We start from the raw sequence: 936,812 nt of genomic DNA, 5'->3' as shown, positions 1-936,812 counted from the left end.
CTTTTGCGTGCGCCAGGCTGCCCTTAGATCATGGATGGACTTTATACGTCGGATGAACTTTATCTTCGCTCGGCACGCCAACGAATCGCATGAAGTCAACCCAACTCCACGTCGGATTCCGATTACCTTACGGACAACATCACAAGCACATAACAATAAATATGAGCCGGCGCAGGAGTAGGTGGCAAGAAATTGATCTAAAACTTATCGATACGTTTTAACAAACAACAAAATTGCTGGCGCTCGGCAAGGTATTTCTGACTTCTTTTTCATGGCATCTGTTCAATTGTAGCATACGAGAGGCTCCAGCCACGTGCGCTCCTAACTGCGGTGCCGAGCAAAAGGTGAGGGCGCTGTGACTCTAGCTACGTGCCGCCTTCGGCGTTTCAAAGCGCTAGAGCACCCATGACACGTCGCTTGAACGCATGTCTTTGTTTCGAAAGTCGGAACAAACGAGGAGCAGCGGAAAGCTACTATTTTGGACGTCATCCGGACAGAGCGCATTGTTTCTGTCTCTCCGGCCGTTCACTCGAGGCGGAGCTTCCGCACCAACGTCCGCGCACACAAAGAGTACCACGTCGTAATGATTGCGGCCGCCATCATCCAGAGCGTTTGCCGCATTTCCATATTAGACGAAAACCCGGGCTGTGCCACATAGTTTAGCATTCTGTCTTAAATATAACTGTACAAAATATCAGAGAAAAACGTGTTCCAGATACAGACACAAGATGCGGACTCATTATTTGTGTCCGCTTTCTTATCTGACATACTTCGATACATTGCTCCAAATTTCATTTCAGCTATATGTCGAGGATGCTGAAAATTACTATTGCCATTGGCTTGTAAACTTATCGAGTGCCGATTGTCGCACAACGTTGTTTTCGGATTTACTGGCAAAGCCGAAAGTAACAAGCACTTATTTAAGGAAAAAAAGGATTTTTTTATGACTTATGCAAAGTACTGTCATTTTGTTCTTTTAAGATTCATGTCATACCAAGCGGTGCTCTTCTTATTTGAGAATTTGCAAAAACAAAATCAAAAAACACACTGGCGCTCTCCAAACCACGAATTGATTCATGGTGTGAACGTTGAGAAAAGTTTAGGAATCAACATCTTGATTTATTTTTGTCTACTGTGCAATGAGCGGCTCCATTCCTCACTGCAGTGACTCCAGGGCGAAACGCACCAATGAGGCTATATGCTCAAATGGATGACCCGTCTTCTCCGAAGGAACTGACACCGCCATGAGATCATAAGGGAAGTTCCAATTGCCTGTGCATGCTAAGGCATGCGTAAACGAAAGTAGACATCTGATAAAGTAAACAAACCCGTGCATTTCTATTAACGTTCAGCTTAGAGAACTCCGGGCAGTGTCGGATCCAAAAATGCCCCCCCCCCCCTTCTCCTGTAGCTACACTCCTTCCATCCATCTACGTCTGACTTCTACACGTTACCGAAAAAAAGTAACCAATGACAATTGCAATTACTTTATACAAAACTGTAATTTATTATGGCGAACAATTACTGCTCCACGAAATTAATTGAGCAACTACTAAAATGTAATCGAGTGCACTCACATTACTTTATTCCCTACCTTTATTACCATTGCACAAAGTAGTAAATAGAACGAGCTGACCTAGCTCTTTCAGTGCATTCTCTGCAACACGTCGTTTATCTTCACTAACAATTGCTGGCCACCTTCCTTCGTGTTCATGCTAAGACACCAGCATCAACATGAAAAACTCGCTCGATGTGCGCGCAGGCGGGAAGGGCAGTGTTGTGAGGCACGAATACGGTGCAGACAAGAGTGTGGTTACTAACTGGCGCGATGCTCGCGTCTGGGTCATTTATTATGCACAGCGCTGCATCGCTGCTGGGGCACTAAGGCGCGCGCAGAAGGCACTCCCGGAAGGGCCTATGAAAAGCTTGAAGAATCGCCTCAAATATCACCTCATGAAGAACACTGAGGCGATATTGATACTTGATATTTGAGGCTCTGGAAATGGTTGGTCTCGGTGGTCGACTCTATCCTTGGACATGCAGTTATTTACATATGCGGTGTCTGTTTGTGAATACCGAAGATGGCCCAACTTCTCCACACTACACACACGGTGGAGTTCCGCAGGGAGGTGGGGGGGGGGGGGGGGTGTTGAGCCCTACACTCTTCAACTTTGTACACATTGGTCTTGTAGAATGCCTACCAAATACGGTGAAGTTGTCAATCTATGCCGACGGTGTGACGCGTCCTCAAGTGCGTGCAAGGCTCCAAAAATGTGCGACGTTGATAACGACATACCTTAGCGACCAAGGAAAATGTGGATTAGTCGCGTTTAGCCGGAAACCAATGACTTCCTACGCCATATCCATTGATGGACAGAATACCTTTTATGTCGAGACGCACAGGTCTTTATGGGTAATCATCAACCGTGACCGGTGCCGGAGCCCTCATGTGGCCTGACAGCCATCTATCATCTTTTCAAGTTTCTTGAAGGAAAAACCTGGGGTACTTCAGTACACGTGATGATGCAACTGTACCATACGCTGTTTCTCGGTTATCTGAGGTACAGTTTCGCAGGGCTAACCAACACCCGCAGAAGTAACATCCGTACACCCGAAAGTGCTCAAGCCTTGGCGCTTAGGGTCTGCCTAGGTCTGCCACGATGTACATCAACATCAGAAACCATTGCTATTGCGCATGACTACCCAGCCAATATTCACATTGTTATGGAAGCGCTCAAAGCACAGGTCAGACATCTTGTTCGCGCCCTTTTTCACTATCTCGCTTCACTACCAGAAGACCAACCACGCACATCTTTTTGTCAGATGACACTGCCTTATCCTGTATGCCTTCCATCAGATTGCACAGCTGCAGCGAGAGTTCGGTGCTTGTTTGAGCCACATGTTTGACTGACAGTACCATGTATCCGAACGAAGGCACATCTCTCATCACCAGCTCTCAAGCAACTTTCGCTACTCTTGCTGCATAAAAAATACAACGATCATGTCCATCTGTGCACTGATGGTTCAACCACCGCCGATGGTTCTGTAGCATCAGTGATTGTTCCTGCGAAAGTCACCACTTTGAAGTTCAAGATATCAAACCAGGCGACATCGACAGCCGTGAAGCTTACTGTTCTTTGGAGTGCACTTCGCATAATTCGAGAGGAACCACCTCAAAAATGGAATGTCTTCAATGACTCCAAAGCAGCTCTACATTGTTTGCTTTCTGTCTTACGCCGTGGACCCTACGGACAACTAGTTCTAGAAACCCGAGAGCTCCTTCACCGCCACGTCGAGCAAGAACACAACGTGATATCTCAGTGGCTCCCTAGCCACTGTGGCATAATGGGCAACGACCATACTGATGAAGCTGTTCGACCTGCTCATGAAGACGGCTTGCAGGAATCAATCCCGCTGTTAAGAACAGATGCAGCAGTGAAACTTACAATCGTTGTAGAACACACCTAGTTTCCAGCGCACCCGTCTTCATCGACTAGACCCCTATCTTCAACTTCGTCCTCCACTTGAACTATCCCGACCCGAGACAACGGTTCTTTACCGACTGTGGCTTGGTGTCGCTTTCACAAAATCATTTGCTTTCCGCATCAGTAGGGAAGATAGTGCTGCGTATGAACACTGCAGCAACGAACAAACTATCGAACAGGTTGTTTGCCATTGTCCCGATACAGCGCACACAAGCAGTTACTCGCGACAGCGCTGGCGCGTCTTGACGACCGGCCGCTTTCGGAGCAGACAGTCCTGGAAGGCCGTACTATACAATCGTCACAACGCAAGACAGACAAGGCACTCTCGAAAATTCGAGTTGTCTGTTAGAGAGAATCAAGTTCTCACGGACGTTCCCAACTTCCTCTATTTATTTTTCTTGCCTTCGCTTTTTCTCTGCTACTCTTTCCTTCTTTCATTTCCCCCTTAACCTTTCCCCAGTGCAGGGTAGCTAACAAGAATCTTCTCCAGTTAACCTCTCTGCCTTTCCCACCCCCATTATCTCTCTCTCTTAAAGAATCGTCCATATGGGATTTCCTGGCATCAACGCCCAAAGCGGCCATAGCTATCGAGCCATAGCAGCGCCGGTTCAATCGTCGACCAACATCTGGTGCAGCGTTGAGGTGAGGAAACAAACATTGTGCGCCATGACTGGCCTGTCCGAACGTGCGCATCCACGAGGCTGCTGTGTGACATGACCGCGGCCGTTCTATCGTAGTTCAAGTGTTCAAAGCTGCGTCACCTGTTGCAGCTTGTCTCATCAATAAAGTAACCGGTTACATATAATTGGTTGCTCAAAAAAGTTATTGAATTACAGCTGGCGTTACCGATCAAAAAAAGTAATCGATCACTTGAAAAACTACCATAAAATGTGATTTATTGCAAGTAATTAGTTTAGAACTTGTTGCTGGGCGAGTTGGTGCATGGCTATGTTTTAGGGAGAGTTGCGCCTATGAAAGAACGAACACAGGAGAAAACGAGGTAGACGAAAAGAGCGCAAACTATCAACTGGGTTTATTTGTGTCGAATCTGTATATATTGGCAGTGTTCACATGTGACAAAAAAAGGAAGGGGTAATGAGGAGGAAAGGGCAAATCAGTAATTATAGAAACTAAATTACCGTAATTAATCGGTGATTAATTTGATAATTAATAAGTGATTAATTGTATATTATTAATTGTGCACAAGTCTGCTCTACGATGACGATTATTCAAGCAGAATGCGGACAAAACACACTGCATCACTGTTTGCGATTTCTGCATGAGATAGTCCGCGAAGAAATTGGGCATGTACTACAAGTTTCCGGGTATACATCTCTGAAGGTAGTGTTTTGAGTTCAACCTTGGGTTCACCCAAAGTCCTTTAATACTTTTAAAGCATTAAATGATTCTGGTTTAAACCTCCTGGGTTAAGGACAGGTATTCTTGCCTTTATCCAGTGAATATTTCATTTCATTTCATTTTATTTCCTTAAAGGTCCCGTAGTAGGGGTATTACATAAGGGGTGGGGATACAACGTCTACAAACAAGTGTTGTAAGGCATTCAATTCTGTAAATAAAAAGTTGTTACATCTTGAACAAATTGTGAAGAGCAGGTGACGGCAGCGACTCGATGAGAAAGGGCATTCCAGTCTTAAGCAACAAAGCCTGCATATACATTTGAATCGACCTTCACTTTGAATTGACAGTTTTTTCTTTCTTTCAGGTAAACATATCTTCCCACGATCTTTTTACCCGTTCAGAAGGGGCCGCGTAAGCCTGTTTTATATATATGCAATAATTTTGCTGCGCCTTTGCCACTCAGTTGCATAAGGTTCATTATTTAATACTAACATTTCTTCTGACAGTTAGCCACGACTTGGAATCTTGCGTTTTAGAAATTCTGGGGTTCCAACTATATAAGTCTGATATGTTATATTCTGTTTGGTTACGAACAATAAACTGGTCTGTTATGTTGCCGTCATTATACCTTGTTATAAAAGGCGTGGGAAACCGCGCAAAGAACGAGGGACTATAGAAGGACACGGTGCAGCGCCTCGAGTAGCGTTTTTCTTGTCTCTCTTCACGTTTCTTGAGCTGTTTCCCCACGCTTTATAATATGAACCAACTAACCTGACGTTGCACCCTTTTGTAGTTGCGTTATCTCGTAGAGTCTGAAAAAGCGCAGGATATGCCCTTTAATGACTCACATAACATAGAATTGGTATGTTAATTAGTAGATACAGTATCTGTCTCATATTTACCATCGCGAACGTCCAGAGGCTGCCAATCAACTGAGCTCTCTGTTCTCGAAGAGGGTGAATTAAGCTACACGCATAGAAGGGAACGAACGCTGTTACATGATGACATAACAGCGCCAAAGACACTTCGGTAACTCAACTTGTAACTAACTAAGCTTATGCTCTGATATCATATCTATAATGAAGCCCATGAATTTTATACTGTACTATATTTTCCTATTTTTATGTATATTGAATTTCCTCCTCGGTCGTCTCAGGTTGTTAATCCGAAGTGTTGCACAAGAAACAAGAGTGTCACTCGATGCTCGTGCCACTAAAAGAAATTAGTCGACCATCTCTAGCAATGACGCTGATACTACGCTTGACATAGCCGCTTTCGTCAGGGCTTTCAAGAGTCTGCCTAGCACTCGTGTACAAGGCAAAATACGACTTTGCAGTCACACCGAACGTTACGGCCTGCACCAGTAGGGGAGCCACTTAAATCTATACCTAGCGATGGATTTCAGAATCGCGGACGTGAAAAGGCGTGCGGTTGCTTTCCAGCCTGTGCACCGCGCAAGGACGGCAGGTGTACGGGACTGCGATTTTTCGTTCGCCCGCTTGAATGAAAATTATTCCTATGGGGTGTGGGGTTCTCACCATGCTCTTGGTACAAAGGAACGACAACACAGTAGTGCAAACAATCACAAGGGCATTTATTGCACCTTTCATAGACTAATGCCTGCTAGCCGAGTTGCTATCCACAAAACATGCCGATGGGCGCGCGACAAATCGCGGAAGTCCGACTCACCACGACCGGATAACGAGCGAATATGTTCGCCCCATGCTGGATCCCAACGCCTGGTCGTTCGCGCGTACTGTCACGCGAACGGTGGCGCGTTCGAACGATCGTGTTCGTCGATTCCGGGGTAGGCCTCGCGAGACGGTCTCGCAGAAGCATGGATGACGCACGCGCAGAACGTCCACGCCGCTTGCCGATCCCGAGCAAAAGAGGAAGAGCCTTTTCCTTTTTGCGCCCAAGTAATCCCGCCCTTAGGTGCCGTTAGCAGAGCATGCACTCGTAAAGCCCCTCAATTTTCCAAAAGTAGCGCCATTCGATCTTTCAGCCACCCAGCTCACCCCGGCGTTTCCTCCTTCTCGCCTCCTCCGCTCCCCCATTGGCCAATCTGTGTGACGTGTAAGCAGGCGCCGATCTTCTGTATATTTTTTTCTTTGCAGCGCGGAAGCAGGCGCCGCGCTTTTGAATATTTTTTTTTCTTTCCAGCGCGCTCCGACCGCCATTGTTGGCCCTGCGCGGCGAAAGTACGCACAGACGGCGCATGCGCCCTGCCCAAGCGGATTAGTCGCGAAACGTTTTGGAAGGGACGCGCGCGCGGCCGCGCGGCCAGATATCGGGGGAAAGTACCCCGGAAAAAAATAAAGCGCTTGGACGCGCGCTGTTGCAAACGCTCGTGCCATGTACCTCGTTGAAACTCTACTGGTAGCTCGACGTCGGTGCGGTGCCGAAAACGTGCGTAAGACTGCAACTCCACTTTGAAAGAGAAAAGGGCCAGGGCTTGGTCAGGACTGCACCGTGAACCACGTAGTTGCCGCCTTGCATTGACGGCTGTCAAATTTATCGATAAACCCCTGCGTTACACTTCGGCGACACTTCAGACAACACGTTGCTGACGCAGTCTTCTTGCAGCGTCGGCCCACTGTTGCTGGTGGTGGCAGAGCGTGCCTGAGTTCATGTACTCTTTTAAGGAGTGGTAACACTGGGTCGATACGAGACCAACAAGATGCTGACGCCAACGATTGGCCGACTATTCAGCACTGTGTCACTGAGACCATTTGATCGTAATAGGCCGACAACGACGCAGCCGACGGGTGCGAGTTGTCATATAGCGCGACGGGCTTTCGTGTCGACGGCACCGACAAAATCAGCGTGCCGACTGTGATAGTTTGGTCGAACCCTACGTGATCAGCCGTAGAACCGACAACGCGATAGCTGAAGCTCATTCACTTGTTAATAAAAATTCGCGCTCGAAATGCGTCGACATGCCTTTGAAGTTGAAATGCACGAGCTCTCTAGTCCTCTCAAGCCATGCACGTGAAGTTTGAGTCAATGTTGATCCTGTTTAGCGAAGTTTGGGTTAGGCCTGACCCCGTCGAGTTCGTGCACCCGCTACCGATGGAGCTCGACTGAAAAAATAAGCACTCAGGATGAAGGAAAGCTCTTATAGTTAGGTTGTGGCCCTATAGCGATTTGATAACTACTCTTCACTTCGCACGGCACGTACACATAAGCGGCAAGCGGCGACACAGCGCTGTGCCAACATCTTGTACTTTGGTCGCCGTTCCCGAACGCTTCCGTTCGCATTCCCGTAGATGGTGGGTCTGTGTGTGTTGTTATGCTGACATTTATTAATCCCAAAGAAGCACTGTTTACTTCTCCGTGAAACAGGAAAGAAGAGACAGTGCACTTGGTACAGCAGCATAAACTCGCTCAGTTGCCAAAGGTGTCAGCGATGGCATCCGCGTTTTCGCGAGAGAACTACACGGCCTATAAGTGGGGACATATGCCGAGCACAGTTGTCTCTATAATAATAATTTATAGCACGCGCAAACTGTAAGTATGATGAAGTTAAACAAAAGCAAAAATCAGTTGTAACAGCCCGTAATATATATGGATTACAGCTGCAGTTGTTTAAGGGACTCGGCCGCTCATACTGACTCATCTGTATGTTTTGCTACGTTTTGAGATTATTTCACATCAGCGATGCGCCGTTTCTACAATAACCGTAGCTAACAGCGATCTGAGGCTGTAGAGGTAAACAAATGCACCGCTTTGGATAATCCCACATGGAAGGCTGCCCTCGAAGGCTTCTTGAATATGCGAGATGTTTAATGAATGTTTAAAAGGAATACAAAAAGCGATGTGCAATCGCAGACATCATGTGACAACGAACTCAAGGCAGCCGCGTCGGCAGACGGAACTCAGCGTGCCTTTATCGGCCGCGCTGTTACCACAACAGCGCACTCGGGCCTGTTCACCCACTATACTCGATGGGTGAACGACATGCTGCCCCGGAGAAACCACTAATAATTAATCGCGATCCACGAAACGCACAACCGACGCACACTCAACATGGGCGCAGGTACACAAATCAACCGGCGAAATTTCTGACACCCTTCCAAAACGTTTCCAGCGGTGTGCGTCAGAGGGCAGTACAGGAACAAGAAAGAAGCGGATTGTGATGCCGTGCTGCTGCGCCTTCGGTTTCCGCAAACGACATTGCGACGGCAAAAGGTTTTTTTCTTTTCCATCCGGCGAGCGCAACGCACAAAGTAGAAAATTGTGGATACGTAGGATCGGGCGGGCTGTCTTCAAGGAAGTGGCAAAAAACGCACGGCTTTGTGAAGTAAGTGCCACGGTTCCTCACAACCTCTTCTTTTGAGCCTAGTTCACCCCTGCTGCTTCGAAAAAGTGTATGTGTTCATGCTGTGCGTGGTTTTTTGCGCGTTTAAGTTGACTTTTTTTCGAATGTGCTCTCTTTGTTTCATGTAGTTTCGTCTTGCGGCATAAGTGCACGCATCTGCTGCGAGCCTATGACATAAAAGCGACTTTATTCAGGCTATGTTTTGAGCTCCACCAGAAATTGGCACATTCTCGACGCTTTTGCAAAGCTGACTATGACTTACGGATGCAGTCGTTTAGCTTCGAATGTACGCCGCATGTATCGATTTGGTTTGTGGTGACTGATGTCTTTAACGTCCCGAAGCGATTAAAGCTATGAGGGAGGTTGTAGTGGATGGCTCCGGATAACTTTATTTAGGTCGCATGGAGGTGTTTAACGCGCACTTTGATCATAGTTGTACGTGGGCCGTTAAATTCCCCTTGGGCGTTTCGTAAATGTCGCGCGGGCGCGGTAGCGCTGCGTCAGTAGTTGGCGCCTCGCCGTGATTGTATTTCTTTAATAGATGTTATTTACTAGTTGTAACAACGTGGCATTATTTCGTATTATTGACGGCTCCTCCAGGGCACCAAAGCTAGAACCAGGGCTGAATTGGGCTCGCCGAGGCCTGTGCGTACCAGGGGGGTATACGGACAACCAATTTTGTATGCGAACACCCCCTGCGCCGCCTGCTTTATTGTAATGTCACGTGCTCTCCAGAGGCCTCTGTTAGCCGTTACATGTGCCCTCCTGGAGCAGTACTTGTAAAAAAAAAAATACAATCTATCGTCGCGATTACCAAAGCACCCCGCAACGATAAAAGCGCCCCGCGAGTGCTGGAACATACTGCACCCGTGCGAGGAGAATTACGGAACAACAACGAGAAATACGCGTATCTCCACGGACCCCTTGCATTTCGCCTCTATCCCGGCTGCCGCCGGACACGTTCTCGATATTGGAGGCATGATCAGCGGCTACTTGCACGTTTTGTGCGCAGGATTATAATGGCCGAGAAAGGCCGCAAAGGACCGCAGGCCCGCTGATAAGGATTAACATTTTTACTGCTTAACGTTAACATTTTTATGCGTACAATTAAGTAAATGGGTATCGCATGCGTCATATGCACTGTATGTGAACCTACGAAACCACGTACACCATACTTTCACGCTGTGAAAACCGGAAACTCTGGTAATTAGGTGCGTGTTTGAGCACACCGCGTGCATGCGCCGTGTTTGAGCAACACGAACTCTCAACGAGCGCGTCTTTTACGCCTTAAATAATGGTCCTTTTCTCTATTTTTTCCGCAATTCCAACACAACATTCTTAAGGCCAGTTACCGACTGACGAAGCAAGTTCTCGCTTGAAAGAAGTGCTCCGCTGGGCTCCAACGAACTTTTCCGCGGATTTCCTCCGGTAGCGTTTTAGCCGTCGTCTGCTACGGCAGGGCCAGTACGGGCGGCGCCACCGTCGAGGACGCGCCGAGCAGAGGAGGAGGGAAGTGGTTGGCGCTACTTTTGGAGACTGAGGGGTTTTAAACACTCGCGCCATCTCTCGTACTACCCTGCAAACGTACCGACCACCGCAGTAAAGCCACGCGGCGAAGCCGGATTACTGGAGACGGGAGCTATGCGAGAAAACAACATATCAGGGAACGCGTGAGAGTCGCGCATCCCCACAGGCGGCAGGGTCCACAGAGGAAACCAACTCTATGAAAGGGGACAGGTTTCCGAAGCGACTGCAATTCGAGATGGTCCAGTCTGCATATGCACGAACGCTGCTTTCCCCAGACAGGCGGGACAGTGCCCGACTATCAGTGCAATCCGTCGCTCCATATATATTGCAGTTGCCTAGCGCTGACTTGCTCGCATTATTTAGTTACCCTAATGAGCTTCCTATATACCCGGGCGCCCAATCTACATACCCGAAATAGAGATATCAGCCGTGCATTTGTTTCAACATAGAGTGCGCGCAATTGCAAACTCGGCAGAAAAGCAGCAGTTTTCAAGCAGTTCCTAACGTAAGCGTGCTAGTTTTTACGAAGGTAGGTAGTCCAATGGTGCGCATACTATAACAATACAGTTCATATACCATGAATTTCGCTGCTCGTTATGGCCTTGAACGATGATGTACGCCCCGCAGTTATCACCTGTATGGGATACTCGGCGTGGCGGACAAGAAAAGAAGATTGGCAAATGAAGCGAATTGTTACAAATAGAACTACATACTTAAGAAAGGCGTGAGCAAGCACTCAATGTAATATTTCCGCCCACGGTTTAAGAGAAAACGCAGTAAGATGTTATACGCCCAGCTGTACGCACGCTTCTCTCCTTGCAAATACCCTGTATATATATGCTGAACGACGCGCGGCATCACCCGCGTTAGTCACAACCTTATATTTGATCGCGAGAGTTATTTCCTGTTGTAAATATCCGGCCTCGACTCGCCGCAGTGGCTATGTAGTTGCGCTGTTGAGCATGAGCTCGCGGCATGATCACGGCCGCATTCCGATGGGGGCTGTAAGGATTGGGGTCGGGCATGAAATAGATGGTAGCTGGTCTATGCCGTCGTCCAACTCATCCACGCTGAGGACGTTGTTGAAGGGAAGGACTTGTTCTCATCGAGAACGAGGAATATGGGATTTATTTACAGTATCTACATGAATGGTGGAGAACGTTACAGTTCATCAGTCTAGCATGACTAAAAGGGAATGCACCCTCAGCAGCCGCGCAACAGCTGCTTACAAACACTCTGTCCTCCCTAGATCCCTAGATGAGGGAAAACGGCCGTTCAACCTTCGACCAATCTGAGCGTCCAAAGCCATCGTAGCCGACCCGCCGTTGAGGGGGAGGGTTTACACACTCACTCCCGCACAGGTTTCACTGAACACACCGAGGTGAGAGGGTTCTCGCAGACACAGGTCTTGACCCGAGCAGGCGCCTCTTTGATCCCGGAGCTGACCCAGCAGACAGTGGCCGCCGCGTCATTCCATTGAATGACCATTTCTGGTGCCCGTGAGAGCGCACCGCAAAACATCTTCCAGGAGTTCCAACGCTCCAAACAAACCGAGACGGCCACGGCGAACCCACTAACAATACTTGGTCCGCCGACCGCGTCTAGACGTAGTGGCGCCGATGGGCTGTTGTCGTGGCGCATTGTCGTCCATACAAAGCGAGTCGCCGCAGCAGACATACCGGCGCCGATGAGCTGTTGACGCGGCACATTGTCGTCGTTACAAATCGAATCGCCGCAGCGGGCTGTGAGAGTTCGGAGGTCGCTTCTCCTTTAGATCGCCACCCCCGCAGCTGCGGCGGGCTGGGAGAAATTTGTAGGTTGGTACCTCCGCAGGCCGATCGTAACAGGGCTGGACACAAGAAATTAATCTGGAGTCTCACGCAGCTGCATACCGAGACGGCAAGGCTTTTGCGGTTTTCGTCGTTGACACGCTGGGCAAAGTCATCAACTGTGCTTCCGTCCGGACGACGAACCCAGAGGTGGCCTAGCAAGTGGCCATTGCACTCACCATGCAAGACGGTCGAAGAGAAAGGATGTATAGCGATTCCAAAGTGGCCGTCAGTGCATTCCAGAAAGGCCGGGTAGCCCGGCAGGCAATTCAAATTCTGAAAGGCACCAAACACGGCAACACCTCCATACACTCGATCCTTTGGTTCCCTGCACACGTCGGGGCGACTGAGAGGGTTCCTCTGAACCTCAACGAGTCTGCCCACGAGGCTGCGCGTGGCTTTACCGACCGCGCTGCCCTCGGATCGGGCGACTCTCTCCCCGGATACAGAGACGCTCCTCTCACGCACATGAAATCACTAAATTCTTTTACTTAGAGAGAAGGGTTTTCCCCCCGCCTCACTCCAAGCTAAGCAGGCCGCAGGCGGTCACACTAAGACTTCTGCAAACGAACTCCTACCCAAAACCGGCGTCCCTTAATAGCATATATCCCGAGATTTATCCGAATTGTTCTTGCGTGGCCTGTGGTGAGGTAGCTACGTTGCCTCATATGCTCTGGGAGTGCGGGTCGCTGGGCCCGAAGTTCACCAAGGAAGAGTGGGACGCGCTCCTGCGAAGTCCCGTCTTTGAGGACCAAATCCTGGCCGTCCAGCGCGCCCGCGCGATCGGGCCGGCAGACTATATTTGTCAGTCCCGTCGTGGGATTAGCCGGATGCGCGTTTTATCGCGCTTTGCTGGACCAAATAAAAGTTTATTCACTCACTCACTCACTCACTCACTCACTCACTCACTCACTCACTCACTCACTCACTCACTCACTCACTCACTCACTCACTCACTCACTCACTCACAGCGTGCCTCATAATCGGATTATGCTTTTCACACGTAAAGCTCCTGAACTTAATTTATTTAAATTAAAAAACCCCCTCGGATGCATGTACGTATAACAGGACGCAGTTTTCATTTTCGCCTTCAGTCCTTTCTAGGTACCGAGATATGAAGTTATTAAGGACCGGGGGGGGGGGGGGCGTGAATTGTGCGACCGTCTTTGAATGTTGTAGCGCGTAGCATCGCGTTGCTGTGCGAATTTTTCTCGGTTTTATTTTTTTCGTGTTCCTCCTTTTATTCCCTTTACCCCTTTTCCCAGCACAGCGTAGCCACCCGATACTTACACTGCCTAACCTCCCTATCTTTCCTCCCCTTTTGTCTCTCTCTCTCTCTCAACAACAGCCGCCACTTCTTTTATGCAGAAACATAAGTGTTAGCTAAATATTATGAGTGATTTCGTGCACGAAGTAGCATCATGATATCAAGCCCTATCAGTTGATGAATCTTGCAACAGTGGCTGCGGGAATTGATACTTTATGATTGTCCAGTTGAATCCTGTACACTAATGAAACAAGCAACGTCCAACTGTGTGTGTATATATATATATATATATATATATATATATATATATATATATATATATATATATATATATATATATATATATATATATATATATATACACACACAGTTGGACGTTGCTCGGGCCCCTCGGTTAACCCCCTTTCTTCTCGTTCATTACATAACGAGGGTCTCGAATCCGGCAACATTGATGCCTTCAGGTAGCATATGTGGGTTTATTGACCAGTTGTCTTCACCCTAAAAGATCACGTTCTCGTGACGCCTGCGGCAAAAAAGACGTTCCACGTCCGCCGCCAAGGTCTGTGAGTGGTGGCGCTGGCTAACACTCCCAGGGTTCTACGAGAACACATAAACACCCAAGAAACTGGATGGGAAAACGACGCCGCGGTAGCTCAATTGGTAGAGCATCGCACGCGAAATGCGAAGGCTGTGGGTTCGGTTCCCACCTGCGGCAAGTTGTTTTTTCATCCACTTTAATTTCCATTACTTTATCGTTTCTTTATTTCATTTAATAAGCACAAGTAATTTCCCCTATGTTGTCCTTGGTGTCAGTGTTTATTGGCTTCTTATGATATGACTATATATATATATATATATATATATATATATATATATATATATATATATACACACACGAGAAGGCAACACGAAGCATCGACATTGACTGCGACAGGCACGGGCTTACCCGAAAGTCTGAACCGGGTAAAGCAAATCTTTTTTTTCTTTTTTAATTCGGGCTGGGTACAGGCCCGTTCACTGACGGGCCTCAGTCGAGAGCTTCGAGCACTCGCGGGCGTTCTACATAAATTCAATGCCTTCTGCGCAAAGATAAAGTGACAAGTTTGAAAATATGGCTCTTAATTGTCTTAGCAAACAAAAGTAAAACAACCGTTGATGTTTTCATTCTGTTCTGTTTCTACAAAAACCAGCTTTCTTCCCTCGGAAGTAGAAAAAATTGTACTAATCCGGTTCTTGATACGATTTGACTGTTACCGTCTTTGTGATTGCTCCATGTTACCGATTTCTATATGATTATTTTATAGCGATTGCGCTATTTTACCATTTCTGATTCTGTACACCACATTGAAGATTGTTTAAAGGTCACTACAGTACATATCGATGGCTTACACCCAGTGGCGTAGCTAGGTCGTCTGACACCCGGGGCCCTTAACTCACCTGTCACCTCCCCCCCCCCCCCTTGGTTGTAGTCGAGGAAGGCGGGGATATCGACAATTTTCGGGTGTCTTCAGACGTATATGACACCCCTCCTTCCCCCTACTGGCCCCGTGCACCTGGGGCCCACGGCCCCCCGGCACCCCCCCCCCCCCCCCCGTTGCTACGCCACTGCTTACACCTGAACCGCGTTCGCAATGTTCTTCGGGAACCAGGGTCGGCGTGCCAGCTCATTCCCAACTTACGCGCGTGCGTGATATTAAGGAAATTTGCTTCTTTCAATCTCAAATGATAATGGGGAATATTTTGTGAGCTCTGACAGCCTGGTCGCGTTGTCATAACTTGGACATAGTGTATATTGACTTTTTGATTATTTTCGTGCCCTAGTTCGAATATGCGCATTTGAAATTTCAGCTGATCTTGCTTGCTGTACCCCTACTATAATATTTAAGCTTTTACTGATTGGTAATGAGGTGGGTTTTTGGGATCAGTAAAAGCTTAAATATTATCGGGGGCTTTCGGCACAGTGACCAAGCAAGTGCCACAAGATAACACGGTAAGCTGGGCACGAGTCGTTTCTCCTACTGCTCCTATAACAGAAAATCCCGAATATCGGAAGATCGTTAACGAGAACAAGCTCCTCCGCGAGAGCTTGGCAGAAATTAAGCGAGAGTTGGCCTCCCTCAAAGCTAGTCGCTGTACCGAAACGAACAAATCAACACATACTAAAGCAGCAGGCATGCCTCTCGAGGTTATAACGACGCCGAATTCTGTGGAGGTTACACTCCAACAAGTTGTGCATCAATTACAAACTATGCAAAATTTTCAGCAGCAGATGTACGCAGAATTTCAAAGCCTAAAAACTTACGTCGATGAATCTGTGGCCAGTGCAAAGAGCGCGGCTCGTAAGCGAGCCAGCATTAGCCCCAGCGCTCAATCTAACCGCCGTCCGCGACCCATATCGACCTCGGACAGCGAAAGCACTATTCATGGCGAGTAGAACGCGAGTACATCACGAATATCTCGAAATTTGGCAATGGAACTGCCGCACCTTCCACAAACGGGCGGCAGCTCTACAACAATACATTAACACGGTGCCAGTCAAACCTGATGTTTGCAAGAGATCGGTAACAAGCCGGTCAGATTGACTGGCTACTACACGATAACCCACCCAGACTACCCTAATGTCGCGACGATGGTGCTCAAGGACATCATCATCATCATCAGCCTGGTTACGCCCACTGCAGGGCAAAGGCCTCTCCCATACTTCTCCAACAACCCCGGTCATGTACTAATTGTGGCCATGCCGTCCCTGCAAACTTCTTAATCTCATCCGCCCACCTAACTTTCTGCCGCCCCCTGCTACGCTTCCCTTCCCTTGGAATCCAGTCCGTAACCCTTAATGACCATCGGTTATCCTCTCTCCTCATTACATGTCCTGCCCATGCCCATTTCTTTTTCTTGATTTCAACCAAGATGTCATTAACTCGCGTTTGTTCCCTCACCCAATCTGCTCTTTTCTTATCCCTTAACGTTACACCTATCATTCTTCTTTCCATAGCTCGTTGCGTCGTCCTCGATTTGAGTAGAACCCTTTTCGTAAGCCGCCAGGTTTCTGCCCCATAGGTGAGTACTGGTAAGACACAGCTATTATATACTTTTCTCTTGAGGGATAATGGCAACCTGCTGTTCATGATCTGAGAATGCCTGCCAAACGCACCCCAGCCCATTCTTATTCTTCTGATTATTTCCGTCTCATGATCCGGATGCGCCGTCACTACCTGCCCTAAGTAGATGTATTCCCTTACGACTTCCAGTGCCTCGCTGCCTATTGTAAATTGCTGCTCTCTTCCGAGAATGTTAAACATTACTTTAGTTTTCTGCAGATTAATTTTTAGACCCACTCTTCTGCTTTGCCTCTCCAGGTCAGTGAGCATGCATTGCAATTGGTCCCCTGAGTTACTAAGCAAGGCAATATCATCAGCGAATCGCAAGTTACTAAGGTATTCTCCATCAACTTTTATCCCCAATTCTTCCCAATCCAGGTCTCTGAATACCTCCCGTAAACACGCTGTGAATAGCATTGGAGAGATCGTATCTCCCTGTCTGACGCCTTTCTTTATTGGGATTTTGTTGCTTTCTTTATGGAGGACTACGGTGGCTGTGGAGCCGCTATAGATATCTTTCAGTATTTTTACATACGGCTCGTCTACATCCTGATTCCGTAATGCCTCCATGACTGCTGAAGTTTCGACAGAATCAAACGCTTTCTCGTAATCAATGAAAGCTATATATAAGGGTTGGTTATATTCCGCACATTTCTCTATCACCTGATTGATAGTGTGAATATGATCTATTGTTGAGTAGCCTTTACGGAATCCTGCCTGGTCCTTTGCTTGACAGAAGTCTAAGGTGGTCCTGATTCTATTTGCGATTACCTTAGTGAATAGTTTGTAGGCAACGGACAGTAAGCTGATCGGTCTATAATTTTTCAAGTCTTTGGCGTCCCCTTTCTTATGGATTAGGATTATGTTAGCGTTCTTCCAAGATTCTGGTACGCTCGAGGTCATGAGGCATTGCGTATACAGGGTGGCCAGTTTCTCTAGAACAATCTGCCCACCATCCTTCAACAAATCTGCTGTTACCTGATCCTCCCCAGCTGCCTTCCCCCTTTGCATATCTCCCAAGGCTTTCTTTACTTCTTCCGGCGTTACCTTTGGGATTTGGAATTCCTCTAGTCTACTTTCTCTTCCATTATCGTCGTGGGTGCCACTGGTACTGTATAAATCTCTATAGAACTCCTCAGCCACTTGAACTATCTCATCCATATTAGTTATGATATTGCCGGCTTTGTCTCTTAACGCATGCATCTGATTCTTGCCAATTCCTAGTTTCTTCTTCACTGTTTTTAGGCTTCCTCCGTTCCTGAGAGCATGTTCAATTCTATCCATATTATACTTCCTGATGTCAGCTGTCTTACGCTTGTTGATTAACTTCGAAAGTTCTGCCAGTTCTATTCTAGCTGTAGGGTTAGAGGCTTTAGGACATAGCAATCAGTATAGATTATCTGGCGACTAGCAGCATCAACCATCAAATTGTAACAATACTACCGCAGAAGCGTAGCAAGGCAAAAACAATAATCACGAACGTGTATAGCCCCCCTAAAGAAAGGAGGGCCGATTTCGAGGCCATCATTCGGTACGTCATGTGTCACTCCGGCACCCAGGATAGACTACTGCTTCTTGGGGACTTCAATGCTCCTTACACCAGCTGGGGTTACCGAACAGACACCCCCAAAGGCCGAGAGCTCGATCGAGCGACCGAAGCATATGATCTCCAACTCATAATTCTCCCTCAAAACCCGACAAGATTAGGTAACAGCGTCAGTGCAGACACCTTTCCAGATCTCATATTCGCAAATAATGTCAACGAGGTATTCTGGACCAATCTAGGAGAGAATCTAGGCAGTGACCATTTCATTATCAGTGTGTCGGTAGGCTCCCCCAAAATTCGGCGACCCTGTGGCCAGGTGGTAATCACGAACTGGGTAAATTATCGCAAAATCCCCATGCCGGAGATATCACCTGAGAACGCTGAAGAGTGGGCAAAACACATACGAGACGCTCATAAAGCAACATCTAAGCGGCTAGCGCTCACAGCGGAAACGCCGGTAGTTGACAACCATCTGCTACATATGTGGGAAGCCAGAAGGGGGCTAACTAAACGATGGAAAAAACAGCAACTTAATCGCAAACTGCGCCACAGAATTGCTGAAATATCAGAGCGGGCAAACGCTTACGCACAGCAGTTAGAGACAGCGAGTTGGGCGAGCTTTTGCGACTCACTTCGTGAAACGTTACACACCTCCAAGACATGGGCGATACTTCGCAGCATAATGGAACCAGGAAAAACAAAAACGGCCAATAACCGCACTCTTCAAAAACTTGCCGGAGAATTTTCAGGAACAGATCAGGCCCTCCTCACTAAGCTTAAAGAGAAGTACGTAGGAGCAGTAATCACTCCCCCATGCACCTTGCCATACCAAGGGCAAGAAAACGCGGTGCTAGACGCTCCGATAACTAAGGCAGAACTCTTCGCAGCAGCGCAAGCTGCGAAGAGAAATACTGCTCCAGGACCAGATCAGCTCACAAATGCTATGATCCGGAACCTGAGCGACGAGCACCTAGAACAGCTTACCCGGTATTTTAATGAACAGATATGGGAGAGGGGCGTAGTTCCACAACAGTGGAAGGAGGCCAAAATCGTGCTTATTCCGAAAGCAGGAAAACCTCATGATCTACAAAATCTCAGGCCGATATCACTAACCTCCTGTCTTGGCAAATTATTTGAGAAGGTGATCCACACACGTCTCACGTCTTACATTGAAGACCGCAACCTATTTCCCACTAACATATTCGGCTTTCGCCAACATCTGTCGACACAAGATGTTTTCCTGCTACTTCGCGAAGACGTTCTATGCAACACCACGGTTGGTGTGGAACATCTCGTCCTGGCTCTTGATTTAAAAAGCGCATTTGACACTATTTCACATGAACTTATCTTATCTGAGCTAAGTGACATCGGTTGTGGACAAAAAATCTATGATTACGCCCGCTCTTTCCTGACCTCTCGCATCGCGACAATAGGCATTGGCACTACGCGCTCAGACCCTTTTCCCATGCCGAATAGAGGTACACCGCAAGGGGCGATACTCTCCCCCCTTCTTTTCAATATCGGTATGAGACGCTTAGCCAAAACACTCGACGTCATACCTGGGCTAGGGTACGCAATATATGCAGACGATATAACCCTATGGGCAACCAGCGGCTCGTTAGGACAAAAAGAAGAAATCCTGCAAGAAGCAGCGACCGTTGTTGAAACCTTCGCTCGCAGCAGTGGAATGAACTGCGCTCCCGATAAATCAGAATTTATCAGGATACGAGGGCGAGGCCGTCAAACTCACGAGCCGGTGAACCTCTTTCTAGGAGACAGCCAGATAAAGGAAGTCCAGAAAATGCGAGTCCTCGGACTGTGGCCGCAAAGCAACAAACGAGTAGACCACACCATTAAAACCCTTAGGACTACGGTGAAACAGATCTCTCGTATGATCCGTAGAGTAACTTATCACCGAAAAGGTTTCAAGGAAACAGAGACGATCCGGCTCGTTCACGCTTTTGTGCTAAGTCGTCTCACATATAGCCTCCCTTTCCGGGACCCCACGAAAACAGAACTAAAGGCCCTAGATGCGTTGATTAGAACGTCGTACAAAGCGGCTCTCGGCCTACCACAGGGAACCTCTACTGAACGCCTGCTGGCCCTCGGGATTCACAATAACTACGAGGAGCTACGGGCAGCGACGCTCATATCTCAACGGGAGCGGCTTAGCTTAACCACCTCTGGCAGAAAATTACTTTGCCGCGTGGGTTACCCTACTCATCCACAGTATGCGGGAGAAGAACTCGAATCTCTGACCAGAGTCCTTCGTGAAAGGATCATAGTAGCCCCAATCCCTAAGAACATGAGTCCAAAATACCACCAGGGACGTAGAAATGCTCGAGCTCGAAAGTTAATGCAGCAATTCGATGGAAACCCGGATACAGTCTACACAGATGTCGCTCGATGTGGTGCTTACAAATACGCCCTCGCAGTGGTAGGAGCGGCCGCAAATCAAGGGCTTGTGACTTGTGCCACGGCTAGAGTTGCATCTGCGAATACCGCAGAAGCTTCAGCCATCGCGCTAGCTATTAAAACTAAGGACGCTCTGGGACAATCGTCGATAACTCTTACAGATTCCCAAGTCGCATGTAGACTATTCCTCACCGGCAGGCTACCACACAGCACCACTCACCTATTAGGATCCAACCAAACGCAGAAACACATGATCATCTGGTGCCCGGGTCACGCAGGACTCGAGGGCAATGAGAGAGCGGACGGCGCAGCTCGTGCTTTTGTCAACCGAGCGGCCGACCACTCTGACGAAAACCCCTTTTTACCACGAGACATCCTTGAGCACCAGCGGCGCGAGCGAAGAAAGTACAGTCCACCACACCCTGACCTATCCAGGCAGGACTCTTATGACTGGCGCCGAATACAGACGCACACATTTCCAAACCTTTATTTGAAAAATGCCATTCACCCAACGCTGTACAGCGCTCGCTGTCCTTGGTGCGGAGGCCGGCCAACTCTCGCCCACATTACGTGGGACTGCCAGAACAGGCCACCCAAAATTAATACACCAAAAATAGCTGGCAAACTTACCGGATGGGAGCAGTGGGAGACTTGGCTCGCCAGCGAGGATCGGGAGATGCAACTAGCGCTTCTCGACCAAGCACGGCGGACCGCTCAAGCCAGTGGAGCCCTGGACTAGGGGCTCCACCCACTCGCTTTCTGCATTTTTTTTTCTTTTAAATAAACGTTTTGATATATATAAGCTTTTACTTTCCGCAGGAACACCTTATGTATCAAAAGCCGTTTAACAGACATTACAAACTAACCCTGGCAGTGTAACTCCCAGGTTTAGTTCTAGTAGTAAAACATAAATAAATACCCAAGAAAGTAGATGGCCGGGGAAACGGTGCCGCGGTAGCTCAATTGGCAGAGCATCGCACACGTAATGCGAAGACGTGGGATCGTTCCCCACCTGCGGCAAGTTGGTTTTCATCCACTCTCATTTCAATGAATTTATCATTTGTTAATTCAATTATTAAGTACAAGTAATTTCCCCTATGTTGCCGTGGGTGTCATTATTTGTGGGCTTGCTATGATATATATATATATATATATATATATATATATATATATATATATATATATATATATATATATATATATATATATATATATATATATATATATATATATATGTTGTACTGTAAAATAAGGAGCAGTGGGGCTGTGGCCGTTGGCTGTGACAGACGACGACGACGAAATAGAGGAACCTTGTTTCGGTGCTCGATCGGCTGTACTACCTCTCGCTGCTCTATCGTTTAGTCGCGAACGCTTACTGCTCAAAGAGCTTCGCGACATTTGGTGGAAGGTGCTGGACCTTTTGCAAACCTGGAACTATGAAGCCGGACGATCCCTGTCACATCTCCCATGCCTTAGGAGACTAGTCCTACCGAGCCACTCATGGCACCGCCTCCGGTCGTCTGTCCTGGTGCGCCACGCCAACGGGATCCTCCCACATTCAATGGCACTGACGATCATCACGTAGAGGACTGGCTGTCATCGTACAACCGAGTGAGTGCTGTAGTGGTTGGAGTACGGGACTTCGGGATGAAAACCCACAAACTTGGGAGGGATTTATTCTTCATTATGTACAGGGACGAGAGCGTCATGTACCAGACGTACAGTCATTACGGGCCGGCAGCAACTCGGACGCTGCGGCCCGCGGCAAGAAGTTCGAGAGAGGTGAATCAGGGAATCAGGGACTGTCCCAGAATCCTCAGGTCTCTCTGGAAGGCTTCTTATAAGCCCTTCGAGCACTGCAAGTCACGTCATGTTTGACCAATGGGAGAGTCCACTCCGATGACGCCACTTGCAGCCAATGGTAGGCGCCCGTGTCGCGTGGCACACCTGTCGGGGCTCTCTGCAGTCTTGCCACGCAGACTGGCAATCCACTTGTAGGCTGGAGAAGGAGCGGGGGGGGCGCTCGTGCACCTGCTTCATTGTCGGATGCCCACCTGCTAATCCCGGCGGCGCAGGAACTTGTTGGCACGTAAACTTGTTGCCTCGGCCGCTTCTCTGGAATGCGCTTTCCGGCTTCTGCATTCCTCAATTAGCTGTGCTGCAATCCGACGTGGTCTGGGGAACTCGAAGTAGCCTCAGGAACCAGCTCCATATCTAACAGCTCGTCCTCGCCCCGGTTGTTCTGAATGGCCGGTGAACTCAATTCGCTGGCCAGGAGGAACGCTGAAAGAAGCTGCAGGGTACTGGGGTCGAGCCTCGTTTGACGAACTTCGGGATCCTAGGCCCTGGAGAACAAACGTCAAACAAACAAAACAGCACAGCGCTGCACCACGCGTAAGCGCAGGCTCTTCACCCCTGACTCGCCAGACTATTACTGAGTCAAAATCAACCCTGATCTTTTAGTTCCCCAATTTTGACAACAGTTCCAACCACCCTTCCAAACAGCTATCCATTTCTCCTCGATTGCCGACAAGACCAGAGTACTATTGTTGTTGCAAAACAAAAGGGTCGTCGACGATGCAAACAACAAATGAAAACAGCCGAACATAACATAAGTGGCCTAACTACACGAACAGCATGTTTCCAATTTATCGCAGTGGCGTACTTATCGCACGTAATGGTGCCACTGAACAATCTGGTCAACCTCACAAGTACGTAATCACAAGCGCACTAGCCTTGTGGTCACTAAACAGAACGCGTACTTGCGTTGTAGGCAAACTCTTCATTACGCTTACTCACGTTTCTTCCTTTAGTCCATCTAGGACACGTGACATAAACGAACAATTAAACTTGCGGGACTTACACACTCCGCAGAACCCTTAAAATAATGCGTCTTTTAATAACTCGTTCCACGCGTACTTATAAGAGAAGTCAGAATACACGGCTGCCCTCACACACACACTAGCAACCCCGTCATAAAGTCTGCTTCCTTCCGTCCACACAGGACACGCGCTAATGGAACTAAGAACGCTTCTCCGTGCAAATCATGCACTCACTCAAATCTACGCGCTTAACCTTACAAAATTCAAAACTTAAAAAGGAAGAAGGTTAAATAACACACGCGCTTTACCATAGGCCTCTGAACGATAACCTTGACCCTCAGGTTACTCACACACAAAAATAAGCCTATCTACTTATTAATGAGCATCTCGCGAGACTACATGTTTACTTAAAACACACCTTTCAAATCTCGAGCTTCTCGAACGAAAACATAAACAAAGCTCAAACTTTACACATTGAAAGAAATCCCAGTCTCAATTCGCGAAAACTTTCCGATGCTCAAAAATAAAACACAAAACAACACGTTTTCCTACTACGGAAGCTCTCTTGGCCTCTCATTCCAAACGCTTACGTCTGACTCATACTTTGAGTCGTACCCGGGGAGGCCGCAGTTTCAAAGCTACTCTGGCTACGGAGGAACAACAAAAGGGCTGATTCACTATCAGCTCCCCCAAGACGTTACGGTCTCCTGCCGATTTGCGTCCCCGCGCCCCGCTTTCAATACGAACTCGATTGACCGCGTCGCTACTCCCCACCTGGTCTCGTCCTGCCACCTCGCGTTTCTTCGAACTGCACGCTGAGCTATGAAAAGAACTACGGAACGACGAGGAGCTTAGCTGCCTCGTGCCCTTTGTCCGCGTCCGTACAGAACATTCTTCGCGGTCCCCCTTTGACCGGTGGCTCGAACGTTTTCGATGCGTCAACATCGTCCGAGACGACCGCATCTTTTTCCTCGCGCCCTGCCCTTTTGGGTTTCTCGCCATTTTTGGCGGCGCTACATTATTTACCGACTTTCGGTCTTTACCGCGCTTCTTTTTACGGCGCTTTCTCTTTGCACTCGTTTTCATGTCGCCTCGTGCCTCGTGCTGGCCGGTACACATTTCGTCGGCCCGGATCGGCCTCTTACCCGCACAGTCTGAGTGATTTACATTTAAATCGACCCTCTCTCTGCCTCGACTGGCGGACAGCTCAACCGACTCTGGCACAATGCAGCAGGCTTTACTCGAGTAAGACAACTCGCACTCTTGCGAACTGCCCTCTACTACATTGCCCAGCGCACGCTGTGAATCGGCACACAGCCCGTCGGTATCGATCGCTGTCTCACGCGCACAGTCCGAATGATTAACAACTGAACCATCGCTATCTAGGCCATCTAGACTGGCGGAGAGCCGCACCGATCCCTGAACAATGCAGTTGTGCTCTCGTGAGCTACGGAGCTCGCCACCCCGAGAACTATTCTCAACTGCATCGTCCAGCTCGCACTTCACTTCTGCACGCACCTCTGGCCTGACATGGGTGCTCGCTTCTGTCGCGTCAACAGTACCCCTTTCTTCGCTAGCAACCTCGCTAACATTACCAGCGACGCACACGCTCGGTAACTGTGCCAATTTGTTCGCAGCTGGCCTAGCTGTCTCTACAGTCATCTGTTGGCACAGCACCTCGTCGCTCTCACTCTGGCCTTTAACGGCCTCTATTGCCACTAAGGCATCGTTAGCAGCTAGCCTTTTTCCTTCACTTATTAATCGGCAGCCAATCTCACAGGCACTACTCTTCTCGTCGGCTTCTGGCGAAAATCCGCTCGATGCTTCCTCATTCTTTCGCTCTGTACTACTTACAGAATTCTCAGACAGCCGTTGTCTTTGTGCCAATAACTGATCACAATACTGTATCTCTTTGATCAGTGCTGCCTTCTCTCTCTCAAACTTTTCCTCTCGCTCAAGCTTACGTTCCTTCTCACGTTCGTGACGCTGACACCTAAGAGCAAGTTCTTGAAGCTCCTGCTTCCGTTCATTCTCGCGTTCTTCACGCTGACGCTCACTCCTAAGTTCACGGCGCTCTCGCAAACGTACACGACGCACACGCTCCTGTGGCTCCTGTATCAGCTCCCAAGCAAGCTCAATGCTTTTGTCATCATTGCCACTATCTTCAATCGCCTTTATGATAGCTGGCGTTTCCATCCGTTCGTCCGCCTCAACTCCCAAATCGTCGCACACCAACAACAAGTCTAACCTCGTCAACCTTCTAAGATCCATGGCAGCTGCCCCGACAGGTGGTTAAAACTGTTTTCCTTAATTAATTTGTGCAAACACACAATGCAACAAACTCCCGATTCCCAGAACTATCAAAATTGAACACACAACCTTTGAGTCTGGCGAATCATAAGGAAAAAAACCACGCGCTCACTTACGGTTGCAGCACCCTGCCATCCGGTTCGTTCGTCCGCTGTTGCCGGTTCCTTCCGGACTCCCTGGGTCGAAGGCTCGCTCCTTCTTCGATACTCCCAGTCTCTTCGGACCTCTTTCGACGAAGGCTCTCTCTTCTTCGCTCTTCCCGGTTCTTTACGATCTCTCTCGACGAAGGTTGATTCGTAGCGCTGCCACCAGCTGAAGCGTTCGGAGGCGATCCTACCGCTGCCAACCAGATGTAGTGGTTGGAGTACGGGACTTCGGGATGAAAACCCACAAACTTGGGAGGGATTTATTCTTCATTATGTACAGGGACGAGAGCGTCATGTACCAGACGTACAGTCATTACGGGCCGGCAGCAACTCGGACGCTGCGGCCCGCGGCAAGAAGTTCGAGAGAGGTGAATCAGGGAATCAGGGACTGTCCCAGAATCCTCAGGTCTCTCTGGAAGGCTTCTTATAAGCCCTTCGAGCACTGCAAGTCACGTCATGTTTGACCAATGGGAGAGTCCACTCCGATGACGCCACTTGCAGCCAATGGTAGGCGCCCGTGTCGCGTGGCACACCTGTCGGGGCTCTCTGCAGTCTTGCCACGCAGACTGGCAATCCACTTGTAGGCTGGAGAAGGAGCGGGGGGGGGGCGCTCGTGCACCTGCTTCATTGTCGGATGCCCACCTGCTAATCCCGGCGGCGCAGGAACTTGTTGGCACGTAAACTTGTTGCCTCGGCCGCTTCTCTGGAATGCGCTTTCCGGCTTCTGCATTCCTCAATTAGCTGTGCTGCAATCCGACGTGGTCTGGGGAACTCGAAGTAGCCTCAGGAACCAGCTCCATATCTAACAGTGCCCACAACAAATGGACTAAAGCTGACAAGCTTGCTTACGTACCATTCTACCTTCCCGGGTTCGCCCATCTTTGGTTCCATGAGGCTGACTTTTCCACCTGGACAGCATTCTGAACGACACTTCAAGAAGTATTCGGTCGCCCTGCTGTGCGCAGACTTCGAACTGAACAACAGCTTTGCTGTCGTGCCCAACAAAAGGGCGAAACCATACCAGCTACATTGAAGATGTAGTTGACATTTGCCGGCGTATCAACCCAGATATGACCGAATATGACAAGGCCAAGAACACCTTCAAAGGCATAGAAGATGACGCTTTCCAAATGCTCTTGGAAAAGAATCCTCAGAAGTTCAACGACCTCATAACACTTTGCCAGAGCTATGAGTAGCTACGCAAACAACGGCTTTCTACGTGCCGAGCTCTCGCTCCGGACGTCGTGCTTTCAGCTCTGAGTGATGGTGTCAGTGCTACTCCTTGCAGTTCAGCAATCTTCGACCAAATCAAGCAATTTGTACGAGAAGAAGTGGCACGCCAACTCTATCTTCTACCAGTCAGTCCAGCCTCAGAGTCGCCCTTGTCTCCCGATCTCCGTCAGGTGATATAAGAACAAGTCGCTAAGGCAGTACCACTTGCTCATCAACCGCCTCCTACGCCTGTTCCACTTACATGCGCTGCCGTTGTCGCGAATCCAAGGCTTCCATCTGCAGCTATTCAATCCAGACTGAACAGCGCCTTTCCTTTACCTCCGCAAGCTGCTGCAACATATGCGCCTACAAGCAGCTACTGGCCGCCACAGCAGCCCGTGCGCCCACTTCGCCAATATTTCCATCAGTCTCCGCCCGCTGTTCTCAATCTATGGCGCACCCATGACAACCGGCCTATCTGCCATTCGTGCGGCCTACCTGGGCATGTAGCACGGCTTTGCCGCCGGCGCGGATGGTATCCTTCGGATACTCTGAGGGCACAAAGCAACGGTTTCGACTCTCCGCCCCGTTCCGCTACTGCCGCTCAGCCCTTCGAAGCCCCGCCTCCTGCTTCCTGAACCTTCAATACCCGTCGGTCTCCGTCTCCCCGTCGGCGTTCTCTGTCGCCGCTTATACGTCGCCCTGAAGCTATCCGAGAGGAAAACTAAGGACCGCAGTTCCGGAGACAAGAACTGCGATGTCAATGAACTCCTCAAGACCTAATTTATTTTCTGGGAACGTCCTTGAAGTTTATGCAGAAGACATTGCCGTTCATGCGCTTGTAGACACGGAAGCAGCAATATCAGTGATTTCGGACCAGCTTCGTCTTAACTTTAGAAAAGTCGCGACGCCATATTCCGCCATTTCATTACGTACAGCAAGTGCTGCGCCTATTGAACCCTTAGGGAAGTGTACCATGCGTGTTGTTATAAGCGGCACTTTATATACCATGTTGAGTTCGTTGTTCTGCCTCGCTGATCCTATGCCATGATTTTAGGATGGGACTTTCTGTCCTCTCATCATGCCGTTATAGATTGTGCCCCTGCTGAACTCGCGCTGTCGCCATTCGGCAACAACGTTTTTGAAGATACTGATGACGCTTCCGTTCGTGTGTTCGTCACCACCGACACCGAGATTCCTCCATACTCTGCCGCACTTGTACCCGTTTCCTGCGTTGGGTTTTCTGACTCCACACTTCTTTTCACGCCGTCTGAGCTTGTTGCTCGCAGTCATGCCTTCTTGCTTCCTTTTGCCCTTCTTGCCATTCAACAAGGTTCCAGCACGTTTTAAGCGTCGAACCCTGCCCTGCTAGCTTGCTCCACGATGAGTGTCTTGGTTATGCTGACGAAATCTAACCAAGCTTCCTTTACGATGTGCCTGACGACCCGACTTCTCCTCCGATTGACGCTCTGGCCCTTCAAGTTTCTCCTCCCACGCCGCCGTGTGATCCAACATTTTCCCGGTGTATTTCTCCCAACCTCACTCCAGGTCAGCACGCCCAGATCGTCGATCTCCTTGACCGCTTTCGCACGTCATTCGACCTACAACAATCTCGCTTAGGCCGTACTTCCGCTGTTGTCCATCACATAGACATAAGCAACCATGCGCTTGTACGCCACAGGCCGTATCGTGTATCCGCCACGGAGCGTAGCGTCATCGCTGAGCAAGTTGGAGACGTGCTCCAACGCGGCGTCATACAACCTTCGCACAGTCCCTGGGCTTCTCCTGTAGTGCTGCTCAAAAAGAAAGATGGCACAATTCGCTTTTGCGTGGACTACTGGCGGCTAAATAAGGTCACCCGCAAGGACGTTTATCCGCTACACCGTATTGACGACGCGCTAGAGTGCCTCCAAGGCGTCGAATTCTTGTCATCTTTAGACTTACGATCCGGGTACTGCCAAGTGCCAGTGGCTGAGTCAGACCATCCAAAAACGGCCTTCATCGCACCTGACCGTTTATTTGAATTCACCGTGATGCCATTTGGCCTGTGTAACGCGCCTGCCACATTTGAAAGAATGGACAACAACTTGCGCGGCCTCGAATGGCAGCCATATTGCAAAAATCAGCGTCTTCCAGTGCCTTCCAGTGTGAAACCAGCGCGTTTTTGGCACTGGATTACACGGTACGCTGGCGCTCGCTGGGACTCACTGACACCAGTGAGAACGCTGGATAAGAGCTGGATCACACTAGAAGAGACGCTGGTTCCACTGCCATGACGCTGGGGCGCACTGGTTTGTGCTGTACAGGCGCTGGTTCTCGCTGCAGTTCGCTGGTTCGCACTGGAAACTGCGCTGGTTTTGTTTGTGCCGCACTGGTACCAGTACGCAACGACGAGTGCTGCTGAATATTAAATGCTTTATACAATTTCATCGCTTGATACTATAGTTTCTTATCCTAAATAACGCTATATCTTCGAGTCATAAAACTCCATTTCGTGTCGCAGCTTGGAATAAAGGTGCGTGAGCTGCCCTGTTTATTCATGCACATTTGACGCCGAAGATCACTTTCATTTTTTGCATTTTCCCTTTTGACTGGGCGGATAGCTAAATTCTTGAACGAAACCACGCAAACGCAGAGGACGCCGCGCTTTTCAGTAGTTCGCACGTAACATATGACTGGGAGTTGTCGCCGTTGCCGCAGTGTTGCGGAGTGGACATGAAATACAGAAGTCGTTCAGACGCGCTCGAACGGACCCAGAGTTCGAACCTACCGCTGACTAATATTATCGCACCGATAACAAAGCTGAGGTGATTCGTGCGCTTCCACTTTCCTGATTGTACTAAAAAAAAGTTCTGAGTCTCAAATACACACATTTAGCCTTCGCCAGCTACCCGCGCCGAGATCATTCCTCACCGAAGCTTAAGCCTAGCGTATCCGCCGAGTCCGTCTGCACGCTATATCGGCGCGTCTAGGCACAGGAATCAAGAAGTCTAACAAGGATAAATCACTCTTTATTTCAGCTTTCGCATCGGTGTTCTTTAATAAACTATTTTTTCATGTCTACAGTGCCAGCACAAGAAGCGATGAGCGCTAGAGCTCTTTTTGGCACCAATAGCCAGCGCCTCCCAGTATACACCGCGCCTACCCAGCGCCCCAGCATCCAGCGCGCGGCACTGGGCCCATAATCCAGCGCACTGGGTACTGGGTACTGGGTTTTGCAATAGGGAAATATGCCTGTGTTATCTGGACGACATCGTTATCTTTTCACCGGATGTTCCTTCCCACTTACTTCGACTTGAACGCGTCCTCAAGTGCATCGCCGATGCTGGCCTCCAGCTTAACTTGAAGAAGCGTCGCTTCGCTGCTCGGCAGCTGGTCATCCTCGGCCATGTCGTATCGAAAGAAGGTGTACTCCCTGATCCGGTGAAACTACAAGCAGTTGCCTAGTTTCCGCGACCACCGACCTTGGAAGAACTGCGCAGCTTCATTGGGTTAGCGTCATACTTCCGCCGTTTCATCCGCAATTTTGCCACCACAATAGCACCTTTAACGCAGCTTCTTCGTGGTGGCCACAACCTTTCGATCACCGAATTGCGATGCCGCATTCACGCAGCTGCGTCGTCTCTTGACGTCGCCACCAATCCTGTGCCATTTCAACCCAAGTGCTCCAAATGAAATACACACGGATGACAGTGGCGTTGGCCTTAGAGCCGTTCTCGTTCAGACAAAGACTAGCTTCGATGAGTACGTCGTCGCCTTCGCCAGTCGTACACTCACTAAACCTGAATCGAACTATTCTGTAACAGAAACAAAATGCATGGCTATAATTTGGGCCATAACCAAATTCCTATATATATATAGTGAGAGTGAGAGAGAGAGAGTTCAGCGTTTAAGCCGTGGCACGGGCTATTAAACATGCAATTTTCGTAAGTGTGCCCAATTGTCTCTTCAACTACCTATGCCCCAGACCTACAGAACTTTTCCTTTAATTATATACAGGGTGTCCCAGCTAACTTGGACCGAGATTTTGAAAAAACCTGTGTTCTTCAGAACAGAAATCGCGTGGGTGTTGTCAGCGCTTATCTAAACTTACAGTACCATTATTTTGCTCGTCCTTTTTTGAGTAATTAGAGGAGATAAATTCATTAACTTCTTAAATATAGCTTGATACGTTCAGGCGTCAATAGGAAACTAGTGGAACTCCACAAATATTGCCCAACCCAGGCACTTCCAATGAGATAGACTTAGCGTGGCCGTTTTCATTCGGGAAAAACGAAAGCTCGCGGAGTTTAAAAAATACCACATGACAGCGCGCTCTGTGCACCCGAGTGCGCCACGATTACACATTCTCAACCGTGCTTCGTAAAAAACATTGCTCGCTTCACGTCTTTCGTGCTGCCCACGACAAAGCTTCGCGTTGTGCTTGCTTCCGAGATAAACGCCAGTGGGTTCAGGCGGCAGTTGAAATACAGCGCGGCTCCCGTTTCGGCAGCGATAATTGCACTCTCATGCTAGCAGAATGCATGCGGAGGAAAAATGACAAGCTCATGAGTTCGAATTTGGGAGCAAGACCCCAACAAGCAAACACGCATTATAACAAGCTTGATAACGTCGTGTGAATTACGCTGGTTGTCACAAAAGGAAGAATTGTAAACTGACACGGAAGGTTGCTTTTTAGCTTCCTGCCTATTCCTTGTCGGCAGAGAATTTGTAATTTCATATTACTTACATGCCTTTTCCACGTCGTACAAAAGTTTCACACAGATGGCTCTTTTCATGGATAACGGTTGTAGAGATTTATTCGCTGTGATGTCTGTCTAAAGAATGAGTTCAAACAAGTCGCCCTCTGTCATAATGCAGTATTAGCACCTTTTCAGCACGTCCGATGTAGCTTTTTTGATGACGCAAGACGCTACCTTGCTGCTGGCCTCGGTAATCTCTGCCTTTAGCTCTTCTGGTGTAGTTATAGGTTTGCGGTACACTCGGTCTTTCACACGCCCCACAAGAAGAAGTTAATAGGTGTAAAGTTCGGTGACCTTGCAGGCCATGCCACTGGTCCATGCTGCCTAACCCACTGGCGTTTGAAGGCTTCGTCAAGCCAGGCTCGGGCAAGGCTGCTGCTGTGAGCTGGTGCACCGTCGTGTTGATACCAAGTTCGCTTTAAAAACGCAAGACGAAGATCACAGCGAAAATCTTCGGCTGGGCCTTCCAAGATGTCGTTCACGTACCGCTTGGCAGTGAGCATGTGGTCAAAACTTATGGGGCCAATTATTCTTCCGTCAAAGATACCGCACCATACACCGAACGACCATTGGTACTGGTGTCTGGTCTGCGCCACCCAATGCGGGTTCGTATCGCTCCAGTAATGCGCATTATGGATGCTGGCTTGAGAATTTCTGGAGAAGGTTGCCTCATCTGTCCAGAGCACTTTGTCAACAAAATCCGGTATTTCGTCACTGTTCACAAGGATCCAATTTGAAAAACCAAGTCGCTATTGAAAGTCTCTTTCTTGCAGCTTTTGATGCAGTTGGAGGTGATACGGATGCATTTCAGCTTTCCTAAGGACTCTTGACACTGAAGATTTTAAAATGCCGACCTCACCACTCACATCACGCACGCTGGAATGAGGGTTTGCAATCATGAAAGCCAAAATGTCTCCTTCAACCTCTTCACTGATGGTCCCCATTCTGTGCCGCGTCTTCTTGAAACTGCCTGTTTCTTTCTGCGTCAAGTAACTCCTCATAATTGTGTTCGTGCTAGGTCTTTTTTAAGGTATATTTTCAACGTTTCAAGTTATATTTAAAAGGTAATTAATTTATCTCGGCTAATTACTCAAAGAAAGACAAGCAAAAAATGGTACTGTAAGTTAGGTAAACGCAAACAACATCCACACGATTTCAGTTCTGAAGAACCCATAGGCTTTTTTTCAATATCTTGGTCCAAGTTAGCTGGGACGCTATGTATGTATGTATGTATGTATGTATGTATGTATGTATGTATGTATGTATGTATGTATGTATGTATGTATGTATGTATGTATGTATGTATGTATGTATGTATGTATGTATGTATGTATGTATGTATGTATGTATGTAATGTAATGTACTGGAGAAGAACGAGCAGTAGGCACTGCTTCTTTTTTTTTCTCTATATGTAACTTGGGTTTTGTGTCTATTTTTATTTTGCCACTGTACTAGTTTGATGTTCCGTAATTTTTAACGTGCGTGTATGCCTGTGTGTATATCTGCGCTGTTCCGCTGCCTGTCGGGCGCTGCCACTCAAGCCCAATGAGGCTTTGCAATGAGGCACAAGATTGAGACACCATCGCCGGCTGCACCCTCGCACGCTTTCCCTCTCACATACAGCATGCAACGCGCGGCGACGATGTTATCACCCTTAGGGCCAAACATGGGGCCAAACAATGAAATCTTTCTTACCTCAGTAAGGAAGCCTTCATTGCGATGAGGTCACCTAATGTCACTCTGTAAGCTTCCTTACTGAGGGGCCCTCAGCGGTTTCCTTGGTGCTTCCTCAGCGTAACTCCGAAGCTATCTTCATGCGTCCTTACGCCGCTTCACCTCACTTCTTAGCCACGTGACGTTTCCTTGGGCATGCGCGCTGTCGGCCGCCTGCGGAGAAGCGCGAGCATGCTACCAAGAGCCAAGCATGTTCGTTTCAGCCACACGTTCGGCATGAGTGGCGTTCCTAGGCGTTGCACGACGCCAGCGTGCCAGCGTTGCTGGAGCACATAAAGTTTAGCGGTATAATGTGGTACTCTTTTACGTTTAGTAAACAAAACTAGAGGAAAGCGTGCACGCGTCTTTATATTAGCATTTCAATTTAAAAATTATGCGACCATACACCACCTTTTTATTAAATAATGGTCTGCGCGTAAAGCTTTTAAGAGATTCTCTCGAACACAGGCATGCGACAACCGTTCCTTACGTGAGGACGGGTGAAGGGAGCTTTCAGGGGACGCTTGCGTCCTCTATCGGTCCTTCGTTATAAGGAGGCCTCACATAAGGTTAGGAAGCGGTCGAAGGAAAGGAACGTTTCATTGTTTGAGCCTAACACTTTATACCGAACATCACCGCGACGGCGACGCCCACATTGATGGCGACGGCAGAAATGCGCCTGGAGTGTCCATATAATTGGTATCGCATTAAAAGGTGTTGAATAGAACGAAATAGATTGCTCCATTATACCGCACCTTTCATAAACGACTATTGTACATATATGCTTCTGTTTCAGTTAGACGAGCTTTCTTGGGTTACCCTAAAGTTAAAGTGAAGTGTTACTGCATTTAGAAGGTAAGAAAATGCATTCAATACCGTTAAAATCGTTTCGGGCTTAATTCACTCATATACACCTCTCTGGCATAAATTTTACTACGGCGATACTTCTTTCAACATTTAACATAAAACCGAGGTTGTAACAGCGGCGATACTACTCGTAACTGCACTGTCGCGTCTCCGACAAGTACAACGCTAGCATGCGTGCTGAACCATAGCGACTCGCGAATCTCAGCTGGTTGTGACGTCAGCTTGCAGTGCATTCATTAGGGCAGTATGAATATTTCTCGTATGGCGAAATATCGATAGCAATCAGAAGGACCGCGACCCGCAACGGGAGGCCACTGCAAGCAACCTTGATAACTCCCCGCGTTCATTTCCGTCGGCTGCGCCTCGTCAAACACGGCGTGATTGTGTGAAACGATTAGGTCCGCAATAATTAAGGGAAATATACCGGGAGTGATTAAGATCGTTAATCTTGCAACTGTAGGGGCACGTTCGTCGTTCGGTTACCTCCCGTGTGTTCATGGGAAAGCGATTTCCATTCAGCAAAATACGGTGCCCTCGATGAATGATTGTGTTGAATGCGCCAGCAATTTCAATTCGATTTCAAAACAGCTCTAATCGGGTCCTATTCATCTACTGTCTAGCAGCCACGGAAGGAACCATTGTTACGAAGTGTCGTAGTCAGCTGGCGCCCTATTTTCTTTTTCGTTTTATTCTTTTCACTATAATAACGCTCAAGGTGTCGGCCTTCGCAGCTTATCTGACTAAAACGGCAGCTCTGCAGCGAAGCGTTTCCACGCATGGATGGAACGTGGAGGTTGCAACACCGCGGCACGCTTCTTACGGCATTTCGTCATTATCGTCAAGTGGCGAGAGTACGCATGGTTTCCGTTGTCGGCGACCGCATGACACCGTGCAGCCCTGGTATCCGCGCGGCAATTACTTGCGATTCTTGAAACGGTATGCGAAGCTTCCCAGAACGCCCACACCAGTATGAAAAAAATGAAGGGAAGGGGTAAGGGTCACAAGCGCTATTGTAGCGGTTACTCCCCTCGTCCTTGAACTGCCTGGCCCCAGTGTCTGCAATGGCAGTCATCTCGAACTTTACAGGAGGGTAGGAAGAGAGAGAAGCATCTTGAAAATGAGTTGTGGTTGAAATTTAAATGTAGAAAATATTAACGAAAAGGTAAATGAAAATGGACGAAAAGATAACTTGCCTCCGGTGGGAGCCTGACCTTATACAGGTAGGGTTGTTCGTTTTCGGGTTTTATTTTTTTTTATCGGGGGGGGGGGAGTAAAAATCGCGCGCTATTTTCAAACTGATAATCGGAGATAAATCGGTGGGTTTTCTTTTTGTGTGTGTGTGTGTGTGAAAACATTCCGAAATACGGGTTTTTTCGGGTTAAATCTACAGATGTACTAAGTAATACACTGTTTATTTTATCAGAAAGTATCATGGGCTCCTTAACTCGAACGCGTTAAAATAAGGGGAGGGGGGATCGGGATTTTCTAGCAAATACTTTCCGAAATATGGCATTTGTTTGGAAATTAATCAGTAATGATGACAATAGAGGGCATTGATATTTTCTAAGAAATGAAACATTTTATTCACGAAAAGCTGCTCATCGATTTTTTACACACCCTTGTTTACATACATTATCATCTGCATGCGCAACATATCGGCTTCCATTCGAGACCTGCCCGGTTGTTGAACGTATCTCAGCTGGGAGAAAGTTCTCTCGACATCACAACTTCCATCAGCTAGGCACAACAATGTCAGTGCATCATTTCCCAGCCTGGGGTAGCGAGCGGTAGATCAATGAGCTCGACAGCTGTGTTTGTGGGGCTTGCTTCCAGCAAGTACTGGTTGAACTCGTCGTGAAGTGAATCTACATCGTCGGTTACGAGCATGAACAGAGGTCGGCAGTCATCAAATGACTGCCCCAACAGACGCTTCTGAAATGTATCCAGGACGGCTCCCAACTTCCACAAAGTTAGCTGGTTGTGGGTTTGTCTGAGACGTTCCGTTCAACAGTGCAGTGCCACTTTGTGGCGAGTTTCGTGCAGAACGCTTCACAACATGTTTTTACTAATGTGGTGCTGCTCTTGGGTAACATAGACAGAACAGCTTTGGCCTGATCGCTTTTACCGATCATCGTTGAAAGCTCGCCGACAGTCTGCTGCAGCTTGACGTTTACCAGGTGATCAAAGCTGGGCATCAGAAGCTTACCGCTCTCAAGCGTTTTCCGGGCGTCTAAACGGGGGCCGAGTGTGTCTCTCATCAGGATTGCCTTTGCATAAACATTTTTTTTTTCAGAAAGTATCACTCGAATAGCTTCCGCTCTGCTGCTATCATGCGAGCTTTCAGCAAGTTTCGTTAACGAGCTCCACATTTCTATGACAACTACAAGCGCTTTGTAGAAGCTTTGCCATTTGTTTGGGACAACAGAAGGAGGCTTCTTAACATCAGATCCCAAGAGGCCATTAGAAGCACAAATTTCGGTGTACTTTGGTAGAGCTTGTTAGCGTGCTTAAATAACGCTCCAAACTTGATCACTACGGACCGAACTGTTAACATGCAGTTAAAGAAATGGCATGGTCAACACTCACATGAATCAGGTGTGCTAAATCTTTCACATGCAAGATTTGGATTCTTTCAGCTTGACAGATTTCTCGTGCCATCTTTCGCATGTACTCCGCTGAGTCTGTGGATACGGCCACAACGTCTTTCCACGTCTTGCCTACAGTCAGGAGAGCCTTGCTGACTACGCTGGCCACCGTGTAGCTGTTAGAAGCATTTACACTGTCCACGTCAACCAAAACAAACGGCTTCTTCACGGTTTTTTGGCTATAGTAGCACAGGAGAGTGTAGATGGTAGGCACTCCAGTGATGTCAGGGGATTCCTCGACGATGACACTCACTTTCACATCTCGTATATCAGCGCGGATTTTCACCATGTCCTTATCAAAAGCTTCTTTCAGGTATTTCAGCCGAAGTCTTTGTCCTGTTGGCATAGTCTTCGCGTCCTTGCAGTATTTGCGTACAAAGTCCCCCACAGGTCTGTCCGCCTGGTGCATCCTGATCTCACTGTACACTGTATATGGCACGAACGAAATCATAGATTACGCCGTCCGTTTCAGTTTCTTTCGCACGTTGTCTAGAGGACATATCAAAGAGCGTCTGCTGAAATGTTCCCGCCTTTTCAGCTTCCTGGGTCGACATCTTGAACTTCTTATGACGAGAGAACGCTAGATTCTCGCGAATTCGGTCGTAGGGCTTCTTCGCTGGATCGGTGACCATCTCGATGTTGCAATATTTGCACACTAACGCGCGGCTGCCTTCACTGTCTTTCGTTGCGATCTGGAGATCTTCATGCTCTTTACACCAGTCATACAGTGTCTATCGTTTTCTTCCCATCTCCATGCTGAATGTTTACCGTGTCGCGTACTGGAGCCTTATGTTCGTGACGGTGGCTTTGCGCTCACCAGTCACCCCTAGTAATGGGAAGTGACGATGGCTATCATGCGTCTCATTGGTTAGAGCATGAAGAAAGGAAACTGAGGAGATGCCCTACCCCATCCGCGCGCTAGGAGAAAAGTGTGGAGGAAATGACGTAGTAGCTTCTCCTTTTTTGCTTTTTTTTTAATTTCTTTGCTGTAGTGGCCACGCCATTCGGGCCTTAATGGCGCCTTTGTTGTGGTTTTGTGCGTTCACACATGTTTCTCCGTAGGTTTCGTACCATGGCAAAGGCGCCGTGCTGGCAGGTTTGCGTTGGTCTCCGTGTTTCGTTGCGCTGTCTTATCTGTGGCCCTATAACGTAAAACTATTCGAATATGTTTTTATTCCAATCTCCTGACGTCAAATGTTCGTAACCGCCGACGAAAGTATCGGGCGGTCAACCGCAGGGTCGTCTCAATAGACCAATCAAACGCTGTCCTCGATCATAGGAGGTCACTTTTGTTTACTTGAAAAACGAATAACATTGCCTACGCTGAGCGTCTTGTCTTATCTAATTGGCTCACAAGAGGCGAGGAGCAATCTCAAAGGGAGAGGGATTCGATGGGGCCGAGCCACTGCACTGAAAATCGATAACCAGATGAAGAGGGTGGTGCTGGCGTCTGCGATTGGTGCGCTTGCCCTTACATAGCTTGCGGTGGCTCGTCGACAATCGCGGCGGCATGCAACGGAAGCTTAAGATAACGCTAAAACGGATTCTCAGCAAAGAAGAGTCGGCAGGACGAGGTCGTAAACGTGCCGAAAGTGCTCGAAAACCTTACAGGGCCACGCAGAAAGTATTATTGTACGCAAGTAAACCCATTCTCTCCGGCAGGTGCGAGTAGCCAGTGCCTGAGCGATTGGCGGCAGCCATCTTTTATTCCTTTGGAAACGGGGCAGCCTGCGGCTATTCAGAAGAAAACTCAATTTTGTTCTGCATATTAATGCATCCTTAACGCGTACACGTCACTTTGACCCGGTGAGTTTTTGCGCTTTTATGACGTCGCGGGACAGGCAGGTGAAGTTGGTGAAGCCCGAAAATTGTGGACCAATAGCCGAGGGCTAATGGCGAAAAGACGTCGAATCAGAAATAAATATTTTTCTTTTGTTCGGTCAAAGCATGCATAATCAGTGTGTACACGTCATATCAGATGCGGAGCTATCGCGGTTGTCGTGACGTCGTGTGACAGACAGGTGAAGTGGGGGTGGTCCAAAAAAGTTTTTGGCCAGTCGCGGAGGGCTCATTGCAGAATTGGAATAGAAAAGTTTGGAATAGTTTTACGTTATAGCGCCCCTGGTTTCTTGGGCTCTCGGCGTATTTTTGCGTTCCTTCTGCACTTCAACTTGGCGCACTGCGCTATTGGACTGCGGCAAGGTGATGAATTTTGTTTGACAGTCTGCGCTGCATGTCAAGCAATTTAGGCTTACTGCACGGCACCAGGCGTTGTTAGCACTTATCGAAAAGCAGCTCGGCCGTTGTGACGCAGTTAGTTTCGCGCGTACTGAACCTCACAGGGACAAGTTCGTGACGCTTTCTCTGACTCCCAACATTATTGTAATTATTTCGTTACTTTTTGGGATACTTCCAGTGGCGTAGCAACAGGCGGGGCCGGGTGACCGGGGGCCCCGGGTTCAAGGGGCCAGTGAGGGGGGGGGGGGTCATATACGTCTGAAGACACTCCTCTTTCCGCCGGCTTGTCTGGGCGCAAATGGCAAAGAATGCTCCGGTATCCAGTAGCCCGAGCTCATGTACCTGATGCGTTGCGCCGCAGGATTGTCAGTTGCAGCTCTATCAACACCCCACGAAATAATTGCACGAATGTGCGGGCTAAAAAATTTGCTTTGCAAAATGGTCGCTGAACTACTCGCCTTAGCGGAACGTTTCATGTGGGGTGCGCTCGTGCCGTGCGTCCATGTTGGGAGCAGGCGTCGCTAAACATACAGTCAGGCGTTATAAGGCGATGAGGCTCTTGGGTCCCTCTTCCGTTCCGAACGCGTAGCGAAGACGAACAAAGACAGCAGCGAGAGGGCGTTCAACGAGCGCACCCGGCGCTCGCGTTTACAGCGAAGCGTTCGTTGAGAGCGACGTTGCATAATTGCGGCTGTGAAAAGTCGCGAATGGGATTCACTGGATCGTCTTCAGACTCGGTGCCTGGAGTTCCTGGAATTTATCGCCAAATGGAACTTCTTACTTACTTACTGTTATCTTCCGCTTGTTCCTCACGATCTGCGTGTCAGATGCATCATGCGAAAGGAACTTTTCCAAGTTAAAGCTGATCAAGACGTCTCTGCGCTCCACCATGAGTGATGAAATGCTGTCAAACTTGGCGATACTGACCATAGAAAAAGAACGCGTAAAAAATATATAATCTTTACTACTGTAATGAGTTTGCAGAAGCGAAGTGTCGGAAAAAGAACTTCTGAAGGAAATGTGTCCTTATACAGGTCATTACTTTAGTGCAAAAGGCTCGATGTCCCAACATGGTTTGTGCATCGGCAGTATGTATACAAAGTTCTCTTTATAAATTTTGAATCGTTGTATTCGTTCTTTATCAGTTTCGCGGTGTTCAATAAAATATATTTCTCCTAGTCCTAGCTAACCGTTTCTTTATCATTTTGTTGTTGTGTGACGTCATGTCACAAGTACAGTGTCTGTGTCAGCTGCACGGAATTTTATATATAAAGAAAAGATTATATTTGGAATAATATTTCCCGATATTCTATGACGTTATGTGTCTTTGTGATTACTAGGAACTCGGTAGCGTGAAAAATATGACAGGTATAAGTTATAACCATATCCTGAATAATCCTTTAATTAGTACTTATAGAGGAAGCACTTCAATTCGAGAATCGAGGACTCAAAGTCATATTATTAACTCAAGAAAAGCTCCTTAAACAAAATCGTTTTGGGTGCTACAGCCTACAGTACTTTGGCACTGCGGGCGGCGCCCAGTATGGCAGCAACGACAGAAATATTAAATAGTGGATTAGTGACGTTGATCCCTCAATCACCTCCATTGCGAGTGCAGACCAACATTAGTGCAAGCTTTCGCTGGCACGGGCTTCATCACCGCCTTTTTTTTTTTTATGGTGACGCCAAGAATCGACGCGAAGCGTGCTCTATTCTGTTCCCAATCTTGTGGTGGTACCGCAGCTCGGATAATCACGTTTGTCCGTATAGCAGCAAATAAAAACAAGGCTTTATTGATCAGAACGAAGAGAACTCGCAATTGTCATAGCGTTGGCGCCCGCGCCGCAGGGAGGCAGGTGGCATTTTCTAATAGGATGGGGAGATCAGCGTCACTGACACACAATTTAATTTTCGTTTTCGTTCAGGGCTGCCCACAGCCAAAATACTGCTCGCCATATTACCTAAGACGACTTTTGTGAAGTTGTTGTAGGGCAAGATATGAATCTCGGGCTTCAATTTTGCAAACGCAATGTTGCCGCTAAAATTGGTAATTAAAACTTTATAAAGATATTTTTTGTTACCTGTGACGTGAGCCATATTTTCCACGTTGCCGCATTTGTATTGGCTGCCAAGCCTTACAGTCTGACAGAAGATGTGCACATGCGCTTATCACAAGTTATCAGTGCAACACCCTATTTGGCGCACAAAAAACAGCGTGTATACCTGCTGCATTCGCGATCTCTAGGAAAGAAAGCGAAGGAGAGGGGGACCCGGGGGACGTGTGCGGTATCCAAGGTAGCTGTAGTGGTGCTGAAACCCGGAAATTGTCGACATCCTCACCTTCCTCGACTACACCGGGGGGGGGGGGGGGGGGGGACAGAAGACCTATGGGCCCTGGGCGCAAGACCACCTAGCTACGCCACTGGATACTTCTGAGGCACGCTCGCCGCGCCTGGCGTCGTGACGCAGTTAGCGAAAAGTAACTCGGCCGTGGTGATAAAGTTAGTTTGGCAAACACTGAATCTTAGTGGGACAAGTTTGTGACACATTTCATGGTCCCGCAACATATTTCTTTCAGTACTCACGCTTGTCGAAAATGGGACGAGCGATATTGCCAAGAGTGATAACAAAGGAGTGTATTGCTTGCGCTGGCAGCTCAAGCAAAAGATAACGCCGAGGAGCTCAAATACCAGAAATTCAAAAAATGCTGTCTTTTGAACGACTGAAAAGTCTTTGCACCTACACGCATTTGTCTTGATTGCGAGTAGGAGGCATTTTGGAAGTATCTAGCATGTTCTGGCTGGAAGTGTGTATTGTGGCTACCTCTGTGTACGTAGCGCAGCGCTGGGTAGTATCGAAGATACATATTGTTACGCATGAAGAAAACGAAGACCAGTGAACGTGCTGGCGGTCCCGAGTGGAGGAAGGAAGAAGAGGACGACGCTCAGTTGAAAAACCAGCTGACCGAGGCGACTTGAGAGAAAGGTTGAGCAACTCCTCCAAATCATCGTCCTCGGTTGGCTTGGGCTTTGGCTTGGCTGCTGCAATTATGGCTACTTGCAAAGAGTTCTTCAAGGACTCCCCGACATCTGGCATTGTCTTGGTCTGTCGCTTTCCAGTCCGAAGGAATGCCTCGTACTTTTCTTTGCAGGCAGCTGCCTCATCTTTGAACTCCTGTATAACGCTGGCCGGGAAAATGTCTTCTGGTAGGCCAAGCCGCTCGTGCAGTGGAATTGTTTGCAGCGCCTCAACGATTGTGTCGCAGTCGATGGAGAGAAACTCGCTGAGCTCAGCTGGTTCGTCTTGCCAGTCCTGTTGCTCCTTGAAGCGAAAGTGTGCGCTCGCTCCAGCTGATGCGCTCAGCAAGAGGTCAAAGTCCTCGCCGCGCTTCCTGTTGTACTCGGTTTCGACTTCGACGGGCTCGTCGTATCGACTCCAATTGCTGGTGAGTCCCCGTTTCCTAAACTGGGGGTCGCACGTGGGTTCTATCGGTGTAGGAGCCGTAGTCGCTACGGATGAGCTTTTGCTCTCCGTTGGGTTGGACGGAACATCTCCACCGGATTTAGGTTCCGTTTACTTTAAGTCGCGAAGGTGAGCGCAAGAGCGGTCAGCTGGTTTTTCAACTGAGCGTCGTCCTCTTCTTCCTTCCTCCACTCGGGACCGCCAGCACGTTCACTGGTCTTCGTTTTCTTCATGCGTAACAATATATTTTATCTGTATCATGATACGTCTGGCAAGACGTGTAGCGGTATTTGTATTTCCGAGACATGAAAGAATGCATCATCTATCTTAAGATACAGGTCATGTTATCGGAACATCACCGTGCAAAACTATATATATATATATATATATATATATATATATATATATATATATATATATATATATATATATATATATATATATATATATATATATATATATATATATATATATATATATATAAACATTGCTTGAACTCCCCAAGCTGCCACTGCTGCCACACCGCCACTTGTTTAAAGCTAAAGGCAGCAGCATTCTTTTAACTTTCCCCAGAGCCCTGCAGCTTATCCTGCGACGCTTTCTGCCACTACAATAGGTCTGAAACGTACGTTTTTGGGCTGCACAAGTTGTCTCGTAGAAGAAAAATAGTAAAGGTATTGCACGTTAATAATAATAATAATAATAATAATAATAATAATAATAATAATAATAATAATAATAATAATAATAATAGTTAAGAACTTTCCAAGCAAACTTTTTTGTGCATACGCGTTTTCTGCTATATTATACAGATCTATAATAGGAATTAAATTTGCGAATGTATTGGAGTATCGTATCGGATACAATAATTGCAGTTGCATCTTGTATTTGTATCTCAAATACTTGCTGCCCGAGTATCTTCTATCGTATCATGATACAATTGCAAAGTATCTTTGCCCACCTCTGACGTATAGCGTAGTATCGCGTCGGCTGATGTCAAGTTGTTTTGGAAACGCGCAGTCACCCGTGTATTTGTGCTCTTATAGCGCAGGAAGTAATGCTCAGGAATGTTGGAATGCTTGCAAATCAGAGGTTTTCTTCATATTTTATGGTATTGTTTGGGATGAGTGGGGTATTTTCTACGCTGTGTATGTAAAAGCGAATTGCTAGTGTTTGTAATGCTGCCCATTCACCACTTTCGCACGTTTTGCCTCTACATGCAGTATTCCTATGAGGTCTAAATACCAAAAGGACACGTGCTTGTAAATTACTTTTTTTTACAGCTGATACCATCCGGTGGAGCTTCGTACGGGAAATACAGCTGCTCACTTCGTGCCACAACGTAGGATGAATGTTTAAATTATGGGGTTTTACGTGCCAAAACCACTTTCTGATTTGAGGCACGCCGTAGTGGAGGACTCCGGATATTTAGACCACCTGGGGTTCTTTAACGGGCACCTAAATCTGACTAAGACCTGTCTAACTTCGGGTGAGGAAGAGGATAGGCCCTTCTGCTAAGCCGATAGTGAGATGTTATCTCGTGAAAAGTAAGGAGCCGATCGTTCTGCTGGATTTCATCCTGTCCCCATAAGGCCTCCATGCCGCCGCGGCGCGTTAGATCTCGCGCACGGTCATGGGCAAGCTCGTTGAGGTTAAATATGTTCTGATGAACGTCCGCACCCATATGGGCGGGAAACCAAGAGATGAAGTGAGTTCCAGGGTTTGTTCTCTTTTCCAGAATGGAGGCAGCCTCTTGGGCTAGGTTACCCGCAGCGGCGTAGCTAGGGCGTCTGGCATCCGGGGCCCATAGGTCTTCTGTCACCCCCCCCCCCCCCTTGATGTAGTCGAGGAAGGCGAAGATATCGACAATTTCCGGGTTTCAGAACCAGTACAGCCGCCTTGGATACGGCGCACGTTCCCCGGGTCCCCCTCTCCTTCGCTTTCTTTCCGAGAGATCACGAATGCAGCAGATATACACGCTATTTTTTCTGCAGCAAATAACACAGGGTGCTGCACTGATAACGTGTGATAAGCCGATGTGCACATCTTGGGTCAGACTGTAAGGCTTGGCAGCCAATACAAATGCGGCATCGTGGAAAACATGACTCACGTCACAAGTAACAAAAATATATTTATAATAAAGTTTTAATTACCAATTTTAGCGGCAATATTGCATTTGCAAAACTGAAGCCCGACATTCATATTGACACGTGTACTTATCGCGCAACCACGTTTCGCCGCTTGACAACTGTAATCGCAGAGCGAGGGACGCGCCTGCATGTATCCGACGTTTCTGGAAAGTTATCGACGCTTCTATCCGCGTATCTGTTGTCGCCGAACCTTGTGTTATCAGATTTCATCGCGTGACACGAATGGTGTAGAACTTTGTGGAAGACACGCGGGTCCCATCAGTTAATCTGGAACATTCGACGACTGATCTATAAAAGCCGACGCGCTTGACCCGCTGATCAGATTTTCGACGATCGCCGAGCGTGTTCGCCGCTTTCGTTGTGCTATAAGTGTAGCCTGTTTTGTGGGCACAGGTTCGCCCAATAAAAGCTAGTTTTGTATTCCACCGTACTGCTTCTTTCGTCACCGTCACTACCACGTGACATCTGGTGGAGGTGCTTGTGCGTTCATGTACCGAACGCCCCCGCAAAGCCGCGATCCAAGCCCAAAGCCCGAGGACAAAACTAACATCGCCGAAGACCAGCGTGCTAGCCGCAGACTGCAAGGACTGCCCCCAGAGCACGGACTTCTGAGTCGACAAAGAAGATCGTGGTCAAAACAACCCCAATGGCTGCCCCAGCGTCCCCCGTTATCCTACAACAACCTCGGGACCCACCGACCTTCCATGGAGCAGCGACTGAAGACCCAGAATCCTGGTTGGAGACCTACGAACGAATCGCGACTTTTAACAACTGGGACTCCGACGACAAGCTGCGGCATGTATACTTTGCCTTAGAAGATGCCGCCAGAACGTGGTTTGAGAACCGGGAGTCGACCTTGACGACATGGGACCTCTTCCGTACCGGCTTCCTGCGCACCTTTACGAGCGTCGTGCGCAAGGAAAGGGCCGAAGCCATGCTGGACGCCCGAGTGCAGCTACCTAACGAGAACGTCGCCATCTTCACGGAAGAAATGAAACGTCTGTTCCGCCATGCCGACCCGGATATGCCTGAGGAGAAGAAAGTCCGCCTTCTCATGCGTGGTGTGAAGGAAGAACTTTTCGGCGCAATGATACGAAGCCCACCGAAGACCGTAGAAGAGTTCCTTCGCGAGGCCACCAGCATCGAGAAGACACTCGAAATGCGGAACCGGCAATTCAACCGCCGTACAAGCTCTACCCACTACGCCGGAGTTCAGTCACTCGCCGACGACGACCTACGCGAGACTATCCGAGCTGTCGTGCGGGAGGAGCTACAAAAGCTGTTCCCATCATCACAGCCTCAAGTGGCTTCGACTGCCGACGCCGTGCGTGAGGAGCTCCAACAACAACTTGGAGTAGCCCCTGAATCGCCGCAGCGTGAGCCGCAAGCGATGACCTACGCCACCGTCGCACGCCGTCAAGGACCCCCTCCGCGACCGCGCCAGGGCCCTGTCACGCCACAGTTTCGTCGTCCGCCAGCACGACCACCCGTCGCCCAGCGCACCTACGCGAGGAAGACGGACATCTGGCGTGCTCCTGACCACCGCCCGCTCTGCTACCACTGCGGAGAAGCGGGTCACGTCTACCGACGATGTCCGTACAGGGAGATGGGACTGCGAGGTTTTGCCGTCAACGCGCCGCGTCCACAGCTTGGCGAGCGCCCACGTGACATCGCCGATTACCTCGCCGCTACTCAGTGGAGCCCTCGACGGCCGTCCCGTTCGCCATCACCAGGCCGCTACCTGTCGCCGCAGCGCCGACCATACACTGGCCCAGCCCGGGGCCGGTCAGCGAGCCCATACCCGGAAAACTAAAAGCAGCAACCGATGGAGGTGCGGTTGCTGTTCGTCGAACTGACCAAGATCCTCCGCCGCCGACGAAGACGACGAAGAAACCATCTCGACGACCTAATGACGACACGCCGCCGTCCCGACGAAGTCTGGAAGCCAAAACTACACCGACGAAAGACGACTTGACGACGCGACGTTCCAACTTCATTTCAACACGACGCAGCCGTGATCCAACGCCAAGACCTAACTGCAATGCCAGACAAAGAACAACCGACCTCGACGTGCTTCTCGACGGCTACAAAGTCACTGCCTTAGTCGACACAGGGGCCGATTACTCCGTAATGAGTGGACACATCGCCGCCCAGTTGAAGAAAGTGAAGACCGCATGGGAAGGCCCTCAGATTCGCACCGCTGGAGGACACCTCATCACGCCGACTGGGATCTGCACGGCAAGAATAACCATTCATGACCGGACTTACCCTGCCACCTTCGTTATCCTCCAACAGTGTTCACGAGACGTCATTCTCGGTATGGACTTCCTGGACCAACACGGCGCAATCATCAACCTCAAGTCGAAGTCAGTAACGCTGTCGGAAGATAAAGCAATGCCGCCGGAGAGCCCTCGTAGTCACCACGCCTTGAGTGTGCTTGAAGATCAAGTGAGCATCCCGCCTCGCTGCAGCATTGTTATTTCGGTCAGCACCGAAACACCCGCTGACGTAGAAGGCGTCATCGAAGGCGACCAACGTCTACTGCTAGACCGTGAAATTTGCGTCGCAAGAGGGATCGCTCGACTGCATGGAGGGAAAACTGAAGTGTTGCTGACAAACTTCAGCCAGGAGTTCAAGCACATCAACAAGGGCACGACGATCGCGTACATCGAGGAAATTCTGGAAACAAGTAATGCGTTTGTCCCATCGGATTCCGCCGCATCTACCCCGACGACCATGGTTCCCGAACCAGACTACGACATTAATCCAAATCTCCCTATGATTAAGCAACAGCAGCTGAGAAGTCTGCTCCGACGATACAAAGGCTGCTTTTCGACGTCATCGAGGATTCGACAAACACCAGTCGCCAAGCATCGCATAATCACCGAGGAATGCGCTCGACCACTCCGTCAGAGCCCTTACCGAGTTTCGGCGCGAGAACGTGAAGCTATAAGAGAACAAGTCGACGAAATGCTGCGCGACGACATCATCCAGCCATCGCAAAGCCCGTGGGCATCCCCTGTTGTTCTGGTAAAGAAAAAGGACGGAACCCTACGTTTCTGCGTCGATTATCGGCGTCTGAACAAGATCACGAAGAAGGACGTATACCCCCTCCCACGGATAGACGACGCATTGGATCGGCTCTGCAACGCTAAATACTTCTCGTCCATGGATCTCAAGTCTGGCTATTGGCAAATAGAAGTCGACGAAAGAGATCGCGAAAAGACCGCCTTCATCACACCAGACGGCCTCTACGAGTTCAAGGTTATGCCATTCGGACTGTGCTCGGCGCCTGCAACGTTCCAGCGCGTGATGGACACGGTTTTAGCAGGATTGAAGTGGCAGACCTGTCTCGTATACTTGGATGACGTCGTCGTCTTCGCCGAAAATTTCGACGTTCACCTTAGGCGGCTGGCAACAGTACTAGAGGCCATCAGGACATCAGGACTTACTCTGAAGCCGGAAAAGTGCCGCTTCGCTTACGAGGAGCTTCTATTTTTAGGCCACGTCATCAGCAAATCTGGAGTCCGCCCCGACCCGCAGAAGACAGCTGCCATAGCAAAGTTCCCACAGCCCATCGACAAGAAGGCAGTGCGTAGATTTCTTGGCATGTGCGCCTACTACAGGCGATTTTTCAAGAACTTTTCACGCATCGCTGAGCCGCTGACGCAGCTAACTAAATGTGACGTCGAGTTCAAGTGGGAAACGCCGCAGGCCGAGGCATTTCAAGAACTCAAACGACGCATGCAGTCGCCGCCCGTACTTGCGCACTTCGACGAGAACGCCGATACCGAAATCCACACTGACGCCAGTAGCCTAGGCCTCGGCGCCGTCCTGGTCCAGAGAAAAGATGGACATGAACACGTGATAGCTTACGCTAGCCGGTCGTTGTCAAAAGCGGAAGGCAATTATTCTACAACCGAAAAGGAATGCCTCGCCATCGTTTGGGCTACAGCGAAATTTCGCCCTTACCTATATGGCAGGCCATTCAAAGTCGTCAGCGACCATCACGCCTTGTGCTGGCTAGCGAATTTAAAGGATCCCTCAGGACGGCTGGCACGGTGGAGCCTCAGACTACAAGAATACGACATCACTGTAACATACAAGTCCGGACGAAAACACTCAGACGCCGATTGCCTATCACGCGCCCCCATTGACCCGCCGCCGCAAGATGACGAAGATGACGACGCCTTCCTTGGTATAATAAGCGCGGAAGACTTCGCCGAACAACAACGAGCGGACCCGGAACTTAAAGGCCTCGTCGATTATTTCGAAGGGCACACCGACGTTGTCCCCAGGGCATTTAAGCGCGGATTATCTTCCTTCACGCTTCAAGACAGTCTACTCGTGAAGAACTTCTCACCAGTCCGCGCCAATTACCTTCTTGTTGTCCCGTCAGGACTTCGTCCAGAAGTATTGCACGCCCTACATGACGATCCGACCGCTGGACACCTCGGTTTTTCCCGGACACTATCGAGGATTCAAGAAAAGTATTATTGGCCGCGCCTGACCGCCGACGTCGCCCGTTATGTCAGAACATGCCGAGACTGTCAGCGACGCAAGACACCGCCGACAAGGCCAGCCGGATTACTACAGCCAATCGAGCCTCCTTGCCGACCATTCCAGCAGATCGGGATGGACTTGCTGGGACCCTTTCCGACGTCAACAACCGGAAATAAGTGGATCGTCGTGGCGACAGACTACCTCACCCGCTTCGCTGAAACTAAAGCACTGCCGAAAGGTAGCGCAGCCGAAGTGGCGAAATTCTTTGTCGAAAACATCCTGCTTCGACATGGCGCCCCAGAAGTCCTCATCACCGACAGAGGAACGGCCTTTACAGCGGAGCTTACCCAAGCCATTCTGAAATACAGTCATACAAGGCACAGGAGGACCACGGCCTACCACCCGCAGACGAATGGCCTTACGGAGCGGCTGAATAAGACCCTCGCCGACATGCTAGCGATGTACGTCGACGTCGAACACAAGACCTGGGATGCCGTCCTGCCGTATACTGTTACGAACTTGTACCGCTGCACCACGATTACGGCTTTGTGGTCCCGTAGCGCTCGTCACCCGTTTCGTGACAGAGCGTTGGTAGCGATGACTCCGAGCCTGGCGTCGATGAGAATAACAAAAGGGACTTTATACATTATATACAGGTTATCATACAGGACATGAACGGGTCGGCACTGGGGCCGAGTGCTCACAACAAACGCGACTGTTCTCGCACGACGACGTCCGGCGAAAACGCGTTACACATCTCACCCCAGTCGGGACGACACTCTCTCCCGGTGGGGTCGGCAGATCCTGTTTCTCAGGCAGCGCGGTGCTGCTTTTATAATCCCCGAGCACCATTGTCACTGAAACGGCCCAATACAAAGTCAGCACACGACGGTCGTCCGAGGGGTCCAACCAGCGACCGCGCTGGCCACCCGGTTCAAAGTTCGCGCGCGCGGTGACCTTCAGGCAAGGGAGGTGCGGCGCCGGGCCGTCGGGCACACGCGGACACGTCAAAACACGCTGCTCCGCCGAGGCTTCTCCCGCACGAAGGCGCAGCATCTTGACTTGTGAAGGGAGAATTATGGCGCTCGCAGGATAGATTCCGCATCTTGCAGATTCGGAATCCGGGCTTGTGGTAGTGGCACAACAGCATCCCCGCCCTCAGATAAGGCGCCGGGAAGACGAGCTGCCTCCACGTGGCTCGGATGCCAGGCGCGCACGTTCGTCAGGCTCGTCCAAGTTCACGTCCAGTGTCGGGACGCCAGGTAACATCACGTGCCCAGGTCCGACTCGCCAGGACAGGAGCTCTGCTCACCACGTCGTCGCCAAGGCACCTTGACCAGCTCCGCTCGGGTCGTTCCTAAGACCTTGCTTCTCGCCACTGGTCCCGCTTGGTCGTTCTGCAGCTTGCAAAACCGACCGGCAAAAGGCAACACCCAACACGAACAAGTGCCCTCTGTCTCCCGTCAAACACCAGACAAGGCCATAATTCAAATCAACCTAACTAAATTGTTTTCCCCTTTTTTCTCCCGCTGCAACAAGAGGCAGGTGTACGATCTAGCACACAAGGCTCAAACAATCAGTTTTCAAATCATCAACACAACAAAATAGAAACAATTAATAATCAGCAATAATAATGACAAATAGAATGGTCCCCTTGAAATCGCTTTGGACCGAAAACATACTTCTGAGGAAGCAAATGAGGTCATTCATTTTTCCCGGCGATATTTTCGCGGAATCTGAAGCTGCTTATATTTGCGACCCTGCTTATCCGTGTAGCGGCGGTACAATAAGCCAGGTTCCTTGCCAAATGAAACCCCCTTTTTTTCCACTCCCCGTTTGACGCTCTTCCTCAGATCGGCTAATGAACAATCTTCCTGTTGCTCGCGAATCAGACTTTTTCTTTCAACTGCAGCCTGCTCCTGCCGGCTGGCGGAAACCGGAGCGAGTGCGGAGCCCGCGTCGCCTAATTGCGGCGTCGAGTCTATATCGCGGCTAGCACTGCACGCGTCACTCCCACTCACTTCCAGGACCCGCTCGTCTAGGCCAGCCTCCGAGCTCTGCCTCTCCCGTGACTGCTCGCCACTCAAGTTACCGTGATCGGTCCGTGTGCCGCACCGCCTTTCGCTTCCCGACGCTAAGTCAAGTTCCCTCGACAGCGGGCGCGCTTTGGATCGCGTGGGGGCCATGTACGCCACGTCGGCAAAGAATGATTTGCCCTGATCCCTCAGCAGCTGCTCCGAGCTATTTGAGAAAAGGTAGGAAAATTGCTCCGGGAGGGCGGCTGACACAGCGGCTTCGGTGTTAAGTTTCCCAAATTCTCCTTCAATGCTAACCGTTGCGATCGGTAAACAGACACTCTCCTTCTCGGCCACTTGCCGTATCCTAACGCACTCTCCCGTAAAATCACTCGAGGAGACGAAAGACGGGTGAACAACGTCCATAGTTGCTGCAGAGTCCCGCAGTGCTCGGCACTTCTTGCCGTTTACCTTAATTTCCTGCACATAGGGCTCCAATAGACGTATGTTCTTGTGAGTTTCCCGTATCGTTGCAAAAGCAATTCTCTCTGGGCAGCTTGCAGCGATGTGCCCTTGCTTTTTGCAATTGTAGCAGGTTAACGGTCTCCGTTTTTCAAAAGAACGCGTCATTTCGTTTCGCTGTTTCGGACCATCGTCATCATTCTGAGATGCATTCTGTCCATCCCTTACAGTTTCTTTGGGAAGGGACTCGTCGTCCTGAAACTCGCGACGCGTGATTTCCTTCCGTTCGTCGGGCTTCCCGTAAAACACATCTCTTCTATCTGCTTTTTCTACACGCACTGCCTTGCTGTGCAAGCTGCGGCGGGTGTAATACTCTTCCGCTAACTCTGCTGCCTTGTTTAGCTTAACCTCCTTTAGCCTATCTTGCAGCCAGAGCCGGACATCCTCATCAATGCAACGGTAGAACTGCTCCAACGCGATGCATTCGACAATTTTGTCGCGGTCGTCGTAAACCTCTTCGCCCTTCAGCCATTCCACCAGGTCGGCTTTTAGACGAAACGCGAAGTCAACATTCGACTCCTTACCCTTTTTTGCATACCGGAACCTCTGCCGGAAAGCTTCGGGCGACAATTTGTACTTCCGCAGTAGCGCTTCCTTCACATCACTGTAGCTCTCAAACGCCTCTTTCGATAAGCAAGTTATTACGTCTGATGCCTCCCCAGGAAGCAACGCTAACAGATTCTGTGCCCAAAGGGATCGCTCAATGCTATTCCGTTCACACACGTGCTCAAATTTCACGAGGTATTTGGCCATATCCTCTCCGACGACAAAGGGTGGAAGTTGATCGCGTATTCTTGGAACATTAGAAGTGAGACTAGGCGCCGGCGAGTTATTTCGGATCTCCAACTCTTTCATTTTAAGCTCGTGCTCACGTCGCTGCCTCTCTCTCCTTTCCTCCTTTTCCTCCTCGCGAAGTTCCTTTTCCTCCTCGCGACGTTGCTGTTCTCTCCTTTCCTCCTTTTCCTCCTCGCGACGTTGCTTTTCCTCCTCGCGACGTTGCTGTTCTCTCCTTTCCTCCTTTTCCTCCTCGCGACGTTGCTGTTCTCTCCTTTCCTGCTCGCAACGTTCCTTCTCCTCCCTTTCCCGACGTTCATTGATACCCGCCAAGGCCTCAGCGGCTTCCTCAGCCGTTACGTCCCCAGTCCTCATGACCTCAAGGATCGCATTCTTTCTTTTGGTTGAGCCCAACTCAATGCCCAACTCCTCACAAATTTCGAGAAGTTCCTTCACCTTGTACTTCTCCATCGTTCACACTGTCCTCCTGCTGTTTACCCTTTTTGAATATACCTGCCGTACGCTACTATAACACTACTAGTAAGACATATGCAAGTATTTCACACACTGCCCTGTTTACCCTCTCAGCATCCCCTGGTTTTCAAAACACTCTTACTAGGCTTGAAACACACAAGGTTAAACACAATGCAACACCAAGTCAATCCCTGAGCTACTATAACCTGTGTCAGAGAAAGTCTGGTGTTTGAGGTAAACTTCAGGCACTCACCGCGCCGAGGTAGCTGATGCCGGTCAATCCCGTAGCTGCCATCCAGTGTTACGAACTTGTACCGCTGCACCACGATTACGGCTTTGTGGTCCCGTAGCGCTCGTCACCCGTTTCGTGACAGAGCGTTGGTAGCGATGACTCCGAGCCTGGCGTCGATGAGAATAACAAAAGGGACTTTATACATTATATACAGGTTATCATACAGGACATGAACGGGTCGGCACTGGGGCCGAGTGCTCACAACAAACGCGACTGTTCTCGCACGACGACGTCCGGCGAAAACGCGTTACACATCTCACCCCAGTCGGGACGACACTCTCTCCCGGTGGGGTCGGCAGATCCTGTTTCTCAGGCAGCGCGGTGCTGCTTTTATAATCCCCGAGCACCATTGTCACTGAAACGGCCCAATACAAAGTCAGCACACGACGGTCGTCCGAGGGGTCCAACCAGCGACCGCGCTGGCCACCCGGTTCAAAGTTCGCGCGCGCGGTGACCTTCAGGCAAGGGAGGTGCGGCGCCGGGCCGTCGGGCACACGCGGACACGTCAAAACACGCTGCTCCGCCGAGGCTTCTCCCGCACGAAGGCGCAGCATCTTGACTTGTGAAGGGAGAATTATGGCGCTCGCAGGATAGATTCCGCATCTTGCAGATTCGGAATCCGGGCTTGTGGTAGTGGCACAACAATACGTAACATTCGCTTACAACACGGCGGTGCAAGAAACAACACAGATCACGCCGTTTAAGCTGGTTTACGGCAGGAACCCGACGACGACGCTCGACGCCATGCTGCCCCACATCACTGTTGACGTCGCTAGCTATCTCCAGCGCGCCGAAGAAGCCCGACAGCTCGCCCGCCTACGGATCAAGACCCAGCAGCGTACCGACAGCCGACACTACAACCTCCGAAGACGCTTCGTCGAGTACCAGCCCGGCGACCGTGTTTGGGTATGGACCCCGATACGCCGGCGAGGACTCAGTGAAAAGCTGCTGCGACGCTATTTCGGACCCTACAAGGTCATCCGACGTATTGGCGCACTAGACTATGAGGTCGTGCCAGACGGCATTTCGCACTCACAGCGGCGCCGCGCACGATCTGAAGTGGTCCACGTGGTGCGCCTTAAACCATTTTACGGACGCTGATGAACTTCCTTAGTTTGTTGTTTTCTTTGCTACGAGTGCTTTTCTTTGTTACTTTCGTTTGTTTGCAGCATCGGGTCGATGCTTTTTAAGAGGGGGGTAATGACACGTGTACTTATCGCGCAACCACGTTTCGCCGCTTGACAACTGTAATCGCAGAGCGAGGGACGCGCCTGCATGTATCCGACGTTTCTGGAAAGTTATCGACGCTTCTATCCGCGTATCTGTTGTCGCCGAACCTTGTGTTATCAGATTTCATCGCGTGACACGAATGGTGTAGAACTTTGTGGAAGACACGCGGGTCCCATCAGTTAATCTGGAACATTCGACGACTGATCTATAAAAGCCGACGCGCTTGACCCGCTGATCAGATTTTCGACGATCGCCGAGCGTGTTCGCCGCTTTCGTTGTGCTATAAGTGTAGCCTGTTTTGTGGGCACAGGTTCGCCCAATAAAAGCTAGTTTTGTATTCCACCGTACTGCTTCTTTCGTCACCGTCACTACCACGTGACAATATCTTGCCCAACAACAACTTCACAAAAATCTTCGTAGGTACTATGGCACGCAGTATTTCGTCTGTGGGCAGCGCTGAACGAAAACGAAAATTAAATTGTTTGTCAGTGACGCTGGTCTCCCCACCCTATTAGAAAACGCTACCTGCTTCCCCGCTGCGCGGGCGCCAATGCTATGACAATTACGAGTTCTCTTCATTCTTATCAATAAAGCCTTGTTTTCATTTTCTGCCATACGGACAAACGTGATTATCCGAGCTGCGGTACCACAGCAAGATTGGGAACAGAATAGAGCATGCGTTGCGTCGATTCTTGGCGTCACCATAAAGAAAAGAAAGAAAAGGGCGCGATGGAGCCCGTGCCAGCGAAAGCTTGCACTAATTTTGGTCTGCACTCGCAATGGAGAGGATTATGTTATCAACGTCACTGGTCCACTATTTCAGATTTATTTCGCTGCTGCTATATACTGGGCGCCGCCCGCAGTGCCAAAGTACTGTAGGTTGTAGCACCGAAAATGATTTTGTTTAAGACGTTTTTGTTGAGTTAACAATATGACTTTGAGTCCTTAATTCTCGAATTGAAGTGCTTCCTCTATAAGTACTAATTACGGGATTATTAAGGATATGGTTATTACTTATCTGCCATATTTTTCGCGCTACCGAGTTCCTAGTAATCAGAAAAAGACATAACTTCATAGAATCTCGATCGGGAAATATCCTTACAAAATTCACCTTTTTTTTTTATAAAACTCTGTGCAGCTGATACAGACACTGTACTTGTGACATGAAGTCACACAACAACAGTTTTCTGAAACTTTCGTCGGTAAGAAGAAAAGCGTGAAACATAACGGCAGGTTTCGCAGCGGCTTCTCGGAGCGAGCGGGAGAGGGGAAGTAAAAGCGAGCAGGACATCGCGCCGGGCCCGCGACTACAGCCTGTCGAGTCATACGCCTCCGAACTCTTTGGCCGAACCGAGTCTGAAGGCGATCCAGAGAATCCCATTCGCGTCTTTTGACGGCCCCACTTAGGCAACGTCGCTCTCAACGAACGCTTCGCCGTAAACGCGAGCGCCGGGCGCGCTGTTTGAACGCCCTCTTGCTGCTGTCTTTGTTCGTCTTCGCTGCGCGTTAAGAACGGAAGAGGGATCCAAGAGCCCCGACGCCTTACAACGCCTCACTGTATGTTTCGCGACTCCTAGCTGCTCCCAGCATGAACGCACAGCATGAACGCACAGCACGAGCGCACCCCACATGAAACGTTCCGCTAAGGCGAATAGTTTAGCGACCATTTCGCGAATTAAATTTGTTAGCCCGCACATTCGTGCAATTATTTCGTGGGGTGTTGATAGAGCTTAAGCCGACAATTCTGCGGCGCAACGCATTGGGTGCATGAGCTCGGGCTACTGGATACCGGAACATTCTTAGCAATTTGCGCCCAGTCAAGCCGGCGGAAAGAGGGGTGTCTTCAGGCGTATATGACACCCCCCCCCCCCCCCTAGCCCCTTGCACCCGGGGCCCACGGCCCCCCGGCCCCCCCTGTTGCTACGCCACCGGTTACCCGATTCGAAAGCTTTGATGGCCGCTCGTGAGTCGGTGAAAACGTTGGTGCGCGAGGGGTCGGTCATGGCCAGGGCTATGGCGACCTGTTCCGCGACTCCACTCGAAGCAAACCTAACCGAGGCCGAGGAGCGTAATTCCCCTTTGCCGTCAATGATTGCCAACGCGAACGTGCTAGAGTTGCCGTGCTCGGGCTTTTCGCCTCCCTACATTGTATTGCGGGTGCATATTCCGAGGGAATGGGCTGACCTCAATGGTTGCCCGTGCCTCTCTGGATAAGGTGATTTTCCGTTCATTGAGTATTCTTGGAGCCATGCAGGCCTCGTCTAGGATGCGTCTCCCTGCCCTGGTTGACGAGAGCCTGACTACCTGAGCGGTGACCTGCGCTTCGATCACTTCATCAATATCGTTGTCCATACCGAGTTTGCTTAACCTGTCCGAGCAAGTGGTTACTGGTAACCCCAGTATCTTTTTGATGCTCTTGCGCATGAGAATGTTAAGCTTATTCTTTTCGGTTTTGGTCCAGTTAAGGGCCGAGGCTACATAATTGATGTGGCTCATTAGGAAAGCGTGATGGATCCTGAGGAGGTTGTCTTCACCTAGTCCCTTCTTTCGTCCGGATACTCTAGCAACTAGTCTCAGCATGCTCTCGGTTTTCGCCGTGATGCGCGTGAGCGTTTTGGCATTACATCCACGCGCGTCAATCAGTAATCCTAGGATTCGGATAGATTCGACTTGACGAATGGGCTGCCCGTTTCTTGCAAATAGGGATATAGGAAGTTGGTTTAGGGGGGTGAGCCCCCTAACACCTTGCCTGACCGGCCTGTAAAGTAACAATTCAGATTTGTTCGGGGATAGTTGGAGGCCTGTGTCTTCCAGGTAGGACTCCGTTGCGTCTAGGGCTGATTGTAGCGAGTGCTCTACCTCTGCGAGTGATCCTCCGGGGCACCAAATCGTGATATCGTCTGCGTATAACGAGTGGCTTATATTGGGAAGGGATCTGAGCCTTTCCGACAAGCCCTTCATGACTATGTTGAACAGTAAGGGGGAGATTACTGCTCCTTGGGGAGTGCCTCTGGCCCCTAGTGCGAACTCAACTGACTTGAGTTGTGCAATCCTGATGGTGGCTGTTCTGTTCATGAGGAATGATCTAACAAAAGCCTGTAACCTTGCTCCCAGACCTGGGCTGGCCGTGGCCTGCAGGACAAATCGATGAGATACAGTGTCAAAGGCCTTGGTCAGGTCAAGGGCTAAGATGCCCCTAACATCCCTAGTGCTGTTATCGAAAATGTGCTTCTTAAGGAGTAGCATTACATCCTGTGTGGAAAGGCCGGGCCTGAAGCCGACCATGTTGTTAGGGAACAGTTCGTTGCGTTCTATGTAATCCGATATCCTGTGCAGGATCGCATGCTCCGATACCTTGCCTACGCAAGAGGTTAGCGATATCGGCCTTAGGTTGTCAGGGTTTAGGGGCTTACCCGGTTTCGGGATAAGCACAACCGAGGCCGCTTTCCACTCGTCCGGGACGCACCCGTTCTCCCAAGTTTTGTTGACCTCTTTCGTTAGCAGCTCAATTGATCTATCATCCAGGTTCCTTATAGCAGTCTGAGATGCCGTCCGGACCTGAGGCCGACCTGCTATTTAAGTTGTGAAGTACTGCTCTGATTTCGGACTCCGTGAAGGGGCCATCGAGCTCCTTTACCGTGTCACATTCGATGTTGGGATATTCCTCTGAGTGTGCTGCGCCTAGCGGGAGATATCTATTGGCTACCTCGTCTAAGAGCGTTTGTTCGGTTCCTCCTTCTTCTTTGTGCTTGTGAATGAGGCGGCACAATGTCTGTCTTTGATTGCTTTGGTTTGCGTGTCATCTAGCATGTGTTTGAGGAGATTCCATTTTCCGCCTGTGCGAAAGCGCCCATCGACTGCTGAACAGATTTGATCCCATTGTAGCCTAGCTAATTCGGTGCAGTACTGTTCAATCTCCCTGTTAAGTGCGGCAACCCTCTTTCGCAACCTCCGGTTAAGCCTTTGTGTTTTCCATCGCCTCAAAATAGAGGCTTTATAGCTTCCAAGAGATGTGCGAGGTGCGGGTCCATCCTGGAAACCTCGAGCTCGGTTTGAATAGTTTTTGTAGCCTTTTCAACATCTGCTCTGAGTGTCTCGACGAGTTTGCTGAAGCTGGCGTATTCGCCAGTGTCATCCTTTCTGAGCTTACGGAAAGCATCCCAGTCCGTCACTTTAAGTTCCCTGGCCTGGGGGGCTCTGACCTGAAGGGTAATACTATATGATGAAGTGATCGCTGCCCAGGTTTTCTTGCTTGTTATCCCATGTTGTTTGCTCTACATTTCTGATAAGGGCAAGATCGGGGGTTGTGTCTCTAGCTACCAACGTGCTCAGTCTCGTGGGGAAACGGCGATCGGTGATGACTGTTAGCGTTAGGTCATCGACGGCCCGCGCGCTAGATTCGTGCCCTTAGCTGTCTGCCTGATGTACCCCCATGCGTTGTGTGGGGCGTTGAAGTATCTCGCGATTACTAACGGTGACTCTCTAGCGAGCGAAGCCGCCTTCATAAACAGGGAGTGGAAAGACTGTCTCTGATCGTATGGTGGGATGTAAACATTGAGGATGCATGAACACGCCTTGTTTAAGCCAGCTGTCGGGGATAACCTCAACCAGAAGCGCCTCCATTTTGCCGCGACCTGGCTGAATGTCATGTTTAACGTATGCGAGCTTTTTGCTCACTAGCGTAGCTACACCTCTCTTGGACTCCCCCCTTGCCGCCACCGATTTGTAGCCTGCGAGGGTGGGTGTAACACACAGTGTCTCCTGTAGCAAAATTATTTGCGGCCTTTTGGCCTCAGCTGTATTGTAGTGCTACAACATCGAACGAACGCACCAAAAGCTCGGAACGAACATTTTAACAGAGCGAAATAAACATGTCCTCATTTCACAAGGCGTCTACTTTCTGAAATTGCGCGTTGCACAGATTACAGATTCGATGGAGGCTTGTAAAGATCGCTCGCGATCATATTTATTTTACTAAATAAAAGAAACGATTCCTCACACAGCCAGCGCACGATTGAGCAGCAGCAGCAAAAACAAATAAATGCCCCACCAATCAGCGCAGTCGGCGTACACGTAGCAGCTAGCGTTCAAAACGCGCGAGCCCAAAACCGAAATCGGAAGTGTGGTGCGTTTTAATTCCAGCCGCTTGATGCGCTACAGTCTGTTCGGCCGTGGGCTAAGGGAGTGTCCGCTTTTACGGTCAGTGGCATAGATAAAGAATCGGCTTGTCAGTGGTGGTGCTTTTTTCGATGGAGTAACCGGCAAGCTGGTCATTGTGTTGTGCTATGGAATTTGCCATGTGTCCATGTTATATGAATTTTTAGTCATTATAAAATACAGTATTCAACAGGCATCAGGCTAGAAAGCGACGAACATGGTCAGCGTATTCCAAAGAGTAGGGTTACTTTATAGATAATTGAAATAACCGCGTTGTTAAATTAGTTATCGCTAGGAGTACACCTGCTTGAATTCTACACTGTCATACCCCAGTCATGGGAGTCTTGCGCTGGAGTTTGAGGTATAGTAGCGGCGCCTGGTGGCGGCGCGGGAAACGACATCTGGGTCGTACCAGCTTGGGTCGTATTGAACCCAGGCTATGGCGAATCACGTTTCTAGGTCGAGTTTTGCGCCGATTCGCACTTTTTTCTGCCCTGTTGCGAGTGAGAAAAGGCCCCTCACTTCTCACAGACCACGCTGCGAGCTCGCCGAAGCCTCTAGTTTAACTAAAACGGACTCTCCGTGTGCCCTGGGACGTAATGCCAGGAGCAGAAGGAATCGGTGACGCCGATCCGGAGAGACCTAGCCGAGCCTCGAAAAGGTGTCACCGTCATTACTTCTCCGTCATGGGCTGCCATGAACAAGAAGCCTGAATCCCAACATAAGATTCTACCGTTTTCCTTCAAGGCCTCACGAAGTGGAGCGTCGGGAACGCTGCATAGCTGCAGTTCTTCGCGCTGAGTAAGCGAAACTTCGCGCCATGCTGACTGCTTCGCCTGTCTTGAAGCTTGCTTGATTATCTGCGCTCTAAAGTTCAGTGTTTCGCACCTTCAGTCCCGACGGCAGACCGACATAGCAGCATGCATGGCTGGTAATTCACGATTCGAGACCCGGCCACAGCGACAATTAACAATTCGACCGATGCGAAGTGGTGAAGTGACCAGGTGTGTGCAAATCAGCACAAATGGTCGGGCTCATTCGATGACAATTCACTACTCCACTACGAGCAGCACAGGTTAAGAGAGTTAAATGCGCTCATCCTTCATCTCAAGCTAACACGTTGAGGCAGCGCAGCAAGGCAGTACCGATTGCAGCACATCGATGTTCGAGCGCTGTCATTAAAAACCTATATCAAGCGAGCAGCGTACGAGCTCGCGCTGCAGCGCGATTCGCACGTACGTGCGAGCTCACATGCGTTGCATCAGTTATTACCAGTTACTAAAGGGACAGATGGCCGCTACTACAGCGCAGGCATAACTACTTGTTTAGCGGCATGCAGTCAACAAAGATTACAGGAGGCCCGCTGTTTCGCAGCATGTCGAAAGACCGCTGCCGTCGCGGCGCGTACGATCGTGCGCTCGAGCAGTTCGTACATCGCGGCGCGTACCGTCGTGTGCTCGAGCAGTTCCGTACACATTATGCCTGCTTATCGCTGCTGTGAATTCATTTATAGCAAGCGTTTCCTTGCGTTTGTGTGCCTGAATCTAGCAGCTAGCGTGCAAACCTTACCTGAAGTTCCACTTCGTACGCTACTCGCTTCACTTGCGATTGACACGGTGCTAAAACTTCGCCGCCTAATTCTTGAACGGCGTACACGTATTCGGCACTGCATAATTTCTTGCCTTTACGCAGCGTACCACCCCTGAAAAAAATCTTCGGCGCCTGATATTCGCTGCAGGCCGTGAAACAACACAACCGAAAGTGGCGGGTCCATATTGTAAACGTGCTTTCCGAAGCAGACGAACGAGCTTGGTACGACCCATTTTAGCACAGAGGGCGCTTTTTAGCACCTTTTTCGCAGCGCCCCCTGGGCAATGCAAGAGCCCCATAGGGGCACTTTCGATAGCGATCGGACTTGATCGCTATCGAAAGTGCCCCGTATAAGAGGCTAATAAAAACGTCTCGACAAAAAACTTATGCCGGCAGACTGCCGATGGGTGCGTCGTGTCACACGCGTGATCCACAGTGGAATGTGCTTCATCCTTTGTCTTCCTAGTGAAAACTGGCGCTTTTGTTTTTCAGATGTTTCAGCGCCTTTGGGGCAAGCAAAGCACGGCAGCCACGATGTCGGCCGCATCAAGTTTCATCGAGCAAACGTTGGAAAATAGTCCCGTTGTCATATTCTCGAAGAGTTATTGTCCATTTTGCAGAAAAGCAAAGCAAGTAAGTTAATTATTTCGTTCACAAGTGTCTCCTTTTTGAAGGCGAATAATATATGTTCCAATGAAACCCTTTAGTTGCTTGTTAAGGTACACTCACACTAGGCCGACCCGACACCGATTTCGGTCTGCCGACTGTCGGCGACAGCGTTGTTTCCTTCGTGTCGGCGCCTCTGTCACACTGTACCCACGCCGGCAATCTGCTGATGGTCGGCGGAGAGCTCGGCGTCGGTACAGTGTGACAGGCGCCGACACGAAGGTAAAAAATGCTGTCTCCAACAGTCGGCAGACAGAAATCGGTGTTGGGTCGGCCTATTGTGAGTGAGCCTTTAGAGTAACAGTTGAGTGTGTAAAGCTGGCAGCACCCTAACTGTTCTACGGTTTTCTTCTCTTGAGGAAGTTGGGCGTATACATGAAGTACGAAAGAGAACTTGTGACAATAACCCACGTTCGTGCTCAATCTTTGACCCTAAAGTTGGAACTACAACCAAGGTCATGACCATGATTTCTCTGTGCTAGGGTTGTTGCACATCGGAGCACAAATATTACTGCTGCATACAATTTCAATACAGACAAAACTAGCAACGATAATAGGTGCTTGTTTTTTAGTTATTACGCACCTGCAAGTATGCTGATGAGGTCATATAATATTGCACTTGGCAAAGTTGCATGAGGATCAAACCAGCTTACTGTACTTCACTGTTTATTCACTGGCACTCCCCACTGCCGTTCACCCATACACATTTCTTCCACGTTTCACTCATGACATTTAATTCATTTTCTTCACCCGATGTGGTGGTTTAGGGCTGTGATGGAGTTAATGCAAGGTCATAGGTTCCCAATCCTCAGCCGAGGCAGCCACATTCTGATAATGGCAGAATGCAAAAACATTTCTGTACTTTGTGTAGCTTTGGGCACACATTAGAGAACCTTAGGTAGCAAAAATTAATTCAGAGCCTTCCACTTTTATGTCTCGCACAACTCATGAAGTCTCTCTTGATTTGTTATCCTGTACTGCCCAGGACTATCCAAGCTAGCATTCTGTCCTGTGTGATTCTTGCTGTCATCAGATGCGTTTTTCATGCTAGTTGATGATGTCTCAAGCCTGTAAATAAACACCAACTAGCCCAACTGACCTTTTTTAATTTTCTAAGATGCTTCTCTATATTCAGGTTGCCAAACAGCTGTGTCAAGTAGTCCAAGGTCAGCTTCACCATATTTATTTTGCATCAACACTCGGGCTGAGGACTCCCCACCCTGCTCTGGCTTTTTCAATGAACAGAAAGCATACAACAGAGTACTGCACACTTACAGCCATCCTAATGAGAACTCTAGCTGTCATGTTTAGGTTTTTTCCTCACCATCTTTCCATTCGTGATTGACTGCATGCTTCATTTTCTTTTTTTATAACTGTGTTGTGTATGAGGTTTGAACCTTCATTCTTGTTTACCTAAGGCAGTGTTGACCTGGCTCATTAACCTGATGGACAGAGCCCAGACAAAAAGATGCTGCAGTCAATAGAAATGGTTTGCCGTTTTACAATGTACAGTAAGTTTACTTTACCCAAGCAAGCATGATTTGCACTGGGGCATGTCCACTCATTGTGGCAATTGTATTTGTTGAAATAGAGTCGCTAGCTTTATGAAGCTGGAGCAGTCTGAGTGAGTAGATGACAAGGGTGAGCCACCATTTTGATAACAATACCACAAGACTCTGGAATCACTTAGAGCATCTTAATCACATGGCATGATTTGTTTTCTGGTATCAAATCTGCTTTTCAGCTGTCCCAAGACTATACGAAACCAGTAAATAGGAAGATATCAATAGATACAGCGTTGTTTTGGGTTACTCCCCATGAATTGGTCATTTTCTTGATTTTGCCTGTGTTATAGATACACTGTGTTCATGGTGTTTGGTGAGAGTGTAGCAACTTATGTAATGTACCGATAGCTGGTGGATTTCCTGTCACAAGCAACTGCACTATGTCATCATTGGTGGCAGCACTGTGCCATTAGGAGCCATATGAGCATTATTGTTTTGGTTATATTGACAGTTAGTTCCAGGTTTAGAGATTTACATTCAGATACAAAACAGGTTTTATGTTCAGAGTAACTGCTATTTAGCAGTTTGTTCTCATGGACAAGCGCGGTTTTGTTAGCTGCCTTCAGCCAGCTCTTGCATTAACTTTCACAGTGCAACCCGGAACTTCTTAACAATGAGACTTGAATGAAAATTTGGGATGTAGCTGTAGAATCGCATTGCTCTGTCATGAACAACAAGAAGGGAAACCGAGGGGCCCAGTTTTTAGCCAGGGCTACTGCACCATGGCACTGGCTGACCTTTACCGGGTTAGATCTTGTACACATACATAAATACCCAAGAGTGTGGATGAGGCAACAGCTGCTGCCGTAGCTTAATTAATAATGCAACACACACATAATGCGGAGGTTATGGCTTCAGCTCCCACTTGGCGGCACATCATTTTTTCGTCCACTTTCATTTCTCTTTAGCTTATTATTTCTACACTTCAAGTAAAAACTACAAATAACTTCTCCTGTGCTTTCCTTGGCTTCATAATTATAGTTGTGATTGCTGTACCATGTCAGCTGTAGGTGCACAGGTTTATGACAGGCCTGTCCATGTGTATTCATGTCCACTTTTGTCATCATTAAAAATCCTTGGAAGTTTGCAATAATTTGAAGGGCCCCTAAACCACACTGAGCTAAAAAAAAATTTTATATTGTGGCAGCTGTGTACCAGTCCACAATGGACATACAGCTGCAACATTTTTTTTTAATTGATGTCCTAACAGCGAAGTAACAGTTGTTTAATGAGTGACTGTGCGGCCACTGTGGTTTCTTACTCGGCTTTGCTTCCCTCCCCACGGGTACCCACTTGTCCTTACTGCATACTCTCAGCAACTCTGTGCAGTGAGGGAAAGGTACGGGTTGCTTCAGCTAAGCAGCATAGAGTTGGTATACAAGCATAATATAGAACCAGAAGGGCTCCTCCATTATCCACCTACGCACAGTGCCAACTGAATAGAATAATAGAAGGAAGAGTGGTGTGCAATGGGTGAGCTCCCCTCCCTTGTCTTAACACACAGTCAGCTCGTCGTGTTGGCACTCTCGTCTCCCATTGATTAACCATTTGACAGCTTTAACACTGGTGATGCCATGCACACGACCCTGCTGGCATCATGATATGTGAAGAAGGGACAGGAAAAACACAAAGCACAGGATTGTTTTTTTACTTTGTGGCTTCCCTGCGGTGTGCAGCATGTGGAAAGTGTTCGCCACAGCATTCTGTACAGGGTACACGTGTTTATTTGAAGTGTGTTTTAATATCTCAGAGATGTTTTAGGGGCCCTTCACATATAGTCAAAATTGCATGCTACCAACCACACACTGCTTACCATGCAGTGCACATTGTGAGCACTACCGCCCATGTTCTATGTAGTGCTCTACTTTGTATGTTGCTCCTAATTATGTATGTGCCATGTCCCACTTATTACAGGTATTTGATGAACTACATGTATCTTACGTTGCTGTCGAGCTTGACGGTAGGGCAGATGCCAGTGAGATTCAGAATGTTTTGCGACAAATGACTGGCGCCAGCACGGTAAGATAGTATTGTATTGCTCAACATTGATGAAACTTACATAGCCATATGTGTTTTAGGTCCCAAGGGTGTTCGTGAAGAAGCAATGCCTGGGTGGTTGTAGTGACTTGGAAGAAATGTATGGGAAGAACCAGTTGCAAACTCTACTCCGGTCAAATGGATTACTGTAGTGATATGGAAATTGAGGATAACAGTATTTGGATGTTTTTTCTGCTCAATATTTAAACAGCTCTGTGATAAAAATATTGAATAAAGCTGACATCAATATGGCAGTATGTAGATTTTATTTCACATTAAAATTACAGTTGTTTATTTCAAACGGTACTACCAATCCTAATTGGGATTATTGTAGGAAGGGCACATGCATAACAAACATTTTACAAAAGATATGAGTCAGCATAGAAAGAATAAATTGTATACAATATTATTTAGGCTTAATCTGAAGCAGAGAGGATATGGTAAGGACATGGTTAATAATGTACAAAATTGTAATGCAGGACATATGTTAATGCAAGAGTACACATGACAAAACAAGGTTACTGGTCATCTCTGGGAGTTATGAAATGGTTTTCAAAGAGCAATAGAAATTTTAATTGCTACCAGTTATACATGTGGGCAAGCTGTTTCATTCATTGCCTGCGGAAAGAATGAGTGCTTTATACAGTCACTGTTAAGATCGTATTCCTGTCAAGTATGGCGAGGTTTGGTATATGATCAGGTGTTGTTTCTGCTTAGATATATGCATATCTAGAAGTGTCAGTGTTAAGCTATTTAGGAAGAGTATGCCTTCCAAGTCTCCTGTATTAGCCATGGTGAGAAAAATATCTTCTGGAAATCAGACCTGTGCAGGAAGGCCACCATTGACCTGGCTATATCTAATAGCAGCCTAGTCAATGTAGCTGTACTGAATTGACAGCGTTATCATGGAGTCGCAATATGATTATTGTGCTACTATTTCAGCCGCACAATGAACATTTTCAGTACATCAGGCAGCCATCACAAGTCAGTCAGTTGCAGCCCCTGCCAAGTGCAGTGCTGTCAATAGTTGGCTGAACACGTGATCTGAAATATTCGGCACTGCCCTGACGAACACAGAGAATGTGCCTAATACCACATTCCTCCATGGGGTCCCTCAGTAAAGAGCTGTGCTGGCATCAAGACACCCTAGTGGGGCTCGGTGCTTTCTGTGCTAGCGCGCTGGTGCATTGAATCTGACAACAGCACAGTTTCACGATCATCATCCTTTCTTCCCTGCTACAGTATTAATGACACTAGTAGTTATTTATCGTTATTATATTGTGATGTGAAACTCTTGCTGGAATGGTGATGGGATGTGATCTTTCACAAGGCGGGTAGTAATGTGTTTTACTAGTAATTTGCATGGACTACATGTTAGTGAAATTGGGTGAAAGTTGGAGACATCAGCTTCATCGACCAATTTTTAGTTTGGGATTACCTTTGCCATCTTCCACTCACTGGGAGGTGAACATGTTAGTGATTTGTTGTTTACGAGTAAATATTTGGCTATCCATCCAGCATATTGATTTAGGAATTTGTACTGTATGTTGTCAGGGCTAGGTTCTTTTTGCAATTTAATTTTCATGACAGATCAAAGATTCCAACCTGGTCTGTAAAGAGAGTGGCCAAATACATGGCCCAAGAACTTCAGAACTGCACTGACAATCACAGAGGCCATGCCTACCATATTTCTCCATGGGCTTTGACATGCTGTGTAACTTTCCCGTAATTTGTGAAAATTGACTGAAGGTAAATATTCAGTAAATTGGCACTATCTCTGCTTTTATTCAGGAAATATTGTACTGTCCTAGCTTTTAGGACAGGAAAACCTCTGGAGTGCATCTCTAAAAAAAAGTTCGGTAGAGAACAGGAAATATTTTTGAATTCATACAAATGATAGCTAGGGTAAGATTCAGGCTAGCTTAAGGATTCGGTTTCTATTTTGGAGATCTTTTATTTTTTAATCCATGGGTTCGTTCTTGCTTTTTGTTCGTTTCGTTTGGTATGTAAGTACTAGTTAACAATGCAAAAGGAAATAATGCCATCTTTAAATTTCTGCCACAACAATTCAATTTCTGCATTAGCATTACTAGCAAGCTGCTGAATTTAACTAAATTCATGTGACAGGTCATTGCATCTATTATTGTCATCAGCATTCCTAAGATCAATAAATGTATCTAATATGAAAGGTATTATAGATTCAAAGACCGAAACAAAACACAATCCTATTGTGTTTTCATCAGTTTCAGTTTTGATATTGGTTATGTGTTGCACCTTTATTGGCCATCATCTGTTGCACCTTGCGGCATCAACCAAATGTATATAATCACTATCTTGTTTTAATTAAATTGTTCTTCTCCCTGCTCTCCGACTGCATCTACTTGCCTCCCCACAGGTTGTATCGGTGACACCACAGCTGTCATGTGGTCTGACATACCATTGAATGATTAAACATCTCTATATGAAAGACAATGATTGCTTAAAAACGTCAAGTATGTTAAGGGATGTGTGCTGAAACTGAAAAGGCATGATTACAAGTGCAGTACGACTGGGCAGGGCAGTCATGACAAAGAAAATGACATGCACACAGTGGTACATCTAACTACAGAATTTTTATTTTGCACATACAAAATATATGTACATATCAGAAAAACAGAAACAAAAACAAGAATATCAACATACAGAGGTACACATTAAACAACAGTGCACATATCCATGGCATAATCAAAACATGCAATTCAAGAAGCTATACTGATAATTCAAGGCAAGTGTATATGCATACATATGCATAATGAAGAAAGTATAAAGGGAGAAGAAGCATTATCTGGTGCTACTTGTAAAGGATGCTCCATGAACAAACAAACGTTTCATAGTTCACTGCTATATACCGGGTGCACGAGGTATTTAAGAACACTGTTCCTTACCGCCATAGACAGCAGCAGGCTCATTGGGTCTGTTTGATTCGCCTGTACCACTGTGAACCAGTTCACGGCAGTTCACAAGAGGTTCAGAAATTATGTTGCTCAATTCTTGAGGCGCAGGCCTAGCGAGACACTCAAAATGGATGCAAAGGTGCAGACATGATGCAGGCGTTAAGTTATGTCAGACTAGTGTGCAAGTTTGAGAGATTTTGAACTGCAGGATGATTGGCTTCTGGAGCATAAATAGACACCACACTTGCTTAGATGCATCAGACATGCGTAAGCAGGGTTTTAATGGTGCTCGCGCCCATGTGCTGCATCATCTGCAGCGCCTCTGCTTCGCACCTGTTTGCCTGCACCAAGTCGGCACCGACAGTGGAGTGGGTGCTGCAAAATTGTGAACCAGCCCTGCACCTTTCCTGCACCTTTTGAAACAAACGTCGTAGTTCAGCGGGCACCATTGCTGTACCACTGAAACAAATGGCAAGGTGCAGCACCTTGTGAACTGATTCAGGTGGTGCAGGCAAATCAAATGTACCACATATCTATCTAGGCATGCAGCTTCTTGTTCGTTGACCCCAATCATTCATACTGCGCAGTTTGTTCAAAGAAAAGCGTACAGGTTGACACAGGAAATGAAATGCCATGCAGTCCTCGTCACCCCGGCCACACATCACAGCGACTTGAAAATTGCCACCTTTCTGAACGTAGCGAAGTCTTTCGTTTACAAGGTGGGGACAGAACTGTTGTATTCTGGCAGCGATGGCATCTGTGGCGAAAAGGAAAAAGCACACTCAGCGGCCAGAGGTCGTCAGAACCCCTGATTTTCTCCGGTGGCTGCAAGTCATGAGCAACGACCCAGGGAGGTCAATGCGGACAAAGGAACTCCAAGTCACAGAGTCGACTGTCAGGCTCGCTGTGCACGAGGACTTGAGGTACCATTCCTATGTGATGAGGAGGGGGCAATTCATGTCCGATAAAAATCAGGAGAATTGTCTGCTCGGTCCAAGCGCTTGCTAAGCAAGCTGAAGAGACCTGAGGAGCCTGGAATTGTGTGTGTGTTTTTTTTTTTTTTTCAGGTGAAAAGAACTTTGACCAAAACCAAAAAGTTAACCGCTGTTACAACAGGTGACTTTGTGCAAGCGCTGATGAGGTGCCTACAGTGATGCACACAAAATTTTCATCGTCTGTGATGGTGTTAGCCATCGTCGGCAATGAGGGTGACATCATGCCACCATACTTCTTTTGCAGAAGGACTCCACGTTAGTGCTGCTGTGTACGTGGAAATATTTGCCACCATTGTAAAGCCCTGGTAGAGACTGTTATGAAAGGAAGACCTTATATTTTTCAGCAAGGTTCAGCTCCCGCCCACACTGCCTGCGTCACCCAGGAGTCACTGGCTGACAACTTCTATGACCCAACTTGTGGTCTCCTAGTTCTCCAGATTTAAATCCGCTCGACTACTATGTTTGGGGCGTCGTTGGGAGAGAGAGAAGAGAGAAGTCAACAAACAGCCACATAATACAAAAGACTCACTGAAGGCCGCCATTGCTGACTAAACGGCCAACACCTCTACGGACCTGATACGTGCATGCAGCCATTTATGAAGCTCAGTTGAATCGGTTATTGTTGCGGATGGTGGATTCATTGAATAATTGTGGAAATAAATCGTAAGAGAAGTATTTCCCAAAGTTTAGTGAAAATATGTCTATTTTTGCTGGAAATATTGTCTGCCTGATGCCAACATTTTGCTCTCAAATACCTCACGCTCCCGGTGTGTGTGCCTGTGCATGTGGTTTCACGTTATCGTGAAGTCAAAAATGAGGATGGGTACCAAGTGTCGGCACATCATGACACTACAAATAAATAGTATCCCTCACTCCTTGTAAGAACATTCAAACCAGAGTGCTTTTTTGTTGATAATGATTTACACTCTTCAACAAATGTAAATCCTTTGGAGTGTATAGTTGCCACACGACAATAATTGTCATCTATCTTGCTTTTGTTTCCTTTCTTGAAAACACTGCGCTTGCTACTTTCCTATCGAGAATGCTGATAACGCGCATGCCATTGGTGACTTGGAAGTACCGGGCTTACAGCATTAAAGAAGGGAAATGTGGACAAGACAGATAACGATTGTTGTTTGGCAAGATATGACACAAAGGGTATAATTTTGTGTAAGAGTGTAGAGTAACAATAAAAACCTAAAAAAAAGTTTTTTGTGCAGTGCCTAATTGTAAGGACAAGATAATACTGCAAACGGTGTTTCAGTGCAAGTTTTTATGTTGTCTCCTGAACTATGTGTTAGGTATGAAATGCTTATTGCTGCATAATCAGCTAGAAGAATCTTACTTAAGGAGGCTTTGTTTATAGCTTTAGTTTTTAATTACATGCATATGCACATATACTGGGTGTTTCAACGAAGCTTAATTGTTCAAAGCAGTGCAGTAGAAGTTATCTTTTTAGACCTATGTGGCCTAAAGTGGAAATTTTGGGATAATCATTTGACTAATTCCTCAGCTAAATCTTGAGTTGCAGTTGAAAATTTAAAGCCAGTCGGTGCACAAGCAAAGTCTACTTGGCAGGTATCTTGAAAAAGGTGCCAGTTTAAAGATATCGGCATATTTGCAGTTCAATGCATTACCATTCATCTGACAAGTTTTCCCAGAAAGAGTTCTTCACATATGGGGCAAAACTATGTGGAATATTAATGTATCTTGTTTCCCATTTTTCTGCTAGATGTTTCAGAAGTGGGCCCTATGGAAATATTGTGGTGTGATTTGTGGGCACACCTTTTTCATCTATGGATGCCTAGCTGTTATGAGGCCTCAACACTCGAAGAAGAGGTATGCACCAACATGAGGCCAACCTGCCATGGTTGCTCAGTGGCTGTGGTGTTGGGCTGCTGAGCACAAGGTTGTGGGACCGAATCCCGGCCATAGCGGCCGGATTTTGATGGGGGTGAAATGCGAAAACACCCATGTGCTTAGATTTAGGTGCACGGTAAAGAACCCCAGGTGGTCAAAATTTCCGGAGTCCTCCACTACGGTGTGCCTCATAATCAGAAAGTGGTTTTAGCACGTAAAACCCCACAATTTAAATTAATTTAACATGAGGCCATCCCCACCCATCGAGTTATGTGGCCAAAAATGCCCTCTTGAGCAGGTTCTCAGCCACAGTATTTTAATAGAAACCCCGTTGAGTTATAGAAAAAATACACGAAAACAAGGGTGCAGGGCACCATTCACAAGTGCCTGGTACCAGACTGAGGTGTCCCTTCAATCACGGCCATAACCAAGACCTAAGGCCTGGTTACGGCCTTAACTCTTTCGTTACTGAGCTTATAGAAATTTATCGACTTATTGACAGTTTTTCTACGTGTTAAACATTTCCATTGGAATTCTACTAGAAGCATCATTGTACTATCTAAAATTGCAACTGAACTTATACTATTTGTCAGATTTGACACTTTTTGGCAGATTGCAGTCTGAAAAAATAAAACTTCGACTGGAGGTATCGTTGAAACTATCCTACAATGCTCCTAGCTCTTCGATAAAAAGACACAAAATTTGCCCTTTGGTTGAAGTGGCTACATAATTTTTTAATGACAGGAGCAGTGAAGACTGAAGCTTCTCTTGGGTTGTCAATTTTTTTTATTCTGACATATAGACTGTTTTAACTATGTCTTAAACAATGGTAGAGCTCATAGGTCCATGTTATTAAAGTGAAGCTTTCTTTGCCTCTTCTTTCAACTTTCCCACTGCTGTTGCTTCTGTGGCTGCTGCTGTCTGGCACACAGCATCGGGTGATGGTTCAGAATGTGTGTACATGACAGGAGCGAGTCGGAGAGGAAAGGCAATGTGAGAAACTCGTTTGGACCCTACCGTGTCGAATGTGCATAATACCCTCTGGAGCTCCCTGGGCGTCGCTACATTAGCCTCTTGACAGCTGTAATTATCAGTGACCCCCCTCAAAAGCATTGCAGAGACTGCAACGCTTTCCCTTCTACTAACGTGCGAGTCCAAAGGGGACGTAGATACAGCTGTAGAAGGAGGAGTAGAGGCAGTTCCCATACAAGGGGAAGAGGGGGAGGGAAGGCAAGGAAACCCTACTACCATACAAAAGCAGTTGCGAGGAAACTGGATAAGCTTAAGTTCAAGGTAGGGCACAGTACGTTCCTGCTCTTTCTGAAAAATAAACACCATGCAAATATCTAAAGCGGACTAATTACGTAGGGCATGCAGAAGCAGAGCCGCATTAGTTAAAGCACACCACAGGGTCCAGGAGACACTATGGAAGCGGTCAACTGTCAAATCAACACTGCTGTGCCCCCTGTGGTAGCTTTGCAGCTATGGCATTGCTAGAGGTTGCGGATTGGGCCCCGACCCCGGCAGCCGCATTTTGACGGGAGCAAAATAGAAAATGCATGTGCACTTCGATTTTGGGACACATTAAAGAACATAACTGCGTCAAAATAATCCGGAGTCCGCTACTACTGTGTGCCTCATAATCCGATTGTGGTTTTGGCACGTACAGCCCTATAATCAAATTCAAGTTTAATACTCCTGCCATGATATGATGTGCCATGTGAGGTAATGACAATGCTCAACCCCCTCGGAGGTTATGAAATGTGCACAACAATGCCTCAGGTGAACACCTCTCCCTGTGTGTTCTGTGTACTATGCAGACAAAATGCAGTGGTGCACGCAAGGTAATGTTTAACATCAACTCACAACTCTCGTGTTAGGCTAAACATTGAAGAAATTAAGCTTTTGCCATTAACATCACAGCTAATTATTGTCATTCAAAGCAACCAGCAGAGAAAGCTTCGCTTACATCGATTCGCACAGTGCGTGGGATCTGCATATTTTATTTAAATTGTATTCCACTAATATCAAATGCAACATTATTTTCCCCACCGTAGGTTGCTTTTATCATCAGCGTTTTGACAGCATATGTACAGTGCTCACGGAATGAAATAGGACACGGAGCATTTAGTAGAACCCATTTAGTAGTGCAAAGTACGCGAGAGCACCATGTCATGTCGCTAGGAACTTGGTCACCAAACGTGACGAGGACTCCGATGTAAGCGTACGCGGCAAAATTACGTCGATGTGACACGAACTACAGCCGGTTGAAACGAAAGTATGCGCATTACTTAGCCCTAAATTGACGCGTTTCATTCCGTGAGCACTGTACAAATTATCATACACAATCCTTCCCATCATGCAGAATTTTCACTCGCACAAGAGTACACAGTTGATTTCAGAATAACCCTTTACCGAAGCTTGGCTAGCTATCTAATCTGTTCCATTTTGAACACCACTTGTGCAAATGCCTTCATTTATTAATGTAGAATATTGTGCAAAACTCCACATTACTGTACTTAACTGTATAGAAACTGAACAAATCACACAGAAGCTCCAGTGCCAGTTGAATGTGTACCAGACCAGCTTGCTTACACTGAAAAGCTAATTGAATGCCATAATCAAGTATGAGAAGGCTTCTGCATGTTCCCCGACTTGACAACCATTTCTTTGTGAGCCTAAAGAATGCAGCAAAAGACAAACCAGGTGCCTGCTGTAATGATTAAAAAATGCTCCCTGTACAATAAGAACTTAACCCTTCTTCAAATTTGCAAAGCTACTGCTTTCCCGCATAGCATGGACATACTATGGCTAGTATTTGACCAAAAAATTTTCATAATTTTATTTTGCATGATCTGACTTACAATAGTTGGGAACTAGGAGCCAAGTGCATATTTTGTTTATTTCAGATTTTTTGCACTCTCAATACTTGTACTAAAAATAGCAAATCATTACTTGTTGCTTTCATTCGTGTTCCTTTGGGTTCCTTGAGCGCCTTGTCTGTCATCCTCACTTCATCCCATCCAAGCGCTGTTTGTTCCCATCCTAATGATGTACCAACCAGCCCAGATCAACACACTGCTTCTTTGAAGTTTTACATGAGAACTCCCAAAAGTTGTCTGAGCAATTATTACTACTATACATCCATTCAAAACACCAGTGATCAGTCTATAAATTTATGTACTGCAGTATATGTTGCAACTACTAAGGCTTGAAATAAAATGTTAAAATAAAAATACCAAAAATCACATTTCCAGCGGTAACAAAAGAGTTTAAGGATCCCTAAACCACTCCAAGCTCAAAAAATTTTTACATAACGGCACCTGTGTATTAGTCTACAATGAACATACAACTGCAAAAACTTTTCTGAGATGCCTTAATAGTAAATTACAGGTGTTTGATGAACGAGTACGCAGCCACCGCTGCTTCCCGCTCGCCTTCGCTACTCTCCCAACTAGTGCTCTCTCCTCACCACATACTCTCGCCGACTCCATGCAGTGCAGAGAAAGCTATGGGTCACATCAACACACCAGAAGTAAGGCTTCTCGATTGTCTGCCCCTAATCGCTTTTCACACGACACTGACTGAATGGAAGCTTCATAAAAGGTTCACTGACACACAATGAGTGATCCCTCTTTATTCTCGGAACATGCAACCAGTTCTCATCATGTTGCCCCTATTGTCCCTCATCAACTGACCGAGTGGCAGCTTTTACCCTGGTGACACGATGTGCAGCACCCTGGTGGCATCACAACGTGCGAAGAAGGGACAAGAAAAGCCTGGAGTCGAGCATGAAAGTGTTTTTTTCTTTTAATTTGTGGCTTCCCCGAGGACCATAGCGCTGCCATATTCGCAATAAATCATCATCACATTATACTGCATGTGATGTGCATGTTTATTTAAAATATGTAAAAAATTATTTGAGTAGGTTTAGGGACCCTTTAATTTTTTTTTAGGGGGGGGTCGGCACTGTAGCACTACCCCTGCTGCTACTGCGCACCCTTATTTACAAATAGTCGCTTATCTTGACACAGAGTCCTTTGAAGTAAACTTCCCCTTTTTTTTTTGTTGCACTGATGGACACTGTATAGGGAGTTGCACCACTGACCCATGGTACACTATAGTTTCCCTTGAATGTTTCCTCTGAGTGATGCAGCAAAGGTGATGATGCTGCTTATTAAACGGGCACCTCACCAGGTTTTGGCATTTTAAACAGACAAGAGCAGTGTGTATATCATGTGATGACGATCATGCTTGCAAAGTATGACGATGCTGTCCACTATGGAAATGGCTGAAAACACAAACAAAAGTAGGGTGTGCAAATAGTGATTTTTGAGACCAAATCGAATATGAGTCAAGTGGTGTCAGAATCGAATATCAAATAGTGTTCGAATAGTTTTCAAATAATGAACAGCCGTTATCACAATTAACATAAAACAATGTTCACATTTTAAACATTCTTGCTGTAGAATGCCCCCTCCTCCTGGGCAATTAAAACTGACAAACCACTGAAAAAAATTGTACTTCCAGCTAGTGCAAAAAAAAAAAAAAGGAGGGGGAGTGACTTATATTGCAAGAGGACAGTTAAACAGCAATGCCAACAAAGATGTGACCAAATCAAGACAAAGCAGCACCTAGTCTCGAATCTGGGTTCGCCATATTGTATGTTGTAACATTCTTGTACATACGTAATCAATGTTAATATATTGCACCTCTTTCCTTCCATGCTTGCAAATGCGATGCTATATTCTATTTAAAAGGCATGGCACATGTGTGTTACAAAACGCATTAAAGTGGAGCTGGGACATGGGACATGTGGAGGCAAAATCTTCAAGACTGTTTCACTAAGCCGGATGGTTGTCAACATTCTGTGAAGAAAGTAATTGCCACTCGGGCACAGACATCTGTAGGGCCCTATATAGGATATATCCAGATGTCTTGACCATTAGCTGCAAGGTCGATGACACGATGGCAGAATCAGACAAGGCCACTCACATGCTAAGAATTGCTGATTGTACTTTTAATTTGCTCATATTTAAAAATGGTGTTGCAGACAGCAACGTTATTGTGGAGTGCCAATGATTTAAGAAAATGAAGTCACTGGATTTCAAAAAATGTTCTTCTGGCTGCCCAATGCTGCAACTACTTCGTCTTGTGGGAACCTCCCGCTGCCTCACCAACCATCTGCAACAGAAGATATTGTGCGCATTGTCCAATGGGAGACGACTGAAGTGGCTTCCCCTTATGCATCTCATTGCCACAACTGTGAAGAATCCCGACCAACCATTTTGCTTGCTTGGAGTATGGAAATACTGGTATCAAGCCTGTCTCTATGCTTGGTCATTAAGACGGTGGCCCTATATTTTTGTAGTCGTTCATGATTATTTTACTTATTGCTGATATCGCGACCTGGTCGAGTGGCGCACACAGGTTAACAGGCTGATCCGCTTCAACTACAGAGGAAATGGCCATGCTTCCCACCATTGCCACAACCAAATGTATTTGTCAACCCACCCTCTCTTCAATACAAACTGCAAAGGTTAGAGACTTCCACTAGTTTGGTACAGCCCTCAGCTGCGTAACCCTCATGCTATCTTGTCTGCCTGGAGTACAAGCACTCACCATCGCCACGGGTTCATCACTTGCACTCACCATTGTTTTGTTGGTCCCTCTTGCCCAATTCCTCCTAACAAATCTCCATGGAAAACTAAAGGATGCAGTGCCCAGACGTGCTTCTGTATTGCCTGCCCAACCACAAAAATCCTCTCCTGGCTGTGCCCAGAACACTAAACCTTTTGAATTTTTAGGTAAATGGTATGACTGTATTCGTGCTAATTGCCATTGGTGTGCATATATCAGTAATAAGTGCCCACCTGCGTCGTGTCCACAAAGTACTCGGGCCTGATACTTCACTTGTATGAGTCGCCAACAAAAGTACATGTCCCATCATTGGAATGTGTATTGTGCACGTGAACATCACTGGACACTATATACAGCTCTGTTCGGCATCCTCCATCAGTGCCCTTGTCCATGATGTTCCGACATTCCATTCGGCAATGATTGACTGTGCCACCAGTTTCCTTCAATTGGAAATTAATTTTATCTCCAGTGCCACCACCAGATGAGCTTGTTAAGCCGAAATCCTCAACATATGACATTCTGTTGTACGTTCCCCAGTACCTGATAGTGACTACGGGTCATCACCTACGGTACATGTAGTCCTGATGTGCAACATCGCTCTTCCTCACGCAGTTCTGACAGTTGCTGACAACTGCGCTTGTTTCTCTCTTCTGAACTTCAGAGCCACGCCACAAGACTTGCCTCAAGGCATCATACTGGCAAGTGTGTGTGCCTTAGAAGTACACACTAGATTCGCTATGGATTCAGATACCCTTTGCTGCTTGCTTGCGACAAATAGCATCATCCCAAGCCTGTCAAAAACTTCTACGAGATGATAGCAGCTGACCTTCCACTTTCTCACTTTCACCAAGCCATTAGGAATGCCGTTCAATGGTTCTTGATGTGTACCGAAGGGCTGCCCTTCAGCTGAATGCCACCAAGTGCAAGTTTGGCCGCTGCAAAATTTCCTTGGCCACCTTGTTGATGCTGCAGGTATCAGACCCAACACTGACGAAGCGTGGGCTGCTGTGAATTTCGATAAATCCTCGATGTTTGCAGTGTCATTGGCCTCAGCTCATATTTTTGCCAGTTTACCCTTACCGACCTTTTTAAGAAGGAAATGCCTTTTTTCTAGGTTTCACCGCAAACTTCAGCTTTCACCAAGCTGGTCACCCTGCTTATGTCCCCACTCAGTCTGGCTCATTTTGATTACTCTTCCCCAACAGAGGTCTGTACCAACACCAACAGCCATAGCATAGGTGCTGTTCTGGCTTACCATCAGCAGAGACAAAACTGCATGATAGCGTGCACCAGCCATCTTTATCATTCTGAGTGGAACTACTCTATTATGGAGAACGAGTGTTTTGCTCTTGTTTGGGCTGTCACAATATTTCGACCCTACGTCTGCTGCCAACAGTTCCAAGCTGTCACTGATCACCATGCATTATGGCGACTTTCATTTCTGAAATACCTCATAAGTAGCCTTGAACGCTGGGCTTTGAGACTTCAGTACTCTCCCATTTTGTCATTACAAGTCTGCTCGCTTACATCAGGATGTGGAGTGTTAATCTTGTCATCCTGTGGATCCATCTTATTGATTCCAGCGACACTGCAGCCTGTATTGTGCACATTTCGCATCTAAGTTGCATTGGAAATAGGACTTAGACCACCTGATTATCTGGCCGAGTTTTTCACCTCATGATGCCGCCCTTCACATGCTTTTACTCCAGGTTGGCATTCTGGACTGCCGCAGTGTGTTCCCTGACAGCTCTAAGCTTCTCCTTGCGATTCCGGAACACCTGTGGCCAACTGCCATTGCCCAACTTCATAACATACCAACGGCGGGCTACCTCAGTGTTTATTGTACATACGACCACGCACATGCCACCTCTACTAGCCCAGCATGTACCAGTTTGTGCACCAGTGCATCGCTTCATATGAGCTTTGTCAATACTGGAAGAAGTCCTCTCTTCTCCTTCGTGGTCCCTTCCAACCTTTTGACATCCCATACGCGCCCTTCTTTCGTGTCGTTGTTGGCTTATTTGACCTGTTCCCCATGTCTCACTCCAAAAGTGGGTCGCTGTTGCCACAGATTCTGGCACAGGCTATGCAATAATGTGCACCCTCCTGACCAGCTGTGCTACTGATGTTGCAGACTTTTTGTTTCAAGACATCATCCTTTATCACAGCGCTCCTAAACAACTCTTTGTGGACAAGGGATCGCAGTTTCTCTCTAAAGCAATTGCCGACATTGATCACTGGCCTGATTCAGCATTTAGGATGAGAAATGTTTCACTACCAAACCTGTGGTTCGAAGTCTCTCTGCCACGACTTCATATTTTCTGCAAAGCAGAAAAGTGGTTGTCCTTGTGGCAGCAGTCCACCTCTGACATGACCGGTGCTGTGGACTGGCTATAGGTGGCAACACATTTCTAGAAGAGTATAAGAAAGCTTCCAGAAAGATAGCCAAGGCATTTATTTAAAAATTGTGTACTAGAAAATGTCTTACTTTCCACTGTGTTTTGAAACATTTGCAGCTGGCAGTATTAGCTAGACATATACTGGAATGCTGTAAGATGTAGGTGGAAATGGTAGCATAGGTGACATCTTGAGATGCTAGTGCGTTCAATGTATCTGCAGGCTTTGGTTCAACACCAAAGCATCCAGAAAACTTATTGAAATGTGTGGCTATGTTCTATTTGACTTATGTGCTGGCACAAACAATACACAGTGGCATAATCGTTGCAAAGTTGTTAATGGCTGTCTATTTTTTCAATGAATGGAATTGTGCAACAGAATAATGTTTCTTGCACATTATGGTTAAACTCAATATCACAAGATGTCACCACTAGTGATGCTGTTTGCACTGGTATCTTTCAGTATTTCTGTTACAGCTGCACATTTACATCTATGCTATAATAACCACTACTTCATTCTTCACTTCCTCAAGCCATAGTCACATTAGTATGTGACTGTAACTGCAGACTGATATCATTTATAATAATCGCTGGTTATAATAATTATAATGACGGTAGTTGTCTGCTCCATTGTATTTTTGAGGTATGTAAAATGGCCATGATGTAAAGATATGTGGCAATGATCAGACACCGTTCTTATGAGTAGACTGCACTACATGTCTATGTGACCCGCTATGGTGGCTTAGTGGCTATGGTGTTGCGCTGCTAAGCACAAGGTCGTAAGTTCAATTCCTGGCTGCAGTGGCCGCATTTCGATTGGGGTAAAATGCAAGAACACTCATGTACTGTGCATTGGGTGACCGTTAAAGAACCCCAGATGGTCAAAAATAAGCCGGAGTCCCCCACTACGGCATCCCTCGTGATCATATTGTGATTTTAGCACGTAAAACCCAAGAATTTAATTAAAATGTGTATATAAATGTGTGAACCCATTTGCTTAATGCTTTAGAAGCAAAGGTGTATGTGACAAAACCGTGTTAATTGTGTTGTTGAACTTTCACTATAATGAAGAAACAGCAAAATTTTTGAAGCTGACATAGCAAACTGGGCATGTTGAGCTCCTCAGATGAACATGACGTCCTCACTTGAGCAAAAATGCACTGTCCATGTCAAAAGCTTACAAGCCAGTCTCACATAAACACATGCACCTGCTGTTGGGCCATCCTTTGAAGTCTTGGGGTGTGAGAACTGTTCTTGATTACTATAGCTTCTGCGTGTGTGTCACCAGTGCTGCAAAAGGTTAATTACACAGTTTGGTGACGGAGACTAAAACACGCTCCAAGCTGCCGCTAGCCTTCATAACAAAGTATTCCAATGTTGTCCCAAGCACAAACAATATTCTGCATAAATACTATTCAATATTATCAAGCAACGAACACCTTATAAAAGCGTTCCTGTAGATGCGAAGTGTCACCTATCACCGCAGTAGAAACCTCAAAGATATGTTTGTGCATGCAAAAGTAAGCCTGCAGTGTACTGTCAACATAACAGCCTGTTTTCGTCCCAGGTGTAAGATCTGCAAGTGATTGTGACCACGAAATTAAATCGTTTTACTGCGCACTAGTTATAATGTCATTTATCAGCTGGAATGTTCGTTCTGCCACTATCGGCAAAACAGAACAGCCTAATAAGAATTTTAGATTAAACGGACATGATATGGACATAGCCAAAAAACTTTGAAAGTAGCTGCACAGCTTTTAAACTGCCATGTCACAATTTGACGAACTTAAACTTTAATTCTACATTTACGCTTTTCTTTGCCCAGAGACATAAAATATAGAGAATCATTTCTCATCCACAAAATCAATACGTTCAAACCAACAAGCACACATGTTTCGAAAGGGAGCTCTTGAAGCCATCTATTACACCAATGGCACGAATATAACCAGCAGCCGTTAGTTTTTTTAAGGCCTTGCACCTGGTTAGACCAGAGCTGATGTCCCAATTTATTACATCATTATATTAACTTTTTTCCCACAAGCCATGCTTTACTAACTAACCCCTTCAGTGCATGTTCTACTTATTTTACTAAATGTAGCCTTATTTTGATTCTTTTTTTGTATGGCTTATTTTCAAACTTCACTCCTTCGAAAACCCTTCTAAAGCTTTTTCAATCAATTTTCTTCATGTTTTAAGCATGAAAACTTCATTTTACCTCTCCGCTATGCAACATATATGTACTTCATTGCCACGAACGGTACAGTTTGAAACAAGAAAAAAAAAGCAATTTATTTTACCGTGTTTCAAAATCTACTATTCTGCGAAGCGAAGTTCTTCACTGGAAAAAAAGTTTTTTTTTGTGTATTCCAGCACTTCTATGGCTAGGTCAGAGTTGAGCAGCAGCATTATTTTGCACGCACAGCTCACGTGCGAGCTGTCAATGCCAGACACCATCGTTGAAACCTGCTGCCAGTAAATAGGTGTCTCGGTACTCGTACTGTGACCGGAGATGTGTGCAAATTAATAAACACATGCTATGCCCCGAATAGTGGCACGTTTTTCCAGCTTGGTATGCTTCATTGCTAATGTGTTGCGGCGAAGCTAACATTTAAGGGAAATACTGCGAAGTGAATCATTGGCGTGTATCGGAGTTTTTTTTTTTTCCTGCTTTTTGTTTATTTCGACCCGCCGGATAATTCAAACAGTTTCCTCGGTCCCGTCAGGTTTGAGTTGACTGAAGTCGACCGTGGAAGAAAGCCAAAGTTTATGTGCCGAGTTCGTCCAAATCGCCTTGAAAATGGGATATTATTGCTGTTGACGAGCTGAGGTCATCCAAAACACTTACAGGGTTAACTTTATTGCTTTGTTATTTATTTAATATGTGGTCAATCTTGCTTCTCCATCCCTCAGCTTTTGACAAGATGTGTATTCATACTTTACTCCCAACTGTACACATCTTGATTCCACTCAGTTTTACTCTACCCATTTCCTTTGTTAACGTGCCTGAATAGCATCTTATTTACTGTATTGTGGGAAGACTGGACCTGCCACATTCTTGGTGCCTGCTTGCTCATGTAGATAGGATCTCATTTTTGTCACCCTTACAATGCTCTTCTACACCTAAACACTTCCCCCTTCCTTTCCATGGCTACACCACTGTCATGAATGTATGTTGATGCATACGGCTTTGATGTCCTCACTGCAAAATAAATAATTAAATGGCTGCATCACATTTTTTTCCTATATCTAGCGAGGTCATGCAGTTGCTTGTCCTTTGGTCATTATTAGTATCCTCGCTTTTCTCATATCTTTTTTTCAATGGCAAATAAACTGTTCTCAAACACATTTCCTTGGCAGTCATCTCTTGTTCCTCTGATATGCACTGCACATTTCACAAGCAGTAGCAACTCCTCTGGATACAAACTGGTAATGTGCTGGCCTTGGTATTAAAAGGTCAGAGTTTTGACGTCCGGCCCGACCAGTACAGCAGAAATTTACTGCCTTGACATTGCTGGCTTATTATATACTGGTGACAAGCACTGATGAAGCTTTACTAAGTAGGCAAGACAGGTTAGACTGTAAAAGCACAGCTATGTAGTATTTGGTTTCATGCTTAATCCAGATAGTTCCAATGAGTCATCCATAATGTGTAGCTAAGGAACAAAAGTGTTGACACCAATGTCTGAATTACTTGATAGATGCTTAATGCCTCAACAGTGTAGGCAATGTTTTCATGCAATAGCCTGCATCCAACTCATTCATAATTTAAGAGGGAGCTTGCATGGGGGCTCTTATCCACGTACATGAGAAAGGAGAATGTTTTTCATGATAACCACTGTACCAAATTTGATAAGCTGTATTTAAAAGACTAAGTTTAAATCTATTGGCAGTTGGTAGCAAAATTTTGCCTTTAAGTCATAATTTTTTTAATAAAAATTGATGAAAATAGCAAATATTCAGAAAACGAAACTATCGATCAAGTCTAGAACTCTAAATCAGCAATGAAAAACAATATCACAATTGTGCAAATTGCAACTAATAGTACATCTAAAGCAGACAATGGATCTCACATACACCACTAATATGCGAGTAGGACTTTTTGCAAAGCCCTTGAAAATAATCTAACGAATTCACATAAGATATATAATTTCTAGGGTCCTACATGCCAAAACCACCATCTGATTACGAGGCACGCTGTAGTGGGGGGGGACTCCAGAATCATTTTGACCATCTGGGGTTCTTTAACATGCACCTAATGCATGGGACATGGACATTTTTGCATTTCACTACCATCGAATTGCAGTCGCTGCGACCGGGATTTGATCCCGTGACCTCGTGCTTAGCAGTGCAAGGCCAAAGCCACTAAGCAACCACGACGGGTGAATTCATGTAAGGTATAAATTGATCTATCAAATTTGTCTGCTTTGGCTGTTCTAACAGATTTAGTTTACAGAACTGTAGCTCTGCACGAAGAACAGATATCTCGATATATCTGTTCTTCGTGCAGAGCTACAAATTTGTAAACTTCTTGCTTCTAATTTGTGCAAACTTACCGATTTTTGATAATTCCACTTAAACATTTCAGGCCCTATATAAAAATTAAGCTTCCAGCAGTCACTAGAATTTAACTCTGTCAAATAAACAAATTTCATTAAAACCGACCCAGTAGTTATCTCAGAAAAGTGTTTCTGCATTTTTCATGTATGGCAGTATCGGATTTAGGCCCGAGCTAAAGTTTCCTCTTAAGTTGTTCACTGAAAGTCAGCAAAAATTAATGCAAAACTTGCACACATTAGTATCAAGAATGCAAGGACAGTTAACTGCAGCACATTGACCATACAAAACTGTATAGCATACATAGCCAAGAGCGCGAAATCCATGCTTGCCCCTTAAAGATTGTATACCGACATAGCACACATGTATTGTAATAAGGCACAGCATCTAGTTTAGTGATAACAACAAAATTCCCACCCCACGCCTATACCTGACAATCTGCATCGTGTCTGCTGTTTTTGGGATGGGGTGCCTGGGATGATCTCAATGTTTGGAGCTAACATCCTGGTACTCTGCTTAAGAAGAGGTGGGGTGGGGAGCACCCAGCAAGCCAGGTGTCACAGTCACCTTTCTATGTCCAGTAGCGAAAATACCACTCGTCATTTCGGAATGATCCAGGCAATTTTAGAGACCATGAAGCCTACATACGTGACTTTAAATAGGCACACAATTGCCGACAAGATCAAGCCTATACAGAAAGGGTTCAGCCAATAATGCATTCTATATGGACCAGCATTCTTCCTCCTTAATGTGCAGACCATGTCATTGTCCAGTCAAAGAGTTTACAAAGAAAACCACATGCAGTAAATGACCCGTGAATTATGCAATGATGACGTCAAGGGTTTTGGCAAGGTCCAGCACTTGCCAACAAGCCGACATATTGGTCTTCCACAATACTGGTCCTATTGAACCGACACATTTACAAGACAAGGGACAACATGGCCACAATTAGTACATGACCGGGGTTGTTGGAGATGTATGGGAGAGGCCTTTGCCCTGCAGTGGGCGTAACCAGGCTGATGATGATGATTTACAAGACTACTTGGCCAATTGGACCCATACACCTGTAGGGTCAATATACCTCTTGTTGCCAATCATCGAATAAGCTATTGTATTTTTATTGGAAATATCTTCTAGGGCATAGTTGTGGGGCAACACACCTGCTCAATACATCTATGGATTTCCTATGGATTTCTATGGATTTTTCCTAGGGTAAACGATTAATTTGTAAAAAGAAAACGTGCATGCACACCAAAGCTGTTCTGCATGCATAGATGAGACCGAGTGGCCCCAAATCGCGGTAGCAGATTGGGCCGTGTGCTGACAGTTCCTTATTGCCATATTCCTTGCATTTGTGCTCACTGTCTCATGCAGCAAACTCCTGTTGGCTTTTCTGCAAACCTCAGTCATCTGGTGGTTGAGGTTGCATATTAAAACACAAAACTGGAATGGTGGTATAGATGTCTTTATTGAAATATTGGTCTCATGAAGCCAGACAAAGCAACCTTGCATTATATTTGGAACACGAAGTTCCAAATATAATGCAGGATATGCTTTCTCAAAGTGGTGGTTACACACGTACACACTAGCACACACAATCTCTGCATCATACATATGTGCACATCTTATAGCCCAAAATGTCGAAAATGAGAAGTTGAAGTCGTTTGCTGCAAAATCCTGTACCTTAATGGGGTGGTATTCTCGGGCGATCACATTTGGCGATACTTTCATTCTCGCGAGACTCGGCCCATGAGAGCCAACAAACTACTTTATCGCATTTGCTTGACCCTTGTGCGCATGCATCTAGTGCTGATTCTCGCCAAAGTGATTGTCCGAGAATATGTCCTTTGTTCACCTGCTGGCTTGAAGGCTGTCCTTTAATTCGAAATGCACAGAAGATTCACACTGGTGACACAAATTTATCATGATTAACTATATTTCTGCCTTGACTTATTGTAACAAGCTTATTTTTTGGATTACACAAGTTATGGCTGCAAATATTTTCAGCCTTTGTCAGATATGTGTGATTGAGATGGTAACATTCATTTTCCCAGCTCCTCTATTACACAACACATGCAGAAATATGCAGGAGCTTATCGCCTTGCCCCATAACGTTTAGACATTTAGACAGCTATAAAACCACACAAACTGTTTTAATTTGTTAACAGCAGTTGAAGAATGCATAGAAAAATGGATAGCAAGGTATTACAGAACTAAGCTTATTTGGAACGCTGGGTTATGGGTAACGGCACCCAACTAAGCAAATGAAGTAATGGACTGCAGCTTTTACACTATAAAATGTGTGCCTAGTACACTACTGCACAACTCAAAATTAGCGAGGGCCAAAACCAACTACCCTGGGGCCATACTTTAGTGAGAAATGTTCCATGTTTTGCATGCGGAAAGGCAGTCTATGTTTGGTGTCATCGCTATTGTTGCTGTTCTTGGCACATCTTGCAATGTCATATCGATCACTGAAAACAGAAAAGAGCTCTTGTTTAGGGACATCAAATAGAATATCTGCTCACAGACGTAGATGTTTTGAAGTGAGAGGTCAGTCTCAAGGCCTTCCTCTTCCTGCAAAATAGAATGAAAGGCTGCTTTATGTACATGCCTTTTAGCTCTAGTAAACATTGCAGGTTAATGTGCTCTAGGTTTACTGTGGAGTCAAGTTTTCCGAAATCGCAGAGGAAGGGTCAAGAAACAGATGGTCACTCTGTTTCTCATCTTAGAAGGACATCACTGCAAAAATGTACTGGGCATGTTCTGAAAAAAGACAAGCTGCTGCACTTTGTTCACATGCATGAAGATATATCTTCAAATTGAAAAACATTATTTGATGCCAGAAATTAGTGGAAAAAAGCACCGCTCCCATAGTTTTCCAGTATAGTATGGACAAAAAAATGTTGGGGGTTTCACCGTTAGAATGGGTGAGAAATGGCTATGTCTGCATTTGAATACCAATATTGCAAGCTAACATCTTATAATCATTAAAAGCTTGTTATGATGTGTTGATGGAGAATAGCATGTTACTTGAACTGTGGCCTACTACAAAGCCTCGACTGGCACAGTTTCCAGCAATATTATTAGATCCAAACAACCTTGATTGAAGCTTAATCCTGATGCACTGCCATGTGAGCAACTATTTGTGAAAGTTGAAAAGTAAGGCAAACACACGAAGTAAAAGCATTGGTTCACAGGCACTACTGTATGTAGCAACTCAATCGAAATATACTACAAAAGAGTGTGTTCTATTCAGCTATGGATGCTGCGCCAATAATGCAAATCTTGGCACTGGTAGCTTGAAGACTACCTTATCTGTTCTAAAAGGAAGATCATACAGTCACATACTGTATCTCTCTCTCTCTCTTTTTTTTTTTCACTAATGTTTCATAGTGTGTGCCATGTTTGACAGCAAAATTGTTCTTTATCTCGTCATACAGTCATGCGCTGGCTGAAGCACCAGTACATCACAGAAGTCTAAAGTCAAGCCGCAGGTTGCAAAAACTGTGCATGTGGCTCGCAGGCCATATGTTCTGCACCTCTGGCCTGCTGTGCACTTTGAAAGCAGCACTCCCTATCTGCACTCCACCAACACTTTAGCACGACTGCTAAAGAAACAGCAAGTAGAAGAAAAAAAACTTTATTGAAAAGATTGAGAAAAAAATTTAAAAATAGTACTCATGAAAGTATGGCCGACGCTTGTGCTATGTGCACTTCAAGTTAACTGCCACCAATACTGGAAATAAAGCTACCATGTTCCAGAAGCCACTGAGATTATATTGTTGCCTGCTAAGAAATGGTAAACTTAACACAATCTTCTGTACTATAGCGACAACAATATCACTAATAGTGCATCTTGAAAAATATTTTGTATACTTATGAAAAGTATTACCAAAGTATTACCAAGTACTTACCAAAGCCCTGTGCAGTCTTTCCTGGCACCCCCTAAATGAGAAAAATGAATTCTCCAGGTGCCTATATTTTTTGGAATATGCAAGGAAATACAATCACTTAGCATGCACAATTACAAGTCGGAGAAGGGCTCCTGAGAGTTTTTTTTATCTTTGCTGGATGCTTTTACCTTGTGAACCTGCTTTTGTGAATTTGTTTACATATGTTCTATGTGGTACAGTGAGAAACAAGCAATCAAATACAACATAAATATCTGCAACACCGTTGTGATGTCTCATTTTTCTTGTTGTGTCCATTACTGTCTACATCTTTTGTAGCAGAAGGAAGGAAGGAAAACTTTATTTGGTCCTGCAAGTAGTGATAATTAACCGCTAAGCGGGCCGCTCCCACGTCGGGACCGGAAGGCCAAGCCTCACGGCCACGTCGTGAGCCTGCTGGACAGCCCAGAATTGCTCATACAGGTCTGGGCTGCGAATTGCAGCCCCCCACCTGGACGCATCCTTGATCGCCAAGTCTTCAATTCTTTCGCAAGACCAGAGCATGTGTTCAAGCGTGGCTAAAGCACCACAATTTTGGCAATAAGGCTCTGTATGCGTCTCCAGATAAAACATGTTCAGTCTCCGTGGGCAAGGATAAGTACCAGTCTGTAGTAAGCGTAATGTAAGTGCCTGAGCCCTGTTTGGTTTAGGATGCGGCAAACTGTAAACCCTGCGATTAAAAAGGTAATACTTCGTGATTTCATTGTATGTGGAACGGGAGTCTCTTTTCTCGGGGAGTACCGCCATGCCATTGCGCGAGGCAGAGCGGAGGGTAAGATCTCGCGCTGCCTCATGAGCGGACTCATTGAGATTCGGAGGGGCTCCCTCGATCATACCAAGGTGAGCAGGGAACCAACATAAGTAGTGTTGAGAGATCTCACATGTCTGCATAATTTTAAAAGCAACCTTAGCCACCGAGCCCTTCTCAAAGGCCCTAACGGCTGACTTTGAATCGCTACATACAAAAGGCCTGCGCCTCTCAACCAGGGCGAGCGCAATAGCCACTTGCTCCGCGACCTCTAGCCTATCAGTCCGAACGGTAGCAGTGTTAACGACACTGCCCTCATTGTCCACAACAACTATGGTAAACACCTTCCTCTCCTCGTTAAAAGAAGCATCGACGAAGCCAACCTTCTGATTCTCATCATGAATGAGTCTCAGCAAGCAAGCTCCCCTCGCCTTTCTTCTCCCAACATTTCGCTCCGGATGCATGTTCCTGGGAACAGGCTTGACGTGGTACCAATTACGGACCTTCAAGGGAATACCGACATGAAGCTATGAAATCTTCTCCTGAGGAACACCTAACTCTCTCAGAATCTGCTGACCTGTACTAGTCGTAGAGAGGTGCACCATCTGCGCCCTCTCCTGAGCCTCAGCTATCTCATCCAAGGTATTGTGAATTCCCAGCTGAAGAAGTCGGTCGGTGCTGGTGCACATCGGCACTCCTAACACTTTCTTCGTGATCTTCCTAATCTGCGTATCAAGCTTCTCCTTCTCCAATGGTTTCCACTTGTGCATGGCCGCCACATAAGTAAAGTGACACAATACAAATGTGTGCATAAGTCTAATCAGACTATCCTCCTTGAACCCCGTCTGCCTGTTGGCCACCCTCTTCTCTAGGCATACCGCATTTTCTGTCTTGGCAATGATCTTCTGGATCGTCAGCGTGTTGGCGCCGTTCGACTCAATCATCATCCCCAAAACCCTGATCTTATCAACCCTAGGTATGAGATCGCCATTTCTTGTACGAAGCTGGTCCACGGGGATCCATCCCCTTGGCTTGGGTCCCCTTCTAGTGGGACTGTACAGCAACAGCTCCGACTTGGAGGGGGAGCACCTTAACCCCGTCGGGTCCAAATAATTTTCAATTACATCTACTGCCTCCTGCAGAACACTTTCGATATAGCACTCACTGCCACCGGGACACCATATGGTCCCGGTGGTAGTGAGGGCTACCATTCTTTTTTGTCACAGTTGGAAAGAAGAGTAGGACATGTTGCACTGTGTATGAAGGATTTCATCTCATTATTTGACTTCCCATTGTTGAATTCTGTTCCGGCTTTTTTTGGGAAGAGCAGTAGTGCATTTTATTGGAAGACGTGCATTGGAGCCTGAATGCACTGTAATGTCATATTAGTCTAGAAGAACAATAATGCAGTTAAACATTATTTAAGAATATCATTATGATTTCACTTGTCATTGACAGCAATGTCTTGATGCCACATTAGTTAACATATTAAAGGGACACTAAAGGCAAATACTAAGTCGACGTGGACTGTTTAAATACCATTCCAGAAACATCAAAATGCTTGTTTGGTGCCAAGAAGAGACTTCGTTTACGAGAAAATTGTATCTGAAGGGTCTGAACACCTTTTTCGAAATTCAAATCTCCCCCCACCCAACCGGGGGAGTGGTGACATTGCATATGCCATTATCGCTCTTCGCTGCCGTCGGTGAGTAAAACGGCACCCGACAGACGGCGGCACCGAGCCAAGACAGAGTGGTGGATTTGCCGCCGCAGCTGCTTTTTCGTCAAGTGGCGTAGACCGTTTGGGCATCCCGCATGCCCATCACATGCAAGTTGAATTCTCTGCTACTTGCAGTTTGCGCGAGTTACGCGAGCCAGCAAAACCAGCGCAGCACTACGCAATCAGGAAAGTACTGAAACCCGAAAGCGTCGACGGCGCAGAGTCGAGTGAAAACGAAACCTTTCGACCGCCCGCGTCGTCGTCAACGGTAACTTCAATGAGTTCTTTTTTCTGAGCATGAAGTGGAACTGGGCAAGTAGCATTTTATGTCATCTTGTAATACAATACGAGGACGTTTTTTGCACCGAGTAGTTGAGTACTAGTAACAGAATTTAACTGAGCAGTGCTTTCATTATCGGGCAAGTGCTTGAATGTCCTGGGGGAGTCTCTGATCATGTCCTGCATTTACCTCGATTTCTCGATTAAAGCTCTGTTTGCTATAATATTGCTATGGAACAGTATTTGTGACGACAAAGAGACGAGCAGGGTGAAGATGACAACGATTGGAGGCTAGCACGGGCTGTTGCCTCTTGGTCTTGGCCAAGTGCGGCGTATTGCCTTGTAAATGTACTTGTATATAGCTTTTCGTCGGCGTCTTCCTACGTAACATATGTGGTGGAGGTGGACGTTCCCTGCACCTCGTCACGGAGCTTCGCAGTGGACGGTACGTCGATCCTTCCTTCATGGCTCCTGGCACCTCTTTGTCGACGCTAATACTGTTCCGTAGCAATATTAACGCCTTAAAGATTCTCGAACACTAATCTATCACTTTAGCTTGACATTGTATTACCCTTTAGTGTCCCTTTAACAACCCAAATAATCACAGGTATCTACTGGACCGCCAGGGTGTGTCTGCTTCGGATATTCTAAATATCCGCACAATATTCCTGCATCTGTGCTAGATGTCTAAGATGCTTCTAATAGAAGTACAAATATAAGGTAAAGTCTTGCGTGTCCATCAAATGTTCAAATTTGATATTTGGTTCATGGAAAAAGAAGAAGCAACCATGCTTTTCATATACTTTGAATCTATACTCTACAAAACGAATTTCTTGCAATTTCCAACGACGTGAAGTCAAGCCAGAATAACATTACAAATCTATCCCAATGAGATCTCTCTTCTTTATTTTTGTCAGTGGGCCAAGCAGTGCTTTGCTTGCATTACCAACAGAATAAGCAGCTTGTAAGTAGTGGATGATGAGAAACAATCAAGTGACAAGACGGCAGCGCTAAAAAGAAAGACGCAGATGGAGACAGGACGACAAAGACAAGCGCTGAACTTCCAACAACATGATTGTGAATGGTTAACGAAAATATATGTTCTGTCCGAGCCAGGGGTTATCATCTGCGAATGCGTAAATATGCCAGCTCTTTATCTGCAAGGGTGATGAAGGCCATGCTGACACATCCCTCCCCAAGTCTGGTAATCCGTTCAGATTCTGCCATTTCCCGTGTAAGACGCGTTTTACTCCTCTTGATAACTGAAGTGTTTTCAAGGTTGGGTGAACAATCCTTTCAAGTCAGACAATGACTTGCCATCAAACCTTCAAAATATTTTCCTTTTTGCGCATGTTTACGCATGTGCAGATGATAACCCTTGGCTCCGACAGCCAATATTTTCATGAACCATACTCAATCATGTTGTCGGAAGTTCAGCGCTCATCCTTGTCGTCGTGTCTCCGTCTGTGTCTTTCTTTTTAGTGCTGCTACCTTTTCAAATATGTACCAACACGCCTGATTCACCACATTAATCAAGTGAAAGGATTGGGTTTGGTTGGGCTGGTTGGTACATGGCTTATTCTGAAGAAACAGTGCAAAGGTGGATCACAGAGGGTAAGATGCCAAGACAACGAAGTTCTGAACTAACAGCTACTGCTTTATTGTTTCTTTACTGCTTCTTTAAAAAGTGAAGCACAACTGCAATGAGAAAGAAATTACTATCAAACACATGCTTAGAAACATTATCATGGTGAAAGATACTGTACAAATATTGCACATTCATAAAGTGTCACAATCTACAGAAGGTAGTTGTGAAAGCGGGAGTGCAACATGTTTTCAGTGTACAAACCAACTAGGAGCTCTTTGCACAAAAGTAAACATTAAAATGCAAAGGAATCTGAAATGTGAAAAAAAAAATCACGCCAATAAATACATTGAATGCAAGAGTGTGGTAGCGTATGAAGTCCCATCATCATGCAGCTAATGCTATATAGGAGAGATGGGTAGATGTATTAATGAGCACCTGCGCGAGCCTGCGTACTCGCTTAACATCAAGCATGGAAGCCATTAGCAGGTCATGGCAGAGATTGTGGCTCCTTACCAGACTTTAAACTATGTATCGTAAGAAGGCACGAAGGGGAAAAGTTTTTGGGAAGCGTATAGTATGATCTTGCAAAAAGGGGACAAATGTGTAAAGGTGCCACCACTAAGCTTCCATGAGAAACAGCTTGTATATCTTTCACCATGATAATGTTGCTAGGCATGTGTTTGATGGAGCATTATGGTCATTTTTTCTTGAGCACGCGGTAGACGTCGAATAACAAGAGCAAACAAGCAATAAAGCAATGGTTGTTAGTTCAGTGCTTCATTGTGTCTGCTTCTTGTTCTCTGTGTCTCATTTTTGCACTGTTTCTTTGGAACATGTGATAGGCATCATTATACTATACCAGCCATAAATTCAGTCAAATGCATGCAATATTCTAAGCTTTACTTTGCTGACATTTATATGCCAGCAAAACTAGGGCTTCGCATTTGTGTTGGTGTTTGCCAGTTTATATAAAAAAAAGCTCAGCAGAACCAACCTTGGGTTGATGTCTTTGTAAGCAATAGCCAGAGCATTACGACAAGTCACACGCTGCAGATTTTAGTGACAAACGCATCCCTCAGCCACCATGGTGGGCCTTGAAATCACAAGATACGACATGCTTGGCCTTGTGGAAAACGTGCCACATAGCCCCAGTACGATGAAAGACACGCAGTGAATTTTGGCGATGAATGCATCCTGTAACTTTTCTGTTGATACGCCAGGCGGCTAATGTGGCGACCAAAAAGTGTCTCAAAGCGCTGGCTTGCACAAGAGAAATTTTTAAAAATGTTTTATTCTGCCTTTTTAGGCATGCGTCCATAGCCTAATGGTTACACCATAGGGGCTTGTGTACTGGGAAACTGGGTTCGAAACCCACCATTAGTGTGCACGTGTGTGTGCGTCATCTAGTTTCAATCTTGTCTGTTCAGGCACATACACAGTAACACAAGTTGTCTACTACACCACAGAAAGCTACCGCCACAAAGAATGCATATACTGAATGTGACTCAACAGTCCGAGTCCACATATCTTTCAATTTATAACTTATCTTAATTTTGCTTCATGCTTCATGTACTTCAGCTTCATGCAAATACATGTGGTGCTCACTCAAATGGATGGAAAAACACATGTAAAATATGTGTTGAGCATGCATTGAAGTGAGGTACTGATCATGATGTACCTATAATTTCGTATTTATTGTTTCATCTTGCAAGGACAGAATTTTTAATGTTACACATTGCATTTGCACAAATGCCTTAACATCTATTAATAAATGTAGTCGTCGTCGTCCACCCCCCCGCCCCCCCCTTGTTGAAGGTGCATCAGAAATTTTACGTGGGTGTCCATAAGTAGATATTCCGTGAATATATACTTCTAACAAGAATTTCCGATTTCGGTTGCTTTTTTTTCAGATATTTGCGGTTGCTTCGGAAGGGCCAAGAAAAGAAAAAAGAATAAGTGCTTACATAACAGCAAAGTGCCAAAAACATTAAAGGTTTTTGTGGATGGTTCTTCTAAACAATTAATGCAACCAACATATGCACTAAGCGAAATACTTCTAACCACGATGGAAAAACAGTTCTGCTGAAATTCGAAAGGTGGAGGAACGGATTCTTTTTTCTGTGCAACCACTTGGTTTCCTTTAGAACCACTTCACCTCGCAGGTACTATGCTAACTTATATAAATATATATATAAATATATATATATATATATATATATATATATATATATATATATATATATATATGATAAATGCAAGATAAATGATATATATGATATATGATATATGATAGATATATGATAGATATATGATAGCAAGATAAATGATACACACATTTTAACATTCAACGAGTTCACTGGGAGATCTTTGCCCACGTATGCACTCCATGGAGGACTCCGTCACTAGCGTCACCGAAATAATAATACGTACGCAAAGCTTAAGTCAAATAATGTAGCACCTTAATTCTAGCAACCCGTGAAAACGACAAACTGTAAACCTTACTGAAAGCAAAGAGATTTACGAGCCAAGGGTGTACTGCGTACGTGCGTCACCCTCTTTGGTGAGCGTTCGTCATAATATTAATTAGCAGATACACGCACTTCGTCACTTAAAGAGTATCATTAAAAAATCAAAGCGCGTGATGCACATTACAGCAGATTTCATTATCATCTATACATTTCAGCACGCCAGTTTACAGGGAAGCACGCCGGTTTGGACCCCAGCCCAACGCATTAACTGAGGCGCTGATGCAATTTACGATCATTCACAGTTAAGTTAATCTCCACTTTCGTCATCTAGCACCAAACTGAACTTTTAATTACTAATGCACGCATCAAGGTTCTGACTGGTGTTGTGTAAGTCGCGGGCCGCTTTTTTCTTCGTGACGATAGATTGGATTTTTTAAAAGCACTGTTCCAGGAGGGCATATGTAACCGACAAACGGAGGCCTCAGGAGAGCACCTGATAAAGCAGGCGGCGCAGGATCTCATAATGCAAAATAATGACACGTTGTTACAATCAGTGAAAAACACGATTGAATAAATATAATTACGTCCAGCCGCCAACTTGTGACACTAAGTTCAGCACTACCGCGCCTCGCGACTTCTGCAACACCAGCAGAACTTTGCCATTCGCACAACGGCACAACGACATGACCTCACAGACTCACTGCGCAAGTAAAAATCGTGTTCTTCCATGGCAAAGCGAAAGCGGTTACTCTTTAAGTATGGCCAAACGAGGCGCAGGTCAAACAACACGCACACATACACACATACAAACAAACAAACAAAAACTGCAGACATGCTGGCAGACGACGCTGCTGGCTATTTGCAAACCTGGATCGGCTATGATTCATTCTAAGAACGCTTCGCTGGTCTAAATGTGGTCTAAACGGAGGCCGGTCTAAACCACGTCTAAACACTCGAAATAACATCAATGTGCTGTTACAACACGATTGAAGTTCTTGCATAATATCTTACTAGCATAAAGTATTGTTATTGCATAACCTTAAAAATAATAAAGAACTTACGTACACGCAAAAAGGTATTAGTTTCGGTTTTTGGTTCGCGCTTACCTTACGAGAACATTCCCATACCTTCTTTTATTTTACCTTCTTCCTTCTTCTTATATGAAACATTCCCGTTCCTGTTCTGTAGCAGTGTGCTTAGGCTTGTTAGTGCAAACACTGTTGCAAACAAAATTATGAACCCAGTCATAACATGAACAAACATGGGAACAAAATCCCTTTTCACACTTTAAATTTGTCAAAACCATGACGCTAGCAGTTCGCAGTGTCGTCACAATGCTACTGTACTGCAAGATTGCTCTGATGGGCATATATTTTTCTTTTATTGCTCTCCAAACACCACATGAACTTTTAAAATTTTTTTCAGCGGGCTTTAAAAAACCAAAACAGCGTGACACAATACGTGTCACCACACCCCTCGCCTTTCTAGTGTTTTCTAGTGTAATCAGGAATGCGAAAGCTAAAAAGCTACGTGTCGTTTGTTGGTAGTACCACGTGCCACCAATCTGACCAATCATGAAGCTCAGTTTGTTCCTATCTGACCAATGCGGTGCCGCCACGACGAGAAGCCGCCTCTTATACCATGCCTTCCATACGACTGGTGTCTGTCAGTTACTCGGCGTGAATCCAGTTGTTCGTAAGCGGTTGTAGAGTCGTACCGGCCGTCTGAGCGTTCTGTTGTCAGTGCTCGTCTGGAGTTTCCAGAGCGAATTGTACGTATTAGTGCTTCTACATACGAATGTGCATTTTACTAGTGTAGATACTGAACACGTAATATTGTATCGTTGAGCTCAGTGCTATCCCAGCAGATCGTAAGGTGCGTCGTGCCCCGGTGCCAGACTGCCGAGAATATATCGCTTATTCGCAGTCTACACTGTGATCTTGTCTGTGTATATTCTGTAAATACTGTAATTATTGACTTCGCTTGTACTCGCGCCGCTACTGGCGGTATCAGTTTCAAGTGCACGTCTTGTGCTGACGTGGACTTGAATCTGAAAGCCATTATTCGGTTACTTTCCCGCACCTTGTGTATATGTACTGCTTATGCGCAATCGGGGTACTCTGCTCATCACTCATACTCTTTACAAAGATGCTGAATTTATAATATGGGTAGTCTGACTTAACGATATTGCCGGCTTCGGTGCAAGTGTGACTGGTATTACTGTTTTCGCAAGCATGTGGGACGTGATTCGGCTTTTCCATTGCTACGCAGCACATTTACGCAATTGCACTGAAAATCTGCATTTAGTCACTTTATTTTGCCGCAAAGTTGTAACTCGACGTATGCACTAGTCCGGGGTGCCTGACCGTTAGTGACCTTGTACACGTGAAGCCGGTTTGGTAGCACCAGGTTGTAATTGCTTCTCTTGCCACTTGCAGGTGCCTACAAGATGCAGAAAGTTTCATTATGCCTCACGGCAGCGCTCTTGATCGCTGCCGTTGCCTCTGCTAAGAAAGACAGTGACGCTTCGAAAGACAAAGAAAACGTCGGCACTGTCATTGGCATTGATCTGGGAACAACATATTCATGGTAAGCGTTCTAGGCCACGTTTAACATACATGTCCCAGTGATACCTTCCGCATCCCGCTTTAGTGTTATGTTGGAACTCCTATGTGAGGTCCTTTAGTTTGCGTACTAAATTTTATAAATATTTTTCTTGCAGTGTTGGTGTCTTCAAGAATGGGCGAGTGGAAATTATTGCTAATGATCAGGGAAACCGTATTACGCCCTCGTATGTTGCTTTCACTGCTGAAGGGGAACGTTTGATTGGTGATGCAGCAAAGAATCAGTTGACAAGCAATCCTGAGAACACCGTTTTCGATGCTAAGCGTCTTATTGGTCGTGACTGGACTGACCCCTCTGTCCAGCATGATGTCAAGTACTTCCCATTTGCTGTGAAAGAAAAGAATGGCAAACCTCACATTGTGGTTAGTATTTCCTTCTTTCATCTGCATGAGCCTTTGGATCAGATTTGAGGCCTTGGTCCTAGTCCAGGGTTTAAAAATTTGGCCGTGCACAATTTTGAATCGTGTCATTTTCAAATGCACTGCAATTGCATTAATTTTTGCTCTCCCTGAAATACTATTTTTCAGGTTAAGACCTCGGGCAAAGATGAGAAAATTTTTGCCCCGGAGGAGATATCTGCCATGGTTTTGTCAAAAATGAAGGAAACTGCTGAGGCTTACCTTGGCAAGAAAGTAACCCATGCAGTTGTGACTGTGCCAGCCTACTTCAACGATGCCCAACGCCAGGCAACCAAGGATGCCGGAACCATCGCAGGACTCAATGTGATGAGGATCATCAATGAACCCACTGCTGCTGCTATTGCATATGGTCTTGACAAGAAGGAGGGCGAGAAGAATATCTTGGTCTTTGACTTGGGTGGTGGAACCTTTGATGTCTCTCTCCTGACCATTGACAACGGTGTCTTCGAAGTTGTGTCTACCAATGGCGACACTCACCTTGGTTAGTATTGGCTATTATGTGAATCGTAGTACTCGGCTTCATTACTAGTTAGTGTTCCAGTAAGGTGGCATGCAGGGCCAAAACTTGACGGTAGATAGTGCAGATTGCAATAAACGACAATAATGAATAACGACTGCAGATGATTAGATACTGTAATGACATTGGGAAATCTGCTGCACTGGCTTGGCTATTGCATCTGAGCATGAGGTCACGGTTTTGATTATTGGCCACATTTTTTATGGGGGGGGGGGGGCTCTAGTGTGCTTAAACTGAACGTACATTAAATCCACAACCCTCCACTATGCCGTCTTTCATAGCCCCAGTATTGCTCTGGTCATTAAACCCAATCAGTTAATCTGTTCGGCTATGAAAATTCCAGCTATATGCATGTTTCACTTTCTAAGTAGGGTTATTCAGCTATATCGGCCATGTGGTATTGCACAAAATGCATTCCAGAGTTAGTGGCTTGCAATGAGTACTCGTTTGAAAGTTGCACTTTGTTTACATTAACATTTCTTCATTTGTATTTGCAGGTGGAGAAGACTTTGACCAGCGTGTAATGGAGCATTTTATAAAGCTGTACAAGAAGAAAACTGGCAAGGACGTGCGCAAGGACAATCGTGCTGTGCAGAAGCTTCGGCGGGAGGTTGAAAAGGCAAAGCGTACGCTGTCGACTGCTCATCAGGCTCGGATTGAAATAGAGTCCTTCTTTGATGGAGAAGACTTCAGTGAGACTCTCACACGTGCTAAGTTTGAAGAGTTGAATATGGACCTCTTCCGTTCCACCATGAAACCAGTCCAGAAGGTACTTGAGGATGGTGACTTGAAGAAAAGCGACGTTGACGAAATTGTGCTGGTTGGTGGCTCTACCAGGATCCCTAAGGTGCAGCAGCTGGTCAAGGAGTTCTTTAATGGCAAGGAACCGACCCGAGGCATTAATCCAGATGAAGCTGTGGCCTATGGTGCTGCTGTCCAGGCTGGTGTCCTTGGAGGAGAGGAAGACACTGGTGATCTTGTACTTCTTGATGTTAACCCATTGACCCTTGGCATTGAGACAGTTGGTGGTGTTATGACGAAACTGATCCCTCGTAACACAGTCATTCCCACTAAGAAGTCCCAGATCTTCTCCACGGCATCTGATGATCAATCGACGGTGACCATTCAAGTGTACGAAGGAGAGCGACCCATGACCAAGGATAATCACCAGCTGGGCAGGTTTGACCTGACTGGAATTCCTCCAGCACCACGTGGTGTGCCGCAGATTGAAGTCACCTTTGAGATTGATGTCAATGGTATCCTGAAAGTCAGTGCTGAAGACAAGGGCACTGGCAACAAGCAGAAGATAGTCATCAGCAATGACCAGAACAGGCTTACTCCTGAGGACATTGAAAGGATGGTCAAGGATGCAGAGAAGTTTGCTGATGAAGACAAGAAAGTCAAAGAGAAAGTGGAGGCCCGCAATGAACTGGAGTCCTATGCCTATTCACTCAAAAACCAGGTGGAAGACAAGGAGAAGCTTGGTGCCAAGTTGGATACCAAGGAGAAAACGACGATCAAGGAGGCTGTGGATGAGGCTATCAAGTATTTGGAACAGAATCCTGATGCTGATGCTGAACAGCTCAAGGCACAAAAGAAGTCTCTCGAAGAAATTGTTCAACCCATTGTGGCCAAACTGTACTCTGGTGGCACTCCCCCACCAACGGACAAGGATGACTCTACAAAGGATGAACTGTAGAAAAGACTAGGACTTCCAGAGGGTGGATGGCAACTTGTGACTCATAATTCATCTGTTTACGATCACAAGCTTCATCATTTTGCCAGCACTGTCTAGTTCCACCTATCCTTTGGCTAGTTATGTGTTCTCTTGGACTTGTTTGCCATCCTCATTCTGTGTACAAACTCAACTTGTAACTTAAGTTATGTTTGAAGGGTTTTTTTTACATGGGGTGTCAAATAAATACTTGTACATAACTTACGTTCCACTTTGGAAAAGTGCTGCACTAATTTGGTATATATGCTTGCAGTGTTTTGGAGTATTGTAGCCAGGAAAGTCTTCATGCATCAAGTAATGAGTGCACTCGTGTTGTCCGTGGAGTGTGTGTCGCCATTCTAACTTTTTAAGAAATAGTCAGTGCTTCAGTGGTCCAAAATAACTTGCAACCAAACAAGTGCACAATAGTGGTGCCTAAAGTACGGAGGACAGCTTCAGGTGCATCTACAGGAGTGCAATGGCGATAGTACCATGCTGCCAAGCTTGAGGTCGCGGGTGCAATCTCTGCTGTGGTGGCAACATTTAGGCAAGGGTGAAATGTAAAAGCACTCGTGCCTAAATTTAATCTGGAGTCCCCCACCATGATGTGCCTCCTTATCAGATTGAGTAAAACACAGTTTATAAATATTTTAGCTTCAAATACACTAAGATTACGCAGTTCTGGGCTGGAGACTCCTGTATGTCCAGAACTGATGTGTGTAGTTGCCTCAAAGTAGAGATTAAACCTAAGTGGGAAAACTCTGTCCATGCTACAAGTGCAGCTTTCTGGCATTAACCTGGACCACCCATAGCATTCATTTATCTTGAGCCCAATGTAGGACCCATTAAGGAGATATTGCACTTTGCTGTTTCACCATGGCAAGGGCACTGCTAATGTTCAGCTGTCATGGGAATGACAGTTTGTACAGCACTAGCCAGCAAATTCAATGATCAAAGTGCATGGCGGCCGGCAGTTAATGCACTACTGGAAAGCCCTAGGTAATTGCTCGGCTCAGAATGCATCAGCTGGGTACCAGCTGATTAAGCGCCATCAGCCACACACTGAGTATCGCGTTTAAATTGCTGAGCTCTGTTCATGGATTTGCCTTCGTACTTGTGGCTTTGTTCGCTTTATCTCTTATCAGCCTGTCAAGGCCATCCTTTCTTTTCCAAACTCTGAAGGCAAAAATATTTGCCCACATGCATAATCGCAGTGAATGGTAGTGCTTGTAATGCAACATTTTATTGAAAATTATTGGTTCACAAAGTCGCAATACCATCTGAAGCCAGGAAGACGAAGTTTAGGCTAATCCATGTGCTAACCATCATTCCTATGCCGGCCCAAGAGCTGTGCCTGCAACATCCATTGACGCTAGCACCACTGTTCCTTTTAGTGAAAGTAAGGAGAGGAGGGGAAAGGTCAACCAGACGAACATTCGGTTTGCTACCCTACACTGGGGGTAAGGGAAAGGGGAATAGAAAGAGGTAGAGAGCGAGCACCAAGTGCATGTGAGATGATGCACAGTGACACTATAAACAATCTAAAACTGGCGCACTTCAACTACCGTACTAGTGCATGAATCTGTATGCCAGTAATGGATGTGGCCACGGTTCAACTGGACTCCGAGAATGGTCTCGAGTCCAGTCTGTTTAAAGTTGTCCAAAGAGAGGCGTTGTACGTCATAGCGAGGACAGATACAAAATAGGTGCTCTATGGTTTCCTCGCACCTATAGGAGTCTCATTAATGAACTCCCAGCCACAAGCGTCACAGCAAGGTTGTTTTGCCGCAGGAATGACTCGGTGGTAGCTGTAGCAAGGGGTGCAGCTTATGCAGTTGGCAAGGCACTCGCACTTCAGAAAGCTTGTGACTTTTTGCATGCAAGCAGACGAAGTTCCCTGGAACTCTACCACACTACTTGCATGCAAAAAGATGACACTTGTCAGTTATGAAGGGTGGGACAAGATATTGTAGTTGTATACTAGTTGGTCTCAAAATGCCAGACTTGGTCTTATTGTCATGATGCAGAACATAATTTGCCAACATTGTGAAGCAATATATAGTTAGATATGGTGACACTGCTCACAAAAAGGTGTGCTCATGCATTTCTTTTGGTTGCATTTGCGTGGCAGCTGCAGCGATTACAGGAACAGAGCGAGCCAGTCTGTCATGATGCAGCCACCCCTGGGTACTGAAACTGGTGTGTAGAGACAAGCATCAGTGTAATTTATTTGGACCATTCTGATGCAAGGCAGATTTTTTTTAATGGTTTAGAGGGCTTGGTCCTTTGTTTAACGTAAACAAATGACGAATGTCATGTCCGAACTCCTTTTAATATGGTGGTGCCAGCGTGAACATTGTTAGAACTGGGCACTGTGGATTATTTGGGACTTGTTTCTTCCACCTATTTCCACGTTTAGAAGCTCTTGCAGCCTTCCCTTACTTTTTATTGCTTGCTCCTGCTATGCACAAAGCTGTCTGTGTGGAACAATGCCCCGCATGCTCAGCCCATTATCACAAAGCTTTGAAATATGTCTGTTGCTTCACCCAGCCTTGGACACCATAGTATTGTCATTGAGGTATTGTCCACCACCAGATGGCGCCACTTGTTTTTGCTGGAAGCATTTATTAGCTGTGACATTTAAAGTAATTTGGGAAGTAGCCATCACGTTTATTGCTGCATATAAACTGGCACAGAAAGTGGTGTCGCCTTCAGGAAATTGAAGATCAGCAAGTCGGATATTTATGACAGCATTGTCAAACTACTGTGTAGGCTTATTTACAAAGTTCAAAAATGCTGGCAAGACCTCTTTAAGAAATGGCCTCACACATGACGTGTATCTTAAAAGCTGGGCTAGCTGGTTTTCGTTTAGCATGGCAGACGGTGCAGACGATGGGATGAGAAACATGAACAGGATAGGTTCACTATCAATTGCCATACAGTATGTTTCAGACACGGGTGTTAAACTTGTAAATGCTAAAGCACAACGCTAAGCGAGTTGCTCAACTAACTGACAAAGGAAAATGCAATGAAGACATAATGAAGAGATAAAGCTCACACTTGGCTGTGTTTTCCTTTGCTGGCTTGCCAAACATCTTAGCATCGTGCTTTTGTGCCTGCAAGCTCGTTATCTGTCTAATACACATAGAGATTTTTTTTCAAAATGAGTCAAATTCACTTAAACAATTTGAGAAAAGCACCAAAGTTTGTTATCAGACCGAAATACAACACTATCCAAGCAATTATATGATATGTTTTAATGTCAGCTAGGGCAGCTTCACAGCAACAAGTTATGAAAAAGTATGCAGCACATTTGACCAATATTATAAAGAAAAGCTGGGATTTGACTCTTTTCAATTTGAAACACTCAATTTGATGCTGTTTTATCACAAAAACATTGTTGAGAACTACTTCCAAGAATGGTCCAATGTTATTTCAGTGGAAAAGCCATTAGAACATTCGCAATTAGAGGCACTGCTATGCTTCATGAACACTGGGGATAATACTTAGAGAGATCAAATTCATCTGCTTGAAAGCATATGGAGCCTCCTTTGTGATCTCTCACAGGATGTGTTTCTTGAGCAGCATTGAAGGCTGTGAGCAAATAAGGAATACAATTTGCAATGAGATTGCCATGTTGACTGGATCACACTGTCTGGAAAGTGCTAGCCTAGTGGGCGAGTGGATTTGGCTCATTTTGATCCATGCACCAGCAGGATCCGACTTGTTATTGATCCAAAATATGATCCTCGCACATAGTTTGCTTGCCTAATTTGACCCATGCCTGGTTTTTCTTGTCATTACAGCTGTCTCACATAGGTTCGGTTTGTGAATCTGGCTTATTTAGCGAAAAAAGAAAAACAAAAACTTGTGTACTGTACAACTCCAAGTAAAAGTTAGTTGATAGTCGACACATTTGGCCTGTTTGTATCATCTGCACTAAATTTGCCATGTTGAACAAGTATGTGAAAGATGCATTTATATTAGAAAACTGCAGAGAGGGACACAGCATCATGAAGCAGCTCTTAATGAAGTTTTGTTTGACTGTAAAGACTCCCCCTCAACTCTTGAATATAACATGGTGGTGGCAAGGGAGCATCCAGCTCAGTCCCTGGCTATGGTGCTGGGTCTGATTGGCAGGATTTTTTTTTTTTTAATGGGGAGGATTTCCCACAAGGCAGCAAAAAGAATAAAAGAAAGTTAAATAATAGCTTCCAACTCTGCATCGTGCAAGAACTGCAGCAGTGTCTTTGCAAACTTGTCCATAACTCAATGGTCATAGTATTCAGGTAGGTCTGGCTTCAGTCCTGCCTCTCCTAAATTCTTAAGTCGGATTGCCTGCATTCCAGGGCACATCCAGAGCAGCTATTGAGCATCTGACATTGTCACAAGAGCTGAGCACTTGGGGCATGTTCCTTGGTCGTCTTTTGCCAATTCCCAAGCACAGGTGGATATATCCACAGTGGACTTTCTCTTCTTCTCTTAATCTTTCCCTCCCCTCTACCCCAGTGTAGGGTAGCCAACAGGGCCCAGTCCTGGTTAACCTCCCTACCTTTCATTTATAATTTTCTCGCTCTTCCCAAGCACAGGTGTGTAAGGGCCACTCCAGGCTGAAGCCTTTGATATGCATAATGTGCGCTATGCTCAAGTAAAGTGTGGGTTTGGGCTAGTTGACAACTATGATAACAAACTAACAGCGTGAGCAAAAGACGGTACAGAAAACAGCTCGATCTTGCCACATTTTGTGTCCTAGTCTTTTGCTCATTTTGTTAATTTGTTACCATGAGCTGCATCAATATGCTTGCCGTGCACTACTACAGGGTGAGGCAGTCTGACTTCTTCAGAAACAGGGAAGGGAGGGTGGGATATGGAAATAGATAGAATGTTGGGGAAGTCCTCCGTGACATTTTCAAGAAGTATGAAATACATTAGGTAACTGCTGTGCCTCTGGCATGCTATGCATGCTAGTTTGCTCTGTCTGCTCTCAGGTTAGTTTCGCTAGGCATCGTATAGTGAAAGTGTCTGAGCAGAATTAATTTGCTTATTACGTACCTTCAATACCTAAAGGTGTTGCAGAACAGAGTTTTGACAAAAGATCAAAAGTACATAGTTACATGATGAAGTAGTTACAGCATACAAAAGTCATCGATGGCAGGTTTAAATGCAGAAATATTAATGGCTTTGGCGATGGAGATGGGCAGGTAGTTCTAATTGGTTGCTGTCTTCTGGATGAACAAGCAAACAAGTTAGTTTAGTTTTACAAAAAGGAACACCTACTTTCTTGCTGTGGTCTGTATGTCACGAAACATATGTTGGCTCACTTAGTAGTTCATGTCTCAGTCCTGCATTACAAAATATTTTATGAAATAATAATAAATGGGAGCTTTTCTTGCACAACAAGAGGTTAGGAAGGTGTAAGGATGCTTTCATAGGTGACACACTTGCAAGATAAGAATAATTGCATAAAATAAAGCATGCACTATGGTTCTGCACAGATTCAATTAGATTAATAAGATACTTGTGACTTGAATCCCACACCACACATGCATATTCCAACTTAGAGCGTACAAGTGTTTTATAGTGTTAGCTTTTAGCTTTAGTGATGATGGTGCTCTTGAAAAGTTGCGACATAAGTAACTGATCATTCTATTAGCGTTATTGACTACATAATTATTGTGAGTTGGCCAAGAAAGATTAGCGGTTACATGTACTTCTAGATATTTATATGAAGTTACTCCATCTATCACAGAACCACCAATGTCATAAAGAGGAGGGTTAGGAAATTCTTTGCAAGATATTCTCATTGATTTACATTTTTTAGGATTGAGACACACTTGCCAGACATTGCACCAGTTAGTAATCATGTGAAGGTGAGATTGAAGTACGGAAGTATCTGAGCCAGAAGTAATCACACGGTAAATTACACAGTCATTGACATATAACCTAATAGATGACTGAACAACATTATAATGCAAGTCATTCATATAAACTTAAAAGAGAAGAGGCCGAAGAACGGACCTCTGTGGAATACCAGATTGATTAATGCCATGTTCCCACTGAGCGGGTTTGGGGTGGAGATTGGATGAGCAGCCTTTTGGTTTTAGGTTTCTTTGAGCTATCTGCAACAGCTTTCTATGTTTGGCTCTGACCTTTCAGGACAGACTTTATGACTTAATAGGGTCACTCAGTGGTAAATGATGCAAGCTGAGGCACCTTCTTTTGTTGTGCTTTATTGCCAATGATTCACTTCAGGATAAGCTAAGTGCACTATTTATACATTAATCTAAAGTGTTGTGCGAGTATGAACGGGAAGTGCATTTTGCACAAAACATTGTAACACCTCCTAAATATCCATGCCTATTGGTATGATGTCAGTGTTGCATGTGTGTAGGCAAATGGCATCAGTAATAGTCTACCTGCATTTGTTGGGGGATAGCACTTTGTGGTTGTAGTTTTGTCAGGTGCCAGCAGGCCCAGAACTGCACCATACAGCTTGGAGAAGGAAGCCTTCTTAAACATACACATAGTCACTTATGGCATAGAAGCAAACAGTGAGCGTACATATTTAAATACCTTTTATTTATTACACTTCACTTTAGGCTTAATACAATATTTTGTGGGTGTAGGTTGTCTGATTTATTGTCTAAGGTCTGTCATAATGGTCTCTTTTAAGGTGCGAGTGGTATCAGCGTAGTAGAAATCACAGTTGATTATGGCTAGGTGACTAGAATGGGCTTGTTTGCCTTGTTGAATGTTGATGTTCATATTCTTACTAAATGGCAGTTTCCTGATGATGGGAATGTAGTCACATGGTAGTCATGTGGTGTGCCTGTGGTAGCACCGATTGGGAGCCTGGCATACGCTGAACCCAGACTTTGCAAGGTAGCTTGACCCAAGGTAGATGTTAGTCAACAATGTTGAGTTTTCTAGTAAAACACGTTGTTGGGCTAGTTGGCGCATTGCATTAAGAAAAACCAGCAAAACAAAAAGATGCACACAGGAAACATACAAGACAGCCCCTTTCCTGTCCTCTTGTATGTTTCCTGTCTGTCTCTTTCTTTTTGCCTGGTTTTTCTTAAATGTTTAGTTTCTTTGTGGGCACTAATCTTTTCCCCTGTATTACAGTATATTGTTAGCTGTAACTGCATGTCATTACTGGCATCTTCGGACCATGGCTTAAAACTTATTCTGTGCTTTGCTGAGACAAATGTGAACGTATACATTCATCATGGTTTTACAGCATCCCAATTATACAAAAAGGGACACAAAGGTACACAGCATGCGTTTGTATTTATTTTTGTCTGCTGTTGGCGCCTTTCGAATGTCCTAAAACTATAAAAACCCATTCAGATCGAGCTGCTTATGCATACATGATTATAAAGTTTTCAGTTAGTGGATACTTTCAGAATGCTGCACATCAAACATTAACTACTTCACCAAAGTAATGTATCTTACTGTTGCTTTGTTAGTGTCCCTCCTAGAGTTCTTCTTTTTGGTCGATGTGCATTTTTCAGGGCACCATACATGGTCTTGCCAGGCTCTAAGGCAGTGTTTTGCTGCAGTATGAGTAAGACCACATTTTTACTTGACAAGCTCATGCTCTTGTAGCTAGGTAGCATGCACTTTATAGCTTTGCCATCAGTCATCCATAATGCAGCTTGTTTATCACTAGCTGTGCTGTGTACGTATTCATTTTGGTTCACCCACTGTCACTCTAAATGCAGTAGAACCTCGCTGATACGTTCCCGTCGCGTATGCTTTCCCGGCGCCAACGTTCGCAATCAAGAACACAAAAAATGACCCAAAAGAGTTACGCTAATTTATAATCCAGTTCATACATATGTTCCCAGAAAACTCGATTTTTCGGCACCAACATTCAGTACGTCGTCAAACTGCGATCGTATGATACATTTTCTGGCTGCTAGATCCCATGTAAACAAGAAAAGGCGTCAGGCTCACGCAGTCGAGAACGGTATATAGCTGCCCGTCTCATATGTGAAAACCACGGCGCGCAATTTCTTATTCTGGTACCAGCAAATCATTGCCCGGGTCGTCGCAAGCCGCATTCATAGCTATCGCCGCCAACCCTATTGCGATAACCATCTTCACTTATCTGTTTTACAGCGCGTGGTGCGTGCCATTGATAGCGCGCTGCACACCTTTAGTAGGCGATAATCCGAACACACCGCCGTTCCCTGCTGCAGGCGGCACAATGTGGGCATCATCTTTCCCTTCAGCGGCATTCAGCGTCGACCACAAGCTGGATTTCGTTTCGGTTTTCCATCGCCCTCTTAAAACACCACGCAACAAGAAAACAACAAAACGCGTCTCAGGCCGCCGGAGTAACACCAGCTCGACGTGCTTCGGCGTCTCGTGCCGGGCACAACGATCCGCGCGACGCTTCGCGTTACGTAGATATCAAGAATAGATGAGCCTGTCAATTTTTTTTATTATTCGGATCGAGCGTTGTCCCGGTTAATATGTTTTTCCTCGTGTTTTTCCCCCCAAACCGCAGTGGCAAATGCCCACCAAGGAGAACATGTCTATGTGTAGTAATTATCGAATTGCCATGTCCAAGTCTTCTTTGCAATCCATATCCTTGTGTTTAAGTTGCTCGTGTGCTGCCAAACTATTAAATTACTCACACTGGCGTCGGAGTATGGAGAAGTTTGTTCATGTCTGTGGAGAGATAAAATCGGCCTTCTGCAGTGCATCTTCTTGGCTGTCGTGTGCACCTTGCTCTTTGCACTCTTTGGGGAATGACAATTAAGGAGCTTGCTTGGAGGTACTAGAATAAAGCTATGTAAAATAGAATAAAGCCAAATTACTACATCAGGGTGTCTACAAAGATAACATTTTCAAATTCCCTTAGTTTTTCAGGTTTTCCCTGAGCGACAAAGAACTTTATTTTATGTCAAGACAGGCTGACACCACGTCGCTCGATGCTGTCACGCTCAAGTAAGCATTTAAAAAGAATTAAAAAAACAACTTAATCCAGTTTGAATAGTAAGTTGTAGTGTTTATTTTATTCAATATAGAAAACTGAAGGGAGGGGATAGTAAAATGCATAGCAACTAAAATATCTTCGAACAAGAAAAATGATAAAGCCCATTGTAAATCGAGTCGAACATTTTCAAATACGAATAAAAAGAGGCGCATGCATACAGCAGCAAATATTTTCGAAAGAGAGCTATTTCTATAAAGTGATAGCAAGATCATTAGTATTAGGCCCGAACTTTATCATAAGTGAGATTTTCTCAGCAGCTGGAAAGTCAACCTCAACTGTCCTCACATACTCTCAGCTTACGCACAATGCATCCGTTTTGTGCTTCACTGCTTTCAAGTTTATTTTGGTTTGTATGAGGGTCACCTGCATCTTTGCGTCAGCAAACACTGCTTTTTGAGCTCAAGCTCCTTCTAAGAAGAGGCGGCACAGTTCCTTCCCCGATCATTCCTTAATGTGATGGCCATTTCTGATCTTGTCCTCGTTCCGCCGCGCGTTCGCTCCACGGACCATTTGAAGCATCCTCTTGGTCAGTTGTACAGTCAACGTCCGATTTTTTGGCCTCCCTAGGGGCGACGAAAATGTCCGAAAAATCAATTCGGGCAGTCCGAAAAATGAACGCGTCTTTTACTGCCCTTAAAGGCTCAAATTGTCACAGGCACATAAGAAAAAGCTCTGAAGGCCTGCCAGTACGCTTTCTAGGCATATCGATGCTCGTACTGTGAAAGGAGACGGCACATGCACGCGTCTATAATTATGTAATACTGTGTCCCGTGACCATTGCCCCTTCCCACGCTTGTTAAAGGGACCCTGAAACGCTTTTGATGATTTTCTACAAGCGTACTGAGTCATTAGAGTTGGTCCTTCTGATCATTAATTGACACATCTAAGTGCCCCGCGTAAAGCGTGTAATTTATTATAACGTTTTAAAAATGCACATCGCTGCCGATCGCAGCACACTGCTCGGCGGAATTTTAAGCCACCCCTACCCATATGACCGAAATCACCCATACGACGTCAGTGGGGCGAGCTATCGGATTAGCTGACAAGGGCGCGTGATCGAGAATTTTTCCAACTTTATGGTAAACAAATGATCTTCGTAATAATTGGAGTATTAGTTAACTTGTTTTTATGAAAAGAAAGTAACATAAAGAGAATGCACAATAATTTTTCAGTACACTTAAGCGCTTCCGGCACACAGCAAGTGTCGTCTGCTTGTGTTACAACGTACTCCATTTTGACGAGAGCTCTGCGGTCAGGGTCGGTCTCAGTCTTTTCGCGAGCACTATGATTCGACTTTGTTGCCTTGTGGACTGCAAGCGCAGCGACTGGCAATATGTCAAGCTCCGACATCGTGTCCCTCTGCAAGGCAGCTTACGAGCGAACTGGCTGCTGCGCATCGGACTGCTGCTATCCGATCGGCGCCAGGATTTGCGCGTTTGTGGCCGTCACTTTACACCGGAAGATTACTAACGCAATAGCGTTTCGCGAGTCCGGTATTAGGGCAAACGCAAGCGCAAAGGGGACAGGGCCTGGCCGCTTAACTGTGCCGTAACGGGATGAGCCATGAGATGAGCAGAAGGGCACATGTGAATGGTCAGCATGGTGCAGCCACCTGGTGGCACAAAGCTCAACCATACACAGTAGCAGCAATGAATGTATCCTTCTTTGCTGCTGGTGTGTATTTTTCGCAGGAGTGTAATCATGAACACGTTTTTATAAATGTTTAAAATGTTTTACACTTGGTTAGAGCAATATTAGCGCTTTGTTTGGCTGGTTAAGCGCTGCACCAACAAGTGTATGGACCGTGCAGACCGATCAGGCCGCTCACGTACGCCTACGCTAACGTTCCTTCATCAGCTTGAGTTTATGCCTCCAGTCATTTGCCTAAATGACCGGGTGCAGGGGCCAGTGAGGGGGGGGTGTCATATACGTCTGAAGACACCCCTCTTTCCGCCGGCTACACCCGGGGGGGGGGGGGGGGGGGGCAGAATACCTATGGGCCCCGGGTGCCAGACAACCTAGCTACTCCACTGACCAGCTTGCCTGTGGTTACCGGAATACAAAATACGTTCGGCGCTACGACAGAATGCTCGCAACGCACGCTGCTTCGATAGCTCTCGCTTGGGGTCGACGGCCAAGCGGCTAGAGGAGAGGTCTCGTGCGGGCGCGGGCGGGCTCCAAAACAACCGGAAGTGGACGATGTGACGTCGCATCGTGACGCTGAACCAGTGAAGGCGGAGCTTAGCCCCGCTCGCTCGGCGAACGAGTTGAGGAGGAAAAGCATGGCTAGGGAGGAGGGTAACTTCTAATCGCTTGTACCTCCATTAATACGTAACGCTTCACTTAAATTGTGGTGCGAATGTTCTACTTAAGCTGTACCCTACGCGTCTACAAAATTTGTCCGAACCGTTTCAGGGGCCCTTTAAGCTTCACAGCAATACTTCACGTGCGCTTCACCGCGTAGCATTCCTGTGCTGAGGCGAAGCTGCCATTCGGAAACCGGCATTATGCAACGCGCCATGCTTTTTAAGCTTCGAAGTCAATCGTGGGGATTACAGGCGGAGTAGGTGCCATTACTGACAGCGGCGAATTATTTCAACGAAAAACACGGCTCCGAACGGCAATAACCTTAACAGCGAACGCCGAAGCCGCTAAGCCTCGCGTTGCCGCGGTGGTGGCTACCGCTGCCAGAGGATCTACGTGCAAGAGCGCTGTTTGAGGCGGTAAGATAATCAAAACGGCGGCGTTAGCTTTGATTACTGTCATTTCGGACCGGCGGTCGCGGAAAAAAGTAAGGAAAATCGGACACAGAAGCGTTCTAGCGTCTGAATTAAATTGCAGACGTTCTTATGCATTGACTCTATGGGGCACGTGGTGGTGCCGCGAAGCCGTCCCCATTACCGGACATTTCCCCAAAATTGGGCGTCCGCAAAAGCGGTCGTTAACTGTACACTGGCAACTCCTCCAGCCAACGACACAGCGTCAAAGACAATCCGTTACGATTCATCTCCTTTACTCGAGCCAGCAGTAGAGAGACTTTCGTTCCCTTTCAATAAAATGACAGCTAATTTTCCGATTGAAGCACAAATTACCCGAGTTTTCCCCGAGTTTTTCCAGACAATTCAATATCCCTGAGAATTCCCGGTTTTCCTGGTTGGTAGACACCCTGTACATAAGCAACTGTCACTACCATGTCAATGGGAACAAATGTGCTGTATGTGTTTAATTATAAGAAGCACCAGTACTCAGCTTTCCATTTTGGTATTTAATTAGCTAGTAATCAACCACAAAGTTGCTTTGCAAGGCAGAAACTTTTGAACATATAAGCAGGTAAGTAATTTTTCTGCGTACCACACTTGTATAGGTTACAACACATCCTAAAAACAGCAGAAGTGGTACACTAGGCCACTGAACTGGTTAGCCCAACAGCAGCTGAAGAAAGCTCCTCTGCTGTGAATACTACCGTGGTTTCAGCAGGGTCAAGTGGGTGCATTATTTGCACTACAGCTATGCCGATCATTGAAAAATGTCTTCAGACATTATTTTATATGACATTTGGGAGAACCGCCTCCAGTGTGTATCCAAACTATTGGAAGGTGAACATTTGATACCATAATGAAGTACATACAGTTGCACAAATTTCACAGGTGCTTTGAACCGTGACAGGAATAGGAAACTAACACCTATAAGTAAAGGGGAGGTTTATTCAAGCTTTGCATGAAACGAATGATTACATATTGTACAGATATGTTGCTGGAAGCAACAATTTGATAGGCACCTAAAGGGCTTTCATCTGTGTCCCATAATAAGTTCTCTGTATAATATAAAAACAAAGCCCAAGCTGTGCTCCTGCAATTCTGAGCCATCCAAAATTTTCACTTGTATTTAGTACAGCACAACTTCGGCACTAAATATTGTACAGTGCACTGTAATAGCATATCTTTTTGTGATGACTATATATTGAAACACCATGACAGCACATCCTGTAGGTATAATTAATAAGTTCTACACATTAATACCTAACATCCAAAATAACCAAACGAAGAAGCCCAAGATGCTTGACCACATTCCCTTGACATTGGTCAAAGCCTTGGCAAGGTCTGGGTCTGCATTCATGAAGTCCACAACGATGCTTCGCTTGAGGTCTTCATGCCAATATTTCGCCTTTCCATCTTCTAACTGTACAAGGCACACTTGCATAATCTGCATGAAAATGTGACACCATCCGAATTGCAACAGTGACCAGACATTTGCCCCGTGAGAGAAAACTGTTCAGCAAACTATGGACTGAATTTAATGGAAATTTAAGTAGTTGAGCACACACATAAACAGGTGTACATAGTATAAAACTTGTGAATTGCTCCAAACACAGACCCACAAGCAAAATAGTCATGACTCACTTCTTTCTGCCAATAACACAATTATCGGGGACATTTACCACGCTCTGTCATATTTCAGGCCATCAGCAAATATGATAAACGGGGACGTGCCAGCAAAGCACGGCTGTTAAAATTATGTTGGTAACAGAAAACTATTTTTGAAAGAAGCTCAAAATGGGAACAAGCTTGATTAGATGCAGCAGATAATCCAATAAAGTAATAAAATGAATAAATTTATAGATATCGGGTAGATATGACTAAGACAAGACCGAGGGTAATCAAAAGCACTGGTAAAAGCCTTTGTCTTGCTGTGGAACTTGAGAAGAATGATTCAGCAAGCTTTGTAGCTGGATGGATGTGTGTTGTTTAGTGGCGCAAGGGCCAGGTGTGGCCAAAGAGCGCCATGACTGATAATGATGTGTTAAGCGCTGATTGGTGAGTTACGATGATGAGGTGTAACATGGCTGTAAAGTGGCCTAAAATTAGTCGCTATTGTAGAAGCATAAAACGATATATAGGTATAAAATTATGACAGTGATACGTGGAGTGGTCTCTGGGTATAGGACGAGTGACAAGTGATAATGGGGCTAAAATGCATGAATATGGAAATAGCACATATGCCTCCTTAAAGCCTTTGAGCCCAAAGGCTGGGAGGCAGATGCTTTCTTTCAATGCAGCTACCGCAGCAGAAACCTCTGTTAAGAGGCTGTGCTACGGATTTCCTGGGGCTATAGTATGAAAGCTATGTACAGCTTTTAAAAATTGAAACAGTGATTGATGTTTAAAGAGAGGTTCCATACCTATAATCATTTGGGGATGAAGTGGAATTTGTTGCCGGTGAGGTAATGGAAAATGCTTTTTCCTATTTGCATCTAATTCTCTGCATTGCATCAGGATGTGAAGCACGGTAAGTGGCTCACTACACTTATCACACATGGGTGGATCACCACCTGACAAGAGGTATGCATGTGTACTGTATGTGTGTCCTATTTTAAGTCTGCAAAGTATTACTTCCGTGTGGCGGTTCTTTGATACCGGCGGCCAGTTGCCAAGATATGGCTTGATAACATGCAGTTTATTTTCTGTCTCTTTATCCCATAACCGCTGCCAGAAAGCCCTAAGCGTTTTCCTTATGGAGGGCTTAAGGTCCATTACAGGGACAGTCGTGGAAATGTCTGCAGCGTTCGCGTGCACGGATGTGGCTAGCTGGTCAGCCAACACGTTTCCTTCAATCTCGCGGTGCCCCGGCACCCAGCATACTACGATATGCTGCCTGGACGCATAGGCGGTGCATAATGCTGAATAGAGAGATACAATTATAGGATTTTGATATTTCTTCACAGTTTTCAATGCGTTTACGACGCTCAAAGAGTCTGTGTATATAACTGCCTTTGGGATATTCAATTCTTTAATGTGTTTAACGGCAGCCAATATGGCGTAGGCCTCTGCTGTAAAGATACTTGTGCTCGTGTGCAGAACACCGGTATCCGAAAAGGATGGACCGACTGCTGCGTAAGATACGCCAGAATTACACTTTGATGCGTCTGTAAAGAATTCAGGACATGAGTATTTGTGTTGTAATTCCAGGAAGTACATTCGTATATGCGCGAGAGGAGCGCGTTTTGTAACAGTTATGAAGGATATATCACACTCTATTGGTTGCCACTGCCACGGTGGGGGCCGTATAGCAGGGGACATAAGATGGTATTCAAGCAGGGGAAAACTTGTTTCTTCAGCTATGTCTCTGACACGCAGTGAGAAAGGCTTTGCCACTGTTGGCCGGTTGCGAAAAAGTTGACAATTGGACAAATCGTTTATAGTGTAATACGCGGGGTGCTGACTGTTTCCGTTTACTCTAAGAAAATACATGAAAGACGAGTATGTTCTCTGCAGTTGAAGTGACCATTCATCCGATTCAACGTACAGACTTTCCACTGGGCTTGTTCTAAAGGCACCTGTGGACAGGCGAATTCCTAAGTGGTGGACAGGGTCTAGCATCTTTAGAGCAGTTGGAGTAGCCAACTGGTAGACTATGGCTCCATAGTCTAGTCGTGTGCGTATGAGGCTTTTATACAAATTCATGAGACATTTTCTATCACTGCCCCAGGTTGTGCGTGAGAGCACCTTTAAGATATTCATTGTTTTCATACATTTGATTTTAAGATACTTTATGTGCGGTACAAAGGTTAATTTCGCGTCTAAAATTATGCCTAAAAATTTATGTTCCTTGTTTACAGGCAGACGCTCACCATGCAAAGAATTTCAGGATCAGCGTGCAGGCCTCTTTTTCTCGAGAAAACGACACATGTGCTTTTTTGTGGGTTCAGACTGAACCCGTTCTCGTCAGCCCATTTAGAGACCTTGTTAAGGCCAAGCTGGACCTGTCGCTTACAGATTGCAAGAGAACTTGATTGGAATCCTATCTGCACATCGTCAACATATGTTGAATAGAAGATGTTACGTGGTATGTGTAGACGAAGAGAATTAATTTTTACTATAAAGAGCGTGCAGCTGAGCACACCGCCCTGCGGCACTCCTGTTTCCTGTATAAATTTCCCTGACAAGACATTGCCCACTCGAACACGGAATGTGCGATTAGACAGATAGCTTTCAATAACACTAAACATATTGCCATGTATACCTAACTGTGAGAGGTCTCTCAATATCCCAAACCGCCACGCAGTATCATAAGCTTTCTCCATATCTAAGAATACTGATAAAAAAAACTGCTTATGAACAAAAGCTTCACGAATACGTGCCTCGATACGTATGAGATGGTCACTGGTGGATCGACCCTCGCGAAACCCGCACTGGTAATGGTCGAGGAATTTATTTGATTCGAGGATATGTAGTAGGCGACAGTTAATCATTTTTTCGAATACTTTGCAGAGGCAACTTGTTAGCGCTATAGGTCGGTAACTTGATACAGAGGAAGGATCCTTCCCATGTTTCAGAATTGGAACTACAATAGCCTCCTTCCAAACGGAGGGGATCTCGCCGGAAGACCATATAACGCTGTATAGGTAGAGGAGGGTTTTCTGTGTTTCGGGTGGTAGTTGTTTTAACATCTCATATATTACGTGGTCTGAACCTGGGGCGGATGTATTACAACAGTTTAGTGCTGCCTGCAGTTCTACTATACAGAATGGATCGTTGTACGCCGCACTTTTAGCAGACTTTCTTTCTAATTTTTGCTGTTCTATTTGTGTTTTGTACGTTAGGAAGGTTTCGGAGTAGTGTGAAGAGCTCAATATGTATTCAAAATGTGCACCGAGAGAGTTGGCTTGGTCTTCAAGGCTTTCTCTGTGGCTATTTACTAGAGGTAAGGAATACGTTTGCTGCCCATTAACTTTCTTCACTTTATTCCAGACTTTTCTCTCATCTGTATACGAGTTGATGCTTGATATAAACTTTGCCCAGCTCTCTCGTCTTGCTTACCGGCGCGTTCTCCTTGCCTGGGATTTGACATGCTTAAAGTTTTCCAAGTTTTCTGCTGTTGGCGAATCGCGAAGCAGCGCCCACGCTTTGTTCTGCTTCCTCCGTGCTTGCCTACATGCATCATTCCACCAGGGAACACGCCGCTTGGAACCCATGCCGCTCACTTGAGTAATACATTTACAGGCGGCATCCAGTATAAAAGCTGTGAAATATGCAACAGCATCATATATAGTTATACCAGACATCTCAGTCCAAGTCATGTGTGTAAGAGATCTGTACCGTTCCCAATCGGCTGTGTCAATCTTCCACCGAGGGACCTGCGGGGGAAGTTGATCTTGTTTCGGCGTAGTTAGGATTATAGGGAAGTGGTCACTTCCATATGGGTTGTTAAGCACATTCCATTTAAAATATGGTAAAAGCGTGGGCGATAAAATGCTAAGATCTATGGCAGAGTATGACTTGTTGGCTAGGTTAAAATATGTGGGCTCCTTCGTGTTCAAGAGAAATGTTCCGGAGGAAAAAAGCACCTGTTCGATGACGCGACCTCGCGCATCACAGCGCGAATTGCCCCACAAACTACTGTGTGCATTAAAATCACCGAGAATCATATAGGGCTCTGGGAGCTCATCTATTAATGATTCTAAGTCGCGCCTGTGAAGCTGATAATGTGGTGGTATGTACAAAGAGCAGATAGTAATGAGTTTATTTAAAAGTACGGCTCGAACTGCCACGGCCTCAAGGGCCGTTTGGAGCCTCAAATGCTGACACGCTACACTTCTATCAGCAATGATAGCTACACCGCCAGATGATGCGACAGCATCCTCGCGGTCTTTCCGGAAAGTCATGTATTGTCGGAGGAAGTTAGTGTGTTTGGAAGTTAGGTGGGTTTCTAGCACACACAGCACTTTAGGTTTAAACTTACAGAGAATTTCTTGGATGTCTTGTAGGTTTCTTAATAATCCTCTGATATTCCATTGTATGATGTCATCCATGTTGAAAAAAAAGTACTGTGTGTCTCAAGAGAGAGGAGAATGACATTACTTTACAGGGCCTTTGTTAGGCCCTGTAATTGGTGTTTTGTCCTTTTTGGAGTGGTCAAGAGAACCTCGCCGCTCCTTCGGTGCTACTTGCGCCGTTTGGCTTGGACTGGTGTCCATAGCCTCTTGTGAGGCACGGGACACCCGCTCCAGAGAGCGATGTGTGCGTCGCGTAGACTTCGTCTCAAGCGACGGAGTCTTCGTCCCCACGGGGCCGGAGGTCGACAGGACCCCTGTGGCCTCTGCGGTGCCCTGGCTGCTGCCGAAGCTTGAAGAGGCCACTGGTGTGGACACTTTGAGAGATGGCAGGGCAGCGTTAGCTGCTCCCACCGTAGGGGCGGGTGGTGTTAGCCTCGGCACGCTAGGCGTGGTCCGGGCTGCCGCTAGAGGCCGTTGTGGTGCCGCCCCCCGTTGCACCACTTCAGCGAAAGATGTTTTCAGGGAAAATAACCCAGAGACCCTTTGTCTTGCTTCACGGAATGTTATGTTCTCCTTATATTTTATTGTAATTATTTCTTTTTCTTTCTTCCAGGCTGGACAAGCTCTGGAGTACGTAGGGTGACTGCCGTCGCAGTTCGCACAATGTACCTCATTATTGCAGTCGTCAGCAGAGTGACCGGTTGCGCCGCACTTTGCGCACATAAGCTGTCCTCGGCAGCTCTGGGATGCGTGACCAAATCTCTGACATTTGAAGCAACGTCGTGGGTTAGGAATGTAGGGTCGAACATGTAGTTTTACATAGCCAGTTTCAAGAGTCTCGGGTAGAGTAGTTGAGCTGAAAGTGAGTATTAAATGCTTTGTAGGGTTTTCATTGTCATTCCGTCTGATTTTGATGCGCTGCACATGAATTACGTCTTGGTCCTTCCATCCATCTAGGAGTTCTTCTTCATTCAGTGTCATTAGGTCTTCATCTGAAACTACGCCTTTGACTGTGTTCATAGTTTGATGCGCGCTGACAAAAACAGGGATGTTGCCAAAGGCTACGAGGTGTGCAAGTCTGTTGTGTTGTTCCTTGTCCTTTAGTTCGAGGAGCAAATCCCCACTTGCCATCTTTGTTACTTTGTAACCAGCTCCAATGGTCTCTTTTAGGCACTTGGCGACAAGAAATGGTGAGATTACTCTAGCTTTAGTAGATAACTGTTCACAGTGAAGTACGTGGAATTTTGGGAAAGTTTCTTTGTTTTGGGGAATGAATAGCGAGGTTGCGTCGGTGCGTACCCTTTTCGAGGCACGATCGGGTGAAAACGGGTTCGAGGATCCCATGGGAAAAAGTAAGTTGTTCGGCAACGGCGTCTGCCATCCACCACGGAGCCCAACAAGGGAACGTGGCAGAACATGTAAACAAGTCTGCACAGCGCCAGCAGTATGCCGTTACTATAACCCAATATGGTATACCCAAGGTAGCACAGCCACACCAGGTTGACCCTTGCCGCCAGGAAAAGTCGAAGTGAATGGAAAAGATGAGAAGACAGGAAAGATCAAAAGGGAAGAGAAAGACGAAGATGAGGGTAGAGAGAGACAGGAAAAGGCGACTGCTGGTTTCCTCCAGGTGGGTCAGTCTGGAGGTGCCGTCTATGTGAAGCCGAGGCCAAAGAGGTGTGTTGCCTCCGCCGGGGCGCCTTAAAGGTCCAAACGCCCAGCATCGGCTCAACCCCCAGGATCCCCTTTTCCTCAGACACGGCTAAGCCACGCACGGCTACACGCGGGAGGGTCCAACCCTCGTGTGCTCGGGTCCGTGGTGTCGCAACACACCAAACGCCTGCTGACGCAGACGCCCCTGCGGGGAAGCTTTGTAGCTGCAGTGGCTAATGAGCACAATCAAATTAATGCAAAGTCTTGGTCACTGCACGTTCTAGGCAAATCCACTAAAATTAAATGCTGAGGTTTTACGTTGCTGAAACTACAATTTGATTATGAGTCACGATGTAATGGGGGTGCTCCAGATTAATTTTGACCAACTGGGGTTCTTTATCATGTACCCAATGCACGGTATGTGTTTTTTCATTCTGCTTTCATCAGAATGCTACCACCGTGGTCAGGATTAAACCCATTATCTTGAGCTCAGCAGCGTAACGTAATAACGAATGGGCTACCACGGCAGGTTGTGTACCCTGATGTGCACCATTTTCACAGTTAAGAGAAAGCTTTAGCTCGGGTGCTCCTATCTAAATACATGTAAAAGGAGAATTCGTTTTTCTCAGCAACCACTGCACCGAATATGACGTGGTTTGTTGCATTTAAAAGAAAAACTTAAAATCTAGTGACTGTTGGTTTCGAATTTTTGAGTTAGGTCGTAAATTTTTTATTAAAGATTGGCCAAAATCGCAAATGTTCAAAAAACAAAACTATCAAGTTTACAACTCTAACTCAACAACAAAAAATGATAATACAATTCTGTGAATTGCATCGAATAGCACATCTAAAGCGGACAAAATTGATATGTTATATATGAATATAAAAAACTTTAGTAATATGAAAATACAGCTTTTGCAAAACCCTTGTAACCAACGTAACAAATTCACGTAAGATTTAAAATGACATATCAAATCTGTCCGCTTTGAATGATCTAATGGATGCCATTTACACAACCGCGACATCTGTTCTTGATGCTAAGCTATGAATTTGTAAACTTCGTGCTTTTATTTTTTTCAAGCGGTCGAATATTTGAAAATCTTAACAAAATTCAAGCCCTAAATCGAAATTCCACTTCCAACAGTCAGAATTTAACTTTCTCCCTCAAATGCAACAAATTTCATTAAGATCGGTCCAAAGGTTATCTCAGAAAAACGCTTTTGCATTTTACGTGTATTTGAATAGGCTGCGTCGGAGTTGGGCCCGAGCTAAAGCTTCCTCTTAACAGGTGTGTGGAACATGCCACACTGGCAGAGGCTTACCAGGTATGGTAAGTATGACGAATAATAAATTATAATTAAACTACAAAAAGAAGTGAGGAAATTACTAGTAATAATCAGCCTGTTTGCTCAAGAACATTAGTTTTTGGGACTTCAGTCCACGCTCGAAGAAAGTGAAGGAAAAAGCAGTGCTACAGGACAAAATGACGCAAGAAAAGGAGCACACAGACAACACAACACAGTGCCTGTGAACACAACAGACACGAGTAGTGTCTGAGTGCTCCTTTTCACGTATCATGCCTTCTTGTGGTGCTGATTTTTACTGTAATCGTAAACCAAATAGTCCACTAGTCAATCCTTGCCAAGGATGTGCAGTCCAGCAGAAAACAAGCATAATTAAAACTGGAAGTGACCAATTGCACTGTCCGTGCAACCTTTGGACTGCCCAAAAAAATTAAAAATTAAATTTTGGGGTTTTACGTGCTAAAACCACTTTCTGATTATGAGGCACGGCATAGTGGAGGACTCCGGAAGTTTTGACCACCCGGGGTTCTTTAACGTGCACCTAAATCTAAGTACACGGCTGTTTTCGCATTTCGCCCCCACCAAAATGTGGCCGCCGTGGCCTGGACTGCCCATAGAGTGACACTAATTACGCAAGCTTTATGAGTTACCACAAATTGCAGCAACTGCATTTTATTTTTCACCTACTATACATATATATACAGTGCTCAGTGGTTCAGATTGCATGGTGGTTGGCATGCTGGGTGATCAGATCGTTGGGGGGTTAAATGCAGTCACAATGGGTCAAAAAGGCTCTTGCTTTTATTGTATACCATTATGCAACAGCTTGGTGTCCTCAGCGCCCACCGGTGGTGTAAAAGGTGCCAGCAGCCCTGTGCTTTTGCAATGTTTGCATTGGTGAGCACTGCATATACTATCACAAAAAGTAAACACCAGCTATCCATTGCTGGCAACTGACTGGCCTTTGCTTTTTGCAATAAGATGTACAGGTAGCTGTGCTGCTTCCATCACCTACTCAGATTTAGGTGCAGATTAAAGAACTCCAGCCAGTCAAGGTTAATCCAGGGTGCCCCTCTACGGCATGCCTCATAACCAGATTGTGATTTTAGCACGTAATGCCCCAGAATTCAATTTAGTTCTCTTATGCAGCTGTTTGTACTCATAGCCAACACTGCCCACATGGGAATGATAGTTACCACAGGGTAAGTTGATGGCAAACCAGGTCTGCAGAATCATGCAATGGTGGAGAAGGTTCATGAAAGGTAAAATTATCATCCACCTGACTGCAGCATGAAGCTACAAAGGAAACCCATATGGCTTTCTCACAAGGCAAGCTTCATATTTGAAAAAATTATCCTGGTCCAGGGATTGAACCCGGGACCAACGGCTTTTCGGGGTGGCTGCTCTACCATCTGAGCCAACTAGGAGGCCAGCAGCCGATGCAGCAGCTCACAGGGCAATGCTAGGGTCCTTTAGTACCTTTCTTCAGGTCACTAAACTTCTGCATAGTGCTAGAGGAGCATTTCATATAGCACCTAGTAGACATGCTGCAGTGCTAGTGCAGATAGAAAGGCAGTGAAGTAGGCATTGGACGGATGCCATAGGGATTCTGTGTGTATGCAAACTACAGCGCAAGGGCAGACTGCCATTAGCGATGTGTGAACATTGTCTGTGCAACAAGCAATTTACCGCTCTGTTTGTGTACAACTCTTCCTGTGTGGTGACGGTGATGCTTCAAGGTAATGACAATGCCTAGTGTTGTACGTTATAAGGGCAACATGGCAATGTATAATTGTTTGTTTCCCCACTGATGTGGACCTACGAGAAAAGTGGAAGTGAGCCATTAAGCGGTGAGAGACTTTCGGCAAAACATGTTTGCATGTGTGAAGAATTCTTTATGCCACAGACGTTTTTTTGTGTAGATGCATGCACAGTGAATGGAAATGTGTCTCTGCTACGTGAATGGCCTAAGCTCAAAGTAGTTGTCATTATGAAGACTTCTGAAGGCCTGCCGGCTTACTTCCCTAAGCTGAAACAGCAGTCTTGTCCAGTGATATAGCATTGTCCACTGACATGACGGCTGTTTGTAGTTACCGCCTAATAAGTGCTTTATAATGGCAATTCAAAACAAGAGCAAAGTTCACAGGAAGATGGAGGCTTGAAGTGAGTAAAAGTGATACAACAAAGACTGTTGCTTTAAGCCAAAGTTTTGACAAGGGGACTTGTCTTCATCAGCAGTCGCTACCCTGAAGAAGACAAGTAACATCATCAAAAGGTTGGCTTCGGCAACACTCCTTAATCTAGCACTCTTTATAACGACAACCATTCTTCCTTCCTGTTATGCAAACATACTGTTATGAACCTGATTGCGTAGCTAGTACAAATTGGGGCCCATATTCACAAGAAAGTTCCTATGCTAAAATTGCAAGTGCAGAAGGCAGCCAATCACTATGCCAGATATATTAGCAAAGGAGGCTGGCCAATGCATTTCCGAGTGAAAAGCTTTGTGAATTTGGCTTCGGAATCCCTACTGTGACAGCCGTCAGCTATATCTGGCTTACTTCTATAAAATTCTTCGTGTGCTGTGTTGGCTCAGTGCCTACACTATTTTGCTGCTGAGCACAAGTGGAGTATACTAGAAATATTGGGAAAGTGGTCAAAGTAGCGGCCTACATGAGAGGTGTTTGTGGTGAGCAGCTGCAGCATGACGGTTTGGCACAGCAACGCTGTGCCAAACCAATGGGCTGCCTGACTCTGGTAGCATACGAGAAGCAGTGAGTCTGCTACATGCTATAATTTTTCGCTTTCACGTGATACACAAGCCACTTCGCAGCTTTTTTCCCTTTTGATGTTGTGTCACGACATTTTAATCACACTATTTTACACATTGTGTTAGTGCTAGCGCAGCAAGATAGTGCAAGGACCAGGTCCCAAAGGGCAGCATGCATGAACTTACCCACGCGTTCTTAGAGTACAGGTGCCATATGTATGAGTGCACCATATGGCAAAGTGTGCAAAAAGTCACACATAGAAGGCGAGACCAAGAATAAAATTATTCCCTTCAGTCACGAATTATGTTTGACTGCTGATAAATGAGTAAAATTTACATAATTTTATGCCAAGGTGCTGGAGGCTCCATAGAAAGCAAGTCAAGGTGGGATGAGAGTGATTGTGCATTTTATAGAGAGCTACCATAATTACATGGTAATTATATATTCCTTTATTGTAGAGTCAGTAATGCTACATCTCTTCATTAAAAATGTTGAATCACCCGCTCGAATTACACGCACAGGTTAATTATTTGGCAGAAGCATTGCAATAAGGGAAAAACATCTTTCAAAATTACTACCGAAACGTCCCACTTCAGATGTCCCATCAAAAACGGTAGTGCCTTCACCAAAGCAGTCGTCTAAAGTGATAAATTTCTCTCAGAAGTGAAGTGGGTGTACATTAGGAAAGCAGAATGTTCAATTTACTCAATGCTTAATGTTCGTCGTCTATTCCTTGCAACCGCAGCACAGTAATGGCAAAAATAAGTCGCATCCACAAACGTGTACGCCGTGACTGAAGGGGTTATTCATAATCTTTTGCTTTCAATAACTAAATAATTATGTGCAGAGATAGCTCAGCAAGATATTAAACTAATAGTCTTTTGGGCACTGTCATTAGTGGTTTGCTGTTACATGCTGCAGTCAGGGGTGACCACGCCTCTGTGAACTGTTTTATTTTAGAGCACAACTCTCAGGTAACCATTCCTGCAGCGAGCATCGGCACTGTCCCTTACCGAGCGAACGAACACAACGAAGCATGAAAGCCAATGCGGAGTGCAGCGGCAGATAAAAGATGGCAATAGCAAAGAGGGCGCAAGGGGGAAGGCGGAGGAGGAGGGTATTGTGAAAGCGCGAGAAGAAAAGCGTAGTGCATTGCAGGATGGACTTTGCGGCGACAATGGATACAAGATGGCACCAGAGTAGCGTGTATTGTCTGTATGAAAACAAAGAGCTGCATGAGCGGAGGTCTAGCTGCAGCAGCTGCTGTGAATGGCGCCCACGCGTCACCCATGTGCAGCCTCTTGCAATCTCCCGATTAGCGAGACAATCGTGCCACAAATTGCTCCGTTTACAACGTGCTGCATGAGACAGACTGTCCGCACCAGCCAATATATCGCAAAAGGAAAACGCGTATAAACCTGCGCTCAAGTTTCGCATTAGGGAGTATCACAATCATCAAATTTTTTGGCTCCGTTTCGATTTACTAACAAAAGATTAACTATGCAGTAACATGACAAGCACTTTAAGAAGTGGCATGCACATAGAAACATCAAGCCGCTAGGCAATACATGTTTTCTTTTTTTCGTTTATATGAAATAGTTGTTATTGGATTGCAGCAAGGCAGCATTCACTGAAATGCGGAGCATGATTTTATTCGAAGACAATTTAGCTCAGCTAGTAGCTTATGACAGAGGCAGCACCTAACCTGCACAACTAGATTTATTAGCTAAACTCCCCCTCTCCCCATTGTGCCATAATTACCTTCAGCTGACTTTTCATCAATGAGAGCGCGCAGCAGTGAGCTTCGCCGTGCCCAGCTCGGATGTTGTGCAGAAAGGAAGCAACATATAAGGCACGAAACTTTATTGCCGCCCCCTTCCGTACCTTGAAGCATAGTAACTCCAGAGCCAGCAATAGAAACAAGATTCATTAGAGACATCCAAATCAAATGAAAGTAATTAGATATAGAAATGTATGTGACAGCATATGTATAGTATAGCAGCACTAAGTGTCCAGCACTTTTTGCTAAATTTATTAGACAGATGCATTCTATCATAATAAATCATCAAAACAGCAAATGACATACATTAGGGAAATTGACTCTACTATGGCATTTTAAATTTTGAGCATGTCAGGAAATTGTCGAAGCCCAGCATGTAAATAATAAACATGTTGTACTTTCTTAATTGTAGGTTGCATTTTCCCCCTAAAAAATTTTGTCAGTGCATCTTGTAAAACGGTGACTTATTATGCATAAATCCGTGCAAGCTGGAATGACCAATATGAGTTTTTTTCTACGAGTACGAGAAACAGTGCATGGCAACATCCTGAGGGCACGCCGTATAGGCAGCACAGTGGAAGCCAAGTTGTTCTTGATTGGGTGCCTCTGTGATTGGAGGTCACATGTACTAGTTCACTGTTTTGTTTAGTTCATAGTTTAGTTTTTCTTAAAGACAAAGTTGAACCCACAGAAATGATGCAATGATAAGAAAGGGATGCCTCATTTTTTTATTGTACATTGTGTAATCAGAGATATACCCATTATAAAAAGCACTACTTGCTTATAATCACCATCAGTATTTCGCGCGAGAAGTCACAGGGCTTATGGTCGACATTTCACTTTAGTATGCATGCCTTCATATTCAGGCAGGCATGTCCCGATTGTTTGCATGTTCATCCGGAGCATGCAAACACTGCAGAGGCAATGCCAGCAACGTGTCTACGTTTCATAAAAGTTATTCAGAGTCTGACGACGGTGACCCAGTCATGCTGCCAGCTAAAATGGCTGAACTTTTTGACTGCGTTGGAGAACAAGGCCTTTGATGGCTCTGAGTGAAGTGCAATAAATGTTAGTTTTGTGCATGTAAATGTTCCAGTGAATGTTTGCCTCCCTCTCCAGCAATTTCGAGTCTTGCGAATATACAGAAGAATTATGATTACATGTCCCAGAGTCAGGTGTGGCCATTCACGAAGTGGCTTCATTCTTTTTTAATTAAAAGCTGAAGTACACCAAAATATCAAGTGCACGGCACCCCTTCACCACAAAGACTAACATATAACATGAGGTGTTAAATTCTACAACAATATCTGAATTTCATGAGCAATAGCTCATACTGAGACATTTCACTGTTTCATGGCACTTAGTCTTTGTGCCATTGTTCTCTATAAAAAAGTGCAAACAAGTGATCATGTATAAGATTACCATTTCAGCAGCAAGTAACTGGGAGTGAATGGAGCACACAGACATATAGCTTCCCGCTTCTTATTAGCACAATCATGCCTATAGTGCTCATGATAAATATTCGGAGTGCCAAAGCAGCTTGTTAACATAATTTACAAATCTTGAATAAACCTGAATAGATGGCCTAGCAGGAACAGCAAGCCGCCCCTTTGTTCTGTGCAGCTGCGTGTAATTAGCTACCTCTGACGTTTGGATGTTCTTAATAAAAGGTTGTGGCACTATAGTTGCCTTCGAAATAAAGTTTCTTGCCATGCAGTCAAAAATACTACAAATACTGGCTACAATTTAACAATTATATGAAACTAACAATTAATAGAATTCTAACATTCCTATACCCTTCTTCTGCATATCTGTAGAAAAGAAATACCAAACTATATGGTTGATACCTGCAGGGTCATTTGAACCCCTAAAGTTGGCGCCCTTGTCAGTTACCATATTTACTCGAATTTAACGCACACTTTTTTCCGATAAAATGGGTCCAAAAATTGCGTACGCGTTAGAACCGAGTACGACCATAAACCTGCGTTATCATATCACCATCAGCATTTCAATATGGCCGCCTTGTACATGCTTCGAGCCTAGCTACCATAGTTTCCTCTATGGTGCTGTAATAGTACACCATCTGTTTTCCCGTTTTCTGCATTTGCTCTATTAGCATGGAAGTGCTGACTGCGAAGACATGCGATGCCGCAATTAAAACCTCTATAGTGCTGCAGTAGTAAACCATCTGTCTGTAAACAGAAATCGGACCGCTCCACGGGCGTTCGGAGTTCCTGAAACTTATGTCCGGGACTGGTGCAAACAGGAGAGGCGTTCTACTCCGGTAACTGCTGCGTACGGCCTGGCCACGTGGACGCTATCTTGAAAGCAATCTGTGATGGAGACAGTCTACGCATCTAGGCGCACCGTGATGTGTTCTCGTCGCTCAGTTCGCGTTGAAGTGAGAGGCCGCACAAAGGTCAATTTGCTGGCTCCTGCTACCAGACTTCCTCACTCCAGCGTTTTGATAAAGAGTTTCCGCGGTCATTGAATGAGATGTGTTCATGCTTGCTTGTGCCCGCGTGACGCCATGCTTGTTAATTTAGTTAGTTTGCCAATGTTTAGAAGTTTATACAACCAATAAAAATACTATCCTTACTTTTCATATAGCTTTCTGCTAATTTGCTATTGCAATCAATGCTTCACCTTTCGTGCGAAACTGTGACTTTTTCTATTTCTCGCAACGGCAAACGGGTGCGCGTTACAATCGCAGGTGCATCAGAATCGAGTAAATATGGTAAGTAGTATGTAATAAAATAAGAATATTTAGACAACGCAATAAAAGCGCAGTTTTCAAGAAGGTCGACGTAAATGCAAATCAATGCCTCATTACGCATCACGCTGCCCCGTCTGCCCAAAATAAATTACCAGCAAATCTATTTATCTTCTACTAAACCTCAAATATCCGCAAGTCCACTGTAAATATTTTAATGTAGTTATGCAAAAAAAGAAAAGACATGAAAGACGTGGGAGCCATCGAAGGTGGAGTTTAGAAAAAAAAAACATGAAAGAATTAGAAGAGATGCAGGGCACAGCGTCATCAGGAGCACGTCAGAATACATATGCTCTCTACATTGTTCTGACTGTCCGCTTTGTCCTACTATTTTCTGTGCTACAGTACGTCATTGTCTTTCTTGAGCATGCCATACCTAACCACTTTAGAGCATACTGCGCTTGTACAGTCCTTTATGCAAAAACAGTGACTTCAACAGCTGCCTATGTGCCGAACATAGCAGTGGTAAGCCTGCAAGTGCAGAGGTAAATGTAAATATGGAGCAAGTAGGACAAAACCCAAATGCTTGCTTTGCCTTGTGCAACAAGTCGCTGCATATTAGTATAATTTTGCGGTGACGTATACCTAAACAGAGTGTGCGTTACCCAGCATATAGCAGACACCCGGCGCTTCTCAAGCTGAGATGCCCACGAGTTTAGCACACAGGCACCACTGGTGGCTGCTCACTGCAAGAGGCTCACGTTGGTACAGGTATCGGTGTGCTACTTTGGCCACTCTCCAAGTATTCTAGGACACTCTAGCACAGCGTTCTGGTCGCAGGCTCTGAAGCCCTTCACTATGGCAGTCTCTGATAGCTTTATTTTGGTATGTTAAAAAACGCAGTCCGTGGATAGCATACGCTGCTGTGAACATCTCAGCCAAATTTTGCAGTTGTGTGCAGTGCATGGAGCTCGCAAGCGGAGCGCGAGCTTGCCTTTTTCTCGAACGAGTCGCTTTTCAACAGAAGTCTGCCCCTCACTCTTTGTGGACGCTTTACCTCGTAATATAGCAGATTCCCATGCATGGCTGCCATTGGCCAATAGCTGACATTAATGAAGGGTGTTTGGATTAGTGCGCTTCTTCCTACTGTTACTGTGTACATTTATAGATGCAGATTAATAAACAGACTGAAGTAGGCGTAACTCTACTTTTGAATTTTGTTAATAATTACGTACTTCAGGAAGAAGCTGACTATTGTCTGCTCATGCTCGGCCGCGGCTGCCCGCGTTGGAATTAAACTTTGGCCACCCTGCTTATAGGTGTCATAGCCGTGGGGTCTCGCTAATTTCAGCTAGTTTTGAACATTTAACTAGCCTCAAACCACACGAAACTTGAGGTCAGACCACACGCACATTTGCCAGCTCGCGCTCAATTATGACCGCTCCTGGTTAGACATCTTGGGAGACTTCGCTTCGTAATGAGCTATTTATTATGCTTTAACATGCGCAAGTTGGATGTGGCTACTATTCCTCGATTAAGCTGGTGCAGGACAAAGCTGGTCTGCACCACGTAGCATGGCCAGACTGGAGCATATGAGCACGAGCATGCACTCAAGCCCTGTCGTGCACTAAACAAGCACTGTGCATATGCAGTACAGTTGCATGTAGCTGCGGTCTTCTACGTAGTGTATATACCTTGGCCACTGTGGGGTGCCACGACGAGTCCATTGGTAGAACACACTGCACTGGGGAAAACCGCATTTGGCTATGTTTGGCACGTAGTAGGTGCCAAAATTGGAAGTAGTGGCATCTACGTGAACATCCAAAATCAAATTTTAACTGCGCGTCACAGTGACGTGCCGTAGGTGGAGCGTTGTAAGCACACCCCGCTTCAGCGTAGCCTTTACAGTGCAAGGCACTGAAGAAGGAACCGGAGCACAGTGAACAGGATCATACTTGACTTTTGATTGCCAATAACTCGGCTTCTTTTGAAAGCATCGAAGTATTTTTTGCGGCAAAGTATTTCTGGTATAGTCTATTTTAACTTCAAATGCATTTCTCGATCTAAAAAAAGAAAGTGGTTCAGGGCCCCTTTGAACACTACCAATGAATTGATCCCAGAGCGGTGCTGCGGCCTTTCTGATAGGCTCAAAACACTGCCATTACGAAATTTGACGATCTGGCAGAATTTGGCAATGTACAGAATACCACACCAAGATAGAATGCGTGGCACTATGAGAGAATTGCTATCATCCATAGACACCGACGCTTCAGGTGCTGAGTCACGTGAAATCTTGCGAAAGTGATTGTATCGCCGACAGGAAGTGACCGAGAATATGGCCTCTGGGTACAGTGAACTAGGATATATGGGCAGTGCATCGACTGATGTGTACTGCATTTTATTAAACGAAGTGGTGCTCACAGAGGTGGCGTTGTCATCACTCACAATTGAATGTGTCTAGCAAACCATATTTCACCACATGACGTGCTTAACCTAGATGCACCTTAAATAGCCAGTGACTGCAAGTACGTCTTTTTTACATGGCCGTTATCGCTAGGATCGGCTATGTGTCACCAAGCGGCTGATTTAGGTGACAATGGCAGCGTGGCAGTTTGCCAGTCATGTCAGACAGTGTGCTTGACACAGTGCCAGGAGGATGCTTTCGCCCATCGATACCAACTAGTCCAGTTTCTAGTCATGCGAAATGTTGCGAAAAACGATTTTATCTCTGAAAATAAATGACCAAGAATATCATCCTTGCTGGGTGGCTTGAAATGCTGACACATGGCATCACACTTGCACTTCTCTCACATAGATGCAACCCTAGATTTTTTTTCATTATTGTGTATTTTTATAACCAATATCAGATATAATGAAGTAATTTTAGTGGCAGTTGCAACTTTGTTATAACAAAGTTTGACTGTAGTTGGCTTTCCCCTCTCTGGAAAGTCAATGATGCACTATGATAATCAGGCAGTTAGGTGGAAAGGCATGGCGAACAGCTATGGTGCGATAGGGTTGATAAAAAATTTCTGGGAAAGCACTGCAATTTTGGCGACCCAGTTATATCACATAATCTGATGCCAACATAAGCACGATCTTAAGCAACTACACAGTAAGCATAAAATGCAGGCAAGCATAAATGTGTAAATGTGAATTCTTGCCAAAGTGGCAGCCTATGTTACTGTCACTGCTACTCAATGAATTGGCCTATGAAATGAATCTCATGCAAAATTTTGTAAATATTCCTGAAAGCAGTTAACTTTCGAGCATTTATAAATGCTATACAGTCACCATTACGTGCTGCCATTCCGTGCCTCCATTCTTCCCTGTCCTCGAATTAGGAATTCTCAATGTGGCTCAGCTTCGCTGTCTTCCAAGGTGCAGGCGCAGTAGCGGCTCTGAGTTACCACGAATTACCTTGTCTAGACTTGCTGTTGTATGTTTAGTATGCAAACAATGTGAAAAAAAAAAATGTGTGAGGCACTTTTGCTGGACAAAGATTCACATGAGTACATATGGCCCTCGCCAATCGAGTGTGGCCAACCCCCTTCTACTAATGTTGGTGATTCTGGTGGCACCTTCTGTCCCCATATGAAACTTCAGGGGAAGTTTTCTAACCAGAAGGAAAGTGTTGAAAGGCTCTGGCACTGCATAAGGACAGTGAAAGAAATTAAAAATGGGCGCACATGTGTTAATTCATTCTTTCAGCATAGACAATTTATTTTTTCAGATTGCAGTATATGCCATACTGTCTTAGCATGGCTACGTTGAACTGCTACGTACACTCAATAAAGGCAACAGGCTTGCATCTTTTGCATCCTGCTCTTATGTTCTCAAAAATTGCTTGGCTTATCAACATTTCACGAGCAAGATGACAGAGCATGGCAAACCTTCGGTTTCATACAATGGATGCTTTAAATGAGAGAGAGAGAGAGAGAGAGAAGACAGTTTTTACAGTTGCATCCAGTGATGACATTAGTTTGCACCGCTTTCTGAGAGATAAATGTGCATAAAACAGAATGCACTTATTTGCATATGACTGCTGCTAGAAATATGCTGGGTCACATTTGCACCACACATAATTGAAATTTTATGCAACTAATTTGGCTATCTATGTTACATGTGGTGAAAGTGCACAGGAAAGCTATTGTGTTTCCTTTGTAAGGAAATGTAAAGAAGCAATGAATTATTTATTAGGCACCAAGCTTATCATGTGATCCCCTCTCAATCACCCCCCCCCCCCTCCTCTACCTTTTTTATGTAGGGGCTGCTGTTCTTCCATGATTTCCCTTGCATTTAATGGGCTCGATATAAGGGTATGTTAAACTGAACATCAACACATAAAAATAAAAATTCCCACATATTTAATAGCGCCTACACAGGCAAGTTACACTGCCCCTTGCTTGATAAAAGTGGACCATGAAATTCCTTGGTTCTCTCTACTCCAGTGTATTCACAACTGTAAAGAATGACAGAAGCAGAGAGAGAGAGAGAGGGAGAGAGAAAGAGAGAGGTACAGGCAAAATTAAAATAAGGGGCTTACATAAGAGCGAAGACCAAACTCTGTTCTGTAGTTGTGTGCAGACAGAAGAACGATTTGGCGGGCTTTACTCAGTGGCCCATCAACAACCTGAGCAAATGCTTTTACATTCTCCTTTTGCCGCTCATTTGATTTCTTGGTCAACTGCAGCTGCAAGGAATAACAATACTATAAATGTTTTGAGCACAACACGATAGCAAGACAAGTGCAATTAGAATATAATTTTATTATATCTATGCTGTATGTTTCTTACATTTTCTGGAACAGGGGGCCCCCCAGAAATGCATACAAATGTTTAGGGCCAAAAAAGTCCTTTTCCAAACTTCCAAATATACAATGAAGGCAGAGACACTTAAATCTAAAAGTACACTATGTTGGGCAAGTTGGTCATGTCCAATAGCAGCCATGTATGCGAATCTGCTATATTACGAAATAAAGCATCCAGAAAAGAGTGAGGAGCAGACTTCTGTTGAAAAGAGTGCGTTTGAGAGAAACGTGACTTTGCTCCCCATTTGCAAGATCCACACGCCACACCCAACTGCAAAATTTGGCTGACACGTTCACAGCAGCATATGCTATCTGTGGAGTGTGTGTTTTTACCAAGCCCGAGCAGTAGTACAGGGCCCCTTTAATTAGTCCATGCAGCTGGGTCTTTATATTGTGGAGCTGCAGCTGAGCAACATGGCCTGGCATTATGTGTAGCGTAGGAACTCACAGTAACAAACTTGGGGGGTCTTTCCTGGCATTTCTTATTTCATGTAGACAATGGCGCACAAATGTTTTGGAGCGTTGTAACAACACGCATAAAGGTTTGCAAAGTAAAGTTTTATTTTTCTTTTTGTAAATTACACACCACGGGGACAGCACATGTGTTGAATGATTACAGTGTCGCTCTTTGGTGTCACATTTTATCTATGAAGTGCACAAAATTGCCACATCGAAACGATACCATCGGTGCCACTCAACAAGCGGCACAGGCATATAGGGCCCTTTTAAAAGCAAAACATGATGCATAAGAAAAAATAATTCGAAATTAATTTTAATTCAATGAAAGTGAAAATTTCATCTCAATATATTAAAAGACTGTGCTTTAAAAATGCACTCTCTTACGTAGGCAGACTTTATTTTTAATATATTTAAAATGTGGGCAAAAAGGCCAATTTGGGTCATTTTAGAGATATCTTATAAAAACTTTTGCTAGCTATTCCTGGTAGTCTTGAGTCCAAATACTTGACTAAAATATTTTGGCATGCAACAACCACAAAATACAAAAATGATCCCAAGGTTGAAAAAGTTGCATTTGTATCATGTTTTCAGCTCTCAGTTCTGCATTGAGGTGGTCCATTTATAACATGAAAGGTTGAGTGCTTCACAGTAGGACACCTAACAATTTGTTACAGTAAGCTTAATTGGAGTAATTTTTGTTTTAGGCAAGAAAATAATCTTTAAAGTGTGGTCCCTACTTCATACGACGCCATTGACCAAAGGTGCATCTTCACTACAACAGACGGCACGGGTGTACTGTGCTGTACTAACCACATTTCACTCGGGAGGTCATTGCAGAAGTGCTTGAGATGCCATGCGAAAATAGCAAAATAGTTTTGGGAGCAAAAAATTATCAAGACAGGAGAGGCCATTGTCATTATGAATTTTGTAGAAAATTAACACTTCAATGTTCAGGATGCCCCCCACTTTTTAATTGGATGAATGAACAAGCCACTCTCCATGAAATAGTTGTCTACTTCAATTCGGATAAAGGCAGTGCTTTTGTCCAGTAAATTGTCTGTCATCATTACAGACTGCGCAGAACACATAATAGAATCTGTGTCAGCGTTCCAAGATGAATTTATTAAGATTTTCAAAAAAGGAGTTTCGTGGAATTTGAAAACGACACTAACTTTCGATAAAGTTTTGTACCAATACAAAAAATTACAAGAAATTTTTAAATCTCTGCTATCGTGAACATGAATAGCATCTTTGCGGACTAGAACTTCTCACCATTTTGCATGTTAAAAGCGTTTGCAATGACGTTGGCGGCACTGTCAAGCTTCTAGTGACTGGATGAAGTCTTCAAAGGCCTTACAGAGACTACATCATGACCCCCTACCAGATCTTCAAATGGGTGAAAGAAATGACAGACTTGTGGATACTGAAAAACACTGTAGAAAAAAAAATATCAAACTATTGCCACGGTTTCAAAGAGCTGTATCAGTCATTGGTACATGACTGCACCACCACTTTTATCCATCGTCACTATCTGTGATCTGTGCAGCGCTGACTTCCTATCTATTGACACAGGAGTTGGAAGTGGCTAAATAAACGGTGCCACAGCAGACTCAAGCACTTCTGCAATGCCCTCCTGAGAAACACGTGATCAGTGCATAAGGCATCACCCAACCATTCTTCCCCATATTGCAGTGAAGATGCTCTGCTGATCAGCAGTGGTGTCTGAAGTAGGGACCTAACTTCTTTTTTCTCACCTAAAACAAAAATTACTCTGGTTAAACTTTTGAAAACAAATTGTTAGGTGCCCTTCTACAAAACACGCAACCTTTCACATCTTTAAGTGGACTATTTCAATGCAGAATTTCCAACTAAAACGTAACACAAATGCAATTTTTGTAACTTTGATGTCATTTCTTTTTCATATTCTGTGGTTGTTGCATGGCAAAATATTTTAGCCTACTATTTGGACACACGACTGCCAGGAATATTTAACAAAACAACTACAGATAAATTTAAAGCTTATAAAGTGTCTAAAAAATGCCCCACATTGGCGTTTTCACACAGTATATTACTGTATTAAATATAACGCAAAGGCTACAAAAGGAGAGTGCATAGTAAAGCACAATGTTTCTACATTAGTGAGACAAAATTTTTGCTTTTGCTGAATAAATTTTTAAAATAATTTTTTATTGTGCATCCCGTTTTGATCTGAATTAAGGGTAGAATTTAAATGGTGCTCAGGCATACAAAAACTTTTTTTTTTCACACAATATTTTGCGAATGCATATTTTTAGACCCAATAAATGTGCACAATTTAAAAAGAAAGAAATCTGACAGGGTCAAGTTTTCGACTGGTGCGTCTGGCGTGGAATGACCTCTGAGCAAAAGTTAGCAAACACAAGCAGAGACCACCTCTTTTCTAGCAAATAGGAAAAGAGAGGCTGTTAAGGTGTCCCACCCATGCTCTCGCCACTCCTTTGTTGCTTTCCGGCACATTTACCAGAGGCAAAACTTGAAGGGTTACCATAAGTGCATGCGATCGGCACTGCCCTAGCTGAGTGGGAACAGTTGAGGAGGAATGGGGAAGGTAACATTGCACTCTTTATACATCTATTATTATTATGGTTTCTTTTCAAAATTTTTTATATTCATTGAAAGACATTGCACTCACCCCAGTATCTTCTCAATTTTCGAAAGAAACATGTTGCAGGGCCCCTTAATATTTGCCTTTAATGCTCAAAGAGAGAGAGAGAGAGTATATATATCAGGTGCACAGTAACTTTCAATATCTTACCATGAGCTTCTTGGAGAACTGTGAATAGTGAGGTGAAGTACGAAAATCTTCCAAAGCCACTGAAAACTGTGATTCTGTGTTTGACTTTTCTCGCGTCAGGCTAGGTGCAAAAGAAAAAAGCATACTTAATAATGCAGACATTTATATTGTCCACAAAGATGCTTCCACATCCACACCACTACTAAAAACAAGTTGCTGAGTTGATAACATCGACCTCACTGCTAGCAGAGGACTTAGCCACTTTAGCATAGCAGTTTGCCACCACCTTATGAATCCCACAATTAGCCCTTGGTCTTCAGTATAGAGTGCCTTGCAGACTACTTGACCAAGGCAATGGTCAGGCCTGCTGCACAGCAGAGTGTACCAAGAATATCTGTTTCCAGACAGACTGTCATTGGACACCAAGCAGCATTCACCACTACAGTTCTATTGAGCGACACTAGTTAAACTGTGATCTTTGAGGAACTATCAGGCATCAGAGAGCGGTTGAGGCACTTTCAGTATTAAGTAATGCTCATGTCTTCTACTACAAGGGCTTTTCTAATAAGAGAAAGTACAGTAGGATGTTTAATCAATTATGGCATTGCAGGGAACATGGTGGATTCTCTGAGTAACGGTAATTGTAACAAAGTTTAACAGGGAATATTCATTCAGACAGGTACGGGTCTATGCTCACAGCAACGAAGAGGTAGAAAAGTGTAACGAAGAGTGTCAAAACTCACTATACCATTGCCATTTGTGTGCTGTTTTGCTTTTTGCCCAAAACCGCTTTCCATAAATTATTACTCTTATCCTGTTATCCCTCAGAGCAAGATGCACTTGCTGTATATGAAATTTCATGAATTTTGTTGCCAATTCTACAGTGAGAGAGGTGAATTTGATCAGATCGTATGATCAATGTAAATAGCATTATGCAATCTTGAATCTATGCAAGCACCAGCAATTGCTCAGGAATATATAGCAACAATTATAAATAGCAGATGGACTTGGCCCGTGAGTTCAGATTTCATGATTGTGCTCGTCACTGTTGTTGTCATATTAGCGTTACTTTTTTTTGTGGGCACAACAGCTCTCCCAATAAAGAGTTAAGATGCTTTGTTCCCTCTTTCCAGTTCTCTGTCTACTTCTTCACTGCAACTACACCATGGCATTATAGCAATGAATGACTTCAATGCAAAAGTCAGGAGAGGACAGGTAGGTGAGCACACACATATTTTTTTGTTCAAGTGGCATGCGGTTGCCCTTCTTGTTCAAGAAGGTAGACAAGATATGTACTCATAAATAATGAAAGAAATATTTTCATAGATGGTGCCCTGTCCCCAGGTGCTGCAAGTGTAACCTGCCTACCATAAAATCCCAAGAGAAGGCCCACCACTGAAAGATAACCCATACCTGACTAAGCTCCCAGCTCAAAGAAACGAAAAGTTACCCACCTCAAAGTTACCCACCACACAAAAAGTTAGCCCACCTCTTATTTCCTCTTGACTTTTAGGTGGGATTTTACGGATTTTAGGTATCAGGATTTTACGGTACATATATTGGCTTAGGAGAATAAAAATGGATTATTTAATCATGAACAGCGGCTTATTCCATATTCTTGAGAAAAAAGTATATAATCACTATATTCTGGCACTTCTCACCTATGGGGCTGAACTTCAGAGGCTTAACAAAGAAGCTTGAAACAAAGTTGGGGACGACACAATAAGCAGTGGAAACAAAATGATAGGCAAGAACATTGAATGATAGGAAGACAATAGTGCAGATTAGGGATGAGATGTCAGTAGATGATATTGTTAACAGAGTGTCGTAAAGAAATTTCTTTGGTTTCAGTTGGTGTTTAGCTCTGAAAAGCAAATGTAATGATTCATTTGAGCCATAGTGGAAAGCTCCGAATTTTGATCATCTCGGATTCTCGAATACATGTGCACGCAAAGCACAGTCATGGGTATTTTTATATTCTGCCCCCATTGATTATGGCTGCTGTGGCTGGACATCAAACCCACTGCCTTACGCTCAGCAGCAGAACATCATAGCCATTGAGCCACTGTGGCAGGTCTAAACTGTTTTTTCTAAACCCCCCCCAAAAAATACACAGCGCCTTTCAGCTGAGGTATCTCAAAATGCCTAAAAATAGACCAGGTGAGACATTTCAGTGATTCATTTGTACTCAGTATGCCAAAGTACGTCAGTGAGTGGCAACTTCCTTGGCGTGCTTCAAGCATCAGCAACTACCAGAAAGTCTTATTTTGCTTCCTTGCCTTCTGTTCCTATGTGACACTGAACACCAATGCATTGCTTGATCAGCGTGCCTCTTTTTGTAGTATAAGAAATTGTTTACGGGGTGCTGATGTGTTTCATGGCAAAGTCAACAAACAAGTGCTAGAAAAAGCGAGCCTATTCCCGTGTTGGTGCTTGTTTACAATACAACACTGAGAAGAACAAATACTGGTCTCAACTGGTCTCAACTATTCTGAATCAATGGTTGAACTTATTTGGAATGGTTCTTCCAAAATGTTCCAGTTTGGGTTCGGTTTCAAGTTGACAAGAAAGATAACAGTTCAGACGTAGGTTTAGCTTAGATTTTGTGTTAGCAGATAAAGAATAGCAAATACATCGTCTACTGCTGATGTGCTGGGTTTTGGTTTCATGAGCAAAATGGGGCACAACTCTTTATGCCAGTGTGCCTTAATAAGACTTATTTATTTGTTTTAAAAGCCAATTTACTATGAGCTTACCAAATTTCAAACATGCAGCTTGCCAAACATCCAAGTCACACTGACAGACTAACACTGGAAATTGTAATGTTACTTAGCATAAATGATCCAGCAGGAGTTTTTTTTTCTGCCCCTGACGTGAATCTTTGGCCAGCAAAACTATCAATGTGTCTTGAATTACCTATTATTAATAATTAGAGACAGCAGCCGTTGAAACATCTAGTACATATACCTATGCCTTCTACAATATGGACAACATATATACCATGCGACTTTCTTACTGGAAACAGACTTATTAAAAATCTCCTATGCCAGATAGCGCAATTCTGTCACTTCAGCTGAATCACTTGAAGAGGCAGACATTACTTGCACTAAAAATTGCACTGTGATAGCTATTTAGCAAAACACTAATTACTCTAATAATTCATTCTAAGGCAGAACTGCATAATTGAAGTCAAGCAGTAATGAAGTCATATTTATTTATTATATATCCCATTCAGCACTAGTTTCGAGAAATATATTTTCAAACTATGTTGCAAAATGCATTGATGTTTTCCACTAAATGCTTATAAGCACCGTGGAGAAATAAAGTGCAGTTATACCTGAGGTCAAGCTCAGAAGTGTTCATGGGTAATGGCATATGGTCAGGTCCAGTTTTTTGTTCAAATTGACTAAGCAATGTCTCGACCTGAAAGGGTTAATTATTGAGCGATTTAAAAGCAGTCATAGTTCTGTCTATATATACACATATTCAGAAACTCAACATCTTAGGATCAACAATGAGTTAGTCAAACTAACTTACAGTTTTAGCCATGTGCTTCTGCACAAGAAGATCATTTTCATTTTTGATCTGCTCAATGAACTCAGAGAGGGCCATCTATTAAAAAGTAAATAACATAGATGAGTACCAGTATAGCAAAATGTGTAAACATATCACAGACAAGGATAACATAATTCTTTTCATCTGATTATATTTTATAATCATTCACTGCTCTGGGCCAGCTGATTCTGTTGAAATGCAGGTTAGCACAGCTTGTGCCAATGACAAAGCACGGAAACGAAACCGGGACCGAATCATTACATTATACCAATCACACTTTGCCAAACAACAACAACAACAACAACAACAACAACAACAACAACAACAACAACAACAACAACAACAACAACATAATAATAATAATAATAATAATAATAATAATAATAATAATAATAATAATAATAATAATAATAAATGAAGCTGAAGCACAGTATGACTGCAGAGCAGACATTACAACTTCTATGCCCCTGTTCAGCAGACATTGGAAATGCAATTGTTCGGGTTGAACCCTCAGTTACAAAGTCATTGTGTCTTTGCAGTTTTGCAATAGTATTCGAGTATTTTCCCCGAAAATACCCTTGCAGTTATCACTAAAAATGTCCCCAATGTTTTACAATCTTTGAATGCTTCCACTTAACATATCACCGACTGCTTTACCACAACAGCTAATAGATAGCAGAGAAATTTTCCTTTCTGATACTTTGACAGAAGTTCAAGAAAACTACTGAAAAGTAAGTTTTCACCAATATGTGTGCAACTGTGTACATACTACTCAGCATAGGAGGGGATAGGGGCTAGAAAGGCAGTGCAAGAAACAAAAAAGAAAATTGAAGTATTTCGATAGGAGAGACTAACATTAGGTATCCAATGTTGTAAAGATAAGAAGTTCAAAGCCTGATGCTGCCCAGAAAGTGAAGGCATGGCATCTATAGACTTTCAGCACTAGTGGTGCCAGAGAAATTCAGTCCGTTTTACTCCTGCAAGGAGCTATTTCAGCTCTATAAGCTGGGCATACCAATAAAATATGCTTTATTGTTTATACTGAGCCACCATTTTTACAATAGAGGCTGGTGGTTTGTCTGAAGTGGAATGGATAGTTGTTGGCATATGTGGTGTCTAGATAAAGTCAATGGTATAGGACTTACAACTGACAAGACATTTCGTTAAACATGGAAGCTTTTATATTATGGCGAGGCCAACTAAATTCAGGAAAAGTGGCGATGAAGTAGTTGAGTCTATAAGCGATTCCTGCCTGCATGAACATCAGTTTTCACAACTAATATATCCCTTTTCATAATACTTAAGCAGATCTAAGCTAACACTTGGTAGGCCCATATGAAGAACAGAATAAGCTGCTAGTAACAGCGCAAAATGTAGACAAGGGACGAGACAAGAAGACACCACAAGCGCTGACTTTCAACTTGTGGTGTCTTCTTGTCTCGTCCCTTGTCTGCATTTTGCGCTGTTACTAGCAGGATGGAAAACCAACAAGCCCAATCTGCTATTCTAGAGAATAAGCTGAGAGCTTACCCAAAGCCCACAAGAATTTTTAAATGCAATCTTGAGCAGATTCTGGAGTCCACACAAAAGCCTTCAAGAGACAGTCTACTATTTTTCAAACACCTCCTAGTTCATAGAATAATACTACTTGTAGCTTACCATTTGAAGTGTCTAAACATGCAGTGGCTATTTTGAAAAACATGTGCAAATTTTAAAACAATTATTCTATCTGTGTAGTCTGTTCTTAACCCTTTGAGGGTCACCATCGTACATGTATGGTGGCGGAACCAGATCCCAAGTAGTTCCGGCCATGCATATACAGTGGTAACCAAACATTCGGGAAAAAAACACCTTTTCAGAGTGGAGCACTGCCTAGCATCGCTCTGAAGGTTTTGCAACCTCCCATGAGTTACAACATCCCACTTTTTCTTTTGAGGCCCTTTCAGAGCCAAATGAAAAATATAATTCCTTGTTTATAGAATAGAAGCATGCTCGTTTCTGTCAATGTGACATGCGATCTTCTCATTCCCACCACAATCTTAGAACAAGTTCTAAGTGGTAGACAGTCACATTAAAAAGGCGTTCCACCAACTGACGTGGCACTCACACGCCTTAGGACTTTACGATACGCTCTGCAAGGCTTTCTCCCAGTATCTACACAAGGTCTCCTTGGTTCGTGCAAAGTTCCACCTTAATGCACCTAGTCTATCTGTGGTTATTACTGATAATTGCCTGCACACGTGAGATGTGGCAGAGGTGTAAGACCAAGGACGTGAATGAGTGCTGATGAGCTCTGAACAGTTTGCACTATCACATGCAGATGTCACGAGATGTCGCAGACCTAGAGACAAGTAGGGCAATGTGCAGATGAGTTTTTCACAGCTGACACTGCCAGATTTTTCTATAATTCTCGCAGTGACAATCCCTGGGAGCAACTTCAGCTGAATGTAACAGAGGAGCCAGTGATGTTGGCTAGGTGGTGGAAGTGCTTAACAAGATGGTCGTTATGGGTGCTGTTCATACTACATATACCTCCTGGAGCTGCCTTCCAGTCTATCACGAAACGTCCACACAGATTCTGAAGAACATAGAACTACTAAACAAGCCACTAATTACATATGACTTATTGTTTTGCAATTATCAACACAAACAAATGCTTCAAGTTTGGGACATAAACGTGAAAAACCAAGTTACACGTCATCCAGAGTTAGACCACATCCCAGAAGGATATCAGTGTTGCATCAACATTTATGAGCACTCTTTTTTTACCAAGACAGTACATGAATGGAATAGATTACACAAAGAAATTGCAACAGCAATGCCATCTGCCTTTGAAAGTACATAACAGTCGAAACCCGCGATCACGAAATCCCGCAACAATGAAATTCTCGCGGCAACAAAATATTTTCGTATTCCCGGCGAATGCCCATAGGATTCAATGCATTTCGTACCTCTCGGCAATGAAATGTTGCTGTACTAGAATCCTGCATAAACGAAATTTACCGGAACGTAACCCCGCATATTACCTACTCGCGTAGAACTAGCAGGCTCCAAAATGTGCTAAAATGCGATTTTTTTGCACTAAAATTATGTAAAATGCCAAACATTACACTTGTGTAGGTGCCATCATTTTTGTTTACAAAAACAACCAAGCGTTCCGTGCGCTGGAAACAAGTCATGGCCGCCATCTTGTTTGTTGATCACTCATTTGAAGTGGCCCGCATGTTGCTACCGACATGTGACGATGGTTTTTGCCCACTTACTAGGCACGATGGTAGATCGTTGTTCGAAACGTGCGTTCAGTCAGCATTCCCCGTGGCTGACGAATCTGCGCGGCCTAGGCCAATCGCATGAGGCGAAACTGAACGCAAATTGAACGTGCGTTTCAAACAACGATTGTGGCAGTGCACTGCATAAAGTGCGCCTCAGCGAGAAAAATGCAGAAAAAACAAGGAAATCCACGTTCCACCAACATATAATTGTTTTTGGCGCTTGAGATGACGGTCGCAGCATGGAGTGCCATGAAATGGGCCATGATTGAGCGATTGTCTGGGAATACGCACCCCTTGCTTCAAGAAAGCTGGCCCTGGTGGCACCCGACAGGCATAGCGTGCGTATTTGGCGCCGGATGTATATTTCCGTGAAGGGGCCATAACCTCAATTGTTTGTCTTCGGGTACATGAGATACGATCACTTTTGCGCTCAGCACTGGATGTGTTGGTGCCTGTGTGCAACAGTGTGCACTAGAGAAATGCTGCTGCATGCGCTGCTGCTCTGCATTCGGCGTCAAGCTCCACAAAATCTTGCAAGAGTACGAGCAGTAAAACAGCGCTAAACAACAGGACGAGGAGAGGGACACAGACAACTTTGCCCCTCTCCTTGTCCTGTTGTTTAGCGCTGTTTTACTGCTCGTAATCCTGAACCAACCAGCCCAAATGTGTTCTCTTTTGCAAAAGTAATCTTATCTCCTAAAGCAACTGACCGAGAATACTGCTCCATGACAGTACTGCCACTGCTCCTTGATGCATGCGGCGCACTTTGTACTGTCGGCAATGCGGTTCTATATGCTCGAGCAAAGCTTGCCAAAGTGGGTTAACAGAATTTTGACAATGGAGTTTTGTTCTGCGATGCATTACCTATCTGTGCCATCTCTTTTCGCAACAACAAAATTCTTGGGAAAGCAAATTTTTTTCGCATTCCCCGCCGATTTTGTCATTGCGATGTTCAACTGTATCGCAATTTCTGTTAAACTGTAAGCGCTGTGTGTTTTGCTTATTACAAGTATATGAGTTACGTTAATTTTAAAGGGAGAAGTTGAAGTTGAATTTATTTTCATCAGTAGTACAAACAGTTATTTGGTTATTAACACTTAACAGTTCGTTATTAATTAATGTTACTGCAAACAGCAGTTATGAGCTAGGAAATGGGCTAATTCTGTTTGCACATCACATTTCGGTTCGTGCATTGCACAAGGCAACTAAAAAAAAAAAGGATATCTGAGCAGAGATACCTGGAATTGGACAAACGATCTTGCCCTTTCAAGCCGAGTGTTCCAACTACTGCACCATGGCCGCTTTGCAGAAGCAAAAAAAATTACTTGTGTTAGGTATTGACAAATGCCAACTATGTTCTGCTGAGCTTTATCTTGTCCACCATACAATAACACTGAGTCGCAGTACTCACAACATTGTCACATGTGCACTAGGATAGAGTGAGCCGGAAGGTTTTCAAGTGGTGCAACTGTGCCTCTCTACCTAACAGGTATTATGTTGCCAGTGGTGGTGGTGGTACAGTTGGTAAATTTTGAAGATGCACCACATTGATGTGCATGATCACCACTCCAACCATGCACCATGCTACAGAGAGCGGCCGGTGCAGTGGAGCAGTGTAGCAGCAAGGCCCTCTCACCATCATGCTTTGTATCAAGTCCACGTGCGATAAGATCTTATCATGCCCTGGGCGCCATATGCTGTGTTTGAGAAAAAACGTGCGAGGGTGAGCTGAGAAAGATGGTAGCTTAATGCACACTGTTTTCCCACACGAGCAAGGGGAGAGTGGGGGGGGGGGGGGGGGTGCCCAGCTGTGGCTGCGTATGTTGCCTCGCAGGAATTGGGTCAACGGAACAATGATGGAAGTAAAATTTCTAAGAATATGCTGAAAGTATGAGCAGAGTCCGACGAAGCTTCAATGTTCGTTCAGGGTTGCAGGCTTCGGGAAATTGGCGACAGCGTGAAGTTTTGAAGCGTCGGGTAAAATTCTCTCTTTGGACACCACGTGTCCGAGCATCGGTAGTCGCTTGGCGACTTTCTCATAGCGAGTTGGAGGCCTGCATTAGTTAACCCTTTGGGGGTCGATTTTTTTCGCCATATACGATCGCTCAGGGTCGATTTTTTTTATTGCAGATTCCAATTCTTCTTAGGGACTTATTTCGAAAAAAAATTTGCCGTACTTTTTTTAGGGTGACCATAAAGTAGGGAAAAATATTTTGCGTTGGTATATACAGTAAAAGCTCGTTAATTCGAACCGCAAGGGGAAGCTGCTTCAGTTCGAATGAACGAAAGTTCGAACTAACGAAAGTGAAGGAGAGCAACAGTACACTGCGATTTGGAAGCTGTAGGGCATGTCAGAAATTTGGCGTGTCAGAAAGTGATGGCGTGTGCCACGGGCACACGCCATCTTCAAGTCGAAGCTCTGGGTCCGACTGTGCCACACCACCGATGTCCACCAAAACGAACGTTAGCCGAGGTTTAACACCATCACAATGAATCGCGGCGGCCGATACCTCCTAAGCTGAAAACAGAGGTGCACAACCGATGAATACTGCCGAGACAAAGACCCTGAACATGTGAAGGTGGCGAAGGCCCCGAATCGTTGGTTCTTGATTGCAAGCGCAGCTGCGACGTACTTGGTTCACTGTGTTTTGGTGCTTGCCGTGCCATCTCCGCACAACATTAGCAGCTGTACAAGATTTGCAAAGCCTCCGAGATTCGCAACGGGCAAGAAGTCTCGGAGGTTACGTAGAACGGAGAGGTGGCAGCCGCCGCTGCCTTCTGGCTGACCCCGCGTCGGTTATATTTTTTTTCCGATTTTGCCTTCTCTTGCCGTTCTCTCCATTTCGGAGGCAATACAGCCTTGTGTGTAGGCAGTAGGCGCGTTTCTCTGGCCGTGCGCCAGGCGAGCGTAGTTCGAATTATCTGTGAGGGAACCTTCTCGCGTTCGAATTAACGGACTTTTTAATACATAGACTTCTATGGAGCTTGGCCGGACCAAATCGTACAGTTCGAATTATCCATAAATTCGAATTATTGAAGTTCGAATTAACGAGCTTTCACTGTATGCACTCTTCATTTATGAATAACAACAATAAAAAAAGAAAATAAACTTATAACAATTAAAAATTTGATGCATTGTTATACACATAGTTAAAGGCTTCGAAAATGCGCACACGAGGATATTTTGCAACTCTTACCTGTTCCTGCTCTTAGACTAATATTTACGTCCATTACGTAATCGAACTGCGTAGGTGCGCGCACTAAAAAAAAACTGTGTGGTTGTGTGCCCCTCAAAAAAGCATAACATGTGACAAACTTTTGCTAATCTTCATCTTATCGCCAACCAGAGGCAAATAATTTTCGCGAGTGTCAAAAAAAGAAAAAGAGGAAAAAGAAAAAGCAAGCAAGCAACGGAAACGCATGCACAGCAGCATCCTTCCTATGCGCACCCTTATGAGCACTAAATGAGCTAGAAACAAGCGGTCGCCCTTTGAGCGATTAGTAACGAGATAGCCAGCAGTTTTGCGAGCGCAAGAAGCCGAAACCACCCGCGGAACAAAACCTGAACCACCGCCCGCCTGCGCGCGCGCCAATGCGCGAGCAGTAGTATATAGACGCGCGGTAGCAAAAGCTCTAAAACAAACCATGCAACGAAAACCGAGAGAGGGAGGCACGCGAAAAACATTCCCTGCATTCCCACATAGTGGCAGCACACGATAGAAAAGAAAAAGTTAGGATATTGGCGCACTTTTTAAACATACAGACGGTGCCGTAAATATACGGCATCGACCATTTTTGGACTTGTTCGCTGTGCCGTATATTTACGTCACTGACCCTCAAAGGGTTAAAGGGGCACTAAAGGCAAATACTAAGTCGACGTGGACTGTTTAAATACTGGTCCTGAAACCTCGCAATGCTTATTTCGTGCCAAGAAAAGGCGTAGTTTACGTGAAAATTGTATCTAAAGGGTTCAAATACCTTTTTCGAAATTCAAATCCCCTGCCACTCAACCGGGGAGTGCTGACGTTGCAGACACCATTACTGCCCTTTGCTGCTGTTAGTGAGTAAAACGGCGCCCAACAGACGGTGGCACTGAGCCAAGACAGAGCGGCGGATTTGCCACCGCAGCTGCTTATTGGTCAAGTGGCACAGACCGTTTGGGCATCCCGCGACATCACATGCAAGTTGAATTCTCTGCTACTTGCAGTTTGTGCAAGTTTCGCAAGCCAGCAAAACCAGCACAGCACTATACGATCAGGAAAGTACTGAAATGCGAAAGTGTGGGCGACGCAGAGTCGAGTGAAAACGAAACTTTTCAACCGCCAGCGTCGTTGTCAATGGTAATTTCAATGAGTTTTTTCTGAGCATGAAATGGAACTGGACAAGTAGCATTTTATGTCATCTTGTAATACAATACGAGGATCTTTTTTGCAACGAGTAGTTAAGTACTAGTGACAGAATTTAACTGGGGAGTGCTTTCATCATCGAGCAACTGCTTGAATGTCTTGGGGGTGTCTCTGATCATGTCCTGCATTTACCTCAATTTCTCGATTATTAAGTCTCTGTTCACGATTATATTGATGCCTTAGAGATTCTCGAGCAGTAATCCATCACTTTAGCTTGAATTAGTATTTTCCTTTAGTGTACCTTTGAGCACTGCAAGATCTGCTCGAGATGGCACAGATGAGAGGTGAAGTCAGGAGAAAAGACAACTATGTCATAAAGGCAACATAAGCACGTCTTCCATTTTAGACCACAGAGGAGATTGTCCATCATTCGTTCAAAAGTAGCAGGGACATTGCAAAGCCCAAATGGCATAACATGAAATTCATACAGGCCGTCTGGTGTAACAAAAGCTGTTTTGAGGGAATCAGCTGGAGCCATGGGTACGTGCCAGTAGCCGAGATGCAAGTCCAGTGAGGAAAAGTACTCCGTGCCTTGCAACAAATTGAGACCATCGTCGATGCACGGCAAAGGATACATGCCTCTACGCATTATCTTATTAAGACAGCGGTAGTCCACACAAAACCAGACGGGTCTATCTTTTTTCTTTACAAGGACTACAGGGGGTGCTCAGAAACTGTAAGAAGGTTGAACAACTTTGTGGTGAAGCATATCACTGACTTGGTCTTCAATAACACGGCACTCTATCATTGATACATGGTAAGGTTGCTGGCACAGTGGCAAAGCGCGGATGCCTGTATCGATCTCGTGATACACCGTTGATGTGCCACCCAAAGTTGCTTGTGACAATCGAATGTGGAGCAGTACTTGCGAAGCAGTTTGAGGGGCTGGTAACACTGTGTGGGGTGCAGGAAGGCATCCATAAAGCTGTTGAAGATGTCCAGTGTAGACAGGGAGCAAGTAGGGCAACAAGCCAATGAGCTGATCTCGGATCAGGTGCAATCAATAGGTGTGTCAGAAATCTGCACTTGCTTTTGTGGGAGTTTCAGGTTCATAACCGCAGTGTGCACTGCAGCCTGCTGCTGCACAAACACCACTGGCAATAATTTAGCGTGCAGGAAACCAATGAGCGACTCCGTCAGGGTCAGTGTCAAAGACGGGCCATTGTCAATCTCATCGTCACTGTCGCGGCTATCATCGCTTCTGTTGCACAATGCTGCTGTATGTCGTGACAAAGATCGCTCCGTCGAATATCTCTTCGCAGAACAAGGCAGCATGACCTGCATTCAAAAACTCCTTCATCGAAGCACCACCTGTTTCATCATCAGTAGTGACGTGCTCCCAGAGCTTGGTAATGTCAGTGGCTTCCACCGTGTTGGTTTCACTATATTGAGGGTTTCGCCCTCTGGCATACAAAGCCGCCTTTTTCATTGATCGGCATGGCCCCTGGTTGCAGCCAACATGATTGCGGCACTCCTGCATGGGCTCATACTTCTTTGAGTCTTGCAAAATTTGCAGTTTTGTCTCAAGCAACACAGCTTTGTGCTTTGTCAGCACCATCTTTTTAACCGCACCAGCACCAACCGATTCGTTTTTTGCTCTTTTTCCCTTTCTCTCTTCATGCGTGGAGCATAGTTCCACAGCATAATGGAGCACGATTGTGGGCAAAGTGGAGCTTACAGACGCGAAGCGGCTGGCGCCAACTGTGGCATGTTGTGCCAACTCGCGATGCTCTCCGTAACTTTCCCAATTGACACGTGGGCGGGACTCTCAGCATCGTTTGTTTAAGGTGAACTTAGCAACGCAAATGTCACAATTATTGCGCATGAAAAACACTGTCCAGAAGGCAAAATTTTGATTGTAATATCCAATATGCAGTGAATAAAATATCATTACCTATGCTTTTATTCTCATAGCCCTAAGTGCAAAAGTTGATACTCTTAAGGGAGACACTGCATCAACGAATTTTCTTTTTATTTAAGTAGATTTTGATGCAACTTGCATAGTTGATGTATTTCCATGTGCTAATTTAAGATGTACATTCAGTTTTCTTGCACAGTAAATATCTTTCTATAAATTAAAAAAATTAACCTACATTGAAGTGGTATTTACTAAACTATATATGGTGTAATATACGTAGAACCTCATTCATACATTTTGGAAAAAGCAGCAAGAAAAAATGCCCTAACTGGGAAAATGAAAATTTGACAGACTCAACTATTGTTGACATCAACGTAGTGTGAAGCATCGCACAGATTGTTGTGGCATGAGACGCCAACGCGCGCATGGAGCTGGTGTTGTTCCGGTGTCCCAAGATGCGTTTTATTGTTTTCATATTGCGTAGTATTTTAACAGGGCGATGGGAAACCGAACCGAAATTGAGCTGGTGGGCGACGCCAGATGCTGCCAAAGCGAAACGTGATGCTCACATCACGCCATGCCTGCAGCAGGGAACGGCGGCATGTTTGTATTATGACCTACTAAAAGCATGCAGTACGCTACCAATGGCACCACGCACTGTAAAACAGATAGGTGAAGAAGCTTATCGCAATAAGTTAGGCGGCGATAGCTGTGAATGCGGCATGCGATGACCTGGGCGGAGATTTGCTGTTACCACAGTAAGAAAATGCGCGTGTCGTTGTTTTCACGCGAGACGGGCAGCTATATACCATTCTCGATTGCGCGCACCTTGCGTCTTTTCTTATTCACATGGGATCTAGTGGCCGGAAAACGTATATGATCAAAGCTAACAGCAGGGAACCTGTTAACAGGTTATCACCTGTTGAAAGCGTGCGCTACGCTTCCGACAGTACCACGCGCTATGAAATAGATAGGCGAAGATGCTTATCGCAGCAGGATTGGTGGTGATAGCTGTGAATGCCACATGCGACGACATCGGAGAATATTTGCTGGTACTGAAATGAGAAACTGAGTGCGTGCCGGCGTTTTCACATGAGATGGGCGGGTGAGTATTGCGGTCAAGCTGCCGCGGCGGTGGTGGGTAGCTATACACTGGGCCGCGATCTATTACATGTTCGAAAAGCCGTCGTTCGGTTTCACCTCAGGGCTTGATCGCACGTGCCTAGCACATTTTCTTGTTTACATGGGATCTAGTGGCCGTAAAGGGTATCATACGATCGCAGTTTGGCAACATACTGAACATTGGTGCCAAAAAATTGTGTTTTTCGGGAACTTGTGAACCGGTAAAAAATGAGTTACTCAATTAGGCCATTTTTTTTGTTCTCGATTGCGAATGTTGGTGCTGGGAAAACGTGAATAACAGGAATCAACGAGGTTCTACTGTATATCAAGATATAAAAATTATCTTGAGTAACCGGAGTATGCAGTGGTACAAGAATGAATTCTTTTCACTGATTTGAACCAAAGTTACAGCATGTCAAACTGTTTAAAGTATGGACCCATACTAACATCTAGGACAAATTATCTTTTTTTAATATTTCTGTCATAATATTTGCCTATATTATATGCCCACAACAATATCCATTTTTCTACCTTTCTGACAAACAAATAATTATTGTGATAGGATCAGTAAAAGAAAGACATCATCACTCCAAAACAGTGACACCGACAAAAATGCTGTCTTGAGAAAACGAGGAAAAACATTACACAATCTGTTTATGATGATTACAGCAGGGGCTAAATCAGTCATTGATGATACAGGGATCCAATCAAGCAAGAATAAATGCTCTACACCAATATGGAGCAATGGGATGCATAAAGATATTTGGGCCATTTTTCAGCTCCAAAGAGCAGGGTCTTCCCTTAAGTCGACTCATCGTTATAACCAAAAAATTGTTATATCTGGTATCGTTATAAGTGGACTGCACTGTAGTGCAAGTACAACCATTCTACCTACAAATTGGCAAGTGGCGATAATGGGCAGAAGGATTGGTGGTGAGTCGAGAAGTCAGATGTGATTCAGGAGGCAATGAGAAGAGCTGAACTGGAGAGACGTAGGACAGTTCAGGTTGGCCAGCTTGGAGAAGCCATAAGTGATGTAAACAGAACCGTGCCACATGACCAGGGAGGCCACAATAGAAGCATATTTGGCAATTGTCAGGCATTCGCCATGATCCAGTGTCAGCTGGTAACCTCGTGACCAACGCGGGAGGTAGCAGACATGATGGTACAGCGGGCAGTGGTGGCAACAACATCAGCGGCAGAATCCATGCTACAACTTTGGTTATGTGATAGGTGCAGGCACCGGCAGCGGAGCACGGGGGGAAGGAGTTGCTTCAGAATCTTGCTCGTGTATCATCTGTCACAGGTTTGGAGTCAAAGAAGTCATAGAGCTTGGAATGGCAGTGAGTAGAGACAGCTGCTGAGTGACTTCAGCACGAATGAACTCTTTGATCTCGCAGACCGGAAGGCCGTGGTCAGGAACTGCGGTTAACTCTTTCGTTACCCCACCTACTCAAATCGATCACCGGTGAATGATGCTTTAGATCGCCAATAACGACTTATTGGAGCCATTTCTTATCCATATAAGGCCATCCAGTAGTTAGTACAGGCACTGCACTTTAAAAATCAGTTTAAATTTTTGCACTCCAGCGATGTCGTGATTTTTGACGGACCTTTTGGCGAACTAATGTGCTTATGTTGTAGCGAGAAGAGGTGTGGCTGTCACCTTCTGCCGCACTAGCATCAAAATTTTGTAATCAAATGACTCCCAGCATGTCACAAATCAAATTATATTGCTGGCATTGCTGTCCAACAGTGCTTAGCAGTGATAATTAACTGAAAATTATGCCACCTGTTCACTAGTGAGCTTTGGTTTGGAGTCTGAGTCCTCTTATTGCACTAAAGTGTATTTCTGAAGGTCCGTTGCATGTCCAACATGCGGACCCGGCTTTTGCAACCAGTTTCCAAGAGTTTTGGTAACACTTTTCTCGTAAAATCCCGGCAAGGGGCGCTGCCGATGTCACTGGCGCAGTTATCGAAAGTCGCTCCCATGGCGTCGTCCCACATGGCTCCGTCGCAAGAAAAGCATCCTGCTCGAAACTATGCTGCACCTGCACTTGAGTTTAGTGATGAGGACTCCAGTTATGATTCCGAAGATGACAGCAAAGCAGATTCAAGCTTTGACGGCGAAGATTGTCTGAGTCAGCATGGGACATCCACAGCTGTTCACACGCGAGTTTCTTTTATGGCCTTGAGAGGTCTCCTTCCTTGTGCACGCTTATCTGCCGATCTTTTTTCACGACCTGAGAGCTCTGCTGATTATCTTCAGGGTGCATACTTCACTTGGTTATGATGTGCTGCCATCGGCAGCAAAGAAACTTCTGTTCACGCCAAGAAGGCTGCCCGTAGCACATCTCAGCCCAGCACTACGGATCAGCGCAAGAGAGTTTACAACGGCTTGGGATTTCTTTCTACTGTTATTCTTTGCAAAGGTGATAAAGACAACGCGCAAGAATGCAAATAGATATGCTTGGATGCATAATCTTTTAGTTGCCCAGCTACAATGAAAGCAATTGATCCTGGAAGAGGTACAGGCTCGTCCACTCTTAGGGTGAACACTGCTCACCGTGGCCGCGCTCCGCGGGGCGCCAGTGCGTCCGGCGCAGCGGCGCATCGAAGCGAAGCGGCGCAGGCGCACACGGACCTCGGGGAGGCGCTTCGCATCGTCTGCTACAGCGCTGGAGCGCGCCGCTCTGGCTTTGCTGTAAAGTACGCTTCGCTAGACCCAGGTGACTGAGCGACCGAGGTGGCGTGGCGGGAAGGCGCACTTCACTTACTGGAGCATTTTCCAGCTAGTTCGGTCTACGGCTTGTGAACAGCCTGCTTAATCAATATACATTAACAGAAACAAGCTTATCACCACATAAATCACTTAGCATGTTTTTATAAGGGATGAGGGTAAAAATACAGTCATTTTTTCGCGCCCTTTATTAGGCTGGGGCGTAGAGGCGACGCTTGATAGTTGCATCAGAGACGTCACCCAGCCAGAGGCTGCTCTTAATTTCCCGAGCGATAAAGGTCGGGTTTGCAGCAGCCGCCGCAACAATGGTCATGTATTCAGCTTCAGTGGTCACTGTTTGCCTGGCTTTACGGGGAGCATCCGCAATTCTTCCATCCTTCTTGTAAGCCTGGACTATTCGATTCACAGTTTTCAGTGGCCTTTTTGTCATCTACGATATAACGCGTTGAGAATAGTTTTGTAGGCACAGATCTACAATGCGTCGTCTTTCTTTTTCCGGTACCCGCGACATGGCCAGTTTCCGAAAGTGCACCGGGTAAATAAAATCCTGCACTGTTACAGTGTTTTTGTCGCCGAAGTGCCCCGGCAACCGACAACCGAACAAAATGCAATTTATCATGCAAGTCGGTAGAAATGCGTTTAATGGAAACACCTCTGGTGTCTTTCGCGAAGTAGCGGATGTCACTTCTTAGTTGCTGTCGAAGTAATATTATTGCCCTCCTTAATGGTAAAATCAATGGCAAACATGGTGATGCACGATTGAACAATCGTTTTCTAACTTTCTGTGGAATTTATTGCGGGTTTCGGTCGCTTTTTTAGGTCACTTAAGCACATTCGTTCTAGCATCAAGACATGCGCGAAATGGCGCGCTAGGCTCATCACATGATGACTCCAATGAAGAAGAGCGCGCCTAGTAGGTTTCTCGGTATGCACTACACCAAGTGCTGTGAGAGTCAAATAAAATGGCACCAGCCTAATAAAGAGCGCGAAGAAATGACTGTATTTTTACCCTCATCACTTATTAAGAACATGCTAAGTGATTTATGTGGTGATAAGCATGTTTCTGTTAATGTATATTGATTAAGCAGGCTGTTCACAAGCTGTAGACTGAACGAGCTGGAAAATGCTCCAGTAAGTGAAGTGCGCCTTCCCGCCACGCCGCCTCGGTCGCTCAGTCACCTGGGTCTAGCGAAGGGTACTTTACAGCAAAGCCAGAGCGGCGCGCTCCAGCGCTGTAGCAGACGACGCGAAGCACCTCCCTGAGGTCCGTGCGCGCCTGCGCTGCTTCGCTTCGATGCACCGCCGCGCCGGATGCACTGGCGCCCCGCGGAGCGCGGCCACGGTGAGCCATGTTCACCCTAAGAGTGGACGAGCCTGTACATGACTCTAGACGAACTGGTGAAGTACATTCCTTGGACTTCTCATCAGACCATCCTCAGAAGATGCCGAAAAGCCGGAATTGCAAAATGTGTTATGAGGACCACAAATTTGAACAAAAACCATACGTTTTGTGGGAGAATTGAGGAATGCACCTATGCTTCACAATATCCACAAACTGCTTCACCGCATGGCATAAGCGATGAACTAGTCTTAGTTTTTTTTTTTTGTATCCGAAGAACAGCGCTGTACTGAGCATTTATTTTTTCACACTATTCCCGGGTTACTTATCTTTGACATGTATATTCTGAATTTTTTTTTATACTAATATTTTTGTAGATGGCAGTGACAACAGTGACGGGGCCCGGCACTTTAACATCAGCACTACAGTGACCCGGCCTGGCACTTTAACAGCAACACTGTAGCGACGGGGCCGTCACTATAACGATGTCAGTATTGGGGGCGAGCATAAAGCACCGTGGCATAGAGTTTCATACAACTATGGAAGCGAGGACTTACAGAGTCGCCATCTGTCAGAAGCGCCTCACTTGCATAGTCTGAGGAATAACAAGGCGCGTTCCGCATAGGTTTGGCTATCGACGCTAAATAAAGATACTACGCGGGAGCCCTCCTGGACATTTTTGCAAGCACTCTTGAAATGACAGAAGTATTTTACCTTTAAAATAATAATCTTGGACAAACAGAAAGCATAGAATGGTTTACAGATGCTACCTCTTTGCCTACTATGTGCAGTAAGCTGGGACACTGCGCGCGGTCACCGCAATCGATTCCCCCGAACCGGTTTCTTGCATGAAAGGTAGGCAATCGCTGAGAGCAAACTATGTGAAATATGTTCTTATAGTGAGCTGTCTGCATAACCAAATGGAGGAAAGCAGAATGAAGCTTCAATGCAGCGATCACACTGACTCGCGGTGACCGAATGCGCGTCTGCATGCATGTCCGCGCACAATGTTTCGCTTTTCCTGCGAGCGCGTTTTCGCACCGTGCCATGAGCTTTATGCCGCAGTATATGAGCATTTGACAGTACGCAAGCAACCAATGTTACATGGACACTATCAGAGCTGTTAAAAAATAATTTCGTTATAGCTAGGCTTCGACGCCTACGGCGATTTTGTGATGTGACGTCATGACGATTCAGTCTTTCCCTTTTTTTTTCTTCTAAAGTCTTGGAAGTTTCAACACTTATTTCTCAAGTTGCATCACACTGTATGTTTATCGGTCTTCTAAGCGAGCAATTGCCAGCTGTTTCTTTTTCTTAATCCAGTACAATATTCATCGTCTTGTGCTACACAAGCAAGAACATATGCCATGCCGGTTTTTTTAAGTTGCTTTTTACCGTTCCTTTTCCATTCTAGTGAACTTTCCTTCTCTTTTTCTTTATTATCATCATATGTGCTACAGTGAATACGTAAAAGACTGTTGTACCCAAAAGCCGCAGACTAGTGGATGGGTCCGGATATACAAAATATAATAGACATTTAGTACAAGCATTGGGGGATCAATACAGGGGATGAATGCAACACATTAGCACATTACAAACAGAAAAAAAAATAATAATAATTTATGGCATGCATAGAAATGATCACCGGTTGCATAAATTATCAAACCGTAAACAACAGAATGCCAAGCAAGAATACAGGCACAAAACCAGTGGTTTATAGCTAACGAATAGTGCTTTGCCAAAATTTTGTGTTTCTTATTTTGGAGGGTATGTTGTTCCATGTCTTAACTCCAAAAAATTCAAGTAGTCTTTTGCCATATACATTATGTACAGGAGGCAGATTGAAATTTCCGGCGGCAGTACTTCTGGTAGCATGTGATGATGAAAAAAATATGGACACAGGGAAAGGATGATCACGTTTCACAACACTGTTTACGTAGCTAGCTGTTTTGTGCTCACGTATAAGATTGAATGACAATATGTTTAGTTGATTGAACAGTGGCCTCCTGGGTGTATCGGTTATCGAGTGCATCACGATTCTTAATGCCCACTTTTGTATAACCAAATGGAGCATAACAGAATGAACTTCAGTGCAGCTGGGCCCCGTCATTGTAGTGTGGGTGTTAAAGTGTCGGGCCCCGCCACTGCAGTACAAATGTTAAAGTGCCGGGCCCCGTCACTGTAGTGTATATGTTAAAGTACCGGGCCTCGTCAGTGTAATCACTACCTTCGTAGATACAGTGATACCTCGTTAAACCGTAGTTGGCCGGAGCTCGGAAAAAGTACGTGCTAAACAGTAGTACTGTTTAACAGAAATAGCACGAGATCGACCACTTACCTGTCAAAAACGGAATTCAGAGAGAGTGCGATGAAAGAGGAAAAGAACATGCAGTATTTATTCACTTTTCGCGACTACAGTGTTATTTTCGTTTGATGCCGCGGCGGCGTAGCAGCGACGACAGCGGCCTCAAACTTACGGAAGCTGCGAGGCAGATCTTCAGCCAGCCCCCCTCTTCTTGGCAAACACTCGCATGGCAGATTCCTCGTCGGGGTTACGTATTGTCCATGCATGCGCGTGGTAGCGCTGCAGAAGTCCCGGGGCGCCTTTTTCATTGCGGGGTGCTGTTCTCGTCGCGACGATTGCATTCATGAGGCTGACGTAACGCGCAGCTTCTGCCACTGTCGGGCCTGAATCGCCCATGCTGTCGCTTTCCATGTCGTCCTCATCACTGTTGCTAGCTGGCACTTTGGCAAGAACAGAGGCAACGATGGCGAAAAGTCAAACCTCGCAGCCGACATCTCTTCGCGGTTGCAGCAGTGCTGCCGAGCAACTTCTTCGCATTCCAAATGCCACACAGCGTAGTCAACAGCAGATCCCTGTCGCGTGCCAGTGCAGACTTCTTCGCGTCATGTTTGATAGCACGAAGAATGTCTAATTTTTCTTCTATGCTGAGCATCCAGTGTCTTTTTTAGCCGAGCTTCGGCATAACACGAGTCCTCGTACATGACGCCACAACACACTCTGGCACGCCGCCGAAATGATGATGTGGCTTCACGCGCGAACGCACAGGGCGCTTGGAGGCTGTTGTTATGATCTCTGAGGCTTGTTGTTATGTTGGACCACCCGATGGAGACGACGCACCGCCGTTACTGCACACCGAAAAGTGGAACACTACGTGTTAACCAATACGTACGCAATAAGCTGGTACGGTTTATGCGGATACAAAACACATTATGTTCAATGGCCGCTGAGTCGGGGATTTGACTTTACTACTTTTAAAACTAAACTACTATTTAAGTGGGTACGGTTTAACGAGGTTTTACTGTATGTTTCTTTTTCTGTTTTTATCAACTGGCAGCAAAAATGGCGCTTTCCAGAATTTGTATGTTTTACCTAACAATTTTTTGTTTGGCAACGAATGTTTTTGGAAAGAACATTTCATTATGCACAATACGCTATGCTGCAATGTATGCTGGAATATTGTTTGTAGTGGTAAATAATTTTTTTCCGAGATCTATAAAAAACGACCATTTCCTTGCAGTAACGAAAAAGTTAAGCTCGAAACCAAGGCATCTTGCGTGGAAGAACACCAGGCCAGGAGAAGTCTGTGGAGTTCATCATAACTCTGACAGTGGTCAGCAACTTCGACAATGATTTGCGGGTTTTTTTATAGGAGCATTTGAAACGCATTTACTTCAATTACCCTGATAAGATACGACCGGATCTTATCAGATACGGTCTTTGATGCATTGATGCGCTTGCAAAGGTCATTTTCCTGCATATCTTATCGGATTTGGTCATTGATGCATTTGCAAAGGTCGTTTCCTATGCAGTTGCTCAAGTTTTCACCGGGCTGTTCGCAACGGTTGCGCAAGCACTCTTTGGCATAAAGCTTTCGCACTGCAGGGCGACCGAAAACTTGCTTGAAGCTCGTCTTCAAGTCGGACCAGGTGCAAAGGTCAGATTCGTGGTTGCAGAACCGCACATTCGTGATGCCCATGAAGTAAAAGACTGTATTGACGTAGTAGTTCTGTGGAAACCTGCAAGGTGGAGAGAAGTAATGAATAAAGGGAAAATCAGACATCCACACGTTCTAGTAATTTATAAGCATCGTCCCATTTGTTGCGGGCACTCACGCATTGGTACGATGAGAGTCAATTATCAATGTTGTTTTCGTTAGAGCCGCTGAAGATTGCTGGATCCCGTTGATGCAACGAGCCGGAACATAGATGGCTGGGTGAGGCCGGTGGTGGTGTTTGGCTTGTGTCGTCAAGCATGATGGGTGGCAACTTCTGACTGTGGAGTTCCAGGGTTGAGGAAAGCAACCTCCACCAAATATGTGACATGGTTTCATTAACAAGCAAGAACGATACACAGGCAGGTTTGTTGATCGAGTGTCCGGCACCGAGCACATGAGCTCTGCTCCCGAGTGAGGCGTTGACGATGTGCCTGAAGCACCTGACTGTCTTCTTGACTACAATATACACACATATATATGATCTGGGTCAATTAAAACAAAGTCGAAGTTGTTTCAATATGCAGATGACAGAGCGCTTGCCCTCAAGGTGTACGAATATAAAGTAGAGAATCAAACCTTTCAACAGGATATTAGCAATGTACTAGACTGGTATGAGAAAATGCAATCTTTGTAAATCTTCATGCACTGTATGCTGTAGGTGAGAGTGAAAGCATGCGAAGGTGAGCAGTGAGGGCTGTTGGCTCAATCTTGCTTGCACAAGAGAGGAAGTGTGGTGCCTTCCATTGCGCACAAGGCAATGGGGGGGGGGAGGGGGGGAGGGGGGAGTGTTCTACTCTGGCTGCGTATGGTGTGGCTGAGCACGGCCGCACAGACCCTGTTTTGAAAGCCACCTACTGTGGGTAGTCTAGGCACGCCAAGGGCTGATGGCTTCATGTGCACTGTGTTCTTGCAGCTTAGTTTGTGCTGAAATGAGAGGCAGAACAAAGGGTAATTCACTCGCTGCTGCTGCCACTCTTCTTCAGACCAGTGTTCTGACAGTGAGTGTCAACGGTCATCGAGTGATATGTGTTCATGTTGGCCTGGGTGCACGTTTGCTTTTTTCAGCCCTTTGACAAAAAATGAAGACTTGCTGTCAGGTAAGAGCTAACAACATGTGGCATTATGATTTCCATGTGTTCTGAACTTCCAAGCCTCAAGAGGGAAGCACAACGTATCATGCACAGGAAGGCCCATCACACTCTTGTGGTGGACTTTTCATGCGGTAAAACAGTTTGTAAATGTCTTACAGCCGTGTGATGAAATGACTTGTTGGCTCTATGAAGATTTATCTCCTATTGCCTCCTTTTGTTGAGGTCATAGGGTGCCTTGAACAAGGAAAGCTTCTGAGCATTTTTGCTTTGCCTGCATCCCATGGTGCACCCAGCATGTAGCAATGATTGAGCCATTGCTTGAAGTGCATTGATGGCAGTGAAATATTCACGCACCTGACCACAGCAATCAAAAAGCTAAATGTGATAGAAATGCAATCAGACGTGCCAACTAAATGCAGCAAATGTGTGCACCAAAACTACATACATTCGATAGAGAGCGATGATAGCATTGTTTTTATGAGCACCAATTCGCGCGACACGAATTAATAAGGTGAGGCACGTTCTGGTTGGCCCATTGGCTTAAATTCTAGTTTACTGTAACTGTGGTGCATCAAGAAGTCAGGATTCATAAATACTGTTTGCAGTGCAATTGAGCTAAAAGAATGAAAGAGCCATTGGAGTATGGAGATCTTTTTTATGTTCCTTGGTTTATCGCTGTTATGCTATATTATGTATTAATTGTACATCTTATTGTGTTCATTACACACAATAATTTTTGTTCTAGTGAACTTCACCTTAACACTGTTTCAAGCTCCTGCACTAATTCCCACAATTGCACATGGTGGGTAACAGAATACTATAGTTAAACCTCGAAGTCGGTAAAATCGGCACTTCGTCATAGTCTCTAAATTATCACCCCATTTCTCTAACTAGTATTCTATGTAAAATTTTCAAGCATATTTTATTTTCAAATCTTGTTTCTTTACTTGAATCGAACTCACTTTTTTCGCCTTCACGACATGGTTTCCGCAAGACATTCTCGTGTGACACTCAACTCGTACGTTTCCCTCACCATCTTCATGCTATCCTCGATCGTTCCTCTTTAGCTGACTGTATATTTTTAGATTTTTCAAAAGCCTTCGATAAAGTATGCCATAATCTCCTTTTATATAAGTTGCAGTTACTAAATTTGGATTCCAAACTACTTGCATGGCTTGAATGTTTTTTACTAAATAGTTCCCAGTTTGTCTCTGTTAATAACACTGATTCTCCTCCGAGTCCTGTTTCCTCAGGGGTACCACAAAGATCGGTGCTTGGGCCTCTCCTCCTTCTAATCTACATTAACGACTTACCTTCCTGTGTCTCTTCCCATATCAACTTTTTTGCAAATGACTGGGTAATATTTCGAGAAATAACTAGTTCTAACGATACTACTATTCTACAGTCTGATCTTGATGCTGTGTCCGATTGGCGTAAGACTTGGTGCATGGAATTAAACACTAAAAAATGCAAAGTCATGCGTGTAACTAGATCTACTAATGTAAACGTTTCATATCAGCTTGATAAAGTTCCTTTGGAAGTAGTATTGTCATATAGATATCTTGGCATCACTATATCCTCAAAACTAACCTGGAATAATCGCATTGGATCCATAATCGCCAGCGCCAACAAAACACTTGCATATCTTCGCCGGAATTTCTCACGCGCTCTTCAGGCTCTTAAATTTTTACTTTATAAAACACTAATTCGTTCGAAGGTGGAATACGCCGCTTCTGTTTGGGACCCTTTCCATGACAATCTACTCACTCGAAATGGTTCAAAATAACTCTGCACGTTTTATTATATCTAATTATGCTCGGACCGTAAGTGTGACTAATATGAAATCGAGCCTTGAACTACCATCACTAGCATCTCGCCGTAAGATTCATCACTTGTGTCTTTTTCACTGCATATTTCACCATCGTTCACGACACAATGATTTGATCTTTCCTCCTCGGTATGTACCATCACGTGCTGACCACCGACATAAAGTAGCCGTTCCTTTTTGTAGGACTTCTACTTTCCAGTGTTCATTTTTTTCCCAGGACTTGTGAGGAGTGGAACCATCTTCCTACCACTACTGCAGAAATTACAGACCAACGTTTCAAGAATGCTTTAACAGTAACCAATTAGTTCATTACCTCATGTCATTTTTCATTGTTTCTTCTTGTTTGCTTGTGCTTACCTTCATTATCTAGTCATTTTACAATGTTTTATAGTTCGGTGATTTGTATTGATTTGATTTGTTAATTAGAGTACTGTATTTGTATTCGTACATTATATATCCCCCTGTATAAGTATCTTTTCACAGAAATGTTTTCTTTTTTTTTGCCACTCCCCTCTGTAATGTTTCGGCCCTGAGGGTACAATAAATAAATAAATAAATAGTGGAATTTGAACTTTTATGCAAATAAGTAATGTCGCTGATGGAATTTTTTTTTTTGACGAAACTGGTCATAAAGGTTTCGGAATTAGCACTGGGCAATTGAAAAACGTGAATTTCAACAATAAAATAATTTTTGTTTTGTTGAATGCGAGAGCCGGCATCCAAATTAGATAAGGTTTCATGCCATCTCAACAATACCTTGTGGAGGTTCCACTCTGCGTGCGACTAGGGCTGATGGTGAGCTCAGGATCTAGCCGTACACAGTCGCTTTGTGTTATTCCCCAAACCGTAGCGCGGGGATCACGGCTACGTCGGGTTCGAACGAATAAGGCAACCAGCGGCGTCAACTGTAAGAACGTTTATTGCTACCGGCAATAAAGAACACTGGCAGAGGGATGTCCTCTCTATAATAGTAATAAATAGGTTGGCCTCGTTACCCGGGATAGTCAGGCAAACGTGGTCACTCACGGGTTGTGGCAGGTACTCCAGTCCGGCAGGTTAAGGGTTCGGCCTCAGAGAGCGAGGGTCTCCCCCAGTCGCGCTGTTTTGTACCTTTTTACCTGGGCGAGGGGAATGTCCTCCTTACCTGCCCGCAAGTCGGGGACGAAGGGCGCGCGCGCGTCGCGAGAGCGAGGGAGAATCGGGAGAGGGCATAGTGCGCCTCTTCCCTGTTTATGTCGGCTCTCGACGCAACGGCGCGGGGGAAGATGGGCGCGTGTGCTTTCCACAACCTTCACATTAGTGGTACGGATGAAGCCTGCGAAGCATTTGCGTCCATGCCGCCGTGGCAGCTGACAGTGTTGCCCACTGAGGGATGACACTATCAGTGGACTGTTCAGGTAATGGCGAACCCCCACCCTCCCCTTGCATGCACAGGAAGACCGCATACATCAAGACACCATCTTTCTTGGGTCATTCTCGCACCCACAGCAGCCTGCGCATAATCTTACCGCACTTGGACTTTATATATAGACACTGATAGGGTCTTGTGTTTTGTACTATACCACTACTCATGTTTATCACTGTTATGGCCACACAAGGAAAAGAGAACCAGCCCCAAAAAAAAAAAAAAAACCAAGTCGGGCGGAGCACATACTCGGCAATACGTGGCGCAGAATGCATCATACAAATGCACGATGCACTGCGCCGACATCAACCTCACCAGTTATGACCAACTTTCTAAATTAAATTAAATTATGGGGTTTTACGTGCCAAAACCACTTTCTGATTATGAGGCACGCCATAGTGGAGGACTCCGGAAATTTCGACCACCTGGGGTTCTTTAACGTGCACCTAAATCTAAGCACACGGGTGTTTTCGTATTTCACCCCCATCGAAATGCGGCCGCCGTGGCCGGGATTTGATCCCGCGACCTCGTGCTCAGCAACCCAACACCATAGCCACTGAGCAACCACGGCAGGTGACTTTCTAAATCAGGCGCTGCGAAATTTCATAGGCTCTTACTAGCTGAATTTTGAAAACGCATTTCGGCTAAGGCGTTGGGACCCACATGGACTTTTAGACCTTACCTGGCCGGCACCTGGCCCGTCAGCTTGAACACCCACAACTATAATGGTAAGAATGTGAAAAATTACCTTAAGCTTAGCTTCGTGGAGTCCGTATACCTTTTCACTTGAGAAGTTTCTGCATTCCAAATCAAACACCTAAAAAGAATGCATAAGGAACAGTAAGCAACTATTTGGCACATTACTGCACAGCAATGGCGCACATGTTAGTCTCATTCAGCTCTGTGCATCACAACAGTGACCTCAAAACATCATATTCGACAGTCACTCGATTCGGGTTAGTTGGTGGCGATCTATGATCACTTGTTGCATGAAAAAATGGGGAGACTAGACAAGCATAAACTGCCAAATGAAGTTTTAAATACATACTTATACACTGTGAACAAGGCCACATCAACATTTCGGTTAACAGTTTGCACTTGTGTGCAAACTTAACTTCTTGCAAAAAGTAATCATGTCATACTCATGGTTACACTGTTTTGTTAACGGAACATCATGTGGCAGTTCATATTTAATAATGGCAGTTGGGCTATGATAAATGATGGGGTGAGAACTCTGAATTTATTTAGTCTACTGTTGCAGTTATTTATCATGCCACAAAAAGTTAGGGACAAAGGCATTTCTGCTTTTTAGTCTTGAAATGAGACCCATGCAACCAGGGACTTTGCCCAAGACCAATATGAGGACATCACTGCACAAAAACCATGCAGAGAAAGTTTTCAGAACATGAGATTTGTGAAGACATAACTTTTTTTTTTTTTTTGCCAACACAGCCGCTTCAAAACTGAAGGATGTACTGTATACGTACTTTCTTTTCAGATAACCACTTTGCATTCCAGAATTACAGGCTCAGTGGCAAATCCATAGGAAAATGACCTTTTCCAGTTTCCATGCCCTAATATCCTTAGCAGTCAGGTGCAGGTATTAATGAAGTGCTTTACTAACTGTGCAGAAATCCCATGCGCTACGCCAGAGGTCCATGAAGTAATTATGAAAATTCCTTTAGTTCATCTGAAATTACTTTATTTTTACCGCAATCACATATTACATGAAAGCCAGAGGAATGCCGACAACTGAAGTCCATACCCAAGGATGTATGCATGAATGCATGACTAGAGTGAGTACCCAAAATTAATTTTTTTCCTCTATAGATTAATTTCCTGCAGCATCAAACTTTTGCAAATGATATAGCTGACATTTAAGCTCAGTTGTTCCATTTTGTTTGCCTCAGTATACTTTTCAATGTTTTTGTTTTTGCTCCTGAGACATGTACCAGCTGGCAACACAATATACCAAATTACGAAGAGTGACCAGAGCATATATGATGCCAGAAGCTATCTCGAGCCATAATATGCCTTGAGCATAACAGGCTGTTGCTTTTATAAGAATCCATTTGTTGCAGTAAATTCATAGAATAATGTCAATACAGTGAACATTTATTAATTTGATTCCTTCAAATTCAACTTTTTGCTTAATTCCAACCAAAGGTCCCATCCGTCACACACACAACTTTCAATGTTTTGATCATGAAATTGGCCTTCACCAGATAATTAAACTTGACTGGTTGGCACAAATGCACTTGACCCTAATAGTGCAATAGTGACCCCAATTACTGCGGTGTCTGCCTTGGCAATGCTAGGGGAAAGTGAATGCATCAGGACATGTTAAAAAAATCTCCTGCCAAAAACAACTCTTTTCAGCCTGCCACAGGAAGGTTTTCAAGGGAGAATGGCAGGTCACAATAAATGATTGTCATATTTACCTGATTCTAACATGTCCCCCCCCCCCCCATTTTTCTTTTGAAAAGAAAATTGGTCCGAAATATGCCTATGCGGTACAATCGGATACAAAATCAAAACTGTGTTTCCAACAGCCTACCGTCAGAGCCAGCTTAGTCAGCATCATCACTGACAACACACAATCAGGGGCACCACACAATCGGAGGGATCATAATGTCCCACAACAAGTCTTAGTTGCACGACGTCTTGGTTTTGGGAATCTTTTTTTTTTTTTGACGAAAGAAGTAATGGCAATACTTGGAAACGTGCTAACACATTCGCTGCTTCTAGTGGCGTAGCCAGAAATTTATTTGAGGGGATAGTCTCATCTGACAACTACCACTCCTCCCCTCTTTCATATCTCTCTCTCTACACGCACGCGCACGCACGCACGCACGCGCACGCACGCACGCACGCACGCACACACACACACACACACACACACACACACACACACACACACACACACACACACACACACACACACACACACACACACACACACACACACACACACACACACACACACACGGTGTCCCAGCTAACTTGGACCAAGATTTTGAAAAAACCTGTGTTCTTCAGAACAGAAATCGCATGGGTGTTGTCAGCGCTTATCTAAACTTACAGTACCATTATTTTGCTCGTCCTTTTTTGAGTAATTAGAGGAGATAAATTCATTAACTTCTTAAATATAGCTTGATACGTTCAGGCGTCAATAGGAAACTAGTGGAACTCCACAAATATTGCCCAACCCAGGCACTTCCAATGAGATAGACTTAGCGTGGCCGTTTTCATTCGGGAAAAACGAAAGCTCGCGGAGTTTAAAAAATACCACATGACAGCGCGCTCTGTGCACCCGAGTGCGCCACGATTACACATTCTCAACCGTGCTTCGTAAAAAACATTGCTCGCTTCACGTCTTTCGTGCTGCCCACGACAAAGCTTCGCGTTGTGCTTGCTTCCGAGATAAACGCCAGTGGGTTCAGGCGGCAGTTGAAATACAGCGCGGCTCCCGTTTCGGCAGCGATAATTGCACTCTCATGCTAGCAGAATGCATGCGGAGGAAAAATGACAAGCTCATGAGTTCGAATTTGGGAGCAAGACCCCAACAAGCAAACACGCATTATAACAAGCTTGATAACGTCGTGTGAATTACGCTGGTTGTCACAAAAGGAAGAATTGTAAACTGACACGGAAGGTTGCTTTTTAGCTTCCTGCCTATTCCTTGTCGGCAGAGAATTTGTAATTTCATATTACTTACATGCCTTTTCCACGTCGTACAAAAGTTTCACACAGATGGCTCTTTTCATGGATAACGGTTGTAGAGATTTATTCGCTGTGATGTCTGTCTAAAGAATGAGTTCAAACAAGTCGCCCTCTGTCATAATGCAGTATTGGCACCTTTTCAGCATGTCCGATGTAGCTTTTTTGATGACGCAAGACGCTACCTTGCTGCAGGCCTCGGTAATCTCTGCCTTTAGCGCTTCTGGTGTAGTTATAGGTTTGCGGTACACTTGGTCTTTCACATGCCCCACAAGAAGAAGTCAATAGGTGTAAAGTTCAGTGACCTTGCAGGCCATGCCACTGGTCCATGCTGCCTAACCCACTGGCGTTTGAAGGCTTCGTCAAGCCAGGCTCAGGCAAGGCTGCTGCTGTGAGCTAGTGCACCGTCGTGTTGATACCAAGTTTGCTTTAAAAACGCAAGAAGAAGATCACAGCGAAAATCTTCAACTGGGCCTTCCAAGATGTCGTTCGCGTACCGCTGTGGTCATGTGGTCAGTGAGCATGTGGTCAAAATATATGGGGCCAATTATTCTTCCGTCAAAAATACCGCATTACACACTGAATGACCATTGGTACTGGTGTCTGGTCTGCACCACCCAATGCGGGTTTATATCGCTCAAGTAATGCGCGTTATGGATGCTGACTTGAGAATTTCTGGAGAAGGTTGCCTCATCTGTCCAGAGCACTCTGTCAACAAAATCCGGTGTTCCGTCATTGTTCACAAGGATCCAATTTGAGAAATCAAGCCGCCATTGAAAGTCTCTTTCTTGCAGCTTTTGATGCAGTTGGGGGTGATACGGATGCATTTCAGCCTTCCTAAGAACTCTTGACACTGAAGACTGAAATGCCGACTTCACCACTCACATCAGGCACGGTGGAATGAGGGTTTGCAATCATGAAAGCCAAAATGTCTCCTTCAGCCTCTTCACTGATGGTCCCCTTTCTGTGCCACGTCTTCTTGAAGCTTTTCGAGTCTCCCCCATATTGCCAATTTCAGTATACCTTGGCAGCTTTCCCCTTGTCGCCCCGTGCCGCTCCCAAGGCTAAGACCATGTTCGCCTTCTGCTTGCTTGAGTATGGCATGCTTTAGGCACTGCAAACAAATTCTTCGAAACGGTTGCACAGCCCGACAGTAATAGACAGTCGAGCTCACATGCATCTAGCCGCTTGCACAGCTTGGAAAAAAAAGCGCCGTTGTAACAAATGATGCTCTCTGTCGCACAGGTTCCAGATGTATGATGCATGTTTTTTGTGTACTTTTTCTATTCCACATTGACTTGGACACTAGAAAAAAAATTGGGCAATATTTGTGAAGCTCCACAACTTTCCTACTGACGCCTGAACGTTTCAAGGTATATTTAAAGAATTAATTAATTTATTTCAGTTAATTACTAAAAAAAAGACAAGAAAAAAATGGTACTGTAAGTTTAGATAAATGCGGACAACATCCATGCGATTTCTGTTCTGAAGAACGCAAAGGTTTTTTTCAAAAGCTTGGTCCAAGTTAGCTGGGACACCCTATATTATATATATATATATATATATATATATATATATATATATATATATATATATATATATATATATATATATATATATATATATATATATATATATATATATATATATATATATATATATATATATATATGTATATATATATATGCAGACTGTACACCATGCAAAGACAAACTCCTAGCACACCCTGGACAAGAATGCTTTAAGAAAGAGGATGCACGTTTTTGTGTTGCCGAAACAACACTTTGCCTAATTTCTGACAAAATTTTTTCATTGTTAAGGCGTGCAGCGACTTCACATCAAATTATGCCATCATCCTTATGGTATATTTAAACATGATGATATTAAAAAAATCATTTAGGAATTGATGCATTTATGTAATGTATGTCAATGACCGAGTTGGCACATGATTTGGAAAAACGAAGAGTGCTAAAAATGGGGCTAATAAAAAATTAGACACCTCACTATCGTGTGTCTTGTGTGCAGGCCACATTTGCTTGCAGGTCACCTACCACTATATCGCGCTTGTGGGCATGCAACCTTATTCTAGATTTAAAAATACAGGAACGAAGCTTTGTGCTAGAACTTTGATAGTAGTATCATATGATGCAAGTTTCACTCACTTTCAGTGACCTGCTGTATGACTTGTTTGAAGAGGTGCCTTGAAGTAACTTGCGATCATGGTATTGTAGGCATCACGCGACGCTATATTGTTAATTGATCTCACTTGGCAATTGATGAGGGAGACAGTCCGAAGCAGGGCTGCTTCCTGCTTAGAAGCCTTTGTGAAAATTACAGCATCTATAGTCCGCAGTAAAGGCCAGCTGGTAGCTCCGAGAGTTTATAAAGCGTCGTGTCTCCTGACACCAGTCTATTCTCAAAATTGCCGAGACCTTTAGTTAGGATGGGCTCTCTGCAAGCAGCATCTATTACGACTGCGTAGATGAGCCTCAGCTAGACGGCCTGGCCAACTGGCCACGACCGTCTGATGTTGAGCGATCGGGCAGTGACGAGACACTTTATGTCCATAATTATCTGCCAAATTCGTTCTTGACACCTCTTATGCACGTCACTTCCCCCCCTCCTCATTTCTGTGCATGGGAGAGGGGATCGCCCCCATGACACCCCCCCCCTCATTTCGGACCACTCTAGCTCTCGCCTTGCTTTTAGATTCAAGCTTGCCCTTTCATCTATGTTGATCTTTCGGAGGCCACCTCCTGAAACTTTCCGTTCCAAGGGAAATGGGGGAAGGGGGGGAGGGTTTCGTCACAAATGTCGGAATAAGGTAGAGGTGCGCCTTGAGTGGGCCTGTAGTGTTCTGTGCATGGGAGAGGGGCCGGCCACCTCCACAACACACACCCCCCCCCTCCATTTCAAACCGCCACTTTCACCTTGCCTTCCTTTCACATTGAAGCTTTCCCTTTCACCTATGCCACTCTTTTAGAGCCCACCTCCTGAAACTTTTCGTTCACCAGGAAAGTATTTTTTTTGGGGGGGGGGGGTTCGACACCCCTCCGCCCCGCGGGCTATGCCAATGCCTGCTTCAGTAATCAACTGCAAAAGTACATGTAGAATTAGTAATGCTATTTTTCAGTGCAAAGGTTACTAGCCCAACAGTACATTGTTGCAAACAACATTAATAACTGATGGGGCTCTATGCTCTATATGTGTACAGGCTATGAGGCACCCCTATGGTAGGCTCAAGGTTGATTTTAATCACTCAGGGTTCTTCAGGGCACACTGAAGTCTCAGTACATGGGCAGTTTTGCCTTAAGCCCAAAGCAGGTTGGGGCCACTATGGCTGGGAACTGATCATATGAATTTGTGCTCAGCAGCAGGAATGACAGCTGCTGGGCCACTGTGTGGCAAACACAGTGGCTAGCACAGCACTACGGCAAATACAGCAAACAACAGTGAAAACTAATAACTTGCCTCAAAGGCTGCATCAACTCCAACCTTCTTGAGTCGTTCAAACTGTGCATCACTCAGAACATGTGTGAGAATTACCTTAGAAGATAAAGCATCTGGAACAGGAGAAGGAATGCAGAATATTGCATATATTGTCAGCTTTCATAGGTCCATAGGGAAAAGCATGCCAGGGTTCTGTCTGTGCACATTATATCATATAAATGCAAGCTGGGCGAATTAGAACGTCTTTACATTGAAAGAAAAACACAAGACAGGGACAGTAAACTGGGATAATTCTGATGATGATGAGGTGTTAGCACATGCAAAATGTGGTTTTCTACTTTTGCGTGCCATTTTACTGATTTTGTTACAGATACATTTCTTTATTAAACCAGTGGCTGAGCCAAAAAAGATGTCTTCAAGTTGTGGACTTCAAATACCAGGTCCTATTGTCTTTGCTTTGGCATCTCTATTTTTCTGTATTTTTTTTACACCTTTGTTTAAAGATGCGCACTATTTAGCCACTGTGCAGGTCCACACAAATAACAAAAGAAATGCGGAAAGCTCTACAAGATTGCAACCAAATTTATGTTGCCAAAGTAGTGCAACCTAGACGTTGGTACTTTTAAATTTTGTTTAATTGCTTAAATTAGTGAACCTAATTTCAATGAAGCAGCTATTAACCAGCATTAACAAAAATGTTCCTAAGACACATTTCAACATCACCATATTTATGTACAGCGCATGCACGGTTTGGTTTCCTTTCAATCCATTTGTTTCATTAAACTCTGTTTCTAGTTCCAGCGTGTGCGGTTGAGTAATTTCTCTCCTCTTGCTGCACGTCTTCAAAGGCTGGGTTTTGTTGTTTTTCAAGCTATGTATCAAGAGGCCCAGCACCAGACACTTCTAGCCTATTTATGCCTAGTGCAGGACGAAGGCCTCTCCTAATAATTTCCATTAGAGCTGACCTGCACCAGCTGATTCCATCCTATGCTTCCAAATGAATAATCTCATCACACCACTATCGACTGCTTTTCCCTTCCCCTGGCATCCCATTCTGTTACTCCAAAAAACTAACAGTTATCTGGTCTGCACAACATGACCAGCCCTGCTCCTTTTCCTCTTAATCTCAATGACATTATCAGCTACATGAATTTACTCTCTAATCCATACTTCCATCTTCCTGTCTCTTAAGGGGAGCAAGGCTTGGGTATGGGCTAGTTGGTATTCCATTGTTTCAAACATCACTTACAGCTCATACAAGGACAAGGGACCAATAGAACGACGAAGACAAGTGCTGACTTCCAACTGATTTTCATTTTGAGTAACACTCATATATACTGAGACACCAAGAAAAAAGCGCCACCCACAAGGCATCAAACCGACATGAGTATGCATTCAACATTCAAAGGAACCATGACCGCCGCCTAAGACGAACGAGAGCGCATGTGCAACCTCAGAAAAACTAGTTCTTTATCTGTTAATGCAATTGACGGCTTACTAACTGAGTCACCTTTGGCAATCGCTACTGCTTCAATGATAAGTTGGTGGTTTCTTCAAAAAGCAGGATACAGCCGCATTGTGTGCAATGAACACCTAGAAAACCTTCTCGCCCTTTGCGCACTTTATTGCTGTGTTCTTGTAACCTAACATTGAGACATCTACCGGTCTGCCCTATATAAGACCGATTGCATTTCAGGGGTATCTTGTACACAACACCTTTCGAACAAACTGTATGCTTTTTTCTATGATTAATACTGCAAATCCTACGTTCCTTAGCAGCAGGGTTAGTTCTGACACAAAGCTGGGCAAGTTTGTTTGGAGCAGAAAAACAACATCGATACCTGCTTTTTGTCCTAGTTTTTTAAGTTTGTGGGAGATCCCATGAATGTACGGGATAACAGCTGTTTTGTTTCTTCGAACATGTACCTGAGGCTCAATACTGTGAGGATTGGTGCTTAACTTACTACGCAAGTTCTCCGAGACTGAGACAAGAAGGTTGCTCGGGTACCCTGCCGCCCTCAACCGAGCAATCTGCGAACTGAAACTATGTTCTATCAAATGATAAGAGGATTTTGTTAGTGCTCAGTTAGCTCTAACACTGTTCAGCATTTTCAGCAGCCTTAATTTTTTATTTAAGGAAATACTACAACATGTATTGCAATATATCAAATGATACCTTATTAACTGGTCTTTGAGTGAGTGTAACACAGGAGTAATAATCATTCTCGAGCATCTATTTGTGAAATATCAAGGCAGCAATCAAAAAGAGCTAAAACACAGTGGTAGCAGCACCATCAATACCTTTGCCAAAATCTCTCTGCAATCTGCATAGAAAATTTTTGTTCAACAGCATTGATAATAATACACCAACTCCTTGCTTTGGGCTCATGTCCAGAATAGTGTGAAATGGAATGTTGAATCCAATAGGCAATACTTCGTAATTGTGTGTGTTAAATTATAGGATATTTACCTTTGGCTGAGGCAATGCAGTTCTCAAAGAGACTATCCACAGCTTTTTGATTCTTCAGTTCTATTGAGTCCACCAAATGCTTCAAGTGTTTCTTTTTATGAAAGGAAAAGTAGTGTTTACATTAGTGCAGTCAAACACTTACTATGGGCAGTTTTTATTTCATATAAACATTATTATCACTCAAAACCACCCTAAATGGTTATTAAATGATGTTACCCTATATTGTACTCACCAAGAGCTACCATAAACTGACCCAACTTTCATTTCCTTAAGCAGTTGAAGCTTGATCAGACTAAATTTTTCTGTGCTAGTTCTTGACGATGACATGCACGGTGCCACACAACTTAATGAATGCAGTACAGCACTTGCACAGCCTGTGGTGCATGCAAACTGAAGGAAAGGGTACAGTGATTTGCATGCCAGCATGTAATACTACTTGTCTTCTTTCCACTGTTGCTTTTTTCTCCCCCCGCTGTACTACTTTGTTGTGGTGATGCAGGAACAGCCATGAATGCATCTTGCTGGTCAGAAAATATTACCCATAAGAAAGCCAGCAAAATCAAAGTAATTCAGAATGCTGCTGCATGCACTTACATAGGTATGTTCCAACAAAAATACGGCTCCCAAACTGTAATGCACAATCAGCAGCAGTCACTGACTGCTTTAAATGAAAAAGAAATGCCTCCCCACCAAGAATCCACAGGCGCAGTGCCATATCAAGAGCTAAAAAGCAAGGTATTGAACAGGAACTGGACTGAAAACCGGAAAGATTGTTTTTGCTCGTAACAGAACTGAACCGCAACGTTACAATTTTTTTCACTCCAGAGCAAAACTGAAAGAAAAAGACAGTTTTGGATTTAGGTTGGCCACTTTTTCTGCAGCTCTGCATTCATGCATTTTAGATGTAGCAGCATTGTAAGTATGGTTTTCAGCGTACTACATCTGAAGGGAGAACGAGGGGGCAGAATAGGTGTTGCATTAACAAGACAATATTTGCATAGCATCTGATGAGCGGACTCACCAGACTATGGTAATTTCAAAGTACCTGAGACAGTGGATCAGATATACTTGTTGCTTGTCCACAGTACGATTGTGAATGGCAGGCACTGATCCCTTCATTTGTGCCAATTAACAACAGGCTGTTCAGTGAAGTGTTACTGAGCCCTTGGCTGAATATATCAATGAAGTGTGCCATCAAGGCTCTCTTAGAATATTTAGTTGTCACAGGCAAAAATTTATATCACCGAAAAATTGTATAGAAATATTCGGGAGAACACAGCAATGAAATGGTCAACTTGATCAAAATTTCTACATTTTTAATTTTTCCCCCGTAATCATAAGACTATCTTTATCTCATGACAAAATATTTGGAAGAAATCCACTGCAGAAGTTGAGAAAATTGTATTTGATTAGTGTGTTGTCTTCGAAATCAGGAAGAAAATAGGGCTTCAGGAGGCACTATCACGCTGCTGATCGTGCAAGCATGGCTTTCCGTCTGTTGATGGAGCACCGCTATCTTGGTAACACCGTAAACATGAGAGATCAGATTCAGATAGCCGTGGTGCTTTATTTCTCCATGCAGAAATAAAAGTAACAAAAGCGAGCACGAAGAGGGAAAATTAGCATCACAATTCATTGCGACAGTCACCTGGTGCGCAGAGAGCACTCCTATTGGCTAAAGGGAATTTGAATCACTGGGGTACTTGTTTCGTGCACATTTCGGCAGCAGCGAGCTGTGCAGTTTGCATGTTCTGAGGCTGCCATATTAAGATGTGCCTGATTATCTCTAGTTTCTTTCATTGCTGCATCCTAGCTGCTGCCTGATGGTGATAAGGACATGATTTATAAGGTAATTTATAATAGATAAGCAAATTTGTTTTCGTTGCAGTGGCAAAGCTACTTTGTATCATGTGATACAAAGTAGCTTTGATGTAGTGATGTGGGTGCAAAGGTAGAAAAGTTTTGAATTGTCATCAAGTGCCGAAAACAACAGAAGGCATGAAATACAGAGATAAGGCTGCCAAGGAAAGTGCATGCCACCAATCCTGCTGACGCAGCAAGACTCTGTCGTGTGCGATTGCAGGCTCCTGATAAAGTTGCAAGGTGTTTGAGAATGGCCGACCAGTTGCATGGTCCTGCAGCAAGCAAAAGTTTTTCTTTCTTTCTTTTTTTATTTGAGGAAAGGGGGGGGAGGGGTCAGAGTCCAGGCAGAGTGACGTAGGTCGTCTAGGCAACAGTAATGTGACCGATGCATTGGTGAGGCCGCTCTGCTAGCCTGACAACATCCAGTACCTGGCACAACTGGCCCATTGGGGCTGGCTTTGCCAGGGATGGTGCAGCGGCTCAATTGTTTGTATCATCCACCACAGCGTGAAAAGCGGTTTGCAACATACAAAATTTAGCATGCTGTAGGTTAATGGACTTGTGCTGGGAATTTTGGAGAAGTTGTAACAGGTGTGATCTTATCACTGAGATTCTACTATGATTGCATCCTAATGCCTATCTGCATCATTACTCCTCAGTCCATTATTTTTCTCCTTTTTCCTTCCTCCCTGAGCAGAATAGCACACCAGAGGGCACTCTGCACTTCCCAGGGTTCAAAGAGGTTTCCCAGAAAAAAATTCCAAGGAGTTTTTAAGGACCTTTAAAAAAATCGAAAGAATACTACGGTAGTTTACACACGTTACACAGAACAAAGGAAAGTGATTTCACTTATCACATGCACAGCTTTATTCGACTACGTAGATGAAATTCTGAAGCTCAGGGCAGGGGTTTCAGTTTGTTTTCTATTTGTGTCTTAATGCTGCTGAGTTCTTAAACCTTAGCTTTTATGGTCTTTCTCAGGCTGATTTCACTACGTGTGTGATGTCCCTAGTTGTATCCGCCTTTTCTGCATTTCCATCTACAGAGGCTGTTGCATCGACAACAACTGCCTCAAGCTTCTTTTCCTTCATCTGCATGCCTTCAACTTCATTCATGATTATGCGGCTTTTTGTCTACTTTGAGTTTTCTTCGTACTGTTTTCCGATTCCAAGAGAGCACCGTACTGCTGCCTCACTCCGGACACGGCCATTCGGAGTTCTTTTGTGACAGGAACGTTCAAAATGCCACCTGCCCTGTCCACTGCATCACATATCATACGCTGCGAAATGTATGACAAACCTTTCAGGTTCTCTACAGAGATCTGGCAGTTGATGTTGAACCACGATACTTGCTTGCCCATGGCTCTAAACAAGCAACAGCCTGACTGCTTTCCACAGCTCTCTTTATTAGGGATTGAAGCTCAAGACGTCACGAAAAACTCATCTAGCCTGCTAAGGCTCTTCTAAAAAATGTGAAGGTCATGCTTTAACTCTTGCAGTAGTTCAGTGTATTTTGCCAGTACACACTCCCGTTGGGATTCACTCAGTCTTCCTGCCATGGTCAAGATATCCAACACCTTCCTTATGTCCACCAGGCTGATCTGGCTTCGAGCACAAGAGCCGGGGGTCTAGAGAGGACAGGTTTCTAACCATGGATTACTTCAGGGAATTTCATTCCAGTATTTCCTTGGTCACAGCTACCAAAAATAGTTTGCACTCCATTCTGAATTGATACGTATCCTTTGCACTTGCTCTTGAATCTTTCAGTGCTTGTCCAAATTTGGGACTGATATCCACTTTTTCAAGTGGAGTGTGGTTCAAACATTATCAATATCTACCCTGAGCAAACCACCAACCCCTGCTAATGAAGACAACGCTGAAGCCTTCATGAATTTTGCAAGGAGCTTCCGCACAACACTTTCAAGGTCTCTACCAAGAAAGAAGATCATTGGCTTATCAGACTGATAGTCTTTCAAGAGTGTCTGAAGAATGCAACACTGAGAGCGACAATCAGTTTTGCCAGTGTCAAGGGGCCGCGACAAAAACTGTACAGTGGAACCCCGATTATACAACTTTCTCTGGACCGCAAAAAAGCGTAGTAAAATCAGAACATAAATTATGCCTATAAAAATACAACTTATTTCGCGCGACGGATTTAAGAGAAACTTCAGTGTAAACTACTAACATACTAGGGCTTGGAAACCCAAATTACAAAAAAAGTAGATGCTATAAGAATTAATGCTGCAGTACAGGTACCAACCATGCTTTATTAAAACGAACCTTTACTCCACTGCCCACTGCCGTGATTCCCGCCAGCCAGTGCGAACTTTAAAGAAAGTCGGTAAGCTTCTTTTGGGCCTTGCTTGATCCGTGAATCAAGAGCTTTTGCTCGAGTTGGGCAATGTCCAAAAGGAGGTCCTCCGCAGCGTCGCGTGAACAGAGGAAGTTCCGGATGCAGTCTATGTTTCGTAGCACCTCAGCGAATGTGGTAGGCACAGGCACGACATCTGTGGCGTCGTCGTTGCCCTCGTCTGATGTTGCAGCGGTGTCTGCACTAGGCAAAACCTCCTCGATGGCGTCATCCAGCGACACCTCGCCGCAGATCACAACGTTGTTGTCGGCCTCCACGTACTCGGCGAAGCCTGCATCGGCCTCGAGCGGCATCGAAGTTGTTGCGTCCCCAGAAGAGGAGGCAGTCTCTTGCTTAAATGAACACTAAAGTGAAAAATTGTTTCTTCTGCATCAGTAAATTACCGTTCTACAACACCAAAAACACCACTCTTACAACGATAAGATGTTTTGTAAGCCAGAAAAAGCGCAAGAACGAAATACGGGTGGCGACATATACTTAAGTTCCCAGACCTGGGGGCTGTGACGTCTTGGATTTTGATGGCATCTTCTAGGGCCTACTAATTATACATAGCGGTACAGATTGACTACATTGTGTTCTAAAGGAACCCAATATTAAACATGGCAAGTTTCGGGAACCTTTAATCAGCCAACGCGGCCCAAATGCGAAAACATACTTTGGAATCCCTGACGTCACGCTGACGTACTGGCGCTGGGCTTTCGGCGCGAAATTCAAATACTGATACAGTGAAAGCTCGTTAATTCGAACTTCAATAATTCGAATTTATGGATAATTCGAACTGTACGATTTGGTCCGGCCAAGCTCCATAGAAGTCTATGTATGAAAAAGTCCGTTAATTCGAACGCGAGAAGGTTCCCTCACGGATAATTCGAACTACGCTCGCCTGGCACACGGCCAGAGAAACACGCCTACTGCCTACACACAAGGCTGTATTGCCTCCGAAACGGAGAGAACGGCGAGAGAAGGCAAAATCGGAAAAAAAATCTAACCGACGCGGGGTCAGCCAGAAGGCAGCGGCGGCTGCCGCATCTCCGTTCTACGTAACCTCCAAGACTTCTTGCCCGTTGCGAATCTCGGAGGCTTTGCAAATCTTGTACAGCTGCTAATGTTGTGCGGAGATGGCACAGCAAGCACCAAAACACAGTGAACCAAGTACGTCGCAGCTGCGCTTGCAATCAAGAACCAACGAATCGGGGCCTTCGCCACCTTCACATGTTCAGGGTCTTTGTCTCGGCAGTATTCATCGGTTGTGCACCTCTGTTTTCAGCTTAGGAGGTATCGGCCGCCGCGATTCATTGTGATGGTGTTAAACCTCGGCTAACGTTCGTTTTGGTGGACATCGGTGGTGTGGCACAGTCGGACCCAGAGCTTCGACTTGAAGATGGCGTGTGTCCGCGGCACACGCCATCACTTTCTGACACGCCAAATTTCTGACATGCCCTACAGCTTCCAAATCGCAGTGTACTGTTGCTCTCCTTCACTTTCGTTAGTTCGAACTTTCGTTAATTCGAACTGAAGCAGCTTCCCCTTGCGGTTCGAATTAACGAGCTTTTACTGTACTTGGACCTTCATTTTCTCATCTAATAATCAAACTATTTTTTTTAAATGACTGCCTGCAGGGTTCTCAAACAATGCTTTATTAGTCTAAACTGATTTATTGTTTTGCTTTAGTGTCCCTTTAAAGCCACAGTGCTTGTACAAGTTAGTGATTGTGCTTCGCGACACTGCGTTCCACGAACTGGCAATAAAATGCATGGTGTCGAGCACAGTGATCTTTTTTTCCTGACTCTCTGCGCTGCATAGCCACCAGCCGACGCTGTACTAACCGCTTCCTGTACCCTTGCTTGATGCACTTAAAGATGCCGGAGATTTGGGTATCTTAAGGTCTCGGGCAATGCTGTCTTTCGTGGCTCCATGCTGCTTTTCCGCTTTCTCGATAATATTCAGCTTATCGCCGAGCGACAGAACTGTCTACTTTCGGGACATTGTGCGTCGCGTTGCTCCACACAACTCAAAACGTCCGCTAAACGCTGGTCGCTAGGATTACGATGAAGAACACGTACTATACCTACGCCTCTCCGCACTACCTTGTAGGCAATCTGCTGCTGGGAAACTGGAAGGAGAGAAACGCTTCCCCAGCGCGACGAGAGGCGACGTTGCCGCGAAGAGAGGGAGAAAGTGATTGTGGAGAAGAAAAGGTGCTATTTCAGCATGGCGGGCGGCTGCTGGTGGGGGGGAGAGAAACGCTTCCCCAACGCAACAAGAGGCGACGCCACCAAGAATAGAAGGAGAAATTGATTGTGAAGAAGAAGAGGCGCTATTTCAGCACAGCGAGTGTCACAGGCGGCTGCTGGTGGGGGATAGAGAAACAAAAGTGCTTTGCGAGGGTCGTCGTATAACGCGGGTCAGGCGTAGAATTGCTTCGGATAACCGAGGTTTTAAATGGATTGCTTCTATGGGGACTTCGCCGGGACTGCGCTAATCCATCGTAAAACTCAGGTCGACGCAAAACCGGAGGACGTATAACCGGGGTTCCACTGTACACATATTCAAAGGATGCACACTTTGGTAAGCTTACCTGCTTACTCCTTGCAGACTCCACATTTAATTACGTCATTCCAAAGAAGCAAAGCTCTTTCAATGACAATCATGTTTTGGGCATCAATGAAACACAAACAGGAACTGGACCGAAAACCGGAAAGAAAGATTACTTTTGCTCGTAATGGAACTGAACCGCAACAGCAGGAAAATGATTCAGCCACGTTGCTGTTGGGAAACATCCACTTGAACAAGTCACCAGTTTATGCCGACCATCTGTACGAGTAGTGGGAGGTAATCACTTTTATTGTCCACAGAATTTCTGCACTGGTAACCACCTCGTGTGACTTGCAAGTACTATTTAGACTGGTGACCTGCGATGGAGCCAAGCCAGTGGACCACTTGCTAGTACTTGCCGCCAGGTAGTTCTTCGTAGAGGTTCCAGCTGCCATTTGCATTATTCCGCAGTGCTTTGTACTTTTTGCGTGGCTTCTGAGAGCCGATTCATCCATAGAAGCAATGTCGAACGTCTTTCTGCATTTTGGGTGGTGGAGGTCTGACGCATTCGGCACAACCTAAAGCTTATGATCGTCGTTGCTGAGCCAAATGCTTTGGAACTTACATTTCCCAGGTATTATTCTGAACTATGCCACCTGCATGCCCGGATCACCCGATCACTATGCGCACCACAACCGACACATGGGAAAAAGAAAGCAAACAAAGCATCGACGGCCCTGGAGTGGGCATGGACCAGATATAAACAAAGCACAATGTGGCCAACAGATAACGCTCAGGCTATGAGGCTGTACTTTTATTTAGTGGGTTGCCAATAAATCCAGCTCAAGGTGAAGCCAAAAGAAAAAGTGAAATACAATGAGGGCGACTCGGAAAGTCTTTGCCCCTATTTTTTATTAGCTAAAACATGGTAAATACAGGTAATTGCAAATATACATGCTATTCTACGTACCTTACACTATTTTTCCACACAGTCCCCACACCGGTTCAGACATTTGCCCCCTCGCAGCACTAAATTTGAGATGCCCCTGTGACAGCAATGGCCTCCCCGAACACTCATTGTCATGCAAGACTTCACCGCCTTTTGCAAACTCACAGCACCACCTCACAGTTCTCAAAGTGAGGCACCTTTCCCCATACATGGGCTGCATTTCCCTGTGGAATTCGAGGAGTATTCGTCCCTTGCTTGATAGGAAACTAATCACACACTGTTGCTCGTACGCAGTGGACTTGTGAAGCACAACTACCATCTTCAACAACTGACAGCTGCGCCGTGCTGTGGAGCTGCCGGCAGATAAGGCCAGGCCAGTCTAATAAAGGTGCACAGCTGGGAATGGATATGTTGACTTCACATTTACAGCTGTAATTTGGCTAAAAAAAATACAGACAAACACCTTCTGATTCGCCCTCGTGCTAAATTACAGTCAAGGCCTACCCACATGGAGCGATATTCCAGCAAGAAAGTGGCGGCCGGTCGCCTGGCAGTGTCCTCCCAGAGGTTGGCGGCGAAAACATAGCTGTGTGCTGTTGGTCAAGCCGGGCTTGATATTGCTGCTGGCAGAAGCGGCGAACGCAGCTGGGCAGTGCGGATTAATCAGGGTTCGATTGCATCCGACTTCCAGTTGAAATTATGGTGGTGGCGGCGGCCACCTGCTTTCCCTTGTGTGCGTGTGTAGCATGACAAAGGCACGCTGCCGTGTCGCCGTGTCAGTGCTTGCTGCTGAAATTTTGTCAGGAAAGTTTGCTCCATGTGGGTCAGCCTTTAACATTCATGTTCGATTCATGTAACTGCATTTTCGTTACAAATAAGCATGGTGGCACAACTTCTCTTTTCTTTGAAGAGGTCGAGATGCTCTAGCCTCATTGTGACGAGCAACTTGTGACTTTTGGCCAACCATGAAGTAGAAGCAAGCCAGATGAAAAAAAAATATTGGGTGGTGGACGTGCGCTTGCGTAAAGCGGTAAGCAATGATGTTTGCTGGGAGCGCACTCAGCCAACATAAAATGCGAGTAGCACAATTGGGCCCCGTGAAAACTCCGAGAATTCAAGGGTTTTCAATGACGCAAAAGAAATTCCAGGACTTTCAAGGCCTTGAAAACGCAACTTTGAATTTCAAGGACCTGTGCATACCCTGTGGTTTCCTCAATATATTGCTACACGCGTATGGCATTTGATTGTTTGAACAAGGTGCGTGGGTGCCATCACTCGAAAAAAGAGGAGGAAGAACGAACTGGGCTCGCGCTGTGAATCTAAGCGGTCAGCACTGCAACCGCTGTTGTAAATATAACCTATAAATAGTTGTTTGTCTTACTGACTCGTAAGACTCTCTCTCCCCGCCTCAACAAAGCTTTGCTTCACATAATTTCAGGATTCGTGCACGATCTGCATAATTTTTTTTGCAACTACGTGAGTCTGAGTCTGATTCAGCCCGGCTGAGTAGAATTATGGCGAGTGCGAGTCTGAGCAAGCCCTAAGCAAAAAATATATTTTGGGAGATAACAGCTGGTACAACTTTCGGTGTGGTATGAACCCGTAATATCCCCTGGTTGAAATACATTGCATACAATGTGCAAAACAAAGGCTGTTCCAAACATGTTACTGCACTGCTGTGGATCACACGAACCTTCAAGCCACAGTCACAGTGGCAGCAGAGTCAGCAGAGCATCTGGCGCAGTGGGATGCCAATCAGCCGAATTTGCCACATAACCGGCTATGTCACGTGGTTGCGCAAACCCTCAGTGGTCCCACTGTTCAGCAGAAAAGACCATGCTCGGAGCACACAGAGGGTTGGAAGGTAGGAAGCACGAAAGAGCACGATGTCAGCCAGCCAGCCAGCTTTCTATGGCCCGCCAGTTTGTTCTCTGTGGGGTGAGCACAGGTGTGCGCTTCTGTACATGCATTGTTGGGCTGACCTCGGATTCATTTTTTTTGTGACCTCATTTGGCTAGCTATTCGCTCCCCTTCTGTAGCCCACATCACGCTTTTGCATGCTGTTCATTCATCAAGCGAACCACGTTTTTTTTTGTATAATTTGGTTTGCCCAGTAATCGGAAGGAGCCATTTCCATTGTTCATCACCATCATGTCGCAAAAGCAAGAGCCTCTGTCATTCAAGGAGAAGCGAAAAATTCTGCAGAAAATAGACAAAGGTCCGAAGAGGAAACGGACTAACCTTGTCAAGGAAGGATTTAGGATTGGCAATGTCCACCCCGCCTACGATAGTCGGTCAACATGACCAAGTAATAAAAATGTCAAATGCGTCAGTGTCAATGTTAAAGAGGCAAAAACAGGGTGACCACCAAGTTGACATTTCCAAATTCCCTGAGTGCCTTTGCAAAATTCCCCGAGTGACACAAAACTTTGTTTTATGTCAAGACGAGCTGACACCATGTCGCCTGATGGTGTCACTCTCTAGTAAGCATGTTAAAACAAAAAAATGACTTAATTCAGTTTGAATAGTAAAAAGTAGTGCTCATTTTATTCAAAATGAAAACAGAAGGGAGGGGAGGGGGTTAGTAAAATGCACAGCAAAAAAATATATCATCGAAAAAAAAAATCATTGCTGAAAATTCTCCAAATAGGAACAAAAAGGAGATGCATACAGAAGCAAATATTTTGGAAGATGAGCTATTTCTATCAACTGATAGCAAGCTCATTGGTGTGAGACCCGAATTTTGTCACAATTGAGAATCTCTCTTAACAGCTGGTAACCTCAACTGTCCTGACATACTCTCACAGCCAGTGCACAATGCCTCAGTGTTGAGTTTTACTGCTTTAAAGGGCCCCTCAACAGACCCCATAGCAAATTTTGGTTATATGCTGAAAGTTTTTACATGTTCTCTAAGGAGAACTGTTCTAAGGAGTTCTCTAAGGATTGGATTGTAAAACTTTATTTGTCCAACAGATGTAGGGAAGGCTTTAAGCCTTCCCACCTAGATGACGGCCAGGAGTCCTTGGACCCTAGTGGCAATTTCAGCCAGTCGGACGGCCTTCAGTTGAATTTCCGGACTGGAGCTGAGTAATAAGGTCTCCCATTGTTCTAAAGACTTTATTCTTCCCTCAGAGGGAGCCTGTGGGCATTCCCACAGAATGTGATTAAGATTAGCCCTGGCTTTACATAGCTTGCACTGGCTGGAGTACTGACCCGGGTAGTAGAGGCTGCACGACACTGGGCTTGGAAACGAGTTGGTTTGCAGGCGACGCCAAGTGGAGGCCTGGCTCTTGTTTAAGGATATATCAGCCGGAGGATATGTAACCCGCCCTAGTCTGTAGTGTTGTGTGATCTCTCTGTAACACACTCAGCGGTCCCGCCCCATAAGCCTTCGGCTAGCCCACCAGCTCGGAATGTACGTCCTCGAGCTAATTCGTGGGCTGCCTCGTTCCCAGCGAGGGAGGCGTGCGCAGGTGCCCAGATTATTTCAATTTTCCTGCTATCTCTACAGGTCTGCAGGATTCTGCTCGCCTCTGGAGAAATTCTGCCTCTGGCAAAGTTCATCACCGCAACCTTAGAGTCGCTGACTATAATTTTGGCTGAAGTACTTGCAATTGCAAGTGCTATGGCAGATTCTTCTCCAATCTGAGAGCAATCCGTTAGAACTGTGCCACTGGCTATCAATCTAGTTTCAGCGCTCGCTACAGCTAGGGCCATGCGGCCATTGCCATAGTCTGCAGCATCAACCTAGAGCACGTTCTTTGAGTTTTTGAAACACTTCTCAAAAGCCTCGGCCCGTTTCTCTCTGCGTTCCTTGTGATGGATTGGGTGCATGTTTTGAGGTAGTGGTGGGATTATGAGTCGGTTCCGCACGCTTCGCGGCAGGTCGACTTTGATGCCTTCCTTCCCCTCATAGTTTATGCCTAGCCTAGCCAGGATTTTCCTGCCCATAGGGCTTCCCGCAAGCCTCTCATACTGCGAGATCCTCACTGCTTCAATAATCTCCTCAAGAGTGTTGTGGAGCCCTAGAGCTAAAAGCTTTTCATTTGCAGTGCGGATGGGAAGCCCCAGCGCCTGTTTTATACTTTTACATATGATGTCCTCAATCTTCTTCTTTTCGAATGACCTAAAACTGAGGAAGGGAGCAACATAAGCTATTCTACCTATAACAAAGGCCTGGACTAGCCTAACTAGATTCACTTCTCTCATCCCTGACTGCCTGTTTTGGCAATCCTGCGGATCAGCCTCATGGTCTGCAGTGTGCAGCCATCTAGTTTCCTTATTGTTTCGCCATTAAAGCTGTTGGCCTGAATCAAAAGTCCCAGAACTCTGATCTTGCCCCCTTTTGGAATGGGGATCCCCCCAGCTGTGAGGGAGATTTGCGGTTCCTCCTTACTGGCTCTGCTTTTCGGCTGGTATAGAAGCTGTTCCGATTTTTGCGGTGAACATTTAAGTCCCCTAGGTCCGACGTAACCTTCAACTGCCTGGATAGCCCTTTGGAGGGTCTCCTCTATTTGGGCATCGCCGGCTCTAGCGATCCACAATGTGATGTCATCAGCGTACATGCTGTGGTTTAGTCCTTCAATAGCCTCCAGTCTTGCAGGAAGTTTGATCATGGCCACATTGAAAAGAAAGGGCGAGAGCACAGAGCCCTGTGGGGTCCCTTTGCTGCCTAATTTAATGTCATCTGATTGGCATTCTCCAATCTGTATTTTTGCTTCTTGGTGTGACAAGAAGTCCCTAATGTAATTGTAGGTTCGTTCGCCTACTCCCAAGTCCTGAAGGTTCTCAAGAATGGCTTTATGTGTGACGTTACCAAAGGCCTTCGCTAGGTCAAGCCCTAGGATTGCCTTTGCGTTCCTCCTTTCCGCATCGATGATTTGGTGTTTTAGTTGCAGCATCACGTCCTGGGTGGAGAGCCTGGGCCTAAAGCCCACCATCAAATGCGGATAGAGGTCATTATCCTCCATGTAGTTATTGAGCCGCGTTTGAATAATGTGCTCCAAAAGCTTGCCTGCACAAGAGGTTACAGAGATAGGTCTTAAGTTCTCTATCTGGAGTTTCTTGCCTGGTTTTGGGATCATCACCACCTTAGCGGTTTTCCACTGATTTGGTAGTTTACCCTCTTCCCAGCACTTCTGCATAAAGTTAGTTAATGCAGTTATAGAGTTATCGTCTAGATTGCGAAGCATTTTATTGCTAACGCCATCCGTGCCTGAAGCTGATTTGTTTTTGAGCTTGGCAATCTCCGCCCGGACCTCCGCCTCGCTGATGGGTTCGTCTAGGCTGGAGTTGCCTACGCCTTCATAGTTAGGTAGGGGTTCTTTGCTAGTGTCCCCTATGTATCTCCCCTGTATGTCCTTCATTAGATCTACCTCTGTACCTTCGTACAAGTGAAGAATTTTTTTAAGGTTCTGTCGCTGCGCTGTTTTGCAGCCCTGTGGATCCAGCAGGTAGCGGAGAAGATTCCATGTCCTAGCTAGGCCTATATTTCCGTCCATCCTATTGCAGGTGGACTCCCAGTTCTGCCTGGTTAGTTTGAGCGCGTAATCTTCTATATTTTTATTGAGCCTAGCGATCCGTCTCCTGAGATTGCGGTTCCACCTTTGCCTCATGAGCCGTTTTTCCATGCTGAGCTTAGCTTCCCACATATGGAGGAGGTGGCTGTCCCCTATCTCCAGCGCAGAGTCCTCCGTTATCTCCTTGGTGGCGTTCTTAACGTCCTGGCCCAGTTTCTTAGCCCATTCATCAACATCCCTTATCTCACTCACTGCCGTCTCGCTTCTTATTTCACGAAAGGCATCCCATTCAACAATTAGCTGGTTTCTGCCTTTTCTCCTGGCAGGGCCTGCGCTCACCACTGTTTCGAGAATAAAGTGATCACTACCTAGGTTTTCCTGGGTATTAACCCAGGTTGCATCTCCCACGTTTTTGACAAATGTGAGGTCAGGTGAGGTGTCTACGCTGACACTCCCGTTCTAGTGGGGGTTTGGGGGTCGGTCATTAAGGTGAGCCCCTCTTGCTGTGCATCCAGCCAGAGTTGCCTTCCTTTAACTCCTTCTTTTCTGTACCCCCAGGCAGCGTGTTGGGCGTTAAAGTCTCCCACCACTACCAAAGCTTGCCTGTTGGCAATACGCAGAGTTTTGGAGAAGAGGTCCAAATCGGGCCTTCCTTTGTTTCAGGCTGCTATAGATATTGAGAACAAAGAGGCTGCCTTCTTTCTTTTTTGCTGGAATGAGTTCAACAAGGACGTGGTCTACGTTGATAACCTCCGTGTCGTGCTTAACGACTGCCAAGTTCCTCCTGACCAGGGTGGTTACCCCGGATCTTCCAACATCTGTACTAAATGATACGTAGCCCGATAATTTTGCCATCCCCGCAGTTTCTTGTAAAGCGGAGAACTGCGGCAGACCTAAAGAGTTCTGCCGCAAAAAATTTTCAAATCAGCTCATTAATAGTCAAGATAGAAATATTTCAGTGCCGCAAACCCATGACTTCAGGGGGGCAAGCTTCATCGCAAACATAGACACACACTCCACTTGCCCCGTCTAGCATTCACAAGTTAAACTCCTTCCCTGCGTTCTCCCATACCGGAGCTCAAGGATTGCATGACACGTACGTCACGGGCCCTACTTTCATTTTTTTTCCTCACTTTTCTTGCGGTGGGGCGCACTTCCACTGACGGCGTCGAGTGTGAGCTCTTGTGATTGTCTGGTTTCGCACAGTGCACGATTTTGTGAGCCACAAGAACACATGACGCGGTATAATTCAGCGCTACACAAATACTGAAGCAGAACACGCAGATCGCAGAGCATGATCATGTGCTGGAACATGGTAGAAAATGGCATAGTTTCGGTACCTGCGCACGTGACTGCACGACCATGGGAACGAGCAGACGAAGCGGAAGTACATCCCTCTTGCTTCAGTGTGAAGTAAAACAAAAAACACACAGACATTCTGTTTGTGAGTTTTATTATTTCTCTAAACTTCCATTCGTCAATTCAAGTAACAGATCACACAAATAACAGACGTTGTCTTGAATAATACATGAAGTCGTGTGTCACCACGAGCGATGTCACACTGCAGACCCAAGTACGTCGGCGCAGGGACATGGCTACGTCACTGTCCAGCTTGGAGTGCAGTTGCCACGAGGGAAAGAGAAAACAGCGTTCGGATTGAAATTTCAAACCTTTCCGCGGCGCATAGTGTTTCATTTATTGTAAACATGATCGTTAGTGTGCATTGTATGCTCTGCGCTTGTCAGCTCAAAATGGCCAGACCTGGTGAGGGGCCCTTTAAAAAGTTTATTTTGGTTTTTATTAGGGACACCTGCATCTCTGTGTTAGCCAACACTTTGTTTTTTGAGCTCAAGCTCCTAAGAAGCGGTGGCACGCTTCGTTTCCTGTTCATTTCTTAGTGCATAGGTCATTTCTGTTCTCGTTCTCCTTCCGATGCGTGTTCGCCCAACAGACCATTTGAAACATCCTCTTGGTCAGTTGTACAGTCATCATCCAATATTTTGGACTCCCTAGGGGCTGCTGGAGTGAACGCTGACGACAAGGTGCTCTGTGAGACAGCCGACAACATCGTACTGTCGCTTGACGTGAAGAACGGGGGTTGGATCCAAAAATTTAAGGTGAGGCATGGCCTCGTTTACAAGAAAATCAAACCGTGGGATTTACGTGCCAAAACCACAATCTGACTATGAGGCATGCTGTAGTGGGGGACTCCGAATTAATTTTGACCAGCTGGGGTTCTTTGAGGTGCACCCAATGCACAGTACACAGCCGTTTTTGCATTTCACCCACAACAAAATTCGGCTGCCGCGGCCGAGATTTGATCCCGCAAACTAGTGCTTAGCAGCATAATGCCAAAATCGCTAAGTAACTATGGTGGGTCATTTACAAGAATGTAAGCTGCGAAGAAAAAAAAAAGAGGACGAGGCCGCCATGAATGATTGGATGGGGACAACCCTGCCTTCACTCATCACTGGATACCAACCATGTGATGTTTAATGTGAATGAAGCTGGTCTATTCTACAAATTGTGGCCAGAGAAGAGGCTCTGTTTTAAAGGTGAAATGTGCCAAGGCTCCAAAAAAGTAGGCAATGGATTACATTTTTGATTGTGGCCATCATGACAGATCAGAAAGGTACAGCTAACATCACTGACCGCCACCAGAAGCCCAACTGCTTCAAACTGACAGGCCATTTGTCTTGCATTTACAAGGTTAGCCAAGTCCTGGATGACTTCTGCCTTGTCCACAGATTCTTTTACCTACCTTGACTGCAAAATGGGCAGTAAAAACAGAAATATCTGTTTGGTCTCGGATCAATGTGCCATCCACCAAAAACATGTCACCCTACAAAACACAAAGCTTTTTTTGCCCCCACATACGACAAGCCATTTACAACCGCTGGATGCGGATATTATTCGGAATGGCAAGTATTATTTTGCAAGTCTCTTGGTGTGTCGTTGATTGGCCAAGTTGGAATGGAAAGACAAGGAACTGAACATCAGCACCCTAGAGACAATACATTTCATCGCAATTAGCTGGGACCACGGCTCACCGACGACCATAGATAATCATTCTACGAAACGTGGCTTTGGCAAGCCACCAGAAGAGAATCTGCAGGAGCCAGTAGTAGCAACTGAAGATTGGAACGAGCTCAGAGTTGAATTCACCGAGGACGATTTTGTCACCGCAGCCAATGATCTTGTGACCTGCGGTTTGTGTACTGTGGAGGACATTGTAGAGAAAGTTTCCACACCACAGCCTGATGTTTTGAGCAGTGAGGATGAAGATGACGACTGCTGCAGCAATGACAATGGGCGGCCAACTATGGCTGAAATGTTCCTTGATTGGTGCCAGCAGGCTCTGTGACAGCAGCGGCGGCGGTTCCACTGTCAGGTGATGCCGCTCCGGTGGAAGTCGGCTCCCAAAATTCATTGGATTCAATAACATCTAGTCCTACGAGGAGATTTTGGACAGGCTGGAGAAGCTCTGTTTGGTCACTGGTTTCGCCGCTGACAAAAGGCTCACCCACATTGTGCCTGCCACTCTGTAGGGCAGCGCGAAGTTGTGGTGGCGCTTCATGACCACGTTTGCGAAGTGGGAATAACTTACTGTGGCCTTCATTGTGGAATTCTCAACTGACGTGATGCACCAGTTGAAACAAACTTGAGCTCCGTACGCAGCACCTAGAAAAAAATTTTAAAGAATTTACGCAATTGCAGCCTATTATGACCGGATCAGCGGCAAAGCTTCAAAATTGGAAAAGGTGGACCACAGGATGCTGAAAAAGCAAACAGTTTGCCAATATCGCGGAGTTGGCTAAGGCAGCTGACAGCCTCATGGAGCGTGCTCGGAGGTGGTTGTAGTACAAGGTGCCTCCGCCTCTGACAGAACAAGTGATGAGGGACCTTGCCTTCCAGTCAGCTGTGAACGTGACTGGCCTGCTTGGAGTGCAGCCCCGAGTGTTGACAGCTGCGGCTATCATCCCGTTTCAGGCTCTACCGGTGGCATCCTACTGGCCGTTGCATCCAGCGGTGATACAGCCATCCTACCATCAAGACCAGCTGCACAGACTGAACACACATGCTATAAGGCCACCTCTTGCACTTGCAGCAGCCTCACAGGGATACCAATAGCGTGACCCCGAGGGATTTACCTGCCGTCACTCCGGAAGCGTGGGTCACATAGCTCGCGATTGCCCAACAGGTCAGCGTACCAGCCCGCCCCATGGCTACGAATGGAACAGAATCAGGCATTTCCGATCACAGCATTCAGGAAAGGGGAGGTGTTAGGTGCCACCTCGGCAAGCATCTATGTGACTGCAATGCAGGTAGTGGTTTCAGCCGGCAGGAAGGAGCCCCTCCTGGAGGTGCAGATCGAGAAGGCTACATTACAAGCTCTACTGGATACAGGCTCAAGCATGAGCTTACTTAGAATGCCGGGGGTAAAGGTAGCAAGGGAGACGGTTGCAAAGCTCAGGACACAGGTGCATGCACTCTGCCTGGTAGAGGTTAATCCCAGTCTACTACATCCCTAAAGTGCAACATCCAGTGGGCTACGAGCAACTGCAACCAGTGCTTCCTGTGTGTGCTAGACCTATGTCAGGACCTTGTTCTTGGCAGGGACTTTTTGAATGCAACAGGCATCTCTATACATGCAGCACTAGGAAGATGGACTACTGGCACCGACCTGCTATGCATTGTGCCATTCGCTAAGTGTGGCAAGGGTCCACCCACAGTGCTCGCAATAGAAGAAGATTGAGAGTCTTAACACTTGCACATCCTCTTTGAAGAGGTTCTTGCAGCTCCTGCCATAGGGAGTAACATTCCGACCGAAGAGGGCAAGCACTGCGCTGTAGCAACAAAACTACAACCAAGCATGAAGGAAGTGCTTGGCGACTTCAGCCCTTGGTTCACTACAATTCCTGGGTGCACCGCCCTCACTCAGCATTGCATAGACACAGGGATAGTGTGCCTGTCTGATGCAAGCTCCATCCAGTGAATGGGAAGAAGCAGAAAATCATTGAAGGCTGCGTACATGACATCCTAGAGCAGGGTCTCATAAGGCGAAGCAGCAGCCCTTGGACTAGCGCCCCAGTGCTCGTTGCTAAGAAGTCTGGAGGCTACCAGCTCACTGTAGGCTACTGACCACTGAATGACTGAACTCAGCTGCCTGCCAACCTGATGCCTCCAACGGACTGACTGCTAGCACAATTTGCCCAAACTCAGTGGTTTTCAAGCTTCAATCTCTCCCAAAGGTTGTTCCAGATTCCTGTTTGCAATGCCAATATTATGAAAACGGCCTTCATTTGCCATCAGGGTATGTTTGAATGTGCCGGGATGCCTTTTGGTGTGGCAGGTGGCCCGGCAACTTTTCAAACCTTGAAGGACTGAATGCTACAGGGAATCACTCACCACTTCACTGTTGCATTTTTAGATGATGTTCTAGACAACTCGGAGACGCTTGAGAAGCACATTGTGCAGGTGGGGAAAGTACTGCAACGTATTAAAGGTGCTGGTCTTATAATCTGGACAAAATACAAGTGTGCCGTCAGTCCCTTAAGTTTTTGGGTCACATCGTCTCAGCTGGGCAGTGCAGACCATATGAACAAAATGTGCGTGCAGAGCTAGATTACCCAAGACCCAGCACAATTAAGCAGTTGCAGGCCTTCCTGGAGCTTGCTGGCTATTACCTTAGAACCTCATTCAGATGTTCTTGAAGAAAAGAACAGAGAAAAAACGTACTAACCAGGAAAATGTACAATACGAAGTAACTAAAAAAGTTTGACAGACTCAACTATTGTTGACATCTACGTAACATGAAGCGTCACGTGGATCGTTGTGGCATGAGACGCGTTTTGTTGTTTTCCTGTTGCGTGGTATTTTAGGAGAGGGACGGGAAACCGAAAGAAAGTCCAGCTGGTGGGCAGCGCCGGATGCTGCCGAAGCGACACGTGATGCCCACATCGTGCCGCCTGCAGCAGGGAACAGCGATGCATTTGGATTATCGTCTACTAAAAGCATGCAGTACGCTACCAATGAAACTACGCCCCACGTGCTGTAAAAACAGATAGGTGAAGAAGCTTATCGCAATAGGTTTGGTGGTGAAAGCTATGAATGCGGTGAGCGATGACCCGGGTGGAGATTTGCTGGTGCTGGAATAAGAAACTGTGCATGCCATTGTTTTCATGTGAGACGGGCGGCTATATCCTGTGCTTGAGTGTGCGTGCCTCGTGCCTTTTCTTGATCAGATGGGATTTAAAGGACGGCAAATGTGTACAATCGCAGTCTGCAGCAGGGAACAGCGGTGTGTTTCGGTTATCGTCTGTTCAAGAAAAAAAAATGTAGGAAAAATAAACCATTTGAATCTGAATCTGAAAAGTATGCGCTCGGCTTCAAACAGCGCCACGTGCTGTGAAAAAGATAGGGGAAGATGCTTATCGCAACAGGATTGGCAGTGATAGCTGTGAATGACACGTGCGACGACCGCGGAGATTTGCTGGTACCGAAATGAAAAACTGAGTACATGCCACTGTTTTCACGTGAGATGGGCAAGCGAATTTGGCAGTGAAGCTGTCGCGGTGGGCAGCTATATACTGTTCTCGATCGCACACACCTCGCACATTTTCTTGTTTACATGGGATCTAGCCGCTGGAAAACGTATCATATGATCACAGTTTGGTGGCATACTGAACTTTGGTGCTAAAAAATCTGGTTTTCCGGGAACGTATAAACCAGTAAAAAATGAGCATAACTCTATTGGGTCATTTTTTGTGTTCTCAATTGTGAATGTTGGCACCGGCAAAACATACTTAACGGGAATGTACCAACCAGGTTCTACTGTATATAGAACTTCATCCCCCACTTTTAACTGACAGCGCATCCACTCACGGACCTTTCAGCCTGTTCCTTCATTAGCAGTGTTCTTACACCCGCAGAAAGCCATTATGCTGTCTAGGAGTGGACGTGGCTTGCAGTAGTAAGGGCAGCGGACAAGTTCAGGGACCAACTTGAATTTACCAAGTTTGAGATTCGCTGTGACCACTTGTCCTTGTCATGGATGTTTAGCACCGAGCAAGCTTCGCCCAGGGTCAAACATTGGGTCCTACGGCTGAAGGACTTGAATTGCCAAATCAAGCACAGATGGGTACTGGCAAACATACCCACAGATGCCTTGAGCACAGCCCATCTCTAGTGTGGAGACAACACAAGTGACAGCCTGCATGAGCCACTGTTTCCCATTGCTGCTCTAGATCCTGAAGTGAAAATTACATTGGAGCAAGTCGCAGTAGCCTTGGAGAAGGATGCCGCACTCTTAAGTGACACAGGATGGCTCATTCAAGAAGTGGCCATCTCTAAAAAATGACGACTGTGGTCCAAAGGACTAGTCTCCCAAGCCCGGACCTGTCAGACAACAGAATTGGACAAACGGACGGCTGGTTCAGAAAAAAGGCAACAAGAAGGTACCGTGGTTACCTGATCACCTCTGACATCTGGCATTGAAGATGGCACACAACTACCCCACTGCAGGCCATGCCGGATTCTTCAAAAATGTGAGACGTGTCTCGGCATGGTCAGTCTGGCTGGGCATGTGGGCTGACATATCACAGTACTGCATTTTCCAGCGTATAAGTCTAGGTCTTTTTCTGAATTTTTCATCGGTGAGCCTTATAGAACGGTGTGACATATATGTGCATTTTTTTTCCCTGGAAAAAAAAAACTGCCATCAAAATTTGATTTAATGCTATGGCCATGCGAACCGCATTGGGTTGACCTGCTCTGGCAGTTGCTACGAGTTTGTGTACGCTATGGAGGTACGGGGTTCTTCTTGAGTGATCGAGTTGCTGACCGCAGTGGGAGGTCAGAGCAGCAACACAAGCGGCGGCAGGCTGACCACGAGTCAAGTGACTCTAAATTCGTCATATTTGCAGATCGCTTTCAATATACAGTGCGTGCTGCTGCTAAAACTATGCAATTACCACCAGAGTACAAGCCCCCCTCCCGTGCTGCCTTCCCGCTTTCCTCCCTTGCGCGCAAGATGGCTCATCGTTGTACATACATCATACACCGTGCAGGGACGATGTTATCGTACTTGGTCTTTATACGGAACATCACGGCGACAACGATGGCAGAAATGGGCCTGGAGTGTCCATATCACTGCTTGCGTGTGACCCACGTTCACAAAGTGAAACGTCACTGTATTTTTTTAAAACGCTTACTGAATGAATAGGTGCGCCTTATACATTGGTGCAACTTATATACATAACTGTTTTTTTTTTTACAACGCTGTTTTGAGGAGGGTGTGACTTACACAAAAGCGTGACTAATAGACCAGAAAATGCAGTACGTGCCATGCTGTGCTGCCTGTCAGCGCACAAAAGCTCAATGTCAGAAGCTTGAGGGCCTCATGAACAGTCAGTGGGCTACAGCTCTATGGAAGAGCTTAGCGCTGATATTACCAAGCCCTTGTCATGTAAACCTCGCAGCCACAAATACTTGCAGGTCATCATTGACAAATTCATCAAGTTTCGGGAGCTCTTCCCTTTGCGAGTAGCAACAAGTACGAAAATCTTAGAGTGTACAGTCCCAGTTTTCTGTCGCCATGGCACACCTTTGACAAAGGGAAGTGATAATGGGAAGCCCTTTGTGAGCCCTGCTGCACCAGCCGCAGGAGGGTTAATAAGTGTTACAGCGGATAGTACATGCGTCTCCATGGTTGTCCACCATGGCCGTGAGCTAAGCCATGCCAACTGAGAGCATATTAGCAATACTAAATAGTACTGGATAAAATCTGAGGACACCTAAGTACTTATGAGTTGTGAATGTGAAAGCATTAATGTCCAACTGAACGCCGCTGAGCAGTCCTTCTAGCTATGAACTCCTTGTGGGCAAGCGAGCGCATTGAGATGCTTGGCTCGTTTTGATGTCGCTTTACCAAACACAGAACGCAGGCAAGAGCTTTCGCAGACAAGGAACCTGTGGATAACACAGATTCCCGAGAGCGAGGGTGATGCAGCGATGCTCTCTCCCCTCAATGAATACCGCAGCCACAGGTGTTCTCTTTCACCTGTTCTGCTCCGTTGAGGCCCAAGCTAGAAAGTGCGAGCCAGCATCACGAGTGTGTGAGGTGCACCCGTTAAGAGGTGAAATTAATAAATATAATAAATATAATGAGCAGATTGCTGGAGTACGACACTAGCCATCACACTCAACACTTGTGCTAGAAATGCAGTCTGTAAATAACAGGGTTTGGTTAGAACAGCATTCTGCAGACACAGATTTTTACAAGAGTGCACTATTCACATCATTTCAGAGGCTCTGTATAGATGGCATGAAGCAAAAAATTTGGAACAAACATACAATCGTCAAATACTTTCACAAAGAAGGTTTCTGCATTAAATTATTCACGTCAACCCAGTAAAAGCTCACACATGTATAGACACATACCTTCAGTAAGTTCTTGTACTTGGCAATGTCTTTTTCAGGTAAAACTGAAATTAGCTGTGTAGTGAATGCTTCCAGCAGGTGGTTGATGTAACCACTCATGGCTGCTTCAAGACTGGTACTTGTGGTTGGTAAAGGGATACTTTTCATGTAGCCCTCAGCATCAAGCTGCAGGAAAAAAAATTGGTTTACGAATAATGTAAAAGCACCATAGCTTTAACGCATAATTTTGAAGACTTGTGGGTCACATACAAATGAAGTAATGAAATGTAATCAAAGGTCTGTAAACCTAAGTCAATGCAGTTCATGGCTTTGTGTAACCAGATAGCCTGGTTTTCTTCAAATTATATTGGTGCTTGTTTTAAATACACACAAAAAAAAAGGGTTTGATCGTTTCTGAAAAAAACTTAAATTAAAATGGCAAGTTTCTGAAGTTTACAACACCAAATCCGCCCAATTTAAGTTATGTGGTCATTATGTGGTCAAATTATGTCAAAAGTTGTGGACTATATCGGCAAGAGATGACTGCACTGTGAAACACAAACCAGGTAATTGGCACGGCTGTTGAGACTGGATACAAGACTGCTGTCAGCAAGAAGTGCTATCTGTTTTGATTCAGCCTCCAGCACATGATGGCCCACTTCAAACAATACGATTGAGAACTACAGCCAAGATGCAAAACATGATATTCATGCAGTAAAGAATATTGGACATTCAGTAAATATGGTACATGTTTGTAACATTTTGATAATTCTGTCATACAGCATAATTCCTGGGTGCCAAATATGCAAGTTTGCAAAAAACCTATTTTCGGATAATACAAATGCAAAGGTGCAAGCTCGCAAAGTTATTAAGACCCATCAAAAGCAGAGGTGTGCGCATTCCCCGGTGCTGTTGTCTACCAATAATTTTCACATGGTTTTCAATTCACTTTGCTATAGTGGATTCTTGCAGCATCACATATTTTTCAGACTGTCCACCACAAGGTAGTTCACCGTGTCCTTCAAGACGGGGCAGTGTGGAGCGTCACACCACCCAAAGTTGGGGACCATGCAATTAGAACATGTAAAGGACTCTTTCAAAACTCTTTATGGCTGCTTCATCTTCATGCTTGGGCACAGTTCTTATGCAAAATCTGCTGCCATGCATGCATCCAACATGCTCAAAGGTAGCAGCAGAAGAGCAGTTGATTGGCAGTTGCTTGGCAGCTGTACGTCCAACTGTAACTGAATACAGTTCAGTGCATTATGCTGCAATGAAAATCCCTAAAAGAATGCTCTAAACAAAAACAGGAAAAGAGTGGACCATATAAACTATTAATTCCCATTGCTCATACAAGGGACATTCCAAAAGTAAGTTTTGTCATTTATTTACACACAAAAAGTTTACAGCCAAAAAACACACACCGTGGCATCATGACCTATACACCTTGCACTATATTTCCACATAGTCACCACTGACACCGAGACATTTGTTATAGCATGCAATCAGTTTGAAGAAACCACTGTGGACGCGATGCTTAGTGATGCAAGGAATTGTTGCATAGCCTGCTCAACCTCAGCATTGCTTTGGAAGTGACGCCTCGAGTGTGCGGCTTTCAATGCAGGGAACAGGTGCCCATTCATACGGGATAACAGCACGCATTCCATTGGCGACCACGTTGTCAGCACACGTCTGTCTGCCATAGCGATTTGTACTTGAATAACCTCGGACATGCCGGTCCGCTGCTACTCTCTCTTCTTCGGCGCTCTGCGCATGTGTCATTCCTCCTCCGCTGACACTCCTTCCATTGCTGAACCAACAAAGGGCATGGATTCTTATGGCGATTGTTTCACCTGGTGTACCATCTTCTCTTTAAAAAGATAACAAAACTTACTGTCGGAACATCCCTTGTAATTTGATATGTGCGGCAAATATGGCATTGAGCAATTGGTTCTATTTGCATAGCATTATTGTTGCTTTAACCCTATGAGGGTTTTTGCCATACATGATGGCGCTGCTCATACGTCCCACATGGTTTTTAATCATATTGACATGTGTACTTGTCTTTATCGGGCGACACATTTCACCGCCTAGCAAATGTTATCGCACAGTGCAGGACGCGCTTGCATGTGTGGGAAGTTTCTAGAATGTTATCGATGGTTCCATCCACTTTCTGTGACCGAAACTTGTGTAATCTGATTGCATGTGTGCACGACGCGAATAATGTAGAACTTTGTGGAAGGCGCGCGGGTCCCAACGATTAATCTGGAACATTCGACGATTGATGTATAAAAGCCGACGCGCTTGACCCGTTAATCAGATTTTCGCCGATCGCCGAGTGTGTTCGCCGCTCTCATTGTGCTTTAAGTGTAGCCTGTTTTGTGGGCACAGGTTCGCCCAATAAAAGCTGGTTTTGCCTTTCACAGTATTGCTACCGTGTTCTTTGACGTCACGACCACGCGACTATATCATAAGAAGCCAACAAACAAAGACAGCAAGGACAACCTAGGAAAAGTTACTTGTATTTACTGATTGAATTAAAGAAATGCTACATTAATTGAAATGAAAATGGATGAAAAAACAACTGGCCGCAGTTGGGTAACGATCTTATGTCTTTGCATTAAATGTGCATTGCTCTTACCAATTGAGCTACCACAGCGCCATTTTCCCATCCACTTTCTGGAATACACAATATGTATGAAAGATAGGAATTCAGCCAGGACATAATCAACCCTTTGTTACACATGTCATATTGCTGTAGAGGCGTTCGAATGCATACGGACACTCCATATAAGACACTCCAATTACATGGATGCAACTATATGGACACAGGTGAGTGCAGGTGAGAGAGGGAGGGCGGGGGAGGTATTCTGTAAGAGTCAACATAGTGGACATGTCCATTTCGTCTGCTGTTGAAGTTCTGATTGGCTGTGGCACCTGGCTGCTGTGGACGCACAGCCCAGCCCAAGCGATCAGAACTTCAGTGGCAGTCAAAATGGACATGTCCACTAGGTGGACTCTTACAGAATACCTCTCCAGGTTGACATAAGCCTCCTCCTCTGCCCCGGCATGGTTGTCTGTGAGGATGATCACATACGTGGGCCCTGTACCCTTTCTTGGAGACAATGTGCAGCGGGTGCAAAGCCAGGAGCCAAGATGGTTGGTCGCTCCACGTACGCTGTCCTACCATGTGCCTAATGTTGGAGGTTGTGTAATCTCAAGCGTCAGACATGTGTTTGGGAACAAAGTCTAATCTGATACTCAGTAAAACTCTTAACTCATGGCGATCCTTGCACATGTGCCAATTTACCGCACAACGTCGTAAACAGGCATAATAAAGCTATGTTATGGTCTAAAAGAGAGGCAAGTTGTGTCATTGTTCAAAGTTGCATCATAGAATTAGTATATGGCCTTCATAACTGTAAGGACTTTCCCAGCATGGTTTATAGAGCAGAGCTAGGAAGCAATCCCTGCAGCAAACATTAATTCAATGGGGTCCGTAACTAATTCTACATATTCGACAGGCATATTCACCATAGCCATCCACATCACACCATATAGTTTACATAAAGCAATCATATAGTTTACATAAAACAATTATACAAGCTAGAAAATTCTATGCATTATCAGGATTAGAGGAAACGAACACTGCCATACAGGACTAAACAAGGAGCACAGACACTTCTTGCGCCGTCTGGTAGTGCTGTTTTCATATCACAAACTAACTATAACTAGCCCGACAGTCAATCCTTACGAGTTATTAGGAATTCTGAATGAACCAATATTGATTATCAAAGGTCTACCTGAGCAACACCCAAAAAACATTCAAGATAACGGTGAAGGCCCTTTCTTACCAGATACTTATCTTGCATAGTTCCACAGAAAAGTTTAATCCTTTTGAAGTTCATCTCTCTTCGTAAAGCAAATTCACTGTCCAACTTTTTTGTCAACTGGCTGCTAGCAGTGCTCAAGGCATCAGGCAGACTAAGAGAAAAATAATACATTCAAGTTTTACTGTTCACAATGCTTTACATATAAAAGTCCAGCAGTTTAGGCAAAAAACAACTTCCAATAAGTTAAAGAAAAGAAGGAAGGAGTTGGGGGGGGGGGGGTCATACAAAAACTGTAAACTCACATCAACAATTTCAACTGTAGAAAGTATACAGCAGCTTGCAAAGAAAGGCACACAAATAACGCCACAACAATACGTAGGAAGTGATAAACGCAAAAAATAAAGAAAGCTTTACCCATGCAGTAACTGTTGAAGTAGTGTGAATGACATCTGTTTCGCTTCTGTGTGCCGGGCCTAAAAGCACAAGCAAGCAAAAACATTGCAAAGTGGTCAAAACCCAAGCAAAAAGAAAAAAAAGAAAAGAGATGAAAAAGAAAGAAAGCAGCAGGAGGAAAAGATATGAAACATGCAGCAAACCGACACCTTTCCTTTCTTGTGGCCAAAAACAAACAGCCTTTAGTATTTGCACTCAAGCAGCGACAATAGTCCAAACCAAGAGATGCAAGCAGCAAGCTTTTCTTGCCCATTAAAATTCAGCACTTCAAAACAGTTATGGTCTTTAAGGCTTCATGGCTTGACACTCAAACTTCTCTTGCACAGCCTATACCATTTTGTCTAAAAAATAGCAGATAGACAGTATGACAATGCATACACATAAGCAAAGCCCTTCTCTCACAACTTATTACCTCTGCTACTCCAGCTTGTTATGACCTGTGCATGCGACACAAACACCCACACACCAACACAAGCATGTAATAGTCTGCTTATGAAGTACTGCTCGAGTTATTCATGCTTTCATCATATGTGTGCATTCAGTAAGGGGGTAAATATATCTTTATGTATGGCTCAGCCAACAGCAGGTTCTCTTAAAGCAACATTTAAGTCGGCAGCCTATTGCACGGCACCGGAAGTATCCTATGCGACTAAATAACTATGGGTGAACCTACTCATCTGAAGTGCTCACCTTTATTATCCTGCCAGTACTGTACATTTTCATGTATGGCAGCATCTTACATCATACTTCACCAGATGAAAAAAATTAAATAGCATCATACATAAGTGACCCTTTCATGTTGGGATAGCACGAATATTTTAAATATGCGCAGCCCCCGGTTGGGCTGCAAGAGGTGTGTGGTTGTATTCTCACTGCCAGACACCCACTGGTTTACGAGACAGGTACAAGCAGTTCCTGGCCTGGTTTCCACGTTTCAGGGGACTGCTGCTTGGGAAAGGTTTTGTACAGTCCACTGAAGCATTAAATCTGAGAAAGCTTGAAGTCTTCGCAAGAATTTATACCATATTACAAACTTCCTTACTTCACTTAGTCAAATTTTTCATAATTTGCATCTCGGAAACATGGCTCTGCTTCCTTGATGATAACCTATGCTTCCTTGATAACCTATTTGGTATCCTATTGTATCAGGCAGCTATGGAGCCTCAGCAATTTTTATCTCCCTTACATATCATACACTCAGTGACATGATATGTTTTTAAATGTCTCACATTGTGAATTCGTATGGATCGAATTTTTTAAACATTTCCATTCCTGAGGGCAACAAAGACACCATTCTAGGCTGCAGTTATTGCTATCTGTCATTGTCTGTTGCAAAACTTCGATTAGCTCTTGATTCTGTTTTTCTCACGTTATATATTGAGATTAAATATGTCTTCATAGTAGGTGACATTAACATCAATTTGCTGAATACCAAGAGCAGTGTGTGTTCTAGTAGAGAATGTGATGCTATTAGGCAACAAGTCGACGAAATGCTGCGCGACGACATCATCCAGCCGTCGAAAAGCCCGTGGGCATCTTCTGTAGTCCTGGTGAAAAAAAAGGACAGAACCCTACGTTTCTGCGTCGATTATCGTCGGCTGAACAAGATCACGAAGAAGGACGTATACCCCCTCCCACAGATAGACGACGCATTGGATCGTCTCTGCAACGCTAAATATTTCTTGTCAATGGACCTCAAGTCTGGCTACTGGCAAAGAGAAGTCGATGAAAGGGATCGTGAAAAGACCGCTTTCATCACGCCAGATGGCCTCGATGAGGTCAAGGTTAGGACATTTGGACTGCGCTCGGCGCCTGCAACATTTCAGCGTGTGATGGACACGGTTTTAGCGGGATTGAAGTGGCACACCTGTCTTGTTTACTTGGATGACGTCGTTGTCTTCGCCGGAAATTTCCACGATCACCATATGCGGCTTGCAACAGTACTAGAGGCCATCAAGTCATCAGGGCTTACTCTGAAGCTGGAAAAGTGCTGCTTTGCTTATGATGAGCTTTTATTTCTAGGCCACGTCATCAGCAAATCTGGAGTTCGCCCCGACCCGCAGAAGACAGCTGCCATCACAAAGTTCCCGCAGCCCTTCGACAAGAAGGCAGTGCGTAGATTCCTTGGAATGTGTGCCTACTATAGGCGCTTTGTCGAGGTCTTTTCACGCATCACGGAGCCGCTAACACATCAAACCAAATGTGATGTGGAGTTCAAGTGGGAAACGCCACAGGCCGACGCATTTCAAGAACTCAAACGACGCATGCAGTCGCCACCGGTACTTGCACACTTCGACAAGGACGCCGACACCAAAATCCACACTGACGCCAGTAGCCTAGGCCTCGGTGCCGTCCTAGTCCAGAGGAAAGACGGACCTGAATGGGTGATATGCTAGCTGGTCGCTGTCAAAAGCGGAAGGCAGTTATTCTACGACTGAAAAGAAATGCCTCGCCATCATTTGGGCTACAGCAAAATTTCGCCCTTACCTATACGGCAGGCCATTCAAAGTGGTCAGCGACCATCACGCGTTGTGTTGGCTAGCTATCTTAAAGGACCCTTCAAGACGGCTGGTGCGGTGGAGCTTCAGACTGCAAGAATATGACGTCACGGTAATCTACAAGTCCGGACGAAAACACTCTCACGCCGACTGCCTATCACGCACCCCCACCGATTCCCTGCCGCAAGACGACGAGGACGACGATGCCTTCCTTGGAATAATAAGCGCGGAAGACTTCACTAAACAGCAATGAGCAGACCTGGAGCTAAAGGGCCTCATCAAGTATTTGGAAGGGAACACTGATGTTGTCCCTAGGGCATTTAAGCACGGATTGTCTTCGATCACGTTACAAAACAACCTGATCATGAAGAACTGCTCACCAGTTCGTGCCAACTACCTTCTTGTTCCATCAGTGCTGCGCCCAGAAGTACTGCACACCCTACATGACGATCCAAATGCTGGGCACCTCGGTTTCTCCCGAACGCTATCGAGGATACAAGAAAGGTATTACTGGCCGCGCCTAACCACCGATGTCGCCCGTTACGTCAAGACATGCCATGACTGTCAGCGACGCAAGACACCACCGACAAGGCCAGCGGGATTACTACAGCCGATCAAGCCTCCTTACCGACCTTTTCAGCAGATCGGGATGGACTTGTTGGGACCGTTTCCGACATCAGTTTCCGGAAATAAGTGGATAATCGTGGCGACGGGCTATCTCACCCGCTTCGCTGAAACTAAAGCTCTACCGAAAGGCAGCGCAGCCGAAGTGACAAAATTTTTTGTCAAGAACATCCAGCTGCGACATGGTGCCCCAGAAGTCCTCATCACCGACAGAGGAACGGCCTATACAGCAGAGTTCACCCAAGCCATTCTGTAATACAGCCAGACAAGCCACAGGAGAACAACTGCCTACCACCCGCAGACGAATGGTCTCACGGAGCGCCTGAACAAGACCCTCGCCGACATGCTAGCAATGTACGTCGACGTCGAGCACAAGACGTGAGTCGCAGTCCTGCCGTACGTAACCTTGCTTATAACACGGTGGTGCAGGAAACAACACAGATCATGCTGTTCAAGCTGGTTTAAGGCAGGAACCCAACGACGACTCTCGACGTCATGCTGCCACACGTCACCGACGAAGAGGATCTTGACGTTGCTACCTATCTCCAGCGTGCTGAAGAAGCCCTACAGCTCGCCCACCTACGGATCAAGCACCAGCAGCAAACCCACAGCCAACACTACAACCTCCGATGACGCTACGTCCAGTACCAGCCTGGCAGCCGTGTTTGGACCCCAGTCAGTCTACGAGGACTCAGCGAGAAACTATTCTGACGCTATTTCGGACCCTACAAGATCATCCGACGTGTTGAACTGGACTATGAGGTCGTGCCAGAAGGCATTTTGCATTCACAACGGCGCTGTGCACGATCTAAAGTGGTCCACGTGGTGCATCTTAAGCCCTTTTACGCACGCTGACGAACTTCCTTAGTTCGTTGTTTCTTTACTATGGGTATTTTTGTTTATTATTCTCGTTTGTTTGCAGCATCGGGTCGTTGCTTTTTAAGAGGGGGTTATTGACACGTGTACATGTTTATCTTTATCGGATGACCACGTTTCACCGCCTAACCATCGTTACCGCACAGCACAGGACGCGCCTACATGTATAGGAAGTTTCTGGAATGTTATCGATGGTTCCATCCGCAGTCCGTCACTGAACCTTGTGTAATCTGATTGCATGTATGCGCGACGTGAATGGTGTAGAACTTTGTGGAAGACACACGGGTCCCAGCGATTACTCTGGAACATTCGCCCACTGATGTATAAAAGCCTACGCACTTGACCCGCTCATCAGACTTTGACGATCGCCGACTGTGTTCGCCGCTGTCGCCGTTCTTTAAGTGTAGGCTGTTTTTGTGGGCACAGGTTCGCCTAATAAAAGCTAGTTTCCTCTTCCACAGTATTGCTACTGTGTTCTTTATACATCACTACCACGTCACAGTATGTTTCGAGTTAGATAATTCATTACAATCACCTAATTAAATCACAGTAATGAAAAAATGACTGGAAGCTACTCCACTGTACCGGAAGCTATATGCATTAGGTTTTCTTCGAGTAACGCAATTGCTATTTTTTTAAAACATGGGTGCACGATTGTTAATTGGGACACCCTGTGTGTATTTATGACCTCTACATGCGAGTTACAATGTTTCCATCAGCAATAAATGTTGTAAATTATTAGAAGAGTTTTTTTTCCCGTGAGTCGTTAGCATTGCTTACTGGAAAGAGAAGCATTACTGAGACACATATTATTCACATATCTCACACACCATCGATAATTCTGCCGAAGGAGTCACTGAAGTCTGCAGGCTTTCTTCAGGTTCAAAAAAGCGCGCAAGGCAATTTCAACTGAGGTGAAAATACCGCAACATATTTATTCTCTAGGCATAGGCTATCCATACCTTTAAAAATAATATTTAATTGGCTACCTCTTGCTCTTTCAAAAATATAATAAACTTTGTCCTGTGTATACATTTAAATATATTGTGTATGTGTATGGTACTTACAGTGAAAATTAAAAACAACAGTGAAGTAAGAAAATACGGATGAGGCAGCCGCCGCTAGTGCTTCTAAAGCGCTTGTCCTCCTATTGTCAGGATTTGCAGAAATAAAGCGAAAGTATGAATTAAAAGCTGTGCACATCCACGTCAACAATGATGCAGTAAGCTATTAGCAACAATAAAATTTGAAGTGAAAAGGTCGAGGCAAGTCAAAAGAAACCTCAAATGATGTCGGTGAGAAAACTCTGATAATACCATTTTAGGTGTGTGTGTGTGTGTGGGGGAGGACGCTCAAGCCCGGAGCCCCCCTGTAGTCGCCGCCTATGCTGTACAGGGAGAAAGAGTCACAGGACAAGCTGAGAGGTGGCAGGATATGGTTCCAACAATATGTCAACGAGCTTCCTGTCAACAAATTATCAACTGTGGAAACCACCAAACGGGCATGGCTAATCTTCATTTGTTTCCCCAAGCTATTTAGGCCCAAATTTAGGGGCACGGCACTTAGAAGGGTGTAGCCCTCACACACAAATGTATGGTAATTAGAACATTAACACAGTTTAGGAAGGACAGCACTCGGACCCACTGGCACTTCGTTAAAAAATAGTCTTCCCTTACAAATAGCCTTTTGTTACAAGCTCTTGTGCAAAAGCCTGTCATGCAGCTACATCAAGCCTTTTAACGTAAGACTTCTATTGATATTAATGTAATTTTTAGAGGTCAGAATATACAGCCTATTACAAAAAAGTAATGGCCAGCCAACTTTTCTCAGTCATGGCCGGCTGGCCTTCACTTTATCATGAGAGGGTGTATGTTCATCATGGAAAGCACTCAATGGGTCACAATTTAGGACATACCATAAATAGGTCATCATGAATGGGACCATTATTATGTTTTTCAAGCAGAGAATTCATTTCACTAGTGTAAATTTGGAAACAGTCTTCTGCAGCGGAGTTCATGAGGCGGTCAACAAATGCACTCCATCGGCTTGGAACCTGGAAAAAAAAAAAGGAAGGAAGGTTCCTCAAAAATATTCTTAGAGCATAGTTGACTTAAATTCTAAACAAATAAAACATCCCAACAAACAAAGAGCTGAGAAATATGCTTTATACAGCTGACAAATGTACAGCCACAATATCACCCGCCGTGGTTGCTCAGTGGTTATGGTGTTGGGCTGCTGAGCACGAGGTCGTGGGATCGAATCCCGGCCATGGCGCCCGCATTTCGATGGAGGCGAAATGCGAAAACACCCGTGTACTTGGATTTAGGTGCACGTTAAACCCCAGGTGGCCGAAATTTCTGGAGTCCTCCACTACGGCGTGCCTCATAATGAGAAAGTGGTTTTAGCACGTAAAACCACATAGTTTAATTTTACAGCCACAATATCCAGCATGCCTCCATTGGCCTTATTTTAGCACTGCAGAATATGGAAACAGACCCTTGCAACGACTAACACCCGAACCCTCTCGAGTGAGGCTAGCTTAGCAGGACTCTTTGAGGAACTATAAGACATTGTTTGGGATATCATCAGCCTTAGTGAGATTAGAAGAACTGGTGAGGCTTATACGTTGCTGAATAACGGATATGTCCTCTGCTATAGAGGTCTCGCTGATAAGAAGCAATATGGGGTAGGATTCCTAATCCATAAGGACATAGCAGGGACATTGACGAATTCTACAGCATTAATGAGAGGGTAGAGGCAGTCGTAATCAAACTTAATAAGAGGTATAGATTAAAGGTAGTAAAAGCCTAAGCTCCAACATCTAGTCACGATGATGAGGAAGTAGATCAGTTTTATGAATATGTTGAATTAGCGATGAGAAAAGTGCAAACTCAATATACAGTAGTAATGGGTGACTTCAATGCAAAAGTGGGGAAAAAGCAGGCGGGTGAACAGGCAATTGGCAACTACGGCGTCGATTCTAGAAATGTGAGAGGAGAGATGCTGGTAGAATTCGTAGAAAGGAATAAGCTCAGAATAATAAACATCTTTTTCAGGATGTGTAGCAACAGAAAGTCGACCTGGAAAAGCCCCAATGGTGAAATAAGAAATGAAATTGATTTCATACTTTCTGCCAATCCCAGCATGGTGCAGGATGTAGAAATGATAGGTAAGGTAAAGTGTAGTGATAATAGGTTAGTGAGGGCTAGGATTCACCTCAATTTGAACAGAGGAAGAGTAAAATTGGTCAAGAAGAAACAGGTCAACTAAGAGGCAGTAAGGGTAAAAGCAGACAAATTTAGGCTGGTACTTGCAAACAAATATGCAGCCTTAGAACAGAGAGATGATGATGATGACATAGAGGTCATGAATGAAACTGCAATGAGGCTGGCTTCAGAGGTAGCAATTGAAGTGGGAGGCAAGGCATGAAGGCAACCAGTAGGCAAGCTCTCCCAAGTAACAAAGGACCTAATAAAGAAACGACAAAGAATTAAAGTGTCCAACTAAACAGTTAAGAAAGAATTTGCGGAGCTGTCAAAACTGATCAACTGAGCGAAAATAAGTGCTATTCAAAATTATAACACGAGAAAGACCGAAGAAGCCGTAAAAAACGGACGCATCCTGAAATCAGTAAGAAGGAAACTTGGCATAGGACAAACCAAGATGTATGCACTGAAAGATAAGCAGGGTAATATCATCAACAATCTTGAAGGTATAGTAAAGGCAGCAGAAGAATTCTATACTGACCTATACAGTACCCAGAGGACTCAGGAAAACTCCATTCGAAACAATAATGAACAGGATACAGAAACTCCTCCTATAACCAGAGCTGCAGTCAGAAGGGCCTTGCAAGACATAAAACGGGGGAAAGCGGCAGGAGAAGATGGAATAAGAGTCGATTTAATCAAAGTTGGAGGAGACATAATGCTTGGAAAACCGGTGGCTCTTTATACGAAGTGTCTATCGACTGCAGGGGTCCCAGAAAGCTGGAAGAATGCAAACATTATACTAATCCACAAAAAGGGGGACATTAAAGAATTGAAAAATTATAGGCCCATTAGATTACTCTCAGTACTATATAAAATATTCACCAAGATAATCTCCAATAAAATAACGGCAACACTGGACTTTAGTCAACCAAGGGAACAGGCAGGTTTCAGGAAGGGATACTCTAAAATGGATCCCATCCATGTCATCAATCAGGTAATCGAGAAATTCACAGAGTACAATCAGCCTCTCTATATTGCTTTCATAGATTACGAAAAGACATTCAATTCAGTAGAGATACCAACTCTCATAGAGGCATTGCGTAATCGAGGAGTACAGACCACTTACGTAAATACCTTGGAAAATATCTACAGAGATTCCACAGCCACTGTTATTCTACACAAGAAGAGTAGGAAGATACTTATAAAGAAAGGAGTCAAACACGGAGACACAATCTCTCCAATGCTATTCACTGCTTGCTTGGAAGAAGTATTCAAGCTATTAAACTGGGAAGGCTTAAGAGTAAATAAATTATGGGGTTTAACGTGCCAAAACCACTTTCTGATTATGAGGCACGCCGTAGTGGAGGACTCCGGAAATTTCGACCACCTGGGGATCTTTAACGTGCACCTAAATCTAAGTACACGGGTGTTTTCGCATTTCGCCCCCATCGAAATGTGGCCACCGGGGCCGGGATTCGATCCCCCGACCTCGTGCTCAGCAGCCCAACACCATAGCCACTGAGCAACCACGGCGGGTGGGAAGGCTTAAGAGTAATGATCAACGACGAATACCTCGGCAACCTTCGTTTTGCTGATGATATTGTTCTATTCAGCAACACTGCAGACGAGTTACAACAAAAGATTGAGGATTTTAACAGGGAGAGTGTAAGAGTGGGGTTGAAGATTAATATTGCCACCTGGTGTTTTGAGCCAGCAAACAGTCAGCATTGCGTGCCCAGCAAAAACGGCGAAGACGACAACGAAGTCGCACCGCACCAGCAGAAGGATCCGTGGACAAGCCCCTGAGTTTGGACTCCTACCAGAGAAAATGGCAGCTCCGACCACCCCAACCGGTATGGAAGGCACAATGCCGATTCATTGTACGCTACTCAATCCGCGAACGCCAAATCCCTTCCACGGCGCCATACACGAGGATGTTGAAGATTGGCTGGTGCACTATGAACGTGTTGCCATGTTGAACAAGTGGGATGACGCAGACAAACTGAAAAACGTATATTTTAGCCTTAACGATGACACACGTGTTTGGTATGAGAACCGTGCAGATGCCCCAATTTCATGGGCAGAATTCAAACGCTGGATTCTTGAGACGTACGCGAGCCCTGATCACCGAGAGCGAGCTGAGCATGATTTCCAGTCCTGTACACAAATGCCGAACGAAGGTGTCGCAATGTATGCCGAGAACATGACGCGTCCCTTTTTACGAGCCAACCCCAGCATGTCAAAAGAAAAGAAGGTGCGATACCTGATGCGCGGGGTGAAAGAGCAGCTGTTCGGCGGTCTCGTGTGCAGTCCTCCCAAGACTGTGCAATTTTTTTCCGAGGCCGTCACCATGGAACAGATTCTTCGGCAGCGGGCACCATCATACGAACCCCATGTGAACGCTGCCTCACCTACAGACTTCTTCGGAGCTCTCGGGGGCCACGTCGATTTCTTTTGAGAGCTCATTCATTCCGTAATCCACGAAGAACTCCAGAAACTGTCAGTACCCTCAGAGCCGACACTCAGCTTCTCCGTGACGAAGCCCAGCATGCGCTAAGAGAACCACACTTCAACACAGAAGTGCGACAGCTAAGAACTGACGGCCCCTGTATGTCATATTCACAAGCTTTGAGGCAACCTGCCCCACCTCCCTCCCTGCTTCGCACCGTGTGCCCGGCCATGCTACAGCCCATCCAAGCGGCCTCGTATTACCAGGTCCCCCGACAGGCCCCAAGGAAATCAGATGTGTGGAGGGCACCTGATCGTTGTCTCCTTTGCTTTCACTGTGGCGAAGCTGGGCATGTCTACCGACAGCACTCCTATCGAGAGCTCGGACTGCGAGGATTCTCGGCAAATTCGCCGTAACCTAGGTTCGGCCAGCATCCTCCTGAAATTGAAGATTATGTTGCCCAGCAGCGTGGATCCCCATCAGCTCGACACCAGTCACGCTCCCCTTCACCGTAGTGAATTCTTGTTAATTAGGCGATTTTGCATTTAATTTTTTTTTGCAAGTAGTGTCCGCCGCTTCGAGTCGACCAGCTCATAAACTAAAATAGAGCTATCTGCCACAGGCAACCTTTAAAAAATTTGAAAGTGTTCGCTGAAACAACCTGTGTGTGTGTGTGTGCGTGTATATATATACTATATATATATATATATATAAATTGCCAAAAACAAGATTGTAAAGTACAAGAGTATCTAAAAAAGAAGAAAAGAAAGGAAAAAATTTTGGTATGTACCACATTTTTTAGTGTATAAGTCAAAGTCTTTTATATTTATGAATTTTTCGTTGGTGCTTCTTTTAGGATGGTGCAACCTATATACATTTTGTCCCCTGAAAAAAGAAAAAAAATACTGCTGTCAAAATCGGATTGGATGCTATGGACACGCGAAGCGCGCTGGGTTGACCTTCTCTGGTAGTCGCTACGGGTTGTGAGTGCACTACGGAGGCAATGGGTTCTTCTTGTGATCGAGTTGCCTAGCGCTGTGTGAGAAGGACAGAGCAACAACACAAGCGGCGGCAGGCCAACCGCAAGTCAACCGACTCTTCTGAAGTCTTCGCATCTGCAGACTGGTTTCAAGATACGGCACGCGCTGCTGCACAAATTACACAGTTGCTACAAAAGTACAAACCCCCCACCTCCTCTCCTGTGCTGCCTTCCTGCTTTCCTCCCTTGTGCGCAAGTCGGCTCACCGTCGCACATACATCATATGGCACGTGGGGACGATGTCATCGCCCTTGGAATTTATATGGAACATCACGGTGACCACGACGGCAGATATGTGCCTGGAGTGTCCGTATCATTGCTATCGCAATTCTATAGAAATGGCACCGATATGCTTGCATGTGATTTGTGTTCATGAAGTGAAACGTCACTGTATTTTTTTTTAAATCACTTACCAAATGAACAGGTGTGTCTTATACCCTGGTGCAACTTGTACATGTTATTTTTCAGAAAAATTATTTTTAAGGGAGTGCAACTTATACAAAGGTGCGACTTGTAGACTGTAAAATACGGTACAGAATGTTGCTATTAATAGCCAGTATCTGCAAAGAAATAAAAACTTTTCCTTAGAAACTACTTCTGCTATAAAAATTTAACGAAGCTGTACAGTTGGCAGTGCCATGCAGAAAAGGAGCTCCTCAATGTGAAACTTAGGAGAATGTTGCAAGTCTTGCAGTAAACTCTTGCTTTCTGCTGCGTTTTGCTGTCGTAACATTTCTTGCAGTTTCAGTATGTCCCCATGTTGCTGGCTAGCGCTGAATGGCTTCACTTGGTGGAGGAGCACGAACTAGCCGTGCATCCTTAAGTTCCAGATTTATTTCCGCCGTTGTCGCTCTCGGAATGAAAGATGAAAAGGCAGTATCCTCTGACTCACTGTTGCTTGAGCCATCGATAAAATCAAGACGGCAGCAAAATCGCAAGATCTGTGAGAATCGTGACGTAACGTTTTGATATACCCGATATGTATATTCCTTGTCAGTCACTCGCTATTGTGCTTCAATTATACAGTTAAACCTCGATATAAAAAACTTCAATATAACGAAATCCTCTATATAACAAAGTATTCAACTTTTTATAACTTCTTGTTCATGTATTTAGAGCCTCAATATACAAACTATGTTTATGCATGATTTCAATATAACGAAATTTCATGACCACTGCAAAAGGATAGAGAGGCAAGAAAAGAAAACTTCCGCAAATGCAGATGGTTAAATGGCTGAGTTAGAAGTGGCTGCTTGCAAATGCACCTCTCAAATCGTGCGTCGGGCGAACAAGAGTGACTGCCAAAGTGGAGCAGCATCAAGTTCCGTATAGAGTCCAAGAGGAATAAGAACCTATTCTGCTTCATGTGCTGCATACTTTGTGTGCAAGTGAAAGTGCGTGAGGATCAACTGAGAAGGATGGTGGCTTGAGAAGCACTGTCTTCCTGCACGAGCAAGAAGAAATGGAAGGAGGGGAGCGAGCTCACAGTAACGTGATAAAGTGCGCGGGAGAAACTGAGGCCAGGTTGGCACGTGTCTCTTTTTTCTATTGCGGATGACTCTCAGCGCAACTGAGCACATACACAGCCAGTTAATGGTTTTAGAGAAAATCTGCCGCATATGCAAAGAGTGGTCATGCAGAGATGGTGTAGCATCAATGTGTGCCGTCTTTCCACATGTTTGGTACTGGAGGTTGCATAATTTTGAGTTTAAGAGACCCATTGAAGCGGGAGGCAGATGAAGCATTCACTCCCAGCTGCCAGGATTTTTCATGATAAGGTCGTCCCGCTATGAAGGACAGTATGAGCCGTGGGGGCAGAGTGAGCGCTGTAGATGGCTTCACTTTGATCGAATATGTGAAGATATCATCTGAAAATGTACCTTTCATTGCAGTCTCAAATTCAATAAAATGATTTTTTTTTCTCATTGAAATTTGCTTTTCCCAATTGTCCAAACATTCGGATCATTTTGTAGCCCCTTCAGTGCAAGAAAAATTCACTGGTGACTAATTATTTGTATAAAAGGTCAAATTTCAATATAATGAAACTTTGACATAACGAAGCGAATTGCAGATTTTACCAATTTCGTTTTATATTGCGGTTTAACTGTAAAGCAATGCTTGTTGACTAGTACAAGCTCAATTATGATGCGGTAAAAGAGACTCATCCTTTGCTGTTTCCTTTCTCATTTCACTAAAGGCAGGTTCGCTCTGTCGTAAAAAGGCGACATCAAGTCTTCCCTTTGATATCTCATGAAGAGTTTTTTTGCAGCCTGGGACCATATTTTATGTCGATTCGTTTGTTTTCCACTCTTTGCATCCTTTGACATTGGCTCAGATGAAGCTACATCACAGTTTTCATCAAGAAAGTCCTCTCAGCACGACAAATGAAGGAATGTAAAATGAAATGGATCTTTACAAAATGCACCCCCTGCTCTAATGTCCTTGGCTATTGCTCTGCTTAGCAGTGCTTTATGAATGCAGTATTTGTAGCTAACATTCGGCTTCAAATTCAAGCACAATTAAAAGATTTCAAGGATGCTGAAGGGCAAAATTCAAGGAGGGGGAAACAAACCTTATTTGTATACACACTGAAAAATAATGAAAGCTCCTTTAGCTGCTCAGTTCGAGTTGGCTTCAAGCTCTTCAGGTGGCTTTTCAACGTTGACTGTTATTAGAGTCGTCGGATGATCCCACCGCTGGCACACAGTTGTAGGAGTTGTCGGACAATCTCGCTGCTGCCACCATTTGTAGGTAATGGAGCCCGCAAGACTACGCATACAGCAAACGAGCACACAGCTCATGAGTATATTGACGAGCACAGAGCACGACGACGAGCACGACGACGAGCACACTCTAGCAGCCTACAACCATTGCACTCCGTTCGACGTCATCGTTCAACGTCATCGTAAACTACCTGCCCTTTTGGAGGAGGAGGGCTCACACACACGTGCCACACAGGTTTCAGTGCTCTCTCCGAGGGTAGATGACCTTTGCAGCGCAGTCGTCGTGGTATCCATTGTCTTGCGCCCCCGTAGTCAGGTGGTCACGCCCGACCCCAGCCGGCGCCGCTAAATTCCAGAGCTGCCTTTTTCCTGCAGTCGCCACATGTGTCAGCAGACTGTGACGAATCCTGGGGCCCCGTACCACAAAGCACCCTTTGCTAGGGAGGCTCCCCCTGCTGCAGAGAGACCATGATGACCCGGCAAATTAACCAACAATGCACGGGGCACTAAATGTGGCCAACCCTGCTGTCGTCATCGATCCTCCAAACGCGGCCCATGGTTGGTTAGCGTTGTCGTCCTTGCTCGTTCTCTGAAGGGCGCCGCCACCGCGGGTCGGTCGAAGCACATGCAGCGGGCTGAAATAGCTGGCACGTCGCCACTTCGGCCGGTCATTCCTAACACTGTCCCCTTGCAATGACGTCAACTGCCTTCTGGCATGATGGTTAATATAGCGTCTGGCTTCAGCCAAAGATACTCGTTATGTTAAAAGCCAAATGGTTGAAACTTACTTTCCACCAGGCATTTCTAGAGCCTAGAGGGTTCGGAAATAGAGCCATGATGGCTGCAATGTGAACCAACTCGCGAAACAACAAAATCGTGACACAGCTTGGTCACTTGAGGTGGATGTTTTTACTTCTACGATGGCAATGTCGATTTGCATAGGCCTGTCATTGGTGGCTGTGGACACACCACACTGCAATCATTTAGTGGCAATCTCAAAAGCATACGGTATATCTAGGATTGTTTCCCAATAGACAGGGTAAATAGCTTAGCCAATATGCGGAGTTTTTTTTTTTTTTTTTTAAGGTTCGAAAGTCACCCTCAACCCCATGTTCTCAAGGAATTCAAGAAGCACATTTATTTTCAAAGAGGTTTAAGGGCCCTTGAATCTGCTTTTCCTAATTCAAGAATTTTTGAGGATTTCATGGAGATTCACAAACCCTGTGAATGCACCAGAGGACTTCTGGAAGTCAATGACTTCGTGCAACGCTTGTTGCTGGACGAGATTGTGTAAATAAATGTTATTGTGTTGACTCATGTACAGCGATGAGTGTTGCACAAACTCAAATGCTTGCAATGCTTCCCTGGCACGCTCATGAAATGCTGATAAAGCTTATTTGGCTGCGATTTCTGTGGGCAATGATGGATTGATAATGATTAATGGCGTTTATTGGCAGAAGGGCCAGATGTGGCCAAAGAGCTCCAAGGCCATGGTAATAGGATGTCGATGGTACATGAACTGTGGATTTATATGGGTAGATGTAACATGGCTGTACACAGGCCTTGAAAAATATCCACTGCAAAGTGCATAAAATATATATGTCATATAATTATGATAATGACACGTAAGGTGCAAGACATGCTATGGACATGAAAGATATGCAACAATTCCTTACAATATACAAAAAGGTTTTATTGTCAGTAGCACTACTGCCTTACCAGGACCTTTGACAAGAGGGCTGGGAAGCACATGCTCTGCAAAAGGAATACTATTGCAGCAGTATCTTGCAGTGAGGGGATGTGCTAAGAAAGTTTAAAATGGCCTTACTGTCAAAAAATTATTCTTTGCCAAGAAGCTTTGCCGGCAGTAGTTGGATATGCGGTCGGTAGACTAAAGGAAACTGCTTTCTTTTTTTCAGTTTCTGCTTCCCGAAACTCCAGCAAAACATGGAGGACAGTCTGCGTCTTGCCGCATTTACAATAGGAGGTTCATAACTGGTTAAAAGGTAAGAGCATGTGTCATGTGTGTGGCCTATTCTAAATCCACAGAAAGTTACCTGGGTTTGTCGTATTTTCGTTACTGGTGGCCAATTTCCCTGATAAGGCTTAATTAAATGCAGCTCATTTGATGTTTCAATGTCTCACATTCATGGCCGACAACTTCAGGTCCATGGCAGAAACAGGTCTGGAATTGTTGCTAGCTTTCGTTGCTATAAAGATGGAAATTTCATCTGCAAGCACATTGCCTTCGAGGTCTCTGTGCCCAGGCACCCAGCATATAACAAGTTGGTTAGATGCATAAGTAGTACATAGAAGCAAATAAATATAATTGATTACAGAATTTTTGTGTTTTTGCAGAGATATTAAATATTTCCCAACACTTAAGGAGCCTGTGAATACAACTGCCTTTTGTAGATTTAATTTTCTGACGCGTTTCATAGCTGACAATATTGCATAGGCCTCTGCCGTGCAGATGCTTGCTTCAGGATGTAGAATGTGGTATTCTGAAAAGGATGGACTGATTGCTGCATAAGGCACACCAGCATATGATTTTGATGCAGTGTAAAATTCTAGGCAGGAGTATTTTGTCTGAAGTTCTATAAAATGCATACAAATGAGTGTCTCTGGAGCTTGTTAAGTGACCTCTCCATGAACAAAGTGTCGCGTTCTATGAGCTGCTACTGCCACAGCAGTAACAGCTTTGCTGGAGCCATGAGACGATTAGTGTTGTCAGCTGCATTAGAGAGAGCAGTAAGCATTAGAGAAAGCACTAATGACGATGTTGCAAAAAAATATTTCATTGTTCTTTGGTCATGGCTTACCCAGTGGCAAGTCACTGCGGTGCCTATCAAATTCACTTATGGTAATGCATGCAAACATGCAAATTAAAAAGTGTTAATGAGTTCACGTATCTGAGTGTTACTTTCATGTCTAATTTTAGATGGCACAAACATATTGATATATGTGGGATGATGATGATTGGAGTTTAATGGCGCAAGGGCATCTAAGGCCAAAGAGCGCCAGGACATGTGATTTTATTTAGTAAAATTGTGCCTTTGGTGCTGTGACTTAAAATAGAGGCTGTATAGAGGCCTACACGTAAGAGAAATCTATAAATACCAGTGAATGAATTCTAAAATCATAGGTTATAGGCACACATAGTAAATTGTTGCGGATTGACCGAGTCCTTTGCTGTACAATTCTTGCTCACGCAAGAAGTGCAAGAGAGCTCAGACATATTTTCGTGCATCAGACTGTCCCTCACCTGTGAGTCACAATCTGATGGTTAGCATGGAATGAGATGATACCTAGAAAGTTAGCTTGAGCAAGATAATTAAGCACTCTTTGGAAGTTAAAAAGTGCATCTTCTGATAAGAACATCGAGGGATGGGGTGGTATATGGTGTGTGTAGAGTTCTTTAAAATGAGCTACTCGCTCTCGGTGAAGTTCGGGACATTGAATGAGGACATGTAGGACGGTTAAGTTCTCACCGCAGCGTGTGCACGTCGGTGGGTCAGTTGCAGTCAATAGGTGTTTGTGTGTGCCATAAGTGTGTCCTATTCTGAGTCGTGCTAGGGTGACTTCGGTGTGCCTATCAAGCTTCAGTGGGAAAGGTTTGGTTAATCGCGGTTTAAGCAGGTGCAGCTTATTTTCCACTTGCTTGTCCCACTCAGCTTGCCAATGGTTATGAAGCACCTTTCGTACAGCAGGTTTCATATCTACACCAGGTACCCAGCTTACATCAATAATATCCCGATGAGCCGCTTGTCCAGCATTCTTGTCTGCCATTTCATTGCCTGCGATCCCAGAGTGTCCTGGCACCCAGCACACAACAAGAGCTAGGTTTTGTTTATATGCTACGTGAATGTGTTTAAGGAGCATGTTTATTGCAGGGTTTCGGCTTGTTTTGCCACAGGACAGGGCTGTGACAACACTTAAGGAATCTGTGTATATTATGGACTTTTGTATCTTGTGCTGCACTATGTATTCAACAGTGATCAGGATACCGTACGCTTCGGCTGTAAAAATGCTGCTATGGTTATGTAAGGTTTTAGTGTTGGAGAAGTTTGGGCCATGGGCTGCACATGATACCGAAGTTGCCGACTTCGAAGCATCAGTGAAAAATGCCGTCGATCTATACTTGTCTTCAAGGGCCAAGAAATGTTGCTGGATGAGGGCACTTGGACAACTCTTTTTGTTCAGTTCTCTAAAGGACAAGTCACAGGTAACTGTACGTTGCTCCCAAGGTGGAATAGGTTCAGCATTGTCGCTTTCCTGTAGATCTGTGAAACGTACTCCGAGTTTTTCCGCAACAGATTTTACTGCCAACGGGAACGGTGGGGCGTGTGAAGGCCTGTTTAAGTACAACTGGTTTGTGGACTGATCACTTATGAGTGCTTCACATGGGTGTTGTTTTAGTGACATGATTCTTATTGCATAGGTGACTCCCAGATATGTACGTTGATAATCCAGTGGCCACTGATCCGATTCTGCATATATACTTTGGACGGGGCTCGTCCGAAAGGCACCAAGCGCTAGACGGATACCTAAGTGATATACAGGATCGAGTACTCTAAGTGTTGTCTTTGAAGCCGACTGGTATACAATACATCCATAGTCTATGCGGGACAACACAAGGCTTTTAAAAAGAGACAGGAGGCAATACCTATCTGTTCCCCACGACTGATGAGATAAAATCTTTAAAAGGTTCATGGTTTTAAGACATTTCAGTTTCAACTGTTTTATATGCTGCATGAAGGTTAGCTTACTATCGAAGATTACACCTAGAAATTTTTGTTCTTTTCTATTTATCAGGTTTTTCCCATGCATCGTAATACAAGGGTCAGGACATACCCCTCTACGTCTGGAAAACAGCACACAGGAAGTCTTTTCTGCACTGAATCTAAATCCGTTTTCGTCGGCCCATTTCGTGAGCCGATTAACAGTCAACTGGATCTGGCGTTCACATATGGACAGGTTGCGGGATTTAAAGCTGATTTGGATGTCGTCCACATAGACAGAATAAGACACCACTGGTGGTATAACAGAGCGGAGAGAGTTCATTTTGATTATAAAAAGTGTGCAACTTAGCACACCTCCCTGTGGTACACCATTTTCTTGAATAAAAGTGCGCGATAATACATTGCCAATTCTTACGCGGAACTTCCTTTGAGATAAGTAATCTTGCAAAATGTTCAGCATGCTACCACAAATTCCATATGATGACAGGTCTTGCAGAATACCATATCGCCAGGCAGTATCGTATGCCTTTTCAAGATCAAAGAATACAGACAGACAGCATTGGCTGTGTACAAATGCATCAAGTATATATGACTCAAGCACAACAAGATTATCGGTTGTCGACCTCGCTCTTCGGAAGCCAGATTGGTGAGGGTCGAATATACCGTTATATTCGAAAAAGAACACAAGGCGACGGTTAATAATTTTTTCAAATACCTTAAGTAGACAGCTGGTGAGTGCAATTGGTCTATAGCTATTAACTAAGGAAGGGTCTTTGCCGTGTTTGAGTATTGGTAGGACTATTGCTTCTTTCCAAGATGAAGGTATATGACCAGTTGCAAAAATCTTATTGTAGAGACCTAAGATGCAGTTGAGGGTCTCATAAGGCAGATTCTTGATCATTTCATATGTTATTGTGTCAGAACCTGGAGCCGAGCTACCACAAGAGCCTAGGGCAAGCTTGAGTTCATGGAATGTTAATGGTCTATTGTACCCTTCTGATGTCTTTTTTGGATGTAGAGGAATACTTTCAGCTATTCTTTTATGCTTTAAGAAAATTTCGGAATAATTTTCCGAGCTTGATACTCTCTCAAAGTGCTCGCCAAGAGTGTTTGCTTGGTCTTCTATTGACTCACCAGAGCCATTGACGAGAGGAAAAGGATTTCGACGTTGTCCTTTTAGTACAGTGTTATATACCTTGCTAACATCCGTGTATGAGTTTATGGAGGATACGTAGCGTGTCCAGCTTTCTCTTTTCAATACTCGGCGAATACGGCGGCCATTTGCTTTGCACCGCTTAAATTCTATTAGATTTTCTGTGGTTGGGTAGCGTGAAAATCTACTCCATGCTTTGTTCTGGCGTTTCTTTGCAGTTTCGCAGTCTTTGTTCCACCACGGCTTTGGATTGACTTTATATGTACAGGACTGAGGGATGCAGTTTTTTGCAGAACAGAGAATATGTTCAGTGATGTAGCTGGCCAGTTCCTCTACACCTAGGTGGTCCACATCTTCCAGGCACAGTTTGCATATGTTTCTGAATTTCGACCAGTCTGCACTATGAAGTTTCCACTTTTTGGGGTAAGCTGGTCCATCGTGCCACTTTGTTGTTTCTAGGAGTGTAGGGAAATGATCGCTCCCGTATGGATTACTGATGACTCTCCATTCCAGGTATGGAAGAAGTGACGCTGACCCTATTGCTAAATCTATGCATGAATACGTGTTGTGTGTGGAACTGTAAAAGGTTGGATCTGCCTTGTTAAATATACAGGCTCCAGAAGAAAGAAGGAAGTTTTCTATTGCCCGTCCTCTCGCATCACATCTTGAGTCACCCCAGAATGTGCTGTGAGCATTGAAGTCTCCGATTACTATATAGGGTTCGGGAAGTTGGTCAATCAGTTTTTCAAATTCTGCTGTGTCAAACCGTTCATCAGGCGATATATATATGGAGCAAATCGTTATAAGATGATTGAACAATATAGCCCGAACAGCCACTGCTTCAAGTGGGCTCTGAAGTGATACATGCTGGCATGCTACTGACTTTTGGACTATGATTGCCACACCGCCAGAAGAAGAATTACCATTATTTCTATCTTTACGAAAAACTATGTATTGTTTTAAGAAGTTCTGGTGTGTAGAGTTTAAATGTGTTTCTTGAACACAGAACAGACGTGGATGATATTCCGCTAGTAGATCTTTGATATCATCTAGATTGCGAAATAGGCCCCTGGCATTCCATTGAATTATTTGTGTAGCCATATCGAGGAAGATTTTGGTTGTCTGTGTTCAAGAGCACGTAGTAAAGATAGATGGATATGTATACTAGGGCGGTAACCGTTTAGGTTACCGGTCCCTTTCTTTGAGCAGTTACAGGAATTTTCTCTCTCCTAGCGCGCTCCTGAGCGCGCTGATCTTTCGGCGTCGATGACGCCGGGGATTTTTGATCGACCTCCATAACCTTTTCCGAGGTGCTGGAGGATCGTGAACTAGGCGCTGAAACTCGCGTCCCAGGCCGTGGAGTTCGGATTAGCTTTGGGGCCTGCGGGACTGGAGTCGGCAGGTCCACTTTCGATGTTGATGGAGCAGCACTTGCTGCAGCCACCAGGGGGACAGGCGGAGTGATTACAGGGCCACTGTCAGTGACCGCGGTAGACTCCCGAGGGATTTGTGACGCTGCCCCCCGTCGCACCATTTCGGAAAAGCTCATGTGATTCAGGTATGACAGACGTTTTCTTGCTTCGTGAAATGTTATATTTTCTTTGACCTTTAATGTAATGATTTCTTTTTCTTTCTTCCATTTAGGGCACGTTCTAGAGTAAGCTGGATGGCTTCCGTCACAGTTCACGCAATGTGGAGATGAGTCGCAAGTGTCTGATGCATGAACGCTCGAGCTGCATTTCGCGCAAGTCTGCCGTCCTCGGCATGTCTGGGAACCGTGCCCATACCTCTGGCACTTAAAGCACCGTCGAGGATTTGGAATGTACGGCCTTACACGTACTTTGATATAGCCTGCATCCACTGTACTAGGCAATACACTGGTACCAAAGGTTAGTACAATATGCTTTGTTCGAAGTTGTTCGTTATTCCTGCGGATTAGAATTCGTGCTACTTTGATGACATTTTGGTCCTGAAAACCTTCAAGCAGCTCTTCGTTAGTAAGGTCCATGAAGTCGTCTTCGGAGATTACTCCACGGCTCGTGTTCATGGTTCGATGTGCGGACACAGTGACCGCTACATCGCCTATGCATTTCAAGTCATTCATTTTCTCACATTGGGATTTATCTTTCAGCTCAAGGAGCAGATCTCCATTAGACATTTTTGTGGCTTTGTAGCCAGGTCCTATTGTGTTGCGAAGGCATTTTGCCACCAAGAAGGGGGAGAATTTACGTACGCTCGTGTTGCTTTCACTATGGATTAGATGGTACTTTGGGAAATTTTCTTCATTGTTTTTCAAAAAGAATTGAAAGGTTGCATCGGTGCGTCCTCTTTTTAGAGGGCGATCAAGGGAAAGTGTTTTACTAGAAGCCATATAGAGGTAATGAGTTCGGCAGCAGCGCCAACCGCCCACCACCGAGCCCAACATGGGGACGGAGCAGGTCTTACGAGTAAGACAAGCCCTCGCCAGTTGTACGATGCCACTATAACCCAATCTGGAGTACCCAAGGTTGGCCACCCACACAAGGTTAACCCTCGCTGCCAGGAAAGTTGGAAGTAAATAGAAGAGACGAGAAGACAGGAAAGATTGAATGGAAGAGAAAAAGACGCAGAATGGAGAGGAGGACAGGAAAAGGCAACTACCGATTTCCCCCGGGTGGGTCAGTCCGGGGGTGCCGTCTACGTGAAGCCGAGGCCAAAGGGGTGTGTTGCCGCCGCCGAGGGGCCGTAAAGGTCCAAACACCCGGCATTGGCTCAACCCCCAGGATCCCCTTTTCCCCGGACACGGCTAAGCCGCGCACGGCTACGCGTGGGAGGGTCCAACCCTCGTGTGCTCGGGTACGTGGTGTCACAACACACCAAACGTCTGCTGACGCAGACGCCCCTGCGGGGATTGATATATGTGGGAAAGTGCTACAAAAGTTCAAATATTTAAAGCGCACCCTGAAAGATACAACTAAAGAACGCAAGTTAACAGTGTGTAAGGCTCTAGCTTGACTCATTCCATAATATGCTTCTACGGTATGGTCTCCCCACCATGCAGGCAATATTGCTAAGCTTGAATCCATCCAAAAAAAAAAAGGGCCTTTACACTCATCTATAATTGCAATGACCGTAACTTTTCCCCTTCGTTGCGCACTCACCATTTGTTGCTTGAATCATTACAGCAGAGACAGACATGTGAGTAGCTTCTCACACTGCACAAGACTGTTCACGCATCTTCACAAATTCGAGCACCTATCACTCTGATTAGAAATTTTTACCATCAAACTCGATGCACTAACCCCTTAAACATTGTACCGTTTAGATGCCACCTGGATTGTTTCAAGTATTCAATTTTTCCTCAAACCACGGAACTATGCAACAGCCTTGACAGTGCTCTGTGCAAATTGCCAAATGAAGCACTTACTAAAGACCTACCTAGCCATATTTCATGTGACCATTACTATGTTGCTGCTTCACTGTTATACTTCAGTTATTTAACCTTGTACTTGATATTTCACAACCTATAATTTGATTTATTTGTCCTACCTAGTCATGTCTTTTCGTAAGTGTTGCTGGTGCTGCTATTTCATTGCTGTAACAACGTAATAAAACGGAAAAATGTTTTGTTACATTGTATTATTCATTCTGTACCTGCTCCTGCTGTACCTAAAGCCCCTCAATTTTTCAAAATTAGCGCCATTCTTAGATCTTTCTGCCACCCGCTCACCCTGGCGCTTTCTCCTCCATGCCTCCTGTCTCCCCAGCCTCCTCCGCTCCCCCAATGGCCAATCTGTGTCACGTGGAAGCAGGCACCGTGCTTTTGTATATTTTTTCTTTCCAGCGCGCTCCGACTTCCATTATTGGGCCTGCACGACGAAAGTACGGCAGGCGGACTGACAGAATGCGTTAGCGTAATAGAATGTGTTAGGGCAAAGAACTTAATTGCGATGCAATGCTGCTGCGCCTTCGGTTGCCGCAGCAGACACAAAAAGGGCAAAAAGCTTTTTGCTTTGCCATGCGGCGGGCGCAACGCAAAAAGAAAAGTGTAGATTCACAGGATCGGGCGGGTCGACTTCGAGGAAGTGGCAAAGAACGCATGGCTTCGTGAAGTAAGTGCCACGGCTCCTCACATCCTCTTCTTTTGAGCCTAGTTGACAACTTCCGTTTCAAAAAAAGTGTATGTGTTCATGCTCTGCGTGGTTTTTGGTGCGTTGAGGTTGACTTTTTTTTCTAATGTGCTCTTTGTTTCATGTAGTTTCATCTTGCGGTGAAAGTGCACGCATCTGCAGCTGGCCTGTGACATAGAAGCGACTTTATTCTGGGTGTGTTTTGAGCTCCAACAGAAGTTAGCACAATCTCGACGCTTTTGCAAGGCTCTCTATGACTTGTAGATGCAGTCTTTTGCCTTCAAATGTACACCCGCATGTATTGATTTGGTTTGTGGTGATTAACGTTTTTAACGTCCCGAAGCGACTAAAGCTATGATGGAGGTCGTAGTGGATGGCTCCGGATAACTTTACCTAGATCGCCAGGGGATGTTTAACGTGCACTTTGATCATAGAGTTGTACGTGGGCTGGTAAATTCCTCGTTGGCGTGTCATAATGCTTGCGCGGGCGCGTTAGCGCTGCTTTAGCAGTTGGCACCTCTGCACGATTGTATTTCTTCAATATATTTTATTTACTAGTTGTAACAACATGTCATTATTTCGTACTATTGACGGCGCCCCCAGGGCACCAAAGCTGCAACGGGAGCACCAAAGCTAGAACCAGGGCTGGATGGGGCTCGCCGAAACCTGTGCATGCTAAGGGAGTACAAGATAGGCTGTCCGCTATAGCGGACAGCCACTTTTGTATGCGAAGACTCCCTGCGCCGCCTGCTTTATTGTAATGTCACGTGCTCTTCAGAGGCCTCCGTTAGCTGTTACATGTGCCCTCCTGGAGCAGTACTTGTAAAAAAAAAAAAAACAATCTATCGTGACGATTACCAAAGCAACCCGCAATGAAAAAAGCGGCCCTGTTGCCAGGCATTGCTGACTGCAGACAGTCGGAATCTCTCACGCGCCGGCCGAAAAAAAGTACTGCAGGTACGTAAATGAAGCTACGAAACCACGTACACCCACTTTCATGCTGTCAAAACCTGAAGGTTTGGTAACTACGCGGCTGTTTGAGCACACCGCGTGCTTGCGTCGTGTTTCAGCAACACGAACTCTCAACGTGCACGCACTTTACGCCTTAAATACGCCTTGAATAATAGTCCTTTTCTCTATTTCTTCCACAATTCCAACATTACTGATTGGTACTGATTGTTTGCATCACATTTTATGTTCTTATGCGCGTTTCACGCTACTAAACATTGTATAAATTTCGTTACCCTTTTCTTTCTTTCTTTTTTTTTTGTTTGCTTCTGCTAGATGTTCTTCATGGTTCCTAATGCCTTCATATATTTACATTGTACAGATTTCAATCATACTTGAACTTTTTCGTCCCCCCCTATGTAATGCCCTAACGGGCCCTTAGGGTACTCAAATAAATAAATAAATAAATAACGTTTTTAAGGCCAGTTACCGACTGACGAAGCAAGCTCTCTATTGAAAAAACTGCTCCGCAGGGCTCGAACAAGCTTTTCCGCGGATTTCCTCCCGTAGCGTGTTAGCCATCATCTGCTACGGCAGGCCCAGCACCGGCGGCGCCACGGTTGAGGCCGCGCCGAGCGGAGGAGGGAAGTGAATGGCACTACTTTGGGAGATTGAGGGGCTTTAGCTGTACCTGCTCCTGGTTTCGACGCAGTGTGGACGTCGACACTGCAAACTCATCACCACGAGCATGGTGCTCTTTGGCCATACCTGGCCCTTACGCCAACAAACACCACACATTCATTCATTCATTCTATATAAAAGACCATTGTGCATAACAAACTCAAACGCAGTGCGGCTTCTTTTCCTTTTCACTAATTTTCCTATCTTCTTGTGGCACGAACTGACCGACTCGTCCTTGTCTTGTTCCTCCATGAAATCAGCCAGTGTGATCCTTAACCACTGAATTGCAGGTACCTTCAGGGCTGACATGGGTGCCTTGCTCTAAGTTTGGGCTCTAGTTCATACAGCTTATGATACAACTAGACGGCATACCCCAGTTGCCGCTTCCCGTGAATGACTAATATACAGCTGTTGCTTGCTCACTTCTTGACGTGGTTGTTCACCGGTCATTCATCTCTCTTACTGCGATAGCTGTACTCCTCTTCCAGCTCCAATATGAATCATCCACTCTGCATACTCCAGATAAATTTCCTAGAATTAGATCGTATAATGGCTCTTCAAGGCATTTTACCTTAAGCCACCCGGTATAATACTGGGTGGAGACTTGGATACAGGCTTCAGGTAGGTACGTCACTGTGTTGTCAGCCAAGGTAACTTGCATTAGCACTCCTGTCGGATCTTCGTTACGTATCAGGATCCTCTTTACTAAAACTGTATTTGTGCCACTACCTCTCAGCACCGTTACCCATTGTCCAAGAACCTCTCCCTCTATGACAGGTAGAGCTTGTTCCTTTGGGTCTCCCTCTTTCCGCTTTTCTCCCGGTACCTGTTGGCTCTCTTGAGGCTGGTTCACCTCTACACAGTTCGGTTGCGAGTCGGTTTCTCCACACTTGCCTATTACGCCTGCTGTTTTTTGTGATATGCCAGACCTACACTCATTCGCACGGTGTCCCTTTCTATTGCATAATTGACACACTATTTGTTAGTGGGAGCGGCTGTTCCCAACATGACAGTTAACAGCGCTTTGCCCGGTACGATTACAGAGGAAACACCTTAATTGGGGTGGCGGTACACAATTCCCTGAGGCTCATATTTTGCCTCATCTACTTTCTCTCTGGCTATGTCCTCTTTTACTCTTCCTAGGTTCCTCAGCACCTGTGCCTTCGAAAATTGATCAGCATGTTCGGCTAGACCATTGAGTGAATCCAACTTCTCTCTTTTAGGAATACACCCAGATTATGGCTACAGCAAGCTAAGAATTGCTCACTGACCATGCAATCACGAACCCCTGCATAAGTCTTCGCGACATCGATCATTTCCACCCACCAGTCAAAATAATTTGACAGGCGGCACGCAAATTGCTTTCCCGTTTCTGCGTCTTCTGGCTTGCAGTTTCGAAGACGCTTGCAAAAACCTTCCGCTTTAAGTTGTAATCTTTGTAGTAGTGCCTTGTTAAGCTTGCCATAGTCTAGGGAGTCGGAGGCAGTCATCCTCCTAAATACACTCAGTGCCTTGCCTACCAGGTAAAGACTTAGGGCTGTGGCCCATTCGCTCCAGTTCCAGCCTTGTCCGAGGGCTATCCTTTTGAACCGGTGCAAGTATGCATTGAAGCCATCACGCTTTTTATCGTATGGTGCCATTAGCTTACACGGACAGATTTTGTTGGCTTTTGGAGACTGTAGCCGGAGGACACTGACGCCAAACTCTCGTCATTACGGTGACACTCCATCACTTGTGCCAATCTCATTTTGAGTTCTAAAATTTCCTTATCCCTAGCAGGCACTTACCGCGCATTCGCACATTCAGCCTTGCATTCTTTTTGGAAGATCTCTCTCTGTTTCTCAATAAATTTCTAGGCTTTATCCTTCGAAAAATCCAACTCTTGCACAAAGGCTAGAGTCTTGCCCCCATCCATTTCCGGATCCCCCAAAATATTAGTGACGGGGCAGGAAAAATCAATCCTGGCAAGCTCGCCAATTGTCACGAATTTCAGCGCTCCAGAAATAGACAGAGACACAATTAAAATATGTTAAAAAACATTTATGAAAAAAAAGACAAACCAACAGCAAACTACCCTAACACACTATAAACACTATACACCCACGAGACACTCCAAACACTAGCCATACACATAAAAACAAACAAGCCCTCAACTACATATTGTTCCTCCGCTCGACTAACAAATGCGATGTCACGAGCAAACGAATGTTCTGACCGTCGCCAGTCGTGTCGGACTCCGGCCTAGCATGGCAAAGGACGTTGGCCTGCGTGGTTCCGACGCAGTGTGGACGTCGACCTCTGAAGGGTGCAATGAGGTTGTGGTCTTCCGCAGAGACCCATGTGGCACAGGACGCAGTCTGGGCCAGTTGGCCGTTGAGCCGCTGACGTGGCCAGGCGATTGCCTTCATGGCACGGGATAGCCACCGGTTACGGCAGTGTGGGGTTGGACCGGAGCCGCGGAACACAGCCACGGTGACGCAGTCGAGGCTCAGGAGCTGGAGTTGTCGTGGGCCAACTCACGAACGTCCCCTCTCCGGTCTGTGGTCCCCAAAGCTGCTGCCTCCCGTTTCCAGAGCACAGCTCGAGATGGTACTGTCTTGCTTCTCGACCCCGTCAGCAATGCCAGCTCAACTCCGTCTGCATCTCCTTTTTCTTCATTTCTTCTTTTTTCTCGCACTTCACGTGCTTCTCACTTGTGGGTCCCTTCTTTGTTTCGTCGACTTGTGTCTGTCTTTTTCACATTATCATACAGGTCTTACTGGTGACTCATGACAGTGCAATGAGCATTAAAATCACCTACTAAAACAAAAGGCTCCGGCAAGCCATCTGTTAAAATTTCCAGGTCTCGGGTAGTGAAATGGGTATGAGGTGGAATGTACAGTGAACAGATGGCGACAGTTTTATTTATATCATAAAACGGTGACAGCTACCCCCTCGTATGAGGTATATAACAGAACATTCCGTGTGGGGATGCCGTCTTGCACAACAATAGCGACTCCTCCAGATAGATGGCTGGAGTGTTCATGGTCCTTTCGTGCAACAGTAAAACCTTCAAGAAATATGTATTTTTAGGGCGTAAGTTTATTCTTTGAAGGCCAAATACTACTGGCAATAATGTATTCATTATGTCTTTGACGTCACCTCGATTGTGGATCAGGCCTCTGCAATTCCAATGAATGATGAAACCCACTTTAATAGAATTGAAAATATTTACTTAAGTGTGAGCTTAAGTTGGAGGTGACATGCATTAGAAAATGGTTACTCTTATCAAGGGAAGTAACAGTTACAAGAAGTTTGTCCTTGGTGCACTCCAGGCAGTGCGGATCTTTCGGCATTGATGACGCCGGGGTTTTTGGGTCGACCTTCACCATCTTCTCCAAGACACAGAACGACCGAGAACCAGGCACCAGGAGGCATGTCTCGGATCGTAGAGTTCTGTTCAACTTTGGGCCCTGTGACACTGCAGTCTGCCGGCCCGTCTTCAATGTTGATGGAGCAGCGCTGGCTGCTGCCACCAAGGGGGCCGATGGAGTTTCTACAGGGACACCATGCGCGGACCCTGTAGACTCCGGAAACTGGTGTGCCCCCTGCTGCACTGCACTGGCATAGCTTACTTGAAGTAAGTGCTCTAGCCTTTTCCTCGCTTCATAAAATGCTATCGTTTCTTTTACAGTGATTGCGATTTCTTTTTCTCTCTTCCAGCAAAGGCAGCTCCGTGAGCAAGCTGGATGGTTTCCGTTGCAATGGACACATTGTGCAGGTGCATTGCAGTTATTATTAGCAGTCGTTGGCACTACACTTCACGCATGTTTTTTGCCTCTGCATGATTGTGATGCATGTCCCAGCCTCCGGCACTTGAAACACCACCTTGGGTTCGGCATAATGGTTCGACATTGATTTTAAATATGTTGTGTCAAGTGAACTGGGCACAGTACTGGTGCCAAATGTATCACGTGTTTCGTGGGGATTTGTTGGTCGTTTCGTCGAAGTGTTATTCTTTGTGCCTTAATTACGTTTTGATCCTGGAATCCTTCGAGGAGCTCTTCTTCACTCAGGTTTAGGAAGTCTTCTTCTGATATAACTCCCCTGCTTGTGTTGAGTGAGCGATGTGGAGAGATTGTCACTTTAATGTCACCAATACTGGTGAGTTCGAGGAGAAGGCATCCACTAGCTATCTTTGAGGCTTGGTAGCCAGGTCCAATCATGTTTGCTACGCGTTTAGAAACTAGGAATGGTGACAGTTTTCTTACAGTTGCATTGCCTTCACTGTGAAGAACATCGCACTTTGGAAATGTGTCTTCGTTTGGTTTTAAAAAGAACCGGAAACCTGCTTCGGTGCGGCCTCGTTTTAGGGGGCAATCTTGGAAGTGGGGAAAAGCGTTTGCCATGTAAATCTTATTAAATTCGATGGCGATGGTGGCCACAAGGGAACACTACTAGTTAGAAGAATACCTGCAAATGCCAGCCATGCATTGCCGCTATAACCTAGTATAATGTAACCCAAGGTTGGATAACTACACAGGTTAACCCTTGCCATCAGGAGACTCTGAAGAGAGAAGTGGAGACAGGAAAGGTTGAAAGTGAGAGAGAAAGATGAAGACTGAAGAGGAAGACAGTAAAAGGTGAATGCTGATTTCCTCCAGCTGGGTCAGTCTGGAGGTGCCGTCTATGTGAAGCAGAGGCCAAAGAGGTGAGTTGCCTCCATCAGGGGGCCTTAAAGGTCCACACACCTGGTATCGGCTCAACCCCCAGAATCCCCTTTTCCCCAGACACGGCTAATACCTCTGTCACACTGGGCGGATCATTCGAATCGAATGCCATTCGGTGCAATGAGTGTCATTCGCCTACGGAGGTGCTACACTTGAAAAATTAATGTTATTCGGTGGCAATATCAATGGCGATCATTCCGAAAAAATGTGGCGACTAAAGTAGAACAAGGTAGGTATAAAGTGCTTGCATAAGTGTATATAGTGTGCTTGCCGATGCCTGATTAACCAAAACGTGCCACCAGGCGCCCGAGTGTTTACAATATTGCCGACAAGCAGAGTGGTGATGGCATGGGCAGCGGCCAGACGCTGTTGAGCTGGAGAGTAACAACACTTTGCAACAGCCTGCAGTACAGATTTTGTCTCTTAAAAGTAACAAGTCCATTAAAATACGCAAAAGTTATTTCTTTGCGAATATGGCTTTCAATTTGCAAACGCTCTGTCCTGTTTTGCTTTGTTTCTGGGGTTGAGAGTACACATTTGCTACGAGTGCGAAGCCAAATGAGTTTCTCGAACTCGTTCAATTGCGGAAGTCATTCGGTGGTAATGAGATTAACTATCGCTGCGTAGCAGCCGAATAATGTCATTCGATGTTAATGCCATTCGATTCGAATGACACTAAAACGCCCAGTGTGACAGGGGTATGGGCCGCATACGGCTAAACGCGGGAGGTTCCAACCCTCATGTGCTCAGGTCTGTGGTGTCGCAACACACCAAACGCCTGCTGACAAAGACGTCCCTGTGGGGCTTGCAAATGTAACATTATACTTGGGCAAAACTCTGCGTCTCTGGTTCCGGACTCATGAGGATGAGCTGTCATGCCAGGATGCCTTCAAGGACAAGCTCTGTGACCTCTTTGGAAACCCGACCGGTTGCCAACTGGCTCCAACAAAAGAGCTTGCCATCATAGCGTAGTCTGCCACTGAATCGTATGTCTCGTACATACAACATGTGCTCTGTCCTTGTAGGAAAATTGATGAGAAAATGGCTGAGGTTGACGAAGTAGGCCACGTCCTAAAAAGGATCGCAGACAACACTTTCAACTTGCTGACCAACAACAATGTTTTCACCATTGACGTCATTGTCAAGGAATGCTGCTGCATCATTCCACCGTTCTCCCGACTCCCAAACACGCCTGCGATGTCATCCTGCATTGACCTTGCCACTGCATCCCCCTTCAAAGACAATGTGACGCATATCACTCACCGTGAGCTCGAAGGTGCAAGTCCAGCCCCATTCCATCCATGCCCACTTGACCCCACCACTGACCAATCAGCACCAGCGGTCTCCCTCATTCATGTAGTTGTGCGGCAAGAATTTGCCAATTTCGGTTTTCCTGCTGCTTGCTCTGTCTCCCGATCCGATGCCAGACCAGCACTGACAGCTGTGCCTCGCACTGACCTGTATTCTCCTCTCAGATTTTGCAACCCTGCTGGGCGGAGAACTCCCGACGACAAACCGATCTGTTTTTGTTGCCACCGAATCGGCCATGTAGCTTACTACTGCTGCACCTCCTGAATGTCCCCACATTTGAACTATGTACTTTAGCCCCTCTCCTCAACCATATGCTGTTTCTCGTCACTGCTAACCTTGTCATCTGTCTCCTACCTCTGACGTTTCTGCGGATGACACTCTGATCGACTGTTCTGCCGGTACCCTTTGCCTTGAACTTCCTCTTCTCCCGCATGTTCATACCGAACTCCCGAACAACTTTAGTAGGACCACTTTCGTTTGCCTGCTGCCTAAAGCCTTGACTTTCATTGACTTGCGATCATCTTTCCCTGTGCTCTATGGTGATTACGTCGTCATGCCTGTTCCTGATGTCCTTTTGATGTGCATATCACTGTGCCCCACTTCATTGTAATTGTTGCTGATAACCGGACATGCCTCCCCATTGTCAAATTTGGCCTGACTAAGGAAGTTCTGCTGCAAGGCATACCCCAAAGCAACACTCTTTGCTTCAAGGGTTCAAATGGTCAACATGCCTTTACTACCTAGATGACGTTCTCGTACTTTCCAGTACATTTTTGAGACACACCTTGAGCGCTTATCAGCTATTCTTCAAGTCTTCTGCAAGGCTCGACTCCAAATGAATTCATTGAAGTGCACTTTGATCGCTGGCAGATTATAGCGTGGCAGATTACAGTTCTGGGCCACCTTGTCAACGCTTCTGGTATTCAACCAGACCCGGAGAAAATTTGTGCCTATCATGTCTTTTCCTGTACCTCAGTCTGTCAAAGACCTCCGAAATTTTGCAGGACTGCGCTCCTACTTTCGAAGGTTCATAAAAGATTCCGCAGCAATTGCCCGACCACTTACTGATCTTCTGAAGAAGAATGTACTGTTTAGATGCGGTCCCACTCAAGTTGCCACTTTTGCCCACTTCATCACCATTCTCACCACGCCACCTACACTGGCCCAGTTTGACCTGTCCTTTTCTACAGAAGTCTCTACCAATGCCAGTGGTCACGGGATTGAAGCCATCTTAGCCCAACATCAACGAGGACAAGATCGCGTTATCGCCTACGTTAGCTGCCTCCTCACAGCAGTGGAGCACAACTGTTCAATTACAGAACTCGAATGCCTGGCTCTCGTCTGGGTGGTTTCTAAATTCTGCCCGTATTTGTATGGCATGCACTTCTCGGTAATCACAAACCATCACGCACTCTGCTGACTTTCTTCACTCAAGAATCCTACCGGATGGCTTGGTCGCAGGGCTCTGTGGCTATAAGAATATTCTTATACAGAAGTATACAAGTCGGGCCACCTACATCAATACGCAGACTGTTTATAATGTTATCCAGTGGATTAAACACCCGCCATTACAAACACTGACACCGACGCTTGCGTTTGCTGTTTCACAACTGCTCAACACCTCCAATGAGCAATGCTGTGATGCCACCTTGCGCACCATCTATTGAATATTTACCTTTCTTCGAAGAGCTAGAGAAAAAGAAGCCAACTGCATGGCATGCGACAGCACGGACGCATGGAGAAGACAGAAAGGTAGAAGAAAAGACAGCGTCCGTCATGGACTGAATTCGATCTAATTACTGCAAATAATGTAAATACAGTTGTGTTTCATCATAGGCCGTGACCATTCTATAATCTGGTGCCGAAACCTGCCGGTAGTACTCGCCAGGACTCTACACGCCTGGAGTGCTCACAGGAAACTTTGAAAGCGAAGACAGCACGTCGTAAGGACAGCAGAAACCTCCTCCGAAAACCAGACGGTACAACCGGACTGGACCATCCGCCGTTACCCTTCGCTGTGCTAAGACACCTACTCAGTGTCCATCCGAGAAGGTGAGCGAGGTCACACATTGTTGAAACACAAGATGAACCGCCTTAAAGTCCTCAAAGACAAGCAAACGGTGCAATGCCAGATGAATACGCGTCTCATTATTGAAGCAAAAGCCGTGATTGAAAACGCTGACAGTACAAAGATTTCATCTTTGATCGAACGACTACAAGCCAATAATATGGACTTGGACAAGCTTAACGCCGAGATAGAAGAAACTTGCATTGCACCTTACCAACAGCAGCTGTCCTGCAGTCTTCCTCGAAAGTTAGAGATATAATAATAATATTTGGGGTTTTACGTGCCAAAACCACTTTCTGATTATGAGGCACGCCGTAGTGGAGGACTCCGGAAATTTTTGACCACCTGGGGTTCTTTAACGTGCACCTAAATCTAAGCACACGGGTGTTTTTGCATTTCGCCCCCATCGAAATGCGGCCGCCGTGGCCGGGATTCGATCCCGCGACCTCGTGCTCAGTAGCCCAACACCATAGCCACTGAGCAACCACGGCGGGTGAAAGTTAGAGATAAGGACTTTCTCTTCTGTGGGTCTTCAAAGCACTCAACTTTAGTATGTGACAGCAGCATCAACCACGAAGAAAAGCTGAAGAAATTGACTACAGAGAACCGATGTTATCGATGCATTGTGAGAGGACATCTTGCCAAAGACTGTTATCGAAAAGTCAAGTGTGGAACATGCAGAGGAAGACACGTTTCCTCAATGTGCGATACCAAGTGGAAACCTAACAAGACAGAACAAGAAAGTCCCGTAAATGCGAACAGTCTTCATACCAACTCTTGTTCGTACCTGAATGTTGAAGTTTTATTGTAGACATTTCGGGCATGGATCATCGGAAAAAAGCAAAGGGCCTACATTCATGGAAATGTAGAGAGTGGAAGTCAGCGCAATTTCATTCGTGAAGACGTATCTAAGACACTTGGCTTGAAAGAACTTGGATCTGTTAATTTACAGCTAAATATTTTTGGACAGACAAGCTCGGTTACCATACAACATCGCCTTGTCGAACTAAAACTTCGCAGTCAGTATGACATTCAGGAGTACCTGGCACAGGTCATTGAAGTACCGTTCGTCTGTAAGGATGCTGTTCAAGTACCACTCGAGCATGACTTTGTAACAACCGCTGAAAGCGACGGACACCTTTTTGCAGATAAGCTCTTGTTACCGGGCATGGCTGCTGTTCCTGGTATTAGCCTTTTAATTGGTGCTGACCAGCTATGGCAATTTATGTTCCGAGAAATGAAACGATACCATGGCCAGGCAGACTTGGTAAAGCTGGGTTCTGCATTTGGATGGACGTTACAAGGACCGCTTTTGTTTAACACCTCTTTGGAAGCAGCACTCAACGCATGCGTATTGCGAGTAAGTGACTTTACTGACTCTATCGACAATCTTCTTTGGAGGTTCTGGGAGTTAGAGAGCATCAGGGTTGTGCCAGTCGACAACACTGGAAAATAAAGAACCTATTATGGTGCTAGAAAAATTTGAGCACGATATCGCCTTTGTCAACGGTCGCTACCAAAGAAAGCTGTGGTCGCTACCAAAGAAAGATAACCGATTGCAAGCAGGGAAGCGACTGATGTGTTTCGGAAAGAAAATGAACAATCTAGGTCATGTCAAGAGAGTACCTAGTAAAATTGATGCGCAACCCTCTAAGCTCTACTACATGCCGCATCATGCTGTTGTGCGAAGCAACGCGACGACTCGAGTACGAGTAGTTTTTGACGCATCCGCTCATGATCCTGATTCATCGTCCCTCAATGACCGTCTCAAGAAAGGACCTAAGCTACTAACCGACTTGGTTGCTCTTCTCGTACGTTTTCGTAAAAACCGTATTGCTCTGACGGTTGACATTGAGAAAGCCTTTCTCCAGATTAGCGTAAAAATGGAAGACAAAGATGCGTTGAGATTCCTATGGTTCAAGGATATACTCTCTAAGAGAAAACCCTATCCTAAATAGAGAAATGGCGCATGACAAGGGTGCCTTTTGGAACAGTAGCAAGCCCCTTCCTACTCAATGCCATACTCCACCACCTCGTGAAGGGAGTAAAGGATCAAACAGAAGAAACAGCCAAGTTGCTTGCTGCTTCTTTCTACATTGATGACCTTCTTATAGCAGCCAATAATGAGGATTCAGTGCAAAAAGTATACAGAGAATCAAATGCTATAACTGAAGACGCTGGAATGCGACTAAGAAAATGGTAATCAAATTCAAAACTGCTGAGAAATATTTCCACAGCTGAAGGAGATAGCACCCCATCAGGAGCTGTCAAGATATTGAGACTCTTGTGGGATCCTCTGACAGACAAGATGACAGTAGCTGCAAAGTCAGCGTTATGCTTCTTGGAAAAAGATCAAAAGCCATGTAAAATATATGTTCTGCAATCAGCGTCAATGATATTTGACCCGCTTGGAATGATTGCATCCTTCAGCATTCAAGCCAAGATATTGTTTCAGGAGCTGTGGCAGAGACAGGCAGATTGGGACGTAGATTTGCCTTCGGACCTTGCTTTACAGTGGCAAAATTGGTGCTCAAATCTGCAGCACCTTACTTCAACTATCCCACGTTGGGTCAAGACTGGGCTCGAAAGTCACTCCATGCAGCTTCATATATTTTGTGATGCAAGTCAGAGGGCATATGGAACTTGTGCATATTTGAAATTCCTTGACCAAGAGGAATGTGCTCATAGCCACCTCTTAATGGCGAAGTCATGAGTGGCGCCTATGTAGAAAGTGACTTTGCCAAGACTGGAGCTACTGGGCGCTTTGCTCGGAGCAAGGTTAGCGAAATTTCTGAAGACTGCCCTGGAGTAAAGCATGTTAGAAACATTCTTTTGGATGGATTCCAAGGTCCCACTGCATTGGATAAAAGGGTCTCCGAAGAAATGGAAGCCATTCGTTGAGAATAGGGTGGCTGAAATTCAAGGCTGTTCTGACAAGAGCCAATTGCGACATTGTCCTGGGACTGATAATCCTGCAGATTGCCTTACACGTGGAGTTCAGCTGCAGTTTCTCAAGACAAACGCAGTGTGGTGGAAAGGACAGCATGGTTGACAGAAATGGAAGATGCATGGCACATGCACACCCTTGAGGCAGAATCACATAGTTATGATATAGACTTAACGGAAGCAAAAGTCGTTGTACAAGTTTTACATGCAAGAATGTTGTTGCCCATTATGAACCTTGAACGTTACTCAAGCCTCACAAGAGTATTATGAATAACAGCGTGGGTATTTCCCTTCACCAAAAACTGCAAATTAACATACATCAGGGACCAACCACAGCTCACAGCCAAAGACATTAGCGGCGCTGAAAATTATTGGATCAAGGTGGCTCAAGGGGATGTCTATGCAGAAGAAATCAATCATCTTGAAAAGGAACTACAGCTTCATCCTTTTCTCGACAGGGAAGGATGGTTGCATGTAAGTGGGCGACTGCAATTCTCACAGGAAGCAGAAGTTAAACATCCGATTTTGTTGCCTCCACTTCATCATCTGACAAAACTTGTCATAAGAGAGTGCCATAAGCGTACACTCCACGGTGGTCTGCAAGATACCCTTACCGAGCTTAGAGAGAAATTTTGGGTACCCCGCGGAAGACGAACTGTAAAGAAAGTCATTCAAGGATGCAACGCTTGCATCAATACACGCTTAAACCCCAGCAGCGCACCTGTTGCACCATTACCAAGTGAACGAGCACACCGATCTGATCCCTTTTAAGCGGTTGGAATCAATTTTGCTGGACCTCTCAACATGAAAGACAGTATGTTGAAGGGTTACACTGTGTCATTTACTTGTGCCGTCACAAGAGCAGTACACCTTGAATTAACCACCGGACTGTCAGCAGAAAGTTTTTTGTTCATGTTTCATCGATTTGTATCGCGTCATGGATTGCCTGACGTAATATACACAGACAACACGCAGACAACATGCAAGAAAGCGTCAAAGGAAATCGCCTCCTTGGTAAGAGTATATTGTTCAGTGGAGAGCTACAAGACTACTGCTCTGAAAGAAGAATAGAATGGAAGTTTATCATAGAAAGAGCTGCATGGTGAGGCGGCTTCTGGGAGAGATTGATAATTACTGTGAAAACCAGCCTCCGGAAGATCCTTGGCAAGACAAAGCTTACGCCAGAAGCATTAATGATGGTATCGGATAAGGTAGATGCAGTAGTAAACTCCAGGCTTCTCACTTACTTGTCAACGTCACCAGCAAAAATGGAAATACTTACTCCGGCTCATTTCTTAACCGGTAAATGACTAAGAAGCCTTCCTTACCACAACGAAGATGTCGATACTTCAGGGCCAAGATCTTCTACGGTCACAAGAAAGTGGCTTCATCGTAATCAGTTACTGGAGCACTTTTGGAGAAGATGGAGGAGAGAATATCTTCTTAGCCGGCGTTTAGCGCACTATGCCAATGTTCAAGTTTCGAACAATATGAAAGCTGGTGATCTTGTGCTTCTTTACGAAGAAAATGCCCCACGACAACTATGGAAGACGGGATCAAAATATCAGAACCTGTTCGGTGAGGCTTCCAAACGGCTCTGTAATACGCCGACCCGTCCAGCTTCTGTACCTAACTGAGCTTTCTTCGCTCTAACAGACTCTAACTGTGCGCCTTTCCAGAGTGCGGAGGATATTGAATATTTACCTTTCTTCGAAAAGTTAGAGAAAAGAAGCCAACTGTCTGGCACGCGGACACACGAAGAAGACAAAAAAGTAGAATAAAAGACAGCGTCCGTCATGGACTGCATTTGATCTAATTACTGTAAATACAGTTGTGTTTCATCATAGGCCGTGACCATTTATTCTATACCATCATTGATAGCTTGTAATCTTTGCCTTCTGATTCATCCCTCACGCGCTCACTCTGTTCTCTATTCCTTTTCATTACCCCTTCCACCTTCCTTTTTGCTCGTTCTGAGCTCCGCTACAAGCCTAAAAAAGTCCCTTCCCTTGTTTGTCCCCTAGGATGGTGTATTATACCGCCGCAATGCTCACCCTGATGGTCCTGCCTTACTCCTCGTCATTCCTAAGCACCCGTGATCAGTAGTTCTCCATGAACTCTTCATGACTTACCTATTGCCGGTCACCTCAGCGTCTCCTGCACTTACGGCTGGGTTCGCCGGTGCTTCTTTTGGCCAGACCTTGTCCACTCCGCATGGAAATACATTGCGGCATGTCAGAAATGCCAGCTCTGAAGAACACCATCGACGCTCCCTGCCAGGTGCCTTCAACAGCTTGATATCCCGTCAGAGCCGTTCTTTCGCGTTGGCTTGGACTTACTTGACACTTTCTCTCTATCAACGTCTGGCAACAAGTGGGTTGCTGTGGCTACAGATTATGCCCGGCGCAACGCAATTACCAGAGCGCTCACAACAAGCTGCGCCACAGATGTCGCTGATTTTCTCTTGCACGGACAGGATTTTGCTACATGGAGCTCCACGCCAACTGCTCACTGACTGTGGCCCGACATTCCTTTCAAAAGTCATCGCTGACATCCTGCAGTCCTGCTCAACCAGGCACAAGCCGACACACCTTACCACCCGCAAACTGATGGTCTCACGGAGTGTCTGAATCGAACCCTGAAAGACATGCTTGCAAAGTATGTCTCGTCCGACGATACTGATTGGGGCCTTGCTCTACCCTATGTCACATCTGCATATAATTCTTCGCGCCACGACACTGCTAGTTATTCAAAGTTTTTTTCGGTTGTTCGACTGAGAAACAACCTTGCCATTGGACACATTCCTTCAATCCGCCACAATAGAGGCCAGCGAATATGCACTTGATGCCTCTAGCAGCCATCATCATCCTCCTCGGCCTCATTTTCTACAATGCGCGCTTCGGCACCTGTGTCTTGTGCCTCATGCTGCGAATTGCGAGATTAGAAGAAAATGGAAGAATAAAAAAAAGGAGCTTCTTCGGCTCCTGCCATCAGTCCGAACGGTTCTCAGGTCTTTCGCTCGCTGACTCACACATTGTTGTAGTAGACCTAACCTAGGCCCCTATAACGTGGTGAATGCCGTCATTTCAATGCTATCACCAGTTGCCCATGCTTGCCTCCTGACCTCCCAAGAGAACCAATGATGCTTGTATAATCGACAACACAGAGCCGTGCACTTTTTGCCTGTATCTCTGGTACTGCTGTCGTCCCCGACCTGTCATGAAAAATTCCTGTCTCTGCACACAGGCCCATACCAAGTGCTGCGTGCCGTGACTTCAGTTACGTATAAAATTGCTCCAGTCAGTGCCAGTGCCTCATCTGCTTCGCATTCTACTGATGTTGTGCATGTCGCATGTCTCAAACCCTATTATTCTCCTGTCAATGTGGTCGTTCGATGCACCGGGACTGTGGTTCTGCTGCCGGGGATAATGCTACATGCATGCTGTGTGTTTCTTTTGGACAATGCGCGCGGGTACCCCGAAGAAGAAAACGAACTGCTCCTGAGTCTTGAGCTGTCGGCTGAACTGGCCAGCACTGCAGTTGTTTTGTAAATATACTTTGTCAATAGTCTTTAGTGTTCAAATCCATCGTTTGCATAATAATATGTAACATTCCAGTACACATTCATGAAAGCGCTGCTCCCACTGATAGCAGCATAAGGTGTCACTGGATCAGTAAAACATCGAAGAGAATGTTTTTCATTTAAGTTTCAAGGTTAAACAAGACTTTCGTTTGCATGTGTCAATTTGCATAATTCTCTTTGAATTTACCTTGGGACCATAGAAAGAATCCTTTTAAGTGAAGCAATTTACTGTTAAAATTATGTCAGAGGACCCTTAAAGTACAGAAAGAATTAACAGAAAGTTTATTCTAGCTATAGCAATAATTTAAGGCAAATAGGAAGAGAAAGGAAAGGAAACCACGAGCACTGTAACTGTCTCACTTTTCAGTTGACACAGGATTGCACCGACTTACCACTGGGTAAGCCAAGGCTAAAGAACAGCGAAATATTTCTCCCAGTGTCGTAATCAACGAGATGACTGCTTTCTCTAATGCAGCTGCAACGCTAGATAAAAAATAACTGAAGCAAACGGGAGAAGGGACAGAAAAGTTACAATAAAGGTATTGCAGAGAAAGAGAAATGGGAGCACAAAAAAGCAGCAACAAAGGCAGATAGCTATGCATAAGAACACTTGAAATATAAAACACACACACACATACACCATATATTTCTGCATTTTTTCTACACAATGTCACACACTCATGCCACCAATGGCATGAGCTGGTAAAGGGCATTTCTGTAGACTGCCACATATTTGGAGTTTAGGAATTGTTCCAATTCGAAGAACTGTTCACCTTTTGAATAGAAGCTGTTCTGATGCTTCTGGCTTTTTATGCAATGAAAAAGAAATGAATAGGTGCTTGGCTGAGTGCAAAATGTAACCAAGATGGCCCCCTAGGTCACATTTTTGGATAAAGTAAACCAATGCATTGTCGTGGAAATGCTTTACTGCCATTTGAAACTGCCTCCTGGACACTGGGTATTAGCTAAAGTAATCAGTGCAAAATCACTCCTCTAGATTTCCAGCTTCATTATTAGCTTGATCGAAGTTGCTGTGACATTGCATTAAAAAGACTGAAACTAGCAATATACTTACATCAGCCAGAGACCCTTCATTGGCAGCATCTACAAGCACTTGAAGCAGGCCAGCGAGCTCAGCCCCAGTGATTGGCTTTCCTGAGGGTGGAATCACAACAAGGCTAAGTTTTGATACAATGGACACATTTATAGTTTAACACAAGACATGCCATACTGGATAGATTAAGTGAAGCCTGCTCACAAGCAGATTGCTTTTAGAAAACATTCAGGCAAAAACCAAGTTCAGCTGAATGGCTAGCCAACATAGCACTATACTATACCTTTGACAAACAATGGGAGCTGGGCGCTTTGCATCTACTACCTCTTTAGTTGCTACCATCGTAATGGGTATTGTGCACTAGCCTTAGAAGCACACTGGCCCAACTGAGGGCCAAATAAAAAAAGCTAATAGTATTAACTTACAATTTTTTTAACTTACAATTTGTAAACTCAAACAACAAAAGAACAAGTGAAAATCTCTAGTACCATTTCTTGTTAAATAATCTAATGGAGAAGACATGTTTGCTGCATGTGGGTTGTTCCAAAATCCAGAAATCATTAGTCACACAAACTGCAAAACTCCAATTAGGAATTAAACCATGTCGTGTGACGCCTTCCTGAAAAAACATCTACTTGTGTGTTTATTTGCATTGACATCAAAAGTTGAAGCTCAAACATGGCAATTTATTGCAGGGTAGCTTATTGTATATCAACTTTGCAGGGTCATTACTGCAGTATATATATTTCTAAAAGCAAAAACAAAACATTATTGCAAGTTATATGAAGGAAATTGTCGGTTGAAAAGCCACATTCTTCTTTTAAAAAATTATTTTTCAGATTTCTATTGCAACATGACACTTCAACATTATATTTTCATCTGTAAAAAAAATCAAGAAGTTTCTCCAACCAGAACACTGCAAAAAATTAATGAGACATGGTAGCTGTAGGTGCTTCATTTTTCCATTCACGCTCTACTGTTGAGGCGCACAACGTTTTGCCCAGATGATGAGCTTCTTTTGTGTAATGACAACCGAGCACTAGCCTTGGCTGAGTCAGCATAAGTTCAGTCTTCATTTTTGACCAGTGCTCAAGCGAAGGCTATACTACCTACCGATGGGAGGCTGACAAGCAAAAAGCTACTCTTTCGCTGTATTCAGGGCAAACTCCAAAATGTGGCTGTGTCTCTAAACAGCAAGATTTGATTGCTGTGCTACAAAACAAGATTTGCTTCATGCACTGTTGCAGAGATGGCCACTTATATAGACATATTTTGGTGCAACAAAGACCACAAATACTTTGAGAAGCTTCTACAGAAGTTGGGCATTCTTTCAACTCGGGAGTTGATCACTCTGGGCAACCAGAGAGCTGACAAGAATCTAATGAATCTCTGGAAAATAGACAGTTGAATATAAATCTCATCATTGCATTGTAGAAAAGGAAGCCCGGCTAGAGGAGGAAGCTTGCAAGAATTTTCATGGTACCACCTATGCAACAGTAGAATTTTGAAGCTCTACATTGTTTTTTCTGGAGTGACCGGTCTGCAGTTTGGAAATATTTCATTCAAATCAGTCACCTTCATATGCAATAAGCACGCATTGAAACCTTCAACTTCATTTATCTTTGTTTTCAATTTTTGCTGTTTTTACTAATTATGCACAATAATTCTACTTAATATGATTCAATCTTGGCCAAATTTTTCATGCGCATGCACAAGGATATATAAGACAGAAGGATCTGGACCTTATTATAATTTGCAACAATTTTGGTGATTCTAGTCTTATGAAACCAGTCACCAATGTTCTTGATAACTGCAGCAGAAATTTTTAAAAAATTGCTCTTTAATAACCTAAAACATTTTTGAGCTTATTTGTAATCATTTGTTCAGAAGGAGCAATACAGGCAATTTTATAACATTCTTCTTGGCCTGATATGAAGCCAAAACCTTGTGCAAGGGACACTACTCTTCTTACTTATAGGGAGCACAGAAAAATACCTAGATAGGATATTGAGAAATTAAACCATATTTGAAAACTGGAGAATGAACTCTACACTGTGCATAAATTTTGTCCAAATAGCTATATTATTAAAGAAAATAAAGGTCTAGTTTCATACAAATTTCTATGGTACCTTTTACCTTAAGATGATTCAAGCTAATTACGCATCCCCTGTGGAAGTTAATAATGGTAATGTCATATGTGAACTATACTCCATTTCATACATAGCAGGCTATGTTACGAAGCATGCAAATACTTCTCTGACTGCTTGCATTTGCAACCAAGGAACAGTGTCATACTACAAAAGAAAGAGGTACAAGCCACGTACTTCAATGTAACATTGTCTCATACTTTTATGTCGCAAAATATGACGGAATTATTATATGAAAGGCATTGCAGATGTGAAGCTATTTATCAACACACAAGCAGAGTGACATGTTACTACACCCAGTGGCTACAGCATACTGCCTACGCTTCCGACCAAAACGTAGTATGCCACATGCTGGATGCACGAAAGTACGCAAATAATTAGTTATTTAACGTCGCCTTACATCCACATGTTGTAGTTATAAGATATAAGGTAGTGTAGCACCCCTTGCCTCGGGCCCACGCCGCAGGCCACAACTCGCTTCGCGTGCAGCGCCCAACAAGAAGGAGGAAGTTAGCTCCCGGCCGTGCAGCGGGTGCATCGCGATTAAAAAAAAAAAAGAGTTAAGAACCCAATGCTGCCGAAGCTCCGACAGATTTGGAAACCCGGTAAAGAACATGCAGCTCCAACCCTCCGGCATGGATCCTGCTGGCTCTTCTCTTCCTGCCAGTGACGATTCCCAGGAAGTCGCCCGACCTGGCAGCGCTGCAGTGGCTGCGTTCCAACACATCAACCTGCCACCATTTTGGCCCAACAGCCCCAACACCTGGCTCCTGCAGGTCGAGGCACACTACCATCTACGGCATATCACGAGACAACAGACTAAGTTCTTACATCTGGGGTCCTCTTTACCTCTGGACGTCACCGAGGACTTAGCGGATGTTATCACCATGCAGGACTCGATCCATGTCTTCGACACGTTGACGGCTGCTATAATTTCCTGCAAGTCAGGGTTCAAGTACAGAAGACTCCAGCAACTCCTCACAGCTACGGAGATTGGTGGAAGTCACTCTTCACAGCTCCTTTGACACATTCGCCAGCTTCTTGGCGAAGTCTCCCGCCTTTCAACAGGACAAGCTGCTGTGTGAGTTGTTCCTCCAGCACCTCCAGCAGAACATGGTCCCATTTCTCATGGCTGCAGGTGATGCACCATTAGACAAACTCGCTGAACTGGCTGACCGAGTGGTGGACTACTTGCGGGCCCCTAGTCTTAGCACCGTTACAACTCCGCCTCCAGCTACTGCCTCAGCCCCTACGCTTGTGAACATAGAGGGCTGTCTGCACGCCCTTGTCAGACGTCTCGATGACCTCACACCCTTCACAAGCCAATCTTCGTTGAGGTGTCGGTCCCGCAGTCGCTTCCCGGTGGCCCCGCGCTCTCCGGAGCTTCAACCATCAAACTCGTGACGCGACAGCTCATCTTCGGCTGTGTGCTGGTACCACCGCATATTCGGCACCTTTGCTCGCAAGTGCACCCGTCCGTGCTCATGGTCGAGAAATGCCGTGACCAGCCACTGACAGCGGCAAGTGGTGCCGGTCAAAGGACGTGCCGCCTATTTTACGTTTCGGACAAGATCCGTGCCGCTTGCTTCCTTGTCGACACAGGAGCCCAGGTTAACGTCACACCCGCCTCTTGTGCAGATCACTGTCGCAACAAACAGACCTGCCCACTCCAAGCGATGAACTCCGCCTTCCACACATATGGCCAATGGTCTCTCACATCAACCTTGGATTGCGCTGTATGTTTTATTGAATTTTCATCCTTGCTGATGTCTCGCAAGCTGTTCTCAGCGCTGACTTCCTCAGTTTCTTCAGCCTTGCGGTAGACGTGCATGCTCATCACCTCATCGACCTCAACATGCGCCTCTCCATCAACGGCGTACTCTGCACTGCCTCGCCGATGGGGCTTTCAGCTCTCGCAGCTGCTTCACTGTTTGCAAAAATCCTCGCTGATTTTCCCAATCTTACGAAGCCGCACACCAGAGAGTCACCAGTGAAGCACTCCATCACTCACCACTTCGTGACCACTGGACCTTCAGTCTTTACTCAGCCTCACCGACTGTCTGGAGAACGACCGCCTCACCATCGCTAGCCACAAGTTTGAGCACAGGCTTGAACTCGGTATTGTGCAACCTTCCTCAAGCAACTGGGCATCGCCACTCCACATGGTGCCAAAGAAAGAGCCTGGCGGCTGGAGACCACGTGGGGATTACCGCACTCTGAACGCCTACACCTTATCAGACCGCTATTAACTTCGTCACATACAAGACTTCATATCAAATTTAGCTGGGTGCACTATCTTTTCTAAAGTTGACTTCGTGAAAGCTTATAAAATTTCTGTGGAACACACTCACGTTCCGAAGACGGCCATTACCACCTTTTTCGGACTCTTCAAATATGTGAGGATGACTTTTGAATTGCGCAACGCTGCACAGACTTTTCAGCACACCATCAACGAGTTCAGGCGAGGGTTCTACATCATGTTAGCCTATCTTGATGATCTCATCGCAAGCTCATCTGCATGCCCTTTTCCACTGACTTTATCTGGTCTCGTCATTAATCCGAACAAGTGCGTCTTAGGCGTCGCTACCATTGAGTTCTTAGGCCACTTTGTCCCCCCACAAGATATCAGGCCTCTCGCCAGCAAAGTGAAGGCAATGCCGGTTTCACTAAAAAGACTCAGAGAATTCCTGGACCTACTAAACTTTCATTGCCCCTTTCTTCCAAAGTGTGCCAATTTTCGGAAGCCTCTGACCGACCTACTGGCTATCAAAAAAGATCCGGCCATGCCACTTGAGTGGACTGAGGATGCTGCATCTGCCTTTGCAACTGCCAAGAAGGCGCTGGCAGACACCACCATGCTCACACATATCGTTCCTGATGCCCCAATTCGTCCCATCACCGATGCATCAAGTATGGCAGGCGCTGTAGCTCTCGAGCAACACATCTGGTTGGCAGCCTCTTGGTTTTTTTTCTCACAGAGACTGGAGCCACCTGAAGCTAAATACAGCACATTCTGTCAAGAACTCCTTGCAGTGCACCTCGCCATCAAGCATTTTGCCACTTTCTGGAGGGCCGGGACTTTCACGTCGTCACAGACCGTAAGCATCTGATGTTTGACTTCCATCGGAATCCCAGCAACTACCCTGCACGGGAGGTCCGCCAACTGTGCTTTATCTCCGAGTGCACTGTGGATCTACGTCCCATGCATGGGCCCACTGATGCACTCTCTCACGTTGATGCCCTGGCAGTCGAACCACCAGTAGACATAGAGGAGCTAGCAGCTACCCAGCACAACGACCCTGAGCTGCATCGGCTTCATTCCTCATCCATGTCCCTGTCCTTCACTGAGTGCCCGCTTCCGTTTTCTTCCTCGTTGATGTGCGAGACATCCACTAGTGTTCCTCGACCCTTCATGCCTTTGGCTTTTCATCACGCAATTTCAGATCAACTGCACAACATGAGCCACCCTGGAATTCGTGCAACCCAGAAGCTAGCTACAACTCGCTTCCTTTGGCGTAGCATCAATGCAGACGTCTGTCGCTGGGCGCGAATCTGCCTTAAATGCCAGCGTGTTGAAGTTCACTGCCATACCGTCATGTATGATACCCCATTTTGGCCTCCAGACGCTAGGTTTTCCCACGTCCACCTCGACATTGTCGGCCCTCTCCCGTCATCACATGGGGCCTGTTACCTGCTCACACGTGTGGATTGCATCACCCAATGGCCAGAGGCGCTTCCCATTACAGACACTACGAGACGGTTTCTAAGGCTTTCATGAGCGGCTGGGTGTCACGTTTCGGGTGCCCTTCTGTCGTCACATTGACCGAGGCCACCAGTTTCAATCGGCCCTATTCACCATGCTTGCCAAGACTCTGGGCATTCGACACATCCATACGACCGCCTACCATTCTTCTGCAAATGGCATGGTGGAACGACTTCATCAACAACTGAAGGCTACCCTCACCACTTAGCAGCCAAGAGAATGTTGCCTCGTCCACCTTCCCTTCATCCTTCTGGGCATTCGATCAGCCCTGAAGGCTGACCTAGGTTACTCTTCGGCTGAACTCACCTACGGCGTTCCCCTGCGCCTGCCTGGAGAATTCTTCGCACCGTCGTCGCCATCTTGCACCCATGATGCTTCCACCTACATCCGGGAGCTGTGCATCGCGTTTCACGACCTTGCTCCTCTAATTCCTGCTGACCGACACTACTGGTCTGTATTTGTCAGCCAGGATGTGGATTCCTGCAGCCATGTCTTCGTTCGGCATGACCACGTGCATGCACCCCTCACCTCAGCCTACAATGGACGATTCCGTGTACTCCATCGTATGCCTAAGATGTTCACATTAACGGTCACGAAGACGTCGTGGCTGCTGACAGACTCAAACCTTCCTATGTCGCTGCTCTTGCACCCGCGGTCCCTCCACTCAACCTAGCCTCCATCCCTTCATCACTCTGGGCGGTAGCATCTAAGCATGTTTACTGGATGGCTCCTCTGGCTTCTGCTGTATGGTGGGGAGCTCTGTAGCGCCCCTTGCCTCAGGCCACAACTCTTTCCATGTGCAGTGCTGTCAAGGAGGAGAAAGTTAGCACCAGGCCACGAAGCGGGTGCAACGCGACATGAAAACAAAAAAGAACAGCTTAAAACACAACGCTGCTGGTGCTAGGTCTTCCTCACATTATTTCTGACAGTAGCTATTCTGTAGAAAGCTTCACATATAAAAAACAACTGCATGGCGAAACTTGTAGAGTCAGACTTATGATTGCACTAGTACTCGTATAGCTTACACTGCGTTGCCTTCAAAGCATGATATGGAGTACAATTAACTCATTACCACCTCTAGTAAAGAAACTCATTGCTCTCAATATTATTCATTTCATTTATTGATACTGTCAGCCCAACTTTGGGCTATTACAGGAGTGGTAGGTGACAATACAAAGCAACAATATATTTATATGATAAAGAAAATAAAAATATATTTTGGGGAATGCACTGATAGTAATACCATTGGAAATACAGCATGTAATACAATACCCAGGTTATTACAGTATTAACATTTGGCCGAGTTATGGTATGCGTACACATGTGCTTTTGACATTTTCGAGAAAGTCGCGTATAGATGACGTTTTCACTATTGAGTCTAATAGATTCCATTGTTTTATTGCTCTCGGAAAGAAGCTGTATTTAAAACAATCATTGCAAGTAGTAGGAGGAGGGATATACATGCTGTGGCGATGACGAAAATAGTTACTAGGAGACAAGTGAAAATAGTCATCTTTATCAATTTTAACATGGCCATGAATAATAAGAAAAAGAAACTTCAAACGGTTTTACTCAGTTCTAGACTCTAGAGAGGGAAGTTCAGCAATTTCACATAACTGGGTAGGAGAGTGGGAACGACGATATTTGTTAAAAATAAATTGTGCAGCAAGCCGCTGAATTTTGTCCAGCTTACACTGTTTAGATGAAGTGTATAGGTCCCACACAATTTCTGCATACTCCATAACTGGTCGAATCAAAGCTTTATATGCCAGGCATTTTACTTCAGGAGAAGCATTATACACATTTCTTCTAAGTGACCACAAGGCTTTCTGGGCCTTAGTAGATACATAGTAAACCTGTTCATTCCAACATAAATTCGAGGTAAGCTTTAAAACCAAGTACTTAAATGTTGATACTCTAACACGACACCTTCAATAGAATAAGTGTAATCAATAATACTTTGTTTTCTAGTGATAGACATGTAAACAGTTTTTTTCAGATTTCAAAACCATTTGCCAGCTGTCACACCAATATTTTACCTTTTGCAAATTTGAATTTAAATTGGTCTGATCGGCAGGTGATTAAATACAGTTATAAAATATGCAATCATCTGCGAAGAGTCTGATGGGAACTGTAATGTCTTGCGGCATGTCATTGATAAATAATAAAAATAACAGGGGGCCCAATACACTTCCCTGGGGTACTCAGACTCTACGGGTGAAAAGGAAGACCGGTATCCCTCACATGCAATAAATTGGTTTTTATGGCTTAGGTAGGACGAAAACCATTCGGATAAGCGAGGGTTTTTGAATATAGTTTTCATTTTTAATAGCAACTTTGGGTGCAACACTTCATCGAAAGCCTTGGCCAGATCTAAAAATAATATGTCTGTTTGGCCTCGGTTATTTATTGCATATGAGAGATCATTAACAGTCTCTATTAGTTGAGTCTGTTGTTTGCTGTTGTTGAGTCTGTTTTTTGCTACGCACCATTCATGGTGCGTAGCAAAAAAAAAAAAAAAGTGGAATCTGGTAACCAGAAGTTGATGGTGTTTTCAAACAAGAGTGCCAATGTGACATTTGGTACTTGCATAGTGAAGGTGAGAGGGAAACCGTTCACTCACCTACGAGGTCAATGTGGTTTGGGGTCCTTTAAGCTCAAACACACCTTTCTTTATCTAGCATTCGGCCAAGTCGTGTGATGACCGTACACAGATTGCGTGCATCTCAAGTCAGCCACTGTTCTTAAACATTTCAGGCTGTTTCCCGACTACTATTAGCACCACTCTTACATGTAAAGATTCTTAAATATATTTCCTCCTTTTTGCACTGTTGCAGGTTGCTTTTAGCTAATGCATAAAGCAACAGCCATTATAAAACATGATGCTACCACAGCACAACACTCTACACAGGACAACTACTTCTGTTGCCTCTTCAAGGCCTCCGCCTTGTTCATTACAATTAGTTTCTAGCTGTAGTGGAAACTGCTATACCACAAGAACAACTTTCTTGTACATTACTGAATCAAGTTGGTAAATGTGCAGATCTATAGTACTGTTGCAAGTTAAAAATAGACAATACACCCTGAAGGTTACAAAACTCAAAGCTAGTGCTTGCCAAAATGCAGAACTCAAAACGATAGCTTAAAATGAGGCACAATACCTAAAATTCAAACTTCTTTTTTGTTTCATGTTTTTTCACTAAAGTTTATATACAGATGCTCTTTTTATGCAGAACACTAAAAAAAAAAAAGAGTAAAATCTAGACTCTAGCTGTTTTTACAATAAGATATGTGGCTAGGGAAACATTATCTGCAAGAAAATTGTCAACCATATATTCACTAATTAAATCTAAAATATGTTATCTTTTTATTTACAAACCTCAGGGCACATATTGTAATTGTGAAATGGGAGCCAAGGCCTTGTTAAGTCATGTGTGCTTAGCAGAAATCGTAAGACTAAAACCCTTTTCGAGATATCCATCCCTAACGTCTCCTTAAAATGCCTTGGCAACACAGTTAAGATTGTCCCAAACTGCATAAGATATGCTTTTGGAAAACCATTAACTGGAAAATATATTTTGTTGCACATTTCAGATCACATATCTTGAAAGTGGTGCTAGTCTTAGGATTTCTGCAAAGTGTACATGACTTCATTACTCCTTGGCTTTGATTTTGCAGTTACAACATGTGATCTAAAATTAGTAATTCAGATGATTATTAGCATATTTGAGTTAATTAGCAAAATTATCATTAACATTTTTCTTGCTGCTAATGTCCGCCTAGCTACTTAGCTTATTAGAGAAACAGCAGAATCCTTGACATGAGTTTTTATTTTTTTAAGTGTTCTACATGAGAAAAAACATCTGGCATAGAATAACTATACTTTTCGTACTACACAGCTTACTTACCTATTTAGACTTTTCTATGGGCCAAAATTTACTTAGAAAAGCAACTGAGGACTCAGGACCTTTAAAGTAGGCTTCTTTTACTGTAAACAATTGCTAAATGAAATTCATAAAACTGAGGGTAAATTTATAAAACCCGAGTTTCGAGATAAGCAATTTTTCAGTGTACCAGCTGCACCAGTGTGAATTCAGAACTTTAAATAATTTAAATTTCAGGCTATGACATTCTTAAGAGATTAGGGCCAAGTCCAGCAGATGCAATACACAAAAACACATGAAAGACAGCTCATACCATTCTTTGTTTTGGGCACCAACACCTCGTGCAGTTTCTTCATAAGTGCATTGCGCTCCTCAATGTACTCACTGGTCAGATCTTCTTCAGATGCCTGCACAGCCCCCAAACTAGTTTGACTAAAGTATTTCACACATTAGTGGCACAAATGGCACACACAGGCATGGCTTAAACTTACAAGCTATTCAATCTATACAGAAAACATGTTCCCACAAAATGAATAAAAATTGAAAAACAGCATTATGATCTCATGTTTTTAAACAAGATTAAGATGGCTTCCAAGTTCTGAATTTTAATTTATGTAACCCTAAGGAGGCCCAAGCAACAGTAAAAGAGAGCATGCATATTTTCTGTGACAGTTGTATTAAGGAGATTATGTGTTCTGAAATATCCTCCCAAATGATCCCTACAATTCACCCACGACCCTCAGTCCCCAGCAGCTGTGGAGCACCTGACCAAGGCGGCGGTCAGACCTGTAACGCAGCAGAGGGTGCTATGAATCTCTGGGTGCGGACAGGCCGCCAATGGAAACTGACCCTGTCAACCTTTAACTGCCGAATTCAGTCGAGTGAAGCTACCTTAGGAGGTCTTTTTGAGGAACTATCAGATATTGTTTGGGATATCATGGGCCTTGGTGAGATTCCAATAACATTGCTGAATAACGGACATGTCCTCTGCTATAGAGGTCTCCCAGATAAGAAGCAATACAGGGTAGGATTCCTAATCCATAAGGACATAGCAGGCGACATTGACGAATTCTACAGCATTACTGAGAGGGTAGCTGTAGTCGTAATCAAACTTTATAAGAGGTATAGATTAAAGGTAGTAAAAGCTTACGCTCCAACATGCCATTACGATAACGATGAAGTAGATCAGTTTTATGAAGATGTTGAATTAACGATGAGAAAAGTGCAAACTCAGTACACTGTAGTAATGGGCGACTTCAATCCAAAGTGGGGAACAAGCAATTAGCAACTACAGCGTCGATTCTAGGAACGCGAGAGGAGAGATGCTGGTAGAATTCGTAGGAAGGAATAGGCTGAGAATAATGAACAGCTTTCTCAGATGTGTAGCAACAGAAAGTGGGCCTGGAAAAGCCCCAATGGTGAAATAAGAAATGAAATTTATTTCATACTTTCTGCCAATCCCAGCATGGTGCAGGATGTAGAAATGATAGGTAAGGTAAAGTGTAGTGATTATAGGTTAGTGAGGCTAGGATTCACCTCAATTTGAACAGAGAAAGAGTAAAACTGGTCAAGAAGAAACAGGTCAACTAAGAGGCAGTAAGGGTAAAAGCAGACAAATTTAGGTTGGTGCTTCCAAACAAATAAGCAGCCTTAGAACAGAGAGATGAAGATGACATAGAGGCAATGAATGAAACCATAACTAGGCTGGCTTCAGAGGCAGCCATTGAAGTGGGAGGCAAGGCTCCAAGGCAAACAGTACGCAAGCTCTCCCAAGTAACAAAGCACCTAATTAAGTAATGACAAAGAATGAGAGTGGCCAACTCAAGGGATAAGATAGAATTCATAGAACTGTCAAAATTGATCAACAAGGTGAAAATAAGAGATGTTCGAAACTACTATAACGTGAGAAAGACTGAAGAAGCCGTAGAAAATGGACACAGCCTGAAATCAGTGAGAAGGAAACTTAGCGTAGGACAAACCAAGATGTATACACTGAAAGATAAGGAGGGTATTATCATCAGCAATCTCGAAGATATAGTACAAGCAGCGGAAGAATTCTATACTGACCTACAGTACCCAGAGGAGTCAGGGTACCTCAATTAGAAACAGTAATGAACAGGATACAGAAATTCCTCCTATAACTAGCGATGAGGTCAGAAGGGCCTTGCAAGACATGAACCGAGGAAGAGCGGCAGGAGGAGATAGAATAGCAGTCAACTTAATCAAAGATGGAGGGGACATAATGCTTGGAAAACTGGCGGCTCTTTATACGAAGTGTCTGCCGACTGCTAGGGTCCCAGAAAACTGGAAGAATGCAAACATTATACTAATCCACAAAAAGGGCGACGTTAAAGAACTAAAAAATTATAGGCCTATTAGCTTACTCCCAGTATTACATAAAATATTTACCACAATAATCTCCAATAGAATAAGGGTAACACTGGAATTTAGTCAACCAAGGGAACAAGCTGGCTTCAGGAAGGGATACTCTACAATGGATCACATCCATGTCATTAATCAAGTTATCGAGAAATACGCAAAGTACAATAAGCCTTTCTATATGTCTTTCATAGATTACGAAAAAACATTTGATTCAGTAGAGATACCAGCAGTCAGAGGCATTACGTAATCAAGGAGTACAGAATGCTTACGTAAATACCTTGGAAAATATCTACAGAGGTTCCACAGCTACCTTACTTCTTCACAAGAAAAGCAGGAGGCTACCTATAAAGAAAGGGGTCAGACAGGGAGACACAATCTCTCCAATGTTATTCACTGCGTGCTTGTAAGATGTAGTCAAGGTATTAAACTGGGAAGGCTCAGGAGCAAGGATCGACGGCGACTATCTCAGCAACTTTCGATTTGCCGTTGACATTGTTCAATTGAGCAACAATGCAGAAGAGTTACAAAAAAATGATTGAGGACCTAAACAGAAAGAGCGTAAAAGTGGGGTTGAAGATTAATATGCAGAAGACAAAGATAATGATAAATAGCAGGGCAAGGGAACAAGAGTTTAGGATAGCCAGTCAGCCTCTAGAGACTGTGAAGGAGTATGTTTACCTAGGTCAACTAATCATAGGGACATCTGATCATGAGAAGGAAATTCAAAGAAGAATAAAAATGGGTTGGATCTCATACGGCAGACATTGTCAGCTCCTCACTGGAAGCTTACCATTATCACTAAAGAGGAAAGTATACAATCAGTGCATTTTACCAGTGCTGACATATGGGGCAGAGACTTGGAGACTCACAAAGAAGCTTGAGAACAAGTTAACCCTTCGAGGGTCGATTTTTTCCGCCATACGCGACCGCCCAGGATCGATTTTTTAAATTGCAGATTCCAATTCTTCTTAGGGACTTATTTCGAAAAAAATTTACCGTAATTTTTCTAGGGTGACCGTAAAGTGAGAAAAAAATATTTTACGTTGATATATAGACCCTTTTCATGCTTACAAACATAACTCCCAGAAGACTTCCGGTTAAACACACCGGAGCAACACAATTTACAATAGCCTAAAAATTTATAGGACCCTACATCTGGCACCAGTTTTGCTGCAGAGTAGGAGTGTTTGACAAGTGAATTGTAGCGTTATATGCAACAAAAAACGCCTATACATGAGCTCCACATACGACGCACGTTTTTTACATCTGAAAACATCAATAATATGTGCCTACAGTATACTGTGTGACAAAATACTTCTTTTTTCTTGGCTAACTGGACTGTCGAAAATGGCTGACCGGAAGTTCTGTGGGGTCATGAACGCACTGCTGCCACATTGCGGATGAAAAAGGTCTATATGCACTCTTCATTCATGAATAACAACAATAAAAAAGGAAATAAACTTATCAGAATTAAAAATTTTATGCATTTTTATGCACATAGTTTAAGGCTTTGAAAATCTGCACACAATAATGTTTCCCAAGCCTCAAATGTTCCTGCTCTTGCACTAATACGTACGTCCATAGCATAATCGAACTACGTAGCTGTGCGCACTCAAGAAAACTGTTTGGTTGTGTGCTTATCAAAAAGAAGCAACACATGTGACAAACTTCCGCTAATCTTCATCTTTTCGCTAACCAGCTAGGGCAATTAGTTTTCACCAGTCTTAAAAAAAAAAGAAAAGAAACGGAAACGCATGCACGGCGGCATCCTTTCTATGCGCACCCCTGTGAGCACTAAACGAGCGAGAAACAAGCGGTCGCCCTTTGAGTGATTAGAAACGAGATAGCCATCAGTTTCGCAAGGGTAAAAAGCCGAAACCGCCCGCGAAACAAAATCCAAATGGCCGCATGCCAATGCACAAGCAGTAGTATATAGACGCGTGGGAGCAAACTAGCGCTAAAACAAACCATGCATCGAAAACCTAGAGAGGGAGGCGCGAGAAAAAAATTCCCTGTATCCCCACATAGTGGCAGCACGACAGAAAAGAAAAAGTTGGGAAATTGGCGCGCTTTTTAGATGTACAGACAGCGCCATCAATATACGGCATCGACCATTTTCGGACTTGTTTGCGGCGCCGTATATTTACATCAATGACCGTCAAAGGGTTAAGGACCACACAAAGAGCGATGGAACGGAGAATGCTAGGCATAACGTTAAGAGACAGAAAGAGAGCGGTTTGGATCAGAGAGCAAATAGCTATAGACAATATTCTGCTTGACGTCAAGAGAAAGAAATGGAGCTGGGCAGGTCGTGTAATGCGCTGGTTAGATAACCGTTGGACCATTAGGGCTACAGAATGGGTTCCAAGAGGAGGGAAACGCAGTTGAAGACTAGGCGGAGTGATGAAATTAAGAAATTTGCAGGCGCTAGTTGCAATCCGTTGGCGCAGGACAGGGGTAATTGGAGATCGCAGGGAGAGGCCTTCGTCCTGCAGTGGACATAAAACAGGCTGATGATGATGATGAAATATCTACAGCAAGAATTGGCGCTGACACCACTTGACAACAATAGCATGGCATACTATGCTGGTCAAGTGCATTTATTCTTTTTATTTTTCACTTAACAGCTAGGAAGACCAAGCACCGTCAACTACTGCCATAATACAATGTTTACCACCTTCATTTACCATACCAATGGTTCGGAAATTAACAGTGCCAAACAGACAAGGATGAAGGAAAAGAAGAACATGACACTGCGACACACGAACACAACACACGAACAGCGCCAGGGTCGTGTTCTTCTTTTCCTTCGTCCTTGTTTGTTTAGCGCTGTTAATTTCCGAAACATGAATTACAACCCAAATTGGCCAAGTTTCTCTCGCAATACAAATGCTGACAAGGTTGCACATTTTTTTTGTGTAACAAAAATCAAACTTCAATATTATGAAGTATAAGAAAACCCAACAGCCTTCTAGAATGCTTCTGGGGGCTCATACCATGTCCGTACGCATTTATAAAAAAAAATTCGCCACATACAAACAAAAGAGGTGAGAGGGAGAACTGTGTGAAATCATATAATGAAGTGCACCAGCCATTACTTTGTTATAAGGTAATTGACTAGTGGTCAGATGCATGCAAAGCTGAATTGCAGGTCACACCTAGTTGTCAAAACGTTATTGGATAACGCCATGCATGTTTTCACTAGCAGGCAATGCCGCATACTAGTGCTAGGCTCAATTTTTGCTTAAACTTCAGTGAAATTTCTTTAACAAGGGATACCAATACAGACACAGGAGAGGACCCAAGTACAATACACCACCAGCATGCTCTAGTGGTATGTTGTATGTGCTCTCCAGAGTCCATGTTGGTTTCACTGGTCATAAAAATGTCGCCACACCAACCAGCCCAGGTCACTACACTGTTGTAGGAATATATAGCACTCTAGTACACTCTAAGAATGATATACAAGGCCACAATGTGCACTGTAGTGACTGCTAGTGGCAACAAAATGAAGACTGTTTCTTTGCCACCAGTGATAAAAAAGAGGCCTATTTTTCTGTGCTGTCAGGAGTAATGAAAAATAGGAACAACATGGGACATGCCTCTACATGTTTCTGGCCTCGCATAAGTGAAATCAATACACCCATTTCATGCTGCACAGGTACCATGGTAAATGGGTACCATAAGGTACCCATTTCATTCTATGATCCCCTAATATAGGCTGACTTACAGTTAAAATGTGCAATCACCAAGCAGCATAAAATAAAGATGCTGACATTGAGCAACACTACACTGAAAATACATCTAAATTGATTAGAAATACAATACAATATGCATGTGGCTGCCACTTAAGCGAGATAAGGCACCTTCTGTGCAATTCTTGCAATTAAAAAAAGCGAAAACTTTTTTTTTCTTCCAAATCACAGCTTGCGCCCCTGTACTCTTTGCAGCACTACCAGATGGCACTTGCCTCTGCGCATCCGCGGTGCCGGCCGTGCGGGGGAAAGAAAAAAAAAACAAAGAAGAAGAACCGGAGCACTTATCCTTGCGCATATCGTTCGCCGCAAGCGTTTCCCGGTAAAGATTACGATTACGGTTGCATAAGCTGCAGTTGCCGGGAGGTGACAACTGTAGCATACGAAGAAGGGAGTGTCGTAACTACACTTTCATATGTAAAAGAACAACCCGCCTAGCCACAGACCTCATTTGTGTTCGGATAGCGCTATGGAAAGGCCATGCATAGTTATGTCTCCCGAAGAGCAGCGTGAACATGATGGGCGGCGACGGAAACAGCAATGTCAATATGCACAATGGCATCATGCTCAGGCTAGGTAGGACGCAGCGGTTCCTGCCCGAAGCAAGCCACACGCAGGTAAGTCACCTGAAGAGCAAGGCAAATATGATGACCTACAAAAGGAACAGCAATGTCGATATGTACAATGACATTGTGCTCTGGCTTGGCAGGACCCAGTTCAAGGCTATGTCACATTGGTCTATCGGAACAAGCGATACCACAGCTTCGCTGGCCAACCACCTTCACAGCGTGAACTGGAGCCCTACTTTTTTTTTTTTTTCATGCATTGCCCAATGGGCCATCTAAGTTGCTGAGGCACTCAAGAAAAAAAAAATGGAAGGAGCATGCCCTGTACAATTTCGATCAAGACAATGGATAGCAGACTAACCACTTGCTTACACCCACTGGCAACATTTGCATGCAGAGTAATGCAGAAATAATGAGCTCTATCTCAGCCAGCTTATTTTGCTTAATTATGAAGCCTTGATGCATGCATGCAATGCATGAGGACATTGTTAAATTGAAACTGCAACCTAAATTTACTTTCTAAAATTACAGTCCCGAATACGCTAAATAAAGAAATCTTGCATTTCATTGATTTAAATCAAGACTTGACAGCCGTATCAGTAGTTGAATAGTACAATTTTACGACTAAATACATATAGTACTCAGAACAAAAAATTGAGAAGGAAAAGAAATCGCTGCAAATATAGAGCATATTGCACTTCTAAAATGCAGTAAAATAACGGGAAGGTAGCAGGGTCCGGGGCAAAAATCGAAATTAAAGCAAAGTGCGCAACTTCTGAAGTGTACTACTGTCATGAAAGTGACAATAATGACAAATGGAACCTGCCTAAATTAGTATAGTCATACATAAATGTCATTAGTAATAATTAGACTCGCAATTACAGCTGATACCACCTATAAAAGGAGATATATGTAACTCCAAAACACTAGACATATTTTTTATTATGGCTACGAGTTTTGCTGGGGAAAGAGATTCTGAAATAAGTCAGAAGCAGAAAATCTACATGATACCTCGAAAAAAAAAAAAGCATTCATAAGCAGCTGTAGATAATCATTTTAAAAAATGAATGCTGCACTAGCTTGCTCCAAGACTATTCCATAAGCTCATCAACAATGCCTTTCAGGACGTCAGCTATCTTTAGCTATGAATGAAGACTGCAGGAACAGCGTAAACTATTTACGACAGGGCTGGTTTATAGAAGGCACCTGGAATACCGTACAGTCTCATGTAAGGGCCTAACCACCAACTTGACAGCCTATAATTTGCAGAAAAAAAAATTCAAACTGAGAAGCAATTGCATTCAGTGCACTGATGCCATGCGCAACATACTTTAGCGCGGCACTACCAGATGGCGAGAGCACCACTAGTTTGCAAGAGTTGACAATTGTGCTGATGAACAGCACGTAAGCAGCAGTGGCTGCAATGGCGAAGACGAGTAGCCAAGTGCGCAGCAAGCATGAATGGATGAATCAATTATGAAAAGGGTAGCATTTACTTTAGTGGTAGTGGCCAATCACGGAGGATTAAGACTGATTTCATATTTGTAGTCAGAAAAATGTCCATAAGGCATGGTCCCGTGTAAGAGCAGTACCTTGTCAAAATTGAATAAGTGTGACCATTACACGAGTCTATACTGTAGTTATTTCATAGGCACCATTTGCATGAACCTTGCCATATGTGATCCAGTATCCCTAAATATGCAATATATTCATTTGTAAATGAATATCTGAAGAGAGAATCATGCAACTGGCCTTGGCTGCTAATGAATATGTGAAATTATCAGGTACCATTTTCAAATCAAACGTAATACATCGAATAGCCTCAACAATTTTATTCGTGTTCAAAACTTCAAATATTCAACTCCACTAACTAGTTAAGTTTGGTGACAAATTCAGAATGAATATTGCAGAATACAAGCTTTTTACGTGAATTTTAAGGGTTCATCTTGAACAACAATGGCTCTGTAACATAAAAATAGGCCATAGCATCATTAGTTAATGTGTATTTTAGTCAATTAGCCACAAAATTGTAAGAATTATCCCAGTATGTTAGGCCTATTTCATGTCACATGGCCAAGAATGCTTGAAGATGGATGGAATGTATAGATTGAATTTGCATGGTGGCTACAAACTTTATTAAAGGGTCCTTGAAATGGTTTGGACAAATTTTGTGGATGCGTAGGGTACAGCTACAGTAAAACATTCAAATCACAACTCGTGTGAAGTGTCTCATATTAAGAGAGCTAGGAAAGATTAAAAGTTACCCTCTTCCATAGCTATGCTTTTTCTCAACTCGTTTGCCAAGTGATCGAGGCTCAGCTCTGCATTCACTGGCTCTGTGTCATGATGGGATATCGTGTTGTCTTCCGGTTGTCTTGGAGCCAGCGTGCGAAGCCTCTCCAACCTCTCCACCAGCCACCTGGCAGTCGATCCCAAGCGAGAGCTATCGAAGCAGCGTTCATAGCGAGCATTCTGTCACAGTCCCAAGCGTATCCAGTATTTCGGTTAACCACAGACAAGCTGGGCATTTCGACGGATGGGTTGAGGCGTAAATGTACGCGAGTGGCCTGATCAGTCTGCACAGTCCAGCCACCTGGTGGGGCAGAGCTTAACCAGCCAAAAATGACCTAATACTGCTCTAACCAAGTGTAAAATATTTTAAACATTCAGAAAAATGTGTTCACGATTACGCTCCTGCCAAAAATTTACACCAGCAGCAAAGTAGAATACACTTAGTTACGGCTACTGTTTTTGGTTGGGCTCTGTGCCACCATGTGGCTGCACCGTGCAGATTGTTCACGTCCACGCCTCTGCTCATCCCTTGAAACGGCATGGTGAAGCAGCCAGGCCCAGTCTGCTTGCGCTTGCATTTAGCCGAATACTGGACACGCAAAACACTACTGTTGTAATAATTCTCTGGCGTAAACTGACGGCTGCAAATGTGCAAATCCTGGTGCCGATCGGATAGCGACAGTCCAACGCGCTGCAGCCACTCCGCTCACCTGCTGCCTTGCAGAGGGACACGACGTCACAGCTTGACATATTGCCAGTCGCTACGTTTGGAGCCCACAACAAGAGCGAACCATGGTTCAGCACAGATCACATCGACATAGAGCATGTTTTAACACAAGCAAATGGCACTTGCTGTGTGCTAGAAGTGCTTGATTGTAGTGACAAATTGTCCTAGTGGATTCTCTTTCTGTTTCGTTTTTAGAGAAACAAATTAACTAACATTCCAACTACTACGAACAACATTTGCTCCCCATAAAGTTGGAAAAATTATTGATGATGCACCCTGGGCAGCCAATTAGATAGCTCGCCCTACTGGCGTCATACGATCGCCTCGCATCACTTGGTCAGGGGTGGATGAAAACTCAGGGGAGTGGCGTGCTGCGATTGGTAGCGATGTGCATTTTTTAACCTTGTAAGTTACACGCTTTAATCGGAGCACTTAAATGCGTGACTAAATGATGAGAAGGGCCAACCCTAATGACTCAATATGTTTGTACAAAATTGGCAAAATTGTTTCAGTCTATTTAAGCATGTGTGTAGGATAGAGTGAAAAAAAAAATCTACACAGTAAGCCATAATGCTACACGTTACTGCAAATGCTAAAAGAATGGTATTGACACTATCTCCTTCCAACACAAGTCTGTTAGCTGGAAGTTCAGTTTCACTACACATCTTGGCACCATTAACAGGCAGTAACAGAACAGACTGTAAATTTTGAATTTTTAAGCAAGCTTTATTGTATCCATAAGTATGGAGAATACCAGAATCCTGAAAAACCTTTTAGATACAGAGACAAAACTGACTAAAGAATCAATGAGTCAATTCATAAACTTTCCTGATATATAACAAAAGACAAGAAAGCATTGCAAGGTCACCAAACTGGCACCACCAGTTGTCCATTCCGGGGCTTTGTTGTGTACCAACTTGTGTTTATTAATGAATCTTAGTTAGTACAAGCCAAAGTAGATATTGTCAAGATACATGCCATATGTTTTATACATCATTGTCTTTATGAATGCATGTGATTATGAGGCACTAACTCATTATAGATACAGGTTAATTGAAGATGAGAATAAGTGAAGGCCATTAGGAATAAGCCCATACTTACCTGAGACAAGTCAGTTAAGAGGGGTCGCTTGACCGCAGGTATAAAAAGCGTGTGGCATTCCAGGGACTTGAACAGATCTAAAGACAAAGAACCATGCCACTTAAAGTCTGCATTCTTTACATGATTATGACTTTTACTTATGATTTTCTGAAATAACCTTAGCAATTATTCAATGAAAAGATCATATGCAAGTCTTCTTGATCTTGACAATATTTAAAACATGTTATATGAAGTGTACACTCACGTACACACACAGACACACAAAAGCTTCATCCATATACTACTGCATAAATGAACTGCAGATGATGGGGTGTGCTAATGTAAAATTGCGCTTTCTTCTACTTCGTGTCTATTCTCCTATCTCGGCTAACCCTGCAACAACGGCCGTACATGCTACTTTCTTTACATAGCAGTGAACAGCACAAAACATTTCTGTTTGCAAAGAACATCGCCTGTTAAGTCCCCATGTATTTTTTCACATATGCCACCTTCTTTTAAACTTATTGGCCTCCTCCTTCATTCAGCTGACTAAATTCCCCACATTGACCTTTTCTCTCAGAAGCATTGCAACTTGGGCTGGTTGGTACGGCATTTTTAGAAACAGAACTAGCACAGTGCTAAAACACAGCACACAGCAAGGGGACAAATATGTAGCATTGCATATCTGCCATGCATCTCTGAAGTTCTTATGAGCGAGTGTGTGCACTTTGCAACACTGGCCATGCATGCCTGCATGCTCTCATACCATAGCTTTCTCCTACTCGGCACACTGCACATCCGGCCACTCAAGCAGAATAGATGAGAATCTCATGTTTACACTTCCTATTGGTCCATGACCAACACCGAACTTCACACATGCAGGTTGAACAGCCTTGTTCACATGCTTGTTCAAAACTATGTGTACTTTTCAACCTCCGCATTAGAACTATAGAGTCATTAGTAAATATACTTTCTCTTTCAAAAAGAATTGGGGAATTTTTAAAGCAAACTGGTGGAAGTGACGTAAGCTACTTTTACTTTGGCAACTCATCTGTTGCGACAAGAACATAAATAAACATGAATTCAGTGTCCTTAATCTGAGGACATAGTGGCTGTCTACACTTCATATACACCTCAAGGGGTGTCGGTAGCGCAATTAAAAGATGGGACAAAAGAAGACACACAGGGACACACACAGTGCTAACTTCCAACAATGTTTATTATTGAAAACCAGGTCGTACTTATACACTCAGCCAACATGAGTCATAGCCACGTTAACAGATAAACATTCAGAGCAAAACTTTTATAAGTGATATGTTAAGCCATGCGCAAAAAATTCAGTTCTTTTTCAGAGAGAGCAAATGATAGTTTGCTGATACAGGAATCCCCTAGGGCATCAATCTGCTCGGCTTCTATTATAAGTTTAGTCAGTTCGCACTTATTTATACCAGTAATGGTTGTTGATTCGAAGAGAGGAGAGCACTTATGTTGCTTACAATGAAGGCAGAGAAACCTATCTGATGCAACTTTGTCGACTTTAATTTTGTGTTCGCACAGTCTACCATTAATGCAGCTGCCCCGACGTAATACTTTCCAAACGATAAGGGTATACAATATATAATTGATGTCTTACAATCTCTAAATTTCTTCCTTAATTTAACTGGGCAGCTACGAGCACTTTCTTTTCTGGTCTTGTTTTCCTGCACAAGCTGATTAGTTTGTTAGGTGCAGAGAAAACGACATCAGTGTTACCTCGGCGAGCAATTTTCTTTAAGTTGTACAACAACTGGTGGATATAAGGTATCACTGTTGGTCTTTTTTTCTCACGGTTACTATTTCCTTCTGCACATTCACAACTGTTATTTTAGAGCGCAGCTCTTAGGCACCCATTCCTGCAGCGAGCGTCAGCATTGTCCCTTGTAACCGAACGAGCACAGTGAAGAATAAAAGCAAATGCGGAGATGAGATCAAGGACGGTGATAGCGAAGAGCGGGAGGAGTAAAGCGGAGGAGGAGGGTATGGCAAAAGCGTGAGAAGAAAAGCGTAGTGCCGCTCAAGACAGGCTTTGTGGCGATGATGGCTACAAGATGGCGTTAGACTAGCATGCATTGCATGTATGGAAACAAAGCACTGCATGAGCGTAGGTCCGTCTGTGGCGGCTACTGTGAATCACGCCAATGGCAGTCGTGCCACACTTCGCTCCGTTTGCAACATGTCACATGAGACAGGTTGTCCATGCCAGCCAAGATATCGCAAAATGAAAATGCGTATAGAGTCGCGCTCAAATGTCCCATTAGGGGGTATCATAATCATGGGTGAATTTTTGGTCTAAAGCACCCATTAACCTGTAGTGATGTCAGATAACGCCGTTTCGGATCTGTGGTCATGGCAAAAGGTCCGGAAAATTGCACGGCGAAGGGCTCTTGCATCCGAAATTCCAGACGTTCTTGTACATTGACTCATGGGGTACGTGGTGGTGCAGCGAAGCCGTCCGAACATAGCCTCCTCTATACTTGGAGTGCCTGCTCAAAGGTAGGGGAAGCGCCGTTGGTTGGCAACGTTGCTCTGCCAGTTTTCTCTGCACGGTGGTGCCGCCAGCCCTGGGCAACAAGAGCCAGGCGGCTAGGCTGGCCAGGCCTGTTCAGCCTATTCTACCACTGGTACCCCTTATTTGATTGCCACTAGCTGTGCACGTGGTTCTGTGCTTCAAGCTCGCACGTGTTTTGGCCCCATCATGGACTACTGTTGTGAGCCGAAGTGCAAATCGGACTCGAAATGGAAAGTTCCAGGCATTTCTTTTCATGAAAACCCTTCTGATGAAAAGCTAGGAGAAATTAGGTTAAGAGAGTAATCGCAAGGAAGAACTGGGTACCGAATACAACGTCACATTCTTCGGTAGTTTGTAGCCAGCACTTCATTGCTGCAGGCTACAAAGAAGGATGCGATACTCTCAAGTTGAAAAGGGGTGCCACTCCCAGTGTCTTTGATGAATACCTGGAGTACATGCAGCCGGCTGCAAAGAAACCGTGGAGTGACTCTGCTGTGCAGGAACGGGAACTGCAGTTCGTCTCAGTGCGCCTGCTGCCCCTGCTGTGTCTGCTGCCAATCTACTGACCACAGGCAGCCTTGCCCAGAGTGCCAAAATGGATGAAGTCACTACTCTAGCAGCAAGTATTTCTTCTCTGGATGCGGACAGCGAAGTTGTTTGTGTTGAATCTCAGCACGAAATTGAGCCGAATGTGCCTGCCGCATGCATGAAAAAAAAGCACCAAAGCATCCAGGTTGATGTGCACAATGCTATTTCGGTAGCAGAACGTCAGAGGTGGCAATGAAAATAGCATGACCTAAAGGCCAAGATTGAGCGACTGAAGCACTGTTGACAGGTATAAATAGGAACTGCTACAGTTAAAAGATAGCTACCTGACTGCTTTTTCCAGCGTCGTGGAAGCAGCAAATGAAAAGCACTTGGGTGCTGGTATACTTTTGGACCAAGCAATGAACTTCTAAAAAATTCGGCCAACATGGTTGAAGATAACAGTGTGTCATTCCATAGTGCTAAGGAACCTTTCAACGCAAGCCAACGAGCACATCCAAAAAAAAGGGAATCCTGAAGCTTCCAAGCCGAGCTACTTTGCAGAGATTTCTTGGAGTAACATCAGGTGTTAGTCCAACAGCGGCTTCAAACAGATGTGGCAAACCTTACGAGCACACAGGCCAAAACTTGCTCTTTGGTAGTTGATGAAATGAGAATCAAACAGCGACTCCAATACAACTAACAGCGAGATGCATTTGTTGGAGAGGTGGACAGTGGAAAGCTTCTGCGAACGACAAGCACTGCCAAACCACTGCTGGCCAATTCACTGTTGTGTTTTGTACTTTCTGGACTTTCAGTGCGCATTCGAATACCTGCAGGGTATTTCTTAACCAAGAACTGCACTGGACGCCAGCTGTTTGTGCTAATGCAGTATGCAATTAAGCAGGTCGGAACAGCAGGCTTTGTCATGGTGCGCATAGTAACTGACAATCACAAGACCAATGTTCATGCCATGGAACTCCTGTGCAACGGAAACCTGACGCATTGCATTCAGCACCCCGAGAATCTGCCACGGAAGCTGTTTCTTGCATTTGACCAGTGTCACCTGATCAAAAACATTAGGTCACAATTTCTAGCCCGAGACCTTGGCGAGTGCAGGGAGGGTTCGCCCACTCATTTCAAACGACTATACCGCATGCAGCAAGGAAACATTGTGAAGCCTGCAAAGTTTCTCATGAGAAAGCACGTTTATCAATAGAATATTGAAAAAATGAACATGTCTAGGGCTGTTCAAGTCTTCTCGCCACCGGTCACTGCGGCACTCAAGGTGCTGAAAGAGCAAGCAGGCCATACAGTTGACATAAGTTTTGCAGGTGTGGGTCCCACAGTTCGGTTCATGGAAACTATTCACCGCTGGTTCCTGTTAATGGACGTCAGTAACTGTGTCCAGCGTATTCACCAAAAGTTGCCAGACAGCAAACAGTACGACACTGCTGATGACATCTGCCTGACCTGGCTCTTGACATCTTCTGAATACACTGAAGAGATGAAGAACAAGTGCATACAAAAGCAGTTCCTGAGCAAGGAGCTGCTTTTGGTGGTCATAACCAGTACCATGCACTGGTAATGACCACCAAGTCGAATGTGGAATGTGTGAAATACCTGCTGGAAACTTCCAAATTCAAGTTTGTGCTGACACGCAAGCTTTCATCAAACCCAATAGAGTCCTTTTTTAGATGGCTACAAAGATCTGCTGGCAGTAATGATAAGACAGATGCCCAAGCTGTTTTTTCTGGGATTGAAAAGGTGCTAGGACTGGTATTATTTCAGCTTCTAAAAGCAACAATGTAGTTGACACCACAAGTCAGGCATCAGGGGCACTGCATAATGCTAGTGAATCAAGACACAATCACTCAGGCCATTTTCCAGCAGAAGCAACAAGGCTGCTTGAAGATCGGCTGAAAAAATCAGCCAGCCTCCTCCCAACGGTAGACATGGCAGCCATCTCGATAGTAGGAGGCTACCTGGCTTATGTCGTTCAAGAACAGATTGACAGCAGAAGCTGTTTTTCGCTTGTGTCGAAGCCATCTTTTGCTCCACCAAGCGACAGTCTGATCCCGCATCAGCACAGAGGAGGACTCCCGTACCCTTCAAGTCGGCTCGTACATATGCTGCGTGCCTTGAAAATGTATGTTGAGGTGATCCTGAGCAAGAGAAGGAACCTTGCAAAGCCACTGCAAGAAGCCGTCGAGAATTCTGTATCCATACTGGCAGACTGTAGAGTTTTGAAGTGTACTTGTCCTGAGCACCACCTGCAGCTCTTGAAGATTGTCTGCAGAAAATATTTCAGGCCGATATTCACCAATTATGCATTGTCTGTAACAGACACGAATGACATGGCGAAGACATTCTTTATGAAGCCACTCTCCCAGAAACCGCTAAAGCTTTAAATGAAGCCTGAAATATGAACTTGAACAAGCCTGATGTGGTAATAAAGTTTGATGTGCATCAGCATGTTTGCACTTCTTTCTTTTGGTGCATTAACACTGTGCTGTGCTCGTAGGCAGTAACTGAGGTGGAAAATAACCGCATGTTTAGCACATATAATATGACAGACCTGCATGAGGCTGAGAAAGAATTTAATAAAAACCTCGGAATAGAGGGACAACGCGCAGCTCGATTGTTTTTGCAGCTTCCACTTCTAAAAAAATTAAGTGCGCCGGATTAACATGAATCTGGGTCAGTAAGCTGGGCAGTTAGTCATAATTTTGCAATGAGAAAAAGTGCCTGTGTTCACACAAAGGTTGCCGTGACGTTAGATACCTGTAAAGTGCAACGGCTTACTGCTGCTCCATGAAAATATATGAAAGCAAGTTTAAACTAATTATTATTAGAGAACAATCAATCTCAAACCAGGCATAACAGAGCCTTGTTAATGTAATGCCCTCATACCTCACAATAGAACATTTTCTTTTGCATTATAAAATGTATTGCAGCTAGCGCTTCAGCAGAATACGGTGCTATGCACAGCGGCCTTGATGTCGTCTGCTCCATCCAGGGCTGCTAGTGCCACCCATTGGCCGGTCCTTGAACTAGCCTCAACGTCGCCAAACAATGGCGCTCCACATAATTGAGCAGGCACTGAAAGTATAGAGGAGGCTATGGACTGAATTATCGGGTGTCCGCAAAGTCGGTTGTTGACTGTACACTGGCAACTCCTTCAGCGGACATGGTGCCACAGACGATTCGTTATGATTCCTCTCCATTACTCGAGCCAGCATTACCACGACTTTTGTTCCCTTAATAAAATTACAGCTCATTTTCCCTGATAGAAGCACAAATTCCACAAGTTTTCCTTGAGTATTTCCAGGCAATTCAAAATCCCTGAGAATTTCCAGTTTTCCCATTAGGTAGACACCCTGGAGATCTGTGAACAAAGGTGAGCCAAAAGGAAATTTCTGGAATCTTCATCTGCAATTCTCCTGGGCACAATAGCCTAACCTGATGGCTAGCTGGCATGCAGTCATGATGTACTGTGCATGGTGCTTTGTTCCGCTTTCTTCCATTTTTTCTCCCAGCAGCCACGATTGAGTGAGCCAACTTAGAACTATGTCGAACGCCTGGTTGCAGACACGTGCACTTGAAGGAATGTGGGACAGGTGCGTGCGGCAACTACTGTGCCAAGCACTGAAATCTGGAGAAAGAATCCAACCGTCTTTTGTCCGCTTTTCAACGTTTAGTGGCGCCACATTTGACAAATGTTGGAATTGACGTAAAACAGCTTATTTTCTTTTTTTATTCAGATGGTGCCATCAGTAATATACCCCTGTGATATTTATTATTCATTGGAAATCTTTTGTTTCAAGCATTGCTTAGCAAAACTCGGGAGTGCTAGTAATTACAACACACTGTATGGCTCTACTGATGTGCAACATTCAGCGTTTACATGAAAAAGAATGTCAATTTGCATGGACCTGGCCAGTAGAAAAATGAGCTAAATTCACTGCTTCCTTGTAGATTTCTTAATAAACATAAGATCATTTTCTCTTCATAGAATTGGAGAGAAGGGCTTGGTGCTTAATTATTGAAAATTTCAGTTTCAGCTTGAATAGTTTCGCCTCTTCTTTGGTAATGTGTGGCCAAGTATAGCCATAGATTGCCAATTTGAAGCAACAAGAACTCATGAAATGTTCATCAGAACACAAAACAATTTCGCATAGATGATAAGTTCGCTGTAGCCTAGAAAATAGTTAAATATTATTGTTCTGCATTGAAAAGGAGAAAAGAATATTCATTTATAAACTTTTATTGTTTTGCCCCTTTTGATTGCAGCCTGTACCTAATTGCTTTACACACAATCTCTCTTCATAAAAACCTTGTACCATTAAAACTCAATATAATGGAACCCGATTTTACGAAGTTCCCGATCTAATAAGGAAATTTACATTCCCCGGCTGGTACCCATTGGGTTCAATGTTATCCACAACCTAAATTCCCAAACCCAAAGGTAAACTCGATTTAACGTTTTCCTGAAATAAATGAATAAAAAAGTGGTGATTTCTTTCTAATTTTGATACAGACGGCTCCTTCAAGTGTACACTCTGAAGCTAATGCGTTTAAACATCTCGGCACCATGGTCACATCCCTAGCTTTAATTTGATGAGGCTGCATGTCACACCCATGCACGGAACAGCCATATTATGATTTATGCGACAGATGGCTGGATTAGTGACAAATACAATGCTGTGGTAGCCTTTGCGTGTTGCTATGTTACAATTTTAGATCGCAAAGGGCCTAAAAATTCCTCTCTCGATTTTACAAACATTCAGATTTAACCCTTTGAGGGTCGAATTATTTTGAAAAGAACTTTCCTAGGTGGTCAAATTACTTTATTGCGGACCTTGAACGTACAAAATGTATAAATTCGGGAATAAATAGTAAAAAATAATTATGAACAGTATTTTGGTATCGGCATCAATCAGAACTACAAAATGTTCAATAGTATTTCCGAGCGTGGTACTCCTTGAAACACGGGTCTATGCACAGCGCCTTATCGCAGTCTGCACACCTAAAATGCATGTCTGTTCTCTTGGAGCGAGGAGCTGTGTTGGTGCACACATGACATCTCCGCGTGCGGCTGCCTTGGACAGAGGTCTGAGGTAACCTCTCGTGTAAGCGCGTTGCCACTGAGAGCGAGAATACCTCGCGAATGGCGCTGATAAACAAGCTAAGAGCAGCGCCAATCAAGATAGAAATCAACTTCCACCGCATGCAAGAGAGTGCCGACAATAAAAAAAATTATGTTTCACGCGCCTCTGTTGCGATCACGCGGCGAAACCGAAACCGCCAAAGGGGCGTTGCCGCAGTCTGAGCGACGTGCTGAAGCTAGCAATCAGTTCTGTTTATCTCCCCTAGAAGGTAGCACAAATTTCAAACGCTTCTTGTAAGTGCTAAGAGGTGGCAACACCTCACGGTGAGCACGCATCGTCATTATGGTGCAAAATTTCAAACAGAGGGTCGGAACCGTACCCGTATGGCAAAGACCGTGCGGGACAGAAAACCGCCGCCGTACATGTACGGCAAAAACCTTCAAAGGGTTAACAAAATCATTCGAGCGTGGCCGTCATTTCATTAAATCGAGTTTCAACTGTATAACTTTTCGTTTAAATGCACAGCAAAATTCATTTTGTTACGTTGAACAGTTTTGCAAGAAAGGCAGTACAACGGAGGCTAGTAAAGCAAAAAGGCCGTTTTCTGCTCACACTGTTTTGATTGCCATCAGGTAACGCTTTAAACTAGGCAATAATATTAGGTGTCACTGGAAAGCGCAGAAAGCAAGCTTTCTAATGCGATATAGTTCCCATCCGTCGAATGAGCACAGAAAGCACAGTGCGTCCGCAAACAATGACATAGCTACCGTGGGGGTTCGGGCTAACACGCCCGGAACCGGCTAGCTAAGGTCTAAGGAGACATGTAGCTCGCCCCCAATCTACAGCGCACACAATGGGGCGCTATGGCAGGTTCGCTGAACCACCGGCAAGGCACAGAGATGACTTCAGCCATTCTACAAACAAAAGGGGGTTTATTCTCTGTTATGTACAAAACGTGCGTACAATACCGGGGTTACAGCACTAGGGTGGCGGTTGCAGACTACGGGTGAAAGCTCCCGGGAAGTCTGCTCTGCCTTTGTCTACACAGGCTCTTCCGAGCTAGGTTCGCCACACAAAGGGGGCCGCTTTGCACAGAGTGGTGCGGGACCAAGTGGATCTACACGTCCAACAGCCAAGAGCACCGAAAGTGAATTTGCCAGGTGAAGGCGCCCGTATACCTCGGATGCTGAAGAAGAGCGGTGCCAAAGAGAGGGTGAGAGAGGCTCGCTCCTCCGGCACTGTTTGTACGCATGGCACACAGCATAATGTGAGTCGCGCACACAAGCAGCAGGCTCCGTGTCATGCCGGCAACAGCGGCCGCGGGGAAAGTACGCTATCCAAAATAATGCTGGAATGGCATGTCCCCAGCAATCACGCAGACAAATGGCCCAACTTGCATGTGAACTGGAGAACGGGGTCCAAAGGGGTCCCCACACTACAAAGCGCAAGCACTGGAAGCATTCTGTTGTCACACCTCTATCAAAACCAGGCAAGCAACTGATGCAACTCTGCAATATGCAACTAGCCTCACTTACTCCAATCATTTGTAAATTAATTAAAAAGATGGTTACCAAATGCTTCTCCGACGATCTTGAGGAGGCCGAGTACTTCCACCCCTTTCAAACCAGATTCTGACTGCAGTTGGGCACACAAGATAGCCTCTACCCTCTGGACACTACCGTTCGCGAGAGGAAGTTTTGCAAAAGGACGACCAGACATACTAGTAGCAGTTGATTTGAAGAAAGCTTTTGACACCGTTGGCCGTCCTGGTATGGGAAGCCAGCGTTGGAGTTTTGAATGGTTACGCAGCGGCTCCTCATGGACCATTGTGTGCATTCTTTAGTCATACAAAGAAAAAGGCCAGCGGTGGTATGCTGGGTGCTGTGCAAAAGCTGTGAAAAAAAAAAAAAGAACTTGAAGGTCATTGTTAACGCTGCGTGGTTATTAGTCTATTATTTCTTGTCAGAACTCCAAGCATGAGCCAGGGCGACATTGGATTCGATCAGGCAGACTAGGCAAGCCGAATGAGCACAGTCACAGCATCGTCGTGTCGCAATCTCATGCCGCTTCAGAAATTTTTACAACATCTCGGATGCAATAGCCATGTGCATTAGATTTTGTTCAAAGTAAAAATAGGTTTGATTGAGAACCTATTTCTCGTACAAGAATGTATATAAAGCTGGCATTTTTTCGGGGACGTGAATAATATTCGTGCCTCCCGATTTTAATACCCAGTTTTTTCAATCGTGTGTGGTGTCTGTTGACTGTGCCTGGTGCCAAAAAGAAAAGGAGGCAAATGACATTGCTAATCATGCAATGCCACAGCGAACACAAACAGTGAACACTTTGTTCTTACAGCAGGAACAGTGCATCGCTGCTACCTGCAACACAAATATTTGCTATGCAGCTTCTATTCCAGGTAAAATAATATTCACTAAAGTGAAGTGATGCGTAGATCGTTCATTTTATTAAGAGCGACGTCTACACTTAAAGAGCACCAACAAGCAAGTCTAGTTTATCTGCAGTGCATGGCTACCGACGGCGCACGGCAAACCAGCTCGGCCATGCTGGCATTGCAGCCGACGATGCTGCGAATGTCAGTGCATTTTCTTCTGTGTGAAATTATTGCGAGGAGAAGGTAAATTGGCAACGGTAACAAACCATTGTAGCTTGTAAGCCTCGGAGACTTCTTCTGAAGCGCCATCAGCGACAGCTTCGAAGTGACCCAAAAGAAGCCTAGTGACATCAGCGGTGAACAATCAGCGCCGGTGAAGCTGCCAGCGACGTTGTAGCATAGCTGCGGCCACTTCCCTGTTGCTGAATGGCCACAGCGATGTGCACAAGAACTCGCAAAGAGGACCTCTACGTGACAGGCAGATCGTAGTGCTTTGGCAGAACAGCCGGCAGCTGGCGAGTTGCAAGGTCTCTTAAGTGGATGCACCTTAATTCTACCACCGAGGTTTTAAAGAAATCAACAACACCTTGCTTACAAAGGAGCTGTCCCTATATCCAAATTGAATATGCATAAAACGAGCAAGTGAAATTCCTGAACCACTGTTCTCAGAGTTCGTTTCTCAATCTCGAAAGCAATTTATTGTGTGTAATCCTCGCCCTACTATAGTTATTTTGCATTAACGGACTCTTCAAGTAAGTTGATCCTCTTAAAACCGTACCACAACTATATATTAGTGGCGCACTTGCAGGCACTGATGCTTCCGGAATAGGTTGCTGTGAAGACATTTTAGGGAGTTTTTCACAAGTAAATTTGTCTTCAATGATCGCAGCCTCTTCAATGTTTTCAATACTCACATGCGCGCACACTGCACTAAGCCAAATGATAAAGGAAAACATGTCAAACTCAATAAGATTTTGCATTTCCGCAAAACGTAAGAAACAACATGCTCCCTGCAGCCATGGGTTTGTTTCAGAGGCTAAAAGTTATAGCGCTTTCTCACTCATGGCACTGAGGCTCGCACGCCTCCTGGGCGCATGCCCCCTGGGCAGCACTGCTTCCCCATTTTTAAACTTCATTAAGGCATTCTTAAAGAACAGGACATTTAAAATTCAGTTATCTCCAGGTCATTAAGCCGGGCACTTCACCAACGCTGTAGGAGTCCCACAAGGGTCAATCATCTCCCCAACACTCTTTAACATCGTCATGGTGAGGATCACATGAAGGTTAGATGCAGTTGAAAACCTTTGGTTTACAATGTATGTTGGTTATATTACCCTGGGGACGACGTATAGGCTCAACACAGCTGAACAAGCTACAACAGTGCAAAACACACTGGGCATAATTGATTAGGAACTGAACACCACAGGCATGAGGCCCTTGCCAAGGAAGACACACTAGAGCCCACTATATGAAAAACATGGAAGCTCTGACTTCACCCTTTACTTCAACAAACACCAAATTCACCAACCAGAAGGTGGACACCTCAATATACTGGGCAACCCAATCAACAAGGATGCTATGGCAAGCCCATGGCTGCAACAGTTGAAGCAGCAATGGAGACCAACTGTGCACCTTTTCGAGAGGCTAACCCACCACAGCGGAGGGGCAGGAAGAGAGGTTGAGCGATGGCTTATAGTAGTTGTTCTCATCGCCAAGATAAGGTATGGTCCACATTACGACCTGATGGCTGCCAACAAGCAGCTTGACAAGATACAGAACGTGGCTATGAGGGCAATCACTGGCCTACCAATACACGTAAAAGCAGAAGAGCTGCACAGATATTGCTGCCTCCCAACGGGAAGAACACTGGTTAAGACCCACAAGAATAACCACGAATTGAGGCTGAGGAACACATTGAACTGTCAGCGACTACCATCTAGATTGCATAGCATGAACCAGGCACGTACCCAGGATTTTCTTTCGGGGGGGGCCCACCACCTCCATCATCTTCATTATCATCATCATCGTGTTTTATGTCTACTGCAGGACGGAGGCCTCTTCCTGCGATCTCCAATTACCCCTGTGCTGCGCCAACCGATTCCAACTAGCGCCCGCGAATTTCCTAATTTCATCGCTTCACCTAGTGTTTTGTCGTCCTCGATTGCGTTTTCCTTCTCTTGGTACCCTTTCTGTAACCCTAATGGTCCAACGGTTATCTAACCGGTGCATTACTTGACCTGCCCAGCTACATTTTTTCCTCTTGATGTCTATTATAATATCGTCTATACCCGTTCGCTCTCTGATCCAAACCGCTCTCTTTCTCTCTCTTAACGTTATGCCTAGCCATCTTCGTTCGATCGCTCTTTACGCGGTCCCTAAGTTGCTCTCAAGTCTCTGTCCCATATGTCAGCACTGGCAAAATGCACTGATTGCACACCTTACTTTTCAATAATAATGGTAAGCTTCCAGTGAGAAGTTGGTAAGGTCTGCCGTATGCGATCCAACCTATTTTTATTCTTCTGTGAATTTCCTTCTCATGATCAGGGTTCCCTGTGATTAATTGACCTAGGTAAACGTACTCCTTCACAGTCTCTAGTGGCCGACTGGCGATCCTGATCTCTTGTTCCTTTGGCCGGCTATTTATCATTATCTTCATCTTCTGTATATTAATATTCAACCCCACTCTTACACTCTCTCTGTTAAGGTCTCCAATAATTTTTGTAACTCATCTGCATTGTTGTCGAATAGAACAAGGTCATTGGCAAACCGAAGGTTGCTGAGATATTTGCGGTCGATCTTTACTCCTAAGCCTTCCCAGGTTAATACCTTGAATTCTTCTAAGCACGCAGTGAATAGCTCTGGAGAAGTTCTGTCTCCCTGTCTGACCCCTTTCTTTATAGGTATCTGCTTTTCTTGTGTAGAATTAAGGTAGCTGTAGAACCTCTGTAGATATTCTTACGCGAAGGACGAGTCAGTAAGACGAGAAACTATTTACAGAATATATTTAAACAACGGTTGCAGCGCTGACCGGTTAGATTCACAGCGCGAGCCCAGTTCCTTCTTCCTTCTCCTTTCTGGAGTTAAGGCGCCCACGCGCCTCGTTTAAACAAACAAATACCACACTCATGTAGCAATATTTTCCAAGCTTTTTACGTAAGCGTTCTGTACTCCTTGATTACGTAGTACCTCTATGACTACTGGTATCTCTACTGAATCAAATGCATTTTCGTAATCTATATAAGCCACATAGAGAGGCTTATTGTACTCTGCAGATTTCGCGATAACCTGATTGATGACATGGATGTGATCCATTGCAAAGTATCTCTTCCTGAAGCCAGCCTGTTCCCTTGGTTGACAAAATCCAGTGTTGCCCTTATCCTGTTGGAGATTATTTTGGTAAATATTTTATATAATACTGGAAGCAAGCTAATGGTCCTATAATTTTTCAATTCTTTAACGTCTCCTTTTTTTGTGGATTAGTATAATGTCTGCATTCTTCCAGTTTTCTGGGACCCTTGCAGTCAATAGACACTTCGTATAAACAGCCGCCAGTTTTCCAAGCATTATGTCTTCTCCATCTTTGATTAAATCGACTGTTATTCCACCTTCTCCTCCCGCTCTTCATCGTTTCATGTCTTGCAGGGCCCTTCTGACCTCATCTCTAGTTATAGGAGAGTTTCTGTATCCTGTTCATTACTGTTTCTAAGCGAGGTATCGTGACTCCTCTGGGTACTGTATACAGGTCAGCTCAGAATTTTTCCACTGCTTTTACTATACCTTAGAGATTGCTGATGATATTATCCTTCTTATCTTTAAGTGCATACATCATGGTTTGTCTTATGTCAGGTTTCTTTTTTACTGATTTCGGGCTGCGTTCATTTTTTACGGCTTCTTCAGTGTTTCTCATGGTATAGTTTCGAATATCAGTTACTTTCGCCTTGTTGATCAGTTTTGACAGTTCCGCGAATTGCGTAACGCTGTGCGACCGCCAGTCCCATACAACCGCGTAGAGCGCAGGACTCTGCGATTCTGGACGTACTGCGCTCACCGCGAAAGGTTAGAAAGACACCCAGATAAGCACGGCAGAGAAGTGGCTACGTGAGGCGGTTCGACCGATAACTGTAGAAGCGTCATTGAAAACAAGTAATTGTTCTCCACTTCCGGCGGCGTTTTCTCTACTTCCTTTTTAAATGAAAAGATGTTGATCCATAAATAGTCTCATGAACAACGGTTAACTTTTTTTATTATTCGCTTTTGCTTGCAGTTTGGTTGTTGCCTTGGCTCTCTCCCTTAATAGATCGCTTAATTTCTCAACTCCTTGCGATTTTTGTTTCCAGTTGCCAATTTTACACGAAAAGTGCTATACAATTAGGGAAAAACAGACGCGGTAACGGGCGACAGTTACCTCATTTAAGGGTTATTGCAGGGTTTCGTGATGGACGTACGCTCTTTCACATTATTTTATTTCCCACCTTACCTAACCCATATCACATGTATATGGTTCCGGGCATCTGCCAGTGCCGCGGCAAGCCGTAACTCAAGGAAATAATGAAGCAAAGGGAAAAGTTAAACGCAATTGGCGTTTTCTCCGGCCGCAACTCGTTCCATGAGAGTACAGACCAGCTGAGTAAGAGCCGCATCCCTCTCCTGGTCCCAGGATCAGCCTAAACAAAAAAGGTTGAACTAAAGAAAGCAACAGCTATGCGCGTGACGGTTGAATAGATGGTGACAACTGAACGCATCTCGATTTAATCGCGCGAGTGCGGAATCTATGAGAAAACTGTCCTTCACATTACAATAGATGCCGATAACTATACCGCCATCTAAAAGGAGTGATAAAGGCAGCATAATGATGACCGATAAACAGCTGCCAAGTCTCAACATTGATCTGGCGGTGCTTTAGGAATGTGTGAGGAGTGGTGGCGTGGGTTGGGAGGGGGGGGGGGTATGCCACTTGATTTCGGGGGGGGGGGCCCGGGCCCCCCCGGGCCCCCCCCTGGGTACGTGCCTGGCATGAACCTGCACTTGCCAGAGCTGGACCAGCTACTTCTACCCTGGGATGAAATAAGGGTTACACAACCCAGACAAAACACCAAAGGCGAAGGCAGGGCGCACCGAAAACTAAGAGTACTAGATGCCCAAGAAAAGCACTAAGGAACAAACATATACACTGACACTAACTTACGATACGATGAAAGTTCAGGCAAAATGTATACAGCTACCACTTGTTACACAGCAAACAGGCAAGCACGCACCACGACTCACAGCAGCTATGCTCACTAGACAGCCACAGAGCTTGGACTACAAGCCATCGAAAAAGCTATTCAACTCTGTGATGGGCCCACAGAAGCCACAGTTCCTATCTACACCGACAGTCAAGAGGCCCTCAAGCAACTGAACTCCAGGTCCTACACGACTACCATGACGCACCACATTGAACAAGCCTGCTGCCACCTGCAAAATAATAGACGTGCATGCATTCTCGTACACTAGACACCAGGCCACAACATGAGGGGAACGTGGAACGGGGCAGTCCGTGAGGCTGCAGGCAAGAAAAAAAGAGAACTGCCATCATAGCCTTGAAGTGAGCCCACCATTGCTGGACCACACCTATGGCTCCCCATCATTTACCCCTGTACCAGACCACAAGATTGCCCGACTGAAGCACATCAAGAAGGCTCTACTACAGGAGTTCATTCCCAGCATCCTTCCTCCCATTCCCACTCGTCTTCCCAGAGCAGCCCAGGTTCTTATCCACAAGGCAGGAGCTAAGGCACCCATTACACCAGATGTTCAGAGCACATGGAGAGGAACACAAGCGGGATGCCCCAACTGTACTGTAATCAATGTCGACCTCAAAGATGTGATCTGGTCCTGCCTTGCCATAGCCAGCCTCATGGACAAGCACAACCGACCTCTAAAGGTGGCATCATAGATCCACTGGGTCGCATCACAACGAGATGTCACCAGGAGAATTATTGCTGTGCTTTCCCTCACTAAGGAGACGGGCATCCTTCCTTTCACCTGATCCCTTACCCCAATCTTAGGCCACAGGCCATCCTTTCTAATAAAAGTTTCAATCAATCAATTAATGGTTTTCACAATCAGTGGGCGGGCAGGACGCAGTGCGCGGTTATGGCATCAGATACAAACCTGCATAGGCAAACTTTTCACCCGTCTCAGCATCATTAAAAACTATCATCGTTGCTAAGAGGGACTTAACAACGCAAAAGTCAAGCTAGTCCACATAGAAAACGCCCTACAGAAGGGAAAATTTCGACTGTTGTATCTGACATGCGGTCATAACATATTGTTATATACACTCTCTTTTTCTCATAGCCCTAATGCATAAGTTGATATACTTAAGTTGAACCCTTGTTATACCCGATATATTGTTATACGCGGAATCATTATAAGTGGACTGCACTTTACATAGAAAGGGATAAAAGTACCAACGATTAAGTCTCAGAAATAAAGGTTTCAGAGCATCCAGTCTCAGTCTTTGTTGAACAACACACATAGGACCTGCTGGACAAACAGACAATGATGACAACAACAAATAGCAAGAATTTATTTCCAACTATTATTTCACTCTGCTTGTAAGGCCCACAGAACACAAATGGGGAAACTACCTTCAACTGTTGTTAGCTGTTAATCCTAGCTTTAATTATTGCAAATGTAAAGAAACAGTCACTTACCCAAGAGGCTTATTTTGTATTCTTCGCTCTCCCTGGTATGTGCTTCCATTAGCCTGCGAAGCCACTGTGTAGGTGTTTCGTTGTTATCAGTTGTTTGCACAAAGTCTTGTACAACCTGGTCCATCCAAGATAAAAGAAAACAGGGAATTTGACTAGAAGGTATGCAATGTGGCAACCAAATGATCATTAAACGTTCAATGGGCTGATTGCATTATCACAGAAAGGAGAGCTTGTAGACCACTTTCCATCTTGGACCTTTATTTCGTTGATTCTAGGCACTTTTCTTTTTATGGTCCCACAAATATTTGAGTTTGAGAATGAGGCTATTCCTCAGAATTTAACACCCAACAAATTCACAGAGCAACAAACCACATGCAAAACCAGGCAAGCAGACCGCACCACATAGCTTAGATGCTTCCAGTAAAATGGGGGACCTTTTGCTCAAAGAAGGGTGCAAGTTGGGGCTCATACGCTGACAGAAATAACAAGAGAATAACATGACTGATCACATTTCTTGCCTTGCAACTATTAGGAGAGTGAGCACCGCCTCTGGAAAGAAGCCTGCTTGCAGAGTTTTGTCATCAATGCACATGCGTTTGTTACTTCAGGACAGAAAGTGTACTTGAACAGAGAAAATTAGCGTATTTCATGTTTATGCACTACCAATTTGAGTTTGAAAGTCATGCATATTTAGCAGTTCTTGAAGGGTTTATAACATGGGCTCAATTAACTGAACAACTGAATTCAATATATATATATTGTAAGCATTTATGCGGACTTCATCTTCATCTGTGCAAAGTCATCATCAATCATCGGCTCGTGTTCGTTTTGCATCGGCGCCATTTTTCCTTCTTGGAATAAAGCGTCGTCTCGACCGTGGTATTTCAAGTGGTGGAGGCGCTTTAAGATCCCTTTGACCTCAATCCACTTCAAGACCTCTCCTGGAGCTACGTTCGGGATGCCGCTTACGCCAAAAGGCCGCCATGTCGCAAGACCAGACCGCAGCGTCCACCATCTCGGTTCAAGTGCCAGCCACCCGCAATACTAGCCCAGCCAACAACCGGTATCGCGATCCTGAAATCTTCTCTGGCTCGCCTGGTGAGGACGTTGAAGACTGGCTCGACAACTACGATCGTGTCAGCGAATACAACAACTGGAACGAGACATCGAGGTTAAACAACATGCCATTTTACGTCTCTCAAGTAGCCAAGACATGGTTCCTGAATCATGAGAGAGACTTCCGTGATCGGTCGTCTTTCAGGGAGCAGCTACGGCAGATTTTTGGCACACCCACGGTTCGTTCAGAAGTTGCGAAAAAGAGGCTGTCTGAGCGCGTCCAGCATTATGGCGAGTCGTATACCTCGTACATTGAGGACATCCTCGCGCTTTGCCGCCGTGTCGACAGTGCCATGCCAGAACCTGATCATGTGCGACATCTTCTTAAGGGTATCGGATCTACTGCCTTCAATGCACTCGCCGCTCAAAAACCTTCGATGGTGTCGGACGTCATCTCCGTCTGTCAGCGCCTCGACGCCCTGCAATCAATCCGCTTGCAACCGGACTTTTTCGACAACCCCCTGGCAAACAGTATTGAGCTCCGGTCTATCATTCGAGCCATAATTCGTGAGGAATTGCAAGCGCATGGCTCACCCCCTTGCAGCAGCGCTCATGTCCAACCTGCTTCTACGGACCTGCGCGGTATTATTAAGGAGGAATTGGCCTCCCTGCAGAAAGCCCAGCATACCAACGCTTCTCCTTGCCCACAACCGGCTTCTTACGCCCAGATTGCTGCAATGCCAGCCGCGCCGTCTCCAATCACACCACCTGCGCCTGTTCCCGATCACCTGGCACTTTTAGTCACCCGAGCTCCGAACCCACCTTACTACTCTGCCTGGCGTTCGTCAAGGCCTATCTGCTACTACTGTGGCTTTCGAGGACATATCTCCCAGTTTTGCCGACGCCGCCAGCAAGACGAACATCGTGGTTACGCGGCCTTTGAAAGCCACGAGCCACCTCCTCGCGTTTACCGCACTTATGACGATAATCCTCCCGTTCGCCGATCTCCATCTCCGGCCGACTTCTCCAACACCGCACTCAACACACGTGCCTCGAGATGCCGCTCCCCATCGCCGCTGCGACGTTCTGTTTCGCCACTTCGACCTGTCTCCCAACTCCATGTCCAGTGACCGGAAAACTAACCAGTGCAGTTTTTGGCGGGAAAACTGCATCCCCGCGAAGTGCTCCAAGTCCTCCTGAACGTCCTTCGAACACATTATTGGTGCCTGTGGAGGGTGTGCCTTTGTTAGCTCTGATTGACATGGGAGCTACTATATCTGTTATGCGTGCGGACCTGTGCTCTCGTCTGTGGAAAGTGAAACGCCTTATATTGGATCATCCCTGATTGGGGCTAATGGAGCAATCATTCTACCATCAGCCCAATGTACAGCACGCGTCTTCATTGATGGTATCTGTCATCACATTAAGTTCGCGATTTTATTCCAGTGCGCTCATGAACTAATTTTAGGTTGGGGCTTTCTCTCGTCAGCGTCCGCTTTAATCTCTTGCCGTCAACGTGTAGTCCATATGACCGAGACAGTTCATTGCAGTGGGAGTGCCGATGAGCCACGACTGCGTTTTCTCACTGCTGCCGATTCTGTACTGCCTCCCGGCCACGAGCAAGTCATAAGTCTCTCTTCTACGGACATCACCAATGGTGACGTGTTCATCACTCCTTACGGTCGCTGTCTTGCCCGTGGGATTGTCTTCGCTTCCTGCCTGGCGTGGTTCAAAGAAAGCTCTGCGTTAATCATCGCTTTAAACGCGACCACTGAGACAATCCTCCTACCTCAAGGCTCCGCAGTGACCTGTTATGTGGATACCCAACCAGTCTCCCTGCTTCCTCTTGCCGCCTCGCAAGCTCTTCCTCAACAGGACAAATCTGCTTCATCTGCCCTTGCTTCTGTGATAAGTTCTGACCTTACTGCTGCTCAACATGAAGCGTTGCTAAAATTGCTTTTATTTATTTATTTATTTACATATACTGCCATCTTGCATAGCAAGATATTGCAGGAGTGAGTGCATACATATGTCAATCAGTTGAAGAATACATTTGAGTGGCAAAAAGAAAACAAACAATCGAAAAAAAAACAATATCAGGAATAGCTAGTTGATTAATGAACATGATTAGGTAATAGGTTGGCAAATACATCACTTGGTAACTCGCGCAAGGACCCCTCAAGGCCATTCCAAATCACAATTGTATGCGGTAAAAAGGAAAACCTAAAACAATCAATCGTTGCATTCAAAGGAACAATGTTAAGATGATGACTTCTTCTGGTGGGCCGAGAAGAAGGGTTAGTGAAAACAATAGGTGCATTGACATAAGTTTTCCCATGAGCAATTTTATGTAGCAGAACAACACGGTCACAAGTACGTCTATGGGCCAGTGGCTTTAGTAGTAGCTTGCTAGCATGTGATGTCGGTGAGAAATGGCGGTCATAACGATTATATATAAACCTTATGGCCTTTTTCTGAATAGACTCAAGCATGTCTATGTCTTTGGAATGATGTGGCGACCACACTACCGACGCGTATTCAAGTAGAGGCCTTATTAGTGATCTGTATGCCGTTAATTTACATTCTTTAGTTGCATCTCGTAAGGTTCTTTTAAGATAACCCAGTTTTCTCAACGCCTTGTTGGTTATACAGTTAATGTGAGCATGCCATTTTAGATCAGGGGAGAAAGTAACACCAAGGTATTTAAACGTGTGGACGCTTGCAAGCTTGTGCGCTTCATTAAAATATGTAAATTGTAATGGTTGTTTTTTATTTGAAAAAGTCATTGATACGGTTTTCTTAAAATTAAGTGACATTTGCCATGTTCTGCTCCATTCGCAAAAACGGGTGAAGACTTCATTCAGCTCTAACTGATCATGATTACTACTTATACTAGAATAAAGGACGCAGTCATCAGCATATAGTCTTATTTTGACAGAAGTGCCCGCGGTTACTTCAACGACATCATTTACATAGACTACAAACAGCAAAGGACCCAAGACAGACCCCTGTGGTACACCGGATGTAACATTGACACGAGATGAGTGAACATTGTTAAATGCAACAAACTGAGTTCTTGTACTTAGGTAGTCCTGTATCCAACCTAGTAATTTATAATCATGAATTATTGCCTTGAGTTTAATGAGAAGCTTTTTATGGCACACTGTGTCAAAAGCTTTACTGTAATCAATAAAAATGGCATCAAGTTGTCCTCTAAGGTTAAGTGTGGATGCAATATCATGGGAGAATTCTAGAAGTTGTGTTACCGTGGAGAATCCGGAACGGAAACCATGCTGAGCATGCGAAAGAAGATTATGTTCAGATAAGTACTCAATGATATATTTATGAATAATGTGTTCCAATAGTTTACAAGATGTTGATATTAAAGAAATAGGTCTGTAGTTAGATATTTCCTGCTTATTACCGTCTTTGTGAATTGGAACAACTTTAGCACATTTCCAGAGTATTGGAACAGTGGATGATTCTACAGATTTCGAAAAAATTAGGGATAAGTACCGAGAGCTCCATTCAGAATATCGCCGTAAAAACATATCTGGTATATTATCTGGCCCAGTACTTTTCATAGTATCGATCTTGAGTATAAGATTGTGTACACCAGCTGAAGTGATTGCCATACTAGGAAAAGGTGATGACGAAAGAGTAGTGCAAAACGTAGGGGTGCGTCCATCATCACAGGTGAACACTGATTTAAAGTAATTATTGAAAGCTTCAGTAATGCTAAAATTATCTGAGCATGGTTGATTAGCAATTATGAATGAAGGAGAGCTCTCACTTGGTGGACTGATGGTTCGCCAGAACTTTGATGGCTTGTTTTTAATGAAGTATGACAAGGTGCTATTAAAATAGAAACTTTTCGCATTTGACATAGCAGATTTTAAGTTGTTTTTAAGTGCGGTCAATACTGAAGCTTTCATTGGATTGTTTGCATAGGGTTGTTTGCGCAGACGCCTGATGCGACGAATTAGGTGTATAATTTCACGTGTGTACCAAGGGTGCTTGGGATTGCGCTTTATACACTTGGTTGGAATGTAATCAGTTATACATTGATTGACAATTGAGTAAAAACGGTTCACTAACACGTTAACAGAGGAATGGTTTACGCAACTCGAAAATTCATCAAAAGAGCATGCGAGCAACTCAGTTATGGAGTTGTCATCAGCACGTTCAAAGTTCAATACTGTCTGATGTGAGGGGCGCTTAGGCATAGTTACTAAATTCAAATAAACAATGACCCCTTTATGGTCCGAGAGGCCTTCAACGATGGTACTATCATAACCATTTTGTCTAAGTTGCTCATTTATGAAAACAAGATCTAAAATTGAGCTTTCTCGGGTTGCGGAATTCACAATTTGCGTCAGATCGAAAGAAATAGACATGTTAATCAAGTAATCACAAATGGCTTTGTGACGGCCACCAGCAGATAGCGTTGGCCAATCTATGCCAGGGGTGTTGAAATCGCCAGCAAGTAACATTTTACAACAGTTAAGTTTATGTTTGGTTATATAATCGGTAAGATCGGAAAAGACACTGAGATCTGTGTCAGGGGGTCGATAAACAGCTCCTACAGCCAAAGTGAATCCACAAAGCCTTATTTTGCACCATACTGATTCGCAGTTAGGAACGTCAGGCAATGCTGTAAACTCAATGTCTTGGTTTACGAAGAGTGCCACACCGCCACCGCGCCGGTCACTTCTATCTTTCCTGAGGACGCTGTAACCTGGTGGTAAAATTTCAGTATCTAAGATGTGTTCACCAAGCCACGTTTCAGTCACGCAAATCACAGAAGGATGATAAAATGCCACGAGATGGTGAAAGTCTTGAATTTTGTTAAGAAGACTGCGGGCATTAACGTTTACCAGCGAGAAATTAGCATCGGAATGCAGTCAAGTTTCATGTACTGCAGAGGTTTGCTTTTTGGTTTTAATCATTGAATCACCTGATTCATTCAGCACATAGCGTACATTGTCTATCAGCAAGGAATCATACTGCAGACGAACGGTAGATGCATTTTTCCTTTGATTTACAGAAAGCCTCCAAAGAGCTTTGCGTATCTTTCGAACCCGTTCAGAGAAGTCCTCATTTATATATATATCTGTACCTTTAAGCTTTCGGGCATTCTTTAATATTGCAATCTTTGACCTGTAGTCCAAAAATTTGAAAATAGCAGGACGTGGTTTATCACCTCTACGCACCCCAAGCCTGTGCCAACGTTCAATGTCTGCACACTGAACACCAAGTTTATCAGATATCAAGTTCGTGAATGCGTCAAGTAGTTGCCCGGAGGGCTCAGAATGGGGTTCAGGTAATCCATAGACAACAAGGTTATTTCGGCGGGACCTGTTTTCAAGATCGTCAGACCGACTTTCCAGCTTCAATACCACGTTTTTAAGATGAGCGACAGTTTTTTCAAGTTCCTGAACTTGCGGAATCACTTCCGCGACTGGCAGTACTGACGTCTCAAGCCTGTTTAGCCTTTCTTCAATGGAAGAAAACTTGGCTGTCCAAGAAGATATTTCGGAACGAATTTTTTCCTGCCCTGCGAGCAATTGCAATAGCGTATCCTGTAACTTATCGGGACCAGGATTGGTCTCGACGTCACCAGATAACATCACCAACATTCTACGGACAGAAAAAATAGAAAACGCTCTCATCAGTGGGCCAGGCAGCAGCACTACACATCGATCATCGCTTCTATAACAAGGAAAATTGTACTTCGGGCATACCTGAAAGACAGTGCAGACAAGCTTAAACCATGTGCTCATCGTGCCGCTGCAAGACCCACTGAAGAGCATAGCGTCCGTCCTCGGCTTTATAGTGCAGTGTAAACGACCAGGTGACGCTGTGGTAGTGCTCCATGCGCAGAAGGGCTCGCCAAAGGTCGAGCCACGCAGGTCCGGTGCTTCAATCCAACGATGATGCGATGTTTGTATCACATCCTCCGATATGGCGGTCCTGAGTAACGTTTCGAAGGATGGGCCAAAGGGATCATGCGCAGAGGTAGCACATTCCTGAAGACATCTTACGAAGCACCAGGCCTCCTTTGATATGGATACTTCGTCACTCGGACAGACTTCCGTTGCCTGCCATCGTATCGACACCGATGGCCAGACTATTGCACGCCGTCGTCCCTACCGAGTCTCTTTGGCCGAACGCAAAATCATCGAGGAGAACGTCGCCGATATGCTGAAAAGAAATGTCATACGTCCCCCCTAGTGCTTGGTCATCACCCGTCATTTTAGTGCAGAAGTAGGATGGATCGGTACGATTTTGTGTTGACTACTGTGCGCTAAACAAGATCACCCGTAAGGATGTATATCCGATGCCCCATATCGATGACGCCCTTGATTTGTTGCAAGGCGCGCAATATTTTTCCAGCCTTGGTCTTCGCTCCGGATATTGGCAAATTCCAATGCACGAAGCGGACAAAGAAAAGACCGCCTTTTCTACTCCGGATGGTCTTTATGAGTTTAATGTAATGCCTTTCGGTCTATGCAATGCTCCCGCCACATTTGAAAGAATGATCTACACAGTTCTTCGCGGCCTCAAGTGGAAAACTTGTCTATGTTACCTCGACGACACTGTCGTGTTTTCCTCGACTTTCACTGAGCATCTGCAATGCTTAGATGAAGTGCTCACATGCCTTTCTAATGCCGGACTTCAACTAAACACGAGGAAGTGCCGTTTCTCTAGCACAACGATTAAAGTCCTGGGTCATCTCGTTAGCAAAGACGGCATCCAGCCCGATCCGGATAAAATTTCCACAGTGCTCAACTTTCCATGCCCACTTCGTGCAAAAGAACTGCGCAGCTTCATTGGACTCGCCTCATACTTTTGACGTTTTATCCGGAACTTTGCCAGCATTGCCTCACCCCTCCACAAGCTCCTTGCTAGTTCCAGTTCCTTCGATTGGAACGATCAGTGTGAAGCCGCGTTCCAAGAACACAAGCGCGCACTAACATCCCCACCTGTTCTTTGTCATTTTGATGACAAGGCGCCCACATTAGTGCATACTGACGCCAGCGGTCGCGGAATTGGTGCCGTACTGCTGCAGCGCGACCTCGAATTATGCGAAAAGGTTGTTGTATGTGCAAGCCGCACTCTCACTTCTGCGAAAAAGAAGTACTCGATAACCGAACAAGAGTGTTTGGCTGTTGTCTGGTCCATTCAGAAATTTCGTCCATATCTCCACAGTCGACATTTCACGGTTGTGACCGACCACCATGCCCTATGTTAGTTGTCGACGATAAAAAACTTGTCCGGGCGCCTTGGCCGCTGGATACTCCGATTACAAGCATATGATTTCAATGTCATATATAAGTCCAGACGGAAGCACCAAGATGCCGATGCTCTTTCACGATGCCCGTTACCACCATCATCGGAGCACATCACATCACCTTGTCAAATTGGCCGCACAGAGGATGCTTCGTCTATTACACCGATTTCTTCCAAACCGCCTTTCAGTGCTTTCCACTCACCAGCACGCCGATTCCTATTGCCATGGTATCATCAATCGCCTTAGCAGTGTTTCATCTCCACCCAATGCCAGGCTACGGAAACAGCTCAAACTGTGCAAGTTTGAAGACGACGTGCTCTACTTGTACATTTTTCACCCGGAAGGCCATCGATGGGTTCCCGTTCTACTGCGCTCTCTTCGCGCTGCAGTTCTGCAGGCTTCACACAATGACCCTACGTCAGGCCACTTGGGTTACCACAAAACACACGAGCACATACGCAGCCGATTCTATTGGCCAGGCCTTTCCACAAGCATAGCTAGATATGTTGCCTCGTGCACGCTTTGCCAACACCGTAAGCGACCTACTACTGCTCCGGTCGGGACCCTACAACCACTTCCTTGTCCAGCACAACCCTTCTCTGTCGTCGGCATTGACCTTTTCGGGCCACTCCCACATACTCCAGACGGCAACCGATGGATCGTCACTGCTGTTGACCATTTGACCCGGTACACTGAAACAGCCTCAATACGCTCAGGAGCTGCCTCAGAAGTAGCGGCCTTCTTCTTGCAGGCTGTCTACTTACGACACGGGGCGCCTCACGTTCTTTTGAGCGACTGAGGCAAGGCATTTCTTTCAAGCATTCTTAAGTTCTGCAAGCGTCCAACACCGCGCACAAGACAACGTCTAGCTACCACCCTCAAACCAACGGCCTAACAGAGCGATTTCATCGCAAGCTGTGTGACATGCTATCCATGTATATTCAACCTGATCATCGTAACTGGGATGCGATTCTCCCATTTGTACAACACGTCTGTTCAACGGACCACCGGATACTCTCCGTTTTTCTTAGTATACGGCAGCCACCCAACCTCATCACTTGACGTTTCTTTCTTCTCTGGCCCCGTCAACGCTTCACCATTCATTTGCGACCAGTTTGTGTCTCGTCTTGCCCAATGTCGTCGCCGCACCCATATGAACACTGCAGCCAGCCAAGACGATCGCAAGCATCGGTACGATGCCTCTCATTGCGTCGTTTCCTACCGCCCTGGTGACGATGTGCTCCTATGGACCCCTGCACGAACACCCGTTTTATGTGAGAAGCTTGAGTCTCGATACCTTGGCCCCTACAAAGTCATAGAGCAGACCTCGCCGGTGAACTATCGCGTTACACCTGTTGAGGCCCCAACCGACCGACGCTGCCGTGGAACAGAGATCGTGCACGTTTCTCGCCTGAAGTCCTTCCATCTCCGTTCCACTGTCTAATGTGCGGCCAGGCTGGCCACTTCCATCCACGGGGGAAATTAGTGTAAGCATTTACGCGGACTTCATCTTCATCTGTACAAAGTCATCATCAATCATCGGCTTTGCACCGGCGCCATTTTTACTTCTTGGAATAAAGCGTTGTCTCAACCGTGGTATTTCAATATGTATATCATGGGGACATCGATTGCATGGCAGCACTGCGGTGCCGCCATCAGCATGATCAATGCGGGGCTCATGCGCCCGGGCCACGCGCAGCGAGCCTGGCACAGGGAGCAACGATCAGGAAGCTGGATCTCAGTTGGTGTGGGCTCCGGACACTAAAGGTTGTCCTTTGTATGTCTCCTGCGCTCTGTGTCGTCTCTGAGAGCCTCAGCTGACCACTGGCTCTAAAGCCACGGCCCTAAGTCCCCATTAGGCGCCCAACGTTGGGCGCCAACGTGGGAATGGCGCGATCCCTTTGTCCCTGCCAACAGGTCCCAGTCCTGGCCAGCCGCGCCCAAAACCGGAAGATGTTAATCACATGCACTTGGTGCACTACAGTCAATTCAGCCACTGGGCTCTATGGGAGTGTCCGCTCTTGTTGAACATCTTTCTTTATGAGCGCCCAGGCGAGCCTCGAACCAGCGCTCACACTCACAAGTCACTTTCTCTTCCACTTCTTCGACTGCTAGCTCTGATGCCGGAGTTCCCGCAACACACACACACACAAATGTCCTACATGCTCACAGACATTATATGCTTAAGTACAACATCTTGAGAGGCTAGTTAGTTCATTTTAACAATTGCTTATGAATTGTTCAAGCTGGGAAAAAGGACAACACACAAGAAGGGACTTTCATGTTCCTCCTTATATGTTCTCTCTTTTCTTGGCTTGGGCAATTAGTAAACAAATGTTAAAATTTTATGCAGTAAAATCTTTATTATATAGTTGCAGTATCTTTTTAATGCAAGCTCGACTTGTACAATGGACAAGTTCATAAACATGAAAAAGTTGACAAAAATAAAACAAATGTGCAGTTATATTTATAAATATATAAACATATTATAAAGCCAGTTTAACTCTATTCAAGTGATCTAGTTTTTGCACCATTATGGCAAATAACAAGATTCATGTAATATATGTGCAATGCTCTGCAATGGAAACGAGATACTCTGAACATATGGCTGCTGGCTCTTTCTTGCGCCACCGTTAAGCGATGAAGACGCCAAGCTGATTATTTTGATATATATAATAAAAAGTGAGAGTCTTCATGACAGATTGTAACTGTATCTGGTCTGACAGCAACCACCCAGCACTCTCTGGTGGTGCAAACAGCATTGGCCGCCATGCGATCCGAGCATCGCATTTCAATTGCTCAGCACCGTATATATGTTCGTTCACATAAATATATTTATTTCATTAAGACATGTATGAAAAAAATTGCATGTATGTTTCAAAAGACAAAAGAGCCCACTATAGAGTAAAGACAATTTCCGGACACATACCCACAACAAAGGAGGAAAGCTTAGCAGGTCATGAACAAACTCTCCATTCCACTTGGCTCGAGACAGCTGTGACCTTAAAGCAAAAAGCTGTTAAAAGAGTACAAAGGTAAATGTAGATTCATGTTCTACTGCGTAGCTAACAAAATAAAATTTTACTGCCTCTCCTAGAAAATGAAAAGGAACTGAAAGACAATATAATAAACACATACATGGGGCAGTTGATAACCTGTTCGTGAAAATCTCTAACAACTTGAGAACTGCACTCATCTACTCTTATGATGCATAGAAGCAATGGCTGCTACAGTGACTGTGTCAAATCAACCAGATCAAAATTATGGGCCCTCTCTGCTCAGGCAAAGTGTACCAAAACACTGCACATTGCCATGAAGCCTCGGTTGCTAGATGCTGATTTCTGATGACCTTGCACAGCAACCAAATGTTCTATGCAAAGAAACTTTTTCTTTTTGTCGCACCCTAATCACCTTCCACCTTCCCACAGTTGTGCTCTTCTGTGCTTTTCGTCTTCATTTCAATAATTGTTGTTTACTCATGATAATGCAAACAATAAACATACTTCATAAAAGAGTCCTTCACTGCTGTGGGACTTGATAAAGCATACACCCATTAATATTTCCCATATTTATCTCACAATAAGCTCTTGGCCTTCGATGTAGCTGAATGTGCTAGCAGACTCCCACTCAAGAGAATAGCAGTAGAAACTGAACTTGGCAATGTTCAGCACAAGAACCACATAGAGTGAAGCTTAGTGGGGGCTCTCTGCAGAATAAGCCAGATGTTACTGGGGGGGGCGGAGGTCACAGTACTTAGCAAGGTTAGAACTGGTGTGCCATTCACAGTCAATTTTTTATTCTGCCAGTACCAACATAAAGAGCCAAAACTTGGAGGACAACAAGAAGCTTGAAACGAAGCTAACAGCTGCGCAACAGGCAACAAAACAGAAAATGATATGCATAACATTAGGAGATATGAAGCATTATGCGAGTAGCTGATATTCTAGTTGAGATTAAGAAAAACAAGTAGAATGTCATGCGATGCAATAAACAGATAAAAAGCAATCTGTTAGGCTGCTAGAATGGGTGCCAAGGTAAGGACAATGCAGTCACCATTGGTAGAGGATTACATGCATTGAGGAGATAGGGAAGCCAGAGGCATAGGATGGAGTTTGCAGGATGGGGGTAACTGGACAATACTGGGCGAGGCCTTTGTTCTGCAGTGGGTAGAAGGCAGATGACGGCAAACACATCTGTTAAAATACGTGATCTCTGCTGAGGAATTGATCCGCTCGAGTCTCAATGCTGGTCCCGTGCCCCTGCTGCTTCCACTCTAAGGCCAGAAATTAAACAAATTTGCGGGGTTAAATGCCTCAAAGCAACCTCCAAGATGTGATAGATACAGCAGCAGGAGCTCCAGATTAATTTAAACCACGCGACGTTTTTTAACATGCATCCATAGTGCAATAGGATTGCCAGTGCTAAGAATTGAACCCGCAACCTAATGCTTAGCAGATAAGAGCCAGCCCTTGAGCCACTGCAGCGGGTGTAGGGCCACAAACTCAGGAACCTGTGAGAGCACACTCATGCATCACCTCCATAAGCTGAATGCCGCCAGCTGCTGGGCTCCAGCATCTCTATGCCGATATCAGTAAGAAATATGCATAGTAGGTGCACCATTGCCTGGCTGTCAGCAAAAATCTGGAGTCGAATCGATCACTTTAATTGACAGTTTTCTTACACATCAAACACTTATGTTGAACTCCTACTAGCAATGCCATGCATCATCTGAAATCGCTACTGAGCTTTAGCTTAGCGCATATTGCTTTTATTGATCAGCATTTAGACAGTGTATGTACAAATTACGAACAATCTTTCCCGTCGTGCGGGGTTTCAACTTATGCAAAAGCATGCAGTCGATTTCCAACCAATTTTCTGCCGAAACTTAACTAGCAGCTTAATTTCTTACATGTTAAAGACAGCCTGTGCAAGTGCCCTCATTCACTACTGTACAATATTACTGTACAAAGAAGCACCATGCGGTGCTTCTTTGAAGTTTCACATAAGAATTTTCAAAAGCAGTTTGAGCTATTATTACTGCTTTACATCCATACAAAACACTGATGATCAGGCTATAACTTTATGTATCATGGTATACGCTGCGACTCGTACTACATCTTGAAATAAAACATTAAAACATAAAAGCATGAAAAATGAGCACATCTTTAGTGGTAAGCAAAGAGTTAAGGGCACAGGACAGGGTGTTATGGACAGTCAACAGTATGCACGGCAGTGCATACAGCATTAGTACCACTCGCTTGTGCAGAGAGGGCCCTCTATTTTGTTCCTGTGGGCCTTGCATAGTGAGAGCATGGTGGCCACTGCCTCTACAGATCATGAGAATAGGCTAAGATGGCTTCTGAGGGTCACAGAAGCCAGAAAAGAGAGGCTACTACCTGCCCATTCAGTGTCGTTTCAAGCAGGCCTTCTGACAAAAGTGCAAAGTTTGCCCACCTTGACTAATACACGTTTCCTTTCATGATTATTTCCCTTAAATTGCCTATACATGGGCTTTATATAAGGGGAAGCGAATAACACATAGCACTGAACATTGCTTGTTCCAAAGCCTAATTTACACTTGCAATGGAGCAAATTAAGAAAGATGGATAATCACTAGCACTAGTTTGTATATATTATCTATTTGTGGAGATATATGCATGTGATGCAGCTTTACAGTATAGTGTTGCATTTGTTTTATAAGTAGCAGCGCAGTCTGTGCTAATTTACCAGTGCAGCATGAGCTCTTTGTTGTAGTAAGGGGCGAACAGAGGGACTTAGTTTAAAGCTGTGTTACTGCTGCCATGATTGAAGTTTCCCAGAATAAACGAAGCAGTTTTGTTTTATACCTGTAGGTTAGGTAATGTATGCTCACAGTGTTGAAAGTATCCAAACGGTACAGATGTCTGATAGAGACACCAGCACTAATGTTCAGGTAGGCATCTGCCATCATGCAGGGTTCATACAGAACATTAGACTCAAAATACCAGGACAATTGACGGGTTTTAAGGATGACAAAGGCCAAATTTCAAGGAGGGGGAAACAAACCTTGTTAGTACACATACACTGGAAAATAGTGAAATCTCATTCTCCTTGGATATCACAATTATTCATCTTGGTATCTTCACCACTCAGTAGTGCCACAAAAAAGGGCCAGCAGCCACGTGCTGCTGAATACGACACACACATAAAGCTCTTCAAGTGGCTTTTTAAACATTACTTTCCAATAGTAATGATGTCGAGGACTATCTTATTTTTCAAGGTCAAATCGGTCACAAAATGAAAACCACAACGAAAATCAAAATTGTGTTATTTGGAATATTTAGATACACTTTCCAGCTACTTCTCTAAACAGCTGCTGCTCAGATTGAGACATTTGCCATAGCATGGTACCAGCTTTCCTATACCCTCATCATAGAAGGCCACCAGTGGTGCTTCCAGTCAATTCTGTACACAGGTCTACCACTCGTCTGAGTCAAACTCCTGCCCTCCGAGCCAGCATTTCCTGTAGGCAAAGAGATGGTAATCAGAGGGAGCCAAGTTCAGGCTGTACGGTGGGTGATCAAACACTTCCAGCTGCAGGAACTTCTTTGTTGCAGCTGCACTGTGCGGCTGCGCATTGTCATGAAGAAAGACAATGCCTGATGACAACATTCCTCTTCGCTTGTTCTGAATTGCCCTTTGTAGACGCTCAAGAGGCACGCTGTACGAGGCTGCAGTGATGGTTGTGTAACATTCCATGAATTCCCCCAAGAGAACACCACTGCTGTCCCAGAACACAGTAGCCATACATTTTCTGATAAAGAAGGTTCACTTGAACTTCTTTGCTTTCCGGGAATTAGAACGTATCCACTGCTTGGATTGCTCTTTTGTTTCTTCAGTTTCGAAACGGACTCAAGCCTCGTCCCCCGTGACGGTTTTCTTCAAAAAATCATCTCCTTCATCATGGTAGCACTGGAGAAACGTTAAGGCTGCGCCCATTTGCTGTGTTTTGTGATGGTCGGTCAGCATCTTGGCAACCCACCTCACATAGAGTTCGCAATACTGGAGTCTCTGACTCACGATGGTATTGAGAGCTGATCATGAGATTTCAGGAAATGATTCACTCAACACACAATTTGCGAAGCAATGATTTTCTTGAATTGCCTGATCCACTTGCTGAACAAGATTATCAGATAACACTCGCTTCCTTCCTTGCCCACCTACATCATGAACGTCTGTGTGTCCTGCTTTAAAGTTCCTGCACCATTGCCACAATTTGCTGTCATTTATCAAAATTGTACCATATACGTTAGTCATTTGTCGATGCATTTCGGCTGCATTGCACCCCTTAACATGCAGAAATCTAATGACAGCACGCACTTCACACTTAGCGGGAGAGACTATTGTTCAAGGTGTGTTTACGTGCTCACTGCACGCTCAGAATTGATAACTGCGACCTCACGTGATTGACAGGCATACTAGAGAAACTGCGCAACATATTTGTGCACAGGGTCATCAGATTTTCACTGTGGTTTTCATTTCGCGACCAATCGGACTATGAAAAAAAAAATTCCCTTGTAGCTTCTAGCATGGTTAGTAGTGTCCCGCTTCAGCCGAATATACTTGTCACAGTAAAGACCAAAGGCTGAAACAAATTTTTTGCCAGTCATTTCTAGCACTTATGTCTTAGAAATGGAACCATGATGGCTGTGGTGTGAACCAAATGGAAAAAAAAAAAAAAAACGAATGTAGTGGTAAGGTTCGGCTGCCTGATCTGGCTTTGTCTAGCTCCACGACCACAATGGTAATTTAAACATGCCTGTCGTTTGTGGTTGTGAACACGCCACATTGCATCGCTTAACAACACTCTGGAAAGAAAATATCTAGGATCGCTCCCCAATAGACAGTGTCCATGGCATAGCCTCAATATGGAGTTTGTTACTTTGACTATTCAAAAGTCGCCCTCAACCCCAGTGTTCAAGGAATTCAAGGAGCACATTTATTTTCAAGGAGTTCTAAGGCCCCTTGAATCTTTTTCCAAATTCAAGGGTATTCAAGGATTTCAAAAAGCTGTATGAACCCTGCACATGTCAGCTTCCTCTGATGCCATTTTTGTCTACAAATGTGATAGCTTTCTGATTACTTAATCATAATGGAATGTTATAACTTGACACTCCATGGTGCTGGAACCAATAAATTTGTACATGGGACAACTCAAAGATCATGAGCTCATGACACCCAAGACAAATGGAAGCACAGCTTAAATATTAGTCAAATTTCAGGATGCCACCAAAATCTTTCTTTTTTTTTTTAACATAGCAGCAATGCCTTACCTGTGTACGCCTGGACAAGAGCTCCAGGTAATCTATCTCAGACTGGTCAATGATCTTGACAGAGTTATAGATGAGATGTGAACTGATCAGAGTTGCAATAGCAAATATCTTGGCATCATAGTTTTCAGAGACATTAGTGGCTGCAAAACCTGAAAAATCAGTTTGAAAAACGCTCATTATAGCATTCAATGAATGAACACACAGAAAGAGAGGCAAATGGTGGGGCCACTCACAACTAAAAGGCTTTTTACAAAAACATATATACACACAACAACAAATACTTAACTCCTACTAACAATATACACATCTTTCATCACAATAAAGCCTTTTATTAGCAAGTAGAGACTCCGCTGGCCTCTGTCTACCCTTGTTGAGTTGGTCGCTATAATGAGCGTATTACCAACTAGTTAAACTTGCTGGGGTATTTGAATACAGTAATATTTCTAAATCTAAACGAACACGAATACAGTCAACAACAGATTTTATGGATGTCAGATTTTTTGGATATGCCTGGAAATTTGGAAGCTTTCGTCGAGCTGCCATGTACTCCCCATACAGTCAACGTACAAGAACATCTGAAATATTTCGGGAAAAAAAAAGCCCTTTGCCATCCGATTTTCCGGGACTTTGTGCCATGACCGCAGGTCCGAAACAGCATAATTGAAGCTACTGCCACCACTATCTTGATTATATTGACATCTCGGACCGGAGCTCTCGCACTAATTAGTGCTCTCGCACCGCACTAATGCTAGGCCTAGATGGTTCGACATTCACTACCAAGCTTCCTGCTGTTCAGTGCAGTGTTTCAGAGTGCAGTTCTTAGGCGCCTGCTCCTGCAACGCACATCGCCGTCCTTCATGACAGAGTGACCGAGCACAGCGAAGCATGAAAGAGCGAACCTGGAGCACAGCGGGGGATGAAAGGCGGCAATAGCAAAAAGAGCATGAGGAGGGAAGCAGAGGAGGAGGGTACAGCAGAACCATGAGGCAGAGAGCGGAGGAGGAGAGTATGGCAAAAGCATGAGAAGTGTAGTTCCACACATGATGGGCTCTGCAGCGATGATGGCTACAAGATGGCACCAGAGCAGCACGCGTCAAATATATGGAAAAATGCACTGCATGAACAGAGGTCTACCTGCGGCGGCTGCTGTGAATCTCCCAATTAGCGAGGCAGTCGCGACACACTTCACTTCGTTTGCAACGTGCCCCATGAGACAGAATGTCTGCGCCAGCCTACATATCGCGAAACGAAAACATGTATAGAGCTGTGCTCCAATTTCGCATTAGGTATTATCATAATCATCGGTGAATTTTTTCAATGAAAGAATTCACTGCTTTCTTCGGTAACAGTGTCCACTCCACTTTTGTTATTCTTGCCGATGGCTTTGAAGTGGGGAAGGCACGGCACTTTGCATGATATCGGTTCCCAAATGCCCACTTCGCCGCAATAAAGCGATGTTCCGCAGTGAAGCATATCGGGAGGGGAAAAGGGCCACTGACATGGGACACAGTACAGATTCTTACACTATACACACGTGCACCTGCCATCTCGTGTCACAGCACGTGTACCGAGACACTTGATAAGGGTGCTGGCGGGCCTTAAAAGCTATTTCGGATGTTTGTGCGGCGATTTGAGCCTTTGGAGGCCGTAAAAGGCATGCATTAAATTTTTCGGACTTTTTTGCAGCCCCTAGAGTCCGGAAAATCAGACGTCGGCTGTATTCGATGTAAATGACCTTCCAAAATTTAATTATTCTGAATACCGAATATCTTGTAACCTCTAACCAAAGTTAAATATGAAATATTCGTTTCCCCGTTTTTCAAACAGAAAAAAAAATCTTCTTTACAGCATTTCATACATGCTTGTAATGCTAATGCTATTCCCAACTAGACATTCAGCCAACTAAGGAGTTTCCCTGTTTTGTAAAGAAAGGGGAAAAAAAATCAATGAAGAAAAGTTTTGTGCCCTTCCACTCTGTGAAGAATAACCAGCGAAGCTGTATTGGGATGACTATATTGACTACTAATTGATTTATATGGTTATTGCTATATTGATTGAATAAAGACACATACCTGAAACTTCATCATTTTATAGTCTATTTTGTCTCATTCGTCACCACAGTGACCATAGTTTTGTGGTCGCTGTGGTACACCACGGTAGGTTGTACTGCTACGCTAGACACGTTCTTGCCACAGGTTAAATCTCTACACGACCGGTGACGCATGGTCAGCACGGTGCCTGTGTAGCACTCAATTCCAAACCGTTCCAGCAGGAAGAATACAATCCACTTGCCGTCAGGATGTGGTAGGTCGACATTGAAGTGGACGATTTGTAGGTACACTATTGGGTTTTATTATGCTTTTCGACCCTCCAATGGGAACGAAGGAGCGCCGCCATCCCACGTTTTCTACATATGGCCATGAAGGTCGTGCATCATGATGAATTTGTTGTTTTATGGCGCAAGGGCCAATTATGACCAAGGAGTGCCAGGCCAGTGTTGATGAGTTTGCAGTAGATAGATGAATTCCGAGAGGTAGGTGTGACATGGCTGCAAAGGGGCCTAAAAGCGGTCTCTGTAAAGTGCGTAAAACGTATATGTAATAAAATTATGGCAATGGCTAATGAGGTGTACTAAGGACACAAAAGATAAATTTTGAAAGAATGATGATAGATTAAAATATATCAAGGCAAATGTTTGCAAGAAGAACTACTGCCTTAAGTGAGCCTTTGAAACGCAAGAGCTTGGAGGCATGTGCTGTACAAAACTTATCACAGCGGCATCCTCTGCAGAGGGGATGCAGAACAAATTTGTAGGGTTAACAACATTTAAGACAACATTGTTTAAGAAACTTAGGAATGCTCTGGTGTCAAAGAACGGTTCTGGACCAAAAAACATTACGGGATGAAGGAGGATGTGCTGCTGGTATGCCACAGGAAAGTGTTTCTGTGTTTCAGCTTCCCGACACTCCAGGAGGATGTGGAGGATGGTGAGCCTTTCACATCTACCGCAGGTTGGCGGTTCATTTCCAGTCAGCAGAAAACTGTGTGGCATATGCGTGTCCTATTCTGAGACGACAGAATAGGACATCTGTTTGTTGAGTTTTCGTCACGGAGGGCCAATAACCTAATTGTGGTTTAATTAAGTGAAGCTTATTATTGGTTTCGCCATACCATAAGCGCCGCCAGTGGTTTCTCAGTTTTTTTCAAAGAAAAGGCTTTGAATCTGAGGCAAGAGTAGCAGTTGTAGGATTTATAGCTTGCGATGCAATTGATGTGGCAATTTGGTCAGCCAGCATATTACCCTCAATGCCCCTATGTCCAGGTACCCAGCATATAATGACTTGCTGCTGAGACATGTACGATGTACAAATAACAGAATAAAACTGTAAGTACAGGGTTCCGGTGTTTGCGCAGTGACATTAGGGCTTTTACGCAACTTAGAAAGTCCATGTATATAATGGCTTTGGCAGATTTGCTTTCTTGATTTGTTTAACAGTGGGCAGTATTGCATAAGCTTCTGCAGTGAAGATGCTTGTTTCTGGATGCCGCACATCAGATTCAGAGGATGGTGAAAACATGCCGGCATGCAACTAAGAAGCATCAGTGTAAAACTCTATGCACAAGTACTTCGAATGAAGTTCTAAGAAATGCATTCAAATATGTGCCTCTGGGGCATGTTACGTCACCTCTACAAATTATGTATCGCATTTTATGGGCTTCCACTGCCACGGTGGCAATGGCTTAGCTGGGACCATCAGGTTCTGCTGAGAATTGTAACTTCTATTTCCTCAGCAAGCTTTCTTACACACAGAGAGAATGGTTCTCTAGGTGCAGGTCGATTATTGAAGAGCATTCCAGATGTCATGTCCTTTATGCTTACATAAGAGGAATAGTCGCGGTTTGCGTTCACTTTCAGAAAGTACATGAAACTGGAGTACGGCCTCTGAAGATAAAGCGACCGCTCATTAGCTTCAACGTAGAGACTCTCTACAGGACTTGTACTGAAGGCACCGGTCACCAAGCGGATACGTAGGTGGTGAACAGGGTCAAGCATGTTCAAGGCACTTGGACTGGCAGAGTGATACACTATGGCCCCATAGTCTAAGTGTGTACGTATGAGAATTTTTTACACATTCATCAGACACTTCCTGTCACTGCCCCATGTTGTATGTGACAAAATTTTAAGAAGGTTCACTGTTTTTAGACATTTCTCTTTGAGGTGCTTTAAGCATGGAATGAAGGATAGTTTTAAATCTAATATGATGCCTAAAAATTTGTGTTGTGTGACAGCTGGTATGTGCTGTCCACGTAGTTCTACATTGGCCTCTGCAAATAAGCCTCTTTTTGGTGTGAATGTAGGACACAGGAGCTTTAAAGAGGATTCAGTTTAAAGCCGTTTTCTCCTGCCCATTTACACACTTTGTTCAAGCCAAGCTGGACATGTCGCTCACAAATAGCAAGGTTACATGACTTGAAACCTAACTGTACGTCATCCACGTATACCAAATAAAACATACCCTGAGGTATAGATAAGCGCAAGAAATTAATTTTGATGATGAAGAGGGTACAGCTTAAAACCCCTCTTTGCGGCGCCCCCAGTTTCCTACGTTAATGACCTGGATAAAGACGAAATTCTTTATCCAGGTCAGGTCCAGGTTCTTTATTCAGGTTACTTATCACACTGTACATTTCGTCCCTAAGACGAAATGTACAGTGTGATAAGTAACCTTATAATTACATTAAGCATAATCCCTCGAATACCCATTTCTGAGAGGCCTCACAAAATCCCATATCGCCAAGTTGTGTCATAAACCTTTTCCATGTCTAATAAAACATAAAGAAAGAACTGCCCATGGATAAAGTGTCGCGAATGTTTGCCTCCATGCACACGAGTTGGTCAGTAGTTGACCGACCCTCTCTGAAGCCGCACTGATAAGGGTCGAGCATTTTCTTCGATTCAAGGAAATGTAAAAGACGACAATTTATCATTTTCTCGAAGAGTTTGCATAAGCAACCTGTGAGTGCTACTGGACGGTAACTTGAAAGGTCGGATGGGTCTTTGCCTTGTTTCAAGACCGGTACTACGATAGTGTCTTTCTGTAAGGATGGAAGGTGTCCAGCAACCCAAATAGAGTGTAATCTGTGTGTCAGTGTGTAGGTTTTTAATCATGTCATACACGGTTCTGTCAACTCCCGGTGCAGAGCTCATACACATGCTCAACGCAGCTCTGAGCTCGGCAATATTAAAAGGTCAGTTGTACGGTAAATTTGGTCTGCATTTATTGTTAATTGGCTTAAGTTCTGCTATTTTATTATATTTAAGGAATGATTCTGAGTAGCTTATGGAGCTTGATACACGCACAAAGTGTATGCCAAGGGCATCGACCTCGTTTTCAAAGGTATTTCCTTGGTCATCTATCAAAGGTAATGGGTTGATCTGCTGTCCTTATAGCCTTCTCAGCCCATTCCATTTCACAGTTGGGACAGTGGAGTGCACCATTACAGTTATCTGAAGTGTGATCGTGGACACCGCATTTTGTGCAGGTTTGTCGGCCCCGGCAGCTTTGTGAACCGTGGCCATACCTCCAGCACTTGAAACATCTCCAAGGGTTCGGGATGTATGGTTGGACTCGGACTTTAGTGTATTGCGTTTGTAATGTTTCTGGCAGCACACTGTATGCAAAGGTAACGATCAGATGTTCAGGTGGTATTTTTGTTTTCCCATTTGATTATAATTCTCCTTACTATGGTGACATTCTGTTCCTTCCAACCTTCTAGGAGCTCTCTCTCACTCAGATACAACAGGTCACTGTCAAAAATGACTCCTTTGCTTGTGTTCGTTGATCGATGCGGAGTCATTGTGATGCTTACATTACCAAAGGAGACCAGATTTGGGAGCTTGCCATGCTGTTTATCACGGACCTCAAGCAGGAGGTCGCCGCTAGCCACCTTAGTGACTTTGTAGTCTGGGCCAATTGATTCAGCAAGACATTTCGCAACTGGGAAAGGTGAAATCATTCCAACTGTCTTTTCAGGATCTTTACTATGAATTATGTGAAATCGTCGGAAGGTTTGTTTTGGTTGGCCAAAAAACCAACTAGTCTTCGGTGCATCCTTTGTTAAGAGGGCGATCAGGCAGACGGGGGAAGGACGATAAATCCATACATATTTAATTTCCGTGGCCATGCCAGCTACCCTCCGTCGAGCCCAAAGAGGGGACGCTACAGGACCCGAAGGAAACACAGACGCCAGATGTACATAGTCGCTATAAACTAATATAACAGACCCAACGTTGGATAAATTACACCAGGTTAATCTTTGCTGCCTGAAAAATCAGAAGTAAAACGAAGTGAGTAGAAGACAGGAAAGATTGAAAGTAAGAGAGAAAGACAAAGATTGGGGAGGAGGGCAGGAAAAGGCAACTACAGATTTTCCCTGGGTGGGTCAGTCCGGAGATGCCGTCTACGTGAAACCAAGGCCAAAGGAGTGTGTTGCAGGGCCTTGCGGGGCCTGTCAGGGCCCCTCACCAGGTCTGGTCATTTTGAGCAGACAAGCACACAGCCTACAATGTGCACCAACGATGGTGTTTGCAAATAATTACATTGCTACGCGCTGCGAAAAGGCCTGATATTTCAATACGAACGCAGTTTCCCTCTTCACTCGCTACAAATCCGCCCGGAGAGGGACAGTGACATAGTCGGGCTCCTGCGCCTACGTAATCGTGTCCACAATGTGGCGTCGCTCGTGCTGACACGCGACTTCGAGAATTATTCAAAACAACATCTAGTATCTATGCGACCTGTTGCTTTAATTGACGAATTGAAGTTTAGGGAATAGAACACAGAAACAGGATGTTTGCATGTTTTTTGTTTTACTTTGCACAGAAGCAAGGGAGATGTACTTCCGCTTCATCTGCTTGTTCCCACAGTCGTGCAGTCATGTGCGCAGGTACCGAAAATATGCCATTTTCTACCGTATTCCAGCGCGTGATCTTGCTCTGCTACCTGCCTGTTCTGCCTCAATATTCCTGTAGCACTGAATTATAACGCTAGTCATGTTTCGTTGTGCACACCGCGCAAAATCGTGTGCTGCGTGAATGAGACAACTTCGTCAGCAGAAATGTGTAGCGCAGGGAAGGGGGAGGGGAAGAAGAGAAGCGAGGAGGGAAAAAAAATGAAGGCAAGGCCTAACGTCACGCGGTCCTGAAGGTCTGGTATGGGAGAACGCAGGGAAGGAATTTCACTTGTGAAGGCTAGATGGGGGGAGTGGAGAGAGCATCTTGCTTGGCAGTGGAGCCTGCCAGCTGAAATCATGGGTTCATGGCACTGAAATATTTCTATCTTGGCTATTATTGAGCCGATGTGAAAAATTTTAGCGGCAGAGCCCTTCCTAGAGGACACGTACAACTTCCAGAGTATAACCAAAATTTGCTATGAGGCCTGGTGAGGGGCCCTTTAAAGGTCCAAACACTTGGCATCAGCTCAACATCCAGGATCCCCTTTCCCCAGACATAGCTAAGCCACGCACGGTTAAATGCAGGAGGGGCCAACCCTCGTGTGCTCGGGTACGTGGTGTTGCAACATACTAAACGCAGGTCACGCATCATAACATGGTCAATACGATGACAACATTCAGAGCGACCACCGTGACAGATAACATCACGTGGAAAGGGTAATGCACCTTATACACAGACAGAAAATAATGACATTCAAAGCTACCGCCGCGACTTTTTTTTTTTTTGCACATGCGCATGGGGTTGTGCCAGAGAAGTTTTTGCCATACAGGTGACAGACGGACGAATCGGCTAGCCATAAACAGCTTCGCTGTAAAAGAAAAGCTTGATTACATCATTTGAGACATGTATGTAATGCTATTCCCAACTAGAAATTCGGCCAACTAAGGCGCTTGTAAATGATAAACAGCTGCTTTTAGTTATCTGGTGAAATTTATTTTTGACAGAACATTCCCTTGCAGCTCTCCAATACAATGTGATGACCAATTTGACAAACATTTTGGCATGGTTTACCAAGAATCACTTGACTGTCAACTGTGGAAAAAGAAAATATGTTGCACTTCACCCTCGTAGGTAACATGCTGATACTACAGTTCTTAGCCTATCATTAAACAACACTCTTATTAAACAAATTCCTTCATTCAAATACTTAGAAGTCATCTTTGATTAGAATTTACACCAGCATGAAAGCAAGTACAGAATCTACAAAGGTAAATTCTGTAATTTCTATGGCTGCTATACTCTAATAAAAGCTTGCCAATACTTTCCACAAGCTACACTTCGTACACTGTATTTTTCGTTATGTCACTGTCACATAAGTTAATGTCTGGATTAATGGGGTGTGACGTACACTAGTTATCTAAAACCTCTTGAATGACTACAAAAGCGAATATTGCGAGTCATAAGCCACAATCAACCTACACGTAACATTTTTCAATCACAACGCATTCTTTCAGTTTCAATGTTCCACGATTACAAGATTGCTCTTACAGTCAATAAGATAAGAGAAACTCGACTCTTGCTGTTGATCTTTTTTCCTTTCCTATATGCAATATGTGATATGGTTCAAACAGGAACATTAACCTGCCAAAATGATGTGTAATGTTTATGGCAAAAGACAAATAGAATCTAATGGAACTAAAATTTGGAACATGATCCCCCTTGATATAAAGACTGCACGTAATTTCGGCCTAGCATGCAGGTCATTTTTCCTGTCTGTCTAAGACCTGTGAACTTGCGTGTATGTTGGGAGACATAATGATTTGAGTTTTTGTTCATTCTATATTAAAAATATACCTGTGTATGCATTATAAGTATATATGTATATGCGTATATATATATGTATGTACAGTAGAACCTCGTTCATACGTTTTGGAAAAAACTGCGAGAAAAACATAATAAACAGGAAAACGTATGATCCAAAAGTAACTAAAAAAATAGACTCAACTATTGTTGACATCTTGCATAATGCAAAGCATTTCGCGGATCATTGTGGCACGAGACGCCGCCATGCATTGAGCTGGTGGTGCTCCGGCTGCCGAGACACATTTTGTTGCATCATGTTTTAAGAGGGTGACAGGAAACTGAAACGAAATTTAGTTGGTGGGCAACGCTGGATACCACCAAGCGAAACGTGATGACCACATCGCGCCGCCTGCAGCAGGGAACAACGGCGTGTTTGGATGATCGCCTTCAAAAAGCATGCAGTATGCCATCAATGGCACTACGCACCACGTGCTTTAAAGCAGATAGGTGAAGACGCTTATCACAAGACGTTTGGCGGTGATAGCTGTGAATGCGGCATGTGACAACCCGGGCAGAGATTCGCTGGTACCGGAATAAGAAACTGTGCGCGCCGTCGTCTTCATGCTAGACGGGCAGCTATATACTGTTCTCGATTGGGCACGCCTTGCACCTTTTCTTGCTCACATGGAATCTAGTGGCTGGAAAACATATACGATCGCAGTCTGCAGCAGGGAACACCGGCAAGTTTCGGTTATCGCCGGAAGCGTAGCATGCACTACGCTTCCGACGGCACCAAGCGCTGTGAAACAGCCAGATAGGTGAAGATGCTTATCACAGTAGGATTGGCAGTGATAGCTGTGAATGCCATTTGCGATGACCCTGGAGAAGGTTTGCTGGTACCGAAATGAGAAACTGAGTGCGTGCCGGCGTTTTCACGTGAGATGGGCGGGCGAGTATTGCGGTGAAGCTGCCGTGGCAGGCACCTATATATTGCTCTCAATCGCGTGCGCCTTGTGCATTTTCTTGTTTAAAGGGGTCTAGCGGCCAGAAAACAATCATATGATCCCAGTTTGGCAATGTACTGAACATTGGGAAAGAAAAATTGTGTTTTCTGGGACTGTATGAACCAGTAAAAAATGATCATAACTCTATTGAGTCATATTTTTTGTGTTCTCAACTGCAAATGTTGGCGCCGGGAAAACATACGTAATGGGAACGTATCGACGAAGTTCTACTGTATAGATTTGTGTGTGTGTGTGTGTGTGTCTTTTCCCTTCTTAGCTTACCTGTCCATATTTTGTTGTAGTTCTATTATTCTATTGGACCAGTCACTAGCCAACCTTAGGCTATCGGTCCAAATATTTTTATTGCAATAGCAATTATATGGACACTCCAGGAACATTTCTGCTGTCGCTGTGATGTTCTATGTAAAGTCCAAGGGCAATCACCGTGGCCGCATGCCCTACGCTGTATGTGCGAGTGAGAGCATATGAGGGGAGCCTACACTCGCGGCTCAATCTTGCCCACATGAAAGGGAGGAGAGCGGGGAGGAAGCGTGCAGTCTTCCGTCGCGTGCGAGGCACCCAAAGTTGCGAGGCACCGGGGGGAGGGGAGGGAGGGGTGCAGTGTTCTACTCTGGCTGCAACTGCGTATGTGGTGGCTGTGCACATTTGTGTGGCCATGTCTTGCGAGTAATCTGTGTTGGGGGCAGAGTCTAGGTGTGTGGACAGCTCGTAGCTTTGTGTGCTGTGTGTTCTTGGAGTTCAATTTGTGTTGAAGCGATAGGCAGCAGAAAGATCACTTTGTTTGCTGCTGCGCTTGCTCATGCCAGCATTTCGACAGTGACTGTCCGCAGTCATCAAGTGTGATGTGTTCATTTTTGCTGTGCGTGCTGATACCATACTTCCAGCGATTTATCGTTGTCAACGGATGTAGATGAAATTCGCTGGGTACGTTTTTCTGAACACTTCCGTCATGTCCTAAAAAAAAGCAGGTTTGAGAGTTGCACAGACTTTTTACAAATGAATTTAATTAATTGCCTTGAACACCCTACCTTGCCTCCTCCTAAGTTACAAGCCACATTGTGTATGACGTCAGGAGAGTTCCATGCAGACTATGCCGGGATTATGCATACGACAGTGACGAGATAGTCGAGGAATCGACGATCGTGAGCTAGTGCATGGCGTGAGAAGTTGCTGTCACCGGAAGTTGTGTTCCCTGTAGACGTAGGTTGTATGAACTTCAGCCCTCGCCATCCGCACACAGTTTGAGCCGATGTCGATTGTGCTCAGCTAAGGTTCAGCCTATACGTCACAGTCGCATAGTTCATGTGTCTGCTGCTGGCGGGCCTGAGCAACTGACAAGAAGCTAATTAAGCCATCAAGACGAAGAAAATTCCTTCTGCAGTTCAGTTTTGACCATACGGATTTTAAACAAACCATTCCTCATTTCATACAGTGCACACACAAAAAGCGAGAAGCGACGACACGGAGCAGCTCGCTACGACATGCTTCGGCCTTCGTGGCCCCAACCCACGGGCCGCCCTGCTTTCAGCTTTGACACTCCCGCTACCCCTTTGGTGCTCTGGAGATCCTGCGCCGCCTGCTTCATTATAACCTCAGGTGCTCTCCAGAGGCCTCCGTCTGCTGGTTACATGTGCCATCCTGGAGCAGTGCTGACAAAACATCCAATCTATCGTTGCAACAAAAAAAGCGGCCCGCAACTTATACAACACCAGCCAGAACCTTGCCCCTTCAGACACAGTGATCCCCAAATGGGGCGTCTGTGCCCACTGCCTCACCATGCGAGGAGCCAGTGGTGGAGCGCAAACAAACTTGACCGCACTCCGCAATGCCGGCATGTCTAGGGGACAAATGCATACAAGACGCGCAAGAAGCCTCCTCTGTAGTGTCTAGGCAGAGTCACATATTCATGAAGCAAAGACCCCCAGATTTTCTTTCTTGTACCCGCTTTTACTCGCGCTTGCGCAGAAACTTCGAGCGCCGCGAGAAGCGCCATGCCCCGCTGTACCTACTAGCAATTATAAAGATGCTTAGGGTGAAGACATTTGCGACGTCACACGAAGAGGTTCGCTCGACTGCATGGTCAGGTTTTTGCACTTTTTTGCTTATTTAAAGGTATTAGTGAATTTGCATAACAATTCTACTATCAGACGCGTGACAGGGGGGTCTTGGAAACCTAAATATTCTATTACCTTGACATGGTAGAAAAAATAGCCAGAGTTGTACTTTACCTTAGTTAGCAAGTGAATGTTTACAAGTTGATACAACTGATCAAAGGGCTATCGTTACTGTGAATGGCTGTTTGCTAATTTACTATCACAATCGATGTTTTGTCTTTTTGGCAAAACTGCAACTTTTGCATATATATTTCTTTTTTGTTCTTGAAAATACAGTTCCGCTGATTGATCAATACCTACCAACCTGTTAAAATTAAATTTTGTTAAAATCCTGCGGCACAGCAAAGAAGAGGGGGTAAAGGGGGAAATAATATGCATTTAAAACAAATTTAACCTGAGCACAGACCTTTTGTAGGATAAATACACACTATGAAAAAAAAATTACCTTTAGATGCAGCACACAAGCAGCAAACGTTAAACAGCGGAAACTTGGCAACTATGATGTCGCCGATTTTGTCTGCTTTAGGAACTTGTCTGAATAAACTTGCTTGAAGCAAGTACCACTCTAAGTATGGTAGGAGATTGATGAAACTTTATTGCAAACAGAATTTACCTTTTCATACAACTTAACACAACATTAATAAAATTGTAGAACAAGCCGAACTTTGTAAACTTTTTGAAAGTTCGGGAGAGTTGGCAGGTATGACTATTATGATTTCAGTAACGAAACAAGGAAACAGCACATCGCCAGATGCACGTGCTGCGTTCCCTGAAGGAGATAAGTGTGGAACTACAGCACCACACTGTATCAACTGGACGCAAACATGACGAGACGGTCCAAATAATGAATTGCTTTGCATAAATCGAGATAACAGATTTGTAGGCTGCCTAAAAGTGAGGCATTCTTACTGAATGACTGGAAATTATTGAGCAGTACTTATCTGCTCATGCATATGCTCAGGAACTGGTGCCTCTGCACAACTACCCCACCTCTTCTGCAGCAGTTTTGTTCAGAAGTCTCCACTAGCATTGATATTTGTCCCCTAAGACTTCAATTATTGTTGCTAACACTTATATTTGCATAGAAATGAATATTCAATGATATTGAATAATGAAACCTCAAATTGAGACCAAATTGAACAGCTAAGACTATTCCTAAGAATTAAAGATATTCTACAAGGTGTCCCACAGGGCTCTATACTTGGACCTTTGTTATTTAACCTTAAGGGTTGATTTTTTTTTTTTATTGCAGATTCTGATTCTTCTTAGGGACTTATTTCGAAAAAAAATTACCGTAATTTTTCTAGGGTGACCGTAAAGTGAGAAAAAAATATTTTGCGTTGGTATATATGCAGTGCTCTTCATTCATGAATAACAACAATAAAAAAGGAAATAAACTTATCAGAATTAAAAATTTTATGCATTTTTATGCACATAGTTCAAGGCTTTGAAAATCAGCAGACGAGAATGTTTCGCAAGCCTCAAATGTTCCTGCTCTTACACTAATACGTATGTCCATGGCGTAATCGGACTGCGTAGGTGCGTGCACGAAAAAAAACTGTTTAGTTGTGTGCCCATCAAAAAAAGTAACACGTGTGACAAACTTTCGCTAATCTTCATCTTATCGCTAACCTGCTAGGGCAATTCGTTTTTGCGAGTCTTTAAAAAAAAAAAGAAAAGAAACGGAAACGCACGCACGGTGGCATCCTTTCTATGTGCACCCCTGTGAGCACTAAACGAGCAAGAAACAAGCGGTTGCCCTTTGAGCGATTAGGAACGAGATAGCCATTAGTTTCGAAAGCGAAAAAAGCCGAAACTGCCCGCTAAACAAAATCCAAACGGTTGCCTGCCTGCGCGCACGCCAATGCGCGAGCGGTAGTATAAGGACGCGCGGGAGCAAACTAGCGCTAAAGCGAACCATGCAACGAAAACCGAGAGAGGGAGGCGCACGAAAAAAATTCCCTGTATCCCTACATAGTGACAGCACATAACAGAAAAAATAAAGTTAGGAAATTGGCGCGCTTTTTAAACGTACAGACGGCGGCGTAAATATACAGCATCGACCATTTTCGAACTTGTTCACGGCGCCGTATATTTACGTCACTCACCGTCAAAGTGTTAACCTATACATCAATTATCTTTCTTACATACCAAATGCTCAAAGTTTAATCATATATGCTGATGACACAAATGTGTTTTTCACAAACAAGTCATTGGAAATGTTGCAGATTTCAATGAACAGTCATTTAAATCTTCTGTTTTCATGGTTATACAGGAACAAATTGCACTTAAATGCCACTAACACTAAATATATATTTGCACTAATTAACAAACCGATGAATATTAAGTTAACAATATGGTTACGAGACATACCAATAGAAAAAGTAGACGTTCATAAGTTTCTGGGTATCTGGTTTAAAGGTGATATGTCCTGGAAGACATCTGCGGAAAAATTGTCAGCCGAATTTAGCAAAATCACGGGATGTTTCAATAGAATCAGCGATCTGATTCCACTTTGGCTTAAATAGGTATTATATTACTCCATGTTTTATTCACGACTTACATATTGTTTACTTGTATGGGGTACAACATATTCACAAAATTATCAACATTGATAGTCTTACAAAAAGGAGCCCTCAGATATTTCGAAAATTACCAGGGTAGGCTTCAAGATTTGAGAACGCATACTCTATTCATTAAACACACTATGCTGAAAGCAAACCAGATATACTATTATAGGTTATTGCAACATATAAAAGCTAACAAACTGTATGAATCAAAATCACTTGAATCAAAATCTCACTATTGCCTATGCAAGGAAACTAGGGAAACTCCAAAGTCTCGAACAATTTATGGCAGACAGCATTTGAATCACCAGGTTTCTCAATTATTAAATCACCTAAATTTATTTGATTACAGTAAATTACCCAAGAAATCCATGAAAATGCAAATTATAGCAAATGAAATGCAATATAGACGATATCAATGGGCATGGAGGCACGGCCAGGAGCAGTACGTTTCAATTTCCACGCTTCTGCCTTTTACAGGCTTACCTGGCTTCTTTTCTGGTGCTGCAAGCATCGTCGGTGCAAGTCCCGCCATGTTCTACACGTGCATGGCCGTTCCCGTCCCGCAACTGCAGTTACCGACTGCCTGACTTTCAGCCGCAAAAGAAATCAAGGCTAGATGCCAAAAGGACTTCTTCTTGGGCAAGTTGGTGCTTAGATTTCCTAGGTATACTTTATGGCGCAAAATACATTTCTGGAAAAGGGACAGAAGAAAGGGAGACAGTGAAGCGCCAAACTACCAACTGTTTAATGACAGCGTGAACAAACGTATAGAAGAAAATACAACTTCCGCTCATGCGCAGGGAACCAAGGTGTGACAGAACAACGTGGTCATGATATCATGCTTTGGATGAAGCACATTTCTGCGGAATATAATACGATAGATGTATCGCTGACACAATCAGACCCTTTCTTTTTAATATAAAACGCTTCCAACAACTCCCTTGCTGTTTGGTCCCTACTTCTGCCAAGAATCAATACTCGTTCAAAGCATGGCCTACAACGACAGGTTTTACAGTGTGCAGGAAGATGCGCGTTCTCACTCTTGCCGATGGCTATTAGCGTGTTCCCTCAGTCTGTCATTAATACAACGTCCCGTTTGTCCTACGTATGACTTGCCGCAATCTAGGGGTATTTCGTAGACCACCCCTTCAACGCAGTCCCTGAAATGTTTGGCGTGCTGCTTCTGGCATCCCCGCGGCCCCTCGCGTGTGATCCGGGGGCACAATTGAGCTAACTTGTTGGGAGCCGAAAAGACAACCGGAATGCCATATCTGGTAGCAACCTTCTTGAGGTTATGGCTCACACGGTGCACATAAGGTACTACTTCTGGCTTTACTCGCTCCCTTTCCTTCGAGTGCGTTTTCCCACTCGCAGCGGTAGTTTTCAGCTTCTGTAGGAGGGACTCGACCACGGCATTTAAGACAGACTGAGGGTAGCCTGCTTTTTGAAGTCTCTCAAATTGATGGAAAAAACTTGCCTGCATTACATGCACACATGACTTGCGCAGAGACGGTTCGAGGCAAAGTAAGGCGATTCCACGCTTCACAGTCCTAGAGTGCGCTGAGTCATATTGTAGTAATTCTTTTTTACCTCGAGGGAGGTACGCACAGCAAACGTGATAACTCTTTAGTGTTAGGTTAAGGTCTAAAAACTGCAACGAACTGTCCTTCGGAAGCTCGTTAGTAAAAGTAAGTCCTTTTGCGTTTGCTCTAAAAACATCTAAAAGCTGCTCAACCATTTCATGGCATGGCAAGGGGCATCTATTGTCAATAACAACTAAAAAATCGTCAACGTATCTAAAAACTTTAAGAACATTAGGATGAGATGAAGTAAAAACACATTGTAGTGCGTGGTCAAAGTAGGATAAAAAGATGTCACATAAAATGGGTGCTACACGTGAACCAATGCAGATGCCCTCTTTCTGCAAAAATATGCCATGTTCAAAAGTTACAAAGGTGCGGTACAAAGGTGATTGTGTCAGCGATACATCTATCGTATTATATTCCGCAGAAATGTGCTTCATCCAAAGCATGATATCATGACCACGTTGTTCTGTCACACCTTGGCTCCCTGCGCATGAGCGGAAGTTGTATTTTCTTCTATACGTTTGTTCAGGCTGTCATTAAACAGTTGGTAGTTTGGCACTTCACTGTCTCCCTTTCTTCTGTCCCTTTTCCAGAAATGTATTTTGCGGCACAAAGTATACCTAGGAAGGCTAGATGCAAGCGCTATCGTCCCATCCTATGGCGCATGGTCTCCTTGCACGATGACGTCACAGCCAGGAGCGGACATAAATGGACGGCGGTGCAACTGTCTCTTCAGTGGGCACGGAGGCACGGCCAGGAGCAGTATGGTTCAATTTCCACGCTTCTGCTTTTTACAGGTCTGTAAGCCATTTTCTTTGTACACAAAGAAAAATGATAATCGTTGTTTGGTCCTGCTTCCGTGCCCGGAAGTGCTTGCTAACATTGCCTGTGAGTGTTTTTCGATGCTTTTTTTGTTACTTCGTTCAGGTGATGTGGAGGAAAATCCGGGCCCTGCAGGCAAACTAAAGCCCTACTCGATATGGATTCATTGCCTGATGACCCTTCCGAAAAGATGACAGTCATATTTACCCTCATTAAAGACCTTCATAGGCGCTCAACTCATTCCGCTAAAGTCCAGAACGAGTTGGCAACTGATGTTAAAGATATAAGGACGAGCCAAAAGAAAATCGAAGCTCAAGTTACATCAATCCAGAAGAGGCTTGATGAGCTTGAAACAAAAACTAAATCGACTGAGCTCCTAGAGCGCGCTGTTGATCACGTAGAGGACTCAGTCAAGTTGGTTGACGCCCATCTTGGCAATTTAGAATCCCGCCTGAACGAGCAAGAGGACCGCTCCTGGTGCAACAACATAATTCTTCGAGGCATTCCAGATTCTCAAGAATCGTGGGAACAATCCGAGTCCAAGATAAGGTCCATCTTAGCAGGTGCGCTTGACGCCCTGTCGGACAACGCGATCGAGCGCGCATATCGCTTAGGATCATATTTGCAAAACAAATGATCGTCAAACTTCTAATTTCAAATTAAAAGAAAAAGTTCTTTCAGCAAGAGCAATACTGAAAGAGAAAAATATAAGCGTTAGCGAAGACTTTTGTGCAGCCACACGTGACGTGAGGCGCAAACTATTCCAGTTTGCTAAAGATCAACCTGGCGCACCCGCCTACCAAGTGCATCACAAAAAGTTAATAATAAATAAGAAACAATATGTCTATGACCCAATAAGTCAATGTTTCAAAGAAAACGAGTTGTCACGAACCCGCAGAGCTGCAGACAATACAGAGCATGCGCCTGGGCAGTGGACGTCCCCTGCTTGCTCTGTGAGATAGGAACGTGACAGGGTCAACAAACGCAACCTATCGAATACCTCAGTTCTTTTTACTAACATCCGAACCATTATCAACAAATGCGTTGCAGTGGAGGCCATCGACACGTGTGGACCAGACATTATCGCGTTAACCGAAACATGGCTTCATCCACAAATCGGGGACCAGGAATTATTCATGAACTCATACGATTTTTCTGTTTACCGCTGTGACCGCGATAAGCGCCATGGAGGCGGTGTACTGCTGGCAATAAATAAAAGGCTGCCTTCAAATTGCATTAAAATTGCATCCAGTTTGGAGATTGTATGGGCAGTTGCCAAACTAGCACATCAAAAAATAATTTTGGGTGTCTCCTATCGCCCCCCAAATTTCACTGCAACATTTGTGAGCGATTTGCACGATGCCATTCATAGTGTTTGCTCTCGTCACACCACAGTGCCAATTTTCTTGCTTGGTGATTTTAATATGCCAAATATTATGTGGAACAATGATCCCCCACAGTGTATCCTAACTCCTCTATGGCGCAAGATTTCTTAGAATTGTGCAATACCTTTTCACTGACCCAAATCGTTAAGGAACGAACAAGAATAACCACTTCTGTTTCCAATACACTTGACCCTGTTTTTACTACTCGACCCGATCTTATTTCCGAAATAACATGTTTGCCAGGTATCAGCGATCATTGCCTACTTTCATTTAAAGTTTGCCTCGAGCGACCTAAACCGATTAAAAAGATCAAGACATTAAGAAATTATAACAAGGCTGACTTTCTTTCAATTAATAATGAACTCGCAGTGTTCCTTGATGAATATTTGTATGAATTTGAATGCCGTAATGTTCAGTCAAACTGGAGTGTCTTTGTTAATAAAGTGACTGAATTAATAGATAGGCACATCCCTCTTTACACAATCACCTCTAATCTAAAAAAAACCATGGTATATACATCAGCTAAAACGCTTGTCTAATAAAAAACAGCGCCTGTTTAAATCCGCAAAACTAAGCCATACCAATGTTCGTTGGTCAGCCTACAAACAGAGGGCCGATGAGTATGCGCAGGCCCTAAAAGACGCCAAAGATAACTTCCTAAGCAGCACATTACCGTCTATGCTTAAAACTAACCCTAAACAATTTTGGTGCATGGTTAATTTTAAAGACAATAATATAATAGCGCTCAGTAACATTAATGGTGACGCTATACCGGCTAACCAGTGTCCTGAAGTACTAAATGAAGTTTTCGCAAAACATTTTTCGTTACCGAGCAATTCCACTCCGCCACACCAACGACCATATGACCATGATGTAATGTTCCCTCTCATTATCAGCTATGATGGTGTCGCAAGCATCATTAGGTCACTAAAAGCATCCTCTGCGCCGGGTAGTGATCAAATTAATGTGAAATTCCTTCAAAGCACAGTTTGTTACACATCAATTATCTTAACTAAAATTTTCTAGCAATCATTGCACGATGGTTTTCTTCCATCAGAGTGGAAAGTCGGGAAGGTAATTCCAATTCATAAATCAGGCAATAAGCATTCCCCTCTAAACTACAGACCGATTTCGCTCACAAGTATACCTTGTAAGATACTAGAGCATATCTTGGCTTCTCATCTAGCTACTTTTTTGGAGTCTCATTCATTTTTTGCACCATCACAGCATCGATTTCGCAAATCATACTTGAATGAAACTCAACTAACACTTTTTGTACACAAACTAAACACCATTCTTGACAATAGGTCCTTGGCTGACTGCATTTTCCTTGACTTTGCTAAAGCCTTTGACAAAGTGTGTCACAAACTGCTCATCTATAAATTACGACTACTTAAGCTCGATCCCTGCATTTTAATCTGGATTGAAAGTTTTCTTGCTAACCGTTCTATTTGTTTCAGCTAACGGCACGAATTCTGAAGAATGCACAGTCCATTCTGGTGTACCGCTGGGCTCAGTCCTCGGTCCTCTTCTTTTCCTCATCTATATTAACGATTTACCATCCTGCGTTTCCTCATCCGTTCATTTGTTTGCCGATGATTGCGTAATTTTCCGAGAAATAACAAGTTCAAATGACGCCAATCTTCTTCAAGCTGACATTAACGCAATCTTTGAGTGGTGCAATACATGGCTTATGGAACTAAACATTAAAAAATGCAAATTCATGCAAGTGTCAAGAAAAATTACTAGTTTACCCATTTATCACTTAAATAATTCACTACTCGACAGCGTATCTTCATATAAGTACCTCGGAGTTCACATCAGTAGCAATCTAACATGGGATACTCACATCTCTCATGTTGTCTGCAACGCTAATCGCATCATTATCGCTAATCGCACTGTATCATTATCCCTACCTGCGTGATTTACTAATACTTCCCCCCCATTACGTTTCGCACCGTTTGGATCATGCTCATAAAGTTGGCATTCCGTTGTGTAAAACAGAATCATTCCTACATTCCTACATACCACACACATCAAATGATTGGAATTGCCTTCCCAAATTGGTAGTAACAATTTCAGATCATGAAAAATTTGTGACTTCATTAACCAATGCTCTGCAACATCTTGTTTTTCTATGCCTCTTTACAGCTATTATTGCATAATTAAAGAAACTGGACTGCTTCTTTGTATATATATAGTATTTTTTGTAACATGTATTTTGCCTCTTCATAACTACTATCGCATAATTAGAAACATTGTGCTGCTTCTTGTAGTTAACATATTGTTGGTTTTCTGTATTTTGTACCACTCCCCTCTGTAATATCTGTTAACCCTGAGGGTATCACAAATAAATAAATAAATAATAAATATGTATATTTGAGCATTTTACACTGTAACACATTGTTATGGATTTTTATTTTGGAATTCAATAATACAATTATTTTTATGTTTAGTGCATTACTTACTTCCCTCACTTCAAAAATTGTATCTACCGATTTACAGTCAATCTGTATTATGATTTTATAATGTTTTTTTTTGTGCTACTAATCTTAAATTTTATTTGAATTATATGTTTACCTCCGTACTGCATATGCAACATCGATTTTATATTATGTCACCAATGTATTTCATATTATGTACCACAGTGCTAAATGCGAACAGGAGGGGGAGCCATTTGTCAGGCCTTTGTATCCTTTCGCTCCTGCTCCCGTCTCTGTAATAGAAGCAAATAAACCTTCACCTTCAGCTATTTGTATTTGAAATTTCGAATATTTGTGTACTCCTAGAAAATTTTATTTCCTCAGTTGCATGAACTGGCCTTTTGTTTTCTGCTCATAAGTCAATAGAGTGTACTTACCTTCTGTGTCAAGAAAAATAAGGGAAAGTTGTTGCCCTGATGGTAATTGTACTTTCAGAGGCTGCAAAAGAAAGTATTAGTAGTAGTAGTGATAATAATAATAGTAATAATAATAGTAATAATAATAAGGCAAGCACAAACAATTCAGCCAATTTTAGAATATTTATAAAGAGTCAAACACATTGGAAGGGAGCAACATGACTTTCGAAGAGAAAAATACATATTGAGAATTTTGCTTATATTTATAAAGAATAAACACATTGAAAGAAACTAACATGACTTTCAAACAAAAAAATACATTTTGAGAATTTTGCTGCTATAGCTATTTTTCATCTGATTCAACTGCCTCCTTTGAACCCTGCAACATCACGTTTGCAAGGTTCGAATGCAGGATTTGAAGTCCGACTATGGTGGGCAAATTTTTCTATAGTGTTACCAAATTACAACCTTGCAATTATAAAAAGGTCAATGCATACTCCTCTATAAAAACTGACACGCATCTCAACGGTACCAACCAAAAGCACATCCCAAAGAGCAATGAAGAAAGGAACTGCACCTCTCCCCACATCCAGATGCCCATTGTTTCAGGCCGAACAGAAGGGCCAATGCCAAATCCTTTAGTCTTCCCCATAAGTTGGTTCATCAGAAAAGATTTGCCAGAATGGAACTTTCCCACAACACCAATGGTAGCTACAGGACCTCTGATCTTCGAGATTGCCTGAAAGCAAATAACACGGGCATTAATAATGCACATTTATTTACCATCCGACAGAGACTGACTAAATAAGGCACAATCCAGTCAGATTTCCATACTTCTCAGCAGTGTCTCAATGCTAGAAGGTTCTTGTTTAAAGAAGACCTCCCGTGACGCAGAAACACTTCAAATTTGCGCAGAGGAATGTCATCACGGGATTGAGCTCGTGGAATGTATATCATAACTACAACTATGTAGTATGGCATATCTCAAAGCCTTTAAAAGAAATAAAAGGTGCTTGATGATTATGTAAATATTAATGAAACCACAAAGTGCAATAGCTACCATAATTGAATAAAACTTTACTATTTCTTTGAGCTAGACAAATTGTTTTCACAGACGTGTGGTCCATCAAGGTGAATCATTATAATATATGAAGTCCCGTCTGACCTTCCACAAGAATCCGTTTGCGGACCATTACATCTCCTTATATATATATCAGTAAACATACTAAGTGTGCATCTATACTCTGTGTGACAATAAGTTGGCAGCACAGCCAGGGCTACAAGCCTTGGCACACCATTTGGGGGTGCACGCTAGAACATAGTCCAGGAACTGTCGTGCACTGTTTGGCTTCCACAGCAAAGTATTCTATTCATGACCATTTGTTGCTGTTTCTGAGATCGTTTTTTTTATTTCTAGGTGCTTAATAAAACATGTTGTACTAGCTGTACATGGTCTCTGGGCTGTTGCAGCGTGGGAGGCGACAAGCCACAGGCACTGCTAGATCTCAAAAGATCTAGCAGTGCCTGTGCAAACACGATAGCGTTAAGAAGCCCATATTTCAGAAAATCCGGCATCGGGGTCCAGCATCCGGCGTCATTTCGACAAAGAGAATTTTGAACAACCCGTACCCACATGCAAGTAATTTACTGAACTAAATGAATTTGTCAAGTTAAAATACATGGAAAAATTGTAAACTGTGACTTGCACACAACCTACAGGCATGATAGCTCACGGATTCTAATTTGACTATATGCAAAAACATAATTCTGTTATGCGAAAACTCAAAGAAACCCCTTTTCTAGCGTTTCTACTATTCACAGACCAGCCGCGGCACCCGCCATTTGCGCGTGCCAGCGCGCGGGTGTCTTAGGGGCCACGAAGCGGCGCGCCCGGTTCCTTGCAATGCCTCCAGCTGGCACTCCCCTCAGTCGCCTTGCGGCCCACGCGAGAGGCCGCGTTTCGACCACAAAGCCCGGCTTCATGCATAGCGTTTGTGGCCAGCATTTTCTGGTAAACCTTACGGTTACATACGTTCCAGTTACCAGGAAGTGTGAGAAACAGTCAGGAATCTTTGAATGCTACCATGTTCTACTCTTAAAGGTGAAGCTTAAGTGTCCTCCAAATTTTTACCCTTTTCATGGAGCAGTTTGTTCTACAGAAACAAGATGGCGCTTTTGGGGGTGCATCGCACGAGGCCTCGGCTGCAGCACGCAAACACGAAATCATTACTGCTTCTACCTTATTTCTGTGCGGTCAGCTGTCGAAAATGCAACTGAGTTTTCACTAACGCAGTGTGCTCCAATCATGTTGGATTGAATCATGTTGATTGGAGACGTCTGCAGTAGTTGGCTGCAAAAATAGTCACTGGAATATTAAGGAATGGAATGAATCTGTGCAGCCACGTTTGCTTACCGCTGCTGCAACTGTCTCTACGTGCATGTTACTGACACTTCGAGATGTATGGCTTTCCTCAAAGATACAGAAACTTGCTCACCCGCCAGAATTGTATCGCTAACCATCAAAGAAAGGGCTTCAGCCCCGGAATGTAATAATATATGAGGTTTTACGTGCCAAAACCACTTTCTGATTATGAGGCACGCCGTAGTGGGGGACTCCGGAAATTTTGACCACCTGGGGTTCTTTAACGTGCACCTAAATCTAAGCACACGGGTGTTTTCGCATTTCGCCCCCATCGAAATGCGGCCGCCGTGGCCGGGATTCGATCCCGCGACCTCGTGCTCAGCAGCCCAACACCATAGCCACTGAGCAACCACGGCGGGTAGCCCCGGAATGTCGGCAAGGGTGAGTACCGCTCGTTAAACAATGACAAAGGGAGTAGCACCGCTTCCTCTCGTAGTAAGTTTTGCGCACAGTATCTACACACATCTAGCCCAACTGGCCCGGAAACACGCCCACTCTATTGCCAATGCGTCAAGAATAAGTGATTAAGTGCATTCTTGAATATATGCGCACTATACATGTACACATAATAAATGATGGACTACACCAAAATAGCACGAACGGTCGAAGCTGAATGTTTTGTGACAGTCCACAAGAGTAAGTGAGTTAACAGGGATAATACATCTTTGCTACAAGGTATTACAATGTACAAAACAGCTACGTTTCAAGCCTTGTGCGCAGCAAGAACAAATCTATCAGAACTGAGCACATCTGCAAGTTATTAGGCAGAAAATAATCAAATAGTGACCGCACTGAGGAAATTTACAGAGCCAGATATGTGACAAGCCACTGCTTCAAAATATTTGCCAAATGAAGAACGAAGAGCAACACACTGATTTCAATTCAATTCATGAGCGGAAAGTTTGGATAGCTTGGAATACATATTTAGCCCCGCTTTTAGAACAAGCACCATCTACGCTGCTCGCGCCGCTTGGATATAGCTTAATCAGCTCCAAAAGTATTTTTACGTGCTCTATGAAGCTGTGGCCAAAGCTTCATGTCGTCCACCCAGACACCATCTACGATATCTCTCGAAACAGAGGTTTGTTAAGCCACCTGCATTATACACCTGCATCATACACATCCATTGTAAATGCGGAGACAACGGAGACAGTTAAGGCAAGCAATGGACGCGTCACCACGTGATCAAATGTGGCAGCACCCATGGTATCGTCACAAAAAGGGTCAATAGATTATGAATGTTTGCTTGTACATTGATGGCACCACGTGACTGATTTTCCATACATGAAGTGTGTAATGTATGTAGAGTTCTGAAGTTTGTGAGTGCAAAGCTTTTATGCAATTTAAACATGATGTGTGGAAACAGCAAATGACTACTACTCAAGACGCAGCAACAGAAACATTGGCTGTATTATACAGCAACAAGAAAGTTCACTGCACCTGAAATCGAGCATGGGATACTCACCAATCAATGAAAAAAATAATAAACAAAATAAACGACAGCTTGTATATCCATGCACACAGCCATGGACACCTTTCATCTAGCATGCTAATGAACTATCAAAATGGCACACACAATTCCCACAAGGAACAACAACACCAAATGCAAGCACAAAAGGACTTTGGTTAAACATTCTGAAGTACAGCTAGAAAACAACACTTGTAGAGATGATGGGTGATCGGTTGGTGATGATGGTTCTTTCGTTAGAATTTGACAGAAGATCGGTGAACTCTTGGCTCATTTCGCATGTCTTGATTGGTTAGAAGAGGCAAAAAGCACAAACAAATCTTATCATATGCATTGACTGTTAGCCTTTTTTCTTTTTCCCCTCAATGCACTTCCCCTTGTTGATAGGCAGGGCCGTCGTCAAATTCACAGCACTACCTCCATTGAATGTCGGGTTGTTTAGCGATCACCAATCACCTCTACGAATTCGAGCTCTTAATAACCTGGGAATGATGTTGACCAGAGCTTTTTGATGTTGCAAAGACAAAAGAAATCCGGCCAAACCCATCTTAAGAAGACTACCAAAGTTAGTGTAATTAGCATTCACGCAATGTAGCGACCACGTAGCGACACACCGTATTGACTAAGAAACCTTTAATCTGTAGTGGTCTTCCCAAGATTTGAAGTGCTTTGGCTATATGTGACATACACCATCTCTGTGATTGGCCCGCTTTGTCATGACCATCGCTCATCAAGGTTATATCACGACAGTACATTGAGGACCGTAAGCCACCGGCGCATGCAGAGGCAACGAAGAAATTGCGAAGGAATGACGTCGATAGAACGACAAAGACATTACAAAGACAATGGCATGACGACGTTGGGATGATTCTGAAGTTATTATCATAAATAACCATGACACAATTACAATGCCATGACGACAGTGGCATAATCATGATTGAATGACTATAGCACAATTATGGGCGTGGTACTTAGGTCGGCGACGATAATGAGGAACATCCTAGCCTCTATGTCAGCCGTAAACTAACTGTAAGAGAAGAAGCCTACAGCGCTTCCGAGAAGGATTGTGCTTGTTTAGTTTGGGCAGCCCAGAAGTTGTTGTGTTACTTGTACGGAGCGAGGTTCATCTTCGAGCCCGACCGCTGTACTCTGACGTGGCTCAATCAAATGTCACACAAAAATGGCAGCTTGCTCCGATGGAGCCTCACTCTCCAAGAGTACAACTTCTCCGTTAGATATAAGAAGGAAAAGTTGCATAGCAATGAGGATGGTTCGAGAAGGCTAATTTGAATTCTGCGTTTAGGGATCCCGCCTAAATTTAGGGGTTGTTATTGTTAATTTTGTTAAGCCAAGAAGATCCCCTCTCATTTAGCAGGACTCCACCCATGATTGCTCAATTTGTCAGCACGAAATTGCTTCAAAAATTGCCGTAGCAAAATGCAGCATTTGTTGTTTCTGCACTTAGGTTTTCTTTGAAGCCTAGCGGGTCCAAAGTAAGATCCAAGATCGTTTTGCAGTTGCCTGTCCTTGTTGGATGTTTTGGAGCGGTGTCATCATTTCACAGCTGGCCGCTAAAAGCCCAGGCATCCCCCCTTGCTACCAGCCACTCTCTTCCTGCCCAGCGGTTATCAGCACTGGCCCATCGAGATTTTCCGGGCCATGGAGGAGCTGTTACAAACAGCTTGCAAGGGTACCAACCTACAAAATTTTCTCAGCCAGCTGCTGCTGCGGGGGTGGCGAGCTTCCCAGAAGCGACCGGGGAACCCTTCCTCACCTGCTGCGGCGACTCGTTTCGTAGGGGCGACAATGTGCCACATCAACACCCCTCGGCGCCGCTATGACTAAACGCGGTCGGCAGAACAAGTATTGTTGATGATGTTTGAGGTTTAATGGTACAAGGGCCAGGTATGGCCAAAGAGCGCCATGCTAGTGGTAATGATATTGTAGTGGTCTGATGGGTTCTGTGAATTTAATGTGACGTGGCTGTAAAGGGGCCTAAAAGAGTTGGTGTAAATTGCATAAAAACTATACATAATAAAAATATGGCAATGATTAATGACATGTACTATGATCACTAAGATGCATTAAGAAAGAATAATGCATTATATAAAATATGCAAGATGCTAAAATTGTCTAAGAGCACTACTGCCTCGCCACAGCCCTTGAAACACAAGGGCCGAGAGGCATATGCTATGCAAAACAGCTATCACAGCGGCATCCTCTGAAGAGAGGAGACGCTACGAACATATAGGGCTAATTACAGGTAACACAGCATCTTTCAGGAAGCCTAGGACTGCGTTGGTGTCAAAGAGCGGTTCTGGGCCGAGTAACATTACAGGATGAAGGGGAATGTGCTGCCGGTATGCTAAGGGAAAATGTTTCTTTCTGTCAGATTCGGCTTTCTGACACTCCAGGAGGACGTGGAGGACGGTCAGCCTCTCCCCGCATCTCCCACAGGTTGGAGGCTCATTTCCAATGAGTACAAAATTATGGGTGCCAAATGTGTGTCGTATTCTTAGACGACAGAATAGGACATCTGTTCGGCGTGATTTTGTTGCAGAAGGCCAGAACCCTAATTGTGGCTTTATTATGTGCAGCTTATTATTTGTTTCCATGTCCCACAAGCGTTGCCAGTAGTTCTGCAGTTTCCTGCGCAAGAAAGGCCTCAGATCTGTGACAGGGACTACAGCGGTAGGATTAACAGAATACAATGCAACTGACGTGGCCATCTGGTCCGCCAGAACGTCACCTTTGATGCCCCTATGACCTGGCACCCAGCATATGATGACATGCTGGTTACATATATACGCTTTACATAGGATGGAATATAGTTAATTGATTACTGGATTTTTGTGCTTACAAAATGACATCAAAGCGTTCACGGCACTTAGGGGAGTCCATATACATAAAAGATTTTTTTAGTTTTGTTTTCTTTATATGCTTTACAGCCGACAATAGTGCGTAGGCCTCAGCCGTAAAGATGCTTGTTTCCAGATGCAGTACATCGGATTCCGAGAACGATGGGTCGACGGCTGCATAGGACACCCCCTCGCGTGACTTCGATGCATCTGTGTAGAACTACATGACCTCATCCTTCGCAATGTTGCACATTCACACTGGAATTCGTATGTACAACTATATCCGCGCATTTCTTCGAGATCACACAGCCACCGTAGGAATGGGACCGCATCGATTCGGTGCGATTCGCCTTGTAGGACGTGGGACACCCCAGGGCTCAGTTCTTTCCCCTACTCTATTCAATATCGCGCTCACAGGACTCCCCCGGCTACTCGACCAGATCCCTGATGTCGCCCACGCTATTTATGTGGACGACATTACTATTTGGTCGACACAGGGTTCCGACAAAGCCATCCAGGACCGACTGCAGCAAGCAGTCGATACAGTTTCCGAGTACGCAAGAAAATGCGGCTTAAGATGTGCTCCGGAAAAGTCAGAGCTCATAATCATTCGCCCCCAGAGCCGTTCCTCTACTCCCCCTATCACTGTGCACGTGGATGGCACACCGATACCACAGGTTAATCGTGCTCGTATCCTTGGCCTACACATCCGAGCGGATGGCAGGTCAAACTACAATGTTTTCCTTCTATCCAGACAGATTGAGCAAATTCTGGCCATGACCCGGAGGGTCTCCAACAGGAGCTCGGGCCTTCGAGAAGAGGACCTGCTGCGTTTGGTGGAGGCATGCGTGATCAGCCGCCTTACATACCATCTCCCATTTCAGTGGTTGACCCAAGCGCAACAACTTCGCATGGACGCAATGATTCGCAAAGCGACGAAGCTGGCCCATGGTCTGCCGAACTATACTTCCACACGCCGTCTCCTTAACTTAGGGACACATAACACACTAAGCGAGCTGCTAGAGGCACATTGGGTCAGCCATCGCCAGCGCCTCCTACTCACTCCTACTGGCCGCCATCTTCTCACACGGCTAGGATACTCTGTCCCACCCCTTGACTCTCAAACCCGTCCAACGATCTTGTCAGCGATACGCCAAGCACTAAGTATTCATCCATTGCCACGTAATATGCACCCAGAGCATGACAAAGGGCGGCGCAAAGCCCGTGTACGATACATTGGCCGCATGCTTGCAAACATCCCGGAAACACATACTTTATACACGGACACATCACGCACTCAAGAGGGCTATACCTCGATAGTTTTGCATGGCACCGAATCCCTGAAGGACTCTGCTGCAATGCGCGGAACAAATGCCGCTTACGGAGAAATTCTCGGTGTTGCTCTTGCAATTCGATACGCCATCCGTGTTCCTGAGGAAGTGTATATATTGATGGACTCGCAACAGGCATGCCGGGCGTTCATATCAGGACATGGCATCCCGAGAGCGGCCCACCAAATTCTCAAACAGATCCTGCAAAATACACCAACCACACTTCCCTGCATCCGCTTACTCTGGATCCCTGGTAATACCTCGCTGCTGGGTAACGAACGCGCACATGTGGTTGCCCAAGAAATTTCCCTCCAGGCGACTCGGCGTGGTGAGGCGACTAGTTCAGAGTGGGGGGATCCCTTGCTCCATTACAAAGACATACTCCGTCATTATACACGCATTCGTCGCACCCACGCCGCACCACTGCCGTCCTTCTCGCGGGAGGAAGCAGTGGCATTACACCAGTTACAAACTGCAACTTTTCCAAATCTTGTCTCTCTCAATAAATTCTACCCACACTGTTATGCAGATCGTTGCCCTGGCTGTGGCAGCTCACCCACAATCTTCCACGTCATGATTGAGTGCACTGCAAACCTCTTTCCTCCCCTGCCAACCCTCCTTTACACCCTACGCAACAAAGAGCTATGGGACGATGCCCTCTGCGACGGACCTCCCGAGGTCCTCCGAGCTGTGATACAACGGGCTCGAAACATCGCCGGAATCATCTTAGGGACCCTGGACTGAGGGTTCCTCCCACACTGCTCTCGCCAATCAAATATTATTAATAAAGATGTTTTACTCTCTCTCTCCGTGCAGCAGCGTTTGTATTGGAGTTCCCGGAAATGCATTTGGAATTTAATCTCTGGAGCGTGTTTTGTAACTTGCATGAAAGATGTATCGCATTGTATCATCTGCCACTCCTAAGGAGGTCGCAGCTTAGCTGGAGGCATTAGGCGATATTTGAGGACTGGGACATCCATTTCAACACTAAACTCCTTCACACGAAGTGAAAAGGGCTGTCTTACAGAGGAACGATTACTAAAGAGTGTATCACATGTCATATCGTTAACGGTATTAAAACACGGATGTTGAGGATTAGAGTGGACTTTCAGAAAATATGTTTGGCTGATGTATGTTCTCTGCAGATGGAGTGACCACTCATTTGATTCTACATACAAACTATCAATGGGACTTGTCCTGAAAGCGACAGTGGCCAGTCAGATTCCTAAATGGTGAACCGGATCTAGCATCTTTAGCGCGCTCGGGGCTGCAGAATGGTAAATCACAGCACCATAGTCCAATCGTGATCGAATGAGGCTTTTGTAAAGATTCATCAAACATTTTCTGTCGCTGCCCCATGTTGTATGGGATAAAATTTTCAGTAAGTTCATTGTTTTTAAGCATTTCACCTTGAGATACTTTATGTGTGGCATAAATGTTAGTTTAGAGTCAAGTATGATACCTAAGAACTTGTGCTCTTGGTTCACAGGGATTTGCTGGCCATACATTTCGATATTGGGATCTGCAACGAGTCCTCTCTTTCTTGTGAAAAGCACACAAGAACTTTTGTTCGGGTTCACTTTAAATCCGTTTTCGTCTGCCCATTTAGATACTTTGTTCAAGCCCTGTAGTACTTGCCTCTCACACACTGCAAGGTTGCAGGATTTGTAACCTATTTGTATGTCATCTACGTAAACAGAATAAAAAATGGCTGGGGGTAATGAAGCACGAAGGGTGTTCAATTTCACGATAAAGAGCGTGCAGCTAAGCACACCTCCTTGAGGTACACTATTTTCTTGTATAAAAGGTCGCGACAATACATTGCCGATTTTCACGCGGAAGGTACGTTTGGACAAATAGCTTTCTATTATGTTTAGCATATTTCCACGGATGCCCATCCCCGACAAGTCTTGCAAGATACCGTATCGCCACGTCGTGTCGTACGCCTTCTCCATATCGAGGAATATCGATAAGAAGAACTGTTTATGTACAAATGCATCACGGATATTTCTTTCGATGCATACAAGATGATCAGTTGTGGACCGCCCTTCTCTGAAGCCACACTGATAGGGATCAAGCATATTGTTCAGTTCAAGGAAATGTATTAGTCTACGATTAATCATTTTTTCAAATAGCTTACAAAGACAACTTGTAAGAGCTATAGGGCGATAACTTGCCGCCAAGGAAGGGTCTTTAGCCAGCTTCAAGACGGGAATAACAATACCTTCCTTCCATGAGGATGGGAGGTATCCGGCAGCCCAGATAGAGTTGAAAAGTGCCAGAAGTGTCATTTGTGTGTCTTCGTTAAGTTCTTAATCATGTCATAGATGATTCTATCAGCTCCCGGTGCAGAGCTTCTACATGTGCTCAATGCAGCTTTAAGCTTGGCAATATTAAAAGGACGGTTATATGGTTTATCCGGACGGCATTTACGATCAAGTTCAGCTAATTGTTTATATTTGAGGAATGATGTTATGTAATGTGTGGAGCTTGATACATGTTCGAAGTGTTCGCCTGGTCCTCCAAGGTAATCCCTTGGTCGTCCACTAAGGGCAGAGGGTGGATTTGTTGCCCTTTTATCTTTCTTACGCCATTCCATACTTTAACTCTTAGGTGTAGGAAGTGATGCCCGAGAGAAACCTCTCCCAGCTAGCCCTCCTTGCCTTTCTCCGTGTGCGCCTTCCTTGTGACTTTGCCAGTTTAAATTCTATGAGGTTTTCTGCAGTCGGAGAGCGACGCAGCAAACCCCACGCTTTGTTTTGTTTATTTCGTGCCAGTCTGCACTGTTCATTCCGCCAGGGTACCCGTCTTTTACAAGAGAGACGTTGTGTTTGGGGAATGATCTTTTCAGCTGCGTCGATTATAAAACAAGCAAAATATGCTAATGCATTGTCTATGTTAAAATCACTGATAAGATCTCGTGATAAGTAAGTTGCTTCCTTAAAATCATTCCATTCGGCGGAGGCTAGTTGAGGCATTGAATTTAACATTACAGGGAAGTCGTCACTTTCATAGGGATCTTTTATTACATGCCATTGCAAGTCCGAGAAAATTGAAGCCGAGCCAATAGACAGGTCTATCGATGAATATGAATTATTATAATAAGTTGGCTCCTTCTAGTCTTGTAGGCATGCACCGGAGTTCACAAGAAAATTTTCAATGAAACAACCTCTCGCGTCGCATCGCGAGTCTCCCCACATGGTGCAGTGGGCATTAAAATCACCTGCGAGTATGTAAGGGTCCGGAAGCTGGTCAATTAAGTCATAAAAATCACTTTTTTCCAGGTGAAAATTAGAGGGTATGTATAAGCAACATACAGTGATCAATTTATTAAATAGAATTGTCCGTATTGACACTGCCTCAAGGGGCGTATGAAGGGCGACATGGTGACAAGCTACGGACTTGTCTACAACTATTGCTACACCACCAGACGAGGTATTCGCCTCATTGCGCTCTTTACGGTAAATGGCGTAATGACAAAGAAAGTTTGTTTGTGCGCATTTAAGATGTGTCTCCTGAACACACAGCACCTTTGGGTTATGTTTGTGTAAGAGTTCTTTAATGTCATCGAGGTTGTGGATAAGACCTCTAACGTTCCAGTGTATTATTTGTGTAACCATATTGTTCGTGTTTTTATGCTGTGTGTCAAGAGGAGTCAAGTTAGAGAAATGGCTTACGGAGCCTTTTCAGGCCTCGTGATTATGGTACGGGTTTTGTCTATTTTGGAGTGGTCGCGAGACTCGCGCCGCTCCCGAGGCGCTAGATGCGCCTTCTGGCTCAGGGTTGTGTCCATCGACTCTTGGAAGCCGCTGGACTTCCGCTCACACGAGTGGGGTGTTTTCACCGTAGGCCTTGCCTCGAAAAGCAGGGCCTTGGAGGCCGCCAACCCAGAGGTCGATGGGCCCGCCTTCAGGGACGGCGCAGCAGCGCTGGCTGCTGACGCCAGGGGGGCTGGTGGCAAGGCCGCAACCACACTCGTTGTGGGCTGGGCCGTAGCCGAAGTCTGCTGCGACGTTGCCCCCTTGCGCGCCACACCAGCATACCCTGAGGTATGAAAAAATGAAACACATTCCCACGCTTCTTGAAATTGAAAACATTGGTTGCGCTTTCTTGACAATCACATGTAAGAAGACAGGACAGGCGCAATTGCGCCTGTCCTGTCTTCTTACATGTGATTGTCAAGAAAGCGCAACCAATGTTTCCAGTTACAATGAACCAACTTGCAATTGCGCCTGTCCTGTCTTCTTACATGTGATTGTCAAGAAAGCGCAACCAATGTTTCCAGTTACAATGAACCAACTTGCCCAACAACGCATCCTGCTCAGCTTCTTGAAATGAAATGTTTTCTTTGATTTTCATTGTGATTATATCTTTTTCTTTTTTCCATGTGGGGCAGGTTCGAGAGTATGCTGCATGTCCACCGTCACAGTTGGGACAGTGGAGTGTGCCACTACAGTTGTTGGATTCGTGTTCGTGTTTGCCACACTTTGCACAGGTAAGTCGGCCATGGCAGCTTTGCGAACCATGGCCATATCTGACACTTGAAGCATCTTTGGGGGTTTGGGATGTAAAGCCTGACTCTAATTTTGGTATATCCCGTTTCTATGGTTTCTGGTAGCACGCTCGATGCAAAGGTAAGAATGAGATGCTTAGTTGGAATGTCTTTGTTGTCTCGCTTGATCTTTATTCTTTGCACTTGAATAAAATTGTGTGCTTTCCAGCCCTCCAGGAGCTCTTCCTCGTTTAGGCTCAACAGATCAGCAGAGATTACTCCTTTGCACGTGTTCAATGATCGGTGGGGAGTAACGGTGATTGCCACATTACGGAATGCTAGGAGATTAGAGAGTTTGCCATGCTGTTGAGTGTCACAGACCTCAAGAAGAAGGTTGCCACTGCTCATTTTCGTCACTTTGTAGCCAGCACCTAGTGTGTCAGTATGGCATTTAGCTATGATGAAAGGTGAGATAGTTCTACCCGTCTTTTCAGGATCTTGACTGTGTATCACATGAAAGCGGGGGAAAGTTTCTTTGCGCTGGCTGAATAGCTGAAAGGTTTCTTCGGTGCACCCGCTTTTTGAAAGAGGACTATGGGAAAGGGGGAGGGGGAAATGACGTCTTAGCCATGCAGAATTCAGTTATTTCGGTAGCTATGCCAGCCGCCTACTACCGAGCCCAACAAGGGGACGCCACGAGTCTGGGAGGAAACGCAGATGCCAGCTGTACGTAGCCACTATAACCTAATATAAAATACCCAAGGTTGGATACATACACCAGGTTAACCCTTGCCGCCTAGAAATTTGGAAGTGAGAAGAAGTGATAAGAAGACAGGAAAGAGACAGCGAGAGGGAAACGAAAAGGTTGAATAGAGGGACAAAAAAAGGTGACTGCCAATTTCCTCCAGGTGGGTCAGTCTGGAGGTGCCGTGTATGCGAAGTAGAGGCCAAAGAGGTGTGTTGTCTCCCCCAGGGGGCCTTAAAGGTCCAAGCACCCAGCATCGGCTCAACCTCCAGGATCCCCCTTTCCCCAGACACGGCTAAGCCGCGCATGGCTACACGCGGGAGGGTCCAACCCTCGTGTGCTCGGGTACGTGGTGTCGACCAAGTATTGTTAGTGGATTTGCCGTCGCCGTCACGGCTTGTTCGAAGCTGTGGAAATCCTGGGAGATGTCTTGCGGCCGTCTCACGGGGCCTAGAAGTCATGGGCAGACGTGGCGGCCATTGTCTGCGGAGTCAACTCTGGGATGAAGAGGCGCCTGCTCGGGGCAAGACCCCTGTCTGCAAAAAACCCTCTCACCTTGGTGTGGTCAGTGGAACCTGTGCGAAAAATAGTGTATAAACCCTCCCACTCAAAGGTGGGTCGGCTACAATGACATTGAACGCTCCGAATTGGTAGCAGGTTGAACGGCCGTTTTTTCCTCACCTAGGGATCTAGGGAGGACAGAGTGTATTTAAGGAGCTGTTGGCGGCTCCTCAGTGTGCATTCCTCTTTCAGTCATGTTAGACTGATGAACTGTAACGTTCTCATGTAGATACGGTAAATAAATCCCATATTCCTCGTTCTCAATGAGAACAAGTCTCTCTCTTCAACAACGTCCTCAGCGTTAAGTTGGACGATGGCATGGGCCAGCTACCATCTATTTCATGCCCAAACCCAACCATTACAGTACTGTTTCTGTTTTATTACATCTTCAATGGCTTTCTTGATGACCGACGCCGGAATTCTACAACAGACATCCGTTATCCATGCCTTGAACTAATCTCACGTCCGTCTCGATCATGGAAGCACAATCTTTTATAACCCCCCCAAAAAAAAGAAATCGAGTGAGAAGAGGTCAGGTTACCTAGCCGGCCAATTTACAGGCCCATGCCTTCCAATCTATTACAATTGAAATGTCACGTCCAGCCAGTTTCGTGCTCAGCTGCTGTATGCTGGTGCTCCATTTTGCTAATATCACAGAAGTGGAAGACATGACAGCGGAACTTCGCTGAGGAACTCATCCACCCCTCCTTCAAGGATTTCATCCACATAATGCTGTTCAGTCAATGTTTGTGATCGGAGAAGATGGGACAGATTATTGAACCGGAGTAAATTCCGAACCACACATTAAACGACCACTGGTTCTGGTGCCGAGTGCGCTTTACCCAGCAAGGATTGGAGTCACTCCAATAGTGTGCATTATGCAAATTTACCTGGGCGTGTCTGTAAAAATTGGCTTCATCTCTGCAAATGATGATGCCCAAAAAGTCTGGTGCCTCATTGGCTTTTGTGAGGGCCCAATTAAAAAAATCTAGACGATCTTACAGGTCCCTATCTTCCAAGTATTGGTGCTGGTTAAGGTGGCACGGGTGAAAGGTCATCATTTAGAATCCTCCTCACTGATGAGTTGGAAATTGGCGCCCAGGTGGCCCCGTCCTGCACGCTAGCTTGAAGGTTTGAGACCATAAATGCTAGAACATCCGTGCGTAGGCTAGGACTCAAATATGGAGTCCTCCGGCACTGTTTCTTGAAGCTGCCGTTTTGTCTCAGGTTTTTATCATTTCTTATGATAGTCGATGCGTTTGGTCTACCACCACATTTCCATGAATGATATACATATTTGCGGCGTTCCTCTTGTTGCCATTTGCAGATCCCAAGGCAAGGATTATATTTACCTTCTGCTCATTAGAGAATGACATGGTGATTGGGACGAAACAAAATGCACCTTTAAACCTTTGCACTGACGTTGTCAACTCGCTTTTGTGGCGATCGATTTTCTGGAAAAAAAAACATCCGTGCACTTATGCAGCAACAAGAATCACAATAGGCGTGGGGCAATCACTTGACCACGTTCAGAGACCTCACCCAACACATACCTGCCAACCTGAAGATTTGGAATTTCATAAACTATCGCGGCAGGGGGGAAAGGAGGGGGGGGGGGGGTTGCGCAGCAGCACTTTTTTTTTTTTGAGGGATTTACCTTTTGCGACAAGCTTACTCACGTTTTCAGAACCACAAGTGAAATCCGTGTCTTGGAGAATGAAGAGCAAAAACTCCACTCGGGCACAATTTATTTTTGCAATGATTTCGCTGTTGCCGACTTAGCCTGCTTCGGAAACTTCTCCATGTAGGTTTGCTCGTCGCTCATTGGCATGATCGCTGATACTCAGCAGGATGTTCTGTTCAACTAAAAATACCGTGAAGAGGCATTCTGCACGAATCACACCGAGGTCGTTGTCGCTGCGTACAAAACTTGCTAGGCTTGGCTGGCTGTCCGTGGCTCGCACGTATCCCTGATGCTTTTTCAAAGCGTTGTGGACCTTGATGTCAGACTTGCCACCATGCGAGATTTTCACATCACAGGCACACATGGTGCAGAATCCGAACTTCTCCCCTTTCTTCAACAGCACAAAGAATGAAAATTCTGCCCTGTACAATTTCAAAAACACTTGGAAGTACTGTCGGGGCTTCGAGCCCGCCATTACACTGTGAAGCCGCTACAGGCTCGAGTCGCACTATGTCAGACGCAGCAGCTACTCACACAAAAGGCGAGGTCAACACTGCAGGGACCGAAGCTGACTGAAGTGCAAACCCACGCGCCCGCGCGAACAAAGGCAACAGCATGGCAACAGGCTTACGGGGGTGCTAGAGGCACTATCGAGCTTTGGATATCGATTCGTGAACCCCCTAGTAGACGACAGAAGTCACTACAACCTTGCAGCTGCTGATGATGATACCACCCATACGTATTGCCCTCTCATGGCGGCGCACGGTACTAGGGTGTGGTTTTACTACATTTACACATTTTTTTTCTTTTGAAAATAAGATGTTTTCTGTAAAATTTCAAGCAAGATGCGTGAAATCTTAAGACTGCTCAAAATTCGTACATTTTACGGAAAATTCAGAAGAGTTCGCAGGTATGCCCACACTACAGACTCGAAAGATGCACATTCCCACCACCGCACAATAAATTAAACAGGAACAAGGCTGTAACCTTATGCTTGCTCCAAACACACACCTACCTTAGCCCTGCCATCTTACATCACTGCTACCCAGGATTATACCCAACTGATGCGTTGAAAGTGTGCAGACAGAGAGCAATGCTGCAACACATGTTCTGGGAATGTGCCAGCAACAAAGGCACTGAAACCACCTCAGTTTGCAACGTGTCCTTAACTGCGGCCGTTTCTAGCATACAGGAAGCCTCGAGCTCGCTTCTTCTCGACGAAGCCCCAGCAGCGGGGGCCGCAGGGGACCTTCTCTATAGGCGACACCGCCGTTGAAAGGCAGCTCTCAAAAGTTCGGAGTTGGACGACCAGCTCTGGGCCGTCCTGGCAAGCCAAAGATGCCGCCCAAGTCCAAAGACTTCGAGCCGCCACTTGAGGCCGCCACAACAAAAACTGCCAGACCATTCTTTTTAATAAAATTTATTTTCGTCTTCTTCCATGCACTTAATCTACGCTAAGACAACAGCTATCACAGCTTGTTTCCAACTAACACACAAACAAGACGTGTTAATTCGGCCAGGGCGCGCCAGATAAGGAACTAGCTCGATCACAATGTTTTTCTTTATTCCCTTTATTTCGCTCTGGCTAACTCAGAGGGAGCCTGTTAGAGGGTGCTGCTTTATGATTCGGGTGGGAGCGCAGCCAGGTGGTGTGCTCCATATTTCACAGGGTTTATGAAAAAAATGTGTACACAATTAGTACGTCGCTGAAAATACCGCCTTACATGTCCCTGTAAATGCCTTTAGATGCCTTATTGACACTTTGATAATTAGGATAGTAGTCTCCAGCTAGATAATTAATTACAGCTACCTAATTAAATCTCAGGAACGAAAAAATTACTGGCAGCTACTCCACTGTACTGTAAACAATATGCACCAGATTTTCTTCGAGTAACGCATTGCTCTTTTTTTTAATCTTGGTACATGATAGTTAATTGGGACACCCTGTATATATTTATGACCTTTGTATGCAAATGACGATGTTTCTATTTCTTATAAATGTCGTAAATTATTAGAAGAGTTCTTTTTTTTTTATTCATGAGTCGTTAGCATTGCTTACTGGAAAGAGAAGCAATACTGAGACATAAGATTCACATGCATTTCACACACCATTGATAAAAGTCTCTGCCGAAGGGGACGTTGAAGTCTATTGGCAGCGAGTATTTATGGAGTTGCCATCTGTCGGAAGCACCTTGCTTGCATAGTACGAGGGAGGGATAATAAGCTCCTCGCAGGTTTGGCTTACAACGCTCAATAAAAACACCACGTGGCAGCCCTCCTGGACATATCTGTAAGTGCTCTCGAAATGAAGTTTTTTTACTGTTAAAATAATAATCTTGGGCACACTGAAAGCACAGAATCGTTTACATATGCTATCTCTATGCTGAATACGTAGTGAATGTCACTGCGCGCGGTCGCCGCAATGGAATCTCCCGAATCAACTTCTTGCGTGAAAGGCAGGCAAATGCTGAGAGCAAACTATGTGAAATATGTTCTCATAGTGGGTTTCTTGTATAACATAATGCAGCATAACAGAATGAAGCCTCAATGCAGCGATCGTACGGGTTCGCAGCGACTGACTGTGCGTCTACATGCATGTCTGCGCAAAATGTGTCGCTTTCGCTGCGAGCACGTTATCGCACCCTGCCACGAGAACTTGACGGTACACAAGCAACCATTGTGTGGATACTATCAGAGCTGTTCAAAAATAATTTCGTTATATAGACTTCGACGCCTACAGCGACTGTGATGTGCTGTCGCGATGAGTCAATCTTTTTTTTTTCTTATAAATTCTTGGACATTTCAATAGACAGTTTTAGTTTAGCGTACGCTATAATATAGCGGGTCCTTACTGTGCATACGCAGAACGCTAAACAACCCATAGTGTGTAGCGTACGCACGCTATTTCTCAGATTTAGCGTTGGTGTCTTTGCGTGGTTTGCGTAGTTTGCTGGAAAGATGGCGGCGGTCCTGGCTGCCCGCTTCGAATTGAATTTGGCTTGTGTTGTGGGCAAGTTGCTTGTGTAAACTTCGCTTCATTCATAGCAAGTCACTGTGTAAACGGTTTTCGCTTAGTCTCAGGGCGCTTCGACGACAGAGTACATATTACAGATAACCTTGTGGAGTTTTTGAGATCGCTTCTCGTTTCGAATGAGTCGAAGCCCAACGAAAGAAACATTCGAGATGTCAGATCCACCTATCGCTATAGTCGGGAGATAGCCCAAACGACGACGTATCCAGTACATTAATTCATAACACAAAGATGGCCATATGCCTTACTTTTTTTTTAATGTGCTTCTTACTGCTCTCTTTCCATTCCAGTGAACTTGCCAGTATCTAGCATCAACAAGCACAAAGTCGAAAGTGCCATGACATTAGCCGGGCAGCGGGTGCGGGCGAGTGTCTCAGTGCACGTTTTCTGCTACACACCGAACACTGAACATCGCAGTCCCGATGCCATAAAAGAAATTTTCCTCGCGTCTATGCTTGCTGTGTACCCGAGCTGTAGCCGATGGCTGTTTGCCGCAACGTTACTAGACTAGCTTCAGTTATAAAACTCGGCGCCTTTGCGCGGAACCGCCACCCGCCCGCGCCTACGTGGAGCTGCAGTCGTGCCCGGCTTCACTTCCTCGCTGGCCGGCTACGCGGGCGGGCCAGACTAAGCACGCAGTGCAGCGTTGATGTATTCTGTGGTTCGTTGTGGACGGCGAATTTCAGCAAGCATGTCATCCGTAGAACTGTAGCCTTCGCTGAGTTTCTTAAGAATATCGGCAGACGATGCCGACATGCTGCGTACCTGACTACATAGGCCGCTATCGGAACGATGTCGACAGTTCGGCGCACCACTTTTTCTGTGCTCCCAGCAATGCGACGCTTCGCTTGGCGTGAAACAGAGCGATTCCTCGTGCCGACCGGGAACACTGCGAAATCAACGGCACGCGCTCGTGCCACTGCTCCCGCGTTTGTCGTCATCTTCCACAGCTTCCACCTCTTTCCAGCACAGAATTTCACTTCACTTCTGTCGTAGTAATGGGGAGGCCACGTTTACCGGGGTATGAGCCACTCATGGTCTTACGTAACGGAAAGATTTAATTTCGAAGAAACACAAGCGGCCAATTGCAGCGAAGGCTGCTAACCACGCCGCCGAGCAAACTCGAGACATCGAACGCAAGCGATAACTGCGGACTGCGGGCATACCGTCAGTGACGTCATTCTCTCCGTTGCAGCCGATTGTGTGTGTAACCTCATAACTGAGAAATACATTAATGAACCCTCGGGATTAAAACCCAGTGACAAACACAGGGGCCGCATGTCTCAGCTTCGCTGATTAAGCATCTTCACGGAATGAAAAATCCTGCTTCCTTTTTTTTCTTATTTTTTTGTGTAGCTTGTGTGTAGAAAGACCGACCACATCTTTCTTTCTGTAGCACTTCTTTGGCGTGGTGAGAAGCTTCGGTGGGCATGAAGATCATCCTACAATCACGCACTTTGGCCAGATATTCAGGCTCGTGAGCCTAAACTGCGCGAAACGTTAAGACGACAGGAAGAAACACATGACATTTAGAAACGCTCATGAGAGTGGCTTGTTGGGCTAGTTGGTACATGGTTATACAGTGCAGTCCACTTATAACAATATCGAGAAAGATGAAAAATATGATCGTTATAACCGATGATCGCTATATCTGGACTGCAGTTATCAAAAAAAAAATTTTTTTTTAAACGCGGAACATACCTTTGCAGCTCTGAACTCGAATTCACTACTTGCTCTAAAGAATAGATGATGTAGACAGTAGGCCCTGAAAAACAAACTTTATTTCTAGTGCCAATGACCGTGTCAAGGGTTAGGCGCGCCGAAATAGTCCGAAATCTGCACTTGCTTTTGTGGCAGCTTCACAACCACGGTGTGCATGGATTCCAGCTGCTGCGCGAACACTGGCGGCAATCCTTTAGCATGCATAAAATCAATTAAGGAGTCGATCGACGACAGCGCACTTTGCGTGGACATCGTGGTCGGGGTCAAGGAGCCACTGTCAATCTCGTTGTTAGCATGCATAAAATCAATTAAGGAGTCAATCGACGACAGCGTACTTTGCGTGGACATCGTGGTCGGGGTCAAGGAGCCACTGTCGATCTCGTTGTCACTGTCGCTGATGCCGTCTGTCGAGACAGCACATCTTCGGCGATCGCCTCGTCGGTGACCTCATCGCAGAACGAGGCAGCACTGTCTGCAGTCAAAAACTCCTCCTTCGACACACCACCTGTGTCACCAGTAGGAACGAGCTCCGAGAGCTCGGTTACGTCAGCGACTTCCACCGGGTCGGTCTCAGCGGGTTGGGGAAGTTCGTCCTTACACACAAAGCCCGCCTTCTTGAAGCAATTGGTGATGAACCACTGGTAAAGCGCCTCTTCAACATCGGCGTACAAAGGGTCTCTAACCCTTTTCCGCTGATCGGCATGGCCGCTGATAGCTCCTGCCTTCACAATCCCGGTTTTCAAGATAGTTGTTATTGTTAACTGGGCAAGCTCATACTTCTTCATAAGGGCGCTCACCTTGAAGCCGCATCAAGAGTCCTGCAACATATCCATCTTCGTGTCAAGCAACACAGCTTTGCGCTTTGTCGGCGCCATCTTCGAACTGGGTTGAACTGTTGGTTGCACGCTGCTTCGGTGGCGTCAGCCTGCTATCGCGAGAGAGAGAGACGTGAGAAATAGAGAAAGATGTGCGTGACGGGGCGCCACCGCGCCGCTTTGCTTGTCGCTTTTTTTTTCCTTTTTCTCTCTTTCGGAGCGACTGTGGCCGACGCGCATGAAGCAGCTAGCGCCATCTTGTGGCGCGCTGCGCCTACTCAGCTATTCTCCGGTGCGCGGGCGAGGCGAGACGCGCTGCGCGGTAATGGCGGCAAATACGAACTTACGGAGGTAAACATCGCCTCGTCTCGACATTGTTCGTTTCAGGGAACTAAGCAACGCAAATGTTACGATTATTTGCCATGGAAAACGCCGTCCAGACTGCAAAATTTTGATCGTTATACAGTAAAAGCTCGTTAATTCGAACCGCAAGGGGAAGCCGCTTCAGTTGGAATTAATGAAAGTTCGAACTAACGAAAGTGAAGGAGAGCAACAGTACACTGCAATTTGGAAGCAGTAGGGCATGTCAGAAAGTGATCAAGTCGAAGCTCTGGGTCCGACTGTGCCACACAAACGATGTCCACCGAAACGAACGTTAGCCGAGGCTTAACACCATCACAATGAATCGCGACGGCCGATACCTCCTATGCTGAAAACAGAGGTGCACAGCTGATGAAGACTGCCGAGACAAAGACGCTGAACATGTGAAGGCGGCGAAGGCCCTGATTCGTTGGTTCTTGATTGCAAGCGCAGCTGCGACGTACTTGATTCGCTGTGTTTTGGCGCTTGCCGTGCCATCTCCGCACAACATTAGCAGCTGTACAAGATTTGCAAAGCCTCCGAGATTCGCAACGGGCTAGAAGTTTCGGAGGTTACGTAGAACGGAGAGGCGGCAGCCGCCGCTGCCTTCTGGCTGACCCCGCGTCGGTTAGATTTTTTTCCGATTTTGCCTTCTCTCGCCGTTCTCGCCGTTTCGGAGGCAATACAGCCTTGTGTGTAGGCAGTAGGCGCGTTTCTCTGGCCGTGTGCCAGGCGAGCGTAGTTCGAATTATCCGTGAGGGAACCTTCTCGCGTTCGAATTAACGAACTTTTTTATACATAGACTTCTGTGGAGCTTGGCCGGACCAAATGGTACAGTTTGAATTATCCATAAATTCGAATTATTGAAGTTCGAATTAACGAGCTTTCACTGTATCTGATATGCGGTGAATAACCTAACATTATAAATGTTTTTTTTCCCCATAGACCTAATGCATAAAATGACACTCTCATGTCAACTCATCGTTATAACCGATATATCGTTATATGTGGTATCGCTATAAGTAGACTGCACTGTACTGGGAAAATGCCAGCGAACTTGAGAGTAGAAAAAATCAAGAGGCAGACATAGACAAAGAGACAGGAAGGTGGCCGGTGGTGACCAGGAAGGAGATGGTGACAAGACACCTTCCTGTCTCTTTGTCTATGTCTGCCTCTTGATTTTTTCTACTCTCAAGTTTGCTGGCATTTTCCTCGCATAATTTAGAAACGCAGCTTCTGCGCTTCGCTCTATGCGTTTCTTCCTTTCGTGCAGTTTACCCTTCTTTCAGTATTAACGAACTGGCGCAATAAATCTTATTGCTGTCGGTGGATACCGCTTTCTCGTGGTATCACTAATTCGGACAAGGGAGAACGCCAGCGAGCGTGAAACATGCGCAAATTGCACGTCCACTCGAGCTCAAGGCTGTGACGAGGCGTCTGCAGTGGAGCCCAATGGAACAGCATTGCCATCTGGCGACTGTCACAGAAGTGGCGACAACGGCTGTAAGCACGCAGGCAGGGAGTTTTACAACTAAAGCTAGTCTAGTAACGTTGGTTTGCCGGTTTTAAGTTTCGCGAGCCAAGCTTCACGCAGCTTCTTGTCCTGTGACTATGTGTGAATAAGGCTGACATCCGGCTCCGTTGCGTATGTCCGACAGTGCGGCACCGAGCAGCAGCCTACCATGCTGCACACCTCCGAAGGCAGCCACTACCTATTATAGTGCTTTCAAATGTTCTGAAGCAGATATCAAAGGCGGGAAAGCCTCACCACTTCATCAGAACTGCAGCGCAGGTGGGACTTTAAGCTTTCGTTTTCAGCTCGCTTCGGCACTTCTGAAGCACCCGATGCGGCCGCTGTGTCCACGTGAACCCTCATGCCACGTCACACCGACAGTGGCGCCAGCTTTTTCAGTGGTGGAGCTCGCTCCCAATAGGTTTTTTTTCATGGTCAAAAAACCCCGCAAAGCAATTTGACGAGTCGTGAACATACAGCAACATATTCATCTTCTAGGTATAGGCTACCCAAACCTTTAGAAATAATTTTTAATTGGCTACAGCCATCTCTTTCAAATATGCGATAAACTTTGTCCTGTGTGTATATCTAAATATATTGTATATGCGCATGGTGTTTACAGTGGAAATTTAAAACAATGTTGAAGCGAGAAAATACGGATGAGGCAGCCGCCGCAGTGCTTCTAATGCGTGTGTCCTCCTATTGTCAGGAGTTGCAGAAATAAAGCTAAAGTATGAATTAAAAGCCGAGCATGTCCGCACCAACAATGATGCAGTAAGCTATTAGCCCCAATAAAATTTCAAGTGAGAAGGTCAAGAAAAGTCAAGAGAAACCTCAAGTGATGTGGGTGACAGAGCTCTGGTAATGGCACTGTAGGTGTAGGGGGAAGGGGGGCTCAGCCCCCCCCCTCCAAAAAAAAATAACTCTAGAGGGGGCTCGGGCCCCAGAGCCTCCCCTAGTCGGCGCCTACAACTGTACAAGTACTTAAGTGGTCTTCTCACAAGCAATGTGCCTTGCAAAGCTTATGTCAAGTACATAACAGCAAAGGCAAGCCAGGTCCTAAACTTTCTCCAGTGCAACATCAGAGAAGCAACTTCAAAGCTAAAGGAAACCCTCTCAACTTTCTCCAGTGCAACTTCAGACAAGCAACTTTAAAGCTAAAGGAAACCGTCTATACGGTGGATGTGCACCGATCTGAAGAGTTAGCCTGTAGCCTATATATGCGACCAGCTGTGAACACAAATGTTATGCTAGAGCTGGCTCAGAAATGAGCACCTTGGTTTGTCACATGTGATAACAATTTGCAAAGAAGCTCAAAATATGCGATTATAACTGCCACATAGTGGGGGTGAAGTGAATGAACTTGTAGGTGGAAATAAGTAATGAAAATGCTGATCCCTAGGTATAATGTACACTACTGACATGCAAGAATGAATCTGCATATTTGTACCATGTCGGCATTCATCACTGTAACTGCACCTTTATCAGACTCTCAATGCCAGTGATGCTGCACAAATGGGTTTCACTTGAACATTCCTTACAAGTTCTTTTAAGCTGAAGTAGAGCTGTGATTCTCTTTAACCAAATCGTTTTACTTGCCTTTATATTTTCTTTGTCTATAATGAGCTTCTTGTGGTCATCGCTAGGCTTGATTATCTGTACTGGTGCATCAGTACGGGCATAAGATTGGAGACCTAGAACAAAGTAAAAAATCTATTCAAAAATTGCAAAATGGCATTTAATTTTTTTTATTAGCAGTGCAACATTGCTATATGTACCTGTTTTTCATGTTATTCATGTGAACTTTGTTATATTTTCTAACGCATAAACACATATTAAGCAGAATATTTCTAACTGCATGCATATACAAAAGGTAGTATTTGCAGGTTAGTCAGTTTTATGCCTTGTGCACAGTTCCTCGCACTCTTGTCCCTTGCTTAATGTATGAAGAGGAAATAAAATGTATCTGAAGTTGTGCCAACACCTAGCACACATCTTAAGAAAAGGAGTAACAGAGAAACATCATTCTTATGATATAAAACATGCGAAACGATATGAAGGAACAACACTATTTTTTTCCCTGTCGTGTTCTTCACATATTGATATGAAATATCGACATATGAAGAACACGTCGCATGCTTTACGCCATAACAAGTACGAACCAATTAGCCTAGCAATAAGTCATGAAAACTTTTTAAAGGTGGTTCTTGCACCTAAAGTCTATAAAACAAATGAAGATTTAACTTGCATTATTGCTTATTCTATTTAGCATAGCATGGTTTTACGTTTTGCAAAGACAGCTTCCTTTCAGACTAATTTTTTGAGTTCCAGAATTTGCGAAACAGCTTGATGTTAACAGCATCAATACACACCCAAAAAGTTTGTTTAGAATAAACTCTGGATACTTCGCAATAACAACTTTGTTTTGCGCACACTACTACATGAACATAACTAAGACTGCTTGACCTTTTCGATGCGCAGTGTCGGGTGACCACGTGAAAATACCACTGCTCAACAAAGATGAACAGCGGTTACACAATCATGATTTGTCTGGCTGCATAGAGCAAATAGCTAAACGAATGAATCAACTCGTCCAATGTAAAAAGACACAACGGAAGAAACACGTGCGCCGGTGTGTTTTATCTCATCTTGTGTTACTTTTCGCGCTGTTCAATCAGGCACTATAACCTACTAGTCCAACAACACACTAGTACCATGTAACCAGGTTTGAGCGCGTTTTGTGAGAAACGCTAAATCGGCACAATACAGCAAATACACAAAGCGTTGCCTTCATCAAACCAAATGACAGCTCGGTACTTAAAGTGGCAATAAATGACACTTACTCGCTTTCATGGGAGAAAACAACAGCAATAAGATCAGTGTAAGTGGCACAAGCCGTACAAGATGCTTTAAACCAGGCGCCAGCCAAGACCCCATTTGCCCCATGTTGCTCGTGGCGCCGACGAGATCTCTCGGTGCTGCCAGCGGTCGGGGTTTCTGTCGTTACCGCGTGCCCTCGCTCGCCGGTGCTGATTCTAGCGCTTCTATAGTGGTACCATGCGGTACAGTATTGTGGAGTGCAACGGCTGGCTTATCATCTTAGCTACAGCCGTACACGTGCTGACGTGCAGTTAGCACAGTCGGTACCGCCGCCCTGTTCCACTTTACCGGACATGGCTCGAAGTATACGTATAGTATATAAGTATAGAATATACCTAGAATATATAGTCACGGCTGCTGAGGCATGGTTTAATGCCTCTTTATATATATATATATATATATATATATATATATATATATATATATATATATATATATATATATTCTCACTATAACACAGTCAGAAACTCTATGTATATATATATGTAAGAGTTATGGCTGGTGCCCCTTCTGCCACACAACGATAATCGTCATCTGCCTTGATGCGTTTCCTTTCTTCACCGTTGCGAGCCCGGTACTTTCCAGTAACGAACGGCACTCGCGTTATCAGCATGATAGCATTGCCGACAGGAAATACTGTCATGCTGATAGCGCGCGTGCCGTTTGTTAGTGGAAAGTACCGGGCTCGCAGCGTTAAAGAAAGGAAACGCATCGAGGCAGATGACGATTATCGTTGTGTGGCAGAAGAGGCACTTAGAGTGGGATTTTTCGTGCAGTGTGGGGTGGTGTGCAATCTGAGCTAGTGTTTGGTTATTTTTTGTCTACCAATGCATTATTTGAGACGATTGTCCAGTTTTCATGTTTTAGGCCTTTGGTACGCAGCACGGCAGTTAAACATGTAGCTAGGTGAAGCAGCCAAATTGTTTTTGTGGCCTCAAAATTTTTCTTTAAGAGGAAGCTTTAGCTCGGGTGCTCCTATCTAAATACATGTAAAAGGAGAATTCGTTTTTCTCGGCAACCACTGCACCAAATTTGACGGGGTTTGCTGCATTTAAAAGAAAAGCTTAAAATCTAGTGACTGTTGGTTTCGAATTTTCGATTTAGGTCGTCAAATTTTTATAAAAATTTGGCGAAAAACGCAAATTTTCAGAAAACGAAACTATCAAGTTTACAATCCTGTAACTCAGCAAGAAAAAATGATATCGCAATTCTGTGAATTGTACCTGATAGCCCATCTAAAGCGGACAAAATTGATATGTTACACATGAACCTCAAAAAATGGAGTGATGTGTAATTACAACTTTTGCAGAACCTTTGTAAACAACGTAACAAATTCACGTATAAGGTAAACTGACATATAAAATTTGTCCGCTTTGAATGGTCTAATGAATGCCGTTTACAGAATCGCGATATCAGGGGCTCTATTCTGGACACGCATGGCGGCTGCACGGCCGCCATTACCCGCCATGTTTACTCTCTGATTGGCTGTCGAGAGGTCACGTGTTTTGAAATTTGTGCCGGGAAACGGAAGTTTTGCGAAATGCCATTTTGCGTTTTCATCAAGATGACGAAACGTGACGTGGAGCTGCAAATTTTATGGACTAATACATTTTTTTGGTCCTTGGCAGATATATTGTGATGTTAGTGCTTCAAAAAGAATGTGAGCGGTAGCGTGCAGAAGCCAGTGCAATGCATCTGCGATTGCGCGAATATGTGGTGGCGATTCAAGATATGCGCCATGCCAGCTTGCTGATTGGCTGAAGGAATACCTCGTGAGGAGCGTCACAGGAAGGGCTGTTTCGTAATCGTCATTTTGACGATGCGTGACGTTGCACTGGGCCGCCATTGCTGAGATTTTCCGCCATAATTTTTGCTGCGACGAGCCGCGCGAATTATGCTAATGAGCAGCCATATGCAATGGCAGCCGAGAGGAATGCGTATCGCCACATTTTCCCTATCGTTTGGCGCCACGAAAATTTTTTGTTCATAACGCGTGCTCATAGTATTTGCATCGCTCTCGGGTGGTGTTGGCATTTGTGTTTGGGGCCATCATTTTTTTAAAGAACGCGTTTATACAAAATAATATTGGTTGAACATAGCAAACTTTCAGCAATATTGTCCACTTTTCACTGCTGCATTTGTATTGTAATCGAGATTAGTGCCTTTTCGCACAATCAGACGTTATGACAACGGCCTCTTTCTAATTTATAAAAAGAAATGTACGCAAGGCGGCGCCTTGAAGTTTCCTCCCGTGGTGCGAGTAACCAGCGAAATGAACAAGAGATGGCAGCGCCGGCGCTTGCGTCGCGCTAGTGGTTATCTCTGGCGCCCGCAACGCTATCAGTGATATTCGGCCGTTTCTCTGCCAGCCGAGTCGGGCTGAGTCACTTACGTTTCACGAAATAGCGATAACGTGGCCTAGAACGTGCGCGCATCACCACTGGTAGGTCGCGTATGTTGTCTCAAGCAAGAAAACAAGCGCGTTGGCGCCAACATGCGATGACTCATTGCATTTTCCGGGGACACGCATCCTAGCTATTGAAGCAGACGACGGCTTGTACGCAGCAGACGACGGAAGCGCGAAGCGTTTTCGACGGAACAATCATACGCTTTGAGATAGCTGCTTTATTTTTACTGCGGAGGAAAACTGTTTTGCGTTACCGATAACGCTACATTCAGTGTCTTCGTTTCAGTTTCTTAGGCAAAACGTCAAGTTGGCGTCACGTTACGTAAGCAAAACTGGGCCACCAGCGCCATTTTGTTTGCGTCGCGCCTACGTCACGCACCGAAGAAAATGGCGGAATGTCCAGAATAGCGCCCCTGTTCTTGATGCAGAGCTATTAGCTTGTAAACTTCGTTCTTCTATTTTTTTCAAACATTTGAATTTTTGAAAATCCTTTTAACAAAATTCAAGCCCTAAATCAAAATTTCGCTTCCAACAGTCACTAGAATTTAACTTTCTCTCTCAAATGCAACAAATTTCATTAAAATCGGTCCAGGGGTTATCTCAGAAAAACGTTTTTGCGTTTTTACATGTATTTGAATAGGCCGCGTCGGAGTTGGGCCCGAGCTAAAGCTTCCTCTTAAAGCTCACTATAAACTTTTCCTGCAGCTTAAGAAGGCTTCAATAACTTTTTTAGTGTGTCAAAATGCAGTTACTACGAGAGGCGCTAAATACTCATCTATTTTATCCATAGCCAGACACTCCATGGCTTTATCCATTGGTACTATCGTTCTACTATTCTACTATGAACGACGTCATGACGTCATTTCCTCAAGAGTCTGCCGGCGAAACTGTTTTCGTGTACACGATGGAGTTTTTGTACAGCCTCCCGTTTTATGTACTCGAAGTTCCAAATTTGAAATTAAAGAAGCCGACATGGTTCCACCAACCGTCGCCAATGGTCGTATACTCGCTGGTGCTCTTCTCATACTTCCTAGTTTGCGGAGGTAGGTGACTCGATCTTAGAGTGTCAGATAAGCTGCGATGTGCTACGTGTTACCACTCCTTTGACGGGTTCTTCTGGTTGTCGTGTGCTCTTACAGGTATAATATACGACGTTATTGTCGAGCCTCCAAGCATCGGATCTACAGTGGATGAACACGGTCACAGCAAACCTGTGAGCATCGATCCATTTGTCGATGTAATTGCTGCAACAGCAAATATGTGCTTATTGTTAGCAGTAGATAGCATAACGCTGTCTAATGTGTTAACCGAGCCGTTGTAAATTTTCAGTGCCAGTTGGTGTCATGATGTTGGTGCTGGCGGTAATGACAAATGGTCACGGGCAATCTCTCTCTCTCTCTCACACACACACACAAATTATATATATATTTGCTGAAAGGCAGTTGTAAAATGACAGCCGAAGCAAAGATCGGAAAACAATTTTTTTTTCTTTGCGCCTGCCTATTTCATTGTCACATGCCTTGTGCCATAAGTCCCCAAAGTATGGCAACAACAGCTCTTATTTTTGAAGTACTGTGCGTACATTTATTTCAATGTTTTCTGAAGCCCTCATGGTCATAAAATAATGGAAACCCATAGTGCTTGTGAACTTGCAGCAACCCTCAGTCAATGTAATGTATCGATTTATTTTTTCTTTCTTAGGTGGCTTTTATGCCGTACCGAGTGAATGGCCAGTACATCATGGAGGGTCTGGCATCAAGCTTCCTCTTTACCATTGGTGGTCTTGGTTTCGTTATCCTTGACCGAACCCACAACCCTAGCACGCCAAGGTTGAACCGCATTCTTTTGATCAGTACTGGCTTCATCTGCATCCTGGTGTCCTTCTTCACTTGCTACGTCTTTATGCGCATCAAGCTTCCGTAAGGCATCCACACCATCTTTTTATTATATTTAATGTGTGTGAGTAATGCCTTGGTGACTGCATTCCTTTAATTTAGGATGTAAAAAAAAAGGGGGGGGGGGTATTCTGTATATGTCCACCTTGTGGACATGTCCATTTTGTCTGCTGCTGAAGTTCTTATTGGCTGGGCTGGGGTACACATCAGAAGGAGGCAGGCACTCCCAGCCAATCAGCACTTCAGCAGTACATGTTGCTGGGCTAGTCGGTTTGCATTCCTGAGTAGACCATAAATATGATCGTTCTGGTGCAAACAAGGAAGGACGAAAGGAAACAATGGGAGCACCCCCTTTGTTCCCTTCCATCCTTCCTTGTTTGTGCCAAAGCGATCATATTAATGGTCTACTCAGCACTTCAGCAGCAGATGAAATGGTCATGCCAACTAGGTGGACATTTACAGAGTAACCCACCAGTGCTTATAAAGCTTTAGCAAGACACTAATGAAAAGAAGCTGTAGTGTGTGTTTTATACTTAAAACTTTACTACAGTGTTAAAGTTGCACAATCATTCCAGTTGTGTTGCAAGTATAAGAGGGCTGCACAGGGACAGTGCTCCGAAGTGGCATGAGCATTGTTTTGGACTCTAGTGTGATGTTTGCTATCGTGCACTTGTAAGTGTGCTGTGTTGTGCAGCAGGATTCACAATGGTCAGTTGTGTGGTGTTTGGGTGTAACAATCATACTGCGGAGCCTGACGAGTGATCTTTATTCTAGAAGTCATTATTATAAACCCATGTAAAAAAAACAATATCACAGTGCAAAGGAGAGCAGAATGTTTCTTGCAAAGCTCAGAACAGCGAAAAAAACTTTCTCTGCCCTGCACTTTACAGACACTGCCACCTGCTGAAACTGTCACCTGTAAAGCTAGCTATATTATCATTTGACGACATTTCTCACTCGCTGAAATGACAGTGATGCATGTGCCTTGAAACACCAATCAAATACAATTACTTGGAAATCAGCTAAATGGCATTGCACAGAGTGAATCTAAGTGACATGGCCAACTGATTTGCCAAGTATGTCACCAAGGCCAAGTGGGAATGCAATACAATTGTAATAGCCACTGTCATCTTTGTAATAAAAGTGTCGCATGCAATTTTCTTTGCACTCATGCAAGCCTGTTAGACATGGCACCTTACCGATGACACAGCTGTCAGCAAGCTCTCTTATGTATGTTTTTTGCACCTATTTACTGGTTATATAAGTGTGTGCCTTCATTTCTTTGCAAACCTTTAGTTCGCCTTGTGTCACAAAACTTGAGGCATGTGCTAGATAGATGCAAAGTCCACATGTGGCAAAAGCCTCGCATCTTGCATTTCCTTTATGTCATCATGGTTGTTATTCGTCATGGAATTGATGCCTCCCCTTTTCAAGCACTCGCGCTTTTCTATGCCATGCAAGTCACGGGCATAAGCAAAGAGATGCATTGCATGTGGCACACAGCTCGCACATTGAAACTGTGGCCGTCATGGTGAAGTTACGTGGACTGAGGCCCCTGAGACCACGGGCTTCTAACATGGGTGCTGCGGGCAGCCCTATCAGATCACTGGGAGTGCAGCCCTCCTATATATCTGAAGATGGAAGTGAAGTTATTAATCTTTGCCAGTGATGCGAAAAAAAATTTTCTGCAGAGCTTTGTAAAATGGGCCCTTATTTAATGAACTTCACATTAAAGGGACAGATAATAGTAGCCCCAAATCTGTTTAGGCAGGCAAAGTATTTTTCCAAAAGGCTCTTTTACAGTTCATAGGAGAAAGTTTTTAGAAGAAAACAGCATTCAAAGCCATAGTGCCAGTACACTGTGACGTCATGAATTTTTGATTATTTTCAAATACTTTTGGGCTTCTTTGGTGCAGAATTGTTCGGGCTGTTAGGTTGAGTCTTTGGTTCCTCTAAAATGCAGTGTAGTAAAATAAATTTGCTGAGTCAAAAAGCCCTAACGAAAACTATTTGTAAGCAATTCACTGGACTGAAGTAGATGCTGTCAAAAGACAGTTTTAGCTTAATGTAATAGCGGTGTTAAGGGAAATAGCGTAACCATTCCACAAACCAACTTTGCAGAAAGTGAATTTTAGTATAGCATGATAATGTAGTTTACGTGCTGGACACTATTCCATTCGCCTAGCTTTGTGTCTGCATCCGGAAAGTGTTAGAGGCAGCACAATGGAAGGCTGGAGCACGTTTTAATTTTACTTTCAATGCCCGCCGATCTGTGGCAAAATCAGTATAAGCAGCACAGGCTGTCGACCATAGCCTCCGAGATCTTCTTATGTGCAGTACAAGCTGTCGATCATACCCTCAGAAATCATTCGATCTCGGAGGCCATATGCTGTTGTGCCTATCTCTCAACTTCACAGATAGGTGGCGCTGGCATCTCGGAGGTGAGGTGGTACGCAGATTCTGAAAAGAAGTAATGGTGCCAGTGCTAACGTTTGCAAATGCCATTCTATGCTTAAAATCAGATATCTTGTTGGGGTTAGAAGTTAACCAAAGATCAGTAGGCCAGTTGGCTTTAGGTGACATAGGTTGGGCCTCTTTTGAAGTGAGAGAAACACAGAGAAAAAGTCGTTTTTAAGAAAGACTCGGGAACATCAGTGAAAATAAATAAGCAGCTAAAGTGCACAAGTAATTGTACTTGAAAAGCGTAGACACAGAATGGAGGTCAAGAAAGTTGGCAAACAAGTACAGGGTAATTGATATGTAATAGACAACTAGGAGCCATCACAAAGAAACTGGGAAAAACAGAGGCAGTTAATTGGATGTAAAGAATGGAAACAAAACAAACGATGGAGATTTAGAAGAAAGAGAAAAAGAAATTAGAAGGGAAAATTTGTATGATAACACAAAGGGTAGTCCCTTGCTATTTGAGCCTCGAGTCAGTTGCCTAAGGACAAAAACACACCAGAGCAAATCGGAACTAGATAAGGCATGTATACACTGCAGCAAAAGTCCGGAGACCACTCAGCACATCCTAATGGAATGTGAAGGGATTCACCCAGTGGGAACGGTAGGTAACGTACACCTTTCAGAAACACTTGGGTTTAAAGTAGCTGGAAGCATCAGCTGGTTTGCAGTCGAGATAAGCAAAAGACGTTTTGAGTATTGGTGGAAAAAAAGCAGGGAAGAGATTGACACGACTGGATCACTTACAAGGTAGATTTTGAAGTAAAAAAAAAGATTAATGAGATGTATACAAAAATGCTAGAAAAAAAAACATGTATAGCATACCTGATTAAATCAAGCAGGCTCAGTGACTATTTGTCACCACCCCATTTCAAAGGGGATGCCATTAAATCATCATCATCATCGTTTTTCTTGTTAGGCCTCGACGTGTTCGAAACGAGGAGCGATCTTGAAAACTCCACAAGGTTATCCATAATACTCCTGTCATTCAAGTGGCCTGAGACTAAGTGAAAGCCATTTACACACTAATTTGCTACAAACGAAATGAATTCTACCAAAAGCAATGTCAAATTCAGTTCGAAGCGGGCAGCCAGGACTGCCGCTATTTAAGTAAATTATGTCAACCATGCAAAGACGGTAACATTATATCTGAAAAATAGCATGCTTATGCTTAACGCTATGGGTTGTTTAGCATTCTGCACATGCCCATTTCAACCCCACTATAATGCTAAACTAAAACTGCGTAAAGTCTATGACATCATGGCAAGCTGGTGCGAGAACTTCAGGGTGGTGTTGCCACTTGTCTTGTTTTTGCATCTTGTATGGCTTATGAGTCACCTTTTACTGCTATTGTGGAAATTTAGTTTTGTAACTCTTTAGTGTCCCTTTAAATACATGTACTGTACCTTGTGTAGTTAACTGCTTAATGGAAAACAGCCCGACTTGCAAAAAATGTTGTAGCGAGCAATAAATCTTGTCACTGTCTTGAAGATGATTAGAAATCGACTGTCCTGCATTGAGATCTAGGTACGGAAGTGTCTGCTTTTTTTTTTATTGTTTTATGATCGTAAAGATTTCTCATTGCGACACACTACAGCTTGCTTACAAGTCAGCACAACTTTGCATGCAATCATGCTTGGGACCACGGAAAGCTTTTCTTTTGTGAAAAGTGTCTAGAAACTTTTGTTCTCATTATCTGATTTGCTGCACCAGGTGGCAAAATTTTGTGAGCTTAATTTATGTGGAAATGGGAACTGTTATTTCATTGCAATCATCACCACCACTATCAGTCTTTGTAATCACTGCCCAAGTAAATTTGATGCTTTTGCAGTAGCCATGTTCATTATCTAGTTAGTCAAACCTAACTTTTTTATTAGTTGTGAAATTAATTGCATCTTTCAGCTATGGCAGCTGTATTCTAATGGGGTGAAATGCAAAAATGCTCCTGTACTGCACTTTGGGTGCACACTTAAGGACTCCCGACTGTAAAATTTATCTGCAGCCCTCCACCATGGCATCTCTGAGAGGCTATGAATTAATGCTTTGGGATGTTACGCTAATTGATCAAGCAATCATGTTGTATAATGTTTATCGTACAGTACATCTATAGACAGCTAGGCACTCCTACGAGGTATGGTGTGCATAACACCAAGTAGTACGGGCATGCAGGCTTATATTGTATTTTTGTTACACTCATGCATTTAAAATGAGGCAAGTGAATCTCAATTGTAAATGCCTGAAGTCATGTGTAATGACATGCAGCATTACATGATAAAATGACTAGGGTATAGTTAGCATTATCAGGCTTTCACAGTGTTTTCTCCTGAGGAGAATGCACTTAGCACCAAAACAGCTTTCTTAGTCAATGTAAAGCCATAACCCAGTGGGAAATATGAAATCTTGATGCATGGTTTGATGCAGTGGTGGTGATAAGGATCTTAGTGATTGGGCAAAAGTGTTGTGGTGTAGTGTTCATGCATTGGCTGAAGGCAGCATATTTGCCCTAAGGGAGCACTTCGCTGTGCACTGTGACAGGAACAGTGGCTGCGCAGCACTCACATTGGAGCAATGATGACCTCAGCTTCATTTCTGTTGTTATCATTACCACTGGGTTGGTTGACAGTGAACACAAACAATATGCTGTCATGTCTGTGCAAATAGTGTTGCAGGGTGTCTACCTATTGGGAAAATCGGGAATTCTTAGGGATTTGGAATAGTCAGGAAATACTTGGGGAATTAGTGCTTCTATCAGGGAAAATTATCTGTAATATTATTGAATTAGATAACGAAAGTAACGGTATTGCTGGCTCGAGTAACAGAGAGGAATCGTAACGAATTGTCTTTGACGCCGTGTCTTCAGCTGGAGGAGTTGCCAGTGTACAGTAAATGACCGACTTTCTGAACGCCTGATTTTCTGGATAGCCGTTAATTCGGACAACTTCGCGGCACCACCACGTACTCCATAAAGTCGGTGTATAAGAATGTGAAATTTCGTACCCAAGAACCCTTCGCCGTCCAATTTTCCGGACTTCTTGCCGTGACAGCAGGTCCGAAACGGCGTTAATCACAGCCACTACCGCCGCCAGTTTGGTTATCTCGCCGCCTTTAACCGGTGCTGTCGCACGCAGATACGCTGGCACTACCGCGGCAACGCTAGGCCTAGCTGCTTCGACGTTCGCTATTAAACTTCTTGCCGTTCGGTGCTGTGTTTTTCATTGCAAGAATTCGCCTCTGTCAGCAATGGTACCGACTCCACCTTTGTGACCCACGCGATTGGCTTCGGAGCTCGGAAAACACAACGCGTTAAATAATGCCGGTTCCCGAATGTCAGCTTCGCCTCGATACAGCTATGTTACGCGGTGAAGCATAACAAGCGTGGGAAGGGGCAATTGTCACGGGACACGGTATGTGTTCCTTAAGCCCCAAACCAGAGGTACGCGCTGGTACGCGGCCGCACGCGCAGCGCCGCGTCCGAACGCGTACGGCGTCAGGCGCGGAGGCTGCATCGTATGTTGACGCACGGCGGCGTGAAGACCTTGCACTGCTAGGTTTCTTGCGCCCGCACCGGAAGCTGACGCTCGCGTCACCCGCCCGACGAGTCTCACATGACGACGGCGAACCAACGTGACTTCCGGAACGATTCTTCGCGCGGCGTGCAGGCAAGCCCGGGCAAGCTACGTGCGTTGTGATCGGAGTTCCGCGCGGGTTTTGCAATTTTATGATGGCAGCCGCTGAAGTCTTCAGCCGTAACGGGTACATTACTAGGCAGGTTTAGCTTGTCCGGTATTCGGGTAAACGCAAGCGGACGGGGCGTCGGGGCGAAGGTGTAAACAGGAGCGGCTTGCACGGTGCAGCCACCTGGTGGCGCAGAGCTCAAACAGACAGAAACAGGTAATATTTCAGTAAGCAAGTGTATTTTCAGGGTGTCTACCAACCGGGAATTCTCAGGGAATTTGAACAGTCTGGAAAAACTCAGGGAAAACTCAGGGAATTTGTGCTTCCATCAGGGAAAATTAGCTGTAACTTTATTGAAAGGGAACGAAAGTCGTGTTAATGCTGGCTCCAGTAATAGAGGAATTGCAACGAATCGTCATTGACGCCGTGTCATCGGCACGATGTATTGCCAGAGTAGTTAACGACCGATTTTCTAGACGCCCAATTTTTCGGACATGCCCGATAATTTGCACGGTTTTGCGGCACTACCACGTACTCCATATAGTCAATGTATATTGCCCTGACTGCAGATCTGAAATGGCATTAATCAAAGCCGCCACCGCCGCTATTTTGATTATCTCGCCGCCTCGAACCGGCACTCTCGCAGGCAGATCCGCTGGCAGCCGTAACCACCACCGCGGCAACGTTAGGCCTAGCTGCTTCTATGTTCGCTATTAAGCTTCTTGCCGTGCGGTGCCGTGTTTTTCATTGAAAGAATTCGCCGCTATCATCAATGACACCGACTCCGCCTTTGTAATCCTCGCGATTGGCTTTGAAGCTCGCAGAGCACAGCGCGTTGCGTAATGCGTCTCCGAAAGTTAGCTTCGCCTCAGTACATTAGTGTTAGGCGGTGAAGCATAACATGCGTGGGAAGGGGGCAATTGTCACGGGACATAGTATGTATTCCTTAATTACACATGCGTGCACCCCGTCTCCTGTCACAGTACGCGCCCTGATATGCCTAATAAGCGTACCGGTAGGCCTTCATAGCTTTTTCAGGCGTGCCTGTGATAATTTTAACCCTTAAAGGCAGTTAAAGACATGCATTAATTTTTTTCAGACTGCCCGTTTTTTTTTTAAATTTTTTTTGCGGCCCCTCGGAAGTCTGAAAAATCAAATGTTGACTGTACAACTGACCAAGAGGATGCTTCAGATGATCCATGTGGTGAAAGCGTGGTAGAAGGAGGATGAGAACAGAAAGGACCGACGCACTGAGGAATTAACGGGAAAGGAAGGGTGCCAGCGCCTTTTTGAAGGAGCTTGAGCTAAAAAAGACTTAGTGTTCACTGACGCTGAGACACATGTGTCCCTCATCCAAACCAAAATAAATTGTTTAAGCAGTGAAACCCAACACTGAGATGTTGTGTACGGGCTGAGAGTATGTCAGGACAGTTGAGGTTGACTTCCCAGCTGCTGAGAGAGAACCTTAGTTGTGACAAAGTTCAGGACCTCATACAGATTAGCTTGCTATCAGTTGATAGAAATAGCTGATATTAAAAAATATTTACTTATGTATGCATCTCCTTTTCATTCGTATTTGAAAATGTTCGACTCAATTTAGAATGGGCTTTACCATTTCTTTCGCTGTGCATTTTACTAACACCTTCCTTCTGTTTTCTTTTTAAATAAAATAGATATTACTCCTTACTATTCAAACTGGATTAAGTCATTTTTTTTGTTTCAGCAGCTTACTAGAGAGTGACAGCATCGGGCAACGTGGTGTCAGCCTGTCTTGACATAAAACAAAGTTCTGGCTCATTCAGGGAATTTCGCAAAGGTGCTCAGGGAAAACCTGGAAAACTCAGGGAATTTCGAAATGTCAACTTGGTAGACACCCTGATTTTAATTTGCTGTCGGTGTAAATTTTTGGGCAGCAACACGATTATGCCAGTGCCGAAAATTTACGCTAGCACCAAAGTAGAATGCACTTGATTAAGGCAATATTAGCTGTTTTTGGTCTGTTTGAGCTCTGCGCCACCAGGTGGCTGTACCATGCAGGCCGCTCCCGTTTACGCCTCCGCCCCAACGCCCCGTCCGCTTGCGTTTACGCGAATACCGGACAAGCTAAACCTCTCTATTAACGAAATGTTCATAGCGAAGTTCGGGATATGACACGGTGCGCAGCACGCGTAAGGCACAGAGCACACGAGTGATGCTATGCCGACGCTGCTGCAAGTTTCACTGGGTTCGCAATACTGGGTATTAAGTCGCAGTTGAGCTGACTGAACCACTAGGAGACCTGCAATACCGATCCTTCTTTAATATATACAAACAAATTTTAAGTTAGAACTTATTGTGTTTTATTGCCATTTTTAAACCATTGCTTAACGTGACCATTAAGCGAAGGGCGCGCTGCCTTGAAACTTATCAACACTTCGCCGCCGCGACGAAACGCGCGGCAACTCGTGCACGTTTGGGTGTGCGCCCTCTTCCTCCGCCGGGCGCGTCGCGACGTCGAGTGAGCGCGGCGCGTGCTGACGCGTCCCAACGCGTACGTCTGGTTGGGGCTTTACTTATACATGCGTGCACCTGCCGTCTCCTGTCACAGTACGAGCACCGATATACCTAATAAGTGTACTGGCAGGCCTTTAGAGCTATTTCAGACGCACCTGCGGTGATTTGAGCCTTTAAGGGCACTAAAATACATGCATTTACTTTTTCGGACATTTTCGCGTACTCCTAGGGATCGACATTTGGGCGAGTTGGTACTGGTTGAACATCTTGAAGGGGCAACGCAAAAAGACAATGACAAAAGGCAGGAACACACAGGACAGCGCTGAACTCGCAACTATTATCGACATTTGGGCAAGTTGGTACTGGTTGAACATCTTGAATGATTGTGCTGCCCCTTCAAGATGTTCTCCTAGGGAGTCCGAAAAATTGGACGTTGACTGTATAGCTGACCAAGAGGATGCTTCAAATGGTCCGTAGCGCGAACGCGCGGTGGAAGGAAGACGAGGACAGGAAGAACCGATGCATGGAGGAATCAACAGGAAAAAAAGCGTGCTGCTGCTTCTTTGAAGGAGCTTGAGCTCTAAAAGCAAAGTGTTGGCTCACGCTGAGATGCAGGTGTCCCTCATCCAAACCAAAATGAACTTTTTAAAACAGTGAAATGCAACACTGATGCATTGTGTGTGGGCTGAGAGTATGTCAGGACAGTTAAGGTTGACTTACCAGATGCTGATAGAAAATCTCACTTGTGGCAAAGTTCGGGCTTCATACTAATAAGCTTGCTATCAGTTGATAGAAATAGCTCAGATTCAAAAATATTAGCTTCTGCGTGCGTTTCCTTTTTATTCGTATTTGAAAATGTTTGACTTGATTTGGAATGGGTTTTACCATTTTATTGAAGATATTTTATTCACTGTGCATTTTACTAACCCCTTACTTCTGTTTTCTTTTTGAATAAAGTAAACACTGCTCCTTACTATTTAAACTAGATTAAGTTGTTCTTTATTTAACATGCTTACTAGAAGGTGACAGCATCAGGCGACATGGTGTCAGCCCGTATTGGCATAAAAGAAAGTTCTGTGTCACTCAGGGAATTTTGCAAAGGCGCTCAGAGAAAACCTGGAAAGCTCAGGAAATTTGGAAGTGTCAACTTGGTAGACACTCTGTGTTGGTTCCGTCTTGCAAAGGTGCATTACAGGGTTCAGCTTGTCACTTTTCATTGCTGAAGAAGTGTGTCTTCCCAAAATCTTAGTTTTTGCCTTCCTCAATTCCCCTAGTTAAAGTGCATAGCTTGTAAGCAGTTTCAGAGAATATGAAGGAAAAAAAATGTGATCCTCTTGATGTCCCCTTTTTAGTCCATGTTCTCTGGTGCCGTTTGGAAGCTTTAGCGCCTTCAAAGTTTATCCTATTTCTTTTCCCCCTGGTGGTGTCGCCGGTATCGTGAATCAGAGGCATAAATTGTCAGAAGCAAATAAATATGCTTGTAGATAGCTTTAAAGCAGTGCAGAATGCACAAATTTTTTCTTCTGGCTGCAGTTTTCTGGCTGGCATATTGAATTTTGGTGCAGGCCTACACAAGTGCCTCCTCTTTCCCTACCTTCCTTGAGCATGGACAAGAGTGCTTTCTCAGCATTTTCTTTGTTTACATCATTACCCCGTAAATTGCACACTGAATAGCACAGACTTTGTGCAAGAAACACTTTACAGCATTTCAAGAGCCATTTAAGATGGGCTCTACTAAGCTGAATTCATGCACGGGCACAGACAGGTGGGGACTGTCTTTTAGTTTATTATAGATACTATGCACTCTTGTTAGGATGAACTTATGTTTTAAAAAATGGAAAAATTGTTTTGCAAAGTACTGACATATTTTTGCTCTATTTGCAGTGGATACTTACATGCTTGAATCTGCTCGGCTGCCTGTCCAATGCACGCCAAACCATTGGAACCATCAGGAGATTTTCTGTACTTCCAGAGCAATCATATTGCTGGTTGAATCCACTCCATCAGTCTTATCACTTTGTAATAAATTTTTGTGAAAAAAAAATGTGTGTGGTGGTCTTGTGGATAGAAAAACATTATTAAGTAAGTAAAAGGATTCTGCAAATCACAGAAACAAGTCAACTGCAAATGGGTACATTTCTCATCTGTTGTGACCTGCCTTGTGTGTATGAAAGCATCCAAAACCTGCACAGCATCAGCCATTAGTGTGTCCAAGTTCTTGGGAAGTGTCATTTGCAATTTAATGTTAGCAACAGATAGTATGCGAACAGACACTTTTCATTCCTTTTTGGTTCAATTTGCAGCCCCACTCAAAGTACGGTCCAACATACACAGGCTAATACTGTTGGAGTGTGCAGGCATAATGACCGAAAAACAGCAAGGAGTTCATTCGTGTTCCTAGACAGCTTGGACAATGTCTACAACCACAGTATGGGTGGGGTGTACTGAGCAGACAAACTCCTTTCCTTTCACAGGAATGACTTGGAGATTACACTTGGTTAAAACACGTTGGCAGGCTAGTTGGTGAGAGTCAACAATAGAGTTGTCTATCATGAGTGAGAAAATGCTGTCTCTGTTTCTTTCTACGTCCTTGTTCATTTGCGCTTATACGCTCCATCATGGAAGATTAAACACTGCAGCAAGGGGGTTCGTTTATACAGTCGACTTCCGTTAATTTGACTCTGAAGGGACCGACGAAATTGGTTGAATTAAGATGTAGAAAAATGCAAAAGCACACCTGACTCATTTGGCAGTATTTGCCCAATTCTAACATGCCCCCGAATGCAACACTCACCAGCTTTCTGTGTGTCTCAAGTAGAAAACTAACATAGAAATGACATCAAAGCTCCTAAACAAAGTATAAATCTAATGCGCACCCGATTTTTTAGCGGGCAAGGGTCTAATATGTGTTGCATAATGGCGGCTGCTTTTCTAAAGTCAGCTTTGCCACACGATTTTTAAAGTCTGCTTCGCCGCAATCCACCGCGTCATATAGTCGCAGCGGCTTTGGTTTCGTATCGTACAGACCTGCCCAAGCAATTCTCGGACAAGTTTTCTTGAGGGGGAAAAAATGGCTGTGGCTTAGCTAAGGTTAAGCCAAGGATGCGAAGCATACTAGCCTTTATTTTAGTTGTTGAACCACTGTTTAGGCTGGTGAACTGCTGTTGCTTGGCTATATTTGATTCGGCAAGACGAAGAAACAACTCATGCAGGCGAGCGCACGAGCCGAGACCCGGCCATGTAGCTACGCGGCCGCAAGCGAGCGCACGAGTTGAGCCTCCGCTTTTGCAGCTGCATACGCGGCCGCGCTCGGCGCAGTAAGGAAGAGCGTGGTTGTGCGGCTAGTATGCTTCGCATAAAAAGGCGCACATTAGAAAGGGTAAATACTGTAATAATTCATTGTGTGTGAGCTACCGTTTTCACTATAAAATCTTCCCGAGGCAGGCTGAAAATAGGCATTCTCGGCGGGAAATGATGCATGTTCGATACAGTCCCCCTACCCTAAGCTCCGCCGAGACGGACGGGGACACCATAGGGGTCGGAAGCATGCGTGATGACCGGCGAAGGCTAATTTCAGGGTCGAATTGATGAAAATTTTGTCCTAAAGAAATGTATGGGTGTCGGCCGGGACCTTCGGTCAGGATCGACTTAACTTAGAAGTTGACGTCTCTGCAGTTGACAGCTGTTTTCTGTACTAAGCTGTGAAGGGGTCCAAGATGTAAATGTAGTGTCCAGGTATCGAATTTGAGGTGGCTGTCATGCTCATGAAGGCAAAATGTGCCTTTTAAGTGCAACCTGGACAGTGATTTAATGAACAGGGCATCAGACGTACGTATCTGATTCTATGAGGTGCGATGGAATAAATCATGTAACTGTCCGAGAACAGTGCCCCCACTACAAGTTGCCTACATGCATGCGAAGAAACTGTCTTCAATGCAAGAAGTGTAGAGCATATCATTGTAATGAAGACAAACCATGCACTAAGCTGCTGTATAAACACATCCACATGAAATAACTAAACCTTTATTATGTACAAACATATGATCAATAGATCAATAGACGAGAAATAGCTGGAACCGTGCAGGCAGTCAAGGGTGTCGTCTATATACGTGGGAGCGGGTAGACGTCCGTCTTAGTAATGTTGTTCAGATGACGGTAGTCTACACAGAAGCGCCACGTGCCATCCTTTTTCTTAAACACTACAGGCGACGCCCAGGGACTCGAAGAAGGCTCAATGATGTTTTTGTCAAGCATTTTGTTCACTTCACTTTGAATTACTCGGCGTTCCGACGCAGAAACTCGATCGTCGGTGAATAGGAGTAGCATAGCCAGTAAGAATCTAATGCTTGACCGCGAGCGTCTGGCCTAAAGGGCGATCGTCGAAGTCAAAAATATCTCTGTAGGACGATAATACAATTGGTAAAGGTCTTCAGACTGCGCAGAAGACAGGTCCGTCGCAACCCTTTTCTGTATCTTGGGATCGGCGGCCGAGGCTGGTACGATGGCCCTGATAAGCTCGCAAGAAGCATCGGTCGATAAAGTTGCCACGTGATGATCGCCGAGACAATCAACGTTGGCAAGGCATAAATACCTTGCGGTAGAATTTGCTTTGCCAATCCAAAGTTAAAGATAGGCATGAAAGTGCGGTTGGCAGTAATAGTAAGTATACTGTGAGGCACAGTAACGTCATACTGCAGTGGAATGTCGGGGAGAGGAGTGACAAGCTACTCGCCATCAGGAACTGGTGGGGAAGACAAGAGTTCAACATAGGCTATTGATTTTGGCGGCAGGCGAATAAAGCCGGTGTAGCGTAGGCGGCACTGGGGTGCGTCACAAGGTTCTGCGAGAATCGGCAACTCAAAGCGAATGGTACTGGCAGAGCAGTCAATAAGAGCAGAATGCGCGGAGAGAAAATCGAGGCCGAGAATGAGGTCGTGGGGGCAATGAGCAATCACGGTGAAGAGGCAGGAGTGTGGCGGCCGGCGATGCTAACACGTGCCGTACACATGCCTATGATAGGCACAGTACTGCCATCCGCAACGCGGACGACGTGTGCCGACGCTGGGGTGAGGAGCTTGTTCAGTCGTCGTCGGAAGGCAGCACTCATAACAGAAAGATGTGCACCTGTATCGATGAGTGCCGTGACAGGATAGCCATCAACGTCAAGAAGGTTTTGGTTCGTGTGCAACATGAGCAGAGGATTTGAGGGCAGGGCGGACAACGCAGCTTCACCTCCAGAAGCTGCAGTGCCTAGTTTTCCGGCTGGATCCGGGAGGCGATAGGCGACAGATTGAAGCGACGGGGTTGGGGCGAACGAGACTGATGACGGCGAGGTGAGGGCGAGCGGCTGTAGCGAAGTTTCGGGGCAGGAGCATCAGCGGCAATGGTTTCATGGCGGGTGGCGTTGGGAACAGAAGGTCCAAAGGGGCGGGAATGAGCGGCGGTGTATGTCCGAGGAGGTGGTGGCCATCGGTTGCGGCAGTGACGAGCGACGTGGCCGATGCGACAGCAGTGGAAGCAGATCGGCCTGTCATCAGGCCTGGTACGCCATTCGGACGGGTTGCGGCGAAATGTGGCAGAAAAGGACTGCCGGGGACGAGGAGGGCTGCTAGAGAACTGGGGAACCGTGGGTGGAAACGATGAACACACGGAGACCGATGTTCTCAAATTCCTGTCTGACGACAGCCTGAATCATCGCAATCGTGGTTGCTGGTGGATCGGGAGGCGTCGCGGAGAAAGCTGGCAAACAGGCGGCCTCGAGCTCACGGCGAACAATACGGGTTACGTCGTCACAGAGGGTGGTCTGACGCGGTCGACCCTCACATGTCGACGTAGCAGCAGCGTTTGGTAGCCGCGTGATGTGATGTGCGATACGGCGGCTCTTAGCTTGTTCAAGGCGACGGCATTATTTGATGATGGCGTCGATAGTCGAGACGTGGCCGAAAACAAGCAAATTGAAAGCATCGTCGGCGATGCCTTTTAGCACATGCGACACTTCATCTGCCTCAGACAGATCCTCAGTATCTGCCTCAGTATCGTCCGCTTTGCGGCAGAGGGCCAATACGTTGAGGATGTATGAAACGTACGGCTCTGTAGATGTAGAAAATGAAAGAGGGCCCAAATTTGCCTAAGCACATCGGGACCTGTCCCTCGCGCTCTTGTGAACCACGTTTTTCAGATGTGCGGATTCTTGCCCGAAGATACTAGAGCAAGGGAACAGGTTGAAGCCTATCACATAGGCAAGAAAGGCAGCTTGTGCGTTAGCGATACTTCGATATCATTATATAAGGCCAAGAGATTTCTTGAGCGTGGTGCGTCATGAATGTTTGATTAGATGCGTGAATGAATGTTTGCTCCGTGCGCATGTGTTGATTGACAGTATATATGTGCCTGCGTTCTGTAAATAAAACAGTTGCGAGTGGCGCCCTGTCCCGTTTTCTTCTTTTGTGTGTGTCTGTTTACTTGGCGTCTTCATAGCTACCAAATAGCCCAACAAGAAGTGCTTTTAAGCTTATATTCGTGCAGTCCGAGGTGCCGACGCGCGAAATGCCTAGTCGCGGGCTCGGGGAGTCGACACTCGATGCGCTTATATTCGCGCAGTCCGAGGTGCCGACGGGCGATATTGCCTAGTCGCGGGCTCGAGGAGTCAACACTCGATGCGCTTATTCGCGCAGTCCGAGGTGCCTACGCGCGAAATGCTTAGGCGAGGGTCCGAGAAGTCCGCGCGTGATGTGCGTGATCGCCGAGTCGGAGATTCCGTAGGCGCGAATAGCTTAGCCGCGTGTCCGAGGATTGCGTGCGCGATGTGCTTCGTCAAGAATTCCGAAACACCGAGTGCTGAAAGGCTTAGCCGCATGTCCGAGGATTCCGCGCGTGAATCTTGGTCGCGAAATCCGCGTCGCCGATGCTCGGAATGCTTAGCCGCGAGTCTGAAACGTCCACAAGCATAGGGATCGGCCACGCTAGTGCGATGTCCGCGTAGCGCCGGCTTTGACACGTCGAGATTACGGCGAGTGGAGACGTCCCAACGTTACTAGAAGACGTCCAGACTCGCGAGGTGCAAAGAGCCGAGCAGACGACGCCAACGCCGGACCAATGGAAAACCACGCTAGAGTCACGTGGCGGGCGCGGCCAATCGCAGACTCTGGCACGACCTTCAATCATTTGCTTTTCGTGCGCTTGTTTCTGTAGCTGAAGCGGCAAATTTGAAGATGGAGAAATGCGCTTTCCAACGAGAACAAGATGGCGGCGCTCGGTCACGCCGTTCCGGAGATTGAAAAACGCTGTTCTTTCTTGATTTCCGCGAGATTTTTCGCCAACCTTGGCTGATAAAACGAAATTTTTAGAGCACTTCTAAGTGGTTTACAGTGATGATATTTGGGTACCACATATGGTATCTTCGACTGGTCGCCTGTATGCGCCGAAGCAGAGTCGGGTAGATCGGGCGTTTCCCGAGCTCAAGGGTAGAGGACAAGCGCGCAAGCCGAACGTGCGACTCACTCTCGGAGGAGGAAATTGCCGATGCGAAACCACGTGACTACTGCCAACGTCCGATGATTCGCCTATCCAAAGCTCCCGGCGCTGCCGGAAAAACCGGCGGACGTGCCGGCAGGACGAGCGTTCGTCGAGACGCCAGCATGCAGTGGCCTAGGTTGCCGAGGTTACGGTGGGCCGTCGCCAACAGCAGCGACGCGGCGCTGCGATGACGTTTCAATCTCGATTACTGCTCCGACGACAGGGCTCGGAGCGCCTCAGAGCGCTCGAAGATGTAGGAGAGCAATCGAGAAGAACCAGCCGAACGCAGCGCACCCTCTTTCAACCAGCCGAAGACAACGCCGCTCATGAGAGCGCTCCAGAGCGCTCAGAAACGACCAGCCGAAGATAGCAATAGAAAAAGGGTTATAGAAACTGAAAATGTGATTTTCAAAAAATGGCGGACGAGGCTTTCGCATCGCGAAAAATTGCCAAAAAATCGATTTTTTGGCAATTTTTCGCGATGCGAAAGCCGCGTCCCCCTTAACCATTGCAGTGCCCCTTTTTTGACCCTGTACTTGAAATGCAAAAGAATGGAGAACAGATGCAGCAAGTTTTCGTTGGAGTTTCTCCTCAATTCTCGGCTTGCAAAAGTGAAATGCAGTTCTTATCTACTGCGACATCATGGCCGACATGAAGTTCCTCATAAGGCTGTAGCCTGCACCTTTTGAGCCTCAAGTCTTCAACACTGGGTATACTAGAATCCATACTTTGTATCGATATTTCCAAGAACGAGACCTTCATTATCTTGCTGTCAGAAATGTTTTTGTGTGCGTGCCTGTGCACGTGCGTACGTGGCACTGGCATGTAAGGGTAGCTTGAAACAGAACTTATTTGCGGTGTCCCCTTATGTTATATTAAAATAAGCCAAAAAATTTTCGGTTGCATCTGTTTCCTGCATAGTTTTCTACAAAACTTACCTGAGGGAACTCTGGCACTGCAACTGCTGTACTACCATGGGAGTGATGGTAATTGCAATATCAACGACTGTCATCAACAACCAATTGCAATCATTGCAAATTGTTGCATTTCTAAGGGACTATTTCGTTGAAAATGATCAGTTTGTAAAGACACGAACTCGTTTGCAGCCAGAAGGACAAAGTTTAGGCAAATTCATGTATTGCCCCTGATGGCTGAAACACCATACTTGCAGCTTCCATAGACACCATATTCTGTTTCAGTAGTTCTTCACAGCAGAGCCAAAGCTACGAGGCCTGCGAACATAGATTCTTGCGCTGCCAGGTTTAGAGTGCCATAGTTTGGAACCTACGAGAAGAAAAAAGGGGGTTAACCGAGGGGCCCGATTTTTATTAGTCATATCATAAGAAGCCAACAAACACTGACACCAACGACAACATAGGGGAAATTACCTGTGCTTAATAAATGAAATAAAGAAACGTTAAGTTAATGGAAATTAACCTAAAAAAAAAAAATGCCGATTGAGCTACCGCGGCGTCGTTAATAAATACCCAAGAAAGTGGATGGGAAAACGACGCCGCGGTAGCTCAATTGGTAGAGCATCGCACGCGAAATGTGAAGGTTGTGGGTTCGGTTCCCCCTGCGGCAGGTTGTTTTTTCATCCACTTTTATTTCCATTAACTTAACCTTTCTTTATTTCATTCATTAAGCACAAGTAATTTCCCCTATGTTGTCCTTGGTGTCAGTGTTTGTTGGCTTATGATAGTTTGGAACCTGTTACTTGACCAAATGGCCTTCAGAAGTGGTCAGGTGCTTACTTGGAAGCTTCTCTGCAGGTCGCACTTGCAGCTTTTTGTACGATTTTTAATAAAATATTTCTTAAGGCTCTATGATACTGAAAATGACGTTCTCCACTTGTTCGAGTGAAATATGCAAAGAAAAAAAAATATGCAATGCTGCTGTGTGTGTGTGTGTGTGTGTATATATATATATATATATATATATATATTAAATTGAATTTAAATAGCACAAGCAATTCTGACGCTGGCTGTATTCATATGTAGACAGCACAGCCACTACAGCACCACAAAGGGCTCCCTGCAGTGCTGCCAATTTAGTGGTTCTTTTTGTTAAATTTAGCAGTTTTTTGTGCTTTCTAGCAGGAAAACTTTTCTTGTGGGCGGTGGGTTCTTCAGCAGTTATAAATTAAATTATGGGGTTTTACGTGCCAAAACCACTTTCTGATTATGAGGCACGCCGTAGTGGAGAACTCCGGAAATTTCGACCACCTGGGGTTCTTTAACGTGCACCTAAATCTAAGCACACGGGTTTTTTCCCATTTCGCCCCCATTGAAATGCGGCTGCCGTGGCCGGTATGTATCCCGCAACCTCGTGCTCAGCAGCCCAACGCCATAGCCACTGAGCAACCACTGCGGGTGTTCAGCAGTTTTCTTGTAACGGTGCCTTCTTTATTGACGGTACAAAAACTTAAATTTTTTTACAAGAATTCATGCTTCACGTGTCACCGACATGCAGCTTATCCAAGCCTCTTTGAAGTAAGAGGGAATAATCGTGATCATTTACATACAGCATACTTCGCATTTTCCCCCATCTTTACTGTGCTGGCTGGTCTCCAAAGTAACCACATTAATATAGCAACTCAATGGTGCTTCATCATTTGCCAAAATGGCGTCCGCAGATGTGCTCGGTGCGGTAACGTTCAAAGCTGCTCTTTTAGGTGAAAAGAATGAAGCAGCTCGCATTGAACGTACTTGGAATAGTGTGGAAAGGTGCAAGCACCGACTCTGTAATTAAAAAATGGCTGCACTTGTGAATGAGCTAGTGCATCCTGTGCAAGTGGATGTTACAAGAGGGATTGAGAGATGGCACCACCAACTCATGCAACGAGTGCGATATTACATGCGGGCTGAGCACTCCTCTTCCTCCTCTGTATCTAGAAAATGCATGCCTTATCAGTCTCGAAGCAAAATTCACCACTGCTCCCACTACTACTGATCTCGCTGCGCAGTTGCAGTGTCTTCGTAGATGCTGCCGCAGCTTGTGCTGCTGTGGCTGGTAGACGACAAGGTGTTGAAGGACACCTTTAACATGTGTTCGCCCTCTTAATTGGTTGAGGGTACCGATAGCTTCCGCAGTGCTGAGAGGATCTATTGAAACAGAGTATAGCACCAAAGTTCCCTCGAGTAATTTTTGTAAGAAACTTTATTGTTTCCTGCATGAACATATCTAGACAGACTCAAAGCGATGACACATAGTAAACATATGTCTGCAGTGCATGCCTGCTATCTACAAAGACAATTTATGAAAGTGTTCTTAAACATACCGTTGCAGTATCTCTATGAAATGGGCCTGCATGCTTATACATGTATTTAACTTTATTATGACGTTATACTGTGTGGCAACCCAAGTGCTAATATATATATATATATATGCGAGCTCATTACCAGCTACAGGAGAACATGGTGAATCCACAGTGAATTATGCCAAGGTGCACTACTAAGCTTACAAATGTGAGGTGGTATAAGCTGTCAAATTATGGGGAAAATATACAGAGTTTTACGTGTTGCAACATTATGCTGGCTGTGCAATGCAGCTAAACTTTGCAAAGCAAATGTGTGTGGTGATCACGTGGAGTTAAAAGTCTTCAGATAGCTTAATTTTTATTGGCAAGAGCCAATCATAGTAACTTGGGATGCATCAGAAAAGTTGGTCAGCATGTGTCGTGCGGAATGTCACCTGACCAATATGACGGGAGTACCACTTACAGGCGATTGTCAAGGAGGAAATTAAAGTGAAAATGCTGGGCACAATTTTTTAAAGAGTAAAACAATGTGGACAAGTGTGCACCAACACCTTGAAGGGTCAGAATGGAACACAGGAGAGATTTAAGTGGAGGCGATACATTGACACATTTTCTAAAGGATGACGACACTTACCATAGGATTTGAGCAACAGAACTCTCACATGCTGCACTGGACTATGGGAAGTATAAGTGATGGCAGAAGATTGATGGAACAGCATGAACCACTGCTACCAACAAGAAGTTGCACAGGTGTATGTGCAGTCAAAATGAGCAAGGGGTAGTGGGTGTCAGTGTACATATCACATGACATATTGAAAAGATGTCACACCATTTCTCCTTCACCGTTTTACACTCATATTGTCCAGGAAAATACTGCCTGTGATCATCAGTGACTTAATTAATGCTCATGTACTGCAAGACAGATGGTTCACTGAATTTGTGACCACAGAGCTTGGACTGCAACTGCAGTCAGACTCCACTTGAGCAACAATGAGGAATCTGCCTCATATCATCATCATCCTCAGCAAAAGAACACATGTCTGCAACATTAACTTAAAATTACATTTCACTGTCCATCAAGGAATGGTACACGCCAATGAATAGGCTTAACAAATAGCACACATACCTCAGCGAGAGCAAATGCAGTTGTCCTAGCCTTGCACCATCGCAGTGTTTTATATCTGACCTATAACACACAGTTTCATGAACAAGAACTCGAAGCATATCAGCATTCAGTTGAAAGTAGGGCGAGGAATTCTTAGATGTTTTTGCTTGCAAAATAACCTTTGAGCATTTTATTTTTACATGTAAAATGAAAAAAATGGTTCGAAGCAAAAAACTTGGAACTGGAATGTTGCGAAAAGCTTGTCCAATGCAGACGTGATCCTGGTAGGTCAACTTCTAGAAAGGTGATGTAGGTACTATGTGCCATGTTTGAGCACTCGCCATCATTGCAATTCATCATGAGCAGTAGACAGATTATATATTATAGACATTGACAATACTTTTCTATTTCAACGTATTCAATCATTTTAAAATCTAACGAGAAATTTCAGACTCATACAGAGTTTGGTTCAGCATTGGCTATGCCACCTAGCCACAATGCTGTGGCACTTCTTTCACTTTGTATTAATTTATCTGCTTTCAGCATTTTCTGAGCAAACTAAGCTCTGGCAGTCTCCTACAAGCTTTAAGGTATTTCACCTTGTAAGTAGTATGCTTAGAACACCATGTGCTCTTACAAGCATGCCAGACACTCACTGCCAGCCTGATAGCAGCTGCACCTTGCATAATTGCAGAAGATAAAGCTGCTCATCAGTAAATCTGGGAAGCAAATTTTGACTTCTACAGCTTCCCATTTTGCATACCAACTAAAGTGCATGTTACTGAAATTATCACTTTTTTTTTTTAAACAGAATGCTATACAAAAGGGTATAGTGCCCACCAGGGAGTAACTGTTGCTATTATGTTCTGTTTTATTAAGTGTCATGATTTGTGGGCCAGAACCAGTTTATTCCCTTTGGTTTCTTTAGGGTTAGTATACTAATAAGGACAGTGTGATCCAGTCTAAAACACTGCCTGGACTTCCTGTTCATTAACTAAGATTACATAAGATAAGAACAGTGCGAGAAACAGGGACAAACGAAGAAAGACATACACGGAGCTGAAGTCGGCACTGTGTGTGTCTTTCTTCAATTGGCCCTGTTTCTCGTTCTTACTTTGAAGATGAACTACCAACATGCTGAACTCTTTACCTTTCATTACATTGCAAAACTTCACTGAAAGCTGACATGTGGAGAATGACTAAATGTGCAGATATATCAGACAGCAAGTACCATATGAAGCAAAGCAATCTGGAACATGAGGCAGCAGGAAGTTCAAGCAAGCATCTTTATTTAAATAGTCCTTCAATAATAAAACTTGAATCAGACCCTTAGCTGAAGTGATTCTAGCAGGAAGGCATCTGGGTTGGGAATTTCACACAGAAGACCTGGAAAACAAAAAGAGGAAAACACAAGTCAAATGACGTCTTGCTGCGAACACAGAACACAAACACTTCAACTGCAAGAAACTACAACCAAGATAAAACAAAACATGGTTAAAAGAACAAGAAACTACAATTCTCTATCACAATTCTCTATCTCTATCAAAGCTAAAGATCTAACAATACAAATACAGTAAACTTCTGTTCATTCGACTCCAGTTAATTCAATTTTTCAGTTAATCCCATCCCGGCCAAAGGTCCCAGCCTATGCCCATGTATTTCACTGGGTCCAAACTTTGCTTTACCGCAGAACACCAATACATGGCGGCCACCCTAGTGCAAGAGATATTAGACCCTTGCCCATTTTTCTTGCTAAATAATTGGGCGCGCGTTAGATTTCTCCTTTGTTTACAAGCTTTAATGAAATTTCTATGTTAGTTTCCTACTTCGAACACATGGTAAGTGGGCATGCATTTCATTTGGGGGCATGTTATAATCAGGAAAATACTGCCAAAATAATCATCGGTGTGTTTTGGAGTTTTTTTTTCTGCATCGTGTTCAATTCGACCTGCTGGATAATTTGTTCATTTTTGTCGTTCCTGTCAGGGTCGAATTATTGGAAGTCCACTGTACATTACAAATATTAATATAGGTAAGGTAGCCACTAGCAGCCAATTTGGTCCAAGTGAAAAATTTAAGCTGATTAAGTTCATGAGCTGATATGAAGTGCTGTGCCACACGTGTCAAACATGATTCATTCTTTTATGCTACATCATAGGCAAGCAGCCTATATATATAGTTTCTGTCACTAAAATAAAGCAGTATGGCACGTGCTCTTGGATCACCTCCGTCACTCTGTCACCCGCTACAACAGTGGCGATGAGGGTGACCACCGCGCGGAGCCCCCGCCACGAACAGTGGCGTCTCGGTAGCGCTGGGAGTCCTGCTGGGTACTGAAATTAACCGAGTCTACGGAGCATCGGTGGTCATGGCCCTGGCTACGAACCTCGGTACCCCAAGTTTCGACGAAAATCAAGATAAGTGGGATATTTACTTGACGCGACTGGAGGCATTTTTTGAAGCAAATGATATTAGGACAGATGATAAGAAAAGGGCGCTCTTAGTTTTGACACTGTCAACGAAGATGGTAGGCATTCTTGCTGGACACTGCGCCCCTCAGAGAGTAAATGGCCTGAGTTACAAGGACGCACTTACCATCCTAAATAACCACTATGCGCCGAAGACTAATGAGGTTGCCGCAAGTTACAAGTTCTTCACAAGGGACCAGGCTGCAAACGAATCTGTCCGGGACTGTGTTGTTGAGCTACGCAAGCTTGCGGATAATTGTCACTTCGGCACCAGTTTGGATTGTATGTTACGGGACCGCATTGTTTGTGGCATATGAAATCGGGTGGTGCAGCAGAAGCTGCTTGAAAAAACTGAACTCACACTTGCCCAAGCTGGAACGATTGCCATAGCGGCAGAGACAGCCGCACTGGAAGTAAGCGCCATGACTACACCTGCTAATGAGGCAGCGGTGTGCACTGTAGCGAGTAAATTGCGCCGATATCAGACCTTCACCAAAGATAAGCAAAGCCATACTGAGTGCGCACGCTGTGGAAACTACAGTCACGAAGCAAGCGACCGTCCGCACAAAAAGGAGCAGTGTTTTCGCTGTCGGAAGACTGGTCATTTCGCAAGAAAATGCCGCTCCCAATCGGGGCTCCGGGCTGCTCGTAGGTGTGATGACGTCGCTAACGCAGTTCATTATGAGAGCGCTGTATCCGAAACGGAGGAAGGAGATATTTCATCAGTCTTCAAATTGCAGGAATCACGGGAAAAGAAATCTTTGCTCCAGGCGTTCCGCAGAGTTATCCGCTGGGGTGGCGTGCCCTTGAACATGATTATTGACACGGGATCACCGTTTTCTATCATTCCGCAGGAGGTGTATCTAAAGCACCGTCTGAGTTGGCCACGCTTATCGAAATGCAAACACACGCGCAGCTGTTACTTTGGCAAGCTACTCATTGTCGGTGAACTGCACCTTGAAGCCCATTTTGCAGGGAAGACTGTACCTGCCACACTGATAGTTATAGGCTGTTCGGGTCCCAGCCTTTGCGGAAGGGACTTAATCCAAGTGTTCTCGCTTTTACCGTCCTGGTTTCTCGCTACGGTTCAGTCGACGTCAGCAGATCCCGACAGCCTCATGACCGAGTTTTCTGCCCTTTTTGAGCCAGGACTTGGATACATTCAGGGGCCACTTGTGAAATTCCACATTCGAGAAGGCGCCCAACCGAAGTTCCACAAGGCGCGGTCAATCCCTTGTGCTCTTCGTGAAAAAGTGGAAACTGAGCTGGACCGTTTAGTAGAGCAAGGCATATTATCGCCCATAGCACATTCTGAGTGGGCGGCGCCAATCGTACCAGTACTGAGGAAAGACGGGTCCCTTCGCATCTGTGGCGATTTCAAAACCAGAGTAAATGCTGCCTGCATAACTGAGCAGTACCCTTTACCAAACATTGAAGACATTTTCGCGTCGCTACGTGGGGGATCATTTTCACAGCACTGGACCTTAAGGATGCATATAAACAACTCCCTTTGGATGAGGAGGCGAGGAAGTTGGCTGTGATAAACACTCACAAGGGGTTGTTCTGCTATAACCGTCTTCCGTTTGGAGTTGCCTCGGCTCCCGCTATTTTTCAGCGGTGCATGAAAACGGTCCTGGCCGGTCTTCCAGCCGTGCAGGTGTATTTGGACGATGTATTGATAGTGGAACGTCAAGACGGTAATGGCTCAGTGCTTCGAGACGTTTTGCGCAGGCTTCAAGAAAATGGTATCAAGCTGAAGGCCGAAAAATGACATTTTCGCAAAGACTCAATCGTCTACCTGGGCCATCGCATTGACAAAGACGGCTTGCATCCGCTTGAAAAGAACCTAGCAGCAATACGCGACTCGGCACGGCCAACGGATGTGAGTGAACTGCGCTGGTTTTTGGGTCTGTTGACTTATTATCACCGGTTCTTGCCACACATGTTAATGATGCTGGCCCCGTTGTATCTTCTGCTTGAAAAAGAGCATAAATGGCATTGGGGAACGGCGCAGGAAAATTCATATCTCAAGGCTAAACAAACACTTTTGAGTTCACGTGTTCTGACGTATTTCGGTCCCAACCAACTAGTGCGCTTGGAATGCGATGTGTCACCTTCGGGTTTAGGTGCCGTAATCTCACACCGAATTGGGAAATTGGATAAGCCCATTGCCTTCCGTTTACGCGCGTTAACACACGCCGAAAAGAATTATTCTCAGCTTGAGAAGGAAGCGCACGCACTGGGTATTTGGAGTAACAAAGTTTCGAGACTACCTGCTGGGCCGCGAGTTTGTATTGGTCACGGACCACCAACCATTGGTGGGACTTCTACGAGAAGATCGACTTGTGCCCCCAATGGCGTCGGCACGTATTCAGAGACGGGCTCTGTTTCCAAGCCAATATAGCTAGAGTACAAGGCCGGCAAGGAAAACGCCAACGCGGATGCACTCAGCCGCTTGCCCATGCCGATAACAGATGTTTGTCGATCGGGCACCTTACCAGAATATGTGCTGTCTTCAGAGATTCTTGACAGCTCGTTCGTGCCAGTGGATGCCATACGGGCGCTGACGAACGGAGATGAAAACCTTAGCGTTGTGCAGCACTTTGTACTGAATGGACGGCCTAAGCGCTTGTCACCGTGTCACAATCACCTTCAACCTTATTTTTGCAGAAGACTGGAGCTGTCAAGCGTAGAAGGCCTGCTCTACTGGGGTCATCGCATCGTCGTACCCTGCAATGCGCGAGTCTCCATGCTTGCTGAGCTACATCGGTCACACCAGGGTGCATTTGCGATGAAAAGACTGGCTCGGACGCTGTTCTGGTGGCCTGGGTTGGATAGTGAGATCAAAAGCCTTGCACGTTCGTGCATCTCATGTGTACAAGCTCAGCCAATGCCTCATCGACAGGTTCCTATCTGTTGGCCAGAAAGGGGAACCAAATGGTCAAGGCTTCACATTGATTATGCCGGACCAATAGAGGGACGCATGCTGTTGATAGTCATTGACTCGCATACTAAATGGATCGAGGCACTTCCCGTCAGGTTGGCGACCACAGAAGTCACAATCGCGCGGCTTCAAGAATTGTTTGCTCGTTTTGGCTTGCCGCAAACAGTTGTCTCAGATAACGGGCCTCAGTTTGCAAGTCAGCAGTTTTCCCAGTTTATGACTGTCAACAACATAACTCATCTACGTAGTGCGCCATACCACCCACAATCTAATGGTCTGGCAGAGCGCGCAGCCCGCACAATAAAGGATGGCCTTCTTAAGCACTCGATGGTGAACGATCTCGAAACAAAACTAGCGCGAGTGCTGCTAGGCTATCGACGTACCCCACTACCATGCGGCAAGTCTCCGTCAGAGATGCTGCTGAACTACCAAATTCGTTCGCGCTTGGATACTTGCGTCCCTTCTCTACCTCGAAGTTACTCGCAGCCTCCCAGATTCCAGTCCGGCGACCAGGTGTGGGTGCGCAACTTTGGCCAAGGGAAGCGTTTTCATCCAGGCGTCGTCAAGAGCACAGAGGGTTCACGGCTGGTAACGGTGGACACTCCAGATGGCCTAGCCAGGCGTCACTTCGACCAAATTTTCCGCCGCGTGCCTGTGTCACCCGTGACCCCAAAAGCGGAGGCTCCCGACTCGCTTCAACCCAGCCCGGACAACAAGAATTGGCCCATGTCAAAGCCAGAAGGCCGGTGCAGCCTGGCCACTCCAGCACCAACTCACGCCACACCTATTCCTTTGACAACACCTCCAACGTCCCTCCCAGCCGAACAGGCTCTCTGTCCCCCAAGTCCGCTGGTCTTACGGAGGTCTACCCGACAACGAAGACCCGTGCAAAGACTGCAGTTTTAAAAGAAAGGGAAAAGTGATATGAAGTCCTGTGCTGCACGTGTCAAACATGATTCGTTCTTTTATGTTACATCATATGCAAGCAGCCTATATATATAGTTTGCTGTCACTGAAATAAAGCAGTGTGGTACGTGCTCTTGGATCGTCTCCGTCACTCCGTCACCCGCTACAACATGAGCGAAAAACTATCAGCCTAATACTTTATTCGAAAACCAATGGCTCACACACTTTATTCCATGTAAGCCCTTAGGTCATGGCTACCTCACTAGCCTGAACAATGATGTCAGTGAAAGATTGTGGCTTCGTGGCAAACAGTGAAGACCTGTACACAGCTACCAGTGCTCTGAGGGGTGGTTGCCACACACATTACTGTGTTAGCATTCCGATTGAATATGCTGGCACTAGAATAAAATTTTACATTAAAAAATAAATGCATGCAAATGAGAGATGATGTCGCAGCTGCAAGCACAACTGCAGTAGGCAGAAAGTGGCTTAAACATGTTGCTTTGCTAGCTGGTTCTAGTTGCAGCTTTACACAAGCACACACTTGGCATGTGGACGAAAGAGGTAGACAACAGCAAAGGCAAGAATTTGCAACTGGCAAGGCATACACAGCCAACATTGTGGCATGGTCATAATTCGCTGCGCCTATGTTATTGCATATGCTATATGGCTACGCAGCTGGTCAAAATTTGTTGTGTGCAGTTTGCTCACTTTTAGTAAATATACCATAAACTGAATTAACATTAAAATTAAAAAAAAATGCAGAGTTTTATATGCCCAATGATGAAATGAAAATGCAAACAGTGATGATGGGTGTGCTAGAAATTGGACACAGGTGAACTGAGCGGCACATGTGGTGGGAAGTGACGAAGGGCCTTGACATCAGTGTGCCAAAGGCTTGTGTGCTGCCTCAAAATGAAGTCACTGCTCTGAAGCATCAGAGATCTCACATTTGCACTATAATGATACTGCCTTAGTCACACTTCTCTTCATGAAATAAAACATTACTTTTCGAACGTGTAATCATTATCTGGATTTTTCATGAATTATTTTTAAGAATGCCAATCAGGAATAGGCAAATATGACTATTCCCTTGTTGACATGAGGAAAATCAAAATGAGGGCTTAAATGGCCCATGACAGTGGCACATGACCAGTCTGCTGATCCTTATGTGTATGCAAACTATTGTCCTTTTTCTCTCAGTGAACCATGATGAACATTTAAGTTACTACTCTTGTGAAAACAACTACCAGTGAACTAATACCATGCAAAATTATACACTTAAGCCTTTGAGGGTCAATGACGTAAATATACGGCGCCGTGAACAAGTCCGAACATGGTTGATGCTGTATATTTACGGCACCGCCTGTACATTTAAACAGCGCGCCAATTTCCTAACTTTTTCTTTTCTGTCATGTGCTGCCACTATGTGGAAATACAGGGAATTTTTTTCGCGCGCCTCCCTCTCTCGGTTTTCGTTGCATGGTTTGTTTTAAAGCTAGTTTGCTCCTGCGCGTCTATATACTACCGCTCGCGGGCGTGCCAAAAGCCAAACTGCCGCTTGTGCGCGGTGGTTTGGCTTCTGTTCCGTGGGCAAAGGTTTCGGCTTCTTGCACTCGCAAAACTGATGGCTATCTCTTTACTAATCGCTCAAAGGGCGACCAGCTGTCTCTGGCTCATTTAGTGCTCACAGGGGTGCACATAGGAACGATACTGCAGTGCATGCTTTTCCAGTGCATTTTTTTTTTGACACTCGCAAAAACTAGTTGCCTATGGTTGGCGATAAGATGAAGATTAGCAGAAGTTTGCCACACGTTTTGCTTTTTTGACGGCCACACAACCACACAGTTTTCTTGAGTGCGTGCACCTACGCAGTTCGATTACGCTATGGATTTACATATTAGTGTAAGAGCAGGAACATTTGTGTCTCGCGGAATATTCTTGTGTGCGCATTTTCAAACCCTTGAACTATGTGTATAAAAATGCATTAAAATTTTAATTTTTCTAAGTATATTTCACTTTTTATTGTTGTTATTTATGAATGGAGAGTACATATAGACCAATGCAAAATATTTTCTTCTCACTTTAAGGTCACCATAGAAAAACTGCAGTAAATGTTTTTCGAAATAAGTCCCTAAGAAGAATTAGAATCTGCAATAAAAAATATCAACCCTGGGCGGTTGCATATGGCGAAAAAAATAGACCCTCAAAGTGTTAAAGGGCCCCTCACCATGGCCTGTAGGAAATTTTTGTTATAGACTGGAAGTTGGAAAGTGACATCCAGTCAGCATTCTATCATGACAATTTTTAAAAAGGGTTTGGTAATAGTGGAGATAGAAGCAAATAAAATTTTTCAGTGTGATGGTACAAGAAGGTGAGCTACCTGCGCTGCAAAAGTGGCTCTCTCACATTGCACTGACCAGCACTCGCAATCGATATTCCTCCACTGCCTTTTCCCATCTCCGAGTTGACAGACCACAAGACGTATATGTCAAGACAATCCCATCTCCCCACTTCCTTTCTTGCTGTGTGGTGTGTTTCCGGTGGTGGTTTTGCGCATTCTGCGTTTCATAGGTGTACTCAAGTTCGCATTGCTGCTGGCTATTTATACACTGCGGGTAGCACATGCAACATGGAGGTGAGAGCTACGACATCCACCATCTCTACTGGCTGGAAGAATGGCTGATCTGAGGAGTAGGGTGTGCAAGCTTTCATTAGAATTTTCAGCTGTTCTTGTTACAGACATTGCCGTAATTCTTTGCAATGCAATCGTTAGTGCATTATCTAAGCATCACACTTGTTTGTTTGCAATACCCAATCCTGGTGAGGTGCTCTTATAAAGAATGTTGGTAAGCAATTACTCTTGCACAGTGAAGTGCTGTAGCTGCACAAACCAGCACAGCAGTCAGCCCACGCAACTCTATAGGTGATTTCACTCGGCCAAGATGGCTTATGAAATAGAAAATTTAAGTGGCCTGAACGAGAGCTTTTATCTGCTTAATACTGCATGTATGTCGTGCAGTTAAGAAAAGCTTCACCATAAAACTTTAGCCCATCAGAAAAACATGCCATCTGCTACATCAATAAGGAGCAAGTGGAGTTGACAAAAATGCCTCTAGTTCTCACCCATGACATCACAATATTCCATGAATGACTGGCACGTCAGCACTTGTTCTTCAAAATTCCTCAGCAGCTTGTCCCCAAGTTCTAGGTGCTGCTGGTCATTGTGGCGGATATATTCTGCCAATGCCACTGACCAGCCATCATCATTGCTACAGGACACCCTCTGGAAATGTGAATAAATCATGTAAATGTTTAATGACGTATTAAACAAGGGTTGATAGAACAACTTCGGCAACAGCACTCTGTCAACATTTAGAATGATTTTTACCACATCAGGAGCCACCATAGGTAACAGGAGGTGGATATTTCGACAAACATTAATTTACATCAATGATAGTAATTACAGTGATAACAGCATGACAATGAAGTACCTGAGTGAAACCATGCCCATGCATATCAGCTGGGGCAGAGAGATAACAGTGATGGTGTCTGGAGAAATGCGCACTAAGCAAACATGTACGATTCTTTTCGTGTATGCTGCTGATTAGCAGTCATTCACTCGAGGTTGCAAAACTTGTTTTTTTTTATTATTATTTTTGGTGGCAAGTAGGCACGAGCCGCAATTTTGTGTTTTATTGTATTATTCGTTACCATGCACAATTTTTTGTCTCCATCAGGTACAGCTTAAGAATGTTTTACTATAAACATCTGTTAAATATGCATTATACACCCTAGTAGTGCACAAGACTTTTTCTAACACCAAGCACTGAATTGTGACAAACACTTTCCAAAATCATAGCAAGCACTCAAAGCATGTGTGGAATAAAGAGCTATACTGCTTAGAGTGCATGATACGATGTGCTGATATAATATGTACATATATGATATGTATATGATATAATATATATGATATGATATACTATATGCACATGATATATGTACATGATATAAGTGCCTCCTACTGCCTCTGATCGACACTGCACTTGCCAGCTTATAGCCTCAGAGATCTGGCACACATCTTGGAGGCCACAACCAGCTGAATTAGGTGCTGACGAAGACGCTGCTCTGCTTTGGTGGCTGCTCTCTGTTGCATGCAATTTGAAAGGTGCGTTTACAAACAACTGCACGCAATTCAATCATTTGACCTCTGGCATCGCCAGTAAACTCAGTTTATTGCCTCAGTCTTCCTTTGCAGCAGCAGTGAAATTTCATTACACTGAAATGGTGGATAAACGTGCTTGGTTATAGACACGGTGTTGTGTTCTATGGGCATGAAGTTATAAAAAGATAAATACTTCATTATATCAAGGATTTTGTTATAATGAAGTTTGTTGTACTGAGGTTTAACTGTACCAGGATTGTTTGAAGAGGGAAACAACTTGCGTTAAAACTAATGAAAAAAAAATTACTTTGGTATTGACAAACATCTCGCTGAGTGACAGAGGCCATACTGTTAAAGTCGTCAAAAGGGAACATGAAATAATGAATGAAAGAAATACGAGTGGATGCAGGCAGCCGAAAAATTTCCATGAGCAACAACACTTTATATAAACAGTGTCAAACAACGACAATGAACAATGATAATGACAAACTCCCAGTTACAAATGCACATGGATCAACCCTTTGTTAATCACTGGGACATATACGTTCCACCTGCAACTACAAGTGACAGCTGCCTCAAGTGCGCAGAGGGACATACATAGCCACACAGAAACAGGTAGCGCCATATCGTAGCGGATAAAACTATAACTTTAAGTTTTTATTTGAATTATTTGAAGGTGGCACTAGTAGTTTGAATTGTTTTCCTTGTTGCTATATTTCTTGGCTGTCGTACCTCTTCAAGTGTGCAAATTTAGTTGCTCTTTCGTCATGAATCAGTTGTCCAGTTACTGCAAAAATTACTTCTTGCAGTCCAGTAATGCAGTTAGATCATTTGTAGCCAGGTTTGACATGGTAGTAAGCCATTGTTTTCAGCTACATGCAAATATGCTGAACATAGTGGTCAAAGACATCCAGCACTGCTACAGAAATAGCCTGACATACTTGTTCTTTCGGGTCATAGTGGGAAGACAGCTCATCAATGGGAGGAGCTTTTGCAAGATCGGCCTAGTCTAATACAGCAGAACCTCGTTTATTCGTTTTGGAGAAAACCAAGAGAAAAAAACATACTAACCGGGAAAACGTACGATCCGAACAACTAAAAAAATTTGAGACTCAACTATTGTTGGCATCTACGTAATGCGAAGCGTCGCACGGATTGTTGCAACCCGATGAGACGCCGACGCGTGTTGAGCTGGTGATGCTCCGGCAGCCCGAGACTCATTTTGTTGTTTACCTATTGCGTGGTGTTTTATTAAAAGGTAGATGGGAAACTGAAATGAAATCAAGCTGGTGGGCGACGTCAAATGCTGCCAAAGCGAAACGTGATGCCCACATCGCTCTGCCTACAGCAGGGAACAGCGACGTATTTGGACTATTGCCTACTAAAAGCGTGCGGATGCTACCAATGGCACTACACACCACGCGCTGTAGAACAGATAGGTGAAGATGCTTATCGCAATAGGATTGGTGGTGCTAGCTGTGAATGCCGCATGTGACGACCCCGGAGAGAAGATTTGCTGGTACCGAAATGAAAAACTGAGTGCACGCCGACGCTTTCATGTGATACGGGCGGCTATGTACTGTTCTCGATCGTGCGTGCCTCGCGCCTTTTCTTGTTCACATAGGATCTAGTAGTCGAAAAACTTATGCGATCACAGTCTGCAGCAGGGAACGGCGGTCCATTTTGGTTATCGCTCATTAAAACCGTGTGCTACTCTTCCGACGGCATCATGCGCTGTGAAACTGATAGGCGAAGATGCTCATTGCAATATTATTGGCTGTGGTAGCTGTGAATGCCGCATGCACTGGCGCCGGAAAAAATTTGCTGGTACCGAAATGAGAAACCGAGTGCGCACCGGCGTTCTCACGCGAGACGGGTGAGCGAGTATTGCACTGAAGCTGCTGTGGCGGGTAGCTACATACTGTTCTCAATCGCAAGCGCCTAGCACATTTTCTTTTCTTGTTTACATGGGCTCTAGTGGCTGGAAACATATCATATTGTGGTGGACAGTACTCATAAAGCCCCGCGGTGGAAGAAGAAGAGACTGTACTAGCGCTATCAGGCATATAGGCTCAACGATGGTAGCCGCGACATCAACGCAGTCATCCGTTTAAAAATGGCAATTCTTTGTGGGTCTTCTGTTCCTACAAGTTCGTGACTACGGACGTGATACCGCATCACAACTACATACGTCTACCAAGTTTCTTCTTGACGCCATGGAACCGGCCATCGAACAACGACGTCTTGAAGAAAACGGAACGTCTTCCATCGCCGCACTCAAACTGGCTCTCGGACTGTGCAGTCTGGTTTGTCCACATTGAGGCACAGTGTTGCCGTCACGGAGTCACATCTCAGGTGGCCAAGTACGACAACGTCGTGAGTGCGCTTAACCCGACTACTGCAGCTTTGGTCCACGACATTTTGCTAGCTCCTCTGCCCGATGATAAGTACGATACCCATAAGCGGGAGTTACTACAGCGCACCACCGACTCTGAGTCGCGACGGATTCAACAGCTCCTCTCACAGGGGAACTTGGTGACAGAAAACTGGCTGAACTGCTTCGCCGCATGACACAACTCTTGGGAACCTGTCCACCATCAACAGACTCGAAAATCCTTCGGGAGCTCTTCTTACAGCATCTACCAAACCAGGTACACATGATTTTGTGTGCCTCACCTACTACGATGGCTGTCAAGGCCTTAGCCACGATGGCAAACCAGATTATGGATTCTTTTCATCCTGTGATATCCACTGTTGATCGTTGTAATGCACCCATTGCGACACAACCACAGTTAAAGCAGCACTTTGACGAACTCGACAGTTCAAGCATGCACCTTCCTGCGCAAGTAGAGGAGCTAACTAACCAGTTGGCTGCCTTACACTTTCGGCCGAATAACCATCAGCAGCGGCATTGCTCGCATGACTAAACCGTGTCATGCCCTCCGTCTTGCAACTTTCCGGGAAACGGTCGGGCCTGTCACTCATCACAGCAAGCGCTACTGGTTCGACATCAAGCTGTCTCTTCTACGTCACCGACCGTGTCACAAAAGTTCGCTATCTTGTAGACACTGGTGCGGAAATTTGTGTCATTCCCCCTACTTTTCAAGACCGCAGAAGACATCGCCATGACACATCTTTTCTCACCGCAATCAATGGTTCTAACATTAAAACGTACGGCCAGAAATTTATCACTCTCGACCGTAGTCTGTGACGCCCTTTTTGATGGCTATTCACTGTCGCTGATGTCCGTGGGCTGATCATCGGCGCTGACTGTCTGTGGAAGTTTAACCTTCTTGCTGACCTTTGCAACTGCCGCCTTCTTTACTCCTAAGCAAACCTGTCCGTACAAGGTATCACCATGTCTGCACCACCTTTGAGTGTCGTATAAGCACAAACCCAGGTACCAAAACCATGGTCCACCACCCTGTTGGAATTTCCAGAGCTGTTCGAACCACCCTTGCCAAATTGTCCAATAGTACACAACATCACGCACCCCATTGTGACTAAAGGACGCCAGCACACTACAGGATGCCTGACCTCACCGCTTAGCACCAGACCGTCTGAAAATTGCAAAGCAAGAATTCGAACACATGCTCGAGTTGGGCTTCATTCATTCTTCTGCTAGCCCTTGGTCATGTGCTTTACACATGGTGCCCAAGAAGATGGGTGATTGGCGACTGTGTGGCGATTACAGTGCCTTAAACGAAGTGACGATTCCTGATAGGTACCCTACACCTCACATCCATGATTTCACCGCATCACTTCATGGGTGCTGCATATTTAGCAAGGTGGATCTAGTAAAAGCCTACCATCAGATTCCTGTCGAGCCTTCCAACATTCCTAAAACTGCAATCATTACCCCTTTTGGCATGTTTGAATATGTGCGCATGCCATTCGGCTTCCGTAATGCCGCTCAAACCTTTCAGCGGTTCGTTGATCAAGTACTCCGTGGCTTGACTTGTTGCTTCATCTATTTAGACGACATTCTTGTATTCAGTCGCTCTGCTGTGGAACACGAATCTGACCTACGTAAGGTGTTTGAACGCCTCCATCAATATGGCTTGGTTGTAAACATCTCGAAGAGTGAGTTTGGCATTGTTTCTCTCGATTTCCTGGGCCACCGAGTGGACGAGCATGGCATCCAACCCGTCCCATCCTGTGTCCAAGCCATTAAAGATTTCCCACATCCATCTTCCACCAAGCAATTACGGGCATTTCTGGGCCTCATCAATTACTATCACTGTTTCATTCCTCGTTGTTCTTGAATTTTGCAGCCTGTGCACATTCTACTCTCTGGCACACCACGAGCTATATCGTGGACTAATGCTCCTGAATCTGCTTTTATCTCTGCCAAGAATGCCCTTGCTACCACTACTCTACTGGCACACCCGCAACCAGATGCTCCAACGTCTGTTATGGTAGACGCCTCTGACATACACTCTTAGACAAAGTTGCACCCTCTGGGGTGTATCTCTGCCACACAACAATAATCGTCATCTGCCTTGCTTGCATTTCCTATCTTGAAAATGCCACGCCTGCTACTTTCCTGTCGGGAATGCTATGTCATGCTGATAACGCGCATGCCATTCTTTACTGGAAAGTACCAGGCTCACCGCGTTAAAGAAAGGAAATGTGGACAAGACAGATGACGATTATTGTTGTGTGGCAAAAGGGTGCAATTTGTAAAAAGTCACGAATTCATATAAATGCAAGCCAAGTAAATCGTTCCGACATTGACTTTGTCCACCTAACTACCGCTCAACGCAGAGACTGTGAACTTCAAACACTCCGGACTGCCAATGATTCTCTGCGCTTCGAAAATATCTTACTGCCTGGCTGCAACATCGAAGTGATATGCGACATGTCTGCGGGTCGTCCTCGACTGTACGTTCCACAACAATTTCAGGAGCAAGTTTTTTGATGCACTACACTCCTCATCGCACCCTGGAGTACACACATCTGGTCACTTCCCGCTACCTGTGGCCGCGTATGAACGTTGACGTTCGTTGCTTCCAAGGATTAGGTCATGGGGACAATTGGTCAGAACTGTAAAAAGAACAGGAATGCGATGGTCGGCGATACTTATACGGGAAGTGCACATTCCAGTGACCTCAACAGTGCTGCCATCTGCCACGTATAGGCTAATGTAGTAGCAGACGTGAGAACCTTCTTCAGTCGACGACGGAGGTTACAACTCATTATGGACGCTTGGGCTCCAGTATCTATTAACGCCGTCAAAGGAACACCGTCGACGTGAACATCAAGTAAGTTCTGGTTCGTTGGGAGTGTCAATGGAGGATTTCAACACGATGAAGATAATGCACCACTACCCCCAGGAGCTGCATGGACTAGATGTCAGCAGGATGACCGACATCGACGGATACGTCAGAGGTAGGAGGCATACGGCGAAGCAAGTAACGGCATGGGTCGGCTTAGGGCGAGGAGACGGGGAAAAGGAGCTCGAATACGGCGACCTCCAGGAGGTGCGGCAATGGCGAGCGACATGTCCGGAGTTCTACACTTGGTTAGTTTGCGGTATTTGGGAAGGGAATACAGATCGCCATGAAGTGAAGCAGTCGGCACCGGTCGGGCGTCAGGTTGGGAGATGGAGCAGACAGCAGGAAGACCTAGGTTCGCAAATTCTTGCCATACAACTGCCTGAATGAGAAAGATCCCTGGGGCTGGTTGGTCAATGGTGGGTTCAAGTGAGCGTGAATGGAACGGCACGGGACTTGTAGGCTCGAGTTCGCGGTGAACAATACGTGTGACGTGCTCATTTAAGGGTGGTTAAGCGGTAAGGTCAACGCAAGACGACGTCGCAGCGGTGTTAGGGAGCCGGGAGAACTGTGGAATGATGCGGCGGCTTTTGGCAAGCTCAAAGTGGCAGCATTGCTTGACAATGACGTCGATGGTGGACACATTGTTGAAGACCAACAAGTTGAAGGCGTCGTCCGCGATCCCTTTGAGTACGTAGCTGACTTTGTCAACCTCGGCCATTTTTTCATCGACTTTCCGGCAAAGAGCGAGCGCGTCTTGTATGTACGAGACGTACGATTCAGTAGAAGACTGAACTCGGGTAGCAAGCTCTTTTCTAGCAGCCAGCTGCCTACTGGTGGGATTTCCAAATAGGCCGACGAGCTTCTCCTTTATAGCATCCCAGCTAGAGATCTCATCCTCAGGTGTCCAGAACCAGACACGAGGAGTTCCGCCCAAGTAGAATAGGACATTGGCTAGCATAATGGTAGGATCCCAGCGGTTGTTTTGGCTAACACGCTCATACAGGTTGAGCAAGTCCTCAACGTCGACATTATCTTGGCCGGAGAATATGGCAGGATCGTGGGGACTGGTGACGGTAATGTACGTTGTTGTCGGGGTCGCATGAGTAGAAGGAGATGAGGTGTCACTGGGAGCCATGGTGGAAAGCAGGACGGTGCGGCCACTGCGGAGCTCCGTGGCGAGGACGGGGAACGGCACCCTCCACCAAAATATTACGTGAACGAAGGATTAAGACTGGAGACTATTTACAAAGTATATTTACAAAAGGTAACTGCAGTGCTGGCCAGTTCAGCCAACAGCTTGAGAGCCAGAGAGTGTTCATTGTCTTCGTCGGGGTGCCCACGTGCATTGGCCACAAGAAACGCGCAATATGCATGTATCAATATCGGTGGTCCACTACCACCATCCTCCAACCAATGATACATACTCATTTGTATCGACCACTTCACAAGCTGGCCTGAAGCAGTGCCACTCTCTCCCATTACTGCAGAGTCTATAGCCCAGGCCATCTTATATGCCTGGATTTCTCGTTACGGCGTACCACATACCATAACGACAGACAGAGGAAGACAATTTGACTCGTCCTCCTTTCAAGCTCTCTCCCGTCTTCTGGTTGTAATGCACATACGAACGACAGCTTATCACCCAAGTTCCTATGGCGTGGTAGAACACTTCTATCGCCAACTAAAAGCAGCACTTTGTGCCCATGACTCCATAATTCCATGGACAGAGCGCCTGCTTTTGGTTTTACTAGGTCTTCGCACAGCTCTGAAAGTAGATGCACAGTCTTCCTCAGCAGAACTTGTTTTTGGCATGACACTTCGCGTACCTGGTGAGTTCATTGCCTCGGAACCGTCATCTGTTGACCTACAATCTTACGCCGACCACCTTCGCATTACAACGGCCACTGTTATACCACTGCCGCTTCTTAACGACCGCAGAAATGTTTACATGAGCCCACCTTTACTTTACATTTTTACACTTTACATTTACCTTCACTTTTTTATCTGTCATGACGCTACTCGCGCTCCTTTACAAGCTATTTACGACAGTCCCCTCAAAGTCTTCAAGTGTGACAATAAGTTTTTTACACTTCTTGTCAACGGACGTGAAGAGGCAATTTCCATTGACCGCTTGAAGCCAGCTCATCTAGACTCTGGCAGTGCCTTCATCATAGGTAGGGAGCAATGTAGTGGACAGTACTCAGAACCCTGCGGTGGAAGAACAAGAGACTGTACTAGTACCATCAGGCATATAGGCTCGACGATAGTAGCCACAACATCAACGCAGTCAGTTTAATAAATGGCAATTCTTTGTGGGCCTTCTGTTCCTACAATATGATCACAGCTTGGCGACGTACTGAACGTTGGTGCAGAAAATACTGCTTTCCGGAAACGTATGAACCGGTAAAAAAATTTGTGTAACTCTATTGGGTCATTTTTTGTGTTCTCGATTGCGAACGTTGGCGCCAGGAAAACGTACGTAATGGGAACATTTCAATGAGACTCTTCTGCATATCACAAAAGAGGAAGCGAGAACTGCTCAATAACGACACAGGTGTCAACAGACGTTCGGTTCGATGGGCATGGGCACAACTTGCCGTGCACTACCACTATGTGTAAAAGGTGCCGATGGTGCTCAACGACTTCACAGCAAAAATGCACAAAGCTTGTGTGTAGAGCCTGCCAAGTACCTCTTTGCACTGCATGCGTTGAACCCTTCCATAACAAGCCACATTCACCTCAGAGTCTGAAAAAAAAGAAGCCCAAGGTGTGCAGAGGGACAACCTATGTCCCACCTTCACTCATGGCCTCAATTTGCCTGTAGGATAGGTGTTGTCCCGCTTATTTTCAGAGAATATTCATGTACAAGTAATCATGGTTTTTTGCGTTCCTTCCATATGGTACAATTAATTTTGGAAAAGTTATAGCAGAAACAGATTTCTCGCGCCTGACAAAAGGTCAAACTCGTTAAATAATTCAAATGCTCCACTGCTATTCAAATGTTTCACTGCTACTTTATAAATGCACCCTACTGGGAAACGTTCTCTGTGATTTAAGTAATGCTCCTAGTGTATGGAGTCCAAGAAATATTGTTACTTTTTACTGCTTACATTATTTGCAGAGTTTACACTGTCCGCATTTGCAACTGGGCACGGACATAGTTGAAAGTGAAGTTTTATGATGCATGGGAATTTTTCAACTGCCTGTTTCCTCCATCTTTATTTCCTTCTGCACTATGCCTAGCCAGCATGCACATGGCATAGCGGGACAAATATCACTTCATCACTATCTACACGTGACATGCAAATCCAGCAAGTAAAAGTGCTTGGTCTCACTAGTCACTTGCAAGCAATACAGTCTGTGGGCGTGCGCTTAAATAAGGCCCCTGTGTATGTGTCCAAAATGCATCTGGCTGACAGACTTCGAACCCAGCAGCCACTGCCTAGGCACTGCAGGTGCAGTTTAGAGCCAGCACTCAGCTACTGGTGTTCTGGGGTTTTATGCGCCAAAACCACGATTTGGTTATGAGGCACGTCGTAGTGGGGGACTCCGGATTAACTTTGGCCACCAGGGGATCTTTAATGTGTCCCCAATGCATGGGACATGGGTGTTTTTGCATTTTGCTCCCACTGGCCGTCACGGCACTCAGCTACTCCAGACAAGTGTGGCTTCTGTACATGGAAGTTGAACAAAGCTTGTACTAATTTCGTCGTTTTTTCACCGTTATTATGAAATGAATGGAACCTAATAGCACAAAGACCTCAACCTATTAGAATGCAGCTCTTAGGCACTCATTCCTGCGGCGAGCACCGGCGTTCCCTGCATAACTGAGAGAAACAGCACAGTGAAAGATGACAGCGAACACGACGTGCAGCGGGGGATGAAAAAAGCGGCATGAGGGAAGAGGCGCAAGGAGGTAAGTGGAGAGGGGTGCTGTGGAGCCATAAGGCGGAAAGCAAAAGAGGGTATTGTGAAAGAATGAGAAGAAAAGCGTAGTGCAGCAGCGGTGGCTACGAGACGGTGCCAGAGTAGCGCACATCGATTGGGAGGTTTGTTGGTGGTGGCTTCTGTGAATCGTGCTCATATGTGTTACCCACGTGCTGGTCCCATGTGCTGGCTCCATGATCTCCAGATTAGCGAGGCAGTAGCGCCACATTCTCTCCGTTTGCAATGTGCAGCACGAGACCGATTGTTCCAGATAGCAAATGAATCGCGGAATGAAAACACGTATAGAGCAGCACCCAAATTTTGCATTAGGGAGTATCGTAATCGTCAGTTAATTTTTTTCTTTTCTACCTATAGCAAGTGTAGCATGTCTTCAGGAGCAGGCTCCAATGATGCAACATAGAGGCCTAATCTCAGCACAATGCAATGTGTCAATCCATGTAAAACTTTAGAAAGAATCATTTTTATCTATAGCAAAAGTTGACCTATGTTATCAGAGAGTGGCACTTGATTTCCAAGATTAGCTATGATTTTTGTTTATGTCAATCTCAGGTAGCCCTGGTAAAGGTTCACGATTTCTACTGGCACCACTGGACCACAGAGAGCTTAAACAGCCTCGGGCTTCCAGTAGGAACATTGACCTCTGAGTCCATATTTAAGATGCATTCAGCTAAAGAGGAAAAAAAAAAAAAGTGTTATGTCAGGGACGTGGTTTTATATGTACAGTGTGATCCACTCTTAAAGGGTCCACTCTAATATCTCTAATCTAATCTCTAATGATCCACTCTAATATGCGGCTCTCAATCTGCTGATGCTGTAGCTGCAAGTGTCTGCTGAAGCTGCATCAATGCACTGACACAGGTGTGCAGAAAGATACCAGTGCCACCAAGCGAAAATAATCTGCTGTGAGGACAGGTAGTGGTAAACTTGCCAGCAGGAAAAATTCGCATGTGCTCTACACTGAAGAGCTCCTTTTAACAGAGCACTGCACTGTACAGCAGCTAACTGATTTTGCAGACTCGAAAAAGACTGAACATGTCTGAATCAGGCAGTCAAAAACTCAAGGGAACAAGCAAACTCACTGCTTTTTACAGTGCAACCAAAATAATAAGCACATTAGTAAGTTTCAGATTCGTGTTTCACTCTAGTGCAATAATATCTCACTTAAAATTTTTTTAATGCCGTACATTTCATGGCGGTAGGTAGTGCAAAATTAATGGGGAAACAGGAAAAATGAAACACTAAGCACAAGCACCATGGATTCATAGCTACTAGCCCACTCAAGTTGCAAGCATTTCATGTTCATTTCGCCACATTGTCATCTGTGACGCTGCCAAATGCAGATGCACGAGACCTTGAGGGTGTGTTACTGGCAGTTATGTTTAAAGAATTCACTTTGGAGGCTTTTGCCTAAATAGGCTTTTTTTCGTTGAACCTGGGGGGTGGGGGGAAGTATTCTGTAAGAGTGCACCTAGTGGACTGTCCATTTCAGCCGCTTCTGATTGGATGCAGTTGTACGAGCGAGGAGTATACAAGCAGCCCTAGCCAATCAGGAACGACCGAAATGGACAGTCCACTAGGTGGACTCTTACAGAATACCTCCCCTGGTAACCACTCTAAAAATGTCAGTTATGCTTCTGATTGGATGCAGTTGTACGAGCGAGGAGTATACAAGCAGCCCTAGCCAATCAGGAACGACCGAAATGGACAGTCCACTAGGTGGACTCTTACAGAATACCTCCCCTGGTAACCACTCTAAAAATGTCAGTTATAGCCATGCTCGCCTTTACTAAATTTCTGCTGGCTCACCAAGCATGGATACCATGTCTAAAGAATGCAGCATGAAATGAGACCTTGACCCTTTGAGGGTCAATGACGTAAATATACGGCGCCGCGAAAAAGTCCAAAATGGTTGATGCCGTATATTACGGCGCCATCTGTACGTTTAAAATGCACGCCAATTTCCTTTTTCTTTCTTGGCACGTGCTGCCACTATGTTGGAATATATGGAATTTTATTCTCGTGCCTCCCTCTCAGTTTTCGTTGCATGGTTTGTTTTAGAGCTAGTTTGCTCCAGCGCATACTACCGCTCGTGCATTGGCACATGCACATGCGGGCAGCGGTTTGGGTTTTGTTCCGCGGGCGGTTTCGGCTTCTTGCGCTCGCAAAACTGATGGCTATTTCGTTACTAATCGCTCAAAGGGCGATCACCTGCTTCTCGTTCGTTTAGTGCTCACAGGGGTGTGTATAGGAAGTATGCCACTGTGCATGCATTTCCTTTTTTTTTCTTTTTTTTTAGAGACTCGCAAAAACGAATTGCCTCTGGTTGGCGATCAGATGAAGATTAGCGGAAGTTTGTCACATGTTTTTCTTTTTTGACGGGCACACAACCACAGTTTTCTTGAGTGCGCTCACCTACGCAGTTCGATTACGCTATGGACGTAAATATTAGTGTAAGAGCAGGAACATATGACACTTCCGAAATATTCTCGTGTGCGCATTTTCTAAGCCTTACGTGTTTAACAATGCATCAAGTTCTTAATTCTTATAAGTTTATTTCCTTTTTTTATTGTTGTTACTCATGAATAAACAGTACATATATACCAACACAAAACATTTTTTTCTCCCTTTACAGTCACCCTAGAGAAATTACGGTGAATTTTTTTGAAATAGGTCCCTCAGAAGAATTGGAATCTGCAACTAAAAAAATTGACCCTGGAAGATTGCATACGGTGAAAATAATCGACCCTCAAAGGGTTAATAGGGTCAGTAAAGCTTGCATTCTTGCATGTATCTTTACTACTGGATAAGACACTTTCAACTTCCCACATGACTGCACCATTTAAATTACACTACTGCTTTCCTGTCCCACAAAGCTAGTACACAAATAAATTTCTTTTTTTGCTCGGTTGACCAATGCCTTCAGTATTATAACTCAGTAGCCAAATCAGACTAGGAAAGCTGAAAATACGCCTTGCCAATGAAAGATGGTATGGGAAATAACTTGAATTATAGCAACTTTGCCATGGCTGCTACACCTGTGACATTGTGCATGCAGGTTATCTACAAGAAATCACGCAAGATACAGCATGAAATCTGAAATTTTGCTTGCCCATCTACGCTGGTTCTTAGGGGTACAGGCAGTGTCATGGAAAAGCCTAAATAATGGGGCAGCTCTGAAAAACCGCTTGGCAAGTGCATGCACAGGAGACATCCCTCAGAATAGCTGCTTGTGGCACATAAGGCATTTTACAAAAAGAGAATGAGAGAGCGTGCCTTGAACATGGTGTTGTACAATCCATCTACCATGGCTAGGTAGCATAGAAAGGGCCGGTAGACAGCGAATTCGCTGGGAACTGTGTCGGCAAGTGCTGAGCAGCCTTGTGGGCTCAGATGTCGTGCATGTGCCAGTACCAGCATACGTCGCACCAACGCAACACGGCCACACCGCCACCGGTTATGGGACCACACTGCCAGGGCCATGGTTGTCCAGTAGCACGGGCCCTCACTCTGTGGTATGCAAGAAAGAAGTTTTCAGAACACTGTCAATTTGCAGCAATCAGCAATCAACTTTGTACTGAAAGGAACTGTTCAGCAGAGGCTTATTTTCAGGAATACACAAGGTAGAAAACAACATACAAAATAAAGCAAGCACTGGGTCTTGACTGTTTTCAGTCCTTGTTTTAATCCCAATCCACAAGTGGGATAGCTATTACATCTTTGAAAAAGCCACAGGCAAAGCAGGAGCTGGCTATCCAAAAACCCTTGCAATATTTCGAATTTATTACTTGTGGATTCAGACGCCCCTTAAAATAAGTAGGGAGAGGAAAGAGAATGAACAGCACAGGACAAAAAAAGAAATACAAGTTGAACATTGTGAATGACACTGTGATGGAGATGAAACTTGGTACAATTAATTCTGCTGAAACCCACAAGGTGAAAGGAAAACCAAGAGGGAACCTAGGTGAAGGCCAACTATGGAATTCATGGCGACAAGATGTGTTATATGGTCAGTAGGATTGTATTTCTCCTTTCCAAATGTGAGATATTTGAAGCCATTCTCTTTGTATTTCTTTTCTGTGTTGTGGATCACTTCAATATCGCATTTCTTCAGCTTCATATAAAGTAAACAAACATGTTCTGCCTCAGCCACTGCTGTTTTTGCATAGTCCAGCTAGTTTTGTTGATTATATTGCTTTGAGAACTTAAATGCCAGTATATTTTCAACGTGGCAGTTGAATACCTGAATTCTCTGCTGTCAGGCAAAGAGCAAGCATCTATCATACATGACGTGGTCCACTGAACGATGTGTACAGCATGCTGCACTTAGCTAATGTTGAATATCACTGTTGAATGTAGCATTCCCTGTTGTGCCATGCACAATTCAATGCAGCGTGGTTTGACATTTTGGTCCTGTCGTCAAAGTTTCAATAAGGTGGTATTAGTTAACATAGTTGTTACAGGCACTTGATATAGTGGAACCCACCAAGGTGGTTTAGTGGCTATGGTGTAGTGCTGCTAAGCATGAGGTCACGGGATCAAATCCCAGCCACGGTGGCTGCATTTCGATGGGGATGAAATGCAAAAACGACACATGTCCTGTACATTGGGGCACGTTAAAGATCCCCTAGGGGGCAAAATTAATCCGGAGTCCCCCACTACAGCGTGCCTCACAATCAAATTGTCGTTTTGGCATGTAAAACTGAAGAATTCATTCATTGATATAGTGGACCTTTGGCGTGCATGCTACAGTTAAACCTCAATATAGACCCTTTTCATAGCGATCCCACAGGTGCTGCCATGTTTGATCATGCGGTGATGCGTCCATTGGTTGCCTCCGCTGCCTTCTTGTTTACAATGGATGTGCATGATGCCGGTGCAGCTCAGCAAAACTCTGTTTGGGCTGATATCGTAGTTGGTGACTGGATGGATGACATGAAGCTTTGCTTGCAGCTTTAGTGGACATTTAAGCGCTTTCTGAGGTCATTACGCTTTGTCGAAACATTGTGAGCAGCGTATGCAGTGCTAGTACTAGAAGAAAGTCTTGACTATATACCAAGCTGTCCAAACTTTTTGCATCTGAATTAAATCAGAATTATAGCGTCTCTTGCTCTTCATTTTTGTTATTTGCCAAACACTTTGAAGTAGTCACTTGTTATATTTCTGACTCAGTAATGTTCATCAGCGCATTTGCTATCTGTTTATTTTCAGCCCAACTGCTTGCGGGTGTGATCAGTTGAAGTTAATTTTTCTTTCCATGCACAATTAAGGCTTGGAACGTAGATGTTTCATACTTTGTAATAGCTTGAACCAAATACATGTTATCACTAGTCACTCGCTTATTTTGTTGATCATCACAAAACGATCAGCTTCGAACATTCATGCGCTGTCGGTGTAGTCGTCACCCACGCTTCAGTGCGTTGATTCGATTCACTTACTCTTGATAGTTGAGCGATAATAGAGTAGGCATAAGTTTGAGAGTGTGTTGGGGTGGATGTGTGTAGGTAATGTGCGAGGAGCTTACTATGCCTGGAAACTGCGCTACTAGTTTGTCACTGTAAAGTGAGTGGTACTCACTCTTGCCAACATTATGAAATTGAAGTCCTTTCTCTGTAGGTTAGTGATACAGCATTGGCAGATGAGGGAATTTTTTTATTCTTCAGGAAAGCCACGCATCGCAAAAGGCAGGCTGGTGCAAGTCTCCTTTTCTAGCACTGTGCATGACTGTCAACGTGACTGAGCGCATATGCAACCCGAGCGCCGTTTCTTGGCATTAGAATATTGTTATAAGTGAGTTCCACTGTACAGGTGAGTGCTGTTAAGGTTCAGGCCCTTGTTTTAATATGTTTACCATAATAATTTGCCTATGTCTATGCAGATTTTGTTACTTTCCAACTTTGTAATGCTTCAACTTGTAAATATATATTATAAAACCTGGCTCACGTATTACTCCTACTGGAGCTTGAGGTTTGTAAGAAACTTCACCTTAATATGGAGATGGCTTTTGTTGTCTAATGTGCTGCTTTGTTGAACTTTGTTTCTTCTTTGACAGGGTAACCAACTGGCATATTGCTATAGTAAACAGCAAAAAAAAAAGTACATTGTCCAACAGCGTATGCATTTGGGCTGGTTGGTTCATGACTTGAGCGGAAACAGCACAAAATAACAGGACGTGAGAAAGGGACAGACAACAGCGTTGTTGTATGTCCCTTTCTCACGTCCTGTTATTTTACAATGTTTCCGCTCAAATACATTTCCTCATTGACTTTTGTCACAATGAGGTTTATCATAACGAAATCAGTACCGAACGCATTACTAAAAAGAAACCAGCACAAACATGTTTTATATATCACGAAGCAAAATAAAACAAAGTTTTCAAGTAATCTTTTGTTAAAGGCACATCACTCACTTGTAGTGCTTGGTGCTGAAAAATATGCTCAAATTAATCTAAATCAACAGCTGCAAGGCATCTGGCAAGAAAAAGAAAGAAAGAAAAGGAAAAAAAAAAGCGGTGTTTTTGTTGTCTCACCTCATAACAGTTTTCAATCTGCCGTTCAGGCGACATCTCCAGGAAGTTCGAAAGGTTCTTCTCCTCTCTTGCTACACACCTTGTCCTTTAAAAAAAAAAAGCATATATATATGTGTATATATATATATATATATATATATATATATATATATGTTTGGTTCTCTCTCCTGTAGTAACATTTAGAAAGTACACAATGTACACAGCTACCACACATCACATGTTGCTGAACAGCACATTAGAAAGCAATAACTGTAATTAAAGAACAAAAAACACTGCTGCAAATGTAAAAAAAACACGGATTTCTGTGATGTTTGTTTTGATTGATGATAATTAGCGGGGATGTTGACAGAAAATGTATTTATTCAACTACTAGAGTTCTGAGTTAGTGCTAAACGTTACCTTGTGTGCATCACTGCTGTTTACATAGCACACAGAACACTGAGCCGGGGATGCCACCCCGGCGACATGCAGTTGTCACGCCTCACCATTTAATTCAAGGCTTGAAGATAGCAACGTCGTCTCTCCTGACTGTCACGAAGAGCCCATCAAGGCCGATATGGTCGGCCGTTCACTCCGCGACAAAGCTCCGGTAACGGAGGAAGCAATTATGGGAAACGAGCCAACGGTCTTGTCAAATGGTACGATGAACGTCCACGCCAGAGTTGAGGTCCATGAAAAAGCTACGATTCTTCCCCCCTGTCAGCAGCCCAAATTGGCCTGTCCACGCCGGAGTTGAGGTCCATGCAAGGCTACGTTTCTTCACACATGCCAGCCGCACAAATTGGCACAACCACGCCAGAGACGGAGTCAGTGTACAATCGAAGCCAGCATGCGTTCTCCCCTCTTTCCCTGTTTGTGCCCAGTGATTTGCGTGTGTTTCTCCCTTCAGAGGGAAAGGGCAACTGACCTCCGGATTGGTGGGACCCGAGGTCATCGGTCTCCTGATGCTGGCTTGGTGGAAGCGATTGAACAATGACGACGCAGGGCATAAAAAGCGGAACCAGATGGCCAAGAAGGGAGGGGGACGCTCGGAAACAGTGCGACACTCGGACATGCAAAGACGCTACTATAGTGTACACCGATAGTTGGAGCCATACTGTAAAACTCAACCATGTACTTTTTCTGACTATAATCATTTTTTTTAAAAATTCTCTTAAATGTCGCTCGGAACCCTTTCTCCCGGCACCTGGCATGGCACGATCAATGGAAACTTCGTTGGCTGCATGGACCCCCCCGACTTGACAACACAGAGTGAGACATGTTTGTTTGAGGCATTGTTGTGCGCCATTATTCATAACCTTTAAGAAGGTTACCATTGTCATTGCCTCAAGTGACACATCGCATCGTGGCAGAAGTGTTAAACTTTAATTGAAATATGGGGCTGTACATGCCAAAACCGTGTGGGGTCTCACACATGCTTTTGGGACAAAGGAATGACAACACAGTAGTGCAAACAATTGAAAGGGCACTTATTGTACCTTCCATACACTAATGCCTGCTAGCCAAATTCCTACCCATAGAACATGCTGATGGGCATGCAACAAGTCGAGGATGCCAGACTCACCGCGACCGGACAGTGAGCGAATGTGTTCCCCCCCATGCTGGACACCATCATCTAATCACTTGCGTGTACGGTCACGAGAAATGGTGGCACGTTTGAACAATTGAGTTTGTATATTCTGGTGTCCTGCTCCCTAGCCTTTAGCAGGATGGTCCTGCAAACAGTGAGCAAGCATGCGAAATGTCCACGCAGCTCGACGAGCCTAAGCCAAAGAGAAAGAGCCTACTCCCTTTCACGTCCTTGTTAACCCCTCCGTTAGGAGGCATTAGCTATGCAACACTCGTGCCATCTCTCATAACATGCTGCAACCACACCGACTGCTGCCGGTGCTTAGCTATGCAAAGCCAGATTACAGGGGACGTGAGAGCCATGAGAGGAAAACAACGTCAGGGGACACGTGAGAGTCGAGCATCCCCACAACCACAACTGGATTACGAGGCATACCGTAGTGGTGGACTTTGAATTAATTTTGACCCCCTAGGGTTCTTTAACGTGCACATTAATCTAAGTACACGATTATGAAAATGTGGCTACCCTGGTCGGAATTGAACCCATGACCTCGAGCAACGCCTCACTGCAAAGCTACCATGGCGAGCACAGAAGCCTTGATCTGACGTGTGGCTGGCTTCCATAGTGTCGCCTAGAGGCTATGGTGCTTAACTGCACCTTTGTGTACTTTCAGCTTAAATTTATTCAGCTTGTCCGCAACCACAGTCGAGTCAAACAGTAGTGTTTGCTTGCCTTCTTACTTCGTCTTTTCCTTCTCACTCCCTACCCCATGTATGGAAGCTGTGAACGAAGAATGACAAGGCCATTATTCACTCATTTCGTGACTGCGTTGGTTCTACCTATTCTATGCCTCCTCTCCCTACCTCCTCTCTACCATTCTATCTACCTTCCCTCTGGACTGTTGCAAGTTTGTACAAATGTAAGCATTGCAGTTTCTGCAATGCTATTGCACGCCCTAATGTTATCACAATGTTATTGTAAGGCCTATCTGCACAACAAACGAAAGGACTGTGTATCATGTGACTTCATTACCGCTCTGTGCGTAGCCGGCGTCGAGGATAAAGAGCGGGCGTGGAGCATGCCATTTTACTGTCTGGTTTGGCATGATTTTCCACCTTCATAAGATTTTGAAATCTGGAAGGTCACGGAAAGTTAGCGTGATGCTCCCCCCTCCCACTTTGTTGCACGCATTTGCGCCACCCATGCAAATTTGTGCAACTGGGTCATCCCACTTTCATGCCTGCTGTGTAAATCCAAAGATAGCCTTGTGACAGGCTGCTCCAAGCTACAAAAAGAGACTGATGTGTATCTACGAATGGCGTTGGGAACGAAAGGCCGCTGTAGGGTTTGCTACAATGATGGCAGCCATGAAAAACTTTTTTGTCATCCCGTGCACTCGCTTTCTTTTGTGAGGTGGTTTGTCGACTTTCCAAGTGTCATGCAGCTGCTGCAAATAGATCTGTGTTGATCCAGCACCAAACCGACACTTGAAGTCCCCGACGCCCAATGAAGCAGTGCTGATTAAGCTTAATGGCCTAGGCAGTGTGGCCTTTACAACAATTCGCTGCTGGCTGATGTAGTAACGGGCTGGAAGCCGTTGCGGAATGCTTGCCACTAACATGTTCGTATGGGTGGCTAATCCTGAGGTCACGCGTTAGATTGGCAGTTGTTGAAGTGTCATCGCTTTGTATTCAACACGATTTGCGTGCCTATTGGCAGCTAGTCGTCCCGATCTTTGCACATGCTTTTGCACTTTACAAAATATGCACTGCTTCTGTTGCCATTCCCTCTGCCCATGTAGCGTTATCATTTCGATCTGTCAAATTGACCCGAATGAACTTTGTACTGACAGAAGCTAACTCGGTCGATGAGGTGCCATTCTGCGAAGTGCCACATTTAAGTGCTATATGCGTGATCCCCTCATTGGGCCGACGTCAGGAGCACATGCAGTGATACCACGGCACGCTTGGCACTCCTTTTGTACTGAAAACAAAGTGCAACGCTTGCTTGGGCGACATCAAGCACGAGGGGCTCCGCGGCGCACATCACATGTGGCAGTGTGCCGGTCTCTACACTAAATACATCTAACATTCGAAAAATCAAATAGTAGACATTTGATTTGAAAATCAAATTATTTAAACCATCATTATTCGATTTGGTGTTATTTGAGTGTTCGCACACCCCCCGTCTCGTGCCTAGTGCATATGTGCGATCCTACAATGCCAGGCTGCACTCATCGAAGGTGAATGCTGATGGAGATCGCACTATGCTCTCCCACTCCCACAATATGGCTTTTTTCCCGCTGAGAAGGAGCACACGAAAGAGCCAGAGAAACCCTTTCTCTGTTTGCAGATCATCGCAGGAGGCTATCCTCCTTCAGCAATATGCTTGCTAACACCACCCATTCTGTGCATTTGTCCTTGGTGCAGAAGACTTTGCTTACTTTGCTGCTCGGGAACAGGTGATGGGTACTGTTGGAGACAAAGTGTAAAAAACATCTCTCCTTTAACTTGGGCAACACTGCGTTTCTCCTGGCGCTTGCCTTTAGAGGCTGAACATGTGTACGCTGTGGTGAAACTGTATTCGAGTGGCAATGGATGACACAGCTCTGTGGATCACTAAATTTGAACTTGTGGTAACTGGCATCCCCTTCAGTACTGCACAGAGACCGCAATATGCAATGGTTATTCAATCACTGCTGCATTTGAAGTCAGTGCTGCCCCCTGTCCTATGTTTCTTGTCCTGTTATTTGAGCTGTTTTTCTATTATGAATCCATATAACCAAGCTCAGGGTCAGATGCTACTGAAAAGCAGTTTCAATCTTTATATAACCAGAAACTTTAAGCCTCTAAACCAATTATAGATACTACGGCACTTTTTCTTCTGTTTGTTACCAGTATTTTTTTTTTTACATTTCAGCCTGCGTTAGAAATGATGTGTACTTGCTGCAGCTATAGCCAGCATTTTCTTCCATTCGATTAAGAACAGCTACAGGACCCTTGCACTGCCCCACAAGTCAACTTGCACAAACTTTACTGTACCCTATCTTTTCATGTCAGGAAAACTTAGTTCTCTAAAACTTAAAGCCGTGCCATTCACCACATTAAAAAAAAAATTGTGGAGGAAAAACTGGTCAACGATCAAATGCACACAAGGTTCTGTAGCTCTGTCACAAATGTGGACAGCAATCAAACAGCAACCATCACTTTGGCGCAAGGCATCACTGTTATCGTCACTGACTGAAATTTGACTTTTTCTTTTTATTTTTTTGCAAGTTAGTGCTGTGTGTACATCTCATTACTTCTCTGAGTCTTTGTACTAGTTGCGCTATGCTGAAAAACTTCCAAGATAAAGTAGCAACAGGCCCAAATTTCAGCATTAATTAACTTTGATTGATGGACTGATTTGCTTTAAGTTTTATTCATACATTAATTTTTTTTAATAACTTCATTAATTGGTGTTTACCATTATCAGTTTCTAGCATTAAAAAAAATTGGTGCAAATTTTTTTGCCATTCATCTAAAGAAAGAACTCTTGTATTTTTTAGCAATAATACTTAACTGAAAACTCGCTGGTATTTTGCGATCACTATTTCTACCATAAGGGGCGTGCCAGTATTTTTCAGTATTTATTTAAGCCTGTAATGCCCAATGTATCATACCTCAAAACTCTGATTTAATCATGGGTAGCCTACAGTATCGATTATTATATGCTGGAGTGAGCTTTCAGTTGAGCAGAGTTCAGCAAAAAAATTACTAATGAATCATTTACTATACTAACTAAGTTTTGGCTAAAATAACATAGAGTTTTTTTTTTTTTGTACAAATGTCTCTCCATGACCAGAAATAAAGGTGGACAAGTGTAACTGTGTTTCGACATTGCAGGCTTAAATGAAAGTTTTTTTCAGCAATTTCAGAGGTATTTCTCGTTGGGGCATTGTGCAATGGTGGCCCTTTGCTTTTTTTATCAGTGCAATATTTATGTAGCTACACACAAAAATAAAGCAAGAATGGAGGGTTAGAGATGGCACCATTGTGAAGCATATGTACTGTAATAAATGCCGACTGTGTATGACGGTGATACTTCAAGATTTGCGGACAGTATTGCCAAGCAACTATGTGATCACTACACTGAGTCAACATTTCAGATGATTATTGTGCTGCCTTAATGAGTCTTACCGAAAGAAAGCAATTACTGCCCTTCATTTTTATTTACATCACAACATATTTATACATGTAATCCGTGCACATGTTGCACATACAGTAATCCCTTGTTATAACGAAGTGAGCGGGACAGCAAAAAAAATTTGTTACAAACGGTAATTCGATATAAGCAACCCCTCGAGAAAAGCTAAAGCAGTTGGTGACCTTCAAAGGTGCGAGTTATTTCCATAAAAAGTTCAGCAAATGGATTGCACTAAGCAAATCAATGCTGTAGCTCTTGCTGGCATCATATGCTGCGAGCATGCGCTGCAAAAGAGCCTTGAGGTACAGCTTCTGGGTGGTCTCAATGATGCTCTCATCCATCGGTTGAAGTACTGTGGTTGTGTTTGCAGGCAAAAATTCCACAGTGATCGCCTTGCAGTTGTCGATCTTCCCGTGGTTCAGACAATTGTCAATTATGAAAAGCACTCGCCGATCCTTTGCATCGAACCGTCTATCCAGAAGGCGCACATAGTCTTAAAAAATAGCAGCAGTTACTCATGCTCGCTTGTTACTTCTGTAGATACATTCCTCGGGAATAGTTGCATTTCGGAAGCACCGCGGCTTCTCTGCCTTCCCCAGTATCAACAAGAGAAGCTTGTCCTTGCCTGTTGCATTGGCACCAAACGGCACCGTGACACGCTCCTTGCTCTGTTTTCCTCTGGAAGAGGATCCGCCGGGGTGGTGAACATGCGATTTGGCAGCATCTTGTAGAAAAATGCAGCCTCATCTAGGTTGTAGATATCTTTGGCTTCATAATTTTCAAGTAGAGCTTGGAGCCAACGCTGGCGCCACACGTCTACAGTGTCACGGTTCACAGCTGCGCTTTCGCCAATCATTAACTTCAAGGTCACGCCGTGTCGTTTCTTCAACCATTCAAGCCAGCGATTGTTGAACTTGAGATCTTTATGGCCCATTTAAAAGGCGAGACTTCAGCGTTTCCAGTAAGTGCAGGTCCATTTATCACTGTAAACTACATGCGAGGCAAGCCTAACGAAGCCCTCCGAATACCACACAATCACATGGCCTGCAACATGGATCCAAATGCACGCATTGTCGGTGCCAAAGTGGCTGAATGTGGCAGGTAATGCAGAAAGCAGAAGCTTCAAAATGTCATCAGGGCATCTTGCATTCCTCATCAGTGTGCGCTAGTGAAGGCGATGGTTGAAATGGCTGCACTTTCGCCACTGATCGACTTCAAGGTCACACCGTGTAATTTCTTGAACCGCTCAAGCCAGCCATTGCTTGGCATTGGCTTCATGTGTAGCGGAAGAAAGGCGATTGGAGTTGCGGAGGCCAAGAAGCAGGAACCGCGGAAGGGCACCTGTTGGTGGAAGATTGGGCTCGGGAGGGCAGACCAGAAGAAGGTAGCTTTGAAGGGGTAGCAACGTCAAAACTGGCAGTGACGAGGCAAGGAGTTGACATGAAGGCGAGTGAGAGAAGTGACTGGCGTCCAAACGGCCTGCACACTGGAGAGCGAATGAGGAGGGGAAGGCAGTGGCCGCTTTTATAGGGAGGTGCGGAGGCCACGGAAGACTACAAGAGTATCGTGTTGGAAAGCACCGCAAATGCCATGGCTCGAGTCTCAGGTTGTGTTTGTTGTGCTCAAAAAATTATTAGGCGCTCATTATGGGTACGCAGTGCGATCATGAAAACTAAATGGTTTTGCAGTATGGGCTCTGCAGATCACTAGGCAATTTTTTCCTGAGGTGTACAGCAATGAAGTTTGCAAAACGAGTCTTTTGGCGCACCATTGTCAATAACACTGTGCTAATTCTACGGTTCGAGTGTCGGTGTTCGCGCACCGTCACGTCCGCACCATTGAAAAATGTCTAGGAGCAAAATTCAATGACCCTACCACGCATTTAGACCATTTGTCTTAAGTTGGATGGTGCAAATTGAGCATGACCAGCTCAAAAAAAAATCGCTGGGGAAATATCAGCTTGCGTTGACCTGCCATGTTGACAGCCTGACTCGCCGCTGGCCAGACTCGGATTTTTCGTGTTTTTGGCAAGTTACTGGTCGATTTGCATTGTCAAAAGTGCAACGAAGCTAGGGGTGGTGTTTTATGGCGATGCAGGCCGATTATGGCAAGCGGCGAGCAAATTTCTAGACCGACTTCCCCAAAGGCATCTTCCCGATTTGTTAACGTAGCTCCTCGTGTCGATTATGGTACTTATAATCGGAGGGACACTTTGTGCTTTTCGGCATGTTTCAGTGCCAGAGGTGCTCTTTAAAGAGGTAAAACATTGCTCATTGAGCACACCCCCTGGAATGCTACAGTGCAAATCTTCTTGCGGTCTTTTGGCCCCTTTTCAGCATCCAAGAAACCATGGTTTTCTGGCATTGCAAAGCGTCAGGACAACTTTATTTTCGCATGGATTTTATCACAGGGGACATCAGCGATGCGAATGCGACCGAGATTAACAGTTTGGGCACGCTGCACCAGAGAATTTGACAGCTTCCGTTCAATCCGCAGTAAACACCTGGGAGCACTCTGCACTTGCTTGGTACCCTTTACTAGGCGGTCATCGGTTGTGGGTTTGGTACTTTTGGTCGCCGCCACTCGCCACTTCACTCTAAGCAGGTCAAGCTCTTTGTGCACTTTGTGTAATGCAGCTTAAAATGCATGCATTTGGGTTGGGACCAGAAGAAATTTTGAATAAAGCGATTTCGTTATGACAAGGTATTACTGTATGTGTTACTTAAGCCTTTGAAGGTTTTTGCCGTACACGTACGGCGGCGGTTTTCTGTCCTGCAAGGTCTTTGCCATACAGGTACGGTTTCGACCCTCCGTTTGAAATTTCGCGCCATAATGACGATGCATGCTTTCTGGGAGTTGCTGCCCCCTCTTAGGACTTACAAGAAGCATTTGAAATTTGTGCTACCTTCTTGGGTAGATACACAAAACTGATTTCTAGCTTCAGCGCGTCGTGTAGGCTGCGGCAACACCCCTTTTGCGGTTTTGGTTTCACCGCGTGGTCACAACGGAGGTGTACGAAACATGTTTTTGCTGTTTGTCCGCACTCTCTTGCACTCTCTTTCATTTCTGCCTTGATTGGTGCTGCTCTTAGCTTGTTTATTACGGCCACTTGCGAGGTATTCTCGCTCTCAGCGGCAACGCACTTTCGCGGTTTCGGTTCCGCCGCGTGATCGCAACGGAGGTGTGCGAAACGTGATTTTTGGCGGAAGTTGATTTCTATCTTGATTGGCGCTGCTCTTAGCTTGTTTACTGCCACCGCTCACAACGTATTCTCGCTCTCTGCGGCAACGCGCTTACGCGAGTGGGTGCCCCAGACCTCTGCCCAAGGCAGCCGCACACAGAGAAGATGTCATGTGTGTGCCAACACAACTCGTTGCTCCAAGAGCAGAACAGACACGCATTTTAGGTGTGCAGACTGTGATAAGGCACTGTGCGTAGACCGGTGTTTCAAGGAGTACCACACTCTAAAATACTATTGAACATTTTGCAGTTCTGAGCAATGCCGACACCAAAATACTGTTCCTATTTTTTTTTACTATTTATTCCCGACCTTACACATTTTGTACATTCAAGATCCGCAATAAAATAATTTGACCCCCTGGGAAAGTTTTTTTCAAAATAATTCGACCCTCAAAGGGTTAAATGAGTGCTGGCATTTTCATGCTAAAACTCATCTTTCAAAAATATATTTGTCGTACTCTATTCAGTGTATTTCACTTTTAGCAAACCCCATATGATATGTATGTATGTATGTGTATATACACGCACGCACGTGCGCACGCACGCGCACACACACACACACACACACACACACAAAAGATATTTAAGAAACAGCTTGTTTTTTACGCCAGAAACAGAGTCTATAAATTAAACATTCTGTTTGCTTTGAGCAATTTTTGGAGAACATGTGCCGCTACTCTCTGGGAAGGCTATTCGTGTGTTGTCCCAAGTTCACCTGACCCCCCCACAGTGAACGGAGGTCTACAGTACAGTGACAAGCAATGACACTGTGCACAGTGACTTGCAGCATGGTTAGCACTGATGATGAGGGCAAGAGGAATTCTGTTAAAAATATCCTGTGTATGCATCCAAGCACAGTAGAAGCAGTTCTTGATACAACTTGATGACACACTAAAGTAGTCCTTGCACAATGTGCCTTCTGCGACATCTTGTAGGTGATACTTGATAGACATTCAGACAACATTGCAGTCAAACCTCATTATACAGTCGACTTCCATTAATACAACCCCAACAGTACAGGCAAAATTGATAAAATTATCCTGTGTGTTGAGTTAAAGGACCACTGACAGCCTAATTTTTGTTTATGACTTATGCTTTAATGAGTATGTTTGTGTTTGACAGTCACAGAATGAAACTATAGATGCTCCAAAATGACATATACCATATTTACTAGCATAATGATCACACTCACGTAATGATCGCACCCCTGAATTTTGTCGTCAAAATTCTATTTTTTTTCTTTCCCGTGTAATGATCGCACCCTGCTGTTGTCGCAGCAATATCTAAGACTCCATCGATATATCGATAGAGTCTAGCTAACGATGATCACGCTTACCATCTGTCGAATGCTACGCGAACGACTCTTGAAGACATACCAAGTGGTCTGCACGCACCCAACATTCTTAAGCAGATGTCCCATTTCATTCCTTTCATCACTTTCCGCACTTCCACGAAAAAAAAAAAAAACTACAACCAAACTAGCTTCGACTTAATCATTTGTAGGCTTCATAATGGTTTTGGTCAACAACAACATAAAGGGCACCTTTCGATTCTTCTCGTCTGCACTCGTGGGCACGCAATAAATCACAATCAGCAACAATAGTGGCCACGTTCATGCTGATACATTACAAGTGTACCCTATTTATAGGCCGACGCTTGGAACGCAGCTAAGATATTTGCTCAACTTTAGTGGAAATGTGCCATATTAGGATAGTAGTGAAAACAAATGCCGTAGTTTCCGCAGCATGCCCGCCATGTGTTTCTATGTTACTGGCAGCTAAGCGCGCCCATCTCTGTTTCTGTCCCTTCAAAGTGGACAAGGCTACGTTATTGTCGCAAACTTGCCAATATTAACGATAATATTCATTACTGATATGGAAGAAACTGTTTCAATGCGCACAATGTACTCACAAGAAAAAAAAAAATCACGTTTGGTGCGTTAAGCTTGCTCCTCCGGCTGTCATTTTTGTTTTGGTGTCCCACACTGACAGCGGCAGTCGCCTGCTTGCTATCCCACAGCAAATGCGGGATGAAAAAAGAAAATGTTTCTTATCGTGGGAAATTTAACCAGCGTTATGATCGCACCCCTGAATTTGCGTCAATCTTTTTGACAAAAAAGTGCAATCATTATGCGAGTAAATACGGTAATTAATGGTAGCATCATTAATTATAATCAATTTTAACATTGCTTCAAAACACGTGCCCCAAACTATAAGAAACGAGCATCGTACTGCAGTGGTTGCAATTGACCGGACACGTGATCTTGGGGGCTCAAAAACTGGTGGCACTGAGGAACTCACAGTTGCAGAATTCATCTGTTAGTGGCAAGCATGTTACATCATGTCGTTGGCGTCAGAACCATGGTCATCTTCATCGTAAGGAAGCACAAAACTAATGTCTTTGCATGATGCTCCTTCGTTTTACACGAACATTGTCAATAAAAGCATGTCACTGTTCGAGCGATAAACAGTTTAGAATAGCATGCTGTTCAAAGATGTATGGTTCCGATGACATGCTGCTGATCAAGCCAGGTATACTGTATTTACTCGCATAATGATTACACTTTTTTGTCAGAAAAAATTGACGCAAATTCAGGGGTGCGATCATTCCTGCGAAATTTCCCGCAAAAGAAAAAAAAGATGTCTTTTTTTCGTCCCGCGTTTGCTGCGGGATGCGGGTGCGGGACACCAAAACAAAAATGGCGGCCGGCGGAGCAATCCGAGCGCGCCGAACACGATTTTTTTTCTTCTTGCAAGTACATTATGTGCATTGAAACAGTTTCTTCCGTATCAGTAATGAATCATATTGTTAATATCGGTAAGTTTGTGGCAATAACGTAGCCATGTCCACTTTGAGGGGACAGAAATAGATGGGCGCGCTTAGCTGCCAGTGACGTACAAACACATGGCGGGCATGCTGCGGAAACTACGGCATCTATGTTCACTACTATCTTAATACCGCACGTTTGCGCAAAGGGTAGGTGAATATCTTAGCTGTGTTAGAAGCGTTGGCGTATGAATAAGGTACCCCTTTAACGTATCAGTGTAAACGTGGCTACTATCGTTGCCGCTCACGATTTGTTGCGTGCCCATGAGTGCAGATGAGAAGAATCGAAAGGCGCCTTTTTTTGTTGTTGACCACAATTATGTTGTTGTTGTTGACCACAACCAGTGGCAAGTTCGGGGTGCGATCATTACATGGGAAATAAAAAAAAAATTGAATTCTGACGACAAAATTCAGGGGTGCGATCATTACGCGAATGCGATCATTATGTGAGTAAATACGGTACTTGCTGGCCACCACAGCCTACAGCACTTGTTATCCCACTGCTGCTTTTCAGCAGAGCACTTATTTTTGTTAACATGAATAACGTTGGCACAATTATGGGGTGCTTTAATAAATTCACTTTGTTTTCTCAATGCCACCGACATGAAGAGCAAGCCGTGTAAACTACCTCGATGAGACGATCACAGTGTATTCTGTCTGTCAGCGAAGCGAAATGCTCTTGCATCACATCTCCCGATCATGTCTGTGCTTTAGTACAGGGTGCTGCTTTGCAGAGCAGGCGCACTTTCCATATAAGTTTATTCTCTTAGTTACTATTTTGTGTAAGAAACAAACTTTAGTCAATTTTTATGCCTACATGAGCAGCGATAGACATGAATGCCTCAGCTGTGGTGATCAGACTTCATGCAGTCTGCACTCGCTAGTTGGTTGTTTGTACGTCATGTGATATATGGCCACACCCTGTTGGTACTTGAAATCGGTTACGTGCGGTAGTTGTTACAAGTCGGATGCCAGATCATAAAAAATGTGTCTCTTGCTAGCAGACGAATAGCCCATTACAGAAGCGAGCAAGCAGCACCCTGTTGTGCTCCATGCAAGTATCACAATTTATGATGTCAACAATATTTGTGGAGCCTGCAAAATGTTGCAGAGATCCCAAGCAGCCACTAAATGCGTCATATTGATGACGATGTCGCAATGTGCTGTCAAATCAGATGAGCATTCCTACCTAATTTATAACCATATTAATATATGTTCTAGGCAATGTCCACCAATAATACTCTGTCAGATGTACATACATATTCAGGAGAATCGAACCACATTTAGAGTTTGAAATTTTGGTGTCAGTGTTCCTTTAAACAAGATGCACAAAACACCAAAACACACCACTGATTTATTTGGCAGTATTTGCCCGATTTTAACATGTCCTCAAATCAAACGCGTGACCACAGATGATTTGATAAATATGTCCAAAGTGGAAAAAGTAACGCAGGGAATGACATTAAAGCTACTAAGCAAAGTAGAAATCCACTGGGCACCCAATTTATTAGCACGAAAAATAAGCAAGGGTCTAATATGCGTTGCACAATGGCGGCCAATTTTCTAAAGTCAGCTTGGCCGCCATACATCTGTGTTTTGAGGTAAAGCGTACAAACAACTTGAAAGAGATTTTGGTTTCGTATCCAATAGCACCACAGAGGCAATTCTCGGCCCAACTTTCTTAAACACACACACACACACACACACACACACACACACACACACGCACGCACGCACGCACGCACGCACACGCACACGCACACACACACACACACACACACACACACACACACACACACACACACACAGGAGTGCGTTAGGATCTTCCGATAGCAGGCCAAAAATTTTCGACGGGAGATGATGTAGGTTTGATGCACTCACTGTGCTCAAGGCTTCGCTGACAGACACTGACACTAGAGGGGTCGCTATTGGGGTCACCACAGGGGGCAGAGGTGCATGCAGACAGGTCAAGTTTGAATTATCTGGAAACAACCACCTTTAGGATTGCAAAAACGAAAGTTTGGGTGCATAGAAATGCTTGGGCACTGTCTGGGAGAGATCCTTCAGTTGGGATCGAGTCAGTGGAAAAATCAAATTGGCCAGAGTCGAATTAATGGAAGTCTCCTGCAATGAAGTCACACCCGACACCAAAATACTTTCATCATATTCAATATTCGCATAACTGATGTGTGCGAATATAGAATTTTTTTAATACAGATAGAATATGAATACTTAGCTCTGAATATTGAATTGGATATTGAATAATTATGTGCACATGCATTTATTAGCAAGTTTAGCTATTTTAACATGTTCGATCATTACAATGACAATGTCAATGTTAAAAAATGAGAGAGCATGTTGTTATACTAAAAGACTATATTTGACCCATGTTACCTTGGGAAATTGAGTAATTTCACTAGCTGTCTGTTGTCGCCAACCTGTGCCTTGATATATAGCATCAAACTCGGGTATTTGACCCTGTGCCAGTCATCACTCATTGCATTTGCTGACAAACAATAAGCTTAGGATTGGGGCATCACTGTTGAGAATTGGCCCATTGGACCTGTACTCCCGGAAAGAGCATACTTGTTGCATTTGGATTCCTTTGCACATTTTAGATGGACATATTAGGAATATTTATAGATGTAATAGTTAAAGTTTATAATATTAAATACATACGTGTTTATGACATAGAGAACCATGTGAAGAAGGTAGGGGATGAGATGCATGTTGCTTTGGGGCCCACCACCACCACTGTCTTCGCTGAAGGAGCGCTCAAAGGCAAAGCGGCTCAACAGAAGCTTGAGGTCATGAAGTGTTGACATGTAGCCAACATCCAGGTGACCCGTGCAGTCCTGGATGTATGTGTTGTGCCTGCCATAAGGCAAAGAGACCCATCAGTGACCTGCTAGATACTACTTGTAAGCAAGATGGGGCCATATTTTCTAACAATCCATTTCAATTTCCATTCTTGTGCTGAGTGGCCGATTCAACTGACAATAGAGGCTCAGTGATGTTTCAGCCAATCAGAAAGGGCAAAATAAAGTGAAAAATGAAATGAATCATTACATAATATGGCCCTTCGTCACACCATAAAATGTAACAAAGCAAGCTATTGTTATTGCGCATGCTGTGCGTCCCTTCTTCGTTCGACGTCCTGTCTTTTTGCGTGCCAAAGTCTAATAAGAACTATTACAGAGGAGTTACATAAAAAGGAAAAGAAAAACGAACATATGCAGGCTTTTTAGGACGAAAATAGGCCAATAAAATGTATATGTAAACCTAAGATACTATAAAAATAAGCAGTAAAATCATGCCTAGCTAGAACAACACAGACACATGCCATGACTCAAGGCAAGCCATGCTACAGACTTTTGACTCCAATGGATGCTACAATAAGCACACCCAAGAAGAAACTGGCAATGATGAAGGAACACTGTGCCACTATAGCTATGTTAATAGGAGCACTGACGAAACAATTCAGAAACAAATTATGAAAATAACTCACCTGGCAAGACAGCTGGCAAATTGTGACTCAGGAACTTGTGGCCCCCAAAGGGGAAGAAGACCATTGCACTTGGTGTTTGCATTTTGTAATGCTGCACTCTCCCATTCATCACGGCCCCTGGCATGCCTGTATAGATCAATCACATGTACAGCTTCCGTACTCAGTTCTAGGGTTGCTAAATTTGCACATAATTATCCCTTCCTAGAAATACTTATGTAAACAAATGTGGGCAAAGTAAAGCACACATACAGGACCGCCTGGAAAGTCGGTGACAATACTACTTTTCATATGACTTGCCTCCATGGTACAATATGTTGTAACCTTGATCCAACACTGTATTGCATTTCCTTGGGGCAAGGGGTGAAAAGAGACCCTTAGTGAATTAAGCTCCAAAGTATACATCAAATTGTACATCAAAGTGTACATCAACTTCTGGGGCCACTGGTGTTGTGGTGTGCAGGTGTGCAAATCACGCGGCACTTTTTATATGTCGAAAGCATGAGTAAAATGTGGAAAAAAGAAAATTATGTAGGCCATCAGACACTGAAAATGACTGAATGGGGTGTTTTAAGGTGCAATAACAGCTTTCCCATTGGAAGTCACGCCCTCAATTAAACAATACTTTAATTATTATTATCTAATTAGCCGATTATTTAGTACACAGAAATTATCCAGGTGGCAGAAGAAGACTAATGACCAAGCACTGTAGGTCTCACAATCATATTTTACCACTTTTTTAAACAGCTTGGCTAACATTAGCTGGGACATCCAGTATAATACTGGCACTTTGAGCTCATAAAGTTGCAACGATGCAGTTCTTTCAAAAGCTGGGATTGGTTTCAGTAATTAACAAAGGCTTGCATAATTTTTTTCACATGAAGAGATTCATATGATAAGGGGCTAAAGGCTTGGAAACTAATATTTTTGAAGCTCACTCTGCATAATATATGTGGCTACACTTTTTTCCTGCTGCTTCCATTGATTGAGAGGACAATGCTTCCTTTATTTCCAAACTTGTATCCTATCTCTGCACACATTCACATATCAAAACTCAAACAATAGCCATGTAAGCAAAAATGTTGAGAAGTGCAAGTCTGCTTATCATAAAAAAGGAAATTAATATTTTACTGCCTACTACACCTTCTGTATTTTCTGGACTATAGCTCGCACCCACTGTATAGTCCTGCAGGGGCTAATATGGGTTTAAAATGAAAAGTTTCTCTTACATTGTCCCCGCCCTGAGTATAACAGAAATGAGGTGTTTTAGCTTGTCTGTAACAAGTAAACTGCTGGCAAGCAAAAACTTTACTGTTGACCAGTAAAAGCCTGAATACTTTATAGGACTCTGTATAGGAGCCCCCCCCCTGCAGTACTAAAAGCCACCAAAATTACCCTCTTCAGCACTGTGAGAACAAAACAAGTCAAGCATGTCGGATTCGACAAATGGCTCCTCAATGTCTTCACCACATTCAGAATCTTTAGTATTTGCACACGGTCAACTACACTGAGCTTGAACAAAGCCGTGAAGGTGCATCATTTGCTTGCAAACTGTCATGGTGTTTCATATTCTACTGCGTACATTTCATGCATAATTGCTAGAGCAAGCTAGGAATACTGCTTCTGTGCAGCAACTGCCATTGAGGATATGATTTCATTATGCGATTTAGCGTGCAAAAAGCTCCCAATCACAGTCTGGCCTCTTTATCTTCCAGGTATCTCAGTTATGTCCGATCTTACGAAATAAAATCATCTATAGTCCGCAAGCATAGATAATCCACACCCCACAACATTTCAACTTTCAAACTTGTGAAGTGCAGAAAATATGCTACTTCTAATGACTAGCAGTGCCAACACTGGCACACATATAATATGGCAGATTGAACCTACCTGACAGCAGCCATGTGGCAGTCAACATGGACTATATTGAAGTGTGTAACTGTTGTGTACCCAGGTGTCTTGCGAGGCTTGGCTTCAAAGTCATCCAGATTACAGCGCTTGGTAAAGGTGTAGATACCAAGCAGCTTGCTGGGTTGGAACTTGTAGCCCTCACGACAGATTATGCACACAAGTCCTGCCTCTTCACCCAAGTCCTCCATTTGTTTTAGAATTGAGCTCTTGGCTGTCACCTGCAATCAAGACTAAGTCAGCACAGCAGGCCTGCCTGGAACATTCTGCAAATCCTAGTGGGCTATCACCCAAACCACCAACAGCATCACCTCACTTTCACACTGCTTCTGCACATGGCTTCTATGACTGAGGCTCACTTTAGTAACACCGTTATGAAATGGCATAAGATCATTCTGGCATGTAGTAGTGCCCGATTTCAACAAAAACTGGATAAAGGTCGGAGAGGCTATACTAATCAAGATACAGCAACATTAGAAGGATGGAGGAATAAAGGCAAAAATGTCAGCCAGCAACATATTGTACAACAAACAGTTAGTGTGAGACAGCTAGTCGAGTGGTTATAAAAATGTTTAATTCTGGGCTATTCCACGCAACTACAATATAATCATGAGGCATGCAATAGTGGGGGGCTACAGATTAATTTAGACCACCTAGCGTTCTGTAACATGAACCCAATGTACGGTACACAGGCGTTTTTGCATTCTGCCCCCATTTTGAGTTCAGTGGTAAGGTTGGAAACCGATGTGAAAAAGAGAAATGTAGATGCCATGAATATTTCTAACAATATAATAATTTTAATATACTATAATAAATACAGTTGAACCCACTTATAACAATATCCAAGTGCCATGAAAATTCCATTGTTATAACTAATAATTGTTTTAACCGTGTGGCACGAGAAAAAAAAAAAAAATTGGGGATGACATAGCTGTTCCGTGAAAACTATAATGGCAGGGAGGCGAGTTCTCCTCCCCACCACCTTCCTCCATCCGGCTTCTGACTGTGTTGAGTCGTTTAACTGCTTTCTGCGCGCTCTGATCGCGTATTGTTAACAAGCCACAGCTGTCAGCATTCAGGAATGGCACTGCTATAACAACTGCAAAGAGGGGTCACGGGTGGCAAGTGACATACGAGCTCCCCCGAGGCATCGCTTTGGTGGCCCCAAAAGGTGCCTTTTAAAAAGTGTGGGAAGGTTGCTGTGGCAACATCTGAGCTTGAGAAATCCAAAAGAAATGCTGGGACATAATTGCCACAAGCATCTCGCCACGTACTTCCCATTGGCTCGCATGAGAAAACCGCATGTCTGTCAGCCCTGCTTGCTTTGCGCAAAGCTTGCTGACATCCTTCTCCAAGGTATCCAGGTGCTCCACGTAGTGAAGCGGAAGGTCCCGCATGAAAACAAGCCTACGAGGGACTGAATCATCTGCCAGGCCTCTTGTGAGGACAACGTTGAGGCAGCCTGCCCTATTGCGTCATCGCTGCCGTTGTTGCCGTCACTATCCGATGCAAGCCTGTTCGCGACAATCGCCTCATCGGTTAGAAGCACTTAGTTTCCAAACCTATAGCAGTGCGCTTTCTTTTCATCAGCAACGTCATGCATTGCTGATGATCACCGGGCGGATCAGCCATCTTCCCTTTTGGCGGTGAGTCAAACGAAGCTGAGAAACAATGTGGCCAGGAATGACTTCGACGCAAAGAACTAACACAAGCACGAGCAACTTAATCCGTTAGCAGAATTGCGCAGAATGAGGGCCAAAGAATAAAGAACCAACTGTGAGAGCCCAGTGAGCAATCTGGGAACAGCGCCAGCAGTGTTGTCAGCACAGCTGGCACGCTCCATTCGTGTTTCGGAGGGTGGTGCAGCGCAGAGCTAGGGGCACAGCCCATTCGTGTTCGGAGGGGTGGAAGGGCAATGGGAGAGATGTGCACGAAAAAAATTTGTTCAAAATTTTACCTTGCAAATGAACACATCCCCACCCTTTGCATAAATTAAAAAAAAAGTCTATTCATTGTGCGAGTAATTACGGTAACTCATGAGAATACTAATTTGGATGTGTCACTGAACTAAAAAATTTGAGCATGTGAACTAGTAGCAACCATAAAGAACAAGCAAGCTAAATGTAACACGACAAACGCGAAACTTGAATTGGAACAAAAGGCCACACTTGGCAGTTGAAATGGCATGGAGCTTATGAAAAGCTCCAATTTGTTTCGAAGAGAGAAAGGTGATCATTGCCTGTCTTTTATGCTTCAGAAAGTGATCATTGCTTTGCTTGCTTACCTTCGAGTATGGCTACAGTTAAGGTAATATTTTGCTCTCTCCAAAAAGTAAAGAACATGTGATGTGCTCCATTCTCTAGGGCTGCCCTAGCCTTTCCTTCTGTCCTGCGTAATAACTCTGCAGCACCTTGCCTTAATGCTTTGCCCTGCAGAAATTCTGTTTTCTACGTATCACATCACCTGTTACGTTCATTCTCTTACACAGAGCTACCTGCTGGACTAGTGTACACAAGTGAGCTTCGTCGAGAAAGTGGCCAACGCTGGACTCACACTGGCAAGCACGGTATCATTTACACACTTTCTGCCTTCCCCAGATGTAATATCCTCCAATTTCTTTCTCCATCAGCATGTTGGCATTTGCCACACGTCTAAAACCTTTGTGACGGCAGCACTTTATGCTGCTATGTTTTCAACTTTCGTTCACACTCATTAATCACATTAAACACTCAGCAGAAACAGAAAAAAATGTGCATTGCCAATGCCTAAATTACAGACAAACAACAAAGCAAACTGGTGGTTACAACACTGTCTACAGTTGAATCCGACTATATCGAACCCGTTTACATTGAATTATTCTTTATTTCGAACAATTTCTGAACACGGTATAGTTACAATAGGTTATAGTTAATATAATATAATATAGTTACAATAGCCCCCATCAAAATGCGGCCACTGTGGCAGGGATTTGATCCCGCAACCTGGTGCTTAGCAGCCCAATACCATAGCCACTAAGCAACCACAGAGGGTGCAAGGCACAGTTCCCGGTAACCGTGCACATTCGGTTGACTAATTGCCAGGGGAGGTACCCTGTGGCATGAGTGCAGTGGCAACAGAGGAAGTAAGATGCTTGTGGTGCTATTTGTGTGTACACTGCGTGTGGTGTCTGCAGAGGGACAGCCTGTGGACAGCGTGGTGGAAGAGTCACAGAGTGTGGAAATAAGGGAATATCTTGCAAAGGCTCTGAGCAATGTAGCGTACTTTACTGCAGACTGTAGGGAATGTGGCTGTTCACCACTTTTAGAAAAAAACCAAGATCGTAAGCAGATTCAAAGGCAGGCTTGAAAGAGAAATCCTCGAGGCTGGTCAGATAAATGCTCATGCTGACTTGTGTATTAGTGCACCGTCAGTGCATCTGATGGTCAAAGAATTAATGTTCCTCGCTCATGACTGAAGTTCTACATGCTCCTTTTCTTCCTCCTTCCGATGCGTTTTTAAAGATGATTTTCTTTTAAGCTATTTGGATGTGCTGATGAAGCTGTACCCACACTAGTTTCATTATTGATGGAGTGATGACTGCTCCTTTGTTAGGCGTTCTCAAAGCACTTCTGCACTCCCGTTTGCAAGATATGTCGAACCAACTAACCCAACAGCTTATTAATTCTAAATAATGGAATATTTGCAACAAACATGTTGGCCTGTCGACATTCGTAATAAACTCACACAGGCAAACCACCACAGTTCTGGTGATTTGACTGATCGTTGAATATATGAATTCCTAGAGAAAATGATGACCAGACTACCCCCAGTGGGGTGCAGTTCATCTGTGGCAGAACCGATTTAACTCTGAAATAACATGTAATTTATACATGGACTTCTATGCAGCTAAATGGGACCATGGTGATTGGTTTGAAATAAGCAAAAATTCAAGTTAACAAGGTCTAAATATTTAAGCTATAACTGTAATAAGCACACAAACAGGAGTACCATGTAGACTCATGTAAGGGCCATACTTTTTGCCGCGATTTTGACGAAGTGCAGCTATTACACGGAACCAAGCCATTTGGTCTGATTTTTCAGACAAAACATGCTGTACAAGATATGCTGCAATCCTCCGTGATTGGCCACCACCACAATCAACAGTAAACAGCATGTATTTCACAAGGAATTTATTCCTTTATTCAAGCATGCTGTGGACTTGACTACGCGCCTTAGCTATCACTGCCACTGCTTCTTACGCTCAGTTTGCCAGCACATTCGTGGATTAAGTGATCGCCCGTGCCATCCATGGCATGAAAAGATGCCAGCATTATACGTCATCAAACGCTTCCTCCCCATTGCAGACTCCTGGCAGCTGACAGATGAGCCGAAAGAGCTGGCTGAGAAAAACTGCACAAGGAGAAGATGGCACCGGCAACTTGCGCACTGCCTCGGAGGGGCACGGAGGAGCTGGTCATGGCTGTGTCCCGGATGTAAAGAGGTCAAAGTGCAGCTCTCAACACCTAATAGCAGTACGAAAATTCTCTGATGTACATGATTGGCATCAGCACACTGAACGCAATTGCTTCTAGGTTCGAATTTTTAGAGTGCAGCTCTTATGTGCCCATTCCTGCAGCGAGTGTCGGCACTGTCCCTCTGACCAGGCAAATGAACACAGCGGGCGATGAAAGACTGCGATAGCGGAGAGAGTGCGAGAAGGAAAGTGGAGGGGGAGGGTATGGTGAAAGTGTGAGAAGAAACGCATAGTGCCACACAAGACGGACTTTGCGGTGACGATAGCTACAAGATGGCACCAGAGTAGCACGCATTGTCTATATGGAAACAAAGTGCTGCGTGAGTGGAGGTCTGTCTGTGGCAGCTCCAGTGAATCATGACTATGCGTCACTCACACGTTGCCTCTCACCATCGTCCAATTGGCGAGGCAGTTGTGCCACACATCGCCCCATTTGTAGTGTACTGTACGAAATAGATTGTCCCCACCAGCGAATATATTGTGAAATGAAAACATGTATACAGCTGCACTCAAATTTCACATTAGAGAAGATTGTAACTGTCGGTGAATTATTATTTTTAAAAATTTTGGGCTGCCAAGTTGGGGGTGCGGCCCTTGCATAGGAGTTTATATGGTAAAAGGGAAGGGGGGGATGCGGACAATGGACTTGAATGCTTTCCAGCTGAAGTAATAACATTCACTAGATTCATGCAGTTGAACAGTCACAACTTACTTGGCCCTTCTCATTGGTGTGCATGCCTAGCTCGCCTAGCTGCTTCTCCCGCATGGCCATTGCGAGCCGCTTCTTCTCATCTCTGGTCTGTTTGCGGACCTCTTCAATTTTCTGTGCCACATTGGGATTTTCTTTCAAGGCCTCCATAAGATTTTCTGCCAGTGAGCCAACGTGCTCATCACTTGACACTTGTTCCAGGCTGGACATTAGAAAATAACAGCATCGACTTAACATGGAAATTTGTGTTTAAGCAACACAATAGCCCACACAGTGAAACATAGACTAGGCATGCATAAAACACAAGTGGGGGGGGGGGGGGGGTAAGAAATATATGCGAGAAAAACTACTATGCTATGAAATTTCTCACTTAAGATCTTGCATATCTGGCAACTAAACAAGGATTAATAGAGCATTTAACCCAAGAAAATTACTCACTAAGAGAAAATGACTCCTGCACTGCTTATGCATGCGCTTTGAACATCGAGTTACCAAACTGGGATACTCAAGCGTTCTACTTGCAATAATTCTTGGTTCTGTGGGTGCCGAAATCAAACTTGACCCCCTACCCGCCATTTATTTCCACACTTTTCTTAATTTACACAATTAGGTTTGCATGGAAGTTTCTATATTAAAAAGCTTTTGCAAGTGCCATTGCATTTTGGAAGCTTTTGTGAGAAAAGCTTAGATGAAAGTGATGTGTACAATGTACAGCTATGCCCTTTTTTGGCTGAACACATTGTTTGTACTCATAGGCACATTCTACGCTTTATCACAGTGATACTTAGAACTTATAGGTAGGAACAGACGAGTTTTACCAAGCTGACAGTGGCAGCTGAATCAAAAAGGGTTTGTTAAGTATTGTGGCCAAAGAATGGTGATCATACAGCTTTATGCCAGCATGACTTCGCTCATGCATGCATACATTTCCAGTACATGGTTGTGTTCTGCACATGAAGTAATGGTCTCACATGAAAAATGCATCCTTATTCTCAAATCTCATTGTATAGGAGGCATCTTCCAGTGCCCCCCCCCCCCACTTCCCCAAGAAAGAATCAACTTCAAAGGCACCAATGTGTCCACCAACAGAGTAATTACACACATATACACAGGTCATGCCAATGTAGCAAACTGTTATGTTATATTAGCATTGTTATTGAACAAGGGAAGGAAAGAAGTAGAGGCATTGCTTCCAGGCCAACTTGCGTAGATATGTACATTTGCTTTTCATCATCAGTACATGTGCTGGACATTAAAAACCAGAAAGAAGCCTGCCTCGTAGGTTCTGACCATTCCAATGTCACGACATGGGGGTGTCATCACAGCACGCCTGCTTGAGGCTACAGAAAGGTCTTGCATCCATATGGTTGAAGACAGCACAGACATGCAGAAGAAACACGTGGAAGATGACAACAGACATTTCCAGTATTTGAAAGTTTTTCTAGTGAATGATCCAAATACTTCAAAATTGCAAGATGCTTGGAACAAAGTTAAAGGCAGGGCCTTTGTCATTCATCAGTATGAATGACAAAGGCCGATGACATGTATAATGAAGTCATACTTGCAGCAAGAGAACTTAGTTTATGAATTTAGTTAAAAGGGTCCACAACCAACACTCAGGCTTGATAAAAAAACACTTTCAGCCGATAGCATACACTGCTGCGAACATCTGAGCAAAATTTTGCAGTTGTGTGCAGTGGGTGGTGTTCACAAGTATAGCACAAAGTTACCTTCTCTGCACACCTCATTTTCAAGCAGAGGCCTGCTCCTCACCCATCACTTCACCCACAGCCTTGCATATGTCGTCATATCCAAGATCCCCATAGACGGCCGCTATCAGCCAATAGCTGGTATCAACCAAAAAGGGCGTTTGGATCAGTGTGATTTTTCTTACTGTTACTGCATATATTAATTGTCGCAGTAACTAAACATGGCTGAAGTATGCGAGAATCTGCGTTACAAATTTCAATAAGAATTATGCACTTCCAAAAGAAGCTGACTGTCATCTACTCACACTTGGCCATGCCTGCCTGTGTAGGAATGAAACTTCGGCCAAACAGCTTACCGGTGTCGTAACCGCTGGGTCTTGCTAATTTCGATTACTTAGTTTTAACACTCAGCTTGCATTCAAACCATGCCAAATTTAAGACCAAACCACATGTACACGATGCCTGCTATGCCTCGCAAAGAATGGCAGTTAGCATTGTCAAGTACGTTCTTTATTTTTGGAAATACTCGGCGCACGCACACACACGCAGTCTGCGTTTCGTCCCGCCGCACCGCACGCGGCTTGCTCCACTGATTACTTCACTCGCTCAGTTCGTTGTCGCAGGCTCCCCGCATGCCGACCGCACACACACGCCTTCCATGTTCTCCCTCCCCGCCACACCATTGCCTTCCGTCCTGTGCCTGCTACTCTACACAGTTGCCTACCGTCTCATGCCGACGACTCTACGCCACCTGGCGTCAGCCTGGTACCCTCACAGCATCTATAAGGGATGCGCATCAGTGTGCACTCACTCAAGGCCAATGTTGCTCCCGGTCATTCCTGGTTAGGCAGCTTGGCAGACATCTCTTTGTACTGAAGTATTGATACTGCTTCAAAATGCACGATTTAGATTTGTATACTATCTGTGAAGCAAAAAGACGATCCATCCGCACCACATAGCTTGACCAGACTGGAGCACAAGTTTTTGTTTTACACAAGTTGTTTTACACCATGGGAGCACAAGAGCGCACATTCCAGCCCTGCTGTGCTCATAGCAAGTGCACTCGTTTAGCTGCGTCTGCTGTCTAGCATAGACACCGCGGCTGCCACGGGGTGCTGCCACGAGCCCTCTCACCATTGAGTTATGTTAAGAACCACATGCACTGTGGGTGACTTGGCTCAGAGGTGTGGCGATGTGAGCCGGCACGAGCATCCACATCTGGTCGAAGCTTGTCACCTCAGGAATCCCTTCAATGTGAGTCCGGAGTCCATCATCATTCACTGAGCTGATGTGGATGCTGCCAATATATTTGCACGACTGAAGGCGACGTTTTGTTCAAGCCTTGGAAACTGTGTGATTTCTATAGAGGTAAGTGCGAAAGGAAGAGTGCTACTCATGCCACTTGGTGCAAGAAAAAACAGCCGTCTGATGCTATCTAGTACAGTGAAATCTCCATATAATAAACTTCAGGGGACCGCGGCAAATTGCTTGTTATTCTGAAAAGTCACTATTGGCCTCGAGCTCCACCACTGCAAAAACTGGCGCCACCGTCGGCGTGACGTCCTATTAGGGATCACGTGGACATAGCGGCCGCGTCGGCTGCTTCGGGAGCGCCGAAGCGAGCTCAAAACGAGAGCTTAAATTTCCTCGTACGCTGCGGTCCTAATTTAGTGGTGAGATTTTCCCGCTTAAAGTGTCTCATTAACAACGCTTGAAAGCACTACAGTAGGTAGTGGCTGCCTTTGAAGGCGCGCAACATGGTAGACTGCTGCTCGGTGCCGCAGTGCCGGACGTACGCAACAGAGCCCGGTGTCAGCCTTATTCACATGTAGCCGCAGGACAAGAAGCTGCGTGAAGCTTGGCTCGCAAAACATAAAACTGACAAACAGTCGTCGGCTACAACTCGGGTATGCAGCAAGCACAGACGCAAGGAAGATTTCTGCTATGACGCCGGGTCTGCGATGTTCGGAAAACGCGCACTGAGACGCTCGCTCGAGTCAACTGCCCGACTAATGTCATGACGGTTTGGTCTATGAACTTGTCGATACTATAGATACTGGCAAGTTCACTGGAGTGGAAAGGGAGCGGTAAGAAGCACATCAAAAAAAGCATGACATATGGTCATGTTTGTGTTACAAACTAATGCACTGGATTACAAAAAAGCAGCAGCGCGAAATCGCACGCTGAGAACACCGATAAACATACAGTGCGATGCAACTCGAGAAATAATATTGAAACGTCCAAGAATTTAGAAGAACAAAGAAAAGATTGAATCGTCGCGGCGGCACATCACAGTTCCCGAAGGCGTCGAAGTCTCTACAATGAAATTATTTTTGAACAGCTCTGATAGCGCCCACGCAACAATGGTTGCTTGTATACTGTCAAATGCTCATATTCTGCAGCCTAAAGCTCATGACACGGTGCGATAACGCGCACGCGGCGAAATTGAAATTGCGCGGACAAGCATGCAGACACGCAGTCGGTCGCTGCGAATCTGTGCGACCGCTGCATTGAGGCTTCATTCTATTACGCTCCATTTAGTTATACAAACACTATAAGAACGTATTTCACATAGTTTGCTCTCAGCGTTTACCTACCTATCACACAAAAGCCGGTTCGGGAGACTCCATCGCGGTGATCGCGCGCAGTGGCGTTCACTGTACGCAATCGTTAAAGGGACACTAAAGGTTACCAGAAAGTCAAGTTGAAGTGATAAAGCAATGCTCTAGAATGTCTAAGGTGTCAATATAATCGTGAATAGAGCTTTAGTAACCGAGAAATTGAGGTAAATGCATGACACGATTTGAGACCCCCCAGCGACATTCCGGTACTAAATCGATGACGAAAGCACTCCTCATCATAATCTGTCACTAGTACTCAACTACTCGTATTAAAAAGATAATTTCATTAGATTATAAGACGGAAGGAAACGCTACTTGTCTACTTCTATTCGATTCTAAAAAAAGAGATTTTGACGTTACCCTTGAATAGTATGGGTGATCGAAAGGTTTCGTTTTCGCTCGACTCTGCGCGCACGACTTTGCGCTGCGCTTTAGAGTTTCAGTTGTTTCTTAATCGCGTTGTGCTGCGGTGGTCCTGCTGGCTCGCGAAACTTGCATTTGGAACAAGCAGCGAGAATGCCATGTCCATGTGATGTCGTGGGATGCGCGAACGGGCCGCGGAACTTGGCCAAAGGCAGTTGCAGCAGCAAATCCAACATTACTTATCACTGTGTGCCAACGAGTGAACCTCTCCGTTCGGAGTGGTTAAGTGCCGTACCTCTGCCACAGCGCGCTGGCAAAGAGCAGAAAAATCACGTAGTGTGCTCGCTGCACTTTCGTCCAGAGGATTATGAGTTCAACGCCGACTTACTGAAGTCGCGTGAAGTGCCTTTCAAAGCAGGCCGTCGTTGTAGTAGTACGCAACGACGCTGGCAGCGCGAGCCCTCAACAGCAGGTCACGTTCATCAGTGCTTAAATCGCTGAACTCGAGCCCAGCATCGCGAGCTAATGTGTCGTTGTCAGGGTCATCCATTGCAGCGAGTGTCGAAGTTGGCGTCATAAAATAAAGAACCAACTTATCGTCGTGCGCTTTCCCTTCCACTACCCACCACAGTTCCGCTTTCGCACTGCTGTCGGCTCTGTCTTGGCTCTGTTTGTGGCCGCGCGTTTGCGTTTTGTGCAGAAAAGCCATAGTGCCGTCTGGGGGAGCCGTTTTACTCACCGACGGCGTAACGTCACTATGAGACCATGACGTCAATACTCCTCGATCGGAGGGCGGGTGATTTGAACTGCGCTAGAGGTACGCGGACGCTTCAGAACGCATTTTCTCTTAAAATAAGTTTCTTCTTCGCACGAAACAAGCGTTTCGAGGCTTCTGGGGTGGTATTTCAACAGTCCACGTTGACTTAATATTAACCTTTAGTGTCCCTTTAAACGATTCTGTGCTTTCAGTTTGCCCAAGATTATTATTTAGACAATAAAAGCTTCTCTCGTTTTGAAAGTACGGACAGAACTGTCCGGGAGAGCTTGTGCGTGGTGTTTTCAGTGAGCGCTCACAGCAAAACCTATGAGGAGCACGCCACGTGATCCCTCATACTACGCCAGCGAGGCGCTTCCAATAGATGGCGACTCCGTAACTCCTCGCCGCCAATAGTGAAAGACCCCAAAATTAACCATTCTGCCCATCTACCTATCAGTTTATCAGTTATGACCGTATGAGTTATCCACAAAAATGTCGCCATTGGCTTTCAGTATATGCTGTTGCTATAGTTTCACCAGCACGCACCACTGAAGCACCGTATAGTACGAGTCGCGCATGCAAGAGAGAGCTGATGCTGAGTAAACTACCAACAAAAAGGAAGCTCCATGTCGTCTCCATTTTTGTTTGTTTTTTACATTCCTTGCCAGGAACACTGCAAGTGTCTCACTCGAGGTGGACACCTGATCCATTCCAAAGCGCAAGTGCATGTAAACGGCACTGTCTGGAAAGTGTGGCATCGCTGCGAGCATGGAGCTTGCATTTCCTGCATGCGTAGCTGGCAGAAAAAAGGCCTAGAGAAACACGGCTCGGAAAAGATCAGCAACGCAAGAAAGTCAGAACACTAGTACAACAGGAAGTAGAGCAGGGACACCCTGCCGATCCACCTGTCAGCCAGGACGAATAGCAAAACCAACCACAGGAACGAAAACCCACTCATAATCTGGCAATGGAATTGCCGCAGCTACAAATGCAAGCAAGGATAACTGAGACAGTACATAAGTAACTCCAAAACGACACCAGGCGTAATCGCACTACAGAAAACAGGCACACACCCAACTCAAACTGGCTACAACACACATACCACCACGCCTGAAAGCCGCATGGCCACACTTACAGCTAAAACGCACACAACCACACAACACACAATAAACGGCAGTGACGTCAATCATAACGTAATTGAGATCCTGCCGCTCCAACGAGGCCAAAAGAGCCTTTTCATACTGAATAAATACAGCCCACCCAAGCAGAAGCAGGCCAAGTTCAACTACTTGATCACTAAAGCGATTGGCATAGCCAAAAATAATAGTCTGCTGATTGTAGGCGACTTCAACCCTGCTCACCAAGCATGGGGCTACACGACAGCCACATCAAAAGGCACTGCACTCCAGTGCAGGATACAGCAGCACCGTCTCACCATCCTCACAGACCCCGCATACCCCACACGTCTAGGAAACAGCGTCTCCCAAGATACATGCCTTGACCTCACCCTCACTAAAGGGATACAGCAAGCTGCCTGGCACAACACCGAGGAAACTCTGGGCAGTGACCACTGCATACTTGCCACCACATTGAACGTTACACATGCACGCCACCCGATAAAAAAAACAACCCTCACAGATTGGACAGCTTTTGGCAAAGAGCGAGCGGATGACTCCTCAACGGGTATTACGGATCTCGAGCAGTGGGTACGAGAGCTCCATCAAGACATAGCCAGACATTCAAAACAGATCACACTCACCACAGACATACCGGCCGTAGACCCACACCTTCTTCACCTCTGGGAAGCACGTCGAGGCCTTGTTAGGAGATGGAAGTGCCAAAAACATAATCGTAAATTGAAACTACGTATAGTGAAACTCACGGCAACCGCGGAATTTTATGCTGGGGAACTCACCCATCACAACTGGCAACAACTATGCAACAAGTTGCAGGCTAATCTTAGCACGGTCAAAACATGGTCGCTGCTACGCCATCTTCTTGACCCCACACAAAGCAAGGCAATTAGCCAGCAAACAATCCAACGTATCCTCCACAACCATCCGGGTTCTGATGACAAAATCCTGGAGGAGTTGCGGGCGCGGTACATAGGTGATTTCGAACCCGTACAAGGACAACCTCCAACCTACAGCGGGAGCGACAGTTACGACCTCGACAACCCGATCAATATCACTGAGGTGCAACAAGCACTCCCTGCACTCACACGAAACACCACCCCAGGCTAGGACAAAATAAATAACAAGCTCCTGCGCAATCTGGATGATGGCACCATTCAATCTCTTACTGACCTCTTTAATCATCACTGGGAAGCGGTACACTACAAGCAGACTGGAAGCACGCGGACATCATACACATTCCGAAGCCAGGCAAACTCTCCAGCTTAGAAAATATGAGACCAATCTCACTGACTTCATGCCTAGGCAAGCTTATGGAACATGTCATTCTGAACCGGCTTCAACCTTACCTAGAATCCAGCGACCTCTTTCCTGAAACAATGCTCGGATTCCGGCCCCACCTTTCTACCCACGACATCCTTCTTCAGCTGAAGGAACAAGTCCTTGAACACATCTCATCGCACAACACAGGAGCGATTTTAGCACTCAATCTCAAAGGCGCTTTCGACAATGTGGCTCACCATACCAAACTGACAAACCTAATCCTCACGATCTGTGGTCGTAATAATTAGAATTATATACGCGCCTTTCTAAGCAACTGCATGGCCACAATAGGCATTGGCTCACTCAGAACCCCGAGGTTACCTACCCGCAACACAGGAACCCCACAAGGTGCTGTTCTATCACCCACCCTTTTCAATATTGCTATGATGAAATTACCTGACAAACTCAACGCAATACCAGGAATCAGGCATGCAATATACGCCGATGACATCACTATCTGGACTACCACTGGTTCCGAAGGAGAGAAACAAGACGCCCTTCAACAAGCGACCGACGACGTCCAGCAATATGCAAAAACAAGTGGTCTACGATGCTCCCCCGAGAAGTCAGAACTATTAGTCGTTCGACAGAAATCCCGAAGAAAACTCAATGAACTACCAAACATCACACTCACCCTTGACGGCAAAGAAATACCCACAGTAAACCGCGTCCGCATTCTCAGACTCCACATACAACAGGACGGCAGAGGCGCATACACTATCCAACGTCTCAAGCAGACCACCTTCCAGATCATGTGACTGGTCAGCTGTATCACCACCAAACAATACGGACTGAAAGAAGACGACATAATACAGCTCGTCCAGGCCCTGATAATCAGCCGCATTGCCTACGCTGCCCCGTACTTGCCCCTCACTCCCAAGGAGATCAATCAATTAGACGTGCTTCTTCGGAAAGCCTACAAGCAAGCGCTCGGCCTACCCCCTAGAACAGCGACACTCAAGCTTGAAGCCCTAGGAGTCCATAATACTATAAGAGAAATTATAGACGCCCACCTCACAAGCCAATGAGAACGACTAGCCCTCACACCAACAGGAAGGACAGTCCTAGCGCGCCTAGGCTACCCCACACACAGCAAAGGCCACGAACAAGCAATCCATCTGGCCCCCAACTTACGGGAGCACATCAAGGTAGCCCCTATCCCCAGAAGCAGGCACCCGGAACATCATGCCGATTGTCGCCAAGCTCGCGCAAAAACTCTACAGACAAGATATGGCCGTCCCCCCACCACACCATACACAGAGGCGGCGCAGTACCCCCAAAAAGCAGCCATGACGGCCAGCGTTGTCGACTATAACCTACAAGAGGTGGTCTCGATGACGGTCCGCACTGCCAGCGCCCTCGTAGCGGAGGAGACAGCCATCGCCTTGGCCATCACCTCTAGTCTGACCAACGAGTACATCACAATTATTACCGACTCCGAGGCAGCTTGCCGTAGCTACGCGAGAGGTCGAATATCTTCAATCGCCCACCGACTCCTCAAACAAGCCTCCGAATTCCCGGACGTTGAACTAGTGTGGACTCCAGGACACGAGTCCCTCCGTGGAAATCAGCGTGCGCACGCTGTAGCCCGAGCTCATGCCTCCCGGGCTCCACAAGAGAGGAATACGGACGCATCCATGGAGCCCGTACCTTTACAATACAACGCTATACTACAACACCACAGATTGAACAGACGACTATACCCACCTCCACACAAGACCCTCTCACGTGAAGACGCCGCAACATGGAGACAACTACAAACCAATACATACCCACATTTAGGCAGACTACACGCAATTCACCCTACACTATATTCATACCAATGTTTCCTTTGTAATGATTACACCTCCCTATATCACACCACATGGGCGTGGCCCAACGTGAAGGCGGCCCCGCAAATACCCAACCCCACACCTGAGCAGTGGGAGGCCGTGCTGACTAGTTCGGACCCTTGTAACTAGCAGCAACTGGTGCGGCGGGCCCGGGAGACAGCAAGAGCCGCAGGAGCCCTGGACTGAGGGCGCCTCCCGCACAAGCAGAAAGGCACCTGCTTGTCCTTTTTTTTTTCTAAATAAATGTTTCTCCTCCACCTCCTCCTAGAGAAGGACGGGACATGTGTCCGTTGCTAGGCGACACTTCTGTGGGCAGAGCATGTGTGCATGCAAGACCTGTTGTGTCGTCGTGAAAAATTTGAGATTCACTGGTGCTCCCTCATTTTGTGAGAGGGCGATCAGAGTGCTGGGCGAATAGGGAAGCCATAAAGATTGAATTCACAGAGCCCAACAAGGGTACGTGACAGGATTTGTGTATAAACAAGGTGGATTTGTATATGAACAAAACACAACCACTTATAACCAAATATGTTATAACCAAGGTTAGCTATCTCACACGAGGTTCCCCCCAGCTGCCTGGAAGATCAGAAATTGAGAAGTGAGAAAAATACAGGAAAGATTGAAAGGGAGAGAAAAAGACTAATGTTAGAGAGTAGGACAGGATAAGGCAACTACCAATTTCCCCTGGGTGGGTCAGTCCGGGGGTGCCGTCTACGTGACGCCGAGGCCAAAGAGGTGTGTCGCCTCCACTGACGCGCAATAAAGGTCAAACTCCTGGTATCGGCTCAACCCCCAGCATCCCCTTTTCCCTGGACATAGCTAAGTCATGCACAGTTAAGCGAGAGAGGGTGCCACCTCCATGTGTTTGGGCCCAAGGTGTCGCGATACACCAAACACTTGCTGATGCAGACACCCCTGTGGGCGTGGGCAGAAATGATGTTGATAGAATGCTAGATGCTCCCTCCTTTTGTAAGAGGGTGATCAGAGTGTTGGGCAAATAGGGAAGTAATAAAGATTGAATTGATTTTGGCAGCAGTGCTAGCTGCCTACCACGGAGCCCAACAAGGGGACGTGACAGGATTTGTGTATAAACAAGGTGGATTTGAACGAAAAAACCAGTCAAAAACACAAAGGACAAGAGGAGAGGTTCACACCACACTCCTCTTGTCCTTTGTGTTTTTGACTGGTTTTTTCGTTCAAGTATGTACCAACTGGCCCATATTTCAACCCTTCTGCAAGGTGGATTTGTTGCCTAAGAAATTAAGAAAAAGTGGCCCGGAGACTAGGAGGCAAGATAAGCACATGCTTTAAATTTCCGACCAACATACCGTATTTACTCGCATAATGATCGCACTCGCGTAATGATCGCACCCCTGAATTGTGTCGTCAAAATTCGACTTTTTTTATTTCCCGTGTAATGATCGCACCCCGAACTTGCCGCAGCGATATGTCGTGTGCCAAGTCTAGCTAATAATGATCGCGCTTACAATCTGTCGAATGCTACGCCAACGACTCGTCTGCACGCACCCAACATTCTTAAGCAGATGCCTCATTTCATTACTTTCATCACTTTCCGATCTTCCATGACAAAAAGAAGTACAACCAAACTTGCCTTTATTATGGGTAGGCTTTATAATGGTTGTGGTCAACAAAAGCAAAAGAGGCGCCTTTCGATTCTTTTCATCTGCACTCGTGAGCACGCAACAAGTCGCGCGCGGCAATGATAGTAGCCTCGTTTACACGGATACGTTAAATGTGTACCCTATTCATACACCGACGCTTGTAACACAGCTAAGATATTCGCCCACCTTTAGCGGAAACGTGCCGTGTTAGGATAGTAGTGAAGACAGATGCCGCAGTTTCCGCAGCACACCGGCCATGCGTTTCTGTCACTGTCAGCTAAGTGTGAGCCCGTCTGTTTCTGTCCCCTCAAAGTGGACATGGCTACGTTATTGCCGCAGACTTGTTGATATTAACGATATTATTCATCACTGATACGGAAGAAACTGTTTCAATGCACGTAATGTACTCACGAGAAGAAAAAAAAAAATCGCGTTCGGCGCATTCGGCTTGCTCCGCCGGCCGCCATTTTTGTTTTGGTGTCCCGCACCCGCATCCCGCAGCAAACGCGGGACGAAAAAAAATTTTTTTTTAGCGGGAAATTTAACCCGCGTAATGATCGCACCCCTGAATTTGCGTCAATTTTTCTGGCGAAAAAAGTGCGATCATTATGCGAGTAAATACGGTATATGACATCTGCTAACCTTAGCCCAGGCCTAAGATAAGTACGGGGTGCTGCCACTGCTGCTGTAATTTGGGTTCAACCAGACTGCAGCTTACAAGAACAAAGTTGCTTTCTTTTAATAACATTACTTTGTAACCCCACCAGTGAGTCTACTTTACAATACAGAGGGGAACTTTTCAGCATGTCATGAGTAGGATGTCCTTGTACATACCGATGAATGATAGGGATGCATTCTGTACTGACTAGGACCTGTGTTTTCTCATGTCCACTGCTAAGGCCTGTCAAGATGCGGAGGACATACTTCAGTGCTGGCTTGGATGTAAACTCCTTCCAATTTTCTGAGGCTGACAGCAGAGAACTCCTACAAGTGCACAACAAAACACACAATACATTGACATGGTGATGGGTATATCAGCTTGAAGTTCAAACAAACACAAGGCACTTCAATGTTATGCAGTGACAAGCACTAACAGCATAAATTCAAATGCAAACAAGTAGAACACAAAACCAGCCTATTGTTGCAATTCCAAGTTACCCTGCATATGCAACTGTGGCTTAATTTAGGCCCCAAAACATTCGTCTGGGACTATGCCATGCTTAGAAGCTGGTTACGGAGTGATTGCAGGTTGTACTTCTATGTAATTACATGTAACAGGTGTTCTGATGCAGTTTTTCTTGTTTATGCTTCAGTTTATGCTGACGTTACTATATCAGCTTTTGAACTAGGTGGAAGTTTTGTAAACTCAGCAGAATATGCTCCCCTGCTGTGGCTGATTGCACACAGACAACTGTCAATATTTGTGAAGACTGCTGGATTAACCCTTTGAGAGTCATTGCCATACACATACGGCGATGACGAAACGTATGAAAAAAATTTGCTTTTTCAGAATAAAGCACTGCCTAGCATTGCTCCGGAGGTGCTGCAACCACCTGCTACTTCTAAAAAAATTTCTTACTGTTCTGCCAACCCTTCCAGAACTTATTTTTTTGCTTTGCTCTACAGACATTAGCCACCACCGTAGTGGTTTAGGATTAAGTTGACTTTCGTTAATTTTACCCTAATACGACTGACAAAACTGACTGAATTATCCAACGGGTCGAATTAAACAAAATGCATAGAAAATGTGAAAACACATCGCCGATTCATTCGGCAGTATTTCCCAGAGTCTAACACGCCCCCGAATTAATCACGGGCTCATTTTCTAAGTGTACAAAGTCGTAAACTAACCTAGAAATTGCATTTAAGCTCTTAAACAAAGTACAGATTTAATGCGCTTCTGATTTTTTATCAAGATCTGTGTTGCAATGGCGGGCAGTTTTGTAAAGTCATCTTTGGCGCACGGTTTTTGAAATCGGCATGCCCGCAGTACAGATGTGTTATGCAGTCAAGCATATAAATGCCGTGAAGGCAGTTTTTAGTTTTGTATCCAATTTCCTGTGCAGGCATGCTTCGGCCCAATTTACTTGAAATAATGAAGACATGCATTAGAATCTGGTAAATACTGTAATCAGACGTTGCGAGTGACGGTTATTGTTTGAAAATCTTCCTAGGGCAGGCCTAAAATAGGTATTTTCTACGGAAGATTTTTTGACGTGCGTTCAATGCATTCATGTCCCCTAAGTTTCACCCATGCAGACAATGCCACTGAAGGGGTCACTATTGAAGTCACCATTAGGGTCAGAGATGTGTGTGCTGACTGGCCAAGTTCGAATTATCTGGCAAAGGCCAATTTTATGATGAAGATAACAAAAGTTTGGGCCGACAGAAATGCATGGATGCCAGCCGGGACCTTTGGCCAGGATCAAATTGAATAAAAAATCACAATTACTGGAGTCAAATGAATGAAAGTCTACTGTATTTCCACTTCACCTAGTTCACTGCTGCATGGTCACATTTGCACTTGTGAACTTAACATTTGGCATTGTCGCACCAGTAATTTCGAGTTACGAGCGTCTAAAAACTTATTTCTATCTTCTCTCTTATCTCTGAAAAATTTACTGCAACATGCTTGGCTGCATGGCTCTCCTGTTGTAAAGCGATTACTTTGTTGACAGGTGCTCAATCACGAACTAGCGATTGAGCGCAGAGCCTGGAGTAGTTTTAATTTTGCCAATGATTTGAGAGCCCAGGTAGAGGGAAAAAAGAAAACTGGTCAGAGGGGGGAATCTGAAACATTATTTAAAACTAATTACTGTGTCAAGAGCGAGATGGCAAAGAAAAAAAAAAAAGGATCGGTGCTTACTTGGCAGGTGGTGCATACACGAGCAGGTACTGAATGGCACCCTCTACGATGCCACGGGCAACAAGGAGGTCTTTGAGTCGATTGCCATTGTCGTTGCGTTCAATGCCAGCACTCAGGTTGCAGAAACACTCTAGCTGAACATCGTCCTCTGGTGTGTGCTCCACATCAAAGCGAATGAAATTGAGCTGCCGCTTGAAGTGGTTGATGAGGACATCCATCTTGGCCTGAAAAGATCATTTTGCAAAGTCATTCAAAGCAGCTGCTTATTATTTTTCAAAAAAAGGAAGGGGAGGAAGGGATGGAGGAAAGAGCCATCGAAACCATGGAATTTTGGCTAGGAATAGAACAAGAACATCTCAAAAAAAACATAAGAAATATGAACAAGCTCCTTTCTGATCTGCATGTTCTGATTTAGCCAACGTAAGCTACAATTAGTGGTTAATAGTAGGAAAATGCTATTATGTCGACAGAATGTCACCCTCGAGCAAAGAGGAGAGGATGAGATCAGATATAGGAAAGCTGCCAGAAGGGATGTGAATGAAGCATAGTAGCAGGCTGTTATGATTAATTAACCAGGGGCTGTATTTGGTAATTAATCTTTTACATACAAGACAAAAACTTCCAAGAAATGAATATTTTCTATCTAAATGTGCGAAACATACTGAGAATAAGTGGAATCAACGATAAAAAATATTTTGCGTAAACTTTTTTTCACCAATAGGAGGAAACAACAGGCTGAAAACTGGAAGTGGGCTTAACCCCAGGCCACCAATGGTTTCATTTGTAATTTTTACAGACAGCGCTCTTCATGCGTGAATTATGGGTGTACATTTCATCTGTTTCAGGGTGTCTACCAAGTTGACATTTCCAAATTCCCTGAGTTTTCCAGGTTTTCCCTGAGTGCTTTTGCAAAATTCCCTGAGTGATGTAGAACTATGTTTTATGTCAAGTCGCGCTGAAACCATATCGCCCTATGCTGTCACTCTCTAGTAAGCATATGAAAAAATTTTTAAAGAAAACCGACTTAATCCAATTTGAATACTAAGGAGTAGTGTTTATGTTATTCAAAAAAAGAACATAAGGGAGGGGTTATTAAAATGCACAGCAAATAAAATGTCTTCGAAAAATTTTTCAAATCGAGTTGGACATTCTCTAGTATAAATAAAAAGGAGATGCATACAGAAGCAAATATTTTCGAATATGAGGTATTTCTATCAACTGATAGCATGCTCAGTGTCAAGCAACTGTCCTGACATACTCTCAGCTCGCGCAAGATGCCTCAGTGTTGTGTTTCACTGCTTTAAAGAGTTTATTTTGGTTTGGACGAGGGACACCTGCATCTCAGCATCAGCCAACAATTTGTTTTTTGAGCGCAGGCTCCTTCAAAGAAGTGGTCGCATACTTAATTCCCCGTTCATTCCTCGGTGCGTCGATCCTTTCTGTTCTCGTCCTCCTTTCGCCGCGCGTTCGCCCCACGGACCATTTGAAGAATACTCTTGGTCAATTTACAGTCAACGTCCAATTTTTCGGACCCCCTAGGGGCCGCGAAAACTTCCGAAAAATCAGGCAGTCCGAAAAAATAAATGCATGTCTTTTACTGCCCTTAAGGGCTAAAATCGACACATGTACGTCTGAAAAAGCTCTGAATGCCTGTCAGTGCACTTATTAGGCATATCGGTGCTCCTACTGTGACAAGTGAGGTCGAGTGCACACGTGTAAAATTAAGGAATACATACAGTGTCCCGCGACAATTGCCCCTTCCTACGCTTGTTACGCTTCACCGCGTCACATGACTGTAATGAGGCGAAGCAGACTTTCGGGAAAGAGCATTATGCAATGCGCTGTGCTTTCCGAGCTTCGAAGACAAAATTATTGCTGTCAGCGAAGAAATGAAGAAACACGGCACTGAACGACAAGAAGCTTAACAGCGAACGTCGAAGCAGCTAGGCCTAGCGTTGCCGCAGTGGTGGCTACGGCTGCCAGCGGATCCGCGTGCGAGAGCACCGGACGGCGAGGTAATCAAAATAGCAACGGTGGTGGTTTTCATTAATGCCGTCTCGGACCTGCGATCACGCAAAACGTTTATAAAATCGGACGGCGAAGAGTTCTTGCGTTTGAAATTTCAGACGTAATGATAAATTACTCTTTGGGGTATGTGGTGGTGCCGCGAAGCCGTCCGAGTTATCGGGAATCCGGAAAGTCGGTCGTTGACTGTACACTGGCAACTCCTCCAACCGACGACGATTCGTAACGAGTCCTGTCTGTTTCTCGAGCCAGCATTACCGCGACTTTTGACCCTCTAAAAAATTACAGCTAATTTTCCCTGATAGACGCACAAATTCCCTGAGTTTTCCCTGAGTTTTTCCAGACTACTCAAAATCCCTGAGAATTCCCGGTTTTCCCGGTTTTCCCGGTTGGTAGACACCCTGTGTTTTACACCTCTTGGATGACACCACTGCAGCCGAATATTGATCTGTCTGTCTCCTCTGACCACACTTTAAAAAGAAAGTGAGTCACGTGCCGAACTTCTTTCTCATTTTCTGTTCTTGGTCCAAACTAACAATTGACATTTGCTGCCGGTCATTCAATGTTGGCCAAAGACATTTACAGGGTGTCTACCAAGTTGGCATATCCAAATTTCCTGAATTTCCCAGGTTTTCCCCGAGTGCCTTTGCAAAATTCGCGAGTGACATGGAACTTTGTTTTATGTCAAGACGGTCTGACACAATGTCGTCTGATGCTGTTCCTTTCTAGTAAGCAAGTTAAATAAAGAACGGCTTAATCTAGTTTGAATAGTAAGGAGTAGTGTTTATTTTATTCAAAAAGAAAACAGAAGGGGGTTAGTGAAATGCACAGTGAATAAAATATTTTCAATAAAATGGTAAAACCCATTCCAAATCAAGTCAAACATCGTCAAATACAAATAAAAAGGAAATGGATGCAGAAGCAAATATTTTTGAATATTACCTATTTCTATCAACAGATAGCAAGCTCTTTAGTATATGGCCCGAACTTTGTCACAAGTGAGATTTTCTCTTGGCACTGGTAAGTCAACCTCGACTGTCCTGACATACTCTCAGCCCACGCACAATGCATCAGTGTTGCCTTTCACGGTTTTAAAAAGTTTATTTTGGTTTGGATGAGGGACACCTGCATCTCAGAGTGAGCCAACACTTTGCTTTTAGAGCTCAAGCTCCTTCAAAGAAGCAGCAGCACACTTCCTTTCCTGTTGATTCCTCCATGCATCGGTTCTTTCTGTACTCGTCCTCTTTCCACCTAACGTTCATGCTACGGACCATTTGAAGCATTCTCTTGGTCAGTTGTACAGTCAACGTTCGATTTTTCGGACTCCATAGGGGGCCGCGAAAACGTCCGAAAAAATAAATGTATGTATTTTACTGCCCTTAAGGGCTCAAATCGCCACAGGTGCATTCGAAATAGCTCTAAAGGCCTGCCAGTACACTTATTAGGTATATCGGTGCTTGTACTGTGACAGGAGATGGCAGGTGCACGCGTGTATACGTAAGGAATACATACCGTGTCCCGTGACAATTGCCCCTTCCCACGCTGGTTATGTTTCACCGCGTAACTTCGCTGTATCGAGGCGAAGCTGACTTTCGGAAACCGGCATTATTCATCGTGTTGTTTCCCGAGCTTCGAAGCCAATCGCGTGGATCACAAAGGTGGAGTCGGTACCATTGCTGACAGCGGCGAATTCTTTCAATGAAAAACTCGGCACCAGACGGCAAGAAGCTTAATAGCAAACGTCGATGCAGCCAGCGGATCTGTGTTCGTGAACGCCGGTTCGAGGTGGTGAGATAATCAAAATGGCGGCGGTGGTGGCTTTGATTAAGGCCGTTTCGAACCTGCAGTCACGGCAAAAAGCCCGGAAAATTGGACGGCGAAGGGTTCTTGCGTCCGAAATTTCAGATGTTCTTATACATGACCCTATGGGGTACATGGTGGTGCCGCGAAGCCATCCGAATTATCGGGCATGTCTAAAAAATCGGGCATCGTCTGTACACTGCAAACTCCTCCAGCCGACAACATGGCATCAAAGTCGATTCATTACAATTCCTCTCTGTTGCTCGAGTGAGCATTAGTATGAGTTTCGTTCCCTTTCAGTAAAATAACAGGTAATTTTCCGTGATAGAAGCATAAACTCCCCGAGTTTTCCCTGAGTATTTCCAGACTATTCAGAATTCCTGAGAATTCCCGGTTGGTAGACACTCTGCATTTAACCAGGAACTTTGTACTCAATACCCAAACTCAACAAGAAAACATTTTCTGGTATGTTGCCTGTAGGGAAAACTCACTCATAAAGGGTTAAGGATTATTTTCTTTAGATTCATTTCTCATCCTCTATCTCGCCTGTTGGCCGATCCCAGTGACAAGGAGGGGGGGGGGTGCTTTGTGCAAGACCAATGATGAAGGTAGTAAGAACAGGAAATGCAAAGTGTAAAATATGGCACCAGAAAGGAGTGTGGAAGACTTTAGGACCTCTGGCACCACAATGTCCCTGGCTAATCGATGCTTCCAGATACTAACTCATTAGCTAATTTCCCAAAATTAACAATGGCTAAGCACTGATATATGCCAAATTTCAATGCACTTTTTGGATTAAGCAGCTTGAGAACTATAGGTCAGCCCTCAGCTCTCTGTTGAATAAAAACCAGTTCAGGCAAAATGCAAATGATTTTTCATGTTCCCAGAACAATGCTGTTTGCTAAACAAATACATAAAAATTAAACATCAATGGAAATTTCAGGAACATGAGTAAAGAAAGCTATTAATGTAAGTTTGTCCGCAACTGCTCACCAATTTTAACATTGCAAATTTATTGGGACTGGGTCTGTTTACTTGAATGCATTTATACTGTGAACTTTTTACATTTCAGTGAAGTGTAGAAAAAGAGTGGCGTCAGAAATAGCATCAGGTCTTCAATAGACACCTGTTAGCAGCACCAGGCATGTTGCTCAGTGGCTATATACCCCGCCAGCCTACACAGCCACGTACATGGCACGACCACTGATCAAAATTTTGATCACACTACAAATCAGGCAGCTGATAGAGTTGCTGTTTCGAGGCAGAAGCGCTGCTGTGGCACAAGCGCTTCTTCTGTGATTGCAGAGACATGCTCATAAGCTACTATGATGCGCAGCAGCATGCCTGGCACCAATTGCATCCAGCCATGTGGTTTGTAGCACAGAGGTTCATACTAGTTTCCTTAAGGAAAATCTGAGTTGCAGTTTTCCAACCACCAGGGGCAGGATTGGTGCATACTATGTGGGGATGCGCGACTCTCACGCATCCCCTGATATGTTGTTTTCTCGCATAGCTCCCATCTCCTGTAATCTGACTTCGCCGTGTGGCTTTACTTCGGTGGTCGGTATGCTTGCAGGATAGTACTACAGATGGCGTGAGTGTTGCTCTGCTAACGCCATCTAACGGTGGGGTTACTTGGGCACAAAAGGGAGTAGCCTCTCCCTCTTTGGCTTGGGGTCGGTGGTGTGTGCGGACATCAGCACACTTTGCGGGACTGTCTAGAGAAAGGCTTTAAAGCGAGGTACCGAGATAGACGAACATGATCGTTCGACTGCACCACTGTTCGTGTGAATGTACATGTGAATGATTAGGTGTCGGTGTCCAGCATGGGGGCAAACATATAGTTGCGGGGATGCTAGACTCTCACGCGTCTCGATATTTTCCCCGCAAGGCTCTTGCATCTGCTGTAATCCAGCTTCTCTGTGTAGCTGAGCGCTGGCGGTGGTCAGTGTTGTTGCACTGCTAATGCCAACTAACAGAGGGGTTACTGGGGCACGAAAAGAGTAGGCTCTTCCTCTCTTGCTTGGGGTCAGTGAGCTGCATGGACGTTTTGCATGCTTGTCCACTGTTTGCGGGACCGTCCTGCTAAAGCTTGGGAGCAGGGGGAGGGTATTCTGTAAGAGTCCACCGAGTGGATTGTCCCCTTCGGCTGCTGCTGATTGGATGCAGCTGTACGAGCAAGGAGGAGACTAGCGGCCCTAGCCAATCAGCAGCGGCCGAAATGGACGGTCCACTAGGTGGACTCTTACAGAATACCTCCACTGGACACTGGAATGGATGAATTCTATCGTTTGAATGCGACATCGTTCGCGTGACTGTACAGACGAACATTATGAGTTGGTGTCCAGCATAGGGGCGAACACATTCGCTCGCTATCTTGTCGTGGTGAGTTGGCCTTCTTTGATTTGACAGTGGCCATCGGCACATTCTATTGGTAGTGATTCGGACAGCTGACATTGGTGTATGAAAGGTGCAAAAAATGCCCTTTTAATTGTCTGCACTACTGCGTCGTAGTTTTTTTGTCCCAAGGGCATGTTTCAGACCCAACAAGAATCCCATTTGAATTTATGAGCTCAGACTCAGAATGTGGCAAAATCGCGAAACAGGCCAGAAGAGGTCAAGTTCACTGACTATATCTTATCCTGGGCCAGCAAAGTGAAAATATAGTAGCATACAAATTGGCTTTCATCTGTGATGGAGATAAGGGGACGCACCTCGTCAGTTAGGGTTAAGAAGGGCACAACACGCATGAGCAGTTGCAGCAGACGGGGACTGGGCCGGCCAGTGCCCACTTGGGCCAGAAGGAATGTGATGTCATCCCGTGTAACGCCTTCAGGAAGCCGAGGAGGCACATGGGCAGCTCCTTCAGCCAGCACAGCCTCCAGTGTTGCCAGCAACTGTTCTGCAAGGGCGGCCTCCTGTGCACCCAGCAGTAGCCGCAGTGCTCCCAGGAGACGTGCAACTGCATGCAACGATGACTCCAGAAGATGCAGACGGTTGCTTCGAACCTGGAAAAAACAGTGAAGCCAAGCCCGTGAATTTTTTGACTGAACAGACTTCTGCAGTGCATGGCATGGCATGATGCTTGTATAAAGTCAATGTCCATAACACCATGGAGTAGGAATGACAGGAGTGCAAAACACAGCTGTGAGCATCAGTTCATAAGGCCATGGAGAGCGGCACTTCTCCTCAATGTCAGTACTTCAAATTATCCAACACAAAGCTTACTACACATGTGTGCACCAGCTGTATACCTTTGTGCACTGCCTGCCCACCACAGCCTTGCAGCTAGTGGCTGTGTCATGTTGAATTTATTTAGCATGGTTTATTTGCACATAGTAGGTTACATTCATAGTCTGTGAATGTCTGTATAGCAACCAAATATGCAGTGACCTGCATTATTATTCTAACAATTCTAAAGATGCTTCACTTTCTACCTCGATGGAACTGCACAGAATGTTTCATTGCCATGGATTATCATCATCACTCTAGTGTGACTAACATTAACCCTTTGAGGGTCAATGATGTAAATATATGGCACCGTGAACGAAGCCGAAAATGGTCGATGCCGTATATTTTAGCAACGTCTGTATGTTTAAAAACCACGCCAATTTCCGAACTTTCTTTTTTCTGTCATGTGCTGCCACTATGTAGGAATACAGGGAATTTTTTTCGCGCACCTCCCTCTCTTGGTTTTCGTTGCATGGTTTGTTTTAGAGCTAGTTTGCTCCTGCGCGTCTATATACTACCACTCGCAGGCGTGCCAAAAGCCAAACTGCTACTTGTGGGCGGCGGTTTGGCTTTTGTTCCGTGGGCGGTTTCGGCTTCTAGCGTTTGCAAAACTGATGGCTATCTCGTTACTAATCGCTCAAAGGGCGACCGCTTGTTTCTCGCTTGTTTAATGCTCAAGGGAGTGCGCATAAAAAAAAAAAAGAGCCTTAATAACAGAGAAATTTAGGTAAATCTAGGACATGATTAGAGATTCCCCTGGGACATTCAAGCACTTGCCCGATGACGAAAGCACTCCTCAGTTAAATTCTGTCACTAATACTCAACCATTCGTTGCAAAAAACATCCTTGTATTGTTTTATAAGACGAAATAAAGTGCCACTTGTACAGTTCTATTTCATTTTTTAGAAAAAATAACTTACTGAAATCACCCTTGGCAACGGCGCGGGTGGTCAAAAGGTTTCATTTTCGCTCGACTCCGCGTCGCCCACACTTTCACGTTTCACTAATTTTGTTATCGCGTAGTGCTGCGCTGGTTTTGCTGGCTCCCAAGACTTGCACAAACTGCAAGTAGCAAAGAATCCAACTTCCATGTGATGTTGCGGGATAGCTGAATGATCTACGCCACTTGACCAAACAACACCTGCAGCAGCGAATTCACTGCTGTGTCTTGGCTCTGTACCGCCATCTGTTGGGCGCTGTTTTACTCACCGACGGCAGCAAAGGGTGGTGATGGTGTATGCAACATCACCACTCCCCCCAGTTGGGTGGCAGGAGATTTGAATTTTGAAAAGGGTATTCGGACTCTTCAGGTGCAATATTCTCGTGAACTAAGTCTTTCCTTGGCCTGAAACAAGCATCATGAGGTTTCTGGAATGGTTTTTAAACTGTCTACGTCGACTTAGTATTTGCCTTTAGTGTTCCTTTAAGTCCTTATTTGCACTTTCATCCTTGTAATTATGACGGAAGACAGTTCTTGTTTGTTTACTTGATAAAATATTTTGCAGTAAATATGGAATACATTGCCACTAGCACAGCCTCATCGTACATCATGCTGGCTGCATAACCAACAGAGTGCTGTGCGTTTTTTTTTCTGAATCGAAGCATTCAATATGTCTGTGCTGCCACATGCAATCAGTTACTGGAATAATCTCTGCAACAGTATTACTAACATCTGCGATCATGTTGCATTCAGACAGAAATGCAATCCAGTAAACCCTCATTAACTCGAATTCTGATATCTTGAAATATTGGTTAAGTTGACAATTTTTTCTGGCCATGGTTTCATCCCATGTACCTCTTATCTTGAAGAGCTTTTGCACCGGACTCTGGATATCTCAAGATATCGACTTTGAAAGTACAGTGGAAAAAGAAACGGGGCACGGTTGGCAACGTCGCTTGCACTTACTTTTTACCCCTTGGCGGCTCACTGAGCCAGACGCCACTGTGCTGTGCCCCCCAGTTATCTCTCGCCCTTCTTTTTATCTATCACCGTTCACATGCATTTGCTCGGCCGCATCAATGCCACGTCACTCATGGACATGTGCTAAAAGTGTGACGATAGCACTCTTGCAAAGTTTTAGTTTTCGAAGTTAAATTGTCCGGAATTAATTATGATACAGAAAGTAGCAGCATTGTTAGATTTTTGAATGCCTGAAAACTGTTATGCTCAGATGGCTGGCTTTGAATACTCAATTAGGATCAATCATCTTGACTCTGTTGCAAGCATGCTGCCTTGGCCCAAAGCCAATAGTGTCATTGACTGTAGACGCTCATGTGTCCGGTGCCGACTGCACGCGAATGTGACCTGAAATATTGCTAGTCGTATTTTGGAAAGATGTGGTCTATACGCAGCCAGGGGGCTTCCGTTCTTGTGATTTCACTTGTCTCGAAATTTTTTCAAGTTTTTCTAGCTTCAAGTTAAAGAGGTGTATTTCGCTAGAATAGCAGCTTGGGCTTGTTGGTTTTCCATCCTGCTAGTAACAGCGCAAAATGTAGACAAGAGACGAGACAAGAAGACACCACAAGCGCTGACTTTCAAATGTTGTTGAAAGTCAGCGCTTGTGGTGTCTTCTTGTCTCATCTCTTGTCTACATTTTGAGCTGTTACTAGCAGGAAGTTAAAGAGGGTTTATTATAAAGTCAAAGCTTGTTCTAACAAAGTTGCATCGGCCATGAAAATACCTTCGTTACATCTAGTAATCATTATAAACATACATGCAGATAAAAAATGCTATCAGGTCTATGCCTAAAAAAGGCAAGTGGGGTGCCTTCGAAGGGCCAGCAAAGGGTCTCCTGCATATTTTGATGGCCCATTGGCACCTTGCCGTACCGTTACGAGGCACGAGAAGAACAATAAATTACATACACGCACTCTGCACTGCTGCGAAGACGCAACCATGCAATGGGTGTTATTGCGTGGGATTGCTAAGTTGGCTTGCCGACTGCTATCCAACCAAGCCAAGCCACCGTGGCCAGGCTTTTCCAACACGATCTACCCAGGCATCTGATCTCATGCTCGATCACCATCAAGGCTACGAGTGGGAACATACTGATGGCAAGCTTTCTGTGGCGGCTTGTCACCAGCCACTCCCCCGCTCGTGCTGCTTATGCCTAACTGGCGCACTTTGCTGAGAGTCAGCAACCGAAGTTGCGGTTTCATGGCTAGTCAAATTGAAGGCACACTTTGTTCATGGCTGCCATGTTTGTGGCATTGCACGCATGCACAGTTCATGCCCTAAACATTGTGCAATGTCCAAAATTTCAGTTATTCCTGTTATGGATTGCTGCCCCAGAGAAGTCTGAATAATCGCACGGGTCCGAAAAATTAGGCGTCTGAAAAATAAGTTGGCGACTGTATTTGACATTTTTGTTACAAGAATGTAATTTAAGGCACATGCAAACAAAAACTTGCTTTGCACCGATACCGTGTCGGATCCTATACTGTTTCAATTTGTTTATAGCAGGAGAATACTCTGTCAAATTAAAGCATGATCTTCTACTGAATTTTAGATATAGTTTTTTATATCGAATATGTTGTTATATCAAGGTTAAACTGTATTAGCTTGTAATGCTGTTTAGTGGTTGCTAATACCACGTTTATTGAGTGATATCTCAATTTAACTACAATTATATCATAACTTTTTCTTGCACAGCCAAGTTGTAAAACTGAAAGGTATTCTTGTTACTGCATTTTGCCCTTGTATCAGGGGTGAATGCCACCGGTGGAAAGGCTGGCACTGCTATTGGTGTGATGTGGTATAAAGGATCATGTGGGCACATCTTCCGTGTTGGCTGCGTCGAATGTAGAGGCGCTACGAGCATCACCACTGTTTGCAAGAATAATTTGCAAGTACATGTAAGCATAGATTTTAATTTATTGCTTCTCTCTATAACATTAGTGCATGGCCTATTTGCTAGCTACTTGCATTACAAGTATCTTTTGGTTGCATCCCTGTTTTTTATTTCTTTTGGTACTTCCGTTCTAGGACTGACAAAACAGCAACACAAGTGTTCTTGAGCCACTTGGGTAAACTATATATAAAACAAATATATGCAGAATAAGAAGCAGGAGAGAAAACATTTCGTATTGTAGAACTGTCGAAACTTCAATATTAACACAATTTTAAGCCCTGTTATATGCCACTGGGCACTGGAAAATGGGAATATTACATTGGTCACTACGGCTCGTCCTGGAAATGCCCTCTGTACCATAACATGGCATTTGAAGAGGCTACACCCCTTATGTGCTCTCACGCAAATCCAAAATGGCGTGGCATAGGGAACGGGCTTGACAGACAGGCCAGCAGCTGCGGGCAGGAGAACGCCCCAGTGGCACCGCAGAGAACAACTTTGGTATAATGAGACCAACTGTTTGCAAATTCATTCTTATGTAAACGTGCCTTGCTGTAAATAGTATTATTGTAAATATGTCTTATTTTACAAACAGAAGCATAACTGCATCACTTTTGGACCTGAGGCTTTGGCAGCAAACCAAGGCCTGCCAAGTTAGGCTGTTTCAGCACAAGAAAACATTCATTAATGGTGATGCTACAGTTTAGAGAATAGATATAATGCACAAACAGTACATGTTATATAATGGCAGATTGAGCCAACGCCACCATAACTATTTCCTGGCTTCTACAATCTCTTTTGCTAGGTGAACTTATTCATGGCAAAAAAACCACATCAACATGGCAATACTGGTTGGTCATCACTGTCCCAAGTTACATGCAAAAACAAAGATACAGACCTTTACACAGAGGCCAAATAGCTTGAGAAGGACAGTGAGCAGTGGTCGTCCACGTGCCAGGTCATCGATGGCGGCAAGGCGCTCGAGCATGGCCTCAAGGCCTCCACATGTGCCCATGACACGTGCCAGTCGGTACACCTGCTCCTCGTCCACCTGGGGACCACCAGCCTTTGCCTCCAGAGATTCCACGAATTCTTCTGTTGCATCTCCCAACAGCCCCCGCATGCGGTACACCACTCGCATTGCCTCAGACTCGCCATTCTCAGGACACCAGACCTTGCGGTATACTTCCTGTAAAAATGGTGTACATGCCTTATAATCAGATTGTGGTTTTGCCACGCAAAACCTCAAAATTAATAAATGGTGTACACACCATACAGGTATCCCTTTTTTAGTAAAAAGATACTAGTCTAATGCAGACCAGCAACACATATACAGAGTGGAGCCTATTCACAAGATCAGCTGATTTATTTTCACCACATTGGTACATACCAGAATGTACATAGTAAGTGGGAAAGGACAGCAGGATAAAAGCTGCATTATGGCAGCTTGACTAGCCCCCCTACCTCTTATAACAAAGGCAGCAGAAGGCAACAATACAGCAATGTTAACATAGCACTCTCCTCAAAACACAATTTGAACCAACTAAAACTTCAAAATACAAAATTCTCCATAGAGAAAAACAAACGAAAACAAACAGTACATTCAACATTCAATGCAGCAACACAGTTCAGAGGTGGAAATGGTCTGTAGTGCTTCGGGGCAGCTCTGAGAGCAGCAAAATCACCACTTTGGAGCATCAGGCTCTTTTGATGCAGCGCCCTAGTTTTATCCCACCATGCAGTTTTCTTTAAAGCTTACTGGAGAGAACTCTGGTGCTGCGATTGTTCAACTATCATGGGAATGATAGTTAGAACATGGATTTGTTTAATGTTCATGCTTGTGCTACAGATGTTTTTGCAACAACCTTTCTAAGGGTTTATCTTTCTAAATTTCCAAGCCCTCATCGTGCTCTATTCACAGCAAGCAAATGTCTCTATGCACATGCATAATCATTGCAAATTGTTGCATTTACAACTCAATAAAGTCTAATGCCTTTATAACGAAGTACTTGGGGCCTCCAAAATCATTCATTATACAGGTCAATTCATTTTAAACGTTGTACACTGCACAGCCCACAATAGAACCGGGACTGAATTATTCCTTCGTAATACAGGTTATTTCTTGCTAGAGGAGCTCGACCGTATTCTGTTAAAAATGATCAATTTGCAAAGTCACAAAGCCATTCGAAACCAGAAGGATGAAGTTTAGGTACATAAATGTAGTGCCCATAATTTCCATGATGGCTGAACCGAGTTCCCTAATAATGTTTGTTGAAGAGGCCCAAAACAAGGTGAGGCAGGAACTTACCTATGGCAAAGTATCTTGTATGAGGTGAAGTATTTTTTGCATTAGGAGAAAAAAAAAAAACAAAAAAACAAAAAAAAAACCACTTCTGTCCAGAACAGTCTTTAGCTGGGCGGGCATTTCTGGCAACATATTGCTGCGGAATAGTATTACCGATGACGAAGAGGCGAGCAGTAAGAAGACGACAACGACGATTGGAGGCTAGCGCGGGCTGTTGCCTCTTGGCCAAGTGCGGCGTATTACGTTGTAAATATACTTGTATATAGCTTTTCATCTGCGTCTTCTTACGTAACATATCTGGTGGAGGTGGACGTTCCCTGTACCTTGTCACGGAGCTTCGCAGTGGACGGTACGTCGAGCCTAGCTTCATGGCTCCCGGCGATGACAACTCGACTCAGTCGCCTCCGACACCTGCTGCCACTTCGACGACCTACATCACTCTCCCTGCTCCTCGTGATCCTGGCGTATTCTCAGGCAAAGATGGGAAAGATGTCGACGACTGGATCAGCCTGTACGAACACGTCCGCCGCAATAACCGGTGGGACCCTACTATCATGCTCGCCAACATAGTCTTTTACCTCGGTGGCACACCTCGAGTTTGGTTTCGGACGCACGAAAAGGAGCTCACCAGTTGGGATTCGCTCAAGCAAAAGCTCCGAGACTTGTTCGGCAACCCCTTCGGTCACAAACTTGCCGCGCAGAAGGCGCTTTCCGGCCGTGTGCAGACGTCAACAGAGCCCTATGTCACGTACATTCAGGATGTCTTGGCTCTGTGCCGCAAAGTTGATGCACACATGACTGAGTCAGACAAGGTATCCCACATCCTCAAAGGCATTGCTGATGACGCCTCCAACTCGCTCGTATTCAACAACGTCGCGACGGTGGATGCTGTTATAAAAGAGTGCTGCCGCCTGGAACTCGCTAAAAGCAGACGTATCGATCAGCTGTTTGCCCGTTTGCCCAACACCCCAGCGACATCTTCCTGTGCCGACGCTCCTCGTCCCAACAACACTGGCGATATTACCAAGATTGTGCGGCGTGAGTTTGAGGCCGCCTATCCGGCTGCTTTCAACTCTAGCATATATATAGCTTGTATATAGCTTTTCATCTGCGTCTTCTTACGTAACAATATTTCTAGCAGATGCTCTTATGAAATCAAATAAAAAGACAGACCTGAGTGCATGACCACTTTTTCTTCCTGACTGCCCCCAGAAAAGCACCTGCTTAACATGGCCTCAGCATCCTTCACTGGTCAGCTTTGTTTACCATTGCCTAACAGTGACATGTATGCATTATAGAGTATAGGCTTGTAATTCAACTTTTGTTACTTCTGGAAATCCTCATTCTGATTCCTCTCCCCAAGCAAACAATCATTATTCAATGGCGTCAAACACAAGCTGATTTGGAAGCGCTTGGCTGCAAAATACACACAAGCCCTGAATTGCCGCAAGAATGGAGCGTCGCAATCAACACTAGTGTGCAACCATAACAAAGCAATTAAAGAACCCCTCACAAAATTTGGACATTGCAAACGGACAAGCACGGCATGTAGATCCCACAGAGGCAACCATGTCTGCAAAGTATCATGTGGCTGCCCGGCACGAAAACAGCTGAAATTTCAAACAGAAGTCCGTGTGCCTTTCCTCTTGAGGGCACTCTACTTCCAGCCAGAGAGTCAAGGTCACACGCACAAATGCCTCTATGTAAGACGCATTGCCTGCAATGTCATTACTTATTACTTTGGTAAATCATATAATGCTGAACACATAATACAGTAGAACATCATTAAGCGAGGTTCTATGTATGTTCAATGTACGATTTTCCAGCGCCAACGTTCGTGATCGAGCACGCAAAGAAGTTGCAGTTCCGCGCGAGAGGTGAAGCATCAATTGCAATAACAAATTAGTAGACATCTATGCGAAGTAAGGATAGTAGTTTTGTCGGCTGTATAAATTTGTAAGCATTAGCTTACTAACTAAATTAACAAACATGCATGCACGTACAAGCAAACATGAACATATCTCTCTCGATGACCGTGGAAACTTACTGTCAAAAATGCTGGAGTGAGGAAACGCAGCAGAAGCAGCGAGCGAATTGACCTTTGTGCTGCCTCTCACTTCAACGTGAACTAAGCAGCCAGAACATAGTGCCCACAAAGCTATGAGCCCGCAGTGCACATATACTCTGTACTCATCACAGATCGCTTTCAACATAGGGCCCGCGTGGATGCGCCATATGCAGCAGCTGCTAGAGTAGAATGCCCCCCTCCCCCTCCCTCCCTTCATTCACCCGTCATTGGCTCTCTCTGAAAAAGAACTGAAATTTTTGTGCATGGCTTAACATATCACTTACAAAAATGTTTCGCTACGATTCATTGTTTATCTGTTCACGTGGCTGTGACTCATGTTGGCTGAGTGTATAAGTACGACTTGGTTTTCGATAATAAACATTGTTGGAAGTTAGCGCTGTGTGTGTCCCTGTGTGTCTTCTTTTGTCCCATCTTTTAATCGCGCTACTGTACTCGCCTTGAAGTTAAAGTTGAAATCGTAACACCATAACAAAGCAGCCAATTATTCAGTGTTACATTCATAACTAAAAAATTCACCAACAGGAACCATAGTAGAGAACTATTCTGGAATGCTTTATGCTTTTTCTTCAGTTCTTGCATCTTGTTCCACACGTCAGCATATTAGCTGCCTTGCAACAACGGTCGTGACAAGTGGTGGTTTTGTTTTAGAGGCACATGATGCAAGTAACACCACAGGAGCTGTTAAGGAGGAAAGGCGCTTCTACAATGCTCAAGGTGAGAAGCTGGTAATGAGTCGAGTTGACGGTAACATTGAGAAATGGCAATGTCTGATGATGATGATTGTGAATTGATGTTTTGTGGCGTAAGGGCCAAGTATGGCCAAAGAGTGCCAGGCTAGTGTTAATGAGTTCGCAATACGATGATGAAATACGAGAGGTAGATGCGTTGTGGCTTTAAAGAGGCCTTAAAACAGTCACTGTAAAGTGCATAAAATGTATATGTAATTAGATTTTGGCAATCACTAATGAAGTATACTATGAATAGGAAAGATACATTGCAGAAGGATGATATATATACTAAAGATGTAAGTGGTAAAAATTTGTAAGAATACTGCATTGTCAGAGCCCTTGCAACCCAAGGGCCTGGAGATATGTGCTAAACAGAACACTACTATTGCAGCAGCATCCTTTGGGAAGAGGATGCACTACAAATTTCTTGGGCTAATAACATTTAATACAACACCATTAAAAAAATCTAGAACTGATTTGGAGTCAAAAAACAGTACTGCACCAGGAAACATTGTTGGATGGAGAGGTATATGTTGGCGGCATGCTAGAGGAAAGTTGTTTCTTTTTCTCAGCTTCTACTTCCTGACACTCCAAGAAGACGTGGAGGATAGTTAGCCTCTCACCAAATCTACCACAGGTTGGAGGTTCATTATTAATCAGCAGAAAATTGTGGGTGTCATATGTGTGTCCATCCTGAGTTGACAAAATAGGATGTCAGTACGTCGTGTTTTCACTGTGGAGAGCCACAAACCTAACTGTGACTTAATTACTTGTAGCTTACCGTATTTATTTGCATAATGAACAGACTTTTTTTCCCCGAAAACTATGGGCGAAGTTAGGGGGCACATTATGCAGGGTAAAATTATGAAGATTTCTTTTTTTTTTGTGGCAACCTCTAAAAAAATTAGTTTTGCCAGAAATGCAAGCCATCGATTGCGATAGCACATGACTAGACAGCTACACAAAGTAAGGATGGTAGTTTTATCGGCTGTATAAACTTGCAAACATTTGTTTCAATGCAAACTGAGAGGCAAGAACGCAGCCCATACAAAGGTATGAGCCGCCGTCGACTCAGCCCCCGACGCAGATCACCTGAAGATAGGGCGCACAGCGGCTGCGCAATGCGCAGTTGCTGCCAAAGTAAAATGCCGGGCCACTCCCTCCTTCCCCTCCCGCCATGTTTCCTTCCAACTTTCCTCCTTTGTATGTGGGAGATTCAGCCGCAATCGTCGGTGCGGCATGGTTGTGCAATATGCAGTTGCTGCCAGAGTACAACGCCACTGCTCCTCCCCCCCCCCCCCCCCAAGGCCTCTCGCGCTACGGAGGACTGCACACGAGATTGAGCCGTGATTGTCAGGCACTTTCACACACACTCACACCATGTGGCACACAGCGACAACGACGGCAAAAATGTGCCTGGAGCATGCATATAATTGCTATCGCAATAAAAGGAGGAGACATGGTACGATTTGTCCTCCAACACGGCATCGGACACAATCGTACTCACCGGATGCCGCATCAGACACTGAATTGTACCGTGTGTCTCCTATTTCACAGCAGCAAGTTCAATGTATGATCATTATGCGAGAAAAAGAAAAAAAAAACACACTTCTTGACTGGAAAAGTGGGGGCTGCGTACACTACACGAGTGCGTTCATTATGCGAGTAGATACAGCATTATTTGTTTCAGTGTCCAACACGGGTTGCCAGTGGCGTCTCAGTCTTTTTGTAAGAAAGGCTTCAGATCTGTGGCAAGGACAGCAGCGGCAGGATTATTAGCTTGCGATGCAATTGGTGTGGCAATTTGGTGTGCTAGGATATTACCCTTGACGTCTCTGTAGCCAGGCACCCAGCTCATGACATACTGGTTAAACATGTGCACAGCGCACAGAACAGAATAGAGCTCACTAAGAACAGAATTTTTTTGTTTAAGGAATGACACTAGGGCTTAGGAAGTCTGTAAATATAATTGTTTTTTTTTTAAGTTTTGATTTTTTTACATGTTTCACAGCTAACAATAGTGCATAGGCCTCAGCTGCAAAGATACTTGTTTCCGGATGCAGGACATTTGTGTCCTCTACAGAGATTTGATTCCTCTACAAATTATGTATCACATTCTATGAGCTGCCACAGCTATGATGGCAATGGATTTGCTAGGGCCATCAGGCTATGTTCAAGGAGTGGACTACCCATTTTCTTACTAAGTTTTCTTACACGTAGTGACAAGGATTCTCTTGCTGCCGGTCGATTGATAAACAGTGATTAAAATTGAAGACTGATTAAATTGGACCAGATTTGTCTGTTAAATGCTAGTACACAGCTAAGGCCTTGTGGTTGCCAGCGAAGATGTGCATCTTGCTAAATTCAGCGATTTCTTTTGAAACTTATGTTTTGGTAGAGGATGACACAATCAGCGCAGTGCTTCGACACGTGCAAGTTGCCTGCATAGTATTATTACAACTAATTTTAGTCCCCACTGCTCCACAGGAAGTTAAATTAACATTAAAATGCCATTCTGTCTATTCTTTTGCTGTGACCCATAAAAAATTGCACTTGTGTGGTAACTCACCATCACTATCAGCCTATTTTATTTCCACTGTAGGATGAAGGCCACTCCCAGCAAAGCTAGAGCTTAATACTAGTAGCTATGTAGGTGCATTATGTGCTACCATAAAGCAGAGAGAGAAAGAGAAAAGGAAAAGGAAGTGGTGTACCTTGACAGGTAGATCAAGGCTCATTATCTTGTTGCAGACAAGCAGCTCCATGCCATTATCATCCTCGAGCAAGGCCACCAACTCGCAGTCCTGGCACACCTTGTTCTTGAGGTCACGCATCAGTGGCCCCATGCCAGGCTCATTTGAGCTGTATGGGTTGCCCAGCATGCGCCCCTGGAGAAAGTCCTCCTGCTGTGGGTCTTTCTCGAGAGTCACCAGGAACTCGCCTAGCTCATTTTCCTCAGGGTGGATCAATGAGCAGAGCCGCTCAAAGATGAACACGGGTGTTCGCAGATCCTCCAGCCCATAACGGCCTAGTGTTGCAACACAAACTGCCATGAATGCCTCAGTCTCCGACTCGGTGCCTGTTGTCATCTCTTCTAGCAGTGTTAACAATTTTTCTTGCGTCTCATCTATCAACTTCGTGCGCTGAACCACTAGCTTGCGCAGAGACAAGTAGCCATTGAGCACACATCCAACAAGACGTGACTTATATTGCTGCCGGACTGAGTCCACTTCAATGAATGATGAAAGCAGCTCCGTGAGCATCTTCAGGGCAAAACCTGCACATACAGGCACTGTTTGTCAATCTCCACTTGAGTGAAACACAAAAGTAAACTAAACCAAGTGCACCTATTTCAAGCACAACTGCTCTCTATAAATGCTGCTAACAATTATAGCTTAGTATAACTACTTTCAGATCCATAGCACCTAGTTTGTCCAATGATGGATCAGGGAGTTGGCACATGGAACATCTCTGTGCACAATATGTATTTGTAATTTTATTTTAAAAGGTTTTGAACCTCTTTACAAATAGTGTAACCTGGCTTAAACCTGTATAGGACGCTTACAGCTATGAGCTGACAATGCTATGCAGATAAACCTTATATCAAACATTCTCTGCATTGTACTGCCATTGCAGTAAAATATGAGAAAAGAAAAACACAATGACATGTTCCATTCTTTCTGAAAACCCTTTCTTATTACCTCTGAATAACAGTTTTTATGTTTGTTTTTTTCAGTCTTTCCTGACACTAATTTCGAAATCTATATCTGTGTGTCTTGGCAAAAACTTAATACCAATATTTGATAGCACCAGGTTTCTTGGCATAGTTTTTAGACAGGCATGTGAAATTCAATCTTCATGTGCAATCGCTTGTCCGTAAGATTTGGAATACATGCCATAATCAAAACCATCTCTAATTTTCAGCCGTATATTATCATCCATTCCCTTTATCACACACACACATTCACAGCCATTTATCTTATTGTGTATCAGCCTGGGGCAACACGTACTTCACACACCTCACACCTGCAAAATCAGGCGCTTCATCTCGTGACTTTCAGCCATTTCTTATCCAATGCAGTGTCACTTCATTGCAGTTTAAACATTCATCCTCTTCCATCAGCTTTTTATGTTTAAGTTCTCAGTTGTGATACATAAGTTATTTTGTAACATTGCACCTATAGATGGCTTTGTCGTTGAAACTTTTGTAAATGCTAACAATACTAGGTTTTCTGAACTCGATAACCGTATTTTACCTAAAGTGCACACGAACTATGGTAAGTTCACTACCATATTTGCGGGAATCAAACTGCGGAATTCTAGTTAACATAGTACCATTAAACCATCACCCACAGAGCATGTATTCAAGAATTAAGTTAAGAAATATTTTATGCAACAGCTCTCTTCGTCTTAACAACTGACTTTTGTGATTGTAATGATTGATGTAGTAATAATACTACGTGTTATATTGCTCCCATTTTATTGTATTGTTAAATGACATTGCTTATTTATTATAGAAGGTTTCTTTGCCATTTTGTCAAACTAAACAGCATTATATTTTATTGTTTTTCGCACTGTTCTTTACTTTTTCCTATTGTCTGTAAAGTTACCATAACCACCATAACCAGTCGGCCAAAAACTTTGGCAACAACATCCTCATTTATGTGCATGTTCTTACAATATACAGATTGCATGAGGAATTTTGCATGTAGGCTATCTCCAAAAGCAAGTAGTCTGCAACTAAAAAGATTGAAGTGGTGCTTGAGGCATGGAACAAGTGGGAGCTCACAATGATGTGCATGAAAATTTCAAAATATGTTAGATGCAGATGGCAAAAGTAGGACACTCGCTCTTGGTGTTGTCCGCTTTTACATCTAGTAAATGCACTCGTGAACATTGTGGGGGCTACTACAGTCGAAATTCGATATAATGAACACAGATATAACAAATTAGCAGATATGACAAAATAAATTCAATATTTGGTTGCTTATGCTTTGTTTCAATGGAGTATTCATCTTTAAAGGGACATTAAAGAGAAAAAGGATTTCTTCTGCATCAGTAAATTACCTTTCTACGACACCAAAAACACCACTTTTACCCCTATAAGACGCTTAGTAAGCCAGAAAAAGCGCAAGAACAAAAGACGGGTGGCGATGCCTCCTTGAAGTTTCCGCACTTGGTTGCTGTGACGTCATGGATTTTGATAGCATCTTCTAGGGCCTACTTAAGTATATAGCGGTACAGATTGACTACATTGTGTTCTAAAGGAACCAACTATTAAACATGGCAAGTTTCGGGAGCCAACATGGCCCAAAAGCAAAAACACACTTTGGAATCCCTGACGTCACACTGATGTACTGGCGCCGGGGTTTTGGCGCGAAACTCACTCAAATACTGATACTTCAACCTTCATTTTCTCATCTAATAATCAAACTATTATTTTGAAATGACTGCCTGCAGAGTTCTTAAGCAATGCTTTATTAGTCTAAACTGATTTATTGTTCCGCTTTAGTGTCCCTTTAAAGAACTGAAATGCGAGATCTGACACGGTATCAGTAATAGCAAAGCAAATTTTTGATAGCACATGCTTCAAAATATGCATTTCGGTAGACAAAATGTAAAATACCACGACTGTTAAAAGTCACCAACCTCATTTTTCAGATACCCTATTTTCCAAACCTGCGTGTAGGTTTGGACTTCCTTGCAGCACCGTCACCTACTCTTAGAACCAATGTACAATAGCAACCAAAATTGGGACACCGTATAGCATGCTGTTAAATTTTTTGGACGTTATCGATGCACGCAATCCTGCAAACATGGTGGCCATGAACAAAGTTGCCACCATACTGACTTGACATTAAACTGCAACTTTAGTTGCCAACCTATGATAAAGCAGTGCTCATTGGCCTAGTGGCTTAGGCAGTGCAGTTAATTTTAACAAAAATTGACTGATAACCAGCAAAGTGGATGGTGACAAGTTGTGGGAAGCTCGCTGTCAGTATGTCTGTACCAGTAGACTTCACGGGAATTAGGAGCAAGACTTGCAGGCTAAACTGATGGCCGTAGTAGTGGGGTTCGGGACCACATGCAGCAGCCTCCTGTCTCTGAAATATCTTTTGGCAACTGCATGGCCCATAGTTAGCAAGAAAAACTTGAAATAACTAGGAAATTCTGAATGAGCTTGCATGATTTGGGCAGTGGCTTGGCTTCATTGGACTGCAGCCAGAAAGTCAATGTGCTCATTCCATGCGACTTGTCGTGGTGGCGTAGTGGCTTTGGTGTTGTGCTGAGATGCCTATTGGCGCGAGATCAAATCTTGGTCACAGCGGCCACATTTCGATAAGGGCAAAATGCAAAAACGCCAGTGTACCGTGCATTGGGTGCACATTAAAGAACCCCAGATGGCCAAAATTAATATGGAGTCCTCCACTACAGTGTGCCTTAACTATATTGTGGTTTTGGCACGTAAAACTCTAGAATTGAATTTTTTAGAGTGCAGCTCTTAAAGGGCCCCTGAAATGGTTCGGACAAATTTTGTAGGCGCATAGGGTACAGCTTAAGTAGAACATTCGCACCCCAATTTAAGTGAAGGGTTATGTATTAATGGAGCTGCAAGCGATTAGAAGTTACCCTCCTCCCTAGCTATGCTTTTCCTCCTCAACTCACTCGCCGAGCGAGCGGCGCTAAGCTCCGCCTTCACTGGTTCAGCGTCACGACGCAACGTCACATCGTTCACTTCCGGTTGTTTTGGAGCACGCCCCCTCGCACGCGAGACCTCTCCGCTAGCCGCTTGGCCGTCGACCGCGAGCTATCGAAGCAGCGTGTGTTGCGAGCATTCTGTCGTAGCGCTGAACGTGTCCGGTATTCCGGTAACCACAGGCAAGCTGGTCATTTTGGCAAATGACTGGAGGCATAAACTCAAGCTGATGAAGGAACTTTATCGTAGATGTACGTGAGCAGGCTGATCGGTCTGCACGGTCCAGACACTTGCTGGCGCAGCGCTTAACCAGTCAAACAAAGCGCTAATATTGCTCAAACCAAGTGTAAAACATTTTAAACATTTATAAAAACAACGTGTTGATGATTACACTCCTGCGAAAAATACACACCAGCAGCAAAGAAGAATACACTTCGTTGCTGCTACTGTGTATGGTTGAGCTCTGTGCCACCAGGTGGCTGCACCGTGCAGACCATTCACATTTGCCCTTCTGCTCATATCGTGGCTCATCCATGCACAGTCAAGCGGCCAGACCCTGTCCCCTTGCGCTTGCGTTTGCGTTTGCCCCAATACCAGACTTGCGAAACGCTATTGCGTTAGTAATCTTCCGGTGTAAAGTGACGGCCACAAACGCGCAAATCCTGGCGCCGATCGGATACCAGCAGTCCGATGCGCAGCAGCCAGTTCGCTTGTATACTGCCTTGCGGAGGGACGTGATTTCGCAGCTTGACATATTGCCAGTCGCTAGGTTTGCAGTCCACAAGGCAACAAAGTCGAAACATAGTGCTCGCGAAAAGACTGAGACCGACTCTGACCGCGGAGCTCTCGTCAAAATGGAGTACGCTATAACACAAGCAGATGACACTTGCTGTGTGCCGGAAGTGCTGAAGTGTACTGAAAAATTGTTCTTGTGCACTCTCTTTATGTTACTTTCTTTTTATAAAAACAAATGAACTAACATTCCAACTATTACGAAGATTATTTGTTCACCATAAAGTTGGAAAAATTATCAATCATGCGGCCTGGTCAGCCAATCAAATAGCTCACCCCACTGACGTCATATGGGTGATTTCCGTCATATGGGTAGGGGCGGCTTAAAATTCCGCCGAGCAGCGTGCTGCGATCGGCAGCGATGTGCATTTTTAAAACCTTATAATAAATTACACGCTTTACGCATAGCACTTATATGTGTCAATTAATGATCAGAAGGACCTACTCTAACGACTCAGTACGTTTGTAGAAAATCGTCAAAATTGTTTCAGGGTCCCTTTAATGGCCTGTTCCTGCAGCGAGTGCCAGCGTAACCGAGTGAACGAGGTCAACAGCAAAAGATGAAACAGCAAACGTGGAGCAGCAGATGAAACACACGAGCCGCGAATGGTGGAGACCAATAAGAGCGTGGTGACATGCGCGTGGGTAACTGGCTTCATGCAGACCTACCCGACTGCTCTATGCATACTCATATCTGTTCTCAGCCGGACCGCTCGTTTCAATAATATCACCTGCTCGCATCAGCTCTCACTCTCGCTTCTTTGGTTTGCTTGGTTTGGTCTTGTTCGTGCTTGTTTCGATTGTTATGGTTTGCGATTGTTTTGTAATCTGATTCTATGTGCAATTCGAATTCTGTGGTACTTTCTGGAAGCCAAGTGACACCACAATTACACTGGAACCTTCGACAAGTCATGTATAAAAGCTGACGCGCCTGACCTGCAGATCAGATTTTTGATGACTGCCAACTCTGCTACACGTCGCTCTCAAATTCGTTTCCTCAATATATTGCGAAATGAAAACACATAGAGAGCTGCGCTCAAATTTTGCATTAGGGAGTATCGCAATAATTGGTGAATTTTTAATTGCATGTAGTCACACCATTTGCCTGGCTGCATATTAGCAACAATGCATAGCATGTGTTGTAAGTTATTGGTGCTCCCATGCCTTGTCTTGGCCTGGCAAGCCACTGTCAAGCCATCAAAATTCGCAGGAGGTATTGTGTCAGAGGAATTCTGCTTGCATTTCTTTCAGATAGATCTAATTGTGAATTTTTTCTGCTGATATCGGCATATGTGCTTATAATGAATATTAGATATAATGAAGGTATTTTGTGTTGAATGCGACTTTGTTGTACCGAGGTTTGACTGTATAAAGGAACACTTTCAACCGTGGTGTGAATGGTGAGCAGTCATGCACACCAAACAGAAATTGTGCCTAAGGTACATCTCTGCACGGATAAGTTTTATGGTGACCAATATCTATTACCCTGCCACAACAGTTGGGTGCTTGCAGGGGCACATCAGGTCAGGAAGCTAATTCACATAATGAATTTCAGTCTGTGCCCTTTATCATTATTGTATTCTTTAACTGATAACGACTGAAATACAATAGAACCTTGTTCATACGTTTTGCAAAAAGAATGTGTGAAAAAACTTAACTGGGAAAATGTGCAGTGCAGGGCCACAAAAAATTTGACAGACTCAACTATAGTTGACATCTACGTAATTACAGTGGTGGAACAGCCATAAATCCGATTTGGTGCAGCAGCAAGCACTTTTAATAATAATAATAATATTTGGGGTTTTACGTGCCAAAACCACTTTCTGATTATGAGGCACGCCGTAGTGGAGGATTCCGGAAATTTTGACCACCTGGGGTTCTTTAACGTGCACCTAAATCTAAGCACACGGGTGTTTTTGCATTTCGCCCCCATCGAAATGCGGCCGCCGTGGCCGGGATTCGATCCCGCGACCGCGTGCTCAGCAGCCCAACACCATAGCCACTGAGCAACCACGGCGGGTAGCAGCAAGCACTTTTGGCACAGGGTTCAACGCATGTGTGCTTACCATATGCCATACAAATATTCACTGATATAGTCTATATGTTGTGGAGGCGGGTGTGCATGAGGCTTACTGTGCAACTGTGATCAGGAAAGAAAGCGAACCCAGGATGCAACACAGTGTGACAGTCATGGCTTGTGGGCAAAGGCTCACACCACAAGACCGATCGAGTGCGCGTGCCTGCACTAAACATGACATGATGCGATATGTCATGCCATGCACATAAGAAAATTTTCGAAAAAATCTTGCAAAAAAAATAACAAAAAGAAAGAAAGAAGTGCCACTGCGCATGCGCGAGACGCAAATATGATTTTGTGTTTGCGTCAGTGATGCTACCGGTATTTCACCGAAATAGTGCAGTGATCTAAACTCGACACAAGATTTGCGTCAATAAACCTGGTGGCACCCATCAAAGTGGCAGCTCTCACCGTGTATCACATTTGCTAATACCATTCTGAACTATGCACCATGTGCGACTGCAATCGCAGCGGCTCTTTTGCAAAGTCCCATTACCACCCATAAACATAAAAATAAAGCTAACCTTTAATCTTAGAATGTGACATCCACTTTTGGCAAACTGTGCGGTACCAAGCGGGTTCGATAAACACAGAAATAAAGCACCAGCAAGACGGTACAGCGGCACTACATTGTATGTCCATCAGAGAAAAATGCGTAAATGACAAACCAAATGTGTCTGATGGGCCCATAGAGAAACTCAATGGATGGGCCTCTGCATCCTTCTACGATGGTGATTATAGCATGCTGCCGATTTTTATTTCAGTTTTGCTAGTTGCGAAGCATCGATGGAAGGAGGGTTTCATTTTTATGCATGCTTTGGCACAGACTCGGCGCAATTTTCTGCTACAATGCCGTTTTGGCGCAGGATGGCGCAAAGGCCCGCTCTTGGCACAGTTTGGCGCAATTGGCACAGCTGTTCCACCACTGCTATGTTGAAAAATAGCCATGAACAAAAGTTGCCCCGATTACCTTTTATTGATAGGCTCATAATTTTTCAGCCACCCCTCATATTATTGGCACAAGCTCCAAGGTTCTGGAGTCTTACGTTTTTCTCTGGTGAAAACGTGTGAGAGAAGAAAAAAGGTTTGCAAACGTGTGAATGTGCAAGTTGTCTATGGGCTGCTGAAGACATGGAAGCAATTGTGGTGAAAAACAAACTAACTAACATTATAAGGACCGAGGTTAGGTCCACTACAACAATGTGCGAGTCAGTGAGCGAAAGACCCGAGAACCATTCGCACTGATGGAAGGATCAAAAGAAGGTCATTTTTTATTCTTCCATTTCCTTCTAATCTCGCAGCTTGCAGCACGAGGCACGAGAGACACGTGCTGGAGTATGCCACGTATAAAAGGTGGCCAAGAAAGATGACGGTGGCTGCTAGAAACAAGGTGAATAACTAACAAGCAAAGGCCAGAAGCACTTACCCTGGGAAAGGTCAGCATTGAGTGTAGTCTCCTCAAGCAGGGTGAGCTGTTCAATTTCGGAGGTGATGAGGTCGCCAAGGTGTGGAAGTAGGCCTTTGATGGCCAGGTAGTGCTTCCAATGGTCAGGCCCAATAAGGCTCTGGTAGAGGGCCAAGAACTTTGCTCCACTTTCACCAGCTGTGCCTAGGTCATCCAAATATGTTGTCAGCAGGTCCAGCATTTCCCGGCACCGTGATGGGACCTGAAGCACATTTAAGTAAACACTCTTTACAGGGCCCTTCGCCAGGTTTGGGCATCACAAACAGACAAACCCAATGTACAGATCATGCGGAGACAATTACGTCTGCGAAGTATTAAATCTATGTGCACTGCAAGACAGGTGAAAATTCAAGTACAAGCTTATGGGAGGAGCCCTTGGTCTCAAAAGTGTCACTCGGTCTACCAGCGAAATGACATCTCATAAGCAGTGCTTCTGCATAACATGCATGTCCCCTGCACTGCACAAATAGTCAGTAGCAGTGTGAATAACTCGAGTATTATTGTGAAATGCATAACACGCAGAACTGTCTCTGGAAATGTGCCCCACCGCAGGAAAAGAAAAAGTGGGGAGAGAGAGTGAGAGAGAAAGAAAGAGACAGGAATTGCAGGGTGAGGGTCGTGATAAAAGAGAAGGAAATGGGCCCTTGGCTCCAGAATGGGAGAAGGCAGGAGAGAAATGCTGCTTGCGAGTACTGGCTGAGGTGATGGAAAAGAGTCTCTGCTGTGGGGAGTGTAGCTCACATCCTCATACCATTGTTTGGAGACACTTCACAGCTTCTATATCAGTTACTACACAACCCTTTTTAAAAATTATTGCGGCAGAATGCTCCTTGGCTGGTGCTTTCCAACTTTTCATGTACAAACAAAATTTCACATGTGGCCTTGTAAGAATATTGTGAAAATATTCAAGGTGTCGTATATGAACAGGGTCAGATGATATGATACTGTATTTCCACAAATCTAATGCGGACCTTATTTTCATAGAAAATTGGTCTGAATATTACCTGCACGTTACAATCGGATGCAAAACCATGTTTGCTGCTGTGGCAACAGCCTATTGTCAGAGCCATCAGACTCATCGCCATCCCAAGATGGCAACAAAGCAAGTTTTTGTAAATGTTGCTATAGGTATGATGTACTGGAATAGGGCAGTGTGTCATCCAGCAACAAAAATGTGACTTTTTTTGCAATGACGACCTGGGATGCTGGAGCACTCTGACCTGCAGTGCCATCTGTCGCTGCAGCCTGCAGTCATTGCTGGCAAGCAAAGCTATAATGGTGCAATGCAGGTCATGCATGTCCGTGCGGAGCTCGCCGATTGTTTGTCGTTTTTCCTACCGCGTTTGCATATTTTTTTTATATGCACAGAAAGTGCTAAATTTCTTTTTTTTTTTCTTCTTTTGCCCCTGTGAGTCGTGGTTCCTGCACAAGGATTACAATTTTGGGCTTCTTCAGATCAACCACACTGGCTGTATTTTTTCTTTATTGGTGCTCTTTTGCGGAGTGAAATATCTAAATGATGATGGAAATATTCATTTTTTTTTTCTTCAGCGAAACCTGGCGATTACGAATATGTGTCATCATGTGACACATATTCTTATTTGATCACACTTGGGAACTGATGAGGGAGACAGTCCGAAGCAGGGCTGCTTCCTGTTTAGAAGCCTTTGTGAAATTTACGGCATCTGTTGTTCGCAGTAAAACAAGGGCCAGTAGCTCCGAGAGATTTCAAAGTGTCGTCTACTGACACCCGTCTACTTTGAAAATTGCCAAGACGTTTAATTAGGACAGGCTCTCTGCAGCAAGCAGCATGTGTTACGATGGCTTAGGTGAGCTACAGCTAGGTGACTGGCCACAACCATCTGGTGTTGAGCGGTCAGGAAGTGACGAGACGCTTTCTATATGTCCATAACTGTCCGCCAGCTTCGTTCTTGGCACCTTTTATGTGCGTCCCTCCTCCTGCCCCCCTGGTATCCATCATCCCACTCGCCTTCTTAAAATTATTTTCCGTTAGTCACTGTCACACTCTTCAGCATTCACTGGGTTGCTGAACGGTGCGGCAGCCCTAACATTCCTATATTCCTACATTTATGTTTCTGCATGTATTTTAAGGCCATTCAACTACGTGCTCTCCCACCTGTTTGTTGTGCCAGTTTCTTAGCTTCCCTGGCCCAGCACTCCCATCCTTAATATATTTTGCCCTGCGAAAATCGGGGTTCTGTAGGTCTTTCTTTCTTGTCACATTTTTGCCCCATTTTCATTTTTAACAGCGTGTACAAACTAGCTAACAACAAGCTCTTAAGTTTACTAATATAATGAAAGTCAGAGACAAGGGAAAGAAAAATAAAAAAAAAAAAGAGAAGGAAGGAGGGGGGAGGGGGGGGGGGACTTATGTGTTTCCTAGACAAGCAAGTTGCAATATTTTCGAACACTGTTCTTCTGCACAGTGTGGTCAATGATTTGGTCAAGTAGCAGAAATCAGAAGCTCCTCGACAATATGATGACCTGGTGGGGATCAACAACGGCCCGAAGTTTTATGCACATGCTCATCCCATCTTTATTTGTGTGTGGAATTTTTAGCACTGATCAATCCTCAGCAGTTATGGTTAAGATCTGGAATGAGGTAGAGGTGCACCATGAGTGAGGTGGCAATGTTCTGTGCCCCCGCCCCCCGAGACCACCACTAGCCCTTGCCTTACTTTTACATTCATACTTTCCCTGTCATCCATGACAATCTTTGGAAGCCCACCTCCTGAAACTTTCTGCCCCATAGGAAAAGGAGGGGGGGGGGGAGGCTTCAACCTACCCCCCTCCTAGCTATGCCAATGGAAAGGCAAGCAAGTTTGTGTTTTCAAAATAGTAGTAAGTGTAATACAACATAAAGCAGCCAAAATGGAACTTTTGTTGCGGATCCTTAATTCACTCAACAATTCTGAAATTTCACCAGTGTTTTCAAAGAATATACCATGTCAAAGAAAATGCATGCATGTGCACACACAGCAGCTGCAAGCACTACATCATGATAGCATTGGTGGTTACCAGAGTAAATATGCTAGCCAGATGCGATACTGTATATATGATATGATACTGAATGTTACCAATGATATAATATGAACGGTACTAAATATATGATATGAATGGTACCAAACGATACGAGATTAATGGTACCAAATGATATAATATGAATGGTACCAAATGATATGATACCAAAGTGGTGGCTATTCAGCAGCTAGAAATACAGATAGCCTTCAAAGTCTGGTAACAAAGAATGGGGAATAAAAAAATCAGGGATTCCTCCAACTCTAACTGATTTGTTATGACAGCAGCAAGCTCTCACAACAGACACCACCATTTTCTAAAAAATATTTCTTTTGCTATGCACGTGTCCTTGTCCACTACAGTATTGGCTGTTATGGTTTTTGTGTGGTGCATAAAACCCTGCACAAAGTACCAAGCACTAAAGTTGTGCAATAGTGCAGTGGTGAGCTTACCTGGCTCCCAACTGCACATTGCTACAGGGATATGACTTTGAATCACAGTGGTAGCAAAGTTTTGTTTTTCTTTGCCCTATGGCAAGGGTGAAGCTTGGGATTAGGACATGGTCTGACAACAGTACAATGTGATGATGACGACTTGACTATGAAAGCCCTCATCTGCAGCATAATGGAAAGCACCAACATTGCAAATGCAGTTTCGAGCTCTTAACCGCTGTTACAGTATAGATTTTCAGAATGTTATTTCTCAATCTTTAATGCACACTTGATAACTATGCACTTTGTACCACAGCCAGTGCATGCCAGGACTGTTGCGCTCACCTGGCAGAGGGCTTTAACCAAAGTGCAGGCCACAGTGCGTGCCTGGCGGCAAGAAGGGTTGAAGAGAACCTGGCGCAGCCAGTTTGACTGGAGAGAGCGGGGTCGGCGTGGCTGGCTTTGAGTGGACTGCTGTGATGGCTGGAGGAACATGAGCAGGCGCAGGGAGGAGCCACCTCGGCGTGCAAGCTGGCGCCAGCGCAAACCATATTTCTCCACCAGAAAGCGGGCCCGCACGTCTTCGCGCCGTTGCCGTTTGCCCCCACCAAGTGAAAGGGTGTCAGCAGGTCGTCCCAGGCATCGGCTTTTCCAGGCACTGTATGTCTGCAGTGGGTCTCCATCCAGCCAGCCCTTAAGGTCCACAGCAACACACATGCCTGCAGATGCATGAATGGTCCCATGCCTACTTTAAACAACATTATATATCAGCGTGATTAAACAGGTATCAGAAACCCTTCAGACACAGCAGTGGTTTGTGAGGATGGCGCTGGTCAGTCATGATAGCAAATGAGATGATAATGAAAATACTACTGTAAATGGCAAAGAGCTGCTGTAAATAAAATGCTTTTTAAATCTAGCCCACTCATTTCTTTATAGTCTGAATGCAAATGATAGATTCCTCTCACTTTCGTGTATAGCATAATGTTCAAGTTCACACTGCCCCATCAGAAGAGTGACTTTATAATCACATGACTTGATGCCTACAAACCACATTTGACAATGTGGGCTTTTTGTGTCATTTCTAGAAAATGCACTTTATGACAAATTTTAAGTCATTTAAAATTCAGACCACTGGGGTGCATTCTTTGTTTTCTGTGCCTTTTTTTTTCTTTTCGTTTTTTCCCCCACAAAAGTCAATAAAGCAATAATTATCCAAGAACAGATCATAAGTAGCAATAGTAGGAGATACGATGCTTAAGACTTATGCTCCGATTACATTATTTTGCTTGTCACATATAAGAGGGAAGATAAAATAAAATGGTAGACGAAGAAAGGTTTCAAGAAGACGACGAGGATGGCGTTAAGAATGACGTGGATTAACCGAAGACGAGAGAAGATAAAGAAGAAGTTCTCAGTGAGGTGACAACAGATGATTGGTGGAGAAGTATCTGGTGAGATGGAAAGCGATGATTGGTGGAGAAGAGAAGAAGACGAAGAGAAGGATTACGTGGACTAACAAGAAGGCTATAAAAGGGCGAGACACGAGGGGGAAGAAGAAAGCAGCGGAGACTCGGCGGGTGAGGGACGGTTCGACCGGAAGAGAGCGACGCCAGCTACAGCTCCGGCGTGCTCGTGTCCTACGGCTTTGCACCGCCGACTTCCTGCCGTTCCTGAGCCCGTTCCGGGGAGTCCACGGAGGATGCCACCACCTGCTACGGCCAGGGGTGTCTCTACTGCTGTTGCCACTTTTCCAGGTGGTGCCCCAACGCCAACATCATCGGCCACACCTCCATGGGCGTCTGGACTGGGAGTGTGTGCGACGAAACGAACGACGCCCCCAGCGACGCCAGCCCTAGAACGAACGCCACTCCGGCGCCGGCTACGGGACCCACACCACGCCACATCCGCACCGAACCAGACGTGAGCACGAATGCCAACAACTCTGAATAGAACGCTAGTGGTAGTGTTACTGGTTCGTGTGTACTGATAGTCTTTGTATCTGGTGTGTTAGTTTTGTTAGGTTTGTGTGCTGCTGTTCGTGTTGCGTGGGTTGTATTAAATATGCATCTGTGTGGGTACACCTGTCGCCTATTCCATTCTTTCAGCCAGAGCGTTCTCCGGAGGAGATCCGTGACATTGCCACAGTTCCTGCAAAATACCGTTGCACTTGGGTACTTACAGAACCCCCCTACCAGGCCACTAACAAATTTCGGTTATACGCTGAAGTTGTTACATGTCTTCTAGGGACCGTTCTGCAACAAAAAATTTTCAAATCAGTTCATTAATAGCCATGATAGAAATATTTCAGTGCCAAAAACCCATGATTTCAGGAGGCGAGCGCCCCTGCCAAGAGAGACTCTCTCCACTTGCCCTGTCTAGCCTCCGCAAGCGAAATTCCTTTCCTGTGTTCTCCCATACCAAAGCTTTAGGATCACATGATACATATGTCACGGGCCCCGCCTTCACTTTCTTTTTCTCCTAGCTTTTTCGCGGTGTGGCGCACTTCTGCTGCCGGCATCATGTGCGAGTTGTTGTGAGTGTCCCGTTTTGTGCAGCGCATGATTTTGCATGCTGTGCACGAGGACACCTGACTAGTGATATAAGTCAATGTTACACGAATACTGAGGCAGACGCAAGCGGATCATAGAGCATGATTATGCGCTGGAACACGGTGTCTACGCGCGCGACTGCACAACATGGGAACAAGCAGACAAAATGGAAGTATACATCTCTGTTGCTGCAGTATAAAGTAAAACAAAAACAAGCAGACATTCAGTTTATGTTTTATTATTTATCTAAACATTAATTCATCTACTGAACCAACAGATTATACGAATAACAGATGTTTCCTTGAATAATTCTTGAAGTAGTGTGTCACCATATGCGGCGCCACAGCTCAAGCACATGCACGTTGGCGTAGTAGCACGTATACCTCGCCCGCCGGCTTGGAGGCGGCGCCCACGTGGAAAAGGGCAAATGGCATTCAGTTTGAAATTTCAGCTCTTTCCGTGGCACGTAGTGACGTAATACTTAACAGACACGATCGTTAGCGTGCATTGTATGCACTGCACTTGTCAGCTCAATATGGCCAGACCTGGTGAGGGGAAATTTAAGTGTACTTTTTAAGGAGAATGAGGGGTTCACCATCAAGCAAAAGTGCTGAATGGGACAACGTTGAGTAGCTGCAAATGTCATCACTGGGAGGATGACATTGCTTCAGTCTTGTAATGTGCACAACATCACTGGACTGGGAAGTAGATGGGCGTCAGAGGTGATCTCGTAGGCGACGGGAGTCACGGCACAAAGCACTCGGTATGGGCCTGTGTGATGAGACAGCAGCTTTTCGGACACGCCGACCTGACGCGACGGAGACCATAGAAGCACCAAAGAACCAGGCGGGAAGTGCATGTTTCGGTGTAGCTGGTCGTACAAACGCCTTTGACTCTCTTGGGATTTCAGAAGGCGATCACGGGCAATTTCCCTTGCGTGGGCACAGCGGGCGATGGCGTCAAGTGCATCTTCATTGGTCGGTGCTGCGTGAACAGGGAAGGTTGTGTCGAGGGGCAGTGCTTAAGGAAAAATGGGGAATAACCGGCTGCGTCGTGGTGCAAGGAATTATAAGCAAATGTGACAAACGGTAAAGCGAGGTCCCAGTCAGCGTGGTCTGAAGACACATATTTCGCGAGCATGTCTATGAGAGTGCGATTGAGACGCTCCGTGAGGCCATTTGTTTGCGGATGGTATGACGTGCATAGCTTGTGCCTCGTGGCACAGGACTGCAGGATGTCTGCGATAACTTTCGATAGGAATGTCTAGCCATGGTCTGTGAGAAGTTGTCGCGGAGCTCCATGTAATAAAATCACGTCGCGTAGAAGAAAATCGGCGACATCTGTGGTGCAGCTTGTAGGAAGCACTCGGGTGATGGCGCAGCACGTGGCGTAATCGGTGGCCACAGCGATCCACCTGTTCCCCGAGGTAGAAAGAAGAAAAGGACCAAGTAAGTCCAAACCAAAATGAAAGAATGGTTCCGCGGGAATGTCGAGCGGTTGAAGGTACCCAGCAGGAAGCGTCGATCGTGTCTTGCGTCGCTGGCATTTCTCACATGCAGCTACATATCTTTGAACGAAGCGAGCAAGCTCTGGCCAAAAGAAGCATCGGCGGATCCGGTCGTAGGTACGTGACACACCCAGGTGACCGGCAGTGGGGAAGTCGTGAAGTTCGTAGAGAAAAACTGAGCGAAGTTGTTTAGGGATCACAAGGAGTAATGCAGGGCTGTCGGGGTGAACGTTGTGGCAGTAGAGTACACCATCTTGAAGTGTGAATAAGTGAAGGGAACTGTCGGCAAGTGAAGATTCCAGGCGGTCAATGATGATACGCAGGGATGGGTCACAGCACTGCTCGTCGGCGACATGGAGCAGTGGAAAAACAGAACACAGGCGTCGGTGTCAGTATCAGACGTAGAGGTCGTGACTTCGACTGGGTAGCGAGAGAGGCCATCTGCGTCCTGGTGTTGGCATCCCAACTTGTAAGTCACGGTGTAGGGATATTCTTGTAGTCGGAGGGCCCAATGACCGAGCCGGCCAGTAGGATCCTTGAGCGATGAAAGCCAACAGAGCGCATGATGGTCTGTGATTACGGAGAAGGGCTTGCCATATAAATATGGGCGGAACATTGAGACAGCCCAGATGAGAGCAAGACATTCGCGGTCGGTAATGGAATAGTTGCGCTCTGCTGTTGTCAGGAGCCGGCTAGCGTAGGCTATAACGTGGTCGTGTCCGTGTTGGCGTTGCGATAAGATGGCACCAATCCCATAACCACTGGCATCAGTTCGGACCTCTGTAGGTGCGGACGGGTCAAAGCGGGCCAAGACTGGTGGATTGGTGAGAATCCTGATAAGGCATGAAAATGCAGCAGCCTGAGGGGAACCCCATGTAAAAAGCACATCTTTTTTCAGAAGTTCTGCGAGTGGTTGAGCGATTGCTGCGAAATCTTTCACAAACCGTCCGAAATAAGAACAGAGCCCCACAAAACTCCGGACATCTTTCACAGACTGAGGTACAGGAAAAGTCGTTACTGCTCGAACCTACTCCGGGTCGGGTTATACTCCGGAAGCATTGACAAGATGGCCTAGCCCTGTAATCTGTCGGCGCCCGAAGTGGCACTTCGATGAGTTTAATTGGAGCCCAGCCTTATGGAAGACATTAAGGACAGCTGCGACGCGCTCAAGGTGCATCTCAAATGTAGGACAAAACACAAGGACGTCGTCGAAGTAATAAAGGCAAGTTGACCATTTGAAACCTTGAAGCAGAGAGTCGATCATCCATTCGAACGTGCAGGGGGCATAGCATAAACCGAATGGCATAACCTTGAATCGGTAGAACCCTTCTGGAGTGACGAAAGCGGTCTTTTTCTTGGTCTTACTCATTGACGGAAATCTGCCAATAACCAGATTGAAGGTTGATGGACGAAAAGTATTTGGCACCATGAAGACAACCAAGAGCGTCGTCGATTCATGGTAAAGGGTAAACATCCTTTTCAGTAATTCGGTTTAGGTGGTGGTAATCAACGCTTTAATGCCATGTGCCATCTTTCTTTTTGACGAGCACGACCGGAGACGCCCAAGCACTCGATGAGGGCTCAACAATGCCTCTGGCGAGCATCTTGTTTACTTTCTGCTGAATAACTTGCCGCTCTACCATGGACACGCGATACGGTCGGCGGTGTATGGGAATAGCATCACCAGTGTTTATCCAATGCTTAAAGGGACACTAAAGCGAAACTATAAATCAGTTTAGACTAATGAAGCATTGTTTGAGAACCCTGCAGACAGTCATTTAAAAAAAATAGTTTGATTATTAGATGAGAAAATGAAGGTCCAAGTATCAGTATTTGAATTTCGCGCCGAAACCCCAGCGCCGGTACATCAGCGTGACATCAGGGATTCCAAAGTATGTTTTCGCATTTGGGTTGCGTTGGCTGAATAAAGGTTCCCGAAACTTGCCATGTTTAATATTTGGTTCCTTTAGAACACAATGTAGTCAATCTGTACCGCTATATATAATTAGTAGGCCCTAGAAGATGCCATCAAAATCCAAGACGTCACAGCCCCCAGGTGTGGGAACTTAGTAGGCGTCACCACCCGTATTTCGTTCTTGAACTTTTTCTGGCTTACCAAATGTCTTATCGTTGTAAGAGTGGTGTTTTTGGTGTTGTAGAATGGCAATTTACTGATGCAGAAGAAATCATTTTTCACTTTAGTGTCCCTTTAACAAGGGACATCTGACCAAGTGGTCAATTGTCAGTGTAAAATATGTCGCGGTAGGAAAGCAAAAGACGATATAGGGTGGCTGCTTGGTAAGGTGCGAGGTCCGGAGGGACCATGGGACGTAATGGGCCGTCGAAGTTCGAGGCATCCTGCGGGTAATCAGGAGGGTCTGGAGACGTGTCTGCTGCGAAAGCAGTGACGTGGTCGTCTGTCACTGACTGGAGCGTGGCCACCACTGTGCCTTCAGGTAACACTTTCTTCGTCAAGCCAAAATTGATAACGGGAAGACACATCCGATTAGCAGCAAGGGTTACGACGTGTAAAATCCTGCATACATGCCTGCTTGGGGTCAAGAGCAGGAGGCAGCGGCACTGTGTGGCCTCACGAAGGTGCTCTGACACGGCCGAATTGTAGCTGCCCATTTTCAATAGGGAGTTTGTGATTCAAACAGGCACAAGTGACCTAGGCTTAAGTGCAATTTTGCTTAAGGAGCACGGAGGCACTCTCCGACTGGTTGCGTTCGCGAGTCGTTCGTTGACACCAGCAGAAAGCAACTACTCGGCGACAGAGAAGGAGTGCCTCGCGATAGTTTTCGCTCTGCGAAAGTTTGACTATTACGTCAATAGAATGGCATTCAAGATTGAGACTGATCCTATGGCTCTCACTTGGTTGAGGTGCTTGAGCGAGCCGAGTGGCCGCCTGGTGCGCTGGGCACTGCTGCTGCAGCGTTACGACTTCACCATGCGCTACTGCAAAGGAAAAAGCAATGCTGCAGCCGACGCACTTTTGTGAGCGCCAGTCCGAGGCGAGAAAGAAACCCAAGTCGTAGCCTGAGTAGGGGACGCGGAACAACCGTCGATCCTGGGCGTGAGCGTGAACCATGTAGATGTTGTCGGTTCCGCAGGAGTTGTCTTCAGCAGAGAGGAGCTGTTCGAGGCTCAGCAGAAAGACCCCCTTTGTCGAAAAGTGCTCGAAGAGCTCCGAGAGCAGGGTGGCACGGCCGCCGCACACATGGAGGCAGCTGGTATTGCTGTTGGTGCTAAGCGCTCGGGAACAGCTGGTAATACTGCGAGTGTGCTGGATTCTTATCTGCTGAATTTCGACGGCGTCCTGCTGAGGTATATTCCCACCGAGGACGACACAAGTGTGGCATTTAAGGTGGTGATACCACGCGCATTGTGAGGAGCACTGCTACGCTACTTTCACGATTTGTGCATCGCTGGGCACGTGAGCGGCCCCAAGACTTACGTTGTGTCACCTCGCTACCTGGCCAGGCATGAAACGGGACGTGATGTGCTATGCCCACTCGTGTCATGCGTGCCAAAGCGTGAAGCCCCGAGGCGGACGACCACCCAGCTTCATGCAGCCTATCGACAGCCAGACTCCCTGGCAAATCGCGGTGTGTGACGTCATAGGACCGTATCCCACCACACCGAGCAGGAACAAATTGTTGCTGGTAGTCACAGATCCCTTCAGTAAATGGGTCGAACTTTTCCCCTTACGAAAACTGACGGCACGAGTGATCATGGATAAGTTGATCGAGGTTTTCACCAGGTTTGGCTTCCCGGAGCAGTTGATAACGGACAATGCGTCCTACTTCACTGCGAAGGTTTTCGTCGACTCGTGCGCTGCACAATTGGCATTAAGCACAATGATGATGATGATGATGATGATTTAGGATTTTTATGGCGCAGCAGCCGTGCAGACTATAATGCGCCAAACACATGTTTTTCAGATTAGCTTATTTCTTCAAATTCTGTAAAATGGTGTAAATGGCCAAGTAAAAATATAAAACCTGAAATGTGCTATAGTTCTTGTAGAATCCCTGTGGTTTTTAAAAAGTTAAAAGTATCTTCATATGGCACGAGTGGTTCATCACTCAATAAAAACATGGGATGGATAGGGATTCTTTTCTCGTAAAAGATCTTAAAATATATTTTCCTCCATTTTTCTAAGCCAGGACATGTTATTAAAAAGTGTAACACGGTTAAAATTTCACCGCAGTGTTGGCATGTTGGTTGTTGTTTGTTATTAATTAAGTAACTATGCGTCAGCCTTGTGTGACCAATTCTCAAGCGACATAATATAACCTCATAAAATCTTTGTCTATGGCGACAACTCCGCCATTCTCTTAAAATTGGTTTAATGCAATGAAGCTTGTTGAGTTTCTCTTGATCCCACACTTTCTGCCATTGTTTCTCAACTGCTATTCTTACAGTGGCTTTATAGTTTTGCCAAGGTAGGCCAACATCATGTAGCTCCAAGTCTTTGGTATGGCCTGCCATAAAATCTGCTCTTTCATTCCCGGGAATTCCTACATGACTAGGAATCCTGCAGAAAGTGACATTTAAAGCTCTCTTGTGGCATTTTGTGTATTGGTTTTGTATTTTCTTCAGCAGATTATTTCTACAAGGTAACCTAGATGCGAGAGCTTGAAGAGAGCTCAAGGAGTCGCTAAATATAACCGATTGATTATTTCCTCTTCTCAGAATGTCTTCAAGAGCTAACGAAATGGCATAAAGTTCTGCAGTAAAGACAGTAGCCTGGCTTGGAAGTCTTATTTGTTTTTCAAATTGATTTGATGTCACTGCAGCGCCTACATTGTCATTGCTTTTTGATCCATCTGTAAAATATTTTGTGCAAAAATTATATTCTGATTCTATTTCTAAATATTCACTTAGCAACGCCTCTCTTGGTGAAGATTGTTTTCTGTTTTTTGTTAACCTAAAGTCGAACTGCGCATGTTCCATCTCCCAAGGAGCAAAAGAAGGTTCATCTTGCAAGAATTTATTTTTTACGTCGTAACATATGTCCGCATTCAGCTTTTGGTACCTGATAAAAAAGGAAGGAATGATTGCCGGTTTGTTGCTAAAATGTATTTCGAAGCGCGGCCTTGTAAACAGTAGTCTACAAGGATGCGTTGAACAGGACAGTACTCTCATTATGTACATGTTTCCAAGAAAAAGCCTTCTGTGTTCCAAAGACAGCTGGTTGGTTTCTGCATACAAGCTTTGTACGGGGGACGTACGAAAAGCGCCGGAACACAGACGTAGTCCAAGATGATGCACCGGATCAAGAACCTCTAAAGCCGACTTCCGAGCTGAGCCGTAGACAAAACATCCGTAGTCTAATTGTGACCGGACAACTGCATTGTATATTCGGAGCAGACATATTCTGTCTGAACCCCATGATCGGTGGGATAGGAGCTTTATTATATTCATGGATTTCAGAGATTTCTGTTTTGCGTAAGCGATGTGCGCTTTGAAGTTGAGTTTCTTGTCAAAGATTATACCAAGAAATTTGTGTTCGTTCTTTACTGTGATTTGTTGTCCTTTAATATGTAATGTTGGGTCCGGTGTGAGCCTTCGGTATTGACTGAAATGTACGCATATTGTTTTTTCTGCGCAAAATTTAAAACCATTTTCGTTTGCCCATCGCACTATGGAGTTTACACCCAACTGGAGTTGGCGTTCGCAAGTAGCCATATTACAAGAGGAGAAACAAAGTTGAATGTCGTCGACATATAAAGAATACATTAAGGAAGAAGGAATAACTGTAGTTATCGAATTGAGCTTCACTAAAAATAGTGTAACGCTCAATACTCCACCTTGCGGCACTCCATTCTTCTGCAGAAAACAGTTGGAGAAAGTTGGTCCAAACATCACCTGAAATGTTCGGTCCTCCAAATAGCTTTTGATTATAACAAGCATGTGCCCTTTTATTCCGTATCTGTGCAGGTCCATTAATATGCCATGTCTCCACGTCGTATCATATGCTTTTGACAAGTCAAAGAAAACGGAGACGCAATGTTGCCTTTGGACGAAAGATTCACGAATTTTTGTTTCCAACCGGACTAATTGGTCGATTGTACTGCGATTGACTCTAAAGCCACACTGGTACTGATCAAGTAACCCGTTACTTTCCAAAAGGTGTGTACAAGCCGTTTGTTAACCATTCTTTCGAATGTTTTTCCTAAACAACTGGTTAAGGCAATTGGGCGATAACTGTTTGGGTCAGAGCGTTCCTTTCCAGGTTTTAGAAGTGGTAGAACTATCGCCTTCTTCCATGCTTTTGGAAAATAGCCTTCCGCCCACAACCTGTTGAAGAGGTGAAGGAGTGTGTCGTACGTGTTCATGTGTAGGTGTCGCAGCATTTCGTAGTGTATGTTGTCCGGACCTGCTGAATGGCTCTTTCCTAAATATATCGCATCGAAGAGTTCAGTTTTTGTAAAAGGACAGTTGTATGGCTCAGTACTATTCAGTGATAGCCGAAGATCTTTCTTTTCTGCAGTGGCCTTTATCTTAAGAAACTCGGGAGTGTAATGAGCATCACTCGAAATTCCAGCAAAATGCTCGCCAAGTATATTTGCTTGCCCTTTAAGATCCGTTTCCTCGTCAAATATGGGGAGTGTGTATTCTGTATGAACACCATCAATTTTTCTGACTTTCTCCCAGACTAATTTACTTGTTGTGCGACTGTTTATTGAGCTCACATATTTCGCCCATGATGTTCTTTTTGCTATCCGTCTTTCCCTTCTAGCCTCACTGCGCTTCTGTTTAAAAAGCAATAAATTTTCATATGCTGGGTACCTGTTTAGTCGAGACCAAGCACAGTTTTGTTTTCTACGAGCTTTATCACATGCATCATTCCACCACGGCTTTGGTCAACGTGGAAGCTTTCCTTGTGAAAGTGGTATGGAGTTTTCAGCTGCATCTAAAATTTGTTTCGTTATTGCTTCACATAAGTCGTCAATATTGAGTGCGATGACGTCATCAATCCTTATTTCAGAGCTCTCCAAAAAAAGAGACCAGTCTGCTTTATCCAGTTTCCATCTCTGCCTTCGTGCTGGCATTGTTGGAGGCGCTTCGATCGGTTTGAGTAATATAGGGAAGTGGTCGCTGCCACGTGGGTTTTCCGTAACGTCCCAAGTAAAAAACCTAGCAAGTGATGGCGTGCCACAGGAGAGGTCAATGCTTGACGTGGATTGTGATTGAGCAATAAAATATGTTGGCTTTCCATCATTAAAAAGGTACAAATTGCAGTTGTCTAAAAATTCTTCTACCATTTTGCCCCTTGCGTCAGTGTGGCTACTGTCCCAGATGTTATTATGAGCATTAAAATCACCCAATAAAAGGAAAGGTTCTGGAAGTTCGTCCACGAGATTTTCTAGTTCTTTTCTTGTGATATTCTTACCTGGTGGTAAGTACAGGGAGCATACTGTTATTGTTTTTTCTATTTGAACCTTTACTGCAACAGCTTCAAGGTTGGTGTTAAGCTTCACTTCACGTACTGGGACTCCTTGAGCAACCACTATAGCGACTCCTCCGGATGCGACTGAAGACTGTTCCCTATCTTTTCGAAAGATGCCATATCGACGCAGAGGTTGTTTATGGCACCCTTTCAAATGAGTTTCTTGCAAACACATAAGAGAAGCCTCAGCGTCCTCGAAAAGATCGTAAATGTCATCTATGTTAGTTCTTAAACCACGGCAGTTCCACTGCACAATAGTAGCCATATTTGATGATGTGTACTATCAAGTACTTCACAAAGAGATCCTATGTAAAAGGTCACAAAGATGACATATGTAAATGAGCAATAAACTTGCTAAAATGCTTTTTAGGTCACGTCTCCTTGGCAGGGGGAATGACCGGAAGTCTACCCCCTTTGTGTTTTCCAGGGGGAATCCCCGACTTTTTGGTTTGCCTACCAGATGTAGGCTCTTTTGTTTGATTCGTGTCCGGCGGACACACTTCCATCATATCATCGCCCTTTGGGCGTTCATCGTTGATGGTGCTTGATGAAGGTGCCGACTTCTTGGAAAGAAAGCGCTCCTTCGGCACCAATGGTGAGGCCTTCGTGGCCTCTACCGCGTGCTGACTGACGTCAGCCCCAGCAGAAGCCTCTGGGCCTCTTGGGAGAGGTTTGCTACGAGCGTCTGTATATTCACTGGGTGGGGAGGGCCGGAGTGCTGACACTTTGTCCTGCAGCTCCACTTGTGTTCCAACTGACACCATCGGCGGCGCACGCCCTCTATGCACAGCCTGTGCGTAAGTACCTCTATCGGCAAACGCGACTCTCTTTTTGGCTTCAATGTATGATATGTTCTCCCGTACCTTCAATGCAATCACTTCTTTTTCTTTTTTCCACTCAGGACAAGATCTCGAAAACGCCGCATGCTGACCAGCGCAGTTTGCACAGTACAGCTCGCTTGTGCACGTTTCATCACCATGGTCTGGTTGACCACATTTAGCACAGGTTGCTCTTCCGCGACCTGACTGGGATCCGTGGCCGTATTTCTGACATCGAAAGCACCGGCGGGGATTGGGCAAATATGGTCTTACTCTAAGGTACAGGTAAGCGGCCTTAACGGCACTTGGAAGCGTTAAGGAGTTGAAGGTCAGCACAATGTGTTTGGTCGGATTTTCAATGTTATTTTTTCTAAATTTAATTCGTCTTGCACATAGAACACCCTGATCTCTCAAGGCTTCTTCGATTTCCTCGTCTGTGCACTTTAGGAGTTCTGCATCTGAAATCACGCCCTTCGCGTAGTTTAGTGTACGATGTGGGGAGACAGACACACTGTTCTCACCGATCTTCTCAAGTTTCTTAATCTGCATGCTATGCTCAGCCGTCATAACTTCGAGCAAGAGGTCTCCAGAATTCATTTTCTTTGCTTTGTAGGTCTCACCAATACACTCGTTAAGTGCCTTGGCGATGAGGAAAGGGGACATGTCTTGAATTTTTCGTTCAGTTTCAGACGTGATGACAAAAAATTTTGTGAAGCTTTCACTACGTTTACTAAAGTTGATTACCTCGGTCCGGTGCCTTTTCGGCCTCCGATCAGGTTTTGCTGAAGAGGGGGTTCTATCCATGAAATTGTACATACTTTCGGCAGCTAAGCTGGCCGCCCACCATGGAGCCCAACATGGGAGTGTATTAAAACCACTAGCCATACATAACTGCTATAACCATATAACCATGACCAAGGAAGGCCACGCCCACATGGTTAACCCTCGCCGCCCGGAATCTTGGAAATGAAATGATAATAATAATAATAATATATGGGGTTTTACGTGCCAAAACCACTTTCTGATTATGAGGCACGCCGTAGTGGGGGACTCCGGAAATTTTGACCACCTGGGGTTCTTTAACGTGCACCTAAATCTAAGTACACGGGTGTTTTCGCATTTCGCCCCCATCGAAATGCGGCCGCCGTGGCCGGGATTCGATCCCGCGACCTCGTGCTCAGCAGCCTAACACCATAGCCACTGAGCAACCGCGGCGGGTGGAAATGAAATGAAGTAAATAGGAGACAGGAAAGGTAAAAAGTGAGAGACAAAGACGAAGATTTGAGTAGAGAGAGACAGGAAAAGGCGACTACCGATTTCCCCCGGGTGGGTCAGTCCGGGGGTGCCGTCTACGTGAAGCCGAGGCCAAAGGGGTGTGTTGCCGCCGCCGAGGGGCCGTAAAGGTCCAAACACCCGGCATTGGCTCAACCCCCAGGATCCCCTTTTCCCCGGACACGGCTAAGCCGCGCACGGCTACACGCGGGAGGGTCCAACCCTCGTGTGCTCGGGTACGTGGTGTCGCAACACACCAAACGCCTGCTTACGCAGACGCCCCTGCGGGGGGCATTAAGCACAAGAAAATGACAACTTACCATGCTCAGTCGAACAACACTGCACGGGTCAATTGCAACATTAAGCACATGCTTGTCGCATTCTCTGAAAGACATAAGGACTGGGATACCTACCTTCCAGAGATCGGGTTTGCATTGCGATCGACAGTGAACCGCTCGACTAGGTATGCGCCTTCTTCTCTCAACCTGGGGAGAGAGCTGCCGAATCCGATGGATAGAGTTCTCGCGGATTGCAGCGGAATGTCGGTCGCGCCGGCAGCATGAGCTGAATACGCAACGCACCTATGTGCCAAGATGACGGTAGCTTTATACAAAGCATGCCATGATCTTCGCACTGCTAGGGCGCAACAGAAGGCGCAGTATGACCGCTCGCATCGGAACGTCCAATACGAAGTGGGCAATCTGGTGCTTCAATGCCAGCACGTTCTCAGCGATTTTAGCAAAGAGTTAACTTGCTGCCTCGCTGGCGCCGAAGTGGACCAGGCCGTATCAAGTGCGAGAGAAGGTTTCCTTGCTTGTTTACCGGCTCGAGTACATGAAAGGGAAGCCGATCAGCGGGCCGGTACACGTATGCGACCTAAAACAGTGGGATGAAGATCAGACCCTCCCTTAACTGCGGTCGGTGAGAGAGAGCAGCCAGAATCGAACAGTGAGCCCGCAGCCACGCTACAACTTGCGTAGCAGGCGGAAGTGATCCGACTGCTGTATTTGCATAGCTCGATAACTGCGAGGACCATTCGTAAGTCCGGGCCATGCTGGCACCTTGTTAGTTCCTGCCGGGAAGCGAACGCCTACCGACAGCAGAGCGCCGAGTATTGACGACGAGTCGTCGTTCCAGTCTTCAAGCAACCACACAGACCCCAACGGGAATGTGGCGTGAACAGTTCAACGTGTTTGTATGCAGTGTGTGCATTGATTGACCAAAGACTCACGAGCACCAGTGTGGTGATTATCCTGAGCTGGGAATCGATGATGCCGACGACCATCCCCTTTGTAATGGGCGTTGACTGTTGTGGGGGTTCCACTCTGCGTGCGGCTAGGGCTGAAGGCGAGCTCCGGATTTAGCCCCACGCAGTTGCTTTGTGGAACTCCCAACCCGTAGCGCGGGAATCCCAGCTACGTCGGGTTCGAACGAATAAGGCAACCAGTGGTGTCAACGGTAATAAAGTTTATTGCTATTAGCAATAGCGAACACTCGTAGAGGGACGTCCTCTCAGTAATAGTAGTAAATAGGCTGGCCTCGTTGCCCGGGATAGTCAGGCAACGTGGTCACTTACGGGTTGTGGCAGGTACTCCAGTCCGGCAGGTTAGGGGTCCGGCCTCAGAGAGAGAGGGTCTCCCTCGGTCGCACTGTTTTGTACCTTTATACCTGGGCGAGGGGAATGTCCTCCTCGCCCGTCAGCTACCTGCCCGCAAGTCGGGAAGGAAGGGCGCGCGCGTGTCGCGAGAGCGAGGGAGAATCGGGAGAGCGCATAGTGCGCCTCTCCCCTGTCTATGCCGGCTCTCGATGAGACGGCGCGGGGGAAGATGGGTGCGTGTGCTCCCCACACGGTGTTCCCGGATACAGCCAGTCATGCTGCTTATCACAATGTCGTTCCACGCGGTGGACTAATCCAATTTGCCGAAGCAGGAAACAAGACATGGCCGTGCGAACTGCCTGCAGTACTCGCGGGTACAACTGACGCACCGGCGGCACTGACGGTGCTACACTGGCCTTGCAGCCGCACGAACCACTACCCAGCGCCCAGCAAGCAACCTCCCAGCTTGCGAAGCCAACACCTGGGGCGCAGCACGGGGAGCCGTTTTCGAGCCGGGACTATGATCCGCCTCGCAAGCCCGAGCAGTGCCGTTGACTGGGCACCTTCGAGTCGGCATCAAGTATCTGCCAGCAGAGGGCTACAGCAACGCAAGCCCGACGCTCAAAGCCGGTGTGTGCAACGCTGCCTTGATCGTGAACCTTGGCGGGAATGGGCGCCCGAACCCCTCGGGCATACCTAGGTGCGTACCATCAACGTACGGGGGGCTTCATAAGGGGAGGAGGATGTAGGGAGCAAACGCACCCATCTTCCCCCGCATCGTCGCGGTTGCGTCGAGAGCCGGCATAGACACGGGAGAGGCGCACTACACCCTCTCCCGCTTCTCCCTCGCTCTCACGACGCACGCGCTCCCTTTCTCCCCGACTTGCGGGAAGGAAGCTGACGGGCGAGGAGGACATTCCCCTCGCCAAAGTAAAAAGGTACAAAACAGCGCCACCGGGGGAGACCCTCTCTCTCTGACGCGAGACCCCTAACCTGCTGGACTGGAGTACCTGCTGCAATCCGTGAGTGACCTCGTTTGCCCGACTATCCTGGGCAATGACGCCAGTCTATTATTACTTATTACAGAGAGGACGCCCCTCTGCCAGTGTTCTTTATTGCTGGTAGTAATAAATGTTGTTACAGTTGACGCTGCTGGTTGCCTTGTTTGTTCGAACCCGACGTAGCCGCGATTCCCGCGCTATGGGTTGGGGAGTACCACGAAGCAACTGTGTGGGGCTAGATCCAGAGCTCACCTCCAGCCCTAGCCGCACGCAGAGTGGAACCCCCACAACGGAAACTGACGATTGCATTAGAAAATTTGTAGTGCCAAGTGGCAGTTGCAGTCTTTCCTTTCAAGTTGCATTCACAGAGAGAGGAGAAAATTAGTTTTATCGCATAACCCCTGGTCCGTATACTTTTGCTCACGAGTGTACTTCACTGTCACATGTATTATATGTAATGAAGCTATAAATATGTTAGCCTTGTTATCCAGCCTCTAGATGCGCTCATAGCTTTTTTCCAGTAACAGCATAAATTCTGTATTTGTTCTTGCACCAATCGTGCAAAATTGTGTGAATGACGGGTACTCTAGCTGGAATGGGAAAATTTGTACAATTTGACAATTTGGGGGGGGGGCATGTTGCTATACAAAATTGCAAGCCATGTAGTACACAAAGCATACATTGCTAGAAATCTCTTGCCTTGCACAACTTCTGAGCCTTCAAAATATATGCAGCAACATGGATTGGTATTCTAGCTAACACTTATTGCGACAATATTTTTTCACAATCCCATTAAGTATTAAATATTAGCAACAACATACTTAAGTTCTGGCAGTCACAATCAAAAACCTAGTTTTGCAAATGCCACCTGCTCTGCAGCCATGACTTCTCTCCACAGCCTATTTCAAACAATGATGTAGTGCAAGATGTAGTGTTTCTTGAATTTATATGTTTTGCACAGAAATCAACAATTGATTAATCACGATTAAGTAATCAATCAAAGACTCACAATAAATAAATAAATGTATATACATTTTCAGAGAATGTCTTGGATCCAGTCATTCAGAGTTAGAAGTTGTATGTATGAAGACGCCTTTTTTTTTTCAACGCTTCAGATGGGGTTTGAGCTGTGTTGGGGAATCGGTCCTGATGTAGGCTAAAAAAATGCAAATGAAGATTTGAAAAATGGAGAAACAAGGTTGGGCCTTGTGGGGATGCACGACCCTCGCGCCTCCCCTGATGTTTTTCCCGCATAGCGCGTCTCCTGTAGTGCGGCTTCGCCGCACATGCGGCGGTCGGAATGGTACAGGCGCAGTCCGAGAGATGGCGCGAGTGCTGCGCTGCTAACGCCGCGAGGTTACTTGGGCGCCGAAAGGAAGGCGCTTGCTCTCTTGGGGTTGGAGACAGCGAGCAGCACGGGACGTGCCGCGCGTGCAGCAACCCTCTTCCCCGGCGGGTCGCCGAACAGCGCGGACATTCCGCGCGCGCGGCGACCGATGCATCTGCGAGACCGCCTCGCGTGGCCGCCTTCGAACGCGCCACGATTCGCGTGACTATACACGCGAACGACCAGGCGTTGGGATCCAGCATGGAGCGAACATATTCGCTCGCGAGGACGCGGTGAGTCGGACTTCTAGATTTGTCGCGCGCCCATCGGCATGTTTTGTGGATAGCAACTCTGCTAGCAGGCATTGATGTATGAAAGGTGCAATAAATGCCCTTGTGATTGTTTGCACTACTGTGTTGTCGTTCCTTTGTCCCAAGAGTACGGTGGGAGAATCCCCAGATCAGACCCCACATCTGGCTGCCCAACGTGGGGCTCTTGGGGCATCGGACGATATTAACAGTTTTGCTTCGTTCGAGACCTTTGTTTGAACCGAAGCGTAGGCCTAGCGTGGATTTTGATCGCTAGCGTCGGCGGCGTGCTTTCTTGAGAGAGGCGACGGTGGCTGTAGTGTGCTTGAACTTGTCAACATGCTAAGCCTTTTTGCAAGTGTTTTTTTTTTAATGGCATTCGTTGGTACGAGAGCCACGTGGTCTGCATCCTGGGAGAGCGAGGCTGAGCGCCCACGGAGCAGTGGCAAGCCTGAAGCGAGTGAGTACGGAAGCCTCGTGGGTGGTCCGAATTTCCTATGTAAATAGCTTCTCCGATCTCTTTGACTCGGATGAAATCGCGGCTCTGGGAGCCGGGTGGCCGCGGGCCACGGGTGCCACTACGGGCTGACTGGTATTGCGGCCTGGCACCGAGCGCTCCGACACCGTCTGGGACGGTGGGCGCCGTCAACTCAGATGCTGTGGGCACCGAGCGGAGTAGGACCACCTCACAGAGCTGACGTCTCCTCGCGGCTGCCTGTTTTGCGCCCATTTTGGGTGTCGTTTGTTGAATGCCGGTTGTTGTCAGAGAAGCGACGCTTTAGGCGTAAGGCTTTACGAAGCTGCCTGTCGCACGTAGAGGGACACAACCTGGTGGACCGCGGCGTTGAGGTGTTGCAATTTGCTTCCCTCATTCAATTTAGCCTCGCACGAATTGAAATTACTCGTTCGACTCAAGGAAGCGAGCTTCGTTCACGTGAACTTAGCATCTGAGTAGCTGCTTGATCACATCGTACCACGTGGGCGATACGCATGCAGAATTCCTCTCCCTTGCACTACTTTAGTGTTTGCCGAGTGTGTTGAGTTTACGCAGTGTGATTGGAGTCACCCCTGGTTTGCCGTCACCTGCACATCGTCTGCGCTGCTGCCCCGGACTACGATCGAGCCACCCCGGGCGATGGTGATGCTGTGGCCAGTTCGGCTGGGCGACTTCGGCGGCCTCCTGTATCCAGCTCACAACCCTCGGCGGCGGACAAAAGAGCCGGCGGTCACCGACAGCTACGGCGGCTCTTGCCAGCAGGGCGCGTCGGCGCGAGCGACGCTTGCTCGTACCAACTACTGCGTCGTCGTCTCCGGAGTCCTGGCTTGGGATCGTGCCGTCGAGGCTGCAAAGCTGCTGCTGTGACCGGCGGACGCCAGCGGTGCACCCAGGGACAATGTCGGCTCGCATGATATGGACAGCATGTGGACATTTCTTCGGCGCGGCCACTGTTACATGTACTACCTTGTCGCGAAGCGCTCGTTGATGTGAGACCGAGTGACATGTTTCGCCGGAATATGTAGTGATTTAAGGTTGGCGGGATGTGGGGATGCGCGACCCTCGCGCCTCCCCTGATGTTTTTCCCGCATAGCGCGTCTCCTGTAGTGCGGCTTCGCCGCACATGCGGCGGTCGGAATGGTACAGGCGCAGTCCGAGAGATGGCGCGAGTGCTGCGCTGCTAACGCTGCGAGGTTACTTGGGCGCCGAAAGGAAGGCGCTTGCTCTCTTGGGGTTGGAGACAGCGAGCAGCACGGGACGTGCCGCGTGTGCAGCAACCCTCTTCCCCGGCGGGTCGCCGAACAGCGCGGACATTCCGCGCGCGCGGTGACCGATGCATCTGCGAGACCGCCTCGCGTGGCCGCCTTCGAACGCGCCACGATTCGCGTGACTATACACGCGAACGACCAGGTGTTGGGATCCAGCATGGAGCGAACATATTCGCTCGCGAGGACGCGGTGAGTCGGACTTCTAGATTTGTCGCGCGCCCATCGGCATGTTTTGTGGATAGCAACTCTGCTAGCAGGCATTGATGTATGAAAGGTGCAATAAATGCCCTTGTGATTGTTTGCACTACTGTGTTGTCGTTCCTTTGTCCCAAGAGTACCGTGGGAGAATCCCCAGATCAGACCCCACAGCCTGAATCAGTGAATCTCGCTTTCGTAGCTGGCCCCAATGGTAGTCATGATGGTCCAGATTATACTACATTAGAGGGCAAAACTTTGTAAGTTAACGCACTGCCACAATTCTCACTCACCAGAGGGCCGTACAGTTGCCAGTTCCTCAATCGACTTGTCTTTGTTGCGTTTAGTGATGGGTGGGTCTGGTTTGATGATTGCTTGCAGTATCTTAAGACAAGGGAGTGTGATGCTCTCCATCACAATTGGACTCTGTGAACTGATGCCCATCAGAAACAACCGCATCACACACCTGCATGAACAAATAAATGCATTCACAGCATCATGAAACAGAGCTTGTAAATCTACAGCTTTTATTTTCTTACTCTGACCATATGAACTATTCAGAAAAACAGTGAAAACACAGTGCTGCATGCTTGTACAATGAATAATTGACAAGCTAATACTCCGGTTGCAAAAATACGTTATATGGAGCATTTATTTCTTAGATGAAGGAGAGCATGTGGCTGACAAAGTTCTACTGAAATGTACACATGCATACGGAATCTGCAATTTCTTATGTTTCGAGAAGGAAAACTCCAGCAATCTGCGCACTTACTTTTAATGCTAAGCAACCACAGGACACTTCTTTGTGGAAATTTATAAAGCAGAGCGGATGCTCTAATAAATGATGGTATTTGTAAGATAGATCTTGCCAGAGGAAGCCATACACAGTTTAATGCTTTTGACAACCCAATCAATACTTAAAGACACACATACACACACACGCACGAAAATGCCATAGTGCAGCTTGTCGAAGGGCCTTTATCGGCAGACAGTACCCCTGCAGCTGGCTGCACATTCCAGTATTCCAGCACTGCTTTGTGGGTGTCATGTAATAAGCAGTAGGGGCTCTTAGTAGCCGTGGCTGTGCAGTGTTGTTCGCAGTCATAGTTTCGTAGTGTTGTTCATAGTTAGGGGTGCGGCCCTTGCACGGGGCTGAACCTTTTGGTTAAAATTGTGCACACTCCGGATCACTGGATGTACCATTGTATCAGAGGTCAACAAAAAGCTCTCGCCATCTAGTAGCAGCATGCGGAAGTATGCATCGGGCAAAAATTTGCAGATGCGAGCACGCGGCACACAGGTGCAGCCCTTACACGAGTCTATACGGCACATCTTGTTCAATGACAGGTGCAGGAGAGTAGACCGCAGAAGGAAATCAAAGCTAAGTAATGATGGACATGTATTAGCGTTCACAATGGCACTTTTTCTTTTCATAACCACAAACACATGCTCTACTGTGAGTGTTTACATGCTGTTCAAGCTGTTAACAATGGTAGGTGCTGCTCACACTTTAAGCATTCATCAAGCTGACTCTACCTGGTTTTTGTAACCACTTTAATAGTGCCATCACAACTTGTGAAAACAAGCAAAAGAATACAGAGAATGGCTTAAAATTTTTATACTCCTGACTGCTAGAAAGCCAGGACAGGGTATGTTAATGAGATATCCAAAAGAAACAAGGACTTTTATGTGTGTACCTTAGCCGCTGCTCCCAGCATGAGTCCTCCTTCTGGAGTGACAGAGCCAACAAGGCCACCTCGTGACGGACTGCCGCTGGCAAGTCAGGGACACCAACTACGACTGGTGGCAGTGTTGACATTGCCTCATTGTTGTCTCCTTCTGTTGGGGTAGGTGGCGTGGTAGCAGCAGGCACTAGAGCTAGGCAGGGCTGCTGGGGTAAAGAGGGCGCCTGCCCACCACGCAGTAGAGCAAGTGAGATGCGCTCCATCAGCAGTCCATTAAGGTGGTCAGTGGCTTGGGGGTTGTCGCGTGTTAGCAGGCACACCAACTGGCCAACTTGTGACCAGCCCTGACGAAGGTTGTGCTCCACCAGCTCCCCTATCAAGCCCCGCTCACACAGGAGTTGCCTGTATACACACCAAAACAAAACAAAGGGCAAAGCTGACAGATGGCCTAGAAAGACAGCGGAAAAGCTACGCATTTATCTATTGTGCTAAACTGGCCATCTCAGGTGAAATAGCTAAGCTTCACTGCACACGAAAATCTGTACGGGCGATGTTGATTTCGATGTGCTAAGCATATGGGCCTTTGTTTTGCAAACACTGCTTGCTGCCCTTTAAAGGGAAGCTGAAGCAATTATAATGTTGGACAAAGCATTGCTGTACAGGAGCAGCCACAGAGATTATAATTTTAATGTTTCTTCCCCCAAATGGCAATAGATGTGTGATGTCAAGCAAAATAAATATTTCAGCTGCACCACCCACTGCAATCACGACAGAATTGAACAGCAAGGACTGCAACCGACCAGACGTTTGTCATTGTGGGTGTGCAACAGCCGGTGAAGTTCGTTGCACGTCTTTCTGCGTGAGCTTCACCACCTTCAAAGCCGTATGCCTATGCTGGTAGTAACTTGTTTTCTCACTTCTGCTGATTTTATTGCGAATCAATTATATGGACATTCCAGGCGAATTTTCATCGTCAGCACCATTGCGATGTTCAATTTAAAGTCCAAATGTGATAACATCGTGGCTGTGCGTCATATGCTGTGGGTGCGAGTGTGAGCTGAGAAGAATGGTGGCTCAATCTCACATGTGCAAGGGAGAAAGACGGCAAGGAAGCATGCAGTCTTCCATTGTGCACATGACATAAGGGGAGGGGGTTACTTTGGCGGTGGCTGGGTATGGCATAGCTGAATGCGGCCGCTTGGGCCCTATCATGAAAGCCACTTGCAGTCGGTACAGAGCCTAGGCGCGCCGAGGGCTCATGTCTTTGTGTGTGCTATGTCCTCGCCACTTAATTTGTGCTGAAGCGAGAGTTAGCAGGAAGGGCAATTTGCTCGCTCGCTGCTGCAGCTGCTCTTCCTCATGACAGCATTTTTGACAGTGAGTGTCTGCGGTCATCTAGTGTTCATGATCTAGTGCTCATGTGTGCCTGTGTGTGCATGACAACTGTCTGTTAATTTAGTTCGTAAACAAATGCTTACAAAGTTATAGAGTAAATAAAACTACTATCCTTAGTATAACTGTAAGAATTTGCTACCAAAACCAATGTTTCAGCTTTCGGGCAAAACTGTGCCATTTTTCTTTTTGTTCCCAGTGTATGCAGTAAGCTACAGAGACGTGCTGCACAGTGTTGATTGCACTAATGTCTTTGTGTGTGGTGTATGGATGCATGAAAACCAGTTGTCGCAATGTCAACCACTCCACAGAGATAACAGCACCTTGCAGCGTAGTATATTGTGGCAGTAAAGAAGTATTTTGAGCTTAACAGTGGCACCATACTCTGCTCAGACCACTTTCATGATATTGACTACAGTATATTTTGACTAGAATGTTAGCCTACCACTCTAATGTTATGGGCAGCCAGCCGGTCAATGCACTAGCTAGCCTCTGCCTTTCCCTCTGTCCTTCCTCTCTCTCTCACGAGTCGCATTGAAAGCTTATTTCACAAACACACAAGAAACTTATTTCATGATGTGTACGTGCATGTGCACTCTGCCAGTGTATGTGCACACTGACTTTTTCTAGTTTCCTTTTTGGGCAGACTGCCTCATTGCCGAGTGTTAAATGCAGCAGTAAACCAGAAATAGGACATCATATACAGTTTCTTAAGGAAAACAAGGCTTCCTGCATCATACACAGTGGCTGAACATTGAAATGAAAGACTCCACCCCAGGAAAATACACAAGTTCACAAGTTTTCACAAGTTAAGCAATGCACCTTTGTTAGCTCTAGGCAGTTTCAAAATTTAGTCAGTTAAATTCACCTTAGTGCACTGGGCACAGCTGCACCTATGCCTCGTAAATATTTTAAAGCTATCTGGTGCTGTTAACTTTGTCCAATCATATTTATACATGTGCTATTTTAGCTGTTTACTGCATAAGACATCTTTGTTTCATGAAGCCAAACTGTCCATTAGAGCAGGGGTAAGAAAAAAATTTAGCCACTGTTTTTTATTAACTCTGTACAGAAACTTGTTTCTTGTTAGTATATTAAGATATATGCTTTATTTTTTGTGCGAAAATAGAAATGTTTACTCAAATTTGTTTGTTACCTCTGCTAACCAGTGCAGTGAGCTTTCATGCTTGTTGTTAGTTCACTATATGCAATGAATTGCACTTATATTTCGTGCAAGCAAAATTTTCCATCTATTACTATGGCACTATCACTCGTACTATGACACTTTTTTGGAGGCAGAGTTTATCTGATAAAAATCTTTTCCTCAACATCATCAAAAAACAAACTTTCTGGTGAAAAGAAACACTTTGACCAACTTAAATTCCAAGAGAATAATTTTTGCAAATGACTGGCCAATCACAAACAATTAGTCCCTGTGGCACACTTCTCGCTAAGTAGATGGCAAGCGACAGCATGACGCCTCTTACAAACAGATACATATCTGAACCCGGTGGCCTACCACCGCTAGTACCTGGACCTTTACATGGATAGATGGAGATTCTGCAAAGAAAGGGCGGTCCTACAACATATGGTTTGGGCTTGTCTTCAGACAATCACACAGTATAAAAAAGACTAGAGAGCAGCGGGAGACCGTGTTGCTCAGCTGTGCACCGGAAGACCAAATTAAGGCAATCCAGCAGGGCCGAAAATACCGCCAGGACCCAAGGGCTCGAGGCTGTCATCTAGGTAGAGAGGCCTAGGTCTCATAAATCTGCTGTACTAAAATAAAGCTTATTTCTCCTCCTCCTGCAAGAAATATGCTACACAGTCAACTTCCTCTATTTTGACCCTGCTGGGACCGATGAAATAAATCAATGATCCGGTGGGTAGAATTAGACAAGGTGCAGAAGAAAGGCTGACACACCAATGATTCATTTGGCGGTGTTAACCCAATACTAACATGGCCCTGAATCAATGTGCACCGGCTTTCTACAAGTCGGTACGAGTAAAAAAGACATAGAAATGACATCAAAGCTCCTAAACGAAATATAAATCTAATGTGCACCCAACTTTTTAGCAAGAAAAATGGGCAAGAATCTAATATGTGTTGCACAATGACAGCCGGTTTCCTAAAGCCAACTTCAACTTAGTGACACGGTATGTTAAAGTCAGCTTCGCCGCGATACAGCCATGTTATGCGGTAAAGCACAGAAACGTGGTTTTGGTGTTATACTTCACTGCACTGTACAGGCAATTTTCGGCCAAATTTTCTTGGGGGAAAAAAAAAAAAAATGCGCGTAAGAATTGGGTAAATATCGTAACAGAAAATTCTAAGTTGCCATTATTGCTTGAAGATCTTCCTAGGGAAGGCTGAAAGTAGGCATTTTTGACAGGAGACGCGTGTTCCAACACATTCACTGTTCCCTAAGCTCCTCTGAGACATGCTGCCCCAAAAGGTACTGCTATTTAGGTCACCACAGGGGTTACACGCTTGCAGGCTGACTGAAAAACTTCTAAACATATGGCTAAGGCCAATTTTAGGATCAAAATAATGAAAGTTCTGGCCCATAGAAATGCATGCATGCTATCCGGGTGGGACCTTCAGTCCTGATCGAATCAACCAGTGTAAAATGTGCTGTAACAGTCCACTGTACCAAATTTCTTAAACATTTCGTGCTCCATGTACCTGTAGTACTTCTATCCATGTAATTTAGTGTCTGCAAATTCTAAAATGGTGGTGGAGAATGATATCGCAAGTAGAGCTGTTTACTGAGCTTACACCAAAATGATGTTTTAACACATGCATTAGAAAACGACTCCCTCAATCATGCACACATTAGGAGCGTTCCTTCCTTAAGTATATCCCATTCTGAATTGAAGAGTTAGTCGACATCTACTTATGGTCACGTTAGTACCTAGTACCTGCTACGCACAGTGTCATGTAACTGGCATGCACTTTCTGTGGCTTGTCTGTATTTTACTGCATTTTCTTCCAGAATTACGGCTGTATGCTGCATGCTGTTGGTTTATTGTAAGCAATGAGGTTTTAGAATTTGTTGAGCAATGAGCCTTGCTCGTGAGACAAAGCGCTGCTGCTGCAGTGGCAGATAATGTCACATTACTCGTGAACAGGAATCTTTATATGAATAGGACATTCAACAAAAAGTACCGAATTTACTAGAAAATAGGTCGAACACAATTACTGGTCAAACCCTATATATTAAACTTGCCTTGAAATAAAAAATTATAACTTGATTACAGGTCGACCCCTACCTCTTTATAAAAAAACAAAAACTTTGAGCATCACACACCTTTAGTCACTGCAAGCTCAGCTATTAAATCTTGTTAGTCGATGCCACAGCCCACAAGCTGCATTCTCGTCGGAATGGCCAAAGAACTTGTCAAATGCTTCACAAGCGTTTTCGGCACCTCAAACAATGCCATCCTCAGTATAGTCAAGAGCAGAAGATATGCAACATTTCCTAAAGCCAATCTGGATAATCTCCTGGCTGGCTTTAAAGTGGGCGTGACAGAGGAACTCCGTTAGCTATGTAGTTTTGTTAGCTTTGTTCACGAATATAGGTAAAGATTCTTCTGTCATGAATATAGCTCAATAGCTCAGTTTCAGTAACATTTTATGAATAAAAAGATTGACCTATATTCAAATAAATATGGTAATCACTATTTGAGGTAGTGACCCATCATCTAGACAGTTTCTTTGTGCAAGCCTGCAGCCTTACCACGAGTGAACATGGCAGAAAAGCCATGCCTGTCTATATACACTTTCAAAAGCCGTAGAAATAAATGCAATATAAGCAACATAAAATAAACCTTTTCTTCTTGTCGTGCATTTGAAAACTAAGAGAAGTTGGAAGTGTGTACCTGCCAACTAATGTTTCCAAGGTGCCTAAAGACGGCTCGCTTTGGCAATTGAGGCTGCGCTGTTGCTTTGGATGTCCAGAGAGCTTTCCACTGTGCAAGGTACCACTTGCTAAAAATTATATGAAACAACACCAATATCCAGTTTTGGCATAGGGTTGAAAGCTTCAGTATGGCTCCTGTGGCCCTGTACATCACAGCTGTCAAGCTGCTAGGACATAAGCTTGATTTCTTCGGCTGAGCCAACACAGGTCCCCATGATGATGTCATGAAGTGTTGAACCAATTGGATGCGACAAGGGCTAACGAGATTGCCCACGGCAGCTACGCCCTTTATTCAATAGGTTGTGTTTCCAGGTAGCTGAATACTGAATATATTAACCCTGAAGGCCAGAGAATTTAAATTGCACTCCAAACTAAACCTTTTGAAGTAGTACTTCACCGTATCTCCCTTAAAGGACCCCTCACCAGGTCTGGCTATTTTGAGCTGACAAGCGCAGAGCATACAATGTGCGCTAATGATCATGTTTGCAAAGAATTACATCGCTACGCACCACGGAAAGGTCTGAAATTTCAGTCTGAATGCCATTTTCCCTTTCCCTCACAGCGACCGCACTCCAAGCGGACAGTGATGTACTCGTGCCCCTTCGCCTACGTACTCGCGTCCGCTGTGATGTCGCTTGTGGTGACATGTGACTGAGAATTATTCAAGGCAACATCTGTTTTTTGTGTGATCTGTTGCTTGAATTGATGAATTGAAGTTTAGAGAAATAATAAAACACACAAACAAAATGTCGGCATGTTTTTTGTTTTACTTCGCACCGAAGCAAGAGAGATGTACTTGCGCTTTGTCTGCTTGTTCCCATGATCGTGCAGTCACGTGCGCAGGTACCGAAACTATGCCATTTTCTGCCGTGTTCCAGTGTGTGATCATGCTCTGCGATCCAACTGTTCTGGCTCAGTATTCGTGTAACACTGAATTATACCGGTAGTCATGTGTCCTTATGCACAGTGCACAAAATCTTGTACTGCTCGAAACGAGACAATCCCAACAGCTTGTGTGCGACGCCATCAGTGGAAGTGGAGCAAAAAAAGCGAGCAGAAAAAAAAGAAGAATGTGGGGCTCGCGACATAAGCGTCACGCGATCCTCAAGGTCTGGTACGGGAGAACGCAGGGAAAGCATATTGGTTGCAAAGGCTAGACAGGGCAAGTGGAGAGAGTCTTGCTTGGCAGTGGAGCTCGCCTCCTGAAATCATGGGTTCATGACACTGAAATATTTCTATCTTGGCTATTAATGAGCTGATTTGAAAAATTTTTGCGCCCCAATGCTCTCTAGAGGACACGTAACAACTTCCAGTATATAACCAAATTTACTATGGGCCTGGCGAGGGGCCCTTTAAAGAAGTTCGTTTTTTTTTTACAAACATGAATGCCTCTGAAGATGCACAGTATATGGCAACCTGCCATCAAGGATCAATGGAAAAACATGTGACAAAGCTTCCCTGTGGAAGTCCAAAATCTGAATAAATGATTGAACGAAAAAGTATGTGAGAATTTTTCAACTATACATATTGGAAAGTCAGGTGAGCAATGAAGTTTCACTGTAAGTTCCCTTCAACAAGTGGAAACAAGGACAGCCTTACAGTTCTCTTCACAAAATCAGCTTCAGCTTTACCTGTATGGCACACTGGTAGCCAAAGCTCTAAGAAGGGTGATGCAGTGATCCACTGCAGCACTGGCACAACCATAACATCTCCCAGATGACTGCTTATTGCTCGCTGGTAAATTGAAGCTGCCTGGTGATGGCAATTCGCTTCGCGCTGGCTGTACAGCAGTCGAAGTTGGAGTTGCTGCTTGTGCTTTTCTGCTGTCCTTCTGCTTGTGCTCATATTCAACCAATTCCTTTCGTGAAGCCAAGATCTGAAAGGAAAAAAAAAAAAGGGAGGAAGAAAAAAATGGCTTGGCTGCAGTGCCTTTCAGCTTGAATAGATGCTGCTCCGTCATATGAACAGCATAAAGCAGAGCAACTGAAGCATGAGATGCACATGCCTTAATCATGCACAGCTTTATCAACAACCAATTTGCTTAAATTATAGGGTTTACTGTCCTAAAACTTCACAGTGGGTAATGAAGGATGCGAATTTACACCCAATAAATGGTACATAAGCGTTTTTGCATTTCCCCTCCATCAGAATGCAACTGCTGTGAATCAAACACGAAACCTCGTGCTCAGCAGCGCAACACCATAGCCAAGGACAGCCTTACAAGGACAGCCTTACGCTGCACTGGTTTAAGCCAGTGCAGCGGGTCAACACTCGGGGATATTGATTGTGAACACTGTTACCGTGAATTTCAATTTTCGGTGGCTTCTGTTGCATTTAAAGAACTAGAGAAATTAAAAGCTGTCCAGACCTAATTAACAGCACACAGTAAGTTGAGACCCATCTTTATACTTTTTTACAGCCTGTAACTGCACATGCACACTGACACACACATGCGCACAACAACACACTGGAGATGGTACAATGACCAACCCAAGAGATGTTAGACCTAGGTTTGATCCCAACCACGATGAATTATAATTCAATTGGAGACAAAAAAGAAAAAGGAAACCTAACAAGTCAATTTGCACTTTTTAAAATGTCAGCAAGAAAAATTGACCATCGACGCACCCACATTTGTTGGAAATGCCGACTATCAAAGAGTTTGTTCTAACCAAACCTGGGTTCAATAATTGTATAAATTCAACTTTAATTTACCTTCTGAACAATCTTGCTCAGCTCATCAAAAGAGGCTTTGCACTCAGAGCAGTACTTCTGAGCAAGTTGCTGTATGGACCGATTCACCATGCTGGATGTTGATCCTGATGCAGAACCAGTGCTGGCTGGTGTTGCTGAAGTCGTAGCTGTGCTGCCTGTGCCTGCTGCTGTGCCTGCTGCAGCAGCAGCTTCCTCTTCCAGAGCCCTGTCTACCAGGCCCTGCTCCTGAACCTGCAATTACCAAGCAATATGCCCAAGCATGCATTAGCACTATATTTAAGAAGGGTGGACATGGAAACTGCAAATTAATACAGCATTATTCATTTTAAGAATAGATCGAGACAATGCATTGGTAATGCCCATTAAAAGGTTAGTCAAAATAATGACAGGAACATCAAAATGAGATTTGCAGGGAAAATGCTGTACATGTGAAAAGGAATATCAGATACATCACTTTGACTAACAGCTAAGGTATATTATTGAAGATATCCAAAAGTAAGCTTTTATTTTGTTCAACAGACTGCTTCAAGTATCACATGTGTTGGAGGCTTAATCCATTAAATGGCAATGGGCAGTCAGAATTCATGTAGTTTGATCTGACTTGGGAGACATTAGGCTTATTATTCTTTGGCACTGTGCAGCCAGAGTTTTTATACAAAACAGATAATACAACAAAAACCATGATAATCATTGTTTGCCCACATAAAAGAAATGACCATTAAGGCTTTTTCAGGCCTGTAGGGCCAAGCATTTAAATAAAGACATTTGTCAAATTATTCCATCCATTACACAAATGATTGAACTTTTTGTTAGTATATTGTGGCGAGAATATGCGCCCATCTTCCCTCGCGTCGAGAGCCGGCATAGACACGGGAGAGGTGCACTACGCCCTCTCCCGATCCTCCTTCGCTCTCATGACCCGCGCGCACCATTCCTCCCCGACTCGCAGGCAAATAGCTGACGGGCGAGGAGAACATTCCCCTCACCCAAGTAAAAAGGCACGAAACAGCACGACCGGGGGAGACCCTCTCTCTCTGACGCCGGACCCCTAACCTGCTGGACTGGAGTACCTGCCGCAACCTGTGAGTGACCTCGTTTGCCTGACTATCCCGGGCAACGAGGCCAGCCTATTTATTACTATTACAGAGAGGACATCACTCTGCCAGTGTTCTTTATTGCTGGTAGCAATAAATGTTATTACGGTTGACGCCGCTGGTTGCTTTATTCGTTCGAACCCGACGTAGCCGTGATTCCCGCGCTACGGGTTGGGAGTTCCACAAAGCGACTGCGTGGGGCTAGATCCGGAGCTCGCCTTCAGCCCTAGCCGCACGTAGAGTGGAACCTCCACAATATATATGAGGCGTGTTCAAAAAGAAATTAAACATTTGAAATGTTTAAAAGAGAGCGCACGTAGTGGCAGGTTTAGACAACAGATTGCCATTTGCCCCGTTTCATTCTGACCGTTAGTTGGCAAGCTGCAGCAGCTGAAGTGATCGCATGCACAAGCTGTTCGTCAGATTAGTGCCAAAGTGACAATGAATGAGCTTGAAGAACAACATGTGTGTGGGAAATTTTGCTACAAACTTGGCAAAACTTTCGCAGAGACATTTCAATTGCTTAGCCAAGCATATGGGGAGGATTGTACGAGTCACATGCACTGCTATGAGTGGTTTAAATGTTTAGAAGATGGCAGAATGTTGGTTGGTGACGATCCCAAGCCTGGACGACCTTCCAGATCAACAGATGACCATGTAAAGAGAGTTTGTGCCGCGATTCATAGAAATCGCCATATAAGTGTTTGAGAAGTTGCTGACTAAATGGGCATCAGCGTAGGATCATGCCATCAAATTTTGAGTGACAAACTTGAGATGCTTCATGTCAGTGCAAAATTTGTGCTGCATTTGTTGACTGACGATCAGGAACAGACCCGTGTTGACATCAGCCAGGAATTGCTTGCCACTGCCAGTGACAATAAAAAGTTCCTTAAGAACATTATAACAGGCAATGAGATGTGGGTTTATGGCTATGATATTGAAATGAAGGTGCAGTCATCACAGTAGGTGGGCAAAGGGTCTCGTACAAAAAAGAAGAAAAAAAAAGCACGAGCACGAGTCTGTCAAAGACCAAGGTTGTGTTTTTTTACTGCAAAGGCATTGTCCATCAGGCACCACATAGTCAGATGGTAAACAAGGAAGTTTATCAGGGAATTTTAGCACATCTGAGGGCTGCTTTGCGCAGTAAGAGGCATGAATTGTTGGAAAACCTGACTTTGATGTTGCATCATGACAACATGCCAGTCACGCGTTGCTCCTTCTCCACGGCTACCTAGCAAAACCTCACACTCCTGTTGTGCTCCATCCACCGCATTCTCGAGACCTTGCCCCCAGAAGACCTTGTCCTGTTTCCCAAACTTAAAACCGTGCTAAAAGGACGTCGTTTCCAAACCATAGAGGAGATTCAGGACAATGTGACAAGAGACCTGTTCACTATCCTAGAAGAAGCATTCCAGGAGGCTTTACAAAAATGGAAGAAACGATGGGAACAGTGTATTCCCAGTAGAGGTGACTACTTTGAAAAGGACCGTACTTAAGATGTTGTACAGTAATTAATAAAGATGATATAACAAAAGTTCTCTTTTTTTATGAACGCACCTGGTATGAATTTGATCGTATTTGCAAACATTTTTCTATTTAGCCTTTCTTCTTCTTCATCATCATAAGCTTATTTTATGTCCACTGCAGGACGAAGGCCTCTCCCTGGGATCTCCAATTACCCCTGTACTGCACCAACAAACTCCAACTAGCACATGCTAATTTCCTAATTTCATCACCCCTACTAATCTTCTGCCATCCTTGACTGCGTGTCCCTTCTCTTGGGACCAATTCTGTAACCCTAATGGTCCACCTAGCCTAAGGATTACATGACCTGCCCAGCTCCATTTTTTTCTCTGAATGCCAATTAATATATCAGCTATACTCATTTTCTCTCTGATCCAAACCGCTCTCTTTATGTCTTTTAACATTATGCCTAGCATTCCTCATTCCATCGGTCTTTGAGCGGTCCTCAACTTGTTCTCAAGCTTCTTTGTCAGTCTCCAAAGTCTCTGCCCCATATGTCAGCACCAGTAAAATGCACCAATCGTACACTTTCCCTTTCAATGAAGATGGTAAGCCTCCACTCAGGAGCTTACAATGTCTGCCATATGTGCTCCAACCCATTTTTATTCTTCTGTGAATTTCCTTCTCATGAACAGGGTTCCCTGTGAGTAATTGACCTAGGTAAACATGCTCCTTCACAGACTCTAGATGCTGACTGGCAATCTTGAACTCTTGTTCCCTTGCCTGGCAATTCATCATTATCTTTCTTTCTCAGTCTTCGGCATATTAATCTTCAACCCCACTCTTATAGTCCCTCTGATAAGGTCCTCAATCATTTGTTGCAACTTGTCCCCAGTGTTATTGAACAAGACAACATCATCTGCAAATCAAAGGTTGCCGAGATATTCTCCGTTGATCCTCACTCCTAAGCCTTCCCAGTTTAATAGCTTGAATACTTCTTCCAAGCTCACAGTAAATAGCATTGGAGAGATTGTGTCTCCTTGTCTGACCCATTTCTTTAGAGGGCCTTCCTACTTTATGTTTGGAGAATTAAGGTAGCTGTGGAATCGTTGTAGAAAGTCTCCAAGATATTTACGTAAGCATCGTGTACTCCTTCATTACGTAATGCCTCTGACTGCTGGCATCTCTACTGAATCAAATGCCTTTTCGTAATCTATGAAAGCCATATAGAGAAGCTTATTGTACATTGTGGATTTCTGGACTGCTTGAATGATGACATGGATGTGATCTATTGTAGGGTATCCATTCCTGAAACCAGCCTGTTCCCTTGGTTGACTGAAGTTCAGTGTTGCCCTTAGTAAGGCAGAAGCCTTTAATGGCTCATTGTCAAGGTCATCTGCCATTAGCAGAAACTGTCACAGCTTTGTGGCCTCCTGATTGATCTCCTCTGTGTTGCGACGTCATTGTCGCTAGGCACAGGTGTGTGCCTCCTGATCGGCTCGCATGTGTGACGTCACTGTCGTTAAGTGCGGGTGTCGGGGTGGTTCGGCGCCGCACGAGATGACTCATCACATCGGCATGCGTGGTGGCCGTTGTGTTCGACGGTACGCCTTGACGTTACTGTAGCGAGGCGTGCATGGCGACCGTCTGCTTGGGTGTGGTGTGGCGGCGGCGGTGGCGGCAGTTTACTTTGCGGTATCGTGTGGGAAGGATGCCTCATCTCGCCAAATCAGTGCCTCCCAACACGCGACGTGTGGCAGCCTCTGAACGCAAGCAGCGCTCAAGAGAGGCTGAGCGTATACATCGCATGCATCAGTGCGGCAAGGCGCGTCCGACACCACAGAGTCCAGGGACGCATTGGGCTAACGCAAGAGAGGCAGTGCATTTGAAACGACTCGCTGCATCTCCGGGTACCAAGGCAAATGAAGCTCGGAAGCACTGTTAGTATGCTCAAGTTGAATACCCCGTCCAGCAAAGCCACTACCAACCATGGGAATTGTCTAGACCTCGTCTTCAGCACTCACAGTAGTGTGACCCACCTTGATTATGTATCTGTGCACTTCAGTCACCATAAAGCAGCCATCCTGGATGTGGACCCACTAAAGCGCAAGGAGTTCACCGGCCATGAGTTGCAAGCCGACATCCTCCAAGATGACAGCTTTAAAATGATTGACTCAGAAGACATCGAAACGATAGACATAGGCGTAAACGATGTTGCAGGCATTTAATAAACAAACAAACATTCTCATAACAGTGCGTACGAGTTGTGTGCCTCCATGGTGTTTCCGACGCAACAAATTGCCATTGGCAATGGTGTCAGGCTTCCGCCGTTTCACACTTTAGTCTTGTGGGGATGCGCGACCCTCGCGCCTCCCCTGATATCTTGTTTCTCGCATAGCCCCCGTCTCCGTGCGGCGGTCGGAGTGGTACAAGCGCGGTGCGAGAGATGGCGCGAGTGTCGCGCCGCTGCGAGGTTACTTGGGCGCGGGAGCGGAAGGGCGCTTCTCTCTTGGGTTCGAGACAGCAAGCGGGACGGACATGCTGTGCCGCGCGTGCGCCGACCCATGCTTCTGCGAGACCGTCTCGCGTGGCCGCCTTGGAATGCGCCGCTGTTCGGGTGACAGTATGCGCGAACGACCAGGCGTTGGGATCCAGCACGGGGCGAACATATTCGCTCGTTTCCGGTCGCGGTGAGTCGGACTTCTAGATTTGTCGCGCGCGCATCGGCATGTTTTGTGGATAGCAACTTGGCTAGCAGGCATTGATCTATGAAAGGTGCCATAAATGCCCTTGCGATTGTTTGCACTACTGTGTTGTCGTTCCTTTGTCCCAAGAGCACGGAGGAGAACCCCATATCTCCCACATCTGGCGCCCAACGTGGGGCTCTTGGGGCATCGGACGATAATTTTAACAGTGTTGCTTCGTTCGAGACCTTTGTTTGAACCGAAGCGTAGGCCTAGCGTGGATTTTGATCGCTAGCGTCGGTGGCGGGCTTTCTTGAGAGAGGTGACGGAGGCTGTAGTGTGTTTGAACATGTCAACATGCTAAGCCTTTTCGCAAGTGTTTTTTTAATGACATTCGTCGGTACAAGAGCCACGTGGTCTGCATCCTAGGAGAGCGAGACTTAGCGCCCGCGGAGAATTGGCAAGCCTGAAGCGAGTGAGTACGGAAGCCTCGTAGGTGGTCCGAATTTCTTATGTAAATAGCTTCTTCTATCTCTTTGACTCAAATGAAGTCTCGGCTCAGGGAGCCGGGTGGCCGTGGGCCACGGGTGCCACTACGAGCTGACTGGTATTGCGGCCTGGCACCGGGCGCTCCGACACCGTCTGGGACGGTGGGCGCCGTCAACTCGGATGCTGTGTGCACCGAGCGGAGTAGGACCACCTCACAGAGCTGACGTCTCCTCGTGGCTGCCTGTTTTGTGCTCATTTTGGGTGTTGTTTTTGGATGCCGGTTGTTGTCAGGGTAGCCACGCTTTAGGCCTAAAGCTTTATGAAACTGCCTGTCGCACGTGGAGGGACACAACCTGGTGGACCGTGACGTTGAGGTGTTGCAAGTTGCTTCCCTCATTCTAATTAGCCTCGCACGAATTGAAATTACTCGTTCGACTCAAGAAAGCGAGCTTAGTTCACGTGAACTTAGCATCTGAGTAGCTGCCTGATCTTTTGCTAGCCGAGTTGAACATCGTACCACGTGGGCGAAGCGCATGCAGAATTCCTCTCCCTTGCACTACTTCAGTGTTTGCCGAGTGTGTTGAGTGTACGCAGCGTGATTGGAGTCACCCCTGGCTTGCTGTCACCTGCACATCGCCTGCGCTGCTGCCCCGGACTACGATCGAGCCACCCCGGGTGATGGTGATGCTGTGGCCAGTTCGGCGCAGTGACTTCGGCGGCCTCCTGCATCCAGCTCACAACCCTCAGCGGCGGACAAAAGAGCCGGCGGTCACTGACAGCTACGGCAGCTCCTCCCAGCAGGGCGCGTTGGCGCCAGCGACGCTTGCTCGTACCGACTACTGCGTCGTCATCGTCTCCGGAGTCCTGGCCTGGAATCGTGCCGTCGAGTCTACAAAGCTGCTGCTGTGACCGGCGGACGCCAGCGGTGCACCCAGGGACAATGTCGGCTCGCATGCTATGGACAGCGTGTGGACATTTTCTCAGCGCGGCCACTGTTGCATGTACTATCTTGTTTGCGAAGCACGGCTTAATGTTAGACCGTGTCACATGTTTCGCCGGAATAAGAAGTGATTTAAGGTTGGGGGGATGTGGGGATGCGCAACCCTCGCGCCTCCCCTGATATCTTGTTTTCCCGCACAGCCCCCATCTCCGTGCGGCTTCGCCGTGCACGTGGCGGTCGGAGTGGTACAAGCGCGGTGCGAAAGATGGCGTGAGTGTCGCGCCGCTGCGAGGTTACTTGGGTGCGGGAGCGGAAGGGCGCTTCTCTCTTGGGTTCGAGACAGCAAGCGGGACGGATGTGCCGTGCCGCATGTGCGCCGACCCATGCTTCTGCGAGGCTGTCTCGCGTGGCCGCCTTGGAATGCGCGGCTGTTCGGGTGACAGTACGCGCGAACGACCAGGCGTTGGGATCCAGCATGGGGCGAACATATTCGCTCGTTTCCGGTCGCGGTGAGTCGGACTTCTAGATTTGTCGCGCGCCCATCGGCATGTTTTGTGGATAGCAACTCGGCTAGCAGGCATTGATCTATGAAAGGTAAAATAAATGCCCTTGCGATTGTTTGCACTACTGTGTTGTCGTTCCTTTGTCCCAAGAGCACTGAGGAGAACCCCATATCTCCCACAGTCTCGACAAAGTGTCTTCCGTTTTTTTCTATTGGAAATTATCTTGGTGAATATTTTATATAATACTGGGAGTAATGTAATGGGCCTATAATTTTTCAATTCTTTATTAATGTCTCCCTTTTTGTGGATTAGTATAATGTTTGCATTCTTCCAATTCTGTGGGACCCTTGAAGTCTATAAACACTTCGTAGAGAGAGCCACCAGTTTTTCAAGCGTTATGTCTCCTCCATCTTTGATTAAATCGACTGTTATTCCATTTTCTCCTGCCGCTTTTCTCCGTTTCATGTCTTGCAAGGCCCTTCTAACCTCATCGCTAGTTATGGAAGTCTCTGCAACCTGTTCATTACTGCTTCGAATGGAGGTATCGTGGCTCCTCTGGGTAATATACAAGTCAGTAGAGAATTCTTCCATTGCTTTTACTATACCTTCAAGATTGCTGATGATATTACCCTGCTTATCTTTAAGCGCATACACTTTGGTTTGTCCAATGCCAAGTTTCCTTCTCACTGATTTCATGCTACGTCCATTTTTTATGGCTTCCTCAGTGTTTCTCACATTATAATTTCGAATATCCCTTATTTTCTCCTTGTTGATCAGTTTTGACAGTTCCGCAGATTCTATCTTATCTCTTGTGTTGGACACTTTCATCCTTTGTTGTTTCTTTATTAGGTCCTTTGTTACTTGGGAGAGCTTGCCTACTGGTTGCCTTGGGTGCCTTGCACTTCAATTGCTGCCTCTGAAGCCTGCCTAGTTACGGTTTCATGCATTACCTCTATGTCACCTTCACCTCTCTGTTCTAAGGCTGCATATTTGTTTGCAAGTACCAGCCTAAATTTGTCTGCTTTTACCCTTACTGCCTCTAGGTTGACCTGTTTCTTCCTGAAGAATTTTACTTTTTCTCTCTTCAAATTGGGGTGAATCTTAGACCTCACTAACCTATGATCACTACACTTTACCTAACACTTCTACATCCTGCACTATGCTGGGATTGGCAGACCAGTATGAAATCTATTTCATTTCTTGTTTCACCATTCGGGCTTTTCGAGGTCTATTTTCTGTTGATACGCTTCCTGAAGAAGGTGTTCATTATTCGCAGCTTATTCCTTTCTGCGAATTCTAACAGCATTTCTCCTCTACTACCATAAAGTGCACTTGACCAACTAACCAGAATGCTTTTGTAAGAGCTGTAACATGCAACAGCTAAAATCTGGTAGTCGCTAGTCAAGTACATTAAATCATTAAATTTAAAAGCTTGTGCAATACAGCAGCAAACAACAAGCCGCCCTTCCCTCCATTCTTTTGTTCCTTTGAAAGTATTCTATTACAACATTAAAAGCCAACCAGTAAAGAAGGGGTAAATTTTCTGAGCCACCTCTATGCTATCATGCAGAGGGATTGCAATTTCAGTCATGGTAGATAAATCTGTACTGACATTCCCCACTCTATGAAAACAACTTTATTTTCTACTACAACAATTCCACAGTCTCACCTACTACGGTCAACTTGTCAAACTGAACATTCACCAGTGCCACATGGGGCACGTGTGTTGAGGTGGGCCACACACATCCTACAATATCCAATGTCATTCTGCATAAAGTTTCATTTGAATGCTTTGTTGGCACAAGACTTTTGCTCAAGAGTCTTATCTTAGCACAGTAAAAATGCTATGAACTACTGGTGGAACCAGTGTGACTAACACACATGTTGTTTGATAGTCAATCTCACCCTCTGGCCCTCCAGAGTTCACTGGGCCTCTGCTGTGTCTTCGATTAGCTGGGCTATCTCTCTCTTCATAGCTCAGACTGCTGATATGTGCCACCTTTCATTAGTGGCTCATCACCTCTACGATTCTGGCTGCTCTAATTTTACACTTTCTTACTGAGCTCATCCCAATGTTACCTAGTGCCATCAACTCTAAAACGCCCTTAAAGGGGCCTTGACACATTCGCGACAAAGTTTGTTTGGCAGCACTGATAGCAGCATCACGATGCAGCAATTTTGTGCACGTTGTGTGACGGATGTGACATCAATGACTGGCACTAGTATCACTGGTCGAAAATGTGATGTGCGATTTACATTTGTATGATATAATGAGTAATGAAAAAAAAAAAATGGAACTATGGCAATACATTTTACAACTGCTTTAAGCATCGCCTGGTTATCACACAGCACAGGTGAGGTGTTGCAACCATGGGAACGATGCATCAACACGCTCAGCACATGGTATGCCAACAGCTGCCTCATGGAAGCTCTTGTGACCATAGAAGTGACACTGTGGCTTCTGAGATCTGACTGCGTGCCGCCCAACCACTGAGGCCGTGGGAATGCCATCAACAGACTGAGCAGGTTGGCAACCATGAGGCACCAACTAGATGCTCTGCGGCTATTGGCACCACTTTGCGACATTATGGCAGAGTGAAATGTGGCATCCGGAGCCACGAAAATTCGAATTGAGGGTTATGCTTTTTTTCTTGTATTTTGAAGTTTTTGCAAACTTGGGTTTGCATGCATTAATTACCATTATTTCTTTTACTGTTAGTTTATGACATGGCAAGAAAAGGCCTTAATGAAGTATTAGAAGCTCTGATTTTTTTTTGTTCAGCATTCAATCACTTACAAACAATAAATTATTAATAGTACCAGCTTACCCAGGCAACACCATAGACTAAAAGGCGCAAACTAGAAGGTCAACATAAAAGTTAAAGCACCAAGGTATCAGTATGATCTAATTAGAAGCCACACCGCAGTGACGGACGTCGGATTAATTTTGACCACCTGGGATTCTTTAATGCGCTCCTAATGCATGGTACACAAACATTTTTTCATTTTGCCCCTATCGAGAAATCCAATCAGTGACGTTGTGCTTACACATGTAGAATATTCTACCCACTGCAGTAGGTAGATCTAACTGCAACAACTTCTTAGCTCGTACCTGTTATTCATTAACAACATTTTCACCATATACTGTAAGAGAGAAGTCCTTGAAACCTTAATGACCCCGGAAATTAACAGCGCTAAGCAGACAACGACGAAGGAAAAGAAGAACACGACACTGGTGCTGAGTCAGCGACTCAGCGCCAGTGTCATGTTCTTTCATCCTTGTCTGTTTAGCGTGGTTAATTTCCAAAACATGAATTACCACCAACTCGCCCAAGTTTCTCTTCTAGCACAGTTAATTTCTTGCACATCGGGCTCTGTCTTCTAACCTTAATGACCCACGGAATATGAATAAATGATCACATTAACAAAAATAATCATAACTACTTTGCTTATTATTAAACCACAATTACTACTCACATTACAGTTTGTTCATATCCCTATAGAAACAATGCACCAAGGCTAAGCATGTGGCTTCTGTTATCTAAGCAGCAGTAGGTCCTCAAATGTGATGTCTTTATATACAAGCACAGAGAGAAATCATGCATACCAACTCATGAATTGAGAGGTGGTCAGCTTGAAAACTGCTTAGATCATGAAAGTGCTAATGAACAGTAACTTTGAGCTCATAATCCAGCTCATAATATGAAGAATTCTAAGGAAAAAGACAAAATTAACATTTTTCTGCTAGTGGCCCCCTCCTAGATCATTTACCTTGAGAAGCAGCAGCTCCAACGCCGGCTTGTGGGCCATAAGCTGTCGGTACACTTTGTCGGCCTTCTCAAGTAGTGCATTGATAGAGGCCACAGCCTTCTTGCGGTCCTCCTCACCCTCAATGGGGTCAACGGCACAGCAAGGCTTGGCAGTCAAGGTGTAGTCAAACTTGGCATACTTGCAGAAACCACAGGAATTGCACAGGAATGGGTCCTTCTCATCATAATTAATAGCACGGCACTTGTGGCACTGAAATACATTCTCTCCACAGTTGGCACACACGCCAGGGCTAGCTGGCACAGAGGCACTGCAACGTGGGCATTGCAGTGTCTCTGATGATGCCTGCACATTTTCATAGAAGTCTGCATACTCTATCATAAGGTTGCATGCCACAATGGGAAGTGGGAAGTCCATTTTGAGCTCGGTCTGGCCTGCAGCCAAGGAACAGCGTTTGGCACGATGCCACATGGCAGGCCTGTTCTTCAGCTCCACGACTGACTGTACTGACCGATTGTTGTAGTAGATATTAATGGCTCGCACCATTTTGCTACGTTTCAGGTCTCCAATGCGCAGCACAATGCGCGACACTGTGTGTGAGCCAACCAGCTTGACAATTTGGGTAGAAGTGGTGAAGCGCGAGTCCACCTTTATGGCAGACAGTTTGATGTTTGCGTAAGCCACCTCGGGGTTGTTGCAGACAAGGCAAGGCTCGCTTTCCAGGTAGTAGCCATCCATTTCTACTAGGCCTCGTATAGAGTTGTACAGGCTGGAGTTGGGGTGATTGCACAGGAGCTGGTTTTGCTGATGCAGCACAGCCAGTGCCTTTTCAGTGAACTCCCGCTCAGGCTGTGGGGCCTGTAAACATTCCCATGAACATTGCACCTTTATTATCCTTCACAGAATTATCCTTCACAGAAAAAAAAAATAAGATGTTCTAGGCACTCAAGCGTCATATCTCAGACACATACACTAATACAGTCGACTTCCATTAATTCGACCCTGACAATAGCAAAAATGATTATCCGGCAAGTCGAATTGGACCTGCAACTAGCCTGTGGCTACGGATCCAACCAGTTTTGGTATTTCTGTATGTTTTACATCTGCAAATAAAGAATTTAATTGAACTGAAAAAAAAAGAAAAAAAAAAAACAAGATACAGAAAGAAAAAAAATCCTGAAACACACTGCTGATTCATTTGGCAGTATTTGTCCCATTCTGATAGCTTTTTGTGCATACAAAGTAGAAACTAATGTAGAAATTACATTAAAACTCCTAAACAAAGTATAAATCTCACGCGCGCTCGATTTTTTTTAGCAAGAAAAGTGGAGGCAATGGGCCTAAAGTCAGCTTTGCTGCACGGATTGTAAAATTCAGCTTCGCCACAGTACAGCTGTGTTATACGATAAAGCATACGCAAGCCATGAATGCGGTTTAGGTTTTGTATCCAATTGCAATGTGCAGACAACCAATTTTCAAAAGAAAAAGAAGGCGTGCATTATGTTTGAGTAAACACCGTAATAAGACTTGGTGGACTACCCCTACTGCTTAAGAATGTTCCTAGTGAAGGGTAAAAATAAGGGTTTAAATGGGAGATTACATGTGTTCAATGAATTTATTGCCCCTTAAGCTCTGTTGAGACATGCTGCCACTAAAGAGGTCTGTATTAGGGGCATGATAGGAGTCACGTGCATACATGCTGGCTGATAAAGTTTGAATTATCTGGTGAAGGCCAATTTTAGGATTGAAATAACGAAAGTTTAGGCCCATAGAAATGCATAAGCGCTGACTGGGATCTTTGGTCAGGATCAAATTAATCATACAGTCGAATTACCCAGAGTTGAATTAATGGAAGTATACTGCACATATTAACCCTTCGCAGTTTACTGTCAGGAGCCACCTGCCATCAAAGAGTGGCCGTTCTGGTCTACTGTTGGGAGGCACCTGCCAAGGCCTTTTACACTGAGTGCATTCTTTGTCTTGATGAACATGTAGTACCATCTTTCGCATGCTCGCACAAGTGTGCAGTTCTATTAATTTATTACGTTCCCTATAGGTGTGGCAGCACTAAAGTAAGTAATCAAAAAGACGTAAAAGCACCATCGGCTTGAGTTTTTCTGCAGCTGCTAAGCATATCAGTGACCTCAACGTGCACATTTCACAGGAACAATTCTTTTGGTTTCAGTGAAAGGAACAATGACTTTACTGAAGAGGAAAATCGTATTCCTCCATCAGACGAAACTTCATCTAGTGAGTGCAAGAGATGCAGCAGACACTCTGGATGAGAATGACAACATGCAACAGAAATCCTGGGTACTGAATGGTAGCATATCATTTCCAAGTACTGGTAACAGACTGGAACACACATGAAAAGAGAAAAAATAATATCCTACAATGCATCTGTGCATACGGTGCATTTTTCCTGCAAAGCTTAAAACTAGCGAAATAGTTTCGGACCGGACACATTGCTAAGTTAGAGTTAATGTAGGACCAGAAAGGGTTAATCAATATGATGTTCATTAATGTGAATACCTGACCAGTGCCACCTCATTCATCTGCACACAGCGTAAAGAATCCTCAGATTTCTTTTACTGTGACAGTACTATACAGAACAAAACTTGGCTTTTGGCGATGCAGTGAGGTATCTCCTTGGCAGAGCAAATTGTGGTAACTTGTGTGGCTGAAGCCGGGTTATGGAACCCAGTGTGCCTTCCACATTAATTGAAACAGGCTGCTGTGCAAGGCAGGCAGAAAGCTGTGTTCAGAAAATATATGTAATCACCTGAATGTGACAGAGCATGGTACAGTCGACTCATTACAACAGATCCTGGTAACCCGACAAAAAACGTCCATTTTTTTGCGAAGTCCGTAACATCCGAAATGCCTTTCGTCACGATGCATAACACCTTTATTGCAAAAAGTGAGCGACGAATGTCCAAAGTAAAAAAGCAAGCAAAAAGTCAGTTTCGCCCAAAAGGCGAAGCATCGATCGCAATAGCAAATTAAGCAAGATAGGCACAGCAGCAGCAGCGAGCGAACTGACCTCCGTGCAGTCTCTCGCTTCAACGCAAACTAAACGTTGAAAGCACGAAGCTACCAGCACTGAGCACACTTTGACCACATTACAGATCGCTTTGAAGATGAGGGCCGCGCAGGCAAGCACTTTGTTCCTATTGCAGATAGCTTTCAAGATACGGCACCCGCATGGGCATGCACTTTGTTCCCATCGCAGATCGTTACGGCGATCTACGATGCGGCTACGGCGCTACGGCTACGAAAGATACGGCGGCCACGCCGTAAGCAGCAGCCACTTCAAGAGAAGCCCCGTGCCCCGCGTGCAAAAGATGGCGCGTTTCCGCTCCTCCTTCCTCCCTCGCGCATGCTATATTGAGCCGTGATCGTTGGCTGACCCTCGCAAGTCAGTTGTCAGCCGGTGTTGACAAGGCGAAAGTACGTTTTATGCACCAGATATTGAAAAAAAAAAATTGCCGCTGATTTCGCTCGCTGTAGCTGATAAGTCCGTTGTAGCACGGTCTGTTAAAAGCGAACTTCGTTGCATTAATAAAATAGGTAGAACAAACTTAGGCTGAAATATGGTTCGTTATATCTGAAAGTGTGTTGTACGCGGGCACGTTGTAACAAGCGTAGAGTGTATAAGGACTGGGCACTGTTGGTAATATTTGTACAAGAAAGATGGTATACCTACAAAATGCTTTACCATAAAAATGCAACATATGCTCGAACATACTAGCCTTACGTGTCGCAGACAGAAGGACACACAGGTGACGGTGTGGTACCAAAATGATGGGGGTAATTGTTGAACACCACTGAAAGTGTACAGTTGGATGAATCTATAGGATATCTACAATACAGCAGAAGCACAAAATGCTTAAACACCAGGTAACTACTGTAAAGGCGGAGAGCAGGTGCAATGCAAAAATCTGTACCATGTGTCCATTGTGCTGTGTTCTGTGAATTCAAGAGTTCAAAATAGTGTATACATGTTAAAAAAACCTAAAATAACAATAAAGACGACTAAGTATGTTTTCCACAATTTTATTCTCAAGTATACCAGACTATATTAATCGTGTATTGCATGTTTACCATGGGCAGAAAACACTGCCACACAAATTCTTCCCAGAGGTTGTGTGCAAAATGCACCTTTTATGCTGACTGCCTACAGGGAAACACGATGGGTTAAGATAACCAATGCTTGTAGTGGGAGAGATCAACACCAGCAAGTAAAGTAAAATGGTACAACACTGCTGCAATCATGTGTGTGTTTTCCAACAGCTTGAGAACATGCCTAACCTTCCAGCGAAAGTGCTTTCCAATCAAGACCAGGAAGAACCATGCATAAAGATACCATCGCGGGCAGTCTTACAGCTCCTAAAAAAATGCGGATTATCAGTATGCTCACCTTGAGTGTAAAGTAGCCCAAGAGGTCCACGAACTGTGCTGCCTTTCGTCCATAAGAGGGAAGGTGTGGCCAGAGCTCCCACATCAGTGTCAGCAGGGCCTCTCGATGTGACGGCTGCGAGTGTCTATGTAGCTGATGAAGAAGCGAGTGTGCCTGCCATCGCACAGCTGTAGAGTTGCACTCAAGCAGGAATGCACGCACAAACTGGCCCAACAGGGAGCGCTCCACAGAACTATGTACTTGTTGTGCCAGAGCTGCACACTGAGCCTCATCCGAATTCTCAACTTCATCAGGCTCCTCTGATGTGTCCCGCTCACGGCGGTGTGGCTGCTTGAATGGTGAACCAGAGGCAGCATGTGGCTTACTTGCTCCCTGCTGATGTTGGGGGGCTTGTTGCATTGAAGCTGTACCACATAGTCCACATTGAAGCAGCTGCAGGATGATTGAGGCCACTCCTTCATCGAGTAGGAAGCTCACCTGGGTAGTGGTATTTAATAAGACAACTGAAGGTGCTGTAAAGATGAGCAATGTAAAGAGCAACAAAGACTGTCACAATAAATATGACTGAATTACAGGTTGTCGGGGTTTTTGCTAACATGCACAGCACCGGGGTTGCAATTACGGTCTATGAGTGGTAGCTCCTGTGAAGCCTGCTTGGAAAAAAAGATCACTGTGCTCGATGCCATGCACTGTATTGCCAGTTCGTGGAACGCAGTGTCGCGAAGCCCAATCGCTAACTCGTTCAAGCACTCTGGCTTTAAGCGAGAGACTGCCTCCTCTGCTGGGGACGCAACAACCTCAATGCCGCTGGAGGCCGGTGCAGGCTTTGCCGACAACGATTTTGAGGGTTTAAACTTAACCACAACCTTCGCCGAGTATGTGGAGGCCGACGACAATGTTGCAATCTGTGGCGAGATGTCGCTCGACGACCCCATCGAGGAAGCTTTGCCTAGTGCCGACACTGCTGCGACATCAGATGAGGACAATGACGACGCCACAGATGCCGTGCCTGTGTCTACCCCGTTCGCCGGGGTGCTACGGCACATAGACGGCATCCGGAACTTCACCTGTTCACGTGACACCGCAGAGGACCTCTTTTTGGACGTTGCCCAACTCGAGTGAAAGCTCTTGGTTCACGGCTCAAACAAGGTCCAAAAGAAACTTACCGACTTTTTTTAAAGTTCGCGCCGGCTGGCGGGAATTGCGGCAGTGGGCAGTGGAGTGCCGTAAAGCTTCGTATGAATAAAGCATGATTGGTACCTGTACTGCAGCATTAATTCTTATCGCGTTTATTTTTTTTGTAATTTGGGTTTCCAAGCCTACGTCAGTAGTTTACATTGAAGTTTCTCGTAAATCCGTCGTGCAAAATAAGTAGTATTTTTATAGGCATAATTTATGTTCCGATTTTACGATGCCCAGATTTTACTACGCTTTTTCGTGGTCCCGAGAAAGTCGTATACTCGGGGTTCAACTGTAAACAAATGCTTACTACATTGAAACTTTTACTTCCTGACTGAATCAGCAAATCCTGTTTCTATTTTGGACAAAAGCAGTGTGAAAGCTGCAATTTTCGTCATCTTGTGACTGATAAGCACTCATAGCGGCGAAGGCCTCATGACTTCCTTTACAGTGTGGCCGCAGTGCAAGACAAGCATATTAATGCGAAACATGCTTTTCACTACCTTCTGCACATCCAGACCATTTTTTTGGCAATGAGCTGGTTGGTGACAGCATTGTGAGGTAGCTGGTGTGTTTGATGGCAGTTTAGAATCACACTTCCTCCTCAACGGCTTCCGCTATGCTTGACATTGTGCACACTGTACTGAGTAAAAACACCACTGTTTGCCACCAATGTGTGCAATGAGTTGGAACGAAACTACTGTCTGGCGCAACCACTGTGGACTAAACTGTGGTTGCTATTGATGTGATCCCGAATGGTGACTACACAATTGTGAAGAAATGCGGCCAACACATGCTGCATCAAAACAAAACTACTGTTTACTGCAACCACTACGAACAAAACTGTGGTCACTATCAGCGCAGTCATGGATGGCAAATATGCAATTCTGAAGACCCGTGGCAAAAGCGGTGTCATGCGCAGCAGTGAATGCACAAATAAAGGCTTTAAAGGGTCCCTGAAACACTTTTTGAACATAGTAAGAAAACATTCCCAATCTTTTATCGAGGTTCCTTTGAACATGTGAGCCACACATAATTGCACTGCATGCAGTAGGAAATTTACAATCTTGTGTCAAAAGCTGTGAAAAATTGCTTGCTCCCTCTTTTGCAGGTCATCATGCAGTGCCATCACAAAAAGCGAAGCCCCACAACAGCTATTGGCTGATCTCGTGATTGTGAGGACATTCTCAGTAATACGATTATTGCTAATTTGCTAATTTGAGTTGAATAAATGAAAAATATATATGTCTGCAATCTCGAAAAGAGAAAAAAAATCATTTCATCTTTGCAATGCCGGTCTACACATGATAGTTGCATGTTGCTGCAGCTGCTCCACATGGCCTCTGAGATGAAAAGCGTAGCCGCAGGGTGCCGCCCCGAGCCATCTCTCCACCGAGATGTTCAACCTTTAGGTGGGGGCCAGCGAGGATTTGCTCCCTTTGGCCTCTTGCCATCTCCTCTGCGCAAGTTTCTAGTGTGCTAGTGGAAATGAAAGGAGAGAGAAAGCTGCTTATTGGTCCGATAACTAGGTACATCTAACCTCGCTTGTGCTTAAAGGATTCAAAAAGTTGTGGTGGCAGATTCGAGAGGTGATGTTATTTGAAAGTGATGTCATTCTACGATTAGTTAGAAAAGCCCTAAATAGGCACAAAGCGCTCGTTCCTCTTGTTCCCATACGGTTTCTGCTGATGACTATGGCAATATGAACTGGGCCACTTTGCTTCGATTGGATGCTCGCCCCTCTATGAGGTTTGTTCGAATTAAATGGTACGCAGCAAAACAAGTCCAATTACCGAAAGAGTTTGATGCCATTCACCCTTTGAGGGTTGATTTTTTCAGCCATATGCGATTGGCCAGGGAGGATTTTTTTTACTGCAGATTCCAATTCTTCTGAGGGATCTATTTCGAAAAAAATTTACTGTAATATTTCTAGGGTGACCGTAAAGTGAGACAAATTTTTTGCATTGGTATACATGTACTGTTTATTCATGAATAACAACAATAAAAAAAAGGAAATAAACTTATAAGAATTAAAAATTTGATGCATTGTTATACACATAAGGCTTAGAAAATGTGCACACGAGAATATTTCGCAAGTGTCAAATGTACCTGCTCTTACACTAACATTTATGTCCATAGCCTAATCGAACTGCGTAGGTGAGCGCACCCAAGAAAACTGTGTGGTTGCGTGCCCGTCAAAAAAGTAAAACTTGTGACAAACTTCTGCTAATCTTCATCTTATCGCTGAAGATTGTGTCTGAAAAGTTTTACACAGCTGCATGGTCAAATCTCAAACCAAGTGCCACGCGCCCTCCTTAAAGGAGTACTGTTCCCAGCCAGATTCGAGTGGGGCACTGAGATGGACAAACATAATCGTTTGAACGTGTCACTATTTGTGTGACTGTATGTATGAACCATTGGGCATTGGCGTCCGGCATGGGGCAAACATATTCGCTTGATATCCTGTCAGGGTGAGTCAGACTTCCTCGATTCGTCAGTGCCCATCGGCATGTTCCATTAGTTGTAATTTGGCTAACTGGCATTGCCTTATAAAAATTCGCAGTTCCACCCGAAAGACGTAGCACATTTGCTTAGTAAATTAACAATGATAGAATGAACACATGTTAGAAATGACAGAAGTGGTAGAATGATAGAAACAGACACATGGAGACAGCACCGTCTTAGTGTGTCTGCTTCTTTCTACGTCCTTGTTCAGTCATGCTTTCACATTCTGTCATGGATTCAAACCAATTAGCCTATCAACGTGTTTTAACTAAATTAACCAACATGGTGTCATGTGCGCATAGGTAAACATGAACACACCTTGCTCGATGATAGCGGAAACTGTCTGTGAGAATGCTGCAGTAAGGAATCGTTGCAGCAGCTGCGAGCCGATTGACCTCCGTGCATCTGTCGCTTCAACGTGTACAAAACGTCGAAAGCAGTGCATACAAAGCTACCGGCACTACACGCACTCTGCAAACATCGCAGTTCACTTTGAAGATTAAGGCCATGTGGGCGTGCACTTTAACCACGTTGCAGACTGCTTTTGAGACACACGAGCGCCAGAAATGCGAGCCTACGGCGTCCGCCAAAGGCGTCTACTACAGCGTCTGCGATTCGCGTGGCCAACACCATAGTAGACGCAGCGGTTGTCTCCACTCTGTATGGAGCAGCTGCCGGAGAAGAACGCCCCTCCTCTCTCGCCTCAGCCCCCTGCCTCACGCGCCACAGGAGAGAGCACGCATCTGGGCGGCATTCCTCACTGGCACACGCGAGATTGAACCGTGTGCGCCGGCTCACCCTCACACGCTTTCAATCAAACAGAACCTCACGGCGACGCCGACGACAGAAATATGCCTGGAGTGTCCATATAATTGTTATCGTAATAAAGGGTGCAATAAATCCCCCTTCTGATTGTTTGCACAACTGTGTTGTCATTCCCTTGTGCCAAGAGCACGTTTGAGACCCCACAATACTTACATGCATACATACAATCTTGTACATCATAAAATAAGGTAAGTGCTCAGACCGCCTAGCATTAAACATTTTCTACCTCATCCAAATCCCAATTAGGTTTTCAGACGCAATGGCAGATTGCCCTATTTTACCTGAAAGAGGAAGGGCAGAACTGTGTTGTCATGCTGGCAGTAGCGCTGCCAGTTAGCTGTGCGTGAGGTAGCCACTTCGGCGCATGCCTTGAGATGCTCCACCACCAAGATAAGGGCATCATACGGCAGCGCAGCTGTGCCCATTGAAGGTGCGGTGGTCCCACTGGCCCCACACACCGTGCGGGCACCTGCTAGATGTGACTCAAGGGCATGGAGGTCACGCAGCTGCCTGTACTTCTCCTTGGTGCCACACAGGAAGAGCAGCAGCTTTCGCACTTGACGCCGGATGAAGGGTGTTTGCTGCACCATCATGTACTCGCACAGGTATGAATACCATGTGGAACCGAAACTGGGTGCTACGCAGCCAGGGGGCACCACAGCCCACACCTTCTTCACCTATGCATGAAAATAGATGGCCATAAACATAAGAAGCCTGCATTAATAAAAATCCTGTTGATAGCAAATTAACTTCAGCGGCACAGCACATGAGAGGCAAATGATAGCATAGCAGGTCTCGTAAACTCATTTTAATCTTGCTGCCAAAATTATAAAATGCTATGAATAATTGTCATGAACAGACTGAGAATATTTATGACAATCAATAGCGGTAGTGGTTATTAGAAGATTAAGTAACAAGCATTGTAGAACCTTGCTGATACGATCCCATTTCGTGCAATTTCCCGGCGCCAATGTTCGTGATCGAGAACTCAACAAATTATTCAATACAGTTAAGTTACTTTTTTACCAGTTAATATGCTCCTGGAAAACACTATCTTTCAGCACCAACTTTCAGTACATCGCCAAAGTGCAATCGTTTGCTATGTTTACCAGTTGCTAGATCTCACACAAATAAGGAAAGGTGCGAAGTATGCACGACTGAGAGCAGTAGATGCCCGCTATGGTTGATTCCTTGCAACAGTCGCTAGCCCGTGTCATTTAAGAATGCCAGCACACAGTCACTTTTCTACTGGCAAACCATACGAGTTGTTGCACATTGTGTCGCCAGCTGTTGCGATCAACCTTATCGCGATAAGCGTCTTCATTTATCTAGCTGTCTGATTGCGCATATGGCATAGTGACGTTGTAAGTGTACTGTACGCTTTTAACAGACCATAGCCCAAACGTGCCACCGTTTCCTACTGCAGGCAGCACGAAGTGAGCATCGTGTTTCACTCTGGTGGCATTGTATTCTGGTGTAGCCCACCAGCTCAATTTTGTTTCAGTTTCCCGCTGCCACCTTAAAGCACTATGCAATAAGAGAACAACAAAGCGTGCCTCAAGCCTCTTTGGCCAAACCAGGTCAACATACATTGGCGTCTCTCGCTGCGTGGGCACGTGAAAACTTCTCTCCGAAATGCTCCACCCAAGGAGATTGTTGACCCAGGACGAATTCAAGGAGTGTAAACATAAGTTTGTTAAAGAAGCAAAAACGACAACGTGCGTCTCAGGTCGTGCAGGCCTCACTGGTGCGCATCAGCACCTCATGCTGCAACAGTTCACACAAAGTTTCACTTAACATTGTCTAGATGTCAACTGCAATTGAGTCTCAAATTTTTTAGTGAATTTCAATCGTACATTTTTATGGTAAGTACATATTTTTCTTGAATTTTTTTTCAGAAATGTATGAACAATATTCTACTGTATTATTTTTCCTTACATTTTAACATTGCTGAACTCATGAAAAATAATCATAAATGCTGCACATCGTAAACACAGTCACCCACGCATTTTATTAAGGACTCAACCCATAGTTCAACCTATGACATGCTCTTTGCATGTAATTGATTTTGATTAAAGGGGCCCTGAACCCCTTTTTATCGAAGACGAGAAAAGCATTCAAAGTTAAAACAAGCTATTTCAGAAATACCACATTTACTCGATTTTAACGCGCACCTTGTGCTTTCATGTAGAAATACTATCGTCTCTCATTTGGAAAAAACAGATTTATTCCCCGTTACACCAAAGTTGCGATGAATAAAAACACAAATGGAAGCGGCGTACCTTGCCGCCAAGGTTTTCACTGCACTGGTACGAGTCGCATGGAGCAATGGATATCACTCGCCGTCCCTATCAGACAACTCCTTATCGCTATCAACAGACCAAAGCAATTTATCCTCGGTGGCATTCGAAATCCCGCACTTTTTAAAGGCCTTGTTGACCATGGCAGACGGGATCGTGCGTCATGCATCTTTCACCCATCCAGCAAAGTCCTGCAGCGAGGCACGCTTCATTTTATTGGTGGGTGTTAATTCGTGACAGCCACTGACAAGCCATCCGGTGTAGAGCGCCCGAATTCTATCTTTCACTGGCTTGTTCAAACAAACATCGAGCGGCTGGAGCTGCGATGTTGTGCCGCCGGGTATCACGACAAGGTCAGTGTTGCAAGCAGCCAGCTTGTCCTTGATGCGCTGGTCAAGGTGGCACCTGAACGTGCTAAGCACAAGCATCCCACGTAGACCCAAACTGCTGCCGGTTCTCTTCCGCTAAACATTCCCAATCCAGTCAGTGTCAAAGTCCGTGGTCATCCAACCTTTTTCATTTGCACGCACAATCACGCCACTTGGAAACACGATTCCTTTCAGGATTCGGGAGTGTCTTCCGTCTGAAGATACGGGGGCGGCATTGTGGTGACTAGTTTTTTTTGTGGCCGGAAGACAAAACATGCACTTGCTTCGCGCCCTTCTTTTCAACGGTTGTGGTGGCGGGCATGTCAAAGTAGAGCGGCGTCCGATCGGCATTTCCAATCTGTCCGAAGTGGTAGTCGTATCTATAGCCCAACTTCAAAACGTACCGCTGAAAACTGTGCAATTTCTCTTCATATTCTTCGGGCAATTTTTGGCATATCCCTGTCCACCTTTGAAGAGAAAAGTCTTTTCATAAAATTTGATAGCCAGCATCTGCTCGCTTTGAAGTCATTCCACATTAGCTCTTTCTGCAGGGCTAACTGCATCCCCCATACTTTGAGCAGGTCGGTTATAACAGGCCACTGTGCCGCTCTTGCATGTATTACGCGAGCAGCTCTTCTATTTTGGCAAAGCTACATGCTTCGGTCCACTGAAACCCTTCCTTGGTGCTTTGCTGGTGGAAATATTCTTCTGTTTGTGCCAGTTCCGCATGCAAGTGTTCGGGAACTCCGAACAATCGTGATGCGGCCCGATTTATCTCCGTCTCCGCGCACATGATAACTTTCCTTTTAAATGCGGCATCATGGTGGCCTCGGCATGTTTTCACAATCGGCGCTTCCATGCTGATTGAATAAACGCAGAAAACGGGAAGACAGGCAGTAGACTAGGTTACACCATAGCCTCCTATATTTTTTCATGCCCGCCCACTGACGGGAGGAACAAAGCGTGCCATCCATACCGCCAAGTTTATGTGCCCGCCACCAGATCGTGCTGCTTACCCATACCCTGTCCCTAAGCAGGCAACGCAACGACGTAGTTTGCGTGCGCGCTCGTGGAGACAGGTTTGGCGTGCGTATTTTACATGGAACTATAAAATAAAATAGCACATTGAATTGATGTTTGTAGATGTGCATCAGAAGTAAGCAACATAAAACATGTTATGGAGAGTCAGCCCTTCACCAAAAAGTGCCCAACTGTGAGATCATAGCTTACAGTTTGAGGGTCTTTTGTGGCAGCGGTTTTATTTCAAACACTTTGGCAAAAAAACTGTCAGCAACAGTTGCAGCTCGTTCTCTTGATGTCCAGGAGTTGAGCACATCAAGGTTTTGGGCTCGCGGAGTATTATAGCGGCTTTATTCACAGCGAGAAGAACGCGGATATCCGCATTCTTCTTCTTGCGAGAAGAAAGCGGATAAGTTTCTCTAATGCGTATGCAATATTTGTAATGCAATCTTTGTGGGCAACATGCGTTTTCTTGTTAGAAATCGAACTGGCTTTACAAGGCCGCCTTGCTGCATTTTGTAGAGGCTATTCAAGTGGTTTGCCGTTATTTCACCACCTTTTCTGATGTCACGCTACAAAAACTGCGATTGCACGTTTTTGACCAAGTGGCACTGATTGAATGCTAGGAAAAGCTTTCGACTCGGTGTTCCTGGGTGCTCAATGCAATGCATGAGGCTTTCGTTGCATAGAAGTTGGAATGCTAAGACATTGATTCTCTGCTTGTCGGTGACAATGCGCATGACGAAAAATCCTATGTCTTCAACTTCCTTCAGGATGTGTTGCATGAGCGTGTGCAGCTCGCGGCCAGTGCAATTTCTTGAGAAAAAGTAGGCCACAGGTGCTTTGAACGAAACTGAAAGGCCGTTGAGGACGAAGCACAGAGGTGAGTTGGCCAGCACAGGCTCATTTGTTGTTTCCTTAGGAAAGCTCCCGCCATAGTCTACTTTGCCGACGAAAGCGTCCCTTTGTTTATAGTAAAGTAGCCTCTGTTTCAAGCGCACTTCGTCTACAATTAACGAGCACGCCCTGGCATGTGATGAGGGATGAGAAGCGAGCTCGGCTGACAGCCTTTGCTTCACGAGTTCCGTCACGCCAACTTCTCCACGTGATGAGCCCATAAAACGCAGACTGGGCAGCTGGAGAATGCCTGTAGTCCTTATATGCTCATATGCGCGAGTCAAGAGGTTACACAAAACCACAGCGTGGTGGTCAGATTGATCAGACCTCATTGGTTTCTTTCTCCAGACATTCTTAACTTGCTCTACTAATACAGACGCAGCTAAGTCTTTCTCCTTCGCTTTTTTGAAAACTTGGAGGAATTAATGAACAAAGCACTCTTCCTTGAGCTTTTGTATTTTTTGTTCACAATCGTCGACGGTATTCTTGAGCTGCTCAATAAGCACAAAGTCTCGTTCTTTGCGTCTTGTTGCCACTTTGTTTTCGTTTGTCCACTGTCGAAACCGAGAATTGTGAGGCCCCCTGCACTGCTCTGTCCACCTGCACAGTCGCGGTGATGGAGCACTCGCTAGCGCCGTTTTTCACAAGTGGCAATGATTCGGTAGCAGTGCAGTCCACAGGTGACAAATCTTCAAAGGCGATGCCGACGACTGGCAAGTAGTTGAGCGGATGCGGACACGACTCCAATTGGTTGTCACCAATGACTGCTCATCGCTTTCGCGGTGGTGGCTTGGCTAGCGCAGCAGCCTCGCGCTTTTTCACTGATGCGCTGTTACTCTCTTTCTTTTAGGGGGCTGCAAGGACGCCGGATATTCTTCAAAAATGCTATGGATACATCTTTTTCAAGTTTCCGAATTTTACAACCTTCCTTGAAGTCAGAGGAACTGAAGTGTCGGCTGCACGGCATTGTATTCGGTGCCCAGTTTTCACAAGAAATTACTTTTAGCCATTTTGCGCACAGTTCCGGATTGCTTGTTATTTCATGGAACGATATGCCCAGCATCGGTTGTTTACTGGATGACTTGTAGCGTGGCACACAGCAGTACGGCATCTTGTCGGGTGCAGGACACCACAACTGGTTCCACACTGCAGATAGACAACTGATTGGGTATTAAAAGGAAAGTAACACAAGGAAACAATAAGAACTATGCATAGTACATCACTGATTTTATAGTAGTAAAGCAATATACATTGCAACGACGCCAACAACTAACACGTGGTCGCACAAAATCTAGTAAACGGTCACTTCATTTGTGTACACTGCTCACAAGTTCGGTCATGCATTGCTGACATTTCAAGAAAAGAAATATATAAACATGCTGCTGTTACAAAATGCACACGCTTACTTGCAACGAACACGACAGATATCGCACAACTCTTGCTTGACAGATCAGTTTGAGTGCTTCGATGGGCCTCGATGCATAGCTATGTCTGGTATGCGAGAGCAAGTATTTTAGCAAGTATGGGGTGTGAGTGCCTCTCGCGGAGAGCCGAGGCGTAAATCGAGGAGGAAGGGAGAGGGCAATGAACGGTCTCCGCGGCACTATTGCAAGGGCATGAAAGAATATACGAGGCTATGGTTACACCAGCACCTGGTTACATGTGCAACATGGAGGTACAGTAAAAGCTTGTTAATTCGAACCGCAAGGGGAAGCTGCTTCAGTTTGAATTAACGAAAGTTCGAACTAACGAAAGTGAAGAGAACAACAGTACACTGCGATTTGGAAGTAGTATGGCATGTCAGAAATTTAATACTTGAAAACATCTGAGATCATAGTCCGCCTTTTTTCCTTGAAGGCGAAAGCTACCACTTTTTGCTCTAACGAGCCAATGTGGTGGAAGGCCTCCTCTTCGCCTTCTTCAAAACTGAAGAAGAGACGGGCACCATTTAATCCAGCCATGACCTCCACAGCGGAGGGCCGCACTGGCGCTTCGTCTTCCCCCTCCTCGTCGCCACTGGCTACGACAAGTTCAGTGCTTCTGACCTGAGAAATTATGTCCTCATCTTTCAGTGCACCACACACCACTGCACCCTCGTCCACGTCGACATAGTCAGCAAAGGAGATTTGCAAAGCCCCCGAGATTTGCGACGGGCAAGAAGTCTCAGAGGTCAACGTAGAACGGAGAGTCAACGTAGAACGGAGAGCCCCCGCTGCCCTCTGGCCGACACTGCACCGGTTATATTTTTCCTGATTTTGCCTTCTCTCGCCGTTCTCTTCGTTTCGGAGGCTACGCAGCCTAGTGTGTAGGCAGTATGCGCGTTTCTCTGGCCGTGTGCCAGGCGCCAAGCTGCTGGCATTATGGCGCATAGTTCGAATTATCCGTGGCGGAACCTTCTCGCGTTCGAATTAACGGGCTTTTTTATGCATAGACTTCTGTGGAGCTTGGCCGGACCAAATCGTACAGTTTGAATTACCCATAAATTCGAATTATTGAATTTCGAATTAACGAGCTTTCACTGTATACACATGGAGGAAGCTACGGCAGCCAGACTAGAAGCGCATACGAGGCAGCCATTTTTCGAATGCTTATGGCGATATCATAACGCGAATTTAGAGTCGTACTCGATTCTAATGCACATGCAATTTTTGGACCTGTTTTATCGGAAAAAGAAAGGTGCACATTAGATTAGAGTAAATACGGTAGTTTGCCACAAAAAGTACTTCAATGCATTCAGCAGAAGTGGAGTTATTGGTAATCAAACATTCCCTTTGCGGTGCTTCCGCTCCTTCTTCAATGACTTACACTGTGAAGGCTACGGCCGACCTAGGCATGCCCACAACACTCTGCCTGCTGAACGTCACCATGGCAAACAGTTCAAATTTGATTTTCGATGTTCATGTATATGCCACTACTTGCAATTTTGGCACCTAGGATGTGCCAAACATCACCGTACTCAGCGAGCCGCAGTGTGCCCGCCAGTGCATTCGTTGTGGCAACCCACGACGGCCGTGGTATCTACACTACAAAGCAGACTGCAGTTACATGGAACTGTAGTGCATATGCGCAGAGTTTGCTTTGTGCATGAAAGGGCTTAAGAGTGCGCTCACGCTTATATGCTCCAGTCTCGCCATGCTATGTGGTACGGAACGGCTTTGTCTTGCACCAGCTTGACCGATGGATAGTAGCCATGTCCAACTTGGGCATTTTGAAGCACTATGAATAGCTAAATACGAAGTGAAATTTGCCAAGGCGTCTAACCAGGAGTGGTCAGGTGTGAGCACATGCTGGCAAGCATGTGTGTGGTCTGACCTTAAGTTTTGTGTGGTTTGAGGCTAGTTGAGTGTTCCTAACTGCAACATGTTCTTTGCGACTGCTGCTCTTATGCGTCAGAGCTCGAGACAGTCTTTGAAGGCAGCACTACACCTGCAATGGGAGTTAAGCTTAGAACTGCAGCACATTCTCAACCCATGGCAAAGCACCGCTTGCGCATTATGCGCCACGAAAATGCTGCCAACGTTCTTGCAGGCCACGGGCCTTAATGAAACTTTGTAAATATCTCTATAGTGTATATGTGTGTGTGTGACTGTAAGTGCTGTCAAGTGCTTATCACTGTATATATCAAAATCATCATCCAGCACTTGGAGTAGCAAGTCAGGCGAACAGCCAGGCCAGCATTTCCAGCATATCCTTAAAGTTTTTATGTCTCTCTTTCTCTCTCAACTAAACTTGAAGATTACTCACAGAATTGTGCCTGGCAGAGCCCACAACAATGAAAATGCACGTGTTGCAGTGCAACATAGCCAATGGGGAGTCTGTGTCCTTGGGAAGTTGGCTTATGGCGCTTAATTTCTAGCTAAAACCTTACAATGTCCTGAGCAAATGTCAACACCAGATACATGGCCAGGTATATCAACCACACTGTACTCTGCGCAAGGACCCAGTCCACTTCTCCCCTCAGTACACATAGCTAATGGGGAACATTCCATAAGCAAGTCCGATTGGAGTTTTTAGAAAGCAATGAGTCCTGGTGATGACATGACAATGTGGTGAAGAAGCACACCTGCAGAGCATTGAAGTATCTTGACAGAAGCTCAGGAGGAATGACGTGAATTGCATGGGCTTGACTCTCCATTATTTAATCAAGATGACTTTTGAGGGAGGTTAGGGCTATGATGAACGAAGTACAAAACTGGATGGGCGATAAAGTATTAATGTGGTTTGCTTTAAAACTGTAGCTCAGGCAAGTTGATAACACATCTATACACTAAAGCATTGTAGTGTGAACATACCGTGATAAGAAACATACATGGCAGGTCAAGAGCAACCTACTAAACTTCCATGAGTTTGTAGCTAGCGCTTTCCCCATTTTGCATGTTTCTTGTCCTTGCCTTTTTACACCAGATTGTTCGATCAGACCAAACTTTACTTCAGGAGCTCCTATCTAAATACCAGAAAAAAAAAAATCATTTTGCTCAGTATCCAATTTTGATTGTTGCAAAAAAAAAATTACACACACACACACACACACACACACACGCACACACAAATTGCAATGAGATTTCATGAAATTATGTAATGAGACAAAAGGGATAATCAGTGTATCAGCAGCCTAACAGCACGAGCTCTCTCGCAATCACCGCATCGTTCTTGCGTTGTGCAATTCTTTTGTTTCATTTTTTTTCCTTCACCAATGTACGCTACCTGACAACTGGAACAGTTGACTTTGTAGATGACCCTTTGAGCCCAAGGACCATGCACCAAGAGAAAGTTTAAAGGGCTGTCTACAATATCAACTGTTCTGTCGGGCAGCGTATATTGGCGAAGTAAAAATCCTAAACGGTCGCACTGGCTGTTGTGTTTGGGCAGCAGGGTGAGACACCCAAGTAGCAAAAAGAAAAAAAAAGGAAAAAAAAAGCAGTCTCCACAAAATGTAGGATAGGGTGATAGAGTGGACAATGGGGAGAGAGAGAGATGTGTGTGTGTGTGTATGAGAGGAAGAGAAAATAGAGGAAGAGGGATATGGGAATGGGCTGGTTAGGCCCACTCAGTGACATTCTGTAGCAATTTAAAAATAATTTGTTATTGTGTAAAATCACACTTGGTCCCAACAATGTGAAGTGTGATTTTTTCATGTGCAACATAATCTCAACGTATGTTCTCAATGATTGTAAGTCCATTTTAACAGATAGCATGAAGGTGCAAAGGGTTTCTCTGCCAGATAATGCCACTAGATGATGCTATCATATGGCACCTTTTCAAAACACAAACCTTTTAAAACAGAAAACAAACTGAATCAACCCTGCATATTACCTGGTATGGCAGGCGCAGGGCCATCTCTGTCAAAAGTTGAGGGTAAGCCTCAAACACGTCGTTAGCATGTCCCTTGACATACTGCCGCAAAAAGAAAGGAGACATGTCTGGGGGAGGAGAAGCAGGGTGCGGTTTCAGCAGTGGAGGGCCAGTGTTTCCACTCGAACTGCCTCCAGATGAATCAGCATCAGCATTCTGCACTGCCTTCCAGTGCTCAAGCAAAGTACCCAGAACCTGCACATACATATTGAGTAAACTTACAGCATGCTCAGTGAAATCAGGCAGCACTCCACAGGAAGCCTGTGTATATTGTTGCCTCTACTTGCACAATGCGCATCTGGTTACTGTATAAGGTTTTGCATTCTTGCACAAGGTCAAAATCCAACAGTTCAGTGCCAGATTAACCATGCCATGCTGTGGCGACAAGCCCAGTTATATCGAATTTAAAGGAACAGAAACACAGTTTGATACATCAATATTTTAATGCAGAAAAATAAGCTGTACTATAAGGCTAAACGGAAAGAGAAAATTGTCATCTATCTAACTATAGCATGAAGCTACAAGGGAAACCTACACAAATTTCTCAGAAAGAAAGCTATGAAGTTTTCCCTTTCATGATATTCCCTTTCATGCTCTCCTCCCCCTTGTGGGATTCTTGCAGAAGTGATTTGTCAAGGTAAAACTGAAGGCACAAGATTCTCATATTTTCTGTGACTGGGACAGAGAGCAACATTTAAGATTATCCCCTCAATAATTCAGGAAGTGTTGAACAGGGAACCGGCAAGACTTTTACTTTAAAGCATCATGTGTAACAGCAGTTTGCATCATGATTGTGGACAACAATGGGGTATCGTAAGACTGGTCAAAAGTGTGGGGCCCTTTGAACACATGTCTCCAGTTCACTCATGATTCAGGCCATTTGCCGTGAGTGATCAGTGAGGAAGTATAACTTTAACTTTATTTGAACTAGCGCATGTTTTTTTCACAGCCACTGTTGTTGGTGCAACACAGAGCCTGAAGAAAAGACCCTTCTCTCCATTTTCCTGTCCATGCCTATACCTATCTATAACCAACTCTCAATGATTTCAACTTCAAATTTTTGCCACGCTCAGAGTGCTTTTGGACTACAGCAATCTAGCACCTGAAAGAGAAACTGTTTTCCTAGTTTCAATCTTGCATTTCTTTTTTCCACCGTCGGGGGGTTTTTTAACGTGCCCTTTACTCGGGCGTGATGAACGCTCGTAGCTTATGACATGGGATCGATGTTGCGCGCAGCTGCCCTTCAGAAACCACGAATTTCGACGGATTCTGATGAGTCTGCATCGTAATTTTTTTATGGTGGTAGCAGCACAGACTCGGAAGATGGTTTTGATTTATCAGATTTCAGCACAGGCAGCAAAAGTGCAGCAAATAGCCCTGGAACATCAACAGGTATCCGCCGGCAAGTTTTGTTTTCTACTCCAAACCGTTTTGTCACTGCTGCGCTCAGAGCTAAAGATATCCGGTGTGTTCTAAAGGTCACAGTTCTTATCCGCAGGATGTCAACGTCGTTTGGGCACTTGCTGGGGGCGGTGCAAAAAGTGTAGTTTTGCAGGAGAAGATGGCCGGGAGTGGACCTCGGCACTACGTTCCGCAATGGCGCGCGGCGGTTCGTAAAAGCCGCTGCTGTGAGGCTCTTACAAACTGCCGAATAGCCACTAGGGCTTACATTTTCCTTTGTATATAAAGAACTTCTCCAGATACAACGCTCATATTTGCAGGAATCTTGTACATAGCCTTTTTGTTCAAAATGTATATTTCAAATTTTTTTGTTCTCTTGGTGCAAAGCGGAATTTATGTTTTTATGGAGTTTTCTCATTTTTATTACAAATATTTCCATTAAATAATTTTTTCAAACAATTCTTAATAAATGTTTGCTTGAAAATAATACTATTAGAAAGCACATTCCTTCTACAAATTTATACCATACATTCTAATACCAAACACTTGCTGTAGGAGTAAGAAAATTGTTTACTAGACTTCCCAAACACTGCCTATTTTCCTGTGAACCGGAAAAGTGTTAGGCACTTTCACCTTGCCTATTTATCTTCAAAACACTTGGATGCCGAACTCTGGGACCCGCTTGGTCGCAGAGTCTGGGCATGTTAGCCCAGATACCCACAAAATGTAGTCTCTTCATCATGCAATAACATACACACCATTACGTAAAAGTGTGACGGATACCAACTGGCAACTGGAGGAACGCACTCTACAGCTACTCCTGGTCAGTGCTTAAACCTTTCAGGGTAGATTTTTTTCTTCATATGCGACCGCCCAGGGTCGATATTTTTTAATGCAGATTCCAATTCTTCTAGGGGACCTACTTCCAAAAAAAAAATATATATATATATATACCATAATTTTTCTCGGGTGACCGTAAAGTGAGAAAAAGATATTTTGTGTTGGTATATATGTACTCTTCATTCATGAATAACAACAATAAAAAAAGGAAATAAACTTATAAGAATTAAAACTTTCATGCATTGTTATAGTTCAAGACTTTGAATATGCACACACAAGAATATTTCACAAGACTCAAATGTTCCTGCTCTTACACTAATATTTTCGTCCATAGCCCAATTGAACTGCATAGGTGAGCGCACCCAAGAAAACTGTGTGGTTGTGTGCCCGTCAAAAAAGGAAAACTTGTGACAAACTTCCGCTAATCTTCATCTTATTGTCAACTAGAGGCAACTAGTTTTCGCGAGTCTCCAAAAAAAGAAAACAAAAGGAAATGCATGCACGGTGGCATCCTATTTATGCTCACCCGCTATGCACTTCATAAAAATGTCATAAAAGTGGCAGAAATGTGTTTTATGTTTGACGATTGTGCGCATAAGGACACTGTTCATTAACTCATGTGACAATTGAGAACGGTTTAGTGTACGAAATTTTTTATTCAAATGGCACTAAGAGCAAAGACGCTTTTGAGTTCACTTTCAAGTAAGCAAAAAAGAGTGCTTAAGAAAATTATATCATGACCTCATACTCTTTCACAGTACCACTAAGATCAAACATGAGACGCAAGCCTACCTGTAGGCAGTGGTCCACGATGCCACTGGCATGTAGGGCTACCGCAGCTGAAGTGCTGCAGTAGTTCTGGCTAGTAGGGTCGCTGGGGCCGGATGCCTTGGCTGAGCTTTTGATGCGTGACATCATGATACTGAGTAGGCGCATGACGATGAGCTGTTCCTCAGAGGATGGGCTCCTTTCCACTACGCGGGCCACATTTCGGTCTAGCTCGCCAATCAAGCTGCTCAGCAGATTGTCAAGGGTTGCACGATCTCTTTCATCCTCGCTGTCCAAATCTGAGCTGAGCATTAGCACTACCTGCAAGCGCAAAGGCTTTTGATTGCACCAGAAATGTTAAACGTTCAAGTGTTCATAATGCAAAAGCAAACAAGTGCAGTTCTTGTAAAACAGTATGAATTCCCATGCAAATTTAGATGTACAGGTCAGACCACTTATAACGTAGCCACTTATAGTACAGGACTGGATATAATGTGGTCCTTTCTGACGTGTTTATCTTTCTATACAACTAAATGTATATGCATACCACTTATTGTGCAGACACGCAAGACGAAATACCGGTTATAATGTGGTTGCCGAAAAGTCCTGCAGATGAGCAAGGCTGCGAGTGTGCTTATCAACTAGGTGTGTCGGCCGAGGGAAAAGTGATGAGGGTGATGTGGAGGAGGAGACAAGGAGTGAGCGAACAAACTGAGGGAATGAAAAAAAATGCAGCGGCAGTGTGCTGGCTCAGCAAGCACATGACTCTTGCATCTCTTTCATGCGGCTTCACCATGTAGCTAAGCGCCGGCAGCGGTCGGTGTAGTTGCAGAATAGTACAAGAGTGTTTAGAGTGTTGCCCTGCTAACACCACCTAACAATGGGGTTATTCAGGCACAAAAGGGATAAGCCTTTTCCTCTTTGGCTTGGGGTTGGTAGAGTGTGCGGACGTTTAAGAATCGGCTGGCACACTTCGCACGACCGTCCTGAGAAATGATATGCAGCGGGATACTGGGATGGACAAACGCGATCGTTCCACCAACATGCCACCATTCATGCAACCACACATGCAAATGATTAGGTGTTGGTGTCCAAGGGAACCAACGTATTCACTCAATATCCTGTCATGGCAAGTCGGACTTCGTAGATTTTTCAGCGCCAATCAGTATGTTCTATTGATAGTAATTCGGCTGCCTAGAATGGTCTATAAAAGGTGAAATAAATGCATTTTTTATTGTTTGCACAACTGTGTTGTCGTTCCTTTGACCCAAAGGCACGTTTAAGACACCCCAACCTCCAGCCCCACGGAAAAATTGGTTGAGGCCACGTGTGCATTTTGCGTTTGAGCATTGTTATGAAGTGCAGATATTGTGCATGCGACCTCGATTTCGTGAGGCTGCCCTTTACCTTCCATTGACGAGTATAGTCATCATGAAATTTTGTACCAATGTAACAACGACGACTATAGTTGTCATAAACGAAAATTTGTCACACAGTCAACCTATGACTATACTCGTCCTATTACATCTAGTTGCAATTCCCGACACTAGATGGCCACACTTGTCCATGTTGTGCCATTTGTGCCTCGCTTTTCATTATACTGCAGCCTCTGACAACCCCGCATAAAACATGACTGCCTCCTTGAAACGAGGCAATGAAAGCTTGCATAAAAAAGAGTATTTTGATGAGTCATCAGATGACAGCTCTGCAAAGTTTTGCATGGAAACAGAAAGTGGTGTGTTCTCATTTGAAGAGTGAACAGTGCGGAGTTGGCCTCTGTGCTGCACCTTGCTTCGAAGTCTACTATACCAAGATGGCCTACTAACTGCTTTAGGAGCTGCAGAAAAGTAGCCACTATTCATGTGCATGTATTTGCACCATTTAGGTTATTTTTTCTTTGTATTCTTTTTTTCCCCTAGTGTATCAAGCCCTGCAAAATGCATTTTTGCAAGACAGGGCCATGCAGAGAAGCCTTCTTCAAACTATATTTTTACACAATTTGTGAAATAAAGGAACCCCATTGAATTGAAATAATAGTGCCATTTTATTCAGACAAAAAATCTCTACAAACTGCGGGAAAAAAATGTCAAGTAAATTTGGTAAAATTTTCTTCTTTTTTCGTGGTAGGGAAAGGGTTAAACTGTGTTCTGCAAGTTCATAATTTTGGAACATTGTCTACACTAGAGCTTTCACCATTCTTATACCAGCTTTTCCTAGTAGTTTTGGCAGTAGTTGCCAGCTGATCACTTACAAACCGCGCTTCATGCACACTGCTGTTAGTGCATCCTGTGCGTGTGATCTCATGCCAGATCAACATGTATTCATCTGTAAACATATAGCAAGGGTGAGCTTCCTGTGATGGCATGCAGCGCGGCATCCCCACCGGCTAGGCCTAGCCAGCGTCATCTCATCGGGAGTCAGCGACCAAAGTTGCAGTTTGGTGCAGAGTCAATGAAATGATTCGCAGTCGTATTACAGCACTTGGAAAACAGAAGAACAATCTCGCCAATGAAAGTGAGGGCACATTCTGGCCGTATGCTTTGATTACCGGACACATGGCTGCTTGGTTTACGTATTTTGCACACACACGCCTTTGATAAATCTTATTTTGGTTATAGTAAGATACTGCATAAAGTGCGGAAATTTGTGACTCCGGTGATTTGCGTTATGAGCGGTCTATGCTGTACTTAGTGGTTGAGACCCGAGAGTAAACCAAATGTTCAAGCATTTTACAGCAGAGGGAAGTAATAACACCTGTTGCCAACTGTAGGGTAATTACTTTACACAAAGGGTTTTTTCGGCTTTTCAGCTGCTTGGTAGGGCCATAGGGCTGCCTGGCAATTTTTCAGAGATCTAGGGCGTTTTTCCCTAACCTGGCATTTATTATGACCTAGGAAATAAACTGTGGGGAACAGTAGAAAATGTGCAAAATTTGGCATATCATACCTGCCAAAGCTAAGAACTCAATCTGCCCAAAATTAATACCGTATTTTCCCTGTGTATAAGTCGTGGTATTTTCTTAACTTTCCTTCGGTGCATCTTATAGGATGGTGCGACTTTATACTTCTTTTTTCTCAGAAAAAGCTGCAGTCAAAATTGGATTGGATGCTATGGCCATGCCAAGTGCGCTGGGCTGACCTCCTTTGGCAGTTGCTACGGGTTGTGTGCACGTTATGGAGCTACCGGGTTCTTCTCATGATCGAGTTTCCGAGTGCCGTGTGAGAAGGATGGAGCAGTAATGCAAGCGGCGGCAGGCCGACTGCAAGTCAACCAACTCCGAAGTTGCAGCATCTGCAGATTGCTTTCAAGATACGGCGCGTCGCTGCGTAAAACTATGCAGTTGCTACCAGACTACAAGCCACCCCCCCCGCTCCCTGCCGTGCTGCCTTCCCACTTTCCTTCCTTGTGCTCTATTCGGCTCACCATCACACACTTTCACTTGCACATACAGGATACAGCATGCGGGGACGATGTTATCACCCTTAGACTTTATACGGAACATTGCGGCAACCACGAGGGCAGAAATGCATCTGGCGTGTCCATATCATTGCTATCACAATTCTATACGAATGGCACTGATACACTTGCGTGTTACCCACGTTCATGAAATAAAACATCACTGTATTCTTTTAAGATTGCTTACCGAATAAACAGGTGCGTCTTATAAACCGGGGTGACTTATATACGTTTTTTCTTTCCGGAAAAACTGCCGTTTGAGGGAGGTGTGACTTATAGACCGGAAGATATGGCACATCATATTTTTGTTGACTTATTCAAGAATTTGCACAATAACCATGGAAGATAATCCTCATGTTTAACATTGTCCAACCAGCACTATAGAAATGAGCGATGGTAATCCTATAGACAAGTTTTGTGGCTACTGGGAGGAGTTTTCCTCCAGGTGAAGACTGCAAGCACTCCCTAGGCACACGCATGGCAGCTGGCATGGAAGCTGAAGTATGCATCTTCTGTGTTCGCTGCCAGTTACTTTATGAGACAGGTATTGTTAAGGTCCAGAAAAGAATTCTGTCCTTTGGAGCATCTTTATTATAAAGTTCAGCAAGTGTTGCTCTTAGTTTGGAGGTAAAGCCAGAATGAAGCTGTCAATACTTTAGAAGCATTATGCTTGTTTGTTGCCTAAACCTGACAGGAGTGAATAAGAGTGAAGAACGCAGCCTTCTAAATCCACCAGCTGCATGAAAACCATTTCCACTAATTCACAGTCAACCACATTATTTGGGGTGAAAATTGTGGACATAAGAACATATGATGGCCACAGAGAAGATAAAAAGTATCTCCATGCTAGTCCATGTTATCTTTACTGCACCTCTAACGCTGCAGCTGAAAAAAAGCTCTCTCAAGCATGAGTGATTAAATTAAACTGTGGGGGTTCTACGTGCCAAAACCACAATATAGTTATGAGGCATGCTGTAGTGAGAGACTACAGATTAATTTAGACCACCTGGGCTTCTTTAACCTCCACCTAATGCACGGTTCATGGGTATTTTTGCATTTCGCCCCCATCGAAAGGTAGCCACCATGGCCGAGATTTGATCCCGCGACCGCATGCTTAGCAGCACAACACCACAGCCACTAAGCAACTACGGAGACTAAGTGCATGGTTATCTCATGCAAAAAAACTAATGTCTTTCAGTATTCATTTCACTTTACAGACATATCCCAAGTGGATTCCTACCGCTACCCAGGCGTTCTCATGAAAAGTAAATTGTCCTGGTCAGACCATATTTCGAAACTTGTAGCAGATCTCAAGGTCACTTGGTTAATCATCACCACCACCACCCTCATCATCATCATCATCATCAGCTTATTTTATGTCCACTGCAGGACGAAGGCCTCTCCCTGCAATCTCCAATTACCCCTGTCCTGCGCCAACCGATTCCAACTAGCACCTGCGAATTTCCTAATTTCATCGCACCACCTAGTCTTCTGCCGTCCTCTACTGCGCTTCCCTTCTCTTGGTACCCATTCTGTAACCCTAATGGTCCAACGGTTATCTAACCTGCACATTTTTTTTTCTCTTAATGTCAATTAGAACGTCGGCCATACCTGTTTGCTCTCTGATCCAAACTGCTCTCTTTCTGTCTCTCAATGTTATGCCTAGCATTCTTCGTTCCATCACTCTTTGTGCAGTCCCTAACTTGTTCTCAAGCTTCTTTGTGAGTCTCCAAAGTCTCTACCCCATATGTCAGCACCAGTAAAAGGCACTGATAATACACCTGCCTTTTCAATGATAATGGTAAGCTTCCAGTCAGGAGCTGACAATGTCTGTCGTATGCGATCCATCCCATTTTTATTCTTCTATGAATTTCCTTCTCATGATCAGGGTTCCCTGTGATTAATTGACCTAGGTAAACGTACTGCTTCACAGTCTCTAGAGGCTGACTGGCGATCCTCAACTCTTGTTCCCTTGCCCGATTAAAAGAACGCTATCTCTTTTCCTCTCCTGTGATCAGAAAAAACAACAACATATGAAACGTTTGTTGGGCGCAAACTTGAATTTGCCTTTTCTGTATGGATTCCCTAATAGGATTACCTTATTAGCTCTCTTGAGTCAGTTCAAAATCATGCTGACCAGTTTATATCATCGAACTATGATAAATGTCTCAGCAAAGCTCACATTAAATCACCTCTTAAGCTAACCCCTTTAGCAGTTAGATGGAGAATCGCACAACTAAGCCTGTTCCACTAGGTATATCTTAACTTTCCTTATGTGCGTGGCACACTGCTATTTCTGCCCTCTCCAACTTCTAGCCGCCTATTTAATTCCAAAAGCATTCAACGTCATTACGGTACAATGCTTGCATTTTAATAAACCATTCCTTCCTACAAACATCAAAGAATGGAACATTCTTTCTAAAGCTGTCATTCTTCAGCCTGATCCACCTAAATTTAGGGAGCCTGTAACAGCACTTTTTGTTTGACCTTATATGTAAAGCACTGTCTGATTAATGTCTTGCAGGTTCTCTATTTTATTTTTGCGACTGCTGTTACAGATGTGCACACTGTTGGGTACAAATAATGATTGTAATTTTGTTCTTTATTGTGCTGCCTTTGTATTTCATTGTCTTGTTAACTGCCAAAATGTTAATTATTGCTTATCAGTTTTTTTTTTTCATACCTTTCTGTTTTTTTCTTCTTTTTCCCTCTTTTGCTCCTCCTCCATGTATTGGCGGCTTGTTTGCTTTAACTTGCCACTACTGCTATATGCCTGATATTAACAAGACAAATTTTGTTCTTTGTTGTACTTGCCTTGTACTTGTTTGTTTGGAAAATGGCGGTCATTCAGTTAATTACTGCATTCATTTTACGACATGTATTTTTGTTATTTCTCCTCCCCCCCCCAACCCCCCCTTTACGTAATGAACTGTATAGGGCCATTAAGGGTAAAATAAAAGACGAAATGCACAACTGCTTGGCAAGGCCAACTGAACATGTGCACATGTCTTGCACTGGGTGCTCTGTCCGCCTCATCAGCACCAGAAATTCTGACCATGTCAAGTCAAATAACTTCAGTATGTTTCACAGAATCTTTGCCAATGTAGCAACATCACGTCATACTAAGTAGACCATGCCAGCTCGACGATAACCACCAGTGACTGCCACTGAGCGTATACCTAGCATACAACACCGAGCATTCACTTAAGCCAGCATGGCTTAAAACAAAACTCACAGAACCAAACAGCTCACAGATGGTGCCACTGAGTACGCAATATGACAGTGAACTGGATAAAACACTCTATAAGCTGTGAGGATTGAGGTGCTTCCCCATGCCTCATCCCCGAGCTCGTGTGTGCCACTGGGGCAGTGGTACCCAGAGATTAAGATAAACACCATGTGAGAGCTGAGGCATGAGGCACAGGAAGGCACCTCAATCCCCACAAAGACAAAGCTAAATTCACCAACTTATGTCTGACGTGATGAGTAACAGAACTGAGTCAGAGAGAGAGATTATAAGTAAAAAGACAAGAGGTAAGCCTATGCAAGCCACATGAAGGCCAGAATGCAAAATACCAAAAATAGCGTATTCATGCAAGCCTTTGAAGTACCATATTGCATTCTGCATATGGGCCCTATGGATTTGCCATTCTGCAAAGCACACAGTTCCAGCAGTGTGGTCTGTTAAAGGTGCTATTTAAGAAGTGTTGTGTATGCATTATCGCATAGTGAAGTCGCCCCATTGGGGTCTTTTTTTTTCCCCTCATAAACATTAGCAGGCCTGAAGACTGAAACTACTGACCTGCATGAATGGTATAGCACGTACTCCACCCACACTGCGCAGCTGTGGCAGGAAACGTAGCAGCCGGTCAAGTAAGGCACAACGCAGGGCATGCAGACCCCAGGCTGTGTCAGGGTCCTCTTGAGGCAATGTGGGCGGAAGCCCCACAGAGCTCGTCTCTGAACGTGCAAGGCCTCCCTCAGGCAATGCATTGTCTCCATAGGCGCTGCTGCGCCCACTGACATTAGGCTCGCCTGTCATTGAATCAGCCCCACTGCCACCACTCTCCGAGCCAGCACCACTGCCACCTTGCTAAGTGGGTACAACAACGAGGGAAAAAAAAAGCAAAAAGCATTCATAACACTGGCTCTACACAGTTAATACTGAATTATCCAAACTGTGTTAATAGATGTGCATACATAATCAAAAAAGAAAAAATTGAATGCAAAAAATACAGTCGGACCTCGTTATAATGAAGTTGGACCTAACATGAAAATGCTTTAATTATGTTCAATATCTATTTAAACGTACAGTGTAAACATATGATGCTATACTGATATCGAGAAAAAGGTTTCTGCAGATTCCATGCATTCTGGGAATCTTATTAATGTGGAGCATTTGCCACACAGTGTATGTGATGAATGATGAAATGTTTTTATGTTTTGGTTTGTGTGTATTTCACTTCCAATGTTGGGAATCACTAAGGGACCATCAGAAGCATATAGACTCATATCCTCTAAGCACCCGGTCTCATGCTGCACAATTATCATGGGAACCTCCACAATGCCATGTCTAATATAGAACATGTAATGCCATCTCGAGCACAGTTAACTACTCGTGAGCACAGTGAGAACGCAAAAACATACTACACACATGTGGCACTGAATTGGATGAGTCAGCTACTGTGTACGAGAGAGAATGAGGGAGAGAATGCTTGGCATCACCATTAAACACCTGCCTACAACTGGTATTGCGGGTGCACCACAGAGGCTGCAATTGAGGGGAACACCCACAGCGCCTGGAGTTCGAAGCATAATACATCAGCGTAGGGAGAATGAAGAGACATTCGAATATACAACGCATGGCTGAAGTAGACTCAGCACCCGTTGGGTATCCCAAGGTCACTTTTGGGCCAATACAAAATGTGGTGCGGTGTAACATAGCACCTAAAAGAGCTAGCTACCATGCTTGATGTTGCTCTTGCATTGTACAGTAGAAACTCAATGATACGATCCCATTTCTTACGATTTTCTAGTGCCAATGTTCGTGATCAAGAACACAAATCACCTAATACAGTTACGCTTCTTTTTTAGCAGTTAATGTGTTCCTGCAAGGCACCAACATTCAGTACATCGTCAAACTGCAATCACATAATACATTTTCCAGTTACTAGACCTCATGTGAACAAGGAAAAGCACGAGGCGTGAGTGATTGAGAGGAGTAAGCGCCTGCCACGGCAGCTTCCTCGCAGTACTCGCCCATCCATGTCACGTGAAAATGCCGGCACGTACTCAGTTACCCCTTCAGCGGCACAACAGCGCGTCGAAACGTTGAACACCTACTATCACCAGGCTAGGCGGTTGATTTTTATTAGTTCATCTATCGCTAAATAACATTGAATTTGTAGCATTCAACACCACTTGGAACAAACACAGGTTTGCTTACATGTTGATCACAGTAAGTAATTGTGGATGACCATGCCTCACGCCAATTTGGATCACAATTTAGTCACTGCGATCATACCCCTCAATCACATGTAGGTAGCATACCCAGTCCTGCTGAGTGAACTCAATCACCTGTATCCTGGTGACCATTCTTAATGGCCAGTAAAAAATGATCCAGATCGAGTCTATCACAGCAGCCATTGCGCGAGTGACACTGGGATTAAAAAAGCGGGTTAATTTTTTAAAGATATGAATACGAGTCCCATATCGAGTTTTTGTTGATAAAACTTGATAAATGTGCTTGTCGATTCGGAATGTTGATATATCAATACGTAAATGTTAAATAGTGTCACATATATGCAAAAAGAAAGCAAAAACACTGTTGCACTTTCCCAAAATGTCACTGTCTTCGATGATCGTATGTACTAATCAACAGAAAAAGTCCGAACAAGACTCACTATATTACACATTTTATTTAGAAGACACCACTCATTTTACATAGAAATAGTTCTTATGTGGCAACCTCAACTTGCATTTCCTTTTGTAATAATAAAGCAACAACTAAAAGAAAATGCCGGTCATATATACGGCAAATTTTCATCTACAGAGTCTACAATACCGATGTACCCACTTATAACGATACTGGTTTTAACACTATATCAATTATAACAATGAGAAGCTGCTGCACCGTCAACTTTTTGTATGTTTTCCATAGTGAAATAACCCGCTTACTACAATGCCCCGATGCCGCACTATCAGTTATAATGATGAAGTCTGGCTGCTGAGTGTCCAAGCCGAAAGGTAGTGAAATGCGAAATCCTTGAAAAGAAAATGAGAAATTTGAGCCACTGCACGATGGCCTGCTGCTCTAACAGCCATCGCGTGCTCATTTTCCAGCTTTCTCCGCGCACCCCTCTCCCATCACCCTTCCAGCCCTTTGAACACAAATGGGCTGTGCCCATAGCTCTACACCACACTACCCTCTGAAACACGAATGAACCACGCCAACTGCGCTGCTCGAATGTTGCTCACGGGCTCCTCATCAGCACCATTCTGCAAACAGCTTAATCACTTGTGTTCGTCTTTGTTGTTTGCGTCGAAATTGTTGCTGGCCACGTGATTTCTCAACCTCGTTTGACTCACCGCCGAAACGGAAGACGGCTGATCCGCCCACTGATCATCGCCAATGCCTGACGTTGCCGGTGAAAAGGAAGAGCATGAGCATGGATTTGGAAACTAAGTGCTTCTAACCGATGAGGCGATCGACACAAATGTGCTTGCATCGGATAGCAACGGCAACAATGAGGTGATAGGGCAGGCTGCCTCAACATTGTCCTTGCAGGAGGCCTGGCAGATGATTCAGTCCACCCAGGGCTTCATTTTTGCAAGGAACCTTCCGCTGCACTATGTGGAGCATCTGGATGCCTTGGAGAAGCATGTCAGCAAGCTTTGCATAAAGCATGCAAGGCTGATGGACATAAAATTTTCTTGTGCAAGCCTGAGTAAGTACGTAGAGAGATGCTTGCGGCGATCTCGCCTCAGCGCTTCATTTTGATTTCTCAAGCTGACAGGCTGCCGCGGCAACCTTCTCGCATTCTTTAAAAGGCCCCTTTTGGGGCCACTAAAGCGATACCTCGGTGGTGCTCGCATAACGCTTGCCACCCATGGCCCCTCTTTGCAGTTGCTATGCAGTCCATTCTTTAATGCTGACAGCCATGGCTTGTTACACGTGATTGGAGCGCACAGGAAGCAGCTAAATGAGTGAACATAGTCAGCAGCTGGATGGAAGTATGTGGTGGGAAGGGAAACTGGCCTCCCCGCCATTAAAGTTTTCTCACATCAGCTCTGCTGTCGCCCTATTTTGATTTCTTCATGCAACCCAGTTATAACAATTATCGATTATAACAATGGAATTTTTGTGGCACTTGAATATTGTTGTAAGCGGATTCCACTGTATAGTGTTACGTTTCGCCTATGACGCGCGGGGTAGCCGGCGCGGATTCAACGGACGCCAGGGCTTCGTTCAAAGCGGCGGACATTTTGGCCCGTTCGGAGCGGCCGCGACGCATCCCCGCCGAGCGCGTCCCGGCATGTTCAGTGCCACGTGTCTTTGTGTGTGCGTGTGTGTGTGTGTGCCCACGCTTGTCAAAGCGCGGCAGCCGGGGAGAGGAGCTCCCCAAGTGTGAAGCGAGGAGGTCTGACCGGCGCCGGCCCGGCTGATGCGTCACCTCCTTGTCTCTACATGTCTCTCAGTCCGTCCGTCGCCGCTGTCACGTGGTGTCGTCCCATGACCTTCCTTCTTGCCCGCGACGCCAAGAGTATAAGAGCAGCTGCCCCCGGACGCCAGGAGAGAGGCTCCGATTTCTTCTGTTGAGTAACGTGCTCTCCCGTCTCTCTACTTCGGTCGACCTGACCGCCCGCTCTTTGCGATGCTAGAATAAACAAGTTGTTCTGTTAGCAGTCGACTCATGCTTTGCTGGGACCTTCGGATGCTTCCAGTGTGCCCCAGGCCGCCAGGCCAACGCTACCCTTGGGGCTTGCGACCCATTTGCAACAACGGGCGCCAGCGGTCCGATTGCAATAACGGGTGTCAGCACTGAGGTTCCAACAGCTGGTGGCAGCGCTGAGATTCCAACAGCCGGTGCCATCGGTGCGGTTCAAACAATAGCAAAAAAACCGTCCGAAAAGCCAAAGCAATAATAATAAACGGTCCCTCTCAGGCGAGCTCGTTGACAATGCCATCCACTGTAACTTTGGAAGTTCTCTTGATGTAAATCTCATAAAAGTGCTTCTACTAGACAACACACATTAAAGTCAGCTCACGGTAACCCTTTTTAATTAGCCACTCCCATTCTGCCAGCCCTGCACTGCCCGATGGGGTGCCGAATATAGATACCTTGTCTGGGTTTGAACAGTAGCCACTCCGGCTCTGAAAGCTGGTTCTCAAGTCTATGCTCTGACACAGGGGAACGAAACATGTCTTCTTCTTGCACTGATGCTTCGTGTTTAGCATCATTAGTCGGTGCAACTTCCACTCACAAAGGCTCAAATTACACTGCACGATACCCAAGAATGAAACACTTGAACGAAATGCTTCACACAGGGCAAAGGGAAACGCCATGCGACGCATGGGCAACTGCAGCATGCCGGAACCGCTGTCACCTGTGCCGACACCTTAACGATGCGCAGCAACCCTGGAAGTCAAAGTTGAAAAGCAGCGCTGCCGCGGCCACCTCCTCCCATTCGGGGACCCTTCTGGTCGTCACACTAGCAGCAAGTATATTCCAGGCACTATAACACAGCAGAGCGCTGTGTTGTGTGTCACGTGCTGCTTGACTGTGACAAGCCAAGTGGAAAGCGGACGCGAAGTACCATCACAATGGAGCACAAGGCAGCTATCTAAAGGCTGTCACGTCAGCTGCTAAGTTGCATGTTGCACACGCCGAAGATCCTTTTGTTGTTTTATTTAAAGTTCATTGTATGCCTGGCAGTGTAGAGTTTCCGCGGTGCCGCAAAGCCGTTTTCTTATTTCCATGTTTACAGTTCGCCACGGTACAAATTACCAGTGTTGCACGTGACAGTTCACCTGTGGGAACAAATTTTGGAAAAGGGCAAATCATGATTAAGAGCAACAATGATGTTTCTGGAGCAAGTGGCATACAGTAATGCTGCACCACTTCCACAAAAGGGCAAGTTCATCAATTAGTGAATCCAATCTGTATGAATGCTAAAGAAAAGCTTAAATTTATTCTGAAGTATATACTGCACTTGGATGTGGTGAAACAGTCCACAAAATGAACACACTACAGTTTTTGTAAGTATAGTTGAGGTTTTCTTTCTTTGCAGTTGACAAAACAAGCACAACATGAGAATTCTACATACAACAGAGTTAAATATATATTTGTATTGCAGCTGTGAGAAGGTGCTACAACAGTCTTGCAGGCCTTCACTAGGCTTCCTGGCTCGTCAAGCTCGTGAAAGTGCGCAATCTTTAACTACATTCAGAGTAGTGCTTGGCAATGTGCAACTGCATTTGGACCTCTGATGGTTTAAGCCTTCATCTCTCTTTAACGAGTTCTAAATGCTTCTATGTATGTTACCTACATTCAGGCATTCCCACATTTTTGATGACATCAAGTCTTAGTCAAACATTGCTTCCTTGACTGTGGGCCAGCTTTCTGCAGCTGGCCATAGCAGAAATATACATACTTAGGACATGGCTGCAGTTAAAACATAATTTCAACATACCCACAACTCTGCTAACAGAACCTTAGAACCTGACTGCTCAATTTGCAATAGTTCACAACATGGCTGAAGGATACTGCAAACCATGTTTACATCCAGCTATGTACAGCATAATGAACCATTTTGTCTCAAAGCGAACCTGATGCCACACTACGAGATAAGATGCAGAAATACAGTTGAATCTTGATAATTTGAACTCGAAGAGGCCTGAAACTTGTTTGAATTAAACGACGTTCGAATTAAAGGAAGCTCATATAATGGAGGTTTTTTGTGCAGCACTGTGTTAGGCAGCACATATGCACTGAGCCAACACATGAGAGATGAATTCCAAAAGTGTGGCTTCACAGCAGCACGGCACATGCTGCCTGAAGCCGTGCCTATAGGCAAAATTCACCCACACTCCGACTTAACTGTTGAATTTTTAGAATTTCTGGTGCTTCAAATTATGGTACCTGAAACTGGAGATGAGAGCAGCAGCCAGCGCGCGGCCATGCTGCCGAGTTGGAGGTGCTGATGCAAGAGTTCGTGCAGTTGAGAGCATGGTTGGTGGCACAATGTGTTCGACTTGACCATCGCAAACACCTATGAACGCGTTCTAACTACCGGCCGTTTTCACACATTGAAATGCACATAATTTTGATGGGACCAAAGCGTCAGTTCGAATATACTGGAAGTTTGAATTAAGCAGGTTATACAGATTCCACTGTATGTCCACTTATGACATGCCTGCAGTTAAAATGTAGTTTCAACATGTCTCTAACTGAACTAACATAGAACCTTGGAAACAAAATGCTCAATTTGCAATAGTTCACGACACGCTTGAGGAATAATGCATACAATGTATACATTTAACTGTGTACAATGAAATGCACCATCTTGTCTCACAGTGTGGCTTATGTCACATCAGCAAACATTTTCTGTTCTGGGAAGTCCACTCATAGCAGACACCAGTGATTCAATCATACCAGCTCTGGCTTAATAAGTGTAGGTGATGCCTATGCCAGCAGAAGACTAAAATGTATGGAAGCTGCTAAGGCCTCTCAAATGTAGTACTATCGTTAAAAAGAGGGGGAAAATGCAAACAAATTAGGGATAACAACACATTCTCAAATTTTGCTTTTGCCACTTCATGCGACGTCGGCATGGTTTCGGCTTCTACTCTAAGGTTGGAGGCCGGCAACACCTTTGGTGATTGGATGTATAAAGGTGTGAAATCGTGCTCTTGAGTTATCACTTGTAGAAGCATTCTAGTACTTTATAAAGACTCCCATTTGCACTTTAATTGTTAATGATACAGGAGAATATTGTTATAATGAATTTGCATATAGTGAACTAATGGCTACAGTGAAAAGAAATGCCAGTCCATAATACATTCTTATAGGCTTCTATGTATTTTACCTCTACACAGACAAGATGGCTATGGTGAGGAAATGGCTATATAGAAGAAGAGGCTACATTTTTTTACTATATCTGAAACGATATGAATAATTGTGACAAAGAAAAAAAAAGAAGAAAAATAAAGAAAGAAATGATAAGGATGGACAATAACTATGACTTTCACCATTTTAAGTAACAAGGACAATTTGTGTGTGTATTGGCTGCCTTGAATTCTTACTGGGTCGTCACCATGCTTCCCTATCATGGTGTAGATGTTAAAGGGACATGCTAAAGTGGACATGCTAAAGTGTCTGATGACATGGATCTCAAGAAGTATTTTCTTTTCTTATTTGGGTTGAGTTGCCTCAGTAAATGTTTCCAAAATTTGACAGGTGCGACCTTTGGCTCCTTTAGAACACACTGTAGTTCATTTTTACCAATAAAGAATCAACTAGGCTTCAGCAGACGCCATAAAAATTCGCGAAGTCACAGCAAGATTGTGCAGTAACTGGCACCGTCCTTCCGTTTTGCATATTTTCTGGCTAACTAAGCCTCTTTTTGCGGTAGGAGTGCCACTTCTGGAATTGTAGAATGGCAATTTACTAATAATGATTTACTAGCAAAATCATTTTTCTCTTTAATGTCCCTTAAAATTGTGGCACCAGCGATACACGTAATGATAGCAACCCCTCTTCCTTTAGTCTGCATCTTGCATCATAACAAAAGTGCCATGCAGCCTTGAAAAAGAGACAGTGGGTTCAGTTCTTCATGTGATTAAAGGCAAATTAAGGCATGATAGATGGGGATGGTTCTCGTTAATTCGAACACACTAACTTTTGGTTTATTTGAACCGACGCTGTGGTCCCGTCAACGTTATGTGCATTCCAATGGGCGAAAACGCCCGGTAATTCGAAGGCGCAGCATTTGCGACAGTTAATTTGAACATACTGCGTTCTGACAATGCTCTCGGCAGCATGTCAAATCCCGCGGCAGCACCTCCGACCAGCATTCCTCTGACCCCACCATAGAGGAAGTGCTTAGGAGAGACTCCTCAATGCCGCATGCGAAAAAAAAAACCGTGGTGGCAATTTGTGCTCAGGCATATGCAGGCGCGCAACACCGATAACTTCTGTTAGTGACGGTTTAGTGACTTTTGTTAGTGTCGTAGCCCATAGAGTCAATGTATAAGAACGTCTGAAATTTTGGACGCAAAAAACCTTCGTTGTCTGATTTTCTGGACTTTTTGCCATGAACCCAGGTTTGAAACAGCATTAATTGAAGCCACCACTGCTGCCCATTTTGATTACCGCCCCGTCTCAAGCCGGTGCTCTCGCACGCAGATCCGCTGTCAGCTGTAGCCACACTGCGGCAACGCTAGGCCTAGCTACTTCTACATTCGCTACCAAGCTTCTTGCTGTTTGGTGCGGTGTTTTTCACTGAAACAATTCACTGCTGTTAGCAATTGCGCTGACTCCGCCTTTGTAATCCTCGCCAATGGCTTCGGAGCACAGAAAGCATGACGCATTGCATAATATCGGTTCCCGAAAGTCAACTTTGTCCCAATATAGCAATATTACGCGGTGAAGCATACCAAAAGTTCGAAGGGACAATTGACACGGGACATGGCGTTTTTCCTTTAATTACACACGCGTGCACCCGCCGTCTCGTATCACAGTACAAGCACCGCCACACCTCATAACCGACTAATTTGTAAGTACGTGTGAGTAAATCTTGTGGAACTTCCCACTAATGTGTTAGCTCAGTGCACATGTGTCACTGCAGCTAAGTCCTCCATTCAATTAGCTTCTTTTAGTTAGAACAAATTTTCAGGTGCCTTTCACTTCAAATTATCGAGATTCGACTGTATAAACTGTTTGCGTAGCTTGAGAAAGTTCTGACACGACCAGAAGAAAACACTGTACAGACAACCTTGATTTAACACTTTATAGCCAAAGGTGTGTAATCTGCATTTCAGTAGAGAGCATAGTTTTGCTCTCTTGAATGAGAATCAATCAATTGTGCTTAGAACAATTTTGTCATAGTTACAGAAAAACAAAATGGTGAACAATGGCTATAGCAAAGATGTTGTTACAGTGAATATTTTTCCATGTTCTGACAACTTTGTTATAACGAGGTTCTACTGTTGCACTTTTTGTCACCAGCCCTGTTACAATGAACATCTCTATGCTGTTCTGCTCAGCCATCAAAGCAACTTGTATGGTAGCTATGTGACATAAAATGCAGCAGTTAGAAATAGTCTGCACACATTTTATAGGCAATATGTGAGCTACTTCTTCCACACCTCCTTGAGCTGTGACAGGGTTGGTCCAAGTTTGCATCCGTGCAGAGACCACTAAAATGAAAGCAGCTGGCAAGAAATGGCACTAGATCCGTTTAGCACTAAACAAGGAACATCTTGTGGTCATGCACCACATGCATAGCCAGGAGGGGCTGTTAAAAGTGGCAAAGATACAAAGACAGATCACAACACAAATGCACAGCTGAAGCGTAAGGAGTAGTACATGCAGCGCAGGGTGCAGTCTGCAAACGCATGTAAGCATACAGCAAAGCACCGCAGCACAAGGAACGGCAAATAAAAGGCAGCAGGCTACCTTGGAATGGACATGCTGTGCAGAGAAGTAACAAAATGACTGGTTCCTCAAAGCGGCAGGAACTATGTTTCCAGAAAGCAGCAAGGTTTCTCACATAGTAGCACACTGCACACACATGCACACGCACCAGGGAAAGCACGACGAGTCGATGCATCGGCAGGGAGCACTGCAGCAGGGAACACGAAGTTTTTCAAGGCTGTTAGCTATTGCATGTTCATGAAAAAGCATGGTTATGAAAGAAAAAAAGAAACAGAAAGGGACAACATTTTTTTTCCCTGCACGAACGGTAATAAAAAGTTAGAGGTCTACTTTTTTTTAGTACATTTAGTATATTAACTTTGCTTTGAAATGGAGATAAGTAAGCTGTTGGTTAATGCATACTAATACTTACTGTGTACTCATGCCACATCTTTCAAATTAAGATGGTTCCCCCAATGCTTGTACAACTGCTTTACAGCTTCAAGAATGTCGGGCTTTACAAGAATAGCTCGCAAAACTGAATTGTATGCAGGCCATTTGCATTTGTCATGGAAGGCTTGCTGCACTCACTGAAGAGACAAAAATCGGTGCTGAAAGTTATTTGACATCAGTATTCTTATGGGCAAAGGAAAGACGACTTAAAATCTTTCCCGTTAGAACATACTTGAGATACTTCGAGTTGAGTTTGATATAGCATATGCATTACAAGATGTTATCAAGCCATTCATGTGAACTGCAGGAGAATTCAGGAATGCATAGTGATTCTTAGGCTAAGAGACTGAGAATCCAAACTTCAAAGCAGGTGCAAACTATCTTCGGTATTAGTAGTATTAGGCAAGAATAGTGATAGTGAAAGCATTCAATTTATAAGTGCAACAAGCAAAACTGAAAATGCTTAGCTTTTGGCCCCAAGCATGCAACTCCCACTTCAAAGTGGGTTGATTTGTTTTCCAGCTAATAGTGCAGCAGGCACATGTCATGCAGCAACATGAATATGTGCATTTATACCACGTGACCCATACATTGCAATTATGGTTGAAATTAATTTCATGTCTTTACTATTGTGTGCAAACACTGTGTAACCAAAAATGCTCAAATCTTTATAAATGCAGCTACACACAAATACGACGTGGTATCAAAAAGATGAGACTGGCTCTGTTTACAAGAAGGTAATTTATCTACATTTAAGCACTATCACCTTGAAATAGTTATCTTGCATCATAATAACAGTGGAGCGTCCCTCAGCATCCCTGCCACTTTTGCAATGTGCCTTGGAAGTCTTCCGAAAACAAATTGAGCAACTGCTGCTCTTCACACTTGCTTCAAAACAGTGACCATTCAAATTTTTAATTTTGGAAAGAGAGGGAAGTCAACAGTAGCCAAATCTGGTAATGAGGGCATTCGAACCATGCTGTTTCAAGGGAGAAACGTATGAGGAGAGCACTATGACAGGATTTATTGTCATGGCACAGATTAGGCTGTTCTTGTTAAATGTTCTCCCTTAGACGCCCAGGTACTTAAGAGTAACACCCGCTGTTGATGGTCTAGAAATTCGGGGTGAATTCAGAATGCAAGATGTTGTGAATATCAGAAAAGACTAAGTATGCACATTGTCGAACTGCTATTTTGTCTCAGGATCATTCCCATACACTCAAGTTTAGTTTAGTCCCCAGTAATGATCCTCGACATTGAGGTTAGATCATTTATGACACGCTCTTGGCACACTGACCACGGTTTCCCTTCTGCTCTGAAGTCAGCAGCCTGGGGTGAGCTTGGCAGCAACATGGCTCATGTTCACATAGCACGTTAAGATTGCCTGCTTTAATCTATACAAAATACCCATAACGGCAGCAATGTTCTGGATAGCCCTTCGATGGTCCTCATGCACAAGTAGCCAAATTGTTTTGACATTCTTAAGGGTTGAGCTTGTTCAAGGTCTACCTGATCCCTTGTTGACTTCCAGTAGCATTCTTCTATCCTAGAATCAGACATGCCACACAACTCGCAGAACTCATACCTGCGTTGCCATAAGATTGCTGAATCATATCAAATGTATGTGCCAGATTTGCCCAGCTTAATTAACAACTTCATGCTTGCTCTGTTTTGCCTTGCAGTTCATGATAAAGATTGCAGACATTGTAAAATGCATGGCCAGTATGACAGCAGTTGCTCCACTCGTCATAGAGACTGGATGATTTTCTTCGGCACTCTGAATTACCAGGGTTAGTGCTATCTGTTACTGTATGCAGCCTTGTGTTGCAATCTGTTGCGATGTTGCAAAAAAATCCTGGGAACTTTTTGACACCACCTCGCGTCAGTACAAAGAAAAGCCCCAGAGAAAATAGTTTTGTATGTTCAGTAATGACCACTTTTATCTCACTGCTACTATGTTAGATGTGGTGTAGCATCATGAGAATGAGCATTGTGTTGCAGTGAACTTGCACCAGAAATAAATAATTGTAGGGTTGTGCGAATACCCGAATTACACATGTAAATCGAATAGTAAACATTCACATACAGCTATAGCTGCGCACGCTCCTGGCGCCATCTCTCGTGCAAAGCGTGAGCCTTGCTCTCTTCGCTCCTCCTCCAATGCCACCCATATGTGGTGGCAATCGGAGCGCATGCTCGGTGGCGGCTGATATCGACGATGTGCTGCTGCCCAAGCCAAAACGCATAGCCGCTGCGTATACCCTTCCCCCCCTCCCCCCTCCTCTCCTCCGCGACGTCAACTGTGCGAGAGCGTGCGGTGTTCTCCGGTTGCCAAAGCGCCGGCTCGGTATCAGCAGATCATGGTGCCCGCTTCCCAAGCCAAAACGCAAAGCTACCTTCAGTTGACTCGCTAGCAGTGTCAGCCAGTCGCTGCCATCTCTTTACCGCGCAACGTTCCTATGCACCTATGCGATGCCTCCTGCAACCTCCCAATAAGTGAGGCAGCTGCGCCACCAAGTTACGCTCCGTTTGCGGCGGCTGGTGCGAAATGTTCTGCACCAGACGAATTGTCCGAGGCTCACAGACGGTTTACATAATAATATAATGCGTCTGCCTATATAAGTAGTTTATTATCAGGAGTTCTTTCTGAGCTATGAGTGAGGCAACCGGTGGAAGTCCTTCATCTGCCACTCTGCTAAACGAGCTGCCCGAGCAGAAGCCCAGTCCCGTCGCCGCCAGAATCCAGAGGTGCGCTACGCCAAACCAGGCATTGGTGCAGCAAGTCTAGCATATATCCATCTATTTCTCTGACCACAAAGCTACCTTCATGACAATCAAGATCTGGGAGTGGAGTGTTTCTTGAAGAAGTGAAGAATAAAAAGTTATAACTGTACACACTACATCTCTTTCTTGAATTATTTGCCTCAGTATATAGAAAAGCCGAAACAGTCTAAGAGCTGCACTCAAATTTCACATTAGGAAGTAACGTAATCGACGGCAATCTTTTTTTCCACAACGAGCATTTACTGACCATTCTGTACCCGTCAGGTCAATAGAGAGTTTCAGATTGGGGGACGCAAGCAGCTTGCGTACGCAAGAACTAGGGGCCACGGTACTGCGCAAGCGCAGACTCCTACGTCTGGGTGAGCGCGTGTGCAGTACCGTCGCCCCTAGTTCTTGCGTACGCAAGCTGCCTGCGTCCCCTAATTTAAAACTCTTTATTGTCTCTCTATTGACGGGAGATGCGCAACATTTACGTCTCCCGTGCACATCTCCCGGCCTCCCCCTTTCCGTGGAACTGGTGGACCCGCCTGCTCTTGTGCTGCGTGTGTGGGACGGCGCCGACTGCGGTTTTGTTGTTGTGTGTCGTTGCCTTCGTGCGCATCAAAGATATCAGTGTTTCTATCGGTTCGTTCGTGCTAGTTCCCGTCGCCTGAAAGGAGATGGACGATGGCAAACGGAAGTGCAAAATGATATCAACTGAGCAGAAGGTGGCTATGCTGAAAGCTGTTGAGTCCGGCGTGAAGAAAAAAGTGGCCAAATATTTCAGCATAACATTAAGCACCCTGTCGACAATTTTGAGCAGCAAAGAAGCTGTCACCAGTGCTATCGCACGTGGTGTAAAAGGTGACAGAAAGAAGCTGCGAGCCCCCGCTTTCGAAGCTGTAGAGAAGGCGGTCTTCAAGTGATTTTTGGGCACAAGAGCAAGCGGCACTCCTGTGAGTGGGGCACTGTTGCAGTGCAAAGTGAGGGACTTCGTGTGCATCATGGGGCACGATGATTTTGTGGCGAGTGTCGGCTGGCTGCAGAGTTTCAAGGAGCACCACAACATCATTGGCAGGGCTGTCAGAGGGGAAGTGCAGTCTGTCGACCATGAAGCTGCAGTGGCATCGGTGGAGACAAACGTTGGACAGCTGCTAGAAAAATACAGTGTCAAGGATTTGTTCAACGCAGATGAGACAGTCCTGTTCTACCAGATGCTGCTGCAAAAAACCTTGGCCTTCAAAGGTGAATGCTGCCAGGGCAGTAAGCAGAGTAAGGTCAGCATAACCGTGTTGCTTTGTGCCAACATGGATGAGTTGGAAAAGGTGCCGGTCCTCGTGGTTGGCAAAAGTGCATCATCACAATGCTTCAAAGACAAACAAAAGCTCCAAGTGAGTTATGTGTCCAACCGCAAGGCTTGGACGACAAGAGAAATTTTCGCGCAATGGCTGCGGGAGTGGGACGAGCGGCTGGGCAAGCTGAACCGGAAGGTATGCTTCGTACTGGACAACTGCGCGGCCCACAACACTGCTGCTGTGCTCAAAAACATTGAGCTATGCTTCTTGTCGCCAAACTGCACTGCAGTTGTGCAACCACTCAACCAAGCAGTTATCATGAACTTTAAGTCGGGCTACCACAAGCTTGTGATCGACCGGATTCTGCTCAATATGAGCATGAAGCGCGAGTCCACGATCAACTTGTACATGGCGATCGAGATGCTACAGGCTGCTTGGATGGCTGTACCGGCAAGCACTATCACCAACTGCTTCCGGCATGCCTCATTTGGCGTCAGCAGCGGCGGTTACAGTGAAGATATCAGTGCTGCCACGAATGGAGAGTGCTGCAGGCGACCAAGCCCTAGCGTCATGGGATGCTCTTCTTGACGCCGGCGTTGTGCCCGACTGCAACACCTTCTGCACGTACGTCAGTGCCGATGCTAATGCGGTAACGACAGAAGAGCTAACAGAGGCGGAAATTGTGCATGCGGTGAAGGGGATGCCTAATGACGACAGTGACAAATGTGTAAACGACAGCCCGGAGCCTAATATTGGTGAACCCGACGTACCGAGGCCTGCACAAGCGCTGCATGCGGCAGCTCTGCTGCGCTGCTTCTTTGGCATTCACGATGACGGCGAGGGCGTACTCGAAATAGCGGCTGCAGCTGAAAAAGTCATTTGCCTGAAGACGCGGCAAAAATTTATCAAGGACTTTTTTTTCTGTGAAGTGAGCCGCCAGCTGGTGTGCTGTTGATTGATCAGTGATGAGCCGTTTGGCGTGAATAAAGTAGCAATTCCTTGCTGTATTTTTTGCTTGTTTTTTTTTTCCCCATGCGACGGCCGTTTTCTTTTTCGCATGGCGGGCTGCTGTGAGATTTGGTATGGGTACATCCTCTCTTGCTTGCTAATTGTGGATAGAAATTGATAGGGGTTATAACGAACGAATGGTTATAACGAAGTAATTACGACCCCTCCCTTCAACTTTGCTATAATGAGGTTTTGCTGTTATTCGATTTGCGAACTGAACGTGTGCTGTTAGATTTTGCTAATATTTGGTATATATTCGGTGAAAGACCAGCCTGTGGTTGGTGCCTTGGCGCAGGCAGCCTTTCCACGGTGCACTATCGCTGTTGGTAGGTTCGTCCAGGATGACAGGATCTATTGAAAGAATTCCCATATGCAATTAGGACCGAGGGAACAGTGACAAAAGCAGTGCATATGTAAATTGCTAAAGCATACATGAAGATTGGGCTGATAAGCCACTGGAAGGCATGCAGATCGTACCAAATAGATGTGTTCATGCATATAGATTTATACACATGCACAGTTTGGATCTTGTGTCCTATGTGTCACGCAAGTTGGAACATAGAGACCAGCTTGGTATGTGCACTTGCAGCAGTTGCCGGCTCGTCGCCTTTAGACCCAAGTGCCATTTGAATGGCCATCAGTATAACACGTACATGTGATCTCAGAACCAATCACTGATGAGTCACCCATATGAACATTCTAGGGACATGCTTTCTGCAGCAGCTTTCGGCCTGTTTGCACATTGGCCAGAGGTGATTTTTTGTCATGGACACATTGTCTAGGCCTCTAGGCCTAATTAGTGCTGCTTTTATCAGTTGTCAGCGACTAAGTTATGGTTTGGTGCCAAATTAATGCAGATCTATTCACAGCAGCCGGATAACACTTGGAAAGCTGACAAACTGCATCACCAAAGAAAGAACGTTTGGGATGGTGCCAATGTTACTGATACCTGCCATTGCCATCTTTGCACCGCACTGTATGGCAGCCTCTCGTTCTGGACGCTGTTTGTAGATGATGTGAGGATGCGCGACCCTCGCGCCTCCCCTGATGTTTTTCCCGCATAGTGCGTCTCCTGTACTCCCACTTCGCCGTGTGGCCTGTGTGACGCCCGTGGCAGTCGATGTGGTTGAAGCGCAGTGCGAGAGATGGCGCGAGTGTTGCGCTGCTAACGCCGCCGACAGACGAGGTTACCTGGGCGCCGAAAGGAAGGCGCTTGCTCTCTTTTGGGGGTTCGGGAAGCAAGCGGGACGGACGTGCCGTGCCGCGCGCCGACCGATGCTTCGGCGAGACCGTCTCGCGTGGCCGCCTTCGAACGCGCCATGATTCGCGTGACTATACACGCGAACGACCAGGCCTTGGGATCCAGCATGGGGCGAACATATTCGCTCGCTTCCGGTCGCGGTGAGTCGGACTTCTAGATTTTTCGTGCGCCCATTGGCATGTTTTGTGGGTAGCAACTCGGCTAGCAGGCATTGATCTATGAAAGGTACAGTAAATGCCCTTGTGATTGTTTGCACTACTGTGTTGCCGTTCCGTTGTCCCAAGAGTACGGAGGAGAACCCCACAATGCGCATCAGCCTTTGTTTAGCTTTGAGAAACCCATCACAAAACTAGCATCTGACTAGTGCACTGATCGTCCAGCTGCAGATGCATTTGCACAGAAGGTGTGTGGACATGGATGGAGTGGAGCCCTTCGCACAAACTTTTCATGGCCCTCCCAATTTTAGAACTTTAGGCAAGTAGCAAACGACACCGAACATGAGAGTGGAAAGGCGCCTGCTCTTTACTGTCGATGCCGCAGCCATAATCGAGCTCTGCTGCACCAACAATGGCTGCTCACAGAGCGATAACATTGTGCGATGGGTGGTTCACACTGTCGTCTATTGCGCAGACTGGTCTTAGGGAGCTGTCGATAATCTATGCAACCCACCTGCCATAAAGGTGGGACAGCCCTTCTGTTTTCTGGAGGAAAACTGGAAAGCCAAACCTCCTAAGAAAAAGATTTCAATAAAGCACAGTATGGCTCTGTATTAAACTGAAAACCTCATTGGTATTCAGGACAGCCCAACTTCAGTACTTTTTTGGCATCGGAGGGAAAAACGCATTTGATTCAATTCAACAGACAGTCTATCGATAAAAGATATCTTCCAGACCTTGTTGAGCAATGACAGTAGACTCCTTTGCACATGTTGCACCTGGTTCACTTGCACAAAATTTGTAAAGCACTAAGCCATATGTTAAATTTTTTTGTATTCAATGCGATAGTTCGCTTTTTCTTTTTAAGTCAACTTGATATTCAATTTGAAATCCACTATTCAATATTCGCACACCCCTAAAAAATTGTGTACAGGCTGCAAATCGAGTTTGCACTTGCACTTGCAATTGTGGTGTGTGCAAGACGTATAAGTGCATGACATATAAAGCAATTAATGCATATGTCCAAACTAAACAGCAGCTGTCAATCTTGTGGCTAGTCCAGACCTGTTCAGCAGGTGATGTGCGCAGTGTGGAGCCATCAGTGGCAGCTGTGCTTCCTTCATCATCACTAGCGCCGGCTGAAGCTGTTGTGTCCGAATAGTGACCACCCTCAAGGGAAGACGCTCGCTGACTTGGCCCTTGTGACCCCCCAGCACTGCCCAGAGCACCTAGATTCAGGTCTTCAGACTGGCCAGGTTGGTCCTGAACATGGTAAAAGCCAAGAAAGGTATGCATGCTGTGGATGTCAAAGCACACAACAACACAAAGCAAACTGCAACACACTTGAAGGCTGAGGGCGATGGCCAGTTCCACCATGGTTTCATCGTCTGCATCAGGTGGAATATCCAGCAGCGGTGGGAAGGCACCCCCTCCCCCAGCACCACCAGCACCCCCCAAGAGGACCACAGCATCCATGTTCTCAAGCATCTCAAAATGTGACTCCACATCGGCCTGGGATTCCAGGGAGGCCTGTGGCTGCACTTCGAGGCCACCCAGAGTTGACGATGAGCTGCCTGGCATAGACACCAGTGGCTGTGGAGTGCCCGACAGAGACTGCGACACACCTGTTGCCCCCGATGTCGATGCTTTGCCTCCATCTGTTTGGTCAGTGGCTGCCTCACCTGCATAGTGGGACAGATGGGAAGCTCTAGTGTTGATTCATTACAGTGTGCCAATGATGTTTTCAGTGTTATAAAGGTGACCATATGGCTTCCCAGAAAAATTGAGTCAAGAGTGGCTTTCTGGTGCTCTTCTGGCCACTAAATCCAAAAATTTACATTAAATTCCATAGTATAATATGCAAATTTTTGCTACCTTTAAAGAATGCTTAGTTCTGTTTTGGAAGATGTAAACAATCATTAGCAACAGCAGGGCCATGGAAGATGGCTGGGCAGCAGCAGTAGACAGAGCTACCCCCACTGGTGATAAAGTCGTCTTTCCAGACCCCGCCCATTCTCATGCAGAAGTACAGAAAAATGGTGATTGCTACCTTTGGATATGTTCCTTTATCTTTTTTTTATACAATAAGAAATGCAGTGAAACAACCTTATACACGGATTGGGCAGGAGGGCCGACCCAGTGACTAGGTGGCCTGTGGCTGTACTTTTTTTTTTTCAGTGAGTATCTGTCAAAAATTCTACTGCTAGGCAGTGGTGATATTTTTCTTCATTTTGTCTGCTGAATTTATATTATTTGCTTCATTAATACTGGATTTAAGCTGCATTGAAAATATATAAACTGAAATCAGAAATCAAAATGCCATAAACTGCTGTTTTCCCAAGAAGAGGTTACACAAATTTTTAGCCAGATTTTGACACGGATATATCAGATTACAAAGCTAGAGGCTAAAATCAAATGAAATTAAATCAATTTGAGGATGGTAGGTAGAAATGTTTAAATATGTGTTTCTTTTTTTAACATTGATATAAAAAATACTTAATTTAAAAGAAGAATATATCGCACAAATTCCATGCCGAAACAAGCACTAGAGATGCTTCAAATGTGGTGCAAAAGTTACCTCCCACCTATAAAAATAAACTAATTCTTATAGCAATTTGACACAACCCCTTCTTCAAAAGAACTAGAAACATCTAAGAAGTTGTTTTTTCTTTTGCTTTTACAATTGAAGATGTTGCTTTATAACTTATTTGAGCTTTATGGAGTAACAATAAATAAACAATAAAAATTAGCATATAATTAGCATGTAGTGTAATCATCAAGTGAGCAGCTGGAAGTACGATTGTGACCAAAAGAGAACATGGCACCAGCAAAACATTACAATTTTTTCTAGTAGAGCCATGGAACCTGGAATTGTCTTAGTGGGCATGTAAGTTGTAGCACTTGATTTCGGCCTACATGCCTAGGCTTCAAAAAGATGTTTTGCAGCATCTGTGGTTTTGCTCATGATTGTACCTCACAAGAAAATGAAATTTATCTGAAAAGATCCAAAAAGTAAATAAAGAAAAGAAACACTATAAATATCGTTACGGAAGGAAGAAAGAAGAGAGAGGAAGAAGATTGGAGACGCTGGCTGCTGCGTGTTGTTGTTGGTGAGCCATTTTAACTACTCTGACTCATCCTGTATATATAATGTAAATACAGTGTTTCTATACTCGCAACATTCCCGTAACATATTGGCGAGAGGTGCAGGGTACCACGGCTGGAAACGGAGCTCCGCAGTGGACAGCGCATCACCGTCCACACTATGAAGGATGGTGAGCACGCGGGATCAACGTCGTTGCCGCCTGTCACCGTTGCCAGGTATGTCGCTGTCAGCTTTGGTTGTCGTCGTGCAACCCAAGGATCCGGTAACTTTCTGCGGGACCGATGACGCCGACGTTGAAGAGTGTGTGGCCATGTACAAATGCGTGAGTGAAATCAACAGATGGGACCCTACGCTTATGCTAGTTAACCTGTTGTTTTACCTAAGAGGCACGGCAAAGGTGTGGTACGAAAACCACGAAGAGGAGCTAACCAGCTGGGACCACAATGCAAAGAGAAACTGACAGAGTTGTTTGGCAAACCAGCTGGCTGTAAAACTGCCGCGAAACAGGAACTGGCCTCCTGTGCCCAATCCCCCACGGAGTCATATGTCTCGTACATCTAGGACTTGCTGGAAGTTTGTCGTAAAGCCGATCACGACATGACAGAAGCTGAGAAGGTCGGGCACATGCTTAAGGGCATTGCTGACGTGTTTAATAATCTGCTCATGTGCAAGAGCTGTTCTACAGTTGACGCAATCATTAAAGAGTGCCTACAATTCGAGCAGGCCAAAAGCCGACGAGTCTTGCAACCATTCGCCACACTTCCCAATACTGTTGCAATGTCGACGTGTGAAGATCAACCCGCACAGCAGCATGCATCGCCATCAGAGGACGTGGTGAGAATCGTTAGACGTTGTGGGGATGCGCGACCCTCGCGCCTCCCCTGATGTTTTTCCCGCATAGCGCGTCTCCTGTAGTGCGGCTTCGCCGCACATGCGGCGGTCGGAATGGTACAGGCGCAGTCCGAGAGATGGCGCGAGTGCTGCGCTGCTAACGCCGCGAGGTTACTTGGGCGCCGAAAGGAAGGCGCTTGCTCTCTTGGCTTCGAGACAGCGAGCGGGACTGACGTGCCGTGCCGCCCGTGCAGCGGCCCTCTTTCCCGGCCGGTCGGCGCACGGCGGGGGACGAGTCCCGCGTGCGCGCCGACCGATGCTTCGGCGAGACCGTCTCGCCTGGCCGCCTTCGAACGCGCCACGATTCGCGTGCATAGTCACGCGAACGACCAGGCGTTGGGATCCAGCATGGAGCGAACATATTCGCTCGTGAGGACGCGGTGAGTCGGACTTCTAGATTTGTCGCGCGCCCATCGGCATGTTTTGTGGATAGCAACTCGGCTAGCAGGCATTGATGTATGAAAGGTGCAATAAATGCCCTTGTGATTGTTTGCACTACTGTGTTGTCGTTCCTTTGTCCCAAGAGTACGGTGTGAGAATCCCACATCAGACCCCACAACGTGAACTGGATGCGATGGTGCCTGCAGCTTTCTGTTCGCGTAGCCCTGATGCTATCACATTTTCAGTTCTCCTCGTACAAGCCATCGTTCGCCAGGCACTTGAAAAAATTGGTTTACAGTCTGTGTGTGCTGTCGCCAATCCCAGAGCTAACCAAAGCCCTTCTATTATTTTCGCTCCACCTCGACGCTGCTCTCCACATTATCGCAACCCGACTGAGTGGAGAACTGTGGACGACCGGAAGATATGTTTCACCTGTTGCCGACCAACCTAACCCATTTTGATGGAAATACCTGCAATGTTTCACCCACTGCTGAGTCTAACAGCGCCAACAGCTCTGCTCGGAACACGTGGTACAGCCACTCACCATTGCTGCGCAAACACCAGTCTCGTTCCCCGCAAACACGTCGCCCCACTTTCTGTTCACTGCAGCCATGTCGCCTTTCATCCCCTGTGGCTTTTGGCTGCGCCCTTTCGGAAAACTAGGAAATGCAGCCCTCAGAGGTGGTGCTGCGTTGCCGACTACTGCAGCAAATCCTCTGTCTGTGCCCACAAGGAGAAGTGTAATAAGACGTTAAAATAGACGGCGTACCTGTCCAAGCACTCGTCGACACTGGAGCCCATGTATCTGTGACTAGTGCTAGCCTACGTAGACATTTGAAGAAGGTCCTCAGCGCAGCAGCTGCCCGAGTGCTTCGTGTGGCCGATGGCAGCGTGCTGGTTGTTCTTGGAATGTGTACTGTGCGTTCAATTATAGCCGGCCACCCTACTTCTGTTCTCTTTGGTGTATCGGCAACTGCCCTCAGAACGTTATCGTTGGATTGGACTTTTTATCCAATCATTCTGCTCTCAGCGACTGCATGACCGGCGTTCTTCAGTTAGAACTGCCTCAACTCGCCAATGCTCCGAGTACCGCCCCACCGCGCTTGTGCTTGCTTCAAGATGTGCCTCTGTCACCCGAGGTAGTTACTTGCGTCACTTTGACCGCCCAGCTACAGGTTCCTGACGGTGAATATGTGCTTCACCCCATCATTGACGTGCTTTTGAACCGGGATGTTGCTGTTCCGCATACATTGGTGACGGTTACTCGTAACGACGTCATTCTTCCGCATCTGAGTTTCAGCCTGTGCCCTCAAGTGCTTCCGGCCAGCATGTTCTTGGCCAGCGTTTCTAGTGGTAGTGAATTGGACATTGAGAGTCTGAATGCCGCGAGTGGCTTATTAGCACCAATTGCACCTGACAGCTCTGGTTCCTAAACGGATGACTTTACGAAAATGACTGCACCTGACCTCACCTCTGCACAGGCCACGGACATAAGACTCCTGGTTGAATTGTACAGTTAGATCTTTGATTTCGGTGACATGCCTTTCAGCCAAACATCTGTTGTTCACCACCGTATTAACACTGGAAATACGAATCCTATTCGTCGGCGTCCCCATCGTGTATCGCATGCTGAACGTCAAGTCATCCAATCTGAGGTGGACAAAATGCTCCGCAAAGGGGTCATCGAGCCAGCAGCCAGCTCTTGGGCTTCACTTGTCGTCCTTGTGGAAAAGAAAGATGGTAGCTGGCGCTTTTGCGTTGATTATCGCCACTTAAACAAGATCACACAAAAAGACATCTACTCACTACCACGCATTGATGACGCCTTGGACTGCTTGCACGGAGCTAAATACTTTCCGTCCATCGATCTTCGATCTGACTACTGGCAGATTTCAGGTGATGAAATGGACCACGAAAAGACGGCCTTCATTACGCGTCAAAATATCATCATATATTCATCAAAATATTTTGCGTTGGTATATACGTACTCTTCATTCATGAATAACAACAATAAAAATGGAATAAACTTATAAAAATAGAAAATTTTATGCATTCTTATAGTTCAAGGCTTTGAAAATGTGCACACAAGAATATTTCGCAACACTCAAATGTCCCTGCTCTTAAACTAATATGTACATCCATAGCGTAATCTAACTGCGTAGGTGCGTGCACTCAAGAAAACTGTGTGGTTGTGTGCCCATCAAAAAAGCACAATGTGTGACAAACTTCCGCTAATCTTCTTCTTATCACCAACCAGAGACAATTAGTTTTCAAGAGTCTAAAAAAAAAATAACGGAAACGCATGCACAGTGGTATCCCTTCTATGCGCACCGCAGTGAGCACTAAACGAGCGAGAAACAAGCGGTCGCCCTTTGAGTGATTAGTAACGAGATAGCCATCAGTTTTGCAAGCGAAAGAAGCCGAAACCGCCTGCGGAACAAAACCCGAAACGCCGCCCGTCCACACGCGCAGTACTATATAGACGCGTGGAAGTGAACTAGCGCTAAACCAAACCATGCAACGAAAACCGAGAGAGGGAGGCGCGTAAGAAAAATTCCCTGTATTCCCACATAGTGGCAGCACATGACAGAAAAGAAAAAGTTAGGAAATTCGCGCGCTTTTCAAATGTACAGACGGCGCCATAAATATACAGCATCGACCATTTTGGAGTTCGTTCGCGGCGCTGTATATTTACGTCATTGACCCTCAAAGGGTTAAAGGTTTACTCCTGTGACTGGTCTGTGTGTGTTTGTGTGTGTGCGTGTGTGTATGTGCATGCATTACTAATTGAGTGACTTCCAGATTTTAGCCAGCTGATAATGCAGGAAATATATAAAAAAACACCTGGTTTCGTCTGTTTCAATTTTTGGCGTAGCAAAAATTATTCCTGCTGAAGAATAATTGCCATGTCCAGGGGAGGTATTCTGTAAGAGTCCACCTAGTGGACATGTCAGTTTCGTCTGCTGTTGAAGTTTTGATTGGCTGGGCTGGTCTGCACATCCGCAGCAGTGAGGTACCATAGCTAATCAGCACTTCAGCAGCAGACGAAATGGACATGTCTACTAGGCGGACTCTTACAGAATACCTCCCCAGATGTCAAACTGTCTGCAAGTGGCTGTGGCAGCCCTACACCTCCAAGGCATTTTCTTGCTGGTTCTGGAATTCTGGGTGCGAATCCTAGCCATAGGCACAAAAATGCACATTGGAAAGTGGAGGGCAGGGGCATTGTGTAACCATCTGTCAGAGTTGTGGGGATGCGCGACTCTTGCGCGTCCCCTGATATGTTTTTCCCGCACGGCGCGTCTCCTGTAATCCGGCTTCGCCGCGTGGCCTGGTGCTCACGGAGGTCGGAGTGGTTGAGGCGCAGTACGAGAGAGGGCGTGAGTGTTGCGCTGCTTACGCCGCCGACAGGTGGGGTTACTTGGGCGCCGAAAGACAAGGCGCTCCCTCTTTGGTTCGGGACAGCAAGCAGTGCGGACGTGCCGTACTGCGCGTGCGCCGATCCATGCTTCTGCGAGAACGTCTCGCGTGGCTGCCTTTGAACGCGGCATCGTTCGCGTGACCGTTCGCGTGACCGTACGCGCGAACGACCATATTCGCTCGCTATCCGGTCGCGGTGAGTCGGACTTCTAGATTTGTCGCGCGCCCATCGGCATGTTTTGTGGATAGCAACTCGGCTAGCAGGCATTGATCTATGAAAGGTGCAATAAATGCCCTTGTGATTGTTTGCACTACTGTGTTGTCGTTCCTTTGTCCCAAGAGTACGAAGGAGAACCCCACAGAGTATGGCTCAGAATGTTGGCGTTTGGCAAAGTTAGCTAATGCAATGTGTTTTACAATGTCAGGAATTACTGATTACTGGCCAAATGGTAGGTGACCATTTATTTTTAAACTTTAGAACCAGCGCTACTAGTGTAGATGTTTATAAAGTGTGACGTTTTTCAGCTGTCCAGGGGTTTACACGGCTTCATGCTGTAAATAAGCAACTTAGCGAGTGCAGTACGACAGCTATCCAGAGGTATATAACCTGCGCCATGCAGTATTATGAGACACGCCTGCACACCTGTACGATGTTCATCAAAGAGATCAGAACAGGCAGGGGTGGGGACTGAGCACAGGATTCATGGGTTCTGCAGCGCGAGCTTCCACTATACGTTTTCCGAGCTGCAGAGCCTATGGGCAGTGGGCCATGCTCTTTCGTTATATCGCGCCTGCGCTATGTAAGCGTGCTACACGTGTTCGTGGTGCTGCCCAGTTTTCAGCTCCAGAAGGGTTTATATATCAGTACATGCCCTCAAAACTGCAGCACTGGCAACATTCACATCACTTCTGGACGATACAGAGTTGGGTGGTATTATCGACGGTATAATTGAATATGTCGGTCCGAGTTCTCCACTCAAACAATTGGCTTAATTGTGGCTAGAAACAAATGAAGCATAGGGAAGGAGACGCCAATATGCCTGCATGCTCGGTGATTGTGGTTCAACGCACTCAACCATGGAGCACATGCGAAGAAATTAACTGTAGCAAATGCACATCTGTCAGGCTGAAACTGAAGCCGAAACCAATTTATTGGAAACTAATTTTGCGCAGTAACACACAAAAGAGAAAGGTGTCCCCGACTATAGTACTAGGGTTAATGTTTTCTTTTATATTTATATTTCAAGAAATATTTTGCATAGTAAGAAGATATTTGCTGGAATATTGCAAAAGTTCTTTGCATTTAATGTACATCCCGAAAATTTTAAAGGTTTTTTTATGTGAATGAACAATAATGTTCTTGATTAACTGTTTATTTCTGCAAAATTTTTGTTAAGATATTTTTCAAAAATCCTTTTTATGCACATCTTGTTTGAGAATAGTACCGTCAGAAAGAAAATTTCCTCTTTTTCAATTTGATACTATGCAATTTAGTATCAAGCATGCTTTGTGATAGGAAAGTGCTGACCTTGCATGGTGGTAACTTTCTGAATTCCTCAACGTGTCTGTATCGAGGAACTATTCCTTGCATGAATTTTCACTAACTGGCATTGTTATATAAAAAGGAGCAATAAATAACCTTTTTTTGTATGCTCACACTATTGCGTGCTGTGTCCTTCGTTGCCAAGAGCATGTCAGTATCCACGAATTAAAGTGAAATCTCATTGAAACAATCTTCATGGGGACTGGAAAAATAAAACGTATCATCCGAAAATTGTATTATCCAAAGCAAGCTCCAGATGAGTATGAAAACTGACGTACTCGGTGACAAACTTAATAGCAAAGGTTTGCGAGGGGTTGAGTGATATTGCTGCACACAACACGTTATGCGGAGCAGCATCAATCAACACCATACAAACCGCAGCCAACGCATTTTATTCAGCAATGTTTACATAACTCGTCAATTTTGTGCTAAACTTCGTTCTTTTCAATGTCCGTGAAAACATTATTCTGGAAGTTAAAAAAAAGAAGCCGCCGTTCCCTCACCCAGCTGTGCAACAGTGCACTGCTAGTTGGTGCGGTCGCACTGCCACAGCAGTGTTTTACCGCTGCCAGCACACCATGTGCATTCTTTCTCCAGTGTGGCTAGGGCTTAACACATTCATGGGTCATTGGAATGTTATTTCAGCAAGTACATTACAATATAAAGTTTTGATTTTCATAAATACAAGTAAAAGCCCGCTTCTGCAGTCGTATTATCAAATTTCCAGTGAAAATGCGATTGCAATAATTGTATGAAAATGCGTTGCTCCAATGGGACGTTGGCCAGGAAAAGAAAAACCATATTACCCCAAGAACGTATTATGCAGAATCATATCAATTAGATTCCACTGTATAATGGAACATGCGGAGGCACACTACAGCCTGTACGTGCATGTGTGTGTGGATCAATACAACAGCTGAGAGACATAATGCGCAAAACCAGCTGAGAACATTATTTCAGTTCTTGCACCATATCAGAAACATTAATTAAAGTGTTGTTCACAAGATGCTCATGTCTGAGCATTATCGAAGTGTCAACAGGCTAATCCCTCAACTGGCTATTCCCTCAATACTGAATACACTTCATAGTAGGCTAGCCAATACAAAGGAGTTCCTGAATTTTTAGGGCCAAAATCACAGTTTCCTGTAGGTATGAACTTACCAGGTGTGCTGCACTGGGCGTTACGTGGAATGAAAACCTTGCGCTTCCGTGTTTTGGGCCGCAGCACACGAACGATGGCCTGCTTAGCAGCAAAGCTTACTACCGTGTCCTCACAGAGCAGCAGCCGGGCAAACAGCTTTGCCACCAAGCCGACATTCTCCATGTCCAAGGCCACAAATGCGTACATCACCTCAACCAAGGCTTGCACCTATTTCCAGAGGGTGAATAAGGCAGTCGGCAACAGTCACCACACAGAACCAATGGTGCAACAGTCAAACAATGAGCTAATCTAGCTCACTCTAATAAAAATTGAAACCTGATGAATTTATATTTTTCTAGAGCATTTCTATACAAGACCATGCCTTATTTTTTTTCCATTTAGTGAAGCAATTTTGCATAGCAGTTCTTGTTTAGATAGGTCGTCACACATCGCAAATAGTTTGGCAGAGCCCATGACAATAACCCATGTGGAAGCGATAATGAAAATACAGCACCAAGTTATTGCTGCATGAACACCTTGCTGGCACTCACACTGGGCATGTTTGGTTTGTGCCCAACAGACAATGAAAACATGTAAGTAGGAGGACACATCAGACTGTGAGCCAATAGTGAGTGCCAAATCAAAGTGGTGCTGCACCACTCAAAGTAGTAGTGGTTTAACAGTAAACAAGAAAGTGGATATGTTTTTGCACGAATTCAAATGCAGTGGCACTGACATGGCAAATTTTTCACAAAGGTCTGTGTCTACCTCAGAAAGAAGAAGATATGCTCAGAACATCCTTTGGCTTTGACTGACTGATCAGTTTCCAGAGTTGTGCACAAGGCATACCACAGACAGGCCATGCTAGCTTTAGGCTTACCATTAAGAGCAATCGATGAAACTTTCAACAGAGGTGCAAACACCAACAATTTGTGACACTCTAGTGCACACTAAATAGTTTCAAGCCTACTGTATTATGTTCCCACCCAGATGACTGATGTTGCTTGCGATATCCAGTAACTAATGCCCACTCTTTGCATGACCATAGGGAGACCAGCCAGTATGCACTGTAGGTCAGTGCATGCAGTGCACTGACCTACAATGCAGCACATCAAAACTTTTCTGATCATCCAGTATATTACAGCTTGCTTTTAGGTGATAGGCTTAGAAATTCAAGCCAAATATGTAGGAGTGTTTCTTTAACTTCTACGGTTGAAGTAATGATGACAAGCACCAGCATGAATAAGGTGTTCTATGCGTCTTGCTGTATTTCAGCCCTTTGTCTGTTCCTGTAATAGCTGGAAGACAATAATGTATGAGAAGCATTCCATGGGATTGACCAGCCATTCAGTGACCCAGGATGCATATGGCTCTTCGAATCCTGCAAAATAATGTGAGGTGCACTGTGCCTGGCCTTTTACAAAGATCAACATTTTAAGGCAGTTCAAAGCGTTGCTCCAAGGAGCCTGAGTACATGAAGAACTGCAGCACTAATTATTAGTTGTGACATTTCTATGCAAGCTAGTGCGTGTATGGTGTGAAATGTTTAGAATGATATCATGAGGGGATGCATTCTCGGACGGTCGCCTTTCGCGATATCACTCTCAGTGTGTGCTTATTGGCTGGTTGATAACTATGTCACACAAAAGCTATAGTATCGGTGAAGGTGAACGCACGAGAATACGTCTCCAGGTGCAGCTCCTCCGGGTTGAAGGTACTTGTGCATTATTTAGTAGGTATTTAGTAGGGGTGTGCAAATATGGAACATAGTACATTTCGAATCGAATACCGTAGTTACACGATTGTAAGTCGACTTGAATGTAAGTCGACCCCCCCCACATCGCGTGACAAAAAGAAAAAAAAAAAAAAGGAGAGCATACCCGAGGGCGCATTCAATAACGAAAATTTATTAGTAGCTGACATGGTCACTGGACTACTCGTCTTCACTAATGCTGCCGTCGTCATCGTTGCTGCGGTCCCACAGCGCATCGTGGTCCAGCGAAATTTCACATTTGGCAAACGACCGCACCACAACAGCTTGTGGAACAGCAGCACACGCCGAATGCACCCAACCACATGCAGCCATCAGGGAGGCTCTTTTTACAGGTCCGGTTGGCGTAATTTCGCGGTATTCTGCTGCCAGCCACTCGTACTCACGGCAGAGCAGGGCCTTAAAAGGAGAAGGTCCGGGCTTGTTACATGACCATGTCGCACTTCACTGACAGGGACCGATCACGCATTTCAGTGACGTACTCCGCAAGCTTAGCCTACAGCTCCGGAAAGCATCCAGACTTCGGCATGTGGGAAATTTCTCACTTGCCGTCACAGGTGAAAATTTTGCTTTGCTGCAGTCGCCACTCTCGCACCACCCGTTCAGAAACATAGAAATTGCGGCCCGCTGCGCAGTGATTTGTTTCTTCGGCGTAAAGGATGGCAGCCCTCTTGAACGCTGCTGTGAACGAGTGCCGAACGATTAGTGGGCCTGGAGCACTCATGACGACTGGGGAAGCATAGAAGTACAGTAGCACAATGCCGGCAGTCAAATGGAACGCATCAAACCAATGCCTTTCGTCAAGAAGCTAAGCGCAACAGGCAAAGAGAAACCCGCAAGCCGTGCCTGCCCTTCCATAACTACCGATGCTCCCAGCAAGCACCGCCGCTCTGAGGGTGCCACCACAAATAGGAACAGCGGCGCTTACATCAACTATCGAACCCCCCCCCCCCCCCCCTCGCCTTGAGTGCTGCGTGCACTGTAAAACTCTCAAAAATGTTGAAAAACCCTTCCGAAAAGCGAACAAACACGCGAGATAGCGAAAAGATACGGGTAGGGCCATAGACCAAACATAAAATTGTAACTTCATTGTAGTTCCCGTTGGTCACGCATTTTTGGTGGCGCCATGTTTTGGTTTCGATTGTAAGTCGACCCCCCAACTTCAAACTTTCAAATTAAAAAAATAAGCGGTCGACTTACAATTGTGTAAATACGTTATAAGAAAACTTATCACAAAATTAAATGCTTACAAATTTTGTGCAAGAAAATGAAATCAGTGCTGCACATGCCCAGAACTTCCTAGCATTGCATAACAAGAATGTAACAAGCTATCAGTAACTCAGGTAGTTACGCGAAAATCAGGATACAAAGTACGAACTACTCATATTAAAGGGAACTCCAAATAAGTATGCCAGCTTTGATAACAGATCAGTTATATTATATGGAGGCTTGGAAAATATTTTTTATCAATAGAATGTGTGTTGAATAGAATCGAATGATTTTTCCCCCTCTGAAGCTAAAATATTGGTGACGTCATGTTCTGCTGATTACCTATGAGGTTCCTAGTTTAACTGCGGATTTGCGTTTCATGGCAATCTTTTACTGGATAGAAAGTTTTGCTTTTATTTTCCTACAAAATACAGGACTTTCCCATCTTTACAGTGGGTGGGTTATATTAAGGCTGTGGGGATGCGCGACTCTCGCACGTCCCCTGAGATATTGTTTTCCCGCATGGCTCCATCGCTTGCAGTGCGGCTTCGCCGCGTGGCCTGGCACCCGCGACGGTCGGAGTGGTTGAAGAGCAGTGCGAGAGATGCCGTGAGTGTTGCGCTGCTAACGCCGCCTCATGGCGGAGTTACTTGGGGGCGCAGGAGAGAACACGCTGGGTCTTTGGGGGTGGCGGGACGGCGAGCGCGGCGGACGTCTCGGCGTGTGCAGATCCATACTTCTTTGAGACCGTCTCGCGTGGCCGCCATCGAACGCGCCACCGTTCGCATGACCGTACGTGCAAACGACCAGGCGTTGGGATCCAGCATGGGGCGAACATATTCGCTCGTTATCCAATCGCGGTGAGTCGGACTTCTAGATTTGTCGCGTGCCCATCGGCATGTTTTGTGGTTAGCAACTCGGCTAGCAGGCATTTATCTATGAAAGGTGGAATAAATGCCCTTGTGATTGTTTGCACTACTGTGTTGTCGTTCCTTTGTCCCAAGAGTATGGGTTGAGAACCCCACAAGGCCAATTTACGGGAGAGATGAAAGTGTGGACTGTGCACCACATGACTCAATCACCGTTCCGCGTGTAGCCATCGTTGGCGTTGTGCGGGTTGACTGTGGTTGGGGCTGAGAGTAAAGTAATGCCGTCTCTTCATTGTTACGTTCAGTATGGTTTGCCATCTGGCAAAGGTTCTGAAATCAAGAGCGACAAGGCAATTCGCATGTGACACTCCTTTCTCATCCCTCCTCCATCCGCCATCCGTGCAAATGTATGCAGCTGGGCAGTCAGCGCACTAGTAACATTACACTTTCGCGCCTGCCATGTAAAGCTTATAATGGGTTGATCGAAGCTACAAAAAGAGACCGATGTGTGTCTCTGAATGCCGTTGAGAACAAGAGGCCACCTTACGATGTGTCGCAAAGATGGCAGTGGTGAGCACCTATGTTGCCGTCCTGTACATTTGCTTTTGTTTGTGAGGCGGTTTATAGGCTTTCCGAGTATCATGTGCTAGCTGCAAATAGAACTACATCAATTCGGCACCTAACCATAACTTTAGCTGCCAGCGCCCGATAAAGCAGCGCCGATCAGGCCTAATGGCCTGGGCAGTGTGGCCATGATGAAAATTCGCCACCGATGTGGAAATGGGACGCAGGCTGTTGCAGAATGTCTGCTGCTGTTAGTACGAGCAGCTCATCAGTGATAGGTCTCGAGATCATGCTAACTGGTTAGATAATGTTCATCTACGTGTAATATGATCTGAGCACTTTCCAGAGGCTGATCAGCCCGATTTTTGCACATGCTTTTGCCCTTTCCGAAATACATGATGCTTTTATTGCTGTTCTGTGTTCCGTTATTGTTTCAATTGGCCCTGCTGACACAGATGAAGCTTGTACCGACAAAGGTGGCCCCAGTCGACGCAACAACATTCTGTGAATTGCGAAGTTCGGGCATTGTGTGTGTGGATCCTTGCATTGAGCCAACATCGGAGAGCGCAAGCAGTAGGACACAAGTGCTCACAGAGACAAAGTCCACTACCGCATTAGACGGGGTGGCCCGCCTGCAGCGTGCTTAGCATTCCTTTTGCACCGAGGCACTCGCTTGTGCAGCATCGAGCATGAGCTTAAATCGAATTATTAGAACATTCACTATTTCATTCAGTGATATTGCGTATTCACACCTCCCTACTTTATATAATGTCATGCAAAACTGAACACTAGATCATTGAGAAGAAAGTAGTGAAACTAACAGTGGCTTCAACGTGGACTAGGCCATGTTTGGAGATGGGGGCCAGGGCAGGATTCTGAGGCCGCTGCCGATGCAGATGCCAGAAGGCCTCTGTCAAGATGCTCAGGAAGTGGCCATTCTCTGGAGGTGGCACAGTGTTGGTTGCTATGTGTACCTTGAGTGGCAAGCCACGCTCCTCAAGCACCTCCTCCTTGTTCACTGCACAGAACAACCCCTTGTTATGCAGACCATCAGCCAGTGCTAAAACCTGCCCAACACTGACATGCACAACACACATCTGTGAAGCACACCATGTATTCATTTCAGTCCAATGAGCTGCACGGGGAGTAATCTTCGGTTAATTTGAATGCGCAATCATCAGTGAACTGGTTTGCAATGCAGCAGAAACATAGAAAAAAATCCATGAAATGAGCACAGCTATCAGCAACCGAATGTCTGATGACGGCATTCCTACCTTCAAGCACTACTAACTCTGTATGTGACTATGTATGCATTGCAGGTTGTACAAAAGTTTACTTGGCACAGCATAGAAGACAGTTCGACCGTAAATTGGAATAATTCAACTCCGGCTAATTCAGTTCTTTTATTAGTTCAATCTCGCTCAAACATCTCAGCCGGCGCTCATACATTTCCATGTGCCAAAGCTTTTGTTATTTCAATCCTGAAATTGGCCCTCACCGGAATATAGAAATTGACTGGTTGGGACAAATGTACCCGATACCAATGGCTGCACTGTCTCTATTCGCAGCACTCTGGGATATCATCGAGGACACATTATCTCCCACTGAACATGCCCGTTTCTTGGATTGCCCAGAGTAGATTTTCAAATGAAAATGGCAGCTCACAATAAATGATTACCATATTTACCCAATTCCAACAAGCATTTTTTCTTCAAGAAAACTGGTCTGGCATGTTTCCATGGTGCAATCAGATATGAAATGAACTGCATTAGAAAAAGCCTACCAACAGAGTCATAGTCATTGCCATTGTCATGAGGAATTGCTTTCAGTCCTCGATTATGAAAGCTCATTCAAAAAACCTTTACACGCCAAGCTGTGACAACTGTGAGAGTACCGGGCTGATGCCAGGTGGCATAGAATCACAGGCACGAGACGGTAGGCAACTGTGTGGAGTAGCAGGCATGGGATGGTAGGCAACGGTGTGTGGCGGGGAGAGCGAACATGGAAGGCATGTGTGCACGGTCGGTATGCGGGAAGCGCGTGAAAACGAACTGAGTGAGTGAAGTAATCGGCACAGCAAGCAGCGTGCGGTGCAGTTGGACGGAACGCAGACTGCATGTGTGTGTGTGCGCCACGGATTTCTCAAAATAAAGAACGTACTTGACACAACAAAATCTTGTCACAAGTTTTCAGAGTTCCGGAGATTAATGTGTCACATGATGAACTAGCGAAGTGGTGAACCTAGATCAGCATTTCTCAAACTGTGGGTCATGACCCCCAAATGGGTCATGAGCACTTTTCTAGGGGTCATGGAGGGTCAGACTGTATTTACATTCTTCTTGCCCGAACAGAAATGAATTTTTAGTCTTGGTGCTCCAACTCTTTCAATGCCATTTTCTTTCAAGAGTAATATAAGCATTATATAGAAAACACACCACTAAGGGAAGTACCAGCAATCAAGAACTTGGGAGTAGCAATCACGTGAATGCGAAGTTGGAATGACCACATAGATAACATATATAGTACCGCACTCCGAGCCCTACGAGCCATCCAACGCAAGCTTTGCAATACGCCACTCCAAGTTAAGCTGACGGCTTATAAAATACTTGTTAGGCCCGGTTTAGAGTATGCATCAACCTTGTGGGACCCGCATATGAAACAGAATATTACTAAGCTAGAGAAAATACAGAGGATGGCTTGGCTGCAAGATTCATTTGTAATAGGTACAGGAGAACTGACAGTGTTACAGAAATGATTAGTTTTATTGGCCTCAAGTTGCTGCAGTCTAGGTGGGCCGAATCAAAGTTGAAGGTCTTGTATCTTATGCACCATAATTTTTTACCAATTGATTTGTCTCCTTGCATAACCCCTGTGTCTCGCGCCAACATTCGTTGCAATAATGGCAAATAGCTCAAACAGTATCGTACAAATATTGACACACTCAAGTCCATTTTTTTTCCAGCACCAAGCAGCCTAGAATCAGTTACGGAGGACATTGTTGACAGCCCTAATGTTGAAGTGTTCCTCACAAAATTGAGAGCTATGTCTGAATGAGGCATCTTTTTTTGCTCTTTCCATATCTTTGTAGTGAATGTCTATTCAAGGTTTTTTTTTTTTTTTCGTTGTATGTGCTCACTCCTGCCTACTAGACACTAGACACTCTTGTCTGCGGCACTGTAAAAATATATATATCACCACTGAAATTATATCATGCAGCGTGAATATTAGTGTTGGCTACAAGATGGACGGTGATAGAAACCTTCGGTCGGCACAAAAAAAAAAAAAAAAAAAAAAAAAAAAAAACCGTCACCGATCTCAGCTTCCCAACTGCAGCCAGTTTTGCCTCCCCATAACTGTAAAATAAGGGTTCAGCAGATATGGTTGCATCAAGAAAGCAAATACAGTTAAGCCTCGATGTAATGAACTTCAATATAACGAAATTCTATATATAATGAAGTATTTAGGTTTTCATAACTTCTTGTCCATACAACACTATGTATATAAAACCTCAATGTAACGAAGTGTGTTTGTAGGTGATTTCAATATAACGAAGTTTCACTGCCGCCACAAAGGAATGCTGAGACAATAAATGGAAACTTACGTGGATGCAGATGGTCAAATGATTGAATTACAAATAGCTGCTTGCACACGCACCTCTCAAGTCACGCAGCACGTGACAAGAGTGACCACTGAAGTGGAGCCACATCATGTTCTGTAAAAACTTCAAGTGCGATGAGAACATATCATACCCTGGGCACTGTGTGCTTTAGGTGTGAGAGAAAGTGTGCGCGGGTGAGGCAAGAAAGATCGTGACTTCACGTGCGGGCAAAGAGAAAAAGGAGGAGGGCAGCGAGGTTGCGGTAGCGCGATGAAGTGCACACGAGGGAGCAGGGGGGGGGGGGAGGGGGGTAGTTTGCACACGTCTCGATTTCTGCTATGCATCTCGGCTGTGGCTGTGCAGGGCTGCAAGTGCGGCTGAGCGCATAAGCAGCCGTGCACCCTGCTTTACAGGTAATCTACTGAGTGTGCAAAGAGTGAGCGTGCTGAGACGGCGGGGCACATGTAAGCTGTCTTCCTACGCATTTAGTATTGGAGGTTGCGTAATCTCAAGTTTCGGTGACTTGTTGGCGCAAGAGACAGATGTAGCATTTCCTCCTGGCTGCTGGCGCCTTTTCTGATAGTGTCGTTTCAGTGCAGGCGACGCTATCAGCTGCGAGGGCGGAGGGCATGCAAAAGTGTGCCTGGCTTTGCTTAATTCGTACCGCTGATGTGAAGATATCGTTGACGTACATAGCATGAAACTGTATCATTCGTCACCGACTCCCAAATTTATCAAAATGAATTTTGTCATTCAAATTTGCTTTTTTTGACTGCCTGATAATTTGGAAAATTCTGCAGCCCCTTTTTGTGCAAGAAAAATTGATTGGCGACTGTACTTACTTGCATAAAAGGTTCAATTTCAATACGAAATTTTGATATAACGAAGTAAATTGCCGATTTTACCGACTTCGTTATATCGAGGTTTAACTGTGTATGAGAAAACATAATTCTGTTATGCGGAAACACAAAAACCCCTTTTCCAGCGTTTCCACCATTACAGACTGGCCACGGCGACCGAGATTAACGCACGCCGGAGCACGCAAATCTTGTATGCCACGCAGTGGCATGCCCGGTTTCTTGCAACAACTCCAGATGAAACTCGCCTCCGCCACATCATGCCCCACGCAAGAGGCAGCATTTCTACCAGAAAGGTTGCCTTTGTGCATAGTGTTCGCCACCAGCGTTTGCTGTTAAACATTACGATTACATAAGCTGCAGTTGACGAGAAGCGTGAGAAGCAGTCAGACATCTTTGAATGCTATCGCATTCGGCTCTTAAAACCGAAGCTTAAGCGTCTTCCAAATTTTTTTACACATTCCAGCTTTGGGACTGCTAAGAAGCACTACTTGGAGAAAAAGCGGTGATGTGTTCCTGCTGTCAAACACAGCATGCATGTACATAATTTTTCACTTCCTGGCAAGTTCACTTTCTTCAAGGCGAGTGTGCTGCTTCTTGATAAAGCTACTAAGAGTTGACAAACTACCCACACTTTCACCAAAGATGGTAACATCCTTTTCCACAGTAAGCATGCTAGCATGTGATGCACAGACATGCCAGACAAATTTTTGCATATATGACACCATTCACATAGTTGCTTGTGAAGAGCAAAAAAGCGACAACACTACAAAAGTGCAGATGACAGTTACTTCCAGTATGTCCAGAATGTTCCAAATACACTGCCTACACCACAGGTTTTTGGCATGTTTTATGTCACAGGAAACTTCATCAGCTTGTATTATGGCTTTGCCATGCTGCTGTTTGCAGAGTGTGAGTGCTGTATCACAGAGGTGGGGGTCAGAATAAAGCTCACATTGAGAAAAAAAAAATGCGTAAGCAAACTTCTGGGAATACTTCTGGAAATAAACCCTGTTCACGTGTATCTGGTTTCTTATTTCCCTGCCAATTTCACAACAATTTTTTTGCAATTTATTAATTTTATTAACTTTATCGGGCAGCATTGCAGCATGCCAACCATTTATACCTCTACATTGGATACCTGGGATCAAAGCAGAGTGGCAGCATCTTCTATAAGTGTTTGGTAAATGTGAACCAACAGCTTAGATTACTATGGATTTTACTTTTCTGTAGCTAAATGAAGTTGCTCCTTGCTTACAATCAATATCTACAACCAAATATGTACTGTGCCCTTATGTAGCCACTTGTACTACATCACACAGGTAGCAGTAATAAATAAGAAGGACCCAAGCAGGCACTCACTTTCTTCAAGGCCTTCTACAGGGCCTGTGTTGACTTCATGGGACTCTGCAAACTGCACGAGGTTGGCTGGCCGAGCACAAGCCACACCACGAGCAATTGCCACCAATCGGTAAAAGGCTTCACCATCAAGATCTTGGAACGGTGGCTTCTCTTTGCTGCTAATGTTCAGGCATTCCAGGACATAGCTCAAGAGAGCTTGATCCTGCAGAAACAAGTGGAGCTCAGTTTGAGCACAATGTTTCAAAGCACAAGCTTGCCAGTTTACAGCATTAAAGACATCACAATAAGAGAAAATCCCAACCCAAAGATAACACCAACATAACATGGCTGATAACACTTTCTCTTATCTGCATAATTTTTAGTCTAAGTACTGAGAGCAAATATTATATATATATATATATATATATATATATATAATATGCACCTAGTTTCCTTTTCATAACTTCTTTAAGTCAGATAATGCAAGAAAATCATGAAGATTTGTTGGCGTCACTACTAACCATAGTCACGCCCATGCTATGCAGGAAAGCAGTAGCTTTGCTAATGTGAAAACGGGTAAGTTTCCATTGTACAGGGAGCATTTGTTTTTACTTGTTGCAGCAGGTGCCTGGTTTTCTTTCTACTGCATTTTTTAGGCTCGTGAAGCAATGGTTGTCAGGTCAGGGAGCATGCAGAAGCCTCTCCAAAGTTGATTATTGCATTCGATCAGCATTTCTGAGCAAGCAAGCTGGCCTAGTATGCATTCATTACTGCTGGAGTCTCCACATGCTTTGTTCAGTTCCTGTACAGTACTGTACACTAATGTGGAGTGCTGACAATATTGTGCAGTAATGAATAAGAACACTTGCACAGGCAGTGTTGAAAATGTAAGAGGTTACACAGCTATCATATTTACTCGAAAATAGGTCAAGCATGGATATAGGTCGGCTCCCATATCTTGTGCTCTCTGAGAGAGAGAGAGAGAGAGAGAGAAAAAAAAAATCGAATATAGGTCGACCCATCAAAATCGGCGTGTTAGAATCGAGTACGACTATAACTCTGCTTTACCATATCCACATTGCCATTTAAAAATGGCCACCTCATACGCGCTTCAAGCCTAGCTGCTGTAGCTTCCTCGATGTGCTGTAGTATGTGTGCTTAAGCATTAGTCTACTGTCTGACTTCCCGTTTTCTCATTTGCTTTATCAACACGAAGTGCTGAGTTCATCACGATGCCGCATTTAAAAGGAAAGTCATCTTGTGTGGAGAGACAGACGGAAATTGGGTCGCATCACGGGCGTTCTGAGTACCTGAAACTTGCATGCGTGACTAGCACAAACAGAAGAAGAGGGTTTTCGCGAGCAAAGCAACATGGAAAGGTATCAGTGGATTAAAGCAGGACGTATTCTGTGATGATCCAGTTCGGTGATACGATCGCTTCGGCCCCATCTTAAAAGCGATCTGCGACGGGGAGAGAGTCCGCTGCACACTGTTTTCGCCGCTTATTGGTCGCGTTGATGCGAGAGGCAGCATGAAGGTCAATTCGCTCGCTGCTACTGTAAAGTACTTTTTTTCCTTTCTTTTGTCACGGAAAACGGGTGTGCGTTACAAACGAGGGCACATTAGGATCGAGTAAATATGGTATTCGTGTATTACACGACTGCGGTTTCGACGTATGCCATCGACATGCATGCCAGAGCATTTTGGTTTGAGGCCTTGGCCCTATCGGCTTCAGCCGTGGCAAGGTTTCACAGTGGAACTCAATTAGTTGGGTACTTTTGCTAGCTTTGGTCCCGAATATAGATTGATAGCTAATTATGGGTAACATTTCCGAAAAAAAAAAAGAAAGTTTGACCTAGATTCGAATAAACACGGTAGCAATTTTTCGGTCAAAGGTTGGTCTCAAATCAACTGTGTGCTCTTGTGTGAGTGAAAACCCCACACGACGGGAAGGATTGCTCGTAATAATTTGCACACATGCCTCCAAAACGCTGATGAATACAAGCAACCCACGGTGGGAAAAATCAAGTTGCACTTGATATTAGTCGAATACAATAAATTAAAAAACAAACGGTCATGAGCATCTACTGTTTGTGATATCATTAAAAAGCTCATACACTGGATCAGAATATTGGCAATCTGAGAGAAGCTTCTGCGTCTTCAATGCTGCTGTCATTTAAAAATTATGTTGCAAAGTTGAAAAAAGCACAAATGCGTCTTTTTATTGAAGTACTAGGAGCACTGGAGGTCAGTTTGGACAATACCTCTAGTCGAAGTCTTATTTTTCCGGGTTCCCCAATCTGCCCAAAATTGTCAAATATGGCAAATAGTTAAAGTTCGGTCATCATTTCAGATGGTGAACCATTTGCTAGCACAAGAATTCCAACGGAAATATTTAACAATGTGTAGAAAAACAGCCGATCAAATTCATCGACTTCTATAGGCACAGTAACAAAAGAGAAAAAATCTAACATCATATGTCAAATAAAAATGTGCAAACACTTGTTACCTAGCACATCAATAAAGTGCAGAGTAGTGTCTTTAAAAGGACACATAACCAATTTTTATTAAAGCTGAGAAATGTATTTGAAATACTTTGTCGCAAAAAGTACTTCAATGCACTCAGTAGAAGCAGAGTTATTGGCAATCAAACATTCTACTCACAGTGCTTCTGCTCTTTCTTCAATGACTTGCAGTGCAAAGGCTACGGCAGAACAACATTCGGTCACAACACTCGGCCTACTGAACGTTACTGTGGCATGCAGTTCAAATTTCATTTTGGATATTCACATAGATGCCAGTATTTCCGATTTTGGCGCCTCCAACGCACCAAATGCAGTTGTCCTCAGTGAGCCGCAGTGCGCTCAGCCAGCAGACTTGTCACAGCACCCCGAGGTGGCCGTGGTATCTACACTACATAGCAGACCGCAGCTACAGTTGAACCCACTTGTAACAACATTCAAGTGCCACAAAAAATTTATTGTTATAACCAGGTTGCATGAAAAACAAAGCAAAAGAGTGAGAGGGCAGAGGTGTTGCGAGGAAACTAATGGCAGAGAGGCCAGTTTCCCCCCCACCACCTACTAGCACCGCTTCCTACGCAATTCAATTGCATGTAACAAGCCACGGCTCTCAGTGTTCAAGAATGGCATTGCTATAACAACTGCAAAAAGGGGTCCCGGATGGCAAGCGACATGTGAGCTCCGCCGAGGCATCGCTTTGGTGGCCCGAAAAGGGGCCTTTTAACACTTGAGAGAATGTTGTTGTAGCAGCCTCTCGAATCCCAAAGAAATGCTGGGGCAAAACTGCCACAAGCACCTTGACACCTTCTCAATGGCTTTCATGAGAAAACCCCATGTCTGCCAGCCTTGCTTGCTTTACGTGAAGCTTGCCGACATTCTTCTCCAAGGCATCCAGGTGCTCCACGTAATGCAGCGGAAGTTCAGTTCTGAAAATGAAGCCTGGGAGAGACTGAATCATCTGCAGGGTCTCCTGTAAGGACAACATTGAGGCAGCCTGCACTACTGCATCATCGTTTCCGTCATTGTCACTATCGCCGTCACTATCCGATGCAAGCACATTTGTGACAATTGCCTAATCGATTAGAACTCCTGTTTCTAATATGTCATTTGCATGTAGAGAATCTTTGAGTCCTGAAGCATCCTTGTTGACTGCAGACCAAAGTTCAGGCATCATTTCATCGGAGGGAGCTTCACAGGTTTTATATATGTCACCGCTGCCTCGGACAAAGCCCACTTTGCTAAAGCAGTTCCGTACCATAAAATCACTTACTTCGGACTACACACCAAAGATAAACAACATGGCCATCATACATGGCCATCATATGCATGGCCACAATGATGCATGACTTTAAAATTGGTGATCACGCCATCGTCCATGGGTTGCAAGCTTGCCATCGTGTTTGACGGCAGGAAAAAGACATTCATGCTTGAGAGCTTAGGTATGGAGTGGTGAGCACTACAATGATCTATGATGAGTGCCATCTTCCTCCTAGATCATTCGTTTCATCGATCGAACTCCAAGAGCCACTCGCGAAAAAGTTCTCACGTCACTCATGCCTTGCAGTTGTGACGGCTGCATACCAGTATCCTGGCAACACAGCAGAGGCAGCGGGGCTTTTTTTATTTCTCAATGACAAATGCAGGGCACTTGTTGCTCCTATCCATGATGGTGCACAAAAACATAGAGAGACGCAGCTTGATGTTTTTGCCACCCTTACACATGTCTCCTTTGAGTGCATGCCTCTTCGACGACAGCATCTGGAAGAACAGTCCTGTTTAATCACCATTATATACGTCAGTGTCACCTTAGTTGCCGAGGGTGTGGGGCAGTGCTTCCTCCACCCATTTCTGCTACGCCTCCACGTCAAGCGAAGCTCCTTTACCAGTGACGGCTTTGCAAACAATGCCGTGCCTCTCCTTGAAGTGCTGTACCCAGCTTCAACCCGAACGGAAGTTAAAATTGTTAATGAGTTTGAAATGTTAATTGTTTGTGGACAGAATTGGCCCAGTAATGGGCAAGTTCATGGCACAGGCACTGCGAAACCACTCATAATGGGTCTCTTCCACCTCCTCATAGGCACCTTGTCGACGGTGTTTGCACCCATCGTCTACCGAACAGTTTTCTTTGTCGAACTTCTCTGCCAAGCGAATGATCGGCGACACCATCGGTTGCGATAGTCCATACTTCTTCATCAAGTTGCACACTTTTTTTAAAGTCTTCGTAGTCCTTCAGGACACTGCACTTTGTTTCCAAATCTATAGCAGTGCACTTTTTTTTCACGGGCAACGTTGTGCATTGCCAATGATGGATCAGCCATCTTCCATTTCGGCGGCTAGTTAAACGAGATGGAGAAACCACGTGGCCAGGAATGACTTTGACACAACCAACAAAGAAGACTTCGAGCGACGTAATCCATTGGCAGAACTGCACAGAGTGCGGGGCCAGCAAGCAATCCAGCAGCATTGCCATCAAGCGTTGTCAGCGCAGTTGGCGGGGTCCATTAGAGAGCTTTGGGCACAGCTCGTTTGTGTTCGAAGGGGTGGAAGGGTGAGGGGAGAGAGGCGCGTGAGGCTGGCAATGAAAAGAAGGCGGGAAAACAGGTCCTATTGTATGGGCGCATGGCGTCTGTTGGGGCGGTGGGCAAAGGTGCAGCGGCTCGAATTTCTTAGTAAGCGGGTTATTTCACCACAGAAAACATAAAAGTTGACGGTGCAACAGCTTCTCATTGTTATAACTAATACATTGTTAAAACTGGTATCGTTATAAATTGGTTAGACTCCACATGGAACTGCAGTGCGCATGCGAAACGTTTATATTTGTTCATGACAGGGCTTGAGTGTGCGCTAACGCTTATATGCTCCTGTCTGGCTGTGCTATGTGGTGAGCAACAACATTTTCCTGCACCAGTTTGACTGCCCAATAGTAGCCACATCTAACTTATGGATTTTGAAGCGCTATCAATAGCTTAACATGAAGCGAATCCAGGAGCAGCCAGGAGTGAGTGTGCACTGGCAAGCATTTGTGTGGTCGGACGTTAAGTTTCGCCTGGTTCGCGGCTAGGTGAGAGTTCAAAACTAGTCGAAATCAGGTTTACCCAACGGCTAAGACATCGATAAGCAGGGTGGCCAAAGTTTAATTCCTACATAGGCAGCCATGGCTGAGCGTGAGCAGACGATACTCTGCTTCTTCCGGAAGTATGTACTAATTATTATAGAAATTGGAAAGCAGACTTTTGCTTACTTCAGCCTGTTTATTAAACTGCATCACTAAATATACACAGTAACAGTAGGAAGAAGCACACTGAACCAAACATATTTGATATCAGCTATTGGCCAATAGCAGTCGTGCATAGGAATCGGCTATATTATGAAATAAATCGTCCAGAAACAAGTTAGGGGCAGGCTCTGTTGAAAAAAGAGCGTTTGAAGAAAAGGTCACTCCGTGCCTGTGAGCTGCACACGCCGCGCACCACTGCAAAATTTGCCGAGATGTTCACAGCAGCATACACTATCCACAGGCTGTGTTTTTTCACCATGCCCAAGGGGTGGTTCCGGACTCGTTTAATTTCTTTTACCTTGGAGCTGGTTCAAAACAGCGTCATGCATCGTAGCACGCACAACTAGCATTTCCTGAGCCATTGTTGCTTTTACCATTCATATTTTGTTAATGTGGTCGTGGCAAAGTTGATTGCAGTTGTCAATTTTAAGAGGGTGAGATGCCACGTTCAAACAAAATCAGTTGAAAGTGCATGAGACTATAGTGTTACAAGAAAGGCATCAAGAGACCATGACGGGCATGCTTACCATCTACGCAATGCCTAGAGTAGCAGCACAAATGCCTAGAGTAGCAGCATTGAGCTCAAAGCACACGCGACGCATTTGTAGGTGACCATTTGCATACTAGTAAACTAGGGCTGTGATGATTAGAACCCTCAATAAACATGATAAAATAATCCCATACCCAATCCTGAACCCCCAATGGAGTGGAGAATCATGCCATGTCCCCAACACTAAAAAAATCCTGGCACCCTTCCTTGCCTAGCCCTTCTATGCCAAATCCAAGAGAAAAAGACATAAGGAGTTAAACACACCCTGTGGCTGGTGTAGGCAGTGCGGCTTGGGTGTAAAGCAGCCAGGAGAGCACGAACTTGCTGGTGTACAGCAGGTGGAGTGGGCAAGGTTAGCAGGCGTGTGGCCACCTCCAAGGCGGTCCCTTTAGCATTCCCAGTCAGCCACTCCTCTGATAGCGAGCTCACTGAGAAGCAGTCATCCAACATCTCCAAGCAACTGCTCGTCAGCCTGATAAAGAAAAGGAAGCCACGAAGGCCTCTAGGTGTTGCAGCACACACACTTAAAACAGTTTGCTAGACTGGCTTATTCTGAACTCCTATATGAAAATTTTTAATAAAAATAAAAGGAAGGGAATTCCCATAACTCGCCTTAGTTTCTAAACATATGTGACACAACCAAGCGCCAAGGAAAATGACAGGACCCCCCATTTCACAAAGTCATGCATTTCTCAGAAAACGCACCCAATGTACTACCAACCACAAAAGCTTTTGGAGCATGACATTCGAAAAAAAAAAAAAGCTTACCACAGCCACTGCAACTTCCCTTGAGTGAAAATATGCAGTGAAAGCTCCCCCAAGGCACTCCCATACTGTACACCATAACTTTGGGTCAAGTGGCCAAGCTTTTGGCCAAGCTTGCAGAACATAAGCAAGCACACAAATATTCTGCACACACCTTACACATATTTTATTGTATAACTTGCAGTGTTTCAAAAGTTGCATTTTCTTTCACAGTGACCTAGCCAACCTCAAGCATGAAAGCCAATTTAAAGGAACACAGTAGACTCCATTCTTTCGATTCTAGTGAATTGATATCTACAGAAGATTGCCCACACATTTCTATAGGCACCAACCTTCATTATTTAAATCCTAAAATTGTCCTTCGGCGGATAATTCGAACTTGACCAGTCAGCATGCACGCACCCGACCCCTATTACGACTCCAATAGTGACCCCTTTAGTGGCAGCATGTCTTGGCAGAGCTTAGCGGGCAGTGAATCCATTCCAACCTCCCATCAAAACCTATTTACTACGTGCCCTAGGAAGATTTTCACGCAATAAAGGTAGCTCCCAATGTCTGATTATGGTAGTCACCCCACTCTAACACGCTCCTTCTTTTTTCCATGAAATTCGGGCTGAAAATTGCCTGCACGGTTATGAAAGCAGAACTGCATTTGCGGCATTCATATGCTTTTTGACACAACACGGCTGTATTGCAGTCATATTGTCACGTGGTCGTGACGTCAAAGAACACAGTAGCAATACTGTGAAAGGCAAAAACTAGCTTTTATTGGGCGAACCTGTGCCCACAAAACACGCTACACTTAAAGCACAACGAGAGCGGCGAACACAGTCGGCGATCGTCGTAAATCTGATCAGCGGGTGAAGTGCGTCAGCTTTTATAGAGCAGTCTTCGAATGTTCCAGACTAATCGTTCGGACCCACGTGCCTTCCACAAAGTTCTACACCATTCGCGTTACGCGATGAAATCAGATAACACAAGGTTCTGCGACAACAGACAGCCGGGTAGAAGCATCGATATCTTTCCAGAAACGTCGGATACATGCAGGCGCGTACCGTGCTGTGCGATTACAGTTGTGAAACGTGGTCGCCCGATAAAGATAAGTACACGTGTCAATATTGCAGTCATATTGGACGACCCCTGCCCATTTTTCTTGCTAAAAAATCTACTGTGTGCTAGATTTATATTTTGTTTAGAAGCTTTAATGTCAATTCTACATTAGTTTTTGACTTTGGACACAATTTTTTTTGTCTATTTTGCTTTGTTAAAGAGACCTGAAACAATTTTGACGATCTTGTACAAACATACCGAGTCGTTAGGGTAGGTTCCTTCCGATCATTGACGCATTTAGGCACTCTGCATAGAGTGCAATTTATTAAAAGGTTTCAAAAATGTGAATCACTACCGATTGCAGCGGCATCACTCCCCAGACTTTTCAGCTGCCCCCTTACAATTGACGTAGTTGGTGCAATTGATGTCAGTTGGGCGAGCTGTCTGACTGGCCACCTAGGTGATGTCATCGATAATTTTTCCAACTTTATGGTGAACAAATGACATTCATAATAGTTGGAGTGTTGGTTAATTTGTTTCTATAACAAAAGTAATAGAGAAAACACAACGACAATTTTTATCACTACACTAAGCACTTCCGGCACACAGTAAGTCCTGTTGCTATCTGCTCTGTGGTGATGCGAGTTGAGCGGTCAGTGTTGGTCTCGAACTTTCTTTTTGCAAGCACCATGGATTGCCCTTATGTTGTGGGCTGAAAATCTAGCATTCGGTGATATGTCAAGCTGTGACATCATGTCCCACTGCAAGGCAACATGCAAACAAGTGGCTGCAGTGCATAGGGCTAGCTGTAGGCCTCCGATCGGTGCCAGCATATACACATTTTCGGCTGTCACTTCACTCCAGAGCAGATTACTACCCCAGCAGAGTTTCAGCATGTAGGACATTCCGGTAAATGCAGGTGGACTAGGCGTTTTGCCAGATCGGCAGTGGCACAAACATGAGTGGCCTGCAAGGTGCAGCCATCCGGTAGCACGGAGCTCAACCAGACAAACACAGAGCTAATATAGCAGTAACCAAGTGTGTTCTACTTCGCTGCTGGAGTAAATTTTTGACAGCAAGATAATCGTGAACACGTCTTTTTAAAGGCTTAAAGGCTTAGCTCTGTGTTTGGCTGGTTAAGCTCTGTGCAACCAGGTGGCTACACTGTGGAGGCCCCTCAGGGCACTCACATTTATGCTAAAGCCCCTTTATCACAGTGGTAGTACCGTATTTACTCCAATAATGGTAGCACTTTTTTTGTCCAAAAAAAATTGATGTGAATTCAGGGGTGCGATCAATACACGGGTTAAATTTCCCACGAAGAGAACCATTTTCTTTTTTCATCCCGCATTTGCTGCGGGATGACAAGCAGGTGGCTGCCGCTGTCAATGCGGGACACCAAAACAAAAAATGGCAGCCGGTGGAGCAAGCCAAACGCACTGGACACAATTATTTTTCTTCTCGTGAGGACATTAAGCACATTGAAACAGTTTCTTCCATATCAGTAATGAGTAATATCCTTAATATCAGCAAGTTTGCAACAATAACGTAGCCATGTCCACTTTGAGGGGACAGAAACAGAGATGGGCGCACTTAGCTGCCAGTGACATAGAAACACATGGCGGGCATGCTGCGGAAACTGCAGCCTTAGTCTTCACTGCTATCCTAATACGGCACGTTTCCGCTAAGGGCGGGCGAATATCTTAGCTACGTTACAAGCGTTGGCGTATGAATACATACACTTCTAACGTATCAGTGTAAACGTGGCCACTATCGTTGCCGCTCGTGATTTGTTGCATGCCCACGAGTGCAGACGAGAAGAATCGAAAGGCGCCCTTTATGTAGTTGTTGACCAAAACCATTATGAAGCCTACAATTAATAAAGCCGAGACAAGTTTGGTTGTAGCTTTTTTTTTCATGGAAGTGCGGAAAGTGATGAAAGGAATGAAATGGGGCATCTGCTTAAGAATCTTGGGTCCGTGCAGGCATCGCTTTGTATGTCTTCAAGAGTCGTTCGCGTAGCATTCGACAGATGGTAAGCACGATCATCATTAGCTAGACTTGGCACACGACATATCGCTGCAACAAGTTCAGGGTGCAATCATTCCACGGGAAAGAAAAAAAATCGAATTTTGATGACAAAATTTAGGGGTGCAATCATTATGCGAGTGCGATCATTATGCGAGTAAATACTAGTATGAAGATGCTTTAGTTAACGCCTCCACCCATCCGTTGAAATGCCCAAATCACCTGTGTTTATCAGAATGCCGGACATGCTCAGTGCTGAGACAGAACTCTTGCAACGAACTGAGTGAGTGAAGTAATCGGCCGAGCAAGCCGGGTGCGCCAAGGATTTCCCAAAATAGAGAACATACTTTACAGCTTTGACACATTGGTCAGTGCAGTGGTCGAAGCCACAGCACTGATGCTCATTCACTGCATTAACTACATTACCAATTTACAAGGGTACTCAGACACTAGTTTACTGCATAGCTTCTTGAATAAAATTTTGTCAATTTTGTTAGTGAAAATAGTACTGAGCGCTGCTTTACTACCAATTACTGATTAATTGAATTTCATAGTAATTTTTTTTTTGCAATAACTGCTCTTTATATTGCAACAATGTTTGTGCAGAGCATCCAACACAAAATTCAAGGACAATTCAAGGATTTCCAGGTTGCTAAAGTCTAATATTCAAGGAGGTTGAAACGAACTTCATTCATACTCATTAAAAATTATGCAGATCCACTGGACATATTGGAATCTGTTCAGAAGCATTTATGAAGCGGTTAATAAAATGCTACAAATTTGCCCATTTCGTTCCTTTGACTTTGGCTTAAAGGAAACACAAGCGCATGTGCTCTCGCTTACCTATGCTATGTAATGTGACAAACCTTATATTGCCTTATATTTCCTCATTCCTTATTTTAAATGCACCCACCACTCCTTCGCTGATCTCCCATTATGGGTAAATGCTATAGTATGGAAAACGTCACTATTATCAACTTGTGGATGTGCTTTGTGCCCAATCCCCGTTGTGGGTATTTTGCAAGGTATGGAAATCATAATCACACGCAGCGATCATCTCAAACAGCTAGTAGTTCGTGGCACGACATGTACCGCACACTTGTAGGCCAATCTCCTATTGTGGGCATGTGCCATTGTACCGCCGGCTTCTTGGGTACACGCCATTGTATGGATATCATCATCATCAGTGTCATCAGGCAAACAAGTTTCTTGGCCGATCACCCATTGTGGGTACGTACCCATAGTGTGGTAAATCATCATCATGCTCAACATGTGGTGGCCATCTGAAAAAGTTACTTGACGTTGGCATGAGAGAAGTATGTGTGTTTGTGGCCTAATGGTTAGAGCATTGGGCTGCTGTGCTGGTGGGCCAAGGTTCCAATCCTGGCACCAGGCATGCATTTCTTTTTTTAATTGAGGTTGAAGCTACTAGGCGAGAAGCCGACCAGCGACTGACCCAGGCTAAACCATGGAATGGTAGGCAAAGAAAGTTTCACTTTAAAATATTCATGTCTCCTTAGCTGCAATTCTTTACAGCTAAGGAGCTACTGAACTGCACGAACACTTCAAGCTCTTCAGGTGGCTATTCAAAGTTGACTTTCCCATTGTAACAATGTCAACCACCTTGTGGCACATCACACTTTGCTTCAGTTTTAATAGTGCCAGGCTTCATCCAATGATCCTCATCACATAAAAGCCGTGGCTAAAACGTGCTTTTCTTCACACATTTCAAGAGCGCAAGCCTCAAAATTGGAGTCATTATGGCTGCAATATCAAACAACTAGCAAGACAACAAAAATGGTGGTACGGCTTGGCCACTTGATTTGGCTTTGTCTATAGCACCATGATAGCGATTTAAATAAGCCTGTCATCAGGGGCTGTGAACATTCGAGACTGCAATCGCTTAGCGAAACTCTCAAAAGAATATATCGGATCGTTTCGTTATAGAGTGTGTCCACGGCAGATGGCTGATGCAGAGTGTTACTTTGGATGTTCAGAAGTCAACCCCAACCCCAGGTTTCAAAAAATATCAAAGAACACATTTATTTTCAAGCTAGGACTTTTAAGGGCCCTTGAATATGTTTTTCCAAATCACTGGTTCTCAAGGGTTTCAAGGAGGTGTGCAAATTCTGTTACAAGGACAGACCAAGTTCAAGAATTACTTGCCTGTCAAGCGCTGTCAGGGGTAACGGTGCAGATGGGATTCCATCAGAGTCAATTCCAGCAGCTCCTACAGCAGTAGACTGTGCTGCGACACCTACCCCTGTTACAAACTCATCGCTTTCCTCAGGCCAACCAAAAGATTCCTTTGACTTGCCGTACACTTTGACCGAATCCACCATGGTCACACATGATGGGTCACTACTTGGTCCAAAGAATAGGCTTATCTGCATGACACAAAACAAAACAGACAATTTTTAGCAGACAGTGATGTTTACTTTAAAAGTTCATAAAAATGATTCTACACACCGAGCACACTTCTCAGTGCCTTAAAGAGATTGCTACAGGTTGGAACATGCCCTGGGACTATCAGCACAAATCAGCACAGAAAAGTTGTGCAATGTGGCACAGGAAAACATCCTAAAGTGAAATGTTGTAATGGAAAAGGCAGATGTGCTGTTTATCACATGCAAAATACCTAAGCCTTAGTTGCTTTCAAGTGCAATAGTGCTTGCCTTTTACCAGTTTTTTTTTTGCTACATTCAGGCTTTTGTGACTTTTTTTTATGTCCAAGTACTATGGAGAGTTTTTGTTGAAGAAAGCACTGCCTGTGTTCCACATATCACCACATCACCTACTATGTACAGTCTAGTTCACTTGGCACTTCAGCTCTCATGTTTGCTTCCTCTATTCTAGCTATATCAAACATTTTTTACCACTCTTTTGTCTTATTGGTTTTCTCCAAATCCCTATATTGATGCAAGTGTTGAGTGTTGTGATGCAAGTGTTCAGAAAATGCCCCACTGTTTCTTCCAATTTAAGGTGCCGCAATGCTCTGAATGTACATATATAAAAAGGGGGGGGGGAACATCTCCGTATTAGGTTTTGAGATGGTACAGAAGCCTGGAACAAGTTGCAGAAATTTTTAAAGACTTAATCAAATTGTTAAAGAAATTCAAAATAACTTAATTTTCTTGGAGTCAAGGCTTCACTTACCTTGCATAGAATTTTTGCAGTATGCTATCACAATTTCTCTCAGATATCAGTGTTACTGATGTTTGTACATGTAAAACCAGAAGAATTTGCAGACTCCACTAAAGATGTTTCACAAATGTAATCAAAAAATCTAATGGAGGACGAACAAAATTCAAAGATCTATCCATGCCTTCTGCTCGCTATGCATCAAAGACAAAGGTGTTAACGGCCAAGAGTCAGTGCCTAAGTGGTGTGCTTAGAGAGAAAAAATGGTCTGTCGCACTGATGCATTGGGTTGCTGACACTGTACAGAAGACAGTACAGCTCTGTGTGGGAGCTACTGCATGAGACAGCAAGTACATATCTCAAAGCCCACTTCATGCTACACAATGACATCCCACCGACGTACATGGGCCCAACCGTTGACATCAACTGCGATACTGCCTTCGAGAGACATCTTCACGGCACTTCATACAATGAGTGCACATAAACACAGGTGGCAGTGGCCACAGATTGTTACAAGTGTGATGAGAAAACACTTGAAGCAAGAATTCAGGGACGTGGAGCTGCCTGATGATATGATGGTGCTATGCAATGGACCACTGCACCATAACGAACGAATTCAGTAATTATGAACAGCAATAGAAAGAAAGAAAGAAAGAAAGAAAGAAAAAGGAATTCTACGCCTAGCCTCAGCATAACAGAATTCTCGTCCACTGATTTGGACATTGGCCTTGACCCCCTATTCTTCCACAAAGGTCTTTGTACCTCTTTACTTTAAAATGAAGGATTTTCAGTGAGTGAGTGAGTGAGTGAGTGAGTGGAGTGAGTGGAGTGAGTGATTGAGTGAGTCATCTTCATCGTACCTTCATCGGCACTGCCATGGTCATCAGGACAGGTCAGCAGCGGAACACACGGACGCAGGCTGCAATAAAGCTGCGGTGCTTGCGGCGTTATGTCTGACTGATGTCAGTGTTTTAAGCCTAGTGCGACATATCAGTGGCGACGAGGCCTAGCGTCGCTAGGTGAGAAGACCCGCGTCAGCATGAGTGCTGGACGGCCACCGGAATTTGCCGATGCAGAAGGTACGTGGCCTACGTATCGCGTTCGCCTGGAGGCGTACTTTGAGGCTCATAGCATCGTGGACCCAACGAAGAAGCGAGCGCTGCTCATCGCTTCGCTCACGGACAGTGCAGTGCGTGTGGTGCAGGGCCGGTGTCAACCAAAAAGGTGAATGAACTGAGCTATGAGGAAGTCGTCGGGTATCTGGAAGATCACTATGCTCCGGAGGTCAACGAGATCGCTGCAAGTTATGCTTTCTTCTATGCGTCCGCAACAAGACGGGGAAGCTGCTCAGGACTTCATTGCGGACATTCGACGCCTAGCTGAGAAGTGTGACTTCGGCATGTCATTGGAGCGCATGTTGAGGGATCGAATCGTTTGCGGAGTGCTGGATGAAGACGTTCGGCGCCATTTACTGACGCGAAGGAAGCTCACCTTAGAAGAGGCTGAAGACTTTGCTGTCTCGGCACAGAGAGCTGTTGAAAATGCCAGGAGCATGAACTCGGCGCACTCAGAAGTACATTTTGCCCGACAAAAGAGCCATTCCTCGAAGCGACGTTCCAAGCCGGAACAACGCGACGTGTGTGGAAGGTGTGGAGAATCGCATGCTGAGGACGAGTGCAAACACCTTCGCGCGGTGTGCCACCGGTGTGGAAAATGAGGACATCTACGTCGGATGTGCCTGTCTAGCACAAATAGTGACCGTCGGCAGGGATCTTATCCAGGAAGACAACGGCGCCAGGGTTCGTACGCCATGGCAGCCGGAGAGGACACAAGCTCGGACGACAACGATGCCTTGCACACGATTACAGCGGTTCTCCATCACGCAGCCAGTATCCGCAAGGTTAGGCCTATTTACAAGGACATCAGTTGGAATAACGTTCCGCTCACTATGTTGGTGGACACGGGGTCACCTGTAAGCGTCATTCTTGTAACGGTGTTCCGCAAGTACAAGCAGATTTGGCCTCCGTTGGAGAGTTCACAGCTCAAGCTCTCTTGTCTCTTGGGAGAACTTCCAGTTGTCGGCCAGCTTAGCATGACCACTACGTGCGACGGGAAAGATATTCCTGGTACTGTCATAGTGGTCGACAGCTCCGGACCATCTTTGTGCGGCAGAGACACCATCAAGGCATTTAATGAAGTTGGAGTGGCAATGTTGTCGGATGTGGTAGCGAATCTGCAACCGGCTGGAATACAGGCTGTCAGCACAGGTCTGCAACAGCTGCTTGACGAATATGCCGACGTGTTTGCTCCGTGACTCGGCCTGTGCAAAGGACCACCGGTCACATTTCAATTGAAAGAAAACGCGTGTCCACGGTTCTTTAAGGCCCGTACTGTGCCCTACGCTCTCAGAGATAAGATGTCTGAATCGTTGGATCAGCTGGTCGCGGAAGGCGTTTTGACGCCGGTAAAAACCGCTGAATGGGCAACCCCTGTGGTACCCGTTTTGAAGGGCGATGGATCTCTCCGACTGTGTGGAGACTTTCGTAGGACTGTGAATGCGGCCACTGTGGTAGAACAATACCCGTTGCCTCGAGTGGACGACATTTTTGCTAGGTTAAACGGTGGCAAAGTATTCACGACCTTGGATTTGCGTCAAGCCTACAACCAGTTGCCATTGGATGAGGAAGCAAAGAAGATAACAGTCCTCAACACCCAGAAGGGTCTCTTTTGTTTTAACAGATTACCGTTTGGCGTAAGTTCTGCTCCAGCCATATTCCAAAGGCGAATGAACGGACTGCTGGGGGATATTCCTGGAGCACAGGTGTACCTGGATGACATTATCATCGCCGAGAAAAAACACGATTCATCTAGACTCAAAACCGTGCTGCAGCGGCTGCGCGAGTATGGTCTCCAACTGAACAAGGGAAAGTGCAAGTTTTGGCAAGACGAAGTCACATTTCTCGGTCATCGTATCGACGCGAAGGGTCTGCGACCGAAGGACGACAATATCAAAGCCGTTGTTGAAGCCCCAAAGCCCACCTCGGTGAGTGAGCTGAAAGCTTTTCTCGGTCTCATAAATTACTATGGCAAGTTCCTGCCCAATCTGGCCACCAGGCTAGCACCGCTACATGCTCTCTTATCCAAAGGAGTCAAGTGGCAATGGAGCCAGGAACAGGAGAAAGCATTTCAGCAAGTTAAGCAGGCAATTGTGGCTTCCAAGTTTCTGGCTCACTTCGACCCGGATAAGCCACTGCGGCTGGAGTGCGATGCATCACCAGTAGGCATTGGGGCCGTTTTGTCGCACCGTGTGAATGGTGTTGACTATCCCATCGGATTCCGGTCCAGGACACTTACCAAGAGCGAGCGCAATTACTCGCAGTTAGAAAAAGAAGCTTTGGCACTGGTATTCGGCGTCGCCCGGTTTAAAGACTACCTGCACGGACATCAGTTCGTCTTAGTAACAGACCACAAGCCTCTTACTGGTTTATTCAATCCAGGTAAAGCCATACCACCGATGGCGGCCGCAAGAATACAGCGTTGGGCCTTGTTTCTTGGCAACTACAACTACACATTGCAGTACCGGAAGGGCAGTGACCATTCCAATGCTGATGCCCTCAGTCGGTTGCCCTTGCCAGTAATGGAGGAGCCGCGGGACTTTGTTGCCGACGAGTACGTTTTGTATGCCCACTCTCTTGAGGAAACAGCGCTTTGCGCCCGCGAGGTTGAACATCTGACTAATCGAGACACCAGCCTTCTGCAGGTTAAAAAATGGATTTCCCAGGGATGGCCGTCATATCTTCCGCAGGGCCATGAGCATCTCGGCCGTACTTCAACGGAAGAACAGAGCTTACAGTCAGCCATAATTTGGTGTACTGGGGACATTGCATTGTTCTACCCCTGGCGGCGGCAAGGCGTGCGTTGCGTATTTTGCACGAGACACACCCCGGCATGACAGCCATGAAAACCACAGCGAGAACGTTGTTTTGGTATCCGGGACTGGATGCCGACATAGAGCGACTGGTGAACTCATGTTCCACATGTGCGCAGGCTTCAGCGATGCCACCAGCACAGATACCTTTGGCCTGGCCAGCCACCGGGGAAAGGTGGAGCCGGCTGCACGCAGATTTCGCAGGCCCGTTAGACGGACAAATGGTCTTAGTCGTCGTCGACTCGGAAACGAAATGGATGGAAGCCATTCCAATGAAAACTGCCACTTCGCAAACCCCGGCCAACGCGCTAAGATCAATATTTGCACGGTTCGGCCTTCCAAAAACCTTTGTTTCTGATAACGGACCACAATTTGTGGGCAAAGTTTTTCGTGAGTTTCTGGCACGGAACAATGTGCAACAACTCACAACAGCCCCTTATCATCCACAGTCGAATGGGTTAGCCGAACGAGCTGTGCGTACGCTCAAGGAAGGACTAAAGAAGAACCCCGGAATAGACCTCAAAATACGCATAGCGCGGGTTTTATGACGATATCGCCGAACGCCCGTCAAGGATGGAAAGTCGCCGGCGGAACTCTTATTGGGGTACCAAATAAGAACAAAGCTGGACTGTATCGCTCCCGATGAAAGGTCACCAGAAATCCAACCACGAATTGGAGGGTCTCCAGTTCAGGCAGGTGACCCAGTCTGGATGCGCGATTTCCGAACAAGTCGTCGCAGGTGAATACCAGGAGTGTTGCGAGATCAACTGTGGCCCAGAATGGTCACTGTTGATTCCGGGAAAGGAATTCAGCGGCGACACTTGGACCAGGTGAGACGTCGAACTGTCTCAGACTCTTTCTCGACACAGAGGGTAGCCGTAAACCCTGCAGATAGCACTCCAATCACATTGCGACATAGTCCGGAAGTGGCCCAGACGGATAGCCCGCCACCGTTACGAAGATCGACCCGACAGCGACGGCCTCCTGAACGCTTGGACCTGTAAGAGGGGGAGAAGTGATGTATCGCCAACTTCATCGTCATCTTCATCGTGCCTTCATCGGCATTGCCATGGTCATCAGGACACGTCAGCAGCGGAACACACGGACGCAGGCTGCAATAAAGCTGCGGTGCTTGCGGCGTTATGTCTGACTGATGTCAGTGTTTTAAGCCTAGTGCGACATATCATGAGTGAGTGAGTGAGTGAGTGAGTGAGTGAGTGAGTGAGTGAGTGAGTGAGTGAGTGAATAAATAAATAAATAAATAAATAAATAAATAAATAAATAAATAAATAAATAAATAATGTGAGATGGCTGCACAACACGTACATGTAGATGACAATACATTAAAGGAGAGAAGCACACAAGAGGCCACCCCTGCGATCACCTGCTTTACTCCGACTTCTTCTTTTCTCGCACTCACCATGCGAGTGCCCACACCCAAGAGCCCCTTCATTACACTCGGCCACGTTGCCGCAAATGGCTCTGGGAATGAGAAATTGCCGAAGATGGCTCTGGTGGGCGGCATTGACTCTTTTGGGATGGCTCGTGATGAGACAGCGCTTCAGCCCGTTTGTCTTGAACCCGTCCTGCCTGGGAATGCCGCCCATGCTTCCCTTGGCGTGGCCTAAGAGCCACTTCTTCATTACAATACATTAGATACATTTGTAGCGGTGCGACAATCGGCCCCAGTGCCACCAAGAAAGAAGGGTGCCATGTGCATGCGAGAGAACATGCTAGCACGCCGCCCATCCCAAGCGGTTGCATCTATGTGCCGCTCTCTAGAACCAACGGCACCAAAGCTGGCTGGTTCCAATAAATTGTGGCCACGGTGGCTCCCTCTCCTAAACCTCCTCCACAGATTAATAAGAAAGACATACGAGAATTTGGTTACACATTCTTTCTCGTGACTTAATAAATGCACAAAAGTTTTCAACTGGCAACAAAAGAGGGTGGAAGAAAGGTGCTTCTTTACTATTTGCACTATATACTAATGAATATAGAATGGCAGCATGTCATTGCAGAAATTCCAGGGAAGGTCGACAAATTATTAGAAAAATTCATCCTTTGTTTGACCTTCTGCAGCGAGTGGAATTACTATAACTAGTCTGCTCTGTATAATAAACCAAATGTTAGCCACTCATACACATCTACAAACTGAACAACAGATCAAAGTGCCAGTCCACCTCTGTCTCCCCAGAAAAGCTTCTGCTTAACCTAAAAGGGATTGACAACTGATTAGGACCTGTGATCACATTATGGTACTGATAAGATTTTTCATAACACTGATGCAAACAAGCATGATGTTTCTTTCAAAAGAGAAAACATAACTTCTATCTTAGGGGAAAAATTCCTCCAAGTGAGATGAAGTGGCCCTTAGTGGTGAAATATAGATAGTATGAAATAGTTTGGGGTACAGTCACCCTTGCATTGATGTGCATGGCTTTGTTGTCAAATGCAAGCACATAAAACCAACTGACAATTTTTTTTTTACATACTGCAGCTCTTTTAGGGCTATGGCAGGATGTAAAACCAGAGAAAATAATACGAAAAATAATTTTAATTGAAACGTAGAAATGATAAGGTAAAGGGAAATGAAAGTGAATGAAAAAACAAAACTACTTGTTACGGCTGGGAGGTTAACCCACATCTTTTGTATTACGCGTGCTGTGCTCTACCAATTGAGCTACCATGGTGGCCATTCTTATCAGTAACCCACACAGTTGAATTTTTCCCATAGGTGCTTTGTAAATCCCTGCAAAGTTTTATTCCATTCTAACTTTTACTTTTTACATGGCTATTGTTTTAGGTTATCAACGTTTTATGAAACGTGTTTCAATTGGTGCGAATCGAATAATTTCATGTGAATGTCATTATTTCATAGCACCCACTCCATTCCTTCAATGTTAAATTCTGACCATACCTTTAGGTCTCACAGCATTTCTTTCAAACATCCTTGTGAGCATTATCAGCAATTAATGAGGCTGATAAAGCAACAAAGGTACTATGAGACTCGCCATAGTGGAGGGCTCAAGATTAATTTAAACTCTCTGGTGTCATTTAACGTGCACCCAATTCTTGGTACACAAGCATTTTTGTATTCCACCTCCATTGTGATTCAGCTGTCATAGCCAGGAATTGAATCTTACCTTGCACTCGGTAGCAAAGTGCCGTAGCTACTGCATCAGGTTTTAATTCTTGCGATTTCCACAATAAACCAAATCTTCATAGTTTCCCCAGTAGATGATATCCAGTTTCTAATATATGCCTACAAAACTTCATCCAAATTTAACTTTATCCACTTGCAATTGATGTGAATATTTATTGTGAATGCTCTCTCCGGATGTAAAGAATATTCTAGCAGTATTAATGGCTTCACTGTAAAAACAGTTACACCTAAGACCTTTGGTACTAAAATACGAAAAACTGATCAGGTGTGCCAAAGTCTAGAACAAAACCTTGTGTTATATATGGAATGGTATGGTATATGCTGTGTTTACTCAAAAATTTTATTTATGAGTGAAGGATGTGGTCATAATATTTCACTGCTGTCTCTGCCAGAATGAATAAACACCAGCTAGTCTGAATTCTCACCTTCTTATCAGCACTCAACGACTCCTCACGGGTGAAAGGGAAGTCATACCAGCGTGACCGCGTCAGCACCAGTGGGTGGGAGCGGCCAAAAAGCTCCATTGTTGAAGGTGCCCGCTGCACATCCTGTGAGCCCACCAGCACTCGCACACCCACCATGACCAAGGTGGGATCAGTGTTCGTGATCTCCAGTGTTAAACCGCCAGGCTTAGTGCAGGCCACGTACATGCCTGTTGTGTTAAGCCGGTGCTTCACCTGCACGAAAGGCCCCATCCCGTTTATGACTGTCAGTGTTTCAGGACAGCAAACAAATCAATGCATAGAGTTAAGCCCTACTTCTATTGAACCACTAGAGGGCGAACCAGCGATCTTGCGAATATGTGGACTTCCTTTATGAAAACTTGCTTTTGTTGATTTCACACATTCCAGGCAAGGCAAGCACAATAGATTGCTTACCCAGCCTGCTCATGTGCATGCAATACCATTCCTTGTCACTGAAACTCATAAGCAAATATATACGCTTCGTATTGATAGACAAAATCCTCTAATGAGATGTTACTAAGGGCAGGTTGAAAATCAGTGCTGTCTAGTGTTTGGACACGTCCAGCTGCCATATGACACAGAGGCTGTGGATCAAGTCTCTAGGAAATTTCTTGCTAGCTTTGACAACAAACTTTATGTTGAAATATTCAAGCCTGCTAGGGCAAATTTTATTGCTACTGTGTGATATGTGTGGGCCAAGAAAAGTTACATTGAACAAGCGCTGAATTTTTTTTAATTAAGAAAACACAAGGTTATGAAATTGTTATCATCCTCTCATGGCATAAACAAAGCCTTATAACAGACTTCTGACTGGCACGTGCTGGCTACAAGCAATGTCTCCTAGCCACATAAAATATCAAACAGTAAGAAGACATCACATTTTACTGGCTTTCACCATGAATTTCAAACCTGCTGCTCTTGTTGAAAGTCCATGCTAAGTCCCAACCAGTGAATAAATCATTCTGTACAGTGCATCATTCGCTTCCCAAAATGATGTCTAACATACATTAAAGTAGTCAAGTGTCACTTTGTTTAATGTGAGGAAATAGCTGCATGAAGCGACTCATTGCATCATTGCCCTGACAAAGACAATTCTCCTTTCAAAATGTCGATTCCACAGACATCCTTTGTTCAATTATGGTTAATTACTCCTTCCATCTTGTGTACCTGTCTTCTTTTTTCATTGTATTTTTAACTCTTTAATGCCAGTTGTCACAAATTCGTGACATACCAAATAAACGAAGCCTATGGCTGGGAATTTGTTTTCTGGCTCAAGTGCCGGCAGTCACGCATTCGTGACAATCTTTTTCAGCACTGATGTGCTGTACCATCTAGGAGCAATAGTGGGGGGCTGGCAACCATTGTTTGGAGTTGCAATCAACGAGGTGTTCCCATGTGCACTGTCAACTATTTTCTACAGGTTTTGTGAACAATTAAAAGAAAAAGTCGGTTGATGCTTCCAAAATTTTCTTCAGACTGTTTATTTACTAGAGCTTATAACAGGTATATAGTGAGCTTGAGAACACGTTTCATTTTGGTATTACCGCTTTGGCCACCGTATATCACTAATTTGTGACATTCGGCTTTTGCAGCACTCAATAGCTATAGCAACATGTCTAAAGACCTGGAAAGTGCATTGTTTCTCAATAAGCAATGAACGTTAGGCCTTTTACAGTAAGAAGGGGCTCCCGGCAGCTTTAGGGACTTCTTTCACCATCAAGAATGTAGCCTAAAAAGTAAACTCGTTTTCTAAGTAGTTTAATTTTTTTGCCATGTGAAGGCGATTTTTAGTGGGCAGGCAGAGGTGTGCATCCAGTGATTGCAAAGACAGCAGGCAAACCAGTGGTTGAGCACTCAGCCTTTATGAGAACGAAGCTGGTATTGCAATTGTAATGCATCCTCAGACAAATGTTTGGATGCTACTAGTGAGCATGATGTCCAATTATGTGACCTTATTTTGGACAATATAAACCTGCATAACCAGCCCGGACTGACATCTGCTGTCCAACGGTTAGTTTCATTTTCTGCCTGTTGATGATCGATAGATTTCTCATACAGACTGAGATGTTCTAAAGCTGTTGCCAATATTATGTGTCTTATTTATAGTGTCTGCACAGCATATATTGGAGCTTTGCTATTACGAGCCCAGTAGAGTGTGCAGTTTTGCTCAGTGTTAGTAGAACATATCAGAAGAAAGCAGCTTCCACTAGGCAGAAAAATTTGTTTTGTGGTTCACGTCCAGAACTAGAACATTGAAACTTTCATGTACTGTAGACAATTGAAGTCGAAATATTTTGAATATCTCAAATTATACTTTTCATTTATTTCTATGCATTAGCAGAGTCCTTTTATGTTTTTCTGGTCACGAAACTCCGCTGTCACGCTATGGGAGAGGTTCATATGCTGCCCAAAGGTGCCGCGACACGGCGCCACTGTGCCAAAGAGGGCACCGTTCGCGTACCGAAACGCGTGCGCAGTGCGAGGCGTGCTGAGTGATCGGGTGCGTTCTGTGCATGTGCTGCGCTATTTTTCGAGTGCTGGGCTGTTTAGTTGAAGTGGCGGTGTGGAACAACGATGCTGAACACGTGTTGCAAGTAACAGCTGAAGAAGTAGAATGGTAGTATCTCCAACAAGCCATCTAAAAAAAAAAAAATGCTGTATTTGTGATGTGGCTACTTGTGTTCGTTTGAGAGTTGTTTTGCCATGTGTCTTGAAATGCTTATGCTTTATACTTTCTTGTTTATAGAAACAATCAATTATGCATTCTGTATTTATTGCCATTCGTTTGCTGGTGTTTGTTTCCTGCCCCCAATGCATATCTCTCACGTTTAATGTTATTTCTTTATGCTTATTATACCAGTGTCATGCTTTTAACAAACATCTTGCATTGTGAATGGTGGACCCACGACCTACTGTATAAATATATACAGGAGGTTGTGGGTGGACCATTCGTGACCGGACGCCTCTGTGCTGTCTGTATTTCTCTCCACTTATTTTACATGATAAGTAAATGATTGTGCTTGTAAGTTGTTTTTGCACCAATACGTTCTATTTCTTTTCTTAATCGAATTATAAACATATTGTTACGTAGGTAGACGCAGACGAAAAGCTATGTACAAGTATATTTACAAGAAAATACGCTGCGCTTGGCCAAGAGGCAACAGCCCGCGCTAGCTTCTAATCGTCGTCGTCTTCTTACTGCTCGGCTCTTTGTCATTGGAAATACTATCCCATAGCACTACCCCCGGCGGCAAAAGCGCCGTCCCGGAGCGACTAAAGACCGGAGTCTGAAGCAGTGTAGTAGGTCTTGAGCCTACTGACGTGCACGACATCACTAGGTGCCAGAGTAGATAACGAGGTTGAGCTCACAGGAGCAATGTCGTACGGTGTAGGGTCTTAACCGTCACTTGGCGCAGCATGCGGCCCTGTGTATCGCGAAAGGAGCTTTTCTGAAAGTCCGACGTGACGAGAGGGCAACCACAGGAGCACGAGTGCACCAGGCGAAAACCGTACGTCACGGTGGCGGGCGTTGTACTGACGCTGCTGTGTGGTTTGCAAGCCCGTCAGTCGAGCACGGGCAAGCTGGCGTGCATGGCTGGCGAGGGCGATGGCGTCGCGCGCATACTCGGTTGTTGAGATCGCAGCAGGAGGAAGTACCGTGTCAAGGGGCAAGGTCGGTTCGCCACCCTAGAGTAGATAAAATGGAGAAAATCCGGCGGTGTTGTGCCGAGAAGAATTATAAGCAAATGTGACGTAAGGAAGGGCAACGTCCCAGTCGTGGTGGTCCTTCGAAACGTACTTGGACAGCATGTCGGTAACAGTACGGTTTAACCGCTCTGTCAAGCCACTGGTTTGAGGATGGTATGAGGTAGTCGGCTTGTGTTGAATAGAGCAGGAAAGCACAATGTCGGCGATAACTTTCGAGAGGAAGTTACGACCATGGTCAGTAAGCAGCTGTTGCGGGGCGCCATGCACTAAGATAATGTCACGCAAGAGAAAGTCCGCGACGTCAGTGGCGCAACTAGTAGAGAGAGCCCGCGTGATAGTGTATCGGGTGGCGTAATCAGTTGCGACGGCTACCCATTTGTTCCCAGAGGATGACGTGGGAAAGGGACCGAGGAGGTCTAATCTAACACAAAAGAACGGTTCCACAGGGACGGTGATCGGCTGGAGATGACCGGAAGGTAGCACCTGAGGTGTTTTCCGACGCTGGCAGGGATCACAGGCAGCAACATAGTGTCGGACGGAGTGAGCGAGACCAGGCCAATAGAAGCGGCGGCGGATGCGGTCGTACGTGCGGGTTACCCCAAGATGTCCTGCAGTGGGTGCGTCATGCATCTCAAAGAGCACAGCCTGTCGTAGATGTTTTGGCACGACAAGAAGAAGATCAGGGCCATCAGGGAGGAAGTTCCTTCAGTACAGAATGCCGCCCTGGAGGACATATCGGCGAACGGATGCATCGGTAGGTGTAGAGCACAGACGCTCGATGAGTACTCGCAGCGATAGGTCTCGGTACTGCTCATCGGCAATGTTAGGGAAGGCAGACACAGAGAAAATGCCGTTGGCGCTACTACTGTCGGCGGCGTCAGGCTCGTCTACCGGGTAGCGAGACAGGCAGTCAGCGTTCTTGTGTAGTCGGCCAGATTTGTAGGTGACAGAGAACGAATATTCTTGGAGGCGTAAGGCCCAGCGACCAAGTCTTGCTGTAGGGTCTTTCAATGAGTATAACCAGCAAAGCGCGTGATGGTCTGTGACAATGGAAAAGGGTCGGCCATATAAGTATGGGCGGAACTTCGCAACCGCCCAAACTAGGGCCAGACACTGTGGGGATGCGCGACTCTCACGCGTCCCCTGATGTTTTCCCGCATAGCGCGTCTCCTGTAATCCCACTTCGTCGCGTGGCCTGCGTGACGTCCGCGCGGTCGATGTGGTTGAAGCTCAGTCCGAGAGATGGCGCTAGTGTTGCGCTGCTACGGGGTTACTTGGGTGCGGGAGAGACAAGGCGCTCTTTCTTGGGTTCGAGACAGCAAGCAGCACGGACGTGCCGTGACGCGCGTGCAGCGACCCTCTTTCCCGGCGGGTCGGCTAACAGCGAGGACGTCCCACGCGCCGACCCATGCTTCTGCGAGACCGCCTCGCATGGCCGCCTTCGAACGCGCCACGATTCGCGTGACCGTACACGCGAACGACCAGGCGTTGGGATCCAGCATGGGGCGAACGTATTCGCTCGCTTCCGATCGCAGTGAGTCGGACTTCTAGATTTGTCGCGCGCCCATCGGCATGTTTTGTGGATAGCAACTCGGCTAGCCGGCATTGATCTATGAAAGGTGCAATAAATGCCCTTGTGATTGTTTGCACTACTGTGTTGTCGTTCCTTTGTCCCAAGAGTGCCGGAGGAGAACCCCACATCTCCCACAACACTCACGCTCAGTGATGAAATAGTTGCGCTCCACGGGCGAGAGGAGCCTGCTGGCGTAAGCGATAACACGGTCGTGGCCACGCTGGCGTTGTGCCAGTACTGCGCCAATTCCGTGACCTCTGGCATCAGTGCGGACTTCGGTAGGCGCAGAAGGACTGAAATGGGCCAGAACGGGAGGCGTTGTGAGAAGGTCGATTAGAAGCGAGAATGCAGAGGCCTCGTTATCGCCCCACGGGAAAGGGGCGTCTTTTTTCAGAGGCTCGGTTAGTGGTCGTGCTATGGCCGCGAAATTTTTCACGAAACGGCGGACGTACGAGCAAAGGCCGATGAAGCTGCACACATCCTTGACACACTTTCGAACAGGGAAGTGCGTAACAGCATGATTCTTGCCTGGGTCCGGTTGCACTCCGTTCACATCAAGGAGATGCCCAAGGACGGTAATCTGGCGATGGCCGAATTGGCACTTCGATGCATTGAGTTGCAGACCGGCTCGCCAAAAAAACGTCCAGGACTGCTGAGAGGCGCTCGAGGTGCGTAGCGAATGTTGGGGAGAATCCTATAACGTCGTCCAAGTAGCACAGGCACGTGGACCATTTGAAACCGTGAAGAAGGGAGTCCATCATGCGTTCAAAAGTGGCAGGAGCGTTACATAGACCGAACGGCATCACTTTGAATTGATAAAGACCGTCGGGTGTTACAAAAGCAGCCTTCTCGTGGTCGAGATCGTCCACGGCAATCTACCAGTAGCCGGAGTGAAGGTCAACAGAGGAGAAATAGCGAGCACCGTGGAGGCAGTCAAGGGCATCATCAATCCGAGGTAGGGGATACACATCCTTTTTAATAACCCTGTTAAGGTGCCAATAGTCCACGCAAAAGCGCCATGAGCCATCCTTCTTTTTGACCAGTACAACAGGTGACGCCCATGGACTATATGATGGTTCAGTAATGTTCTTGGCAAGCATTTTGCGAACTTCTGCATGAATAACTTGACGCTCAGCCGGTGATACTCGATACGAGCGGCGATGAAGAGGAGGGGTATCGCCGGTATTAATGTGATGTTTGACAGCTGTTGTTTGGGCCAAAGGCCAAAGTAAAAAATATATTAATAGGAAATCAGAACACGGTAGAGTGCACGAGTGTGCTCGGAAGGCATGTCGGGTGCAATCATTTTCTGTAATTTGGCGATGGTACAAGTTGCCGACTACGACGGTAGAGGAGGATCGGCTGAATTGTCTACTGAAATTTATGCTACAGAGTGATCCTCAAACAAGCAAAGTTGGGCCAGAGACATCCCGCGTGGCAGCACTTGTGTCGTCAAGCCAAAATTGACCACTGGCAGGCAGACGCAATTCGCCGTAATAGATAAAACTGTGTGAGGTACTGTGATCCCATGTGTAAGGAGGACGTCTTGCATAGGAGCCGCGATGTAGTGACCGTCGGGGACTGGTGGGGATGACACGAAGTCAACATAAGTCAGTGCCGAAGGTGGCAAGCGAACGAAGTCGAAGGAACTGAGGCGAGTAGGGTGTTGTTCAGCGGGATCCAGAACAGGCAGGTCGAGGCGGAGAGTACTGGTGGAGCAATCGATGAGAGCAGAATGTGCGGAGAGGAAGTCTAAGCCAAGGATGATGTCGTGGGGGCAGTGAGCGATGACTGTGAATAGCACGATTGTTGAGTGATTGGCAAAGAAGACGCGGGCGGTACACATACCAATTACGGGGGCTGTTCCGCCATCGGCGACACGGACAACAGGCATCGTGGAGGGCGTGATAATTTTCTTGAGCTGGTTACGAAGGTCAGCGCTCATTACGGACAAATGCGCCCCATTGTCTATGAGTGCAGACACAGAAACACTGTCGACTTGCACGTCAAGAAGGTTCAGATGAGTGGGCAACGTCAGTAGAGGATTTGGCGGCGTAGGGAGCAATGCAGTGTCATTTCGAGGCGCTACATCGTCTAGTTTTCCGGCTAGGAGCGGCGTCCGAAGGGAGTCGGCGAATAGGAGCGATGGGGCTGGGGAGAGCGAGATTGTCGTCGTTGGGGCGAAGGCGAACGAGAATAGGAGCGGTTCGGTGCAGGAGAATCAGTGGCGGCGTTATCGGAGCATGCAGCATAGGGACGAGAAGGGCCACCTGGGGGGCGAGAGTAGGCAGTATAAGTAGGCCGGGTTGGGGAACTCCAGTGACTGTGACAGTGCCGAGAAATGTGCCCGATTCGATGGCAGTGGAAACAAATGGGCTTGTTGTCAGCAGTGCGCCATTCAGATGGGTTGCGGAAACGTGGTGGGTAAGAAGATGCGGGACGGGGCGGAATCGAAGAAGCCGGGCGGGTATCAGGACGATGGGCCGAGCAGATGGTGTGAAGACCCATGTTTTCGAACTCTTGGCGGACAACTGCCTGGATCAGTGAGACCGTGACTGCAGATGTGTTAGTGGGACTGGAGTCGAAGGCAGCCGGATAGGCAGCCTCGATCTCACGCCGGACGATCCTGGTAACATCGGCAGTGTTGTTGGGACGAGGAGTGTCGGCACAGGAAGATGTCGCTGGGGTGTTGGGCAGACGGGCAAAATGCTGGTCAATACGTCGGCTTTTAGCGAGTTCCAGGCGGCACACTTTTATAACAGCATCCACCGTCGCTATGTTGTTGCAAACGAGCAAGTTGAAGGCGTCATCAGCAATGCCTTTGAGGATGTGGGCAACCTTGTCGGACTCGGTCATGTGGGTGTCAACTTTGCGGCACAGAGCCAAGATGTCCTGAAGGTACGTGACATAGGGCTCTGTTGACGTCTGCACATGGCTGGAAAGCGTCTTCTGCACGACAAGTTGGTGACCGCAGGGGTCGCCAAACAAGTCTCGAAGCTGCGTCATAAGTGAATCCCAACTGGTGAGCTCATCTTCGTGCGTGCGATACCAAATAGTTGCCCATTAAGAACCAAAACACCTAGTCTCGTCGTTTCTGCGTCGAAACCACGAGCAGCGTGAATAAGTGCTGGGCTTACTGACGCTTCTAGACGACTGTATACTAAGGCAATTGCCTAATTACAATACAGCTAGTTTCAACTGCGCAGATCCTAACACTTCACGTTCGCCTCAATTCGTTGCTAAAAGCCGCACCGAAGACATTTAGTAGCGAAGTTTGTCTTGCATTAATCCTACCTAGATCTCATTCAGAAATGGCATCGCTTTGCAGAGAAATCTTAAGTGCATGGAGCAACTCAATTTCCTTTTCTTTGTCATTAAGTTTTCTACGGTAGCAGCCCTTTGCAATAACAATTTCATTCTTTTGATCTCCTTATAAGATACTGCCCACAGTCAGAGTCCTTCTCTGCCACAGTTTAACAGAAAGTGAACAGCTGTGCTCGACGAACAATCTCGCGCTATGCGCAACGAAGAGTTGGCGCTTACTTACTGGTAAGCGGGGGTGCAACAGCCCATATGTTTGCATCTGGTGAAAAGTGGGACTCCTGGCGCTTTTTTGCAAATGCGCGGTGTTTAATCTCAGGCAAATATTAAAAAGCGGAGCCCACCAAAGTGTTGAGGCGAATGGAGATGATGTAGAAATGTGAACCGAGACCAGCCGGCCGTGTACAGCGGATGCATTTCGACGGGGGCGACATGCAAAACACCAGTTTATTTAAATTTAGGTGCAATTTAAAGACATTTAGTAGCGAAGTTTGTCTTGCATTAATCCTACTTAAATCTCACTCAGACATTTATTTACGTTCATCTAAATTTAAGCGCACTTTAGAGGATCCCAGGTAGTCAAAATTAATCCTGAGTCCCCCACTACGGCGTGCCTCATAATTGTATCGTGATTTTGGCTCTTAAAATCCAAGATTTTTTATTTTGTTTTTTGGTCTGAGACCACCGCAAGCTCCATGTTATGAGCGGCTTTCTTTTCGTCCCGGGCGCTCAGGCAGTAATTTAGGCATACTGAATGTTAAAAATAGTTACGTGAAACTAAAGACGCGCTCAGGCAGTAATTTAAGCATACTGAATGTTAAAAATAGTTACGTGAAACTAAAGCAACAGTTGAGGAAGTTGAGAAAGCTAGAATACCAAGGCTGCCCCACACACAACCACAGCGGTAGCGGCGTTCGCATGCCCTCTCATGTAAGGTTGCGCCTCTAGCGGCAGGCGCTGGCTCTATATGAAACTGAGGCAGCAGTTTCTTGACCAGAAGAAAAATGAAAGGACTCTGGCATTAGTGTAACATTGCAAGCATTTTTTGTAGATTTCATTAAAGTTTGTGTTTTACAAATTACATTACATAATATGCACCCTGACAGATGTGACTCCAATTTATATGTTTGGAAAGTACATTTCTTGAGCTTGCGTTTCATACAGAGCATGACATATATTCAATAAAAATCATTAGTACAGCATTAAAAAAGAATTTTTTTCATCATAAGAACAGAGTTGACTGCTTCTCACTTATTCACACAAGTGTAAACTATGATGCAAGTGCCATTACAAGCTATCGACAACAGGACGATTGGCCGGATATGTACAGCTGTAAACTGTCTTGCCATGGATCTGGGTCATGGGGGAAGCATGGGAATTGTGCTCGATTTCAAGTCTCCTGGTGCCATTTTGGACTTGCTGTGCCATCTAGAACATAGTCTAAGGAGAAACCTTTTACTTTTTTTACATTTGGCAGCGATGTTTAACAAATATGTGGAGGTGTGCATCTTGTGACTGCGAAAATGGCAGGCACTCCAGTAGCTGGGCTCTCGCATTGACGGACTTGCAATTCTGTTGCACCCTAAAATGATTGTTCAAATGCTAGAAGCAGCAGTACATCCGAGGATGATGCCAAAATTCGAACAAAAGGGACCTCCAAAACCAGCCTGAATAGTAATTAGCTGCTCGGCAACAAGTTTTGTTTTCTTTCTTTTGACAGCTTATTATTTTCTTGTGCCAACTGAGATGTCATAGAGACGTTGGCAGTATTACATCTCTAATTTACAGTGTCTCTAAAGCGTATCAAGAAAATTTGCTGCACCCAGCCCAGCCGAGTGTGAAGGTATTGCCTAATATTTGTGGCACCTACCAGAAAAAAAAGTGTTTCCACTAGCCAGAAAATTTTTTTCGTAGCCCACATCCCTTACAAATTACAACAGTGCAAATTAAATGTGCTGATGAAAGTTCATGCTAAAGCACTAAACAAAAGAAAAGAAAACAAAAAGATATTTTGGAATATTATCTTCTTTTCTTCATTTTATGGTATCAGCACAACATTGTGAACATTTCTAGTACTTTTCAGTAAATTAAGCTTGTCTTTCACAAATGATATTGGATACTGCACCCACACATGCGTTTCTATAGTTTCTACCGTTCGAAAGTACATTTCTTAATTGGAGCACATTATTTGACATGGTAAGGAAGGAGTTAAGTATGAGTGCATAACGCAACACTTAGTATCATGCAAATCCAATAAATGTCTCTTTATGTCTACCTTTTGGTGTTAATGATGTGTGATTTATTATTTCGTATCATGGATATTTGAGTGCAACAGGAGTAACAGATGTTGGGCCCTGTGGATAACTTCTGTAAAGACAAACTTGGGGTACGATGAACAGATTTTGATGGTATCTACGAGATTTTCTTAATGGTAGTCTACTTTATATAAAGTAGCTCTATAAGAAAGTGGTACCATAAAAACAATGCAGTTGTTTTTTTCTTTCTTGTACAGAAGTATGAACAAATTTTAAATGCCTCAATTCATTTTAACATAGTTACAAATAGTGGCATAAAAAGCTAAACAATATATAGTATGCGATTACTTAATTGCTTAAAAAAAAGGTGGGCTTGCTCATTGTAAATTTAGGGTAAAGATATGGCAGAGGAGCTAGAGTGGCTGGACTGAGTATGCGAAAGAAAAATCGACTAAATCCAAGACTATATTTAGTACCATGGAACTGGCATCACATTACACAGATTAAAAAACAATAATAATAAAGCATGGCATTTTAGATAGGATACAAAATTCAAAGATAAGACAGTATTGATGGAATTTTGTTCACTGTTGCTTCAAAGGTATTGCCATCTATCATTATCATCATCATCATCAGCCTATTTTAACTCCACTGCAAGACGAAGGCCTCTCCCTGCGATTTACAATTACTCCTGTCTTGTGCCCACCGATTCCAACTTGCGCCTACTAATTTATTAATTTTATCGCCGCACCTAGACTTCTGCTGTGTTTGACTGCATTTCCCTTCTTTTTGCACCTATTCCGCAACCCTAATGGTCCACCGGTTATATAACCAACGCATTACATGACCTGCCCAGCTCCATTTCTTTCTCTTAATGCCAATTACAATATTGGCTATTGCCATTTGATCTCTGATCCACACCGTTCTCTTCCTGTCTCCCCCTTAACGTTGCGCCTATCATTCTTCGTTCGATCACTCTCTGTGCGGTCCTTAAGTTGTTTTTGAGCTTCTTTGTCAGTCTCTGAGTTTCAGCCCCATATGTTAGCACCAGTATATAGCACCGATTGTACACCTTTCTTTTTAGTGATAGTGGTAAGCTTCCAGTCAGGATCTGATAATGCCTGCCGTACGCACTCCAATGCAATTTTTTATCCTTGGGTAAATTTCCTTGTCATGATCAGGGTCCCCTGCGAGTAATTGACCTAGGTAAATGTATTCCTTCACAGACTCTAGAGGCTGACTGGTAATCCTAAACTCTTGTTCCCTTGCCAGGCTATTGATCATTATCTTTGTTTTCTGCATATTAATCTCCAACCTAACCCTTTCACTCTCTCTGTTAAAGTCCTCAATCTTTTGTTGTAACTCATCGCAAGTGTTGCTGAACAGCACAATGTCATCTGCAAAACCAAGGTTGCCGAGATATTTGCCATTAATCCTTACTCCTAAGCCATCCCAATTTAATAGCATGAATACTCCTTCCAAGCATGCAGTGATTAGCATTGGAGAGATTGTGCCTCCTTGTCTGACCCCTTTCTTTATAGGTATCTTCCTACTTTTATTGTGGAGAATTAAGGTAGCTGTGGAATCTTTGTAGATATTGTCCAAGATAGTTGTATAAGCCTCCTGTACTCCTTGATTACGTAATACCTCTATGACTGCTGGTATCGCTACTGAATCAAATGCCTTTTCATAATCTATGAAAGTGATATAAAGAGGCTGATTATACTCTGCAGATTTCTTGATTAACTGATTGATTACATGGATATGATCCATTATACAGTATCCCTTCCTGAAGCCAGCCTGCTCCTTTGGTTGACTGAAGTCAAATGTTGCCCTTGTTCGAATGGAAATTATCTTGGTGAATATTATATACAATACTGGAAGTAAGCTAATAGGACTATAATTTTTCAATTCTTTATTGTCTCCATTTTTTATGAATTCGTATAATGTTGGCATTCTTCCAGTTCTCTGGGACCCTTGAAGTGAATAGAGGGCCGCAAGCTTTTCAAGCCTGATGCCTCCTCATTCTATGATTAACTCAACTGTTATTCCATCTTCACCTGCCTCTTTTCCACATTGAAAATCTCAGCACCAAAGTGCAACATGAGAAACTAACACTACACGGAAACAGTTGTGTTTCTTTGATTTCATTTGAAGCCACAAAAAAGAAGCAAAATTTCCTAAAAGTGAATTTTTAAGAAATGACAGACAAAGAACAACTCATACAATGTTCTTTTGCATGCATTAATCTGACCAAATTTCTACAACAGCTATGTGTACTTCACCCCTGACTTCTACTTGACACAGTAAGTGTGTGCAATGAATGTATGTCTATAGCATCAAGACCGACATGTCAATAAGTGTGCTGCATGCACACATCGGCCTTTTGAAGTGATGGGCTCTCCACACCAAAGGTATCTGTGCATTTGTCACATTTAGGCTTAGTTTTTTTCTAACTAAGTGAAGAAGGCATGCATTTATGGCCTAAAAGACTACAAATTGCAAGGTTTCTATGCAAGACAGAGACACTGTGTATATACTGAATTATTGCTGGGCCTGCAGCATTTTACAGGATGGCGTTCCCCAAGTGGTGACATGGTGACTGGTGGCAAGATGCGTTGCACTGCTAGATACTGCTAATTAGTTTGTCACATGCTGCAGCAGCAGCACTCATAGTGCGCCACATAACAAATTTTCACATTACAAATGAAAAAGAAAAAGTATGACATGATTAAATTTAAAGTTGTTGCAATGATACAACTTTTGAGATATAAGGCGCGACCATATGTGGTTCTTGGAGGCTGTGCTGGCATTCTAAAATATTAGCAATCTTAAAACTGAATATTAATTATTTTGCCAGTCGGCTCTATCCAATTTGAAATCAAAATTTCTGTTCAATACGCCTATGGCACACCAGTTGCCACAGCACATACAGTGAAAGGAGGAAAATGGCATTCCAGGTTGTATCACACACTACTTTTCCTCCTTACCCAAATCCATTCTACTGAGAGTGCAAGTGCTGCATAACCAAAGTTCCACTATAGCTGGCCAGGTATCACAAGCAAGTGCACAATTTTAAGACATTCACCTGCTGTGCATTGTAGATCTGAAGCAGGTCATTCCCACCAAATTCCACATCCTGAATGGATGTGCAGTGTTCAAAGAAGTCCACAGGAAAGGACACTGGCACTGTGCTTGGGCCCACCCGGCCCCGTATTGACTTTTTTCTTCTGGATGGACGAGGTGCTGCACTACTGCCTCCAACTGTTCCCGAGGGTAGGCCAGAAGTTGCTGTCCCTGCCAGCCCCACAATGGTCGCAGGCTGGAATGCTGGGGTCAGCCAGTAACCTGTCTGTTCCTGTAAGGTGTCCCCCAGATTAATTTTGGTTCATGTTTTTTGGTAAGCTGAGAAGCAAGTTTACAAATGTGAACAGTATAAAATGGTCCAGTAATCAACTCTTTCTGAAATTTGTAGTAACAAATTTAATTGTAAATTTAATTGTTTTCATTAAAAGTGAACATGTAAAAAGTAGACCTATGACAAACATCACAGACATACCATGTAGGTGAAGTTATTGGGTTAGGCAGTTATGACACACTTTGCTACACATTATACACGAGCCTAATGCATCTTATCATCCATTTTATTTTTCTCTTGGTAAAAGTATTTCAGTTATATTGGTTTTATACCAGCTAGGTGTTCTTTTCAAGAGCGGGCCATAGAATAAATTTTTTTCCTTTCAAAACTTTCTTTCGTGCTTTGTTCATTTCACTACGAACCAAATCATGCCGCTATGCAATGAGCGCCAGATCAACAGAGTCGTATATGTAAAGCACAAGGGAAGTTCCCCTTTTCAACACCTCTTCTCTTTTTTTTTTTTACAGCTGCATATCCATTGCAAATAGACCAAATGCAAATAAAATATAATACACACAATGTTAAATAAAGAACAGTGGTGCATTCAACAGAAAAGTTATGCATAGCAACCTCTGCCTACTTAGAGGGCAAGCTACGTTATACAGAAGCTTCATCACAGACATAATGTTATATATTTCTTGTGCTTCTTGTGCTGATTTAAACTAATTTTTCTCTGCTGAATTGGCAGTAGTAAGTTTGAGTCTATTGATAAAATAATTACAGGGCTTAACGTCCCATAACTGCACAGTAGGTTATGGGGGACACCATAGTGGAAGGCTTCTTATTAATTTTGACCACAAGGGGTTTTTTACTCTGCAACCATAATCTCGTAACATATTTTGGTCAACTGTTCACTTCAATTCCTGAACATTGGAGTAAAGCCTGGGATACATGGAGCGAACTTTCATGGCGAACTTTGCCCGGCACAAATAGATACGGTGGGATGATGCCAATGGTTCGCTGGCATCACTTACATTCAGTGCAAAACAGGCGAATGCCGCCGCGCGCGCATCGCGTAATTGTCAGTGTTGCCAGTCTCTAGGAATGTGTTCTTGGTTAAGAAAAAAAAAAAAGTAACTAGGCTTTTTATTATATTATTTGTTGTTAATGACTAAACAACCTCGAAAAAAAGTTTCATACAGGTGCTTACAAGAAATTTCTGCACATTGCATTGATCTGTAAGCATTTTAGTGGGCTGGCTTTGTGCCGTCTGATCACGTTGAGCGGTGGCACCACAAAGCACAGGCATTGCAGAAGGTTTTGTGGTTCTGCAACAGTGACATTAATTTACGTAAAAACACATTGTGGTCATTCATGTTGACTTCAGTTTCATTTGCTGTTTTAAAGCCTCCTCCAAGAACAAGCATTTACTACTGCAGCCGGAAAGGATAGAATAATTAAATTAGACGTGAAATGGGCTTGTCAGCAGCTCTCTTTCCCGATGCCCTAGGCAGTCCATGTGCCGCCTGGGCCCATACAGATGCAAACAGCCAGAAACAGCCAGAAGACCAGGCATGGACGGCTTCTAGCTATAATCTGTCATTGCTCTTTTCCCTCAAGGCACTCGAGCAGAAGGGACTTATTGTTGTAGATGAGCAGGGGTGACTTCTGACCGAAGAAGCAGAAAACCAAACTTTATGACCACTTGTGCCAACAGTGAGAAAAAAAAAAAAAAAAGAAGCTTTGGGCGCTGCGAATGAGAAACCGTTTCGTCCCCTATACCCGAACCCATATGGGCACCACCACACATACAAAAAAAGGCAATAATAAGAAAAGCAGTATAATGCACACACTATTTTGTGTAATGGAACCTTCGATCGTGTTAGTAAGGAAATTGCACCGCACTTATAATTATTATCTGTTTTGTGAGCACTTCACTTAAGCTTGCAGACAAAAACAAATTTACACAAATTTGTCCTATTATTTTCATGGTCTCAAACATTCAATATTCGGTTGAAATTATCAAAGGTGTCCCTCTCACGTGCAGAGAGCCGGAAAGTCTACAGCCAAACTAGCCAAAATGCCCACATTCCATCACTTCAGAGTGATCGCGCGACGGATGCTCTGACGGAAAAGGAAAAAATACGTAAATATCTACCAGCTGCTAGAAGTTGGAGGGAGATAAATCGTCGTGACGTTTGGCGAGTGTGTGAGGCGCTCCTGCCACTTCCGACAGCAATTTTGGCTGGGCGGAGTTCTTTTTAGCCGACGGGAGCCAAATTTTTGGATGCCGAGAAGCGAGCGTTCACTGCCGGGCAAATTTTGTCGCTTGGACGCCGGTTTTCCGCTCCATGTATCCCGGGCTTAAAAGGTGCTGGTTTTGCCATCTAGGATTCTCCTGCTAGACCACTTGGAATTTTATTGAGCCCACCACCACATAGGGTGTAACAATGGTGCATGGGCACCTTACTGAATGACCACCACACATACGATGCATTCTACAGACCAATTTATGAGCACATGTGCAGTGTGAAAGTCACCCACACACAGCAGTGCAACTGGTACAAGGTGGGAGCACATGAAGTATGTGTACAATACTTCTGCAGTTACAGTTGGCCTCCTATTGGTCAACAAGGGCATCTAGATTAAGTCAAAATGCCTCAGGTATGGAAAAAAAAAAACATGCAATGCCTGCAAAAAATCTCAAGGCTAAATATTGCCTAGAGAGAAAACATGTTGCAAGAACCACCCCCTGTGATGGGGGAAGTGTGCAAGTGCAGTGAACACTGTGTGAAAACCATGTGAAGATGAGAAGTGGTGGCATGCGCGCACGAGATTTCTTCTAACATAAAGATGATGTGTGATTGTAGCAGAAGGCTGAGAAAACTTGACTAATGAGCAAGGTGAAAAGAAGAAGAAAAACAAAGAACATTCAGAGAAAAGGACAGACGCCATGTGGATGGGGAAGATTGTGTCTGAGGTGCTGGAGTAGCAACTATTCAAGCTTTGAGTCTGTGGTCGCAACAACTTCCCTTGTGGACACAGGTGCCTTCTCAAGCGACTTCTTAACCCTTTGACGGTCAATGACGTAAATATACGGCACTGTCTGCATGTTTAAAAAGCTCGCCAATTTCCTAACTTTTTCTTTTCTGTCATGTCCTGCCACTATGTGGGGATACAGACAATTTTTTTCGCGCACCTCCCTCTCTTGGTTTTCGTTGCATGGTTTGTTTTAGCGCTAGTTTGCTCCCACGCGTCTATATACTACTGCTCGAACATTGGCACGCGCGCGAGCGGCCGGCCGTTTGAATGCTGTTTCGCGGGCGGTTTTGGCTTTTTGTGCTTGCAAAACTGATGGCTATCTCGTTACTAATCGCTCATAGGGCGAACGCTTGTTTCGTGCTCGTTTAGTGCTCACAGGGGTGTGCATAGAAAGGATGCCGCCGTGCATGCGTTTGTTTCTTTTTTTTTTTTAAAGACTCGTGAAAACTAATTGCCCTAGCTGGTTGGCGATAAGATGAAGATTAGAGGAAGCTTGTCACACTGCAGTTTTTTTTGATGGGCACAGAACCAAACAGTTTTCTTGAGTGCGTGCACCTACGCAGTTCGATTACGCTATGGACGTACGCATTAGTGTAAGAGCAGGAAAATTTGAGGCTTGCGAAACATTATCGTGTGCGGATTTTCAAAGCCTTGAGCTATGTGCATAAAAATGCATCAAATTTTTAATTCCGATAAGTTTATTTCCTTTTTTGTTGTTGTTATTCATGAATGAAGAGTGCATATATACCAACACAAAAGATTTTTTTTCTCACTTTACGGTCACCCTAGAAAAAATTGCGGCAATTTTTTTTTCAAAATAAGTCCCTAAGAAGAATTGGAATCTGCAATGAAAAAAAAAAAAAAAATCGACCCTGGGCGGTCGCATAGGGCGAATAAAATTGACTTTCAAAGGGTTAAGAGGAAGCTTTAGCTCGGGCCCAACTCCAATGCAGCCTATTCAAATACATGTAAAATGCAAAAACGTTTTTCTGAGATAACCCCTGGACCAATTTTAGTGCAAATTGTTGCATTTGAGAGAGAAAATTAAATTCTAGTGACTGTGGGAAGCAGAATTTCGATTCAGGGCCTGAATTTTGTTAAAACCTTTTCAATAATTCGCTAGTTTGAAAATAATAGAAGCACGAAGTTTACAAATTTAATAGCTCGGCATCAAGAACAGATATCGTGGTTCTGTAGATGGAACCTATTAGAGCATTAAAAGCAGACAAATTGAATATGTCATTTTATATGTTACATGAATTTGTTACGTTGTGTATAAGGGTTCTGCAAAAGCTGTATTTTCATATTACTATATTTTTTTAGATTCATGTGCGACATATCAATTTTGTCTGCTTTAGATGTACTATAATATGCAATTCACTGAATTGTGATATCATTTTTCATTGCCGAGTTAGAGTTATAAACTTGATAGATTTCTTTTCTGAAAATGTTTGATTTTTGCCAATGTTTGCCAATCAGAAGACTTGGAGAGTGAGCCCTCGCTGGCAAATTCATTGTTTATCTTTTGTTACAAATGGCCTGTCAACATTGTACAGAATCTCAGCATCCTACTTCTTCAGTGAGTCTCACTGGCTCTCAACTATCGAAGCTGGTACTAGCAGTTATCAAGAATGTTGAAGAGTCAGGCTTCAAAGTAGACAGACTCATAGCTGACAACCGCAAAATCAACAAGAATGCCATGAAGGAGTTGTGGGGTGGCTTTACGACGTACAGAATGGGGTACCCAGTTGATGTCCGCAAGATTCTTTTCCTCAGCTTTGACTGTTGCCAGAGCGAGCCTTAGCGCCCGCGGAGCATTGGCAACCTTTTTTTGGAAGCCTTTGGAAGCCTTTTTTTTTTTTAATGACATTCGTCTGTACGAGAGCCCCGTGGTCTGCATCCTGGGAGAGCGAGCCTTAGTGCCCGCGGAGCATTGGCAAGCCTGAAGTGAGTGAGTACGGAAGCCTCGTGGGTGATCCGAATTTCTTATGTAAATAGCTTCTTCTATCTCTTTGACTCGGATGAAGTCGCGGCTCTGGGAGCCGGGTGGCCGCGAGCCACGGGTGCCACTACGGGCTGACTGGTATTGCGGCTGGGCACCGGGCACTCTGACACCGTCTGGGACAATGGGCGCCGTCAACTCGGATGCTGTGTGCACCGAGCGGAGTAGGACCACCTCACAGTGCTGACGTCTCCTCGCGGCTGCCTGTTTTGTGCTCATTTTGGGTGTTGTTTTTGGATGCCGGTTGTTGTCAGGGTAGCGACGCTTTAGGCCTAAAGCTTTACGAAGCTGCCTGTCGCACGTGGAGGGACACAACCTGGTGGACCGTGGCGTTGAGGTGTTGCAATTTGCTTCCCTCATTCTATTTAGCCTCGCACGAACTGAAATTACTCGTTCGACTCAAGGAAGCGAGCTTCGTTCACATGAACTTAGCAACTGAGTAGCTGCCCAATATACATCGCCTGCACTGCTGCCCCGGACTACGATCGAGCCACCCCGAGCGATGGTGATGCTGTGGCCAGTTTGGCGCAGGGACTTTACGCAGGGACGTGAATTACCAGCCATGCCTGCGGCTATGTCGGTCTGCTGTTGGGACTGTAGGTGCAAAAGACCGAAATTTCGAACGCAGATAATGAAGCAAGCTTCAAGACAGGCGAAGCAGTCAGCATGGCACGAAGTTTCGCTTACTCAGCGCGACGAACTGCAGCTATGCAGCACACCCGTCGCTCCACTTCGTGAGGCCTTGAAGGGAGACGGTAGAATCTGATGTTGGGATTCAGGCCTTCTGAATGTTGAATGTTCAGATGTTGGATTCAGACGCAGAAGTAATGACGGTGACGCCTTTTCTAGGCTGGGCTAGGTCTCTCCGAATGGGCGTCACCGATTCCTCCTGCTCCCAGCATTACGTCCCACGGCACACGGAGAGTCCGTTTTCGTTCAACTATAGGCTGTGGCGAGCTCGCAGCGTGGTCTGTGAGAAGTGACGAGCCTTTTCGCACTCGCAACAGGGCAGAAAAAAATGCGAATCGACGCAAAACTCGGCCTAAAAGCGTGCTTCGCCCCAGCCAGGGCTCAATATGACCCAAGCTGGTACGACCCAGATGTTGTTTCCCGCGCCGCCACCAGGCGCCGCTACTATACCTCAAACTCCAGCGCAAGACGCCTATGGTGGCTAGAAGGGAGAGGTGACGCCAACGGCGGATGAAAGCCGCTTCTCCATTTCAAGCCGGGCGTAGGTGGCGCTTTTGGCCGTAATGCGATAAACAAAGGGCAGATGTACACGGAAAAGCACGAACAGTCTCTAATAGCAAAAGGGCGAAGAGATGCCGGGATAATGAAACATAAGGCATTGTGGGGTTACAACAGGTATGAGGTATACTGATCGAGAGGCATTTGGAAGGGAGTAATGGTGCCGGGGCTTACTTTCGGGAATGCGGTCCTGTGTTTAAGGGCAGAGGTTCAGTCGAGACTAGAAGTAAATCAGAGAGCTGTGGGAAGGTTAGCACTAGGTGCCCACGGGAAAACCACAAACGAAGCAGTACAGGGAGATATGGGCTGGGCATCATTCGAAGCACGGGAAGCTCAGAGTAAAATCCTATACGAAAAACGTCTGAGGAAATTGGATGATAACAGGTGGGAAGCTAAGGTGTTTAAATACCTATACAGAAAGAGCGTTGACTCACAATGGCGGAAAAGAACTAGGAAGCGAACCAGCAAGTATGCTAGACACGAGGACGAAAAAGGACAGAGCATTAAACGACAGGTTAAAAATGCGGAAGGTAAAAATTGGATAAATTCAATGGAAAAGAAGCATAGTGTAGAACTATATCGATACTGGAAACAGCAGATCAGGAAGGAAGCGTTTTATGATAACTCAAGAGGCAGTGCCCTACTCTTTGAAGCTAGATCAGGATGTCTTAGAACACGGAGCTATAAAAAGAAATTTAACGAAGAAGAAGACACATGTACTGTGTGTGGTAAATATGTAGAAACAATGGAACACCTCATACTAAAATGTGATGGTATCAATCCCAATGTCGATGCGGCCACAGTCACCCTTCCTGAGGCCCTAGGGTTCAGAGATAATGATAGTCATGTAAATAAATGTGCGGTGGAAATTAGCAAAAGGCGATTGGAGGATTGGTGGCTCAAAAGCAGAGAGGTGACATAAGGTTAAAAGGGTAGGAAGACGTATTTAATCAAAATCGAGAAATTCAATAACACACAACACAAATAAAAATAAAAGGCAAAATAAAAATCTGAGCATGGTGGCAACTGCCATCGCCCCGTTTCAAAGGGGACGCTCCTACCTTCCATCCATCCATCCGATGCATGGTACGCGCCGCTGGCTTTGAGCATACGCAAGGACGCAGGCCTGCCGTGCGCACAACGCGTCGGCCTTTCAGTGATGTTGTTGCAAGCAATGGTTTAGCTCGTTAAACACTAGTCGAACATGACTACGACTGACAGAATGCAATTTTTAAGCCGTGGTGGTGCAGTGGTTAGGGCGCCCGATTGTTGTGCCCAAGGATGAGGGACGACATCCCGGCCGCGGCGGCCGTTTTCGATGAAGGCGAAAGACAAGGAGCCCGTTTGCTGTGCGATGTTAGTGTACGTCAAAGAACCCCAGGTGGTCGAAATTTCCAGAGTCCTTGATGACTCCACTACGACATCTCTCATAGCCGGAGTCACTTTGGCACGTGAAACCCCACAAACAAAACCATTAAAATCGAGTGGTTGCCTCTGCAATACGTATCTGCTGCTTAACACATCGGCGTATCTAAAGCGTTATTTGGAAATCGTTTCAGTTTCAGGCATGGGGCTCTTGCATTGCCCAGGGGGCGCTGCGAAAAAAGGTGCTAAAAAGCGCCCTCTGCGCTAAAATGGGTCGTACCAAGCTCGGTCGTCTGCTTCGGAAAGCACGTTTACAATATGGACCCGCCACTTTCGGTTGTGTTGTTTCACGGCCTGCAGCGAATATCGGGCGCCGAAGATTTTTTCAGGGGTGGTACGCTGCGTAAAGGCAAGAAAATATGCAGTGCCGAATACGTGTACGCCGTTCAAGAATTAGGCGGCGAAGTTTTAGCACCGTGTCAATCGCAAGTGAAGTGAGTCGCGTACGAAGTGGAACTTCAAGTAAGGTTTGCACGCTAGCTGCTAGATTCAGGCGCACAAACGCGAGGAAATGCGTGCTATAAATGAATCCACAGCAGCGATAAGCAGACATCATGTGTACGGAACTGCTCGAGCACACGACGGTACGCGCCGCGACGTACGAACTGCTCGAGCGCACGATCGTACGCGCCGCGACGGCAGCGGTCTTTCGACATGCCGCGAAACTGCAGGCCTCCTGCAATCTTTGTTGACGGCATGCCGCTAAACAAGTAGTTATGCCTGCACTGTAGTAGCGGCCATCTGTCCCTTTTAGTAACTGGTAATAACTGATGCAACGCATACGAGCTCGCACGTACGTGCGAATCGCGCTGCAGCGCGAGCTCGTGCGCTGCTCGCTTGATGTAGGTTTCAATGACAGCGCTCAAACATCGATGTGCTGCAATCAATACTGCCTTGTTGCGCTGCCTCAACGTGCTAGCTTGAGATGAAGGATGAGTGCATTTAACTCTCTTAACCTGTGCTCCTCGTGATGGAGTAGTGAATTGTCATCGAATGAGCCCGACCATTTGTGCTCATTTGCACACACCTGGTCACTTCACCACTTCGCATCGGTCGAATTGTTAATTGTCTCTGTGGCCGGGTCTCGAATTGTGAATTACCAGCCATGCCTGCTGCTATGTCGGTCTGCCGTCGGGACTGTAGGTGCGAAACACTGAACTTTACAACGCAGATAATCAAGCAAGCTTCAAGACAGGCGAAGCAGTCAGCATGGCGCGAAGTTTCGCTTACTCAGCGCGACGAACTGCAGCTATGCAGCGCGCCCGACGCTCCACTTCGTGAGGCCTTGAAGGAAAACGGTAGAATCTGATGTTCGAATTCAGGCCTTCTTGTTCATGGCAGCCCCCGACGCAGAAGTAATGACGGTGACGCCTTTTCGAGGCTGGGCTAGGTCTCTCCGAATGGGCGTCACCGATTCCTCCTGCTCCCAGCATTACGTCCCACGGCACACGGAGAGTCCGTTTTAGTTAAACTATAGGCTGCGGCGAGCTCGCAGCGTGGTCGGCGTGGTCTGTGAGAAGTGACGAGCCTTTTCGCACTCGCAACAGGGCAGAAAAAAGTGCGAATCGACGCAAAACTCGGCCTAGAAACGTGCTTCGCCACAGCCAGGGTTCAATACGACCCAAGCTTCAAACTCCAGCGCAAGACGCCCATTGAAGGGTCCGAATCAGTCCCGTGTGGTCAAGATAGTGCATGACGACAGTAGGAGACACAGATCAAAAAAGAATTACGATGGAAATATGTTTCGGGTCCGTGTGATTGCATTTTTTAAAATAACGTTGTTTACTACCTCAGGGCATAAAGGAATAGTAAAAAAGGAAATTAAAAGGGGTACTAAATGAGAGAAAAAAAGGTTGGCTGTTCTTTGGCCGGTGTCTTCCACTCCTTAAGTTTCAGTAATATGAAGCGTCAGCTTACTCCTAAAAAATGTGAATGGAGTTCAGAACAGGTAATACAAAGCATAGCAAACATTTATTGCACATCGTAGTAATAGCAAAGCACTGCACGCCATACATTCAGGGTAATTCAAAATACAAGATATCACATTTACACATGCTTCTGTGTAATTTGAAAGAAAAACATTAAACATTGAACACCCACTAAGAAATGGGGAGGCAAGGATATCACTTTTCACTAAATAAAAAATTAAGACGTTCGACCTTGAAGAAATATGCAACTTAGAGCACCCTCCCTGCTGCCTCGACGACACAGCCGGACGTGCAGCCAGGGGCGAAGCAGTGACGCTGCCTCGCGTTTTTTGCGTTGGAATGCATCTGTTCGGCGAAGTCCGGCACTCACATTAACATGTCAGCAGCGACACACATATTGCCATAAACGAGAGAACACTTTGGCAGCCACGAAGAAACAGGAACGTGCTCGCCCCAGCCAGACACGGCCAGACAGCTGCACACGCGCGCAACCGCGTGACTGCATCGCCAAGCTGACCGCAGCGCCACCGCGGCCTTTGCGGCAGCGCATGAACGAGAGGATTGCGCTTTCTCGGCGGATATGCCGGCGCTGGTGCCACCTCCCCATTCTAGCCACCATACCGCCGCTATCGCGTCATTTCTGAAGGATGCGTCCGTGCCGCCGAACCTAGGCACCACTACAACTTGCCAGAACATGTGGCAAAAGCAATGCTGCCTGTATATACGCGGCTATCTGAAAAAACCCTGCTCCAGGGATACCAGCGAGGCAAGACACAGAATTCGAATGCGGGCCTTCACTCAGTGATTTGGAGTGTCTCAGAGGAACAGCACGCATCTCTCTTTGCCGTGCAAGCTGCTGTTGGGGAAGCTGTCCTACGCTTCAACACTGGGAACCTGATTGCGTATACTGCAGTTCTACAGCAGCTGCACATGAATATTCCTGGCACTGCATCTCAGCGAGCAAAGGAGAAAGACGGCCATCGAAGTGCCAACTCCAGCAAGAAGCGAGAAGCCTCTTTGAGCGCAAGGAAGCTGGCCAAAAAGCGGCATAAAGATAGTATGCATCAAGATTATGCCACTGGTGAATTTCCTTGAGATTTTATTGTTATGTTCTCAATAAAGATGTTGCAGAATGTTTTTCCTTGATTTCTCAAAACAACAATTCTGACAGACTACCAATTTTGGAGGTAAAATAGCTTCTGTCCTATTTCAGCTATCAGCATAATTTTTTTTTTTTTGCCAGAAAGAGAAATGTATGCAGTAAGCAATATGCACCTTTTCAAAGTAGTACTCTTCTCAAAAAGTTTTTGAAATGGGTCACATGCTTGACATGTCAAGATGGCGTTATTTTTCCCCCGACTTTGATGAGCTCCAACTCTTGCTCAGATTAGCCTAGAGCATTCTAGATATACTCAAATACTTTATACTTTACAAATACTTTATACTCAAATTACTGTGTTAGGGTTTGCTGTTTAGATGCTAATTTTCCTTCAAACAAAGGACCCAGCTTATACAATGCTTTTAGAGTATAACAGAAACTACTTATGCTATGGTGAAATTAATTATATCTTTAGAATCTGCATATTAAAATACACAACATGTGAAAATTTCGTTCTATTCTGTCCACAAATAAAGTATTTCAAGTGTAGCCTCCCCCCTTAGGTAGGTGTCACCACCCCTATTTCGTTCTTGCGCTTTTTCTGGCTTATCAAACATCTTATCGTAAGAGTGGTGTTTTTGGTGTTGTAGAACTGCAATTTACTGATGCAGAAAAAATCATTTTTCACTTTTGTGTCCCTTTAACCATTGTCAGAAAAATATTTAAAGTATAAGTCGAAGAGTGCAGGCAATGCGGGCGTTAAGAGAACTGCGGTTCTAATTAATGTCCAGCCATATACCCCATTGGCAACAAGAAATTATCAACGAAATTGTATAGAATTATGACAACGAAGAAGTACAAAACTTTGACGGAAAGAAGGCACCGCTATAGTGGTATGAAACCAGGGGCCTCCTCCCTAGCAACAAAATGCGAGGGAGAGTGGCAATGGCTAGCACAGGTTACCTTTTGTATTTCACACAACAGTGTAAGAGACAGTCCTAACTACATAAAAATTTCACAAAAGGGAATCGAAGGAAGAGAAGTGATATATATAGTAGGCTTGTGTGAATAGTGCTTTTTTGTTTTGAAGCGAATAGTAATTCTTCTCGAATAATTTCAAAGCGAATACTTCGAATAGTAGCAAATAAAGAAAAAAAAAAAAACGGCAGAGGGCTAAGGTCTGGGATTTATTCAAGGAAAGTAAACAACTTGATTACGAAAATCTACAAATTTTTATGACGGTTCGTGATGGCATTCTACTTTTCAAACTTCACACTTTTTTGGCTGAAACGAAATAAAAGATACAACTCCGTAGCTCTCGGCACGCGTGTAGCCAATGCCACAGCTGCAATGGAAAGATTGTTTCAAAATGCCAGCATGCCGCATTACTTTCCGCTTCCAGGTAACTAGACCGCTTTGCTATTGTATGCAGAATCCACTCGTGTACCATTGAGAGTAAAATCAAAGGCTCTTGGAAAAAAAAAATGGTGGTGGGTGCGGTCGTAGTTTTGAAACGGCAGGCGACCAGAACCAGCTGGGTGCAGTTTCAAAGGAGGTACAACATGATATTTCTTTCTTTAGATGGCGTTTCCGACGCAAACTTGCAGTTAGATGTGGAAGTGTGCCAGGAACAAAAAAATGAAGGTACTGAAAATCCAATGTTTTGGACCAAAGTGGTGTCCAATCATAACTGCCAACACCAACTAGTGTCATGAATTTTTTCGTGTTTTGAAGGCCAAGTCCACATATAACGAGCTACTAATACAACAATCCCTTTCTGCGAAAATTTCGAGTTCGTTATAAATGGGTTCGACTGTAGCAGCTTTTGCATGCGATGTGTCAATCCTGAGCCATGGGAACTAACCAATGCAGGTTACAGTGTAGACAGTTAACAAGAGAGCTGCATCGTGTGCGAGTGCAAGTGGCCCAGGATTGAGCCATAAGGTACAAAAACCACTATTCATGTCCTTTCTAAAGTGTGTTTCACATGCTGTGATTGTATTGGCAATGCCATGATCTGGCAAGTCATAATGTTGCAGACCACACTGTCAACGCTTGTTTGCTTGGCTCCCATGCTCTTCGCTGAAAAACTGCATTGCATACACAGTGTGTCCCAATGTTGAACTAACGTATGTGCTCCCAAATAGTGTAAAATAGTGTCAGTATCTTATGCCATAGGTCTCTATACACCTTTGACAGCACCATAACATATGCAAGATTTCACCGTATTTTCGATTTAACGAGTGCTGAATAAATGACGTTTTACTGTATACCTGAGAGGCCATATAGATGCGCAAGCTGCCGTCTTCACAAAGCAGGATCAAGGTAGTGCGCATCTCACCACTGGATGTTGGGTGCCGAATAGCAACCAGGTCTGTGATCTTGGATTTTGCAGTCAAGATCTTGATCTCCTGTAAAACAGAGAAATGAGGTACTTAGGTAATACAGGACTCAGCCCGTCAAGCTCAAGATGGTTCTTGATAATTGGCGCAGGTGCAAACATGTTCACTAGACCAGCTGTGTGTACAGAGGTTCATGGGACCATAGTGATTCAACCAAAGGGATGAAGAACTTGGGTAGTATAACCAACTGACTCGAATGAAGGCTCTGGCAATCAGAACATGGCTTCCTTGATCCACTCCAGAGGGTCAATTATAAGTTCTGTGCCAAGTATAAGGAATATACTAGATATAAGATGACAAGAACTGTCTTAAAAATATAACTCTAGATGATCTTCTCTTCTAATAAAGCCGTATCAGTGACAATTGCATAATGCCAACTAAAAGTGTATAGCTCTCATAATGAAAGGTAAACATTAGGCAGATATCTGCCTGGTTGTGGACAACTGAATTAAAGAGCAGGAAAACTCAAATTAAAATTTATTTTAAAGACCTGACGTTTCAGAGCCTGGCTCACTCCTTTTTCAGGTATTAGATGGCGTGAGGCGCAGCAGGGCTTATATGAGTTTTTGGTGCTTTGACAGGTGCGCAAAGCACTTTTCGTAGACTTGAGCGTAAATGGCGGAGAGTTCCTGATGAATTATCGATGTTATGCGGCATCTTCTGGATGTGCCAGGATTCCAAAAGGAGCCGCTACTGGTGGTTGTTTCCTTTCTCCAAGATCACAGCACCGTCAGGTCTAATCCAGTGATCAAAAAGCTTGTAGTGTTCTGCCACAGTACTACGTTCTTTGTTTAGGTGGCAAAGGTCATTCTTGTGTTGAATTCTTTCCGGGAAGTTTTTAGTCTTGCCAATATATGACGCAGGGCATTCGCTGAAAGTAATCTTGTACACAATGCCCTGTACCTTTTCACCAGGAATGCAGTCTTTTGGATAAAAAAGCAGGCTACCGACCATAGAGACAGGCTTGCGAGCGACGTCAACCCTTGCCCTTCGTGGTACACAGGCTAATGTCTCGTTGATGCCTTGAACGTATGGTACCGAGACATGGTGTCGTTGTGTGGGTGGTGCAGCAGCCCCTGTCTTCCTTTTATTCTTGTTCCATCGGCAGAGGACGCAACACTTTTGTGTAACCGTTCATCCCAAGGTTACGGATTACTGTGTTCTACTCTTCCTTCTGGAGGTTGTAGGATTCAGGGGTTGTAGTCTTGGAGTTTGGTTCCACAAACTCCCTGAGTTTTCCCTGAGAATTCCCTGTTTTCCAGGTTGGTAGACACCCCGAGTGTGCAAAGTGAGGTTGGCCCAGCATGCGTCCAGTGCCGAGTTGCGCAAAATCTCGCGAAATTGATCGTATCCCTGAATGCGACTAGATATTTTCAAGCTGGCAACGCATAAATGGGCCGACTACGCCGAGCGCACGCTGGCCTTGTCGGGTGCTGCCATGCTGGTAGCCTGTTCACATTTGGCCAGCTGTCCCGGCGTTTGATTTCGCAAACTTTGGGCAGCTTTGGGTTGTTTTGGGATCCCAACTCACATGACTTCGTATCAGGACCAGAACTAGCTGGCTGCCGTCTGGCTGCCAGAACTCCGAAAATCGAAGAGGCCCACTGGCATGTCTGTATGGCAGGACTCCTGTCAAATGCTGCGTTGACTTGCAGAAAGTGTAGCCCGTATCCGGAGGGATTTTTCAAGCTTGGTTATGAAGCACATATGGTGCTGGGATCGCACTGTGAAAGCGACAAATTTTATTGTCTCAAGGATGAGCCACCTCGTCGTATCTTTTTGATCCCCGAAGTCACTCTTTTCTAGGCTTTCTAGTTCAATAGAAACGAACTGAAGCAGATGCTCTAGTTCCATGGCATGCTAAATGTTGTCATTGGCAAAACTTGCAGCTTGGGTAGCGCAAGATCTGTGATACGGTATGACGACGTCATGTGGCAATGTCCAGAGCAGAACCGATGAGAAAGACGACTTGCTAACGCCAAGTGTCTCCAGTCCTCACATGCTAATGAGCATCTTGTCGTACAGAATTTCATAGTTTTGTCACTTCATTAGAAAAATGCACAGGAGTGAGCCTTCGAAGCCTTGAGAAATACTCTTGCTCCAATAACTTCTTTGTCGCTGAACCGTTTTTTCAGCATGTCCAACGCATCCACCTAACATGCTTCGGTGGTAAGCAGCCCCCGCTATAGCTGCTGCCACGTCTCCTTTCAAAAATAATCTCAGGTAGTTAAATTTGTTGGCAGCTGTAAGATTTCCGTTCCAGTTGATGATCTAGACAAATTGCTTCCAGAACTCATTCCACGGGCACAGATCACTGACGGAAGCATTAACGACCAACTTCGGCAACTTTGCTCCTGGCCTATCAGAATGTCCCATGGCCACCAGCATGTCGCGAACCCTGATAGGCGATGACGATAAATTGGCTTCAGAATGTTGGCAGCGTTTGCTCTGGAGCTCGGCTAAGATGCGGGTCGTATAGTCCTCATATTCAATCACAGTAGCGTAATCCGCCTCAAATGCCCTGTCATTTATGTGGCTTGCTAAATCATTAATATTCTTCAGTTCATCGTTATTGTTCTTGAGCCACTCATAAATCGAGTCAATCAATTTTTCTAGCAGCACACTTGCCTCTTGAACGATTTTGGTGTTCTAGGCCCTCCGCATAGTCCTCTTCACTTTGAGCTTATCCACAAGTAAGCTGATCCGTCTACCTCCGTGGTTCGCGGCAGTTGTTCCAGTCAGTAGCCACCAGTGAACTCCCTTGACCGTAGCTTACAGTCGAAGATTTTAGGCTCAGATAGGCGTTTATTAATGTCCACCTGAGCCCAGAACGTAAAGATGGCTCCTGGTCTCTCCTTGAACGTGCTCATGCGCTCCCTGGCCCGAAGCTCGCCCTCTTCTTTTTGGTAGGAAGAATGCAGGAAATTTAACACTATGTGCACAACTGTGCACCCGAAGGTAGTGCATTAGAATCAAAAGCACTGATTACAATTATAATAGCTAAAATATGCCGCAAGCATTTTGAAGCACTATTGATTGTCCATCTGTGCTGCAAGTTTGATTATAAGTGCAAAGTATTTGCAAGGTAGACAGCTAGATAATTCTTCTCGCAGTGTCAGTGTCCTCATATGATGTGCTTACTTCTTTCATTGTTTTCACAATGCCTTACATCAGGCATATATTTCAAGTGACTAGACAGGTGCTTTAAAATTTTGCTAGACATAAAAATAATTGAAATTCTCATATCTGACAGTCCTGTAATAATTCTTTCATGGTGTTCACATTATGTAAGCTTGAGACAATTTGCTAAAGAACTGAAAATTCCTAACATGTTCTGCAGCTGTACAGGTTCACGACGATTCTTAAGGTACAAGAAATGTGACAAAACCACATTTTCAGTGGACAGAATAAATGGGCGCATCAAGAAGATATACAAAGAATATACTGTACAAAGCCTTAAAAAAGAAAAAAATTCTGCCATGGCTGCCAAAAAAAAAAAAGCGAAAAAGAAATGGCCACATCTCTGTGTACTTTGGTGCAAATGATGTCCAAGTGCTTATTTATGGTGGTGCTGCCAGTACACGGCATAGACTTCAGTGGCAGCCTCTTGACCTCACCATAGTAGTGTAGTTTTTACGTATTACACACCGCCACACTCGTAAACACAGCATAATGCGTTAATCTTCCTGAACTCATGACTGAAATGTTAAACCTAAACTTTCTTGCATATGCTTTACATAGGTGTTGGAACGCTGCACATTATTTTATTCGATGAACATGTTTTTTACACAAAATTACAACAATGTTTACGGGGCATAAACATAGCATCGGCAGTTGTCTGCTATATATGACAGTGTCTGCACATAGCATCAAACAAAGCCAATGAGCATTGCCATTCTTTTGCACGAGCAACAGAACATCATACATTGCTACCACCCGTAGTTTCTGCAAGCATCTTCTTGCATGCAGAACATGGGGGGGAGCTAGAGAAGCAGTTACAAAATTAATTTAAAATGATTTAATTACAACACTTCTTCCAAATCGAACATCTCCATGACATGCGAGCACTATATATGCAGCTGCTTATACAGGACAGTTAAGGCTATCAAAAATCATACAACACTAGCCTGAATGTAAACATGAAGTAAACAGTGAAAATAATTTAAATCCTGAGCCTACAGTTCCTATACTGCACAACTGAGAGCTGAACACATTCACGTGGAAACATTCCTCGCTCTGAAGACAATGCTAGCTCCCAGTGAATTAGCTTATGTAGCATGTCATTTCGATCAATAAAGTAGCCCCAGTGAGCACATTTCTGTCCCTCGCAATCTAAAAATAAATCACAACATATCATGCGTCCATACAGAGTTGGCTCTTAGTTATCTCTAAAGCACACCAAGCTGTTAATAAAAGACCACATGATATTTAAGTTTTTTTATAGAGGTGTAGCATGTAGCATCGAAGTCATTGCAACACCTTAGGTATTACATATGAAATCGGCAAAATGCACGGAAGGTTTTCAAATGGGCACTCACATGCTTAAAAAATGAAGTGCAATGTTTGAAAAGCTTTGAGTAACATGCAATGGCATGCTCACCTGGACAAGGACAGTGCCAGGCTTGATCATAAGAACCAAGGGGTTATTGGAGAACTGCATGAGTGCTAGGATAAGGCCAGGGTGATTGGGCACCTCAGACCACTGGCACAGAGGCTGGGGTGTTGGCTTGCTTGAGGTACTGCTGCTCCCCCCAGTGGCATTGCTTGCTGAGGTGGTAGTTGTAGTGGTTGTACCTGTGGGTGCACCGCTTCCTGTGTTGGTGGTAGTGGTGCCCCCTGAGCCGCCATTGCTGCTTGCTGCTGGCTTGAGCTGTATCAGCACAGGGTCAGTTATTTCTGAAGTGATCTGTGGCATGCAGGCCATGAAACTTTTTCCATTGGCATAGCTCAGAAACAGCAGCTGCAGCACGTGTGAGTAGTAGATGGAAACACCCCCACCGGCCACTGTGCCTACAGAGTCCTGTGCAATAATAACGGAGAGAAAAAAAGAAACATGCAAGTGTAAGTACCTACATACAATACATAGACTAAAAAGAAGGTACATGACCAATGTGTGATCTCAGGGATTTGCCAATATGTCCATTTGTTGCACTTTCAGGCTGCCATTCAAATATGCTTCCTTGAAGGCATACAGAAAAAAAATTTTCCATCAAGATCTTTGGCACAAATGAAAGTTGGCATACTACAAAAGATGAACCTAACATTAGCTTTAGGCAGAACTAAGCAGTAAAAAAACAACAACAACTGACTAGTGCACATAGTGACAAACACCAAAGTGCCTACCCAGATTGCAAACTTCACATCGCTGTCAGCATGTATCAGTTGCTTGGACTGCCTAGCGGAAACTGGTGTCCACTATACGACTTGCTCCCGAGTTTTGTTTCTGCCTCTGAACATTCAGCATTCATTGCATTTTGGTATTATATGGGTGAAAGAGCTAGCACAATGCAAAAAGCCGTGGCAGTTATGCACTCATCGGTGTGGCAACACCATCAAATGAGAGATATTATGCCAATTTGTCCTGAAGGACTAAAAATGTGAACCTTAACTACACAGCCATAATATCTAAACTGGTTACCATCAAAGTGGAATTTCTTCTGCTGATATTACTATACATAAAGTGATTACAAGAGCAATCCAACATTGTTGCAAAGCCTGGACATGTCATTGAAAGGACGTGACTGACTCTGTACCCTGTCTCTTCAAGGAAACTTAAACAACAATGATTGAGAAGAGCCAAAACAATTTTTATGCATTCTCTTTTACTACATACATACATACATACATACATACATACATACATACATACATACATACATAAACACACACTCAAACTTCATTATAACGAAGTTGAAAGGGGAGCCAAAATTACTTTGTTACATCCATTACTTCATTATACCCATAATTACCCTTTACTGCAATACACCATGCCCAAATGAGCAAAATTGTAAACATGGAAACAAGAAGATGGCTTTGCGGTACGTGGAACCGGTATACTGCCATGTGTGCAACTAAATTTTATATATAAAAAAAGAATCTTCAGTGTGAGCAACATGCAACTTAGCACATGAGGCGACAACCTTTACGATAGCTGTCTATCGTTCCAATGCGATGGTCTCTTGCTTTTAATTTCCACTTGGCTCACTGTGACAATGGAGAAAGAGCAATGGGGTGGAAGAGAACAGCTTGCACACCGCAACACATCTGTTGCGGTTGACACAGTGCAGCAATGTGTGATCGAGGAGGCACATGAACTTTGCTGTGCCGGCTTGGTTCAGCTGGCTCGTGGCCTTCGAGATTGCACCATTGCCAATGCAGTCTGAATTCATGCCCAGCTTCTAGGCTGCGCAGCGCATAGCAGAGAGACAGAGAGAGAAATGAATGCACTAGTGTCTTTTGCACTACCGTGCATAGTCGTGGCTTATGCAGGTTGGGTGCAGCTAGGCGTGGCCTCCACAATTGCACCAGGGAGATCCCGGAAGCCATGCCCAGGCCACGCCAAGCTGCGCCAGACTGCATGCTGCACCGCAGGGAGAGAGGTTCAAGTGAATGAGTCGTTGCTCATGCGCAGCTATGTGTGGCGGTGAGATGATGATGATCGTATTTTATTGGCGCAAGGGCATCTAAGGCCAAAGAGCGCCAGGACATGCGTCTTGATTTAGCAAAATTATGAGTTTAGGACTATGATTTAAAATAGAGGTTGTATAGAAGCCCACGCATAAGATAGATCTATAGATTTTGGTGCATCAATTCTAAAATAATTACTAAAATAAATATAAGGCCTTAAATGCATTGACTACAGGCACACATGTTAAATTATTGTGGATAGTCTGAGTCCCTTACTGTACAATTCTTGCTTACGCAAGAAGTGTGAGAGCTCAGACATACTTTTGTGCACCAGATTGTACCTCGCCTGTGAGGCACAATCTGATGGTTAGGATGGAATGAGATTATTTCTAGAAAGTTAACTTGTGCAAGATAATTAAGCACTCTTTTAAAGTTAAAAAGTGCATCCTCTGATAAGAACACCGAGGGATGGGGGTATATCGTGTGAATAGAGTTCCCTAAAATGAGCCACTCGCTCTCAGTGAAGTTCAGGATATTGAATGAGGACATGTAGGACGGTTAGGTTCTCACTGCAGCATGTGCACGTCGGTGGGTCAGTTGCAGTCAAGAGGTATTTATGTGTGCCATAAGTGTGTTCTATTCTGAGTCGTGCCAGGTTGACTTCGGTGAGTCTATCAAGCTTCAGTGGGAAAGATTTAACTACGGATTAAGCAGGTGCAGCTTATTTTCCTTGTCCCGTTCAGCTTGCCAATGATTACGTAGCGCCTTTCGTACCGCAGGTTTCATGTCTACACCAGGTACCCAGCTTACATCAATTGTGTCCCAATATAATTGTACGCTAGCCAGCTAGCGTAGGCTATAACGCAGTCGTGCCCGTGTTGGCACTGCGATAATACGGCGCCGATTCCACAACCACTGGCGTCGGTTCGGACCTCTGTAGGTGCGGACGGATCAAAGTGGGCCAAGACCGGTGGATTGGTGAGAATCGCGATAAGGCGTGAAAATGCGGCAGCCTGAGGAGAACCCCATGTAAAAAGCACGTCTTTTTTCAGAAGTTCTGTGAGTGCTAGAGCGATTGCTGCAAAATCTTTCACGAACCGTCAGAAATAAGAACAGAGCCCCACAAAACTCCGGACGTCTTTGACAGACTGAGGTACAGGGAAAGCCGTTACTGCTCGAACCTTCTCCGGGTCTAGTTGTACTCCGGAAGCATCGACTAGATGGCCTAGCACTGTAATCTGTCGGCAGCCGAAAGGCACTTCTACGAGTTTATTTGGAGCCCCGCCTTGCGGATGACGTCAAGAATTGCTGCAACGAGCTCAAGGTGTGTCTCAAATGTAGGAGAAAACACAAGGACGTCGTCGAGGTAACAAAGGCAAGTTTACCATTTGAAACCTTGAAGCAGAGTCGATCATCCGTTCGAACGTGGCGGGGGCATTACATAAACCGAACGGCCTAACCCTGAATAGGTAGAGGCCATGTAGACTGACGTAAATGGTCTTTTCTTGGTCTTGCTCATCGACGGAAATCTGCCAATAACCACATCGAAGGTCGATGGATGAAAAGTATTTGGCACCGTGAAGACACTCAAGAGCGTCGTTGATTTGTGGTAAAGGGTTAATGTCCTTTTTAGTAATTTGGTTTAGGTGGCGGTAATCAACACAGAAACGCCATGTGCCATCTTTCTTTTTGATGAGCACAACCAGCGATGCCCAAGGACTCTACGAGCGCTCAACAATGCCTCTGGCGAGCATCTTGTTTACTTCCTGCTGAATAACTTGCTGCTCTGCCGTCGACACGCGATATGGTTGGCGGTGAATGGGAACAGCATGGCGCATGGCCACTGGAGCATGGCCACCGCTATGCCTTCAGGTAACGCTTGTTTCATCAAGCCAAAATTGATAACGGTGATATAGCCGTGATATAGCAGGTTAGTTCCTCTACACCTAGGTGGTCCACATCTTCCAGCGACAGTTTACATATGTTACTAAATTTCGACCAGTCTGCACTATGAAGTCTCCCTTTTTTGGGGTAAGCTGGTCCATCGTGCCCCTTTGTTGTTTCTAGGAGTGTTGGGAAGTGATCGCTCCCATATGGATTACCAACAACTCTCCATTCCATGTATGGAAGAAGTGATGCTGGCCCTATGGTTAAATCTATACATGAAAACGTTGTGTGTAGAACTGTAAAAGGTTGGCTCTGTCTTGTTAAATAGACGCTCCAGATGAAAGAAGGAACTTTTCCATTGCCCGTCCTCTCGCATCACATCTTGAGTCACCCCAGAATGTGCTGTGAGCATTAAAATCTCCAATCACTATATAGGGTTCAGGAAGCTGGTCAATCAGCTTTTGAAATTCTGCAGTGTCAAACCGTTCATCAGGCGATATATAAGTATATAGAGCAAATAGTTATACGTTGATTGAACAATATAGCCTGAACAACAGCCACTGCTTCCAATGAACTCTGGAGTGATACATGCTGGCATGCTACTGACTTTCGGGCTACGATTGCCACACCACATGAAGAAGAATTACCATTATTTCGATCTTTACAGAAAACTATGTACTGTCTTAAGAAGTTCTTGTGTGTTGACTTTAAATGTGTTTCTTGAACACAGAACAGTTGTGGCTGATATTCCTTTAGTAGATCTTTGACATCATCTAGATTCTTAAATAGGCCCCTGGCATTCCACTGAATTATTTGTGTAGCCATATCGAGGAAGATTTTTGTTGTCTGTGTTCAAGAGCACATGGTAAAGATAGATATGTATACAAGGACGGTAACCATTTAGGTTACCAGTCCCTTTCTTAGAGCAGTTATTGGTATTTTATCTCTTCTAGTGTGCTCGTGAGAGCGCTGATCTTTCGGTGTCGATGAGGACGGGGATTTTTGATCAACCTCCATAACCTTCTCAGAGGCGCTGGAGGATCGTGCACTAGGAGCTGAAACTTGCGTCCCAGGCCGTGGAGTTCAGCTTAGCTTTGGGACCTGAGGAACCGAAGTCTGCAGGCCCACCTTCGATGATGATGGAGCAGCACTTGCTGAAGCCACCAGGGGGGCAGGCGGAGTGATTACAGGACCCCTATCAGTGACTGCGGTAGACTCCCGAGGCATTTGTGACGCTGCCCCCTGTCCACCACCTCAGAAAAGCTTGTGTGATCTAAGTACAAAAGATGTTTCCCTGCTTCGTGAAATGTTATATTTTCTTTTACCTTTAGTGCAATAATTTCTTTTTCTTTCTTCCATTTAGGGCATGTCCTGGAGTAGGCTGGATGGCTTCCATCACAGTTCATGCAATGTGGAGATCATTCAAGCTGCATTTCGCTCAAGTCTGCCTTCCTTGGCATGTCAGAGATCCATGCCCATACCTCTGGCACTTAAGGCATCGTCAAAGATTTGGGATGTACGGCCTCACAAATACTTTGATGCAGCCTGAATCTAGTGTACTAGGCAGCACACTGGCACCAAAGGTTAGTACAGTACAATGTGCTTTGTTCGAAGTTGTTCATTATTCCTGTGGATTAGGATTCTTTCTACCTTGATGAATTTTTGATCCTGAAAACCTTCAAGCAGCACTTCGTTGCCAAGGTCGAAGAAGTCGTCTTCAGAGATTACTCCACGGCTAGTGTTCATGGTTCGTTGTGCCGACACAATGAATGCTACATCGCCAATGCATTTCAAGTCATCCATTTTATCATATTGAGTTTTATCCTTCAATTCAAGGAGCAGGTCTCCATTGGTCATCTTTGTGGCTTTGTAGCCAGGTCCTATCGTGTTTGCGAGGCAATTCACCGTCAAGAAGGGGAGAATTTACGCATGCTCGTGTTGTCTTCACTGTGGACTACATGGTTCTTAGGGAAGTGTTCGTCATTGTTTTTCAAAAAGAATTGAAAGGTTGCATCGGTGTGCCCTCTTTGTAGAGGGCGATCAAGGGAAAGCGGTTTAGTGGAAGGGGCCTTGAGTTCAGCAGCAGCACCAACCACCCACCACCGAACCCAACATGGGGACAGCGCAAATCTTACGAGTAAGACAAGCCCTCGCCAGTTGTACAGTGCTACTATAACCCAATCTGGAGTACCCAAGGTTGGCCACTCACACAAGGTTAACCCCATCTGCCAGGAAAGTCGGAAGGAAATAGAAGAGAGGAGAAGACAGGAAAGATTGAAAGGGAAAGACAGGAAAAGGCAACTACCGATTTCCCCGGGTGGGTCAGTCCGGGGGTGGCGTCTACATGGAGCCGAGGCCAAAGAGGTGTGTTGCCTCTGCCGAGGGGTCATAAAGGTCTAAACACCCGGCATCGACTCAACCCTCAGGATTCCCTTTTCCCCGGACACGGCTTAGCCACGCACGGTTAGAAGCAGGAGGATCCAATCCAATTAAAGGTAACATGCGATATGGAACAGTACAAGTTTGATGGATGGTAACCATTCAGGTTACCTGTCCCTATTTCAGTGCAGTTATAAGGAGCTTGTCCTTCTTAGAGCGCAAAGAAGAATGCTGTTCCTTTGGCGTCAATGACGCCAGGGTTTTGGTATTGACCTCCATCGCCTTCTCTGAGGCGCTGGATGATCGAGAGCCAGGCGCTGAAGCACGCGTCTCGGGCCTTGGCATTCTGTTTAGTCTTGAGACCTGCGGAACAGCTGTCTGCAAGGCCGTCTTAGATGATGGTGGAGCAGCACTAGGTGCTGCCACGAAGGGGGCGGATGGAGTTGCTACAGGACCAGTGACTGTGACCCCTGTAGACTCCTGAGACCGATGTGGTGCTGCCCCTGCCATGCCACATTGGCATAGCTTATTTGAGATGAGAGTGAAAGCCTCTTCCTCGCTTCGAAAAATGAAATCTTCTCTTTTACTTGAAGAGCAATCACCTCCTCCTCCTTCTTCCAACAGGGACATGATCGTGAATATGCTGGATGATCCTCTTTGCAGTTTACACAGCGTGGGGGGTGTTACAGTTTTCAGATGGGTGATCGTTGGCACTGCATTTCTTTGCCTCTACATGATTGTGATGCGTGGCTGAACCTCTGGCACTTGAAACACCACCTTGGGTTCGGTATGTATGGTCTGACATTAATCTTTAGATATCCTGCGTCGAGAGAGGTGGGGAGAGCGCTAGCACCAAAGGTAAGAATCACATGTTTGGTGGCGAGTTGTTCATTGTTTCTTCGGATTGTGATTGTTTGAACTTTGATAACATTTTGTTCTTTGAACCCCTCGAGGAGTTCCTCGTCACTCAAGCTGAGAAAATCTTCCTCTGAGATAACGCCCCTGCAAGCGTTTAATCAGCAATGGGGAGAAATCGTGACTTTGATTTCACCAATACTGGCAAGTTCAGACAGCTTTTGCACTTGTTCTTTGTTCCTCAATTCTATCAACAGGCCTCTGGTGGTCATTTTTGAGGCTTTGTAATCTTTGCCAATTTTTTCTATGAGGCATTTCACCACCAAGAAAGGGGATAGCTTATGCATACTTAGTGTTCCTTCACTATGCAAGACGTGGTAATGTGGGAAGTTGTCTAAGTCGGTTCGGAGGGTAAATTGAAAAGGTGGATCGGTGCGACCTCTTTTCAGAGGCCGATCTGGAAGTCATGGGAAAGTCGTGGGAAGCTTCTGCCATAACATAGTTTCAAAATTCAGCGGTGGTGGTAGCCACCCACCACCGAGCCCAACAAGGAGCGGATGCTACAGGTTCTGAGGAACCTGTAGACACCAGCTATGCACCGGCACTATAACCTAATGTATACACCCAAGACTAGATATATTACACAACATTTACCCTTGCCGCCAGGAAATTCGGAAGAGGAAGTGAAAAGAAGACAGGAAAGATGAAAAGGCTAGAGAGAAGATGAAGATTGAAGAGGAGGACAGGAAAAGGCAACTGCCAGTTTCCTCCAGGTGGGTCAGTCTGGAGGTGCCGTCTATGTGAAGCAGAGGCCAAAGAGGTGTGTTACCTCCACCGGGGGCCATAAAGGTCCGAACACCCGGCATCGCCTCAACCCCCAGGATCCCCCTTTCCGCAGACACAGCTAAGCCGCGCAGGGCTACACCCGGGAGGGTCCAATCCTCATGTGCTTGAGTATGTGGTATCGCAACACACCAAACGCCTGCTTACGCGGACACCTTTGCGCGGACTGTGAAATAAATAGGCGAAGATGCTTATCACAATAGGATTGGCAGTGATAGCTGTGAACGTCGCATGCGACAACCCTGGACAAGATTTGCTAGTACCAAAATGAGAAACTCAGTGTGCACCAACGTTCTCACATGAAACGGGCAGGCAAGTATTGCAGTGAAGCTGCTGCGGCGGGCAGCTATATAATGTTCTCGATCGCATGCGCCTCGGGCATTTTCTTGTTTGCATGGGATCTAGCAGCGGAAAAGGTATCATACGATCATGGTTTGGCAACATATTGAATGTTGGTGCTGAAAAATTGTTTTCCAGAAATGTATTGACTAGTAAAAAATGAGCGTATTCTGTTGGGTCATTTTTTCTGCTCTCAATTGCGAACGTTGGCACTGGAAAAAAGGGAACATATCAACGAGGTTCAACTGTATATATTTTCTTTAACATCTTGAAAACTGATGACACTGGCATCAGGTAAACCAAATCCAGAAGTATCTTTAAAGGCTATCACAGTAACAAAAGGGCTGATACTTAGGTCACCTATTTAGAATTTTCTATGAGGTAGTTGAAGGATTAAGAGGCTGTTGTATCCCAGAAAATTAATAATCGGGCATCATTGAAAACTCGAGAAAGCATGGGGCAACCAGTGCAACCGAACAAAAGGCTCTGCCAAAGCTTTGGACACCTACTAAGGTATACCTTTTAGTCCATGATTTTAACTAGTACTTGAAGATAATTGACAGCTTAACATTGAATAATAACCATTTCATCTAGCATTGTTACATGCATGGAATATAAATTATATAGACTTCTGCAAGCAACCTTCTTTCCTCATCTTATTTGGAACAACCAACCAAATGCTTCGAGTAGAACCAAGGTGTGGGCAGTCAGGCTGGTGCCTACTCAGACGTGCGTAGAATCATGCTAGTGAAGTTTTGCATAGGGTCTCATGGCACTTTACAGGCAACATAACTTGCATTGTAATGGGTGCCTAATGCTTCCCCTTACGACTAAAGCCTCACACAGCAAGACTTTTCCACAAGCCTTCTTTGCTTTCATGGTGTCCTACACAATTTCACAAACTATCACACATGGTCATTGCATATTCACCTTGATGTCAGGATGCTGGATGTCGAGAACACTTGTGACATAGAACGGTCCATGACGGGCTGAGCTCTCCTCAATCAGAGGCTGGCAGTAGACATAGCCAGCTGATGACATGAGCAGCAGATGGCGAGGCCCTTCCTCAGGACAGACAAAACAACAGTCACGTAGTCGCCCCGTTGGCAATAGGAAAAAGAACTGAGCACTCAGGGCATCTACTGACAGGTCGTACACCTTGACAAAATCTGCGGTCACCAAGGCAAGCTCTGTTTGGGAGCCCGGCAGCCACATGGCCTACAAGCATAAGAGAAAAGAACAACACACACTAAGTTTTCAAGATTGAATTCAACGCATGCAGTAACGAAATGCACCACATAGGCATGCTTACATACAACTGGCTAATAAGCAATAGCATAGTACCGTACCCTTTCCCTTATTATGGCCAATAAAAATGCAAGTTTTCTTTAAAAAGCCCCTCACTAGGCATCTTTAAAAATTTCGCTTAAACTCTAGAAGTTGCAGAGCACTGGCCAGGATGTGTCCTACAACAAGAATTTTATGTGCAAGCGTAACTGTCCAGCTCTTCAAATGGGTGGTGCCTGTCTGAAGCTGCGAGGCAAGCGAACGAGGAAGGCACCTGGAGGTGAAGAAAATTTTGCACCAGGGAAAGTAAGAAGGAGCGTGAGCGTGCCACAGTAACGCCACCTAGAGGAAAATATAGGTAATGTTGAGCGAAGGCGGGAAGGACAAATGAGGCAAAACGTTGCGGAGGACGAAGGTAGGCAAAGGTGCGCTGGGTTGACCTCCTCTGGCAGTTGCTACAGGTATTGTTTGAATACAAGACGTACTGGGATAACATCGTCCTTGCGTGCCATACGCTGTGTGCGCAAGTGAACGCATACAACACCGACCCAACGATGGTGGCTCAATTTCGGGTGTGCAAGGATGAAGCGGGCTGTATTTCATTGGGTACATGACACCGGGGGAGGGGAGGGCAGCGGGGCGTTGTACTTTGGCCCCGTGCAGTCGAGTGGGCTTTATCTTGAAAGCGATCTGCTTTGGAGGCACAGACTAGGTGGGCCGACAGCTTGTAGCTTTGCGTGCACCGTGTTCTCACCCCTCAGTTTGCATTGAAGCGTCACTTCGCTCGCTGCTGCTGCTGCGATTCTTCATGCCAGCATTTTGACAGTGAGCATCCACGATAATCCAGTGTGAAGTCTTCATGTTTGCCTGTACGTGCTGACACCATGCATCGGTAGCTTGTGCTCAACGATGATGATTAGACTCTCACATCTGCTCTTGCTGACATTCTTCGGGTTCAAAGTCACCGGCCGCATTCTCCCCTTTTGCATGGGCACATTGTTGTTGGTTATAGTTGCGTCTCTGCTGTCGACATCTCTCCTCGTAGTCGGCTTGTTCTTTGACCAAGCGCAAAATGTGTGGTCTTTCCATTTTTTTCCATTTGTGTTGGAGTTGCAACTGTTGCAGTGGTTGTGGGGGTTAAGGCTAATGTGCCCGGACATGGCTAGCTAAGGTCTAAGGAGACACGTAGCTCATCCCTACTCCGCAGCACACACAAAGGGTTCACCGACTCACCGGCAAAGCATAGAGATGAGTCCCGCTGTGGTACAAACAAATGGGTATTTACTCACTGTTACGTACAAAATGCATGTGCAATACAGGAGTACGGTCCTAGGGTGGCAGTTGCAGACTACAGGTGAAAGCTCCCGGGAAGTCTGCTCCGCCACAGCGGATCTTCGAAGCAGGTTCGCCACACAGAAAGGGGCCACCTTGCTCAGAGGGACGCGGGATCAAGTGGGTCCGCACGTCCGACAGCCAAGAGCACCAAAAGTCAATCTGTCGGGTGCAGGCCCTCGCGTACAACCAATGCTAAAGGAGAGAGAAGCCGAAGAGAGGGTGAGAGGGGCCCGCTCCTCAGGCATTGTTCCTACACACAGCGCATGGTGTAACGTGAGCCGCATGCGCAAGCAGCAGGCTCTGCATCATGCCGACGCCAGCGGCTGCAGGGAATGTACGCTATCCAAAATAAGGCTGGAACTGCGTGTCCCCAGCAATCGCACGGGTGGATGACCCAAGTCGCGCATGAACAGGAGATAGGGGTCCGAAGGGGTTCCCACATGGTCAACCTCTGCAATGCACAATCCGACTCTTACACATTGCGGCAGAAACTGCGACATAGGTACATCCCCGTGTTTTCCGACCCCAACTGCCATGCAGTTGTATTGAAGGTAGACGACAGCAGACACAGCCTCCAGCAACAGTGGCCAGCGCGGGTGCACTTCGCAGGTGCGGTGCGCAGAGAAATCGCCTGTCCTTTCTTTCTCCTCCACTGTACTATCATTCGTTCTCCCCTATCCAGCAATCGCGCCACCATCTTTTTTGTTGACTTTAGGGATGTTAGCCAGCCCAGATACCCTCCCCACAGAACCACGCAGCACCGCCATCTTTTTTTGTTCACTTTCTGGACGTTAGCCAGCTTAGATACCACCCCCCGTACAAGACCCCGCAGCACTGCCATCTTTTGTTCACTTTATGGACGTTAGCCAGCACATATACACCCCCTACAAGACCACGCAGCGCCGCCATCGTTATTGTTCCCTTTACAGCCTGCCCAGATACCCCCCTACAAGACCACGCATATGACTCATTCATACAGGTTCATAAGGTAAACAGCTTCGCTGCAAAATCAGTTCTTTGCAAGAAGCATTGTCGGATGTGAGATCTGCTGTCAGTAGGCCAAAGGAAAGTGTTTTTTCTTTCAGTGTCTGCTTCCCGACACTCCAAGACGACGTGAAGGATGGTCAGTGTCTCGTTGCATTTGCCAGAGATAGGAGGTTCATTCCCAGTGAACAGGTAAATGCGTATGTCACATATGTGGCCTATTCTAAGACAGTAGAAAATGACTTCAGTTTGTTGTATTTTTGTTAATGGAGGCAAATTTCCTAAACGCAGCTTAATCAAATGCAGCTTATTTGATGTTTCGGTGTCCCAGATTCGTTTCCAATAGCTCCTTTTTTTTTGTGCTAAAATGACTTCAGGTTCGTGGCAGCAATAGCTATGGAAGTGTTACTAGCTTTCATTCCTATGGATGTGGCAATTTCATCTGCAAGTATGTTGCCTTTGATGCCTCAATACCCAGGCACCCAGCATATTATAATATGCTGGTTAGATGGATAAGTACCACATAGCAGTGAATAAAGAACATTGAGTACAGGGTTTTGGTGTTTTTGCCATGATATTAAAGCTTTCAGGATGCTTAAGACGTCTGAATACAATTGCATTTTGTAGCTCTAAATTCCTGATGTGTTTTACAGCCGACAATATTTCATAGGCCTCTGCCATGAAGATGCTCATTTCAGGGTGTAGAAAACCGGATGCTGAAATGGATAGAGCAACTGCTGCATAAGACAACCAGCATGAGATTTTAATGCTAAAATTTCACGCACGAGAATTTTGCCTGAAGTTCTAGGAAGTGAATTCTAATGTGCGTCTATGGAACATGTTTAGCGACTCCTACAAACAATGCATCACACCCAATGGGCTGCCACTGCCATGGCAGTAACAGCTTCGCTGAAGCCACAACAGAATGTTCAAGCAGCGGAACACCCATTTCTTCACAAAGATTCCTCACACACGGAGAGAACAGCTCTCTCACTGCAGGGTGGTTATGAGCGTTATGTAAAGTGAATGAAATGCTGAGAGACCATGATGTGAAGAGGCGAGCTACTCTCCTACAGGAGAGGTTCTTTCCCAATACCTTGAACAATGCTCAAAAGCAATGTTCCTTTCCTGCTTAGGGTTGGTAATATCGATGATCGATTAATCTTCATTCATGTCCCGCTTTGATTTAATCGACTTGATCGAATAGGCCTGTTCGATTAATCCTTTTTGAGAGTTGGACAGAGGTGGCGTGAAAATTTGAGAATGTACTGGAATGGGGGTGCTCGAGCAGTGACTGTGAGGCTGCGGTAGAGCGACTGTTGACTGTTTTTCTGATCCTCAGTGATGCCAAGCTGAGCACTTCCCCTCTCTACCCCCACACGCCGCTCAAAGCCGAAGGCTTGAAATGCCCTCGCAATTCAAGGCATACTATAGCAATCCAGTTGTTGATCGTCATGCCACTCCCAGTCCACTCAAGACCTGGCACAGCATGCATGCAAGTTTGGGGCATTTATATGACATAGTAATAGAGTTCATGTCGATTCAGCAAATCTATAGCGTTCCGAGCATCTATTCTCGCATGTTGGTTGTGTGGCCATTCATAGAAGGTGCCGGTTTCATCCAAGCTTCCCAGCCAAATGACATTCCTTCACTCTGTAGAAAAGAGCATGTAGTTTAAAATCCTAAACCAGCAATTTTCTTTTTTCCTGTGCATATTGCAATTTCTTGCATATTTCAGTTGGACATCACTTTACACACAGGGATTCACTAGTGCCATGTACCTGAATTCTGCACTAAGTGCCATTTTGTAACATATATTGTTTATCTTTTCAAAAGCTACTAGCGCCAACTATATTTGGTCTTTAACAAGATAAAGATTATCCTTTATCAAGCGTTTACACAGATGTATTTGAGACCAAGTTCTACCTCTCAAACATCAAATTAGGGTCCCACAAATTTTGAAAGTGTCCAGCAAAAATTCCGATAAATAAATTAATCGAAAAACACTGCATTGAAAGTGATTAATTCATTAAAAATTAAATTGATTAACGATTATTCAAATAAAAAATCGACCATCTCTACTCCTGCTTTTTCCCATACGAAAGGCCCTGGCCTTTCGTATGGCCCAAGTGACATCATCAAGTATCATGGGCTTCAAGATATTAGGAGGCAGAGTGACAAAAATACAACCAAATAAAAAAAAAAAAGATTGCTCTCACGCTGAACAAAGAAAATATCGATTTGGGAAACATGCCAAGTTCTTGCTCTGCTATTCCAGAATGCTCGACTACATTGCAGTGTCCAAAAAAATTTGTAAATTGTGTTACCTTTATGATGTAGTTGCCTGTCTCAAGTTGAGGGTGAAGAACAAGATGCTCAGATACAGATCCACTGCTGCTGAAGGTCAGCACATGGCAGTCCTAAATAAAAAAGAAATGGCAACAAAGGAACACATCATGAAAGTGAGGATGTTGTTTGATCCTTGCGAGTACTATGTTTGCATTGATATACTAGTATGTAGCCCCTATAGGCAGCACATGCAGTCCTGATAGAATGTTTTAGCATAGCATTATAAGCGATAGGTAATATTTGCAAGGTTTGCAACTTATAGGTGGCAAGCAAGGTAAACCAGGGTGGCTGTCTAGAGGAGTATGACACCTTGCCTTAGGTATACACGAAGCTGCTTTCATTACATGACATTATGAGCCACACTGAAACGAAAATAGCTGGGAATAGATACCTAACCAAAGGCAAATAAGTACTAAGTAAACACCTGCCACATCATTCGCTGTGCTGTGATGGTGCCACAAGCAAATTTCAAGGGAGGATGGAGATGAGAATGTTCCCTCCACCCTCCAATGCCTTACCCGAGCTTTGTCCCACAGAAGAGAAAAAATAAATGAGCTGTAATCTTTAATGTACAACAAGTAATAGCATTCTCTCTACTAACTATTTGCAATGACTTTTAAGTATGAAGTAATAAGGTGTGAATTTGGGGCAGGTGGTACATGTTGTATAAAAAAATGAGTAACAGTGCAAGAAACAAGACATACAGAAGGAGATGGATAAAGGGGTGAAATCACGCTTTGTCCGTCTACTTGTTATGTTTGTTATGTTCTACTTGTTTTTTTTTTAGCTGTTACTCGTTTTTCATGAAACTTATGAAGCACATGAACAGCTAAATGTATTAGGATTTAATTGTTCAACCATCAACCATGAACACCCCACAAGTGATAAAAATCATTCACTTGTGCTTATAGTACCCTTCGTTGTACAACAATCAATATTTCAAATAGCTTTTTGCACACTTCTGCTCCAGGCAAATGTATTACAATAGACATGCAATGTGACTAATATAATAATAAAAAAAAACTGCAGTGTATCGGAGGGTATCTTTTGCCTCAATGCATCAAGGTCTTTAACCCTTTAAGGGTCGATTTTTCTTGCCATGTGCGACTGCCCAGGGTAGATTTTTTTTATTGCAGATTTCAATTCTTCTTAGAGACTTATTTCGAAAAAAATTTACTGCAATTTTTCTAGGGTGACCGTAAAGTGAGAAGAAGATATTTTGCATTGTAGATATGTATTCTTCATTCATGAATAACAACAATGAAAGTGGAAATAAATCTATAAGAATTAAAAATTTGAAGCATTCTTATACACATAGTTCAAGGCCATGAAAATGCGCACACAAGAATATTTCGCAAGACTCAAATATTCCTGCTCTTACACTAATATCTAATGTGTACATCCATAGCATAATCGAACTGTGTAGGTGCGCGCACTCAGGAAAACTGTGTGGCTGTGTGCCTGTCAAAAAAGCACAATGTGTGACAAACTTCCGCTAATTTTCACCTTATCGCCAACTTGGGGCAATTAGTTTTCACGAGTGTAAAAATTAAAAAAAGTAAAAGCAACTGAAGCATGCATGGCGGCATCCTTTCTATGCACACCCCCGTGAGCACCAAACGAGCGAGAAACAAGCGGTAGCCCTTTTAGCGATTAGTAACGAGATAGCCATCAGCTTTGCAAACGCAAGAAGCCGAAACCGCCCGCGAAACAAAACTCGAGCCGCTGTCGCCGATGTGCGAGTGCGGTAGTATATAGATGCGCGGGAGCAAACTAGCTCTAAAACAAACCATGCAACGAAAACAGAGAGGGAGGTGCGCGAAAGAAATTCCTTGTATTCCCACATAGTGGCAGCACATGACAGAAAAGAAAAAGTTAGGAAAGTGGCGTGCTTTTTAAACGTACAGAGGCACCGTAAATATATGGCATCGACCATTTTGGACTTGTTCGCGGCGCCGTATATTTACGTCATTGACCCTCAAAGGGTTAAGGGAGTTAGTAAGCTGTTAAGCTTTAAGTTGTTCAGCTTTCCAAATGTACAAGTATTATCACTTCACAATAGGTTTAGTGTATACCGCAAGAATGAATTAAGCAATTGATAGCATGTACAAGTTTTATAAATATGCTACAAAAACCTTTGCATAATTTAATTGATAAAATCAAACTGGTGTGCTGACAATAAAACAAAACAAAAAGGCAAAAAAATTCCTGCCACTCCCTCCTAGACTATGCACGAGAAGAAGTCACTGTAAGTTAAATGTGCACTGCAGACTCTCAGTGGCAGCGTCATAGGCTTGCTGATTGATAGTCTCAACACCTATTCTTTCTTTCACTGCAGGATTTTGAAGCAAAGAATGGAGACTCATCTCATCGAGGGACAACCCATCTGGCCCATTAGGGCATGTGGCACATGACTATTGCACATGGCAAAGATGTAAAGAGCACAAAGCACAGGAGGTGTTGGCACAAAACCAACTAGCCATATGGGAAAATGTGGCCATACAGCATTGTCTGCTAATCCTCCTCATGGTGTTTCTCTCATTGCTGTGTGGCACCTAGCGAATAGGCAATGCTATGCTAACTAGTATGCATCATGCTAAGCCTAACATTCTAGTCTACAGCTATGGCTGCATTACACATGGCTTCTTTGCATTATTATCGCACACATGCACATACACATACTAGTATTCCTTAGGTACTGGTACTATTCTGAAGCAGCACTGCTCGCAGTTTACCCTTTTATCAGAGACAGTGCAACTTACATGAAAGAAATTAAGTGACAACAAATGAGAAAGAAAACCAAGGGAGCATTCCTTTGTACCTTTAGTCCACATACTGCCAAAAAGTCTTCGTTACATGGGTTGCCAGTGATTGAGAGCACTGTAAATGGAACAGGGGCTGATGCCAGTCTCTGAAAATAGAATATAGAAACATTTTCTTTGAAGGTTTCGCTAGGTAGCAAATTCGCCATGCATTGTAGAAAGTGCAAGTGTCATCCAGATTTCGACAGACATCAGATTGAGTGAAATTACTGTGAGAGTGCCTGTGACATATTTTGAGCCTTTTTGATGCAGAAAAAAGGAGACATGTACCAGCACGCCATCAGTGCTGCTGCATAAAAAAGAGATATTGTGCCTATCACGACAGGTCCAATCTACGTTCCCAACAACACCCCCCTCCCCCCCTTTTCTTTCTTTGTTCTTTTTTGCAAATGGATAAAGTTCAAAGCAAGACGCAATAAACTCAAACCATACTTCCCATGTTTGGAGAAACTAAATCCGGGAGATTTTCTGACCGGAAGGGGGGAGAGGGGGATCGGTACTTCAGCCACAGACCGAAGTAATAATTATATAGGATGACCATATTTAAGTTTTATGCAATTTTTAGAAATCCTCTTTGCAGTTAACATAATTCTACTCCTTGAGCGAGATTATTCAGAGAAACAGGCAATACTTGCGCGAGAAATTGAAACCCATATTCAAGTATAATTACCAAAATTTCACTAAATAACTTCTTAACTAGTTTACAGCACATATTGTCACAAGAGGAAAAGCCAGTCAGTCAGCTCTAAGTGAACGGCTGTTTACAGTTCGTTTTTGCAGCAGCTACCACGCACACTTCTTCCTAGACTTCTAGCGTAACTAGTGCATGCCATTACCCCTCCCTAAAAAATATATATATATATATATATATATATATATATATATATATATATATATATATAAATATAATAATAATAATAATAATAATAATAATAATAATAATAATAATAATATAAAAAATAAAGTTGGGGAGATGTTAAATGCCACAAGGAGAAAATAAAAGAAATGAGAAAGACAATGGACATGACGACAGGGGCCGCATCACAAAGTTTGTGGATGAGAGTCAGTGCAAATGGTAGGGCTTCATCCTGGTAACGTGAACAATGTCAGAGGAACATGATCTACGGGAGTGGTGCGAAGTGTCGGCTGGAATAACTTTGTAGTTGACAGGACTTAGACGACGCAAAACTATGTAGGGTCCAAAGTATCGACGCAATAATTTTTCTGACCGGCCTCGTTGACGTATAGGGGTCCAAACGCATACAAGATCTCCCGGGTTGTATGTGACGTCTCGATGGCATATGTTGTATCGACGAGCATCTCGACTTTGTCGGGATAGAATTCGTTGACGCGCAAGGTGCTGCGCTGCTTCGGCACGCTGAACAAAGGTGTCTGTATCTGGTGCGGTAGGTTGAGATGAAGTTGGTAGGAGCATCACGTTAAACATAGTGGTGACGTCGCGTCCGTAGACCAGACGAAAAGGAGGAAACCCGGTGGTTTCTTGTAGGGCAGTGTTGTACGCGAATGTCACATACGGGAGCAGTTTGTCCCAATTTTTATGATCCGTGGCAACATACATGGAAAGCATATCCGCAATCATTTTGTTGAGACACTCAGTTAAACCGTTAGTCTGCGGATGATACGCAGTTGCCGTACGGTGCATTGTTCTGCTCAGCTGCAGAATATCTCGGACCAACTGGGCAGTGAAGGCCGTACCACGGTCTGTGATGACGACAGCGGGAGCACTATGTCGAAGGGCGATATTTTTGATAAAGAAGTTAGCAACATCTGAAGCAGTAGCTCACTCAACGGCTTGTGTTTCGCAGTATCGAGTGAGGTAATCGGTGGCGACAACGATCCAGCGGTTAACAGCCGAAGACTTGGGAAATGGGCCGAGTAAATCCATCCCGACTTGTTCAAAAGGTGAACAAGGAGGTCGGCCAGGCTGAAGCAGACCAGCTGGTTTCAGTGGTGGAACTTTGCGACGCTGGCAATCTCGACAACTTCTGACGTACTGCTTCCCAGTTTTTGTGAGTGTTCGCCAATAGTACTTCTGCTTGATCCTCGCGAGAGTACGCGTGACACCAAGATGCCCGGACGTTGGTTCGTCGTGGCATGCACGCAGAACGTCGTCGCGGAGAGTAGCGGGAACAACGAGCAGGAAAACGGTTGCCGTAGGGTGAAAGTTCCGCTCGTATAGGATGTCGCCACGTAGGCAGAGAGAGGACAAGTGACGCGCGAACTGCCATGGGTGTTGTGGGCGGCTTCCTTCAAGGTATTCAATCAAGGGCTGGAGCTCAGAATCTTGGCGTTGCTGTTGAGCAAGGTTTAAAGACGGAAGAGTACAAAGAAAACGAGAATCGTTGTCAGTATCTAGTGGTGTGGGTTCGACGAGGGCGCGGGAGAGACAGTCGGCGTCAGTGTGTTTCTGGCCAGACTTATAGACGATGGTCACATCAAATTCCTGCAACCGAAGGCTCCATCTTGCGAGACGGCTTGAAGGATCGTTGAGATTCGCCAGCCAGCAGAGAGAGTGGTGGTCGCTGACGACACGGAAGGGGCGTCCGTACAGGTATGGGCGGAACTTCTGGATAGCCCATATGACTGCCAGACATTCTTTTTCAGTTGCTGAGTAGTTTTTTTCAGCAGCAGACAAGGTTCGGCTGGTATACGCAATAACGCGCTCAACACCAGCTTGAAACTGTATGAGTGTCGCTCCGAGACCAACGTTACTAGCATCAGTATGCACTTCTGTGTCAGCCTCGGTGTCAAAGTGACCAAGGATCGGTGGTGTCTGTAGACGTCGCTGAAGGCCGTGGAAGGCGTCGGATTGGTGCCGGGCCCCAAACAAATGTGACGTCGTTCTTGATGAGTCGTTGCAAAGGTTCGGCAATTTCACAAAAATTGGGTACAAAACGGCGGTAATACGCACAAAGCCCTAAAAATCGGCGGACATCGTGTTTTGTCTTCGGTATCGGGAACAGAGCAACTGCCATGGCTTTGTCAGGGTCAGGGCGCACACCGGTGCTGCTGACAATATGACCTAGAAATTTGAGCTCCTCGTAGCCAATGTGACATTTTTGGGGCTTCAGGGTGAGGCCGGCGGTGCGGATAGCTTGAAGAACCGCCTCAAGCCGCTGGATGTGTTGTTCAAACGTGGTGGAAAAAACAACTACATCGTCTAAGTAGACTAAACACGAGTTTCACTTGAGGTCAGATAAAACTGTGTCCATCATGCATTGAAATGTGGCCGGAGCGGACCACAATCCAAAAGTGAGGACCTTAAATTGATAGAGACCGTTCGGTGTTATAAACGCCGTTTTTTCCTGGTCCCGTTCGTCAACTTCAATTTGCCAGTACCCACTACGCAGATCCATTGAAGAAAAGTAACGGGCATGTCGCAGGTGATCCAAGGAGTCGTCAATTCGAGGAAGTGGGTAAACGTCTTTTTTCGTGATCTTGTTCAGTTTGCAATAATCGACACAGAATTGTAGTGAACCGTCTTTCTTTTTAACTAATACAACAGGTGAAGCCCAAGGACTTGTCGATGGTTGAATGACATCGTCGTCGAGCATTTGTTTAACTTGAGGACGAAAAGCATCCTGTTCTCTCTGCGACACGCGATAAGCGTGTTGGTGAACAGGTTGGACGGTCGGTTCAGTGATGATTCTGTGTTTAATTAAAGGAGTCTGTTTGACCTTCGACGTGGTGGCGAAAGAGTTGCTAAATGACGATAGCAGAGTGAGGAGCCTCTCCTTCTCGTTCTGGTCTAGCTGTGGGTTGACGTTGATGTGACTGGTCAAGTCCACGTCGCTGGGTTGGGAATCGAGATTGTCGTTACCGAAGCACAGGCGTTGGACTTGGCCACCGTTTCAAAGTAGGCCATGGTGGTATGCCTCGCAAAGTGCTTGTATTCGCCACTGAAGTTGGTAACTAGAATCGTGGTTTGCCTATGTTGGAGCTCTACGAGACCTTGTGCGAAGCCGACTTCGCGATCCAGCAATATGGTGAGGTTACCTTCGGCGATGCCTATTCCTAGTTGGTCTTGGGGGCATTCAACGAGGACGAAGATGCTACTTTGAGGCGGTAACGTGACGCAGTCATCGACCATGCGTAAAGCCGCATGGTGATGTTCATCCTCCACACTCGAATCCGAAGAAACATAGAAAAAGTCACAAAGAAGTCACGAAGGTTACTGATCGCCCCATATTCCTGGAGAAAATCCATGCCCAGTATAACTAGCCGAGAACACTTGGGCAGCACAAGGAAAGACGCTACGAAAGTCGAAGTAGAAATTGCAAGTCTGGCGGTGCATCGTCCAATGGGTGACACGAGGTGTCCTGCGGCCATAATCAGATGTGGGCGGCCCCACGCTGTCAGCACCTTGCGTAGCCGAGTGGCCAGTGAGGCACTCATAACTGAATAGTCAGCTCCCGTATCGGCAAGTGCGGTTACCGGATAACCGTCGATGGAAGCAGTAATAGCAGCAGAAGTTCTTTTTGCAGTTTCGAATGAAGGCGTCAGCGGTACGTCGCGAGGGGATGGCGTTGGCGGAGGATATTTGACGGTTCGCATGACAGCGGCCTCACCCCCGAAGGTCGCCGTTTTCAGATTCTCCGGCACGGGCTTCCACCGTTGACTCCAGCGGAATCAAAGGTGGGTCGAGCACGGTTTGGCGACGCGTACCGATGAGGTGAAGGCGACCGTGACTGTCTTCACTGTGGGGCAGGAGGAAGCCGGTCACTTTTGAAGTATTGCTCGATTTCGTGCGGGCGTTCGCCATAGCGCGGGCAACAGGCGTCCAGACGGCAGACCAGTCCCCGCAGACCAGTCCGGCGGTACTGGCAGTCGTGATACATGTGACCAGCCTCCCCGCAGTGATAGCACAATGGACTGTTATCGGGGGCGCGCCATACTGTAGATTTGAGCGGACCAGGATGACAGGGTGCTTGCGGATTCGTGCGGTGGATCGGACTTAGGGAGCGTCGAGAAATCCCAGCAGGCGGCTGCGAAAAACGGCCCGTCGACGGCGCGTAAGCCCGAAGAGCATCCGCGTATGAGAACATGGGAGGTTTGGGTCGTGTTGGTGGCGAGGGATGAACCATTTGGCCGATTTCTTCCCGAATGACATCTGTAAGAACCGCGGCACTGGGAGGTGCCGGAGCCGATGCATAGGACTTCTGCAGTTCTTCGAACAATTTGTCGTATTAGCTCAGTAAGGGACTCCCTGTCATCATTTGCAGGTACGAGAGAGCATGCAGCAGTCCCATGGTGGTCTGGCATTCATACTGCGAGAGCCGCTGGCGAAGCATACGTTCCATGACTGTTGCCTCACGAACGAACTGAGAGACTGTTGTAGGAGGACTGCGCACGAGGCCCACGAAAAGCTGTTTCTTTACGCCTCGCATTAACAGACGCACCTTCTTGTCTTCTGGCATTAGTGGATCGGCCCGACGGAACAATCGCGTCATGTCTTCGACGGTTTCGTTTGGCATTTGGAACCTCGAAGACAGTGCCTGTTCGGCTCTTTCTTTCCTTTCGGGAGTGCTGAAGGCTTCGCAAAGCAGTCAGTAAAACTCCTGCCAGCTGGTAAATGAGGCTTCGTGGTTGCTGGGGAGTTTGTAAGGTGTCTCCACTTGGAATTTCAAACCAGGCATTATTGGTAGAAGTTGGCCACGCAGGTGAAAGCACGCCGATGTCACAAACAATATTGTTAACAACTATGCACACTGTGTAGCAGTATATGTAAGAATGAAGGACACTGGCCGCTTCTTTTTTTGAACAACGCAACTGTGACAGTAGTGTTCACAGAACTCGTACGTCAGCTAGCAGGGCGCATGTGGACAGTGCATAACATATGCCACTGATCTTAGAAATCATGAGCATGGCAGGTAATTTTAGGGGATATAAGTAGTAAGATATAGTGGCAAAAGAGGGCAACACCTTTGCTACTCATTGCCTCGGCACTGTGCCAACAGTGACATCTAATATGCAACCCTGTCTGGTGCATGGTGACTTAATGCTATGGTATATTGTCCCACCAGCTACGTGCTGCAACATGCAGCCTCCAAGCTACTCTTGGAATCAATAAATGAAGTTAAGCTATCTGCTGTTGCATATGCAATAAAAGATATAAAATTGGAGCTGGGGAGCAGAACACTAGTTCCGTGAAAAACTGCCGCCCTGTCATGTGGCTGAATGATTCAACTTTTCTTGCAGTGCGTCAGAAAGTGAAGCCTGCAGTGTATGACTAAATGACATTATCTCCTCTGTATTAATGCGGGGTGCTCGTCTAATTCATTTTTCGTCTAGAGTGGGCAGCACATCATAACTGTTTTTTAGAAGGCTGAGTGCACCCAAATGGGAAAAAACTTGCAGTTTTGCCCGAAAGCCAAAGCATCAATTGCAACCCTAAATTAGTAGACAGCTATAAAAAGTTAGGATAATAGTTTTATCGGCCATATAAACTTGCAAACATTCGCTTGCTAACTGAATTAACAAGCATGGTGTCAGCGCAAATGAGCAAACATGAACACATCGCACTCGATGAGCGTGGACACTCGCTGTCAAAATGCTGGTGTGAGTAAGTGCGGCAGCAGCAGCTAGCGAAGTGACGGTCATGGAGTGTATCGCTTCAACGCAAGAGCGCCGAGAACACCACAAACACAAAGGTATGAACCATCTGCAAATCTCTTTTAAGACATGGTGCACGCGACCGCGAAAAGTACACACTAGCTGGAGGAGTCGAAGCCCCCCTCCCCTCCTGCGCTGCCTAGCTACTTTCCTCCATACATGGCGCACCAGATTGAGCCACAATCGTCAGTTCTTCTTGCGCCTGGTCGCAAAATGCACAGTTGCTTCCAAAGTACAATGCTGCCCTCCTTCCCTCCCTTTTTCCCATCCCCCCACAGCATTTCACGCAGCGAGACACGGCATGTTTGCTCTTCACTTTCTTTGTTCGCGCGCACCAGATTCAGCTGCGATCGGTGGCCTCCCTCAAGTGCTTTTACTTGCACATACAGCATACGATACGCGGAAACGGTGTTATCCCCCTCGGACTTTATACGGAACATTACAGTGACGGCGAAAATGCGCTTGGAGTTGTGGGAATGCTCGACTCTTGCGTGTCTCCTGTAATCTGGCTTCTCCCCGTAGTTGGGTGCCAGCAGCGGTCAGTACGCTCTTTCTCTTTGGCTCTGGGTCGGCAAGAGGCACGGACAGTGCGCACGCGCACTGATCCATGCTACTGCGAGATGATATTGTTATGCCTAGGAGCAGGACACTGGAATAGAGGAACACGATCGTTCTAATGTGCCACTGTTCGCATGACTGTCCAGCACGGGGCGAATGTACTCGCTCGATATCCAATAGTGGCGAGTCGGACTTCTTAAATTTGTCGTGCGCCCATCGGCATGTTCTGTGGACAGCGATTCGGCTAGCAGGCATTACAGTATGAAAGGTGCAACAAATTCCTTCGTGATTGTTCGCACTACTGTGTTGTTCCTTTGTCACAAGAGCATGCACGAGACCCCACAGTGTCCATATAATTGCTATGGCAATATAATGTTTTAGCACTTTGAGATGTGCATAGACAAGCTTCCACACATACTTCTCCAGTGCATGCTCACATAATTCCTCAAGGCCAAGCATCATGGCAAAGGATCTTACAAAGTTAAAACGCTCTAATTATGGTATTTTGTGATTAAAACACACAGTTATGTAGCATTGCATCCACCAAGTAAAATAGGTACACATTATACAAAGATCTGACCTGAACGGGGCGTTTCTAGAACGGTATTGATAAAGTATGGGTGCAGAGTTAAACTAGATCTTTAGCTTAATCCTCAAGGCGAACACGGAAAACAAAAAAATGAGACATTCTTAGATTTGGCAAGAATGATTCTTTCCTGCCTGTCTACCTGCAACAGCCGCCACACTTTACACTTTTATTTTAAGTGAGAACAGGTCTTGCAAAAGTGATGCTATTCTGTGCACCATCAATGGCAGTGACTGGCAGATGACAAGAGCCACAAGAATTTTGTTGAAGATATTTTATGGTTGCATCTTTGAGCAGCAGCAAGTGGATGTGACAGTGCGCATGTGCTGTTCTCGCAAGAGGCCAACACACAAGAGGAGCATTGTCATATTGTGCGGCAAGCTACCTCAAGAATGTTTAAAAGGATGAATGACAGCTTACAATTGTGAATTATCTTAGCAAATGAAGTGATGGTATGTTGATAGCAGATTTCAGTGTACTAACTAGTAGGTTACTGCAAGTATGTAAAGTGCAAGCGGAAGATAACAGAGGCAAGGACATGTATTCTCAGTGTCACATGTCATCTCGTCCTTGCCGCTACATGTCCCTAATGGTATGTTAGAATGTTTTCAGCCCTTAATTTTTATATTTAAGCCAACAGACAATTATATTCTTGCACTCTCATAGGAGTTAAAATAACAGTAGCTAACTTTAACCATTTACCTGCACTGACAAAACGAAAACTTTGAACTTTACGAGGCTTGAAATAAACATTTGTTTAGCCATCTACAGCACCCCCCCCAGTAGCAACAAGCCTTCAGTAACACCTACGATAAACTAGACAACCAGCATGACCTAGCTGTGGCCAGGCTGGTTGTCACAACTCTGTGAGGCCCTAAAGCAGCACTAAGCAAAGCAATAAGCAGAATGGGTCGAGCAGCCATAAGGACGCCATATGAACAAGGGACTGCTTCGATGCTTTTAATAAACAAAGAAAGTAGTAGTCCCCTGCAATGCACACTGCCCTGAATAAGGCATAATAATTTTGCACACATAATGGCTGAGAAAGAAGTCAAACTTACAGTGATGGTTAACTTGCGTTTGCTGGAATCTGCCTGCTTGAGAAGTGCCGAAAGCTGAAGCAGCGTTATCTAAACAAAAAATGAAACATTGATTAGAAGAATGTAAAGAATCAGATTGCTAAAGGAAAGGCCCATGAAGAAAAATGTTTGACATCTGTTCCAGATGTCATCAAAGCATGATGACAACAGGTCTGTTTTTGTATGTCGCACTCTACAAAACGTGGGGGACGTTCTTGCATAACATTGTTATATTAGCACAGATGCGTGTGGAAACAATGGACTCATCAGAGTGATTGTAATACCGTGTAAACCAGAGAGAAACATATCAATGCCAATTCTCCTACCTTGCAATGCATTTCATACATTACCCAAACACTGCAGTAACACAATAAGCCCGTTCTCCACCCTTCCTTGCGCCTTCCTTATGCAACATCTTGTCCAGTTTCACTAGCTATGGGCACTAAATTTATGCATGACTGTGCAAACAAGGCAGGAGAGAAAAGTGTTAACCCTTTATGGATTATGATTGTTATAGATACCAGAAACAATTTCCTTTCATGCTCATTTTTGGTATTGAGGACAAATTTCTGGCTAAATGACTTCAGGCAACACTGAGTGACAAATGGCAAGCACTAGTTGTTGGTTTAGAGCAAGAACAAAGAAAGAGGAGCAAGAAGTTTGGCCCATGCCTTAAGTTTTTTTTTTTTTTAAACATGGTCCAAGGAGACAGACCGACACAACACCTCCGGCTGCAGTGGTGTCACACACATGATGTAAAGCAAGCAAAATTTACACCAATGGTTCCCATATCATGATAGCTGTCAGTAAAAATCTCAAACAAAGCCATATGTGCCTTTAGGTGAAGCCTACTTCCAGTTTTCTGCATGGCGTTTCCACCCTATTGCTGAAAAAGTTTCGACAAAATATGTTCTTTTTGTTGAATATGCTTATTCATAATGCATTCTGCACATTTAGATAGAAAATAAAATTTGTTTCCTGGTATTTATATCTCATTCATAAAGGGTTAGAATTTTTGACATCATGCACCACTAGATCATATGCAACTCTATAAGGGCACAAGTAGCCCATTCCTGCACTAGAAAGAGAATGGCATAGTTGGCACAAAGAGGACAGAACAGACATCATGCTTCCAAACTTATGAATGTAAGCGACGAACTTCTGCACCAGCTGTGTATTGTACTGTGAAGCTGGATTTTCCGCAGCCTTGAACGGACACTGAAGAAGAACACTAAAGCTTTTTAAACTGACTATGCATTCATCATCATCATCAGCAGCAGCAGCAGCCTGGTTACGCCCACTGCAGGGCAAAGGCCTCTCCCATATTTCTCCAACAACCCCGGTCATGTACTAATTGTGGCCATGCCGTCCCTGCAAACTTCTTAATCTCATCCGCCCACCTAACTTTCTGCCGCCCCCTGCTACGCTTCCCTTCCCTTGGAATCCAGTCTGTAACCCTTAATGACCATCGGTTATCTTCCCTCCTCATTACATGTCCTGCCCATGCCCATTTCTTTTTCTTCATTTCAACTAAGATGTCATTAACTCGCGTTTGTTCCCTCACCCAATCTGCTCTTTTCTTATCCCTTAACGTTACACCTATCATTCTTCTTTCCATAGCTCGTTGTGTCGTCCTCAATTTGAGTAGAACCCTTTTCGTAAGCCTCCAGGTTTCTGCCCCGTAGGTGAGTATTGGTAAGACACAGCTATTATATACTTTTCTCTTGAGGGATAATGGCAACCTGCTGTTCATGACTTGGGAATGCCTGCCAAACGCACCCCAGCCCATTCTTATTCTTCTGATTATTTCCGTCTCATGATCCGGATCTGCCGTCACTACCTGCCCTAAGTAGATGTATTCCCTTACGACTTCCAGTGCCTCACTGCCTATTGTAAATTGCTGTTCTCTCCCGAGACTGTTAAGCATTACTTTAGTTTTCTGCAGATTAATTTTTAGACCCACTCTTCTGCTTTGCCTCTCCAGGTCAGTGAGCATGCATTGCAATTGGTCCCCTGAGTTACTAAGCAAGGCAATATCATCAGCGAATCGCAAGTTACTAAGGTATTCTCCATTAACTTTTATCCCCAATTCTTCCCAATCCAGGTCTCTGAATACCTCCTGTAATCACGCTGTGAATAGCATTGGAGAGATTGTATCTCCCTGCCTGAAAGCCTTTCTTTATTGGGATTTTGTTGCTTTCTTTATGGAGGACTAAGGTGGCTATGGAGCCACTATAGATATCTTTCAGTATTTTTACATACGCCTCATCTACACCCTGGTTCCGCAATGCCTCCATGACTGCTGAGGTTTCGACAGAATCAAACGCTTTCTCATAATCAATGAAAGCTATATATAAGGATTGGTTATATTCCGCACATTTCTCTATCACCTGATTGATAGTGTGAATATGATCTATTGTTGAGTAGCCTTTACGGAATCCTGCCTGGTCCTTTGCTTGACAGAAGTCTAAGGCGTTCCTGATTCTATTTGCGATTACCTTAGTAAATAGTTTGTAGGCAACGGACAGTAAGCTGATCGGTCTATAATTTTTCAAGTCTTTGGCGTCCCCTTTCTTATGGATTAGGATTATGTTAGCGTTTTTCCAAGATTCCGGTACGCTCGACGTCATGAGGCATTGCGTATACAGGGTGGCCAGTTTCTCTAGAACAATCTGCCCACCATCCTTCAACAAATCTGCTGTTTCCTGATCATCCCCAGCTGCCTTCCCCCTTTGCATATCTCCCAAGGCTTTCTTTACTTCTTCCGGCGTTACCTGTGGAATTTCGAATTCCTCTAGACAATTTGCTCTTCTATTATCGTTGTGGGTGCCACTGGTACTGTATAAATCTCTACAGAACTCCTCAGCCACTTGAACTATCTCATCCATCCATCCAAATTGTTCTGAATGCATTCATTCAGAACAATTTTCATTAATTTTGTGGCAATAGGTTGATTACCAAAGGAGGAAATGAAGGTAAATGTTTCATTTTTTTTTTTAGTTTTGTGCCTATACTACAGTGCCAGTACATCTGTATGACAACATGGATCTCAAAGTATTTTGTCATATTTTGGCCATTCTGGCACAGTAAATGTTCTTGAAACTTGCCAAGTCCAGTTTTTGGATCTTTTAAAATACAATGTAGTCCACCTTTACCAATAACAAATTAACTAGGCATGAGTAGACCTCCTCAAAGTCCACATCACAGTGAGTTGGGGAGACAGCTTTAAGGTAGTGTTGCCACCAGCATTTGGTTTTTGTGCTTTTTCTGCCTTGCCAAGCCTCTTCTCATAGTAAAGGTGCCTTTTTTTATATTATAGTAAGGTAATTTACTAATACAGCCAAAATTACTTTATTTAGTGTCCCTCTGATGTTCCTTGTCTTACGTTCACTCCATGGTTAATCAGTACTAGAGACTGGAACTATAGGCACTAAAAAATGCTGTTTTAGGTACCTATAACAAGCACTAAAGCCTGTTAGACATGTAAGTGACGGCACGGCAGTGGTCGTGGCAGTTGAGCGGCACTGTGGCCTACAGACGCAGCCTTGTTTTTCATGCTTCGGTTTGGGGTGACACGTGCCGCTGTGATGCACAGTGCTGCTTGCAGAAAGTGCCTGTGAGCAACGGGTTTCAGCAGTCTTCAAGAGCTGCACGTTGCTCTACATTTTCGTGTTTCGGTGAGCTTGAGCTGCAAGTTTCATGGGTGTATTAAGTTGGTGCTTCACTTTCGTGCTTTTAAACCTCACAGAAAACAAAAATACTGTGTGTCGAATTGGTAATGCAACTTCTTTATTCCCATTTATGTCTTTTAGCTCTTTACAGGCGACAGCTTGAAAGTCTTGCTATGTACACGCACACAGAATTAGTTATGTGGAAGCTAAGGAATGGGTTGGTTCATATTTCTGCGACTTTGGCTTGAAGCTTGTGCACGTCTGCCAACGGCTCTTGTTTTCGAGTGCTGCAACAATTTCGGGTACTATCTCGGCCACCCAAAAGCAAGAGGCCTGTGGACGGTTTTCAAAGAAGCTTGCATTCCTTTTCGCCTATAGGTATTCGAGTAGAAAGGCGGCAACCCTTGTAGAGCTCGGGTTACGTGACCAAACAAAACTACTAACACGCTAGCTCGGAGTTGTAAAGAAAAAAGAGGAAAAAAAAAAAAAAACCTACATGCGTTGCGAACGAATAGTATGAACTGCTGTTTAATGCTGTCTGTCTAGGTTCATATGGGGTCACCATCGGAGCAAAAAAAAGGACGCGAAAAGAAGAAAACAGCATGTACAAACAATGTGGCTCCATAGAATGGTACTCAAAAACGACACATAGAAACAAGCGGTACTTCTGAGGCACCAATGGACAAGGCCGATTCAAGAGACGCCGGCTTTTACTTTATGGAAGTATGCATCACTTGCGACAAGTACCTTCAGCTTCAGTGCGTAATTACTTCCTAAAGAATCCTCCTCTTATCTTTGTTGCGAAAATCCTTCATTTTAGTATCCCAAACAAATGGACACTGCACAACTTGAGCGATGAACAGTTCATTGAAGACCGCACGAGGCACTGCAAACTGGCAAATGTAGTCTGCTAGAACTTTCTGCTCGAGCGACAAGTTTCCCATGCTGCCCACACTTCAGCCACGCCCCTGCCTAGTGATTTTAATGTCACTGTTCAAGGTACTCTGCTATTGGTTGCCGCTTTTTCCGCTCACGAATTTTTCCAAATGTTTCGATCGTGATCATAGCGATGCGTGCCGCTTGGAAAACTGGTATTGGGAAAGGAGGCTTGCTCACGCGATGGGTGCTGCACCGTTTCTGGCCCAAAATCACTTGCATGTGAAACAGGCTTAAGGCTGTCATTTTAGACATATATAGGTAGGCCCCAAATACTTTAGGCATGTATAGGCTCAATCAATAAGAACTTCCACTGTGCATCTAACGATAAATTATAATTTTCTAAGGAACACAGCCCATTAAACTCCTGTTCTGTTAAATTCACCTTTTCTCAATAAAACGGAACAAGGCAAGTTGTGTACGCTACAAGATTTATCTGCAATTTAGTAGCACTACACACCACAAAAAAGTTGTGAAAGTAATGACAAACAAGCACCATACTAAGATTTCCGGGTTAATGTTGCACCTTTTTTTTCACCGAGTATTGGTTAGCCTGAATGATGCCTGTTGCAGCAGGATGCGACATTAGGCTGCTGGGTGTTATTTTTTTTTTTTATTATGGGGTTTTACGTGCCAAAACCACTTTCTGATTATGAGGCACGCCGTAGTGGAGGACTCCGGAAATTTGGACCACCTGGGGTTCTTTAACGTGCACCTAAATCTAAGCACACGGGTGTTTTCGCATTTCGCCCCCATCGAAATGCGGCCACCGTGCCCGGGATTTGATCCCGCGACCTCGTGCTCAGCAGCCCAACACCATAGCCACTGAGCAACCACGGCGGGTTACAATCAATGCATTATACCGGTGCTAACATACGGGGCAGAAACTTGGAGGATGACAAAGAAGCTCGAGAACAAGTTAAGGACTGCACAAAGAGCGGTGGAAAGGCTGTGGATCAGAGAGAAAATGGGGATAGCTGATATTCTAATTGACATTAAGAGAAAAAAATGGAGCTGGGCAGGCCATGTAATGTGTAGGATGGATAACCGGTGGACCATTAGGGTTACAGAATGGGTGCCAAGAGAAGGGAAGTTCAGTCAAGGACGGCAGAAAACTAGGTGGGGTGATGAAATTAGGAAATTCGCAGGCGCAAGTTGGAATCAGTTAGTGCAGGACAGGGATAATTGGAGATCGCAAAGAGAAGCCTTCGTCCTGCAGTGGACATAGGCTGACGATGTTTGCATGAAGAAAAGGGATGCTAAACATCTACAGAAGTTATGGGCACATATTCGTACTTTGCAACAATCAATTATCCAACACCCTCTGGAATTCTAGAATATTCGCCAGTCAGGAGCTTTGACAGTTCCTTCAGTAACAAAAACCTGGAATTTTTGCCAGAGACAGACTGAAGTTTCAAATGAGCCCGACATTCCTAATCAGAGTTGTGCCCGAGCATTGAAGTTTTTTTTTCAAGGAGCACACAAGTAGGTTAAGCCAACTTCAAGCGTTTCGTAACTTAAAGGGACCCTGAAATGATTTTGACGACTTTCTACAAACGCACTGAGTCGTTAGAGTAGGTCCTTCTGATCATTAATTGACACATCTAAGTGCTCCGCGTAAAGCGTGTAATTTATTATAAGATTTAAAAAACGCACATCGCTGCCGATCGCAGCACACTCCTCAGCGGAATTTTAAGCCGCCCCTACCCATATGACAGACATCGCCCATATGACGTCAATGGGGCGAGCTATCCGATTGGCTGACCAGGGCGCGTGATCGATAATTTTTTAACTTTATGGTAAACAAATAATGTTTGTAATAGTTGGAATGCTAGTTAATTTGCTTTTACAAAAAGGAAGTAACATAAAGAGAATGCACAAGAACAATTTTTCAGTACACTTAAGCACTTCCGGCACACAGCAAGTGTCATCTGCTTGTGTTACAACGTACTCCGTCTTTGACGAGAGTTCCGCAGTCAGTGTCGGTCTGTCTTTTCTCGAGCGCTATGATTCGACTTTGTTGCGTTGTGGACTGCAAACGTAGCGACTGGCAATATGTCAAGCTGCGACATCGTGTCCTTCTGCAAGCCAGTAGACGAGCCGACTGGCTGCAGCGCACTGGACAGCTGCTATCCGATGGGCGCCAGGATTTGCGCGATTGCGGCCGTCACTTTACACCGGAAAATTACTAATGCAACAGCGTTTCGTGAGTCCGGTATTAGGGTAAACACAAGCGCAAAGGGACAGGGCCTGGCCGTGTCTCCTTGCGTGTCGTTTGAGGGGATGAACAGAAGTACAAATGTGAATGTTCTGCCCGGTGCAGCCACCTGGTGGCATAGAGTTCAACCACACACAGTAGCAGTAACAAAATGTACTCTTCTTTGCTGCTGTCAATTTTGCGCAGGAGTGTAATCGCTAACACGTTGTTTTTGTAAATGTTTGAAATGTTTTACACTTGGTTAGAGCAATATTAGCTCTTTCTTTGGCTGGTTAAGCTCTGCGCCAACGGTTGGCTGGACCGTGGAGACCGATCAGGCAGCTCACGTACGTCTACGCTAAAGTTCCTTTCTCATCATCATCATCATCATCAGCCTGGTTACGCCCACTGCAGGGCAAAGGCCTCTCCCATATTTCTCCAACAACCCCGGTCATGTACTATTGTGGCCATGCCGTCCCTGCAAACTTCTTAATCTCATCCGCCCACCTAACTTTCTGCCGCCCCCTGCTACGCTTCCCTTCCCTTGGAATCCAGTCCGTAAGCCTTAATGACCATCGGTTATCTTCCCTCCTCATTACATGTCCTGCCCATGCCCATTTCTTTTTCTTGATTTCAACTAAGATGTCATTAACTCGCGTTTGTTCCCTCACCCAATCTGCTCTTTTCTTATCCCTTAACGTTACACCTATCATTCTTCTTTCCATAGCTCGTTGCGTTGTCCTGAATTTGAGTAGAACCCTTTTCGTAAGCCTCCAGGTTTCTGCCCCGTAGGTGAGTACTGTTAAGACACAGCTATTATAGACTTCTCTCTTGAGGGACAATGGCAACCTGCTGTTCATGATCTGAGAATGCCTGCCAAACGCACCCCAGCCCATTCTTATTCTTCTGATTATTTCCGTCTCATGATCCGGATCCGCCGTCACTACCTGCCCTAAGTAGATGTATTCCCTTACCACTTCCAGTGCCTCGCTACCAATTGTAAATTGCTGTTCTCTTCCGAGACTGTTAAACATTACTTTAGTTTTCTGCAGATTAATTTTTAGACCCACTCTACTGCTTTGCCTTTCCAGGTCATTGAGCATGCATTGCAATTGGTCCCCTGAGTTACTAAGCAAGGCAATATCACCAGCGAATCGTAAGTTACTAAGGTATTTTCCATTAACTTTTATCCCCAATTCTTCCCAATCCAGGTCTCTGAATACCTCCTGTAAACATGCTGTGAATAGCATTGGAGAGATCGTATCTCCCTGTCTGACGTCTTTCTTTATTGGGATTTTGTTGCTTTCTTTGTGGAGGACTACGGTGGCTGTGGAGCCGCTATAGATATCTTCCAGTATTTTTACATACGGCTCATCTACACCCTGGTTCCGTAATGCCTTCATGACTGCTGAGGTTTCGACAGAATCAAACGCTTTCTCGTAATCAATGAAAGCTATATATAAGGATTGGTTATATTCTGCACATTTCTCTATCACCTGATTGATAGTGTGAATATGATCTATTGTTGAGTAGCCTTTACGGAATCCTGCCTGGTCCTTTGCTTGACAGAAGTCTAAGGTGTTCCTGATTCTATTTGCGATTACCTTAGTAAATAGTTTGTAGGCAACGGACAGTAAGCTGATCGGTCTATAATTTTTCAAGTCTTTGGCGTCCCCTTTCTTATGGATTAGGATTATGTTAGCATTTTTCGAAGATTCCGGTACGCTCGACGTCATGAGGCATTGCGTATACAGGGTGGCCAGTTTCTCTAGAACAATCTGCCCGCCATCCTTCAACAAATCTGCTGTTACCTGATCCTCCCCAGCTGCCTTCCCCCTTTGCATATCTCCCAAGGCTTTCTTTACTTCTTCCGGCATTACCTGTGGGATTTCGAATTCCTCTAGACTATTTTCTCTTCCATTATCGCTGTGGGTGCCACTGGTACTGTATAAATTTCTATAGAACTCCTCAGCCACTTGAACTATCTCATCCATGTTAGTAATGATATTGCTGGCTTTGTCTCTTAACGACATAGGTCTGATTCTTGCCAATTACTAGTTTCTTCTTCACTGTTTTTAGGCTTCCTCCGTTCCTGAGAGCATGTTCAATTCTATCCATATTATACTTCCTTATGTCAGCTGTCTTACGCTTGTTGATTAACTTCGAAAGTTCTGCCAGTTCTATTTTAGCTGTAGGGTTAGAGGCTTTCATACATTGGCGTTTCCTGATCAGATCTTTCGTCTCCTGCGATAGTTTACTGGTATCCTGCCTAGCGGAATTACCACTGACTTCCATTGCACACTCCTTAATGATGCCCACAAGATTGTCGTTCATTGCTTCAACACTAAGGTCCTCTTCCTGAATTAAAGCGGAATACCTGTTCTGTAGCCTGATCTGGAATTCCTCTATTTTCCCTCTTACCGCTAACTCATTGATCGGCTTCTTATGTACCAGTTTCTTCCGTTCCCTTCTCAGGTCTAGGCTAATTCGAGTTCTTACCATCCTGTGGTCACTGCAGCGCACCTTGCCGAGCACGTCCACATCTTGTATGATGCCAGGGTTAGCGCAAAGTATGAAGTCTATTTCATTTGTACTCTCGCCGTTCGGGCTCCTCCACGTCCACTTTCGGCTATCCCTCTTGCAGAAGAAGGTATTCATTATCTTCATACTATTCTGTTCCGCAAACTCTATTAATAACTCTCCCCTGATATTCCTAGTGCCTATGCCATATTCCCCTACTGCATTGTCTCCAGCCTGCTTCTTGCCTACCTTGGCATTAAAGTCGCCCATTAGTATAGTGTATTTAGTTTTCACTCTACCCATCGCCGATTCCACGTCTTCATAGAAGCTTTCGACTTCCTGGTCATCATGACTGGATGTAGGGGCGTAGACTTGTACAATCTTCATTTTGTACCTCTTATTAAGTTGCACAACAAGACCTGCCACCCTCTCGTTAATGCTATAAAATTCCTGTATGTTACCAGCTATATTCTTATTAATCAGGAATCCGACGCCTAGTTCTCTTCTATCCGCTAAGCCCCGGTAGCACAGGACGTGCCCGCTTTTTAGCACTGTATATGCTTCTTTTGGCCTCCTAACTTCACTGAGCCCTATTATATCCCATTTACTGCCCTCTAATTCCTCCAATAGCACTGCTAGACTCGCCTCACTAGATAACGTTCTAACGTTAAACGTTGCCAGGTTCATATTCCAATGGCGGCCTGTCCGGAGCCAGTGATTCTTAGCACCCTCTACTGCATCGCAGGCCTGACCGCCGCCGTGGTCAGTTGCTTCACAGCTGCTGGGGACTGAGGGCCGGGGTTTGATTGTGTTGTTCATATAGGAGGTTGTGGCCAAGTACTGCACCAGGGTGGCCAATCCTGCTCTGGTGAGGGAGTGCGTTACCGGTTCTGGTCACCGGGATCAGGCCACACTCCAGGTCTGCTTATGCAATTTTATCAACACGCGGATTTTTTTTTTTTTTAATCCGGTGGAAAATTGCCGGCACCGGGATTCGAACCACGGACCTCTTGCACGTGAGGCGGGTGTTCTACCGCTACGCCACCGCTGCAACTTCAGCTTGAGTTTATTATGCCTTCACCGTTCCGTCGAAACTTTCTGCCAGTGTGTGATTACCGGTAGACGAGACACGTTCGGCGCTACGACAGAATGCTCGCAGCGCACACGGATTCGGCAGCTCTCGCTTGGAGTTGACGGCCAAGCCGCTAGCAGAGACGTTTAGTGCGGGCGAGGGTGGGCTCCAAAACAACCGGAAGTGGACGATGTGACGTCGCATCGTGACGCTGAACCAGTGAAGGCGGAGCTTAGCCCTGATCGCTCGGCGAATGAGTTGAGGAAGAAAAGCATGGCTAGGGAGGAGGGTAACTTGTAATTGCTTGTAGCTCCATTAATACGTAACGCTTCACTTAAATTATGGTGCGAATCTTCTACTTAAGCTGTACCCTACGCGTCTGCAAAATTTGTCCGAACCATTTCAGGGGCCCTTTAATGGCGTTTGGGCCCTGCTCACAACAAAGTGCTCGCATGCTGTGCAGCAGTTATTAACAGCCTTTACACTCACAAAGTGTTTGTGGCACAGTTAAACCTTAACATAATGAAGTCAGTAAAGTACCCAATTTCCTTCACTACATAGAAATTTGTTATAGTGAAATTCCACCTTTTATGCAACCAAGTACCGTCACCAATAGATTTTTCTTACACGGAAGGGGCCCCCAAAATTTTCCCAATTACCGGGCAACCTGAAAAGCAAATTTTATCAGAAAAGTTCACCGATGATTACGATACTCCCCAATGCGAAATTTGAGAACAGCTGTATGCATGTTTTCATTTCACTATATGTTGGCTGGTGCTGACAACCTGTCTCATGCGGCATATTGCAAACAGAGCTAAGTAAAGTGCGATGCCTCGCTAATTGGGAGATTGTGACAGGAAGCACGTGGGTAACATGTGAGCGTGATTCACAGCAGCTGCCGCAGACAACCTCCGCTCATGCAGCGCTTTGTTTCCATACAGGCGATGCGTGCTACTCTGGTGCCATCTCGTAGCCATTGACGCCGCAATACCCCATGCCCGGCACTACGCTTTACCTCTCATGCTTTTTTCATACCCTCCTCCTCCGCCTTCCTCCTTGCACTCTCTTCACTCTCACCACTTTTTTCACCTGCCACTGCGCTCCGCATTTGCTCTGATCTTTTGCTGTGCTGGTTCGCTCAGTTACAAGGTAGGACATTGATGCTCACCGCACGAACGAGTGGCTAAGAGCTGCGCCCTAAAAATTCAGTGGCAATTCATCAGTAAATGTGAGAGAAATGTATAAGCCTTACGTCACGTCTCTTTGAGGTCCCAGATCCATAATCTAAACCGTATTCAACACATTGTGAAGTTGTTCAGGAGCTCACCCAACACACGTCCTGCCTTTTCGAGGAGCAAAGTGCAACTGACGGTGGTCCGGAACAGACCACAGTCCGTTGATATATATATGTGAAAGAAATATTCACACGTTTCGCAACAACAAAACTACTATTATTTCACTAAAGCTTCAGCCGCTAGCCCAGCTTCACTGGAGTGAAAGAGACTACAGAATAAGCTCGTTCCTAAAATATTAAAAGAAAAAAAAAAAGAAGTCTGAGGACGTGTCAGCATGATGCAAGAAAAGATGCGTCATGGTTAAATTACAAGGAATTTACTTTTGGCTATAACAACATTCTTATCAGAAAGCAAGCATGCGAGTTTTCTAGTGCTTTCATTAATACCCAAGGCGACAGTATTAAACTTTTAAACAAGGTAGGACTCATGAAACATGCATTTTGCCCAAGTTCCGGTCCCTAGTTATTACATACACAGTCACACAGTCACAGCCATTTGGAGTACCATGCCGCAAATAAGGTAACAAGTTGGAATATTACTGCAGCTGCCAACATGATGGACAGCCTGGGTTATAATGTTCCACCTGCCATTAAGATATTAAAGGCTCTTTCATAGTATTGCTCTTATATCAGTGTAAAGCTTTTTAACAGAATGGTGAGAGGGGAGTCGAAACACAGTGGTCATCAAGAAAAAATAAATAGCGAAACTAAAAAACCAACCTTTCCCTTTTCATGGCTGACGGCCAAGTGCTGGCGCTTTCCTTGGGGCGATGCCAGGCAGCACATGGCTACTCGCCGAATCATGTGAGCACTCAGTAGCTGTCTTATGGTCTGTCCTTGCTCCCCGGAGAAGTTCATCCGCACATTTTCAAAGGCACCTTCTTGAGAGCCCAGAGTTGGCACCTAGAGTGAAATAAAAATGCTAGACGAGTTGCTCATGCAAAATATAAGAACTGCAATACCTGTTTGAAATTACAATACCTAACAATTCCTCATTCCTACATAAATTTACAGCACTAATGCTAAAGACTCATCTGGAGCCAATATGTTCTGCCTACAGACCTCCTAAATATTCAATTTGTCTTGTACAAGCTATTTCCAAGGCAACACAAGCAGAACTTGAGAAAGCGCAGTAGAGAGGTCTAGCCTAAACCACAGCCAGAAAGCAGAAGTGTGAAGTATTGCATGGAACAGTCAAAGGCTTCTCATAGAAGAAGAAATGTATTTTTGTAGCATGTATTTTGGTTAAGTAAATGATGCAAAAATAATACCATGCAAGTTCTGCAACACCTAAATCATTTTAACCCTTTGTTGCATGAAGAAAAATTACACATGCTAACTGTAATTACTTTTAGTTTTCTATAAACATGCATACAGAAAATGTGAAGAAAATTTTCTTTTATGCTCTCCACAGCTCCCTTCAGTCAGTGTAGGTGCTGACTGTTTTCGTTTGCTCCAACAGGTGAAGTTCCCGCCACCACATTAACAAGCAAACTTGAATACAAATGTTTGGATGGAGCCATGTTACTCTGCATTATGGAATATGAAAAAACAGTCACTTTTGCTGGTATTGCAAAAGTATACTTTGCAGTGGTATAGCCAGGAATTTATTTTGTGGAGAGGTGGTGGCTGGGCAGGCAAGTGTCAAATGTTGCTTTATGCCACTTATCCCGATGTGCAGAAATTCAGGAGTGAGGATGGGGAGGAGAGGGAACACGTGCCCGGTGTGCCCCTGCCCACTCCCCCTTTCTGGCTGATATCTTGCATTTTGAGCAATTATATGTTGCTTTTCAATACTCAAACAACATTTTACATACTTGTGCTACACATTATTTCTGATGTGAAGAATTACTGACGTTGCCATAACACATGCGGTGGCAACTAAACTTGCTTTGACAGGTGGCCTTCAGTTTTCTGCGGCGGAATCTGCTGGTAACTTATCTGAATGTTTCTTCCTATGGGCTTGCTAGATAAAATAATGAACAAAAGGTTATTACATAAAAATAAGAGGCAAATATCAAAAACATTCAAAGTCAAAAGAGAGATCTACACTGCTGCAAAAATGTGCCCACGCACGCGTTGTTGTGCTCCACAGAAAAAAACATGACTTCACTGAGCTCCAATATTGGCATGTCTTGCCTCTGAAGGCTTTTTCTATCCCGTGTAGACAATTATATGTTTTAAACAAAAGTGAGAGGACGGGCGTGAACTACGTGCCGGGACAACACAACATTATTTTTGAAGCTGTGTTGGGGAAAAACGGTGGTTGGTGGCACCTTCCAGGGCAGTTATAAAAAGCACGAGAGCTTCTCAGAAGCGCTAAACTTTCTCCAAAATTCATCCACTGTAGTGGATAGCATGCAACAAAGAGTTAAAAAGCTTTTCGAGCATAAGAATTGCATACACTTACATTTAGAAGGAATTATAAAATAAGTTTAATTAAAGACAGCATGTGATGAGTTACAAAGGTATAAAATGTACTATATGGCAAGCTGTTTACAAGACTGGCAATAATGAAATTATGAATAATGTACAGAAAGTGGAATCTCACTTTGCACGCAATATTAGTAGATAGTTTGATTGATTAATTTGGAGAGACTCCAGGCTTGCAAATCGTTCTGAGAGCCCCTTCTGGCCTTCGGACAGCCTCACACTTCCTAATGTTGGAGAATCATTTTGCCCTCATCCCTTCAGAAATTAGGAATTCAACATAGTAAAGCATCCTTTCTACTGATTTGAATTTAATTCGAGAGATTTTCCTCATTTGCAATTTTTCCAGGTACATCAGAATCACCATAGCTTCGTTCCCACTTTGCACTCCGTACTGACGCCTTCACTTTTAGTCACTGCTGTTGCTCGTGGGTAACCTATACTGCTCCGAGCAGTTAAGTGGCTTAGTAATGCCACCACACTTGCAAGGCTGGAGACAATGCAAACCACTTAGGAAGTTCTCGTGACTCAATATGTGAAGGCAGATTAATAACCGAAAATACTAATGTGCTGCCCCACATAGCCTACAAACCAAGCAGCTGAAGTGCAAGCTCTGGTTTTGTTTTCAAATCATTACTGCCAGGCTTCCAGCAGGAGTTTCTGGAGCAGACATGGTGCAATCATTGCCAAAGGAGGCTTTTATAGTAGCATGTAGAGATAATCTTTGTAGCAGTTTGGAGCAAATGTAGGAACAGTTCCATCATTGCAAACAGAACAGAAAAACAGAAAACTGCAAATAAGCCTTACCATAAGCTGGTCAATGTGTTCGAACAGCTTTTCTTGTGTGTGGAGCTCAGCAAGTGCCTTCTGTGCTCGGGTTGAGCTGCCAATGGGCGAGTTTCGGTTGTATGTCTCCACAATGGCAGGCATGAGAAACTGGATCAACTCCAGAACAGTGCCAACCAGGTTTGTAGAAACCTTAAAAAGACCATTTTCTTTGCTGAGATACTGCTGCAACTCAAAGATATGAAGAAAAAAAAAAGTTCAATTTTACAAGAGATGAAACTCAACATGATCAGGCAAGACCTTGTTATATTAAATTATGTATATTACACGAACACTTGAAGCACATTCATTAGACATAGATGCCTGTCTTAGTCTTCACACTGCCACTGTGTTGTGGAGGATATCACTGCTACAAGCAGTCAAATTTGTTAGCAATAGTTCAATGGAAATTATTGCCTACCAGCCATTAGTGGGCACCAATTAAGCTAACAAAGAGTTGAAGACTCCATGAGAATGTGCGACTTGAGAGTAAATGACAGTTATGAAATCTGTAAAACCAGCAAGCCATTGTAAACCGACACACACACACATTAGATCTTGCAGATACATGTGACATGTTCACAAGAGTACACAAGAGTACAAATAGTTCTGACTTGACTAGGTACTAAATATAAAATACCATTGAATGCTTGTTTTGTAGGTGTATGGATCTAATATGTGATCAAAGATATCAATCAAGAGATATTGTGAAAAACAAATACTGTATGTATTCAGGCAAGTAACTGCATATGTCTAATGCACTTGGCTGTCAAGTGTATCATGAAATTTGTAACCTTTCCAGAGATGGCACCATGTATTATGAAAGTCTACCAAGAAGCGTGGTTATTGCGACATGCAAGTGATTTTGACTGCCAAATCATAAAATTTGATGTCCAGGATGCCCTTTTAATTTTGATGAGAGAGTAAGGAACAAATTTTCAATTCTGTAACACGAATTTCTGGGGGAGGAAAAACTACCAGTATCATCTGCCAACGGCTGTTTTTAGCAAATTACCATAACACCTAAAGTCTGAGCATTTATCATATAAAACTGTAGCTTAATAGCCACAGCCACTGAGCCAGAGTGGCGAGTATCATGCAGAACAATTACACACTTGTAGACATACTTTCTATACTAAAAATAAAGAAGAAGAAGGAAGAAATGCCCCTTAGACGTGTCCACTCAGCCTCAATCTGAAGACAGCACTCTAGAATTAAATGTATTTTTAATTACTATTTTACAGCACAAACGTAATAACATATGCAAGTTATTGAAAGTGGGCAGAAGACATGTGGTGTTAATGAAGCAGCCACTAAATGTGGGAACATTTGGTTTATGTTTTCTGACATTTGTTTTCCCTGCATGACACACATATCAGTGGCTACCAATTTGTCATAGTCCCTCAGTTACAAGAAATTGTGGTGCTAATTGGGGGGGGGGGGGTAGGTGTTGTGGATATCGACGTGCCTTCCTGCGCCTTATCCCTCAGCTCGCGCGTCGTGCTTAGCTCAATATCTCCGTTACCGCGCAAGAAGGAAACGTCTGAGGCATGCCCTAATTGGCCTTCCAAGTGGTGGCCCTCTGGCGCCCTCTCTACCCAAGCTCTCTTCCACTGAGTGCTTCATGCCTTCATCGCCGCGGTAGATGCACACATGCCTGTAACAAGTTTGTTACGCAGGACCTTTGCTCCCTTGACTTCTCGTTCTCACACTTGGTGGACCGCTACCTAGTTAGCCCTAGTGCAGCGGGCACGTAAACGCCGTGACTGTCGCACTGTAGTGTATCTTGGGTTAATAAATCCGTGTTTGTTGGCGATCTGACACTGGAGCCTTCTCTGCACCATGTTGGAGAGTTGATGACTTCTACTGAAGCACTTTGGTAAGTTTTCGGAGTGGAGGAAAGTCATGTCCTTTCCTGACCGTCGCTCGTAGGGCGAACCTTGCGCAAACCCATCTGCACAGTTGTTACGAGCCAAAACCACTATATAATTATGGGGCATGTTGTGGTGGGGGGCTCCCGATTAATTTTGACCGCCTGGGGTTATTTCACATGCACCTAAATTTAAGCGTTTCTGCATTTCCATTCTGTAATCACACTTGATATGTGTGTAGTGGGGATATGCCATGAGGTACTCAACACTCTATTGACTCAGGTACACATTAAAACTATAGCCCCCACTTCAGTCGTTTTTACAGAAATACTCTGTAGAAGTTTTTTGTTCAGTTTTCGAGCATAATACCAGCATAACAGTGCACATACTGGTTTACAGGAGTTTGATTGTGAACTAAGCCCCATTCACAACAACTGCCCTTTTGTGTGAGCATTCCTCCATATAATTTCCTTTGCTCCAAAAAGGATTGCCTGCCATAGGTGAAATGTGTGCCACACAGACACAGGCACTAGCCACAGGGTTTCCAAACTGGGTTTTGCAGAACACAGGGGTTCAACTAACGGCATTCCACAACATGTACACTACTGTAGCCTATGCAAGAGACCCATGCGGCAGTGGCACGCAAGACTCATCATGGTTTGATTTGCGGGCCCATGGTGTCTGTGCTGAGCGCGTTTCATTCACACTCATGAGGGCAGTCAAACGCATGAGCGGGAATCAACTCAAAAGTTTTGCAAGCTGAGGTCCACTTTCAAATTCAGCAGCGCCTGCCTAGTATTGCGACTCGGGGTCAAAGACGAGAGACGGACACTTGGAGTAGATGAAAAGGAGACGAAAAGCTTTATACAATATGTACATATGGCAGGTAATAGCATACAAGTAGCGGTGCTGAAGAGCGCACCAGACTGACGGGGCAGCTGGCTGCGACTCTCTCTCTAACAATGGGCCAGTTCCGCCTTAAATCCCTTTGGCAGAAATGAGGCAGGATCGGTGCTGCCACCAACTACATCACCTTCCTCTTTCATCGTGGGAGAAGTCCAAGCTGCATACTGTCAGGATTGGGGGCTCAATCCCATTGCTCATAATCAGATGTCAAGATTGGAGTCCGGCATGAATTAGAAGGTAGCTGGCCCATGCTGTCGTCCAACTTATCCACGCTGAGGACGTTGATGAAGGGAAGGACTGCTTCTCATCGAGAACGAGGAATATGGATTTACTTACAGTATTTACATGCAGTTCATCAGTCTAGCATGAGTGCGAGAGAAAAGTACGTCAGCTAACACGACTGCTTGAGAGAGTGTCGAGCATCTGCACAACAGCGGTTTATAAACACTCGGTCCACCCTTGATTCCAAGGAGACGGAAACGTTCGTCCAGTCATTGTAAACAAGCCTCCTCTACCTGGGATGGCTTACGCACATACAAACACACACACAGGTTCACGGTCCGGAACCAACGTCATACGGACTTCGAATAACTCGGGGCTGACCCACGCAGCGCGGCCGGGTGCCCCTTTGTCTTGCGTCTCGGACGACGCGTGGAAAGGAGCCGCACACGACATTCCCGCAGCATCTCCCGCACTCGCGGCCAACCCGGGTAGGCGGTGTTGTGTTGCAGCACAAAGTCTGTTTCATCGAACTCATTCAGTCACAACGGCAACGAGGCTAGAGCGTAACGCCAAGGAAAGTTGCCGCCCTTGTCGCAAGTGGCTGGCAAAACTTGCACTTCAGCTGGCCATTCTTAACAATACTACCACCAGTCTCTATGGCAAGGGGTAACCAGTTCTGTGGAATTCTGAAGGCTGTCAGTGGATTCGTTGTGGTGCTCTGTGCCCCGGGGCTCCTCAGTTTAACCCAAGAAAAAGGCGTGGCAGCTTCTTTTTAAACTTTGAAGGTCGTCAATGGACGTTTGAAGCCAAGCACAAGGGCGACCACTTCAGAAGAATGAGGGGGGAGCGGCCGCCCGTTGCCTCTGACGATAGGCACGCAGCGTGGCACAACACTAGTCAACTCTTGTTGTCGATAGCATGGCATATTGTAACATCCACCGGTGGTTTTGCTATTGAGGCAAGTATGTGACAGCACGGCGTGGTTTAGGTTTCTATCTTCGCTGAAATAAAATCATGCAACATGCATTTTGATGTGTGCGCAGAGTATCGCTGCACACAGGGCAACATGGGCATTTAGGCTTAGCATTGCAATCGGTATATTGAAGACCCCTCCACAATGCTGGTGACTTGCAACCATTTGCATTCAAAATTAAAAGACTTTTGTACCCCTGACATTTCAATTGCATCAAGCCACCGTTTATGGCGCACAGTTAATATACTTTATCTCAGTGTAGTTCCTTGCAGCACTGTGGCAGCAGCAGGTCCCTTAGTCAATAAGAAGGTAGAATGTCCCTGAAGATGTGTTCATCCATGCCACATTGTCTGCTTTGAGTCTGCTTGCCATCCTGTTGATACATGCTCCATGGTTAGTGGATTGGCGCAACAAATGTCCTGGTGTTGTCACCATAAGCTGCTTTACATTAATGTGACAGCGGGGCTTTGCTTCACCAGCATGCTTCTCAGCAGTTCTTTACAGCCTCCTTAGCCATTAGTAAGGGTGGGTGCTCTCATAAATGTTCACTTGTGCCTCATCGTATGCTTGGTGTTTATTTTGAGTTTAGCAGCCTCTGTAGATTTAGCAGCATCAAAAAAAAAAAAAAAACAGCTGATCTCAGTAATAGTGACAAAACATAGCTAATGCTTTGCCCTTAGTGTGAGATGAGACTAAGATTTTACGAATCATTTTTTGCTGTCAGGGCAGAGGTACAGTAACAAGCTTGAAGTTGGATCATAGCAGGCAGTCTTAGCTGCATGGGCACTGCCATATTGCTACAAAATCTTGGTTAGGTAGCTATTACGGTTACCAGCGGTAACTGCTACAGTAATTCACAGCATATGATGTGCATGCAGAAAGGGCCTAACATGCCATGTATTGCGGTAATGTTTCATGCACCAACAAAAATAAAACTCTCTATTGTCGCCAATAATAAGAAAGTTATGCCCAAAACTATATTCTGCTACAGAAGGATATTGCCCATGTACCCCTCAAACCTTTGGCAGGGCTGCAAGTTACTTGTGAGATAGAGTACAGAGCCAATGCCTGTGGTAGCTGGATGGCATATGGATGGTATTCAGAGCGGCATAAAATAATAATAATAATAATAAATAAATACAAAAAAACCTTGTCTACATATCATTACTGCGGTATCATCACGAGTTCATCAGTAGCGATGGACTTTGAGATTAAAAAGATAACATGCTGAACCGTAAATGTCGATGGCCACACGCAGACACAGTGGTGGTGGTTATCGCTGTGGTTACTGTGGTTATCACAATCGCGCATTGGCTGATCGAGAAGAGGCCCGGGGGGAACATATTTGCTATAGCACGCAGTTTTCTTACACCACAAACTAGTCTGCAAAAATTGGCCTCTTTCTTTTTTTTTCTGTGTTAGCAAGCTACAACTGTAATATAGTAATACCAATAAGAGCACCAGCCTATATTTTTTTTGTGTTAAGGCATGTGCCTTGCTCATTTCTGAGAAGTGCAATGTGAATTTAGCAAAACTGTGTGCGATGAACCATTTTTCATATGTATATATATAATATTCCTCCAAATATATACTATTAAATTCAGCTGCATTCAAGTGCAAACAATTATTATATGCAAGAAAACTTATCAGAGGCTTGTCCAGCACTAAACCTATAGTGTTGGCACTGAAATTTCTCATCCGACTAATGTACTATTTTCTTTTACAAACAACTTTCACAGAGAACTAGTGTAAACAAAATGGATATAAATATGGGATAAGAAGACTTACAATGTGCTCAACAAGGGCTCCTCGAAATGCCTAGAAAGAAACAAATTTCAGCAGGCTTATTTAAAATAATTCGATTGTTATAGAAGCAATAATTTTTTTTTATTATAAAGCATGTGCAAAGACAGGCTTAACTGTCTTGTTTAGCTCCACTAAACTAAAACACTTTAAAAGAAATTAAATTATGGGGTTTTACAAGCCAAAAGCACTTTCTTATTACGAGGCACGGCGTAGTGGGAGACTGGAAATTTGGACCAGCTGGGGTTCTTTAGTGTGCACCTAAATCTAAGTACACAGGTGTTTTTGCATTTTGTCCCCATCGAAAAGTGGCTGCCATGGCTGGGATTCGATCCCGCGACCTTGTGTTTAGCAGTCCAACACCATAGCCACTAATCAACGAAGGCAGGTTAAACTAAAACACTGTATGCACACTATAACAGTGTGCACTATAACACCAACACTAGATAAGTGAAGGTTCAGTATAAAGAATCAGAGCCAGTACACCATATAAGATATATAACAATGCTCTGCAATGTCATAATACAGAAGGATCTTCTATGCTTTAATGCATCTTACCTCTAACTTCTTTGCCAGCTGCTGCCGGTGTTTCAGAGTCTCTTCAGTAGCCTTTTTAGAGTCTCCTGATGTAGCCACAGGTGTGCGCGCATCAGCAGCACTTGAACCAGCTCCAGAGCCAGGGCCGTGGGCTGGTGATGAGGCCCTACGACGTATTGAGCTGGGCAGTACATTCTCTGATGGAAGTGAAAATGCTGCTGTAGTGGATGCACACACAGGGCCCGTATCTGATGATATCTGTGGGTTGCGTTTGACTAGAGCATGGCAGCTGCCATCTTCTTTGGCACCACAGTCACAGAAAAAGGAGCCAAACTTCGCATATGTCACATCATGGTCCTTGTGGCACACCTTAGCACAGATGGTGCAGACACCTACACCATCCACCATGCGGCATGTGTGGCAGTGGTACCAGTGCTGATTCATGAATTCCTTCTGGGTCATGGTGAAGGTGCACAGCTTGTTGCAAAGAGAGTCTTCATCGGAATCCTCACCACCAGATTCATCATCTTCGGGGCCTAGCTCGTCAGCCCAATCTGAGTCAGGTTCTGGGTGTTGTGCATCACCATCCAGTAGTGGGCTGGCAGCTCCACAGCGGCCAACAATGAGCGGTCTCTCAGCCAGAAGCTTGAGAGAGCCCACTAAGTCAGCTACATACGACAATAAATAGCAAGCAGAGTTCATAATGACCTGGTGCTTCCCACTACTGACATTGTCCTCCAGTTTCTCAAGCACATCCTTCTGGGACAAATACTTCTTGCAGGTCTCAAGCCACTCCGTTGTTGCCTTGAAAAGCTGCAGATGGCCACAACCAGAACCTGCACTAGCCAAAGTGGACATGACAACCATGAGGTCAGAGAAGCCAATGCCTTCGGATGCTGGAGACAAAAGCTGGGTTCCAATCTCAACCAGTGCAGTTAAGAAAGATCCAGCCACTTGAGTTGACACCTTGTTGTTTTCTTTGACAATATAAGTTGTCAGGTTCTGAAGCAGAAGCCGATTTTCTTGAACAGGACTGCTATCCTCACTGATGTTTGCTCCTTTGGAACCAGTTACAACTTTGCTCAGCCAATTCTGGAGAGATTTCAAATCTAGTTCACTCAACCGGTTCATTCTTGAGAGAGTTGCATTTAACTTTTCCAGGCTTGGGTCTCCTGGATTCTTATCAATTTGCGTGAAGAGCTTGCTAAAGAACTTGAGGACGCGAGTTCCATATGCAGGACTGAGGTTTCCTTCTGCTGCAGACAAGAAAATATTCCAGATGTCTTTATCACAGAAAAATTTCTCCAGGGCCTTTTTGCCAGGCTGCTTGTCCAAGAGGCTTTCCATAAACTTTAGGCACTCATGAAACACTAATTCATTGAGTTCACTTTCCTTATGAGAATAATTGATAACCAGCTCATAACAGTTTGCCAGCATTTCTTCATAAACATGTTGTGCAAACTCTTCTGTATCCGATGACCCAATGATGCCTTCAAGAGCCAGCATTACAAAGTCTGTCTGTGACTCTGTGGTAGCATCTAGCAGCAGCGGCAGCATTGCCCGCAAAAGGTCATTAGAAAATTTGTCTTCCGCAGACCAGCTGTAGACGTCTTGAGCAAAGCGCACAATGCATTGAAGTATGCGCTTCAAGCTGGAGTTGATCAGGAATGTGGAGTTTGCTGACAAAGGGGAGAAATGAGCAACTTGCACAGCTGCAATGTAGCTCTCTGATGGAAGGCTGTCATTGGCAAAGTCATTTCTCCAGTTGCAGACATTCACTGCCATTGCATTCCAGAAATCAAGGGTGCTGTCCACTTGCGGTGGCAGATGCGACACAATGGCAGCAACGGTGCTGGACACCTGAGAGCAGCGTCGCGAGGTCATTCGCAGCACGACGTCCATAGCACGCAGGCTTGTTTCTGAGCGTCCTGTTGGTGACAAATCTACGGCCTGAAGCAGAAGACTCCATCTTTAAAGAAACAAGAAGAGACGAGAGGGAAGAAAAGCTGAAGTTAGGCATAGGAGCTCTCAAATGCAGTGAATCAAAGTAGGTTTCACTGAACAAAGGTGACCACAAAAATGAAACTATCATTCCAAACAGTATCTAAGTACAGTTGAATCTTGATATAATGAAGTTGTACTTGCAGCGGAAAATTTTGTTAAATTGCTAATTTCACAAATTCCCAGAGCACTTCTGGTGGACAGTACATTATCAGTAATCGCTTATAAACAAATTGCAAGAAGGTCGGGACATAATAGTGTAGTTATGAGTGCCAGCGCACATGGTGCTGATTGTGCCAAGATCAATGCATCAGTGTATCTCATGGCACCCGAGATTAGCACACTGCGCAGCACCGTAAACCTTGGACACCATGGCTTACTGTGCTTATCACCCGCAGCAGTCATTAGATGGCACCCTCAAATTAAAAACAAAAGTGCAAAAAGATACAGATATTGATTCTGAGAGAAAAGAAAAAGTCGCAGTTTGGTGAAAGGCAAAGCAACGATAGCGATAGCAAATTAGCAGACAGCTATACGAAGTAAGCATAGTAGTTTTATCGGCCGTGTAAACTTGTAAACATTTGCATACTAACTAAATTAACAATCATGGTATCGTGTGCACAAGCAAACATGAACACATCTCATTCAATGACTACGCACACACGCTGTCAGAACGCTGGAGTGAGAAAGCGCGGAAGCAGCAGAGAGCGAATTGACCTTCGTGCTGTCTCTCGCTTCAACGTGAACTGAACTGAAGCCCAAACCCCATGAGAGCGATTTTATGCACGACGGCGACCAGTGACGAAACGGGCCGTTGCGCAAACAGATCGCTCGTTCTTGTCGCTCAATCGCTCAGTTCTAGAAATCTAGAATTCGTCACTCATCAGCTGGAAGTGCTATGAGCGACTAGCCAATAGCATAAAACCAGAACTGAATGTACATCAGTAATGTACTACCGATTGTCACCCGGAACAAGCAAATTACAAAATTTTTGGATGTGCAAGGATAAGAACCTACTACAAGACCCTCAGAAATATGTCATGCTGCTCTTTACAGTAAAACACATCAGCTTAAAATAATAAAGCACACGTCACGCCAGTTTCGGCACGTTTCTGCTGCCCTCATACCAACAACATCGGGGAGACATCGTTCAAAGTCGTCGCTTGTGTGGGGTACGTACAACTAGCAGGCGACGAGTGAACGCAACAGCTATCTCCATTACGTCGCTTGTCACCAAACAAAATGCGCATGAAGGCACCAAACATCTTGGCTCGGCCTTTGTGCTTGTCAAAGATTACCTCCAAGATAAGGCACATGGCCTGCATATGAATAGCCATGCGCAGTTACAGCAAGAATAAAGGCGAGATGTGGGTGCTAGGGGAAGAGTGCAGATAGATGTGTGGGCCCCTGCCCCTTCCCCCCTCTAGCGAGTGCTTAATAAGGCTACTCCGCGATCGCCATTTCCCCACCCACCTTGTGCTGAAGGAATAGTCGGCTCTCGTGTTCCTACGAGTGCTCAGAGCTGCCGCACGCATCACAGCCTCTGCAAGTTGTAACGCACGAAAGGGCACAGCGCTGTTCCCTGCATACTTCGTCCCAGTGCGTGCGCTTCATCGGCACTTTTGCCACTAGAACTTTTAATGCGGAAGGACGCTCATAATCAACTTTTTATAGTATTTCACTATTAGTTACTATTACTATTACTTACTATTACTAATACTTATTTGACTATTACTGCAATTAACATTTTTATAGTGTTTTACTAGATTTACTATCCATACAGGCTTTAAGTACATGCTTGTGAAAACTTTGTTAAATTGAAATGGTGTTGTGACATCACAGTAGACTCTACGACAAACTCAAAAGTACCATAAAAATTTCTTCATCTTATCAGAGGATTAATTGGAAAAAGATCAGGTGCATCCAAATATCTTACTTCAATACGTTAAAAGACAAAGACTTAAAACGAGAGAAAAATGACATAAAAAGCATTTATTTAGCTGAAGCTGAACTTATTTATAGAAAACTGTTTTCAAGTGGTACTCTTGATTGGTTTCATCCAGGCCGTGATGGATGTTTGGTGCCTCTGTACAAATCAGTGAGCCGTCACAAACGATGTCATCTCATCTAATGACCTTAAAAATCCTTCCGTGCCTTCGTGTTGCTGAAAAAAAGTTCACTAGGGAGTTAAAGCAGGCATCTGCTGCCTCACAGGTCATCAGTGCAGGCTCCGAGCTAGCAAAAGTATGAAGGATAGTGCTGAGCATGTGGTAAAGCAACGCAACCTAGAGGAAAGTCTAGATGACGTTGAGCGAAGTGGTGAAAGAGAAACGAGGCAACCGTGGCAGAGGAGGAAAGTAGGCAGAGGCGCGCTGGGTTGACTTCCTCCGGTAGTTGCTTCAGGTTTCGTTTGCCATACGAGTGTACCAGGTTCGTCTCGTGATAACATCATCCTCGCGTGCTGTACACTGTGTGTGTGAGTGAAAGCGTGCGCCCCTGCTGCGCAATGCCGGCAGTGTGCGTCAGCGGTAACAGCTGCAGCCATGAGTCAGGTCGGCGTCATGGACATGACCCTGGAAGAGATCTTTGATTGGCGCAATAAATTCGTTTACTCCGACACCAAGAAGCCTTCGCCCACTTCACCAAGCACCCTTAAAACTCGACTGCAAGTGCGCCAAATTCTGCCTCGTCCTCCTCTACTCACAGCCGCTGAATACTAAATCCTTCTTCGTGTGCACAGTGGCATCAACTGCGCCAACATACATACAGTCTCTCACCGCGACATCGTCATCAAGTCCACTGGCCTCTCCGTGGCTGCAACATTGCTGGATCAAGTCCAGGCCAACGAGATTAACAACACAATCATCATAAGAACTTCTTGCATGGACAAGGCTGATCGCTATTTAAGGATCACTACCCTCACCATCATGGGCAAGAGCTACGGTGTCTCCATGCATGTGGCAGACCCTAAAAATTTGTGTAGGGTTATCATCAAGCTGCCAGCATCCTTGGTAGAAGGGAACGTGTTGGCTAACCTCTGAGAGTCCAATCCAGAAATCAACATTCTAGCTGCTTGAACAATGGGCTTTACGGACTCCATCCTGGTCACTTTCGAAGGCTTAAAGGTCCCCTTCTACCTTGATTATCTCCACACAGACCTCCACTGCCAACCTTATCAACAAAAAGTGGAGGAATGTACTAAGTGCTGACAGCTTGGCTATCGCCAAGACGTTGGCCCCAATGTGACCATATGTCTCTGTCCAAAATGCAGCACAGCACAGCAAATAGCAGCTCCTCACAAGATGCTGATAGCTCTCTCATCAAGTACTTGCTTAATCAGAACGAAATGCCTAAAAATGAACTCAAACAGCTCAAAGCAATGCTCTATCCCCCCATCGAAATCAATGACACTCCTGCTGCTACTTCCAACCCACTGCCACAAACGCTTGCAGCCACACTCACACGCCCTCAGAGAGAACAAATGGACACTGTTGCATCCACTATGACTGAAGCAGCAACTCCAAGGCCACCTTCAACACACATGCAGCCCCCACCAGCCAAAAGGAAGAATGCCGAAATAACAGACATCGACAACACTGCTGAAAATGCCATATTTGTCCTCTGTGACCGCATGAACACCCTGGAAAATAAACTTCTTGCCCTTGAAAATCGGCCACAAAGCAAGCTTGATGCATTTATTTGTGAGACATCTGCACAGTCCTGCAGATTCCAAGAGCTAATTGACAGCTGGGGAAGACACTCGGCGATATCACAAGTTCCCATCCTTCATAATGACAATAATGATGAAGCCAGCCTGTAGTCTGGTCATCTGGCAGTGGAACTGCAAGGGGTTCTGCAATAAGCACGCTTGTCTAACACTATTTCTACGAGATCCCTGACATTACAGCCTTGCAGGAAACACACAGGAAAGTCACTCTGCCTGGATACAACCATTTCAAGACCCTCACACAGACAGGCCCAACACTGCAGTACTTGCAAGATGACATCTTTCTGTTAAATGGGACACATTCAGCAGTACTGACAGCCACCATCAACAAAATTCTACCTCAAAGCCACAAACAACCACTCTATACGTGTTGAATGTTTCTGGCCCTCCTAATGCTCGACAACACCGCTTTGAGCACGTGCTTGGTCAAGCCAAAGCTAACGCCAATAAACAGCTGCTAGTCGTAATGGACGACTTCAATGCCCCCCATCAAATGTGGGGCCATTCCGCATCCACCCCTAAGAGCTCTGTGGCAGCACATACAGAATCAAGGTTTCACCACTTACAATGGCTTTACTCTTCCTACCTGGCTAGGAAGTGACGTGGCAAAAACCTAAAAAAGTTAGGAAGCGGCCATTACATCCTCGAACTCTGTGTAGATTTTAAGCACAGACCGCTAGCCATGAAACGACTAAGGCTTACCAATTGGACAGAATTAAGAAAATCTCGCTTCAACATTAATTAAGTCATTACCCACATAGAGAAATGGGCGAGCGCCTTACAGGCAGACGTAGAGGCCCATACCACCACTCTCCCGCTAGACACACCCTTGGCTACAATTGATTCCAAGCGCCTACACATGTGGGAAGCGAAGCAAGCTTTACTCAGGAAATGGCTAAAAGCAAGTTACAATCACAAACTCCAAATCAGGGTCACCAAATTGGACTCTCAGATCCAACAATACGCTATCAAATTGGCAGCAAAGCAATGGACTCAGGTTTGTGAAGAAGCGTATGGTCATCTTAGCACTAAAAAGACCTGGCAATTGCTCTGGCACCTGCTCGACCCCACCAAGTCTAGGACGCACAATAACCAGCAGATCAATAAACTGCTACATGAACAAGCAGCGTACCTGCCAACTATGTTCAGCAGCCTGGCATCCAAACATATGCCCCCTCCTACGCAAATCCCCATGCCCGAGTATGCTGGTGAAACCAATGAAGAGCTTTGCAGCCCCATCATAGAAGCAGATGTTTGGCATGCCCTCAACCAAGTACGAACCACCACAGCACCAGGCCCAGACTCTGTGACCAATAAGACGCTTTGCAACTTCGATGAGCAATCCATACTACACAAACTCACCGAGTATTACAACCACTGTCTCGAAGAGGGCGAGATATCCCAACATTGGAAAGCATCCAAGGCATGCAATCTTCATTCCCAAGCCAAATAAGCCAATTCACATTGATAACTTCTGTCCAATCTCGCTCACCTCATGCATAGGGAAGATCTTGGAGCACGTAATCCACTTACGCCTCTCCAAGTACATCGAACATAATCACTTGTTTCCTTCGAAAATGCTGGCTTTCACAACTCTCTTGTCAGGATGTCATGCTAAGGCTCAAAGAAGACATTATCGAACCAAGTGACGCATGTGACACACAAGCGTTGCTAGGCCTTGACCTCAAAGGAGCCTTCAATAATGTGTCCCACATGGCCATTCTATGCAAACTTTGCCGTATAAACTGCAAAGAGAGAATCCACCGCTATATACGCAGCTTCCTCCCGAAGTGTACTGCAACGCTCCAATTAGGCAGCAAACAATCTGTTCAAATAACTTCGGGAATCACTGACACGGCCCAAGGGGCAGTACTCCCCTCCCCCCCCCCCCCCCCCCCCTTTTCCAATTTGGCTATGCAACCTTTAGCTTTCACTGTCAAGAAGATTCCTGACCTCTGATTCACACTGTACGCGGACGATATTGTGCTGCGGATGACCGGACGTTCTGACAGGCACATCCAAGACACCCTCCAAGCAGTAATTGACCATGTCGAACAAGTAGGTCAAGACTTGTATCTCAGGTGGTCCCCCACCAAATCACAGCTTCTCCTTGTGCCCCCCACAAGACACTTCAGGATGTCGCCCCGAAATATTAACGTCACAGTTGAAGGGCACCAGTTGAAGGGTACCGTATACCCCACATAGACAGGATGAGGGTCCTAGGACTACACCTGCAGCGCAACTGAGCAAATCAGCCTACCTTTCAAGCAGTACAAACAATCGTAAATAATACACTCCGCCTGATAGGATCTCTAATAAACACTGAGGGCTTCGAGAAAAGGAGCTAATTCAGCTTATCAAGGCTTTTGTCTTAAGCAAAATCACCTTCTCACTACCATATCTCTCACTCTCTAGGAAGGAAGCGGATACTGTAAATTGCTTGATCTGCAAGATACACAAAGTTGCTCTTTGTGTTGCAATTATTTATTAATTAGTGTTTTATGGCGCAAGGGCTACAACGGCCAAAGAGCGCCAGCAACAATGTTTAGTAGTGCGGTAGAATGTTATAAACACGATAGCGGGTATAATGGGTTCCAATGCCTGTGATGTACTACGGTGGCTGTAAAGGCCTAGGAATTAAAACCTTAGGCTTGCATTTCTTGAGAGAACTTAGGATGATTATGTAGGATTTCGGGTAGCGTAGGGAAGATGAGTTTAAAAGCGGTAAGATATATTCTTCAAAAAGTTCACATCATTAAGATAACTTAACAGCCGGTCGAGGGGAAACATTGGCTCAGCCGAAAGGAAAAATGCAGGGTGCATAGGTAAATTGGTGCGGTAAAGTTCAGGAAAGTATTTTTTTCGCGTGGCTTCCATGCTAGGGCATTGTATAAGAACATGTATGACTGTGAGTTGATTTCCACATGTAATGCAGACCGGTGGATCAGTACCGGTTAGCAAGTATGAGTGTGTTGCATGTGTGTGTCCTATAGTCAGTCTCGACATGATTACTTCCTCCTGTCTATGCCGGTGTACAGGTGTTTGGGTAATGTAGGGTTGGTTCATGTGAAGTTTGTTATTATTTTCTGCGTCCCAAGCTTCTTGCCATGCGTGACGCAGTATTCCTCAAACGACAGGTTTCATATCTGTATATGGAACTTACATCTATTTGGGGCCTTAGACCTGCTAAAGCCGCATATGTGTCTGCTGCTTCATTACCAGGTATACTAGTATGGCCAGGTACCCAGCAAATTATAATATGTAGCCCTCTCTTGTAGGCTACGGATAAGCTGCTGATGAGAGTGTTTATCACGGGATTCTTTTTGTTTTTCTAGGTGTATCGACCAAACCACACTTAAGGCATCTGTGTATATTATCGATTGATTGATCTGTTTTATTGTTATTCCTTTAACTGCGAGGAGTATAGCATGAGCTTCAGCAGTGAAGATACTTGTGTATTTGTTTAATCTTAAATGGGCTACAAAATCTGGACCAAGTGCAGCACATGATGTTGTTTCAGCAGTTTTTGAAGCATCAGTGTAAAATTCTGGACAATTGTATTTACTCTGCAGTGATAAGAAGTGTTGTTTTACAGCTTCTTGGGGTGTATGCTTTTTGTTTGTTTCTGTGAACGAGGAGTCACAATGTATGGTGACTGATTCCCATAGTGCTACTAACTCGTTACTGTTATGCAGGTGAACGTCCGACAGCAATATGTTGTTTTCTTCACATAGCGACAGTGCTTTCAGTGGAAATGGCTTTGCTAATGTTGGCCGCTTTGCAAAGAGGGTTTGCGTTTCTGTGCTCTTCAACATTTTGTAACATGGGTGTTCTCAGTTGGAACTAATCTTAAGTGCTTACATAAAACTACAATACTTACGTTGTCGGTCTAGGTTCCACTGATTAGCTTCTACGTGCAAACTTGGAACAGGGCTAGTACGGAATGCACCTAGGGCTAGTCGCATGCCAAGGTTATGTGCAGGATCCAGAATTTTTCAAACAGAATGTGACGCTGATTGGTAAACGATGTTCCTGTAATCGATACGTGTTCTAATCAAACTGTTATAGAGCCAGAGCAAGCATTTCTCGTCAGTTCCCCACGACTGGTGCGAAAGAATTTTGAGGATGTTCATAGTTTTTAAGTATTTCATTTTTATGTTTTATATATGTTGCACAAACGAGAGCTTATCATCCAACATAACGCCAAGAAATTTCTGCTACTTTTTTACACTAAGCACATACCCGTTCATTGCAATATTCGGTTCAGGATGTATGCCTCTTTTCCGAGAAAATAACACCCATGTCGTCTTTTCTTCATTAAAGCGAAAGCCATTCTTGTCAGCCCATTTTGAAAGCCTGTTCACTCCCAGCTGAATCTGCCTCTCGCATATGAACAGAGTGCATGATTTAAAACTTATCTGTATATCATCTACATAGACTGAGTAGGATATAAATGGTGGGAGTGTTTTTTGTATGTGTTCATTTTAACTAAGAATAGTGTGCAGCTGAGCACTCCTCCTTATGGTACACCGTTTTCTTGCACAAATACTTTCGACATTGCAGTTCCCACCCTTACTCTGTACTTTCGTTCGGACGGGTAGCTTTCTATTATGTTAAACATGTTGCCTGACATGCCATACGACGTGAGGTCTTGCATACCTCCAGGTAGTGTCATAAGCTTTTTCGAGATAAAAAAAATACTGATAGACAGTATTGTTTATGAACAAATGCGTCTCGCATATAACTCTCAAGTAGGACTAGGCTATCTGTTGTGCACCTTCCTGGTCTAAAACCGGCTTGGCCGGGATCCAGAATTCCATTGTATTCCAAAAAGTACATTAATCGGCGGTTTGTCATTTTTTTCAAACACCTTACACACACAGCTTGTTAGAGCGATAGGTCTGTAGCTCTGTACACAGGAGGGGTCTTTTCCATGCTTTAATATTGGTACTACTATAGCTTTCTTGAAACAGGACGGCAATCGACCACTGCAGAAAATTTTATTAAACAGGTATAAGAGGCATTCAAGTGTTTTCTCGGGTAGGTGCTTGACCATCTCATAATTAGTATTGTCTAATCCTGGCACAGAGTTTTTGCAGTTGCACAAAGCTATTTTTAATTCTTGCATCGTGAATGGGCAATTGTACCCATCGCTATGGGATTTGCAGAAGGAGAAGGGTATTGACTCAGCTAATTTTTTTATGTTAGGAATGCTTTTGTGTAATTCGCGCAACTAGATATGTGGTCAAAGTGTTCGCCCAAAGAATCTGGTTGCCCTTCTAATGTAGTAGCACTGTCATTTACCACGGGCAAGGGTAGTGTGGTATTCCCTTTCAGCCTTCGAACCCTACTGTAGACTTTCTGGCTATCTTTGAGTTTATTGAGCCGATATAATTTCTCCAACTAGCTCTCGTGGCCTCCTAACGAATACGCCTTCCATTTGCTTTTGCACGTTTGAAATTTATAAGGTTTTTTTTCTGTTGGATATTTGGAAAACGTACGCCATGCTTTGTTTTGTTCTTTTCGTGCTTGCTTGCACTCTTCATTCCACCAGGGCTTAGGATTCACTATTTTACCAGAGGTTTGTGGTATCGATTGTTTCGCGGCATGAATAATGTGTTCAGTTATATAGGCGGTCATTTCTTCAATATCAAGCTGCCTTACGGGTTCAAGGGACATACATGCGAGCTCTTTGAATTTTGCCCAGTTTGCAGCATTTAGCTTCCATTTTTTTGGATTTACAGGTGGGTCATACGTATGTATCGCCTCTAAGAGAACTGGAAAATGGTTGCTTCCAAAGGAGTCTGTGAGAGCTCTCCATTCAAACAATGGCAGAAGTGTTGCAGAACCAACCGCCAGATCTATTGAGGAGTAGGTGTTATGTGTAGTGCAATAATAAGTCGGGAACTTTTTGTTAAACAGGGATGCTGCAGAGGATAGAAGGAATTTTTCAATTACGCGGGCTCTTGCATCACAGCGTAAGTCCCCCCAGAGTCCACTATGAGCATTAAAATCACCAACCACAATATACGGCTCAGGAAGCTGGTCTATTAGTTTTTCAAACTCAGTAATGTCGAGCCGCTTGTCTGGTGGAATGTACAAAGAGCATACAGTAATAAGCCTATTAAGCAAAACAGCTCGTACGGCTACTGCTTCATAAGGTGTGTTAAGTTGGAGATTTTGGCATGCAACAGTCTTTGATATTATTATTGCCACGCCACCTGATGCAGCATGTCCATCATCATGGTCTTTCCGAAACATTCCAAACTGAGTCATAAAGTTCGAGTCACTTGATTTTAGGTACTCTCCTGAACACAGAACACTCTAGGCTTATACGTAGATAACAATTCTTTGACATCATCTAGGTTATACAAAAGCCCTCTGGCATTCCATTGCAATATCTGAACACCTATTATGACAGGTGTTTTTGGGAGTGTTCTGTGTAGAGCGATAATTTTATTTTGGTTTTGGTGAAATTATTCGAGGGTTTTTTTCTTTTTTACGTCCCTCAAGCAAGCTGCGCTTGTCTTTTGGTGCCGCTGGCACCGATGTACTTGCATCAACCTCCATCTCCTTCTCAGAGGCGGTGGAGGCGGGGTCACGAGGCTCTGGGAGACGTTTCTCGGGCCTCGGTTTTTGCACAGTAATGCAACCTTGCGAGAGCAAGGTCTGCGTGTTGGATTTGGCAGCACTGGGTGCTGCCTCTGTGGGGGCAGAAGGAGTCCCCCATGGTTCACTGCGTGTGACCAGGGCGGGCTCTTTAGGCCGTTGTGAGAGTGCCCCCTGCCTCGTCACAGCGGCAAAACTTTCGTTGCGAGGAAATGTAAGTCGCCTTTACGCTTCAGAGAATGTGATGTTTTCATTGATCTTAAGGGCAATAATTTCTTTCTCTTTTTTCCAGATTGGGCACGACCGTGAGAATGCAGGATGATCCCCTTCACAGTTAGTGCAGTGTGATTCAGCATTACAATTATCAGATGGATGATCATTAGAACTGCATTTGGCAGACGTTAACTTTCCTCTGCATGTCTGAGAGATGTGCCCGAACCTCTGGCATTTGAAACAACGCCTAGGATTGGGGATATAAGGCCTCACACGGATTTTCACATAGCCTGCTTCTGGTAGTGTGGTGGAGCTGAATGTTAGGATTACATGTTTTGTGGGAATTTCGGTGTTATTCCGACAGATCATGATTCTTTGAACTTTGGTCACATTTTGTTCTGCAAAGCCTTCAAGCAATTCTTCATCACTAAGGTCAAGCATGTCTTCATCAGAGATTACCCCACGAACACTGTTCATCGAACGGTGCGCCGTGACAGTTACTGCTATGTCACCAATGAATTTGAGGTCTGAAAGCTTTTTAAGTTGCTCTTTGTCTTTCAGTTCCAGAAGGATGTCGCCACTAGCCATCCTTGTAGCTTTGAATCCTGGGCCTAATGTGTCTCTTAGGCACTTCGAAACTTTGAAGGGAGATAATTTTCTGGCTGTTATATTGCCATCGATGTGGATCACATGGTACTTTGCAAAGTTGTCGTAGCTCTTGAAGAAAAATCGAGTGATTGCTTCGCTGCGCCCCCTTTTTAGAGGCCGATCAGTTAGGGAAATGGAAGGAGTAGCAATAATAAAACATTTTTCTTCGGCAGCGCCAGCCGCCCAACACGGAGCCCAACATGGGGACGCCACAAGGCTTGTATCTCAAGACTTGCGCATGCCAGCTGTACACCACCACTATAACCGTACATGGTGTAACCAAGGCTGGTTAGCCACACAAAGTTAACCCTCGCCACCAAGAAATTAGAGTGGGAAAAAAAAAAGATAAGGAAAAGAGTGGAGAGAAGGAAAGGTGCAGAAGAAAGATTATAGATGGAGAGGGGGACAGGCAAAGGCGACTGCCGATTTTCCCCGGGTGGGTCAGTCCAGGGGTGCCGTCTATGTGAAGCAGAGGCCAAAGAGGCTGTTGCCTCCGCCGGGGGGCCTTAAGGTCCAAGAACCCAGCATCAGCTCAACCCCCAGGAGCACCCTTTCCCCAGACACGGCTAAGCCGCGCACGGCTACGTGTGGGAGGGGCCAACCCTCGTGTGCTTGGGTACGTGGTGTCGCAACACACCAAACGCCTGCTGACGCAGACGCCCCTGCGGAGCTTTGTGTTGCAATTAGAGCATCCACACAAAGGGCGATGGCCACAGCCACAATCAATACCCTTCAAGAATTAACCTAAGCACATCTATCACCACAATACCACAGACTCCCCACCACTGAAGCTGGGTGTGAGATGCTGGGACAATTTCATTATGCTCCATCATTTAACGAGAGCAAGCGATATCAACTCCCTCCGAACATACACAGCCAATACCACATCCAGCCCCTATTCAGAAACATGCACCCAGAATTTCACGTCAAAAGCCGTAAACTTCGAGCCAAGGCGCTACAATGCAGCTACAGGAAGGCTGAAGGAGTCTACTATGTGGACGCTGCAGCCTACACCACTAGGCATCGTTATGCTAGCAGTCGTAGACAACCAGGGAAACACTGATTGTTCAGTATCAGTCAAGACCACCCCGGCAGGCAATGCAGAAGAGGCACCCATTACCCTCGCATCAAGGTTACCTGATTGCGATGACATCATTAGTGACTAAGACTGCTATCCGGAACTTCAGTAGCAGCTACATTACCAACCTCGCACACTCTGTACGTGCCGCTCACCAACCAGAAAACAACACCGCTCTCGTCTGGACTCCAGTACATCAAAGACTCCAAGGCAACGAAATGGCTCATGACACTGCTCGAGGATTCATGGACCGAGTGACCGCAAATGTGGGCCCAACTCTAGAACCCAATGACTCCCAACCACACACCAATAAAGACACACTCATCACATTCCATGAAATTTGCACACATTACAGACAACAAGGCCTAATGTACCACCTCTCTCTGTGCCTAGCACGCACCACAGAGAAATACTGTGGTGCCAACTACAAACTCGCACTTTTCTTACCCCGCGCACTTTGCACTTATTCTTTCCTGTCGCATATCCAATGCCCAAGTGTCACTTCTGCCCTGTCTTGATAGCAGATCTCTCCCATATAATGTGGCAATACCACACCACAACCCCCCCCCCCCCCCCCCTGCACCCTCAAACATTAATTAGTAGCGAGGAGCTGTGGGAGACTGTCCTGCACAGCTCCGATCCCATCGTACAGGAGCGAGTCCCGAGGCGGGCTGAGGAGGTAACGGAGGCCTACCACGACTGGTAGACAGACGTCTAGCCACATGATGTGGTGATGGATGCCTGCTCGGACTCGAGCACATAGACTCCCCCCCCTCCCATCCCTTCCCCTTTCTTAAAAAGGGAAATAAAGTTCATTCATTCATTCATTCATATCTTGAACACTATCTGCTTTCGGGGCACAGTCTAGGTGGGCTGATGACTTGTAGCTTTACATGTGCTGTGTTCTCGCTGCTCAGTTTGCATTGAAGCGATAGACAGCGTGTGTCCACAGTCACCGAGCATGATGTGTTCAGTTTGCCTGTGCGCGCTGACACCATACTTGTTAACCCAGTAAGTTCATGTTTACAAGGGGCATTATACACTGGCGGCTGCTGCGTATGGCGCAGCCGTACGAGCCGTCTTGAATACTATCCGCGATGAGGACAGTCTAGGCCCACCGAGGGCCGATAGCTTTGTATACGTTATAGCACCTGTACACTTGCGCGTCACCCGCATTCATGAAGTGAAACATCACTGTCTCTTTTTGTTTCCGCCTCTTGTTTTTGCCTAAGTTCACAGGCGATGTGCACGACAGGCCTGCAGTAGAGTAACCTGATGCACACGCCCCCTGGTACGGCACATCTAGGCACTCTAGCCTCCAGTATTGGTAGCGATGGCAGTCACTCCAAATGTTGGTCTTAACCAAAGAGTATGTCTGAGGCAGTTCATTTTAAGCAGACTTCATTATATGCAAGAACAACAGGGGGGCTGCGAGACCCGAGGCCCCTGCTGAGCCCCCCCGGCGATGCCAAAGCTTACTCCTCCCCCCCTCCCCCCCCCACACACACCCCAAGTGTCATTACCAGAGTTTTGTTGCCCACATCATTTTATCATCGCGGTGCTCATTGTTACATACGAGTACAGTCAAACCTGTTTATAACAAACTCGATAGTCCTGCAAAAAGTGTCGTTATACATGTATAGCTTACTATATGTGGGCTCACCCTTAAAAACCGACAAAAACTAATTGCACTGATGCTGGCGTCAGCAGTTACAATTCGGCAGCAATTTAGTTCAGAAACCAGATGTTAAGCAGCATTTTTGTTCCCGCACCTAGGTGTAAACCTCCATTATAGAAACATCCACCCAAAGAACGAAATGCGGCATCGTATAGCTCTTTCAAAATGGCACCCAGTTCCAATCACCTGTCATTTAAAAACTGCAAGCACAGCTGGCATTTTTTATTCAAGGGCTTGTGATATTTTACTACCAGTGGGACATGACTATTCTGCACAAGAGAGCGAAGCATTTAGTTGGCTGGAAGTATAAACTTCTGAAACTACTGTGCATCAGAATCACCGGTCATTTCAAAACTGCAAGCACAGCCGGCATTCTTTATTCAAGGGCTTGTGATATTTTACTACCATTGAGACATGACTGTATTCTACACAAGAGAGCGAAGCATTCTAGTTGGCTGGAAGTGTAAACTACTGAAACTACTGTGCATCAGCTACACAAGAGTAGTAAAATTATGTTATCTATGTCATACCGGGCAAACAAAATGCATGTTCGAAACATAAAACCTCATCGCAAACTGTTATCAGCAATCAGCAACGCGTAAATGAAGTGCTGCCGAAGTGTGATTTCCTGATAATGGCATAGTAACCACCAATCCATTGGAACACTGGCGGCAGCGCATGGTGCAGCGTCCTTGCCCACTCAGGCCGCATCGACAAATGCTTGAGCAGCCGTTGTTCCCGTAGTGGAAGGTCATAGATGGTCGTTACAAATGGTTGAAACAAGCGTAATGCACATGGTGCCGCACAGATAATTGCACAAAAACGAGAGTGCCATCGTTGTAGCCTCCGATATCGCACCGGTGCACACACCCATGCACATCCCGCACCATGCTGTTTATGCTGTACGCCTCCTCCCTGGAGGTGTGTCTTAAGAGCACATGACTTTCTTCATGGCTTACGAAATCTGATGCAGCGGTCGCTCACTCATCTCGAAGGCTGTATCATTGTCGTGGTTGCAGTGGAGCGGAATGTGCACCGCCGTGCGCCCAGTTTGGTCGCGTTTCCGTGCTTTGGTACTTCGTGTGCCCTAATTTTGCCATGACCGGGTTTGAAGCATTTGTTGTAACAGTACGGTGATTTAAAGAATGTTCATTATACCTGGAAGCAGTTTCAATAGGCAGGGATGAAAAATAGTAAATGCACTGAAATGTGGTCGTAAAACTGATAGATCATTATATATGGGATTATTATAGGTGGGTTAAACTGTACTGTTAAAACCGGTGTCGTTATAAGTGGGTTTGACAGCACTTATTTCTGCCTAATTAAAATGTTTGTATATTTGTCCCCTCTGCTTTTTTTTCAAGAAACTCAATTATAACAATTATCAAATATAAGACTGGTATTTTCTTGGCACTTGAATAATGTTATGAGTCGGTTCAACTGTATCACAGTAGATGCTGCAACTAACACTTGTTCAAATGAAAAATCATAACCACTGAAATTAGTGCATTTTTAGCAATCAGACAAATAGAGCATTTCGTGCCACAATGTAACCAGGGTGTCTACCAAGTTGACATTTCTAAGTTCCCTGAAATTTTCAGGTTTTCCCCAAGTGCCTTTGCAAAACTCCCTGAGTGATGCAGAAATACATTTTATGTCAAGACGGGCTGAAACCATGTTGCCCGATGCTGCCACTTCTAGTAAAAAATGTGAAAAAAAAAACTACTTGACCCAGTTTAATACTAAGGAGTAGTGTTTATTTTATTCAAAAAGAGATCAGAAGGGAGGGGTTAGTAAAATGCACAGCAAATAAAATGTCTTCGAAAAAAAAAAAAAATTGCAAATCGAGTCAGGCATTCTGAAATACGAATAAAAAGGAGATGCATAAAGAAGCAAATATTTTCGAATATGAGCTATTTCTATCAACTGATAACAAGCTCAGTGGTATGAGGCCCGAACTTTGTAACAATTGAGATTTTCAACAGTTTGTAAGTCAACGTCAACTGTCCCGACATACTCTCAGCCCGTGCACGATGCGTTGTGTTGTGTTTCACTGCTTTAAGAGTTTATTTTGGTTTGGATGTGGGACACCTGCATCTTGGCATCAGCCAACACTTTGTTTTTTGAACACGAGCACCTTCAAAACGACGGCAGCACGCTTTCTTTTCTGTTCATTCCTCAATGCATAGGTCTTTTCTGTTCTTGTCCTCCTTCCGCCGCTCGTATCATGGACCATTTGAAGCATCTTTTTGGTCAGTTGTACAGTCAACGTCCGATTTTTCTAACGTTCTAGGGGCCGAGAAAACGTCCGAAAAATCGGCCAGTTGGAAAAGAATGCATGTCTTTTACTGCCCTTAAGGACTCAAACCACCACAAGCACATTAAAAAAATCTCTGAAGGCCTGTCAGTACACGTATTAGTCATATCAGTGCTCGTACTGTGACAGGAGATACTGGGTGCACACGTGTATAATTAAGGAATACATACAGCAATAGCCCTTCACAAGCATGTTATGCTTCACTGCAATACTTTCGCATATGCTTCACGAAGTACATTTCTGTATAGAGGCGAATCTGACTTTCGGGAACCGGCATTATGCAACGCACTGTTTTTTCCGAGCTTCGAAGCCAATCATGAGGACCACAAATGCGGAGTCAGTGCCATTGCTGACAGTGGTGAATTCTTTAAATGAAAAACACTGCACCCAACAGCAAGAAGCTTAATAGTGAATGTCAAAGCAGCTAGGCCTAGCGTTGCCACAGTAGTGGCTATGGCTGCCAGCAGATCTGCGTGTGAGAGGGCTGGTTTGTGGCGGCGACGTAATCAAAACGGCAGCGGCGGTGGCTTTAATTAATGCCATTTCAGACTGGCGGTCCGGAAGGGTTGTTGCGCTCGAAATTTCAGATGTCCTGATACATTGACTCTATGGAGTATGTGGTGGAACCACGAAGCCGTCCGGAAAGTCTGTCGTTCACTGTACACTGGCAACTCCTCCAGCCGACAACAGGGCGTCAAAGACGATTTGTTACGATTCCTGTCTGTTACTCGAGCTGGCACTACTGTGACTTTTATTCCCTTTCAATAAAATTACAGCTAATTTTCCCTGATAGAAGCACAAATTCCCCGAGTTTTCTCCGAGTTTTTCCAGACTACTCAATATCCCTGAGAATTCCTGGTTTTCCCAGTTGGTAGACACCCTGGTAATGCACACACTTTCTGGGACCGGATGGTGAGTGCTAATTGACAAGGCAAGGTAATACTGTTGTGTTAGGCAAATTTAGGATGACTTTAAGTGAGTACATTTTACCATTAATGTCATTTGCAGATGGAAAGGTTTAATGACACTAGCTGCTGAACCCATTCACCAGCAAGTATGTTCATCAAACTCACTTCCCTTCCCCAAAGTGAGTAGCTTCGACAGTGGTGCTTCAAAAATAAATACAGTCGAACTTAGATATATTAAACTTGAAGGGGATCACGAAATAGTTCGATATAGCGATAATTTGTAACAGAAATCGGCTTGAGACGCCACTCACAGTCGCGACAAATGGTGCCTTATTGGAGCATGATTCCCAACTTGGTTGCAAAGTCCAAATTTTTCCGTTTCTTTAGGTTCGCAGCCGCCATAGCTTGCACTACACGACAAAGCTGCACATCACACGTTACCCAAGGAACGTTCACCACGCACAAGAAAAAGTGACAGGCGTTCTGTCTGGCACGCGCTGATCTGGCTTTTTGGCACCTGTGTACTGCTGTGAAGGAGAAAAAGTAAAGAGGGAAGGACCGAGAGAGTGGAGAGAGCTCAGAAGCACTCGGCAGTAATGGCCATAATAGTGGCATGCGCCGTGCATAGGCGCCGTGCCTCCCTCACACCCCTGTTCACTTTTTCGCATTGTCTCCCTGACTAAGGCGGCTCCATTGGCTGCTTCTGCTCTGTACCAGCCGTCGCAAGCCCGGTTTCCTCATTCCTTCACACACGTCGCGTGCAAACGTCCCGGGGTGTTGCGCGCTGAACGACCGTGGGAGATGCAACAGGCTTTGGGGAAAGTGCACCTTCCATGGAGCAGCGCTGCTCTAGACCAGCCGTTGCCAAGTCGGTTTCCTCCGTGCATGCTGCTTGCAAATGTCACGTGGCATCGCGCGCTGAACGACCGCAGATGGGCGCGGGATATGCCTGCACCTTTGGGGAAAGTGCACCTTCCAGTGCACGGCGAGGGGTTTGATATATCGAATTACCTGTGAAATTAGAGTTCGATATACGACGCAACTTTCCTATACATTTACACAGGATTTTCAAGGGGATAATCTGTGTTTAATATAACCAAAAATTTGAAATATCCGGGTTCGATATTTCCGGGTTCGACTGTGCTAACAAATACTCAATGCTGGGTCAACACTAATTCTAAAATGACTTCTTTGTGATTTCAGATGTTAGAGGCGTCCACCAGTTATATAAACCACCATTCTTCCTCTGGCAATAAAAGCCATCTTATTTTTTAGGTGCTAACACTTCACCCCTCTCAGAACTTCTACCTACACAGCGCATCTCTTGGGTGTTCTTTGCAATGCTATCTCCTTTTCACTCGTGAAGATTGATCTTACTGTTATTTTGCAAATATTGCCTAATATAATCAATATGTAATGTACCAGCTGATTTACTGATCGACACTGTACCAGTTGATTTACTGATCGACACTGTCATCAATTCCGAATGACACTTTCCTTTTCTGTCTAGCAGCATGCTGATTAAGTGACACTCGCTTTGGTGAAGTCCACTTGCTAAAACTGTCGCTAAATATGCCAGTCTGTATAGGGTGTATAAGCTCTAACAAGGCAAAGTATATCCCCGCACCTGACGCATGTGTTGTAGAGCTTGACGAGACGAAGAAGAATTGGAAAGATCTCCCATGAAAACTCCTTGACCTCCCGGCTGTGGTTTTCATTCTAAACGAAAATACAAAAACGAAAGGTTAACATATTTTCCAAGCTGTTCTTGAGAAAAAAAAACACACACACACACAAGCCACCCACTTCTAAACAACATGACTACAATCAGTTTCAGTGAGATGAAGGTAAATTCTAAGCTCCTAAAAATGCCCCTTGTGAACTTTGCTTCCAAAGTCATGTTGATATGTAGAAGCTTGGATGTAAAAGAAAACAAAATTTAAGCTAGCAGGCAGTGGAAAATGCATCCAATACACTCAGTGACTTAAGCAGCTGCAACTCCGTTGAGGCTCATTCACCCTCCACATGACAAATAGGCACTGGCTGCAAGTGCCACTTGAGTCTAATCTTGTATTCCAACCCCAAAAAACAGTGACAGAGGTGCTGTATTGTCAAAATTTTCTTTTTGATTCCATTCTTTATTCTCTGTCACACTGAGCAGCTGATACCAATATAAATAGCAAACAGCAGCATGTGAATAGCAGTAACGACAGGCAAAAAATAAACATACTAAGGAAAGACGAAGCCAAGCAAAGCCCAGTGGAAATTGACAGTATTTAAATTGAAATGCAGGAATAAAAAGGCAAAGCAAAATAAAAGTGCATAAAAAAAAAAAGCTGCCTTGTGCCAGTAGGAGCTTCCCTTAGCTTCATTGTTAGCTTCACACTGTTGTTACTAACAATAATTAGGCCCCTCAGTTTTCCCAGTCCTTCTTGCATACTGGGAAAATACTTATAATAAAACAAGTCCTGAGACACATTTTTGTATCTAGTCTCAATACCTATGAATCAATAGTTTGTTCCTCTTGTGTAGTAATATTGAAACATAAAATGCTATGCATAAAAGACATGAACAAAAGCAAGGAATGAAGATACACACACAGTGCAAATGTTCGTATCTTCACACTGTTTATCTTCGTTCCTTGCTTTTGCCCATGTCTTTTAGGCACAATGTTATAGGTTCTAATGGTACACCAACAGGCGCAAATATCAACCTTAGTAATACTGGCTGGTTTTTAAGTACTGGGTGTACTTTTGCTCATTTAACATTGTTGCGTGACCAAGAAAGTTCGCATACATTCTATTTTACATATGAAAGGTGGAGTCACATGTTTACAATACAGTATCTCGTATAGAGTTGAACCTCATACTAACAAACCCCATTATAGCAATATCAGTGACATAAACTTTTTCATTGCCCAGTTGTAATTCTATTCAACAAATATACTTTTTCCTGCAATATAACAAAGTAATTTTATTCCACAGTTTTGATTTATTGAAATTCACGAACATCGCATGCATGTACCAGAAGCCTTTGTGACTAGCAAAAGACAAGAACATTGTCCGACAGTGACCATCAATTTGCACGTGTCCCTTCACGTGCAAATGCTCCCAGTAAATGGCCAAAACACACTGTCGATTAGAGGATGGAGCACACTGCTTTTCTATTTTAATTTTATTTCATAACACAGTGCACTAGTTTTCCGTGATGCCTTCACAGTTCTGCAGCACACAAGCTGCACCTACCGTAGGCTTCAAGAGGCTGAAATCCAAGGAGACCTGCAGCTTTGCAATAAGGGCCTCCAGTACAAACAAGTCCATGAGATGTGGCAACTCAGAGCGACTGACAGGACCTGACAGGTCGGCTGGTCCTTGACCCAGCTGAAACGATTATGAGCATAGTGAGCACTGGTTACCTAGACTGCCATGCAGAATAAGACAAGCAGAAAAAAGGAACAGCATTTATGTGAAAGGCGAGAGTTGTACCTAACACAGACTATTCACTTGTATTTTCACATTTTTTGAGGCCTTAGGTTTAGGAAGACAGAAAGAGTAAACAAAAATTTGTGACAAAAAATTGGACAACTCAATTGACAGCTTTTGCTGAGTGTTGTTACTTCCGTGAAATAATATATAGCAGTATCACGGTAAACAGGAATCGCTTAAATGGGCCTTGAAAACTTTTTAACATATTAAAAAATTGCTGCTAATTTGTTAACGAGGCTATTCTGAAAATGTGAGCCAAATATTAAAAATTTTGGGGTTTTACGTGCCAAAACCACTTTCTGATTATGAGGCGCGCCGTAGTGGAGGACTTCAGAAATTTCTACTACCTGGGGTTCTTTATCGTGCACCTAATCTAAGTACATGGGTACAGCCACATTTCGCCCCCATCGAAATGCGGCTGCCGTGGTCGGGATTCGATCCCGCGACCTTGTGCTCAGCAGCCCAACACTTGAGCCAAATGTTATTGCGCTGCATTGCAACAGGGACTTTACCATCTCGTGTCAAAAGCAGTGAACAGACGCCTGCTCTCGCATATGCAATATCGTCATCGAAAGCTGATCAAAAGCAGTTGGCCAACCAACGCTATCGGCCAATTTTGTGATTGCAAGAACATTCTCAATAATACACAAGTGCTAATTTTGAGTTAAATAAATAAAAATGTATATGTCTGTGATCTCAAAAAGGCAGAAAAGTCATTTCATCTTTGCGATGCACGTGGCCTTCGGGATAGAAGCAGCGCGCTGCGTAGCGTAGTACAGTATTACCGAAAATGAAACGGTACAGCCAATCTTTAGAGGCACCGCAACAGACATGACAGTTTGCGCCTTTCTTTTTCATGTTTTCTTGGCAGTTCTCTAAGCTATTGCCAACGTGGCTTGTGTTGGTTTTTGTGGGGGCCATGGTTGAGTGGCTCTACCGCGGTCATGGCTTGCTGTGGTTTCTTTATGTTGGAAATGTTGGTGAACTGCAAGTTTGCTTAGTGTTTCTGATGGCGACAAACACCTGCACAACGCACTCATGGCCAGAGACGAACATGACTTTATGAGTGGTTGCTTCACTAAAACAGCTATTCTTACAGCAATAATAATTATATGGGCACTCCGGATGAATTTTCACCACCATCATCATCGTGCAGTTTTGTATAAAGCCCAACTGCGACAAGATCATGCCCAGCGCGCTGTTTACTGTGGGTGCAAGGGCAAATGTGTGATGGTGAGCAGAGATGAATGGTGACTTGATGCACACCATCTTCCCATATGCCCAATGTTGGAGGTCAAGTGATAAAATGCGCACCAGGGCCAAGGAGAGGGGGAGTAAGAAAGAACAGGTAAGCACGATCTCTTCCTCTATCCCACCGTGGCTGCACGTGCCTGTCCACATGGCTCACGCACATGCGGAGCTCATGCCACATCTCGGCTGCAATCTGTGGTGGGTGCAAATTTAGGCGAGCCGAGATGACTAATCCCTACACACGCCATCTTCCTGCGAAGTTGAGACACACACGCCAGGGTTGCGACTGAGTTGGATAAAGTGAAGCTATAGCATGAAACCACAAGGACAGAGAAGAATGGGCATCACAAGCGCTTACTCACAACAATCTGTTTGTTCAAACAAAAAAATATTTAAAAGCAAGCAGAACCAACTGCACAGTTGCCACAACTCAAAATTAAGTGCATTCAATTTGCAAAAACGCCTAGTAATTTGAACGCGTAAGCGCTTGCAATAGTTCATCTGGACATACTACGCCGCCAGTCGTGCTCTCAACAGTGCGCCAAATTAAGCAGCAGCGCTTCCAACCGAGCAGCACTTTCAACCGAGCAGTGTGGTCGTACACTGGCTGCTGCTCATGTCTCCCATTGCAAGTGTCATATATTGGCCCTTATAACCCACACCAAAAATGCAAAAAATCTAACGGTTAAGTCGGGGTGCAGGTTATATGCAAATTCTGCCTTGAGTTGCAGCTTCACAGCAGCGAAAATTTTGCCTAAAAGTGTGGCTTCATGGCAGCACATACCGTGCTGCCATGAAGGCACATTTTTGGAACTCGTCACTCATGTGTTAGACATGCGCCGCCCAACATAGCCCTGCACTTAAGTCCTCCATTCAATGAGCTTCGTTTAATTCGAACTCTGTTTAATTCTAACGAAATTTCGTGCCCCTTCGAGTTCGCATTGTAGATTCGACTGTACTTGTCTCTTTGAGTAACTTTTAGTTGCAAACAAGTGCTCTTAGTGTCCATTCTTCTACGCCCTTGTTGTTTCACACTACTTTCCCTTTATTATGAACCACATTTCATGTAGTCTAATACTTTGCTATCCCTATCGGGTGAAAATTTGACTTTTTATTTTCCTATATGACTCTTCTTGTCTTTTTGTAACTATATTTTGTGCTGCTAGCTCTAGTCAGCAGCAGCATGCAAGTAAAAATTTAAGAGGAAGCTTCATAATCAGATATGCTATGTCTACTATCTACTGTTGACGATAAAGTATCTGCCGCTTGTAAGAGTTGGGGTCGGGCATGTAAAAAGGGGTAGCCAGCCAGTGCCGTCGTCCGCCTCATCCACGCTAAGGACATTGTTGAAGGAACATGTTCACACCGAGAACGAGGAGTACTGGGCTTATTTACAATATCTACATGAAGAGGGGAGAACGTTACATTTCATCAGTCTAGCATGACTGAATTGAAGCACACTGAGGAGCCGAAAAAGTCTGCTTAATTCCCCTCTGTCCTCCTTATATCGCTAGGCCAGGGAAAACTGCCGCCCCACCTTCATTCAATCGGAACACTAACGTTGTCGAAGGACCCGCGTTGAGGTCAAGGGTTCACACACTCACTCCCACACCTTTGTTTCTCTTAAGACACAGAAAGAAGGGGGAGCTTCAAAGACAGGGTTTGTCATGCTTGACTCAAGCTGGCACGTCTTGGTTCCTGGGATGACCCCGCAGTTAGCTGAAAGGTTTGTCAAACGACTGTGGCAGTTACTGGAGTCCATGAGGGAATGCAATAGAACACCCTTTTCCAGGAGTTTTCTTGCTCCTATTGGTATGTGAAGGCAACAGTGAACCAGCTAACAATACTCGGTCCACCAAACATGTCTCGCTTTGCGAGAGCCAGTAGTCTGTCCCTGGGGGATGCATTGTTAGCTTCACGAAGCAATTCATCACATTGGGCTAGGAGAGGTTAGAAGGTCACTACCCCTACTGGCTGATCATAACACCCTTTAAAGAGAGCATCTTGGGTGCCTTTGAGCTCAGTTTCTCGATAAACGGAACACCTGATAAACGGAACTTATGTACCTGGGTCCTTGAGATTCTGTTTATCGAGATTCCTTTGTATACTTATGTCATAATGCACGAGGCAACATGGTTGTTTCACATTCATCCATTACACAGCCAGATGAGAATAGCACATTGTCACGATGCCACAAAGTGCAGATGTTGGATTCAACTTAAGGAAGGGTAAAGACAAGGATGAAGGCTAGTAACAAGCAGCAGCACTGTTTTTTAACTGAATATTTATTCTTGGAATGTGATTAGGCATCCTTCTACTGCCTATGTGTTCGTAAGTCAAGAAAGGTGAACATGCCATTTTAAAAACTCGGGTAAAGCGACAAAAAGAACACAAGAACTCAACCAAATGAAAACAGCGAGGAACAAAACGTTCCTCAATAGGCGTAATCTAAAGATGATACAGTACAACCTCATTCTTATGTGCTGAGAAAAAGAAGAATAAGCAAGATGTACTATTTGGAAAAATCGTATGATCCAAACTCACTAAAAGATGTCGCAGTTCCACCTGTAAGGCGAAGCATTAACCCTTTGAGGGTAGATTTTTTTTTATTGCAGATTCCAATTCTTCTTAGGGACTTATTTCGAAAAAAAATTACCACAATTTTTCTAGGGTGACCATAAAGTGAGAAAAAAATATTTTGCGTTGGTATATATGTACTTTTCATTCATGAATAACAACAAGAAAGGAAATAAATGTATAAGTATTAAAAATTTGATGCATTTTATACACGTAGTTCAAGGCCTTGAAAATGTGCACACAAGAATATTTCACAAGACTCAAATGCTCCTGCTCTTACACTATATGTACATCCATAGCATAATCGTACTGCATAGGTGCGCGCACTCAAGAAAACTGTGTGGTTGTGTGGCTGTCAAAAGTACAACGTGTGACAAACTTCTGCTAATCTTCATTTTATTGCCAACCAGAGGCAATTAGTTTTTGCGAGCGTCCAAAAAAAAAAAAGAAGTAGAAGAAGCAATGGAAACGCATGCACAGCGGCATCCTTCCTATGCACACCCCTTTGAGCACTAAACGAGCGAGAAAGAGGTGATCGCCCTTTGAGCGATTAGTAATGAGATAGCCATCAGTTCTGCAAACGCAAGAAGCCGAAACTACCTGTGAAACAAAACCCGGAACGCCTGCCCACGCACCAATGCACCGGCGGTAGTATATAGATGCACGGGAGCAAACTAGCTCTGCAACAAACCATGCAACGAAAACCGAGAGTGGGAGGCGCGCAAAAAAATTCCCTGTATTCCCACATAGTGGCAGCACATGTGACACAAAAGAAAAAGTTAGGAAATCGGCGCGGTTCGTAAATGTACAGACGGCACTGTAAATATACGGCATTGACCATTTTTGGACTTGTTCGCGGCGCTGTGTATTTACGTCATTGACCCTCAAAGGGTTAATAACGAGAGCAAAGTGTACTGTCGAACCTCAATATACAGATATACAGGGTGTCTACCATGTTGACATTTCCAAATTCCCTGAGTTTTCCAGGTTTTGCCACAGTGCCTTTGCAAAATTCCCTAAGTGATAAAGAACTATGTTTTATGTCAAGACGTGCTGAAACCATATCGCCTGATGCTGTCACTCTGGTAAGCATATGAAAAAAAATGAAAGAAAACGACCTAATCCAATTTGAATACTAAGGAGTAGTGTTGTAGTAGTAAAATGTTGAGTAGTAAAATGCACAGCAAATAAAATGTCTTCGAAAAAAATTGCCAACGGAGTCGGACATTCTCAAATACGAACAAAAAGAAGGATACAGAAGCAAATATTTTCGCATATGAACTATTTCTATCAACTGATAGCAATCTCAGTGGTATGAGGCCTGAACTTTGTCACAATTGAGATTCTCTATCAAAGCTCGGAAGTCAACCTCGACTGTCCTGCCATATATGTCAGGACAGTTGAGGTATACTCTCAGCCCTTGTACGACGCCTCAGTGTTGTGTTTCACTGCTTTAAAGAGTTTATTTTGGTTTGGATGAGGGACACCTGCACCTCAGCATCAGCCAACACTTTGTTTTTTGAGCTCAAGCTCCTTCAAAGCGGTGGCAGCATGCTTCCTTTCCTGTTCATCCCTCAATGCATAGGTCCTTTCTGTTCTTGTCCTCCTTCTGCCATTCGTTCGCGCCACAGGCCATTTGAAGCATTTTCTTGGTCAGTTGCACAGTCCACGTCTGATTTTTACTCCCTAGGGGCCGCAAAAACGTCCGAAAAATTGGCCAGTTGGAAAAAATCAATGCATGTCATTTACTGCCTTTAGGGGCTCAAACCGCCACAGGCACATTCAAAAACGCTCTGAAGACCTGTAGGCACACATATTAGGCATATCGGTGCTCATACTGTGACAGGCAATACCGGGTGCACATGTGTATAATTAAGGAATACATACTGTGTCTTGTGGCAATAGCCTCTTCCCACTCTTGTTATGCTTCACTGCAATACTTTGGCATATGCTTCACCAAGTAACATTTCAGTACAGAAGCGAAGCAGACTTTTGGGAACTGGCATTATGCAACGCACCGTGCTTTCCAAGCTTCTAAGCCATTCGCGAGGACCACAAAGGCATAGTCCGTGCCATTTTTTTTTTTATTGCGACAGCGTGCCTTCTGGCATAAAGAAATATTTAAACATGCAGATACACTCCGGATTCGCGGAGGAAGTCCAACAATGTCCTGGGGCCCCAAGATCCAACTTTCTACGTCTGGCGGCCGACCTGGGGGTGGTCCACATCGAAGCAGGTGTTTCTGGCGGAGGGCATGGAGAGAAGGGCAAGTTCAGAGGAGGTGCCCAGTGTCCACCTCGCAGACAGGAGCGGAACAGAAGGGGCAGGAATCGCTCATGGAGGCACGGTACTGTGCCGACCACGACTAGGTTATCGCAGGGGTGAGGGCGACACGGAGGCGTAACCTTCGTAACAAGACCTCTTCCCAGCGCGCTAGGCCGCCAGGGAGGTCGGTGCCACACGGTGGGAGAAGTGCTCGCGTGGCGCGCCGAAGGTGTTCTTTTTCTGCGAGGAGCCTTGTCTCCGGAGAGGTGGGGGCCAGTTGAAGTGGACGTGAAGGTTTGTTATGGCTCGCTGCATCCACTAAGGCTTGTGTGGGATGCGCATTGCGACGTATACATTGTACACGTACTGTAACGGATAATTTCTCCACTGTGTCCTGAATCTCCTGTGCCAAAATGCCGGAATTCAGAACACGCCGCAGACAACGGATGGCAGCTGAGGAATCGGTGAAGATATCAATGTGTCTACTAGACGGCGGAAGCAGAGGACAGAGGATGGATACTGCGTCTCGGATTGCCAAGAGCTCCGCCTGTGTCGACGGCCAGGCAGGGGAGCAAGCATACGAGCAGGTTGCGATGTCTGACAATACTTCAGGACAAGCGATAGCCGTGGTGATGTGATCATCACTCACACTAGCGTCGACATACGCTACATGTCTGCACGAAGAGCTTGCACTTGTAGCTGATGGGCTATTTGCTATTATACTCGACTCTCTAGGGTGGCCAATGGATCGTGTGTGTATGCGAGTCAGAGGCCGATTGTCCGTAACTTGCTGATAAAGCCATGGTGGTCGTGGCGAGCAGGAATCGCAGGGCATCACTGAACCGTCTACCATATACTTCTCAAGAGCTGCAGCTTCAGGGATATTGTGGCACTTTGCGGAACGAGCTTGGCGACGCTGGTGGACCAGTTTGTCTAGCGTATTTAATTGTGCTTCGGCCTGGAGTGCGTGAATGGGTGTAATTTGTGGGAGGCCCGTAATAACCCGCATTGCTGCTCGATTGATAGATTCCAAGCGGTCCCACTCTGCTTGTGTCATGTGGTGAAACTGGGCTTGGTATATAAATCTTGGCTGTAGCAGTGGTGAAAGCTTTGATTAATGCCGTTTTGGAACTGTGGTCACGGGAAAACGTCCGGAAAATCGGACGGCGAAGAGTTCTTGCGTCCGAAATTTCAGATGTTCTGATACATTGACTCTATGGGGTACGTGGTGGTGCCGCAAAGCCGTCCAAATTATCGGGAATTTAGAAAGTCAGTCGTTGATTGTACACTGGCGACTCCTCCAGCCGACGACAGGGCATCAAAGATGATTCCTTACGATTCTTGTCTGTTACTCGAGCCAGCATTACCGCGACTTTCGACCCTTTCAAAAAAATTACTGCTAATTTTCCGATAGAGGCACGAATTCCCTGAGTTTTCCCTGAGTTTTTCCAGACTATTTAATATCCCTGAGAATTCCCGGTTTTCCCGGTTGGTAGACACCCTGGATATAGCGAATTATCAGATATACCGAAGTAAATGTAGCCAGGCTTTATTCCAATGAGGGTATTCTACTACTAGTATAATGAAATCCAAACTGTGGTTATCTAAATCCTCATCGGTTATAGTCGGTTATCGGCGAGGTGTCGCTGGATGATGCCATCGAGGAGGCTTTGCCTAGCGCCGACACCACTGCGACATCAGACGAGGACAACGATTCCTCAAATTTCGTGCCTGTGCCTACCATGTTCGCCGAGGTGCTATGGCACATAGATGGCATCCGGAACTTCATCTGTTCACGCGACACCACAGAGGACCTCCTTTTGGATGTTGCCCAACTCGAGCGAAAGCTGTTGGTTCACGGATCAAACAAGGTCGAAAAGCAACTTACCAACTTTTTTCAAAGCTGGCTGGTGGGAATCGTGGCAGTGGGCAGTGGAGTGCCGTAAAGGTTCCTTTGAATAAAGCATAAATGGTACCTGTGCTGCAGCATTAATTCTTATTGCATTTACTTTTTTGGTAATTTGGGTTTCGAAGCCCTGCAGAGTATGTTAGTAGTTTGCATTGAAGTTTCTCGTAAATCCGTCGCGCGATAAATAGTATTTTTATAGGCATAATTTATGTTCGGATTTCACGATGCTCGCATTTTACAATGCTTTTTCGCGGCTCCGAGAAAGTCGCATAATTGGGGTTCCACTGTATATGCTAATTTCACAATGAGTTGTGGCAGTAAAGTAGCACCCATGGCACTGACAGGCCAACAAAATCTGCAAAAGACCTCATTCAGGCCCTTCGGAGGCACCCCCCTTGCGTTTCATTTGCATAAACGTGATTGTGATTTTTTTGCATAAATGTTATTGCCACTGCACGCCCATGTAGCCTGCAAAGGGTGCAAGTACTGTGCCGCAAGAAACACGGTATTGCCATAAGTTAAGGGAAACAGGTCTATTTGCCTCCAGTAACCCCCAACCCTGCAAAAATGCCCAGTCCTAGGGCAGCAAGGGAAGCAACGAGGGTCCGCACCAAAGGCAGAAATATAACAGCAGCAGCTAGCATGTCGCTGTGAGCAGATGGCTTCCTGCAATACGCCGCTAAGTGACAAGTGCCCCTACGGCTACGTTGCATACTCTTGTGATGACCAATAGGCCTGCTCGGGAAAGCTAGGGTGATCGCTGTACGCTTGGGCTTCTGATAAGTGTGGCTCGGTGTAGTACGACCACATGCAAGAACTACGCACCATTCTTCAGTTTTGCATTTGAAAAAGAAGCAACACCAAGTATGCGCTTGCCATAGGCGTAAGACACCACAGATGAGCTCAAGTCTGAGCGATGCCTAAAACAAAGGTGCCAGCGGATGAATGGAAAAACGTGTATACACCTGATTCGGTACCAGAGATATCTCCCAACGTTCGCACTGCCTACCGCGACAGGCGAAGCACCATCCTCGAAAACCAGTCAGTGGAAAATCACTCACTAACCTTTCCAGGCCAGAGCAATAGGTGATCGACAGCTCAGCTGTTGCTCCGACCTGTCATGGGTGTAAAAGGAAGGGGTACAAGGCAGAATAGGCAAACACCGGCACAAAGGTGACAGGGTGCGCCCCATTCCCCACAATTCTTATAATGAATATTGGATATAATGAAGGTATTTTCATGACTAAAGTGACTTCATTACAATGAGGTTTGAGTGTATTACACTACGACACGAAGTAAGGCTCGCTCATCATTTTATGGGCAGTATAAATTGTAGCAATCATCCGCTTACTAACCAAACAAGTGTGGTGCCATCCGCCCAATGACACACATGAACACAGTTCACTTGAGGACTGTGGGCACTTGCCATCACAATGCTGCTGTGATGAGCACCAAGAATGGGGAACATACATGCTTGTCCCAAAACGAATGTTCTGTACTGCTGCTCACTTTACCATTTCAACTGTGCTTCATTTCCAAAACTACGTAGGTCAGATGGCCTCCAAAACTGCGTGCACGGGAGTGCACACGAAACTGCCAGCATTCTTGGCTCTGGTTCCTTTCATGCTTGCCCTTTATGCTCTCACCCACAGCGTGTCCTTCTACATATGGCACGGAGGCCCTGTATGCATGTGACCACATCTATTTGACCACGTGACCTCTAACATTTTATCATGCAGACAGATGGTGTGCACCAAGCCACCAGCCTTCTTGGATCACTGTCGCATGGTTGGTCTTGCACCCTCAGGAGAGCCTGTTTCCAACACGACGAGTGGGCTGAGCAGGCTGCTTATGCTCGACACTTGATGCAGGCAGTCCAAGCTCACTGGCAATGTCGATGTGGCTTCTTTCCAGGTTCTGGTTGACAACCACTAGTATATTAAGGTGAAAGCTTTAGATGGCTCATGGGTCAAAACATCCAATGTATGGCGTGATAGAACCAAAACTCATAGGGAGATGAATCCACGACCGGTGGTGTTAATTAGGATGATGTTAATGAAGACCCATGACCCTTCGGGGGAGTTGAACCCTCAGAACTTTTGTAGGAGTCAAACCCACAACCTGTGGTGTTAATTAGGGCTAATTAGACCATCAATTTATAAGAAAGCGTGAAGCTGAGGCAATGAAGAAGCTTCAGCACAAGCTGTGGTGTTGACTAAGGCAAATTAAGGCACAGTTAATTTAGATAGAGTTAAGGCACTCGAACCTACAACCTTTGGTGCGAGTCAAACCCACTTGGAGATATGGTTGAACCGGCCATATCTCCAAGCTGGATTCCAATTGACATCGTGAAGGTCGAGAGTCAAACCCACGACCTTTGGTGTTAAGGCGAAGTTAAATGAGGCACTCAAACCCACAACCTAACATGGAGATATGGGTGAACCAGCGTCTTCAAGTATGATTTCAATTGACAACGTGAAGGTCGAGAGTCGAACCCACTATCTTTGGTGTTAATTACGGCAAAGTGAATTAAGGCACAGTTAATTAAGATAGAGTTAACTAAGGTACTCAAATCGAATAGAATCAAGTGCTTTTTTCCCGCTGAAGTTAAAGAATTAGTGACGATATGTTGCACTGAATACCAATGAGGTTCTCAGATTATTATTTTTTTTCTTTTTCTTTTTATAGCAAGTTTTGCTTTCCAGTTTTCCTACAAATACAGAAGGGCTTTGTGAACTTTGCAGCAGGTGGGTTATCATAATACTGATCTGTGTGATAGTCGAAAGCACGGACAACGGCGTCCCGTGACTATCACCCCTCCGCGCGTAACCATTGTGTTGGCGCTGTACGGATTCACGGGAAAGAGGCGCCTTTGTACTGGTTTGGCATAATTTCCCACCTGTTAAAGATTCTGAGCTCGGGAGGGTCATGGCAAAGCAAGTGTCGCAACTATTCAATTCGATTCGGTGATATTCAAGTATTTTCCCACCCCTATTCTTGATTGCTAACATTGGCACTGGGAAATCGTACTAAATAGGAACGTATGAATTATGTTCTACTGTAGTATTTCTTTCCCTTGGAGCACTGCAAAGGATTGGATCACACAGTCTGATATTGCTCTTTGTAGGGATAAGCTTGACTTATTTCTTGCATGCGCTGATTTGGGCAGTGGCATAAAACTGATGTCCACTCTAATTCTGTGGCACATCTGCAGTCACAACAATGCATTGCTAAGTTTTTAATTTGGTTTTTCAGAGTATTCTTGTGCTCCTTAAGGTGTATGTTTAAACAGCACCCAGTTAGTCCCACCAAATTTGTCAAGACGCCCGAATTATTGAGCAGATTTGGGTATAGCTACTGTTCACATGTCAACAGAGGTTCAACAAAAATGCAGAAAAAGAGCCTGTCTAAGAGAGAGTGAGAGGAAAACAAAAACGCCTAGTAATGCTTGCCTGCTTGCTGGCCAGCTGCTTGAACACTCGCACATCAAACAGAAGCTGGCTGGCATTCGTTGTGACTTGATGCACAGTGGACTCTGCCCGCTGTTGTGTCATGCCTTGCTTCACTAAAGAATCCTGGAAGAAAAAGAAAGGGCAGCATGATGGTGCATTTTAGGGAGGAAGAATAAGCAGTATCTTCAAGGAACTACAGATAATGATGTGTGCAGTTCACTCAGCATTTGCTTTGTGTTACTACTGCATATATTATTTCTAATGTGGAGCGTGGCAGCAAGGAGCCTTCATTTTAAGCAGAGCCAGAGTCCTTCCATTTTTTTTCTGGTCACCAAACTGCCGCCTCAGTTTCATATAGAGCCAGCGCCCACCGCAAGAGGTGCAATCCAGCATAAGAGGGCATGCGAACGCCGCTATCGCTGTGGTTGTGTGTGGGGAAGCCTCGGTATTCTAGCTTTCTCAACTTCCTCAACCGTCGCTTTACTTTCACGTAACTATTTTTAACATTCAACATACTTAAGTAACTGCCTGAGCGCATCTTCTGCCATGATACGAGCGTCCGGGACGAAAAAAAAAAAAAAAACCGCTCCTAACATGGAGCTTTCGGCAGTCTCGGTCCAAAAAAAAATTCTGGGATCTTAAGAGCCAGAACCACGATACGATATTGAGGCACGCTTTAGTGGGGGACTCAGGATTAATTTTGACCAATTGGGATCCTTTAAAATGCACCTAAATTTAAATAGATGGGTGTTTTGCATTTCGCCTCCGTCGAAATGCGTCCGCTGTACACGGCTGGGCGGTCTCGGTCCAGATTTCTTCATCATCGCCGTTCGCCTCAACACTTCGGTGGGCTCCGCTTTTCAATATTTGCCTGAAATTAAACACCGCGCATTTGCGACAAAGCACCAGTGGTCGCACTTATCACCAGATGCAAACATATGGGCTGTGGCACCCCCGCTTACCCGTAAAAAGGACTCTGCTGTAAGTAAGCACCAACTCTCCATTGCGCATAGCGCCAGATTGCTCGCCGAGCACAGCTGTTCAGTTTCTGCTAAACTGTGGGCAGTAGCTTATCAGGAAATCAAAAGAATGAAATTTTTATCGCAAAGGGCTGCTACAGTAGATTACTTAATGACAAAGAAAAGGAAAATGAGCTGCTCCGTGGGCTTAAGATTTCTCTGCAAAGCGATGCCATTTCTGAATGAGATTTAGGTAGAATTAATGCAAGACAAACTTCACTACTAAATGTCTTCGGTGCAGCTTTCAGCAACGGATTAAGGCGAACGTGAAGTGTTAAGACCTGCACAGTTGAAACTAGCTGTATTGTAATTAAGCAATTGCCTTAGCAAGCAGTCGTTTCGAAGTGTCAGTAAGCCCAGCACTTATTCACGCTGCTCATGGTTTCTACGCGACGAGACTAGGTATTTTGGTTCTTAATGCGCAAGTATTTACATGATGTTAAATGTTGTAATCACCAAAAAGAAAACTTTATAACTCCATTAAGAAATAAAACGTGTTTGTGCAAAAACAACATACAAGCACGATCATTTTATTTATGTAAAATAAGCGCAGTGAAATACAGACAGAACAAAGAGGCGTCCGTTCACGAATGGTCCACCATTCACAATGCAAGAAGTTTGTTAAAAGCATAAAGAAAGAACATCAAACGTGAGAGATATGCATCGGGGGCAGGAAACAAACACCAGCAAATGAATGGCAATAAATACAAAATGCACACACACGTATACTTCGATTCGAAGTTAAAACCGCAACTTTCCAGCCGCGGTATGGTTCGTTTCCATTTTTCGCACTGCTCCTTGTCAATAGCTAAACAGAACAATGACACTTTTTCAGTCGTGCCCTTGTAGCCGGAACGGCACCCCGGCACACAACACTTGTTCGGCATCGTTTTCCCACCCCGCCACTTCAACTAAACAGCCCAGCACTCGAAAAATAGTGCAGCACATGCACAGAACGCATGCAATCACTCAGCTCGCCTCACACTGCGCACGCGTTTCGGTACGCGAACGATGCCCTCTGTGGCACAGTGGCGCTGCGTCGCGGCAGCTTTGGGCAGCATACGAACCTCTCTCATAGCGTGGCGACGGAGTTTCGTGACCAGAAAAACATGGAAGGACTCTGGCAGAGCTAACAATACTTCACTGTTTCTTGTTGCCTCAAAAACAACATCAATACTATAATGCGTATAACTGTGCAGACACAAATATTATCAAATACAAATATCTGTTATTTCAGATTCCCTATTATTTACACTTTTTGGCAGTGCCCACCAAGTTTGAATTATAAGCTGACAACAGTTATTAGAGACAGCAGAAAAAGCAAGTAGCTAAAAACACAATCAGAAACAGACATTGACATTAAGGAAAAGAAAAACGGTAATATTCATACCTTGATCCAGACATTGAAGTTCTTATGCCCAAACCTCGAAACCCAGACAATGGCATGCAAGATCTGGGGAAGGTCAAGCATTGCATTGCCTGTTGCCAAAGCCTCTGACAGTTGAATGGAAGGTGGCAGGCTCAGCAACAAGCGCCACACTGCACCGAAGCAGTACTGCACTGCAGCTGTACCCTATGTCCAACAAGAAAAATGTGCCGTTAGCGATCATGCATATTGTGAATTAGCATGAACAAAAAAGTAGAGCAGACAGAATGGGGGAAAAACCCACAAAATGAGCCCACAAAATGACTTTTCGGGTTTTTAACCCTTTCAGTGCTCCCCTCTCTCTCACGCATACCCACACATGTGTGTACATACACTTGCAATTTGCAAAAAATGTTCTATTCAGATGTCCAATAAAAAAAAAAAGCTTTTCAGAATTTTTTGTTGTACTTTCGAGAAGCATATTTAGAGGATTAAAAAGGAAGTATGACAATTCTGTTATATATATGTATGTACTGCCATAAATATAAGCAATATTTCATGGATCTTTCTGATGTTACAAGAATACTGTCAGGTACCTGCAGCTGTTTCCTTTACAGATTTTATCCTGCCAACTTTCTTCAACATGAGATACATTCATTATTGAAACCCAACTCGCTTTTAAAGGGCCCCTCACCAGGTCTGGCCATTCTGAGCTGGCAAGTACAGAGCATACACTGCACGATAACAATCGCGTCTGCAACAAAGTAATACATCGCTACGTGGCTTGGAAAGATCTGAAATTTCGAATGGAATGCTGTTTTCCCTTCTTGTGGCTGATGCGCTCCAAACAAGAGGATGTACACATGCTAATGCGCCTAGGTACACGTGTTTGCACTGTGACGTCGCTTGTGGTGACACATAACTTTGAGACTTATTCAAGGCAACATCTGTTATTTGTGTAACATGTTGCTTGAACAGACGACTTAAAGCTTAGAGAAATAATAAAACACACAAATCAAATGTCTGCATGTTTTTGTTTTACTTTGCACCACAGCAAGAGGATTGTACTTCCGTTTCGTTAGCTCGTACTCACATCGTGCAGTCATGCGCGCAGACACCGAAACTATAAGTCATTTTCTACTGTGTTCCAGCACGGGATCATGCTCTGTGATCCGCTTGTGTCTGCCTCAGCCTTCCCGTAGCACTGAATTATACCACTAGTCAGGTGCCCTAGTGTGCAGTGCGCGAAATCGTACGCTGCGCAAAACGAGACAATCGCAACAGCTTGTGCGCAATGCCGTCAGCGGAAGTGCGCTACACAGCAAAAAAAGTGAGGAGAAATACATTACGTGGGAAGACGCAGACGCAACTTTATACACAAGTATATTTAAAGATTGATATGCTGCACTTGGCCAAAAGGCAACTGCCCGCACTAGCTGCTAATCGTCGTCGTTTTTGAACCACTGGCTTCTTCATCCTTGGAGATTGGGAATACTGGTCTGAAGCACTATTGTGGTTTTGGCATGCAAAACCATCGAATTCCACTTTTGAAAAATTTAAGCAACCAAAAGTTCAGGCAGAACCTGTGACATAATGACTAAAATTAAATTATGGGGTTTTATGTGCCAAAACCACGATCTGATTATGAGGCACGTCATAGTGAGGGACTTCGAAAATTTTGAGCACCTGTGGTTCTTTAACATGCACCTAAATCTAAGTGCATGGGTGTTTTCACATTTTGCCCCCACCGAAATGCTGCCGCCGTGGCCGAGATTTGATACCGCAACCTCGTGTTTAACAGCTCAACCACATAGCCACTAAGCAACCACGGCAGGTGCCACAATGACTGTTGACATTAATGTGATTAGCATTCAAGCAATGTAGTGACACCATATTTCCACCACCAAAATGCATCATGTCTGAGCCGTGCACTGCAGCCATGCTCCTCTCTCGTGCTTCCTTCTGGACAAGCTGTGCTATCCAGCAACATGCACTAAGACCCCCTCCTTGAGTATGGCTTTCAAGATGCGTGGCGTGCCAGTGCTTGCTTATACTGAGAATTAATCTGTCACTACCTGCCTGCATTCATGGCACAACTCGAAATTATCGGGCTGTTGTGCTTAAGGAACCTGTGTGACGCAGGTATGATTCCGTCCAGCACCCAAGTTTCCAAGGATTTTTATTTTTTCATTGAGTCATTAAAGAGCCTAGAGTAGGTTAAGAATGCTATTCACATTTTATGAATAGCACTTTTGTGGCAACTATTTGTCAGTAAACTGACAAATAGTCACCAGAAACACAAAAATCAAAAATTGAAAATTTCCTTTAGACAAAACCAGATGTGTGTTAGACACCCTTTTAAGAGACACTAAAAGGTAGGGGTGTGCAAATAGTAATTTTTAAAACCGAATCAAATACTTCTTGAATGGTAAGACAACTTCTTTCAATACAATGATACAGTTTCGCAATATTTTACTAGAAACATTTATAATTTCAACCAACAAGACAAAAAATCATAAAGTTATGCACCGAAATAAGCTCCTACAATGCAGCAACTATAGTGTATTCAAGGTGTTATTTTGTCACTGTGCACTGAAATAAGTTCCTATATAGAGTAGCAGTAACTATAGTATCTACGGTAGCACTTTGTCACCGGAAAAGTCTGGCATTAAAATTAAAATATTCAGCAAATAGGCAGGCAGCTTCATGAGCTAAGTGAGTACAAGAGCATTGTTGAGATAATGCTCACCAGAAAGTTCTGCAATAGAATGCAATAGATGAACCAAGCCATCAACCATATGACAATAACAACAGATCGGAGGCACATGAGCACAGGTACCCCACAAGCATTAAGCAGTAAAACCACCCCCGAGGATGATACTGTGCCCACAGTGGTATAAGAACTTGGGTTATGTGTTACATTCGGGTAGCACAAGGAGGGAGGCAAGAAAAATGAACCCCTCAATGTTTTAAGTTTTCCTATCTTGAGCCCCCCCCCCCGCTTGCTCATCAGTGCTGATTATTCTTAAACTATTCAAAAAATATTCGGTGTTTCGAATATTAACTATTCGATTGAAGCACAAGATCGAATAGAAATACGTTCTTGAATATTCGCACACCCTTATTAAAGGTAAGCACTAGGTTAAGCTAGAATATCCGAAGTGCAACTTTTTCCATTCTTATTCTTCTGATTATTTCAGTCTCATGATCCGGATCCCAGTCACTAGCTGCCCTAAGTAGATGTATTCCCTTACCACTTCCAGTGCGTCGCTACCTATCGTAAACTGCTGTTTTCTTCCGAGACTGTTAAACATTACTTTAGTTTTCGGCAGATTAATTTTTAGACCCACCCTTCTGCTTTGCCTCTCCAGGTCAGTAAGCATGCATTGCAACTTGTCTCCTGAGTTACTAAGCAAGGCAATATCATCAGCGAATCGCAAGTTACTAAGGTATTCTCCATTAACTCTTATCCCCAATTCTTCCCAATCCAGGTCTCTGAATACCTCCTGTAAACATGCTGTGAATAGCATTGGAGAGATTGTAATTCCCTGCCTGATGCCTTTCTTCATTGGGATTTTGTTGCTTTCTTTATCGAGGACTATGGTGGCTGTGGAGCTGTTATAGATATCGTTCAGTATTTTCACATACGGCTCATCTACACCCTGATTCTGTAATGTCTCCATGGCTGCTGAGGTTTCGACTGAATCAAACGCTTTCTCATAAGCAATGAAAGCTATGTATAAAGGTTGGTTATATTCCGCACATTTCTCTATGACCTGATTGATAGTGTGAATATGGTCTATTGTTGAGTAGCCTTTACGGAATCCTGCCTGGTCCTTTGGTTGACAGAAGCCTAAGGTGTTTCTGATTCTATTTGCAATTACCTTAGTAAATACTTTGTAGGCAACGGACAGTAAGCTGATCGGTCTCTACTTTTTCAAGTCTGGCATCCCCTTTCTTACGGATTAGGATTATGTTAGCGTTCTTCCAAAATTCTGGTATGGTCGAGGTCATGACGCATTGCGTATACAGGGTGGCCAGTTTTTCTAGAACAATCTGCCCACCATCCTTCAACAAATCTGCTGTGCTGTTACCTGATCCTCCCCAGCTGCCTTCCCCCTTTGCATAGCTCCCAAGGCTTTCTTTACCTCATTGCAATTGCATGCATACATGCATTGCATTTTCTTTACATTGCAATTCAACAAGTAACAATATACAGTTTGGCCAATTTTATACGTTTCTTTTTTTTTTTACAAAACTATTCGCTATTCTGCCAACACTTTTTGTGTGAGTGTCATGCCCTCCATATGTGGCCTTGACAAAAGTAAGGGTGGTAATGCCTGACAGAGTATTATAGCTGAGATAATTGGCACAATGCACGATTCTTATGCTGCACTGACAGGCGGATGACGCACTGCTATTAATTTTCTCACTCAATCTGCCGTCTCCTGGAGATGTATCATTTTCAAATAATGTGAAAGTAAGCAGCACTAAGAATGGGACTAAACAGAAGCCCACAAGACTGCTTTAGTCTGGACACATGCTGGTTTAATCCACTTAGTGCTCTTTGCTTTCAAAGTCATGTACCAACTAGCTCATCAAAGTGCGTTATATTAATTAGTGATTTTCTCTCCACCAAAGTTGAGTCAAACTGGAGAGTTTAACATCCTGAAACTGCACTATGGACTATAAAAGATGCCACATAGAAAACACTGCAATAATTTTGACCCAAAGCATGGTACGCAAGTGCTCTTGCATACCATCCCTATCAGAATGCAGATGCAGCACATGGAAATCAAAACCGCAACCAGCAGCTAAGGTAACTCTTGGTGCAAAACATATGCCAAGATCCTTGGGACAATAATCAATCAATACAGGAGAACTAACTTTTTGCTTTTAGTGTGCCTTCAGGAGAAACATGAAGGGAGCTGGGACATTTGCTCAGATTACCATAAGTTCAATTAACAAATGTGTATTGAATCTATGGAGAACTAAAGTTTCTCTAAACTGCTCAGCTTAAAGCATTCACAAGAACAGACTTCATTTCAGTCAGTCTAATGAATCTCAAATATGCCAGAATAAGCGCATTGAAAGCACTGAACCCACCAATTGAATAGAAGACCTAAGGTTATTTTTTTGCTCATGAAAGAAAAAACAAAAAGCAAAAAACAAATTCCATTTTCAGATATGAAAATTACCCTTACCAGATATGAAAGCTTAGGGCTATCAGAAGGCCGTTCCACTGCATCACATTGAGCTCCGATCCACAAAAGTGAAAGCACTGCTCCATAGAGGTCAGAGTAATTGAGTGCATCTGGTGATGCTAGAAGAAAACTGCAGGCCTGCATATGTAAAATGCACAAGAGAAAAAAGTAAGACCGACCTTTGGTTAGATGTTTTCCGTGAACTACTGCATCTAGAGTTTTTAAGCAAAAATCTGGAATAATATGAAAATTCAGCTGGTTCTCAGCTGTGGCATTAGAATGTAAAGCATGGTGACTTCATTATAGGCTTTATGCACTTCGTGTTAACGACAGACATCCAGCACCACCTGTCCAAAGTAGCGATGAAAATCAGTTGGGGTTAGCATGCTGTGTTATGCTTACAAGCTGAATTCCTCAAAAAGAAAAAAATTGTAGCTATATACTCTTGCCTATATAATACCACAAAAGCTCAATTGGTGCAGTCCAGAAGATATTGAATACGGGTAAATTTTCTGTAGAAACCACGACAGGTGGCAGCACTTGGTCAAAGCTGCCAATGTCAGTCTTTCTATTACCACTCAGGAGGCATTTACATGTATTGTTACACTGCAGAAGTCACATATAAAGATGTATTTACGATATTTACGAGAGACAATGATGCATAAAAAAGATGGCTGTCAAGACTGATTCCACCTCTACACGTCAAATCGTTTTCTGACTGGCGCCATTCTTGGTTGAGTCATAACATAACCCCTGCCTGTAAAGGCACCGTCTTGGGGTAACTATAAGGAAGGTGAATTCGTGGCAAAGTAAGGCTTCAGCAGGGACACATGCACAACGTCCGTGGGGACATGCGAGTCCAGCAGAGCGATCTCGTAGTTCACATCGCCAAGCTGACACAATATTGTGTAGGGTCCTGTTATCACAGCAGCAGCTTTTCAAACAAGCTGACGGAGCGACATGGCATCCATAGGAGGGCAACAAATCTAGGAGGAAATCAAACGTCCCGATGTTGGCTGTCGTACCGGATCTTCGACCCGGTCTGAGGCTCAGTGGGCCGGGAGCCGGCAATTTGGAGTGCTGTGCTAGCCCGGGCAAAGACATCTTGAGCATATTCAATGGGAGCGTTCCTTGAGCAAGGAAGCAGTGTGTCAAAGGGCAGAGAAGGGTGGCGGCTGAATAGAAGGTAAAAGAGTGAAAAGCCAGTGGTCTCGTAGTGGCACAAATTATTAAATTATGGGGTTTTACGTGCCAAAACCACTTTCTGATTATGAGACGTAGTGGAGGACTCTGGAAATTTTGACTACCTGGGGTTCTTTAACGTGCACCTAAATCTAAGTACACGGGTGTTTTCGCATTTTGCCCCCATCGAAATGCGGCCGCCGTGGCCGGGATTTGATCCCGCGACCTCGTGCTCAGCAGCCCAACACCATAGCCACTGAGGGGACAAATTATAGGCGAAGGTCACGAAGGGCAACATGCTGTCCCGATCACTATGGAGGTCGGAAACGTACATAGACAGCATTTCTGTCAATGCGCGATTGAGTCGCTCCGTCAGCCTGTTTGTCTATGGGCGGTAGATGGTGGAAAGCTTGTACTCGGCAGAACAGGAGCGAACTAGGTCTTCAACTACTCGGGACAAGCAGGTGTGGCCGCAATCAGTGAGGAGCTGACGAAATGCGTCGTGATGGAGGATGACATCAGGTAAAAGGAAGTCTGCCACCTCAGTTGCACAGCTTGTGCGCAAAGCTCACATGATCGCGTACCGGGTTACAAAAAGTGGTAACTTAAGAATAGTAAATGTATTCAGCTTCGTTTACTTTTTTTTGCAAGACGCAGCTGAAGTCACAACTTGTTAGCACAGTTTGTCTTACTTGAGAAAGACTTTCCAACCTAAATTGCAAAATTACATTGGACTAAAACCTATCAAGCGAATAAGCTGCTACAGCAACACAAACAATATGAACCAAGCAGATAAAGCACTCATCATACTAAACTACAAACTAAGAACAGCTCATTCAGCTGAGCTAACATGCAAAGTGGCAAGGCTTCTCGCAGGGGCAAATGTAAAATGTAAAGTTGATGTAATGCACAACAGCCAGATCATGAAGCCTACAAATTACAATAAATTACAGCAATTACAACAACAAATTACAGCAATTACAGCATGCACGCAAGGACCCACACCACAGAACACCAATACCCAAGTCCTTCAATGCTTCTCATGCCAATGTGTAATTGCTCCATATCCTCTCTGGTCACTCACCAAACCAGTGATCAGAAATGGTTTGGGAATGCCACCCTTGTTACATAAGTCTTCAACTCGCTGCTTAGAAACCACGGTCAGTAATTTCATTAACTATTCATGCATCACCTTACTAACTTTTGCCTTTAGGATTACTCAACTAGAAAGCTTTGATCAGCTGCATATGAAACATATGCTCAACATGATATTTCCATTTATGCCCTTATACCCACATTTTTGCCACACAGCTAAAACTACTTAAATGCAAGACTGATGAACTGCCAAGTGATAATTGCCAAGATGATAAATTGCCAATTTAGATTGCTGCAATATAAACATCTACTGCTTGATATGTATTTAAAGCAATGCAGTGCCTTCAATCATTGGTCTCATGAGGACTTCTGCAAAGGTAAGCCTCCTTCCTCTGCCCAACGAAAACTGTTTCTTAGTCAATGATGCACCCGATTGGACCTAGTTCTGAGCAGGGCATTAGCTCACCCATAGTGTGAACGAGTATTCCAAGATAGGTACAGACATTACAAAGAAATCTGGTAATACAGAGCAACAAAAAGAGTTGACTTTACAGAATGCTCAACTTACAAAACCATCCAGTTTTGGGACATCCTGTGTACCAGATTCCAGAATCATGAGGTGGTAAAACTTCGGCCTGATGTGTGAACCTGCGCATAAACCATTTACATTTCACATTAAGCAAAATTCATTAAACCATTAAGGAACATTGTATCTTTTACTGCACCAACTGGCATAACACTGTAAACAGAAGCAGCTGTGTTAGGTTATTACCAAGAAAGCATGGCTTCCAACAAAAAAACATTCAAGACCGTTGCGGCAACTGTAACATCGAGCAACTATGAAAGGGAGCTTTCAAGAGTCAAGAAACAGCCCAATCCTAACGGCTAACTTTTCTGTACGATTAATAGTCGGCATTCTGTATGATCACTGATTGGCATATTGAGTACTTAAGCATTATGTATTTTCATATTGTTCCCAGTACACTGCAATCCAAATCTTCTGCAATGCCCTGTCTGGATCCTGAAGGTATTAAAAATAACCGCTTAGACACATGCTCAAAAATGGAACTATTCTTGTTTTTAAATTGACAGGAGCTGCCACATGAGTGTGATCACACAAGCAGGGGTAGACCATAAAGGCTGTAAAAGGAGGCTGTCCGAAAGAATATTATTCTAGATCTACCAAACAGGACTTTTGAAGTTGAACCAGAGGTTGCTAGATCTCCAGTACAACTAACACTGGAAACAAAAAGTGAATGCTGTTACTGGTACAGGGTTTTGCCATCATGTCGCAACATGACTGCTAAACCACAGCCATGTGGATATGAAATGAGGAACTAGACTAATAGAGAAATTCCACAAATTATGTGAAGATGCTTCAATAATCTCATTTTTATATGTAAACACGAGAAGAAGGCACAAAAACTCACTGGGCAAACACTGCACCTCATGTCCAAGCTAGTAATGTTTTCTACAGTGAGAATGTTTATAGCCCAAGGCATTGCTAAAGGCATTATCTGAAAGGCATTTCCGTCCAATGCAACTTTTAAGCACTTGAGCTATTGAGCTATGGTGAACAAAAGTGAAAACAGTCAAATTGCAATTATTCTGGGTTTGATAGTCCCCAATCTATATACCACATAATACGCGTGAATCTCAAGAATTTTGCAGGTTTTTTTTTACTGTTCTTGTGGCAAAATATGAATGCCTATTGATAATTCTGCTACTTTTATATTAGTTTCTGTATGAAAAGGATGACATCTTTCTACCCAATGTCTCATTTTATAACATTTTCATTTGCATTATATGCAGGCAAAATTTTACACGTTGAATACACTTCAAATGACAGCCTGGACAAGTTAGGACTATTTCAGAAGGCTCGAATTGTAGGCTTTCCTTCTCTTTTGTCAGCAAAATTGGTCCTTACACCTTTATCAAACACTGGATAATAAAATTTGGCCTTAGCTGGAAGTTCTTATAATGTTTGACATGTTATTTAAGGGTGTAACTTGTTCACAAGTCTTTTTCTTGGAAAAAGCCAAAGTTGTAGGTAGAACCTTTGTCTATTTCAAATGACAATTAGCTAGCCTCTGCCAGTTGCTGATGGTAGCAAGTTGCTAAGATCAGTTAGCAAAAGTTTATAGCTCCATTCTCAATGCGAGTCAAGTACATCCAATTTTCAGAGACTTGCATATGTTCAGAGCTGAGATTTACTACAACAGAATACCAAGAACAATAAAATTGATGCAACTTTTACAACATAAAAAAAAGAAAAAGAAAAGAAAAAGAGAAGAGGAATACAGCAGTTTCGCCCATTGAAAGCAACAGCAAGATTTATCGTTCCCCTCAAGCTTCTTGAACAATGTTCTAACAATATGCAGGGTCATGCTGGCAGAAGTCAGTGTGCTAGGCAACCAATGCTGCACAGCAGAAACACCACATTGGCAGCTACCATGCTTCCCACAATTCTGCCGTGATGTTGAGCATCACTAGCAGTGTTGCAGGCGTTGCAGGAGTTAAGACCAATTGAAAACCGCCAAGGTTTGTAAGCACTGAACGAAAGAATTAGATCATTTAACCCTTTGAAGGTTTTTGCCATACATGTACGGCAGTGGTTTTCTGTCCCGCAAGGTCTTTGCCGTATGGGTACGGTTCCGACCCTCCATTTGAAATTTCACGCCATAATGACGATGCGTGCTCACCGAGAGGTGCTGCCACCTCTTAGCGCTTACAAGATGCATTTGAAATTGGTCCGACCTTTTGAGGAGATAAACAGAACTGATTGCTAGTTTCAGCGCGTCGCTCAGACTGCGGCAACGCCCCTTTGGCGGTTTCGGTTTCGCCGTGTGATCGCAACGGAGGCGTGAAACGTTAATTTTTTCTTTGTCGGCACTCTCTTGCAGGGCTGTGGAAGTTGATTTCTATCTTGATTGTCGCTGCTCTTAGCTTGTTTATCAGCGCCGTTCGCGAGGTATTCTCGCTCTCTGCGGCAACGCGCTTTCGCGGTTTCAGTTCCACCGCGTGATCGCAACGGAGGCGCGCCAAACGTGGTTTTTCTCTTTGTCGGCTCGCTCTCGCAGAGGCGGCGGAAGTTGATTTCTATCTTGATTGTCGCTGCTCTTAGCTTGTTTATCAGCGCCGTTCGCGAGGTATTCTCGCTCTCTGCGGCAACGCGCTTTCGCGGTTTCAGTTCCACTGCGTGATCGCAACGGAGGCGCGCCAAACGTGGTTTTTCTCTTTGTCGGCTCGCTCTCGCAGAGGCGGCGGAAGTTGATTTCTGTCTTGATTGTCGCTGCTCTTAGCTTGTTTATCACCACCACTCACGAGGGATTCTCACTCTCTGCGGCAACGCGCTTATGCGAGAGGGTGCCTCAGACCTCCGCCCAAGGCAGCCGCACGCAGACATGTCGTGTGCACCAACACAACTCCTCGCTCCAAGAGAACAGACACGCATTTTAGGTGTGCAGATTGTGATAAGGCGCTGTGCGTAGACCCGTGTTTCAAGGAGTACCACGCTCGGAAATACTATTGAACATTTGGCAGTTCTGAGTGATGCTGACAACAAAATACTGTTCGTAATTATTTTTTACTATTTATTCCCGACTTTACATATTTTGCACATTTAAGATCCACAATAAAGTAATTTGACCACTTGGGAAAGTTTTTTTAAAAATAATTCGACCCTCAAAGGGTTAAGCTAAATGCTTAGTGTGCATTCTACTCAGACCAGTGTACGAAATACAATATGGTATGCGCACAGATGCTCAGCAGGAACACTATTATGTGTGCACAAAACTGTCACGCCAGCAGTGGAATGCATAACAATGTCCTGGCTCTGCTGCAGGGTCGATTGAGTGGATGGAGCATGACGGTACATCCACTTGGCTTTATCATTTCTGCAGCAAAATGCGCTTTGCATCATTTGCGTCCTTGGAGACCTAACTCTCCACATGCAGACCACGCATAAGCTGCAGCTACTGTGATAGCACAGTGGCGATGCTTACAGCGTGAACACACTTCGAATGTCTGTATAATTGCTATCACAATAAAACAGAACATACAGTGATCTGACTAGTCAGGATATAAGTACATTAAACACCAGGTTGAATTTTGCAAGTTTTTTTCAAAACGAGGTGTTTTAGTAATTTCCTCTAAATATTTTCCTGACCCATTTCTGATTCTGTATTCAGAGAATACAAGGATCCTATATTCAATTAACTTTTAAAATGGTGCTTAAGTTAGTAACTTACAAAAAACGAGGCATCTTGGGGTACAGAACTATATCACAGAAAAAGCCTCTATGTAAAGAGAACATTAATTTATTATTATTTTTTATTATTTGGGGTTTTACGTGCCAAAACCACTTTCTGATTATGAGGCACGCCGTAGTGGAGGACTCCGGAAATTTTGACCACCTGGGGTTCTTTAACGTGCACCTAAATCTAAGTACACGGGTATTTTCGCATTTCGCCCCCATCGAAATGCGGCCGCCGTGGCCGGGATTCGATCCCGCGACCTCGTGCTCAGCAGCCCAACACCATAGCCACTGAGCAACCACGGCGGGTAGAGAACATTAAAGGGCCCCTCACCAGGTCTGGCCATTTTGAGCTGACAAGCGCAGAGCCCACAATGCGCAACAACGATCGTGTTTGCAAAGAATTACATTGCTACGCGCCGCGGAAAAGCCTGAAATTTCAATCCGAATGCTGTTTCCCTCTTCACTGACGGCGAATCCGCCCAAAGAGCGATGGTGACATAGTCGGGCTCCAGCGCCTACGTAATCGGGTCCACAGAGTGACGTAGCTCGTGGTGACACACGACTTCGAGAATTATTCAAGGCAACATCTGTTATTTGTGTGACCTGTTGCTTAAATTGACGAACTGAGGTTTAGAGAAATAATAAAACACAGAAACGTAATGTCTGCATGTTTTTTGTTTTACTTTGCACAGAAGCAAGAGAGATGTACTTCCACTTTGTTTGCTTGTTCCCACGGTCGTGCGGTCACGTGCGAAGGTACCGAAACTATGCCAGTTTCTACCGTGTTCCAGCGCGTGATCACGCTCTACGATCCGCTTGTTCTGCCTCAGTATTCGTGTAGCACTGAATTATATCGCTAGTCATGTTTCCTTGTGCACAGCGCACAAAATCGTGTGCTATGCGAACGAGACAACAGCTCGCATACGGCGCCATCGACAAAAGCGTGTAGCGCCGAAGAAAGAAAGAAAAAAAAAAAAGTTGAGGAGCAAAAAGAAAAAAAAAGAACAAAAATGAAGGCGGGGCCTGTGACATATGCGTCATGTGATCCTCGAGGTCCGGTATGAGAGAACGCAGGGAAGGAATTTCGTTTCCGTAGGCTAGACGGGGCGAGTGGAGAGAACGTCTTGCTTGGCAGTGGAGCTCGCCTGCTGAAATCACGGGTTCGCGGCACTGAAATATTCTTGTCTCTGCTATTAATGAGTCGATTTGAAGAATGTGTGCGGTAGAACGCTCCCTAGAGGACACGTAACAACTTCCAGCGTATAACCTATATTTGCTATGTAGCCTGGTGAAGGGCCCTTTAAGACACTGAAAAAGAATGATGCTATGAACAGCAAGAAAATTGTGACAATTTAAAGAAAGGATGACAGGAACACCATAAATTACATGACAATGTACTCCATGAAACACCCTCATTTAGCAACAATATCATATGTATGATGGTGTGTTGTGCAGCACACAATCGTCAGAATTTGTTATCTTCAATAAGAATGTGAGCAGCTGCAATTACATCACCTACGCAGGAGAGATGAAAAGCCAACACTATACTCCTCGCTGTTTATAATTTCAAAACAGCTGCACATCAGTGACAACAGCACCATTATATGGCCCAGCACCTGCTCCAACCATGGGCACAGGGGCCTTGAAACTTAAATGATAGACAATATATGCTAATAAAGTCAGCCTTTTCTATTAAAGATAAAAGTTTACAATAAGAGAAAAATTATAAGCATTTCAAAGAAATTTCTAGGCAACCAAATGTCCTTTTGACCTCGCATATTAATTTATTTCTCATCAAGTTAGCACAAAACATCTTTTTTAAAATATACAATTGTACATTTTCCTTTTTGTCTGATGTGTTTGTACTTGGGGAAGGCTGAATAGCTGGTAGCATTTTTTTTTTTTTGCCAGCAAGAGCACACAAGGAAAGTAAGCCCATCATTTCATTCAGCTCATTTCTGTCAGGAGCAATGAAAATTTGCAGAAACTTGGAGTTTCCCCTAGAAGAGCTTTAGTTCCGCGGGTCACGTACAGGCAGGGTCTAAAGTTTAGATGTGGGTTGCCAAAAAGTTTAGATGTGGGTTGTTAAAAAGGTCAGATGTCAGCCCAGTTTTAGCTTTAAGACATTAAAACAACACAATACTATGTTGGTTTCAGACACTAGTACACAAAGCATATTTGAAATCCAGATTGCGTGACAAGGCTCAGTAACTTTTATTTTCTTCATACCTTCCATCCTGTAAACTTTTGAGGCTACCTATACATCATCCTATGATTGTGCTGAAAGGTTTACACAAAATTAAGGAGATGAACCAGTGGGCATTTAAAAAATATTGCATGAGGTTCTCACTTGACTTTGCACTACTTTGCATTTTTCGGCAATGTCCTTTTCAGTTACACCTTGAAAATTTTTTTTTTCAATACTATAAATTGATATATGTACAAAGAGGGTACAGTAGGGAAGCTTCAAATTAGATGAGTATGTTAATTTACAATGGTCTACACATGCTTTGAAGATTTTATTTTGACCAATATTTGCTGATTTACGACATTTTCCCAAAACAACATTGTAATTGTTTTTAGAAAAATGAAAACTGAATATTGGCAGATTCTGCTTAATGTTAAACACTAAGATTAGTAGCTTAGCAATATTTCAGGTAAGGAGGGTTATTTGAAGCTGTTGACTGCACTACACAATATCATAGATAACTTGGCTGATATGAAAAGATGTAGCTGCAAAACTGCATTTAATGGGTGACATCAGTATGTTTGGCGTGTGAAGATACACTAAAGAAAAACAAGATTGTGCAAGTCCCAAGCACTGTGGGAATCGACGTTACACAAAGCATTTCGCAGGCAGCTGGCTATGCAGCACTGTTTGTGGTTCAGCAAAACGTTACCAGGTTGACCAATGTATTTCTGTAACTTCAGTATTTGTTTGTGTGACAAGGGTACAGTGAGCTAGAGTTAACGCGGGAGTGCATGTGTGTGACAACAGCAGCAAGAGGACGATGATGGTACCGACTCCATGATTTCTATGAATGATCGAACTTATGTGAACGAGCGGCATGGAGGTGAGAAGTAGGTAAGAAATGCAGAAACTAAATGCTCATGGACAGCAGAAGTAAACGAGAAGAAAGGGGATTAACCGAGGGGCCCAATTTTTATTAGTCACATTATAAGAAGCCAACAAACACTGACACCAAGGACAACATAGGGGAAGTTAATTGTGCTTAATAAACTAAAGAAACAATAATTTAATGGAAATGAAAGTGGATGAAAAAACAACTTGCCACAGGTGGGGAACAATACCACAACCTTCGCATTTCGTGTGCGATGCTCTACCAATTGAGCTACTGCGGCGCCGTTCCCCATCCACTTTCTTAGGTATTTATGTTTCCTAGTAGAACCCAGAGAGTGTTAGCCAGTGCCACCACTTGAGCCACATTTGAAATATGAACTAACTGAAAAAAAATTGGGCATGTTTAAACAGTTTTATACGTGATTAATAAGCATGATGTAGTAAACTGTGGCATTCATCAATGGAAATGAAAATGCATACATTATGGGGCATATAAAAAAAAGGAAGGTTATGCAAGACTGGGTTGGTTCATAAGAAACTTTTTGAATTCTGTAATAAATGAGTGTAGCACCATTAATTTTAAAACAAATGGTGGCGAGTTCCATAATAAAAAAGCATTGAAATGAACAGTTTGCTTGACGGAGTTAGTTCAGACTTTGGGTAAGATTAGGTTCGTGTTAAGAGCAAATCTTGTACTGTTAGTGTTATCTAGTGAAGAACACGGGATGAAAGAAAAGGGGAATTGATTGTTGATATGTTTACATAACCAGACACCTATGTTATATTTAATTATGCCGGACACTGGGCATTGGTGTGGTATAAGCTAAAAGTTATTACTTTGATTGCTCTATTCTGGACGATTTGTAGTTGTGCAAGGTAAGTACTGTATGTGTTAGCCAATGCAACTATACAGTAGTTGATATGTGCATGAATGCATAATACAATCATAAGAGAATAGAATGTGAGAGTGAGCACTGTAGCATGCAAGGAAATCAACGTTCCTTGGGAACTTGCTTTTCAATCACTGTTTCAACAGATTATCACCACCTGGTATTCTGCTGCTGAGATCTTACACATGCCACCTGGCTCAAATGCAGTTAGCACGGAGAATCAGAGGCGAGAGCCGCGTTACAAAGCACACAGCTTAGTTTATTGGGTCAGCATAAGTTCATGTCATGGTAATAATGGCATGCCATGCATGCATGCATGCATGACAATAATTTACGGCATTCTTCTCACGCATGTCACAACATTAATAGGAATCATGTCGTGCCTTGACATACCAACAAGCCATGAAATTGAAGTTTATGCCAACCATGTTATGACATGCATGACATTTATATGCATATTCAGAATATATCCTGTTAAAGAAATATATGTCATGTCATTCACGTCAAGGTCTATTGTATAGCAAGTTATGTATCACAGTGATGGAAGCAGCACTTGGTCTTTTAGAGCAGTTTTCGAAGCAGGAAAAATCACAGTTTGGAGCAGAAATGTATGCTTTTATGGCAAGGAAACGATGCTTTGTAGCAGTAACGTACTGCTCTGGTGCAATGAGGAAGCTCCACATGCAGTTAACAGAAAATGAAGCTGCATGAGTTAGTACTTTATGAAAAATTGCATTCATTATGTATTGCACAAGGATGGAACATTTTTCTTCAACTCGCTGTTTCATTTTCTTATTATTATATAAAAAGATGAAGATAAACGCAGCCTGAACCCGAATTCACAGTTAATTCTGCATTTCGATAAAGAGTTAATTCCGCACAAGTTGTCATTAGCTTAACTATCCCGTTCATCTGCTAAACTTAAGTCCACAAGTTGACACATACAGGCGCTCAATTCAAGGACGCTATTTTTGTTGTCCTTGCAGGTATATATCATAGATAAAATAGCATCTGTGCAGTGTAGCTAGTGTGTTCATGCCTATTTCCTTGTCCCATTCTCACATTGTTCTTTTCCATGTTCGGGCTGCCTACTTGTATCAAAATTCATCGTACGCAAAGGCACATCGAGCAGCTGTGCACTCACAGTTGTGTCACCCCAATTATATAAAATAATTATTTCTAAACTACACACAGCAGATGTAATACACTAATCAAACATGCATAGATACCACTAATGGATCATGAAGCGACTGCAAATATCTAGCACTTATAGCAAGAAATCATGTGCCAGTGAAATGCACACAGTGACAAATTGGCATCAATAAATGAAAAAAAAAAGAAACCTTGCCCTTCAGCCAACTTGACAAAGTATCGGTCCTATTGCAATATGTCCACCGCTGATCTATTGTTTATTTTTTTTTTAACTTGCTCTGGTTATTCAGATTTCCCCATGGCACTTGCGTATTCTCCATAGACACTGGCAGATCCAGAAAGGGAAGGGGGTCCAAGGCCCTGCCCTGGATATGCTCACTGTAAAGAACCAGACAAGCTGGCCATCTGCCACAATGCCCGTTTTACTCAAACTTCATTTTCTCCCCTCGCACTTGCTATGTGAGTGCCCAAGATTGAGTGTGAAAAAGAAGTGCACTTGGCCTCGGGTGCTCACCAAGTGCACTTTGTCTTCACAGTCGGCCATGCTGCAAGTTTTGGCATGGCTTGCAAACCCACAGTGAAGTCGTCATTGGTGAGCAGTCCAGCGCACATTCAGTTCCTCTGGCAGGTGGCACTGGCTATTGTGCGTTGGTCACAGGTCTCACTGATGATTAATCCCTTTTCAATAGGGCCCATACGGCAGGAGATCCTGTACAGTGAGCAGCTACTCTGCTGAGCCATCATGTGCTTCTTCGCAGCGGTGTCACTAAATGATTGAAGCTCGCCAATGAAGTCTAATCAGCTGAGCGCAACAAAATACCACGTGCCTTGTCTTGTGTACTTCTCTTGTGCATCTTGTGGGCCCTCGCGTGTTTTGTGTCAACATGCAAGGATTTGGCTCCAACGGGTCAGGAAGCATCTCCCTGCTGTGACCTGTGGACAGGTTGGGTTCCTGTAGTAGTAGCATTGGTGACTCCACGTGCCCCAGTGTTGGGAGCTACTTCACTGACTGCTGTGGACGGAAAGTGGTCTCAGCCTCTGGAAGTGATTGTATGGTGTCGGATGCTGATGCAGAGTCCAACACCCATGGTGGAAAATATGGCTTGCATTTGGGGTCTACAGCGGGCAGGTGGCAAATCTTGCCAGGTGTAGCTGCAGTGGCGAGATGGTACTGCACCCGAGCCCTCCAAGGTTTTCGTCGCAGCAGCTCAGCTGGCGTAGACTGTCATACGAAAGTAGAAGCAGTGGCCTGATGCGTGTTTAGGGGTTGTAGTGGAGGTGATGGTATTGGCTTGTGATGCAACGCCCAGTGGTGGGTCGATGTAGGAGTGTGTGTTGCCATGTACTTCCCACCATCTGGGGTGGAGCTGAAGGCGACACTTGGTGAGCCGGCATTTGTGGCAGAGCAGCCTGCGGGCCTCTGTGTCGAGGCGTTACTGGGCAAGACTGATTCGTCAACGTAGTGTTTCTCCCGAGCTCCGGTAGCTGAGCAGTACTCATCGCGTCCACAACCAAGCGGGTAGAAAACAGCCATCATTGCCATTCTGCCCAGGACCAGTACATGTGGCCTTCGTAATTGTTCCACACCATGGCGTCACCTTGAAGCCACCCCGCTGCAACCAGCCATCTTATATTGCAAACAAGGCGATATTGCACACAGGACCTTACATAGAACAGGGGCATTCTGAAATCCATCGAACTCCAGTAGTTCCAAGGCAGCCAGTGATGGCATGGTTGCAGGCGGAAAATTAGAGGTGGCCGAAGCAATATAGTCCAGCTATACCAGCAGCGAGATGGCTCGCATGACGTCCGTCAAGATGGCAGCTGAGCTGCCCGTTGAGCCAGGGGTGAAATCCGCGTGCAATGACGTGGCGGCAGTGGCAAACTCGCTTTGCGGCAGTTCGCAAAGTTGATCTGATGGGGTCCGAGTGACCTGAGGCTTGCTTTGTCATATTTCTATTATATAGTGTTTTAAAGGCAACAACGGGAAACCAAAACAAAAGAGTTGGTGAGCAACGCCAGAGTATGATGCCGCCAGAGCGATACATGACATTCACTTCACATTGCCTGTAATAGGAAATGGCAGCGCATTTGCGTTATTGCTTATTAACTCTTTCTGTAATGCACCTATTGGGAATCATTATCCCACAAATGCTGGTTTGAAACGCTGCTTTCGAGACCTTCCACACCACTTAGACACACTGTGCTATTGGACGTGAAGAAAGAGAACTAAATTTTTGTTTTCTAAGCAGTTCGCTTTTTCCCGCCAGGCAATGCCGCTTTCGAGACCTTCCACATCGCTCGCGGACACACTGTGGTATCGGACGTGAATGGGGAGAACTATATTTTTGTTTTCTGAGCAGTTTGATTTTTTTTCCCGCCAGGTGCTAATTTTTCAACACACTCCGAAGTTTTGCGATCATCAAAGTAGAAAACAAATATGGCCACCACCTTTGGAAGCGGCGCACATACTTCAAAAAATCACCGATCTTGTGATTTCGATGTGTCTGCAGCTGATTTTGCTGATGGATTGAGCAGCAGCGACCCCGAGGATGCTGCCTTTTCATCGTACTTTGACTCTGAGAGCAAGGACAACACAAACCAACCCGGAACATCAGCAGCCACAGCCCGTCACGCCCAATTGTGCTTGCAGTTAAATTTTTGTAGTGGAATACCTGTTCAATGAAAAAATTTCGATTTTTTTCAGAGATCCTGCCTATTAGATGGCAATACATGTTGTATATCTAATAATTTTTGTTACATATTTTTTTTTTACTAGACACAAGCAAGTTTTTACAAATTCTAGTTTGCTTCGCACGAATTTGTTTATGCATTACATAAAATACTGAGTGTAGTAGTTCCTTGTGACAGCATAACCTAAAGACTTAAGACGGAGTAAAGAGTTAAAAGCGTGCAGTATGCTTGCATTGGCACAATGCTACATGCGCGGTCATATAGTTGTGGGGATGCGCGACTCTCACGCGTCTCCTGATATTTTACTGAGCATGTGTTGGTGGGCTAGTTGGTTAAGCAGTGTTCTGTACAGAGCTGACCATCAACTCACAAGGGAGATATTGGAAGCGCTTGAGATAAAAAAGCGCGGTCTTGAATGTATCAGTGAAGCCTCAGTTTCGCTTTCGACAAAGGAATTGGCATATCTTGAGAGTGACTCTTAAAACGTTATTCTGTATCTTCGCTTCCTTGTGCGATGCAGATGACTGCCCTGTTTATTTCTGTTGTTTTGATCCTTGACAGCAGCTATATATTACTATGTCAAGAAATAAAACACTCAGTTGTTAGTGCGCCTACGTGCTGTCTCGTGTTCTCCTTCTTCGTGTGTTGTTTTATTCGGCGCCGTCTTTGTAATCCTGATATGTTGTTTTCTTGCATAGCTCCTGTCTCCTGTTCTCCGGCTTCGCCGCGTGGCTTTACTGTGGGGGTCGGTATGCTTGCAGGGTAGTACGAGTGTTGCTCTGCTAACGCCATCTGCTAACGGGTTACTTGGGCGCAAAAAGGAGAAGGCTCTTCTGCTTTGGCTCGGGGTCGGCGAGCGGCCCAGATGTTCTGCACGCACGCCGATCCATGCTTCTGAGGCTTACAGCGCACAAACATACGAGGACAAAGAAAGACATGGCGAGACCGTCTCGTGAGGCCTACCCCGGAATGGACGAACACAACCATTCAACGCGCCACCATTTGCATGACCATACGCGCAAACGACCAGGCGTTGCTGTCCAGCATGGGGCAAACATATTCGCTCGTTATTCGGTCGTGGCGAGTCGGACTTCCGCGATTTGTCGCGCGCCCACCGGCATGTTTTGTGGATAGCAACTCGGCTAGCAGGCATTAGTCTACGAAAGGTGCAATAAATGCCCTTGTGATTGTTTGCACTACTGTGTTGTCATTCCTTTTTCTCAAAAGCACGGGTGAGAAGCCCACATCTGGTGCCCAATGTGGGGCTCTTGGGGCATCGTAGGATAGTTTTAACAGTTTTGCTTCGTTCGAGACCTTTGTTTGAACCGAAGCGTAGGGCTAGCATGGATTTTGATCGCTAGTGGCGGCGTGCTTTCTTGAGCGAGGTGATGGTGGCTGTAGCGTGTTTGAACTTTTCAACATGCTAAGCCTTTTCGCAAATGATTTTTTTTTTAATGACATTCGTCGGTACGAGAGCCACGTGCTCTACATCCTGAGAGAGCGAGGCTTAGTGCCCGTGGAGCATTGGCAAGCCTGAGGCGAGTGAGTACGGAAGCCTCGTGGGTGGTCCGAATTTCTCATGCAAATAGCTTCTTCTATCCCTGACTGTGATGAAGTCGTGGCTCTGGGAGCCGGGTGGCCACGGGCCATGGGTGCCACTACGGGCTGACTTGTATTGCGGCCGGGCGCTCCGACACAGTCTGGGACGGTGGGCACCGTCAACTCGGATGCTGTGTGCACTGAGCGGGGTAGGACCACCTAACAGAGCTGACGTCTCCTCGCGGCTGCCTGTTTTGAGCCCATTTTGGGTGTTGTTTTTAGGATGCCGGTTGTAGTCAGGGTAGCGATCCTTTAGGCCTAAGGCTTTACGAAGTTGCCTGTCGCATGTGGACGGACACAACCTGGCGGACCGGGGCGTTGAGGTGTTGCACTTTGCTTCCCTCATTCTAGTTTGCTTCGCACGAATTGAAATTACTCGTTTGACTCAAGCAAGGGAGCTTTGTTCACGTGAACTTGGCATCTGAGTAGCCGCCTGATCTTTTGCTAGCCGAGCTGAACGTTGTACCACGTGGGCGATGTGCATGCAGAATTCCTCTCCCTTGCACTAATTTAGTGTTTGTCGAGTGTGTCGAGTGTATGCAGCGTGAGTGGAGTCACCCCTGGTTTGCTGTCACCTGCACATCGTCTGCGCTGCTGCAACGGACTGTGATCGAGCCACCCCAGGCAATGGTGACGCTGTGGCCAGTTCGGCGCAGCAACTCTGGTGTCCGCCTGTATCCGACTTACAACCCTCGGCAGCAGAGAAAAGAGCTGGCGGTCACCAATCGCTACTGCGGCTCTCACCAGCAGGGCGCGTTGGCATGAGCGACACTGGCTCGTACCGACTACTGCGTCACCGTTTCCGGAGACCTGGCCTGGAATCGTGCCGTCAAGTCTGCAGAGCTGCTACTGTGACCAGAGGACGCTAGCGGTGTACCCAAGGACAATGTTGGCTCGCATGTTATGGACATCCTGTGGACATTTCATTGGCGCGGCCACTGTTGCATGTACTACCTTGTTCGCAAAGCAAGCGTTGATGTTAAGACTGTGTGACATGTTTCGTCGAAATATGTGGTGATTTAAGGTTGGGGGGATGTGGGGATGTACGACTCACACCTCCTCTGATATTTTCCCCGTGTGGCTCCAGTCTCCTGTAATCCGGCTTAGCCGCATGGCTCTACGGTGGCAGTCGGTGTGCTTGCAGAGTAATACGAGAGATGGCGCGAGTGTTGCGCTGCTAACGCCCCCTATCGGCAGGGTTACTTGGATGCAAGAGAGAGAGGCTGTTACTCTTTGGCTTGGCAAGCGGCATGAACATTTTGCACAAGCGCTAATCTATGCTTCTGCAACACCATCTCACGAGGCCTAGGAGCAGGACACCGGAATAGACAAACATGGTCATTCGAACGCGCCACCGTTCGTGTGACTGTACACGAACGACCAGGCATTGGTGTCCAGCATGGGACGAACATATTCATTCACTATCCGGTCGTAGTGAGTGTCACGTACCCATCAGCATGTTTGGTGGATAGCAACTTGGCTAGCAAGCATGGCAGGTAAGTGCATATCTAATACTTTCGGGTAAGCTGTAGTACTGCTTAGCATGTACTTTGTGTTCCCGTCAGGTACGGTTTAGTGGGGTTGCACTGTACTGTATTTACTTGTGTAAGACACCCACTTTTCTTTTTCGGTGAAGAAGGGGAGAAAGGATCTTGGCAAGTTGCAGCTCTTATACGAGTAGCCTATGACTACCCGCTAAAACTGCAACATCGCAAATCATGTACAAATATTACAAACATTAGCTACCCACTACACACACGCACACATTTATTGAAGATTCAGCACCACTGATAAAATTCCACTTCACTCATCATTTCTCCTGCTCTCAATGTCACCCCCTTGTCATCGGAGCTTACTACCTCATTGGCACACTCCAAAAGATGGTTATTGTGCAGATGAATGCACTGTGGCAGGTAACTTTGGGTATCTTTCTTTTTTTAAATTTTGGACTGAAAATAAGAGGGGGGGGGGTTGCAGGTCTTGCACGATGGCAGGTCTTACACAAGTAGATATGAGAGTCACTTGTTTGTGTTATCTGATAATTCACTGTACCTGTGCTTTTCACACAGCAAGGTTTTGCCAGCAGTTAATTTGTACATAAAGCACGACACCCTTGCTCAGGACGGTACTTAATTAAAAAACTAAAAAAAGGGCAAATACTCAAACTAAAACTATCACAACAGCTACACAATTTCCATCATTACATAGGTCTGACAATTTCACCAACACACTCAAAGGAATGTGCCAGAAATTTGTGATGTCACTGTCATTGAGATCACATAAGTAGCTAGAGCTCACAAAGGCTCGAGTCATACTGAACTTAGTCTCCTTGAATAATTCTAAAAAGACACTCAAACAACACTTTGTAGCTTGCAACATTTATGTTTTGATTTATGGTTAATTAAACATTTTGATCTTCAGTGTTTTCTTCTTTTCACAACTTCATGGGTGTTTTCTTTTCTGTGCCTTTATGCAGTTATTGCAATAGTTATCACCAATATTTATGTAGTATGTGGCTTGTAATATACTATTCACCACTTTCCATGTACTTACATATAGCATGTGGCCTATTGTCAATGTATGAATTTGTTTATGCTGCTGTGTTGTGAGCAATGTACTATTTAGTAGGGGTGTGCAAACACAGTGAAACCTCATTAAACCATAGTTGGCCGGAGCTCTGAAAAATACACACTCAATGGTATTACTGCTTACCATAATAACCCGCATACAATACGAACCCGCATATAGTACGAGGTGAAACTTTTGGGACACGAAATAAAAAAAAAAAAAGTTTTATCCGCGTATAATACAAGTTCTGAAAACTCAAGGAAAACATTTATTTAAATTGCACTCTGCACTTCAATCACTGTCTTCCTCAGCTGCGCTCTCTTCGGATAGTTCTTTGTTGGACATAAGTTCCCAGAGGTACTCATCCTCTGTGCCATCAAGCGTGTACGAAATGCCGCACTTCTTGAATGCACGACGTACAAGGTCCTCTGATATGCTAGCCCAGGTGTCCACAATCCACTTGCATAGTGCGGCTGGCAAAGCCTGCTTCAGCCACCCGGTTGGCGTCACTGCGGGCTCACTTGAGCACACCCAATCTGCGTAACACCGCTTCACTGCGTCCTTGAAGGGCTTGTTCACGCAACCACCTAAAGGCTGCAGCTGAGACGTCATCCCACCCGGGATAACGACGAGTTCAGTGCCGGATTCACGCAACAGCCTCTTCACTGAGTCGGCCAAATGGCAACGAAATGCGTCCAGCACAAGAATGGACGGGAATGACAACGGTGCGCCAGGCCGCCTACACTAGACGGACTTTAACCAGTTGAGCACAAGATTCTTGTTCATCCAGCCTTTCTCATGGCATTTCATGACAACATTTTTTGGCAGCTCCTCACCTATAGGCACTGTCTTAAGCTTGAAGACGACATACGGCGGAAGCTTGCGCTATCTGCCACGCACGACAACATGATGGTAACTCGCGTTTTCTAGTTGCCAGTGGAGCGGACATAAACTTGTTTAGAGCCCTTTTGATGCACGGTGAGGCGCGATGGCATGTCCAGATAAACCGACGTTTGGTCACCATTGCCGACTTGCTCTAGCTGGAAGTTCTTGGAGTTGCGCAGTGAAATAATGTGGTGCTGGAAAGCCACAAGCAGCTCTTCGAACAATTCGGGCAGCTTTTGCAAAATCGAAGTTCGGAGGCGTAAGAAAAACCAGCACAGCACATGTAACAATAAATCCAGTGCTTGCTCGCTTTGAAGGCGGAGCTCAGTAGCCCTTTTTCTCTTGGAAGCTCCTTAGCTTTTGCCTGCATAAGCTCCAAGCTCACAGCTAGATGCGCGGCTCGCTGTTGGCATATGAACTCCGTCAGGGCGAGTTTGACTTCCGGGAATGTCCCACCCTTCTGGCCGCGAGAGCTTCTTCGCGTTCCGCTGCACATTAAAACGGCTTCCTTCCGTCGACGCCATCCACGAATGCTTCCCTTGTTGACACCAAACTGCCTCCCGGGTGCACTGTTGCCTATGTCCTGTGCAGCTAAAATAACCTTTCTCTTGAAAGCAGCTGAGTACTGTTTTCGTGGTCCGGACATCTTGGTCCTTCAATGCGGAATAAAAAAGATTCACTTCGCGAAGCGTGGCTTGCATGTGTGCGGCTAAAGTGCGCACTCAACAATAAAGAAACGATGCTGTAGTCACACAGCAATAACGAAACTAAGCTGTAGCTACTCAGCAATAAGGAAGCCAAACCGTGGCCACGCAAAAATAATGAAGTCAAGCCATAGCCACGCAGCAATAACGAAACCGAAACTTATAGCCCAAATTTCTGACTGAAATTTTCATTCGGATCCGCATATAGTACGAGGAGAAAATTTGGGATGCTAATAATAGGGGAAAAACTTCGTATTATATGTGGGTCTTACGGTAACTGAAATAGCATGAGATCGCCCACTTACCTGTTAAAATCGGAACTACAAGAGAGTGGGATGAAAGGGCAGAAAACTTGCAATATTTATTCACTTCGCGCGACAAAAGTCTTATTTTCGTTTGATGCCGCGGCGGCTAGCAGTGATGATAGCGGCTTCAAACTCACTTAAGCTACGAGCCAGCTTTTCTATGCGTGCAAAGCGTGCCCCCTCTTCTCGGCAAACACCCGCATGAGGGTGATGAAATGTGCAGCATCTGCCACTGTTGGCCCGAATCACCCATACTTTCACTTTCCATGTCATCATCATCACTGTCGTTAGGCAACACTTTAGCAATAACAGAGGCAATGATGGCGAAAAGTTGAACCTTCTAGCTGACGCATTTTCGCAGTCGCAGCAGCACTGCTGAGCAACTTCTTCGCATTCCAAATGCTACACACCGTAGTCAACGGTAGATCCCTCTCTTGTGCCAGCACTGACTTCGTCATGCCACATTCGACAGCACAAACAATGTCCAATTTTTATTCTATGCTGAGCACCCGGTTTTTGTCCTAACTTGCACGATTTCACAACCCAGGTCACAACGCTCTCTGACTCTGGCATAGTGCCAAAATGATGTTGATGTTGATGTGGCTTCATCCTTCCAAGCGCCCTCAGCTTTGTGCTTGGAGGCCACTCCATTCACTGAGGCTCGTTCTGCCGGGCCGCCGTACGCCATGATTTCACGACGAAAAGCGGAAACGCTACATGTTAACCGATATGCATGCAATAAGCTGGTACGGTTTATGCAGAGACAAAACACATTATATTCAATGGCCGCTGAGTCAGGGATTTGACTTTACTTTTAAAACGAAACTACTGTTTAAGCAGGTACGGTTTAACGAGGTTTTACTGTACTTGAATATTCGATGTCGAATCGAATAGTGAACATTCACATAATTTGACTCATGAATTGAATATCAAATATTCCAATGATTGAATACCAGTACCTTCGGTGAATGACCCGGCCATGGTCAGTGCCTTGACGTGTGCAGTGTTCCTAAAGCGTGCAATATTTATCGGTACAAAGTTCAACCAGGTCGACCACACAAATTGAAACAATTAACGCTATGTGAACAAAGAGAACAACAAAAACAGCACGTGTGGAAAGCACAGAAGCACCTATGATGATTGGGGTGATCAGTCAGCGAGCTCAGTGTTCATGTACACAGATTCACACACTTGGGAGCTTTCTACCCACATACGCACACAGACAAACTTGGCACACATGCTCACAGTAGTTGCCAGCTGGACAACAGCGAAGTACAATGCCGTTTCAATGGCCATCAGTCTAACCTGTATGAGTCATTTTGCAACCAATCACTGATGAGCCACCCATACAAACATATTAGCGACAAGCTCTCCGCAACAATTTGCGGCCTGTTACCACATCAGCCGGCAGCGAATTTTCATTATGGCCACACCATTGGCCACACTGTCTAGCCCATTAGGCCTGTGTCGGAGAATGAGTCGGCGTCTGTTGGTGACTTAAGTTACGGTTACAGACTCAATGCAGATCTATTAACAGCAGTCGCAGGGCCCTCAAAACACCCACAAACCGCCTCACTAATGAAAGCGAGTGCATGAGATGACCATTGAATGTTCATGGCCACCATCTTTGTAAAATACTGTTCGGGGCCCCTCATCCTGAACGACGTTCATAGGCACAAAGCGGTATCTTTTCGTAGCTTCGAGCGACCTGTCGCAAGACTATAAAAAGCCACCTATCGCAAGACTTTATAGCTTTCTATTTACATGGCGAGCTCAAAAATGTCATGTGACAGCGCACTGACCCCTGGCTGCAGACGCATTTACACAGACAGCAGATAGATGTGGACGAAAGAAAAGGGCGATTGGGGGAGGGGTGTCATATGAACTTGCTGAGGGCCTCCCCATTTGAGAACTCTTTATCGTCAGCGCCCACCGTGGTCAACGTATGTGGCACCAATGGGCACCGGCACCGCAGAGCAGTGCCGAGTGACGTGATGAGCATTCCCCACCTTTGTTTGTCACACAGATCGGCCTTATAACGAGCCAACGATAACCCACAGGAACTACCTGTCATACATAAAGATGGAATAACTGTTTTCTGGAATAAATCTGGAAAGGAATACTTTAGAAGCAATAGAGGATTTCCATTAGGCACAGTATAGCCTATCATTAAATTGAAAACCCCATTGGTAATTAGGGCAACTGCGCTATTTCTTCAGCTTCAGGTGGAGAAAAGCACTGAATTCTATTTGACAGACATTCCATTGATAAAAAATATTTTCCAGACCTTCATATACAAACCGAGTTGTTATCAGTGCTGGCCTGCTAATTTGGTTTGCCCTTTAATAAGAGTACAGCATACTATGCCTCTCAATTCATAGGTGCCTAAGTTACTGATAGCTAGCAAGAGAAGAAGGGGAACCGAAAGGCTTGATTTTGTTAATCATGACCACATAAAGCCTGCAGTCAATGAAGCCGAAGAAAGCATTGGGGAAATTAGTTGTAGTTGAAACTGAAATGTAGAAAAAATGAAAATGGAAAGTGGACGAAGACTTGTCGCCAGTGGGAGCCATACCCACAACTTACGCATTAAGGCTCTTCACATCGGCGACTGACAGCGGTCGCGCGACCAAGTTGGCTGCAAAGCGACCAGTCGCGAATGATCACGAATGGTCGCTTTTTTCGAAAAGTGAGTATTTTGGGACAGTTGCTTGCTGCTCGATTTTTCAGTTGCGCGACTGTGGTCGCAAGACTGCTAAACCAATCAGTGACGTGCCGCAAGTTATGTTATGTGTTTTCATCCGCATTCTCCTGCATTGTGCCAAAGTCCACGCCACCATGGCAGACTACAGGAATGCAATTGGCGTCTTGCCTCGTGACACTCGGGCGCAACAGTTCCAGCAATGTGTCGAGTATACACAGTAGCATTCGCAGGAAGCTAAACAGCAGCAAAAGAATGCACAAAAATTATGCACCGATTCCCATGCAATGCAAACTAGAAATTACAACTTACTCTCGATAATACTTCTCATCATGCATGCATCACGAGAAGGTGGCTAGTGTGGCCGGCCAATAACGCGAACAGAGGCACGGGCGCACCCACAAGCATAAAGGTTTGTGCTAAACTTTCTGATATTCTATATTAAGAGTTCTTTATGTTGTTGTTGATTTGATTCGATATTCTATTTGAAATCTATCATTCAGTATTCGCAAACCCCTGCTGTTTAGGTACTTGCTTATTGTGCTAAAAGCCTTTTGCCAAAACTCCCATCATTTTGAAAAGGAAAGTAAACCTACCTTCATATCGTCACCCAAAATGGAGAGGAGCAAGAAGGGTAATAATTTTTAGGGGTGTGAGAATACCGAATAGTAGATATTGAATTGAATATCAGATCAAATCAAGAAAAATATAAGACGAATATTGAATGGAATACTGATTATCAGAAAACACAAAGCTTTATGCTTAAAAATTTTGTAAGGTCTTTCACCGAATATACGGAATATCCCAAAGACTTCGACGTAATAGTTCTACGGAAAACAACAAGGTGGAGAGGAGTAATTAACACGAGGCTTTTCCTTTCGATATCTGGGGTAACCTGCTCACAAATGTGCACTCATGTTATGCCGCACCCTATGTGCAAGTTGCGTACCTTACCACTCAGCAAGTGCTTACAAGCAGCTTGGAAAGGAAGCTATTTAGAAGCGTCCTATTGTATAAGGTGTCTCGTTGGTATGCAGCTACATAGTTGCATGCACAAATTGCAGTTGCATACTATAGCACCAGGTGTCTCACGATGTCAAGTGTGCGCACTGACTGCAAGGCCCAGCTAGTGCGGGTGGTTTCATGGCTTTGATATCACTGCACAGACTTCCATTGCTCGTCAATGCACATAATGGCACCTTCTTGCAAAGTGCAGACGGCTGCTAAAGAAATGAAGCGTCGAGCTACACGCACCGCTGTATCCAGGTAACGTTGGGCTCAACAGACCGCTGTGCAGACAGAAGCAGAAGCTGCAGCTCGCCGCCGCAGCCGGGGGTGGACAGTGCGGTTTATGCTCAAGCAAACAACACTGAACGATTTCACCACGACGACGAGGTGCAAGGGGGCAGCTCCTGCAGCTTGCACGACGACTGTGCGGCACATGTTTTTGTTCATTGTGGTAGTCAGTTGGCTTGTTTTTTACTGCATTTTTTAGGCTTGCGAAGCAATGGCTGTCAGGTCAGGGATCATGCAGAAGCCTCCTCATAATTGATTATTTCATTAGATCAGCTTTTCTGTGCAAACAAGGTGGTCTACTGTGCGTTCAAACTGGTGCTGGAGCCTCCACATGCTCTATTCCGTTCCTGTACAGTGCTACACACTAATGTGGAGCATTGCACAATATTGTACAGTAATGAATAAGGGCACTTGCAAAGGCAGTGTTCAAAGTGTAAGAGATTAGACAGCTAGCAAAGCTTCAGTCAGAGGTCGGTTTGAAATTGACTACATGCTGTTTTAGGAGAGAAAACCCACACAACAAGAAGGATTGTTCATAATAATTTGTGCATATGCTGTTGAAGTGCTGATGCATAACAGCGAATCACAGTGGGCAAAATAAAGTTGCACTTGATATTAGTTGATCACAATTATCGAAATAACATGCATTCATGTGCATCTACCATTGTTTGAGACAGTGTTAAAAAACAGCCTGTATTATACAGTCTACGCTTGTTACAATGGACTCGTGCAACAGAATTTTGGATATAATGGACCATATTTATGGACCATATTTCAGCCTTAGTTTGTTCTATCTATTTTATTAATGCAACTAAATTCGCTTTTAATGGAGCGCGCTACAACGGACTATCGGTTATAGCGGATGAAATTATCAACAATTTTTGTCAAAACTGGCCGTATAAAACATACTTTTGCCATGGCAACACGGGCTGTCAAATGACTTTGCAGCTCAATATCGCGTACAAGAGGGAGGAAGGCAGGGCAGAAACGCGCCGTCTTCTTTCGCGAGGCACGGGAAGGTGGGGGATGGAGGAGAGAGAGAGGTTCTACTCCGGCAGCTGCTGTTTGATATGTTGATTTTTTTTGCTAGATTTTTTGCAACAACCTCAACCTTACTCAGGTAATACTTGTACCTACCTGCGTAACACAGAACTGTGCAAATATTTTAGATCTCTTATTAACCTATCACCCAGACAGCGTTCAGCCCATTGCATACCTACCTGAAATATACGACCACAAATTCACGCTAGCCTTCTGCTTACGCTAAACCGGTGCCGCAAATACCATAAAACCATCTGTCTTTATGACAAAGGAAATTATAATGCCATAAATAATGAACTTAACACGTTTTTTTCAAGTCTTCTCATCATGTTTTCATTCTTGCAGTGTTCAAGAAAATTGGTTACTGTTCAAAGACAAACTAAAAAGTCTAACTAATAGAATCATCCCCCAAATTAGTTTTCACTCTAATTCACAAAAGCCATGGTTTACTAAAACACTGAAATGTTTGGAGAACAAAAAGAAGCACCTTTACCGTTAAGCCAAGTCTCAGGGGACGCATAGCGCATGGGTAAAATATCACGAAGCTGAAAGATCATATCTCGCTGCTATTTCTAATGCCAAGCATACCTTTTTTCATTCGAACTTGCTGAATATGCTAACTAGTAACCCCAGAAAGTTCTGGCAATTTACCAATTCGCATCACGCAGCAGAAATAACCCTCACAGATGAGTCAGGCGCAGTTTTCACTGATGCTGAGTGCGCTACTACGTTTAACTCTGCCTTCTCATCCATATTTATGAAAGAAACTGAAATACTACCATCATTTTCAGCACCACCCTCAGTGGTAAATTATGCTATGCCACCAGTTGTCTTCGCGTCATCTGGCATTTCGTCCCTAATTGAAACCATGAAAATTTCATCTTCATCCGGTATTGACAATATTAACTCAAAGCTTTTGAAAAATAACAAGGATATTTGTGTGCAATTTTTATGCTTACTTTTTTCACAGTCACTGTTATCAGGTGAACTACCATGCGATTGGAAAAGTGGTAAGGTCGTTCCAGTCTTCAAATTGGGTAGAAAAAAATTGACCGCTTTACTACCGTCCCATTTCCCTTACCAGCTTACCCTGCAAACTCATGGAACACGTCATCTACTCCAATGTCATGAACTTCCTCGAATGGCACAACTTTTTTCATCCTGTGCAACATGGTTTTCGAGAAGTTTTCTCATGCGAAACACAGCTGGCCATTTTTATTCATGATTTGCATGCTAATCTTGATTCTAACCTACAGACCAATGCTATTTTTCTGGACTATGCAAAAGGGTTCGACAAGGTTCCTCACAAACGCTTACTACTAAAACTTTCATACTTGAACTTCCCCTCTAATATCTTTAAATGGATAGAAGAATTCTTGACTAACCACTCACAGTACGTCACCGTTAACAACCACAACTCCAATCCTATCCCAGTAACGTCAGGTGTCCCGCAAGGGTCTGTCCTCGGTCTGCTTCTGTTTTTAATTTATATTGTTACGTAGGAAGACACCGACGAAAAGCAATATTAACGATTTACCAATGCATGTATCTAGTAATATTCGCATGTTCGCCAATGATTGTGTAATTTATCGCAAGGTTAATAACGCTTCTGACCAAACATCTCTTCATGGCTACCTTAACCGCATTCAGGAATGGTGTGCCAATTGGTTAAAGGAACTTCACCCTCAAAAATGTAAAATCTTGTCCTTCACGCGTCGCCGCAACCCACTTCATTTCCCATATGTCATAGCTAATGTCCCTGTACAACCGGTTCTATCATACAAGTACTTAGGCATTACCTTGTGTAGCGACCTGTCCTGGAGCACACACATTACGAACATCATTTCATCCGCTAATAAAACACTTGGATCTTTAAGACGTCATCTCCGCCAAGCCTCTAAACATGTGAAGTTATTAGCGTACAGATCCCTTGTCAGACCAAAATTAGTATATGCCTCACCCATTTGGAACCCACACCAAGCTTACCTTATAAATGCACTCGAATCAGTCCAAAACAAAGCAGACAGATTCATCCATTCATCATATTCTTACGACATCAGTGTGTCGGCGTAGAAAGCTGAATCCGACTTATTGCCCTTATCACTTCATCGCCGCACTGCCAGCCTTTGCTTGTTTCATAAATTTTTCTATAGTTCACTAGGCCACGCACCCTACATCGTCCCTCCAGCCCACATATCTCATCGCACTCGTCATCCTTTTCAAGTTTCTCGACCTTGTGCCCAAAGTACCACCTTTGCCACATCATTTCTTTCCTGTACTGCAGCAGACTGGAACGACCTACCCAATGACATCGCAGCCATCACATGCTCATCCACCTTTGCCAATAGTGTTACCAGTCATGTTTCGTTGTGTTAACACTTGCTCACCAAAATATACGTACCCACCCCTTATGTAATACCCCTCGTGGGTCTTTAAGGTAATAAAATGAAATGAAATGAAATGGCAGCTGCGGCACGGGCCCCGTATCTTGAAAGGGATTTGCGATGTGGACAAATTGCTCGTCCGCGCAGACGCTGTATATTGAAAACGGTCTACGATGTGGACAAAGTGTGGGCCCGCGTGGGCGTCGTATCTTGAAAGCGACCTGCGATGTGGACAAAGTGCGCACCCGTGTGGGCGCCATATCTTGAAAGTGATTTGCAATGTGGACAAAGTGCGCCCAGTGCCGGAGCTTCCTATGCACTGTGCTTTTGATGTTTAGTTCGCATTGAAGGTAGAGACACCACGAAGGTTAATTTGCTCACTGCTGCTGCCGCACTTATCTCGCTTAATTTGCTATCACAATCGATGTTTCGCCTTTCGGGCAAAACAGATTTTTTTTCGTTTGTTTTTTACTTTGGATGTTCGTCATTCACTCTTTGCAATAAAGTTGTTAGACACTGTGACGAAAGTTTCGGAAGTGAGGCGTTTCGGATATTACAGATGTTTTTTGTCAGATTATCAGGGTCCGTTGTAACGAGATTGGCAACCCGAGAGAAGCTTCGGTGTTTTCACTGCTGCTGTCATTTAAAAATTATGTTGTTGAGTTGACCAAAGCACAAATTTTGCACCTTTTTATTGAAGAAGTGCTAGGAGCACTGGAGGATAGCTTGGATGATACCTCCAGCTGAAGTTTTATTTTTATAGGTTCCCTGATCTGCCAAAAATTGTCAAATCTGACAAATAGTTAAATTTCAGTCATCATTTCAGATGATGCACGATTTGCTAGTAGAAGAATTCCAATAAAAATATTTAACAATGTGTAAAAAAACTGTCACTCAAACTGATCCATTTTTATAGGCACAATAATGAAAGAGTTACCTAGCCTTGAATGCATGATACAAAGTTAAGGAGCACCAGTGATTTGTGGGTGCCAGATTATTTTTTCATTGTGTTTCTTAGGGTTTGAGCGATCAAAGGTTACGTCTGTGTGGCAACAAGCCAAAGTGACGTGAGCTTTATGTGTATTCAGTGATTATCGCTACGACTTGTGGAGGTTGGCTCCCACAAATGAAAGCTCATGAATGGCTTTTCAGGTAGATAACACCATAAGACAACCATTTACCTACAGTAAATGATATTGGCATTTTCAGAACTTACCTTGCACCACATCTGAGAGAGAGTTCCTGGCAAAATTGTCCTCAACTTCTTTGCAAGGAAAAAACAGCTTCCCATGTTGCTTGGTATTCTCAGCGTCAGGGTTCACAGATGCAGAGCCATGAATGTTGAACAAATTTCCTTGCACCTGTTAAAATCAAGGGCTTCACTAAGATAATCAGTTACCAACGCAGTATTGTGTGGGCTTTGTTAGTTCAGACAGCCTAAATTCACCACTGATTATCAACATAGAATGAGAAGAAAGAAAGCCTGCGACAAATCTTGACAATAGCCACAAGAAACTTAACATTAAGCAAATACTAATTTTCTAACAACAATGAAAAACAGATTTATAGTCGGGCACAATTTAAAAGTGGCGCAAGCAGCATTGTTTGAGCACTCTGCCATCAATGCTTATTTTTTAGTGAAGTGCAAATAAGACTCAGTGCTGTCTTCAACAAAAACTAAGCCTCAAGGAGCCTCGCAACACCATCCAATAAATGTGTAGAATACATCTGGTACTAAAAGCACCGCCTAATGGAGCTTTTCTAATGGGAAGTTTCCAAAGGTGCCTTTTATAAGCAGAGTCATAGACAATTATGCCTCTTTTACACCTTTGCAGCCTTCCACTTCCATTTTGTTGTTCTTTCTGCACTGGAATATATGCCACATAGGGCTAGACTGAGTGATGCAGGCAATGCTCCACGCAGCTCAACTGGGTGTGAGCTCCAACCTTGGAGACTGGCACTTCTGTTCTTGCATAGAAAGCAACACCACATGACACCACTTACTCTGCCCCTGAAGCTAGACAGGCAGATTATTCTTGAAATTTCATTGCTCTTACTGCTCATGTTGCTTTCTAACACTTGTGTTATGCTTCAAGATAACAAGGAAGCAACAGTTGCTTGCCAAAGCCTCCAGAATGGTTTGGTGCCAAGTATTGCGCGGTACCATCAGTGCCAAACATATTCAACTGCGCTTAATGTGACCTTCCACTCATAACCAAAAAATGAAAAAGCGGCAAGATGCCTGGATGATACTATGCTAATATGTTTGTAGGAGTGACTAACCCATTGGTGATCGGGCCTGAAGTCACATGCCTCGGCTACACAAAGGGCAATGCAGAACTGGTTCTCAGGTACCAGTCGGCAACTGCCATGAGGGTGCCTACCAGTTAGTCTGTGCACTTACTGGAAGGAATGCATTAAGCTCGCGTGCAGCCAGGAAGAATCAAGCTGAATTTGCACAATACTGCCTGAAGAGCCAGTGCTGTGCAGTCAAAGTTGCATGCAACATTTACACTTGACGGCATTGCCTGCATTGCACTGGCACGCGGTGCACATAGGGCTGTAGGGTGAGCAAATGTGAAAGACCCCTGCAATGACACAGGACCATTCCCAAATTTTAGAAAGACTTAAGCACGACATTGAGCAAAACTCTGTAAACAAATTTTCCATACTGCTGGCAATTGTAATAACGAATGAAATATTTTTCATTTCAAATCCCCCCCCCCCGTCCTCTTTTCTGCCTGCCCAATTGGACATCCCTTGAGTGTCCAAAAAAAAAAACAATCGCAGATGACTGCTGCTGGATGACAACAAGGCAGCACTGAATACCAGAGAATTTATAAAAACAAGAAAACAAGACAAGGTGCAGATTGTGCCACTAAGACTGAGCCTAATAGGCATAGTTTTTCAATGCTTGCCGATAGAATAAAAAAAGAACAAAAAGAAACAGATGTGTCAGCTCATACAATTGCAACAAATTTGTTCTGGCTGTCACGTTAAACTCACAATTTAACACCAGCAACGAATACTGCACCGACCAGTTGTCACTGCTCCTCATAGCTGTGATATCACATAGCATATTTTGGACTTCAGTAAGGTGGAAACTTGGACCGGTTGTTGTAGCATAGTTAAGATTCTAGAGGACAAACGCTTAGACTGTGGGGATGCGCGACTCTCACGCGTCCCCTGATACGTTGTTTTTCCGCGTAGCTCCCATCTCCTGTAATCCGGCTTCGCTGCGTGGCTTGGTACCAGTGGCAGTCGGTCTGGTTGAAGTGCATCGTGAGAGATGGCACGAGTGTGGCTCTGCTAACGCCACTTAACGGCGGGGTTACTTGGGCACAAAAAGGAGAGGGCTTTCTCTTCGGCTCAGAATCGGCAAGCGGCGTGGATGTTCTGCGCGGATGTTCTGCTTATCCATGCTTCTGCGAGACCGTCTCCTGAGGCCTACCCCGGAATGGATGAACACGATCGTTCGAACACGCCATTGTTCGCGTGACCGTACGCGACCAGGCGTCGGTGTCCAGCATGGGGCAAACATATTCGCTCATTATCCGGTCGCGGTGAGTCGGACTTCCGCGATTTGTCGCACGCCTATCAGCATGTTTTGTGGAAAGCAACTCGGCTAGCAGGCATTAGTCTGAAAGGTGCAATAAATGCCCTTGCGATTGTTTGCACTACTGTGTTGTCGTTCCTTTGTCCCAAGAGCATGGATGAGAACCCAACAAGACAAAGCACACTCATGCCCAGCATTTAGACGAACATGAAACACATGACCAGTGCTTAGATGAAGCACATGTGTATCACTCTTTTATCCATGTTTCATCAAAATTAATCCGAAACCCTTGAACTATGGTGTGCCTCATAATCAGATCGTGGTTCTGGCACATAAATCTCTAGAATTTATTTAATTTAGATTATACTAAACTAAATTCTGGAGTTTCATGTGCCGAACTATGATCTCATTAGGGATTAACTCCAGGTTAATTTTGATCACATAAGGTTTTTTAACATCCACCCAAATCTAAAAACACAAACTTTTTTTGCATTTTGCTTTCATCAAAATGCGGCCACCACAGCCAGGATTCAAATCCACAACCACGAGCTTAGCAGTGCTACGTCATAGCAATCCCCACCTCCTTGCCACCATGATGGGTAACGAAAGGAACATCAACTGGAAAAAGATGTCTAGTGGCACTGGGAGTGTAGGGAAGAAATTGCACGGATGTAAAATAAGCTTGACAAGGTCACTCTCAACCTCTACGATCGTAAGCACATGAACACCTTAGCTCCAGTTCTTAGATTTAAAAAAAAAAAAAGATGTTATGCTTTAAATACAGCCTATCTCTGTTCCTCACCTGGTCGACAAGGGAGGCTGGAGCATCATACAAGTTCTTGATCAGGTACTCAAAAATATGCAGAAGTCTTGCAATGTAGATAATCTGGATGTCTTTCAATGGGCTGCCACCAGAAAGAAAAAGAGCAAATATGTCAAAAACGATAAAGCTCATTAAAATTCCTAATCGTAGAACTTCCAAAGTAATATGATGGCACCTCCTACCCTTCAAACTCTTTCGAGGAAATCCTACCATATTTTAAACTTTTAACCCCCAAGTTCTTTTCCAAGAAACACACAATTTTTACTCCTGCTAAATTTTTATGCAATCTATCCTGATTCAAAGAATACTTAGTCTAACCTCATCACAGCGAAGCCGCACCTGACAAATACTTCCACTATATCCGATATTTGTTATAAGTGCACATGCGGAAATTGGTGTGAAAAATTTAAGATTTACTTCGTTATGCAGAGGTTCAACTGTATTATTTGTATGGTTTATTGCCAATATTCCCAGAAAATATTTAGCAAGCTCATCCTGAAATACAGGGTTTTCCTCAACACACATCACATGCGAGCTTAAAATAACAATGTACAAATGATAACTAAAGATATATAAAACCCGAAAAGGATACACAAAAGGGTTCAAGCACAGCTGCATGCATTGGAATAAGCCAACAAGCATGGGTTTTCTTAGACACACACACACAAAAAAAAAAGTAACTAAGGACTGTACATGCATGTCTCATCTATAGCAATATAGTCTACCTGTGTTATTTCGACCTTGATTGGATGGGGAGAACTGATCTGGTTATCTAGCGGGCCGAATTAAAATAAGAGGCAGAAAAATGTCCACTCACAGGAGGCTGTAGTTATCCAATTCCAATGTGCACCCAGTTTGTATCAGTTCAAGCCCGAAATCTAACATGCGCCCGGATTTTATAACAAGAAAAATGTAGCACGTCTACGATTCTGGCAATCAGAAAAAGATTAATCCTGTAGAGTTAACCTTCACAGAATTGAAATTTAATTACGCTTAATACTTATCGCTGTCACTTTCGAGCAGCTCTTTATTGCTATGAGCCACAACATGTTCTACGTGTGGTCCACTGGGTTCTGCGTTATTAGGATGACTCTGCAACCATCGCAAACGAGATGATGGTGGCCCACATTTAGCACCTAGACTAACCAATTCGCCATCATGCAATGCAGAACTCCTACACCCTGCCCCCCAAAAATTCAGTGGCCGCAGAGGAAGGGCCACGAACAAAGGGACTATGAAAAATCAGAGTGCCAAGCGACACAGAAGAAGAGACGGGTGGACTAGGATGGTAAAGACCTGAGTAACGCAAGGACAACTGGTTTAACAGGAAATTGGTTCCAGTACTAAAACTCAACAACAGCCTGCATGGATTACCTGTTCCTGATGATTGGCGTTCTAAAGATTATACATGTGGCCTGGCACATTTATGCACGATTCACAGTACCAGTGCACTGATGGCGGCATGGCACATATCCATACAAGCTGGTTTGCTTCCACACTGCATCTATCTCTACCTTATACCCCTGTCAAGCGGGCAAGTTAAGTGCACTTACGGCGAGTGCGCTCGGTTTTTAAGTGCACTTTCCCAAATCTTAACGTCGCAGCGGAGTGTACTCTCAGGTGAGTGCACTCAAGTCGGAGTACGTTCACGGAACGCACTTTGCTGGCCGAGTGCGTAGCCTCGCCGCCAACGGTTTGAAGGAGAGCCTAGCCTCGCCACCAACGCTTTCAACGACGCAAAATTTAATGCATAGAAAAAGGACACAAAAGTTCATTTCAGTTATTGAGCAGCTTTTAACAATATAATTTGTGTTTAGCGAGAAGCGAAACAGCGCAATAAAGAAACGAATTTATCATGTACGCAACTAACGGCGCCAGAATTATGCGGCACTGCGGCGCCGCCATGCTCATTCAGTTCGTGTTTATTTTGGTGTGAAAGCGTGCTGACCACGCCGGTCATGCTTTGAGTCGTGTGCGTGGCATTTTGCAGTGTAGCTAAATATGGAACTCGCCGTCTTTGCTCATATATACTCGCTCATATTCTGTGCTAGGAGGATCATGAGCAGGATCAACTGCCGCACGCCGCCATGTTGTTTTGGATTGGCTAGGCATTCGTCTTGGCCAGCATTGACTTGCAACACATTTATAATAAAAACTTCTTCGTTTTTTGTTGAGACAAATAGATGAAGTTTGTTTTTATATATAATTCTACTTAAAACAATCGCTTTTTAGCAGCTTTCTCTTGTTAATTTACATCTTTAAAAACGCGCTCTTAGTCTGTCGCCATTTTTTTTTTACTGCGAGTGCACTCTGTTTTCCCGTTAAGAAGCGCGTTGCCTAAAGTGTGACTCAAGGTACCGAAGTTCACTCCCCGTAAGTGCACTTAACTTGCCCGCTTGACAGGGGTATTACCTTTATAAAAATGAGCAAGCACTTTAACGTGCGTGAGGTGCACTGTGGTGTCTCATTGGGGTGACGCAGGCTTTTAGGATTAGTGTTTCAATCAGTAGACCACTCCGCAGCACGAGTCAATTACAACATTCGCATGCAAAAAATAAGTTAACTTTTGTGTGTATGACACGGCTTTGGACAAGCAGATCCTTAAATTCTCGCTTTTCGCAATCTGGGGAAACTGTCTCAGGTGTGCAGAGGTTCTGGACAAGCTTCAAATAGCCATATATTTCAAATTATCAATATATTGAACTACTTTGTGATCCCCTTTATGTTCTATGTAGCCAAGTTTGTCATATGTACGAAGAATGTAAAGTCAGAGAGCAGGATGCACGTGCCCAGGGCTGTGTATAGTAGCAGGCGTTGTCTGTCAAAATCGACACGAGCTCTCATGATACATGTGCTGCACAAACACACATGCACAGGGAGAAGCACAATAGAGCAAACTATGATGTGCCACGATACGAAATTCCATGACAATGCCAACACTTGAAATTGACAAAGTTCCCTCAAAGAGACTTTAAAGCAAGAAATGGAGAATAGGCCGAAGAAATGCAATGGACCTTTATGCACCACGCCTATAGATCTACACCGTGTGCAAACAGCAGTAGGCGCCGTCTATATATATTAGGCCCATGGTAGGATGGTACTCTTCTCTCTCTCTCTCTTTTTTTTCTTTTTTTCCAGTGGGCTTGGAATGGGGGTCTGCTGAAATCATGATTTCATTATGAAGCAAGCAGTAGTGGGGGCACTGGAATAAATTTGAATACCTGAGGGACACTAAAGGCAAATAACGCCTCAATGCTTGTTTCACGCCATGAAAGGACTTAGTTTACGAGAAAATTGCATCTGGAGGATCCGAATACCTTTTTCAACTTCAAGTCTCCTGTCACTTAATCGGGGGAGTGGTGACATTGCATACGCCATCATCACCCTCCCTGCCATCGGTAAGTAAAATGGCACCCGACAGACGGCGGCACCGAGCCAAGACAGCGGTGGATTTGCCGCTAGAGCTGCTTTTTGGTCACATGGCATAGACCGTTCGGGCATCCCGCGACATAAGGTGACAGTTGAATTCTCCACTACTTGCAGTTTGTGCAACTTTCGTGAGCCAGAAAAACCAGCGCAGCACTAACGTGATAACAAAACTGCTGAAACGCGAAAGCATGGGCGGCGCAGAGTCGAATAAAAACGAAGCCTTTCGACCACCTGCATCATTGTCAAGAGTAACTTCAATGGGTTTGCTTTTCTAAAAATGAAATACAACTGGACAAGTAGCATTTCATTTCGTCTTACTATACAATACAATGTTTTTTGCAACGAGTGGTTGAGTACTAGTGACATAATTTAACAGAGCAGTGCCTTAGTCATCGGGCAAATACTTGAATGTCACCGGGGAGTCTCTAATTATGTCATGCATTTACCTCAGTTTCTCGATTATTAAGGCTCTGTTTGCGATAATACTGACGCCTTAGAGATTCTCAAGCACTAATCTATCACTTTACGTTGACTTAATACGTGCCTTTAGTGTCCTTTTTTAACGTTCACTCAATGCACATCAAATGAGATGGTAGGCCTAGCTTGCTGACCACCACAATAATGGCCGAGGGCACTTGCCACCTGGGCGCAGCTCATCATAACGCGCTTATTTTTAACATGATTAACGTGGCCTGAACTGAATTAGTTTTGTTGCTGTCATTGGTGCGAATAGCAAGCAAAATGCAGTACTTGCAAGCTAAATGAGCCGCCTCACTGAGGTGGCCAGCACTTGCTTTTCGTCTGCGGGACAAAATGCCATAGGATCATTGTTTGCGATCATGCTAGTGTTTTAGTACTGGGCGCTGCTTTACGAAACATGCGGAAATTCGGCACTTATTATTATTATTATTAAGTAGTATTTCATGTGAGAAACACACTGTAGCCAGTTTCTATGTCACCGTGAGTGGCAACAGAAGTGATCGCTTTGGCTGAGTGATAGGACCGGCCTGGTACCGGCCCTATGGCAATGCTGACTATGTAAGCCAGTGTAATCAGAGCTGTTGACTACGGCCATCAAATCCCTCTAACTCTGTACCAACTCTATACATTTTATTTCAGGCGAGGAAATTCACGAACGCGCTTAAGCGCATTTATGACTTCGGCACTGCGATTCACGCAGCCATGACCGTGCTCCCTGCGTATGTGAACGTGTGCTAGCCTATCTACACTGCAGGCAGCTCAATCTTTAGAGATGAAAATAAATTTTAATTTGAATGTGGCGTGTTTTGAGGTGAATCTGCTACTTGACCTATACATCCAGGCTCATCTTAAGCTATCTTTCCCACAGTGCGGTACGAAATTGTAATGACAAGCTATTAACGACAATCCTAGTACCCTTGTTGGCTAATGCACGCCACGCAAAATAACAAAGAAGCTGAACTGTTATAGAATGTTCGACGCATAACTGGTGATGTGATTTCAAAACCCAACTTACACTTCTTAGCACGGTGGCCCATTGCTTGCCGTGGTTTTAATCAACAGGAAACGTAGGATAACTTCAGTCCCTTTCATTTTTTTCAGCACTACGCAGCTCGGCATTACGAGCTTTCTTTGCTGTAAAATCACAGAATAAGGACTGCACACATAGAACCGCACACATACCCGCAAAAACCCAGCGGCTACATGGGAAGATGCGGCAGCTCGGTGGCGGAGTGCCTATCATATGAAAGTCACTTCCGATGCCACCCTAATTTCGCGACGTAGTGCCATGGTATAAGTCTATACCAAACGGAGTTAGCATATCATATGCCACACGATTGACAAGGTGCACACTTAGTACAGGGGCTGAAATATGTTTAAATTATGTGGTCACTGTTTACTATTAAGTTTTACTTTGAACTGATTCTTTCTCAGCATTCTAAGCTTTTTCACAAGCATCACCTCGCTACATATATCAGGGTGTGATTGGTATGAAAATGGAAAAGTAAGGTACTGCAACAGTATGAAAACAAACCGATTATAAGAACCATGGGGGGGACATATTTCCTACCTCTGGGACACTGGGGCCACATTAATTATTGTCTTGGCAACGCTCAGTAGTACCACTTTCTTCTGCATTAGCTGCAGGTTGTGAAACAAAAAAAGCAGCAGCTGGGTGTGCTCCACATTCATGTCTGAAAAGAAAAAAAAAAATGCAGGTATAGACATATATAAAGCAAAATATGCAGATGATACAATTGTAATGGTTATCTTGTGGTGCAAATTCTTTTACGAATTTGAATATGGGACACTGCAAGTGTGGCAAATGTATATTTTTCTGGCAAAACCACTTGTGCTTCATCAATGGGGATCTAATAACACAGATCAGACATCAAGGTAGCCTGCCTTTTCAATGAAAGAAACATGCTGTTCTGGAGATTTTTTTCACCTTACAACGTGCTAAGCAAAAAAAGTGGGCCTGGAGAGCTCTAGTGAGTCATGTTTGGAGCTTCAGCTTGGTACTAATGATTGTAAGGAAGAGTAGAGCTTCTGGTGGCCTCTCTCATGTGCATGTGGATAGACAAAACCATTTTGCTGCCTCCACTTCTGTGATTTCGTATCCTTGTAGTGCCACAAATGATCCATCGCATTGAGGACTACAAAAGCTTGCTTGACTTCTGTTTCAAGAAAAGTCAAGCGTCAGATAGCCTTTTAATGCGAAAGCGTTAAGGAGCTCGCGTCGCAGAAAAGCCGGTGTCGTCGGTGGCGTTGGCCGTGAGCGATAAATCCCTGCAGGCACTCCATGAATAAAAAACAACCTGCAAGATGCGCTGGGTGGGAAACGAACTAGGGTCTTCGGAGTGTGAGACGGAGACGCTACCACTCAGCCACGAGTTCGATGCTTCAAAGCGGTACAAAAGCGCTTCTAGTGAATGCGGTGTTGCCTTAGAAACAAGCCGTAGAAAGTTATACTGCGGTGTATATCGGCAATTATGAACATGTGACTTACAGAAGTCGCAGTTACACGAGTAGGGAAATGCGTTTCCGCTACATTTCTACTGCGCTTTCCGCACACGCAGAGCCATCTTGCGGCAAACACAGAAGACCCCCTCCTCTCAATGTACGGCGCTGCCCCGACAGGTGGCGCACGATGAGCGCATTGGGGGTGTGTGGGGACCGGTGCGAGGCGCGTTGCGGCCCGAACTCCCTCTCCCCTGATGAAGCTTCGCCTTACTCCCTCACGGGTTGCAGAATCAAGCGTCCTTTCTTTAGATCACTATCTGTCTATCTCTCTGCCCATGCCGGTCACGACGTTTGGCTGGCGTGCATCGTTTCCCCTCCGACACGAGTTCTTTGTTTCGTTCCGCTTGCTCAGGCGCACATATCGTTGCCGCGCTGAACGCTGCGTTGCTCGACGCTCACCGCGTCCGACGCGGGGCGCCTCGTAAGTGATCGCTGCGCCGTAGCCCATTGTCTTACACCCCTTGGCGGGTCGACGGTAACGCTGTTGCGTTCCACTCTTGAAGGCGAAGCTTTAAGCGTCCTCCAATTTTTTCTTTTGCCATACCTTTCTTCAACTCTAATACATGAATGAATTCACAGCAACAGGCAAGAGAAAATAAATGAACTCCTGATACATTAGAACCCTGTTGATACGTTTTTAAAGGGACCACGGAGAGAGAGAGAGAGAGAGAAAAACTTTATTTGGTTCTTTGAAGGATTTAGCGTCTCGAGGTCTCTGTCGTCTTCTTGGGCACTGGCGACTTGGAGCCTCTTCCGGCAAGGGTGGGCCCCTATTCCAGGACTCCACTGAGCCTAGCTACCTCACTAGCGTGCTGCACTAAGGCCCTTTGGGCCGTGAGCTCGCAGCTGGTAAGCCGACTCTCCCATTGCTCCGCACTCGGGTTATTGTGTTCGTGGAATGATTGGTTGTGTTTACATTCCCATGTGAAATGATATAGGGTGGGTGTGGCCCCGCACCATGGGCAGGTGTCTCTGTATTGTGTTGGGTACATATTGTTTAGGATGTATAAATTTGGGAAGGAGTTTGCCTGCAATCTGCACCAACTCGTTGCTTCCACCTTCGTTGGAGCTTTGTGCGGTTGGGGATATTTAGCTCTCGTCCCTCTGTATAAGTTAAGATTTCTGTGTATCCTCCTTCACAAGCGTGTGGGTGATACTCTGGGGCGTGCGACTGCTCTGCTCGGAACGTGGTCTCTCGAGCTAGGCTGTCTGCCCTTTCGTTACCCTCTATGCCTGCGTGGGCCGGAATCCAGATTAACTTGTGCGTAACGTTCCTCTCGGCGAAGTTGGCTCCGTCAAGAATTCTGAGTGCGGCTTTGCTAATCCTGCCCCTCGTGTAATTTCTGCACGCTTCCTTCGAGTCTGTTAAGATGTTTAGAGGCCTGCCTGTCCTATATCCTTCTACTGCCACCAGCGCCACGGCAATTACTTCGGCCTCCGCTGTGCCGGCTGCCTTTGCCGTCGCACATGTGATCAGATTCCCGTCTCAGTCCACCACCACCGCCGTGGCCGTGCACTTCCCTTCTCGCAGGTACGTGGCAGCATCTGTGTATACCGTGCTGTCTAGTAGCGCTAGTGTCTTTTACACGTATTCGGACCATGGAAAAAAAACTTACCAGCCGGGAAAACGTAACCGTGAAGGAGGGCGCAAACCCCCACAGCACAACGTGAGAAACAGTTCCGAGTGCTGCCAGTGCAATTATTAAGATGTCTTGTGCTCTTATTGTTACCAGGAACAGCACAAGCGGGCATGTATAATTCAGGGACATGTACAGTGTTCCGCCAAAGTGGCCCTACCGCAATATTTCGTATTCACTTCACCGCATAACACTGTCCTACTGCGCCGAAGCCAACTTAAGAGAAATAAGACACTTACAGGCCCCAAAGTAAATGTAGCCCAGTACTTGGCAGAATTGGCCCAGTGGGCTTCCCAGTAGGTTTTAATTGATGCACACTTTTTCAGATGCTTCACCAACAGCTCTGTGCCTGGTTTCTCCCAATGCTTGTGCAGCGCCTCGCTTGTGCAACTTTGTTCGTTTATTGCAAACTTCAGTTGTTCAAGTGCAAACTTCAATTGTTCAGTTGCAACAAGTCAGTAGCTTGTTGCAACATGCGAGAGCCAATTATTTCCTGCGCCATTATATTTACATGGCGGCCCCTTTCAAATACAACGTAAGGTGCAAGAACCTTACAGAATGGTGCTGTATCAAACGGGAATACATAGAAGTCAATGGGATTTAGGTCAGGACCGCAAAAACATGACGTAGCAGTCTGTAAACCGCAACAGTGAGGAATGCATCAATGGGGTTCCACTGTATTACAATAACAAAAGCTATTCACAATGACCAAGTCATAAATAGAGAAATTTTTTAGCTGTTTAAGAAAAATTCGCACAGGAATAGCTGGAAAGACAACTGCAGCTGGAAACCAAATGGCTTTTCTAAAGAATGTAGCTTTCCAAGAAAAGTATTACAACTTCTAAACGGCCCTGAACAAATTCTACACAGTTCCCCAAAGGTACTTATTAATTTATTTATTCGTATACCTACATTTCACCCATCCAGGCATTACAGTATGGCTAATGGCTAATTACATAATGAAAACATATGAAGTATGCACCACATACATGAGTGAGCATTAGAGAGAGAGAGAGAGACACAGAGATGGAGAAAAAAAATGGTGTGCAAATTAGTGCAGTCGGCAGAATTATCAAGGGAAAGAAAACACGGAAACTATACAATTCAATGATGGATGACGGCACATAAAGGGAATGCAAAACCTATCCTGGAGGTACACAACCAACCAAAGCGGGAACACAATAACAGCACTGGTAAGCAGTTAAGCCAGAATGCAACACACACTGACTATGGCATGTGAAAACAGCTTAGATAACATCTGCGTGGGAAGCAGATGAAAAAAAAAAGGGAAAAAAAAACATGAAAAATAAACGAAAACACATAAAAGAAAGATATGTATAGGCTAAACAGTAATCGTCAAATGGTGAATCAGATCAGAAAATGTGTTGTCCGATTCTACCTGCGTGACGTCGGTGAGCAGCAAATCCCACAATGTGATAGTGTGCAAAAAAAAGAATTGCTGGTATGTCGGTGTGTGTGCAAAAATTTATTTTATCTTGAAGGGGTGGTCGCTGCATGTTGACAAGGGTATGTTGGTGGCTGCAGATACACTAGAGCCTCAGTGATATGTTCCCATTACGTTGGTTTTCCTAAGAGAGTTATGCTCATTCTTTGCCGGTTCATATATTCCCGAAAAACAAGATTTTTCGGCACCAACGTTCAGTATGTCACCAAACTGCAATCGTATGATACATTTTCCGGCTGCTAGACCCAATGTAAACAAGAAAATGAGCGAGGCGCGTGCGATAAAGAACAGTGTATAGCTGCCCGCCACGGCAGCTTCGCCGCTATACTCGTCCGCCCGTCTCACGTGAAAACGACGACACTTAGTTTCTTATTCCAGCACCAGCAAATCTCCGCTTGGGTAGTCGCATGCCGCATTCGTAGCTATCGCCATGAAACCTAGTGCAATAAACATCTTCACCTATTTGTTTTACAGCATGTGACACGTAGTGCCATTGGTAGCCTACTGCACGCTTTTAGTAGGCGATAATCCAAACACGCCGCCATTCCCTGCTGCAGGCAGTGCGATGTGGTCATCGCAGTTCGCTTCGGCGGCATCCGCCGTCACCCGCCAGCTCAATTTCATTTTGGTTTCCCGTCACCCTCTTAAGACACCACGCACTATGAAAACAACCAAACGCAGGGTGTCTAACAAGTTGACCTTTCCAAATTCCTTGAGTTTTCCAGGTTTTTCCCGAGCGCCTTTGCGAAATTCCCTGAGTGATGCAGAACGACGCTTTATGTCAAGACGGGCTGAAACCACGTTACCCAATGCTGTCACTCTCTAGTAAGCATATGAAACAAATTTAAAAAAAAAAAACGACTTAATCCAGTTTGAATACTGAGGTGTAGTGTTTATGTTATTCAAAAAGAGAATAGAAAGGAGGGGTTAGTAATCTGCACAGCAAAATAAATGTCTTCAAAAAATTTGCAAATCGAGTAGGTCATCCTAAATACGAATAAAAAGGAGATGCATACAGAAGCAAGTATATTCTAATATGAGCTATTTCTATCAAAAAACTGATAGCACGCTCAGTGGTATGAGGCCCAAACTTTGTCACAATTGAGATTCTCTCTCAAGAGCTCGTAAGTCAACCTCAACTGTCCTGACAAACTCCCAGCCTGCGCACGATGCCTCAGTGTTGTGTTTCATTGCTTTGAAGAGATTATTTTCGTTTGGATGAGGTACACCTGCATCCCGGCATCAGCCAACATTTTGTTTTTTCAGCTCAAGCTCCTTCAAAATGGCGGCACCATGCTTCCTTTCCTGTTCATTCCTCAACGCGTACATCCTTTCTGTTTTTGTCCTCCTTCCGCCACTCATTCACCCCGCGGCCCATTTGAAGCATTTTCTTGGTCAGTTGCACAGTCCCCGTCCGATTTTTCGAACTCCCTAGGGGCCGCAAAAATGTCCGAAAAATCGGCCAGTTGGAAAAAAAATGCATGTCATTTACTGTTCTTTAGGGCTCAAACCCCCTCAGGCACATTTTAAAACACCCTGAAGGCCGGCTGGTACACGCATTAGGCATATCGGTGCTCGTACTGCGACAGGAAATACCGGGTGCACGCGTGTATAATTAAGGAATACATACTGTTTCCCATGGCTATATCCCCTTCCCACGCTTGTTATGCTTCACCGCAATACTTTTCCGTATGTTTCACCATGTAACATTCCTGCATTGAGGCGAAGCTGACTCTCAAGAACCGGCGTTATCCAACGCACCGTGCTTTCCGAGTTTCGAAACCTATTGCGAGGACCACAAAGGTGCAGTCGGTGCCATTGCTGACAGCAGCGAATTCTTTCAATGAAAAGCACAGCACCTAAAGGCAAGAAGCTTAATAGCTAACGTCGAAGCAGCTAGGTCTAGCGTTGCCGCAGTGCTGGCTACGGCTGTTAGCAGAACTGTGTGCGAGAGCGCCGGTTAGAGGCGGCAAGGTAATCAATAAAGCAACGGTGTTGGCTTTGATTAATGCCGTTTCTGACCTCAGGAAAGTCAGGAAAATCGGACGGCGAAGGGTTCTTCCGTCCGAAATTTCAGACGTTCCGATACATTGACTATATGGGGTGCGTGGTGGTGCCGCAAAGCCGTCCAAATTATCGGGCATCAGGAAAGTTGGTTGTTGACTGTACACTGGAAACTCCTCCAGCCGACGACAGGGCGTCAGACAATTTATTACGATTCCTATCTATTACTCGGGCCAGCATTACCGCGACTTTAGACCCTTTCAACAATATTACCGCTAATTTTCCCTGATAGAGGCACAAATTCCTGGTTGGTAGACACCCTGAAAACGTGTCTCAGGCCGCCGAAGCACCACCAGCTCAACGCAACGATCCACATGACGCTTCACATTACGTAGACGACAACAATAGTTGAGTCTGTCCAATTTTTTAGTTACCTCGGATCATATGTTTTCCCTGTTAGTATGTTCTTTCTCACATGTTTTTTTTCCAAGACATATTGATACATGCATATGTTTCTTGTTTCTTGTTGCCGATGCACGCAGGTACTCTGTCAAAGACGTCGAACGCCCTCTGGCTCTCGAGCTGTCGGCTGAACAGTCTAGCGCTGCATTATCCTTCGTAAATACACTTTGTAAATAGTCTCCAGTTCTTATTCCTTCATCCGCGTAACATTTTGGTGGAGGGTGCCGTTCCCCACCCTTGCCCCGCAGCTCCACAGCGGCCGCACCTTGCTTTCCGCAATGGCTCCCGGTGACGACACCTCGTGTGCTTCTACTCCTGCGACCCCACCAACACGTACGTTGTGGTTACCAACCCTCGCGATCCTGGCATATTTTCCGGCCAAGATAATGTTGCCATTGAGGACTGGCTCACCCTGTATGAGCGTGTTAGCCAAAACAACCGCTGGGACCCTACCATTATGCTAGTGAATGTCCTATTCTACTTGGACGGAACTCCTCGTGTCTGGTTCCGGACACACGAGGACGAGATCTCTAGCTGGGATGCTTTCAAGGAGAAGCTCACTGACTTCTTTGGAAATCTCACCGGTCGGCAGCTGGCTGCTAGAAAAAAGCTTGCTACCCAAGTTCAGTCTTCTCCTAAATTGTATGTCTCGTACATAAAAGACGTGTTCGCTCTTTGCCAGAAAGTCGACAACAAAATGGCCGAGGTTGACAAAGTCGGCCACGTACTTAAGGGGATCGCGGACGACGCATTCAACTTGTTGGTCTTCAACAATGTGTACACCATCGACGTCATTCTCACGGAATGCCCCTGCTTTGAGCTCGCCAAAAGCCACCGCGTCATTCCACAGTTCTCCCGGCTCCTTAACATGGCTGTGACGTCGTCTTGCATCGACCTTACCGCTTCACCACCCTTAAATGAGCGCATCACCCTTATTGTTCGCCGCGAGCTCGAGGCTACAAGTCCTGCGCCGTTCCATCCACGCCCATTTGACAGCGCCATTGACCAACCAGCCCCAGCGATCTCTCTCATTCAGGCAGTTGTGCGGCAAGAATTTGTCAACCTCGGTTTTCCTGCTGCCTGCTAGGTCTCCCGACCTGACGCCCGACCGGTGCCGACACCTATGCCTCAGAGCGATCGGTATTCCCCTCCCAGATACCACAACCCTACCGAGTGGAGAACTCCGAACAAGCCCATTTACTTCCGTTGCCTTGGCATTGGCCACGTCGCTTGCCACTGCCACACCTTTTTGACGTCGCCGTATTCGAGCTTCTTTTCCCCATCTCCTCGCCCATATGCCGACCAGTGCCGTTACTCGCCTCGCCGTATGCCTCCTACCTCAGACGTATCCGTCGATAACAGTCGTCGTGCTCGCTCGCCGTCACCGCAGCGCCGTTGGTCCCCATCGCCCCAGCCATGCCACTATTCGTCACAAACTACAGTGGAACCCTGTTCATACGTTTTTCACCGGACCGGGGAAAAAAAACGTAACAGCCGGGAAAACGCAACAGTGGGGAAATCTCCGAAAATGAATAAAAAAATGCAGCTTCAACTATAGACAATTTATTTCCACAGAGTGTCTTAGGACTTAAAGAAGTCTATAATGGTGGCTTGCTGTTTCTTTCGCTCGCTAGAAATCGCCACACGTTTCTGAATAGCCTGGAAGGCCGCATTGCTGTCAGCGTCGCTGTGAGGGGCGACGTACCTGCGGAGGAGGTACAGAGCCGCGACGGCTTCTCCAAAGCTACGATTTGGCAACTCCCCGGCATCATGCGGCTCGTGCTCCTCGTCGTCACCGTGCCACGGCAATGGCAACGGGCAAAGGAATATCCGCGGGAAACTTTGCCCTCTTTGGCGTAATCATGCTAACATGCTAACGATTGTTTAGTATTGCTGCGGAGCGCGCGCGTCCGAGCAGCCCGGTTGCGCGCAGCGCGGCGTGGGAGAAATGTAAACAAGAGCGGAGAGCTGGCCCGATAGGCGGAGCAACGCCACGAGCAACGCCAACTTCCGGTTTCACTTTAGCTTCACAAAGAGTGACGTCAGGGCCTCTCCTGAGTTTCCTTCTTCCGTGAGTCGACACGTCCAACAACGATGCGGTGACCGTAATCACAGTGATGATAGTGAGAGCATTTTTCACGAATGGCCACTTAGTGGCGGCGTCTCGAACTGGCTTGCGGCTTCTTGCAGCCAGTTCCATAGCCAAGCCCAGCCAAGCCCAGCCAAAATGGCGGTTGGAACGCGTTGCCTACTTTAGCCCAGGAGGGTGCGGGGTGCTAAGTTGCGACGTACCATGCGGGAACGTTTTCACAGCTAATACCTAACAGCGGGGTTCCTTATACATTGTACCCTATGGAAGCTATGCCGGGACCGGATGAAAACGACGTAGCAGCTGGGAAAACGCAGCAGTGAGGAACGTAACAGCGGGGTTCTGCTGTAATTATGGACCCTCCCCAACAGAAAACTAGACCATGCAGCTCCTGGGGGTAGTGCTGCATTATCTTCATCATGTAGAAATCCTCCATTGACGCTTCCAACGAACCAGAACTTACTTGATGTTCACGTCAGCGGTGTCCCTTTGAAGGCATTAATAGATACTGGAGCCCAGGTGTCCATAATGAGTTGTAACCTCCACCGTCGACTGAGCAAGGTTCTCACGCCTCCTACTACTCGAGCCGCACCTGTGGCCGATCGTAGCACTGTTCACGTCACTGGAATGTGTACTTCCCACATCAGTACCGCCGACCACCACATTTCTGTTCTTTTTACAGTGCTGACCAACTGTCCCCATGACCTAATCCTTGGACTCGACTTTCTTACGGTGCATTCAGCTTTGATCGACTGTCCTGCCGGTACCCTTTGCCTCGAGCTTGCTTCCTCTACTCACGCATACTCGTGCCGAACTACTTTCACACGACCACCTTCGTCCGCTTGTAGCCTAACGCCTTGACTTTCGTCGATTTGCTATTATTTTTTCCTGTGCCTGATGGTGATTGTCGCCACACCTCTTCCCGATGTCCTTTTAATGCGCAATGTTACTGTGCTCCACTCTGTCGTCGCCGTCGCCAATAACCGGACATGCCTCCCCATCGTCAATTTTGGCCTGACAAAGGAAATTCTACCCCAAGGCAGTTGCAAGGCTGCGTGCTATAGGAGATGACCACATCGCGACGTTTTGAGTTGACGTCACCCTGTCCACAGGATGCCATTTGCCCTGACGCAACATTTCGTCCCATGATTGCTGCGGACCTATTGCCTGAACAAGCAGCAGCTCTGTGCCCTTTTGGGTTCCTACCCCGACATCTTCGACCTCAACAATCGCCAATTGGGCCAGACTTCAATTTTTAAGCATCACATAAATACTGGTGATGCCAGTCCTATTCATCGCCGGCCATATACAGTTTCTGCTTCAGAGCGTAAAGTTATTCAAGATGAAGTGAACAAGATGCTTGCCAAAGATATTGTTGAACCTTCGTCGAGCACTTAGGCGTCGCCTGTGGTGCTTGTTAAAAAGAAAGATGGCACATGGCGTTTCTGCATAGATAATCATCATCTAAACCCTATTACCAAGAAAGATGTCTACCCCTTGCCTCACATTGATGACGCCCTTGATTGTCTCCACGGTGCCAAATACTTTTCCTCAATAGACCTTCGGTCTGGTTATTGGCAAATTTCCGTGAATGAAAAGGACCAAGAGAAGACTGCGTTCGTACCACTGATGGCCTATATGAATTGAAAGTTATGCCATTCGGTCTATGCAACATCCCAGCAACGTTCGAACGTATGATGGACTCTTTACTTCGAGGGTTCAAATTGTCAACATGCCTCTGCTACCTAGACGACATTTTCATATTTTTGCCTACATCTGAGACACACCTTGAGCACTTATCAGCTGTTCTTCAAGTCTTCCGCGATGCTGGGCTGCAACCAAATTCATCGAAGTGTCACTTCGGTTGTCGGCAGATTACAGTGCTGGGCCATCTCGTTGTCGCTTCTGGTATTCAACCAGACCCAGAGAAAATTCATGCTGTCACGTCTTTTCCTGTACCTCAGTCTGTCAAAGACGTCCAGTTTTTTAGGACTCTGCTCCTACTTCTGACGCTTCGTTAAAGACTTCGCAGTGCTTGCCCGAACACTTACTGATCTTCTGAAGAAGGACGTGCCGTATAAGTGGGGCCCCGCTCAAACTGCCACGTTTGCCAAGCTCATCAACATTCTCACCACGCCATCTATACTGGCCCACTTTGACCTATCCTCTCCTACAGAAGTATGTACCGATGCCAGTGGTCACGGTCGGTATCGGAGCCGTCTTAGCCCAGTGCCAACAGGGTGAAGATCATGTTATCGCCTACACTAGCCAACTCCTCACAGCAGCGGAGCGCAACTATTCAATTACAGATCGTGAATGCCTGGCTCTCGTCTGGGCGGTTTCCAAATTCCGCCCGTACTTGTATGGCACGCACTTCTCTGTAATCACGGACCACCACGTGCTCTGCTGGCTTTTCTCACTCAAGGATCCTACCAGCCGGCTTGGTCGCTGGGCTCTGAGGCTGCAAGAATATTCCTATGCAGTAGTGTACAAGTCGGGCCGATTACATCAAGACGCAGACTGTTTATCCCGCTATCCAGTAGACAAACGTCCCTCCGACCCTGACCCCGATGCCGACGCTTGCATTTTCTCTGTTTCTCAGCTGCTACATGTTGCCGACGAGCGACGCCGTGATGCCGCCTTGCGCGTCATCATTGATGGCTTGCAATCTTCGTCTTGTGATTCGCCCCTTCACCTGTTTGTTCTCCGGGATGGCGTATTATATCGCCACAATGTATGCCCCAATGGTCCTGCTCTACTCCTCGTCATTCCAAAGCACCTCCGGCAAGCTGTTTTTCAAGAACTTCATGATTTACCAATGGCAGGTCACCTTGGCGTCTCTCGCACCTACGACCCGATTTGCCGACGCTTGTTTTGGCCATGCCTTGCCCGCTCCATCTGGAAAAACGTTGCGGCATGTGAGAAATGCCAGCGCCGGAAAACACCGACGCTCCCTGCTGGGTGGGTTCAACTGCTTAACTTTCCTTCGGAGCCGTTCTTTCACGTTGGCTTGGACCTACTTGGCCCTTTCCCTCTATCCCCATCTGGCAACAAGAGGGTCGGTGTGGCAACAGATTACGCCATGCGCTACGCCATCACCAGAGAACTTCCAACAAGCTACGCCACAGATGTCACTGATTTTCTTTTACGCGATGTGATTCTGCAGCATGGCGCTCCACACCAATTGCTTACAGACTGTGGTCGGACTTTTCTTTCTAAAGTCATCACCGACATCCTGCAGTCCTGCAAAACCAAGCACAAGCTGACTACGTCTTACCATCCACAGACTAATGGTCTCACAGAGCATCTGAATCGTACCCTAACAGACATGCTTGCAAAGTATTTCTCGTCCGACCATACTGATTGGAAGCTTGCCCTACCCTATGTCACCTTTGTGTATAATTCTTCGCGTCACGACACTGCTGGTTATTCCCCATTCTTTCTGTTGTTCAGTCACGAACCTACATTGCCACTGGATGCATCCCTCCCATCCGCCTATACTAGCAGATACTAGCGAGTATGTACTTGACGCCATCACCAGGGCAGCCCAAGCACGCGAAATTGCCTGCACTCGCCTCCTGACCTCGCAAGAGAAGCAACGGTGCTTGTACGATCACCAACACGGAGACATCCACTTTTTGCCTGGATCTCTGGTACTCCTGTGGTCCCCCCGACTCGTCACATTGGCCTGTCTGAAAAACTCCTTTCTCGGTACACAGGCCTATATCGAGTGCTGCGTGCCGTGACTACAGTTACGTACGAAATCGCCCCAGTCAGTACCAGTGCCTCATCTGCACCGAATTCCACTGATGTTGTGCATGTTGCACGCCTTAAACCATATCACTCTCCGGTTATCACCGATATTTAGATGCACCAAGATGGTGCTTCCGCCGGCGGGGATAATGATACATGCATATTGTGTGTTTCTCGCAGCCGATGCACACAGGCACCCCGACGAAGACGAACGCTCTCTGGCTCTCGAGCTGTCGGCTGAACTGGCTAGCGCTGCATTATCCTTTGTAAATATACTTTGTAAATAGTCTCCAGTTCTTATTCCTTTGTTTGCGTAACAATATGAATGAGGTTCTACTGTATTTATATTTAACGAGGACTGATCGATTCAATAAAATATTTTTAATGAAAGTGACAGGAAAATGTTTTCGACGTGTGGCGAGCTCATCCCAATTTAGGTTACGTTTAATGTCAGTAATGCTGCTTGGCATAGAATATTTTCTAGTCGCGAAGCGCGCAGAGTGATTTTGAATGGCATCGATTCTGTTAATTAGTATTCAGGTATGGGGTCCCATATAGCACACACGTATTCTAGGATAGGGCAACCGTTTGTAAAGTAACTGCCTCACTGTAAGCGGTGTGTCCTGCCTTAAATCTTATACAGTCACTGACCAATTTTCCGGACTCCAAAAATTCGGACATGCCCGATTATTCGGTCAGCCTCGCGGCACCGCCATTCTCCCCATAGACCATAATGTATAACAACTGCCGAAAATTACACCTTGCAACCTCTCGTCTGATTTTTCGGACACTCCTAGAGCCAACTCGGTCGAGAGCACCATGCACTGACTCTGACCGGTGCATGGTTCGACTTGCTGAACACCATTTTTGTTTTGAACGGAGCTTCCTTGCTGCCCCACGAAGTGGCGCTACTGGAAATCCCCGCTCAACATCATCGTTTCTGCCTGGTTAGATAGAGTGGCTCTGCAGCAGTTCCGGTTTCAGCTTAGCAAACCTTGTCAAGACAATTCAGCAGCTGATTTGTTTCTTCGCGCAAGACGCTGCTAACAGGCCGCGTTTTTCGTTTGTGCGACTGGTGTCGGCATGGTGGTGTTTGCTTTGTGTGCTGTGTCGAGGTTTCGGTGATCCAATGCGGCATACGTAAACATCGCGTCAAGGGTCTAATGGCGCCGACAGTGCCCGCGCAGACTGCGCTGGGAAATGCCGGCAAGCGGGTGCCGGGAGGACTTGTCGCCTTCCGATGTGCTCCCTACTGACGCGGAAAATGTTCTGCCGAGACCTGCGCAGTGGTTGCATTGCGATTCCGGACACCGTCTCATTTGACAGTTTCATAGGTGCTGACACTGCTGTATTGACATGCGCAGAACTCAATGACGGCAAGATCATTCGTCAGGTTTCTGCTGCACCGTCGGACGATGACTGAGTCGGAAGATGATGCACCATGTGCTACGCTTCCGTCGCATGCGGAGCGTGTACAAGCAGTGACTGTGCTTTCAGCCGCCTATAGTGACCGTACGACCCTCTCCGAGATTCGGGCATATCTGATTGCGCGTAAACGGAACAGCGTGCAACGGCGCATTCACGATTTCTTCCTACTGCCGAGCCCGAATAAGTGCGTGGAAATAAAGGATTTAATTTTTTTTTCTTAATCTGCTTTTTCGGACACCTGTTTATTCGGACATTTTCGCAGTCCCCGTGAGGTCCGAATAAACGGTCGGCGACTGTATCATGAACGTGTTTATTCCAGGTTAGATTTGATGAAAAGGTTACACATAAGTACTTGCCTTTGTTCACTTCTTCGATGACTTTTAAGGAAAAATGCAAAGCAGTACACGTCTGCGAGTGAATCTGCTATGTTTACGTTTGCTAATATTTAAGGGCACCTATTTTTGTGACCAGGATAAAATTAAGTCCAAATCGTGTTGTAATACTCACTGGGCCAAGTGATCAGCGCATTTCCTGTATAAAACACAATTTTTCCACTTCAATTTTGCTTTTCCGTTGCAAGGGCACTTGGGTTTACACTCTCATGATTTTGGTTGCAAACCATTGTTCAGTGACTGCAAGGTTGTAGCTAAGCACAACAATCAGACGACACGTGAGATAATTGAAGCGGATAAATTTCATTGCCCTGGGAAAAACTGCTTCAGTATGGCTTCATTGGGACTATCCCCAAAAGAACTTGGTTATCTTAACAGGGCGGGATTTTGTGAAAGTGGAGCGATAGATGTGTAGGCCATCAACATGTCTGTCTTGGGTATCACAAGTATTATTTAGAATTTATCTCGCTATTGCAAATGCATGCATGCAAGTCTGTCTTGTCGATTGTACATGCATACTATTTTATTATGTATTTCATGTTACATCACATTCATGTATGTATATGCAGTAAAAGCCCGTTAATTCGAACCACAAGGGGAAGCCGCTTCAGTTCGAATTAACGAAAGTTCAAACTATGAAAGTGAAAGAGAAGAACAGTACACTGCGATTTGGAAGCACTAGGGCAGTCAGAAATTTAATGCTTGAAAAAGTCCGTGATCGTAGTCTACCTTTTTTCCTTGAAGGCGACAGCTAGCACTTTTTGCTCTAACGAGCGAACGTGGCGGAAGGCCTCCTCTTCACCTTCTTCAAAACTGAAGAAGAGACGGGCAGCATTCAATCCAGCCATGACTTCCACAGCGGAGGGCCGCACTGGTGCTTCGTCTTCCTCGTCGTCTCTGCCATCGACAGGTTCAGCGCTTCTGACCTGAGAAATTATGTCTTCATCTTTCAGCGCACCACACACCACTGCACCCTCGTCCCCGTCGACATAGTCAACAAAAGAGATTTGCAAAGCCCGCGAGATTCGTGACGGGCAAGAAGTCTCGGAGGTCAACGTAGAACAGAGAGGAGGCAGCCGTTGCTGCCTTCTGGCCGACACCGCGCCAGTTAGATTTTTCCTGATTTTGCCTTCTCTCGCCGTTCTCTCCATTCCGGAGGCGACGCAGCTTTGTGCGTAGGCAGTAGGTGCATTTTTCTGGCCGTGTGCCAGGCTCCAAGCCGCCAGAACTATGGTACGTAGTTCGAATTATTCGTGGCGGAACCTTCTCGCGTTAGAATTAACAGGCTTTTTTATGCATAGACTACTGTGGAGCTTGGCTGGACCAAATCGTAGAGTTCGAATTATCCATAAATTCGAATTATTGAAGTTCGAATTAACAAGCTTTTACTGTAAACCACTTGATTTCCTACCATTAAAACCAGTTGAAAGTTTGCACTTGTGTCTGTCGTCCCCTAGTCCTCGTTTCAAGTGGTGCACAAATAACAATGATCATGAATTGTAACCAACTAGGCCAAACCAGTACTGTACTAGTTAGGGATATTGGCCTGTAATTAAAGACCTTGTCCCATAGCCCTGATTTGTGAATTGGAACAATGTTACTAGTTTTCCAGTCCTGAGGTAGCTCACAGTCATTCAAGGCCTTTGTGAATAGTAATGCTAAGTATTTAGAAAGGATGCCAGCACAGGTGTTGAGGATATAGTTTGAGATACCATCAGGGCCAGGCACAGAGTTTGTTTAATTTTGTGAGAAGGCTCATAATCCCGTAGTCGTCGATAATAACGCTTGGCATGGAATTGAACTCGTTTAATCTATATAGGCAGGTCGGGGCAGCATTGAGCGCAGAGCAACAAAAAACGGAAATGAAAGAAACATTGAAGCAGTTTGCTTTTTCACCCTCGTTGCTTACAGTTACGTCCTGTTGTGTTAAAGTTGGAATCCCAACTTCATCTTTGCTGTTTGTTTTTACCAGTTTCCATAATTGTTTAGGGCTCTCTCTGATACATGATTCTAAGGTTTAATAGAAACTGTTCTTTGCCACTGCAATTTTCGAGCTGATTGGACTACCAAACTATTTTAGACTGTCAACGATCAGTGGTTCTGGACTGTGTCTGAGATACTGGTTTAAGCGCTTCATTCTGTTTATAAGTGTTTTAATTTCAGTGATAAACCACAGTTTATTTCACCTTTGTTTATGGGAAAGAACCTTGGATGTAACGTGCAAGTCAATAGGCATTAAAATCTGCTTCAATATCGTCCATAGCTCAGATACAATAGCCGTAGGACTAAGCATTGAGAGACTGTCAAAATGCCATTCAAGTGCATAAATTATTTCGAAGTAATCTTCTTTTTTTAACAAAAAAGCCTTTCTAGGCCTTGGAACTGCTACATAGGGGTCTAGGACTTAACAATGATGCAACGACGCATTCCTGGTCACTTATACCAGGTACAGTATGAACGGAGTGAAGCAGCCTAAGGGAATTTATGAACACAAGATTAAGTGTGGAAGTAGTAGTGACCATTGCAATGCAGGTAAATTGGAATCACCACCTATTATGAAATAATCACTTGATATCTTTCACTTGATATCTTCAATAAAATGCCAGAAAGCATAAGAAAAGTAGAACTAAATTATCATTGGGTGGACGATAAAATGACCCAATCATGTAATACTCATTTCCAAGAGCTATTTTACACCAGACAGATTTACACCCTGTATCACCAAAATCAACTAAAAAGCTAGTAATAGTTTGTTTTACAAGTAAAAACACGCCTCCTCCTTGTGTACTTCCGTCTTTTCGATAGGAGGTGTACCCTGCAGGGAACACCTCTCAAGTGAGAATAGTGCTGTCCAACCAAGATACCATTCCGATTACATTGGAATCCAGGGAGGACAAAAGGGCTTTAAGTGTGTCGTTCTTATTTTTCACACTACAGCAGTCAATAAGTGTTAACTGCTGTAGTGTTAATGCAATGATGCTTAACACTGCTGCTGTTCAATGACAATTAAAACATCCGAACACACTGAAAGTACATAGCCATTACTTAAACAGCTTGCATAAGTTCTCAGATCCCCTGTCACATATTTAAAGTACAACAGCTTAATACATAAAAATAATTAAGTTGAGAAATACCAGAGTGCAGCAATTATGTTTATGTGCCTGCGGCTTAACACATATGCTAGTTTCAAGAAACTAAGTAATGGAAGGTAAGATTATAAAGTACATGCCTTCACTGTCGTCGACGTGTGATGAAAGGATGGCCTTCTGCATGGTGTTGAGCACCAGGCGAAAGATGAGTACGCAAGCTGTGTCATTCTCACTCCTCAGGTCATCCTTGTCTTTCTGCTGTCTCAGCAATAGAACCTGAGGGCATGCAAACAATATTTTGTATTGCCAAATTTTTTAAAATGCAAAGCCCACCCTACCGTTGCCAACAGCTGTTGCATTCTGTTGAAACTGTGAAACACATCGAATGTAAGTGTAATTTATCACATGAATTGTAAAATATTTCCAAAGAACAATTTTCAGGCAAATGCTGCTACACTTAATAAAATGGTCCATGAAACAGTTTTAGTCGTACTTAAGAGCTCCACCTAGGCATAGTATCTCTAACGGAATGCCTTCTCACAACAATTGCATCAGCACTTAATACTAAAAGAGGTACAAGTGGTTAAACATAACCCTTCTTTCAAGCCGCAGTGTTGCCCCTCAAATTTTATTCCGTGCAGACATAGATATGTCCTGCCACTTTGGCCATAACATTGGGCAGTGACGCAAGTGTTATCCATTTCCGATTGGTTTGAACTGAGTGTGTTTCCTGCGCACCTTTACAATGCAGTGTTTCTCATTACTGGTAAAAGCATTCCTGGTACTGTGTGAAGATGGCAAGCTTGGCACAGCACCACAAATACTGTCAGCTATATACACCGATGCATATATGCTGATAAGTCATGCAAAACCTTGCGAAATAGATAGTATCCATGTCAGACAGTATGGTGGCAGCTTCTACATGGCGAGACAGCCCATGATGATGACACGCCAAATTACGGAGAGGTGGGCAAAAAAAGTCTCACTGATTAATCAGCCTTAATGGAGAAGCATGTTTATTCATGATGATGTCATGTAGGAAGCCAATCAGATCACTCACTCGAGTGACATCACACCCCCTTCTACGTAAATGGGCTGAGAGGGTCAAAAACACAGGGAGCAGCGTTGCTGCAGTCTGTAGTGAGGCAAATGTTTAAATCTTGTGAGGATTGAGGTACGCCCTATCGGCTTTGTGTGGGCATTAGCCAATTCTGCTGTACCTGTGCCTCCCTCTTTTTACTCGGCATGGTTTCTGGGGGTGGTTCTTTCACAGACCAATATTCAACGGTGGTGCTTCACGCTGCCAGCCTGGGAAGGCCAAGTCGCGTTGCGAGGAAGGCAAAACATGGGAGAGACATCTCCCGGAGAGCATAGAAAATCTACACATTTTTCCACTCATCCACCGGCCCCTTTGTTTGGGCATCTCTCAGACTTGAGCTTGTCCACGGTACATTGCACCTATGGCAAGCACGTACCTTCTGCTGATCCCTTTCCTAATGCTAAGCCGAAGAGCAGTGCCTAGTGCTCGGGTGTGGTCATACTACGCTGAGCCACACTTATCGGAGGCCTAAGTCAACGGAGATTGCTCTACGCTCTCGCAAGCAGACCCACTGGTCATCGTGAGGGTACGTAGCATAGCCGCTGGGACGCTCTTCCCTTAACAGCATGTCGCAGGGAGCCATCTTCCAGCAGCAACATACTAGCAGTGCCTTTCTGCCGTTTCGCATGTGGTGTGGGAACTTCTTTGCTTTCAGTGCCAATCCGAGACGGGGTGTTAGTGCAATGTTGGGTGTCACCAGAGGCAAATAAACCTGTTTTCGCTAACTTAGGGCAATATTGTGTTTCGTGTGGTGCATGCCTTAGCACCCTTTGCCGGCTGAGCGGTGCACTAGTTTACGCAAGGTGACGGCTGACAAGGCCCTGCGGTCCGCTAAGCCCAAATTCACGATAGCTGGTACTCCTGTGAGATGCGAGACCCCCACAAATTTAATAAATTACATGTCTTACTCAGGGCAATTAAATCTGTCCCTTGATGATCAGAAGGACCTACCTTACTTATGAGTGGATTTGCACACAAATGCCCAAATCATGTCAGTACTCTTAAAGCACATCCTTTACAGATGAACCCAGATATACTGAACTCGAAGGAGATCACGAAGTAGTTCTATATACGTGTAGTGTGTGCCAATGGACACACCATTGGTGGCGGCCTTGCGAAGTGTGCTCGGGAAAGGAGGCAGCCATGCATCGTAGCTTTCTGCATCGTCGATCGTGCTTCTCTGTCTTATTCACGTTTTCAGAGCAAAATGAGCAGCACCTTTGCATGTGTATGGTAGACAAAGCCTCAAGGCCTGTCAAAGAATTGTTGCATGGTGGGTTGCTCAAATACCAGTGAAAATGTGCCGGCAATACAGTTCTAACCATTCCCCGCGAAGCCTCATTAGCGGGAGCAATGGTAGCAATGGATCGCCGCCGTTCGGTGGAAAATTTCTGTCTCACGCTTTCTTTTGTTGTGTTGGTGTTTTTTGCACTAAATCATAATTAGATGGGTAAGCGACGAAGTTGATCGTAGCCTGTTCAGCTCGTATGCAGTGAAGCATGAGGTTTAAAGGTGTTTCACTAAAGTTCTGAGTGCCGCTTGCCGCTTCTACCGTTTTCCGCTTCTTTGCACGTTGCGCTAGCTAGGCAGCACGACTGCGCGAGTGCATCGTGTTGTATGTTAAAGCTACTGAAGCTTGCAAGAACTGAGACTGTTGGTTTTATGCGGCCCAGGAAGTCCTCACACCACCTGTCATGCACTTCATACTTTCGCATTTATTTTATGCACAGCTTCGCGCACGTTGAACTACTGCTAGTTGCTTCACGCAAAACTGTCTTTTTTTTTTTTTTACGAGCGAGGTTTTCACCTTGCCTCGTTTGTAAATCACACGGTGTCTTATCGGAATGATAACAGGCAAGTGCTTCTGTAACAGCTTTATTCTTTTCGCTCAAGGACATTTCATTTCATTTATTATCACCTTGAAGGCCCGAAGGCATTACACAAGGGGGGGCAATACAAACACGTGTAAGAGTGGTTATGCATAAAACAATGAAAAAAAAAAAATTGCCAATTTTGTATGTTTAAACAATCAAAGAAAAAATTCGATTTTAAAGAAGTAACACAACAATACACTAGAAAAAACAAAAAACAAGACAAAAAAAACTAGGCGGAAGGGTTGACAAGGGTAGACTATTCCGAGTGGTTTATGATGGGTTCATGAACGATGTACACTGGGAACCACATCTTAGATATTGTGGTTTCATGGGAAATGTGTTAAGAATGTAGGTAGTTCAGGGCGAGAATTGCTAATGGTTGCTGCATATGGTAATTCTGTTCCATTTTAGCTGAAAAGCTTGCATCGCGCTTGGGAAATTTTTACACCTCGATGCTGTCTGAGCAGACTTGCCACACTGAGTGATTTGTTTCACAAAATAGTCATTTTTTTTTGCATGCGCATTTTATACTGCACTCAATTATTTCTCATTATGCTTATGCAGATGAGGACTAAGCCCGGCGTTCCTGACAGTGCCCATCTACTTTGGCTGGTGCTGCTCTGCATTTAAATATATGATGCAGCACTTCTCTCTGGTAACATTCGAGAAAAGAAAAACTATTAAAAAGTTGGTCAAACGTCAGCTTTGTATGTTTCCCAGCAGCTCCCTAAGGGAATTTAAAATTGCGAAAACTGCAGCAGGAACGGCAGTTCGTCGGTGTATGCAGAATTGCATCAGTGGTACAGTGCTAACTCGGGCTCTTATTAACCCGCGCGTTTGGTGACTTCACTGACTAGTGTACACATTTTCATTAATAAATTCACAATTACTCTTTTTGAGGAGACTTCGACGACGCTTCTTTGGCGATGTCACATTTATCGGCAGAAAGATCACTACGACATGTGCAGACATCGCACTGAGCAGATTTGTGCAAGATATTAGTCTGCACTGACGACGTGTGCCTATTTTGAGGTACAGAAGCAGTATTACGGCAAGAGTAGAATTAAAAAAAAAAAAAAATCGAGACATCGCATTGCTTAACAAAACCAAGTGACTAATTAACATGAGCTCCACTTCATGTAACTGGGATTCATTGCATTTGTTTGTAGGACGCACCTGGCACGTACGTCAACTGGGTTGTCCAAAACACCGGTAACATCATGTTCATGTCCGCTCCCATAGAGGCCAGCGTCTTTTCTGCAGCTGTCACCGCAGAAAAAACAGTCTGGCACCCGACAAAGGAGAAATTGCAGCTGTGAACTTCAGCCATCCTTGCTGCCAAGGTATATTGTCTGCTACTGCTCCTTAGCATACTTTTGGAAGCACCCGCTAGGTGGCTATCAGTGGCGCTTCTATAGGCGGTGCACTACCTGTATACAGTCGCACCTCGCAATAATGAAATTGATGGAAAATGAAAAAAACAAAAGCATGTTTTCGCGAGAATTTTGTTGTTGCGAATTGAGACAGCACAGATACCTAATGCATTTCAGAATGAAACTTTGCTGTCAAAATTGCATTAGCCTACTTTGACAAGCTCTGCTTGAGGATATAGAACCGCATTGCCGACAGTACTAAGTGCACAACATGCATCGATCGGCCGTGGCAGCACTGCCGTGGAGCAGTATTCTCGGTCAGTTGCTTTCGGAGATACAATCACTTTTGCAAGATGTTGTGTAACTAAGCAACAGACACAGAGCAACAGCGCTCCACACATGCAGCAGCATTTTTTTAACACATGCTGTTGCTTGTAGGTGCCAATGCATCCAGTGCTGAGCGCGAAAGCGATCGTATTTTGTAAACTCAAAGACAAGGCAATCGATTGAGATTACTGCCCCTTTGTGCAAACCTACGTCCAGCGCCAAATCTGCACGTGATGCCTGTCAGGTAGCACCAAAACAAGCGTTCTTGAAGTGAGGGATGCGTATTCCTGGACAATCTTTTTTTTTTTTTCCAATTTCAATTCAATTTTTTATTCAACATCGTCATGAGGATGTTGGGTGCATCGACAAAAAGCCAGAAGAAAGGCTTGACAGAGGTCGACGCACCCCAATCGCTTAATTACGGCCCGATGTGTGGCACTCCATGCGGCAGGATGTGCATTTCCTTCTTTTTGCTGCATTTCGCTCACCGAGTAGCACATTACGCACTGCATTACGTATGCAAAAACCATCACATGTAACATGCGTGCTGCTTCGAACTGGTGATGAACAAACAAGATGGCGGCCATGACCTGTTTCCAGGGTACGTGATCGCTTCCGGCGCTTGGTTGTTTTTGTAAATGAATAATGAATAAAGCCTTTATTTTAAGGAAGGGGACGGCTCTAGGCCACTGATGGGGATTAGGAGGGAAGGGAATGTGGGTACCCAGACTGTCGGCTGAAACACTTCTTCATCTCAGTCTGGGACCTTCCGCTTTATGCAGGCTCAGGTGCATGTTCAGTTCCGCCGCTCTCACATGGGCTCATCGACCCCTTCTACATTACTCGAAACAGGCCACTTTGTCTGCCATATGTCGCAATGGCTTTCTGTGTTTCAGGGTTAGTTTGTATTGCAATTCCTAGTGTTCTAATGTCTCCGTGTAGTAGATGCTAAATGTTGGATCTCCCTTGCGAAAAAGCTGCACAGCTCCAAATGAGGTGTTGCAAGTCTGCTCTGCATGACTCCTGGCAATGTGTACATCGGGTGTAAGTCTTCGCAATCGTAGCTTGTCTGGGTTGGTGCCATTTCTCAAGTATGTGTGGTGTGTATGCAGCGTTGGCCATAACCTTATTCAAGAAAACCTCTTCCAAGCGGGTAAACCCGCCCTTGTCGTCAAACAAATGTACTGGTGTAGCTTCTAATAACCTCCGTTTGCTGTCTGCTTTTATTTTAGTATGAATGTAATGCATCAGTGCTCTGCTAGGAGAGCCCGCAGACAATATCTTTAGGTATGGATTTTGGTCCGCGGGGTTTGGCGAGGAAATGGAGTGTGGGGAGCTGTACGCGTAATCAAGCCCACCCGCTTGTGCAGCAGCTGCGTGAGCAGCTGCGTTTCCCCCATCCCTGCCGGTGTGCCCCGGTGTCCATAGGATTTCTACATTTGTCCCATTGTCCTGTATTCTCTTTAGCTTTTTTCTGGTGTCGTTGGCCACCGCATCATCTGTCGTGGGCCCCGTTAATTCGGCCACTGCTTCATACGAATCAGTAAGGATCCGATAATTATTTCGCACACTCTGCTCTACAATGTCTCTCATGTCAATGGGAATGGTGTTGACCGCTCCCCATATAGCTAAGAGCTCAGCGTGCAAGGTTGCACCCCCAGAAGCTGACATGTGTGATAGCCATTGTGTTGGGGTGCAGATGTGCTAACCCAGGCCATGCTTGCTATGTCGTTTGTGATTGCAGCGTCCGTGTAGATGTCAGTGGTGTGCTGCGGCGTGCTTAATCCCAATCTCTTTTCAAATTTTAGTGCAAAGCAATCGCATTTGACCACATCAAGGAGCCTGCTAGCCTTGCGTGAGTAGGTAATATGCAGGGTTACGTTCCGGCAAATCATGATGATGCATGATTGTAGCACAGCGACATTTCGTTGTCAAGAGGTACGAAATGCATTGACTCCTATGGTCATTCGCCAAGGATAAGTAAATATTTCGTTGTCGCAAGAATTTCGTTAATGTGGGTTTTGAATGTATAGATAATATAATATATAAAATATGCCTATCTGAAGCTTATCTGACACACCTCCACACGTCTCGGACACTTTCCAAAGATTGTGAAATGCAGTAATTTACCCAGTTGCTTTTTCCAGATGGCGCAGAAAGTACAAATGTTTTAGAGTGCAGCTCTTTGGCGTCCGTTCCTGGGTTTCGCGTCGTCGTCGGCGTTGTCGTCGGCCTCATAACCAGCTCCGCCCCCCTTTCATCCCCCCAGCGCTAGCAGCGACCGACTGATACCGCTGGATGCCGCTGACGCCGCTAGAGAGTCAAGATAACGTGACTGCATAGAACACCGTCGCCGCCATGCAGAAAGAGGAGGAAAGGGTCCCCCCCCCCTGTTCTTGTGTGGCGGATAGGGTGCTCTTCAGTTGCCGACGCGCCGGTTATTTCACGTAGGCCCCGGCACGTCGACGAATACGTGACCACCTTCCCATGGCTAGACCTGGTTCTTAGCGCTGCGGAAGCGAGGGTATCATATTGTTTGTGTCGGCATCGGCGGCGTTGTCCCTGAAACCAACTCCGCAGCTGGGGTTGACTCACTATCGGCGTCAGCGGCATCAGTCAGTCGCTACTATCTCTTCCCTCCTCCCTTTATCGTGTTGTCCGCTTGCTGCGCGCGCTTCTGCCCCCATCGTTTGCCGCTGGGTGTACACGCCGCCCCCCTCCCCCCTCTTCCTGCGAGTCTCCGGTTGTCAAAGCGCCGGCTCGAACTTAATTCCTTTCTTCGCTCCTCCTCCAACGCAACCCCTGTGCGGTGGCAATCAGAGAGCCAGATCGGTGGCGGCGGATCTGTATATGTGCACCGCCCGAGCCGAAATTGCCGCTGCCGTTCGCCCTGTGCGGTGGCAATCAGAGAGCCAGATCGGTGGCGGCGGATCTGTATATGTGCACCGCCCGAGCCGAAATTGCCGCTGCCGTTCGCCACTGCGAAATTATCTGCCAGTTCTTTCTGAGCCATGAGCGAGACGACCGATGGAAGTCCTCCGTCTGCTGCTGCTGCTGCTGCTGCTGCTAAACGAGCTGCCAGAGCAGAGGCCCAGCGCCGTCGCCGTCAGAATCCAGAGGTGCGTGCCGCCGAAGCAGAAGCTTACCGTCGCCGCCGTCGAGATGATCCAGGAGTACACGTCGCCGAAGCAGAGGCTAAGCGCCGCCGCCGAGAAGACCCTGCCGTTCGCGCCGCCGAAGCGGAGGCTCATCGCCGCTGTCGAGAGCAACCAGCAGTAAGCGAGGCTGAAGCAGAAGCTCATCGCCGCCGCCGAGAAGACCCTGCAGTTCGCGCCGCCGAAGCGGAGGCTCATCGCCGCCGTCGAGAGCAACCAGCAGTAAGCGAGGCTGAAGCAGAAGCTCATCGCCGCCGCCGAGAAGACCCTGCCGTTCGCACCGCCGAAGCGGAGGCTCATCGCCGCCGTCGAGAGCAACCAGCAGTAAGCAAGGCTGAAGCAGAAGCTCATCGCCGTCGCAGAGAAGACTCTACCGTTCGCGCGGCCGAGGCCGAGGCCAAACGCAAACAAAGGCTCGCATTTGCTGCGCTCAAATTTCGCATTAGGAAGTAACGTAATCGTCGGTAATTTTTTTTTTTTTTTGCACACAAATGTCCCAATTACTTGCACTGTAGAGTAGTCTGACGTACTGATCGCAACATTAACCCTAAAAGGCTGCTTAACCCAGACGCGAAACCAAGGTGCATCTCGTGTGCCCTTGAGTGCTTGCTTCACTTTTTTTTCTTTTTTTTTAAAAAGGTAGAAATGGGTGCACTGCGGGAAGCTAACCAGTCTGTATGGATATGCAAGGTACTAGGCTGAGCGCATGCCGTTTAAACAGCCAATCCTCATACTGTACGTCGGCAATAAGTAATCCATGCAGACCGTTGTGTCTGGTCGAGTTTCAGTATCTGAATACACTTCCTGTTGGAACCAGTAGTCCTCGTTTTACTCATGTCCTGAATGCCCCAAGTCTACCCATCTCTTCTTGTTTACCAATTAGCGTTCCAACGCCTCATGGTCCTTTTGTTCTTGGCCATTTCATTCCAGCCGCTGCATCGACTGGCGACTGCAAACACTGCACAGACACACTTAGATTTGGCTTTCAGCTTGTAGAATAGCTGCGTCCATTCCCATTCACATGAAACTGTAGAGAGACCTAAGAAAACACGTTCAGCTCAGACCACAATGGTCCTTCCACGAAGTGCATCTGAGGCGTGCAGTGGTTTTGCTAAATCAAACACTTATGTAGAAATCCATCCAGGCTGGAGTTGGGATTGGATTCAGTTCACCCACCCATGTAAACATCAAGTGCTGTTCACGGAAAACAATGGCCTACAAGGCCGATCTCAGCATAAGCATTCCATTTCCAGTTTGACATTCCATGCCCGGAGCTATACTCATTGAAAGGAACGTCATCTAAGCTTTCTTGTGGAACATGTATCGGATCAAGCAGTCATTTATATTCTTGAAGCAGAGGGACGATCTGCCCTTGCCGAGAACGAACGGTCACAGTTTGTACAATCAAGCCATCCATGTGCACCGCGAGCTTGCACACATACTGTGGTTTTTCCTCCATACATGTACTGCCCATCAGATTCAATGTTTTGTTGACAGTAACCGCCAATATAGTGACGTTTCAAATTCTTCGCATTAAATATTTCCGAAGGTGCAAGAAGTGAATGTGTACCCGTACAAGAAGCAAAGTTGCAGAGGCACTGCACTCAGTGTTCAATACTACAGTTAAACCTCAATATAATGACGTTAGTAAAATTGCCAATTTGCTTTGCTACCGTATTTACTTGCATAATGATCGCAACCCTGAACTTTGTTGTCAAAATTCATTCTTTTTTTTCTTTGTCGTGTAATGATTGTACTCCGAACTTGCCGCAGCGATATGTCGTGTGCCAAGTGCAGCGAATGATGATTGCGCTTAAAATCTGTCGAATGCTGTCGAATGCTATGTGAACGACTCTTCAAGACATACCAAGTGGTCTGCGAGCACCAAACAGATTCTTAAGCAGATGCCCCATTTCATTCCTTTCATCACTTTCCGCACTTCCATGAAAAAAAAGAAAGCTACAACCAAACTTGCCTTGGCTTTATAATGGTTGTGGTAAACAACAAAAAAAGGCGCTTTTCGATTCCTCTTGTCTGCACTCATGGGCATGCAACAAATCACGAGCGGCAACGATAGTAGCCACGTTTACACTGATAAGTTTTAAGTGTACCTTATTCATACACCGACGCTTGTAACACAGCTAAGATATTCGCCCACCTTAGCGGAAACATGCGATATTAGGATAGTAGTGATGACAAATGCCGCAGTTTTTGCAGCATGCCCGTCATGTGTTTCTATGTCACTGACAGCTAAGCGAGCCCATCTCCATTTCTGTCCCCTCAAAGTGGAAATGGCTACATTATTGCAGCAAACTTGCCGATATTAACGATATTCATTACTGATACAGAAGAAACTGTTTCAATGCACGTAATGTACTCACGAGAAGAAAAAAAATCTCGTTCAGCATGTTCGGCTTGCTCCGCCGGCTGCCATCTTGTTTTTATGTCCCACATTGTCACAGCAACAGCCACCTGTTTGTTGACCTGTTGTCATCCCGCAGCAAATGGGGGATGAAAAAGCATTTTTTCTTTTCGCGGAAAATTTAACTCACGTAATGATCGCACCCCTGAATGTGCGTCAATTTTTTTTTTACAAAAGAAGTGAGATTATGCGAGTAAATATGGTATATCAAAATTTTGTTGTATTGACATTTGACTTTTTATGCAAATAAGTAGTCGCTGATCGATTTTTCTTACACGGAAATGGGCGCAGAGTTTTCCTAATTATCGGACAATCGAAAAACGAAAATTTTAATGAGAAAATTCATTTTTATAAATTTGGGAGTTGGTGACGAATGATGTGGTTTCATGCCACGTACGTCATCGATATCTTCTTGGCACTACAAATTAAGCGAAGCCAGCAGCTGGTAGCGTCGCCTGCACTGGGACGAGGGGAGATGCGCATGAACGCCAGTGTTCGGACAGGTGGCGCATCTGCTCCATCGATTTTCGACACGAACTACATTCCATCAAGCTGGACCCCAAAAATTTTGGTGCCACTGACTTCGTAAAGTGGCCTGGAGCCTGTGGACACCGAGTTCACATAGGTGGGCAAATTTTTTGCCTTTCTACATCAATTTGAAGATCTCTGCATGCTGCTGCGGAGTGAACCCTAATGAGAGCTAAGCTCAATGCCAGGGATTCCCCGAATATGGTGGCCGAGAAGATCGTCGGCTATGACCCATCGTCCACGAATTGGACAGAAATTAAGCTTCAGACCCAAGGCAAGGACTCTATGCTCATCGAAAATGAGTGCCTACAAGCTTTTGTTCGCCTGTGGCAACACAAGCAGCAAGCCAACATGGAAGCCAAATGGGACGCCATCGCGACACTCTGGACGTCAACCGTGGGGAATTCTCTCTTTGCCAGGAATCTCAGTCGTGCTAGTGCTGCGCCGCCTCTATGCACAAAGATGGCAAGCAACTGGCATTCGTAACAAATGCCTTGACTACGATCCGAGGACTTCATTGTGGTACTTAAGCCCAGAGGGATCCTGAACCTGAAGATAGCATTCCGACATGGTGATGTAGAATCAGCAGTGGCCCAGTACGTGGGCGAAGTGGCGGCTGGTGACCTGAACATGCGGCCCATATGGGACCAAAACGTGATGGTGTGCGGGACTCAAACAATGTTGGTGGCGTGCTACTGCTGTGGCACGATGGGGCATTAGTTGGACAACTGCCCTCACCCGGAAGAAGCACCCGGAGGAATGTAGATGCAGATATTATGGACAGCAAGTGCACCGACTGTGCACCGTCCTGTTTGATCTGAGGAGGGGCCCATCCCGCCGGCTTCGCAGAATGCATGGGGAAATTCCAGAAGCTGCAGTGACCGGGTCAACACACCAGGCAGGAGGTGTTACATCATCAGCAAGACGTCAGCAGCAGCAGTGGCTAGCACAGAAGAAGCAAGCCCAGTCTGGGGCCAAGTCGAAGTCCAACCTTTAAAGCCGGAGATTTCCCTCCTCTGGGCAACTCTCCAACACAGGCAAGCAGCTGGGCCGGAGTCACCTCACAGTCCTCTCACTCTTCTCCCTCCCCTCCATTGAACATAAAATGTACAAGGAGCTCGAAAAGCTCAAGAAGCAAAACAAACAGATTACACTGAAAATTAGCACACTCAAAAACGCTAGGGCAGATTTGCCGATACCAGTGGACCCATGGATAAAGGTGAGGATTCAGCATCCGTGTGCTCGGGCAGTATGCTAACATCAGCCCGGCTCAACCTTGAAAGTAACATAGAAGCTCGACTCTCAAATTTGGAACAGCCGAAGGCGCCATTTGCCGAGCAGATGGCGCAACTCCAAAACTTGATCAACCAGGTGGTACAGTCCGCTATACAACTCCAAACAGCATATCATTGCCACGGTTACCCAACAGGTAACTCAGAATATTAAGACAAGGATACAGAATAACCCTCACCTTTTTTGCCGCTCCAGCCTCATGTGTGAGGTTGGGCATCCTACCGAATTCTCCCGCACAACAGAGGATGATGAGCATGAAGCGTTTGCAGACTCGCTCAATACCATGCGGAGTACCAGTATAGTTCCCTTAGCGAGTCTGCCACACCTCAAAAAACAAATTAATCACGGCTAGAGACGGGCAAAGAAATTCTAAAAAGTCCGAACCTATCTTCATAATACAGTGAAATTGTAGAGGCTTTAGGGATAGGCATAAATGAGCCCACTTGCGCCCCTACCTTGAAACTCTGGAATATCTTGTTGCTGTGGTTGCTTTAAAAGAACCTGGCACCCAAGCCAAAATCTGGGGATATAACACTGCGCACGGTGTATCGTACACGGCACAGGAGGTTGACCTCGACATGAACATCGATTAATGTTACACCATGGTGTCCATACTACCCAAGCGCAGAACAGACCCAGTGGTATACGTGCTTAATATCTAGTGCCCCTCTGAAACACGCAATTTTATCTTCGCGGACATCTTCAGCAGGGCACCGACTGAAAACGGCTGGACATAACCCCCTTGTGATTGTCAGGGACTTCATTGTCTCGTGCGGGTTGTGGGAATACAAGAGAGAAGAGGTGAGGGGATGCAGAACTTATGTCCACCCTGAGAATCATTTTACATATAGACCCAGCCTACCCCAAAAGTGTGCAATCTTGCACACTTCTTTTTCGATAAAGCGGGTTCAAAAATTGCATGAGCGTTAGAATCAAGTACAATCCTAAATCTGTACCATATTGTCATCGGCATTTCAATATGACCGCCTTGTATGTGTTTTGAGCCTAACTGCCGTAGCTTCCTCCATGTGCTGTAGTATGTGTGCTTAGTCCACTGTCTGTCTTCCAGTTTTCTACAGTTAACTCTTTCAGCATGTAAGTGCTGACTGCGAAGACGCACCGAGTTCATCATGATGCTGCACTTAAAAGGAAAGTGACCATGTGTGTGGAGACCAATGGAAATCGGGCTGCATCAGGGGTGTTCGGAGTTCCCAAAACTTGCATGCGGGACTGGTGCAAATAGGAAAGACATTTTACTCCAGCAGCTGCTGCGTATGGCACGGCTGCACAGGCCCCATCTTGAAAGCAATTTGCGATGGGGACAGAGTCCAACCACCTAGGCGTGCTGCACTGCGTTCTCGTTGCTTAGTGATTGAAGTGAGAGGCAGCACGAAGGTCAATTCACTCACTCCTGCTGCCGCACTTCCTCACTCCCCTGTTTTGATAGCAAGTTACCGTGGTCATCGAGTGAGACGTGTTCATGTATGCTTGTGCATGAGTGACGACATGCTTAATTTCGCAAGTGAATGTTCACAAGTTTACACGGCTGATAAAACTACTATCCTTGCTTCGTATCGCCGTCTACTAATTTGCTATCACAATCGATGCTTTGCCTTTCGGGCGAAAGTATAACTTTTTTATTCATTGCAACTTTAGTGCATTGCGAGTAAATGTGTTTTTCTAAATGAGAGAGTTTTATATCTGCTTGAAAGCGTGAGGTGCACGGTACTATAAAGGACTTTTTTTTGTGACGTAAAATGGGTGCGCATTACAACCGAAGGCACATTAGAATTGAGTAAATATCGTAGTGCCCATTATAGTGGAGCTACATTAGATATGCCTATCGTACTTGAACAGCCCAATTTTCCTTCCAATCTCTAGGCAAACTTTAAGCATAGCACACCAATACTTGCCTGTGCCAGCACTGACAATGTACGCCAGTAGATCTGCAATGGCCATTCTTTCTGAATCCACGGGTTGATATTTAGATGAGTCAACAAGCCATCCTATGTAGAGAGAAAAAAAAAAATGTATTTAAGCAAACACAAGCAAGCCATTATGATGAAGCAAAAAGCTATTAAACAGGCCAAATTTCACGTAAGGTATAAAACACGAAGTTATTTGTTAAATATTAAATTTTTCAATTCTTACAGTATCAATGATTTGTAGTTACTTTGCCTAGACTTTCTTTCAAGATGTCAGAGAAAAATACAATAGACTGTTTAAAATGAACATGGGGCTTTATAAATTGGTTCTTGCTTTATGCCTTGTATATTGCAATGAATTGCATCTATGAGAAGCTAAACAGGGGCGCGATCGGAGATCGTTGTTTGAAACGTGTGTTCAGTTTGCGTTCAGTTTCGCCTCATGCGATTAGCCTAAGCCACGCCAACGGGTGCAATTGACGACGTCGGCACGGCCTAGGCCAATTGAGTGAGGCGAAACTGAACGTGCCTTTCTAACAATGATCTCCGGTCGCACCCCAGAAGTCTTAAAAAATTTTTCAATTTATTCATGGGTACAGCTTACCAGAATTGGCTTTATTTGAAATGTTGGCCAGTTCAAACTAGAATTAAGACAGGCACATATCGATAACATGTCAAATTCTATACTGGCCTATTTGCGTCAATTATACAAGCCACTAAAGGGTACTCATGCTCCAACTGGACTCATGGCAAAGTGCACATTCTGACATACTGTTCTTCCTTCATTGCTTGTATTGTACAAGGCCTGGCTTGCTCAATTTCTCAAGTGCCATGCTATGCTATCTTGCCAGCAATTTACAGCCATAGGAAAAAGCTTACATACAGTATTATTTATGTAAAACCCAGCAACAAACTTTACAGTTTACCTGGTAGATATCATCCAACAAACCAGTGGCCAATACATTGTGGATGAACCTGGCCAGTGCTCTTGAGAAGTCCTCATACAGTTGTCCCAGAGACGCTCCAAACAAAAGACCAATTGTGCCTGCACAATGCAACACGTATTACAGTTGGGATTTGTTATACTTTCTGGTCAAACATGTAGATGTCATGGTACAAAGCCTTACTCAATTGCTCTAACGTGTGGAGACTTGCTTCCAAGTATCGTATTTAATCAAACTTAAGCCGATGTTTTTTTTTTTCCAAGAAGACTGAGTGAGAACTCACAGGGGGCTCTGCTTAGAATTGAGGTTGCAGTTCACGGATTCAACTAAGCATAAGCATTCTCACTGCCTTCAAGTGGGGACACAGCCCACGAAAGTGGACTTTTGGACCGTCGGCTCAATTTTAATAAAAACTGGTTACTTTTGAAATTATTGATCAGCCTTTGCACAGATTGTAGCATAGCCATGGCGTGCTCGCAGTAACGCCATACCAGTGAAGCATCAGCGTAGTCAGTAGAACAAAATGAACCTTTATTCGAAGGTGTAGAGCGTATTTATAAGTAGTCGAGTGGTAAGAAGATAGGAAGGAGCATGTGTTAGTAGTGATAGTCCGAACTCTGAAGGATCGCCAGATGAGGCGATAACAGGTGCGCGCACTTCGAAAACACGTGAAGTTGCAGCATTCCTTTTTCCTCAGAAATGAAAGCGTTGCACTGGCTTACGTTCTCTTGTTCAGTGTCTCAGAGTTTGTTGGGCGACACCTGTATGCAATGGGGCCACCGGAATATCCGGTGCCGCGAAATCTGAAAAACGGGTGCCATTTGGAATGTGCTGAGCAGTTATGCCTTCATCCGGGTTCAACGTTTATAGATGCTGTAGTTGTGTTGCTTGGTGTGGCTCACTGCGATGTGTGGTGCTTGCAGCTACTGTTGGTTTATCCCCTGGTGCTTCTTGTCGCGGGCGGACCTGGTCGACGTGCCGCTGGACGACTCCGTCTGATGTTTCCAAGGTCACCATTCTCGCTCCCGACACCGCCTTCACATGACCGGGCGTCCACTTGCTCCCCACACCGTAATTGCGGGCATACACATCACTTCCAGGCAGCGGCAGCCAGTCATCTTGGTACTCTTTCGGTCCTGAAAGTGCTGGAGGAAAGCGTGTGTCCAAGCGTGAGCGTATTTGATAGCCTAAAAGTAGCTCTGCTACAATTTACCTGATTTTCGCGGAGTCCTCCGGTAGTTAAAAAGCAACCGTACTAGGTTCTCTTCCAGCTTTCCTTTCGTCATTTTTCGAAGGGCATATTTTATAGTTCGCACTGCCCTTTCCGCCGCACCATTAGACTGGAGATGGTATGGAGCGCATCGAAGGTGCACAATGTTGTTGTTTGCCAAGAACAACGCGAAGTCTTGACTGGCAAACGGGGTCCCGTTGTCAGAAATGATTGTGCGTGGTATTCCAAACCTGCTGAAAATGCCACGCAGACAGTTAATGGTAGTCTGCGTTGAGGCATGCAACAAAGGTATTGCTTCGAGCCATTTGGTGTGTGCGTTGACTACTACGAGTATCATTATTCCACAGATCGGACCCGCGTAGTCAATGTGAATACGGGACCACCTTTCGCCTGTTTCAGGCCAGTTAACGACGGGAGCTGCAGTTGGCATCGGCAAATTTTGTACACAGTTCTGGCACTGTGCAGACACGTATTCAATATTTTTGTCGAGGCCAGGCCACCAGAACAAAGAATGTGCGACAGATTTCATTGCCGGTGAACCCTGGTGCGTTTCATGTAGAAGATGCAGCACTTGCTCCCTAGCTTCAGTCGGTATTATGACCCTATTACCCCAGTACACCAGTTCATGTGCTACGGATAGTTCGAGCTTACGGTAAAAAAACAGCAGTACGGCCCGGGCCATTCCGTTTGCATATGTGGGCCACACATGTAATATGTAGCAATATGTACCATTTGACCTCGACCAGGACAGGGTCAAAAGGCATTAATGCCTTCAGCTCACACGTTATGGCGCTATTGTTCAGCTGGTTTAGCGACAGCACATATTCGGGCGGCTCACCGTCGTCGTCAGATTCCGGAGATCTCTGCGGAAGTCGGCTCAGGGCGTCAGCATTCAGCATCTGTCGTCCTGGTGCGTACTGTAGCTGGTAGCGGTTGAACCCCTGGTGGATTTCCCAATGTTGTGCCAGTGCGGCGGCCATTGTGGACATCTGCTTGTCCGATCTCAACAGGCCCAACAATGGCTGGTGGTCAGTCACCAAGGTAAATTCCCGACCTAGAAGGTAGTCACGGAATTTCGTGATGCCGAATACCAGTACCAGTGCCTCTCGCTCGAGCTGCAAATAGTTGCGCTCCGCCTGCGTTAATGTTCGTGAGCGGAAACCAATGGGCCTGTGAACGTTACTGGTCGTGTGAAATAAAACAGCTCCCACACCGTACGGAGATGCGTCACATTCAAGTTTAAGTTCCTTTGAAGGGTCGAAATGAACTAAAACCTTGGCTGTTTTAAATGAAACGTGAGCTCTTGAGGCTGTTTCCATTGCCAACGTGCATACTTTTCAAGCAGTTGGTACAATGGACCAAGTGTGGTTGACATGTTTGGCAGAAACCTTGCGTAAAAAGTAATCACACCCAAAAACGAACACAGCTTGCTGACATTACAAGGGCTCGGTGCCTGCATGACAGCGTCAAGGTTTTTCTCTGTCGGATGAAGCCCATCACGATCGATCCGATGGCCTAGATAAGTTACTGCCGGGCTGCGCAAGTTGCATTTATCGAACCTTAGCTTTACACCGCGCTCTCGGAAGCGCTCTAAGACGTTTTTCAGCCTTTCACCGCCGTCACTCGCTTTTTTGGAAATGAGCACATCATCAAGATAAGCCTGTGCTCCTGGAAGGCTAGCCAATACCTCATCCATTTTTCTTTGGAACATCGCGGGCGCAAAGGCTATACCGAAAGGAAGTCGATTGTAGCAAAATAGCCCTTTTGGCGTATTAATGACGCAAACTTTCTTCACGTTATCGTCTAGCGCCACTTGATTGTATGCATCCCGTAAATCCAGAGTGCTGAAATAGACTCCATTGTGTAATCGGGCAAACATATCCTCAATGATTGGCAATGGGTATTGCTCAGTTACACATGCTGGATTTACTGTGGCCTTGAAATCACTGCAGATTCTTACTGCGCTGTTTTTTTAAGAACTACGACTATGGGTGTTGCCCATTCAGAGTGTGCCACCGGCGACAGCACGCCCAGAGAAACTAAACGGACTAGTTCGAGTGCGTCGGTCCTTTCTGTTCTCGTTCTCCTTTTGTCGCGCGTTCGCACTACGGACCATTTGAAGCATACTCTTGGTCAGTTTACAGTCAACGTCCAATTTTTCGGACACCCTAGGGGCCGCGAAAACTTCCGAAAAATCAGGCAGTCCGAAAAAATAAATGCATGTCTTTTACTGCTCTTAAGAGTTCAAATCGACACAGACACGTCTGGAAAAGCTCTGAATGCCTGTCAGTACATTTATTAGGCATAGCGGTGCTCCTGGTGCGACAGGAGAGGGCTGGTGCACGCGTGTAAAATTAAGGAATACACACTGTGTCCTGTGACAATTGCCCCTTTCTACACTTGGTAAGCTTCACCGCAATACTTTTGCTAATGCTTCATCACGCAACACAACTGTACCAAGGCGAAACTAACTTTCAGGAACCAGCACTATGGAATGCGCCGTGCTTTCCGAGCTTCGAAGCCAAAATTATTGCTGACAGCGGAGAAATGAAGAAACATGGCACCAAACGGCAAGAAGCTTAATAGCGAACGTCGAAGCAGCTAGGCGTAGCGTTGCCGCAGTGGTGGCTACGGCTTCCAGCGGATCTGCGTGCAATAGCGCCGGTTCGAGGTGGCGAGGTAATCAAAATATCAGCGGTGGTGGCTCTGATTAATGCTGTTTCCGACCTGTGGTCACGCAGAATGTTCGGAAAATCGGACGGCAAAGAGTTCTTGGGTCCGAAATTTCCGACGTTCTGATGCATTGACTCAATGGGGTATGTGGTGGTGCCACGAAGCCGTCCAAATTATTGGGAATCTGGAAAGTCGGTCGTTGACTCTACACTGGCAACTCCTCCAGCCGACGACAGGGCGTCAAAGACCATTCATTATGATTCCTGTCTGTTACTCGAGCCAGCATTACCGTGACTTTCGGCCCTTTCAATAAAATTCAAGCTAATTTTCCCTGATAGAGGCACAAAAATCCCCGAGTTTTCCCTGAGTTTTTCCAGACTACTAAAAATTCCTGAGAATTCCCGGTTTTCCCGGTTGGTAGACACCCTTAGTCCTCGCACACTCCACTGTCACCCCTTTATGGCAAACCTGGAGCGCAAGCTCCCCAAGTACTGGAAGGCATCCTATGTAGCAGGATAAATTGAGACTGGATGGTTTCAGTTTCGGCCATTGCTCATGGTGCTTATAATACAGTTGACGTGGGATGACACAAATGGCCTACCCGCTATCGACTTCCATGCTCAGCTGCACACCGCACCAAGCAAACATTCAGCGGATCGGCGGTTCCAGACAGCTTTTTCGTTGTGATACCAAAGTCCAAATGCAGGCGGCTTCATGTTCCTCGTCGGCTGAGGCTTCCATCCCCAAGAGGGTGTTAGTTTGTGCCGTCCTTGCAGTGCCTTGTTCTCGAGCCCCACGACTTCGACATTTCTTTGCAAGGTGACCACATCGTCCACAGCGGTAACAGCGAGCGTTAGACCAGGGGCAACATGCATCATTATGTTTTTACTACCGAACCTTGCGCATTCTTGACGTGCGGCAGCCCTCCTCTCATCCACCAGTTTTTTTCTGATACGCCTGTACTTTTAATGCGGGTGTTGTTGCCGGTCCGATCATATCTTTTACATCACTATTCACAGCCTCAGCTGCAAGGGCCATCGCTTCAGAGTCTTGTAGCGTTTATTCCCGCTTTGACAGTAGCTGCTTCTGCAGGGCACCTGACCATATACCACAAACAATGTGATCTCGTAGCATGCGATCCAAAGCACTGCCAAAATTGCAATTGTCAGCTATTCGGCGAATGCCTACCAGGAATTCATTAATATGCTCGCCTTCCGCTCGACAACGACTAAAGAAGTTGTAGCTTTCGGTGATTTCGTGTCTCTTGGGACTGTAGTGCTCAGTCAAAACTGCGACGACTTCTTCATACGTCAACGCATTTGGCTTGCGCGGAGCCACCTTCCCTGCCAGCACTTGGATCGTATGCTTATTTAACGCAGCAACAAGCAATGCTCTTTTCTTAGTCGAGTCTTCAATCGCATTCGCTTCAAAGTATGCTTCTACTTTAATAAGGTACAGCTTCCACTTTGCCTTCTTCGAAGTCGGGAAGTAGGTGAGCCATGATGGCCTTGGTTTCTTGGTTCTGCGTGGGTTCCGGTTCAGTGTCGACTTTCACTGCATGGGCGATGTCCATCCTCGTCGCCACTGTAGGATAGCCATGGCGTGCTCGCAGCAACGCCATACCAGTAAAGCATCAGCGTAGTCAGTAGAACAAAATGAACCTTTATTCAAAGGTGTAGAGCGTATCTATAAGTAGCCGAATGGCAGGACGTGGTAGCACGTGTTAGTAGTGATAGTCCGAACTCTGAAGGTTCGCCAGAACACGTGAAGTTGCAACACAGATCCTATTGCACCCTTGATGGTTATAGAAAAGAGGAAAACAAGCTTTACAATGATGATAGCCATTTCATGCTAAGCATTTTCCTTGCGCTGCGAATGCACTCTCGAAATGGTGGATCCGAGGCATCACCATCTAAAAATATGAATCATCCCTTTATTACTGCGCAGACATGGCTGAAATTTTGCTGGCACCTTTGTATTGTCTAAGAAACCAAAGCTGCAGGAAAGAACACATTTTTGGGAGCAAAAATTTAAATTGTCTGCCCCGTGTCCCACCTTTCCAATCCGTTTGAGGGCTGTGGCTGTCACTATACTAAAAGGCTGACTGGGATACAGCGTGCACCCGTTGAACCTGGCCTGTACCGTACCACCAACCACTCCTCGTTAAACATACGTGGTGAACAGGATAGTGGTTTGTGTAAAAACATGGCTGCTAAACTGACCTCATGACCTTCTGTAAAGTGCTGCATTACAAAAGCAATGCACAGAACTGAGGGCAGCTCATTGTGCAAGTAATGAGGTGACAAGCAATCACCTGAATATGTTAATGACAATGGTGGGTGAGCTTGTACCATGAAGTGAGCGTTAACTGTGTCATGTGCAATCCCCTAAACATTATTGACTGCCATGGAACAGGTAAGAATATACAGCATCTCAGTTTTGTTTCTACTTCAATTCTCTTACACACATGAAAATTTTTGCAGCTTCCGATTTCTGGATATTGCGTTTGAGGTCAAATTAGATTTCAGTAAATATGGTACTTCCAATGCATCATACAACTGGTGTCTATGGATGCAGGCCTAATACTGCCTAGTGACTGAAGGTTTCTTTCAAATGTGGCATGAATGACAGCGCTACCTTTGATGTCTTAGTACCCAACATGGTGATCAGTTCAGAAGAAGGGACAGGAGATATACGAGCAAGACAAATGCACTATTAACTCGTTTTTATTCAGGCAGTACAGCAAAAATATAACGCACAGATGACATGCTTACAGACAGTGTAGTGTCCCTGTATAGTTTATCACTCCAAATAAAAAGCAGGTAATATACGCCGAATCTGTCTAGTATGTATGTATATATCTTTAGCCCATTGTCCGCATTTTTGGCATTTTTAATAGAAACCAACCAGTCCAGCTTTGAACTCTTGTGCTTCGCACACAACTGCCCACTTTCCGTGTCCAAAGATGCACGCATTTAAATTGTGTGTGGAAAATAACTTGTGCAATGCAGCTTTTGGGCATCCACTAGTGAAGCACAGCATACCATGTGCCACCACTGCTCTCATTACATCTTGCACTACATCAACAACGCATTAAACACATCATTGAGACACCAGTGCTGAACACAGTGGTTCACTTTAAACTGTGTGATAAACTTCTCACTGCTCTGGCACTGAAAACTTGGCAGCTTTCTGTTCCTGGGCTTACAGTTTATAATGACTATCTTCACAATCCATACTTTTTGCCCAAGCAAAATTAACCCATGTAATCCTGAATGTCATGTTTCACGATTGACCAGTGTCTCACATGTCAATCAGTCTGATGTAGTATAGTTGACTTCGGTTGATTCGGCCTTGATGGGGCGAATGAAATTGGTCAAATTATCCGGCGGGTCGAATTAAACAAGATGCAGAAAAAACATCAAAACATACCTCTGATTCATTTGAAAGTATTCGCTCGATTCTAACATGCCCCCAAATCAAATCCCTATTGTAAAAACCAGTAACCAGTGTCTCGTGCCATGCCAGATTATGGGCCCAGTGCCGAGCACTGGATGTAAGGGCGCTGGGCAGGAGCGGCATACTGGGAGGCGCTGGGTACTAATGCGAAAAGCAGCTCTAGAGCGCGAAATACGCGGTTGCCTAGCCACCATACATATCTTTTTTAACACAGAAGGCAACAGAGAGCATTTTAGTGCAGTAAAAAAATAAGAAGAAAGTAAAAATAAAAATGTGTGGACTAGCATTCGGTCTTCTGACCCACAGATCCCAAGCCCAGCACTTTACCACTAGCCACTCCAGCACATGGAAATGTGTGGATAATTTGCCATGTAAAAATTCAGGCGCAGTTTGTTTCACAGAGACACGTCTCGCACAGACAAGTTGATGCTCTATCACCCCGCAACTAAAGCTTACGCCTGTATCAGAAAGAAAAAGTTGTCCGTATTCAGCAGTATGCTTGAAAGTGGAACAACACTGATTTTCATTTGCGATTGGTATTTTAACCCCGAAAAAGTCGTAAATGAACCACTGACCCGGGACGCTGTGTGGGCTGTTACAGCCGATTTCGATAGCAGTTTCTTGTTCTTCACACAAGGAATATGAAACATTTTCTTACTTGGACAATGCAATTCAATCGACATGTCTGCCTAGTCACACATCTTCGTCAGAGAAGCATAGGATATAGTGCTGCCAGCCTTCAGCAGCAGCACAAATACGTATGTTTATAATGGGCCGATAGCGTGTAGACGGACCCGGCAGATACGCTAGGCCTAAGCTTTGGAGGAAAGAATCAATCTTGGTGAAGGTACCTGGCGAATGCTAAAATGTGTGTATTTGAGCCTCAGAACCTTTTATCTATAATTTTTTTAGTACACTAGGGAAAGAGGAAGTGCACGAATCGCCTCAGCTTTGTTATCAGTGCTATAATATCAGTAGCACTAGGCACTATAGTAGGCTTCGAACTCGGGGTCTGTTAGAACGCACCCGAACAACTTCTGGGTTTCGTGTAGATTCCATAACACTACGACAATGGCGACAACTCAGTCATCGGTTACATACAAATTACTAAAAAATGAGGCGTCCTCTGTGTTTGCGTGGTTACATTAAAAAATGTAGCTATCTGCCCAGTCAAAAGGAAATATGAAAAAATTAAAGTGATCTGCAGTGTCAAATATGCATGCATAAACACGGCAGCTCACACACCTTTATTCCAAGCTGCAACACGAAACAGACTTTTATGACCCCAAGATATAGCGTTATTTAGTACAAGAGAGTAGTATCTAGCAATTAAATTGTATAAAACATTTATTATTCAACAGCACCTATACTCCTCGCGTACTGGAACCAGTGCGGCACAAATGCAACCAGCGCAGTTACCAGTGCGAGCCAGCAAACTGCAGCGAGAACCAGCACATGTAGAGCACAAACCTGTGTGACCCAGTGTCATGGCAGTGAAACCAGCGTCTCGTCCAGTGTGACCAAGCTCTTATACAATGATCTTACTGGTGTCCCAGTGACTCCCAGCGAGCGCCAGCACCCCTAGTGAGTTCTAGTGTAAAAAAATGCATTGGTTTCACACTGGATGGTACTGGAAGACGCTGGTTTTTGCAATAGGAATGTGCGCCCACTTTCTACGTGCCCAAAGTAGAACTAACATAAAAATAACATTAAGGCTCCTAAACAAACTAGAAATCTTGGGTGCACCCGATTTTTTTTTTATCTCTAAGAAAAATGGGCAGGGGTTTAATACGTGTTCCACAGTGGCAGCCGGTTTTGTAAAGTCAGCTTCACCGCACGGGTCTTTATTTTTAAGTCAGCTTCGCCGCTATACTGCCGTGTGAGGCGGCAAAGCATGCAGACATTGTTTTCAACCTAATTTTCTTGGAAAAAAAAATGTGCATTAGAATCTGGTAAATACTGTAATCATACAATTGTGAGCTACTGTTATTGCTTGAAAATTTTCCTAGGGCAGGCTAAAAAAAGGCGTTTTCGATGGGAGATGTTTGACATGTTTTTCAATGCACTCACTGTCCCCTAATCTTTGCCAAGATTGATGCTGCCAATAAAAGAATAATAATAATAATAATAATATTTGGGGTTTTACGTGCCAAAACCACTTTCTGATTATGAGGCACGCCGTAGTGGAGGACTCCGGAAATTTTGACCACCTGGGGTTCTTTAACGTGCACCTAAATCTAAGCACACGGGTGTTTTCGCATTTCGCCCCCATCGAAATGCGGCCGCCGTGGCCGGGATTCGATCCCGCGACCTCGTGCTCCGCAGCCCAACACCATAGCCACTGAGCAACCACGGCGGGTTGCCAATAAAAGAGTCAGATTGGAGTCACCATAGGGATTAGGTGTGTGTGTGTGAGAACGCTGACTAGACAATTTCTAATTATCCAGCGGATCATTTTGGAATCAAAATAATGAAAGTTTTAGCCCACAGAAATGCATGGGCGCTGGGCCAGGACCTTCGTTTGGGACTGAATTAACTGAAGTAAAATGAACAGGGGAGGTATTCTGTAAGAATCCACCTAGTGGACTGTCCAATTCAGCTGCTGCTGATTGGCTGGTGTCGCTTGTCTCCTCCTCCTTCGTACTGCTGCATCCAATCAGGAGCAACCGAAATGAACAGTCCACTAGGTGGACCATTACAGAATACCCCCCTCCCCCCCAGATTTCTACTGTAAGTCCCAGGCCACAATGTGGTGCCAAAAATTGTAAAGCAGTCTTGTTAGCAAAAAAATAAATTCTATTCTATCCTGTCAAGTAGTTAATGTTCCACATGCAGTAAGCCTAGATTATAGGCTTTTCCACAGCAACTTCACTGAAAATGTAGCGTCTACCTTATGCTCTCTCTTTTCCCAGTGGCTCCTGTTGTCAAATTGTCAAATTCAAAGAAGTGTCGAATGAGCAAAATAAAAGGAATGATTTCGCAGCTCAGAAGACAGCTTCGAAGTCAACAATAAGTCTATTGACACCAGTGAAATTTGTTTGGGACATTTTTGTTTCTAAACTTCTTAGGTTGAGTCTGGCTTTTAGATTGCAGTGTAATCACTGTCTCACTCAAGTGGTTTGGACTAGACCTATCTATGATGTAACAGAGTGCTACTGTGGTAACCTCAAAGGCCCCTCACCAGGTTTGGCCACTTTGAGCTGACAAGCACAGAGCATACATTGAGCGATAACGATCGTGCCTGCAAAGCATTACAGTCAAACCTCGATATATCGAACACGGATATATCGAATTATTGCGTATATCGAACACTTTCTATATCACGTGGAAAATCGCATGCATTTTTTATTTTTTATTTCGAACGGGGCCAGATGTAAAATGGATATATCGAACTCCGTCGCCCCAGACCAAGTGCGCTCTTTTGACAGGAGGCGAGCTTTCCCGCAACACTCTCGAAGATAGCGGCGGTGCGATGGGCGTTCCAGACTGCTGCGTACGACAGCTCCCACATCGGTTGCGCCGAGGGCGCCATTTGAACGTAGCGGCGTACACACGCGGCGGCTTGGAGCCAGCCACGGCCGGTCTCGAGGGGAGCGCGCGCTTCGCGCGCTTCTCTAAAAGCGCTAAAAGCGCGCGCTCTCCTAGAGACCGGCCGTGAGCCAACCCGGCCGCCTCAATCACGCGCGCCCACGCCCCCGCCATGCACGCGTGATCGAGGCGGCCGTGGAGCCAGTTGGAGCGCTTTGTTGGTGCTGAGCCACACAGCATGTGCATTGAGGACTTTGTTGGCGGTGACGACAGCCCCGGAACAGTGGCGGAGTTAACAGACGTGAGATCGCGGCAGAAGTGACTGCTGAGCGACCAAACGAAGACACTGCCGAGGCTGATCCAGCAAGCGCTGATGTTGCCCCGCTCCCCACTGCAACTGAGGCTGTAGCTGCTTTGGCCGTTGTACGCCGCTACTGCAGCGCAATAGAAGGCACTGGACCGTCTCTTGTGGACCGTTTGGACTATGTTGAGGACGCCGTGGTCAAGCACGCGGTTTCCAATATGAAGCAGGCTACGCTGCTTCAGTACTTTCAGCAAACGAAATAAATACTTGGTTTGAAGCTTCATATGAGTATCTATTGCGCCACGATTGGTTCATTGATTGATTTGTGCTATTTTAGGCGTTTTCTACGTGATTTGATATATCGAATTCTGGCTATATCGAACTATTTTGTGATCACCGCGCTGTTCGATATATCGAGGTTCGACTGTATATCACTACGTGCCGCGGAAAGATCTTAAATTTTCAACTGAATGCCATTTTTCCTTCTCCTCACGGCCGCCACGCTCCAAGCTGGAGGATGATGTACTCGCATCCCTGTGCCGACGTACTCGAGTCCGCAGTGTAACGTCGGTCGTGGTGAGATGCGACTTCGAGAATTATTCAAGACAACACCTGTTATCTGTGTGATCTGTTGCTTGAATTGACAAATTGAAGTTTAGAAAAATAATAAAACACACAAACGTAATGTCTGATTGTTTTTGTTTCACTTTGCACCGAAGCAAGAGAGATGTACTTCCGCTTCGTCTGCTTGTTTCCACGGTCATGCGGTCACGTGCATAGGTAGCAAAACTATGCCATTTTCTACCGTGCTCCAGCGCGTGATCATGTTCTGCGATCTGCTTGTTCTGCCTCAGAATTTGTGTAGCACCGAATTATACCACTAGTCCTGTTTCCTTGAGCACAGTGGGCAAAATCGTGCGCTGCACGAACGAGACAACAGCTCGCACGCGATGCCATCAGCGAAAATGCGTAGCGCCGAAAAAAAAAAAAAAAAGGCGGGGCCTGTGATGTAAGCGTCTTGCGATCCTCGAGGTCCTGGTATGGGAGAACGCAGGGAAAGAATTTCACTTGCAAAGGCTAGAAGGGGCAAGTGGAGTGAGCGTCTTGCTTGGCAGTGGAGCTCACCTGCCGAAATCATGGATCCATGGCACTGAAATATTTCTATCTCAACTATTAATGAACCGATTTGAAAAATTTCTGCCGCAGAAAGCTCCCTAGAGGACACATAACTTCCAGCGTATAACCAAAATTTGCTATGGGGTCTGGTTAGGGGCCCTTTAAGGTGGTATGGCCACCAGTCTTTCATTATTGAATTTTCTCTGGCTTACCAAGTCCTTGCTCATAGCAAGACTGACCTTCTTGGTGCTCCAGAAATGTAAAGAACCAATTTAGTTTGACTTAAACGCCCTTGAGACACTGTGTGCAAAATTGTGCATGCCAAGATAGTGCATCAAAAGCAATAGCGCTGATGAAACTAATGAAATTTAAAGGCGTCGCAAACATCTTGAAACAGTTCGCATTGGACCTGTGTTGCAATTTTGAATCTGAGTAAGGTGCTTTAGTAAAACAAGTTTAAACGTAAACGTATGGGTGCCTGCTCACAGTAACAGCATGTTATCATATCCCTTGTTTTTCACAATTTTTCACATCCAGCCTATATCTAAAGTATATGGATGGGTGCTTTCCAAGTATGCTACACATGAAAAAGTTGTTCTCATATCTAATATTTCTGTAACGAGTTCTTGCATCTGAGTCCACAATCTATAATCGTAACAAAATTCTTTGAAGAATTATATTAATCCATTCTGCAGCAGCACACTTTTCATGATTCTGAAGATGCAAGGAATTTTTTTTAAACTAAATTTTCGATACACAGAATCAGTGCCTGAAGGGGATATTCCTTTTTAGTATCCCTTAAACACAATCAGTTTTCAGAAGCATAGTGTGGCCCAAGTCCACCACAGCGATCCCGGATGACTGGGGTTGTGTACCAATGGTCTGTGATGCTACCAATTAATATTATTATGCCAATACGTCACTTGAACCCATGAAGCAATACTGTAAGAGCGCATGTTTTAAAGCAGTGAAATTTTTGGATGTTAAAACTGCCCGTCACACATCAAAGGTGGAGGTTGTGTACTGTGATTACTAAGTCAACAGTTATAAAATAAATAAGACAAGTGTTGCAGCCAGGCACGTATGCAGGATTTTTTTTTTTTTTTGGGGGGGGGGGGCAACCTAAGGTAACTTTTCTATGCAAATGAGGTGGAGGGTACCTTTACTAGTACAAATGTGAATAATGCTGACCATATGCCATAAAGACATGTAAAGCTGCAAAAGAGAATTGAAATATTGTGTATCTCACAGGTACACCTGCGAGATACATCACTTCTTTACTTGGCAAACCAAGAACCACATCAAATGGACTCGCGCATGAAAGATGCATGGGAAGAACTTTGCCAAGAGCAAGTTAACAAGCGAAAGTGCAAAATAAAGATTTCTAGTAACGTTTTTTAAATTAGCTCTGAAAGAATTTTAGAGCAATGTATATTTGCAGAACAGTCACAGTTCTTTTGCATCCCTCGTTTACTGCTCTACCAAGTAGCAAAATCGACTCGTGTTGTTATTTGGGAACTTGCGTAATGATGCGTGGTCACCAGTCCCGTACAACCGTGTAGAGTGCAGGACGCTGCGGTTCTAGGCGTACTGCGCCCACCGCGAAAGGTTAGAACCCCCCCCCCTTTAGCACAGCAGGGAAGTGGCTACATCAGGCGGCTCGATTGATAACTGTAGAAGCGTAATTCAAGACACACGGAATTATTCTCCAGTTCCGGCGGTTTTTTATCTACTTCCTTTTTAAATAAAAAGATTATCTATAAATATTTTCACAAACAATTTTCGCTTTTCCTCGTTTGGCTGTTGCCTTGGCTTTCTCGCTTAATAGATCACTTAATTTCTCATCTCCTTGCGACTGTTGTTTCCAGTTGCCAATTTTTCACGAAAAGCACTGTACAATAAGGGAAAAACCACACGAGGTAATGGGTGACAGTCATATTGCTTATGGGTTTACGGGTTATTGCAGGGTCTGATGATGGACGCTGTTTTGCAATATTTTATTTTCCTCCTTATCTAACCCATATCGCGGATACATGGTTCAGAGAATCTGCCAGTGTCGCGGCGAGCTGTCACTCGAGGAAATGATGAAGCAAAAGGAAAAGTTTAACGCAACTGGCGTTTTCTCTGGCCACAACTCGTTCCATGAACATACAGAGCAGCGGACTATGAACCGAGTCCCTTTCCTGGCCCCTGGATCAGTCTAAACAAAGAAGGTTGAACTAACGAAGCAACAGAGATGCGCGCGATTGTTGAATACATGGTGACATAATAATTGTGTTGGACATTCAAATAAAATAAATATGATAATTTAAACTATAAATTACTCCATGCCGGCAGCAATAGATGGTGACAACTGAATTCATCTTGAGTTAATCGCGCGGGCACCGAATCAATGACAAAACTGGCTTCTACATCCTAGGAGATGCCGATAACTACCGCCACCTAAAAGGAGTGAAAAAATTAACTATTCTACTCTGTGAAAATGGAATGGCAGCGAAAGCTGACAACAGTCAAAGCTCTCAAACGAAAAGCAAGGTGTTTCACATCTGCTTCGGGTCGGCCTGAATATAGTGCAATGCCGGGCCAACCCGTGGTGGAGGTAAAGCACACATTAAGAACTCCCCATATGTAGACCGATCCCGAAGATACTCCAATACCAGGACCATCCACGGCGGGGGTGAAGCAGGCGTTAAGCGCTCCCCTCACGTGAGTCCATCCCTAAGGTAGTGCAATGCCGGGCTGACCCGCCTCAGGGGTGAACCAGACGTTAAGCGCTGCTTCACCCTACCCTTGGGTACGTGCTTGGTTGCAGCACATTCTTGGGTTAATAAAATTTGCAAAGTAAAAGAATTGTAAGAGGATATTATACGTCTTCAGATTATTTCCAACAAGACTACGCCTTTTTTATTTTTTCCCTTGACTTGTCAAAACAATTCTCAATTCTGCACACACACTGCACAATGGACTCAATAAAAACACAAACTTGTGCAGTAACTGCAGTGGCATTATCAAGTTAAAATAAAGCAATGTCAGCAATTTAGCTGACATTGCTGAAATTGAAATTAGCTGCTTTTGTTCAAATGACTTTTGTAGCACACATAATGGTGCACTTTAACAAAATTAGCTTAGTTAACATTGTGGCCAATTATACTGCTGTCAGCATGCAGAATCTGTTTCAACAGCACAACATCCAATACAATCAGCTTTTAACAACAGCTCACTTTTGCATGTCTCCCGATCCAAGTCCTTGATGATACCCGCAAGGATAACCATCTGTGGTGTGCCTATTCCAGATCTGGGACAAAAAAAAAAAAAGTTTTCACAAACACTGTTACTCAAGAACAGCGGCAATAAAGAGAAGAGTGTAAACTCACTTGAGATATGCCTGTACTGGCTCAAAGTTGACTAGGTAGGCATTCACAAAGTTGAGAACTTTTGTTGACAACTGGATATACTAAAATGTCAAAAAGGAAGCAATACACGTGGAACATGTTATGAACTGAACGAGAGTTGAATGACATCTCCCTAATGCTGGTGGAAAGAAGCTTACCCCATGTGGTTCCTCCTTGTCTGGAATGAGGGGCCGGCCATCAGCGAGAGAGCAGCGGACACCTCTATTTTCTGTCTCTGTCTCAGGAAGCCCCTTTGGCTGCAGCGGACCTGGACCAGGGCTATGTTCTCGCGGGGCAGTTGTCAGTTCATACCAATGGCCCAGGATAGGCTCGCTGTCATCATCTGCATTACAGAGCAACCAAAACTTGAGGATGTCATGTGCATGCCATACTTACTGGGGGCCTCTTCGATTATCAGTCCCGGACTCACCGCGGACTTCCCGAGACGCCAGTCCGGCGTTCGTTTTTCTCGGGTGGCTCCGCGCACCAGTCCGAGGGTTGCTGGAAAGCGCTTGTTTTTTTCGGAGCGAAGGCCTCGGACGCCCTGAGGACTCACCAAGTTGCCCGGAGGTTTTTGGTCCAGCAGCTAGCAGGTGATAAAGAGACGCGCAAGTATGCGGCCATATTGAGGTGGGCTCCATGCGCTCTGGTCTGTACTTTGCGTTTCCGCAGGACGTTACTGTGCACACTTCCAAAGATGACATGCTGCTTTTCCTGGTCTCGTGGCCTAATAAATTAATTTGAATTCTAAGAGCTTTAGTTCTATATATTTGGCTATAGAGTAAAGTAGTTAAGTGCAAGTTCATCACATGACAAGAGGCATCGCCTTGTCACTTTATTTCAACCCTCTATTTTTTTTTTTTCCCATAAGCCAGAACTAACCTATTATGGCCAGGTGTCCAAATCAGAACTACTAGGTCCAGCCATAATGAACACAGCAAATTTATTTTTGTTTATACTTTAACTGTCTGTTCACTTTGTACTGCAGGCTGCACATTGCTTTTATGCAATGAAGTGTCTTTGCACTTGTACATCTACATTACAGGCATGTGGGCATGATGACACTAATGAATGGATGACTGGTGCAAGAACAGTTCTCAGCCTGACTTAATTTCACAGATTTCTCTTGCATTTTCTTGCTCCGATTTAAAGGTCAACCTCTTGCCTAATTGGGATGCATTGGTAAATGGACTGAGACGTAAGTAATGACTAAATTTTCAGGCATTAACACTGAGGTTTCATTCAAGGTAAGTTTCCTGCAAAAGAAATTTCCAAGTCCATGACACCATTTACCTGCCATATAGCACAAACCAATGCACACAAAAAATACACACGATTTCATAACATAATACTTTAGTGACAAGGAGTCACACTACACCAAGAAATGGTTTAAAGAGAAACATTAAAACGAAGCAGGTTATAATGAACTAATGAATGCAGTGAAAATCGCAATTCCACTTGGAATTCTCAGTAAACACAAGGTTCACCATGCATCATGAAGGCCCCATGTAGCAGTCACTCGATTGTCACTGACTCCCATGTTGTGTGTGCACAACGTGCTTTGCTTAGGCTGACTGTCATTTTATTATCACACCAGAATAAAACTTGTGTAGCAGAGCGCATGGCTTTCATTAAATGCTGCACAGTGTAACGACAGCCATAACAATCTTCTTGACCTGTGCAGCTAACTTATCGGTTTTGGTTCAGCTCATTCCTTCTGGTGATTGCTTGGCTTGCTGGCATTTCTTGAGCTTGCCAGAAGAGTGCTGAGACCACAGCGAATCCGGACACCAGCATAAAAAAACTGGACTGATTTTGTTGTTGTTTAGACTTGCATCCAGCCATGATCACTGTATGAAACTGCAAGACTGCAGTACATCACAGTGTTGCTCATGAAACACTGATAAGCCAAACTAACATTTTTTTTCGTGTTTTGAAATGAGCAATCCCACAAGTGTCATCACAGTGCAACAATATGCGCAGTTTGCAAGCTAATTGATTTTTGCAGTCACTGGCAGTCTACAAATTCAGTCAGGAGCATGCGACGATGCTCAGTTTTTTCACTCTACCTTGTGGGCACATGAATCAATTTGGCACTTGTTTTGGACTGCAGACAGATACATTTTTGGAGCAATTTCTTAAAATAAACGGAAGTTCATTCAACTCTGTATGACTGCATCAAACATTCTGCTAGTTCCATGGTACAGTCTACACTCGTTACAACAGACCCGCGTACAACACTTTTGGATATAACGGACCATATTTCAGCCTTAGTTTGTTCTACCTACTTTATTAATGCAACAAAGTTTGCTTTTAACGGACCGCGTACAACGAACTATCGGCTACAGCGGACGACATCAGCGGCAATTTTTTTCAAAATCGGCTGTATAAAACGTACTTTTGCCATGTCGACACGGGCTGACAACCAAGTTGCAAAGGTCAGGCGACTATTGTGGTTCAATACCGTAAGTGTGCGCCATCTTTCACGCGCGAGACACGGGGAGGGGGAGAGAGAAAGATGGGGTACTGCTCCGGCGGCAACTGGTGCTTACGGTGCGGCCGCCATTTCTTGAAAGCCATCTGTGATGTGGAGACAAAGTGCACGCCCGCGCAGGCACCGCATCATGAAAGCGATCTGCAATGTGGACAAAGTGCACCCAGCACCGGTAGCTTCGTATGTGCTGTGCTTTCGACGTTTAGGTCGCGTTGAAGTGAGACAGCACGAAGGTCAATTCACTCACTGCTGCTGCCGCGCTTATCTTGCTTAATTTGCTATCGCAATCAACGCTTTGCTTTTCGGGCAAAACTGCGACTTTTATTGTTTGTTACTTTGAAAGTTCGTCACTCACTCTTTGCAATAAAGTTGTTAGACAGTGCGATGAAAGTTTTGGAAGAGGGGTGTTTCGGATATTACGGACTTCGGATAAAACTGATGTTTTTTGTTGGATTATCACGGTCCGTTGCAACGAGAGTCGACTGTAGTACAATGTTACTTTCCTCAGGGTCAGGCCGAGAACTGTTCAGCATCGTTGTAACAAGTCCCAATTATCGTATTTACACATGTAAAGCTTGGCCTTATGCAAGACTCGCATCCTCACTTTGGAGCGTGAAAATTTGGATAAAGCTTTCCACCTATGCGTGGTCACACAGGTATCTGCGTGCCTACCGGTGAGCCATTGCAATCACGAAGGCCACGCCCATGTCTTTATTCTTTCTATGAGCTGCTACTACTATACTGAACTTGCAGTGCAGTGAAATGAACTTGCAGTGCAGTGAAAGCTACAGGGCATGTGAGCCAATCAGAAGAACCAATGTGCTGATTGCGTCATTTCAAGACCAACATATCCGCACCTGGAGGACAGTAGCCAATAGCCTACAGGAAGCTATAGGCTGACCGTCCACAATCAAGTGCCATGACGGACATGATCAATTAATTAGTGCATATGCAGCGTAGTTCACAGACGCTTGAAGCTTGTTAATGCTGGGAGAGGTGAGATTTTATGAAAAAATACTGCACATCCCACCAACTGTGGGAATATATGCAAGCGAAGCTTTCGCATCTGTGCTTTCGCATTCGCAGCGTGCTTCATCAATGTCAGCTGTGCTGAGGTGCATTGTTTAGCAGGTTTTAATGGCATTGTGCTTTTGGCCACATTAACAGTGCACTGCTGCAAGAAGTGTGCACACGAATTTTGGACACATGGCATGCGGTTTTGTTCGAGGCTGTTGTCAAGAGCAAGGCGAATGGAAACAATAATGGATGGCATAGAGGATGACTAGCTTTGGAAGAGCGCCGATGAGCCGAGCTTGCCAAACGACAAGGGCCGCAGAAGCAATGAGGACGACTGGATAGAAGTGTTCATAGTCGGCTGCTAATGGTTTGAGTTATTCTGCACAGCAATATCATTCGAGAAAACAAATAACTGCAGGCCTTATGTGAGTAAACAGGGTACTTAGAGAATGCAAAATGCACACATGTTGTAAGCTCCCAGAAAAGGTGGTCACATATGCTCGTCACTCTTAATGCCAAATACATTATTACAGCTATTCCATTAAACAGTACTAGCACTGCTAGAGCCCGACACTGCAGCAGCCGACAATGCAGTCGGAAGACAGCTGTGCGTGTAGGTAACCCAAGTCGCTCACACTCATGACCCTATACATAGCTTTGACCAAAAGAATCCTCGGGCTGTCTACGGACTATCCGGGCACCATAAATCGAAGAGGCCCAACGTATGCCCATGTACCACAGTTCCTTTCAATGGTTGATGGCACTAGCTGTACATATTTGCCTAATACAAAACAAATTACCATGGCTAAGAGCAGCCCCAAGCTTGCTGGTTTAAATCTCAAATGTTTATAAGAACAAGTTTTTCTTCGTGTGTTTTAGTTTAGACCTTTCTCCTTTGAACAGAAAAGGCTGCATGTGAAAAAACTGCTTACAGTTGAACCAACAGTCGAACCTCAATATAGTGAACAGTACAAATCATGCAAATTATTTTGATATCATCCAAATTAATTACAGTGAACTCTCCTTACAACAAAATCACTTTATCCTTTATCCAAAGTTCTACGAGGTCCCGACCACAGTGCATGCCTTTATACCACATTATTCAAAGTTGAGCAGTGCCACAAGCCACTTGGTATGAAGTGAAACCCACGCAAGACAGCTTGTTGCAGGGTACACAATAACCCTTTGCTTTTCTTTGTCAACCCAGACGGGCAGAGAGCACTGCAAAGGCCACTCTGTTACATGGTGGCAGCTTCTTGGGACTCTGGCTACATCATACAAACATAACCGATAAACAAGGCAGCTGCTGATAAACATCAGACTCTCACTGGAATCATGTCACTCCTATTGAGTGCTGAGTGCAGTTTGTTTCAATGTACCATTGAGGACAAATGAAACATGAACAAGAAATTATAAAGCAGAACCCCTTTTACGAGTGACACGAGTTTTGTACAAGCGGGCAATCATGCGAAGTCTTGAAGGCAGGAACAAAACAATGCATTTTAATCTGCCTTAACTTGTTCTCGTTCCTATCTGTTCCTGACAGAACATTTTATAAGCCTCTGGATTGTTGGAGTGCCCTTCCCGTATTACTAGGGCTCTGCTATTAGAGTCTCTGCTTTTAGCAAAATACCCCTTACACAAACTCAATTTCCTGTCCCAATGATTTCGTTATATGGGTTTACTCAATTTACATAACACTCACCAGAGATTGATAAGCTTTTATCAGCAGTTGGCATGTAAATAGGAGGAGCCTTATGTGGGTGATAAAGCAAGCTAGAGACCATGCAATGTGACAATGGTCACTTTGGTGAATGCTTCACTTGCCAGTCAAACTAGTGGCGACAACTGCAGGCAGTATTTAACCCATTTGCTTCCACGGCTAGCGCCGAGCCGGCCAGGTGAGAAGAGGCCAAAGTGGCCTCTCTAAAACTAAGAGTTTAACGAAACTAGGAGTTTCAGGATGATAAGAAACTGAGCTTGCTGCTATGTACAGGGGAACACGCCACCACCAGCAGCGAGACGCGGTGCATTCTGGGCAACGAGGTGGACGCAGAATGCAGCATGTCGCATGTTGCACCTGCTGCAGCCGGGGAACACTGGATACGTTGACTGTGTCTTGTGTCAGACTATAGAGCGCTGCACTTTTGCTGGCATGGAATTGTCTTGCCAAGCGTGCATGCACATAGTCGCTACATCAAACTATAAGACGACCTTTAGAGCGGATGTTTCGAGTTTTTCATAGACGGTAGCCCATTGCAGGCTATTTTCTAGTTGTTTTGCGCTTTGCACACTAGATGGCCATATCTGTCCAGACTTTCAGCAGGAGCTGATGGTAAAACAATGGAAAGCTTCCTGCTCACCGAATTCCGCTCTGTTGTAGCCGTTGCAACCAGAAAACAGGGCTCCGAAAAAACATACAGGCTTCTGAGTGGGCTCATTTTTTTTCAGCAGATACCACTGAACACTGTGTGCTTAGTTTTCAAGGGCCAAGTCATAAAGTCTAAGAGGCAATCTCAGGGAGAAAAACACGAAGCTGCGAAGTTCCTGGACATCTTAAGCTTTTTCTTAGACTCATTTTATACTTTTTTCTTTACTGCATCTGACGTGGAAGCTTTTTGTGAACAAAATAAACCAGACATTTCATAAATTCAATGTTTGTAGCAGATATTAGAGTGATTTTTTTTACAGCATGGTACATGCTGAACAAAGCAGGAAAATGCGCTGTGGAACCCCAAGCATGGCGGTGTGCTGAATGAGCGGAAGCGAAGGGGAAATGAGCAGGATATACTCAGTACTGCAGTTTTGTACTTGAATGCTTCTGGTTATAGCAACTGCAAATATTAATGGTGGGCTCACAGTTTCGAACTCTGTTTGAGCATGTGAGAGTTATCAGCAACATCTGCACCGAGTGTGTGTGTCAACATTGCTCCATCCATATTCAGTTTACAGTACCTTGCCTGATATTCATGCAAGGGCCCGTGTCTAACCATGACGGCTAAGGGCTCTGAGGGCAGTAAATACTGTAGTTTGCACATAAGTAAATAAATTTTTTGATTGATTGATTGAGATTCTGCAATCCCAGCTAATGGGTCATATTTTTCTATATAAGCAATCAAAAGGCTTTGTACTTCACATCTCAACTTGTGCCAAACATTTCCGCAGCCCACACAGTGCCATGAGGCACCAATAAAAGTATATTTTTCTGGCCATTAAACTGTACATCCATACCACACATAAAGGAGCAGTGATTCTTGGTAAGCCTGCGTAATGTGGGGAGCACATGCATCTATTTCCCCCCGCTTACTCAAGTCATTGCATTCGCACATTGCGGATGTGTTGAGAGCTGGCGTAAACACGGCAGAGCCGTACTACGCCCTCTCCCTGCGCTCCCTTGCTCTTGCGACGTGTGCACCCTTCCTCGACTCGCAGGAAAGGGAAAGGTATCCAATGCGTGAGGAGTGTATTTCTCTTGCTAAGGTAAAAATTTATAAAAGAGTGTCACCAGGTGAGACTCACTCTCTTTGGCATATCGACCATGGTCCCATGAGTGGCCTCCTTGCCTTACTATCACGTGCAATGAGGCAAGCCTATTTATTACTTATTACACAGTGAACTTCCCTCTGCAAGTTTTACTTATTGCTTGCAGCAATAAACATTGTTGGAATTGACACTGTTGGTTGCCTTGTTTGCCCAAACTAACATAGCTGTGATTACACGCGCTACGGGTTGGGGAGTACTATGGAACGACTGTGTGTAAGTAGATCTGGAGCTTGCCTTCAGCCCTAGCCTCTACAATAGTAGAGTACCCCCACAATAGCTACAGTGGCTTTTGCAGCGATGATCAGCAAATCGGCATGCCAGGCAGCATTTGCTAAGGAGACTATGTGCTACAGTAAAACCTCGATAATTCGAACTTGGTTTTCGAAATTTCTTTAATTCAAAGAATTTGAGTGGTCCTGTCACTTACAATGCAAATTCTACCAGATAACTTTAACAGCCCGTTTGGCTCTATCCGGATAATTTCCAATTTCCGAACAGCAGCAACATGTGACCTCGCGGGGGTCGGAAAACAGTCTGCAAAGCTCATTCAGCCAAAAGAATAAAATTGATTAGGCTTAGAGCGGCTTAAAAAAAGTCCCTATTAATGCCCTGCCTCGTACTACACTTGGAGGCGGTTAGAGTTGCTTGGATTTGCACAAGAGTGACATCTCCATATACAGTCGACAAGAGCATCACCGCGATGGCAATCTCTGCCAACAGAGTTCGCCATGGGGATAGAAGAAACGAGCTTCGCACCACTTGGCTCTCACGAATGCAGAGGAGGTGGCGCCAATTACACAAATGCGAAGCCACATGAACACCCACAAAGTTGCGATGTTAAAAAAAAATAAAAAATTATTTTATGGCGTTTACGAGCCAAAACAACAATCTTAATATGAGGCACACCATAGTGGGTGTGCCCGAAAATTTGTGCCCGAAAATTTGGACCACTTGGGTTTCTTTAACATGCAGCTAAAGTTAGGTGCACACGTGTTTTTGCATTTAGACCCGATCGAAAGATGAGACGCCTCCTGCTCACCTGCTCAATGGACACACCACGTGCAAAATAGCAACCGAAACTTTAGGGGAAAAAAAAGAAAAAAAAAAAGCAGATACCGCATTAAGAGAATATGAAGACAGTCCTGACCAAAAAAAGAAGGAAAGAAGAAAAAGTGCCGTCCCCCTGGAGCGTTTTGTCAGCCAAGGAGGCACAGGCATGACCTCCGATCCGAGACCAGAGAATTATGCTCGTTCTTTATTTTTGATAGCGTGTGCATCCCAATCTTGGAGGCTACATAGTGGGCCGCTGAAAGCCAAGCCAGCAAAAAATCCAGCATGGTGGCTTCCAAGAACATGCAGCATGGCTAAGAACGAGCGATTTAGTCCGGAAAATCCAACTACGGGGCCTCGATTCACCTAAGAAATTGGTCGTGAAAATGCATTAGCCCAATGGGAACCCTGACAGTGTATTTATCAACTCCGGAATATCCATAAAGTCAAAATTTTTTTAGTCAAGCACCTACGTGCCCGCTTTAGCGGCGGTTATCAATTCCATGAACATCGTCCGCGGTGGTGATTTTTGTATGCTTTGTGTTGTGAGCCAGCTGGACAACATGGCACTTGGGCCAGTGAACTACTGCACTAAGCAATCCCGCATCAGTGATTACTTTAAAGTAATCTTTCTCAGACACGAAAATAAAGGTGATATCTTTTTCTGGCAAGTTATCTTTTTTTTGTTCATTTCAATTAATTCAAAAATCCACGTAATTCGAAGAATTTTCGTCGTCTGGCGGCCTTTGAATTATCGAGGTTTTACTGTACATTTCAACCCACAAAAGATGAAGCACTGCTACCAACTGTGTTAGTGATACAGTGAATACACTTATTCTACCAAAGTCTTCTACATTGGATGGCTCAGTATCAGAGGCCATGGTTGAACCATCATGCTGCAACAATGGTGTGTGGCACACACACCGTAGAGCTTAAGGTACACTGTATTCACACATCAGGTAGTTGCATACAGCTGTTGCACCCTTCTGGCTGGTGTGCTGTGGAGAAGCCTGCCATGTGCATCCAGTATGCGCCCATTCCAATTTAATTAATATATCCATGTTCACTATAACAAGGCTCGACTGTATGCTTAAATTCTTTAGAATAAGGAACCAAAAAAAAATTATGCTAACACTTTTTTTTGCAACAATCACCTTCATCAGCACTGCTATCATCTGATGTGCTGAAGTCTTCCTCGTAGAATGTGTTTGAATCTGAAGTGCTGAAGTTGTCACCATCTGTTGGGTGCTTCTGAATCCTCTTCAGCATCCCTGCCTGCATAAAAAAAATATAATAAGAAAGCACATATGGACCATACACAACAAAACTGCAGTTAACGATATGTACTATGGGCCACTACTGTACAATAACCACTATGCCTACATACTGGGTGTTTCAGCAAACACTTTCAAAATTTGTTAAAGGTTGCCTATAACAGATAGCGCGATTCTAGTTCATGAGCTGGTTTACCCGAAGAGGTGGACATTACTTGCACAAAAAAATTGAAATGCATAATCAACTAATTACCAAACATTTCCCTAGTTAAGTTTTTAACTAAATTACCTTTGGTGCATATTGCAATTTACAAATTCTAGCCGTGGAGTTTGCAAGGCAGATTCACTTGGAACGAATTCTCAGGATGACACCAGTTTTGAGATATTAATTCCTGAACGTTGTAGAGAAATACATTCCAGTTAGGCGTTCCGGAAAGGCATTCCAGTTACTTTACCAAGACATCGTTTCATGCATTCAAGCAAAAAAGTAACTGACACACAAATGCATTTCTGCATAAACAATGCATTTCTCCACAGCTCAATCAGTTAAGGTAGAGTTGATTAAAGTGTGTGATGGTGCATCCACTTGGCTTCGTCACTTTTGCTGCCAAGTACACTGCACATCTCTGGAGACCTTAAAGTCCTCTACAAGCGGGCTGCGCATGCGTATAAATACTGTGACAGCATGACGGTGGCTGCACCGTGAGTGTCTATAATATTTGCTATCGCAATAAAAGAAAACAGAATTTATTTCTGTAAGTGTAACCCCTTCCATGCCATTGCAAGATGTCCACATCTGCAAAATATTCAGGAAGAACCCTTGCATTTTGCTCACGCAAAGAAAATCTGAACAGTAATAGTGCAAACCATCTTGTGGTATAACAAGCTACCAACTTCCCAAATCAGAAGAATGCTCTACCTTGCGGTAAGAGACTGAGACGAGGTCAAAGAGCAGGGCAGGTAGGTTTAGCTGCATGAGCACCCGGACACATTTCCATGCACAGAAAGGTGTATTGATGTTGCCCAGGAAAGTGAGGATGCGCTCATCTGCACGGCTGGCCTCCCGGTCGCTCTCTTCAGGGGCCGCACCGGCTTCCAGCCGGAGCTCACCAAACACGCTGGTCAGAAGTGACAGCACCTGGTTGGCAAGTGCCACGGGCAAGACTCCAAAGCCCTGCTGGCTGCAGCCCAAGAAAGAATATGCAAGTTACAATGAAGCTCTGATAAAAGCAGCAAAAACTGAATGACAGATATTGCAATGAAAGCCCAAGACTACATACAGCAGACTGCAACCAAATTAAGGGGCTTTATGTGCCAAAACCACGATCTGACTATGAGGCATGCCGTAGTGGGGTACTCCGCAAATTTGGACCACCTAAGGTTCTTTAACGTGCAACTAAATCTAAGTACACGGGTGTTTTCGTATTTCGCCTTTATTGAAATGCCGCTGCCATGGCCAGGACTCGATCCCACGACCTCGTGCTCAGTAGCCCAACACCATAGCCACCAAGCAACAATGGCAGGTTAGTAGACTGCAACTAACCAATTTGACCAAAGGAGGGGGGGGGGGGGGGGAGATGTCCATATTGGTTTAAACTTGAATTGGCGCACAGCACACACATACTTAGGGAAAGCACAAGCAGAGTCAAGAGTGCTGACTTCCAACTAGTTGTATGTTTATTAAACACTGAATACTATCTAGACTGGCAAAAAAGAAGGAAATAAGGCATGCGACTGGTATACAGTGAGAGTGACTGATATATCAACTATCACTGCCTTGCTTTGTTTCCTTTTCTTTGCGAATGTATATACCATTCAGTTCTTCATGAAAATAAAACTTGGAAGTCAGCACTCTTTCACTGTGCCAGTGCCTTTTCCTAACTATGTGTGCACTGTGAACACATTCAAGATGCAATGTTACGAACTTGTCCTGTCTTCAACTCCTTGTTTAAAGCTGTCTAAAATTTGAACCAAAAGATCCATTTAGAAGCGGTATAAAGCAAATGCATGTAAATTTCAGCCAGGTCAAAAAATAGAATCAGAAATCAGAAAAGCAAGAGCTCACTGTTTCATGTCAGCAAGCCTATGCATTATTTTCTGGCATCAAATCCTCATTGAACTTGAAGCATATTATTTGCATTGAACCTGCATATTATTTAATCCGTTTGAACCAAATTTCCCCAAATTGGGTGGTGATGAGTGGTGTGAAAGCCAAGCTTGTGCTTGACTGAAACAGAGTGCACATACTGGTGTAATCACCACTCAAAAGCAACGGTGGGAATGCTTTCACGGTTCTTATTTCCCTTACATTTACTACAGTGTGCATGCAGGGCTCATACAGGGGTTGTATGTGGAGGCAGATGGCGACAAATAGTCTTAACTTTGTCCAGAGGAAGGTTTACATTTATGAAGTGAAATAAACAGTCTGTTGGTAAACAAAATCAAAACTGCTTCAATTGTTACCAGCATGCTAATCTTAACAATGGACAAAGACATTGGCCAGCTCATTTACAATGATATACACATCATCATCATCATCATCACCACCACCATCATCCTTTATTAACCCTTAAGGACCCTTAACAGGCATTACATAAGGGGGGGGGGGGTACAGTACTGAAATAACATATAATGGAGCGAATGCTATTCAACAAGAACCAACTACGTTATAAATACAGAGCATGCACACACACACACACACACACACACACACACACAAAAAAGGATACAGTAAAGAGCAGTGGAAAACACAAGGCAAGAAAAAAAAAAAGGTAAAACACATCCTTCCATAGAAGGATGGGATGGAGCAATTAGGAATAAGCTAACAAACGAACATATACTTTGTAATAAGAGATTGACACCCAACCTACATTGAAATACAAGTCGAAGTATACAAAGCATAATGTAAATCAATATCTTCTATTGGACAATGCCTGTAACATAAAAATGGTGCGTGAAAACAAAAAATGCGTAGTTCAAGTTACTTAACAAAGAGCTCAGTTAAGGACTGCCTGAATTTTTCTGGATTTCTCTCAAGAGCGACTGCTTCGGGAAGGCAATTCCAGTCTTCAATGGCTGCGGGAAGGAACGATTTGTTGAATGCAAGAGTTGAACCATGAATGCGTTGGACGCTGTTGTAGTTGAACAGGTGTGTATTATAGTTTGATGACATGAATAGGGCAGCACGATTTTGGACTGACTCGAGAGTGGTAATTAAATAATCTTGGTAAGGGCTCCAAATGGGAGAGGCATAATCAAGTTTGCTCCTAACGAAGGTTTCGTAGGCTATTTTCCTGATTTCCGGGGGGGGGGACAGATGTGTTCTTTTTAAGTAACCTAGCGACCTTGAGGTAACAGTTACAACATTGTAAGTTGTATGTCAGTTTACTGTTAACGAGGACGCCTATGTATTGGTGGGAGCTAGCATGTGATAAAGCTGTTGAATTAAGGGAATACTGAAAGATCAGATTAGTTTTTTTGCATGAAACAACCATGCATTTGCACTTTGAGGTATTAGGCTCCATCAACCATTGCGAGCACCACGTTTTAATTAGGTTTAGGTCACATTGTAGTAATGACTGATCACTACTGTTTGAGATTCGACTATATACAACGCAATCATCAGCAAAGAGGTGAATAGATGACGTTATTCCAGATGGCAAGTCATTTATGAAGATAAGGAGAAGCGGGCCATGAACTGATCCCTGAGGGACGCCGGATACTACTTGTCCTGCTGTTGAAAGCTTACCGCCAATGACTGTGAACTGAGATCGTGCTGTTAGAAAGCCTTTGATCCATGACAAGATAAGCGGGTCAAGTTTACGATAACTGAGTTTGGCCATGAGACGACGATGAGCTACGCGATCAAATGCCTTTGAAAAATCGTGTAAATGACGTCAGTCTGAAAAGACGAATCCAAGTTCAAGTTAAGGTCTGTAGTGAATTCGAATAATTGTGTTTCACATGATAAACCGGGGCGAAAGCCGTGCTGCTTGCGGAAAAAGAAAGAATTATCGAGATGACTGGCGACGTGGGAATATATGATGTGTTCCATTAGTTTGCGTGCAACGCATGTCAGCGATATAGGCCGATACTTTGACGGGTCAGAGCGGTTGCCTTTTTGAAAACCTGGGTTACTTTGGCAGTCTTCCAGTCATGCGGAATTTCACCTTCTAAAAGGGACTGCGCAAAAACTATCTGCAAGATGCGACTCGACACGTCCTTAGTACCTTTAAGGAACTTTGCAGGAATATTGTCAGGTCCCGGAGCACTCGAAATTTTTACTTTGTTAATGAGGCACAAAATGCCTTCAACTGTGAGGACGACCGGCGGCATTGCACCAAAATTCGGTCTAGGCAGCAACAGGTTTCAGAGGTAAAAACAAACGAGAAATAGGAACTCGTGACATTAGCCCGCTGATCAAGTGGAACGTCAGAGCCATCTGGATAAACAAGCGCAATGTTATGCGATTGATTCTTTGGTTTTAAGATGCTCCAAAATTTTTTGGGGTTAACACTAACAACATTTTTTAGATCCTAATGATGAAATTTGCGTTTCGAGTGCCTCAAAAGACGGGCGTAATCGTGCAGGCAATTAGCGTATTTCTTCTATTTAGATGCTGAGGACGACTTCTGAGTGACATGAAACAATCTCTTTTTCTTGCGCGATAGTCTCTTTAACGAGTTGGAATACCAGGGCTTGCCTGCATCGCCTCGGATGTGAATCAGAGGGACGTGTTTGTCAATTAGATTTTGAATTTGCTGTTTGAACAGCAACCAGTTATTATTAACTGATCGTGAAGAAGCCAACTGACGAAAACATTCATAGAAAGATTGTAGTTCAGAGTTAATCGCAGAAAAGTTGGCCTTGTTGTAGCTCCTAATATATTTTTTTATTGGCTGTATTTTTTTTTTAATGGGAAAAGATAGGTGGAATGTTATGGCTTTGTGATCACTTAGTTCGATGGAAAGGGACACTGATGAAAATATACAGTCGAATCTCATTAATTCAAACGCGCTTAATTCAAACTGACGCTGTGGTCCCGTCAAAGTTATGTGTATTCCAATGGGCAAAAACAACTGGTAATTCAAACGCACAAGCATTTGCCAAATGTTAATTAGAACAAACCACGCTCCGTTAATGCTCTCAGCAGTGTGGCAAATCACGCGGCGCCTCTGACTAGCATTGCTCCGGCCTTGCTATCGAGGAAAACTTAGGAGGGACTGCTCAATGCCACGCGCTAAGAAAAAAGTCACCATTTCGCCCAAAAGGCGAACAATCGATTACAAGAGAAAGTTAGTGAACAGCTATACTAAGTAAGGATAATAGTTTTATCGGTCGTATAAAGATGTAAACATAGGCATACTAATTCAACAAGCATTGTGTCCCATGCGTGCAAGCAGACATTAACACATCTTACTCAATGACAGCGGAAACTCTGTCAAACCGTTGGAGTAAGTAAGAGCAGCAGCAGCAGCGAGTAAATCGACCTTCGTGCTGCTGCCCGTATCTATGCAAACTAAGCGAAAACACAGCGTGCGGCGGGCTCTGTACACGTCGCAGATGGCTTTCGAGCGAAATCTCACAGCGACGCCGACGCCAGAAATGCGCTTGGAGTGTCCATACAATTGCTATCGCAATAAAAAACCGTGGTGTAAATTTCACCTTCTCTCAAATGGCAAGGTTGCCATTTCGGCGTTGTACCGTAATGCTCCAGCAGCTCAAAATGCACGCCGGCGGAGGAATCAGTCCTGGGCCGATTTTTCGCAGCTCGCCGGGGTGGCAAGTGAGCTGTGAGCAGAAGCGACCAATGAGAGCGGCCCTTGCAGTGACGTACAAGTGGGAAACTGTTGTCGTGCGGACTCACCCGACTGCTCTATTCGTACTTGCGTCTGCTTCAGCCAGACTGCTTGTTTCGCACTATCGTCTGATCGTGTCAGCTCTCGCTCGCGCTTGTTTTGGTTGGCTAGGTTTGATGTTGTTCGTGCTTTATTTACAAAGTCTAAACTGACACGTCCCGATGGAAAAGTTGCTGGAGACAGTGTGCCGTATCTGATACTGTACAAGACAAACCCCTGAATACAAGGATGCGAAGGCGATACCCATTACCTCATTCTCCTTGTCTTTGGAACGTGGCGACACCGCAACAGAAGGGAGCACACCAACCTGATTATGATCAATGGCAATGAATTCGTCATCTTGATAAGACATGACTCATGTTAAGAACGCAGGACGAAGGATGTAAACACAGTGCCAATCTGTCAGCAGACAAAGGAGAAAGCACAAGAGCACACAGAGGGAAGCAGTGGCGGAGGCCCAGTCCGACCTCAGCAACTCTGCCGCTTCGGTGGCAGAATTGAACTCTGGGGTTTTACATGCCAAAACCACAATCTGATTATGAGGCATGTCGTAGTGGGGGAACTCCGGATTAATTCTGACCACCAGGGGATCTTTAACGTGCCTCCAATGCACGGAACATGGGTGTTTTTGCATTTCATCCCCATCGAAATGTGGCCGCCACGGCCGGAATTTCATACCGCACCTCATTCATGGTGCTTCCGTTCCTTCTTCAATGCCTTGCACTACGAAGGCTCAGTGAAGTAGGGCATGCCCACGACACTCCGCCTACTGAACATCACCGTGGTGCACAGTTAAAATTTGATTTTGGGTGTTTGCGTAGACGCCACTACGTCCGATTTTGGTGCCTACGACGCGTCAAACACGGTTGTCCTCAGCAAGCCCCAGTTCACTCAGCCAGCAGACTCGGCACTCAGCCCACAGTGGCCGCAGTATCTATGCTACGTAGCAGATTGAAGCTACATGTAACTACAGTGCATATGCACAGCGTTTGCTTTGGGCACGACAGGGCTTGAGCACTTTCACGCTCATATCTTCCAGTCTGGCCATGCTCTATGTATGATGCGGACTGGCTTTGTCCTGCACCAGCTTGACTGACTGATAGTAGCTGCATCTAACTTGCAAATTTCGAAGTGTCAATAGCTCAATACGGAGTGATGTCTGCCAAGGTGTCTAGCCAGGAGCAGCCAGGAGTGAGCGTGCGCTGGCAAGCGTGTGCGTGGTCTCACCTTAAGCTTTGTGTGGTTTGAGGGTTAGTTAAGTGTTACTAACTGAAATTAGTGAGACATGACGGCTACAACACCGATAAGCAGAGTGGCCAAAGTTTAATTCCTATGCAGGCAGCCGAGCGTGACCAGACAATAGTCAGCTTCTTACGGAAGTACGTAATTATTAAAAGCAAATTTTCACTTATTTCAGCCTGTTTATTAAACTGCATCAATAAATACACATAGTAACAGTACAAAGAAGCAGACTGATCCAAGCACCCTTCTTGATTGAGGTCAGCCATTGGCCAATAGCAGCCAAGTATGGGAATGTGCTATTATTACAAAATAAAGCGTCCATAAAATAGTGGGGAGCATACTTCTGCTGAAAAGAGTATTTCAGAAAAAGGCGACTTCGTGCACCGTTTGCGAGCTCCACGCACTGCACATGACTGCAAAATTTGGCTGAGATGTTCACAGCGGCATATGCTATCCGCGGACTGTTTTTTTTTTTTTTTTTTGTCAAGCCTGAGTGGTGGTTCAGAACCCCCTTAAATAGCTATGCTGCGGTTGAGAGGAAGCTTTAGCTTGGGGCCGAGTCCAATTTTGCTATTTAAGTACCTGTAAAATGCAAAAATGGTTTCATGACACAACCGCTGGACCTATATGAACGAAAATTTGTTCCCTTTGAGAAAGTTATACTCAAGCAACTGTAAAAAGCAGAATTTTGATTTAGCACCTTTATTTTATAAATAAAAAAAAATAGAAGCACTAAGTTTACAAATCCATAACTCTGCAACAGAAACGTATTGTGGTTCTGTAAATTGAATCTGTTAGAGTATCTCAATCGGACAAATTTTATATATGAAGTCAAAGCTTACGTGGAATTGTTAGTGTTAACGAGGGTTTTGAAAAAAGTGCTACGCACAAATTAGCAGAATATTTTTGAGCCGTGTATCAAACATCCCATTTGTACAACTTACATGTAATATTAGGTGCAGTTTACAGAGTTGTGATATCATTTTATTGCAGTTTCAGAGTTGTAAACTTCATACTCGAGTTTTTTTTTTTTAATTCTGAATTTCTATAATTTCTGGGAGAAAAGTTGATGGTATAAACTCAAAATTTTCTTCTATAGTTACTAGCCTTTAACAATTTCTTTTACTAAATGCAATGAACCTCATAAATCGGTATACCGGTTGCTGAAAAAATAGATTTCTTCATTTCCATAAAATTAGATAGGAGCTTCTGAGCAAAGATTCTAATATTTAGAGCCAAGCCACTAACCCTTTCATGTTGGGTTTTTTTAAAGGTGACATACCCCCAGTGTTTTTTTTTCTAGGATAATATAAAACGAACACAACAGTTTATTTTTGGTTATGCAGAAGGGAAAAATAACACGGATAATGGTAAATCCGCTCTTAGTATGGTCCTCACATTCCCATCTTCGTTTTGTATCTCCTGCCTAGTTTCGTTCTGAAAGAGAGAGAGAGAGAGAGAGAAACTTTATTTGGTTTCTTCAAGGATTTAGCGTCTCGAGGTCTTGGTCGTCGTCTTGGGCGCCGGAGACTTGGAGCCTCTTCCGGCAAGGGTGGGCCCCTATTCCAGGGCTCCACTGAGCCTAGGTACCTCACTAGCATGCTGCACTAAGGTCCTATGGGTCGTGAGCTCGCAGCTGGTAAGCCGACTCTCCCATTGCTCCACACTCGGGTTATTGTGTTGGTGGAATGATTGATTTTGTTTACATTCCCATGTGACATGATATAGTGTGGGTGTGGTCCCGCACCATGGGCAGGTGTCTCTGTATTGTGTTGGGTACATTTTGTTTAGGATGTATAAATTTGGGAAGGAGTTTGTCTGCAATCTGCGCCCACTCGTTGCTTCCTCCTGCGTTAGAGCTTTGTGCGGTGGGGGATATTTGGCTCTCGTCCCTCTGTATAAGTTTAAGATTTCTGTGTATCCTCCTTCACAAGCGCGTGGGTGATACTCCGGGGCGTGCAACTGCTCTGCTCGGAACATGGTCTCTCGAGCTAGGCTGTCTGCCCTTTTGTTACCCTCTATGCCTGCGTGGGCCGGAATCCAGATTAACTTGTGCGTAACGTTCCTCTCGGCGAGGTTGGCTCCACCAAGAATTCTGAGGGCGGCTTTGCTAATTCTGCCCCTCGTGTAATTTCTGCACGCTTCCTTCGAGTCTGTTAAGATGTTTAGAGGCCTGCCTGTCCTATATCCTTCTACTGCCGCCAGCGCCACGGCAATTTCTTCGGCCTCCGCTGTGTCGGCTGCCTTTACCGTCGCACATGTGATCAGATTCCCATCGCCGTCCACCACCACCGCCGTGGCCGTGCGCTTCCCTTCTCGCGGGTACGTGGCAGCATCCGTGTATACCGTGTTGTCTAGTAGCGCTAGTGTCTTTTCCACGTATTCAGCTCGCGCCTGCCTTCTGCTTTCGTGGAGGCTGGGGTCCATGTTCTTAGGTACTGGCCTAACGCTTATTGTTTTTCTTAAGCAGTCGGGCACGTCTGCGTATCTATCTATGTGTCCGCTCGTGTCCCGTCCCAGCCTAGTCAGGAGCGCTCTCCCTGCAGGGGTGCTTTTGAGTCTGGCTTTTTGCATTTCGAGCAGGGCTTCCGCCAGTTCGCTGAAAGTGTTTCTGATGCCCAGTTGGAGCAGTTTTTCGTTTGACGTGTTTTTTGGCAGATGGAGAGCCGTCTTGTATGCTTTCCTGAGTATCGTGTCCACCTGTTCTCTCTCTCCTTTGGTCATTGCGTGGTACGGTAGCGAGTAGATGACTCGGCTGATGACCAGGCTCCCGACGAGTTTGAGTGTGTCTTCCTCTTTCATGCCGTATCTTTTTTGGGAGACCCTGTTGATCATCCGGCCCACCTGCTCCGTCACTTTGCTCAGCAGGCTGATGGTGTGGCTGCATTTTCTGCGGCCCTGTAGCTACATGCCCAGGATTCTGATCATATTCTTTTCCGGGATGTTTTGACCGTCAAGCGTTACTTCCAGTGTTGCTTGGGTGGGGTGTCTACCTACTCTCAGTAGTTCGGATTTTTCTGTGGAGCATACCAGTCCCCTCTCTCTGGTGTACTTTTCGAGGCGCATGTTCCCGCAATAGCACCACCGTGTCAGGGTACAAAATAAATAAGAATTAAATGCATTCGACAGATGGCAGAAACATGCAAAAATGGTGGCCTTGCACAACAGCACAAATATTTGAATGAAGAATCCCTGCAAAGGGGCACGTCGCACAGTGTGCTAACAAAAACCCAGACAGAGCAAACCCAGAGAGAAGAGAAAATATGCTTCTATAAGAAAAATATTTACCAGATGGCGGGACTACCTCGGAGCTAGCCAACTTTGTGTTACTGTGCACATCCGACTGGAGAGACTGCAGAACGTATGGGTACATCAGTGACATGGCGGGACAGAAATGTGGAAACATACCGGTACGTCAGTGACATTGAAAGGGTTAAAGGCACACCCCTCTTGCAATGGCACCAGGGATGGACAAAGATACCATATTTACTCAAAAATAGGTCGTGCATGAATACAGGTCAATCCCTATATATTGTGCTCTTTAAGAAATAAAAAAAAAATTATCAAAATATAGGTTGACTCGCCAGAATCGGCGCAAGAGAATCGAGTACGACCTTAAATCTACGTTACCATATTGACATCGGCATTTCAAAATGGCCGCCTTGTAAGCGCTTCGAGCCTAGCTGTTGTAGCTTCCTCCATGTGCTGCAGTACATGTGCTTAGACATTATCGTCCGTTTCCCCATTTTCTGCGTTTGCTCTATCGACACGAAGTGCCGAGTTCATCATGATGCCACATTTAAAAGGAAAGTCATCATGTATGCAGAGACTGACGGAAATCGGGCCGCATCACCGGTGTTCGGAGTACATGAAACTTGCGGGGCTGGCACGAACAGAAGAAGAGGGTTTTCGCGAGCAAAGCAACACGAAAGGGTTTCGGTGGACCGAAGCAGGAAGTATTCTACGACGATCCACTTCGGTGATACGATCGCCTCAGCCCTATCTTGAAAGAGATCTGCAATGGGGACAGTCTGCTGTGCACTGGGTTTTAACCGCTTATAGGTGGCGTTGAAGCGAAAGGCAGCATGAAGTTCAATTCGCTCGCTGCTAGGGTAAAAGACTTTTTTTTCTTTTTCTGTCACGGAAAAAAGGTGCGCGTTACAATCAAGGGCACGTTAGAATCGAGTAAATATGGTATTTGTGTTTTGTGCGACAGCGGCTTCGACCTTCAACACATGGTATCGACGTACATGCCAGGGCATTTTGGTTTGTGGCCTGTTAGGAATGGCCGTACGGGGTGGCAACGTGCCAGCTTTCAGCCCGCTGCACGTGTTCCAAGCCCACCAGACGGGGCGCCCTTCAGAGAACTGCGGATGACCGGCAGCCACGTGGCGCGCGGTCAGCTCAGGAACGCGGTCAGCTCAGGAATGCGGTACTCGGCAGCGCCACCGGGAACGGAGCAGAGTTCCACGAAGCCCTCCGACGTCAGCTCCGGACACTCAAACGCGTGAGCCTTTGTGTGTGTGGGCTCGAACGTGTGAGCCTTTGTGTGTGTGGGCCATCCTGCGGGGGGCGGCTAGTTTACAATGACTGGACGAACGTTTCCGTCCACTGGGACTCCGTCCACGGGGACTTCGAACGGTGACGTCGAACGATGACGTCGAATGATGACGTCGAACTATGACGTCGAGCGGAGAGCTTATAAGCAGAGTTTGCCGGCTGCTAGAGTGTGCTCGTCGTCGGGAGCTGAGTGCTCGTTGTCATGCTCGAAATGTAGTAGTGAGCTGTGTGCTCGTAAACTGTTTGCTGTATGTTCGTCTTGCGTGCTCCATATGGGAGTCATGCTAGACTGTTGATGTATGTCTTTCCTAAAATGTTAATATGCAAATAAATCCTGTTCACCGAGTTCCTCTCTACGACCTTCAACTCCTTCAAATGGTGGCAGCGGCGAGATAGTCCGACGACTCCTACATCTGGTTGACAGCAGTGGGATCGTCCGACGAATCCAATAGGCCTTAGCCCTTGTGGCTCCGGCAGCAGCACGGTTCCACATTGGAACTCCATTAGCTCGTTACTTTTGCTAGCTTTGAGCACGAATATAGGTGGAGATTCTTTGGCCATGAATATATAGATCGATAGCTAATTATGGGTAACATTTCTGGGAAAAAAAGGTCGACCTATATTCAAACAGATACAGTACTTTGCAATTCTATCATGATACGATACAAGATATTTGGGCAACAAGTATTTGTGATACAGATGAAAATACTACAGTAATTATTGTATCCGATACGATACTTTCCATTTGTATCTTAAGATACTTCGATACATTTGTAAATTTATTATACATCTACATAATGTAGCAGCAAACACGTATGCAAAAAATGTTTGCTTGGAAATTTCTTAACTCCAACCAACCTTGTTTAATTTGAATTAAATGTCTGTTAGTATCTCAAAATATTTATCTTTCTGGCTCAAAATATAATTTTTTCATTCCGAAACAATTTATTGGGGTTGCTTTAGCTTCTTAACATGAAAGCTCTTTATACGCTGCACTGTCAGCGGTTTCTTGCTTGTTGCTTTTGTAAATCATGAGAGTTGTTCCTCTGCTTGCCAACCAGCTAGCAGGTCGCCATTTAATTACAGGAACGTCTATAGAAACCTCTGCACGATGGCACAAATACCGCTGTAGAGGTTTATCTTGTCTGTAAACATATTACCATTTACGTGATACCAGATCACCGGACAGGTGTAGAGCAGCAAGAACGCTAGTAGCGCCATTTTTTTTTTTATGCATTGTGTATACAGAGAGCACATAAAGCTGCAATGACCGTTCATATTCTACTTATCTGCTGGCGTAAAGCATTTGTTAGCGACATATTCGTTAACATGCGATCCTTTTACAATTATTCTTCTATGAGAAAACTTGTGAAGCCCAAAAACATCTCATACGTATTGCAGTGGCACAAAGTGTCGCAGGATACCGCTGCTATTCACACTACTGCCACTTACAGCTCTAATTATCTGGTGATTTGTAACCGTGAGAAATTTAAGGGTGAGTGAAAAAAAAATAGATATATAGGTATATAGATATATAGATCAGGCGGTTCCATATCACACAATCACAGTGAATACGGAGATACACGATACAGGTGACACCACTAGTTGCTATGATATTTAGGCATGAAGTATTGTAAACTTATCTGTTAAGGTCAGATAATAGAAAATTCAGTGCCTGTGGAAATTCGGGTGGCTTAGTGACAGCAGTATCAGCTTGAGAAGTGGAGTTCAACCAAAGTTTATAGTTTCACACTGTGATGTTGCGATAGCAGTATCTTGTATCTTAAGATACAAACTACATTCTTTCATGTATCAGAAATACAGATACTGATACACACCTATGATACAGATACAAGATACCCTAAGAGTATTTAAGATAGTATCTATGATACATGCATCTTCGATACTGCCCAGCACTGAATGGCACTGACCGACCATCACTACGGCGAAGTACGTATAGCTCTCAAAACCCATCCGTTCATTACAACTCCGAAATAAAACCATGAACCCGTCCATACAGCACCTGGTGGAGTGCCTACATTACCTATATGCTAGGCAGTAGAGCCGAGTTGGTGCTACCTTAAAGAGAAAAATTAAAGTACCTTGTGCAGCACAGTGTTTCAAACCATCTTGGTTTAAGTACGAACCGAACTGTTCACTTCGTCAGTCCATGAAATATTTCCACATGAAGCAGACACCACAAGCCTCCTATGAGTGCACTTGATTTTGAATGCCTGAGTAAATTATTATAACTTCAGTGTGTCTCACACAACTTTTAGGCCTTAGACTTCTTTTTGGCTCCAATCATACGGTCAAAGAGGCATATACAGCCCAAAAAGATGAGCCGAGCAGATGTGTCAGATTATCAAAATGAACCTGTCATAATTGTTCCTGAGGCAACATAAATTTGTAAATGATTGACCAGAGTTGAACAAGTAGCATTAAAAGGGGAACAAGAACTGGCCACTGCCTTTCCATATACAGTTGACTTCCGTTAATTTGACCTTGACAGGACCAAATAAGTTGATCTAATTATCTGGCAGATCAAATAAAACAAGATGCAGAAAAAATATTAAAACATTAAAGATCTCCAGCTGCAGTGTTATCAAACACGTAATGTAAAAGAAATGCAATGTACACCTATGGTTCTTTGGCTGCAGTGTTATCAAATAGGTAATGTAAAGGAATTGCAATGTGTACCTATGGATCACATATGACAAGAGCTGTGTATACAAGTTCCAAGTGATGTCTAGGGTGGCTTGGAGTTAAGCCTACTTTCAATTTTCTGCCTGGTGTTGCCCCCTATATTGCTCAAAAAGTTTCCACACAGTAATTTTTTTTCTTTTCGTCAATTATGCTTATTCTTAACGTATTTAGCACATTTAGATGGAAAATGCACTTTCTTTTTCTTTCAGGTATTTATATATCTAGTAAAGGGTTAAGAGATATCACAGTAAGGGTGCTGGAATATTGAACCACCTCATGGACTAAAATTTCAGTCCATAAGCATTCCTGTCCCAAATGCCAAATATTGGGAGAACGAGGACAGTCTGATTCTTGCAATTCTGCTCCATTTACAGCATTGCTACTGCAGCAAGGAATTAGTTACCATTGTAGGTGAAACAAAATACAGTTAAACCTCAATATAACGAACTTCAGTATAACAAAATTCTCGATATAATGAAGTATTTAACTTTTCATGACCTCGATATAATGAAGTGTTTGTATGCCAATTCAATATAACGAAATTTCACTGCCGCCGCAAAGGAATGCCAAGACAATAAATGGAAACTTCCGTTGACGCAGATGGTCAAATGAATGATTGAATGACAAGCAGCTGTTTGCAAACGCGCACCTCTTAATTTGCACGCCATGTGACAAGAGCGACTGCTGAAGTGGAGCTGCATCATGTTCCGTATAAAGTCCAAGTACGATAAGATCCTATCGCGCCTTGCGCACTGTGTGCTTTAGGTGTGAGTGAAACAGAGTGAGGGTGAGAGAAGAAAGACGGATTCACGAGTGCTGCCTTCCCGCACGAGCAAAGAGGGGGAGGGGAGCGAGCTCGCAGTAAAGGCCCAACAACTGGCATGTGCCGGCAAGCTTCGGCACATGCCAATGCATCAAAAGCATTTGTCGGAAACAGAGTGACGCGTGGCAATGTTTTGCCAGTGTGCACCAATCAGAGGCTGTGATGCGTCGCCGGCATCAACCAATCGAAAGCTGCGAGGCCTCCGGCTGCTATCCCTATCATGGCCGCCGATGCGAAGACGCCGACACCAACCATCGTTCGAGTTCCATGGACGCACGACACGCTTGACAGTGTTATGATAGTAGGCCGACGATGACATGACCAACAACTGTGGGTTGTGGCAGTGTGACAGGGATCAGAACCAACTTCAAACAATGCCGACAAATCCAACCTGCCCACTCGGTTCCGCCTGTCTCAGTGCGATCGTCTGCTAAAACATCCAACCGAATCCTGATTGCTGCAACGTCTGTGCTTGGTGTATGTGTATTTTATTGTGCTCAAAACGAATGGAAATAAGCTTACGAACTCCGAAGTCTGGATAATCAGCACTCACCTACCGCCGATGTTGTTTATGTTACGCGTACGCCTAGCATGTCCATCGAGTTCGTAACTGGTGAGTGAACAAGCCCAGCTGAGAAACTCTGTCAAAGGACATGAATATTCAGTTCCATTTGGTGCTGCAACGATTTAAGATAAGGCACTCCAGACTTCATGTGGTGAATGAACTGTGCGGAACTTCGGGTCATGAAGCTCTGCGTTGTTTCTAGTGGCAAAGATAACCTTCGAAAGTGAAAGACACTAGTAGCTGAACAATGGGAAGTTTGTACGTCATCATCCATGCTGTCCGTTTCAGCTGACAGTGTTCCATTGTATTTGGCGTGTGAATCTAGTTAAGTGCAAGTTCATAGTACTCCTTGACTCACTTTCTTCAAGTGCATGCGTCTTATGGGCTAGTTGGGGAGAAATCGCTCCTGCAACACTCAAGTATGCTGACGCACTGAAGGAAACATAACACAGCGCAGTCATGTTTAAGTCAGTGAGTCCTTATACTTGAGCACTGCAAAAAGAAATGATTTGTTTGCAATATGTGCACCGTGTGCAATGCATAGAAGGACCTGCATCATGCAAAACCTATGCATGCAGCCACGTATACCAGGATTGCTTTGATGCCTGCTTGAGTCAATGAAACTGTAATTGGACTGAGTCAATGAAACTGTAATTGGATTTTTATCTCTTTATTTTTCTTTATGGGAAGAGCAGATGGTGCCAGTGCATTGTGGGGAAGGCGAAAAGGTGTCATCAGTGCTTTGTGCAGTCGGCATGCTTAAACTGCCCAAATCTCTTCAGCTTCCACTAAAATGTTTCTCGCTTTGATACTATAAGCTATAGTCATGAAAAAGATCAACTCAAAACCAAGTTCCTAATGCATCTTAACAGAATGTGTTTGATTAACAAGCTAACACTTCCACTGCAACATTATGCTGGTGTACAGCATATGCGCTTTAATTAAATAAATACATTCTGTAAAGGTGAACGACTCGGTTTATAATAACAAACTTTGTAGTAGCACTGCATGCGTATCAGCCACAACAAAGCTGCTGCGTGTCCAACCTACTTCCTCAGAAGAGCCCCTATGAAGACTGTTCAAGCCCTTCCCATTCTGTATGTAACATTCAGCCCTTCTCTCGACTTTTCCGCATGCGTCACCAGCCCTTTATCTAAGGATCGTCACATTTTTGGGTTTGCATCCTGTGTCTCACTTCCCTGTGGACCTGAGCTTTTCTGAGCACTGTACACTTCTCTCGTTCTGCCACAGCTTGAATACTGTTTGTCAGTATAGTCCTTGTACCAAACTCACATCGCTGAAAAACTTGAGCTTGTTCAGCGCTGGACAACACGCACTCTCTACTCCAGTTTTTTTTGTCATCGCAAGCTCATGCCAGCCTACGAGGATTGCCTCAAAGCCCTCAAGTTACATGCCCTGCAATACCAGCGCAACATTGCACATCTGTCTATTCTGCATGGTGCTCGACGGCTCTCTGGACAGCCCCCATCTTTCTTCTTCAGTTTGTCTGAACATGCGGTCAGCATAGTCTGAGCCCCACCATGCCTGTACAGCCCGACACTGCAATTCCATGCTTATATCTGGCATACAAAGCTTTCTCTTCACCCCCCTGGCCATTCGGACTCATCTTCCTTACGACCGGGCTGAATCGGCACTCCTGCATGTTGTCCACCTATTGACTGTGTGCATGTGTGCTGTGCTCTGCAAATGAGCATGTGCATGTGCATGTGCCTGTGTGTGCGTGCGTGTGTGTGTGTGTGTGTGTGTGCGTGTGCGTGTCTTCTGCACTCTGCAGATTCCTGCTCTAGATGGCTGGCTATCAGACGCTCTACTGTACAGGCATCAACCTTTTTTTTAAGTCTTGCAAGCTGTGTAGAGTGCCATGTTACCACTAAGATTACAGTCGAACCCGGATATATCGAATTCGACGGGGATCTGAAAATAGTTCGATATAGCGAAAATTCGATATGCAGATATAGGCCAAAAAAGCACTCTCGATCATAACAAATTGTGGCTTACCGATTGGAACAGCTGCGAATCACATAGCATGTGCACACAATATGAAAGCGCTTTATTTCATGGAAAAAAAAATCATTAATTTTGGGCTGCTTTTTCCTCTGGGAAATGAAGTTGAAAACACTAGTCTCAATCTTCTCAAGACTGTCCAGGTGCGAGAGCCAAGTGCCTTCCATTTCGCCGCAACAGTGCCGAATCAGGCTGAACACTGACGCCAGTTCAATGGCTGTGCACAGACGCGTTTCTTCGAAAACACAGTTGCCCTCGTCGTCGCTGGAATGGAATCACCGTCTTGAACGCCAGCTATTCCGGCCACAATGTCCTCATCAGCGAGGTTGGCTACTGCTTGAACTTCGCTGTCAGCGTTAAGTCATCAACAGTCACTTCGGATGGGACGGTGCTGGGAAAATTGGACAAGTCGCGAAACGCGTCCTCTGTTAGATACGGGACCTTTTCCTGAGCCTCCTTCGAGTTCACCAGACCACATCAAATCGCGTTACACCTAATTAAGGAGCGCAGAAGCACATCTACCCCGTTCCCGAGGCGCAGCACGTCCCAAACAAGTTGGCGTCCCCAACCTCTGCGCCGCATGTGGAGCTATTCACTGCTTGGATGGATGGATGGATGGAGTAACTTTATAGAAAGGTCCTGCGAGCTACGGGGCGCAAGGTCCCATAGAGCGGGCTACTCCCACGTTGGGACCGGGAGTTGTAACTCCCTGGACGCATCGTGGGCTCGCTGGACAGCCCAGAGCTGCTCCGCCAGGTCCGTGCTGCGTAATGCGTCTTGTAGTCTGGCGGACTCTTGATCCTTGTTTGCGTGGGTCTGACCGCACGGCCAGAGCAAGTGATGTACGTCTAGTGTGCTATGGCAATTTTCGCAATATGATGTTTTGTATAGGTCAGGCATGTAGTGATGTAGTCTGTTCTACGTAGGGTACGTGTTTGTTTGATGCATTCTGAACGTCAGGGCTTGAGGCCTGGTGAGCTTATTGTGAGGTGTGCTGTATATTCTGCGGTCTAGATAAAAGTGCTTTATGATCTCGTTATATGTGGAGGGAGGGTCCCGATTCTCGCTGGGATGGTCACGACCAGAATAGGTGGTGTCGCGGAAGGTTAGGTCTCGCGCGCTCCTGTGAGCCATCTCATTGAGATTCACTGCTCGACTCTTCCCGAAAGTGTAGCAGGAGCCTGGCACGGTTCCAGGTAACGTGGGTCCCGAGCAAAGCTGCTTTGCAGCTCTGAAAGGTCGCTCGAAGACAAACCATCTCCCCCCATTTGCCTATTGTGATGGCGCTTGCAAGCTGCGAGGCAACAACGGCCGTAATGCACCACGAAGCCCTGGGAGCAATCCCACCCATCCGCCTTTGTGACGGCAGTTGCAGACCAGTAAGGCAATACCGCAGACAAGTAATCCCTTGGAAAATTGGAGCCCAAGGAGCGACCCTCTGAGCCAAATGTGACGTACACTCGCACGGGCGCCTACCATTGGCCGAAAATGACGCCACCTGAGCAGACTCGCCGATTGGCCGAACGTGATGTGACTTCGAGACACCGAAGGGGTTAAAAGCCGTCTCCCCCCATTCGACGGGAGCAGCAGGAGAGCATTCCTTCATTCATCGCTTTCGAGCTTCTTGCCATGGGCCGCAGCGTCCGAGTTGCTGCCGGCCCGTAATGACTTTATGACTGTTAATTTCTTTGTACTCTCACTGTACATAAAGTAAATAAACCTCCAGTTTTCATCCCAAAGTCCTCCTCAACCTCGGCCAACTCCCGCACCCAACGGCAAGGTCCAAAATCTGGGGGACAACAGCAATTGGGATTGTCCACCAGATCCAACACCTCCAAGCGCTCATCGTCATCTAAAGCTTCCGGACATTCATCTCTGGCCACTTCAAGGCCTGCCTTGCCAAAACAGTTGGCTACAGTGGCCTGCTTCATATTGCCCCAAGCGCTGGTAATCATCTGGATCGCCCTGAGCAGGTCAATCTTGAGATCGGTTCCCATGCGGAGATTTACGAGGAACCGTTGAATAAGTTGCTTCTGATAGCCTACCTTGAATGCCTTTATGATACCCTGGTTGAGGGGCTGCAGTCTCACTGTGGTGTTCGGCGGGAGAAACTTCAGTTCGATGTGCTGCAGCTTGCAAGTCGTTTGATGGGCTGAACAGTTGTCTACTAGAAGGCAAACTCGGCGGCCCGACTTGCCCAACTCAGCGTCCCAAGCCTGCAGCCATTCAACAAAAAGTTGACGTGTCATCCAGGCCTTTCTATTACAGCAGTAGCGGACGGGAAGCTGGTTACAGTTATTGAAGCAGCGCAGTGACTTGCTCTTCCCGATTACGAATGGCCGTAGCTTGCACAAGCCGTCCATGTTCGCTGCAAGCAGCACTGACACACGCACTTTGCTCATTTTACCGTCGTGACATGAGGTTCCACGAAGAGCGAGTGTCTTATTCGGCAACATTTGCCAAAAGAGACCAGTTTCGTCTGCATTGAAGATTTCTGCAGGCGAAAACTTCTCAGTGATCTTTGGCCACTCCTCAGAAAGCCACTGCTGCATCTCCTGGCTTGAAATGGCCTTTCCTACAATGCCGTGGCGGTTTTTAAACCGCTGCAGCTACCCAGTGCCACCGCAAAAGTTCTCTTCGCCAAGAGCCATAGCAAACCATTTGGCCTTTTCGATTAACATCGGGCCACCCACGGGAATATTTTTCGTCGGATTTCAAGAAACCACGTATAGAGTGCCTTCTCCACTTTTTCAAAAGCAGCAGGGCGCACACGACACGCTCCCAAGCGACTTTGCTCACCTGCTTTAAGCTTGATGTCCTGCTTGTTTTTTAACAACGTACTTAAAGTACTCCGTGGAATGCCGAATGCATCTGCCATGGAGGACTTCTTTCCTCCCTTCTCGACATGCTGGATTACCTCAATCTTTCTTGCAAAGTCCAGATTATTCCTCTTTTTTATGTCCGCGGATGCCATAGCTCACCAGATGACCGCAATCATACACGCAACACACGGCACACTGAAATACAGGTATGCACAAGAAAATGCGCGATGCGCAGATGGAGCAGTCTGAGTGAAGCCTGCTCGAGCGGCAGTCAACGGGGCTGCGAAGGAATGACAAAGGGAAAAGAAAGAAGAGAGCGGGGAAAAAGATCAGCGGAATATGCCATCGATGGTGCTGTGGGCGCAATTGCTGCTTCGCTATGCTTCGTATTTTGAGCCCTCTCTGGCCCTCTTGTCTCCCTTGGCCCACGAGCGACCCTGCTGACCCCTCACTCTCTCTTCCTTTCCCCAGGAAGCGTGGCTTGTAAACGTCGCTGCGTCTCCATGCTGCGCACTCTCTTCGCTGAGCTCCAATGGCCTTATCCAATGCGCCCACCAGCAGTACAGGAGGAGCGAGAGAGCTCACGCCTAAGGTGCAAGAACGGGGGAAAGGCTCTGCGTTTCCGTCGCTAGGCAACGGCCGCGCATGCGCAGAGGAGGAGCCTGCTGACTGACTCTGCGGAAATGTTTTCCCCCTTGAGGACCGGACACGAATATCTTTAGGAAAAGCGCACCTTCCAAGGGCGCGGCGCGGCGTTGGTTGACGAAAATGGAATTCGATATACTACGCAATTGTCCTATACTTTTACATAGTACTGTATTTACTCGCATATTGATCACGCTTTTCTGTCAGAAAAATTTACGCAAAATCAGGGGTAAAATCAGGGGTGTGATCATTACGCGAGTTAAATTTCCTACGAAAAAAAAAAACATTTTTTTCGTCCCGCGTTTGCAGCAGGACAGGAAAACAAAAATGGCGGCCGGCGGTGCAAGCCAAACGCACCGAATGCGATTTTTTTTTTCTCGTGAGTACATTACGTGCATTGAAACAGTTTCTTCTGTATCAGTAATGAATAATATTGTTCTTATCGGCAAGCTTGTGGCAATAACGCAGCCATGTCCACTTTGAGGAGACAGAAACAGATGGGCGCGCTGAGCTGCCAGTGACGTAAAAACACATGGTCGGCATGCTGCGGAAACTGCGGCATCTGTCTTCACTACTATCCTAATACGGCATGTTTTCGCTAAGGGTGGGTGAATATCTTAGCTGTGTTACAAGCGTATGAATAGGGTACACTTTCAATGTGTCAGTGTAAATGTGGCTACTATCGTTGGTGGCTACTATTGTTGCCACTCGCGATTTGTTGCGTGCCCACGACTGCAGATGAGAAGAATCGAAAGGCGCCTTTTTTGTTGTTGACCACAACCATTATAAAGCCTACACATAATAAAGGCAAGTTTGGTTGCAGCTTTTTTTTTAGTCATGGAAGTGCGGAAAGCGATGAAAGTAATGAAATGAGGCATCTACTGAAGAATGTTTGGCGCGTGCAGACTGCTTGGTTTGTCTTGAAGAGTCGTTCGCGTAGCCTTCCACAGATGGTAAGCACAATCATTATTAGCTAGACTTGGTACACGACATATTGCTGCGGCAAGTTTGGGGTGCGATCATTACACGGGAAATTAAAAAAAATAGAATTTTGACGACAAAATTCGGGGGTGCGATCATTACGCTAGTGCGATCATTATCCGAGTAAATAGGGTATTTTCAAGGGGGTAATCTGTGTGTTTGATATAGCCAACAATTCGAAATATGCGGGTTCGATATATCCGGGTTCGGCTGTGCTATTATCATTATTATTATTATCACTACGACTACACTGAATGTGTCGAAGCCAGCGTGACACGTAATTCAAAATATTTCTGCAGCTTTGTGTGCTCTCACTCTTCTAAAGAGAGTGCCAAAGATGTAGCGTATTTACTCGCATAATGATAGCACTCTTTTGCAAAAAAAAAAAAAAAAAGCCGCAAATTCAGGGGTGTGATCATTACGCGGGTTAAATTTGTTGCGAAACGAAAAACATTCTTTTTTTCTCCCGCATTTGCTGCGGGACTCCAAAACAAAAATGGCGGACGGCGTAGCAAGCAAAACGCGCTGAACACGATTTTTTTCTTCTCACAAGTACGTTATGTGCATTGAAACAGTTTCTTCCGTATCAGTAATGAATAATATTGTTACTATCAGCACGTGTGCGGCAATAACGTAGCATGATTACTTTGAGGGGACAGAAACAGAGATGGGTGTGCTTAGCTGCCAGTGACATAAAAACACATGGCGGGCATACTGCGGAAACTGCGGCATTTGTCCTCACTACTATCCTAATACGGCACGTTTCCGCTAAGGGTGGGCGAATATCTTAGCTGTGTTACAAGCAACGGCGTGTGAATAGGGTACACTTCTAACATATCAGTGCATACGTGGCTACTATCGTTGCCGCTCACGATTTGTTGTGTGCCCACGAGTGTAGATGAGAAGAATCGAAAGGCGCCTTTTTGTTGTTGTTGGCCACAACCATTATAAAGCCTATAAATAATAAAGCCAAGGCAAGTTTGGTTGTAGCTTTTTTTTCCCATGGAAGTGTGGAAAGTGATTAAAGGAATAAAATGGGGCATCTGCTTAAGAATGTTTGGTGCGTGCAGACCGCTTGGTATGTCTTGAAGAGTCGTTCGCGTAGCATTCGACAGCGTTCGACAGATGGTAAGCGCGATCATCATTAGCTAGACTTGGCACACAACATATCGCTGCTACAAGTTTGGGATGTGATCATTACACAGGAAAGAAAAAAATATATATAATTTTGATGACAAAATGCAGAGGTAAATGCAGGGGTGTGACCATTATGCGAGTGCGATCATTATGCAAGTAAATACGGTATGTCTTCTCGACGAAAATGGTGATATCTCGAACACTACTGATGCTTTACAGCACATTTAAGTTCTGTATATGGTGTAAAAGATGCTTCAAGTAATCAAGTAACCTTCCTTCTCAGTCTGGCACGCTGTGTACCCTTCAGTCAATGAAGACCTTGTTTTCAAGTGTATGAAGCACACACTGTTTAACTGCATGAACAGACGGACCACAGAGACAGCATGGGACAAGGACGGGCACAGACCTTGTCCCATGCTATAAGCCACTGCTGTATTGCCACACTGCCACTCCTGCGCCCGTCCTTGTCTTATGCTGTCTCTGTGGTCCGTTTTTATATGGGGACGAAGACGAAGAAGTTCCAGCAGAGCACGCTCATTCACATGGGCTACGCCGACTATCGACGTTTTAGCCGAAAACTCATCAACTGCACCAGACTCGACTATTCTATCGGGTTCCACTTGACAAACGCTCCCTTTCAAGACCAAGTTCAAGTCCGTGAGTGAAGTTTTCGTCATTCCACGCGACTTTGAAAATTCGAAGCGGCGGAAGCCCCGTTAGGCCTCGATAGGCTTAGCGCATGAGCGACCGCCTCACCACTGCGAACTACCTTCCCCTGTAAGCACACAAGGCCTAGCGCGAGCACGGCGCTCGAGGGCGACGGGCAGCGTTGACGACTTCGACGCGGCCTGAGATGGACCTCCGCTGCTCGAACCCACCGAACTTGAAGCCCCTCATGAACAGACCCGCCAACGATCTGCCCGAAACGCAAGACATGGACGACGATCGCTACTGCGGCTACTCCGACACCGAAGCCACCGGAGACGGAGAGCTCGAGGGTGCCGGCATGCAGCATGACCAATCGGGTACGTCAAGCACATACGATACCGCCGAGCAATGGCAGATTTATACTTCAAAACGCCAGAAAAAACAGCAGAGGAGCGGATCGCGGAACGCTGCAATTTTGAACTCGAACGTGACCCAGAGCGGGGAGAATAATAGCAAGATGGCGCCGGCCACCTCGGCAGCAGGTGGTGTGAGCGGAACGACAGCTGGCGCGCAAGGTGCGCACAAAGAACAACGACAGCCGCGACAAAGGCTGCCACCGCTCCCAAAGGGCGACGCCAAAATTATTATCAGACCAAAGAATGGCCTACCAATCAAAGCACTGAAGGCGATAGAAATCGTGCAAGCCATCATCGAGGCATGCAACAACAAATTCAAGGATGAAGACTTCATAGTCAGACTAAGGACAGGGTCGAACATCATCATAGCAAGTACTTCGAACGAGGAAGTAGCGAAGATGATGCTAGGAATAACCAACCTGCGAGTCAGAGGCCAAGCTTACGAGGTCAACAGATACGTGGCAATGCCGGAGGACGTCAAGCGAGCCGTAATACACGGAGTCCCCGCGGGAACGCCGACGGAAATGCTCAAGGCGAAGATACGAGTCCGCACCCAAGGGGTTGTGGTGCTCACCGCAAGAATGCTAGGAAAATCGGAAACGGCGGTCATCACCGTTGACGCCTCCATCATACCCAAATACGTGATCTTTGCGGGCGCAGAGTTTAGGTGCTACCCATACCGGCCGACGAGGCAGGTGTGCTACATTTGCTGCCAACAGGGCCACCGCTCTGACGTCTGCCCGACGCCAAATGCCAAGGCGTGCAGGCAATGCGGAATGCAGAATCCGCCGGAAAATCACCAATGCCAAACCAAGTGCCTGATATGTGGAGGCGACCACGCCACCGGATCCAGGGACTGCAAGGATCGCCTAAAGAAAGTCAGAGAACTGCGAGGTCGACAGCACCAGTCGCAGCAGCAGCAGCAGCGCAGCAGCAGGGAGAAAGAACGGAGGCAACGCCATCCGAGATGGTTCAGCTCGGAGGGCGAGCGGAGCCGATCCTGGAGCCGATCCCGGAGCCGGTCACGGAACGGATCCCGGAACGGGTCACGGAGCCAGTCACGGAGCCGTTCACGGAGTCGGTCCCGGTCCTTCCCACCCCTGTCGCCCCCGGCCATCGAGGGCCAGCAGCAGCAGCAGAAGCAGAAAAAGAAGAAGCCCAAGGGTGGCACGAAGGTGAGCTGGGAAGCAGGCCCTCCCAAAACTTTGTTTCCGCACTCGGGTAATAACCAGAACAATAGAGAGAAACAGCTAGAGGAAGAAAACAGGGCACTCAGGCGAGAGCTAGAAATTAGCCGTAGAGCGCGCGAAGAGCAGGACGCAAAAATCAATAGACTAATGCAGGAAGTACAGGACCTCAGGTCAGGTAGCGCTCCCAGGCCGCCATCAACACCCCCGCAAAGCCAATCTACCGAAATGACTCAGGCCAACCTCACCAAGTTTATAGCACAAATACAGCAAGCTATGCAAAGAATGGAACAGCAGATAACCATGCAGGGAACAGAAATCCGCACCCTACGAAAACAGAAAATTACCGAAGGCGTCAAAGACAAGTTCAACCAGAGACGTCCGGCGTTAGAAAACTACAGTACTAGAGACGACGACCCCGAAATTTAAGCATGGTCAGTACAACCAAAAGAACTAAAAAAGAAGAAAAACTAGAAATATGGCAGTGGAACTGCAGAGGATATAGAAGAAAACAAGCAGTACTACAACAGTACATCAACACACAACTAACTCCACCTGACGTAATAGCTCTACAAGAAACAGGGATTACCCCAACACTACAGGGCTACACGTGCTACGAGAATCCGGAGGAAGGGAGAAGAACGGCAATCCTAGTCAACAAAACCCTCATCCCTATAAGCCATGACAGGATAGCCGACACAGACGTAGAGCACGTAATAGTCGAGATCATACCAAAAAAGAAAAGGAAGGGAGGAAGCATATTCATCGTAAATATATACAGCCCCCCCGAGACAAAGCAGGGCGAAATTCGACGCGCTGTTCAAAGGAGCAGACAAGCTGGCTAAAGGAAATGCACTAGTCATACTGGGAGATTTCAACGCCAGAGAGGAGAGCTGGGGATACACGAGAACGGATCAAAAGGGAAGAGCGGTAACCGAAGCAGCTGACAATATCGAGTGTGAACTCATCACGGAAGTCGATACCCCTACGAGGATCGGGAACAGCGTGAACACGTGCCCCGATCTCACGTTCGTCAAAAGAACAAGGCAAGCAGAGTGGGACAACCTAATGGAAAACCTAGGTAGCGACCACTATATCCTCAAGACGCAAATCACAATAACAGACAAAATTAGACGACAAATAGGGAAAGCAAACATAACGGACTGGAAAGCGTTCAGAGAAGCATGTGGCGATACAATAAAAAGCATCGAATCTATAACAGACTGGGGGAACATGCTCAAAGAAACACAACGCAAATTCACCGAAGAAATTGAGCGTACGCCGCAGACGCCGGACGTGGACTCTAGACTTCTCAGACTATGGGAAGCCAGAAGGGGGCTCACAAAAAGGTGGAAAAGACAGAAATACAACAGAAAGCTCAAGCTAAAGATCGCGGAAATCGCGAAAAAAGCAGAAGAATACGCGGCGCAGCTAGCGAAGCAAAATTGGCAACAATTTAGTGACTCTCTAAACGGAACCTTGAGCACTGCAAAAACATGGCGTGTACTGAAGGCACTCCTAGATCCGGCAAAATCAAAGACCGAAAACAACAAAGTCATATACCGACTGGTGCACCAGTACGAGGGAACAGATTCGGAACTATTGGACAAAGTACGCAAAAAGTGCTACGGCGACGGCGACCCAGCAGCCTACACAGAGCGCTAGAAAGGAGAAGAAAATGGAAGGCTGGATAGACCCATCACCCGGGAAGAGGTGTACGCGGCGATAAGAAGCGCAACAAAGAACACAGCCGCAGGTGCGGACAAGATCAAAAACGCGCTCATCCGCAACCTCGGAGACGAGCTAGTCGAAAAGCTAACCGAATATCTCAATGGACACTGGCAAGCGGCAACAGTACCAGAAGAATGGAAACACGCGGAAGTCATCATGATCCCGAAACCAGGCAAGAAACTTCAAGTGGAAAACCTCAGACCAATCTCTCTTACATCATGCCGAGGCAAGATCTATGAGAGAGTGGTTACGAGGAGGCTACAAAATCATATGGAAGAAAACAAGCTGTACCCCCACAGCATGTTTGGTTTCAGAGCCAGGCTCTCGACCCAAGATGTACTGTTGCAAATCAGAGAAGAGGTACTGAGCAATATCCCGCTCAACGGAGAGCACATCATCATGGCACTGGACGTCAAAGGCGCCTTTGACAACGTAAGCCACGAAGCCATCCTGACAGGACTAGACAACCTAAATTGCGGCATGAAAATACACAGCTACGTCAAGGCATTTTTGTCCAACAGAACAGCAACAATCGGCCTGGGCGAGCTGAGATCCGAAAAGTTCAACACCCCAAACAAAGGCACACCGCAGGGATCGGTCATTTCACCCATCCTGTTCAATCTTGCTATGATTGGACTGGCCCAACAACTAGACCAAATCGACGGCGTAAGCCACGCCATGTACGCCGACGATATCACTGTATGGGTCACCAAAGGCTCACTCAGGGAAAAGGAAGAAAGATTACAAGAAGCTGCGACATGCGTAGAGAAATATGTCAAGGCAAGAGGTCTAGCCTGCTCAACGGAGAAGTCCGAGCTCCTGAGAGTATGGCGAGGCAAGAAGAATCGCACCGTCCCAGAGGAAGTAAACATGAAGTTGAACATCCACCTCGAGGGACAGCCAATCCCGGAGAAGACGCTCATCATGATATTAGGAATGTGGATACAATCGAACCAACGATGTACCCACACCCTAACACTACTTAAAACTGCAGCCAACCAAGTGGCCCGCATGATAACGCGGGTCTCGCGGAAAAGACACGACATGAAGGAAGCAGACACACTCAAACTGATCAGAAGCCTGGTGGTCAGTAGAGTGACGTACAGCCTCCCGTACTACCACTGTACGAAGCACGAAATGCAACAAGCGGACGCAATCCTGAGGAAAGCCCTCAAGACGGCGCTCCACCTACCGCAGTCAACATCGACCGACAAACTCCTGGCCCTGGGGCTACACAACAGTCTCGAGGAGCTCCAAGAAGCGCAGATAATCGCGCAAATGCAAAGACTAAGGCTATCGGCAACGGGCAGAAGACTCCTGAGCAGATACGGCGGTGAAGCTACCATAAAGGAGACACAAAGCACGGAGACGATACCGGACGAATACAGAAACACCATCAAAGTAGCACCGATACCCAGCAATATGGACCCGAACCTACACATGGCACGAAGACAAGCAAGAGCAGAGTATGTACAAAGAACACTGGCAACTAGACATGACACAGTGTACGTAGACGCCGCTACCTACACTCAGGACAAAAACCACAAGAAAAGCAAAGTCACAACGGTGATCAACTCGGACCTAAAAGAAATCACCAGCGCATCAATTCGGAACTGTACGGTAGTTGAGGCCGAAGAGGCAGCCGTGGCTGCCTCTTCGGCCTCAACTACAGAGAAGATGGAAGACTCCATCTGATGCCGCAAAAATCACTGCAAAATAGAGCAAATAAACGTTTTCCATCATCATCATCATCATCTGTGGTCCGTCTGTTCGCGCAGTTAAACAATGTTCGCTAATATGTACCAATTCGACCGACAACATGTTCTTCTAAACTATGTATGAAGCACCTCAGACTTTCCTTTTCTTTTGATGCTGGTGGTATTCTGCAGTGCTTAACCCTTTCAGATGCTGTCTACACAATTGTCCACAGCAGCATAGTGCATCAAAATGATGAATGTAACAATATTTAAAATGTGTTGCACACATCTTGAAACATTATTGGAACTGTGCTGCAATACTGAATAATGTGCAAAATGTACAGAATAAGTGAGATCATCATTGGCTAGACTTGGCACACGACGTATCACTGGGGCAAGTTCGGGGGGCGATCATTATATGGGAAAGGAAAAAAAAATCGAATTTTGAAGACAAAATTCAGGGGTGCGATCATTATTCAAGTAAATACAGTACTTGTTTTGCTGGGCACAAGTTTGCCCAATAAAGAGTTAAATTTGTAACTCCCAGTTTTTGACTCTGCATCATATTCTTCGCCGTCACTACAACGTGACTACCGTATTTACTCGCATAATGATCGCACTTTTTTTGTCAGAAAAATTGAAGCAAATTCAGGGGTGCGATCATTACGCGGGTTAAATTTCCCGGGAAAAAAAAATTTTTTTTTTTTCGTCCGCGTTTGCTGCGGGATGGGAGATTGCGGGTGCGGGACACCAAAACAAAAATGGCGGCTAGCGGAGCGAGCCGAACGCGCCGAACGCGATTTTTTTTTTTCTTCTCGTGAGTACATTACGTGCATTGAAACAGTTTCTTCCGTATTAGTGATGAATAATATCGTTAATATCGGCAAGTTTGCGGCAATAACGTAGCCATGTCCACTTTGAGGGGACAGTAATAGGTGGGCGCGCTTAGCTGCCAGTGACAGAAACACATGACGGGCATGCTGCGGAAACTGCGGCATCTGTCTTCACTACTTTCCGCTAAGGGTGGGCGAATATCTTAGCTGTGTTACAAGCGTCGGCGTATGAATAGGGCACACTTTTAACGTATCAGAGTAAACGTGGCTACTATCATTGCCGCGCGCGATTTGTTGCGTGCTCACGAGTGCAAAAGCAGATGAAAAGAATCGAAATGCGCCTTTATTGTTTTTGTTGACATCAGCCATTATAAAGCCAACCCATAATAAAGGCAAGTTTGGTTGTACCTCATTTTGTCATGGAAGTGCGGAAAGTGATGAAAGTAATGAAATGAGGCATCTACTTAAGAATGTTTAGTGCGTGCAGGCCGCTTGGCTTGTCTTGAAGAGTCGTTCGCGTAGCATTCGACAGGTGGTAAGCGCGATCATTATTCGCTAGACTTAGCATACGACATATCGCTGCGGCAAGTTCGGGGTGCGACCATTACGCGGGAAATAAAAAAAATCGAATTTTGACGACAAATTTTAGGGGTGCGATCATTACGCGAGTGCGATCATTATGCGAGTAAATACGGTATTCTTCAATGATACTTTGCATGCCTGAACCTTACGTAGTTGGCTGTGCAATGAGCCAGCAAAAAGGAAATCGTACGACAGCTTCTGATATGATATGGCATGGTCGTGCAGGTGTTTGCAAAGCAATCTTGTAGACAGACGATGACGCGTGCGCAAGCGCTGATGTCGATATTTTGTGCACTATTGTTACTTAAAAAGGTAAAAAGAAACTTGCTGCAGGCATACATTAATTAATTCATTCATTCATTCTTTAATCAAACCTGTTTTTCATATCTAAAAGAGTATACAGATCACTAACCTATAGTTTCAAGCTCAGTTTAGAGCAGGCTGTTTTAGGGCAGACTGACGGATGAAGACAAAATAGTCCAGCAACAGTGCACCGCAGTCACTCATACATAAGCACTGATGACATAAGCACTGATGCGTCGGCACGCATCAGTGCTTATGTCCAGTGGTTGCGTGCCTTTTTCCTCCTACCTACACGAAGCGACGCATTCGCCTGTTAGCATGTGCCGAAGCGTACTGACGCATGCCAGTGGTTGGGATTTAGCGCGATCAAATGTGCTCAAGGGGGCGGAGGGGAATACGTTGGCGCGCCTCTCGGCCGTGGCTGCACATGGCTATAAGCGCAGCTGAGCATATACGCAGCCACGCACCTTACTTTACAGGTAATCTGCCGCGTATGCAACGAGTGGGCATGCCAAGACGGCGAGGCAACATGTAAGCTACCTTACCGCTCGACTAGTATTGGAGGTTGCGTGATCTCGAGTTTTGGTGACCCGTTGGAGCGAGAGGCAGACAAAGCATTTGCTCCCCACCGCCGGCGCTTTTCCCCATAGCGCCATCCCAGTGTGGGTGATGCTATCAGCCACGGGGGGCAGAGTGCACGTGAAAGTGTGGCTGGCTTCAGTTAATCGGTACTGCAGAAAAAATATCGTTGACGTACGTGGCATGAAACCATATCATTCGTCGCCGACTCCCAAATTTATCAAAATTAATTGTTTCCTCATTTGCTTTTTTCAACTGCCCGATAAGTCGGAAAATTCTGCGGCCCCTTTTCATGTAAGAAAAATTGATTGGCAACTGTGCTTATTTGCATAAAAGGTCGAATTTCAATTGAATGAAATTTTGATATACTGAAGCAAATTGATTTTACCGACTTCGTTACACTGAGGTGTAACTGTATTACAAAGTAAGTCACTATGTATATGGCAGTGTTCAATACTCCACTCACATGCGCAGAAGATTCTGTTTGAGGCCACTTGACTGGTCCCTGGTCCTGGTAGGCGTCTGGTCCAAAGGTCCTCGGCTACTTTTGGCTCCTGCACCTTCCTTGCAAATACCTCGATCGAGGAATGTGTTCAAGCTCAAGATCACTTGCAGGCCTCTGAGCAGCAGCCATGATGTCAACACGTGCAAGTTCTGCAGTACCTGAGCACACCAGTGAGTGGCAAAATAGGATCAATTAAATATGCATTGCACTGTGAAGCCATTGTACTAAATGCCAAACAGAAAGCAGTGACCATGCTGTCCTAGGTTCACTAAAAAATAATTTTTTCCCTTATACTTTTAACATACTTTATACTTTATACATTTAACAACGATTTAATATCTACACACACAGCACGCATACCCTTTCCTCAGTATGCCATGTCTTCCACATTTTTTACTATCAATGCATGTCAACTTTTATTTAGCTTTATGTCCATGTCACATGAAAAGGCTCACTTACATGACCGCCAGCTCTTGTTGACGACCTCATGGTAGATGCAATAATATTGTAGATGTCAAGCTGAAAAGAAGTCAAAATAATCCCTTTATGCACAAAAAAAAAATTATGTTTGAAACATTCTTAGGCATACAATTTGAGTAGTGTCGTGTGAATATTCATATTTCTGAATAGTAGTTTCAAGAATTGTGCCATTTGATATTCGTTTCAGAAATAATTTTCACATTAGACTTCTTGTAGCGTTCCCAAATATGCATTACATAATTAGATTCACAATATTCGGCTTCGCCGAAATACAGTTGTGCTATGCAGCGAAGCATATCTATCGAGCAATGAAAGCATATTACAAGTGGAAAGGGGATACTGTGCGTCAACAGTGAGGTAACTTAGGCCGGTTGGTACATATCTTTGAGAAGACAGAGTCTCCATTTGCCCCATTCATAAGTTTCATTTCATTGCATATAGGGCACTGTAATAACGCCTAGTATTAGCCTAAGATGCACTCCTTATACATGTGCACATGCAGTCTCCAGCCATAGAATGAGCACCGAGAAGTCAAATATAGTGAAACCCCATCGATATGGTCCTTGCTATAGCGTTTTCCCAGCTGCTAGATTGCGTTCTTGCAGTCCCAACCTAGATTCCATTGACTCTCATGTGTTGTTTGCATTTGGTACATCGCCATTCTGTAATGGTACCACATCCTACATTGCGTTTGAACTCCGAGGTCACACAAGTTTCCTCTTGCATGTTGCAACACGTGACTGAAATTAGCAATAGGTGACCAAAGTTGCACAAGCCAGGCACACACAAGCATCGGGAGAAAACATGCAAAGAGCAGTTAGTGAAGCACGCGAAGAAGTGTGCATCGGTTAAAACCTACTTTGTCCTTAGACAAAACAATAAGTTTTAACATGCAGCACTTCCTATGCATACAAGTTTGCACAACAGCTATTTGATATTTCATTAGAAAATGTTTCTCTCGAATCACTATTCACTTCAAATGTGCTTCAAACTCATTTAAGATTCTCACATGCCTAAATTTGGGGCAGACAAATTTAGGCATAACCTAAAGAATTACATTACTGTGAAAAATAAACTCCTACTTTAGTAAAATTGGAAGTGAACAGCATTGAATAGTAGAGAAAAAAGCCAGGTAAATGTTTCTGAAATACTACACACTAAATATTATCCATGATAAAGTGTGTAAGTGCGACTTAACGAGGACGTAGAAAGAAACATATGCAGATACAGTGCTACTTTCAACTATAGATTTTATTTTAACAGGCATCAATAAATATATACCGTACGAGTGGAAACAAACGAGACGGCAAACAAGAACATTCCGAGGTGCATGTTGATGAACCGTACACATGTCCAAGGCATGGTCAAAACATACACTGCAATAGTTGCAACAATAAACCGAGGAATCGTATATCTTTTTCAGATAGTGACACTGATGACTTGCTCACACACACCTTTCCTCTAATTTTGCAATTTCATAGGCCTCCACAATCTCCCTTGTTGTCCTGCTATGAGCCCTATACAAAATAGAAGTACTTGCAAACATGGGCTTGCAGAGACAATCTCGGTAAAGAATGCCCAGATGACCCAAGTTACTCTAGTGACATTATACTTATGCTCTTTTAGTCTCTCACTGATGCATCTGCCAGTTTGACCAACATACATACTTCCAAACAAAAGTGGAATGGCATAGACAACGTTACGAGTGCAGGTTACAAATTGTTTGCGATGTTGAGTACAACATTCATTCCTTTTGTTATTCTCTGAATTAACCTGTTTGAACTGCTTCTGTAGACACTCAGGGGTAGAGAAAAGCTTGTACACACCTGACTTTGCTGCTATTCTTCTGAAATTATATGAAATACAATGAATATATGGTACCATGGCAATTTTTCTTTCCTCTAGCAGGGATACTGCTTCCCTTTTATGCGTTTTTATACTTCCTGCTCAAGCCCGCTGCAACTGAGGTGAGCATATGCATTGGGTAACCAGAATCTGCCAGGCACTTACTTGGCCTGATCTCTGAAACTGGCTTCCACTTTGTGGTCACATGGCTTCATCAGAATTATTGAAACATTATGTTACTATTGCATGTTTTACGAGTTTTGAATGAGCAGAATGAAATCTTAGGACTGGTTTATTGCCTCTTGGCTGATAACTCCAGCAGACCGTTTGTGGTGAAAAATACAATCCCTAGTCAATCGACGACCCATTTTTGGTAACTAGGTCTGAACAAGTGGTGGAATTCTTTAATGACTGGCAAGACAGGAACCTTGTTGCTTTTTCTATTGACTTAACAGACCTGTACTATTCTCTCCCGCAGAATGTGACAAAATGTGTAACTGAATGCAGTGATAAGTTTGGAGCAGTTCCATTTTAAAATGCTTGCGGTTTGACTTGCGAGAGACCTTTAGAACTTAGTTTTTATGTTAAATTGACTTAGGCGGCTAGGGAGTGCCATGTTGTCAAACAAAAAGATGGCATATGCATTAGGTCATGTATTGCTCCCTGCTTAAGTAACGTATAGCTAGTTAACAGTGACCAGGTTCTTGATGAACACTTGAAACATAACACCGATGTCAAGAAAGTGTTCAGATTGTTGATATCTTTTAATTATTTTGAATAACGAATCAGATAATTTTGACACCATAGTTTAAGAAACAGTAATCTCGTTCACTGAAGTGTTGTCTCCTTTGTCATTGGTGCATGACGTCCTTGTAGGCCATTTCATAAGATTTTTAGACTTGGGATTGTACTTTTCGCCTCAGAAGGTGTGCTGGAGTTATCAGCCGAGAGGCAATAAGCCGGTCCTATAATTTCATTTCATTCATTTGAAACTTGTAAAACGCGCAATAGTAACATCGTGTTTCAATAATTCTCTGAAGAAGTCATGTGACCACAAAGTGGAAACCAGTTTCAGAGATCAGGCCAAGCACCTGGCAGATTCTGGTTACCCGATGCATATGCTCACCTCAATTGCAGCGGGCTTAAGCAGGAAGTATAAAAACGCATCAAAGGGAAGCAGTATCCCTGCTAGAGGAAAGAAAAGTTGCTGTGGTACCATACATTCATTCTATTTCATATAATCGCAGAAGAATAGTGGCAAAGTCAGGGGTAGACACGGTTTTCTCTGCCCCCGAGCGTCTACAGAAACTATGCAACCGTGTTAATTCAGAGACTAGCAAAAGGAATGCGTGTTCTACTCAACATCACAAACAATTGTAACCTACACACAAAGCGTTGGATATGCCATTCCACTTTCGTGCAGAAGAACGTATGTTGGTCAAACTGGCAGATGCATCAATGGGAGACTAAAAGAGCATAAGTATAACGTCACTAGAGTAACTTGGGTGATCTGGGCATTCTTTGCCGAGATTGTCCATGCAAGCCCATGTTTGAATAGGGCTCATAGCAGGACGACAAGGGAGATTGTGGAGGCCTATGAAATTGCAAAATTAGAGGAAAGGTGGAAAGGAAAAGCCATCAGCGTCACTATCTGAAAAAGAGATACGATTCCTCAGTTTACTGTTGCAACTATTGCAGTGTATGCTTTGACCATGCCTTGGACATGTGTACAGTTCAACATGCACCACTGAATGTTCTGTTTTGCCATCACGTTTGTTTCCGCCCATACAGCATATATTTATCGATGCGTGCGAAAATAAAATCTATAGTTGAAAGTAGTGCTGTCTCTGTGTATCTGCTTCTTTCTACATTCTCGTTCAGTCACGCTTACACACTACATCATGGATTCAAACCAACTAGCCTGCCAACGTGTTTTACCGAAATATTAAATGTACCTTCTGGCCAAAGCATCAGAGAGAGGCTAGAGGGGTTAAAGTATCAATATAATAATAATAATAATATATGGGGTTTTACGTGCCAAAACCACTTTCTGATTATGAGGCACGCGGGTTAAAGTATCAAGCTAGTATAATCCGATAGAAGTTATAGAAGCAGCTTGGATAGAAAATAAGATAGAAAAGTGTTTGGGTAATTTTGCTTGCTCACTGTTTCCGAATGAATAGTGCCATGCAGAGGTCCCTTGAAAAGAAACAAAGTCACCAGAAGCAGAAGCGCTGTCGGGTCCTTGCTACTCTATGTCACACTTGCAAATCTCTGGCATTAAAAAGCCGTGGAGGAAAGTGAGATAGCATTTCCTCCCTTTCATAAGCTTTTAAGCAGAAAGGATGGAGTGGTTGATAAACAGGAGTCAACAGTGGCCAAGCACAGAGTGGCTTGCTTTTCTTCAATAAGTTAGCGTGACTCATTCCCACTGTGTTTATTTCTTTACTTCCATTGTTCGAAGCATGTTTCCATAGCACAGGAGCTAAAAAATGCTGTAATCATGGAGGTGAGATGCACATAACACAAATTGCACATGAGTGAGACGCTCCTCAATACAACTTTTCTTTTATTATTTATACTAGAGGTTTCAAAATTCAGACAGAGTTTTCTATAACGATTTCAAATACAATATTTTCCGGTCTATAAGTCACACCTTTGTATAAGTCACATAGGTGTATAAGTGGCACTGGTGTATACCGGTGTATAAGTGGCATAAGTCGCACCGGTGTAAAAGACGCAACTGTTTATTCAGTAAGTGATTAAAAAAAATACAGTGGCGTTTCACTTCATGAATGTGGGTCATGCGCAAGCGTATCAATGCCATCCCTACAGAATTTCGATAGCAATGACATGGACACTCCAGGCACATTTCTGCTGTCGTGTTCACCGCAATGTTACATATAAAGTCCAAGGGCAATAACATCCTCCCCGCATGCCATACGATGCATGTGTGAGTGAAAGCATGCGACGGTGAGCGAATAAAATAGCACAAAAGGAAGGAAAGCGGGAAGGCAGCACGGGAGGGAGGGGGAGTGGCTTGTACTCTGGTAGCAACCGTGTAGTTTGCACAGCAGTGTGCACCCTATCTTGAAAGCATCTGCAGATGCGACGACTCTGGAGTTCGTCAACTCGCGGTTGGCCTGCCGCAACTTACGTTGCTGCTCCGTCCGTCTCGGCAACCCGATCATGAGAAGAACCCGATACCTCCATACCACGCAGACAATCACAATTGCCAAAGCAGGTCAACCCAGCACGCTTCGCATGACCACAGCATCCAATCCGATTTTGACAGCAGTTTTTTTTGGGGTGGGGGCATATATAAGTTGCCTCGCTCTACAAGACACCCCGATGAAAAATTCTGAAAAAAAATGCTACTTATACACTGGAAAATATGGCATTTCATAGTTATTGTGTAGCTGCTGTAGTTTTTGAGATGCAATACACAATCGCAAATTATAGTCATTTTTGGGGGGCTTTTTTATGTACTAAATTTTCACTAATCAGTGCTGTAGCTTGTTTAGCTCTTTGTGGATCGCAAAGTGCGAATACCCAGCCAAACAGTATGTACAATTACTAGAATTAGGCAAAAGAAAATTAGAATATGTCAACAATTTTTTTTTCAATTCCCTGAAATATAACCTTGTACTTTCGAAGCTACTTGAAATTGCAATGTCTCCCAGCAGTAAATATCAGCACCGCACACACAGTTGAAGCTCGCAATAACGAAATCAGCAGGGAATGCAAAAAAATTAGCTTTCGTGAGAATTTTGTTGTTGCGAAATTGGACAGCAGAGATAGGTGATGCGTCGCAGAATGAAACTTTACCGTCATAATTTCGTTAGCCTACTTTGGCAAGCTTTGCTCGATGATATAGAACTGTACTGCCGACAGCACAAACTGCGCTGCATGCGCCGATCAGCAATTGCAGCATTCTGGTGGAGCAGTATTCTCGGTAAGTTGCTTTCGGAGATACTATCAGTTTTGCAAGATTTCGCATAACTCAGCACCGAACACAGAGCAACAGCGCTCCATGCATGCAGCAGCATTTCTCCAGTGCACTCCATAGGCATCGACATGTCCAGTGCCTGCGCATCGGTGCAGAGAGCGAAAGTGATCTTATCTCGTATACCCGAAGGCAATCGATCGTGATAACGGCCCTTTTGCACAAATCTACACCCGGTGTCAAATCCGCATGCAATGCCTGTCGGGTGGCACCAAAACCACTGTTCTTGAAGAAAGGGATGTGCATTCTCGGACAATCGGTCAATCATGGCCCGATACGTGGCACTCCATACTGCTACCACCATCTCAAGCCCCGTAAACAATTCCACGTCGGTGGGACGTGAATTTCTTTGTTTTTGCTGCCTTTTTCTCACTGAGGCGCACATTACGCACTGGATTAGGTCTGCAAAAACTGCCATCACATGTCGGTAGATACATGCGTGCCACTTCAAACAGGCAATCAACAAACAAGATGGTGGCCATGACATGTTTGAACGCATGCGATCGCTTCTGGCGTCTGGTTGTTTTTGTAAACAAAAATGGTAGTGCCACACTAGTGTAATGTGCTGGTGTTTTACACAATTTTAGTGCAAGGCAATCGCATTTGAGCACATTTTGGAGCCTGCTAGCCTTGCACAAGTAGCTAATATGCAGGGTTATGTTCCAGCAAATTTAATTGATGCAGGATTGTAGAACGATATCTCATTGTTGAGAGGCACAAAATGAATTGAATTTTATGGGTGTTTGCCAGGCATACGAAAATATTTCGCTGTCGTGAGAATTTTGTTGTTGCAGGATTTCGTTATCAGGTGTTTAGACTGTACCTCCAAGTGTACATATGAAAAATTTTGTCAGTATTAGACGAAGTGCCCAAAGTTATTTTCATGGGATTGTGAAAAAAATTAGTTAAGTGTCCAAATTCTTTTTTCATTGTTGTAGAATTGTGTGTGCTGTTTGGATCGATATCAGCACTTTGCAGTCTATGAAAAGTTATATAAGCTACAGCACAATGCTTTTTGCAAAAATTTATTACACAATAAAGTTGCTGCAATATCACTATATTTTGTCAATGTGTAGGACATAACTCAAGCAACTATAGCAGCTACACAAAAGCTAATGAGATATTTGAAATATGCTTGAAGGACTTTATAATTGGGTGAATTTTCAAAGCTCTAGTACAAATATTAACAATGTTTTTTCAAGGAGCGTCTCCCTCAAGTGCCTGAAGCTCAGCCCTCAATATCAGTCACATGCTTAGGTTGCAAGAAGGATCTGCTTTTACGCAGCATCCATGCCCCAAATACTTCTGTGATGACCCACACGTTTTTGCAACTAATATTTTATGCCCACTACAACATACAGAAAAAGGCAAGGTTCACTAACACAAGCCTCAACAACACGGGTAGCAAGTGCCAGGTGCCCTTCATCATCCCAGCAGGGGACTCCCTTGGTAGTGCCAGATGCAGGCTGGCTGCTCCCTCCAGATGAGGACACGCCCAATACACACACAGCCTGTGTCACGGCCACGGCCATGTGTCCACACCCCAGGGCAAGCCGCACGAGCCGCTGCAGCCGCACTTCACCCAGTGGCTCCAACACAGGAAGACCCAGGCACTTGCACACTAGAGCTATGTCTGCAAACAATGCTTTCCTGAAAATAATGGAATAAAACATAGTACCTTACTAACACCACACTGGTTCAACTTTTACAGGTGCTAGTAGTTCATCAAATAGGATGCCGAAATACCTGCTTCACACAAAGCCCACTATGCTGCAAGCATTCTCTTTCTGAACTATCACAATCTGCTTCTCAATATAACTAAGGCCTGGGTCCTCTTCAGACACAATATTGTCACGTAGTGAGTGTGAAGAACCACAGTGGCACAATACAGGTCATGAAACTAACTGTTCATTTGGCGAACCTGTGCCCAACCAAACAAGCGACGCTCAGCACTATGATAGCGGTGAGCACACTTGTCGATCACCAAAATCTGAACTGCAAATCAAGCACGGCAGCTATTTTACTCGTCAAAGGTTCCAGTGTAATCACTGGTGCCCATATGCCTTCCAGAAAGTAGTTAAACCTCGATATAACGAAGTCAGTAAAATCAGTAACTTGCTTCACTACACTGAACTTTCATTATACTGAAGATCATTTACGCAAATAAGCACAGTTACCAGTGGATTTTTCTTGCATGGAAGAGGCCTCAAAATATTCTGAGTTATCGGGCAACTGAAAAATAAAAAAAAAAACAGTGGAATGCATCTCACAATGGCTGTCGACGGTAATGCATTTCACAATGAGTCAATATACTGGCAAGAGGTATTCAGATTGATACCCAGTACCGCCACCATAATGTTACGCGAACAATGGATTGAATACTAAAAACGATTTACAAAGTATATTTATAAAAACAACTGCAGCACTGGCCATTTCAGCCGACAGCTCGAGCCTCAGGTGCAGTTTGTCTTCTTTGTCGGGGCAACTGCGCGCATTGTTAAAAGAAATGTGCAATATGCATATAGCAATATTGACACAATATATTGCTACCGTCGAAATTACATCTGAGACGTGTACTGCAGCAAGATTCCTCTTTCACACTTCCCCATGAACACTCGGCACTATCTTGAACCATTACCACGAAGCTTGCTCATGGCCTCCGAAATGCATCGTGCACCGGTGCATGTGAACACTGAGAAGCGAGTCATACAGCAACCAAGCTCCTCTTGCACTTTTCTGAAACACCGCACCATCTAGTGGCACTGCCGAGAAGTTTGTGCACAGCATCCAAGACGAGAAGTATGGCGCGCAGGTGCCTGTGAACGTCGAAGTTTGTTTCCTTGCTTGCTGCCCTCAGTGGAACATACTGAATGACCCAAGTGGGCGAGAGGTTCATTGAAGAGTGGCACATACCCAGTGCATTCACGGCACAGCTCACCAAAGCATTGGCATGAAAGGCGTTTACTGAAAGCGGCACATGCCCAGTGCATTTGTGGCGCAGCCTGCTAATGTGTCAGGTTGCTGTCCTTGAGGAACCCGTGGCGTGGATTCGATTCTACTCACCATTGGCGAAATTTGGGATCTTTTTCATCAATGAAGAGTGGTGACACATACCTAGTTACTCACGTTGGTGTCAAAGACGTTCATTGAAGTGCGGCAGACACCTACTAGTTTGGAGGTATGTAGATGGAGCAGACAGCAACCAATTTATTAAATGGAATTGCTCGCACTGCAGCTGCCTTGAGAGGTGTGCAAAGGGGCCAAATGTAGGCAAGCAACAGTCTTGTCGACAACTATGGCTACACTGCCAGATGATGTGTTAGCCACGTCACGGTCTTTGCGAAAAATAACATATAGCCGGAGAAATATTATTTGTGTAGCTTTTACATGGTTTTCCGAACGCAGAGCACCTTTGGATTGGTTTGTGTAAGAGTTCTTTAATGTCAATATTGTGGAGAAGACCTCTCGCATTCCACTATAGAATTTGTGTATCCATTTTCAAAGAATGTTACACTCTGTGTTAAGGGGCGATGCGGGTTTGAAATCGAAAAAAAAAGCAAAAAAATGCAAAAAAATGCCAATTTTCAGGAATCTCGATCTTGAAGTTTTCACTGTCTAAAGTATTACCCCACAAAGAATTATTGCTCAATTCCTTCTCGAAGTATTAAAGAAATGGTAATTTGTAAGCGTTAGTGGGTAAAGTAAATGGTAATTTGCCCTAATTTCAAGCCGCCAAAGCTCCAGACGATGCAGGGCGATCACCGCCATTTTGGTCTCGTTTGAAAGCTGGTTTCCCGTACTTCATTTTGGCACCTTTCAACAAGACAAAGGCATTCTGTGAGCGACAGCATTGGTGACGTTTTCGAGGGGTGAAATTGGGAAAGAGTGACGCTGATCAGGCGAAGCGTGCGCTTCTCCAAGGCACGGCCCTCAGACTGGCCCTGGCGCGCGCCTGTATTGTACTTGTACTGTACATACTGTACATACTTGTACTGTATCATACTTGGCTACCATTGAAGCAGACAAGCTGATAGCAGTGCATCCTTCTTTCCCCTAACCACTTCTGCGCATGCAGCACCCTCTCACACGAAGATATAAAAGCAAACATAATAAAGAGACAGGCAGTTTTTTTTGATGCCCAACCATTGTGTGTGTCGGCTTGCTCAGACGCGCACGATACATGGTGTCAGAAGTGCCCGCAGCCGCACGGCAGGAAGCAAGCCATGGACGCCTTAAAACTACCCTGCCCACTACAGTTGACTGGCAATGTCAGAAGGAACTGGCAACTCTTCAAGCAAAGACTGGACCTATTCCTGACGGCTACCTCGAGAGACCATCCCAAGACAGAAGCGGTCAAGGCGGCCATCCTCCTGAGCGCCGCGGGTGATGAAGCGCTCGAGGTCTAAGCAACTTCACATTCACCATAGGTGAGCTCAAGGATGACTACGAGACACTAGTACGGAAGTTTGATGCATACTTTATTGAGCAAGGGAACGAGATTTATGAACGCCATTTGTTCCGTATGCGAGTCAAGATGAGGGAGAGCAATTCGAGCGGTTTCTACGTGACCTGAGGATGCAAGCCAAACTTTGTAATTTTGGGACCCTTGAAGAGTCTCTGATTAGAGACCAGATCGTATTCAGGACTAATAACAAGAATGTCCGAGAGAAAATGTTGTGGGACAAAACCTTGACTCTACAAAAAGCCAAGAACATATGCAAAGCAGCTGAAGCGGCGGCACAACAAAGTGCTGTATGGGCCAACGAGCACATGTAAGTAGACTCCTCTCGCCGATATGAACGCGGCAAAGAACAGAAAGGCCGGTGCAAGCACTGTGGTCGAGTGCACGCGCCACAGCAATGTCCAGCCTATGGAAAAACTTGCTACGCATGTAAAAAGAAGAATCACTTTTTATCGTGATGAAAGAACCCGCAAGTTCACAGCATTCAGGAAGATCATGAAGACAGCTTTGATGTCCTTGACGTCAGCATCTGTGGCATAAGCACTAAACCAGGAAAAGACTGGACAGTGCGTGGCAGGGTCTCTGGTCACGAGATCGAAATGAAAGTCGATACATGTTCCCAAGAGAACTTGATTCCGCTTAGTATTTTTCAGCACATCTCAAAAGTGAACACGTTGCACAAGAGCGCAGCAGTACTAACTGCCTACAACGACTCCAAGATCAAGCATATCGGTGTCGCCACTAAAGCACTAGAGAGGAACGGTACCACGAGAGATACTGCCTTCTTTACCGTCAAGAAAGGACGCCACGCGATCATTGGCTTGAGCACATGCACTGAGTTTGGCATTGTCCCAGCAAACATTGACTCAGTCAGGCGAAGTGGAAAAGCAGGGCCGGCAATTGAATTTGCACATCTTTTTCATGGAACGGGCTGCGTACAAAGAACGTACAAGATGGTGCTGCGACCAGACGCAATTCCAGTGATACAACCTGCTCGGAAAGTACCTTTAGCACTGAGGCAACTATTGCGTGACGAGTCCTCTGGTTGTGGTAAGAAAAAAGAACGGCACTCTCCGAGTATGCATGGACCCTAGAGAAGTAAAGAAAAACATATTACACGAGCACTACCCGATGCCTACCCGCGGAGATATAGAAAGTGAGCTTTCAGGTGCTCGATTTTTTTGTCGACTGGATGCCAATTCTGGTTTTCATCAGATACCCCTTGATGAAGCTACATTGTGCGTCTGCACGTTTTCCACTCCCTTCGGGCGCTATCGGTTCCTAAGGCTACCGTTCGGCATTTCGTCTGCCAGGGAGGTCTCTCAAAAGACACTGACTGAGATCTTTGAAAGTATCCCAGGAGTATGCATTTACGTCGACGACGTCCTCATTTGGGGTGCTGACAAAACTCAGCATGACCAACGTTTGTGTGCCGCACTAGAAAAGGCAGAAAAAGCAGGACTCACGTTTAATGCTGAAAAATGTGTGTTTGGTATGAAGGAGATAACATTTCTAGGTGACATAATCAATGAAGGCAGCATGCACATAAGCCCCGAGTTGATTGAAGGCGTCCGAGCCATGCCCGCGCTGGAAGACAAAAATGCCGTGAGAAAAATGATGGGTGTCGTCAACTATTTCCGAAAGGATGTACCCAGCTTAAGCGATAAAACAGCGTTGCTGCGAAGCCTCGTCAAGAACGATACGGCTTTTGATTGGACTACAGCCCATGGGAGCGAGTGGCAAGACGTCTGCGAGGCATTAACATCGCCACCGCTCCTAGCTTTTTTTGATGAAACTAAAGAAACAAAGATCTCGGCAGATGTGTCAGCCATCGGCATTGGCGCATCGCTATTGCAAAAACACCAGAATGACTGGCGCAGTGATGTACGCCTCGCTAACGCTAACTGATAGCGAAACGCGATATTCGCAAATCGAGAAAGAAATGCTTGGCATAGTGTTCGCCTGCGAAAAATTTCACCAGTTTACTTATGGCTGCAAGATCCTCATAGAGACGGACCACCGACCGTTGTTGGCCATCACAAAAATATACATTGGAGAAATGCCACCCCAGCTACAGCGTTTCTTTGTTCGCCTTATAAAATACAATTATGACTTGCAGTTCGTTCCTGGAAAGGACCTGCTCCTGGCTGACATGCTCTCCCGTGCACCCGCCCTTTCACCAAACCCAGAAGCAATGGAGGACATCGAGGTTCATGCAGTTCGTGTCGTCTCGTGCATGGTAACCGCATCGACAAAACGTCGCCTTCAGGACAAGACACTATCGGATCCCTATCTGAGTACTGTAATACATCAAGTGTCGCGTAGAACAACGCTTCAAGGGGAATTACGTCAGTTTATGGCTGAGCTATCTGTCATAGACAGGATACTGCTGAAAGGATGCAAAATTGTCATACATACCCAAGTCCATGAGGAGCGAAATGCTAACAAAGGTATACGCAGGTCATCTGGGTATGAATAAGTGCAAGGCAAGAGCACGCACTTATTTTTTGGCCTGGACTAGACAGTAGCATTGAATCAATAATTCGTTCGTGCAACGCATGCTAAAAATATGCGTACAAGCAGCAGTCCGAGCCCCTTATTTTGCGCCCGACACCTAGTAATGTCGTGGTGCAGAGTAGGCATTGACATATTCCGTTTTGCCGGGGAAGGGCACCTAGTAGTGTTCGATGCGCACTCCAATTTTCCTGAAGCGGAAAAGTTGTCTACAATGACTGCCCATGAGGTGGTACAAAAAACATCCGCGATATTCGCGTGCTACGGGATCCCTGCGCAAATATTTACAGATAATGGGCCTCAATTTGCATCCAAAGAGTTTGCCGACTTTGCAAGGCGATATGATTTTGAGCCCGTGATTTCCGAGATCATATGGACTTGCTGAAAAGGGAGTACAGATAGTTAAGCGCATTATGAAAAAGACCACTGAATCTTGCGACGATTTTTGGTTAGGACTCTAGCCTTATTGTGTGTCTGTACTAGAGGATGGCCATTCACCTGCCCAACTGTTACAGGGACGGCGCCTAAGCACCAATGTTCCGGAATACAGCACTGAGCTGGGATGCCCAATACTCGAGCATCAACAGCAGGCCAAGGGCAAAACGCTGCACCCGTTGCAGCAAGGAGACACGGTACACATACTGGACGACAACTGGTCACGTAAGGCAAGAGTGCTTCAAGAAGTGGCTCCCTGATCCCACATCGTGGAGACAGAGGATGGAAGGCTTCTAAGGCGAAACAGACAACACCTGCTTCAAACACGGGAAAAATACCGCAAGATAGGCAAAGATGACGACAACAGCAACGCTGAAAATAGTAGCTTACAAAACGAAAGACAGAAGCCTCCAGAACAAGACAAAAGTGTACCCGGGTTTACTGGCCATCCGCAAGCCAATATACAGGTCTTCCCTAAAGTGGAGGCATCGGAAGCAGAGCCCCGCAGGTCGACCCGTCAGCGCAACAAGCCTCAATGGCTGCAATACGAAGTGAATTTCTGTCAAGTCTCCTAGCTATTCTTTCTTGCCTTCTGGTCTTTATATAAAGTCCTTCCTTTTTTTCATTAAAGGAAAGGAGATGCATCATACTTGGCTACCATGGAAGCAGACGAGCTGATAGCAGCGCATCCTTCTTTCCCCTAACCACTTCTGTGCATGCGGTACCCTCTCATACGAAGATATAAAAGCAAACATAATAAAGAGACAGGCAGTTTTTTTGATGCCCCACCACTGTGTTTGTCGTCTTGCTCAGACGCGCACGATACAACGCCTCCTCTCCTTCTCGAGCTGGCACGGCTGCGTGCTGATGGCGTGGTGCCTTTGCGCCCTCTGCGTGCGCCCGAGGCTACTCTTTGATGTGCAGTGTTTCGCGCCCCACAGTCTCTTTTCGCATCATTCATGAAAATATTTGCATCGTTAATTTGCTCCCATTTACTCGCACTTTTGTTACAACATTTATTAGCCAGGCTGCCGTGTCATGTGTACGTGTGTGTTTTAGTGCCACGTGATGGTTGGGATCGGGCATGAAGTAGAAGGTAGCTGGCCCATGCCGTCGTCCAACTCATCCACGCTGAGGACGTTGAAGGGAAGGACTGCTTCTCAGCGAGAACGAGGAATATGTGATTTATTTATAGTATCTACATAAGAACGTTACAGTTCATCAGTCTAACATGACTGAAAGAGAAACGCACACTGAGGAGCCGCGAACGGCTCCTTAAATACACTCTGTCCTCCCTAGATTCCTAGGTGAGGGAAAACGGTCGTTTGACCAAAGGCAGCGTCCAAAGTCATCGTAGCCGACCCGCCTTTGAGGGGGAGGGTTTACGCACTCACTTCCACACAGGTTGCACTGATCACACTGAGGTGAGTGAGTTCTCGCAGACATGGTGCTTGACCCGAGCAGGCGCCTCTTTATCCCAGAGTCGACGCCACAGACAATGGCCGCCACGTCTGCCCATTCTAAGCTGCCTGAGACAGCACTGCCAAATATCTTCTTCCAGGATTTCCCCCACTCCAATCAGACCATGACGGTGTCGGCGTACACATTAACAATACTTGCTCCACCAACTATGTCCAGACATCTCGGCACCATCCTCTGGTTGACGCGGCTCATTCTTGTCTTCACAAAGCAGGCTGTCGCCGCAGCAGACATCCCGGTGCCGAAAGGCTGGAGAAGCAGCGCATTGCCCGTCCTTTCAAAACGAGTCATCACAGCAGACCTGGTGGCGCCTCTCCGTTGGTCGCTTCCCGGAAGATCGCCAGTCCCCGCCGGTCTAACGTAACAGCTGTTATTCTGATGGGGCAGAACTCGCGTTTGAAATCAAGCATGCGGAAAGTGGTCCACAATAGGAGACGTGCTTGGAACAAGATAACTGCATCGTCGAAAAGAACTACGACAGCTATGGTGTCATTGCAAGCCACAGTACCACCTATGGGCGCCGCTGCGTTGGGCTCACCGGGAACGGCCACTTCGGTGTTGTCGCAAGCTGCAGTACCGCGGTCCCCCGGGGCTGTTGCACCGAACTCATCCAGATCGTAAAGTTTAGTTTTACCGCAAGCTACCGCACCACGCATCGACGCCGCTTTTCCAAGCTCCTCGGGAACTTCAGTGTTGCCGCAAGCCACAGCACTGCGAGTCGACGCAGCTGCTTCAAGCTCCTCGAGACTGTCAAAGTCAACTTCGGCATCGCCGGTGGGTGCACCTGGACCAAGCTCACGTGCGCATTGCATCGACACGTTTTACACGGAGGCTGAGTGTGCGGAGCGTGAAGAACGTGCAGAAAACGTGAAGTCTTCTTTGACAAAAAGTGTGCGTCTTCGTGGAAGTTCGAGCTTTTAGGCATAGGCACGGTGAGTGACGACGACGATCGCGGCATGGTGTACGTCATTGTGGACATGAAAGTTTTGCAGACGCTTTTCGCATCCACAACGTGCAGTAAGTGTGGGATGGCTACTACTGAGCTCAAAAAGTGCTATGAGAAACAGTACGGCCTAGCAGTGAGGCTATTGCTCACGTGCTCAAGTTGCGATTTCACAGAGCGGCACTTTTGGTCGCCACGAGTCACCGGAGCATAAAACATCACGCCCTTTGAGGTCAACCTCAGGGCAATGAAAGGCATACAAAGCATAGGAAAAGGAGTGAGAGCCCTTGCGGACTTTTGTGCCACCCTGAACCTCTCCCACTGGGGCCTTCACATCACAAGACCTTCAGGGGACAAATGGAAACCACGGTGCGAGCTTGCCAGACAGTAGCAACAGCCACAGAGGCAGCAAGCATGGAAGTAGTCAGAACCCTCTACAAGGACTTCCTCAACCCTGTAGGAAACGTGGACGTCATTTTTGATGGCACCTGGAAAACCCGTGGCCACAATTATAACATAGCTGTGGGGTGCATTATTGAACTTTACACAGGCCTGGTGCTGGACCATGTTGTCCTTTCTCGATATTGCCGTGGCTGCCAAGGAGCACCTGACCACGATGTTGATGGCTACGGTGACTGGGCTATGACCCACAAGTGTCAAAAAAACACTGACTGCAATGCCAGACGGATGGAGACGGAAGCAGCACTGATCCTGTTCAGGCGGTCCCTGCAGAATAATGGGCTGCACTACACAACGATTCTGTCTGATGGCAATAGCTGCACTTTTCATGCACTGACTCAAGACAGCATCTACGGATACTTAGACATTGAAAAAGAAGACTGTCTGAACCATGTCCATAGGCGAATGGGGACAGCCCTTCGCACCTTGTTGGAGAAGAAAAAAGTCCAAGCAGTCTCTTGGTGGGAAGGGGAGACTTACCCAGGATGAAAAAAAAAAGATAAACTATGATGGCATAACAGGCATGACGTTCCTGCAATGCAGAAGGCAGTGCAGGCCACACTATTGCACATGACTTCAATGGACGAATCCCCTGATCACAGTCATTGTCCTGAAGGTGATGACTCCTGGTGCTTCTACAACCATGCCCTGGCCAACCAAGAGGAGCCACCACCACATAAAAACCTTCTGCCAAGGTTTACTCACAATGCACTAGAGCCAGTCTTTGCAAGGCTAGGTACAGTGGAATCTCGTTGATACGATTCTCACGGGCACCGAAAATAAAAACGTATTATCCAAAAATCGTATTATCCAAAACGGACTCCAAAAGATCGCGAATAATACATACTTGGCACAGAACTTGCTTTTATTAAGGGGGGAGGCTACCCTGGAGACCGAACTTTCTTATTTTTTAAGATATCCAGATGAAACTTTCAGGATATGTTCACACCACCGAACTATAAGGAACTGCAAAGTTTCATGAAGATATGTTTATTAGTTCCAGAGTTATTGAGGTTTAACTAGGTGATTCATGTATATGCCTGAGGAAAAGCCTGGAGAAATGCCAGGACATCGTAGGAAGCTGAAATTCACTGTGATGATTCCTTGATAGATATCCCAGGGGGCTAAAGAGCCCTTTTCTTTAATTTCCCCTCCAAAAAATTTTAAGACAACTTTGAATTTGATGTAGCCAGTAATGACCACATTCATCAAAAATTAATTGCTTATTATAAATTAACTGCACCAACTTTCAAAAAAAGAAGCCTGTTACCCCCTGGCAAAGTCACTCAGGAACAGAATAAAAAAACGGCATACAAATCTGAAAAGCGGTTCTTGAGATATCGCCTTCCCTAGCACCACTACTAGCGAAAAAATACATTCCGAGAAAACAGGCCTTAAAGTTGAACACGTGTTTTTTTTTTATTAGAAAGCTCCTGCGGAGCTTCTAATTAGCTCTTGCGGCTCCAGGCACACTCAGTGTGTCGGATTTTCGACTGGCGACAGCCGAAAGCACAGTTTCGCCGCTGAAAAGCGTCTACGCAGTCGGCACTCGCTGCGGAAGATAGGAAGTTCGATGCTCGTACAAGACGCATATCGCGCTCCCGTGCACCGAACATCTGCACTGTCTTGGGCTTTGCCGGCATCGCGTGCAGCGAAGAACTAGCGAAAAAAAGAGAAAGCTGAGCAAATAATCTAAAAGATAGCGCTAGGCGATGAACAGCTCGAAAGCAGGCGAGCAAGGGACGCGAGCGCGCCATCACAGGGAGGAGCCGCCGCCGCCCGGGCAGCAGCCAATGGCAGGCGCGCTTTAGCCCGCGGGATTTGAGCAGCCGCCGCCGCCGGCGCAGCAGCCAATGGTAGGCGCGCTTTACCCCGCGGGATTTGAACGCGCTGCTCCGGCCAATCAGCGCTCCGCATCACATCGCGGAAAAACGCCAATAGCGCCTCAACCGCGCCGACGATGCGGTGCGTTTGGTGTGCGAGCTTGCGAAAATTGCTCCCAGAGGCCGCCACACTGCTGCAGGCGCTGTGCAGAAGCACGGCCGGACTCTAGCCGAGCCGAGCCAGGCCAAACCTCGAGCATACAAAGCGCGCGTCGCCGCGTCTTTAGTCCGCCGTGCCTGTCGTTTCGCTCGATGTTAATTTCAGTAGCTCTGCCCACCCGCTTCAAAGGACTGGCTCTGATGTTATCATCATACAGAAGACGTTTCCGGGATCGTATTATCCAAACCGACGTGGAAATACGATCGTATTAGCCGTACAAAAATGCATTTACCTCTATAGGGCATCGGCCGGGAACGAAAAAAAAACGTATTATGCCGAAAAACGTATTTAGCCGAATCGTATCAACGAGATTTCACTGTAACCAGGCCCTCTTACAGCGCTGCAGTGATGGCATAACACAAAATGCCATTGAGTGCCTGCACTCTGTGATCTGGACCCAAAGCTCCAAAAACAGACACGACTCATTGCTGGCTGTGGAAAGGGATGTTTCTGAAGCAGTGTCACGCTACAATCAGGGAATGACAAAAACCAGCAAGGCTGTTGCAGTGCAGCTTGGCTATAGTCCTGGCAGCTCCCTCATTCGAAGGAGCCTTGAAAAGGACAAACAAAGGCTTTACAGGTCTAAGAAAGGTCACAAAGAGACTGAAAAGATGAAGAGAATGGCCAAGCAGCACAAGCCTGACAAGACGCAAGATTACTGCCCAGGTCTGGTGTGAACTTGTGAGAGCATTCAAAACTTGAAAGTGACTTTCTGGGTGTTTTTTTTTTTTTTCGTCAAGTGCCTTTGCTTTATGAAAGGTTTGATAAAGTTTCCATGAATTGATTTCAGTAAATTTAGTGTTCTTGGGCTCAGCAACACCTGGGTAACACGTTAGAGCCCAAAGGTTTTCCATTTGTTCAATAGACAAAAGAGCTAGTGGCAGTAAAACTTTAAATGCAATTTTCTCAGCTTTCTTTTTTTCGTCAAGTGCTTTTGCCTTACGGAAGTTTTGATGATGTTTACATCAACCGATTTCAGTGAACTAGGTATCATTCTTCTTAGTAATATTTCGGTTATATCCAAAAGCTTTACGTTTCTTCTTAAAATGTGATAGATTAATAATTAGATCAAATGTAGGCTAATTACTTCCACACTGTTTTTTTTTTCCAAACTTTGCTATTCATTTCTGATAATCACAATTACTTTATTGGTATTCGCTTAGCTTTAGGATATGCAGTGGGCCTTTGGGAATGTCTACATATTCTTAAAGAAACTTTATTTTAATGAGAAATTATTAAAAAGGTCCGTAAGACATGACCTAATCAGGAGTATTGTATTCTGTCATATCTTTTTTTCCAGGTGAGGTATTTTAAATCTAAACACATATTTGAAATCAGCATTCTGCAATATATCTCCACACAAAATTTAAGCAATGGATGTCGAAAAATAAAAAAGAAGCTTTCAGGACCCTCACCTCCCCTCAAGGAAAGGAAAGGTTAGCTCACAGGGTCCTTTCCAGGCCCCTGATATGCAGTGTTTTCAGAGTGGTCGAGAGAATCCCGCCACTCCTTAGGCACAGGCTGCGCCAGCTGGCTGGGAGTTATGTCCATCGCCTCTTGCGGGGTGCACTGGACTCCTGTTCTTGCAAGCAGTGTGTTCGCTTTGAAAGCCTCGCCTCAAAAGACAAGACCGTGCAGCCCACCACCCCAGAGGTCGATGGGGTCCTCCTTCAGAGACGGCAAAGCAGCACCGGCTGCTGTCGCCAAGCGAGCTGGTGGCACAGCCACAGACACTCTTTGTGGGCCAGGTCAATGCCAGAGTCTGCTGTGGCATTGCCCTCTTACACGCTGCATTAGCATACCTTACAATATGATGAAATGAAACACATTTCTATGCTTCCTGAAATGAGACATTCTTCTTTACCTCACGTGTAGGGATATCTTTCTCTTTTTTCCACATGGGACATGAACGGAATTAGGCGGCATGCCCACTGTCGCAGTTCGGACAGTGAAGCGTGGCAATACAGTTGTCAGAAGTGTGTTTGGACTTGCCGCATTTTGACAGGTTGTGACACGCAATGGCCGGGGCAAGTGAGCCCAAGACCCACAATGAGGAGCCACGGTTCTCAGAGGTCAAGCGCGGGATCAACAGTAGTTGACCGAGCGGAGGAGAGGTGGCGTGAGTGCGGGGAAGATAGCGGCGGGAGTGAGTGAGCATGCAGGAGGAGAGGTGCTAACTGCAGGACTCGGAGTGTGATCGTGTGGTGTGCATGGTCGGCGTGCGGAAATAAAGGACAAGTTTGGGACGAACGTGTGGCGTGTCGTCAAGCGTGACAAGTGGGGGCTCGTCCGGTATTTACGTGGACATGGAGACAGTGAACGTTCGCGAAGAACTAGTGCAGCATCTGTTGGGGTAGACGAACGGATCCACCATAGAATGCGAATAAATCGCGGCAGTGGTCAGACAAAGACTGATGGTGGCCGAGGCAGTGCCTACGGGTTCTACGACAGCGGCGGCGGCGGTTCAAGCAGTGAGCGACTGCGCTTCGCGCTCCACAGGAGGTCAGCCAGGTCAGCCTCCAAGGTACAAGGGGTTCAACAACCCTCAGTCCCCCGAGGAATTTTCGGACTGGCTTGAAACCTTTTGTTTGGTCAGTGGTGTCGCGATTGACAAGAGGCTTATGCACATTGTGTACGCTGTGCTGGAAGGTAGCGCGAAGTTGTGGTGGTGATTTGTGAACTCGTTTGGATCGTGGCAGGAGTTCACTGCGGCGTTTATTGCGGAGTTCTCCTCCATTTACGCGAAGCACCGCTTGAAACAAGAGCTGGAGCTTCGGACAGAACATCCCCAAGAAAATTTTTAAGAATTTATAAATACAATTGCGGCCTACTACGACCGGACTGGCGGCGAAGTGCCCGAGTCAAAAAAGGTTGACCGCGTGCTACGGTAGATGCACCCGCAACTCCGGGATTTGGTGGAGTGAAGGCAGTTCACCAGTCTCACGGAGTTGGCAAAGGCCGCTGACAGCCTCATGGAGCTCATGGAGTTTGAGATACACTGTGACCACTCCTCCCTGGCATGGATGTTTAATACCGACCAAGCTTCACCCAGGGTCAAGCGTTCAGTTCTTTGGCTGCAGGGCTTCAACTGCCGAATCAAGCACAGACGAGGGCTGGCAAACATACCCGTTGATGCCTTGAGTAAAGCCCCTCTCCAGTGTGATGACAGCCCAAGTGACAACCTGCATGAGACACTGTTCCCCATTGCTGCTCCAGAACCTGAAGGCAAAATTACATTTGATGAAGTAGCTGTTACCTCGGAGAATGACTCTTCACTATTGAGTGACACAATACAGCTTGTACAAGAACAGGCTCGTGATGACTGCCTCTTAAAGCTGAAGGCAGTGGTCCAAGGGAATCGGCTCCCAAGCTCGAACACTGATCATGGCCTTTTTCGCGATCTGGCTGAAACAACGGAACTGCAGCCAAACAGACTGCTGGTTCAGCAAAAAGGTAACAAGAAGGTAGCGTGGCTACCTAATCACTTCTGGCAGCTAGCATTGAAGATGGCCCATGACCATCCCACTGCGGGCCATGCTGGATTTTTCAAAACTCTGAGGAGTGTTGCTGCATGATTCGTCTGGCTGGGTATGCGAGCGAACATATCAAAGTATGTGCAATGCTGTACTGTCTGTCAGTGCACAAAAGATCAGCGCAAGAAACCGGAAGGCCTCATGAGCAGTCAGTGGGCAACATCACCCATGGAAGAACTCAGTGTCGACATTATCGGGCCCTTGCCAACTACATCTTGGGGCCACAAATACTTGCTGGTAGTTATTGATAAATTTACCAAGTTCCACGAGCTTTTCCCTCTACGAGCAGCAACAACTGCAACAATACTAGAGTGCATGGTGCAAGTCTTCTGCCGCCATGGCACACCTGTGCAAGCCCTTTGTTAACACACTATGGCGCAACCTCTTGAAACACTGGGGCATCAAAGATCGCCACACAGTGCCTTACCGGCCGGCTAGCCAAATGGTGGAGCGTCACAATGGCACAATTAAGCAGTGCCTACGGGCATACTGCTCAAACCACAAAGACTGGGACCAGCATATACCTGAGATCGGCCTTGGCATGCGTACTGCCGAGAGCGTTGTCACTGGATATACTCCAGCATTGTTGCGTTACGGTCGCAAGTTGCGCACCCCATGGGAACCTGCAAGTGACAAGGAGCACACGGAGCCTCCGAAAGCAGCACACCATGCACTTGTTGCAGAACTCTAACGGTGGCTTGGAGAGGCCCTCCAATATGCTCGGTCGCATCAGGCAGCTGCTTCGAAGGTGAAGAAATCCTGTTACGACCGTCATCGGCAGTCAACAACCATCAAAGAGGATGACCTTGTGCTCCTGGATTCTCATACCTTGAGTGATGCGGCCAAGGGCGTTTCGGCGAAATTGGCACCGCGGCAAAGTGGACCTTACTGTGTAGTCAAACGATTAGGCAACAATGACTTTGTTTTGAGCGATCCTACTACAGGACGTCATCGAACTACCACCCATGCTGACCAGCTGATGCTCTACCAAGAGCCATTGCTTCTCCCTACCAACACGGCTTCACGATTCGAGGCGGGGGGGGAGAGAGTTGTGACACGCAAGGGCCGGGGCAAGCGAGCCCAAGACCAGCGATGAGGAGCCACAGTTCTCGGAGGCCAAGCGCAGGATCAACAGCAGTTGACTGAGTGGAGAAGAGGTGGCTTGAGTGCGGGGAAGACAGCGGCAGGAGTAAGCGAGTGTGCGAGAGGAGAGGTGTGAATGGGAGGACTCGGAGTGTGGTGATGTGGTGTATGGTTGGAGTGCGGAAATAAAGGACAAGTTTGGGATGAACGTGTAGCGTGTCGTCGAGCGTGACAAGGTCAATCGGACTCGGCAGCTTTGCGAGCCAAATAACATAACAGATACAGAAAGAAGAGTGAAAACATGCTGGTCCTGATGTGCAGTGTCACCACCAATATCAGAAGTAAAAGAAAGGCAGCCAAGGATATTATAAAATGTAAATAGTCATACACCAATATAAGAAAAGTCCAAACTTACGATCCAGACAGCACAATGCTGCTTGTCAGGCAGTCAAGCGTCATAGTGCCGCCTGAGAGAAGTACATCTTCTAAGCCTTGCGTGTACTGCACCACGGAGGGTAGGGCCAGGCACACGTCAAGAAGGATGTCACCCGCTCGCTCTCGTTGCAAACTGGCCACATTTTTGGCCAGCAAAAAGTTCTGCACGCAAGCATGGCACATAGACAAAGGTCAGCAGCAGCAGCATGTAAGAGCCAATGCCTAAAAACAGTTGAAGCTAGCAACACCACGTGCATCACTTCACTTTTCTTTAATGGATTTGAAGCCTTGATTTGAGGTACCATATAGTCTCGTGTAAGCGCCACACTTTTTCACAATTCTGACGAGGCGTGGCCCTTACAAGGGATCGAACTTTCTGGTAAAAATAGTGGCGCCACAGGCAGCGACTTGTGTACACCCCCGTTCCCCTAATGTACCACTGCATCAGAGGTCAAAGTGCAGCTCTCGCCATCTAGCAGCAGCACGCAGCATCGGTGCACCAAACACGATTTCTTCTCCACTGGAAGTTTTTCTGCCCCCAAATTTCAGGCTGCCAAGTGGGGGGTGCAGCCCTTACACGAGTCTATACGTAATCAATAGAGCATATATAACCTGAAGTCCTCATTTAATCAGAAACTTCAATGCAGTGTTTAATCAGGTGCTGCATAAACCTTAACTGGCGCACACAGTAATACATTCGAACTGACATTCCATTCATGTCAACAATGCTTGATCACATGGCCACATTCATTACTGCCCTATTTTTTTATAATTACCCCCCCCCCCATATTTGTAATTATTCAAGGAACTCCTGCCAGTTTCTTTTTTTTTTTCTTTTCTGAACTCTGAGACTCCTGCTACAATACATTTTACCATGTGTAGATAATACATCATGCTTATTGTAATAGATTTGGCAACTGGCTTTGCTTCACTAACATGAGAAGACAAGTTGCTCTCAACAAACAATTTTTGCTCCATGCTGTCTATATTGGCCTAGTATTAGCCTGAAGTTTGAGTGATGCCCTTTGGTGTGTGACATCATGTGTGGGACTCCAATGCCATGCACAGCTTCTTGCTTTGTTGAGGCTGTTTGATGCAAGCGATAATCTTTTGTTCCATTTAAATAGATCTATTTCATTTAACTTTACAATACAGTTGCTGCAAATAAAAAAGAACCAGAACGAAAATGAAAATATTGCAGTGTAGGGGGAGCATCAGAGCACAAAGCTGTCAAACAGGATGTACGCTCCTTTTAATGTGATTACTGGATGGTGTGTACTATACCTTCAGTTATACTTCAACCACATACTTTGCTGTTTCCATTTTATTTGATGCCGACAGTGCCCAACTTACTTATAGCTTGTTACCAGTGCGGAGCCAGGATTTTTTTTTTTCTGGTGGGGCGGGGGAGGCAGGCACACACATGACCGGGGAGGGGGAGGAAGGGGAGAGAGGGGCTAGGAAGGCCGCATACTAACATAGAAATTCTAGGCTGGGGGGAGGGGCAGGGGGGCCACCCCCTGGCTATGCCACTGCTTGCTACATTCTTATTAAGCAATGTTAGGGGACTCTCGAGCATGTGGAGTCCCGTATGTTCTTGCCCTAAATTTGTAAGCATTAAATTTTGTCAAACATTTGCTGTTATTCAATATTCTAGCTGGTATTCGGATTTTTTTTTTCTTCATTCAGTATGATATTCGATTTGAAGTCTGCTACAGTCAAACCTCGATATAACAAAGTCCTCCTTGCAGCCAAAAGCTTTGTTAAATTGAGAGTTTCGTTAAATCGAGATTCGTACATTTAAGCAATGCAAATAAAGGTGAGAACACTCCTGGCAGATGGCAATTTGTGGGCAACATACTAATCGGCAAAATAAATTCATGAACGCTGGAATATTTATTTGACCTTAAAGGGCAATTCCATCCAATTCAAGTAGAAGCGAAGAACTCGAGAACTCGGTCAGCTTTACCTGCCGCTTGCTTTTCATGAGCGTCGGGGTTACAAGGCGCTCGTAAATTGACAGAGCTACCAAACTTGCCTCGTGTGAGTGCACGCCCGTATGCGTGCATAGATCTGCTTCGGAGTAGCTGTGCTGCTTGCCACCTGGAGTTCTTCGTCCGAGTCATCATCCTCCATTCCTGTCTGTGACACTCTGGATTATTGTGTTAATTGTCCAGCTCTTCAGTTGTCACAGTGCAAGCATCGCTGAAGACAAATTCGTCGAGCGTCACCTCAATGGGAGCACTGCCCTGATTGCAGAGATGTTGCCAAGAGTCAACGATATCCGTGGTGGATGCCAAACTTTCGTCGCCATCATTTGCTTCACACCCCACTTTATTCAAACATTCTCCTTGAATCCTGCCTTCTATATCGAGAAACCACAACTACAGGGCTTTTTCTATGTCGACATAAGCCGCTTCCTTTAGCTTTTGTCTTTGTTGGCCTGAACCACCGTAAATTGACAGAGCTACCAAGTTCGCCTCATGTGAATGCACACCCGCATGAGTGCAGAGAGATCCAGTGCACCCATGATTTGTTTTGGTGTAGCTGTGCTGCTTGCCACCTCGAGTTCTTCGTCCGAGTCATCATCCTCCACACCTATGTCAAACACAACATTCCAGTGCACGTTACACCCAGCTGCCATCTCACCGCTGTTAGACAACACTCACCATAACTGGTTGCGGGAGGTGCAACTCACAGAAGTGGAATAGGGAAGCCAACTGGCCACCCTTGAACAGGTCTGGCGAGCTGCTGTAACCAGTGGAGCCCTGGATGAAGGGCTCCATCCACCATAACCGAACAACCTCTACTACAATAAACGCTTATTCTCTCTCTCTCTCTCCATGCCAATGTCTGTGACGCTGTGTGTTATTGCATCATCGTCCAGCTCTTCAGTTGTCACAGCACGAGCATCGCTGAAGACAAAGTCCTCGAACGTCATGTCAGTGGGAGCACCGCCCTGATTGCCGAGAAGCTGCCAAAAGCCAACGATATCTGTGGTGGATGCCAAACTTTAATCGCCATCATTTGCTTCACACTACACTTCAAACGTTCTTCTTGAATCTTGCCTTCTATATTTAGAAACCACGGGTACAGGGCTTTTTCTATGTCGACGTAAGCCACTTCCTTTAGCTTTTTTTCTTTGTTGGCCTGAACCACCAGCACTGACAGCACTCATGATACTGTCCTTAAATTTAAAAATAGTTGAAAGTGAGCTCGATGAAATCCCATACTTTTCAGCAAGAGTCTCCTTTTCGCAACTCATAACTTCGGCGATAATTCTAGCCTTTACATCAAGGCACGTAATTTTTCTCTTTGGAGAGGCACCGCTCATCGTGAACAGGCAAAAATAGCCTACACACAAGATCAAACCACCAACTGGGTTTCATATGTACGCAACATATGGCACAGGGGTATGTTCTGCTCCACAAATTGAAGGCCGCCAGCAAAATTTGTGCGTTAAAGGGCACATGTAAAGTGCTGTTTGCCCTGCCAAAAGTTCTATAATTTTTACCTGCCTGTCAAGGAGGCTTCTGGTATATGCGTGCGATGCAAAAGGACTTCACTAAATCGGGCTTGCAGTTTTAAATGACCTCATCAGATCGAGAAAAAATAATAAACACATGGTTTTCAATGGGGAAAAGAGTGGGAAATGAAGAAATCTATTACTTTGAGAATGTCAATAAATTGGGGTTCTTTTTCGAGGTTCAACTGTATTCGGTATTCGAACACCCCTACTTTGAAGTAACAGAAGAGAAAGAAATAAGCAATATCTCCCGCCTTTTTAGTTAGTGGTCCATCTTGCAATGACTAGTCAAATGGACAAAAGGCTGGAATTTTTACAAGAATGCACTTTCACAATACACATTGGGTGCAGGCAACACGAGGTCGCACAAAACCTCTGTAATGTGCACCCCTCCCTGCTGTCACAGCATGTAAACAGTTTACAAACTTGAGTATTGTTTGCATTTTTCCAGCAGCTGCCAAGTGTGACTGTGCTCATCTTGTGTGAGCCAATTTCATCCTGGGCAAACATAACATTGATGCCAACACATTGCTGATGCAAACAATCAGTAATGTTGTCTATAGAGCTTTTCGTCTGGCAAGGAGGAAAGGGCGCACGGCGAGCCTTTCCTCCTCTCTCGCTTGTGTGATCTGGCACGGCGCTGCTTGAAAGTATTGCTGTCACGTGCTGCGGAATGATTTGGAGATGTTTTAGCTCATATTTCATGAACTTTACGTAATGTCCGTTCATACAAGGTCGTCAGGGAACCAGTGTATAGCCTCTCAGTGCATCGATAACTACAGTATGCGAAAATATTTCTTGGGGGTGTAAATATGTGACGGGCATCATCAGTCGCGGTGTGTGTATGTGTTGTGGACTATTTTGGGTGTATTGGTTTTAATTCAACAAAGAGAACCGGCGTCTGTGTATTGCCATGAAACAGGAAAATTTGCTCACAATCTGATCACTTGGCATAGGAACTAAAGCATAAGAGCTCATGCCCATGTACAGCCAACCTAATCCAAACCCCAAACATCTAAGTGCCAAGCGCTATCAAATATTTGTGATACACTGGAATCGTTCTCACGCATTTCAAGTCTAGCAGACTTGAAATCACTATGATATGTCTACGCTGGCCTCCTGTATAAAGTCAATGGCGCTGCTCAACACAGCGACTGCGGTTGGTGAACCAGCACGATACATACATAAGCTATGTGCTTCGGCATTTCCTTTTCTGGCCTGAAAAGCCGTAATATCAAAGAGGGACCACCTAAAAAGAATGCGATGGATATTTGTGAGGACAAAATTTCCGTAATACAGGTGAGTGTGTCGTTGAGAATGAGATAAACAAAACCGAAAAAAAAAATGAGAAAACGGGTTAATGCCACAATAAGACCTCGCATGGTCATGCCGCATAATGTTTATAGATGCATAAATAATGTCACATGCTTGGAACATGCGCTATATAGAGCAAAGATATGTAATTCAGCATCTACCACTGCTTCGGACGCTCGAGCAGTTCATAAACGGTCGTTTTGCTGGACACGTGTCATTCATACTGTAAGGTATGCTGTTATTACTAACCAAAACAATTTTATTCATGGGTGTAGGCCACATTCACCGAACCAAGTGGTTCCGCAATGTAATCTACGGCCAACAGTTTGAACGCTTCTCAAAGTATAACAGCACAACTTCTACCGTAGCAGAACGCTACCCACGCTGTTACGATTGTCGCGCATGTTTCGTTGCTCCTAAACTGCAGCTTAGAACTAAGGGAGAATACTGCTATAAAGTCACACTAGTGAATGGAATTTTTAGAAATGCACAAATGATTTCCAAGGCTGACTGTAGGCTCAAACACATGTGTACACATAGCGATGTGTGCTCCGTCTGCCTCAACGCCAGCAAAAAGTCCTGCCATGCCGACTTAAACCACTTCAGTACGTCTCATAGAACCGTTTTCCATGTATAAGATGCCATGTCACACTAAATAGACAGGGCGAGTGTGAAAACAAGTGCCAGAAACCAGCGCCGAGCATTTACCTGACATACAAGACGGAATGCTCGCCCAAGCCAGCATGCCAACTGCCCATAGATGGCGCTACTGCATACACAATATGGTGGCACCCACGAAAGAAAGGTCTATAGACAGTAACTGAAATACCAATCTGTAATAGTAAACCGACAATGATGCCTATATGACCTACAAGTTGAAGCCATAGTTTGGACAGCTGTTGTAACAATGCCAACAAAAATACTATGCCGTTCTCTGTAGAACTGGCCTTAGGAAGATCAACTGCTGAGGAAAACACTGCAGAAAATGAACTCTGCCTGGATGCCAGCATTTTTACTTACTTGTGCTCAAGATAATTTGAAACAAGCTTCTGAACCTCAAACACATGAACTACAGTACTGGTCAGCTGTATATGCACACATTTTTGCTGCCACCTCCATGATGCAAAGGTGCAATGATGCCTAGCGCACCCATTGAGTTTGTGCACGTGCAAGCAGTTGTTTCTAGCAGCATGGAAGCAATTCTAGCAGAGACCGCTAGAATTCTAGCGGTTACTGGTGGTTTGTAACCACCAGTAACATCCAGCAGTACTTGTTTCTATGAGTGCCATAATTTAACAGTTGAGTATATTTTAGGTATGCTAAGTTGGCATGCTAGTTATTTTTGGCAGAGTGCTGCTTCAGTTTCATGTCATGCGAACAACAAGCTGTGACCCCTCCAATGCAGCTTAAAGGAAAAGAAACATTTTGAGCCACTGCAGCAGATAACACAAGCAGTGGGTTGCACTTTATGTCAAAATCCATGAATGCACTAGAGTTGCCAGACTAGCAAGAAAGTGGCAAAGTAAATAAAAAATTTTACTTTTAGAATCTAGACAACCACATTTTCTCATTCTTCCGAGTGGTCATTTCATGTAGCATGAACACAGTGAAATGAAGAGTTGCTTTCAATTATGGTGTTATGGTACCTTTAAGAAGTATTACAGGGCATCTTAAAATTATATTCTAGTGTGCCCTTGCCTCCAAGTAAAAGTTCATACTGTATTTCACAGACACAATGTGTGTATAACAGAAAACAGACCTAAAGATATGCAATAGCTTCAGTGCCCAAGTTTTCACTGCAGAAAGTGTACAGCAGTAAAAATGCACCTTAGCTTCCATTCCAGGGTCGATGATGTGACTGGCACTGAGGTCCAAGTCCTTGTCGAGATCCGTGCTAGCATCCGACTTGGGCCCCAAAGGGTTTTCCAGCAGTGGGGTGGACAGCTGCTCCAGGATGCTGCTGCTAGGGTTCAGCCAGAGCTGCCGCAGCTCTCGTGTGTCGTCTCGACGTCGTTCTATTGAAATCAGGTTCATGGTTCACCATTAACCAGTGGAACAGATTCTATCTTTACCACAACTAATCAACCCTTACAGTATACATGAAACGAAGTGTACAGATCAGTTCAAAAGATAGGAAGTCTAAGACTGGCTGCAGATGGATGGGTTTTACAAGCATCCCCTGGAAACAAGGTGGTAGCTGATGCTACCCAATTCATTATTTTGCTTTTATTCTGTGGTTCATTTGCAAAGATTTTATGTACAGTGCCGTTTGATAGCAGTTTCAGGCACTAGGCACAGCCCATGCCACAGCTCAATATTTCCCGCATGCATGCATGCTAAATCACATGTTAGACTCAGGGAAAACATGGAGTGTTACGCTCAAAATACAAAATGACGGCCAGCTTACTTGATCTCAAAAATCAAACTAACTGTTCAAGGAGACTAGAAAGCTTTTCAGCCTTTTCAAGAACTGAAACCTCAACTTGACAAAATTCTTATTATAACCACCTTTCTGCCAAATGTATGCCTTTTTATTGTTGAGACTTAGCTATATAGACTCAGCTGTAATGTAGCCATTAGACAGTCTTAGTTGGGTGTCTGCAACTACCCACTTACGCAGCACGTGAGGTCATGCGTACATAGTGAAGCGTGTGCACACGAAACGACAATAGTTGGCCGGGCGCAAAAGTTGAGAAGGGGATTGCCGACTTGCACATGCAGGAGTTGGTAGTGTGCTACTCAGTGCCGCCATATGCCAGCTTCTGAAAGTGTGTAGCCAATATCAGCTGACACGAAGTCAAACCACAAGCTGGAGTCATATCTTCAGCCAGAGCCATATCGAAAAATGCGCTCTCGTGGACATGCAAGAACCCACGAGAACATCCCGCAAAGCCTGCAGCGGATGCTACACAGCTTTCGAAAAGCTGCAGGCACATGCAAGAGACCGTGCGTGCTCCTACATACAGTGCATGTGCACTGTCGTCTCCACGAGTTTAATGCGCACACAGAGATGTTGCGGACGCCCAACAAAAACTGTTTATTAGAAATTTTATAGAATTGAGCTACAAGAAAACTTTTCATTATCTTGCGGAAACATTTTTAAATTTTATTTACATGATGCAGCACGACTTATGCAACCTTCCAAAAATGACAGCACAATCAAATGAAATCAAACGCGAAAGACGAGCTGCACTGCATGTTAACTTAAAATTAGGTGAATTTGCAGTTTCACATGCCAGAACCATGATCTGATTATGGGACATGCCGAAGTGGGGGACTTCGGATAACTTTTGACCAGCTGGGGTTCTTTAACGTGCACCTAAATCGAAGTACACAGGTGTTTTGCATTTTGCCCCCATTGAAATGCGCCCACCGTGGTAAGGATTTGACCCCATGACCTTGTGCTTAACAGCACAAACCATAGCCATGCACTGCATGTTCTTGCATGCATTTTGGCCAAGCAAAATTTTTATGCCGGCTGACACAGTTTTGTGTCACCACTGACTTCACAAACTGGGTGTGCATTGCCTCAGTCTAACAATCAAAATCTTGCTTTGAATAAAAAGGCTCATATGTGCGCTTCATGCTCAGCAGACTCATTGCACAACCTATGCAAGATACAATGCCATCTGCACACTCATGCCTTCAGTTTCTAGCACACAATTCCACTTCCATTAGTAATCTAATTTAACACTGTCACAGCTTGTCTAGGTTACTGCCACACCACCTGCTGTGTTTTCGTTATGTGGACTCCGAGCTGAATGGTGACTATGAAAACATGACAAGTTGTACCAGACCACGTAAGTGCCACTGAAAGTTAGGAGAACGTCATGCGAGTTTTTGTATTAAAAGATGTAGCTTTGATCTGACTCATGTCAAAATAACCATAATGTCGTGAGTGAGCTGCATGTGTATGTTTGGGGGTGCATCAGCTATTTATTAAATAGTATAAATTATTTGTAGCAAAAGTATCAGGCATTTGAAAGTAACAAAATAATTCAATGGGTTAGAGCTATTAGTATTCAATTAAAATATCAATATATGTGCATATCTACCATTTATGTAAACACTGCAATGCCTCAGTGGCTAGGGCCTTCCATTGCTGAATGCCAGGTCCATTAGATTCAAGGCCCCCATGGACGCATCAAATGCAAAAATTATCACCATACATAGCTCAGAATTCCATAGCCCCTAAGCCTGAGTAGGTGAATACGCAAAGCGCTAAATGCAGCACCTATCAGCAGTCTGAAGCAGTGTGAAAGTTTCTCCCACAGATTCTAATGCACACTCAAGGTAGCTTACCAGTACCATCTGGTTTTGATGCCAAGCTGGGAGGAAGCTGGGCAGACTTGAGCACAGAGGAAAGAGTTGTCAACTCAGACTTGGTTGGTGTGCCCGCATTTGAGAGACACAGGCCGCCAATGAGTACCATAATTAGGCTCTGAAAGTGGCAGAAAAAACAAATTGCAGATATACTCCAACTGTGCTAAGAAAATTTATATATAACAAATTTGTGACAGCATTATGAATATTTAGTTTGGATGATAAATCTTACCCAGTTGAACTCACTTATAACAATATTCAAGTGCCAAAAAAATCCCTTTGTTATAATCTATAATTGCTATAACTGTGTTGTGAAAAAAAAAAAAAGCTGAGGGGACAAACATCTAAACATTTTATTTAGACAAAAGGATGTACAGTCGAATCAACTTACAGCATTACCTGTTTTAACAATACTCGGATGTAACAATGAGCAGCCCTGGCACCGAACTTCTGTGTGTGCTATGGTAAAATAAACCACTTACTACATATGTTGCCATGCTGCATTACTGGCTATAACAATTAAATCTGGCTACTAAGTGTCTGTGCTGAGAAAAAAAGGGATGCGAAATTCACGAAAAGGAGAAAAAAAAAAAGGGCGAGCCGCCAGACCCGCTGCATGCTACAAAAAGAAGGTACACCTTCGTTGTATCGCCCTACACATCACTAGACTGGTGCGCCCCTCTCCCTTCCACCTCTCCAATACATGAGTCAACTGCACTGACATTGGAGAGGTGGAAGGGAGACAGGCAAGAGGCACGAGAGGCTAGCAATGCGTAGGGAGATGCAATGAAGGCATCCATGTGAGGTGGGAGGCAGCCCACTTTTTTTCTCAAGGATTTTTTTCCTTCTTTTTCCTTTCAGCGCAAAACACCCAGTATACAAATTTAATTGTTACACTCAAACTGCGTTATAACATAACAGGATATAATGAAATAACAGATATATAGAAGCAAACGAACTCCCCTTCAAATCCCCATTGATATCCATGTATTAAAACCTTGTTTTAACGAAGTGAAAATGCCCTGCCAATAGATATAACGAACTATCATTTGTCTCCGAAACCACAATATATCCGACCGTTGCGTGCCACGTACAGTCGCGAGCAAAAGTTTGGAGACTACGACATCAGCAAAAATTGAAATATATTCAAGCGCTCCGCGGTATGGAATTGGTTTATTACATTGTATTGGTTAAACAAACGCATGTAGGCTTGCGCTGTTGATTTCAGCCGGAATGCCCAGACAGCAAAAAATATATATATATATATATATATATATATATATATATATATATATATATATATATATATATATATATATATATATATATATATGTATATATATATATATATATATATATATATATATAAAATAAAAATACATAAATAAATAAATAAATAAATAAATAATCGCGGCACCTTTGGTCCCCAAACTTTTGCTCGTGACTGTACATCACTTTCCGCCAGGTTCGGCACTCATTCACTGCGGCAGTTCGAAACTCCCACTTCTCCGCATCAAATACACCGTTGAGCTACACTGGTCTTTCTCACTATTGCACATAGCTGTGCACAAGCAGCGGCTCCCTATCACTATGATCCCTAGAACCATACTATCGCACTTCTCCACTGACCTCTGTCTCTCACACGCGTCTGGGTGCGCAAGCCAGCACATGCTGCGAGGCTATGCATGACGGTGCAATAGATTAGTGCATTCAGTAATGTGGAAAGTTGGGCAAGTTGGCGATTAATCATCATACATTGGTGCTGAAGCAACGCACTGACCATAATGATCAGCTGACCAGGGAAATAGTGGAAGCTTTTCACATTTACAAGAGAGGAGAGGGTTGTATCAGTCAACCATCTGTTCTTCTGAGCCATCGTGAGGTTGCCTTTTTAAAGAACACTACGAAAAAGAAAGAAGAGGGGAAAAAAATGTGTAATAAAAATTTTGTTAGGGGTGCAACAAATAGCATAGGATTGCACACCATGATAGATAGGTTGCCTATCTTTGATGCCTGGGTATGCGAGGTGGACAAATGAATTTGAAAGTGTTTTTAATCTGGCTTCGCTTACATGTGAAGTCTGAGGGTGCGCAGGTATATAAATATGAAGTATGTGTTCTGAAGTAAAGTAGTTGCGAGTGCAGCGAGTCTCATGTTTTGTTGTGTGTCTTCGCGTTGTCCTTGTCAGTGTGCTGCTTCACCACCAATGTATGATGATCAGTGCATTCACTTATACTGCGCACAGAGCAGGCAGGCGCAACTGGGCCTGGGAGCATTACAGTAAGCAGTTTATTTCGCCTAGAACACATACAAAAGTTGACTGTACATCGGCTGCTCAATGTTACATCCAATATATTGTTAAGGGCCCCTCTCCAGGTCTGGCCATTTTGAGCTGAGAAGCGCAGTGCATACCAGTGTGTCGGAACGGAATGAAAACCAAATCAAAAAGGGGGGGGGGGGAAGTCCGATATTCTTGTTCAGAACAAAAACATAACCGAAATATTATTTTGTTTCGGAATGAAACCAAAATATTTTTGATCGGTTTTCGGTTCAAGGGGAAAGTCTGTAATCCAAGCGATAGCTGGTTGAGTGCTACACTAATCTAAGCCTGCCATTCAGTGCAGGCGTGTAGCCAGGACTTTATTTTTGGAGGGGGAGGGGGTGGGGTGGGGGGGGATGGAGGGCTTTGGCTTGGTCTGCCTGAAGACGTGTAACATTATGTACTTGTCTGGGGCGGGCGTTCAAAAGAAACGTGCCTTTGTTCATAGGTGACGGGCCAGGCATAAAAGGGAGCAGGGCACCGGCCAAAAATATTTCATCATCATCATCATCAGCCTGGTTACGCCCACTGCAGGGCAAAGGCCTCTCCCATATTTCTCCAACAACCCCGGTCATGTACTAATTGTGGCCATGCCGTCCCTGCAAACTTCTTAATCTCATCCGCCCACCTAACTTTCTGCCGCCCCCTGCTACGCTTCCATTCCCTTGGAATCCAGTCCGTAACCCTTAATGACCATCGGTTATCTTCCCTCCTCAGTATATGTCCTGCCCATTCCCATTTCTTTTTCTTGATTTCAACTAAGATGTCATTAACTCGCGTTTGTTCCCTCACCCAATCTGCTCTTTTCTTATCCCTTAACGTTACACCTATCATTCTTCTTTCCATAGCTCGTTGCGTCGTCCTCAATTTTAGTAGAACCCTTTTCGTAAGCCTCCAGGTTTCTGCCCCGTAGGTGAGTACTGGTAAGACACAGCTATTATACACTTTTCTCTTGAGGGATAATGGCAACCTGCTGTTCATGATCTGAGAATGCCTGCCAAATGCACCCCAGCCCATTCTTATTCTTCTGATTATTTCCGTCTCATGATCCGGATCCGCAGTCACTACCTGCCCTAAGTAGATGTATTCCCTTATGACTTCCAGTGCCTCGCTGCCTATTGTAAATTGCTGTTCTCTTCCGAGACTGTTAAACATTACTTTAGTTTTCTGCAGATTAATTTTTAGACCCACTCTTCTGCTTTGCCTCTCGAGGTCAGTGAGCATGCATTGCAGTTGGTCCCCTGAGTTACTAAGCAAGGCAATATCATCAGCGAATCGCAAGTTACTAAGGTATTCTCCATTAACTTTTATCCCCATTTCTTCCCAATCCAGGTATCTGAATACCTCCTGTAAACACGCTGTGAATAGCATTGGAGAGATCGTATCTCCCTGCCTGACTCCTTTCTTTATTGGGATTTTGTTGCTTTCTTTATGGAGGACTACGGTGGCTGTGGAGCCGCTATAGATATTTTTCAGTATTTTTACATACGGCTCGTCTACACCCTGATTCCGCAATGCCTGCATGACTGCTGAGGTTTCGACAGAATCAAATGCTTTCTCGTAATCAATGAAAGCTATATATAAGGGTTGATTATATTCCGCACATTTCTCTATAACCTGATTGATAGTGTGAATATGGTCTATTGTTGAGTAGCCTTTACAGAATCCTGCCTGGTCCTTTGGTTGACAGAAGTCTAAGGTGTTCCTGATTCTATTTGCGATTACCTTAGTAAATACTTTGTAGGCAACAGACAGCAAGCTTATCGGTCTATAATTTTTCAAGTCTTTGGCGTCCCCTTTCTTATGGATTAGGATTATGTTAGCGTTTTTCCAAGATTCCAGTACGCTCGACGTTATGAGGCATTGCGTATACAGGGTGGCCAGTTTCTGTAGAACAATCTGCCCACCATCCTTCAACAAATTTGCTGTTACCTGATCCTCTCCAGCTGCCTTCCCCCTTTGCATATCTCCCAAGGCTTTCTTTACTTCTTCCGGCGTTACCTGTGGGATTTCGAATTCGTCTAGACTATTTTCTCTTCCATTATCGTCATGGGTGCCACTGGTACTGTATAAATCTCTATAGAACTCCTCAGCCACTTGAACTATCTGATCCATATTAGTAATGATATTGCCGGCTTTGTCTCTTAACGCATACATCTGATTCTTGCCAATTCCCAGTTTCTTCTTCACTGTTTTTAGGCTTCCTCCGTTCCTGAGAGCATGTTCAATTCTATCCATATTATACTTCCTTACGTCAGCTGTCTTACGCTTGTTGATTAACTTCGAAAGTTCCGCCAGTTCTATTTAGCTGTAGGGTTAGAGGCTTTCATACATTGGCGTTTCTTGATCAGATCTTTCGTCTCCTGCGATAGCTTACTGGTTTCCTGTCTAACGGCGTTACCACTGACTTCTATTGCGCACTCCTTAATGATGCCCATGAGATTGTCGTTCACTGCTTCAACACTAAGGTCCTCTTCCTGAGTTAAAGCCGAATACCTGTTCTGTGGTTTGATCCGGAATTCCTCTAGTTTCCCTCTTATCACTAACTCATTGATCGGCTTCTTATGTACCAGTTTCTTCCGTTGCCTCCTCAAGTATAGGCTAATTCGAGTTCTTACCATCCTATGGTCACTGCAGCGTACCTTGCCGAGCACGTCTACATCTTGTATGATGCCAGGGTTCGCGCAGAGTATGAAGTCGATTTCATTTCTAGTCTCGCCGTTCGGGCTCCTCCACGTCCACTTTCGGCTATCCCGCTTGCGGAAGAAGGTATTCATAATCCTCATATTATTCTGTTCCGCAAACTCTACTAATAACTCTCCCCTGATATTCCTAGTGCCTATGCCATATTCCCCCATGGCCTTGTCTCCAGTCTGCTTCTTGCCTACCTTGGCATTAAAGTCGCCCATTAGTATAGTGTATTTAGTTTTCACTCTACCCATCGCCGATTCCACGTCTTCATAGAAGCTTTCGACTTCCTGGTCATCATGACTGGATGTAGGGGCGTAGGCCTGTACAATCTTCATTTTGTACCTCTTATTAAGTTTCACAACAAGACCTGCCACCCTCTCGTTAATGCTATAGAATTCCTGTATGTTACCAGCTATATTCTTATTAATCAGGAATCCGACGCCTAGTTCTCTTCTCTCCGCTAAGCCCCGGTAGCACAGGACGTGCCCGCTTTTTAGCACTGTATATGCTTCTTTTGGCCTCCTGACTTCACTGAGTCCTATGATATCCCATTTACTGCCCTCTAATTCCTCCAATAGCACTGCTAGACTTGCCTCACTAGATAACATTCTAGCATTAAACGTTGCCAGGTTCATATTCCAATGGCGGCCTGTCTGGAGCCAGTGATTCTTAGCACCCTCTGCTGCGTCGCAGGTCTGACCGCCGCCATGGTCAGTTGCTTCACAGCTGCTGGGGACTGAGGACTGGGGTTTGATAGAAATATTTCAAACGGGGGTAAAGCCCAGTCAGCGCCCCCTGGTTACGCCACTGGTTCAGTGCGCTAGCAGATCAGCATTGTAGCAAAACCCAGGGCTTGCGCGCTGAAGAGCTTATTGTTTCGTTTTCTAGAGACAGCACTTTGTCACCAAAGATTTATTGTTTGTTTATGTTTATGAACATGATCTCAGAATTCAGAATACCCTCATAGAGAAAAATAAATATGGTGCGACCTAATGGACCTCAATAAAGCTATTCCATCTATCCATCCAGAGCAGAACCAGAATGCAACATCTTTCAGTGAAACGAAACTAAAACCAGGACGAAAGACATTTGTTCCGACAACCTGTTGCATGCAACGCAACACCTTGCTGTATACACGCTAATGATTGTGTAAGCGAAATATTACACTGCTATGCGCCGTGAAAACAGCTGAAATTTCAAACCAAACACTGTGCACCCTTCTCCTCACAGGTAACGTGCTTCAAGCCGGAGAGTCAATGTCATTTGCACAAGTGCAGCTATGTTGTTCGCAGTGCTGTGGCGCCACTCACAGTGACACACGACAGAATTATTCAAGACAACAGCAGTTATTTGTTTGACCAGTTGCTTCAATAGATGAATTAAAGTTTAGAGAAACAATAAAACATAAAAACCGAATGTCTGCATGTCTGTTTTGTTTCTTACAGTAGCAAGAGAGATGTACTTCCGTTTCGTCTGCTTGTTCCCACGTCGTGCAGTCAAGCGAGCAGACAACGAAACTGTCATTTTCTACCATGTTCCAGCACGATCATATTATTTGATCCGCTTGCGTCTACCTCAGTGTTTATGAGGCACCAACTTATATTACCAATAATCTGGTGCCAGCGGTACAATGATGCAGTGTATCACAGTAAGCATCCATGAGCTGGGCTGGCCTGCCCAAACGTGCGCGCACTGAGGGATCCAGTTTGCAGAACCAGCCAAACTACAACACAAGTGTTCTCATGCGCAACTCGCAAGATCATGCACAGAGTGAAACAAAACAAACACAACAGCTTGCAGGCTTATGCGCAAGACAGTCAATGGAAGTGTCCCACGCAGCAAAACATGATAAAAAAAAAGTTTTAAAAAAGAAGGCAGGGACAGTGACATGTGTGTGACACAATTCTCTGGCTCCGGTATGGGAGAATGCAGGGAAGGAATTTTGCTTGTGGAGGCTTGACGGGGCAAGTGGCGAATGTGTCAATGTTGGCAGTGAAGCTCGCCTCCTGAAATCATGGGTTCATAACGCTTCAAATATTTCTATCTCTGCTAATAATTAACTCGAAAAATTATTGTGGTACAACACTCCCTAGACAGGGTGTCTACCAAGTTGACATTTCCAAATTCCCTGAGTTTTCCAGGTTTTCCCTGAGTGCCATTGCAAATTTCCCTGAGTGATGCAGAACTATGTTTTATCTCAAGACGGGCTGAAAACATGTCGCCTGATGCTGTCACTCCCTAGTAGACACATGAAAAAATTAAAAAAGCGACTTAATCCAATTTGAATACTAACGAGTAGTGTTAATGTTATTCAAAAAGAGAATAGAAGGCAGTGGTTAGTAAAATGCACAGCAAATAAAGTGTCTTCGAAAAACATTGCAACGGAGTCGGACATTCTCAAATATGAATAAAAAGGAGATGCATATAGAAGCAAACATTGTCGAATATGAGCTATTTCTATCAACTGATCGCAAGTTCAGTGGTATGAGGCCCGAACTTTGTCACAATTGAGATTCTCTCTCAACAGCTCGTAAGTCAACCTCAACTGTTCTGACATACTCTCAGCCCGCGCACGACACCCGAGTGTTGTGTTTCACTGCTTTAAAGAGTTTATTTTGGTTTGGATGAAGGACACCTGCATCTCGGCATCAGCCAAAACTTTATTTTTTGAGCTCAAGCTCCTCCAAAACGGCGGCAGCAAGCTTCCTTTCCCGTTTATTCCTCAATGCGTAGTTCATTTCTGTTCTTGTCCTCCTTCCGCCACTCGTTCGCCCCAAGGACCATTTGAAGCATCTTGGTCAGTTGCACAGTCCACGACCGATTTTTCGAACTCCCTAGGGGCCGCGAAAACGTCCGAAAAATCGGCCAGTTGCAAAAAAATAAATGCGTGTCATTTACTACCCTTAGGGACTCAAACTGCCACAGGCACGTTCGAAAACGCTCTGAAGGCCTGTCGCTACACATATTAGACATATCGGTGCTCGTAATGTGACAGGAAATACCGGCTGCACGCATGTATAATTAAGGAATACATACTGTGTTCCGTGGCAATAGCCCCTTCCCACGCTTGTTATGCGTCACTGCAATACTTTTGTGTATGCTTCACCAAGTAACATTTCTTTACAAAGGCGAAGCTGACTTTCAGGAACCGGCATTTTCTATGCCAATCGCGAGGATCACAAAGGCGGAGTCCATGCCATTGCTGACAGCAGCGAATTGTTTCAATAAAAAACTCGGCACCCAACGGCAAGAAGTTTCATAGCGAACGTCGAAGCAGCTAGGCCTAGCGCTGCCGCAGTGGTGGCAACGGCTGCCAGCGGATCTGCGTTCGAGAGCGCCGGTTCGAGGTGGCGAAGTAATCAAAACGGCAGCCGTGGTGCCTTTGATTATTGCCGTTTCGGACCTGCCGTTACGACAAAACGTCCGGAAAATTGGACGGCGAAGAGTTCTTGCGTCGGAAATTTCACACGTTCTGATACGTTGACTCTATGGGGTACGTGACGGTGCCGCGAAGCCGTCCAAATTATCGGGAATCCGGAAAGTCAGTCCTTGACTGTACACTAGCAACTCCTCCAGCCGACGACAGGGCGTCAAAGACGATTCATTACGATTCCTGTCTGTTACTCGAGCCAGCATTATTGCGACTTTCGACCCTTTCAGTAAAATTGCCGCTAATTTTCCCTGATAGAGGCCCAAATTCCCTGAGTTTTCCCTGACTTTTTCCAGACAACTAAAAATCCCTGAGAATTCCCGGTTTTCCCGGTTTTCCCAGTTGGTAGACACCCTGCTAGAAGACTAGTAACAATTTTCAGCATATAACCAAAATTTGCTATGCGGCCTGGTGAGGGGACCTTTAAAACCAGTATTATTATAAGCGGGTTCGGCTGTACTAACTTTTAATGCTCGCAAACTGTTTTCATTTCTCCATCTTCCCTTATATAAGCTAATGCGCACCCATGTAAATAAATGCTTCATGCATTATGAGGATTCTCAACTCTCACATTCCCTAAAGTCCCGTCTACCCCACTCGGCTCTCACGTCTCGTGATGTCCAGTTTCCCTGCGCGACACGTAATCTTGCAAGTCAGTGCTGCATTTACAATTAGAGACGGTGCGAGTGCTCTGATGCAAGCTCCACCTGACAGCAAGGATAACTAGCAAGAGAAACTTCTTTTTCGGGTGCGAGACATCGGTGCGTGCGGATAGATCACGCATTCGCCAGAATGCTCTGCAGGACTACCGTAAAAACTGGAATATAGGTCGAACTTTTTTTCAACAACTATTGCGAAAAGTCAACCCTCGTCTTATATACCGGACAGTAGCAGAAAAACTACAGAAGTCTTGCAACAATGGGGAGATGAAGTAAACAGCTGCCATCAGCAGCAGCGTGACGTGGCAACATTGTGGCACCGCCAATTTGAGTTTCCATTTTCACAAAGTTATATTGCTTAAAGGCTGCTTTTCCACATTTTGTTTAAAAATGAGCAGAAACCGACGGCAATTCACTGTCGCCTTCAAGAAAAAGGCGATCAAGTACGCGGAAGCCCACGGCAACCTGGTGGCACAGCGCAAATTTGGTGTATCCGAAAAGAGCATTCGGTACTGGCGGAGGCAGAAGCAGCGTATCACAACTTGCAGCAACTAAAAGAAAACGTCATCCACAACTTGCAGCAACCAAAGAAAACGACCGCAGCGTATCCAGAACCGAAAGACAAGGTTGCGGAGCTCGTCCGGGAGCTACGTGTAAGATCGATGCCTGTGACTGCCGAATGCATCCGTTTAAAAGTGGTAGAGATCGCGTGCGCCTCTGGACCGACGAGGGCGCAATTCAAGGGCTCGCCATCCTGGGTGCGACGATTCATGAAGAGGAAGGGCTTTGCGCTGGATGGCACAGAGGACGATGCTCTATGAGACATGGGCAGCGTGAAGCACTTGTCACCCGACTCCTGTTTGGACGACTCCGATTCGGAGTAGCGCTTGGGCACTTCGTGCCCTTTTGTGTACTGTACACCAGGCCAATTTTTATCAGTATCGCGTGACTATCGACTCGCGTGTTTGTCAGCACCTTATCATCACGGCATGGAGTGGCGAAATAGCGAAAGTAAGCGCATGTGTACGCATGCGCGTATCTTGTTTGTTTCACCACTCAGCGCCGTTAATAAGGTGCTGACAAGCACAGAGGTTGATGGTCGCACGATACTGTTAAAAACTTGGCCAGGTGAACATGCGAGCAGCATTTAAATAAATACTGTCACCACTGTGCAACCGGCTCAGTTGCATTTGTTTCAAGGTAAGGGTTGGTACTTTTGCCACTGAAAAATTTTTTTTTTTCATTTTTAGAATTGGTTAGTTGAGGGGAGTCGACCTATATTCCGGTCCAACCTATAGTCCGGTTTTTACGGTAGCTCACGGAAGGATTCCTATTCATATTCAAAGAGTGGCACCAGCATGGGTGAGCACAATTGCTTGGATGTGCTTTCATGGGATCACACACACGAATTACTTAGGCGGCAGTGTCAAATATAGGCAAACATTATTTGCTCGGTATCCTTGTGTGGCGAGTCAAAGTTCCTCGACTCCTTGGCGTTATCCATCAACATGTTCTGATCTGTGTGTGTATTTTGGCTTGCTGACATTGTTATATGAAAAAAGCCCCCCCAGATCTTCTCTCTCACACCAGCTCTTACTTGCACCTGCACAGAAACGCCAAACGCGTCTGGGAATTCTACGTCCCACGGTACTTACTAGCAATTGTAAAAACGCCACCTGGCCGGGTTGCTGTATCTTGAAAGCCATCTACAAGGGGTACAGACTCCGTGCTGCGGTGTGTTTTCAAGGCGTAGTTTGCGATGATGCCGAGCGGCTGCACGAAGTTCAAGTCACTCGCTGCTGCTACCGCGTTTCGCACTGCAATGTTTTGACAGTGAGTTTCCGCGATCGTTGAGTGGGATGTGTTCACCATGCTTGTTAATTTAGTTACACTCTTGGAGAACTTTCTGTGGCAAAGAAGGGAAAGCTATGGAGGCAAAGCACACACAAGTGAGAGCACTTCTAAAATTGAGTCCCGCATTTAAATCCACGTTACTTTAGGCTGGGGAAGAGAAAAATCACCACCCAAGCACTCCGTACAGATGGTTAACCAGCAAAGCTGAAACATGCAGCCCTGGCGTTTATCACTGGGTTAATCCTAACGGTTCACTAAACGACGGCTTGGTAGGCTGCCGGATCTTTGGTACGCAGTTGTTGCTTGCGCTCGGCTGCCCCAGCCTGTTCTTGTGCCCGGGCTGCATCATCAGTACGGCACAGAAGAGTTCATTCCCGGTTCTGCTCACAGCGTTGCTGATCAAAAGCTGCCTGCTTCTCAGGAGTAAGTATGATGTGTGGCCTACCCATTTCGGAGCCAGAGGGAAACTGCTGCACGCGCGCTCAGCTGCGAAGGAGAGCAACAACATCACTAATGGCGCAGCTAATCCAACACCACCAAGGCCTTTTCATTCCGATCCATAGCGTCATGTTACCTGGCCTGACTGCCATAGAATCTAATGGGAATGCTCCCGAGTAGGCAACAGTAATTTGGCGTTTCTTCTTTCATCACGCCAGCCTTGTGAATGGAAATTTCAGGTCAGGTAATGTGACGTCATGGATCAGGGTAAACCGGCCTTGTGCTATCTTGGTAGTGTTGGCCAATCGGGTGCCTTTTTTTTTTTTCTGCACATGCACATGGGGCTGCGACGGAGGAGTTTTCAGCATACAGGCAACCGACAGACAGACAGACTAATCGGCTAGCCATATGCAGCTTCACTGTAATAAATGACCTTTTGTATGTTCACACAACTGTTTTGTCATGTCCTTTGTTATTAATAGCAGTTTAGACCCCACAGCAATTCTTTGTACAGCTGATGACAGCCATTTGATGCAACCAAATTGTTTGCCATTACAAAAATGTTCAGGCTGTGTTCCCAACACATGCAAGTTCACCAAAACACTATCCATCGGCAATTCTAGGTGCTCACAGAGCATAACATGATCTATGCAGAGAATAAGTCCCCTGAAGACATGCAGCAAAACTCACTTGTTGCAGAAGAGAATTTTCCCTGTGTGCCTTCAGCCACCTCAGCAGTATCCGCAGGAGAATGCTGCAAGCATGGCCTGCAGTTGTTATCTGGCTCCGTGACACTGAAAGACAAAAAATTCACCATTACTGCTGCTGAACAATTTAAAAAGTATGACAAACATTATTAATTGATTAAACAGTTATCAGAATGCACCTGCTTTTAAACAGACGTTGCAAGTGCTAACTGCCTCGAGAACAAATTCAATAACGCAACACACTGCTGGATTATCTGAAACTAGATTTACCAGCCCTTTGTAATAATCAAAGCACCTTCAATATGTTATGTATAGAAAGAAATCGAATCTGCTGAAATTGGCCACACAGGAAACAGCAGGCATTTATTTAATATTAACATTGGCTGGTATATTATGTTTAATGAACGTCAGTGCCCTAATAGCAACTGTTGGCTCCTGTTTATTGACATGTGATTTGGCAATTTGATATTCAATATATACGAATATCCATTCCTCCCATAACATACAAATCTGGATACAGTGAAGCCCGGATAAGGCAAATTTCCATGGAAAAGGTGGCGGTCAGCTGGCTACTCAGTCACAAATATGAGTAGTATTTTCTTTTGCTGAAAACTGGGAGAAACAATGCCACTGCACATGTGAAGCATGATACTCCTTTCCTTACAACTTGAAATGATGTAGCGAAGAATAGTGTGCTTCTAGGCTGCCTGGCGATTTATTAGCTCAACAAATAATGAAGTATATTTTCCCATGATAAAAATCACTTAACAAAAACAATGTCTGGTTTCAATAACATTTCTTATTTCTGTTGGATAACAGGAATATTTAATTTTGCACCATTACATAACTACATTTTCCAAATGCAGTTTGTGGTGACTATTGACCTACCACTCTTTTACATGCTGTTCAGTGAAGCAGGTCATCATTAATGAACAGCATGACAACACCATAGGGAATGAATGAATTATTAAACCTTTGGCCCTATCCACCTTAATACCTTGCTACTTTTTAAATATAAAAACAAATTCTGAATTTGATACAATGCAGGCCACCAAATTAAAATTTAGCTATTTTCCCATACATATTAGATCTTTCGAAGTGAACCAAGAATAAAGCAATGTCCTCTTCAACCTTGTACGGTTTCATCCAGTGGTCCATACGACATGGCTTGACCTCGCTTGATCTGCTACGGTTGTCCCCTTCACTGCCCGCCGCTCGACGCGATTTCTAAGTTCAATCTGTAGTTCTGCCATCTCTTTCTCGTGCTTTTTCCATTCTCGCTTACGCTCACTCTCACGTTCTTGACGCTCGCGCTCCAGTGTTTCTTGTATCATCTCCCAAGCAACCTTAATGCTTTCATCATCATTGCCACTATCTTGAATTGCCTTTTGGATAGTTGGCTTTTTCATCTTTTCGTCCACCTCAACTCCCAATCGCACAATAACAACAAGTCTGACCTCATCAACCTTCTAAGATCCTTGGCAGCTGCACCGACTGATGGTTAGAACTGTTTTCTTTAAATAATTTGCGCAAACACAAAATATGCAACAAATTCCCAATTCCTAGAACCATCAAAATAAACATGCAAAATTTGAAGTCTGGCGAATCAAAAGGAGGAAACCAAGCGCTCATTCACGGATGCAGCACCACGCCATCCGGTTCATCGGTCCGCTGTTCCCTATTCCTCAGGACTCCCTGGGTCGAAGGCTCTTTCTTCTTCGCTGTTCCCAGTTCCTCAGGACTTCTTTGGATGAAGGTTCATCCTTACCACTGTCACCAGTTATGAGATCTTGCCGTTGAGTGCGGGAGTTGGCTGACGTTGAGGAGTATTTTGAGAACTGAAGGTTTATTTACATTATTTACAGTAATAACACAAAGTAATGAACAGTCATAAAGTCATCGATGGCCGGCAGCAAATCGGACGCTGCGGCCCGTGGCAAGAAGAACGAAAAACGAATGAATTAATGAATGAAAGAATGAATGTCTCTTCGCCCTGTTTCTCACTTTTAACCCCTTCGGTCTCTCGGGGTCACGTCATTTTCAGCCAATTGTCGAGCCAGCTCAGGAGTTGTCACTTTCTTCCGATGGTAGTTGCCCGTGCAAGTGCCGTCACATTCAACCCATGGGGTCGCTCGAACGGCTCCACTGTCCGATGGGTGACTTGCCACCGGCGTTGCCTCCTTGCCTACAAGTGCTCAGCTGGAAGAGACGGGTTGTTCTCAAACGACCTTTCAGAGCCGCACAACAGCTTCGCTTGGGACCAAAATCGGCTACCTGGAACCGTGCCAGCCTCCTGTTGCACTTTCGGGAACAGTCAAGCGGGGGGGGGGGGGGGGAGGGGGAAATAGTCGACGTGTGGTGCATGAGGTGGGGGTCGCCAACCTGTCGGACAGGTCCGGGAACGTGGTAGACGCGCCCCGGCGCACCATAATTGGAATGTGATGACGATTGGATGTGGTTGGAGAACTCGAGTGATGCCAGGAAAACTATCAAACTATGTCAAACTATCTGCTTATAAATCCCTAGTACAATCTTTTATCAAATCAGCCCATACAAATTACAGAATCCTAACTAAGTATAACTTGTTAAACATTTAGAAAATGTAAATAACCATCAGCACTTAAATTTATATACAGTCGCAAACTGATTTTTCGGACTCCGAAAATTCGGACATGCTCGATTATTCGGTCTGATTTGTGGCACCGCCATTTTCACCATAGACCATAATGTATAACTGCCGAACGTTCGGACACTTTGCAACGTCTCGTCTGATTTTTCGGACACTCCTTGAGCCAACTCGATCGAGAGCACCATGCATCGGCTCTGACCAGTGCACGGTTCGACTTGCTGAACGCCATTTTTGTTTTGAACGGAGCCACCTTGCTGCCCCACGAAGTGGCGCTACTGCAAATCCCCACTCTTCATCATCGTTTCTGCCTGGTTTGTGGCCACAGCAGTTCCGGTCTCAACTTAGTAAGCCATGCCAAGACAATCCAGCAGCTGATTTCTTTCTTCGTGCACGACACTGTGAGTAGGCCACATTTTTCGTTTGTGCTACTGGTGTCAGTGTGATGACGTGGTGGTGTTTGCATTTGTGTGATGTGTCGAGGTTGTGGTGATGCAATGTGGCAGACGGAAACATCGCGTCAAGTGTCTAATGGCACCGACAGTGCCCACGCAGACTGTGCTTAGGAATGCCGGCAAGTGGGTGCCGGGAGGCCTAGGATTTGTCTCCTTCCGATGTGCTCCCTACTGACGCCTAAATTGTTCTGCCGAGACCTGCGCAGTGGTTGCATTGCGATTCCGGACACCGTCTCATTTGACAGTTTCACAGGTGCTGACACTGCTGTACTGACATGCGCAGAACTTGACAACAGCGAGATCATTCGTCAGGTTTGTGCTGCATCGCTGGACGATGACTCCGAGTCGGAAGATGACGGACCACGTGCTACGCTGCCGTCGCATGCGGAGCGTGTACAAGCAGTGACTGTGCTGTCAGCCGCCTATAGTGACCGTACGACCCTCTCTGACATTTAGGCTTATTTGATTGCACGTAAATGGAACAGCGTGCAACGGTGCATTCACGATTTCTTCAGGCAGTAGGCCTGAAGAAATCGTGAACATGCCGTTGCACCGTTCGGAGTCCCGATTCGGAGTCCGCAGTCCCCGTGCTGTCCGAATAAACGGTCGGCAACTGTACTCCAAACACTTGCATCACATCCACATCAGTGCAACTGCACTGCCCACTAGTGTATGCATCCTGACTTTGATATTTGGGTGTGTGACCTCGCCGCTGCAATGAAATTAATTTTTTTTACTTTATCATGGTAATATACAAACCAAAGAATATCTTATATCTCCAGACCAGCATTCAAACACGTAGAAATATTGAATTTCTGGGGTTTTACGCGCCGCAACTGTGATCTGGTTATGAGGCACGCCGTAATAGGGGACTCTAGATTAATTTTGTCCACTTGGAGTTCTTTAAAGGGGTCCTGAGCCACCCCTCGGACCCGTTGAAATAACAGTATGACGATAGCACAGATTGTTGTGAAAATCTTGGCCAAGTTTTGCTGTCGTACGCAGTGCATGGAGCTCACAAGCCCAGCATGAAGTCACTTTTCTCTCAAACGCTCTCTTTTCAAGAGAAGCTTGCTCCTCAGTCTCTTTCTTCTGGGCGTTTTATTTCGCAATAAAGCAGATTCCCATACACAGCTGCTATTGGTAGCTGCAATCTGCTTCAGTATGGTTCGAGAAAGCCTTAGTCAACATCTTATCGACTTCTCTTGTTCTCCACTTGTTGTTCACCTACTATTTAGCATAGATACCGCGGCCGCCACGGGGTGCCACGACGAGTCCACTGGCTAAGCACACTGCGGCTTGCTGAGGACAACCGCATTTGGCTTATGTTAGGCGCATCGTAGGCACCAAAATTGCAAATAGTGGCATCTAGATTAACACCCAAAATGAAATTTGGACTGTTGCCATGGTGACATTTGGAAGGCAGAACATTGGGCACACCTAGCTCCACTGTAGCCTTCGCAGTGAAAGGCATTGAAGGAGTAGAAGCACCACAAAGGTCATGTTTATTGCCAATAACTCCGCCTCTGCTGATCGCAGCTAAGTACTTATTGCAGCAAAATATGTCTCAGATAGCCTACTTTAACTTCAAATGCATTTCTCCTCTTCGATAAAAAGTGGTTCAGCGTCCCTTTGACCCTTTACTGACAAATGTTACCTACAGGCAACATACCAGAAAAATAATAATAATAAATTTCCCGCCGAGTTTTGGTATTGAGTACCAATTACTGGCTAAATGTCTTCAGCCAACACTAAATGACAAGCAGCAGGCGCCATTTGTTGGTTTATACAGGCCAAGATGAAACTTTGACAGTTGACAAGCTATCTTTTGCAAGCACAGTCAGAGGAGACAAACCAATGCAAGAATTCTGGATGCAGCAGTGTCACACAAGTGATGTAAAACAAATGAAATCTACACCTATGGTTCACATATGATGAACACTGCCTTTACAAATTCCAAATGAAGCCATAGGTTGCTTGTGGTGAAGCCCACTTCCAGTTTTCTAGCTGGAGTTTGCCCACTATTGCTGAAACAGTTCCTGCCATTTATATATATATATATATATATATATATATATATTGTTACGTTGCTACATTATAATGTTACTTCACGCGAGAGAAAGTTTCTGAGGGCACATCGATGCAGTGAAGGCATCCAGCAGGCAGCACAGCAAGTTTTTTGCGGCACTCAGAAAGCACACATACTGCAACGTAGTGGTGCACAGAACGGTACAGGCCTGGCCAGTAGAAGCAGCACCATACGCGGTCGTAAGTACGCTTAATGCCAAGGTGGGCTGCAGTAAGGGGCGTCATGCAACTGCTCTAGAAATTATGTGTAGAGATGGCGTTGTACGAGTAAAAATTCTGGTCCTTCAGGGCGTAGGCTGTGACAATAGAGAATGTCGCAGAGGGCGAACATGCGCAGTGTGGGCTCCAAATGTCCAAAATTGAGACATCGACGAGAACACGTAAGCAGTCATCACGCTGCTGTTCACTGCAGATGTTGTGCAGATCAGAAATCGCCAGCACGCAAGAGTAGGTGTCATGCGCATCATATTCAGGGCAGTCGACAGAATGACGGGAGAGGCAGTCGGCATCCTTGTGCAAACAGCCTGACTTGTATAAAACAGCAAATGCATATTCTTGGAACCGTAGCGCCCATCTATCTAATCGTCCAGTGGGGTCTTTAAGTGAGGAGAGCCAGCATAAGGTGTGGCAATCGGTAACCACAGAAAATGTCCAGCCATACAAGTAGAGGTGGAATTTGGCAACTGCCCAAATTAACACCAGGCACTCCCGTTCGGTAATTGAAAAATTCCTCATGGCCAGTGACAGGAGACGAGTGGAGTATGCAATCACGCGCTCTGTGTTATGCTGCCATTGAACAAGTACAGCTCCAATTCCATGGCCACTGGCATCCATGTGAAGTTCAGTAGTGTCAGACGGATCATAATGAGCCAACAATGGGGGAGCCATGAGCAAGCAAACGAGGGCAGAGAAGGCTTTGGTTTGAGTAAGGCCCCATGTGAAAGCAACGTCCTTCTTAAGTCGGTGAATGGGTGAATGATTTCGGCGCAATTCTAGATAAAACGACGGAAATACAAGCTAAGCCCAACAAAGCTTCTTTCGTCAGTGGCAGAAGACGGAACAGAAAAGTTCTGGACAGTGCGACTCTTGTCAGGGTCGGGTTGAACGCCAGTGGCACTGATGAGATGGCTAAGAATGGTAATTTGACGACGTCCAAAGTGGCACTTGGATGAGTTCAATTGCAGGCCAGCGCATCACAAAACAGCGAGAAAAGCCGACAGACACATTAGATGACTCGTGAAAGTTGGTGAAAAGACTGACATCATCTAGATAATGCAGACATGTGGACCATTTATAGCCACGAAGTAAGGTGTAGATCATTCTTTTGAAGGATTTCGGGGCATTACAAAGGCATAACCTTCAATTGGTAGAGGCCGCCAGGTGTTACGAAGGCAGTTTTTTCACAGTCCATGCCATCTACCGAGATTTGCCAACAGCCTGATCAGAGGTCTATCGAGGAGAAGTACTTGGCTTCGTGCAAGCTGTCCAAGGCATCATCAATACGCAGCAAGGGGTAGACATGCTTGCGTGTGATTTTGTTGAGGTGTCTGGAATACAGAAGTGCAAACTGCCGTACCTTTTCTTGACAAGGACAACAGGAGACCCCCACGGACTACAAGATGGTTCGATAACGCCTTTAGTCAACAACTTATTGACTTCTCATTGTATCACTTGTCGTCCAGCATGTGAAACATGGTACCACCGGCGGCGTATCGGATTGGCGTCTCTGGTGTAAATACGATGGGTGACCACCGATGTCTAGGCTAAAGGGCAGTTGTCAAGGTCAAAAATCTCACGGTAAGTTTACACGAGACGGCACAGGTCAGCCGCTCGTCCCGGAAGAAGATCAGGTGCAATCATCTTGCTAAGTTCGTCTGTGAGAGTCTGTGAAGCGGAGGTTCCTGTAAAGGGCGACGGAATTTCGGCATCAAGAGCCAATATCTTGCAATCATTCACACGCAAGGTGTCGCCCAAAGACATGCCCCTGGGAAGAAGTTGAGTCGAGCAGTTAAAATTAAGGAGAGGGAGTGAAGTCGGATTTCCTGTAACAGTGAGCATGGTATGAGGAACGGCCAAGTTTCTTTCAAGCAGTATGTCAGCGGTGGAACATAGTACATGGATGCTATCAGGAGCAGATGCGAACGACAGTAGAGTGACGTATGTAGTGGCTTCAGGCGACAGTCATGGATGTCTTCGGGAGAGCATAACCGTGGTTGTGTGACTGGTGGACTATGGCAGCCGTGGGGCAGTTCAAGCTGAATGACACTCGACGCGCAATCAAAGAGGACTGAATGGGATGGTAAAAAGTCTAAGTGGAGTACAGCGTCGTAAGGGCATTGTTCCAGAACAGCAAACAAAACAGTCGTTAAGCGCCCCATGATGCCAATGCGAGAGGTGCACATACCAAGCACTGTAGACACCGTTCCTCTGTCGGCAATGCGGAGGGCGCCTGATACAGTGGGTGTGAGAACTTTGTTCAGGCATCGGTGCAATTGGGCACTCCTCACAAATACGTGCGTGCCAGTGTCAATGAGTGCTGGGACACTAGCGACGCCATCGACTAAAACGTCCATTAAGTTCTGTTTGGTCGGCCAAGTGATCAGAGAGTTCTGCAGTCAAGTCATCAATGCAGCTTCACCTCCAAAAGCTGCATCGCTTAGTTTTCCGGAGATGGGCATCAGGGCTACATCGGGGACGGTGGGCGTGACATCGGAATGACGACGAGAGACTGTTCCAAGGAGCACGAGCATCATTGTTTGGCTGTTGCGGTGCCAATGGAGGCTTTGTTCAGGGTGATAAAAACTGGTGAAAGGCAGTCACAGAGGGGAGGAGGCAGTACAGTTGTTACAGTGACAAGCAACGTGACCGATATGCCAGCAGGCAAAACAGATTGGCCAATCGTACGCGGTTCGCCACTCTATTGGATTTCAGTAGCATGCAGGATACCACGAACCAGTCGATGGACCTGGAGCATGAGACAGCTGTGTGGCAACGGCACATACAGAATGAACTCCAAGATTAAAGAGTTCTTCGCGGACTATTAAATTGTGCTGTAGGCAAATTGTTTGGCTCACTCGGGCAGGAAAGAAAGGCTGCAGGAGTCATAGCTTTAAGCTCTTGCCGCACTATCCGCGTCAGTGCTAAAGCTCATGCACAAGAACAGGCTCGTGCAGCCGAGCGCAAGCAGCAACTGCGTACCAAGGATCTGGCAGCCTACCAAGCTGTTGTTTAATGAACCATCAGGATGGATGGATGTGTGTTGTTTAGTGGCGCAAGGGCCAGATATGGCCAAAGAGCGCCATGAGTTGAACCATCAGGATTAACCCAGTGACAAACATTGGGGTCACATGTTTCAGCTTCACTGATTAACCATCTGTACGGAGTGCTCGGGTGGCGATTTTTTATTTAGCGATACGTTATGAAATGTGACATATGTGGAATGCTCTGTTGCCAAATAAGGCTGCCAATGCTGTGAATGTTCATGTGTTTTTTCACAAAGTTATTGTTGTAACTGCAGCATGAACCCTGACGTAATATGCTGTAATGTTGTGCTGCGCCATCATGTTGCAGTAATGCTGCTATGAAAAAATGCTCAGTTGATCATAGATTGCTCATTTCAGGCAACTGTTCACATCTACTCCGTACTTCGTCTTGTATACATTTTTATTCATGTTGTGGTCACTGCACTGTATTCGTACGAATTGCCTGGAAGAATCTCGAAAAGGCTTACAGCATGAATGAGTTAAATAAATACAGTTAATTCCTCAATTTAACGAAGTCAATGGGAAGCATAAATCATTTTGTTAGATCAACAACTTTGTTGAACATAGAAGGAAACACTGAAACATTGATGCAAATTATATCATTAATTCATGTGCGAAAAAATGTAATTTTCACAGCGAACATATGCATTTCTTTTAACACAGCTAGCAAGTTGAGCACTTACTTTGTTCCATCAGCTCTACCAGATATGGCTGACATCTGGGAGAGCTGATGCTGAGATCCTGCAGCGAGCAGTTTCGTAAAAGGAAAACAACCACTTCAAACCGGTATGGCAATCAGAATCAGAATCAGAATTTATTGTTAGAATTTGGGTCAAATTACATGTATTTAGTATGCAGGAGGAGGTCCCATAGTCAAAGACTGTATCGGGACCTCCTGTACAAAAATAGTTATGATAATTGACATCGCAAAGCAACAGTAGCATATAATAAGGTATTAAACAAGCAACAGGAAATGAACGTTAACAGAGCAAAATACAGAATTCATTACAAATAATAACAAGGTTTAGCTTATCTCACAGTAACATAAAAAATTGCATGTGAAACATATACCAGTAGTTTATTTACAAGAACAAAAACAAAAAAAGGCAAAAAAGCAAGAAAGAACGAAAAAAAAACGGATACAGTAAATTTTCTCATTAGTTTGTCAATAATAAATGCATTTTCAGTTCCCTTTTGAATTGTTGTAAAGATCTTGTAGTTTTCATGATGAGAGGAAGAGTGTTCCATACTGATATGGAAGTGAATTCCACGGTTTGTTTACCGTAGTTAGTGCGGATTTGTGGTAAAAGAAAATTGTTATTTAACGCGAATCTGGTGGTACTATTAGTTGTCAAGTTAGATGGTGAAAATGTGATCGACGGTAGCTCATTATGTAGAAATCTGTAGAAAAATATACCGAGGTTGTATGTAGTGAGCCCGGAAATAGTAAGGATGTTATTCTCGTGTAGTAGGGAAGTGGCATTAGAAAACCATGAACTATATGTAATTATTCTGATGGCTCGGTTCTGAATTGTTTGTAAAGACTTAATATGAGTATTATAGGTGTTTCCCCAACATATGATCCCATAAGTAATGTGAGAGTGAACGAAAGAGTGGTAAAGTGAGAGCAATGTGGTACGTGTGAAGTAAGGGCGTGCTTTAATTAATATGCGTATACCATAAGCTATTTTCTTTTTTATGTGAGCAATATGATTGTGATATTTCAGATTACAGTCAAGTAGAACGCCAAGGAAAGATGAACATGAACTTGGATGAAGGCAGTGGGGACCAAGACTGATAGATGGAATGGACGCTATGTTTCGCTGATGTGAAGAGAATACAACAAATTTAGTCTTAGATGCATTAATAGATAACATGTTAACGTTGCACCACCTCCGAATATTTTCTAAGTCAGCATTTAGTTTGTTAACGAGAGATGAGATATCTTTATGAAAAGTAAATATAGTGGTATCATCAGCGTACAGAATGCATTTTGTCGAAGAAAGACAGTTAGGCAAATCATTAATGTAAACTAAAAACAGGAGTGGCCCCAGGATGGAGCCCTGAGGCACACCGATGTTAGTAGTTCGCTGTCGAGAATAAGCACTGGAAATTGAAACAATTTGAACCCGGTTATATAAGTAGCTTTTTAGTATCGAAAGGGCGGGACCGCAAATGCCTATTGCTTCGAGCTTAGAAAATAGGATATTATGATTAATGCTATCAAATGCTTGCGTTAGATCGATGAAAACAGAGGCGGTGAGAAATCCCTCGTCAATAAATTTTTTTAGTTGGTCCGTAAGATGAATGAGTGCCAGCTCTGTGGAATACCCGGGGCGAAAACCGAACTGACATGGAGAGATGATATTAAATTTAGAGAGATATTTTGTTAGTCGTACTTCAATTAGTTTCTCAATAACTTTCCCAAAGAACGGCAGAATGGAAATAGGTCTGTAATTGTGCAGTAGGGAGTTGTCGCCTTTTTTAAAAACTGGGATAACTTTGCCACGCTTAAGTTCAGAGGGAAATAAACCAGTTCTGAATAACCAGTTCTGAATGCATTTACTGTAGTAAAAGATTAAGTTTTGTTGCCGTTTGAACGAAACAGGTTTCCCATGAGTCGTTTCCTTATGGCTTGCGACTGTTATGTTCTTCCCGTTTGTCTTTGTTTACAGTGCTGTTTTCCAGTCACAAGCCATGTTGAACCAATTAGCCTAGCATCACACGGTTCTGTCTCTTTACCCATTTTTCCACCAACATTTTTTTTTTAATTGTGCACAATACTGAATTTCCTTCATTACTTCAAAGTTTTCGATGTACTAGGCTCTACAGATATGTGTCTGGTAAGCGAAAGCACTTCATTGAATAAAAATTTCGTGAAATCGTGTTTTGTTGAGTCAAGGTCCGACTGTTTGAATACCGTTTCATTATCTGCATTTTACGCATGCTTCGACACTATTGTTAAGTGACACAGATCCAGTAATGTAAAATTATTAGCTTTTCATCTTTGCCTGTGATCTGAATGCATCATGCATGCAAAATATCAAATAAAGCAAAAAGCGTATAAGCACATATTGCCATTACATGCAACTTGTCTGCTTCTTTTTTATACAAACTTCACTAGCTCAGTGATGGTATTCATTTCATGTGGAGATGCCTGCTTATGAAATATTTAATAGGCTTCACTTAAACTAGCAATCACCATTACAGTAAACTTTCAGTTTTATAGCTCAGCTTGGAGAATAATTATTCTGATTATCCTCTGATGCCTTACAATACATCAGAGGATTTTTAGATACATACTATCTGGTGCTTGGATCAGAGCTGAACTTAGAATACAATGGTAAAGTCTTATAGGCCCACCTCAAACGGCCTAATTAAAGCCAACATAGATGACCGCAGGTCTCTACTATTTGGTTGAGTATTCTAAATCAGATCTCAAGACCACAATGTGCAGCACTACCAGAGTCCATATAATGCAAGTGCACAAAGATAAATGTTTCACAACGAAGGAGTTCTGTAATCTGCTCCAGGCAGTAAAGCCTGTTCGACAAATCCTGGTCACGGCACCATATGTTGAAAACCAGGAAGCGGAGCCGAAGTAGAGAACGTCTTCTTTATTTGACGCAAAAACAACTAAAAAATGCAGGCGCGCGCTCGGCTCCACGCTTGTTTCTCACTTCGTCTTCTTCTCTTCTTTGTCAGAGCATAATATTCAACAGCTCCCGGCCGAACAATTTGCGTATGCTTGTTTCTTTTCAAGACGGAGCTTTTCCAGCAGATTCTAGGTGGTACCGCATCTGTGCCGGCCTCCGCAACGTGTGGCCACTAGAAGTGCGCACTTTGCATGAGCGAAATTTGCCATCGGCAAAGCCGTCGGCACCATGAGCACTTTGCTATGCTCGTGGTGGAACCATTGCTGGCATGTGTCTTCCTGATGGGCGTAGGTGCCGCAGTGGAAGCCGTCGCAGCCACCATTGCTGACGTGCTGCTGGTGCATGCGTCGGGTGTTATGTGACTGGCTTGCCCTGGCCCCGGCCCAGACAGCATTCCTAGCCTTCCAAGGGTTAAAGGTGGTGGCTGCTGGGGTGAAGGTAATTCCTTTTCAAGGCCTGCCGAACTGTTGCGGGTGGCCATGGCTTGAGACTGTCGTGGAAGTGGCATTCGCTCCACCTGGACAACGGGGGCCAGCGTGTGGTTGTTGCGTTTTAGCCTTGTCACCCCACTCCTGTGCCTCCCTGACAGTGAGGACCCAGATGGAGCCTTTGCTGTTGACGACGGGCGCCCGGCAGACCCACTCGAGTGTCGCAGGGCGGAAGACGATAACATTGAATACGACGATGAGGACGACGATGACAAGAAGCTGTGCCCCGATGACTTCCCTACACCCGCCGGGTGTAGCACGCACGTGTCAGCAGTGTGGTCACCCCTACCAAAAGTGTCGATGCTCCCATGCCGCTGCTCCAAGTGCTTTCGCAGAGCCTGTGGTTTTGTGACTTGGTTACATATGTCACACACAACTAAATAGAAATCATCCCACGCTTGACAAAATCCGAAAAGTCCCATATCCTCTTTTCTTAATTTCATGGCATCGCTTTCTCTTTTCTTTGTCTCTGGCTCTGTATCGGCTTCTTCGTTTTCTGGACTCCTGAAGCAGATAGGTTCGGCCCAAGAATTCCATGATTGTCCTTGAGTAGCCGACGCACTATTGGTGGCCGCCAGTCTGTGAAGATCTTTCAATAGTTTGGCAGTAGAAAAGTACTTGTCTTCTACTACTTGGAAGCGGTGTCGCAGAGTTGCAGCAAGGAGAAAGGGACTGCTGCAGGCACCAAAAGGAACCCTTGTGAGGCGCAGTTCTTCAATATTGGAAGATCCTTCTTCAAACCAGAAGTAACGAAACTCGTCTCGGTCTTGTTCAGCTAGCGATATTTGAAGAAACGCTTTTTCGATATCAGCGGAAATTATAATCTTGAAGCTGGGAAACTTCAGCCGTAAGTCGATGATGTTGGGTTTCAAATTCGGTCTTGTCCACAAGACGTCGTTGAGTGAAGGTGACTCCGGAGCATGTGAAGAGGCGTCGGATACCACCCGTACTTCAGTCGTAGTTCTGTCGCGTGGCACTACTGCTCGGTGTGGCATATAGTACGTGATGTGTTCACTCGTACTGTCCATTGGGACCTTCTCAGCGTAGTCTTTGTTATAGTAGCTCCTAATGGCAGTGTCATATTCCTTCTGAAACTCTGGTTCTCGATGTAGTGTTCTCTGCAAGGTCTTCAGCCTCCTTAACGTGATATCCCGGTTATTTTTAGGCTGGGAACAATTGCTGCGCCACGGCAGCTCAACTTTATCGCGACCATTGTTTCTAATAGTTGTTTCCACGAAGTTCTTCGGGACGTGTTCTTCATCTTTCGAAAGTCTGTCTTCGTTAGTCAGTCCCAGATGTTCTGTTACCCAGGAAGACCTCAGTTGCTGGGAAACATTGGCTTCCGTTAGGCATATATTGAAGTTCCTTATGGTTTCCCGCTTGTAGAACTTAGGTGGATTTCTCGTATCTCCGTGAAGTGTCCATCCCACGATAGTTTCCATGGCTGTCAAGGAGTCGTCCAGTCGATGAATTCTGCCGCTGACAAGCTGCCAGTAATAGTCTGCACCTATAAGGACGCTTATTCCAGGCTCAGGTGGGACCTGAACTGCGTTGACGTCAGCCAAACGTAGGTTTTTGCTTTTCAACTTTGCAAGTACATTTGTCTCTGTTAATGCTGACAAGTCGTTGCATATTTCTGGAACTTCTATAGCCTCTACTTCAAGTGAGTTTGAGTCGTACTGGCTATGCAGCGTGACTCGTACTCTCCTATAATATTTCCGCGGTGCTGAAACGTTTCCAAATCCCGAGATTGTGAGCTGCTCTTCGGCTAACACAGTGGCTTTCAGCTTCCTAGATAATTCTTCCGTGATGAAGCTGCGTTGACTGCCACCATCAATCAACATTCTCACAAAGCATTTGCTTCCCGTGCCCAGAGCCCAAACTTGAGCGGTCTGCAGAAGAACTGTGCACTTTGGCGAATCTGTTGACGAGCTGGAAACAGTTGTCTGCGTTTCCGTATTCTTCTGCTTCCATTTGGGGTCGCACATTGTGGTGATATGTCGCCCCTTGCATTTCGCACAGCTTAGTCTCTTCCAGTTTCGGCATTCCTTAGCTTTGTGAAATTGTCTAGCGCAGCGGAAACAGCATCCTAATTTCCGTAGTTTCTGCTTTTTCTCGTCTAATGTTAGTTCCGTTGGGCAGACATCCACCGAGTGATCTTTGTCTCCGCATAACATACAACTCTCTGGAGTCAATTTCACAGTTAGCATAGATGCAGAACCTTGGAAATGCTCATTAGATTGTCGTTTTGCTCTTGATGCTTGTTCTCTCTTGTCAGAAGTCATCAGTATAGTCTGTTCCCGGCTTCTTACTTCAAGACTCAAGAAGTCTAGAAGACCAGACATTTCATTTAGCCTGTCACTAGTAACGCCTGTGTTTGTCGACGACAAGATGCGCTGATTATAACGGAGTACCATTTCTTGCGGAAGATTTTGTATTATAGCAGTTTTCAGAAGCACTCCATATTCTTTTTCTTCGACGCCAAGGTTATGCAGGGATCTCACGCGAGTCTGCACTTCTTCATGCAACCTTTGAAGCCCTTCGAGATCTTCACAAGAACGAACTTTACGTAGGTTTAGAAGGCGACGCATGTGGTCGTTAACAATCAGTGACTTTTGACCGAATCTTTCTTTGAGAAGTTCTATAGCTGTGCTATAGCTCTCGTTAGTTGTCGACAGGCCGCTGATGACACCTTCCGCTTTACCCATCAAGTAGCTCCGAAGATATTTCAATTTGTCTACGTCTGTAATATATCGGTTCTGGTGAATTGTAGACTCAAATTGATCCCAAAATTCTGGCCATTTAATGGGGTCACCATGAAACTTTGGCACATCCAGCTTCGGTAGCTTGACGTGTGCGCGTGCTTGACGAAAGTCATCGTGAGATTCGTGCGTAGTCGTTGTTTGCTGATCGGATAAAATGCGTTCAGCACGGGATTTCGTGAGGACGATAGATTCTTGATACTGTCCGACGTTTTGAAGCTCATCCTCAAGGTTATCATCGGTAACCTGTTCTTCTACTTGGTTATCAAGGTCCGTAAGCATAGCTTCCTTTATCTTCAATAGGTTAAGATGGTCGGTCAGCTCACCATATGGCGTTGGTTCTGTCTGCATAAGAGTTGTCATGTCGTTGATGATCCTGGTGACCGCCGCTCGAACGGTAGCACGCTTCCGTCGTATTCTTTCCATGTCGTCACGTCGGGAATGGTAGGCCTCGTGATGACGTGGATCGTTCTTCGCTTCTGTCGCAGCGTGGTCGCGTTGATCGCGTCGGTAGGTCATCCTCTTCAGGTAGCTCGCTTCATCGTTAGGGGTCTTCAACTGTAGGTCTGATATCCTGGTCACGGCACCATATGTTGAAAACCAGGAAGCGGAGCCGAAGTAGAGAACGTCTTTTTTATTTGACGCTTGCAAAAACAACTAAAAAATGCAGGCGCGCGCTCGGCTCCACGCTTGTTTCTCACTTCGTCTTCTTCTCTTCTTTGTCGGAGCATAATATTCAACACATACATAGCAAAGGCAAGGATATTTTCTTTTAATTATCCCAACAATTACTATCATGGTGGTACTACATGCTGGCAATGAAATAGTGGCCGTAGTGCTGTATATATATATACATACATACGTATATATACATACATACATATATATACACATGCATACATACATATTATATATACATATACATACATACATACATACATACATACATATATATATATTTTTTTGTAAGAAAACACTTCAAGAGAAAGCTGTTCGAATGAAAGCAATTTAGCCTGCTACCAATATGCCCTAACAAGCATTCAGGCATCGCCACCTTATGTCAGAGTAACTGTTGTAACTCAAGCAGGGAATATTTACATATGCGTACTATAAGTTAACTAGCACTGCACCATGCCATCTGCTACTAAGAGCATGCACGATGCTGGCACTTCCAAACAAGCGAGTGCAATAGAACTGAGAACTTGTGCTGAAATGGCACTGCAAGAAGTGAAATTGAAGAACAAAGTGCAAGTGGTGCACAGTGCCCTGCCAAATCAGAAACAAAAGTGCTGCACTCCCTGAACTAATGCAGAAAGTGCAGTCAAATAAGAGAACAGTATGTACAACGCGCGCGTGTGCGCGCGCACGCACGCACGTGCGCGCACACACACACACACACACAAGCTGCCGGCCTGCAGATTGAGCAAAATCCACCAACATATATCTTCCATGAAACCAATCAAATTTGATTTAGGTTAGTTTTAAGCGACAACATGTACTCACATGAAGTTGCACTAGTGCCAATGAAGTGGGCACTGAGAGCAACAAAAGCTTCACAAAACTCTCTGGTCTCCTCATCTTCCACCAAAAGCACACTTTCACTGAAATAAGAAAATAACATCAGCAAAGTGTCCTGGAACATATGCAACAATTTCATACAAAGTGGACATCAATCAGAAGCTTGTTAATGGCCCAACTTCCCATCTTCAAAAGCACCATTTAGGTCAGAGATAAGCAAACACGCGGGACATAAGCTGTATCATGTTCTCTTTGCTCGTCCGTCGTAAGTGGTGCTGTTCAAGATGAATTGTTGCCAACTTGCCCAATAAGTAATACTCATAAGTTTGGCACAACTTTGACATTTTAATTGAGGCTGATATTTTCTATATGCCTGAAACAGACATTGCCAGCGGAGACTAAAGAACCCCTTTAGTCCCTTTGCTTTACCAGATGGTTCAACGAACCAACACGAATCGAACCCACCACCTTGAGCTCAGCAGCGCAATGCCATTGGTGATTGATCAACGTATGGCTAGAACTATTAGTGTAAAATATGTCACCAATGGCAACATTTGGCTAATGTTACCAGATTAAAGCATGTCAGATTGATAGAGAATGATACGGTTTTGCATGCCCAGACTACACCTAGGCTGCTAAACAATGCGATAAAAGTGCAAAATGAGCACAGCGTGAAAGACAGGGACACAGAAAGTCACACGGCACTTTCCATCTTCCTTCATGTGTCCCGATCTTCCATGCTGTGCACGTTCTGCCATGGATTACGAACTTGCCCAAGCTTCCATTCTTGTCGAGGTTTTCCAGGTTTATTTAGTTTTTTAACAAGCACAGAAATCCCCCAAAATTTATTCACCAAACCAATTTACATGGGCCACCATGTCACCAGAAATCAAACCTACAATCTTATACTCAGCAAAAGAAGAGCATAGCTGCTGAACCACCAAGGAGGGTCTATATCAGCTAGCAATTCAGCTGCTATTCCTAGCCATTGCTCTACCCATTAAACGTAAGAACATTTTATTTCTACACAGTACAAAATGATAAGGCTGGGTGTATACTATACATCCTTAGCCTACATAGTGAGTTTTGGATCCATAACAAAGATAAATATAAAATGCAATCAGGGGCAAGAATAATCACCACTATAATGGTGGCAGTTAACTTTTCTGGTGACATTTGTACCCACAGACATTATTTTGACGTCAAAAGCCCATTATGCCACATTTTTTAAAGGGCCTTTTGCTAGCCACGTCGAAATTTCGGTTTATACACTGGAAGTCCCCTACTCCTACTTCCCCTACTCCTACTCCCCCTACTCCAGTAAAGCAGGGGGGCCTGATGGATTGATGGGCGCTTTTCTCAAATTGTGTGTGTCGTTCATCCCTCCCTTTCTTAAGATACTGTACTCGAAGTCATTGAACACCGGGGTCCTACCTAATGAATGGAAGATGGCGTGCGTTGTGCCAGTGTATAAATCGGGGCCTCGCGAACTGGTCGGCAATTACAGACCGATATCTCTAACAAGTATTATCTGCAAAGTATTAGAGCACATGTTGTGCAGTAACATAATGACACACATTACCAATCATAACCTCCTGAATCAGAAACAGCATGGTTTCAGGCAAGGGCTTTCCTGTACAACTCAATTAACAGAATTCGTTCATGAAGTTTGTGGTGCACTGGATGCTCGTTCTTGTGTTGACTCGGTGTTTGTAGATTTTAGAAAAGCTTTTGACCTGGTGGATCACAAATTGCTTGTATGTAAACTACGCTGGTTTAATATCAATGAACAAGTAATTGCATGGATTCAGGAATACCTTTCTTTGCGGTTTCAGCATGTAGTGGTAAATGGCGCAGAATCTAGTGCGGCCCGCGTAACGTCTGGCGTCCCCCAGGGCTCGGTATTGGGCCCATTGCTTTTCTTATTGTTTATAAATGACCTTCCCAACACTATTGTTTCTTCCGTAAGATTGTTTGCTGATGATCTGATAATATATAGAGAAATTATAAGCATTGCCGATACTGTTATTTTGCAAAATGATTTAGTTGAACTACAAAACTGGTGCAGAGAGTCACATATGCAAATAAACACACAGAAAACTGTCCACATGCACTTTACTAAAAACTGTATGCCAGAAGCCGTATATTATCTCTCCGGTTCCCCATTGCAGATTGTTCACGAGTACAAGTACTTGGGTGTATTCCTCACGCCGTCCATGTGTTGGCACAGGCATGTTGATTTCATTACAGCAAAGGCATGCAAAGTGTTAGGATTTCTACGGCGCAATACAAAACTCTTTCCCCAGCAGGCTCGCGATCTTCTGTACAAAAGCTATGTTAGACCCATTTTAGAATATGGATGTACCGTATGGGACCCTCCCACGTGTACCGACCGAGATAAACTTGAGAGAGTTCAGAATATAGCAGCACGGTACGTAATCGGCAACTATGACAGAAACCTTAGTATTACTAGCGCAAAACAAACATTAAAATGGGACACCTTAGAAAGGAGAAGGCAGGCATTACACTTGAAACTTTTTCACAATATATTTTATGGCCAAATCGGAATAGACCGTAATAAGTATATTCTTCAGCCACATTATATATCCAGACGAACAGATCACGAGCTCAAGGTTAGGGAACACACTTGTAGAACTAAACTTTTCAAAAGCACCTTTTTCCCCAAAACCATTTTAGAATGGAATCGACTGCCTGCTGCCGTAGTTAGTATACTTAATAATGAACATTTTGCAAATGCTCTTTGAAATTTTCTTCTTTATTTTTCAGTATGCAGTAATTGCAGAGTTTGCTATCATTATATAGTGCTTTATTACTTAATTCTATGATGCCGTTTCCTGCGTGCTGTACATTGATATCCTGATGTACCATTTTTGTCATGTCATTTTTGCGTTTTTTTTCTCTTTTTCTCTTTCATTGTATTGTATAGCAAAATACTGTTTATTCGATGCCATAAGCTGCTTACATTGATGTATGTAACCCCCCCACTGTAATGCCTAAATGGCGCTGTGGGTATGAGAGTAAATAAAAAATAAATAAAAAATCATCCAGGGCACATTCTACAGCAAGAATTTTCAAAAACAGTTAATAGCAGAGACATAAGGTCATGAAATCTTGTAAGTTGATGGTGAAAGGTGGAAAATTACACCCCTAGCAACAGAGGCTCTCTCCCACCAACTTGACCATCACCCTCAAGCAACATCCCTTGCCTGCTTTCTCCTTGACATTTAATGTCTTGACTGCCTCACCTTCCCCCAGTTGCTTACATTTTCTTTCTCTCTCCATTTATTTTTGCAAAGCACATTTCCAGTGGTGGTTAAGCCCACCGTGTTTCATGGTAATATACGAGTTTGTGTTGCTGCTGGCTCTTTATGAGCTTAAGCTGGCACCTATACTCTGGAGGCATGAACTGTGACGTCATCTGTGGTAGCAGGAACACTGGCTCTTCCGAGAAGGGCCGACAGGTTTTCATTAAAATTTTTAGCAACATCAGTGTCATTAACACCGCTAATGTCTTTATAACGAAGTGCTTGGGGCCTCCAAAATCATTCGTTATACTTCCCTTTTATGTATAGGACACGCATTGCACAGCTTTACCTCTCTCACACACACAGCCACAGCTACGTAGTGAAGAGGGCGAGCACTATTTCGCAAGTTGCCTATCACTCAATCGCGCTTTTGGCATTGTAGATATGCTATATTATTCTAGATTTAAAAATACAGGAACGAAGCTTTTGCGCTAGAACTTCAATAGCATCATATGGTGCAAGCTTCACTTTCGGTGACCTGCTGTGAGACTTGTTTGAAGAGATGTTTGGAAGTAACTTACAATCATGGTATTGGGGTCCTCACGCAACACACATTGTTATTTGATCACACTCGGAAATTGACGAGGCAGACAGTATGAAGCGTGGCTGCTTCCTATTCAGAAGCCACTAGCCCTTGCTTTGCTTTCACATTCAAGTTTCCTCTTTTAGCTATGTCACTCTTTTAGAGACCACTTCCTGAAACTTTCTGTTCCATGAGAAAGTCAGAAAAGTCAGAAAATTTCGAGCGGGGGGGGAGGGGGTTAACCCACCTCAACCCCCACTGGCTACACTAATGGTGGCAGCTCTAGCACATTGCCCTGCTTAGTACTAATAACTAATGCAAAGGATGTGACTAGTTTCACCGCAAATATATGCTGTGTATATATCTCGTGTGCAGCCCAGCTACTCAACAATCCCACACAATGACAGATTTTTCCTCAACTGCAAAGCTTTCTTTCCGTTATTGATTCGTGCTCCATTCAGGTAGATGACAATTTACCTTTTATGAGACTTCCTCCATCTTGCAGAATTCTGCATAACTAATTTGCTCAAAGTACAGGTTGTAGTTTAACATGGAGCCTGGCAAGAGAGACACAGTGTCCAAACTCTGCACTCCCCTTAAAAAAAAAGACTGCTTTAACAAACAAGCTCACTTTGCCCATTAGAAGTTCCTGCGAGCATATGGCTTAACTCGTTTTTCCAGTCCAGCTGGTTCACTCTTAATTGTCACAAACATGTAAAATCTTTGTATCCGTGCTCATACATAAACTGATAAGGTTATAGCATGGCAAAAGGAGTCATGTGTGATACTTTGAGTGTTTCCAGTAGTTCTCGAAGAAGTAAGGTTTGGGAAGCACTGGCATGCTAAACTGTAGCAGTCCTATCCATGAACCCTTTCATTTCAATGTATCATTGTCCTGTGTATTCTGGTCACACATGTTGCACATATAGCCCAGATGCAACTAAAGCAGTGCTGGAAACAAGAACTCAGTAGAAATCAGACACCAGTAGTCAGATAGTGGTGCGAACCCTCATACATGGCCCCTGTGCCTATGCAGTGAATTACAATTTTGGGCCAAGCAAGGGTGACAAGTACTTGGGTTGGAATTCCTGCAAGGAAAGGCAGTGAAAGCTTTTGCATACCAGTGATGTCACTACTGGCAACATAAGCTTTTAGTGGTGGCACGAATGAATACAAGTTGTCTAGGCCTTCAAGGTTTAAGTGCATTCACAACAGATGCATAAACGAACACACTATGCAGCGCCTTGCTGAACGCGTTGCATCTGCTACAGATGCAATGTGTCAAGCAAAGTGCTGCAAAGCAACCTGCATTTTTTTGTCCAGTAACTAATCTGCGACAAGTGCACTTGGACAGTGGAAGAAGTCTGTGACATTTATGGAAAGGAATAATGACCAAATTTAAAAAAAAATTTCAGTGGTACATCAAGACATAACAATAGCACCTAGTTGACAACAGCCACAAAGAATGAACAATTCAGAATTCTTTAAGTAATGAACTCTCGATTTTACTGTGTGTGGACACTGGATATTGCTAACAGATGAGGTGATAGTGCATTGCATAAACTGACTAACTGGAAACTTCAGTGAAAAATTAAAAATTAAATTATGGGATTTTACGTGCCAAAACCACTTTGATTATGAGGCATGCCGTAGTGGAGGACTCCGGAAATTTCGACAACCTGGGGTTCTTTAACATGCACCTAAATTTAAGCACACAGGTGTTTTCACATTTCGCCCCCATCGAAATGCGGCCGCCGTGGTCGAGATTCGATCCCGCGACCTCGTGCTCAGTAGCCCAACACCATAGCCACTGAGCAACCACGGCGGGTTGGAAACTTCGGTAGTAAAGAAAGTAATCTTGTGTAAACTATGCAATACAACCTTGGCAAACGTCTGCAACACATAACAAGCTTTTGCAATAACTTGCATGTTAATATAAAAAACTTAGTAAAGTTTTTGTATCGGTAAAGAAGTGGTTGGTAGGGGTGCTGCCGACACCATAAGTTGTTAAAGAATAAGACAAGTAAATCGGAAAGATAATCCTTCAGGAGGATGGAAAGAGAAGGCATGCAAGACAGAAGCATGCTGTAGTGCCTGATGGAGAATAATAGGCACTGAGCCACACATTAACAGACAATGTGCTAATACATGGGGCATAGCCAGCATCACTTCTCAAAAAGACCTATCTGTATCTGGAGCTTCAAAGGACTTAATGGAAGCAGAAATAATTTTTGATGAAACGTAGAGCACACTTTATGACTCAAGCACAGGATTGCAAAGTAGTGCGGCACATAAATATATTTAGTGATGATCAATAGCACAGTGCTGCCTTGTATAATTTTCTGCAATCTTCGAAGGAGATTTAAAGGCATAATTCCATATTTAAGAGAACAGCAGGCTTTTAAAAATTTGTCCAAGACATAATTTGTCCAAGACATGATTGATTCGTACATATCATAATCTAACTGCATGTTCTCATCGACTGTCAATTTCTTTTAAGATGTACATATCAGGCCTACTACTATGTACCAGAAGATGCGAATCAGTCAGTCCAAAAGAATTTGCTGCTTTGCATCAAAGACGTCTTACCGTTGCGTCGCAAGATGCAAATCAGCCACACACACACACATGCAAAAAAAATGCATGAAGTGTTTTAATTTACAAAGTTCCTAGTGACCTCAATGGTGGTTGGAAGCAACTGCAAGAGGTGCAACTGCAAAGGTTGCAACTGCAACTGGTTGGAAGCAACCGCAAAGCAAAGGGTGGTTGGAAGCAACTGCAAGAAATTTATGCTCTTGGAAATGTGCCGACAGCAAAGGAGCTATGCATAATGCTTGTGCAGATGGGCATGTACACTTCACATCTAGCAACAGCTGGCAAAGAAAAAATGCTCGTTCACTTTCCCTGGAGTATAAGACGTGCAGCAAGAGCGTTTGTCACACTAACAACACATTGCATTGCATAAATATGGCTTCAGAGTCAATGATCAACCTTTAGGGATTATTAAAGCAAAGGCACAATACATCAGAGCATGACTACAGAGGATTGTTGGCCAACGCTCTCAGAAAAGCAATGAACAATGCAGCTGTTCAGTCAGGCTTACTACACAGCCATTCACCAAACCAAGGTAGCTGAGCACAAGAAGTTGTGAGAACAAAGGTTGCCACATAAAGGTTGAAGCACACCTGTAGAGCGTCTTTCTGATACAAGAAAGCATTTCGACAGTTCAGAACACAGGGGTGCTAAGGAAACTAATGAGACAGCAGAGCAGACACCCAAGAAATCGTGTGGGGCCACTCATAAGCCATGTGCTCACACATTTGACTTGGCTCAATAAGGAAGAAGCATGGTTTTGTGGAAAAAAAAAAGGCTTCAATGCAACTGCCATGCCCACCATGTTGCCACTATGACAAAAGTTCCTGGAGATCAATCTCCTCAAATGTCCATCAACATTGCAAACATATCATGCAGAAGATTATGTCTGAATTCCAACAAGCAGAGGGAATGGGTGTCTCACTTATGTACAGTCGACCAAAAAAGTTTACAGACCACGGGGTCTCAGGAGATGCTAAATATACGAGCAGCCTTTAAAAGTAGCCAGTAAAACCGTACATCACAATGTTGTTCACATATGCCAGTAAAGGCTGTAAATGGTAATACCAGGCTGCGTTTTGAGGCTGCGAAGATATTCAGCTTTTCGTCAGGTCTCTTGGTCCGCAAACTTTTTTGGTCGACTGTACTTGGGAGAACATAACCAGAAAGGCTATTTAAGAGAAAAAGTATTGCTAGCTCTCACACATGTCATTTTCCAGAGATAAAATTGGTTTCTTGGAAACAAGTGACACAGGGAAAGAAACAGAACCTCAATTTTTGCTTAGAAGGCAAGGACACCATAACCATAAGGACAACCATAATGGCAAAAAGGCTCTCACGCATTTTGGTGTCACTGGATCAGTGCAGTCACTCTAACGGAGACTATGCTTTATAAAAGAACGCTTAAAGAAGGTGTGCACAAATTAACTGCAGACAGTTTGACAAACATTGTTAAAAAAAAAATGTGCATTCATAGCAGGATAGAAAGCTTGACCACAATGAATATTTACAATCGCGTTGTAATGCGCTTATATCAAGGTACTTTACCGTTCATTTCAATTTTCACTACAATATGTAACACTTCTTCAAAGCAATTTAAGGCAATTCAGCACCATCAGGTAAAGCCTATAAAACAGCTCTACTTTGTAGGGGGTTCTCCACAGCACTAAGCGGGTCTCTATCTGCAAGGGAGCCTGTGTGTTGCGAACAAAAGTTCCTTTTTTCCTTTTAATTTGATAGCATTCTTGGGGAACTTCGAATCGAACCCACATCACAGGGTTTCCTCAATCACAGCAGGCCGTTGCTTTAGCATTGCGCCTCAAATGCCCATGGGCAGCGAGATAATTCTCAGCATTAGCACGCGCCAGCATGCCATGCATAGTGGGCTTCGCGGGCGCACCACTAGACGGCACAGCGCGTCAAGAGGTAAGCACGAGAGGAGCTCAGCCGCAGTACATTGTTCATACTCACTGGCGCAATCTCAGAGGCCACGCAAAAGGAGGAAGACTTTGTGTGAGCATCGCTAAAGGAGCAGCGTGTCCATAGCGAAGCGAAAGAGAGGAGCCCGGCTACAGTGAACCGCTTATACATGATGCACTTCGGCGGTGGCAATACAATGTGTCCCTACACTGCTTGAATCCTAATCACATTAACAGCAACAGCCATCGTAAGATGGGTTCTGCTGATGGGTTCTCATAATAGCTCATCAGAACTAATCTGGAAAAAAAAAACTGCAACATGATAAAATTATTTTCCTCCCATTATGTCCATCTTCTTTTCTAAACAAGTGTGCAAGGGCACTAAAAAAATATTTTTTATAATAAAGCATGACATGGGAAAATTTATTCAGCAAAAAGATTATGTAGATACCATGCACCGTGGGAATCAATGTTATGCAAAGCATTTTACAGGCAGCTAGCTATACGGCACAGTTTGGGGTTCTGCAAAGTGTTACCAAATGAGCCAATGGTTTTGTGTATGTCAAACAATTGTGCATCTGTGTGTGCCGTGAGCGTGTATCCCGAAATCAGCAAGATGACATTAGCATGACTGCGATGACAGAAGCATTGATTTTTCGTGCTCCAGTGAAGGAATATTACAACCAGCTTTGTAACAACTTGGGTCGATCTGGAAGGTGATGCAGTATAGCAGGGTGTCTCAAAGCACTAGCAGCCACGAAGGGAAAATGGGAGAAACAAGGCATGCTCTTTCTTCTATAAGCAACTTGTTGATAAGCGACATGACACACATGGAAGAAAATGATAAGATTATCCCTCATGTGTTTCATTCCAGTCTGTGGCTGCATGGAAATTGGCATGTGTGCCCGTGCTCTTGCTTGTGCTATGGAATGTGCCATACATGCGAAACGTCTGAAAGGGCTAGCTTAAACTAGTATGAGAGAAGTATGCATGCGATCATGGCCTCATAGTTAGATCTTCAGGCTGTTGTGATGGGGGGGCCAAGGTTCATTCCCACCAACAGACAGTTCAAATTCTTTTTTACTAAAGATGCACAAAGCTATGTGAGACAGGAACCTACCACAATGTGTCTGAAATGAGCCAAAAATATGTTTTGCATTCAGAGCACCATGAATTGGTTATTTAAAGTTGCACTGAAAAAGCGAATAGTAAGGCATAAGGACACTCTATATGCCTTGAATTGCCTATCACTACAATTTTCTTCCTATGAAATATTGGAAGTCAAAACTAGCAAATATTCCTTTTCAACAGAAACCAAGAACCATATTTTCTAGCATTCCATTATCTTTTCCATTCTTTTCACCCTTCTCCATTGGCTCAGACGCAACTCATATGCAGCAGCACTGCCATTATTGCTGGGATCAGCCACTCGGCCTGCCGCATGATAAGAAAAGGATGAAAAATGAAATGGACTGCTACAAAATACGGGCCCAGATATTACATGCTACTTCGCTATGTCTTGCTTGAGAAGGAACTTAAGGTATGTCATTGGTCATAACACAGGTGCCCAGACTGCTTTCTTGACAACAATGATTAAGGTAGGACCTGAGAGATGTGAAATATTAAGTAAACACTGCTTAAAGTTGTTCAGACTAACTCTCCTGGTAAGATGAAACTAAACTTTCATTGAAACAGCTCCGTTTGGCAACTTCTGCCCTACAAATACCAGTTCTACAAACATTATCCGCAACGGTTACCAAGGTTGAACGAAAAGAAAGGAAACCAAGGGCCTGATTTTTATTCGCCATATCATAAGCCAACAAACAAAGACATTGAGGGTCGTTTTTGCACGTTTAAGTCCTAATCTTCACCTTCAGACTGAACACACCTTAGCCTCGCAATCAATTTGGACCATACAGGGTTAGTGTTCACATAAATCCAATTACACGAGTGTTTTTACACGATGCCTGTTGCACGTTCGCCACAGGCATTGTTTATATCAAGGCAAGCATGGGCTTCAAGTTAAGATGCATTTCTATATACTGGGGTAGGACTTATTTTGCTATTTTTTTATTTTTCTGCAAGAAAAACTTATGGTAGTGGTAATTCCATGTACATTAATATTCTCTGGTATATGGAACATCATGGCATGTGGTCTCCAGATTCAAGAAAATGAATGTCTAAGGTGTCTGAAATAGTGGTCCTTATAGAGAATGCTTCACTGTGTAGCTGCTAGAAACTTCAGATTTATTAAAGGGACCCTGAAACGCTTTTGACTATTTTCTACAAACGTACTGAGTCGTTAGAGTAGGTCCTTCTGATCATTTATTGACACATCTAAGTGCTCTGCGTAAAGCGTGTCATTTATTATAAGGTTTTAAAAATGCACATCGCTGCCGATCGCAGCGCACTGCTCGGCGGAATTTTAAGCCGCCCCTACCCATATGACCGAAATCACCCATATGACGTCAGTGGGGCGAGCTACCCGATTGGCTGACCAGGGCGCGTGATCGATAATTTTTCCAACTTTATGGTAAACAAATGATCTTCGTAATAGTTGGAATGTTAGTTAATTTGTTTTTATAAAGAGAAAGTAGCAGAAAGAGAATGCACAAGAACAATTTTTCAGTACACTTAAGCACTTCCGGCACAAAGCAAGTGTCGTCTGCTTGTGTTACAACGTACTCCATTTTGACGAGAGCTCCGCGGTCAGCGTTGGTCTCAGTCTTTTTGCGAGCACTATGATTCGACTTTGTTGCCCTGTGGACTGCAAATGTAGCGACTGGCAATATGTCAAGCTGCGACATCGTGTCCCTCTGCAGGGCAGCATACGAGCGAACTGGCTGCTGCGCATCGGACTGCCGCTATCCGATCGGCGCCAGGATTTGCACGTTTGCGGCCGTCACTTTACACCGGAAGATTACTAACGCACTAGCGTTTCGCGAGTCCCGTATTAGGGCAAACGTAAGCGCAAGGGGACAGGGTCTGGCCGCTTGACTGTGCCGTAACGGGATGAGCCGAGATGAGCAGAAGGGCAAAGGTGAATGGTCTGCACGGTGCAGCCACCTGGTGGCATAGAGCTCAACCATACACAGTAGCAGCAACGAAGCGTATTCTTTTTCGCTGCTGGTGCGTATTTTTCGCAGGAGTGTAATCATCAACACGTTGTTTTTATAACTGTTTAAAATGTTTTACACCTGGTTAGAGCAATATTAGCGCTTTGTTTGGCTGGTTAAGCGTTGCGCCAACAAGTGTCTGGACCGTGCAGACCGATCAGGCCGCTCACGTACGTCTGCACCAAAGTTCCTTCATCAGCTTGAGTTTAGGCCTCCAGTCATTTGCCGATATGACCAGCTTGCCTGTGGCTAACGGAATACCAGACACGTTCGGCGCTATGACAGAATGCTCGCAAGCACGCTGCTTCGACAGCTCTCGCTTGGGGTCGACAGCCAAGCGGCTAGCGGAGAGGTTTCGCGCGGGCAGGGGCGGGCTTCAAAACAACCAGAAGTGGACGATGTGACGTCGCATCGTGACACAGGACCAGTGGAGGCGGAGCTCAGCCCCGATCGCTCGGCGAACGAGTTGAGGAGGAAAAGCATGGCTGGGCAGGAGGGTAACTTATAATCGCTTGTAGCTCCATTAATACGTAACGCTTCACTTAAATTGTGGTGCGAATGTTCTACTTAAGCTGTTACCTACGCGTCTACAAAATTTGTCCGAACCGTTTGAGGGGCCCTTTAAGCTACATTGCATTCATATCCCTTGTAAATGTTCCAGAATGTATTGCGAAATGGTTAATGCAACCTGCACCTGGCTATGTAAGGTCAGCCACCATGTACAGCTAGCCTCCAGTTGGTAGCATACAAGAGTCACTGCCAAGTCACATGCATGGAGAGATAAATGGAGCAGGGCACAATGCTACAAAGTAAGCAATATTTTTGTCATATAGGCACTAATGACCATGCTTCAGAGTAAATACAGGCTGCCAGGAAGCCAATGTCAAGGACACTTCATTATCATTCTGTTAGTCAAATTAAAATTTTGCAATTGCCAGTAGCCTTCTCAAAGATTACTGAAGGCTGCCACTGGCACCTAATATGAATATGAGAATTAACAAGAAATTTAAAGGGCCCCTGAAACGGTTCGAACAAATTTTGTAGACGCGTAGGGTACAGCTTAAGTAGAACATTCGCACCGTAATTTAAGTGAAGCGTTACATATTAATGGAGCTACAAGCGATTACAAGTTACCCTCCTCCCTAGCCATGCTTGTCCTCATCAACTCATTCGCCGAGCAATCGGGGCTAAGCTCTGCTTTCACTGGTTTGCATCACGATGCGACGTCACATCATCCACTTCCAGTTGTTTTGGAGCCAGCCCCCGCCCACGCGAAACCTCTCCACTAGCCGCTTGGCTGCCGACCCCAAGCGAGAGCTGTCGAAGCAGCGTGCTTGCGAGCATTCTGTCATAGCGCCGAACGTGTCTGGTATTCCAGTAATCACACACTAGCTGAAGTTTTGATGGAACAGTGGAGGCATAAACTCAAGCTGATGAAGGAACTTTAGCGTAGACGTACGTGAGCTGCCTGATTGGTCTCCACGGTCGAGCCACCCGATGGCGCAGAGCTTAACCAGCCAAAGAAAGAGCTAGTATTGCTCTAACCAAGTGTAAAGCATTTTAAACATATATGAAAACAAAGTGTTAACGATTAGACTCCTGCGAAAAATTTACACCAGACGCAAAGAAGAATACGTTTTGTTACTGCTACTGTGTGTGGTTGAGCTCTATGCCACCAGGTGGCTGCACCGTGCAGACCATTCACATTTGCGCTTCTGTTCATCCCCTGAAACGACACGCAAGGGGACACAGCCTTGCGCTTGCGTTTACCCTAATACCGTACAAGCGAAATGCTATTGCGTTAGTAATCTTCCGGTGTAAAGTGACGGCTGCAATCGCACAAATCCTGGCGCCGATCGGATAGCAGCAGTCCGATGCGCTGCAGCCAGTCCACTCGTCTACTGGCTTGCAGATGGGCACAATTGCCAGTCACTAAGTTTGCAGTCCACAACGCAACAAAGTCGAATCATAGGGCTCGCGAAAAGACAGACCGGCACTGACGGCGGAGCTCTCATCACAGACGGAGAACGTTGTAACATAAGCAGACGACACTTGCTGTGTGCCGGAAGTGCTTAAATGTACTGAAAAATTGTTCTTGTGCGTTCTCTTTATGTTACTTTCTTTTTATAAAAACAAATTAACTAACATTCCAACTATTACAAACATCATTTGTTTACCACAAAGTTGGAAAAATTATCGATCACACGCCCTGGTCAGCCAATCTGATAGCTCGCCCCACTGACGTCACATGGATGATTTCCGTCATATGGGTAGGGGCGGCCTAAAATTCTGCTGAGCAGTGTGCTGCGATCGGCAGCGATGCGCATTTTTAAAACCTTATAATAAATTACACGCTTTACGCGGAGCAATCAGATGTGTCAATTGATGATCAGATGGACCTACTCTAACCTACTCTTCCACTCAGTACATTTGTAGAAAATCGTCAAAATCGTTTCAGGGTCCCTTTAAGCTTACATTAGTGTCAGACAACTCACTCTCGTAATACCCATAATTTGCACCAAAAGTTGGGTGGGCAATGCATGCCTGTGTTGTAAGGGAGAAAAAACAAAAAAACCTTCAACGTAGTGTAGGCATAAAGAATTGCCCAGATGCTTCAGAATGGTGCACCAGAAATCATTTGTCAAGCCCCCAAAGCTATCCTAATATAAGTAAAAAGTATCACAGGTGGCTTCACAACTGTTTTCAAGCACTGCGATTGCAACAGCATCACTTCCAGAAGTAGAAACTTCAGCTTGTGTATGTACATAGACAACTAAGCATAGTGAAAAAATTCTGTATGAGTCATCAAGGGTACTTCAATCAATATGCAGAAATTAGGAATACAGCAGGGATGGACAATTTCATTGTGTATAAAAGACATGTTTTTTGCCGCAATTGAACACGCACAAAAGAAAGACAAAAACAACACAGGTGGCCGCCAGTGTTGTCTTTACGTGTCTTCCGTTTGTGCATGTTCAATTGCGGCAAAAAACATGTCATTTAGCAAGCACCAACTAGCCCAACAAGCAGTTCTGTTGCTTCATTGTGTATGTTGGGAAATTGATATTTTGAGGGAAAAAATGGGGAGAGAGAATACGACAGGACACCAATTTGAGTAAACCATAGAATCATACATAAAGGATTTGCTTACTTTATGCATAAACTTGTAAGCCAACATTTGTAGTCTCATCATCATCATCTTCTTCAACCTATTTTATGTCCACTGCAGGATGAAGGCCTCTCCCTACGATCTCCAATTACCCCAGTCTTGGGCCAACCGATTCAACTAGTGCTCGTGAATTTTCTAATTACATCGCTCCACCTAGTCTTCTGCCGTCCTCAACTGCGTTTCCCTTCTCTTGGTACCCATCCTGTAACCCTAACGGTCGAATGGTTATATAACCTGCGCATTACATGACCTGCCCAGCTCCATTTCTTCTCTTCATGTCAAATTGAATTAGGGCCATACCCGTTTGCTCTCTGATCCAAACCGCTCTCTTTCTGTCTCGGAATGTTATGCCTAGCATTCTTTGTTCCTTCGCTCTTTGTGCAGTCCTTAATTTCGTCTCAAGCTTCTTTGTCAATCTCCAAGACTCTGCCCCATATGTCAGCACCAATAAAATGCATTGATGTACACGTTCCTTTTCAATGATAATGGTAAGCTTCCAGTCAGGAGCTGACAATACCTTGCGTATGCAATCTAACCCATTTTTATGCCTTCATGAATTTCCTTCTCATGATCAGGTTTCCCTGTGATTAGTTGACCTAGGTAAACATACCCCTTCCCATGCTCTAGAGGCTGACTGGTGATACTGAACTCTTGTTACCTTGCCAATCTATTCATCATTATCTTTGTCTTCTGCACATTAATCTTCAACCACATTCTTACACTCTCTCTGTTAAGGACCTCAATAATTTGTTGTAACTCGTCTGCAGTGTTGCTGAATAGAACAATGTCATCGGAAAACCGAAGGTTGCCGAGATATTCCCTGTCGATCCTTACTCCTAAGCCTTCCCAGTTGAATAGCTTGAATACTTCTTCCAAACACGCAGTGAATAGCATCGGAGAGATTGTCTCTCCCTGTCTGACCCCGTTCTTTATTGGTATCATCCTACTTGTTTAGAATTAAGGTAGCTGTGGAATCTCTGCAGATATTTTCCAAGGTACTTACGTAAGCGGTCTCTACTCCTTGATTACGTAATGCCTCTATGACTGCTGGTATATCTACTGAATCAAATGTCATTTCGTAATCTATGAAAGCCATATAGAAAGGCTTATTGAATTCTGTAGATTTCTTGATTACCTGATTAATGACATGGATGTGATCTATTGTAGAGTATCCCTTCCTGAAGCCAGCCTGTTCCCTTGGTTGACTAAAGTCCAGTGTTGCCCTTATTCTATTGGAGATTATTTTGGTGAATATTTTATACAATACTGGGAGTAAGCTAATGGGCCTATAATTTTTCAGTTCTTTAATGTCTCCTTTTTTGTGGATTAGTATATGTTTGCATTCTGCCAGTTTTCTGGGACCCTTGCAATCGATAGGGACTGTTTCTGATGGAGGTATCCGACTCCTCTGGGTACTGTACAGGTCCGTATAGAATTCTTCCGCTGCTTTTATTATGCCTTCGAGATTGCCGATATTACCCTGCTTATCTTCCAGTGCATATATCTTGGTTTGTCCTATGCTAAGTTTCTTTCTCGCCGATTTCAGGTTGCGTCCATTTTTTACGGCTTCTTCAGTCTTTCTCATGTAATAGTTTCGAATATCACTTATTTTCACCTTTTTGATCCGTTCCGACAGTTCCACGAATTCTATCTTATCTCTTGAGTTGGAGACTCATTCTTTGTTGTTTCTTTATTAGGTCCTTTGTTACTTGGGAGAGCTTGCCTACTGGTTACTTTGATGCATTGCCTCCCACTTCAATTGCTGCCTCTGAAGTCAACCTCATTACAATTGCATTCATTACCTCTATGTCATCATCTTTCTGTTCTAAGGCTGCATATTTGTTTGCAAGTACCTGCCTAAATTTGTCTGTTTTTACCCTTACTGCCTCTAAGTTGACCTGTTTCTTCTTGACCAATTTTACTCTTTCTCTCTTCAAATTGAGGTGAATCCTAGCCCTCACTAACCTATGATCACTGCGCTATACCCTACCTATCCCTTCTACATCCTGCACTATGCTGGGCTCAGCACAAAGTATGAAATCAAATTCATTTCTTGTTTCACCATTAGGGCTTTCCTAGGCCCACTTTCTGTTGCTACGTTTCTTGAAAAAGGTGTTCATTATTCTCAGCATATTCCTTTCTACGAATTCTACCAGCAACTCTCCTCTAGTGTTTCTAGAATCGACGCTGTAGTTGCCAATTTCCTGTGCGCCCACCTGCATTTTCCCACTTTTGCATTGAAGTCACCTATTACTACTGTATACAGAGTTTGCACTTTTCTCATCGCTAATTCAACATCTTCATAAAGCTGATCTACTTCCTCATCGTCGTGACTGGATGTTGGAGCGTAAGCTTGTACTACCTTTAATCTATACCTCTTATTAAGTTTGATTACGACTACTGCTACCCTCTCATTAATGCTGTAGAATTCGTCAATGTTGCCTACTATGTCCTTATGGATTAGGAATCCTACCCTGTATTGCTTCTTATCAAGGAGACCTCTATAGCAAAGGACATTGCCGTTATTCAGCAATGTATAAGTCTCACCAGTTTTTCTAATCTCACTAAGGCCAATTATATCCCAAACAATGTCTGATAGTTCCGCAAGGAGTCCTGCTAAACTAGCCTCACTTGACAGAGTTCGGCTGTTAAAGGTTGACAGGGTCAGTTTCCATTGGCGGCCTGTCCAGACACAGAGATTCTTAGCACCCGCTGCTGCGTTAAAGGTCTGACCGCCGCCTTGGCAAGGTGCTTCGCAGCTGCTGGGGACTGAGGGCCATAGGTTAATTGTAGGAGTCATTAGGGAGGTAGTGGCCGAATTTTAGCCTACATCGTGCAAATTTATCACTTAACTGACATGAACACAATAATGCAGTCACTAGCACGGACCCCATAACATCCATAGCAAGCAAATTAAATTCATGTTGAAAGGTTGCCTCCTATGTTATGTTTACTTTTTCACACCACACTTGTAGGCTACGGATTACTGTTTCAGAAGCATCTAGCACCACCCAGTGCACAGGAGGTCAACCGACTTGACAAGCAGAGCACATACTTTATACAATATCTATGCAACTCAAGGACTAAGAGGATCTGAAATGCCCACAGGTCAGCGGTACCACCGATAGTAGCAACATTCTCAAGACACCCAAGATACAAAAACTTGGCCAGACCAATATATTTATACTGGTGCCTGGAGAAAATTATAACCTAAGACAAAAACAAAAGGAAGGTTTAAAAACACACAGATTGGAACTGCTCTCTTGCCAATAATGCACCCAGAAAGGCTGACTTGTAATGTTTTCTAACAAACAATAAGGCAGCCACCCCACACTATTTCGCTGTTCTCACTGACACAAATCTTTCTTTTAAAACAGAATGCAAAGGCAGCCAACTCTTAAAAGTAAACTGTGGGGTTTAGCATCCCAAAACTATTAAAAATGCTGTAGTGGGGGATGGGGGGTGCAGATTAATTCTGACCGACCTGGTGTTCTTTTATGCGCACCCGAAGGTCCACATGGGAGCTTGTTTTCATTTTGCCTCCGCGGTATTGTGCCCAGTCATGTGCAGCATCAGAATGCCATAGCCACTGAACCGCCATGATGAGTCAGTGAAATACTGAACAATCACTTGGGTAGATCAGAGTATGGCTAGGTACCAATGGCAACAATACACTGAAGAATTGCTACAAGTTCACAGAATGAACAATTGTCCATGTAAATAAATTATCAAGGTGGCAGAGTTCCAGAAGTAGTAACTTCTTAGTCAATAAGATGGCCCTGCTACTGATAGTACAACTATGAATTCCTCTAACTGAATTAATTTTAACCCTTCCACTACGCACGTAATGTTAATTCGGAAAGCGTGGTAGCAAGTGATCTGCACTGTGCGCCGGTCTTATCGCCAGCAACGACCAGAATGACCGTTGCATGAAATGGTATCAATTGTTCTGCCAACAACAGTGGTACTAACAGTTTCTATGTGAGGGTTGTGGAGGAAACCTAGGCGCCGATGTTCCAATTTTCGTAACGCTAGACCAAGCAGAACAAAACTCATAAATGTAAAAAATAACAAGAGTAACAGAACAAGCAAGTAGGAATAATCATGGCCTATGGAAAGAGAAGCAAAGAAAACTATTGAGAAACGAAAAATGCGCGAACCAATACTAAGCAGCACAAGAAGGTGAACGAGAAGTACGCTGCATTAATACGTCTCAGAAGGGGCACTAACGAAAGCTGTAGCTGCACATTTGCTAATATTTTACAATGTCAACATGGAAAAAATTTAACAAGAGCAACACATGTAGATAAGCATAATAGAACGCAGTCGCCGGGTAACCATTGCTTTCATGACAAACGGCAGCACAACCGGCGCAAGAGAATTTCTGCAGCAGTTAGACTATCGAAGTTTTACGCAAATATTGCTACAAAGGTAAACGCAACGCTGACGAGTAACGGATCACGTTAAAAGCTGTCTACTATAAGCAACTCTTCCTCAGGCTTCAGCAACTTTACTACAGAACGGACAGCAAGTCGATACTTTTCTAGTCACCCTGTGAAAGGAAAACACGTGCAAACTCTATTAATATCCCACTTTTGGAGCTACACTGTGCGAGCTAAATTTTGCAGCGATGAAAAAGAAAAGAGAAACATCCGCCGACAGAAACGCCTTATCATTCTGCGTTCGCGCTTGCGACGTGCCAGGAAACCACACACACACGCACATTTATAATCGAAAAATTTACTTACCTTTGTATGACAGACTTTACAATTATCTGAAGGTCAGATTTGTTGAGTGAAGTCTGACTTGAACTTAATATTGCAATTGCGTTCGAAAACCAGTCAGGGCCCGACGAAGCGGACGCCATGTTTACCCGACTCTCAAACCGGTGTGGAGAACTCTGTAACCCAGCACACCGACAGCTGACGGCTCTGGTATTGGCTTTGGCTTCGCCCGTATTTCTTTATGAAATGAAAGTGTCTACGTTCACCCGGTGAACGCAGCGCAAGCGTTAGGTTCACCCAAACGTCACGTCCGGGACGTCACATCAGGTCTTTGTTTTTTTCACGTCCGTGATGTCACATCCGGCCTTTTTGGCGGCATAATATGGCATATGGCAGGTTCGGAGTGCACGAAGCGGTGGATCGCTTATTTTTCGGGCTTTTGCTTCTCGTAAGTATACTTCGTCTTTGCGTTTGATGTGCATCTACTACGCGTAGCTAATCTTTCGACTGCATGATGCCATATATAGGTGTTCTGTGATGATACTTTATAGCCAGGTTCCTCACGAGCTTTTGTGATGCATTGCAGGGACCGCCACACCGGCCAGCCAGTGCTACAGTGTCCTAATGCAGAGAACGTATATTACACGGAACTGCGCTCCTTCAGAGTTATTTAGAGTCTTTGTCAGAAGCACGTAACAGTAACATTACTTGGTTACGGTGCTGCTACATGGCAGAATATTTGAATGGCAGATGTCCCGAGTGCGGCATGTAAGTACGTACGTACGCGCGCTTGTTTAGCCTAAATAAGAGTTTCTATTGTTCCCCAATGGAAATGCACATTCCTGATGCACGGTTCAGATCTGCCGGCTAAGGGCGGTAGTGAATAAAGTCACCAAATTGCGGCCTCGTTGCGGTCTCGCATTGCGGCCTCATTGCACGGTCGGGAAAAATTGCTTTAGAACCAAAATTTCGCTGCGCTGTCAGTAGCCATTCACTGATAAGCTTTCTCCGCAGCGTAATGCTCAGTGCAGGTGTGATGGGGGTTATGTGTGCGGTCGGTATGTGACCGATATTCCTGAACGCAGTGTCATTCAGCGATGTGCACAGCTGTGGCTGATTGTCGAATGTGGGCTGTGACAGGAGTGATGGGGACCATGCTCCTGCCTCGGCCAAGGTTGCAGCGATTTCAGAGCTGCAGGGAGCGCCCAGGCAGAACCTAATCTCGGCCCTATGCTGCAGCTCCAGCTTCTTGAGACGGGCACGTGGTAGTGCCACGAGTGGGAGGACGTACCGCAGGCGTGAGGTGGCTACTGCATGGTACAGCCGCAGAGCCCACCTAGTGGTGCAGCTCTGTCCTCGGGCAACAAGCTGGGAGACTGCCTTGTGGACCCGGAGGACCTGGACGTGCAGGGTCTTGACAGCAGGCAGCCAGGTCAGCCGGTGATGAACGTGTAGTCCCGGGTACGTCACTGCCGGGCTTCAAGGTCGCCTTCCAGTTGCAGCTGTGCAGCGGGCGGTTGCTCTTGGGTGGAGCAGCATGGCCTCTGTCTTCCTTGCCGAGATGGCAAGGCCAATGCAGCTCAGGTAAGCAGCGGCGGTGTCGAGGGCTCTTTGCAGAGCCGAGCGCGCACTGCTGTGGCTGTGTGGTGGATTTCGCACACATAGGGCGATGTGGTCCGCGTTGATGGAGGTATTCACGTGGTTGTGGGGGTCAGTCTGCAGGACAGCAGGCAGTCGGGCCAGGTTGAACAGGAAAGGGCTCACCACTGATCCTTGTGGGACGCCCTCTACCAAATAGGTCCAGGGCCTGCTGAACGACTGGATAGGGCAGGCCGTCAAAGGCCCCCTTCATGCCGATAAGCACCAGGAGCACGGCCTCACCGCAGGCCTTGGCCTCTTCCAGCGTGGAGACCACGTCCACGATGGAGTCCGCACTGCATCAGCTCCGCCGGAAGCCTATCTGCTCATCGGCCAGAAAGCAATGGCCTCCATCAGCTTGCAAGCAGCAGAGGTGAGTGAGACTGGCCGATAGGAGCTCACGTTTTTCAGCCGGCCTTCAGGATGGGGGCCACGTAGGCTGTGCGCCATGACTCCGGCACCTGCCCTGACTGCCAGATGTTTAAGCAGTCAAGCAGGTGCAGCTGCTCGCTGGCGGCCAGGTTGCGAAGCATTTGGGTTCCTGGTGCACTGGGCTCCTGGTGCACTGCGATGCTTGGAGCTCGTGCAGCGTCAGCGGGTCCTGGTAGATAGCCATAACCTGGCTCGATGGCCACCCTGGGTGGTGAGAGAGAAGGGAAGACGGAAAGGCAGGGAGGTTAACCAGGCTGAGTCCAGTTTGCTACCCTACACGTGGGGAGGGGAATGGGGAGTGAAAGAGGAAGAGAGAGAACTTAAGTGTAGGATGTCTATAGTCGGGCACTCAAGTCTGTTGCCCTCAGGTAGCGAAAAAGCGCTCAGACTGCTTTCTGGGCCAATGAACTGTGAGGCCAGGCTCCCAAGACTGGATGACAGGCCATTTACAGAAGCGAAGACCCTGTGTGGTGGTTGTGCAGGCAGCTAGGCAGGCTGACGGAAGGCTGCCCTACCTTCAGGATGGCTGCAGTGCGTGGTTCAGCCAGCGCAAACTGGTTGGCGAGGAGCTCCGCAAGGGCCTCTTCGCTGATGCTCAGCGTGATGGCCACGGCGAGGACAGGTTGTAGGCTTCCTCTCCTGCTGGTGAGGGATTTGAGCAGTCTCCAAGCCAGGGGTCCCCTGGACCTGCCCTCGATGGCAGAGGCTCCTCCTGCGCCGGGCTTGGCGTCTGCAGCGGGCATCTGCACGTCTGTACTCGGTCCAATGCTCTGCCTTGCCCGTCCGGATTGCTCCACGCTCCATACGGCGCCTGGAGGCACGAATGTTGAGCAGGTGGAGGTCCGGAGCGGGGGTATCTGGTTGGGTAGAGCACTGAACGGTGGCAGCCTGAGCACAATCCACGATGGCGCTCAGGAAGTCACGGCCATCTTCCAACTTGCTGCAGTGCTTCCGGAACAGGGACCAGTCTGTGACGTAAGTTCTTGACCTAGGCCTTCTCCCAGACCTGGGGCTGATCACAATAGGGAAGTGGTCAGACCCCCATTTGTCCGAACTTGTGGCCCAGGAGTAGGAGCACTGCTCAGTGTTGAGGGAGAGGTCAATGGCTGTGCGAGCTCTGCGGTAGACGTAGGTGGGCTCCCTGGTGTTCCAAGGTCAGCAGGCCAGCTCAGCTGATGGCATCTGTGAGGCCTTTGCCTCAGCGGGTGCAGCTGCGGCTTCCCCAATCCGTGTGGTGTGCGTTGAAGTCACTGCACAGGACTGCATGCCCACCAAGGCGAACAGCCAGCTGGATGGGCTGGAGGGATCCCACGGCTTTCCTGGACGGATGCAGATGCTCGCCACAGCCGTGTCCTGGCTGCCAAGGCGTACCACAACGGCGCATTACTCCAAGGGGCCACCGGCGATGTCAGCAACAGGTAGAACAGCACGCGCCAGGATGCTGCGTGCGTGCGTGGCTTTCCTGGCTTATGGACTCCATCTAGGCAGGGTGCCGCAGTGCAACTGCATGTGGCACAGGTGGTGGCACCCGTGTAGTCGGGAAGCCGTAGGTTCTCGGCCACGGCATATGTCTCCAGCAGTGCGAGTACCGTATAGTGCGGAATATAGGTTGAGGTTTTTTCCCAAAAATATTACTAAAAGTTCACCCCTTGACTTACATACCGGCCCTTGGCACAGCATGAATAGTCGTCTGGCAGCATGTAGGAGCGCAGACCTTTCGGCATCCACATTGTTATCGCCCCCTTGGTGACCGACGCGGCCCAACTCGCAGGCGCTGCGCGGTTCTTTATTCTGACGAAGTTCTTTATTCTATGGCGCAGTGCACCCGGAGCTCAAAGACAGGGTGGCGGATTTTGTCCGCGAGCATCGTGCCAGATCATTGCCAGTCACAGCAGAACTCATCTGCATCAAAGCTATTGAGATCGCCCGAGAATCCGGACTGCCCAAGGAACAATTCAAGGGCTCCATTTATTGGGTTCGTCGCTTCATGCAACGCAAGGGATTCGCACTTCGACAGCGCAAATCAATCTGGCAGAAGCAGCCAGAGGCATACGAGGACAAGTTGGTCGAATTCCAGCGCTATGTTATCCGTCTCCGGCAGCAGCATGGCTACATGTTGGTACAGATCGGCAACGCTGATGAAATGCCGGTGTGGTTCGACATGCCGTCGCTCACCACAGTGTGCGAACGCGGCACAAAAGAAGTCGAGCTTCTTTCTACGGGGAACGAGCATTCACGGTGATGCTCGCGTGTACTGCAGATGGCAGAAAGCTGCCCCCATACATAATATTCAAGAGGAAGACGCTGGCGAAAGAGGCTTTCCCACGGGATGTCGTTCGCGTGAATGAAAAGTGCTATATGGACGAGGCCCTCATGCTCAATTGGATTAAGACCGTCTGGAATCGGCAACCAGGGGCACTCTTGCGGTTTCCGAGCATGCTCGTCTTGGATGCCTTTCGCGGGCACTTGACCGCAGGATTGAAGCTGGCACTCCGCGACGGGAGGACGGAACTCGCCGTCATTCCGGGAGGCATGACGTCAACACTTCAGCCACTGGACGTCGTGCTCAACAAGCCTGTTAAAGACCGTGTCCGTGAACAATATAATCAGTGGATGGCCGGCGGCAACCTGATGACCCCAACCGGCCAGCTGCGCAGGCCGCCTCTCGTCACTGTGGCCACATGGGTGTCGCAGGTTGTGCTCGCTGCCCGACGATATGGTGGTGTGGGCATTCAAGAAGTGTTGCATAAGCAAGAAGTGTTGCAAAATTTTTTGCATAAGCCAGGAACGCACACAGGAGTCCAAAGAACTTTGTCACCAGGAGAAAAAGTTACAGCACAGTGGGTCGAGTCGTAACGAAACTTGCGAGCGTCCTGGGAGACGTCTGTGTTAAGCGGGGCGAGGCGTCTGCACTCTGCGAGGCGAGACACAAACTGTTCCAAGAAAGGAACTGATGGGGGTACAGGAGTCGAAAGGAATGATACATCAAGAATGAAACTTGGTGAACAGCCATAGATGAAGAAAAAACGTTAAATCCAGTGGTACGTTGCGTAGCCATGTTATAGGCGAATGTCATGAACGACAGGATTGCATCCCCGTTCGTGTGGCCAGGGTAGATGTACAGTCGCATGCAATATGACTTGCAACACTCTTGTTCGTTGTTGAAGGGGCTCCACGGCTGCGCAGCAGCTCTGACATTCGAAATAGCAGTTTAATAGACACCACTAATTGAAGCTGTGTTTCGGTCTGGAACTTACCATGTGTCTGCACAGCCGCACAGCCTTGGAACCCCTTCGACCACGGGTACCGGTGTTGCAATTCATATTGCACGTGACTGTACATCGCAATCATCAAGCTGTTGGTCTGCAGATGGTAACTGGAAGTCGTCTTGCGAATTGTGTTAGAGGTGCACAGAACTTCGGTAAGGATAGAAGAGAGGAAGACTGCTGCAGTCACTGAGGAGAACGCGCAGAGCGCTGCGGTGTAAGATAATGTTGTGTAGAAAGAAATCGGCGACTTCAGCAGCAGTCCAGGATGGTAGAGATGCTGTCTCCGCATAGCGTGTTGGATGGTCTATGGCCGTTGCAATCCAACGATTTCCATGTGAGGTCATGGGAAGAGGACCGTACAAGTCTATTCCAACTACTTCAAAAGGCGAAGCGGGACAAGGCAGAGGTTGTAAAGAGCCAGAAGGAGCTGTTGGGTTTGCTTTGACAATGAACGCAGGGTGCAACATACTTCGCAACGGCTGAAGATGGGCCAGGCCAGGAGCAGCAACTTCATATTCTGTTGCAAGTCTTGTGGTAGCCTAGAGGACCAGTCGTCGCATGATCGTGAAAGGCTTCAAGCACCTCACATTGCAGAGAACATGGTATGACCGGGACCCATTTGTTGCCATCGATGTGATAAATGTTGCGATGTAAAACCCCATTGTGCAGCTTGAATTGATTAAGTTGTCGACGAAGTCAGGCGTTTGGAGGTGACGAAGAATCTTCCATGCGTTGGAGAATAGTTCAGCAGTGTGGGTCGATGCATTAGTGGGACACAAGGACAGATGGGCTGTTGTGTCTTAGCCATTCGAGGGCTACAATGGGTAAAGCCGATGAAGAGGACTCAGGACGTACACAATCACGGAGAGGTTATGGTGAATCGTCATGATTCGGCAGAGGGTAGCAAGAGAGAGCATTGGTGTCTTGATGCTTCTTTGCAGCCCTGTAGGTGACATTGAAATCGTACTCCTGTAGGTGAAGCACACAGCAACCCAGGTGACCTGATAAATTCTTTAGCGATGAAAGCCAGCACAGTGTGTTATGGTCGGTAACGACTGTGAAATGGCGGCCATGAAGACATGGGTGAAATTTTTGCACAGCCCAACAGCAAAGCACTCCTGCTTGGTTATGGTGTAGTAATTTTCTGCACTGGTTAGTGCACGACTAGCCTAAGCAATTACTCGTTCGCGGAATGTGTTGTTGCATTGTAGTAGAATGGCACCGAGACTGACTGCTAGCGTCGGTGTGAAAGATGGTGGGCGCGGTTGGATCAAAGTGGCGCAGTACTGGGTCTGACGTCAGGGCATGTTGCAAAAGCAGGAAAGCATGTTCACATTCGTCGGACGAAACAAAGGGTGCATTACTGGGGAGGAGTTGATGGAGCGGGGACGTAAGTGTAGCGAAGTTGCATATGAAGTGCCGGAAGAAGCAAGTCCAAGAAAACTGTGCATGTCTTTTTGACGCAGTGGACACAAAATTCGAGGATGGCAGTAAGCTTCTCGGGGTCCGGACGAATACCTTCTTTGCAGACTATGTGCCCCAGAACTTTGATGGCCTTGCTGGCCAAACTGCATTTGTGTGTGTGTGTGTGTGTGTGTGTGTGTGTGTGTGTGTGTGTGTGTGTGTGTGTGTGTGTGTGTGTGTGTGTGTGTGTGTGTGTGTGCGTGTGTGCGTGTGTTGAGCTGCAAACCAGCATTTGCAAGACAGGCAAGGACTTCATCAAGATGTTGCAAATGTTGTGAGAACATGGTTGAAAACACAATGTCGTCGAGATAGCACAGACAGGTTTTCCATTTCAAGCCACACAAGACTTATCGATCATGCGTTCGAATGTGGCAGGCACATTGCAGAGTCCGAAAGGCATCGCACTGAACTCGTAGAGCCCATCAGGGGTAGCAAATGTCGTTTTTGCTTTGTCGGATTTGGACATCGGTATTTGCCAGTAGCCTGGTCTAAAGTCAAGGCTAGAAAAATACTCAGCACCGTGGAGTGAATCTAGTGCATCATCCATCCGTGACAGGGGGTGAACATCTTTGCGCACGATTTTGTTCAGCGCACGGTAACAGACGCAAGAACACACTGAGCTGTCTTCGTGACAATTGCAACGACATGAGTGTCAACAGCTCAAGTGACAGTTGATCCACGAGGCAACAGTTGGGGTTCGATTTGGTTTATTGCAGTAAGCAATGCAGACCCCTCAGAGAAGCGAATAAGGCCAGGGGTAATCAGAATTGCTCGAGATAGGGTATGGTCATAGGGTAGAATGAATACGCCGCCATCCACAATGTTACAGGAGTTGACACCTATAATCTTTTCTCTAGGTGGCCAAAGAACGTAATCGGAAGAGGTGACAAGACGAATGCATTCTTCGTGGTTAGGAAGAGAATTGCCAGTGGCATCATCCAGTTGTGTGAGGCGCTGACGACAAGAGATAGAAGCAAACGCCAAAGATAAGAAGTCCCACCCCAAGATGAGTTCATGGGTCACTCACGAAATACCGCAAAAACAATGTGGTGAAGAATTTAGTCTATGGACACACGAACAGGACACATTGCAATTGGACGAATAATAACCTTGGCCGCTGCACAAAGAGAAAGGCCGGAGTAAGGCAATTCTTGTGTTTTATAGAGTCCCAAACAGTCACATGGCAATAATTGCCAAGCGTCTTGTAACATGGAGCCACCTCAGAATTGCGCCAAACAAAGATGATGGATGCAGCCAGTCTTGCCAGATAACTACATTTTGACTATTCTGTATTGTTTGCATTTTTTGTGTAAAAGGAATTGTCGCAGAGAGTTTTATCTTCAGTGGCCTTCAGTTGACGTCATCTGCTACAACTAGCACATAAGTTAACTCCATAGCACCACTAGGATGGAGACATTGTGTCGTGGGGTGCTTCCTTAAAAGTGGACAAGAAGATCCTAAAGGAAAAGTGTGAGATGGTCACAGTAATAACCAAGGCATTTGGCATGGGAATGACCCAGCTATGAAAGTATTATCAGATGTGGACAAGCATATAATACTAAATGGTGCCTTGCACGAGTCCCAAGTGTCAAATGTAATGAGTATTGTGCATTGAAAGGGCCAAAAATGTTTTGTACATGCAAGGGAACACTATGGGCATTTTATAACAGTTGCTTAGATGTACTACATTAACAGGAACCAAACGAACTCCCTTAGACATAAGCATGCAGCAAATTCAAGGACTAGATGAAGCTTCAAAGAAGTAACTGCATTTCATGTAGGATAGGTGTGAATGACCTTTGTGCACGAGATCAGTGACAAAAACACTAAATGAATGCAGTACAGTGTCTGTATCATATCTTGTGCAGACCAAACTAGCCTGGAGTTTCAGCGTTCCTTGTCAGTTCATTTAAATAGGCACTACATTGTTCAAAGTGCAGTATTGTTCTACAAAACATAATATGCAAGATGTAGCATGCTAACCCTCGTGGCTCAACAACTACTGAACCGAAACCTGAATGAGCAGTGAAGCTTCCTTGTAATTTTCATCGTAACCATACTTTCGCTCTTGAAAGTGAACCTCTTTAGTGAATTTGCTTGTGTATTAATTTTTCTTTAGGCAAGTATTTTTTATACATGTTAATGTCTCAATCCTGCTTTTTCTTTCCGGGGCTAAAACAAAATGCCTCTTATTTCACTTTGATCTTTTGACCTAGGAAGCCATCATCTGGTGCTGTGTACAGCAAGCACATGCTTCGGGCAAGGAGGGAGCCAGCACCATATCAACATCAGCAAGAACCTCGGTGCTCAAAATAAACATTTTCTGTGCAAATACCTGTCTTTTTATACTTCCAGCATGAATTAATAAGTTTCTTTTGCCTTCACATGCAGGAAGGTTTATAGGAATAAATAGTGACTGTTGAATGCCCAGGAAAAGCCTTGAAGCCATTATACTTGTACAGTGATAAAGTACATGTGTACTTGAACTTGATAGTACAGAAACGAAAGGCAAAGTAACAGGCAAAATGCTCGGGGCAGCAGTCGTATAAATGGTAGATGAACACAGCTAATTGTGCTGTCCAGTTTCATTCAGTTTGACCAAATGTTGCAAGAATTGCCTTCAATATGAATCATTCAGTTTAGCCAGCTAAAGTCGAACTCGTACAAACTTTGGAATGTCTGCTGGGAATTTTAGCATAAATGGTATGTGTGCATCCTTCAGCAGCACCACAAGCCCAGTAAGGTTTTTGTGTTACTGTCCCCCCTCCCTTGGGGTTATTGCAGTGTCTACTTCAAGTGCTTGAGGGTATAATGGAAAATGACTCCATTCTCCAATGAGAAGGCTATATAAATATGCAGGACAAGAGCTTGTAGGCCTGGTTATAAGCATGAATTAGATATGTATAGACCAAAGGCAATATGAATACAATATGTTAAATTGCATTCATATGTGGGAACTGCCCACATCAAAGGAAAGAAAGTGCAATACTTGCAACCTACCAACATAAACATCAGTCTAGGGAAGGATTCTGTAAGGATCCACTAAGTGGACTGTTTCAGCACACACTGATTAGGTAGAGCTATAATCTGGTAGAGCAAGTGGCAATCGTCACCATGGGCTCTCGTGCTCTATTCATTCAGCGTGTACTGGAATGGACAGTCCACTTAGTCAACACTTACAGACTAGCCCCCTAGGGCTGTGGAAGCACGCAGTATATTAAGCTTAAGTCTGGAGTGCTACCTTCTGCTTATGTGGCAAGTCCTCCTGTTTACCTGTTCCTTTCAACTGAGAGCTGAGCACTGCCTAGGTTAAGTCAGAAAAAGCAACCAGCGTCCATAGAATTCAAACTATTACTATTTGCCCTATATAAGGGGACAGTGAAGCCTAAAATGACACTTGACTTGGGCCATATTTTTCGCGATATGCCCGAGAATATTGGGATTTCCCATCAATATAACCCTTCCTACATCACATAGTGAACAACCTGAAAACTTAACACTGTTGCGCAGAGCGATGAAGGGTCAGGATTTGAGCGAGAAAACAACACATGACACCTGAGCGCAAACTATGAACTGGTTTATTTTTCTGCAAGTGAAGCGTACATAAAGCCTACACGCATGCACAGGAGTCCTCTTCCCGGTCTACCTACACCCTCTATTGTCAGTGATTATGCTAATCTCTTTATTGCTGAGTGAAATAGACGGCAGGCTGACACATGAGCCCTGTGGGTCCACCTTGAGGTTGTATGCTTCCACGACTTGTCTTTTCCTTTGGTTCCTACTTTTCAGCAGAATCATTGCCTTGTGATAATCACCAGTTGATAGTTTGTGCTCAGGTGTCTATTGTTTTCTCGCTCAAGTCCTGTCCCTTCGTCACTCCGCACAACAGTGTTAAGTATGTTGAACCAACTAGCACACTGCACAATTTTCCTGATCTTGAAAACAATTGTAAACTAAAGTCCGTGAGAAACAAAGTGTTCTGTCATGACATACAGATTTATGCATGATCACTTGGCTATATAAAAATACAATTTTAGCCAATGTTAACAAAGAGCTTCACTTCTGGTGTTCACTTAAATAATGTCTGTGATGCATTGTGACAGTACGAGGTCCTGGAGATCGTACTGTGGAGATATGTCAACATTGAGCCTATTCCTGTTTAATGTATGGATAGATGCCTTCACGAAGAGTTGGAGAAACTGCACAATACAATGTTTTATATCACATGTAATAATTATGGTGTGATAAAGTGTACACGCTGAGCTTAATGTTTTAGAAAAGCTCAAGAAAAGGCTCCAGAATAGGTATGATGGATAGGCAACCTTTTATTTGGCTCTCTTCATAGTGAAATCTAGACGCATCACCTCAGCCACACTTAGTAAAATCTGTGGGCTCGTACTGCCCATGCCTTTACTGCACAAGTTGCCTTGGTGCTCCCAGTCTTGACAGGTAACACTTAAGCACACTCTCGTGCACGTGTTTGTTCCAAAGCTACAGCTGCTAACTAAAGTAACTCCCACATGCGATTCTGTAACTCTAGACCGAACTGCAAAAACGCATGCAGTACTACGAGTTTGGCATGGAGTCCACATGACATGTGCACAACTTCAAATTTCGTATAGGCAACAGATAACTGGTAACCTGTTAGAGTAACAAAATGGATGCCAAGGAAAATTCACCCAAAGCCTTAGGCAGGAAAATGAGGTGTTGTGATGAGATAAATAGCAATCACATTTGATCGACTGACTAAAAGCTGGCAGGGGTATTGCATTTGACATGATTGAAATGAGCTGCAGCATGGCATGGTAACTGTGGCAGCCTTTACAATGCCGCGCACTCTGAATTACACTTATGTGCATCCATATGCTGCAGCGACCAACTGTTTTTATTCAAGAAAGCCAGGTTTGTGGTTCAGCACACATCATACGCTGGCAAACTCACTGATGAGTCGACTCCCTGAGATCATCCCATGAATCTGAGTGAGCCCAGCTGAGCAGTATTTTGGCGAGTTTGAGCCCGAGTGAGCTCGGCTGAGTAGTATATTCTTATGAGTTCAAGTGAGCAGCTAATTATAATTTTGGCGAGTCTAAATAGTGAGTTCCGATTATTTTGCCAACATATATATGGTCCGTGTACTTTCGAAATTCAGCTACGACACTTGCGCATAGGTTGGAAATTAAGCTTCTCGCCAAGTGACTACTGCATAAATGATCATAGAGCTAGCGAAGAACGATACGCCTTAATGATGCAGCGTGCCGCGCGGGATCCATGTGTGCAGCGTGCCAGTGGATGGGTGCGTGTTTGGGAAATTAGGGGGTTTCGACCCATCCACAGATAATTTACATAATACCTTTCTCCATAGTGTATTATTGCGATAGTAATTTTTGGACACCCTAAGCGAATTTTCGCCATCGCCCTGATGTTTGGTTTAAAGTCCAAATGTGACAAAAATTATAGTGCTCCGTTGCATCCCTTATGCTGGGGTTAATTGCGAATGAAAGGGTGCGATTGTGAGCCGAGAAGGATGGCAGCTTTATGCGCGCTGTCCACGTCCCGTGATCAAGTGCGCGCTAGGGTCAGAGAGCGCGCGACGTCTCTTGCCTGGCCGTGCCCGTGCATATGGCTGTCCGCGCGCAGCAGAGTGCATATACACGGCCCGCGCGTGCCACATTTTTTAAAAGTAATTTGCGGCCGGTGTAAAGGCGGCAAGCCGACGTGGCTGCAGCTGGTTTCACGAGTGTCAATTGGAAGTAGCGATATCTAAGTTTCGGGCGAAACTTAGAGAACAGTGACTTCCTTAGAGGGGCCAAAATTTTGGGGCGCATGAGCGGCACGTATAGTAGAATGCAATGTTCCATTGTAAAAAAAAAAATTGATGTAACAAAATAGAGTGCTGAGTGTTACGTCTTTGTTACATCAAGGTTCAACAAAAATTAAGCGCTGGAAATCAGCGCTGGACGCACATGCAACTCCTTACTCCACACTGAAAACATTTGAGAAAACATTTTTTTTAAATGCTTTGTACATTTGTATAAATCCCTACCTGCGGATATTCCTCTGGTTTAGCCTAATTATGTGCTGCCTACTTAACTTACTGACGCAGCATACGTATCATTGCGAAATTTATAATTTTTTGCTTTTAGAAAAAGCATCGAGTTATTGAATTTTGCGAACAGAAAAAAAATTGCAACTTCCAATATAGCGCGCTTCCTAGGCTATTAAATAGCTACAATGTTCAAGGAACGTACTGTTTCCATGAGTGGTTTACTCATGCAGTAAGATGTACTGCTCCTATACACCTTGTAATAAAAAGCATATGCATCGACACATAGCAGCTGATATTCTTGCTTATTTTCTCATCACAGAGGTAGATGGGGCACATGAACCAATATGCTCACACAAATCAACGTGACCAACTACTGCGGAGACATGGCAACGAATTCTTTGTTTACCTTGTACACCACAAGTGCGAGGTTTGCGCATTAACTTGACTTCATGAAACCCTACTTATACTACAGGCTTTACGGCAATGCTTGCATGCAGTGCGGTGAAGCGCTCGACGAAACTGCACATATTATATGATTTGTTTGATATTAACTCGAGATGCAAACGTTTGTGCAGGCAGGCAAGCAATGTTTCCATTCACGCAGCGCACCAAAATAGCGAGGTGTATGCATTGATCTGGTTTCATGACATCGTACTTTTGCCACTAGCTTTACGGCAGTGCTTGTGTATAGTGCTGCGAAGCACGCCGGAATTGCACGTTATTATACGGTGTGCTTGAAATCCACTCGAGATGCAAACGTTTGTGCAGGCAGGAAACGAATGATTTAATCCACGTAGCACAACACGAGAGCGCGCTCTATGCAGTCCTTTGATTGAATAAAACTCTATTTCTGCCACAGGCTTCACAGCAATGCTTGTGTAGAGGGCTGTGAAGCTCGACGCAGCTGTAACAACATCCCACAGTACACCCGATTTTTACCGAGTTTGTTTTAAAGGGCCCCTCACAGGCTATATAACAAATTTTGGTTATACACTGAAAGTTGTTACGTGCCCTCTAAGAAGTGTTCTACCGCAAGCATTTTTCAAATTGGTTCATTAACAGCAGATAGAGAATGATTGAAGTGCCGCGAACGCATGATTTCAGGAGGCGAGCGTCGCCGCCTATATAAACACTCTCTCGACATTCCCCGTTTCGCCTGTGTAAGCAAATTTCCTTCACTGCGTTCTCCCATACCGGAGCCGAGGGGTCGCGGCGGGTATACCCTGCCGTCTTCTTTTTTTCACCGTCACCGGCACACTTCCGGTGACGGTGTCGCGCGAGCTGTTGCGCTTGTCTCGTTTCCTGTAGCGGACGATAGTGCGCGCTCTACACGAGAACACGTAATTAGCGGTATAAGTCAGTGCCCCAGCACTGAGGCAAACGCGAGAGGATAAAAGAGCATTCATGATCGCAATGCTGGAACACATGTAGACAATGACGTATAGTTTCGTTCTCTGCGCGCGTGCAAACGTCGGGAAAAGGAGACGAAACGGAAATTCATCTCTCTTGCTACAGTGCGAAGTAAAACAAAAGCACCCAGACATTCGGGTTGTATTTTTCATTATTTCTCTAAACTTTAATTAGTTCACTGCAGCAACAGATTCAACAAATAACTGATGCTGCCTTGAATCTAAGTCACGTGTCACTCTGAGTGCCATCACAGCACAGCCTGTGCTCCTATGCAGCAGCAAAGTTACGGGCATTCATCTGCTTGCTGCTGCGATAACATTATGACACTTTAACTCAGAGGTACGATTTTTGTTGTGTGAGATTATAGATAGCCAGTAGACTACTTGTCTGATGTTAAATGCTATGACCCACTGGCAATCCACGATGCACTCAACGAAAACGTTTTTATGCTGTGTGTGGCGTGACTCACCAGTGACCCACACGCAAGAATTCTTGCTCTTGTGTTGCCATCTGAGGTTTGAAATTGCAACTAATATATATTTTTATTGCATTGGACATGGGGTGGCATGTTTGTTTCGGAGAGTGGAGTGGCGGCGCATTTCTCAGTTGGGTTTCTTGCAAACTTTCGCAGCAGTCTTTGAAATACGTCCCATTGGAATAAGTACCTGCATTTTTCTTGCTACTCCCAAACTTTTCAGCGTGTCTAATAGATAGATCCTCATGCCCCTTACGGATGAAAAAAAAAAGCACAATGCAGAGGAAACAAATAAACTTAGTTTTGGGCCAGAAGAATGCACCAGCAACTTCGCGATCACCAGCGGATGAGTCAAGTGCTTCAGTGTCAGATGTTCAGCAGTGGACAGTGAAATCAGTGACAAAGATAGTGTTTACGAACCATCACAGACCTCAGCCAGCATGTCAAATGGAGAGTCAGACCTGACTGATGATTCTGAGGTGAATGATTCAGGATACAATGCTCTCATTTCTCTCAGCCCATCTCTAGAGAAATGGACACCGGCAACAACCACTTCGCCTAGTGTGACACCACACGTACTCTAGGCCGCCCACTATCATTCAGTTGCCATCTAGCCGTTATGCCCCATCTTTATGTTCACTGTTTATTACGGATGACATTTGGCAAATGATGGTCAATGAAACAAACAGGTTCACACAAGTGTTGAAGTCAACTACTCCTAAATCTAAATCACGCTTGAAAAATTGGACGGAAACCAATGCCAAAGAAATTAAAGCATTTATTCGAATACTGATTTGTATTGGTCTCCTCCGTCTTCCTACTCCCAAATCTAAATCAAAGTTGAAAAATTGGATGGAAACCAATCTCCAACAAACGGAAGCATTTGTTGGAATACCAATTTGTATTAATCTCGTCCATCTTCCTATCCGAGTCACTACGTATATATACTGGGCAAAAAGTAACCTGTATGGTGTTGAACTCATTCATCAAAATATGAGCCGTGACCGCCTTCTCCCTACTTTTGAGGTTCCGGCATTTTGCGGACAATTAACTGGTTGCAGAGTTGCAGGATCATGTCTTTAAGATCCATCCTCTGGTAGAGAAATTGAACCAAAATTTTTGCCACTGTGCTTGAGCCAGGAAAGGAGGTTGTGATAGATGAAACAATAGTGCCATGGTGTGGCAGACTTTCGTTCTTACAGAGTCAGGCTGTTCAAGGCATGTACCAAAGACGGTTACAGGCTAAAGGTTGATGTATATGCCGGAAAGTGTGACTGAACAATTGGCATCGGACATGCCGAAGATGTATGCTTGAAACTCCTGCAAAATTACAAGGAAGTTGTGTGCCCGCTGTCCGTAGACAACTTCTACATGAGCTTGCCGCTCACTTTTCGCCTTCTAAAGGAAGACACTTTCATTCGTGGCACAGTTCGCTCAGTGAGGAAAGGGCTGCCAAAAGATCTCACTGAAGTAAAGGTTGCAAATGGCAGTGTTACCGAACTTCAGTCCAAAAATGGAGTGAAGGCACTGAAGTGGATGGACAAGAGGCCTGTTCTGATACTCACATCTGTCGCCAAATATGAAGCAACTTTGGTGGACAGTGGGAAGAAAACAAGGGACGGTGCACCAATCATGAAACATCAGGCCGGTCTCGATTACAATGCAGCAAAAAAGGGCGTCGACTATAGTGACCAAATGACGTTATACCACAACTGCCTTAGAAAAGGACTCAAGTGGTACAGAAAGGTAGCTGTTGAGTTGCTTGTTGGATGTGTCATCATAAATGAGTAGAACATTCGTGGCATGCTTGAAGGAAACTCTACGCCAATTATAAAATTTCAAGATGAACTGGCTCATTCACTGTTCGGCCCTCGTCAAGGCAACATCGAAGAAACTCGTGGGAGAAGTGTCCACATGCTAAGAAAAACTGGCACATCGGCACACGACACTCAGTGGCTCTGCACTGGCTGCTATGCGGCCAACAGTACCAGCAGTAGCCCAAACACTATGGAGAGAGTGAGAAAAGTGACCACTTTCTGTGAATAACGCCCCGGCAAGCCATTCATCTGTTTGTTGTGCTTTAATTCTAAGCACAAGTAACCTGAGAAGCAAGCTAGCTTCAACTGTAAAATGAGTAGGATGAAAACTTCAAGACATGGCTAATGTTCATACTACATTTTAGCCTTTCTCTAACTAATAAATATTTCTAACACAGGAACTGACTTCTTGTCTTTTTTAATGGCAAGCACTTTGTAGTTCAACATAGGTTTCTAGCATCTTGAATCCATTGAGGGGCTACAGAATGTATTAAAGAAAGCTAAAAATGCATAATGTTGTGCTGAATGTGATCAAGACACATGTACAAGAAACTATAGTCATTAGTTCGATGAGGACAGTAATGTGCTTTAGCAAGTTAGAACTTTGTTACCAACTTGCCCACATTCACATCTTAACAGATTTAACAATGTTTCCACTACGTGGAGAACCTTGATCTACAGTGCTTTTATCATACTGAAGAAGGTTGGTGTTCCTATTATAACACGTGTACTTAAGAAGCTCAATCTCTCAGGATTTCATGTTGTTTTACTTGACATAAGCTTACGAGGCTTACAGATTACGTGCTCGTATCTCAACGTAAACACTTACTTCCTTTTCAATGATTTTCATTTCTGTAAAAGTACAGTAAATTTCGTCAGACGAGAAGTGCAAATGTGTTTTTTATTCTTTCATACTTGGTGCTTGCTATTATACAACTTACTTATATCAACTTGCTTGTTTAGAAAACTCATAAAAAACACTCCCCCCACCTTCTTCTTTTACTTTCCATTGACTCTGACTTTCATTATGCTAATAAACTTCAGAAGAGCTTGCTCTCAGGCTAGTTTGTACACACTGCTAAGAATGAAAAAATGGAGAGAAAACGGGACAAGAAAGAAAGGCCTACAGAATGCTGATTTGCGCGCGGCAATCTATATCAAGGACGGGGTGCTGGACCAGGGAAGCTAAGAAGCCGCCACAACAAACTATGGGAGCTAGGTGAATGGCTTCGATGTCCACACAGAAACATAAATATAGGAATGTTATAGAATTCTGTGTCATTCAACAACCCCGTGAATGTTGAAAAGTGGGACAGTGATCAGCTGCAAAGAGTTTCAGAGAGCTCCAGGGAGTGGGGAGGATGATACAGTAAGGGGGCTAGGGTGGTGACACGCATTAAGGGCATCAAGAATGAAGTGAAAAATTATGGAACACAGGGGGATTGTCTCATCACTGCTCGATCGCTCAACACCAGATAGCTGTGGCCAGTTGCCTTAGCTGAGATTCACCTACCCTGTCATAGCATGTGCTCTGCTTGCTGCTTTGCAGTCTTTAGAATAGGCAGGTGTCAGGGAAGCATGCCCATAATGCCTGCAATTAAGTAATAGGCGACTTGCAAAATAGTGCCCGCTCTCTTCCATACACAGCCATGGCTGAACCACTCACTAGCAAATCTGGTAAGAAAATAACGCTGACCTTCACTGCTACTTGGGCTGCAACAAGTCTGGGCTGCAAACAAGAAGACACAAGACAGAGCGCTGTCATGTTTTTAGCACAGTTCACTTTCCTAAGTAATGTACCAACAAGGTCATAATATACATTATATAAATACATCAATTTGTAAACAAAATGTTATTTTTAATATAGTCATTTTTAAAAACAGCACAAGGATGATAGCATAATTTTAGGTGTAGTCTTAGCAATGAAAAACTTTTGTCAGAAGTTAAGCAAAGTTTTGGCAACGTAAAAATGTGCATCCTCATTGCTAAAGCATTCCTGTCCGGGGAGTGCTAGGAGTTTGTCTTGGTGTGATGTAAAACCCTCCACACATTTATATAGTGCTAGAGAGAGAGGTGATGGGGGAGTGGTAGTGGCCAGTGGAGAATCCTTCCCTGAAATGAATTTCTGGCTACGTCACTGAATGTCTGCAATGCCTTGTAATAGCAATAGGTCTTGGATGGAAACACTATAGATGATACCAGTGAACCTATTGAGCCTATTCCTGTTTAGTGAGGTGATGTATGTTTTCCCAAAGAATTATAGAAACTGTACAATGGAATGTTTTGTACCACCTGTAATAATCATGCTGTAAGAAAACAGAAAGGCTGAGCTTAGATGTTGTAGGAAATCTCTTAAGAGGCTCAAGGATCGGTAAAGATGACTAACTTCTGTATTCTCCACTCAACCCTCCACCTGGATTCAAATGCACAGCAGCCCCACTCCTTGACACAGGCGGTTGCTTAGCTTTAATTAAACTTCATGTCAATTACTGTGAAACACAGCGTCGTCTTCAGTCAAGGGGTGGCACTGCGCTCATCTCAGTGGAATGAAGCTTCCAGTCATAGATGGTTTCAGAATACAGGGTAAGTGACCTCACATTTTACTCTCTTCGTTGTGAAATCTAGACACCAAAGCCTCGGTTTGAACAAGTAGTGCTTTAAGCGCTCTCTCATGCATATGTTTGCTTTAAGGCAGAGTCAGCTTACTATTTCCTGCTTCTGCCACATGCAAATGACACAAAAATATCTCAATAAAATGATTGTGATTTAAGTGGTACACACTCTCTGCAATGTGATTAAATGTTTGTAATAAAAGACGCACTACTCATGTGCTGGTCAGCATCTGCAGCATTATGTTCACCAAGATAGCTTTTTTGTCTCAATATATTCAATATTGTTGCAAATTTAAGAGGTTTTGCAGCTAACATGTATCTGTCAACTTGTGTCTCGAGAACATACAGCTTTAGTTGAGAGGAGCGCTATATTGCATGAGACAAGGGAGCATTTTTAGACTGCTTGTTTTATTTATGTGTGAAAAACAATTGTGAAGGTTTTAATAGCAAAGTAATACAGTAGGTGTTGGCAACGCGAACAAGCCATGCAAAGTGTATGCATTAGAAATGAACTATCCAGATGAGGACCCCCCACCCCACTGATATATGTCAATGCTATAATATCAAATGCTGTGACATTTAACACATATGGTGACTAAAAAAAAAGGATAACTAAAGCAAGAGCAGCATTAAT

The 936,812-nt window shown here is 45.2% G+C and overlaps 6 protein-coding genes, 2 long non-coding RNA genes and 2 other non-coding genes across 28 annotated transcripts; 7 read left to right on the top strand and 3 right to left on the bottom strand.

The window, feature by feature from the left end:
- The first annotated feature begins 14,430 nt into the window (after positions 1–14,430).
- Positions 14,431–14,503, top strand: TRNAS-CGA (transfer RNA serine (anticodon CGA)). Its single transcript has one exon. It is a non-coding gene; the product is annotated as a tRNA-Ser (tRNA).
- A 7,295-nt stretch (positions 14,504–21,798) lies between these two features.
- On the top strand, positions 21,799–21,870 carry TRNAT-CGU (transfer RNA threonine (anticodon CGU)). The gene has a single exon. It is a non-coding gene; the product is annotated as a tRNA-Thr (tRNA).
- Positions 21,871–42,543: 20,673 nt separating this feature from the next.
- LOC135920803 (uncharacterized) lies at positions 42,544–66,164 on the top strand. The gene is made up of 4 exons (XM_065455066.1): positions 42,544–42,990; positions 62,207–62,347; positions 65,860–65,964; positions 66,024–66,164. Exons 1-4 carry the CDS (start codon positions 42,595–42,597, stop codon positions 66,132–66,134), a joined length of 753 nt encoding a protein of 250 aa, XP_065311138.1. The 5' UTR covers positions 42,544–42,594; the 3' UTR covers positions 66,135–66,164.
- Positions 66,165–67,741: 1,577 nt separating this feature from the next.
- LOC139048778 (uncharacterized) lies at positions 67,742–70,594 on the top strand. Its single transcript, XR_011507901.1, has 2 exons — positions 67,742–69,838; positions 69,983–70,594. It is a non-coding gene; the product is annotated as an uncharacterized lncRNA (long non-coding RNA).
- A 5,741-nt stretch (positions 70,595–76,335) lies between these two features.
- Positions 76,336–95,908, bottom strand: LOC135920804 (uncharacterized). 2 transcript variants are annotated; one of them, XR_010570316.1, is made up of 4 exons: positions 95,818–95,908; positions 88,278–88,308; positions 86,889–86,937; positions 76,336–76,954 (listed from the first exon to the last, which is right to left on the bottom strand). It is a non-coding gene; the product is annotated as an uncharacterized lncRNA (long non-coding RNA). The 2 variants fall into 2 exon arrangements; XR_010570315.1 differs by lacking the exon at positions 76,336–76,954 and having other exon boundaries at positions 85,829–86,937.
- Positions 95,909–96,730: 822 nt separating this feature from the next.
- Hsc70-3 (heat shock protein 70 cognate 3) lies at positions 96,731–100,616 on the top strand. Its single transcript, XM_065455082.1, has 5 exons — positions 96,731–96,887; positions 97,555–97,705; positions 97,839–98,103; positions 98,269–98,641; positions 99,175–100,616. The coding sequence occupies exons 2-5, from the start codon at positions 97,566–97,568 to the stop codon at positions 100,374–100,376; spliced, it is 1,980 nt and encodes a 659-aa protein (XP_065311154.1). The 5' UTR covers positions 96,731–96,887; positions 97,555–97,565; the 3' UTR covers positions 100,377–100,616.
- A 12,466-nt stretch (positions 100,617–113,082) lies between these two features.
- LOC135920797 (guanylate-binding protein 2-like) lies at positions 113,083–342,208 on the bottom strand. Of its 4 annotated transcripts, XM_065455056.1 has the most exons (22): positions 341,853–342,208; positions 340,609–340,703; positions 316,585–316,746; positions 316,029–316,089; positions 294,909–295,057; positions 289,526–289,612; positions 278,247–278,361; positions 260,991–261,067; positions 250,481–250,574; positions 240,395–240,474; positions 205,565–205,702; positions 199,613–199,671; positions 199,220–199,349; positions 195,387–195,551; positions 172,710–172,800; positions 170,261–170,352; positions 163,818–163,886; positions 139,972–140,046; positions 139,772–139,857; positions 136,456–136,555; positions 132,939–133,085; positions 113,083–113,601 (listed from the first exon to the last, which is right to left on the bottom strand). In XM_065455056.1, the coding sequence occupies exons 1-22, from the start codon at positions 341,953–341,955 to the stop codon at positions 113,404–113,406; spliced, it is 2,373 nt and encodes a 790-aa protein (XP_065311128.1). In that variant the 5' UTR covers positions 341,956–342,208; the 3' UTR covers positions 113,083–113,403. The 4 variants fall into 4 exon arrangements, with proteins under 4 accessions (XP_065311128.1, XP_065311129.1, XP_065311130.1 ...); XM_065455057.1 differs by lacking the exon at positions 139,972–140,046; XM_065455058.1 differs by lacking the exon at positions 205,565–205,702.
- A 2,932-nt stretch (positions 342,209–345,140) lies between these two features.
- Positions 345,141–356,865, top strand: LOC135920793 (oligosaccharyltransferase complex subunit ostc-A). Its single transcript, XM_065455051.1, has 4 exons — positions 345,141–345,339; positions 345,436–345,509; positions 345,998–346,215; positions 356,707–356,865. The coding sequence occupies exons 1-4, from the start codon at positions 345,150–345,152 to the stop codon at positions 356,723–356,725; spliced, it is 501 nt and encodes a 166-aa protein (XP_065311123.1). The 5' UTR covers positions 345,141–345,149; the 3' UTR covers positions 356,726–356,865.
- Positions 356,866–367,973: 11,108 nt separating this feature from the next.
- On the bottom strand, positions 367,974–917,235 carry poe (E3 ubiquitin-protein ligase-like protein poe). 6 transcript variants are annotated; one of them, XM_065455076.2, is made up of 73 exons: positions 917,040–917,235; positions 897,632–897,729; positions 880,774–880,877; positions 868,671–868,809; positions 866,196–866,383; positions 859,509–859,690; positions 843,525–843,792; positions 836,271–836,330; positions 835,773–835,969; positions 804,886–805,147; positions 803,847–803,967; positions 795,019–795,174; positions 794,747–794,931; positions 794,571–794,650; positions 794,418–794,491; positions 780,955–781,170; positions 778,868–778,986; positions 777,930–778,022; positions 764,086–764,221; positions 746,674–746,797; positions 741,174–741,276; positions 738,032–738,176; positions 711,825–711,904; positions 708,980–709,117; positions 703,800–703,982; positions 701,391–701,513; positions 689,697–689,831; positions 688,079–688,170; positions 667,294–669,241; positions 666,721–666,750; positions 660,943–661,113; positions 658,426–658,608; positions 645,998–646,066; positions 637,159–637,248; positions 634,316–634,408; positions 629,313–629,600; positions 620,053–620,472; positions 615,324–615,461; positions 602,037–602,306; positions 588,053–588,304; positions 579,559–579,779; positions 573,814–574,021; positions 567,222–567,423; positions 562,226–562,422; positions 557,012–557,219; positions 547,854–548,191; positions 547,575–547,772; positions 539,744–539,782; positions 529,740–530,030; positions 522,506–522,802; positions 519,434–519,667; positions 509,817–510,212; positions 505,027–505,503; positions 500,610–501,464; positions 489,665–489,895; positions 488,581–488,825; positions 481,647–482,036; positions 480,243–480,415; positions 460,495–460,868; positions 456,641–456,881; positions 448,363–448,925; positions 441,425–441,715; positions 436,159–436,452; positions 429,620–429,843; positions 427,588–427,737; positions 415,397–415,595; positions 410,154–410,392; positions 408,267–408,392; positions 407,438–407,632; positions 392,938–393,022; positions 389,685–389,918; positions 376,146–376,305; positions 367,974–368,087 (listed from the first exon to the last, which is right to left on the bottom strand). In XM_065455076.2, exons 1-73 carry the CDS (start codon positions 917,156–917,158, stop codon positions 368,023–368,025), a joined length of 16,512 nt encoding a protein of 5,503 aa, XP_065311148.1. In that variant the 5' UTR covers positions 917,159–917,235; the 3' UTR covers positions 367,974–368,022. The 6 variants fall into 6 exon arrangements, with proteins under 6 accessions (XP_065311148.1, XP_065311149.1, XP_065311150.1 ...); XM_065455077.2 differs by having other exon boundaries at positions 868,677–868,809; XM_065455078.2 differs by lacking the exon at positions 539,744–539,782.
- An 86-nt stretch (positions 917,236–917,321) lies between these two features.
- Positions 917,322–926,142, top strand: LOC139048734 (uncharacterized). 10 transcript variants are annotated; one of them, XM_070523319.1, is made up of 3 exons: positions 917,322–917,463; positions 918,255–919,026; positions 919,568–926,003. In XM_070523319.1, the coding sequence occupies exons 2-3, from the start codon at positions 918,866–918,868 to the stop codon at positions 920,070–920,072; spliced, it is 666 nt and encodes a 221-aa protein (XP_070379420.1). In that variant the 5' UTR covers positions 917,322–917,463; positions 918,255–918,865; the 3' UTR covers positions 920,073–926,003. The 10 variants fall into 10 exon arrangements, 8 of the variants coding, with proteins under 8 accessions (XP_070379420.1, XP_070379383.1, XP_070379402.1 ...); XM_070523282.1 differs by having other exon boundaries at positions 917,367–917,463; positions 917,602–919,026; XM_070523301.1 differs by having other exon boundaries at positions 917,371–917,783.
- The last annotated feature ends 10,670 nt before the right edge of the window (positions 926,143–936,812 follow it).

This window comes from Dermacentor albipictus, chromosome 1 (genome assembly GCF_038994185.2).
Source record: "Dermacentor albipictus isolate Rhodes 1998 colony chromosome 1, USDA_Dalb.pri_finalv2, whole genome shotgun sequence".
Classification (NCBI taxonomy): domain Eukaryota; kingdom Metazoa; phylum Arthropoda; class Arachnida; order Ixodida; family Ixodidae; genus Dermacentor; species Dermacentor albipictus.
The sequence above is the reverse complement of the archived record's forward strand: the minus strand, read 5'-3'. Positions and strand labels throughout refer to the sequence as shown.

Bases quoted from the DNA above. Each gene is read 5' to 3' on its own strand.
- LOC135920803 (XM_065455066.1), top strand. From the start codon at position 42,595: ATGGCTACTTGCAAAGAGTTCTTCAAGGACTCCCCGACATCTGGCATT. The intron at 42,991-62,206 runs GTGAGTCCCCGT...TTTGTTTTTCAG, and splicing joins CGTATCGACTCCAATTGCTG to ATGTTTCAGCGCCTTTGGGG. The intron at 62,348-65,859 runs GTAAGTTAATTA...CACTTATTACAG, and splicing joins TTTGCAGAAAAGCAAAGCAA to GTATTTGATGAACTACATGT.
- Hsc70-3 (XM_065455082.1), top strand. From the start codon at position 97,566: ATGCAGAAAGTTTCATTATGCCTCACGGCAGCGCTCTTGATCGCTGCC. The intron at 97,706-97,838 runs GTAAGCGTTCTA...TTTTTCTTGCAG, and splicing joins CTGGGAACAACATATTCATG to TGTTGGTGTCTTCAAGAATG. The intron at 98,104-98,268 runs GTTAGTATTTCC...ACTATTTTTCAG, and splicing joins ATGGCAAACCTCACATTGTG to GTTAAGACCTCGGGCAAAGA.
- LOC135920797 (XM_065455056.1), bottom strand. From the start codon at position 341,955: ATGGGGCAAATGGGGTCTTGGCTGGCGCCTGGTTTAAAGCATCTTGTA. The intron at 289,613-294,908 runs GTAAGGCATTGC...CTCTTTTAACAG, and splicing joins TCTTGTCCAGGCGTACACAG to CTTTTTGCTTTAAGGTCACA. The intron at 205,703-240,394 runs GTAAGTATATTG...TTTTTTTTCCAG, and splicing joins ATGAAGGGTCTCTGGCTGAT to GTTCCAAGCCGATGGAGTGC.
- LOC135920793 (XM_065455051.1), top strand. From the start codon at position 345,150: ATGACGTCATTTCCTCAAGAGTCTGCCGGCGAAACTGTTTTCGTGTAC. The intron at 345,340-345,435 runs GTAGGTGACTCG...GTGCTCTTACAG, and splicing joins ATACTTCCTAGTTTGCGGAG to GTATAATATACGACGTTATT. The intron at 345,510-345,997 runs GTGAGCATCGAT...TTTCTTTCTTAG, and splicing joins AACACGGTCACAGCAAACCT to GTGGCTTTTATGCCGTACCG.
- poe (XM_065455076.2), bottom strand. From the start codon at position 917,158: ATGGCGTCCGCTTCGTCGGGCCCTGACTGGTTTTCGAACGCAATTGCA. The intron at 460,869-480,242 runs GTGAGTGAGAAT...ATGCATCTGCAG, and splicing joins GGCAACTGTACGGCCCTCTG to GCATGTGTGTTGCTGTGGAC. The intron at 441,716-448,362 runs GTACACCACTTC...CCATTTTTACAG, and splicing joins GCCTTGATCTACCTGTCAAG to GAAGTATACCGCAAGGTCTG.
- LOC139048734 (XM_070523319.1), top strand. From the start codon at position 918,866: ATGCCGATAAGCACCAGGAGCACGGCCTCACCGCAGGCCTTGGCCTCT. The intron at 919,027-919,567 runs GTGAGTGAGACT...GTGGTTGTGCAG, and splicing joins TCAGCTTGCAAGCAGCAGAG to GCAGCTAGGCAGGCTGACGG.